The sequence below is a fragment of the Pleurodeles waltl genome, chromosome 4_2 (assembly GCF_031143425.1).
Source record: "Pleurodeles waltl isolate 20211129_DDA chromosome 4_2, aPleWal1.hap1.20221129, whole genome shotgun sequence".
NCBI classification, from domain to species: Eukaryota; Metazoa; Chordata; class Amphibia; order Caudata; family Salamandridae; genus Pleurodeles; species Pleurodeles waltl.
In genome coordinates, this window is record NC_090443.1 from 440,154,589 (window position 1) to 441,308,021 (window position 1,153,433).

General features: G+C 46.1%; 1 protein-coding gene across 4 annotated transcripts; it reads left to right on the forward strand.

Moving 5' to 3' along the window:
- Window positions 1–61,885: 61,885 nt before the first annotated feature.
- LOC138292875 (cAMP-dependent protein kinase catalytic subunit alpha) lies at window positions 61,886–793,532 on the forward strand. 4 transcript variants are annotated; one of them, XM_069231721.1, is made up of 11 exons: window positions 61,937–62,922; window positions 67,438–67,594; window positions 369,708–369,769; window positions 441,782–441,910; window positions 533,670–533,768; window positions 608,379–608,461; window positions 647,415–647,541; window positions 705,771–705,866; window positions 771,946–772,068; window positions 772,484–772,648; window positions 791,221–793,532. In XM_069231721.1, exons 2-11 carry the CDS (start codon window positions 67,582–67,584, stop codon window positions 791,344–791,346), a joined length of 1,023 nt encoding a protein of 340 aa, XP_069087822.1. In that variant the 5' UTR covers window positions 61,937–62,922; window positions 67,438–67,581; the 3' UTR covers window positions 791,347–793,532. The 4 variants fall into 4 exon arrangements, with proteins under 4 accessions (XP_069087821.1, XP_069087822.1, XP_069087820.1 ...); XM_069231720.1 differs by lacking the exon at window positions 67,438–67,594 and having other exon boundaries at window positions 61,886–62,922; XM_069231719.1 differs by lacking the exons at window positions 61,937–62,922; window positions 67,438–67,594 and adding an exon at window positions 214,404–214,742.
- Window positions 793,533–1,153,433: the final 359,901 nt, after the last annotated feature.

A 1,153,433-nucleotide genomic window follows, 5' to 3' on the forward strand; every position in this document is an offset into this window, starting at 1 on the left:
GGCAGTCAGAACCCTCACAAATCTGTGCAGCAACGCTGTGAGAGAAGATGTCCTGAAGTTTGCAGGCAGGGAGAGGGCTTCTCGTCTGTCTGCAGGATAAATGTACATGGGTCCAGATCAGGAGCAGTGCGCGACCAGAAGGGTCGCCATCTCAACCGTGCCCCCCTCTACCATCAAGGCTTCTTAAAGCATGGGGGCAGAGTTGTCAAATTTGTTTATGTAGCCAATACTTCATGTTTTCAGTCCACACCTTTTTCAAATAATGACATTAAATGGCTGACCACCCCATGAACTAAAACCGAGACACAAATAGAGGTTGAGGAGCCAGTCTGGCTTGGCTCTAAGAGTCCGTGCACTAGCCAAGTCATGAAAACATTTAGCATGTAAATCGTGCAACAAACAAAAGGTAAATTTATGATACAATCTCTTAAAAATTCTAAAAATGTATTTCTTTAAAATGTTGAAGCTTTTCACCTTTGTACATCAGATTATATGACTGCATACACAGACGTTTATCGAAAATAGTGGTGCACCCCACAAATGACAATGCGTTGTTGAATGTTGAGGTAAGTCAGTAGTCATGTAAGCCCTACATGTGGCCCACCTAGATTTTGATTATAAATGGAGCACTATTATAGTGTAATAAATCAAACTTAAGAGGTGCTTGTACAGTGCATATCCTGCACTCAAGTATTTAATAGTGCTCTCATATGTGGTTATAAAGAAAAAGGAGGCTCTTTGAAATAAAATGTTTGCCTAGGATCACACAATTTGAACAAGCATGGAAGCCGGTATTGATTCCAGATTATCTGGTATCATATTTTGAAACTTAGCCACCAATTGTATGTCTCTGTTGATCTCGCTCTCCTGTTATACACCAAAGGTCACTGTTTTGTGTTTAATATTGGCCCACAACAAGAAAAACCGACAAAAACATAGCAGTCTCAACTCAGGGCCTGCAGACCCAACAATCAAGCCAAGAATGCATTTATTTGGAGGTAGTCACACGCCAAACATCCCACGCTCCTGTCTGATAATTGCATGGCACTTAACATTCAACTGAAGCTCACCTTCATGCAATCCTCCAAAATACTCCTTTCCTTCGCTCACGGATTCTGGTAAAAATACTGTGGGCAAAGTTTTTAAGTTGTTAGCACTTTTCTTTGTGCAAACCTGGGGCTCATAAAGTCCTAACTGATTAATCAAAATCCACAACTGAGGCTAGTCATCAAATCAATACATTCAGATTAAGTGAAACACATTAGGCTCCACAAGGAATACAAAGAGTTCTTACTTTTCAAACCTGTTCTCTGGTTGCCTTTCAGTTTTCACTCTGTCCAAGCAGGGACCCTCACTCTAGTCAGGGTAAGGAAGATACACACCTAGGATAATCCCTTCTCATCCTCTTGGTAGCTTGGCACAAGCAGTCAGGATTATATCAGAGGCAATGTGTAAACTATTTGTACCAGGATGCTTGTTTCCTGTCCAGTGAGGACCTGGCTTGGCAGTTCGGGCTGGACTGTTCCCATGAGGAACAGGGTCAAGACTGATTTGCATATGGCTGGGTCCAAACTGAGGTGGCATGGTGAGCAAAAGAACGATGGATTAACCCCAGATCTGTGACTAGGGGTGAGTGTTTGCATTGTTCAGCACTCCGTCCATCATCCTTTTGTGTTGCTAAAGTTGCCCTAAGTGGGAAGGGTATGCCCAGACGTGGGTCCCTTGCTCACTGTGCCACTGGATTCAAGCTAGCCTGGCTGATGAAGGGTGAAACCCTTAAACCGGTCCCAGGATGCTTGTTTCCGGTCCAGTGAGGACCTGGCTTGGCAGTTCGGGCTGGACTGTTCCCAAAAGGAACAGGGTCAAGACTGATTTGCATATGGCTGGGTCCAAACTGGGGTTGCATGGTGAGCGAAAGAATGATGGATTAACCCCAGATCTGTGACTGGGGGTGAGTGTTTGCATTGTTCAGCACTCCGTCCATCATCCTTTTGTGTTGCTAAAGTATTTGTACCAACACACACAGTAACACAGTGAAAACACCAGAAAAGCACTCAACACAGGTTTAGAAAAATACCCAATATTTATCTTGAGTAAAGCAAGACCAAAGCAACAAAAATCCAACATACACAAGCAAAGGTAATGCAGCCTTGGTGCGAAGCATCTGTTTCTTACGTTCCGGCGGGTCAAGGCGCAGTGGGTCGACCTCACAGGGTTGCGGTACCACGGGGCTGGAAGCGCCGCAGCGGAGTTGGGTGTCATGGACGTTGGTGGCACGGCACTTCAGGACTCACAGAGTCGCCAAACTTCAATGAGGCTGCGGCAGGCCTGCTGTGTCGTTCAGGGTCATCGCATTCCACTGAGAATCACAGCTTCAGGTTGCAGGCAGCGGCACGGGGTCATGCAGTGGCGCCGGTCCTGGGGTCGCCCGGAGTCGGGGTGCCTGGATCTTCTTGTTTTCTCACCAGAACTGGATTTGCACCACTTGGCAAGTCGGGGTCCTCAGCAGGAGTACCTAGGTGCTGGCAAGTGAAGTCTTTGATGTCCCTGAGACTTCTTAACAGGAGGCAAGCTCAGTCCAAGCCCTTGGAGAAACTTCAGAAGCCGGATTTCAGAAAGCACAGTCCAGTCCTGTGGTTTTTAGTCCACTACTTAGACTCATTTCTGCCTTTGAAGTAGGCAAGCATCAACCGAAAGTCACTGTTGTTCACAAGATCCTGCCTTGTGCAGGCCTGGCCCCAGACACACACCAGGGGGTTGGAGACTGCATTGTGTGAGGACAGGCACAACCCTTTCAGGTGTGTCAGCTCCTTCCTCCCCACTCCAGCCCAGGAGACTCATCAGTATATGCAGGGCACTCCTCAGCTCCCAATGTGTCACTGTCTAGAGGGAATTCACAAACAGCCCAACTGTCAGTCTGACACAGACGTGGATTTCACAGGCAGGCAGAGGCACAGAATGGTTAACAAGACAATGCTCACTTTCTAAAAGTGCAAAAACAACAGATGATCGACAAAATGCAGAACAAATCAAACATTCACCCCCCAGTCCCAGATCTGGGTTTAATCCATCAGCTTCTTTGCTTGCCATGCCATTCCAGTTTGGACCCAGCCATATGCAAATCAGTCTTGACCCTGTTCCCCATAGGAACAGTGTAGCCCGAACCGCCAGGCCAGGTCCTCCCTGGACCAGAAACAAGCATCCTGGGACCAGTTTCAGTGTATCACCCTTCATCAGCCAGGCTTGCTTGAATCTGGTGGCATAACAAGCAGGGGAACCCGTGTCTGGACATACCCTTCCCACTTCTGGCGACAAATGCAAAAACAATAGATGATTGACGGAATGCAGAACAAATCAAACATTCACCCCAGTCACAGATCTGGGTTTAATCCATCATTCTTTTGCTCACCATGCCATTCCATTAATTATAGCAACACAAAAGGATGATGGACGGAGTGTTGAAACTTATCAAACACTCACCCCAGTCACAGATTTGGGTTTAATCCATTGTTCTTTTGCTCACCATGCCACCCCAGTTTGGACCCAGCCATATGCAAATCAGTCTTGACCCTGTTCCCCATGGGAACAGTCCAACCCGAACTGCCAGGCCTGGTCCTCCCTGGACCGGAAACAAGCATCCTGGGACTGGTTTCAGGGTATCACCCTTCATCAGCCAGGCTAGCTTGAATCCAGTGGCACGGTGAGCAAAGGAACCACGTCTGGGCATACTATTCCTACTTAGGGCAACTTTAGCAACACAAAAGAATGATGGACAGAGTCTTGAAACTTTTCAAACACTCACCTCCAGTCACAGATCTGGGGTTAATCCATCGTCCTTTTGCTCACCATGCCACCCCAGTTTGGACCCAGCCATATGCAAATCTGTCTTGACCCTGAAGGATGGATTAAACCCAGATCTGTGACTGGGGGTGAGTGTTTGAAAAGTTTAAACACTCCATCCATCATCCTTTTGTGTTGCTACATTAATTATAGTCAATTTAAATGTCAATAATGCACAGTTAAAAACATTTGTGTGTTCACATGTTAAGGTTGATAAAACATTTAATATGAAAATAAACCCTAGCAACTCTACCCCTAGTGACTCTGTGAGTCACCACCCATTATACCCATATTTCTTTCAAATCCACAGAAGTTGTCAACTTCCCATCTTATATCTAGATTCCTCTAGCTCCTTTAATTTGGTGTAAATGTTACTCTGTAGGTCTTTAAGTTCCACGTCTTTGTGTTTCCTTTTGCACTCTTTTGATTCAGGCCACAGCTTCTCTGTATTGCATCTCAACTCACCCCTTTTAGTAAGCATTTATATACCTCTTATAATAAGAAACAGGTATACAAGCAATTTACAATGATTAGTATTGGGGTTAGTATTTTCTTTAGTGTTCTATTACCCATATCACTAAACCACTTACTAACCTTAGAAAATATGTTCCCTACTGAATCCCAGGCAACCATCTTTTTGAAATCCTTCAGCACAGAAGGAATCTCAGACATGTCGCTTCCAACTGTGTTAATTTCGTTAGATGTTCCAGGAATGTACGTTCACCATTGCTGGACACGTAACTTCAGCAGAGTCCGCCCTCTTTGCCTAGTCAGCAAAACCATTGCACATACAGGGAGTGCAGAATTATTAGGCAAATGAGTATTTTGACCACATCATCCTCTTTATGCATGTTGTCTTACTCCAAGCTGTATAGGCTCGAAAGCCTACTACCAATTAAGCATATTAGGTGATGTGCATCTCTGTAATGAGAAGGGGTGTGGTCTAATGACATCAACACCCTATATCAGGTGTGCATAATTATTAGGCAACTTCCTTTCCTTTGGCAAAATGGGTCAAAAGAAGGACTTGACAGGCTCAGAAAAGTCAAAAATAGTGAGATATCTTGCAGAGGGATGCAGCACTCTTAAAATTGCAAAGCTTCTGAAGCGTGATCATCGAACAATCAAGCGTTTCATTCAAAATAGTCAACAGGGTCGCAAGAAGCGTGTGGAAAAACCAAGGCGCAAAATTACTGCCCATGAACTGAGAAAAGTCAAGCGTGCAGCTGCCACGATGCCACTTGCCACCAGTTTGGCCATATTTCAGAGCTGCAACATCACTGGAGTGCCCAAAAGCACAAGGTGTGCAATACTCAGAGACATGGCCAAGGTAAGAAAGGCTGAAAGAAGACCACCACTGAACAAGACACACAAGCTGAAACGTCAAGACTGGGCCAATAAATATCTCAAGACTGATTTTTCTAAGGTTTTATGGACTGATGAAATGAGAGTGAGTCTTGATGGGCCAGATGGATGGGCCCGTGGCTGGATTGGTAAAGGGCAGAGAGCTCAAGTCCGACTCAGACGCCAGCAAGGTGGAGGTGGAGTACTGGTTTGGGCTGGTATCATCAAAGATGAGCTTGTGGGGCCTTTTCGGGTTGAGGATGGAGTCAAGCTCAACTCCCAGTCCTACTGCCAGTTCCTGGAAGACACCTTCTTCAAGCAGTGGTACAGGAAGAAGTCTGCATCCTTCAAGAAAAACATGATTTTCATGCAGGACAATGCTCCATCACACGCGTCCAAGTACTCCACAGCGTGGCTGGCAAGAAAGGGTATAAAAGAAGGAAATCTAATGACATGGCCTCCTTGTTCACCTGATCTGAACCCCATTGAGAACCTGTGGTCCATCATCAAATGTGAGATTTACAAGGAGGGAAAACAGTACACCTCTCTGAACAGTGTCTGGGAGGCTGTGGTTGCTGCTGCACGCAATGTTGATGGTGAACAGATCAAAACACTGACAGAATCCATGGATGGCAGGCTTTTGAGTGTCCTTGCAAAGAAAGGTGGCTATATTGGTCACTGATTTGTTTTTGTTTTGTTTTTGAATGTCAGAAATGTATATTTGTGAATGTTGAGATGTTATATTGGTTTCCCTGGTAATAATAAATAATTGAAATGGGTATATATATATTTTTTGTTAAGTTGCCTAATAATTATGCACAGTAATAGTCACCTGCACACACACACAGATATCCCCCTAACATAGCTAAAACTAAAAACAAACTAAAAACTACTTCCAAAAATATTCAGCTTTGATATTAATGAGTTTTTTGGGTTCATTGAGAACATGGTTGTTGTTCAATAATAAAATTAATCCTCAAAAATACAACTTGCCTAATAATTCTGCACTCCCTGTATAGCCATAAGCTCAGTATGTACAGTGGTGGCAGCTCCAGCTGTGTTATTAACTGAATAAACAACCAAGGTCAACAGCTTTCTGATCTTCAAATCATTAAAACTATACCTACAGAAGGAATCACTGTATCAAATATATCACCTACTATTTGTGAAGCATTATGCTTAGCTCTTTTATGAGTCACGATCCTCTTATCTATGTCATCTACATGGTAAACTTTAGGAAACACTAAAGCTAAATACAGCTACCAACTTGATGGAAGTTGAATATATGCATTTTTCCCCACACACATAATAAACTCTCCTAATAATGGTTTCCCTCCTGTAAAGTACGCATCTCCAAAAGGCTTGTACTCCCATTCACAATCACTCCATGCCACCAACGTTGGGTTTGAAACCCGATCTTTTCCTCTTCCAATACCAAAATTCCCTTCCCTTCTCTAAGCTAAACTGAGTTTTGGATATACTCCTAGTGCCTTTGCAGCCTCTTCTTCTTTCTGCCAACCGCTCCTTTCACTTTTCTTTACTTCAATGCCAAGCTTGAGTCTCCTCTCATTCAATTTTTCAATAAACTTCCTTTTCTGCTCAGCTAAATTTGCGTGAAGCCTTGAAGTTAAGCAAATTAGTCGATTTTATTTGCGTGACAGGCCTCATATAACAGAGCATTTTATCCAAAGCCTTTACCCCTGCTCATGGATTCAAAACCTTAATCATAGGTATATTATGTTTAGGCAGATAATAGTTGCAAAATAGTACTCCAGCTGATCTTGAAGATAAAAAAATCATGATAATGGAAACTGATGATACGTCGCACGCTGTGTTTGAGGCGAGTAAATATCTTCATATAAGCCAACTCCCTGATTCCTGGTCTCATGAGCTCTCAGATCAGGCTCACTCACAGCAAAATAGGTCCACTCATGAGCAGAGTACCTTTGATTGGGCTTATTGCCTCTTTGTTCTTCTGACTTCTGGCTGTTCACTGTCACTTTAGTTCAGTGGCTCTATCTCTTCTCTGGTAGATAGTGAGATGTGCTCCTCTGACACAACAGCTCTCAGACTCTCATCACTTTTAATACACTTTTCTTGCCTCTTTACTCTAGTGCTTGCACCTTTGTTTAGCTTGAGGAGCACAATCAGGTTCAATTGCTTGGTTCACTGTCGTTGCTCTTGGTTCATTCACTGCAGGCTGTGCACTTATCTTGGCTCAAATTTGAGACTCTTGTGTGCAATATTCGCCTCCCTCTGAATGTTCGTTTTGTGCTTGAGTTTGATTCTGCAAAACAGCGGTTGTTTTCACCACTACTTCACTGGCTTGTCTCACTCCCTTGATATGGAAGGCATAAATTAAATGTTGCAAACCCCTTTACCCCACTACACAGCAGTGTTCGTCACATGAATGACCTGTAAAGGTCTTCTCTTGCGTGGTTCCAAGCACAACTTTCTGATGTGTTTCTTCACCAGGACCTAGTCTCCTGGGCATAGGTTGTAGCACAGTCCTTGTCTTGGAAGTGGGGTTGCCAAGTCAACCTGGTGAGAGACAGAATGCACCACATCATTCAATCCTTTGTAGTAGTAAAAAATTATATCATCTGATATATTCACAAGTGCAGCTGCAGGCACCTCAGGAAGTCTCACAGCTCTTCCCACAGGATTTTGTGGGAGAAGAATCCAACCTTCCAATCAGGAATGTTTTAGGGGGCTCATCAGAATCATGGAAAGTGTGTCCACCTATTTCAAAGAAGTAGACCTGCACACCTTGGCTAGTCAAGATTTTAGTATCCCATTGACATGAACTACCACTCCGGACACCTCTGGCCTGTAACTACAGTGACATCTCTGCTCTACCTGTAGTGCTACACAAAACTTCTTCTTATTCTCATTCTTAAAATGTGTCCCACTCCAGACAAACAGGTGGACCAAATTAAGAAATCAATTCCGTTATTAATAATTTGGTCACCGTGACACACCTCCTGATCATGTATGCTTCAAACCAATGGGGAAAAAAAACTACTACAAATTTACAATAGAGTTCATTGCAGATGGGCATTTCTATAAAATCAAATTACATACAGTTAAAGAGGCCACCTGGTATTCTTGTGTGTCTCCTGGTCAAGACTTTTCTCTTGCCTACATGACACCGCTGGCAAGTAACACACCTGTGACACAAATTCTCTGCAATGGCACAGAAATGGGGATTGCACCAGTATGTTTTGAAGAAACAAATCATAGCATCTATCTAGATCTACTGGAGTAAATACTATGGCCCTCATTACAACCCTGGTGGTCAGTGTTAAAGTGGCGGTAATACCGCCAACAGGCCGGCGGTAAAAAAAATGGGATCACGTCCACGGCGGCAACTGCCAACATAGACAGCCACTTTAACACTCTGACCGCCACGGTGGTAGCAACAAACACCGTGGCGGTCACTGCCAACAGCCAGGCGGAAGACAATGTACCGCCCACCCCATTACAACCCGCCAATCCACCAGCTTTTCCGGGGTGGTACCAACGCCATCAAAAGCATGGCGGAAACAGTCTTTGGAAGGGAAACCACTCACCTCTTGGCACTCAATGAAGAACCAGGACGCCATGGAGCCCGAGTTACAGGTCCTGCCCATGCTGGTCTACCTCCTCATACACCAGGAATATCAAAGGCGGCGGCGACGACCACGGTGAGTACTGCACCTAGCACACATGGGAGGGGGGAGGAAAAAGAGAGTGACACACACACACAACACCCCCACCCTCACCCACAACCCCCCACACACAAACACATGCAACAACATTACATTTACACTCCGTAACCCCCTGGAAGAACGCAAGGACAAAAGCAATTGAGTCCAATCAGTGATATTTTAGAAATAGGCAGATATACGTAACGAATATAAAAACAGTATTTACAAAAATATACAATATGTACATAAGGTCGTACATTGTCCTTTGCAAATGTCCGTGGGCCACTGGGCCAAAAATCATGGGCCAAGCCCAAACTTGACTCCTGCCTCAATACAGAGAGAACACTGCAGGGGCATCAGGTCGAAAACACACAGGCACCTCAGGGGGACGGGGAAGGGGGGGGGCACCTCAGCCGGAAGATGGAATAACGCCACTGCTCCTGGAGGGGGCTCCATGCCCACAGCAATGTCCTGGGGAGTGCAAAGCCACAGTCTCTCAAGTCTCTCAAGTGGGTGGTTTGCCAACTGCTTGGTCCTGGGGAGGTCAAAGCCACAGTCTCTCAAGTGGGTGGTTTGCCCACTGCATGGTCCTGGGGAGTGCAAAGCCACAGTCACTCAAGTGGATGCCTTTCTCCACTGGTTCTGGAGGGGGCTTTGTGGCCAGTCTGCTTCATCCTGCCAAGGATTGGGTGAGTGAATGCCTTTCTCCACAGGTTCTGGAGGGGGCTTTGTGCCCAGTCTGCTTCATCCTGCCAAGGATTGGGTGAGTGGATGCCTTTCTCCACTGATTCTGGAGGGGGCTTTGTGGCCAGTCTGCTTCATCCTGCCAAGGATTGGGTGAGTGGATGCCTTTCTCCACTGGTTCTGGAGGGGGCTTTGTGCCCAGTGATGCAGCACATGGGTGTGGCAGTTCACATTCCCTCACCTGGGTGTCTGAGGCACGAGATTTGCATGGAACAGGTAGCAGGAAAGTCCATGGAGGCAGGGCCAGACTCCATCCTGCGTGACTAAACGCTGCAAACTGGTGGTTGTTGCAGTGCTGGTGGGGGTGCTGCCAGTGGTGGGGGGAGGCTCCAGCCCTTCTCCTGCAGCCCAGGATGGACGCACACTGGGGCTGCTGCTGCTGGTAGTGGTCCTACTGTCAGCGGTGCAGGTGGCGTTGCTTGCGGCGGGATGCTGGCTGTGCTAGCTGTGGTGCAGGTGCCAGTGCTGCCAGTGGTGGAGGGAGGTACCAGCCCTTCTCCTGCAGCCTCGGACGGCTGGCCACTGGGGATGCTGCTGCTGCTGACAGTAGTGATGGCAGCAGTGGTGCAGGTGGCGGTGCTTGCAGGGAGGATGCTGGCGGTGCAGGTGGCGGGGCTGTCAGTTTTGATGGTGGCCACCAGGTCCCCACCTGCAGGCTCCGACGCCTGAGGTGCCTTGCCTTGGGTTTTCTGCCCCTTCCTCACCTTGGCAGCTGCTGTTGGGACCTTGGCTCTGGCAGCTGGAGTTTTGGAGGAGGCCTTTCTGGGTGGGTCATGCTCCTTGCCCTTGGTGCATGCTGTCCCCTTCTTCACCCTGGCAGGTGGCGGAATGGTTTGGTCTTTTGCAGGGGTCGGTGGCACACTGGCTGGCCTGACGGGTGCCCCCTTAGAGCCTGTGGGAGTTGCAGGTACCACAGCGGACGCCGACTTGGTGGCTGAGGTGCTGGCCTGGGTTCTGGACACCCTTGCCCAAGGGGAAGGATAGGGAACAGGTCAATGTTTGCCAGGAAAAGTATTTTAGACACACTGGGGGCGGGAAGATGGAGAGGGTTTGGGAGTGGAGGAAGAGGGAGTGGTTGTAGGAGGTGTCTGTCTGCTGAGTTTGGGTGAAGGTGCATGGGCTGGATGCTGTTGTGAGGTGGATGGCTGTTGGGTGGGTGGGTGCTTGTGTTTGTGTACTTTGGGAAGACGGGGTCACAGGCACACTGGGAGAGAACACAGGCAACATGTGCATGGTTGTGGGGGTGGTGACTGCCAGTGAGGGGTGTGTTGTGATGGGCGTGCTGGTGATGGAGGTAGTGGATGAGGATGTAGTGCATGCAGGTGTGAGTGGAGACGATACTGGGAGGGAGGTGGATGAAGAGAAGGAGGGGGACACAGTGGAGGCAGTGGATGTTGGTCTGTCTGCATGGGGGATGGTGTTTGTGTGAGTGCCTGTGAGATGAAGTGTGGTGCTTATATTTGCCTGAGCCACTTTTGTGTGTTGATTTGGGTGAATGCTGGTCTGAAGGTGTGCTTGGGATAGGCTGGAGTTGAGGGGATTGGGTCTGGGTAGAGGAAGTTGGAGGGGGAGGCTAGACACAGGGACAAGGGCTGCCATCAGGGAGTTGGCCAGAGCCTGAAATGCTCTCTGTTGGGCCGCCACACCAGAGTGAATGCCCTCCAGGTATGCATTTGTTTGATGCAAATGCCCTGCTACACCCTGGATGGCATTCAGTATGGTTGACTGCCCAACAGAGAGGGATCTCAGGAGGTCAATAGCCTCCTCACTGAGGGCAGCAAGGCTGACTGGGGCAGGGCCTGAGGTGCCTGGGGCGAAGGAGATGCCCACCCTCCTGGGTGAGCGGGCACAGGAAACACGCTGAGGGGCTGCTGGGAGGGCGGGTGGCAGCTGTACCTGTTGTTGGGGTGGGCACAGAGGTGTCCGCCACCGCCAGGGAGCTTCCATTGGAGGAGGAGTCGCTGTCTGTGGTCTCCTCTCCTGTCCCCGTCGTGGTGCTCCCCTCGCCCTCTGTCCCACTGGTGCCCTCACCCTTGGTGGATTCGGCCTCATGGGCCATGTGGGATGCAGCTCCCTCTGTCGCCGGTGCCTCTGCTCCTCCGCCAGATGATGCTAATGCACACAAGGACAGGGTGACAAAACAAAAAGGAGGGGAGAGACAGAGAATACTCTTGGTCAGTGCCAGCAACACCACTACCGTTGGCGTACACAACACACAGGGGGGAGCCTCCCTATGCACTAGGCCATGCACTACCAGTTACAATGCTAGTCACCAGCCCAGGGGGGACATGGCATAACGCCATCAGCTTCACACCTGAAACCCACAGGACCCTGCCTAGTAGTAGATGCCCACTAACACCATTGGGTTTGGAGTGCTTCAGAGCCTGCCCAACAAGGGACCTACCCTGTCATGTTCGCCCTGGTCTAGGGGCACCCACAGCCCACATCCCCCACCCAGGTACCTCCTAATGTGCGCAAAGTCAGGTTTCAGATTCTGTACTCATCCCCTCGTGGCTGCTGTGATGCCTTCAAGTGCCCATGCAACTCCGGATAGGCCACCGCCAGGATGCGGCACATCAGGGGGGTCATGGTGCGACGGGCACCCCTTCCTCGTTGGGAGGCCAGCCCCAGCTGGGCCTCCGCCGTCTACTTTGCCCAGCAGCACAGGTCCTCCCAACTCTTGCGGCAGTTGGTGCTCCGCCTGTCAAAGACACCCAGGGTCCGCACCTCCTTGGCGAAGGCACGCCAAATACCCTTTTTCTGGTGGTCGCTGACCTGCAGGGAAAAGACAGCAGAAAAGGGAATCAGTCACCCGTCCGGACCGTCATACTCATTGCCCACCAGATCCCACACATCCCCTTACGCACATACATAGACCACCTTACATGCTGCACTCTGGCCAGGACCCCTCTACCCCCCCACATGTGGCTTATACACACAGAAATCCATACAATCATGTCCCACGCATCATGCTCAAAGTGTACTCACCTGTTTGTCTGGAGGACCGTAGAGTAACGTGTACTGGGGTAGGACCCCATCCACCAGTTTCTCCAACTCCTCCGCAGTGAAGGCAGGGGCCCTTTCCCCAGACACATGAGCCATGGTCGGTTCCAGACACAGGTCAGAGCAACACTTGCAGTGTAGGTCCTCTCCTGTTGAAGGTCAGGTAGCAAGTGAGTGATTAGATAGAAAATGGCGGTGACGTCCGCAGCGGTGCGTACCGTCACCGCAGGAGTACATCACCGTTGCCTCCTGGAACCCATAGGGCCCAATGATAACCAATGCAAATTTGCACAGCAGTCATTGACCACCTACCGCGACGGCGCACGCCAGCACAATTACCTCATTTCCACTTGTCCCTCCTCACAGGTCAGGCAGCCGCTATTTCAGGGGGGCACAAGACATGGCACCTAACTGCGTCACAGCAGACATTGGCACATCAACGGACTCTCGAGTTCACATACTGTTTCTGTAAAGTAAACAATTCATCATTAGTGCAATATAAGTGTGAATATGACCCTCTGCTTACAGTTCTCTTCCATAGGCTTCAACTGCTGCAGCAGAATATGAGATGGCAGCATCCTCCGGTGTACAGACCCCTGGTGGACCTAGCGACAATGGAGGACAGATACATTATCATTACCTACAGACTTGATCGTGCCACAATCCAAGAACTGTGTTCCCAATTGGAGCCAGACCTGATGTCTACCATCTGCCAATCCACAGGTATCCCCCCTCTAGTGCAGGTCCTGTCAGTGCTCCATTTCCTGGCAAGTGGTTCCTTCCAAACAACAGTGGCCATGGCATCCGGGATGTCTCAGCCAATGTTCTCCAACGTGTTGACCAGAGTGTTGTCTGCCCTGCTGAAACACATGCGCAGCTACATCGTGTTCCCCAAGGTGGAGGATTTGGCCACAGTGAAAGCTGACTTTTATGCCCTGGGACATATCCCCAACATCATTGGTGCCATTGATGGTACACATGTAGCATTTGCCCCCCCCTGGAGAAATGAACAAGTTTACAGGAATAGAAAAAGCTATCACTCAATGAATGTCCAGATGGTGTGTTTGGCAGACCAGTACATCTCCCATGTGAATGCCAATTTCCTGGCTCTGTGCATGACGCCTATATCTTGAGGAATAGCAGCATCCTATATGTGATGGGCCAACTCCAGAGGCATCGGGTGTGGCTAAATGGTGAGCCAAAGGTCCCCACACAGTATGAGTAGGTGTCTGGGTATGGGGTTGTCCCTAAGGGTTAGTGTGTGTCTAACAGGTATCCCTCGATATTTGCAGGTGACTCTGGTTACCCCAACCTCTCATGGCTACTGACCCCAGTGAGGAATGCCAGGACAAGGGCAGAGGAACATTACAATGAGGCACATGAGCGTACAAGGAGGATTATTGAAAGGACCTTCGGCCTCCTGAAGGCCAGGTTCCGGTGCCTCCATCTGACAGGTGGCTCCCTGTACTACTCACCCAAGAAGGTGTGCCAGATCATCGTTGCATGTTGCACAACCTGGCCTTGAGACGCCAGGTGCCTTTTCTGCAGGAGGATGTGCCTGGAGATGGTCTTGTGGCAGCGGTGGAGCCTGTGGACAGTGACGAGGAGGAGGCAGAGGAAGAAGATGTTGACAACAGAACCTATATTATTCGGCAGTACTTCCAGTGACACACAGGTAAGACACTGTAACGTCACTTAACATTTCAGTTATCTGTTGGACATTGTACAAGGCAGCCTGTTTCCCTATGTCTATGGCCACTGACTGTACCCTTTGGCATCTCTATTTTCAGATCTCTGTGCCCCACTCTGGCTCCTGCTATGTGTACTGCTGCCCACCAGAGGTCCTCCTAAAGTATATTTAACTGTACTTTTGAGTTTCAATGCTTTGATATTGTTGTACTAATACAGATTTGAATCATTTGACAGACTCCAGATTGGTATTTGTTCCAATGGTGTTTATTTAGGTGCTCATAAGTAGAGGGGGTGGTACAAGGGGCTGGGCTGATGGTGGAAGGAAGTTCAGGGTAGACCCCAGTCTCTTGGTATTACAGGTGCATTGTCCAATGGGGCAGAGGAAGGGGAGTAATGGCAGTTCAAGGTGGACAGGGTGATAGTGTGGGACAGAATGGTGACAATCAGGAGAGTCTTATTTCCTGGTGGGGTCTTGGCAATGTTCTCTGTCTTCTGCCTGGATCGCAGGGACTGTTTGCGGGGTGGTTCTCCTTCTGCAGGGGTAGGGTGCTGGTGGCCTGTTGGTCCTGTGGCCTCCTGTCCACTAGTGCCGGCGGAGGTGGAAGGCTGTTCCTCGGTTTGGCTAGTGTCAGGCACCCGTTGTTGTGCCACTGCCTCCCTCATGGTCTTGCCCATGTCAGCTAGCACCCCTGCAATGGTGACTAGGATGGTGTACATTTTTGTTAGGTCATCCCTGATCCCCAGGTACTGTCCCTCCTGCAGCCGCTGTGTCTCATGCAGCTTGGCCAGTATCTGGCCCATGGTCTCCTGGGAATGATGGTATGCTCCCAGGATGTTGGAGACTGCCTCATGGAGAGTGGGTTCCCTGGGCCTGTCCTCGCCCTGTCGCACAGCAGTCCTCCCAGCTTTCCTGTTGTCCTGTGTCTCTGTCCCCTGAGCCGTGTGCCCACTGTCACTGACCCCAGGTCCCTGATCGTCCTGGGTTTGTGGGGTTGCCTGAGGTCCCTGTAGTGGTGGACATGCTCCTGATTGACGTGTCCTGCGGACAGTGGCATGGGCCCGCTGGGTGGGTGCTGTGCTGGTGTTTCCTGAGGGGGGAGGCTCTGTGGTGGGTTGGGGCTGTGGCAGGGGAACCGACTGTCCAGAGGTCCCGGATGGGCCAGGTTGGTCATCGAGATCCAGGTGTGCAGAGCTGCTTTCGTCACGGTGGGCCTCTTCTGTGGGGGGACTGGATGTAGCTGGCACCTCCTCTCCGGTGACGATGACTAGGGGTCCTGTGGGGATGCAAATGCAGTGTTAGTGTATCTACATGGGCCATAATGCACATGGGTGTGTTTCCCTCTATGATTGTGATTTCCTTGTCAGCCTGGCCTTGTGCGAGTGGTGATTTACTGGGCATGCTGTGGTGATGGGTGTCCATGCAGGTCTGTGATGGGGGTCCATGCATTGGTGTTGCATGCAGGGCTTGGTATTGGACGGGGGTGTGATGGTGGGGTATATGTGAGGTGATGGAGGGATGGGAGTGAGGGTAAGGGTGGGGGTATGTGATGGCATGCAGGTAGGGTAATAGTAAAGATATGACTTACCAGAGTCCAGTCCTCCTGCTACTCCTGCGAGGCCCTCAGGATGCATTATCGCCAAGACTTGCTCCTCCCATGTTGTTAGTTGTGAGGGAGGAGGTGGGGGTCCAACTCCAGTCCTCTGTACTGCTACCTGGTGTCTTGCTACCACGGAACGCACCTTACCCCGTAGGTCGTTCCACCTCTTCCTGATGTCATCCCTGGTTCTTGGGTGCTGTCCCACAGCGTTGACCCTGTCCACGACTCTCCGGCATAGCTCCATCTTCCTAGCAATGGATGTCTGCAGCACCTGTGATCCGAATAGATGTGGCTCTATCTGGATGATTTCCTCCACCATGACCCTTAGCTCCTCCCCTGAAAACCTGGGGTATCTTTGGGGTGCCATGGATGTGGTGCGAGAAATATGTGTGAGGATGTGTGAGGATGTGTGGGGTGATGTGTGGGGTGATGTGTGGGGTGATGTATGGGGTGATGTGTGTGGATGGTGTATGGGTGATGGTGTTCTGTGCCTCTGATTGAGTGGGTGCTCCTGGCTTGTCTCGCTCTATGTGCTATCGTTTTTTTCGCTGTAAGGGGTTGTGGGTAATGTGTGTGTGTGTGTGTTTTATAGTGGTGTGGGTGTGGTGTGTGTCTGTGGGTCAGGTGTGTGTGGTTTGAATTGTCCAATGTGGTGTAGTTTTGTAAATGTGTGTGTATTTTGAGCGCGGCGGTGTGTACCACCAATGGTTTACCGCGTTCGAAAGACCGCCCCGGTGATTCGTGGGTTGTGATACTGTGGGCATATTCCTGTTGGCGTAACGGTGTGGGTTTTGCTATCGCCGTTTTATCACTGACCTTTGGGCTGGCGGACTTGTGTGGGTGTCTGTATAGTGGCGGAATTCTCTGTGTGGGTCATAATACCCGTAGCGGAATACTGCTGCGGTCACGGTATGTTGGTGGCCGTCAGCACGGCGGTAGGCGGCATTTACCGCCAGGGTTGTAATGAGGGCCTATATCTAAGTACATTTTGAAACTGGCCCCCTTGAATACCAGATCTTGAGTCGGGATAGGTGATTTTTCGTCATATTGAGGATGAACCCTTGATGAGTTAGACACTTATTTACCATTTCTATCCCCTGCAGTGCCCTGGATACTGAAGGGGCATTAATTAGTCAGTCTTCCAGGTAAGGAAAAACTGGTATCCCCTATTCATACAGGAGCACCACTACTGGAGCTACCATTGTGGTGAACTCACTTGTCACCAAGTGGAGCCCGAGTGATCCTTTGTAATGTCTCCGTTTTGAAATAGTCTCCACCCTTTTGTTAAGTCTCTTTAGATCTATCCCAAACCACAATACTCTTTATAACTTGGGGAGTAGGACGATTATGGAATAAAGCCATTGCACTTTCTCTAAGAGAGGAAATAGACTCACTTCTCACATGTTCACCACAGCAGATAGAGCCCTTTCATCCTTACCTCTTTCTTGGAATTTATTTTGCCTAGGAGTAGGTAAAGTACCCACATTACTGGAAGAGAGTAAACTCAATCATATAGCCTTTCTGAACTATTTAGGAAAATAAGGCTTCTGAAGCGGACCTCATTGTTGCATCTGGCCCTTTTTGCTGGGTCATCCCCAGTATTTTTTCCCTCCTTCCTCCTAATTTTTCTGACCAGTTTTTGTTGGCTTTAGGACTCTGGGCACTGTGGTAAAGTGCATATGCTCTCTCTGTAAATTGTACTGTTGATTGGTTTATCCATGATTGGCATATGTGATTTACTGGTAAGTCCCTAGTAAAGTGCACTAGAGGTGCCCAGGGCCTGTAAATCAAATGCTACTAGTGGGCCTGTAGCACTGGTTGTGCCACTTACATTAGTAGCCCTGTAAACATGGCTCAGACCTGCCACTGCGGTGTCTGTGTGGGCAGTTTTAAACTGCCAATTGGACTTGGCAAGTGTACCCACTTGCTAGGCCTTAACCTTCCCTTTTACTACATGTCAGGCAACGCTAAGGTAGGCCCTAGGTAGCCCCAGGCGCAGGGTGCAGTGTATGGTTAAGGTAGGGCAAATACTAGTGTGTTTTATATGTCCTAACAGTGAAATATTGCCAAATTCGGTTTTCACTGTGCAAGGCCTATCCCTCTCATAGGTTAACATGGGGGCTGCCTTTACATATCCTTAAAGCGTAGATAAAAATGTGGAGTTGAGGGTCTCTGAACTCACAATTTTAAAATACATCTTTTAGTGATGTTGGTTTTTAAATTGTCTGTTTGAAAATGCGACTTTTAAAACTGGCATTTTCTTGCTTAAACCATTTTGTGACTGCCTGTTTGTTGATTCCCTGTCTCGGTCAGTTTGACAGGCGGGCTGTTTTGCACCTCTCTAGACAGTGACAAAAAGGGGGCGGGGATGTAGCCTGCATATCCTGATGAGCCATCTAAGCTAGAGGGGAGGGAGGAGTGGTCGTTCACATCTGAAAGGTCTGTGCCTGCCCTCACACAATGCAGTCTCCAACCCCCTGGTGTGTGTCTGGGGCCTGGCCTGGACAAGGAAGGCTCTCACAAACAGTTGAGACTTTGCTTTGAAGTTTGCCAACTTCAAAGGCAGAAAGGGGGATAAGAAGAAGACCCAAAACCCCAGACTTTTAGAATCTTTCTGGAATCAAGAGGAACCTCTGCCAAGGAGAAGAGCTAAAGAGCTGGAGGAGAAGTACTGTCCCTTTGCTGTGTTGCTTTGCTGGACTGGCCTGAAGTTGCTGCTTCTGCCTGAAAGGAGTGCAAAGGGTGAACTTTGCTGTGTGTCCTGCTTGAAAAAGTTCTCCAAGGGCTTGGAGTAGAACTAGCCTTCTGTTGGAAGTCTCAGGGACACCAAAGACTTCAGTTTCCTCGACCTGCAGCACTGGAAACTGTGTGTTTTGTGCTGTTCAAGAGGAGAAACAACTGCGCTGCAACCAACGAAGCTGTTGGACTGCACCGTGACCTGCCGATGCCGCACGGAGTCACAGTGCCCCGCTTCACACTGCGACCCTGGTCTCACCGATGCCGTCATAGGATGACTTCACCGAGCTGCTGCTTGCATGCGACCTGTGGGTCACGCACTCCGACATTGCCTGCTCACACCGCAGCCTGGGCATCCCCGAAGACACCGCTTCTGCTGACACCAGTGCCGCTGCCTGCACCATGGCCTGTGGACACTGCTCATGAGGAGCACAAAGCACCCACTGGCTTGTGCCTACCAACGACAGCGCTTCAGCAACAACAACGACGCTGCCTGCACCGTGACCTGTGGACACTGCATGTCGCACCGCCCCACTTCACACCTCAGCCCTGGTCTAACTGACACTGCTGGACTACCGTCACCGAGCCGCTGCCTGCACGTGACCTGTGGGCACCGCACATCGCACCATCCCGCTTCGCACTGCAGCGCTGATGCCATCCATGCCAGTGCTCCTGACTTCATCAGCCCAGAGTTCGATCTGCAACGTGTGTGACTTCAAGGGCCCAACGACTCCCGCACTGACTCCGGAACCAACTCCGCGACATCAGTATTGCCGCTCTCCAGAGGTCACCGCGAGAATCACGATGCCCTGCAATTCCAAAGGTACTGTTTATGGGTTTCCCTGACACCGTAGCTGGCCCGCGGCCAGCCTGAGCTGTTGCTTTTGTTGATCATGACACTGTGATAGCCCCAGGTGGAGCTATCGACTTCAAGGAACTGTATTTTTGAGTAAATCTTGTAGAATTCATTTCTATTACTGTATGGTGGATTTTTATCGTATTTGGTTTCGTTTTATATAGATAAATAAATATTGACTATTTTTCTAAAACTGGTGTGGTGTCCTTTTGTAGTGTTTTCACTTATTACTGTGTGTTATGTGCAAATGCTTTACACATTTCTTCTGAGATAAGCCTGACTGCTCGTGCCACGCTACCAAGGGGGTGAGCAGGGGTTATTTGAGCGGGTATCTCCCTTATCCTGACTAGAGTGAGAGTCCCTACTTGGACAGGGTTCAAACCGACTGCCAACTAGAGGCCCCATTTCCAACACTCATCCATTCTTGAAGGAAGTATTCTCAATTCAGCCTGCAACCAGAAATTCAGTACCACCTTCTGTAAGAAGATCGCTGTAACCGGGAACAAGGATTTTCCCTGGAAAATGTTGCTTCTGATTTAAAGATTATTTACCATGGCAATTCTCTCCTTGCCGTTTTCTGCACAGAGCTCAACATTGTTGCCTTCTGGAAGGATTATGAAAAGACACTCTTTCCTTTGAGAAATCTGAAGACTTACACTGATGATGTCTGGAAAAGGGAAAGTGTTTCTTCTCTTTAAATAAAAACGGCATCTTGTCTTCAAGGTCAGGACCAAAGAGCCAGGATGCCTCAAAAAGCAAATGTGAGGCAGTTGATTTCTGTGCTGCTTTAATCTTCAAATTTTTCAAGAAAGAGTAAGTTGTGTCAGGCAGCAGTATATACCTCACTAGCCATCAAGGAAGCACTTAATATGTCGAAGGAGGCATCTGCTAAATATTTTTTTGACACTCCATTCCTATCCTCAACAGGTTTCAAGAGGTTAATTTAGTCTGATATCAGTGATTCGGAGGTATAAGCTCCATAACTAGTTCTCAAACCCAGACAGGAGCCTGAATAAACATTTTTAAGTGCTGAATCAAATTAATATCTTCTGAATCTTTCAGAATATTCTCTTTTACCATATATGTTTTGCAAGCCAACTTTTTTACACAAAATCGACTGCTGTGGGATCTGGAAGCTTTGATTCAATTTCTTCTACCTGGTTCAAACGGGACATGGATTCTGGCATGTTACTTTTATTGGTAGCCTTTCATTCAATTCCCTCATTAGAACACCCGTAACATAGGAAGGAATAGCAACGTCCAACATTGGTGGCACCAGAAGTCTCAAAAGTGGAAAACAAATATTTTCTTTTGTTTGGGTTACAATGTCTAGCAACAACTCTCTAGCAGCATATTTTCCTTTCTGATTAGCAGGTGACACATCATCAGAATTACTAAAGTGAGATTTCTCCGACACAAAAACATCACCAACAGGAGTAGAAGGATTTTTGAAAGAGCCAGCCTATTCTTTCTATTACCAGGCAGCGAGAGTCTCATGATTCCTTCATCCTCTCCTGCCTTACCACATGTTTTGGTCTCGTATTAGAAGGACATCTTCAGTCAGTGGGAGAGGATCTGTTCTCCCTTTTCTTCTTATGCTGGCCCATCGTAAGGAAGGGGAATGTTTCAAATTATATCACTAGCAACTAGAAAGAAAACAGCAGCAGTGGTATCCATACTTACGTGGGCCACAAATCACCGTTAAAAATAGTCCTTGACGCCACTTCCGTGCTGCACGGAACTGCAGGACAGACTTCAAAGTAGATGCATGTGCACTCCTATCACCAGCCTCTCCAACTGCTTCCAAACACTTAAGAGCAGAAAACCCTCTGCATTGCCACGCTAACAAAGTCTACATATCAAAACAAAAGTAAGGAGTTTTTCAAACCAGCGTCAGATCACTTGTTGGGGACTTTTTGTCTATCCTTTTGCTGTTATTTCATGGCCCTAAAGATGTTTGTGTGACACTATTTCCAGGCCTGACTGACGGTGGCGCTAGCTTGCTAACACATAACCACTTGCCTCATAAATACCTAGGCACCGAGATGGGGCATATCCTTAATACAAGAGGTGGCTTTAAATGGAAGGATCCTTTCCACTTTCTCCCATGCCCGCAGCTCCCAAGTTGTACTACTGTTTTCCTCCCAAGCCCGACAGGGAAGGAGTACGCTTGCACTTCAGCTAAGGGCCAAGCCAACCAGAGATCTCTATTCCAAAGCCCTCATTACATCAAAATAAGTTTTAGAAAGTTGGTAATTCTAGCTTTTCTATTGCACTTAGATAAAAGAGGGCGTGGCTTGCGTTAGCAGCATTTCCTGGAATGTTCCTTTCTCTGGAAATGGAGTTTAGCTTGTGAAGTAATGACTGGGAGGAGGACAATGAGCATTGAGGTAATGTAAAAACAGGTTATACAAAAAAAGTCTAGGCAAAACCTAAAAAACACTAGTCAAAGAAAGAGCCGGAGGGGAACAATCTCTTTTTCAAAAATGTAAAAGATGAACAATTTAGCAAAATGCTTATATGCTCAGAACCATCATTATGACTTACACGTTTGAGTTTCTTTCTTTGAACTACACTCGCATGACAGCAAAGAGTCTTCTTGATGCTATGAAGGCAAGTTTACTATTGTAACTCCAGTCCAAGAATATTTGAAGGAACTGTAACTTTCCACAAAATACTACAGGAGATGTAGTTACTATTCTAACCACCACCAATGGAATATTTTGAGTAAGGTTAAAAATTCCATAATCATTTTAATAGGTTCTACACTTGTTTAGTAGCTGGCCAGACAATAATGATCTCCCTAGAAAGCAGATGTTCTCCAAACTTACGATGTTGCTAGGCCTCATCTCCTGCCAAAGCGTTTCAGATGTTCAATCGTTGGATTTACTGAGTTTATTGTGAGGTACAGCCCTTGCGTGGTCATCCTACGCAAGTCACAAACCAACTGCTTGAACCTGGAATGTCCATTACCAACCGATCATTATGAACACAAACAAACATTCTTATGTTCCCTAGAGCAACACAGACGTAATAAAGCTCTAAGCAGTTTATGTGGTGGTCCAGGTCCTTCTAAGACCAACAGCTCCAGGGCAAACTTTTTCCACATTGAGCTCCCCAGCCCCAATGGCTTTGTTGATGTTGGCTCTTGAGGGACCAATAACCAAACAGATCTGGCAAGATTGTGTGATATAAGACAAGAGGATGCCCACTATCCTGGTAAGAACTCTTATTGATTTCCTTTCAAAAGAGTACACTTTTTCAGTTCCTTTTTGCATTGATCTTTGTTACCACCCTTGGTAGCCTGGAAACAGCAGTCAGGCTTATCTCAGAGGCAATGTGCAACATATTTGTACACACACACACACACACAGTAACATAGTGAAAACACCACAAACGTACTCCACACCAGTTTAGAAAAATAGCCAATATTTATCGGAGTAAAACAAGACCAAAATGACAAAAATTGAACATACACAAGTAAATATACACATTTAAAAAAATTAAATCTGAATAAAGTGCTTAAAGACACAACAGGGGCTATCACAATGTCATTGACGACACCACTCGCGATGGAGTGTGGCGCCGGTCACAGAGTCGCACGGACCCCCAGATACAGTACCTTTGAAAACGATGAAACAAAGATGTTGCATAGAGTTGGGGAGTTGAGGTAGCACTGGAGCCAGTGTGGTGTCAGTTCCTTACTGCTATCGGGGAGGTGAGGCATTGGTTCCTTACTGTGAGGCAGGGGAGGTGAGGCGTTGGTTATTTACTTTTGCAGGGGAGGTGATACGGTGTTGGTGGAGAGGCGTTGGTTCCTTACGATCTGGCGGGGTCGATGAATCAGGTGGGTCAAAATGTGATGGGGCAACCTCTCTGGAACGCGGTCACACCACTGGGCCATAGTCCCTGTGGTGGAGTCGGATGTCACGAATGTCAGTGACACACCACTTGGGACTCACGATGTCGTGGGACTTCAAAGACACTGCAGTGGCATCTAGCAAGCATAATCCAGTCCTCTCACTCCCAGGGCAGAAGTAGCAGCAGCAGGCCAGCACATCAAAGCAACAGGCAGAGTGGCAGGTCCTCCTCAAGAATCCAGCTCTTCTCCCTGGCAGAATGTCCTCAGTCTAGAAGTGTCCTGAAGTTGTGGGGTCAGCAGTCCAATACTTATACTGATTACTGCCTTTGAAGTAGGCAAACTTCAGAGGAAAGTCTGTGTAGTGGACAAGACCCTGCCTCTCCCCGACCTGGCCCCAGACACACTCCAGGGCTTGGAGACTGTGTTGTGTAAGAACAGGCACAGCCCTATCTAGGTGCAAGTGTCAGCTCCTCCCTCCACTCTAGCCCAGGAAGACCCACCAGGATATGCAAGACACACCTGCGGTCCCATTGTGTGACTGTACAGAGTAAATTCACAAACAGACCAACTGTCAGTCTGACCCACACGTGTATTCAGCAGCCAGGCAGAGGCACCGAATGGTTAAGGAAGAAAATGCCTACTTTCTAAAAGTGGAATTTTCAAACTTACAATCTAAAATATAACTTTACCAAAAGATATATTTGAAATTGTGAGTTAAGAGACCCCACACTCCAGACCTCTACCTGCTCCCAATAGGAAATTACACTTAAAAGATATTTCAAGGCACTCCCCATGTTAACCTGTGGGAGAGATTGGCCTTGCAATAGTGAAAAACAAATTTGGTAGTATTTCACTATCAGGACATGTAAAACACACTATTACATATCCTACCTTTTAAATACACTGCACCCTGCCCAGGACCTACCTTAGGGGTGAGTTACATGAAGTAAAAGGGAAGGTTTGGGCCTGGCAAGTGGATACACTTGCCAGGCCGTACTGGCAGTTTAAAACTGCACACAAAGGCACTGCATTGGCAGATCTGAGACATGTTTACAGGGCTACTCATGTGGGTGGCACAATCAGTGCTGCAGGCTCACTAGTAACATTTGATTTACAGGCCCTGTGCCCCTCTATTGGACTTTACTAGTGACTTACTCATAAATCAAATATGCCAATCATGGAGAAAACCAATCACCAATACAATTTAGACAGAGAGCACTTGCACTTTAGCACTCGTCAGGAGTAGTAAAGTGCCCAGAGTCCTAAAGCCAACAAAAACAGGTCAGAAAATATAGGAGGAAGGAGGCAAAAATTTGGGGTAGGACCCCGCGAAGAGGTCCAGGTCCAACACACCACCCCCCCACCAGCCAAAAGTGCAGTGGAGACCAATCAATACATTGATGGGCTTCCCTGCTTGGGGCGATAGAACATGGACCCTGCCCACAACAGCAGGGGTGCGCTCCAGTTCTATGCCTTCCTGAACGCAGTTGGGTTCCTCTGTCCATAATCTCGGGGCCCACTAAGCTAACGCATGGAGAATCCTTTTCCTCACCTATGGACCTCATTTGTGCAGCACCTAACCTTACTTTGCTCACAGACGTATCCCAGTAGGCAGGCAGTACCACCATAGCCAACATCGTGGTGTGGCCCATTCCACCCTCTCGGTGTGACTCCTGTTCCCAGCCCAAGGGCAACTCTGTCCACCAGGACAGCAATCCACAGGGGTCCCTGACAGCTGTCAGTGATAAGAGCCAGGCCTCAGCCCTTCCAGGGCTCTCTAACCTCTTTGGTTTCTCAGAGTGGGGGTCAGTAGCCCCAGGTGACCGTCACCTTCGTTCATTCTCCCTCCCACCAGTTCAGGGGTGGTATCCTGAGACTGGTTCCCAGCCCAGGGTCTGTACCCTTAGCCTGGACAGAAGTCAGGAGTGAGTTCTTCTCCCCTTGCCCCCAGGACTCCGCACCCTCCCACCTGCAGTGGTACCCCAGAAGACGGTAGGGACACTGTTAGCAGTCATCCCTCCCTCCAGGTCAGGGAGACACAATGAACCTGCCTCCCCCCCCCAACCTAGGGTCTGTATCCTGAGGCTGAACCTGCGCCTGGCAAGCCAGAACTTCCAGGGGGTAACCCTCCCCTCCCCCCAAGGAAAACACATTATCTATGTGTTGGGTAAGAGTCAGCATGGCGCAGGTCTCCAGCCCCCTGTTTATCTGAAAGTGTAGGAAGGCCCCTAGGCCAGAAATGGCCTCACCAGGATCAGCCTTAGGGTGCTCCAACCTCAGAGTTGGCAACCCCTGACCCACTGGTTCTCCCACGGTGGGACTGTCTCCCCCTCTCACCCTTTCCTCTAGATTTCTGCACCCTCCCACCAGGAGTGGTACTGCTAGACACCAGAAAAGGTGGACGCTTGTGACAGCCTCCCCTCCACGTTCTCCTGACTCTATGGGAGTAGTGTACACCAATCACTGTATGTCAAGTACAAATACAAGTCCTATCCTCACTGCTGATCACCAATGTTAGAAATAGGGTCTCTAGTTGGCAGTTAGCTTGCGCCCTGTCCAAGTAGGGACCCTCACTCTAATCACAGTAGGGGAGTCACACTCCTAAGATAACCACTGCTCACCCCCTTGGTAGCTTGGCATGAGCAGTCAGGCTTATCTCAGAGGCAATGAGTAAAGTATTTGTACACACACACACACGCAGTAACACAGTGAAAACACCACAAAATACTCCACACCAGTTTAAATAAATAGCCAATATTTATCTGAGTAAAACAAGACCAAAACAACAATAATCTAACATACACAAGCAAAGAGACAATTGTTTTAAAGATTAAATCCCAATAAAGCGCTTAGAAACACAATAGTTCCAACTGGGGCTATCATAACATTGTTGTTTCTCGTGAGGGAGTGCGGTGCCGATTACAGAGTCGCATGGACCCCTATGTACAGTACCTTTGAAAACTATGAAACAAAGACATTGCACAGAGTCAGGGAATTGAGGCGTCGCTGGAGCCAGTGCGGCATCTGCTCCTTACTGCTACCAGGGACGTGAGGCGTCGGTTCCTTACGGTTGCAGGGGAGGTGATGCTGCATCAGTGGCGAGATGGGGCCGATAAATCCAGTGGGTCAAGACACAATGGGGTAACCTCTCGGGTCGTGGTCACACCACGGGACCACAGGTGCCAAACGGAGTTGTGTGTGACGGACGTCGGTGACACAGCACTCAGGACTCTGAATGTTGCAGGACTTCAGTGGCGTTGCAGCGGCATCGGGCCTGCTGCAGCCCCACTAGTAACATTTGATTTACAGGCCCTGGATACCTCTAGTGCACTTTACTAGGTATTTACTAGTAAATCAAGAATGCCAATCATAGGGAAAACAAACCACCAAACCAATTTAGAGAGCACTTGCACTTTAGCACTGGTCAGCAGAGTCCTAAAGTAAAAAAAAACGGTCAGAAAAATTGTAGACAAAAAGTTTGGGGATCACCCCAAAAAGAGGTTCCAGGTTCAACAATCTTGTCGATGGGTGGTTCCAGTATTCCGCTCTCTGATTCTATTATGAATACGAGGAAGTCCATCTTCTTTTTGGGAATCAAATCTGACTTTTCTTGCCTGATCAGGAAACCTAGGTCCTTCAGAAGGGAGATGGTTGTCTGAGCCAGTTCCAGCAAGGTATGTCTGCCCTAAATGATTATCCTGCAGCCTTGTGCCTACAACCAGGTAACCACTGGTTTGAGGATATTTTGAGAAGCACCAGGTACAGAAGAAAGACTAAAGGGGGTGCTTTGAACTCCCATATTGGATCTTACTAAAGAAACTGCAGGAAACGTCGAATTAGCTTTACTGTCAGAAATGGGTGACCCTAAAAATCCATGTTGAACCCCTTTATTGTCTAAAGGACCCAGGTATCTGAGGAACTCTCCTGACATTTAGACAGGACTTCACATTATCCAGTGCCTCAAAAGCCTGGATGAACTATGAGAGATCCTTTCAAATGCCTTCCCAAAATAGATTCCCTTTGTCTTGGATACTCAATGGAAAGAGGCCTGCTCGTCAAGCTTAGGATCAAGCCTTAATAGGATTGAGCATCTGCACGTTGCGAACAGAGCGTAGTTTGTGCTGCCCAACATGCATATTGCCCTATGGGCCCTACTAGAGGGAGCTTCCAGGCCCAACTGTTTTCTCGACTCTTTGGCCAACTCGGCCACCCCATAATTTTTGTCAGGGATCCCCAATGTCTAGGAACGTGTCCTCACAGGAGCACCAGAACCTATGTATAACCTTTTTGGGGTCCTTGATAAGTTTGCCCAAAAAGGTCACAGTTGTGGAATCCATGGTGCGGCCACAACATTACCCTCTATGAACGGTCTGGGCATTTAGCATGTAGCTGTTCCTGACCTCATTATCCGTAGGCTAACAAAGCATTTGCTTGAGGAAATAAGCCAGTCTGATTGTCTTCTAGTTACAGATACCTTGCCTTTGAATGTCCCTCAGGCATCAGATTGGATTCAGAGATTTTTGTGAGCAGTACCCCTGCATGTCGTTAGGTGGCGTTGATTGGCTCTGCGTCCATCGTTGGCGTCATCCACAGTGGATATGACATAGCAGTACCTATATAGGTGCAACCATGGCGTGCTCCATTCTTATCTTTCTGCATCAGCAAGCGTTGATCCGAAAAGAGCAACCCCTCAGTCATTTTTGACTGGCTTGTTTCGACTTTTTGTCAAAGTGTTTTTTAAGTTTTCAACTCCTGGTGCGTTGAGGATGTCACCGAGGAAGACTGGGTTCAAGCCCTGCGGATCCTGTTATTGGGCGAGGTCTGTGACATATTCAAACCTCGTGTGTTTTTGGTGGCTGGAGTGCAACCATGACCCAAAGTCGTGCTCCGAGTTTGGGGCGATGCATCTAAAAACTTTGAGAGAGCGGTCCCTGAAGGTGATTATGGCCCAGTGCTCGACTCTGTGCAAGTCGAGGTCCTGGTCAAAAGAAAGGTCCCAAGATCAGTCGCGGAGTCCTCCATCGACGTCGTTCCATTCCAAGTCCTCAGGCGTTCGGGTAAGTCGAGGAACAAGAAAAAGTCCAAGTCGTTGAAGCATTCTTCGAATTCTCCTTGTCCATCAGCCGACGAGACAAGGGAGCGTTGGCTCCCTAGGCCTTGTTCTGATGAACCTGCATCTGGGCCAACTCTGTGCCTCTCTGAATTTCCAGGAGCCGGAACGACCCCTGCCCAACTCTGAGAGTTCATTTTTGGGCAGCTCGAACCCACTGGTGTGCCTTTGGGCCTGGCAGAGTCGGTTGGGACCCCATCGGGTTCCGCTCTGGCATCTCTGGCCCGTATGCCAAGGGGCACCCTAGAGTCCTTTCCTGGATCTGGACCGGTGCTGGTCGAACCACCTTGACCTTCCCCGGTGCCGGTCCTGACTCCCATGCTCCTGGCTCTGTCCGCGGCTCGGGTAGCACCATCTCCTTTGTAATCCCCGTCTCCAACACAGAGCCTGATGGTCGTTGTGCGACACTGACTCCGACAGGACCCTTGCCTTCTAGGTTGGATCCTAAGCCGCCTTCTTTTGGCCTAGGTTATGGGGATGAATGGGAGGGGTTCACTGGACCCTTTAGACTACAAGCCCCCTAAAGAACTTATGGACTGGCATTTAGACTTGGGTGAAGCCAGCGGACTGGATACTTCTCCAGATACTGGCATGCTTTCTCCCCCTACCGTGGCTATGAAGGAGGGAGCTTTTATTCCATGGTGGTGAGGAGGGCGGCTGAGGTCCTGGAGCTTTGCCCCTGGTGGCAGTAAGGACCAACCTCCTGACAGAGGTGTTACAGCTGGGAACTTTCACCTCAGAACCCTTGTTCCTGTTTAATGAGGCCCTCACAGACGTCCTTCTGGGTACCATGCCCAAACCCACCACAGGGGCTTCTGTGAACAGGACAATTGCCCATTGCCACCAGGCTCCAGGAGGCCTGTGTTTTCTCACGCAACACCCCGCCCCTGGGAGCTTGGTGATCCAAGCCTCTACCTCCCAGAACGTGTTCCCTTCCGCTCTCCTGGATTCCAAAATGCTGGACTCACTTCAGAAGGAGATGTTTTCTTCTGCCAGCCTCACATTGTGGTCCAAGAACACTGCATGCCTTTGGGCTGTTTTTCCCACCCGCTGTAGGACACACTTGCACAAGTGCTGCCACAGGTCCTGGAGGAGGATCGGGCTGTACTCTCTCAGCCTGTTGCTGATGGGAGAGACGTGGCTAGGTTCATGATTCGTTGTGGACTGGACACGACCAACTCGGGGCAAGAGCGGTTTCGTTGACAGTGGATGTGAGGCGCCTTGCCTGGCTGAGGACGTCTGGCTTTTCAGGGGTGTCAAGCTTTTTTGATGGACATGAAGACACAATGCTCGAGTGTTTCAAGGACACCTGAGCTACAGGCAGATATTTTTGGCCTTTGCGGCAGCCCCTAGTACTCCTTCCCGATCTACCTTTCGCTCCTTTCGTGGCTATGGGAAAGGCCTCCAACCACATCCATTCCCAGCCAGCCAAAATGCTGCACATGCTGGCCAGCCTCTGTGTGACCCAGGGTGTGGGATCCTCTGACCTGGTCGATCAGGGAGCTAGCGATTTGTCCAGTCCACCACCACCACTGCCTTCCCCCTCTTTACCGCAGTCGCTAAGCCTTCCTAATCTGACTCCCTACCTAGAGCCTATTGGATGCTGGATTGGCCATCATCTGCTCCACTGGCAATCAGTCACATCAGACAGGTGGGTTTTGCAGATACTCTCAAAGGTCTATTTCCTCCCCTTCGAGACTGCCCCTCCATCCATGCAACCATCCTATGATCTGATGACGGAAGTTCACTTTTCCTTACACTGTGGGGAAGTTATGGCTTTCTTGGTTAAGGGAGCCAAAAGAGGGTACTTGTGCCAGAAGGAGGTTGTGGTTGCTATTCCCACTACTTCATGGTATCCAAAAAGGACAAGGACCTGCACCCTGTCCTAGAACTCTGGACCCTCAATCTCTTACTCAAGAAGGAGAAGTTCAAGATGCTCACTCTGGCCCAGGTTCTATCTGACCTGAACCCAGGAGACTGGTAGCGTTGGACTTGCAGGATGCTTATTTCCATATTGTCATCCTTCCTGCCCACGTTACTCGTGGTTCGTGGTAGGCCATGAGCACTTTCAGTTGACGGTGCTTCCCTTTGGCCTTACCAGCACCCCTCGGGTGTTCACCAAGGTGATGGTGGTAGTCATAGCTCATCTGCGCAGATCAGTGGTTTCAGTCTTCCCTATCTCGACGACTGGCTGTTGAAGATGGGCTCACCTCAGGCTGTCATCTCCCACCTCCAGAGTTTAGCGGACCTCCTGCATTCGCTGGTGTTCACTATAAATGTGCCAAAGTCACACCTGACTCCCTCTCAGACACTCCCTTTCATCGGAGCTGTTCTGGACACTATGCAGTTTCTGGCTTATCCTCCCAAGCCGCGAGTCCAGGATATTGGAGGATCTTCTGGCCCGGCATCAGGGGAGGGTTCTACACCTGAACCTGTCCACTCTCCGCATTCTTGTGTGGAGATTGAGTGGCAACAGTTGACTGCTTTTGACCTTTCTCCCAAAGTCTGTAACGTAATATTGGCAGACAGGCATCTCTCCGCCAAAATGGTATATGTCTGTCATTGAAATAAATTTGTGGCATGGTGCACAGACAAGTCGGTTGACCCCCCTCTCAGCCCCACTCTCTGAGGCCCTATTGTTTATTCTTTCCTTGGCCTAGCAAGTCTTTGGGCACACTTAAAGTCATTATCTGTCTGCTTTTTGTACTTTTTTTTAGGTTGCCTGATCAAATAAGTCCCCTATTGTTCATAGGTTCCTCAAAGGACTTACACACCTTTTTTCCTCCATCCCCATTCATTTTGCCCCAACGGGACCTGCATTTGGTTTTGACATTTCTGATGTGCACCCCTTTCGAACCTCTCCACAGTTGTCCTCTCAGGCTTCTCACTTTGAAAACAGCCTTCCTTGTGGTCGTTACATCTGCCCTCATGCCGAGTGAGCTGCAGGTATTGCCATCTAAGCTGTCTTACCTTTCCATCTAACCTGACAAAGTGGCGCTTTGCAATAGGGCCTCCTTTTTGCCAAAAGTATTTATGCCCTTTCATGTCTGTCACCTTGTCTACTTTTTACACCCCCCCCCCCCCCCCCCCACATCCTTCTAAGGAAGAGGAGAGCCTCAACTGCCTGGACCCAAAAAGGGCATCAGCATTTTACCTTGACCATACAAAAGAGTTCCAGGGGGATGATCAACTCTTTGTCGGTTATGTGGGTGCAAAGAAATGTCGGGCATTGCAGAAGCAGACCATCTCTAGATAGGTCTTACTCTGCATTAAGATCTGCTAAGAACTGGACAAAAAGCAACCCCCTGAAGGGTTGCATAATCATTCTGTAGGCAGCTATCCTGGTGTTTGGTGGACACCTATGGTGTTGGCACCTTATACCAGGTCCAGGCAACCCCTATTAGTGAATGAAGACCCTGTCTAGGAAGCCAGGGCTCTCTAGAGGTAGCTGTGGATGAGCAGCCAAGACTTATCTAGGAGACATGCAAAGCTTATGCACTACCACAATAGTCACACAGTAACTTATCACATATGAAGGGAACCACACAGTATTACAAAAATAAAGGTACTTTATTACAGTAACACCACACTAGATTACTTATAGGCAGTCCTCCCCAACTGGAGGTAAGTATACTATATATATATATATATATATATATATATATATATATATATATATATATATATATACATACAATAGCAATCAGAAATTAGCATAGAAACACAAAGCATTGGCAAGAATTGTAGAAAATAGCTAAGGCCCTAGGAGAGGGCCAAACCATATACTAAAATAGTGGAATGCAAAGTTAAGTCCCCCACCCAAAGGTATGGAGTAATTAGAGGGAAGCTGGGAGAACTCGGGACCTCAAGAGGTGAGTACCTTAGTGACCCCCAGCGACCAGGAGAGCAGAGTACCTGATTTTCCTAAGGACCTACAAGAGAACTTAGAAAATGGATTGTGCAAAAACAGGACCAGACCAGAAGAAACCAAAGGTGGATTCTGGAAGAAGAGGACCTGTAAAAGAAGGGGACAAAGTCCTGTCCAAAATGGAGTGCCAAGTCGGGGCAGGAGCCACTGCCCACCCTTCTATGGATGAAGATTTGGGTCGGCGGGCAAAGAAGGCCAGCAGTGGAGTCCAGGAGCTGCAGAGAAGTCCTTTGAGCGGTGCAGATGGTGCCCCACATCAGTCGTCGAGTCCCAGTCGGTCAGTGGTCAGGAGAACCACCAACAAGCCTTGGCAAATGCAAGAGGAGGCAAAAGAAGAGTTGCAAGGCTGAAGAGGACCAGAGAACTCGACCCTTGGAGGGGAGTCCGGAATGACCCTCAGCAGTCAGGAGAGTCAGCAGACACATTTGCAGCCCCCACAGGCAACCCACTGGCTGCAGACGCAAAGTAAGTTGCATTGAGGCACAATCAGCACACGTGGAGAGGAGTCCCACGTTGGTGAAGCAGCAGAGAAGAGAATGTCATTGGAAGGATGAAGTGCTGGCGGCTGGGGTTAATCGGAGCCTGAAGATCTCTTGGAGCAGGAGACAACAAGCCTTGGTTGCTGCAAGAGTCACGGTGCATAGGGGACTGTCCTACAAGGAGTGGCAAGGGCTCACTGTCTCCCAAGTTGGACAACGGGCAGAGAGGACCAAGAAGACCACTCTAGACCACCACCTGTGATGCAGGATCCACGCAGTTCCTGAGCAGAGTAGATCCACACAGCAGGACGTCATTGCTCAAGGTGCCTACAGATGCAGAGGAGTGACTCCTTCACTCCAAGGGAGATTCTGTCTTGCTTCCTAGTGCAGCTGAAGTCTTGCCGACACCAGAGGAAAATGTTGCAGTTGCTGGAAGGATCCGGGTAAACAGTGTTCAAGTTCGTCTCGTGAGTGGCAGTCTTGTCAGTTCCTGAACTGTCCAGTTCCGGTTCCAGTGGCCAGGAGCAGAGGAGTACTGGTGGAGTCTTGCATGTTGAATCTGGGGACCCAACCGCAGGGGAGTCCCTAAATAGCCCTAAAAGGGGGTTTGGTCGCCTTGCACGGTGGCCACCTATCAGAAGGGGTCTCTGACATCACCTGCCTGACCTGGCAACTCAGATGCCCCCAGGGGCCTCTTCCTATCTTGGTTTCAAGATGGCAGAATCAAGTGGCCACCTGGAGGGGCTCTGGGTACAACCCCCGGGTGGTGATGGTCAGGGGGTAGTCACTCCCCTTTCCTTTGTCCAGTTTCGTGCCAGAGCAGGGACCTGGGGTGCCTGAGCTGTTGCAAATTGGTTTATGCAAGGAGGGCACCAAATGTGCTCTTCAAAGCAAACCGATGGCTTGGGGAGGCTACCCTTCCCAAGCCTTGTAACACCTATTTCCAATGGACAGAGTATTGCCTCCCCTCTTCCACAGGAAATCTTTTGCTCTGCCTTCCCCTGCCTGAGCTGGTCAAGCAGCAGGAGGGCCGAGACCTGTCTGAAGGGCTGCAGCAGTGCAAGCTTCCTGGAAAACCAGGAAGACTGGTACGAGCAATACTGGTGGGTCCTCTAAGAAGCCCCCAGAGTGCATGGAATCATACAACCAATACTGGTAACAGTACTGGGGTATGATTCTGACATGTTTGATACCAAACATGCCCAGGCTCAGAATTACCATTATGTAGCTAGACACAGGTGTCCAGTACACAGGTAAAATGTCTTCCTTGCGCTTACGAAATCCAGGGCAATTGAACTAGAGTTCATAGGGGCACCTCTGCTCATGCAGGTGTGCCCTCACACACAGGGACCTGCACCCTGCCCTTTGGTCTGGAAGGGCCTATCATACGGGTGACCGACCGTGACCCAGTGTAGTGACCTGTTGTGAAAGGGTGCATGCACCTTTTCAAGCAGGTTGCAATGCAGGCCTGCAGACACATTTTGCATGGGCTCCCATGGGTGGCATAATACATGCTGCAGCCCATGAGGGACCCCTGGTGTTCCAATGCCTTAGGTACCTAAGTACCATATACTAGGGACCTATGAGGGGACACCAGTATGCCAATTGTGGAGTGCACAAAGGTCTTAAGTAACCAGATTTGGAGGAAGAGAGCACAATCACTGGGGTCCTAGTTAGCAGGATCCCAGTGATGATAGTCTAAACAGACTGATAGCAGGCAAAAATTGGGGGTAACCATGCCAAAAAGCGGGTACTTTCTCTCCCATTCTACGCGAGCTACAGTAGCAACCACTGCATTAGCATGTGGAGTTCCAGTCCTTGACATATGTCAGGCGGCAACATGTGCTTTTGTGCACACGTTTACTAAACCCTACTGCCTGGACAGTCAGGTCCTTAGGGATGGATATTTTGCATGTTCGGTCTTTCTAGTATTATCTTGGTTTGCATACCCATTTCCGGGGTTGGTATTTCTTGGGTATCTATACATAGGTAAGAAATCTTCTAGTTGCAGATTCCTTATCGACCCTTCCATCCTCCCCACTCCCTGATTCCTAGGGGCAGGGACTTCCCTTTCAGGGCTTTAGTTTTCATACCCCAGTACTTTGTGATGTCATATCTGGCACGGACGTTGCCGATGAGGGATGCAGAGCCAATAGATGCCACCTAATGGTGCGCAAGGGTACTGCTCATGAAAAATCTCTGGATCCAGTCTGACGCCTGGGGGACATTCCAAGGTAAGGAATCTGCAACTAGAGACTTTTTCTACCAGATTAGGTGTTACTGAAGGTAAGTAACTTGTCTTCTGGGTGGTGGTTCCCACTTTGAGGATCACTAAAGGCTCAAATAAGTGCTAGCAACCCACCAAAAAGATTAGGAACTGATGGTGGGCATCTTTGATGCCAAGGATATAAGACACCAATGATCCTCAGCAGCCCTTCATCAGATCCCAATCTTTGAGGATTGTTTGAACTTATTTGCGCCTTTTTCTGAGCTCTAGCCCCTGGGGGTGGCAGTTCTTTGATCTTTTGCACTCATTCTACGAACCATCAGATGTCAAGGCATCGGTGTTTCCCGGACCTTAGTTTGAACCCACTTTATTCATGGATGGCACCCTTATCTGGGGAGAATATACAGTTGAATACAACCCCGTCCTCTTTCTGGTCTGCGCAACTACAACATAAACCTTTTTGCTACTGGTCAAAAAAGTTAACTTTCTTTCTGATTCCTGATAACCCTCAACCCCACTCAGGGGAGCCTCCTGCATCCTTGGAGTGCATCGATGTAGCAACATGCTGTGAGCCCTAAGGCTGTGGATCGATGCCTCTACATTGACAGCACATAGTTAGCATTACTCAATTTGCAAACTGCACGCTGGGCCCATCCTACCAAAGTGTCCCGGTTGATGAGAATTCCTCACTTTTTGGTGTGATAAGCCATCTCTAAGATCTCTGTAATAGGGCCAGAAATATCTGAAAGTTTGTCTTGACAGTTACTTCAAGCATGGTCGATCCTTTTTTGAGATCCTTTGACAACTTCCTTATAACTGTGACCATGTTGGGGGTAAATTTCTGGCATATTTGCCACTGTACCTCGAAGGGATAGCTGTGGACATTTAACAAATAAGCAGGTCCAAACTTTTCTTTCAAATTCTTTAGTCTTGATTGGATGTAGTCAGACACCACAGGCTGAGGAATCCAGTTCGAGGAAATGGGATGAACTACCTCATCTAGAGCAAAATACAGTATTTTCTCCTGATCACCAGACTGGGGAGTCGTGACTCCATCTTTGCTTTTGTGCTTCCTCTTGCCTGTCTCTGGTGGAATGCTCTCCTAGGAAGAGTCAGAGTGAGAGGAACACCTGAGCTCATCAGTATTGTCTGTCCTGCTTGGGGGTTGGGTTTTGAAGGGACATTAGGAGCGCCATACTCCTGATCCCTGTAGGTAAGAATTACATAATCTTTCCAAAGTCTAAGTAAAGGCCATTCAGTAGGTTGTGTTTTAACCTCAGACATTCTGCTGTCATCGAATAACCTCAATTCAAAGAATGGGGCGACACTCTGCCCCCTCTTGTCGCTGAGCATACTTCTTAAGAGGTATAGTGAAAGGTCTCAATGCCATTATAAGAGCCCTGCTCATACATTCCTGGACATGGTGGTTTAGTGCTTCGATAAGGTTAATTTAGCATCTTCACAGTATTCTCCATAATCCCTTTAATGAAAGAGCAGATATTCTGCCATAATTGGTGTCCAACCCAAAGGTTATAGAGGAGAGCCACCCCAACAATCAGGCCAAAATAAAATATAGCACAAGTTAAAGCATGAAGGGAGAAGGCTTGAAACTCCTGGCACCAAGCCTGTTCAATTATTATTACAAACCCAAACTTCCACCTAAGCAGTTGTCCTAAATCACACTTGCTGTGATGAACGTGGGCAAACCTCCTTATGCTGACTGAATTATGCTGCTGCGGTGTAGCTATAGGTTACAAAAAATATGGACAGACTGGCGTGCATGCATTTCTGGCCAACATCGGAGAACTGCACTTGTTAGCCACCACCGTTCAAGCACAACATCGCTCCCCAGCAGAGCGAGAGGATGTGGCATTACGACTGGTGCTGTCTGTAGTACCTTGCATGAGTTAGAACTGAACGTTTATGGATCCACAGGACTCTGTATCAGAGTGTGACATAATTGCTAGAATAGAATGCATGAGGGCTCACTTTGAAATGTTGGAGTTCCCCAATACACAAAGAGGAATAAAGACATGTGATTTACAGCTCCATGGTGGCCTAGTTAATTAGCAGGTACCAGCCTGGGGAAGATGCTACATCTGGTGATGAGGTGGGGAATAAGTAACCCAAAGAAGAAAGTACTCTCCTGGAGTGTTTGCTGTGGTCCAAACAAACTGCTCGTGCATGCCACGTGAGACTTCGTCGAAGTGCTGAGTCGACAGTTTGCATATGTGGAGTCAAAGTGCAACTCCAGCTGATGTGACACAAAGGAAAGAGAATTTCACAGAAAAGTCTACGGGTTGTTGGTCAAGAAACTAAGACTATGAGGGTCATTCTGACCCTGGCGGCCGGTGGCCGCTAGGGCCACCGACCACGGGAGCACCGCCAACAGGCTGGCGGTGCTCCAACGAGCATTCTGACCGCGGCGGTTCAGCCGCGGTCAGAAGCGGAAAGTCAGCGGTCTCCCGCCGACTTTCCGCTGCTCGTGTGAATCCTCCATGGCTGCGGAGCGCGCTCCGCAGCCATGAGGATTCCGACCCCCCCTACCGCCATCCTGTTCATGGCGGGAAAGCCTCCATGAACAGGATGGCGGTAGGGGGGGTCGCGGGGCCCCCGTAAGAGGGCCCCGCAAAGTATTTCAGTGTCTGCCTTGCAGACACTGAAATACGCGACGGGTGCCACTGCACCCGTCGCACCTTCCCACTCCGCCGGCTCGATTACGAGCCGGCATCCTCGTGGGAAGGTCGTTTTCCCCCTGGGCTGGTGGGCGGTTTTTCAGCAACCGCCCGCCAGCCCAGGGGAAAACTTGTAATACCCGCCGCGGTCTTTTGACCGCGGCGCGGTATTTCGGATGGGGGAATTCTGGCGGGCGGCCTCCGCCGCCCGCCAACATTGGAATGACCCCCTATGATCCTACGAAAAGGTAGCACACTGCCACGCAAAATCAAGTTATACAATATCAGGAGCGTTAACGTTGAAGGTGGATTAAACCAGATTTACAATGTGCAGCTAAAGACAGTTATCAAATAGCACTGATGGCGGATCAACCAGGTGTAAAACAGTACAAACTGAAATATAAAAAGAATAAAGTGAAGGGCTTACCGAGCCTGCTAAAGAGTCGCTGCATCATGGCCGATGCTGGCCCCAACAGCAGTGCACAGGGTAGTGCTAAAGGAGCAGTCTGCATTTCCAGCAGCCAGAAACTCGGCAGAAGATCATTCTGCAGATGGGACCCATCAAGGACAACCCTGAGCCTGGTCCATTGCAGGGCCAGGGCTAGGGAACCTGGTTTCAGTCAGAGAGGCCAGTAAAAGCGCTACTCTCAACGTCAGTGAGTTCCATGCTGGTTTCCAATCCTGCCACCTTCCTCAAACCACCACCACCATTCTTCTACAAGGCTAAAAAGGTAATTATTGGTGATAGATGAACTACACGGATAGAGACATTTGAAGATTTCATTGATGCCCTTGAAGAGACTGTTAACAGGAAGATTAGCAAATATCTCAAAATTCTTGCTTGTGATGTGTGAAATAAGTCATAAAGAATATGCCAAGAAATGATGAAGTCACATACCGTCAGATTAAGAGTGTGTTGAATCGCAAGTTCAATCCAGTACCAAATGTCAGCTAGGACATCAAAGAGTTGGTAAAACGATCAATGAATTTGTGGAAAGGCTTAATGTACTCATCAAAAACTGTCAGTTCAATGTATTTAATGATGAAGATGCTATGCGTCTTAGACTGATTGATGGATGTTTATATGATTCATTCAGATGACAAATGCTGAGAGAAACTCTTAGTCTGGAGTCTTGATGGCTGCCAGAGCTGAGGAAAACACTGAAAAAGAAGCTACCAACATGGAGGCTGGAGATGCCTAGAGCAAGTTAGTCATGGGTGCGAAAAGTAATTCAAAAGTCTAAAGGGCACAAAGTGATGTCTACACACAAAAAGAAGCTGTGTTTCAGGTGTTGATTTGCATTTCCGCATGAGGGAAAGTGTCCCGTCGTTGGTCAGATATGGAGAGGCTGTGGTAAAGAGACCCATTTTGTGACAATGTGCAGAGTTAAGGAAAAAACAAGTGCGTCATGGCTTGAAGACAAAATTGCCTGCCAGAACTTTCCAGAAGCAACATTTGAAGCTCGCCCACAAGGTCAAGTGGCAACATCAGTTGAGGCAAATAGATACTAAACGAAGTCAGTGGTCATCTAAATCATCGTCAAACAGTTCTTCAGCCTCAATAATAAGTGAAAGTGAAGAAAGTGGATGTGCCATGTCAATGCTTACCTCAGAAAAACATGCACATGTGGGACTGGTTGTGTGTGAGGAGAAAAGTCAGTCAAAGAAAAGTCGACATGTCAAAATTACAAAATCATACAAACACTGTCCAAAGATTATACTGAAAACAAATGGATATTCAATACCTTTCATCATCTATAGTGGTGCTTTGATAAATATAATGCTTGAAGAAAAGGACAATGAACTGTCTTCATTACCACGACTCACCCAGTCAAAGACCAAAGTTTACTCTTGGGCTGCATCAATGCACATGAAGAGCGAAGGTTTGTTTATGGCAACAACAAAATATAAGAAAACAAAAGTTCAAGCACTGATTCGTGTACTTCAAGGGACAGCAATAAGTGCCTGTTTGCTGAGTTTAAATATAACTGTTTACATGGGACTAATTTCACTGAATTACAACATGAATCCTTAGCACGAGAAAGTACTTAAATTCACTTTATTGATCCATGGTTTGGGAAAGTAAAAGACTATAAAAGTAACATTGCATATTAATGGTTATGTCCATCCTATTGTTCAGTGTCACAAACAAATTGCTTATCATTTACAATAAGCTGTTGAAAAATAATTTGAATCATTGCTTAATTATGCCATTATTGAATGTTCCATTGGTCCAATACGAGGGGTTTCTCCCATAGTAGTAGTGCCTAAAAGGAGCTGTGCGCATGTGCGTTGACATGTGCCAAGTGAACAAAGCAATTGAACGAGAGCGACATCCAGGGTTGCTTGGTCTTGACCCCACTATCTGGGCCAATTTTAGACCAATCTCCATGCTGCCCATCCTCGCAAAGGTCTTGAAAAAACATGTTGACGCACAGCTAATGGCCTTTATGGAAAATCATAATAATGGTTTACATCCAGCGCAGTCAGGCTTCTGCGAGGGACACAATCTGGAATCCGCCCTCCTGGGGATCACTGAACATCATAGATGGATCCTGGATGAGGGCTGTTCGGCTGCACTCAGTGTGGCATCTGATACTGTCTCCCATTCTATTCTCCTGGAAAGGCTAACATCTCTGAGGCTGCAAGGTACGGTGCTGGCATGGCTTTCCTAATTCCTGGAGAACTGCCCTTTTCAGGTTTTTCTGGTAGTACGAGATCTAAGGTTCATGCTTTGAAGCAAGGTGTTTCTCAGGGTTCAGCATTGAGCCCGATGCTCTTTAACATCTATGTACACCCCTTGTTGAGTTTGTGGAGAGTTGTGACTTGACCCTGTTCTTGTATGTGGACGAAACTCAAATCACCTTTTCTCTGTTGTCCACACAGGGAAATAGCGCAAGCACCCTAAAGCCAGTCTTGAGCAGGATCTCTGCATGAATGGGCCTGATTTCTCTCAAACTGAATGGAGAGAAGACTGAGTTTATGATTTTGGGAAAGAATCCCCAGTTATGGGGCCATCAGCACTGGCCAGATGTTTTAGCCAACCTTCCGGACCTTTCAGCGCAGGTAAAGAATCTTGGCTCCTGGTTAGAAGCAAAGCTAACGATGAAGACCCAGGTAAATAAGGTAGCCTCTACCTGCTTTGCGGTGTTGAGATGGGTCAAAAGGATCACTGGTATGCTATCTGTCTCCACTCGGAAAACAGTGATCCAAGCCCTGATCCTGTCTAGTGTGGACTATGGAAACATCTTATACCTGGGGGCTGAAAAGGCTGTTGTCGCGCTTGCAAATAGTACAAAATGCGGCTCCCGAAATGTGCATCGGTATCTAATTTGCTTCAGGGACTTCACTAGCTGCCCATAGACAAGCGCATACAGTTTAAAGCTCTGTGCTATATGCAAAGGACTAGGGGGGTCATTCTGGGCCAGGGTTGGCGGGAGCACCGCCAACAGGCTGGCGGTGCTCCGCAGGGCATTCTGACCGCAGCGGTTTGGCCGCGGTCAGATGCGGAAAACCGGCGGTCTCCCACCGGTTTTCCGCTGCCCAAATGAATCCTCCATGGCGGCGCAGCGAGCTGCGCCGCCATGGAGGATTCTGACACCCCATAACGCCATCCTGTTCCTGCCGGTTCGCCCGCCAGGAACAGGATGGCGGTATGGGGTGTTGTGGGGCCCCTGGGGGCCCCTGCAGTGCCCATGCCAATGGCATGGGCACTGCAGGGGCCCCCGTAAGAGGGCCCCACTTTGTATTTCAGTGTCTGCTTTGCAGACACTGAAATACGCGACGGGTGCCACTGCACCCGTCGCACCTTCCCACTCCGCCGGCTCAATTCTGAGCCGGCGTCCTCGTGGGAAGGGTGTTTTGCACTGGGCTGGCGGGCGGCCTTTTGGCGGTCGCCTGCCAGCCCAGTGCAAAACCCAAAATACCCTCAGCGGTCTTTCGACCGCGGAGCGGTATTTTGGAGGGGGGAACTCTGGCGGGCGGCGGAGTGAGAATCACCCCCTAGATCAGGCTCGGCACTGCAGTACTTACAAGATATGGTGGCTCCTTATCAGCCTACTTGAATGCTTCAGTCATCCTTGCAGTCCCTGTTCAATTTGCCAAGAATTTATTGAGTTCGCTTGGGGTGGGGGTGGGGGGGGGGGTGACTCTTTTGCATATCTGGGGCCCCAAGCTGTGAAATGATCTTCCAGCGTCCTAGCAGAACTGCCCTTCTTTAATAGCATTTCGCAAGGGTTTAAATACCTGGCTATTTTAGTTAGTTTTAGTTTAGAGATGCATTGACTCTACCTGGTCTAACTCCAGGATACCCCTCTGGGTAGTTGCACGCTTTATAAGACACAAATAATAATGATTATACAATTAAATGGAGCCAAGATCCTTTCTCGACTTGATTTGAATAAAGGTTATCTATCATCTTTTAGAACTAGAAGAAAACTGCTGATATATATTACAACTTTTGCTACACATGTTGGTTCGTTTAGATACAAGAGACTTAGGCCCTCATTGTTACATTGGCAGTAAATCCCACTTCCTGCCGCAGTGACGGCCACCAACATACCACCGCGGAGGCGAACATCTGTTTGCCAAATTATGACACGCACCAATCCAACAGAATACTGCCACATACACAAATCCGACAGCCCAAAGGTCAGAACTAAAGTGGTGGTACGAACACCCATACCGTTACGCAAACAAAACAACGCCCACCACGTCATGACCCACGAATCACCACAGCAGACAGTCAATGGCGGTAAACCATTGGCAGTACACACCGGCACGCTCAAAATGGACACCCAAATACTAAACTACACAACATTGGCCAATACCAAAAACACACACCTAACACTAATACACACACCACACCCACACACCCATAGCACTATAAAACACACATCCATGTTACCCACAACCCCTTACAAATACAAATTATTGCCACCAGACTGACACCAAGACCACTGCGACAACTAGACACACACACCACATACACCCCTCACACACCCAAACACAGTACCCAACACCCACACACTTACACACACCACACAATACCCATGTCCCCACAAAGGCACCCCCGTTTCACAGATGAGGAGTTGCGGGTCATGGTGGAGGAAATAGTCAGGGTAGAGCTACAGCTCTTTGGAGCACAGATACAGCAAATATCCATTGCCAGGAAGACGAAACTATGGCGGAGAATCGTGGACAGCATCCAAGGGACAACATCTGGAAGAGGTGGAATGACCTACAGGGAAAGGTACGTTCCGTGGCAGCAAGTTACCAGCTCGCCATACAGAGGACTGGCGGTGGACCCCTACCTCCTCCCCCACAGCACACCGCATGGGCAGAGCAAGTCTTGGCAATCCTGCATCCTGAGGGACTCACTGGAGTTGCCGGAGGACTGACCACTGGTGAGTCAACATTTCCTACTGCTAGCGCGCCTTGTCCTTAGTAAGTAAACTTACAAGGGGACGCATATATGTCGATGAATCTTTTGGATCGCATAGAGTATCCTAGTTAAGTGGTAACCAATGGAACGTCAATAAACATCATAATCAACATGTAATACCATATAAAACCTTTTTCTGTCAAAGGAAATACCGTCACTCTCAACAAGGTTAATCGTTTTTTTTCCCTATTAGTTACAATTCTAGTCAAAAACCCTTATTTCGAATATTAATGGTTAATCAAACTTTAATAGCGTCATGAGCAGCAATTCGCCATTCAGTTATTGATAAGCGAAAAACGGGCATCAATATAAGTCAGCAATCCTTTAACATTGAATAATTGAGCAATGCAAGTCAGTCAGTCTACCGTCACCATTAAATCACCCTTGTCAGCCTACCTATCTCAAATTAGCATCAGCATGTGGGTCTTCATGCAAAAACAATTTAGCCAAAAATAATTAATTTGGAAAAATCTACCTAAGAGAGAAAAACATTTTAAACAGCGCAGTTGGTACCTAGAAGGAAAAGCACACATTTGTCAGTCACCATTTTATAGCTACCTATCCAAGATAGATCAGCAACGAGTCAGTCTTGGTCTCCAGGTCATCAGTCAACGGCAAGAATCAGGCTCACAGAGAGCAAGCCCAATTTTCAGCACTTCAGACAGCGTCTCCTGACATCAACTTTCGCCTCTCCGCTCTCTTATAGTGTCATGACTTTTTTTTTTGATAAACAAATTTTATTGTTTTTTGGGGGAGAGGGAAAAAGTAAAAGTAAACTGAAACCAAATAAGAAAAAAAGAACTAGAGTAGAGCGCAGAGCAGAGGACATGTACAAAGCAATACGTTTCAACGACAGTCCACCATTGACGATAAAATCTGGACAGTGGTGTGGACCAAAAGTGAGCCACAGTGTAGGTCCCGTTACAACGATCACGTTCATGTTCCCTCCCCATTCTATGATATCATGTCCAACCATCTTCCCCAAATTTTCTCAAATTTCCGTGGGCAACCTCTGGATTTATATACCACTTTCTCTAGGCTTGCACACCAATCAACACCTTTGCTCCATTTTTGGAATGACGGGCCTTTGGGGGAGTTCCAGGCAGCGATGTCAATTTTGGCGACCAGCATGGCCGTGGCGGCCAGGGCCCATTTTGCCCGTGATCCTCCCGTCTCCTCCATCACCCCAAGCAGGACCAATTTCGCAGACCCCTGTACCTCCTTTCCCAGGGCCCTTCCCGGACCACTTTACCCCACTATGTTTGTATCACCTGACAAGTCCAAACCATATGGAAGAAGTTGGCAGGCTCACTCGAGCATCGTGGACATTGGGCGGAGGGGCGTAGGCCCGCTTGGTATAGTCTGGATGGTGTCAGATATGGTCTGTGTAAGTAGTGGAATTGCACTGTACGGAGTCTAGCCGATATCGCCAATTCCCTGGGTGCCATCAGAGCCTCCCTCCATTCCGTCTCTTCCAGGGCCCCAACCAATGATTCCCATCTGGTTCTAATGGAGTCCAGGTCCCCAGGAGCGTTATTAATTAGCATTTTATAAATTTGGGAGACACCTTTCCTGCCCAAGTTCCCCATAAGTAATTTGGCTTCAAGTGGGTTGAATTCTGGCGTGGGGCCAGCAGCGGGCAGGTGCACCCTCAAGGCATGTCTAAGCTGGAGATATCTGAAGAACTGTGTCTGGGCTAATTAGAAGTCTTTCTGCAGGTCTTGAAATGATTTTATAGCTTCTCCTTTCCATACGTCTCCCACTAAGGAGATGCACAGCAGATCCCAGTCTGCGAACCCTTCCAGCGCTGCTGTCGCACTCAACCACTTCCCTTTCCACAGTGGAGTCTGGTGTGTGATAACGGCATTCCATCGGGTATGCCTTAACGGTGCGCGCCACGCCACACCAAGAAGATTGCCCTAGTTATCTCTTCCATACCTCGGGGGAGAGGTTTACCATACAACAGTCCTAGGATATTCAGGAAACCCAGGATCTCCAGCTCTATTCGATAGGCCGGGTCCCCCCATCCCCCATTGAACCAATCGTGGATCACTATCATTTGGGTGGCTAGGTAGTACAGATATGGGTCAGAGGCGCCTAGACCCCCATCGTATGTCCCGCTCCGATAGTGCTGAATCGCTACTCGGTACCTGGTGCCCCTCCATAGGAACTGCCATGTGGTGCTCTCAAGAGCTGTAAACCAGGAGCGGGGAATTGGGAGGGGAAAGTTTTGGAAGATATATAGGAGCCCTGGCAGGATCCTCATCTTGTAGAGGGCCACTCGGCCCATTACATTTAACGAGAGGGTTTGCATCTCTGTAGGTCCGTGTTAATACGCGCCAGCAACGGTGACAGGTCCCTAGCCCACGTCAATTCAGGTAGAAGGGATACCCAGACACCCAAGTACTTGAAGCTGAGTCTACGCAGCGGTATTGTGTTCTGCCAGTCAAAGCAGTCACGTGAACTAGCCAGCGGGATCAGTATCAATTTTGAAGGATTCATTTTTAGCCCCGATTCCAGTTCATAGCGCCGTAAAAGACAGAGGCTACACGGGCCTGTTTTGTTGGGCTCTTCCATGTACAATAGGACGTCATTGGCGTAGAGCGCTATTCTATCCTCCTGGGAGTGTCCCCAGTTCCAGCCACGATATATTGAGTCTGTCCTGACCATCTGGGCCAGGGGTTCAATGGCCAGAGTAAACAGAAGGGGAGATAAGGGGCAGCCCTGCCGCGTGCCCCGCTGGACCTCGAAAGTTGAGGATACCGCTCGTTGACCTGCACATGGGCTGTAGGATTGGCGTATAGTGCTTGAACCAGACGGCAGAACCTCAGCCCAAAGCCCGTGCGTCGAAGCACCAAGAAGAGAAACCCCCAGTCGACCGAGTCAAAGGCCTTTTCAAAATCTATGAGCAAAAGGGCAAGGTCTCTGGGGAGCTGGCAGCGTTCAGCCAACGCTACGTGTAGTCGACGGATACAGTGCCTGGTACTGCGAGTGGCCATGAATCCACACTGATCTGGGTGAATCAGTTGCGGCAGGTCCCTCTTGAGATGGGCAGCGAGAATGGCGGCATTTTGTTTTACTTCAGTGTTAATCAGTGATATCCGCCTGTAGTCGGCGCAATGCAGCGAGGGGGGTTGGGTTTTGGCGATCACTACAATGGTGGCAGCGTCTAGCTCTCGGGGGAAGGATCCGCCCTCTTTCACCTCTACAAAGAGTTTTAACAAATATGGCAATACATCTTCCTTGAAGACTTTGTAGTATTCTGAGGGGAACCCATCGGGTCCTGGTGTTCTCCCGGTACCCACTGCCAAAATAGCTATCCCTATTTCTTCCACACTAATAGGTTAGTCCAAGATCTGTTTCTTGGTGTTTTACTACGAGGTTTCCTACTCCATCATAGATTTCCGGGACAATCCTGGAGGCATGGTGGCGAGACACCAGCCAATATAGCATTTTCCCCGTTTTGCCCCCCCACAAATTCTCACTGTGGTGGCCCTCCACAAGTGCTTCGCCACCTCCAGGGACTGATCCCGGATCTCCTTCCAGGTTAGGGTTAGTTGTCGTGTCGTTTTATCATTGGGGTCGGTTGTGTTCTCATGTTCCAGACCCATCGCTCTGAGCTCTAGCTGTTCGATATGTTGGGCTCGTGCGCGCTCTTGTCCCCGTATCAGGCTTTTAGCCGTACCCTGTAGCACCGCCTTACTCTCTGCCCACAGAGTGCCCACAGATGTTACCGACCCTTCGTTCAGTTCAAAGTACTCTCGCTGCACCTGCCGCAGTTGTTCAGTGTAGCTCTTGTCTTGGAGGTACCATGCGTTTAACCACCACATGGGACGGGATTGAGACCGAGCGGGGCCCACGACAAACCAAAGCGGGGCGTGGTCAGAGATTCCCCTTGCTAATATTTCGATGTGAAAAAGGGCTGTACAGTCTGTACTCGGGAGCAACACCAGGTCAATTCTGGATTACGAGCCGTGGGCTGCTGAAGTGTGGGTAAATTGTCGCCGTCTCGGGTGCCATACACGGCAGGCATCACTGTCGTGGAGAACCATCCCGTAATTTCCGCTGCTGTAGCGTGTCTGTGTACGGAGAGTGGTCTAGCGACGTCCAAGGCCTGATCTGGAGTTGCATTAAAGTCACCCCCCACCATAGTGAGCCCGGTCGGTAGGTCTAAAAGTAATTTGGTGAGGTCTTCGAGGGTTCTACGAACCAGTGGAGGAGGGGCATAGACACTGACCATGTTAATTGTAGTACCCTCGACCTTCCTGCATGGCATCCATGTCGGTCTCTCCACGTCCGGATGTCAGTCATGGGAAATGTACGATGTAGTAATATGCCCCCCCCCCCCTTCGGGTCAGGAAGGGGCAGTTGTCTCCCATGAGATGTGTCTCCTGCAGAAGGAGTACTTCCGGCCGAAATCAGTGTATGAAGGCGAACACTGCGGTACGTTTAATTTTGTCTAGGAGGCCATTAACGTTCCACGAGATGACCTGTGTTTGAGTCATTGTGGAAGGGTGTTTGGGAGGATTTCATAGTGGCTACTAAAACTCTTGATTACTGGGCTTGGGGATACCCGAGAACCCCTGTCTTGCCCCTGTCGTCACGGAGCGTACACCCTTGCTGTGTCAGTTAAGTTCCTACATTCCCTGCTCTGTGCGCTAAATAATAATAAACCCAAACATGGCATTAACATGAGAACCGTAACATCGGCCTTTAAAACCAGGCCAGAACTCCCCTGCCCCCCAACTCCCACCCCACCCCATACTTTCCCCCAGAAGCATCTGTCGCCCATATACAGCACCTCACTTCTAAAACTGGTGTGGTGAACCGTCAACTGATAGGGTAGCGTTGGAGGTGGACCCCTCCATACTGTCGGATCAAGTTCAGAAGCACAGTCAACATTAGTTGATTAAGCGTGACAAGGTCCCATCAACCCATTGGTTTGTTTCTTTCTTGGGTATTTCCTTTGGTGATATCACAGCATCGGACTGCGAGACAGGTCCATGTCCTCCAGGGACCCCAATTGGGTCTGTTCCACACTTTGCGGGCCCTGGTCTCTGGGGGGGGGGGGGGGGATCCTCAGAGTTTACCAGCGAACGTGGGCTCTGTGGCTTCGTCCGGTGGGTCCCCGAGGGAGAGACCGAATGGGATCCGCGACGCGCCCTGCGTCGCCGCGAGCGAGTGCGACGGCGTTGATCGGGCTGTTGCTCCTTCGGATGGCTCGGCATTGTTTCCCGCAGGGGTCGAGACCCATCTCTGTAAGGACCCAAGGGAACCTCTTCCGTCAACCAGGTCCACGCCGTGGATGGCTGGTCAAAGAAATGGGTCTTGTTACTGTGGACCACACAGAGTCTTGCCGGAAACAGAAGAAGGCATGGAATGTTCATTGTTCTCAGTTTCTGTTTCTCCTCAGTGAAAGAGCGGCGTTGTTGTTGAACTTCTCGCGTGTAGTGTGGGAAAAGGAGGACCTTCGCCCCATTGCAGAAGAGGTCCCCCTTTGCGCGCGCCTCTTGCAGTATCGCATCTCTATCTTTAAAGTTAAAGAGACTAATTATCACTGATCAGGGTGGGGAGCCTGGTGGGGGTCTCGACTGTAGGGCCCTGTGGGCTCGTTCGATCGCGGACCATGGTGTTAGGCGATCCGCCGGCATCCAGTAGCGGAATCAGTCCTCTAAGTACTTGGCCAAAGGTGAATCTGTTGTGGTTTCAGGGAGGCCCACCACCCGAAGGCTATTACGCCTAGACCTGTTCTCAGCGTCTTCAGCTCTCCGGTGTAGATCCGAAGTATGAGCGGTCAGTGCAGCGACCTGAGCCTTGAGGGCGGTCACATTGTCCTCCACCTTGGAGATTCTGGATTCGGCTTCTGTAATTCGGGCCGTGGCGTTGCGGAGGTCTTGCCGGGCCAGGGCCACATCCACCCTGACCTCTCCTATCTTGGATTCCATAGCTACCTGGGATGCCTGAATCGCCTGAAGAATCGCCGCCAGCTCACCAGATGTTGTCTGGGGTTCGCCACACCCGCCCGGGGCGCGGTCCTCCGTCCGGGACCCAGCTGCACCTGTGGTGAATTAGTCCATGCGCGTTTGCACCGAGTCTGCCGCGCCGTTTTATCTTTGCCCATGGTGTTTCAGTCCCAGTATTTGTACCACAGAAGCCTCAGTGGCCGAGTTTACATCATTGCCCGGTGGGGTCGCCGCATCCAAGTATAGGGCCAAGGATATTATTGTTAGGGGCCAAGGTCATCCGAGTCGTCTCACCACTCGTGGGACGGCCAAGCGGTCCCAAGGATCAGGGAACCATTGTTTTGCAAAAGTCAGTCCGATTTCTCCGGGTAGCCGACGTCCCCCAGAGGGGGTGGAGGGGGCGTCCCTTTGGCTCCTGCCGATGCCCCGGGCGTTCCCAGGGCGATCTCCCAGACTCGGACGCTCACTCTGGTGGAGGGGGGGACCCCCGGAGGAGGAGTAGGCCAATCCCCGGCCCCCTCAGCCGGGATTCATCGTTGCTTTTGGGGTGCTTTCTTTGTTGGAGAGAGAGGGGGGGGGAAGGCATGGGGGAGGACCCCTCTCCCTCTCAGCTCTGGCACCCAACTCCTGCACACGGGGCGTGGCCCCAGTCCATAACTCACCTTTTGCAGGTCTTCTTCGCTCCTGGATTCTTTCTGGGCAGGCTCTTCACCCACCACGGGGGGGGGGACTCGCAGGCGTGTGTCGTCTTCGCCGCGTCCCGGGCCTCCTCTCGCTGTATGCTGCGGAGCCCGCTCACGGCCTGGGATCCACGGCCCGGGCAGCCGCGGGTAGTCTTTGCCTGCGGCCGGGCCGGCGCGGTCTCAGTCTCTCTGCACCCCTCCCCCGGGGGGGGGGGGGTTCAGATCACCGTAGCTCATCGGCGTGCCGCTTCTCACTGCCCCAGTGCGGCACTCCACTTCTCACCGCCACGGGGCCCCGCAGCGGGGCACATGAAGATCACAGGCGGCCGCGGTGTCCTCGATTTTTAGCGGTCCGCACAGCGGCCTCGTCTGCCCTCCGCCATCTTGCCAGTGGGTGGCTGCCGCAGTTCACCCATCTTCATTCATGTAGAAGGGTACGGAAAGTCGGTTTCTCGTCTCCGGGACGGCAACTGGGTCTCAAGGGTCCGTTAGAGGTGTTGATGGGATCGGATTGCGTGCTTTACAGAAGGCGGATGACGGAGGGGTCCAGAGTACTAGGAAAGTGCGACCGCCATCTTGACGCCTTGGCCACGCCCCCTCGTCATGACCTTTTAGTAGGGTCTCTCAGTCCGTCCCACAAATTGCTAATTGGTCAACCTCATCAGGGGTTATGATTCTAACCTATAGTTTTGTTTACCACTTGTTTACATCGGTTCAAGCATCAAGTTCTAGTAATATGATTGGTCCTTCTGTCGATGAGAACATCATCCGACTCTTCAGGTAATTAAATTGTTGCCCATAGTCTTTTAGTCAGTGCTTCCATTGTTCAAGTCCTGGGAAAGTACATTTATCCTACTCTACACATAATTGTATCAATTTGGTCTGATTGTCTCCTGTCCGCTGGTACATTGCAGAAAATTCTAGCAGAGCTCATCTGAAATCTGTACAGTTCAATGTCCTTTTCTCCAGTTCCAGTCCTTGGCAGCTCATCGTGTCTCCACGGTTAAGCAAGCAAGGCCCAGCGCCGACCAGGCCTCTAATTCCGCTAAATTAAGGATACGAAGCATCATAAAACATAGATTATATCATCAATCATGGCATATTAATACATGATTTTTATATTTCACATTAATTTAGTACGTGTTAACATACATGTTGACCACTCCCCGTGGGCACATTTTACTCATTACACGTTATTTTCAATTATTAGTTTAGTGTGTCATTATTTCTCATTAGTATGTATACGCAAATCATTAGAATATTCTCATATTAGCATATCTGCTCCAACACTACTTATCACCCCCCATACCTGCATGCCATCTCACCCCCTCATCCTCACTCTCATCACTCCACTCCATCCCACAAACTGTACCTATTCATATGACCAACCCCAATGCTAAGCCCTGCATCCTATACCAAGGCATGGACAGCCCTCTCAGCCCTGCATGCACACCCATCACAAAAGCATGCACAGCATAGGGGAACTACCAATCCCACAATACTTCACCATATACAAACAAAGGTGGCAGGGCAACAGCAACGATAGAGGGGAAGCTAGGGATTTACAATATGTCACAGACATGAAGCATAATACATCACTTACATCCCCACAGGTGCCCCAGCCAATGTCAGCGGAGAGTGGGTGCCACGACAAACCAGTCTCCCCAATAGAAGATGCCCCCAGTGATGACAGTAACTCTGGACTGCTGGATCTGGATGAACTACCTGGCCCATCAGGGACCACTGGTCGGCCGGTCACCCCAGCCCACTCCCAGCCAACCACAGAGCCTCCCCATCAGTATCCAACACCACAGCACCCACCTAGCATCCCCACACCTCTGTCCCCAGGACACGTCAATCAGCAGTGTGCCCACCTGTACAGGGACCCCAGTCCACACCTCGCCCCAAAGACAATCAGGGACAATCGGTGTGCCCAGTGGCAGTGGGCACACCGTTCAGGGGACACAGGCACAGGGCAAAAGAGAACCTGGGAGGACTGCTGTGTGCCAGGGGAAGGAGAGGCCCAGGGAAACAACTCTCCATGAGGCACACTCACCAAGATCCTGGGGGCCTACCAACAATCCCAGGACACAATGGGCCAGATCCTTACCAACATGCAGGAGAACAAGCGGCTGCAGGAGGAACACCATCAGATCTAGGAAGACTTGCAGGCTCTCAATACCATCATGATCTCCATAGCAGGGGTGCTGGCAGACATTGCCAACATCATGAGGGAATAGACAGCACACCAGCGGGCCCCTACCACTAGCCATTCTATTGACCAGCCCTCCACTTCTGCTGCAGCTAGTGGGCAGGAGGCCCCGCCACGGGACCCACAGGCCACCAGCACTCCTCCCCCTGCAGAAGGTGAACCACCCTGCAAACGTTTCCTGTGACCCAGACAGAAGCCAGAAACACTTGCCAAGACCACTGCCAGGAAATGAATCTCCTGATTGTCCCCTTGTGTCCCACCCTGTCACCTTGTCCACTTTGAACTGCCTTTGTTCCCCTTTCTATGGCGCCTTGGACATTGGACCTGTGCTACAAACAGACTGGAACAATACCCTGGACTTTCCCCTACCATCACCCCATTCCATTGCACTTTTCAGTCAATTATTTGCACTACAATAAACACCCTTGAACACAACATTGTGACACTATTTTATGTGTTGAAAATTTGCATTTATGGGAACGGTCACATCTAGTGCAAATGATCTGAACACTGTGATAGCATACAAATAATGACCTGTAGCTGTCTGTAGTAAGCACATCAGGACACTGTTGTCATATCGCCAACATCTGTAAAATGAGTAAGTTGAGATGCAAAGAAAGTGAATGCCTTCATGCTACAGCCAGACAGATAAATCAATAGTCAGAGTAATGGTCAGTTCCACCCTTCTTACCTGTGTGTCATTGGAAGTATTGACGTATAACTGATGTTCTGTTGTCAACATCCTCATCCTCTGCCTCCTCATCCTCACTGCCCTCAGGGTTTGCTGCTGCCACGGGGTCATCTCCAATCCCCTCTTCTGCAGAAAAGGACCATGTCATCTGAGGGCCAGGTTGTGCAACATGCAGCATGCCACTACTATCTGGCAGACCTTCTCGGGTGAGTAGCGGGCATCTAAACCTGGCCTTCAGGAGGCCGAAGGTCCTTTCGATTATTCTCCTGGTTTGCCCATGTGCATCATTATATCGGTTCTCAGCCCCTGCCTTGGCATTCCTCACAGAGGTCAGGAGCCACAATAGGTTTGGGTAGCCAGAGTCACTTGCAAGTATTGAGGGACAAAAATTTGCCTTACACAATGCTATGTGGATAACACTTGACGGCATACACTGACATACAGTGGGTGGAGACTCTGGCTCACCTATTGGCCACACCCTGTGCCTCTGTAGTTGGGCCATCACATTTGGGATGCTGCTATTGCTCAGAACGAAGGCGTCATGCCCTGACCCAGGATACTCAGCAGTGACGTGGGAGATGTACTGGTCCGCCAGGCACACCACTTGCACATTGCGTGAGTGGCAATTCTTCCGATTCCTGAACACCTATTCATTCTGGCGGGGGAACAAACGCAATATGTGTACCGTCACTCGCTTCATAATGTTAGTTATATGTTTCATTTCATAGAATCCCGCTTTCACAGTGGCCAAATCTTCCACCTGGGGGAAAGAAATGTAGTTGCACATGTGTTTCACCAAGGCAGACAATACCCTTGCCAGCATGATTGAGAACATTGGCCGTGACATTCCTGCTGCCAAGCCCACTGTCACTGGGAAAGAACCAGTTGCCAGGAAATGGAGCACTGATAGAACCTGCACAAGAGGGGGATCCCAGTGGGATGTTGGACAGCTGATATCAGGTCAGGCTCCAATTGGGCACACAGCTCTGATTGTGACCCTGTCCAGTCAATAGGTGCATATTATGTGCCTGTCCTCCAGTGTAGGCAACTCCACAAGGGGTCTGTACACAGGGGTTTGTCTCCTCCTCCTATTCATCCGCAGTGGTAGGTATATGAGGGACACAAGAGTGAGGAAGCTGTCACAATTTGAACAATGGAACCACCACCTTAGTGTGCATACAACATTAATGTGATGGGACAGTGGGAATGGCAATGTATGTGCAATTTTCAGGAATGATGCAATTATGGAAGAACTGAATGGAGTCCACCACCATGAAATGGCGACTGTCTGTCTGTATCTAGGGACAGGTGGAAGTGAGGTAACTCCGCCGATGTTGGGCATCATGAAGGAAGGTGGTCTTGATCCGTCGTGCAATTCCTCATTGGCTAATATGGGGCTCTATGGAGTACAGTGGCCAATAGGGATCAGCTGCGGTGGTGACGGTGTACACCGCTGCGGACGTGACTGCCATTTTCTGTCTATAACCTCACTTGATTCCTGACTTTCCACAGGACATCACCTACAGTGCGTGGGCTGCTGTGACCTGTGTCTAGAACCTACCATGGCCCGTGTGACTGGTGAAAGTGCCCCTGCCTTCACTTTGATGGAGTTGGAGCACTTGGTGGATGAGGTCCTGCCCCAGTATGGACAGCTGTAGGCCTCCAGACCAACAGGTGGGTACACCTTGGGTACAAAGCATAGGGGAGGGTTGCATGGAGATGTGTGTGCAGGCATCGTGTCATTTTGGGGGGAGGGGGGGGCGATGTCTGGTGGTAGTGTAAATGGTGTGCACTGGGCGATGTGTGTGCCAATGGATTTGGAAACAGGATTTGTGGGCTCATATGTGTGACAGGCTGGATTGTATGTGTAATGCTGTCCTCCTGTCTGTATTAACTCTGCAGGTCAGCGCCCATCAAAAGAAGGGATTGTGGTGTGCCATCGCCAAGGATGTGAGAACTCTGGGGGTCTACAGCAGGCGGAGCACCCACTTCAGGAAACGGTGGGAGGACCTGAGATGCTGGGCACGGAAGACTGCGGGGGCCCAGCTCTGGATGGCCTCCCAAAGTGAAGGGGTGCCCGTCGGAACCTGACCCCCCTGATGACCTGCACACTGGCGGTGGCCTTCCCAGAGCTGGATGGGCACTTGAGGGCATCACAGCAGCCACAAGGGGGTGAGTACAGTGGGCATTACTACAATAATTGGTAGGTGGCATGGGATCCGGGTGGTGGGTGTGAGTTAGTGGGTGCCCCTTAATGCCAGGACAGACTTTGCAGCGTGATCCTGCTCAAGGGTAATGGGTGTATGGCAAATACAGGTAACCTAGCTCGTTTGCATTCCATGTCAGTCAGGGTTTTGTGGGTCCCAGGAGGGGTGCAGTTGGCGGTGTTTGGCCCTCATCTTGCTGTGGCATCTAGCCAATTCAATGCCAGTGCAATGCATAGTGCTCAAGCCTGATCCCTGTGTGTGACAGTGCTGTGTAGGCCAACTGTGGTGTTGGTGCTGTAATTGACCCAGTGCTCCCTTTCTCTCCCTCCCCCCTTTCTCCCTCCGTCATTCTGTCCATGTGTGCATTAGCATCATCTGGAGGAGGAGCAGGGGCACTGGCAACAGAGGAAGCTGTATCCCACAGGACCCAGGAGGCAGAGTCCACCGACACTGAAAGAACCAGTGGGACGGAGGGCAAGGGGAGCACCATGGCGGAGACAGGAGGTGACAACACAGACTCTGATTCCTCCTCCAATGGAAGCTACCTGGTGGAGGCGGACACCTCTGTGACCACCCCAGCTGCAGGTACAGCCGCCACCCCCATACCAGCACCACCCTCCCAGTAGCCCCTCAGCGAGTTGCCCGTGCCTGCTCACCCAGGAGGGTGGGCATCTCCTTCGCCCGGGCACCTCAGGCCCTGCCCCAGTGAGTCCTGCTACCCTGAGTGGGGAGGCTATTGATTTCCTGAGAGGCATCTCTGTAGGGCAGTCAACCATTGTGAATGCCATCCAGGGGCTGGCATCCCAGATGCAGCAATGCAATGCATTCCTGGAGGGCATCCATAGTGGATTGGCAGCCCAACAGAGATTGAATCGGGCTCTGGCCTCTCCTCTCAGATGGCAGCCATTGTCCCTGTTCCTATCGTCCCTCCTTCAACTACCACTTTCCAGTCCCAGGCTCCTCAACCCCAACCCATCCCATGCATACATAGAGACAAGCATGCCCACAAGACATCACAGAAGAGTGGCACAATCAAACAGAGGCACCACACTTCAGTCCACAAGCACTCACACAAACAACAGACAGTTGCACACACATCCACATCCACTGCCTCCACTGTCTCCCCCTCCTCTTCCACCTCCATCACAGTCACATCCACACTCACACCTGCATGCGCTGCTTCAAGAGCCACCACCAGCATCACCACACCAAGCAGCACACACATCTCACTAGCAGACACCTCCACAACATCCATCTATGCGTCCCCTGTGTCCTCTCCCACACTGTCTGTCCCACCTCTAAAGGACACAAACGCAGGTACTCCGACACCCAACAGCCATCCACCTCACATCAGCACACTGCCTATGAACCTGCACGCAAATCCAGCAGACTTACTCCTCCAACAACCACTCCCTCGACCTCCACTCCCTCCCCTCCTCCCGCCCCACTGTCCCTAAGAAGCTTTTCATTGCCCACCTTGACCTCTTCCCTCCCCCTCCACCCCCCCCACCCACCCTGCCCGTAAGAGCAGGGTCCCAACAACCCAGCCCAGCACCTCAGCCAAACAGTCCATGGGGACAGTGAAGGCACCTCCTAGTCGTAGCGCAAGACAGTGAAGGATCCCACTCCACTAGCCAGGAAAGAGAAGGATCCCACTCCACCAGCCAGGAAAGGGAAGGATCCCACTCCACCAGCCAGGAGGGGTAAGGTTCCCACGCACCCACCAATGACAGCAGCGGGTCCCACTCAACCACCAATGACAGAAAAGGTTCCCACTCAACCACCAATGACAGCAGTGGGTCCCATTCAACCACCAATGACAGAAAAGGTTCCCACTCAACCACCAATGAAAGGCAAGAAGCTCTCACCTCTAGCTGGGACACAGTAGCCCTCACCTCCAGCAGAGGCTGCCCAGGAGACACCTCCCACAGCAGAGACAATGCGGCCCTCACCTCCAGCAGAGCCTGCCCAGGAGACACCTCCCCCAGCAAAGACAATGCAGCCCTCACCTCCAGCAGAGTCTGCCCAGGAGACACCTCCCCCAGCAGAGACAATGCAGCCATTACCTCCAGCAGAGGGCATGCAGGCGACCCTCCAGGGCCTGTTGTACTAGTAGCTTCCTCCAGAAGCAGTGGGCACGTTCCCCACCTCAGAGACTGGGACCTTGCACTCCCCAGCATTGGGAAATGGGCATGGAGCCCCCTCCAGAAGCAGTGGGCACGTTCCCCACATCAGAGGCTGTGACCTTGCACTACCCAGCATTGGGAAATGGGCATAGAGCCCGCTCCAGAAGCAGTGGCCAAGTTCCCCACATCAGAGGCTGAGACCTTGCACTACCCAGCATTGGGAAATGGGTATAGAGCCCCCTCCAGAAGCAGTGGGCAAGTTCCCGACTTCAGCTGAGGTGCCCCCCACCCACCTTCCCACTGAGGTGCCTGTCCACTTACGAGATGTTGCACCTGCACAGTTTTGTGCGGAGTTAGTCAGGATCAAGTTGTGGCTTGGACTGTGCCCTGTGGCCATGTGGGCCTTATGTAATTTGGACTGGGCATTTGCCCTTTCTCGACAATTGTTCATGAATCTTTGTTCTAAAATTGGTTCATATTGTGGCTGTGCCGTGCAATTACAATTTCAGTACGGCCGACCAGTAGTCCTTGTATTATTATGCTGTGTGTCCTATGCCATTGGTTTACGTCTGCAGCTGGTTGTGTATATGGTGTGTGTGTGTGTGTCAATCTCCTTTTCCTCCCTCCCTCCCTCCCTTGTGTGCTAGGCGGCTGAACTCACCGTCATTGTCTTCATCGGCATTGGTGTTCCAGGTGGAACATGGCGTAGAAGAGCATCTGGAAGACTTGAAGTTCTGGTTCCATGGCGGCGTTGATCTTCTCTGTGTCTCTGTTGGTGAGTCTTTGGTCTTCTGTGATGTGTTCCACCAGGCGTTTTGATGGTGTTGGCACCGCCCTGGAAATCGTGGCGGTTTGCAGTGTCATGATATGGTGTGCAGTACCTTGTCTTCTGCCTGGCTGTTGATGGCTACCACCGTGGTGCGTGGTGTTAACACCCTGGCGGATGGTGTGGTACATTGGCTGTCTATGGGAGTTATCACCGCCATTTAACAGTCACCGCCAATGTCATAATGACCACCTTAGTTTTGGTGTGTCATCGGCTGCAGAACTTTTCCAAGACATCATACGATGCATCATATACCATGCTGAGAATGCATTTAACTATATTGATGACATATCGTTTTTTGGAGCTACACAAAAGGAGCACAATAGAGTTCTCACACAAGTGTATCAATTACTCAGTGATGTAGGTTTGACTTTAAATGCCAGCAAATGTGAGTTCAATAAAACAAAATAGAAATTCTTTGGTCATATATTTTCTGATGGGGGCATGATGCCTGGCCCTGCAACAGTAAAAGCGTTACCATATGATGAACCTCCGCTAGATATTTCAATGGTATGTTAATTTCTTGGAATGGCCAACTACTGTTCACGATACATAAAGGACTTTGCCACTGTCAGTGCTCCACTACAAGAGTTGACCAAGAAAGATGTTTCTTATAAATGTTTAAGAGAATGTGAAGTGTTTGAAGAGAATCAAGCATGCAATAGAAACTGCTACAGAAATGGTGTACTTAAGTCCAAAGCTCCATACTCAGTCTGTAGTTGACGCTAGTCCTCTTGGGCTAGGTGCTGTACTTGCACAAGTGCAAGATGACATATTTTGGCCTATGCTGGCAGAAGTTTATCTCAAACAGAACACGCTTACTTACAGCCTAAAAAGGAAAGTTTGGTGGTAGTATGGGCTTATGAACAGTTCTATGTATTCCTGTACGGAGAACCTTTTATGCTACTGACTGATCATCAAGCCTTGCTAACTATCTTCTGCAATCTAAAGACCAAGATGCCTCTTCAAATTGAACAATAGGGACTACAATTCAAGAGTATGATTATATAGATTCAAATTCAACGATGGGGACTACAATTGCAAGAGTATGATTATACAATTGGGCATCGACTGGGAAAGGATCAAAATCCTGCTCACTACTTTTCCAGAGTGCCCATTTAAGGTCTTGGCACTCGATCTAAAACAGATGAGGCCTACATCAATTTCATTGTCTAGACAAGTACACCAGCTGCTGCATTGTTAGCCAAGATTGTCACTAGTGACATGTTAAAGTTAAAAGACATAATTGCACATCGGTCGTGGAAAAAACATGATCGAACTCTTAGTAATAATGGGGAATATCAGAAGTACAAGAATGTCAAGGATGAATTATCCATAACGGAGGAAGAAATAATTCTGCAAGGATCCTGATTCCAGAACGTCTATGACAAAAAGTGATAGAAGTGGCTCACGAAGGATATTGTGGTGTTAATGCTACAAAGAAAGCTGATTGAAACCGAATTTGGTTTCAAGACCTAGATTAATGAGTTGAAAGGGAGCTCAAATCCTGCCACATATGCAATTGTTTGTCAACCAAAGTCACTTAACATAAACCAAACATGTCAGAACTCACCAAACATGCCTGGGAAAAAGTAGCCATTGATTTCTTTGGTCCGCTTGACAATGGACATCATTTATTGATAATAATAATAGATGAATGTTTACGTTTCCCATTGGTCGAAGATCTCTCGTCCATGACGCAGGAACTTGATTAAATATTTGCAACATGGGTTTGCCAGCCATTGTGAATTTTAAAAATCAAGGAATTTCTGGAGTATCTGAACATAAAACATCTCACCCTTGTGGCCACAGGGCAATAGAGCATTTTATGGGTGCGGTTAAATAAGCAATGCAGCATGCAACTCTTCAGAGGCTAAGTTTAAAAACAGTGCTGAACTCTACTCAAGAGTTTATCGTTCAACACCTTACTCGACTACAGGTAAAAGCCGTGCAACTTTGATGTTTGGGAGAGCAATGGCAACCAAGATACCACAATGATACCACAGGAAGAGATACTAATAAAAACTTGATTTGTGCAAGAGACTTGGTTCAAAATAGAAAATGAAAATGTATGCAGACAAGAGGTGACATGCGAAAGACCTCTCATTACGAAAAGGAGATTTTGACAGCCAAGAAAAAGAAAAATCTGATGCTCCTTACGATGCTGAACCTTTTCAAGTAGTGCCTACCAAAGGACACATGGTAACTGCGTGCCGACCAGAAACGTCCCTTACTAGAGCCTCTTCTTGCTTCAGGCCTGTGTTTCATCGGTCTTCAGCTTAAGGTATTGAAAGAAAGACTGATTGTGAAATCTCAATGACTGTTGCTAATTCCTTACCATCATTGACAACTTCTGACACTGAAGATGACCATTTACAGCTTCCAGTAACCAGAACGGGTCGACAGATTAAAGCGCCAAGAAGATTAATTTCTGTACATATAGATTTTGTGTCTGTCTAATGACTTTCTTTTTTTTTTAAATGCAATTTTTCATTTAACAGAGGGGGGCAATGTAGTGTCATGCATGAGTGAGAATGGAACCTTTATGGATCCCTGAGGACTCTGTATCAACGTGTGACGTAATCGCTAGAACAGAATACATGAGAGCTTATTTTGGAATGTTGGAATTCACAGGTATACGCAGAGGAATAAAGACATGTGATGTACAGCTGTGTATGTGGCCAAGTTATTATGCGAGTACCGGGCTGGGTAAGACACTACACCGCCAACTTTGAAACTGGGGAACCAGATTCGAGTTTCTGCGTCAGCTCAACATCCTGTGATCCTAGACAAATCAGTTAACCTCCGTGTGCCTAAAAAAACATGAACATGACCTTGTGTAAGGTAACTTGTGCTTTTGTAACATACTCCAATACCTTTGGTTGAGTTTGTGCTGTGTGAACCTGCAAAAAAATAACAATGCAGCAGCTGGTGTACTTGTCTTGACAATGTAATGCGAGGACCGAGAGACGCCTTGTTCTTGGCCATACAAAATGGGCAAATAAGTGGTAATAAAAATCTGAAGAGCAAAAAAGGTTCGCTTGCAATGAATATACAATTAAAATAACACCCTGTGCTTCAATGCAACCACCAAAGGCATCAGCGTCAAAAGTACAATCTAGACAGGCTTGACCCGCTCTAGTAACAGCATAAAGACACACAGAGAGAAAGGTTATCATAGTTTAACCAAGGAATGCTTAGCAGCAAAGAAAGAGGAAGGTGCTTGTTTGCCTAAGGGCCCACATGGCAATTGATTGGTTAATGTAGCCATGACGAATTGAAGATGGTCATAGGGAAATGTAGTTTTAGTGTATGTTAAGTTTTCATTGACTGCTGTGTTTTAGTGCAGTAAAGACAGACGCATAACCGGACTCTGAGCTTACACAGAATTCAGTAAAGAAATTCAAGCAGAATCTGAGCCTATAGCCCTGTCAATATAACTGAATGAATGGAGTCACAGCTTGTCAGCTCACCCGTGTGTTTACGGCAACGGCCATTTTTACATGGTGATAATGTACCCCGCCCACGAAAGAGACATCTAACGGAAAGTAGAACAAACTCAAATTTTGAGTTACATTCTATGCGCCATCTCCGTTTTAACCACTCCTATATTTTAAGCGGTCTAATTGTAGTTATGGTGCGTGTTTACAAACTGTAAATTTATGTCAAATGGGACTTGATATATAATTGAACTATGACAAGTTTCCATGACGAATGATATTCACGCGGCGTTTGTGCTGTGTTTCACATCGGTTACACCTCTTCCTACTGAAGTCGTCGTTACCCTGGGATTACTTGAGTGTTCCTTCTTCCCGTCCAGTTGTTTTAACATGGCCGCAGTTGTTCTGACCGTCTCTGGTATAGGATAGTCCTTTTTCAGTTTGCACGGTTTCCGCGCGCGCTCTGGCAGTTGTTTCTCTGTAGCGGAAAGCAAGGATAAGCGCGAGCTCGTGCGAGGCCGTGACGTCACGCGGTTAGGCTCGGGCTCGCGCGCCGCACGTCAGTCAGTCCGGCGCTGGCTCGCGCCCTAAGAGAGCGAGGAGGGTGATCGTGGCCTGTGGTGGGGGGAACTAGGTATCGCGATCCGGGCGACTCCTGCTGCGGGTGGCAGCCTCCCCAGAGGCTGGCAGATAGCTGGGGGGCAGGGAGGTGCCACGAGGGCGCCGTGGGAGGGGCAGGGGAGACGGGCATCAGGGAGGGGCCTCCAAGAGGGACAGTAGAACGCTGCGCCCCTGAACAGGGTGCAGCCCCCCCTCCCACTAACCCCAGAGAGGGGTGTGGGGAATATAGCGTCACAAGACACTGTTCAGGCAACCGAGGCCCCGCAGGCCTAGAAGTAGCCATTTGGTTCTTAGAAGGCTGTAATCTGTTAGGGGGATTTGGCTGTCAAGACTGTGGAGGTCTGGACTACCAGGGAGAGGCAACATCGGCTTTGGCTACTAGGATCTGGGATCACAGGCTGTCAATGAGCCGGGAAGTAGGCTGTCAGGGAAGCTGACCTAGAGTCTTCCTAAGGTGGTCCTTCTCCAGTCTGTCAAGAAAGAGGGCAGGCCCTCCTACGTGCAGATTTGCACGAATTGCCCTAAAGGTACCAAGGGACCCGAATAGTGGAAGCAGTAGCGGGCAGGTTTCAATGGCTCATAGTAAGTATAAGTTGTTAAGGGGGCTATAGACTAAAAGGGGCGGCTAAGCTCTTTGATTGCTCCTGAGAGTAGACGACTGAGGGACATATAAAAGACTCTTGTGTACAAAGCTTGAAATCTTGTTGGCAGAAGTCGCCCTGAGGAGGAGGTTTTTGCATCTTCAGGAAGAGCCTGCTGGGGCCCTGGGGATAGGTTGCTGGGGCCTTCTGAGGAGGAGGTGGAGGATCGCTGCACTAGCCACTGTGAGGAGCCCGCTGGGTTCCCGTGAAGAAGACAGCACAGGAGTGCCTGGGGGAAGCATGGGCAACGCAGCACCCACCAAGAAGGGCAGCGAGCTCGAAAGTGGTGAGTTCTTTACGACATTGAAGGGTGTCCCGAAGGATTGTTGAAGAGATGAATGTGTATCTTGTTATGTATATAATGAATTGCTAGCGTAAGTTCCTTGAACCCACATTCTGCAGCCGCACCTCAGTTCAGTATGAGCATCTCTGTGAGAGCTCACCTACCTAATACATCAATGCATGCTTTTTATGTTGATCCAAAATGATTTATGCAGTCCATGCTTAAACACATTTTTTGGTCTCTAGGTAAGTCGTCACCATCTTTGAAACGAAAAAAGCATTGGTTGTATGATTTTCGGCTTTGAATGAATCACTCACTCACTTTGCCCATGTAAGCAGCAACACGTTTAGCATATATATGGTTTGACCGCAGGTGTGAAGTTAAATCCAACCTGTAGCGTTTATCATATGCCTGTGTTGCCACTTGGTGCTTCAGATTAGGTGAAATAGCAAATGCGTTTTTGGTTTGTGTCTCATCAGGTCTAATATTTAAGTTTGGGTGTATTATGAAGAAGTGTCCAGTTTTCCAAGTAAGCCATTCTCTATTGCCCTCCCACTCTGGTAGTTGACAATAAAATATGTACAGCACTTTTACCATTTAATATTGGTAGTTCTAAATTGCCATTTAGGAAGCCAGCTGTTTTCACTTGGCTCGTATATTGGAATATAAACCTCAGTCTGTAAAGCAGAAGCCTCCTGTCCCAGAAAATTATACTTCACTGAACACTTGGATGATTTGTTAGTGGAAGGCATTGTTTTCACGTGATGACTGCATTTGTCACTCATGCTTTACATTCTGTTTTTAACTGTTGATAACTGGCAAAGCTTGCAAGCAGAAAATCCTATTGCTGCACAATTGGTCATAACTATTTTGGAGGTCAGTGGGTAGTAGAGACAGTGGAATGGTTTCTTAAAGGGACTGGATCCTTAATTTTTGCACAATTGAAATACTTGACTGATAAAATGCTTGTCTACTTGTAAGGAATATTGCTTTCACCATCTTATTTCTTCTTTACCGTGCTTGACATGCACCCCTACATTTGCAGTTTCAACATCAAACCCTGCTGTTGCTTGTGCATTGTTTTGGTATGCCTACATTGGTTTGCATGTTCAGCAAAGCAATGCAATGCCATGCCATGCCATGCCATTGTGACATGTAGTCTACCAGCATCGTTTTACGATTATGACAAACCACTCCACAGATTATGATCACTCTTCGTCAGTTTTGGAGACTTTTCACTTTGGGGTGCCAGGTTCCCGAATTGTGCTGGGCCAGCATGAACTTCATTCTTTAGAATAGCTTAACTCATTTAATGTATTTTCTACAAAAAGATGCATGCTGTGTCGTGCTTATGGCTGTCGTATTATAAAGTTGTTACCTTACTGTGAACCCAGATTAGGTTAAATCAATTTGAGGGTTGCCTTTTAAATCTAGAACATGAATACATCCATGCTGTTAGTGTTTTTTGGAGGCCCTTCTGCACTGAGGGGAGTTGACATTTATGTCTGCCATTCAAGAAAGCTGTGTTGGGCTTAAGGATGATGTGAATGTGTGGAGTAGAATTCATACTCTGGGAAATGCTCTCTGCTATTACATCTTCAATGGAAGAAACTCGAGCACCTCTAAAATAACATCACATTTGGTTGTGGTGCGCAGTGGGGTTCAAGTAAGGATGCAAGATACATTTGAGTAGTGTTATAAAACAGAAAGCTCTGATTATTAATTAGTCGGATGTATATGTGCTATTTAACACACCCAATAAAATCAGACTTTTTAGGTTCTGATTTTATCTGGTACGGTAAGTAGCGGCATATGTTTTTATTGTTTAGGACTAACATGCAGATTTTGGTGCTTACCACAAGTAAATCTGCATGTTAGAGTAAATACTATACTGTTTTCCCCCTGTTAAATTAAGGCAGATTTGACCTGCTGAAATCTAATCAAAGTGGAGTATTTATCGTACACATTAATTACTGAGTGTGATAGCTACCACATAACTTGAAATTATGACCTCCTGCGTAAACGGGTTTGTGCAGTTTTTAGAGAACTCCGACCAAGTCATATTCAGGGCAAACGGAGTATAATTGATTTATAATTTTCATAGTTTGAAAAAAAAAATAGGGGTGTGTGATGGCTTTAGTCCTCTGCAATTATATGAAAAAGACAACTGATGCAATTGTCATGTTATTTTGTAGAGCACAATGGTCTGCATCCGTTAGGAAATCATTTGAATGTTGTTGGCCAAGCGTATTACAACCTGTAGTGTCCTAATTGGTCAGACTATTGTTCTAGTGAAACTGGAGCAGGGGAGTAGACAGAAAAAACATCTGATTGGTTCAAATGAAATAAAATATAGCGTCAAATATTTTTAAACAAACAGTTAAGAGGGTGGCTTTAAATTTAGAGAGTGAGTATGAGGAAATATTAAAGACTTATAGTCTTTGTTATACGTCAGATAGTACCTTATGCTATGCCTTTGAACATCTGAAAAGAGCCCACATTCATGTGAAACTCATTAAAATGATTATACAATAAGGCAAGAATTCCTGCAACTGAATTAATCATCAAATCTTTCATCTGGGCAGTTATTATTCTGTTAAGGTTATCATAATGATATATTATGCCGCCAGTACTACATGCACAAAATACACTTATTATAATTCAGCATGAGAATCAAACAGTTTGTTTTTCAAAAACACTTTTGACACCTAGTGCATAAAAGTGCCCCCCAAGTGAACAGACACCACAAAAATCTGTTCATTAGGAAAATCACAGTTGTTTAACATTCATTGGTATGTTGATATATAACCACCCAGGCAGCCTCCCTATATTTTTTTTACAAATCTATCCATAGGGCAGTTCATCTATGGAATGAAAGGAACACAAGGTCTGTCTTGTTGGTTATCGATGATGTTTCGACCCCTGTAAGGAATATTAAGGTCTCATCAGGACAAAAAATGACCTGGGGAATAGTTGCAATAAAACTGTAATGCGTTCACTGGCGCAACCGGAAATAATGCTGTTTCTCAGTCTAAATATACTCTATAGGTAGTAAATTGAATAAAGGAGTAGTTAAAAATTCTCCCAAAAGGCTGCTTGTTGAGACTATGCAGCCCAGTTGCGCTGCTTGCACTTCCCAAAATAAGGAATGCCTATGGCTCCGAAGTCGCCCTGATCATCAGTGAAACAGATGAAAACTGTTATTTATATTAAATGTATTTTTTGCATTTTAGTACTGGTTGCTTTATATATCACTATAACCTTGACAGAATAATAACTGTCCAGATGAAAGAGTTGATTTGGTGATTAATTCAGTTGCAGGAATTCCTGCCTTACTGTATAATAATTTTAATGAGTTTCATGTGAATGTGTGCTCTTTTCAGATATTAACCCAGATTCACATGGACATTTTGGTCTCTCTTGTAACTAATTAAATTTACGCCTTTGAACGTAGCATATCATATTCTACAATGTCACATTTCTTTAATAGCCTATTGTTGGTTTTACATCCTTCGTGAAAAAGTGTTATTATTGCAACAATCACAGCCTTCTTAAGATATTCTTTTTGAACAATAGGTGTAGTAGGGTGTGTGCCCTAGGGCAGTGGTTCTCTACTACAGTTGCCAAGCTCGTCTTGCCCGTATGTTTACTAGTATTCTGGAGAGATATGGTAAACTATAGTCTAGAGCTATGTAAAAGGTAAAAAAGGTAACATCAAAGCCCAATCCATGTCATGTCCAAAAAAAACTGCCATGTTTGGACCCTATTGGCTTGCCTAGAACAGCTTGATGTGTTCGAACATCTATTGTGTTTTTCTTGCACATGTGTTCGCATAACCTTTCCAGAAAAAGACACAATGCACAAAAATGTAAATATTGTTGCTTACATTTAAAATGTTTTGTATTATGAGTCGCAACTGGTTTGAGAACCATGCTGATAAGGTACAACTGTCATTCAGTCACAGGCCAGTATAACCTGAGAGCAGCTATCTTTAAGTACATATTGGGCTGGCGCAGAGCCATATGTGTGTACAATTACTTCCCCAAAAGAGGCGTTCTCAGCACAAGGGTGTGTTTACAACTCCTACACAGAAAAATACATATCATACTTAACTTTGACTTTAATATGAATTTCGTGTTAAGTAGTAGCTCTTGACAAATAAGTAAGGTCTTTGTGGCCAAAATGCGCCATTTCCTCCCCTCTGTGCATCTAAAATGCATGAAACTACTCTAATGCACTGATTATCCGAATCTCCAAGATGTTTTAAGTGCAGATAGGTTATAATGCCCACAATTGAATACATATTGGCTCTGTTTTGCTGTCTTTGGAAAACTGATCTCTGAGTAGTTTCAGAGAGCACTCTGAATCCATAGTCTCTCCTAAACTAGTCAACAGAGCATCCCATTTTTCAAAAGACACACCAGCAACAGTTATTTTTATGTTTGCATAAATACTTTAGCTAACATGTAGTTCAGATGATAGTTGTGTATCAAGCATTTTTACAAACTTTGTCTCTAGTCGAGTCATCTGGTACAGGTTTAGCTGAAAGCACCGCGAAGCAGAGAGCAGCCTTTCTGACAGCCCAAGCTTGAGGGAGAGAGAGAGAATCCGTCACGTTATCAAGAGACTGGTACATAGAAACTACAGAGGAGGCAGGCGACCATGAGCGACTTGTGTAAGTTATTTCTTCTGCTTTTAGTTGTTTTTATTGTATGAGGTAGAATAATCTTTCCTCGTCACATTTTGTGAATAGTGTTCTTTAGTCCATTTTTCTCTTGAATATAGCAGTCTAAAACGTCCTGGAAGTCGGATATAGACACCCCAGTTTTTGAGTGTAGACGTATGCATAGAGGATGCCTTTGTGTACATAAAGCCAAAGCCCTGGTATTTTAGAACTGTTAATTTTACCAATCTGTTAAAACATGAATGTGAACCCTACCCGTGGATCTGTATATCAGTCTGTCAATTTCAGTTACGATTTTGATTGCCTGTTAATTCGTGAGGTGAAAATTTGTATGAGTTGTTCTCTTTCAGCAGTTTTGTGCTCCGTGGCAAGTTGGCGGACTACAACGAAATGTCCATTAACATGTTATACCAGATGAAAAAGTCTAGCGCACATTGTAGTGTTAAGCTTTTTTCCTCCTTCCTTTGTTGTAGCCTGAAGTGTTCACTATGTGTGGTTGCACGGGATTTTCTGCAAGTGCATTTGCTAGTTACGTGCTGCAAACCTAGTGTATTTAAAAGATATTTGCGTTCTGGTGAACGCCCATCCTGCCTGCTCCTCTGCTTCCAAATTGTGCTTTCCACAAAATATTTTCTACACTGCATCAAGTTTATTTTTTGGCATCTCTGAGGTCCATGGTGATTTAAAGAAGTACTGCACTGTTAGATCTGCTCATGAGACAGTTGGATCATGGCTTTTCCGTGTTTTTAAGTGACTTACACGTCACGCTCTAAACCATTTTAAAGAGGAAAATCAAGGTTTACAGGAGGCTGCCGTAGAATTACTTTGCATAAAATGTCTTGCCTCTCTTCAGAAGAGCAGGGCTAAGAGCCATTCTTCGGGAGGAGTTGGCTTATTATTGGCCAGCATCGTCCTATCGTGTCCTTTTGGAGGATTGCTCGTAAATCTGCTGCTTAAGTAGGTTATTATGTGCAAGGTGTGCTGATCATACAGAGCAGATTTTGTAAGCATCTGCTGTACCTGAGTTATTGCACATATATGGTAGTGTTCAGCGCATGATGTCTGTCTGTGCACCTTTCCCATGGTATGTACACACTCGCCTCAACATGCCTAGTAGAGCCAAAATAATGTATTTAGGTTTACACACAGCGTGCAGCTTTACTAAATATCTCTAAAACAGACAAAATGCCATATCTTCCAGTTACTCAGTCTGTAAGCGGAGGCACACCAAAATGAAGAGATTATTTGAGGCCATATAACATGTACCAACACTTCAACATTGAACTTCTTTAATCTGCTCCCTGGCAGTTGATGTTTTGTGTTGGTGATTGTATTGAGTTTGCAGCGGATGGATTATCGAGCGCTGCATGTGCGTATGACAATAATGAGGCTGTTCCAAATGGAAAGTGTGTCCTCGCAGGAGCATTTGGCCAGAGCTTTACTTCCTCATTAATGTCGGTTAAGAATGGGCCACTTATAAGTATGGATGGATGGAAATGGTCAGCGATGATGGCTCCTTCGCCACAAGGCATCGATATAGGTGTTCTCCATTTGAAATTGTTGTGCTTTGAGGATTCAACGTTATAGTTAGTAATAGAGGACGCACACACGTGCTGTGTAGTTCTATATTTTTTAAATCACTTTTAGAACTTCTAGCAACTGTTTTTTGTTTTAAAGCAGTTTTATCGAGTTTCAATAAACGTCTAAGGAAGAGCAAAACAGTAATAGCAAGCAGCTTACAGGAAAATGCATTGTTTAGTTAGTGAACCAAATTTTACATTTGAATAACCTGAGTAGTTAGGTGTACCATATGTATCTCTGTTGGCTGAGTACTAGAACAAATTCATTTAGTCTACAAACGAGGATTAAGGATAAGCTCTAATAGGTAGAACATTCGAGGTTTTACAGTGACGAAATTCATTGGTGACCCAAGTAGGTTTCAGTCCAGCAGCATTGTGGGAAGTTATAAACAAATGATAGGAACGGAAATAGAGGCTGAGTCAGTAAAGGAGTTGTTTGTGGAAGAGGACAGGCATTGTGTTGTTAGTGTTGTTAGTGTCGTTAGTGTTGTAGTACATACAAATTGTATTTTGGAGAGAACATAAGGAAAACTGGGGGATTTTCATTGTACGGGAATTCCAGGAGACTGCACTTTAGTAAGTACTCATCTGCCTTGTCTCAAATATGTGCAGCGGAGCTCGAGTAACCTTTTATGGAGCCCGGAGGGTGTTGGGTACTTCTTAGGTACGTGTACCATGTCCATCAGGTGTGAATATACGTTCAGGCGATTTCCATTCTGTGAGAATGAGTTTGCTAGCAATGATATGTATGCATGAGGCCTATTAGAAATAACTCTGATGGTAATTCTGATTTCTGGGGAGGTGCTTGCATAATAAGGTACGTTGTAGCAAAGTCAAGATCTAATTGTAAATTAAATACATGCTGCAGATATAGTCTTACTAGAACGGAATATGAGTTTACAGGGCAAATCATATGTTATAAGGTTACCTAATTTATCATCACAATTTCAGCTTTTGTCTCATGAGGAAAGACCCGGTTTCGCAAATTTAGTGGGCTTCCAATATACTTGATGAAATGAAGACTTTAGTGGATCAGGGTCTGTATTGTTTTGTTTTTGAAGGTATTACTACAGATGGTGCACCAGGCTTCTTTGGATAAGGGAGAGTGCTATTTAACGCTTCAAGTTCTTTGTTCCATTTGAGCCGTTGGGGCAGGAGTGGGGAGATTTAGAGCTACTGGTTGAGTTACTGATGTAATACATGTTTGAAGCAAAGTGCCCCGTCTTTATATACAGAGTTCTTTGTGCTTAACATGGAGCCATATACCTTCCAGGTAGTGTAGGTTTTCTGTTTTTAACCTGTTGTCAGTTTACAGTGGGCTAAAATCCTACCCATTGCTTACCATTGGTTGCCCCTTATCACTCATTTGCTGGCTTTTTATTGTTACTTTGTCTGGGCTTTCCTTTCTCTTTATGTTTGTCCTTTCCCTGGACAGTCTCATTACTTGTCTCCTTCCACTGCTCACTTATAAGGTACCAATTAAGTTTTTCCTGCACAGCGATTTCACTGCACTTGTGAAATCTCTTGTCTTTAAAAGGGGCATAGGACCTGCCCTTCACTTACCTGAACTTATCATCCGTTGACTCCAACTTCACTCTAATTTACGTTCTATTGATTGGCTAGAACATCATTTGCCTTCGGTTCCTGCCCTGCTTTGCCATCCAAGCTGTGGAGCTTGAACCAAGTATAGCTCCTGGTCACTGGCTACTGGCCAGTGTCCTTCCACTTGGTACTCACTCTGCGGGTACTTTTTTTTTCATTTACAAGCAAGCACTCCATATGAGCCCACGTGCAAGCAGTCTCTCTCCTCCATCCTTGTTGTTGCACTCCTCCCCTCATGCCTGCAGAGGTACTTTTTTATTTTAGTTCGTTATTGCACCTTCTTATTAATGCATCTGTAAACTCAACATCTTTAAATTACAGGCAAATCGCCTTATCTCCCCGTGCCTCCCTGCATTTGTTGTTGGCTGTTTTGTTTTTTTAGACATGTTGCATGGCGGCACAGGCTGCTGTACAACATGACTTAAAGTTCAAAGGCTATCATGTGGCCATTGTTGACTCACAGTCCTTATTTTTTTTTATATATATTTTTTTTACTTTAAAGCATTGTGCACAGCAGCTAGTGCTGCCGTGTAACATGATGAAATAAACCATTGGCTTTACCAATGCTTGTTTTTCTTTTTGATTAGATACTCCATGACAAATCATGTGTTTCCCAGCTGTCTTCCTCATATGCTTCTCTTCTCCCCTCTGTAATGCTTTGTTGCTGTCTTCTCCCCCAGTTCTCCTCCTCTGCCTCCTCTGTGATGTGCTTGCCCTCCTGTGCTACCCTCGGCATGGTATGTTGCCGACTCTCTTGTCTGTTTGCTTTTCTGCCCCAGTGCGCCACACTGCTGTCTCACCATACCATTCGCTTTCCCCTAGCCCTCTGTGTTGCCCCCCCTTCACCTCCCACCCCAATGTGTTGCCACCCAATCTGGTCCTCAGTGTTGTCACCTCTGGCCCTTTGTGTTGTTCCTACCCCAATCCCTTCCCGACCCTCTGTGTTGCTGCCCGCCTGACCCTCTGTGTTGCTCCTCTCCCTGTCCTCCTTATTGCATCAGTAATGCTTCACAGCATTGCTAAAAACCGTTAGCAAAAACAGTAGGTCTCAAAAGGCCAGACACATTGCCTTTTCCAGCGCTTATTTAAATTTTGGAACTCTCTGCACCGTACAATTTGCTGCAGCTTGCTAAGAGATGCATTGTAGAAACCCAGCTGTAGAACTAATCTAATAGTATCCTAAAAAAAATCTGGTTTCTCGAAGAGGGGGAGTTTTATCACGGGGCGGCCTATACGTATAATACCAACAGCTCTTCTAATTGCCAGTCAAAAACTAAATGCCAGGTTCTGTTCCCCGTTGAGTGCCTTTTTGCCTCTTTAGTAGTACTCTAAGCTACAGGATAGGAAATACAAGTCCTGCCAGTCCGTGTTCTCCAAGGATGTCTGTTTACCCTCACCAGAGATTCACGTCTCATTCCAAGATTGTAGGCCCAAGTCCCCCTCACTTTTAACACGGGTCATGATGCTGAGTCACATTACATTTGCAGACAGTAAGATTTTAGCATAGGATAGAAACCTAACCGCTCTGCCACCCATCGTTTTATCACCTAGATATGTTGCTGAAGAAAGGGGATGAATTGTAATAAGAAAGCAGTAATAGTTATTTTTCGTTCACTGCCATAGACTTGAAACTTTTTGTTACAGTAAATAAACTGGTAATATTGGAGTCTAGGACTAATTTAAACAGAAGGATTGAGGGCCTACTTCAGCCTGCAAATATGTTGTGCAGCACTCATGGATTTTGAGTGACCTGAATCAGGGCAACATATATATTAGTTTTCCTCCGAGGAGCGTCATAGCGCAAACAATAATGGATTCCATTGCCTCGTAGCATTGCCAGTGTACACCATCGATTTATGGGTGCAAATCCTCACGCAGTGAGAGAAAAAACTTAGTAAAAAAAACTTGGATCGATAGAACCATACGGTATATTGAAAAATGGTTCGGTGCCTGTGCAGGATTCCAACTTTGCATTCGACAAGATTGTGCATGGTTGAATTATTTTCTGTCTGTAACATGCTTCAGAAAACTGAATTGATGTACTGAGCTCTGCAATTCTAGAATAAGGGTAAATGGTGAGCTGAGAGGGGTAAGCCTGTCCCACAACCGTTGGTGGTGGTTCTTGTCCTTAGGTTTACACTCTGTTTCTCTGTCCCTGAAGCTTCTCGATCAAAGTCTGGTTTCCATCACAGTTTAGTTGGCATCAGATTAAACCTACGAGGGAGGTCTTACAAAGCACTTTAATGTGTGCTAAAGAGGCCCGTGTTTTAATTTTCATGTTTTGTACAGCATGGTAAACATCCTTAAGTTTCAAAGGATGAGTATTGTTTAGGGTGGACAGTTTTTGCAGAACTGATCGACTTCTTCTGCAGGTCCTGTCCGCGTTAGAGTGCTGATGTGACTATCAAAACATCAAAATTACACTTTCTTTGTACTAAAAATCATTTACTAATGCCAAGTTGATCAAGAATTTCAGTAACAGAAAAATAGTATTTTTGACAGGGATGTCGTTATATATTTTTGACTGCATTTGGGGATAATAGTAAATTATGCTTAAAATCTATACTGTACGCTTGTAGACTTGGACTATTGAAGTCTTATCTTACTGTTAGTACACTTTCTTTTGTATTATTATCTAGCTTTAGTGGTCGTTTTTTTTTTTTATTTATTTTTTTATTTCATTGTGTTTGTGGAGGCGTAGCATGGACTCTTATGAATCACCCCAATGTTGCAAGACAATATCCATTAAGTTGACATCTATCCACAGCTCTCCCTTTGTGTTATGCTTTCTTTTTGTAGTCTGTGGTAATACTTCACAGTTTCATTGTCAGTGGTCTGGGTCAACTGAAAGATGTTCTACGAAGACCATTCTCCACATATAATATGGCTATCTCGTTTCATGTTTAAGCTTAAAAGGAAAGGTGGATTCCACTAAACAGTCCCTTCTGTTATGTCCTCAAGGTTGTGATTAGTATCTAGTAAGGAATCTGCAGTTGCCTGTTTTCCTCTTGATGACCCGATGTCTTTTAAAGGATGCCTACACCAGGTGTATGGAAAGGGTCATGGATTTTCAGCTCTGCAGGAGTTGAGCTACTAAAGATAGTTAATGTGCTATCTTCTTTGTAGTGAGCAGCCATTTGCTATTTATATAGGCAGTGGTACACCCACCCACATGAAGTATTTATAGTTGTAGAATAGCTTTCAGCCCCAATAGTTGAGTAGTGGTCCACTGGGTAAATATGGCTGCTTGCATTGCTTGTTCTTCACTTATCTCAGTCTAGTTCCAATGAAGTTCTTTAAAAAAATTTCATCATTTCAACTCAGTTGTCACACTTTCCCTTAAGTCATTGGAGAGCCTGAACCGTTGCACTGTTAAGAGGCTGCTGGCTGAATTAGAATTACAAATTGTAAGATGACAGCAGGCGTCAGCTGTGTCATGATTTGGCTATGAACATGTTTAGCATAGAATAATATGCACACATATATATATATATATATATATATATATATATATATATGTATATATGTATATATATATGTATATGTATATATATATATATATATACACACACACATATATACATTTAACTGTGAGTAAATATACATATGTTAAATAGGTTTAAAGGGTGTATATTTTATTATTATGAAATAGTAACTATACATATTTCATAAAGGACTACACATATCTAGAATATACACATAACCAGACTATAAATATTTATCAACACAGGTATATGCTGTCTATTGCTTTTTGGATATGGTGGTTATGAAGGAAAGAGCCAACTCTTGAGTAGTCTTCTGAAGACAAGATAGTTATTTGCAGATCTTATATTTGGGGGCACTGAATTCCATAGTTTGGCTGCTTGAACAGAGAAGGATGTACCACCTATTGTCTTTTTCTTGCATGGTGGCGTTTTAAGGCAGAGTGCCAATCTTGAGCGGAGGTTTTGTTGTTTAATTTATTTGGTTATTTTGTTTCTGATGAAAAGCGGTCCTATTCCATATATAGCTTTCTGATGGATACAACTACCTGTGGATTCCTCACCTAATGAATACTCCCATGGCACCAGCATTCGACGGAAATCTTCTTACTAGTCTCTGCACGTCGACGAGGACGTCACTCTAGCCCACGCGACGCCGTCTGACGTCATACAGGCAATAAGAGGTCCTCGCCGACGTGCCGATGACATTTCCCTTTTTTCCGTGCATTCGAAATGGTTATCTTCGAGGGAGCTACTGTTACCTGTGTAGTTACAGTGTATTGTCTGCTGCGTAGTCTTCTCTGCGGTAATAATGTCTCAGAGGAAGTCGGGTTTCAAGCCCTGTCGAGAGTGTGGGGGCAAGATGTCAGTTACAGATCCTCACTCCGACTGTCTATGGTGTTTGAGCTCCGACCACGACGTCTCGACTTGCGATTCATGTCAACACATGAATCCGAAGGCCCTCAAAGAGCGTGAGGCCAAGTTATTCATGGCAAAGTCAAAGAAGAAGGAGAAACATCATAAGAAGTCTTCTTCGCCAAGGTCTCACCGGCGTCATCGAGACTCCCGGCGCCGTAGAGACTCACGACGTCATTCCAGCAAGGAGTCTCGTTCGAGGTCACCTTCGGCTCGGCGTCGGAGGAATTGGGAGGTCAGCCCCACGGTCACGCCGCATCCATCGACGCCGTTGCCCTCTCCGGCGTCACCGACTTCGCCTGGTCAGGCGTCGGTGATTGAGGTGGTGCAGCCTCTTGTGTTTTCTCCGGCGTCACAGACGTCGAGGTCGGGGTCGCCCTCGATCCAGGCACCCCAGTATCCGGCTTTTCCCACTCCTGGAGCCGATAGTACAGCGTTTCTTAATGCGATGTATACCATCTTTCAGCAGATGGCTCCAGGAGCTGCTCCGGCTGGTCCTTCGGGGCCCTTGGCCTTTTCGTTGGGTGATCCTGCGCCTCTTCGGCCGGCACCCTTTATGCCCTTTCTCCCTTTTGGGAATGTGGGCTCGGCGCCGGTGCCGGCGTCGGTGGCCGCTCCGGTGGCTTCGGATGTTTCGGCCCCGGAGGTTGCCCTTCCGTCGAAGTCAGGATTTTGCCCTGTGACTCCGGTTGGTCCATCGGCTCCAAGACCTCGTCCTCCGGCTCCTACCTCGGCGCCGAAGCTGCCTGTGGCGCCTGACGCGGCGTCAGATGCTTCTGGAGATCGGCGCCGTTCTTCGACGTCGGCGGAGGCCATGTCGACTCCGCGTATCGAGGAGAGACTTCATTCGAGGAGGCGTGCTCTCCGTCTTTTAGAAGAGCAGGAGTACCAGCGAGTCTTAGAGGAGGGAGAGATTGAGGACTCTGGAGACGGACTACATGGTCTGGATACAGCCAGTGGGCTGGACACTTCCCCTGAGTGGGACCTTTCATCTCCAGGGGAATATACGGAGGAGGCTGCTTCCTTTCATGCTGTGGTGAGGAAGGCAGCGAGCTTTTTGGACCTGCCTTTGCCGGTGGCAGAGGCGAAGCAGAATTTGCTGACAGAGGTATTGCATCCGGCCTCTGCTGCAGCTGAGCCTCTCTTGCCATTTAATGAGGCTTTGCTGGATCCGGTGTTGGAGGTGTGGAAGAAGCCGGTGTCTTCCTCGGCCGTTCATAGGGCGGTGGCCAGGAGGTATCGAGCTGCACCATCTGACCCTGGCTTTCTCTCTAGACACCCTACGCCGGAGAGCTTGGTGGTGCAAGCCTCCTGTTCCTCAAAGTCAGCGCCTGGTTCCTTCCCGACGGTGCCTGGAGACAGAGACTCCAAGAAACTGGATGCGCAGTCCAAGAAAATATTTTCGTCATGCAGTTTGGCGTTGAAGACCACCAACGCAACGTGCATTCTGGGAAGGTACATCCATGCTCTGATGGATGATATTTCGTCTTCATTTACGGAGCTCCCCCAGGGTCTCTTGGATGTGGTCTCGGACACCCAGGCTGCCACGACCCAGATTATCCAGTCTGGGCTGGACACGACCGACTCGGTGGCCAGGGCGATGGGCACGGCTGTGGTGGCAAGAAGACAGGCCTGGCTCCGAAACTCAGGGTTTTCTGCGGATGTGCAGTCGACCCTGCTGGACCTCCCGTTTGATGGGGACAGACTGTTTGGAGCCAAGGCAGATTCGGCCTTGGAACGATTTAAGGAGAGCAGAGCCACAGCCAAATCGTTAGTACTGCAAGCTCCTTCTTCCTCTGCCTCTTCTAGATTTTTCAGGAGGTTTCGGGGATTTGGGCGTGGCTCTTCTTCCTCTTCCTTTCGGGGGAGGTTCCAGCAACCCGCCTCTTCCCTCCCCTATAGGTCATTTAGAGGGAGGGGGAGGGGTGGGGCCCGTACCAGAGGAGCCTCTCAACAGCACTCTGCCTCTTCCTCGTCCTCTGGAGGGGTGCAGCAGGGGAAGCAGCCTTAGGCTTCCACCGTTTCCCACTCACTCCTCTCCTGTAGGGGGAAGATTACAGCATTTTCTCCACAAGTGGAAGTCTATCACAACGGACACTTGGGTTCTCGGCATTGTGGGGAAAGGCTACGCCCTTCCCTTTCGGGAGTTCCCGCCCCTCATCCCGCCCCGCCCATCTTATTGTTCAGAAGAACACCTCCTGTTGCTAGAACAGGAGGTTCAAGTCCTCCTTTCAAAGGGCGCGGTAGAGTTGGTCCCAGAGCAGGAAAGGGGTCGAGGTTGTTACTCAAGATACTTCCTGATTCCCAAAAAGGATGGTCGGTTGAGACCAATCCTGGATCTGAGGATCTTGAATTTGTTCCTCAAACAGGAAAAGTTCAAGATGCTGACCCTAGCTCAGGTACTTTTGGCGTTGAGCAAGGAAGATTGGATGGTGTCTGTCGACTTTCAGGATGCTTACTTTCATATCCCGATACTCAAGAAGCACAGGAAGTATCTCCGGTTTGTGGTAGGGTCGCAGCACTATCAGTTTGTGGTCCTCCCGTTTGGTCTTACTTCAGCACCTCGAGTCTTCACAAAGGTGATGTCGGTGGTTGCGGCAGAGCTCAGAAGGAAGGGGATAGCAGTATTCCCTTACTTGGACGACTGGTTGATCAAAGCCAAGTCCCCGGAGCTTGTGTCGCTTCATCTGCAGTCAACAACCCAGTTGTTGTTCGACCTGGGCTTTTCGGTGAACGTGCCCAAATCTCACCTTGAGCCCTCTCAGCGCCTCCTGTTCATAGGGGCAGTACTGGATACAACATTGTCGAGCCTTTCCTCCGCCTCAGCGGATTCAAGATATTCAGGAATTGGTTCCAATGTTTCGAAATGGAGCGGTAGTTCCAGTCCTCAAGGTCCTTCGTCTGCTCGGTCTGTTCGCCTCCTGCATTCTGTTGGTCACGCATGCTCGCTGGCACATGAGGGCTCTTCAGTGGTGCCTCCGAAGGCAGTGGTCTCAACACAAGGGAGATTTAGAAGGTACTGTCAAGATCTCCAGAGATGCTGCTGTGGAATTGAAGTGGTGGATTGCGGGCAACAATCTTTCACAGGGAAAGCCGTTCGCGCAGTCGCCACCAGTGGCCACGGTCATAACGGATGCTTCCACCCTAGGATGGGGAGCTCATCTGGGGGATCTGGAGATCAAAGGGCTTTGGTCTCCAGAGGAACAGGTGTTTCATATCAATCTGTTGGAGTTACGGGCTGTACGTCTGGCTCCCTTCGTGGTCAGTCGGTACAGGTCCTGACGGACAATACTACCACGATGTGGTACATAAACAAACAGGGAGGAGTAGGGTCGTACCTTCTCTGCAGAGAAGCTCTTCGGCTATGGTCCTGGGCAAAGGACCATCAGATTTGCTTGGTGGCAAATCATCTGGCCGGGGTCTTGAATGTACGTGCGGACAGTCTCAGTCGCCAATTCTCGGCAGACCACGAGTGGCGTCTCCATCCAGATCAGGTCTGTCTAATCTTCCAGATATGGGGGTTTCCTCGGATAGATCTGTTTGCCACTCTAGAGAACGCGCATTGCCCGTTATTCTGCAGCCTCCAGTATCCGATGCAGGGAGCGTTGGGGGACGCGTTTCAGATAACCTGGTGCGACCAGTTGCTTTACGCGTTTCCCCCCATACCCTTGATTCCTCGAGTGTTGAGGAAAATTCGCCAAGACCGGGCCCAAGTCATCTTAATAGCTCCGGATTGGCCAAGGAGGGTATGGTACTCCGACCTTCTCCAACTCTCACTGTGCCCTCCGCTCCGTCTCCCTCTCAGGGCAGACCTCCTCTCGCAGTCGCAGGGGCAGGTTTTACACCCCAACCTCCAGAGTCTGCACCTACATGCTTGGAGATTGAACGGGGCAACCTGAGTTCCTTCTCTCTCCCGCCTGATGTAGTGGATGTTATCTTAGCGGCCAGGCGACACTCCACTAAATCTATCTACGCTAATAGGTGGTCTAAATTTGTTATGTGGTGTGGAGAGAGACCGATTGATCCCTTACATGCTCATCTGTCACATGTTTTGTCTTTTGCACTGTCTCTAGCGCGGAAAGGTTGTGCAGTGGCTACCATTAAGGGTTATTTGTCGGCCTTGTCAGCCTTCATTTGTCTTCCAGACCAACCATCGTTATTTAAATCCCCTATTGTTCTCAGATTCTTGAAAGGTCTTCTGAATCAATATCCTCCAAAACCATTCGTTATGCCTCAATGGGATTTGTCCTTGGTCCTGACTTTCCTTATGGGGTCCCCTTTTGAGCCTATGCATTCTTGCCCCTTGAGGTATTTGGTTATTAAAACAGTATTCCTGGTAGCTATAACATCTGCAAGGAGAGTGAGTGAGTTGCAGGCCTTATCGGTTAAACCCCCTTATATAACGTTTTATGGGGATAAGGTGGTGTTGAGGACCAAGGCTGCTTTCCTTCCGAAGGTTGTTTCACCCTTCCAATTGGCTCAGACAATCACTTTGTCCACGTTTTATCCTCCGCCTCATCCTTCAAAGGAGGAAGAAAGACTACATCGCCTGGACCCAAAAAGGGCGTTGAGCTTCTATATTGACAGAATGAAGGATATCAGGCTGGAGGATCAGCTGTTTGTCGGATACGTGGGCAAGAGGAGAGGAAAGGCAGTCCACAAGAGAACACTCTCCAGGTGGGTTGTTCTTTGCATTAAAATCTGTTACTCCTTGGCAAAGAAGGATCCGCCTGAGGGCATTAGAGCTCACTCCACCAGAGCTAAGTCGGCCTCTTCGGCCTTGGCCAGGGGTGTTCCTGTGGTCGACATCTGCAAGGCCGCAACTTGGTCGTCCCTTCACACTTTTGTGAAACATTACTGTTTGGACTCTGAGGTCAGAAGGGACGGTCATTTTGCACGGTCAGTGCTGCAGGATTTCTTGGTTTGACCATTTAGGCACCCACCGCCGGGCGTGGTACTGCTTTGGGACTCTATTCATTAGGTGAGGAATCCACAGGTAGTTGTATCCATCAGAAGAACGAGTTACTTACCTTCGGTAACGATTTTTCTGGTGGATACTTTAGCTACCTGTGGATTCCTCACGGTCCCACCCGCCTCCCCGTTGCCTTTTTGGTCTCTCCAAGCAATCCTTGAGTGTGCTCCTTTTGGTCTTCAAAGTTGCAATACATTTTGCATATATGATATTTGTATATATGTGTATATTTATATATAAATCTATATATATGGTGTATATACATGATTCGTATGTATAAATATATTTATTTGTTTAAAAAAAAAAAAAAAGGTTATATTAAATCTACAGCTATTTTATTGCAATGTTGTGTGATTTACAATATTAAGAGATGTTGCTTTGCTCTTTCATTACGTTGGGTTATTATTATTCTCATGCACGTAAAAAATGTTGGTACTGTCATCGGCACGTCGGCGAGGACCTCTTATTGCCTGTATGACGTCAGACGGCGTCGCGTGGGCTAGAGTGACGTCCTCGTCGACGTGCAGAGACTAGTAAGAAGATTTCCGTCGAATGCTGGCGCCATGGGAGTATTCATTAGGTGAGGAATCCACAGGTAGCTAATGTATCCACCAGAAAAATCGTTACCGAAGGTAAGTAACTCGTTCTTTTGGGTGGTGCAGAGCAGCTTTAAGGTGGATCTTCTGGCAACCGGTAAGCACTGTAGTGCCCTCAAGGAAGGGGAGATGGGGGCTTGTGGCTTTACATGTAATAGTAGCCTGACAGCTGAGTTCTGAATACGTTGTAGTTTTTCATAGTAGATAGATATTTTCCATGGTAGAAGCCATTGGTGTAATCCAGTTTCGATAGTACAAGAGACAGAGCCTGCTCATTGTATGGAGATCTGAGGTGGGGGAAGATGCGTTGCAGAGTCTTCAAGGTGATGAAGCTTGATCGTGTTAATTTGACAACTTGGGAATTTATAGTTAACTTGGAGTCCATGGTAATTCCAAGGTTTTTAACTTCCTTGGATACTTGAGAAGGTGGTCCCAGATCGTCAGGCCAGGTGCACAGTGGGTCATACTTTTTCCAGTTGCCACATGTGAGTATTTCTGTTTTGGAAGCATTCAGTTTGAGATGGCTCCAAGTCATTCACTGATCAATAGCTCTGAGGCAATGGAAGAATTGTGAGTTTTCAATGTCTGAGGCATTCCAATTTAAGGAGTATTTGTGTGCCATCTGCATATTTGTTGCATGTGATTTGAAAATCATTGATCAGTTCTGGTAATGACATCATGTAGTTGTTGAAAAGCACGGGTGAGATGATTGATCTTTGAGCTACCCCTGCTTTTGTGAGTAGGGTACGGACGAGAAGGGGGAGCATAGATAACATTCGTTCTGTTTTGAAGGTAGGATGTAATCCAGTCGAGAGCAGTCCCTTCTATGCCACCTTAGAGGAGTCTTTGAATTAGGGTATCATGGTCTACAGTATCAAAGAGAGCTGAGAGGTCCAAGAGAAATGGTGCAGCAGCTCCATTGCTGTCAACTCTGTTTTTAAGATCATCCCAGATTGCTTCGAGTGCAGATTCAGTGCCTCTTCCTGGGCGGAATCCAGTTAGTCACAAAGTATGGAGTTGTCTTCAATGAATTGTGACATCTGGGCGAATGCTGCTCTTTCTTTCAGTTTTCTCAGGAAAGGTCCATTTGTAATTGGTCTGTAGTTGTTGCGGTCATGCAGGTCCATGTTTATTTTCTTTAATAAATTGTGTATGTATGCCTTTTTCAGGTCTTCAGGAAAAGTTCCCATAGTTAAAGAGCTTTTGATGATTCTTCTTACAGGTGTGGTAGCAGAAGTAGATAAAAGAATGTTCTTGAAGATGTGTGATGGACAAGGGTCAGAAGGGCAGCCGGAAGGCCTGCTTGCTTTGACCAAATCCATAAATGCAATTTGTTTTATTTGTTTGAAGGAGTACAGAGGCCGGGTTGGTTTACTCTTGGAGAGGATTTTAGGAAACAGGTTGGTGCTGATGCTGTTCTTTTGTTTTAAATCGGAGTCCAATGTGTCTGCCTTGTTCATTCCCAGGCTCACTTCTGCCACTTGGGGTTTTATTCCTAACTTTCCTCCTGCAGTTGCCTCTTTCTTGACTCTATTCCTCTAACTGATGGTCTGATTCTTCTTTCTCCAGCCTACTCCCTGTCTCAGAACGACTACCAGATATGCTCAAGGCTGTTTGATGGCCCCATACCTCAAAGTGGCATGTACAGTATTAGTTCTCCTACCCGATTCCTTACTCTCTTCCATCATTTGTAGCTATTAGTTCCGGTTCTATCACCTTCTTGGCTATATTCTTCCCTTTGCTACTCTGGCTCGTAGTTCACCCATCTCTTCCCCAAATCAGTCACTATCTGAGGAGTCTACTCCTTATTGTCCAGTCTACTCCAGCCTCCTCAAGTAAAAGTCAAACTCTGTGATTCTCATTATACAATAATCCAACTTTCCTTTTAAAATACATCAGCTCTGTGCTTCCAGTCAAAGCAATCCGGCTTCATGTTTCTCGTCTGGCCCCATTCCAAAATATACCACCTCTTTTGACAGATCAAGTACAAATGTGAAAAACTACTGAGTAATATCAGTGATGGACATTTACAAGACCGCCTTGGAGTTTGGCTAAATTGCTGGGAAACGTCGAAACGTGGAGATCCTCTGTGGGCGATTTGAGAAATGGAAAGGCAGAATAGGGAGATTCTCTGGAGCTCACATTTGAGGAGCAGTAACAGAAATGGAGATTATGGCAAGATATCTGAACTGCACACATAGGTGGAGAATCTTGAAGGGGCAACCGCAGGAATATTCGTGTATTTGTTATTTGTTAAGCGTGTCATGCTACCGGAAGCTGCATCAGTATAAAATGGACAAGGAATAAAGAATACAGGTGAGTGGGAGGGGCGGAGCAGATTATTAAAAACTCCAACCTCGACATCTCTGAAATGATCAAGCGTTTCAAAAAGGACTCGGGGTCCTATACCGGAGAGGTGATATCGTTTTAGGCATCTGACCACACTGGAGGGGAAAAAAGAGTCTGAAGAGTCCATAAAATGTCGGAAAGTTACCCATATGCTAAACGGAAAAGACCTGCCTATCGAGGGCTTGACATGAAGGAAGGATAAATGCAGAGTCTGCGGGGATGTTGGAGAGTAACAAGTACAGATGTTTTAAATGCTTACAAATCTTTCAAGTCTGTATATTTCGACAGTTTCACTGTATATCTTGCTTCCTTGTGTAATTCCAGAGCTTATGTAAGTATATTTGGTAACAGTAACTCTTGAACCCTCTTTAACTATCCATGTAATAACGTATCTACTATAAAAACACTCTGGCACTGCCAGGTAATATTAGATATTCAAAAATACATAAATAAGTGAAGTTCCGCGATACCTCATTCCTTTATATTACTGCGCATGGCCATAGCCTAGGGAGTAGTTTTCGTAGCTTGTGTCCCTGCCAGCAAACTGGATCCTCCCCTTACAGACTGTAGAGATCTGAAGGCTCATTGCAGCAGCAGAGACGGTTTCGAGGGAGAATATGTCATGCAGATCTCTACATAGCCGATTTTGTGAATGAGCAGTCTTGAGGGGTAGAATGGATGAATGCATCACAAGAGACAGTATTAATTATGGTTTGTGTCGCAGTCTATTTCCCCTGCACAAGCAATCTGAGTGCTGACAGCGCCCCTGTCTGTCACCTTTGCTCTGTGCCTGCTTTTTGTGTGCGAAATGCCTTTATAAATCATATGCTGTATGTACAGCCGTGTGTGAAATGCCCATTTTCTGTGCGTGAAATAGACCTCTACCTTTAATCCCTTTGAATGCTGCACCTCGGTTGTTTACGTGCCTCGATAGGATGGTGAGAAACCTTGCGCTAAAGCACACCCGGCGCTTTCCTGGCCAGCGAGAGACCGTTGTTAACCAATTGTATTATGAAGAGAAGATGGGGTGTTTGTTGGTTGAATTGAGTCCGTCTTGCGTGCTTATACATCTGTTAGTGATTAGCCGAAGTGCAATCTTCTTTTGTCTCTTACATGTGCTGTTGCGAACCGACTTCTGTTTCAGACGAGAGTGCTCGTTTATCATTAAAATGTGGTAAACTTTAATTTATATGTTTTTAATTAAGCGCAAAATTTATCGTTTAGAGGCTTTTATTCATGCGTCATTTACTTTAGGGAGAGTGGTGTGCCCAGGGTGTCACCAGCTCAGTTAGTACCCAAGGTTTAGAGGTTGAGCAGGTCGGTAATCCGTCATACATTCTAAACCCTTTCCCAGGATCAGCAGACAGAATTGGGTGTGAAAGCGTTCACGGTCCGCAATTATTGTTGAAGTAGAGGTGAGCAACGAGTCTAATCCATGTTGACACATACTGAAACCCATTTCCCAATATTGAGCCGCCCTTTTATCATCTCCTCTCTCATGTGTTTGTGTATTCAGTCTTTGTTTTTTTATTAATAATTTTATAATCACCATGGCAATTACAAGCTTTTCCTTGCTTGTATCGCTATTAACCATTTAATTAAAACATGTTTTTGTCTTATGAGGTGTATGGCCTCAATTTGTACGCATTACCTTGCTTGGATATATTTCGTTTAAAATATTTAACTTGCACCGGTATCACACCTGCGGAGGTTAAAATCCTACCCTTGCTTTCCTGTTGACAGAAGTCCCTGTTTAAGAGGATGAGGTAGAGCAAAGAAATTGAGGAAGGTTATTAATACACAATTTACATACTGTTTAGTTCTTGGTGGAGATTGAAGTGGACGTGATCGGAGGGGCACAATGTGCCCATACTTTTTTGATTTACGAAAAACTTCCCCTACTTTTTGTAAAAAGACAAACCGTCCTGGGACAGTTAATTCCAAGAGTTTAAATGCTTTAGGTGAAGTGTTACTTGTGAGTCTCCTGTGCTGTAAAACCGAATCTGGGCAGACTAACACGCCTTTCTGCCAAGGTGCCTGCTTGCCTTAAAGGATTACAAAAGTGCAGTACAAGTTAATCTGCACATGTAAAGAGTGATATGCAAAAATAAAGGATGCTTGGAGCCGGTACTGGCTTTAATTGATCAAAGCTTTGGTATGACAAAAATGTATTCTTTTTGGGTGGTAGTGCAAAGTGTTATCAACTGAGCTGTGAAGTGCGTGATTTTAATTGTAATTATATAATGCTTACTACCCCTGGAGGTGTTGAAGGGACAGTCATGCAAAAAGAATGCATTACATACAATCTGGCCATTGCTAAACTCTGTATTTTGGATGCACCATTTTATCTTAAACCTTTTTGCGCATTTTGTAGAAGGCCATCTTATAGTTAGAATGTATGTAATGCAAGCTTAAAATAATGACTTACACATTCACAGTGCTTTCTGTCACAGGCTGTGAGCTTGTAGCACTAAACATACACAAGTCACTACTCTCCACTGCACTAACGAAGATTGAATTCTGGGGCTTCCTAGTGCCACACAGATCTGTGAAGCACATTTGCTAAGAGAGGTTTCATAATGTACTATATAGTGCACTTTTCAATATCAACTTTTTAAACTCATTTTTCAATCAAGCTGCATGTTATTTTATGTGTAGCTACTTGATGGTGAAAGACAAAAGAAACTGAATATATATATATTTTTTTTAGCCACGCTGTTGACCCCCATCGTCACAGACCCCACCCCCACTGCCTGCAGCATTCCTTTTCTCATACTTTTTTAATGCACTTCAACCACTAGGTCTTGGTATCGAACAGTTATGCTTTTTTTTTGGGGGGTGGGGGGTGGGGGGGGGAAACAATTATGAAAGTCCTTTTTTTCCCCCCTCAAAGTGTTCCATTCCCCTACACCCTTTGTCATTTCACCACTTGGTCCCCTACCATGGGCCAGACTAGTGAATTTGGCATGTGCATCAGTGTGTGAAGACCCTTCCTATAGAGCAGTGCTTATGAAGTTTTTGAACTGCGACTCAGAAATGAAATGACAAATCTTGTATTTGTTTATACATGCATAAATCATGATGTCATGATGCATCAGTGTAAACCAAAATAGGCCTGCAAATAATTTCAGATGTTCTATTTAAACTTTGTCTACCACATGTCGTTTGTTCCATTAATGGGAGGCTCTTGAGTTATTTTAAGCATTAAGCTGGGTGTTCTGACTCTTTGTCTTCCAATTTGTCTGCTTATGGGTTACTGTAGGGTAATGAACACGAAACAAGATTTCCACATTGACATAAATGGGTTTCACCTAACGCCTGTGATGAAGAAGAGGCAGCTAATGGTAGAAGCAAAATTAATAGACTGACTTTACAAAAGTAATTGCAATATTAAGCAGTGAACTATACCATATAAAAAACATGGTGCCAGTTTCAGTGCCACAGCAATTACAGCTTGGTAGCAGCTTTGGAGTTCCATTAATGCACTTGCATTTGAGTGGGAACTTTAGTATTTCTAACTCATTTTGAAGCAGTATACATAAACACCACCTAAGCATTTTCTATGTGTACCAAAGCCATATTGAATTGGGCCAACTTCTAATTCGTACTGACATGTTTATATACAGATATATTATGACCGCTTCCATCACACGTTGTTACTGTTGAATCTTTGGTTATCTAGTCTGCTAAAATAAAGGTATGGTAAGTTTGATTTCATAAAAGCCTGAGCATTGTTACCAATATTCTTCTCTTTCTTGTGATCCAGAAGGTGTAAATAAAAGCCCTAGGGACGTATGTACAAAAGCTTTTTCCCATAGAGTCAGAATGGGTAAAATCCTTTGGTACATCTGGCCCTTAGTCCTATACTTCTGAACTAGCCCAAACAGATCTCATATTGGAACAGTAAGACAACTTCCTTTTCCCATCTTCGGGGCTCAGCAGTGTAATGATTTAATTTACCCTCCTCCCACTGTTGTGCACAGTTTTGAATCAAATTCTGAACGTAGATGTGTGCACTGTCTAGGCTTATCAGTATGGCTTGATACAGTGCCATTGAGCATTACTAGCATCTGAAAATACCGGGTGTTTTTTTTTTTTCTCCGTATGTTTTGACAATTCAAAGAGGTACGTTGTTAGAATTTCACCTATACATATATAGTAGTCTATGGTTAGTGTCTTACTTGTACGCTAACCGATTTTCCCACTAACAGTTTGTCATTGGCTTCTCAATGGCTGGATTAGCTAACTACCTGTGCGCCCAAAACTTTGAGGCCAGACTATGCTTCATGTTATCATGCAGCCCATACCTCAGCGTGTCTTGCTCCTGTAATTTTGTTTTCAGAGCTTCTGTTCCTTTCGTTTTAGCCATTCTGCACCAAAGAACTAATCCAGCCATTCTTTAGTCACTGATCGGTCGGTCTATGAACAAATAATCCATTTGTGGTGCGACCATTAGAGCATTGCTGCTCAGTCATTTCACCTTACGCTACAGAGTAGTATGCTAGAAAGTGCAACCTGTAGTTTTTTTTTAATAGTCTTGTAGCTTTGAGCATGAGAAAAATCATTTCATCCTTTTTAAATAACTGCACGAGTTGCACACGATCTGCCATTCGTTTGCCATCTAGTGAAACAGACTCATATTTAAGTTAAAGCTGATTATTGTTTGTTTTATTTAATAGAGTATACTAATTTATTATTATAGTATTTAATCATGGATTGCATTTCGGAATGTTTTAATCAGATTTTCTTTTTTAATTGTAACTTTTCCATTGTCTTATTGTTATGGCTTCTGCTGATAACAATGAAAACAAAAATAATTCTTTATATATGCTAACTCTATTTGCATGCGTCTCTTGGTTTTGAACTCCTGTCTAGATTAACTCGTTTCTTTAAACCCCTTTCCTCTTTTAAAGAGGGTAATAAAAACCCGAGTATTAATTATGGGACGGCACCGTGCTGCCACAAAAGTGATTCAGAAGGACTCACTACCAAACTGCTTCTTTGTCCTGTTGCACACATTACTTCCAAAGGACACCAATGCTGGTATGCTTCCCAGTCATGCAGCGGGAATCAACTATGCCTATTTGATTTGATTCAGTGCTTTTGTTTAATTTTAAGATCATTACTTAGAAATCCTATTATTGATGGCACACGTGACCACTTGTGCACCTTAAAATATCTGTCCACCATCTTTTGAAGTATTGTGCTTGGTCTCCTATACAACATTTTGCCGGTATTACTATCAAACCCATGTAATACAGATTCTGGGAGGAAATATTTGTTTCATACCCTTCTTGGTAGCCATATCTACATTCTAAACTCCTGCTTGGGCCTTGGCATCTAAGAAGAAGTACTCTCTTGGCAGCGGTGCATTCTACATTCTTCTTGGGGCCATGTCTTCAGTTCAAACTGCTCTTTGGTGCCATGTCTTCATTGTGTCTGCTGCTCTTCAGGGCTATATCATCATTCTACTCCCATTCTTGGGAAGTGCTTTAAATTTGTACTTGTAATCATGGGCAGGCCTCTGTTTTGCAATCCTCCTCTTTAGTTTTCCTTCGGTCTACACCCTCCCTCTAGGGCATATCTTTATTGTTCTGGAACCACTCCACATCAAGCTAGGATAGGAATTGAAGGCTGCCTTGGTAAAATGATCCTCCTGTCCCAGAAAACTTTCAGTTCGTTTACTTCTTACCATGTCTGTTCCACAGAGTGCCACACATTTATTACTACTTCAGTGACGTTTCTGGAAAATCTCCTGGCATCAAGAGCATGCACCCATAAATCTTTTCCTTTTTTTAATTGTGTAGACTGAATACAGGTTTATTACTCGGTGTTTGAACCCGTAATAAACACGCTGGAGCACTTTGTGTTTCTAAATGACTCGTTTGTTGGATAGTTCTTAAATTCCCGCAAGACTTAAACTGTTTTAAAAAAAATATATAAACGTTCATGATGTCACCAAACATTTTTGTACCAATGTTTTCAATGCAATAAAGACCTAGTGCTTGCAAGTCGGTGATATCTACTGGATCATATTTTAATCCATCACATTTTGAATTTTATGGAACCTGTTTAAGTAGTTTACAACTGCAACGTTTGATCATTGTATTGGGTTTAAATTAATGAATAAATGGAAAAAAACAAGTTACAGACTCGCCTATATACTGAATATGTTGCTGATGATCGGTTGCTGTTTATCAGTCAAAACACGCTTAAAAAAAATACTTAACTGAAACTAACTGCCAGAGAGTATACATCTGAAATTCAAATTTAGATGAGTTAATGAAACATTGAGTGACAAGGGTGTACAAGGTTGATGGTGGCTAAGTGCCTAATTACGACCTTGGTGATGGGATACTCTGTCACAAACGCGATGGATATCCCTTCCGTTGTAGTACAACTTCCATTCTATCCTTTGGAACTTATAAAACGGCAGGCGGGATATCCGTCACGTTTGTGACAGAGTATCCCATCCCCCAAGGTCGTAATCGGGCCCTAAGTGAGACCTCAGTACAAATAGTGGACTTGCATCAAGGTTGGCTTTACTCCAAGAATAAGGCTAGTAAGATACAAGAGCAGACCCAACAGAGTTTGAGTTATAGGATATGCGTAAAACCAGCACTACTATGAGGCCAGAGGCTTTGGTTACTCAGTAATAATATAATATCTCTTGACGGCCATTGACGAACCTCATTTGAAGGACCTAAATCAGACATTTGAATTTTTAGAGCGTATTAACAAGTGTCCTTGTCTCTAGATTTTATGAAATTTGCTCAGTTCCAGTATACTCTGATAGATAACCTATAGTTTAGTTGCTCTGTGATCAAAGATGGGATGATTCTTTTACACACTACCTGGGCTGTAAGGGGTGTGTTTGCAAGGTTGTTTGATGAGAAATGATACCCCTCTTTAAAGGAAAGATAGGAGTAGATGTTTCAAAGGTGACTGTCGTGCCCCAGATTTGAACAGTTTTCTTGGTGACTAGCCAATAATTGTTACAGTTGAAGAGAATATATTTTAATTACCCTACCACTCCAAATTTCTATGAAATCGTGGAATCACTGTGTTTTGTTTGTTTTCAGGGTGTTTACAGAGCTTGTGTGTAACATAGATGGTTGAATAATGCTAACAAATGTTGAACTACCTTCTTTCTACTAAGGGATCTTCCTTAATATCCATAAACTATTCTGGAAGGCATGACCTCCTTCACCCTCATTTTTTCGCCAGTGAAAAATACTTGTGACAGCTCCAAACCAGGATGTTTTCTCAAAAGAGTGGATGAGCCATCGGGCCATTTTGATTTCAACAGTTTGGGAAACCCATAAGCCATCTACACAAATGACTCCATGCTGAATTCAGGAATTATCTACTTTCCAGAAATGTATAGCTACCACTGATCATATATGGGATCACACCTGTTTTCACCACAGATGGCAAGGAGTTTGAAACCACAAAAATAGGAAACAAGCACTGGCAAAGCTAATACGTCTGTGTTGGCTACCAGCCTTCTGGTGAACGATTTTCTTTTGTCATGGTTTTTGCAAAAAATCAATGTTTGGGACTATGCTGAGCCCACATAAATTTACACAAATTTATTTGAGAAGGGCAAAAGAACGTTTTTGATATAAAAAAACAAAAAAAAAAATGTTCATTACCATAATACTCCCTGGCACTGAAGGGAACTATTTTGTGGGTGGATGTGTTCCCTGCAAAAGGGCGGCGCACTTTAACTAGTAGTGAAGTCCTCCAGTAACTGAAGTTTGCTAATACTTCGCCCCTTAATGCCTGCTTGAGTGGGTGGAAGATAAATGTGAATGACCAACCACATACTAATTGATGAAATATGGCTGAAACTCCTATAAATAACTGTTATACAAATAATTTTAGTAAAATCCAAAAGTTTTGCCTAACACAGACCTAAAAAAAAAGTCATTCTGGCTGCAAGGCTCTTGCCTTTGAGAAAGAAAGGAAAGAAAGGAGGCAAGGATGAAAGAAAAAGAAAGAAAGAGAATGAAAAAGGAAGAACAGGGAAGAAAAAAATGAAACTAGGCAAGATGGAACGAAGGAAAGAAAAAAAAGAGCAAGAAAGAGTAAAGGAAGAAGGAAGGAAAGAGGAGAGTTGGGGAAAAGCAGCAAAGAATGCAGGGATAAAGGCCGAAAAGAAGGCAAAAATGAAAGGAAGCAATGATATAAAAAATGGGAGAGAAAAAAAAGAATGAAAAGGCAAGAAAGAACAGAGGAAAGAAGACAAGGAGCAAAGGAGAAAGAAAGAAAGAAGGAAAGAAAGTAAATAGAGGATACTTTTAATACTGAACCTTTTTAAATGTACACAATCAGGTATGCTGTGAAATGGCAGCAGTCAGAAAAGCAAAACATTCCAAAAGAAGTGTACAGCAGAATTGGCAGGAGATGGGATCTGAAAAAGGTGGAATGTGCATCCAAAGTTTCCTGCTATTACATAAGGTTCTAAACACAAACGCCACGCTAAAGTAATTATAAAGTATAAACAAAAACACTGGGAATGAAGGGAACTAGTTACTGTGGGAGGACAATATGCCGTCACTCAAAGTGAAGTTAACCACTGGATTTAGTAAGCTGCCCTTTGCTATAGGCAGTAGTTGGCAGAAGCAAAATATGAATGACCCTACAACATACCAGTGGATGAAGAAAGGTGTCTAAAAGCCCCTATACGTAAGTATATATAATACATGTATTAGCAAAATCAAAAGGTCTTGGCTAACACCACACCTAAAAATGACTACTGCCTAGAAATTTGGAAAAACTTGTGAAAGATTTTTTTATGACTCTGCCTGTTTCCGAAAGCTGTGAGGAGGGTATACTTAGCAGAGCAAACCTTTTGTCAATGCAATTCTTAGGAAGAAAATACAATGGGCCATAAGTCACTCAGTGCAGTGCCGCAAGTCACATTGCGGCGCTGCACTGAGTGACAGGTAAAGGGTAGGAATGTGCTGTATTTAAGGCAATATGTTGCATTCCTGTCCTTTCCCCCGTGCCAATGCAGGCAAGCTTGCACTGTGGTGCGAGGGTGTCTGCTCTGCATGCAAAATTGTTTTGTGCCGGAATGTACCACTTCCTGCACAAAAACAATCCCCTAATGCAGCACACATAGAAAGAATAAAAAAACAACGAGAAATTGAGATATTTCTCCTTGTTACGCCTCCCTTGGAAAGACATAAAAGATTTTGGCACATTCCCAGGTTTAAAAGTTCCTGTAAATATGTGAATGTGTCAAAAACCATTGGAGTTGTGGGGAACACCCACACAGCACTCGTGAAATGTCTTCACAGGGCAGAGTAACCCATTGCAGCCATTTTGCGCTGCATTGTTACTCCAGATTTTTGGAGCCACTAAAAGCCACACAAAGTGGCTTTGCGCGACTTAAAAAAAACGGACTTAAGGTTTGCGTCACTCTTGTATCACGTTGCATGGTGCAAGAGTGATGCAAACCGTATCATAAATATGCATCATCCTTTCTTGCTCAGCACATTTTCCTAATTTTCTCAATTCTCTTCAGGGCGCTCTCCAAACCTTGAACACCTTTAGATTCCACAAAATAAGAGGGAACCAAAGGATACAAGCTTAACCTCTGTGTTTTATGGAAAACAATTATGAAGTCCTGATCACGAACTGGCCCAAATAAAAATGCCTTATTTTGTTGCGGGTGAGGAGAACCAGCATTAAAGAGGTTAACTTAAAAATCATAAGAAAAGTATTTTTTAAATAGGAAAATAAACATGAGACAAACAGCATTTAAACTAAAACACTAACAGTTCATTAAACGTTCAAGAAATGAATTAACTGTTTGCCGCCATTATAAATAAGAATTGTTCAAAACATGAAAAAAAAAAGTGGCCAACTGTTCTTTACTTGAAGGACGTACACAAGGAAGGTTACAGGTTAGACATTCTAACTTTTAGCTGCCAATTCATTTGACTTTATATCTTTTTGGTAACATACGTGTCTACAGGGCTGGAAGCATCAATTACTAAAAGCAAACCTTCAGCGTTAACTACAGCTATGTTACATTGAAAAAATGTACTTTATTTCAGACATTTTATCATTAATTAACTGTATTGATAACATTATTATGAAATATTTCTTGAAGAGACACCCTTCATGTGAACTTATGTTTCACACACTGTAGTCCCCTACCCCGGACTCCATGTTCTTCTTTAAGTGTGCATTTGTATTTTGTTTCTGACTTCGTCTAACACATGAATGGTGTTAACTGCCCCTGTCACATTAGTGGAAATTGCCTTTCTCCTTAGGCATATTTAATTCTTTCACTAAAAATAACTTTGCTTTTGCTTTTAGCCTGTCTCTCTTCTGCACCCGTCTTTATATACCTCCTTACTCATGGTATATTTGTCGTAAAATAAATTATTTTCTTACTTTATTATGGTTTGATGTACATAGTTATATCTTAATTAATACTATATTTTAAAAATGAAGATTTAATATTACTTTGTAATGTGTGTTTCAAAATATTTTTTCAATGCTACGTATTGCGTTAATAGCTGATGTGGAGTTCCCAAGTTTCAACATAAATATTGTACATTAACATAAATGTAGTTTTGAATCATTCACTATGATCTACATACCCAAAACTGCATATGCAGTCCTCATAATGCTTCGATGTTTTACTCGTGCCTTTTTGTACCACTCTTGCCTTGAACCAGCTCGTCAGTAATACTAACTTTGAGCCATAATCAAATGAGGGGATGTCTCAACTGTAAACAGAGACCTAGGAGCATGTGCTGAACACCTATCAAACAGCTGTGTTCAACTATCATGCAGCCACTATCATATTCCAACACACCTATCATTATGTGGCCAAACACCCACATGGTCATCATCATCATACAGGCGAACACCTGACATGATACATGCACAATCCCACCATCACACATCAAAACAGCTATCATTATACACCAGAACACAGTGTCAAATGCCTATACACTTGTCATTAAACACTGAGCATTAAACTTACATATACACATTCACTATCATACAAAAATTCATAAAATCACAAAAAACTATTAAATGGCTTTAAAAACTAATGTTAAGAATTATGGTTGACTAATACATTGACGGATGCTACGCCACAACATATAAATACCTTAAATTCAAAAGTTAAATTTCCCACTTATATCATTCCAACTCAGCCTTAACTCTGATCCCCACCACGCACTCTTAAAAATCAAAACATGTTTTCATAGACAAAATAACTCTGCACACATTGCATATATTTGCACATTGTTGAAAAACAATTAAAAAAAAAAAAAATCTGTTTATTAAACACAATCTTCACACAACAATACAATAGCTGTTCATAATTTTGCAGTCCGTTTACACACTTATATAAATTTACACAGCATTGCTACACCATAAGGTGTCAAAAAAGAAGGGAAGGGGGGGGACAGAGGAGAACGAGGATAAAGGGAGGGAAGAGCAATTATGAACAAGTTGAAAAACAAATTTTAAAGTTGTTTGTGAAAACATTTTCTAACAACCCCTCTGTCAGCCTTATTGTCACACACACACACACACACACATTACAAAATACACAATGTACATAATATACTGGATTTGAGATATAATCAACCGAATTATGATAAGTAGCTATAAATGTAAAACAAGGTTAAACCTAAGAAACATACAGTACACCAAGGAATATCTATACACTACACTAGGTAGTAACTATACAGGGGTTTGGAATTCAATCAAATATCTATTTGTCCATAGGGCAGGTTGCTTCTTAAATCTACTTGTCCTGTAAAAAAAAATCCACTTGTCCCTTTGGTGCCATGTACTGCAGCGACAAATTATGGCAGCAATCTCATTATGTAAGAGCTCTGATAATAGTCTCTCTGATTATGCTAGGACTACTACCATAGTAGGGCTTGAATACTTGCAATTTCAATCCCTACTATAGCAATTTCCACAAATCTACATACTGGGGCTGGAGGAAGCAGTAAGCAATAGTAACCGGGCTGGAATGCCTTTCAGTCTGCAAACCTACTAACTTGCAAGTTTTCAGGAATTTCACCAGCTCTTCTCTAATCTTTTCCCATATTGAGAAAGGTTGGAGGTTTACTCCTGACAGTGGCAGAAGTAGAAGTTCTTCCAGGCTTGGGGGAAAAAGTGGTTGGAGTGAAAGTGAACTTGTAAAAGCTCAATAGATTTTCACATGAACAAATCTACACATGCATATTTGCTCGTGCTAAAATATAGTTCACAAATAATTTGTAGGAGTATGATTTCCTGGTCTACTTCTGTAAGTTCTTGTGAATTAATGAAAGCCACTAATTCAAAGATATACGATGGGTGCAGTTTTGTGACTTTCTATAAGAATTGGGTCCCTAATTAGGTCTGGTGTTAACAAAGACATGTTGTTTTATTAAACTTCTTTTTCTCTATCTATCGGCTGGATTTACTGTGAGTGATCATATTCTGCTCTTCCACCAGGAGCATAGTGGCTTACAAAGTAGTTTTGTTCAGTACCAGGTGTAGGAAAGTAGCTTCTGTTTAGCATGGTTACCCCCACTTTTTGCCTGTTGTCAGTTTGTTTTGCCTGTGTTCACTGGGATCCTGCTAACCAAGACCCCAGTGACTGTGCTCTCTCCCTTTAAACTTGGTTGCTTGGACCAGAAACACCCCACATTTGGCATACTGGTGCCCCCTTATAAATCCCTAGTGTATGGTACCCAGGGCATTGGGACACCAGGGGTCCCCATGGGCTGCAGCATGTATTATCCCACCCATGGGGAGCCCATGCCAAGTGTATCTGCAGGCCTGTCATTGCAGCCTGCGTGAAAGGGTGCATGCACCCATTTCACTACAGGTCACTGCACCGTCACTGTAAACCACCTCAGTGGTAGGCCTCCTAGCCCAGACGGCAGGGTGGAGGTACCACATGTTTGAGGGCACCCCTGCATGAGCAGAGTTGCCCCCACGAACTCCAGCTCCATTTTCATGGACTTCGTGAGTGCGTGGACGCCATTTAACGTGTGTACTGGACATAGGTCAATATCTAATATCCAGTTACATAATGGTAACTCCAAACCTGGGTATGTTTGGTATCTAACATGTCGGAATTATACCACAATACTGTTGCCAGTATTGGAAGTATGATTCCATGCACTCTAGGGGCTCCTTAGAGGACCCCCAGCATTGCTGCTTCCAGCCATCTGGGGTTTTGTGGGCAGTCCAAGCTGCTGCCACCCATTCAAACAAGTTTCTGCCCTCCTGATGCTTGAACAGCTCAAGCCCAGGAAGGCAGAACAACGGATATCTTTTGGGAGAGGGAGGCAACACCCTCTCCCTTTGGAAATAGGTGTTACATGGCTTGGGAAGGGGAGCCTCCCCATGCCGCTGGTATGCTTTGAAGGGCACATTTGGTGCCCTCCTTGCATAAACCAGTTTGCATTGGTTCAGGGACCTCCAGGCCCTGCTCTGGTGCAAAACTGGACATTGGAAAGGGAAGTGCCCACTCCCCTGTCCATTGCCACCCCAGGGGTGGTGCCCAGAGCTCCTCCAGAGGGTCCCTTGATTCTGCCATCTTCAATCCAAGGTGGGCAGAGACCTCTGGGAGCATCTGAGTGGCCAGGTCAGGCAAGTGACATCAGAGCCACCCTAGGTGGTCACCTGCCTAGGAGACCAGTCCCCCTTCCAGGGCTATTGAGGGTCTACCTCTTGGGTGGGTCCTCAGATTCAATGGGCAAGACTCCAGCAGGACTCCTCTGCACCTTTTACTTCGACTTCTGGCCACTGGAACCGCAACTGGACTCCACAGAAACGTACCATCTGCAGCAACTGCAACGACTTCGCCCTGCAACATTGTTTCTCCGGCTCCTTCCAGCAACTGTAACATTTCCCTGGCTGTGCATCCTCTGAGGGTGGCAAGTTCTTCAGTCTCCATAAGAAGCAAGAAGGAATCTCCCTTAGAGTGAAGGAGTCACTTCCGTGTATCCGCAGACACAACTACGACGAGGGCCAGCAGTGTGGATCTCCTCTCATCTTAAGCTGTGTGGATCCTGCATCACAGGTGGTGGTCTGGAGTAGTCCCCTTGGTCCTCTCTGCCAACTATCCAACTTTGATGAAGGTACGCCCTTGCCTTCCCACGCAAGACGGTACTCTGTGCACCGCATCTCTTGCAGCTACCAAGGCTTGTTGGCATCTCCTCCAAGGGATCTTTAGGCTCCGTGTAGCCCCAGCACTCTTCCCTGCGATGCACTGCCCTCTGCGTGCTAATCCTGTTATGTGGGACCTCTCCTTAGGTGTGCTGCCTGGGCCTCTCTGCAACTCCTGGGCTCCTTGCCTGTGGGTCTTCTGTGGGGAAGCCTGTCCTCTTTAGACTCTCTGCTTTGCTGAGGATAGCCTGGGACTCCTCTCGTGGGTTGAGTCCCCTTGGACCTTGCTGGTCCCTGGCAGCTCCACTTTTCCTCCAACCGTGACAATTGCCTTTGCCAAGGCTTGTTGGTGGTTTCTCCACACCACAGACTGACTCCAATCCTTCATCGGTGTGGGACGTCGACTGCATCACCCAGGAACTCTTCATCCGCTCCAGTGCTGCATTGCTGACCGTCTTCATCTCACAGTCGATAATTCCCGCATCCACAGACAAGTAGGTAGTGGCTCCTGCCACCACGGGCACTCCAACTTGAACTGGACTTGATCCCTTTCTTTTCCAGGTTTTCCTCTTTAGGGATCCACCTTTGGTTTCTTGCAGTTTTGTCTGGGTCGTGCAATATCCTTCTCTGAAGTCGTGTGGGTTGGTTTGGGTAGAACCAGTAACTTATCTCTTTCCTCCTGGTCACTGGGGGGGACACTCTAGTACTTACCTTTGGGGTTTCCTAGTACCTCCAGGTCCCCTCTACCGATTCCACTTCCTTGGGTGGGGACCCGACATTCGCATTCCACTTTCTTAGTTTATGGTTTTGTCGCCCCCCTAGACCTTCAGTATTGCCTATTGCTTTTCACTGTTTTCTATTGCTTTTTATCCCTATTCCTGGTTGTTACTGTACATACATAGTGTGTTTTCTTACCTCCTATTGGAAAGTTGCTTATCTAGTAATTTAGTATTTGTGTCACTACAATAAAGTACCTTTATTGTTGTAACACTGTGTGGTTCTTTCGTGTGTACAAGTGGTGTGTGAATACAGTGGTATTGCATGAGCTTTGCATATCACCTAGATAAGCCTGGGCTGCTCATCCACAGGTACCTCTAGAGAGCCTGGCTTCTAGACACTGCCTACACATCACTAATGAGGGGATACCTGGACATGGTATAAGGTGTTAATGCCATAGGTACTCACCACACACCAGGCCAGCTTCCTACAGCAGGAACTACTTTGGTAATTAGTGGTGTAACGAAACTAGAGTGGACCCTCCTGCAAAGAACATGGCGCCCCACCCCCCTGCCAGACTCACTGAGGGGAGGTGCTGTGCTGAGGGGGCCCCGTGGAGGGGGTTGCCTGGTCTTTGTTACGCCACTGGTAGCAGTGTGTGTTTTTTTAGCCCAAAAACGTAGTTTTCTTTTTGCCAGTGTTTGTTACAATGGTGAGGGCCTGGCAGCTCCCACAACAAGAAAGTGTTACAAAAGCCGTGTCAAAACAAGACATCCATTGATGAAACCAAAAGACTCACAAAAAATGTCGAATTGGTTGAATTTGCCAGTGCTTATTTTCATGCTTTCCATAATTTGGTTTAAAATGGATACACTGATTTTCCTTTATGATTATTGTTTTGGAAATACTAGCATGCATCATCACATTTTACTTAATGACGCTTCATAGAAATAGCACCTAAAATTTATGGTAGCAAAGCGTTTTTTTTCCAACTCGCATTTTTTCGGAACATTTTCTTTTGAAAGCAAAGAATCATCACTTTTGCTACAAGCTTCTGCAAACATTTGCATCTAATATGAGCATTCTGGGGGCATTATACCTAGCCTCATATTGTTAAACTTTTCAAACGTGTACACTTTTTTTTTTTTTTACTGGAACCACTGTCAGTAGTGCAGTGTGACCTTAAAAAGTTTATTTACAGCGCAAACATGAAAACTTGTTGCCCTTCACCCCAAACAATATGTTCCGGGTGATGAGCGACAGGAATTCCACATCCCGGCCTCTATCGGAAAGTAATATCACTATTAAACGTCTTCATTCTGACAAACGTTCTTGAAAACCTAATTAACTGGATGACCGGCTTATAATGAATCTATCAAACACTAAGGCCCTCATTCTAACTCTGGCGGGCGGCGCCATTTGGCCGCCACGTGGCCAAAATACCGCTTCCCGCATTCTAACATTCCCGCTGGGCCGGCGGGTGCTAAGCAAGTTAGCGCCCGCCGGCCCAGCGGGAATGAGGGCCGCAACACAGGAGCCGGCTCTGAGTGGAGCCGGCGGTGTTGCGGCGGTGCGACGGGTGCAGTTGCACCCGTCGCGCTTTTCACTGTCTACTAAGCAGACAGTGAAAAGCCGCCCTGGGCCCTGTTAGGGGACCCCTGCACTGCCCATGCCAGTGGCCCCAGGACACCCATTCCCGCCAGCCTCTTCCTGGCGGTGAAAACCGCCAGAAACAGGCTGGCGGGAAGGGGGTCAGAATCCCCAAGGCAGCGCTGCCCTGGCGGATTCGCCCAGCCGGGGGTAAACCGGCGGGAAACCGCCGGCCCCGGTTTTCTGACCGCGGCTTTACCGCCGCGGTCAGAATGGGCTAGGAAGCACCGGCAGCCTGTTGGCGGTGCTTCCGTCATCCGCGGCCCTGGCGGTCCCTAAATCTCTTCGCACTTACTCTACTGAGTCCCCAGTTCGATTAAAAAATTGCTTCAAATTTCATTACAGCTGGAATTCTCGTCCTTGCTACTCTTCAATACAAAATTACTGGGATTCGTCATTGAGTAAAATCTATTGCTGATTAAACATATCATGAAGTTGGCAAAAACTGCATCTTTCCGACTGTATCTTCACCGGAAATTCAAACCCTCCAGCCCTCCTTTGGACAACAGTTCAAGGACAGGTGATCTCGTAACTGCACAATATTAGTTGTCCTGACTATGTCCACCCTCACCCTGCTCAAAGCCATCCTACACATTGCTGCACAGCTTGCCATAGGAGCTAAGAAGTCACAATACTCCATCACCATCCTGAAATACCTTCGCTGGCTCCCTCTTTGAGACAGAATGTCATTGAAAATGGCATATCCCACTCATCAGTCTATTTTATGCTGTGCTTTCTATCTGCCTAAAGGAGAAACAGCAGAAGGAAAAAGAATTAAGAGGGAAATGGGAACTTCCCATAGAAATCTGCAAATGCAAAAAGACTAAACTCATCAACTCCGTCTTCTCATGTCTAACATGGAGACAATGGAACAGCCAACCGAAACTTTTAAGTCTCAGACCAAACCTACTCCCATACTAAAAAGATCTAAACCCTCTCTTCTTCAAATTCCACCTCAACAACTAAGAATGCTGGTGTGATCTCGTGACAAACCTCAAGCCACCTCTGAGACTGTATTGCTTTTTTTCTCCATTTGAAACTTTTATTCTTCCGCCTACAATATATATGCAGCCATTTTTATTTGTAAAGTGCTTTGCACCTCTTTTGGTTAGATTTACACTAAAGACATTCTGTTAATAAATGTTAAATGTATCTTTTACCAGATAAGTAATCAGTATGACACAATTTCCAACAATGTTTTCAGTGTTAAACCCTGTTGCAAAATGCAAGATGAATTTGCACACAGTATTTTTCATATTGTGATGTTTTATGTTCTTTAAAATATATACTGCTCCATGTTTTATTATTTTGCGTGTAATTAATTGTGTACATTGGGTACTGCTATTTTATGTGTAATTTCCTCAAGTCTATTAAAATAGAAATATGTATTTCCACCCCAAAACAGTATTCAACGATTAATATTTCTGTCACTTGAGCTTCTTAGTAACTCAATCATATAAACTTTTATTGTCTCTTATTCACTTGCCATTTCCAATGTTTACAAGTAATGGGGTGGAAATTAAGCTTAGCATAGTATTGCAGAGTGGAAGATTAGGTGCCACTGTCAATGTATTAGTCAACTGTAACTCTCCTTTGAATGTATTTGATTAGAAGATGTGATACATGGGATATGAGAGCCTGCAATCTGACTTTAAAATACTGCCTCTGCTTTTTGTTACTAAAGTCCAGGTCTGATGTTCCTGGTCACCTCTAATAATGAAATGACTGATCTGCCCATCTACAATAGGTTATTACAGGTAATGTTGTGCCATCTCAGTTCCTTCTACCCGAGCCATTAGCCAAGGTGAAAGCCAGGTCACAGAGCATAATTACAGCTGTGGTTTTAACAACTGAAACATGATCTCTTTTCCTTCTTCTGATCTGTTTTTCTTAGATGAATTACGATTAGTAGAAAGGCAATATATATAGGAACAATGTAATACCTTTGAATGCTTCTACACATTTTGAGCTGCAATATTTTTTAATATTAAACTGATGCTGAAAGCTGCTTCTGGTACCTTGTAACTATGGATTTCCGATGGATACATCTACCTGTAGATTCCTCACCCTTTGAATATCCTAATGTGCCAGCATTCCATGGAAACTTTTCTCAATAGCTCTCCCATGTCAACAAGGATGTGACAGTGCCACAGCTCCGCACGTGACTCCACCTGATATTATCGGAGCCATAGGAAGCATTCGTCGACCTGCTGACGACAGTTCCCTTTTTATCATGCCTCTTGCACATAACGATTTTCTTGTAGCTCTCAGATATTTCTTAGATTTCCTTCGATAGATTTTTGACAGGGTTGCCACTTTGTTGCTAGAAGGAAGATAAAATGTCTCCTTCAAGGAATTCAGGATTTAAACCGTGTAGGGAATGAGAAGGTCAGATGTCAATTACTGACCCTCACGGCGATTTCCTTTGGTGTTTAATTTCAGACCATTATGTAGAGACCTGCTTGTCATGTCAGAAAATTAACCCCAAGGCACTCCGAGAATGAGGCAGAGCTGTTTTTTGGCCAAGGCAAAGCAGGAAAAGAGGTCGTCAGAAATCTCGTTCAAAGTCGCCAACACCCCATTCTTTGAAGTTGTCAAAAAGAAAATTGAAGAAGCGGTGTCATAGCTCTCGAAGCCGTTCTTTGAAGGATGACTCTCCAATGGCGGGGTCTCTGAAGCAAAGGAGAGAAGATGGAGTGAGCATCGGAGGTGGAGTCGGAGACACCTCACAGCTGACATCTCCTTCGAGCCTGGCTCCACCTCTGACTTCACCTGAACATACTGATCAGGAGCCTGAGATACAGCCTGCGTGTGCTTCGGTACCTACTCCTTTGACTCAGAAGCAGAGTTATCAGGCATTCCTGGCTCCAAGGGCAGATCCCTTGAATTGGCGTTTTTGCGACGGCATTAACTCCACCTGGTACGCTTGTGGGCTCCATGAGGCCTCTATCCTGTTTGCTTGGGAGGATTCCCGGGGCCATATCAGTAAGGTCCATTCTTGCCGTTTCTGCCTATAGTTCAGGTGTCCTAGCCTCATCCAGTGCCCTGACAGTCAACTTCACCGGTTTAACAAGAGACACCGGCACTGGTAATGCCTTCTCCTGCCTCAGCTGGATCTGCAGTAACATCGCATCATTCGACTCCAGCAACCTACGTACCTTTGGCCCAAGGTTCAAAGTCCCCGGCGCTGTTGCCAGATCTACTGGCGCCATTACTGACATCACCGATGCCGGTGGTGAAGTCAAGGCAGAGGTCTAGAAGAGAGGCTCAGTGTTGTCTGGAAGTGGAGCAGTATGCCTTGAAAAAAAGGTGATCTTGAAGTAGGGCAAATAATTCAACTTGACCCTGATTTTGAGGAGTCAGATGAAGCAGGTGGACTGGACACTTTTCCCAAAATGGGAGTTTTTCCTCCCCAAAGGTAATCTCCTGAAGTCATGTGGTAGCAATTGGCATTTTAACCCATATACATATGTTCACCTCAAATTTCTATTTCTAAGGAATGTTTGTGTTGACGTCTTGCAAAAACAAGTTATTTTTTGCAGTGATTTGGTTATTTTCCAATAATAGACTTATTACAAACAGGAAGGAGCTCCAAGTTCCCACAGCAGACCAATATTGGCTATGTCACGTTGTACTCACAAGGTTACAACCCTGGCACACTTTCATGTTTTGTTATTGGTGATCTTTTAAAACTAAATCTCATTTTTGTCTAAGATGTTTCTCCACCTCTCAAATTTTGCATTGAGCTTGCTTTTGCATCTCTAGCCATGCATTTGTTTTTACTTTAACAAGTTGCTCTCTTTTCGAAGTTAATCGAGAGTTTTCATTTTGTTTCTTTCTCCCGGCAAAAATGCTTCTGCCCTGTTCCCAAAAGGAGGAAAGAGCGCTATTTTTGGTTTGGAAGGATGGAATGATATGACATCCATAAATGCTTATTTTCCATATACTTGCCAGCTCGATGACAACCTGGGTTTAGGTTCTCTAATGATGGTGGATTCCATACTTCAAAAAGATTTTAATGTTTTCATTGTAACAGGATTAACATTTTCTCTCAGCAAGCAATATGAATGTAACGTCTGATCCTCTGTGCTCTTTGAGCTTGTAAGATTTGTTTTGCGCTTTTGACTACAGCTTTCGATTAGAGGTTTGGACAAATTTTGATTATTCCAGCCTGCACTCTCGAAGTATTGTCTCAATCATAGCAAGATTGAGAATCTATTTGAAAAGTCCAGTGTTTAGGGGTGGGGGGGGCAAGAAGTAAATAGGATGCTGTACAAGTTCTAAATAATGTCAGGCTTTGCAGCATTAAATAAACAGATTGGATGTAATGCATTTAGCTCTTTGGCCAATTATTAGAGGAAATTGTGATTGACAAAACTTCGACAATTTTCCAAGTTTGAATTTTCCAGTTTGGTTGCACGCTGGCATGTTTGAGGAGTGCAGGGCTTGCTTGGCACACGATGAAGGTTTTGGAGTGCTTCTTTCGTGCCTCTGGTTTTTAACAACTTTATTTGAAAGAGTGCTATCATGCCTTATACTGCCTGATTTAAAAAAATAAAACAATAATAATAAAAAAAAGATTGTCAAGTTGCTCACGTTTCACCCTAGGTCGAATTTGAGGCCCATAGTTACAACCGCCGTTTTCAAATTTCACTATCCACCTCAGCCTGCATTCAGCGAGGGAGCGGGGAGGTGGTATTGAGGTTAAGTAGGTGTGAAAGAAGGAGGAAAAAGTCTTGGGTAAGGGGTGCGGAGGGGAGGAGGAGAGTCAGCTCTAAGAGTGATAACAGTGAGAGAATCCGGGCCTTGTCGTGTTGAAAATTCTAGTGCACTGCTTTGAGAGATGCTAGAAAAGCTACAGACAGCCCAGTAAAGTTAGGTAACTTCATCCTTTCCCCTTTACACAGTGTCTACAGTCCGACTTTAAATTATGCTTTCCCTTTTATACATATTTTTCTGTTTGCATTCACCTCGGAGTGCGAAGGTGACGGGTCTCATCCATGTGTCCTTCGGGAACCAGTGCTGGTCAGGTAAGAATTACGGGTTTCCATGAGACAGGGGAGATGTCACAATTAATTTACACAGAATAGGATACAGCACGAGGAGCAGCTGTCTAAGCTACCATCCTACAGCAAAATAAAAGTTGCACAAACCACAGCTGTGAAAAACGTTATCAAACCGTGAGGTGTTTTCGAAATGTTTATTGTGGAGCTACCATCATGAAGACGCTATATATATATTTTAAAATATTTTTTTTCTTTTTAATTTTTAAAGCAGATGGCACATAAAGGAGAATAGTTTTCTATATGGCGCAGTGCATCTGCTGCAAAGTTGCATGTTGCAATATAGCAGTGGAAGTAGGTGACGGTATTCTCACCACTGCCTCCATATTTTGTGTGCATGAACAGCTTCTGGCTCAGTAGATGGTCCTGTAGGTGGAAGCACCTGTTCATGCTTCTTATTCATTCTCTGTATTGCTATGGCTGCCTTTGTTCACCACTGTTTGGGAATATTTCTTTTGGAGAGAGCAGAAAACGTTTCTATTAATATACTCGCCTTGGGTGCCACTTAACTCTGCCATCACCATTAACACTATCACTTTAGGTGGAGGGAAGAATTGGCCTTCCTAGGGCAAAGCTGAAGTACATAATGCCAAAAGTATACTATGCCCTTTCTTGTAACTTGCCCTCTCATGCACATGGAAAGTGTTCTGTGCCGGAGTGCCTTTTAGGGCATTCTGATGAGAGAATCCTACCAATCTTCCATAGCTTGTCTGGGATAACATGGGTCTTGTATAGATAATGAATTTGGATCAGATGCAACCATGAAGATATAGCTAGTTCTGAAGAAGCCTTCTGTGTGCCTTTCCAGTCAAGCACCTTCAGAGGACCCATATTTTCCTCCCATAGAGAGCTTAGATCAGCGAAGAGGTCGAGATAATCAGTTTAGCCTCTAGGATGTTGTATTCAGGAAGGGCAGCTGTGTCTGCTTGATGGACCTCAAGTGCATGTCTCAAAGTGTTTGTAAAATTGGGATTTGTGAAGCTCACACTTCCACCTGTAGGAGTGCAAATTATTTAATTTGAACTTACTCCTAAACATCCCTATGTTTCAAAATTGCTATTCAGTCCCACATCTCGTCTCCTTTATCCAGCCAAGCTCATACTTGGGTCTGGCGCATCAGTTTACTGCACCAACCTATCCAGTGACTGGCCCATCGTTAACATTCATTGTGGTAAGGAAATTTTAATCACAGAGGAACCGTATAGGAACTCTGAAGTTGTCCTTCTTCAAACAGGTCCATCTCAGGCCGAAAGGCCAGATAGTCTTTGTTTCCAGAGAGTCAGTCATCTATGTTGACTAGCTGAGCTGCCTAATAAAGGTGTGTATCTGTCCCCCCAGCCTACCTTCATGTACCTCCTGAGTACATGTTTTGAGTGCAGTTGGTGTGAGCGTACCGGCCCAGAGAAAAGCATGTGCTGTCGCACACATTTTGTCAAAGAATTGCATCTTGTAGTGAAAGTATTGCAGGTTGGAGAGAAGTACTTGGAGTATAAGCACTTAATATATATTGGCACTCTGCCTAAAAAAGTGATTAGCAACTTATTCAAAATCACCCAGCTTTTGTCCACTTTCTGTAGCAAAAGTTCATATTAAGGTCGCAGCTTCGTCTGTTACTGAAGGTGAGGCAATTATTTTTAAATATCAAGATTTGTCACGTATAAAGACCCACTATACTGAGCCGCTGTATAATGTAGCCTCAGAAATGCCCCCCACTTAGTACTTCCACTCAAGAAGAATCTGTTGCCTCTTAAAACACCCATAGTGCATTGTAACAAAAGACAGTGATAGCTCAATGTAGTGTGTAGAAGATCACTCCTTCATATTGAGCTCTGGGGTGTGATGGCTGTAGGGCAACCTGAATCTGCACCACTAGAATCAGATGATGCTCTGTTTTCCTGTCCTCCCTTCCTACTACCAAAGTTAACAAAAAAACAATTGCTGTATCTGATTGAAGATATATCCAGTAGACCTTAAGATTGCAGCTATCCCAATCAAATAGGCTGTCTTAAAAATGGTGTCTTTTCATTGTCAATGTTTTGCCTGCCTACCTGCAGCAACGTTGGGTAGGGTGTCCAGGCCCTGTATCAGTTGACCCTAATTTCCGGAAGTTTGCTCTTCTTTGTCCATGTCAAACCAACTTTTTCACCATCTTATTTTTGCCAGTGTCTGTTCCTGAGCCGTAGGTCAAGCAAAATCTTTATTTTCTACTACCCAGTCTCAAGCTCCCTCAGTTGATCCAAAGAAAAAGGACTTGAAGATAATAATTACCATTAACTTGGCAAGAAATAATGGCATAGACATAGGATGCAAGGCTCTTAGTTTTTGCTTGACTGTCAAAGGATTTTCTTTGATGTTGGACCAGGTGAGTGTAATTGGGAAGGTCAGGATGCAGGCAGATTCAAAGCGTGTTCGGTCCAACTTACGAACGGTTTAAATATTTGTCTCAGTCTTTATGGTTTAGAATTCTAGTGATCACTGATTGGAGTGAGCTTTGAAGAGGAGGGGAGACTCTGTGTCAAAGCCAGTGAGTTTGTTCTGTGTTGAACCCTGTGGGGGAGTTTGCCTGAAGGCATCCACATGCGAATCCAGTCCGCAAGGAACATTTCAGGATGGACACCCACTTCCCCATAGGAAACCTTATAAATCAAAGGTTATTCCTTCTGGCCTTTCTTTCTGAGTCTTCCACTGGACTAGTGTGTGCTAGTGTCATCCCTTGCAAATTCGTCCATCTGTCCCTGATTGTGCATGAGAGCCACCTTATCTTTTACTGTTTTGTTTTAGGTTGGCGCCATCCAGGAATGGAAATGAAAATGCAGCTCTCTAGATGGTCACAGTTGCAGGGGGCAAGGGCAACAAGAGTACCTCTGGTCACGAAACACAACAGACATAAAAGCATCCACCTTGTCGGGTGCTCCTCCGACCCCTTCGAATACTGGCAGAGAGACGGGATACCTGCATCCACGCTTTCAATCACCCAGCTCAGACCACAAGTAGACTGGGAGAACTGTCAAATTTCTCTGGGGCTGTACCGAGCTGAGAAGACTTCATACCATCAGGCCTCCCAGCTGCTGAGGTCAAGGACCACAGTGACTGCCGTTTGTGCAGTGCCTCACAGTGATCCAATGCTTGACATTTCTCACTCCGACTCAGAAAGAGGGGGCAGGGTTGGGTTACACTCCCTGGCTCCCCAGATGATGCCAAGCCGTGACTCATGTCAGGACTTAACCTGTCAGTGTCTCACTGTGCATCCGTAGGCTGTCAGCCCCCTGACAATGGTAACTAGCTGACCATGGATTCTTTCAATGACCAGGCCATGGGAAGTCGAATCTTGAACATCCACACTCCCTGAGGCGTCTGTGCCACTACATCCGCCATTCCTTCCTGCTGTCGTCCGTGCCTATACCCAAAGGCCCGGACTGTTCAACCCCCTCCTCCCTCCAGTAGAGCTGGGCCCCTATCTGCCCCACTCCAATAGCCAAGCAGTAATCAACCGGAATAAGATCAGCCCTAAAGGGGGGCAGAGCCAAGCGCCGTGGAAGATGGCGGCTCTTCTTTAGAGCCGGAACGAACGGAGCCGAGGGAATGAGCCAAAAGACATTTCTCCAATATCAATATCTCAAGTTAAGGGGAGAATACTTGTCTGAAACCTGCAGTATGGCGTAGGATTTAAAACTTTTGCACAAGTCGCTCTGCATTTAACCTAAATGTTGTAAGTTACATCGATCGGCGAGGCCAAAATGGTGGCACGCACTTTGTTTCAAACTCTGACTGGTACGGAACGCTTCCCTATACATCTCAAAATTCAGGAATGCGTGCGTTTCTTACCTTGTTATACCTTGTAACCTGGAAATGCCACATGTTGCTTCTGAACGATCTTCAACGTGTCTGATCATTAAGTAGTGCAGCGCGACGTGGAATTAGACAGGAGACCAGACCTGCAGCCTAGCAGTAACTGATAAATGCGTGCGCTTCTCGCCTTACTACACCAAACATTGAAATCGTCAGGCGGAGGTCAAATTGGCGGCACGCATGTTGATTCAAACTCTGACTGGTACGGAGCGTTTCCTTCTGAATCTCTAAACTTAGTAATGCGTGCGTTTTTCACCTTATTATACAGTGCAACCTGGAAATGAACGATCTCCAACGTGTCTGATCATTAAATAGTGCAGCACAAAGTGAAATTTGACAAGAGACCAGGCCTGCGGCCTAGGAGTAACTGATAAACGCATTAATACACCATCATTGATCTCGCTAACATACGCTTAGATCGGAGGAAAAAAAATAGGGAAACGCATTCGCTTCTTACCTCACTGTGCTGAGCAACATTGATTCTGTTGTATGATACATTGAGTATTGTCTGATCTGAATGATTCTACCATAACATGACACAATCTGGAAGACGCAAGGTTAACGTAAATACGGCTTAACAGAATCAATATCACTTTGGCAAAACTGACTACAAACTATACGGCGGATGTCACAATTGCATAGGGAGACGGAATTTGAAGCACTTTATTTCCTTCTTCATATTTTAGTGTTATTCTGCATGCATATAACAAGTCATTATGATGGAAAGTGTTTTGAAATAGAAATGGAATGTATGCCGCAATGTAGGTATTATAATGATGAAAAGAATCAAGCAATCATTATGAACAGAACTTCGAAAGACAACTGATACTCCCTATGTCAGATCCTAAAGTAGTAAGGCAGCTGTCATATAGTGCAGCCTTATTATCAAATCCTGACGCCACTGACTCCAAATGTAAAATGGATGATTCTACTGAACTACCATCAGTGGCAATGGTTACCATTTCGAAAGAACTACTAGACATAAAATCTTCCATTGCGTCCCTGGACAGTACAGTCTCTACTAATAATACTACGGAAGTTCAAGGTTTGAGGAACGATGTTATCAAGTTCCAATCCCTCATGCAGTCAATGGACAACCGAATTACGAATATTGAATCCCGCCTCGATAAGATACCTGATTCTAGTAAAAATATTTGGTACCTACAGCAAAAAATGATTGATTTATAGGATTGGCATAGAAGAAATAATCTCAGAATTATAGATCTTCCAGAACAAATAGAGAAAGATAATATTCTAGACTTTTTGACCACTTTAATCCCAACCTTGACGAACATCACTTAAATAGCCTTTAGAATTTCAGACAGCTCATCGTGTTCGAACACGTGGAATGGACCACTCTACAAGACCTCAACATATTATAGCCTGCTGTCTACGACATCAACAAACCCGTCAAATTATCATGGCAGCTAAAAAACGTGGTCCATATGAGTATGAAAAATCTCAGGTAATCATCACAGCAGGCTTTTCAGCACCTACTAACCTCAAAAGAAAACTATTTTTAAATCTGCGCCCTAGATTAAAGACAAGAGATTTAAAATATGGTCTTTTGGAGCCGGCCACTATGATTGTAACTTTTCATGGGAAAACCAAGGAATACTCAGATCCTCACGACTTGGAATCTTTTTTTGAATGACTTAGATGAAAAGGTCTCTGAGATGGAACATGTCTTCTTCTTCACGAACAAAAGTATCTTCTTCATCTAACACTCCAGATGATGCAGATTAAGGTGAATGGGAGACTGTTCAACGTCATTGTTCACATGGTGGTAAACGTAAAGCCTGGAAAACATATCATCCAAGAGATAAATCCAGATCACCCTTGAAGCCTTGATCAAAGTTGAAATATTAATCATAGACGATGATGTTTTACCTACTTCCTCGCTCACATTTATTTCATTACATGTCCATATTTGTTTATGATATTGGATATTTATTTTACACTTGAAATGGCAGTAACATCCTCCTCTATGCTCACCTCTCCACAACACATCGGTTTATCTCCCCAGATTAAGGTTTTAGTTGTTAAGTGTACATAATTGTCTTATCACTTGTGTTGGACAATTTATTTCGTATTGATACGGTAAATTATCATTTCTTATTTTGATTTAATATAAAAGTTTTAACTGATTTGAGAATTCACTCTTAATTTACATACTGGTACATTTGGAACTTTATAATCTCTTTTTTTTCTGATCTTTATTTTATATTCTTTCTTATCATTATTGATATTGTTTTTTTTTGTCTAAATATGTCAGTTTATAAGTTGAAACTCTTGAATGTTATATCCCCAAATGTTAATGGTTTGACACATTTTATTAAGAGAAAGAAGATAGTTAATTTTCTTGGACAACAAAAATCAGATATTACCTTATTGCAAGAAACACATTTTAGTGAATCAGAAAGCGAAAAACTGAAAAGAGATTGGATTGGTCAAGTTATACATGCTAGTATAGCCCAGAATAACTCTAATAGTGATGATACACCTATTCGGAAGTGTGGAGTAGCTATTCTTTTTCATAAAAACTTACAATATAAAATTATTCAAACATGGTTAGATGATGGCAGATATGCATTTGTTAAAATCCGTATTATAAATTATTTTATGATCATATGCACTATATATGCACCCACTGACTCCAAAATGATGTTTATTTCTAAGATTAGTAGGTTATTATCTTCTTTTGGATCTACACAAGTAATAATCGGGGGGATTGGAATGTCACCATAGACCCATTCATTGATAGATCGGGCAAACCAGACATTTATTATGCAAGCGACAGACATATCTTAAAAGATCTTATAGAAGATTTTGCATTGCAGGAACCATGGCGTTTGTTACATCCAGATGAGAGATAATACATTCACATCTTGTCCACATTTAGTCCGTTCTAGAATAGATTATTTTTTAACTTCATCCGCAATGTTACAATCAATAACCCATGCAGGAATTATTCATTGTAGCCTTTCAGATCATGATTTAATAGATATACATATTACTATTGGATTAACACAGACTCCTAAACCTAATTGGAGATTCAATATCTCTTTATATAAAACACCTCAAGCCAAATTAAACCTATGTCAACATGTTGAACAATTTCTTCAGTCACAGATGCTGGTATACTATGGTGAGCTGGCAAAGCAGTCATTAGGGGATTTATTATGAGAGAATCATATATTCTAAAAAAACAACTGAATAGTGAAAGGATATTACTGGAAAGGGAGGTTTTATCACTCTCGAAAGATAACAGTAAAACTGAATCTCCTGAGATTTTATCAAATTTACTTTCAGCCAATATCAAACTTATTAATTTGTATACTTCTCATGCCGAAAAATGTCTATTTTTAATTTGTCAACGTAATGAAAGGGGGGAGAAAGCTGGAAGACTTCGAGCATATCAACAGGAATCTTCCAGAACGATACCTGCTATTAAGAATTCTTCAAATGATTTACTTACATTACCAACAGATATACTGACACAATTTCAGACTTATTATGAAACACTATATACATCGTTGAACTGTAAAGATACTAAGGAGGAAGATAACTTTTTCACTAATTTAAAGATCCCAAAAGTATCCCAGGAACAGAAATTAAGCTTAGTGGGGCACATAACAACGGAAGAAATTGCAAAAGCTATTGACTGTCTAGCCACAAATAAAGCTCCCGAGAGGATGGTTTTCCCATCTAATTTTATAAGATCATAAAAGCTCAAATAATCCCATTATTACAAACTTTTTTTATGAAGCTTTAATTTTCTCCAGAATTTTTAGGAGCACGTATTACTGTAATCCTTAAACCTGAAATTCTGGCTAAAATACTTGCGACTCGCTTAATTTCAGTCATCATATCACTTATCCATTCATCTCAAGTCTGTTTTGTCCCATCCCGATCCTCTTCAAATCATCTTCGAACAATTCTACATTTATTATGGCAACAACGCAATAAATCAGAGGAAAATGTTATACTGTCCCTGGATGCAGAAAAAGCTTTTGATAGAGTAGAATGGGGATACCTATTTTGAACCATGGATAAAATGGGTATTGGTACTGACTTAATTACTCTAACTAAGGGAATGTATCAATCCCCAACTGCCGCGATCACATGTAACGGTTTCACATCTCCTTATTTTAAAATTCTTCGTGGTACCAGACAAGGATGCCCACTGTCTCCATTACTGTTTCTTATTGCTCTGAAACCTCTAGCTATTGCGATTAGACAAAATATTAATATACAAGGTATTACTACCTAATCGGGAGAGGTAAAAGCTTTTTATTATGCATATGATATTTTACTAACAATGTCTAACCCGGACTCCTCAGTTTAGACCTTGATTACCCTTTTAAATCAATTCTCAATATTTTCCGGATAGAAGATTAATTGGTCTAAATGTGAAGCCCTACCAATGAACAATAATACTACACCAGCTTCACTAGGTAACTTCCCATTTAAATAGAAATCTTCACATCTTAAATATCTTGGGATTCTACTTAATACTGGATTGAAGAATATTATGATGGATAATTTGAATCCTATCATAGATAAACTTAAAAGAGATTTCATAAAATGGTCTCAATTAAATCTATCATTGTGGTGTAGAGTACAGATTATTAAAAATGAATACAATTCCCACATTCAATTAGGTGTTCAGTATGCTATCACTTCTAACTACTTCTAACTTTTTCAAAAGTACTTCATCTTTGATAACCCGCTTTATTTGGGGAGGAAAAAATTCTCCTATAAGTAGTTCAAAATTACATTCCTCTTCTTTAAAAGGAGGCCTAAGGCTCCCACATTTAGAAAATTATTGGATAGCACAACAGTTATCTCATTCGACATATATGATATCCATAAATGACAATACATCCTTACGGGTGAAATTGGAACCATTTTTTATTGAAAACTACTATTCCCATGGCTATTTATTATACCAAATGTCCAAAATATTCACAATTCTCAAATCTAATTATTATTATTCTCAATTAGCATGGCAAAAAGCCCATAAAATTATTAAATGTAATATCTATATTCACTTAGACGCTCCAATTTGGAATAATTCTGCAATTATGTATAAGGGTAAAGAACTTAATTGGTTTGTCTGGAGAAATCATAAAATGAATACTCTATCAGACCTATACACAAGGAATAACTCTTTGAAATCATTCTCACAATTGCAAGAGACGTATAAACTTCCGAAATCACAGTTTAACAATTATATTCTGATATCGTCCATTCTAAACTCCAAAACAAACTTGAATATAGATCCTATAACACAATCATCTATTGCTCGTTATATTTATAAATGGAAAAATTTCAAAGGCACGGTATCCGGTTTATATTCCTTATTAATCGATAGATCTTTTTCAGACGATACATCTGAAACTTTAAAAACATGGTGGTCTAAATTACTTAATATTACTTATTCAGATAAAGATTGGGCTAAAGTTCTGGAGAACCATAATCAGGGCCTTCGTGATGAAAGGTTAAAATTTAATTACTTCAAAATACTACATCTGTGGCATTGGTCACCTTCCAAACTTTACTTTGCTAAACTTAGCCCAAACTCTGATTGTTGGAGATCTCATCAACCTAATTGCGAATTCGTACATATTTTATGGGAATGTCCAGAGATTCAGCAATTTTGGATACAAATAGCAAACCATTTAGGAAAAATAGTACCTAATATCTTGTCTCAATCACCCCGATTGTTTTTATTACACGATACTTGTGGAATGGGTAGAATTTCTCCACAAATGTTTAGATGGTTATCCACGGCAATTAGTCTGGCAAAAGTTAATATATTACGTTTTTGGAAATCTAATGTTTTACCAATGGTCCAGTCTTGGTTGAAGGATATGTTTGAAATTGCAGAATTTGAAAGAGTGATCTATAAACTGAACGATAACTTAAAACAATTTGAAAGTATCTAGGGCTCTTTCTTAGAATAATTGTGTTCTTCTTTTTATTCTTTATGAAGCTTCAATGAGAAATACTTCCTTTTTAGATCTTATTCATCAAACTATTGTATAAGTTTCTTGTAACTTAAAAGGTTGTCAATTTCTTTCTTTTTTTGGTATATTCTGGGAAAGTATATTGAAACAGAAAATTGTTAAAATGTTTCATAATAGCATGTTGTGTATTTTCTTTCTCTTCTTATTTAATACGGAATGATTATGGAAAGTCTTTATTGGTGCACTTGGTCTTTTTTGATTATATATTGTATATTTTATACAGTCAGTGAGCAGTTTATGTTTATACCTGTTTATAAAATTAATAATAAAGAATTGAAAACACAAATAAAAAAGAAAAACAGGCCCCCAAAAAGTGGATTCCATAAAAGTGAAAAAGTAGAGGCTACCAAACGTCTATGGAAAATAAAAACATGTAAACTAAAAAAAAAAAAAGAAAATCAGCCCTACAGACCACAGAAGCACCCATAAATAACAATGTGCAGCTCTCTTTTCTGTGTCACCGCTCACAGTCTGGACCAGAGTCTGTGGAGGCACCACATCAGCTCAGCTGCAAGACAGCCAAACGTCAAAGGGCTGCTGGACCCTGTAGTCTGGTGTCTTCCTAACCAGCCCATGCCAAGCCCAAAGGGGCATCACCCTCCCTGATTCTCCATGGGTTTTGGCCCGCTAAGCTTCATGGTCTCCCAGTACCAGGGCGCTCAACAGAGGATATCTCCTCACCACCCCAATCATTTTTTTACATTTTGAAACTCTAGGTAATGACAGGCAGTGGAGTGCTATTGTTTTCAGAAATCTGTGTGGAACAAATGTTTGTGATGTAAAACGTATGCTTAAAGTTGCTCCATTATAAAGTCGGACCAGTGCTCTGCCTAAAGTCTTGAGTGAAATTAAGAAACAGAAAAACAGATTCTAACTCTCCTAACACAACGTGGAAGAATCCGGTCCTGACCTAAGTGGTGCTCTGTCTGTCCTTGGAAATGCAGACGTTGAGCATTAGATACCACTCCAACATTTCTGCATTAGGAAGTGGTATAACGGTGTCAATAGTTGCAAATGCCAGATTGCTGATGGTTAAATGGAGATTGTTCCTCAAGCAACCAGGATCTGTTATATTGAGAGTTTGAGGTTCATACAGATCCATATCCCATCTTTTGTAGAAAGTCATAATTCCCTCTTTAATGGACTAGCGAAGATTCAGAAAAAGTGGCGTTAGTATGTAAAATTGTACCCCAGATGAATTTAGTAAATTAACATTTTTGTGTGTATTCATCCCAAAGTGCCAATGTTATTGGTAGATGAACAGTTATTGACTTTCCTCATTGAGCACCCCCCTCCTTAATTCTGTCTTCCTCCACCCACCATGATGGTCATGTACTAATGTGAATACACCAAGTTATTTCCTCATAATTGTCTTGACAAATTCAATGCATATTTGTCAAACAATGCAAACGTTATTAGCAAAGTATCTCTTCAGCTGACAAGATATTCAAGGCCCTCCAAGCACCTTTTTCAAAACTAACATTTCAATAGCTGATAAACGGTCTTGGGCTAAATCATAACAGAATCTGAGTGAAGTTTGAATCTGTTCTGCGTTTTGTGGTATAGTTCCAAGCAAACTTTCCTATTTGCACTACAATTGGAAAAATAGGGAAATAGATTATTTTTTCTCCCAGTCCCCTTCACGACCCTCTCCCCTTAACTTCTTTTGAGGTTCCCAGAAGGGCATAGAAATTGGTGGTCATACCACAGCTGCATGCGGTAAGCCATTGTCAAATTTGATGCAGGTTAGCCAGTGGGCACCAAAGTTATAGGCGCTACACTTAACACACAATGACGCTCTTGTGCGGAATGTAAAATGCTATTTATTATTATTGCTCCCCTTCTTCCTCAGCAATTCTAATAAACAGCATATTACACTTGACGCCGCTTCTGCAAATAGAGTTTATGAAATGCGTTTGTTCATGTGTATTTGTTTAAAAAGAAAATGTCCTTAACTAAAACTAGGATGCAAAGGATTAACATTGTGCAGCAGCGCAAAAATAATTTTGAAGTGGCCTCATCACTATTAGAGTTCGTTCCCTGTGTAAAGTCATTTTAACATGCTACTATAAGTAACCTGTAACTTGGCCAGATGCATTTATTTATTTTTACTGCCAATGTGTGTATATATATAATGTGAAAACAAGAGGTTTGCAAACCACTTGAAGCTGTGTCTTGAGCAAACCTAAGAAGAAAACATGCTGCCACCTAAACTTGGAAGCCATATGTTTAAATTAAAATATTAAGTTAAAAACAGTAATCAAATGTATTTTTGTTGGAACAGTATGGGTGCTTCCCATCAGACAGGTTTGAAATATATGTATTTTTAATGGACATCACAGGAAAAGATGATTTGCCATTGCCATTTATAAAAAGTGCTTTTAGCTTTGAATATGTGTAACTTAAAAACCTAACTTAGACACGTAAGAGTTCCTAAAAAAAGAATAGAAATAAATACGATTTGTAAAATAAACTATTGATCCACCAGTCCTGGCACTGAAGTAACCCTCTCTTGAGGCGGATAGGGTCAGGCCAAATGCTGTAACTCAGTGTTAAAATCAGTGACTGGCGTAGGCCAATCTACTGCCTATGCTGTATGCTGCTGTGGGCAGGAATGAAAGCTGAACAGACCAGACCGTATGATGAAGAAGGGTGACCAAAAGGTAGGTGAATGTGTGTAAAGAAATTTAAAAAAAAAAGTATTTGTTTTTTTGTCTTCCACACCCCAGGCAACACAGTTTAAGCTGTCTTTTCGCCCGACCTAAACAAGGATAACTGAACCGCTGTCTTGTGGTTTGGATCAATTGCAGAGAACTTTTCAGTTGTGCAGCAAATTAACCTTTCACTATTGTTGCACTGTGCACTTCACTGACTAAACCAGTCACGTTCTGCCTCAACTTCTCATTTCTTCAAGGAAAACTTAAAAGCCTAGAATCATCTGGAGCTTTATAAAAACAGTTATTCATTCAAGCCCCTGTCTGGAATTACAAGTGTTTTTGTGCCAGGGTTGGTGTGGACCTGTTTCTTACATCAGCAATGATGTAGTAGGACGGTGGATGCAAAAAAACAATCTGCATACTGTATAATCTACACAAACCCAGTGTGAACTAGGCCCTTTGAAAATGCCGGGTGCGCTTGCCTTCAAAGTAGAAACCCCAATGAAACGACCCACGATTGAACGCCATGTTGTGCAGACACATTGCACATGTTACTGGGGGTTTGACAGACTTCTGGTAGATTTCTGCATTGTGATGTTGTGAGGGCTTGTTGGTGGCTTAAGAATTAATTTAGTGTGCAATGCTGGGCATTAACCACGTCTTTTGCAAAGCAAGCTTTGTCTTTCAAATAATTGTACCAACATTTTAAATTCTAACTGGGTGCAGGAGGCTCATTCCTGTGCACAGTCACAGTAGTCTAATGCTTACCAGAAGTAGCTTACTTGTGGAAAGCTTTTTCTGAGTTTGCGTAGGAGAGCTGCATGTGATATCAAGAAGTCTAAAGATCCCCTTAGTTGCTGCAGATCAGTGATCACTTCTTCTTAATACAATTTCTTAAAGAGCAGCACAGACTACTAAACCTCTCTGGAACACCAGACAGAATGGCCGATTTCGTTACCATTCGAGTGCGCTAATTGAGACACTAGTACAATCTGACGTGCTTTATGCCCCTCATTCAGTGGATACATATTTGGGTCTGACTCAATCACATGACATGCTAGGCTCTTTAGAGTGCAAAAACTTTAGCAATCCAGTGGAAATCGTTGTCCATTTTGCATCTGGCGAAATACAGAAATGAGGACCCTCTTGTTATAAGGAAAGGATGGAGACTGTGCCGACTACATTTTTTTATTTTTATTATCCATCTCTGTCACTTCTTGGTATGTGGTCCATGCTGCATTATGATCGCATTGTTTAACGTGCTTGCTTTATAAGAGTCTGGAAACCAATCTGTTGAGATGGCAGTTGTAAGAATGGAGAGGGGGCGCCTGCAGTGATGGATGCCTGAAAGTTTGTCAAAGTATTATGAAGATCCCATTTGCTGGAGTATTTGCAACAATATGTTTACATTCTAGTATGTGGCTATGTCGACATTGACAGCTAATGTGTGGCTGCTTGTTTTACTCTGTCAACTTCTTTGCTGTCCATTGGTAAGGAGGGGGGGCAGTACGTGCCAGATTTTCAGGATATCCTCATGAAATTAATCGAAGTGGTAAATGTTTCCATAGTGGTTATTCTGACAAAATGACATTGCTTTGTGATTATCTGTGAAAACTGTTGTGCCAGTCGGAAGTCTAAAGCTGCAAGCTCCAAATTCTGATGTCTCTCAAGCATGCATCACTGCCAAGAACATGACTTAAAAGGTTTTGTGTTGAAATGAAGATTCTCTTTAAAAACATCTTGCAAATGTTTATTACATACTGGCTCTTTGCTGATCTCAGTTACGTTATATATGTGTGTCTTATTAAATGATTTAAAACACGTTGAAGCTCTTTTCCTTTTAAAATGTTGCACACTATCCTGCATCCATTTTCTGATATTGAAAGTAACATTTTGTTAGTAAGCGGGATTGTGCCCTGCCCCCATATTATCAAACTCCCTTTGTTGCCCCCCTCCGCCCCAAACACCCATTGGTCTTCAGGTAGGTTTAAAAAAATATATATTGTCCTTATTTCCTCCTTTTTTTAAGTTGCTGCATCAGTGCAGCATGGGCAGCAGTATGATTTGGAGAGGGGCTTTCGCACCATAGCCGTCCCTCTAATTCAGCTGTCATTCCTATGCTACTGGCTCTCTAGAGTACTGTTGACCGTTCAGTTATGTGGTCTCCTGGTCCGAAGCGATGCTTGAAAACTGAGTGCACGCCTGCCTTGCTGTGTCTCTCTCTTCATGATTCTTATTATTCAAAAGTAATGCTATTTGCAAACATATAATTCTTATTTTAATATTTACCATGCAAAGAAAGTAAATATTTTAAGATTAACACATTTAGCAGACCTTCTGTAAAATCGTTAATTTGACCTCTGCTCTATCTTTGGGGTGCACTCTTAGTAGTCTGACTGTGTGTGCAAATCGTATTGGTAGGGTGGCCAGATTTTCAGTACAAAAAAACGGGAAGGCCATTGACCTAGAAATAAGACTAAATGTTATGACTGCTCTGACCAATACCTTATTTATAAGGGGTAAAGTACCCTATTGTACATTATATGGATATTGTAAGTCAGAGAGGAGTTCCATAACCATATAGAGGAACGATACCAAAGGAAGTGTGCCTTTATAAGGTTATGGAAATGCGAGGTGACGTGCAATACCCTTATGTTCATCAGGGGGTACTTTACCCCATATAATACATGACCACACCATCAGCTTTCCTATAAATCACTTAAAACCTTGGTGTTTAGTCCTTTCATATGAAAGAGTAAGCATGTTTGCAAACATCAAAAATAAAATCTCTAGTGCAAAATTAAACACATCAAAAACGTGTCAGATATTTGTCGCAAACCAATATTATAAACAGTTGAATTCAAGTCAGTTAAAAGAAAAAGCTGCAGTAGCTTGGAATGTGTAGAAACATACAGAAAGATTCCAGCATGTCTCTAAAGATTGCAAAAAATAAATGTTCTTTCTGCTTGCAGAAGAAAGAAAAGCAGTGTTCTGTTTATGATGCTTCAAACAGCTGCTTTGTTATGCTCCATGACCTGACCTCCCTTTCACCTTGGCTTTTTGCTCTGGCAAAAAGGCATTGTAATGTCAGAATTTGGCTCTAATAACTTATAATAGTCAAGTTCTGACACATGTTCTTTATAATCGGCGACTGAATGCTTCACTAGTCACAGATTATAGAGAATTTAGAGGCATTGATTTATACAGGGATTACAGAATCCTGTGTAATTATATATCCCTCGTAAAATTGTTACTAGACCTGCTGGTCAAGTAACTTAAATAATCTACTCGACCTAACTATAATGTACTTAACCCTAGGTAAATATTTCATTTTGCAGAGTCGCCTTTTCCTTTATTCTCACATATAAGTGCATCTTCAAATATGTTAGTTCAGCATTTCTGCTGTACAAAAAAACTTTTGTTTGGTTAAATAGACTATGGCCCAGATTTACAAGCAGCCTGCGGCGCACAAGCATCACTTTTTGATGCATTGGCGGTGCAGGCTGCTGATCCATATCTACAAGGCCACAAAAAGCCACTTTGTGTGGCTTTAAATGGCCTTGTAGATATGGAGTAAGGTACAGCAGAGCTAGCCGCTACGTTGTCTTACTGTGTGTCAGGGAGGCGTTTCCATGGGTGTTGCATGGGAACGCCCACGTAACACCCATGGATTTTGATGCATCCCCAGATTTACAAAGTTTTGCACCATGGTGCAAAGGTGCCTGTGTTGGCGCACTGCAGTAATTTGTGCGCTAGCACAGCGGAAAAGGACAGGAACGCGCTGTATCTCAGAGATACAGCACATTCCTGCCCTTTTGTTTTGATGCAGAGCAGCGCCGCAAGAAGGCTTGTGGCACTGCCCTGCGCCAAAACATTGTAAATCTGGCCCTAAGTGTTTGCTCCATGTGTAATGAAAATCTAGCCCACATATAAGGAAAACATGACCTGTGACTTGTCTTAGTTTACTAATAGTATTGCCTTCACTGCAGAAGTATTAACCAGTTTACGTTTAAACTCTCCATTATAATAAATACGTTACTAAAGCATGATGTGATAGCACACTGTCATTTACAGACAGTAAATTTCCAAGAAATGCCCACAAACCTTCCCACTAACTTGCAGCTCCACTGATAAAACTATGTGGTGTATTAATAATCTGTGAAAAGTGGGTTTCAGGAAACATATGTATCATTTGCACATCACCAAGTAAAGTGTTCTTATTTGTTTTCATCCTATTTAAAAAAAAAAAAAGCTCAATTTAACAGCCTATCTATGTCCTTTCTTAAAGGACCAAAGCTATACATTGACCAATCAGGCGAGAGCACCCTCACCACAGAGGCTCCAGTTCCTCAGATTTTCTACTGCATGTCAGGTGATAGGAGTCTCCCTGAGCTCTGCTCAGTTTTTCTCTTCAGAGGTTACTTCAACTGATACTTCTCAGGTCAGATTTAAAAATTATATTTTATTACAGCCTGGGACATTCCCACCATGTCAAGATAACCAAGGAAAGGCCCTTTTAAGCCATATAACACCTGTGGGGAAAAATAGACTTTACTCAGAAGACCCTCAAAGTGAGTGGACTGCAAATTCTGTAGAACTTTCTCACAGAAAACCCTAAAAGACAGAAAATGAAGACTCCTCTGATGGTTGCAAAAACGTAAATCAAAAGAACATACATTCTCTGGGGAAGAGGGTGATGACTCTGCAAACTGAGAAATCCCACAAGAGAGAAAGATCTTTGGAAGCAGACCCTCCAGGGCCCCACAACAAAAATCACTTAAAAAATATCATGGAAAAGAGATGGTGCCACATAAGAAGTCTTCCTCAAGGGTCTCTTCTTAGCATTCAACACCGGCTACTAGAGAAAGTTATGTCATAAAAATGTCGAAATAGCTTCCTTCTACAGCAAAAAATAATTCCTGATAAAAAAATAAAAAATTTCAAAAATTCCTTCACCATCGACGATACTGTCGACGACACCTACGACCATAACACCAACTTTCACAACGGCGACATTGCCTATGATAAGCTCCTCATCTCCATTGTTGTTGACGACCATTGTATTCTGCAGGATTACGACGAGGCCTCTGTCGACTAAAAAGAGTAAGATACTGCTGTTGACGAGTGCTACAACTTCGATGACATGCTTGCCGTCAACGATACCACCATTGAGGAGGGTTACCAGAAGATCATCTTCACTGTCGACGACCTCCTCGTCGATTAAGCCACCGTCTACGACACCATCGTTGGTGATACTATTATTGTCACCGTCGGCGAAGTTACCTCCAACAACTACTTTGCCTTCAACAACCTTGAAGCCTGTAACTGGCCTGTCCCCTGCAGACCAACTATTACGTCCGGAGCACACCTTCCCAAGTAAAGTCACGCAATTTCCACCGCATCATTTATTAGACGATGAGTCAGAGTATGAAGGACCTTATGGAGTAGCGCACAGTCCATCCGAATTGCGGGTTAAGTACCAGGATGATGACCAGTATCATTCCAACGTTTACATCACTGAGAACATCCAACAGGTCTAGCACACCAATACAGGATCAAACAGTCCAGATGCCACAGGACTTGATTTTTAACCTGCAAGCAATGCTGCAGGATTACTATAAATTCTTTCCCGAACTGCACAATCTGCACCTCCATCGCAGCTTCAAACGCAGGCAAGATCACCTCTACAAATGCCGCCTACTCGCCCTTCTTTGCTATCCTTTTCAGGGATTCCGCTGTCTTCAATGCCATTAGCGGATCCACCGTCAGACGGTCAACATACATCGCAGGACGAACATAAAGAAGAAGGAGAAATAAGGGCTCAAGCCTCCACGTCTTCAGAATGGGACAACTACGTCATACAGCCACCATCACCCCCTCAGCCGCCTCCTGTTGACTCTCCACCAGACAACATTGGTGGCTTTCATAGTAAAATGGAGTGTGCAGCTAAAAGATTTCAGTTACCTCTAAACAAACAGACTGTTTCTTGTATGATTTTAAGGAACCCAGAGAGAAGTCAGTGAAAGCAATGCCCATAATAGATTTCATCTGGCAAGAGGGTTTTCGTACTATGAAGAATCCAGCCACCATTGCAGCAGTCATGCCAAGACTGGATAGGAAATATAAAGTTCCAGACAATGCACCAGCTTGTTTATTTGGACATCCAAAGCCAGACTCTGTGATAAGTCAGGCTGTCCAGAGGCGTTCCAAAAACCCATCAGCACCCATTACAACACCACCTGATAGAGATGGGTGCAGACTCGATTCTATTGGAAAACGATTCTCGAGTATGGCAGGGCTGACAGTTCGTGCAGCTAATTCGCTTGTGATTCTGGCAAGGTTTGACAGACAAATGTGGTCACATATGTCGCAATACATAGATCTTCTCCCAGAGGAGCCTAGAGAAGAAGCCAGAAAAATTCTTCTTGAGGGTCAAAAGGCATCTGCAGAGATCAGAGACTGCGCGATTGACATCTCTGCAACAGGTTTTCGGCAGGTAGCAGGAGCAGCTGTCCTCAGAAGACAAGCCTGGCTACAGGCCACATCCTTTAGGCCTGAAGTACAGAGTAAAATTTTGGACATACCTTTTGATGGCTTATCACTATTCGGAAAACACATAGACGACTCAATACAGGCTATTAAAACTGATACTAACACTGCCAGATTATTGGGTGCATTGCAATCGAAAAGGCAACCCTTTTGAGGAGCCAGATGCAGGAGTACTTTTTCCTTTCGTGGAGGTTTTCAACATTATAGGCAGCAATATCAACCCTACCAAGAACAGTACGGTTCTCAATACACTCAGCAGTCTAGACAACCGCCCACTGCAGCCTACAAGCAGCCAGCTAGGGGAAAACAACCCACCAGAGGTCGAGACTCTTCAAGGAAGCAATGACCTAACACTAGCATAGGCTACCCTACATTCCCAGTTACTACACAAATTAAGAGGTCGTGTCTCCCAGTTTTTACACCAATGGGCTACTATAACAACCGACAAATGGGTCCTAGATATCATATCTGGAGGGCACACCCTCAAATATGTCAAAAACAGCCAAATCGCCTGCCCAAGGGTCCACCCCCTCCACTTCTAAAGCAGCTACTAAAGGAAATTTCCCTCATAGTATCAAAAGGAGAAAGAGAAAGAGTACTATCTACTCAAAAGGGAATTGGGTTTTATTCCTGTATCTTTCTCATCAAGAAAAAATTAGGAGATTTGCGTCCGATATTAGACCTTTGCAAACTAAACAAATATCTAAAAAAAAAACCAATTGAATGGTCACCTTACAGGACATTCTACGACTTCTAAACCACGGCGACTATACGACATCTATAGACCTCAAAGATGCGTATTTCCACATACCCATTCATCCAAATCATCGAAAATACCTATGATTCCAGGTAGCCGATGCTCATTTTCAGTTCAAAGTGCTCCCCTTTGGTTTAAAATCAGTGCCTTGAATATTTACAAAGATGCTAGCCCCAGTAGCAGGAGGCAAAAAGAAGTTCAAGTATTTCCATACTTGGACGATTGGTTGATCAAAGCTCCTTCACCGCAAACAAACACAGACCACACAAACGTGTCTTGAGCTGTTCGAAACCTTGGGTCTCACAGCAAATCTTCAGAAGTCCTCTCTCACTCCCAAAACAAAAATAGCCTTCCTAGGTGCAACTATCAACACCAACACAGACAAAGCAATGGCCTCTTTGGACAGACAAATAAGAATCCAACAATTAGCTCGCTATCTAATCAAAAGAAGGTCCATTTCAGTTTGGATATACAAATCGTTCCTAGGAATGCTATCTTCTTGCATTCCTTTAATTCCGAACTGCAGACTTCACATGAGGCCACTGCAAGAGGAGCTAGACAAGCAGTGGAAACAATCTCAGGTCAGGGCTCCTTTGACAACACCATATAAATAACCCACGTAATGAGATCCTCCATGCATTGGTGCATGCAGAAAGAGAATTTGGCAGAGGGCCTAACTTTTCTGTCCCCAGTGACAGATTATTAACGACAGATGCATCACTACAGGGCTGGGGCGCGCACCTGCAAGATCTTTCCATCAGTGGGAAATGGACCAGTCACGACAGGAAAATGCACATCAACTATCTCGAACTCAAAGCCATTGCTCTTGCGCTCCGTTCCTTCCTTCCTAGAATCGAAAAATCATCCACGCTCATCACAACGGACAGCACCACATGCATGCACTACCTAAACAAGCAGGGGAAAACAAGATCAGAAGCCTTGTCCCATCAAGCACAGTAAATCTGGAACTGGATAATACAGAACAAAATATCTCTGAGAGCGGAACATTTACCAGGAGCATCAGATGTGCTGGCAGACACTCTGAGCAGATCGACTTCAACCTGCCAAAAATGGGAATTAGACCAGCAAACATTGCAGAACATATTCATCCGATGGGGCATGCCAATACTAGATCTCTTCGCCACCATGAACAACCGGAAATGCCAGTACTGCGCAAGTTGGCATCACCAAAAAGGGTCATGTGGAAATGCATTTTCGATAATATGGTCAAACATTTGCCTACACTTTTCCCCCCAATTCCTCTAATCCCACAGATACTTTGCCAAATGAAGAGAGAACCATGCAGGATCATCCTCATAGCTCCCAAATGGCCCTGGCAGTTCTGGGGCACAGAACTTCTACTGCTATTGGAAAAGCCACATGTACAATTACTGCCCAGTCGGGCAATGCTAACAATGAACAAAGACCAGATCTTGCATCCTAATCCGAAGCATCTACATTTAGCGGCTTCGCTGCTGAACACCATGAATTTAAAGACCTAGGCACTCCACCTGGTTGTAGAGAGATTCTAGACAATGCTAGAGCAGAGTCTACCATTAAATCATATCGGCTAAAATTGAAACATTTTTGTAATTGGTGCTACCAAAGAAACTTGCACTCGTTTTCTTCCAAACCTGAACACATTTTACTATATTTTTTGCAACTAACAAAATCAGGACTCACACACTCATCCATAAGAGTTCACTTGGCAGCAATATCTTGATTTAGACGAGGACAAAACACCCTCCCTATGGACGTCAAGAGTTATCAGGCCATTTTGAAAGGGGTGTTCAGAGTTTTTCCCCCAGTAAGAAAACCACCTCCTATGTGGCATCTTAATATTGTGTAAAGCCACCTAATGAAAGCCCCATTTGAGCCTATACACAAGGCAGACCTAAAATATCTTACATGGAAAACTGCATTGTTGTTAGCACTGACATCTGCTAGAAGACTGGGTGAGATACAAGCCTTTACCACTAAAGAGCCCTTCGTGCAGTTCAAGGACAGTATACTCCTCAGAACAAACCCTAAATTCATAACTAAGATTCCATCGGATTCCCATCTAAACAAACCCATCATTCTAAGAATTTTTTTTCCAAATCCCCAGCCGACTGCCGAACAGATGCTTCACACTTTAGATGTTAGAAGGTGCATTAGATTCTATTTATATAGAAGACAAAAGTTTTCCAAATCATGCCAGTTATTTGTCTCATATGGAAACTTCAGGAAGGGCTCTCCAGTAGCCAAAGCCACAATTGGAAGATGGTTTGCTTAAACCATTCAGTTCTGCCTTGCAAAGGTAGGGAAACCATTGACTAGTAGGGTGAAACCTCACTCTGAGAGCTGTATCTACAGCAACAGCTATATTTGCGGGTGTGTCTATTCAGCAGATCTGCAGAGCAGCAACATGGTCTAACACACACCTTCAAGCAACATTATTGTTTGGAAGAGGCTGATAAATCAGATGCAGCAATGGGGCAAGCAGTTTTATGCCATCTTTTCTAATAAGGTGAGCCATAATATATTTATCTACCCACCATCCACTTTCTTTGTATATGCATATGAATTGAAATTATGGACTGCTGACTATTCTTATTCAAGCATGTGAATGTATGAAAGATTCAATAATGGAGAAGAAAATTAGTTACTTACTTTTAACTGCAGTTCTCCAGTATTGTAATCTTTCATAGATTCACATGCAACCCACCCTCCTCCCCATAGGGGCTCACCTTTTATTAGTAGGCCTTCAGTACTAACTCACCTTTGTGCGTGAAAATCTGAGGAACTGGAACCTCTGTGGTGAGGGTTCTAGAGGGTGCTGTCGCCTGATTGGTCAATGTATAGCTTTGGTTCTTTTTAAAGAAGGACATAGGCTGTTAAATTGAGCTTTGCTTTCCTTTTAAAGCCTAATATTATAATGTACACTTATAATGATACTGGGGTTTCCCACTTCCACGGGAAATGATTCAAGCATGTGAATCTATGAAAGATTACAATACTGGAGAACTGCAGTTACATGTAAGTAACTCATTTTCTTATACTTATAATAAGAAACTATAATTTGTGGCCTTAAGTTAATTAAAGGCACGAGTTAGAGTTTCTTCAATACCCAGGCTTAAAATTATGCAAAAACAAAGAGCACTCTGGGTAGTTCACAAGTTTAGGTGGAGAGAAGCTCCTGTGTAGAGCACCCTACAAAAACAGCATCACTCTAAAATCTGCTCATCTCAAATATCTGTTTTTCAAGCACAGTGCCAGCAGCGCAAAGCTAGAATCGGACAGTTAGCCATTTACACAGCAGTCTTTAGGCATAGGATTATCTAATGCCATACATGCCACGCTGTAAAATGACAAAAGCCTTTTACCACCCCAGGTACAGTATTACATCTTTGGATTGGTAAAATATCATCCATACCAACCTGAAATTGATAAAAGCAACCCCTGACAAAGTTTTCTCTGTCCTGTCATTACAGCACTCCTGAAAGATTTAGCTTTGTCCAGACACCAGGGAGCACCCAGTATAAGCCAAAATAATACCTGTTCAGGCTTATAGTGCCTCATAAATTATGCAAAAACAAAGCAGAGAACTCTGGCCAGTTCCCAAGCTTAGGTGGAGAAGAGCTTCTGTGTAGAACTCCCTACACCACTAGCGATACTCTAAAATCTGCCGACCTCAAATGTCTATTTTTCTAGAAAAAAAATTAAGCATATGATAATAAAAATTAAAGACTCCTTCCCGGAAGCTTTGTTCTTAGGGCAGGAGTTTTGTGATCCCGTTTTGGTGATGGGCTCACCAGATACTGATTCACCCCTCATGTGTTGGGATATCTGGACACGGGTAAGTACATGCTAGTTCCATAAAGTGACTCTTCATTGCTCATTTTAGTGCTAACAAACGTGATGAGGGGTGAAGTTCATGATCGATTTACTTTGTTGAACAATGTTTCTAGTATTGCTAGGCGTGGTGCCCAGTCATCATATAGTAATCATATACAGACACTGTGAATAATTCGAAGATTTATTGTTTAAGTCTATCACATAAATCACAACTTTAGAAGGAAGGACTCTTGATCTCCATGGAGTTGTTTTGAAATATTATCTCAAAAAGCAACAGGAGGGAATGTGCTCTTCCTCTTTTCTTCCGGGAGCTAGCAATTCCTAAAGCTCCTCCGACCCCCAACCCTTCCTCTGCTTTGTTTCTCCATTCACAGGTTCATCAGAAGAATTCACATATGTGGTTTTTATTGTCTCTGAGTAAGGAAGTCCCGCAAATCCTTAATCTCCATAGGCAACCTCTCACACGCTTGCTGCTTTCACAATAAGCACTTTTCACCAGGCCCCTGCCTTGCGCCTGTGCCAGTCCTCTGGCCAGGCCCAGTCTCTCGGGCCATGTCCAGCTCTGTCACGATTCTCCCTGCCTCGACCTCTTCTGTCTCTCTCTTTCGCTCGACCTTCCGCGCTCTCTCTTTCTCTATTTTTCACTCGCTTAGCCCATTTCTCGCTCTTACACTTTCTTTTCTGTGCCTTTGTCATTCATTCTTTGGGGTTTTCTGTGTTTGTAATCATTTTTTGTGCTTTTCTCATTTCTTTGTAATGCTTTTTATGCGTTTCTCAGTCATTCTCTGCAACTTTTTGTGCCTTTTCTTAATGCTTTCTCTTATCTTGCCCACTTAGTCTTTGCCTTCTTGGCCTTGTACTCAGTCTCTGCCCCGTCGCTCTTTTTTCAATCTGTGCAGTGTTAAGTGCTTCTGTTTCCCCCTCTTGCTTTTCTGCGCCGTACTCTTGTTTGCGGGCTTCACCACCTGTGACAACCTTTCCCGACGCATGCTTAGCCAGCCCACCATCCCTGAAGCTCCTACCCCTTCCTGCTCCTACATAAAGTCACCCGCAGAGCGTACCTGGCATTAATCAGGCTTCACTTGCACCTGTGCCCATACATGTATGTGCCCGATTCTCTGACCAGTCCCAGCCCTTTGGGACCCATCTCCAGTGTTGTCACGAGGCTGTCTCTCACTCTCCCCCCCGTCCTCACTCTTTCTCCCGTTCTTTTTCTCTCTCTCCTCCCACCCCCGTCCTCTCTCTGGCTCTCATGCTCTCTATCTCATTATACTACTTTCTCTGCCCCTTTGCCCTCTATCACAGACCTTGTGCTCATCTTTCTGATACTTCGACCTTCTGCCCAGGGCTCTTTCCACTTTGCCCCTTGCTCTCTCTTTCTGCTTTGTTTTCGTGATCTCTCATTCATTTTTGCCGCTTTTTTGTGCTTTATCATTCATTCTGTGATGCTTTTTGTACTTTTCTCACGCATTCATTGCCGCTTTTTGCATTCATCCTTAGCAGCTTTTGTGTTTGTTTATTTATTTATTTATCTCTTCACACTTTCTGTTAACATGCCTACTCAATTTTTACCTCTTTGGCCTCACACTTTATTTTTTTTCAATCTTCGCACTCTGAAGTGATTATATTACCTCCTCTTCCTTTTCCTTTCATTACTCTTCTTTGCCCCTTCTCCCCACTGGTGGCTTTTCCCACCTCGCTAGTACTCCCTTCCTGATGCACGCTCAGCCCTGTCGACCACCCCCAAAGCTCCTTTCTGGCTCCTACTTAGTGTGCCAGCGGTGCAGTCGCCTTTAACGGCAAGCGCAGCCTAGCGCTAGGAATCCTAGTCCTCATCCCACCCACTGCTCCCTCGATGGTACTCCACCGCTGTGCTTCTTACCCTGAATGCAACACCCAGCCTACTGCCTTACCTTGATGGCCTATGCCAAATTTGCATTCTCCTGCCATTTCTTCTGCACCCTCCTGTGCCTGCCTCTCCTCCCTACACCTGCCCCATCTAACACCCAACATACATGCCCACGCACACCCAAACCCCCTACACCTCACACTCACCCCTCCTTGTCCTGTCTACACCTCAATTCCTGCTGTCTCCCTAAACACCCAACTGAAATCTGGGATCTGCCTCACAACTCATCGGACCCGTTCTTGCTGACGCCTTCACTGGCCCTGGCATCCTATGGAATATTGTCAGACAGGACAGGATGAACTGACCCGGAGAAGGGCTCTCCTTCATCTTCAAAAAGTCTGTCCAGTGTCCCACCATCTCGGAAAGCACTAACAGCTAAAGGGAACACCTGCATTTTAACCTACACTTCACAAACCAGCTACACCCTGAGTGGCACTCTCCACTTGACTACCTGGACCACCATCATCAGTCAAGAAGCTGCAGTGACCACTCAATCCATACACTCTTTGGACCCCATCTGTCTCCAAGTCTTCACAAAAGGACTGGAGCCAGTCAGCGCAGCCCTCGCGCCGATCCTGACCGACTTGATCGACTCAGCCACCTTACCAGATGTCTGGAAACATGGACAGTACTCTGGCACAACACTGGCCCCACTTGCTTCAACAATCTCATAATCTTCCACAAACCTTTGGATCCCACCGATCAGCCAGACTCCTGCCTGCATCCATCCTTCCATACACAGAACCAGATGCTGTGGTCATGCGTGCTCCTACCCCTCTCCAAATTCTGAAATGACCTGTCCCTTGCACATAAGAGCTGCTTCCTCATTTGTGTAATTTTGAAAGAAACTGAAGATGTGGCTGTTCAGCTAGTCACGATCTAGGCGTGGCCTACATGGTCCTGCTTCAAACTCCAGGATTCTATCCTGGGTGAGTCATGTGCTCTACAAATAAACATAACCGCATTTGTTAATGCAACCATAGTTTAGTGCATTACTCAAGAATACTTGTATGGCACCACAAACCTGGAGTCACCCCAGTGACTTAGTTGAACATCCGAGACATAAGTTTCATTTTGAAGTTTGCCATTCTTGCTGTCTTGTACATCTCAGTCAGTTATCTGCCGTTGTCCACATGGCGTGGTCACTGCGTAATGAGGAGTGTGGTTTAGTTTAGTGTGAAACCAACCCTCCAATTTCTACACATTTTTAAATATATACCTGCCAACGTACGCCTATCTGCTGCTATACCTGGTACGGTGTTTAGGTTGCATAAGGGCAAATTACTACCAAACTCATCTGATCTGCCAACCTGACATAAATTTGCTAAAAACACACATCTTCTGGTTCTCCAGTGTTAGTCCCTCTACTGACAGTTTGAACGTATAAGCACGTCTTTATTGCATAACTCAATTAGCCTCTCAAAACTTATTCTTCATAACCAACAAATCTTGAGTTCGGATTGTGAGCAAGGTTACTGGAATGATGTCGAAGCTCTTGAATAAATGCAACAAGGTTGGCAAAATTATGCAGCAAGAAAAGGCAAAATATGTGGTAGTGATAGTATTGCTTCATTATTTTGCCATTTTTACACATACGACTGTCTGGGCAAAAATGTCACCTTATTACTATCAGTTTAACACCCAAATACAATAGTAAGCAATTAAAAGATGACCAGTTCACCGCAGGGGGCATGCATCGACACAAAATCGGTAACTTTTGATCTGTTTGAGATGCAATCATTTTGTTGAAATCTGCAGATTATGCAACAAATTATGGATTATGCGGCATATGCAGTAAATTTATAAGTATGCATAAAATGCCACATCTGCAGAAATACATCATTCCATTGGCCCTGATTATAAACGTGTACCTTTACATGGGTAATTGTTTGGTTGCGCTTGATTAGCTCTTGTGGATATTTTTTACAATTTTCTAGGTAGGTAACTACCAAAAAATCATAGCTTATTAAAACAAATATATTCAGCCTACTGATCACACGCCTCCACAAAACCAAATTAAACTTTGGTCTGTGACAGAAACTTTTGAAGAACCACGCCCTGGCCTATGGAAAACTGTAAAGTTGACACCATGCCCTACTATTGGCAGATTGTGTATGTACTACATAAATGCAAATTAACTGTAACATAAAAAAGTAAAATAATTTTAAGTGAAATATACATGATCCAAGTGGACAACAACACAGAAAAGTGTTTAATTAAAACTTTTAAGTCTGGCATCTGTTGATTCTTGTGCCTGTATCTTAAGAAACAGGTACCTCAGTTTTCCCCTAAAGCTTGTAATTTTATTTTGTGACCTTACTTCTTTACGAAGATTGCTCCAAAGCCTAGCACAGACTCCTCTTATTGGCCATACCCCGTATTTGGATAATTGTCATTTGTGGTTTGCATTTTCAGCTCGAACAGAAGTGAATGTGTCTGGCAGGTTGTTGAAGTTGAAAGAGCGTTGTCTAGCATATTGTGCCTATATCATTGACATCCTGTGTTTTATGTTCCATGGCCATTCAAGTCAACTGGTTTGTCATGCCTGACACAGTAATTTTTTCTCTAAGCGAAGATAATGCTATTTTTGACCAAATAAAACTTGTACATCGGTGTTTTCTCTGGAAACTTCAATTTGTTGTTTATTTGTCTTGTAGTTTTGACACCACCACTGCTTGAGTCAGTAGTCTCCAATGTTACACTGTGAATATGGGGGAGATTTCGAACAGTGAACCTAGGCGGTCAAAGCACAGCTGACACCTAGAGTGCGTGCACTTTATGTGCCAACTACAATGGTGCTAGTAATTGACCTAGATGAGAAGGCCAGCAGCTAGGTAATCTGTTATTTGATTCTTCTCCCTGAATCTATTATGTCACTGTTAAGGCACATGTAAGCTAGCCTCAAGCAGTGGTTTTTTTTCTTCCAGAAGGCTGCAGAACATTATGATTGTTCCATTAAAGCAGCTATTTAATTATTCTGCTACTGGGTGTTGCCATACATTTCTCCAGGGAACACCATTTCTGACGGTGATTGAATTTCTAAATTAGATTTGATTTGCTGCCCCAACATCAACTAAGATGTTGCAGCAGCCATTTTAAGACTCTGGGACTCCGTCCTCTGTCCACAAAAAATAATGTAAAAAACACAAAAAAATATGGGGGCGGGGTAGGGATACTCTGACCTTATTGCCCTGTAGTCGGAATCTTTTTTTTATTTTTATTATAATTTTTTTTTAAAAGGTACTGCAGATCTGCAGTACCATAAATAAATAAAATGGTGGGCTCCGATGGGCTGCTCTCTCCCCCCCCCCCAGAGAGTTGCAGGCATCTTCCCTCTGAGAGCCATTTATGGGACGTGGGGGACCCCATCCTCGGGGGCCTGAAGACAGACTGTGTTCTGGGAGACCCCATCTCTCAGGACAATGTCTTTAGAATATAAATTTAATTCCCTGTCCACACTCTCCAGGGCAGCAAACATAGCTTTGCTCTGTTTAGCGGGAGAAGACCAATGAAGCTGGCAGCACCAAGGATGTGTGCTGGCAGGGGATCCTCTCCCTACAGCGCCCAGCGTTGGCACTGATGTGTGTCCAGGGTGGGACTGAGGGGTATACTTAAAAAAAAAAAAATTTTAAAAATGGGAGCGCAGGAGTGGGATACTTGCAATTTTTTCTTTTACCAAACAAAAAAAATGGCTGATGGTGACCTGGGTAGGACCTGGGCACCCAAGCTTAATTATATAAATAAAAAGTTATGACATTGATGTTTCTCTAACTAAGCGGCAAGGCTGCTCATTAATATTCACAGCTTTTTCCTGAGAGCTCCCCATAATGCCCTGCATGAGGTTTATTTTTATATAGTTTATTTGTGGTGGTGCCCCGTGGAGCGCCACCAATATGTAGTGTATATATCCCTTGCACAATTAATCATATGAGCTTCTTTTCGTGGAACACATACCTGTACTGTGCCACTAAACCATTACTACTATGGATAATTATTAATCTCAACCTTAATTTGAGAGCATACCCCCCTCTGGTATTGTATTAGTACTCCCCAAAACAGTGATTTGTCCATAAAAAAGCTCTTCAATTACATTGTTCATGATGAAACTTATGTTAAAAAAAAAAAGTGAAATATTACGCATATTATATTCAATTGCATGTATTTTGCAACATCAATGTCATGTTCCATATGGCTAAGCACATCTTCCTTAATCCACAAAGGTTGACATGTAAATACAAACTTACACAACAAATACAGACTAATAACAACAACAATAAGTGTCACAAGAAGAAGTGTCCACAAAACAAGTCTCCAATGAACACAAATTGTTAGCTGTATCCAGTTATAATCTTGTCTGTGTGGAGGAGTACGCACGTTTCCTCCTGTATTCTAGAATGGTAGCATGGGGCCCTGTGAGAATGGAGCTTTTGCACCTCCAATGGTTTGCTAGATTATACCCATTTAAATAGCAATATTCTTCAACTCATAGTCCATAAAGTCAATATTTTAATCACTTACATTAGTCCCTATACTGCATTGAAAATTACGCCGGCACGTTTTGACCTTCATGGTTGGCCTGCAATTTTGGGAAGGTCTTCCTCAGGTGAAAAAACAATGGCTTATAGTTGATAGAGGAACAGTGTGTGTTGAACTGCCAAAAGGTAGTCGTCCCTTTAGGATTCAGTCCATAAGCCATGCTCTGACATGCCCAGTCCAAAAAACAAGACCTCTGAGAAACCAGTTTCAAAAATGAAAATGCCGACATCACTACCATTGATCAGATCGGCGCCTCCCTATAGGACTAAATTATCTAATGAGGCAGAGGTCTGATCATTGCGACTACTTCTGTAAAAACCTAGTCAAAGACAACACTGCCAATGAGACAGCTAATGATGACTTTGACTCCTTCCACCTCTGCACAGTCTTCGACTGCACCAACAACTGATCCATTTACACTATCCAAGGCTATTCGTTCGATACTTGTTGATGAGAACAGCATCGACAATGGTTCTGGCACTGAAACCAATTCTTCAAAGGACACCTAGATCTTTGAAAATTACTTTAGTATCCGAAAAGGGCATTCCAATGCCACTTGTGCCTGAATATGCATCATTAAGCAAGGACTCGCCATATCCACCACGACATTTTGTGGGTTTGAAAGTGTCTGATGACGATAATCCTTTTGGACCTGCGAACAGTGCTACACAAAATTAAAATATCAAGACCAGGACTAGGGGGAATATAGGGAATAGGAAGACTTTTTTTTTTTACCCCACTGGTCCTGGTCATATAGAGGATACCAATGCCTGAGTATCCTATCAGCCCTTTGAAGAGCATTGTAATGGTGATGGTGCTTAGCATTATGGGAATGATCCTTACGATCAAACTCCTCAGACATCATAGGAACCAGTGATCTAGGTTCACATAACTTTGGTGAAAGATCTACGATTTATGCTTGCAGATTATCATTATAACGCTTCCCTAAATTAATCTACATTCGTACGGCAAAACAACCTCCAAAACCTTTGTCTCCACCTCATTTAAGGGCTCATACAAAACCAATGACTCTACACACTTCTGTACGTGTGCATTTAATAGAGGTTCCTTCAAATCCTTTGCTGCAGCATTCCAACTATAGATGATCATACTCTGACAATGATCAGAAGGTCAATTACTACCATCACTCTTCAGTCTAGTGTCCCAGAATGGGATGAATGTATAGGAAATATGTCATCCTTTTAAGGCTGATTGTCCTCCTGATGTCTTTAGAGACTTTCAAAGTCTCATCAAGAGTGTCTGAGATTTGATTGCCAGAACCAACAATGGAAAACAACTGTTTCCTGTAAGAACTTGCAGAATTAATTGAAGGAAATGCGAACCAACTTGGTGTGAAACACTGAAGTTGCTAAGTAAACCAGTGCTTATCTGTCTGGTAGCTTGGCACAAGGCAGTCAAGCTTAATTTACAGGCATTGTGTTAACTATTTTTGAAGTATTCAAATAGTAATAAAGTGCATACTTAACACCAGAAAAATCACACGCCAATTTTGAAAAATAGAAAAACCAAAATCTAATAAGCGGAACCAGAGATACGGTTTAAAAAATATTTTAAGTAGAGATAGCGCCAAGAAACACAAAGTGCCATTGATAATCAATGGTAGTAGTAGCATGGGACCTAGGTTCAATTTCATGCTGAGGGCAAAGGAGCGTGGGTTGGATATACCTCCTCTCCTGGACAAAGATTTTATCTTCTAACTGTAGTCTTTTAAGTCCCTGTCCTCCACAGCACTACTCAACTAAAGCTCCTCAGGACCTCACAAGGTGGCAGGTAGAGTCCAGCCAGGTCCAGTTGCCACTGAACAGCTAGACAGTGGCATGAAAGGCCTCAAGTTGCTTGTGGTATCCCTGTAATATAAACAGGTGGTCAACCTTATGACCCTTTAGGTTCTCGTCTTTTTCATGAGTACAAGAGGGAAAGCAGATCCAATCCTTCTCAGGCATCAGGTTCAGGCCTCTTCTAATCTTCCTCAGGTCCATAAGTATTCTGAAGAGAGGTCTGTGAGATCCACATTTATGCTCAGTGCCAGCCCATGGGAAGAGGGCCAACCTTTGTTCACCTCCTAAACCATTTCAAGGTCAGTTCCTCCCCTCCATCTGGGTTTGGGTCCAGCCTGAGAAAAGAGACAAAAATGAGGCAGGTCTCGGTGCGAGTGTCCTCTGCCAGTGACAGAGTAGGTGTCATTTGAAGCTCAGGAAGGGGCTGGACAGTTCCTAGGCCATCCACTCAGAGGAGGGACCCCTTCCCCACACCCAGAGCACCTACTGTCTGGAAGCAATACACATCTCCCCACAGGAGAGCCATCAGGTGTCAGGTGAGAACTGGACACTACCAGGAAAGTTTTTTGGTGTAAGGCAGGAAGAAAACAATCTTCTGAAAGTGTAATTAAAAAAAAAAGTAATATGAAATCTGACTTGACCATTAAGCTGGATTTTAAACTATTAAAATGAGTCCTAGTAATATTTATCTATCTATTCCACTACTGAATTTAACACTTGTTAAATGTAATAGTATAAACTATGTAATAGTATAAACTAGTATTAACCTATCGGAGAGCCAGCCTTGCCACAGTGGAAAGGGCATGTAAAACATTAAATGTACATGTCCAACTTTTAAATACTATGCACCCCGCCCTACAGACTTTTAAGTCCTATCGAAGGGGTAAATTATAAGTATTAAAAAGAAACGTTTAGGCCTGGTAAAAGGGTTATTTTGCTAGGTTGAAATAGTTTTTTAAAGCTGCCAAGTCAGGCTGCAGCAGCAGGCTGGAGACATGTTTTGCAGTACTACTGTGGTGGGTGACACAAGTGCTGCAGCCCAGGGGTCGGTTTTAATGTACGGACCCTCAGTACAGGTAGTACCATATACTATAATACCATATACTGTGGATTTACGTGTAAATAAAATGTGTCAATCAGGGCTATATTTGTTTTAATGGGTTTAAAAGCGAAAGCCCATTTCCCTTAAGAAAATATGTCTCCCCTAAGGCAGGCCTACATAGCTCTAAGGCAGGGAACTGTATATTAAGGGGGACATGTCCTGGCAGCAACACTTTCAAATTGTTGTTTTGCTTTAGTAGAGTTAGTAGCCCTGTTCGCTAACATAGAGTTACCGGCTGACCACTCAGCCCGGCTAACTTCTGAATTGGACTTCTGAGATAGGAACTGTAAATTATCAAATCAATTGTGGCATTAAACCCGACTTGATACCCTGGTTGGATTTAATGTCAGTATTATAGAAAAGCTACTTTTAGAAAGTTGGCACTCTGAGACCCATTTTATCCAGTGGCCTCACACAGTCACTGGCCACCGGACAACTTTCTGCCCTCCTGGGGAGTAGTGTGACTGACCCAGGTTTAGGAGCAATAGTAGTCTGCTACAAGGCCTGGAGTTGTCTCCCCTTCGCAGAAAGCCACTCAGGTTTAATCCAAAAGGGTAACTTCAAAGGCGAAAATGACTTGATGGGCAAATGGCGAGCACACTCTTGAGGGGCTGCCCTTTGTTCAGGTAGACAGGCTGGCGGCGAGGACAGAGAGTAGAGACCAGTGCACAAACCTGTGTTCCCATGGGATATAGCCCACAGATAGCCATACCTCCAGAGTGGGCTACCAAGCTGCTAACATCCAAGAAATGGTTCAGACATATTGGAGTTAGGCATAATAGTGCACTCTGGGATTCATAGATGCCACACGTAGCGTGAAAGTCATTACAGAGTGAGAGGGGACCTGGTAACCCATTGGCTAGTGACCATATCATCCCCCCTTGGGAACGTTTAGGACGTAAATATGACATCTTTGGCACCCAGAACCTCAACTCTCACTGGAACTGGGGAAAGGACCGACAAAAAACTCGGCAAAGAGAGGTTGCACTGACCGCTGGACATCACCTGTCGCCCCTTAGGCTAGCAAGAGAGGACTGTGCCTGTGGCTCCTGGCTTGGAGGGAAAAGTCGCTCCCAAGCACCAAACCAAAGAAGTGATTCCAAGGGTCAGTCGGCTGACCCCCCTGGAACCAGCAGCGGGCCATCAAAGCTGAAGTAGCCCGACTCGGCAAGTCAGTAGCCACTTCTGGGGGAATCCCCACTGACTTGGCTGTTGAGTATTGGTCTCTTGGGGGAACCCAGCAGCAAACTTACACCTGAGCCTACCAGACCTGGGAGTGTCATCAGAGTCAAGTTTGGTTGCCCAAGTCAGGTTGAACTAGTCGAACACAAATCTTACAAACTTTTCAAATGTTTACAAGCTTTACTGTTACCAAGGCTTGTTTGCTGTTAAACAGAGATTATAAGTTTTCCTTAAAAATCTGTATCTTTCTAACCTTCCGGTGGATTTTTCTCATCTTGGACTCTAATTCATAATTATAGATTATATAGTTCTGGATTTTTAGATTTGAATTTCTTTCATGTTGTGTGGCTGTCTTATTTCGTTGTTTGGTACTGTTAAATACTTTACATGAGTTCCTTTGTTCTTAAAGTTTTACAAATGGGCCTGATTGGACCCAAGACATTTTTTGCTAGTGTATTATGGGGGTAAGGTTGCATACCATATAATACACCAAAATCCTCACACTGACCGTGTTAAAGGGGGGATTAAACAGGTCTCCAAGACTCAGCCAAATTTAGGTTTTTGTTCTCACTTCCATCATATAAAGAAAATATTGGGTAAGCAGTGACTGATTTTAGATCTACTTTTTAAACAGATTTTTCAAAAGACAACCATTTTATATGGTGTCTTTGCAAGAAGCCCTCCAACAAGAAGATTACATAACATCGCTAGACCTACAAAATGCATCTTTTCACATACCATTGCATACTAATCATCAAAAATATCACAGATACAAAGTCACATATCATCACCATCTACTCACAGTTCTCTTGTTTGCCCTCAGATCTGCTTGGAGAATATTCACAAAGTCTATGGCTCCAGCAGCAGCACATCTGAGAAAGCAAGTCCGTCAAATTTTTCTACACTTAGATGATTGCTGATCAAAGGGAATTCTCCTAAGACCACAAGAGCATCTACAAAATAATATCTGCAGCTCTTCAACAGGTTGAGCAATATTCTAAATAAAGGCAAATCATCTATAATCCCTCATAAAAAATTAAAAAATCCAATTTTTTAGAGCAATACTAGACACAGATGTAAACAATGCCTTTTCATCTCGAGGGATAGTAGAAAGTCAAACCATCTTGACCAAACCGAGAAAGAAGGATCAGTCACTGTTAAACTCTTCAAGTCCTTTTTAGGGATGATGTCATCCTGAATCCCTTTCATACCACATTTCTGCGTTCTCATGAGACCATTCCAGGAAAAGCTTGACAAACAGAGGCTACAAACCGAAAGATAGTTTGATGACCCCATAAAAATTAAAAGCCAAACGAAACACGCCTTACCTTGGTGGCGACAACACAAAAATACCAGCTTCTGATTGTGTTTTCTTGATGAGCATTTACATTTCATTATGACGATGGACACCTTCCTAGGAAGTTTGGGTGCGCACTTGCAGAAGCACAACTATTTATCCATAGCACTGGGCCTGCACTCCTTTCCTCAAGGATTAAAGGGCTCCTGAGTGTTGGTATGCATAAACAACACAAGTATGTTCTACATCAACAAGCAGGGTGAAACACGTTCCCTCCTTCTTTTGATGGAAGCAAACATATGTAACTGTGCCATACTCAATCATAAGCAAATAATAGGGGAGCATACACCAGGCATTACCAAAATCTGGGTCTACAATCTCAGCAGAACACCAAAATAGTACCATGAATTGAAGCGGAGTCAAGTTCAACTGGACCACATCTTCCATCGCTGGGACAAACCAAATCTGGGTTTATTCACATTCATTCAGAACCAGAAATGTCAGTATTAAGCCGACAGGCATGCCTGTTGTAGGTCATGGGGGGGAAATACTTTTTTAGCCATTAATTTGGAAAGCATGTTCCTCCACTTCCCCTGATAGTGTGTGCCTTGACAAAGATAAGGAGGGAGCAGTTTTCCCTCATGTTGATCACACAATGGTGGCCCAGACAGCACTGGCTAGCAAAACCGCGTCTCATCTCAGAGCAGCCTTAGTCTACTGAAGCTACCACCGAATCTATTGTCTTTCTGAAACTGGCAGATTCTGCATCCAGACCTACTCTCGCTGAGCTTGACGGCTTGGCTCCTGAATTCAACAAATTTCTGTCTCTTATACATTTCGGATAACTGTAGAGACATAATATCTGAAGCTACAGCAGTTTCTACAAATAAGACTTATGGGGCAAAATGGAAACAATTCAGTTTGTGGTGTGCCAAAAATAGTTTGCATTGAGTACAGTCTCACTGAACCACCCATAGCTTTTGTGTCAATAAAGGAATTCCTTAAAGGCCTTTACAAAGTCATTCCTCCCCTCCAGTAATACCTCCTAATACATTGCAACTCAACATGGTTCTATCTGAATTGATTAGGAGTTCTTTCAAACCAATTCACAGGACAGAACAAAAATGTATTTCCTGGAAGATGGTACTTCTAACGTGTGCTAGAAAGGTTAGTTAAATCGAGGCCTTTACAATTAAGGCTTTCTTCAATTTAGAGATGACGGAGTCATATTGTGAATAAACTCACTTTTTTTTTTTTTTTTTTTTTTTAATTGTATTTTTTAGTAATGAACTGTTTGACTTTCATTTAAATGAAGCAGTAGTAGTAAAAACATACTTTGACAATTCAAGTAATGCAGCTGAAAAGGCTTTACGTACATGGACTGTGAAAAGATGCCTAAAGTTTTATATTGACAGAATTAAATCTTTTTGACTAACTGAGCAACTTCTAGAGGCTTATGGTCATTCTTGGAAAGTAAAATATATTTCAAAACAAGATATAAGTCCTTCTCCAGTATTGGATCTTTCATAGATTCATATGCTTGAATCAGTGTAGTGCTCAGTAAATTCATTGTATAGAGTTGTTAGTGGATCTTGGGAGACAATCAAAAGAAAAGGCTCCTTGTATTTATGGATTATGCAGAACAGCTTGTCCCACCACTGCATCTATGTACAGTCGAATCTGGACACTAATGCTGCATAAAGGTGTGTCTATTCTTCCAGGTTTCTGCTAAGAGCACTCCTGTAAATAATTCTGTGGATGTAGGAATGTATGGTTATATTTCCTTGGTGAGGACAGCTCATTTTTTTTATGAAAAAAAAAAGATTGTGGCTGCATCTCATGTTTGGCAGCTTTTAGTAGGAAGGTATGTGAAATGACTGCATCCCAATTGGAAAATGCTATTGCCACTGACCTTCTAGGTCGCTATCATAGAGAGATATGGGAAGGATTGCAAGCTTTTGTATATCTTCAAGAGCACCTTCAACAATATTGTGAAAATGTTACAATAGAACTCCCTGGTAGCTAATCAGATAATTAATACAGCGGTAGATTCTGCAGGGTTAGTAAGCAACTAAAGTTTCAATAAGGAGATAATAATGACTATGCGTTACTATATTGAAATCTGAGGCTCAGTGAAAAAATTATGAACCTTCCGTTTTCCAGGAACATCATTGTTTGGGCAACACATTGAGGAAGAAATGCAGAAGGTGAAAAAGAAAATATTTAATTCCGGTATAGATCAAGGAGTCACAGATGCTGCAAATGGTGGGTTCAAAACCCTTGTTGTCAGAATAACCAACAACAGCATCCATAGAATCCACAAAATCAAAGATACTTATATCAACGAAGTCATCTAAGCAAAGACCAACTCTGACAAAATCCCTGTCCTCTAGAGGAAGACATTCATTAGATGCAAGGCATTGGTGATTTCATTCCCCCTTCTCACTTAGTCACTCCAGTGGGGGAGCAGTATCTTTGCACATGACAGAGTGTATTTTAATCGCAAATGACAGATGGTTGTTCAGTATTGTAGATATTATCTACATTTCAAATCCATTTCTTCTCCCATTACATCAAAACCAATGTTGAAACACCAACTACCAATTCCCAGAGAAGCATCTAGTCTACTGAGGAAAAAGAGCCATAGAGCCAGTGTCTGCAAACCAAAAGGTCTGGGTGATTTGCTCCAGATATTTCCTCATAAAGAAAAAGTCAAAAAAAAGAATTCACCCCTATACTAGATCTCAGGTACGCACACAAATATATAAAAAATGAAAAATTTTGGATACTTGGCTCTTCACCAAATTTACATACATCTGAGATGAGGGGAACGGAAGTGTGCAGTAGACTTACAAGATGCATATTTCCACATTCGTAGAGCACATACCCACAGGAATTCCTAAGATTTGAGGTAGGAACAGTCCTTATCAGTGCACAGTATAACCTTTGGCCTAAAGTCGGTACATGTGATAGCAGCTCGTATAAGAAGAAAGAACATATTTATCTACCCATACTTGGACGACTTGGTGTTGAAGGCTCACAGCTGGAAAGTACAAATAGATTTCTTAACAGTGAGCTTACTGTAAAGTTTAGGCTATCAAATCAACAGACAGAAATTGATATCCACCCCAGTTCACACAGTTTTACAATGTTTAACTTTCTCCCTAAGGTGATTTCTGATTTTCCTATTAATCGCTCCTTCAACACCAGCAGAAGGAGCTTTGTACTCCTTAGATATTAGAAGGATGTTAACATTTTACATGGATAAGACACAAGAGTTAAGAAAAACATCTCAAATGGTTATTAGTGAGGGTCAATTGAGACACGGTGTTGCCACTTTTAAGCATTGGTTAGTTATATGGACAGTATCTTGCAGCATGCTATGGTATCAGTTAGCTAGTACACTGTTAGAAGGCAAGCCTAGAGCCCACTCAACCAGACGAAAAGCAGCCACTACAATGTGGCTTAGAAGTGTACCTATAGCTGGCATATGTAAAGCAGCTACTTGAAGTCCATTCACTAAAAAATGTTGTTTAGGCTCTGATGCCCAAACTGATTCTAAAATGGGCCAAGAGGCGTTATAAAATATTTTCAGATAAGAGCATTGTTTTTCTCCTGCTCAACAGTGGGTATTGAGGACTGTTTAAACTTGCTATTTAATTCAGTGTTTATAAATATCAGTAAAGATCCTATGATGGAGAAGAAAAGAATTACTTTAAGTCATGGTTTCGCATCATAGGAATCTTCACTGAAGTCCTAAATAACCCACCCATGTCCCGACTCTTAAGTTGAAACTTAGAAGAACTTGGCTCTCGGAGGCAAACTGCCTTTTGGGTGCACCGTTGGTAGAGAAGTCTCAAAGATCCTTGAAGGGTTAGTACCCGTTTTCAGCACTGTTATCACACATGAATATCAGGCTTTGTTGTCTCTTTCTGTTTTTCATACGTTTTCCCAGTTCTGAGCAATAATGCTGCAGTACAGCTTCAAATTGGTATTCAGAGTCATTGTGTTCTTTCAGAAAAATAAATTGAGCCTTTGATAGGCCATTACAGGGTGTTTTTTAATCATGATACCCGAAGCAGAGTGACACCCCATGGAAATTAGAAATTGATTATATATTTAATAAGAAATGCTCCAGGGTTTACGGAGGTAGTGCGGAATTATATAGTGTACACAACATCAATGAAGATTCCTACGATACAGAACCAAGACTACAGGTAACTTTTTCTTCCTTCCATAGTAACTTTATTAAAGGTTTTACTTTTTCAGAACACATATAACATGAAATTTTACAAAAACAAACCAATAAACTCTGAATTGCCTTAACTGAAGTTGGTATATGCGATTGCATTATTTTACTGCCACTTTCTTTTCATTCATCTAATAACCTCAGGTGTAATTATGTGCCCTAAAACTTCAAAGTTGCTTCAATAAAAAGAATTATCAATTTTTGGAAGAAAAAAATGTGTTGTTAACCATTGCAGTGCTTTCTTAACATGTGATATGTAAGTTTGCAAGGTGTCACAGTAGACCAGCATGCCATCTAAACATCCTCTCAGTACGTCCTTAGCAAAATACTGAAATGCTAGAGGAGCAATGTAGAATACGAAAGCCATTACCTAGTATTCGAACATTCCAAACTTCGTACTTCATGCCATTTTCCATGTATCTCCCTCTCATAGTCTGACCATATGGCATGCGCTCTTTAAGATCTACCTTTGTGAAGATCTCCTTATAATCAACTCTATGTAGTTTGCTGAAAAACGTTTAATTCCCGAAAACGAACTGCTTTGTGGAGGAATCTCTCTCTCACAAACACGCACACACTCTCTCTCTCTCTCTCTCTCTCTTTCTCTTGTGCTCTTCACCCTATGATTTGAATAATAGCCTCCAGCTTTGTCACTATGTAGTCTCTTACAAAAGAGGAGCTGGTTTCTGCTTCGCGTCTGTAGAATTACAAACTAATCAACAATGCTAATTTTGGTCTCTATTGTAAGTAATTCATACGTGCATAGAAGAACTCTTAATACGTTGTGCTTGACATTCGCATACAGTGCTCTGTATTCCCGATGCCCATCAATACAAATCCTTTTGGAATCAAGAGGCCATGGGAAGGAAAACCTAATGTACACATAGAGAAGTCCTGGCTGCAGGAACGTTGTATCACAATTGCTTAGTAAAGACGCTATGAAACCCAAGGGAAGTTATGCCTGTTAATCCAAAATAGATGCCGCCTCTCCAGCACATTCAAGAGTTCAAGACCTGCTTGAAATTGTATTTCATTTGCAACATGCTGTTGGACAGTGCATTCTTTGAAGACCCGTCTCAGTCCAGATATGCAGACACTCCATGATGAGAACCAGTCTTCCCTTCGGTGAAAGGAACCTGGCACAAATGGGTTTAGAATACTTCCTCCCCACACTCAAGTGATACCGAGCTACAGTGAATGTCTTCAGGGCTGCTTCCTGACAGATTTGCTTCAAAATCTAAAACACTTTCTTTTCTCTCAGAGAGTGGGGAGTTTGTTCCTTTTCATGATTTATTTTCTCCCGCTGTGGCACACCACTTAACTTAAATGCTAACTCATCTGTGTTCGAATGCCACATCAGGAGATCCATCAACAATTAGTGATTTGTATAAGATGGCCCACATATTGTTTTTAATGGCATTTTCTTAAAAAGTGAACCCAACAGAATGCACTTAAATTTAGATATTTTGACAATGTACACAGCTTCAGGTTGTGTGCGTTTATACCAATCACCATGACTAACGCATAATTTATTATCATAGTTATTGCAGCACAGCAATATTCCTGGACAAATAATTCACATAGTAGTATAAAATCTTTCAGCATGTATCACTTTAAGATACCTGCTACAAGAGGGCCACGTTAAACTTAAACTGCTGTTTTGGAACAGCTAAGCAAATGTGTGTGCGGGGCACCCAAATATCCTTGGGCCTGAGTATTCATTTTTCGATTTGCTTCTAGTTGCTCATTGCAATAGGCTAACTCTGTAATCCAAATATTTCAAGATGGTGCTGATCCCTGGGCCCATGCATGTAGTAGGGAAATGACACTGAAGTTCTTGATGTTAGTGTGTAGTGTTTTTTACTAGACCAAGTATAGCTATTGTGGGGTCTAATGGTGTGACTGTATCTGTCTTCGAAAAGAACATCACTATAACCTCCTGTCAGTGTTTTGCACTAAGACAAGATTAAGCCAGATGCAAATAGTCTTCATCTTCTGGTTTGCATCTTCTACCTCTGTAGTCTTCTCTTAAACCACATTTTATCAAGTTTAACAGAGTGGTTTAGTATCTGTATCTGTGGTGTATTTAAAATTGATCATCCTCTGTGTGCTGTTGGGAGATTGGGCACCTTTGAGAGAACAGCTATATTTCCAGTCTGCTTCCGTGATGGGACTTCGCAAGTCTGAGTACCACTTGTTTATAGGATATGTTGTAGCTATAAGGATTTCTTCCTGAAAGGCTTTATAAAGATTCAGTGCTATGCTCTTTGGATTCAAGAAGGAGCCTATAGTACATAAATATTTTTATGGCAGTGTGACCTGTTCAATCAGTAGTGTGTTGAAGGATTACCAAATGGTTATCTTGTTAAAGATCACCTAATTCAATTATGTTCAATACAGAGAGTTGTGTTGGCGGTCTTTCTGTATATGTTTTTGAATGGGTAATGAGTGGCAGTTCTAGGGAGTATACATTAATTTGGCTCTGATACGTAGTCTGTGCTGTGCCGTGCATGTACTAAAGTTGCTGCTTGGGTAGAGATCTCGCCATTGGGATCTTATAAGTGTTCAGCCTTGCAGCACATTATCCTGTTAATATTTCAATCATTCCAGTGCTTTAGTTTTAAAAAATCCCCTCGTTTCTGCTTCTAAATGTTGCCATGTAGTAGTAGTAAACTGTAGATTGTAAATATCAATCAGCAGCAATAATAATAAGCTGTTGTTTATTACGATCACTGAAAACGCTTATGTTTATGGAGCCTGGCACTCGTTTTTAAATACGTCGCATCTCAACCTCCTTTTAGCTATATTTTTATAATGTTGGTGAGGAAAATGCAAATGTGTGCATGTTCGAATGTTTCTCACAAGAGGTCTGAAAATATCTGCCTTCTGCGTCTTTTAGCAATCCTCCACATACCAAACAAGTGAGTAGAGGCCTCTGTGAAAGGAGGTTCCCACACTTTAGTATCTAATCCAGATTATTGATTTGTTATTCAAATAACTGCGTCCATGCGTGAAAGAATGCAAAGATTAGGTGCCTAATACATGCCAACAGTATGAGAAAGCGTGTAGAGTACATGCACAAACCTTCTTGCCTTTAGGCACTTGGACTGATTGACTTGTAGTGGATTTTGGCCATTAAAGACCCAGCCAAATGAAGTAAAAAAAAAAACACTGGTGACCTATTATGTTTAGGTTTTGTGGGCAGCTGGGCTGCAGCTTTAGAAATACGGCAAACACTGGAATAATCCTAAATGTGTTTCAGTGGCTTCATTTTTTTATCCTTATAGTGAATAAACCCAAACAGAAATTAACAAGCGCTGACAAAACCAGCAATACTGTCGTTTAGTGAAAATGTGTGCTCCAATGTCACAGGCACAAAAGAAGTAGAGCACAGCCAGTAGCAGTTAGTTTATTTTACTCACAACTGGTAAAACCTGAGCCGAACCAGTGCAGATCTGGCTTACAGACCAAACAGATGCAGTATAGCAACCAATAGAACAGTCTAGCTACTGCACATCCTGCAGCTGGTGTAATGTTCGTTCAGGCACAGAATACATAACAACAGTGAAGGTTCCTTTAAAGCATGCAGGCAATGACCATATAACTACAGCTGCAGAGAAAGGGTTGACACAGAAATGTGTGGCTGAGGCAGCAGCAGTTTGTGTTTCTCGCAGAGAACAGGTAGAACACTGGCAAAAGCCACGCGAGCTTCCTACATGCACAGAACCAGTATGGTCTGTGAATAAGCACCCACTAGATACAGAGGCAGTAGCAGTTCAAGCTTCACTCACACAGAACAAATGCTATGATCAGCAGCCTAGGAGTATTTGCCCCTGGGATGTGTACAGCACTTTTAGCAGATCACACAGACAGAAGAGGTACAGCTTGGCAGCATGAATGCAAGCTTCTTTCATGCTACGACCCGTACTGAATGGTGAGCAGCAGGAGAAGCGCCCATCATACACAAAACAGAGTGCAACAGAAAGGGGGGGCAGGAACAGGGTGAGCAACTCAAGGAGGAGTGACACAGCTCAGAAGGGTGCCTAGAAACATAAGGTGCCATCTGCAAGAGAGAAACGTGGAGGTGAGACCCAACAGTGGCCAGTGGGATTATAGGCAAGAAGGTGAGAAAAGGAGGTAAATGGGGGAGAGAGGGCAGAGAGAATAACATTACAGACCACTGCAAAGTGTATACAGTATTTTCAGGAGTACTGCATTCTCTTGTTGATTCCTCACCTGGAGTACTTTCTATGGTTAGAGAGGCCACATTAGAGGTACTGGACCGTGCCCATGTGGGGCATCAGTGAAGGGGGAATGAGTGGGTGCTTTAAATTGGATTAATGAGTGAATAGATGAGTCAATCTGTGGATGGATAGCTAAGTCCTAGAAATCTCTGCAATGGACAGTGTGATCCCCTAGGCATACCTCTCAAACTTTTGATTCTTCAGGAGCGATGACATTGAATATTTTAGGAAATTGATATAAATGGAAGTATGTTTTGAGTTTGAGCAAGGTTTTTGGGACCAGTGATCATATGAATGCCTGTATGTGTTGGGAGTTTGGAGTGTGGGGGAGGGTATTTGTATGTTTGAAGAGTGTTATTGAGTCTGTAGATGGGGGCACCTTCCAGATGAAGCTGAGTTGAATCGTATGCCTTAGATTTTAATGTTTTTTTCTCCATGTAAAAAAGTAAAGCATAGTCTGCAGTTTTAAATTGAACCAGGAGTGTGTATTTTGGGGGATTCCATTGAGAGCAGTGTCATAACAGTAGAGTTCATGCTGCTTCAGTGTACGTGCTTCCTCACTTCATTATTATTACTGCCGTTTGTGGTGCCCTCATTACGTGCGACATGCGCGGTTGTCAGAAAAATCCAAACGATGGCGGTGGATTTTTGTTTTAGTTTGTATTCATTTGTCGGAGCGTAGGGGTCTGTGCGGCTGCACATGTGCTCCGCGGCTGCCTGCTTCCTCCCTAGTGTACCAGAATGGTTCCTGTGTGCACCTCCCTGTCTGCACTGGCTGTGGCCAGCTACCCAGCTCTGCACCGGCAGCAGGGGGCCCGAGAAAGTCTGCCCGTGTCCTGCAGAGCCTTAAGTGCAGTGCCAGCACCTTTGGTGAGTACCAACACGGCTCCTTTGAAGTATCCGAGCATGGTAGCTTCCCCTCACTTTCCAGGAAATGCACCGGGCCGTGTTCCCCTGTCTTGAGATCATGAGTGCTGTGGGGAACAGAGGTTGGATGTGTCATTGTCGTACGTGAGTTGACGTACGAGACGCGGGAGACAGGGTTTGGTCCTTCCTTTATGTTTGATCGCCTCCTGACGTCGCGGCCTATCCGGATCGAGGATGGTCGTGACGTCAGGGGGCGGCGCGAGGGACGGGAAGAGAGCGGAGCGGGAAGACGCGACTCGGCGGTGCTCTCGCCGGCTCCTCGTGGCCCGTATTGTTAGTGGCATGAAAATAAAGAAAGATTTAAATACAATGCAGCTGCCTCGCATCCTTCATTCTTGCCACTACAAATGGCGACGAGGGTCACAGCTTCTAACATGGCCCACGAGTGTAGCCCTCCATGCCTGATGGTTCCTGATGCCAGTGGGGCGCGCTGATATCTCCTCGCCGATGACCACGTGCACTACCCCGGTGAGCTGATGCGGGGGAGCTCTATGCGACCGATCTTTGACGACCCCTGCCACGTGAGGACCAGGCAATAGGCCCGTGCCCCGGTTTTCCCGCCCACGTGTGCACACCCCATTGAAAGTGGCCTGTGTACTGGTGGCCCCCGGCTATCCGACGTGCTGGGGTATCCTTCCGCGCCGCCTAGGAGCCTTCCATAGCTGCTGCTGCACCTGTATCACGTGGTCTCTCCGGGAGTGGTGCCCGCTTTCCGGTCATGTCGCAGACCGGTCATATCTGCGTGCCTCCTCTCTTCCTGGACTCTCCCGGTAAGCCGTGCATGAAATGGAAGGGATGGCTGCGCGCATTTGAGAACTATACCGTCTCCATTGATGGTAAGGGGTATAGCCCCGAGCGGAAAAAGTCGCTGTTATTCAGACTATTGGGGAAGGCTGGCCAGGAGGTTTTTGATAGCTTGCCGGTTTATGTGAATCCCCCTGGGGCTACAGCTCCTCTGAATGAATACCAGGAGGCCGTTAAGCGACTTGAGCTGCAGTATGCTGAGGAGTGTAACATCATGGTGAGGCGCCATAAATTCGCACTGCAGAAACAGGAGGAAGGAGAGACTATCGAAGAGTATATTGCGTGCCTACGGGTTTTGGCCCAAGATTGTGAATTTGCGGAGATGACTGATACATACATCAGAGACCATGTGGTGTTCTACTGCCATTCGAAGAAAGTGCAGGAACGTTTGCTTTCATGCAGGAACCCTTCACTGAAGGAAGTGATGGCCATTGCAAAGGCAGTGGAACGCTCCATGGTGTCTTCTAAGGAACTGGCGAGCACTAGTCAGGCTTCAAATGTGTTCTATGTGCAGGACAGGCATAAACATGCGCCCAAGACTCCAGACAGGGCGGCGAGCGATAGAGGGGGAGGCAGGAGGCCGCTCGCTTGTTTTAGATGTGGGTCAAGGGACCACTTAGCGGACAGCAGGACCTGCCCTGCTTTGTACAAAAGCTGTTCTAAATGCAGGAAGATGGGCCACTTTGCGGCTGTGTAAAGCCAAGAAATACAGTACGGGCATGAAAGTGAGCTCGGTGAGCGAGAGTGACATGGATGCGGATGCGGACATCGTGTTGTCCATTGATGATGAGGACGGAAGAGTGAAGGGGCCCATTGGCTCCGTCATGATTGGTGCGGTTGAATTGCCATTTACGGCTGATTCTGGTTCCCCTCTTACCCTGATCTCTGACAGGACATTTGATTTGAAATGGCAGGATGTACGACTGCATGAGACGGACGTGAATCCAAAGGCCTTCGGGAACACGACATAGTGATGAGGGGGTACTTCTGGGACTCCCTCATCTTTCGAGGGCGCACTGTGAGAACAAAGATATATGTAGCTGAAAAAGGGAGGAGCCTTGTGGGGTGGAAGGACCTGGCGAAGCTGGGTGTGATGCTAGTCCCTGGGGCAGAAGATCCCATAGTTCTGAGGGATGATTGGGTCAATTACGTGCAGCCTGAGGATTTGCATGAAGGATTAGCTGAGGTTCTCGATGAATTTGATTCCGTTTTCGAAAACAAGGTAGGGTGTGTAAGAGGATTTGTGCATGCCATACGGTTGAAAGAGGGTGCCATACCAATTAAGCACAAGGTCAGAACGATTCCCCTTTCTGTAAGGGGCGAGCTGAAGGCTGTTCTGGATAGGCTGAAAATGGAAGGAGTAATAGAGGAAGCAAGTGCATCAGAGTGGGTGTCCGCAATCGTGGTGTCCAAGAAGAAGAGGACAGGGGACATTGGGTTGTGTGTAGACCTGCGATCCTTGAACAGGAATATCCTGGTGAATTGCCATCCTCTGCCCAACATTCAGGAGATATTATCTTCCACATCAGGATCGAAGTTTTTCACCCTGATAGACCTGAAGTCTGCATACCACCAGGTATGTCTCACGGAGGATTCCAAGGAATTGACCACCTTTATTACCCCGTTTGGAGCATACCGATACGTTCGTCTTCCGTTCGGCCTTGCATCGGCCTCAGGCGTCTTCCAAAAGCTGATGGACCTTCTCTTCTGCGATATGAAGGGAGTTGAAGCCTTCCAGGACGACATTCTGATACACACGGAAGATGAGGAGGGGCACCTGGAACTGCTAGGCAGAGTGCTGGAGGTGCTAAAAGAAAGGGGGATGACGGTCTCCAAGGACAAATGCAAGTTCATGGAAGGGAAGATAGAATACCTAGGGCATGTGCTTACTTCAAATGGCATTGCGCCTAAAGATGATTTAGTGAGGGCCATACGTGATGCCCCTTGCCCAGGAGACAAAGACGCCTTGCGATCGTTTCTGGGACTCAGTGAATACTATTCCAAGTTCATGCAAGGATACGCGACCACCGTGGAGCCTCTAAGGAAACTGCTGCGGAAGAACGAAAAATACACGTGGACGCAGGAACAAAGCGATGCCTTTGAATCCGTCAAACAGGCAATCGCCGCGGCTCCAATATTACAGCCATACAACAAGGATCTCCAGAACGTAATCACGGTTGACGCTAGTGCCAAGGGAATCGGCGCAGTGTTTTGCCAATTTCAAGGGAAGAAGGAGAACACAGTCGCATTCATATCCCGGTCATTGAACGAAGCAGAGAAGCACTACAGCACCATCGAGCGGGAGACGCTCGCGTGCGTCTGGGCCGTGGAGAAATTGAGGAACTATCTGTGGGGCAGGGAGTTCGAACTGGTCACTGACCACAAACCCTTGATATACATGATGGACGGTGAAGGACGTGGCAATGGCAAAGCCAGCTCGAGGCTCCTACGTTTACTGTCCAAGTTGCAAGAATACCACTTCATCATCAGACACATCAAGGGTGGCCTCAATTGCAGGGCGGATTGCCTATCGCGCATACCGGTCACGGGTGTGGAGGACGGTTCCCTGGATGACACGGAATGCGTGGTGGCAATGGTTGACGCAACAGCCATGTGCGAGGGATCCATATCGGAGGAAGAGTGGTTGACGGCTCAGGAGAAGGACACGACTATTCGAAGGGTGATGGACCACATGACGGCTCATTGGCCCCCGGTCCGGAACTTGCACGGAGCACTCAGGAGTTTCCAACAGGTTAGCTCTGAACTCACCATTGAGGGCGGCTTTGTGAAGAGACACGAGCTGTTTGTACCTCCGGAAAGTTTGAGAGACAAGCTAATCAGGATTGCCCATAAGGGCCACCCGGGCAGTACCGCTACAAAAAATCTCCTCAAGCAGTACTACTGGTGGCCAGGGATGTGCAGTGACGTCTGCAACTTCATTGATCGGTGCGGACCGTGCTTAAGGGCCGACAAGCATTGGAAGACGGCAAAAGGGGAGCTGCAGCTGGTGGACATTCCTGCTGGTCCATGGAACAAGATTGCCATTGATTTTGCGGGCCCATTCACCCTGCTACCAGACGATTGTAGACATCTCATCGTCCTCAACGATTACTTCTCCAAATGGATTCACTACAAGTTCGTCAGGGAAGTTACCACTGAACGAGTGATCAAAGCATTGACGAAAATTTTCGCGATTGAGGGGCAGCCGAAGATCATGGTTTCCGACAATGGCACCCAGCTAGTGTCCAGGCAGATGACGGATTTTCTGTCCAGGTTAGGGATTAAGCAGGAGAAGACCCCACTGTACAGCCCGAAGAGCAATGGGCAGGTTGAGCGGATGAATAGGTTCCTCAAAGAGGGCGTGCAACAGGCAGTCGCCTCCAACATGGATGTGAAAGCGTTTCTGGCGGACAAGGTGCACACTTTTCATAACACGCCCAGTAAAGTTACGGGACACACTCCGTTCTACTTGATGAGAAGGAGAAGATGCATGAGTGAGCTTACCCCCAAATTCAATAAGTGGTATGACATGAGGGAGGAAAGTGAGGGGGTATCTGATGAGAGTTTGAGAGTCAAAGGAAGAATAATGGCTAAACAGGAAAGCAACAAGCGGTATGCTGACAGTGTGAACAGAGCCAAAACTAAAAATATAGTGAAGGGGGATTGGGTATTGGTGAAGAAACCTAACAAGGTGATGAAAGGAGAGTCTGTGTTTCAAACCCCTGTACGTGTGCAAGGAGTGACAAGAGGGGCAGTCTGTTTGGAAGGAGGGGGATGGCGAAGCAAGGACGACATCATCAGGCTCAAGGCTGGTCAAGAGGAAATCATCATGAGAGGTAGTCGTGCGTGTGGGGCCGAGAGCACGGACGATGTGGATGAGTGGCAAAGTCACGGAGCCAGGGATGTAGTCAATAGTGATGAGGAGTGTGTGAATACGCCCCCTATGCGAGGGCGAATCGGGCATGGAAGTGCAGAGCGGTGTGAGAAAGCATGGCGCGGCTTGATGGATGCCGAAGGACAGAATGGTAGCAGGCCCGAACCTGCGAAGAGCGACAGTCACAACGTAATGAGTTCAGATCAAGAGGGTGCATGCGCCGTCAGGGTGGGTTCACCCCAGTATACTACTCCGAGCAGGCCAATGAGGCATATCCGAGCTCCCAAGAGGTTCGAAGATTTTGTTATGAGATAAAGTTCCATAAGTTTTCTTGTTCTGTTAAAAGGGGAGATGTCGTACGTGAGTTGACGTACGAGACGCGGGAGACAGGGTTTGGTCCTTCCTTTATGTTTGCTCGCCTCCTGATGTCGCGGCCAATCCGGATCGAGGATGGTCGTGACGTCAGGGGGCGGCGCGAGGGACGGGAAGAGAGCGGAGCGGGAAGACGCGACTCGGCGGTGCTCTCGCCGGCTCCTCGTGGGCCGTATTGTTAGTGGCATGAAAATAAAGAAAGATTTAAATACAATGCAGCTGCCTCGCATCCTTCATTCTTGCCACTACAGTCATGCAGGTTCTGCATTTACATGATGACTTTTGAAAACAAGCTTTTTTCCCATTTGTTGGGAGTCCATTCTTTACAGATTGATGGATGCTGTTGGGTGAGAGAGAGAAAGAGTTAGAGGGTGGGTGTGCAAACATGACTGCTGTGTGTTTAAAGCGATTGCAGCATCGTGCGGGCTGCAGGGGAGGAAAGAACCTGACAAGCAGGGGGGAGGACGAGGCAGCCGCAGCCCGTGGAGGGAGCGCAAGCGGAAGTACCAGGGGCGCCCGAGAAAGCAGGGGAAGGAGACCCCAGGCATTTTAAAAAATAAAACGGACATGAAGCAGCCAAAGTGATTCTTGAGAAAAAGAAAAAAAATAACACTCACACTGTTTCCCGCAAACAAACAAAAAACCGTAACATTCAAAGCACCTAAAAAAACAGTGTTTTAGGAAAGGTAAAGCGCAGCACTAGTGAATAACCAGGTTAAATAAACTACAACACGATCTTTACTCGCTGCGCGCTCCTCGGACAAGCCACTCTCCATAAAAGCCACTTAAACAAGACAAAGGGTGGGTGGCCCTGGAATCCTCCCATCCCCAGGTGTTTGTTTTATGTTTTCAGGGGAAGCTCTGGGGGCAGGGAGACCTTCTGGAGGACTTGCACAAGGGAGGGTGGATGCTCTGTAAAACGCAAACACAGTGTAAGACAAGCAGGCAAAAACTTTAAAAAAAAATAATTAAAAAAAAAATTGTTCCTCAAAGGAACAGATCAACATCCAAAGCGTAAAGATACAGTACTTGGTCCCTGATCCGTGGGACGAACGAAAGAGAACAAGGAGGCACAAAGTGGCAGGACTTAGCATTAATAAGCAAGGATTTTTAAAGGACACTGAAACAAACAAATGAAAAGCAGAGGGGTGACTTTAAACCCACAAGAGAAGTATATACTAAAGTATTTACAAGAGGTCTTGAATGCTCGACCTAAAAAGGAGAGTAATGCGTGCTCTCCAGCTCACTAGCTACATGCAGCATATATGAGAGCTAGGGGAGATAATTCCAGTAGTGTGTAAAATGTTTTTGTGCACAGAAATAATATTGCTGGAAGAGGCCATGAGTCCATCTTGTTCAGACAGGAGACTCAGTATCTCTCATTTTAGTCTGGGCTCTTTTCCAGCCCAGGTCAATTCGATTATTAGCTATTTAGGGAACTGTCAATTTTGGTGGAATAAGAATGTTAATAAACAGGTATGGCAGTTTGGATAAAAGTATGATTTTCATAAGGGCGATTTAGCCTATAAGGAGGGGTAGAGGAATAATGACCACCTATTCACTTTATTTTAGAAACAGCAATGTGATAACTATCCCTAATGAGGGATTGCATATATCACGTAGATGCCAAGGTAGTAACCAATTCAGTAAATGAGTGGGAATTTAACAGGGTTCATTGCTGTGCTAGGCATGAGGGGAACTATTGAAGATTTTTTTCCAATTAATGAATTCTCTATCTAATGACTTTGCCAAAGGAGTGCCATTACAAATCAAACTTCTACCTGAGTGAAACATCTCTTGCCTCTACATTAGGCAGTGGTAATATATTTCTAACATGGATACCCAGACTCCATCTAGCTCCTCAGAAAGCAGCCTACCACTACTCTGTAACATTAGTATTAGACTCAACAAAATACGATCACAGCACACCCGTCTTAATTTCACTGAACTGGCTACCCAATCGAAGCTTGAGATATTGTGACACTGGCTTGCATTATTCACAAAACTCTCAACTTGAAGATCCCAACCCATCTTTCTAATAAACTGGTCCTCTCAGGAGGTCCGCTTCTCCTTGGGGCGCCCTCATGCTTGAAATCCCTGCTCCCTCTTCCCCCGCCAAAGAAAAAGAACTCTCAAGCAAGCCTTCTCAGGATGCGCTCCTAGGCTCTGGAACACCATTCCCCCATAAATCACATCCACTGTGTTTCTTGAATTCTTCAAAGTCTGGATGAAAGCTTTAGTCTTTCAGCTATTCCTCTGAAGTAGCGTGTTATCTTTTTGCTATATAAATGGCTGAATGCTCACTGAAGTTCTGAATTAAGAAGCAGTGAAACGCTTTATATTAGGTATTACCCAGCATACGAGCGGGGTCAAGATATGAAGGCAAACTTATCCTACATTGCAGCGATCAATGGGGGCTAATAATGCTCCCATATTTCCTCGGACATAAAATGAACATGCCTTCTTACTGTCCAAGAGTTACCAATCTCATGGCCTGATCATGACCACAGCGCCACTCTCGTATGCAACCATACCTCTTTACCCTTTATCAAATCTTTCTCCACCCTTCTTATTTACCTACATGATGCAATGTAGACTTTCTTTGACTCTAGTTGTTTGTTGTGGTTATCATGTGCTACAACACTCATTCATGCTAATGTATGATGCATGTAGTTCAATAGTAGATGTTTTTTAATGTATATCTCCTATTCTGTTCTGTGCACTCTGTACTTTGTAGAGCGCTCTGACGCCAATTGAGGTCAGTTCTGTGCTGTATAAAAACCTCAATAAATAAAACAATAGAACTCCAACATTTCATTTTTAATTGTCAGACACTTGTTCCAGACTTCTTAGGTAAAGATTTCTTCATCTGTATTAGGTCTACATGTTCACAATTGATGTTTGTCTCCCAGCACTACATCATATCTATCCTTTGTATCAACTGGAGAAGGATAGCCCTTTCTTAAGCAGGATTGCTATGACTCATATATGAGACAAACGAAGAAGTGTTTTTATATGTGTGCTAATTATTAGCAAAATCTGTTTCAGTAGCTGTGGCTAAATGCATATTCTGAAATATTGCACATCTACATTGTGTCTTTCGAAGTATGCTAGTGCTTGGCAAAAATTTAGTGAATTATTTAACCCACTTATATTCCAGCTCATGAATTGGAATGTCCTTTTAAGTTTAGATGTAAACACTGTGCATGTTTAGTCCTGCTGAACTTGCTGTAATATAGGTTGCCTATTTTTTATGTGCACCCGTACACCTTGGGCATGGAGAATATTGTTGATTATGGTGTGCCTTATACAATATCATCCTCTGAACTCCCCCAGATCTCTCACTCCAACTAAGTTGGCATCTGTAACTCTCCAATGAACCATTCATTTACCCTGCCATGCTCCCCCACCCAGCTCTTCAAATAGAGCACACTAATAAGCATACCTTGGGTAATTTTGCTTAATATAATAAATTGAGAAAATCCCAAGGTAAACCATAAGTGGCAACTGAGAGACTCCACCATGAGGTAGAGCTAGTCAGGCCAAGAACAAATCTTCAAGAGAGTTGAACCATTCAGAAAGCATGCCTTGCCGGATTAAAACCCCACACTCATTGCATTCACTTAGTGCATATATTAGGTTGAACACGGGATGAAAAACATACATTGCACAAAGCAATTCTCTCTAGCATGGGAACTAATCTGAGCATTGGGCATTACATTGTGTATCATAGGTAAACACTGGTTGAAATATTCTGCATTTGCTTTGAACGCCCAACAATATGATTGGTGTCCATTAACTTGTTCATGTAGGAGTTATCTGCCATTTCTTAATGTCATGTTGGGAAGAAGAAGAAGATTTATCTTCAGTCCCCTCTTCCTATTGCAGGCAAAGCTCTCCTGACTTTTTCAGGACTAAAGAAGTTGTCTTTGCGCTTTGTTATTTTCAGCTGAGATGAATAAAGCATTGCATGTTTAAGACCTGGCAGTTGCAATTTCTTCTTTAGAGGTAGAAGTTCATACCTCTCCTCCTCCTAAACTCTTTAAGTGAAATTGGAGTACTTCGCAATTGAATTGTTTTTGTATGACAGTTCTTTTTTCCCTTGACAACCAAACTGTTGCGATCTCTAAAGCTTAATAGGTAGAAAATAATGAGGCACACTGGTGCCTCACGGGGTGGCCTTGGCGTTAATGCATGGTGTGGTTTTTCTATGACTAGAGGTAGATTGAAATTTTCTGCACCAAATTGGTGATCACCATGCCTGATCTATAGCTCTCCATCTAGCCTGAGTTGATTGATTCTGGAATACTTAGGATTCTCAGGTTATTCCTCTGCGACCTGACTGCTAAATCTTCATGCTTGGACTGAATGAGGCTAAGAATTCTGTCCATATTGAGCTGTTCGCCTTTCTGCTCTGTGGATTAATCTTTTACATCGGGTATGGGCCGTTCTACTTTTCAATTTGAATTCCGTGTTTATCCATTCTTGCCTTCGTCAGGTCAATTCTGGTCATTAGACTGTTTTGTTATTTAAGAGGTTCGGCTTTTTAGTATTTCGAACAATAGTGCTCTGACTTCTCAGCAATGGTGGAAATCACCCAACAGTCTGGGTGGCTTGATTGTCAGTTCCCTTGGCAGTACAGATGGGGTAACACTTGAGTGTCATTTGCTTATGATCATTTTTGCGCACATTGTTGTGCTTCCGTATATTAGTCGATGTGTAGAAATAACATCAAATTGGATTCCAAGTACATCAAATCTCGTTTATTTGTCAAGGTAAAAATGGAACTCATCAACCAGCATCCTGTTTAATCTCCAACTCCCTCTTCTTCAGATATGATTCCAGTACAGGAACACTAACGGTGAGCATGCTCTACAAACATTCTATTAACCGCATCACGAAAATGCAAAACCCCACCCCTCCCCCCAAACAAAGTTAACAAACCCCCCAAATTATCAATTGAAGTCGTTAAGATAACAAGATTTTTTAGAAACACAACTATCTCTTCTGGTAGCACCAAGTTGATTCAAAGTAGCTACATCAGTACCCATACCAGAACAGGACAATACCATTTGTTCATTATTATCCATAAGAAGACTGATCTCCTTCAATTACCAAAGCATTGGAATCAGTCCTTGCTGAAGTTGAAATCTCCTTAGAATCAGTTTTATCCAGCACATTTTTTTGAAACTCATTTAGAGGGGCTGAATTATTTTTTGCCCTCCACTGACCACCACCACCAGCTAATTTTACAGCTTTTGCAATTCCTTTACTTTAACCATTCTGGAATCATATTAAGATGTCATGTTCTCCCACTTCGAAAAACAAGCAGGGCCTTATCTGTAATAGAGTGAGGGGTGCTTTAAGTCCAAACTTTCTCTCTAACAAATCCAGATACATCGAAGCCACATGTGAAAGCAGTCTGATCACACTTTTCACAGCTCCATTAGAGTGTGCACTGCAAAGAGCCAGAGTATAGAGTTTAACACCTTTATCCTTCAAAAATATTTGCATGTTAGACATGTCAGACACAAACTGTACAGTATTATCCATATTGAGGGGATTTTTCAATAGGGTAAATATCTAAAAGTGAACCTTCCATATAAAAATTAAAGTTTTGATAAAAAATCAGTAGCAATTTCTGTGCTAGTTTCTTTCAGAGTCATAATAGATCCATTTAGAGAAATAATCCACAACAACAATCAAACAGAGCATATTATGCTGCAGAACACGTACAGGTCCTACATAATCCAAACACAGCGTTTCCCACACTTTCTGGGGAAATGGTACCGGTATTAACGGTGTGTCCACCAATTTCGAATCCTTATTAGACAACAAACATTCCTTACAGTTACCCATCATAATGGCAACATTCTTGATATCATGAAAGGCCACCAAAATAAAACACCTAAGACTTTTCTTGATCAGTGAAGATCCCAAATTACCAGAATGTGTTAGCAAAACCAACCTAGAGCTTAAACCGCAACGTGGAACGAATTATCCCCTCTCAACAACACATCCGATTCAATTGATAACTCATTAGACACATGAAGAAAATTCAAGAATTCCCATGTAAGAAACTTAGCATGATGCCATCCCTTTGATCATATTTCAAAAGTTTCTTTGTAACTATATCCTAATCACCAGCAGCAAACTAATTTTCCTGGGTAATTGTCATTTCATTGTTTAACAACATCAGCACCGGCCACTACTTATTCATCTCCAAATAGATCCAGTATGTCCAAATCAGAACTAATAAGTAATCTAGATAACCAGTCTGCATGTTGATTAGCACACCCAGGAATGTATTGCACATCGAATTTGTACTCCTGACACAATTCTAATCAACCTTGATTAAGCAGTTGCCATACCTTTTTCACGCACAAAAAAGTCAAAACTTATGATCAGTGCGTAAAATAAAGTGTATAAGTCCTACATTTCTCAATGGGCTAGGTACAAGCAAATTGCCTCCCCCCTGTTGTACTGTCCTTCCTTTCCATTTATTTGAGAGTTCTGGATCCAAAGCAATAGTATGTACAATGGCTTCAGCTTTTTGACATAAAACTGCACCCAACCCAACAGCACTGGCATCCACCGTTATGATACAATACAACCCACTCACAAAAGTTTTCAGAACAGGAACATTAACCACAATTGATTTTATAGTAAGAAAAACATGCTGTCCTTTCTCACCCTAAAGAAGTATTTCTTTCTAAGCATTTTTAGAGGCTCAATAATAGCATAACCCTCTACAAATCTTGAGCAGTAATTGCGAACGCCAATGAACTACCTTAATTCATCCTTGTTTTTAGGACAAGGTGTATTATTTAAGGCCTCCAGAAGATCAGCCTTGGGTTTAATACCTACCAAAGTAATCCTGTGACCCCGATAACCAACAGAATTGGTCAGAAATTTACACTTATCGTGTGAGGCAGTCATACCACAATCTTTGAGTATATAAGACACTCTGGCCCTCATTACGACTTCGGCAGTCTACAAAGTAGACCGCCCAAGTCCCGCCAGCCACAAGACCGCCAGTTATGACGGTCATCAGACTGCCATATTATGGCTGGTGGCGGCCCCCGCCATAAATTGGTCCGAGAGCCACCAGCAGCCATACTGGCGGATGGCGTGCAGTGGAGGTTGCTCCGCTGGCACCGCCACATCAACACAACACTGCCACGCCTATTACGACTTAGTAGTAGGAGTGGCGGTGTTGTGTTGGCGGGGAGCTGGCAGCAGAGCAAGCGCCATGGACCCCCGTTCCCTCCCGAGTGACCACAAGGTAAGGTGATCGACCGACAGGGGAGGGGGGTGTTAAGTGTTGTGTGCGTGTATGGGTGTGTGTGTGTGAATGGAGGGGGGTGTCGTGGGTGTTTGTATGCATGTGTATGCAAGTGTATCTGTGCGTGTGTGAATGCATCTTTGCAGTGGTGGGGGTGATGTCAAGGCCGTGTGTGAATGAGTGTGAGTGTATGTGTGATGTGTGCCTGCATGGATGTATGGGGGTTTGGGGGGGGGTTGGAATGGGGATCGCAGGGTGTCACTGCTTGGGAGGGGCGGGGGGGCTTCAGATGGGGTCGGGTTGGGTCCTACATGGAGGGGGGAGGTTGGGGAGTCCTGCAGTGGCGACAGGAATGAGCATTCCTGTCTCCAGTATCGTTACTGCCAGGGATTCTGTGGCAGGGCTGCCGCCACGGAATCCCTAGTGGTAAGGATGCACAAAATACCATGGGTGGTGTTAGGTGGACCTTGGGGTCGAAGGTGGTCAACCTTCGGCCAGGCGGTCCTAAACCCCCGGCCGTACAGGTGGTGAACTGGCTGCAATATAGCCAGTTCACTTCCATTGTCATAATTTGGCGGTCCTGCACCACCACACTGTCGGCGGTCTGGCCGCCAGCATGGCGGAGCCGGACCACCAGGATCATAATGACCCCCTCTGTCTAAAATCTTATTATGCGCCTCATGGCAAAAATAATCAATTCATCCTGAAAAACGAAAACGTTAGTAACATCTTTGAACAAGTAATACATAAGCTTCTGGAATGTGTTAGCCACCGAGGCCAGACCAAACGTTAGCCTTAAATATTCAAAAGCACCAAATGGTGTTATGAAGGTGGTGAGTAATTGAGACTTCTCATCCGAAGATATTTGATGGCATCAGTGTATCTGAAATATTTAGCATCAACAATAGTTGTTAACAATTTTGGATTTTTAAGCAAAGTGTGACAATCCACTTTCATATTCTTGCTTAAAGATCGTAAACCAGCACTCAACCTAATCTCCTAAACTGCCCCCTCATTTAAAAAAAAATTTTTTTGCAATAACGATGGCACTCAGCCTTTCGAAAGCATTTACTGATTCAGTAGTTTTGCAGTCACACAATTACTGAAGGTGTTTCTGCAGTTCACCCCTTACAAACAAGGGCGTATTTCTGCCTTTATGAGCTGCAGGAACAACATTGTCTTTCACAATAATCTCATGCTCAAACCCACACACAGTACCTATCTCATTACAAAAAACTTCTGGATACCTTTTAAGAATGAAATCCAAATCACTAGACTCACATTCATCCAACCTGATCGGTTTCTTAGTTCCTAATCTTAAAGTAATTCCCAGTTTGCCCTGATCCATGCAGCCATTGATATCTCTACCGTTGTCAGCCACATACATTATTGTGACTATAATTCATACAGAAAAACACATTGAGTCTTTAAAGAAACCCAGTGTTGCAATCTCTGAATCTCCATACGCCACTGATCTGAAATCCGGCTTCTGTACTGAGATTTCTGATGGATACAACTACCTGTGGATTCCTCACCTATTGAATACCCCCATTGCGCCAGCACTCGACGGAAATCTTCTTCCTAGCTTCTGCACGTCGACGAGGACGTCACAGTTGCCCACGCGACGCCATCTGACATCATACAGGCAATAAGAGGTCCTCGCCGACGTGCCGACATCAGTTCCCTTTTTTCCTTGTCATTCGAAACGGTTATCTTCGAGGGAGCTACTGTTACTGTTCGACAGTTACAGTGTGTTTTTTGGATATATTTTTTCTTTGAGATTACAATGTCGCAAAGAAAGTCAGGATTCAAGCCCTGCCGTGAGTGTGGGGGCAAAATGTCGGTAACTGACCCACATTCTGACTGCTTGTGGTGTCTTAGTTCTGATCATGATGTTGACAAGTGCGATTCTTGTCAGCATATGAATCCTAAGGCCTGAAAGAGCGCGAGGCCAAGCTTTTTCTGGCGAAAAGTCTCATCGGCGTCATCGGGACTCCCGGCGTCGTCGAGAATCACAGCGCCGGTCGAGTAGGGAGAGGTCTCGGTCGAGGTCACCATCAACTCGACGTCGGAAGACTTGGGAAGTCAGTCCCACTGTCACTCCCCAGCCGTCGACGCCGTTGCCTTCTCCAGCTTCACCGACTTCGCCCGTGTCATCGGGCCCAACCACCTTCAGTGTTTGAGGTTCCGCAGCCTCAGATGTTTTCTCCGTCTTTGCAGACGTCGAGGTCGGTGTCGCCTTCGAACCAGGCACCCCAGTACCCGGCTTTCCCGGCCCCTGGAGCTGATAGTACCGCATTTTTAAATGCGATGTTTTCCATCTTCCAACAGATGGCTCCAGGTGGTGGACCGGCTGGTCCTTCGGGCCCTTTGATCTTCAACATGGGTGCTCCGGCTCCGCTTCGACCAGCACCCTTTATGCCCTTTCTCCCCCTGGGGAACGTGGGCTCGGCGCCGGTATCGGCTCCGATGGGTCCTGAGACTTCGGCTCCGACAACTTCGGCTCCGGCGGCTTCGATGTTTCAGCCGGTGACGCCGTCTAGACCTACGACTCCGAGGCAGTCTTCACTCCATCCGGTTACTCGTTCGGCGCCGAAGAGGCCTATGGCGCCTGTAGACCCGGCGTCGGACGGATCCGACGATCGGCGTCGTTCTTCGATGTCTGCTGACGCCATGTCGACGCCGAGAATAGAGGAGAGGCTGCACTCGAGGAGGCTTGCTCTCCGCCTCCTTGAAGAGCAGGAGTACCAGAGACAAAACCTGGAGGAAGGAGAGATTGAGGACTCTCGTGAGGGTCTCCATGGACTGGACACTGCTAGTGGCCTAGATACCTCTCCCGAGTGGGACTTGTCATCTCCTGGGGAGTACACAGAAGAGGCGGCCACTTTTCATTCTGTTATCAGGAAGGCAGCTGGTTTCCTGGATCTCCCCTTGCCGGTGACTGAAGCCAAGCAGAATTTGTTGACAGAGGTGTTGCACCCTGCCTCTACATCAGCAGAACCACTTTTGCCATTCAATGAAGCGCTACTGGACCCTATAATGGAAGTCTGGAAGAAGCCGGTGTCTTCTTCAGCTGTCAATAGATCTGTGGCTAGGAGGTATTGGGTTGCACCGGCTGACCCAGGTTTTCTTACCAGGCATCCAACACCTGAAAGCTTGGTGGTCCAGGCTTCCTGTTCGGCAAGGTCTGCTCCTGGGTCTTTTCCACCTGTGCCCTCGGATAGAGACTCCAAGAAGAAGGACATGGCATCCAAAAAGGTGTTCTCTTCATGTAGCATGGCATTGAAGTCCACCAATGCTACATGTATTTTAGGAAGGTACATTTATGCCCTGATGGACGAGATTGCATCAACGCATACGGAGGTTCCTCAGGGGCTATTAAGCCTGATATCGGACGCTCAGGCAGCTGCAACTCAGGTTATCCAATCTGGGTTGGATACAACTGACTCGGTTGCTAGGGCAATGGGCACTGCTGTAGTTACGAGGAGGCAGGCTTGGCTTCGTAACTCAGGATTTTCCTCGGATGTGCAGTCGACCCTACTGGACCTTCCTTTTGATGGGGACAAGCTCTTTGGTGCCAAGGCAGATTCGGCCTTAGAAAGGTTCAAAGAGAGCAGGGCCACGGCCAAGTCGCTGGGCTTGCAAGCCACTTCTTCTGCTTCCTTCAGATTATTTAGGAGGTTTCGAGGATTTGGTTGTGGTTCCTCCTCCTTTCGAGGGAAATTCCAGCAGCCTACCTCTGCTCTCTCCTATAGATCTTTCAGAGGGAGGGGTAGGGTCCGTACCAGGGGAGCCACTCAGCAGCACTCTGCCTCTTCCTCTTCCTCTGGAGGGGTGCAGCAGGGGAAGCAGCCTTAGGCTTCCACCAATTCCCACTCACTCCACTCCTGTAGGGGGGAGGTTACTGAGTTTTCTCCACAAGTGGGAGGTCATAACTTCAGACTCCTGGGTTACCAGCATTGTGAGAAACGGCTATACCCTTCCCTTTCGGGAGTTTCCGCCCCCCATCCCGCCCCGCCCATCTTATTGTTCAGAAGAGCACCTCCTGTTGTTAGAACAGGAGGTTCAAGTCCTCCTTTCAAAGGGCGCGGTGGTGTTGGTCCCAGAGCAGGAAAGGGGTCAAGGTTGTTATTCAAGGTACTTCCTGATTCCCAAGGAGGATGGTCGGTTGAGACCAATCCTGGACCTAAGGATCTTGAATTGGTTCCTCAAACAGGAAAAGTTCAAGATGCTGACCCTAGCTCAGGTGCTTTTGGCGCTGAACAATGGAGATTAGATGGTGTCTGTCGACTTGCAGGATGCTTACTTTCATATCCCGATACTCAAGTCGCACAGGAAGTATCTCCGTTTTGTGGTGGGGTTGCAGCACTATCAGTTTGCGGTCCTCCCGTTTGGTCTTACTTCAGCACCTCGAGTCTTCACGAAGGTGATGTCGGTGGTTGCGGCAGAGCTCAGAAGGAAGTGGATAGCAGCATTTCCTTATCTAGACGACTGGTTAATCAAAGCCAGGTCTCCGGAGCTCGTGTTGCATCACCTGCAGTCGACAACCCAGTTGTTGTTCGACCTGGGCTTTTCGGTGAACGTGCCCAAATCTCACCTAGAGCCCTCTCAGCGCCTCCTATTCATAGGTGCAGTACTGGATACAACATTGAATCGAGCCTTTCCTCCGCCTCAGCGGGTTCAGGACATTCAGGCGTTGGTTCCAGTGTTTCAAAGTGGAGCGGTCATTCCAGTCCTCAAGGTCCTACGTCTGCTCGGTCTGTTTGCTTCTTGCATACTGTTGGTCACGCATGCTCGCTGGCACATGAGGGCTCTTCAGTGGTGCCTCCGAAGGCAGTGGTCTCAACACAAAGGGGATCTCGAAGGCTCGGTGAGAATCTCCAGAGATGCTGCCATGGATTTGAAATGGTGGATTGCGGACGGCAATCTTTCCAGAGGAAGGCCGTTTTCGCAGGCTCCACCTGTGGCCACAGTAATAACGGATGCTTCCACTCTAGGGTGGGGAGCTCATCTGGGGGACCTGGAGCTCAAGGGGCTTTGGTCTCCAGTGGAACAGGTGTTTCATATCAATCTGTTGGAGTTACGGGCTGTACGTCTGGCTCTCAAGGCCTTCCTCCCATCCCTTCGCGGTCAGTCGGTTCAGGTCCTGACGGACAACACTACCGCGATGTGGTATGTAAACAAACAGGGAGGGGTAGGGTCGTACCTTCTCTGCAGAGAAGCTCTTCGGCTATGGTCCTGGGCAAAGGACCATCAGATTTGCTTGGTAGCAAATCATCTGGCCGGAGTCTTGAACGTACGTGCGGACAGTCTCAGTCGCCATTTCTCTGCCGATCACGAGTGGCGTCTCCATCCAGATCAAGTCCGGCTAATCTTCCAGATGTGGGGGTTTCCTCGGATAGATCTGTTTGCCACCCGGGAGAACTCGCATTGCCCGTTATTCTGCAGCCTCCAGTATCCAGTACAAGGAGCTTTGGGGGACGCGTTTCAGATAACCTGGTGCGACCAGTTGCTTTACGCGTTTCCTCCCATACCCTTGATTCCTCGAGTGTTGAGGAAAATTCGCCAAGACCGGGCCCAAGTCATCTTAATAGCTCCGGATTGGCCAAGGAGGGTGTGGTACTCGGACCTTCTCCAACTCTCACTGTGCCCTCCGCTCCGTCTCCCTCTCAGGGCAGATCTCCTCTCGCAGTCGCATGGGCAGGTTTTACACCCCCACCTCCAGAGCCTGCACCTTCATGCCTGGAGATTTAACGGGGCAACCTGAGTTCCTTTTCTCTCCCGCCTGATGTAGTGGATGTTATCTTAGCAGCCAGGCGACACGCCACTAAATCTATCTACGCTAATAGGTGGTCTAAATTTGTGGTTTGGTGTGGAGAGCGGCAGATTGATCCCTTGCGTGCTCGTTTGTCAGATGTCTTATCTTTTGCTTTGTCTTTTGCACAAAGGGGTTGTGCAGTAACTACTGTTAAGGGTTACTTGTCTGCCTTGTCAGCCTTTATTTGTCTTCCAGACCAGCCTTCTTTGTTTAAATCTCCAATAGTGCCTAGATTCTTGAAGGGCCTTATCAATAAATTCCCTCCATCTCCTTTTGTTATGCCTCAATGGGATTTGACCTTGGTTTTAACTTTCCTATTGGGGACCCCTTTTGAGCCTATGCATTCTTGCCCCATAAGATTATTGGTTCTTAAAACGGTTTTCCTGGTTGCAATTACCTCTGCAAGGAGAGTGAGGGAGTTGCAGGCTCTATCTGTAAAACCCCCTTATACATCTTTTTATGGGGATAAGGTGGTGTTGAGGACCAAGGCTGCTTTCCTTCCGAAGGTTGTTTCACCCTTTTATTTGGCCCAGACAATTACTCTATCCATGTTTTATTCTCCGCCTCATCCTTCAAAGGAAGAAGAGAGACTCCACCGCTTGGACCCAAAGAGGGCGCTAAGCTTTTATATAGACAGAACAAAGGATTTCAGGCTGGAGGATCAGCTTTTCATCGGATACGTGGGAAAGAGGAGAGGAAAGGCAGTCCACAAGAGAACACTCTCCAGGTGGGTTTTTCTTTGCATTAAAATGTGTTACTCTTTAGCAAAGAAGGAACCCCCTGATGGTATAAGAGCTCATTCCACCAGAGCTAAGTCGGCCTCTTCGGCCTTGGCTAGGGGTCTTCCTGTGGTCGACATCTGCAAGGCCGCAACTTGGTCATCCCTTCATACTTTTGCGAAGCATTACTGCTTGGACTCTGAGGTCAGAAGGGATGGCCATTTTGCACGGTCGGTGCTGCAGGATTTCTTGGTTTGACCATTCAGGCACCCTCCACCGAGTGTGGTACTGCTTTGGGACTCTATTCAATAGGTGAGGAATCCACAGGTAGTTATATCCATCAGAAGAACGAGTTACTTACCTTCGGTAACGACTTTTCTGGTGGATACATTAGCTACCTGTGGATTCCTCACGGTCCCACCCACCTCCCCGTTGCCTGTCTGGTCTAACCAAGTAGTTCTTGAGTGTGCTCCTCTTGGTTTTGAGGACTTGTATATATTCTGTACATATGTTCATATTTATATATATATTGTTCATATAATTATATATATATATATATATATATATATATATTTTTTTTTTTTTTTTTTTTTTAAACAAAGGACTGAATTCTCAGAATGATGTGTTTGTTTGGAATATCATTAAATATTTCTATTGTTCTTTCATCTCAATGGCCTATTATTCTCAGGCACGTAAAAAATGTTGGTACTGACGTCTGCACGTCGGCGAGGACCTCTTATTGCCTGTATGAGATCAGACGGCGTCGCGTGGGCAACTGTGACGTCCTCGTCGACGTGCAGAAGCTAGGAAGAAGATTTCCGTCGAGTGCTGGCGCAATGGGGGTATTCAATAGGTGAGGAATCCACAGGTAGCTAATGTATCCACCAGAAAAGTTGTTACCGAAGGTAAGTAACTTGTTCATCTAGCCATAAACCTTGAAAAGTCCCCTCAAATTTCAGTGACATGCAAATCTTAAATCCCAGAGGTGTAGAATTAAAAAAAATATCTACTTGTCCCATAAAAAACTCTACTTGTCCCTTTGGCCCCAGGTTATGCCAGAGTTAATACGAAGTACGGCTTGAATACTAACAATCCCCTTATTTTGCAAACTTTCCAGGGGATGGAGGTAGCAGTAAGCAATAGTCCAGGGTTGGAATGCCCTTTTGAGTTTGTGAAAACCTACTAACTTTTAAGGGTTTTCACCAGCTGTTCAATCTTTTACCGTACTGAGAAAGGTTGGAAATGTACTCCTCACAAGGGCAGAAGTAAAACTTCTTCCTGGGTTAAAAAAAAAATGGTTGGTGGGAAAGTGCACTTGTAAACACTCAACAGATTTTCGCATGAGCAAATCTACACATGCGCATTTGCTCGTACTAAAATACAGTTCACAAATATTACCTAGGAGTACGATTTCCTGATGTCTACTTCTGTGAATTCACAAAATACGTAAATCTGCACTGATGCAAAGACATATCCCATGGATGCACTTTTATGACTTTCTTCAAGAATTTGACCACTAATTAGATCTGCAGTTAATCAAGACCCTTTTGTTTTTATTAAATGTATACCTCTCTCTATCTCTATTCATGTGTCAACTGGCTTTACTGTGAGTGATAGCAGTCTGCACTTTCACAAGGAACATATTGGCACACAAAGCAGTTTAGTTCAGTGGCAGGAACTACTGTGGCAATGTGTGCTTTTTCAGACCCAAAAACATATTTTTGCTTTTGGGCAATGTTTCTTATAATGGTGAGGGCCTGTCAGGCCCCACTACAATAAAGTTTTACAAATGCTATTTTAAAGCAAGACATGCATTGATTAAACCAAAAGATTATCCACAGATGTCCGATTTATAGGCTGTGCCCATGCATGTTTATTTTCATGTTTCCCATAATCTTGTTGAACCTGGTCACACTTATTTACCATTATGCATGTTTTGGGGAAATACTAGCACGCATCAACACATTTTACTAAATAGTGCTTCAAAGAAATGGTACCTAAAGTTTCACAGTGAATTAGCAAAACATTTTTTCCTAGTAGCATTTTTTTGAACATTTTATTTTGAAAACAAGTCTTGCTTTTAGCTTTGCAAATATTTGCATCTAGTCAGATAGCATTCTGGAAACATTGTACATAGCCTCCTATTGTTAAACTTTGCAAACGTGTGTACACATTGTTTACTGGAACCACTGTCAATAGTGCAGTCCGAGCTTACAACATTTAGAGCACTCAACCCTAATAATAATGGCTTTGCATTAATGTACCTTAAATACAAGTTCAAACAGCATTAACATATGGACACAAATATTACATCAACTGCAGATTATTCGTTTTCCTGCTCCATAATGTGGTATTGTGAGCTTGGCAGCCAAAGGGTTTGTGCTGCAAGGGATTGGGCCTACTTGTCCCAAGAATAAAATAAACATGAAAAACTTGTTGTCTTTGACACCAAGCAATATGTCCTCTGGGTCGGATTACAGGAACTCCACACCCTGGAATCCACTGTAATACTTAGTTCAGCTTCACTAGTACGCACATAACAAAAAGGTCCTTTTGTTACTTGCAGACATACCTCTTTCAAATACCACATCAACTTTCAAAACCACCTAACATGCCTTATTATATAGATCCTTTTGTTCACACTCCAGAACACTACTAACTTTAATAGACAAAATGTTAGCCTTACAAACATGCATGAAATGGCCCATTCTCTTACCCTGTGCGAAACAGTTCATACTATTACTAATGTAACTACTACACCTGCATCCATAACAACCCGTAGAACGTCCTGACAACGGATTTTACAACCTTGAGAAGGTTTTTTCAACACATGTACATTCAGTCCCTCACTATCTCCAGAAATGATTTTCAGTGACTGAATGGAGCACTCAACTTCTTTGGCAGTCTTAACAGTTTCCAACAGTGTTGGGTTCCTACAAGACAATAAATATCCCTACACCACTTTCTAAGCACAGTTCAATACTATTTGATCCCCTAACATATTGGTCTTTTTTATTCTCAAAGTTACACAAACTTACCAAAATTCTTAATGACACAACATATTGGTCAGTGGTTTCAGACATGGATTGTTTTCTTGGGGAGAAATTAAAATGCTTTAAAATAATGCTTGGTTCCTCTGACAAATGTAGGGCAAGTGTTTTCTCAGCTTCGATGTACATTCATCAGCATCCCCTGCATCAACAACATTAGGTGGCTGGAGAACAGGCAAGTGGTCAAAATATTTTGGTCCTCTGCACCAAAACTGTTAAACAGCAGGGCAAACTTCTTAGCAGGTGCGTAGTTCACAGCATCAACGGCAACAACAATAATGTTCGAAAACACTAAAACTGTTTACACTTTTGTAGATACTACCGCAGAATACGAAGAAACCATAGTGGTGGTTGTACACTACCTGCACTAGCTATGCTGAAATCACCCAGTAAAAATAATTCTGTTAGAAAGTCACCACAAACACAATAAACCAAAATTCAGATAATGCCTTGAAGCAATAAAACAGGGTGAAAATAAAAGAAAAAAAATATGTGGAAACATACAAATCGGTTCACTGACGGACTGCTCCAACGTGGAACCTGGTAGAAATGATACCATGCAATAGGCAAACCACAGTGCTGCCAAACACGTGCTCCTGATGATTTCACCTACAGTAGAAATCCACAATGGCCGCTAGTACTTGTGTATTATCTAGACCGCCGACCAGTTCTGCAAAGCTTTTTCCAAAATGGCCAAAGGTTCAGCCATTGTGACGGGGATACATCAAGTGCGTCATCGACAGAATCCTTGTTCCTCTTTCCGACAAGAATCCAACGCCTATTACAACACGGAGCAGTATCCAAATATTTCCTCCACATCAATAAACTATGGTGAAGATGAGAGAAACTACGGCCTGAGGGAAATCGCTGCCTTGAGGAGGAAACTGACAACCAAATATATCAGATGGACTCCGTGAATGGGAGTTCAGAGTTGTCGCCAAATATGTACTCGTGGATGTGTAGAAATAACATCAAATTAGAATCCAGGTATATCAAATCCTGTTTATTTATCAAGGTAAAAATAGGAGCTCACCAGCTAGCATCCTGTCAGTCTGGACACCAATCTCCAATGGCCTCTACTTCAGAGATATCTTTCCATAACAGGAATGCTAACTGAAAGCATGCACGCTCTACAGTCTACAACATCATTAGAATGCAGTTGGTGGGTATAGTGCTGGAGGGAGATATTGCATCAGATTTGAGAGGCGATCAGGGCACCAATTCTAGCCTTGTATTATTGTAAGTGCTATCAGTGACCAATGTAGGGCCACCTCCTAAGGTTCATTTATACAAGGGGCTATTGCTCTGTGCTGAGCTAACCTCGCTTTACTCCTGTAATTGTGTGGAGGCGCAGCAACAGAGTGTAGCTTAAAAAATACCAATGCAGATGTGAGCCAGCTTCTTTTTAATTGCTGGGTGTGTCACTACAGTGTTGTGCTGCTGTTTGTCACATGCTTGCACAAACTATTAGTTGTTAGTGATGCTTCTTACTGTCAGTCTAGGCAAACGGAGGGCATACTTTTGCTTCAGATTGTATGGGGCTCTGAATGCAGTGTTTTTTTTTTATTTTTTTTTTATATATCTGAACTACAATTGCTGAGACGTTTATTTTATACATAAGCTCGTAGTTCAGTGTTCCATGCTCTAGTTGGGCCTACCTTTACCTCCAGTGTGCCCCGCCCCGACTCCACCAGGCTGTGGCTCCCACCCAGGCTGACCACAGCTGCACCACCATTTCGGCAAAGCGACTCCTATCTTCAGAGGCGGGTGATTGAAATAAAGCCAAGGCATTGAAATAGGACAGCTCTTCTCCTAACAAGCAGTCTAAAACACGTTGTCTTTATTACGACTGGACCTTGATCTCCCTTTTTGTAAGGCTCTGAAAACGTGGCTGTTCGCAATCTAGTCCGTCCCTTCCCGAGGCTGTGTGGCTGGTGCAATGTTGGTTCTAGCGCTGGGAAGCCTCTGGGTAGCCATAGGCTTTACAAGAACAACAGAATAGGGTAGAATCTATGTGACCGGTCTTATAGGCAAATTATTCCAGTTGAGCAAGCACTGATCAGAAAGTGCAACCAGTAATACACGCAACAGGCACTTTTTTAAAGGATAGGAACACCTGGAGGTCTGCCTTCTGTCTTGACTGAGATCTAAAATTCAAGTTTATATGAGTGAAACTTAAGGTCCAGGTGGTGCAGTGAAAATCCAGCAAATCTTGTAAAAATCGCGGTGTGTGGAAACCCTAACTTGTACATCAGTTCATGATTTTAATGTGGAAATATATTGTCCGGTTCAAGCTTGAGTCAGCTTTTGGGGTTTCGTAAAATTGTGAATGTGCATTTTCTCATGAAAAAATGTAATAAAGAACTTTTTTTGTAAATCTGTTTTTATTGTTTTACAATAACAACAACTGCAAAGCCTTGGGGAGAAGAAGAGAAAGAAAGGAGCCCCCCAATCTGGTGAAATTGACAATCATATAACATGACTCAAGGAGGACTGCATGTACATTGCATAGGAGTTAGCAGACTTAATGCAGGCCAACATATGCATGTAGAATGTATAGTTTTACTTTTTTGGGAGCAAGGAGGGGTAAACTATTGGACACATTCGTGGGGAAGGGGACAGGTCACATTCTGGTAGTAAGGGCAAGGGTGATCGCAACAATGAAGGATGATCAAACATAGCTCTCCCGTGACAAGACATTGCCATAGTTAAACCAGTGTGGTGTGTAGAGTTCCCTAAGTGCTACCTGCGTGTGATTTCGTGCATCTGTGAGTTAGCATATCCGTAGTAATGAGAAATCCCCTTAGGGCGGGCTGGTGTCATACTTGGCCTTGATATTCACCACAAACATATCCTAGCTCTCGCTGCCTGTACAGGCTGATCCCTTGTCCCTCATGGAGCGCAGTACACTCGCTTCTGTTCTTGCCCACCTTATAAAGCCTGGAGCTATTTGGCAGTGTCCAGTGTTGTGGGTGCTTTCCACTGCATCACGATTTGTCTCTTAAACAGTACAAATGTCAGGTCACTAAACCAGTGGTTTCCAACATTTTGACTTCTGTGGACCCCCATTTTATCATTACTGGAAACCATGGACCCCCCACCGAGTCATTATTGAAAAAGTCCGGGGACCTAATCTGTCAAGATTATTTAATTTTCTAAGCAGTTGCAGTCCCCCTGAGGAGGCTTCGTGGACCCCCAGGGGTCCCCAGAACACAGGTTGGGAACCACTACACTAAACCTATGCAGATGTTTGTCCCCTTTGGCTTTAGGGTGGATTCGAAGGAAACACGATTCAGGGGTGTAAATCAGCTGGTGGCCCGCCAATTTCGCCGTTGTGGCACTTATCTTCTGCCAAGTGCTATGCAGGAGGGGTAAACCCTGCACCATATGGTTAAACCCTGCCTCTGCCAACTTGCACCACAGGCCATCAGGTATAGCTGTAGGGAACATACGCTTAATGCGTTGGGAGAATAAGTATGCCTGGTACATGTAATGGAATTGAGTGAAGTGGAATCTAGGGTTACATGAGACTTATTACACTTGTTGAGGGGTTTGCACCTGTACTTTTGGAGTCAGTAGTTGTGGGAGGACCGCATTCCAACAGTTGAGTGCACTCTCCACGTCTGTGAGGGCACCTGTTAAGGTTTTGTGTAATGGTGAGATAACTTGTTTTTGACCAGCCCCTAATAGCAAATCGTGAAGGTTGGCCAATTGCAGTGGTTTGCATCGCCAGCACCCCAGGTGTTATGCACCAGTTGGTGAATGGCATGCCATGTTAGGAAATGCCCTGGACCCATGGAGTAGGTGTCCATGATGACCGCGTATGACATAAAAGTCCCCCTTCAGTCACCAACTCACCAACTTCACCGCAATCCAAGGGGTCATGTTGGCTCGCAGTCAATGTATGGTTGCCCCGTACGTGGGCCATGGGAATCGAGGGAATGTAAGGTAGGCCAGGGGATTTGCCCTGTACAGACCGGTGCCAGCGTGCTTGGGCCATTGTCATCAAATTAGACCCCTTCAGTGGAGGACACGTGCAGTTTGACAGCCAGGTATACACACTGGTCGTACCTGGTCTTGCACATATTGTCGTCCTTTCCACACTGGGGGACTCGCTGAACCAGTGTAAGGGCTATTGTCATTGTGCCAGAGCATAATATAGCTCAAAATTAGGTGTACCTAGGCCTCCCTGTAGGAGTGGGCATTGTATTAAAGCCAGGGCCACACATCGGCGGTCTGTCCTCCCCACAACAATTCCAATAATAGACCATTCAGTTGTCGGAAGAAGAGTTTGAGGACCACTATTGGCAGAGTGGCAAAGAAGTACAGCAGCCTGGGGAGTACCAGCATCTTAGCTGTCGCCACACTGCCCAGTGGGGAGAGTGGCAGGGAGCACCAGAAGGGGAGCGATCACCGGGTAGAGCAGAAAGCACGGCCTAGGTTGCCTTCGCTAAGGGCATCGTCGGAGTGGTATATTCGTATCCCCAGATATTTAAAGGATTCATGGCACAAATTTAGGCGATGGTCCGGAAAAGCAGCCTTAAGGAGTGCTGGAATATGTATAAGGGGTAACAGGCAGGATTTCGACCAGTTCTCCCAAAAACCAGTATGTCTCCGAAGGTGTCCTGAAAAGCCATCAAGTCTGGTAGGTGTGTCTCACTGTTGCGTAAAAATAGCATGTCGTCGGCATACAGCGACAGAGTGTTGTAAGTGTCTAGTTCCCGTATCTTCCAACACTGTGCTTGACAACGCAAATGGCAAGCAAGGGGCTCCATAGCTATCACGAAAAAGAACAGAGTGAACGGACACTCCTGCCTGGTACCCTTGTGTATCGGGAAACTGTCAGATATAATTCAACCTGTTTTTACTCTGGCCAGAGGGTTAGAGTACAAAGTACAAATCCACATTAAGAATCCCTGGCCAAAAACCATATGACGTAGGGTCGTTAGCAGGAACTCCAAATTGAGAGTGTTGAAAGCCTTTTCGATGTCCAAGGTTACTGCCACCTGGTCGTATGTGGCCCTTGGGGTATCATGGATAATCCTCAGGCAACATCTAATATTAAGGAAAGAGCTTTGACCCGAAATGAATCAGGATTGGTCCTCATGAATTAGAGTTCCAATCAGGGGAAGAAGTCTATTTGTGAGGATCTTACCCTGCACCTTTCAGTCGAGGCTAAGGAGAGGTTATGGCCTGTAAGAGCATACATCCAGTGGGTTGTTATGTCCCGGCTTGGGAAGAACTATCATCAGCTCCTCATGCTGGGAGTCTGGTAGCTGACCACGAGTTTGAGCCTCGCTGAACACCTCCAACAAAGGCTGGTAAGGATCACAGAGAATGTGGTATAATACTTAACCAGTAGGCCATCCGTACCCAGCATTTTGTTTCAAGCTTTCTGAACTATAGCAGCCCTGAGCTCTACGAGTCGGATGGTCTCGTCAAGTTAGGCTCTTTGTAGTGGAGAGACACGAGTCAGAGGAAGAACTCCTAGGAAGGCTTCCAGCTGCACAGGGGCAGGAGCTTGATTCGTGGCCTACAGAATGCAATAGTAGTGGCAGAAGGCATCGTTAATGGCAGCTTGTGTGGTGGCTAAGGAGCCATTGCCCATTTTAATGGCCCCAATTGGGGTACATTGATGTTTGTCCCAAACGAGTTACGCCAGTAATTTTCCCAAGTGGGCGCCCTCAGTGTGTAGCCTATTCAGGTGATGCTTGTATCCGTTCCAGCTTAGTTGCATCTCTGCCTCCCTGTGTTTTTCCAGAGGTCCCAAAGGCGATCAAGTTCAGCTGTCTTGGCCACAGCCTCCCTCTCTAAGGACATAGCTCCTTCTCCAATTACATCAGTTTGTCATACAATATGCGCCTCACTCCTGAGGTAGCCGGCAAGCAGTGGCTTCTCACCACCACCCTGTGGGCATCCCATTCTATGGCACGAAGGGAAGTGGTATCTTTAGGTTCGAAGTACTGAACGGTATACGCTGAAAACTCTTAAGTAAATGGGGATAAGAAAGCGCCTCGATCTTCAGGCGCCATGAGAGAATATGCAGGGGTGGTCTACCCCACTGCAGGGCTACCTGCAGTGGGCAGGGGTCAGATAAGATGCAGACCATGTATTCCAACTGTACGATCATCTGTCCCAAGTAGGCAGAACTCGAGTTGAAGTCAATCCTGGTGTGGGCGTCATGGATGAGGGAATAAAATGAGTACTTCAGGTCAAATGGGTGACTGATACGCCATAGGTCATGGAGCCCCCTATCTGTAATCAATGAGCCAAAATACTGGGATACCCCTCTACTCGGCGCTCTGTGCAACAGGGGTTAGACCGATCAAGGTCTACATCAAAAACGCAGTTGAAGTCTCCCTCCCACCCCCCACAAGATGGGAGTCACCAGGACACGAAAGAGTGCCGTGGTGAGCATTTCAAAGAATTCTCCATGGTTATGATTGGGTGCGTAAATACCCACCAGCATCAAGGGTGACCCATCTAGATGACCTTCTAGCACTACATATCTACCCCCTGTGTCCGCACTGTAGCGCTCCATGCCATACAAGACTCCTGGTGTGACCCATGTCAACACTCCCCAGGTGAACACGGACAAGGATGTGCCTTAAACCTGCCCATGCCACTCAGATTTGAGCTTCTGGAGCTCAATGTTAGGGAGGTGAGTTTATTTTAAAATAGCAAGTGCGTGTGACGGTGCTTTAAGATACTGCTGAATTTGGTAGCCCTTGGAGGGGGTCATTATTCTGCGCACATGCCTCTTCAGCACACTGTAGTGTAGGGTAACAGTGTCAACTTGTTTGCTCATGGACCTGGATAGTGTTTAAGGATTCCAACAATAAGTGGCACAACCGTCACATACCTGCCCACCTCCCCCGTCAATGAACATTCAAGTAAGGCAGGTACCCCCTCTCAGCAGCATACCACGACCTCGCTTAAACAAACATAACCGTGCTAGTTAATACCCCACAAGACAGATGACATTCGAGCCTCCTACCAAATACCCAGAAACAACGTATGCAATAAAAGCTATACAAGGGGTAGATTTTGAGTTTTATGCTGAGGAATGGCTTGAGAATAACGTACTCCAGAGGTATTTCCGGTCAGTGGGGCTGTTGGACCGAGAGCACTGCCAGTATTCATTGAACTCAAACAAATCCTTTGCAGGCCGTAGCAGGGCTTGTTTCAGGTCAACACTCTACTGGAGCAAACATCAACTACGGAGCAGTCTTGATGCATTGGTGTGCTTAGATAGAGCACAAGACAAAGAACCTGCTGGGGCCAATGGTGTGCTTTGTTTTTTTCCAGTGTTATAATTTTATTTTAGTTTCAGTGTTGCTTCTAAAGTACAATGCCATTCATTTTTCGGCTCATTGACAAAATTCAATTCCTATAGGCTTAATCTACAAGAATGTACTTACTATACATTCCTCAGCGCCTCAACTACCTCAAATCCGCATGGGCAGTTCATGCTATAACGTTGTGGTCACTCATTTTATGAAATGTGTTTTATTTTTTTTAATACATATTCTAGCTTTTTACAAATGATGGCCCTCGTGTTTACTTCGTCTCACAACAGCGAACTGCTTCTTCATTTCTTCGAGATGATGAATGACTGAACTCAGCGTGAAAAGTTTGTGGACCTTTGACCTCAAAGTTATAAAAGGAGCAATGCTAATTATTTTTGCGTTTTGTAGCAATTTCTGGTTTGGCAATGTAGAAGATACCTTTTTAGTAACATTACTATTGTGTGGGAGTATCACATAAAGTGCTGTAGAAAGCATAGACTAATCAAGCCTTAAGGAGAACAAATTATGTCCTTTACGTCAAAAGAATCTATTAAATGTATTACAGCTGTTGCACTTGTTTATCAGAAACAAAATATATATATGTAATTTGTACTTGCTGTTCCTTTTCAATATTTCGACTTTTCTGGTGTGGTTAATCCTTTTTAAGGTTTGATGTCGGGCATGAAATAGTTTCACATTGTTCGGGGGGGGGGGGGTGGAGGGACTTTGTCGTCTCATCTGTTACTCAAAAAACAACTGTTCAAATGTAGTCCACATTTTCATGGAGTAGGTGGGAAAGTTTTTACAGTGTCAAAAAGGTTGCAACCATTCTTTAGTAAAACATAACTTCAAGTGCTTATTGCCACCACTTCATGTTTTAAGCTAAGGCAATTATTATAATTGCCTTAAGTGATGTTTCTTTTTTATGCAAATGATATTTTTTCTTCCCGAACCATGGTTACGATTTTCTGATGTATCTATCTGAAATTCTACTCCTAGCATGTTTGAAAAAATAATTCAAATCTAATAATTTAGAGAAAATTTCCATCCAGCATATGTAGGTTCTAGGAGTCTTAGTTGCGTATTTTTGTGATTGCATTTCCAGGTTGCACTAATTGTCAGTTGCCCTTTGGTGTGTGAACCAACTAACGGGCTGCAACCCTGATACTGGAGTAGTTTCAGGAATTCTTCCATGCATCCCTGAGATATCAGAACATTACCTAAAAAGTGAAATTGGAAATTGTCTTTTTCCAATGAATCTTTGTTTTGGTGACGTAGGCTTGAATGTACGTTTCGCATTTCGTTCGTGATGTCTCTGCAATGAGCGCCAGTGTGTTCTCGTTGTGAAATGTTCCATGATGCAGGATTCTGTTTTAACAATATTTTTCACCATCATTGGATCTTTGATGGATACATATGCTTCACTTATTCCTCATCGTCGGGCTGGGGATCCTCAGTAATCATTGGTTACATAACATTGTAACATAGACTCAGCTTTGAAAACTGTCATGTACTATATGTAGTTTGTCCACTTCATTCTGTGACCATAAGTGAGCAATTAGGTGGAATCGTCCAACCTCAACTGTTTTAAGTTAGAGGGGACTGGTCTGATCGGTAGGTTCCAGCCATTGACGTGCATCGTTCCTGTAAGGTAAACAACGGGGCATTTATCAGGTAAAATGGAGACTTCGAGAACCATGGGGCTCTTATGAGAGGAAACTTTGGCTTGTAAAGTGGCAAGTACTTTCACCTCAGCTACACTCATTTGTATATTGATAGAGAAATTACCCTTGATCTATGTTGAAAGCTGCGAAGATAGCTAAGGACTGAAATCGAACGAAAGTATATATCTTCAGTGGAATGTGTGCGTTAATGCTAGACCACCTTCCCCCGTTAAGAGGACACTACACAAATTTAGAATTAATCCGTAAAGTATCCGGGCAGAGGTTTACGCTTGACCTTGTCCTCCATGCTCGTTTTTAGCGGCCCACAGTTTTTAGCCCTTGTTTTCCCACGATCAGTAACTAGTTGCTGGATTCTTGGTCTGCTTCCTTTAGTATAAACATTTAAAAAAATCGACCTTGTTGCGAAAATCTCCACTAGCCTTAGGATAACAATGTGCTCACTCACCGTCTGCCTACTCTCGAGATCGCAGCCTACTCCTCTCTTTTTCGAGGGATTTTCTCTCATTGGGATCAGTTACTCAAGTTTTGTAATTTTTTTTATTCTTACGGTGAATGGTTACTCATGGTCGATTTGTTCACGGTCGCACCCTTGTATGAATGTGATGCAAACAGCTGTAATAAAATGACTGTAGCGTTGATACTTAATGACTACGCATTTTCGCCATTGTCGTCTTTCTAACTTTTTAGGCCGCCTTTGCGATGACAAGTATTAAGTCTGGATGGAAGGAGGAAGAGAATTTTATCCCGAGACACTCAGTTGGGAATTTTTTCCCTGGTCACTCAAAGTCGAGCATCTATTGTACTGGGCTCTAACATTAAACCTGACAATTTCAGTTGAGCTTCTGCCTGGTGTCGATAATGTACGTGCAGATTCTCTCAATAGGCAGCGTATCTCCAGTCACAAGTGGGAGCCACATAACAAACGCAGTTTCAAACATTTCAGCCTTGGGGGAACCCTGCAGTGGAAACGTTTCGTTACAAATCGGAACCCCCAATGCCTCCATAAGTAGATGGAGATACCCAAAGTCTCAAAGAAAATAATTTTCAATAGACTATTCCGTGACGTTTATTTTCATATTTCATTTTATTAAATTCCACTAATAGCCAGATTTGTTTGCACAATGAAGAAATCGCGCACAAGTGATCCCAATTTGCGTATGTCTGGCTGTGACGCCATTGTTTTCCTGTACTTTGAGGAGGGTCAATACAAACACTAGTTCTGCTCAAGCTGAATCTGCATCTGCTGTCCTGTGATGAGACTTGTTGTCCACCAATAATCGTCATACCTTTACTGGACGTCTGGGTCGCTGCGCGGTTGTTAGATTCTGTAGTCCTGACATGATTACGATAATACACTGCAAGTGGTCAGGTTCCTAATCTGCATACATATCTAATCAAATTGAAACCGTTTGCTTTGTGGGCACTGTATCGGAGCCTAGTCATATTCTCCAGGTCTCCACTTCAATTTTTATCCTCCTTCATCTATTTAGATCTAGGCTCAAATACTAATCTGTCAGTATGCGCCTAACACCCATTTCACGATACTTGAGGAAATCAAGTTGCCCATCTTTATTCTCTACCAGGATAATAAAGGAATTCACGAAGGTACATTGTTATTCTTTCCCACCAGCAACAAGGCTTTCCCCTTCATGAGAATAAAGTGCAGTTCTGTTAATGCAAATAGAACTACATTTCACATGTGCTGGAAGACTGCTATCTCGCTAGCTATGACTTCAGTCAGAAGAATATAATTTTTTCATTGTTTATCTGTATTTAAAAAAAAACACATTTTCTGTGTGAGCTGACAATAGAATTGTTCCCAAAGTACCCTCTTCCTTTCATGAAAAACAGATCATGTTAGCTACGTGTTTCCAGCAGCTGTCAACTGTAGGGGGTGGGGGGGGGAGGGTACTGCATTTACTCAACACCGAAATATGTTTGAAACTGTGACCGATGTCTTCGTCGATGTTTCCCTGACTGTGGTCTACAGAGTGATAGTATTACTGCCTTGATATGCGGTCTCAAAGTTGTTAGTGGGACAGTTAACGTAATGTGAACATTATTTCTGCCTGCTACTTATTTCTTTGGTGCTGCTTTATTTGTCTAGTTGAAGCATGTGTCGCTATGAAGAAATGCAAAAGGAAGAAAATAAGTTATTTACTTTTTAATAATGTTCTTCAAAGTTGTTATCGTTCGGAGATTCACGTTACCTACCCTCATTCCCTTTTGTGAGGTTCCAGAAAGCTGCTGTTGACAAACTCTGAAAATATGGATAATTAAGCTGTGTGTCCACTTCACATTTTAGGATGGATTTTGGCTCTGGTAATAAGGGGGATAGATTAATACAAGTCTTACAATGCGATTTCAGTACTGAGTGTATTTGGTGTAGTGCAATAAACATTGACTTCCGAGGATTCTCGGCCTGACGACAGAATAATTCAAGCATTTGAATCTAGGAAAAATAGCAATGTTAGATAACTCTAGGTACACAAAACTGTTTTCATCCTAGATATAAGGTACATGAACAAGCTCGTCAAGAGAAGAGAAATTCTAAATGACAGCCCTACACCATAATCTCCACTCTCTTCAGGCTCTGGGTTGAATGGTTGCTCTGGACTTCCGAACACAATCTTTCGTATTCCAGATGCAGAAAAGCACAGATAATTACTATGTTTATAGTTTGGAGTGAGCACACTTTTTCTGTTATCGGCTTCCTGAGTGTGCATTGTTTAAACATCCAGCAGTATCCATATCTGGATTGGCAATGGTTTCGTGGCATCTAGAATTTGCAGTTATTTTTATTTTTATAGGTCTTGGGATTCTCGGTCAGGGGAAATAATCAATAAGTCCATCTTGGAGACTTCTTTCCTGGACACTCAGACCTTGAATGTATTTCTGCCGCAGCTTCAGACCATATATAAGCTAATGGTTAAGTTTACTCAGCAATCAACTTACATGACCCTGTCAGTTCTGGGTTTGCCATGATAGTTGGCGTCTTATATTTTAATTTTCTAATTGAGATGCATTCAGCAGGGTCTGAAGCAGCAATATAATCAATCTTTGGGCAGCCTCTAAGACATGGTTCATCTTTCTCAAGTCCTGCAGCAGACCATTCCATTGTGGGCATCTGAGAAAGTCTTCATCGCAGAGTCTTTCTTACCACTGTGGCTCTAACTCTTAGAGAAATGGGTCTCTCTCTTTTAGGATGAGGCACTTACCTTGGTGGTTTGAGGATCAGTGCTTTGCGGTCTGCTGTGGAGCAGTGGATACATATAAATGCTGCAGAGCTAGATGGTACTTGTCTGGCGTTTAAGATTATGCCGTTATCAGGAGCAGGTCCTGACAGCACCCCCGTGATTTTCAGATGAACAAACAAAGCAGTGTTGGTTCAAAGCTTCTGTATGAAGAAGCAATGCCCCTCCGGCCATTGTGCATAGACTTGGCAGTTTGATTTCCATAGATTGATCTAGTAAGTAGTTAAAATGTAGAGGCTGAGCAATTTTCCAAGCTAACCTCAATAAACCATGTGGAAGCTGCAAAAATGCAGTGGACACGGTTCTCAACATATGGGGGTGCACTGATCTATTTGTGACAACTGGAATTGGGAAATGGCTGCTCTTCAGCTCCCTTGTGGGTGATGGTGTGCTTTACAAATACAGTGACTTGTTGGGTGCGTGCTGATGATATGTCCTTTGTTATGTGGTTCCCGTAATCCAGGAAGTTAAACAGAAAATAAGACCATGCAGGGCAGTTGTCATGCTTATTTCACTGGGCTGTGTAAGACATCCATGGTATCCAGACATATAAGTGTGAGCTGAGAGCGTCCATTGCTGCTGCCTCGTTCGTGTCATTTTTTGTCACAGTGTGACGGCCACCTGTGCCTAGTTGTTGCCTTATTGCACATGATCAGAACATGAAAAGCCAGATCTTTTGGTCTATGAATTACTGGTGGAGGTCCTTGATCTTCTCTCGTGTGCCAGACATCTATTCAGAAAAGCAGTGTATTGCAGCATATAGTGAGGCTTAAGTCCAATTCAATGAACCCTTCACAATCTCTTGTCTCGGCCATTGTGCTTTTCAAGTATCCCTGGCTAAGAAACGATTGGGTGTCGATAGCATCAATGCGAGTTTATCAGCCATTCATGTTTTATTGCATTTTCTCCTCTGATGAGAGGTCCCCTTTCAGCAGTCCCAGGATACGACAGTAAGGCTGTTGTGTGGTGTACGGATATGTGGCCATGTTTCACAGGCATGCCACAATCTTCGCCTCTGCCTTTCAAACTGACCTTTCTGCAGAACTGGACCTATCTATTTAACACCCGTTTATGTTCCAAACAGAACTCGGGGAATATTGTCTCGTTTGTGTCTTAGGGACATTTTAGAAGGTCTTTGAAGACTTTTATTCTGTTAGATCTTTGGCAGTCTCTGTTTTCTGACAGGATTTCTATTTTTTATTTTGTGTTTTGTCTGATTGGTTTGTCCCCTAGTTTTTATTTATTGGTTCTGAGCAAACAAAGGTGGCTCCAGTATGGAAGCGAAGGCGAAGGATTTGCCACTGTACTTGACAAAATCCTATAAACCTGATTACCTATACTTTGGATAGGGTGTTGGCTTCCTTCTCCAGTAAGCCCAACATCGGTATCCATGTGATTGTATATTTACTTTGAAAGCGATTGATGTCTGCAGTGGCGTCAAAAGAAGAGCATGCTCCTCTGTTAAGGACGCCCCTCTCTACAGGACACACCCCTCTTCAGGTGTGCCTTTCTTCAGAATGCTTTCAACTACCTTTGCGATGGGTTTGTCTCCCCTCTCCCAGTACCAGTCCAACCAGCTCCATTTGGAGCTTCTATGATGATCAAGATTTACATATTTGCACTGCATTGTTTTAGCAGCAGATGTCTCGTCACTGACAGCATGGCGCAGAGGTCAAGTTTAACTGAATGCACAGTGCTGTGTGAGCGCCTTGGCCACTTTTGTGCACATACTGTGTGGAGAATGAGGCTCTGCTTCGGCAGGGGAGGCGGTTAACCACACTGAGTTAATGTTGAGATTTCCTGGTCAGTATTATTTGAGTGGAGTCAAAATGGCCTTGGTCATTGCTTTCCTCGTGCTGCACCGAGGTTCCAAGTTTTCTAATTTTGGAGTGGAAGTAGGATGCAGAATCACTACACTGCACACAACAGTGCAAATTTAAGGCCCACTGTCCAAGAGAACTCAGATAGGCTTGGTCTCTGCACAGCATGCTCTGCATGAAGCCTGAAATCCCTTTGCTACAGTCTCTGCACAACGAGCCAGAAGGTTGAAGTACCTTGTAAAGTGTTGTAGATGTAGAGGCTGATGAAATTGGTCACATTAGTAGACACACTGCAGTGCTTTGAGGTTTCTTTGTACACTGCCACTGGAGAGTAGGTGGATTGCTTTGGCCACTGACTGCACACACTGTTAAGGTTCCATTTGCAGGGCTGTGGACGTGGAGGCAAGTAACTTCACTGCGCACACATCATAAATGCTGAGGTCACTGTGCAGTGGTGTGGGACTGAGCCTTTGTTACTTTACTGCCTGATGGTGGGACAGGGTGACATAGAAGTCAGTGTGTCTTGGTCCACCGATACACTGGAGAAATGTTATGATCTCTTGTGAAGTGCTGAACGAGTAGAGGGTGACTGGTCACCCTGATCATTGCACTACTTTGAGGTTTCCTTTGCAGTGTTGTGGAAGCGGCAGGTGTATGTACTTGGTATCTGCACAGCACACATTGCATGGAAGTTGCACAAAGAAATTCATGAGCCTCTTGTTTTGCTATGTGTGGATAATAAGCGCACACCTGTGAGTGCCGGCGAGTGTTTCTAGTAAACACGTTTGTATTGGCGCAGTTGCTTAACTTGCTTTCCTTGCGCTTTGCTCGCTGGCCATAAGAGGGCGCCTGCGCATTAAAAACCTCTTACAGAGCACGATTTTCCTTCGCTTCTCGAACACAACAGAGCTGGGCCCTATCCATCAATTAAACGCTAGATGTGCTGTGAAAGGTGCTGGTCAACAAACCGCGCTTACTCCTGCTGTCGGTGTGACATACCGTTGGTAGCTAGAGTATCATAAGTTGTTAGTTTCATTTTGTATGACAGTCACTACGAATATTGTCGGTGCCCAAACCCATTTTTTATATTAATGGAATAGGCTGTGCTATTGAATGTGCCACCGATTCGACCAGCACGGTAACGCACCCCCAGAAATAAATCACGTCACCCCCGTGACAACAAATTGTGTTTACAGTGTACCCTTAACAAGGAACACAATGCAGGGAGTGGTCTTATTTTTAAATACTAGTAGGGCCACTACAAACACTGCGCTTTTATAGTCTTCACTTTGACCCAGAATTACGCTAACTCTATTCCATGCATTACTCCAATCAAAACTCTTTTCTTTATCATAAAGGTCGCTATATACCACTACACAATAACCATCTGTTTAACTTATCCTAATTGAAACCGCTACCCTAAACATAACAACTTTTATGCTAGCCAGAAGCATATCCATAATCCTTATCCTAACATTACCCAAATAGTAATTAATTTATAATGGTTGTCAGTGGTTTTAAAGCTCGCATTTACAGAAACGAGGTGTGACTGAGAATTATTTCCCATAATGCACAGTGCTGAAATAATTTGCAAAATATTAAGCTTCCCTAAACAAAACAGATAAATACCACATTTCAGCAGGTACCAAAAACAAAAGCAAGCTTTCACAGTGACAGCCCTGCTCTTAAAGCCATTAATCAGTACACCTTACAAGCTTACCTTTGAATGCAGTAGCGTAACAAAAGCCCCCACAGCCCCTGTGGTGCATGGGGGCCCGAGTTCCAGGGTGCCCCCTCCGGCACTGTGCATGGGCGGCAAATCCCTGGCTGAGGGCTTCTGACTGGGTCCGGAGCGTGAGCTGCCTCCCCCCCCCCCCCCAATGTATTTTGCAGGGTGGCCCCTCAAGTTTCATTTCGCTACTGCTTGAAGGCCTAGCCTTGATACATGTTACAATGAATACTGTTTAGTGTGAAAGTAAACATAGTAAATGCCGGACACATTGCACTTTATTTTCTTTCTTTATATGTGTCTTGTTAAAGTTTCTCTATCGTGTCAGTTTACTACAAAGGAAAATCACATTTTAGAAAGCTTGTTTTTAATTTCTTTGCAATTCACTTTCCATTTAAAATAATACTGTTGTTGCATAAAACACATTTTAAATATCAGCACATTATCCACAGTAAAACAAACCTTTCTCAAAATATTAAGACATCTCTGCAGTTCTCAGGCACACCATGAATAGTAAACGTATGTCCCTCAAATGTTTAAGATTTCTTCTAAAGAGTTCTAAAATTAAATAATAAATCATCTAATATGAAAAGCAAATAATGAGTAAGATGTGTAATAATACGCTATATTGTTCTTGAAAGGTGGGGAGAGCACGTCATAAGAGTAAGGAATAATTACATTCATTATGAGCTGTTTTTATTACATGTTTTCCCTCTGTCACGAAAACATCCCTGCCATCATTTTCTAGCGCCTATGTCATGCAGGGACTATACATCGCGGAAAAACATATCAGAAATATACTGAGTCGTTTTGCAGTGCCATTGAAGGAAAATTCTCTATTTGGCTTGAAATGGCTGTAGTGTGTAACCTTTTGCAGTCTGCATTATTAATTCTGCAACGAACCCTTTTGAAGTCTGCATTATTAATTCTGCACCGAACCTAAGTCTGTAAGTACCTTCAAAGTGCTTCCACCATTCACAATGCTGGCAACCTGTATAGTCTTGCTCTACTGACAGAGGGTCACTTTACAACTATTGATCCTCCTCTAAGACCTATTGTCCCATCAACAAATGAGGAAATGTGCCTGATGAAGATCAAGAGGAAGGTGAGATTTCTGATGATGCTCCTCAAGTTGTGGGTTCTGAATGCAGTACCATTATCAGCTACTACTACTCTGCCAGCTGCAAATTTTCTATCAGATGACATTGAAGATTGAAGGGATCCATTGAGAGGGCATCTAAGAGATTTGATTGATCTCTCCCATGAAACCGTCTGAATGCTTCTTATCACTTCAAGGAGTTGGTTCGCATGTCAGTAGAAATCATTAATTTCATCTGGATGGAAAGTTTGAATAAAATGAAGAGCCCAGAAACTGGGGCAGCCTTTGTCCTCACCTGGACAAAAAAATAGAAAGCTCCTGACAGTTCTCCCACTTGTCTGATAGGTCATCCTAGAACATATTCTGTGGTGATGCAGGCAGCACAGAGATGATCAAGGAATCCTTCTGCAGCTTGTTCTACTCCACCTGAAAGGGAAGGTAGAAGATTAGACAATGTAGGCAGTTGTTTTTGTGCAGTGACTGCTACCACAGTGAGTATATCCAATTCATTGGCATTTCCGGGACGACATGACAGACATATTTTGTCTACCTTAACTTCTTTTCTTGAATTCCTCCCAGAAGACAAAGGAAATGAGGCCAAAGCAATTCTTCACCAGGGAGAGAGAACATCTTCCGAGATGTTCATCACAACAATGGACATAGCCTCCATGGTGTTTCGCCGTTGTGCTGGGGCCGATGTCTTAAGAATACAGGGATGTCTTACAGCAATATTCTTTGGGCTAGAAGTGCAGACAAAAATACTCATCATTCCTTGTGATGGGGAAGCGCTGTTTGGAAAGCGCACACTGTTACAGCAAGGTCATTAGATTTTCTACAGCAGAGACAAAGTCTGTCCTTTCGTGGAGCTAGAAGGAATGGACCATTACCTTTTAATGGAGGTTACCCCTTTTATCTGTACCAACCGGCCCAGCAGGGTTTCAGTCAACCGTTTCATCCTCAAAAATTTAGAGCTCCACCACCATCAGCCTGTTCCAGACAGGCACCCCACAAGAAATCTGTGGCACAGAAAAGTTCCCAGGAATTCTGTAGATGTCCATGATGGCCCCCAGGAGCCTGTCACACTTCCTCCTCCCCATTCGGTAGGTGGACCAGTCTCCAAATATTACTAACATTGTAATCTATTAAATTTGATGCAAAAAGGGAACACCATCGAATTATTCCAGATGCCTCCTCTGAACTGACTCCAAATCAGGCCTTTCCAACATTATATTCTGTTACAACTGGAGATTCATTTGTTACTTCAAAATGGAGCAATAGAACAAGTGCCTTATCCCCAATGAAATGCAAGTTTCTATTATTATTTTTCCGTCTCAGAAAGAAATCAGGCCAATATAGACCAATACTTGAGCTATCGCAATCAAACCATCATTTAACATGGTTACATTTCAAGAAATTCCCCAGTGGCCAAATAAAGGAGATTGTATGACATCTTTAGATCTCAAGGTTGCATATTCCCACATTTCCATGCATTCTCGCCAACAGAAAATATTTAAGATTGAAAGCAGCCGGTCGCTATTACAACTTCATAGTCCTACCACATATCTTCACCAAGTACAACATCTCAGTGGCAGCTTTTGTAAGAAATATAGGCCACCAAGTCTCCCCATATCTCGACGAATGGTTAGTGAATGGTTCATAGTCTCGCCTAAAGCCAAACGAGAAAATGATCTTTCTTGGGGCAACAATGAATAAGGAACAATGCAAAGTCTTTCCTACCAAGGAAAGAGTAAGAACGGTTTTCAATTTTTCCCACAAGATCCCTTAAAAGAGTTTGATTTTAAAATGCCTCTCCAAATCATTTACAGGGATGATGTAATCTTGCATCTCCTTGATTCCACATTGTTGTCTCTGTGTGGGACCGTTCTAGGAGGATTTGGACAATTATTGGGTGCAAGCCCAGGGCTTATTTGACAACATAATTAAGATCACATTGAGGATGAAAGACTCCGTACCATGGTGGATTTGAGAACAAAGTGTGTCAGTAGGTCTAACATTTCTCAGTTTAACACCCAGATTCGTGATGACCTCTGACATGGCCTTAAAAGACTTGGGAGCTGACCTCCAGAATTTGAAACTCACAGGAAGATGGTCGTCACAAGAGGCCTACCTGAATATAAACCTTTTGAACTTGAGTGGTGACATTGCAACCCTTTCTTTCAAGGGTTACAGGTTTTTCAGTATTAGTATGCACATACAACACAGTAACCATGTACTTCATAAACCAACAGGGGAGAACATAATCACCTTCTTTCCATGGAAACGCAGAGAATTTGAAAATGGACAATGTCATTAGGTTACTCTGAGAGTGGTACATGTGGCAAGTGTCAGCAAGCAAGAATACAACACGGTAAGCATAACATGGAGTGCCACAAATAGGAAGTAAACAACCACCAATCGAGAATCTTCTTCCAACTGTGGTGAATAGCTTGGTCATGATTTTTTGCTTATTTCTTTTCCGAGCTTCCCATGATACAGAGTCCTGAGCAAAATGAAATGAGAACCTTGCCATCTCATAATAATAGCACCTTCCAGGCCCTGACAATACTGGTGCACAGCTGTAGTTCTGCTCTAGGAACAGAATAAGGTTTTCCTCAGGACAGTAGCTAATCTTTAAACTGAACAAAAAAGCAAAATTCTTAAGCCAAGCCCAAAATCTCTCAATTTATCAGCTTGGCTCCTGAGCACAATGAATAGCATTGCAAGTTTTCTGGAAGATTGCCGATAAATACTAGCCATAGCGAACTTGCCAAAAAACACAAGGAAACAAATGTAAACATTTTTGTCTGTGGTGTTCGATTCACAGTATAAATTCTCTACATGAACAGATGCTTCTATATACGTTAAACTTAGCATGTTCAGGCCACTCGCATGCATCACAGTCCATTTAGAGGCAATCTCACGATCTTTAATCAATCAATCAATCAATCATAGTATTTATAAAGCGCGCTATGTACCCGTTAGGGTTTCGAGGCGCTGAGGTGGGGGGGGGGGTGGAGAGGCTGTTTAGCGGTCGAAGAGCCAGGTCTTGAGGAGCCTTCTGAATGTGAGGAGGTCCTGGGTCTGGCGTAGCGGAGTGGGGAGAGAGTTCCAGGTTTTGGCGGCGAGGAAAGAGAAGGATCTGCTGCCGGAGGTCTTGCGCTGGATTCGGGGTACGATGGCTAGGGCGAGGTTGGCGGATCGGAGTTGGCGTGTTGGGGTGTAGAAGTTGAGTCTGGTGTTGAGGTAGGAGGGTCCGGTGTTGTGAAGCGCCTTGTGAGCGTGGGTAAGGAGTTTAAAAGTGATCCTCTTGTCTACTGGGAGCCAGTGGAGTTCCCTCAGGTGTGGGGAGATGTGGCATCGGCGGGGTATGTCGAGGATCAGTCGGGCGGAGGCATTTTGGATCCGTTGGAGTCGTTTGATGTCTTTGGTAGGGATGCCTGTGTAGAGTGCGTTGCCGTAGTCAAGTCTGCTGCTGACGAGGGCCTGGGTCACCGTCTTTCTGGTTTCTGTTGGAATCCACTTGAAGATTCTGCGGAGCATACGAAGGGTGTTGAAGCAGGAGGAGGAGACGGCGCTGACCTGTTTGGACATGGTGAGGGCGGAGTCCAGGATGAAGCCGAGGTTTCTTGCGTGGTTGGCAGGGGTGGGCGGGGGACCAAGGGCGGAGGGCCACCAAGAGTCGTTCCAAGCCGAGGGAGTGCGCCCGAGGATGAGGACTTCCGTCTTGTCGGAGTTGAGCTTCAGGCGGCTGATGTTCATCCAGTTGGCGATGGATTTAAGTCCCTCGTGGAGGTTGGTTTTGGCGGTGAGCGGGTCATTGGTCAGGGAGAGGACGAGCTGGGTGTCGTCGGCGTAGGAGATGATGTTGAGATGATGTTGGCGGGCCAGTTTGGCGAGGGGGGCCATGTAGACGTTGAACAACGTAGGGCTGAGGGAGGATCCTTGGGGGACGCCGCAGATGGGGTTGGAGGCTTTGGAGCGGAACGGGGAGAGGCGGACTCTCTGAGTTCTGTCGGAGAGGAAGGATGAGATCCAGTGGAGGGCTTTGTCTTGGATCCCAGCTTCCTGGAGGCGGGTCAGTAGGGTGCGGTGGCAGACTGTGTCAAAGGCGGCGGATAGGTCGAGGAGGATGAGGGCTGAGGTTTCGCCCTTGTCCATTTGAAGTCTGATGTCATCTGTGGTGGCGAGGAGAGCAGTCTCAGTGCTGTGGTTTCGTCTGAATCCGGATTGTGAGGGGTCCAGGATTGAGTTGTCTTCGAGGAAGTGGGTGAGCTGAGAGTTGGCGATCTTCTCGATGATTTTGGCTGGAAAAGGGAGGAGAGAGATCGGTCGGAAGTTTTTGAGGTCGTTGGGGTCAGCCTTGGGTTTCTTGAGAAGGGGTTGGATTTCTGCGTGTTTCCAGCTGTCCGGGAAGGTGGCGGAGGAGAAGGAGAGGTTGATGATCTTGCGGAGGTCGGGGGCGATGGTGGCGTTTGCCGAGTTGAAAATATGATGAGGGCAGGGGTCCGTAGGGGAGCCTGAGTGGATGGTGTTCATGGTTGTTATGGTTTCTGCATCGTCCACGTGGGTCCAGGCGGTGAGGCGGCAGTCGTGGGAGGAGACGCCGGGGGTGGGGTCTGGCGGTGGGCTGGAGTTGAAGCTGTCGTGGATGGTAACGATTTTCTGGTGGAAGAAAGTGGAGAGGTCGTCGCAGAGTTTCTGGGAGGGCGGGATGTCGTTGGAGTTGGCTTTAGGATTTGAGAGTTCCTTCACGATCCCGAAGAGTTCTTTGCAGTCGTGGGCGTTGTTGTTGATGCGTTCGGTGAAATGGGTGCGCTTGGCGACGCGGATCCGTTGGTGGTGTTCACGGTTGGCGTTTTTGAGGGTGGCGAGGTTGTCGGGTGTGCGATCTTGGATCCATTTCTTTTTGAGCTTCTGGCAGATGCTTTTGGAGGTTGTAAGGTCATCTGTGAACCAGGCTGGTTTTTTCTTTCCTTGGATGGCGGTGTGTTTCTTTAGGGGGGCGAGGGTGTTAGCGCAGTCGAGGATCCATTGATGGAGGTTGATGGCGGCTGTGTTCGGGTCGGTTGCGTCGGGTGGAGGGTTGTTGGTGAGGGTGCTGGCCAGTTGGTCCTGGGTGATTTTGCCCCAGCGGCGGTGGGGAGGTGGCTGGATGCGGTGATGTTCTGTGATTTTCTTGTAGGTGAAGTGGACGCAGTGGTGGTCGGTCCAGTGGAGTTCGGAGGTGTGGCTGAAAGCGATGTGGTTGCTTGAGGTGAAGAGGGGGTCCAGGGTGTGTCCGGCGATGTGGGTGGGAGTGTTGACTAGTTGGCGGAGTCCGAGGTTGAGGAGGTTGGAGGTCAGTGAAGTAGTGTTGACGTCGGAAGTATTTTCTAGGTGGTAGTTGAGATCTCCCAGGAGGATGTAATCAGTGGATGCTAGGGCGTGGGAGCTTGCGAGGTCTGCGATGGTGTCGTTGAAGGGGGCTCTTGGTCCTGGAGGGCGGTAGATCAGGGTTCCTCTGAGGGTTGTTTTGGGGTCCGTGTGGATCTGGAAATGGAGGTGTTCGGCTGTTTTGAGGGTGTCGTCCGAGTGGGTGTGGATTTTGAGGGTGGCTTTGTGAACGATGGCTATTCCGCCGCCGATCCCGTTGGTCCGGTCTCTTCTGGTGATTTTGTATCCGTCCGGTATGGCGATGGCGATGTCCGGAGCAGAGGAGTCGTTCCACCAGGTTTCGGTCAGGAAGGCCACGTCAGGTGTAGTGGTGTCGAGCAGGTCCCAGAGCTCGATGGCGTGTTTTCGTGCGGAGCGGGTGTTGATGAGGATGCAGTTCAGGTGATTGGGGTTGAAAGTTTTTGTAGTTGGATTCGTCGTTCTGGTGCAGGAGAAGTTGCAGGTGCGACAGGAGAAAGGTCCTTTAGTGAGCTTCGGGGATGCCCGGAAGCATTCAGTGGAGGGCCCGGGGTTGAGGGCGCGGAGCTCTTCGGCCGAGAAGTGGGCGCGGGAGGCGCGAGGACCAGGGGGGGTGGCGCTGGGCGCGGTACAGGCGCGGACGGGCGCAGACGGGCTTGCCTCTGGCGCGCCTCCGGTGCGCCAGCGGCGCGCCCGCTGCGCGCGGACGCGCAGCGCCAGCCATTAAGAAGGGAGGGGGGGAGGGAGGAGCAGCTGGGAGGCGGGAGGCGGGAGGGAGCGGCAAATGGGGGCGCGAGGGGGGCGGGGCCGCAGGGAAGCAGCGGCTGGGGTCGAGGAGCGCACAAGGGGCGAAAGGCACAGAAATCGGGCAAAAACAGTCACAAATGCAGGAAAAAAACACAATATGGACACAATACTGGCACTAAATACGATCGGGGAGACAGCAATCAGGGGGGCACAATGGGGCAAAAAGCGCCGGCGGCGAGGCGCAGAAAAGCGGAAAAAAGCTGAAAAACAAACTTACGGGACGGCGGAAGCGGCACTCGGGTCAAGTGAGCCCACTAGCCACCAGGGATGAGGCGCAGGAGGATGCCTGCGGGTGGAGGAGGGCCTCGAACACGCAGACGGCAGCGTGGTCGTGGGGCAGAGGCAGAAGGCAGCAGGTTGGTGCTGCGGTCGTGAGGGGCGAGTTCAGGACCTGAACCAGGTCCGAATTCGCTCACTGGCGACGCGCAGCGCCAGCCATTAAGAAGGGAGGGGGGAGGGAGGAGCAGCTGGGAGGCGGGAGGGAGCGGCAAATGGGGGCGCGAGGGGGGCGGGGCCGCAGGGAAGCAGCGGCTGGGGTCGAGGAGCGCACAAGGGGCGAAAGGCACAGAAATCGGGCAAAAACAGTCACAAATGCAGGAAAAAACACAATATGGACACAATACTGGCACTAAATACGATCGGGGAGACAGCAATCAGGGGGGCACAATGGGGCAAAAAGCGCCGGCGGCGAGGCGCAGAAAAGCGGAAAAAAGCTGAAAAACAAACTTACGGGACGGCGGAAGCAGCACTCGGGTCAAGTGAGCCCACTAGCCACCAGGGATGAGGCGCAGGAGGATGCCTGCGGGTGGAGGAGGGCCTCGAACACGCAGACGGCAGCGTGGTCGTGGGGCAGAGGCAGAAAGGCAGCAGGTTGGTGCTGCGGTCGTGAGGGGCGAGTTCAGGACCTGAACCAGGTCCGAATTCGCTCACTGGCGACGCGCAGCGCCAGCCATTAAGAAGGGAGGGGGGAGGGAGGAGCAGCTGGGAGGCGGGAGGGAGCGGCAAATGGGGGCGCGAGGGGGGCGGGGCCGCAGGGAAGCAGAGGCTGGGGTCGAGGAGCGCACAAGGGGCGAAAGGCACAGAAATCGGGCAAAAACAGTCACAAATGCAGGAAAAAACACAATATGGACACAATACTGGCACTAAATACGATCGGGGAGACAGCAATCAGGGGGGCACAATGGGGCAAAAAGCGCCGGCGGCGAGGCGCAGAAAAGCGGAAAAAAGCTGAAAAACAAACTTACGGGACGGCGGAAGCGGCACTCGGGTCAAGTGAGCCCACTAGCCACCAGGGATGAGGCGCAGGAGGATGCCTGCGGGTGGAGGAGGGCCTCGAACACGCAGACGGCAGCGTGGTCGTGGGGCAGAGGCAGAAGGCAGCAGGTTGGTGCTGCGGTCGTGAGGGGCGAGTTAGACCCTAACAATAATTGGTTAACAGACCTTAAAGATCGTGAGATTGCCTCTAAATGGACTGTGATGCATGCGAGTGGCCTGAACATGCTAAGTTTAACGTATATAGAAGCATCTGTTCATGACCTCTACATGAACAGATGCTTCTATATACGTTAAACTTAGCATGTTCAGGCCACTCGCATGCATCACAGTCCATTTAGAGGCAATCTCACGATCTTTAAGGTCTGTTAACCAATTATTGTTAGGGTCTAATACAATTATTAAAGAGTTTCTAAAGAGCCTAGTCTATTAGAAGTCCACCAGTTTCATGGCAACTTAACGCAACTTTTTCTCAGTTAACGAAAAGCCCTTTTGAGCATATTCATATGGCAGAACTGAAATACTTACCTTGGAAAACGGCTTTGTAATTAGCATCAACATATCTCCAAGAAGAGTAAGTGAAATTCAAATCATTATCATCTTAGAACCGTACATGCCGTTCTGAGATGAGTCATTCTGAGGACAAACCAACACATCATTCCTAAAGTACTCTCAGACTTGTGCTTTTACAAACCACTTGTGCTAGAGACCCCTTTCTAAAGCTCTAAAGATATTGAGGAAATTTGATAAACTTTTAATATTGTACAGCCCCCCTAACTCCTCGGCAAGATAGGGGACATGTCCCTTCCAAACAGTGTGGTATGCTGTTGTCTGCGACCATGATATGGAGTCACCAAAATGCAAGATAGCTTTTAAAAGAAAAGATTAAGACGCACTCCGCAAGAATATGTAAACTTCCACCATCTTATTTGCAAGAGTGTCATTGTCTCTGCAGGGCTGGGACAAGGAAGTCCAGGCATACATTTACTTGACACCGCCTGGCTCAACAGTAAAGGATGATGCAGCTGTGGGACAGGCAGTTCTTCACCATGTGTTCTTAATAAGGGTGCATATCCTGTTATATTGTTTATTTACTGCTTGCAATTCTGATTCAAGCATGTGAATCTGAATGCTCCAATACTTGGAGAAAAATACAAATTGCTTACCTGTAGACTGTAGTTTTCTAGAATTGGTATCGTTCATGCATTCCTGTGCAACTAAACCTCCTCCTCACCTGAAACATAATCTAGCCTCACACTTGTGCCAAGAAATCTCAGGTATGGTGCCCCTTAAGTGGAGTGTTTTTTGCTTATCTGCCAACCGGTTGGCTGAAGGTTAGTTATTTTCCAGTGATGCAAAAAGGTTATCAAAGTGCAATTTTAAGTTTTTCAAAGCTCAATTCAGCTTGCACTGCTTACCACAAATTACCATGAAACTCCCAGCTTGATGACAAGGGTGTTTCAATAATATGAAAATATGAAAGATACCAATAATAAAGAATCACGGCCTAAAGGTAAATAACTTTAAATAAAGCTTTATGCTGGACAGAAGAATTGTGGCATTGCCAGTAGCGCTCCTACCCACTTTACGCTGGCAAATATTCTCGGTATGATTTTTCAACCACCAGCTCTTGTGGAATACACAGGTCCAAAAGCTGCTGGCTTTCTGCAGCTAGAACTGCGTAGAAAGATGTCACCTTTCCTTTCTTCAGACTTGAATGGTAAAGTGTTTGGGACCTTTGTGTTCGCTCATATTGTAACGCAGTCTATTTAGTACTCCCAGAATATGATGTTGCCACTTTGCAAAGACTACAGAACATGCGAATTCACGTGTATGTGGCTTCGAAAATGTTTGTTTTCTGATTCTTTGGGTCTTAGCGGCAAGCTGAAGAGGTGGTTCAACTTTATAAATACTAAAACTAATACTAATATGTTCATCTGAAAAGTCTATGGGTAAGGTGTATGAGTGATGAGCAGTCTTGTGACACTGGAGCGAGCATGATGAGTGAGTGTCGCTATAAAGGAATGACTTGAAGCATTTTTCAGGTTCGGCAGTGCCATGTATAATGCCGTACTAGTTTGCTGTTCGCTATCTATATTTTTTTACAGAATCCTTTGACCGAGAGAAGTTTAACCATCTACACTTGAGAGAAGTGTCTCCGTCCTCTTGTTAGAATCTTTCCCCAGTGCAGTCTGGAGTTAGCGCATTGTACTACCGGAGCCACCATAGATTGGCAGAAAAAAACTATAAACGGGCACTGACGCTGCTGTGATTGAATAACCACCCTCCCTCAGTTCTGTGGACCTTTAGCCCTGCACCTTCAGTTGTTACTCAAGTATTTGTTAATTTCTTCCAACAATAAGTAGCTGGCACACTCTGGAGCAGATTTGAAGTCCACCCTTGATGCAGTGACTTATGATGATAGCAGTGGGTGATTGCCGTAACTGCATTTTGTTTTATTTTTGATGTTTAATCGTTTGTCGACCACTTACTGGTGACATTCAATAATACCAGAGAAGCATGTGCTGAAGGAGGAGCCTTTCCTTGGTACTTTGAACCTACCTGGAACGGACCTGGTTCTAGATTAACATTGTCTTACATAAAATGGTGTACTTGCTTTGAAATGTGTCACCTTAACAGTAACCTAGCAAGTTGAGTACACCTGGTATATTAAAGTACGAATTTTCTCATCTCCGCTCTCACCGATATAGATGTACTGTCCTCTTTACTGTATCTGAACTAAGACATTGCTTCGTCCCCTCCTTAGTGTACCTGGGATGCTCTCAGTATAGTCCGCCAAGAGAAGTGTTTTCATGAAGTGAACAAGAGTTTTTATTTGTGGGATTTCTGTGAAGTGGCAAATGAGAGTAAAAAAAAAAAAAAACATTGGAAACTGAGGACAGCTTCTGTATACAAACCAAAGCACTTATTACGGCAGTAGTCCAAGTGAGATCTGTATTCCACATTTTCCTACACCTGGGTTTCAAAAGTGACTCGGGAAGGTTATAGCAAATAGAAAAAATGTAGAGTTACACTGAGGGTTAGTAGTAAATTTACACGTAAGTAAATGTACACATGTATATTTATTGTTGTGAATAGGTCCCATTGCCTTTATATTATGACGGATCCCTCTCTAATAAGCCATGCCAATGCCTTTAAGTCTTCCTTATACATGAAAATGCCTTCAGTCACTGATAGATTAGCTTCTCAGGTAGGAATACATGTACTCTGTCATAATCCTTGACTCATGTTTTCATTCAGTAACCCACTGGCTTATTCTTACATTCACCCACTTTCACAACCGCAGTAAAACACACAAGCTCAACAGTATATGCAAGATTAGCTCAAATAAGAGGATAATCTTAGAAAAGAAAGTATGCTACTATCATATGCCTACAATAACAAAAATAAATATAGCAACGGTTTGCTGCCTTGTGGTAGTATTGTACATAGTGCATCATTGTTAAAAATTTCCAGGATGACTGCTGTATTTAGAACGAAAACATTGGCTATTGTGTGGTACAAAATTGGCTACAATGATACACTACAGACAGTATACTTCTCTAATGGTTGCCTATTTTAGAGACAGTGGCTGCTGAGGACGCAGTGTACTGCAGGTGAAATAAACGCCAAGCAAGTAGCCCGTTTGCACCTTTTGAGAAGAATGACGTGTGCTCTAAAAAGGAAAATATAAAAAGAAGGAAAGAAACGAGAGGGGATCTATAAAAGGGAAGAAACAGAAAACGAAATAACTGGGCCACTAGCCCTGGCACTGACGTGAACGTATGTTTTTGGGAGGGTGTGCACAAGTGATCAGACAAATGGTGTCACTCAGCCAAAGATTGAATTGGGCTGTCACATTGCCCCCTTCTGTCATGCAAGGAGGCTGGGTGGCAGTGACACATACAGACTAGTGTCAGAAAAAGGCTGAGCCCCCCTCTGATCGATCGATCGATCGATCTATCTATCTATCTATCTATCTATCTATCTATCTATCTTTCGTTATGTGTGCATGTATGTGTAATTACTTTTAACTACAAGATCCTGGAAGACAACTAACCCTGGCAAACCTTTCAAACAGCAAGAATTATTACAGGTCAAATCTTTTACCCCCAGGACTGGTCAAAAGGGGTTTATAAACACCAGAGCCCTTGCTTACTAAGGAAATCATTGAAAACAAAATACATGTCAGAAGGCTTTAACATGGTGCAATAATCCTCTATTATGGGTAGTTGACTTCAATATATGCTTTTCATAAAAATAAATCATGCCTACTGCCTTGGTCGTAATTTTTCATAATAAACAGATTAGACCTAAGACATCTGGTATAATTTACCCCAATTAACCCATCCGGCCTATCGTCTTTGTCGGCTTGCATTCATAACTAACTCAATCCTGCTAAATTGTGCATAAGCTAGCAACCATCTGACATACATGGATGCAATTACAAATATGTTCACATTTTACAGTTTGCAAAACACTATACAGGCCTTCACAAAATATTCTACCATAGTTTACTACAAAGAAAATCTTTTACCCCAGAGTTTGACAGAGAAGTGACCAACACCATTTGCCCACTTAAGTAATCTGTGAGATATCCTGTAACAAAATACCTGAATACAGCCTGTAACGCAGTGTTATAAGAATCCATCATTAAAGGCCTATTAGCTTTAATAAATGTTTTTCTCAATAAAGTATCCAAGTCTATTGCCTTTGTCATAGCATTTCATAATAATGAATCAATCAGGCTTATAGTCTTTATCATTGAACTGTCATTTTAACCAACTCAGGTCGACTGTATTTAGCGTTAGCTACTCTACAATACAACCATTGGGTTTACAGCCATGAAATCACAAATACATACAATATTGCAGTTACCAAAACAAAATACTATGGGGGTTATTCTAACTTTGGAGGAGTGTTAATCCGTCCCAAAAGTGACGGTAAAGTGACGGATATACCACCAGCCGTATTACGAGTTCCATAGGATATAATGAACTCGTAATACGGCTGGTGGTAAATCCGTCACTTTTCCGTCACTTTTGGGACGGATTAACACCTCCTCCAAAGTTAGAATAACCCCCTATATCTCCCAAGAGGGCCTAGTAAGGATTATCACAAGTTCAAGTGCACCTGCAGATGGCTCAAGAGAAGATGGAGGAACAGCAAGACTCGAGCCGACTATGCAGCCTTCAAAACCGCCGTCACCACACACCACCACCTTGTCAGAACCCCAAAAAAAACCAGCCATTCAGGAAAGCCTCAACGTCAATGCACACAACAGCAAAGAACTCTTTGTCGTGATCAAAGAATTCACCAAACCCAGCACGGACTCCACTGACGTCTCCCCATCCCAAGACCTCTGTGACAACCTCGTCAGCTTCTTCTACCACAAGATCTAGACATCTACGACAGCTTCGCAACCTATGATCCATCCACCCCTCCTTCAACCACAACACCCAAAGAGTGCAGCTCCCAGTTGACCCTGCTCAACTAGAACACACTCTCCACTGACTTCACCCTAAAGATCAAGAGAACCATCCACTCAGGAGCACTCTTGGACCTTTGCCCCAACTACCTCTTCAACCGAGCCGGCGCCACCATCGCCCCCAAACTATGCTGCACTATCAACTGCTCCATCGAGTCTTCCACCTTCCCGGAAGACTGGAAGCTTGCAGAAATCAACCCACTGATGAGGAACCCCTCTGCCGACCAGACGGACCTCAAGAACTACAGACCCATCTCTATTGTCTCCCCTTTCTAGCCAAGGCCATTGAGAAGCCCATAAATGCCCAATTCACCAAATTCATGTAACCCAACTACACCCTGGACTCCTCCCAATCAGGTTTCAGAAGCAACTACAGCACCGAGACCGCACTCCTCGCAGCAACGGATGACACCCGTACTCTCCTCAACAGAGGTCAAACCTCAGCCCTCATCCTGGACCTCTTCACCACCTTCGACACTGTCTCCCACCACACCCTCTGCACTAGACTCCATGATGCCGGCATCCACATCAAAGCCCTAGAGTGTATCCACTCCTTCGTCATCGACCGAACCCAGAGAGTCAGGCTCCCACTGTTCTCCTCAAAACCGACAGAGATCAGCTGCAGAGTTCCTCAGGACTCCACTCTGAAACCCAACCTTTTCAACATCTACATGGCTCCGCTCGCTAACATCGCCAGAAACTGCGGACTCAACATAGTCTCTTACACTGATGACACCCCCACCCAGCGGACTCTCTCCCACACCAATGATCCTACACCTGCAAAAAACAACTTCCACAACGGAATGAAGGCAGTCGTCGCCTGGATGAAGGACAGCTGCTTTAAACACAACTCAGACAAAACAGAGGGGCCTCATCCTGGGTTCCCCACCCTCCACCTGGGACAACTCCCACACGCACACCAGACACCACCGCTCCACCCAACTGGCCCTTGCCACAACCCCAAGGATATGCAAGAACTCAGGGAGGAAGATCCTTCTCTTATCTTGCCGCAAAGACCTGAAAAACGCTCTCCTGCTGCACCCCAGGCAGTCAACCTCACTAACTCAGTTCAAGAAGGACCTCAAGACCTGGCTTTTCGACTGAACTCCCTCTACCCCATAGTGTCTTGAGACCCTGACAGGTAATTAGCCGCGCTTTACAAGAACATTGATTGATTGAGTGCAAATATGTTATCATCACAGTTTGCCGGAGTCGGTAATCGGTACCAGAACCCTTGGCTATTACGGTAATGTGTGGTTCCATGTAACAAAATACCTCTATGCAGGCTCTAATGTACAGTGAAAAGTCACCAATAAATGTTTATTTACTTTTACATATGATTTTACTATAAATATTTTGGCTCCTTACCCTTGTAACTTTTCTTAATGAACATTTCAGGCTTATAGACTTGTTTAATTGAATTGCCGCCATAAGCAACTCAGTTCTACCTTTGGCATAATCTTTTCCAGAAAGCGAAAATGAAATACTAGCACTTTTTATAGCAGAAGCACACAACTTCTGTTCAGTAAAATGCACAGTCAAAGTCCTTCTTTCAGTAGTACTTCTGAAAGATCCTTTTCTGTTGATCGCTTAAGGTCTGGTGACAGCTGCAGTGTCAAGTGATACCTAAAAATATGCAAAGCCAGCCTTCTGCAGAGACGGTGGTGTCGGAGGATAAACTGTGGCCTGGGACTGTAAACTTCCCACCTTGATACTTTTATAATGTATGCCGAGATTAAATCGCAACTTGTTCGCCATTGTGGTCTGTGCATTAGAAACTTTTCTTAAGTCAGTTTGTGTGATTACTTTGCCACCCAGCGGTGTTGGTAAGATGACTCCGTCATACACACAAGATATGTATGCTTGTATACAAATATAAGATATAAATGTATACGTGCGTTCACAAATTTTGAGTGTATCCACGTATCCTTTGTTTTTGGCAGTCCCTTGAGGGTGGCAATCACAGTAGCAGAGAACATGCTGACATTTAAACAGATTGGTTTACTAGCATGGATCTTTAAACAAGTGGAAACTTGTAAAGTTGAATTTCCTATACTAAAATCCCAAATATATATATATATATTGTTTGCTCTGAGGCGTTTATACCCAACAGTGTCGATCATAAAGAGTTTCTTAGTGCATTACTGATGTGCAAGTCTCTCGGTCCTGCTGTTAAGACGTTGCCTTTATTGAGAAAATAATGTCTCCCACTTCACGTTTCACAGGAAAGACTGACGTTCCCTGTTGCTCGAAAAGTAAGAAGAACACACCAGTCCCCATTGCATGGTTTCTGTATTCAGAAAAGCTGATATAAAGGGGGGACAGCTTCTCTTCTCGTGTTTGCTTGACTCCCATGGATATTGTCTTGTCAGTAGAAGCAGTTAAGCCTAGTACTAAGATTTGAAGGTCGATGTGTTGAGCCTGCAGGACAACCTACTAAGACGAAGAGTTAATGCATTTAAGAGATCAAGCGCTGATTTGCAGTGCAGGAGTTAATGAAGACTGGAATATAATGGTGCCAGCTTGCGTATGTAGTCTTCCCATCCTCCCATATAGGCACTAACCCCACACAATTTTCCCATTCTCTGTCCCATGGCATTCTTCACACCCCAGTACCCCCACTTTAGGATGATTAGTCAAAAGCCTTCAACTGATTTGTTTTGGATGCATCACAACATTTGTAACTTTTTGATGCAGTCTGCCTTGCTGTACACCTTTTCTGTAATATGGTTTTAGACCTTTTCACCCACCCCATTACCCCAAGAGACATAGGTATGGATTCAGTTGTTGACTGCAGCATGAACATTCTTTTCGTTTATCATTTCAGTGATAGGTGTGAATACTTTTAGCAAACCAAATAGGTTGCAGAATTGGTTGAACAATATGACCAATTCTTTATTAAGGCTAGAAGAAAGTTTGGATTTGGATTTTTCCTCATTCCTGTCAGCTTCTGATTGACTGACTGTTGGTCAGCCTTACTTCCTTAAATGAAGTTACACCTCACCCATGAGAAAATATCCCTTTGGCCATTTACCTGAATGTGTGCAAATATTCCATTTTTTTAAATCACCGGAATTGTTTCCGAAGCGCAGGGATGTAATTTTTACAGTTCTTGGCAGTTTATTTGTAAGTAAGGTCGAACTTTAATACCTATAGAGACAATCTCTCTTTTGGCTTAAACAATGAAACCAACTGTAGTTTGGCAGAGCCCCATTCTCTGACTCCATGGATCGCCTAGACTTAAGAGTCCTCTGGCCTCTTTGACTGGCCTTGGTGTTTATATACTTAAAAGATCAGCAGTGATGAGCCAGTAAAGGGTACTGCAAAAGCAGAAGAAAGTGGTGATAGAGCCTTCCTCATAGGAAGCCAGAGGCGTTTTTCACCAATTTATCACTATGAAATGATCAGAACATTGGACCTTTGTTTTATATTTTTCCCATGCACCATTTCTTTAATTGGAGTGTGTGAATCACATATACCTTATTGCTGTGGCAGTAGTGTTGGATCTACCACTGGCTGTGGTGCTGTGAATAATGGGTCATCCTTCCTCCGATGATTTGTTCCCACAAATATTGGAAGCATGTCTGACTGCCCTTAATCTTTTTTTGCCCTTCTTCACACATTTAGTAATGTTACAATATGTACCTATAATTGTACTTTCCTGTTGCCAGTTTGCCTCTTGTGTGGTTTGTACCTTCTTGCTGGAAAAGCAGGAAGGCTCTCTGATGTTGTGCTTGGTTTTGTAATGTGACCTGATTCTTGGGCAGGTTGTGAAATATGTTTCAAGCTCATTTTTTATAAAATCCAACCTTGTTCATTCTCCAAGAATGCAAGTTTCACATTGTCTATATTTAGCTGCATACCCACATTCCTGATTTTCTTCCTCTGACTTCTCTCTAACACCCTTCTTTCTTGCTTAATTTTGACTTTAGGTTGAGCCCACCAGACCACACAGTTTTCTGGTTGCTAAAGACACATAGCGGGCTTGCAAAGAACTTTCTGTGGCAACCAATGCTTACCCATTGGTTGACTCTCCCGTCAGTCTTGTTTGCCTACTTCCTTTCAATCTTGTGTTTAACCTTCATACAGAGCATAACCTTTTTACAATCTATTTTCATTGGCTGGCTTCTATGCTTCTACTGCTTGCTTTTCATGCACTACTTTTTTTTCTTCTATTTGAATAAGCACTCCACAAGACTGCATGTTTTTCCAGCTGTCTTGAGCGTGTTCTTCTATTCCTTGTACTTTGTGTCGGTCACTGTCACTCATGTGCCTCTCCTAACTCACCTCTATTTTGCGCCTACTCTTATGTCATCCCTACTGTTGGTTTCTTGCCTGTGTGCTTCACTTCTGCCCACTCCATGGAGCTATCTTGCCTGCTGTTTCTCCCCCCCCCCCCCCCCAATCGCACCCTCATTGTTTGTTCCATCCCCTTGCAGGGTCTGGAATTCCTATAGCCAGACACCCAGGACCTATTTTTTGGGGTCAAGGACAACAAGTTTTCATGTTTATTTTGTCCTTGGGACAAGTAGGCCCAACACCCAGCAGCACAAACCCTTTGGCTGCCACATTACAGTACTACATTATGGAGCAGGGAAGAGAATTTTCTGCAATTGATGTAATCTTTGTGTCCAAATGCTAATGCTGTTTGAGTTTGTGTTAATGGTTCATTAATGCAAAGCCTTTATTACTGGGGTGAGCACTCTAAATAAACACTGTAAGGCCACACTCAACTACTGACTGTTTTCAGTAAAAAAAATAATGTGTACATACACATTTATACGTTTAACAAAATGAGGCTACGTATAATGCTGCCAGAATGCTCTCTGTTTAGATGTAAATGTTTGCAGAAGCTTGTAAGCAAGAGTGATGATTCTTTGCTTTCAAAATAAAATGTTCAGAAAAAAAATGGCAAGTAGGAAAAAAACATTTCGCTATTTTACTGTGAAATTTTAGGTACCATTTCTTTGGAGCATCATTTAGTAAAATGTGTTGATGCATGCTAGTATTTTGAAAAATATTCATAATGGAAAATCAGTGTGACCATTGTCAACAAGATTATGGGAAACAAAAATAAACAAGCACTGGCAAAGCCAACCTATCCGACATTGGTGGTCAGTCTTGGTTTCGTCAATGTGTGTCTTGTTTTGACATGGCTTTTGTAACACTTTATTGTTGTGGGAGCTGGTGGACCCTCGCCATTGTAACAAACATTGGCAAAAAGCACCCAAAAAAAATGGTATAAAAAAAAATCACACATTGCCACAGTAATTCCTGTCACTGAACAAAACTACTTTGTGTGCCAGTATGCTCTTTGTGGAAGAGCAGAATGATATCACTCACAGTAAAGCCAGCCGATATATGGATAGAGACAGAAATAGGATTTTAATAAAAAACAATGGGGCAGATTTACTAAACTGTCAGCCAGCACAGCACGCTGTGAGGAATGGAGCAGGAGAGCGCCATATCTACAGAGATATGGCTCTCTCATGCAGATTTTTTGCTGCTGTGTGCCGCGCTCACACTTTTGTACCATAGTGCAAGGGTGTGTGTAAGTCTAGCATAGGTTTTGTGTTGGAGGATTTCCCTTCCAGTCCAAAATACTATGCCTAGACAACATTAAAAATGTTCCTACTTTGTATGTGTGCTGCACAGTGCAGAAAAGTAAAAGAAAGGAGAATTTACAACATTCCTCATTTTAACGCCTGGTTTTAAAAGGGGTTAGACACAAAAACTTGGCTGACATTTTTGGTAGATAGGATTTTGAGTCAAAAAGGGTGGGTATTGCAAGGCAGTGCCCATGTAAGGCTCCATTGACTTCAAGTATTGCAAAGCAATGCTTTGTGCTACTTTGTGTTACTTTTAGTTAATTTCCAGTGCAAAACAAGTTTGCGCTAGAAAGTAAACAATAAAATAAAAAAACATTTTGTGCTGGTTTGTGTCACTTTTATGATGCAGAGTCAGTGCAACAAGTTAGTAAATCACTCCCAAAATGTCTTGGTTAACGCCAGACCTAATTAGGCCCCCAATTCCTAAAGAAAGTGACAAAGGGCCACCCATGGTGTATGTCTTTGCATTAGTGGCTTTAATTCATTCACAAGAATTTACAGGAAATCGTACTCCTAGAAAATATTTGTGAACTCTATTTTAGCACAAGAAAATATGCATGTGTAGATTTGCTCATGAGAAAATCTATTAGCGTTTACAAAGTTCACTTCCCCACCAACCGCTTTTTTCCCAACCCTGGAAGAACTTCTACTTCTGCCCTTGCCAGGAGTAAATTCCCAACCTTGCTCAGTATGGAAAAAGATTAGAGAAGAGCTGGTGAAAATTCCCTCCAAAACATGAGTTATTAGGTTTGCATAGACCCAAAGGCATTCCAGCTCTGGGACGTTTGCTTACTGCTTATTCCAGCCCCAGTATGTAGATCTGTGGAAAAGTGGCAAATTAAGGAAATTGCTATAGTAAGGCTTAAAAGTCCTAGTATTCAAGCCCTACTATAGTATTAGCCCTGGCATATTCAGAGAGGCTATTATCAGAGGTCTTACATAATGAGTGCTGCCTTGATTTGTTTCTGCACTACATGGCACCAAAGGGACAAGTACATTTTTTTACAGGACAAGTAGATTTATGAAGCAACCTGTCCCATGGACAGGCAGCTATTTCCTTAAATTCCACACCCCTGCTGTTAATAAAGATATTACCCTGGCTTTACTTAAAGGTATTTTAAAATTATCTGAATCCCAGCTTGTCCAGTTAATTTTTATTAAGAACTCCGTCTTATTGAGGTTCAGTCTGCCATGACAGTATCATCTTCCTAGGGTGGGATGAGGTTGATGAAGATGAAACATGCTATGAGTGAATGACAAATACAAAAACAACAAGGTGATGGATAGAATGCTTGAATTAATCTCAGCCGCTGGCAGTTGCAGGGGACCACATCCCAATCCATTGCTTTTCACTTACCACGCCACCTCAGTTTGGAACCATCCATATGCAAATCAGTCTTGACCCTGCTCCTCATGGGAAGCATTCCATCCATCACATTGTTTTTGCATTTGACAGCCAGAGGGTGAGGTCTTCTCATCCAACCTAATTGGCATTTTATTATTGAGATGAAATTCTCTGTAACCTTAAGGGATGGTTTTGTGATATTACATGATAGGGGCTCAGAGTAGCATTCTGTTGCTGCCCATCACACGTGTGATGTGTTTATCTTGATTATTTTGAAGGGTGTGTGGTGGCGTACCTCCAAACTCTGTCTTTGTGTTACATGGCATGACATCTTGCAACTGATAAACTTTGTCCTGGAAGGCAGAAGATTAAAAGAAAATGCCATATTTAAAGAGGGAGCTAGTACATTGGCAGCCATCTTGGAGCAAGCAATGGATGTCTAACGTGGGTTTCTGCCACCTTGCAGGTGCTGTGGTTCTAGGAAAACGGGGATAGTTCTGCTCTATAGTCTTTCCCCTAGAAGTGAAGTTAAAGATGTTGGACATGCCTTTCAGCAGGCAGACATAGCTTGGAAAGCATGTGGATGATGCCCTGCAAAATATGAAAACCGAGACTGGCACAACACGTTCCCTAAGAGTCTTACAGTAAATACTCCCTGATTCACCTGTTTTACATGACTCCAGATGCTCACAAGCATTGGTGGGGGGGGTTCACCCAATATGGTGGTCAGGGGGAAGCCTGTTACCCCGCCAGAACAGGTAATCTGATCAGTGCTACACAGCCAACAAAGGTTAAAGATGAAGCTGTGGCAAAAAATCTGAAAGAAAGAGGAGTGTATCCCTGTCTTGCACTAGCACTGGCAGACGTGAGCTTGACTTTCCCAAGTTGCCCCTTCATATTTCACAATCATCTGGTCTGAGAAGAATTTCCTTTTTGCTCCTGCTTGGGAGAGTCAATAACATCACGCTACTTTTTTGTTTCAAATAGTACATTATGGACATGATCTCAAATTTGCACAGAAACCATCAAATCATCCATCTATCCAGGAGAAACCATTACCTAAACTTGTGGGATGTAATATAAGAAATTCTTCTCCTAAAAGGAGCAATATAGGCTGTCACAAACTGGCAAAGAAACTATGGGCTCTCTTCCATGTCCTGAAATTTCTTTCGATGCTCCTGAAATGAGAATTTGCACTATCCTTTTACTCAAGATGTACGTTTTCTTATCCCCATATATCTGCACCATAGGAAATACCTCCACTTTGCAGTGGTGGTTATCACTACTAATTTAGAGGACTCTCATTCAGACTCAAATTTCCACCCCAGATCTTCACAAAGGGTTTAGCCCTGGTACCTGCCTCCCTAGGACGGAAGGGTCATCGGGCATATCCGTAGTTAGACAACAGCTTCAAAGTTCCATGTTCGATCCTTCCTTCTCCTCAGTCAGAGACTCGTTTTTAGGGTCGAGCCTGCGTTGCATGCGCTAGCGCATGCGTATCTCAGCAAGACGCTTTAGTGTTAAGAAAAGAGCTCGGAGCCCTGTCAACATCACGTCAGTGTTTTTTATTGGTTCGTGGGCTTGCCTAATAAAATCTGATTGCTTTCATTAGTCAAAGGCACGCAGACGTCATGCCTTTTCCGGTGGCTAGCCCTCCTCGAGCGCAGCGACCAAGTACAGAAAACATGCAAGACTCGCTGTTTTCCATCGGGCTCGTGGACTTCTTTTTCTGTAATTTACAAACGCGATCTCGCTTGGCAGAAGTCGAGCGCTTTACATAGTTAATTTCACTTTTCGGGTTATGTTCATAAATGCACTTTTGCCCAATAGGTGAAAAGTCGGGTTAGGAGTTTACAACGCGGTCAGCTCTAACATGAGCAAACGCGAGACCTGTTGCATTGCAAATGCTTGTTACAATATGTTGTCATACATAGTGCTATGAAATCTGATCTGTGGTGACCTTGGGGGAGCAGGAGAGCGCACCGCCCTTCCACTCCTACTGCTTTCAAAGTTGCAGAGGATTCCCAGCCTGGCAAAGAGGAATAACTCAAACATGAATATATTAAAGTTATCAGCCCCGGAGAACTGGATTTACTGGTAAGTTTCTTCTCCTCCTGCTCCTATGCTTAGATTGCTGACGTAAATAATGATTGCTTGGGCAAAATCACAGAAGGAGGGGTTCTATTTCTTCCTTTGTTAGGGTATTTGCCTACTTGCGTTAATTATCATAAACTGAGCTGCATGTTGACTCACCAACATCTTCACACCAGTGTGAAGCAACATATCATAATCTAGTGCATGTAGGTGTTTGAATGATAGGGCTTGAACCAGTCTTGTTGGGTGTTTCCGGGTTTTCCTTAGTCTTTTACAGATCTGGCTACGTAGCTCTTGTTTCTATATTGTGGTAACGAGTAGGTACAATGGCCTGATCTTAAAAAGAGGATGGGTGGCACCATCTTACTACGCTCTCCGGTGCTTGTAACAGCCGTCTGTTAACAAGTGCCCTCAGATACAAGTACAGAACTCTGCAGGGAGGAGTGAACTCGTAACTCATAGGTATCGCTGCGAAATGTTGATATATTGCTATAAAATTGCTAACCTAGCAGAACGCAAGGGATGGGGTTCCCTGTGAAATGTGTGATTTCATAATCTTAGACTCTGTTTGTTCTTGCTTACTGCAGGCAATTTTTAATGAGGAGCTTGGTGTATATTAAGCCTCGTGCTGAAGCCTGTGGGACTCGCTCCCAGAAATCCTCCTGAGGTAGCAGAAAATTCACCTGATCCTACCGGAGAAGCACCTGCGTGGGGTTAACTCCTTCGGGCCATCGGCAGGTAGAGCGCGGGTGCCCCTTCTGCACCGTGCCCTAGAAATGGCGTTTAGTGCCAAAATAGGAGATCTTCAGAAGAACGTTCTATGTTTTGGTGAGCAAAAACCGCCGTGTCGACAGCTAAATTAGTCTGTTTGCTCAGAGCAGTTAGGCCCCTGAACCTTCAGAAACACCTGATTTCATAATTTGTGCCGCCAAAGAGTGCTTCGCAGTGAGCTGCTTCAAGGTGGTTTGCAGCGTGCCCTGTAAACCCCTAGCCCGGCACTTGAGCTGCTTGAGACACTGCTGGGCGGAAGACCTGTTGGGCTAGCTAATTGCTGTATTAATAGTATTACCCCCATTTGTTGGGCGAGGGCCAGAGAACTATCCGATGACGTAAATGGGCCCGTAATGCGAGATTTTTTTTTTAACAGGGTATACCATTTTGATTACATTAAGAAGACGTTTCTACAATTAACTCTACGACTGTATTAAGTCTTCTGCTGCCTCGTGTGAAAGTAAGTATGCTTCGCGTTTCAGCGTATTTAAAGATTAGCTGTACCCTAAATGGGGTTTGCAAAGTGCATGCTACTATAGAAGATAATCTCTCTGATTTCCCAGTGCATATGTGGGATTTCAAATTTGTTTTTGAAATTATTCCGCGAGGTTTATAAAACCCTCTTGTTTGGCCATCTTTCCAGACATGGGCTCGCCGTGTGATTGGCCTGTTTTTTTTTTTAATTTGAAAAAAAAAAAAACCTGGATTAACTGGGTGAAGCTTTTGTAACGCGTTAAGCCCAGATCAGCCTCTTCTTCCTCATTCCTTGTTTTCTGTGTTTGAAGTAAGGCACTGGAAGTACTGCCTGTATTTCGAAAACGGTAATGACCCTAGAGTTCGTAGAATTGCAGTGATTTAGGGCCAGATGTACCAAAGGGTTTTTCCCATTCTGTGTCAATGGGAAAATGTGTTCGTACATATGACCCTTAATCCTATCTAGGCCTGCGCAGTTAATGTATTTTCGTTGCACTTTAGCGAACGGATGTTATGGTATTACATTGATGGGCACTCTGTGACCTGTTGAAGTGTGTTGTATTTAATAGATATGATAAACCCGCCATTCTCAATCCGCACGCTACTGTATCATTTTTTGGAGAAGAGCGAGCCTACTGGTTATGGCCATGGTTCTCTTATTGTATAGGGTTAAGAAGTTACTTGGGAGGTGCTGTGGGTGGCAGTTCGTGTTAGGAAGGGTTTCTCTACACCCTCGTGGAGCTGCCACTCTACCATACTCCGCTGCCTTGGCTTGTGGAGCCTGGTGTCGCAACGGGCTGCTCTGCCCTGTGTAAGTGCTCGTTGCAATCCCCGAGCACCTAGAGGAGGCAGGTAGCTAGCTGGTGAGAGCCAGGGCGTGGGTGCCTTTAAGTATCTGAGGCTGGCATCCTCCCCAGCTCCGTCCCTCCCTTCCTCCGTCACTCCCTCTCCGACTCCTGCTGCTCCCTAGAGGCTCTTCCTGAAACCCTACCTAGTGCGTTGTGCTCGAACTTGTTCATAGCCTGGCGCATGCCTTGCTGTTCCAGTCTGCGAGCTGCAGCATCTTCTGGCCCCTGGGCCGAGCGGATCAGGCTGGGGCAGCGTTTCCGGAGGGGGGGGGGTGAAGGAAGGCTGTTTTTTCTGGCACTTCACTACCTTGCACAAGAAGATAAAAGGTCACGTTCAGGAAAGAAGAAAAAGCCGCGGCAGAAGCCTGAAGTGTCCGATAAAACTGTTCTCTGCCGAAGGAGCGTGGCGGCATTGCTACACTTTCCATAAATTAAGCTCATCAGCCATACCATGGTGCCAGACTCGTTCCCCCTGAGAGCTGCACTGGAAGAAGAAAACAAAAGAAAAGTTGACGTTTTTGGACGATGATCCTAGAATCGCGTTCTTCCCTCTTTGCTCGCAGGATTCACCTTCCCCTCGGGTTAACTGCAGCCTTGTTGTTCGGCAACTTTTCTAGCCTTCCTCTGCCAGCTGCTTAAAAAAAAAAGTTAGAACAAAGGTTAGTGTTTGTTCCCCAAACACAATCTGCTCGCAGCCTGTTTTCCACGACAAGGAAAGGGCTTCGCCCAAGGTCGAAGCAGTGAAAATAAAGGAACCCGAGTCGAAAGAATTTGCTTTTTAATTAGTTGTTTAAAAGCCAGAGAGCCTTCCTCAGCCTTGTTTGCTACATGTATTTCGTGGCCACCAGTGCGTGTTTAAGCCGTACCTCCTTCCCTCCTAAAACCTGAACTGTGTGAATACCTTGCTGCTGAAGTTCGTGAGTGGAGTTTTATCTGCACCGCCGTTTGATAAGCAGTTAAAGTCACCTCTACGATGCTTCGCACTTTGACGCCTCTCCCCTTCTCAACACCTGACTAACCTCGTGCCCGTGTGCCGCGTTTTCTCCATCACACGCCATGTGAGCGTCATATTCTCTATCCGCCCTGTTTTGTGGTTTGACCTGCCTTCATCTTTACCTAGGATTGTAACGTTAGGAGACTTGGGGTAAGACGACACGATACTCGAGCTGTCTGGGCCGAGACAGTTTCCACTCTGGAAAAAAAGGAAACTATTTAAAAGAACAAGATAAAGGCGCTGAGAGAGCGAGCGCCAGTGTGTTCTATTTTAAGCATCTCCCCAACATACTTGTCCCCAGATCATTGTTCTGGCAAATCTCTCCACGCTGCCCTTGCTGCGCTCTTAGCAATAGCCTGGCACTCTGTTGTCGTCGCTGTACCTTTTTAAACGACTTCTGGTTCTGCACAGCCCAAGCATTCTTCCCAGCCCTTCCCGTCCTCCCAAAGAAATTCAGCTTAGTTGCGGGAAAAAAACGATCTTGGGCTTTAGCAGCGGCGCCGACCGAACGAGTTTCCAGTAATGTCCTCACCAATCTCAAGGAAGTAGCTGGCATCGGGGAAGAGGAACCGAAGTGCCCTGTGTTTTTTTCCAAGCATGTATGGAGTACTGGTGCATGCCGATAAAAGACTCAGCCTTGGTTCGACCTGTGTTGACGCTCACGTTGAGGGTGTACGGTGCCTCTTTCGAATTGTGTGCTTCATTTTTTCTAGTACGCGGCAGTCACGACTGCTTGTTTGACATGTAGTGAAGATGTAGAGATGGTCATATTTCTTACACTTTTTTTGACAACGTTAATGTAATTGTTTTGCTTTGTCATAATCTCCTTTTTTTTTTTTTTTTTTTTTTTTTTACAAAAAGAAAAAAAACATTTTCTCGTCTCCGGGATTTAAATTTTGGATCCGTTTTGGTGCCGTGGTAAATGGCCGCAGCAGAGAAGGCGCATTTCTTGAGTTTGTCTTGCCTTTTCCTGTGAGCGAATGCGACACTATTAAACATAATAATAATAAAACAATCACCAATAGAAAGCGTTTGCAGACATGAACCATGGAACTAATGTGACCTGCCAGAGTCCTGGCAAGAACAAGGGCTCCAAGATGTCAGCACTGCAAAAGCTGGAAAACCTGGCAGTGCGGATCTTCTACCGCGGACCCCGAAGCTCTGCCATGGAGGGCGAGGCAGGGCCCCAGGGCGTGGAACTGGTTATCGAGTCTGAGCACCTGATCGCCTGGAACGAAGAAAGTGAGTTTTGTGTGTCTGTTTTCCTGTCACGCGATATGTACCCTTTTGGTGAACGACTGATGGTTGCAACTCAGCTTCCAAATAAAACTTCAGACCTTTTTAGTTGATATGCATAGTTTTCAGTCAGAAACAGAAGAAATTCTGATTCTGCCAACACACTCCATGAAGGTTAGAGGCCAAAGAGAGCAAGTGGAGACTGAAAATGTAATTTGACTCCTTCAAGGTCAGGTAAAGTTTTGAGGAATTTGCTTAGTTTGGTAAATAATATAGTACAAACAGCAAAACGTTTCTGCAGTTAGGACCAGGTGTCCCGTGGTTTACCGACAGAATTTCACACTAATGCTGTGTTAATACAAGGAGTTACCCAGGGATGGATCAGGTCTATTGTAGTAATCTAGTATGTTTCTATATTTCATATAGGAATGTAAACATGCATGTAAATATCGAATCTGCAATTGTAAACTGCAACATTTCACTCGTTAAATAGTGAATGGCTAAATATTTCTTCACTGACTGAGGCACTGGCGTAAGTTAACATTTGTGATGTCTCTGCAAGACATGATGAGTTCCCTATGTGCCCCACCTTCCACTATACCTGTATCCTTGCACTCTGACCGACCTGTGGCTATACTTAGACCATCTAAGGCAGTGGTTCCCAACCTTTTGACTTCTGTGAACCTCCACTTTATCATTACTGGAACCCAGGGACCCCCATTATTGGAATCGGGGGACCACCCCCACTGTGTCATTACTGAAAGCTGTGGGCCTAATCTGTTAATATCATTTAATTTTCTAAGCAGTGGTGGACCCCCTTAGGAGGCTTCCCAGACCCCCAGGGGTCTCCGGGCCACAGGTTGTGAACCACTGATCCAAGGCTCACAAATGAAGCATCAGCATGCGTTTCTATGAGAAACAGATACCCATGTGGCACTGAGGTACACTGAGAGCCTGGTTCATTGGTGTTGATTTGTAAAATGTGATTTTTGGAGCCAACTAACGGTGCTAGTCCTTCGCCTCAAGGACACATAAAGGGGTCATTAGAGTATGCTTCCAGAATATGAAGACTAAGCCTTTGTCCATGCCTCGACATGAGTGATTAAAACCCTTTTCTCCCTTGTTTCTTGACACAGACTTATATGTTTGAAACTTAAGTGTTGAAGACTTGTGTTTGAAAAACATACTTTCTATCACACCTTTGCTTTTCTCTTCCATGCCTAGTCCATCAGGGGCATTTGGCCATCAAGACCCCCTCTGGCCTCTTGCTCAGCCTCCATTAATTTGTACATCTCATATAGTCTTCCATTTTCCCTTCAGGATTAGGGAAGAGAAAGTAGACAGCATAGGCCAACCAATGAGGCATCAGTTACTTTTAAAATGTTGCCTCAAGACTTGGAAAGAATAAGCTAAGGACAATATTCAATCATCCCAGCTATCCTTTTTGCTCCAGGCCTGCTGCAAAAAAAACGGCGCAGTAACATATCCCTGCCATCACCAGTGTATGTGCCCCAAATCGTGTCCTTTATTCCTCTGCTTTCATGCAACACGTTACCAATAGACTGGATACATGCTGCTATATCTTTTGCGTCACAGAATTCCCAGGGCTGCCCCCAAAACGGAAGTTTCAAGTATTAAACTGCAACTGTCCTGTTGTGTTTGGGTTTCTGTAACAGCTTATGGGGACTCTTGGGTTCCTGTTCTCCCGTCTTGCCCTTATCCTCAGGAGACACTTGCATTTTAAAATATTTTTCTATGTTGCTACTATGTACGATCTTGATTGGGACAGCCTTCTCATGTTCCCTGAAATAGCTAATATCAGTTAGCACCAGAGCACTAATTGTGGAGGTGGGTATTTGCCATCATGCAGAACTTTTTTCTTGTACACTGTCACATTACAGATAATTGAGGTGTGTTTGCTTGGTCCCATTATTGACTTAGCATTATGCAGTGCAAAGCACCATTAAAGTCGATTGACAAAAAGGAATGTGGTTCCTGTTTTGTACATTAAGATGCATCGGCTCTCAAGGGTCTTGATTGGAGAAGCAGTGTGGCTTCTCTAGATGAGGATGAATTGGGGTGGGGCGTCAATCACTGCTGTTTCTGAATCAGCTTGTTAATCCAGATTTAGCTACTTAAATTTGGGTGTGAAGGGACGTAAATACTGATCAGGATAACATTTCCTTGAAGGGCTGTGTGTGATTGTAGGTCTTTGGTGGCACAACGTGGATGTAGTGAGATGGAACTGTACTTTTCATAATGTATGTGGAATTTTGATACATAATGAGTAGTGCAGGTAAAACACTTTTAAGGAGCCTAGGGTACTTTCTGTGCACTGCTTCTCTAAAAATGGGGAAGGTGTGGGATAGGATTAACATTCGTTAATACTTCACTCTACTTTGAGATAGGGATGGGCAACTTAATTAAACTGTTTGGAGAACTCACCAGCACTCAAAAGTTACCTGCAGAAACAGGCAATTGTGTTCACACTCAAACATTCATATCACTAACTGTGTGGTCCCGTCTTTTATAATGGTTCTCGTTAAACTATTAATTGAATGGACAGCCCTCACTAAGAGAAAGAACTGTCATGCTTCCAAAACGTGAAATAAACAGTTAATTTGGCAGCTATCTCTCAGGATAGTTACATAGCTGGGGGGGAACATAGCAGTTTAGGCAGCCTTAATCTCTGTAATCTGTTTGCATCATGTGCTATGGAGATTAGACTCCTGTTTGTCAGTTAAATAAAATCGGTGCAATAGTCCACCTTGCTCATTAGAGGTTAGAAGGTCGTGGCAGAATGATTAGTGCAGCTGCAATCGGAGCACAATTAGCGTTTCTTTTAAGGGAGCATCACAGTACCACTGCACATGGAGAGAAACTTCGTTTTTTAAAAAAAATTTTTTTTTAAGGTCTGCCGATAGACAATACCTTTTGATTTCAATAAAAAAGTATGTAAAATATTCTTACTTTTGGGGGTACCCACCAGTCCGCTTCATCCATTAGTCTTTTGTTGTGTTATTTGCATTTTTCTTCTGCTCACAGTAGGATACAGCTTGCAGGCACTGGCTAAGCCACCTTCAGCCATTGGCTGACTTCACTATGAGTTAAGTCATTCTGCCTTTTCTCAAGCAGCACATCCACACACAATGTAGTTACCTTCAGTGCCAGCGACTTCTACGGCAATGTGTTCTTTAACAGATTAAAAACATTATTTTGTTTTTAGCCAATGTTTCTTTTGAACATGACGATGGCTCATTAGCTTTTCAATTAAGTTTTGCTAAAACAAAAAATGATAAAACTAAAATGTAGGCAGCCAACACCAGACGGTTGCTTTTGCCAATGTTTGTTTTTCTGTTGTCAGCGAATGAACGGTCACACTTATTTTATGACCAAAGGGTGAAAGGTCCTGGTTACTCTGTCCACCAAGTGAAGTATCATTGTTCTATGGCCAGCTAGTCAAGGATCCCTGTTTGTTGCTAGCCATCACATGCAGAGTCCCCGTTATTCAGTGACCAACAAGTTTCCCTTTTATTTTAGGGCTGGTGAATTAAATTTCTCTATGATTCTGAGGCCAGCGAATAATGCTTCCCGGTTGTGGTATGGCCAGGAAGTGAAGATATTCTCTTGCCAGACTGAACCCATCTTGGTGTCCTATTGCAAACCTGTGATACCTTTTTGTTATTCTCAGGCAAGAGACTGATGGTGTTCTTCTGCCAATGAGGAAAGGTCCATTATTATTTTTAAGTCCGAACTGAAGTCTCAATTTTATTTTCTAGTCATTAAGAGAAACTTTGTAATTCTCTGATCAGCTAGTAAATGATTCCTATTATTCTATTAGGTGTAAACCCTTTTACCTTCTGTTAGTATGTACACCGTTACTCAGGTGACCTACCTACTTATACTAGAGATTGGATAATCTTTACATTCATTCAGGTATGCATGTGTTAAAAGTTTGAAATATATATTCGTTTTCCTTTGACCCCCTCTGCTTCCTTCTTGGTCGCTTCTTTGTTTTATTTTGTTATTTCTGTCTCTTGCTCCTTTTTTTGGAATAAAAAGCAGACCTTTTCATTTCGTTAAGGTTTCAGGGGCGTAACACGAGCCCCTGCGATGCAGGGGTGCCCCTAACCCATCAAGGGGCCTCAATCCTTCAGAGTGGCCATGTTCAGCAAAAAAAAAAGAATATTTGTAATATATTGGTGACTCGGGGGACCCATCATTTTACTTTATGCTGCTGTTTGGTATGTATGGTCCTAATTTACCTCCTACATCTTCATACCACCATCTTGTGCTTCCAGGCAGACTGTGTTGAAAGTCCTGAAGTGGTCAGGACTTTAAAACTTGTTAGCGCTTTTATATTTCAGAGCAAATGCAACTGGCTGTGTTCGGATTTGCCTTACTATTTTAATGTGGTAGATTTTTTAAGACTGGGCCAGTGCCCTCCATACTAGCTAGCTAATTTCCAGCACTTGAGCAGCACCTGGTTGCGTATACCTACTGATTTTAAATTCCTCCTCCTTTGCCGTTTGCAGTGAAATTTCCATAATTTCTATAATACATCGTTACTTACAGTACTTTGTGGAATCCGTACCTAGGACCAGTTCAAACATGAACAGTATAACGGTAATGCAACATTGGATGTTTTCACTAACCTGGCTTACTGTGTTTTCCACAACTCTTTGTGGAGCAGTAGAAAATGCAAAATTTTCTAGCTATTGTGAAGGAAAGTTTCAATTCTATTAAGGACACGTAGGCGAGGATTATGCAGTTCTTTCTTTACTCTTTATTACATAGCAAGTTCAAAGTTCAACAAAAAACACACAAAAAACCACAAGTCCCATGCGTCTGCTTCCATAGCTACCATTGTCCAATGAGACTCCGATGTTGACAACTGTATAAATGTCCTCGACCACGTCACTCTCCCTCGACTTCACTGCGGAAGAGACATTTGGTTCTTCAAGTGGCCGCTGCCTCAGATCCTACGGAAAACATAAAATATTAATCCGGGCATACCCACAATTCATTAGGCAATACTTCAAACCTGTAGGATTGCAGATTTCTAGGTTCTTAGACCATAAAAAAACAAGAAAAACAAATTATAGAGTATTCCAGATACAACCGCTCACAGCAAGAATCAAATCTTCAAAACATATGCATATATGTATCAATATAACATATGGATACCAACTTCGTACAATCTCCAAAGAAAACAACTTCCGGGTGGGAAGAACACGTACCACGTGTAGGGTGGGATAATCCTCGCCTCCGTGTCCTTAATAGAATTTAAACTTTCCTTCACGATAGCTAGGACATTTCACATTCTATGTCAGGACCGGAGGTGATGATTATGCAAGTTCAAATCTTACTCACCACCAAAGAGGCTGCCTCGTGTATCGGTTTAAAATAGAACTTTTTAAAGACTGACTCCGAGGACCAATCTGCCGCATTCATGATGTCTTCCAACCTACCGCCCACATGGATGGCCTTGGAAGCCATGGTGCCTCAAACCGAATGTGACCCGAATACCTGTATATTGATACAAGCTTCCGCCAAGATCCATCTGATCCACCTAGCAATGTTAGGGGAGGAGACTGACTTAAAAGGTTTCTTCAAAGAAATTAACAGCTGACATTCGCCCGGAGGACGAAGATCAGCTGTTACTTCCTCGTAAGTCTTTAAGCATCGCACCACACAAAGTTTGGGAGCAAGAGGAAACGCCGGGTACGATACTGACCTGGTATTGCATTTGGTTCTACCAGAAACTGTGAAAGTTTCTCCTTCTGGAGAAAACACTCTATCTAAAACATCTAAGGCTCTGACATCCGACACTCTTTTGCATGAAATAAGACACAGTAACACTGCCAGTTTAGCTGATAACTCCTTACTAGAGAGATATTGATTGTCCTGCCACGAGGATAACAGACGAAGAACTAGGTGACATCCCATAACTCCGGGTACCTGGGTTCCGGATGTCTGGAGAGTCTGATACCCTTAAGAAGTTTACACACCCAAGGGTGTTCCCCCACTGGATGATTATCGAGATGTGGTGATCCGCCGAGATGGTCGACCTAAAGGAATTCACTGTACTATAAGACAAGCCAGCGCCCCCTAGCTCTGCCAAGAAATTTAGGATATCTGTAATGTGGGCCCCCATGGGATCGGTATGCCTGTCCATACACCAACGTGCCCAGCTAGACCATGCTGACCTGTACCGCTTACCAGTCCCTGGAGCCCACGCTCGTGCAGTGAAACCCTTAGCTTCCTGCGAAAGTCGGTAATCCTGCCAGCGAGTCCTGAAATCTTCCAGGCCACCAGGGATAGATGGCCCTGAAGGACTAGAGGATGGAAGTGACCCTTCGGATCCCGAAGAATTGAAGGAAAGTCCGGAAGACAGATTGGAAAGTTGCACGAGAGCTCCAGAAGAGACAGAAATCACGCTTGGGAACGCCACAGGGGGGTTATTAAGGTCACTGTTGCTTCTGGTCGATGTACCTGGGCTGATACTCTCGGAATCAGCAGGAAGGGGGGAAACGCATACCCCTGCTGTGGGCCCCAGTTCTGCAGAAACTCACCCCCCGCCACTGCTCCCGGATCCGGGTGCCAGCTGAAGTACAGAGGAAGATGGGTTTTCCACCTGGAAGCAAGGAGGTCTATCGACCAAGGACCCCACCATTCCATGATCGCCCGAAAGACCAGTGGATCCAGCTGCCAATCGCTGGAGTCCGACAGGAACCTGGAATTCCAGTACGCCAAAGAGTTCTGGGAACCCGGGAGATACTCCGCAGTGACAGAGATCTGATGTTCGACGCAAAAATGACAAAAGTCTTTCGCCAGCTCCGCCAGGGCCTGTGACCGAGTATCCCCCAGGCTGTTTATGTATTGCACCGCAGACACGTTGTCCATCCGAAGTAGGACCACGCAAGAGATCCTGTCTTGAGTCAAGTATCTGATCGCAAACGAGCCCGCTAGAAGCTCCAGACAATTGATGTGCATTCTGAGCTCCTGAGGGGTCCAATGTCCCCCGAATGAGATGTCCCCACAACGGGCTCTCCATCTGTGCTGGCTGGCATCCGACTCTATGACCAGGTCTGGAGAGGCCACAAAAATGGCCCTGCCATTCCATGCCTCCATGTGGTCCAGCCACCACTGCAACTCCGTTCTGGCCTCTGTGTTGAGAGAGACCAGTTTGGAGTACGTCAGACCGCGGCGAAGGTGATGGGCTTTGAGGCGCTGGAGAGCCCTGTCATGAAGTGGGCCTGGAAAAATGGCCTGAATCGACGAGGAGAGCAAACCCACTACTCTGGCGAGTTGCCGTAGTGAAATCCTGTTGCGTCTCAATACTTTCCTTAATTCCTTCTTGATTTTGGAGACCTTTTGAGTCGGGCGACTGAGAGATGCCACCTGGGAGTCTATGAGGAACCCCAGAAAAACCATTGACTGCGAAGGAAGCAGTTCCGATTTCTGTCAGTTGATCACAAACCCCAGGTCCTGAAGGAGAGCAATAGTCGTGTTCACATTGGATGTAAGTTGCGACCTGGATTGATCCATCAAGAGGAGATCGTCCAGGTAAATAATGAGGTGGATCCCCAGAGAACGGAAGAATTCCACAACTGGCTTAAGAAGTTTGGTAAAGCACCAAGGAGCTGACGACAGTCCGAAAGGGAGAGAGGTGAATTCGAACACCTGACCTTTCCACAGAAACTGCAGGAACCTGCGATGAGGTGGGAAGATTGGCACAGTGAGCTAAGCATCCTTGAGGTCCAGACGGACCATCCAGTCACCCCGCAGGAGGATATCCCGGAGCAAGTGTATACCCTCCATTTTGAGTTGCCGGTAGATCACCCAGTCGTTGAATGAACGAAGGGTGATCACCGGGCGAAACCCTTTGTCCTTCTTCTCCACCAGGAAAAGATTTCTCACAAAGCCTCTTGGGTGGAGAACTGAGGCACATATGTTACCTTTGCTCAGGAGCTCCTGAATGTATAAGGGCGGAATCTGCTGCTGAGAAAACTAAAGGCGTGGGAAGTTTCTCTTGAATCGGAGTTCACCAAAACTCGATGTGAAAACCAGACACCGTCTAACACCCACGCATCGGAGGTTATGAGCTCCCAATTTCGTGTGAAAAGGCATAACCTCCCTCCCATATTTTGAGGGGAAGAAGGGATAATCCTTACCCGAAGTTCCTCCTGGGGCATTGGCTGCTCCCCGGGTGATCCTATTCCCTTTGCCTTTTCCTCTTCCCCTATTGGGGAAGAAGGTTCCTTGGCGACCGTCCCGCCATCCATTGTGTCTGTAGGAACTGGGGCCTTGCTGATACTGGCAGCCGGATGAGCGACCCCTACCTCGTCCGGCCCCTCCAAAAACCTTGCCCGGAAAAATCTTCTTGATTGAAGATTGTGCTTTGTCGAGGACCGAGAAGGAGGCAACAAACTTTCCTAGCTCCTTGACAAAAGGATCTCCATATAAGTTGCCCAGAGCAAACGTCCCTGCCTCGGAGGACGATAATTCCCCTAATTTGGGATCAATTTGGATGAGCAGGGAGCGGCGTCTCTCTGCCGAAATAGCGCAATTGGCATTGCCCAGGAGACACAGTGCCCTCTGGGCCCATCCCGCTACGACGTCCGTCAGTAGGGGTGTATTTGACTGCTTGGCACGTTCCGGAAATAGTATAATTTGCGTCAGGGGTCCCACGATGTCCTGGAGCTTGTCTTGACACGCCCTCCAGGACCGATCAATACCCTTCTTAGGGTCTTTCACGTACTTAGCAAAGAAAGTACACATCATGGTGTCGATGTCAGGGGTAGCTGCTACCTTATCAGGCAAGGTAGGTCGCGGGCATTCGGCCTTCAGACGGGCCCGAACCTCTTTGTCCAGAGGTTGATGAATTTTGCTCACCACATAGTCAGCCACTTTCTGGTCTGGGTGCCGCGAGGATGATATATACCCTTAGGCTCGAACATGTTCGAGTCCCCCAGATCTTGTGGGTCCGGTAGAGAGGACCCAGGGCGCCAAGGGCGGCCAGATTTCACTTCCTCGACCGAGGAGGAGTCCCCCTCGGAGTCTCCTGCGATGTCTTTAGGTGACCCCATGTTGAGGTCCAATTCGTGGTGAAGCTTCTCACCCATTATGCTGGGTATGGAGCCCTCCCGGAAGGGTAGGTGCTTATGCACACGTGCACTCACTGAGGACATCCGGGGGAAGCTCGACGTCCTCAAGGTGCCCCGCGTCGCGCGATTTCCTGGGTGCTGTACCAGACCCAACACCCATCACCCATCACCCCAAACATGCCCGGCCCTTTGGATACTTGCTCCGCAAGCTGCGCCATGCTCTCCTTAGTAGGGGGCTAGAGCCTGGGCGATAGCCTGCGAAAGCAACACATCCACCCCAGGGGGTAGGATGCAGTGAGAAGGGCCCTCAGCAGGGGACATGAGGGAAAAAGAATCATGCTCTTGTGCAGGCTGCATCACTAGACTCCGAGGTAATGACAGAAGAATACACCCCAAGATAATAAAAAGCCCCCGTCCCCCCCCCCCCCACACTTCTGTCACCAAACAGCCAACTACGGGCTAAAGCCAGAAGAAAAAAGACGTGCTTACCTTGAGGCGTCTAAATGGCTCTAGAGCGCTCTTCCCGCTCTGGTGTTACTCCAGACCGCAAACGTGGTGTAAGTGGGGGGTTGGAGGGGTTAAATAGAGCCTAGGCTCTTGCTGGGACCCCTGGTGTGTAAAAAGCACAAAGCAACTCGAGCGCTATGAAAACATTCTATTTCAAAGACGCACTCCCCCTAGTGGGCCCGATGCGTCAACGCGTGCCGAAAGTGCGCTCTGGCTAAAAAGGTTACCTCGTGGAGGCAACGCGATGTAGCAACAGTGGGTGCTACAGCAAACTCAAAAAATTTAAAGCGAACGTGCACAAGTCACAATATCAGTCAAAATACATAATTTGAACGCTTGAAAAACGCTCAGAGTCAGAAAGGCACTTATCTCTCACTGGAGCAGTGAAGAAAGAGGGAGAGTGACGTGGTCGAGGGCATTTATACAGTTGTCAACATCCGAGTCTCATTGGACAATGGTTGCCATGGAAGTGGACGCATGGGACATGTGGTTTTTTTATGTGTTTTTTGTTGAACTTTGAACTTGCTATGTAATAAAGAGTGAAGAAAGAACTGCATAATCCTCACCTCCGTGTCCTTAATAGAATTGAAACTTTCCTTCACGATAGCTAGGAAATTTTGCATTTTCCACTGCTCCACAAAGAGTTGTGGAAAACACAGTAAGCCAGGTTAGTGAACGCATGCAATGTTACATTACCATTATACTGTTCATGTCCTAGGAACAGATTCCGCAAAGTACTGTAAGTAACAACGTATTCTAGAAATGATGGAAATTTCACTGCAAATGGCAAAGGAAGAGGAATTTAAATCAGAAGGTATACGCAACCAGGTGCTGCTTGTGCTCCGGAAATTAGCTAATATGGAGGGCACTGGCACGGTCTTAAAAAAATCTACCACATTAAAATAATAAGGCAAATCTGAACACAGCCAGTTGCATTTGCTGCGAAATAAAAAAGCGCGAACGAGTTTTAAAGTCCTGACCACTTCAGTTTTGTTATGGAATTATTTACAACCTTTCTTCGTTAATGGACAATACTTTGTCGTTTTTAATGGGTTTAGTTTTAAAATGTGGTTTTATAAATGTCCTTAAGTAGCCCTGAAGAAGTCCTTGAGTAGGACAAAACTCACACGCACACACTCTTGTGTCTGCAAGTCTTTATTATTCACTTCTCTTACAGAAAATATGTAGAAATATTATTGGAAGCATGTTTTAGCATTAGTACAAAGTCGCATGAGAATGATGAAAAATATAAACAGAAAAAACATTTTACATTCCGTCTAACCTGTTCCCTGCGTTTGACGCTCTTCTGCAATTAGACGTGCAGAATCAGTACCACATTCTTGTGTTAGGCTGAACATAGACCGTTCCTTAGAAGTCTACGGATGTCCATAAGTAGCCCACAAAATCCTTCATATCGGTTAAGTAACTAGGTGGATGGTGTTATGCTTCTGTACTTGTTACAGGAAAATATTGATGCTAGGTCACAGGAGATCAAAAAAAAATCGCGAAGTGGAATTTTACAATTCTATACATCGTATGCATAAATGTGTTCTCTCTCAAACAAGGCCCTAGAATGTGGAATGGATGTATGATAAAAATGTGTGGCATCATTGATAAGTAAATTATGGTATTAAAAACATAAAAGACATAGCTATGTCATAACAGTCACAGATTATAAAGTAAAGAAGGTTCAGAGCTCATACACTTCATTGGCTGTGTGTAAAATTTGAAGACCGTAGTATTGCCTGTCTGTGGTTGATAAGGAGTCTATGAGTGATTGAGATGTCACCGCCCAAGCTTTGCCGCACTGGTATGTTTTCTTTGTCAGATCTCTCTCTCAGGAGATTAAAACTATTGCCCAGGTAGATTCATCAGCATATTTGCTTGTATTTAGTGAGATCTGTGATTATCCGAGTGCACCATTCCTTACCTAAGCATGCAGTCCACCCCTCCTTGTTGCAGAATCAAAAAGGTGTTCCTTGGTTGCAACGCAGTACACTAATTCCTTTGTTCTCCAATTCCTATGTTCTTTTATCCTTTGCCTGAAAGGCCCATGTGTGCGCACTGTTGCTCATCTTCTTTACTGTGGTTCGCCCAAATTCTCTAAATAAAATGACATTCATTTATATTTTAAAAAAAAGTTATCTTTATCCTTTGGCCTTACGTGACCTATACAGTCTGCTACAGCTACCATAGTTCTCGTGCTCGGTCATAATCAATTCCCTAGGTCGCATCATTCACGTAGACAATGTTACTCAAAGTACGGCCACCAACACATTTCCTTACGTTTGTAGTAGACAGACCTGCTCGATTCCATTTGTACGTAGTAACTATCTTGGCAACATCAATTTGTTGTTCTGGGCTTTGTTTTTATTGTTCTGTTTGTTGCACGAGTAGGACTGTGATGAAACCTAAAGCACTGACAAATGAAGGAAAGGAGAGAAAGTAGGAATAAGCAACACCACATACACCAAAAGGAAAGAAGAGCATAGATGCGACCCTTGGGCATACACCAGACTGTACTTTTTGACCCTTGAGAAAATGGTTGCGAGTACCCATGACTTAGAAGTACGTTTTTTTTTTATTTTTATTTTTTATATGTTTATTGAGAAGTACATGTCAATATACAGACTGTGTTAAATAGAGAAACAATACATCAAATTATGGCCATATATGAAAAATATTATGAAATATTAACTTCTCAGAAGTACGTTTTCTGATCCGTTCAAGGGAAAGCGCAGCTCCTTCGACTGCCCCTAGATGATGTGCTCTATATTACTGATAATGGTGGCCTGGCACTGCTGTCTCCTGATCCACCCACAGCATTGTTTCACAAACCGATACAAAGAATAAAAGCAATTTTTGTCTGGATCTTAGTGGTTCTCAATAAATATCCTTTGACCAAAAGTACTTTGGTTACTTGACGTGTCTTGGGGTGGAGTGCAGTCTACACACATGGAATCAGTAAAACATAAGGTGATTTCTGAGACGGCACAAATGAAGTAAAAATCCAAGGGTCAAATAAGGGTGTTTAATGTTAGACTTAATAACACAGAGTCTCTAAACTTTATTGAAAGGTAAATGTCCAGGCCCTGGAAGAGTAGAAATGTAGCTACGTTTTTTGCCTTTGGCAACACGTCATCGTAACCAGCTGGGCCCTTTGTTCTTTTTCACTAGCAAAATCGTTAATGCCATATCTCTGGACACAAAGTCTATCTGATTCCAAAGGTTTTTCGTTGTCTCTTTCCCTTTTTGTGTTTGCCTTGGCTGAGATGACTGCAAGGGCTCTACAAAAACGTCCAGAATCTGAGGTGATTATTCGCGAAGAACACAGTGATTCCTTGCACCAGTTGTTATAAATAGACTGAAGAAGATTAATTAAAAAGCCATTCATCAACCACATACGATATTAAGGCCATGCAAAAGATGAATATATCAGCTGACTTTATGTGATATTTTTCAGTAAAGTGATCTTACATGGCAAGATAAAATATTGAAATTTAGACTGCTACAAAGCATGACGCTGGAGCAGCCATAGATTTTTTTGAGTTCAGTGTCAGTCATTATATCAAAATAGCAATTGTAGTGACCTAGTTGTCAATACTCTGCTGTTTCAATGCGGTATAATTTTAAAGGACATAATCAGTATAATCATTGAGGAGCAAGAGTGAAAGATATAGGGGATACCAGAAGGTAGTAACGGAGCACAGGAAACGTGCATCGGGCTTAAAAAAAAGGAAAATTAATCATGAAACTGCACCGTCTAGACAATGAATGAGGAGGTAGTGTACAGCGCAAATGTGTTCGCCATATGTGAACAGGATAGCCTCTCATGACTATTTTGATTATGTAAACTGTAAAGCTGAATGAAGCCCAGTTTCTACACGTATTGTTTCCAGCATGAAAACGGCGCTATTTGAAATGCATAAACGCACAAAACCCTGACGCATGAATAGTCAGGCTCCAGTTGAGGTCTTCTTCAATTCTTTACAGAAGATAAGAGCTAGCTTTCGAAAGATGTGTGCAGAGCTCTCCATAATAAATCACGTTGCACAATTGCTGGTCTTATTTGTCTTCTGAAGGGGTTCTGCATTTGTCTGTGTATTATCCTGCTTGTTTGTAAAGTTCTTAATTGAGCCCTGATGCTGAGCCAGAGCTCAGTAGATGGAGTGGTCAGAAAAAGAAGGGCCAGCAAAGAAAGTGACAATCATGGGAGAGTGAATAAGGGAGGCTGAGAAATTAGTCTTGCTTTTTCTCAGAAAAAAACATCCAGCTAAAGTTGGTTGCTTACCTCCCGTAGGAAGGACATAGCTTTAAGAGTTCGGACTACATTGCACCTTTTGGTATAGTGCTTAAACCGTTTTGGATAATGTTGGTCTCTTTTGCGGTTGCATTGATTAACTAAATATTGAAATACTTGTCAACGTATGTTCATTAGTCTGGAAGCTCTAGCATTTTTAAAGTGGTTTTTGTTGTGAGTTTTCTCAGCCGAGTCTATACTGACATTCTACTGATGGGCATTGTCATGTTCACCGTCATTTATTTAACCAGAAGGTTGTGTGGCTCTTTGCAGTTACAACTCGGCAAGCCACTTGGGGTAGTGGTGCGTGTTCATGCGGGGAAAGGGAGCAGCATATGCTCATGTATTTATTATATACTACACCAGTGAAACACACTACAGCTGTACTAGTAGTTTGATGTCCAGCCACTAGGTGTCATGGTTCCCGCAGGTTAATGGAGTTTGAGATTTAGGACTAGAAGTAATTCAGTCATCATAAAGGTGACTTTATCCTACTATAGGGTTCTGCATCTGTTCTAAAAATGTGCCGCTAAAGATGTTAACCTTGCTTGAGAGTTGTTTAATCCTCGTGTGAATTTGGCCCAGATTCATCGTACTACAACGACCTGAACCCCGATGCCTAGAACAATAATGGTGTTTGCCTTCTTCCTTTTAACAGTTACTTACACTGGTTAGATGAACTGTACCAGATACATATCTAGCTTTTATTCAGTTGTGTGCTGACTTTCAGCTTATGGGGTTTGTGCACCGCGTGTAGGAGTTAAAAACCATGCATGCATTTCTCTGCCTGTAATTTGTGAGGTGCTTTATGCAAGTCACAGCTACAGTGCGAACAGGTTTTGCTGCTGACCAGACCTATTTTTTCCAATATAAACACAGGATGCTTTGCCAGTTATCTCGTTTTGGTTTAATGGCTTTCTTCCCTATACTTATGTCCTGCCAAGGAGAATCAAGACATCCCAGCATTCTGATTGGTCGACTTCAAGCCTTCCACTGCTGCCTTTTCAGGCATTCATGAGCTACTCTTTATTAAAAAAAAAAAAAAAAAAAGTTTCCTGTGAGAGTGGCATGAGTTATCTTGCTCTCTACCTTGTGTGCTTCTTCTCCCATTACTTTTCACTTTCATCCACACTTTCTCTCAAATATATATATGTATGTGTGTGTGTGTGTGTATATATATATATATATATATATATATATATATATATATATATATATATATATATATATACTTATTTAAAATGCCTGCTTTTTGCCCTTCCATCGATCCTCTAAAAGTTGTTTACTTTTTTTTGGCGCTGTGCAATCAGTAGACATCAGTCTTAAACAAGCAATTGCAATGCAGTGGGTCTCGCGTTTGCTCGAGGTAGAGCTGTTAACGTTGTGAATTCCTAACTGGACTTTTCTTGTCGCTTAAATTGAAAATGAAAAGTAAAACATAAGCGAGCCAATTCAAAGTGCCATGGCCGCCATGAGCAGGAGCGCGAAGGAGAGACACAAAAGCAAAAAGAAGTTCGCTCGCAGTCAAACGTATCCGCAGTCATGGAATTATCCATGTATCGGGGTCGATGTCCAAGGCAGTGACCAAACCACCCCAAGGAGCGGCAAACGTAAAGCATTTACCAATGATGATAAAGGATTTTTGGAAGGAAAGTTCACGAACAAGTGATAGGGAAGTGAGTGCAGTGGGGTGGTTAAAAGCCCATAGATAGATTACTACATGCTAGACCGCTGGGATTGCTCGACCTAAAAAGGCCTTTACCCATTTCAAGAGGGCCAGTCCCCAAGTGTGCACAGCAGGCACCAAGAAACAAGTGTATTATTTGAACAAAGACCTTCGAAGAAGGTTACCCACTACAGCCATTTTTTAAAGTGTTGGTTAAAATAGTACAAATAATTTAAAGATGGCCTCCGAGGATTCTCGCGCTTCCGCCGCTCCCACCTTTGAATTGGTTTGTTCAAAACTTTATGAATGCATTTAGAGTTGATCGCCACAGATGCGCGAGCATCCGTGGCAGCTGTCAAACATTTCACTAATGAAACCTTTTGACTTTGCCAATGCTTTTTTAAAGTGTCTCTGTATGCTAGTGTATTCCAAAAAATAAACGAGTTCATGATTTTTATTTAACGCAACGTTCTAGTGTGAGGACAATCGGCCCACATTGCCCAAAAATTCAGATTAAGATTTCAAATTGTCTCTTCCTTCACCCAACAGGGTTGTTTTTTTAATTCTTTTTATTTTAATTTAATTCCAGTATGTCCAATGTTTTGAGCTCTGGTTGGGATTTAGAAACCAGATTGTCAGAAGAGAGGGACAAATCAGGACATTTTACTTGCAATTACATCTTTCAAGATTTGCTGACATTTTAAATTAATTAACAAATAAAACTCTGACCCACTGGCATTTTGCATATTTGGAGATCTTTGAGATGACTGTGATGTATGAGGACACTCCTGACACTTTCGTCATGCTCTCTATAAAGGCACAGCTGTGCCAAGAGATGCATGCTAGCGTTTTAGAAAGAATTCCAAAGATTGTTTATACTGTTGCTGAAGACTCTACAGAACCTGTTCAGATTTAGCAGGCGTGTCCCCGGTGCACCCTTCACTAAGCCTTCTGTGTGCAACTTGTTGTGTAATCAGCCAGGACGGGTTTCTTTCCAGTTCTATCACTTAAGACAAAGGTCAAACCTCATGTTGGAAAGATGAACTCTTGCTTACAGGTCAGTGGTTCTTTAATGTCCTTTTTAACTCTTAGTTTTTAAGAGCCAATAAGCCAAACACTTAAACAAGATTACTATACATTATGTATTATCATTTGTTTAAGACCCCATTTTCCATTTGCTTTATAGGCCTGATGAAAGTCAAGAACGTTTGATTTCACTAAAATTCTTTATTTATAGGGGCTCTCAATCAGCCTTCTTCACCCACTGGTCCTTTATTCTGTCATTCATATTTTTTCCTCTTAGTCACAGGGTGGAGCAGTGGTGCAGTTGGCTTCATCGGCTAAATTCACCATGAGTAGTCATTTTTAGGTTTCGCCTGCATGCACTCTCGATTGTGAAATATATTCTATAGAAGGGGCTTGCAGCCAGCCCATTGCTTAGCATTCGTTGGCATCATTGTCATTCTTATTTGCTGCCTTCTAATTGGCCAGCTCATACTGTCTTCACTTCCTCTTCTTTCAACTGGAGCATGGGCCAAGTACTGGTTGCTTCAGCTTGAGACTGTCCTTCCTGATCTTGCTGTGATTGAGCCACTACTTTTAGATTATTCTTATTCTCTGCCGTCCATATTGAAAGTCATGCTGTTTGTAGCTATGTTTTACTATGCCACACACACTTCAAAGAAGCCCCTTTCTCTTTTGAAATGGGTGTTTATTATGACAATAGACGGCATCTGCTTTTATTGTGACAGTGGACGTTATCTTCTTCCAAATGTATTATCACGATGACATGGGCGCAATTGCTTTCTTTGGGGTAGGATATTTTTGTTGTTGTTGCCAAATATGTATTTATTTCTTTTTCACACATTGGGAGATTAACCGATTTGCTCAAAATCACAGGGATGTGATGCCAAAACATGAAAAGCATTGGCAAAGCTAGTAGGTCTCACCTTGGAGACTTTTGGCTCTGCCATGCCTTTTGTTCATGCTGTACAGCATTGGACATTGCTGACTCTGGCAGTGATTTGTAACCATGCTGTAAAACATGGTGGCTGCATGGCTAAAATAATAATAAAGCTAGCGCTTGCAATGCAATAGGTCTCGCATTTGTGAGAGTTACATCTATTGGTGTTGTATATGACAATGTCTTTTACCTATGTGTTGTGGTTTGGATTGTAGTGGATGTATGCCAGGTGCCACAATAACCCTCCCAGACCTGTCGCTGCAGGAAAGAGGACACAACAAGGCCACCATCTCGGGAGTGTCTTTGCCTCATTCCTACCGACGGACTGTGAGACCCTAGAGATACAGAAAAGGGGGCAGCTATTTATTTATTTGTGTTAAACTTTTAAATGACTTATTCCTCTAAATTGGCAATACCAGCCTAACTTTTAAAAATATTGACGGTATACAAAGAGAATAACAGAAGACGTAGCTTACCTGCAAATTATTTATAGCAATTTTGTTAAAATGGCACCTGCTTTGCAGTGCTATTAAATGGCAGAACGTGTATCACCAAGTGCTATATTAAAAAAACAAGTTATTCCCAGACTGCCCCAACACGCACCAGACAAAGAACCTTAGGGGAGAGTACATGGCATAAGGGCCAGACCTGACAACCTTGGAGCTGAGGAATACTGTTCAAGTCTTGACACTGGCTCAGCATCCTGTGATTCTGGGCAAATCACTCAATCCCCCCTTGCTACCAAAAATGAATGCGTTCTTATGTAATGTAATCAGTGCTCATGCAAAGCTCTTAATACCTTTGTATCGAGTTCACACTATATAACATTTCACAAAAAAATAAAAATAAAGCGCTCCAATACCTTTGTGTCGAGTTCGTGCTGCATAAAACTGCAAAAAAAGAATCATCTTGACAGCTTATTCACCGCTTTACTTCTGCAAGGTTGATGCAAATTAATTATAGGATTTTGTTAAGAATGATACCTGCTGTGCAGCGCTATGAAATGGTAGACCCTGTTTTACCAAGCGCTATGGTAAAAAAACAAGTTATTCCCAGACTGCCCCAACACGCACCAGACAAAGAACCTTAAGGGCGAGGATGTGGTTTAAGGGCCAGAGCTGCTGACTTTGGAGTGGGGTTGCACGGTTCGAGACTTGGTGCTGGCACAACATCCTGTGATTGTGGGCAAATCATTTAATCTCCCCTGCTACCAACAATACATCTGTTCTTGTGTAATGTAACTGGTGTTCATGTAAACCACTGTAATACCTTTGTATCCGTTGGAACTTCAAGCCCATAATGAGCTGAGCTTTCATGTGGCTTCTGCCCTGCTGCCCTCACTCTGTCCTCATGCATGAAGAGGTAAAAACCAAATTTGAACATTGTAGGTAAAAAGGAGGGACAAATAACCATTTAGTAGCTGATTTGTATAAAGTGAAACACGAAAACCTGGAATAATCACAGCTTCCCCACTTAACCAAATTGCGTAATTCCCTCTTTTGTTTTTTATCAGTTATCTCGGCCTGCCTCTCTTCCTCACTCCATCATATCCGGTAAGTTGTTTAGGAAGAGTGGTGCAGAATGGTTGAGAAGGGAAGCATGTTAGTTTATGTCAATTAAGAGCGTCACTTTGAAAGCAGTGTTTGGATTTCAGCTTATCAACATTTTAAAGATGGAGTATGACTCCTCCAGATGCCCAGATGAGTACATGCTAGAGCAGCGACTGAGTTGCTCCAGGAGTAAGAACACAGACCCAGGTCTGGCCAGGGCACAAGTCGGGGGTACACGCGGGAGGACGGCGTCCACCCACTACTTTCACAGGGTGGACGTCATCCTCCCTGCCAAGAAGTTGGGCCCCCTTATAAAATGTTCTGAATTCGTCCCGGGACACATTCAGCAGCGCATGCACGTTTTTATTTGCTTAGGATCCGAGCGACAATGTGCAGGCAGCATGGAGTCTTTCTTATTTCTGACTCCAGCTGGGCCCATGACAAAGGCCGAATTTAAGGGGCCATCAAGGCTCCTTTTGTTTGAGAATCCTGGCTGGATGCTATCTGGAGCCTCACACCTAGATGCAAATGCAGTTAAGGGGAAACACAGGCACACAGCTAGTTAACACTTCACATGTACTGTAGAGAGGCAGGCTTTTGACTTTGTTCAGTCCCTGGAAAATACATGACAATATTTTAGAAGAGGGAAGTAGGAGATTTAAAGAAAAATGATCGGGAGAATGTAGTCCCCTAATTGATTTCTATTACAGCAGAGGCAAATTCAGGAGGGAGACAGCCACAATAAAGCCTGTTTTTGCTTTAAAAACTGAGTCTCCCACCTAAATCTGGTCTATTGTCATGGATGCTGTATACAAGAGAGTTGCATACACTTTAAGAATGTCAGATGTGGTGACCTGTCTCAATATTTACACAAAATTATTTAAACATCACTGTTTTTTCTTTTATAGCACTACTCATCCCAATGCAGGGTATCCAAGAGCTTTGCGTCACATATACACATTACATTGACAATAAATCATACATGTTTGTAACTCAATGTACAGGATACGTTACATAAGACAGTGAGGATTCCAAAGTGTAGGAGTCACATACCTTCCTTCATAGCTCACTCAGCTATATTGGAAGGATTACAATGCAACTGCCAGCAGCACAAGCATTGGCAAAGCCAATAGGTCTTGCCTATGCAAGAGCTATTGGATTTGCCAATGTATTTTAGCTATGTTGTGTACCAGTATGGCTGCTGTTCAACATGGCTCAAAGATAGTGGTATAGAGGAGAGTCATAGAGTGTAATGGCGAAGAGTAGAGTGTTGTAGAGTGGAGTGGCAGAGTGTGTGTATTGGAGTGGCATAGTGTGGATTTGCATAGAGTGGCATACACTGGCATGGCATAGAGTAGAGTGGACTGGTTTAGAGTGCATTGGCATAGAGTGTTGCAGAGTATAGTGGCATAGAGTGCAGTGGCATTGATTTCAGCAGCATTGAGTTCAGTGTCAAAGAATGCAGTGGTGTAGGTTAGAGTGGCTCATACCAGAGTGGAGTGGTGCAGAGTACAGTGGTGCAAGAGTGGTGCAGAGTAGAGTGGTGTAGACTGGCGCAGAAGGCAGTGGCATAGTCAAGTGGCATAGGGTGCAGTGGTGTAGATTTGTGCATAGTGGAGTAGCGGAGAGTAGTGCAGAGTAGAGTGCAGTGGTGGAAAGTGCACGGTTGCAGAGTAGTGTGTCAGTGCAGTGGACAGAGAGCAGTGGCATAGAGTACAGTGAAGCAGAGTAGAGTGCATTGGCATAGATTGCAGTAGTTGAGAGTAGAGTGGCCTGGAGTGCAGTGGCATAGAATGGAGTGGCATAGATTGTTTCAGAGTAAAGTGATGTGGAGTGGTGCAGGGTAAAGTGCAATTGGGTAGAGTGGCATAGAGTGTGGTGACGTAAAGCGGTATAGAGTGCAGTGGTGCAGAGTAGATTAGAGTGGGGTACAGTGGATTGATGTAGAGTACAGGGGCATAGAGTTAAGTGTTACAGAGTAAAGTGCATTGGCTTAGGGTGTATTAGCATAGAATTCAGTGTTGTAGAGTACAGTGGGTTAGAGTGTAGTTGTGCAGAGTAGATTGGTGTGGCCTAGACTGGAGTGGCATAGAGTGAAGTGGCAAAGAGTAGAGTGGTGAAGAGTGCATTGGCATAGTGTACAGTGGTATAGGGTAGAGTAGAGAGGCGTAGCATGAAGCAGCATAGAGTGCAGTGGTGTAGAGTGGAATGGTGACTTCAGTGGCGTGGAATGGTGTAAAGTTAAGTGCTGTAGAGTAGAATGATGTGGAGTGGTGCAAAGTAGAGTGGAGTATGCATGGTATGTTAGCTCACTGCCATTACAGACAACACATTTTTAATTGAGATGATCACTACATTTGCACAGACATACAGTTTTACTGCGCTGCCTTGCGTTACAGTGAGTCAGGTAGGTATTTCATGGGTGGTGCCTGGGCATTCCTTTACATCCACTCATTTATTTCATGTACAAACAATATATGCAGTCTTCTTAAGGCAGGCACGCTAGCTATCCCTGGGTCAGCTGCCCTAGTTCCCTGTCAAAGGATAGTGGTTATTCCCCATTTATGTGAGGCGACATTCCAGCTAGTCCCCGCTGCTGAGTTCAAGTTTTAGAAGTTCTATGATGGCTTTGAGAAAGTGTAAGTGCCCCCACACTATACCAGGTAAGTCAGTGCAAGTTGCTTCAGGCCTGTTAACAAATATTGAGTCCTACCCGCTTTCACTGGAGTGGTTTGTTTAAAGTGCCCTGGCACACATCTGAGACCCAGCAGTGAGCAGAAGTCTGGATGCTACAATAGAGACAGCAGGTGTCCACGTGCTCCTACACAGTAAGCTTCCCTGAATCAGGCAGCAGGTCATGGGTTCTCCTGGATTGTTGGGTAGTTGAATTGTTGCTCTTCCTCCATGGCTAATGGCTTGCTTCTCCTTCACAACTGCACACTGTTCCAGGGTAACAGCCCCCTTCCTAAAATGCAGGGTTTGTAATAGTTCACACAGGGAAATGGCTCCCTCAGGTCACAGCATTGCACAGGGCGGCGCCCATCTTCTCGATGGAGTAATGCATAGGGCATCAGCCCTCAACCATCACTGCGCCCCCCCCCCACCTGGCATATAGAGGTCATGGGTAGCTCACAGGTTTTTTGTTTTCACTTTATGCAATGCAGCCTCTAAATGAACATATCTTTATTTGTCGTATTTCACATCAAAGTTTAATGTTTTGTCTTTAATTCTTGGTGGATGAGGTTAGAGTGTCACTGGCAGGCAGAAGCCTAATGAAACTCAAGTTTAAAATGATGTGCTTTATTTACCAGTTCCAATCACTAAATGATGGATCTGGTAGTGTTTTTCCTCGAAAGGAAGACAAGTTGCTTTTTTGTAGCTCTAGAAACCTGAGAGAGCTCTATATGGCTGTGTTAAATTTTGCCATGTTGTTTCCCTGCTGGCAGCAAAGGTGGTGTTTTTTTGCCCTTCTCACACCTATCTACTATAGGTATACTGCAAAGTTTGCAATATACTGTATCATACCACACGGGTTAGATTTGTTGTTACGATGCACTTAGGTCTGGGAGGCTGATGTAATTCAGAGTTATGCTATGTATGAAAGGAAAGGTCATATGTGCTTAATTAGGGCTGGCTCTTCAGGATGAGGTTGCTGTGAATAGACAAGCCCACAGGTCAATGTTACTGTAAACATGTAGGTCAAGCGGGCCTTCTCCAGTGGGCCATGATGGAAGTATAACATGTCTAGGATATGCAAAATTCTTATTATGTAGCATAGGGCCATATGTACTAAAGCATTTTCCCATAGACACAGAATGAGTAAAACCCTTTGATACATCTGGCCCAAAGAGTAGTGTAGATTTGGATTACTGGCCATAGTTTGTGGCGTCTCTCGCTGTTCCTATGTCTCCCCACTTGGGTAGTTTTTCTATGCAAATTAGTAATTTGCCCTTCTGATGGCCAATATTTTCTTGAAAGTGCTAGTTGTGACTGAAATTGCACACAGCTTTTTATTGTGAGTTACCTTTATCGCCATTTCCTGGATACTGGGTGGATCACTTATTTTGATGTGGAGCAGATACCTTACGTTTGAAAATGTATGGATCGTTCATTGTGTGGATATTCTGGTGGTATTAATTGCAGGGTGAGCTGTCAGGTGGTGCTGGTGAATGTGAGGGTGGTTTAGATATAGTTATGCCAACAATAAGAACATGATAGATGTCTGCTGCTAAATGTGGAGGTGACATTTTGGGGGGTAGGGTGTAATTTGTAAAAACATAAATGCGCCCCAAACGTTTTCTTAGGGTCCTAATAATTAATGTGAAGGTTGTCGTAGTCTTTTTTTCCGCTACTCTATATTTGCTTAGGACATGTAAAACTAAACAGTGCCTGTCCTGCCTTTGAATTATACCGCACCCTGTCCTATGGGCTACCTATGGCCTACTTTAGGGGTGACTTATATGTAATAAAATGGGGGTTTAAGTCTTGGTAAAGAGTTTTAAATGCCATGTCGACATGGCATGTGACACTGCCTTAACGGCAGGCCTAGGAAAGTTTTTAAAGTGCTTTTAAGTGACTGGCTCAGTAAGTGCTGCCGGCCCACTGTTAGCATTGGATTTACAGGCCCTGGTTATATGGTATACCATTCTACAAGGGACTTACATGTAAGTTAAATATGCCAATAAGGTACATGCCACTCAAATCATGTTTTAGGGAGAGAACATAAGCACTTTATCATTGGTTTGCAGTGGTAAATTTCAGAGAGTCCTAAGACCAAAAAGCAAAAAATCCAGCAAAAAGTAGTAGGAAGAAAGCAAAAAGTTATGTGGCGGCCCTGTAGAAAGGGCCATTTCCAACAGTGCTAAAATGTACGCATGATAGACCTGCTAAACATATATGGGAAGTCTTTAGATCTGATATCACTTCTTTTGATGTCACTTCCTATAAAGTCATGGGTTGTGATGTCACTTCCTGTGATTCCACATGTGATGTCATGTGCTGTAATGTCACACGCCGTGATGTCACTTGCGTACTGCCTAACTTGGTTAGTCTCCCCACTTATTCTTTTAGGACTTGTGCCCTGGGTCTGGCTAAGAAGAGCTGTAGATTCAGCAGCATCCTCGGCCCAGCAGCTCTTCCAGTGGGACCCGCCTTATATTTTGAAAGGACCTTCTAACTGCAGGATGTAATTCAGGTTTGGAAGCAGTGTGGGTCCTCGTGGAGAGCTTCCTGCCCAGCAGGTGTTGGCAATGCGTGCCAAAGTAGGGCAGGATCTCCCTGCTCAAAGCGTCCATGGCCATGTTCAGATTCTGCTTCTGATTTCGATCGGAGCTGTTGATCTTCTGTTTATCTGTTGTACCACCCACTGACTGATTATAAGCATGGCGGCCTTCTTGGTACAGTATTCTGCCTACTCTTTTTTTAAGGGCCCTAACGTTTCTAATCTGGCGGAGAGGAGCCTCGTAGCACAGGAGAGATAGTGCTGAAAAAAAATGTGAAAAATGGATGATAGAGAAAGGAAAACATTTCTTATTCAGTATCATTCACTTTTATGATGTTTTTGTTTGTGCTTGCTCCCCAGGGCTACCAGGCAAAGAAGCACTGGCAAAGCCAGTACGTTTGATTTTGTACGTTATAAGCGCACCCTATGCACACTTCATACAAATGGCAAACCCCATGGCTTTTCCTATACTTATTAAAGGTTGTTGTGCCCCTAAAAGCATCCCATATGAATCTAACCCTGCCTAAAGTATGTGCTTCTTTATCGACTGTTAGCTATCTGCCTTGAGTCTGTTATAACTTACAAGGGAGGCCTCTTCACTTAGTAACTCTGCTGGATCCACGTCTTATCTTTCTAATTACTCACGCTGATACAGGTACTCCTATCTTGTTAATTGGTATGAGGTCCCACAAGCTACTGTGGTTTCCTGTAGTGCTCCGCACAAAAGTTGGCCCCAACTAGTTGTACTTGTGATTCAGTCATTCTTCATTTACTTGATACGAACCTGATCCAGTACTAAAAATCAGATGAAAGGTTTTGACAGGCAAGTGAGTTCTCTTGCGTAATCAAACAGGAGAAATAATCTCATTGGTACGATAGCCTTGCCCGTGTCTTCCACCAGCCCTGCTGGCAACTCAGTAGAGCTTTGTCTTAAATGGAGTTTGCTGTACATCTGTTTAGGTTTCCAGCTTTCAAATATGCAGGTGTTTACAGCTGGGAAAGGTCAGCCACCATGATCGCTGAACACAAGCTTTTCATGTGGAACTTCTTGGCGGCAAGCAATCTAAAGCTGCAGATGAGCTGGGGTGGCTTGCAAGCTAGGAGACAGGTTTGTACAAACTGTAGTTGAGGTGGACCAGTTCAACCATAGCTGCTATTGCTCAAACGTCAGTGGAAGGACCCCTGTATACGCCCACACAGTGTAGGTTGTACATAATACAGTACGTGCCAGCTTGTTTTTAACAGCCACTTTCTGTGCCTGTTTATAAACACCATTAGCGTGCAGCAAAGTGTATAAATAAAGAGACCTTGAGTAGTATTCTGGTATTCTGAGCATGTACGTTAATTCTTCCTAGATGCACTGAAAGCAGTTTGTGAAAATTGCAAATTATTTTGCTGCACATTTTTTGGCTTAGCAAAGGTGCAGCACATTGATAAAGTGCTTCTGCAGAAGGTATTTCTAATCAGCCCTTTTAAACAGAATCCAGTAAAATTTAAAAGGAGATGCTGTGCAGAAAGGTGTTTTTGATCACTGTTAGCGTATGTGTCCCAAATCATCTAGTTGATTAGATGGGTGGTCCTTCCTATAAGGGCCAAAGATGGAGAGTCTCTGCTCTCTTAGACCAGATCTTGGTTTAAGGCCTGAATACACTTGGTCAATATATGATTACCAGGGTAACGTTGCGGACAGGGTGTCGAAAGGAGTGGGGTACAAAGGAGTAGCATTAGTGGAAAATGTTTTTTTTTTTTTTTCATGTGTGCTTATCATGCTGGCATATTTGAATTATTCTGTTTAGGAAGTCAAGTAAACTTCAAAGTAAACGTGCCCCCGCCTTCAATCCTTCAAACCACTTTCCTTTTTTAAACTAAAATATAGATCGATATGCAGTACAACTTTACTTGGAGAAAATGTGCTCTTCAGCCCTATGCTGTCCACCTCTTCCTCTGAGAGAAGGGTTTTGCTTGTTGGCTAGCAACATTTTTCCTTTTCTATGCAAGGATCGATGGACATTGAACTTTGCTTTTTTGCTAATAATTAGCCAAGTTTCTATCAAATTTCTAACATTCTCAACACCATTCTACCACTTTATCTGTCTTTCGTTTATAGTGGTTTGTTCTGACTGAACTTTATTGAGGACGTTTTCACCACAAACACCATTGTACATTATTTTTTCTGATATGGTCTTCATGTGATAAAAGGAATCTGAAAAAGTTACTTAAGGTCTGCGTATCCTTTGTCGTATGGGCAGCCACGCTGTCTAAGATGAATTGATATAACAGAAAAGCTGCAGGCGGAGAGTGCAGGATAGCTTAGAGCAAATGATTATATAGAACTAGAGTTTTGGGGTGATTCAACCACCACCTCAGGACTCTGAGACGTATTTTACTCCCCCCTCCCATTCGAGAGTGTTCAGGAAAATTGAAGGGAGGAGTTGTTGCTTCATTACTGCCATTCTAGTTTGATTTCAACATGAGATGTGCCAGTGAATCCGAAACTGTCAAAAATAGCAATGTCAAGGCCGTAGACATTAGATAAATTAACCCCTTTCTGCTCTCCTTCAAGACACTGGAAGACAAAGTGTATGCCTTGGGAGAATTGTCCGTCGGATAAGTACCTGATGTCGAGGGATACACTATTGAGGATTTATATTTCAAGCTTTCCCACCTTCGCGGCATCTTGTAGACAGGACAGCAGACCCAGAAAAATACCTTCCCAAATAAAGTCTGTGTCTTTACCAGAGGGGTCTCCTAAGAAAGTATATAAAGCTAGGCTTATCTCCTCCATTGGAGACACCAGAACTTTGAATCAATTCGTTACAGCTATACTTTGCATTCAATGACACCTACATCTGAGGTTCCAGGAAGTTAGCAGCCTGGGAAAAGATACTCTGTTGGACTTCTCAAGGGGCACATATTCTCCCCCCTCTCCTACGAACTCAGTGTCTAGATTATTACCAGTGGAAATCTGTTGACATTGCAGGAGCTTTTGGCGAAGGCAATTGGAAAGGTGAACTCAAATTTAACATTCCCTAAAAAAAAGCTTTCAGCCAGCGGCCTCGGCGAGCGTGTTGGTAGCCACCGATCTCAAGTCTTATGGAATCGACTTTGTACATGTGTTTGATGTAGACTACTTTAGTTGTGGCAACCATTTGCTTGCCGAAGAAGTGCAAGCCACGGGAGCAGCACCAAGCATCCCTAAGATTAGACTACAATCTTACCCGCTCATTGGTTCAGCAGTGAGGAACGGCTACACAGACTATTTTTACATAGATTGTGGCTTTACCCACTCTGGCGGAAGAAAAGCAGAATGGAAGCTGTTGGAGGAACCGTCTGTGACGCGTTATCTGTGGCCCGGTGAGTTCCACTGTCCTAGCAAAAGACAACCATTCGCCGTAGGAGACAGCATGGAGATTCTGGGAGGCAAGAAGAGTATTTCCTGGCAGTTATCAGGAGAGGCATGTTTGTCTCGAACCAGGTAGTTACTGCCTTAACCGATGTCATGGCTGATCAGCATATGGTTGTTGCCGGGTTATCCCCAAGCGCTCTGCATGAGGACTTAGGCTCGGTGCTCAGGCAGTACTGCAGACGGGTAAAAAAGAATAATTAGCTTCCTTCACGGAAAATGTTTGGTAATCATCCCGATGACTGGATTCTGACAATGATTTCAAAAGCTGACAATTTAATTATGAGTTCAGGAAGGAAAAGATGTTCCTGATGTCCCTTCACGACTTCACAACGCTTCTACCACCGTCACTGAGTTTCTAAACCCTACTGGTAGCCGTTTTTGGAACAATAGAATCTTAATTTCCATCGGAGGAGATCTTCAGAGGAGGAGACTTAGCAGCTTGCAGCCTGAGCCGTAAAGCCCCCCTTCCCTCCCCATTCCTGGGCTTCGAAGCAATGTCTTTACTTCTCTTTCATTGTTAACCTCCGCTATGAAGCAGTGTGGCAGGAAATAACAAGAGTGTTGTTTTCCAGTGCCCTTCCGCCAAAATGGACACGTAATTACTTTTTCAGATTCTAGACACCGGCCTTCGTTTAGAAGCATAGTACCCAATGAATCTCAACTCTCAAAATAAAGCTGAAGTCTCAAAAGCATCCTTGTTGTAAACGATCTAGCTTAGCATATAGGACAACTATTCCGCATTACTATTGCCAAAGGGCCACCGGAGGGCAGTGTTGGGTATGCAGAAATTCATCTGTGGTGGGAAGCGTTCAGTCAAGTACTTTGAACAGTTCGCTTTATGTTATGTTTTTTCATGGTCATGGCGTTTACCTCAGCTTATCAGGGGCCGGGTGATAGCTGCTCTTTTTACCACCCGTTTTGATATCCCTTGACTGATGTGAGTGGAATTTTCCAACTCTTATTTAAAACATTGATCAAACTCCTAATTATCGTTTGACAGTCGGATATCAAAGTAAACTGGTGCATCACTGGTTTAAATTTATTTGCGACAGAATCCGCGAAATAAGAGAAAGTGACTTATTGCCAGCTGTGTACGCACACACTATTTTAACCCCTTATTAGCCGCCATTAGATGGATGTCGTGATTAACAAACCACACCTTGCTTGCTGCAATTTTCTCTACCCGGTCTTTGGATGTTAAAAGCAAAGCCAAACGTTTCCATAATGCAGCTGAAGTAAACGAGTATTGGCAGAGCTGGTATGTCTAGCACCAGGGACGCAACTAGACTCAAACTTCTTGGAAGGAGGGGGTGTGGGGTTGGTCGGACGGGAGGCAGCAGCCAACACTTCAAGCAATGGGTCAGGACAAGCATTTCCAGAAGTGTGGCAAGAGCTATCCTTATAGCCAGTGGGTGAAAAAGAAGTGACAAACTGTGCATATTGGACAAACCTAATATAACTAACATGTTTTGTGTGGATTTGACACTGTTCCTAGGCAATTCCAAGTGATCTTTAAAAAGCAGATTGAGTGCATTGACTACTAAAAACAGCTTCTACTTAATTTCATCCAAAGTACATTAGATAAGTTTTCACTAAGTTATTTCAAGACAACTTCCTATTTATCAATTCACTGATCCCTTCTGTGGCAGGACAGTTTGGTTGTGCAATATTTAACATTACATGCCCAGAAAAATGCTAATGTCCCATTTACGATTGAAGTTACAATTTAGTTTAACCAATTGGAAGTGCAAAATATTCATAGGTGAGGCTGCCCTTATGTACAGGGCTCAAAATATAAGGCTTAGTGGCAGTGCCTAATTTGAGCCAGTGGTTGCAGATGGAGCACACTTGCACATATTTTTGGGTTTCCACACTTATTTTTCCTCATTAGACTCTGTTCCAGAACAAGGGGAAGAAAAACACAAAAGAAGGAAAGGAGGAAGAGGAAGATGGAAAAATAGTAACAAATGGATAAAGTAAGGACGAAAAAGAACATGTCAGAGTGAAATAAAGCAGAAGGGAATACCTGGTGGTGGATGAAAGTGGCATAAAATAGAATCACCTATTAGCAGTCTTATTATTTCGGCTCTCCTGACGCTTGAAATTGCCAGGCAGAGTCTCCCGAGCAAAACTTTGGGCCCCAACATTTATTATTTTACAAATTAAGGACTGCTTAGTGGGTTCCACACCTTTGGTTTGGATATGTGACTAGTACGTCACAGGGTTAATTCCCAAAATATAATTCCTTCTTCAGAGTTCATTATGTGCCAATGAGTTTATAATATTGTTACCTGTAAATGCACCTGTGCTACACAAAAAAAAAAAAAAAAAATAGGTATTGTTAGTACGCCACATTGAGCAGTTCCCATATAGGTAGCATATCAAGCCACATCAATGCAGAAACGTACTATGCTGGTATTGATACGCTGGCAAAAAAGATGCCTTCTAGGGAGTATTATGGGCAGAGGTGCTAGTCTCAGTGGTAGAGGTATAGCTAAATACAGATAAAAAGTTTTTTTTTTTTAAAAGAAGATTTGTCCTATTCCAAGACCCTGTAGAGATGAACAGAATCAAAGGCAAGTCAGAGGTCAAGTAGTAGGCATGTTGGTACTCCATTTGAATCCACTATAGTGTTTAAATCATCCTGTGTGAAAGTCAGTGCTTCTTTTGTGCCACAGCCTTACCAGAATCTGTTTTGCCAATCTAAGAGAAGGTTACTTTCTTCAATGAATATAGCTATTTGTGTTTACGCTGATCTTGCAATATGTTTTCCTAGAAACAGTTTGTTATTGGTCGGAAGTTAGAAGGAGCCCTTGTTTGAAGGCCTCTTTGTTTTAGAGAGTTCTTTTGAGAAGACACCTCTTTATCCTAGGAGGAGTTGTTACCTCTGGCTGAATTAGCTGAAGAGCTATCAATGAGATATTCTTGTATATATGAGCAAGACATGGATCTGTCGTTGATTGTGCTGGTCTACAAGATTTTGCAGCCTTTAAGTCGTGTGATCGGAAGGTTAAAGGTGAGCGGTTGTTTTTCATGGTATGTCTTCTAATGAACTGTGCTGCATCGCTGCTGGAATTGTGACTGGGCAGTCACTGAGCAATGGTGAAGGAAGCAGGCTTTCTAAAATCATTTGGAGGATTGGAAGTAATGCAGGTGTGCCAGGCACACAGCAAGAGCCATTGAGGCCTTTCTCTGTGCTGCCAAGGGATTCAGGATGTTCCTAGGTACTGCCACTTCACATACTGTGGTTAGAGGACCCTTTTCCTGTGAATTCGCTTAGCCAGTCTGTGTGTTCTTGAGGGCCATCATCAGCTTTCCCTGTTTAGATCTCCTGTCTCATGTTAAGCTGTCTTGAGTGTGGTCTGCTCCTCAGACGTAGGCCATCTCTCCAAGACATACAGCAGGTTATTTTGGAAAAAAAGGCAGGTATCCAGTATCTTGGCTCCAGTCAGCTTTCCCTGCTACCTACTCCTGTGTTGTTCTTCAGCAGAAAAAGAAAATGAAAAATCCATGCTTCACACCATACAAAGGTTAAACAGTGGCTATACCTGTATGTGTGTGCGTATAGATATTGACAATTATTGGAAAGAATAAATATTGAGTTTAATGATCGTACAGTAATGATTATACATTGACACACAAATATACATCAGTTTTAAATACATGCAATAACACTTTTAACGCTAAAGCCTGTGCAGAGTTAACAAACCATAAGAGAGCCCATATTAATTTAGGACAAATATAGTATTGCATGTGTACGCTCTGTAATAGAAAGGATATATATTCGGACAGGACAACTGTGCACTACCTAGGTCCATGTCACTGTCATTCACTTACTAAGATTTCAGTGGGAGACAAAGACACAAGGTTCAAATAGGAACTGTGCAAGATTATTGGTGATACATTCGTGAACAGAAAGAAATAAAACAATGTGATTTTTTTTTTTTTTTTTACAAAACTGAGAGTTATAAAACCACTACAAAGCTTCTGGATAATAAGTTATGTCATGGCAACCCATGACTTAAACCATGCGGTGGTCTGGAAAAGTTAAGATACTTGTACAGTGCTGTGAGGCATTTCATTAAAGCACCTTAGTTAATGGATGTGTTTTAGAACTTCAGAGATGTACTTTTTTTGGTCTAGCTTCACAGTGCAGCAGTCACCTGATCTTATGTGATCAAATGAAAAAGAGCTTCTAAAGGCACACCTGAGATAGTGGTTTTGTTTCCGTCCACATGTTGGTTACCTTGAATACAGTACAGTATTTGATTGGGCAGATGGTGTGTGCTGACATAGAGAAACAGTGCTTGTCGTACTCCTTTTGGCTCCTGAGGGGAGTACGGTCACCTAAAAAAGTGTAACGATGTGGAAGTTTGTAATGGAATACTCATCTACCATGCTGTAGTATTGGCTGATCATATTGCTAGAGCATCATGACATGCTCACTGTTTGCATTAACTACAGCGAGGACCATGTTGTTGATAGGCTGATCCTGTTGGCAAATAAAGCTTCTTAATAAGGACGTTTTCTCTTTCAAAATGGCAGTGGCAACCACTGTAATGCGGCAAAGGCATCTGCGCATGTTTTCTTTCTTACACTTTTATGTTTGTGATGCGCAGAATAAGCAGTTTGTTCTGCCCTCCCATCCCAGCATTCTGACAGACATGCCTGTTGCTGCAGCCTCAGCAGTCTCATGATGATCCTTCCCCCCACACCAACCCACTGACTCAGTTTGCTCTTCCCAACTGTAGGAGCCTGCATACAGCCAGCCTCTCCCCACCCCGCCATTGGAGCCAGATTGACAGGGCTCTTGGGCTAGCCTGGACCACATGGCTCAATTTTGACTATTGGGGAAAAATACAGGTGTGGAAGAGGTATAAGCAATACATATAAAAAAAAGTTCAGGGTCTCTTATGACAAGAGTTACCTCAAATGTCAGGATCAGCATTTTGCAGTGGATGTACCACATATGCTAAGAATTATGTGCAGCATGTCAGGTTCTACATTTTGCAAGGGTAACAGCTCCCATTCCTATGCTATTAGTGCCCTCATCTTAAGGAAAAAATAGCCAAGTATGCAAGAGTGGCAGCACATTTGCGAGCACAACACGCACGCACACTCACACACAAACATACATTCATCATAAACACACACGTTCTCTCAGACATTCATTCTCTTACACAGTTTCACACACTTACACTCTTTCTCACTATGGGCCTGCTTTAGATCTTGGCGGGATTACGGCCGTCCTGCAGCCGAGGTGGACACAAGTACACTGTCAAGTCAACAAAGTTCCGACCACCGTATTTAGATGTATTGCGGCTGACCTGCCGACTACCTCAACGGAGCGTACTCCCTGACCATCAGACTGGTTGGTTCCCCTCGACCATAATTAAATGAGGCGTTGTTCTGGCGGCAGATTGCCATCTTGCAGTTGCTATGGAAAACATGCACATAACACCCCCTCTCCCCCATGTACTTTAGCCATATGTGTTTCCACCTGCACAACCCACTACACAACACTCTACATACACACAGTGATCCTTTGCCATCCCACCACAACACATGTGCATGCAGAAAATAAATAATGCAATACATCCTAAACACAACATACACCATTAATGATCCTACACCCACATACAACAGAACCACACCTACCAACACAATGACACACTCATTTGCACAAACACACTCACACAAAAGAACTACACACATCACAACTACCACAATAAAACAACACTCACCTGAATGTTGCAAACAGCAATACAACCAAACATACACAGCAAACATCAGACCCACATGCAAGTGGCACACAATCTGTCACAACCTCATCATCCACTCCAGCTCCCTCTGCCAGCCATTCCACTCCCACTCCTCCCAACTAAAACCTTTGCGGTACCAGATATGTGCCCAATAGATGCCCATTCATTAGGAGGACACCCAGGTAAGGAGACAAGTGAAGGGCAACAGAGCGGGGTTAGATTGTATGATTCAAACATTTCTTACTGTTACATATGAGATACATTGCCAAAATCAAATACATGAGAGTAGGAGTACTTGTCTGATGACTTGAGTCCAACTTTCATACAGAGTGTCCCACATTGTGTATTGCAGTGCAAGTTATTGTATATTTGGAATGGAATTGTTGTTCCAGTAATGTACTTGGACTGATTCACATTCACAACTGGAAGCACTATATTCCACTTACAGATCCCATTTCACAGTGTGCACACATGGACTTAGTTTATTATTGTGATGTTAATTTTATTTTGTTGCAGCAGTCATGAGGTAATAAGTACTTGCACCAAAATAAAAATTGTGCATGTCATCGATTTTTTTTTTTTTTGTGTGTATTTTTTTTATGCAGTTGTCTACAAAATTGTCAGCCACAGATGTTTCACATACATTTGCATGTCACAAGTTCTTTTAGAAAATATTACTGTAACATGTATAATACTGCACTGGTTCCGAGCCTATGTGAAGTGACCAAACGTCGTTCACAAGTAATCTGGAATGCTTACCTTTAAGTCTGGTGTTTCCTCCATGGTCCACTGGCAGCAGCAATGGCAGGTCTCGTCCAGCCAGGTCCAGACGAAAGCAGAGGTGGAAATTGGTAAAAAGGTGGGTTTTCACCTCATTTCCTTTCCAATCTGCCAACTCAGGTATGGAGGTAACACCACCACAGTTGCCTTGGCATAAAGGAAAAGTGGTGGAGTCTTGCCACTATATCCAATGACGCTGTTGGTGCAGGTGGAGATTTGTGGTGGAGTCGGTGGAACTCGGACGGTCTCTCGTCTATGGGACCGACAACATCTAAATAGAGCAGGCGGACTGCCAAGTCAGTGGATCGGTTTTTCAATGGAAAACTGACAACGGGACCTTTACCACTAAGATCTAAACCAGGCCCTATACCTCTTGCACTCTTTCATACATTTGTACTGTCTCTCTCCCTCTCTCTCTCTCACTCACACACACACACACCCGATACTCCGATTAGTAAAATCTGCTTATTTTGCATTACAAAAGCTTGCACTGTTGCTGCCTCTGCTATACCTGTTTTGCCTTTTAGTGACGCTTAGTAAAAACGTTTTCACTGTACACTATTGAAAAATCATATCATGTCGTCTTGTCAATGCTTGTTACAAGTATTCGGCCAATGAAAAAGCGCACTTGCTTAGGATAGCTGTATAGGGCTTATATTTCATTTCCTGTGTGAAACAAGCAGCAACACTATTGGAAATTAATGTATCCATTATTTAAAAATGAATAACATCATTCAATCGATCTCATGAAATGCTTGACTCATTTGGCAAACAAGGCTTTTTATCCAGTAACACTTTGCATGTTGGGCTTTTAAGGCCCTGCTTACAATGTAAATAAATAAATAAATAAATGTCCCAGAATGAAGTATTGTGGTGAATTGAAAGCCAGAACTGGCTTGAAGGTGTTGCACAATACAAAGGGTAACCATGAAAAAAGTTTACAATTTCTGTTCGTGATCTTTAGCCTACATTTTTGGAAACAATCAAAGATTAGTAAGTTAACAGGTGAAAGGGTGAAGATTGCTTTTCATGTGCAGATGTTAGAATACAAGGGGCTTTGGCAATGATTGTGTGCAGCAAAAAATGTTTTGCTGGGTGATAGTGAATATTGTGAGTGAATGCAGAGTGATTGACATAAGTGTAGGGCAAAAGGGGTGCCAATTTTAGTGCAGGGCAAACCCCATGAGTACAAGGGGAGCAGAGGACCCATGTGATTGCCGGGTGAGAGTGCGTACAGAGTGAGAGGAATGACTGCAGGGTGAGTGGTGTGTCTGTGAGTGATGAGTGACCTGTGTGAGTGTAGGGTGAGCTACAGGCGTGACTGGTGAGTGGAGTTAGTGCATGATGAGTTGTGGGACCCAGTGAGTTCTAACCGACTATTGTGCCTGTGTGCAAGCAGGGTGAGCTGCATGAGTGGTGGTTCAACAGAGTGCTTGTGTGAATGCAGGCTGAGCAGTGTGCCTGTGTAAGTGCAGGGTGAGTGGTGTGATTCCAGGGTGAGTGATGTGCCTGTTTGAGTGGTGTGAATGCAGGGTGAGGGGTGTGCCCATGTGAGTGATGGGTGATGTGTGTGAGTGACCAGAGTGCCTATGTGAGTGCAGAGGGAGTGATGTGTACGACGTGAGAGTAGGGTAAGTGCAGGGTAATGATGTGAGTGCAGGGCGAGTGGTGGGCCCTTTCATGTTTGGATGTGGGTGAAAGTACAGAGTGGGAAGAATGAATGCATGGTGAGTGAGTTGTTTGATTGCGATTGAGTGCAGGGTAAGTGGTGAGACTGCATGGTGAGCAGTGAGAGTGACAAGTGAGTGGAGTATTCTGTGAATGCAGGGTGAGCGGCGTCCTTGTGCGAGTGCAGGGTAAGAGGAGGATGAACAGTGTGAGTGCATTGCATGGTGAGCAGTGTAAGTACAGTGCGATGGATGTGAGTGCAGATTGAGGGGTGAAAGTGACATGCAAGTACAGCATTATGTGCGTGCATGATGATCGGTGTGCTTAGGTGAGTGCAGGGTAAATGGAGGGTGAATTTTGTGAGTGCATGGGGAACTCCGTGAGTACATGGTGAGAGGTGTAAGTACAGTGAATGCAAGGTGAGTGGTGAGTGCAGGAGTGGAATGACGTGAGTGCTGGGTGAACGGTGTGCTCATGTGAGTGCAGGGGAGGGTGAATGGTCTAAGTGCATGATGAGTAGTATAAGTGTAGTGTGGCCGCTTTATGTGCAGGGTGAGCTTGAAAGTGAAGGGTGAACTGGGAGAGTGATGAGTGAGTTGTCTGATTGCATGGTGTATCCTCAGACACTCTAACTCAGCATGTTCTCTACAGTTGGCAAGTGGGGTTTCATATATAATTCAAACTTTTGCTACTATGGCATCAATCAGCTATGGAGGGTAAAGGAAATACATGATTTGCGGATCCTGTAACAAACTTACAGCCTCTTAATATGCCTATAGGGTTCTCACTTTTCCCAAGAGAAAAATATGAGCTATTTGTTGTTTTAAGAGTTTCCCAAATCCCAGAGGTGATCATGTATTCATTTGTAAGAAGACCTTTCTGCCTTTGTGTACTTATTAGTCAGGGGTCGTTAATCCTGCTCTAAAACACATTTACAGGTGCTTTCTGTTTATATTTGCTGGTTGAATGATGTAGAAATACAGGCTAAAAGTACCAGTGTTAAGTGATTTTTCTTGTTTTTGTACTGGCCAAGGCATTAAAATACCCTTTTGCCGGTTAAAAAAAAAACATCAAAAAACGTACAGGTGGCAACCCTGTATGCCTAAAGGCACTTTTGTCTGAAATATATTGTCCCACTTGCAGCAGAAGTAATTTACAAATGTAAGGAATAGTCATGTGTATCCAGGGGATCTGCAACCGCGTGTGCCTGTGTGTGTGTGTGTATGTATGTATGTATGTATGTATGTATGTATGTGTGTGGATATTGGGCTAAAACACGAAGGGGGGGGCAACAGCTAAAGCCATCTCAATCCAATGGGCGTTGCACGCCTGTCTGCGAGCCTTTTGGATTTGTCTGTGCTCATCTTTTTGTGTGTTTTGTTTATTTTTTTGTATTTTGAGGAATTCTCGTGCCTGCTCCAGTGTAGAAAAAAAAACATTGGGTAAAAGCAAAAATGTGTTGTTGTTTTTTCTCGTCACAAAGAATACTTTGTCACGGCAGTACTAGATAGTGAAGAGAAGTACTTTGTATGACTATGCTCTTTGTTAAAGAGCGTAATGCAGTAGCTCACAGGAAAGTTAACCAATGGCTGAAGTGGGCTGACCAATTTTCTCATACTGTAGTGAGGGAACGAAAATGTCAATAATCCAACAAAATACCAGTGGATTAAGAGGGCTGCCTGAAAGCCCATATAATCAAGCGCATTTATCCGTCATTCTGTCTGTTTATTTTAATATAGCTACATTACCAGAACGAGACTGCTCCCAAAATCCCGGCCCTCTGGGGGAATCACATCTGTTGACAGAACTGCCGATAAATCTGAACATTGAAAGCCCCAAAAGAACAATGCACTCTCAGTCTGTGATTCCTTGTGAATTTATTGAGGACTATGTACAGAGAGGGACTTTAAGTTAACTCTTGTCATCCATTTGTTTGTTTAGCTGTTATTCATATTTTGCTTCCGCCCACCACAGCATACACTTACAGCATGGGACAGTGGGTCACCCCACTCTATTCACTGGCTCTGTATTACTGTGAGTAGCACCATTTTGCCTTATCGCGTGTACAGGTACTTTAAAAAAGTGTACTTAAGTGCTGTGGAAAACGGTACTTCACTTAGCCAGTGTCTTTTTATTTCCATTTTTATTTTTTGGTCCCCTTTGTGCGCATAAGCTATGTCTTCAGGTTACAATAACTCAAAGCCTGCAATATATTTTCTTTGTGCCAATAGGAAATCATGTTTCCCTGCGCATTAAAGCTAAAATGTGTTTACTTGCCTGTTAGGAATCACTTGTACTGCTCTGTAAAAATGATGCAGTGGTTAAATATTTTCTGTGTTTAATGTTTTTATCCCGCGTATATAGCTACTATATTTATGCACCCATTGTTTTTCTTTTTTGGCATATGCTTGCAATAAACAAATAAATAAACCTATGTGCCAGCATACCAAGGCCAACACTATTAGCGTTGCATTGCTTGTTGTAATTATTGAAAGTTTCATGTGCTACAAGGTCTCTCTCTAATTGATTTAACTTGTCATGTTTAATTTGCAAGTGGCTTTATTCAATCAAATGTACATATCTCGCTCATGAAAAACAGCTAAGCATAAAACGTTAATCTTTCTGTGTAGAACTGGAGAGAGGAGGAGCTAGTGTCCAGTGGCCGAATTAGATACTGTGACCAGGAAAGTTGAATTGTCAGTCCTAAATTTCCTTGATCAAGTAGCATGATCGAAGGGCAATCAATCGCCCTGCTTCGTTGTGCCTCATTTTCATCAACTGCTAAAGTAGGACGTACCTACAAGCAATTCAGTTCAATGTGTGTATTGCATAAAAATAAAACCTGAAATTGTGAATGGTTAAAATACCATACTGCCGATATCTGTGTAATAACAGTAGCTGCAGTGTTTCCAGCGCATGCCGCGCCCTAAACTGTTGGTTAACCGCGTGTCGTCAGATCTTTATTGAAAGCAAGGTTTGTCTTTAGAAATTATGAATTTATTATATGTCGCTCAAAGCAATAATTTAAAATAATGTATTACATTAAAACGTGCTCCTGTTAAACAAAGGACACTTGCATTATTCACATGACATTTTTTTTACAGTAACCAGGTAAATTATTTGGCCTCTTAAATGGCAAGGCAGACCACTGGCCAGACTCTCCCTATATATTAATGGCTTCCACTGCATGTTCTCACTTTCATTGGCTTCATATGGAAACTTGCATACAAATTAAGTTGCATTGTATTGTAGCATTTGTGTAGCGGTTATTAGCACGCTAGATGATGTGGATGCATGGTTGGAAGTACGTACTCTTTGCTTTGAGCCTATGTAAGAAGAGTTTCCATGTCATGCATGATGATCTCTAAAGTGTGGTTGTCGTGTTATGGGGCACAGCACTTGGTGGTGTGATTGAAATAGAAGTGTGTGAAATAGACTTGCATTTTTATAGTTTGTGCTATGCTGCCAGCACTGATTAGCTCTGCAGAGCTTTTTATTGTATTGGTAATTTTTCTTTGTGTTCTCATTCCTCTTTTCTATGTTCGTTGTGGCAGGAGTTTGTCCTTTCCGTGATCTTATAGATCTCGGTAGGCAACAGGTATGGTAGTAGGAGTGAGTGGGAATCATAGCTGCCCCGATATGACAGCAATACAGTTAGCCCGTTTATGCTATGGAAATTCTATTAAGGAGATTTGCAAAGATGCAATGTTGTAAACTTCCTTTTGTCATAACTGGATGTTGGTTTTCAGGTTATGTGACTATTTAAGACCTGCAGGGTGATCTATTAGCCCTCCAGTGGCCAGCAGTGTGTGGCAGATCTCTTGAGTCTTAGCAGACCTGTCTGATTAGTTGCCAGCAAGCTTATACTAACTTTCTATACCTTATGTGCCTGTCCTGTTGAAGATGAAAGATCTGACAATGAACAGGTATGTGGTATCATATGGTGACACAAGTTGTAAGACGTGGAAGACTATAAGAAAAACCTAAAGTTCCTATCACTCTTCTTGTGGTTAGAATGTATTTTGTATGTTTAAGTTTTATTATAACAACGGAAAGGAATTGTAAAACAAAAAAAGAGAGACACTTCACAATCTTAACCTGTCTCCCTCCTTGGCATTTTGACCACTTCTAAAAAAAAAAAAAAAAAAACTTGATAAGTTGTCATGGAGCCACGTAAGTTTTATAAAGGAGACCTCCTCCACCCTGCACATTGGACATGCAACTGACCTACCAGGATATATTCTTTTTAGTGTCAAGTATGGCCAGTGTAAAACGTTTGTGTATTGGCTTGAATTGTGTGTTGCATGAGACCATTTTATACCATGGTGCAAGTCTCACAGGTCCAATTCCCCCTCATCTTATTAGTGTACTCAGGACTACCCTGCTTCTTTTACCAGCCCAATCCAGGGATACCAGCAGGTTATACAGCTCTCTAAAAATAGCAGGCATCAAGGGACAGAGGGATTTCTGCATTTGCCATTGTGGAGTGAAAACCATTTTTGCAATGGCGTCTATCCTCTGTAATGGAGGGAGGGAGAGCATTTTGGAATTATATTGATGAATGCAAAACCCTGGTGCCCTTCCGATGTGCTTTCTGCCTTTCAGTGTTATGAAAAAAATAATAAAATAATACATGATGGACGGAATGCTGAACAATGCAAACATTCACCCCAGTCACAGATCTGGGTTTAATCCATCGATGTTGTGCTCACCACATCACCCCAGTTTGGACCCAGCCATATGGAAATCAGTCTTGACTCTGCTCTGCATTGGAACAGTCCAGTGCGAACTGCCAGGTCAGGTCCTCCCTGGACCAAAAACAAGCATCCTGGGACCAGTATTGGGGTATCATCCCTCATCAGCCATGCTAACTTGGAACCAGTGGCATAGTGAACATGAGACCCGTGTCTGGGTATACCCTTCCTGCTTAGGGCGACAAAAGCAAAAAGCCATGCTCTGTATAAACCCTTACCCCCTGCCATAACATCTTTGAATGTTTTTAATAATTTATCAGCCAACTGGGGTGCAAGCGTCTAGTAGAATTCTACCTGACAGCCATCACTACCTGGCATATTTCCCATAGTCATTGATTGCATGGTCTACTTCACCTCCTTTAGGGAGATCTCCGATTCCGGCTGTACATTTATATCCTTGGGGACTCTTTGGAGTTCTCCATCCCCAGATATCTGGTTGGTTGATCGGCAGAGTCTTGACCTCAATTTTGATAGATCCCTTGCAAATGAATACAGAGCGTTCTATTGATTGTTGCCTGTGTCGTTTCAGATATTCCATGGGGTTAGTCAAGGTAAATATCAGAGGGGCGTCAAACTCTCTTCAATATCCAGGCCAATAGTTTGCCTGATTTATCTCCTTCCCTGTGCAGTCTCTATCTTGTGGCTATAAATAGAGTGGTTTGATCCTGATGCCTGAATAGGGGGTTAAATGTCCTAGGGATGATTGTCTTCTCTCCATGGAATGGGAAGTGAGTTGTGCCTGGGGTGGCTAGCTGCCTTTTTGGCCTACAGGTGCGCTTTTCCCAGCGTAATAGACATGTAGAGCCCCATAGATGAGTTATACCTAGACTTAGTTCCCTGGAAGCCAGTACCAGTAATCATCCCCACATGGTTGTGTATGAGGTATTGTATTCAGACGTGCTTATTCCTAATAGCCCAATATCAGTTATTCTCTGTAATGGTGAATAGCTGCAAACCTAGTGGCTTGGAGGCTGAATGGCAGAGTTTCTAGTCTTAGGTCATTTCTAGGCCTTAACAGGCCAAAGCAAGCAGTAACATTACCCTACTGCCCTTTACCCGGATGCCCGGGCTGGATTCCCTAAAGGATCTGTTAAAGTAGGAGGGAAAGCCCTAGTTGTGACCTGGCTCCAGTGCCAGTTCTAGAATTCACAAACCAACCTAAAGCCGGGCCCAATTAGAACACAATACACGTTTTCCAAGTGGAGTCCTGTTGGTAGGAAATGCTATTTGATTTGAAATGGGCAAGGCAAAAAAGGAGTAAAGTTGATCTAAATTAAAAAAAAAAAAAAAATCATTTAATGCACCGTGGTTTCAAATATAGACTTTTTTGACCGAAATGAACTCCAATTGATGGACAGAAGTCCTAGGCAGCACTGTGAAACCGCAGGAGACACTTCAAAATGGCTGCGGATAGTACTTAATAACTAGTTGATCTCGATCCAGTGGCGGGTTTAGAAGCCGCGGACTGGACGTCCTAAAACTTAGACCAATTTGAACCAGCTACGCAATTAACAAGTATACCTCAGTTGCAAGGAAACACATGGCCTGGCAGGGTTAGGGAGAAACTCGGGTGAACTTGATCTCTTTTAAACAAATGCCATAAAAAATATTTTTTTCTTGGCGTAGAAATGCGTGTCTGCCTCAGTATTTCCTTACCCGTGTAGAAAAGTTGTTAAATACATTCTCACAGGGGCAGGGCTATATGTGAAAACTTTACTCCATGGGACGATCTGTATGGAACTGGTACCCCGATGCTGTGTAATCGCATCCTCTCTTAAGTATCCTCCTGGAGGCTTCTCGTCACAGATTCAGAGCCCACATAAAATGTTTACTGTTACGTTTTCACAGTGGGAATGAAGGAAGCGTTACCCACACTCTTCCTTTCCTGAGTGTGCGCCATTAGATTGCTTGTCGTTTTTGTATGCTTAATAAATGCGATTATTTACTTGGAATGGGAGAAAATTTCAGGCGATGTGTTAAACATATTTGCCAGATCTATTTTGCATTCAGCAGTTTAAATATTAAAGAACACGTTCCATAAAACTCTGATTTACATCGTGTGCGTCGAGGCGTAAGCATGCTTGTCTTTTGTAATTCATTCTTAACGAATTTGCACACCCGTGCGGATTGTTCAGCTGACACAGCATTCCCAATTTATTTTGTGAAATGACGTCTGTATCCTTAACAAAACCCAATTTCTCCAGGAATGGCGGCACTTTTCACGAAGACACCTGAAATGTATTCAAGAATACACCAAGGCAGCGATATCCGGCACTAGAGAGCCACCCCAAATTAATCCCTCGTCCTGAAAAACATAAATATGCTTGTTTTGATCCATGATCTAATGTTTACTAGAGCTCCGAAGTATATGACTTTATCTCTACTTGACAACAGCTACGGTTGGGGTGGAAGGTGAACCACTGCACTGTCCTGGAGCACCTATGCTAGGTTTTTTTTTATATATATGTGTCAGGAGTCCCTTTTATTTCATGTTTAACCACATTTACTCCGTCTCATTGGGGATTTCTGTCTTGAGGACCGCTTTAGTCTTTTCTGCACTCTCAAATACGCTATCTTTTTGGGGCGACTGTCTCAATGTTCCATCTGGTGTCTCGGTGCCGTTGCACAATTTCTCTCCCTCGGGTGGTGTTTTGGTGGCCAATTCGGTCTCTTATGCTGCACTGTCAGTCTTTTACTAACGTAGGACTTTGTGTGACTGGTTCAGTCAGTGTTAGACTCGACAGTAATTCAAAAATTGATGATGAAAACGGTCCCTGTCCGGCACTATATTCATGTCCGAAACCATATAGGCAAAACCACTGATTGATTACTCAACAATGACTGTGAAATCCCCTATGGTAATCCATGTAGGCGATACAGTCCCAGTTTATATTCACATGTTCTACTTCATCTTGCATTTCCAGATAAGTGATTTTTCCAGTTGTGTTTCTGTGGATGTTTTATGCAACATAGGTCTCTAGAATAGTGCACACATTGAGCTGAGTATCTGGGTCAGTTAAGATTGTGGGTGGGCTTTTATGAAGGGACATAATTGAAATCTCTGGAGCCAAGGATGAAGGCCGTGTGAGTTGTTCACAGTGTCTGGCAGGGAATTATAAAGGTGCTCCAGTTATATACACAACCAGTCCTTGGCCTCTCTGCAGAGTGCATGGAGCGATGGTCACATATGTGCCAGCTGTAAATATTGCAGTGTGCGAGTATGAAGTACAGAGCTTCTGCAACATGGGCAGTGCTAAGGAAAAGAAAATGCACAGTTTACCGGAGAGTGTGTATGTTGTGTTGGGGGATGGTGAAGTCGTGGTGATGGAATCAAGTATGTGGAGGAGAGAGTGAAATGAGGGTGCTAATGAGGAAAGGTGACAAATGAGATGTGCTGAAAGGTTTTAGAAAGATGTGGGGGGAAAATGACATATCTAACAGAGTAAAATACTGAGGAAGGGATGCAGTGTGGGGAGGAGAACACACGTGATTGAGACGCTCCGAAGATCACTACTTTTTCCGCAGACAGTAATGTTTAATTCTCAGTTTCATATTGTTATAATTGAAATATTGTCAGTTCGTTTGCATAAATCTTTATTGGTTTTATAACAAACCGCTATCAGAAAGTTTGTATTCAAGCGAGTCTCTGGCTCTGACAGGCGAGAGAACAATTATTGAAGGATTGAGATTATATTTCTAGAGAGATAGTGTTAAGACCAGACAACAAAAAAAGTTAAACATTAATTCGAGTTAAGCTGTACAAAGGAATTGAATGGAATCAGAATAATATCTTTCACAATCCACCACATTCAACACAACTTATCGTCTGTCTGACAATAGGCTCATAGTCTGTATTGGGACAGCTCAGCACTACATTACCCATCATGATCAGCACACTGGGAGAAATGTCACAAATTTGAAGTTGTTGCATAACCCTTAGCACTTCCTCTTTAAAGGTAATAGAATTATGGGGCCAACCTCTTTACCAGATACTTAAGGTCTGAGAAAGTGTTCCCACACAGGCTCAACTACGGACATCTGGTCATTAACTTTGTAATAACCCTTTTACAGGCTGCGATTCTGGTTGCTCCAGTATTGGATCTTTCATAGACTGTTGTCGAGATGGGAGTCCCATGGTACCCTAGAAAAAGCAGTGCAATGATAGACTGTAAAGGGATTAGGCACTTCAGGTTAGTATCATATCCTATTTGCTTTTTAAAAAAGAGACTAAACTTCCAGCCATTCAGGTTGCACCACCCTTTGGAACACTCCTGTGAGAAGCTCCAGTCTCTCTGATTTTATACCACACATCGCGTGACAGAGTCTACACTGAGCTCTGCTTAGATATTCAGTGTATATATATATATATATATATACTTCAAAGGTCAGATCTGGAACCGCTGGTAGTAGAAGAGATACAGTGTTTGTGTGCGTGTATGTGTGTGTGTGTGTATATATATATATATATATATGTTCGGTGGCATATGTAGCTGCAGATACACATGCTGTGCATTATCCTGCCATCTAGTGTTGGGCTCGGAGTGTTACAAGTTGTTTTTCTTCGAAGAAGTCTTTTCAAGTCACGAGACCGAGGGACTCCTCCCTTTCGGCTCCATTGCACATGGCCGTCGACTCCATCTTAGATTGTTTTCTTTCCGCCATTGGGTTCGGACGTGTTCCTCTTCGCTCCGTATTTCGAATCGGGGAAGTTAGCTAAATATAAAAAATTCGACGGTATTGTTCACGCTCGGCACCGGTTTAGTATTACTATATCGACACCGATAGTAGAAGCGCTCCGGCAGCCCTTCGGGGCTTCCACTCGTCCATCGTCGAAACTAATGGACCGGACCCCCTTCCGCTTCTGTCCGAAGTGCCACGCGAAGTATCCTTATACAGACCAACACCTGGTCTGTAATCTGTGTCTATCAGCGGAAAACAGGGAGGATACTTGCGAGGCCTGTCGGGCATTTCGATCGAAAAAGACCCTACGCGATCGAAGAGCCAGAAGACTGCAAATGGCGTCGACACCAAGAGAACACATCGACGCCGAACAGGAGGAAAGAATCTCCATCCAGGGAACGGACTCAGACGACTCCGAAAGTGAGCGACCGGCGACAATGCAGAAAACTGTGAGTAAAACTGCCCCGTCCAAAACTCACACCAAGATAGTAAAGGCCAAGGGGATGCCACCGCCAGCAGGCCATGGCTTAACCCATCGAAAAGAAGGTGACCAAACATCGGCACCGAAAAAGGCCGCACAACTGCCGAAGACATCCAACTCCGGTCGAGATTCAGGCTCCGAACGATCTCAGCATCGAGAGTTCGACACACCTAAGGTAAAAAAAAAGTTACCTCAGAACCGAAAAAGACTGTTTTGAAACCTTCGGTACTGAAAAAAGCAGCCTCGAAGCCGAAATTAGGCTCTTACACGGAAGAGCAAGGACTTTCCGGCCAAATGCATGAACATAGATTTAAGCAGGAAATAAGTATGGGGGAACCAGACCATACCCAAAGGAGGCTGCATATCCAGAAAGAGACTGGTAAAATAAAAACTCTTCCTCCAATTAAAATCAAAAGAAAGCTGGCATTTCAGGAGTCAGAAATGCAGCCAAAGGCAAAGGTGGCAAGAGACAACACCACCACCACCACGAAGGTTTTCGCCACAGCCTTCTCCACTACATTCACCACAGCTGTCCCCGGTAACAACACCCCCAATGCAGTCACAAACACATACAGGGATGACACAGGATGATGACCCGGATGCATGGGACTTATATGATGCACCGGTATCAGACAACACTCCAGATTGTTACCCAACAAGGCCGTCACCTCCAGAGGACAGTACTGCATACACGCAGGTACTATCAAGGGCAGCTACATTCCACAATGTAGCAATGCATTCGGAGCCAATAGAGGATGATTTCCTTTTTAACACCTTGGCATCCACCCACAGTTTCTACCAAAGTCTGCCAATGCTCCCAGGCATGCTCAAGCACGCAAAACAGGTCTTCCAGGAGCCAGTGAAAGGAAGGACTATCACGCCTATGGTGGAGAAAAAATACAAACCTCCCCCAACGGACCCTGTGTTTATAACACAGCAACTGACACCAGATTCGGTGGTTGTGGGAGCAGCAAGAAAGAGGGCAAACTCTCAATCATCAGGAGACGCACCACCGCCTGACAAAGAGAGTAGGAAGTTCGATGCAGCGGGCAAACGAGTGGCAGCACAGGCAGCCAGTCAATGGCAGATCGCAAACTGGCAAGCCCTACTGGCTCGCTACGACAGGGCACACTGGGACGAGATGCAACACATTATACAGCACTTGCCCAAAGAACACCAGAAACGTGCCCAACAGGTTGTTGAAGAAGGACAAGCAATTTCCAACAACCAGATAAGGTCCGCATTGGACTCGGCAGACACAGCAGCACGGACAGTCAACACTGCGGTAACCATTCGCAGGCATGCATGGTTACGGAGCTCAGGATTTAAACCGGAAATCCAGCAAGCTGTGTTAAACATGCCTTTCAACCAGGAACAATTGTTTGGGCGGGAAGTGGACACAGCAATTGAGAAATTAAAGGACACAGACACGGCCAAAGCCATGGGCGCGCTCTACTCCCCACAAAGCAGAGGCACATTTAAAAAGCCACAATTTAGAGGGGGGTTTCGTACGCAAACATCAGAGCCTTCCACCTCACAAACCAGACCCACCTATCAGGGGCAGTCCCAGAGAGGAGGATTTCAAGGCTCATATAGGGGTGGACAATTCCCAAGAGCAAGGGCAAAATTCCAAAGCCCTAAAACAAGTCAAACCAAACAGTGACTTCAATGTCACAAACCCCCAACACTTAACACAGTGGGGGGGGAGATTTACTGCATACTACAAAAACTGGACAAACATAACTACGGACGCATGGGTCCTAGCCATTATCCAACATGGTTATTGCATATAATTCATAAATTTCCCACCAGATGTGCCCCCAAGAGCACACAATATGTCCAAACAACACTTAGACCTGTTACAACTAGAAGTCCAAGCATTGTTACAAAAACAAGCAATAGAATTAGTACCCAACCATAAAAAAGGAACAGGTGTCTACTCACTATATTTCCTAATCCCAAAGAAGGACAAAACGTTGAGACCCATATTAGACCTCAGAACGCTGAATCTCTACATCAAATCAGATCACTTCCACATGGTAACACTTCAAGACGTGATTCCCTTGCTCAAAAAACAGGCCTACATGTCAACGTTAGATCTCAAGGATGCATATTTTCACATACCCATACATCCTTCGCACAGAAAATACTTAAGGTTTGTAATACACGGCGTGCATTATCAATTCAAGGTGTTACAGTTCGGGATAACAACAGCCCCAAGGGTATTCACAAAATGCCTTGCAGTAGTAGCCGCTCATATAAGGAGACAGCACATGCACATATTCCCATACTTAGACGATTGGTTAATAAAAACCAGCACTCAACAACAGTGTCTTCTTCACACACAATACGTTATAGAAACTCTACACAAACTAGGGTTTTCTATAAATTACCAAAAATCACATATGCAGCCATCCCAGATACAGCAATACCTGGGAGCAACACTCAACACACAAAAAGCGATTGCCACTCCAAGTCCACAAAGGGTACAAGCGTTCCAAAATATAGCATTAAACATGCAGCCAAACCAACACTACCAAGTGAGGTTTGTAATGAAACTTCTAGGCATGATGTCTTCATGCATAGCCATTGTCCCAAACGCAAGATTACACATGCGGCCCTTACAACAGTGCCTAGCAAAACAATGGACACAAGCACAGGGTCAACTCCAAGATCTAGTGTTAGTAGACCGCCAGACACACTCCTCGCTTCAATGGTGGAACCCTATAAATTTAAACCAAGGGCGGCCATTCCAAGACCCAGTGCCTCAACACGTGATCACAACAGATGCTTCCATGATAGGGTGGGGAGCACACCTCAACCAGCACAGCATACACGGACAATGGGACAATCAACAAAAACAACCGCACATAAATCATTTAGAACTGTGGGCAGTGTTTCTATCATTAAAAGCATTTCAACCACTGATAGCCCACAAACACATTCTTGTCAAAACCGACAACATGACGACAATGTATTATCTCAACAAACAAGGAGGGACACACCCGTCACAACTGTGTCTTTTAGCACAGAAAATTTGGCATTGGGCAATTCACAATCACATTCGCCTAATAGCACAATACATCCCAGGCATTCAAAACCAGTTAGCTGACAATCTCAGTCGAGATCACCAACAAACACACGAATGGGAAATTCATCCCCAGATCCTACAAGATTACTTTCTACACTGGGGAACACCAAAAATAGACCTATTTGCAACAAAAGAAAACGCAAAATTCCAAAACTTCGCGTCCAGGTACCCACACCCTCAGTCCAAGGGCAATGCGTTATGGATCAGTTGGTCAGGGATATTTGCTTACGCTTTTCCCCCTCTCCCACTCATTCCTTATCTGGTAAACAAACTAATTCAAAACAGACTCAAACTAATACTCACAGCACCAACCTGGGCTCGCCAACCATGGTACACAACACTGCTGAACCTATCAGTGGTACCTCACATCAAATTACCAAACAGGCCAGATCTGTTAACGCAACACAAACAACAGATCAGACACCCGAATCCAGCATCGCTCAATCTAGCAATCTGGCTCCTGAAGTCTTAGAATTTGGACACTTAGACCTTACACAAGAATGTATGGAGGTCATTAAACAAGGTAGGAAACCTACTACAAGACATTGTTATGCAAACAAATGGAAAAGGTTTGTTTACTACTGCCACAATAATCAAATTCAACCACTACATGCTTCCGCAAAGGACATTGTAAGTTACTTATTACACTTACAAAAGTCTAAACTAGCATTATCTTCTATTAAAATACATCTCACAGCAATATCTGCCTATCTGCAGATTGCACATTCAACATCGCTTTTTAGAATCCCAGTCATCAAAGCATTTATGGAAGGATTAAAAAGAATCATACCCCCAAGAACACCTCCAGTACCTTCGTGGAACCTTAATATTGTATTAACACGACTCATCGGACCACCATTTGAACCCATGCACTCTTGTGAAATGCAATACTTAACTTGGAAGGTAGCCTTTCTAATAGCTATCACATCACTTAGAAGAGTAAGTGAGATACAAGCATTTACTATACAAGAACCCTTTATACAAATACATAAACATAAAGTGGTTCTCCGTACAAATCCCAAATTCTTACCAAAGGTTATATCACCATTCCACCTAAACCAAACAGTGGAACTTCCAGTCTTCTTTCCACAACCAAACTCAGTAGCTGAAAGAGCCTTACATACATTAGACATAAAAGGAGCACTAATGTATTACATTGACAGAACAAAACAGTTTAGCAAAACAAAACAATTGTTTGTAGCCTTCCAAAAACCTCATGCAGGAAACCCTATATCCAAGCAAGGCATTGCCAGATGGATAGTGAAATGTATTCAAACTTGCTATATTAAAGCAAAAAGAGATCTACCTATTACACCAAGAGCGCATTCCACTAGGAAAAAAGGCGCCACAATGGCTTTTCTAGGAAATATACCTATGACAGAAATTTGTAAGGCAGCCACATGGTCTACGCCTCATACATTCACAAAACATTACTGTGTAGATGTGTTAACAACACAACAAGCCACAGTAGGACAGGCTGTATTACGAACATTATTTCAGACAACTTCAACTCCTGCAGGCTAAGCCACCGCTTTTTTGGGGAGATTACTGCTTATTAGTCTATGCACAGCATGTGTATCTGCAGCTACACATGCCATCGAACGGAAAATGTCACTTACCCAGTGTACATCTGTTCGTGGCATGGGACGCTGCAGATTCACATGCGCCCTCCCACCTCCCCGGGAGCGTGTAGCCGTTTAAGTTGAATGCAAATTGAAAATTTGTAAATAAATACTATTTTAATACACATTATGTACATACATACTTACTCCATTTCATGGGCACATTTAGTATATTCACAACTCCTACCTCACCCTCCGTGGGGAAAACAATCTAAGATGGAGTCGACGCCCATGGGCAATGGAGCCGAAAGGGAGGAGTCCCTCGGTCTCGTGACTCGAAAAGACTTCTTCGAAGAAAAACAACTTGTAACACTTCGAGCCCAACACCAGATGGCAGGATAATGCACAGCATGTGAATCTGCAGCGTCCCATGCCACGAACAGATGTACACTGGGTAAGTGACATTATATATATATATATATATATATATATATATATATATATATATATATATATATATATATATATATATATATATATATATATATATATATATATATATATATATATACTGTATCTCTTCTACTAACAGCAGTTCCAGATCCGACTTTTAAAGTGTCAGAAAAGACAAAAAAGGGTCTTTTCCGACCTTGTGGCAAGAAGAGGCTATATTCTGATGACCCTCACCAAGATTGTATCTACTGCCTATAATCATCTCACAAGGCCAAGGACTGCAAGATATGTTGTACATTTTCATCAAAAACCATGAAAGGCCGTTAAGGGGTGCTGCTTTTATGGCTCCAGAAATTTTAAACTAGAAAAGAGTCAGTTTCAGAGGATGGTGGTGAGGTTTCCTCACAGAAACATAGGAAAAAAGAGAGATACTTCAGCATATCATTCCTCTCAGGAGCTACCTAAAAATCCTCTACAAAGAACAATCATAGGTCTCACAGAGAGCTTAATCTAGCTAAATCACCACTGGCAAAGGATGTTTCACACATCATTGAGTAAGGTGCCACCTTTGCTGCCTAGTCGCCTCTTAGGTGAGGATGACTCTGATGACAAAGGTCCCTTTGGCGTTGCACACAATCCATTGGAGTTGTACATCAAATACCAACAGGAGGATAAAGATGATTACTATGACCAGAGTTATGACCAGCCTCAAGAACAATTTTGCCAACAATATCAAGAGGACATGGTATGTGTCTCTGGATCATTGGTATCTGATCTACAATTTAAGAATGGCAGATTGCCAAAAGCGATTCCCACCTACAACACCGTTTCCTAGGCAGACTCCTCCATCTTTGAAGTCTCTGCCTTTGTGACTGTCCACCCTGCAAACACCACGGCTATTGCTTCCACATTCATCTATGAGACGGATCCCACAAACCATTTCTCTCCAGGACTCCTCAACTTCAGATAAGGAAAGAGAAGAATGTGAGCTACATCGACACTCGCAATTAGTGGGATGACTACCCTCTTCCAACATCATCATCTCCAATGCCGCCTCCTGCAGAGTCACCTCCCAAAGATATAGGAGGGTTCCATAATTTTTTAGAGAGAGCAGCAAAGAGATTTTAGCTTCCCATGCCCACATAGCAAACAGACTGCTTTCTCTCTGATTTTAAGGAGCCCTTCCGCAACGGCATCAGGGTTATACCTATTGTTGTTTACATCCGGGATGAGGGCATCAAAACTATGAAAAACCCAGTTGCAGTAGCTGCTGTGTTACCATACCTAGATAAGGGTGCTGGTCTCACTGGACATCCCAAGCCCAACTCCATGACTACCTAGGTAGCTAAATGTGGCTCAAGAAAACCTTCAGCACCTATATTATCACCTCTGGATAAAGAGGATAGGTGCCTTGATAACGTAGGGAAACGTCTCTCCTCAGTGTCAGCACTTACGGTGCGGGCGGCAAACCCTCTAGCTGTTCCTTAGAGATACGATCACCAGATGTGGTCAGATATCCTTACATCAATAAGCTTCCTCATAAAGTAAGGGCTGAAGCTATAAAGATATTGTTGGAAGGAGAACATGCTTCATCCGGGATCGATTGCGCTATAGACATTGCCAACACTGGTTTTTGACAACTAGCAGGAGCGGCAGTCCTAAGGAGACAGAGCTGACTCAGTATCACCTCCTTTAGACCGGAGGTTCAAAGTAAGACCCTGGACCTTATATTTGATGACAAAGCTTTTTTTTGTCAAACATGTTGGTGACGCCCTTCAGGCAATCAAGACGGACACCTACTCGACCAAATCCTTAAGCACAGGAAATTGCCCTTTCGAGGAGCATGGGGAAGGGGGCAACCATCCTATTGAGATGGCTAACAGCAGTACCTCTACCCAGCATATTAAACGGTGACTCCACAATTTCGTCCCCAATACCAGCAGGGGCAACCACCGCAGGCAGCCTATACTAGACCACTTCCAAAGGGAAAGTTGGGACAACATGGAACGGACACACGCTTTCATCAATGACAAAATTCAGCACTAGTTACCTCCCCATACTAACAATCTGCCTTGGAGGGAGGATATTCAACCATCTTAAACACTGGCAAAAGATCCCAACCCACCAATGGGTCTTGGACATTATTCAATTCAGCCATTCATTAGAATTCATCCAAAAACCACCACCGCCTCAAAACTCCATGCAAAAACAACTGCAACTCCTTGGCTTGGAAGTCACGAAAAGGAGCCATAGAACAAGTTCCCTCAGTTCAGAAAGGGAGAGGATTCTACTCCAGTCTCTTCTTTTTCTGGAAGAAGTCAGGGGAGTGGTTACTGATCATGGATCTTACAAACCTAAACCCCTATCTCAAGAAGCAAACGTTTCGCATGGTAACACTACTGGACATACTGCACCTTCTAAACTATGTAGATTATAAGATGACCCTTGATCTCCTAGATGCTTAATTTCATGTTCCCATTTCCCCAAAACAGAAAAATTCTGAGATTCATGGTAGCCGGCCACCATTATCAGTTCAGAGTGTTACCATTTGGCCTGAGGTCCACCCCTGTCATTTTCGCAAAGTGTTTGACACCAGTAGTGGCCTTTCTGAGACCAGAGAAACACCAGGGGTTCCCTTATTTGGACAACTGGTTAGTCAAAGCACCATCTCGCCAAGCTGCACACAGATCAACCACCACATGCATGCACTTATTCGACAAATTGGGTCTTACAGTAAATATACAGAAGTCAAGTCTTCAACCGTTGCAAAGGATAACATTTTTGGGAGCTAGACTGGAGACACTGCTCAGCGAAGCATATCCAGCACCAGAAAGACAGATTGCTAACCTAAGCACACTTGGTCCAAAGAAAATTCGCTTTACGCTCACCTTTACAAATCCCTGCTAGGGATGATGTCATCTTGCATTCCTCTAGTTCCCTTTTGTCACCTGCGCATGAGTTGGCTCCAGGAGGCATTGAACAGGCAATGGATATAAACAACAGGATCTTTCAACAGCCACATCCAAGTACCTCCGAGCATGATCAATGCCTTATCCTGGTGGATTCACAAACCAAACCTTTCAATCAGTCTCTCCGTCACACCCCGGGTTCTCCTTTGGTAATCACCATTGACACTTTCTTAGAGGGCTTAGGAGCTCATCTACAATATCTGTGGGTCAGCAGCAAATGGAAATCCTCTCAGATTCTTCTTCACATCAATCTGCTCGAGCTCAAGGCAGTACATCTAGCCTTGCAAGCATTTCTTCCCAGTATCAAAAATTCTGTGGGTCTCATTTGCACAGACAACACTACTACCATGTACTACATCAACAAGCAGCGTGGCACAAGATCTCATCTCGTATCCGAAGGAGCACACATATATGGGAATGGTCCATCGATCACAAAGTTCATTTAACAGCTTGACATGTTTTGGGGGAGCAAAACACCATAGCAGATACTCTCAGCAGAATGAGCACGCTTGTCACCAGTGAGAACTCAAATCAGAAGATTCTGGAGAGCCCATTTCACTGGTGGGGAAACCGAATCTAGACCTCTTTGTGACATTCCAGAACCGGAAAAGCTGGTTCTACTCAAACTGGCATCCACTGTGATAGTTTAGGAATGCATTTTTGATTGCATAGACCGGAATCTTTGCATATGCCTTTCCTCCTATTCCTCTTTTCCTAAAAATCCCCAGGAAGATGAAGACCGAACCATGCAGGATCATTCCTATAGCTCAAGCATGGCCATGTCAGTATTGGTTCGCATAGTTGCTCCTCCTCTCAGAGAGACTTCACATCCAGCTGTAACCAATCCCATTTCTTCTGAAAACGAACCAGGGCCAAGTTGTGCACCCGGATCCCAAATCTTTGCACTTGTCAGCCTGGCTCCTTAATTCAGCAAATTTGCAGATATAAATATTCCAGGAAATGCAGAGACATCTTAGCCAGAGCTAGTGCAGAGAGTACAAATAAAACTTACCTCCCGAAATGGAAGTGATTTGGCATGTGGTGCCAGCCTTCTAATATACATCTGCTATCATCCACACCGGAAGCAATCCTTCCTTGTCTCTTGCATCTGGCAAAATTGTGTCTTTGGATGTTAAGAGGTGCTTACAGTCCTACTTAAACAAAACATTTCCGCAAGTTGAATCAACTTTTCGTAGCATACAGCACTCTGAGCAACGCTATCCTTTATCGAAACAGAGCATAGCTCGATGGATATCAGTGCCATTCAATTCTATCACCAGAAAGCCATTTAAGACAACAGTGCTTGCTCATTCTACAAGGACTGCCTCCACTTAAATAGTATTATTTGCCTGTGTGTCGCCCCAGGAAATATGCAGGGCAACAACCTGAAAGGATAAGCACTCTTTTACTCAGCATTACTACCTGGAAGCTGCAGTTCAGAGATGCGGCAGTGGGCCAAGCCATACTATGACATATCTTCCATTGAAGGTGAGCCATCGCACTAAACTGTTCCCACCATCTGCTAATCAGTAACGCACATTTTGCCTTGTTTCTCTATCTGTTACTCTGAATGTATGATGTATATCTATATTTGGTTCTATCCCTATATGAAAATATCTTAAGCTTCATGCAAAAATCTGCTATGCAACTGCTATCCAATCTTATTAAAGCATGTGAATCTATGAACAATCTTTTACTGGGAGTAAGGAAATAAGTTACTTACTTGTAACTGTAGCTCTCCAGTATTGGATCCGATAACCGAAAGCTCCCAAAGACCACCCAAATACTGGTCGAGGTGGCACACTTGGCAAAACACAAGATATTAGTTCACAAGGTTTGAGTCGCACAGTTAATTGCATAGCCCACACTCCTTAGAAAGGGGTTCTAGTTGTTTTCTTTGCCACATCCATTTTAAAGACCCTCACTTTTTCATCCCTCTTAACGCACTACAGCAAGGGTTTGCACATGCAAACTAACTGACCACAAATGTAGGTGTAACATTTGTTTTCTAGTTGTTAGTTAACGTGTGGGAGCGAATGGTCACACACAATATACGCCACAACTCAGGACCCCTCGCCCCATGTTTTTATTCTGTTATCTGTTTTTCTGAAGCTGTGCAGTTGGCAAATGTGTTTTGTGCATGTCAGACACCATGAGTCATGGCTGTGTTTTGTGCATCCATAACTAACTGTTTAATTTCAGTAGTTGTACACATTTGAATCAGAAGCATATTCAGTTTTTAACTGCTTTTTTTCTGTGGTCTTTGTCTGTGCACAGCAGCGTTGGGCTCAGGGTCTGACCTGTTCCCGGTCCTGCGCTCCCCGTGCTGCTGGTGCCCTACTACCCCTGCGTGTGGCCTTTAGCCCTGGGCAACAGGAGATGGTGTTAAGGCCTGGCTGAGCAGAGGCTCTACAGCAGGATTTTGGCACAGAGCCAGGCCCAAAGCCCCTCAGCTATCGATCCTGCAGAGCATGTGTTGGGTGGGAAGCCTGGCCAGTGGCAAGGAGCTGCACCCTACTCACCATGGGTGCCCAACCCCTTGTTGTTCACAGCCTTTAGCTATGTGCAGGAGAGAGTTGGCCATGTGTCCAACCCAGTGCGAATGGACCGTGACCTCTACACAGTGGTGGGTGGCTGTAGGGTCTGGTCTGGAAAAAATACGTTTTATTGGTACTGTGATACAGTGGTTCGTACTACAGTACTCGTGACCCAAAATACATTAATATATTATTTTTATTTTGACTTACGGTGGGCCCTTCTTCCCCACATGGCCTTGGGGTGCGGGTGTGCTCATCCTGACCATTATATGGCCTTCATTTTTTTTTTCCCCTCTGGAGTATAGGACCGTGTCTCCGGGTCCTGTAATGGCTGCCACAGCATATTAACCATGTTGTGGCCTGCCAGTCAGGATTAGCCCATCCACTTTGAAAGGACCAGTTAGAGCATATCTGGATACCAACCGTCTAACTTTTTACCTGAGTTAACCACTTCATGCCCACCCTGAGCACCTTTTTAAACATTCATTTCTCAAAACGTCTGATTGGATTCACACCTAATAAAATAGCAAGCTTTCTTACTAAAGATCTGTCTTTTTGTCAAATTTGGTATTACTCTGTTCAGAGTTTTTCCGCCCCCCCCCACATCGAAGAGCAAACTTTTTAATGGCAAGTAACATGCTAAATCATACATTGGGATCCACCCCCTTTTTTACCTTGCCCCCGCTCCTCTGCTTGACGGATCAGCAAAAAGCTTTATTGAAGAGGTAAGAGTATTTTAACTTTTATGTTTGGAAAGTTTTTTTGCCAATTTGTCAGGTGAGGTAAAAGTATTAAAAAATGTCTTTCCTACAGAAACTCTGAACTAACTATAACTGCTATGTGATGAATGCTACTGTGTAATACATTAATACGCACAGTGGCAGTAACCAAACAAAAGAGAAACTTAAAATGTTTTGCCTATTACATCATAACTACATTACTTTTTTCCCAATCCTCCCCACCTCATCTGCAGATGGCATATAATAAAACTCATTTTTAAACGGAGAAGGCTTGGATATCTGTCCCTAGGGGTCAATGTCTTCAAGGACTTAATTCTAGCATCATACTTCTGTATTAGGCCTAGTCCTAACACATATCTTAAAATGTTAATGTGGACAAACTGTGTCCCTGGATATATAAACCCGGCCCTCCAGGCCCATGCAGTGAGTCCTCCAGAGGTCGGGGTTGTTTAATCACAAATTGTTACTCTGTTTTATATTCTCGGTTGAAACTTCTGATTGTTCCTCAAGTGGCTCGAATGCAATAGAGGACAGCAGGCAACCTTGCCTGATGCCCCTGTTGCATCTGAAATGTGTCGAAGTGGTCCTCCCAATCCTAACCCATGTGGTCAAATTAGTGTATAATATTCATACTTGCCACCAGAACTTGGGACCAGAACTAAGCCTCTCCAGAAGGGGAAATAAGTAATCCCACCCAGAGTCAGACTTTTTCAAAGTCACTAAAAAAAGAGCTCTATTGGGCCTTGTAGTCTGTCCACTGTTGCAAGAGCGCTGTGGACTGGTCTGATATGTCTTGTCACCCATCTAGGCGTGAGACTAGATTGATCTTTCTTCACCAGTAAGCCAATCGCTTTATAAAGTCAATTTATGAGGACCTTGTCCATGATTTTTGTTTCTACACGCAGAAAAGAAATAGGCTGTAGGAGGAACAGCTGTCGGTGGGTGACCCGGCTTCTGTATCACCATAATCTCAGCCATACCAAGATTGGTCGGCAAGCTATTGTTTTACCAGCACCTCCGAGATCACCTTTAATATTGGGCCTTCAAGTTTATATATTGATAGTTTAAAAAACTCTGCTAGGAATCAGTTGGGCCTGGGGTTTTACCTCGTTGCAACTGGTGGGCAGCCTCTGTGAGCTCCTGTTCTGTAATCACCGTTATCGATGATTCCCTCTTCTCTTCATTCAGGCCCCCAAGTAGAGGTCCCTCACAAAGCCTGACAGCTCATTGGGCCCAGTGAAGCGTTTGAGGAGAACAAGGTCTCATAATAAGATGCAAAATCACATGCCACATTTAGAGCCCCTTTAATCACTGATTGGCAAGGGAGACTACCTCTGTCTAATATTGTTAGTACACAACCAGTTCAATATTTTATTGGCCTTATTACCCCCATTGATATATTCGACTTTGGGTTGCTAACCATGTCCTGTTTGCTTCTTGTAGTTTCAGGTCCTTTTGGGTATTTTAATAAGTTCCTAGGTAAGATCTGTGTAAGAGAGGCCAGGTGTTGAGATTCTGACTCCAGCACCAGAGTTCCGAGATCGGTAACCTCTTGTTTGGGAAGCATTTAAGGCCATGTACAGCGAGCCATAATTAGCTCCCAGATTGGAGTCAGAGGGTTCCAGGGGATTCCGCTGATTTGTATTTACCTCGTAAAAGGCGTGAACCCCCTCAACAGTGTGTTTATATAGTCGGGGCTAGTCAGTAACCAGGAGCCTAAGGACCAGCTTAGTTTTTCCCCTCCTAGTCCTATTCTTCACTGAAGCTCCGCCGGGGAATGGTCAGAGCGCCCTCTGGCCTGGATCTGGGCTCCCACTACTCTCCAAATGGCAGAGTTGGTCACTAGAAAGTAATCTAGATAGGAATACATTTTGTGGGCCCAGGAATAGTATGTGTAGGCTCTTTCTTGCTGGTGTAAGATTCTCCAAGCATCAGTGAGGCCCGAGGCACCAATGAATTTAGCAAGGACAGTTACTCCACCCACTGGGGCCTCTCCCTCTATTTGAGCGATTCCATGCCAACTCCAACATCTATTATAAGTTTCCTCCCAAGATCCAGAAATTAGGATAGCAGGGCATCATTGGTTTCCAAAAAGCTGACCGTTAATGGTGGGGGAGGTGCACTCAAAGCAGGGATATCAGTGTGTTCTGTAGTAGCCTGGTCACTACTATGTATCTACCCATATTATCTTGCCATACCTGGTTGATCTTAAGATGGAAATTCTTAAAGATCAGAATAGCTACCCCGTGATCTCTTTGGGAGTCCAGAATGATATGCTTGAGAGAAGCCCATGTGTGTCAAGAACAGACATCTGTTACCCATCAGGTAGGGCTCCTGCAAATAAAGAATATTGGGGTAGTAGTGTCTAGCTGCTGGAAGGCTGCCCCTCTTAGTATGGTTCAGACCCCCTTGAAGTTCCATATGAAAACCCATAGTAGGCCTGCTTCTAGGCCCAAACTATCAGCCATTGAAATTGAGCATGGTAAGGCATTGTGGTGGACTCGAGCATGGTGTAACCCTCGGCCCTTCCTGTGTGTCCATAGCACAACAACTAAACGTATGTCATTTCCTATCCCACACCATCCTCCCTCCCCAGTCCTACAGTTCCAGAACTCGAAGCTTCTATTGGGATGCGGATTGGGAATCAATATACCATGAACCATACAACAACAACCTGGTCCCCCTTACCAATTGCCCCCATACACCTGTACCTGTTTAACCTATAAGTTAATTCTGCGTATCTAAATGAAGCTTATTCAGAGTCTGCCACCTTCTTTTGAAGGATATGATGCCTTTTCTAAATTTAAAGAGCCAGCTGTCACTTCCTGCTTCAAGGGTGTCAGCCGTTTCATTGACCCTATTAGTGTCTCTGAAAGTCAGTATAGTATTGTCTGGTCCTTTGCTTCGGAAACTAGAGTCCCGTCTTGTATGTCTCCCTTTATTTTGATGCCTTGGAGATTTTCAGATTTTCCTTGCCTCTTCTTGTTTACAACAGATCCTTGTATCCCCTGTTTGTAACGGCTTCTCCTCAATCCACTTCCAGGGTCTGTCTGGGTGATCAAAGATCATCACCTTTGCTTATATGACCTTTAATTTCGCTTGATATAACAGCATGTATTGCACTTCCATAACTCAGAGTTTCTGTTTAACTTGATTAAAAAAATTCCTTTGCTGTTGCACTATCCTTGTATAGTTAAAGAAGATAAGACTCCTTTGGGATATGAGTGGGGCTTCACCCAGCCTTCAGACTGTTTTTAATATCAAGTCTCGCTTCTTATAGTTTAGGAAACAGTCTACCATAGGGTGGGGCAGAAGGGGCCCACAGAGTGCCTCTGATGGAGAGTTTAATGCTTCTGGTCCACCAGAAAACAAGTAGGAAGGTTGTTGCCCGGGGGTAAGATCCGTAGCCAAGTCTCTAAGAATTTTCCAGATGTCGGACCCTCTGCTCTGTCTGCCACTTCCACAAATCAGAGATTATTTCTCCTTGAGCTGCCTTCTTCATCTTCAGTTCCGTGGTTGTGACAAATAGTCAAAGGAAAGGTTTTTTCCTGGGTCTCTCAGTATTTTTGGGTAACTCAAGTATTTTGTGCTGCAGTTTGTATGTGGGATGTGATCTTTGACTCTTTGAGTGCATTGTAGTGAGTTAGGATTGAACCAACAACTTCATTATGATGCATTTACTTCCGGTTTATCAATGTTTCAGCTAAAAACCAAGCCCTGCAGCCTTTATGTACGTCTCTGCAGTCTGATCCTTTTTGTCAAGTTCTGTTACTAATGTAAGTCCAAAGTTTGGTGTCTATCAATGCTAAAGCAAGGCTTGAGACCCTTTTGGGCCTAGTTGTTCAGATCTTGCAGTTTTGGTTGTGAAGACTGAAAGAATGCTGCAATAGGCATGCACAAATGGCAATATGTTGTGGTTAATATGCTGTGCCTTGAGCAGCTGCATAGGTTGCTGGTCACAGAGTGATTTGTTCCGGGCACTTTTTAATTGTGCCCGTTGACAAACTTGGGAAGACATTGAGGTACCTTCATAACCCACTGTGTCCCACCACAGAAATTAATGCTTTTAATAGTGGAATCGTTTTCTCTGCCTAAAACACTTATGCCCAAGGTGGGGACCAGTGATTTGCCATTTTTAGGTCTTGCCTATGGGACTGCTTTAGATGTTTGATTGAGAAAGACCCTTTGTGGACTATCCTTAAAGGTTATAGTTTGCTCACCCATTACTTTTGTTATACTGTTTCTTATTTCCTTGCTTCTTATTTTGTAGCTTTTATTAATCTTCTTCTACTTGTCCATCCTTGGGATCATAGACTCTTTATACAATGGTTTTGATTGGCTGACCTGTCGCCTTCCACTGCTCAATAAGAGAAATACTTTTTTCTTTTTCGTTAAGCACTCCATGAGAGCGTGTGTTTTTCAACTCTTTCGCTTGTGTGCTTCTCCACTGCCAAATACCCACCCCTGCGATCCACGTTGCTCTGACTCTGATTTGTAGCTCTCACTTTCACTTGTGTGCTTCTTCCACCACTGCAAAATCTCCATGTGTCTCTCTCCCTTGCATACTGCTTTTCTCTAGATCAGTTTTCTCCACCCAGCTTTATTTTCTTTTTATCTCTCATCCACTACCCATTGTGACTGCGTCCCCTCCTTCATTGCCCACCCACCCCTAGTGGCCCTTTACATTTTTTATTTTTATGTTTCTTGGAGGGCTTGGCCCCCCAGTTTGTAGCTGGGGCAACTCAGTTTGCTGAAAATACCCTTTAGCCCAATAAAAAAAATACACCCCCTCCAAGTTTCTCCTTCATAAGAAACACCCTACAACACCATCAACACACTACATCGGTTTTCTGTTGTCAAATCAAATGTCTGCTTCTCTAACAGAGTATTTAAGCACAGGATTAGCAAAGCTTCAGCCACATCTGTCTGTCTGTCGTAATTACCTACTGGCAGTCACCACTTAGGATCTACTTACCATAGGAATTTTTGTTTTTGTTTTGTCTATAACTATGGAGCCGTTTGACGAATCTTCATGACATTTTCAACACAAGTTTGCCAATCACTTTGGCTGCTGTCTTGAACGTTTTGGGGTGATTTGTCAAGGGTGAGGGAACAAAAACACCATTTTATTTGCCCACAAGGATTTTAGACACAACTACAGCCTCAACTGGAATGACACCAAATTTGGTAAAAACCTAGATCTTGATCAAGAAAGATCCCTTTGTTATTTGCAAATCTGTTCAGTAATTTTTTATTTATTAGAAAATGATTTATGTATATCTAGGGATGTGAAGGGTCAGATCTAATAGTGAGATCTGATTGGCTGCCACCACTTAATTCAGGAACTGGTGGCAGCCATCTTGGGACTTGGATTCAGCCGAGTCCCAAGAAAAAGGGAAAGAAACAGAAGGGGACAAGGTATGATAACCCTGACCCCTTAGTTTTACAATTTCCCGCAATCTCGCAGAGGATTCACAGGAATGTTTTTAAAAAAAAGCTAGAGTGGTTTCTCATGCTTGCTTTTTTTTTGTTTTGCTGTCAGGGTGGCCAGGTTTTTGGGGGGGAATGGGTGTTTTTATTTATATATTAGGGGAAGGGGGTGCATGTGGACCCCCTCCCCAGGCCGATTACAGCCCCAGGCACCCTCCAACCCCGGATCCCAGTTGCTTATGAAAATGGGAAGGGGGCTGAATTATCCCACCCCACCCCTTTGCGGCCGTGTCCCAAAAAAGTGGAGGGTACCAGCCGCCCTGGGCCATTGACAGCCCCAGGGACCTCCACCCCTGGAGCTCAACCGTGTACACAAAGGGAAGGGGGCGTGGCCCCCTCACAAATCCATTAATGGTCCAGGCAACCCTGTCCCTCCGGGCCGGCTCCAGCTATGTCCTAAGTGTGCCCACCCGCGGGATGTAGCTGTTTTCCTGCCCACACTGGTGCAGGCAGGGAAACCTGTGTTTGCAATTTCAAAGTTACCACCAAGAGAAAGCAAACACTAAGCCCACTCCTAGTGGGCGGGAGCATGAAAAACGCTCCTGCCAGCTGGGAGTATACTTTTAATCTGTTTTTCCCTGCCCGCTGTGAAGTGGGCAGGGAAAGAGATGAAAAAATTGCTCCTGCCCACAGGGAGCAGCATTTTCAACTGCTCCCTGTGGGCAGGAGCAGTGCCAGCTCCCACTGGAGGTAGGGAGCCGTCTGGGGCTGCACGGGTATTGAGGCTCCCTCCGCGGTCCCCAACAAACATGAAGTGGGTGTTTTGGCTGGGTTCCAGGGCACACACCCTTTACCGACAGGACCTATTCATTCGTTGTTGTGCTTGTTTCAAATGCTTCATTTTTATTGGTGCATTTTGTGAAATGTCCTTCCTTTGTGTGCTGAGTTCCCAGACGATTTCACTAAGTGAACATTTTTGTTGGCTGTCACAAAAGCTCATGCTTTCTTCTGTGACCGCCTGTGATGGCCCCTCCTCCAGTTTCGGGTTGCTTTTCATCCCAGCTGTGATCCTTTCTAGATATTCAGAAGGGCTGAGTGCCCTCCTCCCGATTTTCAATATGCAGTGGGAGCCCTGGGTGGGCTTCAGAGCATCCATCATTTAGTGGACAGGCCCTGGACAGTTGGGGTTCCCGGGTCCAATATTGGCCTGGGGAGCGGGACTGCGTGCCCCCTTCATAAAATGGCTGGGCCCCAGGAGATAGGGAACTTGGGCCAAATTTGGTATGGGGGGGGGGGGAGCTGCTCCATGCCTCACTTTCGATTTATGTAGGGTTAGCTGCATGCAGGTGGTTGGCCGCAGGCCAGACCCTGTGGCATGAGTTATAGTTACCTTAGCACACAAGTTATAGTAACGTGAAAAAACGTTTACTATAACTGCCGACTTTCTGTGGTTTTGTGTCTGTAAATTGTGAACCCAACTATGACATCCCTGTAACCTTTGTTTTTTTTGTGGGGGGAGGAAGGGAAAAAAAATAATATATATATATATATATATGTATGTATGTGTATGTGGTGGTCGCCAGTAGGTAGTTACAGTTAGGACCGTGTTTACATTGAAAAAACTTTTTTTGACTTGCCTATATCTTTGGCACCGTTTGACAAATCTTCACGAAATTTTCCAAAACAAGTTTGCCAAAGAGTCTTCATGTGCATGGGAAGTTTTAGGGTGATCCGTCAAGTGGGGGCCAAGAAAAAGGGGAAGTATCAAAAAAGTGCATTTCCCTGTTAATTCCCACAGGAGCTTTGAACGTGACTACAACCCGAACCACTGGACTGAATTACACCAAATTTGGCAGAAACGTAGCATTCAGTACGCAGATTGCGCTAATACGTTCAGTAGTTTAAGAGAAATTAAAGGAAAACCTAATTTGTAAATCTAGGGGCACGAAGGCTTTGCAAATCCTCCCAATTGCGTTCAGGGATCTAATTGGCTGCCAACACTTCAACCAGGAAGTGTTAGCAGACATTTTGGGACTCACCTTCAACAGAGTCCTAGAAAAATAGATTTAAATAAAATAAAAAAGGGCCAGGGTAGGGGCACCCTGGCCCCTTAGCCCTGGTGCTGGGGACTCTCTCCCCCTACCCCCACCCACAGAGCAAAAAAAAAAAAAGCCCTTTTTCTAAAAAAATAAATTGGCACAAAATTGTGTGGTGGTTGTAAATTTATTGAAAAAATAAATAAAAACAGTAAACGCAGTCTCTCGCACTTGTTTTAATAAACCCCCCCTGGGCAGTCCAGTTCCCGGGGGCATATAAAAAATAAAGCAATGGACACAAATGACACCCCTCCTGGACTTATTTATGCCCTGGGGACAGCCGCCTCTCCAGGGCTTAAATCAAATAGTAGGGAGGGGCTGCATGCTCCCCACACCCCAGGCGGCCACCTCCCCATGGCTGAATTGAAAGAATAAAGGGGGTCCGTTGCAGACCACAACCTCCCCAGGGCTGTTTAAAAGTTGTTTGGGGTGGGGGGGTCTGCGCTGCCCCACCTTGTGGAGCCAGTAATGGCTCTGCGGACCGCCACCCCGCAGGGCCGGCCTCTGCTCTGTCTTGGGGTGCCCACTCCCTGGACATAGCTGTTTACTCTGACTTGGCGTGAGCTTTGACAGCTCCCACAATAATTAATGAATTAATATTGCACCAAGACCTGCCCGGGGATGGGGCCTCCCCTCTTCTTTTAAAAGCTTTCATGGAGGCGAATGAATCACTGACCTACTGGCGCGCAATCTGTATGTGACTGTGAAGAATGGGTTCTTTCTTGTCCTCTCTTGGTGAGAGCAGAATCCATGGGTCTCCCCTTAAAGTGCTACGAGTATGTAATTGTGCAAATCACCAGGCTTGGCCCCGCACTGTGTACCTTAGTACTAAGGCCATGCTCACCGCGGGGTTGGGTGGTTATAGGGAGTTGGCCGCAGTGCCAGGCCACAGGTGAGGCCCTGTTGTCAACTACTGCCACGCATGGCTGAGGGTGGGGTGGTTGGATTAATGTGGCGATGGTTGGATTAATTTATAGTAATTAAAATTTCTTTGCATCCATGTGCATAACACATCAAAGGTGTAGAAGGCAGTAGCCAGCCACTGCCCACAGCCACCCATCGTTAGCTATGACTTAGCCCACAGCCACCCATCGTTAGCTATGACTTTACGAAGAACCCAAAAGTACTTCTCAGACACTAAAATGGTGGAAATGTAGTGTACAAACACTCAATCATAGAAAAGTGTAGCCAGGCATATGGCTCATACATGTGGGCAGCAGGTTCTGAGAGGAAGGGAACTTGGGTAGCTTGGCTCAGGCCACATGGATACCAGAGTCCTGTGAGATTACTGTAGCAACAGTAAGAGGTGGGCTGGACTAGGAACTAAACGACTGTGCAGTAAGAGAAGAGAAAAGGTGTTTATTAGCTGAAATGACTGTTGAAAGGGATTTCCAGAAAGTGTAAAGGCTGATGCCATCTTCTAACTGAAAATCTACTTTTATGAGATGTTTCTATCAAAACACGAATGTACATATACGTTACGTTATTATGTTCTATATCATGTTATGCTATACTATAATACGTTATATGTTACGGTATATTATGTTGCATCTTGTTACGTTATATCATGTTACGTAACAGCATGTGATTGGCTGGTCCCCGACAGTGCTTTCAACCATAGTTGCAGCACTGTATTACTTTATTAATCTGGGCCCACCTACTTGTGGAGCTAGAGGAACCATTGCCTTCTGATGGATACAACTATCTGTGGATTCCTCCCCTTATGAATTCTACCATGCGCCAGCATCCAACGGAAAATCTTCTTCCTAGCTTTCCACGTCGACGAGGACGTCATAATTGCACAGCTCCACGCAAGTCTGTCACCGCGCCAATAAGAGGTCCTCGCTGGCGTGCTGACTTCAGTTCCCTTTTTTCTGTGCCTTCAACGCTAAAGGTTTTCTCCTAGCTCTCGCCACTGTTGAAGTGTTTCATCTTGGTTCTGGTTACAATCTTGTTTCTGATGGATACAACTACCTGTGGATTCCTCACCTAATGAATACTCCCATGGCGCCAGCATTCGACGGAAATCTTCTTCCTAGTCTCTGCACGTCGACGAGGACGTCACTGTAGCCCACGCGACGCCGTCTGACGTCATACAGGCAATAAGAGGTCCTCGCCGACGTGCCGACGTCAGTTCCCTTTTTTCCGTGCATTCGAAACGGTTATCTTCGAGGGAGCTACTGTTGCTTTCGAAGTTACAGTGTGTTTTTCTGCTACGTGATTTTTATCTGAGAGTTACTATGTCTCAGAGGAAGTCTGGTTTCAAGCCCTGTCGGGAGTGTGGGGGCAAGATGTCCGTTACGGACCCACACTCGGACTGTTTATGGTGCTTAAGCTTCGACCACAACGTCGCAACATGTGATTCATGCCAACACAAGGCCCTAAAAGAGCGAGAGGCTAAACTCTTCATGGCGAAGTCGAAGAGGAAGAAGAAGCAGCATCATAGGAAGTCCTCCTCGCCGAAGACTCATCGGCGTCGTAGGGATTCACGGCGCCATTCCAGCCAGAGGTCTCGATCGAGGTCGCCTTCGGCTCGGCGTCGTAAGACTTGGGAGGTCAGTCCCACAGTCACTCCACATCCATCGACGCCGTTGCCTTCTTTGGCTTCGCCGACTTCGCATGGGCAGACATCTTCAGTGATTGAAGTGACGCAGCCTCAGGTGTTCTCTCCGGCGTCGCAGACGTCGAGGCTGGCGTCGGGGTCGCCTTCGATCCAGGCACCCCAGTATCCGGCTTTTCCTGCCCCTGGAGCCGATAATACTGCATTTTTGAATGCGACGTATACCATCTTTCAGCAGATGGCTCCAGGAGGTGCTCCAACTGGTCCTTCGGGGCCGTTGGCTTTCACCTTGGGTGCTCCGGCGCCGCTACGGCCAGCACCCTTCATGCCCTTTCTCCCCTTAGGGAATGTGGACTCGGCGCCGGTGTCGACTCCGGTGTCCGCTCCGGTGGCCCCAGAGGTTTCGGCCCCGGAGGTTTCCATCCCGTCGACTTCGGGGTTTCGACCAGTGACTCCGACAGGACCATCGGAGGCTCCGAGACGCGCCTCTCTGCATCCGGCTCCTACCTCGGCGTCGAAGCTGCCTGTGGCGCCGGACATAGCGTCGGATGGATCCGGCGATCGGCGTCGTTCCTCGAATTCGGCGGATGCCATGTCGATGCCGCGTATTGAAGAGAGGCTACATTCTAGGAGGCGTGCTCTCCGTCTCTTAGAGGAGCAGGAATACTAACGGGTCTTGGAGGAAGGAGAGATAGAGGATTCTGGCGAGGGTCTTCATGGACTGGATACAGCTAGTGGGCTGGATACTTCCCCTGAGTGGGACTTGTCATCTCCAGGGGAGTATACTGAGGAGGCAGCCACTTTTCACGCTGTGGTAAGAAAGGCAGCTAACTTTCTTGAATTGCCTTTGCCGGTAGCAGAGGCGAAGCAGAATTTGTTGACTGAGATCCTGCATCCGGCCTCTACTGCAGCGGAGCCTCTTTTACCATTCAATGAGGCTTTGCTTGATCCGGTGTTGGAGGTGTGGAAGAAGCCGGTATCTTCCTCGGCTGTTCATAGGGCTGTGGCCAGGAGGTATCGGGCTGCACCATCTGACCCTGGCTTTCTGTCCAGACACCCTACGCCGGAGAGCTTGGTGGTCCAGGCCTCCTGTTCTTCTAGATCTGCGCCTGGATCTTTTCCGACGGTGCCGGGGGGATAGAGACTCCAAGAAGTTGGACTCACAGTCCAAGAAAATATTCTCATCCTGCAGCATGGCGTTGAAGTCCACCAACGCGTCATGTATCTTGGGGAGGTACATCTATGCTCTTATGGACGAAATAACATCTTCACATACGGAGCTTCCCCAAGGGCTTTTGAATATCGTCTCCGATGCCCAGGCTGCTGCAACCCAGGTTATCCAATCTGGGTTGCATACGACTGACTCAGTGGCTAGGGCGATGGGCACGGCTGTGGTTGCGAGGAGACAGGCTTGGCTTCGCAACTCAGGGTTCTCTGCGGACGTGCAGTCGACCCTGTTGGACCTCCCGTTTGATGGGGACAAACTGTTTGGGGCCAAGGCGGATTCGGCCCTGGAGAGGTTCAAAGAAAGCAGGGCCACAGCCAAATCATTAGGACTACAAGCCCCTTCTTCTACCTCCTCCAGATTTTTCAGGAGGTTTCGTGGATTTGGACGTGGCTCTTCCTCCTCTTCCTTTCGGGGGAAATTCCAGCAACCCGCCTCTTCTCACCCCTATAGATCATTTAGAGGGAGAGGTAGGGCCCGCACCAGAGGAGCCTCTCAGCAGCACTCTGCCTCTTCCTCGTCCTCTGGAGGGGTGCAGCAGGGAAAGCAGCCTTAGGCTTCCACCATTTCTCACTCATTCCTCTCCTGTAGGGGGAAGATTACAGCATTTTCTCCACAAGTGGGAGACTATTACAACGGACACTTGGGTTATCAGTATTGTGGAGAAAGGCTACACCCTTCCCTTTCGGGAGTTACGCCCCCCCTCCCGCCCCGCCCATCTTATTGTTCAGAAGAGCACCTCCTGTTGCTAGAACAGGAGGTTCAAGTCCTCCTTTCAAAGGGCGCGGTGGAGTTGGTTCCAGAGCAGGAAAGGGGTCGAGGTTGTTACTCAAGGTACTTCCTGATTCCCAAGAAAGATGGTCGGTTGAGACCGATCCTGGATCTGAGGATCTTGAATTGGTTCCTCAATCAGGAAAAGTTCAAGATGCTGACCCTAGCACAGGTGCTTTTGGCGTTGAACAAAGAAGATTGGATGGTGTCTGTCGACTTGCAGGATGCTTATTTTCATATCCCGATACTCAAGTCGCACAGGAAGTATCTTCGGTTTGTGGTAGGGTCGCAGCACTATCAGTTTGCGGTCCTCCCGTTTGGTCTTACTTCAGCACCTCGAGTCTTCACGAAGGTGATGTCAGTGGTTGCGGCAAAGCTCATAAGGAAGGGGATAGCAGTATTCCCTTACTTGGACGACTGGTTGATCAAAGCCAAGTCCCCGGAGCTTGTGTCGTATCATCTGCAGTCAACAACCCAGTTGTTGTTCGACCTGGGCTTTTCGGTGAACGTGCCCAAATCTCACCTGGAGCCCTCTCAGCGCCTCCTGTTCATAGGGGCAGTACTGGATACTACATTGAATCAAGCCTTTCCTCCGCCTCAGCGGGTTCAAGATATTCAGGAATTGGTTCCAATGTTTCGAAATGGAGCGGTAGTTCCAGTCCTCAAGGTCCTTCGTCTGCTCGGTCTGTTTGCCTCCTGCATACAGTTGGTCACGCATGCTCGCTGGCACATGAGGGCTCTTCAGTGGTGCCTCCGAAGGCAGTGGTCTCCACACAAGGGAGATCTAGAAGGTGCGGTCAAGATCTCCAGAGATGCTGCTGTGGACTTGAAGTGGTGGATTGCGAGCAACAATCTTTCGCAAGGAAAGCCGTTCGCGCAGTCGCCACCAGTGGCCACGGTCATAACGGATGCTTCCACTCTAGGGTGGGGAGCTCATCTGGGGGATCTGGAGATCAAAGGACTTTGGTCTCCAGAGGAACAGATGTTTCATATCAATCTGTTAGAGTTACGGGCTGTACGTCTGGCTCTCAAGGCCTTCCTCCCTTCCCTTCGTGGTCAGTCGGTACAGGTCCTGACGGACAATACTACCATGATGTGGTACATAAACAAACAGGGAGGAGTAGGGTCGTACCTTCTCTGCAGAGAAGCTCTTCGACTATGGTCCTGGGCAAAGGACCATCAGATTTGCTTGGTAGCAAATCATTTGGCCGGGGTCTTGAATGTACGTGCGGACAGTCTCAGTCGCCAATTCTCGGCCGACCACGAGTGGCGTCTCCATCCAGATCAAGTCCGTTTAATCTTCCAGATGTGGGGGTTTCCTCGGATAGATCTGTTTGCCACTCGGGAGAACGCGCATTGTCCGTTATTCTGCAGCCTCCAGTATCCGGTGCAGGGAGCATTGGGGGACGTGTTTCTGATAACCTGGTGCGACCAGTTGCTTTACGCGTTTCCCCCCATACCCTTGATTCCTCGAGTGTTGAGGAAGATTCGCCAATACCGGGCCCAAGTCATCTTAATAGCTCCGGATTGGCCAAGGAGGGTGTGGTACTCCGACCTTCTCCAACTCTCGCTGTGCCCTCCGCTCCGTCTCCCTCTCAGGGCAGACCTCCTCTCGCAGTCGCAGGGGCAGGTTTTACACCCCAACCTCCAGAGTCTTCCCCTACATGCCTGGAGATTGAACGGGGCAACCTGAGTTCCTTCTCTCTCCCGCCTGATGTATTGGATGTTATATTAGCGGCCAGGCGACACTCCACTAAATCTATCTACGCTAATAGGTGGTCTAAATTTGTTGTGTGGAGAGAGACAGATTGATCCCTTACATGCTCATCTGTCAGATGTTTTGTCTTTTGCTCTGTCTCTAGCGCAGAAAGGTTGTGCAGTGGCTACCATTAAAGGTTATTTGTCTGCCCTGTCAGCCTTCATTTGTCTTCCAGATCAACCATCGTTATTTAAATCCCCTATTGTTCTCAGATTCTTGAAAGGTCTTCTAAATAAATATCCTCCAAAACCATTCGTTATGCCTCAATGGGATTTGTCCTTGGTCCTGACTTTCCTTATGGGGTCCCCTTTTGAGCCTATGCATTCTTGCCCCTTAAGGTATTTGGTTATTAAAACAGTCTTCCTGGTGGCTATAACATCTGCAAGGAGAGTGAGTGAGTTGCAAGCCTTATCGGTAAAACCCCCTTATTCAACTTTTTATGGGGATAAGGTGGTGTTGAGGACCAAGGCTGCTTTCCTCCCGAAGGTTGTTTCACCCTTCCATTTGGCCCAGACAATTACTTTGTCCACGTTCTATCCTCCGCCTCATCCTTCAAAGGAGGAAGAGAGACTACATCGATTGGACCCAAAGAGGGCGTTAAGCTTCTACATTGATAGAACGAAGGACTTCAGGCTGGAGGATCAGCTGTTCATCGGATATGTGGGCAAGAGGAGAGGAAAGGCAGTCCACAAGAGAACACTCTCCAGGTGGGTTGTTCTTTGCATTAAAATCTGTTACTCTTTGGCAAAGAAGGATCCTCCTGATGGCATTAGAGCTCATTCCACCAGAACTAAGTCGGCCACTACGGCCTTGGCCAGGGGTGTTCCTGTGGTCGACATCTGCAAGGCCGCAACTTGGTCGTCCCTTCACACTTTTGCGAAACATTACTGTTTGGACTCTGAGGTCAGAAGGGACGGCCATTTTGCAAGGTCAGTGCTGCAGGATTTCTTGGTCTGACCATTTCGGCACCCACCACCGGGAGTGGTACTGCTTTGGGACTCTATTAATTAGGTGAGGAATCCACAGGTAGTTGTATCCATCAGAAGAACGAGTTACTTACCTTCGGTAACGACTTTTCTGGTGGATACATTAGCTACCTGTGGATTCCTCACGGTCCCACCCGCCTCCCCGTTGCCTTTCTGGTCTTACCAAGTAATCCTTGAGTGCGCTCCTCTTGGTCTTCAAGGTTGCAATAGATGTATATATGGATACTTGTATATATTTATATGTATATATATATGTATATATCTTTGTGTATATACATGATTTGCATATATTTGTTGGTTTAAAAAAAAAAAGAGTTATATTAAATTTACACCCATTTTATTGCAATGTTGTGTATTTTACAATGTTATGGGATGTTGCCTTGCTCTTTCATTGCATTGGGTTGTTGTTCTCATGCACGTAAAAAATGTTGGTACTGACGTCGGCACGTCGGCGAGGACCTCTTATTGCCTGTATGACGTCAGACGGCGTCGCGTGGGCTAGAGTGACGTCTTCGTCGACGTGCAGAGACTAGGAAGAAGATTTCCGTTGAATGCTGGCGCCATGGGAGTATTCATTAGGTGAGGAATCCACAGGTAGCTAATGTATCCACCAGAAAAGTCGTTACCGAAGGTAAGTAACTCGTTCTTCTGGTTACAATGTCTCCTGCTAGGAAGTCTGGATTTGAGCCATGTCGAGAGTGCGGGGGTCGCATGTCAGTTACTGACCCTCATGATGATTGTCTTTGGTGTTTGAGCTCCGAGCATGAAGTCGAGGCGTGTGTATCCTGCCAGAGCATGAATCCTAAGGCTCTGAAGGAGAGGGAGGTCAAACTCTTTTTGGCCAAGGTGAAAAAAGGACATAAGAGTCATCACAGGTCCTCTTCTCACACTGTCGAAGAAATACAATAGGCGATGTCCTCATGACTCTCGGCGTCGCTCGGCTCGGAGCCGTTCAAGGTCCAGGTCGCCATCTCGGCGGCGACGTGGAAGGTTAGTCCAACTGTGACTACAACCTCAGAGCCCTCAGGCTTCTCCGGCACCGTCGGTCTTCGAGGTAGTCGCACCTCCAGAGAGTCCTCGCTTTTCACCTGTGGCTCAGGATTCGGATGCTCAGCAAGCACAGGTGCAGCATGGAGACCAGTGTTATCCTGCTTTCCTGGCTCCGGGAGCAGATCCGGCGGCATTTTTAAATGCCATGTTTTCTATGTTTAATGCTATGGCCCTTGCTGGTGCACCGGCTGGTCGCACGGTTCCTTTAGCATTTTCGTTGGGCTCCTTCGCTCCTTACAAGGCGGCGCTGTTTATGCCCTTCTATCCGGCTGAGGGTGCCAGTTCTGCGCCGATGACGTCGCCTCAGGGACCTGCGGTTCTGATGACGTCGCCTTCCAGACCTACGGCGCCAATCTCATTACCCTTTCAGTTGACACCGATGATGGAGCCTCAGGTGTTTACGGCACCGATGGGTCCACTCCGGCACCGGATGGCTCCGGATTAGACCGAAGTCAGCCTTCTTCTCTTGTTCCGCGCCTTTCAGTTCTGAAGCCGGTGTCATCGACGTCGGCTAATTCTATGTCGACGCCAAGGTTAGAGGCCAAGCTGTGGTCACGTATAAAGGCTTTAAGCCTTTTCGAGGAAGAAGAGTACCAGAGGCAGTTGTTGGAAGAAGGGGAGGCGGTGGAGCCCTTGGGGGAATATCAAGGGCTGGACTCGGCCAGTGGGCTAGACACTTCCCCAGAATGGGACCTTTCTTCACCAGGGGAGTTTACAGAGGAGGCAGCCTCTTTCTATATTGTGATCAGGAAGGCGGCGAATTTTTGGGATCTTTCGTTGCCTGCTGCAGAGGTCAAAACAATTATTTTGACTGAGGTCCTGCACCCTTCTTCTACTTCGGCGGATCCATTGCTTCCGTTTAATGATGCATAGCCTATCTTAGAGCTATGGAGGAAGCATGTGTCATCACCCGCTGTCAACAGATCTGTGGCAAGGAGGTACAGATTGGCGCCTGGGGATCCAGGATTCTTGTCAAAACATCCTACCCCGGAGAGTCTGGTTGTTCAGGCCTCTTGTTCCACACGGTCTGCACCAGGCTCCTTCCCTGTGATTCTGTTGGACAGGGACTCCAAAAGGATGGAGCAGTCGGCGAAGGAAACTTTTTCTTCTTGCAGTATGGCCCTCAAGGCAGCAAATACTACCTGTGTTCTGGGTAGATACGTGCACGCCCTGATGGATTCAGCTAGGGCTATGAATCCGGACCTGCCGCTGGAGGTGCAAGGACACTTTGGAAAACTTCTGTTGAATTCTCAGGCTGCAGCAAAGCAGATAATCCAGTCTGGTCTGGATTCTACAGACTCTGTGGCCAGGGCGTTGGGTACCTCTATTGCTACCAGGAGGCATGCATGGTTAAGGTCCTCTGGCTTTTCCTCTGATGTATAGACTGCTCTCTTGGTCTTGCCCTTTGATGGGGAAAAACATTTTGGTGCTAAAGCCGACTGCCTTAGACCACTTTAAAACAGTAGGGTCACAGCAAAGTCTTTGAGTCTGCAGGCCTCCACTACTACCCCTTTCAGGTCCTTTCGGAGGTTCAGGGGGTTTGGCCGTGGAGCCATTTACTGAGGGAGCCCCCAGTCCACAGTCCAACAGCCTACCAGCCTCCCTTACAGGACCATTAGAGGGCGGGGGAGGATTCGGACAAGAGGCCCACCCAGCAGCACCCTGCGTCATCCTCTTCCTCTGGAGGACAACAACAAGGGAGGCAGCCCTAGTTTTCTTCCCATTTTGAACCACACTTCTCCTGTAGGGGGAAGAATATGTCTTTTTCTCCACGAGTGAGAGTTTATTACATCAGACTCCTGGGTTCTGAACATTGTGAGGAAAGGATATGCTCTCTCTTTTCAGAAGTTTCCCTCTCCCATCCCTCCCCGTCCCTCATTTTCTTCAGGAGACCATCTCCTGTTGTTGCAGCAGGAGGTTCAAATCCTGTTGTCAAAAGGTGCAGCGGAGTTGGTTCCAGAGCAGGAAAGGGGTCAGGGTTGTTATTCAAGATACTTCCTGATTCCCAAGAAGGACGATCGATTGAGACCAATCCTAGACCTGAGGATTTTGAATTGGTCCCTCAAACAGGAAAAATTCAAGATGCTGACTCTAGCAAGGTACTTCTGACGTTGAACAGAGAGGATTGGATGGTGTCTGTCGACTTGCAGGATGCTTACTTTCATATGCCCATACTCAAGTCGCACAGGAAGTATCTCTGTTTGTGGTGGAGTCGCAACACTACCAGTTTGCGGTCCTTACGTTTGGTCTTACTTCAGCACCTCGAGTCTTCACGAAGGTGATGGTGGTGTTTGCAGCAAGTCTCAGAAGGAAAGGAATATCGGTATTCTCTTACCTGGACGATTGGTTGATGAAAGCCAAGTCTCCAGAGCTCGTGTTGCATCACTTGCAGATGGCAACTCAGTTGTTGTTCAGTCTGGGTTTTACAATAAACGTACCCAAGTCTCACCTGGAGCCCTCTCAGCGCCTCCCGTTCATTGGGGCAGTACTGGATACAACATTGAATCGGGCCTATCCTCCGCCTCAGCGGATTCAGGACATCCAGGCGTTGATTGCAGTGTTTCAAAATGGAGCGGTTGTTGCAGTCCTCAAGGTCCTACGCCTGCTCAGTCTGTTCGCTTCTTGCATTCTGTTAGTCACTCATGCACGTTGGCACATGAGGGCTCTTCAATGGTGCCTCTGCAAGCAGTGGTTTCAACACAAAGGGGATCTCGAGGAGTCGATAACAATCTCCAGAGATGCTGCAGCAGATCTACGATGGTGGGCTGGGGGCGGCAACCTTTCTCAGGGAAGGCCGTTTTCAATGCCGCCTCTGGTGGCCACAGTCATGATGGATGCTTCCACTCTAGGGTGGGGAGCTCATCTGGGGGACCTGGAGATCAAGGGTCGTTAGTCTCCAGTGGAACAGACTTTTCATATCAATCTGTTAGAATTGCGGGCGATATGTCTGGCTCTCAAGGCCTTCTTCCCGTCCCTTCGCGGTCAGTCAGTTCAGGTCCTTACGGACAACACTACCGCAATGTGGTATATAAACAAGCAGTGAGGAGTAGGGTCGTATCTTCTCTGCAGAGAAGCTCTGCGACTCTGGTCCTGGCTTCGGGACCATCGGATTTACTGGGTAGCGAATCATCTGGCCGGGGTGCTCAACAAACGTGCGGACACTCTCAGTCGACATTTTTTGACCGATCACGAGTGGCGTTCCCATCCAGATCTGGTCCTGCACATCTTTCGGATGTGGGGTTTTCCAAGGATAGATCTGTTTGCCACTCAGGAGAACACACACTGCCCGTCATTCTCAGCCTCCAGTATCCGTTGCAAGGAGCTTTGGGGGATGTGTTTCAGATCTCTTTGTGCAACCAGTTGCTTCACACATTTCCCGCCCCATACCTTTGAATTCCTCGGGTTCTGAGGAAGATTCGCCAAGATCGGGCTCAGGTCATTTTAATAGCCCCGGATTGGCCAAGAAGGGTGTGGTACACATACCTTCTCCAACTCTCGCTGTGCCCTCCGCTCCGTCTTCCTCTCAGGGCAGACCTCCTCTTGCAGTCGAAGGGGCAGGTTCTACACCCCCACCTCCAGAGCCTGCACCTTCATGCCTGGAGATTGAACGGGGCAATCTGAGTTCTTTCTCTCTCCCACCAGAGGTAGTGGATGTTATTCTTTCGGCCAGGCGACACTCAACTAAGACAGTTTATGCCGGCAGGTGGGCAAAATACGTGGGTTGGTGCGGAGAGAAGCAAATTGATCCTTTGAGGGCCCACCTCTCCGATGTTCTGTTGTTTGCTTTAGCATAGAAGGGTTGTGCAGTTGCTACTGTTAAGGGCTATTTGGCGGCACTGTCAGTCTATCTTTGCCTCCTGGATCAGCCCTCCTTGTTTAAATCGCCTATTGTTATTAGGTTCTTAAAGGGTTTAACTAATAGGTTTACTCCCACTCCTTTTCATATACCTCAGTGGGATCTGAATTTCGTTTAACTTTTTAAATGGGGTCACTGTTAGATCCTATGCATTCTTGCTCACTAAGGTTTCTAGTTCTTAAGACAGTTTTTCTGATAGCTATAACCTCGGCTAGACGTGTGGGTGAGCTTCAGGCTCTTTCTGTTAAACCCTCCCTTAACCTTATTCTTTTCTGATAAAGTGGTGCTGAAAACCAGGGTGGCTTTCCTACCAAAAGTTGTCACTCCTTTTCATATTGGGCAGACCATTACCCTTCCATCTTTCTACCCTCCTTCTCACCCCTCGAAGGAGGAAGAGAAGCTCCACTGTTTAGAACCCAAAAGGGCTCTCAGTTTCTACATTGAGAGGACAAAAGACTTTCGCCTGGAGGGCCAGCTGTTCGTGGGATATATTGGAAAGGGGAAGGGCAGAGCGGTTCATAAAAGAACGATCTCCAGGTGGGTCATTCTTTGTATCAAGGTTTGCTACTCGTTGGCAAAGAGGGTTCCCCCTGAGGGTGTTAGAGCCCATTCCACCAGGGCTAAGCTGCCACTTTAGCCCTTGCGAGGGGGTTCCGGTGGTGGATATTTGCAAGGCAGCAACTTGGGCATCCCTCCACACCTTCGCAAAGCATTACTACTTGGACTCGGAGGTTAGGAGGGATGGATATTTTGCACAATCTGTATTATAGGATTTCTTGGTGTAACCAGTCAGGCACCCACCACCGAGTGCGGTACTGCTTTAGGACTCTATTTATAATGTGAGGAATCCACAGGTAGTTGTATCCATCAGAAGAACAAGTTACTTACTTTCGGTAGCGCTTTTTCTGGTGGCTACACTAGCTACCTGTGGATTCCTCACAGTCCCACCGCCTCCCTGTTGCCTCTCTGGTTATACCAAGATGTTTGTTTTACAAGTGTATATAGATTTTGGTAATTATGTGTATATATAAATGATGGTTATAATTCTATTGCATCATATTATGGTTTTATGTATATATGTATTAATTTGGAGCTATTGTGAGGTCGGTTTTCACCTGTTCGCCCCAAAGGCACGTAAAAAATGGGTGAAACTGATGTCAGCAGGCCGGCGAGGACCTCTTATTGGCACGGTGACGTCAGACGGAGTCGCGTGGAGCCGTGCAATTATGACGTCCTCGTTGACGCGGAGAGCTGGGAAGAATATTTTCCGTTGGATGCTGGCGCATGGGAGAATTCATAAGGTGAGGAAGCCACAGGTAGCTAGTGTATCCACCAGAAAAAGCGTTACCGAAGGTAAGTAACTTGTTCTTATGGTGTATGTAGTTTATTGATGTTTGGTTGTGGTGTTAGCAGAAAGCTTGTTCTGTGTTCAGTCTCTCTTTGGGTTGTTTGAGACAGTGTGTAATGGGGTTTGACTAGGACAGAAATAGTCTGGGGCACCAATTCAGTCCACCCAATTGATTCCAATCAACCCATCTATCTCAATCCAATCCATCCTATCCCAGCTCCCTAATTCATCCAGCCCAATTCGTCCACCGAGCCCATTCCAATTCAGTCCAACCCACTACAATCCAGCTAACCCCACTCCAGCCCAGTCTAATCTAATCCACCCCACTCCAATCAAAGCCAATCCACTCCACTCCAGCCCTATCACTCCAATCCAAATCACCCACCACAATTCAATCTAATCCACCCCAATCCCATCCACCTCACCCCATTTCATTCCACCCTACTCCAATCCACCCCACTCAGTCCACTCCACTTTAACCCATTCAAGTCCACCACACTTTACTCCAATCAACCCCACTACCTCAATCCAGTCAAACCCACTCCACCCTATTCCCCCCCACTCCACTCCATGACACACTCTGCCACTGAACTCTCCTACCCTCTACTCAACTGTATGATACTCTACCCCTCTTTCTCCACTCTTCAACATCCCAACAAATCCACTCTACAACACACTACTCCCCCATTCCACTCTGACCTGACACTCCAAGCCACTAACTTTTAGCAAAACTGAACAGCAGCCGCACTGGTGTACAACATGGCACAACAAGTTGCCAATGCCAGTAGGTCTTGTACAGGCAAGATCTACGAGCTTTGCCAGTGCTTGTTGTGAAATACTCTGTGTGTGGCTGGAAAAGGCTGGACTGACCCTTTGTGTGACCTGCACCTCAACGATTCACATAACGTGGACCAGCGTGACTTTAGCCAGCAAATGTCAACATTCAATTGGCAACACCAAAATATCTGTCTTTGATTTTATTTTTTATTTTTTAAAGCCAGACCTATTTGGTTTGACAAAGCTGCCAGATATGCTGAATTTGTAGTTTCAGTAGTGGTCTGGAAGAGAGGAGCTGTTGGGTGTGCTTAATCTCATCTGAGACGTTGGGGCTCAGTGTGGGTGTTAAGAATGCCAAAGGGGCGTTCCTGGAATCATCACGATTAGAGGGATAGGCAGTGGCATCTCAAGCAATGCATTTATTTGTATGTAAATTGAACTATTGTGTCTTGCGGTGAAAAAATACAGAAAGGATTGTATTTATATGTACGAGAAAGGTAATTGATTGCAGAAAAATGGGTGATGATTGGGTTTACATTTCAGATGTAACATAGTTGGCATACATTCATATGGAAACACATCCTAGGAGGTGGAAGAATACACCTAAATGGCGATTAGCATAAGGGTGAGACTGAAATACTCCTCTGAGGTGAATAAAGATGTGATTGACAGTGTTTCAATAGACAGTTCCTACTGACTAATACATACCACATTTCACAAATTGAAGGAGCCTTGAAAGAGTGCTGCTCACTCAGTAGTCATCCAGAAGCAAGGCAGTGGTCCAATATAGAGCTTCCATCTTCTTTATGGGCCACTTAGATATGGTGTTGAGGCAGTAGAACAAATCATTTCGTAGAGTGACAAACCATAATCAGAGACAGAAGGTTTTGCAAAATGACTGTCTCTTCCCTTTGAAGATGCCATCACCTGCAATTTCACTAGTAAAGGCATCCAAGCACATTTGGAAATTTCTGCAAGAATCCTTCAAAAAATAACTGAGACTCCTTTTATACAAGATGTAAAATGATATGTTGGTCTCATTAACGGAGCAATGTCAATTTTATTTAAATTTTCAAAGGTTTATTGGTTGTAATAAAAAATAAACGAAATGTATCCTTACTTCAGGCGTCGCTTTTTCCTGTTTTTAAGAAAGCCCAAGACATTTTTATTATAAAAAGTGTTTCGGGATCCCACCCCAGTGCAGTAAATTAATTGTTTGATTTGAATACTCTGAATGGTTTTAGCAAGTAATTTTTCCAATTGACATTTTAGCAGCATTTATAATCTGAAATAGCTGCTTTCTGGTCTGCCAAAACATGTCTGCCTTCTAATTTGCATTAGTTGAAGAGCATGGCATCTTTTTAAGCCATATCAACAATCTATTTACGGAGTATACTTACTCAAAAGTCCTGCTTACAATGGGGTTTAGAGGTTATTTGCTACCACCCTGAATTTATTTATGCTGCAAGGGGAAGAGGGGCGCAAGGTCGCCATAGGGCGACTACACATACAAGTGAGACAGGTAGATGGATGAGAGAACCTTGTTGCCCTGCAACATTCAAATGAGTCTTGGCGCAAGCCAATTCATGTAGCTAGCATAAGGACACTTTCTGCAGAAGTTCTCGTCCTGTAGAATTTACAGGAATGATGAACCTATTTGCACAATGCATGATTGGGGAGGGAGCTCCCTGCTATACAGCCTTTTCTCCAAAAAAAATGCATATTTGTTCAGGGCTGAGAAGACGATCCATGTACGGAAGAGTTTATTTTAATAGTCTACAGTGGATATAAATGCACAAGAGTCAGAGGACCTCTCTGTCCTGGAAACTGTTCGGTAATGCTAATGTGTGCACAGTGAGGTAAGATCGCCAGGTCATTCAAAGCTTTACATTACATTTGTGTTCATGTTTGAAGAGGAGATCCCTGCGATGCAGAGCTTCCATTTGTTCTAGACCTGAAAGGAAAGCCCCTACAATGCAGTACTTGGTCAATAATTTGAAAGGGAACTCCTTACTATGCTGAGCTTGCATTAATAATATTCCTGTGTGCACAGCGGACAGGTAGAGAGCGCCCCTTGTCGTGGAGAAACTACAGTACGTATGTGTACGGGGAAGAGGGGTCTTTCTACCGTTTAAGGTGTACAGTAATGTGTGCTCTGAACTGAGAGGATGTTCCCTGCCAACCATAGCCTACTGTAACAAGCGCTGGCAAAGCCAATAGTTTTCGCCTTTGTCTTTTTTTCTATGTAACTGGCTTACAAATATTTGAAAAACGTTATGTTTGTTTTATTAAATTAAAAACGAACATTATTATAACATTTTTCTAATATTTGTAAGCCAGTTACTTAGGAAAAAAGACAAAGGCGAAATGTATTGGCATGGAGGAAAGATGGAAGGCAGAACATGGGGGAAGACAGGAGACTGCAGAAGGGAGAAGACACGAGGGAGAACGTGATAAGAGGGAGGACGGGGCAAGACGTGAGACGGGGCAAGACGTGAGACGGGGCAAGACGTGAGACGGGGCAAGACGTGAGGCGGGGGAAGACGTGGGAGATGAGGGAAGACTGGGGAGACGATGGAAGACGGGGGAGACGATGGAAGACGGGGGAGACGATGGAAGACGGGGGAGACGATGGAAGACGGGGGAGACGATGGAAGACGGGGGAGACGATGGAAGACGGGGGAGACGATGGAAGACGGACGAGGGAAGAAGGGGACGAGGGGAGACGAGGAAGACAATGGAAGACGGGGACGAGGGAAGACGGGACATTTGAGAAGCATGTAGAGGTGAGAAGATGGCATGCAGTAAAGAAGAAAAAAGACAGAGAAGAAGGCATCGAAGAAAGAAGATGTCAGCGAAGTAAGAAGACGACATGCAGGCAGGATAAAGAAGACAGCAATGAAGAAAGAAGACCGAGAAGACAGCTGCGCTGAAGGAAGACATCAGCGAAGAAAGAAGATGCTACACATGAAGGAAAAAGAAGTACCATCAGCATCGCAGCCAGCGGGAAGGACACTGGCCAGTGTCCAATAGGAAGTGACCCGAAGGAGTAATAGGTTCTCAGGCAACTCGACGGCAAGATCAGCGCAGAAGACTAAGACAAAGATAGGAGTGTCGTGAAGACGACGTGCTGGCCAATCCAAAGCAGGTAAATCAGAGCGACATTGGAGTAAGCCACTGGTAACTTCAGGTAAGTAAGGAGCTGGTTCCAAGCCCCTTTAAGTTTTTTTTTTTTTACAGACAAAAGATTTAGCAAGCATGCGCAGAAGCATACGTGCAGGTAAAACGAGAAAATAACTGTATGAGCACAAAACTAATCAAGAGCTCCCCACCCCCCACAGGTTTGTAACAGCACTATTCCTGTTTCCACTGGAGAGCATTTTTTAAGCTAATGTTACTGAAATAGTTTCATTTGACTAGGAGTAAGAAGAGGAAGTGTGTTAACTTTACTATCATGCAAGTCATTTGGGGAGTAAAAAGGAGTATTCTGCCAGTTGATTTTTATAGGTACTTGTTGTAATGGTGCCAGGGTCACAGAACATTCTTCATTCCTACAGTTGTCAGTGAATCCAGCACCGTACACTATATGCCGTTTTAACATTGATAGAGTGTGATACCATAATTTCGATTTTTTGATCTTGAATGGTCTTTTCACAAGTTTGGTGGCAGACTTAGTGATGTAAGGTCAGACTGAAACAGAAAATAGGCCCGCACCAAAATAAAAGTGGCTTCATTAGGGAATTCAATGACAAAAAGTGGTCCGTGTTTGCAAATTTAGATGGTTTTTAACTTGTAAAAGACACACTGTATAAGTGTGGTGCAAGAAATGAGAGACTGCATGGATTTGAGATTGCTGCAAACAATATTTGTTTTAATATCATGGAAATCACCTGTAAAAGCAGGCCCAGCAGGTCATAAAACAGACCCACAAACAGCCAAAACAAGCATTGGCAATGCTAGTAAGTCTGGCTATTAAGGATTGTTGTAAGGTAATGTGAAGCATCACAAGTATATACCTTGGGGATGGATAAGTATTTGTGGGGAAGAAAAGAACTGTAAAATAATATTGGTGTAGGTTAAATTGTCAGGTGACAGCTGCACTGTCAAAATAGATATAAAAATCCATGTAGGTTAATGACTGTCCTCCTTCCATTTGTTCAGCAAGAGAAAAACACAAATGAACTTATTATCTAAGAGACTTTAATGGCTTTACAATTCCAATTTGTGCCTCTGAAAGTTCAAGCTGCAGCATCTGGATAAATAAACAAAATGACTACGGCTAAGTGTAGGGTGAGCACTTTATTGTGCAAGTACACATTGTCACGTAGGCTCTCATTATTCTAATGAGACTACTGGATTTGGAGCAGCAAGATCGTCCACGGTGTGGGAGACTGAGTCTGACCCACTGAAGGTGACACCTGTCGCTCTAAATCTGGGTTTTGTTCCGGCTAACTGGCAGTGCCTCATCTCTACCAAGAGACAGGGATGATTGGGCAGCTGAGTGCATGACATATTATACTTCTCAGGGAAGTCGTGGTCACTCAGGTTGCATCCGGTTCTCATTCAAAATTCGGTCTCATATATAAATGACAATAAGAAGCAGTATGAGTTTTAAAGACTGGTTTGATAAAACAACTGCATTTTAGATAGCAAAGCGTGAGCTGCAATAACCAGGACAACACAACATGTCAATATTAAAATGGTGAAGAGGAGAGTGAAGCATAAGAATAACGCTATCATATTGTCACTAGAATCTATGGACTATTTCCTATCTAAGCCATAACCTGAGCACAGCATGTTAAGCTCTAATTCTGCCTTTAAGGTTCCCCCGGGAGGACATCGACCCTCATACCAGAGCAAAGGCCTGTAGTCTGCGTTAGCATCTGCAGCGAAGCATTCAGCAATCAGCATACAGTCGTGGTTCCCTGGCTGGAATCTCCCTCTTAACGTGTAATGGGACTAAGAAGTGTTTTTATAATGACAGAGCTGATGTTCTAAGAAAATGTCCCTACGTAAGGATGTGTATTTTTTATGAATGGTGAAGACGAAACTTCTACCACTTTGACCGGCAATGTACCAAACTGTAGCATTGACTGAAGCACAGAGTGATTAAGATTGTCTTGTTTGAGATCACAGTGCTGGGCTGAGCAAAAACAGTTAGATGAAAATAACACAAGACCGTAAAACTGGTTATTGTAAAAATAACAATGCAAAGCCAAATAAAATATATCTAGGTCAAAGTGCACAGCGGCCTAGTATGTTAAACTCACGTGCATGGAGCTGTAACTGAAATGGCTACACAACAACATCTTCTGCCCAATCAAACATGTACTCCTGGCTCCCAACAAATGGGCGGAGCCAAAGCACCCTGCTAGTGATGCTTACATAATTGTCTGATGAGAGCTGTACTGTCAAGCCAGACTATAAAAATTGCAAACATACTGGTCTATCAGATCAGCCTGTCTGGCACTGCCTGATTGCCCTATTGGCCAGTCCAACCCTGTAGTGACGCAGTCTAACCCAATCCTTTATCTGTTTGTGTTAATGCATGCCCTTGGGGGATTCCAAAAAACTAGAGGGCCCAAGATGTGGAGTAGATCCCACAATTGGGGCCTTGGCAGTCAGGTCTGATGGAAAACCTTTTTGAAAGTGCATTTTTGGTTTGGCTTCTATTCACGGAGGCAATCTAGAAAAGAGTTTGTGCTTAAAAAAAAAAAAAAAAAAGCAAAAGTCTATACTAGTGTGTGACTGGTGTAATTGTGGCTGATCTCCACTTTGCATCTTTCTATTTGTGTAAGTGGTGGTAAAGTTTTATCCTACTGGTAAGTTGTGTGAGAGATAGCTTACGCCTAGCTTGCAGCTTTCAGGGGGAATTAATGTAAAGGTTTGTTTTAACAGTGTTCTGAGAGTGGTACCATAATTGAGTAGTAGTGTAATGCTCTTTAATGGCACTGTACTCGCAATATATATATTTTATAGTGCTCTGAGATGGTAGTGTATTCTAATTTGTAACTCTCAGTACTGTACAAGGACATTCTGTAATGATACTCTATTTTACTGTTCTTCGAATATGTAGTGTAAATCTCTGAGATGGTACTGTACTCAGATGTAGGTTAATGCTTTGAAATGTTACTTCACTCGGATATACAATATAATGCTATTAAATGGAATACAAGGCTACGCATCCCGAGATGGTACTGTACTTGACTTTTGTAGTGCTGTTAGTTGGTATTTTATTCCCAGTACTCTGCAATACTCCAAGGGCCTGATTGCAAGAAAAGCTACTATTTATTGCATTTGACAAATAAATAACGGATGTGTTAAATAAAATCAAACTCCTAATTCTGTCTTTTCTTAAACACAGGTTTATGCATGCAACGGAATTAACCACCCAACTTGTAATCAGGGCCTTAGATTATACTGTACTAGAGAAACATAGAGTAACATGTAAACATAGAGTAATGCTCCAAAACAGCACTGTCCTCGATATGTAATGTAATGCTCTGACATGCTGCTGTAGTTGGGATATGTAGTCTAATGCTGTGAGACGGTATTGTGTAAGGGACTTGCAATGTAATGCTCTGAGATTCCTTTTACTTAGCTTTTGTACATTAATGCTGTAAGATGGTATTGCTCTCGGAGTATGTAGGGTAATGCACTAAGATCGTACTTTGCTAGGGATGTGTAGTAGAATGTCCTGATAGAAGAATTCTTGATGTGTAGTAGAATGTCCTGATAGAAGAATTCTTGATCTGTAGTGTAGTACTCTGATGGGATACTGTGCTCTACTGCACTCAATAAATGTGCAGTAATACTGTAAGCAGAGTGTGTGTGTATATGTGAATATATATATATATATATATATATATATATATATGTGTTTGGTGGCATATGTAGCTGCAGATACACATGCTGTGCATTATCCTGCCATCTAGTGTTGGGCTCGGAGTGTTAAAGGTTGTTTTTCTTCGAAGAAGTCTTTTTGAGTCACGAGACCGAGGGACTCCTCCCTTTCGGCTCATTTGCGCATGGCCGTCGACTCCATCTTAGATTGTTTGCTTTCCGCCATCGGGTTCGGACATGTTCCTCTTCGCTCTGTATTTCGAATCGGGAAAGTTAGCTAAATATCGAAAATTCAACGGTATTGTTCGTGCTCGGTACCGGTTTAGTGTTAGCGTATCGACACCGATAGTAGAAGCGCTCCGGCGGTCCTTCGGGGCTTCCGCTCTTCAGCGGGGCCTGGTCGGCCCGACCGCATCCATCGACGAAACTAATGGACCGGACCCCCTTCCGCTTCTGTCCGAAGTACCACTCGAAGTATCCTTATACAGACCAACACTTGGTCTGTAATCTGTGTTTATCACCAGAACACAGGGAGGATACTTGTTTCGATCAAAAAGGACCCTACGTGATCGAAGAGCGAGAAGACTACAAATGGCGTCGACACCGAGAGAACAACTTGACGTCAAAGAGGAGGAAAGAATTTCCATCCAGGGGACGGACTCTGACGAATCCGAAAGTGAGCGACCCACGACGATGCAGAAATCGGTGAGTAAAACTGCCCCGTCCAAAACTCACACAAAGATCGTTAAGGCCAAGGGGATGCCACTGCCAGCAGGCCATGGCTTAACCCATCGAAAAGAAGGTGACCAAACATCGGCATCGAAAAAGGCCAAAGAATTGACGAAGACATCCGACTCCGGTTGAGATTCAGGCACCGAACGATCTCAACACCGAGAGTTCGACTCACCCAAGGTGAGAAAAGTAACGTCGGAACCGAAAAAGACTTTTTCGGAAGCATCAGTACCGAAAAAAGCGGCTTCGGAGCCGAAAAGAAGCTCTTACACAGAAGAGCAGGACTTTCCAGCCAACTGCATGAAAAACACTGATTTGAGCAGGAAATAAGTATGGGGGAACCAGACCATACGCAAAGGAGGTTGCATATCCAGAAAGAGACTTGAAAAATACAAACTCTTCCTCCAATCAAAACCAAACGAAAGCTGGCATTTCATGAGTCGGAAATGCAGCCAAAGGCGAATGTGCCCAGAGATAAAACCCCACCACCAAGGTTTTCTCCACAACCTTCCCCACTACACTCACCACAGCTGTCCCCGGTAAGAACACCTCCAATGCAATCACCTACGCATACAGGGATGACACAGGATGATCCGGATGCATGGGACTTATATGATGCACCAGTATCAGACAACAGCCCAGATTGTTACCCAACAAGGGCGTCACCTCCAGAGGACAGTACTGCATATATGCAGGTACTATCAAGGGCAGCTACGTTCCACAATGTAGCAATGCATTCAGAGCCAATAGAGGATGATTTCCTGTTCAACACCTTGGAATCCACCCACACTTCCTACCAGAGTCTGCCAATGCTCCCGGGCATGCTCAAGCACGCAAAACAGGTATTCCAAGAGCCAGTTAAAGGAAGGGCTATCACGCCTAGGGTGGAGAAAAAATACAAGCCTCCCCCAACGGACCCTGTGTTTATAACACAGCAACGTACACCAGACTCGGTGGTTGTAGGAGCAGCAAGAAAGAGGGCAAACTCACAATCGTCAGGAGACGCTCCACCGCCTGACAAAGAGAGTAGGAAGTTTGATGCAGCGGGCAAACGAGTGGCAGCACAAGCAGCCAATCAATGGCGGATCTCAAACTCACAAGCCCTACTGGCTCGCTACGACAGGGCACACTGGGACGATATGCAGCACATTATACAGCACTTGCCCAAAGAACACTAGAAACGTCCCCAACAGGTTGTGGAAGAAGGACAAGCAATATCCAACAACCAAATAAGGTCCGCATTAGACTCGGCAGACACAGCAGCACGAACAGTCAACACTGCGGTAACCATTCGCAGGCATGCATGGTTACGAGGCTCTGTATTCAAACCAGAAATCCAATAAGCAGTGTTAAACATGCCTTTTAACCAGGAACAATTGTTTGGGCTGGAAGTGGACACAGCAATTTAAAAATTAAAGAAGGACACGGACACGGCCAAAGCCATGGGCGTGCTCTACTCCCCACAGAGCAGAGGCACATTTAGAAAGCCACAATTTAGAGGGGGGTTTCGAATGCAAACACCAGAGCCTTCCACCCCGCAAACCAGACCCACCTATCAGGGACAATACCAGAGGGGAGGGTTTCGTGGCTCATATAGAGGTGGACAATTCCCAAGAGGAAGGGGAAAGTTCCAAACACCTAAAACAAGTCAAACCAAACAGTGACTTCAATGTCACAAAACCCCAACACTTAACACCAGTGGAGGGGGGGAGACTTACTTGCATACTACCAAAACTGGACACACATAACTACGGACGCATAGGTCCTAGCCATTATCCAACATGGTTATTGCATAGAATTCATACATTTCCCGCCAGATGTGCCCCCAAGGGAACACAATATGTCCAAACAACACTTAGACCTATTAAAACTAGAGGTCCAAGCATTATTACAAAAACAAGCAATAGAGTTAGTACCCAACCATCAGAAAGGAACAGGTGTCTACTCACTATATTTCCTAATTCCAAAGAAGGACAAAACGTTAAGACCTATATTAGACCTCAGAACACTGAATCTCTTCATCAAGTCGGATCACTTCCACATGGTAACACTCCAAGACGTGGTTCCCTTACTAAAAAAACAGGACTACATGTCAGTGTTAGATCTCAAGGATGCCTACTTTCACATACCCATACATCCTTCTCACAGAAAATACTTAAGGTTTGTAATACACGGCGTACACTATCAATTCAAGGTGTTACCGTTCGGGATAACAACAGCCCCAAGGGTATTCACAAAATGCCTTGCAGTGGTAGCCGCTTACATAAGGAGACAGCATATGCAAGTATTCCCATACTTAGACGACTGGCTAATAAAAACCAGCACTCAACAACAGTGTCTCCTTCACATGCAATACGTTATAGAAACTCTACACAAACTAGGATTTTCTTTAAATTACCAGAAATCACATCTGCAGCCATCCCAAATACAACAATACTTGGGAGCAACACTCAACACACAAAAAGCGATTGCCACTCCAAGTCCACAAAGGGTCCAAGCGTTCCAAAATATAACAACAAACATACAGCCAAACCAACACTACCAAGTAAGGTTTGTAAATAAACTTCTAGGCATGATGTCTTCATGCATAGCCATTGTCCCAAACGTGAGATTACACATGCGGCCCTTACAACAGTGCCTAGCAAAACAATGGACACAAGCACAGGGTCACCTCCAAGATCTAGTGTTGGTAAGACCACCAGACACACTTCTCGCTTCAATGGTGGAACCCTATAAATTTAAACCAAGGGCGGCCATTCCAGGACCCAGTGCCTCAAGACGTGATCACAACAGATGTTTCCATGATGGGGTGGGGAGCACACCTCAACCAGCACAGCATACAGGGACAATGGGACAATCAACAAAACAACTCCACATAAATCATTTAGAACTGTTGGCAGTGTTTCTTGCATTAAAAGCATTTCAACCACTAATAGCCCACAAACACATTCTTGTCAAAACCGACAACATGACAACAATGTATTATCTCAACAAGCAAGGAGGGACACACTCGTCACAACTGTGTCTCTTAGCACAAACAATTTGGCATTGGGCAATTCACAATCATATTCGTCTAATAGCACAATACATCCCAGGCATCAGAACCAGTTGGCCGACAATCTCAGTCGAGATCACCAACAAACACACGAATGGGGAAATTCATCCCCGGATCCTACAAGATTACTTCCTACGCTGGGGAACACCAACAATAGACCTATTCGCAACAAAAGAAAACGCAAAATGCCAAAACTTCTCGTCCAGGTACCCACACCCTCAATCCAATCCAATGCGTTATGGATCAGTTGGTCAGGGATATTTGCTTACGCTTTTCCCCCTCTCCCACTCATTCCTTATCTGGTAAACAAACTAAGTCAAAGCAAACTCAAACTAATACTCATAGAACCAACCTGGGCTTGCCAACCGTGGTACACAACACTGCTGGACCTATCAGTAGTACCTCACATCAAATTACCAAACAGGCCAGATCTGTTAACGCAACACAAACAACAGATCAGACACCCGAATCCAGCATCGCTCAATCTAGCAATCTGGCTCCTGAAGTCTTGGAATTTGGACACTTAGACCTTACACAAGAATGTATGGAGGTCATTAAACAAGCTAGAAAACCCACTACAAGACATTGTTACGCAAACAAATGGAAAAGATTTGTTTACTACTGCCACACTAATCAAATTCAACCACTACATGCTTCCGCAAAGGACATTGTAGGCTACTTATTACACTTACAAAAGTCTAAGTTAGCATTCTCTTCAATTAAAATACATCTCACAGCAATATCTGCCTATCTGCAGATTACACATTCAACATCGCTTTTTAGAATCCCAGTCATCAAAGCATTTATGGAGGGACTAAAAAGAATCATACCCCCAAGAACACCACCAGTACCTTCGTGGAACATTAATATTGTATTAACACGACTCATGGGACCACCATTCGAACCCATGCACTCTTGTGAAATGCAATACTTGACTTGGAAAGTAGCCTTTCTAATAGCTATCACATCACTTAGAAGAGTAAGTGAGATACAAGCATTTACTATACAAGAACCCTTTATACAAATACATAAACATAAAGTGGTTCTCCGTACAAATCCCAAATTCCTACCAAAGGTCATATCGCCATTCCACCTAAACCAAACAGTGGAACCTCCCAGTCTTCTTTCCACAACCAGACTCAGTAGCCGAAAGTGCATTACATACATTTGACATAAAAAGAGCACTAATGTATTACATTGACAGAACTAAACAATTTCGTAAAACAAAACAATTGTTCGTAGCCTTCCAAAAACCTCATGCAGGTAATCCTATATCCAAACAAGGCATTGCCAGATGGATAGTTAAATGTATTCAAACTTGCTATATTAAAGCAAAAAAGAGATCTACCTATTACACCAAGAGCGTATTCCACTAGGAAAAAAGGCGCCACAATGGCTTTTCTGGGGAATATACCTATGACAGAAATTTGTAAGGCAGCCACCTGGTCTACGCCTCATACATTCACGAAGCATTACTGTGTAGATGTGTTAACAACACAACAAGCCACAGTAGGACAGGCTGTATTGAGAACATTATTTCAGACAACTTCAACTCCTACAGGCTAAGCCACTGCTTTTTGGGGAGATTACTGCTTATTAGTCTATGCACAGCATGTGTATCTGCAGCTACACATGCCACTGAACGGAAAATGTCACTTACCCAGTGTTCATCTGTTCGTGGCATGAGACGCTGCAGATTCACATGCGCCCTCCCACCTCCCTGGGAGCCTGTAGCTGTTATTAGTTGAATGAAAATTGTAAATTTGTAAATAAACATTATTATACACATAATGTACATACATACCTACTCCATTGCATGGGCACATCTAGTATATTCACAACTCCTACCTCACCCTCTGCGGGGAAAACAATCTAAGATGGAGTCGATGCCCATGCGCAATGGAGCCGAAAGGGAGGAGTCCCTCGGTCTCGTGATTCGAAAGGACTTCTTCGAAGAAAAACAACTTGTAACACTCCGAGCCCAACACTAGATGGCAGGATAATGCACAGCATGTGAATCTGCAGCATCTCATGCCACAAACAGATGTACACTGGGTAAGTGACATTTTCCATTTTATTCTTTCACTGAAAAAAACAAAGGTTACAGGGACATTATAGTTAAGCTCACATTTTGAACGTACGAAACCATAGGAATTCACCAGTTAGTTAGTTACGTCAATTAACTATAACTCTTGCTCTAAGGTATCTATAACTCATGCCCTCGCCATGCACATTTTTTTTCATCAAAACTTTTACTTCAAATATTACATTGATATTATCAATGATGGTATCAAAGATGTTGTAAGAGCTGTAATTTGTGGGGTCATTGGCAGTGCATGGCGAGGGCACGAGGTATAGTTGAAGTGTTGGCAGCCAATCAGATTTCAGCACGAGATCGGGAGGGGTTGCGAATCCTTTGCGTCCCTAAATATACAAATTTGGATTTTCTTTAATTTCTCTAAAACTCCTGTACGGATTTACACCAAAAACAAAATGGTTGCTATCGGGACCAGCTCCTACTTTTCTGCCAAATTTGGTGTAATTCCATCCAGTAGCTTTGGCGCTTTTGCTGTTCAAAATCCCTGTGAAAAAATAAATGGGGAAAATGTGTTTTGGGACCCTCCCTTTTTCCTAATCCCCCCCCCCCCAAAAAAAATAAAAAAGGGTCCAGCAGGGGTGACTGGCAAGTTTTTTTTTGTGGAACATTTGTGCAGATTCCTCAAGCGGCACCAAAGATGTAGGGAAGTAAAAAATACTTTTATTGTAGAAACTAGGTGTTAACTAGAACTACCTAGTAGCGACTGCCATTAGGTGTTTTTTTTATATATATATACATATATATATATATCTCCGGTAAAATCCTGAGGCGGATTCTTGAGCAGAATGAGGACTTTATATCATTATCTCATTGCAGGGTGGTGAGCTAATTAATATTAGGTTTACTTTTATATGTATTTATTGCACTGGTATTTATAGGATTTTATGGGTTAGTTGACCTGTATATATGTCGATATATATTTATATTTATATATTTATGTGCTGAAATTTATAGGCATTTTGCACAGTAAATTAATAGTGTTTTTTCTTTTTGTTTGTAATTTTGAATAGTTTAGCAGACGCTTTGGGACTAAAGTAGAAGACATGTTTTATTTTATGGGATAATTTAATAATTAGGCGTATTGTAGGAGGTGTTAGTTCGAGTAGATAACCAGTTAGAGCAATGATTCTTCTAATATTTGATTTAGGAATATTTTTGATGAAAATAGAGGATCGTACTAGAATTTTGAAAATGAAGAGATTGACAGAAGCACAATGTTGTAGTATTTTACAATGTGATGATGGCAACAGTGTGCAAAACTTTGTAGGGCTTGTTGTGTGAAAATCTACACTTCAAAATGGCCGCCATGATAATGTGAATTGGTGAACTTGTTTTTTAAATTGGTCCCTTGTCTATGTTTACACATTGGTGTATCTATGTGTTTAGTATGGATTGGGATGGTATTGTGAACAAGACTACGTCCAAAACGTGTAAATAAAATAAGATTGGATCGCCATGGTGTTCGGATTCATTTTCCTATTCTTAGGAAATTGGTGTATTTGATATATATGTATATAAGTTTGGTGGCATGTGTAGCTGCAGATACACATGCTGTGCATTATATTTCTGCCATCTAGTGTTGTGCTCGGAGTGTTAAAAAAGACATCCGGTGACCAAACTGCCAGTTCGGCACAGAAAAAGGGCACTCCTTTGAAACCATCAGAGTTGATAAAAGGCTCCGTGTCCGACTCGAGCAAACACCATTTTTCGGAGTCGAAAATTCGGAAATCGCTTTTGGAGTCGAGAACATCCACTACACCATCTTTTTATAAACCGAAAAAGCTGGCTTCGGAACCGAAAAGAGCAGGATACACAGAGGAACATGGACTTTCAAAAAGGCTAAAAGAAAGCCACAAAACCTCTGAAGAGGAGACTCAAGTACAGCCAATACTTGAAGTAATGGATGAGAGGCAAGCCAAGATTCATATCCACAAGGAAACCGGCAGAATCCTAACAGCACCTCCTCTAAAACCTAAGAGGAAGCTAGCCTTTCAGGAGGAATTGGACACTATGCAGCCTCCAGCTAAAATGCCAAAGCTGAAGGAGAAACCACCACCTCCTCAATTTTCTCCTCCTCATTCTCCTCCTCACTCTCCACACCAGCATACCTCTCCTCCTACCAGTCCTACACCAGTGCAGTCACCATCACACTCTTTTGACTCACAACAGGACAATGTAGATCCATGGCATCTTTATGATCCAGATCCCATTCCCAACAACGACCTGGACTGCTATCCCTCTAAGCCTTCACCACCTGAGGATAGCACTGTGTACAATCAGGTTTTAGCTAGGGCTGCAGCATTCCATGGTGTCACCATTCACACTGAACCGTTGGAGGAGGATTTTTTGTTTAATACACTCTCCTCCACATATTCAAAATATCAGCCCCTCCCCGTGCTCCCAGGCATGCTAAAACACGCTGATCAAATATTTAATGAGCCAGTTAAGGCAAGGATATTTACGCCCAAGATAGAGAAAAAATACAAACCACCTCCCTCTGATCCTGATTACATAACTCAACAAGTTCCTCCAGATTCGGTAGTAGTAAGCGCTGCCAGAAAAAGGGCAGACTCCCAGTCACCAGGTGATGAACCCCCACCAGACAAAGAAAGCAGGAAGTTTGATGCTGCAGGGAAGAGAGTTGCATCCCAAGCAGCGAATCAATGGAGGATAGCTAACTCACAGGCACTGTTAGCTAGATACGACAGGGCCTATTGGGATGATATGCAAGACATAATTCAGCATCTTCCCCAAGAACATCAGAAAAGGGCACAGCAAATAGTGGAGGAAGGGCAAGCCATCACCATTAATAAAATTAGATCTGCCCTAGACGCAGCAGCCACTGCTGCAAGAAGTATTAACACTGCTGTAACAATGATGCATGCATGGCTTAGGTCCTTGGGCTTTAAACCCGAAATACAACAAGCAGTGTTAAATATGCCGTTCAATCAAACACAACTTTTTGGCCCAGAAGTTGATACAGCCATTAAGAAATTGAGCAAAGAATCTGATACCACAAAAGCAATGGGTGCACTATACTCCACACCATACAGGTGATCCTTTTGGAAAACTCAGTTTAGAGGTGGATTTAGAACACAAACAGCAGAGGCATCCACATTGCAGGCAAAACCAACCACAATACCAACAATGTGGTTTTAGGGGCACATATAGGGGGCAGTATCCCAGAAATAGAGGAAAATTTCAAACCTCTAAGCAAACTCCACAGCACCCTAAGCAGTGACTTGCTTCATCCCCTTCCACTCCACACCTCTCCTGTGGGGTGAAGACTACAACAGTTCCACACAAATTGGCAAAACATTACCACACACAATTGGGTACTGGCAATTATCCGCAATGGTTATTGCCTACTCCCCCAGTCATTCCATCAAAGTCACACAAACTCTCTACAGAACACATCAATCTGTTACAGGAAGAAGTCAAATCTCTATTACTCAAACAAGCAATAGAACCCGTGCCACAAGCTCAAATAGGGACAAGAGTTTATTCACTATACTTCCTAATTCCCCCAAAAAATAGCACCCTCAGACCATTATTAGATCTCAGGACCCTCAATCTTTACATCCTGTCAGAACATTTTCACATGGTAACCCTTCAAGATGTTATCCCACTACTCCAAAAACACGATTTCATGGCAACATTAGACCTCAAAGATGCGTATTTTCATATACCCATCCATCCTGCGCACCGAGAATATCTCAGGTTTGTCATTCAAGGAAAGCACTATCAGTTCAAAGTGTTACCCTTGGGAATAACAACAGCTCCAGGGGTATTCACAAAGTGCCTAGCGGTTGTCGCAGCCTACCTAAGAAGACAGCATATACATGTCTTTCCATATATAGACGATTGGCTAATAAAATCAAACAGTCATACGCAGTGTCAAAACCATACCCATTATGTAATACAAACCCTGCACAGGCTAGGGTTCTCAATAAATTACCAAAAGATGCATCTACAACCTGCACAAATACAACAGTATCTGGGTGCAATACGAAATACTCAAAAAGCGTTCGCATGTCTGAATACGCAAAGAATATAAGCATTCCAAAACATAATCCCACAGATACAGACAAATCAACAGTACACTGTCAGATTTGTCATGAAGATTTTAGGGATGATGGCATCATGTATTGCGATTGCTCCACACGCAAGACCGAACATGCGGCCCTTACAACAGTGCTTTATACAACAATGGTCACAGGCACATGGTCAACTTCAAGATCTAGTGGTGATAGACCGCCAAACATGCATGTCCCTTCAGTGGTGGAATTTCACAAATCTAAACAAAGGGTGGCCATTTCAAGACCCTGTGCCTCAGACCATAATTACAATAGATTCATCAATGATTGGTTGGGGAGCTCACCTCAACAATCTCAACATTCAAGGACAATGGAATGCCAAACACAAACAGCTACACATAAATCACTTAGAGTTGTTAGCTGGCTTTCTAGCACTCAAAGCTTTTCAGCCTCTTCTCACACAGAAGAATGTCCTTATCAAAACAGACAACATGACAACAATGTATTACCTAAACAACCAAGGAGGGACACATTCGTCCCAACTCTCCCTTCTAGCTCAGAAAATTTGGAAATGGGCACTCCACAACCAAATTCACCTGTTAGCACAATACATTCCAGGAATACACAACCAGTTGGCAGATATTCTCAGCAGAAATCACCAACAAACACGAATGGGAGATTCACCCTCAAGTACTTCAAAAACTACTTTCAACAATGGAGAACACCAAACATAGATCTGTTTGCCACAAGCAAAAACGCAAAATGCCAAAACTTCGCATCCAGACACTCACATCCTCTATCCAAGGGCAATGCTCTATGGATCAATTGGTCAGGGTTATGTGCTTACGATTTTCCCCCTCTCCCACTCATTCCGTTTCTAGTCAACAAGTTGCGTCAAACTCACTCAATATGATGCTCATAGCACGAACGTGGGCCCGCCAACCGTGGTACACAACATTGTTAGATCTGTCAGTAGTACCACACTCCAAACTCCCAGACCGACCAGATCTGTTGACACAAAGGAGAAATCAAGCACCCAAATCCCAAAACACTCAATCTAGCGATTTGGCGCCTGAAGTCATAGAATTTGGATATTTACAACTCCCATCAGAATGTATGCAGGTTATTACGCAAGCAAGAAAACCCACTACTGGACAGTGCTATGCTAACAGATGGAAAAGATTTGTGTATTACTGTCAATCTAAACAGATTGCTCCTCTTACAGCATCAATACAAGATATTGTATGCTATTTACTTAATTTACAAAAATCTAATTTACCATTCTCTTCCATAAAAAATATCTTACTGCAATTTCAGCATATTTACAAAATACACAGCACAGCTCCTTATTTAGAGTTCCTGTTATTAAAGCCTTCATGGAAGGTTTAAAACGCATCATTCTACCCAGGACACCTCCAGTTCCCTCTTGGAATTTAAACATCGTGCTTACACGACTTATGGGCCCACCATTTGAACCTATGCACTCATGTGAAACGCAATTCTTAACCTGGAAGGTTGGCTTCCTAGTCGCAGTGACGTCTTTACAAAGAGTAAGTGAAATACAAACCTTCACTATTAAAGAACCGTTCTTCCAGGTACACAAGCATAAAGTTGTACTAAGAACAAACCCCATATTTTTGCCAAAGGTCGTCTCACCTTTTCATATAAATCAAACAGTGGAACTGCCAGTCTTCTTCCCACAGCCAGATTCTTTGGCAGAACGAGCTCTACATACATTACACATTAAAAGAGCTCTAATGTACTATTTAGACAGAACAAAACCATTCAGAAAGACTAAACAACTGTTTGTAGGTTTTCAAAATACCTCATACAGGTAACCCTATATCAAAACAAGGGTTGGCAAGATGGATCGTAAGATGCATCCAGACATGCTACGTTAAAGCCAAAAGACAACTCTTAATCACTCCTAAAGCACATTCTGCAAGTAAAAGGGGTGCTCCAATGGCTTTTTTTAATGAAATATACCAATGGCTGAAATATGCACAGCAGCTACATGGTTAACACCACATGCATTCACTAAACACTACTGTGTAGACGTTTTAGCAAGACAAAAATCCACAGTAGGTCAAGCTGTACTCAGAACATTATTTCAAACAACTTCAACTCCACAGGCTGACCACCGCGTTTATGGGAGGACAAATTGCTTTGTAGTCTATGCACAGCATGTGTATCTGCAGCTACACATGCCACCAAATGGAAGATGTCACTTACCCAGTGTACATCTGTTCGTGGCATGTTCCGCTGCAGATTCACATGCAACCTCCCACCTCTCTGGGAGCCTGTAATCGTTTGTGTTTAAAAAAAAAAAAAAAACAACAACACAAAAAAAAACACTAATACATATGTGTATATATATATATATATACATGTTCGATGGCATGTGTAGCTGCAGATACACATGCTGTGTCCTGTTCCTGCCATCTAGTGTTGGGCTAGGAGGGTTACAAGTTGTTTTTCTTCGAAGACGTTTTTTTCGAGTCACAGGACCGAGTGACTCCTCCCTTTCGGCTCCATTGCGCATGGGCATCGACTCCATCTTAGATTGTTTTCTTTCCTCCATCGGGTAGGGACGTGCTCCTCTTCGCTCTGTTTTTCGAATTGGAAAAATACTATAAATCCTCGAAAAGCATTGGTATTGTTTGCGATTGGGAAACATCTTCCATCGACACCGACGAGACAGTTTCAGTGACCCTTCGGGGCTTCCTCGCCCAGCCGAGGCCTGGTCGGCCCGACCACAGACGTCGTCGAAGCCTAATGGACTGGACCCCTTTCCGTTTCTGCCCGAAGTGCCACACTAAGTATCCCTATACAGACCAGCATCGGATCTGTAACCTGTGTCGGTCACCGGAGCTCAGAGAAGATATTTGCGAGGCCTGCAAGTCCTTACTATCAAAGAAGACCTTGAGGGATCGGAGGGCGAGGTGGATGCAGATGGCGTCAAAAACTTCGGAACACCTCAACGTCGTAGAGGAGGAGATGGCTATCTCCATCCAGGGATCGGACTCGGATGACTCTGACGGAGACCGACCACCTACAGCAGGCTAACAAGTGAGTACGCCTGCCCCGACCCAAACCCACAGTCAGCCTAAGAAACATAAGGTCTCGGGGACGCCACTGCCTGAAGGCTATGGCTCGACCCATAAAAAAAAAAGTGGTGACCAAGCAACACATTCGGCACCGAAAAAGGCCAAAATCGTGCTAAAGTCTTTGGACTCGAGCCGAGAAACTGGTGTCGAAAAACCTCGACACCGACTTGTCGAGTCAACTAAGCCTTGAAAGAGCCTTTTGGAGCCAACGCCTTTCATCAGCATGGGCATTTCGGTGCCGAGAAAACCGGCTTCGGAGCTGAAAAAGACCTCGTACACCGAAGAACATGGGCTCTCTAAGCAGCTAAAAGAGAGGCACAGATTCGAGGAGGAGCTTCAAATTGAAGAGTTTGATCAAACGCAGGCACGGATACAGATCCATTAGGATACTGGGAAGATCCAAACTGCCCCTCCTCTCAAATTCAAAGAAAACTGGCTTTCCAGGAACAATCAGAGACTGATCAGCCAAGAGCTAAAGAGGCCAGGGAAAAATCGCCAACTCACCATTTTTCGCCAGAACTTTCTCCCCCACATTCACCACAAAGGACAGGGTCACCTATTGCCACGCCCACTGCACAGTCACCCACACACACTGTGCAGTCACAAGATGATGTAGACCCCTGGGACCTCTACGATCCCCCTGTCTCGGACAATAGCCCTGAGTGCTACCCTTCAAAACCATCTCCACCGGAGGATAGCACCTCATACACCCAAGTCTTAGCCAGAGCTGCTGCATTCCATAATGTTAGCATGCATTCAGAGCCATTGGAGGACGACTTCCTCTTTAATACCCTGGCCTCCACGCATGCCTCCTACCAAAGCCTGCCTATGCTTATACATGCTCAGCAAGTTTTTCAAGAGCCTGTGAAGGGGAGAGCCATCACCCCGTGGGTGGAGAAGAAGTACAAGCCACCCCGTCGGACCCAGTGTTCATCACACAACAGCTGCCCCGGACTCTGTAGTGGTTGGTGCTGCAAGGAAAAGAGCCAACTCACAATCATCTGGAGATGCACCACCTCCAGATAAAGAGAGTCAGAAATTCGACGCAGCAGGAAAGAGAGTGGCGTCACAGGCTGCAAACCAGTGGCGTATTGCAAATTCTCAAGCCCTCCTTGCACGTTATGACTGAGCTCATTGGGACAAGATGAGTGATATCATCCAGCATCTCCCCAAGGAATATCAAAAACGGGCTCAACAGGTGGTAGAGGAAGGGCAGGCAATATCGAACAATCACATTCGTTCGCCATTGGATTCCGCAGACACTGCCGCAAGAACAGTAAACACGGCAGTCGCAATTAGACGGCACGCTTGGCTAAGGTCCTCAGGGTTTAAACCTGAGATACAGCAGGCAGTACTGAACATGCCATTTAATCAGCAACAACTGTTTGGGCCACAAGTGGACACGGCCATCGAAAAGATGAAGAAAGACACTGACACAGCCAAAGCCTTGGGCGCGCTCTATTTGTCCCAATATAGAGAGACATTCAGGAAGCCGCAATATAGTGGAGGTTTCAGACAACAGCCTTCAGAGGCTTCCACCTCTCAAGCAAAACCCACCTACCAATCCCAATATCAGAGAGGGGGGTTTTGCGGGTCCTTCAGGGGACAATTCCCAAGGTCAAGGGGAAAGTTTCAGCCCACTAAGCAAGCCACTAATAACAAACAGTGACTTGCCTGTCACCCTTCCACAACACACATCACCAGTGGGGGGAAGACTAACATTTTACCACAAACATTGGTCAGACATAACCACGGACACATGGGTCCTATCAATTATCCAACATGGTTACTGTATAGAATTCACACATTTGATTTGAGTTGATGCCCATGCGCAATGGAACCGAAGAGGAGGAGTCACTCAATCCTGTTACTCGAAAACACTTCTTCGAAGAAAAGCAACTTGTAACACTCCGAGCCCAACACTAGATGGCCAGAAGTATAATGCACAGCATGTGAATCTGCAGCGGAACATGTCACGAACAGGCGAACACAGGGTAAGTGACATTTTCCATATATATATATAAATAAAATTATACAAAAAAATTCACTACACTCCGCAGGGTCCTGTATGTCACATTTATTACAAGCAGTCAGTAACCTCCAACGTGTTTCGACTTATTGTAAGTCTTGTTCACGGCCGTCAGACCCATTGCTTTGAGGTGTGTGTGTGTGTGTGTATATATGTAAAATTGCTGAGATTGTACTTTATGGTGAGTAGTGTAATGTTCTGATATGGCACTGTCCTCTAGGTAGGTTGTATAATGGTCGGCTATGAAACTGTACTCAGGATATTTAAATTGAAAATATTTAGCGCATTGCTTAGAGTTGATTGCACAAGCGATACGTATTTTGAGATGATACTGTACATGTGGTATGTAGTAGAATGATCATAAGGTATGTGCTGGAAATTTGTGTTGTGCTGTAATACTCTAGCCATGACCACCCCACTTTGGATCTGTCCTAGCATGCTCTGTATGCGGGACTTACATTCGTTATTTATTTGACATTAAATACCGCTTGAATTTGGGGATAACCACAGAGTGGAACTGCGCCGAGTTAAAGAATTGAAAGTGCACAGTGCTTGACTGCCATCCTGCTTTGTGAAGGTGTACTGGGAAGGACCTTGCTGCTCTTTCCTTCCGGATCCTTTTTTAGTGAAACCTGTCAGTGACTGACTGACGTCCTAGCGATGTGGTGGCGTGTTCTCTTTAATATTAAGTGCTTGCACCGACATGTGAGAGGAGTGTTCTATTCTGCAATCCAGCTCAATCCCCAGATAGCACTCAAGTCGAGAGTTAGCAGTGCCTACCAACAGTTTTAAACGGGAACTTGGGAGTAAGTGGCTGCTGTAATTCATGCCCGCCACATACCTGGGGAGGAATAGTGAGTGCATCGCTCAGCCTAGGATTAGTTTGTGTCTCAGGATTATTTTGGACTAAGGGGGATTAACAGACAGACTCTGTCACAGCATTGTGATGGGGATTTGCGACAGAGAATATGACCGTAAAGAGCATACTTGTCCTTGCTTTGAAGGTCGGGCACAGGTCAGTGTTGGACCTGTAAAGCCTCTGTTGGGCTTTATCCAAAGGAAAATAAATGTAGTAAAGTGTGTAGTTGCCAGTGGTTCAGCCTGATGTTGATTTTCTGCGGTGGCATTTGATCTCTCTGCCTTTTTGTTCTGTTTTTTTAGTTTCTTCCTCATCCCCTTGCCTTTCATGAGTAGCTCCGCTGATATTGTTTGCTCTGCCTATATAACCTCAGTGTCATGCATGATGTTTGTTATTTGGCATCTGCACCCCTCCTCTTTTAGGTAGTTGGGTGCTCTGCCTCCACCTTTAGCTCCATGGGTTCGGTCTCCCACCGCCTCCCATACTCCATGAACCCTGGTCCTCTTGTAGACATTGCTTTTTCTCTCCCTTTCTCTTTAAGTTCATGGCCCCATTACTGCTACACCTGCTCTCAAATTGTTCTGTTGCCCTTACAGTTGTTCTGCACTTCTTTCGCTCTTTGTTTTTTTCCGATCCTCTGTTTTTCTCACAACACTTAATGCTTTAACTTTGTGACTTCTCCTTCGGTCCTTTCTTTCATCTGCCCATACCGCTGCTCCATCCCTTTATGTCAGTGTGCCACTTTCATTTCAGTTATCTTCTCCTTAAACATATCTTGCAGTTACTCTGCCCCCCTGCTCACTCCCTGCGCTTTCATTTGCAGTCCCACTTTACATTTCTGTTGCTGTTTCCTCCTTTTACCCCCTGCACTTTCAGTTACTCAGCCTTCTTCCTCCCCCGCTGTTATTTTAGTTCCTTACTTCCTCGGCTCTTTCACTCGCACTGAAACCCCACCCCTGTCCTTTTTAGGTCACAGCCTACGAGGCAGCACAGCTGTCTGGTGTGCTAAAGACATCATGGGGACCTTCAAGAAAGTTGACCTAGGAACGCATCTCACTAGTTGATTACCATTGGTTTATGGTTTGTAACATTTCCTGGCTCGGTCTTTGAATGTACAGCAAATGTGACAAGATAAGAACAAGAGTTAAAGGCCTGCCTACAGAAAGGGTGTTTGTGGAAAAATACTGTAAACATTGTTTAGGCAAGGGGGGGGGATAGGCATTGGGGGGGTTGTGACAAACTGAACCTGGAGAGCCTAAATCAAATAAAGCCAGCAAATGGAAAGCCAGGAAATTTTACTAACCATAAAGCCATCATTCAACTCCATGTCACTCCACTCTACGCTGCTGTACTCTACACTGCTCTACTCTACATTCTCTACTCTGGGACACTCCACTCTTCACCACTTCACTCTACTATGTACCTCTCTAATCTGCACCACTGAATTCTATGATGATGCTGCTTTGTATGCAACTGAATTCAGTGCCACTGCACTGTACACCACTATGTTCTGTAACACTCTACATCGGTGTACTTTACACCAGCCCACTTTAATCTGCACTCTCGTGTATGCCACTCTACGTGACTCCACACTGCCACTCCAGTACACAACACTGTGCCACTCCCCTCTGCAACACTCTACCCCACTCTACGTCATTCCACTCTGACAGTACACGCAACTCTCTTCTATGCCACTAGCTTTTAGCCATGCTGAACAGCAGCCATGCTGATGTACAATATGGCTAAAACACATTGGCCAGCAGCCTTTGAATAGGCGAGACCTATGGCTTTGCCAGTACTTATCATTGATTTGTAGTGTCCTTCCTCCTTTCTCCACTCCCCCTTCATGATGTAGCGCCATCACTCTGTTCTACCCCTTGTTTTTAGGTCCCGGCTAGACAGCACGTGTACGGTCTCTTCAAGACATGTTGTGTAGAAACTTTTTGGCTTACAGACAGTCCACAGCTTTTCATTTGCTTGCTGCAGCAACGCTCTGATTTCCTTCACTCCGGTTTGTGAAGACATGACTACGTCATGTCCCTCTCATTGTGCTTGGCCCTGTCCTGCAGTATGGACCAAGTACTTGTGTCCATCTGCTGCTCACATTTTTGGACCTACTTATCTCTGTGTTGCAGCCCTCCACATGAGTTATTGTGTTTTGCCCTCTGACGTACACTGTTTCTTCACCCCCACCCGCTCCATATTTCATAAACACTGTTTTCCCCTCTGTTTCTTTTATGTGTCAGCACTCCACATAAGTGCTTGTCTTATTCCCCTCTGACATAGTCTGTTTTTTCTACAACCCCACCTGCTCCCTATTTCCTAAACTTTCCCCCTCAATTTCAGCATTCCCCCCACCTTTGTTTGTGCTGTGCCTGTGAATCAAGAATCTGTTTAAAGTGGAACAATGTGTTGCTGCAACCATCTTGCCGGGAGTGTTTGGTGTGTGATTTTCATTTATTTATCTTACATTAGGCATCTTTGATGTGTTTTACAAGCATCCCCTCTCAGGCAGGGAGAAGAGGGGGGGGGGGGGCGGGGTGCTGGTCATGTGGCATCTTCTTTATATACAACAGCTCCTGCATAGCTTCTGATTTTTATCGTTTCTTTGCTTCATCTCTGCCTGGTGTCAACCCAGAGCTGCCTTTACTTCAGTTGTGAATGAAAACAGATGGTCCTGGAGGTCCCTCGAGGGCACTTAACATGTATTACTCTACCCATGGAATGTCTTTTTTGCAGAAATATGATATGCTTTGTGCCCATGTCTACCAACCCTCTCCATGACTGCTCAACAGACTATGCTTCTAGAAACATCTCTTAATAATTGTGTGCCTAGAATCAGTGCTTGTGATCTTGTGTAATATAACTACTACTCATATAATGTGATCTGCTGTTAAAACCTTAAGGAAAGACAAGCAGATACCTATTTCCTGACAGAGTTGTACAAAATAAACCAGAAAACCTGGATACATTGAACCTTCTCCAATTAAAATGTGTGCTCTTGGATAAATTTTATTTCACCAAAACATTTTTTTCTTCATTAGAGTGCATGAAAGCACTTTCAAATACGTGAGTTCAGAACACCAGCTGGACAAAAGTATCACTTTTAATGAGTACTTCTCGGTGCAGTGCTATAATGTGCCTTATTAATGTCACAGCTCATCTACACCCTGTTTTTTAGGGTCTAGAGTGCAAGCGCTCTGCCTGTTGTAATCTCTCTGTGGGCTTTTAACTACGCACCCTTGCTATTTATTCTTTGTTGTGCTTGTCTCAAATGTTTCATTTCTATTGGTGCATTTTGTAAAATGTCCCTCCTTTGTGTGCTGAGTTCCCTCTCCGGATTATTTAACTAAATGAAAATGTTTTTGATGCATCACACTACGTCACACTTCCTCCTTTTTCAGCATGTGATGGCCCGTCCTACGGTTTTCGTTTGACTTTCATCCCAGCCACGATCCTTTCTAGACATTCATGCAATGAGCCAATACATCTCATGCTCATGGAGGCAGTGGCGCTTTGAAGCGGCTTGCTTCTGTCAACTGTTTTACTTTTAATTTTCAAATTATGTGGCAAGAAAAGTCCAGTTAGGAATTTACAATGCTAATAGATGTAACTCGAGCAAACGCGAGACTCATTGCATTGCAATTGCGTGTTTATTCCTGTGTGCTGCTGAGCTTTCTGCGCTTAGTGTTTATAGTAATTCAGTGTCAGGCTTAGGAAAAATGCCCCTTTTTTGTTCCGAACTCCATATAAATTGCAATGACTTAGCAATAGTAGTATTAATGTGCACAGCATTTAAACTTCCTGTGACCCTATTTTACCAGAGTATCTATATTAAGTCACTGCATTATTTCATTTCTGCTACATTTTATTAATTCGTGTAAGTGCCCCTCCGTCCCCCGTGTTCTATTGCTTCACTTGCGTCCTCCCCCATTTTGCCTTTCTTCTCCCCAGCTGCCCTGCACCTTATACCATGTTGTGTAGCTTTACTCACCCCCTGTTGTGTAGCTTGACTCATTCCTCCACCCCATTGTGTTGCTTGTTTTCAGTGGGTGCGGGGATATCCTTTTACAGGTCTCACCTACCAGACACGTTCTGTATAGAAAAGCCACTTATGTACCATACCAAAAACTAACTCACTCACTTAAATTGCGTACTCTTAGCGAAAAGACATTAACATTGACAAAGCCAATAGTTCTCGCATTGCTGAGACAACATTCTTGTGTCTCTGCTGCCATTTAATGTTTATGTTTTTTACCCTGTGCTCTTAAATTCGTTGTCTCTTCCTGTGTGTAGTCATTTTTCTGACGCTCCCTCGAGCCCCTGCTCTTTTAGTTAGCTGCTCTCTGCTCCTTTTCCTCGTTCCCTTGTTTTTCAGTCGCCCTGCCTCGTCCTGCAGTTTCAGCCTTTGCTCTGCTTCTCCCCAGCTCATTCGGCTACTCTCCTCCTCCCTTGCCCTCTCTCCTGCTCAGTGAGGATTTGTTTAGTGGGGTTAGCTGTTGTGACCGCTTATAAATAGTAACTATCCGCGTTGCCATGTTACGCAGCAGACACTGGTTTCCAGAGAGCTTTTTTTTCCTGTTTGTTTTCTGTCATCCCATCACGTGCTCTAACCTGTCCTGCTCGGGAAGGAGGCATATCCCTGCGGCTTGCTTGGTACGCTTTGGGCCCGACCATGGGCGAGCAGTCTGCCCATCCGTGTCAGTGTGTTTTTTTTCAACCCGACGGCTTCAGTTGAAGGAACTGTCACCTGGTTCCAGAATCCGAGAAGCCGTGACAGGCCATAGTTTAGTTTGGTTGCCCGGCCTGGGGCAACGCCGGGGAGCTTGTCCACTCCCTGACCAGCGCACGTTACCATTAGCAGATGGCCCGTGGCGCTGCGGCACAGGGATGAGCACTTTCTTTCCTGCCGGATTCCCGCAAAGGGGCACATGCTCCTAGAAGCTGAAATTTGCCCAGGGTCACGGGGCTCCGACGAGATTCTCGCTCTTCTGTGGATAAATGCATGCTGCAGACCTTGGACTCGTTCCAGTTGTTCGGAGTAAAAGATGGGAGAACCACCCGCAGCCGTTGGGGCGTCATTCAGACCTTACTCTCTCTGGTAACTAGAAAGTGAGGAAGGTCGCCGATTGGACAGAGTTTGGAGGTCTCGCTTTTGCTCCCTGGGCAAAGTCTTCCATTTGTTTGACTAAAACATGTTGTAACGCAAACATTTGTGAGGTTGTTCCTTGTTTGAAGAGGCGTGGGGGAGGACTTACACATTTTCGAAAGGGGAAGGAACGTACGAGCTGAAGACTGCAAGGACAAGTGTGCTCTCCTGCACAGCATGGATGGTAAGGAGGAGGGCGGGCACTGTAACGTGTAAATTGTGTGCCGAGGAGTAGGCTCCAGCCCTCCCACTGCTTCTAAAAGCATGAGAGTCTCTAGCCGTAGTTTTGTTAAGTACAAACTACCTTGTCCCAGCATGATAAAACGTTCTGTTTTAAGGGGTGTGAACACTTAATACTCATACCTAAATATGGCATTTGGCTAGAATCCACTGCCTATGTGGGGGCATATTGTATGCAGTCACGGAATTTCGTTCTCCGGTATGTTGATATTCCTTTACACGGTTGAGTGCTCGGGGCAGAAGGTTGGCTTACCACAGTTGGTCGCTTCCCCTGTTTTTAACATTGAGATCGAGTGAGGGATTGTGGACATAATGGCCCTGTCCTAGCGTTTCCACCCCAGCCCTTGTGTCATCTGACATGTCTAACACACTGACTTCAAGTGACAACGTACAGTTGTATCACCAATAATAAAACAGATCACACGCTGTTTGTGGGCAAAATAGCCTTAAGTTTATTCATATTTTGTTATGCAGTACACAGGTAGGGTTAACTTACGGGTGATCAAATGGGTGAAGAGCCCTTTCTTACTAACCACTGACACCCATCCTGAAACAATCTCGAGCCACCGAATATCATCACATTGCCATCTTATTATCCACCTGGTGCTGTGTAGTTCATATTGGGGCTGTTTTTTAATGGTTCACCCGTGCCTCCATGGAACGAGTTAAGGCCAACCTCCAGCGGTCAGGGTACCAACTGTCCCTTGCAGGATGAAGGGATCGCTGTTTCGCCCTTATGGCCCCTTTGGCCTGAGGATCTCACATTTAGCGGCCCCCATCTCCATCTGTTGAGGGTATTATTCGCTTTTTGCTTTAGGATCACCCTGTAACTCTGCTTGTGATGCTCTACAGTGATTGGCTGCTCTTCTTGGTTCTCCTGTTTATGCCAGGTGGTTGGGAGGCAAATTCCCCTGCTACTGGCCACTGAAAGAGAATGAGAAAGATCTAGTTGGGGAGCCCACCTAAACACCCCTGCCAAAGCCCCTCCCCATGGACAGGATGTGATGTCCACCTGGGGTTAAAAAAAGGGAAGGTGTGAAGTCTTGTGCTGTTCGTGACAACCTGACCTAGCTCTGTGGCCACTAACAACGTACAAACCCTAAGCAGTGAGGAAACACTAAGGGGCTGTACCCTTTAGTTTTACCCCCCTGTGAGTGACGTGGCCATCCACCATTCGGAGGGTGCAGAGTGATCAGGGCAGTGGGGTTTTCCATTGCCCCACAGACTTTCCTGCTAAGTCCTGCCTCAAACCCTTAAAACCTCGCTTGACATTAGAACTTTAAGATCTGCAAGGCCATAGAAAGCTTTCTGATGCATACCGAGCGACTATATTTGTGTCTGCGTATTTTATTTTTAAATCCTTTATAATATCAGTTATTTGACAGAAATGACATATCTCGTGTCAGGGCCCCTGTGTTGCTTTTAAATCTGTAAGAGGTGTGTATATGATGGACTGAGTCATCTTTTAAATCTGCCTGTGTCCGAAGAGAGTTTGTTTATGACATTGGTGTTGTGCTTTCTTTTCTCGGTATACCATGGTTAACCCAAAGAGCACAAGAGGTCCTGCTTTAGCTCCTGTTTCAATACATTTGAGCAGTTTTTCTAGAACACAGTTAACTATTTAAGTATTTGGCGAACCCACTGGTAGTATAAAACTGCATGTGTAATTTTAGACTTGTCCACCCCTACCCTAAACCTATACATAAACGTTAGTCCAAAGATTAGCCCATTGCATTGAAGGTGAACAGTGCTTCACTTTTTTATATGATGGTGTTCCTGTACCACAGAGGTACTTTTCTTCACCCAGCAGGCCCAGCTCCCTGAACTTTGGATGAACAGGTGAAGCCCCTAAATTCCTCATTCAAGCAATCCAAGTGGGCTGTCGTAGAGAGACCTCTCTGATGGTGACTTTGAAATGCTATGCAGCGTGACTTTCTTTTGCACCATGAAAGACATCACTAGTACTGCTTGTGAAACAATAATCTACTTCAAAACATCTCAAACCGTAAGATTGATTACAGGCAGACCCTGTTCACTGATATGGAGTTCCACCTCTGCCCTTAAATTCTGTGGAGAACTACTTTCATAAAAAAACCTGTGTCTATCTGTCTCGGGAATGTAATGCATGCCAGTCGAGGATCGTATGTTCATGCCTGTACAGCTATGGACATTGTTAGCGGTCGGAGGGTTTAATAATGCACTGGAAAAGGACAGTATTTTGTTTTAGTATTGTGACACAATCAAAAGTGGTGCACAGTTCATGTAAATGATGTCTGATAATGTGTATATTCTAGATATGTATAGTTCTTTAGCAAATATGTATTGCTACTATGTCATAACATTAAATCACTCATATACTCTTTAAACCTTTTTAACTAATGTATATTTACTCACGGTTTAAATATGTACATGTGTGTATATATGTGTGTGTGTGTGTGTGTATTCGTGTGTGTCTGTGTGTGTATGTTATTCTGTGCTTAACATGTTCATAGGTCATTGCATAGCTCCTAGATAAGTTATTATATTATATACTTAAGAGTCCCTGCTCTCATTTTATATCACACTGATCAAATGTTTCATTATCATAAGCATTTTGCTATTAAAAAAATGAGTAAAGATAAATGTTAGAAAAGTACACTTATTAATTAACTTCAAATATTACAAATCTTGAAAGTCTGTGTTTATACAATACTACTTTTCTTCTCGTATTATACCATTATCATATTCCTTGAACATATGTTCCCTTACTATGTATTTACATATCTATTTATTACTCTAGTCCTAATGTACTAGAGAAAAATCAAATAAAATCTATAAATAAAATTCAAATTCTAAATATATATAAATAAAATTGTAAAATCATATATATTTACTCTCTTGTAAGCTTTACTTTGTCTACCCATCGCCATATGTCATGTCTCTATCAATCTATCCTCCATCCCCACTCTGACTCATCCCAAACCCATTCTACTACTTTTATCTCAAAATAACCCTGCCTAAGCTCTTCCCCCCCTTCCACATGCAACTCACCCAAACCTCAGTTTACTACCTTGATCTCCCAAACAAACCTACTAAAATCTCCCTCATGTATCTCACCTTTAACTCATCCAAAACCCCTCCTGCTACTATGATCCCCCTATCCCTTTCCACAGACACTTCCCTCCTTCGTTCCCCCCTTTACTCATCCCAAGCCTGATCCTATTACTATAAACTCCAAATTGACACTTCTGGATTCTTCCTTCCTCTACTCTTCCATTACTCCAGTCAATCCAACTAACAAACTCGTATATCTGCGGCTCAGATTAACTCATAATAATACTAAAACTGTACTCATATTTCCCTATAGTAACCCACCACTAATTCCTTTTGGGTTCCGGAGTAGCGTGCTACTCGCCGAAAAGCGCTTCAATGCCTTGTCAGGGGTAGTAAGCGCTATATAAATACTATTACAATACAATACAAAATGTAGGCAGTAAAGCTTTTGGAAAAAATCAGAGCTCGCCTCCTTACTGTCCCCCCTAACCTCCCTCACCCGGCACCCAACTGGTTTGTGCATAGACTTAAAAAATTGAGTTAAAATTCCAAATCAGTCTTAGGGATGTCCAGACCCTCGATCTACCTCTGTGTTTGATTTTAAGGTACCTTAAATGTTTAATCCAGTCCTGAATTTGTAAATAAAAAAAAAAATTAAGTGCCAGGACTCTAGTGAGGAGGCCACTGAAGCTTTCGCCACACATTTCCCCTGCCTCACTGCCAATGATAGTACCAATACAGCTATTAAGTGACAATTCGGACTCTTCCAGGCCCATAAAGCTATAAGAATGGCTTAGACGGCGGCCATTGTCATTTTAATATATATTGAATTAATAATTAACTATTGCGGTCATCTCTAAATTAGCTGACAGCGCCACCACGCACCAGTGTTGACAATTAAGTGTCTAGCACCGGAAACCACTGCCTCTAATTAAGCATTGGTTTGATTTAGAACTAGGAAAAAATAGTAAAACCGCTGTGATAATTCCCTTTCGACAAGGCTTCACCACACTATTTCACAATTTGGAGATCAAAATAAAGCACAACACACAGTAATTTTAAGGGTGTGGTTTTGCTCATATTTAGGTCGAGCATTCCGGGCAGTGCCACTGTCTGGTTTCAAAAGACTTATTGTGGGCTTACTGAGAGCTTACCTGGAGGCTGAACCAATCAAGTTGCTTATATAGGTTGTCTTTGGCACTCTCATTTGTTTGCTCCGTATCCAGTGGCTTTCTGTGTGCCAATTTTGTGTTAATCCCTGTCCTCGAAGATAGCCTATTTACCATCTCTTTAATGGACTGCCTTTTATACCTCTCACTGCTGACTTTTAGCAGCTTACACTTAGCACTCCACATTAATGCATGCATTTTTCAGCTGTCACTCTTGTGTGCGTCTATCCACCTGCCAGTTCTCTATATTGCTCTTAGTTGCCCATATGCTTCTTTACCTACTCCACATTGCTCTTTCAAGCCCATTTGTTTTCTTCCCCAGCATTTGTATTCCTGTCTAACCCATCTGCTTCTTAGCCTTCTGCTTTCTGTGATGGTCTCTTGCCGGTGTACTTCCTTAGTGCTCCACATTGCTATATCTGTGCTGTATGCTTCTCTTCCGCCAGCGATGTTCCTCTCTCGACCTTGTGTTTCTCTGCCACCCACTTTGTATGTTGTTCTCTCTTTTGTGTGCTTTTCTCACCATGTTGTTCTCCCTCATTTGCCTCCTCCACTCCAATTGCCATTTGGCTACTCACACCCAACCACACTTTCTGTATGTTCCCTGCCCACCCTCGGTGCTGCTTCATCCCGCCCACCCTCCCACCCTCGGTGCTGCTTCATCCCGCCCACCCTCCCACCCTCGGTGCTGCTTCATCCCGCCCACCCTCGGTGCTGCTTCATCCCTCCCACCCTCGGTGCTGCTTCATCCCGCCCACCCTCCCACCCTCGGTGCTGCTTCATCCCGCCCACCCTCCCACCCTCGGTGCTGCTTCATCCCACCCTCGGTGCCGCTTCCTGTGAACTACTCTCGGTGCCGCTTCCCGTGAACTACTCTCGGTGCCGCTTCCCGTGAACCGCCCTCCCACCCACTGTGCCGCTTCCCCCGCCCTCCCTCCCTCCCACCCACTGTGCTGCTTCCCCCGCCCTCCCTCCCTCCCACCCACTGTGCCGCTTCCCTCCCCCTCCCTCCCACCCACTGTGCCGCTTCCCTCCCCCTCCCTCCCACCCACTGTGCCGCTTCCCTCCCCCTCCCTCCCTCCCACCCACTGTGCCGCTTCCCTCCCCCCTCCCTCCCCCTCCCTCCTACCCACTGTGCCGCTTCCCTCCCCCCTCCCTCTCACCCACTGTGCCACTTCCCCCGCCCTCCCTCCCACCCACTGTGCCGCTTTCCCCGCCCTCCCTCCCTCCCACCCACTGTGCCGCTTCCCCCGCCCTCCCTCCCACCCACTGTGCCGCTTCCCCCGCCCTCCCTCCCACCCACTGTGCCGCTTCCCCCGCCCTCCCTCACACCCACTGTGCCGCTTCCCCCGCCCTCCCTCCCACCCACTGTGCCGCTTCCCCCGCCCTCCCTCCCACCCACTGTGCCGCTTCCCCCGACCTCCCTCCCACCCACTGTGCTGCTTCCCCTGACCTCCCTCCCACCCACTGTGCCGCTTCCCCCGCCCGCCCACCCACTGTGCCGCTTCCCCCGCCCGCCCACCCACTGTGCCGCTTCCCCCAACTGTGCCGCTTCCCCCACCCGCCCTCCCACCCACTGTGCCGCTTCCCCCACCCGCCCTCCCACCCACTGTGCCGCTTCCCCGTCCGCCCTCCCACCCACTGTGCCGCTTCCCCCGTCCGCCCTCCCACCCAGTGTGCCGCTTCCCCCACCCGCCCTCCCACCCACTGTGCCGCTTCCCCCACCCGCCCTCCCACCCACTGTGCCGCTTCCCCCACCCGCCCTCCCACCCACTGTGCCGCTTCCCCATACTGTGCCGCTTCCCCCATCCGCCCTCCCACCCACTGTGCCGCTTCCCCCACCTGCCCTCCCACCCACTGTGCCGCTTGCCACAACTGTGCCGCTTCCCCCACCCGCCCTCCCACCCACTGTGCCGCTTGCCACAACTGTGCCGCTTCGCCCACCCGCCCTCCCACCCACTGTGCCGCTTCGCCCACCCGCCCACTGTGCCGCTTCCCCCGCCCGCCCACCCACTGTGCCGCTTCCCCCAACTGTGCCGCTTCCCCCACCCGCCCTCCCACCCACTGTGCCGCTTCCCCCAACTGTGCCGCCTCCCCCACCCGCCCTCCCACCCACTGTGCCGCTTCCCCCAACTGTGCCGCTTCCCCGCCCTCCCTCCCACCCACTGTGCCGCTTCCCCCGCCCTTCCTCCCTCCCACCCACTGTGCCGCTTCCCTCCCCCCTCCCTCCCTCCCACCCACTGTGCCGCTTCCCTCCCTCCACCCTCCCTCCCACCCACTGTGCCGCTTCCCCCACCCGCCCTCCCACCCACTGTGCCGCTTCCCCGTCCGCCCTCCCACCCACTGTGCCGCTTCCCCCGTCCGCCCTCCCACCCAGTGTGCCGCTTCCCCCACCCGCCCTCCCACCCACTGTGCCGCTTCCCCCGCCCTCCCTCCCACCCACCGTGCCGCTTCCCCCGCCCTCCCTCCCACCGTGCCGCTTCCCCCGCCCTCCCTCCCACCGTGCCGCTTCCCCCGCCCTCCCTCCCACCCACCGTGCCGCTTCCCCCGCCCTCCCTCCCACCCACCGTGCCGCTTCCCCCGCCCTCCCTCCCACCCTCTGTGCCGCTTCCCCCGCCCTCCCTCCCACCCACCGTGCTGCTTCCCCCGCCCTCCCTCCCACCCACCGTGCTGCTTCCCCCGCCCGCCCTCCCACCCACTGTGCCGCTTCCCCCGCCCGCCCACCCACTGTGCCGCTTCCCCCACCCGCCCACCCACTGTGCCGCTTCCCCCAACTGTGCCGCTTCCCCCGTCCGCCCTCCCACCCACTGTGCCGCTTCCCCCGCCCGCCCTCCCACCCACTGTGCCGCTTCCCCCGCCCGCCCTCCCACCCACTGTGCCGCTTCCCCCACCCGCCCTCCCACCCACTGTGCCGCTTCCCCCACCCGCCCTCCCACCCACTGTGCCGCTTCCCCCACCCGCCCTCCCACCCACTGTGCCGCTTCCCCCACCCGCCCTCCCACCCACTGTGCCGCTTCCCCACCCGCCCTCCCACCCACTGTGCCGCTTCCCCCACCCGCCCTCCCACCCACTGTGCCGCTTCCCCCAACCGCCCTCCCACCCACTGTGCCGCTTCCCCATACTGTGCCGCTTCCCCCATCCGCCCTCCCACCCACTGTGCCGCTTCCCCCACCTGCCCTCCCACCCACTGTGCCGCTTGCCACAACTGTGCCGCTTCCCCCACCCGCCCTCCCACCCACTGTGCCGCTTGCCACAACTGTGCCGCTTCGCCCACCCGCCCTCCCACCCACTGTGCCGTTTCCCCCACCCGCCCTCCCACCCACTGTGCCGCTTCCCCCACCCGCCCTCCCACCCACTGTGCCGCTTCCCCCACCCGCCCTCCCACCCACTGTGCCGCTTCCCCCACCCGCCCTCCCACCCACTGTGCCGCATCCATCCCACTGTGCCGCTTCCCCCACCCGCCCTCCCACCCACTGTGCCGCTTCCCCCACCCGCCCTCCCACCCACTGTGCCGCTTCCCCCACCCGCCCTCCCACCCACTGTGCGGCTTCCCCTGCCCCAGCCACCCACCCGCCCCCCCTGCGGCTTCCCCTGCCCCAACCCTCTGCGGCATCCCCTGCCCTGCCCTGCCCCACCCACCCGCCCGCTCTGCGGCATCCCCTGCCCTGCCCCACCCACCCGCCCGCTCTGCGGCATCCCCTGCCCCACCCACCCGCCCGCTCTGCGGCATCCCCTGCCCCACCCACCCGCCCGCCCCCTTTGCGGCTTCCCCTGCCCCGCCCACCCGCCCGCCCCCTTTGCGGCTTCCCCTGCCCCGCCCACCCGCCCGCCCCCTTTGCGGCTTCCCCGGCTCTGCCCACCCGCCGCCTCTGCGGCATCCCCTGCCCCGCCCGCCCCCTTTGCGACTTCCCCTGTCCCACCCACCCGCCCCCTCTGCGGCTTCCCCGGCTCCGCCCACCCGCCCCCTCTGCGGCTACCCCGGCTCCGCCTACCCGCCCCCCTCTGCGGCTTCCCCTGGCCCCCCCGCCCACCCCCCTCTGCGGCTTCCCCTGGCCCCCCCGCCCACCCCTTCCTTCTGCGGCATCCCTCTGCCCCACCCACCCGCCCCCTCCTTCTGCGGCATCCCCTGCCCCACCCACCCGCCCGCTCTGCGGCATCCCCTGCCCCACCCACCCACCCGCCCGCTCTGCGGCATCCCCTGCCCCACCCACCCGCCCGCTCTGCGGCATCCCCTGCCCCACCCACCCGCCCGCTCTGCGGCATCCCCTGCCCCACCCGCCCGGCGGCATCCCCTGCCCCACCCACCCGCCCGCTCTGCGGCATCCCCTGCCCCACCCACCCGCCCGCTCTGCGGCATCCCCTGCCCCACCCGCCCGCTCTGCGGCATCCCCTGCCCCACCCACCCACCCGCCCGCTCTGCGGCATCCCCTGCCCCACCCACCCACCCGCCCGCTCTGCGGCATCCCCTGCCCCACCCACCCACCCGCCCGCTCTGCGGCATCCCCTGCCCCACCCACCCACCCGCCCGCTCTGCGGCATCCCCTGCCCCACCCGCCCGCCCCCTTTGCGGCTTCCCCGGCTCCGCCCACCCGCCCCCTCTGCGGCATCCCCTGCCCCGCCCGCCCCCTTTGCGGCTTCCCCTGCCCCACCCACCCGCCCGCCCCCTTTGCGGCTTCCCCGGCTCCGCCCACCCGCCCCCTCTGCGGCTACCCCGGCTCCGCCTACCCGCCCCCCTCTACGGCTTCCCCTTGCCCCCCCCGCCAGCCCTCCTCTGCGGCTTCCCCTGGCCCCCCCGCCAGCCCCCCTCTGCGGCTTCCCCTGGCCCCCCCGCCCGCCCCTTCCTTCTGCGGCTTCCCCTGGCCCCCCCGCCCGCCCCTTCCTTCTGCGGCATCCCTCTGCCCCACCCACCTGCCCCCTCCTTCTGCGGCTTCCCACAGACCCACCCACTCGCCCACTTCCTCTGAGGCTTCCCTCTGACCCACCCACCCACCCCCTCCCTCTGCGGCTTTCCTCTGCCCCTCATGCAGTTGTGAGACTCCTACTAAAGAAGACCTCTGCTGCTCCTCTACAAGCTGAGAATTACAGACCAGTTGTCCTCCTAGGGGCCAGCACATTCCTGGAGAAGTATGTGGTCAAGCAGCTGTCCTCTTTTCTAGAAATGAATGCTATACTCCATTCAACCCAAACAGTCTTTAGGCCAGGAAAAAGTACTGAAACTGCCCTACTTGGAGCCACACAAAAAATTGAGAGCAATTTTGGATCAAGGCGACTCGGCGCCCATTACTCTGCTGGATCTGAACGCAGCCTTCAAAACCATGCCATCCTGTCTTAATTCAAAGAATGGAGTAGGCTGGAATCCCTGGAGCCATGCTTAAATGGCTCGCTGCATTTCTTGAAAACAGGAGTTTCCTCTCATGTGAAGAGTCCCTGTTTTCTGCAACTACCTCTTAAAATGTGTAGTTCCACAGGGCTCCTCCTTAAGCCGCACACAATTTAATTTATATCTACTCCTGCTTGCAGAGATAGTATGAGTTCGTAGTCTAGCGCTGGTTTCCTACGCAGGCTGCACACAGATTGTCATATCTATTAACTTGAACACAGCTAAAGTCTCTAACTAAATGCTTGTCTGAAACAGGTAACAGGGTAGATTTCCGGCAGCAGCTTAAAACTTAATGGTGAAAAGACAGGAGTATTATTTGTTGATAATAACTCTTTTCGCTGACTGGAACTCTGCTGGCTTGACAAATTAGGTGCACATCCCCACCCTTCCCCTGCAGCCAGAAGCCTTGGGTTCTGGATTGACGAAAAACTCTCCATGAGGTACAGGCTAAGAAACTCGCATCAACCTGCTTTGGACTTCTAAGAACACTCAGAAAACTGTTAAGCTGTTTACCATGCCCGTTGTGGAGAGTGGTTTTGCAGGAGCTGGTGAACTCACGTTTGGACTCCGGAAACTCTCTTCACTTTGTAGTCCTAAGTTTGTGATAAAGAGGCTTCAAATGGTTCAGAACGCTGCTGCCTAGATTCTCTTAAAAATTCCAAAGTTATAGTAGAATACTCCAGCCTTAGCAGCTTTGCACTGTCTACCTGTGTGTAACAGAATCCAATTTAAGACACTCTGCCTACCCCATCGTGTTATGCACAGGAAGGGTTCGTAGTTAATACAACGCTTGCTGAATCCTTACATTCCTAGAAGATCTTTATGCTGTGCAGATCAAAGGCTGCTGTTGGTCCCCAGGTTTAAGAAGGGAAGGAGTAAGGGGGCACCCATTTGCCTATTTAGCTCCTAAACTCAGGAATGCCCTCCAGTCGGTCTCAGAACGATTCTTTCAGAACTTGGTTTCAGGACACACCTAAAGACCTTTCTTTTTTAGTCTTTCTTCTGGACATGCAGTCTTGTGGCCTATGTCTTTCTATCGCTGGAAGGCCTGTTGGGTAGTATTCACTATACAAATTGCACAGAATGCAATAGAATAGTCCCCTTAGATGTAGTGCAGGCATTTTGGTGTCATTCTAAATTCATATTTATCTTACTATTGGGTCATTTCTCAGGGCACAAATCGAGTCAGTTATGGTTTGAAGCTGGGATGTCTGGTATTAAATTAGGCTGTTATGCCTGGTAGAACTGCTGTTGTATGTGGCTATACACAATGTATTAAACGATATTTTGAAAGAGCCCCCACCCTAGGGCACAATGTGTAATTCTCTATCAAGACAGAGGTAGAATGTTTTATGTTGTTGCTAATGACGTGTTTTGTATTATAAAGAGACATTTTGGGAAGGCAATCATTTTAAGTGGAAGTGTGGCACCTACTTGCAGCTTCCTGGAACTAATTCAGTACTATTGTAATTTTCTTTCTAGGACCATATCGGCTTTTGGCTTTGCAATTATTCCTAGGTATTTAAACCAGTCTTCAATACTTCTAATACTCAAGACAGTTTTCCCTCTGTATCCCAATCACTAATCATAAATATGAGCGATTTCCTAGTTTATTATGTATAGTACATAACTGCTGTATTTTTCAAATGGTGAGAACGTAGGTGTAATTGTATTGTTCAGGTACTCTGCTTATTGGTGGACGTTGTCCCAATATAGTGATATTTTCTCCCTTGACACACTAGTTCCTTTGTCAGACCTCTCAATATTCCCTCCTTTTAACCTGGTCCAGCACACCAATGGTTCAATACGAAGGGTGAAAGAAAGCATGGACCCCCCTGCTTTGTATCTTGCCATAGAGTAAATGAGGATGAGATTATTCCATTTACCTTAACTACTGCTTTCTGATGGATACAACTACCTGTGGATTCCTCACCTAATGAATTCTTCCCATGCGTAGCATTCAACGGAAACTTCTCTCCAGCTCTGCACGTCGGCAAGGACGTCACAATTGCCCGACTCCACGCGGCTCCGCCTGACTTCATCGGGGCAATAAGAGGCCCTCGCTGGCGTGCTGACGTCTGTTCCCTTTTTTCCGTGCCTTCGATAACTGTTACTTTTCCAGCTACCTGTATTGTTTGCTGTTCGGAAGGGATACTTTTTGTTTTTTGTCGACATGTCGGCCCCGAAGAAGTCAGGCTTCAAGCCCTGCAGAGAATGCGGAGGTCGGATGTTGGTGACTGACCCCCATAACGACTGTCTTTGGTGCCTGAGTTCAGACCACGACGTCCAGGAATGTGGTTCATGCCAAAAAATGAACCCTAAAGCCTTGAAGGAACGTGAGGCTAAATTGTTCTTAGCCAAAGCTAAGAAGGAGAGAAAACAGCACCATAAATCATCATCGGGGAAGTCAAGTGACAAGAAGCGGCGTCATCATGACTCGAGGCGTCGATCCAGAAACCGGTCGGAGTCGAGGTCTCTGCCGACCCGACGCCGTAAGTCCTGTGAGGTCAGCCCGACGGTGTCTCCTCAACCATTGACTCCGCAGTCATCCCCGGCGCCTTCTGTCTTTGAGGTGGTGGAGCCTTAGAGTCAACAAGCTTCTTTGGAGCATCCAGGCGTGCAGGATTCGAGTCCGGCTCCGGCTCCTCAGGACTATCCTGCATTCCCAGCTCCGGGTACGGATCCGTCGGCATTTCTAAATGCCATGTTTACTATTTTCCAGAACATGGCTCCGGGAGGTGGTGCGCCGGCTGGCCCCACTGGTCCCCTGGCATTCAACTTAGGCGTTCTGGCTCCGTACAGACCGACGCTGTTTATGCCTTTCTGCCCGGCAGGAGACACTAGCCCGCCGGCGGTGCAGCCATTGACGTCGAGAGAGAGGCCTTCAACGCCGTTATCCGTTGAGATGGAGCCCCGAAGCCGGATGGCGTTGACTGGTCCAGGTCATATATCCACGGCGCCGATGGATCCATCTACGGCGTCGGGAGGATCCGGAGATCCTCTAATGACGCCTTCTCGGCGCCATTCGCCGACGTTGTTGCACTCCATGTCGACGCCGGGGTTGGAGGCCAAATTGCGGTCCAGGAGGAAGGCCCTCAGGTTGTTGGAGGAGAGAGAGTACCAGCGGCAGATCCTTGAGGAAGGGGAGATTGCTGAGCCCCAGAGTGAGTTTCAAGGGTTGGATACGGCCAGTGGACTGGATACTTCCCCGGAGTGGGATCTGGCCTCCCCAGGGGAGTATACAGAGGAAGCAGCCACCTTTCATTCCGTCATCAGGAAGGCTGCAGATTTCCTGGAACTTCCCCTGCCTACGGCGCAAGTTAAAACCAACATCCTGACGGAGGTACTTCATCCTGCCACGGCCATTGCAGATCCACTGTTGCCATTCAATGAAGCTCTCATGGAGCCAAAAGAAGAGGTGTGGAAGAAACCTATTTCTTCGTCGGCTGTGAGCAGGTCGGTGGCCAGACGGGATAGGTCTGCACCTGGAGACCTCAAATTTCTTTCTAAGCATCTGTCTCCAGAGAGTCTGGTCGTACAGGCATCCTGTTCTTCACGATCTGCTCCTGGCTCCTTTCCTGGAGTACCATCTGACCGGGAGTCCAAGCGTATGGAACAGTCGGCCAAGAAGGTTTTCTCCTCGTGTAGCATGGTATTGAAATCTGCTAATGCTATGTGCATCCTTGGCAGATACATTTACGCAATAATGGATGCAGCAAAGACAGAGTTACCGGACATGCCCCAAGACTTGCATGGTCTACTCTCGGATGCCCAGGCTGCGGCTACGCAAGTCATACATTCAGGGCTGGATACCACAGACTCAGTTGCTTGAGCCATGGGGACCTCTGTTGCCACCAGGCGCCAAGATTGGTTGCACACATCTGGATTCTCATCAGATGTTCAGGCCACGCTCTTGGACTTGCCTTTTGATGGGGCTAAATTGTTTGGCTCTAAAGCGGACTCTGCGCTAGAGCGCTTTAAGGAGTGTAGGGCCACTGCTAAATCCTTGGGCCTGCAGTCTGTTTCGACCCCATTTAGATCCTTTAGGCGGCTGCGAGTTTTTGGACGAAAGGCTTCCTTTCGTGGCAGATCGCAGCAGGCAGGGCAGCAGTCTTCGAGCCTCCCTTATAGATCATTTAGGGGGCGGGGTAGGGTCTGCACTAGAGGGGCCACCCAGCAGCAGCACCCTTCCTCTTCCTCAGGAGGGACGCAACAGGGAAAGCAGCCCTAGTCCTCTCGCCATCGCGTCCCATGCCTCTCCGGTAGGGGCAAGCTTGTCTCTTTTTCTTCCCATGTGGGAGTCCATAAGATCCGATTCCTGGGTCATCAGCGTGGTAAGGAAAGGCTATGCCCTTCCCTTTTGAGAGATTCTTCCTCCCTTCCCTCCCCGTCCTTCCTTTTGTTCAGAAGATCATCTCCTGTTGCTAGAACAGGAGGTTCTGTCCCTATTGTCAAAAGGTGCAGTGGAGTTGGTTCCCGAGCAGGAGAGGGGTCAGGGATGTTATTCAAGGTACTTTCTGATCCCAAAAAAAAGGATGGTCGTATGAGACCTATCTTGGACCTGAGGATTTTGAATTGGTTGTCAAGCAGGAGAAATTCAAAATGCGGACTCCAGCACAGGTACTCATGGCGTTGAACAAGGAGGATTGGATGATATCGGTCGACTTGCAGGATGCTTATTTCCATATTCCCATTCTCAAGTCACACAGGAAGCATCTCCGTTTTGTGGTAGGGTCGCAACACTACCAGTTTGCGGTCCTTCCCTTTGGTCTTACTTCCGCACTTCGGGTCTTCACGAAGGTGATGGCGGTTGTTGCAGCAGACCTCAGAAGGAAAGGGATAGCGGTATTCCCTTACCTGGACGATTGGTTGATCAAAGCCAAGTCTCAGGAGCTTGTTTTGCATCATCTGCAACTGGCAACCCAGTTGTTGTTTAGGCTTTTCAATAAATGTGCCCAAGTCTCACCTGGAGCCCTCTCAACGCCTCCTGTTCATAAGGGCAGTACTCGACACTACATTGAATCGGGCCTTTCCTCTGCCACAGCGGATTCAGGACATTCAGGCGTTGATTCCGATATTTCAAGAATGAACGGTTGTTTCGGTCCTCAGGGTCCTTCGGTTGCTTGGTTTGTTCGCTTCTTGCATTCTGTTGGTCACTCATGCACGCTGGCACATGAGGGCTCTTCAGTGGTGCCTCCGCAGACAGTGGTTTCAACACAAAGGGGATCTCGAGGAGTCGATAAAGATCTCCAGAGACACTGCTGCAGATTTACAATGGTGTGCTTCGGGTGGCTACCTGTCTCAAGGAAAGCCATTTTCGCTGCCTCCTCCAGTGACCACAGTGATAACGGATGCTTCCACTTTGGGGTGGGGAGCTCATCTGGGGAACCTGGAGATCAAGAGTCGTTGGTCTCCAGTGGAGCAGATGTTTCATATCAATCTGCTGGAACTGCGGGCAAATCGTTTGGCCCTCAAGGCCTTCCTCCCTTCCCTTCGCGGTCAGTCGGTTCAGGTCCTGACGGACAACACGACCGCGATGTGGTACATCAATAAGCAGGGAGGAGTAGGGTCTTACCTTCTCTGCAGAGAGGCTCTGGGCACAGGACCATCGGCTTTGCGTAATAGCAAACCATCCGGCCAGGGTTCAAAATGTGCATGCGGACAGTCTCAGTCGGCTCTTCTCAGACGATCACCAGTGGCGTCTTCATCCGGATCTAGTTCTTAACTTCTTTCTGATGTGGGGTTTTCCCCGGATAGACCTATTTGCCACTCGGGAGAACGCGCACTACCCGTTGTTCTGCAGCCTTCAGTATGCGATGCAGGGAGCGTTGGGGGACGCGTTTCAGATGTCATGGTGCGACCAGTTGCTTTACGCGTTTCCCCCCATACCCTTGATTCCTCGGGTTTTGAGGAAGATCCGCCAAGACTGGGCCCGAGTCATTCTGATAGCTCCGGATTGGCCGCGAAGGGTGTGGTACGCAGACCTACTCCATCTCTCACTGTGCCCTCCGCTCCGTCTCCCTCGCAGGGCATACCTCCTCTCGCAGTCGCAGGGGCAGGTTCAACACCCCCATCTCCAGAGCCTGCACCTTCATGCCTGGAGATTGAACGGGGCAACCTGAGTGCTTTTTCACTCCCATCGGATGTGGTGGAAGTTATTTTATCGGCCCGGTGACACTCCACCAAGTCTGTCTATGCGGGCACATGGGCTAAATTTGTTCATTGGTTTGGAGAGCAACAAATGAATCTCTTAAGTGCCCATCTGTCAGATACATTGATGTTTGCTTTGTCGTTGGCACGGTGAGGTTGCGCTGTGGCCTCTGTCAAAGGCTATCTTTTGGCTCTTTCGGCCTTCCTATGTCTTCCTGCTCAGCCCTCTTAGTTGAAATCCCCTATAGTGTTAAGGTTTTTGAAGGGGGTTACCAATAGGTTTCCTCCTACTCCGTTTATCATGCCCCAGTGGGATTTAAATCTGGTGTTAACCTTTTTGATGGGCTCTCCTTTTGAGCCACTTCATTCTTGCCCTTTAAGGTTTTTGGTTCTAAAAACTGTGTTTCTGACAGCCATCACGTCGGCTAGACGTGTGAGTGAGCTTCAGGCGCTTTCTGTTCACCCACCTTTTACAACCTTTCATAAGGACAAAGTGGTTCTGAGGACCAGGGCGACTTTCCTCCCCAAGGTAGTGACTCCATTTCATTTGGGACAATCCATCACTCTCTCGACATTCTACCCTCCTCTGCATCTATCTAAGGAGGAGGAGAGACTCCATCGACTGGACCCTAGGAGGGCTCTTATCTTTTAAATAGACCGGATGAGAGTGTTCCCGCTTGGATGACCAACTCTTTATTGGATACGTGGGGAAGAGAAAGGGGAAGGCCGTCCACAAACGAACGCTATCCAGGTGGGTCATTCTTTGTATTAAGATATGTTATTCATTGGCGAAGAAGGATCCTCCTGAGGGGATCAGAGCCCATTCCACCAGGGCCAAGTCGACCACATCGGCCCTGGCTAGAGGTGTTCCAGTGGCGGGCAATTGTGACGTCCTCGCCGACGTGCAGAGCTGGAGATGTTTTACTTTCTATCTCTGCTTATTGTCTTGTAAGCTTCCCATAATACTGTCATGGATTTGACTTACCCAATATTGTCTATTTGTAGTATGGAATTGGACAAATTCCAGCAATTGTTTTTAGCTTATCACAGGTCCCATCTTCTAATCTACAATTAATTCATTTTTGTTGCTTCCTTCTATCACTTAACCAAGAGGTAGTGATCTGATATTCTCAAGCCAGATATTCTGTTTACCGTATAGAAGGGATCTCTTGCTGGTTTGTATGCATGTTCAATCCTTGAAAGGGTTTTATGTGCACACTATAATTATGAATATCGCGTATCTGTGCCTGTAGGTGTATATTAGTGTATAGTGGGGGATATTGTCCTGTCCATGTCTGTCTACATTAAACCTTTAAAATCTCCACCTACAGTATGTAAAGGTGAATAAATCATTTTTTATCAATCACATCAAGAATTTTTAATTCTATTAAGGACACAGAGGCAAGGATTATCCTGTTGTCTTTACTGAAAACTTCATAGCAGCCAATCAAAAAAATGTAAACAAAATACTACATTTCTCATCAGTTAAGTGAACAGTGTTACATCGCCCAGTCCACCAGTCACCGTATGGAATGCCGTATGGAATGCCTTTCAAATACATCCAGCACCATCTTTTTGCCTCTTTCTTTGCGATTGTTTCTTTTGTCAATATTAAACTTCATTGCTGAACTTGAACAAACAATACAGTGATAAACAGATGTTTTCCATCCAAAGGACCCTCAACCATGGTGTCTCCCAAATTGCAGTAGAAGATGTAACTTGCCCATGCCATATTGCCAATTCCAACGATTGTGCAAAACTCTGGCAACGTAGAAAGGACTACTTTTGCTTCTAATCGCCTCCTAGGAGCAAGAAATCCAAACTATAAGCCATGCCTTTATTAATATTGTTTTAATAAATATTTCCAGGCCAGGCAAAATAATACATCAGTGACTATATTGAATAACCAATCTTATCAGTTAGATGCGGTGGGATAACACTTGTCTCTTTGTCCTTAATAGAATTTAAAATTCTTGGTGCAATAGCAAGACATATTTTTATTCTATGTCAAATTATGCTTGTTCAAAGCTGTCCCACAACTGCAGAACCTACATCAACAATAGGTAAATGTTGATTTTGATGACCAGCCACCTTAATAATATCCTCTGTGCTGTAGCTTAAAGCAAAAGCCTTCAAGGCCATACCACCTTACAGCACCTCATATGGAATGAGGCCAAACATTGATGTGTCAGTACCTACTTCAGATAACATCTAACACATCCATCTGGCCAATGCTACAGCCGAAACTGATTAAAAAAAGTTTCTGGAGAGCAGTCAGCAGTTGATCTCTTGCATCCTGTCTGAACTCTCTAGTAAAAATCCTCATCCGCTTTCAAATTTCACACAACATATTTATAATTTTTTGAAAATGCCTGGATAAACAATACCCTTAGAATTCGACTTATACACATGACAAGTAACTCCATTCAGAGAGAATACTCTACATCTAATGTCCGTAAAATGCGCATCCGAAACTCTCCTGCATGATATCAAACATAACAAAATTGTCAACTTAGCCGACAATTGTCTCCTTCATAAATTTGAATTATCTGGATAGCTTTCCAAGAAATGTAACACCACTGACACATCCCACAACTTGGAATACCTCAGAAAAACAGGCTTGGAAAACTAATTCCCCCTCAGAAGTTTACAAATCACACTATATTCCCCCTTGTTTACCATTTGTCGGATGGTGGCCAGCCAAAATAATGGAACAAAAGTTTTCTTTATCTATAGGCTCAATGCTATTTATGCCAAATAAATTCACTACAAAGGACACTTCGGCCACCACAGGATCAGCACCCCATTCCTCACACTGATAATGTTGATTCCAGACCGAATTATATCTTCTGAGTACTGTCTGCCCATGATTGCCGAATGTGACTAGAAGCTTGTTGCTAAAGTCCTGGCATCTGCCAGCGACTCACAAAATTTTGTTGGCTATGAGCCTCATCTAACCAGATTGCACCAGTGGATGAAGAAGTGAGTTCCCCCCGTGAACCACAGAAGAACTGAGATCTCCGATTGAACCCTTCATAACATAGTCACTAGAGCTATCTCTGCCCCCAGCTTCATTACCTGAGATGCAACCCACTGAATCATCGGAAAGGCATAGTGCAATTGTCCCTGCTATTCCTGAAGCAACACGTCCATTGCTAGAGCTGCTGGGTCCGGCCCCTATCTTGCAAGGTCACTAAAGCTAAATCAGAACATGAAAAATTTGTGTCTGGAGCCTCTAATTGCTGTTGTTTGTCAAATGTCTTGAGTTCCAAAATGCAGTTACATCTCTCTGGCCTGGAATTTATTGTGCAATCACCGAAATGCAATGCTGGAGGCAGTGCCAAAAATCCATTGCTATTTAGGCCAACAACTGAGATCTCGTTCCTCTCCCAAGTTGTTGATGTACCTCACTGTGGAGATCTTGTCCATCCACAGGAGAACGCACCTGCTTGCTTTCTGAGGGGACAGTGTGCTGATAGCAAAGGTTCCACCAAAAGCGCCAAACAATTGATGTGAAGCGATAACTCTTCTCCTGACTATTGTCCCCCGGTGGAACATGGGCTGCAGTCAGCTCCCCTACCCACTGACTGGTATCTGACTCTGTCATGACCTTGGGTCTGGCCCCAAAAATGGTCCGTCCATTCCATGCGGGTCATCCTCCAAGATATTTCTGTCTTTGCTCCTGCAACAAAATCACCTTGGATGCTTATGAAAGACCCTGCTGCTAATACTGAATCTACAAGGGTTGCAAAACTTGATAGTGGATAATGGAGGAATCCGACAACCCCACAATCCTGGTCGGAAGTCTAGCCACCGTCTGATCGCACAATGTTGCTCTCAATTATTTCTTGATATTCTGGATTTTCGAGAAAGAGGTTGCAGCAGGCCCTAAGCAAAATATCCTCAGAAACCTAGGAATTCTACTGTCTGGGGTGGTGTTGCGTAGGCTTTCATTATTCTAATGAGACTACTGGATTTTGAGCAGGTAGATCGTCCACAGTGTGGGACACTGAGTCTGACCCACAGTGGGTGACACCTGTCGCTCCAAATCCGGGTTTTGCTCCGGCTAACTAGCAGTGCCTCATCTCTCCCGAAAGGTAGAGATGATTGGGCAGCCGAGCGCGTGACATATCGTACTTCTCAGGGAAGTCGTGGTCACTCAGGTCACATCCGGTTCTCTCATTCGCAATTCAGTCTCATATATAAATGACAATGAAAGCAGTATGACTTTTAAAGACTGGTTTAATAAAACAACTGCATTTAAGATAGCAAAGCAAGAGCTGCAATAACCAGACCGACCCAACATGACAATATTAAAATGGTGACGATGAGAGTGAAGCATAAGAATAACGCTATCATATTGCCACTAGAATCAATGGACTATTTTCTATCGGAGTCATAATTTGAGCACAGCATGTTAAGCTCTAATTCTGCTTTTCAGGTTCCCCCGGGAGGACATCGACCCTCATACCTGAGCAAAGGCCTGTAGTCTGCGTTAGCATCTGCAGCGAAGCATTCAGCAATCGGCATACAGTCGTGGTTCCCTGGCTGGAATCTCCCTCTTAACATGTAATGGGACTAGGAAGTGTTTTTATAATAACACAGCTAATGTTCTAAGAAAAAGCCCCTACGTAAGGATGTGTATTTTCTACGAATGTTGGAGATTAAACTTCTACCACGTTCACTGGCAATGTACCAAACTGCAGCCTTGACTGAAGCACAAAGTGATCAAGAATGTCTTGTTTGAGAACACAGTGCTGGGCTAAGCAAAACAGTTAGATAGAATAAATTAAAACAAGACCGTAAGACTGGTTATTGTAAAAATAACAATGCGAAGCTGAATAAAATATATCTAGGTCAAATGGCTACACAACAGCGGATTTCAAAACTGATTTGGGAACGTTGATAACGAACCCTAATTCCTGTAATAATTGAATCGCCCAACTGAGATGCAGTTACACCGTGGACGAGTTTTGTACCAAGATAATAATGTTGTCTAGATATATGATAAGACAAACCTCCCTGATCCTGAGGGACTCAGCCACTAGTTTCATCACCTTGCCTGGTAGGCTGTTTCTAGAATTTTGATGAGAGCCCCAGTCATATCAAGCAGTTTCTCTTGACAAGAGCATCAAGACCTTCCCAAACTTTTCTTGGGGTCTCTTGCAAACAAAAGCTATCATCCAGGGATTAACTTCTGGTGTGCCGGCCACTTTGCCGAGGAGTATTAACCTAGGACATTCCACCCTAAGGAGGTTACAAACCTCCTCCTTTTTAAGCCTTTGCTAAGTCTTGATTTAATTTAGTCAGCTATGACTGGGTTTGGAGACTAATTCGATGGTCTAGGGTGAATGGTCTCATCTGATAAAAAGTAAAGAATGTTGTCTAGTGGTCTGGTTCTTAACCTCATCTGAAGATGTGCACTTGCTTTTCCTTTTCCCTGAGAAAAGCGGTTCTTGAGAGGAGTCAGAATGAGAGGAAGCATTATCAGTATGAGAAGGGGATTTAATTCCAGATAAGTCGTTATTATAGGATCCAGCATTGCTTGCCATTGGACATTGTTTCTGGTGCTCCCCATAGTGCTGTAAATGGTCGGAAAATAGATGGAGGTCCTTTGCAAAAGCCTCATCAGTTGAGTGCTGGACCGAGGTATCCAGAGCCTGAACCAAATTCTCATCAAAATAATTTTCGTGGTCAGCTCCATATTAAATCTGGTACTCGTCCAGGTCAAAAGGCTGTGACCCCTCTATTGTCAGTACACCGAATGCCACCCTTATTTGGGAGGAGCAGCCCCAAAGTAAGGTCTGTGCTGCTGCTTATTAATCGTGGAGGGAGAAAGCTTATGTTCTAGGACGAGGTCCCACAAATTTGAATTCTTGCAAGCCCAGCGAATATCCCAAGGGAGTTAGTTACTGGGGAGGATACGCAGGCAATATAAAGACTTAAATGTGATTATTTTCCCTTCAGGAAATCTTACGGCTCTGTCAGCCTGTGTTTTACTTGCACCACGCCTAGTATGAGCACTCAGTCTCTGGGATCAGAGCTGTAATATGCGCCTGCGCGGTCGGTCCCTTGTTGGAAATAAAAGATGGCTGCTCTCATAGCCTAACCATTGATGCTCATCGTCCTCCCGAAAACTCCTGTTCCACGCTGCAGTAAGGATCGCGGTCGAGCTATAAGATCAGAGATAATGTAAGGGCTTGTGGCCCAGTGGAAGGAAACGACAGTAAAACACCAGTGAAATAACAACAAACTCAACCGCCGGCAATTGAACCCACTGGAACAGACATCCCGTTCTGAAGCTTGCTCGAACTCAAGCCAAAAACGCATACTGTAAATCTAACAAGTACACCATAATGCTTATGCAATCGGAAAGCATTAACAAGCATATATGGCAGCACTTATATCATCTGCGTAACAGCAAAGAAAGGGGTAGAGATGGTGCTAGCCATGTTTGAAGGTTATTCTATATGGTGATTGATGGACTACTGTGATGTGAGACTGTTCATTTGACTGATGAGAAATGTAGTCTTTTGTAATTTTTTAATTCTGCTTGGCAGCTACGTTTTCAGTAAATAAAGAGGAGCATAATTTGAGCCTTGGATCCTGACATAGAATCGGTTTTGAGTGGTTTGTGTCATTTGTTTTCCCTTTTTACAGTCACCTGCTGCTACCTTGGGGCTGCATATTCAGTTGATAATGTTAGGCTATGTTTGCACCATACAACCCGAATCCCTACATAGCATGCATTAGGATCAGTCCACTTTTTGATTATCTGACCTACTCCCCGAGATCTGGGGGAACCAGGTGACTTTCCTGGAGGAACACTAAATCAGGTGCATGTCGCAGTATGTATTGTGCCACTATTACTCTCTTTATCTTGTTACCAAGGTAATTATATTTTATGAGAGAATTTTTAACCTCTCGTTTTATTTTGTCTTTTATCCTGCTTTGTGACACATACTTTTCTCCTATGCTGTTATTGATTGTCCTAAATTTGTTTCTTTTTGCTCTGTGTGACCTGAGAACCTCTATTACAACTATAACATCTGAATTTCCGCAGTTGTCCCTACACCCCATTTTTTCCACATTGCAAGTTCAAAACTACTCGTTCTCCCAACTCTGCAAATGTCTTTCAACATCCATCCACCCCAATGCTCTTTTATAAAATAAACCTGGTAGCCCATCATTCCACAACTTTTAATCAGTTGACTATAATATGTAGCTTGGAACTAGGGGTGCGTACCTGTTTTGGCATCACTCTAAAGCCTAGTTCCACAGAGTAGCTTTGTTCTCATGATTTATTCTGTCTCATTTTACCTATCATTGAGGGGTATGTAATTCGTCCCACATATAGAGCCCCTTCTATCACTGTTCCATTCATTAAGCCACTATGTGGGTCTCCACATCAACCCTTAGTTTAGAGTTCTTCTTATGTTGATCTCTCAGCAACAGCAGTGCAGTGTTCAGGGATTTGTCTCCTTTGGTGTTGCTGTACTTCGCCTTTTTTCGTTGAAGTCTGTTGATTCACTTCTGGATGGGTCGCCATCACAATTCATCATTGCTGGTGTGGGTCTTCTGAGTCACCTCCCTGGTTTCATTCTTTGTCTGCAGAATGGTCTCTAGTCCTTAGATGTCACCACTGATGTTGCTCTGCATTGCTTAACATCACTTTAGCCTGCCCTGTTGAGTTGAGGGCTTCTCTTACCCAAGCCTGATTCAGTGTCTAAAAGGAAAATATTTTAATCTGATTCATCACTTTCGACTTAGCAGGACTGAGTAATATAACAAAATCCCAGCACTCTGAGGTTTTGCTTAGCCTGGTCTTGTTTTCCTTTTGAATTGTACACGTTTTGTGTATACCAGGAAGGCCAGTGTCTGCTGCAATTCAGAATCCCCCTTTGATCTGATTTATTTCAGATTCAAGAAACAGGCGATCATTGTCCCGGGTGCAAGCCCCAGGAGGCTTTTTTGTAGACAACGCTATGCTCTGAGTGCCTGTAGTTAGAAAACAGGGAGCATAGTCTTCCTGTGGGATGATTTTGGTCAGCCAATTTCGTAGACAATTCACAGGTTTTTTCCCCTCTATCCTTTCAGGGAACTCCACGAAACGTAAGTTGTTTAGTCTGGAGCGGTCTTCAACATCTTGGACATGTGCTGATAACTCCTTTTAAAAGAAAGAAGCAACTGGTCAGAGTGGTCATAAGTTACATCACTGTGCCTTCCAGTTCTGAGATGCCTACTTCGGCTCCCAAGACTCTCTTCACCACTTTATGTAGAACCTCCCAGCACAAAGCTGCTTCTGATGGTTACTTCTAAGCACTGATTCCTCACCTTAGAATATCCCCAGGTGGCGTACTACTAGATCCTGATATTTTTCTTATCAGTGCTCCAGCGCACCACTAGGTGGCCTTGTACATCTCTTAGCGAACTCCATAACTCCCCCGAAGTGACAGAGCAGCATTGTATACATTCTTTACGTACATTCCAACCAGACCTGGAGCTTACTTCTAACTTTGTTTTCTGAGGACTCCAAAACCTTCTGATAGTGTGCTATAGAACGATGCCCCCACTAAAATCAACAGGAATCAGCCATGCCACAGCTGCAGGAAGCTGATGTCATGGACTTGTACAAGGTGTGCCTGTGCTCAGGACATGACTGGAAGGCATGTGTTAAGTGCTCTCTCATGCACAGGAGGGCTATTCAAGACCGGTAGTTGAAATAGTATGCCACAAACACAAGAAGTCATTGCGGCATTCTCATAGATCCAACTTGCACTCCAAGTTGTGATCACATGCCTATTCCTTCTTCTGCTCCACTTTCGGCTCAAAGTTCCTCAGGTAAGTCGAAGTTCAAATCTAAATGCAGGTGTAAAAAGTGAAACAGGACTCAACCCCATCCTGACACTCTGACTCAGAAGAGAAGTCGCCAATGCATCAAGATACCAGTCAATCTTACTCATTGAGGTCACTGGCCATGTAGAAGATCCCTCAGTTGATCCTGATATGCCCCGAGATTCTCGGTCAGTCATTGACCCCCTAGGAGATCAAGACCTCTAGTAGGCCATCTTGCAAGTTTCCAGAGTGCTTCCCTCTCCCACTGGTGCACCTTTGGGCTTTGTAGAACAGCAGGGGCCTCATGTCAGGCTACCAACAGTGGACCGTGACTATTGCTCTTTGTCCCCTGTGGATCTGCTACAGGGCCCATACTGACTTTATTAGACTTGTACCCCAGTTCCCAGATTCCTGCCACCCTGGTGCCTGTGAAAGATCCAGTGCCAAAGCTGATACTTGATCCCGAACATACATAAGCTGTATCTCGACTAATGTGCTATGAAAATACAAAAGCACAACCTGCTGTCATGCACCGTCTCCCTAACCTGGTGCTTTATCACATCACAGCTGTCAGCAGAGGCTCCATTCACCTTTTTGCTCTGATTCTTAATATCTTGGGGATTAAAATTCTCTGGCCCAGATTAAGTGTTACAGTGAGGAGGAGAATAGCTTATAGCCATACAGTGATGATGCCTTTGGCCTTGATTTACATAATGCCAGTGGGCTTTGTATCTCTCAGAGAGAGAGAGCTTGACTCGCCGTATGGGCCACTAATTGGAAAAAGTGCCTTGTTTGCAATAATGGAACAGAGGGCAGACAAAGTACTAGAATTGTAGCTGTCCTCCACTGAGACTAAGACGGAAATGTTTTGACAGAAGTCCTACAACCTGGACTGGAAACATCTGAGCCCTTGGTACCATTTAATTAAGCTTTCACAGATCCTCTGATGGCTACTTGGATAAAATTGTGCAGTTTCTTGGCTGTGAACAAGCAGATAGTCAGACGTCATTGACCGGTGCCTAATGACCCACATTTTCTCACCTAGAACCCCACTTCAGAGTACCTTATTTTACAGGCCTCTAACAGAAAAGTGAACCATTAGTCATTTCTGATTAATCCTCTGGACAGAGAATCCAACCAGATTGACGACTTCATCAGATGTGTGTCCCTTTGCCAGCTTGGCACTGTAATCCGTACTGCTGTTGGTCTATTGGGCAGATACACCCATGCCCTTTGGTACATGGTCACCATGATCTTGCCAGCAGTCCTATAGGATCTCATGGCTTCTGTACGTTTGGATACCACGGTTTGCCTTGGCATGGCGGTTGGTAGCAGTGATGTCGTTCACGAGCATGCCTTGATGAAGTGCACCCAATTCTCATGAAGTGTACAGGCTTCGCTAATGCACATGCCCTTTGAAGGGCTTTGCTCCTTCCATGAGAAAGCAGGCTTCACTTTGAAACACTTTAAGAAGAGCAGAGCTACAGCGTGTTCCTTGAGGATGTTAACCCCAGACCAACACTTTCTGTATCTCTTAGGAAATTTAAGGGCTTTTCCGGGGGGCTGGCTTGTAGGCAGAGACGATCAGCCTGCTTGCGGTTAACAAGTGGGGCCTCCAAAGGGGCCAGTCTTCCAGCACCTTCATGTGCTTCAGTTGCTAAAAAACAGCTTGCACTTAGTGATATATGCTCAACTGGTGGGAGACTGGATTCAAGCAATTGCTTCTGGGTTGACAATCCATAATATCCGATAGATGGATCTTGAACATTCTTTAAACAGGCTACACCCTACCTTTTCACTTCTTCCCACACAATATTACTTCCACTCTGAAACAAATTTCAACATAGGATTTGTCCATCCTACTGAAGGAGGTATACCTTTTGCTAGGCAAGGGTGCCATAGGGAGAGAGTACCAGACACAGAGAAAGACAGAGAAAGATCTCTGTCCCAGCAAGCCTTCCCACAGAAGGAGAAATTCAAAAAGTTCACATTAGCTCAGATTCAATCTGCCCTGCACCTAGGAGACTGAATAGCGTTGTTGGGCTTGCAGATGGCATATTTTCATATTTCTGTCTTGCAGTCCTACAGGTGCTAGGTGTGTTTCAAGGTGGACTAGGAGCATTCTCAATTTGCCATGCATTATCCCTTCAGTGTTTACGAAAGTGATGGCAATGGTTGTTGTCTATCTCAGAAGGTTAGTATTTCCAGTGTTCCTGTACATTAACAACTCGCTGCTAACGGCGGACCCACTGCAGTTGGTTATAGATGGCATCCAGACAACGGAAGAACTTTTAACATCGTGGGTTTAACTATAAACAAGCTGAAGTACCACCTGATTCCCTCACAGATACTTCTATTCATTGGGGCCATTCTGGAAAGGGTGGACTTGAGGGCTTTTCCTCTGCAGTGAAAAGTGTAGGACATTCAAACTATGATCCTGTGTCATTTTGGTTATGTAGCTTGGTGCATGCTCCTTGTTGACCATGCCAGCTGGCGTATGCGAACCCTACTTTGGAATCTGAAATACCACTGGACCTGGCTTTGAGACCACCTATGTGACCCCATCTAGGTCTCAAAGGTGGCTGAAGATCTACTGTGGTGACTAACCTTGTCCTACAGCAGTTCCTTCTCCCTTCCCCACCCACAGCTGACGGTATTGAATGACAAATCACAGCTGGGTTGGGGAAGGGAGCGGTCATCCGGGGGAAGTTTGGAATTCAGGAACTCTGCCCTCCAGCGCAGGGCCAATTTTACATCAGCCTACTCCAGCTATTGGCCATATATCTGGCCCTGAAGGCATCTTACTTTCAGTCAAGTGGAGGCTGGTAACGGTTCTCATACACAACACCACTGCCATTTGGTACTGCAAAGGGCGGCAAGGGGTCCTGAATCCTTTGGCAGGAGACTTTGCACCTCTAAAGATGGCTGGAGTGTCAGGGTGTATTTGTGGTTGCTGAGCGCATGTCAGGGTCCCTAAATGCCAGAGCAGACGAACTGAGCCTATGAAATGTGGTGTATCATGAGTGAATTCTGTATCCCAAGCTGATGCAGGATGTCTTCCACCTCTAGGAGAAACTTTGGCTAGATCTTTTTGCGACCATAGAAAGTACAGTGTCCGTAATCTGGCCAGTCATGGCGTGGAAAAGGGGTGGGGGAATGATATTAAAGAAAAAGAAAACTTAACCTGAATAGCACTGCATGGCCGCACACCAGCATAAAAGCAGAGTTAGGATTGGGTGGAGCTGCCATCACTTGGCGCTTCCAGGCAGACTGGGAGCCTGTGCCTGCTCTCTCCAACCAAGCATCACAGTGCCTGGTTGGAGAGAGTTTTGTGCGCATGTGTGTTTGGCTGGCCGGCCAAACACACATGCACACTGAGGGGGAGGGCAATCCCCCCTTTGTGCTCGTCATCACCATAGCCCTGCCCCATTAAAAATAAAATGATAATAGCGGAGGGCTGCCAATGAATCTAGCACTTTGTAGTTTATGCTAGAATACGTAGTAGGGAACCAATGCTGACTGAGTGTTCCTGTACATCTCATTCCCCCCCCTTACCTCTCTGTTCAGGAGAATGTAGTAACAGAGCTCTTTTTTCGACTGTGTATCTGCTGCTACATCTCCTGACCTTGAAGACTGTTTTCTTCATTGCGATTACTTCAGCTCTTTCAGTGAGTGACTTGCATGCACCCTACACCACATTTTTCCAGACAGATTAGTATTGAGGACTTTATCTTCTTACAAAAAGACATGACTCCTTTCCAGGTTGAGTTTGTCATTCTTCCATTGCTCATCCCTTGCAAGAGGAGGCAATGGTCAATTACTTGTACCCCAAGAGGGTTATGCTTTGACATACATCACAGCAAGGATCATTGGGTGGACAATTACCTTTTTTGCGATTCTCCAGGGGCAAAGGGAAATATATACAAATAAGGACTTTGTTGACCTGGATATTCCTGTAAATTAAGATCAGCTACACATTGGCCAAGAATCAGCCCCCGGAAGGTTTCAGGCCCCATTCTACCAGGCCACGACTGTTACTGCTGCATTGGTGGGGGGTGCCAGTCCTTGACATCTGTCAGACTGCAACATTTGCATTGGTGTACATTGCAAAAGTACTACTGCCTTGAAAGCTAGGCCCGCTAGCAAAGACATGCCACCCATGCAATTCTTCAAGACTCTTGAGCCTACTCCGCAAACCCTCCGCCTTGGAGAGGTACTGCTTAGTACCTGTCATAAGGTGCGAAGTCTGTCGTTAGAATTACCCATAGCAAAAACAAGATACTTATATTCTCCAATGATTAATCTGCTAGTTGTTCCATCTAACTGTAGATTCCTCAATTCCCTCATATCATCCCGTTCTCTAGAGTGATCTCTTTTTACCATCTAAAAAGATCAGTACACTGTCACCAACAGTTGTTCATGCTGCACATCTGAGGGTGTGGAGTAGGAAAATACAAACTGACTTTAGATCTTAGAGGTGGCTTTAGGCTCGTGTCTGTCACTTCCGGAGCGGTATAAACTCTTTGCAGAACTGCACAACATCAATTTGTGGAGCATGGAAGTACTGCTATGAAAAATTTAGTAATCCATTCTGGTGCCCGAAAGACATTAAAAGGTGAGGAATCTGTGGTTATTTAGAGTTTCTACCAGAAGGTGCATTACTGATGGAAAGTAACTTGTTAGTCTGAACCCATTTCACTGATTTTTTTTTTTTTTTTTGCTTGAGCCTCCCTGGAGCTCTGTTTGGCCTGCAGGATTAAGTCCATCAGTACTGAAGGGAGAGGGAAGTGTAACCCCTGCTGTGCTTAGACCGTCGGGCTGCACGTTACATCTTAGGCAGTCTGTAGTACCTTGGTGTAACTGTCCATCTTGCTGTGTTTTGACATTGGGTTCAATTTATCTTTGGCCATAAATAACAAATTGTCCAGAATTCGCCAAATGGCTTAGAAGTGAGGAGATCTCTTATTCTGGGAGTCACTTCTGTCTAAGCTGCAGGGTATTTAGGCCATTCACTGATTTGACTATTTGTATTCCAACATCCTCCCATGTGATGACCAACACCTCACAGGCACCCTCGTATTTTTCCATTTCCGTCTCTGGATGTTCCTTACATCCCCTTTTTTTTTCACCCCTTTTTCACCTGGTTGGGCGTATAGAAAGAACTTGAGGCCTTGTCATCCAGTTTCAGCTGATGTTCTAAGTTGAGATCCCATTCCGTTGTTAACTATGCCGTATACAACTCTGCAAGTGATCATCCAACACCCCCTCTAAAATGAATCCATTTAGTCCGCATCTGTGGCTGTCTTAGTTCAAGCATGTAAATTTGCGTGGCCTGAGCATTAGTTGATAGTCCAATTCACAGCCAATGCCCTTTTACATAGTCAATAGCTACAACCAAAGCACTTAGATTGCACTTTTTAACAGGATGTTCAACAGTGTTCCCCTGCTTCATGTGGCCCACTTACCTCACCGGTTGTGCCTTTAGCAGAACAAGCAGATCTGCTGTTCGTATTTTAAGTTCTTTGCCCTCTGTTATCTGCTAGCCAGATCTTAGTCTATCCCATTTTCACCAGCAGAATTTTCTCTATGTTCGCCTCTCATCAGAGTCCCATGGGGAGTCAAAGGATGCCCTCTCCCCTTTTTGCTGCCTCTCTTAATCCGGGGTTGTTTAAGTCGCAGCCTACCATACAGCACAGCTATCTGGTTTGCTAAAGACATCTTGGGGACTTTCAGAAAGCTGATCTAGGAATTAATTCTGCCTGTTGCTTTCCATTGGCTTTGTAACTCACATTTTCTTTCTTTCCATTTGCTGCTTTGTTTTAGGCTGTCCATCTTGAATTTGTTCCTTTCCTTGCTGAAACCTTATTCACAGTATTCTTACGAGTGCTCCCTTTCTGTAAACAGACCTGTAAATCTTGTTCTTATCTCATGCCATTTCTGTGTCGAGGTCAAATGACAGGCGCTGTCTTCCGAGGATACTTGTTTGCTTTTTTCTTTCTCTGACTTCAATGTGAGAGGAACAAATAAAGCACATTTTTTATTTATTTCTGAAGTGTTGGAAAAAAATACTTTATTATGATCAAAAAAATATTTAAACTAGGTTTATGCAATGTCCACACATTTTCATCTGTGCACTGTATATTTTGATTAGTAAAACTGTCTGTGCAAATGTAATGGTCATTTCAGTTGAAAATGAAGGGCTTTACGGCAAGTCGCATGCTACTCCGGAACCCAAAAGGATTAGTGGTGGATTAGTTTAGGGAAATATGGGTACAGTATTAGTATAGGGAGGATATAAGTAAATTTTAGCGCAGGACATGTGAGTCTTTTAGTTGGATTACATAGAATAATGGAAGATTAGAGGCGGGAAAAATCCAGAAGTGCCAATTGGAAAATCATAGTAGTAAGATGAGATTTGGGATGGGTAAAGGAGAGGTGGAGGATGGAAGAGTCTGTAGAAAGGGATTAGGGAGATCATAGTAGTAAAATGGGTGTTGGGATGTCAAAGGAATAAGGGAGAATTTAGTAGGTTTGTTAGAGCGATCATAGTAGTAAACTGAGGTTTGGGGTGTGCCAGGAGGGTTAGAGGAGGGAGGAGTCTAGGAGAGTTATTTTAGAGATAGTAGTAGAAGAATGGGTTTTTGGTTGAGACAGAGGGTGGAGATAGAGGATAGAATGATAGAGGTAAAGGGTGATGGTCAGACAGAGTAAAGCTCTCAAGTATTTGTTTTCTTCTCTTGAACAGGAAGACTAAAGTAATAAATATATAGATACATGATTACATAGTAAGGGAATATAAGTGTAAGGAATATGATATATTGATATTTAAAGTTGTTTTGTATAGACAAACAAGTTACTTACTTTCTGTAGCACTTTGTCTGGTAGATACAGTATCTACCTGTGGATTCCTTACCTTTTGAATGCTCCCAGTGTGCCATCATTTGGTGGAATTATTTTCTTTCTAGCTTTCCACGTTGACGAGGACATCACAATGGAATGGCTTCGCATGCAACTCTGACTAATGTAATCCGAGCTATAAGACTTCTTTGCAGGCGTGCTGACATTAGTTTCTCCCACTTTTTTTCCATTCCTTGAGTGGAATGAGTGAACACCAACATCACAAGCACAATATGTGTGAGCTCAACTCAATTTTTTTTTATATATAAATATGTACATCAGGGCTCGAAAAATCTGCACTGGCCTTGGCAGTTTTATTTTATGAGGTCAAGCTATTTTTAGATTCAACTGACCCTTCTGGGGAGTGGGCAAAGAATAAGTCAGTTTGTCTTCTTGCAATGCAAATACTTTTCTTTCTGGCTGCAGAGTTCCAGGATTTTATGAGGTGAACTGTCTGACTTATGTGAAATAAAATGCTTTTGGTATCAGGTTTTTCCTAACACGCAACATTTGTATAACTAAGTCAACTTTACAAACATTTCAAAATATAATTCAGTAGCTGTGAAATACAGTTTTTTCTACTTCTGTGTGATGAAACAAATGTTTTAATAAAATGGAAAAAAGTAAGAACACCTTACTTGGTGATGTGCAAATGAAACATGTTTTCTGAAACCCAGTTTTCACAGATTAATATTAATGCACTATATACTTTTATCAGTAAAGCTACAAGTTAGTGGGAAGGTTTTTGGACATTTCTTGGAAATTTACTGTCTGTAAATGACCATGCGCTACCACATCATGCTTTAGTAATATATTTATTAAAAGTGAGTGCTTAAACATAAACTGATAAACACTCCTGTCCTGATGGCAAAGCTATTAGTAAACTAAGAGGCAAGTCATGCATGGATCATGTGTAGCCTATATGTGGGCTCGATTTATTATACATGGAGAAAACGCTTCATGTATTTAATCAAACAAAAGAGGAATTTTTCTACAGCAGAAATGCTGAACTCACATATTTGATGGTGCACTCATATGTGAGAATGAAGAAAAAGGTGACTGTAAAATACAATATTTGCCTAGGATCACACAATTTGAGACCCGTTTCCAGGTCAAGTAAATTACAGTTAGGTCGAATAGATTATTCAAGTTACTCGACCTGTAGGTCTAGTAACATTTTTATGATTTTTCGAGGCCTGTACACACTTTTATAACAAAATACATTCTGTATGATATATACATAATATACAATATACATAAGTAATTTTCTTCTTGTCATATTCAGATACGCAAAGGGGAGGCGGGAGGGTCACTGAGGAATCCACAGATAGATACTGTATCTACCAGAAAAAGCGTTACTGAAGGCAAGTAACTTGTTCTTCTGATGGATACATCTACCTTGGGATTCCTTACCTTTTGAATAGAATCCCAAAGCCGTCCCGCACTCAGAGGTGGGTGCCTGTCTGGCTATAACAAAAAAGTCCTGCAGCACAAAATGGGCAAAATGTCTGTCTCTCCTCACTTCTGAGTCCAACCAGTAATGTTTTTCAAAAGTATGGAGAGAAGTAGCTGCCTTGCAGATGTCAACAACAGGTACACCTCTATCCAAAGCATAAGTAGTAGACTTAGCTCTAATAGAATGAGTTCTAATACCCTGGGGAGGATACTTCTTTGCCAGTGCATAACATATTTGAATGCAAAGAATGACCCACCTTGACAGCGTTCTTTTGTGGACTGCTTTGCCCTTCATCTTGCCCACGTAGCCGATGAAGAGCTAGTCATCCATCCGAAACTCTCTCGTCCTGTCCATATAGAAGCTCAACACTCTCTTTGGATCCAGGAGATGCAGCCTTTCCTCCTCCTTGGAGGGATGGGTAGGAGGGTAAAAGGATGGAAGGGTGATTGCTGCCTTGAATGAAAGGGAGTCACTACCTTGGGCAAGAAGGACCCCCTGGTTCTCAGCACCACCTTGTTAGCATGGAAAGTGGTAAATGGGGGTTTTAAACTTGGAGCCTGCAGCTCACTAACTCGTCTAACCGACTTGATCGCTATGAGAAAAACAGTTTTAAATGTAAGGCGCCTCAAATGGCAACTGTGCAATGGTTCAAACAGTGTACCCATCAGGTACATCAAAACTAAATTCAAATCCCACTGAGACATTATGAACAGAGTGGGAAGAAACTTACTAGACAAACCTTTAAGAAACCATAGAACTATAGGGGACTTAAACAAAGAGGGTTGGTCAGGAAAACAAATAAATGCCGACAATGCAGAAAGATAACCCTTCACTGTCGCAACTGCACAACTTTGTTGTACCAAGGAAAGAGCAAACTGCTAAATATTGGTCAAATGTGCCCTTAAAGGATCAACATGTTTGTTCTTACACCATTTGACAAACTTGGCCCATCTACCAGTATAAACAATTTTGGCGGAGTGTCGCCTGGCCGATAAAATAACATCCAACACTTCCGGGAGGGAAAGGAATTCAGATTGCCCCGTTCAATCTCCAGGCATGTAGGTGCAGGCTCTGGAGGTGGGGGTGTAGAACCTGCCCCTGCCCCTGCGACTGCGAGAGACCTGCCCTCTGAGGGAGACAGAGTGTTGTCTGTCAGGACTTGAACTGACTGACTTCCAAAGGAAGGGAGGAAGGCCTTGAGAGCCAGATGTATCGTCCGTAATTCCCACAGATTGATATGAAACATCTGTTCTTCTGGAGACCAAACTCCCTTGATCTCCACATCCACCAGATGTGCTTCCCACCCTAAAATGGAAGCATCCGTTATTACTGTGATCACTGGAGATAGTGGGCAAAACATCTTCACTGACCCCTGGTCAGCATAAGACCCGCTCACCTGTTGCTGCTGCTGCCCCTCGTCCTCTGAGCCTGCCTGGCTCTGAGGTGTTTGAGGCACTCCTCCATCCGCAGGCACCCACTTGCTCCTCATCCCTAGTGGCCAGTGGTGGCCTTCTGTTTCTATGCTGCCTTCTGCTCTTTTTGCCTTGCTTTTCTTTCCTTTTCCTTTTCCTTTTCCTTTTCCTTTTCCTTTTCCTTTTCCTTTTCCTTTTCCTTTTCCTTTTCTTTTCCTTTTCCTTTCCTTTCTTTTCCTTTCCTTTCTTATCTTTTTTGTACCTCTTTTCACTCTTTTCATAGTTTTTGCCCTTTTCTCACATCCCTCGGCGATCGCCAGTGCTCTGCTGCCGATGCTACCCTTGCGTCCCCACCCCCTCCCAGCACTGTGTTTCCTGCCCTCCCGCCTCCCAGCAGAGCGACCCCTCACCTTATTAATGGCAGCCACTTCGCTGTGAGGGGGCGACTCTTCATTGACCCCTGGTCAGCGTGAGACCCGCTCCCCCGCACAGCCCCACCTTTTGCTGTTGCTCCTGTTCGTCTTCTGAGCCTGCCTGGCTCTGAGGTGTTCGAGGTCCCTCTCCACCTGCAGGTACCCACCTGCACCTCATCCCTGGTGGCCAGTGGTGGCCTTCTGTCTCTCTGTTGCCTTTTTTGTCCCTATATTTTCGCTTTTGCTTTTTTTGCCTTTCTTTCATTTTTGTGCCTCTTTTCACTCTTTTCATAGTTTTTGCCCTTTTCTCAACTCCCTCTGCGCTCACCGCACTCCCCTAGTGCCCCTCCCCCCCAGCACTGTATTTCACAGCCTCTGCGAGCCCTGCAGAGCGCCCCCTCACACCTCCCTCCCCTTTTTAATGACGGCCACCAAATGCAAGCCTATCTGCGCCTGGATCGCACCCAGCACCACGCACCTTAGTTCCCGCACCATCCATTGGTACAAAGCAAGCACCCTGCACACCCTGAACTCCGGAGCCTCCACCTAGAGCTGGCTCAGTTCCACGAACAGAGGAGCTGCGACTGAACCCCCTTAACCCATGGAAAGGTCTATAAGTCGAGGAGAGCATCTGAAGACCTAATGATTTGGCAGTGGCAGTAGCCTTACTATCCCTAAACCTTTCTAAGGCTGAGTCTGCCTTCTCTCCAAACAACCTGGACCCGTCAAAGGGGAGTCCTATTATAATGGACTGTACATCAGGGGAAAACTGCGACCCCCCCCCACCTAAGTCATGCATGCCTACTGGGCGCAATCGATGTCTCCATGGCTCTGGCAACAGAGTCTGCCCTATCCAGGTCCGATTGGATAATCTGTCTACTGCTGCTTGACTATCCTGATGCAGCTCTTTAAAATGTTCTTGGACATCCTGCAGCAGTTTGGGAACAACCTCCTTGGCTGAATCCATCAGTGCATGGATATATCTGCCCAACACACATGTAGCATTTACTGACTTTAATGCAATGCTACCTGAGAAACAGATCTTTTTAGAAGATTGTTCCTTACGCTTTGATTCCCTGTCAGCTGGAGTCAAAGGGAAGGAACCAGGTGCTGCCTTCAAAGAACAAGAAACCTGTATCACCAGGCTTTCAGGGAGCGGATGCTGACTCAGAAATGGCAGGTCACCCGACACAGCTCTATACCTTCCGGCAATTTGTTTTGAAACAGCAAGACTAGTCACAGGCTTCCACCACAGATCCTCGACTGGCTCTGACAAAGCCTCATTAAAAAGCAGCAGGGTTCAGATGCAGCACAGAATGAGGGAAGAACCTCAGTCAGAATGTTAGACTTCAACTCCGTCATGAGCAGTGGCAAGTCAAAAATTTCAGTTGCCTACCTGATTACTCCATGATATGAAGTAACCACCATAGGAGGAATTCCCCCTGGGGATAACAACTCCCACTCAGGAGACGTGTCCAGCCCACTTGCTACCTCAGTGCCTTCAAAGTCATGAGAAGGCAGAGGGATCTTACCTTCCTCAAGGACCTGCTGCTCCTTTAAAAATTGCTGTTCTTCCAAAAGCCTCAAGGCTTCCCTCCTAGATCTCAAGCTGGATTCCAGCTGCAGCGTCGATAGTGAGTGCGCCGATGTCGAGGATGCCTGTTGTGGCGTTGGTGAAGCCAGAGTCGGCGGCGAGATATTACCCTGAGTAGGAGTAGAATGACTCGACATCAAATGCGATTTATCCGATGTCTGTACCGGTGGCCCCGTCATCTCCGAAAGAGAAGGTGTCTTTCTCAGTGCCGTTCCAGTGAGATGGAGTTGTGGGGAGAAAAGGAATGAATGGAGCTTGCCTTTATGGTGCCGTAATACCTCACAGTTTGAAGGCCAAATGCCCTGCGGGGTCTGCAGATGCACCAGCAGGGGCCATCGCCCTGTTGAAAATGCTGAACCTAGCATTTAAGAATTCAGATGGTTCCACCTCTTGAGCTGGAAAGGTCAGATATCCCTTTGGAGACTGAGCCGATTTGAATCCTGCTTTTCAGCCTCCTGTTTATGTGGAGTAACAGGAGAGAACTGTGCCACAGGACTCTTGGGCAACGCTGAGATCTCAATCAAAGACTGCGCCAGTGACATCTCAGGCGACTTCGGTTGTGGAGACGATAAGGTGGAACTCACCTTCCTGGTGGAACGACACTGAGAATTGGAAGCAGGTGACAAGGACCGAGGCCTAGCATCTCGGGATTAGCAATGACAGCGCCCACTCTTGTGCGACCTTGAAGACCTGTGTGATGACGACTCCACTTGCGGCTGCAATCTTCTTCGGACCGCTTCTCCTTTTAAACCTTTGACAGGAACAATTTAGCCTCTTTCCTTTGGATTCATACTTTTGACAAGAAGAGCATCCCCCAATGTTGTGGTCAGAACTCGGGCACCAAAGGCAATTTTTATGCAGGTCAGTGACCGACATATGAACTCTGCAAGGCTTAAAGCCCATCTTCTTAGGCAGAGACATTGTTGCAGGAAGAAATACCCGACAAAAGTTCCCTCAACACAGTGTAACCTTCTAGAGAGGCAGAAAAACTGTTGGCGTTGACGGTGTGGAAAAAAGGGAACTGACAGCACGCTGGCTAGGACTTCTTATGGCTCCGATGACATCAGGAGTCGCGTGCGGAGCCGTTCCATTGTAATGTCGACGTGGAAAGCTAGAAATAAAAAAAAGTCTGTGGAATGCTGGCGCATTGAGAGTATTCAAAAGGTGAGGAATCCACAGGTAGCTGTATCCATCAGAAACAGACTTTCAAGAGTTGCAGTATTCAAAGTTAAAATTCAAACAGAGACTCATAAGCTTTTAATCAAACAACTTGCATAGAAACTATGGAACGACCTATGAATACGTCAAGCGTAGATTAATAAATATATATATATATATCCAAACTTACACACACACACACACACATATAATATATATATACATGTACATACATATACATACATATATACATTTAACCATAGGTAAAATATACATTTGTTAAACATGTCTAAAGAGTGTGCATATATTTTAAGATAAAAGTTATTAAACATATTTGTTCAAAGAAATACACATATCTAGATATCCACATATAATCAGATTATGAAATGTTTACACACACAGGCTTTATGCAGTTCATTGCTGCTTGAGTATGGTGGTTATGTAGGAAAGAGCCAACTCTTCTGAGGATAAGATAGTTATCCGTGGATCTTATATTTGGGGCTAAGGAGTTCCATAGTTTTGCCGCTTGAACAGAGAAAGATGTACCTTTTGACTTTTTCTTGTATGGTGGTGTTTTGAGGTGAGGTGCCTATCTTGAGCAGAGGTTTCTTTGTTGAATGTGTTTGGTGATTTGATTCCTGATGAAAAGTGGTCCTGTTCCATGTATTGCTTTGTAGGTGATACAAAGCAGCTTGAAGGTGGATCTTCTGGCAACCCGTAACCAATGTAGGGCCCTCAAGGCAGGAGAGATGTGGGCTTGTGGCTTTACATGTAGGAGTAGTCTGGCAGCTGAGTTCTGAATTTGTTGTAGTTTTTTCATAGTAGATAGAGATGATCCATGGAAAAGGCCATTGGTTAATCCAGTTTAGACAGTATAAGAGAGATAGTAGCCTCCACCTTGTGGGGAAATCCCAGGTGGGAAAAGATATGTCACAGAGTTTTCATGGTGATGAAGCTTGATCTTGCTAATTTGTCCACTTGAGCATTCGTTGTTAACTTGAAATCATGGTTATTCCAAGTTTTCTTACTTCCTTAGATACTATAGGAGGTGGTCCCAGATTGTCAGGCCAGGATCAGAGTGGATTGTAATGGCAGTGTGGTACCACACCATGAATAAATACTCCAATTTACGCCACTCCACTCTGCACCACTGCACTCTTTGCCACTTCGAACGCTATGCCTGTCTACCCTACCCTTTACCACTCTACCCTGTACTAGTCTACGCCAGTGCACTCTTCGCCACTTTGCTCTACCCCATTGCACTATATGCTACTGCACTCTACATCCGCTCCCGTCCAGGCCACACTAGTCTGCGCTGCACAACTCCACTCTACGTCACTGTACTCCACACCACACTGCACTCTACTCCAGTACACTCTATGCCAATGCCCTTAACACTCAACCCTATGCCCCTGCACTCTATGCCATTCTAATCTACTCTGCACCACTGCACTCTGTGCCATTGAACTCTACACCTCTTTACTCTACGACAGTGGTTCCCAAACTTTAAACTTCTGTGGACTTCCACTTTTTCACTACTGGAACCCGGGGCCCTTCATTGAATCATTGTTGGAATCTGGGGTCCCCATACCGAGTCACTACTGGAAGCCGGGGAACCTGGCCTTAACATTGTAGATGATTTGAAACGCAAAATAATACACACAAAATACAGAAACAAGAATTCAGGCACACGTACATTATATTTAATTTGCAAACAAATATTAAAAAAAATAAAAAGTAATTTTAATAGGAAGGTTGGAGATTTTCTAAATTCAATTGAAGCCACACATCGTCCATACTTGATTCTGTTTAATGCATCTGCTCTGCTCACATTAATCAATCATAGAATACCAATTTAATTTTTAGCCTCCAATTTCAAATTCCTTGACACTTACAGTATTTAAAATGTTCTCTAGTACATTTAGCTACTTTCTATACACTTTATTAATCTGTTAATATTGGTCCATTTTCTAAGCAGTCATGGACCCCCTGAGGAGGCTTCATGGACCCCCTGGGGTCCCAGGACCACAGGTTGGAAAACACTGTCCAACGGCATTACACTCTATGGCACTCTACGGAATAGTCCTCTACCTTGCACCACTCCACTGTATGGCACTTCATTCTACTTTGAAACAATGTATTCTGCACCACTGCCCTCTACCCCACTCTGCTCCACTCCACCCTGCCACTGCACTCTACACAACTGCACTCACGTGTTACTACACTCTTCTCTGTGTTACTTAGCTCTATGCCACTTCACTGTATGCCACTGCACCGTACTCTACTCTGCCCCACTCTAATCTATTCCAATGCTTTGTACGCTGCTGAATTCAGTGCCTCGCCAGTCAGTGCCACTCCAGTCAATGCCATTATACTTTGCAACACTTTACGCCAATGCACTCTACACCAGTCCACCCTATGCCACTCCAGTATATGCCACTCTGTGACTCCACACTATGCCACTCCAATACCCAACACACTCTGCCAGTCCACATCACTCTAGTCCAGTCTTCGCCATTCTATTCTGCAACAGTCCACGCCACTCTTCTCTACGCCACTAACTTGGCCATGCTGAACAGAAGCCATGCTGGTGTACAGCGTGGCTAAAACACATTGACAAAACCAGTAGCTCTTTCCTAGATGAAACCTATTGGCTTTGCAAGTGCTTGTTTTGTTCCTGCAGACAGGGGAGCAGAAACCATCCACACCCTCTCTTGTGGGCAAGGCAGCTCTGCTTCTGCTTCCGTTTATTACTTTCAAGCTGCCACCATTACTGGCCACATTGGTCACTGCAGTTGTGGTCAGAGTGCCTCTCCTACCGCAGTGTTGATTTTTAGTTCAGGCATCTGGGTGCTGACATCACTGAGATTATTTCCATCTTTTATTTGATTAGAGGGGGCAGGTTGTTTGGGTTAAAAGCCAGATCTGACAGAGACATTTCAGCCCTGTTGGCGCTGCAAGCTACACCCTCAAAATCTTCTACTGTTATGGATTCAGAGACAAGTGTGACGGTGTTTTAGAATTATTGATAAGTAATCTTTCCTTATTCTCCACTATTACGTCTGTCATAGAATTGCATCCTTCATTTATTACTTGTCATCAGACTGGATATCTTCATCTGTAAGTGTTTAAACAGCTGTTTTTACATGGACTTGTTTAAACTTTCTTCAGCTTTGCACTGTATATACACCACAATCAGTGGCTCAGACTTGGACAAATGAGGTGAAGAGAGGTTGAGGTCCACGCCTCCTCACAGGTTTTGATTGCACAGATATTCTACCAGTCACCAAGTGTAAGGAGGACCTTACTAGAACTCTACTCTGTCTTCAGATTTCTTGGGAAACTTTGAGTTTTCCCTGAGTATTCCTTCCATCTCCAGTGACAGAAGATAAGCTTTGTCTCTTTCCTTCTGGGTGGTCTAGACATGGCACTGTGCTTTTCGATTCTAAGTGAGATACCTTCAAAGAAGTCCCTTTTCCAGGCACACAGGCGCAACGTCTGTAAGATCTTCCTAGATGAGGGTCCCAAGGCCTGAAAGAAAAGTAAAATTAAAACAGTACCCCTAAATATCCTGCCTAGACCTCTTCCACTGAGATTGTGCCCACCACCTCGAGTCTCTCTTTCTGCTGCGAACAAGCACACTTCTGGAAAAACTAAGAAGGCCGACCTCAGTGAAGTTTGTCAGCAGAACCACTTCCGGGCCAAAATTCCACAACAAAAACAATAATTTTTGCCGTTGGCTAATATGCCACCGATAGCCCTTACATCTACAAGTTAATTGCTTCTGTAGATGACCACATCAATGAACTAATTGACAACAAAAAAGACAAGCAGAAGCTTTGTTGTCTTGGACTCGACTGTGATTGTCAGCCCTTCCCAGCAAGGTTCTTTCATAAATGTCCCTCCCGTTGTCTACCTCTACATCCACACCTCTACTGTCAGCATCATCTTTAATGTCAACACCTTACGCCTCTTTTAGGACCATTTCAAGTGTGTCCTATTCTGCACTATCCTGATACACAGTAATGTTGTTAATGACTGTCTAATCAATGACTACAAACTTGACCACTACAGACTTGAACTCTACAAACGCTTCACTGGCCACCATAGTTTATTTGCAATTTAGAGGCTTGCAAGAAGGTAATTCTCAAACCACTGGAGCTAATGTTCGAGAATCACCCCATTAACAGGAAGTGGGCAGTAAAGTTATGAAGGAGGTTCTGGTGAGCAGGAGAAAAAAGTGTCTACAGCATCCACAAATATGAATGGGAAGATCTGACAGCTTGGGTGCATCAGGACTCAAATGTCCACTTTGTTGTGGGACACAGAACAGAAATATTACTGGTATCCACACAATTTCTTTGACCAAAGGCGGCTTCACAACTCCTATGGCAGTAGGCTAGTGTACCAATTTCCAGTGGTACAGTCACACATGTTATGCACAAAATGTTTCAGAGGTTTAATGAAAGACTTACTTGGGCTTCTGCAAAGCCTGCAACAGTCCATCCTCCATCAAAGCCAGTGCCTCTACCTGTAGATAGTGCTTTAAATGGGAAGGTACTGTCTGTTACTGAGTACCTGCAGTACTTTCATTTGAAAAGGAGAGTACCTGCACTTCCCAGCACTGCTGCAATACATTTAATAGGAGAGTACCCCCACTTCTCAGGATCAAACAGATACTCTAAAGAGTGAGTACCTGCAATTTTGTATCTCTGTTTAAGGCACTGCCTGTAGCTACACCTCAGTAACCTTCACCAGCTCCTCAGCCAACATAACCACTCACTGCTCTTTCTCAGCCTACTCTGCTGCAATCCTTCCTTACAGTGCCAGTTCCACATTGCCCCAGAGATGTGAAGGAAGAGCGTGTCTGCCATAGTGATATTGATGGTAAGAGTTGAAGAGGACGGGGCCTGGTTCCACTAGGCACTAAAGCAGCAGAATGAGGTGCTTATGTCTCTTTCAAAGGTGGGTGAGAGGAACCATTATCATCTTTGGCTCCCTCCCCCCCCCCCCCCATCCATCTCTCAGAATAAACTGGTAGGTTCCCTGATCTCACTGTTCGGGTATCTTAAATGCCTAAGCTCCCTTTAGCAACCAAAGAGTAGACCTTTATATTTGATTTAAAAGGTGTCGGTTGTAGACCATTTCTGGAAATAGGTTTGATGTGCATGAGAAACTCAGCCACTAGATGTTCAGTCATCATGGGATTAAATAGGAAATACAAGACATCCAACTTTTTCTTTGTATCAGTTTTATTTGGGGTAGCTCATCAAAATGATGTTTTCTGTTGGCTGAGGAGGCAAGCAGACAGTGAAGATTGAGTTGCACCTGGCCATCTTCCATGAGTCAATCCCGAAGCTTTTCCTTAAACATGCAGTGGAGTGTGTACCAATGGCTCAGGCCACTGAGACTTTTGTTTGAGTTTCTTCTGGGTCAGGAAAATGTGAGAAAAATGTCAGAAAAATGCTGCCCATTTTTACCTACAGAGCTATCGACTTGTTTTTCAAAATTTGGGGATTCAAGATGGCTACCACTCCAGCTACTCTGCTGTCCATTGTTAAAGCGTATTCTCTAACTTCCAGCTTGGAAAGCACCTTCCTACATCTTCTGCTTTCCCTTCAAAGGAAAAAAGTCTTCGTAGATAGACTACTCTAACAATGGAGAGACTTGCCCTTCAAACCCACATCTGCCCAATATGCCTTCACCCAATGTATGGCACCATTCACTGCCAACTGTTGATAACAAGGCATGAATGTGTTCCCATTCTTGAATGCCTGGCTGCGCAGGTACCTTGGGAGTCCCAAACTGTACAGTGGTGGATTCCACACGTAACTCCTGCACTGGGTGGCCCTTACCAAAACAAGAAAAAGTCCATCCTTACACCAGGCAAGTGGGTACTCTTCTTTAGTGTGTGGATTTGTGCAATCAGAGTAGAGGCCTTCGTTCTTTTGAGCAGGACCAATCAAATTAAGGAGAGACCATCAAAGTCTGTGGTCACGATGCATGTATAAAAATATTTTTGCGGACAAAGTCCTGTTGCATTTTTGTGGTCTCTTAGTGCCACCTGAGAATAAGGCTCATCCAAGAGGAACTGGATCATAAATTTCAACAGTCCACTAGACAATGGCACAACTGAATTCAGTGGCACTGCTGTTGGACCTGTTTGTGACTCTTGATAAAGTCAATAATTTTTCAGCAGCAGTGCTGTCTCGAGCTATGGAGGGAAGAGCTTTAGATTCTCTGGTAGCAGATATTTTCTTACACCTTTCTTCCAATCCGACTTATCTATAGAATTTTGGGCAGAGTGAAAGAGGAACCTTGTAGGATCACCTTATTAGTGATTCTTGCAAGGGTCAGAAGTCCTTGTTCACAGGCTATTGTCTATTCTATTCTTGCTACACTTAACAGCTAGGCTGCTTCGAACTTCTCTCATCCTTCCACCTCACTGCAGTGAGATTGTTCAGGCAGCCAGAAAGGTTTTCACTCACAACCTACTATCTTAAAAGGGAAAGATTTTGCATTTGTCTGGTTTTCAGTAATAGTGATCCTTTCAGGAAGCTATACCATCATGCTCTCTCACTGCTGTTGGCCAGAGCGGGACTCAAGTATCCATCAATAAGTCTTCATTACGGGATCTCATGAAGAGACCCTTTGAGCCTACACACAGTCTCTCCAGATTTTTTCTGAGGAGATGGCTGTCCTTTTTGCTGTTACACTAGCTAGGTGTGTGGGAGAGATCTTGGACTTTTCTGTCAAAGAACCATTCCCTGATGACAAGGTTATTTTGCAGACAATAGCATACTGTATAACTAAAGTCCTACCATCATTTCATCCTAACATAAGTTTCAACGTTTTTTCCACACTCTTGTTGTGTACCTAAAATATAGCACTACTTTGTCATCAAGTGTTCTCCAAAATTCTCCATGGAGAGAACCAAAGACGTACAACAATAAGACCAACCTTGTGTTTTGTTAATGCATCTAAAAGTCAGATAATGCCTACACAAGGCAGTTCCTCCTGAATTGCAGCTTACATCACTGTCAGTAATTCAAGCATGTGAATCTATGAAAGACAGATACAATACTACAGATGGTATACATTATTTACCAGTAACAACTATTCAACAGCCTTGTTATCTTTCATAGATATTCATGTGACCCTCACTTCGCCTTGTTAGCTATGGATGCCTCTGAGGAGAGTAGGGTTCAAATCCTTTCACCTCATTCACCAGAGTATGTCACATAATGGGGTTGAGTGACTGCAAATAGTCAATGGCTGAAGCAATGTTAAATGAGTGTATGTAAACGCTGCTGTTTAAACTTTGAAAATCAAAAAATGCCAGCTGGAAACAATTCCAAAACATGACACCAACGTTGAAGAACTGTAGTTACAGGTAACCTATTTCTTGCCCTGCACATCGTTGCAAAAACTGCTTCTGTAACTTTCCTGCCACATACCCTCCATTATGAGAGGTGAAAGGCAGCCACATTTCTCTAAGTCTTAGGGCCTGATTTAAATGTTGGTGGATGGGTTACTCTGTCACATATGTGAGGTTTATTATGTCTCCCGTGTTACGATTTCCATAGGATGTAATGAAATCATATTATGGCGGACGGGATATCTGTCACGTTTGTTACAGAGTAACCGCTCCTGCCGAGATCTAAATTAGGCCCTTAATCTTGAGATGTCTACTTTGGTAGGACAGCCTTTGAAACCCTGTTCTTTAGACACCTGATCTGGTTTAAACCATTTCTTTCTATAGATTTTTGTTTGGTCGTTTAATTCCAGTAGCTGTAATACAGAGGCACTGGAAGCAAGTAACAACAAGCATTTGTAATGCAACGGGTCTCGCGTTGGCTCTTGTTAAAGCTGATAGCGTTGTAAACTCCTAACCCGACTTTTCACCTATCGGCAAAAGTGCATTTATGTACGTAACCTGAAAAAGTGCAATTAACTATGTAAAGTGATCAACTTCTGCCAAGTAAAGTTGCGCTAGGAAAATAGAGAAAAAGTAGTCCACGAGCCAGACAGAAAACAGCGAGCCTCACATGTTTTCTGTACTTGGTTGATGCGCTTGAGGAGGGCTAGCCACCGGAAAAGGCATGACGTATGCATGCCTTCGACTAATGAAAGCAAGCAGATTTTAATAGGCAAGCCCACGAACCAATGAAAAACACTGACGGGACATCGAGAGGGCTCCGAGCCCTTTTCTAATACCTAAAGCGTCTCACTGCGATACGCATGCGCAAGCGCATACGACGCAGGCTCGACCCTAAAAAGTGGACACCTGCAGTAATAATGGTACATGCTCGCTGCTGTCAGCCTTGGCTGAGTGATACCTTGTGTGGGTATTTCTGACGAGCTTTGGTTTGAACTGAAGCAAAGGGCTATGGGACTTTGGTAGTAGTAATTTCTGCAATACATCAAAAAGATGCACTTTGTGAAAGGCTGATGTCATATTTTGAACTGCATAGCCCTGTGAGCAATCTTGCCATAAGATGCCTGAAAGTAGTTATGAAGAGGAATTGGTTTTCCTTGTTCCAGTTTTCTTGCTGGTTGGTTACGGGTTTATGCTCTTTACTAAAGGACGCCTAGAGATTAGTACACATAGGGCCTGATTCCAACTTTGGAGGACGGTGTTAAACCGTCCCAAAAGTGGCGGATATACCACCTACCGTATTACGAGTCCATTATATCCTATGGAACTCGTAATACGGTAGGTGGTATATCCGCCACTTTTGGGACGGTTTAACACCGTCCTCCAAAGTTGGAATCAGGCCCATAATGTTACTATAGAGAGTATTTTTTCCCTAATCTCAAGTAGAGTTTCTGGTTTTACTGATTATAATCTTTAAACCCCACGAAGGAATATTTTGCTTTTTAGTAATAACTGGAAAACACAGAATTTTGATGTAAAAGCAGTTTAAGTACAGTTCCTCTAAACATTTTCCGATGAAGGATGGTCCTGCCATGACCCATTTACCCGTTGCTAAGTCACTTACTATGCCATGTGAATGTTGGCAAGGACGTTAGACCACCAGGAGCTACATCCACTCCCAATTTGCGTGCATAGCTCATACCTTAGAGCTACAGTTCGCTCCTCGTTGCATGTGTCTGTGTAGTGGCCAGCAGTTTTGCACCTGAACTCTGATCATCATCTTACCCCTAAGGGCACCACCATGATATCATTCTTATTCAGTGAGAGGGGAACAGAGCATAGTTTTCCCAATGCTCATGTGTCAGAATTGTGACAACAAAGATCATTGTGCATATTGATGCCTCCAGAATCCATGTCCTCCCATAAAGGACTATGCCAAGTACCCCAGTTCTTTGTATTAAATCGTAATGTCTTAAAAGCATGCCTGTGTGAGCCACATTCAAATCTCCAGAAGATTAGTTGCCTTATCAGGACACCTGTAGCACCCATGTTTGGTTCATCTGTTTGGCTGAAACTGCGCTGCCTAGAGTCTATATAATAAATCAGAAAATCCACATCTTATTGAATGAGCTGTAGAGGCTGCAGCTCAAAAACACCAAGTGGCATCTCAACATTACAGCTCAAAAACATAGTGAACCGCTGCTCTGTTTTCCTAGAACATACTGCAGTTAGTGCAATTTCAGCTAAACCACATGCATGAACCCCTGCTGAGCTTGTGCCCACCATGAAGTTTCTTTACTGCCTCAGCTGCTGTTTCATATAGCAGCAGTGATTGTAGTTTGCCTTATGACTAACAGTATGCATATATATTCCTTTGCAGACTTCTCTTCAATGACCACGCAAAGCAGGAATATGCCCACATCTGACAGTGACACATTTATTAGCACAATCGTTTCTTGGTGCCTCAAAGACCATGGGTAATGTGGCACCCTACAATATATATTAGTGTCCAAAGTAGAAAATCTTCATTCAGCTGAGCAAGCTCAAGGAAGAGAGTGAGGAGCGGGGAAAAAGTATAGGGGAAATGAACATTGGGAATGGAAGAGGGAAATAAAAGGAAAATTATTTCTAAGCAATGAAAGACCACATTCTACTGATTTTGTATCGAGCATAACAGAGTAATCACTGACATCCACTGATTTGCACAAATTTTGTACACTTCTAGGCCTTCTAACATTGTTTTAAAACATAGAGTTTGAACTGACCATTGTGTAGTTAAAGGTGAGAGGAGCATAATGAGTATCAGCAGCATTGACATTTTACATTGTGTTAGTATCTGCCACCCCTTTAGACAACTGACACTGGTATTATCTTGTTTCTGTTCTGCAGTGAAGGAGTTCCTCGCCAAAGCCAAAGAAGACTTCCTGAAGAAATGGGAGATTCCAGCACAGGTAATAGACACACTATAAACATTGCTTTCAAAGTCATTTGCCGGAGTCCTTCAGCAAAGTCATGCCCTTGTGTTCTCCAGCTTCTTCTCTCCATAACTCTTTTGTAATGCTGCAGATTTGGTAGAAATAGGATTTCAACAAAAATAGTATTCTGCCTGGAATACATATGTAGAATTCTGGAATTTGTTCACAGACAATGTGATAACAGCCACTGGATTTTCAGGCCACAGAAGTTTAATGTCTTGTATAAAAGTACAAGTTACTTACCTTCGGTAACGATATATCTGGTAGAGACATATTCTAGTTGCAGATTCCTTACCTTTAAATTTCCCTAGGCGTCAGACTGGATCTAGAGATTTTTCTTCGAGCAGTACCGCTGCGCGTCGTCGTTGGCATTGTGTTCACCGTGATGATGTTGTGGTTGTAGATAGGCGCCACCCCGGCGCGCTGATGTCAGTTTCTTTTCACGACTTTCCATGCCAGTAGCGCAGAGCCATGAAGAACACAGAGTGGTGTGCCAAAACAAGGCCCTTAAGGGGAAGTTCCTGTCCCTAGAAGTCAGTTCGCAGTGCGGGGAGACTGGGTGAGTCTGTGAGGAATCTGCAACTAGAATATGTCTCTACCAGATATATTGTTACCGAAGGTAAGTAACTTGGACATCTGAAAGAGACTTCTAGTTGCAGATTCTTTACCTTTGAATAGACACCCAAGCAATACCATCCCCTGTGGTGGGCTATGAACCAAGATCACACCAAGAAGACATGCAGGACTGAACGGCCAAAGTAGCCATCCCTTCGGACCTGGTTGTCCAGGCAGTAGTGTTTGGTAAAAGTGTGCAGAGATGCCTACGTCACTGCCGGACAGATGTCCAGGACTGTAACGCCCGTGCTAGCGCTGTGGTAGCAGCAGTAGCTTTGGTGGAGTGAGTAAGCAAACATTCAAGAGGTTGCTTCTTAGCCAGACCATAGCACATTTTAATGTATAAGAGCACCCATCGTGAAATGGTCCTCTTCTGCACCGCGTTTCCCTTCTTTGCACCCACATATCCCACAAAGAGTTGATGGTTCACCCGGAAGTCTTTGGTACGATCAAGGTAGTACACCAACGCTCTTTTTGGGTCCAAACGGTGGACTCTCTCCTCCTCATGAGAGGGATGTGGGGGTGCATAAAAGGTAGGCAAGGTGATGGACTTTCTGACATGGAAGGTTGTCACTACTTCAGGTAGGAAAGAAGCCCTTTTGTGAAGTACCGCTTTGTCAGGATGTATGGCCAGGAAAGGTGGCTCAGATGACAGAGCCTTGAGCTCACTTACTGTGCGGGCAGAGGTAATGGCAACTAAGAGGACAGTATTGATGGTTAAGAGCCGTAAAGGGCAGTTGTGAAGCGGCTCAAACGGGCCACACATAAGGTATGTTAATACCAGGTTTAGATCCCATTGGGACATGATGAATGGGATAGGAGGAAAGAGATGTGTGAGGCCTTTAAGAAACCTCCCAACAGTAGGAGATTTAAATAGGGAAGGCTGATCTGGTAATCTCAAGAAAGCAGAGATAGCAGAAAGATATTCCTTAAGATTGCCCAGGGCGGAACCCTGCTGGGCAAGGGAAAGATTAAAGAGGAGCAGATAGAGGATTGACAGATTTGTTGGTGCACCATGCCACAAATTTCTTCCGACGACAGGCGTATACGGTTTTGGTTGAGGGACGCCTGGCTGCCAAGATAACATTACAGACTTCAGGTCAAAAGGTGTAAACTGTCGCCACTCAATCTCCACTTAAGGAGGCAGATGGTGGACAGGTTCGGATTGAGGACCCTCCCCTGCTGCTGCGACAGAAGATACTCCATCTCGGGATACCAGACGCTTTGTGCCCAGTCCAGAGCTGCAGGTATATCTTGGGACTAGTCTTGCCTGATCTTCTTCAGAACTCTGGGCAGAAGTGGTATGGGCAGAAAGACGTACAGGAGGACTGAATTCCACTTGCGACGAAAGGCGTCACCGAGCGAGTGCTGTCTTGGAAACTCCAACACGCAAAACCGCTGACATTGCGCGTTCTCTACAGAGGCGAACAAGTCTAACCAAGGTTCTCCCCACTGAAGGAAAAGATCCTGCGCCACCTGCGGATGGAGACCCCATTCGTTATCGACCACGCATCATAGGCTGAGTTTGTCTGCTCTGGCATTCAAGGAGCCTGCCAGGTGTTGAACCACCAGGGAAATGTCCTGATGTTCCAGCCAAGTCCGGAGGTGAAGAGCCTCTTGACAGAGGGTCCACGACCCCACACCGCTTTGTTTGTTGCAGTACCACATGGCAGTAGTGTTGTCTGTGAACACTTGCATTGCTTTTCCCTTGAGAGAGGGAGGGAATGCTTTTAATGCTAGTCTGATCGCTATGAGCTCCCGATGATTGATATGGAGCCGGGTTTCCGCCGGAGACCAGAGGCCTCTGATTTCCGCATCTCCCATGTGGCTGCCCCATCCCAGGAGGGACTCATCTGTCACGACTGTAAGATCTGGTTGCGGAAAGGAGAGGGATCTGCCTTTGACCCAATCCTGATTTGTTAACCACCACTGTAGGTCTCTTGCAGTTATTCTGAGATCTGGACCTTGTCGGAGAGGTTCCCCTGATGCTGCACCCACTGGAACTTCAGATCCCACTGCAGAGCCCGCATATGCCATCTGGCCTTTTGTACTAACAGGATGCAGGAGGCCATGAGGCCCAGCAGCCTCAGAGTCATTCTCACCGAAATCCAGGATAGATACTGAAACATCAGTATTGTAGCCCGAATATCCTAGACTTGCTTTTGGGAGGATATGCCCGAGACTGCACTGTATCCAGAACAGCTCCGATGAAAGGGAGTGTCTGAGAAGGAGTCAGGCGTGACTTCTGCACGTTGATAGTGAACCCCAGCGAATGCAAAAGGTTCGCTGTAGTCTGTAGGTGGGAGACGACTGGAGCGAGTTCGCCTTCACCAGCCAATCGTCAAAGGGTAGGGGAAACCTGGGACACCACCCTGCGCAGATGAGCTGCCACCACTACCATCACTTTTGTGAACACTTGAGGGGCACTGGTAAGGCCAAAAGGGAGCATGGTAAACTGAAAGTGTTTGTGACCTACCACGAATCGTAGGTAACGTCTGTGGGCCGGCAAGACAGGAATGTTTAAATATGCCTCTTGCAAGTCCAACGCTACCATCCAGTCTCCAGAATCCAGGACAGATAGGACCAGAGCCAATGTCAACATTTTGAATGTTTCCTTTTTGAGGAAGAGGTTGAGGGACTGAAGATCTAATATAGGACAAAGACCCTTGTCCTTTTTCGGCACCAAAAAGTAGCGGGAATAGCAACGACGACCTACTTCTGGCAACGGAACCCTCTCTATAGCTCCTTTGGCCAAAAGGGCTTCGACTTCCTCACGGAGAAGTGCCTTATGATCCTCCGATATTCGATTGCATTAAGGTGGCATGGCTGAGGAGGTGTCTCGAAGGGGAGGGAGTAGCCCTTTTGGACAATCTTGAGGAGGTAATGGATTGCTATTGGGGCAGGTGATGGCGAATCCTGCCACCAACTGGTTACTGGTGTACCCGCAGACTAGCAACGTTTGGAGGCTGAAACGGGGGCTGGGGTGGACTGGGACACCCGCTGGCTCCCTAATCCCCGAGGGCGTGGGATCCCGTGGCCGCGCAGGGGCTGTAAAGCATGCGTGGGTTGGTGGCCAGTGGGGAAAGCACACGGTTGGGTGTCCCTTCTGTAGCCACGAAAGGGGCGAAATGTGGACTGCTGGGATCTAGGAGTGGGCTCGAGGCCAAAGGACCGGCCCGTGGCTCTGGAATCCTTAAAGCGCCAAGTGCACCTTGACTCCGAAGAGAAAGGGCATGTCCATCAAGGATTGCTGGACCTCTCCTGAGAAAACCAGATGTTCTCAGCCAGGTGTGGTGTCTCAATGCCACTATCGCTGCAACCGATCTGCCCAGAGAGTCGGTCGTATCCAGTCCACAACGAATCATGAACTTCACTGCATCCCTCCCATCTGTTACAGCTTGGGAAAGGATAGTCCGGGCCTCGTCCGGAACTCTAGGCAGCACTTGCATGACCGTATCCCAGAGAGTATGGGAATAACAACTCAAAAGGCATAAGGTGTTCACGGACCGCAGCGCTAGACTGTTGGAACAAAACAACCCCAAGTTGTCCAGTCTTTTTGATTCCCTTTCTGGGGGTGTGGTAGGGAATGTGCCAGATGAAGAGGAAGCCTGGATGACAAGGCTCTCAGGCATGGGGTGTTGGGTGAGGAATTCTGGGTCTGTCAGGACAGGCCGATGTCGGTGGCAATCGACGGTGCCAAGTACCCAAAAGGACGTCTGTCAGTGCCTCATTAAAAGGAAGAAGGGGTTTGAAAGAGGAAGACCCCGGCTGAAGCACGTCATTAGGATATTAGGCCTAACCTCCACAGAAGGTAGCTTGAGGTCCAAGACCTCAGCCGCCCTTCTCACCACCATGGAGTATGAGGCACCTTCCTCCATACCCACGGTAGGAGGAGAGAGCATACCAGTGTCGGGGGAGGTGTCTAGGCATCACCCAAATTCTGCACCCAGTCCATTTGGGGGTCAAGCTGGTATTCTAAAGGGTCCAGCGTCCCTTCCAAACTCTCCCCGTAGCCATACCCATTAGCATAAGGGTCTGGATCAACCATGGGAACTGGGGAGCCCATAGAGAACGGAATTGGTGTTGCGAGACGTCGTTCTGGCTCCGAGTTGTCGGGTATGAGAATGGGATTGACATCAACTGTGGGCCTAACCGACGTCGGGAGTGTCTGTCTGACCCGATGTCTGGGAAGGTCGCTGTGGCACGACCGGTGTCAGGACAGATCCGCAATTGGATCCGGAGGAGCCCTCCGAAGCTGACGACTTCGAACCCGAGGGCGCCAAGGGTGGGTCGGTATGTCCAAAAATGAGGCGCATTGCCTCATAAAATTCTTTGAGCTGGGTAGGGGTGGCTCCGGCTCCCGGGAAGTCGGGGAAGCGCGGGCCCAACCCAGATGAAGGTTCCAAGAACGGAGGCCTAGAGCGTCGGGTAAAGTCGAAGAACGCTTGTCCTTCTTCAACTTCTTCTTCTTGTCACCTCAATGTCCCAATGACTTTGAGGGCGAAGAGTGGTGGTGACTTTGCGGCCGGTCTCTAGACCTTCCTCTCGAACGAGACCGCGAGCACCACGGAGTCAAGTGTCTAGCCAACATGAGCTTTAGGGACCGCTCCCTCAAACCTTTCGGGTTCATGGCCCGACATTCGGAGCACAACTTGGGTTGTGATCGCGCTCCAGGCACCAAAGACACACGAGGTGTGGATCTGTCTCAGACATCGTTCAGTGACAGAAGTTGCAGGGCTTGAACCCGGTCTTGCGGGACATCCCTCGATACATCCACGTCCTCGTCAAAAATTAGACAAACGTATCGCCGTAGTAAAAAAATGACTGAGGTGGCTCTCTCCGGATCTGTGTGAAGGCTGGCGTGGAAAGAAAAGAACTGATGTCAGCGTGCTGGGGTGGTGCCTATATACTACCGTCATCACGGCAAACACGGCGCCCGCGGAGTCGACCGACGCCACTTGAGAGTGCGCAGAGGTACTGCTCGAAGAAAAATCTCTGGATCAAGTCTGACGCCTGAGGAAATTCAAAAGTAAGGAATCTGCAACTAGAAACTCTCTATCAGATAGATTTATATAGATTTTGGCAGTCATTCAATACTAATTTGGATCATATCTGCTCCACCAGATCAGTTGTTGGGTTTTGCTTTCCATTTTCATGTTTGATTTTTGGCATCCCTACTTGCTTGCAAGATTGCATTTTTGGAGCTGCATTTTATGTCTGGGTTTCCTCAGCATGGGATTCACATTATTTGAACAACTCTTGTTTTTGGCTTCAAACAAGCACAGTTCCATGCCTTGGTTGCATACAAGAACTTAAATGGCTGCCCCAGATACTTGATGGACAACCTGAAAACACATATTCACCATTGACAGAAACCTCTCCTTCAAAGAGCACTTTAACAGGAAAAGCAAAAAATCATGGCACCAACTGTGTCCTAAATGTGTGGAATCCTTTGTTCAGAATTGGGTTTCAAAGCTGCACTACTACTTCTTTCTTCATGAGGTTCCTCACTTGAAGTTCTCCTATCGCTATCCTTCTTATTCTCTCTACATTGATATTCTGTTATACCCTTACAACAACCCACGGTTTTAAGCCTTCTGCACCTTCATCTTTCCCTGCCCTTGTATCCTACCTCAAGTCTCCACATAACTCTTCGGTCCTTTCTACATGCGGTGTTTCCATCCCATGGTTTCTCCTTTATTCACATTTTCCTTATGGCTCTTCTTGTAAATCTCCCTTATGCTTAATCTCCTGAACTTTCTGCCAGCTTTCTCTTTCTCTACTCTGACTCCGCCCACAACACTTAACCTGCTGTGTTCTTTTAACTCGGGTTCCTTTCCTCTATGCACTATGTAATGACTGGTTTGAACCGTTGTCAATAGCTTTTTGAGTATATGCTCCCATTTCTTACTTGTCAGTTCTATGCAAGGGATTAACTAAATATCACCTACTGATTTAATTGTGTTCTATAAAAACAAGAAAAAAAGTAAACATTACAAGCTCTGATTCTCTCACACCTAGATGGAGGCCTTCGCTCATTTACATAACTGACTCCACTCAACCACACTCCAGCTTGTAAAAAAGAAACAAAAAGGCATCCCTCATGCTTTGGGATGTCTAGAGGGCTACCTTATCAACCCCAGCACTGAAGTAATTAAATTGGCTCTAACTCTAGGCTCAGATCTTCTTCGTGGCAGGCTACATCCACTACAAGGCTATCAGAAAAGAAAATCCTACCTACATGGCCACACAGCTAACCTCCTCACGCAGACAGCATCAAATCATGAGCCAGAACATCACAAGAACACAGATGAAAATGTTCACCATGTAAGCTCCCAGGTTGTGGATCAGCACTCATCTGAACGGCTCCAACCATTCTGCAATTCAGAAAGAATTATCTATTAAAGAGAGTTTCCTGCTACATGCCTCTGTTAACGAGTTTGAACTGTACCCTGAGCAGTCGCCAGTTGTTCTGAGTTCCATTACTTTCTGGTTAGATGTGTATTTTATAAATACCTTGCATACCAACATCTCAGCAGGTTTTCTGCAACTCTTAGAGGCATGGAAATTGATTTGACCACCAACCCACTAGACGCTAGCTACTCCATTGTTCCAGAACAATTGCTGTGCTCTCTTTATATCTATTGATCATCACATTTGTTTTTGAAAAAGACATATATGTTTGAAAATATTTACTGCTTCTTTATTTTTCTTACTGGTTTAGCTTCATATCACCCAACTTCCTGTAGGCAGCTGAACCTACCCTCTGGTTTACTGAAATCTCTGAACTCAGACTATAATAGGCACTTAGCCTGAAAGTTTCTGTGTATCAGAACATTGGGCATGTAGTCCATCCTCTTCACTCAGTACCAGCGTGGAAGCTATTTTCCCAAAGCTGCTTGCTAGCTGTATCAATTTCACTTGACACCAGAGTGGACTGGGGACATTTCGTTCCTTCACTGAGTTGCTTTTTATCACCCTCTAGAAGTGTCCTGGATGGTTATGCCTCAAACCAAATTTTTTAAATCATACCCAGAACATTTTCAGGTGTTTCATGCCATCTGCTAAATGAAGAAATCAAGTTGATTCTGGAGCAAGAGATTTCAATCAGTTTTTTACTCTATTGACATAATGTTTCTCAAAAGTACTTTGGGCATCAAGACTGTTAGATGTGTGCAAGCAAAGCTTGTTCCTCCTAAGAGGTACTATTTGCATGGTCATTCTGGGACAAATTCTGATTAACATTTGTGGATCTTTAAGATCCTTATTTTATTATTCACAAAGTGTCTCTCGCCAATAACCCTGGTTTCCCATAGGTTTCATTACTATTTTTAGAGATATCTGTATTGGCCATCCGTTTACTGTTTGGTCATTGAATGCAAGAACTCTTGGCTACCTCCCTAACTCAAATATCAGTTCATCAAAGCTCTGTTGGATACTTCTCTCAAAATGGCATGGCCGTCCCAGAGATAATAGTGGCACTAAAAAAACAAAACGTCATGCTTCACATCAAAATGTCATGCCTCATCATATTCCTCATGGCCTTTTGCACAGTGAAAAGGTCGCCAGAATTATGACTTTACTGGTGGACTATCACAACCTTGGGTGGGTGTGGGGGGGGGGGGGTGCTGGACTTGGTAAAGAATCCTGTGTTTTGTAGAAAAACAAATACAACTTGTTTATAATTCTTAAGAACATCAGGAATTTACACAAACATTGGCAAAGCTAATATTGCGTGCCTTTTGGATCTTTTGGCTTTTCCAATGCCTTGTAATCATGCTGTACAGCAACGATAAGATGATGTAAAGCATGGCACAAAGTAAAAAAAAAAAAAAAGTGTGATAGCGTTGCTGCGTCATTTTATAGGATTGCGCATCGTGTATTAAACATGCATTGCCAAAGGGGCCATTTTTTCATTTACCGATCCAAGACTGATAAATTAAAAAAGAAAATAAGAAATAGAACACACTGCTAGGGTGGCAGCAGTTTGTTTTCTGGCCTACCGCCTAAAATAAAAACAAAATCAATTTAAAATGAAGACCTTATGAAAGGATAGCAATAGGAAATGGGAGGGACAGCAATGGGGAACAGGAGGAATGAGACACAACAGTTACGGGAAGCAGGAGGGCGAAGCAGCACTTAAGGGAGAAGCACATGAGCAAGAAAGGAAGAATCATTTGAATCACTTGGGTAAGTGAGCATGAAGGAGCACAGTGAAAGGGAAGAGAAAAAGACATAAAGGAGCTGGAAATCAGATGCACGCTCATGGACTTGCCCAAAAAGGTAAAATTAGTATCTGAAAAGTAAACAGTGGAAGAACACAAGTATTAGGACTGTGCTCGAGGGAAAGGGACAATCACAGGAACAGGAAGGAAGGCTTACACAAGTTAATGAATAAAAAGTAAGACAATAGGTCGTAAGCAATAGTCAGGCTCTAAGCCCATTGTAAACTGACAACAGGTCTTTTTACAAACCAGTTTAACCTGTCTAGAAGGCGAGACCTAAAGGTCAGCTAGGGGGATTGCTGATCAAAGTTTAAAAACAACTTCAATCCGTTTCTTAGGCCTTCTACGACTTTACTAGAAAGTGAAACATATGAGGACAGCAGATTGGTAATAGGAATAGGATGCATAGTTGAATAGGTACAGGTGATAGAGAGGTTGTGCTGGGTTGACGGTAGTCAATTTGCAAGAGTTACATTCTAAAAATAATGAGGGTGAGAAGTGGGTTAGCAGTGACCACAGAAATAGGAAAGAGGAGGATTGAAAGGAAGATATAGCTCATGAGAATAAAGGTTACAAGGAAGGTGAGAAAGAGGATGAAGGAATGCCTTCCTCATATAAAGTAAAGAGATCTAAGATCCTAACTACAAATGGTTAGGATCCTGGCTTAAAATGGAGCTGAAAGCACTAGTTTCAGATGGCGCTTAAAGGTTAGGGTTGACAACTTGAAGGTGTCATTCTTGTTGAAATATATATGATTCTTCAAATCACAAATCTAAAAGTTATTTTTATTGGTCTAATTCATTCACATATATGTGGTTCCAGTAGCTCATCTCAAAATGACTTTTTTAACACCTAGTTTTTCGTTTCGAGATACTCTAAGAAGCACATTCCAGGGGTGTGTAATTTATTAAAATATCTACTTGTCCAGGGGACAGGTTGCTTCTCAAATCTACTTGTCCTGTAAAAAGATCTACTTGTCCCTTTGGTGCCATGTAGTGTGGCGACAAATTATGGCAGCAATCTCATTATGTAAGAGCTCTGATAATAGCCTCTCTGATTATGCCAGGGCTACTACCTTAGTAGGGCTTGAATACTTGCAGTTTCAATCCCTACTGTAGCAATTTCATTATTTTGCCACCTTTCTGCAGATCTGCATACTGGGGCTGGAGGAAGCAGTAAGCAATAGTTCCAGGGCTGGAATGCCTTTGAGTCTGCAAACCTACTAACCTGCATGTTTTTAAAGATTTTCACCAGCTTCTCTCTAATATTTTCCCATAATAAGAAAGGTTGGACATTTACTCCTGACAATGGCAGAATTAGAACTTCTTCCAGGGTTGGGAAGAAAGTGGCTGGAGGGAAAATGAACTTGCAAATGCTCAATAGATTTTCACATGAGCAAATCTACACATCGTATTTACCCATGCTAAAATACAGTTCACAAATATTTTATAGGGGTACGACATATACCATGGGTGCACTTTTGTGACTTTCTTTAAGAATTTGGGGCCACGTCGGTAGGTTCAGATTTGCGACCTGCAAATTGCGAGTCAGAGTGACTCGCAATTTGCGAGTCGCAAATCCGAATGTAGGACGGTGTCCCTGACACCATCTGTGATTCGCAAGGGCTTCGCAAATGCCCACCTCATGAATAATCAGGAGGTGGGTCGCAATTTACGACCCCATTGCGAATGGCGGCCCTCACAGGGATGGTGGCCTGCTGGAGACAGCAGACCACCATGTCTGTGACTGCTTTTCAATAAAGCATATTTTTTTTTTTTTTGTAATGCAGTCCGTTTTCCTTAAAGGAAAACGAGATGCATTACAAAAACGAAAAATGAAACGTTTTCGTTTAATTTTTTCAGAGCAGGCAGTGGTCCGCTCTGAATTTTTTTTTTACAGTGACATTCACAATGGGGAAGGGGTCCCATAGGGACCCCTTCCCTTTAGCGAAAGTGTTAGCACCCATTTGAAATGGGTGCAAACTGCGATTGGTTTGCTCCCGCGGTCACAAAACAATCCTACATTGCACTGCGAGTCGCAATTAGGAAGGGAACACCCCTTCCTAATTGCGAGTCACAAACCCGTTTTACGATTCGATAACCAGGTTACCGAATCGCAAAATTGAGTTTGTGCATCGCAATTTGCTTTTTGCACGTCGCAAACAGCGAAAGTCGCTGTTTGCGACATACAAAAAGCTACCTACATGTGGGTCTTGGTCCCTAATTAGGTCTGGTGTTAACAAAGACATTTTGTTTTTATTAAACTTCTATTTCTCTCTCTTTCGGCTGGCTTTACTGTGAGTGATCGCATTCTGCTCTTCCACAAGGAGCATATTGGCACACAAAGTAGTTTTGTTCAGTGTCAGGAACTACAGTGGCAATCAGTGATGTAACAAAACTGGAGGGTGCCCCTTTGCAAAGAACATGGAGGAGCCCCCTCTCCAGACTCACTCAGGCCAGGTGCTGTGCTGAAGGGGCCCCCTGGAGGGCGGCTTCGGGGCCTTTGTTATGCCACTGGTGGCAACGTGTGCTTTTAGAGTTCAAAACCCTTTTTTTTTTTTTGCCAGTGTTTGTTACAGTGTTGAGGGCCTGGTAGCTCCCACAACAATAAAGTGTTAGAAAAGCCATGTCAAAACAAGACACACATTGATGAAACTAAAAGACTTATAAAAATATGTCAGATCAGTTGGCTTTGTCAGTGTTTGTTTATTTTCATGCTTCCCATAATCATGTTGAAAATTGTTACACTGATTTTCCATTAGAAATATTTTTGGGAAATACTAGCATGCATCAACACATTTTACTAAATTACACTTCATTTGCATCTAATCATAGAGCATTCTGGGAGCATTATACTTAGCCTCACAGCCTAAACTTTTCAAACATGTGTATACACTTTTTTGTTTTTGTACTGGAACCAACGTCAGTAGTGAAGTGTGACCTTAAAACATCTATTTACAGCACTCACCCTAATAATGAAGGCTTTCAAATAATTAACCATAAATACAAGTTCAAACAGCATTATCTTTTGGAAACACATTACCTCAACTGCAGAGAGTCCCACTCTCTGTAAACAGGCAGCCAAAGGGTTTGTGCTACAGAGGGTTGGGCCTACTTGTCCCAAGGACAAAGTAAACATAAAAACTTGTTGCCCTTGACCCCAAACAAGATGTCCCGGGCGTTGGGCGATAGGAATTCCACATCCCTGCATTCAAACACAATACTCATCTAAGAAGGTTCTGTGCTCTTCCTATGGTTTCTTCTAGAATTTAGTCTCCACATCATCTGCTCAGGTAACAATGAAAATGTACTGTTTTCGGTGCACCATCTACATCCTCCTCCTGGGGACGCTGTCTATATGGTGGTGGATATCACAGAGTGTGTTATTGGAACAAGGGAAAAAGGCAGCAGTGTTTAAGAAAAAGAGAAGGTGGCAGTGAGTGAGAGGTAAACTACCATGAGAGCAGCATGTTCCACAGCATTTTTTTGTATGTATGGCAGTTACATATCGGAATCATTCCACCATCCACCCATGTACCTACCTAGGGATGATCGCATGTCTTTGAAATTGTTAGGTGTGTGGTTACAAACCAGATAATATGTGTTGCTTTTAATGTAGATTATTAAGCCACAAAATATGGACACCATATTACCAACTGAAGATCTTCATGATTCAGACTTAGTAACTCATCGTTCAGTGCATGGTATAAGCTTCCTAGTTTTTCATTCTTCATTGCTTCTTTGACTAATTTGTGAAAAACAGAAGCTGAAACTCTAAAATATGTAGGTCTTGATCAAAAGAAGTAATTCTGGAACCGCAATTTGGGGTTGTTTTGCTGCCTTTTCAGCCTTTTCGACAGTGGGGTCAAGCCTAATGGTACCAATAACATTGTGTGAAAATCCTCCTACCATCATCATCAAAATACTTTATTTGATTGTTTATCACAATCATAAAAGAACATAAATATACAAAACAACACCAATCAACTTCCACTTAATATGAATAAATACAACTTCTAAAAGTTAAAACAGTGTCATAAAATTTACGACAAAAGTCTAGAATCAATTACTCATTAAAAACCATAATAACAGTAAGAGCAATAAAAACAGGATTTTTTTTAGGAGATCAAAGCTACTATCATTACTAAAATTTATGCGTGGGAGACCTCCTAAATTTACTCTAAAAGTGTAATCGAGAGTTCATAACTGCACATAGGTAGACCGCTAGGGCATTACAAATTTGGACTGATGGAAGGGTCAGCAGATAGAGAAAAGCAGGGCGACACTGTGTAAATTGCGAGGATTTTAAAAGTGGTATGACGAACACTTTCCTTAAATCAGAATATAATGTACAAAATAAAACAGTATGCATTGTACTTTGATCTGATTTAAAATCACAGTGACATTTTTCCAGCACTGGGCTCCAATCGTTAGTAAGGGGAAAGCTGATAAGTCGGTGAAATGTCTCTAGTCTTAAGCGTGTGAGGACATATCGATGCCTTGGGTACAGAACGTACTTTAAAAATGGTTCCATGCCGTCTGATTGCTGAAGCAAAAGATTCCTCATCACACTTAATTTCTCCGATTCTGTTGCCCACCTTCGGTCCGCCAGATAGGAGAGAACATTTTTTTTTTCAGATCTTTCCTAGAAAATATTAAAAAAAATTCTGGAGTATGATATAACTCTGGGTATCCCAAGGCCATAAAAAAGTTCTTTATATAGTCCAGCCAGTAGATTTTCAACGAATAGTTTAATGATTGTGCATCTGCTATAATAGCCCTTTCTGATGGATACACCTACCTGTGGATTCCTCACCAAAAGAATTCTCCCCTCGCGCCAGCCGTCGATGGAAATTTCTTCTAGCTCTGCAGGTCGACATCACAATCGCGCGACGCCACATGACGTCATCCAGGCAATAAGAAGCCCTCATCGACGTGCAGACGTCGGTTCCCTTTTTTCCGTGCCCGAGTAATGGTTAATTCTTCGAGGCTCACAGGGAGCTACTGTTTCCAACGACGGTTACGATGTCGCAGCCAAGAAAATCCGGCTTCAAACCTTGTAGCCAGTGCTGGGATCGAATGTCGGTTACATGAGTCATGCAGCTCATGTCAGTGCATGAATCCTAAGGCACTTAAAGAGAGGGAGGCGAAATTGTTCTTGGCTCGGTCCAAGAAGAAAAAGGAGAGGCGTCATCGGAGGGAGTCTTCTTCGAGATCCTCGAGGTCTTGTCACCATCATATTGACTCTTGGCGCCGTCACGGATCTCGGCGCCAATCGAGCAAGGGACGGTCCAGGTCGAGATCGGCTTCTCCGTCAGCTCGGCGTCGTCCGACGTGGGAGATAAGCCCGACCGTCACCCCTCCGCCTCCTACGACCCCGTCACCCGGGTCGGTCTTTGAGGTCGAGCCTCCCCAGAGGCCAGAAGGTTCTCCTGGCCAGGAGTTACCTGGACCTTCCTCGGCATCTATGCCGGCGCCGGTGCAGCAGCAGCAATACCCGGCTTTCCCGGCTCCGGGAACGGATCCTGCAGCGTTTTTAAACGCAATGTTTAACATTTTTGATTCCATGACGCCGGGTGGAAGTCATGCAGGTCCGTCTGGCCCTCTGGCTTATGATTTGGGTGTTCCGGCGTCTTATAGATTGACGCCTTTCACCCCATTTTTATCTGCTGCACCTGAAGCGGCTCCGTTGCCTATGACATCGCCCAGGCTGACTACACCTGCTACGGCACAGTTGGATTCGCCTCAGATCCGATCGACATCTAAGAATTTTGTGGAGTCGGAGCTTCCGGCTTCGGAAGGATCCGAGGTTTGGCGCCGACGAAGATCTTCGGCGTCGGCCGACGCCTTGTCGACTCAAGGCTTGGAGTCAAGGCTTAAATCAAGACGTCTAGCTCTTCGTCTTTTGGAGGAAAAAGAGTACGTGAGACAACACCTGGAGGAGGGTGTAGTTTTGGAGCCCTCTGGTGACTTCCAGGGACTGGATACAGCCAGTGGCTTGGACACTACCCCGGAATGGGATCTAGCTTCCCCTGGAGAGGTCATGGAGGAAGCTGCTTCATTCCACGCAGTCATTCGGAAGGCTGCAGACTTTCCAGACCTTCCTACTGCGGAGGTCAAAATAAATTTATTGACAGAGGTTTTACACCCGGCTTCCGCTTCTGCTGAGCCTCTTTTTCCCTTCAATGAGGCCCTGCTGGACCCCATAAAGGACATCTGGTTGAAACCTGTGTCCACCGCTGCGGTCAACAGAGCGGTGGCTCGTCGCTATAGGGCGGCGCCTGGTGATCCGGTGTTTCTCTCCAGACAGCCAACTCCGGAGAGTCTAGTGGTGCAAGCCTCTTGTTTGTCCAGATCCTCTCCTGGCTCGTTTCCTGGGACACCTGCGGACAGGGAGTCAAAGAAGATGGACCATACTGCAAAAAAGACCTTTTCATCTTGCAGTATGGCCTTAAAATCTTCCAATGCAACTTGCATACTGGGGAGTTACATCCATGCCCTTATGGAAGAGGCGAAGGGCCACCCTGCTTTGTCTCAGGAGATGTTGCAGCTGTTGGCAGATGCTCAGGCGGCTACGACTCAGGTGATCCAGTCGGGATTGGAAACTTCGGACTCTGTGGCTAGGGGTATGGGCACGACCATAGTTTCTAGACAGCAGTCTTGGCTAAGGTCATCTGGCTTCTCGTCGGACGTGCAGGCCACACTTCTTGATCTTCCTTTTGATGGGGAGAGGCTCTTCGGCACAAAGGCTGACTGCCCTGGAACGTTTTAAGGAAAGCAGAGCGACTGCAAGATCTTTGGGACTCCAGTCGTCAGCCTCATCCTCCTTTAGAGGTTTTCAGAGGTTTAAAGGATTTGGACGTGGTTCCTTTCGTGGAAGAATGCAAGGACCACAACAGTCTGCTTATACCCTGCCATACAGATCCTTCAGGGGCAGGGGAAGAGTCCGTACGAGAGGAGCCACCTTGCAGCACTCTGCCTCTTACTCGGGAGGGGTGCAGCAAGGAAAGCAGCTGTAGTCCTCCTCCACTCCCTGTCCACTTGTCTCCGGTAGGGGGGAGACTTGCCCATTTTCTTCCAATGTGGGAGGTTATAACATCGGACTCCTGGGTCATCGACATTGTGAAGAAGGGGTACACTCTTCCCTTTTGGGAATTCCCTCCTACCTTCCCTCCCCACCCATCCTTCTGTTCGGAAGACCATCTTCTCCTATTACAGCAGGAGGTATTATCCCTATTGGCAAAAGGTGCGATAGAGTTGGTTCCCGAGCAAGAGAGGGGTCAGGGTTGTTATTCAAGATACTTCCTGATGATCAAAAAGGATGGTCAGCTGAGACCGATTTTGGACTTGAGGATTTTGAATTGGTTCCTCAAGCAGGAAAAATAAAAAATGCTGACCCTCTCACAGGTTCTTTTGGCGTTGAACGAAGGAGACTGGATGGTGTCAGTCGATTTGTAGGACGCGTATTTTCATATTCTGATCCTCAAATCGCACAGGAAGTATCTCCGGTTTGTGGTGGGATCGCAGCATTATCAGTTTGCGGTCCTCCCTTTTGGTCTTACTTCAGCACCTCGAGTCTTCACAAAGGTGATGGCGGTGGTAGCAGCAGAGCTCAGAAGAAGGGGGATAGCTGTGTTTCCCTATCTGGACGATTGGTTGATCAAAGCCAAAACTCCGGAGCTCGTGCGGTGCCATCTCCAGTCGACGACTCAATTGTTGTACGACCTGGGTTTTTCAGTCAATGTACCCAAATCTCACCTGGAGCCCTCTCAACGCCTCCTGTTCATAGGGGCAGTGTTGGACACGACATTGAATCTGGCCTTTCCTCCACCCCAGCGGGTCCAGGACATTCAGGCGTTGATTCCAATGTTTCAAAATGGAGCGGTAGTTCCAGTCCTCAAGGTCCTTCGTCTGCTCGGTCTGTTCGCTTCTTGCATACTGTTGGTAACTCATGCACGCTGGCACATGAGGGCTCTTCAGTGGTGCGTCCGCAGGCAGTGGTTTCAAAACAAAGGGGATCTTTAGGATTCGATAAAGATCTCCAGAGACACTGCAGTGGATCTTCGATGGTGGGCAGCGGTCGACAACCTGTCTCAAGGAAGGCCGTTCTCGCTGCCACCTCCAGTGGCCATGGTGGTAACGGATGCTTCCACTCTAGGGTGGGGAGCTCATCTGGGGGACCTGGAGATCAAGGGCCTTTGGTCTCCAGGGGAACAGAGGTTACACATCAATCTGTTAGAGTTGCGGGCAGTACATCTGGCTCTCAAGGCCCTCCTCCCTTCCATTCGCGGTCAGTCAATCCAAGTTCTGACGGGCAACACGACCGCGATGTGGCATATAAACAAACATGGAGGAGTGGGGTCGTATCTTCTCTGCAGAGAAGCTCTTCGTCTCTGGTCCTGGCTTCAGGAACACAAGATCTGCTTGATTGCATATCATTTGGCCGGAGTCCTGAACGTGCGTGCAGACATTCTCAGTCGACGCAGCTCGGCCGATCACGAGTGGCATCTTCATCCAGATCTAGTTCTGGGTATCTTCCGGATGTGGGGATATCCACAAATAGATCTGTTTGCAACTCAAGAGAATGCGCAGTGTCTGCTATTTTGCAGCCTCCAGTATCCGGTGCAAGGAGCTTTGGGGGACGTGTTTCAGATGTCCTGGAAGGGTCAGTTGCTTTACGCGTTTCCCCCCATACCCTTGATTCCTCGAGTTCTCAGGAAGATCCGCCAAGACCGAGCTCAAGTCATCTTAATAGCTCCGGATTGGCCGAGAAGGGTGTGGTTTTCGGACCAACTCCAACTCTCTCAGTGCCCTCCGCTCCGTCTCCCTTGCAGGGTGGACCTCCTCTCGCAGTCGCTGGGGCAGAATCTACACCCCCACCTCCAGAGCCTGCATCTTCATGCCTGGAGATTGAACGGGGCAATCTGAGTTCCTTTTCTCTCCCTCCAGATGTGGTGGAAGTTATTTTATCGGCCAGTCGACACTCCACCAAGTCAATCTATGCTAATCGTTGGGCTAAATTTACAAGCTGGTGTGGAGAGAATAGTTTAGATCCCTTAAAAGCTGGTTTATCTGACATTTTGTCATTTGCACTCCATCTGGCACAGAGTGGTTGTGCGATTGCTACTGTTGAAGGTTATCTGTCTGCACTATCTGCTTTTCTGTGCCTTCCTGATCAACCATCCTTCTTTAAAGCACCAATTGTTCTAAAGTTTCTAAAGGGGCTCACTAATAAGTATCCACCCACACCTTTCATTATGCCTCAGTGGGACCTTAACTTAGTCTTAACTTTTCTTATGGGAGCCCCGTTTGAACCTATGCACTCTTGTTCTTTACGGTTCCTAGTATTCAAAACTGTTTTCCTGGTGGCCATTAAACATCTGCCAGAAGGGTTAGCGAGCTTCAGGCTCTCACTGTGGAAACCCCATACCTTTCTTTCTTTAAGGACAAAGTGGTGTTGTGGACCAAGGGGGCTTTCCTGCCGAAGGTTGTTACACCCTTTCACCTGGGGCAGTCAATTACTCTCTCTTCCTTTTACCCTCCACCTCACCCATCCAAGGAGGAAGAGAGGCTCCACCGGCTGGATCCACGAAGAGCGCTGAGCTTCTACGTCGCCAGGACGAAAGAGTTCAGACAGGATGAACAGCTCTTCGTTGGATACATGGGGAAGAGGAAAGGTAGAGCGGTCCACAAGAGAACGCTATCCAGGTGGGTCATTCTATGTATTAAGATCTGCTATTCTTTGGCGAAGAGAGATCCACCTGTGGGGCTTCGTGCCCATTCCACCAGAGCCAAAGCAACTTCATTGGCTTTGGCTAGAGGTGTTCCTGTGGCTGACATCTGCAGGGCAGCAACCTGGGCGTCCCTCCATACTTTTGCCAAACATTACTTTTTGGATTCTGAGGTTAGGAGGGATGGCCATTTTGCTCTCTCGGTGCTGCAAGATTACATGGTTTGACCATTCGGGCACCCACCACCGGAGGTTATACTGCTTGGGGACTCTATTCTTTAGGTGAGGAATCCACAGGTAGGTGTATCCATCAGAAGAATAAGTTACTTACCTTCGGTAACGCTTTTTCTGGTGGATACAGTAACTACCTGTGGATTCCTCACGGTCCCACCCGCCTCCCCGTTGCCTGACTGGTCAAGCCAAGATCTCTTTGGGTGCGCATCCTTTGATCTTGTATATATATGTATGTAGCTATTTCATGTATATAGTTGTGATGACTATATACTCTTCCTTTGTAAATTAACATAGTTGAAGAGGACATTTTGGACTTGGATTATACATACATATATATTTATATTTCTCTCTCGAATTGAGCATTCATAACTGTTATTTATAATGAGTTTTCTAATAAATGTTCTATTTTCATTCATTCTGGATGAATGTGTACTCTTTAGGTTTAACCTGTTCGCCTCTATGGCACGTAAAAAAAATGGTGATAACTGACGTCTGCACGTCGACGAGGGCTTCTTACTGCCTGGATGACGTTATGTGGCGTCGCGTGGAGTCGGGCGATTGTGACGTCATCGTCGACGTGCAGAGCTAGAAGAAATTTCCGTCAAGGGCTGGCGAAGGGAGAATTCTTTAGGTGAGGAATCCACAGGTAGTTACTGTATCCACCAGAAAAAGCGTTACCGAAGGTAAGTAACTTATTCATTTAGGCTTGCGGATTCAGATGTCCACACTTTGTGCCAGAGTAAAATTGGTTGGATATTTAATAAGTCTAAAATATATGTTACCCCCAGTTCTGAATGACACACCATGGTTGAGGTAGATTTTGGAACACTTAGGATAAATTAAAAAAAAAAGTTTTCTACTAACTGCAGAACATTTCATTTCCTATATTCCCATAAGCCTGCCCCATACGTTGCAACAGAGACACATTTTGCGTTGTAAATTGTCAGCATATCTTTAGGAGTAGCCCTGCCAACTTTTTTGGAAAAGTTTTTTACAGCCATAATAGTTTTCGTAAAAAGTAATTTTCTGGAATTCATAGCTTGCAACCAAGTGCCTTTGTTATCAAACATAATTCCTAGGTATGAGAAAGTTTCTGTATTATCTAATTTAGCACCATTTAATGTAATGTGGGATTTTTTGGCGGATTTTATGCCACAGGTCATCATGTAGTTTTTCGAGTGGTTTATTTTGAGGCCTAGGTCTTCCATTTAGTTAGCAAAAGTTGCCAATAGTCGCTGCAGAGCTAATGGGGTACGTGCCATGAGAACAGCCTCATCAGCGTACATTAGTGCTGGAATCTGTCGGGAGCCAAGTTGTGGGAGGTTCTGTGGTCCGGACAGCCTCTAGTTCATTGATGTAGAGAGAAAACAGAAGAGGTGCAAGAACGCAACCTTGACGTACCCCCCGATTTACAGAAAAAGAGGATGTACACTCCCCCTGGAACCTGAAACGAACCCTAGCTGTTGCTCTGGAATATAGTTCCCTAATAAAGTGAACTATTGTGTTATCGACCCCCATGTGCAGCAAGATGGGCCAAAGTTTACTGTGAATTAAGCAATCAAATGCCGAGGTCAAATCTACAAATACAAGGTATAGGGCACCTGGCTTGGCCTTCGTATATTTACCAATCAACATATCTAAGTTCAGGGCCTGTTCCACAGTCCCTATCCCAGATCTGAAGCCATATTGTAGGCCTGTTAATATGTTATTAGCTGCCGTCCACTCCCACAGCCTGTTAAGCACAATACGTCCTGCAATCTTTGCAACTGTATCAAGTAATGAGATTGGTCTATAACATGTTGTGTTTTGTCGGTCGCCTTTTTTAAAAATTGGGACAATAATGGACTCCGCCCAGGTCGGGATAAAGGCTGTGGTACAACAGGCTCGTAAAACCTGAGTCAGTAAGGGGCCCCAAAGTGGTACGTTAGACTTGTAAATGTCGATTGGTACTCCATCTGGGCCTGGTGCTTTCCCACTCTTGCTGGTATTTATAGCGTTGATGACCTCTCTTAAGCTAAATGGTGGAGTGATAGGCTGGAAATCCACTCTAGGGGCGTTTATATGAGAGGATGTCTTTCCCGAAGAGTATGTTTTGGAGAAGTGGGTCACCCACTCCTCATCGGTAATAGCAATTTCAATTCTCGGTGACATACCCTCGCCCAATAGGGGAGAATTTACTATCTTCCAGAATTTAGCGTTATTATTTTGAATACTTGCATCATAAAGATTGTTCCAAGCCTCTTCTTTTATGTCTTTTTTCCTAATTTTTTATGGCCTCTTTGTACTTGTGCCTGAGGATAGTGATCTCATGCCTGTTAGGATTTTGACTATGCAGGTACTGTTTAAGTTTCCTATAGGCCCGTATACATTCGGTATCAAACCACCCTTTGTTTCCCCGTGGTCTAGATTTACCTGCACGTGCTGTGAGAGACTGTTTAATTCCCATGGTGATTGCTATAAATGCTCTAATATAGTCCTGAGCTCTAATGTCATCTGAGAGGCATATTTCAACCTCATTGGAATAGTCACTCAACAGCTGTTCCGTAAAACCTGTCGGTTCAATCTGTGACCAACGTATAGAATACCCATGTCTTGAGCCCAATTCAATGCTTGCTGTATTTTCTACTGCACTCTTGTTTTTATTTATCGCTTGGGGCAGTTTGAGGTGTGTGCTTTGGGGATAATGATCACTAAACGCAATGTCATATATTTTGTACTCGGTTACACCAAAAACGAGGTTGTTTGATATTAGTATGAAATCTATTGTAGTGTTTGCATCTCTACCATTAAAAGTGGGTTTGAGCTGTAGATTACTATCATTTAAACCATTACAGAAAGAAAGGTCAAATTTAAATAATATGTCATTTAACAGATTACCGAGGTGATTATGACTAAAATGAAATAGATCGTCATTTCCTCCTACACCTAGACTGCAAACTTTCTCATATGTTTGGGGACACAAATGAATATTAAAATCACCTCCCCAGATGATATAGGTCTCCTTATGCGTATGATTACATACGTGATCCAAATCATCCTGCAATTGTATAAGAATATGTAAAAATGTTTGTACGGGAGCGTTGTTATAGAGGTTAATAATGACTAGATAAGCTCCAAGTTTTAAATCGCATATGATCAGTTGGTAAAACGTATTAGAGATTAGGCTAGACACCTTTATTGAATCGGATTTATTAGAAATGTATGTGCACAGGCCACCTTTCGCCCTACCCCATGGCGAAGGGATAGCAGGAGTGTGGAATGTCCTGTATCCATTTATATGGATGGGATTTACAGTCCAGGTCTCCTGTAGACATGAAAAGGATCTAAAAAATTCTAGCCAGGCCTCATTTTCAATTTTATTGCACATGCCTGCCACTTTCCAAAAAACAAGTTTATCCCCCGAAATAATTGGGCCTAATCCCGGGGGGGTAGGTAGCCCTATTTTCCTTCTTGGTGTAGGTATTGTAATCTCCGTCACTATATAGGGTGTAGAGATAGTTCTGGGTGTAGACGGTTGTGCAGGAGTTCTACCTACTAGTGGGTCCTCAGTGGGGTTTTGTTGTACTCTATTCTGCTTTACAGTTATTTCTTCCTCTTTGCTCCCCGCCTGATCAACTACACTATTCATGTGATTGGGGGCAGAATTTGTCTTTATGGTCATCGACCTGCCCTCAACAGGATCTACCATTAGCCAATCGACTTCCTCCAAAGGGAGGGCATAGAATCTGTTCTCGGTAGGAACTAGATAATTCCTTTCAATTCTACCTTGTAGGTTTGAGGGCTCTATGGTGGATTGGTCAGACCTCCCCCTGATTTTGTGAAAGTAACCTAGGGGGAGCAGAGAGATACCATGGTCTGGGATTTGTGGGCATAAAGTTCTCAAAATATGCTCAACCAATTTGGGGGTTTTGAATGAAAGTACCACGCAATCACCCCTTTGTATTTTGTGAGACCTACCCATCCATTTCACTCTCCTGGCCGTTTTAAAGTCTCCAAAAAGGGTGTCTACCATACCGGGTTCCATGCGTGTTCCTATCCAATTAAGGGACTTGTTTCTGAGTGCCGTCCATGTTTCCCTATTTTCCCTATTTTCCGTAGGAATGATAGGGACGTTTGCAAGGACTACTACATAGGGAGTTGCTGCAGAAGGGAGATGTAATGCATCTCTTGATGGAGATGATGTGTCCAAAGCGAGTTTCAGTATGTTACGTGGTTCCGAGCTCTTGATATGTGCATTTGGTTGTTGGAGACTACTGGTGCGATTTGGTAGGGTACAAGGTTCTGGGTGGCCTTGATTAGCCAAAGAGATGTTTGGTCGGTATTGTTGCTCTTTAAAGAGGTGTGAGTTCCGGTTTGAGTTGAGAAGTTATAGGGATTGAACCAGAGGCCTGAGCCTTTACTAAATTAAGTATTGACTCCACTTCAGTTAGACGTTTAGTCAGTAACTCAAAGGACGTCTTGACTAGTTGTTCCAAAGCAATTATGGTATCTAGGGTGTTAGTTTTTGCATTTTACTATGGTACGGGTATTCTTCTGGGAAGATTTTGTATTAAGAGGATTAACTAAAGATTGTTCCATAAGTCGGTCTCCGTTTTTGTTGTGAGTGCTTGTTTCAGGTGGCTCGAGACTAGGAGCTCTACTCTTTCGGGCAACTTTAGGTTTCCTTGTACGTTTGGATGGAGGTGAAAGATCATCGGCCTCTGAAATGGTCTCACTTAAATAGTGGAGACATCCATTTAAGCCCTTTGAGTGTTCCCTGCTTTCTAGCAAGTTGGTCTGGGGTTGAGGAATTGCTTCTGAGGGTAAGGGGTTATGATGATTATCAGAAGATTCCAGCGGGCCTCTCTGGGTTAAAATTCTTTCCTCAACATTTGTGATCTGTTTATCAATAGCACCCATTGCTCCTGATATGAATTTTAGTATTGAAGTATGATCTTTATGGTGAGACGTGTTTTTTGCACTTAATTGCTTCCTCTTACCCCTATCTAACTATTTGTTATACAATCAAAATCAACTGTGACCACTCTGAAGCGCTACTATCCAGTAACTATGGCTAAGCCAACATATACAGAAAGGATTCGCTATATCAACCAGGGACTCATTACCTATAAGGAACAGCCTAGAGCATATACAAATTGTATGACGACAAAAAAAAAAAAATATATATATATATATATTGTATTTTTTAACTCGGAGTCAATAACAAAAAATCAGTAGTCTTAAAACAGTGGAAGAGATATAAGAAACCTAACTAAGTTGCAGGTAATAGAAACAAATGGTGAAATTAGCCTGTAATGAATACAGTTGCTCGCTCGTCAACGAGAAGGGGGGTACCTGACCAGATTCCAGCCGAATACACGTTGTCCAAACCAGGATGACAAAGTAGATTTCAGGGGGGGGGGGCGGCGGCCCGGCCCAGCCTATTCTGGTCGATGAAGGACGCGGGGCGGGAGTGCCGAGAGCGCTGTAAGCGCAATGGAGGAGGGCTTGGCCCCTCCCTCGTGCCTTCGTTGCCGGGGGTCCCTCCCCGGTACAGCTGAGTGCAGTCTATATCGTCCCGCGAAGCGTGAGTGCCAAGAGCGCTATAAGTGCAATGGAGGAGGGCTTGGTCCCTCCCTTGTGCCTTCGTTGCCCGGGGTCCCTTCCCGGTACAGCTGAGTGCAGTCTATAGCGTCCCTACCAAAGGAGGAGATGGCAAAAGACAGGCCGTGGAATCTAGCTGCAGCATCAAAATCTCCAGGGTTTTAAGAGCGAGGGCTTACACTTCCCCATTCTTGTTCTCGTGTTTAGATTTGAAAAGCGCCTCAATTTCAGTGGTGATTTGAAGGGCAGCTGAAGTACTTGAATTGCAGCTGCCCTACATTCAGACTAAAACAGATGTTTCAACAGAAATTCTGTAGCCTGGGCTAGCATCATCAGAGCCTTTGCTCCCATTGAATGATGCACTTGTTGACACTGATGGTTCCTTGGTCAAAACCATGCTCATGCTTGCCTGTTAGCAATCAGGTGGACAGATTTTTTTCTCTGAGGCCATACTCTGGAAAGTCTCATTGTACAGCCTTGCCCAGTAAGGTGAATCCCTATTTATTTCAGACCAGCCCCCGTTAGCAAATCCAAAAGGATTGATCTCTTTGACAAATCTATGTTTTCTTCTTCGATTCTGTCTTTTGGGCACCTATATACATGCCCGTTTGGACAAGGCCAAAGAGATCTTGCCAGCAGTTCCAGAGACTCTTAGGGCCTTATTAGGTTCTAACGTTCTCCAGTATTGGATCTTTCATCAATTCACATGCTTGAATCATCCCCGTCTTCGAGGTGAGAGCCATATGGTAACCTTAAATATAAATGATGACACTAGGCCCAAATGGCCCAAATAGGCACTGTTATAGCCTATCCATGTTCTAATATGAAAAAGAACCAAACTTGAACTACAACCAATCAAGTGTCAGCTCCCTCTAGAACACTCCCCACAGAGGCTGATTTCCTCAGATTTTCTAGTACGAGAGTGCAGTAGATAGCTTCAAGATTAAGGTGAGCCTCTGAGGGGAGGAGGGTGGGTTGCATGTGAGTCTATGAAAGATACCAATACTGGAGAACTATAGTTACAGGTAAGTAACCAATTTTCTTTTCCAGTATTGGATCTTTCATAGATTCACATGCTTGAATTAGAGTAGCGAGCAATAATATTGTTTAAACTAGCCATAACATCCATAATTAGGAATGATGTTACATACAGTTAATTTTATCAAGCAATGTAGCTATGTATCGAGAATAATAACAATAATAACATTAGACAAGTATAGATCACATACCTTTCAAGTGGAAGGTGGGATAATCAGAGAGGCTCATCTTAATGGAATAGATGCCTCAGGACTGCTTGCTTTCCTAGGCATGCCTGTATGTGATCATCCAGATTCGCTGGCAATATCCATGCTCCACAAATGGATATGCTTTTTGATGGATTTCTCCTCATCAGGGAGAAAGCAAACTCTACCTTCTACCGATCTCTTTAAAGGTAGCAGAGCTACATCACGTTTTTGGACCTGTTGACCTCTACAAGGTAATTTCCTCATCAATTAAATTCAGGAGCTATACTGGCATATAGGCAGAGACAGTCTTCCCAGCCAGTGATGCAACTGACAGCCTCGTCCTTTCAAGGCCACCGGTACAGAACTGGCAGACAGCATGAAGGCCATCAAAGGGATATGTCTTCCATCTCCCCTCACAGTCCTACAATTGACAACAAACAGCTTTAGTTTGCCCTCAGTGACTCATGCCCATCATTGGGGCACTCTATCTGGAACTTACTTCCTGTTTGGCGACCAATCTCATCCAACAGATGGATTGTGTGACTTGTTTACAAAGGCTACACCCTACCTTTTCTCTTCTCGCCACCCAAAAACCTTCCCTCTCATGATCAATTTTTAGAAGACCATCTGTCCATCCTGTTACAGGAGGTACGCTAAAAGCTCTCCAAGGTTAACGTAGAGAGAGGGTATAGGACTCAGACAAAAGCAGAGATTGTTATTTCTGCTGCTTTCTCTTCTCAAAAAAGGACTTGGGTCCTCAGATGTTTTGTGGACCTCATATACTTGAACACTTACCTGCGAAATGACAAATTCAAAATACTTTGGCTCAGATCCCCCCTGCCCTGGACCCTGGAGGCTAGGCTGATGCCCTTGAACTTGCAGGACATGTTTTTCATAAGCGGTTCCACAGGCTTTTCCTTGTGGTTCAAGGTGGGCCAGGACGATTTTCGGTTTGCCATCCTTGCCTGTGGCTTCACCAATACCCATCAGATGGTAATGAAAATTATGATAGTTGTCGCTGCCCATCTTCTTTGGTTAGGAGTTTTTGTATTCCCATACCTTGACAAAAGGTGTTAGAAGATGGACTTGCTGCAGTCAGTTATGGACCACCTCCGGACGACAGCAGAACTCTTTGTTGCGGTTTACCATAAACTGGCTGAAGTCCCACCTGATGCCATCAAAGAGGCTTCCATTCATTGGGGCTATCCTGGACACTGAATTTATGGCTTTGCCAGTGCCAAAACAAGTCTGGGCCATGATCCTAGTGTTTCAGGCTTGATCCAGGTGAGGGTGGCTCTGAGCCTTCACGGCTTTCTTGGCATGGTAGCCCTATTCGTCCTCCTTGTCATCTATGCCAGGTGGCACCTGGGAGACCTACAGTGGAAATTAAAGTCCCATTGTCATTACTGTATTTCTGACACTGTCCAGGTCTTGGAGGTGATGGACCACAATCCGCAGTTACCATTCACAATCTGTCCGACGGCATGTCACTCTTTCTCCCCGGCCCAGAGCGAACAGTGGAGATGGACTTACCAATACAACATTCACATGGTGGAGGCGAAGCCCTCTAGTCTATTGGAGCTACGAGCCATTCATCTGGCCTAGAAGGCTTTCCTGTCGTCCACCGGGCATATGCCAATGCAGATTTTCACAGGCCACACCACTGCTGTATGGAACAGCAGAGAGCAGGATGGTGAGGCATGGCTTAGCAAGCAATGGAGTGAGTCCTGTTCTCTAGTCTCTCTAGGCTCTGTACCTCAAACAAACCATCATCCTAAGCACCGGAGATGGATCCTGCTCTACGAGCCGTAGGTGGTGCATATGGAGTACCTCCCCAGTCATCAGACCCCTCTAGAAGGTGCAGGGCCACTTTGGCCGAATGGTGGAAGAAGTGGGGCCAGGAGCAACAGGCGGGCACTGCCATCTTAAGACCCGTGTGGCCACAGGCTCATTGCTGCATTAGAACGAGCGCTCGTCTCTGCCTGGACACACCAGCTCCCTACTACTACCGGCATTTGGGGCTGAGCCTTTAGGAGCCCCCAGCCATCCTGCAAAGCAGCACCAAGGGGTGACCTGAAAGAAGGAGCTGGGGCTCCTCTGGAAGAGGTTAGCGGTCTATTGCTGCGGCAGTCCTGGCCGAGCATTGAGAGGCCTGCGCCACACAGATGCCTGGCCCTGGTGTAACCATCTTCTCCCGCAAGCCCTGGGGGGACACTACCTGCTGTATACTACAGAAACGAAGGCAGGCTCTGCGGAGACCGAATTTCCACCTTCCCCGGTACAGCGGGCTCTCATCCTACCAGGCACCCACACTTTTCTAGGTGCGTGTTCCTGGACTGCTACTGGATCTTTCTCTGCACCAGAGGTAGGCCCTGTGCCAGAGCAACTCACCGAACAAACGTAAGCACTTCTGGCATGCAGGTTGCGCCACGAACAGGCACACTTCTATATAGCCAAGCTTTGCCTAACCTCAGGCGTTTGGGCAATAACAGAACGCAACAAATACCATACGTTCTAGAACTATTATCAAACTCTATATACCCAAGAAATTACTCTACAAACCTGCATTGACTCATATTTGGCAGCGTGTGACTGGGCCCCTGGGCCCTGCTCCATCCCAGACACGCTGAGGAGCTTGATGGCCCAATTACCTTAGAAGAATTTTGGCTGGCTCTTAAGACCCTTCTATTTGCAAATCACTGGGGCCGAATGAACTGCTGGTTAGTTTCTACAGGGTTTTTCTCTCTGAACTTGGTGATCATATGCTAAGACTATTCAACTCTTTTACGGCTACCTTGGGCCTTACCCCGACCATGGCTGAAGCTGCCATCACCCTGATACTGGACCCAGGCAAGGATCCAACTCTGTGTTCATCATACCTTCCTATCGCCCTCATCAGTTCAGACGCAAACATATTTACGAAGATTCTCTCCTCGAAGCTAGAGCGCTATCTGCCATCCCTGATAGACCCTGACCAGGCTGAGTTCATTCGCAATCGCCAAGGCGCGGACAACGTGCGTAGAATAGCACACCTGTTGGAGAAGGCCCAGCGTCATCAGCTTCTGGCATGCCTCCTGTCACTAGATGCAGTGAAGGCATTGGACAGTCGACATAGCCTTCCTCCGCTCGGTTATCCGGAAAATAAGACTGGCACTGGTAATGACTAGTCGAATCATGGCCTCCTACACTGCACCAACGGCACAGTTGCGGGTAAATGGACGTGCTTCTGGCCCCATTGCCATAGGCAGGGGAGTTAGGCATGGATGCCCACTATCGCCTTTGCTCTGGCGACAACAATTTATTGAACACGGGCAATTAAAGGAATACCTTTTGGGGGCCATTTCCATAAGGTCAATTTTTCTCTGATGATTTGTTACTCTGACCCATTCTGATGTTTCACTTCCAGCAGTAGTGACGTGTCTCCACGCCTTTGAGGAGGTCTCTGGCTTTAAAGTCAATATAGCGAAACCTAGCATCTTAAACTTGACCATCCCAGGCACATAAGTGCTACAATCTCTTGGTCCCCATCGCTTAAATACCAAGGCCTTACCCTATTGCCCACGTTAGCACCTTGGTCAGCAGCCAATTGGACTCTATTTTGACGAACTCTAGCCAGTGACCGTTGGTGTTGGAAGCACCTCTACATCTTATGGCTGTATAGAGTCAATGTTGTGAAAGTAAACATTATCGCATGAGTATTATACCTTTTTCAAACCCTCCCGACATCTATACCCCAAAAAGGCATACAGCGACTTCAGTGCAAGCTGAAATTATTTATCTGGGGTAGGAAGAAACCTCGGATATCCTCCACATTTCTGAATTTCTGATGCAACCGAGAGACAGGGGCTTGCCTATACCAATCTCTTAGAGTACTAAAGGTCGGGGCATCTGCGCTTTATATCCACCTGGGTGGCATGTGAGAGTGAATGCTATTGGTTCCACATGGATAGGGTTGTGACTTGTAGAGATACCTGTGGGACCTGGCATGGCTTCCTAGGCATGTCCGCCCCTGCAGCACATATGCAGCAACTCGGACGGTACTTGAAATCTGGGAAAGGCTAGCAATTGCGAGTGGACTGACTCCTTTCCCATCCCCTAACACCCCGATCCCCCCTCAACTCAGCATTTACACCACCGCTTTCTCCCCAAGCCTTTCAGGCATGGACTTCAGGACACTAAGAAATCTCTTCCTTGGCACTGAATTAAAAACTTTTGAGCAATGCTAGAGGAATTTGGCCTCTCAGACGGGGACCGGCTGGAGTATCTACAGTTGCGACATTGGGTTTCTACCCTGCAACTTAACCGACGGTCATATGCCCCTATACTCCATTAGAGACATTAATTCAACATATTTCCTACATTTAACGGATTCTCCAACACTCCACAAGCATACCCCCCACACACATACTAATCTCAATGGAACAGAGACCTAGCAGTAGACATTCAGCCTAAGCAATGCGACACTTTGTGAACCGAAATTCCAAAAATATATCATAGCCTCTCTTTGAGGGAAACTGCCTGTAAGCTTATTTACCAATGGTACTATACTCCCTCCCAGCTGTCAGATATCTACCCGGGCACCTGCCCTCTCCGCTGAAGGTGAGCACAGGCTGTTGGTCACTTCATCCATAGTGGACATTTCCCCCTATTCAGATCTTCTGGAAAGAAATCTTAAGTCACATTAAGGATGTCTTTGCTAATTGAGGGGTAGCAGGGATAGGGTAGCATATCTTGGGCCTGCAACCACAGGGCTTGACCGGTATGACTCGTGCAGACTGGATACTCAGCAGTTACATGGTGCATACAGGGCGGCAGCTGATTGTCCTAGCCTGGAAACAACAATCCCCGCCTTCCCTGCTGCAGTGGATCACACGCCTCTGGCCGTTCGTGGCACTAGAGCAACTCAATCATAAATTATCTGGCATGGATGGGAGCTTTCGTAAAATCTGGCATCCTCTCCTAGACCACCTCATTTGCATAGAATTTACCTGCTCCACTCCACCAAGCCTTAAGGCATTGGAGTTGTTCATCTGACGCGCATAGCAATGTACCTTGCCGACCTCTTCACAGTGCGCCCTCCTAGACTCTAGTTTAATCCATTACTGGACCACTGATCTTTCTTGATACTATAATTACTTCGCTTTTGTGCAATGCTGACCTGAATATTGTTTGTTCACATGTTTTATTGTATTAACCTCCTTGTCCCCCTTTCCCTGATTGATCCTTTCCCTATTCACATTTCACTTCCTCGAAGCTTATTGCATACATGGTAAAATTGATTCTTGCCACCATAAAAAAGAGGCAGGCTTTGTTATTAAGATATAATGGTCTTTCTTGCCTATTTCACAATGTTGCTTTCAACCTATATCTCTAACAAACATCATGCTCTGCCTCTCGATTGTTGAGCGATGATACTTATTGTTGATGTTGTGCATCTTTAACCTCAAATAAAAAGGGTTTGAAAGAAAAGAAAGTAGGGTGGTGTGGGTTCCTGGGTTCTATGCAAGACTCTTTGCATCTCTGGAGGTGCATGGAGTCGCAACTCCTTTGCTGGATCCATGAATGCAAGAGTGGATGGACTGAGACGGATGTATATGACTGTTCACAAGTGATGCCCAGATCCTGAGATGACACAGGGCATCTCTGACCAATGGGGCAAGCTCTGTCTTTTTGCCACTGATGAATATGCGTTGGAGTTTCCACAAGAAAACTTGTAAGAAGATTCTTCTGGCTGGAATGGAGCAAGGAACTCCTATATGCCTTCTCACCATTACTAGTCGTGACCCCTTGATATACCACCGTAAACAATTGTTGCCCAGAGATTTTCATTCACGATTTGTTTGTGTATCATTAGAGAAGTAAAATTTAGTTTGGGTAGACCTTGCTAATCCGGGCCAATGTTTTTTTTGGATGACGTTTTTAAAAAAAAAGGGGATGTGTTACAGTGATGAGGTAATATTTCAGGAACCATGAGACCTATATACTTCATTTTGGTGTCAAAACATAGGTTTTGGTGGTCAAGTAGTCAGAAAAGCACTCTTCAGAGCAACTCTTCCACCATTTTCCAAAATGGTAACTCTATAATGATGTGTTATAGGCATTATATTGGTAGTTTGTTTTAATGTTGTTTTTGTTTCATGTCTTCTGTTTACATTTTTAACCATGAGTAAAGCAGGTGGTAGCAGAGGATCTTTACCTAATGACAGTGTTGCTAACTACAAAATCTGAGGACTCCTCCAAGAAAGAAAAATGTGCTTTATGCCAAACTAATCAGAAAGAAACGCTAACATCAACTGCAGCTGGACAGAAGAGAGTTTGAGATGCTGCAGAAATACTGCAAGACGAAGTTCACAAAAGATTGCAACTGATGGATGAAGAGGATCATATATTTAATCATCGTAACAACAAGTGGTGCAAGTTGTACAAAATGGAAGAAAGCCTGGAAATAATTTGTCAAAAAAAAGCAGAAACCAGTGAATCACAACAAGAATCTGTGTCTTCTGAGAAAGCGACGACAACAAACCCCAGTGCTCATCCACATAGAAGATCAATGGCTATCCCTCGTCCACCTCCAACAACTGATCAGAAAGCAGAGGATCTTCAATGTGTTTTCTGTGGTTTAGCCAGAACAAGGCCAAAGGGATTGACAAAATAACAAAGTACATACTATGTGAGTCTCAAAGGGCAACCATGTTTTTATCTGCAGCTAATTTCTTCCAAGATGAAGTTTTCAGCCGAGTGAGAAGCTGATCTAAACAGCAAGGTGAATGTATTTGCAGTGGCTTTGTAAGCCCACTTGAACTTAATGCATTCGAAAATATGAATGTACAGTGAGCTGCCAGCAGCAGTGTAACTGCCAACCTTCAGTTAAGTTTGCACTCTTTGAAATAGCAAATTAAGTTTTAAAGCCACTCTTTAGTGCTGGTTACCGGTTCACACTCAGTGAGATCAGAAAAAAAATGGTCAACATTGATTAAACTGTATTGATCCGTAGTAATTAAATTAAGATTTTGCTGGTGAGAATGTACAATGACTGAATTCGTTTTTGTCAGTCTAACAAAAAGAATGAACCGCTTGCGGTGTTCTCAGCTGATTTGACCCCTGAAATTCTTGCTGCCAAAATAAGATCGCAACATGTGGTAAAATCAGCAGGAACCATTTTAAGAAATGTCCTGAAAGATTTACATTTTGGACTCAATGACAAATTCTTGGGATGCCCCAGAGCTCTGCAAATCATGGAAGTCAATAAGAATGCCTGATGTTGTCTTATATATTTTTTTACATCGTTGGTTAATAGCAGCAAAGCAAAAGTTTTACAAACTAAAGTTCTTGAGTTTGGAACAAAAGCCAACAACTTTGATGGCTTTGTAAATATAAGCAAAGAAGTGAAGACAATCCCATGAACCGACAGACTTATGCTGTGCAAATGTATTGTCTTTTCCAAATCATGTTTTATGAATAACAACATGGCAGAAAGAACACTCTGCTACACATGATGACTACCCACGGAATCTATGAGAAGTGCTAAGGCAGAGAGCTAATTACTTCAAAGAATAAGATAGATGTATCAACAAGTTATAATGACATAGTGCGCAGCAAGAACTTGTTAGCAGCTTCCGCACTTGGAAGACCACTTCCAAGTCACATCCAGCACGTATGATACTGCCATGGTGCTTTTTCAAGATTGTACCAATGAAGTAGATGCTAGAAAACAATCTGTGTCTGCTATAGGAATAAACAATCAAAGCTGCAAACTTATAACCCAACTGTTTTGCCAATGTGCGCAAAATCCCTACAAGTCATCAACATGTCCCAGTCTACCAGAAAGTTTCAACGTGGCTGAGGACATGGATCTTCTTCTACCTGATGCTGTGGTCTGCAAGCTGACTGAATTTATTATATTGCCTATTTGATTGGGACTGAAGGTTGAAGAAAAGCCAGTACCTCAGTGGGCTGGAATTCATGCTCTGATCTCTGAGAATACCGTCCCACTGAAGAAGTTTGGGTTTTTACCAGTAATACCACCCCAGTCACAAACTGTGCAACCAGTATAATCAGCTCTAAACATTTCCAAAATGTGCGTGCTCACCTTGTAGACCAGCCAGTGTTTTCTGTATTGTAGCTGACATTTTTATGAGCAATCCAGTAGAATTTGATGATCTTTATCCAATGATGGGCGTTTTCCACATGCCGAAAGTTGCACTGCGGTGTGCAGGAAGTTATCTCAAAGGATGTCGCATAGACAATGCACTTATTGAGACTGAAATCTTTGGAAGCAAAACTGTCTAGTCAGAATTGAGCAGAACTCATTATGTTTGTTCATTACAAGGCATGCTCATCATATCTGAGGCTATAGAAACATTGCATTGGAATGCTTTCTGGAACAAGAATGACAGATTAGGTTTTGCATATCTTATATCAGAAGTGAACATGGGACAGGGTGCACACCCTTCAAAAAACATAATACAAAGTCAGGCAATGTTCAATACACTCAGTTCAAAACCTGAAAACTAAGTTTGCATAGTTTGCAAAGAATGTGAAGAAAAATCAGAACTTTGCAAGTACTGGATAAATGTTTTACACATGATAGCTCTAGTGAAAAACTTGGTACATGCTGATGAGGAAGGTGACTGGAGCTGCATGTGAAGACTGTGGAGTCACTGATTACTGTGTTTTGCAAATTTGGTTGCATATACTACCTGAGTTATGGGTCCTGGTATTTGGAAAGAATTAAGAAGCTACAGAAAATTCTGAGAATTGTGAGCTACAGAGTTTTCTACAGAAAATTCATCCAAAGACATTTTGTGGTGCAAGACAGAGAGAGAAGGTTCAATGCTGTGGCTTCAGATATGAAACTAGAGCAGGCGAGCCAGAGATCACAGAAAAGCTCCAAGGGAATTGTTGGTCAGACATGTAAAAGCTAATATGTTGCTCAGTGGCAGCTAGTTAACATTAAGTCTTTTCTATTTGCAGTGTTTTCAGAGATGAGAAATGCAAAATTAATGGACCATTGTGAAACTGTTCCTCGCCGCAAACTTGTGGGAAAGAGAGGGGGCTGTTTTAATAATCATGTCGTCAGACTTCTTTATTTCAAGCAGCAGCAAGGAAACCCCTTTGAAAAGACTCAGCCTGTGTGACTGCACAACTTCGTAACAAAACAATATGTGGATAACAATATAAAGACACATCTACCAGAAGTCCTGGAACATGGATCAAACCTACACGCAGAACTGAAGCAGGAGAGATTTGCATTGAAAGAGAAAAAGCTGTTTGACATAATCACTAAAGTTAAACTTCCATGCTTTAATTGCCATAGGAAGAGTTTTGTCCAACCAGCCACTACAAAGCAGGTTACAAGAAAATCAACTTTTGCAAGAATATAGAGAGGTGGATGTAGCAAAAGAAAGGGGTGAATTTATAAATAACATTGTTGCATTATATTCTTCCAACAAATGCAATATTTGATGGAGATGCTGCAACCAAACTAGTGAAGCACAAACTCGTACAAGAGCGCAAAAAAAACCTTTAACCTTAAGAATTTCAATTCGAAAAGGTGTCCTCATTGAAAACTGCTGTTGTTGATCATATGTTACAATTACGAATTGTCAAGATTTCATCCATGCAAAAATTTGGAGAGGTACTTCAGATTATTCTACAGATATCCAAGTCAGTGTGCACCTTGCAAGAACTGGACATTTATCTTGAACTATCTGTCAAAGAATTTGAGAGAATCAGACAAATGTCTTAAAATGGAACTATTGACCTTGTCTGCGTCAAAAATTCCACATCCATACCTGTGCAGGTTGATAAATTCTGGTCATCAACATCGAACAAGATGAACTTTGAGATGTTAACTTGCCAAATCATTGCTGATGCTTCAGTGAACACTGAATTTCCAATTACTGTAAGTGGAATGATCGTCAAGGAGGAGTTGGTGCCTGCAGAGAGAGATTCAAAAGCTACAGGCCGTATTGTTCAAGACATTAACAGCAAATTGGAGGAAACTGACCTTTGTGTTGTGCCACATGTTGAGCGGGCTGTTCGAAATGATTCCATTTGAGTCATTGTACTGTCAAATGACACAGATGTTATTATTGTGCTACTTAAATTTGTTGCAATGTTAATAAGTCAAGGACTGTCAGTTATTGATACGTTGTGGGAAAAGCGAGAAAAGACACTTAATCCTGCTTTGTATTCTGTACAAGAAACTTGACCCAAAGATGCCCAGTGTTCTTATTAGTGGTACGAGTATGTCCAGACGTGGGCCCCGTGCTCCCCATGCCAAAGGAATCAAGCTAGTCTGGCTGATGATGGGTGATACCCCGAAACCAGTCCCAGAATGCTTGTTTCTGGTACAGGGAGAACCTCGCCTGGCAGTTCGGGTTGGACTGTTCCCATGGGGAGCAGGGTCAAGACTGATTTACATATACCTGAGTCCTAAATGGAATGGCCTGTTTAGCAAAAAACGATGGATGTAGGCCCAGATCTCTGTACTGGAAGTAAATGTTTGACATTGATCAGCATTCCATCCATCACATGTCCTTTTTGCAGTGTTCTTATCAAAGTACATATTCTTACGGGTGATGACACTATGATTACAATTGGAACAAAGCTTGAAGCTTTAACTGCCGAACCTGTGATGTTTCTAAAAGGATTTGCTGTGACAGAAGAAGAATGTGACTTTAAAGACTAAGATAAATATCTTGTGCATATGTGGAAAACGAGTTCAGACTGCCAGGCATTTGACCATCTTCAGTACAGTGAGTACAAGAGATCAGTCCCGCTAAGTGACCTTGCACTGACATCATACTCTGTCCGTGGACACATTAAAAGAGCGTTCTACTTGATCAGAAGATGTGTAAGTATTTTGGATTGTGCGTATGTATAAAGATCCATGTGAATTTGGTTGGGAAGATGTGGACGTGCTGCTAAAACCTACAAAAAGTATAAAGCCTCTACCCACAGTACTTAGAGGAACATGTACTGTGCTACAAGAAGATGTCCCTGTAGATATGCTCTTATCAAATGTTAAACATTCTGCAAATGTACCACAAGCGATTTGCGGAAACAGATAAAGTGAACTATGAAAATGTGTCTAAAACAGTGATAAACATTTTTTTCCAATATTCAGATCATAAACATTGTTTTGTGTATACATAAATGGATTAAAAAACATTATTTGTTTCATTTCTGTATATGTCTCTTCTTCCTCTATTATAGCATCCATTTTGGCAGATGGCAGAAGGGTTGCTCTGAAGAGTTATTTTATGTCTCTATAAGACTCCTTGACTTGCAAAACCTATGGTTTGACACCAGAATTAGGTATATAGGTCTTATGGTTTCTGAAATATTACATCATCACTGCAACACATCTGACGTTTTAAAAAATGTTGTCCAGAAATATTCTGCCCGGATCAGCAATGTCTACCCAAGCTAAATTACTTCTCTAATGATCCAAAAACACAAATCAAAAATGAAAATCTCTAGAGCAATTTTTTTTTTACAGAGGTATAGTAGGGGGCTCGGATTATATTTCTCCTGCTCAGAGTTGTGAGGAAGTTCAAGGACGACCGGGCCTATTCAACATTCCACATATGCTGCCCTCTGGGACAAATTTGTAACTTTGTGTGGTGCATGGAACACAGACCCCTCACAGGTTCTTCAGCTTGGGAAGGTACTGCTTTGGTATCTATTCTAAGGTGAGGAGTCTATGGTTAGAAGTATCTATTGGAATAGCAAGTTACATACCTTCGGTAATCCTTTTTCTGGTGGGAGCACTTTAACTGCTGACTCCTTATTGCGTTTTGTGGCATGGACTCTTTTTAACCTCTAAAAAGGTTGAAGTTAGTAATCAGCACACTATTACCAACAATGGTTCATGCGTCACATCTGAGGGTGCAGAAAGGGAAAAGGTAAGAAACTGAAACTGGCTCACAGAGGCTGTGTTTCTACTCAGATATCAGGCATCTGTTTGGGCACCTTTATATGCTGACCCTCTGCCCAAACTGAGAAGATCCAAAAGAATGGACCTCACCGTGTTTGCATGTCCTCTCCATTGGTGATATCCAAGGCTTTTTGACAAGTCAGATTGCCTTGAAGACTGAATCTCATGTCCAGGAAAAGGGAAACGTTGACCATCATAACCTTTACATGTTGAGTTAGACAGCATGGTTCTCCTCTAGGAGATTTTCATTATTACTCATAAGCCCACATGCATGATCCCGGAACACTTATAACACAAACACACACACACACACACCCTTTGAAAAGCCTTTTTGACTATTTTTGCTTATTGTCTTCACTGTAAATAACATATTCACAAGAAAACTCTGTTGCATACCTTTACTGTGACAAACCACTTTTTATAAGAAGGGTGAAAGGAAATTGGGACAATGCAGCACAACAGACTGAAGGCCTAGCAAATCATTACTGCTCCTTCATTGCAAAGCATACATCAGTATCCCTTCATTGCATGCCATGACTGTAGCAGTTCAGCCAGTTCTGATTTCCAGCTCCTGATGACCGAATTCTGGAGCACTGAACTCAACCTTATAAAGATATTTATTTCTTAGAGACCTTTCCAAACATTTGAAGAACATTTGTTTGATGTATTTATGAACAAAGAGTGCTTTTTTTTGTTTTTCTTCGCAAAATGCATATTTGTGAAGTTAAAAGAAATCCCAAACAGACCCTTAATTTGTCTTTGTGTGCCTTTTGACATTCCATTGTTCAGGCTCCTGCCAATTATGTCAGAAAATGTCCAGAAAGAATTTGTAGAACTGAGAAAATATTAGACTTCATTAGGACCTGTGCAGGCTTGAAGAAGCAGTGTTTCGAATATCTGTGACAGGTGAAAAGGATGCTCTCTCTACTACAGCCCCTTCCCCCGTTTCCAGTGCTCCCTTTCAAAAGAGATCTAGGGAAAGAACCCAGATACTAAAACTTAGATGAACTTTTCAGCATCAAAATCCATGACATGAAAGGTACATTCAGTGACACCATGCTGACCATCGAAGGCTTGTGTGACACTGAGGAAGCCAGTTATAGCCAAGTCAACACCAGATAGCACTGAAGTTGAAAAGGCACTCATCTTTGATAGTCATCACCTTGTGGAATGTGTCCACAGATTATAAGGAGGTTCTGTTTACTCTAGATGCAGACTACTTTAGGACATGTTCACTGTCCAGCATTAACGCCTTCATCTATGTTCGCTCACTGATCTCCATCTCTGTAGCAAAGGGTCTGCCTGGTTCTCCCGCCTTCGAAGCCTCCTGTGGTTCCTGAGCATGTCTTGTGTGCACCTCTAGTAGCTTCTCAATCTGTGATTCTAACTTAGCCAACTTTGCCGCCTCTATCTGCGCACACTGAGTCTCCCTTACCTCCACTGAGGCCTCCTAGCTTGTCAGCAGGGAGGTCCAGAACTCAGAGGAGGTGTTCTGGGATCCCGCACCAGAGGAGACATCACCATTCAACGTCCTCAAGACATCCTCTCCTCATTGGCATTTAAGATCTCCTAGATCAAGATTCACAACATGCTCTAGATCCATTCGTATTGCTTTAAATCTCCTTCCCATCCATGCTGTTTGCATTCTTCTTCCTTATCAGAGAGGCAGTGTTCTCCAACCCCACCTACAGGTAATATTTCATCTACAGACAATATTATGACTTCCTACAAAGCATTGGTAACAGTTGCTGCAAAACTCAACATACCTGTACCAGCAACTCTGCCGAAGACCTAAGCGATTTTTGAAATTCTTCAGCACTGTTCCTTTTCGTTGGTTCAGTGTCTTTCAGAACCTGTGCCTAATTCCAGCATCAGCAAAGTCTGCACACACGCAGATAAAAACAAGCTGTCTAGAAAAAACTACTCTTGTTCCTTGAGGAAGATCCTCCTCTGATTTCCATGAATGTTTCTGCTGCTAGGAGGTATTACTCAACTTCTTCATCTTTCACAGCACTTCCTGAAAAGAAGAGGAAGAAAATAGATATAGTACAGGAGTTTGAATTTCCTATAGCGCGACACCCAGGACATATTGTTTGGTGTCGAGGACAACAGGTTTTCATGTTTATTTTGTCCTTAGGGACAAGTAAGTCCAACCCCCCGCAGCACAAAGTCTTTGGCTGCCAGTTTACAGTACCACATTACGGAAGGGAATTGTCTTTAGTTGAGGTAATACTTGTGTCCATTTGTGAATGCTGTGGAAACTTGTACTTATGGTTCATTAATGCAAAACCTTTATTATTAGGGTGAGTGCTCTAAATAAATTTTGTAAGCTCGAGTTGCCCTACTGACAGTGGTTCCAGTAAAAAAACATATGTACCTACATTTGCAAAGTTTAACAATATGAGGCTACTTTTAATGCTCCCAAAATCCTCTGTGATTAGATGCGAATATTTGCAGAAGCTTGAAAGCAAGGTTGATGATTCTTTGATTTCAAAATAAAATTTACGCGAAAACATGCACCTAGGAAAAAACATGTTTTGTTAAATTACTTTGAAATTTTAGATGCTGTTTTTTCAAGCACCATTTAGTAAAATGCGTTGATGCATGCTAGTGTTTAAAAAAATATATATATTCGTAATGAAAAATCACTGTAACCAGTTTCAACAAGATTATGGGAAACATGAAAATAAACAAGCCTTGACAAAACAAGTAGGTTAATTATACGCTGGTTTTGTCAATGCGTGTCTTGTTTTGACATGGCTTTTGTAAAACCTTATTGTTGTGAGAGTTTCTGGGCCCTATCCATTGTAACTAACACTGGTAAAAGCAAAAATATGTGTTTTGGTTTTAAAAAGCACACATTGTCTCAACAGTTCCTGGCACTGAACAAAAAAATGTCTTTGCCAATATGCTCCTTGTGGAAGACAGATTGCTATCACTCACAATTAAGCCAGCCTACAGATGGGTTGAGAGTGAGATAAAATTGTAATAGAATCAAAAGGTCTCGGTTAACACCATATCTAATTAGAGGACTAATTCTTAAAGAAAGTCACAAACGTGCACCCATGGTGTATATATTTGCATAAGTGCAAATTGCAAAGTGTATATTTCGTGAATTCAGAAAAACATACAGAAGTAGACCAGGAAATTTTACTTGTAGAAAATATTTGTGAATTTTATTTTAGCGTGAGTAAATATGCATTTGTAGATTTGCTCATGCGAAAATCTGTGGAGCATTTACAAGTTGACTTTCCCTCCAAACGCTTTTTTCCCAACCCTGAAAGTCATTTTATTCCTTCCCTTGTCAGGAGCCTTCCAACCTTTCTCAGTAAGGCAAAAGAGTTGAGAAGAGCTGGTGAAAGTCCTTAAGACATGCAAGTTAGTAGGTTTGCACAGACTTGAAAGGGTATTTCAAACATGGAGTTGTTTACCGCTACCCAAAGCCCCGGTATATTGTTCAATTAATCAATCAGTTTTTATAGAGTGCTGCACTATCATCCCGCAGGGTAGGCGGATGCTGTTTGCTGTAGAGGATGATTCTGAGGTTGCAAGCGTGGTGTGGTTGTCTGCCTGAGCTCAGAGGACCACCAGCTGTCGCCCCACAGGGAGGTGTTATTTCTGAATGTCAGCAGTTCGGTCTTGTTTGTGTTGTGCTTAAGAGAGTTGGTCTTCATCAAGTCGACAACACAGGTCATGGTGTTGATGAAGTTTGTCCTTGTGGTGTCAGGGTCCTCGGTGAGCGAAAAGATAAGTTGTGTGTCGTCAGCATAGGATATGAAGTTGAGTCTGTGGATTTTGACGTCGTCTGTGAGGGGTGTCATGTAGGTGTTGAACAGTTTGGGGACGAGAGACGATCCTTTGGGTAGGCTGCAGATGATGATCTTGGTTTCTGATGTGAAGGGTGGCAGGCAGATTTTCTGCGTTTGTCCCATGAGGAATGAGGTGATCCACTTGAGGGCGTTTTCCTGGATTCTGATGCTGTTGAGTCTGTTGATGAGGCTAGGGTGGGATATGAAGTTCAATGCTGCAGAGGTTGAGGTTGATCAAAGCTGCTCTTTTCTGTGGCTGATGTAATCGGTGTTGGCGATCAAGGTGGTCACATTGCTGTGGTTGGCTCAGACGCGGGTTTGGGAGGTGTTGAGTAGGTTGTTTTTCCAGGTGTTCTGTGAGCTGTTGGATGATGCCCTTCTTGAGGACTTTGGCAGGGACAGAAGCAGTGAGATGGGACGGTAATTCTTCAGTTCACTAGGGGAGGTGGAGGGTTTCTTTAGGAGGGTTCTGACTGCATGTTTCTATTTGTTTGGGAAGGCCGCCATGGAGATAAATGCGTTGAGGACATTGGAGAGTTGCGTGTTGATTTCCTTGGTTCCAAGGTTGAAGAAGTGGTGGGGCAGGGGTCTGAAAGAACATCCTGAATGGATGGAGGACATGACGACTGTAGTGGGCTACATGGTGAGTGGAGTTCCATGTGATTATCGAGTAGCTGGTGTCGTCTGGGAAAGAGGTTGTTGAGGTTAAGTTCAGTAGGTTAGGGGTCGCAGTTGTTGTATATGGTGGCAATCTTACTGTGGAAGTAGTCAGACAGGGTGTTGCAGAGTTCTTGGGAAGGGTGAACGTGTTCTTGGTGGCTGACGTGCAGGAGATTTCTCTATGTTCAAACAGTTCCTTGGTGTGGTTGGTTCCGAATTTGATGCAGTTTGTGAGGGCCTCTCTTCTAGTGTCCTTGATTTGCTGGTGGTAATTGTTGAGGGCTGATTTGTATGCACCTTGATCAGTAGGGTCTTTGGTGGTGCGTCAATGTTTCTAGAGGTTTTTGCAGTTGCATTTCATGGTTTTGAGTTCCGGTGTGTACCAGCTGGCTTGTGTAGGGGTTTTGTAGGTTTTAGCTGGTTTGGGGCAACTCTGTTGGCACATTTGGTGATCCAGGCATAAACAAACTCATCCAGGCATAGAAGTTCCGTATTACTTGCTCTAGAGCGGACATGACTTCGGGCTGTGTGGTGTTGATGGCTTGTGTCCACCCACGTCTTAGTTACTCTTCTCCAGCTGCAGTGGGAGAGCCTGGGGGCAAGGAAATGGCGACTTGTTATGGTGAAGTGGATGTTGGAGTGGTCTGTCCATGTGAGTTCGGTGGTGTGGCTGTATTTGATTCTGTCGCTGCAAATGAAAATCGGGTCCAGAGTGTGTCCTGCACTGTGTATGGGGTCAGAGACTTGTTTGGTGAGGTCAAAGTTGCTCATGCTTTCCAAGAGATTGGTGGAGTTGCTGTTGTATGGGTCATCGAGGGGGAAGTTCAGATCTCCAAGTAGGATGTAGTGCTCTGAGTTGATAACTAGAGGGGCCATGTGGTGTTTCAGAATGCAGATATGAGTCCCAGGGGTCTGTATGTGAGGATGTCTCTGATGGTTGTCCTGGCGTCAATTCAGAGTTGAAAGTTGAGGTGCTACATTAAAGGTGTGCTGTCGTTTTTGGTGGCAGTGCATCGGATGGTTTCCTTGTTGATGATGGCCATTCCTCCTCCGCATTTGTTTATGCAGACTCAGTGAATCATTTTGTAGCCATGTGGTATTGCAATGGGGATGTCAGGGGTCGAGGAGGGGATGTGCCAGGTCTCGGTGATGAAGATTATGTCACGTGTGAGGGTGGTGATTGTGTCCCAGATTTCATTGGTGTGTTTGCAGAGTGAACGGGAGTTGAGTAGGATGCACTGAAGCAGTTCTGGGGTGTTTGTGGTCTTCCGGGTGGGTGTGGTGAGGGTTTCTGTGTGGGCAGGCAGTCCTGTGTTTCAGGAGAAATGGCAGGTGAAGGGTCCTTTCGTTGATGTGGGAGAGGCGGTGCAGCAGTTGTTGTTGTGGTGCCTGGGGTCCAGGGCCAGGAGCTCAGTAGTGGAGTTTTGGTGGGTGGCCTGAGGGCCAGGTTTCTTGTTTCTGGGTGAAGTCCAGGTGTGGACGGGTACAGACAGACTTGCCTTTAGTGTGTCTGGTATGCTGCGGCCTCTATTAGGTAGGTCCCAGTGAGGTAGGGGCAATCGGAAGCGGGAATGTGGGAAACGGTTGGGAAAACAGCAGGAACCAGGGCAGAAACAGGCTAACAGGGCACAGCCAGGAAAAGGCTGACTTAGGACATGGTCTTGCTCTTCATCACTCACCATGGCTATGCGTTTTCACTGCTACCTAGAACCACCCTGTTTTGACCCCCTGAAGATGACCAAATGTAGTGCATGAATGCTGAATTGGATCTGTTAGCCTTTGAGAAAATGAAAGACTGTAGGAAACTCTAATACAAAACCTACATTAGGAGTTATTATCGACAGATTTTTTCTTTGCCCTCACTGGCAGCAAAATACGAACAACAGCAGCAACATCAGATTTGATACTTGCCTTGGGCATTTGCCCAAAAGAGAGCCAGCCATCAAAAGCCTCACCTGCACATAAAAACCTACCAAACAGTGACTCTTCACTCTCCCTCTTCTGTTACTCAATCTGGTGGGGAAAACATCAGCATTATCTGGAATTGGAGGAAATAAGAGGCAGATGGGTGCTGTGTATTGTACAAAATGGTTTTATCTGAAGTCTCACTCATCTCCTTCATTCGTCCATCCAAATAAAGCATTTTAATACCATCAACACGCTTCTGTTCAAACAGGAAGGGGAACTGGTCGCTCCTTTCTAAAAAGGAGAGGGAATTCAATCATGTTGCTTTCTGGTAAGAAAGACTAAAGCAAGAATTGTGCCCAATTCTCAACCTGAGATCAACAAGGGTGACTGGAAGGGAGATGTAGATCTTCAGGGGGGTGCTCTTGTTCACAACGTCAGCATACAGAATCATCAGAGTTCTAGGATGGTGGGCTATCTACACTATCAATATAGAATCTTTCCCTTTCAGTCTAAGTTAGGTCTACAAACCTTTTCAAAGTGCATGGTAGTAGCTGTTCCATACCTCAGAAACAATAAACATTTTCTTGTGTCTTCACTTAGATGATTGGTTTATAAAAGCATCAGCCTCTCAGGTTGCCCTGAGTCACTTCGACCTAACAAGTCTCTGCCCTTCAGCGCGCATGTCACTCTCAAGTGCATCCATTGGCTTTGAGCGGTGGCAGGCAAACATTTGTTAAGCGAATATCTTTCAGAGAAAATAATATCTTTTACTGTCTGAAGTTTCAGAAGCTAGGATGAAACACCTGATGGCTTGCTAAATTGCATCACTTCTGGGCTCAATGGTATCCTCCATTTCTTTGGTTCTGGTCTGGTTACAGATGAAGTAATTACAACAGTGTCTGGAAGATCATTGGTACCAGCTCTCAGGCATTTTGAAAGACAAATTGACTTTGTCAAAATGCTGTTAACTTTCTTCCTTGGTTTTGATCAACCAGTCTCCTCATGGGCGATCCATTTCATCCAGACATGCCCCCCTCCCAAACTATTGTGGTGCTTTCCCAGTGGCATGTGGCTGCCTCCTGAACTAGCTCAAGGAATGTCTCCACATCGACCTTTTAACATTGGGTGCAGTCTATCTGACCCTCCAGTCTTTTCCCATCTAGCTTTAAAACAACATCCCTGCTGGTTTAAAAGGACAATACAATGTTGATACGTTTTATTAACAAGAAGAGAGGCATACTATCCAGAACTCTAAATCTAGGACAGACCTTTGGGAAAGTTGATTGCATAGAATATGTACATCACAGTAGTCCATCTAATTGGTGTTCACAGTGCTTAAGTGGATTCTCACAGCAGATCAGTTCAATAGGATGATGAATTAGTATTAAATAATGCGGTTCTTAAACATCTTTCATGATTTGGGTAATCCTGAATTAGACTTATTCACCAACAGAGAGAAAAAGAACTGCCCAAGTTGCGCACCCAGCTATGTCCAACCAGTCACTCCAGGGAACTCTCTTTTGCTCAGTTGGTTGAAGGAATGTGTGGCCGCATTTCCGTCAGTCTCATTGATTCCATCAGCAATCGTCAAATAAAGAGACAGCAAGGATTATCCTCATTGCTCCAGTGTCACTAAGGTGATGATGGCACACTCACCTACTGTATTTTTCAGAACAACCATGCAAGTGTGCAGACTGCATCCCTTGTTCAAGTTCAGGGTCCGAATCCTGTAACCCAACCTTTCATCTTTAAACGTGGCTTGGCATCGTAACTCCTGAACTTTTGCAATATGGACTTTTTAATCTACTACTGTATTGCATGAACATTTTGTCAGAAGAAGGACGACAATCCACCATCTTACTCTTCCAATTGGAAGATGGCCTCTGCACTGCAACTGCCATATCCAGAAGAACATGAACCAAACTAGATGTAAATATGACGCAGTGCTCCTTGATCTTTTTGATTTGGCAATAGCTGGGCTACAGTTTTCCACAAAGGTAGGGATACGTACTTATCTTTAGTGCTTGTATCTAAAGGTAGTTAATAAACTTATTTTCCTTAAAATGCCATTTCTGAAAGATTTATTGGAGACAGTTAAGAAAAAAATTCCGCTCTTATGGGGATGTTCTCCCCCAGGGGAGGTTTCTAAATTAATGTGTCCACAATTTGCACCTATCTACTTTTCAGCATATTTCCTGGAAGGCAGGTTTTTCAAGTGTCCAAGACTTCCGTCTTTAGTGTTAGTGACATTGCCCTCTGCAATCAAGAACTGTATACTCTCTTCCACAAAGATGAGGTTACTATAAAGACCAATCCTAGCTTCCTTCCAAAAGTTATATAAAATGTTGATGTTAATCAAACTATTTCCCTACCAGCCATCTTCCAGGACCCCTCTTCCTCAACTGAAGGAGCTGTACATCATCAGGATGGTAAGGTAGTTCTACAATTTTATTTTAATAAAAGGAAAGAAATTAGGCAGACTTGCTGCCTATTTGTAAACTGTGGACACATACGTGCCTGGTTAGCTACATTGTAATAGTCCATTTCTAGGTGGATTGTTCCTGTGTTCTTTTGCTAACACAGCACTACAAGTCCTTGTCTGATACTCCACAAGTCCATTCATCTAGGACTAGGGCTGCTTCTAAAGCAATATTGAGGAATGTACCCATTGCTAGGTAAAGCGCCTACCAGGAGGACTCCATGTACACTTACAGTACAGATTCTAGAGCAGATATCTAAGTGGTCCCTATAAAAAGATCTGGCTCAGCTGCCAGTGAGAGGACATGACAGGATACTGGTGATATGCTACTCCTTTAAGGAGCAGCAGCAGTTTTCTCAGACTTTCAGGCTTCAGTCTATTAGGCTATGTTGTCCCTGTTTCCTCTCACCCTTCCATTAAAAACAAATATTTGTGGAAGTTTATTTCCTCTCGCTGTTATTTATTGGTGCACTTTCTGTAGATTAAATAATCTTTTTTTTGTATGGAAAGAGGTGTCTAGGCTATCCTTTTTTGCATGTTATAAAATACTTCGGATTTCAAAAAAAAAAATTCAAATGAAAAGCATCTCTCTCTCTCGCTCTCTTTCTCTCTCTCTCTCCGTCTTCGTCTCTCTCTCGCTCTCTCTCTCTCTATATATATATATATATATGTTCGATGGCATGTGTAGCTCCAGATACACATGCTGTGCACAGTCTGCCATCTGGTGTTGGGCTCGGAGTGTTACAAGTTGTTTTTCTTCGAAGAAGTCTTTTCGAGTCACAAGACCGAGGGACTCCTCCCATTTCGACTCCATTGCGCATGGGCGTCGACTCCATCTTAGACTGTTTTTTTTCCGCCATCGGGTTCGGACGTGTTCCTTTTCGCTCCGTGTTTCGGGTCGGAAAGTTAGTTAGAATCTTGGAAAAAATCGTCGGTATTGTTTGCGTTCGGTATCGGGTTAGTTAGAACAAATCGACACCGAATTTTGAAGAGCTCCGCTGGCCCTTTGGGGTTTTTTCGATCCCCCGTCGGGGCCTGGTCGGCCCGGCCACGTGCGACTTCAAGGCTGATGGAACGAACCCCATTCCGCTTCTGCCCAAAATGCCATAACAAGTATCCGTATATGGATCAGCATCTGGTCTGTAACTTGTGCTTGTCCCCCGAGCACAAGGAGGATACTTGTAAAGCCTGTCGAGCGTTTCGGTCGAGGAAGACGCTGCGAGACCGAAGAGCCAGGAGACTACAAATGGCGTCCACGCCGACAGGTCAAGAACGTTTCGAGGAGGAAGAAGAAGCTTTCTCCATCCACGAGTCGGATTCTGAAGAACTCGACGCCGAAGAAACACCACAAACCGTGAGTAAGACGTCGAAAATCAAGACTCACGAGAAGTCCACAAAAGCCCAGGGGACGCCACCGCCAACAGGCCATGGCTTAACCCGAAAACTAGGTGACCGATCCAAGGCACCGAAAAAGGGCATGCTGGTGTCGAAGTCATCCGACTCCGGTCGAGATACCGCCACACAGCAACCTCGGAGCCGAGACAGCGGCTCCGAGAAACTTCGGCACAGAGACAGCGGCACCGAAGAATTTCAGCACCGAGACACCACGCCGAAAACAAAGAAGGTTTCTTCGGAGCCTAAAAAGACTTCCGAAAAGGTTTCGGTTCCGAAACATCCAGCCTCGGAGCCGAAAACTAGTTCCTATACAGAGGAACAAGGATTAACCTCCCAATTACATAGATTTGGAGAGGAGCTTCAAGCTGTAGAGGCTGACTACACGCAAAGAAGGCTTCATATTCATGAGGACACAGGGAAGATAACCACTCTTCCCCCAATCAAAATAAAAAGGAAACTTGCCTTTCAACAAAAGGACAAACAACCACAGGCAAAAGTGGCAAGGAAAACAACCCCTCCACCGTCTCCACCACCATCAATACATGCATCACCAGCAACAACTCCACCACTGATGCACTCACCAGCTCATACTACAATGAGTCAGGATGATCCCGATGCATGGGACCTTTACGATGCTCCAGTGTCTGACAACAGCCCAGACTCCTATCCTACAAAACCGTCACCACCTGAGGACAGTACATCCTACACACAGGTGGTCACAAGGGCAGCTGAATTTCACAACGTCACCTTACATTCTGAACCAATTGAGGATGACTTTCTGTTTAACACCCTATCCTCCACTCATAGCCAGTACCAAAGCCTTCCCATGCTCCCAGGAATGCTAAGACATTCAAAACAAATATTTCAGGATCCAGTTAAAGGCAGAGTCATAACTCCAAGGGTGGAGAAAAAGTACAAGCCACCGCCAACAGATCCAATCTATATTACAACACAACTAACACCAGACTCAGTAGTTGTCGGGGCAGCTCGTTAGAGAGCCAACTCTCATACCTCAGGAGACGCACCACCTCCAGACAAAGAGAGCCGCAAATTTGATGCTGCGGGAAAAAGGGTTGCAGCACAAGCAGCAAATCAATGGCGTATTGCCAATTCACAAGCACTTTGGGCAAGATACGACAGAGCTCATTGGGATGAAATGCAACATTTAATCGAACACTTACCCAAGGAGTTCCAAAAAAGAGCGCAACAGGTGGTAGAAGAGGGACAAAGTATCTCAAATAATCAGATACGGTCTTCCATGGATGCAGCAGATACAGCTGCAAGGACAATAAACACTGCAATCACGATACGAAGGCACGCATGGCTGCGCACTTCAGGGTTCAAGCCGGAAATCCAACAAGCTGTGCTCAATATGCCATTTAATGAACAGCAATTGTTTGGCCCGGAGGTAGACACTGCCATTGAGAAACTCAAAAAAGACACCGATACAGCCAAAGCCATGGGCGCACTCTACTCCCCGCAGAGCAGAGGCACATTTCGAAAAACACCTTTTAGGGGAGGGTTTCGAGGTCAACCCACAGAAACCACAACCTCACAAACAAGGCCTACTTACCAGGGTCAATATCAGAGGGGAGGTTTTCGGGGGCAATATAGAGGGGGCCAATTCCCAAGAAATCGAGGAAAATTCCAAGGCCCCAAAACTCCTCAAAATAAACAGTGACTCACAAGTCACACAACCCCATCACATAACACCTGTAGGGGGAAGACTAAGCCAATTTTACAAACTTTGGGAGGAAATAACAACAGACACTTGGGTCTTAGCAATTATCCAGCATGGTTATTGCGTAGAATTTCTCCAATTCCCTCCAAACGTCCCACCGAAAACACACAATATGTCAAAACAACATATAGATCTTCTAGGACTAGAAGTTCAAGCATTGCTACAAAAGGACGCAATAGAATTAGTACCAAATCTACAAAAAAACACAGGAGTTTACTCACTGTACTTTCTAATACCCAAAAAGGACAAAACTCTGAGACCAATACTAGATCTCAGAACACTAAATACCTACATCAAATCAGACCACTTTCACATGGTCACGTTACAAGACGTAATCCCACTGCTCAAACAGCAAGATTACATGACAACATTAGACCTAAAAGATGCGTATTTCAATATACCAATACATCCTTCACACAGGAAATACCTAAGGTTCGTATTCCAAGGAATACATTACCAATTCAAAGTGTTGCCATTCGGAATAACAACTGCGCCAAGAGTTTTTACAAAATGCCTGGCAGTAGTAGCTGCACATATCAGAAGGCAGCAAATACATGTGTTCCCGTACTTAGACGACTGGTTAATCAAAACCAACACGCTAAGACAGTGTTCACAGCACACAAAATATGTCATACAGACCCTTCACAGGCTAGGTTTCTCCATCAACTACGCTAAGTCACACCTTTTGCCGTGTCAAACACAGCAATACTTAGGAGCGACAATCAACACAGCAAAAGGGATTGCCACTCCAAGTCCACAAAGGGTTCAAACATTTCACAAGGTAATACAGGCCATGTATCCAACACAAAAGATACAAGTCAAAATGGTAATGAAACTCCTAGGCATGATGTCTTCATGCATAGCCATTGTCCCAAACGCAAGATTGCACATGCAGCCCTTACAACAGTGCCTAGCATCACAATGGTCACAAGCACAGGGTCAACTTCTAGATCTGGTGTTGATAGACCGCCAAACATACATCTCGCTTCTATGGTGGAACAGTACAAATTTAAACCGAGGGCGGCCTTTCCAAGACCCAGTGCCACAATACGTCATAACGACGGATGCTTCCATGACAGGGTGGGGAGCACACTTCAATCAACACAGCATCCATGGACAATGGGACATACATCAGAGGCAGTTTCACATAAATCACTTAGAACTGTTAGCAGTATTTCTAGCGCTGAAAGCATTTCAACCCATAATAACGCAAAAATACATTCTTGTCAAAACAGACAACATGACAACAATGTATTATCTAAACAAACAAGGAGGGACACACTCGTGCCTCCTAACACACAAAATATGGCATTGGGCGATTCACAACCACATTCGCCTAATAGCACAATTTATTCCAGGGATTCAGAACCAGTTGGCAGACAATCTCTCTCGAGATAACCAACAAACCCACGAATGGGAAATTCACCCCCAAATACTAAACAATTACTTTCAAATTTGGGGAACACCTCAAATAGATCTATTTGCAACAAAGGAAAACTCAAAATGCCAAAACTGCGCATCCAGGTCCCCACAAGATCAATCCCAAGGCAGTGCTCTATGGATGAACTGGTCAGGGATATTTGCGTACGCTTTTCCCCCTCTCCCTCTCCTTCCATATCTAGTAAACAGGTTGAGTCAAAACAAACTCAAACTCATACTAATAGCACCAACATGGGCAAGGCAACCTTGGTACACAACACTACTAGACCTTTCAGTAGTACCTCATGTCAAACTACCCAACAGACCAGATCTGTTAACACAACACAAACAACAGATCAGACATCCAAATCCAGCATCGTTGAATCTAGCAATTTGGCTCCTGAAATCCTAGAATTCGGGCACTTAGACCTCACACAGGAATGTATGGAGGTCATAAAACAAGCTAGAAAACCTACCACTAGACACTGCTATGCAAATAAGTGGAAAAGATTTGTTTATTACTACCATAATAATCAAATTCAACCTTTACACGCATCTGCAAAAGAAATAGTAGGATACTTACTACATTTGCAAAAATCTAACCTAGCTTTCTCTTCCATTAAAATACATCTTACGGCAATTTCTGCTTACCTACAAATGACGCACTCAATTTCATTGTTTAGGATACCAGTCATAAAGGCGTTTATGGAAGGCCTAAAGAGAATTATACCACCAAGAACACCACCAGTTCCTTCATGGAACCTCAACATTGTCCTAACACGACTCATGGGTCCACCTTTTGAGCCCATGCACTCTTGTGAAATGCAATACTTAACGTGGAAAGTTGCATTTTTAATTGCCATCACATCTCTAAGAAGAGTGAGTGAAATTCAAGCATTTACCATTCAAGAACCATTTATTCAAATACACAAAAATAAAGTTGTTATACGGACCAATCCTAAATTTTTACCAAAAGTAATCTCACCGTTCCACTTAAATCAAACGGTAGAATTACCAGTGTTCTTCCCACAGCCAGATTCGGTAGCCGAAAGGGCACTACATACATTAGACATCAAAAGAGCACTAATGTACTACATTGACAGAACAAAACTAATTCGAAAGACAAAACAACTATTTATCGCCTTTCAAAAACCTCATACAGGAAATCCAATTTCAAAACAAGGCATTGCTAGATGGATAGTTAAGTGCATTCAAACCTGCTATCTTAAAGGTAAAAGAGAACTGCCTATTACACCAAAGGCACACTCAACCAGAAAGAAAGGTGCTACCATGGCCTTTCTAGGAAATATTCCAATGAACGAAATATGTAAGGCAGCAACATGGTCTACGCCTCATACATTTACCAAGCACTACTGTGTAGATGTGCTAACTGCACAACAAGCAACAGTAGGTCAAGCTGTATTAAGAACATTATTTCAAACTACTTCAACTCCTACAGGCTGAACCACCGCTTTTGGGGAGATAACTGCTTACTAGTCTATGCACAGCATGTGTATCTGCAGCTACACATGCCATCGAACGGAAAATGTCACTTACCCAGTGTACATCTGTTCGTGGCATTAGTCGCTGCAGATTCACATGCGCCCACCCGCCTCCCCGGGAGCCTGTAGCCGTTTAGAAGTAGATCTTAAACATTTGTACATTTGTAAATATATTACTTAAAACTTTATTATGTACATACGCATTCACTCCATTGCATGGGCACTATTACTAGCATACACAACTCCTACCTCACCCTCTGCGGGCAAAACAATCTAAGATGGAGTCGACGCCCATGCGCAATGGAGTCGAAATGGGAGGAGTCCCTCGGTCTCGTGACTCGAAAAGACTTCTTCGAAGAAAAACAACTTGTAACACTCCGATCCCAACACCAGATGGCGGACTGTGCACAGCATGTGAATCTGCAGCGACTAATGCCACGAACAGATGTACACTGGGTAAGTGACATTTTCCATATTTATATATCCACCAGCTAATAATCAGTTTAGCTGCACAAACGTATTATCAAATTCCGTACTCAAAACAAATGCATTATTTGTTTTCATAAACACTTGCATTGGCTGTACTACTTGGGCAAAGTGGCACACATATTTTGAACAGTACTCTGTTAATGCTAAAAATGACCTTACTTGTTCTTACTGTCAGACCATGAAGCCCCTTCTGTGGCTTTAAAAATGTATTTATTTGGCTTGGTACCATCACTAGATATTTCATGGCCCAAGTACGTAACGTCTGTCATTCTTAGCTGGCATTTTCCTTTTTTTTTTTTGGTAATCCACGTTGTTTCTCAATCCTTTTCAACACATCTACCAAATTGTAATTATATTAAAGCTGTGTCCCTACTGACCAGTATGTCATCCTGAAAATACAACAGTTGTGTCATGACATACTTTCAAATATCTTTTGCATAATTCTGTAGAAAACAGCTAAAGTCGATGCCAGGCCGAATGGCATCCTTTAGTATCTAAAGGCCCCCCATGGACTCACAGAGTCAAAACCCTTGATTCCTTATGCAGATTTATTTGGTGGTATACTGCAGACTTGTCCAGTATGCTGAAAACCTTTCCACAAGTCCCATCACACTCCACATTTCAGAAATATTAGGCATTGCTTGCTATATTACCATATGTTTTTAAGCTCTTGCAAATCAATGCATTGTGTGTCTTTTCCCTCTCCTTGGGCACTACAACGATTGGCCCCAATCATTCAGACAACTCAAATTGTTGTTCATTAATGTTTTCTACTAATAACTTTCTCATTGTTGATGCAGTGGTTCCATCTTTAAAAGTGATATTGGCCTGTCTTTGTGCTATTGGTACTGCATTTTTGTTTCAAAACTATTTATGCGAGAACACCTAATGTATCTGGGAAAGACTTTGGTAAGTTTCTATATATTTCTACATCATCACGTCTCTCCAGGCGCCATCTCGTTCACGCACACTGGTCCCACCACTATCGCTGGCTTTTTAAAAATGTGTATCTAAAGTTATTTTCTGGTGTCGCCATCCTAAAGATTCTGATCCAATGTCTGTTATGTATACTCTTCCCATCACTACTCCGTTTTTGTATGACACCAACCATTTCAATCCCATTATGTGTGATTTTTCCACCATATCCCACCTCTCTCATGTCACATTAATTAAACTCCCCAATTGTCCTTTGCACTTTTTCTCATATATGTCTATATCTTGCAGAGTAAAAAGATTGCCCAGAAATGTTAAAATTCTACCACCTTCCACATTTGTTTCAGTGAGGTTTCTCTAATTAAGCTGAACTCTCACACTTCATGTCTATTACTTGACCTATTTCTCTGCTGTCTCTTTCATCCATTGAAACATCTGTTATATCATCAATTGAAAGTACTACCTCATGTATACTTTCATAGGTATCTTGTATTTCTCTTCCTCCTTTACACATTGTTTTCATGTTGCACAGTTTCATAAAGTGTCCTTTCCTTCCACGGCTCCGGCAGATGACATTTTTGGCCCCATATGCTGTTTTAGAGCTAATATGCTTTGGGTTTCACCATCTGTAACATATTATAGCCTTTCACGCATTTGTTCTAAATTTGTTGAAGTTCTCTTGCTTCTCCAGTCCTGACCCTTTTACTTCTTTACCATGCCCCTTTCTTCTTTCACAATCTCCTTTACATCCTCCTTGGGTGAATACATTTCTTTAAGCCATATCGCTGTGTGCTCTATTCTCCTCACAATTAGGGTAGCTTATTCAAGAAGAGAATCTTTAGACAATATATTCTTTTTTTATTCTTTTATTGTTTGAACATCTATCTATTATCAGTTAATCAGTTACTGCACCAAACTGGCATAACTTTCCCAGTTCACTTAGCCTTGCCATGTAATTCTAAATCCATTTTCTGTACCCTAATCTGTGCCATTCAAAGACCACATCAACCTTTGTCCTGAACTGCTTTTCTAACATCTGCAAATACATTTCATACCCATTGGGTAGGTGGCCAACCCCCATGCATATGGACATTTCCGGTAAGCCTTCATACAGCCTCCTCCATTCCACTCCAAAATGATGAAACAGTATTGCTTGTTTTCTAAATTGCAATATTTATTTCCACCAATGGCTTATAGGCATGTTAGAAATACTTTTTCCCAACTCATTCAAAGAATGGATGGCTCCAGGAACTGTCCCCCCCCCAAACAAATATCTTGTTTGGTCACCCTTAAAAAAAAAAAATAATAATAATAAACCAACACAGTTGGCTAAAATGAATAGCTGAGTCAACACAACAAATTAGAAGAAAGCACTACTGAAACAAAGTAAAATAATAAAGCAATAGTGCTAGTAGTTTTGTTTTCTCAAGTTAAAGGGTTTTAAGTTTCTTATTTGAGTTTTTGAAATGACTTCATCCTGGTAGTGATTTTTCATTGTTCTCATTTATATCACTGTGTTGCTGGAGAGAAGCAAGAAGCTAGGGTGATCATATATATATATATATATATATATATATATATATATATATATATATATATATATATATATATATGTGTTCAATGGCATGTGTAGCTGCATATACACATGCTTTGCATAAGTTTGCCATCTATTGTTGGGCTCGGAGTGTTACAAGTTGTTTTTCTTCAAAGAAGCTTTTTCGAGTCACCAGATCGAGTGACACCTCCTCTTGGTGATAGTGTGCATGTGCACCGAGCCCTTTGTTACATTGTTTTCTTTCCGCCGTCTGGTTTGGACGTGTTCTGTCTCGCTCTGGTAGATCTCGTTTCGATACTATCTGAACCTTTCTATCTTTTCCTTCAATGTCGGTATCATTTTCTAACGCATTTTCTCACTACACTTGATCCGATTGTAGCGTCAGGATTGATTAAACACCCTTTCAGGCACCCGCACCCTTCACGAGCCTACTGCGTAACAGGCTCATGAATCGGGCTCCATTTCAATTCTGCCTTATGTGCCACATCAAGGTGCCCTACACCGACCAACATTGGTGTGCAACCTTTGCCTCTCTCCAGATCATAAGGAAGAAACCTGCAAGGTGTGCTGATCCTTCCGATCCAAGAAGACTTTATGGGGTCGGAGAGCGAGACGGCTAGAGATGGTATCGAAGTTGACAGAACAAATGCCTGACATTTTCGGTGAGGAACAGGTGCAGACGTCAGATTCCATCGCAGACTCCAATTCCGACCGCGACTCAGATGGGGACAGCCAAGTTATTCCTGCGGCGCAGTACTTGAGTACGCCAGCCCCTTCCCATCACCAAAAACAGTTTAAAAAGTCAGCACAAAAGTCCTTGGGTCTACCACTGCTTGCCAGCCATGGTCAGACCCGAAAATTACATCTTGACGATCGCCCCTCGGGTTCGGTGTTGAAAAAGGCTAAAATGCATTGGACCGAACAGGCTGTCACGCCTGTTTCGGGATAGAGTCGTAAGATGGATGCTTCCACGTCTGAACCGAAATGGCTACATACCACCTCGGAGCCGAAACATCCAAGCTCCTCTTCGGAGCCGAAAAACCTTTCATCTTCTACAGAGACCACATTTTCGGCCTGCTTAAAGCAATCTATCACCAGGCTTTCAGAGCAATCATTTGTGGGAAGCAGACATATTTCATCTTCAGAGGAGTCAACAGACATTAGGCCCATTCTTGAGGTTATGGACCATAAACAGAGGAAAATACAAATCCAAAAAGATACGGGGAAAATTATTGCCCCTCCTCCTCCTATGGCCAAGAGGAAACTGTCATTCCAAGAAGGTTTGTAATTTGGGCCTTCACTGGTGAAAACATTTAAGCACAAGGAAAAGCCAAAGACAGTGCATCAGCCTTCTCCACCACATTCGCCTTTCCTTCCTACCTCTCCACCACCTGACACTCCAACAACACCACCTTCACCCACACAGTTTTCTTGACAATCTCCTGTCTCCTCACATGGGGATTATATGGGTGGCAATCCTTATAAAGTGGACCTATGGGGTATGTATGATTCTGACCCAATTCCATCTTATGACCCTGATCTGTATCCCACAAGGCCATCTCCACCTGAGGACATCACGGCCTATAATCAGGTCATTGCTAGAGCAGCCACTTACCCCAATGTGCAACTGCACTTTGAGCCCATAGAGGATGATTTAATATTCAACACCCTATCCTCTACACATAACCAGTACCAATGTTTGCTGATGCTACCAGGCATGTTAAAACATGCCAGCGAAGGCTAGGGTACTCACACCTAGGGTGGATAAAAAATATAAAGCTGCACCATCGGATCCAATTTTTATATCACAACAATTGCCACCTGATTCCATCGTGGTCAGTGCAGCTAGGAAACGGGCAAATAGTCAGTCCACAGGGGATGCTCCTCCCCTGATAAGGAAAGCCACAAATTCGATGCAGCAGGCAAAAGAGTGGCAACTCAAGCTGCAAATCAGTGGAGGATTGCCAACTCCCAAGCTCTTTCAGCCTGGTATGAAAGGGCACATTGGAACTAAATGCAGGGGTTCCTTCAATATCTCCCTACAGAACACCTAAAAGGGGCACAGCAGGTAGTAGGAGCAGGACAAGCTATTGGCAACAACCAAATTAGATCCACACTAGACGCAGTTGACACCACAGCTTGGGGAATTAATGTTAGTGTTATGATCAGAAGGCATGCTTGGTTGTTGTCCTCAGGATTCAAACCTGAGATACATTAAGTGGTCCTTGAAATGCTGTTCAATAAATAACAACTGTTGGAACCAGAGGTGGCTACCACCACTGAAAAATTAAAAAAGGACTTCAATATAGCAAAGGACATGAGTGCCCTTTACACAACACCTTTTCGGGCACTTTTGGTAAGCCCCAATTCAGAGGAGGTTTTAAACCCCAAACATCAGAGGTCTCTAGATCCCAACAAAAACAGGGACAACAGTATTATTCCAGGGGATCTTCCAGGGGTTCCTATGAAGGACACACTTTCAGAGGTAGGGGCAAATCCACCGCCACAAAAGGTGCCTCCACCTCATCAAAGCAGTGACTTTCTCTGCACAGCAAACATCTTCTGTGGGAGTAAGACTGCAACATTTCCACTGTCATTGGCAACACATTACAACAGATCAAGGGGTACTGTCAATTGTCCACAATGATTATTGCCTAGAACTCATCTCCTCTCCACCAAACATTCCCCCTCGTTCACACAGGCTTTCTCCCGAACACATTGTTCTGTTAAAACAAGAAATAGAATCTCTGCTACTCAAAGGTGCAATAGAGGTAGTACCCATAAATCACCAAAGAACAGGAGTATATCCTCTATACTTTCTCATACCAAAAAAGGACGCCACTCTCAGACCAATCCTCGATCTCAGATCTCTCAATCGATACATTATCTCAAAGCATTTCCACATGGTTACAAAAACAAGACTACCTGACAGCGTTAGATCTAAAAGATGCTTAATTCCATATTCCCATGCATCCAGCACACCGCAAATACTTAAGGTTTGTAATAGCATGCAACACTACCAATTCAAAGTGCTACCCTTTGGAGTAACAACTTCACCAAGGTTATTTACCAAATGCCGAGCAGTGGTTGCAGCATACCTCAGAAGACAGTATATACATGGCTTTCCCTATCTGGATGACTGGCTGATGAAAGCTAGCACCATTAAAACCTGTCAACAAAACACACAATACACAATCAATACCCTTCACAGTCTAGGGTTCACAATCAATTACCAGAAGTCTCACCTTCAGCCAGCGCAAATACAACAGTATCTGGGAGCAATTCTGAACACTCAGTCAGCATTAGCCTACCCAAACAGATCATTCAAGTGTTTCACAGTCTCATATCTCAACTGCAATACAATCAAACTTACACTTTATTATGAAACTCTTTGGCATCCTGCATATCAATAGTGCCCAATGTACATCTAAACATGAGACCCCTGCAACAATGTCTTTCACAGAAATGGTCTCAGGCACAGGGTCAACTTCATGATCTAGAGTTGTTGGACCGCCAGACTTACAGCTCTCTGCATGGTGGAAGCACACCAACGTATCAAAAGGGCGGCCATTTCAGGACTCTCTGCCACAGACCATAATCACCACAGATGTATCAATGACAGTTTGGAGAACACATCACCACAATCTTGCAATACAGGGAGAATGGGACTCAATCCAGCAGACTTGCCACATACCCCACTTGAAATTGCTGGCAATGTTCTTAGCACTCAAACCATTCCAACCACAGATCACACACAAAACAGTGTTAATAAGGACAGACAACATGACAACAATGTATTATTTGCAGAAACAGAGGGGCACACATTCATCTTGATAGTCCCTTCTAGCACAGACAATTTGGAAATGGGCGATTTACCATCGCATTCACCTATTAGCAGAGTATATCCCAGGGATACACAACCTACTAGTGGACCTCTCAAGCAGGACGCAGCAACAAATACACGCATGGGAGATTCACCCACAAGTAATTCAACAGTACTTTCACATGTGAGGGGGAGGGGGGTGTGGGGTACCCACCAGACATAGACCTTTTCGCAACAAGCCAAAATGAAAAATGCCCAAACTTCGCGTCCAGGAGGAATGCCCTATGGATCAATCGGTCAGAGATATTTGCTTACGCTTTTCCCCCTCTCCCACTGATTCCATTTCTGGTCAACAAGCTTCCACCTGGGCACGTCAACATTGGTACACAACACTGTTGGATCTGTCTGTAGTACTACATCACAAGCTCCCAAACAGACCAGACCTATTGACTCAAAACAAGGGTCAGATCAAACATACCAATCCCAGTATGCTCAACCTGGCAATTTGCCTTCTGAGGTCATTGAGCTTAGATATCTACAACTTCCATCAGAATGTATGGACATTCTAAAGGAGGCACGTAAACCTACAACTAGACAGTGCTATGGAGCTAAATGGAAACACTTTGTATGTTACTGTCAACCCAAAAACATTAATCCACTCAAAGCATCAGTACTATGTGTTTATTCATTTGTTTGTATGCTTAATTAAAATCTTAGCAACAAGAACGATAATAGAATAATATTAGAAAAACAAAAAGATTCAGACTTAAACATTAATAAAAACAATAAAAGTAACTGAACACTTTTAATACGCAAAACTCTTTGATCTTATCAATTAAATGTGCGTCCCCGATAGCAAGTTTACGCTTGTGGTGTGTGCAGTAAGGAATTTGACGAGTCTGCAGATTGTCTGCAGATCGGTTGAGTCAAACATTTTCATTTCTGCTGGCCGACACAAACGAATCCCATTCTCTTGAAAACTGATTTTAGCAGTTGTCAACGTGCTTCTTTTAAGGCCGGGCAGATACAGATCAAGTAGACCATATCCTCCTTGGCACCATTGCATAGCCTGCAAGACGTCTCACCTCCATTCTTCCACGATGGTTGATCCTCTCTAGATGGTAGAGCTCCTAAACGAAGCGCAAGCAGGCGATGTTTGATGTGAACTGCAAAAGTTGAAATCAGGTATTGCGATGATGCCAGGGTAGTGTAAGTGTGCATAAGGAACCAGGCGTGCGAGCGTTGTGCAAATTTAGATTTGTCATTTAGAAAGGATTGCAGACCTATTTCCTTTTTTAACACACAACACAAGAGGGGATATGAGATATTAGAGTCCCATAGGTGCATCATTTGTGTCTCTTGCAGGGAATTTTGCAAATACCTATAGTATACTGACTTTGGATTATTACTCACTGAATTCCATAAAGCCACAACTAAAGGGCTAGCAGTGTTTCTGCTTATTTTATACCAGGTCTTTATTGTATGAGCTTTCCTGTCCAGCTACTGTTGTTTGAGGCCAAATTCTATCCTGACCTGTGCAGGGGAAGCAGTACGAGGAAGATTAAAGACTTGCTTATAAGTTTTTCTTTGTTACTGATCCAGAAGAAAGGCATCTTTCCCATATAGGGCTGCGCTTCCGTATGTAATAGCTGGGAGGAATTTGGCCGACATGACAGACAGTAATGGTTTGTACGAAGACCCTTTTAACCTTTTGGCTAGAGTGCAGAATGCGAATAAACACATAGTGCATCAGTACAAGATATTGTATGTTGATTGCTTTATTTATAGAAAAAAAGAAAATTTTGCATATTCATCTATTAAAATTAAACAGCAATATCAGCTTACCTCCAAAACAGACAGCACACGTCTTTGTTTAGAATTCCTGTCATAAAAGCTTTTATGGAGGGCCTTAAGAGTTATTTCACCAAGAGCTCCACCAGCTCCTGTCTGCAACGTTAACATTGTGTTTACAAGGCTTATGGGTCCACCATTTGAACCCATGCATTCTTCCACTCTTCAATTTCTATCATGGAAAGTTGCGTTCTTGGTAGCAATTTCTTTCTTAAGAAGAGTTAGTGAAATTCAAGCATTCACTTTAGAAGAACGTTTCTTCCAAATTCACAAACACAAAATAGTACTCAGGACAAATCCAAAATTTCTGCCCAAAGTGGTTTCACCATTTCATATCAGTGAGTCAGTGGAATTGCCAATCTTCTTTCCACAGCAAGATTTAGTTGCTGAAAGAACTCTGCACACTCTTGATGTCAAAAGAGGTCTCATGTACTATATAGACAGAACAAAAGATTTCAGAAAACCTAAACAACTTTTTGTGGCTTTTCAGCAGTCTCATAAAGGTAATCCTATTTCAAAACAAGGATTGGCCAGATGGATGGTACAGTGTATTCAAACTTGCTATCTCAAAGCTAAAAGGCAACTATTAGAAACTCCTAAAGCACATTCTACTAGAAAGAAAGGAACTTCAATGGCATTTTTAGGAAATATTCCAAGGGCAGACATATGCAAAGCAGCCATATGGTCTACACCACACACATTTACAAAACACTATTATGTAGATGTGTTGTCTCGCCAACAAGCAAATGTTGATCAAGCAGTGCTTAAAACACTATTTCAAACTACTCCAACTCCTACAGGCTAGCCACTGCTTATTTTAGGAGGGGACTGCTTTTCAGTCTATGCAAAGCATGTGTATCTGCAGCTACACATGCCATCCGAGCACAGCGCTAGATGGTGAACTTATGCAAAGCATGTGAATCTACAGCACTACATGCCATGAACAGATGTACACTAGGTAAGTGACATTTTATATATATATTTTATACATATATATATATGTACATATATATATATATATATATATATATATATATATATGTGTATGTTTTCCACTGGGGGGGCAAAAAACATAGGCTACAGGGACGTTATATTTAGGCTCACATTTCAAATGTACAAAGCCATAGAAATTCAGCAGTTATAGTTAGTTATTTCAAGTAACTTATAGCTTGTGCCTTAAAGTAACTATAACTTGCGCCCCCACCATGCACAGTTTCCTCATCAATAATTTTATTGCAAAAGTTGCAGTGATAACTTAAACGATGCCCTAGAAGATGTCATAGAAGATGTCATGACTGATCTAATTTATGGGGTAATTAGCAGTGCATGGTGGGACACAAGTTATAGTTAATTGAAATAACTCTATAGCTGGCGAATTGCTATGGTCCCTGTAACCTTTGTTTTCTAAAGTGAATTTCCATGTTTTTTAAAATTCTATTTCGTAACGTCCCTGTAACCTTTGTTTTTTTTTCAGTGAATTTAGATTTTTTTAACGATATGTATATGTCCCCGTATCAACCAATAGGTAGTAACCAAGCACTTGCGGACTCCAACTTCATTGCCAAAAGTTTATTTCCCATGGAAATCAGGAAATTCACAGCAAGGCAGACACGTTTCAGCTAACGGCCTTTCTCAATGCCTCACAATGCTGAGCTGCCATCATATTTTTAACTCTTTACCTCCCTCGTAGTTCATCAACATAACCAACTGACTGTTCCACTTAGAAGTGCATCCCCTTCCAAATTGTATGGATGCCATCTTAACATAGTAATTGCTGTAGTCTACCAGTTCACTTTACAATCCAAAATTTTTAATCAGCTACAATCCTTGCCAGCACAGAATTACGTATTATGACATAATCAAAAATAATAATCACATTTCCCCATATTTAAAAACAGAAAATCGACAAATTTAATTTATCTCATTAAAACACTGCAATGTGGAAACAAACTTAAGTCTTTGTCAATCATTAGTTTATGCAAATTCTACAGCATGTTTTTTTCTTGACTATCCTGCCCTGAATGGGCTAAATTCCTACGGTGCACGGACTCCACTCCTCGGGCTTGTTAGAGCCCTGGGGACCATCTCCTCCCTGGGACAAGTGAAAAATTGAGGCTGAAGGGGGTTGGTGGCGGGCGCAGACTGCCCTCCTGTGGCTCTTAAGAGCCCAGGGACACCCACCTCCCCAGGGCACGGCAGTGCATTTGAAAAAGACGCCCTATCCCCCTACCTTGAGTCATTAGTGACCCTGGGGACCGCCAGCCCCCAGGGCTGACTCCCTATGTCCTGAGGTGCCATCCCTAGGGTCATAGCAGTTTGCTTTCACTTGGCAGGAGCTTTGACAGTTCCTGCCAAGCAAGAGCGCATGGTAGCTCTGCACCCGCTGGGTGCCAAGCAAGAGCAAACAGTAACTCCTCTCTCAGCGAGCAGGAATTGGGAAAACAGCTCCTACTCACTGGGAGCAGAGTATTCATCTGTTTCTCTGTCCACTACCAAGCTGCCAGGAAAGTAGATGAAAGAATTGCTGCTGCTCGCAGGGAGGAACATTTTTTGCTGCTACCTGTGTGCAGGAGCAAAGCTGGCTCCCGCTGGCGGTGGGGAGCCAGGAAGGGGCATTGAGACTCCCCCACATGGTCCGAAGCAGAGAAATGTCGTTGGCTTCTCCACATGATTTGTTTTTGCAGATTTCTATATGAAGATGCTTGAGAACAATCACATTGCCAAACTTTCAGACACAAAATCATTGGAGACATTCTCTCTGGGTCATTTAAGCAGTTGTAGTGTTGAATATGCACTATACATTTTACCCAACAAGGTAGCACTTACTGATTAGCCAGTAGAAAATACTCTAGTTGGGTCGACATTTTGCACAAAACTGTGGCCTCTTCTAAGCAGGCCATGATCCATTCTGGCAGCGATGCTCATTTCACTGAAATTAAAACTCAACAGGAAACCCTTGCAAATATAAATAAAATAGGTGCCCCAGTTGAAGCTCTTCTTTCTTAAAGTACAAAATATCCTAACATCGTGCTCTTGCAGCTCTCGCACTACTTATCCCAGATATTATATTAGTAATGACATCTTGTATGACGATTCATAATATAACTGGAACATTTCAAATCAAATTAGTGCTGACAAAACTGTGCATGGTTGGGGGTGCGAGTTATAGTTACTTTGGAGCACAAGTTATAGTTACGTGGAATAACTATAACAGATGAATTTCTATGGTTTTGTGTGTATAAATTCAGAACCTAACTATGACGTCCATGTAACTTTTTTTTTTGGGTGAAAATAAATGTGTGTATGCACGTGTATGTGTCTGTATTTATGTATGTGTTTGTGTGTGCATATATATATATATGTATATATATATATATATATTGCTTTTTCACTGAAACACGGTTAAAGTGACGTTATATTTAGTGAAAATGTCACGTTAAACATACTATCTCAACCTTACAAATCCACTGAAATTTGTGCCCTAATGTAACTGTAACTCGCGCCCCGCCATGCACCTGTATTAATTAACAATTATGGCATTTTAGATGTGATTAGTGATGCTATAAATGTAACCAACGAATATGCCATGAGTGATTTAATATGTATGAATAAAATATGCAAGTACTGATCTGAGTTGAACCGCTGTAAAGTGTAACTCACGGATAGATCCATTTTGACCCTGTGCTCTTGAATTGTTTTGTCTCATCTATAGCCTTGTTACCTATAAATTGTACTTTATATTCATTTTACTGAGAAGTACATCTTACAGTTGATAAATCTATTATTTACTTGCTATTATTTGCATGTACTAAAATTTGCAGATTTTACAGCTTTTTCGCAAAGTATTGTACAACTGTCTGTAATTGCACGCAAGCCACTGACAGGAAACATTGACTCCTCACTTTCCCATTTCGGTTGCCTCCCTCTCGTAGGAAAAAGCATTTAAAACTTTCTGGAGAGTTAGAAAAAGGTCTCAAAGGACAAATAGTTTCGGAATATTTTGCAGAATGGCTTTTACCTCAGGTTCAAGACCCCTCCACAGGCAATACTTCGAAAACAGTCGTTTTATCACCATCTGGATAGGCTACAACAGTAGGCCAGCATCCTACCATCTAAATGTGTTCCAGGTCAAATCAGGCCGGATCACAGACCCAGTTTGGTGAGGTAGTGATACCAAGTGGATAGTGGGTCTCTTTCTATACTTTTGTTTTGATGCAGCTCAGGAACATTTTTTTACATTCTTCTCTCCATTCATTCCTTCAAAAACATCTTGAATCAATAGAAGCTTTTCAGTTCAAACCGTTAAGAAATCGAACATATGCCATGCTGGAATAAAAATAATTTCAAGCATCTACTGTTCCCAGAGAGTTGTTAAACTTTGCTCTTCTCATACTGTCTTTCAACTGTTAGGTAAAAAGGTTTAGATCTGCTTGTGCTGTTTCATCATTTATTACATTTTTCTCAAGCATTTGGTGCTTCTGTGCATCACTACCACCACGCCACTTTTAGATCACACTTCTAAGCCTCACACACCTTACCAACATTTCCCACAACATACAACCTATTCAGCCATAAACTCCAAATGCTTGCTCAAGAAACCAATGCAAATTACAGCCCTTTACGACCTCATCAGGGATGTGAAACTCTGTACAAAATATACAATACATGGTTTGTGGTTTGTCAATTTGAGGTTTGGGTGTATTTTCTTATGTATTGTATGAACCCAATAGTGTCTTAAGGAACAGAGTCCCACCTTAGCTACAAAGATTAGCATTTAGGTAGATGACCCCTGCTCCTTTTGTAAACCTCTGGCTTCTCAGCATGCTTCACACCATTACCAGCTATAACAACCTGCATCTGCCAGGGTTTGGGCCAGCATGTCAACCAAGCTGGTTCCATATGCACCTCGTTCAGATGCATCCATTACATGAGTGAAATGTTAGACATCTCAAAGGCAAGAGTATTTCATTCTGTGGAGAGACTTGTAGTTATCCCTCCAAAGCGTCACTCCTTTGAAAACAATTCGGCTATCAGCAAGCCAGGTCTGGTCATTTTAGCGGTCTCCCGTCTCAGGATGGACAAATTGTAAACAGCTCAAGCCAGAAACCTGTAAATAACAGCAGTTCATCTTTCTGGTGATCTGCCTCAGCAAAAACATTCAAGAGAACCTTAAAAGGGTTCTAAATGTCATAGTGCTAGGAGAAAGCATTTGAAAATTGTTTTTTTTTCTGCAAATGAAGCTGTTCACAGCTGCAACCAACAACAAATGCCCAGTCTTAGCCTACAGTTTTAGCTATTTAGCTACAAAGGGACATGCCCTTTAAAGTGATTGGGATAGGTGTCCTATACATCTTTGCTCCGATACCCTTGGCACTGTCGTGGATCAGGAAATTAACCATTTCTGAAGCCAGAATGATTCCAGTACCTTTGGGTTGGACTCAGGAGTGATGATAATTCGACCTTTTACATTTATTGGAGCACCCTCACGAGTGCAGTGTAGACCCGTTCTCCTGTGGGGTTTCAGGATCCCGGATTCTGTACTTCCAACCTTCTGTCCCCGATTTTAACAGCTTGACTCCTGGCCTCCTCCAATGTGGATATGTACATCTTCTACAAGATTCTGAGGACATTTAGGGCCTGATTTAGATCTCGAATGATGGAATACTCAGTCAAAAACGTGATGGATATCCTGTCCCCATATTACACTCCCCCAGGATATAATGGGATCGTAATATGGCAGACAGGATATCCATCATGTTTGTGACGGATTATTCCTCTCCGCCAAGATCTAAATCAGCCCCTTAGACTGAAGCGAGCACCCCTCTTCCAGAACTTCCTACCCTATCCTTTAAAGTTCGCACATGGTGCATATAGAGAATATAGGTCTTACACTGTGCCATGTTGAATCTATATTAATGTACCATTGCTACTTGTTTAAATTGTGGCTTCAATTATCAGGTACATCTTGCACCTGTTGTTTGCAGAAAATGTTCTTCACAAACTTCTCTTTTCTGGGTTCCAGTCATCTGAGACTTTCTAATTAGGATTAGAAAGGTATTCTTACCAATCAATAATTCTTTCCCTCTCTGGGAGTTTAATGGGTACCCACTTTAAAACTTCTTTACACAGTCTTACTCAACATTTAACTTTGAAGAAAGTTTTCATTGTAACTATTCCTTCGGCATTTGGGTATCAGTGAATTTCAGGTTTGTACCTTCATGAACCTTAAACGTTTTTCAAATGTGTAGAGCAGTAATGAAGTCACATCCTAGTGCTGTGGCCAAAGTAGTTTTGAATTGTCGTATTAATTAGACAGTTACCTTAGGTACATTCTTTCACAATCTGCCCTCTGCAGGAAGGTCTCTTCACACTCGTGATATCTAAAGATTGTTGACGTATTGTTCTTGTGACCCAAAGCTAACAAGTCCTTATCTAATAAATATATGGGTAAGGCTACTTCTACAGATCTAAATAGCATTTGATTTGCAGACATTATAATGCGGCCAATTGGAATTCGGTGTTCACCTTCACAAGACACTACTTTATTGAGTCTGTCTGTGGGACACGGCTACTCAAAGTATGGCCCTCCTGATCTTTACATGCTGCCCTCTGGTGAACAGCATCAGTACGTTTGTGTTCACAATACTGAACACTAACATTGAGAAAGCTAAATTAAACAGATAAACTTGTATTATCATGTTAACTGAAGAAAAAAAAAAAAAGGAAAGAATGGGTCCTGCACCTGTTATCTTAAGGCACACCGTAATTTTTAAAGACATCATGCAACAAATAAGTAAACATATAATTGATAGCCTATTCCTTAAAATGCAGAATTGTTCCATCTTAGTCATATTGCATCAGTGCATTGAGAGGCATTAGAAGTGATAGTTTTCAAGCATGAACTTAGAAACATGTATGTCTCCTCCTCCCTGACAATAATGCCATTAGTGAACAAAGAGGCATATCACTTGTCATGTTCACTTTGTAGGTGGCCTAGCAGGTTGTTGTTCTACATGGAACAACATTATAGTTTATTAAATCAGACGCAAAAGAAGATTGTGTGCAGTGCACAACCCGAGCTCATGCAGTGCACAACCCGAGCTAATTTATTTCAAGCTTTTATTTCAGATGTGATGATGAATAAAAAGGAGATCAGGTGAGATAAAACCGTTGCCTAGGATCACACAGTTTGTTCAGATTGGAAAGATAGGATTGAATAAGTAAAATTACAATGCACTCCTGTGTTGTCCAAAGTTAATAAGCTGCTGTGCAAAGTTATTTGTGTACGGGAGGGTATCATCTCCTGATCCTTGGTGTGAATGAGCAGCGCTGTCCCAAACAGGAAAAATGCCCGCTCTCCGCATTCCAAAATTCCTCCATAGATGAATGTAATCCATCATTAACAATTGTTTTAAACCTGTTTACTCATGAATCCATAAATCAAACGTATTCCTTCTGGCCACAAAATAAAACGTGTGTTCTGAACAGGTGAGTTAATTTAGTCTTTGTTGTCTGTTTCATTTGTGGTAACTTCCCAATGCATTTCGGGCCCCTCTGGCCCTTCATCAGGGGAAAATAATTCTTTAAAAAAAAAAACATAAAAGTACTGGTTTTAGCCATCACCACCATAAAGAAAGGATCAAGGTTGATATTGCCAAACAAGGTCAATCACGTTCCGATGATAATAGAATAGACATGAATGTGGTAAAACTTAGAAACTCCAAACCATAGAACACGGTCTCATTCACAAACATAGTTGTAAAAACAATCCTGTCATAAACCATATCTTGAAAATTACATTAAACATGCATTGAAATCATGAGAAGCACGAGAAGAATGTACACAAATGAAGGAATTCACCCTTATGGTAAATGGACCCGGAGTCTGTTCTAATGTTTGAAATCGGCACAACATGCTTATCCCCTTCACGGAGTAGTATTTGAAACATTATACTACCTATTTGGGACAATCCCCCACTGCCTTCCTGGATAGTCGGAAGAGTGGTTGTTAAAACAAAACAAAAACAAAAAAAGGTATTGGCATCATTTCATAGATTCCAAGTACTCCCCCTTCATTCGGAAAATTACTACCAAATTAAAGCCATAATTGGTAATCAAGGCCAATCATGATACTGATAGTGATTACAGGTGTGTTGATTGTCATAATAATGTGACTTAGAATTCGACAAAGTGATTAACACTCTTCATTGTTTCCGTTGCCAAACCCTTCAAAAAACTCTTAGTGTAAGAACACAAACCCCTATGGGGAAAACTCTGGCTAACATTGCCTCATGCTGTCCGATAGTAAATTAACGTTTAAACTTCTTGAAAGAACCGTGTCTCTCTCTCCAAGTTTGCTGAAAAATATATATCCATAAGACTGTAAACGTAGAAACAGGAAAAATATAGAACCAGGACAAGCCTGCATGGGTAATTTTAACTGCGTTCTAAACAAGGGCCATATTGTTGTGGTTGTGTGTGCCTCGGGCTCTGCGTATGAAACCTAATCTCAAAGAAGTATGCTGTGCTGGGGAAATGGGAAAAAGGAAAGAAAGGAGAAGGGGAATGTGTCCTTCGTTCCCTTGATGATGATTTGAAAAAAAAGACCAAACATAGTCGGTGAACTCCATGAAACACTCACAGTTCAATGTTCAAAAAAGGCCTATAATGCTAACCAGGGTTAAAAAGCTAGGATTGATCCATAGTTTTCTGGTTTCATTTTGTGCAAGTCAGATACTAGAGAGGTATCACTTTTCGTCTCTCTTTTTACATCAAAAAGTAGTGTTTTTTCCTGAATTCTTGCTACAAGACGGTAGAGCGTGGTGGTAGACAGAAGCCACTTGAAGGATCAGCTTGGTTTCGGCCTCAGGACACAAGAGAACCTTGAGCTGATGGCAGGCATCTGGCTTGAGCTTGACTCAGGCCTTCAGTGGTTTGCCCACATCTATCACACAGTATGGTAGTGGCAGTGAAGGACTCCTTGTTTTAAGATTTCTTTCTTTCTTACTTTCTTTCTACATCACTTTTAGTGAGTGAACAATGTGACTGCCAAACGCAGTGAACTGCTCACCTTGTTGAGGTGTCTTTGTGAAAGATTTTATTATAGCACTAGCTATTTTAACTGATCCTATTTGTAAGCACTCCTAATGTTTACAGATAAGAGACTAAAGGCATAAAGAGATTAACACACCTAAGATTCTATTTAATACCAATTGTGTAATCAAGTTTCTTCCCTTGTACACTTGGCTCGCTAAAGGTAGTTGAGGATGCCTACTCCAGGTAGAGGGATAGCAAGTCAGGTACAGCATAAAACAGTGTTGTTAAATATATGACTCTCCCAGTAACTTAGGACTTAATTTAGCATCCAGTATTGAATAAAACCCTTTAACCAACTCCACGCCACACATGTACATGCTTTGCTTACCTTATTCCCACCTTACACCCCTGACCCCACCCTGCTAAGGTCCATTTGGCCCTCAGTCACACCACTGACCATATTTTTTGTCCCATGGGAAAATATTTGTGAGTCCCTATGCCCTGTCATTTATGCCATGGAGGAACAGTTTAGTTAATAAACCTATTTGGGGAGACACTGTTTCCCTGCTTTAATGTAATAGGAAACCCGTCTTCCACACACTTGGTCAGGTAGAGGTACAAGGTAAAAAGCACACTCATAGCAGGATAAAATGTATCTGAAAAACTTTGAGCTGACCCAATAGCAACAGACTGAGCATAATGAATAGTGAATCACTAGGCTTCCTTAAAGCAGTTTTCCGGACCTTCGAGACTGTAGTTTCTGTCTACAGTGTTGCTGGTTTCCCTCACTGTTTTTTAAAAGATTTGTGGAAGGGAGTTTTACTGCCACTATTGTAAAGATAGCCGGTGATTCTATTTGGATTTGGTTTAAGAAAAATAAATGAAGAATAGGCCAATATAGCCTATTGGTGAGCTCCTAAAAGTTATCTTTTATTAAACAATAGGCTTTTCTGAGGAATTTTGAATATCGGTATGTATTTTTAAAAGTGTTTTGAGATCCTACGTGCGTAAGGGTCTATTCACTGTTAATGACTTTAATGATGAATCTAAACTTAGCTCAGGTATTCAGAAATCTGTGATCAATCAAATCTTAAATGAAGATGAAGTTCCGGGTGCCTTCCTATCTATTGTCTGCCCCAATAATAGGGTATTTACCATGTTTTTAGCCTGATGCACCCTACTAATATTAATTGAATTTGGCCTTCAATGGTCCTTTTACAGCTAGATATAGCATTTTTAGACACATCTAAGTTAGCATGCTTTGCTATATGCCTTATTGTAAACAACCACTGTGGAGTATGTGTAACAGTGTTAATTCCTTCGGTCAAATGTAAATAACTAGCAGCATCTTAAATATGTTTGGTTTCTGTAGTACAGTTCACATGCTTTCAGTTGGAGTACCAAAGTTTATCCATTTAACTTTTATAAGCCGAACAGAGGCTGGAGGGAAAAAGATCAAATTTGTGATATTCCATGCTTCAGGGACCACATAGATTTGCGACATCTTCTATAGGCAATCACAAATTTCCTTTGAGTTGATTTCTTACAAATATGTATCCTGGCTTCTTTCCATGTTGAATAATGCAGACGTGTGGTTCACATTGACTCGTCATAGGTTTTCTGCATTGAAACCATCACCTGCCCTGTTGGATATCATTTTATAGAGGTTCTTCTGACCTAATCTGTAAAATGCAGACAACTGTTTAAAAACAGACATCCACTGCACTATACTAGCTTCTTATGATATAACCCTCAATTATTTGATAAATGACGGTGCATTCTGTATTCTGTGGATGTTTTAGTGTAATATTCTCTTATTGTTCCCTCCTTCAGAATACAGCCAATTTGGATCAGTTTGAGAGAATCAAAACGTTAGGAACAGGTTCATTTGGTCGGGTGATGCTGGTGAAACACAAGGAAAGCGGACATCACTATGCCATGAAGATTCTAGACAAACAGAAGGTGAGGCATTGGCAGTAACTGTATTGGCTGTACACTCTTTATTACACGACTCAAGTATGCATTGACATAAAAAGCCTGCTTAGAGATTAATTTGTTGGCTTGATATTTTGAAGAATGGGAAGCTTGTAGGTATGCCGAGCTTATGTTCTGTTGTTTTGTATGTTCAGTCCATTTCAAGCTTGTTATTAAAAATATAAATCCTCTTTTATAATGTATAAGATTTTCAAATGTAATGCATTTATCTCAGACATGATTTAACAATCCATTGTAGTCCCTATCATTGCTTGGTGGCATTGCTGTATTTTTCAGTAAATTTCCATTAGTAACCTAGGATTGAAGAAGATGATGAAATTTAACTTCCCTTCTGTTAACTTGAATAATTAATCTCCAAAGGAGGTGGCCATGAGCCTTTTGTTGTGGGTACTGTTGGCAATAAATAGACTGGTCTTCATCCCCTAATCTTGTCATTGCTATTGGAGAGAAACAACTGAAAAATATTGCCGCGTTGGCCACATCCCTTGAACAGCCTATTCATAGTAGCATTTCGTTGCTGGTGAGATTCCTGCTGCTGACAATGCACTTCACGTCACAGAGCAATGATTTTGTAAAAATGTAAAATAAAATTAGTAAAAATGTAAAATAAAAGTAGTTTTTTTACCTACTGTCTTTTCTGAAGCTGGCTCTGTTAGAGGTTCATCCTCAACCTCTGTAATCTGGTGTACGAACCGTTCACATTCATTGTAATACCTTTGTCATGTTAGGTGGTGAACTGCTGCAAGCACCAGAAGGATTTTATTTTTTTACAATATACATACAATAAAATACATAAATACAATAAATACAATAGAAGAGCTTTGGTCACTGTAACGTGCAGCATGCTAGTGTCACGCTGACAAGAGTGAAAGCAGTCGACATCATAAGGTGCAAACTACTATCACTTTCATCAGTGCTCTGGGGTGTAACTGCTCCTGGTGCACCTTTCAATGGGGGAGAGATACAGCTGGAAAGAAGGCAATGCCGCTAGTGGAACTTTAAAGAATCACTGTCTCTTGAAGATAGATCTGCAAAACCAGGATCCCCAAGCACGGATCCACCTACTAAACACCCAGGAGGTAGGTGCAAACCTAATCGAAGCACAGAGTACACTGTTCCAAAAGAATAAATCTAGATAGGACGCCGAATAACGGTAAAGTGATAGGAGAGCCCTCATGTGTCAATGAAGATGCTAAGCATCATCATTGGGCTTACTCCACGTCAGACCGGCACTGCAATATCTGACTACAGATAAACATAATAGCAAACATGTTTGAATTTTTTCTGTCGTCCAGCCGTTAGACCTACCCGGGGACGCGTGCCTGGGTAGGTCTAACGGCTGGACGACAGAAAAAATTCAAACATGTTTGCTATTATGCTTCTATACAGTGCATTCTCCGTGTGTCAGAGGGCTACGCGTCCCTAAGATGCCTAATTTCAACTTGGGATGGGCGACCTATTGAGTGTCTGACTTTGACGACTTACCTACGCACAGTAAGTGACTTTTTAGCACACACTGTACCCTCTTCTGTAGGAGAAGTGACGAATCTTGGTCCTGATGAAGCGCATGAGCGCGAAACATGTCGACCCCTCAGTGTTAGGTTAGAGTATTTCTCTTCCTTCCCCCCATATAGGAGTGACGGTGGTCATTAGTTCCTCCGCATAACTCCTCCACTGGTTTTAATCTTGGCCTGACAGCCGCTTTGAATTATTAAATTTAGTCTTTGGATGTACAGAGCCAATTTTATCCCACATTGCACTCTCCTTTCTTCTTTTTTTGTCAGCACGTACTGCAGATACCAACGGATCTGCGCTACCAATTTTCGGTATAGAGTCACCACCATTCGAGTGGTGACCCGTCAGATATTGCAGTGCCGGTCTGACGTGGAGTAAGCCCAATGATGATGCTTAGCGTCTTCACTGACGCGTGAGGGCTCTCCTATCACTTTACCGTTATTCGGCGTCCTATCTAGATTTATTCTTTTGGAACAGTGTACTCTGTGCTTCGATTAGTTTTATGTTCAGGGAGAACGTACACTGGACCAGTAATCTCCCAGTCCCTCTTTTTGTTTGATGGTAGGTGCAAATCCCCAGCTCCTCCTGTCCAGGGCTTGGGCAAGTGCTCCCATCTCAAGGAAAAGTCTTTCTACACCTTTGTGATGGGTGAGTGAGTGGTTTACCCTCAGTGGTCACCCGCCCCATCAGGGGACAGAAACTCCACTGGAAACAGGCCAAAAAAGGCCAGTGGTTAGAGCGGCCCTCCATGGCATTTGAGCCAGGCCCTCACCCCAAAACAGCAGGGAGCAAATTAGGTTGGTTTATTACCCCTCTGCTCCCCTCGGTGAAGGAGAGGCAGAAACCCAACTATACTTTAGGAAGGAAACCAAAAAAAGGCAGCGAGGGCAGCCCACCCTGCCATCGCTCTGCACCCCACCCCAAAATTGCCCCAAAAGTCTTAACAGTCAACACTAGCGAAAATAATGAAAAGATGGATCAGCCCAACCTGGCATCAACTAGTGCTGCCCCAAACCCAAAAAGGCCATGAAAGGCTATTAGCCTTCTGTTAGCGCCCGACGCCGCCGCTCCCTCCTGTCCATCTCCCACTCCCTCTGGGGTCATATTGAGGAGGGGTTACTAGAAAGAAACTGTCTTTCTGCCCACAACATGGGCTTGGTGCATTCTTACCTCCATGGCATACATGAGTAAATTTTGATTCTTGTTGGTGTGGTTTTGACAAATGGGTCACGACAGAGGTGGTAATTCCTCTCACTTGCCACAGTGAATGGCTACACTAATCGTGTTCTGAGTCAGCTGGCAACCAGGGAACCCTATGAATTCTGGACATAAATGAAACTTAGAGACCAATGAAGATTTAGGATAGTATAGCTTGTGTGGATCCCACAACGCATTCTTACCCAGAATGTTCTTCAGACATTGGCTAAAATCACACATTTTCCTCAAATGTCTGAGAGTGAAAGTTCCCGGAAGTACCTACCATCCAACAGTCCCACACTTTCCCCGATTAAAAACTGAACCTCATGTCTGAGCCTAGAGTGGCCAACTCGGCCATCAAGCAATGCACCCAATCCCATTGTCGGTCCATCAGTCTTTTTTTGTCCCATCTGGGGGCAGATTGTGGAGGGCCTAAGACGCAGAAAGGCCACTGTACACATGGGAAAAATGGTTCCAAAAAGGATGGGTGTCTAATTTTCAGAGGTGCTTAAGATTTAATTGGTTTCCCTTTGTGGCAAACAAATACTGCAGCTACCCACATCCCCAAAATGGGTCAGTTTGCAAAGCAAACATTTTGATGACTCCACATTGCGTTGTAAGACCTTTACTGTTGTTGGCTAAATGCCCAGCTGTACAAGTGTGATACAGTTTACTTGGGAGAAGTGTGAGAAGATAGAATATTTGTTTTGCGGCCTGCAGTAGTTTGTAGATTTAAATGTCATACATATTTCTGCCGTCTAGTGGTTTGGTCCTAAATTGTTATACTTCAAAAAATGTTTACTACCTTTGGTGGGTATCCCCGTTCTTGGAGCCTAAGTATTATGTTGACTGTAAGCCCCTCATGGCCCAGTAACTGACCACCATTTTAGATTTTTTTTCACCATTGGGATTGGAGGGACACCGAGGGAGCTCAAAAACACTGAAAAACTGTAAAGGAATAGTTGTAAACTGCCAAAAAAATTAAAGAATCACTGTCTCTTGAAGATAGATCATATTTTGGGGGGGATTATCGGAGATATTTTCAATGCAGTCTGCAAATGCTTTTGATAGTAGGTGGGGTCCCTGAGATTCCTCTACACATCTCAAGGTAGGAGCAAAGCCTTCAAATGTCTGCCCTGATTGGTATCGGAAGTGCACCTTTAGTGACGAATCACCTGTATGTATATTCTGTATGACGAGGGACCATAAGTCCAACAACCGCTATGATTGTTCCCTTTTCAAACCAAAATCTGTTAACCCACAGGGACAAGGCTTACTGAGAATAGAATGCATGGCTAGGATATTGGAGTTTGAGAAGTAGAGGACAAACACTCCGTTGTTGGAGGAGATTGGCTTTTTGAAGTTGTTGACATTGAGGCTCAGGAAGCTCAGGTTCAATACTGCATGGACCTAGTCCTTGAGAGTATTCATCTGGACGTCGAACATTCCCATCTTATAAAAGACCAAGTCTACAGTGCCCCATCCCAAAAATCACTGGTGCATCGAAAGACAAGGTGTTCTATCTGCCTGCGAAACTGCCAAAGCCGATGTCTTCGATTGAAAATACGACGTGCCAAAGTAGAAGCCCTTGTTGCAAAAATGCTTGCAGTAGTTGAAGCTCGAGACTCTTCCGGGTTTAAAGAAAAAGTCACTCATAAGAAAACCTCTGACATAACTAACTTTGAAAATACAAGGGGGAGAGAGCACTCTGCCTTTCATCCCAGCACAGTTCATCTGATTGCATCCTGGTAATTGCAGTACGCTTATGCTTAAGCTGTTGTAGTTTTTCACCAAAGTTGGTGCAGGTAGTGCTAAGATCGTAGGATAGAGCAGATGTATTGGGTATCTCCCCTCTGGATGCTAAACACACTTAATCTAATGTGGAACCTGACTTTCAACTGCAAGAAAGAGCCACGTCACCAGCATATTTGGTTCCAACTCTGGAAAAAGATTGAAAGAGAGTAGAAGCAGTGGACAGGTAAATGGAGACAGCTGCTTTGCAGTGACGCATCACCATCTCTAATGTTTTTGTCAACAGATATATCCATCAACATTGGGAAGACATTGAAGACTTTATATCACACCAACCTGAGGAATACTTAAAAACACAAACTAAGGCATATAGGCCCTCATTCTGACCTTGGCGGGCGGCGGAGGCCGCCCGCCAAAGTCCCGCCGTCAGGTTACCGTTCCGCGGTCGAAAGACCGCGGCGGTAATTCTGACTTTCCCGCTGGGCTGGCGGGCGGTCGCCTTCAGACCGCCAGCCAGCCCAGCGGGAAAGAGGCTTCCACGATGAAGCCGGCTCGGAATCGAGCCGGCGGAGTGGAAGCTGTGCGACGGGTGCAGTTGCACCCGTCGCGTATTTCACTGTCTGCGCAGCAGACAGTGAAATACATGTAGGGGCCCTCTTACGGGGGCCCCTGCAATGCCCATGCCAGTGGCATGGGCACTGCAGGGGCCCCCAGGGGCCCCGCGACCCCCCCTACCGCCATCCGGATCTCGGCGGTCCGACCGCCGGGATCTGGATGGCGGTAGGGGGGGTCGGAATCCCCGCGGCGGTGCAGCAAGCTGCGCCGCCGCGGAGGATTTAATGGGGCCGCGGTACACTGGCGGGACCCCGCCAGTGGTGCCGGTCCGACCGCGGCTTTACCGCCGCGGTCGGAATCCCCATTGGAGCACCGCCGGCCTGTCGGCGGTGCTCCCGCGGTCCTCCGCCCTGGCGGTCAAAGACCGCCAGGGTCAGAATGACCACCATAGTGGGCCTGAGGTGTGTCAGTTTTTTACAAAACTATGGGGGGGGGTGTAACTTGTGTAAATTCGGGTAGCATAATTACAAGAAACTACCGAAAAATTACACATAATTACGCAAGCTGCATCTTGTACTGAACAAATTATCTTAGCAGTGCAGATTAAAATGAATCTCAAAAATGTAATTTTGAATTGATTTCCGATTGCTCATATTAAAAATACTCCCACTGTCGTTCGTATTTGCGGTTTTGCATTTAAAAATTACCAGGACAGGCTGATTGGGTTAAAAAATGTACCTGAAATGTCTGTTGACCACTCACATTAAAGGAACTGCCACTCACTTTCAACACACTGCTATTTGCGTTCAGACTTGTAGTTTTGCATTCATAAATTACCTACTACCTACCTACCACCACTTGGGTAAAAAATCGACATGAAATGCTACATCTTGCGTTAAAATTTCTCCCTGAATTTACGTGATGGGGGGGGGTAATTGCATAATCTTAGTGATTCACGTAGATTTTAATATCCAAAATTACCAAAATTGCTATGGGGTATTTAAAATTTCACCCAGGCTTATGCAAACTGAAAAGTTTCCAGATGACCACATTACAGGAGGTAATACTCTGGTTTAAAAAAAAGAAATTTCTACAGACCTAGGAACTGTCTACTTCCGGGTCCTGATTCACCCTTCACACAGAAGATAACTCATGTTTGTGCTAAATGGGGGTGCATTACCTGTTAAAAGGGTGGTCTCTTGACATAAATGCAATTATAAGCATATTTACCAAAATACTGGCGGTGGTTGCGGCCCACCTTAGGACACGATCTATCAATGTGTATCCTCCTCTGGACAACTGGCAGGTAAGGGGAGCACATCCCATGAACAAAAAGAAAACTTACTAAGAGTAGTCCGCCTCCTTTTCCATCTGCGGTTCTCTATCTGGAGTTCTCCATAAACCAGAAGATGTCTTTTCCCACTCCAGAAATGAAGAAAACCTTGCAAGGAGCAGAGCTCAGTAACCTGAAAGCAAAGTTTTTTTCAACTCTAAAAGGAACACCGATATTGCAAGAACAGGCTCGCCTTTACCACAGGTTTTGCTCTCTGGCACTGAGGACCATGATGAAACTGTTGGGTATGATGGGTTCTTATATCTATTTAATGTCAAATACAAGGTTGCACACAAAACCAGTTCAAGAATAGCTGACTAGTCAGTGGTTACAAATCTCTGGGAGGATCTAGTGGTTGTTACTGAGAAGGTCCATAAAGGGATTAAGTGGTTGCCCAGCGAGAACATATTGAGGAGGCAACTCTTGCACCCCTTCTACTGATTGTCGTAAAAACAATGTCACTATGTTGTACCTGTACAAGCAGGGACGTGGGTAATACAGTGTCTTATCCACTTTCCAAGCTAGCTCAATCCATTTGCAAGCTGTCAATAACAAAACAGAGTTGATAGCAAACCAAGTCCTAGGATTAGAAAACCATCATGCAGATGAGATGAGAAGGTGAGTAAACATTTTTCTGATGGATACAACTACCTGTGGATTCCTCACCTAAAGAATTTTCCCCATGCGCCAGCATCCAGTGGAAATGTTTCTTCTAGCTCTGCACGTCAACGATGACGTCACAATTGCCCGACTCCCACGCAACGCCGTATGATGTCATCCAGGCAATAAGAGGTCCTCGTCGGCGTGCAGACGCCAGTTCCCTTTTTTCCGTTCCTTCGAGTAACGTTTTTTTCTTCGAGGCTACCAGGGAGATACTGTTTCACTTCGAGTGTTACAATGTCTCAGCCACGAAAATCGGGTTTTAAACCTTGTAGGGAGTGTGGTGGGCGAATGTCGGTGATAGACCCACATGAAAATTGTTTGTGGTGTCTGAGCTCTGACCATGAAGTCGAGGCGTGCGGTTCATGCCTGCGTATGAATCCGAAAGCACACAAGGAGCGGGAGGCCAAGTTATTCTTGGCGAAATCGAAGAAGAAGGAAATACATCACCATCGTAGGTCTTCTTCTAAATCTTCGAAATCGCACAGGTGTCATTGAGACTCCCGGCGCGGGCATGGATCACGACGTCGTTCAAGTAAGGACCGATCCCGCTCGAGGTTGCCATCAGCTCGACGCTGAAAGATATGGGAGGTTAATCTGACGGTAACACCTCCGCCTCGGAAGGCTCCTACTTCTCCGACGTCTCTTCTGTCCGTCTTTGAGGTCGATCCTCATCAGAATCCGGCAGTTTCACCGGCGCAGACGGAGATGCCCGAACCGACACCGGTGTCGCCTCAGGTGCCAACTCTGCAGGGATATCCGGCGTTCCCAGCGCCAGGTACAGATCCTGCCGCATTTCTTAATGCGATGTTTAACATCTTCGCCACCATGATTCCGGGTGGTGGCCAGTCTGGACTTTCAGGTCCTTTGGCGTATGGCATGGGTGTTCCGGCTCCATACAGACCGATGCCCTTCATGGCTTTCCTTCCTACGGGGGGTGCTGGTTCTGTGCTGGTACCAATGGCGTCACCTAGAAGGCCTGTGACGCCGACAACATCTGCTGCCCTGGTGCCGATGAGTTCGCCACAACCTCAATCTACGTTGAAGAAGCCTACGGCACGATGGATCCGGCGTCGGATGAATCCGAGGGTCGACGCAGACGAGGTCTTCGGCGTCGGCAGGTGCCTTATCGATGCTGAGAATAGAGGCAAGGCTCCGCTCCAGGAGATTGGCTCTGAGGCTGCTTGAGGAGCAGGAATATGAGAAGCATCTCTTGGAAGAGGGTGAGATTGTAGAGCCCCTGGGAGACCTGCAGGGCTTGGACACGTCCAGTGGGTTGGACACTTCTCCGGAGTGGGACTTAGCATCCCCGGGGGAGTACACCGAAGAAGCTGCTTCTTTCCATTCGGTGGTGAGAAAGGCAGTGGATTTTCTTGATCTTCCTCTTCCAGCTGCTGACATAAAGACTAACATTCTTACGGAATTGTTGCACCCTTCTTCAGCAGTGGCAGAGCCGCTTCTTCCATTTAATGAGGCACTTGTAGACCCGATAATGGAGGTGTGGAAGAAGCCTGTGACTTCGACGGCAATGAATAGGTCTGTTGCAAGGAGGTTTCGGGTGGCTCCTGGTGATCCAGCTTTCTTGTCAAGACATCCGACTCCAGAGAGCTTGGTGGTGCAAGCCTCATGCTCTTCCCGCACTGCTCCAGGATCTTTTCCAGGGGTTCCTTCGGACAGGGAATCCAAGAGAATGGACCAATCTGCAAAAAAGGCGTTCTCTTCATGCAGTATGGCCCTGAAGTCGACAAATGCTACCTGTATCTTGGGCAGGTACATCTATGCCCTGATGGACGAGGCCAAGACACACTCTGGATTGCCTCAGGAGGTTTTGAACATATTGGCAGACGTTCAGGCAGCTGCGACCCAGGTTATCCAAACTGGACTTGACACATCTGACTCCATGGCCAGAGCTATGGGCATGTCCATAGCAACAAGAAGGCATGCGTGTCTACGATCTTCAGGATTCTCTCCCGATGCGCAGTCAATCCTACTTGACTTACCCTTTGATGGAGATCAACTCTTCGGGACAAAAGCTGACTCTGCCTTGGAGCGGTTCAAGGAGAGTAGGGCCACGGCAAGATCCTTGGGCTTGCAAGCTTCCACCTCTACTCCTTTGAGATAATTTAGGAGGTTCAGGGGTTTGGGCATGGCTCTTCCTTTCGGGGGAGATTCCAGTCAGCAGGACAGCAACCTACTACGGCTCACCCCTATAGATCATTTTGGGGAAGGGGGAGGGTTCGTACAAGAGGGGCCACCCAGCAGCACTCTGCCTCTTCTTCCGGAGGGGTGCAGCAGGGAAAGCAGCCTTAGTCCTCCATCACTCCCTTTGCATGCATCTCCTGTAGGGGGGAGATTGTCTCAGTTTCTCCACATGTGAGAGTTAATAACATCGGACTCCTGGGTCACCGATATTGTGGGGAAAGGTTATACTCTTCCCTTTCGGGAGTTTTCCTCTCCTATCCCTTCCCGTCTATCCTTCTGTGTGGAAGACCATCTCCTTTTACTACAACAGGAGGTTCTAGTCCGTTTATCAAAAGGTGAAGTGGAGTTGGTTCCAGAGCAGGAGAGGGGTCAGGGCTGCTATTCAAGATATTTCCTGATCCCCAAAAAGGATGGTCGGTTGAGACCTATCCTGGACCTGAGGATTTTGAATTGGTTCCACAAGCAGGAAAAGTTCAAAATGATGACCCTAGCACAGGTTCTTTTGGCGTTGAACGAAGGGGATTGGATGGTGTCTGTCGACTTGCAGGATGCTTACTTTTATACCCCCATTCTCATGTCTCACAGGAAGTATCTCCGGTTTTTGGTGGGGTCGCAACACTATCAGTTTGCTGACCTTCCTTTTGGTCTTACTTCAGCACCTCGAGTCTTCACGAAGGTGATGGCGGTGGTTGCAGCAGAGCTCAAAAGGAGGGGGATAGCAGTATTCCCTTACCTGGATGATTGGTTGATCAAAGCCAAGTCTCCGGAGCTCCTGCCACATCACCTGCGGATGACAACCCAGTTGTTGTTCGATCTGGGGTTTTCGGTGAACGTGCCCAAATCTCCTCTGGAGCCCTCTCAACGCATCCTGTTCATAGGGGCAGTACTGGACACGACATTGAATCAGGCCTTTCCTCTGCCTCAGCGTATTCAGGACATTCAGGCGTTGATTGCAATGTTTCAAAGTGGAGCGGTAGTTCCAGTCCTCATGGTCCTTCGTCTGCTCGGTCTGTTAGCTTCATGCATTCTGTTGGTCACTCATGCACGCTGGCACATGAGGGCTCTTCAGTGGGGCCTCCGCAGGCAGTGGTTTCAACACAAAGGGGATCTCGAGGAGTTGATAAAGATCTCCAGAGACACTGCAGCGGATCTACGATGGTGGGCTGCGGGCGGCAGCCTTTCCCAAGGACGGCCGTTATCGCTGCCTCCTCCAGTGGCCACGGTGATAACAGATGCTTCAACTCTAGGGTGGGGAGCTCATCTGGGGGACCTGGAGATCAAAGGTCATTTGTCTCCAGTCGAACAGATGTTTCACATCAATCTGTTGGAATTGCGGGCGATACGTCTGGCTCTCAAGGCTTTCCTCCCCTCCCTTCGCGGTCAGTCTGTCCACTACCGCGATGTGGTATATAAACAAGCAGGGAGGAGTAGGGTCGTACCTTCTCTGCATAGAGGCTCTGGTCCTGGGCTCAGGACCATCAGATTTGCTTGGTAGCAAACCATCAGGCCGGAGCTCTGAATGTACGTGCGGACAGTCTCAGTCTGCACTTCTCGGCCGATCACGAGTGGCATTTCCATCTTTACCTGATCCTTTACTTCTTCCAGATGTGCGGGTTTCCTCAGGTGGACCTGTTTGCCTCTCGGGAGAAGGCGCACTGCCCGTCGTTCTGCAGCCTCCATTATCAGGTGCAAGGAGCGTTGGGGGATGCGTTTCAGATGTCCTGGTTCAGCCAGTTGCTTTATGCGTTTCCCCCGTACCCTTGATCCCTCTGGTTCTGAGGAAGATTCACCAAGACCGGGCCCAAGTTATCTTGATAGCTCTGGATTGGCCAAGAAGGGTGTGGTAAACAGATCTTCTCCAACTCTCACTGTGCCTCCGCTCCGTCTCCCTCACAGGGCAGACCTCTTCTCGCAGTCGCAGGGGCAGGTTGTACACCCCCACCTCCAGGGACTGCACCTTCATGCCTGTAGATAGAACAGGGCAATCTGAGTTCCTTTTCTCTCCCACCAGAAGTGGTGGACGTTATTTTATCGGCCATGCGACAATCCACCAAATCTATCTATGCTAGCAGGTGGGCTAAATTTGTGACTTGGTGTGGAGAGAAGCAAATTGATCCCTTGCGTGCCCACTTGTCTGACATTTAATTATTTGCGTTATCCTTGGCGCAGGGGGGTTGTGCATTTGCGACTGTTAAAGGCTATCTGTCGGCACTGTCAGCCTTTCTGTGCCTTCCTAACCAACCCTCTTTATTTAAGTCCCCTATAGTTTTAAGGTTCTTAAAGGGACTAACTAATAGGCTTACTCCCACTCCCTTTATTATGCCTCAGTGGGATTTAAATTTAGTGCTAACATTTCTGATGTGTTCGCCGTTTGAACTGATGCATTCATGCCACTTAAGGTTGTTAGTATTGAAAACAGTTTTTCTGGTTGCCATTACATCTGCTAGGAGGGTGAGTGAGCTTCAGGCGCTTTGTGTCAAGCCCCTGTTCACTTCCTTTTATGTGGACAAGGTGGTGTTGACGACCAAGGCGGTTTTCTTACCGAAGGTTGTTACACCCTTTCATGTAGGGCAGTCTGTAACACTCTCGTCCTTCTATCCTCCTCCTCATCCATCAAAGGAGGAAGAGAGGCTGCGCCCACTGGATTCTAAAAGAGCGTTGAGCTTTTACATCGACAGGACGAAAGAGTTTCGACTGGAGGATCAGCTCTTCGTCGGTTACTTGGGGAAGAGGAAAGGCAAGGCTGTCCACAAGAGAACACTATCCAGGTGGGTCATTCTTTGCATTAAAATCTGTTATTCTTTGGCAAAGAAGGTTCCTCCTGTTGGAATTAGAGCCCATTCCACCAGGGCTAAGTCGGCCTCTTCGGCATTGGCTAGAGGTGTTCCTGTGGTTGACATCTGTAAGGCCGCAACTTGGGCATCCCTCCACACTTTTGCGAAGCATTATTGCTTGGATTCAGAAGTTAGGAGGGATGACCATTTTGCACGGTCCGTGCTGCAGGATTTATTGGTTTGACCATTCAGGCACTCACCACCGCGTGCGGTACTGCATTGGGACTCTATTCATTAGGTGAGGAATCCACATGTAGTTGTATCCATCAGAAGAACAAGTTACTTACCTTCGGTAACGCCTTTTCTGGTGGATACACTAGCTACCTGTGGATTCCTCACGTTGCCACCCACCTCCCGTTGCCTGTATGGTCATACCAAGATTTCCTTGGGTGTGCATCTGTATATTGTAGACGTGTATATATCGATGAAATTGTATATTTATATGGGTATATGTGTTTGTGTGTGTGTGTGTGTATATATATATATATATATATATATACATATATATATATGTGTGTGTGTGTGTAAATATGTCTATTTGTGAATGCTTATTTTTAAATTTATATTTTGATGTTTTTGGTCTAGAGCTCGCCCCCCACGTCCGCAGCACCACCTTGCTGTCTCGTGCCCCTGACCCCCGCCCACGCTGCTGCTAGCGTGTTCGAGGCCCTCCTCCACCCGCAGGCATCCTCCTGCGCCTCATCCCTGGTGTCTAGTGGGCTCTGGTAAGCTTCACTAGACCCGTGTGCTATCTGCCGCTTTTGCCGTATCTGTAAGTGTTTTTACTTTTCAGTGCCTTGCCTCATTGCGCTCTTGCCCCCATTTGTGCCCCTTCTGATTGCTGTTTTCCGCTTGTACTTTGTGCCTTTTTACCGTATTTGTGACTGTTTTTGACTTGTGCTTATCGTTCACTTTTGTGCCTTTTTTACCTGGTTTTTCGCCCCTTATGCGCTCCCCCTTGCTGCTTCCCCTGCTGCTGCCTCCCTGCGGCCCCGCCCCCCTTGCACCCCCATTCACCGCTGCCTCCCAGCTGCTCCTCCCTCCCCCCTCCCTTCTTAATGGCTGGCGCTGCGCGTCCGCGCCAGAGGTGCGCCAGAGGCAAGCACGTCTGCACCCGTCCGCGCCCAGCGCCACCCCCCCTGGTCCGCACGCCCGCGCACCACCAGCCTTCGCTACTCGGCCAGTGAACTCCTCGCCCTCAACCCTGGCTCCTCCACAGCCTGCTTCCAGGCCACTCCGAAGCACACCAAAGGACCCTTCTCCTACCGTACCTGCAACTTCACCTGTAACAGAACAAGGAAGCCTGCAACAACCAACACCAACCACCTCCACTGCATCCTCCTCAACACACGCTCTGCACGAAAGCACGCCATCGAGCTCTGGGACCTGCTAGACACCACCGCCCCAGACGTAGCCTTCCTGACCGAAACCTGGTGGAACGACTCCTCGGCCCCAGACATCGCCATCGCCATCCCTGACAGCTACAAGATCACCAGAAGAGATCGCACCAACGGAATCGGTGGAGGAATAGCCATCGTCCACAAATCTACCCTCAAGATCCTCACCCACACGGACGACACCCTCCAGACAGCTGAACACCTTCACTTCCAGATCCACATGGACCCCAACACTACCCTCAGAGGAACTCTCATATACCAACCTCCAGGACCAAGAGCCCCCTTCAGTGACACCATTTCCGACATCGCAAGCACCCACGCCCTCGCCTCAACGGACTACATCCTCCTTGGAGACCTCAACTTCCACCTGGAGAACAACAACGACGCCAACACCACATCACTGGCCTCCAACCTCGGACTCAGACAACTGGTCAACACACCCACCCCCATCGCCGGTCACACTCTAGACCCACTCTTCACTGCAAGCAACCACATCTCCTTCAGCCACACCACCGAACTCCACTGGACCGACCACCACTGCGTCCACTTCACATTCAAGAAACACACCGAACACCACCGCACCCCACTACCGCCGCTAGGGCAAAGTCACCGAGGACCAACTGACCAGCACCCTCGCCAAGAACCCGCCGACCGACCCTACCGACCTGGACTCCGCCGCCATCAACCTCCAACAGTGGATACTCAACTGCGCCAACACCCTTGCACCACTCAAGAGGCCCACCGTCAACCAAGAAAAGAAAAAAGCAGCCTGGTTCACAGACGAACTGATCACCTCCAAACGCACCTGCCAGAAACTTAAGAAAAAATGGCTTCTCGAGCGCACACCCGACAGCCTGGCAACCCACAAGGAAGCCACCCGCAAGCACCACCAACTTATCCGACTCGCCAAACGCTCTCACTTCACAGAACGCCTAAACAACAACGCACACGACAGCAAGGAGCTCTTCTGCATTGTGAAGGAGCTCTCCAACCCCAGCGCCAACGTCAACGACGTCCCACCATCCCAGAAACTCTGCGATGCACTCTCCACCTTCTTTTACCAGAAAATCGCCGCCATCCACGAAAGCCTCAACACTACACCTCCGCCAGACCCCACCCCCGACAACTCCTCCTACGCCGACCGCCTCACCACCTGGACCCACGTAGATGACGCCGAAAGACCATGAACTCCATCCACTCAGGATCCCCCTCAGGCCCCTGCCCACACCACGTCTACAACAAAGCCGACTCCACCATCGCCCCCCCAACTTCGTAAGATCATCAACCTATCCTTCGATACTGCGACCTTCCCGGACAGCTGGAAGCACGCCGACATCCAAGCCCTCCTCAAGAAACCCAAGGCTGACCTCAACGACCTCAAAAACTTCCGCCCGATCTCCCTCCTCCCCTTCCCAGCGAAGGTCATCGAGAAGATCGTCAACGCCCAGCTCACCCACTACCTTTAGGACAACTCCATCCTAGACCCCTCCCAATCCGGATTCAGATGCAATCACAGCACCAAGACTGCGCTCCTCGCTGCCACAGATGACATCAGACAGCAAATGGACAACGGCGAAACTTCAGCCCTCATCCTCCTAGACCTCTCCGCTGCCTTCGATACGGTCTGCCACCGCACCCTACTAACTCGTCTCCACGAAGCCAGAATACAAGACTAAGCCCTCAACTGGATCTCCTCATTCCTCTCCGGCAGAACCCAGAGAGTCCGACTCTCACCCTTCCGCTCCGAAAGCCACCAACCTCATCTGCGGCGTCCCCCAAGGCTCCTGGCTAAGCCCAACGCTGTTCAACATCTACATGGCACCCCTCGCACAACTGGCCCGTCAGCACAACCTCAGCATCCTCTCCTACGCCGACGACACCGAGCTCATCCTCTCCCTCACCAATGACCCACACACCGCCAAAGCCAACCTCCATGAGGGATTGAAATCCATCGCCGAGTGGATGAGAAACAGCCACCTGAAATTAAACTCCGACAAGATGGAAGTCCTCATCCTCGGACGCACCCCCTCGGCCTGGGACGACTCCTGGTGGCCCACCGTGCTGGGACCCCCCCCTACTCCAGCCAACCACGCACGCAACCTCGGCTTCATCCTCGACTCCGCCCTCACCATGTCCAAACAGGTCAACGCAGTCTCCTCCTCCTGCTTCAACACCCTTCGCATGCTCCGTAGAATCTACAAGTGGATCCCGACAGAAACCAAAAAAACGGTGACCCAGGCCCTCGTCAGTAGCAGACTTGACTACGGCAACGCACTCTACACAGGCATCCCAGCAAAAGACATCCAACGTCTCCAACGCATCCAGAACGCATCCGCCCGCCTGATCCTCAACATACCTCGCCGATGCCACATCTCCCACCACCTGAAGGACCCCCACTGGCTCCCCGTGGACAAGAGGATCACCTTTAAACTCCTCACCCACGCGCACAAAGCACTACACAACGCCGTACCCGCCTACCTGAACAACAGACTCAACTTCTACGTCCCCTCCCGCCAACTCCGCTCTGCCAACCTCGCCCTCGCCATTGTTCCCCGATTCCAACGCAAGACCTCCGGCGGAAGATCCTTCTCCTACCTCGCCGGCAAGACCTGGAACTCTCTCCCGACCCCCCTGCGCCAGACCCAGGACCTCCTCACCTTCAGGAGACTCCTCAAGACATGGCTCTTCGACCAATAGCAGCTGCCCCCCGCCCCTCCTTGAAACCCTAACGGGTACATAGCGCGCTTTATAAATTTAATGATTGATTGATTGAAGTTGTTTTAGATTAAATGATGATCTTAAATATTTGGTTGAGGTATTCATGTCAAATATATGTTGTTGGTTGTCACCTGTTCACCTCAAAGGCAGGTAAAAAATGGTGAAAACTGACGTCAGCACGACGGTGAGGACCTCTTATTGCCTTGCCTCAGTGATGTCAGACGGCGTTGCGTGGGAGTCGGGCAATTGTGACGTCCTTGTCGACATGCAGAGCTGGTAAGAAAATTTCCGTCGAATGCTGGCGCATTGGGAGAATTCATTAGGTGAGGAATCCACAGGTAGCTAGTGTATCCACCAGAAAAGGCATTTCCGAAGGTAAGTAACTTGTTCACTACAAATGGAAATTAAAGCAAGAGTTGATAAGTGCAATATTCCTGCAGTGGGGAACGCTACAGGTAATTGTGTTTGCAACTGCAGAAAACTTAAAGCACCAGTCCTTTGAATCCTGGTACTACCTTTCACTGTCACTAAGAAATGCGCTGGTGTCCGGAAGGTTTGCCTATTCTTTTCCTCGAGTACCACTCACCTTCCACCCCTAGTAATGGAGAATTTTAAAGCTGTTAAAATGACTTTAATCCTCGTGACCTCTAAATGGATGCATCAGCCATGTTTTTTCTACATAATACAGAGAGCACAATGTGATTCAGGATTACAATACACAAGGACACAACAAAGCACAAGTGGGCAAAGTTTCTCATCCAAACCCTGTGAAACTACAGTGAATGGCCTGGCTCCTGAAATGAGCTAAGCCATATAGGGTTACCCGACAAATTGCTTAATATCATTAAGGAAACACACAGAGCTTCCATGTGAAAGTGTTGTGCCTTAAAGTGGGAAAGATACACTACCTGACTTAAAAATAAAAGTGCTGCTCTCATTTGTTATTGGCCTCACCAGTTCCATCACAGCTAGCTATCATGTGAAGAAGAAAACAGCACCCTTAGTTCAGTTCCTGAGGATAAAGCCTTAGCCGCAGTTTTCGTGATTACAGCTTTAAAGTAGCTACAGCTGTGCAAGAACCATGGAACTCGGTGTCAAAATGTATGGGTACCCTCTCCCAACTATCCAGGAGATAGTGTGGGTGCCAAAATCGAGAAAGAAATGTGCCCAGGATCAAAAAGCACTTTTGGGAGCTATAAGGAAGTTAAACTTCCCAGATGAGAAGTTCTGTTGATTTCCTGTTGCGCACACGGTCACAAGGAAACTGGTGAGAGCTGTGCGAATTTAAATTGTGTAGGCTGTCAGCAGCAACAGTGATAATTCACCGAGAGAAAACCCTCCCATTTTACTTTGTGTTCAGAATTATACTGATGTAAGGCGTTAAATGTGTTATACATTTAATAGCATGTTTGGTGTTCTGTCTAATTGCTTTTCGTCAAACTACAGCTGTTGGGAACTGGCACATTTCATATACACCATCCTCTAGCTTAAATTTATTTATTTATTATTATTGTTATTGACGCTTAGATCTTGCCTGTTACGCTCGTTTCCCTGAAGTGTGCTAAATCCACGTCTCGCTGTTGGTGTGGTTTCAATGTCTTTCGGGTCATGGGCCTCATTACGATCTTGGCGGATGGGCTACTCCTTCACAAACGTGACAGATATCACACCCACCGTTTCACAAGTTCCATAGGATATACTGGAACTTGTAGTAGGGCGGTCGGGATTTCTGTCAGTTTGTGACGAGTATCTCATCCCAAGGTCATAATCAGACCTTAAGTGACGCACAGCTCGAGCGACGTCGCTCCATTTGTGCTTTTACGTGCGTCATGACCTACCTGTGTTCGTGGAACAATAAAGAAATGTTACAGCTGACCCAAACTAACTGAACGGCTGTTTTTCTTTTAGCGCCATTTCCGGCTCCATGGTACAGCTGTGTTTATTTCTTTGAGTATCACAGGAAAAATAAATGTGTGTTTGAGGCAGTAAAAAGCAATAGATAGAATAAAACACTGTATCTGAGGGAGAAATACCGACTGCTGCTGGAAGCGATTAAAAAATCTGCATCTAATGGAGATGTATGGGAATTCTGTAATGTGAAGCAGGAATCACAGCGTAAGTCAGAACTGTATAACCCTCTCATAGTGGTACTTTTAGAAGTTAAGGCTTATGACTGTTACATTTTACGTCTGTTTTTTTCAAGGAGTGTTGCTTTAACCACAAAAAAAAAAAAATTTTGAAAAGGTTAGTGAAGAAATATCTGTCAAAATATTTTTACCTCCAGTTACTAAGGGTTCCTCTGCCAATGTTTCACCGCTTGCTTAAATAGCATTTGTACTACATATACTTGAAAGAGTTGTTTGCTACTTTCTCGTTGTTTCAGGTTTGTTTGTGTGTGACTTTTTGGGGTTGATTATCACCCTTTCGTTACCCATCATGGGTTGAGAATCACCATTTAGTGACATTATTTTTATGTGACTTGAAATATTATCTTGTTGTATCTTTTGAGTAATAAGGAATGCCTGGTCAGTTGTTGGGTGATGGATGTTTCATTTTGTTATGGAAGGATTGAATGAATTCCTGCGTTTCCCTGTTGTAAGGATTGGATGACACACTATTTTCAAGTGTCAAGGGTTGAGAGGCTCCCATTGATGTTTTTTTTTTTTTTAAAGTGTACAGGAGACCTTAAGTGGGTGAGCATGGGTTGAAAGAGCCCCGGTGTCCTTTCTTGCAAAAGTGCAATATACCCTGAATGGGTAATCAGTGAATGAAACATACCCTGTGACACATTCTGTGAAGTGTGCAAGATACCCTGTCTGAAAGAGATCCTGTGACATTTACTGCAAAGAATGTAGATACCTTGAGTGGGTGAGCATGGATTAAAAACAGTTGCAGCTCACGGGGGCTGCAGGGGGCAGGGCAGTGTGTGGGTGGGATCATTAATAACATTGAAAGAAAAAAAAAAATCTTACCGCCGTGCTGTTGATACTCTGTCGTCTCCACACCAGGTCAAGCAGGCATAGGCTTCCAGCCTGCCCTGCGGCCAATCCTGACACTGCTCAAAGCAGCATTAGGATTGGCTGGGAGTGCCAAGTCAGGGTGCTCCCAGGCAGACTGGAACCTGTGCCTGCTCTTTCCAGCCCAGCAACACAGTTGCTGGAGAGAGCACAGTGTACATGTGTGTTTGGCTGACCTGAGACGGCCGGCCAAATATACATGCACACTGAAGGGAGTGTACAGTGCACTCCCCTCAGTGCACGTCATCCCACATGTCCCGTCCCTCTAACAAGGAAAGGATAATAAACTTAGTTTATTATCCTTTCCTTGTTAAAGGCTTTGTAGCAGTTGCTGTGGGGGGGTGGGGGGGGGGAGGCACTGATTAATAGACACCCTGAGATATTTACTGCAGAATGTCCAAGATACCCCAAGTGAGCAAGCAGGGGTTGAAAGATAACCTGTGACATTTATTGAGAAGTGTGCAGAGGGCGAATCCCATTCATAAGTGTGGGATTGTGGGGCATTGTTATCAGAGTGTAAGCCTTGTCAGCTGGCGCAGTCTAATGGCGTTGACGTGTATTGAGTTTTTTCTGCATATATAACTGTGTAAATTAGGTAGCTGTAACTGTTTGGGCTTGTTAGGAGTTTGCAGTGGTTTTTGCTGTCCTGGTTTTTGTGGAAGGACTTATTTATGTGTCTTACAGGATCTTGAGTTTGCTGTAAGTTAGGATACTTTGTTGATTTGTTTGTGGTTGCTCCATTTGTGTGTGTGTGTGTGTGTGTGCGTGCGTGCGTACGTGCTTCCTTTTTGCATCGTAAAGAAGGAGGCGTGTGGTATCCTACCTGTCTGGACAGCTGGTAATGGCATGAACGCTCAGGTGATAAGGGTTCATTTGCAGACTTCCAGTGTCACCATGGCTGAGCTGGAAGTTACATCTGCTCTTGGTAGTGTCATTCGTGTATCTTTTTTTTAATTGAAGTAAATCCACTTCTGACATGTACGAGACTTGTGTATTTCTACACGCCAACTTGTGATGGAGCAAGCTTACCTGGACTGATCCTAAGGCCATATTCTTTGGGATTAATAAGTGCAACCACATCAAAGTCAAATATTGATTTACAAAAATGGCAGTGGCTCTACTTAACCACATTCTCTTGAGCGCTTTAACATACAAAAACAAGGATTGGAGCTCTTGTCCCAAAGAGGTGGCCGTCTACAGCCCTGAATATTTTGTTAGCAAACTTTAAATGGATTTAGAGGAGGAGAAACACTAAAAAAAATATTTTCTTATTTTCGGTTTCCTTTCACAAGAATTATTAAGCTCTTGGAAATCATTTACATTAAAGGTCATTTAGGAAGCTGGCCTAGTGAGTGCTGAGCACCTATGGAGTTATCACCTTATACCAGGTCCAGGTATCCCCTATTAGTGAGGTGTAGACAGTGTCTAGGAAGCCAGGGCTCTCTAGAGGTAGCTGTGGATGAGCAGCCAAGACTTATCTCGGCAACACTTAAAGCTTATGCAATATCACTACGGTCACACAGCACTAACACACATGAAAGAACCACACAGTATTACAAGGTACTTTATCATAGTAACACAAATACTAACATACTGTATAGGCAATTCTCCACTAGGAGGTGAGTAAACACTATTATTAGAAGTCAGTGATTAGCATAGAAAGCAATAGCAAATAGAAAAACTAATGAAGGCCCTAGGTGGAGACCAAACCAGATACCAAGTAAGTGGAATGTGAAAGGCAGTCCCCCACCCAAGAAAGTGGATTCGGTAGAGGGAAGCTGGTGAAGCTAGGAACCCCAAAAGGTAAGTACCAGGGTGCCCCCCAGCGACCAGGAGAGAAGAGGTAAGTACCTGGTTTTCCCCCAACAAGCAGGAGAGATTTGGAAAAGGTCTGTCCAAGTCCCAGACAAGACTGGAAGAAACCAAAGGTGGATCCTGACAGAAGAGGGCCTGCAAAAGAAGGGGACCAAGTCCGGTTCGAATTGGAGTGTCCGGCTGTGGCAGGAGCCACTACCCACCCTTCTGTGGATGTAGGAGCAGGTCAGTGGATGAAGAAAGTCAGCAGTGTCGGACAGGAGCAGAACCGGAGTTCCAGAAGTGATGCAAGTGATATCCCATGTCGGCGGTCGTGATGCGGTCTGTTAGTGGCACTGGAAAACCACCAACAAGCCTTGGCAAATGCAAGAGTCAGAGAAGAAGGGGACTTGACCCAGCGAGGGGAGGCATAGGTGACCTTCAGCAGGTGGGAGAGTTGCAAGAAGAGGAGGCAGCCCCTACAGGCAGCAGGCACAGGAGTCGCAGTGAGGCCCACTCCGCACACCTGGAGAGGAGTCCCACGTTGCTGGAGCAGTAGGCAGGAAACTGTGATTTGTAGGGAAGAGTGCTGGAGGCTGGGGCTACACGAAGCCTGAAGCTCCCTTGGAGGAGGAACAAACAAGCCTTGGTAGCTGCAAGAATTGTAGCGCACAGGGGTACTGTCCTACAAGGAGAGGCAAGGGCTTATCGTCTCCCAAGTTGGACAGCTGGTAGAGAGGAACAAGAGGGCCACTCCAGGTCATTGCCTGTGATGCAGGATACACGCAGTTCTGGAGGAGAGAGGATCCATGCAACTGGTCGTCGTTGCAGATGGCGAATGCAGGAGAGTGACTCACTCCAAGGGAGATTCCTTCTTGCTTCTTATGCAGGTTGAAGACTTGTCACCCTCAAAGGATGCACAGCCAGTGAAATGTTGCAGTTGCTTGGCCGAGCCGGAGAAACAATACTGTAGAGCGGAGTCGTGGCTGGAGTTGCAGATTGTCGATTCCTGGAGGGTCCAGTTGCAGTCCTGTTAGCCAGAAGATGAAGTAAACGATGCAGAGAAATCATGCACGTCGAATCTGAGAACCCACCCAGGAGGGAGACCCTAAATAGCCCAGGAAAGGTGGCTGGTCACCTAGCAGGGTGTCCACCTATCAATAGGGGGCTGTGAAGTCAACTGCCTGACCTGGCTCCTCTGATTCTCCCAAGGGCCTCTGCCCACCTTGGTTTCAAGATGGAAGAATCAAGTGGCCACCTGGAGGGGCTCTGGGCACCTCCCCTGGGATGGTGATGGATCGGGGAGTGGTCACTCCCCTTTCCATTGTCAAGCTTCATGCCAGAGCAGGAACCGGGGGTCCCTGGACTGGTACAAAACGATTTATGCAAGGAAGCCGTGTAACACCTATTTCCAAAGGAAATCCTTTGTTCTTCCTTCCTCTGCTTGAGCTGGTCAAGCAGCAGGAGGGCAGAATCCTGTCTGAGGGGTGGCAGCAGCACGGGCTGCCAGGAAAACCCCTGAAGATTGGTAGGAGCAGTGCCAGGGGTCCTCTAAGCTGCCCCCAGAGTGCATGGAATCATACAACCAATACTGGCAACAGTATTGGGTTATGATTCTGACATGTCTGATACCAAACATGCCCAGTTTTGTAGATGCTATTATTAAGCAGGGCACAGATAGTGAGTGACCTGTGTCCAGTACCAGGGTAAAATGGCTTCCCTGCACTTACGAAGTCCAGGGAAATCGAGCTGGAGTTCGTAGGGGCACCTCTACTCATGCAGGGGTGCCCTCACACACAGGTAACCGCACTCTGCCCTCTGGGCTAGGAGAGCCTGCCACAGGGGTGACTTGCAGTAACCTGTAGTGAAAGGGTGCATGCACCTTTTCACGCAGGCTGCAATGGCAGGCTCGAAGACTCATTTTGCATGGGCTCTCATGGGTGGCACAATACATGCTGCAGCCCATGGGGAACCCCTGTGGTGGTACCTAGGTACTATACACTAGGGACATGTATGGGGGCACCAGTATGCCAATTGTGGGGTGTGTTAATTCCTAAGCAACCAGATTTGAGGGAGAGAGCAGGGCCCTGGTTGGTAGGATCCTAGTAGACACAGTCAAAACACACTGACAGCAGGCAAAAAGTGGGTATGACCATGCCAAAAAGAGGGTACTTTCCTACAGGTCCCAGTTTAAAAGAAAGCATAATTGCCACATGTATAATGTATGCCTCTTTATTCCTTTATATGGTTTAATACACTGCTTGAGTTAGTCTGAAGCCAGCAGGAACTTTTACTTTTTCAAGGCTGCAGTATTACGTCGCTATTAAAATACAGAACACTCAACAAACACTTATAGCTCCTAAAATTAATATATCCAAAAACTTGCTTGAATTTAGACCATCTAACCGCAGCTTTCTATGTAGTGCTGTGAGATACAGTAACAGTGCAATATTATTTAGACAATATTGCTAATTTTATTTTATTTTATGGACCACAAGAAGCAGTAGTTAATGTATGGTACACAGCGATCTTTCGTTATATAAATCGGGGTTAACATATATTCCCTAAAATACAGTGTTAGTTATATATAGGTTCTATATAACAATATGATATTGCTGACCCCGAGCCGATGATCAACCTGGTTATGGTCACGTTTTGAATAGACTCTGTATTTAAAAATCATTAATTGAAATAATGAAAGTTAACATATGAATTTATTATTTAAAGACCATAACAAGATATATATTGATATATACATCAGTATTGAATGTTTAGCATTTTAATATTGGTATGTATTATTGTAGCCGTGAAAAAGTTACTGTCAGAACAAAACATTTCAAAGTCAACTAGAAACCGATCCCCAGCTCACTGTACAGCCCCATGTACAAGCTAGTCTACTTCAAATTAGATTTTGTCTCAAACAGCAGCCGTCTTATGCCACATAAGGACATAACCATAACTTATGCATTGTAGGATCTTCATTGATAGTCATGAACATTGAATAATTCACCCCCTGCCAGGGGGACCCTCGGAACACCTTCTTTAATATATAATTAAGCTTTTGAAAAAAGAGATTGAAGAATATTCATCGCTGAAGGGGGCGTGGCCTGTGACCGATAGAGCTGCACGTTTAGTGCGACTCTCCCGGGCCGTGAACTGGGCCCAGCACATAAATCCTTATTCAAAAAGGCTTGGAAATCTCTAAAAACTACGGGCAGGCTGTCGGAGAGCTGCTGGATCCGGGAGGAGGGACTGCCACTTAACGACTCCGGGGAGTGCCCCGACGGCAATCACCCTGAGTGCCCCGGTGCCACTGAGATTCAAAATGGTGCCCGCTACCAAGCGATGAGTCCTCGGCGTCGGTGCTCTGCAGCTGCGGGCGCACAGCGCGTTTTGAGGCGTAGAAGATCATCGCACCGGCGGATGGGGTGCCCCTGGAGGATTACGCACTCACACTCCGAGCGGAAGTGAGGCGGTGAGTCGCTGGACGCCGGCGGGCCGTGGGCGGCGCGGCCTCGGGAGGGGAGGGATGGAGCCCCTGACAGTGCGCGAAGGTGAGAGGCGGCTCCCCCACAGAGGAGCCTACACACAATAAGGAACTGAAACGGTTGTGGGCGCCTCCGTCCCGGCCGGGAGCTGAAATTAACAAGTATCCTCAGCCTTTGGGCCCCGGGCCGGCGTGACCCTTGCTGGCCCGCACCGTCCCTGGGTATAGACTTACGAATATTCTCACCCCGCTCGGAGGGAGGCCAAATAAAAAAAAAAAAAAAAAGAAGACATTCTCACCATTGGTCACCTGAACATCATTTGGGGCTCCTTGGCCGCTGACCTGATAGTCCACGGCTTTTCAGCCCCTCCACTCATTTCACTGGCACTCTTCCGATAGCCAGTTCTTAACTGCAAACGGTGGGTAAGAAAGCACAGACTCCACAGCACTGCAGCTGAATGTATGGGATCCTCCTGAGCGGCTGTGGGAACTGAGACCAAGCAAGGCACGAATCAGGCGGCGAAATTTGATAGAGATACATCTAAATCCTTTGGACGGTCCTCCTCCGCAGGCGGCGAGCGGCTCTGCTCTCACAATGGTCAAACCTAAAAAACGAACTGCCGCTAGTAGATTCCTTGACTGCCACACACCTTCCCCACTCCTCGGCCACAGACAAACAAACTGGTCAAGTACAGCATGAAACAACTCTGGATACAGTATTACATGCTATTAAGGAATCCCGCAAGTCACTGGAACGTAAAATTTATAACCTTGCAACTGACTTTTCTCTGTTACGAGATGACCACCATAAACTGAAAGAAACAGTGGGGATTCATGGAAGCACTCTTGCAATTATCTCCACAGCGCAGAAAGCCTCAACATCTGAACTAATGGACCTAACGTCCAGGGTCAAAACGCTGGAGTCGAGGGCAGAGGATGCTGAGAATCGTGCCCGAAGAAGTAACCTTAGACTGGTGGGGGTCCCGGAGGGGGCAGAATCGTCCGCAGTTAGTATGGAATTGTTTCTGGAACAATGGTTAAGGGACTCAGTAGCCCCCAAGGGCTTATCGGCATTCTTCGCTATAGAGAGAGCCCACAGAGTGCCCAGCAGAATCCACCCACCGGGAAACAGACCTCGACCGATAGTCGCTAAGTTGTTACACTACAAAGATAGGGACCAAATACTATCGCAATCACGCCTGTGAGGTGAGGTTCTGCTAGATGGCCAGAGAATCATGATATTTCCCGATTTTACCAGGGAGACGCAGGCGCAAAGGGCATCCTTCACGGAAGTCAAGCATATCCTGCGAGAGAATGGCATAAAATATGCAATGCTTTTCTCTGCCAAACTTCGAGTGGAATATGATGGCAAGACCCACTTCTTTCTAACACCTCAATTAGCGGTGGACTGGCTGGAATCCCTGAACATCACCAGAGAAGATCATCGCAACCATACTTTCCGTAGCCATGGGAGGAAACGCAGCAGATCTACGAAAAAAACCACAGAGGCGGCCCCCTCAAGACAGCTGTCACTCGGAGATGAGGGACGCTGTGGACACTGCGGCGGCCTTGAGCGGAGGGGAACCTCATATGTTACGGACCACCGGCAATGTGTCGGATGTTGATTCAAGCTGTGACCGTTATTCAATTTCATCTCGGGATACCCTTATCAGCTTTCCACCGGTAACCCCGAGAACAGCGGATGAGCTTATCTGACCTTGTTGGAATGAGCTGATTGATCTGCGTGTTTGACTCTGACTATGATTTCTTCCTTTTAGGTGACTCATGCAGAATAATTCGAAACACTTGCCTAGCTGACCCTTCATGTACTTCAACCTGAGCTGCCAATCCCACTTTGCTGGGCCCTGGGAATGGCCCGGGGCACTGACTCTCGGTTTCTGGCACACCTCCCACCTATAGGACACTAATTAAGATTGCTATAATGGTTTGGACAGGGAGAGTTGTAGGTACCGGTCCTGGGGAGGGGGAGGGGGAGTTGGGAGTTCTGTTAGTTTATTTAGTTATAGGGACACAATGAGCACAACTAAATAATGATCTCTGCGGTTCTCCTTTTAGTATGTCGCTCGTAACCATGCATCCAAGGGTTGCACTAGGACTACATATAAATGTCGTCTCCATTTACCAACCTAGGTCATGGCTATAAAATATAAAATACTCACTTGGAATATTAGAGGTCTCAATAACATGTCCAAAAGATACAAAGTCTACAATTATCTTACGCGGAGAGGGGTGCGCGTGGCTCTCTTACAAGAGACGCACCTCTTAGAGAAGGAGGTTGAGGCTCTGAAAAAAAGATGGAGAGGCTAAATCTTCGCCACTGCTTATTCGGCGTTTGCAAGAGGGGTGCTAGTATGGATCCGCCCTGGAGTGCCTTTTCAGGCACTACATTCCCTAATAGACAGAGAGGGAAGATATGTAGTGATTTCAGGTAGATTAGAGGGAAGAGAAGTCACCATTGGCGGAGTCTACGCTCCAAATCAGAATCAGGGTTTATTCCTGGATCTGTTGTCACTAGAAACAAGCACGCTCCTTGCCGGCTCTTCATTGGTTGGTGGCGATTTTAATTGTATAGCTAATGTTGATCTGGATAGATCACACCCACCACTATCGCAATCCACGATCCGTAAAACAGCATCACTATTTGCAAATTGGCAGTGTCATTGGCAACTACTAGATTGCTGGCGAAAACTCAACCCCCACGATAGAGATTACTCATATTACTCGACAGTACATGATTTGCACGTTCGGCTTGTCACTTTTTTGGCGTCGCCTGATGTGCAGACTGAGGTGGTGACGGTTGAGTACCTTGGCCGCACCATTTTTGACCATAACCCCTTGCTGCTCACGCTGACCTGGAGGGGGGAGAGGCCCTTGGTTCCCACATGGCATCTGAGGGCAGAATCACTTGAAGATGAGGCATTTAAGACTCTAATGCAGGAGCACATCACTGAATATTTTCGACACAATACTGGGACAGCCTGATCTCGATCCATCGAATGGGAATCCTTCAAAACAGTAATCAGGGGTAACTGTATTGGGGAGAATATAGGAGTCCGGAGGGTGCTGGAAACAGAGCTAGGCCGACTTGAGGACTCTCTTAGGGATCTCGAACGCAGACACCGGGTGCAACGTGACCTGGCACCGCTACTGGATGAGACTAGAGCACAAATAGCGGAAGCAAACATCAGACTCTTCCGCTTTGACTATAAGCAATACTTAAGCAGGCAGCATGCAGAGGGCGATAAGGCAAGTGTCCTTCTGGCTTGGTTAGCCAAACCGCCTCAGCAGCACACCACTGTAGTTGAAATAGAAGTGACTCCAGGCAACAGAGTGTATGGGCAGAAAGAGATCAATGTTTACTTCTGTAATTACTATTCATTATTATATGCATCCCCCACTGAAACGTTAAGCGACCCCCAAATACGAGACCTGGAGACCCTCGCCCTCCCTACACTGGGAGTTGAGGACAGGGCTGCCCTGGCGACACCCATATCGATTTCGGAAATTGGAGCGGCTGTCCAGAGCATGGCCAAGGGCAAAGTCCCTAGAGCTGACGGTCTACCACTGGAGTTTTATCTTACATACCAGGATTTACTAGCTCCCCAACTTAGCATTTTATACGTGGAGGCATGGGATTATAATAGCTTACCACTATCAACCACTGAGGCTATAATGATACCACTATTGAAGCCCAACAAGCCCCCCACTGATGTCCGTTCATACCGTCCATTGTCTATGCTTAACTTAGATTACAAAATACTCAGTAGGATACTGGCTCATAGGTTACTGCCACACATGTCCTCGTTGATACACCAGGACCAGTCAGGGTTTATCCCACACCGTAGCACTGCTCAAAATATTCGGCGACTGATATCGGTTCTCCATGCCGTGCCCTGCCCTCTGACACGCCCAGTGCAGCGATTATCTCAGTAGATATAGAGAAGGCCTTCAATAGCTTACGGTGGGACTACCTAGAGCGGGTTATGCTGCAGATGGGACTAGGTGGTGGTTTAGTTAAATGGACAAGACTTCTTTACACAAACCCCACGGCGAGAGTGCGCACAGGTTGCACTGTATCCACTTCTTTTCCTATAGGCCGGGGTACCAGACAGGGTTGCCCACTGTCACCGCTACTCTTTGCGATAGCGGTAGAACCACTTGCCCAGATGGCCAGAACTCGGGGGTTCTATGAAGGTATTGCAATCAATACTTGGACGCATCATATTGCACTATACGCAGATGACATGATACTTTTCCTTACGAACATGGACGTCGATTTACCAGGGGCAATGATTATGGTGGACAAATACGGTGCTGCCTCTGGACTCCAAATTAATTGGAGAAAATCGTCTGTTTTTCTGACCTCCAAGGGTGCCCCAGAGCCTGCAGACACTAGGGGTCTCCCGTGGTCCCCGTACACATTCAGATATCTAGGGGTGAACATATACCACACCGCTGAAGACCTGCTAGAGGGGAACATATAGAGAGCACTCAGGGGCATTAGGGCTAGTATGACCTTCTGGCAGACACTCCCCCTGACAGTAACTGCGAGGGTTGCTTTACTTAAGATGATGGTGCTTCCCAGAATGCTATACTATTTTTCCACTATTCCAATTTTAATACCAAAAGTAGTATTTAAGGACATAACATCCATGATCACCAGCTTTATATGGGGTCCGAGTTGACATAGAATTGCATTGCAAACTCTCCAGAGACCCACTGTAGAGGGAGGCTTAGCTGTACCTGATTTGGAATCTTATTACTGGGCAGGACTTCAGTGGTTGGCGCGCATACTCAAGGAGCCCCCGGTAGCGGAGGAATTGAGAACCCCTCCGCACTGTCCACTTGAAAGGATCATGGGTATAATACTGAATCCCAAAAAACAGAAGCAACCTTTACCCATAGAGTGGGAGTCAACGAGACACTGCTGGGAGCAGTATCTAAAGCGTACCGGCTCTCGAACGACATATACACCTGAAGCTCCCCTACTTTGCTTAAAATATATCACAGGTGATCGTACGATAGTGGGTGTCGCCAGATTTATGTCCTACAATGTTACAGCGATAAGGGCTTTGTTTAACAATGTGAAGCTCTGTACATATGCAGAATTGCAAGAAAAATTTATCCTTCCACCGGGATTGTTCCTTATTCATAAAGTAATAATCAGAACTATCCAGAGGAGATGGGGAATGGGATTGCTGGAGCCTCCCTTGCACCCCAGCTGTGACCTACTATGTACGATTAGGGATCGAGGAAGGCTGATCTTGGGGATTTATAACTCGCTAATGGATGGCTCATGTTTACCCTTAATTAAACTCAAAACTAAATGGCAGGGGGAGTTAGATACCACACTAGATGAAGCACAGTGGACTAGGATTACCTCTCACATTTATTCGGTTTCCAGAAATGCAAGGTTTAAATTGATCAATTTATAGATCTATCACAGAGTTTATTTAACCCCTCAAATGATAACTGGGATTTATGGTGCTAATAACTCCTGCTTCCCCCGCGGCACAGTAGTGGCGGTAGGTTTTCTACATACGCTTTGGAGCTACTCTCACATTAGGGGGTATTGGGTGGAGATCTTTGAGAGGGTTTTTTCCTGCACAGAAAGAACCTTACCCCCATCTGCCATTGTGGCGACTTTGGGGGACTTCTCCTGCCCAGGGGCGAACACAATCAGGTTCATTGATCTTGCTCTGATACTAGCCAGGAGAGAAATAACCTCACACTGGAAAGATCCAAAGGGCCCGCAAGTGGTTAGATGGCAAAACACATTGGAGAAATGGGCGGGGGGTGAGGGTGGGGTGCTCTTGAAAGAGTCTCTCCATGGACAAAGACCGAAAGACGATGTTACGCAGTGGAATATAATACTGGAAAATCTGAAAGCACCTGAGTCCTCCACGTCCGATGCAGAAAACATTACCTCAGATTTTGAATCTGAATAGTCCCCAACATTTTTCACATAGAATGTTGCACGTTGTGGATGTACTGATGGTTTACAGAGAACTGTCGAACACACTATATATACAGTCATTGAATGTGCTGTTGGAGGGAGGGGGGAGTACGTTGTTTAATGGGGTTTGTACACCGTTTATAGTTATGTAAGCAATAAAAGATATTTTTAAAATTTTTTAAAAAGAATGTTCATCGCTGAAAATATTCTCCATAAATCTTCTGTGTAGGCTGTCAGAGATGTATTTTCCTTCTAAATGCTGTAGCAGAAACGATGAAAAAGCGGTAACAAAGACTTTGAGATCTGAACCCTTTGTCAACGAAAAAGTTCTACCTGTGTAGAAACAGCATGAAGACAAAATGCCGACTGAGAGACTACCACTGATAGGAAGTTAAAAGTAGGCCTGTACATTTAAGAACTTCAGAAGCACCCTATCACACTATGCACTGTAGTGGCAGTTTGGATGTGAGTGTAAGTTCTTTTTTCTGGTTCCTACAGGCAGGATCTCACACCTGTGGTGAAAACTTTTCATTTTCAGATCAGCCTTTATAACGGCACTTAACACTGCAAATTGGCTCTTTTGTTGAGAGAAGACTTATTTCCTGTTTCAGACAGGAATTTTTAGTCTGAATGCCTTCTTTATTCACCAAATGCCCATCCTCTGGAAGAAAGAAGGCGAGCTTTGATGCTCACATAGTCTGTGTGGTGTGTCCTTCACCTTCCCACCACACAAAAGGCTGTGACATTTGTCATTTTTTTTTAAAAAAGGACGCTGAAGAAAAGAGAAAACATTTGTGTGCGTGGTCTGATGAAAGACCTAAAGGAACAAGAGAAGAGAAAGAAAAGAAGAAGAATGGAAAGTTCATAATCTCGTTAAGCGGCATAAAAGCGTCAAAAGTCAGTTACAGACTCCCACAGAGGGGAGAACCAAAGACAAAAAATGTCCACCTTGGCATCACCATCGACGTCATACTCATCAATGTAATTCACTGACATCTAGAACATCTCAGTTGCGAGGTTTGTCTCAGTCTTGTTTTTCATCCAGAGAGGGGTCAGCATCAAAGTGTCTCCATCACTGCAGGACATACAAGTCGGCGTTGACACTACCATCACCGTTGTCGATGCTGAAGACTACAACGGTCCCGCCTTCACCACCATCGCAGCCCTGTTTGGCTTCAAAAAGCCACTGATTTACCTCGAAGTCACTGGTCTGCATTGAAGTCCCATCACTCGACGTTAAAGACTAAACTTCATTCAGTGGGGAAAAAGGCATCTTTCGCATTCTACGACGCTGGTCCAAGCAAAAAAAATCATGTACGATGTAGATTACACCTCTCTCGACATTGAGTGTGCCTCTAGTGAGTCTTTCCACTTCCCTTGACTGGTTCAGGTCTCCTCCTTGGCAGTCTCCCATCTGTCAGGAGTCTGAGACCCCCAGTCACCCAAATAGACGTGGCAGTTCCACCTATTAGGTCCATAATACTGGCAAACAACCCTTTACAGGTTTCTTTACGCCCTTTGAACCTGTTTCCTGTGGAAAGGTTTTGAAGAGACACGTCCATTTCTCCAGTAAGATATTGGAAAGCTCTATCTCCATTTAAAACTCCGCCACCAAGGTCACCTTTGGACAGAGCATCAATCACCACCTCATGCTCCAGGTCGAGCTCACCTTATTCTACATCAACACATTCCTCATATACCCCAACTTCACCCCCTCAGTCACCTGTTAAAATGTTCCTGGTTGAATACATTATAACCTTTAAGAATGTGTTTTTGAGGGGTGCCTCTGAACTAAACATAGCTGTAGATGCACCTCACCCTACAGTATCGGTGATCCTTGAAACTCTGCAGCCAAGGTCCACACAAAGACCTTTTCTTCCCCCCTTCTTCCTGGTCCTGTCGCTATAGCAGAGGAAATGTTCCTGACGCCAGCTACAGTTAAATATGGTACACCAAGGCTCTTGAAAAAAAATACAAGCCTCTGCAACAAGATCTGGATTTCCTGAGATCGGATCCCAAACCAGACACCATAATTGCAACAGCGGTGAGGCAAAAGCATGCTTCTGCTCCAAAAGCTAGACCTTAACCTGACAGAGAGAGCAATAAAATGATAAAATGGATGCCATTGGAAAAAAGGACTGTGGAACAACTTCCACACACATGTGGAACCCTAATGCAGCGGGCCACATAGGCAGAGTTTACAGGGAGATCTGGGATGGAATGAAGGCCTTCCATGTTTGACCTACCTGCTCACAGACAACAGGCTTTTCTGGAGATGGTCAGTGAGTGTTCTTTAATATCTAATCAGTCCATCAGTGCAACAGAGCACTCTGTCGAGCTTTCAGCCACATCCCTTTGCCATGGTATTTCATTACTGTGTACATTATGGCTAAGATTATCTTCATTAAAGCCCAATACCCAACTGAAGATTACAAATTTACCGTTCTCGGGTTCTTTCTTCTTTGGCCAACATATGGCAGAAGAGGTGATCAGAATGAAGGTGGTGGGTCTGGAAAAAAGAAAAGGAAGCCTTCAGAAACAATTTAAATCGAAGGTCAAGCGTTCTTCTGCCACAGGGTTCACACCCCTAGATGGCCATATCACCGTTCCCAACAACAGACAAAAAACACAAAGACCATATCAGAGTCGCTACCAAAGAAGGTGTTCACTCCAACTAAGCCCTCACAATCTAGGGGCAAAAACTCTTCAAATAAACAATGGGGTTCAAACAACCCCCTTTACATTTTCTCACTTCTGTGAGGGGTGCGGTGAAATTCTTCCTGAAACAGTGGAAAACCATAACGTCAAATAGATTAGGTTTAAACATTGTACAAAAAAGATTTACACTGGTTCAAGGTCACTTCTTCACCAGTCTGTCCACCTCCTGTCCCAGCACTTCATCTAGGCAACCTACTATAAGAGACTTCTGTTTCGTTACAGAAAACAGCAGTAGAAAAAGTTCCCTCAAATCAGGTCAACGAGGGAATTTACTCAAGGTACTTTCTCATTCAAAAGAAAAGCCTGTCCAAACAGTTTCAGCTTGTTCTGGATCTTTCACTCCTCAACAAAAAAAATCAAAAAGAAAAAATTCATGATGCTATCCCTTGATCAAATCTACCAACACATAAGGAAGGACAATTAGCTCTGTGTAGTAGACCTTCAAGATGCATAATTCTATATCCCAATAGCACATTATCACAGAATATTTCTCAGGCTCATAGGAGCAACAGATCATTATCGGTATGTTGTACTTCCTTTCGGCCCCCCAAACATTCTCCAACTGCATGGCAGTGGTAGGAGCACATTTATGGAAAAAGGCATTTTCTGTAATCAACCCTAGACAACTTGTTAATAAAATCAGACTTTCTTGAACAGGCAGACACAGACTTCAGAACCACAACAGCCCTTTTAGCAAAGCTGTGCCTACAAATCAGTGTCGAGAAATCCATCTCCACCCCAGTTCAGTGCCTTACATTTCTAGACGCAACAATGGATGCACAAAGAGAAAAGGTGTTTCCTTTGTAGGAGCATGTCCTCAGTCCAGACGAAATGTGCACAGTTAATACAGTAAACCAAACCAACTGTTCGTCAAATAGTCTCCATTCTAGTATCAGTGGCATCCTGCATATTCATAGTTGCAAATGCATGACTGTTCTTGAGATCCCCACAGCCTTGTCTGGTGGATCAGTGGTCACAAAGAAAGGGACGGTGGGAAGATTGACTCACTCTTAACAGAGAATGCTTGCCAATCCCTCAGCTGTTGGGTCAAAACCCGCAATCTCATAGAGCGAGTACCATTTCAGAAACAAAGGCCCTCCCATGCTATCATCACAGATGTGTCTCTGTCAGGATGGAACGTGCACATGGACCACCTCACGATCCAAAGACATTGATCCCAGAAGGAGAAGTCTTATCACATCAGTTTGCTGGAGCTCAAAGCAGTACATCTGGCTCTCAAAGCCTTTCTGCTATCTCTTACTTCCAAAGACCTCATGATTCAAACGGACAGTACCACTACAATGTAGTATATAAACAAACGGGGTGGAAAAGATCAAGATGGTTAACACTCCAAGCTCAGACAATGTGGCATAAGGCACTAGCAAGAGGATTCCGGGAAGCAAAAATGTAGAAGCAGACTATATCAGTCATTTTCACAAGGAAAATTACACCTCCAGTGTTAGATTTATTTGCCACACCGCAATACAAAAAATGGCAAGACTTTGCGTTGAGGTCTCCAGAACCACATTCTCTGGGCAATGCCCTTTTGATCAGTTGGTAGACTCTATTTCTCTATGCCTTTCCACCTATACTACTCATACCAGGAGCAATCCAAAAATTGTGGGGGTCGAATATCAGAGTGGTTCTAATTGCACTGGATTGGCTGAGACAGTGGTGGTACACAGATCTCCTCCAGTTATCCATAGTACATCACAGACACCCAGACGCACTCAGCATGGCTACCTAAATCATCCTGACGATTGTATGAACATTCTTAAAGAATCAAAGAGACCATCAACACAATCATGCTATGCCCTCAAACAGAAATGTTTCTGCATATGATGTTGTAACAATGCCTATGACCCTGTTACAGAACAAGAGAAGGCTATCCTCCCATATTTACTTCACCTGGCCATGTCAGGTCTGCAATTCTCGTTCATCAAAGTCCACTTAGCAGTGATCACTGCAAAAACAAATTTTCCAACACAACTGTCATTCTTCAAGAGTTCTGTGGTCAAGGATTTTTAGAAGGATTTAAGAAGGTGTTTCCTTCAGTCAGGAGACCTTCTCTTCCTTGGGAATTGGACTTGGTTCTATCAAAGTTGATGGGCCTACCATTCAAGCCCATACATAAATCAACTCAACTCTGCAACATTTGTCATATAAAACTGCCTTTTTAATAGCCAGAACCTCTGCATGTAGAGTTAGTGAGTGACAGGCTTTGTCATCTTTAGAACCTTTAACATTTTTCCATCACAACAGTAGTTTTGTGAACACATCTTTTTTATGCCTAATGTAGATTTAGATTTTCATATTAACCAACATATTACACTTCCTACTTTTTCCCTAATCCTGTCACAGCAGCCAAGAGAACTCTACATTCTCTTGATGTTAAGAGAGCCCTGCGATTCTGTTTGAACAAGTCGAAGGGTATTGGGAGATCGAACCACCTATTAATAGATTATGGTCCTTAAAGACAAGGTTTGGCAGCTTCAAAGTTATCCATATTGAGATGGATACTTTTCTGTATTTCTTAGTGCTGCCACATTGCTAACAAAACCCTACCAGGTAAACCCAAAGTTCAATCTACAAGAGTGAAAGCAGTTACTACAGCCTAGGCTATACAAGTCCCTATTAGATATCTGCAAGGCTGCCACTTGGAAATCTATATACACTTTTTCAAGACATTACTGTCTGGACACAGGCACTCAGGTTGATGTAAAGTTTCGACAGAAAATGTTACAAAACCTGTTGAAATATTTTAATTTTGTTTTGGGCTTCAGAGCTTCTGATTTCGGAACACTGAGTAATTAATTTGCCCCACACACACACACACACACACACACACATCTTACAGCTGTGGTAGGAGTTCTATTTCTTCAGCTTGCTACTTTATTCAAGGCATATGACTGTCAATGAAGATCCTGTGATGAAGAAGGAAAAGTTAAATATCTGTAGCCCTAGTTCTGCATCATAGTTATCTTCATTTAATTCATAAACAATATTCCCTGCCCCCCTGGCTATCAGAGCATATGCATTTTTAACCTTTATGTAAAAAAAAGAATGGACACTCACAGGCAAACTGCCATTACAATGCATTGTGGGATATGGTGCTTCTGAGGCCCTTAAAGGTACAGGCCTCCTTTTAACTTCCTATCAGTGGTAGCCTCTCAGGCTGCATTTTCTCTTAATGCAGTTTGTACATAAGCAGACCCTTTATTCCATGACAAAGGGTTCAGATTTCAAAGTCTTTGGTACAGCTTTTCTATCCTTTCTGCTGCAGCATTCAGAAGGAAAGTACACAATATACACTGGGGATTTATGGGAAATCTTTTCAGTGACAAATGTTCTTCAGTTTCATTTTCTAAAAGTTCAACTATATATTCAAGAAGGTTTTCCGGTGTCTGCACTGGCAGGGGGGAGTTATTCAATGTTTGACTTCATTGAAGGTACCTACCATACATAACTAGGACCACAGGTATGTAACTTTTCCTTCTCACCTTTCTAACATCTAGACACCGCTCTTCCATTGAAAGTCCAGATTTCTCATAGGATGTCTCCATCAGCATCCAGATACACACAAGAACTTTCACTGATGAAAAGGCAATGCAAGATATTTGAAAGACTTTGGTACCATGCCTGTAGTTCTGCTGACAAATTAGTCTAGAAGTGCGAATTACAGTCACACAGAAACCTAGTTAAGAATGTCAGTGTCAAGTTTTATCATATCACAACTGTCAATAGTCAAGTCAGATCATTTTGTGGCCTCTATTATTCCCTTGTTCATCCTAAACCCACTACCATCTCAGTTCTCCTGTCACAGAATCTTTGGTCTCATCTGTCTGATTTATTTTTCAGTATAAGATCATGCAGATTTTCAGCAAATGGTCACATTTTGGTCTTTTCATGTACTTCCCATTTTCTCCTCAGCTCGTTCTTCTCCCTCATCATAGTATCCTTCTCCCACCCCCTGTAAGTCAGGATATTATTTTGTCCATGCTGAATCCTATTTCTTCCACTTTTCAGTTAGATCCATGCCTGGCTAAGATTGCAAAGGCTGTCGCTTCTTTACTTTTATCAGTCTTGACTTCAATTTTGCAAACCCTTCCTGTCTTCCAGGATGGTGCCAGTCTTTTGACAAACAGCTTTTATCAAGGCCCTTCTGAAAAAACTCGCTCTTGAGCCAATGTTTTTTTTGTAATTACTGCCTTATATAATTCGACATCTGACTGCTAAAATCGTAAAAGCTGAGTTAATTTGCAGTTGAAGTACATGAAGGACAATGGTCTTCTAAACATCTGTCAGTCTACTTTTCATTCTGAGCTGAGCACCAAAACCAGTCTCTTATCATTAGACCAGACTATTGCAATTCCCTCTTTGTAGGGCTTCCCAGTTTCCTCTTTTATAAATTGCAGTTACCAAAATTTGAACCCTCATCTCATCTTGGGGCTCAGTAGGAAAACGAGTATCTCTACTCACTTTCCCTTTCTTCACTGGCTACCTATGCGCAAACACTACATCCTTAACATTCTGTGCTTCTGCCATAGAGCCATACATTCCTTAGATGTGATTAACAGCTCAAGACATCCATTTTATTAACCAGCCAGACCTCTAAGTTCTAGCATGCTACACCCGGTGAACATGCTAAATTTAGGAAGTTGCCAAAAGGTGGTCTGGCCTTTTCTGTTAACTGCACAGGCTTGAAATTATCTGTTAGTTACTTGCACAGATAAAGGTCGTCATTATGAACATGGTGGGAAAGACGGTGTCGGTGGCGGTAACTACCGCCAACAAGCTGGCGGTCCGGACCACCAAATTATGAAGTACATGAGAAACAGCCAGCGTGAAAACCACTCACCGCCAGCATAGGAGTGCCGACATTGACGGAAGAGGCTGCCCACAGGCCGACAGAAAGGCCCCATCCGCCCAACAAATAATGAAGCACAAGACCCCCATCAGTTCCGGGGCGTAAACCACTGCCACGCAAGGCCTGGTGGAAGAGAACAATATAGAAGGAAACACTCACTGTAGGCACACACAACACGCTGAAGCAGACATGGAGAGAGAGAGTTAGAAATCATGCCAGTGCTGCTCCTTGCCATATACCCCCACCGCCGACGATGACGGTAAATACCGCAATCTAGTAAACAAGGGAAGAAAGGGCACAGTTACACACACACACACCCACCCCACACACCCTGCAACGCACCCCCAACCCCTCACACCATCACAAGCCATACACACCAGATAAAGAGGTACTTACCCGACACAAGACCAAAAGAATCTGCCCAAAGCACACACATGCACACCACACCCCCACAATGAAACGATGAACCCCGTCTCCAGATTGTGCCAACAGCAACACTGGGCCAGCAAACTTTAATAAAACATGAAAAAGTAATGTCCAAACAAGGCCATTGGCCAGTCCAACTGTAAAAGGCTGAAGGGCCCAAATGGCCCGAACTTGACTCCCACATGTGCACATGGCACTCCACCATAAAGGGACATCAATAGGGAAGCCAGGCACCTCATGGAACACAGTTGGTGGGGATGAGGGCTTTCATCTGGGATGGGGGGGGGGGGGGGGCTTAGGCTTACGTTTGGGAGGTGGACGAGGCTTGGGTTTGCTCTTGGAAGGTGGGGGAGCGGGCTTGGAAAGGGAGATGGCAGATGGACCTGGGCCAGCATGGGGCTTCTTGCTCCCTGGGGAAGGGGCACGGGAATGGGAAGGGCGGACAGGGGCGGACTTCGATGTGGAAGGAGGGTGCAGTGCTTGTGGGTGTTCATGTCGTGGTGACAGACAGGGGGTCAGGAGAGGTGGACACACTGGGGGAAGTGGATGTTGTTGTGTGTGCTTTTGTATGTTGGCTGTGTGTATGCCTGAGGTGGGAAGTGTGGTGCTTGTGTTTCTGTGTGTGTTTCTTGTGTGTTGAGGTGTGTGGATGGCTGGCTGAACATGTGCTTGGGATGGGTGAAGGGAGTGAGGTGCTGGACGGGGCAGAGGTGGTTGGAGGGGGGGATGGAAAGACCGGGGACATTGGCTGCCGTCAAAAGAGGAGGCCAGAGCCTGAAAAAATCTCTGTAGGCCAGACATGGCACTGTGAATGCCTTCCAGGTATGCATTACATTGCTGCATCTAGGATGCTAGCCCCTGGATGGCATTCACAATGGTTGTCTGCCCTACAGAGATGGTCCTCAGGAGGTCAATAGCCTCCTCTGTGAGGGCAGCAGGGCTGGCAGGGGATGAGGTGCCTGGGGCAAAGAAGACGTCCACCCTTTTGGGTGAGCGGGCACGGGCAACTGGGCGGGAAGCATCTGGGAGGGCGGTGATGGTATGGGGGTGGCGGAAGGTGACAAAGAATGGGTGGGCCCACTAGGGTCCATGGTCACTACCGCCAGTGGAAGTAGCTTCCCCGTGGTACTCCCCTCACCCTCCAACCCACTGGTCCCCTTAGCGTCGGTACACTCTGCCTCCTTGGAACCGTGGGCCACTGCATCCCCACTCACCGGTGCCACTGCTCCCATGCCAGATGATGCTGATGTACACAGACAACACAAGAGTACAGGGGTGGGGAGACAAAACATGAGAGATCTGTAAATACCTGAATGGATGTAGAAATTTGGTGCGCACACACTCCCACCCAGCTTACACACCAACACACAGCACCTACAACTACAGTCATGCCTATGCCCCTGACTAGTGACCACAACCCTAGCATAAAAGTAATCTCCCTTATGACACAAGGACCTGATGAACTGTTAGACCTGCCTCTAATCATCTTGGTGCCCATGGGGGCAGGACTGCTGGCAGACACCTGTCAGAGTATCTGGCACTAGACAGCATACATACTACAGCACCCAAACCCATCCATCAAAGAGGCATGAAATGGTGTTGGTACTCACCCCCCTTGTGGCTGCTGTGCAGCCTTCAAGCGCCCATCCAAATCTGGATATGCCACTGCCAGAATGTGGCACATTAGGGGAGTCAGGGCCCGATGGGCACCCCTTCCTCGTTGGGAGGACTTACCTAGCTGGGCTTCGCAGGTCTAACTGGCCCAGCGCTGCAGGTCCTCCCACCGCTTCCTGCATTGGGTGCTCTGCCGGTTGTAGAACCCCAGGGTCTGCACCTCCCTGGCAATGGCCTGCCAGAGTGCCCTCTTCTGATGGGCGCTGACCTGTATTGGACACACAGAAAAGAAAAACAGAGTTCAGGAAATGGCCATGTGATACCGCTGACTATACGTCCCCTATGGAACAGACACTTCACATGATCACCACCTCACTCACGGTACTTGCCACACAATCTACGCCTGTGCAGGTATATACCGACCACACATGCATACAGGCAACCGCCACCATCACACACATCCATGCACGACCTCCGCCTACTCACCTGCACCTCTGGTCCCCTATCTAACTTGGCATACAGGGGTACGACCCTGTCCACCAGCTTGTCCAGCTCCTCCGTGGTGAAGGCCGGGGTCCTTTCCCCTGTCACACGTGCCATTTGAGTAACCAGAGTCAGGACACAGCAGCACACTCAGTGGAGTACTTCCATGCACAGGATCTGGGAGTCAAGTGAACTTGGGGTGACGACATGGCGTACGCTCCGTGGCGGTGTGCACCGTCCCCGCCGGCGGCGATCATGATAGGCCCAGGTTCCCCACTGACAACCATGTTAACCAATGAATGGGTGCACTGCGGTGAACACCGCCTTACGCCATAACGCCAACTGCCAGGGGACTGAGGTCACTTCCAAGGCTAGATATCTGGATGGCAGGAGGCTGCCATTTTGCTAGCACGATGCAGATATTTCCTGGTCATGGGCCCCATTCAGTCCCTATGTACCCCAGTCCTTAGTCGCGTGCCCACATGAGTGTTTGTTCCCCACAACAGTCCAGACGTATTACTTCATACATGTCCCTACAGTTGTACATCATACAGCGCTTGTATTGGACAGCAGTTATTCATACACAACATGTTATGCATATGTATGTGTGTCCCTCACATGTGTTCTCTCCTTCCCCTAGGTTAAGATCCATGTGACGAGGGAGGGCCCCATCTGTGTACAGACCTCTTGTTGATTTGGAGACCATGGTGGAACGTCACATCATTGTCACCTACAGACTATGTGCATTACTGGATCCAGTACTGAGACTGGGTAATCGAAACCAGCGTGCCATCCCTACTGAAGTGCAAGTGCTCTCTGTACTCCATTTCTTGGCTACAGTCTCATTTCAGGTGACAGTGGGCATGGGTGCAGGGTTGTCTCAGCCAATGCTTCGCCTCATCCTGTCCAAATTCCTGGATGCATTTGTAGTACACCTGCAGACATATGTCTCCCCCCCCCCCCCCCCTCCAAAGAGCTGAACTTCCTGCCATCAAGTTGACTTTTATGCCTTTGCTAACATTCCCCATGTGATAGGTGCCATCGATGGCTCCCACATTGCTCTCATCCCCCCCAAGAGTGAATGAAAAGGTGTACCGAAACAAGAAGAACTTCCACTCAATGAATATGCAATTGGTGTGTCCTGCAGACCAGTACATATCACATGTGAATGCCATGTTTCCAGGATCAGTCCATGATTCGTTTGTCCTGAGAAACAGCAGTGTACTACACATGATGGACCAACTAAAAGGGGACAGAGGATGGCTCATAGGTTAGTGTGTATGACACTGGATCTGTACATAGCTGACAGCCAGGCTATCTGCAAGTAATGGCAGTTTGTTACAGTCCTGTTTCAAACACTTTTGCAGGTGATTCTGGATATCCCAACATGCAATCGCTCCTGACACCTGTGAGAAATCCCAGGACAGATGCAGAGAGGAATTACAGTGAGGCCCAGGGACGTACAAGGAGGGTGATAGAGCACACTATAGGTCTCCTAAAGGCTAAATTCCGTTGCCTCCATCTCTCTGTGCTATGGCCCTGACAAGGCGTGTAGAATAGTGGTGGCCTGCTGCTTCCTGCACAATGTGGCTGTGAGGAAAGCTATTCCCCCACTGGAGGATGAGGGTGCTGTATATCCAGACCTGTTTCCTCTGAGAGGAGATGAGAGAGATGGTGAGAATGATGAGGGGGGAGATGTCCAATCCAGGAACCAGCTGATCCAACTATACTTCCAGTGACTATGAGGTACTGTTCACTGATGATGTTGTATGCAATGCAATGCATAATGTATGTCTAACTTATTCACTGTGGAGATGTGGGGTCTGTAGTCATTGACACTGTTAACTGAAGAATAAGGGGGCATGTGCCATGGAGACAAACATGGTATAAATTTCTGTTTACCCCACACAGTGTTGTCGGTGGAGTGCCAGTCTTACAATAAAGGTCAGACTTTGGAATTTACTTGCAAATGCATTCACATTTACAATTGGTTCATCATTATGACAGGGGACACATGAATTGGTGTACATGTGTTTTATTTGGTGTCCTAAATGCATTAGTGCACTTTACAGAGATAGGGAGTGGGCTAATGGTGGATGTCCATACTAGGTACATGGGCCCAGCGATTGGTGGCAGTGGGTATAGGTCCATCTGTCCCTTGCAAGTTGGTATGTTGCTATTGGCGGATGAGGATGGTGGAACAGTGGCACACTTGGGAGACAGTCCATGTCAGAGTCACTTCTTAGTGGGGGCCTTGGTCTTGGCAGGTGTTCCTGTGCCATATCTGGGTCTGAGGGACCGTTTGAGTGTCTGGTGCTGGGCTGCACGGGTAGTGGTGCTGGTCTCCCGTGTGTCATTTGCCAGTGCCAGCAGTCCAGTTGCTGCTGCTGATGTTGATGGCTGGTCTGTGTCATGGGCAGTGGTGGGGGCTTCCTGGTTTGTGGGTGTCTCAGGCTGGGTTAGGTAGTGGTGCTGTAGCACCCCTGCTATAGTGGCCAGGGTGGCATTCAGTTGTTTCCACTGCTCCATGGTCTCTTGATGTTGGGCTATCTGCAGCCTTTGGCTGTGTTTCAGGGTGGCCAGGATCTGACCCATCCTGTCTTGTGTATGGTGGTATGCTCCAAGGACCTCAGAGATCACCTCCTGGGCTGCAGCATCCATCCTTTGGCCTCCCCCTGGGCCACTGATACCCTCCCACTGGGCCTAGCCCCCTGTGCCTGTGTCCCCTGCACAGGTCTGGCAGTACCACTTGAACTGGGGCCATCATCATCCTGCCAGTTAGTAGGTGGAGACGTTGTACTTGTGTTCCACCAGTCTGTGGCCTGGAGATACTGGTGTGGGGTCGTTTGGCCAGAGCTTACGTTGGTGGCTGGGTGGTAGGGGTGTCAGTGGTGTCCTGTGTGGGGCTGCTGGAGGGTGTGACGGGCCAGGGTATTCCTCACTGTCCACACTTCCCTCTCCAGTGTCCTGAGTGTGGGGCCTCTGTCTCCATGTGGAGCGCTGGCATTTCCGTCCTGGTGGCATGGGTGGTGGTGCCTGTGGGGGTGGGGGGGGGAGGGAGATGGACATGTATGGTACATGTACTAATTCGAATAAGGATGCACAGCTCTGCCCTATTTCTGCAGTTTATTCCCCTGTTGGGCCATGCAGGGACCTATAGTGGGGCTGCCATTGCATTTTGCATGGGATGTGGAGGTGCATTATGGGTGGTGTAGTGCCATTGTGATTCCTTTTAGGGGGCTGTGCACAAGGGGAGGGATGTGGGCCTGTTAGTAGGTTTGTGGGGATGCAGGGTGACTGGATGTAGTGATCGTGGCCTGGGTGGGGTAGTGGTCCTGGTGGTAGTTGGAGGGGTGGGGTGGTGCATGCATTCCAGGTGTGGTGGATATGGGGTAATTGTAGATGATTTACCCGAGTCCATTCCTCCAGTGAGTCCAGTGAGGCCCTCAGGGTTCAGGATGGCCAGTAACTTTTCCTCACAGTCGGTGTAGTCGGGGTGTAGGTGGGGGTCCTCCCCCAGTCTTCTGTACTGCAATGTGGTGCCTGGATGCCATGGGCCTCTCCTTCCCGCGCAGGTCGTCCCGTCTCTTGCAGATGTCTTCCCTCGTGCGTGGATGGTTTCCCACTGCGTTGACCTTGTTGACAATGGTCTGCCATAACTCCATCTTCCTGGCGATGGGTGTGTGCTGGACCTGAACCCTGAAGATTTGTGGCTCGACCTTGAATATTTCGTCCACTATTGTTCTTAGCTCCCTATCTGTGAAGCGTGAGTGCTTAGGGGGTGCCTTGGTGTGTGTTGTGTGGATATTGGTGAGGGTGCTATTGTGTGGTTGGGTGTGTGACTTGTGTGATGTTGCATTCTGTGTATTTGTGTTGTGTTGTCAGTCTCATTTGTCCTATTGGCGATGCAAAGGATTGTGGGGTGTGTGTGTAAATGTTTTATAGTGTTGTGGATGTGTGTAAGGTGTGTGGGTTTCAAATTTGCCAATGTGTGCATTTCTTGCTGTTGGGTCCACTTGCTGGCCGTAGCGGTCCGTAACGCCAATGGTCGTTCGACATCCACTGTCCGCCACGGTGATTTGTGCGTCATTATTTTGAGGACAGGATTTGTCTGCTTGGCGGTGGCGATGGTGGGGTGTGCAGCCTTTCCGCCATCAAGGGCCCTGGCGGTGGCTGGAGGTAGCAGAATTTTTGGCAGTTTCTGTTTTTGACATCATTATATGGCGGGTTTCAGTTCACTGCCAATGGCGGTCTTCTGTTCACCGTCTCCACGGCGGGCGACTGTGTTTACCGCCATGTTCATAATGAGGGACAAAATCTCTTGAAATGTTGCCAGTTTCCAAAAATGCATTCGTTGCTTATGAAAGTTGTGTAATTTCTGTTTCACGAAAGGAGCAAAAATACTGTTTTCTGTATGGACACTTCCATCACCATAGTGGAAGCTAAACTGATTGCAACCAGGTTTGATTATGCCGCCCTTCTTCCAGAAGCCCACTTACACAGTATAAAGGGCTGTTCACATGTTATAAGTACGTAGAGTTGTAATGTATTACATACACAAAACAATAAGAACCAGAAAATCTGCTTACTTTTTCATAGCACACTCAACAATTTTTGGGCATAGCTGAAACCGAAAACACAATTGCAAAATTACTAGTATAAACAATGGAACCCTAGTACAAACAATTAAACCCTGCTATGCCATGTTCAGTAAGACATTGCAAGTCAAACCAAGAGCCCATCCCACTAGTAAAAAACAGGCTATACTTGCATTTTTGTCCAATATATTCTTTTTTTAAAAAGATGTATTTATTGGTTTATCAGTGGTATCCAAGACTTTACATGAGAGCGCTTCATTAGACAATCAATCATCGCCGCAAGTTTCGCAAATCTGTATGCATCAAAGCAGTGTGTGACTAATATTCGTTCAAAGGCAGTCTCAGGGAACAAGCGTGTAGTCATTGTCAAACAATGAACAATTAACGGTTATGCATAAATCAAAAAGCTTGTGGAACTGTGTGTGTTGTGGAGGGAGGGGTCGTCTGTGCTCGAAGATTATGGAATGCATCTGGGCACAGGGGTTAGACCGAAGCAGAGTGTACAAGAAGCATTAACCTCTCAGTGAGTAAAGTGAGGCACTTATACTGGAGTGTTCCCTCTTTCATGGAAGGTGGAGATCGTTTTTTGGCATTGACATTTAATACCAGGTGCTCCCAGCATTCCCCATCTTGACTGACAATTCCACATGTCTGCAGCCATCAAATGTATTGTGCTTCCCTCGTGCCTAAGTTAGCAGGTCTCATAGCCACTGCTAAATAGCCAGGGAGGCCAGGGACTTCCATGCAATGGCTATCTTACATTTGAATAACACGAAAGCAAGATCAATGAATCTGTGCAGATAGTTGTCCCCTTTGTTGTGAGGGAGAAGACCCAAGAGGCGGGTGTGAGGGGAAGGGGGTGTGTAATCAATTATTTTACAATTTCAGTAACCTCACATGTGAGTTGTAATACCAGGCACTCCCATATCATATTATAAAAACACGCTGAGGATAAGGTGCAACATGGGCATCCAGGGGTCAGTAAAGGAAGCATACGTTGAATGCGATGAGGATCTAGATAGGCCTGGTGTATTTAGCTGAATTGTGTGAACCTGAATCTAGCATTTTGGGATATCCCCTTTAGTAGCTGTAAAGCTGTAGCCCATTCTGTTTCAGACCGTGGTTGCAGCAGCACTACATCCCATTTAGCACGTGCCTTCATCATGAGAGCTGGCCCTGGCGTGTGGATCGCTATATATAGGGTAGTGATGGCGGATCGTGTGCCCTCAGCCAGAACTATGGTGTGTAGAACCTGTGATGTGGACGGTTCCCTTTCCACCGTGCCGCGTTTTCCACCAAAGCCTTCATCGGTGCATCAGCCGACACTTCCTGCTATGCCACCAACCCCTCAGCAGTTTCAACAACTGCAACATTTAACCCCACCCAGGCCTCAACATTCTCCACAATCTACATCTGTGCAGGGGCAAGCCTCTTCTGGTGAAGATTCTGAGGAATGAGAGATTCATACAATAAATAACGAATGGGATGATTATATTCCAGTGCCTGCCTCTCCTGCGACACCTGTTGTAGAGTCTCCTCCTGAGGATATCGGTGGCTTTCATAACCTGCTAGAAAGAGCAGCCACACGGTTAAATCTACCAATGCCTGCGACTCAGCAGGATTGTTTATTCTACGATTTCAAGGAGCCTCACAGAAAAACAGTCAGGGCTATCCTGATAATTGATCATGTTTGGAGCCAGTGCTGCCGAGGTTGGACAAAAAATATAAGTCCACAGATGATGCTCCTGCTTGCCTCACAGGCCACCCGAAAACAGAATCTGTAATTTCACAAGCTGCGCAACATCGTTCCAGGAATCCTTCCACACCGTTGACCACACCGCCAGATAAAGAGGGGTGACGCCTAGATAACATTGGGTAGCATTTTTCCTCAAAGTCTGCCATTGTGGTAAGGGCTGCCAATTCTCTTGCGCTCCTTGGTAGATATGACAGGCAGCTCTGGTCAGACATGCCTCAATGTTTAGAAGAACTCTCGGAGAGTTCCGACATGGAAGCAAAAAAGGTGCTCATGGAAGGACAACTATCTTCGGCGGAAATCATTGGTTGCACACTTGATATCGCCGCCATGGGCTTTAGGCTGCTTGCTGAATCAGCTGTCTTGAGATGTCAGGGTTGGCTCAAAGCCACTAATTTTCGTCCCAAAGTTCAGATGAAAATTTTAGATCTTCCCTATAACGGAGAGGCGCTCTTTGGTAAGCACGTCGATGACGCAATTCAGACTATAAAGTCAGACATGGAGACAGCCAGATCATTGGGCATTCTGCAGTACATGAAGGTGCCTTTTTGAGGAGCCAGGGGCAGAGGACAACCTTCGTTTCGTGGAGGTTATCAGCGCTACAAATATCCATCTTACTCTACCACATTCCAGGCTTCTAGACCACAAAATCAACAGAGGCAGCCTCCCCCGCGGCTTACACCTGACCCTATCACAAGAGCAAGCCGGGCGACAATCTAAAGAAACTGCACGTAGGCAATGGCTGCCTCCAGCCAGTTCTTTCTCATTCGGAAGAAATCTCACTTATGGAGGCCAATCCTAGACTTGCGAGAGCTGAACAAATACCTCAAAAAACAAACATTTCGAATGGTCACCCTACAAGACGTCCTCCAACTTCTAAACAGAGCAGACTATATGGCGTCTTTGGACCTTCAAGACTCGTACTTCATTCCCATTCATCCACTACACAGGAAGTTCCTGAGATTTGTTGTCAACGGCAAACACTTCCAATTCAAGAACTACGTTCAGCACCACAAATCTTCACCAAATTTTGGGCTCCAGTCGCGGCCTACCTAAGAAGAAATAAGCACCAGATTTTTTCCTATCTAGATGACTGGCTAGTGAAAGCTCCCGACATCCAGTCAGCGCACAGGTCAGTCAAGGCGACTCTGCACCTTTTCAAGGACTTGGGCCTCGCTCTAAACAGGGAAAAATAATTTCCCCAACCTTCGACTCTGTTAGCCTTCCAAGGGGCTATATTGGACACACAACAGGCCAAAGCCTATCCAATGCTGGACAGGTAAACCAAGTTAATCTCTTTAGCAAAGGGATTCCAAAGAAAAAAGTTTATTTCAGTTCGTCAGTACAAATCCTTACTAGGGATAATGTTATGCATAAGCCTCATACCTCACTGCTGACTTCACATGCATCCAATTCAAGAAGAGCTGGACAAACAATGGAAGCAAGCACAATGATCCTTCGAGGATACGGTCCTCATAACACCACTCATGATAGCTTCTCTTGATTGGTGGACAATTGCTGAAAACATCTCAAGAGGTCTGCACTTCTTACCACAGATTCCTCCAATGATCGTAACAACAGACACATTACTGACCGAATGGGGTGCATGCCTGCAGGACCTTCGGGTGAGTGGCAAATGGCCACCTTCTCACCACCTCTTTCACATCAACCTTCTCGAGCTGAGAGCAGTGTATTATGCTTTGCAAGCCTTCCTTCCGAGGATTCGAGGATCAACAGTGCTTGTCAGGACGGACAAAACCACCACAATGCACTATCTCAACAAGCAAGAAGGAACACCTTTCCACCTGCTATCTCGAGAAGCGCAGACCATTTGGAAATGGTGTATCCATCACTTGGTGCACATAACAGTGGAGCATGTCCAGGGCCTGCAGAATACCATCGCGGATTCGTTGAGCAGGTTAGCAACCTCTCCTCATGAGTGGGAGTTAGACCAGGGGACACTGGATGGAATATTCGACCAGTGGGGAAAACCAAATCTGGATCTGTTCGCAACTTCCCAGAACTCCAAATGGCAATATTATGCAAGTTGGCATCTCCAACAGGGATCGTGGTGGGGATGCATTTTCGATCGCATTGTCAGGGATTTATGCATACGCCTTTCATCAGATCCCTCTCCTCACAAGGGTGATCAGGAAAATAGTCAGAACCCTGCCAGATAATTCTGATAGCTCCAGCGTGGCCAAGTCAACCTTGGTACACTGAGTTACTTCTACTGTCTTCATGTCCACCCATCAGGATCAGACCAATTCCAGAGCTGTTCACCACCAACCCGGGGCAAGTAAGTCTCTGAACTTATCCGCATGGCTCCTGAATTAAAAAATTTGGCCGCTTATCCCGTGATTGCAGGGAAGTACTAGCCAAAGCACGGGCAGCTAACACAAATAAATCGTACCGCCTAAAGTGGAAGCAATTTTTTGTTTTTTTGTGGTGCAAAGCCAGAATATACACCCTCTCTCCTCAGCCCCGAAAACATTTTACCGTACTTCTTACAGCTAGCATGTTCTGGGCTTGCCCAAGCGTCCATCAGAGTCCATCTGGCAGCTATTTCCTGATATAGAGGAATACAAGCAAACCTTCCTTGTGTTCTCTGAGGTTGATAAAGCAATTCTTGAAAGGTCTCTTCAGGTCCTTTCCTCCGGTGAAAGCCCCACCTCCAGCATGGCAACTTAACACCGTCCTCAGTCAGCTCATGAAGGAGCCCCATTCACAGGGCAGACATCAAGTACCTCACATGGAAGGTGGCTCTCCTTCTCGCCCTTACTTCGTCACAAAGGGTCAGTGAAATTCAAGCTTTCACTATCCAGGAACCCTTCTTGCAATTCAAAAATGAGAGTGATTCTGTGCACCAATCACAAATGTATTCCTAAACAGCCTTCGGATTTTTATATCAATGATCCAGTAGTGCTGAAGTAATTTTTCCCGAACCTTCAAACTATTGCGGAGAGGACCCTGCATTCACTGGATCTTAAAAGGTGCATCAAATTTTATTTGGACAGAACAAAGTCATTTCGGAAGACTAACCAGCTGTTCATAGCCTTCAGTGCCTCTAGGAAAGGGCACCCTGTGAAGAAGCAGACTATTTCTCGATGGATTAAAGACACATTTGTTTTCTGCCATCAGAAGGCAAGTAGACCATTGCATACGAGTGTGCGAGCACATTCCACCAGAGCAATATCTACGTCCTGTGCACTGTTCGCATGTGTGTCAATTCGGGACATATGTCATGCTGCAACATGGAGGATACCTCATACTTTCACGCAGCACTACTTCCTGGGAACAGAGTCGCTTCAAGATGCAGCTGTTGGGCAAGCAACCTCAGAAATCTGTTCCAATGAAGGTGAGCTAAATTTTCTTCCCTCCATCTGCTTGTTTTGTATTCTCTCATTTTCTGTAAAAGTAATGCCTTTCTGCTTTCCAGGCTGTAAACCGCAGGAAAAGCCTATGAGACTATTGTTGCGCTCTTTCACATATAGAATGCTATGTTGCTGTTGAACATGTCAAAAATGTGTTATTCACTGCTTACTATTCTGATTCAAGCATGTGAATCTATGAAAGTTCCAATACTGTAGTAAGAAATAAATTACTTACTGTAGTTCTCCAGTATTGGCCACTTTCATAGATTCACATGCGACCCACCCACCTCCCCTGGGCAGCTCACCTTCATTCCCTCAGTGCTATCTGTATTGCAGCACTTGTGCTTAGAAAATCTGAGGGAAGTCAGCTCCTCACAGGAGGGTTCCAGAGGGTGGATGGTTGTCTTTTGAGTTTGGTCATTTTTTACAAAATGACTGTGATATGTTTCTAAGTTAGAGGCCTAATGCATTTAATGTTTAATATGCAATTGGGCATAGCTTCTGTTTACACCCGGGACACCAATCTCGACAACGGGGAAGGATTCAAGCATGTGAATCTATGAAAGTGTCCAATACTGGAGGACTACAGTTACAGCTTATTTCTTCTGATCTCTCAGGGAAGCCAATAAATCGGATAGTGTTGCGAGCGCCCCTCTGTGTCCTCTGCCCTGCGATTTTAAAAGGAGATCTCTTCCTGCATAGTCGAGATTTTAGTTTGCAGCTCTCTGACAGCTGTTAACAATGTTTGTATTACTGATTCCGTCAGGCTGAGGCTGTCCGCCAGCTTGCGGTGGTCTGTTCTCAGAAGGTTCACATCCAAAGATACTGAGTCAATTTTTGCCTCAAGAGGTTTTGGTGTCAAGTATAGCATGTAGGATCTTTTCTAACTGTTCGGAGTGATTGTGTAGTATACATTCAAGGTGGTGAAAATTGTCCAGATGTAGGGCAGGTTCTGGGGGAGAAGACATCCCCCGTTGTCACTGCATCCACCACTACTTTAGTAGGATGCGTCTTCCTCATTATGTCTCAGGGGAGGAGGAGTGATGGCTACCCTGCGGCATGAACCACCAAATCACGTAGCTCAGGAGCCGTCGCGTGAAGAGCCCCTACCCCGGTCTATAACGTAGCAGAGGGGGTGCCGTCTAGCACAGGAGCTCAGCTCTAGCCAGTTGGCCACTGTCGACTTACACGCGTGACAGTGCCATTGGTTATCTGGCAGTTCACTTCAAGTTCGGGAATTCTGAATCCCATCCGAGCAGGGCTCCAACCAAATATCTAATATCTTTTAGGGGCATATGCGCATCTCCCCCTCGTGGCACCCCATTTCCATCAATGTTTGTCGCACTGGGAGGGATCCCCAATCAGGACGCTGGCACCCCCACTTGGTGCAACAATGTCTCACTTCAGGTGCTGTTCCTCTGAACAGCCCCCTTTAGCCTGCCGGACTCACTCCTGTATTCCGCAGTCGTCCCAGGGCCTTGTCGTCGGCACCAGCGGTATCCTACTTTGTGTTTAATTGTCGCTGCGATGGGGCATTTCCAGCTAAACTTCCATCTGCTCACCATGCTCTCTGGGTGCCTCGAGGGGCTGCTACAAGCTGGACCTTCTGTCCTCTCCTGTGTCTCACCTCGTTGTATGCACCACCACTGTTTCCAAACACCAATGGGCCCCTCCAGGGACTTCGGGAGCTTTGCACTTGTCAATGGGCCAACCAGTTGCAGCAAGTGTCTCTGCTGCGTCCTCTCACGGCTTGCCGCCGATGTGCAAACGGTTGGACCTCGCTGTATAGTGGCTCCTGCCTTCGTTGTGGCCGGGAACTCACTCCGCAGTCACAGCAGCATCACCCTTCTCTGGGCCTGGATCTACTCGTTCGACTCTTCGATGGCTCCTTCCCTCACTGTTAGAGTCCATCGGCACAGCACACCACTGTTAGCGAGGGCGGGTGACGTGGTCTCGTATGCCGTGCCGCAGGCCCACGATCGAGTGGGTCCCGCTGCACAGCCGCTTCCGCCTCTGACTTGGGCAGAATTCAGTGTGTGCCTTCCTAGGTCCACCGGGACCTCTGCGCGCCAGTTAATTCTCCGCAGTGGGTCCCGTCTGCTCTTGTAATCAGGATATTTGATGGGCCCAGTGCGGAGCTCTTTAGCTGCATCTGACGCGGTCGCCATCTTGGCTATGCCCCTTGTCCAATATATCCTTGCTCGTTATATGCAAAGCATCTATATGGTCATCAGAAGACCCCTTTCACAAGCCACTATTGTGTTGATATCAACACTGGTAAAGAAAAAGCGGTAGGAAAATCCATACGTAAAAACTTACTCTCATACATTGACTCTTCAACAACCCCAAGAAGAGATGATGCAAGTGCCAAGAGTTAGTTCATGACTTAAAGCTCATGTTGGATGACTATTATATAAAAGTTCCCTGAACCTACATAGTGTACCTCACCTAGACATCCATTGTGATCTCCTCGGACCCAACCATCATCCCCAGACGACTCATAATTTATTAACGGAGCAGACACCGAAGAGAGCACCAGGGTCAAACCTCACTATTCCACCAGCGAATGACGATATTTCCTCTCATAAGGAAAGAGTAGAAGGTGAAGTACCATCATGAATGGGATGACTGCTTAATTCCAACTCCTTTGCCCCCTGCTTCTTAACCAGTGGATTCTCCTCCTAACGACACGTGAAGACTTCACAATCTAATGGAAAGTGTGGTGATGGGATTTATATTGTCAATGCCTTCAAAACATTCAGATTGTCTTTTGTATTACTTTAAAGAGCCTTTGAGGTAATCAGTAAGATTTTAAATTTAATTTGAAAGGAAGGCCTTAAAGTAATGAAGAATCGGGCAAACATCTCTCCTGTCTTTCCTAGATTGCGTAAGAAACATAGTTAAATGCCAGAAAATACTGTAGCTTGTTTGATTGTACATCCAAACTCAGATTCTGTAATATCACAAGCAGCCCAACAGCACTCATAAAAATTATTTCTCCCTCATCTCCACGCTACCTGATAAGGGTAGATATTTAGACAATATGGGGGCAGCAGTTTTCCACTATGTCAGACCAGGGCAGCTGCTTTAACAGATATGATCAGACATTGCTTCATACATCGATCGTCTACAGGAGGATGCAAAAACCGAAGGGAAAAATATTCAGCAGGAGGGTGAAAGAACTGTATGGTAGATGATAGATTGTGGAGTGGACATTGCTTTTACAGGTTTCCGTCAGTTGGCAGGAGTGGCTGTTCTTCGCAGACAGGGGTGGTTGAAGGCCACTTCTTTCAGATCCAAAGTAATATCCTGGACCTGCCATATGATGGAGAGGCATTTTTTGGCAAACATGTTGACAAGGCCCTACAGTCCCTCAAAGGAGATACAGACACTACATCTCGCTGGGTAATTTGCAGATTAGGCGACCGCCCTTTTTTGTGGAGCAAGGGGCCCCTTTCTTACAGGATAGGATATCAACCTCTGCCCTTTCAACATCAAAACCAACCACAATATTCTCAGCAACAGTATAGTGAAAAACCACCAGCAGCCTATACTAAGCAAACACCAAGAGGAAAAGAAGGCTTCCAAGGAAGGGATGCTGGACAAAGGCAGTGACAATCTGAAAGTGATGTATACCTTTACACATTCCCCAATCCCATTCTGGAGTTGAATCTCAAACTACTTAAAAAGAATGGAGTTAAAAAGAATGAAGGACAATAACAAGAGACTGTTGGTTTTTGCAGGTAATCGTACTTTGTGATTCAATAAGACCACCTCACACGGCTCCACAAAAATCAAAGCAATTTAGCGCCAGCAGCACTGAAACATCTGCTGGAACAACACCATTGTATAAGAGCGCGCAGCCATTCACGTTTATTTTGCTGCCACTTGAGTAGAAAATCTACTTTAGCAGCAGACCTTTGACCGCAACCACCAGTGTTAAAAAGAAAATCACACTGGTAGATACTAAATATTGCTTGCCAGCTCACATTTTATGGACCCTCATGGAGAAAAATTACGCCATGGTGTGATTGGCAGAATTTAGCTAGAATTCCACCTTAAAGAGTATTGTGGAGTGACCAAAATTCTGGTAATTCCGCTGGAGGAGTGAAACATTTCATAAGGCTACTCTTCAAGACATTCTCCAGCTTCTTGTTAGACTTGGCATCCTTGGTGTGGTCTGCCCTAACTTTTTGCACTGTTTCCCAGGTTGTTGATGTGTGCTGGACTGTTTTTGCTGATTTTGTTACTCTGGGCACTTTACCACTGCTATCCAGTGCTAAAGTGCAAGTGCTCCTTTGTAAAATGTATGTGTAATTGGATTTCCATGATTGGCATATTTGATTTACTGGTAAGTCCCCAGTACAGTGCACTATAGATGCCCAGGGCCTGTAAATCAAATGTACCATTGGGCCTGCAGCACTGGTTGTGCCACCCACATTAGTAGCCCTGTAAACATGGCTCAGACCTGCTACTGCAGGGTCTGTGTGTGCAGTTTTAAATTGCCAATTCGAATTGGCAAGTGTACCCACTTGCCAGGCCTAAACCTTCCCTTGTCTTACATGTAAGACACCCCTAAGGTAGGCCCTAGGTAGCCCCATAGGCAGGGTCCAGTGTATGTTTAAGGTAGGACATATACAAATGTTTTTTTATATGTCCTGACAGTGAAATACTGCCAAATTCGATTTTCACTGTTGCAAGGCCTGTCTCGCTCATAGGTTAACATGGGGGCTGCCTTTAAATATGATTAAAGTGTAGATTCCCTTTGAAAGCAGTTAGACATGTGGAGTTTGTGGTCTCTGAACTTAGAATTTAAAAATACATATTTTAAGAAAGTTGGTTTTGAGATTGTATGTTTGAAAATGCCGCTTTCAGAAAGTAGGCATTTTCTCGCTTAAACCATTCTGTGACTCTGACGGTTTGTGGATTCCCTGTTTGGGTTAGTTTGACAGTTGGGCTGTTTGCAACTCTCTCTGGACAGTGACACAAAGGGAGCTGGGGTGTAGCCTGCATATTCTGATGAGCCATCTGTGCTAGGAGGAAGGGGAGGCTTGGTCACTTAGCCCTGAAAGGGCTGTGCCTGTCCTCACACAATGCAGTCTCCATCCCCCGGTGTGAGTCTGGGGCCTGGCCTGGGCAAGGCAGGGTTTCACAAACAAGAGAGACTTTCCGTTGAATTAGGCCTCCTTCAAAGGCAGAACTGGGTATAAGAAGGGCACCCAAAACCATGAAAATTAGATCACTTCTGGAAATCAAGAGGAACCTCTGCCTGGAGAAGTGCTGCCCTGCCTGTGACTGTTTTTTGTGGAGCTATCCTGCAGTTGCTGCTTTTGCCTGTGCAAAGGGACAAAGACTGGACTTTGTTGTGCATTCCTGCTTGTGAAGAAATCTCCAAGGGTTTGTCCTGAGCTTGCCTCCTGTTGTTGAAGTCTCAGGGCCATCAAAGACTTCCCCTGCCAGCACCTGGACTCTATGCTGAGACTCCTGCCTTGCCATGTCGTGCCCTATCCTGTTCCTGGGCCCTTGAAAGGTGAAGCTGGCAGACCAAGACTGAAAATCCACGCACACAATTTTGACGCACCTACTGAGACGCGGCTAACAAACGATGTGCCACCAACTTCGCACCTGAAATCTACGCTCCACCTGCATCGCGGATGGAAGATCAATGCACGCGGCTTGAGAAATGATGCGCAACACCCGCTGACAGAGACTGATAACGTTGCAACCCACATAGTGCAGTTTTTCTGATACCATGCAGCAGGATTTTCGACGGAAACCTCGCTGGGCGTGGGAAAAACAATGCAAAGCCTGCCTGGACCTGAGGTGCCTGTCCGGATCGACGCATCACTCTCCTGCGGAGATGAAAAACGATGCATGTCGACCCGACCAGAGGAGGAACGACTCACGGTCTCGCTTGCAAGTGAGAAATCAACGCATCGCTAGCCTTTTCCGACGAACACTCGCACGTGTGGTTATTTTGGCGCAACCCAGGTACTTTTTCATGCTAACAGCGTTGCACTGTTTTCTAAGGATTTAAGACTATTTTTGCTTTTTAATTCATAACTTGACTTGTGTTTGGAGGATTTTTGTCTTTTTGGTCTTGTTTTGTTTAGATACATATTACCTATTTTTCTAAACCTGTGTTGTGTCATTTGGTAGTGTTTTCACTGAGTTACTGTGTGTCTTGGTACAAATACTCTACACCTAGACTCTGAAGGTAAGCCTGCCTGCTTGTGCCAAGCTACCAAGGGGGCGAGCGGGGTTAACTGAGGGTGATTCTCCTTTACCCTGACTAGAGTGAGGGTCCTTGCTTGGACAGGGGGTATCCTGACTGCCAACTAAAGACCCCGTTTTTAACACTTCTCACTGTATGAGAACATGAGATCTCCAGGATGCCTGCTTTCATATCCCAGTTCACCAAAAAGCACCACAAATCCCTAAAATTCAAGATGGCCAGCATTCAGTGTCGATTCAAGTTGTCCATTTTGGGCTGAAATTTGCCTCCCACATTAAAAAAAAAATTGTATCTCTAGTAGCTGCACTTTTAAGACAAAAAGGACATCAGATATTCCTGAATCTTGACGACTGGTTGGTAAAAGCGCCTGCTCGTCAAGCAGCAGCATAAAGACTCACGGATGTCTGAATCTATTGAACAAACTAGGTCTTACTCACAATCCTTAGAAGTTGTTGTTTCAAACATCAAGGACTACAACATTCTTGGGTGCTGTTCTAGTCTCCATGCAGGATAAGGTATATCTAACAATCTGGAGGAGAACCAGACTCAAACTTCTAGCACAGAAGTTACTGAAAAGAAAGTTAAATTTCAATTTGCCTGTAGTCCTCTACAAGATGAGCTGGACAGACAAATGGATACAAATTCAAGGCTCTTTCAAAGGTATAATTCTGATCACTCCAAACATGAAGAGCTCTATTCCCTGGTAGATTCAAGGGACAAATCGTTCAACAGGATTAAATATCCTACCCCAAATTGCAGATTTTATGATCATGATAAATGCGTTCCTTGGTGGATGAGATAGCTCACGTGCGAGACCTGGAAATCAGCAGAAGGTGGACTCCACACCACCTAAACCTTTATAGAAATTGTTTAGAACCCAAGGCTGTAGCATTGAGTCTACAGTCTTTTCTTCAAAGAATAAAGGGATCAACAGTACTTACCCGCACAGCCAGTACCACATCAATGCATTAAATCAATAAACAGGATGGTACAAGATCTCTATCATTGTTTCAGGAAGCCCACAGGATATGGAAATAGTCGCTTCTAAATTAGATCAGTGGATAGCACATTTTCGGAGCGAGAAATGTTCTAGAAGATGGAGTAGAATAGCAAGCAGTTGCCAAGGGTGGAAACTCAACTAAGAAACTCTAGACAACATCTTTGCTCAATGGGGCAAAACATACCTGGACCTTTCTGCATTTCCACAAAATCAAAACTGCCAGTCCTACTCAAGTTGTCACCAACAACTAGGGTCTTGTGGGGATTGATTTATCGATAGTAGGGATGTTTGCTTACTCTTTTCTTCCAATCCTGTTGATCCCACAACTTCTCAACTAAATGAAGAGAGAGCCATGCTGAATAATTGTAAATGCCCCGATATGGACTAGACCATATTTCTACAGAAGCCATTTCCCAAATTGTTGACAATGAGTCACAGCCAAATACTTTGTCCAGATCCAAAGTTCTTACACTTGTCAGCCTGACTCATGAACACAGTGAGTGCACACACTTGAAGATCCCACAGCTGAATTGACCACCAAAACCTAAAAACTTAAACTGAAACATTTCTGCTTACAGTGCCAGGAGATGAAGATTCATCCTTTAATTTGACTACCAGAGCAGATAGGACCTTATTGGTTATATTTAGCTTAAACAGGTTTGGTTCATATTTCTGTGAAAGTGACTTAACAGCAATATCAGGCTTTAGGAGATCATCTGGTTCACTGTCATTATGGCCAAATAGAATCATCAAGGAGTTTTCTTTAAAGGACTTTCTAGAATTCGCCCTTCAATTTAACAGCCTCCTCCTTCTTGGCAACTAGACACATTACTCTCACAATTGATGACACCTCCGTTTGAACCCATTAACAAAGCTCAAATTAAATTTCTGTCGTGGAAGGTAGCACTGTTATTGGCCTTGGTGTCAGCAAGGAGAGTTATTGAAGACAAGGCTTTCAGCCTTAAAGAGCAATTTTTGCAGTTCATGAGTGAGCAAGTAATTTTGATGACAAAGTCCCAATTTATTGCAAAAGCTCCATCAGAATTAATTTAAAGGAGCCACTTGGCTTAAAAACCTTCTTCCTGAATCCTAAACATATAGCAGAAGGGTCATTGCATACATTGTTTGTTAAAAGATATCTGAAATATTATTTAGACAGAACAAACCAGATCAGTTGTTGATTGCATAAGGTAATCCTCAAAAAGGGTTTCCAAGCAAAGTATAGCACACAAAGTATAGCGCGCTGGATATCAGCTGCCTTTCAGTTCTGTAATTGGAGAGTTGGAAGGCATTTACTGACCAAGTCGAGCGCATTTAACAAGGAGTGTCTGTACATCTTCTGCTCTATTTACTGGTGTGTCTATTCAGGACATTTGCAGAACAGCAGCATGTTAAAAAAGATACACATTCATTGTGCTGTCCTCTTAGATCAGGCACAGGCAGAGGGTACACTCGCTTTGCTCTCAGATTGTAGATATTCCTAGTTAGGACAATTTAGAGCTAAGATTACCATGGTAGGGTAGTTTATTCTTTTCACCATGTTAGTAACCCTGGTTACAATGCTTTGTTTCATCTGCCTAATTATCTCAGCTCTTTCTCTCTATGCAAAAATACGATTGTTTCAATAAATGTTTTGAAAATTTTATTTGTATCTCTCTTGTTTTTACCCTGGGCATGCATGAGTAAAAAACTTCCTTGGGAGTCGGAGTGTCATGTTCAAGGTTTCTGTAATCATCTGTTACCCTGGGATCGTTGGGGTGTTCAGATGAGGCACTGTCAACTAGCTAGGAATTAGGTTGGCAGTTCCTAATGGTGTAGATGGACTAATTCCTCTCATTCTGTAGTTCTGCCCCCATAATACATAGTCCCACCTTTTAGTGGGAACTGTATAACGGTGAAAAAGGAAACAGCAGTATGACAAGGGGTGTTAAGTCATCTATTTCATAAGGTGTGCTCTTGCTTCATTTGCTGTCCCACTATCCACTATTATGTCATTGATTATCCAATTGTTCTCATGTTTAATTAGCTAGCTATTCTGATTCAAGCATGTACATTTTTGAAAGAGACAATACTGGAGTACCTTCCTGTAATTGTAGTTTTTGAGTATTGGCAATAGAGTCACATGCAACCCACCCTTCTGCCCTGAGCGGCTCACCTTATCTCCTATCGTGCTGTAGGGTCACACTAGTTTTTCAAAATCTAAAGAAAGGCAGCATCTGAGGAGACTGTACTGCTTTCTAGTTATAATGTGGGACTCCCACTTCTAAGACAGGGAATGATTCAAGTATGTGAATCTATGAAAGATGTCCATATTGGAGAACTACAGCTACAAATAAATAACTTATTTTCTTTTGCAGCTTGTAGATATTGTAGATTCACCTGCGACTCTCCACCTCCCCAATGAAGGAGGGCTGTGGAAGCTTAAAATAAAAAAGAAATTAGAATCTAAGATGGTGGTCACGTATTGGGGCATTGTGAGCTTATAGTCGACTACATATTTTGACTCTGCCCATACCGACACCCACCCACCAAAGGTAGAAATTATTTTTATATTATAACTCTTCTAGACCCAACCCATAGATAGTGAAGTTATATAACAGCATATGAATCTAGAAGCTTTTCACAGTGCAAAAACATAATTACAGATAAGTAACTAGCCTCTTAAATTTCTGTTTTTGCCTTTTAAATGTCAGCTAGTGTGCAATAAAGAACACATTGCAAAATGGCCTCTGAATCATTTGATAGTATTGGTAACCCCAAATTCAGAGAGGTACAAATAACTACTATTATTAAACTCAGTATATTGGGCACAGTTCAGAAATGCATGTTTACTTCATGAACATTTTACATTTGTTACCTTTTACCATTTGAATTTCTGTATTGATCGGTACACAATGAAATAGCTCTATAAGCTGCAGCTCAGTTGTTGGGTGTGGGTTTTGTGTATTTTTGGGCAACCAACAAACCCTATATAACCCTATAACCAAAACGGTCTGCCCAATGTAATTGTATATTTCTTTTTTACATCGGCCAGTGGGATGGGGCGGTTAGAGGGGTCTACACAGCATCTCTTCCGCCTTTCATGTCACAGTACTTTTATGTAAAGATGTAGTCTGTGTCCAGCCCGCTGACTACTCCACTTACCTTTAAAATCCTTTATACTCCCATACCTGGATATATGGTCTGGCCCTTCAGGTGAAGCTGGGGCCCTCGCTCAAGGCATCCATTTTTAGGGTCGAGCCTGCTTTGCATGCGCTTGCGTATATCAGGGAGACTCTTTAGTATTTAGAAAAGGGCTCCGAGCCCGGTCAACTTCACGTCAGTGCTTTTTATTGGTTCGTGGGCTTCCCTAATTAAATCGGCTTGCTTTCATTAGTCGAAGGCACGCATAGGTCATGCCTTTTCCGGTGGCTAGCCCTCCTCGAGCGCAGCGACCAAGTACCGAAAACATGCGAGGCTCGCTGTTTTCCATCGGGCTGGTGGACTTTTTTTTAACTAATTTACGAGCCCGATCTCGCTTGGCAGAAGTCGAGCGCTTTACCTACTTGATTTCACTTTTTCGGGTTACGTGCATAAATGCACTTTTGCCCGATAGGTGAAAAGTCGGGTTAGGAGTTTACAACGCGATCGGCTCTAACACGAGCAAACGCGAGACCCGATGTATTGTAAATGCTTGTTTATTTGTCTTGTTACAATACCTTTTTATTTATGAATTTGTGAATTTCAGTGAATGGATGTTTTTGGTGGCTTTGTAATAGCATGCTTGTTATTTGTCTTTGTTATTAGACTACTGAACTCAGTCCTTTTAGGAGATGTATGGATTATCTATTTTCTTTCAAAATGTCCCGCCACCCCTTTGTTGAGCAAAGACATTGTATCTTTAGGAGGTTTATTGTAGTGTTCTAAATACTTAGCTACGGCTTGTACCCATGGTGTCCGTTAAGAATCTTGGTTGTATCTTTGTGAAATGACCCACTTTTTCCTCGGCCTCATTTGTTTAGTGTGTGTACACCTCTGTTCTCCTGCATTGGATCTTCTCTAGTATTGGGGTATCTTTAATAGATTCACATGCTTGAATTATTCCTTGTCTTTGAAGTGGGAGTCCCACGGTATCATAGTAAGCAGTATATATCAGTATAATAGGTTGTAAAGGGAGTTCAAGGTTCAGCTAATAGCCTTAGCCCTTTAAAAAAAAAAAAAAAAAAGGATCAAAGTTGAACAATGACCAATGAGGCAAAACCACTCTTGGAACACTCCCAGAGACATCTTCCCTCAGATTTTCACTTCATGTCGTGTTTGAGGGAGTCTCCCTGAGCTCTGCTCAGTTTTTCTAGATTAAGTGATTTCCAAATTGTTATTTCTCTGTTCCAGTATGTCAGAACTTGTAAAGAAAGGACTCTTCAGACCTGGTGCCACCTGTGGTAAGAAAAGGCTCCATTTGTAAGATCCTCACAAATAATGTATATATTGTCTTCATCCATCCCACAAGGTGGGAGCCTGCAAGATATGCAAAACATTTTCTACATAAACCCTGAAAGAATGTGCGGGAAGACTTTTATTATGGTCACAGAAACGTAAGACCAAGGCTGACATAGTTTCTGAGGATGAAAGTAGTGAGTGTTCAATTGCCTCACAGATTTCCAGAAAGAGGGAAAGGTCTCACCATGACTCCCCACATCAAAGCAAAAAAGCCTTGAAAAAGACCCACCATGGATCTATGAAAGGCTCCTCCCATAGGAAAAAACAAAAAAGGGCTTCCTCGGACCCTAAATCTGAGCCATCTACTCCATCTACAGCCCTTCTTTTAGAACATGGATCCTTATTTGAATCTGTCTTCAAAAAGTCTAAATTCAGTGTCAAAACCAAAAAAGGTTCCAGCTACCCTGGTGCAAGACCTGCAAAGCATGCTTACAGACTATTACAAGTGTTCCCTAACACCAAATGAAGCGCAGACTTCACCTCCAGTAGTAACTACGCCTGCACCTAAATTTGTTGAACATCTACCTCTGCCTCCTACCCCAAGAATGACTCCGCAATCCTGCATTGCTATGCCTCGTCGAGAAGATCCTTCCTCTACAGTTAATGAAGTTGCTGAAGGTGATGGAGCTAGAGAAGGGAGCGAAATAACAGACAATTACACCATCACCAATAAATGGGATGATTATCTCATTACTCAACCTCACAAACTGGATCTCCAACTGCGCAGACAACCTTGCTCCCCTCAAACGCACGCATCGACCGACCAACACCAAAAAACCTCTCTGGTTCTCTGACACCCTCAAAGAATCTAAGAAAACTTGTCGCGCCCTTGAGAAAGCCTGGCGCAAGGACCACACCGCTGACAACATGACCGCCCTCAAGAACGCTACCCGCGAACACCACCACCTGATCCGCGCTGCCAAAAGGAACTTTTTCACCGACAGACTGGACAAAAACAGCCACAACAGCAGAGAACTCTTCAGTATCGTCAAGGAGTTCTCCAACCCCAACCCCAGCGCCAACGCCGTCACGCCCTCACAGGATTTGTGCGAATCCCTCACCACTTTCTTCCATCGCAAGATCAGCGACCTCCACGACAGCTTCGGACACCAGACCCAACCAAACACCACCGAACCCGCATCCCCGGCCATCACCCTCAACAACTGGACCCACATCAACACGGAAGAAACCAAATCCATCATGAACTCTATCCACTCCGGCGCCCCTTCGGACCCCTGCCCGCACTTCATCTTTAACAAAGCCGACGACATCATCGCCCCGCACCTCCAGACCGTCATCAACTCTTCTTTTTCTTCTGCTACCTTCCCCGAATGCTGGAAACACGCCGAAGTCAACGCCCTACTAAAGAAACCTACGGCTGACCCGAGCGATCTGAAAAACTTCCGCCCCATCTCTCTTCTGCCTTTCCCAGCCAAAGTAATAGAGAAGACCGTCAACAAACAGCTGACCACCTTCCTGGAAGACAACAACCTGCTCGACCCCTCACAAACCGGATTCCGAACCAACCACAGCACTGAAACCGCCCTCATCTCAGTCACAGACGACATCAGAACCCTGATGGACAACGGTGAAACAGTCGCCCTCATTCTTCTCGACCTCTCAGCTGCCTTTGACACCGTCTGTCACCGCACCCTAATCACCCGCCTCCGCTCCACCAGGATCCAAGGCCATGCCCTGGACTGGATCGCCTCCTTCCTCGCAAACCGTTCCCAAAGAGTTTACCTCCCTCCGTTTCGCTCAGAACCCACCGAGATCATCTGCGGCGTACCTCAAGGCTCATCGCTCAGCCCGACACTCTTCAATGTCTACATGAGCCCCCTCGCCAACATCGTACGCAAGCACAACATCATCATCACCTCCTACGCCGACGACACCCAACTTATACTCTCCCTCACCAAGGACCCCGCCAGCGCCAAGACCAACCTACAAGAGGGTATGAAGGACGTCGCAGATTGGATGAGGCTCAGCCGCCTAAAGCTGAACTCTGAAAAAACGGAAGTCCTCATCCTCGGCAACACCCCGTCCGCCTGGGACGACTCCTGGTGGCCCACGGCACCGCACCGACCCCCACAGACCACGCCCGCAACCTCGGCTTCATCTTGGACCCTCTTCTCACCATGACCAAGCAAGTCAACGCCGTTTCCTCCGCCTGCTTCCTCACCCTCCGCATGCTCCGCAAGATCTTCCGCTGGATCCCCGCCGACACCAGAAAAACCGTGACCCACGCCCTCGTCACGAGCCGCCTGGACTACAGCAACACCCTCTACGCCGGGACCACAGCCAAACTCCAAAATCGCCTGCAACACATTCAAAACGCCTCGGCCCGCCTCATCCTCGACGTACCCTGCAGCAGCCACATCTCCGCACACCTGAGACACCTGCATTGGCTCCCAGTTAGCAAAAGGATCACCTTCCGACTTCTCACCCACGCACACAAAGCCCTCCACGACCAGGGACCGGAATACCTCAACAGACGCCTCAGCTTCTACGTCCCCACCCGCCTCCTTCGCTCCTCTGGCCTCGCACTCACTGCTGTCCCTCGCATCCGCCGCTCCACGGGGGGTGGGAGATCTTTCTCCTTCCTGGCGGCCAAGACCTGGAACTCCCTCCCCACCAGCCTCAGGACCACCCAGGACCACTCCGCTTTCCAGAGACTCCTAAAGACCTGGCTGTTCGAGCAGCGATAACCCCCCTTTTTCCCCTAGCGCCTTGAGACCCGCACGGGTGAGTAGCGCGCTTTATAAATGTTAATGATTTGATTTGATTTGATTACTCAATCTTCTCCTCCAGCGCCACAACCAGTGGATTCTCCACTGGGAAATATTAGTGTTTTCACATGCTGATTGAGAGCGCGGCCGAGTATTTCCAACTTCCCATCACAGTTAAACAGACAGACTGTTTTCTATACAATTTCAAGATTCAATCCACAAACAGTCAGAGCAGTACCGAGTGGGAAGATGGAGTAAAAGTCATGACAACACCAGCGACTGTCAATGCCGTTCTTCCTAGAATAGATAAAAAATATAAAGCGCCAGAGGACTCACCTGCTTATTTGATCAGACATCCAAGATATGATTTGGTCATTTCCCAGGCTGCAGAACACTGGTCTAAAAATCCGTCCACCCCAATTACTTCTCCGCCTGACAAGGATGGCAGGCGACTAGACATTATCGGCAAAAGATTCACAGTCATGTCAGGTACAACTGTTTGGGCCGCAAACTTTGTGGCAGTTCTGGGGGGATATGATCGCCAAATGTAGTCAAATATTGCCACATACCTAGATTTCCTGGCAGATGACAAGAAAACCAAAGCTATTCACATTTTACAGGAAGGCGAAAAAGCAGCATTTGAAATTGACTGTGCAATGGCTTTTGCATCCATAGGCTTCTGGCAGTTGTCAGGATCTGCTGTGCTTCGGTGCCAGGTGTGGCTTAAGGCCATGTCGTTCCACCCAGGAATGGAAACCAAAATCCTTGACATGCCCTTCGATGGTGATTATTTATTGAAGAAGCACGTCGATGGCGCTCTGCAGGCCATAAAAGCGGACACAGAAACAGCTTGATCCCTCAGAACGCCCCAGTTCGGTAAGACCACTTTTTGTGGCATGGGTGGCCGCGGATCTTACTCTTACTGTTGAGGATACCAGCCACAGTCTTACCAGAAGTCCTTTCAGCCCACTTATCAACAGCATCAACCCTATCAAGCACCATCATCAGCAGCCTATTATAAACAACAAACAAGAAGGAGGCAGGCTGCTTCCGCCAGAGATACCACTAGGATGCAGTCACAACTTCAATGTAGCGGCGATACGCCCTACTCATTCTTCAGTGGGTGCCAGAATTTCCCAGTACTTATATCAGTGGTGCAAACTAACTACAGATAAATGGATCCTAGATCACACTGAGCTTGGCCATACTCTGAGGTGGCATTTGAGTGAACTCCAGACTCCACCAACAACATTTCTCCCTTAACACCTTCATCTTCTTCTCATGAGGTTTTGGCCATATTGTCAAAAGGGGCCATAGAACAGGTCCTGCATGCTCAAAAAGGACCGTTATTTTACTCCTGGTTTTTCTTCATGAGGAATAAATCAGGGGAGTGGTTTTCAGTTCTCGACCTCAGGAAACTCAACGCGTACCTGAAGAAACAATCTTTTTGTATGGTTTCTCTCCATGAAATTCTCCAGCTTCTCAATCACAGAGATTTTCTTACCAGCCTCGATCTCCAGGATGCCGAGTTTCACATTCCCATCCATTCCAACCATTGCAAATTCCTCAGATTTACAGTATACGGTACTCATTACCAGTTCAAAGTCCTTCCCTTTGGTCTCCGATCCTCATCACAAATATTTACGAAATGTCTTGCCCAATTGGAAGCCCACCTGCAACAACAAGACATTGACGTTTTCCCTTACCTTTATGACTAGTTGATAAAGGCTCCATCTTTCCAACAGGTGTTGAGAAATACTGCCAAGTGTTTTCATCACATTCAAAGCCTGAGGCTCATGGTCAATTTCCAGAAGTTCCTCCTTTCACCTTTGAGATGGGTAACCTTTTGAAAGCAACTCTAGACACATTACTCGACAAGGTATCCTTGTCTGTAGACTAGCAGAAGAAACTCTTCATTCTGGCCCACTCCCTTTCAAGAAGAAAGTGTGCTTCGGTTCACCTGATCAAATCTCTAATGGTCACAATGTTTTAATCCATTCCCATAATACTTTATGCTCATCTCAAAATGCGACAGTTCCTGAAGCAATTGGGCGCACAATATCTCCAGTCGGAAGGACAGTTGGACGTTATCACACAGATCACAGCTGTCACGAAAGCAGCTCTTTCCTGGTGACCAAGCTCCAACAAGCTCTCTGCAGGACTGACATTCCTTCCTCCCATTTCGCAATACCTCATTACAACAGACTCTTCTCTAGAAGGATGGGGAGCTCATTTGCAAGCTCTCCAGATTCAGGGCAAGTGGACACCAAAGCAGTCAAAACTGCATATCAACTTCCTCGAGCTCAGAGCAATCTCACTAACTCTTCAAGCTATTTTGCCGAGAGTTCAAGGTTCCCCTATGTTGATAAGGACAGACAACACAATGAGTATGCATTACCTGTATGTATGTATGTATAGTGCATTTATAAAGTGCGTTCCGGCCCGAAGGCATTGAAGCGCTGACTAAGGTGAGACCGTGCAATCTCTGAAGGAAAGAAGAATCAGGGTCAAGACTTATCGTGGAAAAAGCCAAGTCTTGACCCGTTTTCTGAAAGTGAGATAGTTTTGCTCTCTCCTAAGTCTCCTTTACAAACAGAGAGGTACAAAATCCAGGATTCTGTCCCAGGAAACTCAAACTATCTGGCAGTATGCACTAAGACATCAAGTGACCTTAAGGGCAGAACATCTCTCAGAAGTACACAACTCTCTAGCAGACACCTTCAACAGAAAATCCCAAAGTTGTCACAAATGGGAATTGAACCAACTGGTCCTGGATGCCATATTTCAGTGATGGGGCAAAATGGATCCTGTGGGAATGTCCTTTCGATGCAACATTCTGGGATTTATGCCTACATTTTCCCCGTATTCCACTTATTACAAGGAAAATCAAATGGGAACCATGCTTGTCAATACTCATAGCTCCTCCATGGCTCATACAAGACTGGTTTGCGGAGCTCCTCATGATGTCGTGGACAAACATTCAACTCAAGCCCCAAGTAGACTTGTTATAGATGAACAGTCACCAGGTCCTTATTCCAGACTCGATTTCTCTGCATTTATTAGCGTGGCTCCTGAGCACCAGGAGGCACAGCACATAGACATTCCTAAGGATTATCAGCGTTTTCTTGCAAAGGTCAGTGCTGATTCTACCAACAAAACATATTGCTTCAAATTGAAACATTTCTGTCTTTGGTGTGACAAAATCTAAAGTGCATCCTATCACATCTTCTCCCAAACAAGTGTTAGCATATTTACTGTCTCTAGCCAGATCCACTCTAATGCGTTCCTATGTCAAAGTACATCTGGCTGCTATATCCAGGTATAGGCGAACTTTGAGATCTCCTTCCTTTTGGTTTCACAGATTAATTGTACAATTTCTTAAAGGACTCTTCAGAGCATATCTTCCAATAAAGTCACCACCACCTGCATGGTGTCGATGCTACTAGCCCTTACCCCTCTACTAGAAGAGAAAGTGAACCTCAAGCATTTATTATTAAGGAACCTTTCTTGCTATTCAAAGATACCTTGGTAATCCTGCGAGCTAATCCCAAATTCATCGCAAAGGTTGCCTCTGATTTTCATCTAAATCAACCAGTTATGCTTAAGAATTTCTTTTCCAATCTTCAAACACCAGCAGGAAAAAGTCTTCATACTCTTGATGTCAAGAGATGTTTAAAGTTTGACTTAAATCGCACAAAGCATATTTGTACTACTGATCAACTTTTTGTGGCTCATGGCAACAATAACAAAGATGGACCAGTCTCCAAGCCCACCATAGCAAGATGGATTTCATCGGTCGTTCACTTCTGTCATTCCAAGGTTGGCAGGACTAAAACAAAAGACTAAAGCACACTCTACGAAAGCAGTTCCCACAATAGCAGCTTTCTTTGCTTGGGTGTCCATCAAAAATATGTGTCGTGCAGCAACCTAGAAGAGCAGGCACACTTTCACCTAGCACTACTGTCTGGATGCAGCACAGACTACTGGTTCAGCCATGGGTCAAGCGGTACTTCGGCGTCTTTTCCAGTAAGGTGACCTGTTAACATATAATGTTTTACCCGCCATCTGCTGTCATAATTGTGTACTTTGTACCAGGCAGTTACTCTTAATGTTTAGATATGATATTCTGCCTATATATAGGTTTTGTTCAAAATAGTAGAGTACAGAGTCTCTCCACACTACTTGCCCAGCTTGTAATCTGACCAAGGAAAACTGTAGCTCATACAGAATTGTTTGCCAAGCTTGTATGTTGCCACGCAGGAAGTGTATTAGTCTGTTATGCTGCACTCTAAGGGTTAAGCAGCATGTTGTTGCATTGAAGATTCGGAAGACTTGATAAAAGTGAATTTATTGACTTAGCTTGGAAAAATAAACTCCATTGTACGTGAAGCATGAGGAGAACATTCACAAGCAGGATAATCTAATAATGGTCTTAAACTTGCACTTTGCATCCTTCCTTATTAATTTAAATTGATATGTATTTAAGGTTATTGCTAATGTTGTTGTGAATGTTCTAGGATTTCAACCTTATTGTTAGGAAAATTCTGAGCTAGGTTTAGTACTGTTAACTGTAAAATTGTGGTAAATACCTTATTGACTTTTTGATGCATTGTAAAAAATGTGTCTTATGTTTCTTCACTGAAATATAGATTTCCTGAGTGATTGCTAATGGTTAGAGTTATTACAGGCATCCACCCATCCCCTCTTGTGTAGTTGATGTACTGCCTTATATGGCCAAGTGTATGCCCAGACGCAGGCCCCATGCTCACTGTGCCACTGGAACCAAGCTACACCCAACTGAAGAGCCCCAGTCAGGGGAAACCAGTCTTTGGTGTCTTCCATTCCGATTCAAAGAGGACCTGGCTTGGCAGTTTGGGCTGGACTGTTCCCATTGGAGCAGGACCAAGACTGATTTGCATATAGCAGGGTTAAATATGAAGTGGCATGGTGGTCAAAAGAACGATGGATAAGAATGCTATACTGAACTGAACGATTGCTAATGTTAAAAGTTATTTCCGGCATCCACCCATCACCTTTTGTGTAGTTGATGTACTGCCTTAAGTGGCCAAGGGTATGCCCAGACGTGGGCCTCTTGCTCACTGTGCCTTTGGAATCAATCTACACCCAACTGAAGAGCCCCAATAAGGGGAACCAGTCTTGGGTTGCTTCTGTTCTGGTCTGGAGACAACCTGGCTTGGCAGTTCCTGCTGGACTGATCTCACTGGATCGTGACGAAAACTGATTTGCATATAGTTGGGTCTAATCTGAGGTGGCATGGTGGGCAAAAGAATAATTGGTTGGAATTCGACCTCGGTCGATTGACATTTGTTAGACTTACTGCAGTCATCCACTGATCACTTTTTGTATGGTTGATTAATACAACCTTAAGGCAGCAAACTTGACATTTGTTATACGTTTACTGCTAAGGCTTGAAGTTTGAGAAGGTCATCTGATTTTGAACCTGTTGCTCCTGAAGAATGGAGACTATTTCTTTAAGGAGATCATTCATTCCAAAACATGCCCCCTTGTCTGGTTCACTAAAAATACACAGAAACACAGCAATCAACTTGCCAATAAAGGCACGTGTTGAGATTGAAACATCTTCATCTCCTCAAGATTCTGTCATGTAAACATTTAAAAAGTGTACAAATATAGGATGAAGAGGAGGATCGCGAACAACACTCAAAAGAGGTGTATAGCAAATGCCAGCTTATTGTACTACTTTTGCTTGAGCGAGACCAGTTGGAGGATAAAGATGACAAATTAGAAGAACTATCACCATATCACAGTTACAAGTCTGATTATGGAACACAACAGCATTACTTTGAGGGTCCGCCTTTCCATGCCCATAACACACCTTGCTAGCTGACACCTAGACCTCAATTGCTAACTTCAATTCCCCTTATCCCTTATTCACTACTTCTCCTCTTTGCCCACTTCTTACCCTCCCCGCCCTCACCCCCCAATTCAGCAGCCTCCAACAATAGTCCTCTAGCAGTTGCACCTATGGTGAAGCTAATAGATGAAAAAGAGATGCAAAGAAGGACAAATTAATAAACTAAAGAAGTCCTAAGAGAAGCCAGAGAGAAAGATGATGATATACACGGATTAAAAATTAACACTGTATTAGGGTGACAAGATTTTGCGGAGCAAAAACCGGGACAGGTCAGACATAAAAGAAGGACTAAATACTTTACTCTCACTTTAATATCTGGCCTGTCCCAGTTTTTTTGCGTAGCTTTGTGAATGTGTGCCTATATATGTATGTGTGTGGGTGTGGGGGGGTGTGTGTGTTCATATGTATGTATATAATATGTATAAACTCACTCACACACACACACACACACTTACAAAACTGCATGTAGAAAATTAGCTATGGCTTGACCCAGCCTGCACCCCCAACCCGCCCCCACCCACCTCTCTGCTGGGAGCAGACAGGGGAATGTGTTGCCTGACAGTAACAGATAAATTACTTTAATTATGTCATACTTTGTAGGCTTCTTTTATCTTATGCTTCCCTACATGATATTCTTTGTCCCAAAAACCGGGACATTTGTTTAAAATTAAGATATGCGTCGGGACACCGGGTCACTCCTCTAAAAACCGGCACGGTCTAGGGAAATCCGGGACGTCTGGTCACCCTACACTGTATGCTTCCCCAGAAAGGGAAAGCACTGCTGCAGGCCAAACCTCCTCCAGAAAATAGTTTCACGCGTTAGAGGCAATGGTCACTAGGGCCTTGATATTCGTATGAGCTTCTGGAGAAATAATGCTTTTGCTGTAGTTTTAAATAGCACCCTAGAGAGTCAGTCAAATGAACCCCTTTGTCTATTACACCTTAAAGGAGAGGAGCAAAGATTCGTAATCGCCCCAGCAGTGGTATCAGATATTGACCCTTGTCTTAGTATGGCCCGCGGACCTTGCGGTATGGTATCTGGCATAAACACAAGGGTCCGTAATCACAAAAGGGAGGTCTCTGGAGCATGCGCAACAGCAGCTTTACTGCGCATGTTCCCATTCCAGGGGCGCTCCTCTGTGTTTACTGGAGCCGGTGTGACGTCACGCGCCAGGCACTAGCGGGAAGCAGAGGGTCTTTAAAAGTCAGCGTTCAGAGCTAACTTTTACAGGGCCTTTTCGTACACTTCCTGCTACTTTTGCCGCCTGGTTTCCATACACCGCCTGCCACCAGTACTCTCATGCCGACTTCGCGACGCTATCTCCTGCCTGTAGCCTGCTCGTCACATGCCACCTGCAGCCAGCAGTTTGGGAGCACTTGATAAGGTTCATGCCGAAGGCTGGCATACATTGGCAAAGAAGTGTACGTACACCATCCCCAACACTATCTGGACCTGAACAGCGCAGCCTGGGGGGGATACACAGTTAAATGACACTTCTTTACTGCTTTGGGGATGGGACATATCTAGTTTCTATTTTCACAGTGAGGTATTGTGCTTCTTTGACTATTAATGATACGTTCTGATATACTACTTCCTGCTATATTATGTTACCTTGCAGACACGTTTTTACCTTGCAGACACGTTTTGGTTAAACTTATTTCTTTCTGTAGCATTATTATGAGTGTGCCGCACTTCTCATTTGGTTCCAAATTCTTTTGATGTTCTGCTTGGCATAAAGCTTGTGCCAGTATCTAGAAACCTAGAGCCTTCCTTAGGGTGGTGATGGACTGTGCGTTCTGCTGGCACACGAAATAAATAGTATTATGTACATGCGTAAAATATTGAAAGTTAAATAGAAATACTATGTGGACAAGTGCCTGATACTGTGTACACAACATATTTATGCACGAGTACATTCAGACAGGGATTGGTGTACAAACTTCAAGAGACATTCACAAAGGAAGTACAATTGTCATGTGTAAAATTGTGCATGGTTAAATGCCATCAGATTTGTGCAGTGCCACGTTTAGTTATTTTTTTCTTCTTTTTATCTGATCAGGGTAAACCTATTTTTTTTCCTTGAAGAAAATCCTCAATCCAGCAAGCCTATTCCCTCCCTAAGTAAGCTTTCACTTCTCCCATTAACACTTGCTAAGACTAACAAACGTTTGCGGGTGTCTCCGTACATTCCAGTGCTTTCTCTCGCTAAACACTCTTTTTCAGCCCCTTTGGTAGTATGATACATTCCTGGAATTAAATTAGTATGATTAAATAGAGATTGCAAGGTCAGCTTTTGTGACTTCCTTGCATTCATAAATCAGGCAATTTGCATGGTAGGGAAACCGGGCGGACTGCATTTTCCGGGTCAATGTCAGTTGTTCACCTGCTATCTTGGCAGATTTCAGGCCATGTGGACCTTTTTGCAAATCAGAAAGAAACGAACAAGGCTGGAGCAAGATGAGAAGGGCGCTGCTGTTGGCTTAACCTTAATTAGGGCTCCTGGTTTCATGGTATTTATTTTTTGAACATTTCCGTCTGTATTTAGCCATATTTATTTTATAGTCATCTTATCTGCTTTGTGTATAAATGAAACAGTGACACATATAAGTCCAAGTTTATTTACCAAATAAATGTTGATGCCTACCCAGTTTTAGCACAGTTGGTGGCCAAATGTAATAAATAAGAACCGCACAGGAATACATTTGCACAATATCACAAACACATGTTGAGACTTGCAATTACTGAAGGAAATGGTATTTATTAGGGGTACATGCATATATCGCATTACATATATCGCATTAGTAATATTCTACGTGACCCATAAATTCTGAGAAGGCTTTTAGTAACTCTTTAACATCAGGTCCCATGTGAACAGCATGAGACAGGCTTCAAAGAGCTGGTTTTGTGCCTGATGGAACGTACCTCCTTGTTGCTTAGAATTATGAATTACACCCTCTCATATGGATGAATGGTATGGCCACACAGCATGCTTTCTGCCTGCACTGAAATACATTTCCTCCCGTACATATGGCCACACATTGAGAGAAAAGCATCCTTAGCCAGCCTGAAACATCCTTTTAGGCATCAGATCAGATCAGAGAAGCTAACCAGCAACGGCTGACAAAAATTAAGCTGCGTAACTGCTCTGATCTATTTTTATGGTCAAAACAAGCCTGAATTAGCAGCAGTGGTTCATAAATGGGTTCACAATACTTATTCATCCAATCAGGTATGTCAGATATTTGTGTATTTGGTAGAGACTTCTAGCTGCAGATTTCTTACCTTTGAATTTCCCGGCATCAGCTTGAAATCTGGTCATTTTGCTGAGCAATACTCTTGCGCACGCTTTCGGGTAGCGTCGTTCGGATCCGCATGGCATTGTTGGAGCTGTTTGTGACGTCATGGTCACCTATAAAGGCACCATCCAGGCTTGCTTACGTCAGTTTTTTTCTTCTATGCTGGTTAGCGCAGATCCGCTACCCTCTGTCTTTTTTGACCGGCCTTTTTCAATCTTTTTGTTGAAGAGTTTTTGCTAGTCTATGTAGGATGTCATCTAGTAAGACTGGGTTCAAGCCGTGCAGCACCTGCCATCGCGCCATGTCTGTGATGGACCCTCATAAGGTATGTCATTGGTGTCTGGACCTAGACCACTACTCAAAGTCGTGTTCCGACTGATTGGCCATTGCTCGGAAAGCTTTCAGGGAGCAGTCCCTGAAGCTCATGGCAGCCAGGCAGTCGACGCCAGTTGGTGCTACTCCACAGAGGTCATGGTCCTGATCGAGGACGAGTTTGCAAGACTGCTCCAGGAGTTCCAAGTCCTCTTCATCTCCCTCAAGATCCTCCAGGCACTTGGGGAAGAGCAACAAAAAGAAGTCCATGCGGACTTCGACTTCACTTTGCTCGTCGGCTGCCGAGGCTAGACTGGAAGGTCGACGTTCCGAACATTGTTCTGCGGACCTTATGCCAGGGCCGACTTCGAGCCTCCTCCCTTTCTGGGACCCTGAGCGACCCCAACTCCACTCAAGGAGTTTTACGAAGCTATGCACCCTGCAGAGGCCCCATCAGGTTCCACGCTGGCGGCTTATGCGCCGATGGGGTCTCTTGGATCCGATACCGGAACTGGAACCACGTTGAGTCCACACAGTCAGCCTCCTCTGGTGTCGTTCCCGACGTCGACGCTCCCTGCGTCACCGGTGCTCACTGGTGGTGCAAGCCCCATTTTCATACTGATGAGCTGGAACGGCATCACACAACGCCGATGGCTCCATCAGGGGCCAGATCATTGCCTGAGTATTATTAAGATCAGCCAGGCATAGTTGAGGAATGAGAGGGGTCTGAGGACCCTCTTGAGTGTGGATTGGAGCAGATGGACTGGTATGAGGAGTTAGTAGAAGCCAGTCGACTGGACACCTCTCCAGATACTGGCATGCTCTCACCTACTGTGGCTACGGAGGAGGAAGCATCATATGCTATGGTGGTGCGTAGGGCAGCTGAGGTCTTGGACCTAGATCTGCCTACAGTGCCAGTCAGGACTAATCTCCTGACAGAGGTGCTTCAGCCGGGGCTTACCACATCGGAACAGATGTTATCCTTCAATAAAGCCCTCACTGATGTCCTGCTTGGGGACGTGGTCCAGACCCAGCACAGGGGCTCCTGTGAATAGGACAGTTGGTCACTGCCATCACCCAGCTCCAAATGATCCTAGCTTCCTCACCCGATACCCCACCCTGGAGAGCTTGGTGGTCCAAGCCTCCACTTCCCATGGAGCCTTCCCTTCCGCTCCCCCCAGATAGGGAATCCAAGAGGCTGAACCAACTTGGGAAGATGTTCAATTCTTCCATCCTGGCATTGAGGTCCGTAAACACCTCATACCAATTGGGTCGTTTTCCGTATACTTTATGGGATACAGTGGCGCAGGTGCTGCCTCGGGTCCCAGAGGGTGTGCAGGACACTCTCCCACAAGCAGTCAAATATGAGAGAGATGCAGCCAAGTTTATGATCAGGTGTGGTTTGGACATGACTGACTCGCTGGGTAGAGCGATTTAGTAGACAGTGGCCTTTCGTTGCGACACCTGGCTTTATACTTCTGATGGATACACCTACCTGTGGATTCCTCACCTAATGAATACTCCCATGGCGCCAGCATTCGACGGAAATCTTCTTACTAGTCTCTGCACGTCGACGAGGACGTCACTCTAGCCCACGCGACGCCGTCTGACGTCATACAGGCAATAAGAGGTCCTCGACGACGTGCCGACGTCAGTACCAATCATTTTTTACGTGCATGAGAACAACCAGGCAATGCAATGAAAGAGATACTTCCTGTGTGACTTGAGTATCGGGATATGAAAGTAAGCATCCTGCAAGTCGACAGACACCATCCAGTCTTCCTTGTTCAACGCCAAAAGCACCTGTGCTAGGGTCAGCATCTTGAACTTTTCCTGCTTGAGGAACCAATTCAAGATCCTCAGGTCCAGGATTGGTCTCAAACGACCATCCTTCTTGGGAATCAGGAAATACCTTGAGTAACATCCTCGACCCCTTTCCTGCTCTGGGACCAACTCCACCGCGCCCTTTGAAAGGAGGGCTTGTACCTCCTGTTCTAGCAACAGGAGGTGTTCTTCTGAACAATAAGAAGGGCGGGGCGGGATGAGGGGCGGGAACTCCCGAAAGGGAAGGGTGTAGCCTTTTCCCACAATACTGAGAACCCAAGTGTCCGTTGTAACAGTCTTCCATTTGGTGAGAAAATGCTGTAATCTTCCCCCTACAGGAGAGGAGTGAGTGGGAAATGGTGGAAGTCTAAGGCTGCTTCCCCTGCTGCACCCCGCCAGAGGATGAGGAAGAGGCAGAGTGCTGCTGAGAGGCTCCTCTGGTGCGAACCCTACCTCTCCCTCTAAAAGATCTATAGGGATGGGAAGAGGCAGGTTGCTGATATCTTCCCCGAAAGGAAGAGGAGGAAGAGCCACGCCCAAATCCACGAAACCTCCTGAAAAATCTGGAAGAGGCCGTGGAAGAAGGAGCTTGGAGCCCTAACGACTTAGCCGTGGCCCTGCTTTCCTTAAAACGTTCCAAGGCCGAATCAGCCTTGGCTCCAAACAGTTTGTCCCCATCAAACGGGAGATCCAACAACGTGGACTGTACATCCGCAGAAAAGCCCGAGTTACGGAGCCAGGCCTGCCTCCTTGCCACCACAGTTGTGCCCATTGCTCTGGCCACCGAGTCGGTCGTATCCAGTCCAGTCTGGATAATCTGGGTCGCAGCAGCTTGGGCATTTGAAACAACATCCAAAAGACCCTGGGGAAGCTCTGTAAATGATGAGGAAATGTCATCCATCAGAGCATGAATATACCTCCCCAGGATACAGGTTGCGTTGGTGGCCTTCAACGCCAGACTGCAGGACGAAAAAATCTTTTTGGACTGCGCATCCAGTTTCTTTGAATCTCTGTCCCCAGGCACCGTCGGGAAAGAACCAGGCGCTGACTTGGATGAACAGGAGGCCTGCACCACCAAGCTCTCCGGCGTAGGGTGCCTAGACAGAAAACCAGGGTCAGTTGGAGCCGCCCGATACCTCCTGGCCACGGCTCTGTGAACTGCTGGGGAAGATGCCGGCCTCTTCCACACCTCTAACACCGGATCCAGCAGAGCGTCATTAAATGGCAAAAGAGGCTCCGCCGCAGCTGAGGCCGGATGTAGCACCTCCGTTAGAAGGTTTTGTTTTGCCTCCACCACCGGCAAAGGCAGGTCCAAAAAACTAGCTGCCTTCCGTACCACTGCGTGAAAGGAAGCAGCCTCCTCCGTATATTCTCCCGGGGACGAAAGGTCCCACTCAGGGGAAGGGTCCAGCCCACTGGCCGACTCCAGACCACGCAGCCCATCACCCGAGTCCTCTAGCTCTCCTTCTTCCAGGGCTCGTTGGTACTCCTGCTCCTCTAATACACGGAGAGCACGTCTCCTCGAATGAAGCCGTTGCTCAATACGCGGAGTCGACAATGCCTCTGCCGAAGTCGAAGATCGGCGCCGATCTTCAGAAGCCACCGACGCCGCGTCCGGCGCCACAGGTAACTTCGGCGCCGACGAAAGAGCAGTCGGAGCAGATGGACCCACCGGAGTCACAGGCCGAAATCCCGACGTCGACGGGATGGAAATCTCCGGGGCCAATCCCTCTGAAGCCACCGGAGCGGCCACCGGCGCCGACACCGGCGCCGAGCCCACGTTCCCAAAAGGGAGAAAGGGCATAAAGGGTGCCGGCCGAAGAGGCGCAGGATCACCCAATGAAAAGGCCAAAGGCCCAGCCGGAGCACCCCCTGGAGCCATCTGTTGGAAGATGGCATACATCGCATTCAAGAATGCGGAACTATCGGCTCCAGGGGTGGGGAAAGCCGGATACTGGGGTGCCTGTCTCGGAGGCGACCCCGACGCCGGCCTCGACGTCTGCGACGCCGGAGATAACACCTGAGGCTCCAATACCTCAATCACCGACGCCTGTCCAGGTGAAGTCGGAGACGCCGGAGAGGGCAACGGCGTCGAAGGATGCGGCGTAACCGTGGGACTGATCTCCCATGTCCTTCGGCGCCGATCCGAAGACCTGGAACAAGTCTCCTTTGAATGACGCCGAGATTCTCTACGGCGCCGGGAGTCTCGATGACGCCGATGTCTTGGCGAAGAAGACTTCTTGTGATGCTTCTCCTTCGATTTCGCCATAAACAGCTTCGCCTCACGTTCCTTGAGGGCCTTTGGATTCATGTGCTGGCATGAATCACAAGTCGAGACGTCGTGGTCGGAGCTCAGACACCACAAAGGCAGTCGGAATGAGGATCCGTCACTGACATCTTGCCTCCACACTCACGACAAGGCTTGAATCCAGACTTTCTCTGCGACATTATTACCACAGCGAAAGACTACGCAGCAAAAATACACTGTAACCACAAAAGTAACAGTTGCTCCCTCGAAGATAACCGTTTCGAATGCACGGAAAAAAGGGAACTGTTGCCTCCTGCATTCTGTTGGTCACGCATGCTCGCTGGCACATGAGGGCTCTTCAGTGGTGCCTCCGAAGGCAGTGGTCTCAACACAAAGGGGATCTAGAGAGTACTGTCAAGATCTCCAGAGATGCTGCTGTGGATTTGAAGTGGTGGATTGCAAGCAACAATCTTTCACAAGGAAAGCCGTTCCAGCAGTCGCCACCAGTGGCCACAGTCATAACGGATGCTTCCACTCTAGGGTGGGGAGCTCATCTGGGGGATCTGGAGATCAAAGGCCTTTGGTCTCCAGAGGAACAGATGTTTCACATCAATCTGTTAGAGTTACGGGCTGTACGTCTGGCTCTCAAGGCCTTCCTCCCTTCCCTTCGTGGTCAGTCGGTACAGGTCCTAACGGACAATACTACCACGATGTGGTACATAAACAAGCAGGGAGGAGTGGGGTCGTACCTTCTCTGCAGAGAAGCTCTTCGACTATGGTCCTGGGCAAAGGACCATCAGATTTGCTTGATAGCAAACCATCTGGCCGGAGTCTTGAACGTGCGTGCGGACAGTCTCAGTCGCCAATTCTCGGCAGACCACGAGTGGCGTCTCCATCCAGATCAAGTCCGTTTAATCTTCCAGAGGTGGGGGTTTCCTCGGGTAGATCTGTTTGCCACTCGAGAGAACGCGCATTGTCCGTGGTGGTTGTGGTATCTTCAGATCCAGAGGGTCTGGACAGAAGTTGTCCACCACCCAGCCCCCCTCCTCCACAGCTCCCAAGTCCTAGTGTGAGTCTGCAAGACCACACATTTCCAGTTGGAGGGAGGATTCAATTTCATCTCCCTCACTGGCGGTCCATAACATCGGACAAATGGGTCTTGCAGATCATACAGAAGGGTTATTCCCTCCCATTCCAGTCTTTCCCTCCCTCTCCAGTCTTTCCCTCCCTCTATGCCTCCATTAAAAGAACAGCTGATTGACGATCATTTAGTCTTGCTCTGCGAGGAAGTTACAGCTTTCTTGGTCAGGGGAGCCATAGAAAGGGTCCTGATGTAAGAAGTAGGCAGTGGTTGTTATTCCTGCTACTTTCTGATTCCCAAAAAGAACAAGGGTCTTCGCCCTATTCTAGATTTGCGGTACGCCAATCTCTTTCTCAAAAAGGAAAAATTCAAGGTGCTCACTCTGACTCCGGTCCTGTCTACTCTATAACAAGGAGACTGGATAGTAGTGTTAGACTTACAGGATGCGTATTTTCACATCCCCATCCTGCCTGCCCACAGGCGCAACTTGCGGTTCAAGGTAGGCCACGAGCATTTCCAGTTTCCTGTGCTCCCTTTCGGACTCACCAGTGCCCCTTGAGTGTTCACCAAAGTGATGTCGTTGGTAGAAGCTCATCTGCACAAGTTAGGGGTTTCAGTCTACCCCTACCTCGACGACTGGCTGTTGAAGGCTCCTTCCCCTCAGGCTATCATCACACACCTTCAGACTACGGCAAACCTCCTGCACTGCTGGGGTTCCCTATAAACGTGCTGAAGTCACAGCTGACTCCTCAGAAGCTCCCTTTCATCGGAGCCATTCTGGACACAGTGCTGTTTAGGGCTTATCCTCCCGAGCAGCAAGTCCAGGATCCTCAGGTTATGATACCAATGTTCCAGCTTCCTTGCAGGATTTAGGTGAGACAGACTCTAAGGCTGTTGCGCCTCATGGCCTCCTGTATCCCGTTAGTCAAATATGCCAGATGGCATATGAGGGCTCTGCAGTGGCACCTGAAGTTCTGATGGGCCCAGCATCTGGGGGATCTCACTGTCACGGTTCAGATAGTGGCAAGAACTGCAAAAGATCTGCAGTGTTGGTTAGTGAACTGCGATTGGGTCAGAGGCATACTCCTCTCTCTTCCCCACCCAGATATCACAGTAGTGACAGATATATCACTTCTGGGATGGGGTGGCCACCTGGCAATGGTGGAGATCAGAGGCTTGTGGTCTCCGGCAGAATCTGGACTCCATATCAACTCGCTGGAGCTCCGGGCGATCAGACTGACATTGAAAGCATTTCTTCCTGTTGTAAAAGGGAAGATGATGCAGGTGATCACGGACAACACCACGGCAGTGTAGTACTGCAACAAGCAGGGCGGTTTGGGGTCGTGGACTCTTTGTCAAGAGGCCCTACGTCTCTGGACATGGTCGGGACATCAGGGCATAACTCTGGTGGTTCAACACCTGACAGGTTCCCTGAACGCCAGGGCAGACAAACTCAGCCGTCGATGCCTAGCGGATAACGAATGGTGCCTTCATCCGGAGGCGGCACAAGGACTCTTTCAACATTGGGGAGAGCCTTTGTTAGATCTTTTCGCCTCTGCAGAGAACACGCAATGTCAGCAGTATTGCGCATTAGATTTTCCAAGTCGGCAATCGTTTGGCAACGCTTTTCGTCATGAGTGGAGTTCAGGCCTCCTGTAAGCCTTTCCGCCCATACCACTTCTGCCCAGAGTTCTCAACAAGGTCAAGAATGACCGGTCCCAAGTAATCATTGTGGCTCCGGACTGGGCACGGAGAGTTTGGTATCCTGAGCTTCTTAAAATTAGCATCAATCCTCCAGTCAGGCTGCCTTTTCGGGAAGATCTTCTGTCGCAGCAGCAGGGGAAGGTTCTCTACCCGAACCTGGTAACTCTGCACCTTCATGCGTGGAGATTGAGCGGCGACAGCTGAATGATTTCGACCTTCCTCTCGGAGTCTGTAAAGTTATTCTGGCAGCGAGGCATCCCTTCGCTAATACGGTATACGCCTCCCATTGGAAATGCTTTGTATTTTATTGTACAGAAAGGTCTATTGATCCTCTTTCTGCATCTCTTCCTGAGATCCTTCTCTTTATCTTATCTCTTGCCCAACAGGGTTCTACCTTGGGCACTCTCAAAGGCTATTTTTCTTCCTTATCAGCGTTCCTATGGCTGCCTGATCAGCCTTCAATAGATTTCTTAAAGGGCTTGTACATATGTATCCTCCCACGCCCTTTGTCATGCCACAGTGGGACTTGAATCTTGTCCTCACTTTTCTCATGTGTGCTCCCTTTGAGCCACTGCACAACTGTCCCCTTCGGCTGCTCACCATCTAAACAGCCTTTTTAGTGGCAATAACATCTGCCAGGAGGGTGAATGAGATACAGGCTCTTTCATCCAAGCCACCGTATCTCACCATGTTTCCAGACAAGGTGGTACTCTGAACTCGTGCCTCTTCCCTCCCCAAGGTGGTGACCCCATTTCACCTGGGTCAGAATATCACCCTGCCCACCTTCTTTGCTCCACCGCATCCCTCTAAAGAAGAGGAGCAACTCCACCGACAGCACCCAAAACGAGTGTTGTCGTTCTACCTTGATCGCACAAAAGGGTTCCGGGTGGATGACCAACTTTTTGTTAGGTATGTGAGGGCAAAGAAGGGTCGGGCAGTGCAGATACTAACCATTTTGCGCTTGGTCATTCTCAGCATTAAGATCTGCTACGCACTGGCCAAGAAGCAAGCAGCCTCCTAAGGGCTCATTCTATCAGGGGCTAGGCTGCTACCACAATGCTAACACGAGGTGTTCCAGTCCTGGATATTTCTCAGGCAGCAACGTGGCCTTCATTGCACATGTGTAGGGAAATGCCTCCCTTGGCATGGTTACCCCCTAACCTTTTGACTTTTGTTGATGCCAGTTATGATTGAAAGTGTGCTGGGACCCCGCTAATCAGGCCCCAGCACCAGTGTTCTTTCCCTAAACTGTACCTTCGTTCCCATAATTTGCACAGCCCTGGCACACAGATAAGTCCCTTATAACCAAGTGCCCTGTGGCCATGGAAGGTCTCTGAGGGCTGCATCATGTATTATGCCACCTTGAGGGACCCCTCAGTCAGCATATGCACACTGCCACACAGCTTGTGTGTGCTGGTGGGGAGAAAATGACTAAGTCAACATGGCACTCGCCTCAGGGTGCCATGCCCTCAACCCACTGCCTGTGGCTTAGGTAAGTCACCCCTCTAGCAGGCCTTACAGCCCTAAGGCAGGGTGCACTATACCACAGGTGAGGGCATAGTTGCATGAGCACTATGCACCTACAGTGTCTAAGCCAAACCTTAGACATTGTAGGTGCAGGGTAGCCATAAAGAGTATATGGTCTGGGAGTCTGTCAGTTACGAACTCCACAATTCCATAATGGCTACACTGAAATCGGGGAAGTTTGGTATCAAACTTCTCAGCACAATAAATGCACACTGATGCCAGTGTGAAATTTATTGAAAAATGCACACGGGGGGCATCTTAGAGATGCCCCCTGTGTACCAGCCCAATTGCTAGTGTTAGGCTGACTAGTTCCTGCCAGCCTGCCACAACCAGACACGTTTCTGTCCACATGTTGTGAGTTCCTTTGTCACTCTGTGGCCAGGAACAAAGCCTGCACTGGGTGGAGGTGCTTCTCACCTCCCCCTGCAGGAACTGTAACACCTGGCCGTGCTCCTCAAAGACTCATGCCTGTTGTTACAGCGCCCCAGGGCATCCCAGCTAGTGGAAGTGCTCGCCCCTCCGGACACAGCCCCTACTTTTGGCGGCAAGTCCAGAGGAAATAATGAGAAAAACAAGGAGGAGTCACCCGCCAGTCAGGACAGCCCCTAAGGTGTCCTGAGCTGAGGTGACCCCTGCCTTAAGAAGTCCTCCATCATGGTTTTGGAGGATTCTCCTAATAGGAATAGGGATGTGCCCCCCTCCCCTCAGGGAGGAGGCACAAAGAGGTTGTAGCCACCCTCCAGGGCAGTGGCAAGGTGTAGCCACCCTCCAGGGAAGTAGCCATTGGCTACTGCCCCCCCAGACCTAAACAGACCCCTAAATTCAGTATTTAGGGGCAACCCTCAACCCAGGAAATCAGATTCCTGCAACCTACAACAAGAAGGACTGCTGACCTGAAAGCCCCGCAGAGACGATGGAGACGACAACTGACTTAACCCCAGCCCTACCAGCCTGTCTCCAGACTCAAAGAACCTACACAGCGACGCATCCAGCTGGACCAGCGACCTCTGAGGACTCAGAGGACTGACATGCACCTAAAGGGCCAAGAACCTCCAGAGGACAGCGTCTCTGTCCAGAAACAGCAATAAAATTGCAACAAAGGAGCAACTTTAAAGAGACTCTTACTTCCCGCCAGAAGCGTGAGTCTTCACACTCTGCACCCAACGTCCCCAGCTCGAGTTCAGGACAACCAACACCCCAGAGAGGACTCCCAGGCGACTCCAACGACGTGGGCACCCTGATTCGACCTCCCTGCACCCCTCCCCCCAGCAACACCTGCAGAGAAGATCCAGAGGCTTCCCCTGGCCGCGACTGCCTGGTAACAAAGGAACCCGATGCCTGGACCAAGCACTGCACCTGCAGACCCCAGGACCTAGAGGCACCACCTACCAGTGCAGGAGTGACCAGCAGGTGGCTCTCTTCCTAGCCCAGTCAGTGGCTGGCCCGAGAAGACCCGCTGTGCCCTGCCTCCATCACCAGAGTGACTCCCAGGTCCCTCCATTGATTTCTACAGTAAACCCTACACCTACTTTGCACACTGCACCCGGCCGCCCCTGTGCGGCTGAGGGTGTGTTTTGTGTGCGCCTCCCCCCACACCCCAGTGCTCTACAAAGCTCTCCTGGTCTGCTCCCCAGGGACGCAGATACTTACCTGCTAGCAGACTGGAACCGGAGCACCTCTGTTCTCCATAGGCGCCTATGTGTTTTGGGCCCTCCTTTGACCTCTGCACCTGACCGGCACTGTGTTGCTGGTACTGTGGCTTTGGGGTTGCCTTGAACCCCCAACGGTGGGCTACCTATGCCCAGGAGGCTGACTGTGTAAGTGCTTTACGTGTGAGAAATTAACCAAAACTTACCTCCCCCAGGAAGTGTTGATTTTTGCAGTGTCCACTTTTAAAATAGCTATTTGCCATTTTAACCAAAACTTTGTGTGTACTACTGTTTTAAATCAAAGTTCTATACTTACCTGTGTGAAGTACCTTACATTTTGTGTACTTACCTCAAATTTCAATCTAGTGGTTCTAAAAATAAATTAAGAAAATATATTTTCTATAGAAAAACCTGTTGGCCTGGAGTTTAGTCTTTGAGTGTGTGCTCCTCATATATTGCCTGTGTGTGTACGACAAATGCTTAACACTGCCCTCTGATAAGCCTACTGCTCGACCACACTACCACAAAATTGAGCATTAGTATTATCTAATTTTGCCACTATCAGCCTCTAAGGGGAACCCTTGGACTCTGTGCACACTATCTCTCACTTTGAGATAGTATATAAAGAGCCAGCTTCCTACAACACGCTTGTGAGACATTACTGTAGGAAAGTTTTTGGCATGGTTACCCCCTCTTTTTGCCTGATGTCAGTACGTTTTAACTCTGTTCACTGGGATCCTGGTACCCAGGACCCCAGTGACTGTGATCTCTCCCTCTATATTTGGTTGTTGGGACTTCACATACCCTACATTTGGCACAATGTTGCCCCCATATAAGTCCCTAGTTTATGGTACCCAGGGCATTGGGACACCAGGGGTTCCCCACCGGCTGCAGCATGTATTATGCCACCCATGGGAGCCCATGTAAAATGGGTTTGCAGGCCTGCCATTGCAGCCTGCATGAAAAGGTGCATGCATCCTTTCACTTCAGGTCACTGCACCAGGTCACTATAAGTCACCCCTATGGTAGGCCGTCCTAGCCCAGTTACCTGTGTGTGAGGTCACCCCTGTATGAACAGAGGTGCCCCCACGAACTCCAGCTCCATTTTCCTGGACTTCATGAGTACGGGGACACCATTTTGCGCGTGTAATGGACATAGGTCACTACCTATGCCCAGCTACATGGAGAAGGCCCTTGCCTTCTCACTCAGGACAGTATCCCCGTACACCGCGTCTCTTGCAGCTACCAAGCTTGGTGGTATCTCCTCAAGGCATTTTCAGGCTCCTTGTAGCCCCATTCCCCTGAACTGTTTGTTGCGACGCACAGCCCTCTGCGAGCTTCTCCTGCGACGTGGAACCTCTCTTCAGGTGTGCTGCATGGGCCTCTCTGCGACTCCTGGGCTCCTTGTTTGTGGTTCTTCTGTGGGGGCTGCCTCTTCTTCTTTGGACTCTCTGCACTGCTGAGGGTCGCCTGGGACTCTTCCCATGGGTTGAGTCCCACTGGACCTTGCTTGTCCCTGGCAGCTCCACTTTTTCACCTACCACTACATTTGCCTGTACCAAGGCTTGTTGGTGATTTTCCACACACGTCAGAATCCTACCCCAATACTGTTTCCAGTTCTGGTTGTATGATTCCATGCACTCTGGGGGCTCCCTAGAGGACCCCTAGAATTGCTCCTACCAGCTTTCTGGGCAGCCCACGCTGCTGCCACCCCTCAGACGGGTTTTTGCCCTTCTGCTGCTTGACCAGCTCAAGCCCAGAAAGGCAGAACAAAGGCTTGCATTTGGGAGACGGGGTAACACTCTCTCCCTTTGGAAATAGGTGTTACATGAATTGGGAGAGGTAGCCTCCCTAAGCCACTGGTATGTTCTGAAGGGCACATTTAGGGCCCTCCTTGCTTACCCAGTCTGCACCAGTTCAGGGACCTCCAGTCCCTGCTCTGGCACAAAACTGGACGATCGAAAAAGGAGTAACCACTCCCAATGTCAATCACCAACCCATGGGTGGTGCCCAGAGCTCCTCCAAATGGCCCCTTGATTCTGCTGTCTTGAATTCAAGGTGGGCAGACGCCTTGGGAGCATCTGAGTGGCCAGGCAGGTGATGTCACAGCCCCCTCCTGATCGTTGCTCACCTGGCTAGGCCTCCCTTTTGGGTGGGTCCTCATATTTGATGTGCAAGACTCCAGCAAGAATCCTCTGCGACCTTTACTTAGACTTCTGACCACTAGAACTGCAACTGGACTCCACGGGAACCTGCAATCTGCAGCTACAGCAACAACTCTGTTCTGCAACATTGTTTCTCCAGCTCTTTCCAGTAACTGCAACATTTCCCCAGCTGTGCGTCCTCTAAGGGTGGCAAGTCTTCAGTCTGCGCAAGAAGGAATCTCCCTTGGAGTGAAGGAGTCACTTCCCTGCATCCGGAAGCACCAACTGCAACAACGACCAGCTGCGTGGTTTGCCTCTCATCCTGAGCTGCATGAATCCGGCATCATGGGTGGTGGTCTGGAGAAGGTCCCCTGGCTTCTCTCTGCCAGTTATCCAACTTTGGTGAAGGTAGGCCCTTGCCTTCTCACACAGGACAATACCCCTGTACACCGCATCTCTTGCAGCTAACAAGCTTGTTGGTATCTCCTCCAAAGGATCTTCAGGCTCTGTGTAGCCCCATTCCCCTGCACTCTTTGTTGGGACGCCCTCTGTGTGCTTTTCCTGCGATGTGGGACCTCTCTACGGGTGTGCTGCATGGGCCTCTCTGCTACTCCTGGGCTCCTTGTTTGTGGGTCTTCTGTGGGGGCTGTCTCTTGTTCTTTGGACTCTCTGCACTGCTGAGGGTCACCTGGGACTATTTCCATGGGTTGAGTCCCACTGGACCTTGCTGGTCCCTGGCAGCTCCACTTTTTCACCTACAGCTACATTTGCCTTTGCCAAGGCTTTTTGGTGATTTTTCCAAACCCCAGACCAACTGCAGTCCTTCATCCGGTGTGGGGCATTGACTGCATCACCCAGGAACTCTTCATCTGCTCCGGTGCTACATTGCTGACTGTCTTTGTCTCCACTTTGACCAACTCCTACGTCCACAGATGAGTTGGTAGTAGCTCCTTACAGGACTGGACACTCCAACGTGAACTGAACTTGGTTCCATTCTTTTCCAGGCCTTCCTCTTCCAGGATTCACCTTTGGTTTCTTTCAGTCTCGTATGGGTCTTGCAATATCCTTTTCTGAAGTCCTTTGGGTTGGTTTGGGGAGAACCAGTAACTTACCTCTTCTCTCCTGGTCACTGGGGGGGGGGCACTCTGGTACTTACCTTTGAGGATTCCTAGTTCCTCCAGCTCCCCTATACCGATTCCACACCCTTGGGTGGAGACATAACCTTCACATCCCACTTTCGTAGTATATGGTTTGGTATCACCCCTAGGCCTTCAGTATTGCTTATTGCTTTTCACTGTTTTCCATTGCTTTTTATGTCTATTCCTGATTGTTACTGTAGATATTTAGTGTGTTTACTTACCTCCTATTGAAGTATTGCCTATATAGTGTTTTAGTATTTGTGTTACTGTAATAAAGAGTCTTTATTCTCATAACACTGAGTGTTTTTTTTTTTTTCTGTGTGTAAGTGCTGTGTGACTACAGTGGTATTGCATGAGCTTTGCATCTCTCCTAGATAAGCCTTGGCTGCTCATTCACAGCTACCTCTAGAGAGCCTGGCTTCCTAGACACTGACTACACCTCACTAATAGGAGATAAGTGGACCTGGTATAAGGTAATAATACCATAGGTACTCACCACTCACCAGGCCAGCTTCCTACATACTGCCTGGAAGTCAGGTTCGTAGAGACGGACACTTTACACGTTCGGTCCTGCAGAACGTTTTGGTGTAAGGAAGATTTGTCTGAAGCCCACACTGCCAGGAGGTTATGGTTTGGGTATCTATTCTAAGGTAAGGAATCTTTAGCTAGACGTCTTTCAGATGATCAAGTTACCTACCTTCGGTAACACATTATCTGGTAGTGACTCTATCTAGCTGCAGATTCCTTACACCCACCCATTTCTTCCCCGCTCTGCAGACACATCTAATAGGGTCAGGAGTTGTCCCTTTCAGAGCCCTAGTTTATACACAGACAAACTGTTGGTTCCTTCCATGGCTCTGCGCTACTGCCGTGGAAGTTTGTTGAAAAGGAACTGACGTACACATGTCTGGCTGGTGCCTTGGTAGGCAACCGTGACGTCATGAACGTGGATCGCTACGTGGATCCGAACGATGCCACTCGATGGCATGTGCAACGGTGTTGCTCAGCAAAAGTTCTGATTTCCAAGCTGACGCCAGGGAATTCTAAGGTAAGTAATCTGCAGCTAGATAGTCTTTACCAGGTAATGTGTTACCGAAGGTAAGTAACTTGTTCTCCTATGTTAAAGTGAGTGATAAGGAAACAACTGCTGAAATATTGCTGTGGCAAGAAATCTTAAGTTTTAGGTGACCTAGTGCACTGAAAAAAGCAATCTCTAAAAAAGGGGCCTACTTACGTTTCATTGGGCTCATTCTCACTTTTTCTTTTGTTTTTTTTTGCTGCCTTGCAGTTTGGCACTGTTTGCTGCTTTCACTTCTGGGGTGGGCAGACTAAACTAGATGTGGTGGGCAAGTGTGGTACCTTTTAACCATCAAACTATGATGCCTAGCAAGGAGCAAGCATACTTGCAACAAATCCTTTTTATAACATGCTTCTCTGGGAATCGACCAAGGCCAGCATGTATGTTAACAATTATATGTTTAATCATGATGTGCATGCTTCTCTTTTTACACATCACTTTGTATGTTTAAACAAAACATTACTTTGGTGTTGCTCACAGGGGTCTGCAGCGAGACACGTTGGTCAATCTGTTGTGAGGTGGTGTTGGTTCGTCTGTTATGAGGCGTTTTCGGTCCATCTGTCGTGAGGTGTATTCGGTCCATCTGACGTGAGGCGTGGTTGGTCTATCTGTTGTGAGGGGTAAATCTGATTCCTGGTCCTTGTTACTTATTGCACAGCAAGAAAGAGCTCTGCAATGGCGTATAGTCCAGTTATCAAGCCCTGCAAATGACCCAGATCTATACATAATGAATACAGGTCATTCCAGGCAGCATGGGAAGAAGAGTACTTGTTTGTTGAATGGCCAATAGAGAAAGCCAGACATAGTACCAGATTACAGCACAGCACAGCAATAGGAGACATGAAGTGTAAAATAAGTTCTTTGTATATCTTTCTTTGACATACCTATTTTTCAAACTCATTTAAGCCTGTGATGCTTTGGGCCTGTGCTGAATATCCAGTTAACGAGGATTACTATGCAATGCCTCCTAAGATTGCTATTGTCTGATAATAAAAATGTATTATCAAAATCTTCCCCTTGTAGCTTTGTAGTTGTATCTAGCTTCGAAACACAGCATTGTCTAGTAATGTTTTGAATTGAAAGGGGGATTTGTTTTTTTTTTTCTCTCAGTGGCCCGAGAAAAAGTTTGTGAGTACCCATGTTCCAGGAAGTGCCCCTACATGCTTCACAGTTCATACAATGTCTGATTACCACAGCAGCCCAACATCATTCATGTAGTCCTGTCAATCCAGCTCAGTACCACAAGGCCAAGACAGTAGGTGAATCAGTGTTCTAGGGAAAAATAGGTTCCATAACTGCTGTTCCAAAACGCAGGCTAGAGCATTCCTTACCTTAGTAAGATATTATCATTCAGCGTGAAATGACGTGTCCCTTCACCACCTTCATTTTGGAGAGTATGATATCAGAGAATTTGACATTTATGAAGTTGCCAAAGCTTCTGCTGCATTTATGGACATAGCGATTGATGTGTCTAATGCTGACTTATCTCCTGAAATACTCTGAATCTGGTATTTTTGGCCTTCTCCTTTTATTGATTTGGATGACCTATTCCACAGAAATGGTAAAAGCCCTGCTTGATGTTGTATCCCTTGATTCTGAATATAGTTCAGATTTCATGACTGTCTTTAATATAGGCTTGCTGTCTTCAGTGAAGGACCAGCCTTCCAAGGCGAGCAAATGGTAACAATACCTACTCTTGATGTTATTGGCCGTGACATTGATGTGTTCTGCCTATTTTGTTCCATGTCAAGGCCTTTCCTTGTTTATCTGTCTCAATGAGTGTCTCCATGGTCCTAAGGCCTTTAATATGCAGATTTGTGATGCTGCCGTTGATACCTGTGCAGACCACGAAGCAGAATAGTGTTCCTTCCTTGTCCATTTTCTGACAAAAGGCTAGCCGTGTAGTAGATGAGTTAGTGAAGCATACAATACAGGCAATCTGAGGTTTTTTTTCTTGCCTTTTTTTCTACTGCAGGAAGAACCTTTCCGAAAAAGGGAAGTCATTTTGTGAAACACTAACATTATTTTGTGAAGAAACCGAAAAACTACACATTACATCAAAAACATAGAGCATAGTTTGTTTTCAGATGTTTGGAAACAGTTCTAAAGTGAAAAGAGCCCAAAAGGCTAAGCTCAGCTCTCCAGGATCCTGTCATCGGGAACATACCAGGCTTGCAGGCAGAGTATGATAGGATGCTGCTGGAGTGCTCTAAAGAGATGTAATGGTGCATATATTAAAAAAAAAAAAACATTGCTCAGGTATGCCCCACTTGGGCAGGACAGTTAAGTGCTTATGAGTTGAAGAAATATTTCCCTGAAGGAGGAATAGTTCTACAGATAAGTAGCCATTCCTTCTTTTTCTCAGCTTCCAGTTCAAACCCAGCTTCGGAAATAAATGCTTCATGCTGTTTTGTACAATGTGAATCTGGAACAATTCATGTTGCTAAGGAAAATGATCTCTCATAGCAGTGATTTCAAATAATTTTCTCCAATTATTTTTCATAAAAAATACTTACAAATACATGAGGGCATCAAAATACAATCCAAAAATGACTCTTCATGAGAGATTGTGGGGGTACTGGTCCACCTCAGAGGGGTAGTCTCAAGTAGAAGTTCTCTGCTTACACCAGCAACATTGATGAAACCAGTTGATTTTAGAAACATGTGACTGTGTTAGTGCAAGAAATAGGGATTGTTTTCATATTACAGTACAGTTGCCTCCCACTCCTTTCCCCACAACCAAGTGTTAACCTGCCCCATATAGATGCACATGCCTACTTTCATATATCTGTGTAAGGCTTAGCATGCAGGAAAGCAGTATGTAGTTGGACTTTCAGTTGCTCATTTGCTAAAGTAATCTCCACATCCCATAGAGAGTTGTTATAGAAAATATTCTCTAGACCCTCAGTGTTCTCTTTGGGGAGTTAGGAGATCTCATCATTCACCATCTTTTGAAATGCATACTTTAGAACATTGCTGCATTACTGCCCATATCTTTATGGGTAGCTTTATTTAGAATCTCCTTAACATACTGGCATCATGGTGTGCTCCATATATATGTCTACAATGTGCTCGCACAATCCTAACAAGTCAATTCTTCATTAATTTCTCAGGTTGTGAAATTGAAGCAGATAGAGCACACACTGAATGAGAAGCGGATCCTGCAAGCTGTCAACTTCCCTTTCCTCGTCAAATTAGAGTATTCTTTTAAGGTTAGTACTGCTTGCGTCTACAAATTATAATCCTTGCCTTGTGTGGAATGCAAAAATATTGAGGTTTAAATGTTTGTTCTCTCCTCATTAATTCTTTACTCTGGTTATATGGCTTTTGTAAGTTGTATTACATGCTATCTCAGGGTCTGGTGGTGCAACGCAAGTTTCAGGTATTGCATTGGCATTGACTGATTGCCACCACACGTGATGACTTAGTACATAAATGACATTGCCTGACCCCAAGCTGCCTCGTGTACATGTCTATTAGTGCTACAGATTTTGAATTATGTGCACTGCAGAAGCTATTTATTTGAGGAAGGTGAGATACTTTGGTGTAGGCTTTACTGCATTGAGATTGTCATTTGAAAATTATGCAGCTTTTTTCTTTAAGAACAGACTATCAGCAACCAGTTGTGTAAGAGAAGATTCCATTTCTGAGGAAAGACTGACTATTGCGTAACATTTTTAGAAAGGTTTCTGGCAGAGTAAGTGGCAGGACCTTGACTCAACAGGATTTGTATTTTATTTCCAGTCCTAAGAGTTTTTCTGTGTTTTGTTGCAGTAAGCATGGACTGATATGAATCTTGTGGGCAATTGGTATACATCCTGCCTCTTTCAGGTTCTTTTAAAGGATCAGTGAAAATAATCTTCTCCTGCAGTGGATCTTTCATAGACACATTCTGTAATAGTTCAGTTTCATTAGGCTCAAAATCCACGGTACTCTGTGTTCAATCATTGCTTTGGCTTTGCTTCAAGTGCAGACTTTCCCCTTTATTATGTGAACTCTAGCCAATGAAGTGGAGAGCCACATAGCTCAACACACTATAACTATAAAGGCTCAAGAGGGCAGAATTTCTATTGCATGTAAAGTGGGAATCCTTTGGACCTCGCTTTCAGAACCTTTGAAGCATTTCTCAGCCTCTGTTCTTCCTTGGAGCAATTTCAACCTCTGCTTTGGAAAGATGGAAGGTGCAACTACCCTTTTTTCCTTTTTGATTTTTATTTTGAATTTAAACCCAGGAGAATCTCCCTGCTCTGGTCTGTCGTAATTCCTAAGAAATGCCTCATTGGGGCCTGCATTTTTATGGAAGGAAATCATTTTTCATGATCTGCCATTTGTTGTGTTTATGGCACAATAAATGGCAGATAATGAAAATTGCTCCCCTTTTTTGGCTTAGTCATGGAATACAGTGACTGGCGCCAAGAATAAGAAGTAGAGTTCGAACAGGGACTTCGACAGCACCTAAAAGAGATCTTCCTTTGAGGCTCAATCAAGGTTTGCAAAGTGGCTTCCCCAATCTTGTCACTTAAATGTAGACTTCTTGTAATCCATCTAGTACATTGGAATGTTGAGTCTGCTTGAAAACACTCACAAGAAGCTTACCAGGTGAGCAGTTTCCATGCTTTTCTCCTATCCTTCCAAATGACTAAATTGTCATCTTCTGGCCACTTATAAGAATCTCTCAGCAACCAGTGGCTCAGATTCTAATGGAAAACTTTTCTATTTTTTTCTATCCTTGAAGGGATGTAGAAAGTTTAAGACAAGACAAATTCTTACTTTCACAGTCACAGAAAGTACCCATACTTGTCCCTTCTATCTCATCATAGAGATGACAAACATTATGACATCCCTCTGTTTGAAGGACCGTTTGACCTTCTCAACACATTACAGAATATAATACAGGACATCTTTGAAGTGCTGCTCTAGGTTTTCATGTCTGTGCAGGTGCCAGTGTCTGCACTCCTTCCACCTCAGTCACTTATGTGACAGCCATTCAACCCTCTGAAGTTTTCACAGCCATGATTCCAGCAGTGAGCAACTACTCCTCCACAGCCTCTGCCATCTCTACCACCACAACTTACATGGCGGTAGGAGGAGTTTGCAAGTTGGTAGGGATGATGAAGAGGATAAAAATGATGACAGTGCTCAGACTGTAAGTAATCTACCTCCAAAGACAGTGAATCATATACTTATTAATTTCTGTGATGATGCCAGTCCATAACCAATTCCTAAAAACACACCTAGAAACTAGAGGGCTTCCAAAATGTTTTAGTCCTCTTGTCATTTCCCCAGAGTATGTATGTTTTATGTTTTACTTTAAATGAGAAAGGGTGTTATGGCTCGCTCATACAGTAGATATTTTAAAAGGAAGAACTTACTCAATTAAAAATTCTGGCTTCAACGTTTGTAAACATGAACAAATTTGGAACAAAGCATTAGACTTCTGATTCCACCTCACATCCTCAACTAGGTCAAGCCAAAATCCATAATTTATTCTGAGGCCAAACAGTGTACCAGGATCCTGTCCTCTCCTTGCGCTGTACCTTCTGACACGGAATACTGAAAATGGCAAACTATTGGGAAAAGAGTGAATGCCCTCGCTACCACATAAGTGACATTTGCAAAAAGTTCTACTATACTATTTCAGTATCACAGGCAGTTATGTCCTGATAGTAGTCCTTTTTCCATAAACTAACGGAAGGGGTCTAAATGTACTCCAAGATACTTTTGAGAGAAGCAGAGCAAGCTTTGTCATCTTTAATACCCGTCTTCATGGACACCACTTCTTCCACCTTCGGCCAGCTTTTCTTCATAGTTAGGGATGGTTTATGAGCATATTCTTTAACCGTGGCGTGAAGGTTAAGCTTCTGTGTGCCCTTTCTGTAAACAAAACCTTACTTGGTAAATATGTGATAAGGCTTTGCCTATTAAAGTGCACACTGAGACTACACGACATTTAGACTTTTTGCAGTGTATTCAAATGTACCATAAAGTTACCAGTTTCAACGTGGAATTTTTTTACACTACATCCACTATTTTTCCTATGGATCCTGCGTGTCCTACAACCAGTCTCAAAGAGCACAGCAGGGTGGCTAAATAAACAGGCTGTTCAAGGCATGTGTGGCTATAGATAGACATGCTGTGCATAATTCTGTCATCTAGTGTTGGGCTTGGATGTATGCAAGTTGTTTTTCTTTGAGGAAAGCCTTTTGAGTCTCTAGGTATGGTGACTGCTCCTCTTGCTGATACAACGCATGGTCATCAGCTCCATTGTTAGATTGTTTTCTTCCGCTGTCCGTTTCGAATGAGTGCTCCTCTGTTCCATCTCAACACTGTCCTTTTCAAGCATTTTGGCCTTAAGTCAGTATTGTTATAGATCACAGTCATTTCTATATCCACATTGGTTGTTCGTCGACCTTGTTGGGGTGACACAAATCAATTGCCGGCCCTGTGGGCCTTCAGGGCACATCTCCATTTTTTACATATTGTTTGCATATGTCCTTCTGGTGATGGAACAGATGCCCTTCTGTTTCTGTGCTCACTGCCGCGCAAAGTTTCCACACACCAACCATCATCAGATGTGTAACTTGGGCCTCTCTTCAAAACAGAAGACTTTGCATGACTGACAAGCTCGACAATTAGAGATGTCCTGTCGCAGCGCAGAAGACATGCTGGACCTCTTCGGTTCTGAAGAATTCCAACAGGAGGTGTTCCTCCAGCTGTCTGCAGCAGTTGAGGGCACCTTTTCGCATGCAGACAGCTCAGGATCTGAGCTGGATTTGCAGGACCTCCCATCAGGCCAACCTGTGAGCACTGTCCCCCTCCATCATGGCCACAGCCCCAAACAACTGTTTCATAGGGTCACCCATCGATTTCTGACTAACCAAAGGCTTTACATGGGCCACCACTGCCCTCGGACACACCCATCCCTGGCTCAGCGCTGAAAGATCAGCAAAAGAGTTGCGCTTCCCAGGCGACTCCCACGCCATTGGAATCGAGCCGCACCTGAGAGTTAACAGCATTGGCGCAGAAACACAGCTCCACTTCTGCACTGAAAGCATGTTTCTGATGGATACAACTACCTGTGGATTCCTCACCTAAAGAATTTTCCCCATGCGGCAGCCCTCGATGGAAATTTTCTTCTAGTTCTGCACATCGACGATGACGTCACAATTGCCTGACTCCACGCGACGCCGTATGACGTCATCCAGGCAATAAGAAGCCCTCGTCGACGTGCAGACGTCTGTTCCCTTTTTTCCATGTCTTCAAGTAACGGTTTTTCTTCGAGTATACCAGGGAGCTACAGTTTCACTGCGGTGTAACTATGTCACAACCGAGGAAGTCAGGTTTAAAAACCTGTAAACAGTGTGGAGGTCGAATGTCGGTCATGGACCCGCATGAGAATTGCTTATGGTGCCTTAGTTCCGACCATGAGGTTGAGTCATGCGGTTCATGTCAACTCATGAACCCTAAGGCCCTGAAAGAACGAGAGGCTAAATTGTTTCTTGCTCGTTCTAAGAAGAGGAAGGAAAAGCATAATCGTAGAGTCTTCTTCAAGATCCTCAAAGACTCATCGGCGCAATCGGGACTCTCGAAGTCGGCATGGCTCAGTGCGCCGATCCGGCAGAGAATGCTCCCGTTCGAGATCGTTATCAGCTCAGCGCCGACCGACGTGGGAGATCAGCCCGACTGTCTCGCCTCCACCTCTGACGACTCCAGCTTCTCCGACATCTCCACTGTCGGTGTATGAAGTGGAGCCACATCAGGAGACAAGGGCTTCTCCTGAGCAGGAGATGCCTGGGCCTTCATCAGCTTCACCTCCGGCGCTGGTTCCTCAGGGTTATCCGGCTTTCCCAGCGCCGGGCACGGATCCAGTGGCATTTCTGAATGCTATGTTTAATATTTTTGCCAGCATGGCACCTGGTGGTGGGCATGCGGGTCCGTCAGGTCCTTTGGCCTTTGACTTGGGTGCTCCGGCTCCTTACAAGCCGACACCCTTTATGCCCTTTCTTCCTTTTGGAGGTACCGCTTCGGCGCCCAGAAGACCGGTGACGCCGACGACGTGTACTGTTCCGGCGCCGATGGATTCACCACGGATCCAGTCGACTTTGAAATTGCCTGTGCCTGTCGCGCCGGGGGATCCTGCGTCAGATGGCTCCGAGGGTCGGTGCCGTCAAAGATCTTCGGCGTCGGCCGACGCCTTATCGACTCCGGGGCTCGGGTCCAGGCTCCGATCCAGGAGGTTAGCTCTAAGGCTACTGGAAGAAGAGGAATATGAGAGGCAGCATTTGGAGGAAGGTGAAATTGTGGAGCCTTCAGGGGACCTGCAAGGCTTGGATACGGCAAGCGGCCTAGACACTTCCCCGGAATGGGACCTGGCTTCTCCGGGGGAGTATACGGAAGAGGCTGCTTCTTTTCACGCTGTAGTGAGGAAGGCAGCAGACTTTTTGGACCTTCCACTTCCTGCTGCGGAGGTGAAGACAAAAACCTCCTGACTGAAAGTACTGCATCCAGCGTCAGCTGTGGCGGAGCCTCTTCAGCCTTTCAATGAGGCTCTTTTGGACACTATTAAAGACATTTGGAAAAAAGCAGTGACTTCGGCAGCCGTGAACAGGGCGGTGGCGAGACGCTATTGTGTAGCACCAGGTGATCCGGACTTTCTGACCAAGCACCCAACTCCGGAGAGTTTGGTTGTCCAAGCGTCGTGCTCCTCCCGTTCTGCTCCTGGTTTGTTTCCCGGGGCCCCTGTGGACAGGAAGCCCTTATGGACGAGGCTAAGGGCCACCCTGGTTTATCACAGGAGGAGTTGAACCTTTTGTCGGACGCTCAGGCGGCGACACAGGTAATTCAATCTGGGCTGGACACCTCGGACTCGGTGGCCAGGGCTATGGGCACATCCATAGCGACGAGACGGTAGGCCTGGCTGCGATCGTCAGGGTTCTCCCCTGATGTTCAGACTACTCTCCTGGACCTGCCATTTGATGGAGACAAACTTTTTGGATCAAAAGCCGACTCTGCTCTAGAACGATTTAAAGAGAGTAGAGCCACGGCGAGGTCCTTGGTTCTACAGGCAGCCTCATCCTCTGCTTTGAAGTCTTATAGGAGGTTTAGAGGTTTTGGTCGTGGTGCTTCCTTTCGTGGCAGGCTCCATGCTGCAGGACAGCAATCTGCAGGAACTCTTCCTTACAGATCCTTCAGGGACAGGGGTAGAGTACGCACTAGAGGTGCCACCCAGCAGAACTCTGCCTCTTCCTCCGGAGGGGTGCAGCAGGGAAAGCAGCCTTAGTCCTCCACCACTCCCTGCTCACACATCTCCGGTATGGGGGGAGACTTACTCACTTTCTTCACATGTGGGAGTCCATAACGTAAGACTCCTGGGTCACCGGCATTGTGGAGAAAGGGTATGCTCTTTCCTTTCGGGAATTTCCTCCTCCCTTCCCTCCCCGCCCATCTTTCTGTTCGGACAACCATCTTCTGTTACTGCAACAGGAGGTGATGTCCCTTTTGTCAAAGGGTGCAGTGGAGTTGGTTCCAGAGCAGGAGAGGGGTCAGGGCTGCTATTCAAGATATTTCCTGATCCCCAAAAAGGATGGTCGGTTGAGGCCAATCCTGGACCTGAGGATTTTGAATTGGTTCCTCAAGCAGGAAAAGTTCAAAATGCTGACCCTGTCACAGGTTCTTTTGGCATTGAACGAAGGAGATTGGATGGTGTCTGTCGACTTGCAGGATGCGTACTTCCATATTCCGATCCTCAAGTCGCACAGGAAGTATCTCCGGTTTGTGGTGGGGTCGCAGCACTATCAGTTTGCGGTCCTTCCGTTTGGTCTTACTTCGGCACCTCGAGTCTTCACGAAGGTGATGGCGGTGGTGGCAGCGGAGCTCAGAAGAAAGGGAATAGCAGTATTTCCTTATCTGGACGATTGGTTGATCAAAGCCAAGTCTCCGGAGCTCTTGCGGCATCACCTGCAGTCGACAACTCAGTTGTTGTTCGACCTGGGTTTCTCAGTGAATGTGCCCAAATCTCACCTGGAGCCCTCTCATCGCCTCCTGTTCATAGGGTCAGTACTGGACAGAACATTGAATCGGGCCTTTCCTCCACTGCAGCGGGTTCAGGGCATTCAGGCGTTGATTCCAATGTTTCAAAATGGAGCAGTCGTTCCAGTCCTCAAGGTCCTTCGTCTGCTCTGTTTGTTCGCTTCTTGCAGTCTGCTGGTCACCCATGCACGCTGGCACATGAGGGCTCTTCAGTGGTGCATCCACAGGCAGTGGTTTCAACACAAAGGAGATCTCGAGGACTCGATAAGGATCTCCAGAGACGCTGCAGTGGATCTTCGATGGTGGGCTGCGGTCGGCAACCTGTGGCAAGGAAGGCCGTTCTCGCTACCTCCGCCAGTGGCCACAGTTGTAACGGATGCTTCCACTTTAGGGTGGGGAGTTCATCTGGTGGACCTGGAGATCAAAGGTTGTTGGTCTCCAGTGGGACAGAAGTTTCACATCAATCTGTTGGAATTGCGGGCGATACGCCTGGCTTCCTCCCTTCCCTTTGCGGTCAGTCGGTTCAGGTCCTGACGGACAACAGTACCTCGATGTGGTATATAAACAAGCAGGGAGGAGTGGGGTTGTATCTTCTCTGCAGAGAAGCTCTTCGACTCTGGTCCTGGCTTCATGACCACAGGATTTGCTTGGTAGCAAATCATTTGGCCGGAGTTCAGAACGTGCATGCGGACAGTCTCAGTTGTCTCATCTCGACCGATCACGAGTGGCGTCTTCATCTGGATCTGGTTCTTTACATCTTCCAGGTGAAGGGGTATCCACGGATAGATCTGTTTGCCAGGAGAACGCGCACTGCCCGTCGTTTTGCAGCCTCCAGTATCCATTGCAAAGAGCTTTGGGGGACGCGTTTCAGATGTCCTGTAAGGGTCAGTTGCTTTACGCGTTCCCCCCCCCCCCATACCCTTGATTCCTCGGGTTTTGAGGAAGATCTGCCAAGATCGGGCTCAAGTCATCTTAATAGCTCTGGATTGGCCAAGACGGGTATGGTACTCTGATCTTCTCCAACTCTCTCTGTGCCCTCCGCTCCGTCTCCCGTGCAGGGCAGACCTCCTCTCGCAGTCGCAGGGGCAGGTTCTACACCCCCACCTCCAGAGCCTGCACCTTCATGCCTGGAGATTGAACGGGGCAATCTGAGTTCCTTTTCTCTCCCGCCAGAGGTGGTGGAAGTTGTTTGATCGGGCAGGCGACACTCCACCAAATCGATCTATGCAAGCAGGTGGGCCAGATTTGTCAGTTGGTGTGGAGAGAACCAAATTGATCCCTTGAAGGCCCATTTGTCTGATGTATTGTTATTTGCTTTATCCTTGGCACAGAAGGGTTGTGCGGTTGCCACAGTTAAGGGCTATTTATCTGCGCTGTCTTCTTTTCTGTGCCTTCCATACCAACCCTCCTTGTTTAAGTCACCTCTGGTATTGAGGTTCATTAAGGGTCTCACTAATAAGGTTCCGCCCACTCTGTTTGTTATGCCACAGTGGGATCTTAATTTAGTATTGACCTTTCTTATGGGATCGCCATTTGAGCCAATGCACTCTTGTTCCTTAAGATTCTTAGTTTTGAAGACTGTTTTTTTAGTGGCCATAACATCGGCTAGAAGAGTGAGTGAGCTCCAGGCTCTTAGTGTAAAGTCCCCATATCTTTCCTTTTTTAGGGACAAAGAGGTGTTACGGACCAAGGGGGCTTTCCTCCCGAAGGTTGTTACACCCTTTCATTTGGGGCAGTCTATTACTCTCTCTTCCTTTTACCCTCCACCTCATCCATCCAAGGAGGAAGAGAGGCTTCACCGGTTGGATCCACGAAGAGCGTTGAGCTTCTTTGTCAACAGGACGAGGGAGTTCAGACAAGACTATCAGCTTTTCGTTGGATACGTGGGGAAGAGGAGAGGCAGAGCTGTCCACAAGAGAACACTGTCCAGGTGGGTCATTCTCTGTATCAAACTTTGTTATTCCTTAGCAAAGAAAGAACCCCCTGTAGGGCTCCTAGCCCATTCCACCAGGGCTAAGGCTGCTTCGTCGGCCTTGGCTAGGGGTGTTCCTCTGGTTGACATCTGCAAAGCGGCAACTTGGGCATCCCTCCATACTTTTGTCAAACATTATTGTTTGGACTCTGAGGTCAGGAGGGATGGCCATTTTGCCCGCTCAGTGCTGCAGGATTTCTTGGTTTGACCATTCAGGCACATACCTCCAGAGGGGGTACTGCTCTGGGACTCTATTCTTTAGGTGAGGAATCCACAGGTAGTTGTATCCATCAGAAGAGCAAGTTACTTACCTTGTTCTTTCGGATCCAAGACCCTCAGCATTAAAACCATTGGTACCGAAGTTTGCGTCAGAGCTTAAATCCTATTTCTTCTCCAAGCACATGCTTGAATGCGAACATGTGGAAACTGTGCTCCAAAGGCTGCAGAAAAAATAGGCTCTAGGCAGAAACACCTGGTCCTACACCCAGACACGCGTCGTATTCTAGCAAGATCTCCTTATACCAGAGCACAACCGCCAAGAGGCAATTGACATTTGAAGACGCTTTGGAGACACCAATCTCACCAAAGCATAGCAAGAAGGCGGGCAAGGCTACAAGCTCAGCACCCCTCAGCCCACTACCTGTTGCACCACATGCTTACTCCACTCCACCTTCTCCTGCACCAGATACATTTTCTCCAGAGGGTTCCATCTACTCTTTGGGGGAGACGGGAATGACAGATTGATTCTCCAGTCTACCACACGATGACCTGTGAGACACATATGACTCAGACCCAGATTTCTATCCGGCGAAATTGTCTCATTCAGATGAGACCCCTACGTATCATGATCTCATAGTTAGGGCTGCCTCTTATCACAAGATTCAGCTCCACACTGAACCACTGGAGGACAATTTTTTTTGTTTGAAACTCTTTCTTCGAGCCAGCGCTTGGCGCAGTCCCTGCTAATGCTCAAAGTAGTGTACAGACACACACCTGATATTTTCAAAGACCCAGACAAGGCCCGTGTCATCACACCAAGGGTGGTTAAAAAAATACAAACCATATCCTACCAACTCTACATACATAAAATGACTTCCACCTGACTATGTAGTTGCCACCGCAAGTAAAAGGGCAAATTCACAAATGTCTGATGCGACATCCCCACCAGGAAAAAAGTTTAAAAAAAATAGATAAATAGATGCTGTGGGTCAGAGGGTGGCTGCCCAGTCTGCCAGCCACTGGAGGATTGCCAACTCCTTTGACCTCCTTTCCCGCTATGACAGAGCCCACTGGGATGTGATGGAGGGGCTCTTCCAACATCTCCCAGAAGAATGCAAAAAGAGGGCATATGAGATTTTCTTTGTAGGCAAACGAATTGCAAATACTTCCATTTGCTGCACCCTCAACACAGCTGGCACTGTAGCTAGAGGCATTAACTCTAGCATCCTCCTTAGATGGCATGCCTGGCTTAGAGTCTCCAGCTTAGAGGTTTCAAATCTGAAGTGCAGCAAAACATACTAGCACTACCCTTTGATTGAGAATACACATTTGGTCCTCATGTAGACAGCTCTATTGTGGAGGAACAAAACCCACCTCTACAGCTACCTCCACCTCCTATCAGCGTCCCCAGCCACAAACCACCTCACCTAGGGGATACCACAAGGGCTCCTACAGAGGCAATAATTCTAGAGGTAGAGGTAAGGGCAGTTTCACTAAACCATCTGCCACTGCCACAAAACCTCAACCACGCAACACCTGTTGGGGTTCGAATACAAGGGTTTTTTCAAGCCTGGCAGAACATCTTCTCCGACCAGTGTGTTCTGGATATTATCCAACATGGTTATTTTCTGGAGCTCACTTCTACACCTCCAAACATTCCACCCTGCAAACAAAACTTTTACCACTATTTATTTAAGTTCATTTGGTCTAAGAGTTTAGTCCATTTAAAAATAAAAAAATAAAAATAACAGACTTACATAATGGTTTAAAATCATTTGAAATCACAATAACTCATCATAATTCATAATAACAATCATACAAAATGCTAATAAGGCCTAATAACCAATTGACATATAAAATGTTGCAGTAAAATCCTCAAAACTGAGGCTGTGGTCAGACTTAAAATACAATAATTAAGACATAGATAAGATAAAAAGCTATAAAAGAAGAACTTGTGGCAGTCTTGCAAATATATACCACTATTGGCTTCCATTTGACTATACTTCAGATTTTTTGCCAATTTGGGAGCAAATAAAAAAAAAAAAAAAAGTAATTAGTCAGATGGTGTGGCAGGTTTCACATAAAAGAACATCTCTATAAACTTGTGCGATCTCTATTACTCATATAAAGGGCCGCGAGTTCCTACTAAAATACATGAAAATGCCACATAAAAGTTCAGAGGATTCACAGTAATGACAGGGTGCATAGCACGTCTGAAAGATAAAAGGAAGAACAAAGAAATATGTGTCTTATTGGAATCTCCCTCTGTAAACAAAAGCTTAACCAACTTGAGGGCCCTTAGCAGAAATGTGCCTACGCCGGATACACCAAGCCTCCGATAGAAATTTAGTGACTGAGGAAGCTACCAGTGTAGATCTATCGTATTTACATATTCTGGTGGCATTAGCTCTGTCCTGCAATAATACGTTTTTGCAGAGGGGGATGATCCACTTTCCTCTGGGGCTCTTGTATAAAGGACAGAAAAACAGGATATGCTCAATTGTTTCTTTACAATGATGGCAGGATATGCATCTGTCAGTTAAAAGGTTGCTTGATGACCAATGAGCCGTATAATCGTTAATAGGCAGGGAACCATATCTGAGCTGGAGATATAGGGCACGAGCAAATGGAGGCATAGGAAGATTCATGAAAATCTCAGGGCAGGGTTCATGTTTGAATTGGAGGAATTCTGTTGTTAACCTGCCCATCCCATTTTGACGCAGTGTATCTTCATTGACTTTCTCCCAATATCTTCTTTTGACAAGTTGCCTTGCGTTGTTGGAAATCAACTCCGGGTGTTCCCAATATTGGGGAAATCCTATTTTAACCCAGGCAGATTTCATCTCCTGCAACCAAAGGATTTTAGTCGGGCCCTGGGGAGAAGCTATAAGTTCTCTTATCGCCACCCTGAATGGTTCAAGTTCGGCAGTTTTCCGTAGGCGGATCCAATAAGAAAGTGGTCTCAAGGCCGCTATGGTTTTGATGCTATTTAATCATAAGTCGAGCCTGAGAGGGATCATTGGAGTGCCCATCCCTAACCGGGAGACCTGGCTAAGGAAATTGTTTTCGTTTGTTTGTAAAATGTCCAATCTTCTGTGCAGTCCCCAAAGTTCTGCTCCGTATAGGGCCGCCGCACGGATTTGGGCATTGTAGATCTCCGCGATTGTGATCAGGGGGAGACTCAGAGTCTTTCTAGACCTGCGTACTAGGGCCCCACCTCTTTGACTTATAATAAGTGCCCCTTTATTGATAGCTGCCTCCCATTTTCCTGTGGTCGATAATCTAATGCCCAAATAATCAAACTCTTCCACTTTCTCCAGTGAGATTGAATTCATTTCAATTCTGGCACGTGGTCGTTTCCTTAAAGTACTGTATATCATAAATTTCGTTTTCTTGGCATTAACGTCAAGTACATAATCCTTGCAAAAGGCACAGAATTGGTTGACCAGGTTTTGAATTCCCATGGGTGATTTGGCTAACAGGATTGTGTCATCCGCATACAACAAACATGGGATTTTCTTTCCAGCCAATTTGGGCGAGTCGTTTGTGCAGTTCTCTAGATAACAGATACAGTTATTTATGTAAAGCAAGAAAAGAGTGAGAGCCAGGACGCACCCCTGCCTGACTCCTCTGTTAATAGCTACGGGATCTGTCAGCTCACCCTCCTTATCGCATCTAATTTGAGCGTAGGTGTTATCATGAAGTCGGGTGATAAGATTCAGAAGGCCTGATGGAACCCCCATAATGGAGAGTGTTGACCATAGGTTATTCCTGGGGATCAAATCAACTGCAGCTCTAAGGTCTTTTAAGACAACATTCAAATTCCCCCCCCCCCCCCCCCCCCCCCCCCCCCCCCCCAGGTCCACATTCTTCCATTTGATTGCCAAGAATCTCAAAGCTTGGTCTACAGTGCTCACAGCAGGTCTGAACCCTGCTTGTTGATTAGATAAAGCATCAGATTCCGAGATTCATTCATCGAGGTGGCACAAAAGATGTTTTGCATACATTTTTGGGAAATTGTCCAGGAGACTGATCGGTCGGTAGTTAGCAGGATTATTGGGACTACCTTTTTTAAAGATGGGAACTATCTCAGCCCCTTTCCATGAAGAAGGGGCAGGGGCTCCCACTGCGATTGCATTGCAGATTAGGTTGAGATAAGGAGCCCATATATCAGGTCTTGTCTTATATAAATCACCCGGGATCTTGTCAGGGCCAGGAGCCTTTCCCCAATTCAAAGAATCTATTGCGGCACTTGTTTCAGATACGGTGAATATAATTTGGGTGACTTCTTGAATTATTGGAACATCAGGGGTCCTAAGGGATACCTCCTGTGGACCTGCATATAATTGGCCAAAGTGCTCAACCCAAGCTACAGGAAGGATTGATGTACCAGGTACAGAGGCAGAGTCTCTACAGTCATCTGCTATTAATTTCCAAAACCTGGAAGTATCATTTGATTTGGCGGTCTCCAGGATAGCAGCTCATCTAGCCTCTTCCCAACTTCTACGTGCCTTGGTGCATTCATTCTTATAATCTTTTCTGGCTATTCTTATAGATTCAACTTGGCCTGCTTTTAAAGCTTTCAATAGAGTGAGCTGCGCTTCCCTGCATAAATTGTTGAACCACTGAGCCCGGCACTTTTTCTTAGAGTTCCTAGTAATCTCTTTTGTGAAGAGATGCTTTAAAGAGTCAAACAGTTTTACTATGAGCTACTAAAAGCCTATAACCCTCGCCGTTCTCCTTATGTTGAAGCATACGCTCCATTTGATTGGCTAACAAGTTGTATATTGAAGAAAGATGTTCAGGGGACGTGATGACAGACTCCCATTTTATATTACGTCTATTGTTTGATAGGGCGAGCTGTTGGGCATAGGCCTTGGAATGAGGTGCTTCAAGCGAAGGGAAAAGGCCTCTGGTCAATAGAATCAACAGATCATGATCACTCTCTTCATGCTCTTGTACCCTCATGTCAGACATATGGCCCCACAATCGGATATCAAGAAGTATGTAATCAATCTGGCTCCTCTGCCCTCCACGTTTAAAGGTGGGGTGCAAATGTATGTCAGAACAGGAGCGACCATTGCAGGCTCGAAGGTCGTGCGTTAATGTAATATCAGCCACTAAGCGCGCTGTTGTATTCAATCTCGGTCTTTTGTTAGAAACTAGCTGAGGAATCCCCCCAGAAGGCATCCTCTTCTTGAAATATCTCTTGGACCAGGGGGTTGGGCTCAAATGTGACATTAAAGTTCCCTCCAGTCAAGATAAAATGGGATAAATTATTTTTAAGAAAGCTGTCCAATAAGGACAGAGCATCATAATCTACATGGCTGCCCTCGCTCCTATTATAGACGTTAATTATTAGTAAAGATCTCTCCTCTGAAATCGTCACTAATAAGGCCTGTAAATCGGGGCAACCCATGTCTATTGCTTCAGCTTTGCACCTGAGAGAACTGCTTAACCATATAAGTAGCCCTCCCGATGGTCTCCCAGAGGGCGACTTCCGTGCTGCAACCCAATAGCTCCTAAAACCTAATCTATGTTTGGGACCCATTTCCCATGTTTCTTGGAATAAACAGATTAGGTGTTCGTCAATTAATTGACCCCATTCCGGCCTTTGCAGTTTACTATCCAGCCCTGCTATGTTCCAACTAAGAACCTTGTCGAAATCATTTGGTTTGGTATAACTAACTTCTTTTGGGGCATATTTCCTACAAGGGGCAATACAGCTGGAAACCGTGCTGTTCCCCACTAGCATACAGTGGCCTATATCTATATTACCCTGTGTGATGTTCGCTTCACAAGATACTGTGCTGGACATATTCATATCTAATGGGATGTCCAGACAGTAAAGCCTCGGGTCGGCGAAAGCGGTTGTCAAGAGTGAAACCCCCTCCTCATTGGCTAAATATGTAGTATTCTCAGGAATTCCACGGTTATCAGGGTCCGTCAGAATCAATGGGATTGCTAGAGTAGAAACACTGAGGGCAGGGTGGTTGGTGTGCTCAGACTCGAGGGTGCTCAGATCCACTCCCCAAGGGCCGTCGCATAGTCAATCTATCTCAGAAAGCGACGCCGAAGGATGTCTAAGACCTGAATCGGGTCTAGGCCGTATCTGGATGTCAGAGGATACTCTGTGGAACAATGGTGGTTGCCTATTCACGGATGGCAGTAAAGGTGGATAGAACGCTTGTAATCTGCACAGGGAGACTTTACCTACTGAGGGATATGGTCTGTTTGCATTTGACGCGAGCTGCCGTACAAGATCGGGGGAATTAAAAATTAATAACAATACAATCCCCTATACCAATCTTTAGAAAAGAACCCACCCATCCTACCCTTCTCACCATCAGTATTGAGGATGTCATGGAAAAAGCAAACCCCGCATTAACATACAACCAATGTATGACCTTGTTTTTAAGCTCGGTAAAAGATTCTGGCGACATGGTTTTCAGTTCAGGAACATTGGTAATAACCAGAACATATGGGCATGACTCCGGTGGAAGTTGCAATGCTCTTAATCCAGTTAAACCAGTGGCCTGGGTCCTCTTCAGGGAGCCTAATGGGAAGTATTCACAGGTGGAGTGGGGGTCACCGGTATTAGTTACTAAATTGGGCAAGTGGGCAATCCTTTCTGGAAGAGGGACTGAAGCCTTGGGAGGCATATTCGTTAGAATATTTGCTGCTGTAGCAGTACTGGTCAAATCTTGGTTTATAGGGGGAGGATGACTCTTGCTCATTTGAGCGGGTAGTCTGCTAACATTAGCCTGCTCTTGGGTAAGATGAGAATGGTACAAATGGGATTGGGTATCTATAGTTGGGGGAGGTACTGGCTGCTGAGTCTTGATAAACTCTTCTAGTTTCTCCTCTATTGTTTGAAGACGGGTTACAATAGGAAGAAGCAACTTGGAAATCTCGTCTCTTATAAGAACCCTAATATGCTCATTTGCCTGTCGGTCATTGGTAATAAGCGAGGGAGATAGAACCACATCCTTATTAGGGAGCTGGGCCAGATTGGGGGGGGCGGGCTCATAATCCTAGTACGTTTATTTATGATGGCAGGCTCCCTAGGCTTCCTTTTTCCTTTGGGATTGGGAACTACGGTAATTAGGGGGCCTCCCTTGGAAGGGCTCCAAATTGGCGGGATTGGCAGGGCAAGTGTGTTGGATTCATTTAACATTTCACCCTGGAACTCCTGAAGGTTTCTAGCAGGAGAAGAAGAAGGGGTGGTCAGTATAGGCTGAGATCCTGTTCGCAGGGGGCTATGTACGACAAAGTCATCATGGACTGCGCTAGTGGCTGGAGAGGGTGGAACGGCTAAGCGGCGCTGCACCAGCTCTATTTCTTTTTCCAGTGCCCCGACGGCCTTTTGTAAAAAAAAACGTCTAGGGTTTTGTTGGATCCATGCTTTTCTTCAACCCCCCCCCCCACGCCATCTACCCATCTTTCTTACTACGTTCCTTGGGCCTCAGGTAGGCCCTAGGATGGTGGCGTGCTAAAAGCCACTCCTGCTGCTGCTATAAATCCTGCGCCGTGAGGAGGAAAACGTATACACTCCACGGCCCCTGCTGCAGACGGCAAGCAAACAAAGGCACACCCAGGAGCAAAAGTAAAGGGATTTGGCCCAGCCCGGCCTCTTTCGGTCACTGACGGGCACAGGACGGGCCCGCCCTTGAAGCGGCTGTTCCCACCCCCAAAACACCGAGGACCAATGGGCGAGGGGGCTTGTCTCCTGCCCCTGCCCCTACCTCGCCGAGTTCCAAGTTCCTCAACGCACGACCCGCAGCAGCGGGCACGCAATTGATCTTGAAGGGGCTGTTCCTACCCCCAAAACACCGAGGACCAATGGGCTTGACTCCTGCCCCTACCTCGCCGAGTTCCTCAACGCGCGACCCGTGGCAGCGGGCGCGCAATTGATCTTGAAGGGGCTGTTCCCGCCCCCAAAACACAGAGGACCAATGGGTGAGGGGGCTTGTCTCCTGCCCCTACCTCGCCAAGTTCCAAGTTCCTCAACGCACTTTTACCACTACATTACTCAAGGAAGTAGTTCAGGCACATCTCACAAAAGGGGTCATAGAACCAGTGCCGTTACACCAGCAAGGCACATGAGACTATTCACTCTACTTCCTAATCCCCAAAAAGGAAGGGACACTGAAACCAGTCTTAGATGTCAGACCCCTAAATCAGTACGTCCTCTTAGAGCACTTTTACATGGTCACTCTTCAAGACATAACCCTGTTGTTGCAACAGACAACTTTATTACTGCACTCAACCTCAAGGATGCCCATGTTCGATGGCATGTGTAGCTGTAGATACACATGCTCTGCATACGTCTGCCATCTAGTGTTGGGCTCGGAGTGTTACAAGTTGTTTTTCTTTAAAGAAGGTTTTCGAGTCACGATATCCAGTGACGACTCCTTTCTGTAATACTGCGCATTGGCATAGAGTCCTTTGTTAGATTGTTTTCTTTCCGCTGTTGATGTGGACGTGTTTCTTCTCACTCCAGTGGATCTCGGTTCAGGGCTTCTGAACGTATTCTACCTTTCTATAATGCCGCGGGTATTGTTTTGATCGCGTTTTCTATCTGTAATCGATGTGATTAAACCATCCGGGTTGAATTTTTCACCCTTACAACGGGCCTCGCCCTTTTAGGGCCTACTTCAATGTTGGGCTCTTGGAAAAAACTCTGTTTCGATTATGTCCTCGGTGTCATGCCAAATTCCCATACACCAACCATCATTTGTTGTATAATCTCTGTCTATCTCCCGACCATGGAGAGGGGACATGTGACACCTGCAAATCATTTAGATCTAAGAAGATTCTTCGGGACCGAAGAGCTTGTTGACTGGAAAATAGCATTCAAGTCCACAAAAGATTCACCAGACATTTTTGGTGAAGAGCACGCGCAGGAGGAGGAAGAACAGAGTATGGCGCTTTCCATCAGAGACTCGGATTCCGAACATGACTCCGATGCGGGCAGCCACTCTACATACCTCCGAGGCAGTACGTGAGTACACCTGCCCCATTAAACCTCCCAAAGACATCAAAAAAGTCTCCAGCACTGGTTTTCGATCTTCCACTGCCTTCAGGCCATGGTCGGATTCGAAAAACAAATACCGATGACCAACCTTCGGGTTTGGCACTGAGAATAAAGACCAAAGTGCATTCAGCTCTGACAAAACAGTTGTCTCTGTACCGATCCGAAAAGTAGAGCGATCAATTTGAAGAAAAAAATACATTTATCCATTTGGGAGCCAATACTTTTGGTTCGAGCAAAACACTCTGTGACTATACCTTCGGAGCCGAAAGCTATAAGTATGAAATCTACTACTTCCACACAAGAAACCTCAGACATACAACCAATTTTAGAGGTCATGGATGCTAGACAGCGCAAATTACAAATTCAGAAGGGCACCAGAAGAATAATTGCTTCTCCTCCGGTGACTATTAAAAGAAAGCTAACCTTTCAGGAGACCATAGGTGCTGAACCTCCACCAAAAAAGGTCTCAGAGGACAAAGAGAGAGAAAAGGCTTTTCAACAAAAACAGCCTTCCCCACCACATTCTCCTCTTCTTCATTCTCCTCTTCTTCCTCGTTCCACACCACCACCATCATCACCCACTTATGAGATGCAATTCTCACCACAGACATCCTCAGCATCACCACACAGGGATGATCGTAGTGATATTCAGAAAAATACAGACCCATGTTATCTATATGACTCTGATCCCCTTACCTCAAACAATCCAGATTTTTACCCCGCTAGACCTTCTCCACCAGAAGACACTACAGGGTACAATCAGGTCATAGCAAGAGGAGCTAAATACCATAATGTGCAGATGCACACAGACCCGATAAAGGAGGATTTCCTTTTTAATACACTAACATCCACACATAAGAAATATCAGTGTCTTCCAGTGCTACCTGGGATTATTAGGCATTCATGTGATATTTTTAAGGAACCAGTGAAAGCCAGAATTATCATTCCTAGAGTAGATACAAAATATAAACTGACTCCTTCAGACCCCGTTTTCATAAGAACTCAGTTACCACCGGCTTGAATAGTGGTTAGTGCAGTGAGGAAAAGGGCTAACAGCCAGTCAACAGGGGATGCTCCTCCGCCAGATAAGGAGAGAAAAAAGCTAGATGCTGCAGGAAAAAGGGTGGCCTCATAAGCAGAATACCATTGTAGAATAGCTTACTCCCAAGCTCTTTTAGCTAGATACTACAGGGCGCACTGGGACCAGATGAAGGAATTGCTACAATATCTTCCACTAGATCATCAAAAGCGGGGACAGCAAATAGTTACAGAAGGACTGTCAATTTCCAATAACACTATTAGATGTGCTACAGATGCGTTTGACACTGCAGCCAGATGTATAAACAACAGCGTAGTCATCAGAAGACATGCTTGGTTAAAATGTTCAGGGTTCAAACCTGAGATACAACAAGCTGTCTTAAACATGCCCTTTGACAAGGAACATTTGTTCAGCCCAGAAGTGGACACAACAATAGAAAAGCTGAAGAGAGAGTCTAAAACGGCTAAAGCAATGGGTTCATTATACACTACACCTGCCAGAGGGGGCTTTCGTAGGCCACAATTTAGAGGTGGCTTCATCCTAGCAGCTACGGAAACAACATCCACTTCACAGCAAAAATTCATACCACAATTTAACACAAGAGGTTCATATCGAGGTTCCTACAGCGCATCAAACAGGAAGAGGCAAACCATCCACTTCCAGAGGTTCCTCTACTGCAGCTAAAGAGTGACTCACTCACCATCCCCAAAGCCCACACATCTCCTGTGAGACGGAGACTGGTAAATTTTTATACACAATGGTAACACATCACTACATGCCAATGGGTTCTGTCAATTATCCAACATGGTTATTGCCTGGAACTCATTACTATTCTGCCAAACATTCCCCTCGTTCCCACAGACTTACTCAGGATCATCTCAATCTACTAAAAGAGGAGGTACAATTACTTCCGCTCAAAGGGGCCTTAGAGTTAGTACCCATATCCCAACAGGGAGCAGGAGTATATTCGCTATGCTTCCTAATACCATAAAAAGACAGCACATTGAGGCCAAATCTAGACCTAAGGCCTCTCAATCTATACATTCTCTTAGAACACTTTCATATGGTTACTCTACAAGATGTCATTCCCTTATTACAAAAAAGAGATTACATGACCGCATTAGATCTCAAGGATGCATATTTTCACATTACCATACATCCAGCACATCACAAATACCCATGATTTGTCATGGCAGGAAATAACTACCAATTCAAAGTACTACCATTCGGAGTAACAGCAGCACCAAGGGAGTTTACCAAATGCTTAGCAGTAGTTGGAGCATTCCTCAGAAGGCAACACATACATGTCTTCCCATATCTAGACGATTGGCTAATAAAGGCCACTACAAGCTGTCTGTCAACAACATGTTCAGTATACACTAGATCTTCTACACAGTTTGGGGTTCACCATCAATTACCTAAAATCCGACCTACAACCATTACAAATACAGCTGTATTTCGGAGCAATTCTCAACACTCAGTTGGGATTAGCATTTTGGTTTTAGGGTTACTGTTGTGATTATTAGTCAGGACTAGGGGTGTGATTGGTTAATAGGGCCAGGTCTCCCATTAGTTCTAGGGTTTAGGGTTACAAATCTGATTGGTTAAGGTAAGGATTAGGTTGCTATTGGCCAAAAGAGGTATTTAATCCTAGGGCTCAGGGGGCCAAGGTTAAGGGTGGAGAGGACAAGGGCAGTTGCATGTTTTGGCCTCTTCGAGACTGGTTGGGCTTTGGGCAAGAGATGCTGCCCAATTTTCCAATTACCAGAAAGGACCTTATGCCCTACACATCTTTCAGCCATCCAGTACTATCCTCTGTTTGCTCCTGCCAGACCACTTTTTTTTCATGACAATACCTAAACCCAGCCTTCCAACACAGCATCCACAAACACCCTTCCTTCACCAATTACACACAACCGTACACTCCGCGCCACCATTACCTCTTCCAGTGAACAAAACTAACACAAACACCCCTAACCCTCGTCCATCCCCTCTTACACACCTCATCCTTCACAGTAAATCACTGTCAATATCTCCTCTCACTATTCCACAAAAACAAGTAAAACACACACATCAGCACATCAAAATAACACAAACTTTCATACTTTTACTAATACAAATCCTACCCAATGTTTACTCCTAAATTCTCACTCACAAACATCTACCACAAGCACCCCAACATAGCAATATTCATTCACTCGCCTCTCATCCATTGCACAATTTAGAGCCTTACATTATGATCCACATGCTCCTCCACCACCCCAACCCATACTTCTTCCACACTAAACAGATGCAAACAAAATAAACAAAATGCTACTCTTAACTTCACACCCCTTTGTCTATTACACAATAAGGCTACTCTACAAAGAAACAACTACATTAATCATGTCACTCTCAGCCGCCAAGTCCACCACCAACACACAAAGACCCAACAAAATGGCTCCTAATCCTGCTGGAAGAGGAACACTATATGGAAAAACAGGACTATTGTGACTCTCATACAGGTATCACAACTAAAAACACACCTGCTTCAAGCTCAAAATATACTGCTCACCCTTCTCCAAAATAAAACAACACTGCCACAAACACACACTTTCTAAACTGCCTGCTCATAAATGCTTGATCACTCTCAAAAGACAAGCATCACATCTACGACCAGCTCATGGACACACAACATAACTTACTATTCACAATGGAATCCTGGTTGGGAGATGTCATGGCCCCAGGGTTGCATGAAGCCGTTCCTCCAGGCTATCAAACCATCACACAAAACCGTATAGGCAAGAGAGGAGGTAGACTATCTATTATATTCAAACAAGCAATAAATCTCTGTAACACAGACATTTCCATACAATGTTGGGAGGCCCTCCTCACCAGATGCAACCCTACACCAACGTCTTCCTGTAACTTTCTCCTCCTTTACAGACCTTCACCTAACAATTCAACATTCCCAGACACGTTTCTAGATACAGTCTCAAACCTTACAACATTATACTCAAACCTATGCATTCTTGGGGACCTAAACATTTGGTTTGACAAACCCAATATGCCCGATCCAAAAGCTATCACCACTGGCCCACACACATCGCTGGACAAATCCTAGATGTCATATTTCCAAAATCTGAACTAGTTACAGTTCAAAGCATCACACCAATCACATGGTCCGATCACCATTTGGTAACTTTCTGACATAAAACAGCACAAATCAACACACTCCATAGCACCTTACATACATGTATCTTTCAACCATGGAGCAAACTCAATTCTGAAGACTTGGAAACACAACTAACAGCCACCACAAATCTAGACACAATTCTGTTCCAAAACTTTGAGTGGCTATAGGAAGCTTTCAATATCTTAATACCATTTAGAAAAACTAAACAGGACAAAAGAAAGCCAACACCTTGGAGAAACACAGAACTTAAAAAGAAAAAGCAACAAATCAGAAGGCTGCAACCAACCTGGCTCCAAACAAACATCGTTTAAGACAAACTTCATCTACACAAACTAAACAGAATATACAAATCATCAATCAAAAAATCTAAAAGAAAAGTACTACTCAGACCAAATTCTAAATGCTAAATCTGCAACTAAAGAATTTTATAAAATTCTCAATGAATTTCAAAAACCTAAATGCACTGATAGAAGTCATCCCACTACTCAAGATTCCGCAAACTGGCAACTCATTCCACAAGCAAGGCAAACACATTGGACTCCTATTTAAAAAAAGAAGAAAACCATCAGCACCAACCCGTTTCCTAAAATCCCCTCCAATAGTAAATCAACCCAGCTTCTGCACTCCTTCAAACAAATTTCACAAGGTGAATTTATCGATTTGGTCAAAACAAGCTGGCCTTCCGGCTGCCCTTCTGACCCTTGTACACCACACATCTTCAAGAACATTCTTTTATCTACTTCTGCTGCCACACCTGTAAGAAGAATGATCAATAACTCTTTAACTACTGGAACTTTTCCTGAAGACCTGAAAAAGGCCTACACACGTCTGTTATTAAAGAAAACAAGCCTAGACCTGCATGACCCCAATAACTACAGACCAATTACAAATGGACCTTTCCTAGGGAAACTAATAAAAAGAGCAGCATTCGCCCAGATGTGACAATTCATTGAGGAGAACTCCATACTTTCAGACTACCAAACTGGATTCCACTCAGGAACAGGCACTCATAGCAGTCTGGCATGATCTTAAAAACACAATTGACCACAATGGAGTTGCTGCACTACTTCTCTTGGACCTCTCAGCTGCCTTTGATACTGTTGACCATGACACATTAATTAAAAGAATCCACGAAGCCAGCATAGAAGGGACTGCTCTCAAATGGATTATATCCCACCTTCAAAACAGACCTAATATTATCAATTCTCCCCCTTCTCGTCCAAACTTTGCTTCACCAAAGCAGGGGTCCCCCAAGGACCAATCATCTCACCTATGCTTTTCAACATCTACATGATTTCTTTACCTGAATTGATCAATGATTTTCAACTCACATGCTACAACTATGTAGATGACACACAAATACTACTTTAATTGGAATGCCCCAAAGACATTGAAAAGTCACAAATCTTCAGTTGCCACAGAGCCGTTGATCAGTGGATGATTTGGAGCCCTCTCAAACTGATTGCTTCCCAAAAAAAATAAAAAATACTCACATGTGGTGACTGGAAAAATTATGAACCACTGTGCGCCTGGCCTGACGATCGGGAACCACCTCCTCCAGTATCCAAGGCAGTTAAAAACCTTGAAATTACCCATGTCTCCAAGTTAACAATGAATGCCCAAGTGGACAAATTAGCACAATCAAGTTTCATCACCTTGAAGACTCTGCAACGCATCTTCCCCCACCTCAGATTTTCACACAATGTGCAGGGTACTATGGCTCTTGTACTATCCAAACTGGATTATGGCAATGGTCACTACCATGGATCATCTCTATCTATTATGAAAAAACTAAAACACATTCAGAACTCAGCTGCCAGGCTACTATTGCATGTAAAGCCACAAGGCCACATCTCCCCTGCCTTGACAGCCCTACAATGGTTGCCGGTTGCCAGCACTCCACCCTCAAGCTTCTTTGTATCACCCACAAAGCTATACATGGACCACGTTTTATCAGAAATAAAAAACAAAATACATTCAACAAACAAACCTCCACTCAAGCTTGCCAACCGGACTTAAAACAGCACTATACAAGAAAAAGACTAGGTGGTACATCCTCCTCTGTTCAGGCAACCAAACTATGGAATTCATTACCTCCAAACATAAGATCCACAGATAAATATCTTGTCTTCGGAAGACTACTCAAGAGTTGGCTTTTTCCTTCATAACCACAATATTCAAACAGCAATGGACTGCATATGCCTGTGATGTTAAATATTTATAGTCTGATTATGATTATATTCTAGATATGTGTAGTTCTTTAAGAAATATGTATAATTACTATTTCAAAATAATAAATTATACACATACTCTTTAAGCCCGTTTAACAAATGTATATTTGCTTGGGGTTTAACTATGTGTGTGTGTGTGTGTACGTGCATGTGTGTGTGTATACATGTATGTTTATATTATTCTATGCTTAACATGTTCATTGGTCATTGCATAGCTCCTAGATAAGTTGTTATATTAGATACTTAAGAATCCCTGCTTTCTTTTTATATCACAATGAGCAAATGTTATCTTCACTATTTAACAGCAAGCATTTCACTATTGGAAAATTGATGAAAGATAAATAAATGTTACAAAAGTACACTTATTAATTAACATCAAGTATTACAAATATTGAAAGTCTGTGTTTATACAACTTTACTTCTCATATTATTATACCCGTTATATTCCTTCCACACATATTACCTTACTATGTAGTTACATATCTATTTATGTATTACTCTACTCCTACTATATTAGAGAAAAAATAAATAAAAATTAAATCTATAAATGAGATTCAAAAAATAAATATTTAAATAAAAATAAAAAAAAGAAATAATATAATGTTTACTCGCTTGTAGGCTTTACTCTCTCCCCATCACCCTAGGTCTCTATCAATCTATCCTCCATCCCCAATCAGACTCATCCCAAACCCATTCTACTACTCTGATCTCCAAAATAACCCTGCCTAAGCTCTTTCCTCCTCTATCGCATCTAGCTCACCCCAAACCTCAGTTTATTACTATGGTTTCTCAAACAGCCCTACTAAGTTCTCCCTCATTTATCTCACCTTTGACTCATCCAAAACCCCTCCTGCTACTATGATCTCCCTAACCCCTTCCCACAGACTCTTCCCTCCTCCATCTCTCCTTTACTCATCCCAAGACTCATCCTATTACTATAAACTCCCAATGAACACTTCTGGTTCACACCACCAGGGAAAGGCTGGCGGAATGGGTATCTTGGGGCGATTTGGGCCCCCCTGGGGGTGCCTGCACTGCCCATGCAGTTGGCATGGGCAGTGCAGGGGCCCCCATGCAGTGCCCCATCACACAGGTCACTCCACCTGCCGCACAGTGGCATTGACAGCCGCCGGCAATGTCCCAGCCCAGCAGAATGTTCATTATAGGCCGGCAGGGTCCCAGGCGGTCAGAGAAATGACCGCCAGCATGAACACCGTGGTAAACACCACGGTGCTCATAATGACTCCATAATATCTCAACTATAATACAATCACACATATACAGTGAAGTTAGTGATTAAGTTATTAGGAATGATGGCTTCATGTATAGCCGTAGATCCAAATACAAGACTGCACTTAAGGCCACTGCAGCAGTGCCTCTCATAACAGTGGTTTCAGTTACAGGGTCAACTTCACGATCTAGTGTCGTTGGACCATCAGACTCACCGCTCTCTGCAATGGTGGAATTGCACCAATCTATCAAAAGGACGGCTGTTTCAGGACCCTGTGCTTTGTAGTATTAATACGCACAGACAATATGACAACAAGGTATTATCTGCAAAACGGGGGGAGGGTGCACACTCATCCCAATTATCCCTTTTAGCCCAGTCAGTTTGGAAATGGGCAATTCACAGTCACATTGTGGCAGAGTATCTCCCAGGGGTGGACAATCAACTAGCGGACCTCTTAAGCAGGACACAGCAACAAGTCCATGAATGGGAAATTCTTGCGCATGTAATTCAGAAATACTTTCAAATGTGGGGGACTCCAGAGGTAGACGTATTCGCCAAAAAAGAAAACTCAAAATGCCAAAGCTTTGCATTCAGGTACCCACCCCCCCAATCCAAGGGCAATGCTCTATGGATGAACTGGTCAGGGATATTTGCTTATGCTTTTCTGCCTCTCCCACTCTTTGCATTTCTGGTAAAGAGGATGCGACAAACCTCACTCACTTTGATTCTCATAGTTCCCACGTGGACACATCAACATTGGTACACAACACTGCTAGATCTATCTGTAGTACCTCATCAGAAGCTACTAAACAGACCAGATCTGTTGACCCAGAACTAAGGTCAAATCAGACACCCAAATCCCAGCACACTCAATCTTGCGATATGGCTCCTGAAGTCATAGAGTTAGATTACCTACAAGTTCCATTTGAATGTATGAATATTCTAAAGGAGGCTCGCAGACACACAACTAGCTAATGTTCTGCTGCTAAATGGAAACATTTTGTGTACTATTGTCAACCCAAAAATATTGACCCACTTAACAACTCTGTACAATATATTGTATGCTTTTTGTTACACTTACAGAAAGCAAATCTGGCTTATTCCTCTATTAGGCTTCACTTAGCAGCTTATCTTCAAAACAGGTAGCATATTTCTCTATTTAGAATCCCTGTTATTAAAACTTTTAAGGAGGGACTTAACAGAGTAATCCCACCTAGGTTTCCTCCAGCTCCTGCATGAATTTAAACATTGTAGTCACAAGACTTATGGGCCCACCATTCGAACCCATGCATACTTGTATCCTGCAGTTCTTATCAAGGAAGGTTATTTCTTTTAGTAGTAATAACGTCTTTGAAAAAAGTTAGTGAAATTCAAGCTTTCACTTTAGAAGAACTGTTCTTTCAGATTCATAAAGACAAATTAGTTCTTAGGACAAGTCCAAAAATCCTACCAAAGGTAATTTCACCTTTTCATATCAATCAGTCAGTTGATTTGCCAGTCTTCTTTCCACAGCCAGATTCAGTTGCAGAAAGAGTCCTATACACCCTTGATGTTAAAAGAGCTATGTACAGAGAATTAAACATTTTAGAAAGTCAAAACAACTTTTTGTAGCATTTTCAGAACCTCACAAGGGTAATCCTATCTCAAAAATGGATTGGCCAGATGGATAGTGAAATGTATTCAGACTTGTTATCTTAAAGCTAAAAGACAGTTACCAGTAGCTCCTAAAGCTCATTCCACTAGGGAAAAAGGAGCTTCAATGGCATTCTTAGGTAACATTCCAGTATCAGACCTATGTAAATCTGCTACATGGTCTACATCACACAAATTTATTAAACACTACTGTGTAGATGTGTTACCTCCCCAACAAACATATATTGGACAGGCAGTATTTAGGACATTATTCCAAACTACGCCAACTCCGACATGCTGACCACCGCTTATTTGAAGGAGAATGCTTTACAGTCTATGCAAAGCATGTGTATCTACAGCTGCACATGCAATTGAATGGAAAATTTAACTTAACTAGTAGACATCTGCTCATGGCATGTAGTGCTGTAGATTCACAGGCATCCTCCCTGGGGGCGTGGAGCCGTTGCAGTACCATATATTGTAAATATGTATATACATTGCATGGACATCTAATTTCTTATATCTATCTAAGTACACCTGTACACACTCTTTACTTCACCGCCTGCGGTAAAATAATCTAACAAAGAACTTGATGCCCATTCGCAGTATAACCAAGAGGAGTCACTCGATCTCGTGACTTGAAAACCTTCTTCGAAGAAACACGACTTGTAACACTCCGAGCCCAACACTAGATGGCGGACTTATGCAAAGCATGTGAATCTTCAGCATTACATGCTGCAAACAGTTGTCTACTTTGTAAGTAACATTTTCCTTCCACATTCCTGCTCACCCAGAACATTGTTGATACCTCAGGTTCGTAATAAATGCACAGTATTATTAATTCAAAGTGTTTCCCTTCAGGGTCACAACCGCACCCTGTCTTCTCCAAATGTTTCGCAGTAGTAGCTGCTCATTTGCGCTGTCATAATATACATGTCTTTCCATATCTGGATGACTAGCTCACCAAAAGTGAAACGAGGCATAAGTGCTGCGCACTCAGGCCACCATAAACCTACTTCTTAAACTAGACTTCACCATCAACACAGTTAAATCCCACTTAAAACCTCTCCAAATACAATCATACCTGGGAGCCATTCTTGACTCACAGCAGAGGATAGTTCACCCCAATTCCGCCCGGATTCCATGCTTCCAGAGGCTCATTTCACCAGTTGCAGCCTCATCAGCAAGTAATAGCGAGGACAGTCTGCATCTCCCAGGTATAATGGTTCCATGCATAGCCATAGTACCTCATGCCAGACTAAATATTTATTGCAAGAGTGCTTAGTGCAGCAATGGACTCAAGCAGAGGGTCAGTAGGAAGATCTAGTGTTGCTTAGAGATCAAGCTTACCACTCTCTGCAATGATAGAACACCAACAATCTCCTCCAAAGACAGCCTTTTCTTGACCCAGTACAGCAGAGAACCATAACAATGGACACCTCCTTCATGGGTTGGGGAGCACATTTACAAGATCTCACTGTCCAGGGATGCTGGACACTCAGACATAGACACCTCCATATCAGTCACCTAGAGCTGCTAGCAGTTCACCTAGCGCTGAAAGCCTTCCTTCCTTACCTGTTTAGCAACATAGTGCCTGACAAGACAGACAGCATGACTGCTATGTATTATCTCCAAATGCAGGGGGGGGGGGATCTGGTCACTTCAGCTTTCTCATTTAGCCCAAAACATGTGGCGGTGGACAGTCCGGTACAACATTAATCTGTTAGTGGAATATCACCCAGGAGTGGGCTTTCTCAGCATCGAGCTGCTGGCAAGTCCAGGAGGGGAAACTCCACCTTCAAGTCTTCTCCCCTTACTTCAAGCTGTGGGGTCAACCAGTTATAAATCTTTTCGCCACAGCAAAAAACACCAAATGCCAAACTTTACCTCCAGGTTCCCACACCCACAATCCAGGGGCAACGCACTGTGGATGAGTTGGTACAGGATCTTTGATTACGCTTTTCTACCTCTCCCACTGCTTCCATTTGTGGTTTACAAACTTAAACAGACATCTCTCAGCTCTTAGTGGTGCCCTACGAAGTACTTCTAAGCAGGCAGGACCTTCCCACACAGAGTCATGAAGAAATCACCCTCACCCCAGGTTCCCCAACCTTGCGATCTGGCTCCTGAAGTCCTAGAGTTTGGCTATTTAAATCTGGCACAACCCTGAATGGACATCGTGAAGGAAGCACTCGGGTCCCATTACACTGCGAAATGGAAAAGATTTGTTCACTATTGTCATTCCGAACACATTGATCCTTTAGCGACAAAGGTTCAAGACATTGTCTGTTACTTATTTCATTTACACACCTCTGGTTTAGCTTTTACGTCTATAAGGCTACTTTTTAGCGGATAGTTGACACATATCTACAAATTAGACAACACACTTTCTAATTTAAGATTCCAGTCATCAAGGCCCCTCTTTTGTCATTCCTGATAGGGTACCAACAGCTACCACTTGGAACCTAAATAGTGTATTAACGAGATTAAAGGGCCCTCCATTTGAGCCCTTGTACTCCTACCTCCTCCACTTTTGATCCTGAAAAGTATCATTCCTAATTCCAATCACTTAACTCAGATGTGTCTGAGCTTCATGCATTAACTTTACAAGAATCCGTCTTCCCGCTACATAGGGATAGGGTGGTACTGTGTACTAATCCTAAATTTCTACTGATGTCTCAATTCTACCTTAATTAATCTATTGAGTTACCAGTTTTTTTTCTCCCACCTGATTCAGTTGTGTAAAGGACTAAGCCCCTATGTATTACATCGCCTGAACTAAAACACTTAGAAAGACACAACTCTGTTGCTTTTTCAAAACCACAGAAGGCAGGGCCATATCCAAAGCAGGTATTGCTCATTAGATTGTCAAATGTATACATATCTGCTATGCTAAAGCAAAGAGAACTCTGCCTGTCCCTCCTAGAGCTCACTCACTAGTAAAAAAGGAGCATCAATTGGCTTTTTAGGTAATACAGCTGTAGCTGACATACATATGGTAGCTACATGGTCTACACCACATACATTTACAAAGCATTATTGTGTAGATGTGCTGGTCCATCAACAAGCCAGTGTGGGCCAAGCACTTCTACATACACTATTTGAAACAAATGTAACCCCCACAGGTTAGCCACAGCTTATGGAGGAGGACTAGCTTTATAGTCAGTGCACAGCATGTGTACCTACAGTCAGACATGCCTCCAAGAGAAAATGTTACTTGCCCAGTAAGCATCTGTTTGTGGCATGTAGTGCTGTAGATTAACATGCATCCACCCTCCTCCCCAGACACCTGTGCTGATTACACATAATCTTATACATTATCACAACCTTTCCAGCATGGACATCTCCCTATACTACACTCTGCTCCACATTCCATCTTCACCCACCTGGATTGGAAACAGTCTAACAACGGAGCAGATGACCCTTCACGTTACCAGCAAGAGGAGGAGTCACCATACCTTGTGACTTGAAAGACTTTCTTAGAAGAAAAACAACTTGCACACATCCGAGCTCAACACTAGATAGCATAATTATGCACAGCATGTGAATCTACAACACTACGGGCCAGGTGTATAGTTTTCCAAATAACAGTTACCTAATTGCAATTTTCTGCGAATCGCAACTAGGTAATCGCTATTTGAATGTATGAAACTCCAGGAGTTTCGTTTAGCGATTGCCAACAGCTTGCAAATAGACCTACCTCATTAATATTCATGAGTTAGGTCGCAATTTGCGACCCATTGTGAATGGCTACAATCACAGGGATGTGATTGCTTTTAAATAAAGCAATCTTTTTTTTTTATTTTTTTTTTAAATGTAGCCCGTTCTCCTTAAAGGAACACAGGATGCGTTTAAAAAAGAAAATTGAAAAGTTTTCTTTTCATTTAAAAAAAAATGTTTTTGCATGCATTCGCAAAGGGGAAGGGGTCCCTTTGGGACTCCTTACCGTTTGCGAATGGGTTACCACCCACTTGAAGTAGTTGGTAAAATGCTAATGCTTTGCTACCTCATTTCGGTCACATAACATTCCTACATACCTCTGCGATTCGGTATTAGGAAGGGATGCCCTGGGCACACCGCTTCCTAATACCAAATCAGTATACAATCACAAATTGGGATTCATACATATCAAAAAGCATTTTTGCGATTGCGATCACCAAAATGCATGATACATCTGGCCCCAAGTGCCACGAGCAGATGCTTACTGGGTAAGTAACATTTTCCTCTTCCGCCCAATTGATGCCTGATTTTATCCTACTTTTGGGGGCACAGGGTTCTGAGGGGAAAGGCAACAGGTATGTCTAGGGCACCTTTACAGAAATCTCTCTTTGAGAGTCTCCAGTTTTTGTGGCTAAATGATCTACACAGATGATCGGAACGCCTATCTTAATCTCCCCATCAACAGGCACAGCTATAAACGGAAAGCTTACGTTCAACTCCTCTTAATGAAAGTCCATTCCGGGATGGACACAAAACAAACACCTAAGTAGGACTAGCCCCTTCCTGTCAGGTTGCTCGCTTTCTGAGACCAGCACTTTTCTGTCATGTTCTACCACTATATGAAGGTCATCTGATCAATGTATCTGGGCATCACAACTCTTCTGCCTTCCTCCTGGTGTTGGATTCTATGTTCTGTGCAGCTTTGCTTCAGTCCAGCTAACTTCAACTGTGCTCCAGTGCATTCAGTTCCAGTTGTGTTTTAGTGCTTCCAGCCCTGATTTCGTGTTGCCAGCCCCAGCTGTGCTGCTCGGTTCCTGCCGGCTCCCATTGTGCAGCTCGGGTCCCGCCGGCCCCAGCTGTGCAGCTCGGGTCCCGCCAGCCCCAGCTCTGCAGTTCAGGTCCGGCCGGCCCCAGCTCTGCAGCTCGGGTCCGGCCGGCCCCAGCTCTGCAGCTCAGGTCCTGTCCGCCCCAGCTCTGCAGCTCGAGTCCCATCCGCCCCAGCTCTGCAGCTCACCCAATATGAAGCCCTGACTTTTGGCCTTATGTTTACCCCTGAGATACGTGAAGGGAGCACAGCACCACTGACATCTTACTTTTAGTGGAAAAGGCTGACAGTGTACCCACATAAAAAGAATTTGGCTCATCACAGCATTCTTACTCAGTCAAGCATGCCAGGTAGCACAGTCCATCATTCACCTTCTGGTAAGTTTGGGTTTCGCCCTCTGCGTTGAGAAGCTTACCTTTCTGCAGAAGGAGAGCACAAACTCTTGCGGCTGGCACATATCAAGCTTCAAGAAACTGTAATTTTAAGAAAACTCAAGACTCTGTTAATCTGCATGTTTCCATTCTGATGGATACTCTAACTGTGGATTCCTCACATTTTGAATACTACTGTAGGCACCAGACTAACCCAGAAAACATTTCACCATAGCTGTTCCCAGACAGAAGAGTGTTCAGGCTTGGTTTGATGCTAGAAGAGACATCCCTGTGACATTACTGACCCCATAAAGCACCCATGCCATTGTGCCAACATCAGTTTCTTTTTTCTGTGCTGTTAATGTGGTTTCAGAACTCTGTTCTCTGCAGAGTTTCTGTGGGAAATCTTCCACTCGATTACAGACCACCACTAAATCTGTTCATTGGACTTTGACCACGACTCCAGATCTTGCAGGTCGTGCCAGAGCATGCTTCCAAACGCCATTAAAGCTCTTCATGGCCAGGAACAGTAGAAGTAGGTCCAGGGCTAGGTCAAGGTCTCTGGTGTTGCCTTGAGTCAAGATTCTCCTGCTAAAAGCATAAAAAGACTAAGAGGAAAAATAGGAGCGAACACAAGTGAGGTACGTCGCCCAAACATCTCTCAGACTTGCAGAACAGCAGTTGGTCGAGGCTCCTCAGCCACAGGAGCTGGAGCCAGTACTTTTGCCACTGCCTGACCCTTGAACATGTCCAGCACCACCCAGTTGTACCTGGACTTTATGGCACCCGGAGCTGATCCGGTACCTTATCTCAACACCATGTTTGATATATTCAAATGTGCTATGGTCCCGTTTGGAGCACCTTCTGGCCCCAAGGGTCCTGTGGAGATGCAATATGGATTTCCTCTGGCAGACCTCCTTTCAGCACTTTCCCTCCCTTTTTGCTACTGCCACCAGCAACTATCGATGTCACATCTGCCATCAGTCCAGCTGGGACTGTCACTACCTGTGCTGCTGCTGACAAGGATCTGTTACCTACTCCCCTCATGCATTGCTGCCAATACTTCAGTATCTTTTCCTCTAGCACCGATATAAAAGTAATGATGGGAGGCACAACGTCAATTGGAGGGAAGAAAGACGATTGCAAGAGAGGTGTGCAACTTGAGGAATTTGGCACAGGCTCTCAACACAAGGACTTTCAAGAGCCTTTGCACGAAAGTCAGGGGCTTGCTGAGGCTAGTGGCATAGATAGCTCCCCTGAACTGAAGTTCCTGGACCCATATGGGCCCTTTCCTCCTGGAGAGTCATCCTAACACTCAAGCCTCAAAAAGGCAGCAGAGGTTCTGGAGTTATCTTTGCCTGCTGTCAAGACTGAGACAAACATGCTAACAGGAGTTCTTCAACCCTCTGCTCAACTTAGAGCATACGCATCCATTCCCTGAGAATCTCCTGGCCCCATTTTGGTTTCTTCGACTAAATCATCCTCGACTTCTGTGGTCAACAGGGTGACTGCAAGAATGCACAGGCCTGCCCCAGTTGATCCATCATTCCTTTATGAACATTGTTCACCAAAAAGCCTAGTGATTTAGGCCTCTTCTTCATCTATGATCAAACCTTGAAACTTCCTTTCTGGACCAGCTGATGGCAAATCCAAAAGACTTTGGGCTCGGGCCAAAAAGTTATTTGCAGCTGAGAGCCTAGCCTTAAAAGTCCCTAACGCCACATGTCTGGTAGGGTGCTATGTCATGCACTCTGAGACTTGGTAGGTATGCTGGTTCCTATTGTTCCCCAGAAGTTTCAGGTAGATTCCCAAGAGTAAGTCAGGGTCAGTGAAGCAGAATTAGGGTAGGTGATACAGTCTGCTTAAATAGACCGGACTCGGTGGCCAAGACAGTGGGGACATCCATCGTTGTCAGAACACATACCTAGTTGAGAACCTTTGGTGTTTCCCTGAATGTACAGTCCACTTGGATGGGCCTTCCCTTTTCAAGGTACCAAACTGTTTGGGGAAAAATGCCTTGGAAATAAGTTCTGCCAATGACAGTTTTCTCGGTTCACAGTCCCAAAAGAAGGACGTTTCATGAATTTAGGAGCAGCCTCAACATCTTTAGTGTCAGATGGCCCTTGCCAAGCAACAAACTCAAAACTACATTCTGCAACATTATAGGGGCTGTGGAGAGGGAAGAAGCCATACAACTCCTCAGGCAGTCCCTGGATGCTTCTGTTTCCCAACCTCTGGAGGGAAGCAGATCCAGTTCTCTTGTTGGGAAATGTGAGGCATGTGGAAGGCATTGTAGCTCTCATTATAACTTTGGCGGGCGGCCTCTGCCGCCCGCCAAGGTGGTACTGACGAGCGGCCGCCTATGCAGCCGCATTACAACATCCCTGCTGGGCCGGCAGGGCTCCTTGCAGCTGACTCCTAATGGAGCCGGCGGTGTTGCAGACAGTGAAAAGCAGCGTGGGGCTGTGCCTGGTGCCCCTGCACTGCCCATGCCAAGTGCATGGGCCCCGCAACTCACCTTCCCGCCAGCCTTTCCGCCATGGACAGGCTGGCGGGTAGGGGAGTCATAATCCCCAAGGCAGCGCTGCCCTGGCGGATTATAACCGCCGGGACAACAATGGCGGGAAACCGACGGTCCCGGCGGTGCGACCCTGGCGCTACCGCCGCAGTCGTAATATGGCGATCTGTACCGCCAGCCTGTTGGCGGTACAATCGCCAAAACAACCCTGGCGGTCTTTGACCACCAGGGTTGTAATGAGGGCCTGTGTGTCTTTCAGAGCGTGGTAAAGGGATATGCCCCACCCTTCCAGCAGCCCACCTCCTGGTTCCCCCTTCCCTGTTTAGACTTTTAACAGAAACACCGTCTTCTACTGCAGTAAGAAGTGGCAGCCTTGGTTCAGAAAGCAGCTATGGAGTTTGTGTCAGAGCAAGAGATTGGTCGGGTTTGGTATTGTTGTTGCTTCTTTGTTCCAAAGGACAACAGTCTATGTCCAGTCCTGACTTCAGGCTTTTGAACTGCTTCCTGCTCATTGAAAAGTTCAAGATGCTGTCCCTTACAGGTTCTTTTGGCGTTCCGGATTGGAGACTTAATGGTGTCACTCAATTTATAGGACACATATTTCCATATATCAATCCTGAAGTCCCACAGGATTTTGTTGTAGATATAAGATTCTAGTTTTACCCTACCTAGATTACTGCCTTCTGAAGTCTTGGACTCTATTGATCATTTGACCTTTACATGCGGCCCCCTAGACAACAGGAGTACAGGGTTGCTCTTCATTCGCTCGTAAATAAAGAGGCAGTTGTTTATTTCAAGGTTAACTGTGTTAAGGAAAGAAAGTACCCAGGGAGTCCTGAGCTTCACTTTAGAAGCAAGTTCATTTTTAAAGACATCTTTCAGCAAAAGTGTACAAATATAACAGTCACTTCAAAATTCAAAAAGTGTATTAAGTTAACATGCAGTCCATTTCACCTAAGTGTAATTTATTTATTGTATCAGTGCAATGAGAAGTATTAATTTAAATGTGATCGTTTTCAAACAAGAATTTAGAAACATCAGTTTTCACTTCTACCCTGACAAATACACCAATAGTGAATTAAACAAGCAAGTCAGATGTTATGTGCACTTTTTGAGTGTCCTGGGTTCCTATTATAGATGAACAGCATTATAGTTTATTAAATCAAACGCAGATTTGTACGGTGCAGACCCTGAACCTAAAATTAAGCAATTGCCTAGGATCACACAATTTGGAAAAGTGGGGAAGCTAAGATTAATCCCAGGTTTTCTAGTTTCATATTGCTCAATTCAGCCACTAGATGTATACCCTTCGATTCCCCTACCAATACTTAACCACCAATTCTCCCAACTTGCTCGCCCGACCGCCATACCGCTGGCATTGATGCGGCTCCCGGTCACATCACAGACCAAAGTTTTTGGCCCCTGGGAAAATGTTTGCGAGTACCCATGCTATAGATGATGCCGGCGTACCTTGCTGCAAACCTGGGTTTCTCCCTTCAGTGTTCCCAAATCTCACCTGGAGCCCTTTCAGCACCTGCTATCCATAGTGACAGTGCTGGATACCACCTTGGACTGCGCCTTTCCACCTGTTCAGAGGATTTAGGACATTTATTTGTTACTCCCACGCTTCCAGGAAAGTACCTTGCTTCCAAGCCCTATGTATCCTTCATCTGCCAGTCTCCTGGCTTCTTGCATTCTCTTGGTCATGCATGCCTCCTACCGTATGAGGGCTCCCCAGTGGTGCTTCCACAGGCAGCGGGGGAGGGGAAATCACTTGGGCACTCCATTGTAGTTTTTGATGACAAGCAGTGAAGGTTGCCTGATGGTGTGTGGAGAACTTTGCCAGAGGGACGTTCTTCATCCAGCGTGGATAGAGTAGTAATTTGTGCCTCCACTCCAGGCTGGGGGACTCACCTTGTGGGGCTAGAGCTCAGATGCCTTTGATTTCTAACAAGCAGAGTTCCACAACAGTTTGCACAAAACTAGGGTGATTCACCTAGTGCTGGAGGCATTCCTCCCTCATGTTCGTGGTCAATCAATCAATCAGGGTGGATCCTCTCCTGGTCGAACTTGCAGGTCTTTCAGCAAAACTCCAGAGACTATACTTTCATAAATGGAGATTGAGCGAGGACTCTTGACTGCCTGTCAGCTGCGCATAACATGGTGGGTGTGATTTTATTTTTCTGTCATTCCTTCACTAAATGTGTTAGCTTTAGGGATGTGGCAGAACTCTAAATTTACCTCCTCAAAGAGCAACTGTCTCATTATCACTTTCTTTGGCCCAGGAAGGATGTGCAATGGGTACAGTGAAGGGTTATCTGGTGGCCTTGTTAGCTTTCCTTTGCCTCCCAGATCAGTTGCCCTTTTTTCGGACGTTCTCCATTCTTTTATGATTCTTGAAATGTCTTGCTCCCACTCTTTTTGTTATGTCATTGTAGAATGTGAACCTTGTGCTTACTTTTTTGATGGAAGTTCTGTTCCAGCCCCTACACAGTTGCCCATTAAAATGTTTTTCTAGTTGACATTACTTTGGTTAGGCATGTCAATGAGTTGCAACCACAGAGCGTTAAGCCACCCTTCACGACTTCTTAACCTCGACAAATTGATTCTCAGAACTAGAGCTGGTTTATTTCCTGAAAGTGGTGATCCTTTTTCATATGAGTCATTCGATCACTGTGCCTTTTTTATTTTCCCCACCTAACCCCACAAAGGAGAAGGAGAAGGAGAAGATGGGCAGGCTGGATCTGAAAATAGTAATGAGCCTTTATATTGACCTCACAAATGACTTCTGTATAGATGATTAGCTCCATAGGTTATGTAGGTAGCAGAGAAATACTTACTGTGCAGAAATGGAGCTTGTACATCTTTGTATGCAAGTATGTGTATTACAATATGCTATTCTTTGACACAAAAGAAACTTATCAGGGCACATTCTTCAAGAACAATGTTATCAACAGTAGCCCCGTCAGTAGGTTATAACTGCAGAGTGGCCACCTGGTCATTTCTTCACACCTTTGCCATACACTTTTTTTCTTGAATCGGCGGTGAGGAGGGATGGCCATTTGGCCTGATCTGTAATACAGGTCCTGTGGTATAACCATCCATTAAGGCCATCAATGCCATAGGTAGTTATTGCTTGGAATCTATTTGAAGTCTTTTTTAGGTTTATGCAAGTAGATGTGTCTAGCAGAAGAAAGTTACTTACCTCTACAACATTTCTGGTGGATACTCTACCTGCACATTCCTCACAGATTCCTCCCATCTCCCCATTTGATGGATAGTTTTCTTAATAAGGTTCCAAATTTCTGTCTTTGTACTACTTATCTTGTTCTCATTTTGCATCTTCAGCGGCATAAAAAATGGATAAAGAACTGATGTTGGTATGTGGTGGTCACACTACACATCAGCATATTAGAACTTGGTGGTCTTTAAAGCCTTGCTTTCGAAAGTGAACAACCCTTAGATAATGGTTTAGTGAATGACATGATGACCATGTTTAAATCTGACAACATGGAAGATCAAGGCCTCTCTATTGTCGCTGGAAGGTCAGTACCTATGGTGCTTTGTTTTATATTTTAGTGTGGACATTTCAGCTGAGCACATACCAGGGACCAGCAGCATCTACTGCATTCACTACTAAGGAAACAATCTAGCAGCCATAAGTGGAAATTGTACTATACAACTGTCACACACACACACGTATAATCCAGTAGATGGAAATATCTTTGGTAACTCCACACACACATGTAATCCAGTAGATGGAAATATCTTTGGTGTAACTCCACATGACACCCCTTTTGGGTCCTGAACCCTATAACCACAATCCTATCCCACTCATTCTAGATACAGTGACGCAATATAAGAGAGTGTCCTTATCAATAAGGCCGGCCCACCAACTGTGTGATGGGTCAGTCACCACATGAGTAAAAGCAGCAGTGCTATAATTTACCAGTGCAGCACCATTGAAATCAGTGGAAAGTTATGCAACACCATTGAATTTTACTATGCTGCTAGTACAGCTTAAGCACCAACCACCAGAGCCCTCTGCACTCTAGAGCCTATGTTCAAAGGAGTGCTTCTGCAGCCCCCAAACACAAGCTAAAACATTGGTGGTGCCCCTCCATGGGTCACCACAAAGGAGAGTGTATGCATAACCAAGGCCATTTCTATCCACAACATCTGACTAGGAATCAAAGAAAATAGAGCAATACCACAAAAAGGTATTTTTGGACAGAAGTATGGCTCTCAAGTCCATAAATGTCAATTGCCGTATGGGAAGATATGTACAGCCCCAGGCTTTCATCCCTGTACAACGGAAAATGTGACTGAATATTTGGCAGTGATAAACCAACAGTGTCAATTCAACCCAACATCGATCTCATTTCGAATTGGAATTATGACTGAATCACTTGCTGCTACTCAGGATAATTTAATAATGCTAACCACACCTATCTCCATTCAGATAGTCTTAAACATCTTTAATGAGTCATAGTGGGAAAATATTCAAACAAGTGTGCATATATACATTAATGACATACATGAAAAACATATACTGTCTTATGTTCGATGGCATGTGTAGCTGCAGATACACATGCTGTGCACATCCCGCCATCTGGTGTTGGGCTCGGAGTGTTACAAGTTGTTTTTCTTCGAAGAAGTCTTTTCGAGTCACGAGACCGAGGGACTCCTCCCATTTCGGCTCCATTGCGCATGGGCATCGACTCCATCTTAGATTGTTTTTTTTCCGGCATCGGGTTCGGACGTGTTCCTTTTCGCTCCGTGTTTCGGGTCGGAAAGTTAGTTAGAATCTCGGAAAAATCGTCGGTATTGTTTGCGTTCGGTATCGGGTTAGTTACAACAGATCGACACTGACTTTTGAAGAGCTCCGGTGGCCCTTCGGGGTTTTTTCGTTCCCCGCCGGGGCCTGGTCGGCCCGGCCACGTGTCTCTTCAAGGCTGATGGAACGGACCCCATTCCGCTTCTGCCCAAAATGCCATACCAAGTATCCATATACAGATCAGCATCTGGTCTGTAACTTGTGTTTGTCGCCGGAACACAAGGAAGATACTTGTGAAGCCTGTCAAGCGTTTCGGTCCAGGAAGACACTAAGAGACCGAAGAGCAAGGAGACTGCAAATGGCGTTGGCGCCGACAGGACAAGAGCGTTTCGAGGAGGAGGAAGAAACATTCTCCATCCATGAATCGGACTCGGATGAGATCGATCCCGAAGAAACGCCGAAAACCGTGAGTAAGACGTCGAAACACAAAACTCACGAAAAAACCACTAAAGCCCAGGGGACGCCACCGCCAACAGGCCATGGCTTAACCTGAAAAATAGGTGACCGATCATCGGCACCAAAAAAGGGCACGCTGGGGGCGAAGTCATCCGACTCCGGTCGAGATACCGCCACACAGCAATCTCGGGCTCAAGATAGTGGCTCCGAGCAGGTTCGGCAGCGAGATAGCGGCACAGAAATGGGTCGGCACCGAGAGACCACGACACCGAAAGTAAAAAAGGTTTCGTCGGAACCGAAAAAAGCAGCCGAAAAGGTTTCGATACCGAAACATCCGGCCTCGGAACCGAAAACAAGTTCCTACACTGAGGAGCAAGGACTGTCCACACAAAATGAAGACACATAGATTTGGACAGGAATTGGAAACAATAGAGCCAGACTATACACAAAGAAGGCTCCATAACCAAAAAGAAACGGGGAAGATCAGTACTCTCCCTCCGATTAAAATGAAACGCAAACTTGCCTTTCAGGAAAAAGACAGGCAGCCACAGGCAAAGGTGGCTAAACAAGTAACCCCGCCACCATCTCCACAATGCTCTCCGCAACCATCACCGGTAGCCACTCCACCAATGATGCAATCCCCAACTCATACAGGAATGAGTCAAGATGACCCTGACGCATGGGACCTTTATGACGCACCAGTGTCAGATAATAGTCCTGAATGTTATCCAGCTAGACCGTCGCCACCAGAGGATAGTACAGCCTACGCACAGGTGGTGTCGAGAGCAGCGGCATTTCATAATGTCAGCCTGCATGCTGAGCCCATTGAAGACGACTTTCTTTTTAACACACTGTCGTCCACACACAGCCAGTATCAAAGTCTTCCTATGCTACCCGGAATGCTAAAACACTCCAAACAAGTGTTTGAAGAGCCTGTAAAAGGAAGGGCCATTACTCCAAGAGTGGAGAAAAAATATAAACCGCCACCAACAGACCCCGTGTACATCACACAACAGCTAACACCGGACTCAGTTGTAGTAGGGGCTGCGCGCAAAAGAGCAAACTCGCATACTTCAGGAGATGCACCACCTCCAGATAAAGAAAGTAGAAAATTCTACGCAGCAGGCAAAAGGGTGGCGGCACAGGCAGCAAACCAGTGGCGTATTGCCAATTCACAGGCTTTGTTGGCCAGATACGATAGGGCCCATTGGGACGAAATGCAACACTTTATAGAACATTTGCCCAAGAAGTTCCAAAAGAGAGCGCAGCAAGTAGTAGAAGAAGGACAGATTATCTCCAACAATCAGATACGGTCAGCAATGGATGCTGCAGACACAGCTGCTAGAACTGTCAACACAGCAGTAACAATAAGGAGACATGCATGGCTGCGTACATCAGGATTTAAACCAGAAATACAGCAAGCTGTGCTCAATATGCCATTCAACGGACAGCAGTTGTTTGGGCCGGAGGTGGACACTGCGATCGAAAAACTTAAAAAAGACACTGACACGGCCAAAGCCATGGGCGCACTCTACTCCCCACAGGGCAGAGGCACATTTCGAAAAACACAGTTTAGAGGGGGGTTTTGAGGACAAAGCACAGAACCCACACCTCACAGACAAGACCCACTTACCAGAGCCAGTATCAGCGGGGAAGTTTTCGGGGACAATATAGAGGGGGACAATTCCAAAAGAATAGAGGAAAGTTCCAAAGTCCCAAAACTCCTCAAAACAAACAGTGACTTCCAAGTCACACATCCCCAACACATAACATCTGTAGGGGGGAGACAAACCAAATTTTACAAACATTGGGAGGAAATAACAACAGACACTTGGGTCCTAGCAATTATCCAGCATGGTTATTGCATAGAATTTCTCAAATTCCTGGCCAAACGTCCCACCGAAAACACACAATATGTCAAAACAACATATAGATCTTCTAGGACTAGAGGTTCAGGCATTGCTACTAAAAGAAGCGATAGAATTAGTACCAAAACCCCAGAAAGGAACAGGAGTTTACTCTCTGTACTTTCTCATACCCAAAAAAGACAAGAGTCTGAGACCTATATTAGATCTCCGAACATTAAATACCTACATCAAATCAGATCACTTTCACATGGTGACATTACAAGATGTAATTCCACTACTCAAACAACAAGACTACATGACAACACTAGACCTAAAGGATGCATATTTCCATATACCGATACATCCTTCACACAGAAAGTACTTAAGGTTTGTATTCCAAGGGATACATTACCAATTCAAGGTGTTGCCATTCGGAATAACAACTGCGCCAAGAGTTTTTACAAAGTGCCTGGCAGTCGTAGCTGCACATATCAGAAGGCAGCAAATACATGTGTTCCCGTACCTAGACGATTGGTTAATCAAAACCAACACACAAAGTATGTCATAGAAACCCTCCACAAACTAGGTTTCTCAATCAACTACACAAAGTCACACCTTATACCGTGTCAAACACAGCAATACTTAGGGGCGACAATCAACACAGCAAAAGGGATTTCCACTCCAAGTCCACAAAGGGTTCAGGCACTTCACAATGTAATACAGGCCATGTATCCAAAACAAAAAATACAAGTCAAAATGGTGATGAAACTCCTAGGCATGATGTCCTCATGCATAGCCATTGTCCCAAACGCAAGGTTGCACATGCGGCCCTTACAACAGTGCCTAGCATCACAGTGGTCACAGGCACAGGGTCAACTTCTAGATCTGGTGTTGGTAGACCGCCAAACATATACCTCGCTTCAATGGTGGAACAGTATAAATTTAAACAAAGGGCGGCCTTTCCAAGACCCGGTGCCACAATATGTAATAACGACAGATGCCTCCATGATAGGGTGGGGAGCACACCTCAATCAATACAGCATCCAAGGACAATGGGACACTCACCAAAAACAGTTTCACATAAATCACTTAGAACTATTGGCAGTATTTCTAGAGCTGAAAGCATTTCAACCCATAATAAGCCACAAACACATTCTTGTCAAAACAGACAACATGACAACGATGTATTACCTAAACAAACAGGGAGGGACACACTCAACACAGTTGTGTCTCCTGGCACAGAGAATATGGCATTGGGCAATTCACAACCACATTCGCCTAATAGCACAATTTATTCCAGGGATTCAGAATCAGTTAGCAGACAATCTCTCTCGGGATCACCAACAGATCCACGAATGGGAGATTCACCCCCAAATACTGAATACTTACTTCCAGAGTTGGGGAACACCACAAATAGATCTATTTGCAACAAAGGAAAACGCAAAATGCCAAAACTTCGCATCCAGGTACCCACAAGATCAGTCTCAGGGCAATGCGTTATGGATGAGTTGGTCAGGGATATTTGCTTACGCTTTTCCCCCTCTCCCACTCCTTCCATATCTAGTAAACAAGTTGAGTCAAAACAAACTCAAACTCATACTAATAGCACCAACATGGGCAAGACAACCTTGGTACACAACACTACTAGACCTTTCAGTAGTGCCCCATGTCAAACTACCAAACATACCAGATCTGTTAACGCAACACAAACAACAGATCAGACACCCAAATCCAGCATCGCTGAATCTAGCAATCTGGCTCCTGAAGTCCTAGAGTTCGGACACTTAGACCTTACACAGGAATGTATGGAGGTCATAAAACAAGCTAGGAAACCTACTACTAGACATTGCTATGCAAATAAGTGGAAAAGATTTGTTTATTACTGCCATAATAATCAAATTCAACCCTTACACGCATCTGCCAAAGACATCGTAGGATACTTACTACATTTGCAAAAGTCAAAGCTAGCTTTTTCTTCCATTAAGATACATCTTACAGCAATTTCAGCTTACCTGCAAAGTACGCACTCAACTTCTCTAGTTAGGATACCAGTCATAAAAGCATTTATGGAAGGTCTAAAGAGAATTATACCACCAAGAACACCACCAGTTCCTTCATGGAACCTCAACATTGTCTTAACACGACTCATGGGTCCACCTTTTGAGCCCATGCACTCTTGTGAAATGCAATACTTAACATGGAAAGTTGCATTTTTAATTGCCATCACATCTTTAAGAAGAGTAAGTGAGATTCAAGCATTTACCATACAAGAACCATTTATTCAAATACACAAGCATAAAGTAGTTCTACGGACAAATCCTAAATTTTTACCAAAAGGCATATCACCGTTCCACTTAAATCAAACAGTAGAATTACCAGTGTTCTTCCCACAGCCAGACTCTGTATCTGAAAGAGCACTACATACATTAGACATCAAAAGAGCGTTAATGTACTACATTGACAGAACAAAACAAATTCGAAAAACAAAACAATTATTTATTGCTTTCCAAAAACCTCATACAGGAAATCCAATTTCTAAACAAGGCATTGCTAGATGGATAGTTAAGTGCATTCAAACCTGTTATCTTAAAGCAAAGAGAGATCTGCCTATTACACCAAAGGCACACTCAACTAGAAAGAAGGGTGCTACCATGGCCTTTCTAGGAAATATTCCAATGACCGAAATATGTAAGGCAGCTACATGGTCTACGCCTCATACATTTACCAAACACTACTGTGTAGATGTGCTAACGGCACAACAAGCCACAGTAGGCCAAGCAGTACTACGAACATTGTTTCAAACAACTTCAACTCCTACAGGCTGAACCACCGCTTTTGGGGAGATAACTGCTTACTAGTCTATGCACAGCATATGTATCTGCAGCTACACATGCCATCGAACGGAAAATGTCATTTACCCAGTGTACATCTGTTCGTGGCATTAGTCGCTGCAGATTCACATGCGCCCACCCGCCTCCCCGGGAGCCTGTAGCCGTTTAGAAGTTGATCTTGAACATCTGTATATTTGTAAATATATTACTTTAAACTACATTATGTACATTACTCCATTGCATGGGCACTATTACTAGCATACACAACTCCTACCTCACCCTCTGCGGGGGAAAACAATCTAAGATGGAGTTGACGCCCATGCGCAATGGAGCCGAAATGGGAGGAGTCCCTCGGTCTCGTGACTCGAAAAGACTTCTTCGAAGAAAAACAACTTCTAACACTCCGAGCCCAACACCAGATGGCGGGATGTGCACAGCATGTGAATTTGCAGCGACTAATGACACGAACAGATGTACACTGGGTAAGTGACATTTTCCATATAGATCAACTTCACAATTAAACTGCTCTTTGGTTGTACAGTAAAAATACATTCACACATAAATGTATATAAATTATCAAGACAATTTATCTGTTCACTGTGCCTCAGTAAAGCTTTATATGTAATTGGTGACTCTGTAATTATTCAAGTCCCTGATCCACCTGGAGATAGTAAGGGATAGGTCTGACCAGAAGGGACAAATATTTTTAACAGCTCACTTCATGCCCACTGTCGAATGTTAATCCACAACATAATCCATATTAAAAAAACGTCCTCCGTTGCAAATGGTTGATGCGTTTCGGCCTTCTAAATTTATCCGCTTCTTCAAGACCAAAGAAAGCTGGGAAATCTGAAATCAAAAAGACCGAATAAATTAGAGAGTGACACAAATACACTGCAATAGGAGACAAAATCTGTATTGCGTGCCAAGGCATCATGCCAATCGAGAAGAATAGGTCGACATCACTGGCATGTATGAACATCTAAAGGAAGGGGAGGACTTCCAACACCGATGTAGATCACATCCAATCATGAAATGGTCTTTCAAGCAACCTCTGCAGAAGTCAGAGAGAGGCTGTCATCCCTAGCCAGTCTAACAAGCTTCCTCCCCACTTCAGAGAGCTTACAATTGATTTTCAGGCTGCTGCTAGGCTTGTCGTACAATTAATCTTTGAAATAGTAAATTCATTGACTAGAGCTGTGGGGGCTTCAGTATTCCATAGAAGACTGGTTTTGAAATTCAGGTTTCTGTTGAGACCTCCAGACAACACTCATGAGCTTACCCTTCGGTAGGTCTTGTCTCTTTGGTGCTAAGGCTGACTCAGGACTTGAAAGATTCAAAGATAGGAAAGCCACAACTAGATCCTTTGAGCTGGAAACCCACCTGAGGGATTACTAGCAGTTCAATAAATTTTGGGTGTTTAGTGGAGGCTTCTCTTTCCAAAGGGGCCATTAATATTCTGCTCATCAAGAACAGCATGCAAACCCCCTCTACAGATATCACAAAGGTTGTGGCAGAGGAAAGCAGCCTGTCCTACCCCTTGCTCCTCCTTCCTCTTCCACTACAGAGAATCTACCCTAGTTCTGTATTAGCAGAACACTTGCTACCAGTTAGAAGACTGTAATCCTTCTTTCCACAAGTATGCAGGGCCACCATTGCAGCCTTTTGGATCTTCATAATTATGGAAACAGTATATGCCCTATCCTTCCAACAATCACCACCACCCATTCCTCCCCGCCAGATGCAGTCCTTCAATAACATCTGCACATCCTTCAGCAGGAAGTTCTATCCTTGCTCCTTGAGACCCTTATGGGTGAGTAGTTGTGCTTTATAAGCCTTTATTTGATTTGATTTGCTCCAAAAGAGCTCAGTGGAGTTGGTACCAGCATGTTACGGGGTTAAACATGTTATTTGTTACTGCTTGATCCCCAAAAATGATGGCAGACTTCATCCAGTCCTAGACTTCAGAGTTTGGAACTGGTTCCTCAAGAGGGAAAAGTTCAAAATGCTTTCCTTAGCTCAGTTTCTGCTTGTGCAGAAAAGCTGAAGGTTGAAAGGTTTGGTCGATCTGCAGGATGCTTACTTCCACATCCCGATTTTGCAATCGTGAAGGTAGTTCCTTTGTTTCACGGTAGGATCAGCACATTATCAGTTTGTGGTCCTTCTGTTTGGCCTCAGTTCTGTACCTTGAGTCTTCACGAAGGTGATGGCAGTGGTTGAGGCCCATCACAGCAGAAGAGTAGTTCCAGTATTCCCTTAGCTGGCCGACTGGTTATAGAAGTCACCTCTCCAGAGTTGGTGTCTCACTCCTTACAAGTGACAACTCAACTGTTGTTTAACCTGAGCTTTTCAATCAATACGCCCAAATCTCACCTGGAGCCCTCTTGGCACACTCTGTTTATAGAGGCAGTAGTGGACACCACGTTGAATCAAGCTTTCCCTCCTCCTTAGAGGATTCAAGGCAAGCTATGATTCTGATGTTTTGGGAGGGAGCAATCATTCCACTCTTGCCATTTTTATGCCTGTTTGTTCTGCTAGTCTCCTTCCTGCATTCTTTTAGTCATCCTTGCGCACTGTCACATGAGGGCTCTCTAGTGGTGTCTCTTGCAGGTATTGGTTCTAACACAAAAGGGATTTACAAGCCTGTATCAAAGTATCCAGGGACACTGCCATGGATCTACAATGGTGGAGTGGGAGCAACAACTTTTCTCAAGGAAAGTTGTTTCACCCTCCTCTGGTGACAACAGTAATCGCAGATACCTCCACTCTAGGGTGCAGAGCTTATCTAGAGGAACTGGATATCAGAGACCTCTGGTCTCCCGAAAGACAAATGTTATGCATAAAGCTGTTGGAATTGCAGGTAATATGTCTGGCTCTGAACGTCTTCCTTCCTTTCGTGGTAAGACATCCAGATCATGACGGACAGTATGATGGTGGTGATGTGGTACATCAATAAACAGAGAGGGATGGGGTTGCATCTTCTCTGCAGAGAGGCTCTATGACTGGTCCTGGACCCAGGCCCATCATATCTGCTTTGTAGCAAATCACCTTGCAGGAGAACTCAATGTGCGAGCGGATAGTCTAAGCCAGAGTCATCTTGCCGACCATAAGTGGCACCTTTACCCAGAGTTAGTCCAGTACATCTACTAATTCTGGGGTACACCTCGGATCAATCTACTTGCCAGTTGCGTGAAATCTTACTGCCTGAAATTCTGTGTCCTCCATTATCTGAGGTAGAAAGCATTGGGGAAGCATTTAGTTAGAAGTGGAACTTTCTGTTTCACTATGCTTCCCCCCCACCCTCATACCCTTGATTTCTCTTGTGTTGAGGAATATTTGCCTCTATCAGGCCCAAGCAGCCTTAATCACCCCGGACTGGCAATGACGAGTGTGATATACAGACATCATTCACCTCTCCTTTTTGGCCTCCACTCCATCTCCTTCCAGAGAATACATCTTGTAGTCACAGGGCAAGGTTGTACACCCCAATCTTCAGAGCCTTAAACTACATGCCCAGTGATTGAACAAGGCAACCTAAGTGGTTTTGTTTAGCCCCTGGAAGAGGTAGATCTTTTTAATGTACTAGAAGTCATCCACAAAAACTATTTTTTCCAGCAAATGGTTCAGACTTGCAACTGGTGTGCTTACAGTCCATTGATGCTTTTCAGGCTCACCTGTCTGATAATCTCAGTTTTGCCCTCTTGCTGGCCCAGGAAGGTTGCACAGTGGCTACTGTAAAGGGTTATTTTGCAACCTTATCAACTTTTTTAATGTCTGTCCATTCAGTCTTTTCTCTTTAAGCCTCCAACTATTAGGAGATTTTTTAAAGTTCTCACTAAAAAATGTACCACATTGGGATCTCAATTTGATTATTAATTTCATAAGGTGTTCCCCATTTCAACCTTTACATAGTTGTCGCTTATAGTTATCAGTATTCATGACGTTATTAATTGCAATCCTGTCAGGAGCTGAGTGTAAAGACTCCCTTCACCACCTTCTTCCCAGACAAACTGGGATCATGTACCTGGGCTGTTTCCCTGCCTAAAGTGGTTGCTCCGTTCCACACTGGTGAGAGCCCATCATCTTTTCCACATTCTACCCTCATCCTTATCCTAAAAAAGAAGGAGGATAAACTTCTTTGACTTGATCCCGAGAGCGACCCACTTCTTTGTGAACGGGAAGTCAGGCTGGATAATCAGCAATTTGTGGAATATGTATGGGGAAAAAAGGAAATGCAGTCTACAAAAGGACATTATCAAAATGGATTAGCCTGTGCATCAAGGTCTGCTACTCCATGGCGCACCAGGGCCCTCCAGAAGGTATCAGGGCTCATTATACCAGAGCCATATCTTTCACGTCAAGGCTATTGAGAGGCGTGACTGTAGCAAAAATCTGCATAGCGGCAACTTGGTCCTCCCTTCACAATTTAGCAAAACATAGTTTTCTCTTGACTCGCAAGTGATCAGGGATGGTCATTCACTTCTTTGGGATTTCCTGGTATAGACAGCCATGTGCCCACCTCCAAGTGGAGGAACGCTCGTGGAATCTATTTGAAAGGAGAGGAATTTGCAGGTAGAAGTATACATCAGAAGAACAGGTTACTTAATTTCTGTAACTCTTTTTCTGGTAGATACTATATTGACCTGCAGATTACTCACGACCCACCCACCTCCCCGGTAAGATGTTTTAGTGTCATAATGAGATGAATACACTACAAGCAACTCTTGATAGTTATTTCAGCGTATATTTACACTGCTACATATTACCAAGGATTCTAAGCCGGATGACTGTGAATAATGCCAGCATGTCAATATAAAAAAGTTTCCATTGCTGGAGAACTGTAATTAGAGATAAATATGTCTTATTTATTTGTAGCTGCAATTCTCCAAGGTGTTGTCATAAGCACGGATTGTCCAGTCCACGTGCAGGATCCAGAGTACTTTGAGGGGTGGAGCGCAAACCAGTCAAGCCCGCCGGTAATATATCCAAAAGTCACAATTCCCAAAGGAATAAAGCTCTCACTCAGGCATGAGTTACATAAGTTTATTCACCATCGAAATTGGCCCTGTGAGTTTAAGGCCCACTTATTCAAACCTCCATCCCATCATGCCCCACAGGTTACATTTGTTCTGTTTTTCTTGCTCCTGACAATAGTTTCCCCCACTTTTCAAATCTATGAAGAATTGGTTCTATCAGCGTCTCTTAGGACTAGAAATATTGTTCAGTACTTTTCTGACAGGGATTTCTTTAATTTTCCTGTCAGAATGCCTTTACCCTTTGTGACCTGCCCTGCCTGTGGCAATACAAAGACCCAGTCTGACTCCGTAGCCTCTGTTTTGCATGCCTTCCAGAAGACCAGCATCCTGAAACTTGCACACACTGCCAACAATTGTTCAGAAGAACCTTAAAGGACAGGCGGAAGATCTGGCTTCATGGCCAGCTGGAGAGAGTTCAGGAAGCTACTTCAGAAAAGCATGAGGGATGGAGATGAAGATGCCCCCTCTGCTATTTTCCCCCTCTTCTTTCTGAGCACTCTTGCAGAGGTAGATGCCCCGAGAGACAGGCTCACAAGAGAAGGCTAAGTTTCTGATTGGTGCTGTAATGTAGCAAACAGGTATGGTTCTGACCTGCTTGACATCAAAGAAGTATAAGCACTTGAGGTAGAGGCCTCTGTTGAAGACAGTCATCATGTTGGAAATGAAATCTTCTCAACTTCCCGGTACTACAAGACCCAGAGACCAGACAACTTTGCCGCCTTCTGGGTCCTCACCTTCAGGGTTTGAACTCTCTTCTGAATGGCTTTGTCGTCTTGTAAGGAGAAGAGTTCAAGGTCTTTAGCTTCAGGATATTCCAGGAATACTCTCTGACAGGGGAAGTTACCTCTGCAGTGAGCTCATCTTCTATGCCATTGACTTGCCAGATGGTGCTTATTTTTCACCAGCACCACCTGCTTCTCCAGTTCCTTTGGGCTTTCTGCTCCTCTCAAAGTGACCAGTTGTGCATCACAAAAACCCTACAAAAAGGGTTTGTGAAAGATTTAAGCTGCCTACTAAAGTACTTGAGTTTAAATCTACATAAAGAAGGGTTTCTTTACCAACCTTAAAGTAAAATCTGAAGAATTTGGCCATTGTAGCCCTCCTTACAGGCTGCAAAATGTTTTTATCTTAAGTGTTTCTACATGCTTTTCTGAAGAAAGGCGAACATCTACACTTAAAAAGGCATTCTGTGGAAAAGTGCACATGTGCAGGATTATTCAGTGGTTATACCTTTAATAGAGATTCCCCTGAGAAAGAACTGAGATTACAGGTAAGAGACCATTCCTTCCCTTCCCTTCCATTAAGACTTTCCGAAGCAGACACTAGTGACAGATGCTTTCTTACAAGGTTGGGTAATGCACCTGAAGGACCATCTGCTACTCCAGGGAACATGTTCAAAGAAGGAAAGGTTATATTGAATATCATCTTGTTGGAGTTGAGCTGTCCATCTGGCTCTGAAGTAATTCCTTCTTTCATTCAGATCAAAAGTTCTTCCTGTTCAGGAAGACAATGTACTAACTGTATTATCTTATAAAGCCTAGGGGGCTCTTTCCAGACTCTGTAGTTGAAAGCTCAAAATATAGGGAAATGGCTGACCATCACAGAAATACAGCTGAGGAACATTCAGAATACTCGGGCAGATTCACTGAAAAGATCACTTCAGACCATGTTTGCGATCTCACCGAAAAGTTAATTCAAAGCATGTTGCGTATCTGCTGAAAGCAATTTCGAGGAACTGGCCTTGGACAGTAATCCACTAAACTCCACCCAGTAAGCACCATCAGGGGAGAAGAGGGAATCTTGCCAATATGTGCTCTTAATAGAGGAAAACAGGGCTAGAGAAGGAAAGTGAGCGACGCCCTGGAGCAAGTGGTATGTCCCTCAGCAAGTACATGGTACGTGAGTTATAAGGTTCTCCTTCTAGCGTATTAAAGGGACTGTCCGTGCCACAGTGTCTTCTGGACTGACTGATATTATGAGATAGATATAAAAACTTTGGGAATGGTGTAACCTTTATCACACTACAATACCAATCCCCTTCCTCCTTACCTGTTGCTCAGGAGACATGCTGGGTAACGAGCTCAGGAAGTACCCTGAGACCTTCCCTGAATTTGGCAGCACCAGGAGACTCTGAAGAATGAAAGGTTCATCTAAACATGTAGGAACTCCAATCCAGGTTGCAATAGAGTCGTAGAAATACAAATATCAAGGTAGGGAAACGTAAGGACAAATGGGGAGCAAAAACACCCCAGCGAAAATCCAAGCGGTGAATGAACTGAGCGAACTGGAACCATACAGCTAAGCGGTTATGAGGCAACTTGCTCTATCCTTCAGGCTACTTAAAATACCCCACAGTTTTTCCTTTGACCTGATTTTGTCTTCTACTGCTTGACCTGGAAGACCCGGCTCCTGCATCATAGCCCCACTTGCTTAGGAACCAGTCTCTGTGACTCAGTGATCCTCTTGCAAGTTCTTTGCAAGTCATGACAGAGGCTTTCCACACATAGACCTATTTGCAGATGCCGAAAACAAAAAATGCCCAAGTTTTGCCTCAAGGTTCAACTGATCAGGAACCATAGGGAATGCCTTTTGCATAGACTGATCAGTGAAATTTCTCTGCTTTTCCCCGCACTCCACTGATACCAACTGTATTGATCAAACTACATTATTGCAAGGCCAGGATGATAGCTCAAGAGTGGCCACAACAGTGGTAGATCACAGATCTACACTTCCTGTCTTAGAGGCTGCTTAGCACGCTGACATGCAGACCGGGTCTCTTGTAAACATTTGATGCCAGATAGTGCACCCCAACCTGCTGCTGTTCAGCTTGGTAGTCTGGCTTCTGAATTCCTGCATTATGGACTTCTAAATATTCCACAAGACAGCATGGAAATCTTGAAATAAGCTTTGTATCTTTCCAGCAGAGCCTTGTATACATTCAAGTGGAGAGATTTTGCCTCTGCAGTATTCAGAATAGCTATGATCTCTTCAGAAGCCAAGATGATGTGCTGACTCCGTACCTTCCACATCTTGCAAGCTATGGACTTCGATTTCCATCAATAAAGATCCACCTTGCAGTGATCAGTGCATCACCTTCACAGACCTCATTATTTAATATCAAGCCATCCATACCGCTGGGCTGCACTGACCAATTTGCTAGCCCTAATTCCTGCTCAGCGTCCTACTAACAAACCAAGGAGAAGACCAAACTTCAAAGACTTTTATAGACAACCTCGTGGTTGAACACATCCCTCAGTCTTACCTGCTCCACATCCGATCCTGACACCCTTCTGATCAACTTCAGTCCTGTTTTGCAAAACTGTGTGAACATTCATGTCCCAATCAAAACTCACAAGTGCAGGCGAAAGCCTTCAGCACCCTGATGCACCAAAGACCTTGCTGACAATAAACAGTCCATCTGCAGACAGAAATGAAAATGGAAGAAAAACAGTATTCCAGATGACCTTGTGATACTGAACTACCTCCGTGCAAAACACAGACAGCGTGTCACATTTGCCAAAGCAAAGAACTTTATAAACAATATCAATGAAGCACCAACAGATGCAGAAGACTTGCAAGACAATCAAGCATTGCCTTAACCCCTTGTCGGAATCACTTATTCCTCACTCCACCAAAATAATGCAATGCTTTCAACATCTTCAGTGAAAAAATACAGAAGATTCAGCAGTGTATTAACAGCACCAGCCTGCTTTATCTTACTTTTAGACTTTCTGAAAAATCCTGCAATGGCCACCCGTTAAAGCTGTATCTTGCCAACGTGCTTAATTCCCTCAAAGGCAGTTTTGATGTCTTACCCTTGTCCTTCCTTAAAGCTGTCTCTGGCTACCCTACTGATACTGCTACCTTGCACATTGAAGACAATGCTCTGCTTGACCCCAGGTGGCGATGACACCTGCCATCTGATGTTGTTAGACCTCTCGGCTGCCTACCTTGAGTCCCACATGGAATTCTCCAATAATGTCCTTCACTGGTTCTCCTCCTACCTTTCCAACAAACATCATTTTGTTCACATAGGTACCTGTAGGTCTCAAAAGATTCCTGTCACCCACAGCGTTCCTCAGGGTTCCATTCTGCCCACTGGCATCTTCGACCTCTGCATTCAGCCTTGTGACGCTTTACTCACCAATTACCCCTTCAATGTTCACCAGTGGGGCATTGAATGTCTGAAGCAGAGGATGGACAAACTTACTTAAGTCTCCTCTGCTTCAGACATTCAATGCCCCAAACACTGCCTCCACTGTCTAATTAATAGGGTGGGCTTGGTGCTCCTTTATGCATATGACTGTTGATGAAGATCACCCCGAAGAGAAGGGAAAGCTATGTTCGATGATGTGTGGCTGTAGATACACATGCTATGCATAGGCTTGCCATCTAGTGTTGGTTTCGGAGTGGTACAACTTGTTTTTCTTCGAAGAAGCTTTTAAAGTTCTTTGTTAGATTGTTTCTCTCTGCCGTTGGGTTTGGACGTGTGCTTCTCTTGTTCAGAGTTTTCTGCTCAATACAGTCTAAACCAGTCTTCTCTCCGTCTCTCTTTCTGCATTGGTATTGTCTTGATCCCATTTTCTTTCTTACAGACTGCCTTCAGTTCTAACTCTCAACCCCAACTCTCTTCCCTTCAGGGCAGCAGCGGCCCTCTTTGGGCCTATACCTTCCGCTTGGCATCCAACTATTCAATCCTGATGGAACGAACTCCATTTAGCTTTTGTCCTCGATGCTATTCCTAATATCCACACACTGATCACCACCAGGTGTGTAATTTGTGTCTTTCCCCCGACCACAGCGAGGAAACCTTAGACGCGTTTTGGTCGAACAAGACACTCAGAGACAGAAGAGCTTGTCGGATTTAAATGATGTCTCGGTCTCCAGACGATATGCCGGACATCTTCAGTGACTAACATGCACAGGAAGTGGTGGAGCAAGAACAGGCCTTCCCATAGAAGACTCTGACTCTGATGTGCAGTCAACATCGAAAGCCAACCATTGTAGTCGGCACAGACCATGAGTAAGTCTATATTCAAAGAGGTCACCAGTCCGCCACTGCCTTCCTGCCATGGTCGTAGCCAAGAAACTGCACGGATGCCCGTCCTCCCACTCGGCACCAATAAAAATAAAAAAAAAGTGAAATCTTCGGCATCAACCTCCGGCGCTGGTAGCTCCACCTCAGCGCCAACCCGACCGAGTGCACATTATGCTTTACCACCGACCATTTCGGCACCAACGAAAAAACTGTTGTCCTCTGTTTCGGTGCGGAAGCTATCTCACAATTCAAAGACTTTGGAACCGAAAACTTTGAAAAAGACTTTAGTGGATTTTGGACAATCTTTGACCACCCCTTCACCTGTGGAGCCAATTTTTATATTAATGGATACTCTACAGCGCTGACTTCACATTCAGGAGGGAACAGGCTGTATTACAACATCACCCCTGTCCCTTTACAGAGGAAATTGACCTTTCAAGAGATGCTTGATTCCTGTCTGTCTCCAAGAAGCCTATTAAGGACAAAGTTCCATCTCTTCCAGTGCCTTCTCCTCAATCCTCTCCACCTCCTTCTCCAGCTCCTTCTCCATCAACATCTCCCCATCCTTTGGGCTTTACACCACCAAGTTCACCCCCAAGTGGGACTCTTGTCTTAGGAGACAAGTTGGCTTACCCAGACCCGTGGGACGCACATGATCCAGATCCTATTACTCCCTATGATCCGAATCTCTATCCAACTCCACCTCATATCAGCAAGTCATAGCTAGGGCAACATTATTCCATAACGTACACATGTATACTTAACCAATTGAGGAAGGCTATCTATTTGATACCCTTGTCAAAACACATAAAGAAAGTCAGTTTCTTCCCATGCTCCCCAGCATGCTCCGGCACGCCGATGAAATCTTTAAAGAGCCAGTGAGAGCATGCTTTATCACTCCTAGAGTAGATAAAAAAAAACATAAAGCTGCACCCACAAATCCTTTATTCAAAAAGGCTGAGATTCCTCCAGACTCCATTGTTGCGTCAACTTCTTGCAAAAGAGCCAATAGTCAATCTACAGGAGAGAGACCCCCTCCTGAAAAGGAACGTAAAAAGATAGATGCCGCAGGTAAAAGGGTTGCAGCTCAAGCAGCTAATCACTGGCATATTGCTAATGCACAGGCTTTGCTAGCACGTTATGACAGGGCTCATTGGGATGCCATGGAGAAGCTCCTTCAATATCTCCCTGAGGAGCATCGTAAAAGGAGTTCTGAAATTGTGACTGAAGGGCAAACTATCATTTAGAATTGTATTCAATACAGCAACACACAGTATTAATACCACCATAATTAAAAGAAGACATGCCTGGCTCAGGTGTTCAGGCTTTAAGCCGGAAGTACAACAGGCAGTGTTGAACATGCCCTTCGATAAAGAGCACCTCTGTGGCCCACAAGTTGACACCACGCTTGAAAAGCTCAACAAAGATAATCAGTGTGCCAAAGCTATGGGGGGCACTCTAAGCCAATATACACCAAGGTACTTTCTGTCGCCTGGAGTTCACAAGAGGATTTCGGTCATCCTTTACAGACCAGTCTTCCACACAAAGGCCAGCTCTCAATCATATTCCAGAGGCTATGATAGAGGTTCCTATAAAGGAAACAGTAACAATGGCAGAGGAAAACCATCTACTTCTAGAGGTTCCTCATCCACTACCAAACATTGACTACCTCAACCTACACCACCACACAACTCTCCTGTAGGGGGCAGACTTCAACATTTTTACCCACAATGGTTCAAATTACTACTGACCAATGGGTTCCTTCAATTATCCAAGATGGTTACTCACAGGCTTTTCCCAAGAACATCTCACTCTTCTCAAAGAGGAAATACAGTCCCTTCTTCTCAAAGGGGCCATAGAGCCAGTTCCATTAACACTTCAAGGTACGTGAGTACACTCCCTGTATTTTCTAAAACCCCAAAAAGACTGGTCTCTCTGACCAATCCTAGATTTAAGACCCTTAAACCATTACATCCTGTCAGAACACTTCAATATGGCCACTCTTCAAGATGTCATTATCTTTATGACAGCCTTAGATCTAAAAGGCTCCTATTTTCACATTCCTGTCCATCCAGCACACCGCACATACCTCACATTTGTGGTTGCAGGACAATATTACCAATTTAAAGTCTTACCTTTTGGTGTCACAACCACTCCCAGAATATTTGCAAAATGTCTTGCAGTAGTTGCCACACACCTCACAAGACAACCCGTTCATGTCTTCCTTACTTGGACGATTGGCTTATCAAAGACATTACCTTCCAACAATGTCAACATCACACTCAACTCACAATAGATCCCCTACACACTAGGATTCACAATCATTTACCTCAAATACCATCTTCAACCAACTTCACATGCAACTTCATCTAGGAGCGGTTCTTAATACAGAATTAGGGCTAGCATTTCCCAGCTCAGCCTGTGTTCAAGCCTTTCAAACATTGATTGCTCTGTTAACAAAAAAACATTCATACACAGTGAGGACTTCTATGTGCCTGCTATGGATGATGGCATCATGCATTGCCCTCATACCTCATGCCATACTTCACATGCGTCCCCAGCAACAGTGCCTGTCTTGTCAATAGTGTCAGGCACAGGGTCAACTAGTGTTGTGGGCCGTAAGACTCATCGCTCTCTGCAATGGTGGACCGCCATCAACATTATGAAAATGTGGACCTTTTTGGACCCTGTGCCTCAGATCACTCTCACTACGGACACATCACATACCAGTTGGGGAGCTCATCTCCACAACCTCACAGTCCAAGGCTTATGGAACACCACTCAACAGTCCTTACACATCATTCACCTAGAACTGCAAGTAGTCTTCCTAGCAATGAAGACTTTCCTTCCAAACCTGAACCGCAAAGTGGTGCTAGTGCATACAGACAACATGACTGCCATTTACTATCTTCAAAAATGGGGGACACATGATCTTCTCAACTATCAAATCTTGCACAAACAATATGGAAATGACTAACTCATCACCACATTCACATAGTGGCACAATATCTCCCAGGGACAGACAACCAGTTTGCAGACCTGCTCAGCAGGATGCAGCAACAAGTCCACGATTGGGAACTCCACTTGCAGACCTTCAACAGTACTTCCTAAAGTGGAGAGCACCTCAAATAGCCCTATTTGCAACACCTCAAAACACAAAATATCAACCCGTTGCATCCAGGTACCTTCACCCTCAGTCCAAAGGCAATGCTCTATGGATGAGTTGGTCAGGAATATTTGCTTACGCTTTTCCCCCTCTCCTACTCATTTGTTTTCTAGTTGGGAAACTCCAGCAATCTTCCCTCACCATGATCCCGGTAGCTCCTACATGGGCGCGTCAACCAAGGTTCCCAACACTTTTCGGTCTCTCAGTAGTTCCACACCAGAGGCTTCTCAACAGGCCGGATCTTCTAATACAAAATCAAGAGCAAATAAAACACCCAGACCTCGTCACTCAACCTAACAATGTGGCTCTTGAGGTCATAGAATCTGGGTATTTAAATCCACCACAAGAATGTATGGCTATTCCTAAAGAAACATGTAAACCCACAGCTAGGCAATGTTACACAGCAAAGTGGAAGAAACGATTTGTTTGTTATTGCCAACCAAAAAACATTGACCCTCTTAAGCCAACCTTTCAAGAGATTGTCTGTTGTTTACCGCATTTACAAAAAGCTAGTCTTGCTTACACATTCATTCATCTTCATTTAGCAGACATAGCTGCAGACCTTCAAAACAGACAGCATATTTCTTTGTTTAGAGTTCCAGTTATTAAAGCATTCATGGAAGAACTTAAGAGTCCTTCCACCAAAGGTCCTTCCAGCACCATCCTGGAATCTTAACATTGTTCTCACAAGGTTTATGTGTTTCCTCTTTTTGAACCACTACATGCATCTTCCTTACAATTTCTATCATGGAAGGTAGTTTTTTTTAGTAGCTATCACTTTCCCATGACATGTGAGTGAGCTCCAGGCTCTAACCTTGGAAGAACCTTTCCTCCAAATTCACAGGGAAAAAGTAGTACTACGCACTAATCCAAAATTCCTTCCAAAGGTAATTTCGCAATTTCCTATCAACCAGTCAATAGAATTATCAGTTTTCGTTCCACAACCTGAATCTGTGGCAGAAAGGGCTCTACTCACTCTTGATGTTAAAAGAGCTCTTATATACTATATAGACAGAACCAAAGAGTTTAGAAAAGCAAAACAACTTTTTGTGGCCTTTTCCATGCCCCACAAAGGAGAAGCTATATCATAAGCAAGTATAGCTAGATGGATAGTCCAGTGTATTCAAACTTGCTATATTAAAGCAAAACAATATTTACCTGTTACACCTAGAGCGCACTCCACTAGAAAAAAAGGTGCATCAATGGCATTTATAGGTAACATACCAATAGCAGACATTTTTAAAGCGGCTACATGGTCTACACTACATAACTTTACAAAACATTACTGTATAGATTTATTTCCACAGCAACAAGCAGATGTTGGGCAAACAGTGCTACGAACACACTTTCACACAATTGCAATTCCCACACGCTAGCCACCGCTTTATGAAGAGACTGCTTTACAGTCTATGCATAGCATGTGTATCAACAGCAACACATGCATACGAACGGAAAATGTTACTTACCAGAAGACATCTGTTTGTGGCATATCCCTTGGTGATAAATGTGAAGCAGCTACTTGGAGGTTCCTACATACTTTTACAAAACTGTATGACTGACGAAAGATTATTGCAAACAGATTCCCAAGCGGGAAAGCTTCTTTTCAGATTCAATTTGGTTGGTGTAGTGTTGGTTCTTAGTGTCTTTCCCAGCTTTTGTGTGTGATGGCCTTGCTATTGTCGTAAGTACTTAAGACTAATAACGAAGTGCCTCTGGAGGTAAAGGAATATTTACTGTAATCCTAGTTCTCCTAAAGGGACTCTTCATTTTAGTTGTGAACAATCATTCCTCATCCCAGAAAAATGGCAAGGGAACTAATCTCAGTTCTTCCAAGATCCTTGATCCGACTTTAAAAAAAAACAAAAAACTTGCTCAGCTGCCACTGACAGGGCATGATCGGATATTGGTGCTGTGCCATTCCCTAAAGTAGCAGCTGCAGTGTTTTTCAAAGCCTTTCAGGCTTCAGCCTCTTAGGCTACATTATCCCGGTATCCTGTGTTCTTTCCTTCAAAAAGGTTTGTGATTTTTTTTTTTTTACTGTTATTTATAGTGCTGATTTTTTTTTTTTTGCTTTTAAAATTTGAGAATCTGATTTGTGGAGCCTCCAGGTTTGAACTGTCTTTTCACCTCAGAAAGAAGTGGATAGATGGCACATATTGTATGACTAAGGTAATGTTAAATTAGCTTGTCTGAGCACTGTTCTTTTAGCATTAACTTGTGAGAATTTCAGGTCCAGTGAAGGCAATACTTTAAGCATGTGAATTTATAGAAGATACAAACATTGGAGATTGCCTTTAAAACAAAGTTAATTTTTCTTCACTTGTAGCTATAAACCACCAGAAGTGGCAGAACCTTCTCTAACTTGTGTTGAGGAGGTATTTGTTAGTATTTTGTTTGTATTAAAAAGCTAGTGTCTTCCAGTCATTTATGAGGTAGGACTGACTTAAAACCTGTTAAAACGCTCTCTGTAGCTAGAAGGGAATTGTATGCCGCACCCCAAATGGATAATCAAGCACGTTAGACCCAAGGCCATTGCCCCAGACTCATTGTCTACCACCAGCACCTAGGATTTTCATACTCTGCACTGTTTTCGTAGAGTAGAATGAAGGAACACTCTGCCCACATGAGCATTAACTTATGTGTTCCTAGCCTTTTGCAGTCCTGCATTAATTCAGGCCACTCCATTATCCTCTCTGCCCTGTTTTTCTGATGGATACACCTACCTGTGGATTCCTCACCTAAAGAATTCTCCCCTCGCGCCAGCTTCGACGGAAATTTTCTGCTAGCTCTGCACGTCGACGATGACGTCACAATTGTCCGACTCCACGCGACACCGTATGACGTCATCCAGGCAATAAGAAGCCCTCGTCGACGTCCAGACGTCAGTTCCCTTTTTTCCGTGCCTTCGAGTAACGGTTTTTCTTCGAGGCTAACAGGGAGCTACAGTTACGCATCTGTAGTTACTATGTGGCAGCCAAGAAAATCTGGCTTTAAACCTTGTAACCAGTGTGGGGGTCGGATGTCGGTCACTGACCCCCATGAAAATTGTTTATGGTGCCTTAGTTCCGACCATGAGGTTGAGTCATGCGGTTCATGCCAGCGCATGAACCCTAAGGCACTTGAGGAGAGAGGCTAAATTACTCCTAGCCCGTTCCTAGAAGAGGAAGGAAAGGCGTCATCGTAGAGAGTCTTCTTCCAAATCTTCGAAGACTCATCGTCGCCATGGGGACTCTCGGCGCCGTCACGATTCTCGGCGCCGATCGAGCAGAGGCCGGTCCAGGTCCAGGTCCAGATCCAGCTCCAGATCTCCGTCAGCTCGATGCCATCCGACGTGGGACATTAGCCCGACCATCAGTCCTCCGCCTCCTACGACTCCGGCTTCTCCGACTTCACCCTTGTCGGTGTTTGAAGTCGAGCCTCATCAGGAACCGGCGGCTTCTCCGGAGCAGGAGATGCCTGGTCCATCATCGGCTTCTAGGCCGGTGCCGACTCCGCAAGCTTATCCGGCTTTCCCGGCGCCGGGTACGGATCCTGCTGCATTTTTTAATGCAATGTTTAATATCTTTTCCACCATGGCGCCTGGTGGAGGGCATGCGGGTCCGTCAGGCCCTTTGGCTTTTAACTTGGGTGCTCCGGCTCCTTACAAGCCAACACCCTTCATGCCATTTCTGCCTTTTGGAGCCGCTTCGGCGCCGATGCCCTTGGCGTGGCCCAGGAGGCATGTGACGCCTACAATGTCTGCTACTCCGGTGCCAGTGGGTTCTCCACGGATCCAGTCCACAGTTAAGTTGCCTGTGGTGCCGGAGGGTCCAGCGTCGGATGGATCCGAGGATCGGCGCTGGCGAAGATCTTCGGCGTCGGCTGACGCCTTATCGACTCCGGGATTCAAATCCAGGCTCCGATCCAGGAGATTAGCATTACGCCTCCTAGAAGAAGAATATAGCAGACCGCATCTGGAGGAAGGCGAAATCTTGGAGCCTTCAGGTGATTTTCAAGGCTTGGACACAGCAAGTGGCATTGACACTTCACCTGAATGGGATTTGGCTTCCCCAGGGGAGTTTACCGAAGAGGCCGCATCTTTTCATGTGGTAATAAGGAAGGCTGCAGACTTTTTAGATCTTCCTCTTCCGGCTGCTGAGATGAAAAGGAACCTTTTGACTGAAGTGCTGCACCCGGCTTCAGTAGTGGCGGAGCCTCTCTTGCCCTTCAATGAGGCCCTCCTGGACCCCATCAAAGATATTTGGAGAAAGCCAGTGACTTCTACAGCTGTCAACAGGGCGGTAGCGAGGCGCTATCGTGCAGTTCCAGGTGACCCGGACTTCCTCTCCAAACATCCAACTCCGGAGAGTTTGGTTGTTCAGGCATCGTGCTCCTCCCGTTCAGCCCCTGGTTCGTTCCCTGGGACCCCTGCGGACAGGGAGTCTAAGAAAATGGACCACGCAGCAAAGAAGACCTTTTCATCATGCAGTATGGCCTTGAAGTCGACCAATGCAACTTGCATTTTGGGGCGTTACATTCATGCCCTTTTGGAGGAGGTGAACTTGCCACGAGGTGTTGCATCTGTTAACGGACGCTCAGGCTGCGGCGACCCAGTTGATTCAGTCTAGGTTGGACACCTCAGACTCTGTGGCAAGGGCTATGGGTACATCCATAGTGTCGAGGCGTCAGGCTCGGCTGCTTTCATCAGGCTTCTCCTCGGATGTGCAAGCCACTCTTCTGGACCTGCCTTTTGACGGGGAAAAACTCTTTGGGACAAAAGCAGAATCTGCTCTTGAACGTTTCAAAGAAAGCAGAGCCACAGCGAGGTCGTTGGGACTTCAGGCAGCCACTTCCTCTACCTTTAGATCATATAGGAAGTTTAGAGGTTTTGGACGTGGCTCCTCCTTTTGTGGCAGGTTCCAGGCACCACAACAATCTATAGGTTCCCTGCCTTACAGATCCTTCAGAGGCAGGGGCAAAGTACGTACAAGAGGAGCCACCCAGCAGCACTCTGCCTCTTCCTCTTCCTCCGGAGGGGTGCAGCAGGGAAAGCAGCCTTAGTCCTCCACCACTCCCTTTTCACGTGTCTCCGGTAGGGGGGGAGACTTGCCCAATTTCTTCCCATGTGGGAGTTTATAACATCAGACTCCTGGGTCATCGACATTGTGAAGAAGGGGTACGCTCTTCCCTTTCGGGAGTTCCCTCCCCGCCCATCCTTCTGTTCGGAAGACCATCTTCTGTTACTGCAACAGGAGGTGTTATCCCTATTGTCAAAAGGCGCAGTGGATTTGGTTCCGGAGAAGGAGAGGTGTCAGGGATGTTATTCAAGATACTTCCTGATCCCCAAAAAAGATGGTCGGTTGAGACCAATTCTAGACCTGAGGATTTTGAATTGGTTCCTCAAGCTTGAAAAGTTCAAAATGCTGACCCTTTCACAGGTTCTTTTGGCGTTGAACGAAGGAGATTGGATTGTGTCTGTCGATTTGAAGGATGGGTACTTCCATATTCAGATCCTCAAATCGCACAGGAAGTATCTCCGGTTTGTGGTGGGGTCGCAGCATTATCAGTTTGCGGTCCTCCCTATTGGTCTTACTTCAGCACCTCGAGTCTTCACAAAGGTGATGGTGGTGGTTGCGGCAGAGCTCAGAAGCGGTGTTTCCCTATCTGGACGATTGGTTGATCAAAGCCAAGACTCCAGGGCTCGTGCGGCGTCACCTGCAGTCGACAACTCAGTAGTTGTTTGACCTGGGTTTTTCGATCAGTGTGCCCAAATCTCACCTGGAGCCCTCGCAACGCCTCCTGTTCATTGGGGCAGTACTGGACACAACGTTGAATCGGGCCTTTCCTCCGCCCCAGCCGGTTCAGGAGATTCAGGCGTTGATTCCAATGTTTCGAAATGGAGCGGTAGTTTCAGTCCTCAAGGTCCTTCGTCTGCTCGGTCTGTTTGCTTCTTGCATACTGCTGGTCACTCATGCACGCTGGCACATGAGGGCTCTTCAGTGGTGCGTCCACAGGCAGTGGTTTCAGCACAAAGGGGATCTCGAGGATTCGATCACGATCTCCAGACACACTGCAGTGGATCTTCAGTGGTGGCTGCGGTCAGCAACCTGAAGCAAGGAAGGCCGTTCTCGCTGCCTCCGCCAGTGGCGACTGTTGTAACGGATGCTTCCACTCTAGGGTGAGGAGCTCATCTTGGGGACCTGGAGGTCAAAGGCCTTTGGTCTCCAGTGGAACAGAGGTTTCACATCAATCTGTTGGAATTGCGGGCAGTACGTCTGGCTCTCAAGGCCTTTCTCCCTTCCATTCGCGGCCAGTCGGTTCAGGTCCTGACGGACAACAGTACCGCAATGTGGTATATAAACAAGCAGGGAGGAGTGGGGTCGTACCTTCTTTGCAGAGAAGCTCTTCGACTCTGGTCCTGGCTTCAGGACCACAAGATTTGCTTGGTAGCAAATCATTTGGCCGACGTTCTGAACGTACGTGCGGATGTTCTCAGTCACCGCAGCTCGGTCGACCACGAGTGGCGTCTTCATCCGGATCTGGTTCTTTACATCTTCCAGATGTGGGGGTGTCCGCAGATAGATCTGTTTGCTACTCAGGAGAACGCGCAGTGCCATTTATTTTGCAGCCTCCAGTATCCAGTGCAAGGAGCTTTGGGGGATGCATTTCAGATGTCCTGGAAGGGTCAGTTGCTTTACGCGTTTCCTCCCATACCTGATTCCTCGAGTTCTGAGGAAGATCCGCCAAGACGGGCCCATGTCATCTTGATAGCCCCGGATTGGCCAAGAAGGGTGTGGTACACAGACCTCCTCCAACTCTCTCTGTGCCCTCCGCTCCATCTCCCTTACAGGGTGGACTTCCTCTCGCAGTCGCGAGGCAGATTCTACACCCCCACCTCCAGAGTCTGCACCTTCATGCCCGGAGATTGAACGGGGCAATCTGAGTGCTTTTTCTCTCCCGCCGTAAGTGTTGGATGTTATTTTATCGGCCAGGCGACACTCCACCAAATCGATCTATGCAAGTAGATGGGCTATATTTGTACGTTGGTGTGGAGAGAACCGAATTGATCCCTTAAAGGCTCACTTGTCTGATATATTATTATTTGCTCTTTCCTTGGCACAGAAGGGTTGTGCAGTTGCCACAGTCAAGGGCTATTTATCAGCACTGTCGGCTTTTCTGTGCCTCCCAGATCAACCTTCCTTGTTTAAATCTCCACTTGTTTTGAGGTTCGTTAAGGGTCTCACTAATAGGTTTCTGCCCACACCGTTTGTTATGCCACAGTGGGATCTTAACTTGGTATTAACATTTCTAATGGGATCGCCATTTGAACCAATGCATTCTTGTGCTTTGCGTTTGCTGGTCTTTGAGACTGTATTTCTGGTAGCCATAACATCGGCCAGAAGAGTGAGTGAGCTTCAGGCTCTTAGTGTAGAGTCTCCATATCTTTCCTTCTTTAGAGACAAAGTGGTGTTAAGGACCAAGGCGGCTTTCCTCCCGAAGGTTGTTACACCCTTTCACTTGGGGCAGTCTACTACTCTCTCTTCCTTTTACCCTCCGCCTCATCCATCCAAGGAGGAAGAGAGGCTCCACCCACTGGATCCACGAAGAGCATTGAGATCTTTGTCAATAGGACGATGGAGTTCAGGCAAGATGATCAGCTCTTCGTTGGATACGTGGGGAAGAGGAAAGGCAGAGCAGTCCACAAGAGAACGCTATCCAGGTGGGTCATTCTCTGTATCAAGCTTTGTTATTCCTTAGCAAAGAAAGAACCACCTGTGGGGCTTCGTGCTCATTCAACCAGAGCTAAGGCTGCTTCTTCGGCTTTAGCTAGAGGTGTTCCTGTGGTTGACATCTGCAAGGCGGCAACTTAGGCATCCCTCCATACTTTTGTCAAACATTATTGTTTAGATTCCGAGGTTAGGAGGGATGGCCATTTTGCTCGCTCGGTGCTGCAGGATTTCTTGGTTTGACCGTTCAGGCACCCAACTCTGGAGGTAGTACTGCTTTGGGACTCTATTCTTTAGGTGAGGAATCCACAGGTAGGTGTATCCATCAGAAGAACAAGTTACTTACCTTCAGTAACGCTTTTTCTGGTGGATACATTATCTACCTGTGGATTCCTTACGGTCCCACCCGCCTCCCCGTTGCCTGACTGGTCGTTCCACGAAATCCGTGGGTGAGCACACCATTGTCTTGTGTGTGTGTGTGTGTGTATATGTATGTATGTATGTATATATATATATATATATATATATATATATATATATATATATATATATATATATATATATGAAGAAAAAACCATGGCACATCCCAGGATCAAGGTGAGAACACTTTATTCCTTAGTGTTACATCAGGGTAAAAATCCTCTGATATCATGAAATGCACTGGATACGTAGTATGGAAGCACTGTACAAATTTTTAATGTTTGTGAAAAAACAGCCGACACGTGTTTCGTCATCCTTGACTTTTTCAAGGCTCTAAGTATATAAAAAAAGGATGTATCAGTCACAAAACTTAATAATGCATCGAAGTCAGAATGGATTTTAGAAAGTGAGAAATCATTGAAAAAAGTGAATAGAAACGAGAAGCCCAGTTAATTTAGAGTACGAGTGAGGAGGATGCCACCATCTATCAATGTGTTGGTTGACTAGTAACAGGGCAGTGGGTGGCAGGATGGGAAAGAGCATGCTGGTGCTCATGTGCACAGGAGAAAGAGCAGGACACAGAAAGACCATGCAGAAAAACCCATTGGTGCCTACAAAAGACACGATGTTCCAAACGATTTATGATCTCAACCGGCGCGATACAGTGGATAAAAGAAAAAAGAAGAAAAATATGCAGCTAAAAATGGTACGTTTGGGCGGGAAAATATAAGGGCATACCTTGTAGTATATGAACTAAATGGTTAATCTTGATAAAATTCCAAGGATCCTGAACTGTACAACAAAGTGTACAAGTGGTGGTATAGATGTGATTCGATTCCAGAGACCATGGTAAGTCTGAAAAAGAGGAAGAAGGGTGAAAAATATATATATATATGGGGTGAGCTAGAGAAACACCAGGCGAAGAGCAATATAATATAAGGTCACAAGGACAAATTCCAGTGTTCACAAGCCGTTGGGGATGAAATAGACCTGAGAAGGCCTCCACAAGAACGCTCTGTATAATAATACAAAGTGTGAAAGAGCGGCGGAAACTGCTGGCGTCCGGCCGCCCGTTAGGAGCGAAAAAGGAGTGATTTAATTAAAACAATTCAAAACGGACGTACGCGCTGGGGACTAAAGGAACTTAAAAAAATCATTTAACCTCGTCCGCAGATTTGGCGGAGAAAAAACTAGGCAGGAATTCTTATTGAGGTAAACTCGAAAAATATATATCAGGCGGAGTGCAAAGTCAATATAAGTATAAGGTCACAGGGACAATTTTCCTTACTTAAAAGTCGTTTAGGGATGCAAATAGATCTGGAAAAGTCTCCTTGAGAACGCTCTGTGAGATAATACAGAGTGCGACCGAGCGGCGGGATGCCGTGGCGTCCAGCCGTCCTTAGGAGCGGAGACGAAAACAATTTAACAAATTGGAGACGAAATAGTTTAACAAATTTAACAGGGACGCAAGCGCAGTGGACGAGAGGAAATAAACACAGTTTGCCCTCGTCAGCGGATTAAGCGGAGAATAACTAAGGTAGGCATTCTTACCTTCAAGGTGTCCTTGTTGGATGGAAGCCGTGTGTGTATGGCGTCGTCCCAGAGACGTTCGCCAGCCAAAAACCGGATGTTTATAGTAAAAGCCGAACTGGGCGTGGAAATAGAAACCGGACTGTAAAAAGCCGGAATAGAGCCGCCATATTTGGACGGAGCGAGGGAAAACCAGAGTGATGTAAATAACTGAGAAAGAAAAAGCACGTGTGCATATTGAAAAAAAGGGGAAAAAAACGTATAGAGTTGTAGGTGGTGAATATATGATAAGAAATGTAGCGTGTTCCCCGCACCACGTGAAAGCATGCATCAAAGGCAGTTGTGTACTTCGATGTGTTCAATGATAAACAGTAAGCATAATGCTAGAAACAGGGATGTATGTCCACAAAACAGAAATACTGAGCATGTCTAATTTTGCAGTTTTAGACTTGGAAGGAAGATGTTTTAAAGTTGAAACAGGTATAATATTTACACAAAGAAAAGGACTGCAGAGGACATACAAATCTAAGCAATAACATCTCATAAATAATATCAGCAACTGTGAGTAAACAGCCAGGAACCCAGAGCCAATAAGCAAGAATATGCTTTGAGCCACGACAGTTGCGCTAGCGTGTAGTGACAAGATGAGTTTGTGGACATTTGCAGTTCATGTAGATTAAGTAATACAGTCACAAGTCACATTACAAACATTATTGTAATACCATAACAGATTAAATGCTCCTTATTTAAAACATAAAAGATCTATGTCATCGATTAAGTCCCTCATATGGATACTGCAGATAGATCAATATGTTGAACAGGTGATAAATGACAGTGAAGGTGTTATGAGAAGTAGTGGTCTATAAAAACACATGGAGATCTTTATCAGAGTTAAGCCCCTCCTCCACAGAGCGCAGTTTGACTATCCATCTGCTCTCCAGTTGTCTTAGGAGGAGAGTTTTATTGCCCCCCCTTGGACAGTTACCCAGGGTGGCAATGCCATGTGTGTGTATATCTAGTTTCTCATGTAAAGGGTGTGCTGAGTTGTAGTGCACAGCAAAAGGATAGTCCTTGTTATTGTTTTTTATTGCCCGGATGTGTTCTTGTACTCTTTCTTTGAATGGTCTAATGGTGCTGCCGACATAAATTGTTTTGCATATACAAATGATACAATATACAATGAACTTGGTGTTACAGTTCATGAAATGTTTTATGGTGTGCGTTATTTTTGTGTTATGGCAGAAGTTTTTAGTTTTGTCCAAAGCATATTCACAAACATTACAATGACCACATTTATAAAAACCCAGGTGGTGGTGAGGGTAACCAGCTGGCATTGGTGACAATTGGTAGATAACTGTGGCACAATTTGTCCCTCAGGGTACGGCCTCTGCGATTAATCATGTCCGGTCTGTTCTTTAAACCTTTCCTGAGACTCATCAGACAGTAGGATGTGCCAATTTTTCTTAAGAATCTTAAATACTTCTGAGCTAGCACATGTGTAGGTGGTTATGAATGCTAGTGCCTTTTTATGATGCGTCTGTATCTGTGTTTTTTTCTTCTGAAAAAGGGATGTCCTGTTAATCTTCATGATTCTTTCCCGTGTATTACTTAGTAGTTTATTTGAATAACCTCTGTTCAGAAAACGATACTCTAGTAGGTCTAACTGTCTAGAGAATTCCAGATCCTCCTGGCAGTTGCGTCTCACCCTTACTGCTTCCCCATATGGGATGGCTTTAATTTGGGAGTGTGGGTGAGCACTCCTAGCGTGTAGAATGGAGTTTGAAGCTGTGGCCTTCCTGAATAGCCTAGAGCAGATATGGTTGTCAACCGTGTATAGTGTCACATCCAAGAAGTCAACACTCCATACCGCCATCCTGTTCCTGGCGGTTCGCCCGCCAGGAACAGGATGGCGGTATGGGGTGTCGTGGGGCCCCTGGGGGCCCCTGCAGTGCCCATGCCAATGGCATGGGCACTGCAGGGGCCCCCGTAAGAGGGCCCCACAATGAATTTCACTGTCTGCATTGCAGACAGTGAAATTCGCGACCGGTGCCACTGCACCCGTCGCACCTTCCCACTCCGCCGGCTCCATTCGGAGCCGGCGTCCTCGTGGGAAGGTTGTTTTACACTGGGCTGGCGGGCGGCCTTTTGGCGGTCGCCCGCCAGCCCAGTGTAAAACCCAGAATACCCGCAGCGGTCTAATGACCGCGGTGCGGTATTCTGGAGGGGGGAACTCTGGCGGGCGGCCTCCGCCGCCCGCCAGGGTGAGAATCACCCCCTAAGTGTTCTCACTTTGATCCTGGGATGTGCCGTGGTTTTTTCTTCTCATACATGGACTGTGATCTTTGAGATGACAGCTTACCGCACCCTGTGGCTGGGTGTACTACCATTTGAGCACTCCCGTCTGTCTAATTAGACACACCATCATGAACTTTTAATATTCAGGACAATAGAAACCTTGGAAGTGCGCACCGTCTATACACAGCCACAAATTCTTTCGATATCTTTGTTGTATATATATATATATATATATATATATATATATATATATATATATATAAAAAGAGGAGAAATGTCCTGACAAGCGCGTTGTGGCGCACTTATTTCACCGGTGGTGCTGATTGAAGGCAGGACGTCCGTATTTAAAAAAAAGGGTATTTCTCTTTCACTTTGTCAAGAGAAAAGAACCGCACTCCGTCGTTGTGCAATTAATAATTAAACTTTTATTCCATTCGTTGGATTACAAACAAACAAGACAGGAATCCCCTGACGCGTTTCGGTCACACCGGACCTTGTTCACAGGTGTTTCCTGTGTACTCATTTAGCGCTTTAAATACACTACCTAGACTCAATAGAAAAAATACTACTAAAGTTGCACCCAAACATCAAAAAATCAAAAAATGCTCCTTAACATCACAAAATATATACACTTTAGCAAGAAAAAACAAAAACTTTTTTTACTAATGTTCTTCAACCAACAATAATATTGTTACAAAAATCCGAGATGTTTGTCTCCTCAATTTCCCATTTGCTATGTCTTCTGGTAGCTGTAGTTTATAACATCTCGTCAAATAAATTAAATTATTTGAACATGCATTATTTTAAATTTTGTTTCTTAAATTGATTGAAAAACAATATTAGAGCAGTTCTAGAGGTGTTTAAACATACTGCATGGAGCCTCATTAATTTTTGATTAATAGAATAGGGATCATATTCATTTCTTGCCTATAATAGCACAATCCCCAAAAATCTGTTTTAACAATGGCCCACACTTAATCCTACACCTCTGATGTCAGTCTATTTTGATGTTATTACTGCAATAAACTTCTATTTTTAGCGCCAAAAATATGTATATGTCCATCATAATAATAACTAAGAAAGACAGAGAGAGGAGGTGAGAAATAAAGAACAAGGGGAGGGAGGGAGGGGGAGAGGGAGAGGAGGAGAGTATGACGGGTGGGAAAGTGAAGGGAAAATGAAGGGTGAAGCAAAAACCTATAATTCTTCCCTCAGCAATAAAAAAAAAATGGAAAAATCTTTTCTTCTCTTTTCTCTTTACTAACATACAGGCCAAAACAAACCCCCCAAGGAGAAGCATCTTAAAAATGATGAAATTCAGTTAGATAAATGGCAAGCTTTTTTAACCCTTATAGGTGTACAAATAACTCTTCATCCTGGTTTAAACCTAACGGAGTGAGAGATCGGATATCCAGTATATATCTGGATTCCAGCTGGCGTAATTTATTTTCTCTATCACCACCGCGCTCCAGTTTTGGTACCTGATCAATTGCATAAAATGTCATGAGTTCCCACTTGCTATCATGTTTTTGTTCCATGTGTCTCGCCGTTGCATAGCTCCTATCTGTATTGATAGTTGCTCGAATGTGTTCTAAAATTCGCTTTTTAGTTTCACAATAGTAGTGCCAATATATTTCAGCCCACAAGGGCACTCAATCACATATACTGTTAAACGACTTTTGCAATTCAAATGTTTACGTCACACTCTTTCCATGCCAGTATTTGTAGAGTACTCTTTCTTGTTCACACCAATTTTACATGCCTTACAGCTACTGCATTTCCAAAAACCAGGTTTCTGTAACCAGTTTGTTTTTCTTATTTGGAAATGACTGTGTGTTAATTTGTCCCTTAGATTTGCTGTTCTTCTAAAAGTCATTTGTGGGTATTGTCCCATAATTTCTCCCACTGTTGGGTCCATAAGTAAAATTGCCCAGTGACTCTCCAAATTTTTTCGAACTTGTGTGGCACTCTGAGAGTATGTAGTTATAAACCTCAACTGCTGTTGTTTGGAATGTTTAGTAACTTGGTTACCACCATGCATTAGTTGTTCTCTTGATGATTGTTTCAAACGTTTCTTTGCTACAGCTAAACATTTGTTCGGGTATTGTCTTGCCAGGAATCTCTCCTCCGATAATTTTAAGTGCTCCTCACACTCTTTTGGTTCTGAACAGATTTTCTTTATTCGTAAGAATTCACCATAAGGAATATTCCACTTTGTTCGTGGTGGGTGAAAACTATTAGCATGTAGTATAGAATTTGTGGCTGTTATTTTTCTATGTAATGAGGTTTGAATTGTCCCCTCTTTGACATAAATTTCTGTATCAAGGAAAGTCACACGTTTTGCACTGATGTCATAGGTGAAATTCAATTTTGCTACATTAGAATTCAAAATCTTAAAATATTCATCAAATTCTAGCTCAGTGCCATCCCAGATCAGAAAAAGGTCATCAATGAACCTCAGCCAGATCACTACTTTTTGTTGATAAGTCTCATTCTCTTCTGCCCAAGCTATTCGCTGTTCAAACCAACCCATTGTCAAATTAGCAAAGTTTGGGGAGAAAGAAAAACCCATTGCAGTGCCCTTTATTTGCAGGTATAGTTGTTGATTAAACAGGAAATAATTATTCGTTAAACAAATGTTGATCATTTCCAACAGCATCTCATTATGTTGATAAAAACCTATATTCCTTTGGTCAAGGAAAAATTGGCATGCCTGGATCCCTACATGATGTTCAATATTTGTGTAGAGTGAGACCACATCCATCGTTACTAATTTGTAGGTATCTTGCCAGGGTATGCCTTCCAGTTGCAACAACAAGTCTCCTGTATCACGCAAATAGGAGTTCAAATTTCTTGCTAAAGGTGCTAAGAAGAAATCAATATATTCTGACATAGGTTCTAATAAGGATGCTTTGGCTGATATTATTGGTCTGCCTGGTGGATGTTGCAAGTTTTTATGAATTTTAGGGAGAAAGTATATTGTTGGAATTATAGGATGTTCCACTTGTAAGTATTTGTCCTCTACTTGATCAATGAGACCTAGATTTTCCCACCTTACAATACACAGATATATCTCCTCCTTCAATTTTAATAGTGGGTTCCCAATAGCATGTGCATAACATGTTTTGTCTAACAATTGCCACATGGCTTCTTTCACATAATCCTGTTTATTTTGTATTACGATGTTTCCACCTTTATCAGCAGGTTTGATTTCCACCATTGTATCTATTTGAAGTCTGTGCAGCGCCTGTTTCTCTGGTATCGTTAGATTCTCCACTTTTTTATTCCAGTTCTTTTTATAAAGATCATGAATGACCATCTCCGCGAATAGGTCTATTTTGTTCCCTGCTGGTAAAACTGGGTAAAACTTGGAAGGTGGTCTTTTATCTGTCAGGCCAGCCCCAAGAGGTTTCACTATATCACTTGCTTCCACTGGTTTGTCTCCTAGGTCTAAGTTCACCAAAGTCATCAGAGTATCTTTATCTCCCACAGTTAAATCATACTCATATGGTAGTGGGTCAGTTTTCTCTTTCATTTTTGCTTCTGCAAATGTTTTTGCAAGTTTAATTTTACGTATATACTTGTAAAAATCTATTCGTGTTTGTACTAAATCCAGATCAGTAGATGGGCAGAATTGTAACCCCTTTTTTAGGACTGATTCCTCGAATTGGATATATATATATGCCTGATTCATGTATATAGTTATAGCATGTATATATGTGTTTCTTTCTCTGGTTTTGATAATTCAAGTACACATGATTGAATTTGACTGACATATTTGGTTTCATACGGAACAGTTATTGCTGTTAGTTTATTTTTATTGTAATAAATGTTGCGTTTTCACTTCATTTGATGTGATTATGTTCTCTTCGAGGTCAATGTTCACCTGTTCACCTTTAAGGCACGTAAAAAATGGTGATAACTGACGTCTGCACGTCGACGAGGGCTTCTTATTGCCTGGATGACGTTATACGGCGTCGCGTGGAGTCGGGTAATTGTGACGTCATCGTCGACGTGCAGAGCTAGAAGAAACTTTCTATTGAAGCTGGCGCGAGGGGAGAATTCTTTAGGTGAGGAATCCACAGGTAGATAATGTATCCACCAGAAAAAGCGTTACCAAAGGTAAGTAACTTGTTCTTTTTGTTTATGCTATCCAACTAGACAGAGAAAGGAGTGTCTGTGTTTGCAGGGATTTTGATGGCTGGGCACAGTCTAGAGTCACATATAGTTTCAGTTCACCTTCCTCTCTGTTTTTTCTGCTCTTATTTAATTTAATTGATAATCAAGGAATGCCCTAAATATTTAAGAAATTGAGAGACCAACAGATCGAGAACAGAATTTACAGGGTTGGGTTATCCTTTCTAGTCATAGATCTCATGGTGTGATTATGGGTCGGGAATCATTAATGGCCACAGGCCTTAAGTTAGTGATCTCACTTTGGTGTTCAGGATGCATTGTATGTGTTCAGTATTCAAAATGTCAATGTTTTGTCTATCTGCAGGATAACTCCAACCTTTATATGGTGATGGAATACATACCAGGTGGAGAGATGTTTTCCCACTTACGACGGATCGGCAGGTTCAGGTAGAGTGTCATCCCAATCTGAATTCACTGCCATTCTCCGGCTTCAACTACATGGGGAAAGGGGGGTTTCTCTGAGTTGGTGCTTCCTTGCTATTGTTTATCATCCTTTTGCTTTTTTGTATGATTTTCTTGTCAGTTGTGTTGTTCTGTTGTTGGCTAGATCTGACTGAAATGAAATATTCTACTTCACTTTAGCATGGCTACTGGTTTTAACCATTCTGCAGTCATTTCCTTAGTCACCTGGAGTAAGACCGATCTTTATTAACTGCTGCATCTTTTTTTCCTTGGGTCTTCAGGCTTCAGCAAAATTTGTAGCTGCTGGTGTTGAATGTTAAGCACTATGAGCATAAGTCCCTTCCTGTCTCCGACTAATGGTTCATTTCCTTGTTTGTAGACCGCCAAATCATGTTTCTCTTTAGGTGTAGGACACTTGAAAGTGTGTTTTATAAGAGGTGGATTTTGCTTCAGGACATACACCTTCCAGAAGGAGCTCTGGCTCCATTTCTGGACTGGGGCTTTCAGCCTCAGGCAAGAGCAGTCTATATTTGCACTCTTCTTGATGAAATCCAAGGCCTCATTGGAATAAGCCTTAACTTGTAGATTCACATACCTGTATTATCTCATGACGTCAGGGTGGGGGAACCCTCATAGCCATTATTAGTACAGCAGTATACCAGTAGAGCAAATTTAACAGTAGTGCAAGTGAATATTGAAAGCAAACAGCATCTCTAGCCCAATCACTTCATTATGTGACCCAAACTATAGCAATCCAGTGGAAACGCTCAGGGTTCCAACATACCCAAGATGCTCCAGCTGCCACATTTTCTACCAATTATTTCAGGTGATAGGGAATCTGAAACTAAAAAATCACCAGAGGTTGTGGCTACTTCATCTTCCTGAAAGCATGAGGTACGATTTTAATATTTTGAGGAGCAAAAACCACGCTAGAGCTCACCCATCCAAACACTTTTAAGGCCATGTTGAATGTGTGGGTTCAGAAAGATTTTCATAGGCAAACACACTAAATATATTTCTCTCTCAGGGGATCTCCATTGATAGTCATAAGCAATGAATAGCCCCACCTACTTGTGGTACTAGTCAGTGGTTATGACTAAAGTGGAGATTCCCCTGAGAGAGAACTGGAATTACAGGTAATAAACCATCCCTTATTGCCTTCATAAATCTGGCCACAAACACTAAAATTGCAAAATATGTGTGATTTTTAGTACCAAAACCAGGGTAGGAGGGTAGGCTTAAAGGGAGAGACTTATTGTTGTGGTCTGGTTACACGTGACTTCAGCAGTTTTTCATAAAAAAAGAAGGCAAAGGCATTTCTTTCTCCCTATACAACTATGGCTAATATTACATTAATTGAAAATGGGACGACAAAAGTCACAATCAATGAGTGCTTCAAATGTGCAAGTCTCGTTGTCATCCATCTCGTCATCAGCAGAGTCAAAATGGAAGAGCAGACAATTTGCAGGGAATAAGGACCCCTCACCAGAGCCCAATCAAACATGAACGATGTCTCTGCTCCCAGAGACGACTCAGTCACTGAAGAAATCATCTTTCTTGATGAAGCCATCATCATTGAGAATGTAGTCATTGACGACCAGAAAACCACTATTGTTGATAAAGGCATCGTCGACAAGTAAGGGACCACCGTCAAAGAATACATTGCCGACTATCAGTCCGCCTCTGTTACCAAAGGCTTCAACGACAACACAGAAATGGCTTTGACTGACAAACCAGTGTCTGAAGTGCCAGGGAAAAAGTCTGTCATGTCATCCATATTATCGCTAGTAGAAGCTGAAAACATCATCTGCAGTGTTGCAGATCACCATAATTACCATTGCTTTGCCCAAATGCCAAGAATGTCTATCTGCCCCAAATTCAGTTGGTATCACCAACAAGAATTACTCCACACCACCAGATCAGCTCATACACAATTCTTAACTGTCATCCTCTCATACTGAAAGGGTCTTGGATCAGAAGTCAGATAGAGACCAGATATATTCTGATAATGATATGATGTCTATCTGATAGATACTTCTAGCTGCGGACTCCTTACCTTAGAATTATCTCCAGGCATCAAACTGGGTCTGGAAACTTTTTCGTGAGTAGTACCCCCTGCTTGCTGATAGGAGGCATTGCTTCGTTCTGTGTGGCGTCGTCCGCGCCGGAAGCAATGTGTGGGGTGCCTATGTAGGCGCCACCCAGCTACTATCATCCGTTCTTTTCTTTCTGCGCCAGTTGCCACTGATCTGATGAAGAGCTACCCCTGGTCATTTTTTAACAAACTTTTTTTGACACTTTGTTGACTTCTATCAGATAGAGACTTCTAATTGCAGATTCCTTACCTCAGAATTTTCCCCAGGCGTCAGACTGGATCCAGAGATTTTTCTTTGAGCAGTACCCTTGCGCGCCGTCATGTGGCGTTGGTCGACTCTGCATCGTCATTGCCGTTGTGGTTGCTGTGATGACATTGGAGTCATACATAAGTGCTGCTTCTGCATAGTGGCATCAGTTCTTTTCTTTCCACGCACTTGCTGATCACGAGAGAGCTAACCTGGTTGTTTTTTTACCAATTCCAACAGTTTTGTTGAGTTTTTGGTGACTTTTGGTGCGTCGAGGATGTCCAAGAAGACCGGGTTCAAACCATGCAAGAACTGTCACCGCATGATGTCGGTGACAGATCTGCACCGGGTCTGTTTGTGGTGTTTGGAGCGCAACCACGAGCCAAACTCATGGTCAGAGTGACGGCCCATGCACCCAAAGGCTTTGAGGGAGCAGTCCCTAAAACTCATGTTGGACTGACGCTCGGCTCTTCATTTCTAGCGGTCTTGCTCAAGATGAAGTTCTCGAGACCGCTTGCGGAGTCATCATCACTCTTCGTACTCCAAGTCTTCGGGTCACTCCGGTAAGAAGTCGTCGAAGAAGGCTAGGCATTCTTCAACTTCACCCCGTTGCTCGGCTGATGCGAGGCGGGACAAGCGTCAATGCTCTAGGCCTCAGTCCGCAGAGCCTACTTCTGGGTCCGCTCTGCGTCTCCCCAAGTTTCGGGGAGCCAGAGCGACCCCTGCCCAACTAAAATAATTCTATGAGGCCATGCTTCTCATATTTGGGTAGTTCGACCCCCCTTCAGTGCCTTCAGGGGTCTAGGGGTTCAGCTGGGGGCCCTTAGGGTTCCACGCTGGCAGCTTCAGCCTCTAAGGGCCCCGCTGGATCCGCGCGGCACCGGTTGTACCATCACGACCTTCCCCGGCTCCAGCTAAGTCCTCAACGCTTCCATCAGTGGTTGGGCCCACGATCAACGTTGTCCCAATCCTAATTCCCGATGACCGGCTTTCGCCAACACGCTTCCGACTTCGATGGGGCCTTCACCCCAGGTCGGAATCGAACCCTTTTTCCTATGGGTACTAATATGAGGAGGGATTGGAGGGGTCGCTGGACCCTTATGAATCCTAACATGGACTGGGCACAGGAATTGGGCGAGGCCAGTGGTCTGGTTATTTCTCCAGACACTGGCATGCTTTCTCCTCCTACCGTAGCTACGGCGGAGGAAGCCTCCTATTCAGTGGTGGTCGGTAGAGTGGCTGACGCGCATTCTCATCCGCTCCCCCAGACAGGGAATCAAAGAGGCTGGACCAACTTGGGAAGAAGATGTTTTCTTCCTCTAGTCTGGCGTTGCGGTCAGTGAACACTGCATGCCTTTTGGGCTATTATACCCACTCCTTGTGGGATACGGTTGCACAAGTCTTGCCGCAGATCCTTGAGGAGGCTCGGGCTATCGTCTCCCAAGCTATTCCTGATAGGAGAGATGCAGCAAAGTTCACTATTCGATGTGGGCTGGACACGACCGACTCTCTGGGTAGATTGGTTGCGTCAACAGTGGCATTGAATCCTAACATGGACTGGGCACAGGAATTGGGCGAGGCCAGTGGTCTGGTTTTTTCTCCAGACATTGACATGCTTTCTCCTCCTACCGTAGCTACGGCGGAGGAAGCCTCCTATTCAATGGTGGTCGGTAGAGTGGCTGACGCGCATTCTCATCTGCTCCCCCGGACAGGGAATCAAAGAGGCTGGACCAACTTGGGAAGAAGATGTTTTCTTCCTCTAGTCTGGCGTTGCGGTCAGTGAACACTGCATGCCTTTTGGGCTACTATACCCACTCCTTGTGGGATACGGTTGCACAAGTCTTGCCGCAGATCCTGGAGGAGGCTCGGCTATCGTCTCCCAAGCTGTTCCTGATGGGAGAGATGCAGCGAAGTTCACTATTCGATGTGGGCTGGACACGACCGACTCTCTGGGTAGATTGGTTGCGTCAACAGTGGCATTGAGGCTCCACGCCTGGTTGAGGACATCTGTTTTTTTTGGTGGATGTCCAACAGACCCTTATGGACATGCCCATTGATGGCACCCATCTCTTCAGAGACAAGGCAGACTTGGTGCTTGAGAGGTTGAAGGAGTCCCGGGCTACAGCTCAGTTCTTCGGCCTTTCGACTGCCCTTCGTCCACAGCAATCCACCTTTCGTGGCCATGGAAGGGGCTCCCTGTTGCGTCCCTTTCCCAGCCACCATGCCACTCAGCCCCTGCATGGCCGGGGACCCAGAATGCCACGGGCTCGTGGGACAGGGAACCAGAGGTCTTCCCAGTCAACCTCCACCCCTGCTGCAACCTTAAAGCCTTCCTGGTCCATACCCCCATCTCAGACCATTTGGCTGCACGATTCTCCATTACCTGCCCTCTGAGATTTCATCACAACAGACAGGTGGGCTTTGCAGATCGTTCAAAGGGGCTACTCCCTCCCCTTTGAGACTGTCCCTCCGGCCATGCCTCCTTCCTACAGCTGCCTACCCGAGTATCATTTGGTACTTCTCCACAAGGAAGTTGTGGCTCTCTTTGCCAAGGAAGCCATAGAGAGGGTCCCCGTGCCAGAAGTAGGTTATGGTTGTTATTCCAGATACTTTCTGGTGCCCAAAAAGGACAAGGACTTACGTTCTCTCCTAGACCTTCGGGCCCTCAATCTCTTCCTCAAGAATGAGAAGTTCAAAATGCTCACTCTGGCTCAGTTTCTGTCTGCCTTGAACCCAGGAGGTTGGATGGTAGCGTTGGATTTGCAGGACACTTGTTTCTATATCCTGTCTTGCCTGCCCACAGACGCTACCTGCGATTCGTGCTACGTCATGAGCACTTTCAATTTACCGTGCCCCCCTTCGGCATTCACAGCGCCCCTCGAGTGTTCACGAAAGTGATGGCGGTGGTTGAGGCTCATCTGCGCAGGTTAGGGGTTTCAGTCTTCCATTACCTCGACAACTGGCTGTTAAAGGCGGACACGGCCCAGAATGTCGTCTCCCACCTTCAGACTACGGCGCACATTCTGCGCATGGTGGGGTTCACTATCAACATGCCGAATTCCCACCTGACTTCCTGTTAGACGCTCCCTTTCATTGGGTCTGTTCTGGACACAGTACAGCTTCAGGCCTGTCCTCCCAAAAAGTGAGTACAGGATATTCAGGCTATGATTCTGATGTTTCGGCCTCTATCCTGGGTTTCGGTGAGAATGACTCTGAGGCTGCTGGGCCTCATGGCCTCCTGCATCCTGCTGGTGACACATGCCAGATGGGATATGCGGGTTCTGTAGTGGGACTAGATGTTCCAGTGGGTGCAGCATCAGGGGAGTCTCTCCGACATGGTCCAGATCTAGGAGGGGACTGTGAAAGATCTGCTGTGGTGACTTTCAATTCAGGATTGGGTCAATGGCACATCTCTCTCCCTTCCCCAACGGATTTTACAGTAGTGACAGACGCATCACTCCTGGGATGGGGCAGCCACATGGGAGAGGCAGAGATCAGAGGTTTCTGGTCTCCGGTGGAGTCTGGACTCCACATCAATCTTCTGTAGCTCTGGGCATTCGGGCTTGCATTGAGCACATATCTTCCCTTTCTTAAAGGGAAAGAGGTGCAGGTGTTCACAGACAACGCTACAACCATAGGATACTGCAATAAACAGGGCGGAGTAGGGTCCTGGTCCCTTTGTCAAGAGGCTGTGCGCCGCTGGACATGGCTGGCACATCAGGACATTACCCTGCTGGTTCAACATCTGGCAGGCTCTCTGAACGCCAGAGCAGATGAACTCAGCCGTTGATGCATAGTCGATCACAAATGACGTCTCCATCTGGAGGTGGCAAGGTCTCTTTCAGCAGTGGGGAGAGCCTTGGTTAGATCAGTTCGCCTCCACAGAGGCCGTGCAATGTCAGCTCTTTTGCGGTTTGGAGTTTCAAAGTCACCACTCGCTCAGCTACGCTTTTTATCTCGAGTGGAACTCAAGCCTCCTTTACGCATTCCCACCTACACCACTTCTGTCCAGAGTTCTGAAGAAGATCAAGAACGACCGGGCCCAAGTAATCCTTGTGGCTCCGGACTGGGCACAGAGGCTATGGTAACCAGAGCTACTGAGCATACCATCTCACGATGGGTGCTACTTTGCATCAAAATGTGCTATGCTTTGGCAAAGAACCAATCCCCTGAAGGCTTGCAAGCTCACTCCACCAGAGCAACTGCTGGTGCCACAGTGTTAGCATGCAGAGTTTCTGTCCTAGATATCTGCCAGGCTGCAACATGGGCATCTCTGCACACATTCTATAAACATTACTGCCCGGACAGACAGGTCCACAAAGGCGGGTACTTTGGTCATTCAGTCTTGCAGGATATTTTAATATGATCTTAGTTCGCAGCCCACCACTGAGAATGGTATTACTTGGGTACCTATTCTAAGGTAAGGAATCTTCAACTAGAGGTCTCTATCAGATGAATGTTACTTACCTTCGGTAATGATTTATCTGGTAGAAACATAGTTCAGTTAAATTTCCGGGGTAGGTGACCCCTTCCTCATGTAATAGTGAACTGACAAAAGGTAAAAAATAATTTCCCTTTGTATAGTATATTTAGAATAGGATAGCCTATTTGAATTGGAATTACAGGATGCTGGCATACTCTACCAACAGTTTTACCTTCAGTTTTATGCTCATCACACTGCTTGGCCTAAGTCTATGTTCCAGGGTCATAAGCCCAACAACAAGATCGTAGCTCGCAAGCCATATGCCTTTCCAATCAAAAATTGAATTGGCATCAGTGTAATGGTGAACTTTTAGTATATCCTCCCTTAGGATTGATCTACAGTTTCAAATTTTATGATGCTAATGGATAACTTTATCGATTAAAGAATCCTGTGATTCTTTGGTACCACCAGGGAGTTTGCAGAGATTGATCATATATATTTCGCTCTGCTTTGTACTGATCCTAATAGGCCTAGAGATTATCCCTGTGGGTTTATTAATGGATGCATGAATGTCAAGATGAGTAGTTGGGTGTGATCTCCTTGGAAGTGAGTTTGTGCCCAAAGAATTAGAATAAAGTTCCCATGCACCCCTAAAAAGACCCGAAGACGCTACCCCAAAGGCCGCATGGGTGGACAATGCCAAGGAATCCCTACCTCCTCCTCTGCTACTGTGCTGTACTGCTGACTTTCTTTGTCCACCATCGACCTGGTCCTGCATCCACAGAAGGGTGGGTAGTGGCTCCTGCCACCACCAGACTCTCCAACTCGAACTGGACTTGGTCCCCTTCCTTTGCAGGTCCTCTTCTGTCAGGACCCACCTTTGGTTTCTTCCAGTCTTGTCTGGGTCTTGCACAGTCCTCTTCCAAAGTCCTCCTATTTGTTTTGGGGAAAATCAGGTACTTACCTCTTCTCTCCTGGTCGCTTGGGGGCACCCTGGTACTTACCTCTTGGGGTTCCTATTTCCTCCAGCAACCCTCTACTGATTCCACTTCCTTGGGTGGAGGATTGCCTTTCACATTCCACTTTTTTAGTGTATGGTTTGGCTCTACCCTGGGGCCCTCACTGTTTGCTATTGCTTTTACCAATGCCTATTGCTTTCTGTGCTATTTTCTGTTTGCTAATGTATATATAATAGTGTGTTTACTTACCTCCAGTTGGGGTATTTTCTATACAGTATTTTAGTATTTGTGTTACCATAATAAAGAACCTTTATTTTTGCAACACTGTATGGTTCTTCCATGTGTGTAAGTGCTGTGTGACTATAGTGGCATTGCATAAGCTTTGTATGCCTTCTTGATAAGTCTTGGCTGCTCATCCACTGCTACCTCTAGAGAGCCCTGGCTTCCTAGACACTGCCTACACCTCACTAATAAGGGATAACTGGACCTGGTATAAGTTGATAGCACCTTAGGTGCTCACCACACACCAGGCCAGCTTCCTACTCTAACTACAAGATCTTCCTTCTGTCCAAAAGTGGTCACTCCACTTCAAGTAGGCCAATCCATCTCTCTGCCTATATTTTACGCTTTGCCACACCCTTCTAAGGAATAGGAGCAATTACACCATCTGGATCCAAAAAGAGCCTTGTTGTTCTACCTTGATTGAAGAAAAGAGTTCTGGTTGGATGACCAACTCTTCGCGGGGTATGTCGGAGCGAAGAAAGACGGGCCATGCAGAAGCAGACCATCTCCAGTTTGATTGTACTCTGCATCAAGCTCTGCTACGCATTGGCCAAGAAGCAACCCCTTGAGGGTGCGTGTACTTGTTCCACTAGAGCCAAGACTCCTTCCACTGAGTTAGCACGCAGAGTTCTGGTCCTTGACATCTGCCAGGTAGCAACATGAACTTCTCTGCACACGTTTACAAAATACTGCTGCTTGGACAGTCAGGTTAGTCAGGATAGGCATTTTGCCCTCCTCGTCTTGCAGGACTTCCTTGTGTGAAATTGGTCCTCAGACCACCTCTGGGAATGGTATTGCAATTCTAAGGTAAGGAATCTGCGGCTACAAGTCTATATCAAATTAATAAGTTACTTACATTCAATAACGCCTCATCTGGTAGAGACTATATTTAGGCGTAGATTCCTTACCAACCCACTCATCATCCCCACTCTGCGAACAGATTTCTAGGGACAAGGCTGTTCCATTTCAGCGCCCTTGTTTTCTACACCATTGGTCAGCGTTCTTCACTGCTATGCGCTTCTGGCATTGAAAGACGGTAAAAGAAACTGACGTCTATATAGGCACCTCATGGATTACTTCTGGCGCAGCAGACAACACCACATGGGTCAGGATGACGCCATCTACCAGTGCGCAGCGGTACTGCTCACAAAAACGTTTTTTCGATCCAGCCTGACGTCTGGAGACAATTCTAAGGTAAGGAATCTGCAGCCAGGTATAGTCTCTACCAAAATAAGGCATTACCGAAGGTAAGTAATGTGTTCAACGGTGTCTGAAACAGAAGGGCCACACAACCTTGATATCAATTTTGTTGTAGAAAATTCGGACAATGAGCTAGAAGATGTTTATGCTACCAAGAACATGCTACTCAGGTGAATCCCAAGAAATGTAGATTTCCCAGACCTCTACCCCTCAAATGGTGCAAGTGCACATGGAAGTTTTCCATGGCATAAGAAAATAGATGCACAACTTCTGTACAGGATTGCCTCTGGCCAAAACCAGTAGCCCCACGTCAAGCACCTTCTCTAGATTTGACACCCTGACCACCAACAGCTGGGCAGTCACATGCCCTGCCCCGTCAGACAAATCTTCCTGGGACGAACGAGCAGAATCACCATAAAAAATATGGGACATAACACACCTTATGATTGAGATCATGAAGAAGAAGATAATTTTGGTCATGACAGAGATTCTTCTCTTGAGGATAGTCAAAATCCTGATCATGAATAACATGAGGTAAGAGAGCAGCAGATTTCGAGTCTGGTTCCAAGGGACTCCCCACCAGATAATCTTTGCTCATTTCACATACTAATAAGAAGAGCTGCCCAAAAATTTAATTTAGTAATGCCAACAATAGAGGAATACTTCTTTCACTTTGGTTTCAGAGATAACAAAAGAAATACTAAGTACCTGATAAATCACTTGCTGAAGTAGATCAAAGGTACTTCATGATCTTAGCTGCAGTGCAGGGATCATCATGTAACCAAGCTACTCCATGTGTGGTACCCACAGACAAGGAAGGCAAAACGTTGGATGTAGTAGTGTTTACCACAACAGCAGTAAAAATTTCCAATGCAAGAGATGTCCTTTCAAGATATTGTAGACAGTTATGGAACAATATATCACTGTTTATTGATAAACTCCCAAAGGGTTATAATGAAGAAGCGAACACACTTCTCAGAGAAGGCAAAGTCACATCAGGCTTCCTCATATGCAGCTGTAGATGCAACCAACAGTACCTCCAAGCAAATGCCAACAGGGGCCATTTAAGACAAAGTAGCTAGCTGTGCAGTACCACCTACCAACCAGTGGTGCAGTCAGAGGTCATCTGCAGGCCCTTTAATGTCAGCGTTCATTTGGAGCATATGTAGATGTGGCCTTAAAGGTAATTAAAACTGATATATTCACAGAACAAGCATTGGAAAGTTTACAAAATAGATTACAATATGGTCAGAAGTTGTTTCAGCAGGGTGCTTTCTCCATGTTTCGTCTGTATGGACAAGGATATTGTAACCAGAGGCTAAACACACAATATGGAAGAACAGGAAATAAACAGCAAAGAAAGCATAGAGGCCTGTCAGCAAACAATGGCCATGACATAAGACGAAAAATCTGACTCTAAGAGCAGCCCACCTCCCTCAGCGTCCATGTAAATGGGAGGAAAGGCGAGGGTGTATTTTTTCACATGGAACACAATATCAGATGATTACATCATAGATATCAAAACATGCACCCACAGTAAAATTACATTGATGTCACTAAAATGCTTCCCGTCAAGGAGAAGCACCACCACTTCGAGGCACAGAATCATTTCATTGAAAGCTACACCTCAAAAATGCTCAGAGCCAGTACCACTAGTTGAGGAAAAACCTTGGATTTGATTCACTATTTTTCCTTATCTGAAAAATAAATGGGGATTGGAGTCTCATCCTAGATCTCTGAGCATTAAAGAAGTTTGTGAAAAAGCAGGCTTTCCTAATGTTATTGCTACAGGATGTACTGCAATCGATAAACGAAAACAGTTATGGCATCATTAGATCATCAGCGGATAAGATCAATCAACTTTCCATGTATCCAAATGAAGTACTATCCTGTTTACTAATCTTGACTCAATTGTGACATTTATTTAGAGTACATTTACAAGCATTTATGATTATCTCAGGTTTATGTCTAAATCTTCAATATTCTCTACTAGGGTAGTCAAGGAATTTATGCCTTGCTTACTTTGCACTTTCCCACTGCTACGAAAGAACCCACAAGCATGGGAAGTAAACACAGATCTAGGCCAACTCATACGAACAAATACACAAAGTGTCCTTCAAATGTTGTCAAGGTGAATGGCCTTTTCTACAGTTATCACTTCTGCCAGAAGGTTTGGAGAAATTTATCGTTTTTCAATTAAGCCATTGTCATTGAAGTTTGATAAAAAGAAGATTACTTTGTCTATCAATCCAACATTAATTCCAAAGTTTCCAACAGCATACCCTCTGAATGAAAAAGTACATCTAGTAAGCATTTTGATCTCCTTTCCACTGCTGAGAAAGTGCTATACTCATGTGTCAAAAGATGGCTAAATGTCCCTACAAAATAATAAAGACTTTTGAAAGAGTGATCAGTTGTTTTTCATGTAGAAACACTAATAAAAGTTACTTTCAGTCAAAATAGAATATTTCAGTATGGATCTCTTTATGCATTTGGCATATGAATGCCTGCAGACCTTTAAAACACTGTATTGATGCTCACCCAACAAGCAACATGACTGCAATGATGGCGCTATTTGCAGGATTGCATTTACAAGACTTCTGCAAAGAGGTGACTTAACCTTTGGCCCACACCGTCACCAGCAATTACTGTCTGGATAGGAAGTCATCAACTGAAATAGCAGCACTATTGCTGCAGAAATCTAGTTACTGGTAGGTAACGTTTTCTTGTGCCTGGTAGGACAGACCCATTCTAATGTTCTTGCCTATAATCTGCCAATCTTTGCCTACAGAAATGTTTACAGTTTGTTTTAGATCACATTCCGTACACACTCCTACCGTTTGGGTTTAGAATATTGCACTTTGCTGCTTTTTTTTTCTTGTGGAAACCTAACTTCATTCCAAGCATGCATCGGATGACTTCCTTTATGTCCCCAAAACACAGAAGGCACCAAAAAACAGGTTCCACATAGATTTCAAAGTGCTTTATCTGCAGAAGGAGCACGGAGAAAATACTTGACATCTGATACAGACTTTAAGCTGCAGATTCCTTACCTTTGAATTCCATGGCGTCAGCTTTGAGTCCGGAATCTTTTTGCTGAGCAATAACCTGTGCACGCAGTCGGGTGGCGTCATTCGGATCCACGTACGTCGTCCGGCTCCTCGTGGCTTCGTCAGTGTTGTTGAAGCAGACTTTGATGTCACAGTCGCCTATAAAGGCACAACCCCGGTGCACGTACGTCAGTTCTTTTCCTTCCGTGCCGGTTAAGCGCAGGACCGGGATCGAGCTACCCTTTGCCTTTTTTGGCAAGCCTTTTTTCAACCCTTTTGTCAAATTATTTTTTTGTCTGTGTGAGATGTCATCCAGGAACACAGGGTTCAAGCCATGTGGCACCTGCCATTGTGCCATGTCGGTGACGAACCCCCACCAAGTATGTTTCTGGTACCTCGACAGGGATCACGACTCTGCTTCTCTTTCTGATATTCTTCTCTTCATTCTTTCCCTTGCCCAGCAGGGTTCTGCCTTGGGGACACTCAAGGGCTATCTTTCTGCATTATCAGCATTTCTTCGACTGCCTGATCGGTCTTCTCTGTTTAAATCCCCCACTGTGCATAGATTCCTAAAAGGGCTTGTACGTATGTTTACCCCCGCACCCTTTTTTATGCCCCTATGGGACTTAAATCTTGTCCTCACATTTCTGATGTGTGCTCCCTTCGAGCCTTTGCACAACTGTCCCCTCCGGCTGCTCACCATCAAGACAGCCTTCTTAGTGGCAATAACATCTGCCAGGAGGGTCAATGAGATGGAAGCTCTCTCATCAAAGCCACCGTATCTCACAATCTATCCAGACAAGGTGGTTCTCAGAACTCGTGCCTCTTTCCTCCCCAAGGTGGTGACCCCATTTCATCTGGGTCAGAACATCACCCTGCCCACCTTCTTTGCTCCACCGCATCCCTCTAAGGAAGAGGAGCGACTCCACCGACTGGACCTAAAAAGAGCGTCGTTGTTCTACCTTGACCGCACAAAAGAGTTCTGGGTGGATGACCAACCGTTTGTGGGGTACGTTGGAGCAAGGAAGGGTCGGGCAGTGCAGAAGCGAACCATTTCGCGCTGGGTCGTTCTCTGCATCAAGATCTGCTACGCATTGGCCAAGAAGCATCCTCTTGGCTCTTTCTGCGAGGGGCAAAGCTGCTACCACTGCATTAGCTCGAGGTTTTCCAGTCCCTGAGATTTGTCATGCGGCACCATGGGCTTCTTTGCACATGTTTGCAAAGCATTACTGGCTGGACAGTAAGGTACGAAGGGACGGACACTTTGCCCATGCAGTCCTATAGGACTTCTTAGTGTAAGGGGGAGTATCCACAGTGCACCGCCAGGAGGTTATGGCTTGGGTATCTATTCAAAGGTAAGGAATCTGCACCTAGAAGTCTCTATCAGATGAACAAGTTACTTACCTTCGCTAACGCATTATCTGGTAGAGACTCTATGTAGCTGCAGGTTCCTTACACCCACCCATGCATCCCTGCTCTGCGGATATTAATAGTAGGGTTAGGGTTTATTCCTTTCATGGCCCTAGTTTTGCACAGACAAAGTGTTTGTTTTATCCATGACTTTGTGCTTCTGGCGTGAAAGTTTTGTGGATAAAAGAACTGACGGACATGCACCAGTGTGGTAGCCTTTATAGGCGACCGTGACATTACAGACGGCTCCAATGAGAATATGTGACAGAACAACTAGGTCCTAAACACCTATAGCCTAAACCACTACTGCTAAACAACTAAAAAGTCTCTACAACTAAGTACTGAACAACTACTGTCTAAACAGCAATTGTGCCTGAATAACAATTGCCTGAACAACTAATATATATATATATATTCTAAACAACTAATACACCATAAAAACCAAAAAGAAAACCTTACCTTAAAATTAGTTGTTCAGGCAATTGTTATTCAGGCACAATTGTTGTTTAGACAGTAGTTGTTCAGTACTTAGTTGTAGAGACTTTTTAGTTGTTTAGTAGTAGTGGTTCAGGCAAGTAGTGGTTTAGACCTAGTTGTTCAGGATGTTTCCCCTCCAATGATGCTGATGAAGCCACGTGGAGCCGGACGATGGACGCGGATCCGAATGAATCCACCTGATGGTGCGCGCAGGGTATTGCTCAGCATAAAGATTCCGGATTCGAAGCTAATGCCAGGGAATTCAAAGGTAAGGAATCTGCAGCTAGATAGAGTCTTTACCTTATAATGCATTACCGAACGTAAGTAACTTGTTCATCAGGTTCTTGCCAGAAAGGCACCAACATCACCACAGGTACGAATCACAGGATAGCAGTGTGCAACTTAAACTGTGGCTGGACAGCAAGAGCACAGGTGGTGTGGGTCAAGTGGGGGTGGGTCATGAAACAATATTATGTTCAAAGTGTAATACTCAGTTTTCTTGGTGAAACCTTCAATGGGCCTCTTATTTACGTTTACAGAGGCACCTGGATAAAAGTAAGTATTCAACGTGTATGAGCTTTCGCTGCAAAAAGACTGTTCAGCAACAAAGAGATGAACAGTGAGCGCACTACGTCTAAATGGAACAACAGTTTTCTACAGAGTCACATCAGGATGTTTTTGAGGAGGAATTTGATAATCTCTTATTCTGTGATGAAGGGGAAGACAATAACCGTTCTGGCATCATTGATGTGGATAAGGAGGAGCAGAGCCAATCCCCTATCCATGAAGAGGACTCTGACTCAGGAGAACCTTTTTCTTCTTAAAACCTACACAAATCTGTTGTAACCAGGAAATAAGCTACATCTAGAGTAGAGAACAACCACAATACACCTATCCACAGAGACACTAGGGATTGCTTTCAAGAGGATCGACCTCAATAAAAGCCTCAGTTTCTCAATAACTGGCAGCCTCTAAAAGGACTACATGAACCTGCAGATTGATACCGAAAAGGTGATTGGTTTGGTTTTCAGAGCTAGCCTGACATCGACCAGAGCCTTTGGCCACAGAATAATTTCAACCCCGCAAAGAGGCACGGAACATCTGCCTTGACCAGTGACCAAAGAGGTTTTGGGGCCAAGTGGTGATTCAACCCTGAAACAATATCAGCACTGGATAAAAAGAGTTGGCAAGAGCAGTGATAAACAGCACACCATAGAAGGAGAGCACCCATCAATATACCTCAAGTAACAATAGGATACATATTGACCCAGACACTGGTTATATTGGGGCACAGTTATCAAAAAGACAACTACTAGACCAGCCATCCCAAAGTAACATAGGAAACTCAACCCTTTAAGAGGCAATATCTCCAAAGAAGATCAAAGCCCCTCTTTCTTTATCAGGCAGCAGCCCCACCTCCATAGCCACAACGTAGCACATGCATAATGATTTGGTGCCAGTACCAAGAAGACATGGAAAAAGGTGTGAGTAGAGGGTGATGCCAAGTACCATACCAACTAGCCAGAAGATCAGTGTCTGTATAGCTATTGAATAAAACTGTATCCACCCTAGGCAGGATATCGTGCTATCCATGTCACTTTTCACTGTGAAGAAATCATGTGAGTGAAGGAGAAGATGACTTCCTAATAGAGATCAAGAAAATGCTCAAGAGGGAAAGATAATTGCAGTGCCAGAATACACTGTACACAGGACGCCACTGACATGGTATGCAGATAAAGAAAGAGTTGAAATTTTCTCTACATTAAAGCATGTCTTCGGATATAGGTGATTCACCTGAAAATCCAGCAGCATCTGAAAGCCATGCTGCTAGTTGTTGAATAGCCAGTCTGTTGTAAAATTAAGAGCATGCTTCATTAGAGGGGTTATTTTCCGATGTCTAAGAAGAGCAGAACTAACACTGATCCTACCTTTGTGCCATCTCTATAGTTATGTGGGCACAATCCATTTCAAAATGACAGCACTTCAAAAATCATCCTGATACTACAGTGTGGAGTTACTTTATATATCAAGGATTCCTAATTCTTTATGCTTACACACCCAACATGTCCAGTTCACTGCAAATATCTAATGCTTATGATTAGTCAAACATCAGTTCAGAGTTGGAACACGTTCATGTCTTTAGAGGCTTTAAAGCAACAGCACTGCTTCTGTAGAAAAGGAGAAACACTTAGACCAGGCTGTAGCCCATTGCAGTCTGCTGAGTACCATCAAATGTACCAGCCAGTTGAACACTAGAAATTCAAGCAACCTCATCAGTGCTTGAGTTATTTTTCATGGCAACAGAAAGGTAAGAGCAAGGCAATCCTTCAACATAGGTGCCTCCACTCCAAACAATTCCCCCCAATTGGACACCACCAATCATGGGGCAGACTGCGATTCCTGTTACACCATTGGGTCCACGTAAGTGCAGAATAATGGGTGCTTTCCACAGTAAAGAAAAAGGTATTGCATAAAATTCAACACATTGCCAAGACATCATCCACCAAAATGGGACAGAACAAGCAACAATCATTCCCCCTTACTAATAGAAGAGCTTTCTGCCTTAATGTAGAAGGGGAGCACTTGAAAAGGGCCACTTGCAAAAAAGGGTGTAAAACGTTTTACTGTAGCATGCCTCAGTAGAACACCATCCTAAAAATAGATTAGACGTTTGCCTTCTCAACCATTATGTGACAACAATCTATTTAAAAATGCCTAGGCTCCAAGAAGTCATTCTGGTCTTGCAACAGAAGACTACATGACCCCACTGTATTGCAAGAATACTCACTTCCTTGTGTGCCAATGTATGCAGCTTAATTCAGATTCCTATGTTTTGTGCAAGTGGCATACATTGTCATGTCAAAGTTCTTGCATTAGTCATCAAATTGGCACCTGAAGAATTCACAAAGTGTTGGTCACTGGTTGTTGTATCTACGCCTGCCCATATTCAAGCAGCGAATCCGAAATGTCTAACCCACACTTTATACTTTTAAAACATTTTATAAATGGGTGGTTCATCATCCGTGTGAAAAAGCCATAATTTTCTGGGATCCTCACTAAATTCTATGGCAGCAAAACCCAATCCAACACTAGAGAGAGTGTTGAGATTTCAAGTGTTGAGCCCCCCTTTCTCACATCCTCTTACAGTTAGTATGGTAATAACATTGTTCTGATTGATCACTTTATGCTTAGTTCTGGTTGAAAATGCATGTCTTCACATGTTTTGTTCCAAGAAGGCCTAGCAGTGATAGAACAGGTTAGATTTATTACAGGGGAATTCTTTTCTGGGCCCACATTTAGAAAAGACTATTAGCGCAGAGGCATCCAGCACAAGTTGGGGAGCGTGCATGCCAGGACAAATGCCCCCACAAAGTCGCCTAGCTGCTTCAGTATGCTGGAACCACAATGTTTCTGTTGACTTTGAAAACATTACATACAAAGCTATACAACAAAAAACCTTGATCAACACAGACAAGATTGCAATCATGCAGTAAATATAAAGTGAGGAGGCACTTATTTTCCTCAGCCATCAGTGATAGTGCTGTCAATATGGCATTAGATTAAACGTCACCATATTCACCTATCGTTGGAACATCTAGAAGGAGTAGACAACTTTGCAGTACTCCTAAAGGGGAGTCACAAGTACATTTATGATCTGAGCTCAGTACTCTCATTCTAAAATGCTACTTCCATTGGTTGGGGACACCATACATGCATCTGTTTGCCACATGAGAAAACAAAAAATGCCAAAGTTGCGTCTCCATGTGTCCTCAGACCCGCTCATTGAGGAATGTTCTAAAGATGAATTGATATGATGTTTACATTACTTAAAGAATATTATTGGGTTTGGAAATGTCTTCTGTGTGGTAATTGGAGTGTACTCCTGTCCAATTGTACTATCGTCTGGATCCCTAATGGTGCTTTCTGTTGTCATAGGCAAACAAGGGTCTTGTGTGTCAGCCATGACATAGGCATGTCTCAAGTACTGTGGTCTTGTTGGACTGGATGGGGTGCCCAGAGCACTACCCTACTGCCTGCATCAGGAGTTAAGCAGCACGAGCACGGTGGTGGCAGCATGCCATGTAGAGAACAGTAGAGGTGAACAGATCATTTTTAAACTGTCTCACTGGAGTGAGGCCTACAGGATCACTCACCTTTTTAAAACTTCTGTTGCAGTGTGCGTAACTCACCCTTAGCCTGCATCAGGTGGATGTACAGGGCTGTGCATTATAGGGGCCTTGACTCTGCACTTGATCTATTTCTGCCGGGGAAGGGTACACTACAGGCATAGAGCAGTGCTGTGCCATGCATGCATGGTGAGTTCTTGTGTTTGGGTGTATGGATACATTACATGAGGGACACTTTACATGAGAGATGTGGTGCTGAGCAGTATGTACCCAATTAAAGCATGTGCTTGTCTGTAGGTGTGCCTTCGAAAGGTACAATACATGAATGGTGGAGTATTATGCAGTATGCGGATGATGAATGTGTGTGCTAGCAGTGTGTTTGTTTCTAAGTAGCACCCCATGGCACAACAGAAAAAGGCTACAGTACTGAGAAGTGCGCACAGAATGAATGTATGTGTCTGTAATGGCTTGGCGGTAACAGTACTGAATAGTGAATGTGCTATGTCCATACACAAGTGTAAGAGTGCCTGCACTGGTACATTACATAGAGGACCCTTGGTTCCATTTTGCAAAGTCCAGACCTGCCTGGTGAAGACATAAGTAGAGGGATCCTCCAGACAGATTTGTGTATTGCTGCATTCCTGTTAGCTTGGTGGGACACACAGGAGAAGGAAAAGAGAAACTCCGTCTGTACACTGCAAAGGGTGCACTTTGAGTCAGTGACAGATCACAGGGAATTGGGCAGGACACATCTCAGGAAGGAGATGGCACTGATAAAGGACTCATAAAAGAGTAGGATTGGGAAGCCAGGATTAACCTTTTGATGCATATAACACTGTGACTGACATCCAGGTGCGAACTCTAGTGACACCCACGGCTGGGTCATGTTACTGTCCGCTTCAGAGTTTCCCCTTCTGTGACAGGTGGCCTTTCAAGGTGAAGAAGAGAGGAGAATTGTGTACTTAAGACGAAGCAGAACCTCTCATAACACGTCAAAGACCCAGACTAAATCAGATTTGGTGTCTAGAAATTGACTATATGAAGGGTAGGGTGGGGCTCCAAAGGTTATCTGCCAAGCAGCTAGATGGGCTGTTTGGGGAGAGGAAGCTCTGCGAGATTTCTGCTTGTGACCAGGTCTGGGGTCAAGACCTGCTAGGAAAGGGGGGGACATCACCCAAAGTAACAACAACCACCTGTTCTAGAGCCTAGAGCACCTACATGCTTGCCTAGACCAGTGTGCGTTGTGAGGAAGAGGAGAGCTTTGCTAAAGGTGGTACAACACCACAGACACTTTTTAACTGTTTTCTAAGTTGAGTAAGGCCTGCTAGTGACCATTCCCTGGATGGAGCCACCAGTTAACTGGAAATAACACCAACCACATTACGAGGAAGAGGGTGAGACAGGGACTTGCGAGTTAAACAGTAGAGCCTCTACCTGAAGAGGATTGTGTTATTCTTTAGGAGTGTCCTGACATAAATGTGTAGAGTTAGAAATAAAATACTGCTTTTTAATACTCTTAATACAGTGCACTGGACTGTTTGGAGTCACACTGTTATCCTCTGCGCCAGACTCCTTCTCGCCCTTAGAATTGATTCTGAAGCCTCAAAAGATCTACTTGGAATTAACTACTCCATTGCTGACCCGTCGCAGGTCAGAGCCTTTCTCCATCTGACAATTTTGGATATATTTAGGAAGGCTCTAATACTCTTCAGGCTACTCTCAAAGTGCTCCTTCGAGGTAGGTGACTGATGTCTCTGACCCTGGCACCTCCAGACTCCCCTACTCCACATGGTCCGGTCTCTGCACCTAGAAAGAAATCACATACCACTTTGCAAACCCCTGCCTGTCTGGTGCAGTCCACACTGCCACCTTTGTTGTTGATCATTTCACCATGCTTAGAGTCTTTATTGTTGGCTGAAATAATTTGGTTGGAAAAGTAAGTGATAGCTTGTCCTAATGAACAGCCTCCTAATACGGCTCAGAAGTTTGACCAAATGAAAACGTTATTTGAATCTGATTCCAAAGCAATAACCAAGTGTGACAGCTTATGACCACACAGAAAATGATGATGCCAAAGCTGATGATCTGCCTTCTCTTTACTCTGAAACTGGTTTTGGCTTTTAGCATGACTTGTAGAATGCTAGTGGTCTTATTTGGCATCCAAAGAGCTATAGTCTAATGTTTTGATAGAAATCTTGTGTCTGTGTATCGGAAAAACACCTTTCTTAGGACCAGCAGTTGATAAATTGCCAGATGCCATAGGCCTTCTTCTGTTGACACAATATTCTTGTCGTCTCTCAGGTCAACAGAGAGTATGATGGTTCAGTTTTTGTACTCCTTTAGAAAGTCTGAATCTCCATACAGCAAATACTGCATGACTAATGAGCAGCCATGTCCATGCCTTATGGACATTGGCAGAACGGATGGTTGCAAGCCTACTTTAACTTGTGAAGAAGCCATTTTATAAAGATCTGCAGAGTGATGACTTGGATGATTCACAGCAGATTCCGAAGTGCACCTCAGATTCTGAGGATACTGTAGCCAGGTCCTGGGATCTGCTGTCTCTCTGTGCACCATGCTGGAGGCATGTAACTGGCTTATCTGGAGCAGTCCATACCACTCTGATGGATATGTATTTAGTTGGCGAACAGCTTTCGGGGAGAAGGCCAACTCATCCTTGGAATGCTTCAAGAACAGCAGCACTGTGGTTCGCCTGCTGGCTATCACTCACTAATAAAGCATTTCCATCAGGGGCACAGAAAATTCCAAGACTATTCCATACTTCAGTAGTCCCAGCAGAGGCAACCTTCCCAACCTGTTCAGAATCTTCAGCACATGTACCTCTCCTTTCATGGAGTAATGGAACTAAGGGTCACTATCACTAGCAGCAGCAGAGCCTGACCCTTCTGTCCTCTGTTGGGTCTGCTGCGCCAACCCTTCTCTGATTCCCCCTCCTCCACCCTCCATTACACCACCATCTTTCTATTTGGGGGTCTGCCTTGTCTCTCAATTGGGAGACCGTCATGACAGACTTTGGGCATCCACATTATTTACAAGGGTTAATCCTTGCCCTTCCTACCCCTCCCCGTTGACCACTTTTTTTTCCACAAGAGCATATTCTCTAAATGCAGAAGTCCTTGATGCTGAACAAAGGAGCCTTATGGGTGGTGCCTCTGGATAGAGAAACAGGATTCTACTCCCTTTGCGTCACTGTCCCAAAAAAGAACAGAGGTCTGAGACCCATCCTGGATCTTCTACCTGCTGAATTTGTTCCTTTGGCAGGGCAAGTTCAGGTTCTGCCTTGGAGCCAAGCCGTATTGGTCCTGAATCTCCAGGACACTTATTTTCAGTTCTCCTGCTCACAAATGTTACATGAGGTTCACCTTCGATGCTCAGCATACCATTTTATGACCATGCCATTCTTACTGACATCTGGGCCTCTGGTTTTCATTAAAATGCTGGTGGTTGTGGCTTTACTGAGATGGTCAGGAGTCCATGTATTTCTTTCCTTGGAAAGTTTACTGCTGAAGGTTGATGACCATGTTCATTGTACCTTAACTCTTCCTTATGACTTGAACTTTAACACAAATGCCCAGGAACCCCTCTCACTCCATCACAGAGGTTGACCTTTATAGTTGTGGTGCCGGACACGACCTGCATGAAGGTCTTTGTTCCTTCTCAGAGGATTATGGATATTCAGCAGATGACTCTCTGGTATGTAACTCAAACATACCTCCTGGTCCTACAGGTCTTATGTCTCCTTGATCTCATGACCTAGTGCATACTGTTGGTTATACATGCCAGATGGGGGATGAGAGCCCTCCAGTGGCACCTGCATCGCAGTGGCTCCAACAACAAGTGAGCCTCTCGTATCAAGTACATGTGCCCCAGTCCGTCCTCTCTGACCTGCACTGTTAGATAGACCTTTCCAGTCTTTAGTTGGGTTATCCTTTCAGCCCTCTGAAAGCATAGGGTGCAGTGGGCTTGGATACCTCCTTGTTTAACTGGTGCGCCCACCCAGGCAATATGAAAGCACAGGGACTTTGGTTCGCATTGGAGGAGTGTCCGCACATAAACACGCTCATGCTGCAGACTGTTTTTTCATGAATTATTACATGTTTGTTCATTTTGAAGATTTCAGCTGTCAGATAGCCAAAACATTAGCGGACAAATTAGGAAGTCTATAGCTTTATCAGTGAGTCTCTAATCCTATACATAGAATGGGTCATAGTTTGGACCCTGTATTTACCAATATAGCAATTATGGAAATCTGCTTGCCCATTCCTTTGGCGTTGACAGATCATCTGGCTGTTCCCGTAAATTAATTTTATGCAAGTACATCAGTGATCTCCACTCCCGTCTCTATTTAGGCCCAAAAATATGACTCCTGTAAAGCTTAAACAGACATTGGAATATACCAGCCTGATCCCGGATAATAATATGTGTAAAGCTAGTACCCTGCTAGACAGCTTGTTAAGGGAGGCTCTTGATCAGATTGCCCCCTGACTAAACAAGCTGCTCCTAGACAAAAGCCTTCCGTAGGTTCGTTTAGTGATGAACGTATCTTAGAAAACAATTGTAAAATACTGGAGTGCGTTTGGCGTCAAAATTATGAAGCCTGTTGTAAGGCAACTAAGTGGCTCAAAAGAAATATCACCAGCTTATTTCTCAGACACGACAGACTTATTATTTACAAAAGATTTTAGCTGCTAATAGTTGGCTGCATTCAATTTTTCAGATGATAAAAACTCTTAAGTCTTTATCTTCTCTGGCACCCTTAAAGTACCAGCTTCCTTGTTTGCTGAATAATTAGAAAAATTGTGTCTTTCCTTCCCCACAGAAGCTAGGTGTCGTTCACAGCTGGAGTTGTAGTCTGTTTCACTAGCTGCTAGCACTAAGCTAGAACAATTATGTCCAGTCATTCCCACAGTTAAGGTTTCGCTCTGTTCTACTGTCAAATCGGGTTCACCAGTGGACGATATTTCCGCTGCCATTTTGGAGCAGGGCTGCAAGATTATCCAGCCTGTTGTCAGCAAGTGATTAATCTCACCCTGTCTTCTGGCTAGGCCCTAAAACAATAGAAACACGCTATGGTGGTTCCTATGTTGATGAAACCATTATTGGGTCCGTCCAAGCCTAAAAGATATTGGTCCATATCGTTGTAGCCTCTTTTCGGTAAATTAGCGGAAAAGCATGTGAATAAACAGCTCCAGTTTTCTGGAAGAAAATAAGATCTTGCATAATAAGATCTGTCCTGTAGCAGAATCAGCTCTGCTTCTCAATCTGCAAGGCAGATTATGGATAAGGCTAACACAGCAGTTATTCTTATGCTGACCCCAGTGCCACACTTGACCCTGTGGGTCATATTTTAATTAAGCGACTGTGGAACAGTGGTATTAGTGGCACTGCACTGTTGTGGCTGACTTCCTTTCTGCTGGAATGTACCTTTCAGGTTACACAAACGCCTTTTCAGTAATGGATTTGTTTGCTGCACTAAAAAGTGCCTCCCATATCGCTCTGTCCCGTAGCCGTGGTCATTGGGCATCTTCCCTATGTCCGTGTTTGACAGATGTTGCCTCCTAGACAGAGCTCAATTGTTTAAAACTAAGCACAGTGTAACTGAAGTTCTGGTATTAGGTAAGCACCTCAACAGTTGGTCTGATGGCGGGTGTCCAGTTAATTTTTTCCCTTTCCCTTTCCCTTTGCCTTAGCCCAAGTTGACATATGAGGGCATCTCATTTGACAAGAATCGCCTTTGATGCGCATATTACTGCTCTGGCAGGAAAGTGTTTTGGATGCTGAGGTCCCTGAAAAAAAGTTCTTTACCTTCTCCCAGAATATGCCCAGAAAACAGTAGTTCAGGCTCTGGTTATATCCTGACTGGACTACTGTAATATTCTTTACTCCAGTATTGGAACTTTATAGTTCGTCGAGATGGGAGTCCCCAGTATCTTAATGATAGTAATAAAATATTAAACATAGAGTCTGAAGGCCTTAGCCCCTTCAATTTTGTAACATATCATAGTCAATTTAAAGAAGAGACCAAACTTAGGTTTCAGCCAGTCAGGCTGCTTTCTGTCTAGAACACTCCTGTGAGAAGCTCCAGTCCCTCAGATTTTCTACCGCACGTTGTGTTGTGTCAGGGAAGCGCTAACCTTGCCAGGAGGGACTACATATCCCAGACTGCTTTGTGGCCCCAGGAGGCGGGCATTTTCTGCAACACCTGCTCCCGTTTGCCATTCCAACGAGTGCTATAAAGCGCAAGAGGGCACACAGCAGCGTGAGTGTACCTGGGCAAAGCCCGGGCCAAGGGCAAGCCCGAAGTTGGCTGGGCTAGACCACCTCCCTAATATCTACTATCAAGTAGGTTTTTTTGGGGCATCTGTGGGCAGCTCCATTGATCTATCTCACCTTTAAGGGACCATCTTTTGGTTAAATAATTTGTGATGGGTAAAAGGAAAGCAACTGAGGGTGGGGCTGGGGTGGCACAGAATAAAAAACACAAAAGGCAGAAGCATGCAGCAAGCAACTGTGTAATGGATAGGATTGACAATCTCTTGGTTGATTGCGAGGACATTTGAACTTCCTCCCCGGATAGCGCCTCTAAAGGTATCCGGAGCGAGCGCTCCACAGTTAGGGCAAGGGAAGGTCATAAGAAAATCCCAGACATGTAAAAAAAAAAAAAAAAAATGCAGGACACAGGTTCTACTTTCTACAGGGCAGGGAGAAGCAAGAAACGCTATTATTCACATTCCTTTAGCATCAGTGAATGAGCTACCACCTGCTGATAGTGATACTCTTCAATGCACCAATCGCTTCAGCCCTCTAAACGATATATCACACCTACATGATGATCCTGACCTAAGTGCTGTGATGGGTGAGATAGTAGACATAGTAGATACAAACTTAAATTCAGACCTACCTAATGCTCAGTACATCTCATGTATACAAGATCTAAAGAATGAGGTGCCTTCTTTAATTGCAACGGTCAAACACATAACATGTGTAGATGCGACGTCCATTATGGACCGCAACTGTAGTTCCATGCTTAATCCCTTAGGTCCCCCAACACAGTTGCCCAAATTGCCCTTGAACATCGGTAATAAGAGCTATAATTGCGCCCCTTCCACTTTTGCTTCCAGTCTGGTGCCCTCTCTTTCAGTAGGCGGTACGACTGAGAATTCTTGTCAGGCTTCCACACATAATAGCCTAAACCTGGATGAGAAACCAAGTCTTCACCGCCAAATTTCTAGACCAACGAAAGACATTGTCCCAAATCGTGCTAGACGGTCTGTTGCCAACCGGTCCAATTCTAACAACACTGTCTTAGTGGTTAACATCCCTAAATTACATCTATTGGCCCAAAGGGAAGGGGGAGAATCTGTTAGAAACAAGGCAATCCATTGGATCCGTCATGTGAGACGCTGTTGTTCCATAAAACGTGAGGACATGATGCATTTAAAAGGCCAGTTCCGTACTCATGCTATGATACGATCGAGCTCACACTTAGGAACAGGAGCTTGGTCGATAATCTGGTGGCCCTAGATGCAAGAACAAGCACCCCAGTGTACTCCCATGTTCAGTTTAAGTATCCTAGGCTTTCCCCGTGTCATGGGGCCAGGATTACCAACTATTCAGCAGGCAACCCTTCTGCCTTAAATGAGAACAACTGACTCAGAGTACCATCTGAAACCCCTGTTGAACTACCATTCCACCCAAACGATATAACTACATCGGGTTTAGGTGTTTCTTGTACTGCTGACTCTAAAAATACCCTCTCCCCCCTTTTTGGATAGTCTCCACCAACCCACTCAGGATCAATTGGCCAATTGTGAAAATATTGTTCCTGAGGGGAAGATAAGGATAGCATTCTGGAATGTGACCGGCCTACTGTTTAAGGTGGTAATAGCAGACTGGTGTAATTTTGTTAATATCTCTACTGTAGTCTGTGTTCAAGAAACATGGGTAGTAAACCCAATCTACCTAAATGGTTTTAGAACCTATCATACTCTAGCGGTACCATCTAACTCAGGGAGAGCAAAGGGGGAGAATCTGTACCTAGGTATCAAACACCCTGAGGGCATCTAGTATAACTATGCTGGCACCGCAACCCTACCATCAGATTGTCGTTGTTGAAATCTCAGCTACATGCATGCTGGCATTAATAAACTTTTATAATAACATCCCGAAAAACAGCCTTGACTTTATTGAAAAGGGACTTTAAAGCTCTCAGGAATAGGAGATCTCAGGATTTGGTATTCCTATTGGGGGGAGGGGATGTTAGGAAACTATTTTTCAACCCTCCCCAGAGTGGCGCAAAGAAAACACAAACACCAGGCAAGGCTCCGTAACAGATGAAATGTGTCTTGAGGTACCAAGGTTTATTGGCATGCCAAGGCAGAAGGCAGACGCACATCCCAGTGTTAAGTCTTACAAGCTAGCATCTTCTGCCCTGAAGCATATGTCAGGCACTTATATATGTTAATAAGTGCTGTCTCAGCACAACCCCAAAAGGGGACACAGTCCAAACATGGGCACGCACATACAAAAGAAATGCTGCACATACAAAACTAGAAGTACATAGTGTAAAAATATACATAATGTAGTGTGAGCATGAGCAAGTGAACAGACAACAGGTGGTCCCTAAAGAAATGGGGGCTGGGTTGCTGGCTGAACTTAAAGTGTGAGACCGAGCTAAACTTAACAACGTGGCTTGGAGAGGTTTGTTTGTACAACTGTCATAGGTGTCAGAGAGGTCAGTAGGGAAGTCTTAGTGGGATTCAGATAAGGGAGGAGAAAATTGGAACTAAAGTATCATATCTATAGGTACATATATGTGAATATATATTTTTCCCAACAATATCTCCTTTTTGATAGTAATATCATACTTGATTGCAAAAATATATATATACATTGCAGAAACATAGTAATAACGTATCAAAAATACATATCTTTGGATTGCATTACACATTTTGTTCAGATGAAACACATATATTGTCATCTAGATATACACCTATGAGGTATTCATTATTTAAACATAGACTAAATGATATGCTAGTATCTAACCTAAAGCATTCATGTGTTATGGGTCGATAGCCATTAAATCAAACATTTCTTTGTGTGCTTCCTCTACATCTTGTTGTATTGTAAGATATCTGAGGGCTATCTCCTGCTCTGTAGGATGTGGGACTTTAACGGCAGAAAATTAATAGATGTTCTTACTACAGAACTGCTGGAGCATGGAGCAACAGCACTGGAGGCAACACAAAAGTACTACTATTGTTATAAAGATACAGAATAGTGCTAGAACTAAGCTCTTCAGCCATCCTTTTGGTAACCATGACCAAAGCCAGGACCAATCATCAGAATCAGCCATTTTCTCTGCTCCATGAAATATTCTAACTGCTTTTTTCATTTGGGTGACATCCCTTGCTATGTTTCCACTTTCATTTAAAAAATAACAGCAAGAGGAGTTCAACAAAACGCACAGTCCTCCTTGTTGTAGTGTCAGGAGGTCAAGGGCAATTCTATGTTGGATAGTCATGGCAGCCACTGAATTAATTTCCACCTGCAACTCTTGAAGTGCATCTCTTGTTGCATTGAATGCTATGGCTAGCTCAGCAGACATGTTAACAAGGGCCAATTCCAAATCATATACGCCATATCCAGGGATTAATATACGCATTAGCTCAAAAAATAGACCTTGTCTAGCCTCCAGAATAGGTGTATGTATATCTCTTTTATACCTATGAGCAAAACTCCCCAAGTTTAATGGCTCATGTGCTGCAATATGCGGCACAACTGAAATGTTTGGTGTTAGATAAGAAATAGCACACAGGCCTTCCCAGTGCCGCGGAAGCACCTTGTAAGCCTTAGTTCCACAAATGAAATACATACTGCCCTGTAACTGTGTGTCCAATGTGTGATATTTACTGAGAGGAAGGCCTACCCCGTCAGGGAAAGAGTTCTGAAATTGGTCACACCATTTATAATCAATCCATGCAGAGTTTATAAAAGTAACATTTGCCCACGGCGCCATGTAAGAACAGCAAGCTGACCATAAAGGATATTCTAATATTTTAGAAATCACATTTGGTGCCCTAGTATAATCATTTTCTTGTTCAATTAGTGGATCATATAGAAGACCATCAGGTGTTATTAACAGTGTTTCTCCAAGAATAGTGATGTTCCAGTAATGTAAAGTGTAGGTAACTTTCTTTCCTTGTCTTTTAGTTGTCCAGATCCTACTTATTAACTGTCTGTCCTTTATATTCCAATTACCCGTGGTATAATCAAATTCTAATATGTTAGGACACTTGCTACTTGCGAGGTATCCTAAGTATCGGGAAGCTGGGTTACATCCTGAAACTTGATGCTTTATACATACAGGAAAAGCACTGTCCTCTGCATTGTTCTCCCTCATAGGTGACACTGGGTATTCAGCTTGAATATTGGGCAGTATGGTACAATGTGGGTACCATCCAATCCTTCCTTCTCCACAGTCCCAAGTTACATTTGGTACAAGGCATTGAGGGTTGCTTATGACTTTAGAGTGACCTAAACTGAGATTACAGGTAAAAATCCATTCCTTCTCTTTTAGTGGATCTTCAACGATAGTCATAAGCACTGAATAGAGTAGCAAGCACGTCCCCACCAAGAGCGGTGATAAAGACAGCAGAATGACTAAACTAGCCATTTAAGCAAATAAATTCCTGAGGGAGGCCTGTCCTGCTTGAGCATCTGTTCTAGCATTCAAGTCCAATCAGTAGTGTTTGGTGAATGTTCAAACAGCTCTCCATGTAGCTGTCTTGCAAATTTCAACTATAGGGACATTTCTCATTAACGTGGCAGTAGCTGCTTTTTACCTAGTAGAATGTGCCTTCGGTCTAGCTGATAAGGTCTTGTTGGCTTTTTGGTAGCATAACAGAATGTAGGACACTATCCATCAGGAGATGGATTCCTTCGAAGTGGCTAAACCTGTACGCACCAGGCCATAATTGTTAAACAATTGGTCCGATCTGCGTATGTCATGTGTTTTATCTGGATAAAAATTCATCTACAGAATAAAGTGTTCTTTCAGCTGGGGTTGAAGGATGCTGAAAGAATGTTGGTAATGAAATTGTCTGATTGGTGTGGAAACCCGAAATAACCTTCAGGAGGAATTTCGGGTGAGTCCTCATGACAACTTTGTTAAAGTGAAAGACTGTGTATGGTTCATGAGAACAGAATGCTTGGATCTTGCTAACCCAATGAGCTGAAGTAATTGCTACGAGGAAAGTGGGTTTCTAAAAACATATTTCAGGAATGACTTGGGAATGGGCTCGAAAGAGTCCTGCATGAGTCGTGACAAGACTATGTTGAGCTCCCAGGGAGCGGAAGGATGCCTAATGAAAGGGAAACCTTCTTCAACCCTTCTAGAAAATTCTTGGTGAGAAAGCTAATTATATAGTGTGAGAGGGAAGCTCAAAATAGCCAAGATGTTTTTGCTTCTCTTCGTGCTATTGTGCTTTGGCTAAGAAGTCATTCTTTTATGTTGTTGTCGCTATGCTCACAGGACTGTGTATTCAAATGTGGTATTGTAAAAAGATAGCCAACCCGTGATCAAGGGGAGGAGATCCTCAAAACGCATCTGGTGTTTTGCCTTGTTATACTGCCAATAAACATTTTCCTCCACCAAGGACGCTGTTGCTGCGACTGTCATCTATCTGGTGGGAGACGGTACTGTGGATCTCCTGGCTGGAGAGATGAGTGTGGTGAGATATATATGTGTGTGTGTGTGTATATATATATATATATTCATATATATATATATACATATATACACACACACATATATATTCAGAAAAAAGTGTGCAGTGATTCTTGTTGCACGTGGAAAGTTTTGGGGTGACCTGTCAAGAGGTGGGCGAGAACCGGGGGGGAGGGATGTCAAAAGAAAGTTTGTTTCCAATGTTAATTCCCATAATGTGTGTTTCCAGTGTTAATTCCTATAAAAGTTTTGAACATGACTACATCCTGAACCTCTAGATGGAATTACACGAAATTACGCAGAAAGCTAGATTTTGTTCTGCAGATTGTGCTTTTTGTTTTTTGGTGTAAATCCGTTCAGGAGTTGTTGAGAAATTTTAAGAAATCCAAATTTGTATATCTAGGGCTGCGGATCGTCCCCAACGACTTTGTGAAGAATAGCAAGCTTGTGCCAGGAAATACAGAGCTCTGATTGGCAGCCATCTTGGGACTCGACTTCAGCTGAGTCCCACAAAAAAAGTAAACAAAAAGGAAAACGGGGCAGGGTTAGAATACCCTGAAAACCAAGCCTTGTTCGTGGGGTCACAGAGGGACCCTGGCAGGTCAAAAAAGCTATTTTAAAAAATATGTTGCTGTGAAATTTGCAAATTTACAGCAAAAATGTAAACAAAAAAGGGGGGCACACATGGGGTCCCCCTCCAAGGGCTTATTTATGCCCAGTGAACCACCACCTCCCTGGGGCTTAAAGTAAATATTATGCAGTCCGTGCAGCCCCCACCTGCACTTTGGGTACTACCACCTTCCCAAGGTAAAAAAAAAAACATTAATTGTAAGTGTGGTCCTGTGTCCTGGGGACTGCCACCTCCCTGGGGCCTAAAGATAATAGTATGCAGTGGGCACATGGCCCCCGTGTCCCAGGGATAACCACCTCTCCAGGGCTTAATAGTATAACTATAAAATAGGACATTTACACGCCCCCCCCCCTCTTGTGGAGCCAATAATGGCCCTGGGGACTAACACCGCACCCGAAGCCTCTCCTCCCCCCCCATAGTCAGCTCCTTATACGTCCTGGGGTGCCCACTCCCGGAACATAGCTGTTTGCTCTGACTTGGTGGAAGCTTTGGCAGCTTCCATGAGGCGAGAGCTGTCAAAGTGTTCTCACGTGCTCGAAGCAGAGGTTTCATCTCTTTCCCTGCCTGCAGAGATACGGGTAGGGAAAGAGATGAAACAGTTGCTCTTGCACTCAGGGATCTGCATGTTTTGCAGCTTCCTGTGTGCTGGAGTAATGCCTGGGCTGTGAGGTCCCCTCCCCCATTGAATAGTGGTGGACACAATGGGATTGGGTGCCTGGGGATGAAATCAGTCGGGGGGTGCATAACCCTCCTCCTGGACACTGGCCATTTACCCAACAAGGTAACACCAACTAACCAGTACAAAGTACTCCAGTTGGGTAGACATCTTGTGCAAAACTTTGGACTCTTGCTAGATAAGCAGCCATGATGCTCATTTCACTGTAATTTAACCTCAACAGGAAGCACTTACAAATTTAAATGAAGCAAGTGCCCCAGTTTGAAGCTCCACTTCTGGAAAGGATAAATGATCCTAAATCCTGAGCTTGGGACGAAGGCGTGATTACCTGGCGACTCTATAAAATGATCTGAAATGCTTTGTGGAAGTGAATGCATCTTTCATCTATTGGAGCGCAATCTGTATGTGACAGTGATGAGTGGGTTTTTCTTGTTCTCTCCTGGTGAGAGCAGAGTCCATAGTTCTCCCTTTAAATTGCTATGAGTAAACAGATGTGCAAATCACCTGGAAGCTCTGTGCGCTTCGGCATGGCCTGTCCACCTTAGTAGTATGCAAAAGTCTTCCCCCGTTTTGCCAGGATGATGGACAGCTTACCAAAGGGCCCCCCAGTGTGTTTCCTCCCGATTTTTTTTTTTTTTTTTTTTTTTTTTTTTAAACAAATTGTAATCATTTTTTATTACAATCATAAAAGAACATGGAATGTAGAAGTGTCCACATTCTTAACAGCACACAGTGAAATGAATATCGTACATTAGGCAATTATCGTATACCATACTTGTCGCAGTGTTAACATACTGGCGGAGAGCGGCCCAGCTTTCTCAGATGCTGTACCCCTATCCTCTACTCTGACTGTCCGGTGCAGGTGTCTAAGGAAATCAAGTGTATGATATGGTACCTCTATTGAGTGTTACTATACTATAACGCATAAACTTCTTAACTCCTCCCTGTGTCCCCACCGCCCCGTGCTACCCAGTGTTAATGTTAATCATTGTCCTTCCCCCCCATGCTGCCCCTATATACCTCGCTGTGTCCTCAGGTTGTAGAGTTCAGCCATGCTTCCTATTCCCAAGCATTAGCCATCTGGTGAACTATTGTGTGATGTATCCCGTCGAACAGTGGATACAGAAGCAGGCTCTACTCCTTCTGTGCAGGGGCGCGACGTCTCAGCCTGCAGCTTGATAATAAGCTGATCCCAGGCCTCCTTCAACTCAGGAGTACCTCTACCCTTCCCGAGCACTATGTGCAGGACTAGTCTTTCGCTTTCAGACCATTTCTTTAATTCTCTCCTCCAGTTGGGAAGGTAAGGGCCATCTAAGCTTTTCCAGTTCTTCAACTCCCTTTTAGCTAGTATGAATGTGAGATCCTGAAACCTACTAGTTGCTCGGTTCTTGGGGGTGTGAGAGAACCAATGTAGTAAACACTGGGCAGCTATACAAGCAACATCACGTTCTATGATATCCGCCCTTTCCCTCATCACTGTGTTCCAATATGCCTTCAGCAGAGGGCAGGACCAAAGCATATGTATGAAGTCTGGCGCCTCTGTCCCGCATCGGAGACATTTTGCATCTAGGATCCGGAGATTGTCCCGCAGTCTCTGCGGAGTAAGATAAGCTCTGTGTAAAATATAAAATTGTATGAGCCGAAACCTAGCGTTTCTGGAAATCTTCAGTACCCTTTCTAGTATTTGGTCCCAGTCACCTTCCGATATCTGGGTCTCCAGATCTTTCCTCACGATTTTGGTGACGCATTCCTGATGCCGAGGAATATGATGATATCCCACCAAACATAGAAGCCCTTACGTCATATGGCTAAGAGAAAGGACCCTCGTTTGTTTGAGATTTACGTCTTCGTAGTCACATTGGCCTCTTTAGGAGGATTCATGTTATCACAGAATTCTGGAGAAAGACGCATGAGGAACAATCACATTGCCAAACTTATACAGGGTCACTGAAGACATTTCTTCATGGTCCATTATGCAGCTGCAGTGTAGAGTACACACTGGACATTTACCCAACTAGGGAGCACTTACTAACTAACCAGTAGAAAGTACTTCAGTTGGATAGACATTTTGTGTAAAACTGGGGACTCTAGTTGGTTAAACAGGCAGGTGCCTAGTCACTTTGGCAGCTATAACACACCTACAAAGACACTCACTCAGACACTCGTGCACCAGCTCACAGACCCACTCAGAGAGTCATGTACTCAAACACAAACCAACTCGGACTCACAGTCCCTCCGACATTCATGCACCCACCCACAGACCCCCTCAGGCTCACACACCCACTCAGAAATTCATACACCCCCTTACAGACCCACTCAGAGACTGACGAATCCACTCACAGACTTACTCAGACATTCTCAAAAGCACTTACAGGCCTACTGAAACACTTATCCACTCACTCACTGTCAAAGGTTAGAGGTTACAATTAGAAAATAGAATAAAAAAAACGTACAAATTTAGTTAAAAAAACAAAAGTTACAGGCACATTATAGGTAAGCTCACATACTCGTACAAAACCAGTGAAATTCAACAGTTATACTTACCTGAGCTAACTGTAACCTATGCCCCCACAGTGCACTGCTTATGACCTCACATATTACATCACTCATGACAGGGTTTGTGACTTCACGGATGACATCACTGATTGTAGGAAGCTGGCCTGGTGTGTGGTGGGTACCTATGGTACTTACACCTTATACCAGGTCCAGGGTTCCTCTATCAATGAAGTGTAGGCAGTGTCTAGAAGCCAGGCTCTTTAGTGGTAGCTGTGGGTGGCAGCCAGGGTTTATCTAGGAGACATGCAAAGCTCATGCAATACCACTGTAGTCACACAGCACTTGCACACATGAAAGAAAACACCCAGTGTTACAAAAATAAAGGTACTTTATTTTAGTGACACAATTACCAAAAACACTAGATAGGCAATTACCCCAACACGAGGTAAGTAGACACACTAAGTATGTACACTAGTAATCAGAAATAAGCATAAATAGCAATAGAAAACAATGCAAAACAATAGACATAGTGATCCTAGGGGGAGCCCAAGCCATATACTAAAAAATGGAATGCGAATGCAGGACCCCCACACAGGTAAGTGGAATCTGTAGAGGGGAGCTGTAGGAACTAGGAAACCCAAAAGGTAAGTACTATAGAGTCCCACCCCTAACCTGCGACCTGTTAGAAGTTAGTAAGTTACTGTATTTTCTCCAAACTACAGAAAGGACTGAAAATGAAGATAATGCAACACCCAAACAAGACTGCAAGAAACCAGTGGTGGATTCCTGGGAGAGGAAGATCCGAAAAAGAATTGGACCAAGTCCAGAAGTTGTAGAAGTGTCCGGTGGTGGCAGGAGCCACTACCCACCCTTCTGTGGTTGCAGGAGTTGGTCGACTGTAGGACGAATACAGTCAGCAATTCAGTCCTGGAGCCAGTGAAGAGTTCCTGGAGGATGAAGTTGATGTCCCACGCCGGATGGAAGATTGCAGTCTGTGGTGTAGAAAAGCCACCAACAAGCCTTGGCAAAGGCAAGAGTCGAGATAGACGAGAAGTGGAGATTCCGGGGACCAGGAAGGTCCAGGAGGACTCAATCCATGGTGGGAGAGCCCACAGAAGAAAAGGTAGCCCCCACAGGTGACCCATTGGAAGAGTCCCAGAGGAGCCCATGCAGCACAACTGAAGAAGGGTCGCACACCGCAGGAGAAGCAAACAGAGGGCTGTGCGTCACAGAGAAGAGTGCTGGAGGCAGGGGCTAAATGGAGCCTGAAGATCCCTTGAAGGAGATGCCAACAAGCATGGAGACCTGCAAGAGACGTGATGCATGGGAATACTGTCCTGTGTGGGAAGGCAAGGGCTTACCTTTACCAATGTAGGACAGCTGGCAGAGAGGACCAAGGGGGCCACCCCAGACCACCACCTGTGATGTAGGATCCACGCAGCTTAGAATGAGAGGAGTTCCATGCAGCCGGTCGTCGTAGCAGTTGGTGCCTGCAGATGCAGGGGAGGGACTCCTTCACTCCAAGCGATATTTCTTCTTCCTTCTTGTGCAGACTGAAGACTTGCTGCATTCAGAGGATGCACTGCCAGGCAAATGTTGCAAGAGTCTTTGTCGTGGATCCAGATTGTCAGTTCCTGGAGGGTGCAGTCGCAGTTCCAGTGGTCAGAAGTCGAATTAAAGGTTGCAGAGGAGTCCTGCTGGAATCTTGCAAGCCGAATCTGAGGACCCACTTAAGAGGGAGACCCTAAATAGCCCTGGAAGGGGGATTGGTCACCTAGCTAGGTGATCACTTATCAGGAGGGGGCTCTGACGTCACCTGCCTGACCCAGCCACTCAGATGCTCTTGGAGGCCTCTGCCCACCTTGGTTTCAACATGGCAGAATCAAGGGACCCCCTGAAGGAGCTCTGGGCACCACTCCTGGGGTGGTGATGGACAGGGGGGGTGGCCTCTCCCCTTTCCCTTGTCCAATTTCACACCAGAGCAGGGACTGGAGGTCCCTGAACCGGTGCAGACTGGTTTATGCAAGGAGGGCACCATATGTGCCCTTCAAGTGTGCCAGTGGGTTGGGGAAGGCACCCCTCCCAAGCCAGTGTAACACGTATTTTGAAAGGGACAGGGTGTTACCCCCCTCTCCCAAAGGAAATCCTTTGTTCTGCTTTCCTGGGCTTGAGCTGATCAAGCAGCAGGAGAGCAGAAACCTGTCTGAGGGGTGGCAGCAGCTTGGGCTGCCCTATCAAAACCTAGAAAGCTGGTAGGAGCAATGCTGGGGGTCCTTTAAGGAACCCCACCCCCTTCCCGAGTGCATGGAATCATACTTCCAAGACTTGCAACAGTATTGGGCTATGATTCTGACATGTTTGATGTCAAAAATACCTAGGTTTGGAGTTACCATTATGCAGCTGACCTTTGTAAAGTACACGCGTAAAATGGCATCCCTGCACTCACGACGTCCATGAAAATGGAGCAGGAGTTTGTGGGGGCACCTTTGCTCGTGGAGGGGTGCCCTCAAATATAGATGCCTGCACCCTGTCCTCTGAGCTAAGAGGGGCTACAATAGGGGTGACATACTGTGACCTTGTGCAGTGACCTATAGTGAAAAGGGTGCAAGCACCCTTTCACGCAGGATGCAATGGCAGGCCTGCAGATACACTTTTAATGCACCCCCCCCCAAATGGGTGGCAGCCCATGGGGGACTGCCGGTGCCCCAATGCCCTGGGTGCCATATACTAGGGACTTATATGGGGGCACCAGTATGCCAAATGTGGGTTGTGTTTGGTCCAAGCAACCACATTTACAGGGAGGGAGCATAGTCACTGGGCTGGGGTGCTGGTTTGCCGGATCCCAGTGAACATAGTCAAAACATACTGGCAACAGGCAAAAAGTGGGGGTAACCAGAAAGAGGGTACTTTGCTACACTGATGACATCTCAAATGACAGCACCGATGAGATCATCCACAGAGGCACTCACACTGGTACACAACCTCTTATACACCCACAGAACCACTCACATACTGATATAAGTACTCCCTCAACCATTCACTCATCCATAGAGCCACTCAAACACCCACTCACTCCCACCCACAGACACAACCATCCACCACCCACTCACTCACCAATATAGGCAGTCACACGGCCACTCACTCAACCACATAACTACTCACATACCTGTTTATACACTAATACAGGCAATCACACATCAACTCACACACCCATATAGACACCCAATCACCTAGCCACTCAAATAATATCTGTTAAAAATGTTCTCTCTCATTCAGTGGCAGCTCGTGGGAGGAAAAAGGGGCGGGGGCATGACGAAAAAATATACAAGAATAATAAAAAAGAAAACTTTACTTTAGCGCCTCGCCGTTCCTCGAGTGGACTGCATGCACATACTCCCACCCTGCCCTGTGTCCAATCCTGACACGGCTTTCATGCGGCTGGAGCGCCCAGCCAGGGCACTCCGAGTCAGTGTGGAAGTCTGACTGCTGTCTCCAACCCAGCAACGCAGTGCCTGGGGAGGGAGGAGTGATGTTCCTCCACCATAGTGGAGGAGCCACCCCTGCTCTCATTAATGGTACAGAAAGTATACTTTGTAGTACCTTGGTATAGTAGCTTAACACTCAAAAGCGTTTACAAAACCCTAACACACACTGGATGATGTCATCATTAATGTCTTTTGAGATGCCATCACTGATGTGATTGACCATGTCATGAGTGATGTAATGTGTAAGGTCATAAGCTGTGCATTGCAGGGGTGTAAGTTAGCTCAGGTAACCGTAACTGCTGAATTTCACTGGTTTTGTGCGAGTGAAATTTGAGCTTAACTAAAAGTATCTACATTTTTTTTAATGTTGTTTCCTAACTATAACGTCTCTGTAATATATATATGGTCAGGTTCAATCAACACCGTGTAGGTATAGTTAGGTGAGGGAAAAAAAAAGTTCGGCTACCTTCAGCTCTTTCCTGAGCTTCTGCCCCTCTCGTTTGAATATAGATATGGACTCTGTAGAAATGTTTTCGCTATCTTGAAAATCAGAATTGTAAACAAAAAAAAGCAATTTTTGCAATATGGGAAACTAAATTCCGCAGCCATGGGGGGCACCATGAGATTTGACCACCCCCAGGAGAGTTCTAGTAGGCACCCAGAGGTGTGGCGAAAGGCAACATAAAAATAATATATATAATAGCTTTACAGTCTTAAAATAGCAGTTAAAAAGGCAACATTTTATGGTGTAACTAAACGTCATGGAAATTGTGAATTAAAAGTGGTAAAATATGTTTCAAATAAAAATATATATATATATAGGAAAAGCAAGCTGTTACGCACAACAAAAGATGTGCATAACAGGTGTAATTTGGTGGTGGCTGTTCGCCCACTCTGAACTGGTTGCAGGGCTTGGTTTCATGCCAGCCATGCAACAAACCTCCATTGTGCACAGCAGAAGGCTGTGCGGAGTTGGGTTGGCCGCCTGTGCAAGGTGTGGCCAACCCATAGGTGTGAACAACCAAAAGCTTTATGCAGTGGAGTTTGGAAATTAAGCAGCAGTGGTTGGCTGCCCACCGTGGTAAGTTGTGAACAACATGGTGTGCTGCATGGGCATGGTGCATCCTAGCCACTCATACACTGAGATTTTTTATAATTTATAAATTTAATGGAGATATTCATGATAGAGAACTTACACCACTGGCAGATAACATTTACTTTTATGCTGGTGCCCAAATGGTTTCCCTGACTGGAATCCATTTCTTGCTCAGGGCCGTGCTCTATTTAACTGCATCTGTGTCCAGTGCATTTCTCTCAAGCCCATTGTGAGGTGGTGAATCTCCACCTGGATAAAAGATGGATTCACATTTTGAATGTTTATCTACTACTCCAGCTAGCTCCCAAATATTTGACTAAAAACACTGCACATAAGGTCATCTTAGTACTAACTAAAGTGCTTGTTTGCCAGCTAAATTTTGTGAGGGTGAGTTTCATGGATGGAGTTCATTTTGATCTGTAATTCGCGTTTGGCGAAGTGACATAAGTAGCTGTTAGCTGTATTTGCTGCATGGTATTATTGTTCCCTCACACAAGTATGTTGTTTTCAAATTTGTGACTTTGTTTCTTTCCAGTGAGCCTCATGCACGATTCTATGGGGCACAGATCGTCCTAACCTTTGAGTACCTGCACTCCCTGGACCTCATATACCGGGACCTGAAGCCAGAGAATCTGCTCATAGACCAGCAAGGGTACATCCAGGTAAAGCAAACAGTTGAGATTGCATGGCTGTGCCAATCATGTGAGCCCACCCTTAACCCTTTTGCCGTTAAGCACCCCCATTCCCTCCCTCCCCCTTTTTAATCTGTAACTGCTTCTAACTATGGCAGACTTTCAGATGCAATATAACATTACGTCCGCTGGACCCTTCTGGTTTCTGGGATATGTAGGGCTTGTACTTTCACCAAGAATCCTATGTACCCAGAGCTAGTACCCAAGCTGTACCTTGCAATAGTTTTTCATTGTGTACCTGATATACAGTAATTCATTTTTGTAAAATATCAAGAGCGAAAAATAGGCATCAAGGAAAACTATGTATTTCCAAAATGGGCACAAGATATGGAGTTTAAAAGCAGTGGTTACTTGCACACCTCCGAATTTGGGGTTATCCATACTAGCATGTGAATTAAGGGTATTTTTCAAAATTACTTCTTTCTTATAAACTGTCTTACAATTAGAAGGCACAAGTGCATAGAAATACAATTGATAATTACATTTATTCTATAATTATGTGTTCCCCTAATTCTCTGATAAAAAATGGTACCTCACTTGTGTGGGTAGGTTTCGTGCCCACAACAGGAAACAGCCCAAAATGCAATATGTATACATCATATGTTTCAACGCAAAACTGACCCATTTTTTGCAAAGCGGGTAGCTGTGGTTTTGGGCATTATCTCAGCTGGCACCTAGGGAAACCTAGCAAACCTATTCTATTTCTGAAAACCAGATACTCTGGGGAATCCAGAATGGGGTGACTTGTGTGACTTTCACCAGGCTGTTTTTCCCAGATTCACTTTCAAATCTCAGTATTTGTCTAAAAAAACACAGTGACCTCATATTTCTGTGATGGGAAGTTCTACAATCTAAGGGGAGCCACAAATTTCCTCCTACTCGGCGTTCCCCTCAGTCTCTTTATAAAAATGAAACCTCACTTGTGCAGATGGGCCAAGTGCCTGTCACACGAAAGGGCCAAAAATGTGTAGAAATTGAGAAGGAACCAAAGCGGATCAGAGAGGGCAGTTTTTTCATATGTTTCTAGACTGACTCTGCTTTGGGCACTCACTTAAGTGGTGCAGAGTCTTTATCAGTATAGATGGGGTAATGCTGGGTGATAGGAATGTTGTAGATTCCTGCGGATTTGGGAAATTTCTGTCACAGAAATGTAGGGAAAATGTGTGATTTCAGGCAAAGTTGGAGGTTTGCAGGGCATTGTGCTTAAGAAAATGGTGTGTGGGTGTGTGTGTGTGTGTGAAGCACACCACCCTGGACTACCCCAGACATTTGTTTTCAGAAGTGTTTGGGTCTGGTAGGTTTTTCCAGATGACAACGTACTCAAGTCCAAAAAATGCAGTCGCTCACCATTGCAAGTAGAACAATATTGGGAGTTAGCCAAGCTTTCTTGGCCCAGATGTAATCAAAACTCAAAAGTCAAATGTCCTCTTGCTTGCCATTAAGATGAGATGTTCCAGTCTGCGGAGGTGAGTGGGGGATGGAACTGAAGGACAGTTGTCCCATTCAGTTGGTGGAGAGGGCATAACTATGCCCCTGGTGGTGGGCAGCCCCCACACATATATTTTACAAATCAGAATGCTTCCCTGGTGTCTAGTGGGCTTTCTGCCCACCCTGGGAGGGAAGAAAAACGGTGCCGTTTATGTTGGGTGTGTGTTGGGGCAGCCCCTACACTACCAAAAAAATCCCTCGTGCCTAGTGGGACCTATTATCTCCATATGATCCCGCTGGGTCGGGAAGGGGGGTTTAGAAAGACTGTGCTGGATTTTTTGGTGTGTGGGGGGGGGGGGCACTGAGGGCCCATTCTGGGCAGCGCACCCCCTCCCCTCCCCCCCGACAAAATAATCCCTAGTGCCTTGAGCCATCGTATGCACATGTGCACTGTAGCATCAGACGGCTCCCGGACATCCCACACACAGAACTGGTTAAACCAGCCAGACTATATTTACAGTAAAACAGCGGCATGCCATCAAGTGATTAAGAAGCTAGAGGACCTATTAACTGGCTAGAGCTGAGGGAACATGCTTGTAGCCAAGATATCCTAAGCCCAGCTGCTCAAGGAACGTGAGGATCTACCACTTTACAGTCAACTACATCTGAGAATCCTGATGTTTTTCTTGCTGGTACAGCTAAACTTCATTGGCTGCGTGGGAGCAGGAATTTATGATTATTAAATGGTTTGCAGATTTAAGAGGGCAGCTCTAGGAAGGTACCCTCTTTCTGGCATGGTTACACCCACTTTTTGCCTGCTGTCAGTGTGCTAGCCAGACAACAGTTACTGTGCTCACCCTCTAAATTTGTTTGCTTAGGACTTTGCACACCCCGCAATTTGCATACTGGTACCCCCATGTAAGTCCCTTGTATATGGTACTTAGGTACCCAGGGTATTGGGGTACGAGGGGTTCCCATGGGCTGCAGCATGTATTTTGCCACCCAAGGGAGCCTGTGCAAAATGTGTCTGCTGGTCTGCCATTGCAGCCTGCGTGAAAAGGTGCATGCAGCCTTTCACTACAGTTCTCTACACCAGGTCACTGTAAGTCACCCCTATGGTGGGCTCTCCAAGCCCAGAGGGTGGGGTGCAGGTGCCTGTGTGTGAAGGCACCACTGCATGAGCAGAGGTGCCCTTATGAACTCCAGCTCCATTACACTTGACTTCTTAACTGCGGGGAAGCCCTTTTACCCGTGTACTGCACACCTTTGTCCGCCTGCATAATGATAACTCTGAACCTGGGCATGTTTGGTATCAAACATGTCAGAATCATACCACAATACTATTGTCGGTATTGGTTGTATGATTCCATGCACTCTGGAGCCTCCTTATAGGAGCCCCAGCATTGCTCCTACCAGTCTTCTGGGATTTTCTGGGCAGCCCGCACTGCTGCCACCCCTCCAGACAGGTTTCTGCCCTCCTGCTGCCTTACCAGCTCACGCAGAGGAAGGCAGAACAAAAGATTTCCTTTGGGAGAGGGAGGTAACACCTTCTACCTTGGCAATAGGTGTTACATGGCTTGGGAGGGGTAGCCTTCCCAAGCCACTGGTATTCTTTGAAGGGCACATTTGGTGCCCTCCTTGCATAAACTGTTTGGCACCAGTCCAGGGCCCTCTGGTCCTTGCTCTGGCATGAAATTAGACAAAAGAAAGGGAAGTGATCACTCCCCTGTCCATCACCACCCTAGGAGTGGTGCCCAGAGCTCCTCCAGGTGGCCACTCGATTCTGCCATCTTGAATCCAAGGTGGGCAGAGGCCCCTGGGAGTATCTGAGTGGCCAGGTCATGTAAGTGACATCACAGCCACAGCCCCCTTCTAAGTGACCAGTCCCCCTTCATGGGCAATATAGGGTTTCCCTCTTGGGTGGGTCCTCAGATTTGACGTGCAGGATTCCAGTAGGACTCCTCTGCATCGTTTACTTCATCTTCTGGCCACTGGGACTGCAACTGGACCCTCCAGGAACCGACAAGCTGCAATTGCAGTGATGACTGCTCTGAAACATTGTTTCACCCGCTCCTTCCAGCGACTGCAAAATTTCCCCAGTTGTGCATCCTATGAGGACGGGGAGTCTTCAGCCTGCACGAGACGTAAGAAGGAATCTCCTTCGGAGTGAAGGAGTCACTCCCCTGCATCTGCAGGCAACAACTGCGACGACGACTGGCTGCGTAAATCTTCTCTCCTCCGGAGCTGTGTGGATCCTGCATCACAGGTCATTGTCTGGAATGGTCCCCTTGGTCCTTTCTTCCAGCTATCTAACTCTGGAGACAGTAAGCCCTTGCCTCTCTTTGCAGGACAATACCACTGTGCACCGCAACTCTTGCAGCTACCAAGGCTTCTTTGTTACTCCTCCAAGGGATCTTCGGGCTTCGTGTAGCCCCAGCCCCCAGCACTCCTTCCTGAAAAGCACAGTCTCCTGCCTGCTGTTCCAGCGACGTGGGACTCCTCTTTAGGCGTGCTGAGTGGGCCTCACTGCGACTCCTGTACCTGCTGCCAGTGGGTTGCTTGTGAGGGCTGCCTCCTATTCTTGTGACTTTCCCAGCTGGTAACGATCACCCCGGACTCCCCTCCTTGGGTCGAGTACTCTGGACCTTGCTGGTCCTCTTCAGCCTTGCAAACCTTCTTCTCCATCTCTTGCATTTGCCAATGCTTGTTGGTGGTTTTCCGGCACCACTAATCTACTGCACCTCAACTGCCAACGTAGGACATCACTTGCATCACTTCTGGAACTTTGCCTCTTCTGCTGCTGTCCTGTTGGCTTTCTTCATCCACGGTCGACCTGGTATCGCGCCCACAGAAGGGTGGGGAGTTGCTCCTGCCACAATAGGGCATTTCATCACGAACTGGACTTGGTCCCCTTCATTCGCAGGTCCTCCTCTGTGAGGATCCACCTTTGGGTTCTTCCAATCTTCGTTGGGACTTGCATTATCCTTTTCCAAAGTCCTCCTTTTAGTTTTGGGGAAAACCAGGTACTTAACTCTGTTCTCCTGATCGCTAGTAGTCACTCTGGTACTCACGTCATAGGGTTCCTAGTTCCTCCAGCTCCCTTCTACTGATTCCACTTCCTTCGGTGGAGGGACTCCCTTTCACATTTCACTTTTTTAGTATATGGTTTCACCCTCCCCTAGGCCCCTCACTATTTGGTATTGCTTTTACCAATGCTTATTGCTTTCTATGCTATTTACTGATTGCTAATGTGTATATAATAGCTGTTTACTTATCTCCAGTTGGGGAACAGCTTATCCAGTATTCTAGTATTTGTGTTACCCTAATAAAGTATCTTTATTTTTCCTAACACTGTGTGGTTCTTTCATGTGTGTAAGTGCTGTGTGAATATAGTGGTATTGCATAAACTTTGCATGTCTCCTAGATAAGTCTTAGCAGCTCATCCACAGCTACCTCTAGAGAGCCCTGGCTTCGTTGACACTGCTTACACCACCTTAATAGGGGATACCTGGACCTGGTATAAGGGGATAACACCATAGGTGCTCAGCACACACCAGGCCATCTTCCTACAGCAGCTTTTCAATTCTCTCCTTTTTTGAGTGACATAAGACATGATTTAAATATTTATTTTTAATCAGTATATTTTTTTATGCTTTGTGAACTCATACCTGCGTTTATTATTATGATGAACCAGGTTAAATATTATGTACTCATCTTTGCATATATGCTAACAGTGCCACATTTAGGCAAAGGGTGTTAAGCAGGATCATTGCTAATGTGACTCTATAGTTTGAGATTATAGGCTGAAATAGCTGGTAGGCTAACATCTAACTGAGCCCTGAATAAACTGGAGTCCATGAAAACATAGGAACCTGTAGGTAGAAACTGTATACATACTGGTACAAACAAACAAGTAGATTGTGTATTCACAAAACTTTACAAACTTTACCCCCAAAATCACTTTCAATCACTATACTCCCTGTCTATCTTACACTAGTCCGCTTACACACTAGATTCTTGCACGTTTGTGGGAGGGAGATTCCACGTATACTGTCAAATGGCACATCCTCAGCACCGCAACTCACCTTCATCTAACCTCCTAAGATGTTTGTGACAGAGAGTGTCCATTGTTTTATGTCGCACAAAAAAAAGATCTGTAAAGAAAAATAGGACCTGTGTCCCGCAAACATCCACGCCACAGCCCCAGTCATCATTTATATATCCCTTGCAGCAGGTGCCATTATGTTTTTTAAATCTTGAGTACCTCAGCCACCACCACCCAATAAGGGAACCCCAAGATAACTCTGAGGCATTTGGATTCCTTAGTTTAGTCAGTTTGTTAGAGTAGCCCAGTAGAAAGTTAGTAAATATTTTTATCTGTGTACATCAGTTTGCAGCCTGTAGTGGCGTAGATTCACATGCCTTACAGTCCCTCACCATCCTGTGCTGGGCTTATAAACACCGTTAGTTGTTCACCCTCAGATTCCATCCCTCAGCCCTACGGATAAGATGCAGGACTCAAGGCCATATCTCCTGAAACCCACATTCTCCAGTATTAGGGTATCTTTCATAGATTCACATGCTTGAATCATTCCCCGTCGTCGAAGTGGGAGTCCCACGGTACATAGAAAGCAATAAATAGAGAAAAACTTTTCTTTCTTTTTTTTTTTCTTTTTTTTTTCTTTGAAGTCAATAGGAAAAAACACATTCAATTGTAGAACTATCAGCCTCTTTAGAAAGAGCCCAAACTTCAACCAATCAGGCGTGACCACCCTCTTAGAACCCTCAGCACAGAGGCTCAGTCTGTCAGATTTTCTACCGCACGTCGTGTGTAAGGGAGTCTCCCTGAGCTCTACTCAGTTTTCCATCTCTTCAAGAGAAATCCTTAGAAATTTTCACTTCATTTTTTCTTCAAGACTTTTTTCCATCATGTCTACAAGAAAAGGCCTTTTTAGACCTTGTGGGACCTGTGGCAAATTGAGACTTCACTGTGAGGACCCTCACAAAGAATGTATCTATTGCTTACATCCAGAGCATAAGGTCAAGGACTGTAAGATCTGCAGGACCTTTCCTAATAAGACTCTGAGGGACAGAGAAGCCAGGCTCCTACTTTGGCTCCAGAAAAAGAAGGCAAGAGAAGCTCTTTCTGAAGAAGAGAGTGACACTGCAGTGACCTCAAAGAAAAGAAAGAGGTCTGTGGAGAGCCTATCCCCTGCAAGCACTAAGTCAGCCAAGAAGCTGCATGCTTTTAAGGACACCGGGGATCTACCTTCAACATCTAAGGTAGCAAGTGGCAGGGTTCACTCAGAACCATCAACACCTGCTTCTTCTTCAAAGAAGCTTAAAAAGCCTTCCAGTTCTCTGCCTCCGTCGACGTCCAAAAAATCTACACCGTCGACGACACCGTCGACGAGCGCTCCGTCGACGAGCGCTCCGTCGACGATAGCTCTACCTGTGACGACGACTACGATGACGGCTACGTTTACAGCCCCTCCATCTCCGATGATAGTGACTTCATCTCCGCTGTCGTCTACGACGATAACATCGGTGAGTCTCAAGTATGGTCCGTCATCGTCGCACACTTTGAAGATCATTAAGAAGCCGTCGACGGGTAAGAAGCTAAAATCTTTACCATCGACACATTCATCGACGAAGAGATTCAGGAGGTCGCCGTCGGTTTCGCCGACGAAGATTCCATCGACGCACCGGATCGCGAAAACTCCGTCGTTGTCAACCCCGTTGACGGGTGACGCAGTGACATTGACTTCGTCGACGGCTCCTTCGTCGACAGTGATACCACCAACTACACCGACGGCCCCGTCGACGCCTGCTCCATCGACGCCTGCTCCGTCGACGCCTGCTCCGTCGACGAGTGCTCCGTCGACGGTTTATTTTCCTGGAACATCTCCTTACCTACCGCAAAGGATTTTGCCTGTACAGGTCAGGTCCTCTGTATTACAACCATCGCATACATCGCCCAGCAAGGTTACACCCGTTCCTCCGCAGCATCTTTTTGCTGATGATGATGATGATGGTGATGGGTACTCTGATGACGGATTTTTTCCGGTAGCGCGTAGTCCGTCCGAACTACGTATAAAATGCCAAGAGGAGGATGAAGAGGAGGATCTTCAGCAATTTTCCCACCGACAGGATCAAGGGCATTTCGAACAACCAGAACAGACAGTACAAATGCCGGTATCATTGATTAACAACCTTCAGCAAATGATGCAGGACTACTATGCGAGGTTTCCCCCGCCTGGTTCTTCTACACCGGTACAGCCTCAGCAGACACCAGTGTCCACTCCAGCTAGACCTTCCACATTACCAGACCCTACCACAGCACCTCCATCGGTTCAGACTATTGAGTCACCGTCATCCGAGGAGGAACAGGAAGAAGGGGAGATACAAGACTCCGACTCTTTAATACCGGAATGGGATGAGTATCAGATTCAGACTCCATCTCCGTCTACACCACCGCCAGTAGACTCTCCTCCTCAGGACATTGGGGGTTTCCATAGTGTCATGGAGAGAGCTGCCAAAAGATTCCAGCTACCGATTACGTCAAAACAATCAGATTGTTTTCTTTATGATTTTAAAGAGGACACTAGAAAATCGGTAAGGGCCATTCCCATAGTCGATTTCATCTGGGAAGAAGGCTTAAAGGTCATGCAGACTCCGTCCTCCATTCCTGCTGTCTTGCCCAGACTAGAAAAGAAATATAAGGCACCTGACAACTCCCCAGCATGTCTAATCAGCCATCCTAAGCCGGATTCGGTTATCTCCCAAGCAGCTCAGAGAAGATCCAGGAATCCGTCAGCTTCTCTGACTGCCCCTCCAGACAAGGAAGGACGACGTCTAGACTCCATAGGTAAAAAAATTTCAACCATGGCTGCCACCACTGTTAGAGCCGCCAATTCTCTAGCAATACTGGGGAGATACGATCGTCAGATGTGGTCTGACATGTCACAATTCATTGACATGATACCTGAATCCAGTAGGGCAGAGGCACGCAGAATTCTTCAAGAAGGAGAAAAGATTTCGGCCGAAATCATAGACTCGGCCATTGATGTTTCTTCTACAGGTTTCAGACAATTGGCCGGTGCTGCGGTTCTAAGACGCCAAGGGTGGCTAAAGGCTACCTCTTTTAGGCCGGAAGTTCAGTTGAAAGTTCTAGACATGCCAAATGATGGCGAACTTTTATTTGGAAAACATGTCGACGATGCATTGCAGTCGATCAAGTCAGACACTGAAACAGCCAGGTCACTTGCAACGCTTCAGTACAAAAGGCAACCCTTTCGAGGAGCGAGAGGGAGAGGTACTTTTTCACAGAGGAGGTTTTCAACAATATAGACCGTACTCCTCTTACCAAGGGCAATATCGCTCAACTTATGGCCAGCAACAATAGCATTCCTTTCGCCAGCAAACATCAGCTCGCTTCAAACAGCAAACGAGAGGAAAGTCTGCTTTCAGAGCCAAGGATACGGCTAGAAAGCAGTGACCCTCATCAAGTGCCTGCACCCAGCCCCTGCACCAACACTCGTATAGGGGGCACAATTTCCGGATTTCTACACCAATGGTCCAGAATAACAACAGACAGATGGGTTTTGGATATTATCAATCGGGGACATACACTAGAATTCAACCAGTCTCCTCCTCAAGTACCACCAAGAGGCCCCCCGCCAGCCCATCTCAACGAGCTTATGGAACAGATTGCTATCTTAATGAGCAAGGGAGCAATAGAGATCGTACCAAGAAACCAGAGGGGAATAGGTTTTTACTCCCGTTTTTTCCTTATCAGGAAGAAAAACGGAGACCTATTCTCGACCTTCGATCGCTCAACAAATACCTCAAGAAGCAATCTTTTCGCATGATCTCTCTTCAAGACGTTCTGAGCCTCCTCAACCGAGGGGATTTTATGATCTCGCTAGATCTTCAGGACGCATATTTTCACATTCCAATTCATCCCAATCACCGGAAATTCTTGCGGTTCAGGGTCGCAGGCATTCACTACCAGTTCAGAGTGCTTCCGTTTGGCCTCAAGTCGGCTCCAAGAGTGTTCACCAAGGTTTTGGCGCCAGTGGCAGCCCACCTCAGACAATTAGGGGTACAGGTGTTCCCTTACCTAGACGACTGGCTAATAAAGGCACGTACAGCGTCGAAGGCTGCCAGAGACACGGAAACATGTCTCTCCCTTTTCGGAGCTTTGGGTTTGACGGTCAATTACCCCAAATCTCACACAGAGCCCACTCAGAACATCACGTTTCTAGGAGCCATCTTGGACACCTTACAAGCGAAAGCCTTTGCTTCACAGGACAGAAGACAGAGACTTTGAAACTTAGCAGCTCGGCTCAGCAAAAAAAGGTCCGTTTCAGTGCGGACTTACAAGTCTTTTCTAGGGATACTATCGTCTTGCATTCCATTGATAAAGAACTGTCGCCTCCACATGAGGACTCTTCAGCAACAACTAGACAACCAATGGAAACAGACAGAAGGCTCTTTCGACGAGCTAGTACAAATCACCCCTGCAGCGAAACAGGCTTTCAGGTGGTGGAAAGAAACTCCCCTAGTCTCAGACGGGCTGTCATTTCTGAAAGACAGGACCATGCACATAGTAACAACGGACGCATCCCTGGAGGGATGGGGTGCTCATTTACAGGATCTTTCCGTGATGGGAAAATGTTCTATGCAAGAATCAACTCTCCACATAAATGTATTAGAGCTCAGAGCGGTGTCTTTGGCACTCAAATCCTTCCTCATGAACATCAAAGACTCTTCAGTGTTGATAAGGACAGACAACACCACGGTCATGCACTATATCAACAAGCAAGGAGGCACAAGATCTCGAGCATTATCCCTGGAGGCGCAGAAGCTGTGGCATTGGGTGATTCAGCAGGGAATCACCATCCGAGCAGAACATCTCCCAGGGATCACCAACATCTGGGCAGATGCCTTGAGCAGGAATCGAACCAGCTGCCACGAGTGGGAACTCAATCAATCGGTTCTCGACAATCTCTTTCGCCTTTGGGGCAAGCCCACCCTAGATCTATTCGCGACCAAGGACAACAAGAAATGCCGACACTTCGCAAGCTGGCGTCCGCAGAAGGGTTCGAGGGGGAATGCGTTTTTGATCAGATGGTCAGGGATTTATGCATACGCTTTTCCCCCGCTTCCACTCATCCCGAGACTTCTGCTAAAGATGAAGAGGGAGCGATGCAGGATTCTTCTAATCGCTCCGAGATGGCCACGCCAGTTCTGGTTCACAGAACTTCTATTGCTATCGGAACAACCTCACATTCGGCTGAAGGCAATTCCGGATCTGCTGACAATGAGCCAGGGTCAGGTTCGTCATCCCAACCCGACATCTCTTCGTTTATCAGCCTGGCTCCTGAATTCTATGAATTTGATGGATTGAATATTCCTCCGGAGTGCAGAGAGTGCCAGAGCCCAGTCTACGAATCGCACATACAAATTCAAGTGGAAGAGGTTTTGTTTGTGGTGCGCAGCTTCCAGCATCCATCCTCTAACATCATCCCCTGAACAAATCTTGCCATACTTACTACATTTGGCTAAATCCGGTCTTTCGCATTCATCGATTAAAGTGCATTTGGCTGCCATATCTCGTTACCGATGGACCTCTCAGTCACCTTCACTATGGTCCGCCAGAATAATAAAACAATTTCTTAAAGGTTTGTTCAGAAAATATCCACCAATTCATCGTCCTGCACCACAATGGCATCTGAACATTGTGCTCTCCCAATTAATGAAACATCCGTTCGAGCCTATTCATAGAGTGGATTTGAAGTTTGTTTCTTTTAAAACGGCCCTTCTTTTAGCTTTGACATCGGCAAGGAGAGTCAGCGATATCCAGGCATTTACAATTTCTCCACCTTTCCTTCAATTCAAGCCAGAGGTGGTCATTTTGAGAACGAATCCAAGGTTTATACCTAAAGTTCCATCATCTTTTCACTTAAACGAACCAGTAGTTCTACGAAAAAATTTTCCAAATCCTCAAACGGCAGCTGAACGAGCTCTGCATTCGTTAGACATTAAGCGCTGTTTAAAGTTCTATATAGAAAGAACAAGTGCTTTCCGTAAATCTGAACAGTTGTTTATCAGCTTTGGAAAGGTCAATCGCGGTAGCGCAGTTACTAAGCAAACTATAGCGCGCTGGATTTCTGCTGCCATTCAGTTGACCCACCAGTTGGCGGGAAAGCCATTATCATCTAAGGTCCGGGCGCATTCCACTAGAGCGGTATCCACTTCCACAGCTCTGTTCGCTGGAATACCTCTGGACCAAATCTGCAAGGCAGCGACATGGACACGTCCTCATACTTTCACCCAGCATTACTGCCTGGAAGCTACGGACAAGGTGGATGCTGCGGTAGGACAAGCAGTTTTGCGCAATTTGTTCACATAAGGTGAGCCTATAAACTTTACCCTCCGTCCTCTGTGTATTATTTCATATGTAATTTAGAGTATACGCTTCTTATATGCAGTTAGGAATACACATATTTTTCTTTACTACATGGAGGTATATGTATTTATATACATGGGTAAATGTTTATGTGGATATGGATAGATAATAATATATATATATGGATATATATAATGGATGGATACTACATGTACTTTAAAATGATTAGCTCTTAATTTGCAGATTTAATTGCTTATATACATTCAGTCAACATGCATTATGTTTATGCATTCTGTTGGTACTACAAGAAAATAATAACTTATCCTTACTGCTGGCTATTCTGATTCAAGCATGTGAATCTATGAAAGATACCCTAATACTGGAGAAGAAAATAAGTTACTTACCTGTAACTGTAGTTCTCCAGTATTGGTATCTTTCATAGATTCACATGCGACCCACCCTCCTCCCTAGAGAGGCTCACCTTCTGGGATTTTTTCCTGTGTACACTAGTGCGGAGAAATCTGACAGACTGAGCCTCTGTGCTGAGGGTTCTAAGAGGGTGGTCACGCCTGATTGGTTGAAGTTTGGGCTCTTTCTAAAGAGGCTGATAGTTCTACAGTTGAATGTGTTTTTTCCTATTGACTTCAATGAAAGAAAAAAAAAAAAAAAAAGAAAGAAAAGTTTTTCTCTATTTATTGCTTTCTATGTACCGTGGGACTCCCACTTCGATGACGGGGAATGATTCAAGCATGTGAATCTATGAAAGATACCAATACTGGAGAACTACAGTTACAGGTAAGTAACTTATTTTCTTGCACAGGAACAAGGCATTCCCCACCCTTCTCACAGTATTCTTAGCCATCAGAAGTCATGTTTGTGGTGTAAAGCCATCCCTCGTTCTGTGTAGTTTATTAGGTTGTTACGTTCGTGCCCCACCAGCGTCAGATATGAATGTACAACACCAAAAACTGATTATTAGAGTTTGATAAGGTTTGGATAACCTCAACTGTAAGTTTACTATACTCTACAACATAAACACAATTTGTGTATTCTTTTTCCTTCCAGTAGTTTTGGATAGTGAGTAGGTTGCCGAATAAGTCTTTTTTTTCAGGACAGAAAAGAAGGCAAAGCATATAAGGATGTGGCACAGCGCTTAAAGATAATTGTGTAAAAAATGGGGAACATTTATAGGTCTTTGACCATGTCAGGGAAAGCATGTTTTAGAGAAGATTGCTTCTGTTGTGTCCTTTAAAACCCATTTTGTACAGTAGAATTATGAAAAACACAAGATGTAATTTATATTTGAATTTCCACAGAATATATTCTGTGACTAATGCAGCTCAAATATTCTTTGCCTACTAGAAGTCTGTCAGATTACTGTTATTTCTTGAATGATTTTCAAGGCAATAATTTAAAACCTAGAGAAAAGCAGTGATTGCCGCATTGGGAAATAGTAAAATATTGAGGAGGCTCAGGGTCCACAGCAGCATCAAAGAAATATCGTCATATAATAAGATACTGACCTTCAGTATCCAAACATCTTCTCAAAAACACCTTGAAAGATCCTCAGCAAACAATGGCTCAAGATGATGACCTGTTGGTGTGAAAAAAGGAGGAATTAAAGTTGAAACCTCAGCCATAGTAATTGAAAATAGTTTTTCTCAAATTAGGTGTTAAAATGTTGCAGTATTCTGGGCCTAAAATGAAAGAAATTAGTGAGGGCAACCTATCAAACTAGACTATACCTCCATGTATGGTTGATACAAAAAAGGCTTTAGAGTCCCTCTAAAATTTAAAAAAAAAAAAAAAAAAAAGCCCTTGAAAACGGTTGCTTTTGAAACATCAAAAATGCACCTTGACATTAAAATTGTAGAATAGCTCTTAACACCAAAGCTGCATTATTGTTCAAAAAGACGAAAAACTATGATGAAGCGTTGTTTTCCTAAATGATCCCTCATATTCTGGGTCAAAGAGACTTAGAGAGGAGGGAGAAACATGACAGCAAAGAGACAAGTTCGCTAAGTACACCTTCTCCACTGCTTGAGCAGAAAAACATGTGGGCACACTAAAGGATGCTGTAATTCATCCATAGGAGCTGTAAATACCATAGAAGACAGAGCACCATATATACACGTGAAGGAGATGGTAGTATATGACAAAATCTTGACACAGATTCCCTTGAGGAAGTAATAGATTTCTATCCTTCAGTGTCTTAACCGCCAAATAATCAAGCAGCATTCCATACTATTGTACACAGAATTACAGCAGAAATATTTAAATTCTAACTGTGCATAAACAGAAAGAGTCCTGTTTTCAAAATAGATTTTAAGGCCATTACCATGTTGTGCCTCCAGGATAGAGTACAAACCATTTACACAGGACCAACCATTAATTAAAAATCATGCTGTCAGACTGCATTCGCCTGGATCACTGGGCAAGCAGGGGCTGCTGGGAGGTGATGTAATTTGCCTTTGATGACCCAATACATCCTTCAGTGGCTTTGGAAACTTGGCCAACTGTAACCTTTTCATCACTTGACTCTCAGTGGTTGCGATATCAAAGTCACGGGCTTCTTGGGAGGAGATGTTGGGTACTCGAAGTCAGCACTCAAAAAGCACCCGTCCATTTAACTAATTGATCAACCCGGTGGTTGACTTTTAAGAAAATAAGTACTTTTAATGCATGCTAGAACTTAATACTATATGACGATATGCACACAATGCAATTTAGTGTTCTTCACTCTACAAAGCATTCCCTTTGGTCATAAAGAACGTGGAACTGAAACAACAATTGGGTCAGTGGTTCCCACTTCTATACACTCAAACCAGCCAGGGGATGTGGATCCACGGTCGGTACTTTCAGAACTAGGTTGGTTTGTTTCTCCTTTTCAGTGTTCTTCAGGCTGTCTCTAGAAACAGCCTTTCTTTGGTGTAAGGCTCCTCGCAGCAGAGTAGCTTTCGGTCTCAAGTATGCACAATAGAGGCATAAAGAGGTGTGCTCTTACGCACTTGGTTGCAGCTCTACGAACTATCACTTATTGAGTGTTAGAGTAACGTATCTCCATACTTGACTCCTCCGCATTACCGCGCATAAATGTTATGTCACGCATTTCAGAGCTCCTCACAGTAACTCAAGACAATCTCAATTCCCGCCCCAGGAAGGCTGAGCTTGGACTCAGTTATATTCAAACCCAAGTTTGCTGTATGCATAGGCAAAGCAGGGGTTGCCTCGGTCCAGGAGTCAAAAACAGACAGTTAACATCCGTATCCAGAATTTTTGGCTCTCTTAGCTCTTGACAGCTGGACCCAAACAGGAATATTCTTTGCTGACTTTCCGATTTCGGAGTCTTTCACTTCTACAAACCCATAGCGCTGCAGTTCTAGCAACTCTTATGACTGCAATTTAATTTCATAGCTGTTAACCCACTGCAGCCGAGGCACGGAAAGCAGATGGTGTTATTGTCTCTGAGCTTAAGACAAGCGAGTCAGTCACCAAGTTAAACCACTAGGGGTCCCTGGAGGCAGCAGGTCTGTTTGTTTCCCTCATCTTCATTGCTTGATTTTTGTTGCTGAAAGGTGTTGCTCTTAGTCGTTTAAATGTCCCTCAATGTTGCAATAAAATTATGAAAATGTCCCACATAGCAATCTGAAGCCTTGGCAGTTGTGTTTGCTATCAGTCACACTGTAGAAGAAACAAAAAGCTGCCTTCGTCTAGGGCAGTGGTCTTTAAACTTTTTTATGCCACGCCCCCTTAGTGGGGAAAAAAAAATCGCCCCCCCCTCCAAATTTTTCATACGTTTTCTATTAAATATGCAATGTTTAAATATGTCTACACTTATTTAAATATTACAGTTAAGTTCTAATGCTGTTTTAAAAATGCAGTTATGATGCCAGACATACTATTCTGGTCAAGCAGGCCTTAATAACATGTAAAAGTATCCACAGTGTGATCATTAGAAGTGTTTGGGGGGGAAGGGGTTGAGAGCATTTGAAGTCATTTTCCTTTTGGCAGAGGCTCCCAGCTTGGATGTAAATTACAAAACATGTTAGCAATGGCACATTACAGCTTTACTTAGTGTTGCTAATTTTTTTCAGCCTAAAACAAAGCCCTGCTATCAGCATAATCACTTGAGGCTCCATTAGTGGGGGGCCGCCTCCCAGTTTGAAGACCCCCTGGTGTAGAAAGTTCCTTTAATCTTGAACTACAGACGCCACAGTACCACCCTGCACCACACCATCTACCAAATGGCGGTGCTGCAGGAAGAGTTATCAGTAGCTCATCTCAGCAAAAGGCTGTATCTAAAGGAGCCATGTCTCCTCTTTCTTCACTTCAGGGTGGCACACACAGACATACACACACACACCTCTTCCACACTCTTTAGCATACAGAAGCAGAACTTCACGTGATTAGGCCAATAGGTCTGTGCTCCAATGCATGGTCAAAAGTGTGGATTAACACAATGTGGTATTCTCCAACCATGTATGAACCATTGGGCTTCCATTTTATGGCTCCCTCCTGTGGCTGTTGTGGAAGAGCATCCCTAGCACAGAGGCTTTTTTTATATATGATAATTTGTCCAGCATGTGCAGACATCATCTGTGAAAGAAGAAAAAGCCTTTGCCACCTCCTTTATTTCTGTTTGGTGCTTGGGAGCACAGCTCAGCCCATTCACACTAATTTCAATAGGTTCTCTTCCAGGGGATCCTCATCAATAGTCATAAACATTGAATATTCCCCGCCCTCGTGCGGGGATCCCGAGCATATATAAAAACACACATGTATGAAATATATATGAAAAATATAGCATTTTTTTAGTAGATAATTTCCATACCAGAATCATGTATACATGTGTATCACAGCAATGCAGACTATGTTGATAAACAGGCTAAAATGCTTTATTTCTATGGAGTTTTTATTTTTATTTAATTTTTTGTTTTTATAAAAAACACTCTCCCTTATAATTACAAGAAAACTTTCTGAAGCCCAATTGGAGGGCACAGAAAAAATACCAGCAACACATGTGAAATGAGAAAAAACTACATTGAAAACAACAGAGCATTATTAGCCAATAGGCTGCATGCAAGTTAATACAGCAGAACCACAAAATTTGGCACCGTGCCTTTAAGACCCTGAGCATCTCCAGTATCCCACCATGCCTCAGGGGTGAAGGAGAGGTGATAGTTGGTTCACAGTAAGGTCAGTCCTTTTTTCCAGCTTCTTCTGAGAGGATCCTGGAGCATTGAGCTCTCAGATGTTCTGAGTTTTTCACAGAAAAATATTCAAAAACCTTGTTTTTTCTACCTTCACTCAACGTTTTTCACCTTTTTCTGAGTGAGGGGATTTTTTCCTGTCTGGAAAATGCCTTCTCTTTTTGTGAAGTGCCCTTCCTGTGGGAAGAAGGCCCAGTCTGATCCACACTCTCTCTGTATTGTGTGTTTGCCTCAGAGCCACTGCCCTGACACATGCAGGAACTGTGAAAACATGTCAAAAAGGTCTCTGAAGGACAGAGAGAAAATCAGACTTCATGAGAGGCAGAAAACATCGTCTTCTTCGCTTCCCAGGCAGTCAACAAGCCATTCTCATGAGCGACAGGCTAGATCGACGTCAGCTGGTAAGAAAGTACCTGTCTGTTCCCCGTCGACGTCATCGCTGCCACCGTCGCATCATCGGACCTTATCGACGTCGAAGGCTCACCTCCCTCATCCGGACAGATCTCCATCGACAGCAACCCACGATCGACGTCGAGCCAGCACCGCCGTGCTCATACGCCATCGAAGGCGTCACAACCCTCGACGGCACGGACGACTACGTCGAGGTCGCCTCAGCGTGGAGAGCAGAGGCTTCCGTCATCAGCAGCCCATCACTCAACGGAGAAGCATACGACGTCGAGTCGCACACATACAAGGGGCCACCAGTCGCCGCCGAGGCGCTCAACGTCGAGACCTGAGCAGTCTACGGCACAGTCTGTGCCTCCTTCGACGTCGGTATACTGTTCGACATCAAGACAGCTACTGCCTATCTCTCAAGGGGAAGAGCGTCAGCAACCACCGGCCGACAAGAAGCTCACTCAACCAAGTCCAGTGGTCTCCATAAGGAGTGGATCGTCCAGACGGTCAAGGGCCTCATCGTCAGGGCACATCTCGCCCATATACCTTTTGCCAAGGAGGTTGGAGAGCCTTAACAAGGTGCCGGCTTCCCCAGACTCTCAGTACTCACGCATGTACTCACCATCAGCGTTGCTTCCGAGGACACCATCGCCAACGGCGCATGCAGAACGGGCTCATCTACGTCTCGTCAATCTACCACTAGGCTTCGGCGCACTACCACAAGATCTAGGAGCAGGTCACGCTCCCAGAGGAGGTCTAGGTCAAGGTCGTGCCATCACAGAAGGACCCCTTCTTGGTCCACATCGTCGAGGTCTTCCATAAGAGGTTACTCCCCGACTGTGACGGATTCTCCACCAGCTAGAGTTTCCCCGGTGGATGATATAACAACTTTCAATGAGGTGCTGCTCAGGGGAGCACAAAAGCTTAACATCGATTTCCCGGAACCTTTAACTTCCTCATCAGTGATCTTCGAAACCCTGCAACACAGAACGGTTTCAAGGTAGTTATCACTCGTGCCTGGTCTTCTCCAGCCGACCATGGAGACTTTTTTGACGCCAGCAAACCTCCGTTCAGCTCCTGCTAGGATCTTGAAAAAGTACAAGGCCCCTGATCAGGATCCTTTGTTTCTCAGGGCTGATCCACCACCAGACTCAGTCATATTAGCCGCAGCCCGCAAGACGCATTCAGTGGCGTCATCCTCAACGGTTCCACCGGACAAGGAGAGTAGACATCTGGACTCTCTGGGTAGGAAGATGTGTGGCACGGCGGCATCGATGATGAAGGTCTCCAGCACCTCAGCACTCCTAGGCAGATATGATCGATCCCTCTGGGACTCGCTGAACAGATTTGCGGAAAAGCTGCCTAGAGAGGACAGGCAGGACTTCCAGTATATCCTTCAAGAGGGAAGTCTGGTGTCCAATCAAATCATCAGTGCAGCCGCAGACGGTGCGGACTTGGCGGCACATGGATACGCGCATGGGGTTTGCGCAAGGAGATCTTCCTGGCTGAGGCTCACAGGGTTAAAGCAGGAGGCGGAACAGCGTATCATGAATCTTCCGTTTAACGGAAACTCGTTATTTGAAGCCCACACGGATGATGAGATGGCACGTATGAAGGTGGAGGTCGACACAATGAGGGCAGTGGGTCTGGAAAGAAGGAAAGACTTCAGAAGGAGGTACAGACCTTACGACAGGCGCCCATTCCAACAGAGGGTTCAAACCCCTCATTGGTCTCAAAGACCTCAACAGAAACAAGGGCGTCCTCTCTTCCAGTCTCGCAAGGCCACAAGAGACGAGGATCAAGCAGACCTCAGCAGTCTACCCCCAAAACCCCCGCAAAACAATGAGGGTTCGCTTCCCTTAATACTGTCCACCACTCCGGTTGGGGGAAGTATCACAGAGTTCGCTCACGAGTGGCATGGCATAACAAGAGACAAATGGGTGCTGAGCATTGTAGAGAATGGATACTCTTCTTTTCCAACAACTTCCACCTCATTTGCCACCAACCAAGTCGAGGCCTGCTCACATGAACTTACTACGCAAAGAGGTTTGTGCCCTGTTGCAGAAAAGAGCGATAGAAAAGGTGCCAGCCGCCCAAAGGGGAAAGGGAGTATACTCCCGATATTTTCGAGTAGCAAAAAAGGGTCGGGAAGGAGTCTTCAGACCGATTCTAGACTTGAGGCTGCTCAACAAATTCATACGGAAACAAAAATTCAGAATGCTGGCTCTTCATCAGATTTTCCCTCAGCTGCATCGAGGAGACTGGATGTGCTCCATAGATCTGCAGGATGTGTATTTTCATATCCTGATCGTACCGAAACATCGGAAATTCCTACGGTTTGTGATAGCCTCTCAACACTATCAGTTCAAGGTGCTGCCTTTCAGCCTCAAATCTGCCCCTCGCGCATTCTCCAAGTGTGTAGCAACGGTAGCAGTGCATTTAAGGAAGCAGAAAATCTTCATTTATCCATACCTAGACGATTGGCTACTGAAAACCTCCTCTCCGGAACAGGCGAAAAAGCATCACGACATCGTTCTCAGTGTTTTCCGCTCTCTAGGTCTGCAAGTCAACTTCCAAAAGTCCAACCTAAACCCAACTCAAACCCTCCACTACCTGGGGGCGATACTGAATACAGATCTAGAAAAAGTGTATCCTTCGGAGGAACGACTATTATCAATAAGGAGGAAGTGTTGCGATCTTCTTGGTTCCCCCGCGCCTACGGCCCGTCAGGTGACATCTCTGTTGGGCTCCATGGCCTCTTGCATTTTCATTGTCCCGAACGCCAGATTGCATATGAGACCTCTTCAAGAGGCTCTAGAGGAAAACTGGAATCAACACACATGCCAATGGGAGGACAGGATGCTTCTTCCGGTAGGAGCGCGACAATCATTGCAATGGTGGACGCGCAGACCTCACCTGTCAGTAGGATTTCCGTTTCACCATCCAATCCCTTCCGACACTCTGGTAACGGATGCATCGCTACAGGGCTGGGGAGCTCATCTGGGTTCCCTTCAAGCTCAGGGCTTGTGGTCCAGCACAGAGAAGACTAACCATATCAACCTACTGGAGCTCAGAGCTGTTCATCTGGCTCTCAAATCATTTGCACCATCGATTCAGGGAAAGTCTCTGCTGGTGCAGACGGACAATATGACGACAATGTATTATCTGAACAAGCAAGGAGGTACGAGATCCTGGCCCCTTTCTTGGGAGTCTCAAACTATTTGGCACTGGCTCATAGCGAGGGGAATGTCTCTTACAGCAATCCACCTACCAGGGCAGCAAAACGTGGAGGCATACATCCTAAGCAGAACCCTCGAGGACGCCCACGGGTTCTTCACGACGAGGTTGTCGCAGACATCTTCGTTCAGTGGGATCAGTCTCAGTTAGATCTGTTTGCAGACGAGGTAAACAAAAAATGCCCAGACTTTGCGTCCAGGTTCTACTGTCCGGGGTCTCGAGGGAATGCCCTGTTGATAGACTGGTCAGGGATATTTCTCTACGCTTTTCCACCGATTCCCTGATACCAGCGGTAATAAACAAACTGTACAGATCCTCGACAATTCTGGTACACGGATCTTCTCAAGCTGTCAGAACAACCGCACAAGAGGCTGCCGTGCAGACCGGATCTCCTTTGCAGGCTGGGAGGCAAGATTCTTCACCCCAACCTTCCCTCTCTGCGCTTGACGGCATGGCTCCTGAATTCCTGCAGTATTGGCATCTAGGGCTCTTGCAGGAATGCATGAACATTTTAAGAGTCCAGAAGGCCTTCCACGCGGCGCTCTTACGCATTCAAGTGGAAGAGAGTCTACATATGGTGTCGACAACAGGGTCAGAATCCTATTCTGGCTCAGGAGGAGGTCATATTGTCTTACCTGCTCCATCTGGCGAAATCAGGTCTGCACTTGTCATCTCAGAAATCCTTCTTTACAATGCCAGTAGTCAAGGATTTCTTAGTAGGCTTAAAGAAGGTTTTTCCACCCATTCGAAAACCCTCGCCCCCATGGGAACTGAACATAGTATTATCTAAACTCATGGGCCCTCCTTTCGAGACAATTCACAGAGCTTCTTTGCAACACCTTACGTGGAAGACAGCTTTTCTCATAGCCATTACTTCGGCTAGAAGGGTCAGTGAGATTCAGGCTTTGTCCTCCAAGGAACCGTATACGGTTTTCCATGAGAATAGAGTTGTTCTAAGAACTCATCCATCATTCTTACCGACAGTGGTGTCGTATTTTCACATCAATCAGACTATATCACTCCCAACTTTTTTTCCCCAATCCGGATACTCCGGCAGAGAAAGCCTTGCACTCCCTGGATCTGAAGAGTGCTAAAATTTTACCTGGATAAGACCAAATTGATTAGACGATCTCAACACCTGTTTGTAAATTATGGACATATGAGAACAGGTGATGCGGCCTCAAAACGAACTATATCTGGATTGATAGTTTCATGTATTGTAACTGCATATCAATTGGCTAACAAACAGTTATTGGCTAGGCCTAAGGCTCATTCGACAAGAGGAAAAGCGGCTACTGCTGCCCTCCTTAACAATGTTCCAATCTCTGAGCTCTGTAAGGCCGCTACATGGAGATCTGTACATACGTTTACTAGGCATTACTGTTTAGATTCAGATGCCAAAGCGGACGCTCAAGTTGGTCAAGCGTCTCTGAGAAATTTGTTTGCACAGTGTATGTCTTTTTCCTGCACTTTTATTAGACAGTCTGCAGAGATAAGGGATGGGCTTGCTAATCTATTCAGTGTTTATGACTATTGATGAGGATCCCCTGGAAGAGAAGGATAAGTTACTTACCTGTAAATCCTAGTTCCCTTCCAGGGGTATCTTCATCAAAGTCATAAACAACCCACCCTCCTCCCCGGACGCAAGTCTCCTAGAAGTGCAGTACAGACCATCTATCTAATCGGTTGGATTCTTTGTCACCGTAAAAAAGTACTGACTGATGATGCGACGGTGGCAGCGATGACGTCGACGGGGAACAGACAGGTACTTTCTTACCAGCTGACGTCGATCTAGCCTGTCGCTCATGAGAATGGCTTGTTGACTGCCTGGGAAGCGAAGAAGACGATGTTTTCTGCCTCTCATGAAGTCTGATTTTCTCTCTGTCCTTCAGAGACCTTTTTGACATGTTTTCACAGTTCCTGCATGTGTCAGGGCAGTGGCTCTGAGGCAAACACACAATACAGAGAGAGTGTGGATCAGACTGGGCCTTCTTCCCACAGGAAGGGCACTTCACAAAAAGAGAAGGCATTTTCCAGACAGGAAAAAATCCCCTCACTCAGAAAAAGGTGAAAAACGTTGAGTGAAGGTAGAAAAAACAAGGTTTTTGAATATTTTTCTGTGAAAAACTCAGAACATCTGAGAGCTCAATGCTCCAGGATCCTCTCAGAAGAAGCTGGAAAAAAGGACTGACCTAACTGTGAACCAACTGTCACCTCTCCTTCACCCCTGAGGCATGGTGGGATACTGGAGGTGGTCAGGGATCTAAAGGCACGGTGCCAAATTTTGTGGTTCTGCTGTATTAACTTGCATGCAGCCTATTGGCTAATAATGCTCTGTTGTTTTCAAAGTAGTTTTTTCTCTTTTCACATGTGTTGCTGGTATTTTTTCTGTGCCCTCCAATTGGGCTTCAGAAAGTTTTCTTGTAATTATAAGGGAGAGTGTTTAAAAAAAAAAAAAAACTCCATAGAAATAAAGCATTTTAGCCTGTTTATCAACATAGTCTGCATTGCTGTGATTCACATGTACACATGATTCTGGTATTGAAATTATCTACTAACAAATGCTATATTTTTCATATATATTTCATACTTATACATTACATGTTTTAATATATGCTCCGGGATCCCCGCACGAGGGCGGTAATATTCAATGTTTATGACTTTGATGAGGATACCCCTGGAAGAGAACTAGGATTTACAGGTAAGTAACTTATCAATAGGTACCATTGGAAAGGGGAGACTCGCTATGTTTTCTAGTAGTCCTGGCCCCAGTGGATCTGTGATGGGTGATTGCTAAGCTACAGAACTATGATTCCCAGGCAGGGATCCATCCATTAAACACCAGGGATGGTAATAAATGGGGGATGGGCAAAACCCCAGTCATGGCCATTTGCTCCTCCCACACACTAAGGGCCTAGACAGGGCAGATTGTGGTACTTATCCCCAAACCGACCACCCTGGGACTTCACAAAAGCATACTGGACGCCAGGAAAATAATTAAAACAATAAATAACGGGTGGCACTGAGCTGCAAATTCCAGCCAGATAGTCCTGTGCCTAGGGGTTGGGGCCTGATGTTGAGAGCGGCCGGCCCCCCAGCTCACTTCTTGTTTGAACATCTATTCCTTCTGTCTAGTGTACTTTTAAATTTAAAGGGGAAGTTTAGGGTGCTTACCTCCACTCTTCCACCCCTCTGGCCTGCATGGAGTGGCTGAACGCCCACTAGATACCAGGGACTGATGACAAGAGAAAGAAGTTGGGTTCTGCCATAGTGCTCATCCCTAACCACTCTTTCGCAGTCTTTAACCCACCACCCAGATTGGAGGGTTTATCCCCTGTAGACTTCAGGGATTGTTGCTCTAAAAAGAAACTGGTTGCCGAGTCAGCCATCCATGAAATCGATCCCCTGTCCTGGGCACCCAGCATTATTTGGGGTTTACCCATAGTATGTCACCCAAGGGAAGCAGAAAGCCCACCAGAGTTTTGTTTTGGTAAAAATAATTGTTTTGGGAGGCTGGTGCATCTTGGTATCTAGCTACCACAACATTCTGGTCTCTAGGAGCCCAGAGTCTGAATACATCAACCATCCTACCATGCTAAATGAGAGGACATTTTTGCAGTTGCATATAGTTAGTCTCTGCATGGAGCAGTAACACTATCTGGTGCCCAGAGGTGAAGAATGATGCCAGGATGAGCTGACGTCCACACCATTCCTTTTTTGGACACCAATCCCTTCTTTCTACTGTGCTTTCTGCCTCCCTGGATCTAGAAGTTTGGATGTAAACCATCTATGCTGCCTTCTCAAGTAGAACAATAGGACTATCTGGTGCCAGGAGCATGACCTGATGGCAAAACAGGTTGGTGTCCTACAGCATTTATTATTATTATTATTTTTTTTTTTTTTTTTTTTTTCACAGTCCGTGGCATCGAGTGGCCTTTCTACTACCTGGGGCAGGAATATTGGAGGTGACTCCTCTTAGCCGCAATCCTCTATCCCCCTTGGAGGCTAAAAGACTGACTGGTGTACAGGGATGATAGGTGCAGCCTAGCAGGTCGGAGAAGCCCCACACCCCTTTCCTCCTCTTACATTTTCCTAGATGGTCTGGTGTGGACATATTGGGGGGGGGGCATCCAGGTCTGCAGGTCCAGGGAGCAGAAAGCTCACCAGCACACCAGGCAAAAAGATCATTTAAAAAAAGATATAGGAAACTCCCACCCACAAAATTTTCGAAGACGCAGACTGTCTCTATGTCCCGCTCATGGTGCATATTGGGAAGTTCACTACTAATCTGCCCATCATAGAGGGAGGAAGCAGTAAACCCCCCAAGAATAACACATTGAGAAAACACATTTTCTTAATATATTTGTAACCCCTCGGCCTTTTTTGCGGGGGTGATAGCCCTAACCCCCTCAACTCCCCTGGTGGCATACCATTTGTATCTGGAGGAATGTAGGACTGTACAGTATTAGGATATTTGTTATTATCTATTGAATTTCACTAATATTTTTGCTTCTAAATGTGTCACTGTACTCAAAAAGACACATTTTGTAAAACTGATGGAGAATCGCAAGTTATTAAAGGTAACCTCAATTTCAGAGTGGTGTGAAAAATCACTAATCTCTAAACCCAAACATTTTGGAATATTATAAAAAAAATACTCTATTTTACATTATGAATTGATGCATGGCTTGAAACACATTGAAAATACTGACAAGGTTGATCAATATTTTTAGGCAACCAGCAAACACTCTGACTAAAAGAGTAAAACTGACATCAGAAAATGCTCTTTCAGTGCAGTGAAATTGCAGTTGAAGATATTGTCACACATTTTCATTTTTTCCTCTTTACTTTAACTATTTCTTAGTTTGTTAGTTTGAACAAGATGTTTCTTTGTAAAATACATGAGTGAACTATCCAAATGACAATTTGCCAACTTCAGAATGTTGTCTAGTTTGTAGGTAGCTTTCCAGGTTCACCGTTGTGCTTCACGCTTCAGCCCCCCCCCCCCCCCCCCTTCCCACCCTCTAAAAACTGCTAGGGAGTTAAAACTGCAAAAATAGGAATAATTGATCAAAATTTAGAAAATTGTAAAATGCAAAAAATGTGGTCAGAAAAACAAAGAGAACCATAACACTTTTAAAAAATGCGCTTTTTTGCACAACACTTTTTTCCTCTCTTTTTTTAAAGAACAGAATTGTGCTATGTTTTGCTTATGTTCTCAAAGTTGTGAAAGCCGCACTGCAAACTGCTCCAAATATAAAAAAAAAGAGTGCAGCACTAGTGGAAGTAGTTGGGGGATGGGGACTCAGCAAGATTGCATTGACACAGTGGAAAAGCATTTGCAGTTTGGTAAATTGGGCTGGTGATAAGCTGCAGTTTTCTGTGTTACTGACTGCATTTTGTGTGCTTTTAAATGTATCATTTATTGCCTAATTTGTACATTTTATAATAAAAAAGGAAATTTATATATTGACAAAATATTCTGGGATCCCGAACAGGTCTGGGCAAATTTTGATGTTTATTTTTTTGATTGAAATATCTATGATCCAGAACTAGGATTACAGTTGAGTAGTTTTGTCTTCCTATATCTTGTTCATCATCCATAGCTACTCAAATGGTATCATCAGCAGCAGAAGCATGCCTGTTTGTTCATTGATTCAAGGGTTTCGGAGTCCTCTTTCAAACATTCAGTTGTGGCACAATCTACAACTTGTTTGTATGTCCCAGTTTTCCAAGTGCCAGCTCTTCCTTCGGTTCCTCTGTCAACAGTCTACTCATTGGCTGCTGCATTTTCATCAGCATGTTTAACTTCTCATATTTAATCTACTGTTCTATTGCAGACATTGATGTTTTCATCAATCACAATGGCACTCAATTCCATGAAAAGTTGTTGCAATATTCATCCTCTGCAGTTGCGGATAAGGAATATGACACCCAGACGCTCTCTGAAATTGCCTCTACATTCTTAACTAGAAATGTCTTTCAGTAATGAGGGTGGTGATTGCATTAATAGACACTAAGGAAGTGTGACCTGCATGTAAAATATGTAAAGTTAGTGGATTACGAGGAAGAGCTTCATCCTCGTCAAGAGCCACCTCGTGTTCTCCCTCATAAGATCTTTCATTGATTCACATGCTGGAATCATTTGCCTTCTCCTGACTGGGAACCCTGGGTTAAAACATTGGCATAGCAGTGTATGCCCTACACTCAATAACATTGCAACTTGTTATATACTTTAGTAACCCAGTCACCTCATTATGCATGAACCAAACTGCAGCCAGTCTGCGACCAGCACCCTCAGGTGCTCCCTTATCAGAAGCTTTGAACTGTCAGATTGTTCACCACATATCGTTTTGAGGAACCCTCAGGAGACACTCTCTACCAGAAGACCTTTCTTCAATCAGAGCTGGGACAGTCACTCTTCAAAGCAAAAGAAGAAAATCTTTATGGATTACACACATTCAAAGTGTCTTTTACTGCCTTCATCCCAACCACAATTCAAAGAAATGTGTGATATGTCTCTCACCTTTTCTTCAGACTTACGGATTGTGAAAGAAAATTGGCCATTCTTGGGAAGAATGTTAAAAATGCCTCGTCTTCAGGTCAAGGTAAGGACAGGGTGGCTCATAAAGAGAAGTATGGCAGCAAGACTTACAAGCAGGTTCCAAGACCCTAGATCAAACATTTAGTCAACTGCTGATTCCTTCCTCTAAAGAGTTAATTGCACCAAAAAAGCACTAAGAAAAGTCAGAGGAAAGTTGTTTCGGGTGAGGACACTCTAAGAAGTTAAAGGTGCTCCTTAAAGAAACAACACCAAGAAACACATCCCTGAAAAACAAAAGGCCACTTCACGTGCATTGCCTTTTAAGAATTCAGTCTTAACCTCAGTTCATAAAGTGTCAACGAACACCTTGTCAATGATGGTATAGGAATCATCCATGATGCATTTGCATTTTGCAAACAAGGCCGTTTTGATAACGGTATCGTCAACGAGGACTCTGCAAATGACTATTGAAATGCACCTCTAGAGATGCAATGAACGCTACAGAACATGGTTTATGACTTCCATCAAAAACGTATAGGTTCAAGTCTTTCAGGATCTTATATTACTTTACCTGTACCCACAACTTCAACTCTAGAGCCTGTTGTTTTGTAACTGGCTTTGCCTTTGTCTTCCAATTCAAACAAAACCTGTTTGCTCTGTCACTTTTGCCGCTCCCTGCCATTGCTTCCACCACCTCCTTCACTACCACCTCTACCTGCAGATCAGGATATGGCAGATTACCCTAAGTAACAAAGATGTTAGCAGCCAGGATGACTATGGTAGTGTTGATGACGATAATGATGTTATGGGCGTTCACAGGAGCCAGAAGATGACAATGTGCATCCACGTAGAGCAACTGGGACCAATATGTAGCTCCACATGTTAGTCTTGAGCCAGTGCCAAAATATTCTCCTCCTGATGATAAAGGTAAATTTCAGTCTCAGTAAAGGGGCATCTGACAAGTATAGCTTGCCAGTCTCTTTTTTTGAAAAGTCATGTTTCCTACTTGATTTTAAAGAAAGGGTGTGAATCACCACCAGACCAATCCCAGATCGTAACACTCTGTCTGAAGAGAGATTGCTTCAGATGTAAAATACACACCTTCATCCAGTAGTACAAGACCAGGTAAGAAGCATAACACCCTGGAGAATTTATCTGTAAGTTTTATAAATCCAGTTTAATTGATTGTCATCTCAGTGACTGTCCAAAGAAGATTTAGAAATCATGGTACCCCTGGCATTGCTCCTTCCAACTGAGGAAAGTTGAAAATGGGATTTGATTGGATGACAGTTGAATGGGTTGGCAATAGCTGCAGTCATAAATGCAAATACTTCTACTAGTGAACTCTAGCCTTGGTGCCACTTGAGTTTGAGTTTATGTATTGTAAAGTGCAACAAATGCCTGTAGGCGTCTCTGCGCTGCCATTTGTATGAAAGAATTGAAACTGCTTTAGTTAAAGCAGTTTCATGGGATGGGTAAAAGAGCCACGTTTTTAGATGTTTCCTCAAAGATAGTAAATTGGGCTGATTCTTAAGTGCTATGGCATTTTGTTCCAAAGGCGAGAGGTATGATAAGAGAAATGTGTGGTACCCCGTGAGACTTTAAAAATTCTGGGAACACTTTACTTGCTAGCTGTTGATGATCAAAGACTTCTGGAAGGGGTGTGCCAATCAATCTTTTTTTATTTTATTATTAAGAGGGGCAGAGCCTGGCTGAAAGATGAGTTTGTGAGCAATACAAAGGGATTTAAAAGTTACTCTTTTATTTAAAGGAAGCCAGTGAAGTTTTTCCCTGGCCCTGGAAACTGGTTTGAATGTCCTCAAGTTCTTTTGGAGTTGAACAGCAGCATTTTGAAGTCTGTAATTTTTTTTAATTTTTTTTTAAGCTCACATACTGAGCCCTAACATACAGGGCATTACAATTATCTGATTTTCAGTGAACAAGAGATACCACTATAGTTTTCTGCAAGTCGTAGGGTAGAAAAGGAAGGACGTTCTTCACAGTTCTCAAAATGGAGAAACAGGAGGATGTTAACTTGTTAGTCTGGTTGATAAAGGAAAGATTGGGATCAAAGATGATACCCGGTTTCTCACCTTAGCCACTGGTGTTGGTGGACATCCGAGAGACTGAGGCCACCAGGAAGAATTCCATACGGATGAGTCTAGTCCAAAAAGGAGCACCTTTGTCTTCTCAGTATTTAGCTTAAGGCATTGTAAACTCATGCAGATGACTAATACGGACATACAGTTCTTACAATGTAAGCTCCCTCATTGCTGTTATAAGTGATGGGTACCACAATTTGGGTATCAGCATAAGAGACCGTAGTGAAACCAAACTCCCCTATCAGTTTCAGGAGGGGAGTTTTATATATGTATTTATTAAATAGCTTAGGGCTCAGGGAGGACCCTTGCAGGACACCACAAGGAAGGGAAAATTGCTTGGAAATAAAGTCTCCTATAGAGACTGATTGTTCCCTTTCATCGCTAAAGGAGCATAGCAGGTTATAAGAGTCCCATCTGCCAATCAGCACTTAAGGACAGAATGACTCACGGTGTCAAATGTGGGGGATAGGTCTCATTGGACCACTGCCTCCTTTCCCACCTTTATCCAGGATTTCCCTCATCTCCTCTGTCACTGCTATTGGGGCTGTTTCAGTACTATGGGCTTTCCGGAGGCCAAATTGAGCTGAGTCCAAGGTGTTGTTCTGGTCCAGATATTCTGAGAAAGAAATGTTGAGATGTCTTTCCTGTACTTTTGCTAGTAATAGAAGACGGGAGATCGGATTTATGGGGATCTAGGGCTGCTTTTTTTTAAATAAAGGAAGAATGCAAGCCTTTTTCTAGTCCAAGGGGAAAGTGCAATTTTTCAAGATGTTAAACAGTGAAGCCAGAGGGTAAGCAATAAAGACAGTTATCTTATGGAGCACCTTAGCCGGGCATGGGTCAGTTGGAGAGCCAGATTTGGTGAGACGTATGACCTTGCGCCCGCTCGATCTACTGAAAGAAGAGGGAACTCTCTGAGGGTTAGATGGCCCAGGTCTGAGTCAGTGGCCATTACATAAGGGGAGTATGTGCTGGTAATGGTATTCAAATATCAGTAGACTGCTTCAACTCTATTTTTGAAGAAATCCGCCAGGCGTTCACAGGTGCTGTTTGAACTGCAGGAGGGGTGGATAGCATTTGGACTGTTTGAAATAGTTATCTCAGTAAATTTGTTGTGGAATTATATCATTCCATAAAGTAAGCTGTTTTTTCAGTTTTAATCAACTTTTTATACCCTGGATAAGCAATTTATATTTCGATTTTTCTTCCAGAGAGTAATTGGTTCCCCATGACTTTCCTTGCTATCTACATCTCCTTTTCATGTTTGTAAGCTTGGGGGAAAACCAAAGGGCTGTGGTCCGAGGTCTATTGGTTTTGATCCTTTTCAACGTTGCCACTTTATTAACTTCATTGTTCACCCAATGAACATAGCTAGAAACTGATACATTTATATCCCTAGTGAAGGAGGGTTGAGAGGCCACAAGAATCCCTCTCAGCTCTTTGTTATTTATTTTCCCCCAGTACCTAACCCTTTTGGCTTATGATGATGTAGGTGTTGAGGGTTTGTTAACTTTAGTATGGAAGCAAAAACGCTGCACCATGTGATCAGACCAAATTACTTCAAGGATGTCTTCCAGCTTAAGCCCTGGAATTTTTTGAAAAAATACTATCCAGTGTATGCCTGCAATATGCATTGGAGCATTCACCAGTTGTCTAAGGCCAAAGCTCATGAGGTTGTCACAAAGTGCTACGGTGTCACTACTGCCTAGATCTTCAAGATGGAAGTTGAAATCCCCTAACACCTTAAAGATTCCAAAGTGCACACTGCTTTCTAAAAAGTCGTAGAGGGATTCTAGGAACCTAATTCTGGGACAGGTATCTATAAAGCATAAGCTCATAAAGCGTGGTATTATATTTCGCTTTGCAACAAAAAGATAGGGATTCACATTCTACAATGACTACTGAGTTGGAAATGATATTTAGGTGATATTTATAGATAATTGCCAGCCCTCCCCGCTTACCCTCTATATCCATTCTGCTCATTATGTATCCGGAGGGAAGAGCATCAACCAAGTCAAGGACTCACACTTATCTGCCAAGGTTTCAGTTAAAAAGGCAATGTCAGGGCCCAGTGAATCCAGGTAATTGCAAAGCTCTTATTTATGCTTAATCGTAGACCGAGTGTTCAACAGTGAGCAATGTAGATTATGATCCTACTTTCTGGGTGAAATCTTTGGAGCCTTAACACTGTCCACGATAGGAACTGAAGCACATTCAAGCTGACATACATACTGGCCTGATTTGCAGATGTAGCTATCCAATAAAAGGCTAAAGTTAAAGTGACTGCAGCTTAAAAGCTTATCTCCAGTATTTTGTGAAAGTAGGGAATCCCTAGAGTGTATATATAACAAAGGTCAGGGTTCCTGGCATATTGCGCAGTCTGGAAGCAAACGAGCTTGCCTTTGGCTCTCATGCTACATGCTTCCTCTGTGCGGATGCACTGCATGGCCAAGAAATAAGTCGCCGAGTGAATGGTGGGTCATGGAACATGGCCCAAGACCACTTCCTACCGAGCGTAGAGCGACAAAGTAACAGGTGGTGAAAATAAAAACCCAAACTGGGGTCCAGCAACCCCTCAGGCCTCTTCAAGCTCCCCAACAGATAGCCATACTGGAAAAGAAATAAAACTAAAATAAACATGACAAATAAGAACACATAAAACAAATATAAATGGGTCAGTGACTCACTGCAATATGGCACCCAACCTAAAGAAGCCAGGCAAATCCTGAAAATGGCATGTCGTGCCTCCAAGGAAACAAATCAGGGTAGTCTCAATCGTGTGCGGAAGCGCTGTCATAGGAAAACAATAGGCTGCCGAGTGAACAGGGGCATGCCAGAGGGTCGTAATCTGCAATTTATCCATATTTATTCAAATCCTGTCATTGTATCCACCCATGCACTAATGTCTCAAATGAGAAGAATTTTATTGACTATCATTCTTATACTGAAAACATGTTGTGAATGGTGTTCTATTTTAAACCTATGCAAATTAAACAAATAACTGAAGAATGAGTCTTCTGGAGTGGTCACATTACAAAACATTCTTTCTTTCATTGGAGAGAACAGCTTTTTAGCAATACTAGATTTAGAAAATTTCAGTTTCGATATAATGACTAATACTTGACACAGAAATGTTCTTCGCTTCCAGGTTGATGGCCATCACTTTCAATTCAAAACTCTTTCACTTGGCCTAAGCTACTGGCACCCAGGATATTCACCAAGTGTATGGTTTCATTAGACATCTGTCTTCAGTGTTAAGATTTGTCAGTCTACTAGTACCTGGATGAGTTGATCACCAAAGCTCCTTCTATGTTTATGCATTCAAGGCAGACCGATACAGTATTTCTTCTGTCACAATTTGAACTGACGTAGAATGGAAAGAGTTATCTCTTCTTCCATCTGGGATTTAGTTTTCGCCGGGGAGTGGACGGTCATTGCCACTAAAAATAATTCTCAAATTTATTTAGCTACTTTTCCTATTCATTTTCAGAAATCTTTGACCCCTAGAAAGTTGAACGCTTTACTGAATTGCATGTCCTCTGAATACTGCTCATTCCATAATGGTGTCTGTGGTTGTGGCAGATCCATGGGAAATTTAATATGTATTAACATCAGAACTAAGGAGATTTGAACAACAGGAAGGCTAAAGATCTAATGAAAAGACGGCTTCAGTACTGGCTCTATGATGGTAATTAATTGGCTTCATCAGATCTGCAGTTATAAGCTGTTTGGTGCGATAGCTGATTCTTCTTTGTAGAGATTCAAGGACTGTAAGGTGAAGGCAAAGTCTTTGGGACTACAATCACACCCTAGAGACTACAGACTGTTTTGTAAATTCTGGGATTTGGCCATAACTCCTTTCAGGGCAGGCACCAGTTTCAGCAGCATCCCTCTAATCTGCTCTGTACATCCTACCGAGGCTGAGGCAAGGTCATACAAGGGGAGCTGCCCATCTCCCTTCCCTGCCATTGTCACAGTAAAGCAGCCCTAGTTTCACAATCTTGGAGCAGGCTTTGCTGGTGGGAGGGAGGTTGTCCCATTTTCTACCACAGTGGAGGTCTATAACATCGGACCAGTGGGTGTTGAGCATAGTAAAAGAATGGGACTCAAACAATTGGTCAGGATCTCCAGAGAGGCTGCGGTTGATCTTCAATAGTGGGGTGTCCCTGGCAGTCTATTTCAAGGGAAGCTGTTTCACCCTCTGCCACCGGTGGCCACAGTGATAACAGATGACTCCACTCTTTGTGGGCTCCAGAAGAAAGATTGTTTTATATCAATCTGTTGGAGTTGCGGACTGGCTCTCTAGGCCTTCCTCCCTTCCATTTGTAGTCAGTCCGGGCAGTTCTTAACAGACAATAGTACTACAATGTGGTGCATAAACAAACAGGAAGGAGTAGGGTTGTATCTTCTCTGCAGAGAAGCTCAATAACTCTGGTCCTGGCTCAAGACCATCAGATTTGCATCATGGCAAAACATTTGGTCGGGGTTCTGAACGTGCGTGCGGACAGTCTGTCTGCAATTTTCAGACGATCATGAGTGCCGCCTCCATCCGGAAGTGGTACTTCACATTTTCTGGTTATGGGGGACCCTCAGATAGATCTTTTGCCACTAGAGGGATTGTGTGCTGCCTGTCATTCTGCAACCTCCAGTATCCGGTGAAGGGAGCACTGGGGGAGGAATTTTAATTGGGCTGGGGCTCCAGCTGTTTTACAAGTCTTCCCCCATACTCTTGATTTCTTGAGTTCAGAGGAAGATTTCAATCATTTAGTATTTGCCTAGATCAGGCCCAAGTCATATAAATAGCCCCGTATTGGCCACAAAGAGTGTCGCACACAGACCTTCTTCACCTCTCACTGTGCTATCAGCTCTGTCTCCCTGGCAAGGCAGACGTCCTCTTGATCCTGCACCTACATGCCTGGAGATTGAACAGGGCAACCTAAGTTCCTTTTCTCCTCCCCAGATGTGGTGGATGATTTTTTTGGGCAGGCAGAAAGCACTCCACCAAGTCTGTTTATTCTAGCAGATGGGCTAGGCTTGTAAAGTGCTGTGAAGAATATTCAAATATCCCTTTAAAAGCCCACTTATCTGACATTCTACATTTTAGACTTTTCCTGGCGCAGCAAGGTTGTGCAGTTGCAACATTGAAGAGATATTTGTCTGCCCTTTCGGCTTTACTTTTTTTACCCTATCAACCTTCTCTGTATAAGTCTCCTACAGTGTTTATGTTTATTAAGGGACTTACTAATAAATACCCTCCCACTCAGTTTGTTGTGCCTCAGTGGGATCTTAATTTGGTATTAACATACCTTATTGATCCTCTATTTGAGCCCTTACATAATTGTCCTTTAAGACGACCGACTTTTAAAACGTTTTTTCTGGTTGCCATAACATTAGCCGGACTTGTCAGTGAATTACACTGAGTGTGAAGCCTCCCTTCACGACTTTCTATGCAGATAAGTTGGTATTGAGAACCAGGGCTGCTTTCCTGCCAAATGTGGTTACTTCTTTCCACTTAGGCCAGTCTATTGCCATCTCTACTTTCTATCCTTCGCATCCATCCAAGGAGAAGGAAAGGCTTCATCATTTGGACCCTAAAAGGGCTGTCTGCTTTTATGTGGACATAACTCGTGATCTTCTGCTGGATGATCCGCTGTTTTTTGGCTATATTGGCAAGATGAAAGGAAGAGCAGTGCATAAGAGGATATTGTCCAGACTGATCATCCTGTGTATAAAGATCTGCTACACCTTGGCTAACAAAGAACCTCCTGAAGGTATTAGAGCTCATTCTACTACAGCTAAGTCTTCTACTTCTGCTTTAGCTAGAGGTGTCCCAGTGGTTGACATTTGTAAAGCGGCAACTTGGGCCTCCCTCCACACTTTTGTGAAGCACCATTGCTTAGATTCTGAAGTGTGGAGGGACGTTCACTTAGACCGTTCTGTTTTGCACCTCTGAGTGAGATTTTTGGTGAACAGTACCCCTGTGTGCCGATAGGTGACGGCGGTTGGCTCTGCAGGGCGTCGGCGGTTGCGCTGGAAACCATCTACATAGGCGCCACCTTGGCACTCTGACACCATTTTTCTTTCCTCGCCAGTTAGTGCAGATCCAGCGAGAGCTACTCTCTGTCACGTTTTGCCAGTATTTTTTGGCTGTTTTTTCAACCCCCATTTATGAGTTTTTTTTTCCTCCAGGTTTGTTGGGGAACGTCTGTGAGGAAGACAGATTTTAAACCATGTGGCTTGTGTCATTGTGCCGTCAGTTATGGACCCACACCTCGTGTGTCTGTGGTGTTGGGAGCACGACCACAACTCAAATCGTGGTCCGACAACCGGGCAGTGCCGCTGAAGTCTTTGAGAAAGCTACGTGTGGCCAGGCTGGTGACTCTGCGTCGCACAACTCCTCAGAGATCTCAGTTGAGAAGGTCACAGGACCGCTCCAGGAGCCCCAAGTCCTCTTCATCCCACTCAAAGTAATCGGGACACTCAGGTAAGAGGCACAAGAAGTACTTTAACTTCTCCTCGTCCGTCGGCCAATGCGACAAAGGCACATCGTCATTCAAGGCACTGCTTTCTGGAGCCTGCGCCAGAGCTGACGCCACGCCTCTCTGCTTTTCCAGGAGCTGGGCCAACCCCCACTCATTTCAATGAGTTTTACGAGGTCATTTGCCTCGTCTTGGAGCGGGCCGACCTCTCTAGAGCACTTTCAGTAGGCTCCATCTGGTTCCGCGGCTCTGACCTTGGCTCCGATGGGCCCCCATGGATCCAGACTGGCGCTGGCCATGCCACTGCAACCTTTCCTGCAGCCAATGGCAGCTCCAGATCCATTTGGATCCCCGAATCCGAGAGAGAGACGGAGTGGAGTGATCACAATGCCAACTCAGGTAACGATGGGGCCTGTGTGTCTAGGTTGGCGCATCAGCCTTGTTCTGAAGGGCTAAGCCTCAGGGAAGAATGGGAGGAGTCACTGGATCTTTTAATATACCAGTCAGGTCAGGACATGGACTGGTGTGAGGAAGTGGGTGATGCCAGCGGACTGGACACGTCGCCTGATACTGGCATGCTTTCTCCCCCTACCGTGGCTACGGAGGAGGGAGCTACTTAGAGTATGGTGGTGAAGAGGAAACCTGAGGACTTGGAGTTACCCTCAGTGGCAGTCCAGACGAACATCTTGACAGAGGTGCTGCAACCAGGAGCTTCTTCCTCCAAAACCCTGCTTCCTTTTAACAAAGCCCTCACCGATCTCTTTTTGGATACCTGGTCCAAAACTAGCACAGGGGCTCCTGTGAACAGGATGATTACCCTCTTCCATCGCCCTGCACCCATTTCCTCAATCAACACCCTGGGTGGTCCAAGTTTCTACCTCCCATGGCACGTTCCCTGCTGCTCCCTTGTACAGGTAATCCAAGAGGCTGAATAGCTTTGGCAAGAAAATGTTTTCTTCCACCAGCCTTGCATTGTAGTCAGTGAACACTGCATACTTATTGGGCCTTGCTCCCACATACTGTGAGACACGGTTATGCAGGTGCTGCCACAGGTCCTGGAGGAGGCCCGGGCTGTACTCTCCCAATCAGTCAAAGACTGGAGCGACTCAGCCAAGTTCACTATCTGCTATTATTTGGGCATGACTCAGTGGGCAGAACGGTTTAATCAGCAGTGGCACTTAGACACCATGCCTGAATGAGAACATCTGGATTCCAGGCTTCCCTCATGGACATGCCCTTTGATGGTAACTATCTCTTCGGAGACCAAGCCGACTCAGCACCTGAGCGTTTTAAGGACTTGTGGGCTACGGCCAAGTCCTTGGGCCTCTAAGCTGCCCCACGTCCTGCGTCTGCCTTTCGCTACTATGGAAGGGGCGTTAAACTGCACCAACCCTATCCCATCCACTGTCACGCGCAGGCTACCCAGCCTCAGTGAAGGCGCGGTTCCTACCAACCCTCTGGGTCTTGTGGCCAGCAGTCTGCTACAACCACCACCACCACGGCAGCTGCAGCCTCCAAACACTCCTAATATTGCCCTTTTAGATCATGGGCACCCAGTTGGTGGCAGAATCTGCCACACCACCCTTGGTATTTCATAGCATCAGGAAGGTGCGTTCTTCAGATCATTCGGAGAGGCTATCCCCGCCCCTTTGAATCCTCCCCTTCCTCAGTGCCTCCAACTTACTACCGGCTGACTGAGGATCATTTGTCTTTGCTCCGCGAGGCAGTCTAGTCTCTCTTTGCCAAGGGAGCCATATAGATGGTTCCGGAGCCAGAAGTAGGCTGTGGTTTCTATTCCTCCTGCTTAGTGTTCTCAAAAAGGACAAGGGTCTTCATCCTATTCTAAATCAACAAACCCCCGCCTCTTTCTCAAAAATGAAAAGTTCAAGATGCTTACATTGGCTCAGGTCTTTTCTGGCCTGCATCTAGGAGACTGGATGGTAGCCTTGGACTTGCAGGACGCTTACTTTCACATCCCCGTCCTGCCTGCTCATGGACCTTACCTGCGGTTTAAGGTAGGCGACAAGCTTTTTCAGTTGACCGTGCTCTACTTTGGCCTTACCAGTGCCACCATTGGCAGTGTTCACCAAGGTGATGGCAGTGGTTGCAGCACATCTGCGGCGGTCAGGGGTAGCAGTCCCTTATCTCGATGATTGGCTGTTGAAGCCAGTGTAGGAAGCTGGCTCTCTATATACTATTCCAATGTAAGGTATAGTATGCACAGAATCCAGTGGATCCCCAGAGGCTTTACAGAGGCTAAAGTAGATAATACTAATGCTCTTTTTTGTGGTAGTGTGGGTGAGCATTTAGGCTTATCAGAGGGTAGTGCTAAGCATTTGTTGTACACACACAGCCAAGTAATGAGGCACACACTCGATGACTAACTCCAGGCCAATGTTTATGTATCAAAATTATACTTTGTTACTTTATTTTTAGATCCAAAAGGATCTTTGTTGTAGGCAAGTACAGTTTCAAGAATGTATCTCTTCGAAGTATCAAATGCACTTTGTTTTGAATTCACAGATAAAACAGTTTTCAGGCAAGTAATAATTTCAAAAGTAGACACAGTGCAATTTCTTATACAAAGCAAATGCAGTCCTAGGAAAGAAAAAGTAACAACACAATTTGCAGGTAAGTACCTGACTTACGATCCCAGTCCTCTGGGTTAAGGTGTCCACAGGGCAAAGTTTAGGAAGACACCTAAAGTGCACCACCAGCAACACTGGGCCGGCCGGGTGCAGATGTCAAAGTTGGTGTTGGGCGCCCAATGGATTCCTATGGAGACAGGGGGCGCTTAGAAGGAAACAGCTTTCAGGTAAGAGCTTTGTGACTTTAGGGAACAGACTTAGGGGAGTTTAGATCAGCACCATGAGGACCACATGTCAGCACCAAACACACACCTTTAGCGGCACAGGGGTGGACGGGTGTCGGGTGCAGCATCCGGCCCCCAGTGCTTTTCAATGAGGGAACCTCAGGGTCACAAAGATGCTGCAGGCATTGTCCCGGGAGTTGACTGAAGAAAAACAACTGCTGAACAGATAAGTAGGGAGCCCACTGGATGTTGCCTGCCTGTCGGTTGGGTTCCCCAAGGCCAAGGGGCTGCGGGTGCCGGGGTACCTTTAGGCATCAGCAAAGTTTCACCAGAGCTGGTCACAGTCAGGGGCGTCCTCTGGGTTTAGGCTGCAGGCATTGTTGTGTTGGTCAAGAGAGGCCAACCAAGGGTGGACTCAAAGTCTGAATCGCCTGAGGACCTGTGGGCATCTGGACACGGACCGGGGGTGTCTGGTGCAGAGTGGGCAGTACTCGCGGATCTTGGGCTGTTCTGGAGTCCTTTTGGGGGTTTCTTTGTGGACAGGGCCGCTGTACTCAGGAGATCTTAGTCCTTGGGTCGGCAGGCAGTTTGTGAGTGTTTGTAGAGGTCGCTAGTCCTGCAGGAAAAGTCATCTTCTTGTAGCAGGATTCTTCAAGCTGCAGACAGCCCAGTAGGTCTGGGGTCAAGTCAGTTGTCGTCTGGAGTCTTCTCTGCTGGTGCTGCTCTTCAGTCCTTCTTCTTGTCAGGTCACCAGGAATCTTAAGAGCAAGGTTACGGGCGTTACCGGGGTCAGGGGACAGTAGCCAATGACTACTGTCCCTGAGGGTGGCTACTCCCTTCCTGTGCCTAGTCCCTTTGGGGAGGGGAGGCACATTACTAACCCTATTGGCTAATATCCTCCAAAGCAAGATGGAGGATTCTGCCAGAACGAGTTCACCTCAGCTCTGGGCATCCCAGGGGTGGTCCTAGCTGGGGTGGGCACACCTCCTGTTGTTTGCTAACTTTCCTGCGGGACCTGCCGCCAAAAGTGGAGCTTGGTCCGGGGGCATGCATCTTCCACTAGCTTGAGTGCCCTGGGGCAGTGTAACATGAGGCAGGAGCCTTTGAGGCTCACTGCTAAGTGTTGCAGTTTCTGTAGGGGGGAGGTGTGAAGCATCTCCACCCAGAGCAGGCTTTGTTCCTGACTCCAGAGAGCATAAAGGCTCTCACCCCATGGGGTCAGAAACTTTTCTGTTAGTGGCAGACCGACATAGACAGGTCAGCTTTACACTGAGGTAGTGAGTGAAATGCAGGGGGCATCTCTAAAATGCCCTCTTTGTGCATTTTTTAATAAATCCAATACTGGCATCAGTGTGGGTTTATTGGGCTGACATTTGATACCAGACTTCACAGTCTTTAGTGAAGCCATCATGGAGCTATGGAGTTCGTAATGACAAACTCCCAGCCCATTTAGTCAATATCGCCACACTGCACTTGTCTAAGAATGCACTTAGGCACTGTAGGGGCATATCACTCATGCAGCTATGTCATCACCTGTGGCATAGTGTACCTTGCCTTAGAGCTGTAAGGCTTGTTAGAGGGGTGTCTTACCTATGCCACAGGCAGATGATTGGTGTGCATGGCACCCACAGGGCCATACAGTTTTCTCTTCTCTGGCTGTCAGATTAAATGTGTTTTGGATACTGAGGCGGTAGCCTCATTAATCCTTATACATTTTGGACTTGTTAAATCGCTGTTTTGTTTGCTTATTGATCTGTGACTCTTTGTCGCAGTTGAAGTTGGTTCACAGGGTCAGTGCTGTGATGGGCTGTCGATAGCAGTCAGAAGGGTTTGCAGAAATGTCAGCAGGTTTCTTGATCTGTGGGTTTTCTTTTTGATCCAGTCCTTTATAGAATTTCACATTGAGTTTACGGAGATGGCCGTCCAATATCTCAACGCACAAATCTCTGTAGAGGAAGTGTCCTGTTCCTGCTAAGCAAGGAGCACCTGTAGCTATCCGTAAGGCCTTGTTCTGTAGTGTCTGCAGTGGCTTCAGATACTCCAGCTTGCAACCGCCCCACACTGGTGAAACATATGTAATCGTGGGTTGAATAATTGCTTTTACTGCACACACTTTTCTCCTCATAGGCATTGATTTCGTTCTCAGAAGCGGTTACAATACAGCCAGTTTGGTTGTTGCTTTCTCGCATGTCTTCTCAATGTGGTTTCTCCAGCTAAGTTTGGAGTCAACTGTCACCCCTAGGTATGAGCTGCTGCTTTCCCACTTTATCTCCTCTCCCTTGAGGCGGATCTGTGGATGCTTTTTTAACTGCTTTCTGGTGAACAATGCTGCCGTGGTTTTGCTTGTGTTGAGGTTCATCCGCTACTCGCTGTACCATCCAGAGATTTTGCTGAGCAAAGCTTCAATGTTCTTTGCCGCTTCCTTTTCGCTGAAAGATTGAGAGATGACTACAACATCATCGGCATAGAGAGTGAGGTCCATTTTCTAGGGAATATCATTTGTAAATATATTAAAGAGAAACGGCCCAAGGATTGATCCCTGAGGCACTCCAGCCAGAATAGGGCGTACAGTTGCGCATTTCTCAAGCATTGCCACGTGAAAGGTGCGTTCTTCCTGGTAGCTAGTCAGCAGATTTACCAGATAGCTGGAAAACTGTCCTCTGTGCGATACTCGGTCTAACCTTTTAGCTATGTTCAGGAACACAACTTCAATTAATTTGTTGATGTTGAATCCATGGCTAATAATGTCCACAACTCTGAGAAGCTGATGATTTGTAGAGTGTTCTTTACGGAACCCAAACTGTTCATTGGCATGAAGGTTTTTGCTTGATGGAAAATCACTGAGATGCGCAAGTATTACCTTGTCGATAAGCTTTGATAGGCCAGATAGCTGACTTATAGGGCAGTAGTTTGTAGGATCTCTTAGTGGCTTCCCAGCCTTAGGGAATACAATGACTCTTGCTCCTTTGCCTGAGACATGCGTTGAAAATTTCAACAAGGCAATCTACTGCTGCATTAGGGAACATTTGGATTTCTTGGTTGGTTATTCCGTCTTTTCCTGGGGCTTTGCCATTTTTCAGCTTCTTTATCAAGCTTCATATTTCGTCACTTGAGCATTCCTCTATGGTTGCAGCTTCTGTTTCCGGAGGATGCTCCAAGTAATGCTTGGTGATTTCTTCCTCTACTTCTACTGTCAGTTTGCTGGCCTTTTTGGGCTTGAATGATGTCTCCAGGGTGTCAGCCAGGATCTCTGCCTTGTCTCTGTTGCTGCATGCCAGGTGAGTCTTTCCTTGTATCGGTGTGTTCGGTTCCTTTCTTCCAGTCAAGCGCTGTGTCATTCTCCAAAGAGAATTGTCTGAATCCTTCAATGAGCTGTTGCTGCTTCCCATTTTTCTCCTCTGTGCTGGCTTACTTGGGTCTTCAGCAGTTGTCAACAAGTTATACTTCTTCAGTAGGTATGGGGTGCGATACTTCTGCCATTGTCTTCGTGCTCTGTTCTTCTCGGTTATTGACTGCTTGATGCCGCTTGGGAGGTTGTAGATAGAGCAGCGTTGAGGTTTCTGTTGAGGAATGCTGCCTTTGATAGCAGTGTGGACTGCATCAGTGAATCGGTCAATAGCTTGGTCAATATCTTTGATACAGCGTAGTGGATCAAGAGTCAAGGTTTCATCCAAGTTTCTCTTGTAGATGTACCAATCCGCCTTTTTGTAATTGTATCTTGCCCCTGCTGTTGGCATTCAATTTCTTCTCCAACAGTGATCAAAACCGGGTGTGTGGTCGCACATAAGTGCTGTTGAAGTCTCTAGTTCCATAGACTGGGAAAGGTTCTTCATGACGACAATGTCCAAGATGTCCAGTTTCTGCCTTGTGGCCCCTAGATAATGTGTTTGACGAGTTGGGCCAGAAACTACAAAGTCCTTCTTTCTTGAGTGGGCAAGAAGAGCATGTCCTTTGCTGTTTGCGGTCCGAGAGTTCCAGCATTGGTGCTTGGCATTAAGGTCTCTTCCAGTTAATGTTGAAATGCTGGAGTCAAGTAGAACATCTATGTCGCTTGGGCATAGCTGGCTTGGTGATGAGTAGGTGGCAATCAGTCAGAGGGGGCCTGCAGATATTTGAATCTGTATTCCTATTGCTTCAATGCTCCCCACCGGTGTTAGTGCAATTTCGTGATGCTTTACTTTTGTGCTGATGATCACAGCTGTTCCTCCGCCCTTGGCTCCAGTCGAGCGGTCTGTTAGGAGTTCATCAGTTTTCTTTTGAATGCTGTTGGCATTCCACATCAGGAAGGTAGAGTTTTTCTTAGTCTTGGCTGCCATGACGGTTGATTTCTTCACCTTAAAAAAGTGTTGTGATGAGGTTCGTCATTATTGTCACCACAGGGTGGATATTCATATCTGCTAGTACTTCTGCAATCTTCACGAAGTGTTCCTGCCAGTTGACAACAGTGCTTAATTCGCAGGATGAAACTGGGATGCTTGTTGCTGGTGGGTTACCTTCCTTGGGCCTTGTAATATCTGCATAGGTCCTTCCATCGACATGTGTGTCGCCATGGCTGTTTCTTGAGATGTGGGTTGGGATCCTGTGTGGTGCTATGGGTTTCTGGCCGTATGTTTTCTGCTGGTCCATCTGGTGTCGCTGTTGGTGAGGAGCGAGATACCTTTTGTGGTTGAGGAATACGCTTTCGTGGTTCGTCCTTTTTTGCTTTCTGTAGGTAGGGGCAGCCACTGTAGCTTGCGGGGTGGTTTCCTGTGCAGTTTGCACATATTGCAGGTTCTGTTTCCCTACTCCTGGTGCATTGATTGGAAGTATGCTCCTCCACAGTGTACACACCTTGGTTTCTGATGGCAGAAAGAAGAGGTGTGCCCCAAGCATTGTCAGTTGTAGCACATGACTGGCCCCCGTTTCCCTTTAGGTGCTTCTGTAGTAACAGTGCAGCTGCTGAGTCTTGTGACATGGTTACAATGAACAGGGGAAACTTTTTGTTCTTGTCTGTAGGCGAAGCAATCTGCATTATGTTTTTTACTGAAAGTCCAAGATCATCATGGATGATGTGTCCAAGGGATGCATTTGCCGGTAGTCCCCATATTACAAAGCATTGTGCTTTTACCGTGGTCAAGGAGACAGTATGGTATTCCAGCTTTTGCTCCGTAAGTACGCTGGTCAAACTCCTATAATCTTCTGGAGTTGTTAGCATGATTTTGGCATGGTCCTGCTGGGGCTTTGTCATGAAAGTGTAGGCGCAGTGTTCCTCCAAGGGTTCCACAAAATCGTTATGAGTGGGCAAGTTCTTTAAAATGATGGGTGGGATCCACAGTCGCTTTGTAGGGCAAGGAGTTTTCAGTTCTGGTTGTCGCGTCGCCTAGTTGGTCAGTGTCACAATCTGTGATATGTTGCAGAGCTTGAAAGCGATTAACAGTCTCACAGCTTTCGGGTGGTGCATGGGCAAACTTAGATGCTTTTTCTTGTGAGGTTGGGCACGAGTCGTGCTCTCTTTTTATTTTCTGTGTCATTCCATGTCATCTGTAGCGTTGGTAAAGTGTGCATTGATTTCTGCAATTGCCACCATTGCGTAGCAGTGGTGAGGTAATTTCGCTGGAGAGCTTCGCAGGCTAACCAGTGGTAAGAATATGTATGCGAGCAGCGCGCGCAGGCCGGTCAGCTGTGCGTGCCTCTAGTCTCTGTTCTCCAAGAATCACGGGAGGGAGGTCCCCATGAGGGGGTACTTCCCTGAATGTGAGGGTGACCCCCCACTGGTCGGTTCACTCCTCCACAGCCAGCCGAACAGTGGGCACTGCTGATACAGAGTACTCTCTAGGCCTGTTTCACCAAGCCAGGCTCGCGCAGGGCCCAGGGGCTAGGGGGAGGGGTAAGTGGGGGGGGGGTGGAGTCTGGGAGCATTTCTCACCGGCTCCTGTTCACACCCGATCCAGAATCGGAATCTGAATCAATGAGAATCAGAATCCCCACAGCACCCTTGGTACCACTGGTACCTTTAACAAGGCTGTGTGTCAGGGGCGTGCCAGATGTGGAAGAAATGGTACAGTTTAGGGAAAGAACACAGTTGCTGGAGCCTGGTTAGAAGGATCCCAGCACACACTCAGTTAAGTTAGCATCAGATATCTGGCAAAAAGTGGTGGGGAAACCATGCCAAAAGGGGCACGTTCCTGCAGACGGGCTCACCACAGACTGTTGTCTCCGACCTCCAGACTTCAGTAAACCTCCTCCATTTGCTGAGGTTCACTATCAACGTGCCGAAGTCAGACCTGACCCCCCTCTCAAACGCTCCAGGACACAGTGTAGTTTCAGGCTTTTTGTCCAGAGCGGTGAGTCCTGAGCTGATGTTTCACTCTGTATCCCGGATTTCGGTCAGAATGAGTCTGAGGCTGCTGGGCCTCTTGGCCTCCTATATCCTGCTAGTGACACATGCCAGATGGCATATGTGGACTCTGCACTGGGACCTGAAGTTGAGTGGGCGCAGCATCAGGGGAATCTCTCTGACATGGTCCAGATCTCGGAGGGTACTGCAGAAGACCTCCAGTGGTGGCTAATGAACTGTGATTGAATCAGAGGCAGACCACTCTCCCTTCCCCAACCAGATCTGACACTAGTGACAGATGTGTCACTCCTGGGATGGGGCAGCCACCTGGGAGAGATGGAAATTAGAGGGCTCTGATCTCCAGCGGAATCTGGAGTCCACATAAACATGCTGGAGCTCTGTGTGATCCAACTGGCTTTGAAAGCCTTTCTGCCCTCCATCCAGGGAAGGCTGGTACAGGTGTTCACGAACAACACCACCGCCACGTGATATTGCAACAAACAAGGTGGGGTAGGGTCATGGACTCCTTGTCAAGAGGCTCTGCGTCTGTGGACATGGCTGGAACAGCAGGGCATAACTCTGGTGGTTCAACACCTTGCAGGTTCCCTGAACGCCAGAGAGGACTAACGCAGCCATCGATGTCTAATGGATCACAAATGGTGTCTCTATCGGTGGTGGCGCAAGGTCTTTTTCATCAGTGGGGAGAGTCTTGGTTAGATCAGTTCGCCGCTGCCAAGAACACACAATGTCGGCAGTTTTGTGTTTTGAAGTTTCCAAAGAAGCTCTCACGAGGAGACGTTCTTCGCCTCAAGTTGCACTCAGGCCTCCGGTTTGCCTTTCCACCCATACCACTCCTGCCCAGCGTCAGCATTCTCAAGAATATCAGGAACAACTGGGTCAAAGTCATCCCTGTGGCTCCGGACTGGGCACGGAGAGACTGGTATCCCGAGCTTCTTAACATGTATCGATCCTCTGATCAGGCTGCCCCTTCGGGAGGATCTTCTGTCGCAGCAGCAGGGGAGGGTCCTCCACCCGAACCTGAAACTGAAAACTCTTCGCCTTCTTGTGTGGAGATTGAGCGGCGACAGATGAAAGCTTTTGACTTTCCTCGCGAAGTGCGGCCCTCCACCAAAATGGTATACGGCTGCTGTTGGCAAAAATTTATTAAAAGGGCCTCTTTCCTACCTAAGATGGTGACCCAATTCCATTTGGGACAGTATGTCACCCTGCCCACCTTTCGTGCCCCTCCACATCCATTTAGAGAAGAGGAGCAACTCCACCGTCTAGACTCAAAAGAGTGTTATCCGCACAAGAGTTTCCGGTGAACAACCAATTCTTCGTGGGCTATGAAGGAGCTAATAAAAGTTTTGGCAGTTCAGAAACAAACCATTTCGTGCTGGGTCATTCTCTGTATCAAGATCTGCTGCGCCCTGGCTAGAAAGCAGCCTCCCGGGGGACTACGGGCCCATTCCAACAGAGGAAAAGCTGCTACCGCAGTGTTAGCATGTGGAGTGCTAGTTCTGGACATCTACCAGGCAACAACATGGACGTCCCTGCACGTATGCCAAACACTACTGCCTGGACACTCAGGTCCATAGTGATAGGCATTTTGCCTGTTCAGTCCTGCAGGACCTTTTAGTCTAGTTGAATATGTCCGCAACCCACCGCCAGGATGGTAAGGCTTGGTTATCTGTTCAAAGATAAAGAATCTTCAGCTAGAAGTCTCTATCAGATGAACAAGTTACCTACCTTTGGAAATGCATTATCTGGTAGACATTATCTTCCACGGGACCCTCCTCAAAAGTCATAAGCACTGAATAGTCGGGCCCACATGTGGGAACCCTGGATCACATATCAAAATTATGTATATATAATGAATGTATATGTAGAGCATAAAATTGTACCTAGAATTTTAAAACATCCATATATATATATATATATATATATATATATATGTGTGTTTACACGTCTATGCAGCCTATATTAAAGGCTAAAAATGCCAGTTTTTCATTAAGTTTTTCTTTAATAAATAACCAACCAGACTCAAGCATTTCCGTAACTCAGAAAAAAGGAGGCTTAAAGTACAAATACACCCTTTATTGAAGACAAAATTGAAAGGAAATGCAATGACATTGTTAGCCAGTAGACTGCATCAAAAACATAGCAAAGTAATACTATCCCCATGCCTTTAAGACCTTCAGGACCATCTGTATCCCATCATGCCCAAAGGTGAGAGTGAGGTGACAGATGACAGGTAAGTCAGTTCGATTTTTTTTTCCAGCTCCGTCAGTGAGGACCCTAGAGCATTGAGCTCTCTTTGACTTTTTTGTCAAAAAAGTACTTTACAAACTAAAATTTCTCTGCTTCACTCTACATCTTTTTACCTAGACACCTATTTTCTGACAGGAATTCTACTTTTTTCCTGTCAAAAATGCCTTCTTTCTTTGTGAAGTGCCCTGCCTGTGGGAAGAAGAAAGTGCAAATTGATCCCTACTCAGTCTGTATTTTATTTCTCCCATCTACCCACCAACCTGAGTCCTGCTACCACTGCCAGAAGCTTTCAAAAAGGACCCTTAAGGACCGGGGGGAAAATCTGTCTGCATGGTCTTCAGGAGAGGAAAAAAAGTCCCTTTCAACGACCACCAAGGGCCCTAGTTCTCTCCACAGACCTCCAAGGAAGATCCCCTGAAAGGTGGCATAAGAGGGAGAACAAGATCTACATCTAGAAGTAGAAAATGCCTGTTTGTTCCCCATCGCGACCATCAACGTTTGAATCGGTGGCTACTGACATAGATAGACTCCATGTTGCGGTGGCCGTCAGAAAAGAAAACACAAGCCGTCAACACCATCTGTTCTTCACCGGTCAACGTCATCCCAAAAACTTCAACCGACATAGAGAAGAAAATGTCCTCCGACGTCAAGACCAAAGTCTCTGTCGGTGGCAACCAGATGCTGTTTGACTGTGAGGCAACCAGTGGCCTTTCGACGTCAAGACACAGGACTCCACCAACAGTGAGCAGTGATCCATTGACTTAGAAACAAGAATCTCCATTGGCGCGTCAGTCGATGTCAACAGAAGTGCACCGCTTGATGTTGAGACAAGGGCCTCCATTGAAGATGTTCAGGCATCATTCCACGTCAAGGCGCAGATCTCACTCAACATCAACAAGACACGCCACTCCTGCTTTAATGTTGCCAACACGCTGTTCACATTCTACTGCTGGGCATCGGGACAATGCCGCTAGGTCACCGTCAAGGACGCCATCTCACCAGTTCGAGAACAGGCGTGTAGCACCATTATCTAGTCATGTTACCCAGAGGTCTGCTTCAGCTTGCTCATCAGCAGCCTCTTCTCGCTCATCTACAAAAGCAGGAAGACTGGCCAGTACTCACACCTGGTCTGTCCCAGGGACAGTCTCTCCGGCAAGGTCTCCCACAAGGACACCGTCTCCAAAAAGGACACCTCATCCCAGCATACCACTAGCCCGCTTGCTACAAGCTAGCTGTCGCACCTCGCCATCTTGGACGCCTACAGAAACCACATCCAGGTGTTCAAGGAGTAAATCTAGAGCAAGAGCAAGACTGAGGTCACCCACACCTTCCAGGTCAGCTCACAGGCCTCGATCACGCTACTAGGAACTATGTGGGTCATCCAAAAGAGACTACTCCCCAACTCTCATTCTCCCCACCTATGAGAGTGTCACCGATAGACGATCTCAACACCTTAAATGATGTTTTAGTCAGTGGGGCCAATAAATTACACAGACATACCAACTTTTACAATGTCTTTATCAGTGATCTTTGAGACAATCTATCATAGAACCTCATTGACACCCCTACTTCCTTTGGTCCCAGGTCTGCTGCAACCAGCAATGGATGCCCTTTTAACCCCAGCCTCCATTAAGATGCCCCAGCCAGAATCCTAAAGAAGTATAAATCTCCTGAACAAGACCATCATTTCCGTCTCCACATCAGTTCCACTGGACAAGGAGAGCAGGCACATGGATTCTTTGTGCAGAAAAGTGTGTGGCACATATGGTTGTTTCATAAAGGATTTCAGTGCTACAGCGCTCCTAGGATGCTAAAATAGGTCTTTGTGGGACTTACTCGCATGATTTACAGACAGGCATCCAAGGGAAGATAGGCAAGATTTTGAAGAAATTTGGCAAGGAAGTTTGGAGGTGAGCCAAGTGATTAGTGCAGCTGCAGGTGGATCGGACTTGGCAGCACACGGCCACACCCACAGTATTTGCGCCAGACGAACACCATGGCTTCTGCTCACAGGTCTTAAGCCAGATGTGCAATAAAGACACCTTAAAACCAGTGGGTATAGAGAAAAAGAAGGAATTCCCTTGCCGTTATAGGGGGTTTGATAGGTGTCCCTATAATCAGAGGACTCAAACTCCTCACTGGGGCCCTCGTCACAACCACCATCTGTCCACCAGGCTCAATACCAGGCCTGCAGATCAGCACGTGGAAGAGGCGCCAATCGACCGCTCCTAATCTCTTCAAAGACCCCAACTAAGCAATGCGTTCTCGCTTCCTCCATTGCTGTCACCCACTCAGGTGGGAGGAAGTATAACCCATCATCTAGACAAGTGACCGCCAACAAACAGGTCTTAAATATTGTAGAGAATGGGTACTCACTTCTCTTCGAGACTTTCCAATGAGCATTCATCCTACAAAACAGTCTGCTCACTACCTACATAACCTGCGTACCAAAGAATTTGCACTGCTCTGCAAGGAGGCAGTAGAAGAAGTTCCAGCATCTCAAAGAGGAGTACGCGTATACTCATGAAATTTTCTCATGAAAAGAAAATCCCAAATGACTTCAGACCCATTCTTGAATTTTGGCTCCTCAACAAGCACATAAAAAAGGAGAAATTCTGAATGCTGGCTCTGCATCAGATATACCCGCAACTTCACCAGGGGGATTGGATGTATTCTATCGATCTTAAAGGGGCTTACTTCCACATCCCAATCATCAAATATGTACCAGAAGTTCCTGAGGTTTACAGTATCTCCAAGCATTACCCTTACAGTGTACTTCCATTTGGACTGAAGTCCGCTCCACCAACAAGGGCATGGCAGTTTTCGCAGCAGAATTGAGAAGGCAAGGCATCTTCGTCTTCCCATACTTAGATGTGTGGTTTGTGAAAAGCTCATACCCAGATCTCATGAGAAAACACTGTCAGATCTCAATAGAACTACTTCAATCACTGGGTCTACAGATCAACTTCGAAAAATCCGTCCACTCAACAGATACTCTACCTAGGTGTGACTCTGGACACATGGGTAGCAGAAGTGTATCCTTTGGAGGAGAGACTGACAACAATAGCACAGAAGGGTGCCATCCTCCTTCAAACTCCACATCCCACAACCCGGCAAGTGGCGTCCCTTTTGGGATCCATGGCATCCTGCATATTCATTGTTTCCAAAGCCAGGCTGCACATGAGACCTCTACAGCTGAATTTAGAGGATCAGTGGGATCAATCCACAGACCATTAGGATACCTAGAGCACTCTGTCCCTGATGGCACAAGTATCAATCCCTTGGTGGTTGCAGCAGAAAAACCTGATGATTGGGGTTTCTTTTCACCAGGACACTCCTACCCAGACAATCATCACAGATGCATATCTGCAGGGCTGGGGTGCTCATATGGCCCCCCTGCAGACACAGGGGCTGTGTTCATCCAAGAGGCAGCAATACCACGTCAACATGCAGGCACTACGGGCAGTAAGTACATTTAGCCCTCAAGTCCTTCTACCCATCTATCCAGACAAGTACCCTCATCCTAACGGACAACTTCGACCACAATGCACTAGCTGAACAAACAGGGAGGCACACAATCCCGACCTCTGTCCCTGGAAGCACTGGCCATCTGGCACTGGCTCATAGCATGGAACTTAACCATCTTGGCGATTTATCTGCTCGGAGTCCAAAACACAGAAGCAGACTCTCTCAGCCCAATCTTGAGACACTCACTTCTGGGTACTGCACAACAACATTGTAAGAGACATTTTTTTAGGAATGGGGTTAGCCGCAATTAGACTTGTTTGCAGAGAAAACAAACAGACAAATGCCCAGACTTCGCATCCAGGCTCTACCGACCGGGGTCAAACAGGAATGCTCTTTTGATAAACTGGTCAGGGACTTTTCTGTACGCATTTCCTCTGCTGCCTCTTAGACCAACAGTCATCAACAAGCTTTACAGAGCCAGGACCAGGATGATCTTGATCGCACCAGAGAGGCCTCGTCAGTGGTGGTATCCAGATCTTCTCCACCTGTCAGAAAAGCCACACAAGAGGCTGCCATGTAGACTGGATCTCCTCCATAAGCTCGGAGGGAAGATATTCCACCCCAACCTTCCCTATCTGAGCTTGACAGCATGGCTTCTGAATTTCTGCATTATGGGCACTTAGGCCTTTCTCAGGAATGCATGAACATTCTCAGGGAGTCAAAAAGACCATCCACCAGATGTTCTTATTATTTCAAATGGAAGAGGTTTTACATGTGGTGTATTCAGAATAATGTAAATCCCTTCCTGGGCCAGGAGGAGTTAGTACTACCCCATCTTCTCCACCTAGCTAATCCTGTGTTAAATTTTGCCTCTATTGAAGGTCATCATGTGGCTATTACGGCTTACAGAAAGACACCATCCCAAAGGTCATTTTTCCAAATTCAGGTAGTTAAAGACTTTTTAGGGGGATTGAAAAAGGTTTTTCCACCTGTATGTTCTCCTTCTTCTCCTTGGGAGTGGAATGTGGTACTTTCAAAATTCATGGGTCCACCTTTTGAACCAATACTTAAGCCTTCCTTACAGCACCTTAAATTGAAGACTGCTTTTCTTGTCGTCATTACTTTGGCGCGCAGTCAATGAGATAGTCTCTTTATGTTGAAGAGCCTTACATGGTAATTCATGCCAACAGGGTAGTGATGAGAACTCATCCTAGTTTTCTACCTAAGGTGGTCCTGGACTTCCACATTAACTAGACGGTATCACTACCAACGTTCTTTCCTAATCCGTCTATACCAGCTGAAGGAGCGTTACACTATTTGGATCTAAAGAGAGTACTGAAGTTTTATCTGGACAAAACTAAAGAAATCAGGCAATCTGATCACTTGTTTGTAAACTGTGGCCCTATGAGAGCAGGTATCGCTGCCCTAAACAAACCATCTCCAGATCGATAGTTTTTTGCATTATGTTTTCTTATCAGTTGGCCAACAAATCTTTGCTTGCAAGACCCAAAGCTCATTTTACAAGAGGCAAGGCAGCAACAGAAGCCCTCCTAAAGAATGTCCCTATCTCCAGGATATGCAAAGTGACTACTTAAGAGATCAGTGCACACTTTCACAAGGCATTACTGTCAAGATTCAGACACTAAGACAGACACCCAAGTACAGTAGGCCTCTTAAAGAAACCTTTTTAAGTAAATATGTCATCTGCTTTTCTACTTACCGTTAATTCATCCGCTCAGGTGGGGATTGGCTTGCCACTCTTTTCAGTGCTTAAGACTATTGATTAGGATTACCTGGAATAGGAGGATAAATTACTTACCTGTAATCCTAATTCTGTTCCAGGGGAATCCTCATCAAAGTCATAAGCAACCTGCACACCTCCCCGGATGAAGCTAGCAGACAACAACTGACACTTGGAGGTGTCCAGTCCTGTATATCACCGTAAAAACGTACTGACTTAACTGACACCTCACTCTCATCTTTAGGGCATGATGGAATAAAGGTGGTCCTGAAGGTCTTAAAGGCACAGGCCAGTACTCCTTTGCTATGTTTTTGATGCAGCTTATTGGCTAACAATGCCTTTGCATTTCCTTGCAGTTTTCTCTTTAATAAAGGATGTATTTGTACTTTATACCTCCTTTTTTCTGAGTTACAGACATGCCTGAGTATTGTTGTATATTTATTAAAGAAAAACCTAATGAACATTGGGCATTTTTAGCCTTTGATATAGGCTGCATAGATGTGTAAGCACATGTATATGTGTATGTGTTTCAAAATTCTAGATACAATTTTACGCTCTACATATACATTTAATATATATACATATTTTTGATATGTGCTCTGGGGTCCCCGCACATGGATGGGACTGTTCAGTGCTTATGACTTTGAGGATTACCCTGGAAGAGAACTAGGATTACAGGTAAGTAACCTATCTACATCTAGCTGCAGATTCCTTACAGACCCACCTATGCCTCCCCACTCCGCGGACAGATTTCTATAGCTAGGGTTGTTCCCCTTTCTGGGTCCTAGTTTGGACACACATGTCAGTTCAATTCATGGCTTCGCCCTCCTAGCATGGAAAGTCATGAAAAGTAATGGACGTCCGCACGTCTGGGTGGTGCCTGTAGGAGGCTGGCTCAGTATATGGTGTACACCTGTAGGTGAGGCACCCTGTTCTGAGTCCAGGCAACCCTTAGTGATAGTGTTAGAGGTTCTAGCTGACTAGAGCTCTCAGTGGCTAGTTTGGTGAGCAGCTGAGGTTTATCCAGGAGGGTGTAAAGCTGTCACAGATATCACCTAGGTCAATCAGTGATGCTCACATGAGAAAGAGCCACACCAGTGCTAGAAAAATATTCTATATTTATTGTAACATACACACTATAACTTTGGTATATTGCCTAACCAGAGATATAATCATACAGAAATATACTTAGAAAAAAGTACGTACAGGCATATAATAACAGGTGCCCCTATATGGGTGCCACTCAATATATTAAGTAAATTGAATGCAAGAATCCCTTCCAACCTAAACTACCACCCAAAGACCCTTAGGACTGTGGAGCCATGGGAACCCCCAAGGTAAGTAAGCATGATTCCCCATGTGCCCGTGTGAAAAGGTGTAACCCCTGGTTAGGTGTCCATAGGATAACGGGGAAGTTGCGGTTGGAGTTCTGTGGATTTACGACCCATCTCAGAGGATGCAGGGGAGCGACTCCTTTACTCCAAGGGAGATTCCTTCTTGCTGTCCTAAATGCAGACAGAGTCCTTGTGACTTTAGAGGATGCACGTCCATGGAGGTTGCAGAAGTCTTGCAGATCTTGGAAATAAAGTTGTAGTAGAAGCCCTCCTACTGGTTACAGTCTTGCTGTCAGTTCCAGCGAAGATCAGCAGCGGTTCTGGTGTCCAAATTGCAGAAGTGTCTTGCAGACAGATCTTGTAGTCTTGCGGACAAATCTAGGGTCCCACCCTCAGGGAAGCCCTTAAGTAATCCAGGAAGGGTGTTGTACACTTACTGCAGCAACCCACCTATCGAGAGGGAGGGGGGTCAGGGTCGTCACCCAGTTGGACTAACCAGTCAGATGCTTCCAGGGGCCTCTGTTCATCCTATTTCCAAGATGGCAGAATCAAGTGGCCAACTGGCAGAGCTCTGTGCACCTCCCTAGGGGAGGAGCTGGACAGGGGGTGGTCACTCCCCTGGCCTTTTTGTGGTCGGGACACTGTGTAGTCAACTCATCACGTCTTGACCGACTGGATACATTGACCCCACGCAGGGTCACAAGTAACAGACGCCTCGCCACTGATGGCACACCTGCTCCCTCTGCAGCCGGACGGAACTGCCGCCTTGCCTCCCCTGCCTCGCAGTATGGAACCGATGCCTCATTTCCCCGAATGCCGTAAAGGACTGATGCTGCAACAGCTCCAGTGCCCCTTCATCTCCGTGTAACGTCTTTGTTTCCAAAGGTACTGTGCCTGGGGCTCCGTGTGACTCCGTGACCGGTGCCTGTGGCATCGGATTATTGGGAATAACTCCGTAGCGACATCGTGATAGCCCCAGTTTGAGCTTTTGAGTTTCTAAGCACTTAGTGGGGATTTAATCTTTAAAAATTCATAACTTTGCTTGTGTACATTGGATTTTCATCGTTCCAACTTTATTTTATACAGATAAATATTATCTATTTTTCTAAACCTGTGTGGTGTATTTTTGTGGTGTTTTCACTGTGTTACTAAATGGGTTATTGCACAAATAGTTTGCACATTGCCTTCTAAGTTAAGCCTGACTACTCAGTGCCAAGCTACCAGAGAGTGAGCACAGGATAATGGGGGTTGTGTTGTGACTTACCCTGACACGGAATGTGGATGAGGGTGTATACCTCTGCCAACTAGAGACCCAGGGCCACATGTACAAAGCATTTTGCACGTCACAAACGGCAATTCAGGCCATTTGCAACATGCAAAATGCAATTTGGGATGTACAGACCTATTTTTGCAATTCGGTAATCTATTTACCGAATCGCAAAAAGGGTTTGCGAGTCGCAATTAGGAAGGGGTGTTCCCTTCCCAACTGAGAGTCGCAGTTCCATGTATGATTGTTTTGTGACTGCGAATGCGATCGCAAAACAATCGAGCACCAGTTTCAAACTGGTGTTAACTGATTCGCAAACAGGAATGGGTCACCATGGGACCTCTTCCCCTTTGTAAATGGTAGCGAAAACATTTTTTCAGAGCAGACAGTGGTCCTACGGACCACTTCCTGCTCTGAAAAAATGAAAAGAAAACTTCATTTTTTGTTTTTGAAATGCATCTCGTTTTCCTTTAAGGAAAATGGGCTGCATTAATTTTTTTTTTTTTAAACTGCTTTATTTAAAAGCAGTCACAGACATGGTGGTCTGCTGTCTCCAGCAGGCCACCATCCCTCTGAGGGCGGCCATTCCCAATGGGGTCACAAATTGCGACCTACCTCATGAATATTCATGAGGTAGGTCATTTGCGACCCTCTTGCGAATCACAAACAGGTAATTGGCACTGTTGTACATAAGGTTTTGCAATTTGCGAGTCGCAAAACCTGTATTCCGTACATGAGGCCCCCAATTTCTAACCCTTGGGATTTACATTGGTGCACCAGTATGCCAATTGTGGGTTGTAAAAGTAACATCAGCTAAATTTAGGGGAGAGAACACTGACATCGTGGTCCTGGTTAGCAGTGTCCCAGTGTACTGTTATGTCAGAAAGATGGGGGTATTACTCACTTCAAAGTTTCCGGATCCAGTCTGTCGCCTGGGAAATTTAAAGGTAGGGAATCTACAGCTAGATACTGTCTTTACCAGATAATGTGTTACCAAAGTGGTGAGTGAGTTCCAGGCTTACTCATCCAAGCCTCCGTTCTTGTCCTTTTTTCCAGACAAACTGGGCCTTCACACTAGAGCCTCTTTTCTGCTCAAAATGGTAACACCATTTCATGTGGGCCAGTCTGTCACTTTGCCCATTTTCTACGCTCCTCCAATCCCTCAAAAGAAGGGGAGCGACTCCACTCTGGATCTAAAAAGAGTGTTGACCTTCTACCTTGACCGTACACAAGTGTTTCGGGTGAATGGCCAACTCTTTGTGGGGTATGTTGGGGCAAAACAAGGTCGGCGGTGCAGAAACAGACCAACTCTCGATGGGTCATTCTCTGCACCAAAATCTGCTATTCGTTGACCAAGAAACAACACCTGGAAGGCTTGTGCGCTCTTTTCATCAGAACCAAAGCTGCGACCACTGTGTTAGCACCTGGAGGCCCAGTACTGGAAATCTGCCAGGCAGCAACTTGGGCTTCCCTGCACACATTACCAAACACTACTGCCTGGATAGTCAGGTCTGCAGGGTTGGGCATTTACTCCGTTTGGTCCTGTAGGACTCCTAGGTTAAATGTGTCCTCAGTCCCACCACCAGGAATGAAATTGCTTGTATATCTATTCAAAGGTAAGGAATCTGCGGCTAGAAGTCTCTGCCAAATGAACTAGCTACTTACCTTTGGTAACGCCTTATCGGATAGAGACAACGTCTATCCTCAGATTCCTTACTGACCCACCCATCCTCCCTTCTCTGCGGACAGATTTCTAGGGTTTGGGATGATCTCTTTCAGGGCCCTAGTTTGGACACACCAGTGTCAGTGTACTTCATGGCTCCATGCTCCCGGTGTTAAAAGTTGTGAAAAGTAACTGACATCAGTGTGCTGGGGTGACACCTATATAGGTGATGTGGACATCACTTCCAGCATGGATGGTACAGGGGTACTGCTCATGAAAACTCTTCCAGATCCAGTCTGACGCCTTGGGAAATTCAAAGGTAACGAATCTGCAGCTATATTTTGTCTCTACAAGATAAGGCGTTACCAAACTTGTTCTACAGTGTCAAAGGGAAAGGACGTGAGCACCTTATGGGATTCAGCATCGAGGCTCTCCAGACCAATCAACAGGCCTGATGTCAAAGAGTTTAAGAGCACCTGGGGGACCTGGTACTTCATAGACCTGTGACAGCAGATTTCAAACTATGTTTCATGAAGCAACTCCAACTTCAGGAAAAATCCTTCTTCATGACCTCCAGTGAAACTCCACTAAGGACAAAGACTGTGCCTCAAGTCTTTCGTCCATCACCAGTCATAGGATCGTTACCCTGAGATTTGATAACAGACATTACCTTGTCTCCGTGGCTAGGAATGACCTCACAAGCGTCATGCTCTGAACGAGAGTCATTTCTGCACAAAAATCCAATCTTAGCGCTGAGAACAATTTAAGCAGGAGCTTGATACTGAAATGTTGACCCCCATCTCGCCCCTGAAAGTCGGAAATTACCACCTCAGAATTGGACAGGCCACCACCAGCTGTGGTGCCGAGTGAGCAACCACCACCACAAGACCAAGCTGAGTGCCGCATGTAACACAAGTTCAAAGATCACCAGTTATTAAAGCTACAATACCTAGATGGATTGTATAAACTCTCCAACTCAGTTATTCGTTAGTTATTAAACCTGTTCAGTTAAAACCTAGAGCTCATCCAGCAAAGAAAACGAGAGCAGTGTTTGCATGAAGTGGAGGTAGTGCAAAACAAAATATTACAACAACAAAAATGTGAAAAATAAGCTAAATATGGTATCTGCTTAGTGTTGCATTGCGGACTTAGTCACCCGAGAGTAAGCCATATTGACTCCACCTACGATGAGTACCCTAAGATAGAACTTTATTTTGAAAAAATTTCGACACCCACACACTAGATAGCAGTAATATACGGCTTGTGAATGGAGAGGCGCTTCACTCTGGAAATCTACTTTGCCGGTAACGTAACTAGTTTATTTCAGCGCATCCCAGGGTGAACTGAGAAAAGCACATAGACTTGCCTTGATGAGGTGAACAAGAGGTTGAGTGGCACAGTTATATCCTTTGTTTAGAAGCATCTGTGAGAAATGCCGTCTTAGTGCCCCAGTTAGGTTTCATTCTCCTACTCCGCCAGTAGATTTCAGCTACATTTTCTTTTCTATGTGTTTTCAGGTGACTGATTTTGGTTTTGCCAAACGAGTGAAGGGTAGAACCTGGACGTTGTGTGGGACTCCAGAGTACTTAGCACCAGAAATAATCCTGAGCAAGGTGAGTTGTATAATTTATTACGTGCTGTGTCGTTATGGTCTGGATTGGCGGCACAGCTGTCGCCAGACACTTGTGAAAGCATCACTAGAGAGGGGCTTTAGCTCCGCCCACATGTTGGGAGTCAGGAGTACATGCTTTGATTTGGCAGAAGGTGTGTGCGTCCACAAAAAAGTGCTTTCCTCCATCAGCTGTGATCATTATGTTTATTCAGCAGCCTTACCTCGAACTTTCAGGGGCACACACATGACACTGGGATGCTAGTAATGTGTCCTTAACAAACTAGATAACTTGTTATTTTTTTCACTGGCAGCAGCACATATAAGAGGAGGGCAACCATTAACCTACATGGATTTTTAGCTCTGGCTTGACAAAGCAATTGTCACCTGGCCTTTTAACTACACCAATATTATTCTACAGTTCTTTGCTTCCACTCAAATACATATCAATTCCCATGCTATTTACTTGTAATTCTTCACATTACCATACAACATTCCTTCAAAGCCAGACCTGTCTGCATTGCCAATCCTTGATTTGGTTATGACTACAGTTACCATGGTGATAGAAGAAAAGATGTTATTTATCTATATAGCACCCAGTCTAAATACGGGCTGGTGTATCTGTTCCCTATGGTTTTGGAGCACCTTAATGCAATAACACATTCTTAAACACACTCAAATTGCATGTTTTAAAAAACGTTATGCCATACTTATAAAACTATTTTGGAATATTGCGCTAATGGGCAATGCTTTTTTATTTATTTATTGCCGCTTTTTCTTTACATGACAGTTGTAATTCCATCACCCATTCTCTCAGCCTCTATAAGCTTACCCCCTTTGCCTCTGGCGTTTAACTCACAACTTTTCATTGCTTGCAATTTGTGTAGACTGCCAGCACCTGTTAGGTTTACTGTTCTTGAGCTTCACTGTACTGTGACCTTTTTGAAATAGTGGTGAGGAAAATAGAGTTTTTTTGGTTTGCTTGTTTTTCATTTTGTAACTCAGAGTAAAATGTTGTCACTCTTCACTTGTGTCTTATTTTGCCTCCTGCAGATGGCATTCTTTCCTATCAAATCTTTTTATAGTTTTTCAAAAGTTGATCTGAGCCAAATATTCTTCAACTAAGCAGTTTTTCCTACAGTAATTATTTTTTAATGCGCTGTGAAGAGGTCTGTGGGATCAAAAATAGTTGGGTGTTGAGCCATTGTTAACATTTTTCTCAAGTTGGCCAACAAAATCTGAGCTGAGTTGAATTGTTTGGGTTTTAATTTCCTGAATCATCAGAAGCCTGGAGCCTCCCCTCAGGTCTTTTTTTACGCTTCATTTTTGTTAACTTATCATTTCAGCTAGAGCTAAGGTACATAGATGACACACAGCTAAAACCAAAAGCGATGCTTCGAGAGCTAGTGTGTTTTTTCGGGCAGTACTCAACCAGAGGGATTTTGCCTGGACTTGGTGGGATAAGATCTGACTAAGAGGGGATAAGATCTGACAAAGAGGAGTTTGATCCTTTGGATAAACTCTTACAAAGTACTTTGCTGCATTATTTTCGGTGTTGGAAAAGATTTCTTTTTTGGAAAAGCACATTTGAGAGAATCATATTAAACAATTACATTTCTACATTTCAGGATCTTCTGTCATGGTTGTAAATGTTAGAATATTGACACCAGTCTACAGCAATCTCAGGGCACTTAATAGTACATAAGTGAAACTATAAGTGTACTTGTGGCATTATGAAATGAGGATAAACAAGCAGTCGCCCATCTGAGGCCAAATAGTTTTGAGTATGTATAGTTGTTTAAGTTCTAATTAGATGAAAAGACTTCCCAAAGCAACACTGCAGCATAAACCGTGACATTGCACCAGTGGAAACCAGATGGACATGAAAAAATGAACGAAAATCAAGCTAATGAGACAGTATTGTAAACAACATTTGCATATGCCAGCACGCTTTGTAAAGGCAGTTGCCTCCGAGTTCGTTTTTTTTCCACCTTGTATTTGAATATGGCTGAACCCTGTTAGGGATTTATTTTACCCTGGTTTCAGAGAACTTTCAAGCGATTTAGCTTTTTTAAGTTTGTTAATGTGTCTTGAGTCTGAAGCCGTTTCACCTGTTATTGTTGTGAAATTTAACTTCTGAGGTAGGAAGAGGGCTACAAATGATCAGCATGAAGTCTGTGTGGTTTATATAACACTCTAACATTCACCGGCAACGCCAGAACTGTGTAGGAGGCTGGCTCTGTATATGCTAGATTAAAATGAGATATAGTGTGCACAGAGTCCAGGGGTTCCCCAGAGGCAAACCTAGATAATACTAATGCTCTGTTTGTGGTAATGTGGTCGAGCAGTTAGGCTTATCAGAGGGTAGTGTTAAGCATTTGTTGTACACACGCAAGCAATAGAAGAAACACACACTCAGTGACTTAATTTCAGACCAATAGGATTTTTTTATAGAAAAATATGTTTTTGTTACTTTATTAATAGAACCACAAGATTCAGTTCAGAAGTAAATACTCTTGCAGGTAAGTACTTAGTATAGACATCAATGTAATTTGATTTCACTTTAGTCAAGTAAACACTTTAAGAAACCAGAGAATATCTATTTTAAAATTGGACACTGCATTTTCTGAACAGTTCCTGGGGGAAGAAAGTAAAGTGCAGTTTTAGAGGTAAATGCACAACTTAACAGTTCCAGTCTCCTGGTTTCAGGTAGTCTGTCGTTGGGGGTTCAAGATAACCCCAAACACCCACCACCAGCAACAGGGGCCGGTCGGGTGCAGAGGTCAAAGAGGCACCAGATTAACGTGGGCTCCTATGGATACAGGGTGGTTCTCGGAATCCTGTCAGCCAGCAGGGAAGTAACCGCGACTCGGAGGGCAGACTAGCGGGGTTCAAGAGAGCACTGGAGGGGCCCCAGGTAGGCACCAATCCCACACCCTCAGTACCATTGGGGCAGCTGGGTGCAGGGTGCAAACAGGGCAGTGAGTTTCCAATGAAACTCTAGGAGGGGACCCTGGGGGTTACTCAGGCGCTGCAAGTGAGGTCTGTGAGTGTGGGGGGTGTCTCGGGCACACCACCAGTCGGACAGTGAAAAGGGCCGCCTGTTGATCGTTGCTGCACTGGGTGTCGATTTCTCCAAGACCTTGGGGCTGCGGGTGCAGAGGGTATTTTGACATCGGTTATCTTCGTTTTCTGCTTTCGCGGTCAGGGTGGTCCTCAGGGTTCCCTCTGCAGGTGTTGTTGTGGAGAGGTCAACCCAGGGTGGGCACTTGGTCGCCATCGCCTGGGGTCCTCTCTGGCCGGTTGGGCCACCTGGACTCGGATGCAGAGTAGTTAGGATTCACGCTCCTGGAGTGAGGTGGGAGTTCTTTAGAAGCAGTTTCTTCTTTTCTTTTAGACAGGGCACCTATCCACTGGTGTTTCCTGATTCTCAGTGATGCAGGCAGTCCTCTGGAGGTTTTTCAGGGGTCGCTGGACCTACAGGGCACGTCGCTTTTCCTTTGCAGGTTCTTTGAAGCAGGAGACGGGCCGGTAGGGCTGGGGCCGAGTCAGTTATTGTCTCCTTTCCTTCTCTACTGGATTTTCAGCTCAGCAGTCCTCTTTGTGAGGTCATCAGGAATCTGACAAGCTGGGTTCAGGGGAGCCCTTAAATACGGGATTTAGGGGCGTTTTATGGGTTAGAGTGGGTGGCTACACCCTCCTTGTGTCCACTCCCTTTGGGGAGGGGGACCCATTCCTATCCCTATTGGTCCCTGTCCTCCAAACCAAGATGGAGGATTCTGCAGGGAGGGGGGTAAACTCAGCTCTGTACACCTTAAGGGTGGTCCTAGCTGGGGGGGGGTCACTCATCCCCGCTTTTCCTAATTTTCCTGGCAAAAGTCAGGCTTTATCCATGGGGCTGGGCATCTCCACTAGCTGGAGTGCCCTGGGGCATTGTAACATGAAGCCTGAGCCTTTGAGGCTCACCGCTAGGTGTTAGAGTTCCTGCAGAGGGGGAGGTGTGAAGCACCTCCACCCAGTGCAGGCTTTGTTTCGGACCTCAGAGAGCACAAAGGCTCTCACCACATCGGGTCAGAAACTCGTCTCTCAGTAGCAGGCTGGCACAGACCAGTCAGTCCTGCACTGAAGGATTGGGTAAAATACAGAGGGCACCTCTAAGATGCCCTCTGTGTACAATTTTGTAATAAATCCCATGCTGGCATCAGTGGGGGTTTATTGTGCTGAGACGTTTGATACCAAACTTTCCAGTATTCAGTGGAGCCATTATGGAACTGTGGAGTTCGTTTTGACAAACTCCCAGACCATGTCTAAGAATGGACTTAGACACTGTAGGGGCATATTGCTCATGCAGCTATGCCCTCATCTGTGATATAGTGCACCCTGCCTTAGGGCTTTAAGGCCTGCTAGAGGGGTGACTTACCTATGCCACAGGCAGTATTTTGTGGGCATGGAACCCTGAGAGGGAATGCCATGTTGACTTTGCCGTTTTCTCCCCACCAACACATACAATCTGCAATGGCAGTGTGCATGTGTTATGTGAGGGGTCCCTTAGGGTGGCACAACACATGCTGCAGCCCTTAGGGACCTTGGTACCACTGGTACCTTTTACAAGGGACTTATCTGTATTCCAGAGGTGTGCCAATTGTGGAAACAATGGTACGTTTTAGGGAGAGAACACTGGTGCTGGGCTCTGGTTAGCAGGATCCCAGCACACTCTTAGTCAAGTCAGCATCAAAATCAGGCAAAAAGTGGGGAGGGTACTGCGAACAAGGAGCCATTTTCCTACACATACATTATATCAGTAGACAGGGTGCCACCAAATCTCCACCACTGTCTCAAGAGGCCCAAAAACATGGGGATGGTCAGGACAGCATCAGATAATGCTGAAAGCAGAGCATTTACGTGGAAGACACAATGTTCTAGCACACTTAGTAGAATAAAAAACAAGTGCATGAATGGGAAATCAACCAAAAGATTCTGGCAGAAATTTTTCTACAAAGTGGGGAAAATCAAATCTAGATGTTTTTGTGAAAATCAGAAATGCTGCTTCTACACAAGCTGTCATCCACAACCGGAGTCATGGAAAATGCATATTCAATAGCATGATCAGGAATCTTTGCCTATGCTATTCCCCCAATACATCTACTGCTGAGACTTCTCAGGAATATGGGGATGGAACCATGCAGGTTACTTCTTATAGCTCTAAAATGGCCAAGGCAGCATTGGTTCACAGAGCTACTTCTGTCAGAGAAACATCATATCCAATTACGAGCACTTTATTATCTACTAATGATGAACCAAGGCCAATACTTCACCTGGATCCAAAATCCTTAACATGTCGACTTGACTCAGTAACACAATAAATAGCCAGAGTGGATAGCACAAACAGAACTTACAGTTTATAATGGAAGCGTTTTAGTCTCCGATGTCAAAAGTCAAAAATACATCTTATAACATCTACACCAGAGGAGACACTGCGTACCTGTTATATCTGGTACAGACAGACCTTGCTCATGCTTTCATTAAGGTACATTTGGCAGCCATATCCCGCTTCAGAAGATCTACGTCACACTCACTGTGGTCTAGCAAGCTCATCAAAGGGTTTAGCTTCCTCTGGTGATTGCATACAGTGCTCTCAAAGTTAAAGAAGAGCCCATTCGAAAGGCAGAATTTAAATGTATTTCCTGAAAAATGGCAATTTTATTAGTGCTATTGTTGTCGAGAGTAAGAGAAAACAAGCGTTCACCATTCAAGAGTCTTTTATGCAATTCAGGAGTGATTGGGTGATCATAAGAATCTATTCCAAATTATATTCATTTAAATGAACCAATTGCTCTGAAAACCTTCTTTCCAAATCCAAAAGATGAAGCAGAAAGAACATTACATTCTTTCAACTTACATTCTTTAGGTGTTCAACGATGTTGAAATTTTTACCAACACAGACAAGCCAGTTTCGTAAGTTAGACCAACTACTAGTGGCATACAGTGCTCCGAGGAAAGGTTTCCCACTTTCCGAGCAAAGTCTAGCATGCTGGATATCTGCAGCCATATAATTTCTGTTATCAAAAAGCAGGCTGACCCTTGAGGAGTAAAGCAAGGGTACATTCAATGAGAAGTGTATCAGCTTCCTCAGCTTTGTTTACTGATGTGTCAGTGTCGTGTGGGCTCTCATTATCCTAAATGAGACTACTGGATTTATAGGCAGCAGGGTCGTTCCTGGTGTGGGGGACTAAGTCCTACCCACTTGGAAGGACCTCTGCCACCTTAAATCCGGTTTTGCTCCGGCTAACTAGCAGTGCCTCATCTCTCCCAAGGGGAAGGGATGATTGGGCAGCCGAGCGCATGACATCTTTAGTACTTCTCAGGGAAGTCGTGGTCACTCAGATCCCAACCAGCTCTCTCATTTACAGTATGATCTCATATACAAATGACAAAGGCAGTTTGAGTTTTATAGATTGTTTTAATAAAACGACTGCATTTTAGATATTAAGGCGTGAGCCGCAATAACCAGAACCATACAACACAGTAGGATTGAAATAGTCACGAGGAGAGTGAAACATAAGAATAACGCTATCATAGTGTTAATAGGTTACTTTCTGTCTGAGTCTGTTCTATTTCGAGCACAGCATGTTAAGCTCTAAGCTTGCCTTTCAGATTCCCTGGGGAGACATCAACCCTCATACCTGAGCAAAGGCCTGTGATCTGGATCAGCATCTGTAACAGGGCAGTCAGTGTCTGGTTGTGGTTCCCTGGTCGGAATCTCCCTCTTTCCTCTATTAGGACAAGGAAGTGTTTTTATAACTAACATGTCAGTGTGATCACAAAACGTCCCTACGCAAGAATGTATCCAAAGACTAAACTCCTACCACGTCTATCGGCAATGTACCAGACTGTATCCTTGACTGGAGCCCAGAGTGAGCAAGAATGTGTTATTGAGAACTCCAGTGCTGAAGTAGGCTAAACAGTGTGATATAAAAAATAAAACAAGACCGTAGAACTGGTTATTTGAAAAATAACAGTATGAAGTTGAATAAAATGCATTTAGAGCAAAGGGCACAGAGGCTCTATGCTGCAAGCAAAGGAATAAAATACATCCAGGGCAAAGCGCACAAAGGCCTAACGCCTGAAGCAAACGTGCAAAGGATACATAAAAATGACCGCACTACATCAGTACAGGGCACTTGCATAGCACCAACATGGACGCGTAGACACACATTTACCCATCACTACTGCTTAGATTGCACCGTGGTCAGTGATGCTGCAGTGGGACAAGCGGTATTACGCCATCTATTTCAGTAAAGTTAAGCGCTCATTATCATTTCAATCCCACCACCCGTTATTATTTTGTACGTATTCAGAATTACATGAGTTGAGGTGTGTATGTATATAGTTTAACTGCTATTTCTCTCGGAGGGGGTCTCCATTGATAGTTATAAGCACTTGAATAGTTCAGCCTGCGTGCGGGTATCCCGAAACACTTCTTTAGATAATATCTCCTTAAGTGTAGACGTTCGCCTTACTTCAGGAAGGTCTGTGGAAACACTTAAGAAAGAACATAATATGCAGCCTAGGTGAAAAGGCTACAGTGGTACAATTCTTCAGATTGTACTTAGAAAAAGGGTTAAAGCACCCATATGAATGTTTAGTTTGAGGTAAAATGTTTTACAAAACAGCTCAAATCTCCTTCACAAAACCTTTTCTTGAAAAGTAAGAGATGAAAAATAAAAGGACAGTGTAGCCCCGCAGGCTGCTATTATGTGAGTGGAAAAATAGTGTCAGAGCCTTTAGGCTGTAGAGACCATCAGTATCCCCTCATGCTCAGCAGGTGGCAGTTGCTTCAGTTCTTTTTTGTGATACCTGGTGACTGGATCCTGGAGCACTGAACTCTGCCTTTTAGGCTTTTTTTCTTCAAAATTCCCCTGTGAATTTTGGTTTAAATTGTTTCATTCAACGTCTTTCATCAGTCTCTCACTTCTGTAAGTCTTTTTTTTCCCACAGAAATTTGAGGCATTTTTCCATTCATTCTGCCTTCCCTGTTTGACAATAGTCCTGACAGTGGGAGAAAACAGACTAAAACAGACCCTCACAATGTCTGTATTCTCTTTCTACCCTCACGTTTTCATCCAGAGCAGTGGCAACACACTCAAGAAGCTTTTGCGCTGCACCATGAGGGGTAGAGAGAAGATTTGCCTTCATGGCGCGGAAGAACAGTGCAGACAGTAAGTTGAGTCTCAAGGTGAGACCTCAGAGCTATGAGATGGTCATTCCTCTACCAGGGCTCTTGCATCTGCCTCTGAGGGACTTGGAAGGTCCACAAAGAGAGTGTTGGCTCAAAAAAGCCGATGTCGATGTCGGAGTTGACATCAAGACTAGTTACAACATCTGTAAGAAGCTGGCCTGGGATGTTGTGAGTACCTATGGTATTATCACCTTATACCGGGTCCAGGTATACCCTATTAGTGAGGTGTAGTCAGTGTCTAGGAAACCAGGCTCTCTAGAGGTAGCTGTGGATGAGCAGCCAAGACTTATCTAGTAGACATGCAAAGCTTAAGCAATACCACTGTAGTCACACAGCACTTACACAAATGAAAGAACCACACAGTGTTACAAAAATAAAGTTACTTTATTTTAGTGACACAAATACTAAAATACGGTATAGGGAATAATCTACGAGCAGGTGAGAAAACACACTATTATATACACCTCAATAATCAGGAATGGGCATAGAAAACAGTGAAATAACGATAAATAATAGAGACCCTAGGAAGAGGCCAAACCTTACACTAAAAAAATAGAATGTGAAAGGCAAACCCCCACCAAGGTAAGTGGAATCTGTAGAGGGGAGCTGGACAAACTAGGAACCCCAAAAGGTAAGTACCAGAGTGCCCCCCAGCGACCAGGAGAGATGACATAAGTACTTGGTTTTTCTCAAGCCCACGGATAAACTTTGTACAAGGACTGTGCAAGACTGGAAGAAACATAAGATGGATCCTGACAGAAGAGGACCTGCAAATGAAGGGGACCATGTCAATTCCAGCTGGAGTGTCTGGTTGTGGCATGAGCTACTACCTACCCTTCTAGAGATGCAGGACCAGGTCAACGGTGAAGACCAGGAGTCAGCTATGCAGCACAGGAGCAGAAGAAGAGTTCCAGTACTGATGAAGTCAATGTCCCACATCGGAAGAAGAGTTGCAGTCTGTCAGTGATGTGGAAACCCCACCAATAAGGCTTGGCAAAGGTCACAAATAAAGAGTTGCAGAGCTGCTGGGGACCAGAAAGGTCTGAGGGAACTCAACCCAAGAAGGGGGAGACCCGGGCTACCCTCAGTAGTGAGGGGAGCCAGAAGTCGAGAATGCAGCCCCCACAGCAACTCGCAGGCACAGAAGTCTCAGTGAGGCCCACTCAGCACACCTGGAAAGGAGTCCCATGTCACAAGAGCAGCAGGCAGGAGACTCTCCATTGCAGGGGAGAGTGCTGGTGGTCGGGGCTACACAAAGCCTGAAGATCCCTTGAAAGAAGATCCAACAAGCCTTGGTAGCTGCAAGAGTCGCGGTGCATAGGGGTACCGTCCTGCAAGGAGAGGCACAGATTCTTCACCTCCCAAGTTGGACAGCTGGTATAGAGGACCGAGGGGACCACTCCAGACCACCACCTGTGTTGCAAGATCCACGCAGATTTGCAGGGGAGAGGATCCACGTGGGTGGTCGTCGTTGCAGTTGGTGCCTGCGGATGCAGGGGAGTGACTCCTTCACTCCAAGGGAGATCTCTTCTTGCTTTTTGGTGCAGACTGAAGACTTGCCGCCCTCAGAGGATGCACAGCCTGGCAAATGTTGCAGTTGCTGGAAGAAGCCGGAGAAACGAGTTGCAGAGCGGAGTCATCACTGGAGCTGCAGATTGTAAGTTCCTGTGAAGTCCAGTTGCGGTTTCAGTAGCCAGAAGTCAAAGTAAACATTGCAAAGATGTCCTGCTGGAATCTTGTACGTCAGATCTGAGGACCCAGCCAAGAGGGAGACCCTAAATAGCCCAGGAAGGGTGACTGGTCACCTAGCAGGGTGACCACCTATCAGGAGGGGTCTGTGACGTCACCTACCTGACCTGGCCATTCAGATGCTCCCAGGGGCCTCAGCCAACTTTGGATTCAAGGTGGCAGAATTAAGTGGCCACCAGGAGTAGCTCTGGGCACCACCCCTAGGGTGGTGATGGACAGGGGTGCGGTCACTTACCTTTTCATTGTCCAGTTGTGCGCCAGAGCATGGACCAGAGGTCCCTGGACTGGTGCAAACCAGTTTATACAAGGAGGGTGCCAAATGTGCCCTTCAAGGCATACCAGTGGCTTGGGGAGGCTACCCCTCCCAAGCCATTTAACACCTGTTTCTCCAGTATTGGTATCTTTCATAGATTCACATGCTTGAATCTTTCCCCGTCGTCAAAGTGGGAGTCCCACAGTACATAGAAAGCAGTAAAAAAGAAATTGTCTTTTTTCTCTCTCTCTCTCTTTTTCTTTTTTTTTTTTTTTTTTTTTCATTGTTGTCAATGGCAAAAATACATCCGCTTTCCTAGCATCTTAGCTTGATTAGGAAAGGCCCAAAGTTCAGCCAATCAGGCATGACCACCCCTTTCGAACCCTCAACACAGAGGCCCAGTCTCTCAGATTTTCTACTGCACGTCGTGTGTAAGGGAGTCTCCCTGAGCTCTGCTCAGTTTACTTTCTCTTCAGGAGATATTATTAATTTTTTTTCATTCCTAGCTTGGCTGTAGTTCTTTATCCATCATGTCTACAGCTAAAAAATGTTTATTTAGACCTTGCGGTACCTGTGGGAAATTAAGACTTCATTGTGAAGACCTTCACAAGGACTGTATCTACTGTCTCCATCCTGAACATAAAGTGAAGGATTGTAAGATCTGCAGAACATTTCCCAGTAAGACTCTCAGAGACAGAGAAGCCAAGCTCCTGCTTTGGCTACAAAAGTGGAAGTCCAGAGAGTCTTTGTCGTCGGAGGAGGACAGTGATGCTTCAGTGGCCTCAAGTAAAACGAAGAGGTCTGTGGAGAGCTCCTCCCCCAAAACCAGTAAGTCAGCCAAGAAGCTGCATGTTATTAAGGAGAGAGCTGAGGAATATCCCTCAACTTCCAGGGAACATAGTGGTAAGGTTCGTTCTGAGCCAGCTACCACATCAAAGAAGTTCAAGAAATCTTCAAGTTTCCTACCACCGTCTGCATCCAAGATTTCCACACCGTTGACGACCACATCGCCAACGACAGGCTTTGCTTCATCGACGACTACAGCGACTGCCACATTTACAGCTCCGTTGTCGCCAATGATTATGACTAACTTCTACCATAATGTCGGTGAGTTTAAAGTACGGTCCCTCACCTGCTCAGACCATCAAAATTTCAAAGAGACCGTCGACAGGGAAGAAGGGGAAGTCTCTATCGTCGACGCACACACCGTCGACATCAATGAAGAAACTGCAAAGCTCATCGTCGATGATTCCACTGATGGCTGCATCGACGACAGAACGAAGATCTACTTTGCCGTCGACGACAACACCATCGATGACTGCACCGTCTACGACAGCCCCGTTGACGGCTCAAATTTCTGAGTCTTCAACCAAACAATATGGAGGATCTCCTTTCTTGCCTCTAAAGATTCTGCCAAAAAGAAGTAAATATACTCACCGTTTGCCTTCTCATACATCACCTAGTAAGGTGTCACCAGCACCCCCACAACATCTTTTTGGTGATGATGAGGAAGAGGACGATATATATTCAGATGACGGCCTTTTCCCAGTAGCGCATAGCCCTTCAGACTTGCGCATTAAATGTCAGGCGTAAGATGATGAAGAGGAGAGTGATAAACTCTATTTAGGACAACAGGCGCAGAGTCACACAGAACCTCAGGAGTTGCAACAAGAACAAACTATCCAGATGCCTGTCTCCTTGATTTCAAACCTTCAGCAGATGATGCAAGATTATTATACTAGATTTCCTCCACCTGGCTCGACTACTGCGGAGCAACCTCTGCCCACACCGCTGAGCACTCCCATTCAGCCATTGGAATCTAGGGGACCCATCCCAGTCCCGTCATCTGGCCAGGATATTGATCCACCTTCATTGGATGACGAACGAGAGGAAGGTGAAATGCAAGACTCTGCCTCGCTAATCCAGGAATGGGATGAATATCAGATTCAGACGCCATCCCCTTCTACACCACCACCGGTCGACTCTCCACCGCAAGACATTGGTGGTTTCCACAGTGTAATGGAGAGAGCAGCAAAAAGATTTCATTTGCCAATAGCATCCAAGCAGTCAGACTGTTTCCTCTATGATTTCAAGGAGGACACTAGAAAGTCAGTGAGAGCAATACCTATTGTTGACTTTATTTGGGAAGAAGGGCTTAAGGTCATGCAGACCCCGTCTTCAATACCAGCGGTGCTACCAAGGCTTAAAAAGAAGTACAAGGCACCAGATAACTCATCAGCCTGCTTGGTTAGTCACCCTAAGCTGGACTCAGTGATATCCCAGGCATCTCAGCGAAGGTCCAGGAATCCGTCTTCACCTTTGACTGCGCCCCTGGATAGGGAGGGGTGGCGGTTAGATTCAGTTGGTAAGAAATGTTCGACTATGGCGGCCACCACGGTCAGAGCAGCGAATTCCCTGGCAATCCTGGGAAGATACGACCGTCAAATGTGGTCAGACCTATCACAGTTTATAGACCTACTGCCTGAGGATAGTAGAGCGGAGGCGCGCAAGATATTACAGGAGGGTGAGAAGATCTCGGCTGAGATTATAGATTGTGCCATAGATGTCTCGTCTACAGGTTTCTGCCAGTTAGCCGGGGCTGCTGTACTCAGACGTCAGGGGTGGCTGAAAGATACATCGGTTCGCCCAGAGGTGCAGTTAAAGATCTTAGACATGCCCTATGATGGTGAACTTTCGGTAAGCATGTTGATGATGCTTTGCAGTCCATTAAAACAGACACCGAAACAGCCAGATCCCTGGGTACGTTACAATTCAGAATACAGCCCTTTTGAGGAGCAAGAGGAAGAGGGCTCTATTCTTAGAGGCGGCCTAAGCAGCAAGAAAGCACTGACCTTCATCAGTTGCCTGCACCCAACCCCTATCCCAACACTCTGATAGGGGGCAGAATTTCCAATTTCCTTCACCAGTGGTCCCAGATTACATCAGACAAATGGGTCCTCGATATTGTCAGCAAGGGGCACACACTAGAATTCAATCAGTTTCCCCCTCACGTATCACCAAGAGGACCCCCACCTGCCCATCTAAAGGAACTCCTAGTGCAGATTGCCATCTTGATAGACAAGGGAGCAATAGAGATCGTACCAAGGAATCAGAGGGGAGCAGGCTTCTACTTTCGCTTCTTCCTTATACGGAAAAAAACAGGAGACTGGAGACCTATTTTAGACCTTCGCTCTCTGAACAAATTCCTGAAAAAACAATCATTTTGCATGATCTACCTTCAAGATGTCCTACGCTTACTCAACCAAAGAGATTTCATGGCGTCCTTGGATCTACAGGACGCGTATTTCCACATCCCCATTCACCCCAGTCACAGGAAATTCTTAGGGTTCAAGGCTGCAGGCACCCATTATCAATTCAGAGTGTTACCCTTTGGCCTCAGATCGGCCGCAAGAGTTTTCACCAAGATCTTGGCACCAGTTCCAGCCTACCTCAGGCAGCGAGGGATTCAGGTGTTCCTGTACTTAGACAACTGGCTAATAAAAACACGAACAGCGTTAAAAGCGGCCAGGGACACAAGAACATGCTTATCTCTCTTCAAGACATTACTCTTAACAGTCAATTACCCAAAGTCTCACCTAGACCCTTCGCAGAACATCACGTTTCTAGGAGCCTTCTTGGACACGGAGCAAGCAAGAGCTTTTGCTTCACACGACAGACAGAAAAGACTTCAAGATGTAGCGACCCGTCTCAGCAGACTCACAAGTCTTTTCTGGGGATGCTTTCTTCATGCATTCCGTTGAAAGCAAACTGTCGCCTCCACATGAGAACACTTCAGCAACAATTGGACATTCAGTGGAAGCAAATAGTAGGATCTTTCGACTATGTAGTTCAAATAACTCCACCAGCAAGGCAAGCCCTAAAGTGGTGGAAGGACACCCCTCTCATCTCGGAGGGTCTCTCCTTCCTGAAAGACAAACCAGTACACATTATAACAACGGATGCGTCCTTGGAGGGATGGGGCACACATTTACAGGACCTATCAGTGAGAGGAAGATGGTCCACACAGGAATCAGTGCTCCACATAAACATATTAGAATTACAAGAAGTTTCATTGGCGCTGAAGGCCTTCCTCACCAAGATCAAAGGTTCCTCGGTGTTGATAAAAACCGACAACACCACAGTCATGGATTACCTCAACAAGCAGGGGGGGTACAAGACTACGGGCGCTCTCTCTTCAGGCACAGGAACTATGGCATTGGGTGCTTCGGCATCAGATATCAATTGGAGCGAAACATCTTCCGGGCGTTTCCAATACTTGGGCGGATGCCTTAAGCAGAACTCGAACCACCTGTCACAAATGGGAACTCAGACAATTCTCGACCACCTCTTTTGTCATTGGGGCAAACCCAGTCTGGATGTGTTTGCGACAAGAGAGAACAAGAAATGCCAACACTTCGCAAGCTAGCAACCACAGAGAGGGTCAAAGGGGAATGTGTTTTTGAGCAAATGGTCAGGGATTTATGCCTACGCTTTTCCGCCGCTCATCCCGAGACTTCTGCAGAAGATGAAGAGAGAACCATGACGGCTTCTGTTGATTGCTCCCAAATGGCCACGCCAGTTTTGGTTCACGGAGCTTCTACTGCTCTCAGAACAGCCTCACATGCAGCTGAGACCAGCACCAGACTTGCTAACGATGAATCTGGGGCAGGTCCGTCATCCCAACCCGACTTCATTTAAATTATCGGCCTGGCTTCTGAATACTGTGAGTTTGACGGCTTAGATATCCCTTCCGACTATCGGGAAGTGCTTGCCTGTGCCAGAGCCCAGTCTACAAATAAGACGTATAAACTCAAGTGGGAAAGGTTCTGCATATAGTGCAAAACTTCTAATGTTCATCCTCTGAAGTCTTCTCCAGAACAGATTCTTCCATACCTTTTACACTTAGCGAACTCAGGTCTCTCCCATGCGTCTATCAAGGTCCACCTAGATGCCATATCTTGTTTCCACCGGACAGCAGTATTACCATCTTTATGGTCATCCAGAATAATAATACAATTCCTAAAAGGCTTGTTCAGGATGTTTCCTCCGATTCAGTGTCCTCCACCTTCCTGGCATCTGAATATTGTGCAGTCCCAATTGATGAAGCATTCATTTGAGCCTATTCACAAAGCAGACCTGAAATACATCTCTTGGAAAACAGCTCTCCTTCTGGCCCTCACTTCCGCGAAGAGGGTTAGCAACATTCAAGCATTCACAATCTCACCACTATTCCTGCAATTTAAATCAGATATGGCAATTCTGAGAACTAACCCAAAATTAATTCCCAAGGTTCCTTCGAACTTTCATTTGAATGAGCCGGTGGTTTTGAAAATGTTTTTTCCGAATCCTCGAACTCCAGCAGAGCGAGCATTACATTCCCTAAACATTAAACGATGTCTGAAGTTATACATACAGAGGACTAGCAGCTTTCGTGAAGCTGATCAGCTGTTTATTAGCTATGGCCGAGACACTAACGGCAATGCTGTTTCCAAACAAACCATAGCATGCTGGATCTCTTCTGCCGTACAATTCTGTCACCAGCTAGCGGGAAGACTGCTATCATCCAGTATCAAGGCACATTCTACTAGAGCGGTGTCTACGTCAGCAGCTCTCTTTGCAGAAGTGCTTCTGAACCAGATATGCAGAGCGGCAACGTGTACGCGTGCCCACACCTTTACTCAACACTATTGCCTGGATGCTGCTGACAGGATGGATGCCGTGGTAGGACAAGCAGTGTTACGTAATTTATTTGCATAAGGTGAGCCAATAATCTTCTTTACCCACCATCCTCGAATGTTATTTCCACACTGATATTTATCTTACATATAGATAAAGTAGATGTATGTGTATGTTTTTAGATATTGATAAGGATATCTAACTACCTATATAAGTTAATATATAAAGAGATGTAAAGAAAGATGTTTTCTGATAGTTGCAGAACTTAAACATCTTCTTGTACTGCTGACTATTCTGATTCAAGCATGTGAATCTATGAAAGATACCCCAATACTGGAGAAGAAAATAGGTTACTTACCTGTAACTGTGGTTCTCCAGTATTGGTATCTTTCATAGATTCACATGCAACCCACCCTCCTCCCCATGGAGGCTCAACTCTTTTGTCTCTCTTGAATTCTCTAGTGCAAGAAAATCTGAGAGACTGAGCCTCTGCTGAGGGTTCTAAAGGGGTGGTCTCGCCTGATTGGCTGAACTTTGGGCCTTTCCTAATGAAGCTAATAAGCTAGGAAAGTGGATGTATTTTTGCCATTGACAACAATGGAAAAAAAAGAGAAAAAAAAAAATTTCTTTTTTACTGCTTTCTATGTACCGTGGGACTCCCACTTCGACGACGGGGAAAGATTCAAGCATGTGAATCTATGAAAGATGCCAATACTGGAGAACCACAGTTACAGGTAAGTGACCTATTTTCTTCCAAAGGGAGCGGGTGTTGCCTCCCTCTCCCAAAGGATATCCTTTGTTCTCTTCCAGGGGTATCCTCATCAAAGTCATAAACATTGAATATTCCCGCCTTTGTGCGGGGACCCCGGAGCATATATAAAATACACACATATAAAGTATGAAATATGCACGAAAAATATATATGGCATTTTTAGTAGACAAATTTTCATACTAAACTCATATATAATACATGTGTAAAACAGCAATGCAGGCTATAATCATAAACAGGCTAAAATGCTTTATTTCTATGGAGTTTTTTTTATTTTTATTCTTTACAAGATTACAATAAGAGAAAAAATATATCACCCAAAGCCCCAAAACTGGGCCTAGGGAAATAAGCAGTACTAATCATCAGAGAAAAAGAGAAAAACTACATTGAAAAACAATGGAGCATTCTTAGCCAATAGGCTGCATGCAGGTTAACACAGGAGAACCATAAAAACTTTGGCACCGTGCCTTTAAGACCCTGAGCACCTCCAGTATCCCACCATGCCTCAGGGGTGAAGGAGAGGTGACAGTTGGTTCACAGTTAGGTCAGTTCTTTTTTCCGGCTTCTGAGAGGATCCTGGAGCATTGAGCTCTCAGTTTTTCTGAGTTTTTCTTAGAAAAATACTTTAAAAAAGTGTTTTTTCCTACTTTACTCGACATCTAACATCATTGTCTGAGTCTGGAAGTTTTTTCCTGACTGAAAAATGCCTTCACTTTTTGTGAAATGCCCTTCCTGTGGGAAGAAGAAGGCCCAGTCAGATCCACACACTCTCTGCATTGTGTGCTTGCCTCAGAGTCACTGCCCTGACACTTGCAAACACTGCAAGAACATGTCAAAGAGGACTCTGAAGGACAGAGAAAAGATCAGGCTTCATTGGCTTCACGAGAGGCAGAAAACATCATCCTCTTCGCTTCCCAGGCAGCCAACAAGCCACTCTAAGGAGAGACGGGCTGGATCGACATCAGCAGGTAGGAAGATACCTGTTTGTTCCCCGTCGACGTCGTCGCTGCCACCATCTCACCGCCATAGATCGCCGGCGACCCGGCCGACGTCGAAGGATACGACGTCGAGAGAACATGGTCACCGCAGGGGCACATCTCTGTCGACGGCAACCCGCTGATCGACGTCGAGCCATCACCGACGTCAAGAAAGGCGACATCGAAATCGCCCCAACGGCGAGAGCGAGGACATCCGCCGTCGGCTGCCCACCGCTCGACGTCGAGGCATACGACGGTGAGCAGGTCGCTGTCCAGAGATCACCGTTCGACGTCAAGACACTCAACGTCAAGACACTCAACGTCGAGACAGGAACAACCGGCAGCGCTCCCTTCGACGTCATTGCGGCTGTCGACGTCGGTATTACCTGTCTTGCAGGGAGCAGAGCATCGGCTTCCGCCAGCAGATGAGACCACTCCATCTCCAGTGGTCTCTATAAGAAGTGGTTCATCCCGGTCGAGAGCGGCATCGCCGGGGCATGTCTCACCCATCAATTTGTCACCAAGATGGTTGGAGAGCCTTAATAGACCAACGGCCTCCCCGGACTTGCAGTATTCAAGAATGTACTCTCCTACTGCCTCTCTCCTGAGAACACCATCACCGACAGCGCGGGCAGGACGGGCTCGTTCTGCTTCTCGCCAGCCGACCTCGAGGCCTGGGCGCTCTGCTACAGCGTCTCGCAGCAGGTCACGTTCCCAGCGACGCTCTAGGTCACGATCAAGACACAGAAGGTCGCCTTCTTGGTCATCGTCAGGATCATCCGTCAGACGATACTCCCCCACCTTAACAGATTCTCCACCAGCTAGGGTTTCACCGGTGGACGACATCACTACTTTTAATGAGGTGCTTCTCAGGGAAGCACAGAAGCTAAACATAGAGGTTCCAGAGCCATCAACCTCCTCGTCAGTCATTTTTGATACTCTACAGCATAGAGCGGTTTCGAAAAAGCTACTGCCGCTAGTGCCTGGTCTGTTGCAACCAACCATGGACACCTTTTTAGCGCCAGCCACCCTCAAATCGGCTCCTGCTAGGATTTAGAAAAAATATAAAGCACCTGAGCAAGATCCTTTATTCCTCAGAACGGATCCGCCGCCGGAGTCATATTGGCCGCAGCCCGAAAAACTCACTCAGTAGCATCATCTTCCACGGTTCCACCGGACAAGGAGAGCAGACATCTAGACTCTCTGGGGAGAAAAATGTGCCGCATGGCGGCATCTATGATTAAGGTCTCCAGCGCGTCTGCACTCCTAGGCAGATATGACCGTTCACTGTGGGACTCTTTGAACAGGTTCACAGAAAAATTACCTAGAGAGGACAGGCAGGACTTCCAAGAGATCCTTCAAGAGGGAAGTCTGGTTTCCAACCAGGTCATCAGCGCAGCGGCAGATGGGGCAGACTTAGCTGCACATGGATACGCACATGGAATTTGTGCAAGAAGGTCTTCCTGGTTGAGACTGACTGGATTAAAACAGGAAGCACAACAGCGTATCCTAAATCTTCAGTTCAACGGGAACTCGCTGTTTGGTACCCATACGGACGAAGAAATGGCACTCATGAAGACGGAGGTGGACACCATGAGGGCAGTAGGCCTGGAGAGGAAGAAGGACTTCAGGCGAAGGTATAGGCCTTATGACAGGCGCCCTTTCCAGCAGAGGGTTCAAACCCCTCACTGGTCCCAGAGGCCACAGCACAGGCAAGGAAGCCCGCTTTTTCAGTCACGCAAGGCCACAAGGGAATGAGGGTCAAGTAGACCACAACAGTCCACACCCAAAGCGCCAGCCAAACAATGAGGACTCGCTTCCCTTAACACCGTGCACCACTCCGGTGGGGGGAAGTATCACAGACTTTATTCACGAGTGGCGTGCTATAACAAAAGACAAATGGGTGCTCAACATTGTTGAGAATGGCTACTCTCTTCTTTTCCGGCAACCTCCACCACATTTGCCACCAGCCAAATGCAATCCGTCTCACGTCAGTCTATTGCGCAGAGGCTCTCTCTCTTTTACGAAAGAAGGCAATAGAAAAAGTTCCACTCGCGCACAGAGGGAAGGGGGTTTACTCCCGTTATTTTCTGGTAGCGAAAAAAGGCCAAGAGGGCGTTTTCAGACCAATTCTGGACTTACGGCTACTGAACAAGTACATAAAAAAGCAAAAGTTCAGGATGCTGGCTCTTCACCAGATTTTCCCTCGGCTACATCGGGGAGACTGGATGTGCTCCATCGACCTGCAGAATGCATACTTTCACATCCCGATAGTTCCCAAGCATCGGAAATTCCTGCGCTTCCAGATAGCCTCACAGCACTATCAGTTCAAGGTGCTACCATTCGGCCTGAAATCTGCACCCGCGTTTTCTCGAAATGCGTGGCAGTGGTAGCGGCACATCTACGAAAACAAAAAATCTTCATCTACCCATACCTAGACGACTGGCTACTGAAAGCCTCCTCTCCGGAGCAGGCGAGAACCCATCGGGACATTGTGCTCAAGGTTTTCGAGTCTCTAGGTCTTCAAGTCAGCTACCAAAAGTCCACCTTGATTCCAACGCAGAACCTCCACTACCTGGGAGCAATTCTAGACACAGACCTCCAAAGAGTGTATCCTTCGGAGGAACGACTATTATCAATGAAGAAAAAGTGTCAAGACCTGTTAAAATCCGACGCACCTACGGCCCGTCAGGTGACATCTCTGCTGGGCTCCATGGCATCATGCATTTTCATTGTCCCGAATGCCAGGCTACATATGAGGCCCCTCCAAGAGGCGTTGGAAACCAACTGGAGCCAAAGGACAGGTCGCTGGGAGGACAGAGTGCGGCTGCCGATAGCAGCACGTCAGTCATTACAATGGTGGATGCACAGACCTCACCTGTCAGTAGGAGCTCCGTTTCACCAGGTAATCCCATCCAACACTCTGATAACGCATGCGTCTCTTCAGGGATGGGGGGCTCATCTAGGTCCCCTTCAGGCTCCGGGCCTGTGGTCCGACAATGAAAGGAAGTACTACATCAATCTGCTGGAGCTCAGAGCGGTCCATCTGGCTCTCAAGTCTTTTGCTCCATCGATTCAGGGGAAATCTCTCCTAATACAAACGGACAATACAACCACAATGTATTATTTGAACAGACAAGGGGGAACGAGGTACTTCCCCTTTCTTGGGAGTCCCAAACAATCTGGCATTGGCTCCTGGCGAGAGGAATGTCGCTTACAGCGGTGCACCTACCAGGTCAACAAAACATGGAAGCAGATTTCCTGAGCAGACACCTAGAGGACGCCCACGATTGGGTCCTACACAACGAAGTCGTCGAAGACATCTTCGCTCAATGGGGTCGGCCTCAATTGGATCTCTTCGCAGACGAGGTAAACAGGAAATGCCCAGACTTCGCGTCCAGGTTCTACCGTCCGGGATCTCGAGGGAATGCCCTGTTGATCGACTGGTCAGGGATATTTCTCTACGCTTTTCCACCGATCCCCCTCATACCGGCAGTGATCAACAAACTTTACAGATCCAGCACCAGAATGATTCTCATAGCTCCGCAATGGCCCCGTCAGTTCTGGTACACGGATCTCCTCAACCTATCGGAACAACCTCACAGGAGGCTGCCGTGCAGACCGGATCTTCTGAGCAGGATGGAGGGCAGGGTACTGCACCCCAACCTACCCTCTCTGAGCTTGACAGCATGGCTCCTGAATTCTTGCAGTATGGGCACTTAGGGCTCTCGCAGGAGTGCATGAACATCTTGAAGGAGTCCAGGCAACCTTCCACACAGAGGTCTTACGCGTTCAAGTGGAAGAGGTTCTACATATGGTGCTGTCAGCAAAGTCATAATCCCATAAGGGCTCAGGAGGAGGTCATACTGTTGTACTTACTCCATTTAGCAAAATCCGGTCTACAGGTATCATCTATTAAGGTACATTTATCTGCCATTACAGCTTATCGTAAGTCACCTTCTCAGGAATCCTTCTTTACGAAACCAGTAGTCAAGGATTTCTTAGAAGGTTTGAAAAAAGTTTTTCCGCCCATTCGGAAGCCCTCCCCTCCATGGGAGCTGAACATAGTACTATCAAAACTTATGGGCCCTCCTTTCGAACCTATACACAAAGCCTCTTTGCAACACCTTACGTGGAAGACGGCTTTTTTGGTAGCCATTTCTTCCGCAAGGAGGGTCAGTGAAATTCAGGCTTTGTCCTCCAAAGAACCGTATACAGTCTTCCACGACAATAGAGAAGTTCTGCGAACTCACCCATCATTCCTACCGAAGGTGGTGTCAGAATTCCACATCAATCAGACTATTTCTTTACCAACTTTTTTCCCTAATCCGGAGACTCCGGCGGAGAAAGCGTTGCACTCCCTAGATCTGAAAAGGGTGCTAAAATTTTATTTGGATAAAACTAAGCTGATTGGAAATTCCAACCACTTGTTTATAAATTATGGTCATTTGAGAACAGGAGAGGCAGCATCTAAACGAACCATATCAAGATGGATAGTTTCTTGTATTGTTAATGCCTACCAGTTGGCTAACAAACAACTACTTGCTAGACCTAAAGCGCATTCCACAAGAGGAAAGGCGGCTACTGCTGCCCTTCTTAATAATGTTCCAATCTCGGAAATCTGTAAGGCTGCTACATGGAAGTCTGTACATACATTTACTAGACATTACTGTTTGGACTCAGATGCAAGAGCAGACGCCCAAGTTGGGCAGGCCTCTCTGAGAAATTTGTTTGCATGATACATATCTATTCCTGCACTTCTATTGGACAGTCCGCAGAGTCAAGGGATGGGCTTGCTAATCTATTCAATGTTTATGACTATTGATGAGGATCCCCTGGAAGAGAAGGATAAGTTACTTACCTGTAAATCCTAGTTCTCTTCCAGGGGTATCCTCATCAAAGTCATAAAGAACCCACCCTCCTCCCCGGACGCACGTCTCCTAGAAGTGCAGGACAGACTATCTTTTGAATCGGCTACACAGATTGTCACCGTAAAAAAGTACTGACCTAACTGTGAACCAACTGTCACCTCTCCTTCACCCCTGAGGCATGGTGGGATACTGGAGGTGCTCAGGGTCTTAAAGGCATGGTGCCAAAGTTTTTATGGTTCTCCTGTGTTAACCTGCATGCAGCCTATTGGCTAAGAATGCTCCATTGTTTTTCAATGTAGTTTTTCTCTTTTTCTCTGATGATTACTACTGCTTATTTCCCTAGGCCCAGTTTTGGGGCTTTGGGTGATATATTTTTTCTCTTATTGTAATCTTGTAAAGAATGTAAAAAAAAAAGAAATTAAAAAAAAACTCCATAGAAATAAAGCATTTTAGCCTGTTTATGATTATAGCCTGCATTGCTGTTTTACACATGTATATATGAGTTTAGTATGAAAATTTGTCTACTAAAAATGCTATATATATTTTTCGAGCATATTTCATACTTTATATGTGTGTATTTTATATATGCTCCGGGGTACCCGCACAAAGGCGGGAATATTCAATGTTTATGACTTTGATGAGGATACCCCTGGAAGAGAACTAGGATTTACATGTAAGTAACTTATCCTTCTTCCATCCTCTGCCTGAGCTGGTCAAGCAGCAGGAGGGCAGAAACCTGTCTGAGGTGTGGCAGCAGCATGGGCTGCCTGGAAAACCCCAGAAGACTAGTAGGAGCAATGCTAGGGGTCCTCTAAGGACATGTAATCATACAACCAATACTGGCAGCAGTATTGGGCTATGATTCCAACATGTTTATTACCAAACATACCCAGGTTCGGTGTCCAATACACAGGTAAAAATGGCTTCCCTGCACTTACGAAGTCCAGTGTAATGGAGCTGAAGTTTGTAGGGGTACCTCTGCTCGTGCAGGGGTGCCCTCACACACAGGTGTCCTCTGGGCTAGGATGCCCTACCATAGGGGTGACTTACAGTGACCTGGTGCAGTGACCTGTATTGAAAGGATGCATGCAACTTTTCAAGCAGGCTGCAATAGCAGGCCTGCAGACACATTTTGCATGGGCGTCTATGGGTGGAACAATACATGCTGCAGCCCATGGGTAACCCCTGATGCCCCAATGCCCTGGGTACCATGTACTAGGGACTTACTTGGAGGTACCAGTATGCCAATTGTGGGGTGTACAAAGTCCTATGCAACCAAATTTAGAGGGAGAGAGCACTGTCGCTGGAGTCCTGGTCAGCAGGATCCCAGTGAACACAGTCAAAACACACTGACAGCAGGCAAAATGTGGAGGTAACCATGCCAAAAAGAGGTTACTTTCCTACATTAAGTGTAAATAAACCTTCTACGGTTTTCCACTCTTATAAAGTAGTTCTAAGAACTCACCTGAAATTTCTTCCCAATGTTATTTCAGATTTCCAAACAAAATCTTTGCTAACTTTCTTTCAGAATCCTTCAACACCAGCTGAAAGAAGTCTTCGTTCTCTGGATGTTAGAAGGGTTTTGAAATTTTACATAGATAAAACCTGCGACATGCGCAGATCGGACCAGCTTTTTATCAATTATGGCCCTGTCCGAACAGGTTTAGCCTCTTCCAAGCAATCTATTTCTTCCTGGATAGTCTCCTGCATACTTTTATGTTATCAAAAAGCCAACATGTCTTTGTCAGCCTCACCTAAGACACATTCTACGAGAGGCAAAGCAGCTACTGCTGCTTTGATGAAAAATGTCCCTATTGCAGGCATTTGTTAAGCGGCCCCACAGAGATCTGTTCATACATTCACCAAGCATTACTATTAACATTCAGATGCTAGAGCAGGTGCTCAGGTGGGTCAGGCTTACTTCAGGAACTTATTTGTCTAATCCAGTCATACCTGCTCCCCTCTGTTCTTTCCACCGTGATTATTAGGAATGGGTTTGGTATTCTATTCAAGTGCTGGTTACTGTCAATGGAGATCCCCATCGAGAGAAGGAATAGTTTCTTACCTGTAACACCAGTTCTCTTGTAGGGAAATGTCTATTGAAGTCATAAGCAACTCCCCCTCCTCCTCGTTGGACAGAGCAGTGGAAAGTATTGGACTTATCTGATAGAGACTTCTAGTTGCAGATTCCTTACCTTAGAATTTACCCCAGGCGTCAGACTGGATCTGGAGATTTTTCTTTGAGCAATACCCTTGCTCGTCGGTAGGTGGCGTCGGTCGACTCTGCAGGTGTCGTAGTCGCAGTGATGACGTCGGGAGTAGTACATAGATGCCGCCTCAGCGCAGTAACGTCAGTTCTTTTCTTTACCCGCCACACGATGATCTGGAGAGAGCTACCCTTGTCTCTTTTTGACAGTTTTCGACTGTTTTGTCAAGTTTTCTAGTGAGCTTTTGGTGCGTCAAGGATGTCCCCGAAGACCGGGTTCAAGCCATGCGAGGACTGTCAGTGACAGATCCTCATCGGATTTGTCTGTGGGGTCTTGAGCGCGACCACGACCCGAAGTCGTGCTCCCAGTGCCCAACTCCGCATAGGTCTTGGTCTCGCTCGAGAGGAAGGTCTCGAAACCATTCGCAGAGCCATCACCTCTCGTCTTCCTCATAGTCTTCGGGTGCAGGTACGAAGAAGTCGTCGTCGAAGGGGTCTCATTGCTCTTCGACTTCGCCCCATCGGTCAGATGACACAATGCAGGAGGAGCGTCGATGCTCAAGGCCTTCGTCTTCTGAGCCTGCTTCTGGGTCTGCTCCGTGCTTCCCGAGTTTCCAGGAGTCGGAGCGACCCCTGCCAAACTTAAGGAATTCTATGAGGCCATGGGCCTCATCTTTGGGCGGACCGACCCCGATACGGAGCCTTCGGTCCCAAGGGGTTCCGTTGAGGGGCCTTTGGGTTCCGCAGCTTTGGCTCTGGCCACTGAGGTCCCCTCCGGATCCACTTATGGATCCTCACCAGTGCCGGTCGCACCACTGAGACATTCCCCGGGCGCTGAGTTGATTGTTGACGCTCCCGATGTCGCTAGTTCCCACTATCGATGTCGACCCGATCCTTATCCCCAACGACTCGGAGTCAGAGCGGCGCTGGCCAACACCGCCTTTATCTTCGATGGGGCCTATTCACCCCAGGTCGGATTTGGCCACTTTTTCGTATGGGTACGAATTTGGCGAACGATTGGAGGGGTCCCTGGACCCTTATGAATTCCAGGATGACCCACCTTTGAACTGGGCACAGGAATTGGGCGACGCCAGTGGACTGGAAACTTCTCCAGACGTTGTCATGCCCTCTCCTCCTACCGTGGCTATGGTGGAGGGAGCGACTTATGGTACGGTGGTCAGTAGGGCAGCCGAGGTCCTTGGCCTTGAGCTACCTATTGTAGAGGTCAGGTCCAACCTTCTGGCAAAGGTGCTTCAACAAGGGGCTTCCACATCTGAGCCCCTTTTACCTTTCAATGAAGCCCTCATGATGTCCTTTTGAGTACTTGGTCCAAACCCAGCACTGGGGCTCCTGTGAATAGGACTATTTCACGCCTCCATCGGCGCACTCCGAACTACCCTAAATTCCTGTCCTAACACCCCACGCCTGATAGTCTTGTCATCGAGGCTTCCTCTTCTTCAGGCGCATTCCCTTCTGCACCCCCGAATAGGGAATCAAAAAGGCTTGAACAATTTGGGAAGAAGTTGTTTTCTTCCTCCAGTCTTGCAGTGCGGTCCGTGAACACCGCATGCCTTTTGGGCCGCTATACCCCCTCTCTGTGGGATGCGGTTGCACAAGTCTTGCCGCAGATACCAGAGGAGGCCCGTGCTATTGTCTCCCAAGCTGTCAACGATGAGAGAGATGCTGCAAAGTTCACAATCTGATGTGGACTGGACACGGCCGACTCTCTGGGCAGATCGGTTGCTTTAACAGTGCGTACTTCTGTTTTTTTCTGGGGATGTCCAACAGTCTCTCATGGACATGCACTTTGATGGCTCCTGTCTCTTTGGAGACGAAGCAGACTCGGCCTTGGAGAGATTCAAGGATTCCCGGGCTACGGCTCGGTCCCTTTGTCTTTCCTCTGCCCCCTGCAGTCCACTTAACACCCCTTTCGTGGCCACGAAAGGGGCTCCCTGTCGCGTCTCCCTCCCAGCCACTGTGCCACCCACGCTGGTCAGCCGCTGCATGGCCGGGGATGCGGAATCTCAAGAGGGCCAGGGAACCAGAGTTTTGCCCAGTCCACCTCTGCCGCCGCTGCAGCCTCCAAACCCTCCTAGTCTGTCCCCTCACTCAATCGCCACCACCTGCCCCACTGGGAATCCATCACTACGGACAGGTGGATTTTGCTGATCGTTCGAAAGGGCTACTCCCTCCCTTTCGAATTTGCCCCACCAGCCATACCTCCATCACTCAGCCAACTCCTGGAGGATCATTTGCCACTTCTGTGCCAGGAAATCGTGTCTCTCTTGGCCAAGGGAACTATAGAGAAGGTCCCTGTGACAGAAGTAGGTCGGGGTTGTTATTCCCACTACTTTCTGGTGCCGAAAAAGGACTAGGGCTTATGTCCTTCCTAGACCTTTGGGACCTAAACTACTTCCTCGAGAAGGAGAATTTCAAAATGCTCACCCTGACTCAGGTTCTGTCTGCCTTAAACCCAGGAGACTGGATGGTAGCGTTGGACTTGCAGGATGCTTATTTCCACATCCCCATCCTGCCTTCCCACAGACGTTACCTACAATTCATGGTAGGTCATCAGTTTACTGTGCTCCCCTTCGGCCTTACCAGCGACCCTCGGATGTTCACAAAACTGAGGGAGGTGTTTGCAGCTCATCTGCGCAGGTTAGGGGTCTCAGTCTTCCCCTACCTTGACAACTGGATGTTGAAGGTGGACTTACCCCAAAAAGTCATCTCCCACCTTCTGGCTACGGCGAACCTCCTGCATATGCTGGGGTTTACTGTAAACGTGCCAAAGTCACACCTGACTCCCTCTCAGATGCTCCCTTTCATCGGACATGTTCTGGACACACTGCAGTTTCGGCTTATCCTCCTGAAAAGCGAGTCCAAGATATTCAGGCAATGATTCGAGCTTTCAGCCTCTGTCTTGGGTTTCGGTGAGACTGACTCTGAGGCTGCTGGGCTTCATGGGCTCCTGCCTCCTGCTAGTGACACATGCCAGATGGCTTATGCGGGCTCTGCTGTGGGACTTGAAGTTTCAGTGGGCGCAGCATCAGGGGAATCTCTCTGACATGGTCTAGATCTCGGAGGAGACTGCAAAAGACCTGCAGTGGTGGTTTTCGAATCCGTATTGGGTCCACAGCAGATCCATCTCCCTTCCCCAACCTGATCTATCTATAGTGACAGATGCGTCACTTCTGGGTTGGGGCGGCCACATGGGAGAGGCGGTGATGGGCGGCCTCTGGTCTCCGGCGAAGTCTGGGCTCCAAATCAATCTTCTGGAACTCAGGGCGATCAGGCTTGCGTTGTAAGCATTTCTTCTCTCTCTCAAAGGAAAAGTAGTGCAGGTGTTCACGGACAATACTACCGCCTTGTAGTACTGCAACAAACAGGGCAGAGTAGGGTCCTTTGTCAAGAGGCACTATGTCTCTTGACATGGCTGGACCATCAGGGCATTACCCTGGTGGTTCAGCATCTGGCAGGTTCTCTCAACGCCAGAGCAGAGAAACACAGTCATCGATGCACAGCTGATCACAAATGGCTTCTCCATCCGGAGGTGGTGCAAGGTCTCTTTCAGCAGTGGGGAGAGCATTGGTTAGATCTCTTCGCCTCCACATAGAATGCCCAATGTCAGCTGTTTTGCACGTTGGAGTTTCCAAGGCGGCACTCGCTGGTAGACGCTTTTCGTCTTGAGTGGAACTCTGGCCTCCTTTCCTCCTATATCACTTCTTCCCAGAGTTCTCAACAAGATCAGGCATGACTGGGCCCAGGTCATCTTGATGGCTCCGGACTGGGCATGGAGAGTATGGTATCCAGAGTTATTGAGTATGGCCAATGATCCTGCACTCAGACTGCCTCTTCGAGCAGAACTTCTGTCGCAGCAGCAGGGGACGGTCCTACACCCAAACCCGTCCAATTTCTGCCTTCATGCGTGGATATTGAGCGGCGACAGTTGACGACTTTTTATCTTTGTAGGAAGTTGGCTTTGTATATACTATCTCAAAGTGAGAGATAGTGTGCACAGAGTCCAAGGGTTCCCCTTAGAGGTTGATAGTGGCAAAATTAGATAATACTAATGCTCTAATTTGTGGTAGTGTGGTCGAGCAGTAGGCTTATCAGAGGGTAGTGTTAAGCATTTGTTGTACACACACAGGAAATAAATGAGGAACACACACTCAAACATTTAACTCCAGGCCAATAGGTTTTATATAGAAAAATATATTTTCTTAATTTATTTTTAGAACCACAAGGTTCAAATTTGAGGTAAGTACATAAAATGTAAGGTACTTCACACAGATAAGTATAGAACTTTGATTTAAAACAGTAGTACACACAGATTTGGTTAAAATGGCATATAGCTATTTTAAAAGTGGACACTGCAAAAATCAACAGTTCCTGGGGAGGTAAGTTTTGGTTAGTTTCTCAGGTAAGTAAAGCACTTATACAGTCAGTCTCCTGGGCATAGGCAGCCCACTGTTGAGGGTTCAAGGCAACCCCAAAGCCACAGCACCAGCAACACTGGGCCGGTCAGGTGCAGAGGTCAAAGGGGGGCCCAAAACACATAGGTGCCTATGGAGAACAGGGGTGCTCCGGTTCCAGTCTGCTAGCAGGTAAGTACCTGCGTCCTCGGGGAGCAGACCAGGGTTTTTTTTGTAGAGCACTGAGGGGGAGACACACAAGCACACAAACACACCCTCAGCGGCACAGGGGCAACCGGATGCAGTATGCAAAGTAGGTGTCGGGTTTGCTGTAGAAATCAATGGAGGGACCCGGGGGTCACTCTGGCGATGCAGGCAGGACACAGGGGGGCTTCTCGGGCCAGCCACCAAATGGGCTAGGATGAGGGCTGCTTGCTGGTCACTCATGCACCAGTAGGTTGTTCCTCTCGGTCCTGGGGGCTACAGGTGCAGTGCTTGGTCCAGGCGTCTGATTCCTTTGTTACCAGGCAGTCGCAGTCAGGGGAATCCTCTGGATCCTCTCTGCAGGCGTCGCTGTGGAGTTGCAGGGTGTCCACGTTGTTGGAGTCACCTGGGAGTCTTCTCTGCAGTGTTTGTTGTCCTGAACTCCAGCTGTGGGCGTTGGGTGCAGAGTGTGAAGACTCATGCTTCTGGCAGGAAGTGAGAGTCTCTTCAAAGTTTCTTCTTTGTTGCAATTTCATTGCTGTTTCTGGACATAGCCGCTGTCGTCTGGAGGTTCTTGGTCCTTCAGGTGCAGGTCAGTCCTCTGAGTCCTCAGAGGTCGCTGGTCCCGCTGAATGCGTCACTGTGCAAGTTCTTTGGGGGTGGAGACAGGCCAGTATGGCTGGGGCCAAGTCAGTTGTCGTCTCCGTCGTCTCTGCAAGACTTTCAGGTTAGCAGTCCTTTTTCTTGTTGTAGGTTGCAGAAATCTGATTTCCTGGGTTCAGGGTAACCCCTAGATACTGAACTTAGGGGTGTGTTTAGGTCTGGGGGACAGTAGCCAATGGCTACTGCCCTGGAGGGTGGCTACACCCTCTTTGTGCCTCCTCCCTGAGGGGAGGGGGGCACATCCCTATTCCTATTGGGGGAATCCTCCAAAATCAAGATGGAGGATTTCTTAAGGCAGGGGTCACCTCAGCTCAGGACACCGTAGGGGGCTGTCCTGACTGGTGGGTGACTCCTCCTTGTTTTTCTCATTATCTCCTCCGGACTTACACCAAACGTTGGGGCTGTGTCCGGAGAGGCAGTCATCTCCACTGGCTGGGATGCCCTGGGCGTTGTAACAACAGGCATGAGCCTTTGAGGCTCACCGACAGGTGTTACAGTTCCTGCAGGGGGAAGTGAGAAGCACCTCCACCCAGTGCAGGCTTTGTTCCTGGCCAAGGAGTGACAAAGGCACTCACCCCATGTGGCCAGAAACTTGTCTGGTTGTGGCAGGCTGGCAGGAATTTGACTGGTATACAGGGGGCATTTCTAAGATTCCCTCAGTGGGCATTTATTGTGCTGAGAAGTTTGATTCCAAACTTCCCAGATTTCAGTGTAGCCATTATGGATCTGTGGAGTTGAAACTGACAGACTACCCTGCACTTACAATGTCTAGGGTTTGGCTTAGACACTGTAGGGACTTGGTGCTCATGCAACTATGTCCTCACCTGTGGTATAGTGCACCCTGCCTTAGGGCTGTAAGGCCTGCTAGAGGGGTGACTTACCTATGCCACAGGCAGTGGGTTGAGGACATGGCACCCTGAGGGGAGTGCCATGTCGACTCAGTCATTTTCTTCCCACCAGCACACACAAGCTGTGAGGCAGTGTGCATGTGCTGAGTGAGGGGTCCCCAGGGTGGCATAATGCATGCTGCAGCCCTCAGAGACCTTCCCTGGCCACAGGGCCCTTGGTACCAGGGGTTCCATTTACAAGGGACTTATCTGTGTGCCAGGGCTGTTCCAATTGTGGGAACAAAGGTACAGTTTAGGGGGAGAGCACTGGTGCAGGGGCGTGGTTAGCAGGCTCCCAGCACACTTTCAATCATAACTGGCATCAACAAAAGGCAAAACGTTAGGGGGTAACCATGGCAAGGGAGGCATTTTCCTACAATTACCAACCATGATTGTGTCAGAGGCAGATTGCTCTCTCTTCCCCTACCAGGCCTCAGAGTAGTGACAGATAAGTCTCTTCTGGGATGAGGCCGCCATCTGGGAGAGTTTGTAGGAAAGCACCTTTTTTTACATGGTTAGCTCCCACTTTCCGACTGGTTTCTGATATGGCTTTTGACTGTTATATGCAATGGGTCCCTTCTAAACAGGTCCACAGTGCCAGGTCTCTTTCCCCAAAACGGTACCGTTGTTTTGCACAATTGGCAAACTCTTTAGCTACCACTGTAAGTCCCTAGTAAATGGTACCCCTGGTACCTAGGGTCTGGGGTACTAAGGAATGCAGCACCAGTTGTGCCACCCAATAGACCCCTCACCAAACCCACACTGCTGTCATTGCAGACTGCATGTGTTGGTGCAGGCTAAACTGAAAAGGTGACTTGTCACAGACCCCTATGTGCCAGGCCCCTATCACTGTATGTGTCAGGTGTAAGTCACCCCTAAGGCACGGTGGATCAAGGCATATGTGATGTCATATATGCATGAGCAGATATGTTCTGCTATGTATCTATTGATTCTGAGACAGTAAGTGAACAGGAAAGCCATTTTAAATGCATGTGCTGAACACTGGTCATTACGAGTTCCCCAGCTACATGATGGCTTCTCTGAATCCCGGGATGTTTGGTATCAAACATCGTAAAATAATAAACCCTCACTGACCCCACTGATGGATTTATTAATAAATGCACTGAGAGGGCACCTTAGAGGTGCCCCCTAAAAATCTACCAGCTACTAGTGTGCTGAGTGACTGGTCCTGACCAGTTCAGCCACCACATATCCTTCCCCCAAGGTGAGAGCCAGCGCTCTCAAAGGCCTGAGACAAAAGCCTGTAATGGGTGGAGGTGTTACCACCTCGCCCAGTCGTCAGGGTGGACATTCCAGGTTTCTCCAGCTGGTGAAGATGACTGCCCCCTCACCCCCCTTTCATGTCCTGACCCCACTTTTGGTGGCAGTACAGGCTGGAAAATTTGTTAAATTAGGAATAGTGCCCACTTCCTGCCAGTCTCACCCCTGAGATGGACAAAATAAAGTGGGCACTGCTTTTTAAATTCCTCCATCTTGTTTGGAAGAAATTAGGTCACTAGGGTTTCCAGCAGAAGTGGTCATAGAAACGGTGTAGTCACCCTAAAGTTGGGCAGCCCTTTGGCTACCACCTGGAACTCCCTATAACACCCTTAAATCGAGTGTTTAGTCGGCACCCCTAAACTCAAGAACTCGGATTTTGACAGTCTACGAAGACGAGTATAAAAAAAGAGTTGCACCCGCAGAAGAAGAAAAGAAGCAGGAGCTGACCACGTCGGACTACCTGCTGACCTCAAAGGGCTGTGCCCAAGAAGCCAACTCGTCCAGCCTTCAATAAAGACTCAAGTCTCTTGTGAGCAGCAGACCTGCTCTGCAGCAAGAACCTCAAAGGAAAAGACGTTGCAGCTGCAGGAACCCCAAAAATCAGACACTTGAAGTGCCCACTGCACCCGACGTCCACAACCATAGGTGAGGCCAACTAATGGTGCCAACGCGGATCCCCAGCTGCCCAGAGACCGAGTCCAGTGTGGTCTTACCCATCTTGAACTCACCCAAAAGGCCTGCAACCCCGGCACACAGCCCCCCTCTCCTACAGCCTTGTGGTGAGAGGAAACCCGACACCTCCAGCAACCATTGTATTCGTCGCTCTTGACCATATCTGAGATGGGTCACTGGTGCCAACGAAGTCCCCTGGCTCCTAAGAGCTCGAGCCCATCACTGCCAGGTTCCATGATGACGCCTGCAGCCTCAAGACGCCGGCCTCCCTGACAGCGAGTGCTTTGGGGTGAGAAAATCTGACTCCAAAAGGCAACCCCTACATTTAACGCCCCTGGGCACAGGAGAAGTGGACCAAAGGTGCACCTACGTCACCAAGCCCCCACTTCTACTACTTACCTGACTGCTTCCTAGCCAGAGCCTGCAGCCTGTTTTTCACAAGGTCAAAATCCCTTAAAGATCCATTGGGCACCCAACGCCTTACTACACCTCCTCACCCGGCCAACCCAGTCCCGCCTGTTGTGACCTGTTGGTGTGGTTCTGATCATTGCCCAATACCTACCTTTGCTCCCTGAGCTCAACCTCGTAAGTCGTTGTTAAGCCTGTGTTTGCTGAACACTGTTTTTCCTCCATAGGATAACATTGAGAGACTCTGAAAATTATACTGTGTTGATTTCTCAAACTGCGGTATATTTATGCTTAAAAGTCTATTTGCCTGGTTGCGAAGCCTCTGGTCTCTGACAGAATCGAGGCTCCATATCAGCCTGTTGGAGCTTCAGGCAATCCGACTTGTACTAAAGGCATTTCTTCCCTCTATCAAGAGGAAGTTAGTGCAGGTGTTCACGGACACTACCACTGCAGTTTAGTACTGCAACAAGCGGGCCAGGGTTGTGGATCCTTTGTCTAGAGGCCTGTGCCTGTGCCTGTGCCTCTGGACATGGCTGAAACAGCAGAGCAAAACCCTGGTGGTCAACAGCTGGCAGGTGTTCTGAACTCCAGGGTGGACGAACTGAGCCATCGATGCCTAGCAGATCACGAGTGGAGTCTCCATCTGAGGTGGTGCAAGGTCTCTTTCAGCAGTGGGGAGAGCCTTGGGAGATCTTTTTGTCTCGGAAGAGAACAGGCAATGTCAGCAGTATTTGCTTTGGAGTTTCCAATGGAGCATTTGTTTGGTGACCCTTTTTGTCACGAGTGGAATTCAGGCTTCCTGTACACCTTTCTGCCCATACTACTCCTGCCCAGGAAGATCAAGAACGACTGGGCCCAAGTAATCCTTGTGGCTCCAGACTGGACACGGAGCGTATGGTATCCCGAGCTTCTGAAGTTGAGCATCGATCCTGCATCAGGCTGCTCCTTTGGGAGCATCTTCTGTCGCAGCAGCAGGGCAGGATTCTCCACCCAAACCTGTCAGCTCTGCGCCTTCATGCGTGGAGATTGAGCAGCGAAAATTGAAAGCCTTCGACCTTACTCCCAAAGTCTGTAATGTTATTTTAGCAGCCAGGCATTCCTCCACAAAAGCGGTATATGCCTGCTATTGACAAAGGTTTGTAAAATATTGTACAGAGAAGTTTTTAGAGCCTCTTTCTGGTTCTCTCTCTGATGTTCTATCTCTTGCTCCGCAGGGCTCTGCTCTGGTCACTCTTAAGGGCTCTCTGTCTGCTCTTTCCTCTTTTCTGCGGCTGCTTGACCAGCCCTCTTAATTTAATTCCCCTATTGTAAATAGGTTTCTCAAAGGGCTTGTACATATGTTTCCCCGTACACCCTTTATCATGCCTCACTGGGATCTTAATTTCGTTCTCAAATGCCTTGTGTGCTACCTTTGAGCAACTGCACAATTGTCCACTCGGGCTGCTTACCATAAGACAACCTTCTTAGTGGCAATAACATCTGCCCAGAGGGTGAGTGAGCTGCAGGCCTTATCATCCAAGCCTCCATTCCTCACAGTGTTTCGTGATAAGGTGGTGCTTCACACCTGTGCCTCTTTCCTCCCAAAGGTGGTCACTCCATTCCATTTTGGACAAACTGTACCCCTGCCTACCTTCTTTGCTCTCCTGCATCCCTCTAAGGAAGATGAGCAACCCCACCGACTGGACCCAAAAAGAGCACTGTTGTTCTACTTTGCCCACATAAGAGTTCAGGTTGGACAACCAACACTTTGTGGGATATGTGGGAACAAAGAAAGGTCAGGCAGTACAGAAACTGACTATTTCGCACTAGGTCATTCTCTGTATAGAGATGTGCTACTCCCTGGCTAAAAAGAGGCCTTCTGAGGGCTTAAGAGCCCATTTCACAAGAGGAAAGGCTGCAACCATGGCGTTAGCTCCTGGATTCCCAGTCTTGGACACCTGTCAGGCAGGAACGTGGCGTCCCTGCACATGTTTGCCAAACACTACTGCCTGGACAGTCAGGTTTGCAGGGACAGACATTTCGCCCATTCAGTCCTGCAGGACTTTATTGTTTGAAAATATTTGTCCAGAGCTTACCCCAAGGAGGATACGGCTTGGGTGTCTATTCAAAGGTAAGGAGTCTGCAGCTGGAAGTCTCTATCGGATGAACAAGTTACTTACCTCTGTTAACACATTATCTGTAAGAGTCTCTAGATGCAGTTTCCTTACATCCACACATGCCTCCCTACTGTGCCTCCTTAGGAGTTAAATGTCATACTTTCACGTCTCATAGCAGCTCCTTTCAAACCTTTCAATAAAGCCTAATTAGAGAATATGTCTTGGAAAACCGCTTTTCTGGTTGCCATCTCATCAGTATGTAGGGTTAGTGACATTCAAGTGTTATGCTCCATTAACCATACTCAATATTTCATAGCACCAAGGTAGTTAATAGAACTTATCCGAAATTCTTACACAAAGCTGTTTGACTTTTCACATCAATCAAACCATTACTCTGCCATCCTTCTTTCAGAATCCTTCAACTCCAGCAGTAAGATCTCTGCACAATTTAGATGTGAGACTGGTTTTAACCGGTTCTGTGCCGTGGACGTAAGGGTTACGTTCCGCGGCACAGTGCTCCTGTGCTGAGGACGTAACCATTACGTCACGGCACCGGTGATCGCGCTCCCTCCGTGGGCTCCCCCTCCCACACCCCCAGGGCAGGGCCGGAAGGGGAATCGCTTCCCCTTCCACATCCGACCCACTCCCCCCCCCCCCCCCCCCCTCACCCCCCCCCCCCCACCCACCCTTCTACCCCTCCCCGGTGACGTCTGATGATCATCAGAGGTTCACCTCCCATCGCACTGGAAACATGCTTCCAGTGCGATCCGGAAGAGAAAGCTCAGGAACAGGGGGCAGGCAGAGACATCAAAAGAAAAAAAAGGCTTTTCCTTTCTTTTGATGTAATTCTGAGCATTTCTGTGGCCCGATCGTAAAGCGATCGGGCTACAGAAATGCCCACTAGGCACCAGGGATTTATTTTTGTTTTTTTGTTATTGGCATGAAAGGGTCACTCCCCAAGGGGCAATTTTTTTTGTTAGGCCTTTTCTGCCCCCTATATTAATTAGGCCGTTCTGCTCCCAGAGGAGGGGGAGGGGGGGCGATGTTAGAAGCAGAAACCACTAGGCACCAGGGATTTTTTTTTTTAACAGATGGGGAGCAACCCCTTAGGCAAGGGTTGTTCCACTGGGGGGCAAATGTATTTTGCGCCATTTCTGCCCACCTTGGTGACAGATCGGCCTATTTTTCTTAGGCCAATCTGCCCTCAAGGGGGGGCCAAAAACCACTAGACACCAGGGTTTTTTTGCACCAATTTCACGCAAGGGGAGCAACCCCTTAGGCAAGGGTCGCTCTCCTGGTGGGGGGGGGCAAATTAATTTTAGGCCACTTCAGATCATTTTTGTAAGGCTCATCTGCCCCCCAGGGGCTCAGCAACCCACCAAACACCAGGGAAGAATTGTTTTTAAAAAAAAAAAAGGGTGTGGGTCTGGCCATACCCCCACCCTAAATAAATGGGGAGAAAGTTGTTCTGCCCACCGGTGGGCAGATGGGGCAATTACCCCCGATCCACTCCTGGGTGAGGGGAAGGGGAAGCTTACTAGATGCCAGGGAATTTAAAAAAATACTGGGATGGTGGCTACCAACCAGTATGGGCATGGTTATGCCCCCACCCCAGCTGAAGTGGCTAACAGTCTCTCAGCTCTCCCCCTGCACACTAAAACATCTTATCCCACGGCAAGCAAGAGTACATTTGATTATTTTGGGTTTTAGTTTACATTTGGGCCATAAGAGCTTGCCTAACTCTCAAAATTGGCCCACTTGGAATGGTGAGGGCTGCACTTTTTGGAATTTGGGTAACTGCTATGTGGGAAAATCTACGATACCTAGACCCATATGAAAACTAAACGTCTGGGTGAGTCCAGGGTGGTGTGCTTCACATGCACCCGCATCATTTTCTTACCAACAGTGCCCTGCAAACTTCCAACTTCATTTTCTCCACATTTTTGTGATGGAACCTTCCAGAATCTGCAGTAATCCACAAACTTCCTACCACCTTGCATTGTCACATCTATACCGATAAAAATTCTGCCCCACTTGTCAGCCTAAAAACATTTTTTTTTTCATACTGCCCCTTTGGACCCGCTTTGGTTACCCCTCATTTTAAATTTTTTAGCTCTTCCCTGTCACAGGCACTTGGCCCACATACACAAGTGAGGCATCAATTTTACTGGGAGACTGAGTGGAATGTTGGGTGGTAGGAAATTTGTGCCGGTGCGGCGATCCAACACAGAAATGTGGGAAAAATTTGATTTATTTTTATTAGCTTAATTTGAGGTTTGCTGAGGATTCTGGGTAAGAAAAACACGGAGGATCCACACAAGTCACACCTCCCTGGACTTCCTCGGGTGTTTAGTTTTCAGAAATGTTTGGGTTTGGTAGGTTTCCATATATGGCTGCTGAGCCCAAGACCAAAAGCGCAGGTGCCCCCCGCAGAAACAGGTAGTTTTGTATTTGGTAACTTTAATGTGTCCACATAGTGGTTTGGGGCATTTCTTTTTGCGGGCACTAGGCCTACTCACACAAGTGAAGTACCATTTTTATCGGGAAACTTGGGATAATGCTAGGTGGAAGGAAATGTGGGGCTCCTCTCAGATTCCAGACGTTTCTGTCACCGAAATGTGAGGAAAAAGTGTTTTTTGGGCCAAACTTTGAGGTTTGCAAAGGACTCTGGGTAACAGAACCTGGTGAGAGCCCCACAAGTCACCCCATCCTGGATTCCCCTGGGGGTATAGTTATAAAAAATGCACAGGTTTAATAGGTTTCTCTAGGTGCCGGCTGAACTAGAGGCCAAAATCCACAGCTAGGCACTTTGCAAAAAACACGTCCGATTTCAATTAAAAAATGTGATGTGTCCATGTTGCATTTCCTGTTGCGGGCATTAGGCCTATCCGTGCAAGTGAGGTACCATTTTTATCGGGATATCGGGAGACTTCAGGGAACACAGAATAGAAGAACAAGTGTTATTGCCCCTTTTCTTTCTCTACACAGTTTTGCCTTCCAAATGTAAGTAAGACAGTTTGTAAAAAAGACGTCTATTTGAGAAATGCACTATACTTCACATGCTAGTATGGGGACCCTGGAATTCGTAGACGTGCAATTAACCACTGCTTCTCAACACCTTATTTTGTGCCCATTTTGGAAATATAAATGTTTACTTGATACCTGTTTTTCACTCATTTTACCAAATGAACTGCTGTATACCCCGTATGGAATGAAAACCCATTGCAAGTTGCAGCTCATTTATTGGCTCTAGGTAAATAGGGTTCTTGATGAACCCACAATCCCTATATATCCCCACAACCAGGAGAGTCCAGCAGACGTAACGGTATATTGCTTTAAAAAATCTGACGTCACAGGAAACATTTATAGAGTAAAACGTGGAGCGAAATGGCTGTTTTTTTCACCTCAGATTCAATATTTCTTTATTTTAGCTGTTAACCTTGTAGGAGCTACACAAATGACCACTTGCTGAATTCAGAATTTTGTCTACTTTTCAGAAATGTTTAGCTTTCCGGGATCCAGCATTGGTTTCACACCCATTTCTGTCACTAACTGGAAGGAGGCTAAAGGCACAAAAAATAGTAAAAATGGGGTATGTCCCAGTCAAATGCCAAAGTTGTGTTGAAAAATGTGGTTTTCGGATTCAAGTTTGCCTGTTCCTGAAAAGTGGGAAGACTGTGATTTTAGCACCCCAGACCCTTTGTTGATGCCATTTTCTGGGAAGAAAACACAAGCCTTTTTCTGCCATCCTTTTTTGCCATTTCTTTTTTTTAAACAAAAGTTTTGCTGTATTTTGGCTAATTTCTTGGTCTCCTTCAGGGTAACCCACAAACTCTGGGTACCTCTAGATCCCCTAGGATTCTGAAAAAAAGGACGCAAATTTGGTGTGGGTTGCTTATGTGGACAAAAAAGTTATGGGGGCCTAAGTGCGAACTGCCTCAAATATAAAAAAAAAAAAAAAAAAAAGGCTCAGCACAGGAGGGGACAGGCCTGGCAGCGAAGGGGTTAAAGTTGTATCTATACAAAACAAAAGATATTCCTAAATCCAAACAATTGTTTAGAAAGTATGGCCCTTTATGTACAAGTCTAGCCACATCTAAACATCCCATATCCCGGTGGATTGTCTCTCGAGGTCTATTATGCTGTCAGAAAGGAAACAAAACCACAACTGCTAGACCAAAGGCTCATTCTGCCAGAGGGAAAGCAGCAACAGCTCCTTTAGTGAGGAATATTCCTATTATTGAAATCTGTAAAGTGGCCAAATGGAGGCCCATTCACACTTTCAGATGTTCAAGAAGGACAAACTTCTGTAAGTAATATTTTCATAGCTGATATATCTTTTGCTTTTCCTCAGCTGTTGGTAGGGAGGGGCTTCCTTTTTTATTCAGTGCGTATGATTATCATTGGAGCTCCCTTGAGAGAGAAGGAATGGTTTCTTGCCTATAATCCTGGTTCTCTCTCAGGGAAGTCTCCATTGAACTCATAAGCAGCCCACCCTCCTCCCCGGTGGAAGAGACAAAGATGATTATTGCACATTCTATTTTCTTTAGTTATACTCTATTTTACTCTGTAAAAAAGAACTGACGTAACTGACCTGTTGGGCATGATGGTACAGGAGGGCTATGAACCCTTAAAGGTGCAGTGTAAAGGACACAGTACTGTTATTATAAACACTATGGGGGTTATTACAACTTTGGAGGAGGTGTTAATCCGTCCCAAAAGTAACGGTAAAGTGACGGATATACCACCAGCCGTATTACGAGTTCCATAGGATATAATGGACTCGTAATACGGCTGGTGGTATATCCGTCACTTCACCATCACTTTTGGGACGGATTAACACCTCCTCCAAAGTTGTAATAACCCCCTATGTGTCTTTATTGCCTCATTTCTTCTTCTCCATTTCTTTTTTTTTTTTTCTTTTTTTTAAAAAAGGTTTATGAAGTATATCTAAAAAATATATATATATATATATTCAGCTCCTGGAAATTGTTCCTCGTTTTTTAATGATATTTTGACCTTTTTTTAAACATACATTCAAGTCATTGGCTAATATAGCCTCCTTTATAGACTTCAACACAACACATTTTAACAAATTGTCCTAGTCTTGGCCTTCTTGAAGTAAGATGAATGTCTACACTAAAGAAGATACTTTTTAGAGAAGTGCTCTGAGAGCCCCAGTCATGGGAAGGACTGTTCAGTGCTCATTATCCCAATGGAGATTCCCTGGGAGAGTACTAGGATTACATGTAAGAAGCCGTTCCTTCAGGGTCACTGCAGGCCTCCTTGCATGACCAGCAAATATCTGAGTCTATCAGTTTCAATTTGAATAGTTTTGTTTGGACCCAATACAGAAAAAGAAATGCAAATATTTTAGTTTGGGTCAGCGGTGGCATAAGTGTTTCTGAAGGAGTTTAGAAGAAACTTTGGCCTCCCCCAGGAAAGGAAGCTTCCCTGAATTTTGGAAATATTTAGACCATGCTTTATATATGGGGAGAAGGTGGGAAGGGGAGTGATGTTGCTTTTGGCTTTGTTTAATGTTTTATATATTTTGGACGACGCATGTCCCCCTAGACGAAAGTGACTAAAGAAATTAAGCAGGGATGTTTTTTGGAGGAGGCCTAGTTTGGTTAACTCTTTGATTTAATATTTAAGAAAACATAAAAGTCTAGACTAGAGGGGGAGTGTTTGCCTGCAGAGTTGAAAATGACATGTCCGAGAAGAGGTCTGAGACCAAACTAATTCTTTTGGCCCCCGCAGAGTGCAGATAGAAGCAGAATTTTTCATTTCTAATTTTTATTATTATATATTTATTATAAGAAGAGAGCATGAGACTTACTGATATTGGAGGAATGAGGTTTGTCTAACAGATGTAGGGTTAGGATATTATCAGGTATGATGGGTTTTGATTAGGAGAACGTATAATGAGACATAGATAATGCTGCAATCAAAGAGAAGGAAGAGGAGATCTCATATTGAGCCATGGGGGACTTATAAAAAGATCCTCATCAGTTCAGATAACACTATATGCATAAGAATGCAGTCCGGTAATCAAACTATTTTGGGTTTTATCTGTGGCTAAGAAGGACAAGTGCAGAAATTCACTATGGTGGTCACCATCATTTTCAAGGTCTCTAATCTACCCCACCATGAGATTTGGTTAGGGGGCCACATTGAGAGTAGATCTTTATCCTTTAGAATCAGTCATTTTTTTGTTCATTATATATATGTCGTTAAGAGAACCATTTGCTTAAATATTTGACAAATTTGGATTGACATTGAAGGCTTGAGACCCCACTGCATGATGGGTGGCAGTGAACATTGAGGGGCAACACCTCAGTTTTAATCCTTCTTCAAGAATTAGCAGGAGAAGCTTGAGAATTGATGAATAATTTTTAAAATGGCCAATATGAGTAAGTCTGGGTCGTTGGAAAAAATCTAAACATCATCAGCATATGCTGTTGTTTTAAATGGGGAAGGAGAAAAGTGGATACCACTAACATCAGAAGAAATATTTATCGTAACTAGTAGAGGATCTGTTGCCAGAGGGAATAAAAGTGGCTGCTTTGTCTTAAAGCAAAAGGTGCAGAAGTGGCCTCATTAATTCTAATTCTCCTCATGGGATTAACATATCTTAAACATAGTTTGCCAAGGTTACATCTATAAAGCGCGGTCTCTAAATATGACCTAAAGACTTTGTCAAAAGCCGCCTGGGCATCCAGCGCAGTGGCAACAGAAGCAGGTGATTGGAGCAAGGAGGCATTTTCAATGACATGGCAGAACGTTTGAATATTATCACTAGCTAATGTACCCATACCAAACCCAACTGTGAAAAATTGATTAATTTAGTTATAAGTGGTTCATGACGTTTGGCAATTATTGTAGCATATATTTTCACCTCCATATTTATCAGCAAAATCTGTCTGAAACTTTTTGAAAGTGAATGGTCTCTCCCCTCATTTGGCATGGAGACAGAAAATGTGAGTTTGCTCCTCCTATTGCTGTTTTCAAGGTCAGTGGTGGCACGTTTGAGGGAGGCTGTCAGATATTCTGATTTTTGTATTTGTTTGATGTGTATATTGTTGCCTTCTTCAGTGGCGCTTATCTTGGTCTCTGCATTTTTGATTCTGATGTTCACGCCCTTGACATCCTTCCTGAGTCTAGCAACTTTGAGCTGCAATACATTTCTAGCTTTGTCCTTGATTGGAGAATCTGGCACCTGAGAATTCGTCTTGGTCCTCTTTGTTTCCCCTACCATTTTTTACCTTGTGGTCTTCGGAGTCCAACACATTGCGTTTAAAAGAGACTCCAGGAGGACACTATTAGCAGCCAATCTATCCAGGCTAGTAAAAGGTATTCAGTAACAAGAGGTAACACTATCCAGAATCTGAGGAGGTCAATAGAAGGTCGACTGAAGTGGGCTGAATAAGATAAAGAATGAGCCCTCAAGCTCCACAGGGGTTGAGAAATCACTGAATTCCGCTACTGATGCTGTTCAACAATATCTCCAACACTGCAGTCACAAGGCGGACAGTACCCCAGAGGACACATCATGGTTCAAGGAAACCATTGCGTACAGACCAGAACCTGTATGATGCAAGACAGAATGCAAAAAATACATAGTTATGTATTGCCATTGGCCAGAGGAAGTTGACATTATCAGATACTGCGCAACTGGCATACCAGCACTATTTCTTTGATTCCCAGGATTCGAAATTCAAAATAAACAGTATGGCCAGCCAAAGTCCATGTGTTAAAGTGGCCTCTAGAGTGTAAAGCCTAAAGCTGGGCGATAGTAGGCGGAACTAGAGAGAATCAACGCAGCGTTCTTTTCACAGCTTGGAGGTCCGAGCAGGAAGCTGGGGGGTAAGTAAGTACATGTCAAGTAGTGGGAGCCTGGTACTCCCTAGAAGTCATTATCCAAGAGCTGCATCATTTGTACACATGCTGGTGTTTTCTGGAGTGGGTGATACCATCATGCCGTCTCCCACAATGACAATCAAGTCAAAATAACGCCAGAGAGACTGGTTCCATGCCCTTGTTGTGCCATGGATGAGCAGCAGGCAACCTTTGCTTTTTAGTCCTTAAGTTATGGGTACATCTAAGTTGTTAAGGCTGCAGAAAACGTTATAGGTGCAGCAGGCTCACTGGAGTTTTAAGAGAAGCTGTTCAAAATGTTCTGCTGGAAACAGGAAGGCTATTTCAAAACATTCTGATGGAGGTCAGGCTCTCAAGACCTCCCTGATATTTTGGACAACAAGCTTGATAGACCCTCAAATAGACAGTACTACTACATTGCATTATTTAAACAAGCAAGAAGGCACCAGACTCAAATCACTGGAGGTTCAGAAAATTTGGAAAGGGCTCCTGTTGTGAAATCTCTCAATCAAGGGGGGGGGGTCCTATCTTCCTGGAATTCAAAATGCTCAAGCAGAGTTTCTCAGTGGACACTACAAATATAACCATAAATGGGTAATCAGTGACGACTTGGTGCTGCACCTCTTTTCCGATTGGTATTCCCACTCAAATTTTCTTTTAGTCCCATCCATAAGTGCCAAATTCCTTTATTTCACATGCAGAACACCAGAACCAGGATTGTTGGGCAGCCCCCTTTTGAAGAGTTGGTCAAGAAAATGTTGGTATGCCTTTCAATTGGTCCCAGATGCTCTTCTGAAGTTGAGAGACTCCAAGGCCAGAATGATTTCTATTGTTGCACTATGCTATAGACAGTGGTGGTGTGTGGACCTTTTACAAATGTCAGTACACTGCACACAGAGCTTCCATGCAGACTGAAATTGCCTCAAGGATATCTCTACGATCCCAACTTGCCGTCACTGAACTTGGCAGCATGGCTTCTTAGTTTCTCCTGAATGTTCACCTAAACTTTCCTCAGTCTTCCAGTGGCATTTTGTAAAGGTCATCCACAGGATCAGCTGATATGTGTACGTGGATAAGATTATGCTGGTGGTCAGGAAGATGGTTACAATCTAGTGTTTTGTCAAGTTACGCTATACCTCCTTCATCTTTAAATACACATTTGCAACTATCTTCTATTAAGATGTATTTGGTGACTATCACAGCCTTCACATAAGTCTTGAAGAATGTATACCTTATTACCAGAAAGCAGGCCTCTTATGGGAGCTTAATTGGGTCTGAATGAAGTTAATGGCCCTTTCTTTTGAACATATAAATAATGCCTTCCTAGTTGCTAATACTTTTGCTCATAGAGCGAGCAAGCTTAAAATGCTCTCAGCTGTGTTATCTCATATGGTTTTCATTAATTCAAAGCCAGAACACTAATACAAATTATATATTTGGCTGAAAACACCACTTAAAATAGCATACTTCGCATTAAATAAAAACTGAACATGGTGCTCCAGTCTTAAAATTACACATGCTAAAATTCAACCCTGCACCTTTAAGATTTATGAAGACTGTACATCCATCTATGCCCAGCATGGTATCATTTTGTCAGTTTGTTTTTTTCCACATTGAGGAAGATCCTGAACACACATACTGTTTTGTTTAAGGCTATTTATGAGGAAAAGTGTATCCTATAGAGACTTCTAGTTGCAGATTCCTTACCTTAGTATTTCCCCCAGGCTTCAGACTGGATCCAGAGATTTTTCTTCGAGCAATACCCTTGCGCGTCGGTAGGTGGCGTCAAGTCAACTCTGCTGGCGTTGTTAGCTTCGTAGTCACCATGATGACGTCAGGAGTAGTACATAGACGCCGCCTCAGCACAGTGACATCAGTTTATTTCTTTCCGTGCCACACGCTGATCCGGAGAGAGCTACCCTGGTCCCTTATTTTGTGTGAGTTTTTTTGGTGAGTCACGGATGTCGCCGAAGACCGGGTTCAAGCCGTGCGATGACTGTCACCGCACGATGTCGGTGACGGATCCGCATCGGGTTTCTTTGTGGTGCCTGGAGCATGACCACGACCCGAAGTCGTACTCTGATTGCAGGGCCATGCACCCATAGTCCTTTAGAGAGTGTCTCTCAAACTCATGGCGGCCCGGCGCTTGACTCCGCGTAGGTCCCGGTCTTGCTCGAGAGGAAGGTCTAGAGACCTTTCACGGAGCCAGCACCACTCATCTTCTTCCAAACCTCCGGTTACAAGTACGAAAAAGAAGAAATCGAAGCGGTCCCATCACACTTCGACTTTGCCCCGTTGCTTGGCTGATGCGATGCGGGAGGTGGGTCGACGATCAAGGCCTCCATACTCGAAGCCTGCTTCTGGGTCCACTCTTCGCTTCCCTGAGTTTCTGGGAGCCGGAGCGACACCCGCCCAACGTAAAGAGTTCTGTGAGACCAGGCGCCTCATTTTTGGGCGGACAGACCCTAACACGGCGCCTTCGGGCCCAAGGGATTCGGTTGAGGGGCTTTTGGGTTCCACGTCGGTGGCTTCGGCTCCGGCCACCGAGGTCTCCTCCGGATCTGGTTGCAGACCTGCACCAACGCCGGTCGCACCACTGAGACCTTCCGCGGCATCGGTTCGATTGTCGACCCTCCCACCATCAGTAGTGCCACGATCCTTATCCCCGACGACTCAGTCTCGGAGCGGCATCGGCTAGCGAAATCCTCTGTCTTCGATAAGGCCTTCTCACCCCAGGTCAGATTTCAATCCTATTTCCTATGGGTACGAATTCGGGAAAGGATTGGAGGGGTCCCTGGAATACCAGGATGACCCCTCTTTGGACTGGGCTCAGGAAATGGGCGATGCCAGTGGTCTGGACACTTCTCCAGTTGCTGGCATGCTGTCTCCTCCTACCATGGCTACCGCAGAGGAAGCAACTTATGCTATGGTGGTCAGTAGGGCGGCTGAGGTCCTTGACCCTGAGCTACCTACTATAGAGGTCAGATCCAACCTCCTGACAGAGGTGCTTCAACCAAGGGCTTCCACATCTGAGCCCCTTTTACCATTCAATGAAGCCCTCACCAATGTCCTTTTGGGACTTGGTCCTAACCCAACACTGGGGCTCCTGAATAGGACTATTGCACGTTGCCATCGGCTCGTCCTGAACAACCCTAAATTCCTGTCCCAACACCCCACGCCTGAGAGTCTTGTCATTCAGGCTTCCTCTTCCTCAGGCGCATTCCCTTCCGCACCTCTGGATAGGGAATCAAAAAGGCTGTAACAATTTGGGAAGATGTTTTCTTCCTCCAGTCTCGCGCTGCGGTCTGTGAACACTGCATGCCTTTTGGGCCGCTATACCCACTCTTTGTGGGATACGGTTGCGCAAGTTCTGCAGCAGATACCAGAGGATGCTAGTGCAATTGTCTCCTAAGCTGTCAATGATTGGAGAGATGCGGCAAAGTTCACGATCCGATGTGGGCTAGACACAACCGACTCTCTGGCCAGATCGGTTGCTATGCCATGCCTGGTTGCGTACTTCCGGCTTTTCAGGGGATGTCCAACAGTCTCTCATGGACATGCCCTTTGATGGCTCCCGTCTCTTTGGAGACAAAGCGGTCTCTGCCTTGGAGAGGTTCAAGGATTCACGGGCTACGGCTCGGTCCCTTGGTCTTTCCGCTGCCCCTCACCCCCAGCAGTCTGCTTTTCACCAGTTTTGTGGCCACGGAAGGGGATCCCTGTTGCGTCCCTCCCACCCAGCTACCATGCCACCCACGCTGTTCAGCCGCTGCGTGGCTGGAGACGCGGAATCCCACGTGGGTGTGGGACAGAGAACCAGAGGTCTGCCCAGTCCACCTCTGCCCCCGCTGCAGCCTCCAAACCCTCCTAGTCCTTGAGGCGCTGGAAGGATGAGCTGCCAGTTCGCCTATTGGTTGAACATCCAAGTCTTGACTTGTTTCCTGTAGGAAAGTACCTTCTTTTTGGCATGGTTACCCCCACTGTTTGCCTGCTGTCAGTGTGCTTAGACTGTTTTCACTGGGATCCTGCTAACCAGGACCCCAGTGACTGTGCTCTCTCCCTCTAAATTTGGTTGACTAGGACTTTGTGCACTCCACAATTGGCATACTGGTGTCCCTTGTAAGTCCCTAGTATATGGTACTTAGTTACCCTGGGCTCTGGGGCACCAGGGGTTCAGCGTGTACTGTGCCACTCAAGGGAGCCCACGCAAAATGTGTCTGCAGGCCTGCCATTGCAGCCTATGTGAAAAGGTGCATGAACCCTTTCACCAAAGGTCACTGCACCAGTTCTTTGTAAGTCACCCCTATGGAAGGCCGTCCTCGCCCAGAGGGCAGGGTTCAGGTCCCTGTGTGTGAGGGCACCTCATATCCCCATCCTGCCTGCCCACAGGTGTTACCTGCAGTTCAAGGTAGCCACAAGCACTTTCAGTTCACCGTGCTACCATCTGACCTTATCAGAGCCCCTAGGGTGTTCACCAAGGTGAAGGCGGTGGTCGCAGTTCATCTGCACAGGTTAGGGGTTTCAGTCTTCCCTGACTTACTGTTAAAGGAGGGCTCGCCCCAGGCTGTCGTCTCCCACCTCCAGACTATGGCAAACCTCCTGCATTCGCTGGGGTTCATTATAAACTTGCCAACATCACACCTGACTCCTTCTAAGGTGCTCCCTTTCATTGGAGTTGTTCTGGACTCAGTGCAGTTTTGGGTTTATCCTCCTGAGCAGAAAATTCAGGATATCCAGGTTATGATACCAATGTTTCAGCCTCTATCCTGGATTTCGGTGAGAATAACTCTGAGGCTGCTGGGCCTCATGGCCTCCTTCTTCCTGTTAGTAAATCATGCCAGATGGCATATGCAGGCTGTGCAGAGGGACCTGAAGTTCCAGTGAGCGCAGCTTCATGGGAATCTCCCTGACATGGTCCAGATCTCGAAGGGAACTGCAAATGACCTGCATTAGCTGGTCACAAATCGCAATTGTGTCAAAGGCAACTTCTCTCTCTTCCTCAACCAGATCTGAAAGTAGTGACAGATGCATAATTCCTGGGATGGGGCGGCCATTTGGGTGAGGTGGAGATCAGAGGACTCTGGTCTCTGGTGAATATGGACCCCACATAAACTTGCTGGAGCTCTGGGGGGTTGGGCTAGTATTGAAAGCATTTCTTCCCTCTGTCAAGGGGATGTTACTGCAGATGTTTCACGGACAACAACACTGCCTTGTGGTACTGCAACAAGCAGGGCCGGTTGGGGTCATGGACCCTTTGTCAAGAGGCTCTGCATCTCTGGACACGGCTGGAACAACAGGGCATATCCCTGGTGGTTCTACACCTGGAAGGCTCTCTGAGCGCCAGGGCGAAACAAACTGAGCCGTCGTTGCCTACTGGATCCACGAGCTGCGTCTCCATTCAGAGGTTGTGCAAGGACCCTTTCAGCAGTGGGGAGATCCTTGGTTAGATCTGTTCACCTCTGAAGAGAACGCTTAATGTCCGCAGTTTTGCACGTTGGATTTTCCAAGGCAGCAATCGCTCTGCGATGATTTTTGTCTCAAGTGAAATTCAGGCCTCCTCTACCCCTTTCGGCCCATACCATTTCTGCCCAGAGTTTTCAAGAAGATGAACGACGACAGGGTCCAAAACACCTTTGTGGCTGTGGACGGGGCACTGAGAACCTGGTATCCCAAGCTTCTGTAAAATGAGCATCAGTCCTCTGATTAGGCTGCCCCTTCTGGAGGATCTTCTGTCACAGCAGCAGGGGAGGGTCCTCCACCCCAACCTGTCGAATCTCGTCCTCTTTGCATGGAGATTGAGCGGCAACAGATAATAGATTTGACCTTCCTCCCATAGTCTGTAAATCCTGGTGGCGAGGCAGCCAACAACCAAAATGGTATATGTCTGCTGTGGGTAGAAATTTGTAAAATATTCTACAGACATGTCTATCAACCCTCTTTCTGATATTCTTCTATTCATTCTTACCCTTTCCCAGAAGGGCTCTGCTCTGGGCACTCTTAAGCGTTAGCTCTCTGCTTTGTCCACTATCCTGCCCTTCTTTGGGAATTGCTCTGCAATTTTTTACTTATCCTCCTGGTCTTTAGCCGACTCTCTTTGGATGGCTTTAGGACTTTGGGCACTTTTCCCACTGTCCTGCCGTGGGAAATTGTGCGTGCCCTGCCTATACGTGCTAAAAGGAGGCACTTGTGTGATTGGTTTAGGGGTGGTTGTACCCCTGAGTGCTCTGTAAAAAGGTACACCGCATACCCAGGGCGGGCACAGCCCTGGCTACTAGTGGGATGTTAAACTGAGTGTGCCACCCATTAGAATAGCCTGTGAAGCATGTATTGTGCCGGCCAATGCAGGCCTGTGGAGACATAGTGGTGCCTAGGCTTAGGTTGTCACTAAACATCAAAGCCAATCCTGAGGGGAACCTCCACTACCTCTAGAGCACCCCCTGAAGGGCTGGGTAGGTGGTAGACAGAAGGGTGGGCAGGTACACCTGCGTGCCCCATGCCTTGTAGTGAAAACCCCCCACGCGGGTTCTCCCTACCTAAGTGGGGATCAGCTCTTCCCAGAGGTTTTTGCTGATTCCCTACCTTGTGGCCCTGGACCCCTTCCTACAATCAATACAGTAGAAAAGTGGGCACGCCTTCCTACCTATATGAGGAAGTGATGCTGTCCAGTGTGTGTGCGCGTACCCACTAGCACACCAACCATGTGCTGAGCCCGTCATAGCAGGCCTGGGTGTGCGCACTATCACCTATGGTACTTTAAACCTGTATTCAGCCTGCCGCAGCTGGCCTGTGCATGCGCACTAGCCCATAAGTGTTTTTTAAAAATATGTATCTAGCCTGTAAAGTAAGCCTAGGTGTGTGCACTAGCATCTAGGGTGCTTTAAATATGTATCCCGTCTGACTTAGCAGGTCTGTGTGCCCACCTGCACCTATGGTGTGTTTTAAACATGCGTCCAGCTTGCCAATGCAGGTCTGTGTGTGTGAAAAGACAGATATGCCCAGAAAGTGAAGAATACCCATGTGTGTTTTCACTGCATAGGAAAGCTGCTATGCCCATAGGTTAACATGGGGGACGTGTTACAATTGCTCCTAGCTGCATCAATGTATTGCAGCAGAGCAGCCTCGTATTGTTTATCATTGGATTTGTCTTCACGAGCCACTTTCTATGGTAAAGGCAGTTTTGTCAATAATCATGGAGAAATGCCACTTCTAGAAAGTGGACATTTCTGTGCCTTTTAATTTGACTTGAGTCCACACTAGGGGATAAAGGAACACATCTGTGCATTTCCCAGCAACAGCTATAATACTTGGGTACACAACTGGAATGAAGACCGCTGCCTTTTGTGGGTTTGGCTGGATAGATTGGGGGTGAAGGTTCTGTCCTTTCGGACCCAGATCATGGCCCCACTAAAGATTAAGATCTGCATTCCACAGCACCTTAAAAAAAGACAGGACTGAAATTTAGAGGAAACGCCTGTGGTTCAAAGGGGAACCTTCTGAACCTCCCCCAACTTAAAAGTCACACTACAGTATAACTACTGGTGCCACACTGCAGCAAAGTTGAGATACACTTGCAGGAACATGGTGCAGACTGCCAGAAAAATCTGTTGTGCACAAGAAGTAATTACTGTCCTAGAAAGGGACCCCACACCCTTCCTGCATCGTGGCTGGCCTGGGCAAACTGGTTGATTCTGTGTGGCACTCTGAAGTGTGCTCTCCAGGGGCGTTTTGACTTGCCCCCTGTTCTTTTGTGCAGGACCCAGAGACATCAAAGACCTCCCGCGCTTGACCTACACCTTCTACCTGTGTCACCTGGAAAGCGGTGCCCTCTCAAGTACCTACATCATTTGCTGGTCATCACCTGGTAGCTGTGGTAATGGCGTTGAACTAAGTATTGCGCCTGGAGACTGGATTTGCAGGTGCAGAGCCTTCAGAGCACTGCCTGTATTCAAGAAGTGTGGCCCCTAATCGTGGGACTTAGACATGCATAAGTGTCTTATTGGTAGTGAGCGGATTCACCGGTTGCGGGACCCTGTATGGCCTGCCTTTGAGTGTGGCATAGCTCTAGTGCTACACCCAACTGCATGCTCATTGTATGCAGTATCCGATTCACTGGCTGTGACCCTCTGAGGTGGGGGCGTACCCAGAGCAGTGTCGCATTTTACCTTGTGCGGCACGAGAGAGAGAGCGAGAAAGAGAGAGAGACCAAGAGACCAAAATTGTCTGGTGCGACTCAAGTCATCAGCACCAGACGCTGTGCCTCATTCCAGGGAGGTACAGGATTGGAACTTTGTGTGTGCAAACAGAACTGTCTGGTGCGATCCAAGTCATCAGGCACCAGACGATGTGTCCCACTCCAGGAAGGCGCGGAAATTGGTAATTCTTCGTGGGCAATTGGAATAATCTGGGGCGACTCAAGTAATCGGCCACCAAACGGTGTGCTTCCTTCCAGGGATGTGCGGATTTGGTACTTTGTCAGCAACTAGGACTGTCCGGGGCAACTCCACTCATCTCGCCCCAGGCGTTGTGCCCCTTACCTGGGAGGTGCTGGATTTGGTAACTATTTGTGTGTTGGAATGCCTGGCTTGGTGCCAATGTGTATAGCGTGTGTCCCAAAGTGACTCCCCACCCCTGTGCTTTGCAGATCAGGTCCCATACCAGAAGGCATGGTGCGGAGACCCCTGAGTGAACTTCCCAAGTAGTGGCCAGACCTCCAGTTGACAACCCCCCACCCCAACATCTCCCTCTCCGCAAACCAGGACATTTGCCCTGGGATCTTGAGTGAGCGTAATACCAGTCACGAGTGGCCTAGTATCCACGAACAGGGTGCTTTCATCTCCAGCTTGTGGAGGGTGGGGTAGTAAGAACCGGTCGGAGGGGGAAGGAAGGTTTGGATCTACGGGGGACTGCAAGCACAGTGACAACTAGCTGCCGGATATAAGTGCAACGTATTAGGGTGCTTGGAGCAAGTGTGCAAGTGCATGTTATGCTAACCTGCCTGATATCCGTGGCACCACGTAGCTGTGTGGAGCTTGTGGGTGTGAGTGATTGCCTGCAAGTGACTACACCGCCTGGTGGTGGGCCATACCCTTGGTATTTTTGACAGAGGACTATCAAGGTTGACATTGGATCTTACCTGAGTGGCCTAGGCCGCAGAGCTATTTAAAAGTGCTGCTGTTCTCTGTATGTACATGTTGCTGCTTTTAAGTGTGTGATATTGAATTGGGGTATTCGCTCGGGTGGGTCTCATGCTAACAATGTTTTGGTCCCACATGAGGGTGCTGGGAGGGAAAATATTGTTTTTCTCACATGTACATACTGCTAATGTTGTTTTAACACAGTTGGGCCTAGTACAGCTAGTGATGTATCTAAATGTGATCTATGCCCAGATTTACATGATGTTCATGTTGTGTTAACCCCTTAGCTGCTGGGCCTTTTCCCCCCCAGTGCTGAGCCCTTTTTTGGCTATTTGGGGTAGTTCGCGCTTAGGGCTTCATAACTTTTTGTCCACATAAGCTAACCACGCCAAATTTGCGTCCTTTTTTTCCAACATCCTAGGGATTCTAATGATACCCAGAGTTTGTGGTTTCCCCTGGAGGAGACCAAGAAAATAGCCAAAATACAGTGAAAATTATGTTTTTTCCAAAAAAATGGGAAAAAAGGGCTGCCGAAGAAGGCTTGTGGTTTTTTCCCTGAAAATGCCATCAACAAAGGGTTTCTGGTGCTGAAATCACTATCTTCCCACCTTTCAGGAACAGGCAGACTTGAATCAGAAAACCACATTTTTCAACACAAATTTGGCATTTTACTGGGACATACCCCATTTTTACTATTTTTGGTGCTTTCAGCCTCCTTCTAGTTAGTGACAGGAATGGGTGTGAAACCAATGCTGGATCCCGGAATGCTAAACATTTCTGAAAACTAGACAAAATTCTGAATTCAGCAAGGGGTCATTTGTGTAGATCCTACAAGGTTTTCCTACAGAAAATAACAGCTGAAATAAAAAGAATATTGAAATTGAGCTGAAAACAACAGCCATTTTTCTTTATGTTTTACTCTGTAACTTTTTCCTGCGATGTCAGATTTCTGAAAGCAATATACCGTTTTGTCTGCTGGACTCTTCTGGTTGCGGGGATATAAAGGGTTTGTAGGTTCATCAAGAACCCTAGGTACCCAGAGCCAATAAATGAGCTGCACCCTGCAGTTGGTTTTCATTCTATCCTGGGTATACAGCAATTCATTTGCTTAAATATGAAGAGTGAAAAAGAGGTATCAAGAAAACCTTTGCATTTCCAAAATGGGATCAAGATAAGGTTTTGAGGAGCAGTGGTTATTTACACATCGCTGAATTCCGAGGTGCCCATACTAGCATGTGAATTGCAGGGCATTTCTCAAATAGACGTCTTTTTTACACACTCTCTTATATTTGGAAGGAAAAAATGTAGAGAAAGATAAGGGGCAATAACACTTGTTTTGCTATTCTATGTTCCCCCAAGTCTCCCGATAAAAATGATACCTCACTTGTGTGGGTAGGCCTAGTGCCCACGACAGGAAATGCCCCAAAACACAACATGGACACATACAAATTTTTGGAAGAAAACAGAGGTGTTTTTTGCAAAGTGCCTACCTGTAGATTTTGGCCTCTAGCTCAGCCGGCACCTAGGGAAACCTACCAAACCTGTGCATTTCTGAAAACTAGAGACCTAGGGGAATCCAAGGAGGGGTGACTTGCGGGGCTCAGACCAGGTTCTGTTACCCAGAATCCTTTGCAAACCTCAAAAAGTGGCTAAAAAAACAAGTTTTCCTCACATTTCGGTGACAGAAAGTTCTGGAATCTGAGAGGCGCCACAAATTTCCTTCCACCCAGGGTTCCCCCAAGTCTCCCGATAAAAATGATACCTCACTTGTGTGGGTAGGCCTAGCGCCTGCGACAGGAAACGCCCCAAAGCGCAACGTGGACACACATAAATTTTTGGAAGAAAACAGAGGTGTTTTTTGCAAAGTGCCTACCTGTAGATTTTGGCCTCTAGCTCAGCCGGCACCTAGGGAAACCTACCAAACCTGTGCATTTCTGAAAACTAGAGACCTAGGGGAATCCAAGGAGGGGTGACTTGCGGGGCTCGGACCAGGTTCTGTTACCCAGAATCCTTTGCAAACCTCAAAAAGTGGCTAAAAAAACACATGTTCCTCACATTTCTGTGGCAGAAAGTTCTGGAATCTGAGAGGAGCCACAAATTTCCTTCCACCCAGCGTTCCCCCACGTCTCCTGATAAAAATGATACCTCACTTGTGTGGGTAGGCCTAGCGCCCGCGACAGGAAATGCCCCAAAACACAACGTGGACACATCACATTTTTTCATAGAAAACAGTGCCTACCTGTGGATTTTGGCCTCTAGCTCAGCCGGCACCTGGGGAAACCTAGCAAACCAGCACATTTTTGAAAACTAGAAACCCAGGGGAATCCAAGATGAGGTGACTTGTGGGGCTCGGACCAGGTTCTGTTACCCAGAATCCTTTGCAAACCTCAAAATGTGGCTAAAATAACACGTTTTCCTCACATTTCGGTGACAGAAAGTTCTGGAATCTGAGAGGAGCCACAAATTTCCTTCCACTCAGCGTTCCCCCAAGTCTCCCGATAAATATGATACCTCACTTGTGTGGTTAGGCCTGGTGCCTGCGACAGGAATAGATCACACAACGGTCAATGTTGGTCCTTACGTGAGGCAGCTGTTGACCCTGGGGTGATCCATTCCTGACACAGGCACTAGGTGTAGGCACTCAAGTGGGGTAGTGTTTTTATCAGGACAGGTGAGGAGTCACTAGGTGGTATGAATGTTGTGGATCCCAGCATATTCCTGTAGTTTGTATGACAGAAATGTGAGAAAAATTGAGTTTTTTTCAACATTTCAGCTTTGCAGGGTATTCTGGGTAAGAAAACTTTGGGGAATCCACACAAGTCACACCTCTGTGGACTCCCCCGAATGTCTAGTTTCCAGAAATGTTTGGGTTTAGTGTGTTTCTCTATATGGCCGCCGAATCCAGGACCAAAAACACAGGTGCCTGCCTTACAAAACCAGTTTGTTTTGCCATAGACAATTTTGATGTCTCCACAATATGATTTGGGTGGTGGAATTAGGGGCTGAACTAAATTGGGGAGCTCCCAAGAGAGCATCCTCTCTCTGCTTGCCGCCGCATTCACCTGCTCTCTGGGTTGGCCTAACCCACTATTACCCAGTTGCACGAACAGCTTGCGAAGGGACAGCAGGACTGTCCTCATCACCTCCCTCATAATGTACTGGAAGAGGAGTTATCGAATGGGACTCCTCTGACTGAAAAATCACTCCCAGAGTCTGTGCCATTGTCCTATCCCTCAGATGCTGTCTCAGTATCTGATGTCTCAGATCCTATGTCAGAGCGGTCCTCTATAACCCGAGTGCAGGCAGCAGTCATCCATCAAGATGCCATCTCTGCTATTGGCTAAACTGTTGCTCTAAAACACTAGCCTACGTAGACAGTCACAAAATCGATGGTGTGTGTGAGATACGTGCAACAGTAGAGGCCACCTTACCTGCGCTTCTTCCCTCAATCAGCACGTACTTTCAAGACACTCAAAAAACACCTTGTCACATACCATTCGTCACAGTCTTTAGCACCTCCTGCGCCCAGTCCAACAATCATTATTGGTGCTCCCACTCCCTCCTCCTCGGATTCCCTCATTACCACCCAGCAAAAGTGCCCTTCATCTCTCCATAGACTTTACTAATGTACTCAGCTATTTACATAAAATACAGATTTGCTCTTTGCAGTAGGCATATAAACCATCTGCGCTTCTTTATGGCACTAAAACTGCCACTAGACAAGTCGGAGCCTTTTCCCCCCCGGGAAACCACACACATATTGACAAAAGTGATATATATAGACAGCCAACCACCTGAAACTCAACTCAAGGAAAACCAAAATAATCCTCTTTGGCCCACACAAAAACACCTGGGACCCCTCATGGTGGCCCACCACGCTAGGCCCTGCACCCACCCCCGCCAACCACGCACGCAACCTCAGCATCATCCTAGACTCCTCCCTCTCGATGACCCAACAAATCAACGCTCTTACCTCCTCATGCTTCAACACACTCCGTATACTGAAAAACATTCAAATGGATCCCCACAGAGACCAGAAAAACTGTCACTCACGCACTCATCAGCAGCAGGCTTGATTACGGAAACGCCCTCTACGCCGGCACCACTCTAAAACTCAAGCGCAAACTACACGCTTCCAGAACTCAGCAGCACGACTCATCCTCAACCTCCGCCGACACGAACACATCTCTCCACACCTCAAATCCCTCCACTGGCTCCCCATTGACAAAAGGATCACCTTCAAGATCCTCATCCTCGCACACAAATCACTCCACAACACAGGCCCTGCCTACCTCAACGAGAGTCACCTTCCACACCCCCACACGAAACGTCCGCTCAGCTGACCTCTCTCTCGCCTCTGTCCCCCGCATCAAACACACCAACACCGGGGGCAGATCCTTCTCCTACCTTGCACCCAAAACCTGGAACGCCCTCACAACCCACCTTCGCAAGACCCAAAACCTACTTCTTTTCAGGAAGGGCCTCAAAACCTGGCTTTTCGAACATTGAACCTCCCAGCCCCTTTCCCTCCCCCCGTCACCCCCCCCCCAGCGCCTTGAGACCCTCACGGGTGAGTAGCGCGCTTTATAAATCTCTTTGATTGATATAGATCTACCTCTATATATATATATATCTATCTACATAGATATATCTATAGATATATCCATGTACCTAGATATATCTATCTACATAGATATATATAGATCTATATCTACATCTATTTTTTTTTAGTTGTTGTATGGTTTCCTTGGGGGCCAAAATGGCCCCCAGGGAAACCCTACAACATCTAAAAAAAAATATTGCCCCCACAGGGGGTCACCCTGCCCACGGGCGACCCCCTGTCATTTTATTTTATATGTTTTTTTCTTTTTTTTTTGAAGAAAAAAAAAATCCCCTTGGGGGGGGGCGATCGCGCCCCCCCCCCCCCCAGGGGGCACCTACCTTTTTTTTTTTTTTAGAAAAATTATGCCGGGGGGGCGGCGGCCCGTTTTCCGGGGGGGCCGCCCCCCAAAGTGAAATCCCTGGTGTCTAGTGGTGTTTCCTGGCCCCCGATCGCAGCTGTGCTGCGATCGGGGGCCAGGAAACACTTTCAGAAGGCCTCGTAAGAAAGGGGAGAGTCTCCCCTTTCTTACAAGGCCTTTTCAAAGTGTTTCCTGGCCCCCCGATCGCAGCTGTGCTGCAATCGGGGGGCCAGGAAACCTGAAGGTGTTTTCTGGCCCCCGATCGCAGCACAGCTGCGACCGGGGGGCAGGAAACACTTTCAGGAAGGCCTCGTAAGAAAGGGGAGACTCTCCCCTTTCTTACGAGGCCTTCCCGAACGTGGGAAAGGCCGTTTTCCCCATCAAAGCAGGAAGCGGCCGCAAGGCTGCTTCCTGCTTTGATGGGGAAAACACCTTTGAAACGTCACAAAGGGGCGGGGTGAGACACCGAAGCTTCCGTGTCTCCCGGGGGAGATTAAAAAAAATAATAAATCCTCGGGTGCGACGCACCCGAGGATTTATTAATACCCTTCCTGGTGTCGGCCACTGGTCGTGACCCGCACCAGGGAGGGTGTGTGGGCGTCGGCCAGTGGCCGACGCCCGCACCTAAGAGGTTAATTAATGTTTCTCCTTGAATACAAGCTTTATTTACATACACCTCGTGTGAAGTCTCTTTTGTGGCACTCAGTGTATTTGTGGTGTGTTAGTGCAGTGCCAATGCTTTACATATTGCCCCTTTGATAAGCCTGACTCCTCTGTGCCGAGCTACCCAAGGGTGAGCGCAGGTTATACAGTGAGTGTAATCGCCCACCCCTGACAGGAGTGGTTGATTTTGCTTGGCTAGGGCCTTGACTCACCCGACCAGAACGTGCCGCCTCCAATACTGACCAACCGCCTTTATTTAAGTCCCTTATTGTAAATAGGTTTCTCGAAGGGCTTGTACTTATGTGTCCCCCTTCACCCTTTATCATTCCTCAGTGAAATCTAAACTTAGTTCTCACGTACCTTTTGTTTGATCCCTGTGAACCGCTGCACAATTGTCCCCTCTGGCTACTTGCCATCAAGACAGCCTTCCTAGTGGTTATAAAATCTGCCCAGAAGGTGAATGAGTTGCAGTCCTGGTCATCCAAACCTCCAAACCTCACAGTGTTTCCTGACAAGGTGGTGCTTCTCGCACAGGCCTATTTCCTCCCGAAAGTGTTGACCCCATTCCATCTGGACCGACTGTCACCCTGCCCACGTTTTACGCTCCTGAACATCTCTCTAAAGAAGAGGAACAATCCACCATTTAAACCCAAAAAGGCTGTTGTTCTGCCTTAACTGCACAAAAGAGTTCTGGGTGGACGACCAACTCTTCATGGGGAATGTTCCAGCGCAGGGAAATCTACAGTCATGGCATTAACTTGTGGAGTCCCTGGCCTGGATATCTGTCAAGCAGCAATGTGGGTATCCCTGCACACATTTGCCAACCACTACTTCCTGGACAGTCAGGTCCGCAGAGACTGGCATTTCGCCTGTTCAGTCCTGCAGGACTTTTTATTCTAGTTAAATTTGTCCACAGCCCAACGCCAGGATAGTATTCTTAAGGTATCTATTCAAAGGTAAGGAATATGCAGCCGGAAGTCTCTCTCAGATGAATAAGTTACTTACTTTGGGTAACACATTATCTAGTAGAGACTATATCTAGCTGCAGATCCCTTACACCCACCCATGTCTCCCCGCTCTGCAGACAGATTTCTAGGATTAAGGTTGATCCCTTTCAAGGCCCTAGTTTGGATACACACTTGTCCGTTCACCTCTTGGCTCTGCACTCCTGACGTGGAAAGACGTGAAAAGTAACTGATTTCCATGTGGCTGGGTGGACCAGTTGACTGAGATGTCGCTTCCGGCGCCAGTTATACTGAAGAAGCCGCGCGGAACTGAACGAAGCCACTCAGCAGCACACAGGTAGTGCTCACGCCAAAGCTCCCAGATTCAGTCTGATGCCTGAGAAATTCAAAGGTAAGGAATCTGCAGCTAGATATAGTTTCCAACAGATAATGTGTTACCGAAGGTAAGTAACTTGCTCTTCTGATGGATACACCTACCTGTGGATTCCTCACCAAAAGAATTCTCCCCCTCGCGCCAGCCTTGACGGAAATTTCTTCTAGCTCTGCACGTCGACGATGACGTCACAATCGCCCGACTCCACGTGACGCCACATGACTTCATCCAGGCAATAAGAAGCCCTCGTCGACGTGCAGACGTCAGTTCCCTTTTTTCTGTGCCCGAATAACGGTTGTTTCTTCGAGGCTCACAGGGAGCTACTGTTACCAACTGACGGTTACGATGTCGCAGCCTAGAAAATCCGGCTTTAAACCTTGTAACCATTGCGGGGGTCGGATGTCGGTTACCGACCCCCACGATAACTGCCTCTGGTGCCTTAGTTCAGATCATGAGGTCGAGGCGTGCGGTACGTGCCAGCGCATGAACCCTAAGGCGCTCAAAGAAAGAGAGGCAAAGTTATTCTTGGCTCGGTCCAAGAAGAAGAAAGAGAGGCGTTATAGGAGTGAGTCTTCGTCGAGATACTCGAGGTCTCGCCACCATCATAGTGGCTCTTGGCGCCGTCATGGATCTCGGCGCTGATCGAGCAAGGGACGCTCCAGGTCTAGATCGGCTTCTCCGTCGACTCGGCGTCTTCCGACGTGGGAGATAAGCCCGACCGTCACCCCTCCTCCTCCGACGTCACCCGGGTCGGTCTTTGAGGTCGAGCCTCTCCAGAGGCCTGAAGGTTCTCCTGGCCAGGAGTTACCCGGACCCTCTTCGGCAGCTTTGCCGGCGCCGGTGCAGCAACAACACTACCCGGCTTATCCGACTCCTGGATCGGATCCTGCAGCGTTTTTGAATGCTATGTTTAACATCTTTGCTTCCATGGCGCCGGGTGGAAGTCACGCAGGTCCGTCTGGTCCTTTGGCCTACGATTTGGGTGTTCCGGCGTCTTTCAAGTCAGCGCTATTCACCCCGTTTATGTCTACTGCTTCTGAAGCGCACCGATGCCTACGACGTCGGCCAGCATGGCTGCACCTGTTACGGCGCCGGTGGATTCGCCTCGGATCCCATCAACGTCCAAGATCGCTGTGGAGCCGGAGCCACCGGCTTCTGACGAATCTGATCCTCGGCGCCGATGGAGGTCTTCGGCGTCGGTTGACGCCTTGTCGACTCCAGGCTTGGAGTCCAGACTTAGATCAAGGCGTCTGGCCCTCCGTCTCTTGGAAGAAGAGGAGTACGCGGGGCAACACCTGGAGGAAGGAGAAGTTGTTGAGCCCTCAGGTGATTTCCAGGGTCTAGACTCAGCTAGTGGCCTTGACACTACCCCGGAGTGGGATCTAGCTTCTCCTGGAGAGATCACAGAGGAGGCAGCTACGTTCCATAAGGTCATTCGTAAAGCTGCAGACTTTTTGGATGTTACTCTTCCCACCGCGGAGGTTAAGAGAAATTTATTGACTGAGGTCCTCCATCCAACATCTGCTTCTGCTGAGCCTCTTCTTCCATTTAATGAGGCTCTGCTGGACCCTGTAAAGGATATTTGGATGAAGCCTGTATCCACCGCTGCAGTCAACAGAGCGGTGGCTCTGCGTTACAGGACGGCGCCTGGGGATCCGGTGTTTCTCTCCAGGCAACCAACTCCTGAGAGCCTTGTGGTCCAAGCTTCATGTTCCTCCAGATCCTCTCCTGGCTCGTTTCCTGGGGTTCCTGCTGGTAGAGAGTCGAAAAAGATGGACCATACTGCTAAAAAGACATTTTCATCGTGCAGTATGGCCCTGAAATCTTCTAACGCCACAGGTATACTGGGACGTTACATACATGCCCTTATGGAAGAGGCAAAGGGCCATCCTAATGTGTCACAGGAGATGCTGCAACTCTTTTCGGATGCTCAAGCGGCTGCGACGCAAGTGATCCAGTCTGGTTTGGACACTTCGGACTCGGTGGCTAGGGCTATGGGCACGACCATAGTCTCTAGAAGGCAGTCTTGGCTTAGATCATCTGGCTTCTCGACGGACGTCCAGGCTACGCTCCTTGATCTCCCGTTTGATGGGGAAAAGCTCTTCGGTTCTAAAGCTGACTCTGCCTTAGAACGCTTTAAAGAGAGCAGAGCGACAGCTAGATCCTTGGGACTCCAGTGGTCGGCCTCATCCGCCTTTAGAGGCTTTCGGAGATTTAAAGGATTTGGTTGTGGTTCCTTTCGAGGAAGACTGCAAGGACCACAACAAAATGCGTCTACCCTGCCTTACAGATCCTGCAGGGGCAGAGTCCGTACGAGAGGAGCCACCTTGCAGCACTCTGCCTCTTCCTCTTCCTCGGGAGGCCAGTAGGGGGGAGACTTACCCTTTTTCTTCCAATGTGGGAGGTCATAACATCAGACTCCTGGGTCATCGACATTGTGAAGAAGGGGTATGTTCTTCCTTTTCAGGAATTTCCTCCCACCCTCCCGCCCCGCCCATCCTTCTGTTCGGAAGACCATCTTCTCCTGTTACAGCAGGAGGTATTATCCCTATTACAAAAAGGTGCAATAGAGTTGGTTCCCGAGCAAGAGAGGGGTCAGGGGTGCTATTCAAGATACTTTCTGATTCCCAAAAAGGATAGGTGGCTGAGACCGATTTTAGACTTGAGGATTTTGAATTGGTTCCTCAAACAGGAAAAGTTCAAAATGCTGACCCTTTCACAGTTTCTTTTGGCGTTGAACGAAGGAGACTGGATGGTGTCTGTCGATTTGCAGGACGCGTACTTTCATATTCCGATCCTCAAATCGCACAGTAAGTATCTCCGTTTTGTGGTGGGATCACAACATTATCAGTTTGCGGTCCTCCCGTTTGGTCTTACTTCAGCACCTCGAGTCTTCACGAAGGTGATGGCGGTGGTAGCGGCAGAAGAAAGGGGATCGCTGTGTTTCCCTATCTGGACGATTGGTTGATCAAAGCCAATACTCCAGGGCTCGTGCGGTGCCATCTCCAGTCGACGACTCAATTGTTGTACGACCTGGGGTTTTCAGTCAATGTACCCAAATCTCACCTGGAGCCCTCTCAACGCCTCCTGTTCATAGGGGCAGTATTGGACACGACATTGAATCGGGCCTTTCCTCCACCACAGCGGGTTCAGGACATACAGGCTTTGGTTCCGATGTTTCTAAATGGAGCGGTGGTTCCAATCCTCAAAGTCCTTCGTCTGCTCGGTCTATTTTCTTCTTGCATACTGTTGGTCACTCATGCACGCTGGCACATGAGGGCTCTCCAGTGGTGCATCCGCAGGCAGTGGTTTCAACACAAAGGGGATCTCGAAGACTCGATAAAGATCTCCAGAGACACTGCAGTGGATCTTCAATGGTGGGCAGCGGTCGACAACCTGTCTCAAGGAAGGCTGTTCTCGCTACCCCCACCAGTGGCCTCAGTGGTAACGGATGCTTCCACTTTAGGGTGGGGAGCTCATCTGGGGGACCTGGAGATCAAAGGCCGTTGGTCTCCAGTAGAACAGAAATTACACATCAATCTGTTAGAATTGCGGGCAGTACTGCTGGCTCTCAAGGCCTTCCTCCCTTCCATTCGCGGTCAGTCAGTCCAGGTTCTAACAGACAACACGACCACAATGTGGTATATAAACAAACGGGGAGGAGTGGGGTCGTATCTTCTCTGCAGAGAAGCTCTTCGACTCTGGTCCTGGCTTCAGGACCACAAGATCTGCTTGATTGCACATCATTTGGCCGGAGTCATGAATGTGTGTGCAGACATTCTCAGTCGACGCAGCTCGGTCGATCATGAGTGGCGTCTTCATCCAGATCTAGTTCTGCATATCTTCCAGATGTGGGGTTATCCACAAGTAGATCTGTTTGCAACTCAAGAGAATGCGCAGTGCCTGCTGTTTTGCAGCCTCCAGTATCCGGTGCAAGGAGCTTTGGGGGACGCGTTTCAGATGACCTGGAAGGGTCAGTTGCTTTACGCGTTTCCCCCATACCCTTGATTCCTCGAGTTCTCAGGAAGATCCGCCAAGACCGGGCTCAAGTCATCTTAATAGCTCCGGATTGGCTGAGAAGGGTGTGGTATTCGGACCTACTCCAACTCTCTCAGTGCCCTCCGCTCCGTCTCCCTTGCAGGGTGGACCTCCTCTCGCAGTCGCAGGGGCAGATTCTACACCCCCACCTCCAGAGCCTGCATCTTCATGCCTGGAGATTGAACGGGGCAATCTGAGATCCTTTTCTCTCCATTCAGATGGGGTGGAAGTTATTCTATCGGCCAGACAACACTCCACCAAGTCAATCTATGCAAATCGTTGGGCTAAGTTTACAAGCTGGTGTGGAGAGAATAGTTTAGATCCTTTAAAAGCTGGTTTATCTGACATTTTGTCATTTGCACTCTATTTAGCACAGAAAGGTTTTTCAGTTGCCACTGTTAAGGGTTATCTGTCTGCGCTATCTGCTTTTCTGTGCCTTCCTGATCAACCATCCTTCTTTAAGTCACCAATTGTTTTAAAGTTTCTAAAGGGACTCACTAATAAGTATCTGCCCACGCAATTCGTTATGTGGGACCTTAACTTAGTTTTAACTTTTCTTATGGGGGCCCCGTTTGAACCCATGCACTCTTGTTCTTTACGGTTCCTAGTATTTAAAACTGTTTTCCTGGTGCCAATAACATCTGCCAGAAGGGTTAGTGAGCTTCAGGCTCTAACTGTAGAATCCCCATTCCTTTCCTTCTTCAAGGACAAAGTGGTGTTGAGGACCAAGGCGGCTTTCCTACCGAAGGTTGTTACACCCTTTCACCTGGGGCAGTCAATTTCTCTCTCTTCCTTTTACCCTCCACCTCACCCATACAAGGAGGAAGAGAGGCTCCATCGGCTGGATCCACGAAGAGCACTGAGCTTCTACGTCGCCAGGATGAAAGAGTTCAGACAGGATGAACAGCTCTTCGTTGGATACGTGGGGAAGAGGAAAGGTAGAGCGGTCCTCAAGAGAACGCTATCCAGGTGGGTCATTCTATGTATTAAGATCTGCTATTCTTTGGCGAAGAGAGATCCACCTGTGGGGCTTCGTGCCCATTCTACCAGGGCCAAAGCGGCTTCATCGGCTTTGGCTAGAGGTGTTCCTGTGGCTGACATCTGCAGGGCAGCGACCTGTGCATCCCTCCATACTTTTGCCAAGCATTACTGTTTGGACTCTGAGGTCAGGAGGGATGGCCATTTTGCTCGCTCGGTGCTGCAAGATTTCTTGGTTTGACCATTTGGGCACCCACCACCGGAGGTTATACTGCTTGGGGACTCTATTCTTTTGGTGAGGAATCCACAGGTAGGTGTATCCATCAGAAGAATAAGTTACTTACCTTCGGTAACGCTTTTTCTGGTGGATACAGTAACTACCTGTGGATTCCTCACGGTCCCACCCACCTCCCCGTTGCCTGAATGGTCAAACCAGGATCTCTTTGGGTGCGCATCCTTGGACTATATATATTTATATGTATATAGCTTTCACATGCATATGGTTGTATTCTTTGTATATACTTTTCCTTTGCAATTTAAGATAGTGGAAAATACATTTTTGGACTGGAATGGTACATATATATATATTTAGTTCTGTCCCGGATTGAGCACGCATAACTGTGATTTTTATTGAGTTTTATATTAAATATTTTCAATTTCATTTATTCTGGATGAATGTGTACTATTTAGGTTTAACCTGTTCGCCTTTATGGCACGCAAAAAATGGTGATAACTGACATCTGCACGTCGACGAGGGCTTCTTATTGCCTGGATGACGTCATGTGGCGTCGCGTGGAGTCGGGCGATTGTGACGTCATCGTCGACGTGCAGAGCTAGAAGAAATTTCCGTTGAGGCTGGCACAAGGGGGAGAATTCTTTTGGTGAGGAATCCACAGGTAGTTACTGTATCCACCAGAAAAAGTGTTACCGAAGGTAAGTAACTTATTCGTTAAGCACATTATCACCATTGAGGGTATCCTGGTGCTGAGCAGATGTGTGTGCCTAGCCCTGCAGGGTACTAGGCAGAGGTTCTAATGTAGAGTGGGATGTCATTCCACACTTTTAGTGATGTGGTACATCTGAATCAACTCATCTATCCCACCACCTCTTTTCCTTCAAAACGTATGTCTCCACATTCCCACATACCCAGGTATATTGGAATCTACCTCTTTCCACCACCACCCCACCAGTTAAATTGGAATTTCTGACCCACCTATACCCAGGCATTGTAATCCCTAAGTTTATGATACATTGAAATTTGTACCCACTCTATGACGGTTACATTGAAATCAACAACCACCTATCCACCGATTTTCCTACAGTACATTGAAATATATCAACCCGTCTACCCACCTGTAGTATCTAAAAATAGCTCTCATGACAATGAAATCCACAACCTCCTGCTCATCCAGATACCATAAACCTTGCATCCTCCTACTGGCTGGCCACATTCCATGAGAATTAGGATCCACACACAGTACTTCTGAATCCCAGTTTATCTAGTAGATTGAAATCTTAATCTTCAGCCATCTACCCACCAGCCTGCCCTTGTTTATAGGGATATTCATCCTCATCTCTTCCATTTTCTCAGAATCCGCCCCACCTCCCTGGTAGCTCAGATTCTCTTCCAAGCTCCAGGCATATCTAAATCTTCACCATCTCTCTCCCTGATGTCTTCATATACCCTACTAGTGTGACCTAAATCCCTAATTTAAAGCTGTTTATTATTGCAGGGTTATAACAAAGCAGTAGACTGGTGGGCCCTCGGAGTGCTGGTATACGAGATGGCTGCTGGCTACCCCCCTTTCTTTGCTGATCAACCAATTCAGATCTATGAGAAGATTGTGTCTGGAAAGGTGAGGCTATATAATGGAAAATCTGCGGGTGGACTTCACTGTGACAAACAATGGAAGAATCTTGCATGTAGGTTTGAATTCTACACAGCTTAAAGATAGATTTGCCTTCTGTATTGAGCCCAAAAGTGACTAACCCATCTTTATCTAAGCCTCTTTCTGTCCCTCCTTCTTCTCTTTCCATTGGCCTCTGTCTCTCTCTTTCTTTCTCTCGCTCACATATAAGCATATTTCATAGAAAGACACTTTTCAGGCTGTTAAATCCTACCAAAACACAACTTTTAGCAGTCCTTTCCCAAGACTCTCCCTCCTAAGCTGCTTTATGGTTAGTAGGAGTATCTTTTCAAGCTGTGACTTGTTCTCAAGGGTTGTTAATGTGCATGTTTGGTAATCAAGTTTTAATTTATTTTGCACCCAGGTTCGGTTCCCATCCCACTTCAGCTCTGACCTGAAGGATCTTCTGCGCAATCTGCTGCAAGTTGACCTAACCAAGCGCTTTGGTAACCTCAAGAATGGGGTCACTGACATCAAGAACCACAAGTGGTTTGCCACAACTGACTGGATCGCCATCTATCAGAGGAAGGTATGCTGCAACACGCATGGTTGGAAATCTGGAAAGGTTTATTTGCAGCAGGGACTTGCCTCACCACGTCAGCAAGAAAGCCTCCTTTCTGACAATGAGGATCGATTTATCTATGTTATACATTTCCTTCTTTAATTAAAAGGTAGACCTAAGCTTTGTTGTCAAACATTGAATCTTTCATAGATTCACAGGCTTGGATTATTTTGTCATTGATTTTGAAACACCCTCTTGATATGTTATTTTAGCAGTATTGGAATTCATGTAGTATACATATTGCTTAGTTTGCTTTTTAGCCAATGAAAAGCTAAGTCTTTGAGCTTTGCTCCACCTGCAGTTCAACATAGCTCAAGATTTTCTACTACAGATTAGTCAAAAGGAAATCCTGTCTGGCCTGTCTTTTTAAAACCCTCTACTGCAGAAACTTCATTTTAATGGGTTCTGCCTCTACAGTCTGTCTATTTTGCTTGTACCCCAAATGTAAAGCTTCTCGCTGTGACATTTGTCAGACTTTTCCTACAGCGACCCTCAAGATCAAGAAAGAAGACTTGCCTTGTACTTCTTATAGAGAGAGAAAAATTCCCCTCTAACTGAAATGCTCCCTCTTCACTCGATGATTCTGTGTCACTCAATGATTCTGTGCACAGGTCTCCTCTAGGCACCTCCAACAAAAAAGCCTCAGTATCTCAAAAGGAAGAAAATCAAATGCTCCTTTGACAAGGCATTGAAAAATGTTTCAGAGCACCCTGTGCCCAGTATGACAGGAAAATCTATCTCCTTAGTGGTTTTGTCAGTGATTCTGAACCAGCCTCAACGTAAGGTCATTGTTGATGAAGAAAGAAACAACATTTACGACCACTACATGCTCACCTATGACATCCTCATTAACAAACACCTCACTGGTTAAGACACTAGCTTCACTAATGACTGGGCAGCAGGTGTAGCCCCCGACTGGGATTTCGGCACTTTGGTAGCTGTTGCCCCGCATTGACCTACAGCACATCTGAAGGTGCAGCCTGAGTGGGTCTGTGGTAACCACTTATTTAGAGCCAAGACCAGGTCTTCAGCAATCTTGGGATTACAGGGTTGCTTTTCCAGCCAGGAACTGAAGGGAGAATCTGGGGCGGGTGGGAAATGCACTGTGTTGGCACAAGGAACTGAGCGAGTGCATAGAAGCAGAACTTTACATCATTGGATTGGGTGACCTTCACTCCAGTGGCCCAGTTACAAAGGTCAGGGAACACTGTTGATCCTAATAAAGTGTGCTGCCACCTCTGCTCTTTATACTATCCCCATGACAGGGACAGTAGGTCTGTGTCACAAATGAGTGCACACTTGGTGCGCACCCCACCAGGTCACAGGATCAGTCCAGGACCTCTTGTAGTGGAGGGGGTGCCTAGACCTTCCAGAGCACAATTAGATTAGTGTGGTGCTAGGATCAAACTGTAAAGGTTAGGATACCAGTTACACATAGTTGGACATTCGCACAGGGAATAGAGTGCCTTGCCAGGCACTTGGTTGACTTGATAGTCAGTTTCACCTCCTATACTTTAACCAAAATCTGTTCTAGATGGTTTAAGTGGTCTTCCCATGAATTGCTAAATACCCCAATATCTGCTAAGTAGGCCTCTGTGAACTCTTCTGGCATTGACACAGCGTAGTCGACCAGGAGCTGGAAAGTAGCAGGAGAATTCTTCAGGTCAAAGGGAATTACCTTACACTGGTATAATCCCTCTAGCTTAGAGAATGCAGTCTTCTTCTTGATGTTAGCTGATAAAGTAAATTTCCAGTAGCCAGCATCCAACTTGTTCAACAAGTTCATCTTCTCTGGTGCTTGTGTATGCATCTGCCTTAATGACTTCATTGAGAGCCTTATAATTCAAATAAAAGAAGTCTGTAGAACCTTGTTTAGACACCAGCACCACTGGGCTGCTCTAAGGACTACACAAAAGCTCAGTCATTCCCAATTGCAACTTAGTGGTCACCTCTGGCTCACTGCATTCCTGCACAAACTTGGGCATCCAATAAGATACATGGTGGCATGATCCGCCACAACCAGGATGTACTTGTTGCATAAAGCTGGGAGAAAGGGGAGTCAGATGGACCCGCAATGTTAATTCCCACCTCCTCAAACGGAATACTCACAACTGATGGTGGCACCAGTGTCTTAGTTTTAACTCTAGACTTACCAATTAATTTGCAAGTAGGAAAGGTTCTACAGCAGCTCTTTATTTATGCGTAATCCTGTCCAGTAGAACAGAGGGTCCAGCTTATCCTGCGTTTCTTTCTATTACACAAGTATCCTTCTAAAGGCACATTGTGGACCAGTGATCATGTGAAATTCCTGTGTATCCGTGGAACCGTTAGCTTCTTGCTTGCTCCTGGCTCAGGATTCACAGACTCACTATAAAGCAATACATCGTCCAAGCCAGCATAGTGTCTTCATACCACCCCATTTTTCAGCTGTTCCTGAGCTTCATTCTGAAGGCCCTCAAGCAAAGGACACTGATCTTGTGTCTGTTGAATTCCTCCTGGGTAGGTCCTCCAGCAGCTAACAAACCCTGCAGCTCTTGCCAAGATCAAAAACCTGAGCCATAGAGGTGTCTCATCCTCCTCTCCCTCAGGAAAGGGGGCAGTAGATGTCCACCCTGATCTGCTTATTTCCTTTCTCTGGTCAAGGCAAATCAGAGCTGGACCAGGTCTCTTCCTGACACTTTAATGCAGCCTGTACTCTAATGAACAGAGCTGACGTGGTCCTGGCCATGTAGGCTTCTGTTCCTGACATCAACTCCTTGCGCAAGAGGCATCATGCACCTTGCATCTCTCACCCCTGCATTGGGCATGACCTACTTGCTGTAGGTTTTTTAAATTTTGTTTTAACCTTGTCTCAAGCACTGAGGGAAACTCCTTGTCCCCTCCAACTGGCTTCCAAACGTGTGCCACTAGCTCCAGGGAAAATCTCTGGTTTGAGTTACTTCTTCTCAACAATAGTTCTTTGACCTCCTATATCTCTCTGGGTAAGAACCTTCCTACAGTTGATATTAGCCTCCAACGCAAAAGCCATGGTATTTGGATGGGTGTCCTTAGGGGCACATGGACCCCTTCTCAAATATCCATTGCTACCTGACTGAGTGCAACAGGGCCCTCTTAGGTGCATTCAACCATGCTCACTGCTCTTGCTATAATGGTTGCAGCAAGTTAATAGGCCTTCACCCCTCCTTATGATACTTAGACATTTTTGGCTTAGGAAGAACAATCCTGTCCTTCCTTTTCCTTTTCCTTTTGACTTGGAACTGAATTTCCTTTCTGCTTGTGCTCTGCTTTGGTCTGCTTGTTCTTGGGAATTGCCTTGGTCCTTACCCTGCTGTCTTGGAACTAGCATGTTGAGAGTTCCTCTGTCCTTCTGGCTTAGAGTCATGCTGCTCTGGCCATTTGTTACCTCTGTTAACCAACAACTTGTAAGATGATACTGAAAGTTTCTCTGTTTCCTTCTCTGTCAAGTCGGACATTTATTGCCTAAGTTAGCGGGATACAGCACTCCTCCTTGAGCCCACTGTTAAGGGCATAACAATCTTGGGCCTCCACCCCTCTCATCCACTCAGCTTGACCTATCCAAGGCAATAACTTGCTGCGTTGGTGTCAATGGTACCTGTGCAATTTGGGGGAAGTTGAGGGGGTGTTAGGTGCTGGGGAAATTATTGAAAAGCAAATCTGGGGGAACGCTCAGTGTATAGTGGAAAAGGTGTGCTAAGGTGCTGGGAGAAACTGACACCACAGCACTTGTCCGCTTGGTTCCAGCCGTCATACCTTACCCTGACTCAATCAGAGTTTCCCCCCACTTTCTGTAACAGTTTCTTAATAAGGCTTGCAAGGACGTCCCTGTCTTTGTTCCTCTGAGACCTTCACCCTCCTTCTGTGCACAGATCCCTCATCATAACTAAATATAGGGTGTCAAGGTCATTTCTGAAGAATTACACCAGAACGTCCGTCCCAGATCAGAAACCAGACCCAGACAGACAGCACTCGGGTACTTTTTATTTTTGGTGATGGTCATTCCTCCCTTTGATGTTTCACTTATGCTGCTTCATAGACTTAATTCACGCATGTTACTCTATGAAAGGTACAATGTTAGTGAAGGAAAGGACTTACTTGCTTCTAATTATAGTTCCCATCAGTGGTATGCTTCATAGAGTGCCATGCAGTCTGCCTACCTCCATATTCATGAGTTCCAAGTTATTCCTCATACTCCTCTGTTACTAAAATGTGAGTTATGTTACCTGCAGTGGAAGAATAACTAAGGCTTTCACTCGTTGGCTTTCTAGCAAGCTGAACAACAAGGTGAAGGGGCGACATGAAATGATGTGTTAAATGTGTTTGTCTGACACTGGTGATTTAAAATTCCAACATGTGATTACAAGCCTGAAAACGGGTATTAATTCAAGGATAACAATCAGTGAACAATGCAAATCCAGATGAACTAGTCCTATTTAAGGTACTCTTTCTGTTCACCTGTTTTGGAGCTTTCATTGATTCACATGCTTGAGTCATTCCCCGATGTCGAAGTGGGAGTCCCACGGTACCCTAATAAAGCAATATGTGTCTTTATAATAGGCCATAATGGCAATCAAGAATCAGTTAAAAAGCCTATGTATTTTTTAAGAAAAAGGAGCCAAACTCCAACCACTTAGGCAATAGCCCCTCTTGAATACTCCCAAGAGAGGTGGACTCTCTTAGATTTTCTACCTCACTTGTGTGAAGCGAGTCTCCCTGAGCTCAGCTCAGTTTTCTTCAAAACCAGTGTTTTAAAGCTACTCTGCTGCTCCTGCCATGTCAGAGACATCTAAGAAAGGGCTCTTCAGACTCTGCAAAACATGTGGGAAGAATAACCTTCATGTGGATGATCCCCCACAAGGAATGTGTTCACTGCCTCTACAATTTACCCTCAGCACAAGGTAAGACTGTTTAGTCTGTCATACTTTTTCTACCAAACCCTTGAAGGACAGGGATGAGGGGCTTCTTCTATGGCTTCAGAAGGCTAAGTCAAATAGATATCATACTTCTGAGGAAGATAGTGGTACCTCTTCCACGTCTCAGAAGAGACCTCATATGAGGGAAAAATCCCACTGCAGGGTTGTGGAATTCCTATAGCCCGACACCCAGGACACATTGTTTGGGGTCAAGGACAACAAGTCTTCATGTTTATTTTGTCCTTGGGAAAAGGATGCCCAAACCCCTGCAGTGCAAACTCTTTGGCTCCCACCTCACAGAACCACATTATGGAGCAGGGAAGGGAATTGTCTGCAGTTGAGGTAATATTTATGTCCACATGATATTGCTGTACTAGCTTTTATTTATGGTTCATTAATGCAACGCCTTTATTACTAAGGTGAGTGCTCTAAATACATGTTGTAACCTCAGGCTTCAGTACTGACAGTGGTTCCAGTAAAAACAATGTGTACACACATTTGCTAGTATTTCCAAAAATATTTATAATGGAAAATCAGTGAAACCAGTTTCAACAATATTATGAGAAACATGAAAATAAACAAGCATTGACAAAGCCAATAGGTCCAACATTGGTGGTCAGTCTTTTGGTATTGTTAATACATGTCTTATTTTGCCATGGCTTTTGTAAAACGTTATTGCTGTGGGAGCTGCCAGGCCCTCACCATTGTAACAAACAATGGCAAAAAGCAAAAATATTTTTGGGTTTCAGAGTACACATTGCCTCAGTAGTTTCTGGCCCTGAACAAAACTATTTTATATGCCGATAGGCTCCTTGTGAAAGAGCAGATTGAGATCACTCACAGTGAAGCCAGCCGATAGATGGCGACAGAGAGAGACAAGTTTAATAAAAAACAAAAGGTTTCGTTTTGTTAACGCCAGACCTAATTAGGAGCCCAATTGTTAAGGTCTCAACAGTGCACGCATGGTATATGTTTTTGCATTAGTGCAGATTTTCATATTTCATGAATTCACTAGAATTTACAGCCAGGAAATCAAACTTGTTCAAAATACTTGTGAACTGTATTTTAGCACTAGCGAATATTCATTTGTAGATTTGCTCATGCGAAAATATGTTGAGTGTTTACAAGTTCACTTTCCCTCCGACCACTTTTTTTTTTCCAACTGTGGAAGAAATTTTACTACTGCCGTTGCCAGGAGTAAACGTCCAGCCTTTCCCAGTATGAGAAAAGATTAGAGAGGAGCTGGTGAAAACCTATAAAGCATGCAAGTTAATAGGTCTGCACAGACTCAAGAGGGCATTCCAACTCTCGAACTGTTCCTAACCGCTGCCTCCAGCCCCAGTATGTAGATCTACGGAAAGGTCACAAAATAGGAAAATTGCTAGTATTCAAGCCCTACTATAGTATTAGCCCTGGTATAATCAAAGAGGCTATTATCAGAGCTGTTATGTCAAAATGTTGCCACTCTACATGGCACCAAAGGGACGAGTAGATTCTTTTTACAGGACAAATAGATTTATGAAGGGACATGTCTTATGGACAGGTAGATATTTTATTCAATTCCACACCCCTGCCGTGACTAGGGGTTGTTAGAGGAAGGCAGAAAGTCTCTTAAACTCTTGTCATGGTTCTACCAAGCACAGCTCAAAAAAGGAATAAATCTCCTCAGAGACTGCCAGATCTGAGCCCAGTACTCAATCTGTAAAACTGGAGCTCATCCTCCAAGATCCTCATCAGAACTGTTGACAAAGAAGCCTAAAACCACTTTGCAACTCCTGTCGACTGTCACCTCACCGTCAAGAGCAACATTGTCAGCGACAGCTTCGAGAGTTACCACAGTCACCTCGTCAACAGCAACATCAGAGACACCTCTCCATGTAAGCATTGAACACTTCGAAGAAGGTATCGTCGGCAAAGACTCCGTTGAAGACCCACTGGCGAGAATTACAATGACGACGCTGAAAGTCACTCTGCAGCCCTTGTGGTTGCTACCTGCGTCCATGATGTCATCAACGACACCGTTGACAACACTGAAAACTCTAAAAACTTTACTCTTGCCTGAGCATACCTCACTGTGCAAGGTGTCTCCTCTTTCCTCAAGCCATCTACTGGACATGGAGGAGTCGGAGTATGAAGGCCCTTTTAGGACAGGCCATAGCCCACCCAAACTCCAGGTAACATTTCAGGAGTAGTCTGAGGAAGAGTGTGAACAATACTGTGGAGAATACGACAGACCACAACAAACAAAATATGTGGTCAGACCTAGACATAATGGGGGACATCACCAGCATTATGGCGAATCACCTTCTTGTGGTGCTACGGTTCAGGAATCTATGTCTCTATTTCAAGACTTGCAGACAGTGTCGAAAGACTACTAAAAAAGGGTTTCCAGAACCTCTAAGAGAACAGCCGGCTGCTCCACCTTCATCCCCCAGAACAGGGCCCATCCCTCCACGTGCAACACCCAAGATGATGCCTACATTGAATATAGCAGCGCCTCATGGAGAGTATCCAAAGTCATCAGATGATGACATAGAGGAGGGCAAAATCCCTGTGAATCAACCCGCTTGTGACAAATGGGACGATTACTTGATTCCCACCACATTACCTCCTTCACCACAGCCTTTGGACTTACCTCCACAGGATATAGGGGGACTTCACAATTTGATGGAGAGGGCTGCAAGGAGGTTTCAATTGCCTACATCAATCAAGCAATCCGACTGCTTTCTCTAATGTTTTAAAGAGCGGACAAAGAAATAAGTGCGAGCCATACCCATTGTTAAGTAAATATAAGAGAATACAAAATTATGAAAAAACCCGGCTACTGTAGCGATGCTGTTGCTGCACACAGATAAAAATACAAGCCACCATAAGACTCGCCTGCTTGCCTAATCGGACATCCTAAACCCGGACTCATAATATCTCAAGCGGCTCAGCGTCTTTCTAAGAACCCCTCCACACATATTTTTGTTTCACCAGACAAGGAGGGCAGGCTGTTGGACAGTAAGGAAGAGATTTTCGACCATGTCTGCCATCACAGTTTGTGTGGCTAATTCTCCGGCCATATTGGGTCGGTACATCAGGCAAATGTGGTCTGACATCAGTGACCTCATACCTGGTCTCGGAGGATAGAAGATCAGAGGCGTGGAAGAACTTGCAGGAAAGAGAAAGCATGTCATCGGAGATCATTGGCTGTGCAATGGACATCGCCTCGTCCGGATTTTGGCAGCTAGCAGGAGCTCCAGTTTTAAGATGACAAGGTTGGCTCAAGGCAACATCTTTCTGGCCAGAGGTGCAGTGGAAAATATTTGATATCTCTTATGATGGAGAAACCATTTTTGGTAAAGCGTGGTTGATGCCTTACTGGCCTTCAAAACAGACACCAATACTGCCAAATCGCTGGGCAGCTTGTAGTATCGGAAAGTGCCCTTTCAAGGGAGCACGCAGAAGAGGTTTCTTATCATACAGAGAAGGATATCTGAGTTTTCAGCAGTACCAGCCCTTCCAACAACAATATAGATCCTCCTACCAACAGCAGCCCTATCACCATCCACCAGCAGCAGCATACAATAAACAAGGGTCTAGAAGGAAACCGTCCCACCAGGGCCGAGACACCAGCCGCAAACAGTGACCTCACCCAGGTGCTGACTACCTCCAACACTTCAGAGACTCTGGGTGCAAAGATTTCCAACTACCTCCAGCAATAGCAGCAAATAACATCAGACAGACGGGAAAAGGGACAAAGGGAGTTCATCCACCTCGTCTTCAATTACTCAGAAAGGAAGCACCATGCTAAGCAAAGGAGCAATAGATAAAGTTCCCTATCCCCTGAAGGGTATGCTGTTCTATTTTAGTTTTTTCCCCAATCAAGAAGAAAACAGGAATGATGGGCCATTCTAGATCTCAGAAAATTAATAAATGTATCTACATAAGCAATCCTTTTGCATGTTCACCCTTTTAGCCATCCGTCATCTCCTAGACCACAGAGACTGTATGACGATTTTGGATTTACAGTATGCATACTTCCACATCCCCTTAAACCCAAACATCACAAATTAATTGCTTCACTCTAGCCAGCACCCATTACCAATTCAAAGTTCTCTCATTTGGCCTCAAGTCAGCTCCCTGCATTTTTACGAAATGCTTAGCCCCTGTGGCAGCTTCTATCAGGAAGAACGGTTATCATGGAATTCCCCTACCTCGACGACTGGTTAATAAAAGCACCAATAGCTTCTCGAGCGGCGAAGGACACAGAAGCTTGCCTAGCGTTGTTCCACAAATTTGGTCTAACTGTATATTATCAAAAATAGTCAACTATCCTTTCTCGAGGATAATACTTCTGGGCGCAACCTTGAATACTATCCAACATAAGGCCTTTCTACCCTAAGACAGACAGCAGTGGCTCAAGGAACTAGGTCTCAAACTTTCAAGAAAAAAAGTATATTTCAGTGCGTCTGTTCAGAGCATTCCTGGGCATAATGTCCTTACATATCAATCTGGTCCCTCTCACATGCCTAAAAATGAGACCCTTACAAAAAGAGTTACAAAAACAATGGATTCAAATAGATGGATCTTTTTAGGACCTAGTGAAGGTCACAACAGGTATGATGGAAGCGCTAACATGGTGGTCCCAAACCGCTCACCTGTCAGAGGGCCTCACGTTCCTACCTTAAATACCCAACTTCCTTATAGCTGTGGATGCCTCCTTACAGGGCTGAGGCAGTCATCTGCAAGACCTGCAAATTCGAGGAAGGTGGGCAACCATCCCAGAAGAGCACGCGCATAAATGGACAGGAGCTCAAAGCCATCTATCTTAGACTCTAAGATTACCTGCCAAGGATAGCAGGGTCTTCAGTGTTAGTTTGCACAGACAATACTACCAGCATGCATTACATGAACAAAGGAGGGGGCATCAGATTGTTCTTGGTTTCCAACAAAGCTCCGGAAATCTGGAGCTGGTTGACAACACACATGATAAATCTTCGGGCCGAACATGTTCCCAGGGCAAGTAATCTGTTTGCAGACCTGCTAAGCAGAACCAGGAACAAGTGCCATGAGTGGGAGCTGGATCAGTCGGAGCTAAACATGATCTTCTTTCTTTGGGGCAAACCAGCATTGGATCTCTTTGCAACCAAGTGAGAACCCCAAATGCCAGTTCTATGCAAGTTGACGTTCGCATCCGGGGTCGTGGGGGAATGCCTTTTCAATCAGATGGTCTGGGATCTCTGTTTATGTCCCCCCCCCCCCCCCTCTCCATACCTCTTATACTTAACGTTCCCAGCAAAATTAAAGTGGAGCGATGTCACATCATCCTCATAGCACCGTGGTGACTCAGGCAACAATGGTTCACAGAGCTTCTCCTACTATCGGATTCTAACCACATTATCCTGCAACCATCCTGAACACACTTAACAATGAGCCAAGGCCAGGTCCTTCATCCAGACCCGACTTCTCTCCACTTATGCGCATGGCTCTGGAATTAATGAATTTGAATATCTGAATATTCCTCAGAACTACAGGGACCCTCTCTCAAAGACAAGGGTGGATGCCACAATTAAAACATATAGGCTCAAATGGAAACGGTTTTGCCTGCGGTGCCAGAAATCAAACTTACATGCTCTACAAGCATCACCTGAGTAAGAGTACCCTATCTCATCCCGCTAGCTCAGTCAGGATTGATACATGCATCTATTAAGGGGATCTTGCTGCAATCTCAAGATATAGGTGCTCAGCACATTCTGATTGTGCTCAAGCAGAATCATCAAACAATTTATGAAAGGATTGTTCAGAATCTTTCCTCCAGTACGGGCTGCTCCCCCGGACTGGCACCTGAACATAGTTCTATCTCACCTCATGAAGAGTCCATTTGTACCCATACACAGAGCAAACCACAAGTTTCTCTCATGGAAGGTCTGCACTGCTACTAGCACTGACTTCCACCAAAAGGGTAAGTGAAAGCCAGGCTTTTACAACTCAAGAAGCTTTCTTGTGCTTTATGGATGATTCGGTAATTCTCTGAACTAATCCAAAATCTATCCCCAAGGTCCCTTCGGATTTTCATCTCAGTGAACCTGTGATATTATGAACTTTCTTTCCTAATCCACAACACCAGCAGAGAGGTCTCTGCATATGCTAGATATCAAGAGATGTCTGCTTACATTGCACAAAACAAGTCATGAAAACTGACCAACTGTTGGACTCGTATGGGCACAGTTGTAAGGATGCCCCAGTCGCAAAAGCAACCATTGATGGATTGTTCTCAGCTGCAAACCAGTTCTGACACTCAAAGGCTGGTAAGCCACTGACAGCTAAAATAAACACACGCTCAACTAGGGTAGTTTCCACATCAACAGCTTTGTTTGCAGAAATGCCTCTGGAGAAAATATGTTGTGCTGCAACTTGGAAGAATGTGCACAGCATTATTACCTGCAGTCGGCGCAGCACAATGATTAAGTAGTTGGACAGGCCGTACTACACCACTTATTTCAATAAGGTGAGCCTTTTTTGGTTATGCTTTTAAGTATATGTTTATACAAATTATAGTATATGACATATCTAATTACATATAGATTTTTTGTCTATATTTTTTCTACCCACCATCTGTTATTTGTGCTCATGCTATAAAAAATATACAAATACAGTAACTGCTTGCTATTCTGATTCAAGCATGTCAATTTATGAAAGATCTAATACTAGAGAAGAAAATGAGTTCTCTTCCAGGGGATCCTCATCAATAGTCATAAACATTGAATATTCCCGCCCTTGTGCCGGGACCCCGTAGCATATATAAAAATACACACATATTATACATGTGTAAAACAGCAATGCAGGCTATAATTATAAACAGGCTAAAATGCTTTATTTCTATGAAGTGTTTTTTTTTGTTTTTTTTTTATATTATAAAATTACAATAGAGAATAAATATCTACCCAAGCCCCCAAAACTGGGCTTAGGGAAGTAAGCAGCAGTAAACACTAGAGAAAAAGAGAAAAAACTACATTGAAAAACAATGGAGCATTCGTAGCCAATAGGCTGCCTGCAGGTTAACACAGGAGAACCAAAAAAACTTTGGCACCGTGCCTTTAAGACCCTGAGCACCTCCAGTATCCCACCATGCCTCAGGGGTGAAGGAAAGGTGACAGTTGGTTCACAGTTAGGTCAGTTCTTTTTTCCGGCTTCTTCTGAGAGGATCCTGGAGCATTGAGCTCTCAGTTTTTCTGAGTTTTTTCTCAGAAAAATACTTTAAAAAGCGTTTTTTCCTGTTTCATTCGACAGATAACATCTTTGTCTGTGTTTGGCAGTTTTTTCCTGACAGAAAAATGCCTTCACTTTTTGTCAAATGCCCTTCTTGTGGGAAGAAGAAGGCCCAGTCAGACCCACACTCTCTTTGTATTGTGTGCCTGCCTCAGAGTCACTGCCCTGACACTTGCAAGCACTGCAAGAATGTCAAAGAGGACTCTGAAGGACAGAGAGAAGATCAGGCTACATGGGCTTCATGAGAGGCAGAAAACTTCGTCCTCTTCACTTCCCAGGCAACCAGCAGGCCATTCTCAGGAGAGAATGGCTAGGTCGACGTCAGCAGGTAGGAAAGTACCAGTTTGTTCCCAGTCGACGTCGTCGCTGCCAACGTCTCACCGGCATAGATCGCTGTCGACGGCGACCCACCCGACGTCAAGACACTCTACGTCGAGACACTCAACTTCGAGGCAAGAGCAACTGATGGGGCGCCCTTCGACATCGACACAGCCGTCGACGTCAACACAGGTTTTACCTGTCCCGCAGGGAGTATAACATCGCCCTCCGCCAGCAGACAAGGCCGCACCATCTCCCGTGGTCTCCATACGGAGCGACTCATCTCGTTCAAGAGCGGCATCATCTGGGCATGTTTCGCCCATCAACCTATCTCCAAGATGGCTAGAGAGCCTTAACAGACCAGCGGCCTCCCCGGATTCGCAGTATTCGCGAATGTACTCGCCTACTGCCTCCCTTCCAAGAACGCCATCACCGACAGCAAGGGCAGGACGGGCTCGTTCTGTTCCTCGCCAACCGACCGCGAGGCCTGGGCGCTCTGCTACAGCGTCTCGCAGCAGGTCTCGTTCTCAACGGCGATCCAGGTCTCGTTCACGAAGAAGATCACCCTCTTGGTCGTCGTCACGATCATCTGTCGGGCGTTACTCCCCCACCCTAACAGATTCTCCACCTGCTAGGGTCTCACCTGTGGATGACATTACCACGTTTAATGAGGTGCTGTTAAGGGGAGCGCAGAAATTAAACATAGAGGTTCCAGAGCCATCTACCTCCTCGTCAGTCATCTTTGAGACTCTGCAGCATAGATCAGCGTCAAAAAAGCTGCTGCCTCTAGTGTCTGGTTTGTTGCAGCCAACCATGGACACTTTCCTGGCCCCAGCTACGCTCAGATCTGCCCCGGCTAGGATTCTGAAAAAATATAAGGCTCCCGAACAGGACCCTTTGTTCCTAAGAAAGGATCCGCCACCGGACTCTGTAATATTGGCCGCAGCCCGAAAAACCCACTCGGTGGCATCATCCTCCACGGTCCCCCCGGATAAAGAGAGCAGGCATCTAGACTCTCTGGGGAGAAAGATGTGCGGTACGGCGGCTTAGGCAATGAAAGTCTCCAGTGCTTCTGCACTCCTGGGCAGGTATGACCGTTCTCTGTGGGACTCCCTCAATAGATTCACAGAGAAATTGCCCAGAGAAGACAGACAAGATTTTCAAGAGATCTTGCAGGAGGGATGCCTGGTATCCAACCAGGTTATCAGCGCGGCGGCAGATGGGGCGGATTTAGCTGCACATGGGTACGCACATGGAATCTGTGCAAGAAGGTCTTCCTGGCTGAGACTGACTGGGTTAAAGCAAGAAGCACAACAGCGCATCCTGAATCTCCCATTCGCCGGGAACTCGCTGTTCGGTACCCATGCAGATGAGGAAATGGCCCGCATGAAGACCGAGGTGGACACCATGAGGGCAGTAGGCCTGGAAAGAAAGAAAGATTTCAGGAGAAGGTATAGGCCTTATGACAGGCGCCCTTTCCAGCAGAGGGTTCAAACCCCTCACTGGTCCCAGAGGCCACAACAACGGCAGGGACGCCCTCTTTTTCAGCGAAGGAACACAAGGGAGCGAGGGTCAAGTAGACCTCAGCAGTCCACACCGAAAGCGCCAGCCAAACAATGAGATCTCGCTTCCCTCGACACTGTACACCACTCCGGTGGGGGGAAGTATTGCAGGTTATCTTCACGAGTGGTACTCTATCACAAGAGACAAATGGGTGCTCAATATTGTCGAAAATGGCTACTCTCCTCTTTTCAAACAGCCTCCACCACACTTGCCACCAGCCAAATGCAATCCATCTCATCTCGGCCTGCTGCGCAAAGAGGCTCTCGCCCTCTTACAAAAGAATGCCATAGAAAGGGTTCCACCTGCGCACAGAGGAAAGGGGGTTTACTCCCGTTATTTTCTGGTGGCGAAAAAGGGCCGAGAGGACGTTTTCAGACCAATTCTGGACTTACGGCTTCTGAACAAATACATAAGAAAACAGAAGTTCAGGATGCTAGCGCTTCACCAGATTTTCCCTCAGCTACATCAGGGAGACTGGATGTGCTCCATCGACCTGCAGGATGCATATTTTCACATCCCAATAGCTCCCAAGCATCGGAAATTCTTGCTCTTCCAAGTGGCGTCACAGCACTATCAGTTCAGAGTTCTACCATTTGTCCTGAAATCTGCCCCACGCGTCTTCTCGAAATGTATGGCGGTGGTAGCGGCACATCTTCGAAAACAAAAGATATTCATCTTCTTCTCCGGAGCAGGCGAGAAGCCATCGGGACATTGTACTCAGGGTTTGCGAGTCTCTAGGTCTTCAGGTCAATTGCCAAAAGTCAACCTTGATTCCAACACAGAACCTTCACTACCTGGGAGCTATAATAAACACAGAACTCCAAAGAGTGTATCCTTCGGAGGAACGACTATCCTCAATAGACAGGAAGTGTCAGGACCTGTTGAAAGCCAACGCACCTACGGCACGTCAGGTGACATCGCTGCTGGGCTCCATGGCATCATGCATTTTCATTGTCCCAAATGCCAGACTGCACATGAGGCCCCTCCAAGAGGCATTGGAGAGCAACTGGAGCCAAAGGACAGGTCGCTGGGAGGACAGAGTGCGACTACCGGCAGCGGCACTTCAGTCATTGAAATGGTGGATGCACACACCTCACCTGTCAGCAGGTGCTCCGTTTCACCAGGTAGTTCCATCTGACACTCTGGTAACGGATGCGTCTCTTCAGGGATGGGGGCTCATCTGGGTCCCCTTCAAGCTCAGGGCCTGTGGTCAGACAAGGAAAAGCAGTACCACATCAATCTGCTGGAACTCAGAGCGGTCCATCTGGCTCTCAAGTCTTTCACACCATTAATTCAGGGGAAAACTCTCCTAATACAAACAGACAATACAACCACAATGTATTATTTGAACAAACAGGGGGGAACGAGATCACTACCCCTATCCCGAGAGTCCCAAACGATATGGCATTGGCTCCTGGCCAGAGGAATGTCACTTACAGCGGTTCACCTGCCAGGGCAACAAAACGTGGAAGCAGATTTCCTGAGCAGACACCTAGAGGACGCACACGATTGGGTCCTACACGGCGAAGTCGTCGAATACATCTTCGCTCAGTGGGGTCGACCTCAATTGGATCTCTTCGCAGACGAAGTAAACAAGAAATGCCCAGACTTTGCATCCAGGTTCTTCCGTCCGGGATCTCGAGGGAATGCCCTGTTGATCGACTGGTCAGGGATATTTCTCTACGCCTTTCCACCAATTCCCCTCATACCGGCAGTGATCAACAAACTTTACAGATCCAGAACCAGAATGATTCTCATAGCGCCACAATGGCCCCGTCAATTCTGGTACACAGATCTCCTCAACCTATCGGAAAAACCTCACAGGAGGCTGCCGTGCAGACCGGATCTTCTGAGTAGAATGGAGGGCAGGATTCTACATCCCAACCTACCCTCTCTGAGCTTAACAGCATGGCTCCTGAATTCCTGCAGTATGGGCACCTAGGGCTCTCACAGGAGTGTATGAACATCTTGAAAGAGTCCAAACGACCTTCCACGCGGCGTTCTTGCGCTTTTAAGTGGAAGAGATTCTACATATGGTGCTGTCAACAAGGGCACAATCCCATACGGGCTCAGGAGGATGTCATACTGTCCTATTTACTTCATTTGGCAAAGTCCGGTCTGCAGGTATCATCTATTAAGGTCCATTTGTCTGCCATTACAGCCTATCGTAAGTCACCCTCTCAGGAATCCTTCTTTACGAAACCTGTAGTCAAGGATTTCTTAGAAGGTTTGAAAAAAGTATTTCCGCCCATTCGGAGACCATCTCCTCCATGGGAACTGAACATAGTATTGTCAAAACTTATGGGCCCTCCTTTTGAACCTATACACAAGGCCTCTTTACAGCACCTTACGTGGAAGACGGCTTTTTTGGTGGCCATTACTTCAGCGAGGAGCGTCAGCGAAATTCAGGCTTTGTCTTCCAAAGAACCGTACACGGTTTTTCACGACAATAGAGTGGTTCTGTGAACTCACCCATCTTTCCTTCCGAAAGTGGTGTCAGAATTCCATATCAATCAGACTATATCTTTACCGACTTTCTTTCCCAATCCGGAGACTCCGGCAGAGAAAGCATTGCACTCCTTAGACTTGAAAAGAGTGCTGAAATTTTATTTGGATAAAACAAAAGCGATTAGACATTCCAACCGCTTGTTTGTAAATTATGGTCATTTGAGGACAGGAGAGGCAGCATCTAAACGAACTATATCAAGATGGATAGTTTCTTGTATTGTTAATACTTACCAGCTGGCTAATAAACAATTACTAGCTAGGCCAAAAGCGGCTACTGCTGCCCTCCTTAACAATGTTCCAATATCTGAGATTTGTAAGGCTGCTACATGGAAGTCTGTACATACGTTTACTAGACATTACTGTTTGGACTCAGATGCAAGAGCGGATGCCCAAGTGAGGCAGGCCTCTCTGAGAAATTTATTTGCATAATACGTATCTATTCCTGCACTTCTATTGGACAGTCCGCAGAGTTTAGGGATGGGCTTGCTAATCTATTCAATGTTTATGACTATTGATGAGGATCCCCTGGAAGAGAAGGATAAGTTACTTACCTGTAAATCCTAGTTCTCTTCCAGGGGTATCCTCATCAAAGTCATAAACAACCCACCCTCCTCCCTGGACTCACGTCTCCTAGAAGTGCAGGACAGATTGTCTTTCGAATCAGTTACACAGATTGTCACCGTAAAAAAGTACTGACCTAACTGTGAACCAACTGTCACCTTTCCTTCACCCCTGAGGCATGGTGGGATACTGGAGGTGCTCAGGGTCTTAAAGGCACGGTGCCAAAGTTTTTATGGTTCTCCTGTGTTAACCTGCATGCAGCCTATTGGCTAAGAATGCTCCATTGTTTTTCAATGTAGTTTTTTCTCTTTTTCTCTAGTGTTTACTGCTGCTTACTTCCCTAAGCCCAGTTTTGGGGGCTTGGGTAGATATTTATTCTCTATTGTAATTTTATAATATAAAAAAAAAAAAAAAAAAACTTCATAGAAATAAAGCATTTTAGCCTGTTTATAATTACAGCCTGCATTGCTGTTTTACACATGTATAATATGTGTGTATTTTTATATATGCTCCGGGGTCCCCGCACAAGGGCGGGAATATTCAATGTTTATGACTTTGATGAGGATACCCCTGGAAGAGAACTAGGATTTACAGGTAAGTAACTTATCCTTACTTACCTGTAACTGTAGTTCTCCAGTATTGTTATCTTTCATAGATTTACTATCCTCCCCTGAGAAGCACCCCTTTTAGCTCAGAATTATTATTTCCACTTGTATTTAGAAAATCTGAGGGACACAGCTTCTCTTGGGAGTATTCAAGAGGGAGCTATTGGCTGGAGTTTGGTTCCTTTTTTAAAGTGACATAGATAGGCCATTTATGTAGTTGTTCATTGCCATTATGACCTATGATAATGACACATATTGCTTTATTTTGGTACTATGGGACTCCCACTTCTACGACGGGGAATGATCCAAGCATGTGAATCTATGAAAGATACCAATACCGGAGAGCTAAAGTTACAGGTAAGTAACTCATTTTCTTCTACCTCTCAGACAAACTAGAAGGCTGTTTCAGTCAGTTATTACTACAGGCCTACTGAGTGCATATGAATCACTCTTTGGAATTCTGTCTTACCTATTGCACATAATATCCCATGGGAGATTGATATCAGTATGAATAAAAGCTATATTGCTTCCTATTTGTGCCTCTTTGCTCATTTTTGAACTCCTCTTGTGTGTCAGAGGCTCAGTACTGCCACCACATTGACTACCGTCTTTTAAGACTCGCCAGGTAGTGATATTCACATAAATGCCTTTGAGCTCCAGTGATGGTGTCTTGTCTGGATTGTGTTTTCAATGGAGTATGGCTTCAGTATGCATGTGACTGCACCAATAGGTTGTCATACTATGTACCGGACTCCTTCCAACTAACTGTTGAAATTCTTTCTTTTTTACTTGTTCTCAGGTTGAAGCGCCTTTTATACCAAAGTTCAAAGGTGCAGGGGACACCAGCAATTTTGATGAGTATGAGGAAGAGGAGATCCGGGTCTCCATTACAGAGAAATGCGCCAAGGAGTTTGCAGAATTTTAGAAAAGCTGCCGGCAAAAAAAGCAAACGCAAAAAAGGATCTTCCCGTGCGTGGGGGGGTGGGTTGGGGAAGGGCAATGGGGCTGAGATGGATGAGGGACTGGTGCAAGATGGAGAGACTGAGGTGAAAATTCCCATGCATGTTATTGCTGGGATGCCAGATGATTGTTTTGTGAAAGATTGTTCCGGATTTCACAAGTTTAGCAACACTGAAGCAAAGGGAGGGAGGGACAGAGCTTCACCCTCCCCGCCCCTACCACAAACTCTGCCCTCTGCCACTGTAAACACAGACCTCCTGCACTCGCTATCACCGCTGCTCCAGCACGGAAGGGAAGGTCAGCTGCTTCACGCAGCTTTTAAACAACTCGTTCTAGGGGTTTCAGATACTAGATGGTTTATGGTTGTTTTGTTTTCCCTCTTTTTTTCACCATCCACTGTAATGTCAACTGGATTAGCTCTCATGGCTTCACTCCCCCAAAAGAGGTCAATTATAAATTTGTCTCATACTAATAGCTCTCCAGCTGCACTCTTCGTCACCTGCACATTACACCACTCCAAGGCAAGGCCGCCTCCTCAGTCCTTATGGAACAAACTTTACCCTTAATCCTCCAGAGAGCAAATAGGACTTTAGATCCCCATTAAAGCTGCTCTGGTCACTCCCTCATACCAGAGTACTCAACCAGTCATCTTTGAGCAGTGGTGGCATCCCCAGTATGCCTGTGTCCAACGGTATACATTTAAAAAATCTTGTTCTTCGAACAGTTTGTCGCGCCAGAGGATGAACCAGGCTCAGCTACTCTTTTGCATTCCTCTTCTGAATAAATCAGTGGTCAGAGAGGTACCTGGGATAAGGACAGGAATCAGACATTTGTTGGATTTGGAGGCAAACTTGCGAATGAATTTCTTTTTATGAAACCTTGATTGGTCTCCATTTTTAAATTTAAAAAAGCTATATGTATTATTGAAAGGATCTAACTGAAAAACTGACAGATGTAGTTTTAAGGTATAAGATGCTTGTGTGTAGGCAAAGAGCTTTTTCACCCAAGTAAAGAGTCTCTTCCCAGGAAATGGGGAATTACTATTTTTAAAGTCCGAGCATAGAGATTTTAGTTGGAGCGTCTTGGGTGGGAATCTGAAAAAAAATGTAAATCTAGGCAACCTTTGTGTTTCATTAGACACTGTCTCTCCTCTCACCACTTGCTTGTGCTGCTTTCCCGAATCACACTTTTGCATGGCAGAAGTGGAATAGGAACCGCAAAGATCCTTCATGAGCTCATAAGGAGTACCATGGAGAAGGCTGTGTTTCATTTATTCAGTTACCTTGTAAGAACAACTGTTCTGAATCTGACACTTTCTCCAATGTGTTGAGAAGGATGGTGGGATGGGGTGGAGAAAGTTAGTGGTGGGTATCGTTTGGCCATTTGTTTTCTATGGGGATTGAAGTAATAAACACTGGATGGATAAAGGGGTCCTTGTTTGAACACCAGTTTGAATTCCTACCTCCACCTCCTTTTAACTTGTGAAAGGTTAACTGAGACATTCAGCATGGAACAGAGCCTAAACATTGGTGTTTGGTGAACAGATGTTCAGGAGATTTGGAAGAATTTGGTACAGAGCATGTGGACAAGGGAGTAAGGGGAAACTGGGTTCTGGATGTAGGCAGTCAATTGCACACTGTGGTGGATCCTTCAGAGTAGAGGTTTGACTCCCATTCAGGCACATCTAGAAACTCTCTTGCAGGCTTGAAGAAAAGACTGCCTAGCAAAATTACTGCTATAGATTTGATTGGTCACTGGGGAGGGGAGCTCCCTTGTTTTATGATTTTATCTCCTCTGGCCTGTCAGGCCTTTTCGGGGATATGTCATATACATGTTGTGTTCCCCTTGTGGATTTTGTCATCCGTTTATCATTTTTCACATTTCCTGAGGTGTGGTTGTGGTGGGTTCTTGGTCTCTTTGCCAAGCGTGAGGATTCCATTTGGGATCAAGATGTGGTGGGGAGGGAGTGAGGAAATAAAGAGAGTTTGCCAATTTAACCCTGCTCTTAAAGCAGCTCCATCGGAAAGCAAGGAGGCACCTGCAGGACGTTTTTAAGTAATCCTAAGAATTTAGTTTCACTGAAAATACTTCCTCTTGACCGTGTGCTTTGTTGTAAACATATTTGAGACAATTACCAATAAAGTTTTGTTTAAAAAAAGTTGTTTTATTGTTGCCGGTGGGATAAAGAATGTGTGCTGGACTAGAAATGTTAAACAGTGCATACAATGGAAACATTGGTATGGTCACAGTTTTAGACATTTGGGGCCAGATGTAGCAACCGTTTTGTATGTCGCAAACTGCGAAAAACGCAGTTTGCGACATGCAAAACGGCCATCGCGATGCAGAGTCACATTTTGCCAGTCGGTGCCGACTCGCAAAATGTGATTCCGACTCGCAAATAGGAAGGGGTGTTCCCTTCCTATTTGCGACCGCATCGCGATGCTGAGTTGCTTTGTGACCGCGAAAGCGGTCGCAAACCAACTCGCAGTTACCATCCACTTGAAGTGGGTGGTAACGCATTTGCAAACGGGAAGGGGTCCCCATGGGACCCCTCCCCCTTTGTGAATGTCGCTGAAAATATTTTTTCAGAGTAGGCATTGGTCCAATGGACCACTGCCTACTCTGAAAAAAATGAAGCCAAATGGTTTCATTATTTTTTTGAATTGCAACCCGTTTTCCTTTAAGTAAAACGGGCTGCAATAAAATTTTAAAAAACTGCTTTATTAAAAAAAGCAGTCACAGACATGGAGGTCTGCTGTCTCCAGCAGGCCACCATCTCTGTGAGTGCAGGGACTCGCTATGGGGTCGCAAATTGCGACCCACCTCATAAATAATCATGAGGTGGGTCTTTGCGACCCCATAGCGAGTCGCAGAAGGTGTCTGAGACACCTTTCTGCATAATATTTTGCGAGTTGCAAATTGCGAGTCGCTATGACTTGCAATTTGCAAGTCGCAAAATATTTTTTTGCTACATCTGGCCCTTCGTTTCTAGGTGAATGACCTCCATACCATACATTGGTCTCAGACTAAAATATGGAAAGCCTGATTGTCCTTATATGCTTCTTTATTTAATGAACTACAGCTCATTAATACATTGTCTGGACTGTAAAGATCTGACTTGTCTTTCTACCTATTAACCCCTTCGCTGCCAGGCCTTTTCCCCCTCCTGTGCCAGGCCTTTTTTTGCCTATTTGGGGCAGTTCGCGCTTAGGCCCTCATAACTTTTTGTCCACATAAGCTAACCAAGCCAAATTTGCGTCCTTTTTTTCCAACATCCTAGGGATTCTAGAGGTACCCAGACTTTGTGGGTTCTCTTGAAGGAGGCCAAGAAATTGGCCAAAATACAGTGAAAATTTCGTTTTTTTTAAAAAAATTGGAAAAAGTGGCTGCAGAAGAAGGCTTGTGGATTTCCCCCTGAAAATTGCATCAACAAAGGGTTTGCAGTGCTAAACTCAGCAGCTTCCTAGCTTTCAGGAACAGGCAGACTTGAATCAGAAAACCCAAATTTTCAACACAATTTTGGCATTTTACTGGGGCATACCCCATTTTTGCAATTTTTTGTGCTTTCAGCCTCCTTCCAATCAGTGACTGGAATGGGCATGAAACCAATGCTGGATCCCAGAAACCTAACCATTTCTGAAAAGTAGACAAAATTCTGAATTCAGCAAGGGGTCATTTGTGTAGATCCTACAAGGGTTTCCTACAGAAAATAACAGCTGAAAAAGAAAAATATTTAAATTGAGATGAACAAAACATCAATTTTTCTCTACGTTTTACTCTGTAACTTTTCCCTGCAATGTCAGATTATGGAAAGCAATATACTGTTACGTCTGCTGGACTCCTCTGGTTGCGGGGATATATAGGGCTTGTAGGTTCATCAAGAACCCGAGGAACCCAGAGCCAATAAATGAGCTGCACCCTGCAGTGCGTTTTCATTCTATACCGGGTATACAGCAATTCATTTGCTGAAATATAAAGAGTAAAAAATTACTATCAAGAAAACCTTTGCATTTCCAAAAAGGGCACAAGATAAGGTGCTGAGGAGCAGTGGTTATTTGCACATCTCTGAATTCCGGGGTGACCATACTAGCATGTGAATTATAGGGAATTTCTCAAATAGATGTCTTTTTTACACACTCTCCTATATTTGGAAGGAAAAAATGTAGAGAAAGACAAGGGGCAATAGCACTTGTTTTGCTAATCTATGTTCCCCCAAGTCTCCCGATAAAAATGATACCTCACTTGTGTGGGTAGGCCTAGCGCCCGCGACAGGAAACGCCCCAAAATGCAACGTGGACACATCCCATTTTTTTTAAACAAAACAGAGGTGTTTTTTGCGAAGTGCCTACCTGCAGATTTTGGCCTCTAGCTCAGCCGGCACTTAGGGAAACCTACCAAACCTGTGCATTTCTGAGAACTAGAGACCTAGGGGAATCCAAGGAGGGGGGACTTGCGGGGCTCGGACCAGGTTCTGTTACCCAGAATCCTTTGGAAACCTCAAAATTTGGCTAAAAAAACACATGTTCCTCACATTTCTGTGGCAGAAAGTTCTGGAATCTGAGAGGAGCCACAAATTTCCTTCCACTCAGCGTTCCCCCAAGTCTCCCGATAAAAATGATACCTCACTTGTGTGGGTAGGCCTAGCGCCCGCGACAGGAAACACCCCAAAGCGCAACGTGGACACATCCAAAATTTTGGAAGAAAACAGAGGTCTTTTTTGCGAAGTGCCTACCTGTAGATTTTGGCCTCTAGCTCAGCCGGCACCTAGGGAAACCTACCAAACCTGTGCATTTCTGAAAACTAGAGACCTAGGGGAATCCAAGATGGGGTGACTTGCGGGGCTCGGACCAGGTTCTGTTACCCAGAATCCTTTGCAAACCTCAAAATGTGGCTAAAAAAACACATGTTCCTCACATTTCTGTGGCAGAAAGTTCTGGAATCTGAGAGGAGCCACAAATTTCCTTCCACCCAGCATTCCCCTAAGTCTCTCGATAAAAATGGTACCTCACTTCTGTGGGTAGGCCTAGCGCCCACGAAAGGAAATGGCCCAAAACACAACGTGGACAGAACATATTTTTTCACAGAAAACAGAGGTTTTTTGCAAAGTGCCTACCTGTGGAGTTTGGCCTCTAGCTCAGCCGGCCCCGGGAGGGGGGGGGGCAGAAATGCCCTAAAATAAATTTGACCCCCCAAACCCCCCCCTGCCCCTGCCCGGGAACAACCCCCGCCTACGGGGTCGCTCCCCCTGCATGACATTGGCGCCAAAAAACAAATCCCAGGTGCCTAGTGGTTTCTGCCCCCTTGGGGGCAGATTGACCTAAAATCAGCCAATCTGCCCCCAAGGGGGGCAGAAATGGCCTAAATACAATTTGCCCCCCAGGGGAGCGACCCTTGCCTGATGGGTCGCTCCCCATCTCAAAAAAAAAAAAACACAACAAAAAAATTTGCCCTGGTGCCCTGAGGGTTCTGCCCCCCCCCTGGGGGCAGTTCGGCCTAATAATAGGAAATGGCCTAAAATAAATTTCCCGCCCCCGGGAGTGACCCTTGCCTACGGGGTCGCTCCCCCTGCGTGACATTGGCGCCAAAAAACAAATCCCCGGTGCCTAGTGGTTTCTGCCCCCTTGGGGGCAGATTGACCTAAAATCGGCCAATCTGCCCCCAGGGGGGCAGAAATGGTCTAAATACAATTTGCCCCCCAGGGGAGCGACCCTTGCCTGATGGGTCGCTCCCCATCTCTAAAAAAAGAAACAACAAAAAAAAAAAAACACACAAAAAAAAATTGCCCTGGCGCCTAGAGGGTTCTGCCCCCCCCCCCCCCCCGGGGGGCAGAAATGGCCTAAAATAAATTGCCCTCCCCCCCCCAGGGAGCGACCCTTGCCTAAGGGGTCACTCCCTTTGCGTGAATTCACGCAAAGAAAAAACTCCCTGGTGCCTAGAGGTTTCTGCCCCCTCTGGGGTCAGTTCGGCCTAATAGTAGGCCGATCTGCCCCCAGGGGGGGCAGAAAAGGCCTTCCCGAAAATATGCCCCCCCTGGGAGCGACCCTTGCCCAAGGGGTCGCTCCCTTTTGTCAATAACAATGAAAAAAAAATAAAAATACCTGGTGTCTAGTGGTTTCTACCGCCCTTGGGGGCAGATTGGCCTCATCAAAATAGGCCAATCTGCCCCCAAGGGGGGCAGAAATGGCCAAAATATAATTTTCCCCCAAGGGGAGCGACCCTTGCCTAAGGGGAGCGACCCTTGCCTAAGGGGTCGCTCCCCACCAAAAAAAAAGAAATGAAAAATAAAAATAAATGGTCCCTGGTGCCTAGAGGTTTCTGCCCCCGGGGGGGCAGAAAAGGCCTTCTCAAAAAAATGCCCCCCCTTGGGCAAGGGTCGCTCCCTTTTATCAGTTTCAATAAAAAAAAAAAATCCCTGGTGTCTAGTGGGGTTTCAAAAGCCGGATTGCAAGCAATCCGGCTTTTGGAACCCTCGGAGGGACTTCAAAGGGAAGGAAATACTTTTCCTTCCCTTTGAAGCCCCTCCGGGCCTCCCAAGTGATTGAAAAAGAAATGCTTTTGCATTTCTTTTTCAATTGCGCTGGAAGCAGAGCTTCCAGCGCGACTAGGGAGGCCCCTGTGACAAATCAGTGCGCGCTCGCACGCTGACGTCACGGGGGGGTGGGGGGGTCGGGGGTGAAAGGGGAAGGTCTTCCCCTTCCATCCCGACTTGGGGAGGGGGGTGCACGGGGGGCGCGCTAGCGCGCCCCCAAGTTCCCCTGTGCCATGGACGAGATAATCTCGTCCAAGGCACAGGGGAACTGTAGCCTTGGACGAGATCATCTCGTCCAAGGCACAGAACCGGTTAATAACTGAATGCATAACATCTGAAAGGCCCTAAAAAGAGCAGAAACGACTCTTCCCCACAATTGGTATCTTTTATAGATTAACATGTTGGCATAGTTGAGAGGCACTGTATTTTTTAATTCATTCACTTACTTCAATCACTCCCCGTCATCAGACTGGGAATCTCCAGGCACTTTAAATATATTCTGCAAGAGTTGACCAGAGCTCAGATTTCTAGCATGTCATGTGTGAGAGGGTCCTCATGAAGAGCTGTGCGACCTTGTCAATTTAATTTCCTGGTGTACCTGTCTTCAGCACACAGAGTATTGTAGGTAGTTTTGAAGTTAATATTGTTGAGTAATATTGTGGAAAATCTCCATTTCCTGGGCCTGGGAAACCTTTCCTCTGTCAGCAACCGTCATCATCCCTGACTTGACAGAGAAAAAAACTTTTTATTAAATCTTACTCTACCAGTGTGTACACCGAAAAAGATCTATACTGAAGACCACATGAACAGTGTATGAATTGTCTTTCTCCAACACATAAGGTTTCACACTGCAATATCTGTAAAACCTTCTCTTCTGAGACTCTGAAAGATAAGAGGAAGTTGGCATTATACATACTGGAGAAAATACCCCCCTTCCAAAGGAGAAAGCCCTCTTGCCTGCGGATGATTTTTTTGAATGAGCTTTACCAAGTACTTCCACAAAGGCAGCGCAAAAAGGAAACTTGTGGAGTTTCCAGATCTAGGTGTGCCTACATCTACCTGTTCACGGGATAAAAGGATTTTTCTTATGGAAAAACCTACATGAAGTTCTAGTTCCCTTGATGCTCTGGCTAAACTGCTGTCCTCACTGTTGATGTCTGTCATACTTGACGATGAAGAAAAGGTCACAGTGACGACATCGACACTTCTGGGGCGGGCCTCAGTGACCATTACAGGATAGTCAGCAATGACCCCCATCGACCACCAAACCCTCAACGACAGCTTCTTTGACAGCGAGACCATTGTTTATGACCATCCCAAGGATATCTCTCCTTCCACCATCGACAGCAGAATGATGCCTTCTACATTGTTGATGATAAATTTTCCAACTCCAATTTCCTTATCTATGAAAGCGACCTAGACATCACCTCGAAAGCTGCATACAGTCCTACGTAGTGGGATTTGCATTACATTTCCAAATTAGAGGCCTTAAATGAAAGGATGTATTGCATGGGTATGAGTATCAGCCCACACCATTGTAGTTGACAACCTTATTCAGTCTTATGAACCTCATCATTAGCGCAAAGAACCAGAAGTCGTGCAAATGTCTGAGTTTTTGACAAAATTGACTACTATTTCCCTCATTTTGACCCTGGTGCTCTTTTGACCGCCAGGGTAAATGTGGCGGTCCTACTACCAACAGGCTGGCGGTGCAGACCGCCACATTATGAGTGTGGCGGGTTGGCCTCTGCCAACCTGCCACATCTCCGCTCATACAGCCGGCTGGAGATGATCATCTCTGACCCGGCGGTCCACAGAAGACCGCCGGTGGTATGAGGAGCCAGCTTTCTGCCATGGTTTCCGCGGCGGTAGCACCACCACAATAACCACGGCAGAAAGGCAACCGGTGACAGGGAATTTCTTCCCTGTCACGGGTAGACTGCTTCTCTTCCAGGGGATCCTCATCAATAGTCATAAACACCGAATATTCCCTCCCACGTGTGGGGACCCCGGAGCATATACAAACACACATGTATATGTATGAACATTTTAGTAGAGAATTTCAATACAAATATAATATATACATGTGCAAACAGCCAATGCAGCCTATGTTGAGAAGCAGGCTAAAAATGCTTTATTTTTTGGATGTTTTGTTTTGTTTTTCAAACAAAAATTGAAATCTTCTATTAAAGGTAAAAACTTTATGTAGTCAATGTAGAAGGCATAGAAAGTGTAAGCATTCCATTTCAAAAGAGAAAAACAACCTTGAAAATAAAGAAGCATTAGTAGCCTATAATATAGGATGCATGTAGGTTAGCATAGCAGAACCAAATAAATTGGCACCATGCCTTTAAGACCCCGAGCACCTCCAGTATCCCACCATGCCTCAGGGGTGAGAGTGATGTGACAGTTGCTTCACAGTTGGGTCAGTTCCTTTTTCCAGCTTCTTCTGTGAGGATCCTGGAGCATTGAGCTCTCATTTTTCTGATTATTTGGCCAGATAAATTACCTAGACTGTGCTTTTCTCTGATTTACTCGGCGGTCTTTCATATTTCCTGAGTGAGAGACAGGTTTTTTCTCACAAATATGCCTTCATTGTTTGTGAAATGTCCTTGTGGGAAGAAGGCGGCCCAGTCTGACCCACACTATGTATGCATAGTCTGTTTGCCTCTGAGTCACTCTCCTGACACCTGCAGACATTGCAAGAATCTGTCCAAAAGGACTCTCAAGGACAGAGAAAGGATTAGACTACATGGTCTGCATGAAAGGGAGAAAATCTCTAAAGACTCTTCTACACAACGGCAAGCCAGATCGACGTCTGCAGGTAGGAAGGTTCCTGACTGTTCACCGTCAATGTCATCCCTTCCATCGTCGCAACACCGGTCTGTTGAAGAGCACACCGCGGTCGATTGCGCCTCAAGCGATGTCGTAAGAAACAACGTCAAAGCTTCTACCTCCTCATCAGGGTCGTTTTTCGGCGACGGTTGCACAACGATCGACGTCGAGCTGGTACATCAGTACTCAGACGCCGTCAAAGACTAGTCATCATCCAATGACGTCGGGGCATCCGTTGTCGAAGCCGACCTCACAAACTAGGGTGAGGTCCCCTCATCGTGCGACGTCGAGGCACTCGTCTCCGTCTGCACACCGCTCAACATCAAGACATTCAACGTCGAGGCAGATTCCTGCTGTGGACCACCGCTCATCATCGAAGCATGTGACATCGTCGTTGAGACAACCTTCTCCTGAAACATCTGTCTCGCAAAGGGTTTCTCTGCATACCAGCCCCCATCAAAGGTCACCTACAAATCCTGAGGCTAGCCTTCTCCACCAAGACCCGGTAGTCACGGTTCAGCGTGACTCTTCAGGGGCATCTAGCGCTTCATCAGCACATATATCACCTATAAACCTGTCTCCAAGGTGGTTAGAAAGCCTGAATAAAACACCGGCTTCTCCAGATTGTCAATACTTGAGACTCTACTCACCGTCAGCTTCTTTGCCTCGTACGCCCTCGCCAACAACACCCCTAGACATCAATGCAGCCAGTCAAGGGCATCCACAAGAAGTAGGTCACGATCCAAGAGAAGGTCTGGATCTAGATCCTCTAGATCAAGGCAAAGGCGGCAAAGATCTCCTTCATGGTCTACGGCATCAGAGTCCTCCATAAGAGACTACTCACCTACCTTGACTAACTCCCCTCCAGCAAGAGTATCGCCCATTGACGATATGACTATCTTCAACGAGGTTTTGGTCAGAGGGGCCCAAAAACTGAACATAGAAATTCCAGAGCCGACTATGTCATCGTCTGTGATCTTTCAGACCCTACATCAGCGTGCCGTCTCCAGGCAATTATTGCCTCTGGTTCCTAGTCTTTTACAACCGGCTATGGACACATTTCTCACTCCGGCTAGCCTACGTTCAGCTCCGGCTCGGATACTAAAGAAATGTAAAGCCCCAGACCAGGATCCTTTGTTCCTTAGACTCGATCCTCCTCTGGACTCTGTGATTTTGGCTGCTGCCCGTAAAACTCATTCCGTGGCGTCATCATCTACAGTCCCTCCAGATAAGGAGAGTAAACATTTGGACTCATTGGGCAGGAAAATGTGTGGCACTTCAGCAGCATACATGAAGGTCTCCAGTGCTTCTGCGCTTCAGGGAAGGTACGACCGTTCTTTGTGGGACTCTCTGAACAGGTTCATTGACAAATTGCCTAGGGAAGCTAGGCAAGATTTTCAGAAGATCTGCAGGAGGGGAGTTTAGTATCCAACCAAGTGATAAGTGCTGCTGCAGACCGTGCAGATTTGGCTGCTCATGACTACGCATATGGCATTTATGCAAGGAGGTCCTCATGACTTCGCCTCACAGGGTTGAGGCAGGTGGCACTGCATCCCATCTTGAACCTTCCGTTTAATGGAACCTCATTATTTGGATCTCACACTGACAATGCGATGGCGAGGATGAAATCAGAGGTAGACACTATGAAGGCGGTGGGCTTGGATAGGCGAAGAGAATGTAGAAAGAGGTACAGGCCTTATGATAAGCTCCCTTTTCAGCAGAGGGTTCAAGTCCCTCACTGGTCCCAGAGGCCTCAACAGAAGCAAGGGCGGCCTTTTTTCAACCACACAAAACTGAGAGATCGCGCCCCAAGTAGACCACATCAGTCTACCCCCAAGACTGCGGGAAAACAATGAGGATTTGTGTCCCTGACCCTGTCCACCACTCCAGTGGGGGGAAGTATTACCAATTATACTTAAGAGTGGCACACTGTTACAAAAGACAAATGGGTGCTAAACATTGTAAAGAATGGTTACTCTCTTCGGTTCAAATCTCCTCCACCATCTCTGCTGCCAACGAGGTCAGTGCCTGCTCATTACTCGGTACTACGAAAAGAAGTTTGCATCCTGTTGCAGAAAAAAGGGATAGGAAAGGTTCCATTCGCTCAACGAGGAAAAGGAGTGTATTCCCAATTTTTTCTGGTGAAAAAGAAAGGCCAAGAAGGGGTCTTCAGACCCATTCTAGATCTGAGACATCTGAACAGATACATCTCAAAATAAAAATTCAGAATCCTGGCCCTTCATCAGATTTTCCCTCAGCTACATTGAGGAGACTGGATGTGCTCCATGGATCTACAGGATGCGTACTTTCACATCCCATTCGAATCCAAACATCGGAAATTTCTTCGGTTCGTAGTGGCATCACAACACTACCAGTTCAGAGTGCTGCCCTTCAGTTTAAAATCAGCCCCTCTGACATTCTTCAAATGTGAGGCAACGATAGCAGCAGCACACTTGAGAAAAAAGAATACCTTTATTTATCCATATCTAGATGACTGGCTGCTCAAAGCCACCACCGCAGAGCTGGCTGTAAACCATCTCAACCTGGTTCTGAACACTTTCAGCTCTCTGGGTCTGCAGGTCAATTTCCAGAAGTCCACTCTCATTCCAACTCAGACCCTCCATTATCTGGGGGCAATACTAGACACCAAACTAGAAAGAGTGTATCCTTCAGAGGAACGACTATCATTAGTAACAAAGAAGTGTCACACTCTTCTCCACACTCTCAGACCTACGGTCCGTGAGGTAGCATCTCTGTTGGGCTCCATGGCCTCCTGCATTTTCATTGTCCTGAACTCCAGGCTACATATGAGGCCTCTTCAAGAGGCTCTAGAGGATGAGTGGAATCAACACACAGCCAAATGGGAGGACAGAATAACTCTTTCAACCGGGGCTCTAGCATCATTTCAGTGGTGAATGCGCAGACATCACCTGTTGGTGGGAGCTCCTTTTCACCAGTCCACTCCTTCCGACACCCTGGTAGTGGATGCGTCACTATAGGGCTGGAGAGCTCACCCGGGCCCCCTCCAAGCTCAGGCCCTATAGTCCAGCAAGGAACAGAGTTACCACATCAACCTACTGGAACGCAGAGTGGTTCACCTTGCTCTCAAATCGTTTGCCCCATCGATCAAAGGAAAATCCCTTCTGGTCCAGACGGATAATACAACTTCGATGTATTATCTAAACAAGCAAGGGGATCTTATTCCCTGTCTCGGGAATCTCAAACCATCTGGCACTGGCTAATAGCGAGGGGAATGTCCCTTACGGCGGTCCATCTCCCAGGACAGCAAAACTCAAGCACATTTCCTAAGCCGAAGTCTAATAGACTCCCACGACTGGGTCCTTCACGACGAGGTTGTATAAGACATCTTCCAAAGGTGGGGTCAGCCTCAATTAGATCTATTTGCAGACATCATCATCAAAAAATGCCCAGACTTTGCATTCAGGTTCTACCATCTGGGGACGCAAGGGAATGCCCTGTTGATAGACTTTTCCACCGATTCCCCTGATACCTGCTGTAATCAACAAGTTTTACAGATCCAAAGCCAGGATGATACTCATAGCCCCACAATGGCCTCGACAATACTGGTACAAAGATCTCCTCCAGTTGTCAGAGCAACCGCACAAGAGGCTGCCGTGCAGACCGGATCTCCTATACAGATTGGTGGGGGGGGGGGGGGGGGGGGGGGGAATTCTATAACCCAACCTTCCCTCTCTGAGCTTGACAGCATGGCTCCTGAATTCTTTCAATATGGGCATCTAGGGCTCTCACAGGAATGTATGAATATTTTAAAGGAGTCTAAAAGACTGTCTGCACAACGCTCCTATGCGTTCAAGTGGAAAAGGTTCTACATGTGGTGCTGCCAGCACAATCACAATCCTATTATGGCCCAGGAGGAGGTTATCTTGCCTTACCTGTTACATCTTGAGAAGTCAGGACTGCAGTTCTCCTCTATTAAGGTACATTTATCTGCCATCATAGCTTATTGTAAATCACCCTCTCAGAAATCTTTCTTTACTATGCCAGTAGTTGGGGATTTCTTAGAGGGCTTGAAGAGAGTCTTTCCACTGATTCGGACGCCCTCACCTCCATGGGAATTTAATGTCGTCTTGTCTAGACTCATGGCCTCTCCTTTTGAGCCCATCCACAAAGCTTCTTTACAACACCTTACATGGAAGACATCTTTTCTGGTAGCCATTACCTCTGCTAGAAGAGTCAGCAAAATTCAAGCTCTGTGTTCAAGGGAACCCTTCACAGTTTTCCACAATAACAGGGTGGTTCTGAGAACACATCCATCGTTCTTGCCTGAGGTGGTGTCGGACTTCCACATTAATCAGACGATATCTCTTCTAACGTTTTTCCCTAAGCCTGTGACTCCGGCGTAGAAAGCCTTGCACTCCCTAGACCTTAAGAGGGTGCTAAAATTTTCTCCTTAATAAGACTAATTCAATCAGACAATCTGATCGTCTGTTTGTTAACTATGGGCATATGAGGACAGGGGAAGCTGCTTTAAAACAAACTATTTCTAGATGGATAGTTTCATGTACTTTGACTGCTTATCAATTGGCTAACAAACAATTATCAGCTAATGCTAAGGCTCACTCCACGAGAGGGAAAGCAGCAATTGCAGCCCTTCTTAAGAATGTACCCATCTCCAAGATTTGCAAAGGAGCCACATGGACATCTGTACATACTTTTACCAGGCACCACTGTATAGATTCAGATGCCAAAACAGACAATCAAGTGGGTCAAGCTTCTCTAAGAAATGTATTTGCATAGCATATAGACCCTCATTACGACTTTGGTGGTCTTGCAAAAAGACCGCCGAAGCTGCGGGCGCCACAATACCGCCAGTGTTGGCGGTATTGGTGGCTCCCTATTTTGACATTTCCGCTGGGCCAGCGGACAGAAACAGCGTTTCCGTCCGCTGGCCCAGCGGAAAAGTCACATCAACATTGCCACCGGCTCATAATAGAGCCGGCGGCAATGTTGTTGTGCAGCGGGTGCAGCAGCACCCGTCGCTCATTTTACTGCCCGAAATTCGGGCAATGAAATGCACGATGGGGCTGTGCCTGGGGGCCCCTGCACTGCCCATGCCAAGTGCAGGGGCCCACAGGGGCACCCCGAGTCCCCCTTACCGCCAGTCTTTCCATGGTGGTGTTTACCGCCATTGACAGGCTGGCGGTTGGGGATTATGACCGCCTGGCGGAAGCCTGGTTTCAAGTGGGAGGGGCTGGCGGTATGGCTGTAGCTAATGCTCCACGGTCATAACCCACTGGCGGAACACCGCCAGCCTTTTGGCAGTGTTACCGCCAGTGTACCGCCGTCCGCCAGGGTTGTAATGACCCCCATAGTCTTTTCCTGCACTTCTATCATTCCGTCCGCAGAAGTTTGGGATGGACTTGCTAATCTGTTCAGTGTTTATGACTATTGATGAGGATCCCCTGGAAGAGGAGGATAAGTTACTTACCTGTAAATCCTAGTTCTCTTCCAGGGGTATCCTCATAAATGTCATAGACAACCCACCCTCCTCCACGGACGTGATTTTTAGAAGTGCAGCAATACTCATGTGTCTATTCTATTTCTCCTTATCACCGAAAGAAAGTACTGATCTAGCTGTGAACCAACTGTCACCTCACTCTCACCCCTGAGGCATGGTGGGATACTGGAGGTGCTCAGGCTCTTAAAAGCACAATGCCAGTTTTTTTGGTTCTGCTGTGTTAACCTGCATGCATCCTATTGGCTAATAATGCTCCTTTATTTTCAAGGTAGTTTTTCTCTTTTGAAATGGAATGCTTAAACTTTCTATGCCTTCTACATTGACTACAGAAGGTTTTTACCTTTAATTGAAGATTTCAATTTTTGATTGGGGGGGAAAAAAACTCCAAAGAAAAAAGCATTTTTAGCCTGCTTCTCAACAGAGGCTGCATTGCCTGTTTGCACATGTATATATTATATTTGTATTGAAATTCCCTACTAAAATGTTATTTTTTATAGATATTTCATACATATACATGTGTGTTTGTAAATGCTCCGGGGTCACCGCATGTGGGTGGGAATATTCAGTGTTTATGACTTTGAGGATACCCCTGGAAGAGAACTAGGATTTACAGGTAACTTATCCTTCACCCAGACCCCTTCCCCCAGCAAGCACTAGACTCCTCCTCTCCCCCTTCATCCACAACACCCCATCCCCTCACCCCCTTCCGCCACAGCACCCCCGCAAACAAGCACACAGACACCCACATGCAACACGCATACACACATTTACCTACGCTTACATACATGCATTTACTCACACGCATTCATACACGCTTTCACAACATCCATGCACAAATTCACAACAGCATCCATACACGCATTCACAACAGCATCCATACACGCATTCACAACAGCATCCATACACGCATTCACAACATCCATACACGTATTCACAACATTCATACACGCATTCAAGCATGCATGCATACACACTTACATGCAGACATGCACTCAATTCAACATTCACACATGCATACAATCACGCATACACACATTCATGCAGACACCACACACTCATACACGCACATACAACACCCCTCCACCCTCCCATACCCCTCCCCTGTCGGTTGATCACCTTACCTGTTCCGGGGAGATGGTTGTCCGGCAGGGAATGGGAAGGGACGCTTCCACCTCCAGCAGCACCCCTCCAGCAGAACACCACCAGGCCGTATTATGGCCCAAAATACCGCAGGCGGTGACCTGCTGGCGGGGTGGGCCGGTGGTGAAACCGCCAGAGCTCCTCCACCAACCTGCACGACTACTGTTGGATTTCCGCCAAAGTGTGGCAGAAATCCACCAGTACCCATGATATGGTGGGCGGAAGACTGCCAGCACTGGCGGTCTTCTGGTGCCTGCGGCTTTGGCGGTCTTCATGGAAGACCGGCAAAGTTGTAATGAGGGCCTATATTGTATGCAAGAAGGGTGAAAAATCATCCATTCAACCGAAATCTCCTCTGGATGACAAAGCCCTCTTTCGTACTGTGTTGAAAACGGCATCTAAGAGATTGTCCTCTTGATGGCTTCAGTAGAGCAGCAATGTCACAAGCCCCATATCCATACTGGCTGATGTATGGTCAGAAGTCATAAAATTGATGAAGGCTCAGGCTACATTTCCATGGTTGGTACCCCGTTGGAAATGAAGCACAGGGCCCCAGATTCGGCACCAGCCTCCTTACTGGCCATGTGAAGCCACATTCCCTCATTATGTCAGCGGCCCAAAACAGATCTAAGAACCTCGTAACACCATCATCTGCACCTCCTAATAGATACACCCTATTGATAATTTAGGTCAGAAAGTTAATTCAATTGTGGCAACTTTGGTCAAAACTGCAAATGCTTTAGAAGTTTTGGCCTTTTATGACTGGCAGATGTAGAATGGCAGGTCAGTCGGCAAGGAGGGAGCACAAACATCTGTAACCAACATCAGTGTTTTAAAGGATTTATTCAATGCAGGTTTCCACCAGCTGGCAGGGGCATCTGCTTTAAAGAGGCAAGGATGACTGTGATCTACAAATTTCCATCCAGAAGCAAAGACCCTGGACATGTGATTTTATGAGTTCACTCTGTTTGGAAATCACATGTTTGATAACAGTAAAAAGGACATGGCAAAATCCCTTGGGGTTTTTCCAATATCCACATGCTGGCTGAGTCTCATTTCATGGCTCTCGAACATCTCAGGCATACAGGAGAGGCTTCAACCAGTATGGAGTTCAAGGCCAACAATTTTATCCCTTCCAACCTTCCGGATATGATAAAGGATATATATCCAGTAGAAGTCAGAGTCAAGAATATGACAGACCTTCTGGATGGAAAAGGAGGGCCACTCAATCCAGCTTCCAGGGTGCTTGACTCTTTGCAGCTGCACCCATCATCTCCAAATCAGAAGGTTCAGGTGAGAATTAGCATTTTTGGTGGCTCATGGGAGTCCATAACATCAGACTAAGTGATGCGCCAGATTGTACATGTGGTACACACTCTAGAATTTAAGAAAGCACCTGTCTGCCGAGCCAAGGAACATCATCTTCACTTGAGGGAGCTACTAGATGAAATTCCTCTCCTCAAGGGAGCGATAGCGACTGTCCCAAGATCCAAGAGAAGCAATTGTATTCCAGGTTATTTTTGATTCCCAAAAAAACTAAGCAATCAAGGCCTATTTTAGACCTAAGATAGCTTAACATTTTCCTGAAAAAAGTAATTCCCTTAGTAATACTTCTAGAAGTCTGAAGCTGTAGGAATTAGATTAGCTGACCTCTGTGGATCTTCAGGAGGTTTTTCCACATCCCCCATACATCAGAAATACATGAAGTACCTCAGCATTTTAGTGGCTGGACAGCACTATCATTGTAGGGTACTTCCTTTCAGCCTCAAAATCAGCACCTGGATTTTCACAAAATGCCTACTGCCTGTTACTGCCCTATTCAGATATTAGGGTCACCAAATATAGCTGTGTTTGGACTACTGGCTCATCAAGGTTCCAAGGGAAGCGGCAAAGACTTCTATGGCTATCTTCATCAATCTATTTAATGTTAGGGCTGACACTAAACAGCAAGTCCTCTATGGAATCAATGACAAAACAATTCTTCAGAGCTGTATCAGACACGCTGTTTAGAAAGATGTTTCTCTCTGCATACAGAGCAATGAAGCACCAAACCATGGTGAAAGCCTTCATGTAGGAAAGTTCCCTTTTCAGCATAGTTACGCCACACTTTTTGCCTAATATAGAAGCTGACTTGACTGAGTGTGTGTGGGATCCTGCTAACCATGCCCCAGCACCAGTGTTCCACCAGAGTTCTTTCCCAAAAACTGTACCATTGTTCCACAATTAGCACACAGTTAAGTCCCTTGTAAAAGGTACCCTTGGTACCAAGGAAAGAGAAGAAAAGATAAGGACCCCGGGGGGCGTGGCCAACATGGCGACCGGAACAGCAGGATAATACTGCAGCTCCGTGCCTGGCCCACAATAATATCCTGAGTGCGGCGCCCATCGCTCTCCCTGAGGAAGGTGCCGCCCGCCCAACGTCTCAGCACCACCAGCCGATGCAGCGACCCTTTCTGTGACACCGGGGTCGCCTCGGGACTTGAGGAGGAGCTGGCGGCCTGTCGAGCCGGCGGCCGCGGCTGGTGAGCTTGCTGCCTGGGGCCGTGGGCCGGCTCCACCCCTGGGCCTCTGACGTGCGGCGCTGGTCTGGGGAGACCCGCGGGGAGCCGGAGGCTGCCGGAGAATCGAGGGACTCGCACCCCGGGGATCGCGCCGTGACGGTGCGCCTGCCCGTGGCCCTTTACCTGCGACGGAGTTGCTGCGGTGGCGCCGGAGCTCTCGGAGCGCCCGGCGCCGCGCGATTTGAAGGACTGCGGCGGCGCTGGGGCTCCTCGACCTGCGGGGCTCCCTACCCGGCTGGGTAATACAAGCACGGCCCGATTGAGCTGAGGCCATTAAAGCCAAACTCAAATTAAATCAGCAGTAGGCCTGGGCGCTGCGGTGAAGGAGAGGCCGTCGCGCGCACGCTTTCCAGTGCGGCCGCTCGGGGGATCCCCTGCTGGGCCCCGGGCGCCCAGGCTTGTTTGAACGACAGGAGGCTGCACCCTTTTCGGCGACACGGATCGGGTCGCGGTGTGGGGGGGGATCGCTCTTTCCCCCTTGAGGCCTGCTCATGCGAAGTGGACAACAGTGAATTGGGGAAGTTGAAAACTCTACCCATGACTTTCCTAGATGGGCAGGTACGCGGCGTTGCCCCGTTCCCTCGTCGTCTCCACCAGACATCCGGTGTCACTAATGGCACTATTACTGCTTTCAACCCGGAATCTCCGGGAGCACTGAATATTGAGCTGCCCCCCCTGGCGAGGAGCACCACGCGTGACATCGGGCCCATCTGGGTCCTGCTGGCTACCGGGAGCGGCGGGTGCCATGCGGCGCGGATCGGCTAGGCACCAAACTAAAACAACAAAGACAGAGTAAGAAAACAGTGAAACTAAACTGACACCAATATCAGTAAAGGATACGCAACTCCCTCCTGAACCTCAGAGATCTAAGGGACGTGCTGGAGGAAGCCCGAAGTCGTGGGAGGATATTCCCGGCAAACAGCTGACCGGTAACTCTGTCGTAACGCACTGGTGTAGAACAGTAAGGAAATCATGGTCAAACCAAAACACCCCAAAACGGGGTCCACGGGAGAAGGAGACCCTCCCCAACCGACTTGCCATGCGGACACGCAATCGCTCACACAGCTACAGCTGAATGAAACATTACACACGCACTCCCTTCAATTTGACAAAATTATGCAAGCAATAATGGACACTAAATCCTTGTTAGAAGGGAAAATAGAAGCTGCAGTACAGGAAGTCTCATTGCTGCGAGCTGACCACCGCAAATTAACTGGAAGGGTCCACGACACTGAAACGACACTGAAAACTATCCAACCAGAAGTAGTAGAAATGAGAACTAGAATGCAAAAAATGGAACTAGACATAACTCAACTACAACGCAGGGCAGAGGAAGCTGAAGGTCGCTCCAGACGGAATAATATCAGATTCCTTGGAGTTCCTGAGAGAATCGAACACCCTAAGGCAGAGGTGTTCTTAGAGACCTGGCTGAGGAACACACTTAAAGAGCAGTACCCTTCCACAACACCAGTGATCGAAAGAGCACACAGAATACCGGGCAGACAACCTAGGCCGGGAGCACCGCCCCGACCACTAATAGCTCGCTTCCTAAATTATAGGGATAGAGACTTGGTCCTTCAGCACTTCAGAACGTCTGACCAGATCATGATGGAGAACAGCAGGGTAACTGCCTACCCTGACTACACAATGGAGGTACAAAGCAGGAGAATCGCGTATAGCAAGATCAAGCAGCTGCTGCGAGAGAAAGGCATCACTTACTCCCTCATGTTCCCAGCACGACTGCGCATCGTTATGGACGAGAAAACCCTAATGTTCCCCACTCCTGAAGACGCGTGGACTTGGATCCATGCTAAAGGATTGGCCGACCCAGCCAAGGAAGATACAGTATCGGAAGAATGGACCATTGCTAACTACAGAAAGAAGAAAAAAAACACCAAAACATCCTCTCGCCCCACAAAAGCGCAAATGGCATTGGACCGTGCACAAATATTAAAAGACACAAACTCATTCGCTCGTGGGACGCTGGATTCAAGGAGTGAAACAGACACCAACGACACCGCCTCACACGGGGGAGATACAAGCCCATCCCCCTCCCCGTTGCTGGCGAGCCCGGATCTTACGCCACGATTGGCGGACGAACTTTAAAAGTGGAGTTCTGGCATCCGTGGCTCCTCGCCGACGGCGACAGCAATTAAGGTGCTGCAAAACACCAACATCGGGACCCTCGCCCCGAGATCCACAGCGAATAACAGCCATTAATATGAGTAACTACAACTGAATCCGCGAAAACTGTACAAAGGCGAATGGGACTGCAGAATCGTGAAGTATCCTACAGGTGGGCCACCCAAGGGCTAGACATCAAGTAACCCACGACCCCTTATACCTAAACGGTATCCGAATGGAACTGACTTCTCTGGAAGCCACCTTAGGCACCGGTTGTGCCACTTTATTTAACGGACTTATACAGTCCGTAATATCCTTTTGGTTGTTATATCTATCTTTTTCTTTTCTATCTTTAGCTCACTACGGGCTTACTCCTCACTCTTCGGAGCTTGGGGGCTGGGGTGGGGGGGTTGGGTTCCGGGGGGGGGGGGGGGTGGGGGTGGGGCCGGGGGGGCTGAGGGGGATGGGCGTGGCGGGTACAGATCAGATAGCTCCCTGCGCCTCAGCATAACACAATGAATAAGGTACCCAGTTATAATCTCATGACTTGGAATGTGAAGGGCATGGCCGGGACTAGCAAACGTCACAGAATACATGCGTACCTAAAACGCCACCATATACATATAGCAATACTACAGGAAACACACATTACGCCCACAGAGGCTGTTCGGTTAGAAAAGCGCTGGATGGGCTCAATATACAGCGCTGGCGACTCTTCCTTCGCCAGAGGGGTGCTGGTCTGGATAGCGCCAGGTGTCCCTTACACAGTACAACACAGCACAAAAGACAAGGAGGGCAGGTTTATACAACTAAAGGGCTTGTTGGATGGGGAGGAACTCGTGATAAATGGGCTATATGTACCGAACATCAAACAAGGTGAATTTTTACAAACCAAGACTTCACAATTAACTAATGATCTAACTTCATCATGCATATGGGGGGGGGACATGAACTGTGTCCCACACATAGATAAGGATAGATCACATCCCCCGCTAGTGGCCGCACCAACAATGAAAAACTCCCAAATGCTGGGCGCATGATGGAAGAACGTCGACTGACCGACATATGGAGACACTTGCACCCACATGAAAATGTGTACTCCTATTATTCCCCAGTACACTTATTACATACCCGTATAGACCTCATCCTCACCTCACAGAATCTAACGCATAAAGTAACGAGAGCGGAGTATTCCGCTAGGGTAATCTCAGACCACTGTCCACTCATAGTACAAATAAGATGGGGCAGACCTCGCTCATGCATTCCTACCTGGCGACTGCAAACGCAACTCTTACAAGACCTCCCTTTTAGGAAGGACATTGCTACACACATCTCAACATATTTCACATCGAATGAAGGGACGGCCACCTCAAGAGCCATCGAATTGGATGCACATAAGACAGTCATAAGAGGGGTATGCATATCAACCACAGTGGGAGTGCGGCAAACACTGATGCGCGAACTCCGAGCATTAGAACAAGAAATTCAGTTAGCTGAGGGCGGGTTCGCTAAAGGTGCCATAACAGCGGCCATGCTCACTAACATGCGCTCCAAATGGTCCGAGACAGACAGTCGCCTCAGACACTTCGACTATCGACATCACATGGCCCGTACACATGCGGAGGGCGACAGATCCGGTAAACTATTAGCGTGGCTTATAAAGAGCGAACACCGGAACGCCCCCATAGGCGCTATCCGCCTGGAATCAGGTCGGATAGTCAATACACAGGTAGAGATAAATAATGCTTTCAAAGAGTATTATAGCTTGTTGTACCAGGCACGGCTTCCACCTACTAATACCCAATTAAACAACTTCTTCAGCGATATAACCCTGAGCAGCCTGACAGCTGCTCAAACCATAGAGCTAGACAGCCCAATTGAGATAGCTGAAATCCAACGAGCATTGCTACAGTTGTCACACGGCAAAGCACCCGGCAGCGATGGCATACCCATAGAATACTACAGCACGTTCCAATCCCAGATTCTAGCCCCATATCTAGCAATGCTAAAGGAAGCGCTGGAACTGGGCCAGCTCCCTGAAACATGTTGTGAGGCTCTGATAGCAGTATTACCAAAGGCAGGCCGTGACCCTTTGGATGTTCGTTCATATAGGCCACTATCATTACTAAACACTGACTGCAAATTACTCGGCAAAATACTAGCTAACCGCCTGCTTCCTTATGTGTCAGAGCTGGTACATCGGGACCAGGCAGGCTTCATACCCGGTCGCAACACATTCGGCAACATCAGGAACTTACTGCGCATTATGAGAAACTCCCCGGTAGAAGGCAGCCGCCAGGTGGCAGTATCATTGGACATAGAAAAAGCGTTTGATACGTTGGGCTGGCCTTTCTTAACAGAGACACTCAAGCGGATGGGGTTCGGGCAAGTATACATTGGTTGGGTGAGAACATTATACACTGACCCAAATGCTAGGGTTAAGACGGGCGACACGATCTCCGAAAAATTTAACATTAGTAGAGGCACCAGACAGGGATGCCCACTTTCACCACTGTTATTCGCATTAGCTATTGAACCTCTAGCCGCTCGCCTTCGCATAATGGCCCCCACGTGGGGTGTCTTGGATGGCCAGTCGCACCAGATAGTATCCTTATATGCGGACGATGCGCTGATCTTCCTACGTGATCACGTGGGAGCCCTACCGGGCCTGCTGGAACTCCTAGAAAAATTTAGTTCGGTGGCCGGATTAACAGTGAACTGGACAAAATCCTGCATATTCCCTATGCGTCCGGTCCCCGAGGCACTGAGAACACCAACGGGTCCGGGAGGCTTGAAATGGTGCTACTCAACATTTAAATATCTAGGTGTAAATATATACCATGACAGTCAAGATCTCAGTGATGGTAACCTTGGCCAAGTGGTCAGATCAACGAGGGGCTCCTTGCCCTTCTGGAGCTCACTCCCACTGTCTCCTATGGGCAGAGTAGCTATTGCAAAGATGATAGTAGTTCCCCGACTACTCTATTATTTTATGGCATTACCCTTGATACTTCCGAGCTCCTTTTTTAAACTATTGAATAGCTTACTAACGGACCTAATATGGGGCAATGGCCGCAGACGCGTTGCGTTAACAAAAGTACTCCTACCGCTCAAACTGGGAGGACTGGGCGCCCCCAAATTTGAAGCGTACTACACAGCTGCCCAAATACAATGGATATCCACATGGGTTGGAAACCCAACCGGGGCCGAAACTCAGAGGGTGTTGCTGGACCTCGAAGGCACAGAAATAATGCAATACCTCATGAATCGCACTGACCCAGTAAACACTAGCAATATGCTGCTGTACACTGCACACTGGGCTTGGGGCCGATATGCGTTGCAAAACGCAAAAGACCCGCAGTACTCACTGAGGATCCCACTGCTGGCCCAGCCGACATTAGCAAAAATTGCAGCCAAAGTGGGCCTGAACACATGGGGAAGCAGGGGCATACATACACTGGGAGACATCTACCAGGATGGGCAACTTCAAACCTATGAAGCACTAGCCGATAGGCACGCGCTCGGCCGGGGAGGTTTTATAGCTTATGGAGCTATTCGGCAGGTAATGCGAGAGTGCTGGAGAAAAGGCAACTCTGAACCGGATGTCTCCCCTCTGCTACACGAACTGATGGGATGCACAAACGCCCCATCTAGCATTTCAAATATATACAACATCCTCGCCACCCAGACTGAACACAAACAGGAACATGCAAAAAATAAATGGGATCGCGTGCTACCGGAACCACTATCCCTTAACTCATGGGAACAAGTGATGAAAATGACTCGCGAGGTTTCACGCAACCCTTGCTTCCGATACACACAGTTTAATTATGTGCATCAGACCTATCTATCACCCCACCGCATAACACTCATGTTTCCCCGATCACCGCAGACATGCCCCAGATGCGACACAGAAGAGGCCACATTCTACCACATGACATGGGAATGCCTCCCGATCAGGAACACATGGATAGAGATAATAACGTTGCTAGCTGAATGGACAAATACCACATTATCTCCCACTCCTGAGGTGTGCCTACTGGGCATAACACCTCATCCCAAGAAACGCAAACATACATATAAATGCATTGCCCTGGCGCTGGTGCTGTATAGACGCCTTATCGCCATGAAGTGGAAAGCCCCCGGCGCTCCCAGTGTTGCCCAGTGGCGTGAAGAGGTAATACGTTGGACCAAAGCAGAAACACAGACATTACAGAATCTACTGGATAAAGGTATATTAGTTAAAGGCCTAGAGGTGTGGAACTCGTTCTTGACAGCTGCAGAAAATAAAGACGATGAACGCCCTCCCTAAACAAATGTGTAAGGGATAATTGACATTACTGCAATGGCCGTAGTGAGGCGTTAGTGCGTGGGGCGATCTGGGTAAGCGGGGGAGGATAAGGGAAAAAAAAAAAAAAAAAAAGATAAATAAATAAATAAACAAATAATTTTTTTTTAAAAATAAATAAAAAAGAACCAATATAAATCGCGACGCCCTTCGCGTGTGCCCCTGGGCGCATCGCTGGAGTCTTGGGGTGCGCTGGGGGGTACTGGGGCTGGGAGTCCTCGCACCCTGCTGGTTCCCTCCTGCTGCGGCCCGATGCCCATGCACGGCGCTCTACGGCCAACAATGGGCCGGTCCCCTGCGGTCCTGGGGTGGCTTGGTTAAGTGCTGACGCGGCGAAACCGCAGGGATGCTCGCGCAATTGTAGTGTATGGTTCGTGTTGGGCGCCTCTTGCCCCCCTTCTCCCCCCCCCCCCCCCCCCCCAGCGGCTGGTTCCCCGACCTCCTGGGCCTTCCCCCTACCCCGCTGTTGGTCCCCTCCCCCCTCCCATTGGGGCGTGACCGCCGGAGCCGCCTCAGCTCCTATCTAACTCTCTCTTCTCTATGTTTCTTGTTTCTTGATCAATCTCGCACATGTCGAATATACCTCGAGTGTGATTGCGCAACTCGCAAGGCCCAACCCGGATATTGGTGCAATCACACGGGACTTGCGTTATGTCCATACGCAATAATTATATGTATAATGTTCGATGAAGCATAATGTAACTTCTTAAATTTCATTTAAATGTTACCACTTGGCTGATAAAACAATAAAAACACATTTAAAAAAAAAAAATAAGGACCCCCAGCAGAGAAGACTGAAGACACCAACTGATTTGACCCCAGCCCTACAGACCTGTCTCCTCCTTCAGAAGCCCTGCATAAAAAGGCGACACATCCTTCAGGACTAGCGACTTCTTAAAAGCCTCAAGAGGACTGCCTGCACCCAGAGCACCAAGCTCTCCGATGGACAGCAGCCATGTCCAGAAAGACACTCCAGGAAAGGACTCCACAAGTCCAGCCCACTCTGCACCCGATGCCCACGGCCCGTGTCCAGCTGACCTAACTGACTAGAGCTGGTCCCCAGGTGATTCTGACCTACTGTCCGCCCTGGGTTGACCCCTCCTGTCCAACACAATGACACCTGCAGCCTAAATCCGGAGTACCCCCTGACTGCGAGAGAACTGGAGGTAGCACCTGCCATCCCCTGGCCTTGGGGAATCCGACCACCAGTCCAGCAACGTTCATCAGGTGGCCCTTCTTGTCCAGCCTGTGGTTTTCCGGTGCCGACCCCCTGGACCTAGCCTGCAGCATCTTTGTGACCCCCGGGGTCTCCCTATTGAAAAGCATTGGGAGCCAAACTAGGAGTATGCACTCTGCACCCAGCCGCCCCTGTGCCACTGAGGGTGTGTGTTTGGTGCCAAGCTGTGGTTCCTCTCCCCCGGTGGTCGCCTAACCCCCCGCCCCCCTAAGATGCGGGTACTTACCTGCAAGCAGGCCTGATACAGAGTGCCCCCAGTCTCCCTAGGAGCCGATTTTAAGTCTATATCACCTTTGATCCCTGCACCCGACCGGCCCCGTGTTGCTGATGGTGGATGTTTTGGGTTAACTTGAACCTCAGCCTGTGGACATCCTAACCCTCGGAGACTGGAACTGTAAGTCCTGTACTTACCTCAAAACTGTACAAAATTCCTCCCCCCACCCCCACCTGTCTGAAAATTGCACTGTCAACTTTTACAACAGATATTTGCTATGTTCTTGGAAACAATTTAGCATGCCAAATTGAAACCAAGTGGTATTGATACATATGTTGGATACTTACTTGCAGATGTTCTTACCTGCAAACTGAATCTTGTGGTTCTAGAAATAAAGTAACAAAATATATTTTTGCTATATAAAAACCATTTGTCTGGAGTTAGTCATTGAGTGTGTGCTTCCTTTATTGCCTGTGTGTGTACAACAAATGCTTTGCACTGCCCTCTGATAAGCCTAACTGCTGATCACACGACCACAAAAGAGAGCATTAGTAATATCCACGTTAGCCTCTGTTAAACCTGTAGGGAACCCCTGGACTCTGTGCTCACTATGGGCCTGATTCTGACCCCGGCGGTTCCTTACCGCCGGGGCCAGGGTCGGCGGGAGCACCACCAACAGGCTGGCGGTGCCCCGCAGGGCATTCTGACCGCGGCGGTTTTGCCGCGGTCAGAAGTGGAAAACCGGCGGTCTCCCACCGGTTTTCCGCTGCCCATTAGAATCCTCCATGGCGGCGCAGCTCGCTGCGCCGCCATGGGGATTCTGACAGCCCATGCCGCCATCCTGTTCCTGGCGGTTCTCCCGCCAGGAACAGGATGGCGGTATGGGTTGTCGTGGGGCCCCTGGGGGCCCCTGCAGTGCCCATGCCAATGGCATGGGCACTGCAGGGGCCCCCGTAAGAGGGCCCCACAAAGAATTTCACTGTCTGCATTGCAGACAGTGAAATTCGCGACGGGTGCAACTGCACCCGTCGCACCTTCCCACTCCGCAGGCTCAATTCTGAGCCGGCGTCCTCGTGGGAAGGGAGTTTTGTTTTACACTGGGCTGGCGGGCGGCCTTTTGGCGGTCGCCCGCCAGCCCAGTGTAAAACAAAGAATAGCCGCAGCGGTCTTCCGACGGCGGTGCGGTATTCTGGAGGGAGGAAGTCTGGCGGGCGGCCTCCGCCGCCCGCCAGACTTAGAATGAGGCCCTATATCTCATTTTGATATAGTCTATACAAAGCCAGCTTCCTATTTTGGGGGATCAGTGGTGGGGTCTACGACTTTACCTTTGCTGGACTACTCTGCCAATACCTGATCACACAACTAAATTCCAAAACTGCCTTTAATAACTGATTTTTTAATTTGGCTAATTTATTTAAAGTCCTGCTAAGGTCTTGGTTAAGTCCCCTTTAGCTTTTCTTTTTTAGATTTAAAAGTTACTCTACTTAGAGGTAAGTAGTAGAAGTAGGTTTTAGTTCCTAAAGGTAATCCCCAACTTTAGTAGCATAATGAGCAGCTCAGAGGACATGGTTGTGGAGCTCAACCTCGCCCCTTACCTCCATCTGTGGATGGGATAGTTAAGGTCCCTCTGCAGACTGAGAAATATATTAAAACAGGGTCCAACCCTACCAAGGTCAAGCTCCAGGAACTCTTGGCAGAGTATACAAGGGACCTCCCTGCTGAGGAGGAAGACCTCCCCTCAGGGAAAATGTTAAATGAGGAGGATGAACTTCCCCTTCCTCACCTAACTAGGGGGAACAGAGCCACAGGGCCCCTATCTCCAAGGATAGTGCTCACAGGATCTGAATCTTCCACAGGGGAGTCCATTTACTCTGGGAACATTGAGGGCAGCCGCAATGAAGAGGACCTCCTATTAACAAGGATGGCCAAACGATTGGCTTTGGAGCAAAAGCTCCTAGCAATAGAGAGGGAGAGAGCAGAAATGGGCTTAGCACCCATTAATGGTGGCAGCAATTTAACTAGGGCCAGAGGGCATTCTGCCGTCCTAAAGATTAAGTATGACGAAGGTGATGATGTCAACAAATGGATCGCAACTTTTGAGAGGGCTTGTGCAACCAGAAAACTAAACAAATCTCATTGGGGAGCTCTCCTTTGGGAACTGTTTACTGGTAAGTGTAGGGATAGAATCATCACACTCACTGGTGCAGATGCGGAATCCTATGACCACATGAAGGTTACCCTGATTGAGGGCTTTGGAATTTGTTCAGGGGGGCTCACAAAACCTTAGGCCAGTCCTGGGTTGATTTTGTAGACTACCCACTGAAAACACTAGATGGTTGCATAAATGGCAGTTGAGTGCATGACTATGATGGGCTTTATAATTTGTTTATGAAATAATATCTTTTAAGTAAGTGCTTCTTATGCTCAATGACAAGTTGCATCATTATCTAGTAGACCTAGGTCCAATTTCTCCCCAAGAATTGTGAAAGAAGGCAGACCATTGGGTCAAGACAAGGGTGACTAAACCTTCCACCGGGGGTGACCAGAAGGGTTACAAAGCCTACCCAGGGGAAGGGTGGTGAGACACCTAAGGATAAAAGTAGAGTCTTCTGAAGGGCCCCAAAATCCTGCACAGGAGGGTGGGACCCGAGCTTCTTCACAATCCTCACATGGGTACAAGGGTAAGAACTTTGATCCCCAAAAGGCCTGGTGATACAACTGTTTACAGAATGGACACCAAACTGGAAACTTGCTAGGTGTCCCTGAGATGGCGGGTGTAAAAAAGAGCACAAAGCAGAGCACAGTCAGAAAAAGAAATGTCGGAGCCTGGAAAAATGGTCCAACATTCCAAGAGAAAGGGCAAGAAGACTGGGGTACCAGCTTCTGAGCAGCAAAAGAAACAGGACCTCTCTTCTCGGAAAGAAGTCTTATCCTCTGAAGGAACTGAGTCCATGGAGTTGGATCTTTCAGGTAGAGCTCCAGTTTGTAACTCCTGTGTCACTTGCCAAGCCAGTGGTAAGGCAGGTGGCCACCTAAAGCCCCCCCTCACCGCTCATTCCACTTCCTGTGGTGAGGGTTCCCTTTGAAAGGGTCGGTGTAGACATTGTGGGTCAACTTGAACCACCCCCCACCTCAGGAAATAAATACATACTGGTAGTAGTGGATCATGATACCATATATCCTTCAAGCAATTCTTAAGTCTACTACAGCTCCTGATGTAGCCAAGGCCCTGATTGGTATTTTTTTTTTACCAGGGTAAGGTTTCCTAAGGAGGTGGTTTCTGACAGGGGTACAAACTTTGTCAGCTTACTCAAAACACATGTGGAATGAGTGCGGGGCGACTTATAAGTTCACCATACCGTCCACAAACCAATGGACTTGTTGAGAGATTCAACAAGACATTGAAGGGCGTGATCATGGGACTCCCTGAAAACTCAAAAGGAGATGGGATGCCCTCCTGCCATGCATGCTTTTCGCCTACTGAGAGATACCTCAGAAGGGAGTAGGGTTTTCCCCCCTTTGAACTTCTGTTTGGCCTCCCTGTTAGGGGACCACTTGCACTTGTAAAAGAAGACTGGGAGAGACCACTCCATGCGCCTAAACAAGATGTAGTGGGTTATGTGCTTGGCCTCCGCCCAAAGATGACAGTACATGGAAAAGGCATCCAAAAACTTTGAGGCCAGCCAACAGCTACAGACGCAGTGGTATGACCAAAAGGCTGCCCTGGTAGAATTCAAACCAGGGCAGATTGTATGGTTTCTGGAGAATGTGGCTGCCAGGGCACTTCAGGACAGATGGAGTGGCCTTTACCCTATCCTTGAAAAGAAGAGTGAGGTCGCCTACTTGGTAGACCTGGACACTAGCAGGACACCCAAAAGGGGGAGCCATGTGAGCTGCCTCTAGCTCATTGTGACAGGGCAGATGTACCCATGCTGATAGTTACTGATGAGGCGCAGGAAGCAGAGAGTGAACTTCTTCCTGACCTCCTCTCAAATGATCCTAAAGATGGGTCAGTTGGTGGAGTGGTGTATTCAGACACTGTCACTGCCCAACAGCAAGCTGGCTGCAGGCAAGGCCTACAACAGTTTGCTGGGCTCTTCTCTTTGACCCCTGGGCAGACCCACCTGTGTACCCATGATGTGGACACAGGAGACAGTTTACCCGTCAAAACAAAAATCTATAGACAGTCTGACCAAATGAAAGAGATTATCAAAGTGAAAGTCCACAAGATGCTGGATTTAGGGGTTATTGAACCTTCTGACAGCCCCTAAGCTAGTCCAGTGGTTTTGGTCCCTAATCCTCATTCCAAGGATGGGGAGGGAGTGATGAGGTTGTGTGTGGAGTACAGAGGTCTCAACTCTGTCCCAAAGACATAGGCTCACCCTACACCAAGAGCAGATTACCTGATTAGACACATTGGGTGCAACTAAATTCCTCAGTACCTTTGACTTAACTGCAGGGTACTGGCAAATCAAAATGGCACCTGGAGAAAAGAAAAGACAGCATTCTCTACTCCTGATGGGCATTATCAGTTTACTGTTATGCCCTTTGGCTCAGAGAATGCCCCTGCCACCTTCCAAAGGTTAGTGAATCAAGTACCTGATGGTTTGGAGTCCTTTAGTGCAGCATATCTAGATGATATTGCTGTCTTTAGCTCCTCCTGGCAGGATCACCTGGTCCACCTGGAGAAGGTTTTACAGGCTCTGAAATCAGCAAGCTTCACTATTAAGGCATCAAAGTGCCAATTAGGGCAGGGCACTGTTGTACACTTGGGACACCATGTAGGCAGAGGCCAAGTGCAACCATTACAGCCCAGGTTCCAGACAATTCTGGACTGGGAAGCTCCAACAACCCAGACTCAAGTCAGGGCATCCTTGGCTTGACTGGTTACTATAGGAGGTTTATGAAGCGGTATGGATCCATTGTGACCCCCCTCACAGAACTGACCTCTAGAAAATGCCCAGAAAAGTATACTGGACCTCTTGACTGTCAAAAGGCCTTTGACACCCTGAATGAAGCAATGTGCTCAGCACCAGTTCTCAAAGCTCCAGATTATTCTGAGCAGTTTATTGTGCAGACAGATGCCTCTGAAAAGAGATAGGAGCAGTTCTGTCCCAAACCAATGATGCCTGTTGCTTTTATTAGCAGGGAGCAGCGTTGGAGTGCCATTGAGAGGGAGGCCTTTGCTGTGGTTTCGTCACTGAAAAAGCTGAGACAATACTTGTTTGGTACTCACTTTCTTGTTCAAACTGACCACAGACCTCTCAGATGGCTGATGCAAATGAAAGGTGAGGACCCTAAACTTTTGAGGTGGTCCATCCCCCTACAGGAAATGGACTTCTCAGTGGAACACAGACCTGGAACTACCAATACCAGTGCAGATGACCTTTTGGTTCTTTCACTTAGACAATGAAGACTCTCTTAGAAAAGGTTAGTCTCATCCTCTTTCATTTGGGAGAGGGGTTGTGTAGGAAAGTGCCCTTTTTGGCATGGTTACCCCCCAAATGTTTGTCTGATATTGATGCTGACTTGACTGAGAGTGTGCTGGGATCCTGCTAACCACGCCCCAGCACCAGTGTTCTTTCCCTAAACTGTACCTTTGTTCCCACAATTGGCACAGCCCTGGCCCACCAATAAGTCCCTTGTAAATGGTACCCCTGGTACCAATGGCCCTGTGGCCAGGGAAGGTCTCTAAGGGCTGCAGCATGTACTATGCCACCCTGGGGACCCCTCACTCAGCACATGCACCCTGCCTCACAGCTTGTGTGTGCTGGTGGGGAGAAAATGACTAAGTCAACATGGCACTCCCCTCGGGGGCGTGGCCAAGATGGTGGCCGGGGCGGACGCTTGAGTAAAGAGCTCCGCTCACGGCCCACCTTTTGTTCGTTTATCCTGGTCCCTAGTGGGCACAACGTGGAGGCTTCTCCCCCCCCCCCCCCCGACCCGGGGGGGGCCCCGAGAGGCTTGGACCGGCAGCAGCTGGTCCCGAGTTGGTCCGACGAGTGAGACGGAGTGAGGCGCGGTCGGCGACCCGAGCCGGAAAACAAACTGGCCTGGCTGAGGTGGGTGCGCCGCACATGCGGCATCGGGGCAGCCCCGTCTGACTCCCCCGTGAAGTCACTGTGAAGTCGGGGTTGAGGCGTCTGGGCGGCGGCGCGGCGGAACTGTGAGCTTTCCAGCTGGGGCACAGCTGCTGGAGCGCCGCGGCCCCCGACCTGTCCGCGCCCCGGCTGGGCGGCCCATGAGCCGAGGGACGCGTGGAGGACGGACGCGGCCCGCGGCCAGAATGTAGCGCCCTGGGCGTATTGCCGGGGCATCTCTCCCAGCGCAGCTGCCGCGCACGGGTTGGGGCCTCCCCGCTGGACCAAACTTCGGGCGCACCGGCGCCAGGACCGGGCGCTGGCCCGTCTGCGTTGACTGCCCCTAGTCTGGGCTGGAGAGTGCGAGCGCTCACCTGCAGGGGACTCAGACCCTGGGTGGCCCACCGGGGTGCTCCCCCCTACTGCGAGACGGCGTGGGATTTCTCCCTGGGCCCCTACTGGACGCAGGTGCCGGGCGCACCGAGGCCAGGCCCGAGAGCGACGACCGGCTGTAAGCGGCCACCCCTCCCCCGCGCAGATGATCTGAACGGGCCTGCTCTCGGCTCTCGCGAATGGGACCGGCCTGGCACTGCGAACTGGAGTCACGGCGGCGGCTAGGAGCGGGGCCTCGGGGAACAAAAAATTAAATTAAAACAACAACGAACAATAAAAATAATAATAAATAAATAAGAAAAGAGGAAGCAGTGAAACCTAAGAAGGGGATTTAAAATAAGGGGGAAAAAAAAAGAGAGAAAAAGGAAGAGTGCAGAACACGACACAACAGAATAGAAAACAAGAAAAGTAAATTAAAGACACAAAACGACCATACAAGGCCACCATAATGGCAAGTCACAAACCAACAAACGAATTCGGATCAGAGCTGGTGGTAGCCAGCGGTTAATCAGGCGTTGGCAAATAACCAGAGCACGTAGCAATAATAGTGCCTCAAGCAACTACGTCAAACTCAGGGCAGCTCTTAGGAGAGCTCAACCACGGTCATACCACCCAGCACTCTCGAACCACCCATTTATCGCGCACAAGATTTCCGTCTCCCCTCGCCTAGGCTCGCTGGTGACCTCTCTCAACCCAACCCCCCTCGGCGGCGCGGGAAGCACCATGGTCAAACCATGGTAGGTCACTTGGACACGGAATCTGCAACACTGCTCCAACTGAGCGAAACACTACGCACACACTCTCTGCAGTTCGATAAAATCATGCAGGCAATAATGGAAACTAAACCTCGCTGGAAGGGAAATTCGATGCTGCGGCACTGGAGGTCTTGCTGCTCCGAGCTGACCACCGCAATCTAACAGATAGAGTGCACAACACAGAACTGTCGCTAAAAACTGTTCAACCAGAGATGGCAGACATGAAAAACAAAATCCAACAAATGGAAAATGAACTGGCGCAGATGCAGCGCAGGGCCGAGGAAGCAGAAGGTCGCTCAAGACGCAACAACATCAGATTTATTGGCATCCCGGAACGCTTAGAACTGCCCAAAGCCGAGAAATTCATTGAAACTTGGCTGAAAGATACAATGAAAATACAAGACGCCACTAAGGCACCAATGATAGAGAGCACCCACAGAATTCCGGGCAGGCCCCCGCGGCCCGGAGCCCCACCTTGGCCCCTAATAACCTGGTTTCTTAACCACAGAGATAGAGACTCTGTCCTTCAGCACTTTAGAACCTCTAACCCAATCAGCTTAGAAAAGAGTAATGTATCTGCCTATCCGGACTACACGTTAGAAGTGCAACGCAAAAGAGCAACATTCGTCAAAATCAAACAACTCTTGCGAGAACATAGCATTACCTACTCTCTTATGTTTCCAGCCCGTCTGCGTATAACCGTTAACGAGAAAACGCTCATGTTTCCTACCCCGGAGGACGCATGGACATGGATCCACGCTAAAGGTCTGGTCAGCCCGCCAACGGAAAAGGTAACAACCGAAGAATGGATCACCCCCAGCGCCAGAAGAAAAAAACAAAACAAGGCAACATCGCGCCCAACAAAATCACAAATGGAAGCCGACCAATCGCAAATTCTAAGGGAAGCCAGCACATTTACTCGATCACAAACTGACACCCGGAGCGAGACGGACATCACCGACAGCGGATCCCCTGGAGGGGAATCCAGTGCATCCTTCTCCCCCTTCTGGCCGGCCCTGACTTCACCCCGCGCTCTGCGGACGAACTCTAGGAACCAAGTGCACACACGAACTGCGCCCTCATCGTGAGCCGCGCGGGAGGGTGCGTGGCCCCCCTCCCCCCTGTGGCAGTACAGGGAGGCTTGCAGCTGCCCCGGGACGGGCCCGACCGTCTGCCGCCTCGTCTGAACTTCACTGGACCACTAATGCAGACGCGACCACAGCCTGGACCACGCAGGGACAGAACTATCCTGGAGATGGGCCTTTCGATGCCCAGCTCCAATCAACCCACGCTCCCCGCCACCCCAAATATACCCGTATGGAACTTAATCTTCCAGATTGCAGTTTAGGCACCGGTTGTGCCACTTTGTTTATTCTCGGGCTTTACCCGAAATACTCTTTTATTCGTTATCTCTCCCCTCTTTACTATCTCTACCCTATTTTTGCATTATTTTCTCTTAGGCCTGGGGGGCTGGCGGGCGGGTGCGGGGGGGCTTGGGCGAGGGGCGTGCGCATCAGACTGGCGGCGATTAGCAGACGCATCTGGGGCTGGGATCCCGGGATCACAACGGTGGGCGCTTAATAACTCAACCCAACACGATGAATAAGGAACCAATATACAACATAATGACTTGGAATGTAAAGGGAATGGCGGGAATAAGAAAGCACAATAGGATACATGCACACTTAAAACGACATCATATCCACATAGCCATTCTTCAAGAAACGCACATCACCTCCGGAGATGTCCCATGGCTAGAAAGGAGGTGGGCCGGACAGATCTATAGTTCGGGAAAATCATCATTCGCTAGAGGGGTCCTGATCTGGATAGCCCCAGGGGTCCCTTATGTGGTACAGCGCAGCGTCACCGACAGTGATGGCAGGTACATACACTTAATAGGCCGCTTGGACGGGGAACTAATAGTGATTAATGGACTGTATGTCCCGAATGTTGGACAGAGGGAATTCCTACAAAAAACGATCTCACACTTATCAAACGACCTACCCTCAACATGCATCTGGGGCGGGGACATGAACTGTGTTCCGCAAATAGACATGGACAGATCACACCCCCTCATAGCGGCCTCCCCAATAACTAAAAACTCGCAGATGCTACGCCAATGGATATCAGACCGCTGCCTGACAGACACTTGGAGACACCTACACCCTCGTGATCGGGAATACTCCTATTACTCCCCGGTACATCTCCTCCATACCCGCATAGACCTTATTCCTACCTCACAAGACATTACTCATAGGATAACAGGCGCCGAATATACCGCCAGGGTAATCTCGGATCATTCCCCTCTCATCGCCCACATCAAATGGGGTAGACAGCGCGCTTGCATCCCAACCTGGCGCCTCCAGACCCAATTATTACAAGACCCCCCATTTAAAGCAGAGATAGCCACACACATTTCTTCTTACTTCACCCAAAACGAGGGGACAACGAGCTCCAGATCAAACGAATGGGACGCACACAAGGCAGTCATTAGAGGAGCATGCATCTCAGCGACAGTCGGTGTACGCCAAACACTAGTACGCGAGCTTCGCAACCTAGAAAAGGAAGTACACTCATTTGAGTGTAACTTCGCTAGGGGCACAGTCACACAAATAGAGCTCACTAGAAAGCGTTCGCAATGGAACGTCGTCGACAAACGACTAGGACTGTTTGATTATCGCCACTACTTGGCTCGAACACACGCGGAAGGTGACAGTTCGGGTAAACTACTGTCATGGCTCACACACAACAACCGCCGGAATTCCCCCATAGGAGCCATCCGTCTCAATACAGGATTAATCGTAAACGCCCAAGCTGATATCAACACAGCTTTTAGGGAGTATTATAGCACACTTTATAAAGCTCCCCCCCTCCTCCCGAAACACTATTGTGCAAGTTTTTCGATGATGTTAGGCTGAATTGCCTAACGCCACACAGGTGGCGGACCTGGATAGGCCGATAGATATCACCGAAATACAACAGGCCCTAAAACAACTTCCACAAGGCAAAGCACCCGGCAGCGACGGACTACCTATTGTATATTACAGCATGTTCCTGACTCAAACACTAACTCCATACCTAGCAATGTTATCCGAGGCCCTAAAGCGCGGCCAGCTACCCGATACATGCTGGGAAGCACTGATAGCAGTGCTGCCCAAACCGGGACGAGACCCACTTGACGTACGTTCATACAGGCCTCTATCGCTATTGAACACAGACTGCAAACTACTCGGTAAACTCTTAGCCAACCGCTTACTCCCATGTATGTCAGACTTGGTACACCGAGATCAGTCCGGCTTTATACCTGGTCGTAGCACCTTCAGCAACATTCAGAATTTATTGCGCCTAATGGCAAACTCCCCAGAGGGCGATTATACCCAAGTAGCAGTATCATTAGACATAGAAAAGGCATTCGACACGTTAGGATGGCCCTTCCTGATGGAAACACTACATCGCATGGGCTTCGGACGGATATTCATTAACTGGGTAAAGGTGCTCTATACTAATCCATCAGCGAGGGTCAAAACAGGCGACACGATTTCTCAATCGTTCAATATAGAGAGAGGCACTAGACAGAGATGTCCATTATCCCCACTCTTATTCGCCCTTGCCATTGAACCATTAGCAGCCCAACTACGGGCGGTGGCCCCGCTGTGGGGCGTCCGAGACAACCACATATACCGCATAGTGTCTCTATACGCTGATGATGCACTGATCTTTCTCCGTGATCACACGGAATCCCTGCCCGACTTACTGAAATTACTACGTAAATTTGGCTCACTGGCTGGACTGAAGGTGAACTGGTCAAAATCGTGTATATTTCCCATGCGCCCAGTCCCTGAAATACACAGATTGCCCTCTAACCCGGGCGACCTGAAGTGGTGCTACACCACCTTCAAATACCTAGGTATAAATATATACCACGACTCACGGGACCTCAGGGATGGCAACCTTGGGCAAGCGACCAGACCCATCAGAGGCTCCTTGCCCTTCTGGTGCTCACTCCCACTCTCACCAATGGGTAGAGTAGCCATAGCAAAGATGATAATTCTACATTGTATGTTGTATTTCTTCATGGCCCTCCCACTGGCTCTACCAGCCTCCTTCTTTAAACCACTAAATAGCTTATTAACAGATCTAATATGGGGCAATGGAAGACGACGTGTAGCATTGTCTAAAATATACCAGCCACTAACAATGGTCGGACTGGGAGCACCCAGATTTGAACTGTATTATGCAGCTGCCCACTTACAATGGATATCCACCTGGCTTGGCCGCCCCGATGGCGCTGAATCGCATTAGATTCTCTCGTCTCTGGGGAACATGGGATTATTGCATTACCTGATGAATCGTGAGTCCCCCAAACACCCACAAAATATTCTATTGAAAACCGCGCACTGGATATGGGGCCGCCATGCGCTAGCTGGCAATAAAACGCCACAGTATTCCCCCAGGATACCACTATTAGTCATCCCGAAACTTGCTGATATAGCTGCCAAGGTGGGCCTGAGCGGATGGTACGATAAGGGAATACGCACAGTCGGTGACATATATAATGAAGGACGCCTCCTAACCTTTAATGCTTTATCTGACAAACACAATCTGGGGCAAGGAAGCTTTATAGCATTCGGAGCAGTGCGACAGGCACTGTGGTCCCGCTGGAATTGTGGAAGCTCCGAACCAAATGTCTCCCCCAGACTTCATGATTTGCTAGGTAGCATAGAAGACCCAATAAATGTATCAAGAGCATACACAATCCTAACCTCCCACCTGGAACACAAACAAGAACAAGCAAAGAACAGATGGGACGATGTGCTGCCAGAGCCCCTATCGCAGCCCGCATGGAGTCAGGCTATGAAAATGATAAGAGGTATCACGCAACCCGCGTTTCCGTTACACCCAGTTTAATCATTTGCACCAAACATACCTATCACCTCACCGTATAGCTCGCATGTTCCCTCAATCGATGCAGACATGCCCCAGATGCGCTACTCCCGAGGCTACCTTCTACCATATGACCTGGGACTGCCCCCCAATGGTGCGACATAACATTGCTGGCCGAATGGACAGCCGTTACATTGTCCCCCACCCCGGAATTATGTTTACTGGGAAAAGGCCTGTGTCTCAAAAATCGGAAACAAACTCTCAGATGTATAGCCCTAGCGTTGGTGATGTACAGACACCTCATAGCTATGCATTGGAAAGCCCCGGTCGCTCCGTGCATTGATCAGTGGTGCGCTGAACTGCTGCGCTGGGCCAAGGCCGAGGCACGGACGTTGCAGCTTCTCTTAGACAAAGGGATCCCGGTCAAAGGTCTTGACACTTGGAATTCCTTCGGAACAACCATGGAAAGCAAGGACGACGAGCGACCGCCCTAAATATTCTCCCAAAACAACAACGCTCGGGCGATAGTGTAGACTAATACTCCTAAATAATAGAACTTCACCATAAACATCACATAGTCGCTTTCCAACTTACTTAAGGCAAAATTATCACACATGGGAGCCTAATCACAACACAAGCTTACAAACATGCAACAAAAAAGGCGGAAAAGGAAGGAAAAAAAAAAGGGGGGGTGCACCCAGTGACCGCACTAAGGATGTACTACCTAATCGAGGGCGTACCCCCAATAGTAACACCAACCTCCTAGGGGCCCTCTGCCCTTGCGCCCCCCCTCCCCCCCTCCCCGTGCGCCCCATGGGCCCCCGGACCCCCCCCTATCTCTCACTGTATCTCGCTTCTATTCTCCCTCGTTTGTAGTTCGTTTGTATTACAGGGTATGTTAGATAGATGCTTTGCCCGGGCCCTGCCCCTCCGCCCGGGCTTGCGCCCCTGCAGGAACACTCTCACTGGTGTGGGCGGGGTGGGGGGCGCACCAGCTCTGGAATTGTAAATGTAGCCGCCAAGAGCGGTGTGGAGTGTATACCCCTTATATAGTATTATAATCACCTATATTTTCTTTTGTGTTCACTTGCTGTGTGATATAATAATAAAAATACATAAAAAAAAAAAAAACATGGCACTCCCCTCAGGGTGCCATGCCCACCTCTCAGTGCCTGTGGCATAGGTAAGTCACCCCTCTAGCAGGCCTTACAGCCCTAAGGCAGGGTGCACTATACCACAGGTGAGGGCATAGTTGCATGAGCACTATGCCCCTACAGTGTCTAAGCAAATCCTTAGACATTGTAAGTGCAGGGTAGCCATAAAGAGTATATGGTCTGGGAGTCTGTCAGTTACGAACTCCACAGTTCCATAATGGCTACCCTGAAATCTGGGAAGTTTAGTATCAAACTTCTCAGCACAATAAATGCACACTGATGCCAGTGTGGGATTTATTGTAAAATACACCCAGAGGGCATCTTAGAGATGCCCCCTGAATACCAATCCGACTTCTAGTGCTAGGCTGACTAGTTTCTGCCAACCTGCCACAACCAGACGAGATTCTGGCCACATGGGGTGAGTGCCTTTGTCACTCCGTGGCCAGCAACAAAGCCTGTACTGGGTGGAGGTGCTTCTCACCTCCCCCTGTAGGAACTGTAACAACTGGCGTTGAGCCTCAAAGGCTCATGCCTTTTGTTACAGCACCCCAGGGCATCCCAGCTAGTGGAGATGCCCGCCCCTCCGGCCACTGCCCCCACTTTTGGCAGCAAGGCTGGAGGAGATAATGAGAAAAACAAGAAGGAGTCACCCACCAGTCAGGACGGCCCCTAAGGTGTCCTGAGCTGAGGTGACCCCTGCCTTTAGAAATCCTCCATCTTGAGTTTGGAGGAGTCCCCCAATAGGAATAGGGATGTGTCCCCCTCCCCTCAGGGAGCAGGCACAAAGAGGGTGTAGCCACCATCCAGGACAGTAGTCTTTGGCTACTGCCCCCCAGACCTAAACACACCCCTAAATTTAGTATTTAGGGGCAACCCTGAACCCAGAAAATCAGATTTCTGCAACCTGAAGAAAGAAGGACTGCTGACCTGAAAGTCCAGCAGAGACGACAGAGACACCAACTGACTTGGCCCCAACCCTACCAGCCTGTCTCAAAGAACCTGCACAGTGACACATCCAACGGGGACCAGCGACCTCTGAGGACTCAGAGGACTGCCCTGCACCTAAAGGACCAAGAAACTCCCGAGAACAGCGGCACTGTTCAGAAACTGCAACAACTTTGCAACTTTAAAGCAACTTTCGAAGAACTCTCACTTCCCGCCAGAAGCATGAGACTTCACACTTGGCACCCGCCGCCCCCGGCTCAAGTATGGAGAAACCAACACCGCAGAGAGGACTCCCAGGTGACTCAAACAACGTGGACACCCTGAGTTGACCTCCCTGCACTCCCACACCGATGCCTGCAGAGAGGATCTAGAGGCCCCCCCTTACTGCGACTGCCTAGTAACAAAGGAACCCAATGCCTGGACCAAGCTCTGCCCCCGCAGCCCCCAGGACCGAGAGGAACCACCTACCAGTGCAGGAGTGACCAACAGGTGGCCCTCATCCTAGCCCAGTCGGTGGCTGGCAGGAGAAGCCCCCTCTGTTCCCCGTGCCTGCATCGCTCCCCCTGTTCTGCTGAGGGTGTGTTTTGTGGGCTTGTGTGCCCCCCCCCTCCCCAGTGCTCTACAAAACCCCCCCTGGTCTGCTCCCCGAGGATGCAGGCACTTACCTTTAAGCAGACTAGGACTGGAGCACCCCTCTTCCTCATAGGCGCCTATGTGTTTTTGGCCCTCCTTTGACCTCTTCACCTGACCGGCCCTGTGTTGCTGGTGCTCTGGCTTTGGGGTTGCATTGAACCCCCAACGTGGGCTGCCTATGCCCAGGAGTCTGACTGTGTAAGTGCTTTACTTACCTTTGAAACCTAACCAAACTTACCTCCCCCAGGAACTGTTGATTTTTGAACTAACTGTCCACTTTTAAAACAGCTTATTGCCATTTTAATCAAAACTGTGTGTACTATTGTTTTAAATAAAAGTTCTGTACTTATCTGTGTGGAGTACCTTGCATTTTATGTACTTACCTCAAATCTTGAATCTTGTGGTTCTAAAATAAATTAAGAAAATATATTTTTCTATATAAAATCTATTGGCTTGGAGTTAAGACTTTGAGTGTGTGTGCCTCATTTATTGCCTGTGTGTGTACAACAAATGCTTAACACTACCCTCTGATAAGCCTACTGCTCGACCACACTACCACAAAATAGAGCATTAGTATTATCTAATTTTGCCACTATCGGCCTCTAAGGGGAACCCTTGGACTCTATGCACACTACCTCTCACTTGAGATAGTATATACAGAGCCAACTTCCTACAGACGTCAACCCTATACTCATTCCCGATGAGCCGGAACGACGTAGCTCGTCGCAGATTCCGTTTTTCATGGGCTCTGCTGTGCTAAGGGTTGATCCTGAACCCTATTAGTATGGGTATGGATACGGGGAGAGTGTGGAGGGGTCACTGGACAGTTTAGAAGACCAGCTTGAGCCTGATCTGGACTGGGTACAGGATTTGGGTGATGCCAGTCAGTTGGACACCTCCCCTGACACTGGCATGTTCTCTCCCCGTACCGTGGCTACGGAGGAGGAAGCGTCTTATTCTATGGTGGTGAGAAGAGCAGCTGAGGTTTTGAACCTCGAGCTTCCTTCTATAGAGGTCAGGCCTAACCTCCTGACCGAAGTGCTTCAGCCTGGGGCCTCCAACTCGGAACCCCTTTTTCCCTTCAACGAAGCACTTATGGATATCCTACTGGGGACCGGGTCCAAACCCAGCACAGGGGCTCCTGTGAATAGGACGATTGCCTGCTGCCATTGGCCTGCGCTGAATGATTCAAATTTCCTTACCCAACATCCTACGCCTGAAAGCCTTGTCATCCAGGCTTCTTCATCCTCTGGTGCCTTCCTTACTGCTCACCCGGACAGGGAATCAAAAAGACTGGACAATTTAGGGAAGAAGATGTTTTCTTCTGCCATTCTAGCGATGTGGTCCGTGAACACCACATACCTTTTGGGCTGCTATTCCCATACTCTCTGGGATACGGTCCCGCAAATGCTGCCTCAAGTTCCAGAAGAGGCCCAGAACGTTCTCTCCCAAGCCATGGCAGATGGGAGAGACGCAGCCAAGTTGTGGACTGGATATGACCGACTCACTGCATCGAAGGTGGCACTGAGACGCCACACCTGGTTGAGGACGTCTGGCTTTTTGGGGGATGTCCAGCAATCTTTGATGGCCATGCCCTTTGGTGGCACTCGTCTCTTTGGAGACAAGGCGGACTCTGCGCTTTCCCCTTCAAAACTTCTCCTCCAGCTATGCCACCATCATTCGATCACCTGTCAGAGGATCATTTGGCACTTCTCCACAAGGACGTCAATGCTCTCTTGGTCAAAGGAAGCCATAGAGTGGGTCCCTGTGCCTGAAGTAGATTGTGGTTGGTATTCCTGTTACTTTCAGGTGCCCAAAAAGGGACAAGGGTCTTCCCCCGATCCTAGACCTACGGTTCCTCAATCTCTTCCTCAAGAAGGAAAAGTTCAAGATTTTAACCCTGGCTCAGGTCCTTTCTGCCCTGGACCTTGGAGACTGGGTGGTTGTGTTGGACTTGCAGGACACCTATTTCCATATTCCCGTCCTGCAGGCCCACAGACGTTACTTACGATTCGTGGTAGGTCACGAGCACTTTCAGCTCACCATGCTCCCCTTTGGCCTTACTAGTGCCCCTTGGGTGTTCACGAAAGTGATGGTAGTGATTGCAGCTCATCTGCACAGGTTAGGGATCCGAGTCTTCCCTTACCTCGATGACTGTCTGTTGAAGGCGGACACACCCCAGAAAGTTGTCTCCCACCTCTAGTCTACGGCGAACCTCCTGCATTCACTAGGGTTCACTATTAACGTGCAGAAGTCGCACCCGACTCCCTCTTAGACGCTCCCTTTCATCGGAGCTGTTCAGGACACAGTGCAGTTTCGTGCTTATCCTCCCGGAAAGCAAGTCCACGTTATTTGGGCTATGATACCGATGTTTCAGCCTCTATCCTGGATTTCCGTGAGACAGACTCGGAGGCTGTTGGGCGTCATGGCCTCCTGCATCCGGCTTGTTCAACATGCCAGATGGCACATGCAGGCTCTGCAGTGGGACCTGAAGTTCCAGTGAGCGCAGCATCAGGGGAATCTCTCTGACATGGTTCAGATCTCGGATGGAACTGCGAAAGACCCGCAGTGGTGGTTGTCAAATCCAGATTGGGTCAATGGCAGATCCCTCTCCCTTCCCCAACCATCTCTCACAGTAGTGACAGATACATCACTCCTGGGATGGGGCGGCCACATGGGAGAGGCGAAGATCAGAGGCCTTTGGTCTCCGGCCGAGTCCGGACTCCACATCAACCTTTTGGAGCTCCGGGCGAACTGACTTGCATTGAAAGCATTTCTTCCCTTTCTCAAAGGGAAAGTAGGGCAGGCGTTCACCGACAACACCACCGCCATGTGGTATTGCAACAAGCAGGGTGGAATGGGGTTATGGACCCTTTGTCAAGAGGCTCTTAGCTTCCGGACATGGCTGGAACACCAGGGCATTTCCCTGGTGGTTCAGCATCTGTCCGGGCTCTCTGAACGTCAGAGCAGACGAACTTGGCTGTCGATGCGTAGTCGATCACGAATGGCGTCTCCTTCCGGAGGTGGCACAAGGTCTCTTTCAACAGTGGGGAGAGCCTTGGTTAGGTCTGTTCGCCTCCTCAGAAAATGCGCAATGTCAGCTGCTTTGTGCATTGGCATTTCCAAGGCAACACTCGGCGATGCTTTTCGTCACAAGTGGAACTCAGGCCTCCTGTACGCTTTCCCGCTAATACCACTTCTGCCCAGAGTTCTGAAGAAGATAAGGCAAGATCGGGCCCAAGTAATCTTGGTGGCTCTGGACCGGGCACGAGGAGTCTGGTATCCTGAGCTCTTGAGAATGGCCATCGATCCTCCGATCAGACTGCCTCTTAGGCAGGATCTTCTGTCGTAGCAGCAGGGACGGTTATCCACCCGAACCTGTCCAACCTCCGCCTTCATGCGTGAAGATTGAGCTGCGACAGTTGACAACTTTTGATCTTCCACCCGAAGTCTGTGATGTTATCTTGGCAGCCAGGCATCCCTCAACCAAAACTGTATACGCCTGTCGTTGGAATAAATTTGTGGCATGGTGTACCAACAAACCTGTTGATCCCTCTCTGCCCCTCTATCAGAGGTTCTTCTGCTCATTCTTTCTTTGGCCCAGCAGGGCTCTTCTTTGGGCACCCTTAAAGGGTATTTATCTGCTAGTTCGGCCTTCCTTAGGTTACCTGATCAGCCCTCACTTTTTAAATTTCCTGTTGTGAGTAGATTCCTAAAAGGTATCACCCATTTATTTCCTCACACTCCATTGATCATGCCTCAGTGGAACCTCAATCTTGTCCTTACTTATTTGATGTGTACTCCCTTTGAGCCTATGCATAATTGTCCATTGCGGCTCCTCACCTTCAAAACTTTTTTTTTTGTTGCTGTCACCTCTGCTCACAGGGTCAGTGAGCTTCAAGCCCTTTCATCTAAACCTACATACTTGTCTATGCACCCTGACAAAGTGGTGTTGCACACTAAGGCCTCCTTCCTTCCTTCCTAAGGTGGTTACGCCTTTTCTCGTAGGCCAGTCCCATCACCCTGCCTACTTTCTATGCACCCCCACATCCTTCCTATGAGGAGGAGAGACTCCACCGTCTGGACCCAAAAAGAGCATTGGCGTTCTATCTTAATCGTACTAAAGATTTCCAGGTGGACGATCAACTCTTTGTTGGTTATGTGGGTGCAAAAAAATGGACGGCTGTGCAAAAGCGTACCATGTCTCGATGGGTGCTTCTTTGCATCAAAATGTGCTACGTGTTTGCCAAGAAGCAACCCCTTGAGGGCTTGCATGCTCATTCCACCCGAGCAAATGCTGCTTCCACTGCGTTAGCACATGGAGTTCCTGTCCTGGATATCTGCCAGACAGTTACGTGGGCGTCCCTGCACACGTTTGCTTAACATTACTGCCTGGACAGTCAGGTCCGTCGGGATGGCTACTTTGGTCGTTCAGTCCTGCAGGACTTCCTAGTATGATCTTGGTTCGCAGCCCACCACCGAGGATGGCATTGCTTGGGTATCTATTCTAAGGTAAGAAATCTGCAACTAGAAGTCTTTATCAAATTTACAAGTTACTTACCTTGGGTAACTAAATATCTGGTAGAGACATATTCTTGTTGCAGATTCCTTACCACCCACCCATCCTCCCCGCTTGTGAACTGATTTCTATGGACAGGGATTCCCCTTTCAGGTCCTTAGCTCTGGCACACCATTGTCAGTGTTCTTAGCGGCTCTGCGCTTTGGCGTGGAAAGTCATTAAAAGAAACTGACATCACTGTGCGAAGGCGGCATCTATATACTACTCCAGACGCCATCACAGTAACTACGACGCCCATGGAGTCGACCGACACCACCTACTGGCAAGGGTATTGCTCGAAGAAAAATCTCCGGATCCAGTCTGACGCCTGGGGGAACTTCTAAGGTAACGAATCTGCAACTAGAATATGCCTCTACCAGATATTTAATTACCGAAGGTTAGTAACTTGTACGTCAATTTGATATAGTATATACATACGCACATACACCGAACTCCCATGGACCGACCACCGCTACATCCACTTCACCTTCCATAAATCCACTGTGCACCACCACACCCAACAGATCCCCCGCCGCAACTGGAGCAAAGTCAGCCAAGACCAGCTGAACACCAGCCTCGCCCGAAAACCACCCACCAATCCCAACCTCGCAGCCTGCAACCTCTGGCGCTGGATCAACGACTGCGCCAACACTATCGCCCTGCTGAATAAACCCTCTATTAGGTGCCAACAAGAGAGCCAGCTGGTTCACCTCGGACATTCGAGCCTCCAAGTAAACCTGCCGGAAACTGGAGAGAAAGTGGCTCCTCGACCAGACACCGGGCAACCATGCTGCCTTCAAGAACGCCATCCGCAAACACCATCACCTCATTAGGTCTGCCAAGAGAACCTCCTTCAAAGACCGCCTTAACAACAACGCACACAACAGCAAAGAACTGTTCAACATAGTGAAGGAACTCTGCAACCCCAGCTCCAGCACAAACGACATCCCACCATCACAAGACCTGTGCAACTCCCTCGCCACCTTTTTCCACCACAAGATCACAGACATCCACGACAGCTTCAAAAGCCAGACCACCCCGCCAACCGACTCCTCAGACTATCCTCCCTCCCTCAACTATGACCCCCTGCTCGTCTGGGCCAACGTGAACAAAGACGACAATCAAAACCATGAGCACTATCCACTCTGGATATCCTCAGACCCATTTCTGCACCACATCTTTAACAAAGCAAGTGCCACCATCACACCCCACCTCCGCAAAGTCATCAACATCTCCTTCGAGACCGCGACCTACCCCGAGAGCTGGAAGCATGCTGAGATCAATTCCCTACTCAAGAAACCCATGGCGGACCCAGGAGACCTCAAGAATTTCCGCCCCATCTCCCTGCTCCCCATTCCCGGCCAAGGTCATCGAGAAGATCGTCAACAGACAACTGACCCACTACCTTGAAGAAAACAACATCCTGGACCCATCCTAGTCAGTGTTCCGCAGCAATCACAGTACCGAAACGGCCCTCATCGCCGCCACCGCCGACATCAGGGCCATGCTCGACAACGGCGAAACCGCGGCCCTCATCCTCCTGGACCTCTCTGCCGTCTTCGACACCGTCTGCTACCGCACCCTACGCACATGCTTCCACAATGCAGGGATCTGGGACAAAGCACTGGAGTGCACCACCTCCTTCCTCTCCGGCATATTCTAGTTGCAGATTCCTCACCGCCCACCCATCCTCCCCGCTTGCGAACTGATTTCTAGGGACAGGGATTCCCCTTTCAGGTCCTTAGCTCTGGCGCACCATTGTCAGTGTTCTTAGCGGCTCTGCACTTTGGTGTGGAAAGTCATTAAAAGAAACTGACATCACTGCGTGAAGGCGGCGTCTATATACTACTCCAGACGCCATCACGGTAACTACGACGCCCATGGAGTCGACCGACGTCACCTACCGACGCGCAAGGGTATTGCTCGAAGAAAAATTTCCGGATCCAGTCTCACACCTGGGGAAACTTCTAAGGTAACAAATCTGAATATGTCTCTACCAGATATTTCATTACCGAAGGTAAGTACCTTGTACGTCATTTTGATATAGTATATACAGAGCCAGCTTCCTACATTTCACTACCATGCAGACAGTCGCAGTCAGGTAATAACATATCTCTACTGGGCTTGGTGTCATCTTCCACAGACCTTCTAAACTTTTTCAGGCACCAGATGAAAACTATTTAGCAAGACCTGGACCATCAATGGAAACAATGGATGGTTTGTGGGACAGCACGATCCAAGTCAGAAGATGGCTCAAACAGGTGCTGACGTATTGGAGGTTCTACACAAATCTCAAGGCAGACCTCCCTTTTCACCCTTCATGAGAAGGTAATGCTAAAAACAGATGTATCCTTGGAGGACTGGTAAGCTCCACTGCAGGAACCATTGACCAGAGGCCTCTGGTCTCTTGCAGAAAAGATGCTGCACATCAGTATCTTAGCGCTATGTGCCATAGGTGCCACAGTTGTTCTGAGACTAGCAGGTCAAGCGATCTTCATTAGCATGGACAAAACTACAATCTTTCACTTCGCCACACAAAGCGGAGCGAAGTCCTGACCTCTCTCAGAAGATGTGCATCTAGGATGGGGCTGGACATTTCCCACCATGTCGACCTTGCTGAAAAGTGCCTACCAGGGTCCCAAAATGATCAGGATGACTCACTCATTTGAGCACAGTCGCACTGTAATGCGTGGAAACTTCACCAGAATTAAGTGGACTACATCTTCAACAAGTAAGACTGTGCGACACTGAACTTGTTTGACAACCTGAACAGCAAGAAATGCTGGTGCTTTTCTAGAAGGTTTTGGCACACAGGAATCAGGGCGAATGCCTTTTTAATCAGCTGGTTTAACGTCATTGTGTATGTGTTTCTCCTGATCCCGAAAGTGACTGAGGAAAGCAAAGGCAGAATCGTGTACCCTGATTTTCATTTCACCGGTATGGCCAGGCAAGTTCTGGTACACCGAACTTCAGAAATTATCTGCACCTCCACGATACCACTGAACATGCATTTCAAGCTACTCTCCAGAAAATGCGGAGACACTTCATTATGACCTAATGTCACTGAGCTTGACAGCCTGGTCCCTTACCACTTATGATTTGGCCATTTCGATCTGCCTTCAGAGCGCAGGAATACCCTGGAAAACACATCCTCGGCCCCAGACATCGCCATAGCCATTCCAGATGGCTACAAGATCACCAGTAGGGATCGCACCAACAGAGTCGGAGGCGGGAACGCCTTCGTCCACAAGATCACCATCAGGGTCACGACTTGCACCGACAACACCCTTAGCACCGGCAAACACCTGCACTTCCAGATCCACACCAACCCTAACACCACCCTCAGAGGAACTCTCATCTACAGATCCCACAGACCACGGCCTCAGTCCTGCGACTCCATCACCGACCTCGTCAGCATGCACGCCCTAGCCTCCGCCGACTATATCCTTCTTGGCGACCTGAACTTTCACCTGGAGAATAACAACGACCCCAACTCCACCACCCTAATTGACAACCTCGCCACCCTAGGACTCAGACAACACGTCACTACTCCAATACACTCCGCCGGACACACGCTGGACCCCGTCTTCTCCGCTAGCCTCCACGTCACATTCAGCCACACCACCGAACTCCCACGGACCGACCACCGCTACATCCACTTCACCTTCCATAAACCCACCGTGCACCACTGCACCTAACAGATCCCCTGCTGCAACTGGAGCAAATTCAGCCAAGACCAGCAGAACACCAGCCTCTCCCGAAAACCACCCACCAATCCCAACCTCGCAGCCTGCAACCTCTGGCGCTGGATCAATGACTGCGCCAACACTATCGCCCGCTCAATTAACCCTCCAACAGAGGTGCCAACAAGAGAGCCAGCTGGTTCACCTCGGACCTTCGAGCCTCCAAGTAAACCGACCGGAAACTGGAGAGAAAGTGGCTCCTCGACCAGACACCGGACAACCATGCTGCCTTCAAGAACGGCATCTGCAAACACCATCACCTCATCAGTTCTGCCAAGAGAACCTCCTTCAAAGACCGCCTTAACAACAACGCACACAACAGCAAAGAGCTGTTCAACATCGTGAAGGAACTCTCCAACCCCAGCTCCAGCATAAATGACATCCCACCATCACTAGACCTGTGCAACTCCCTCGCCACCTTCTTCCACCACAAGATCACAGACATCCACGACAGCTTCAACAGCCAGACCACCCCGCCAACCACCGACTCCTCAGACTCTCCTCCCACCCTCAACTTCGACCCCCTGCTTGTCTGGGCCAATGTGAACAAAGACGACACAATCAAAACCATGAGCACTATCCACTCTGGATCTCTGTCAGACCCATGTCCGCACCACATCTTTAACAGAGCAAGCGCCACCATCGCACCCCACCTCCGCAAAGTCATCAACATCTCCTTCGAGACTGCATCCTACCCCGAGAGCTGGAAGCATGCTGAGATCAATTCCCTACTCAAGAAACCCATAGCGGAGCCGAGAGACCTTAAGAATTTCCGCCCCATCTCCCTGCTCCCGTTCCCGGCCAAGGTCATCGAGAAGATCCTCAACAAAAAACTGACCCACTACCTCGAAGAAAACAACATCCTGGACCCATCCCAGTCAGGGTTCCGCAGCAATCACAGTGCCGAAACTGCCCTCATCGCCGCCACCGACGACATGAGGGCCATGCTCGACAACGGCGAAACTGCAGCCCTCATCCTCCTGGACCTCTCTGCCGCCTTCGACACCGTCTGCCACCGCACCCTACGCACATGCTTCCACAACGCAGGGATCTGGGACAAAGCGCTGGAGTGGACCACCTCCTTCCTCTCCAGCAGAACCCAGACCGTCCGCCTCCCCCCTTTCCGATCCGAAGCCTCCAAGAATCATCTGCGGCGTCCCCCAAGGATCATCTCTCAGCCCTACACTATTCAACGTCTACATGGCCCCGCTCGCCCATGTTGCCCGGCTACACAACGTCAACATCATCTCCTACGCCGACGACACCCAAATGATCCTCTTGCTCACCAAGGACCCCCTCACCGCCAAATCCAACCTCCACGAAGGAATGAAGGCCATCGCAGAATGGATGAGGAACAGCAAACTGAAGTTGAACTCAGATAAGACGGAGGTCCTCATCCTCGGCGCCAACCCCTTAGCCTGGGACGACTCCTGGTGGCCAACCGATCTGGGAGCAGCCCCGACACCCCCCGACCACGCACGCAACCTGGGCATCATCCTCAACTCAACACTCTCCATGACCAAGCAAGTCAGCGCTGTCTCCTCATCCTGCTTCAACACCCTCCGCATGCTCTGCCAGATCTACAGATGGATCCCCACAGATACAAGAAGAACAGTCACCCAGGCCCTCGTCATCAGCAAACTTGACTACGGAAACGCCTCTACGCAGGAGCCCCGGCCAAACTCCTCATACGACTGCAACGCATACAAAACAGCTCGGCGCGCCTGATCCTCAATGCCCCCCGCCACAGCCATATCACTCCCCATCTGAGAGACCTACACTGGCTCCCGGTCTACAAAAGGATAACCTTCAAGCTCCTCACCCACGCACACAAGGCGTTCCACAACACCAGTCCAGCCTACCTCAACAGACGACTCACCTTCTACACCCCGTCCCGCCAACTCCGCTTAACCAACCTCGCTCTTACCACCGTCCCCCGCATCTGAAGAACGACCACCGGAGGCAGATCCTTCTCCCACCTCGCTGCCAAGACCTGGAACACCCTTCCTTTGCCCCTACGACAGACCGAAGACCTGCTGACCTTCAGGAAACGCCTCAAAACCTTGCTATGCGAGAAGTAGCAGCACCCCCCCCCTCCCCTCAGCGCCTTGATACCCTTACGGGTGGGTAGTGCGCTCTACAAATACATTGATTGATTGATTGATTTATTGATTGATTGACACAGGCAGAGGTGCCAGCAACTACAATGAAGTATAATGCCAAGTGAAGGTGTTTCTGTGTCTGGTGCAAAGACAAAGGATTCCATCTCTTGTCTATACAACTGTATCAAATACTTCCATACTCGTTGGACCAAGCCAAGAGGGGTCTTAAATAATTTCAGTATGAGTCTATGTAGTGACAATGTCGCGGTTTTAAAGAACAGAAGACCGCTTTTCTGCTTTATTCTTGCAGAGTCCTAAAATAGTTTATGAAGGGACTTTTCAGAACATTTCGTCCTGTGTGTCTCCCACCGATGCCCTGGGGCTCAACAGTGTCTTGAGCCAGCATATTCTGTCTCACTTTGAACCAATTCACAAAGCACATTTACATTTTATCTCCTGGAGGACCTCACTTGTATCAGCAACGGAACCAGGAGAGACACAGGCATTTACTGTGAATGAAACCTTGCTCTGCTTTACATGGGACAGTCAACTTACAGATCGACCCTTAATTCATACCAAAGTCCCTACTGTCCTGTTACTGAGATTGTCATTCTGCGTTGTTACCCAAATCCCCCATCAATAGAAAAATCATGCACTTGCTAGACGCGTGCAGTTGCATTAGATCTTCTATAGGAAAGACAGACGTTTGTTTGACAAACTGTACTTCGGCCTTCTAGGAAAGTGGCCAACCCCTTTCTTGCAGGGTCTAGCTGGTTGACCGTCAGCCACGACAAAGGGAAATGTCTACTCCTGGGCAGAGGGACAACGCATTCCACCAGGAGCAAGACGTCGACTGCTGTATTCTATGGAGGTATGCCTCTACACGACATCTGCTGTGCAGCTACTTGGAAGAGGTACACATTCACAAAGCACTATTGAGAGGACGTGGAGGCAGCAACCAACTCTGCCGAGGGGCTTCCCACATTATTCGTGATGTTATGTACTCCTTACTGTTCTGTGTCAAGCCGGTGAATGTATTAATGATCCAATGCTAAATAACAAATGAGTTACTTATAATTCCAGAGTTGGAATGTTTCATGCATTTGCATGCATCAATGTTTACGGTTTACTGCTGTTTAAAGTCACGGGCTTCGCAACCTGACAGGGAGCACGTGAATTTATGAAAAATACCAACCGTGGAGAAATGCAATTACAGCAAGCAACTAAGTACTACCTCATCATCAGTCTGGGAATCCAGTAGTTTGTTAACCAGCAGTCTTTCTGCTGCCTTCATTAACAGAGCCTTCCAGTAAAGTCCAGTCTTCAGCCTGCATGCCTTTTCTGAATTGAGGAAGAAGGGTGAGACAACACTTCTGCATGATCCTGTAGGTCCTAGAAAGCATTTTAAAAAGACTGTCAGAAACCATTTTAAAAAGACTGCCAAAAGGCTTGGTTCCTTTGACAGCCAAAATTGACCGAATGAGGCATGATTTCCCTCATGATCGCAAACCAATTGTACTTCTGAATGGGAAAATTATACATTGCCAGAGAATGCAAGTCCAGAATCTGAACCATTGGATTCACACTAGGATGACGCTGGAACTTATTAGGCCCTGGTGCTACGAGCTTCTAATAAATTCAGCCTGCCAATAAGGATGGTTGTTAAGTCTTTTCTTTACGCTTCCCAAAAAAAAAATCTACAAAATCAATTTGTTCTCTTCCCATTTTAGATCTGTGGAAGAAAGGGCTTCAAATCATACAGAAGCCCGCCTAATCCTGGGTGACCGTTTTACTACAACAGAAGAAATCTAAAGCAGTTGACACAACACCAGCATGATTATTCAGATTAAAGCAGGTTCCCTCACATCTACAGTAGCTCAGAGACGGCAAAGAAATCCCACAGCTCCTTGTGCAACAACTGGACAAAGAAGGCTGAACGTGGTGCACTGACGGACAAAGAGTTAATGCATTAGTAGCAACCAATGTCACAGGGGCTAGTGCCTTAGCAATAATAGCTAGATACAAGAATTGTGGAACGACATATCGCGCTCCTCTCTTCACAAACTGCAACAGGAGGATAGAATATACACTTTGGACATATATGAGGAAGGAGAACTCGTGTCAGCTTCACTCACTGAGATCAGCTTTGCTCTCTGCCTCAGTAATAGTCAAAGAAACAGCAAAGCTGCATTGTGTCTGGCTTAAAGGTACATTATTATAGGCTAAGATCCTAGATATGCTTTTGATGCAAGCACATTTTTTTTAAAAACAAGTAGGCTAATCTCTGCAAGCAAATAAAAAGTGACAGTAAAACAGTAAGATATTTAGGATCGGCAACAGAGGCGAAAAACACCCTTTAACTATAGGCACCAATCCCAAAACAGAAGGTATTACCTTCAGGGGAATAATTGTCGTTCCTGTCCATTTGCCGGTCAGTGTTACATGCCCTACCATTACGTTCAGCATCAAAAGCAGCAGCAGGTGTGAGACCGGCCAAGACAGAAAATATGAACTAATCAGTTGGCTGAGCCTAGCCTCCAAGCAAGAGAACCTAACACCATGTATACAGTTGATTCACCATCTTACCTGCTGCTTGGAGGAGGGCCACATTCAGGTTTATCATAAAACAAATGTTAGAGTATTGCACTGGACGCTGGGCCCTGGATATTGTCTATTGTGATCTTGTACTACAGTTTGTGGAAAGGCATCCAGTAAACCCTCCAAAGAAAGAAAAGTAAAAACAGCAAACGTTATTCAAGGAGCACATCTTACAGCTTCTTTGAAAGAACGCCATAAAAGATGTACTGCATCAAAAAGAAAATGTAGGTATTTCTCAGCCTTCTTCCTCATACTCAAAAAAGAATGAAGGGCTATTGTGGACTCCAGAGATTTAAACACGTTTCTACAAAAGCGAGGGTTTTGTATGTTTAACGTTTAAGAAGCGCTGACATTGTTAAAGGATGAGTGTCTTGGCCCTGATAGACCTAGAGGATGTGTACATCAGTATCGCAATACATCAAAAACACCTGCATTAACTGAGGTTTCCCATAGACTGAGAGCATTATCAATTATGGGCCCTTTCTTTCGGTCTAACGTCCGCCCCTTGGATCTTACATGTTATATGGCACAGGGAGCAACATATCTTCGAGGAAGAGACTGCTTGATTTACAGATAGAGGATTGGTTGACAAAGGCTTCGAATGTCTAGCAGGGGCAACAAGCACTGCACATAACCCTGACTCTCAACTTTAGTAGCACAAGGCTTCCTCAACGGGGAACAACCTAATAATGGAACCAAGTAAAGACATTTTCTAGCGTGCACGCATATTTATTTACCCTTCAGTGAAAAGTGTGTCCTTGAAGAGACACAGGACAAAAGCTCATGGCTTATGCATTTTAAATTTGCATTCAAGCAACCGTAATGCGACTCAAAATATCATTAGGCTGCATATCTTCTGGGAATCAGCTACCCCCATACTGTTGATGAGAAGAACTGAACAATTACTTCAGGTTCAAGGAGGTTGGGGTGATCAGGTTTTTGTAATGCGGCAAATTAAGCACTTTCTTGTATGGTGGGCCTAAGAGTGCAATATATTCTAATAATTGCAGTGCTTTCTTAGTTGGTAATAACGACAAACGCTTCCCTTGCAAAACGGAGAACGCATTCTTAAAATCTATGTATCAACGGTATGTAAAACCATACAGAACCTTCATATAAATTTGCTAGAATTATGAGGGGTACGCCCGACTCTGAAAACTTTCCTGCTTGAAGTAAGCGACTTTTGTTTCTTCGAATGAACAGCACAACCATGATGTACTACATAAAGAAATGCAGAAAGAGAACGTCTGTCCTATTTTGGGAGATTAAACGTCTGTGGTTGTGGGCTGTGCAATACAGAGTGAACGTTATGGTGGAGCATGTGTTGTGAATAAACATTGTATGTGCAGGTAACTCGGCACACTGCAGGCAGGCAATCACAAGTGGGCATTAAACAAGCAATACAAAAGGCCAGTGCTTCTCCGATTGGGAAACCAGGATGGGATGTATTTGCAGCCCAATACAACAAGACATGCCCATCATTTGTGAGCAGATGCCCAAATCCAGGCTCACAAACCGATTCTCAGCAAATTTGAGGGAAACGTTTTTTATGCAATTCCACCAATCGCAGTGATATCCATGCTGCTCTGCAAAATGAGAAGAGCTTGTGTCTGAAGATTTTAATAGCCCCAACGTGGACTTGGCGGTGTTGGTTTCCCAGGCTATGGAACAGATCTGTACACGGCCCGATTCAATTCAAGTTGAGTCCCACATTATTGTCCAGGGATTATGGGCCGATTCTTTATCCGAACTCACACTTGCCTCGCCTTACAGTGTAGCTGGCGAGGACATGGAATTTGAATCTTTACCAATCCTAGATGATTGTCGAAGAATTTTAAAGATGGCCACAGATGTGTCTACACTTAAAATATAAACTTGCAGGTGGACGCGTTTGTTTTGTAATTGTTCAAGGTAATGCTCCAAACACATTCTATACCACTCCACCTGTTCTTACCGTACCTATTGCTGCTTAAGTCAGGCCTTAAATGCCCAAACATTAGCGTCAATTTGTCCGGGATCTCTTAAATATTTGAGAAAACCAGGGTGCTCCAGGTTTATTCTCAAACAGAAATAGGGAGTGTAACAGAGGCTTATTCCTTACATTTCCTCTAGCGTAGACACAGCCCCCTACTTGGGAATTTAGCACAATATTATCTTATTTGATGAAATAATCCTTTCAACAATACATAGAACACCAGTTAGCCCTTATCCTGGGAGACTGTTGTTTTGCTGTCAAAAAGCGTAAGTGAAATTCAGACTTTTAAAAAAATTTATCCGTTCTGCCACTTCCTTAAATATAAGGCTCTCTTAACAGCAAATCCATTATTTATGCCGAAAGTAACAGTTTCCACTTGAATAAACAAGCATAATTTCCTACTTATTTTCCACTACAAAACAATAGGAACTTTACAGTCTGTAGATGTCAAATATTTTAAGTTCTTTCTAGATAGAATAAAAACATTCCCCACTCAGACCAGCTTGCTGTAGCTTTTAGAAATGAAAATAAGAGTATACCTCTGTTGACGCAATTCATTTCAATATGGATTTCTTGTAGGATTTCAGCTGCATATCCTCGAAGAGGAAAGCAATTGCCAAGCATCATTATAGCTCGTTCTGCACGGCAGTGACAACAGCCCTTTTCAAAGGGTTCTCCATACAGGACATGCATAGTGGCATCCTGCAGTACCAATCACCTATTTTCAAAGCCCTGCTCTTTGGGCGTGCTCCTAATGTGTAAACATCTATGTACTTTTTGCTTAAAGTAATTCTCAGTCCTACCATCCACCTTATTAACTCCTTAACCTTGGGGCTTCCACCCTCCCAGAGCTGAGCCCTTTTTTGGCTATTTGAGGTAGTTTGCGTTTAGGGCATCATAACTTATTTTACCTCTCAAGGTATCCACACCAAATTTGGATCCTTTTTCAACAACATCCTGAGGATTCTAAAAGTATCTGGGGTTTGTGGATTCCCCTGGAGGGTACGGACAAAATCGGCAAACTATAGCTAAATTATGAGTTTTTAAAGAAAAATTGAAAGAAGTGCTCTGTTTAAAAGCATCTGTTTTTTTCTCCTAAAAACATCAACAGTTTGCTGTGCTAAAGTCACTGTAGTCCCAGTATTCAAGATCATGCAGAGCTGAGTTAAAAAAAAAAAAAAATACCGCAGTGTAGGAAGTTGGCTCTGTATATACTATCTCAAAGTGAGAGATAGTGTGCACAGAATCCAAGGGTTCCCTTTAGAGGTAAGGTAGTGGCAAAATTAGATAATTCTAATGCTCTATTTTGTGGTAGTGTGGTCAAGCAGTAGGCTTATCAAAGGGTAGTGCTAAGCATTTTTTGTACACACACAGGCAATAAATTAGGAACGCACACTCAAAGATTTAACTCCAGGCCAATAGTTTTTATATAGAAAAATATCTTCTCTTAATTTATTTTTAAAACCACAAGTTCAAGATTTGAAGTAAACACATAAAATGAAGGTACTCCACACAGGTAAGTTAGGAACTTTGAATTAGGGCAGTAACATACACAATTTTAGTTAAAATGGCAATAAGCTAATTTAAAAGTGGACACATTGCAAAAATCAACAGTTCCTGGGGGAGGTAAGTAATGGTTAGTTTTTCAGGTAAGTAAGGCACTTACAAGTTCAAGTTCCTGGGCATAGGCAGCCCACCGTTGGGGTACACAAGTAATCACACAAAACACACCCTCAGCAGCACAGGGGTGGTCGGGTGCAGTGTGCAAAGCAGGATTTGGGTTTGTGATAGAAATCAATGGAGGGACCTTGGGGGGGGGGGGGTCACTCTAGCGGTGCAGGCAGGGCACAGGGGGGCTTCTCCGGCCAGCCACCGACTGGGCTAGGCAGAGGGTCACCTGGTGGTCACTCCTGCACTGAAGTTCTGTTCCTTCTGGTCCCGGGGGATGCAGGTGCAGTGCTTGGTCCAGGCGTCGGGTTCCTTGTTACAGGCAGTCGTGGTCAGAGGGAGCCTCTGGATTCTCTCTGCATGTGTTGATGTGGGGATCCAGATGGGTCGTCTCAGGTTACTCACGAGGTCGCAGTCACCTGCGAGTCCTCCCTGTGGTGTTTGTTCTCTGGAGCTCGAGCCGGGGACATCGGGTGCAGAGGGTGAAGTCTCACGCTTCCGGCTGGAAGAGTGAGTTCTTTAAAAGTTGCTTCTTTGTTGCAAAGATGTTGCTCTGGGTGAACAGTGCCACTATTCTCGGGAGTTTCTTGGTTCTTCGGGTTTCAGGGCAGTCCTCTGAGGCTTCAAAGGTCACTGGTCCCTGTCAGATGCGTGGCTGTGCAGTTGTCATCTCCGTTGTCTCAGCAGGGCTTTCATGTCCTTCTTGTTGTAGGTTGCAGGATTCTGATTTCCTGGGTTCTGGGGTGCCTCTAAATAATGAATTTAGGGGTGTGTTTAGGTCAGGAGGGCAGTAGCCAATGGCTACTGTCCTGGAGGGTGGCTACACCCTCTTTGTGCCTCCTCCCTGAGGGGAGTGGGGCACATTCCTAATCCTATTGGGGGAATCCTCCTGTCTCAAGATGGAGGATTTCTAAAGGCAGGGGTCACCTCAGCTCAGGACACCTTAGGGGCTGTCCTGACTGGTGGGTGACTCCTCCTTGTTTTTATCATAATCTCCTCCACCCTTGCCGCCAAAAGTGGGGGCAGTGGCTGGAGGGGGAGGCATCTCCATTAGCTGGGACGCCCTGGGGTGCTGTAACAAAAGGCATGAGCCTTTGAGGCTCACTGCCAGTTGTTACAGTTCCTGCAGGGGGAGGTGAGAAGCACCTCCACCCACTACAGGCTTTGTTCCTGGCCATATAGTGACAAAGGCACTCTCCCTATGTGGCCAGCAACTCGTCTGGTTGTGGCAGGCTGTCAGAAACTGGTCAGCCTAGCACTAGGAGTCGGACTGGTATTCAGGGGCATCTCTAAGATGCCCTCTGGGTGCATTTTACAATAAATCCTACACTGGCATCATTATGCATTTGTTGTGCTGAGAAGTTTGGTACCAAACTTCCCAGATCTCACTGTAGCCATTATGGAACTGTGGAGTTCGTATTTGACAAACTCCCAGACCATATACTCTTTATGGCTAGCTTTCACTTACAATGTCTCCGGTTTTGCTTATACACTGTAGGAGCATAGTGCTCATGCACATATGCCCTCACCTGTGGTATAGTGCACCCTGCCTTAGGGCTGTAAGGCCTGCTAGAGGGGTGACTTACCTATGCCATAGGCAGTGTGAAGTTGGCATGGCACACTGAGGGGAGTGCCGTGTCGACTTAGTCATTTTCTCCCCACCAAAACACACAAGCTGTGAGGCAGTGTGCATGTGCTGAGTGAGGGGTCCCCAGGGTGGCATAATACATGCTGCTGCACTTGGAGACCTTCCCTGGCATCATGACCCTTGTTACCAGGGGTACCATTTAAAAAGGACTTATCTGGGTGCCACAGCTGTGCCAATTGTAGAAGCAAAGGTACTGTTTAGGGAAAGAACACGTGTGCTGGGGCCTAGTTAGCACGGTCCCAACACACTTTCAATCATAACTGGCATCAGCAAAAGGCAAAAAGTCAGGGGGTAACCATGCCAAGGAGGCATTTCCTTACATTCTCTATTGGCACCTTTTCAAAGAAGTAGCCCATTGTCCTATTTTCTCCGCTCTTAACCTGCTTCTAGGCAATGGTTGCTTCCATATTGAAAAGAACAACTGGGATAGGACAGTAGTAGAACATTTCAGGCCCATCACAGTAGCTACTGCGATGCCTGGGAAAACTCACTGAGCGCATACTAACCAACCAACTATTCAAGTTTCTTGCGGTCTGGCAGTTAGGATTCCAACACGCTCATGCTACCCAATGACCCTAGATAAACTAAGGTTCATCTGTTATCAGATAGAGACGTCTAGTTGCAGATTCCTTACCTTAGAATTTCCCCCAGGCGTCAGTATGGATCCTGAGATTTTTCATCAAGCAGTACCCCTGTGCGCTGTCAGGTGGCGTTGGTCAACTCCGCATCCGTTGTGGTCATGGGATATGAAGTTGCGGGTCGTATATAGACGCCACCCCAGAGCGCTGATGTCAGTTCTTTTCTTTTCTCACCAGCCTACATGCAGATCCGAAGAAGAGCTACCCCTAAAGTCTCTTTTTGACTGGCCTTTTTGACTTTTGTCCGAGCTTTTTTAACATTTGGTGCGTCAAGATGTCATCACGGAAGACCGCCTTCAAACCCTGCGACTCCTGTCAGATGATGTTCGTGAGGGATCCGCACCTCACATGTCTTTGGTGCTTGGAGCACCACCACAACCCAAGGTTATGCTCTGGATGCCGGGACATGAACACAAACTCTTTGAGGGAGCCGTCCCCAAAGGTTCTTGCAGCCAGGCGCTTGGCTCCACGTTGCTCCCAGTCTCGATCTCGAGGAAGGTCCAGAGACTGCTCACGGAGCCCATACTCTTCGTTGTACCATTCTAAATTTTCGGGACATTCAGGTAAGCATGAGAAAAAGTCAAAGAGTAGTCGCTCTTCGACTTCACCCCGTTTGTTGGATGACACGTCACAGGACAAGTAGCGTCATCGCTCTAGGGCTTTGTCCTTGGAGCCTGCTTCTGGGTTGGCTCCACGCCCCCCCAAGTTTCTGGGAGCCAGAGTCACCCCTACCCAACTCTGCGAGTTCTATGAGGCCATGCACCAGATTTTTGGGCAGTATCTGTTGTTGCACTTTTTGGGCCTGCATGGTTGGAAATGGTGTCCTCGGTTTCTGTGCCAGTGGATTCAGCCTTAGTTCCGGGGGGCAATGAGGGATCCATTTCTGGATCTGCACCGGAACCGGTTGTGCCACTGCGACCTTCCCTGATGCTGGTGTAGACGTTGATGCTCCCGATGCCAGCTGTGCCTGTGGCTGGCGTCGACCCCATACTTACCACTGATTTGGACACAGAGCTGGAACGACATCGCTTGACGCCAGTTCCGACTTCGGTGGGGACCTTTCTTTCTCAGTCGGATCCTGACCCGTATTTGTATGGGTACGGGTATGGTGAAAGTATGGAGGGGTTGCTGGACTCCTTAGAATACCAGCTTGATGACCCTATGGATTGGGCTCAGGACCTGGGTGAAGCCAGTGGTCTTGACACTTCTCCTGACGCTGGCATGCTTTCTCCCCCTACTGAGGTTACAGAGGAGGAAGCGTTCTATTCAATGGTGGTGAGGAGAGCGGCAGAGGTCTTGGGCCTCGAGCTGCCTTCTGTGGCTGTCAGGACTAACCTCCTGACTGAGGTGCTTCAGCCTGGGGCTTCCTTTTCAGAACCCCTCTTGCCCTTTGATGAAGCCTCACTGATACCTGCTGGGGACTTGGTCCAAATCCAGCACAAGGGCTCCTGTTAACAAAACAATCACCCTGCGCCTAATGACCCAGTTTTCCTTACCTAACATCAAACCCTGAAGAGCTTGGTTATTCAAGCCTCTTTCTATTCTAGTGAATTCCCATCTGCACCGCTGGATAGGGAATCTAAAATACTGGATTAGATTGGGAAAAAAATGTTCTCTTCGTCCAGTCCGGCATTGTGTTCCTTGATCACCGCATGTCTTTGGGCCGTTATAACCATACTTTATGGGACACAGTTGCACTGGAGCTGCAACAGGTCCTGGGCCATTCTCTTCCAGGCTGCTGCAGATAGTAGGCTATTGAAGGGGAGCCCCAACCACTTTCCCTTTCCTTCCAGCCAACCATGCTGCACATGCTGCCCAGCCTCTGCATGGCCAAGGGTGGAGATCCAACTTCCTCGTGGATTAGGGGGCATAGGTTGGCCCAGTCCACCACCCCTTCCCCTGCAGCCTTCAAACCTTTCTATTCTAATGCTTCCCCATCTGCGGCCAGTCAGAGGCAGGATTCGCCATCACCTTTCCCACTGAGGATCCATCACTTCGGACAGGTGGATTTTGCAAATAGTCCAAAGGGGCTACCACCTCCCCTTCATCCATGCCACCATCCTTCGAAAGGTTTTTGGAGGATCACCTGGCACTTCTCAACGAGGAGGTTATGGCTCTCTTGGCCATGGGAACCATAGAGATGGTCCCAGTGCCAGAAGTAGATCTTGGTTATTATTGCTGCTACTTTCTGGTGCCCAAGAAGGACAAGGGCCTAAGTCCTATCCTAGTCCTCTGACCCCTCAATCTCTTCCTCAAAAAAGGACAAGTTCAAAATGTTCACTCTGGCTCAGGTTCTATCTGCCATGGACCCAGGAGACTGGACGGTAGCGTTGGACTTGCAGGACACATATTTTCATATTCCTATCCTGCCTGCCCGCAGACGTTACTTGTGATTCATGGTAGGCCATGAGCGTATACAGTTTAACATGTCCCACTTTGGCCTTACTATCGCTTATCAGGTGTTCACCAGGGTGCTGGTGGTGGTCGCAGCTCATCTGTGCAGGCCGGGGGATTCAGTCTTCCCCTATCTCAACGACTAGTTGTTGAAGGCGGGATCACCCCAGGCTGTCGTCTCCCACCTCCAGAGTACTGCAGACCTCCCGCATTCACTACGGTTCACTATAAATGTGTCGAAGTCACACTTGACTCTGTCTCAGACACTCCCTCTGCTTGGAGTTTTTCTGGACACAGTGCAGTTTCAGGCCTATCCTCCTGAGCGGCGAGTCCAGAATATTCAGGCTAATATACCAATGTTTCGGCCTCTATCCTGGATTTCGGTGGGAATGATTCTAAGGCTGCTGGGCCGCATAGCGTCCTGTATAATGCTGGTGACACATGGCAGATGGCATATATGCAGGCTCTGCAGTGGGACCTGAAGTACCAGTGGGCGCAGAATCAGGGGAATCTCTCCAACATGGTCCAGATCTTGGAGGGGAGTGCACAAGATCTGCAGTGGTGGCTTTTGAGCCACGATTGAGTCAAAGGCAAATACCTCTCCTATCCCCAAACGGAGACAGATCTGTCACTCCTGGGATGGGGCGGCCACATGGGAAAGGCGGGTTCAGAGGCGTCTAGTCTCCTGCAGAGTCCAAACTCCATATCATTCTTTTGGAGCTCATTGTTATCAGGCTTGCATTGAAAGTATTCCTTCCCTCTCAAAGGGAAAGTGGTGCAGATGTTCATGGACACCACCACCACCACTGCCATGTAGTACTGCAACAAGTTGGGCTGGGTGGGGTCATAGGCCCTTTGTCAAGGGGCCCTGTGCTTCTGGACATGACTGGAACATCAGGCCATATCCCTGGTGGTTCAACTTTTGACAGGCTCTCTGAACGCCAGCGGTCAATGCTTGGTCAATCACAAATGGTGTCTCCATCATGAGATGGTGCAAGGTTTCTTTCAGCAGTGGGGAGAACCTTGGTTAGATCTGTTCGCCTTCACAGAGAATGCGCAATGTCAGCTGTTTTATGCACTGAAGTTTCCAAGGTGGCACTTGCTCAATGACGTTTTTCGCCTCAAGTGGAACTCAGGCCTCCTTTACTCCTTTCCACCAATACCATTTCTGCCCACAGTTCTCAAGAAGATCAAGAATGACTGAGCCCAAGTCATTCTTGTGGCTCCGGACTGGGCATGAAGAGTCTGGTATTCCGAGCTCTTGAGCATGGCCATCGATCCTTCACTCAGTCTGCCTCTTCAGGAGGATCTTCTGTTGCAGCAGCAGGGGATAGTTCTCCACCTAAACCTGTCCATTCTCCACCTTCTTGTGCGTTGACAGCTTTCGACCTTCCATCTGAAGTCTGGAACATTATCTTGACAGCCAGGCGTCCCGCCTCCAAAACGGTATACGCCTGTCATTGGCACAAATTTGTGGCATGGTGTACAGACAAGTGTGTTGATCCCCTCTCTGCCCCTCTTTGAGATTCTTTTGTTTGTTCCTTCTCTGGACTAACAGGGTTCTTCTCTGGGTACACTCAAGGGTTATTTGTTTTCCATCTCAGCTTTCCTCAGTTTGCCTGACCAAACCTCCTTGTTTAGGTCGCCCATTGTTAGTAGATTTCTAAAGGGCTTAACCCATATGCTTCTTCCTTCTCCAGTCATAGTGCCCCAATGGAATTTGAACTTGGTTCTTAACTTCTTGATGTGTTCTCCTTTCGAGCCACTTCAAAGTTGTCCACTTCAGCTTCTTACTTTAAAGACAGCCTTTCTATTCACCATATCCTCTGCTCGCAGAGTGAATGAGCTATAGGCCCTTCCTTTCTATCCATCCTGACAAGATGGTGCTTTGTACCAGGGCTTATTTTTTACCAGAAGTGGTTACGCCCTTTCATGTAGGACAGTCCATCACATTGCCTGTTTTTTACACATCCCCCATATGCTTCTAAAGAAGAGGAGAGACTCCACCTCCTAGATCCAAAAAGAGCGTTGGTGATCTACCTCAATTGTACTAAGGAGTTCTGGGTAGATGATCAACTCTTTGTGGGTTATGTGGGTGCGAAGAAAGGTCGGGCAGTGCAAAAGAGAACCATCTCCTCTGCATTAAATGAGCTACGCGTTGCCTTAAAAGTAACCCCCGGAGCGCTTGCACACTCACTGTACCAGAGCAACAGCTGCAGCCACTGCGTTGTCACACAGAGTTCCAGTCCTGGATATCTGCCAGGCAGCATTGTGGGCACCTTTGCACACGTCACAACAGTCAGGTCCGCAGGGACGGGTACTTTGGATGTTTGGTCCTGCAGGCCTTCCTAGTATGATCTTGGTTCTCTGGGGTTGGTCTTGCTTGGGTATTTATTCTAAGGTAAGGAATCAGCAACTAGAAGTCTCTATCAGATGATCAAGTTACTTACCTTTGGTAATAAATTAGCTGGTAGAGACATATTCTAGTTGCAGATTCCTTACTGACTCGCCCATTCTCCTCGCGCTGCAAATTGATTTCTAAGGACAGGGACTTTCCTTTCAGGGCCTTAGTGTTGGCACACCAAAGTCGGTGTTTTCATGGCTCCGCGCTTTAGGCCTGGAAAGTGGTGAAAAGTAACTGACATCAGCGTGCTGGGGTGGCACCTATATATGACCTGCAACGCCATATCCAGTGATCACGACGGACTCTGAGTCGACAGACGCCACCTGACGGCGTACAGGGGTACTACTTGATGAAAAATCTCAGGATCCAGACTGATGCCTGGGGGAAATTCTAAGGTAAAGAATCCGCAACTAGAATATGTCTCTATTGTTCAGCAAGGCTACTCAACCACACTTATTTTGTTCAGTCTTTCCCTGGCCTTTGATTGATCGTTCCATCTTTACCCATCTCACAGGTATTGATATAAGAGGATCAGTGGCTGCATGTTTTTTTTCCTACTAATTTCACCCAACCTGTGTTGCTTTGTCCATTTCGCACTTCCAGCTACCTTGTTATGTGTGGGGTACCTCGAGGTTCCTTATGCTTTCCTTTGCTTTTAAAGATTTAAATTCACCCCTTTTAGTGATTAGATCATTTGGCTTTATTGCCATTTCTTATACAGACGATTGATTTCCAATTGTTGATCTGCTTAGAATGCTCCACTTCTTCAGTCTACGTCACAAGCTGCATTCTAAATATCAAGGCTTAACACTAATATACCTATGGTCTTACTCTGTGGGAGACATATTGATTGCTGGCAATGTTACTTATAGCCTCCCTCTATAGAATGGACCACACCCCCTCACCTACCAATAAAGTGAAAACCTTAGATTTTTTAGTGGACTAGAATGTCTCTCTCTCTCTGAATGCATTAGAACCACCCTAGACGCTGGGGGTGAGGGTGAAGGCCGTTCTGTTTTGGTTAGATCTGTCAGCGGTCTTCGATACGGTCTCTCACTCCTATCTCCTTGCACCCTTCCGAGCCATTGAAATTGGGGGACTGGCCTTGGAGAGGTTAGCCTTCTTTTTGAAGGACAGAAAGCAGGAAGTGTGGGTTACTCCATATTCTTTTGGAACATATGAGTCGACAGTGGGTGTGCCGCAGGGCTCAGCCCTGCCCTATTTAATGCATACTTACCTAGCACAGCTGGCTGAGACCTTTGGAACCAAGGTCATTCCATATGCAGATGACACTCAGCTGCTGTTCACGTGTGGGAAGGGAGAGGACATTGTGGGAGAGTCCATTAAATCCTGCCTGTCTTCTGTCTTTTACTTGATGACAGTACACCAGTTAAAATGTAATGCAGATAAGAGGGAAATTCTATTTTTTTATCCCAGTCCGCTGTAATTGCAGATCCTGTGGCCAGAAAATGCCCCACCACCAGGACCCAGAGGGGCCTCAAAATTTATACGGATCTTTCTTTTCAGCCACAGGCTGTCAGTGATCAGTACTTGTTATGGGCTTTTGCCAACACTAAAAACATATTTACACTTTTCCTCCTTGTCTGCGAGAAAGACGGTCATCCAGGCACTTTTTACATCAAAGCTGGACTATGGTAATGCCCTATACTTAGGACTACCGGACTATCTGCTTAACAAGCTTCAAGAAGCAGCCCTCATCCTCCTTAACCTGCCACCTAGAACTCATGTGTCTTCACACATGCAGGATCTACACTGGCTCCTGTTAAAGAAGAGAGTCCTCTTCAAAACCCTGGTCCTAGACCACAAAGCAATGCACCATTTGGGTGCCAGCTGAGGGACAGTGTTTGTTTTTATGTCCCTTCCAGAAACTTGCGATCAGCCCATTACTTTCTAGCAAAGATCCTTAAGACCTGGTGCAGAAGAATGGGAGGAAGGACCTTTTCCTACCTTGGATGGTGGCCTGGAACAAACTTCCGCTTGAGCTGGCCTTGATAGCTACCACTTCCCTAAACAAGAAAAAGCTGAGGATATGGCTGTTTAAGCAGGTCTGTCCTTGGAGTGCTTTTATGCAGTTCTCACAGAAAACCCACGCCGGGATACTCCAGGGAATAGCAGTGCGCTTAATAAGTCCCATTTGATTTACTTATTAAAGATGCTAGGAGAGATCTTCCAATGGCTACTGAGCAAGCTACCTGTTCAGGTAATCTCTGCCTGTATTATCTCCTTTCTGACTTTGAGCAGATTCAAAACCACTGTAGTCACATAGCACTTACACACATGAAAGAAAACACTCAGTTGTACAAAAATAAAGATACTTTTATACACTAAATACATACACTAGTAAACAGTAATGAACATAGAAACGATTAGAGAACAGTGACAATAGTAATAACTAATAATGGCGCTAGGGGGAGCCCAAACCATATACTAAAAAAGTTCAATGCGAACACAGGACCCCCACCTAGGTAAGTGGAATGTGTAGAGGGGGAGCTGGGAGTACTACAAAACCACAGAGGTAAGTAACACAGTACCCCCCCAGTGACCAGGAATGCGGAGTAAATCACTGGAATTTCCCCAAACCACCCAAAAGGAAGGAAAAGAAGACACCCAGACAAGACTGCAAGAAACCAATGGTGGAATCATGGAGAGTAAGACCTGTGGAGATAGGGGACCAAGTCCAAGAGTCGCAGTGGAGTCCAGGAGGAGTAGGAGCTACTACCCACCAATCTGTGCTTGCAGGAGTTGGTCGACGGTGAGGAAGAACAGGTCAGCACTGCAGCCCTGGAGCTGGAGAAGAGTGCCTGATGGGATGGATGCAGAAGATGTGCCACGCTGGAGTGAAGATTGCAGACGGGTGTTGGTGCAGGAACTCCACCAACAAGCAGTGGCAAAGGCAAATTCACAGTTATGGAAAAATGGTGCTTCCAGGGACCAGCAAGGCCCAGGAGGACTCAACCCAGGAGGGGGAGTCACATGGGACCGTCAACGACACAGAGGACCTACAGGATGGGGACACAGAAGTTGCAGAAGGAGCCCACGCAGCACTACAGAAAGGGATCCCACACCGCAAGAGAACCACCCAGAGGGCCTTGTGTTGCAGGAAGGAGTACTGGGGACTGGAGCTACATGTTGCCTGAAGATCCCTTGGAGGAGATTCAAACAAGCCTTGGCAGCTGCAAGAGACACAGTGCACGGGGGTACTGTCCTGCATGGGAAGGCAAAGGCTTCCCTCCACCAAAGTTGGACAGCTGGCAGAGAGGACCAAGAGGACTACTCTGGACCACCACCCGTGATGCAGGATTCACGCAGCTCAAGATGAGGGGAGATCCACGCAGCCGGTCTTTGTTGCAGCAGGTGCCAGCGGATGCAGGGGAGTGACTCCTTCACTCCAAGGGAGATTCCTTCCTTCTTCTAGCGCAGACTGAAGGCACGCTGCCCTTAGTGGATGCACAGCCAGTGGAAATGTTGCAGTTGCTGGCAGGAGCCCTGGAAACAACGTTGCAGAAGAGTTCTTCTTGGAAGCAGAGTGTCAGGTCCTGGAGGGTCCAGTCGCAGTTCTGGAGGCCAGAAGTCGAAATGAAGGTTGCAGAGGAATCCTTCTGGAATCTTGCTAGCCGAATCTGAGGACCCACCCAAGAGAGAGCCCCTAAACAGCCCTGAAAGGAAGCATTGGTCACCTAGCTAGGTAAGCACCTATCAGGAAGGGGCTCTGGTGTCACCTGCCTGGCCTGGACACTCAGATGCTCCAAGAGTTCCCCTGCTAACCTTGGAAACATTATGGCAGAAACCAGGGACCCTCTGGAGGAGCTCCGAGCACCACCTGAGGTGGTGATGGACTGGGGAGTGGTCACTCCCCTTTCCATTGTCCAGTTTCGTGCCAGAGCAGGGACTTAGGGTCCCTGAACCGGTGTGGATTGGTGTATACACGGAGGGCACCAAATGTGCCCTTCAAAGCATACCGGTTGCTTGGGGAGGCTACCCTTCCCAAGCCAGTCATGCCTATTTACAAAGGGAGAGGGTGTTACCTCCCTCTCCCAAAGGAAATGCTTTGTTCTGCCTTCCTAGGCTTAATCAGATCAAGCAGCAGGAGAGTAGAAACCTGTCTGAGGGGTGGCAGCAGCTTGTGCTGCCCGAAAACCCTGTAAGACTGTTGGTAGCAATGCTGGGGGTCCTCTAAGGAGCCCCCAGAGTGCATGGAATCATACTTCCAATACTTGCAACAGTATTGGGGTGTGATTCAGACATGTTTGATACCAAACATGCCTAGTTTCGGAGTTACCATTATGTGGCTTGACATAGTAAGTGCGGGGACGCCACCTTTGTCCAGTACACGGGTAAAATGGCTTCCCCGCACTTACAAACTCCAGTGCAATGGACCTGGAGTTCATAGGGGTACCTCGGCTCATGCAGGGTTGCCCTCACACATAGGTACTTGCACCCTGCCCTCCGAGTTAGGAGGGATTGCCATTTGGGTGACTTACAGTGACCTGCTGCAGTGACCTGTGGTGAAAGGCCTGCAGGCACATTTTGCATGGGTTCCCATGTGTGGCATAATACGTGCTGCAGCCCATGGGGATTCCCTGGTGCCCCAGTGCCCTGGAAACCTAGTTACCATATACTAGGGTCTTAAATGGGAACACTAGTATGCCAATTGTGGGATGTGCTAAGTCCTAAGCAACCAAATTGAGATGGAGAGAGCACAGTCACATGGATCCTGGTTAGCAGGATCCAGTGAACACATTCGAAACACACTGAAAGTAGGCACAAAGTCACCTCCAAAGTCAACACGATTCACACCGTGTAAAGGACTGTCATCGCAAACAAATGTACTGCACAGATCTTCATCGGGTTTGCCTGTGGTGCCTGGGAACAAGCCACGACTCTAAGACCTGTACTGACTGAGTGTCAATGAACCAGAAGGCTAAATGAGACTGTGAGGCAAAACTCTGTTGTCAAGCACAGGAAGACACTGCGACAAGAGAAGTTCAAGTCTTGAGTCAGTCCCGGTCCTGTTCCCAGTCCAGAAGTCACAGGAGTTGTTAAATGAGGTCATTCATTGTCTTGCTCCACATCTTGGGGTAAGTCAAAGGAAAAACATAAATCCAAGCGGAACTCAGCCCCTTCCTGCAGCTCAGATTCTCCTGAGATGGCCTGAGGGCTGTGCCTTGCATCTCAATCTTGCTCCCAAATTTAGTCGACCTCTGAGCCCAGCCCACAACTTGTTCCGGCAGAACCCGAGCTTCCAGGGCCATCTGTGACACCAGTGAGTTCCACAAGGCCATGCTCCAACTCTCTGGATCCTTACCAACTTCCTCTGTCACGCCTATGGGCCCCAATATGCCAAGAGGTCCCCCTATGGGATGTGCCATCTGCGCCAGTTGGACCCTCTAAATCCTCCACCTGACCTCCTCCAGCTCCTGCACTGACTCCACTGCCTCACTCCATGCCAGTTCCCAGAGTCTTGACGTCAATGCCACCCCTTCCTTACCAGAGGATGAGGTACCCATTGTGGTCTTTGGCTGAGACTCTGTGCTGCTAGGACCTTGACCAAGGCCACGCTTGACTTCAGTCGAAGTGCTTCCTCCCCCACTTGACTTTATTCCTCTTCAATGAAGGACACATACGTTGCATTACTTATTTGCTATGGATTGAACAACAATTACAATGAGGGTGATGAAATTGTGCAACCATACCACAGAGACAATTGACATGGTGACCTTCAAGAACCAATGGCGTTGACACTTCCACCTGAAACAAGACTTCTTTCACCTTCTGGCTCTGCAAATGAAGAAAGTGTTTCTTTTACATTGATCATGCGTAGAACAGGCAAGATTCTTGACCTCCAGTTCCCCACTTTACAGGCCAAAACAAGCACCTTGATGGAAGTGCTCCAGGCGAGGGTAAATATCTATTGAGTCCCTCTTGCCCTTTAATGTGGCACTTATGGATACCCTCATAGGAATATAGACAAAATCTTGCTTTGGCTCCCTGGAAAATTGCCACATTGAGAGACCCGACTGCCCTGCCCGGGCAACCTTGGATTTTTTGTCTCAGCACCCTGACCTTGAAAGATTGGTTGTGCAGGCATCTATAAGTCAGACAAACCTGAATAGCTTTCCGATTTTCAATTACTCCACCCGTAGGGGAGTCCAAACGTGTAGAGACCTTTGGGAAGACAATATTTTCTTCCACCAGCTTGGCCTTCAGGTCAGTGAATGCCAGCTGCCTCCTGGGTCACTATTCCCATGCTCTTTGGGATTCGGTGTCTCAATTTATCCCAGAAGTCCTAGAAGTCCTCCGGTCCATCCTGACCCAAACCGTACAGGAGGTCTGTGATGCAACCAAGATCACATTTCTTTGTGGCTTGGACACCACCGATTCTATCAGGTAGGCCATTGGCACCAGCATCTCCATTCATGCCACGCCTGTTTATGGACACGGCAGATCCTGATCTGTAGTGGTTCAAGGAAAGCAGGGCACAGCAATCCTCCCTGCACTATCTACCCCACCTTACCAACCAAATCAGCCCTACCTTTCCTTTCATGGCTTCAGCAGAGGTACCCGATACTGTCAGCCAACTCAGCCCCTGCAGAGTGCTTAGCAGTTTCAAGGCTATGGCGCTCATCGCCCCCATGGTCAGGATTGGCGAGCCACTCAGCCCACTGTTTTTATAATACAAAATGTTCCAAAGGCAATCATTAAGAAGAGGATATCAAGTCAATAGGATAAATAATTCCTATTAGCAGAAAATGTAACAGAAAAGGCAATGCAAACACACTTCAGATTTAGTGATTGCATTAATCATATTCAAAACTCATATGACAATTCCAACAAACATCAAGGTGGTACATGTGACTGCTCAGTGCAAAGGTGATCAAGTGAGCTAATGTGAATGAATATGTACAGTGCACAACACACGGAAATAAAAGAAAAGAGCGCAATCAACCAACAGGACATAAATTGAGTCTTCAAGAACTACAAATCACCTAGTAACACGGTATTGATGGTCCTTCCAGTAAATTAACATGTGGTTGATATAAAGTCAACGTTTCGACCCTATAGGTTAGAATGTGAAAGGGTCTTTCTCAGGACAATTGTAGCTACCTAAGAGAGAAGGGAACTGCTAGAGAAAGGCATGTAATGTAGAAACCTAGGAACATGGACCACAGTGACCCGGGTTGGAGGCGGCAGGATCCAGCTACTGTTGGTAGGTTGGCAGACCATCACATTGGATAAGTAGGTCTTGCGGATAATCCAGAAGGGGTACACCTTACACTTCATAGCAACTCTGCCACACCATCCACTGTCCCCAGAGCGAATGACTGAGGACTGTCTGTCAGTCTTACAGCTGAAGTGCAAACCCTTTTGGCCAAAGAAGCTATCAAGAAGGTGCCTGCCCCAGATGTTAATGTCACCATTTTCTAATGCCAAGAAAGTACAGAAGCATTGGTCCTTTTTTAGACCTGCACCTCTCAATGCCATCTCTGCAGTGAGAAATACAAGATGCTTGCACTGACCCAGGTCTTATCTACCCTGGAGACTGGATGGGGTGGCATTGGATCTGTAGGACACTTATTTCTATATACCAATCCTGCAGGATCATTGCCTCTTTCAATGGTTTGTGGTGGGACAGGAGCATTTTCAGTTTGTTGTGCCCCCCTTTGGTCTAACCAGTGCCCCTCGGGCCCCCACAAGTGATGCCAGTGGTAGCAGCACACCTTCGGAGGTCAGAGGTCCCAGCCTTCCTTTACGACTGGCTTTTTAAGTCTGTCTTGCCCCAGGCAGTCTTCAACCAGGTCCAGACTTCATCAAACCTCCTGTCATAATTGGGGTTTGCTATCAACTTGCCAGAGTCCCATCTGGCTTCTTATCAGACCCTCCCCTTCTTTAGAGCCATTTTGGACAAGGTTCAGTTTTGTGCTTTTCCCCCAGAAAGTAGTGTCCAGGACATTCAGACTATCATCCCCATCTTTTAGCCTCTGCTCAGGACTTCTTTGAGGTTGATGCTGAGGTTCCTAGACCTGACGAACTCCTTCATTCTGCTGGCCAAGCACACCAGGTGGCATGTGCAGCCTCAGCAGTAAGATCTGAAGTTTCAGGGAGCCCAGCGTCAAGGGAACCTCTCCGACCACATCCAGAGTTTGCAGGAGGCTGCAGAAGATCTGCATTGTAGTTACTGGACCATGATTGGGTCAGCAGCAGACCCCTCTCCCAACCCCACCCAGAATAGACAGTGGTAACTGATGTGTCTCTTCTGGGCTGTGGCAGCCATCTAGCAGAGGTGGAGATTAGAGGCCTCTGGTCTCTGCAGGAGGCCCAGCATCACATCAACCTCCTGGAGCAGAGGGCCATCTGCTTGAGGTTGAAAGCCTTCCTTCCATCCAGCAAAAGGAGGCTGGTGAAGGTGCTTACAGACACCACCACCAACATGTGGTATTGCAATAAGCAGGATGGTGTGGGGTCCTGGGCCTGTGGCAGGAAGCACTGTGCCTCTGGAAATGGCTGGACCATTGATGGATTTTCCCGATGGTGAACCACTTAGCAGGATCTTTGAATGCCGGGATGGACAAGCTCAGTTGTCGACAATTAGAGGATCACGAGTGGAAGTTGCACCTGGAAGTGTTGCCAGGTGTCCTCCATGAATGGGGAGAACCTTAGCTCGATCTGTTTATCACTGCTGAGAATGCGAAATGTTAGCATTTCTGCATGCTTGAGTTTCCAAGATATCTCTTGTTAGGGACACGTCCCCCTAGAGTGGAACTCAGATTTTCTGTATGCCTTCCCGCCAGGATCTCTTCTGCCCTGAGTTCTGAAGAAGATTGAGATCAACCAGGCCCAAGTAATTCTAGTTGTCCTGGTTTGGGGACAGAGAATATGGTAACTGGAGCTCCTGGGCTTGAGCATCTGTTCTCTGACCAGGAGGACCTGCTATCACAGCTACAAGGCAGGGTTCTGCACTCAGGCTTTCGCAAACTCCACCTTCATGCCTGGAAATTGAGCAGTGACAGCTGAACACCTTCGACCTTCCTCCTGAGATGGTAGTTATTATCTTGCCAGCCAGACCTCTCTACAGAATCTGTACACGCTTTGCACCTAGTTAAGGGATGTCTTTTAGCTCTTTCGGCATTTTTGTGGTTGTCGAACCAGTCCTCATAGTTTGTCACCATTTGTGATATGTGTTTTTGAAAGGGCTCCACCACTTGTTTACTCCCTCATCTTTTGTCATGCAACAGTGGGACCTTAACTTGGGCCTCACATATTTAATGTATACTCCCCTTGAGAATCTTCACAGCTGTACTCTGTGGCTTCTTACACTCATGGTGATGTTCCTCATTGCATAACATTGGTGCAGCAAGTGAGTGAGATGCAACCTCTTTGTCAGTCTACCAAATACCACCTTTTTTCTAGACAAACTGGTTCTGAAACCTTAAGCATCCTTCTTGCCTAAAGTTGTGACGCTTTACCATGTTAGCCAAACCACCCTGCTGGTATTCTAAGGAGGAGGAGAGACTTCAGTGCTTGGATTCCAAATGATGAATGAGCTTTTACATCAATCATACCAAAGAATACCAAGTGGATGGAAAAAGAAAATCCCCTGCAGAAGAGGACCATCTCCCAGTGGATCGTAATCTGCATCAAGATTTGCCTCTAATGGGCCAAGAAGCAGCCTTCAGCAGGTTCACAGGCTCATTCCACCAGGACCAAAGCTGCTACCATTGCACGGACACATGGAGTTTCCATCCTGGATATTTTCCATGCGGCTAATTGGGCATTGCTCCATATGTTCACAAAGCAATACTGTCTGGACAGTCAGGTTTGCCAAGAGGGGCATTTCGCCCTCTCAGGACTTTATGGTTTGAGACAATTCACAGACGTGCCTCATATATGTACTCCTCTGGTATCTATTTAAAAGGTGAGGAGTCTGCGGTTAGACGTCTTTACCAGAAGATTAAGTTACCTTTGGTAATGCTCTTTTTAGTAGACACTCTAACCGCAGATTCTTCACAGACCCTTCTATCCTCCCCGTTCTATGAACACAAATAAGATCCCAAGTCTAGAAATCTTGACACTGGTCAGAGCCAATTTGCTGTTGGGGCTGTGCGTCTGGGGGCATTAACAGCCTCGAAAGCAACTGACATCAGCAAGCGGGAGTGGTACCTAAATGAGCCCTGCATGTCATTTCCAGAGTGAAATGGCATCAGTCTGGAGCTACATGGCACTACCTACCAGCACGCAGAGGTACTGCGGGAAAGGTTTATTGATCTAGTCTGACACCTTGATAATATTCACAAGGTGAGCAATCTGCAGTTGGATTGACTCTCTCCCAGAAAGCGTGTTACTGCAGGTAAGTAACTTGTTCATCTTGACTGTGGTAACATAGTCTTAGTGGGTCTATTTGGATCGTCTTTGGCCAAGATTCAAAGAATCCAAAATCTGGTGTTTGGTATAACCTGTAAACTGTGAAAATGTTTATCATGTCACAAAGACTCAAATTGCACTCAACTGTCTCCTTGTAAATAAATGGATCATTTCCAAAACGCTTTGTTATATGCACATTATTTTTTATTTACCAAAATAACTCCATTGTTTCTTTGCTTTATACACAACGTACCTGCCAAAACTAAGTTTCAACTGTTATTTACCAACTCCTGCATAAATAACTCTTTGCACTACCTGTTTTTATGTTCTAACAGTCTACCATTGCATCTAAAATGTGTGCCCTCTGTCTGCATTCATGAAAACGTTCACAACCCTTCCTGTTAAATTTTTACCTTATGGATTTTTAAGTGTCTAGCGCTACAAGGCCTATGTTGGAGAACATACTTTTTATAAATCTCTCAGTTAATCCAAACTTGGTGCTTTGCCAGTAACTTAATTACTCCTACAGCAAATGCATTGTCAGCCATGCCTTAAATTCTGTGTATTCTTTCCTAGTTTCTTCAATTAATGTAACTATCCACTTCCTGAGTTATTTTTACCAACTTCAACGAGCAGAGAGGTCAAGCAGAGGACTTTGAACACTTGGAAACAGAATTTACTTCTGAATAGGACCAGTTAGAAAAGGAACTACTGTTTTGTACCAACTTGATGTTGAGCATGTGACTCAGGATGATTCTGTTGATGAGCTTTTTCACATGGGCACTGAAAGATACATCTGCATCGGTGTTCTCCTGCATTGGTTCTTTTATGGATTTGCAATACTTGAATTGCACTCCCGCTTTCATCAGGCTGGGAAGTTCCAGTACTTTTAAAATAGCAATACACAGTAGTAAGATGGCCATTGGTAAAAAAAATATGTTTGTTTAGCAGCAATACTCTCCATTTGAAAGAAATCAATCTTTGGCCGTTGACTTGGGATGTGCTGAACTCTGTACTCCCTCAAGAAGCCACGGTTGTTCAGATTATTACTGAATTTTTTTGTCTAAGGAAGTCCCCAGACAAAGCTCTGCTCTTTCTTTGCATATTTACAATAGATCACAGGATTTCAACATATTCTTCAATTTCCCTATAGTATTGGCAGTCACATTTTCAGCTACACTTTACTGCGAGTTGATTCTGTTTCTTTCTTTTTACTTTGTCATCATGATGTACGAAAAGAGATTTGTCTTCAATAACAGCTCATGTCTTGTAGAAAGCAAATATCTGATAGAGACTTCTAGTTGCAGATTCCTTACCTTAGAATTTCCCCCAGGAGTCAGACTGGATCTGGAGAATTTTCTTCTGGCAATACCCTTGCACGTCGGTAGGTGGCATCGGTGTACTCCCCGGTTGTCATTGGCGTCGTAGTTGCCGTGATGATGTTGGGAGTAGTACATAGACGCCGCCTCAGCGCAGTGACATTTTATCTTTTCTTTCTGTGCCACGCGCTGATCCGGAGAGAGCTGCCCTGGTCTCTTTTTGACCGAATTCAACTGTGTCATTGACTTTTTGCTTGTGAGTTACTTGGTGCGTCGAGGATGTCCCTGAAGACCGGTTTCTAGCTGTACGAGGACTGTCACCGCATGATGTCTGTGACGGATCTGCATTGGGTTTGTTTGTGGTGTCTCAAGCACGACAACGACCCAAAGTCGTGCTTCGTGTGCAGGTCCATGCCCCCGAAGGCCTTGAGGGAGCGGTCCCTCAAACTCTTGGCGGCCCGGCGCCCGACTCCGTGTAAGTCCCAGTCTCAATCGAGACCGTTCACGGAGCCATCACCACTCGTCGGCCTGAAACTCTTCAGGTGCAGGTAAGAAGAAGAAGAAGTCACAGAGGTCCCATCGCTCTCCGACTTCACCCCGTCGCTCTGCTGACGCAACGCAGAAGGAGCATTGACGCTCAAGGCCTCCGTCCTCGGAGCCTGCGTGTGGGTCCGCTCTGTGCTTCCCTGAGTTTCCAGGAGCCGGAGCGACCTCCACCCAACTTAAGGAATCCTATGAGGCCATGCGCCTTATCTTTGGGCAGACCTACCCCGATACGGCGCCTTCAGGCTCAAGGAGTTTGGTTGAGGGACCTTTGGGTTCCGCGGCGGCGGCTTCGACTCTGACCAACGAGGTCCCTCCGGATCTGCTTGCGGATCCGCACCAGCGCCGGTCGCACCATTGAGACCTTCCCCGGCGCTGGGTCGATTATCAACGCTCCTAACGTCGGTAGTGCCCACTATCAATGTCAATGGGGCCTATTCACCCCAGGTCGGATTCAGACCCTTTTTTTTATGGGTACGAATTTGGGGAAGGATTGGAGGGTTCCCTGGACATCTTTGGACTGGGCACAGGAATTAGGTGAGACCAGTTGACTGGACACTCCTCCAGACGCTGGCATGCTGTCTCCTCCTACCGTGGTTACAGCAGAGGGAGCAACTTATGTTATGGTGGTCAGTAGAGCAGCTGAGGTCCTTTGCCTTGAGCTTCCTACTGTAGAGGTCAGGTCCAACCTCTTGACAGAGGTGCTTCAACCGGGGGCTTCCACATCTGAGCCCGTTTTACCATTCAATGAAGCCCTCACCGATGTCCTTTTGGGTACTTGGTCCAAACCCAACACGGGCTCCTGTGAATAGGACCATCGCACGCCGCCATCGGCTCGCTCCGCACGACCCTAAATTCCTGTCCCAACACCCCACGCCTGAGAGTCTTTTTATCCAGGCTTCCTCTTCTTCAGGCGCATTCCCTTCTGCGCCCCCAGATAGGGAATCAAAAAGGCTGGAACAATTTGGGAAGAAGTTGTTTTCTTCCTCCAGTCTCGTGCTGTGGTCTGTGCACACCGCATGCCTTTTGGGCTGCTATACCCATTCTCTGTGGGATACGGTTGTGCAAGTCCTGCCGCAGAAACCGGAGGAGGCCTGTGCTATCGTCTCCCAAGCTGTCAATGATGAGAGAGATGTGGAAAAGTTCACAATCTGATGTGGGCTGGACACAACCGACTCTGGGCAGATCGGTTGCTACAACAGTGGCCTTGCGACGCCATGCCTGGTTACGTACTTCTGGTTTTTCAGGGGATGTCCAACAGTCCCTCATGGACATTCCCTTTGATGGCTTCCATCTCTTTGGAGAAAAAAGCGGACGCGGCGTTGGACAGATTCAAGGATTCCCGGGCTACGGCTTCGTCCCTTGGTCTTTCCTCTGCCCCTCGCCCCCGCAGTCCACTTTTTGCCCCTTTCGTGGCAACAGAAGGGGCTCCCTGTCAGATCCCCCGCTCAGCCACCGTGCCACCCATGCTGTTCAGCCACTGCGTGGCCGAGGATGCAGAATCCCACATGGGTGTGGGACAGGGAACCAGAGGTGTGCCCAGTCCACCTCTGCCCCCGCTGCAGCCTCCAAACCCTCCTTGTCCGTCCCCTCACTCCCTTCCAGTCGGCGGCAGGATTCGCCATCACCTGCCCCACTGGGAATCCATCACTACAGACAGTTGGGTTTTGCAGATCGCACGAAAGGGCTACTCCCTTCTTTTCGAATCTGCACCACCAGTCATGCCTCCATCATTCAGCCAACTCCAGGAGGATCATTTGGCACTTTTCCGCCAGGAAGTCGCAGTTCTCTTGGCCAAGGGAGCTATAGAGAAGGTCCCTGTGCCCAAAGTAGGTTGTGGTTGTTATTCCCTCTACTTTCTGGTGCCTAAAAAGGACAAGGGCTTACGTCCTATCCTAGATCTTCGGGACTTGAACTACTTCCTCATGAAGGAGAAATTCAAAATGCTCACCCTGGCTCAGGTTCTGTCTGCCTTTGACCCAGGAGACTGGATGATAGCGTTGGACTGGCACATCCCCATCCTGCCTGCCCACAGACGTTACCTACGATTCGTGGTAGGTCACGAGCACTTTCAGATTACCATGCTCCCCTTCGGCCTTACCGGCACCCCTCGGGTGTTCACGAAAGTGATGGCGGTGGTTGCAGTTCAACTGCGCAGGTTAGGGGTATCAGTCCTCCCCTACCTCGACGACTGGCTGCTGACAGCGGACTCGCCCCAGAAAGTCATCTCTTACCTTCAGACTACGGGGATCCTCCTGCACATGCTGGGGTTCACTATAAACGTGCCGAAGTCACACCTGGCTCCCTCTCAGACACTCCCTTTCATCAGAGCTGTTCTGGACACACTGCAGTTTTGGGCTTATCCTCCCGAAAAGCGAGTCCAAGATATTCAGGCTATGATTCTGATCTTTCAGTCTCTGTCTTGGGTTTTGGTGAGACTGACACTGAGGCTGCTTGGCCTCATGGCCTCCTGCATCCTGCTAGTGATCCATGCCGGATGGCATATGCGGGCTCTGCAGTTGGACTTGAAGTTCCAGTGGGCACAACATCAGGGAAATCTGACCAATATGGTTCAGATCTCGGAGAGAACTGCAAAAGATCTGTAGCAGTGGTTAGTGAACCACAATTGGGTCAGAGGCAGACTTCTCTCCCTTCCCTAACTAGAATTTACAGTAGCGACAGATGTGTCACTTCTGTGATGGTGCAGCCATCTGGGAGAGGTGGGAATCAGAGGCCTCTGGTCTCCGGCAGAATCCAGGCTCCATATCAACTTACTGAAGCTACGGCGATCCGAATAGCATTGAATGCATTTCTTCCTGTTATCAAAGGGAACAGAGTGCAAGTGTTCATGGACAACACCACTGCAACAACAAAGGGCGGTGTGGGGTCGGAGACCATTTGTTAAGAGGCCCTGCTTGTTTAACACCTGGCAGGTTCTCTGAACACAAGGGCAGACAAACTCAGTCATTGATACCTAGCGGCTCATGAGTGGCGTCTCCTATATACCTTTCTGCCCACACCATTTCTGCCCAGAGTTCTCAAGAAGATCAAGAACGACCGGGCCCAAGTAATCCTGGTGGCTCTAGACTGGGCATAGAGAGTCTGGTATCCTGAGATCCTGAAAATGAGCATAGATCCTCCAGTCAGGCTGCCCCTTGGGGAAGATCTTCTGTTGCAGCAGCAGGAGAGGGTCCTCCAACCGAACCTGCCAACAGTGTTGCATATTATTGTACAGAAAGATCTATTAATCCTCTTTCTGCTTCTCTCTCTGACATTCTTCTTTTGTCCCTGCTCTGGTGTGAAACTGGACAACTCCCCTGTCCATCACAACCGCAGGGGTGGTGCCTAAAGCTCCTATAGGTGGCCACTTGACTCTGCTATCTTGAATCTGAAGTGGGCAGAGGCCCACTGGGAGCATCTGAGTGGACAGGTCAGGCAGGTGACGTCACAGCCTCCTCCTGATAGGTGGTCACCCTGCTAGGCGATCAGTCCGCCTTCCTGGGGTATTTAGGGTCTCTCTCCAGGGTGGGTCTACAGATTCGATGTACAAGATTCCAGCAGGACTTCTCTGCATCATTTATTTTGTCTTCTGGCCACCAGGACTGCAACTGGACCCTCCAGGCACTGACAATCTGCAATTCCAGCAACAACTCCACTCTGCAACATTGTTTCTCCAGCTCCCTCCAGCAACTGCAACATTTCCCTGGCTGTGCATCCTCTGAGGGCGATGAGGCTTCAGCCTGCACAAGAAGCAAAAGGGAATCTTCCTTGGAGTGAAGGAGTCACTGTTCTGGACTGGTCCCCTTGGTCCTCTGTACCAGCTATCCAAATTGGGAGAAGGTGAGCCCTTGCTTGTAGGACAGTACCCCTGTGTACCACGACTCTTGAAGCTACCAAGGCTTGTTTCTTCCTCCTTTAAGGGATCTTCAGGCTCTGTGTAGGCCCGGCCTCCAGCACTTTTCTCTACAAAGCACAGTCTCCTGCCTGCTGCTCCAGTGACATGGGACTCCTCTCCAGGTGTGCCGAGGGTGCCTCACTGCAGCGTCTGTGCTTGCTGCCTGTGAGTTGCCTGTGGGGGCTGCATCCTAGTCTTCTGACTCTCCTCACTGCTGAGGGTCACTTGGGACTCCCCTCCTTGGGTTTAGTCCCCCTGGACATTGCTGGTCCCCAGCAGATCTGTAACTCTTCATCTGCGGATTTTGCCTTTGCCAAGGTTTGTTGGTGCTTGTCCAGCACAACTGACTGACTGCAACTATTCTTCTGTCGTGTGCATCACTTCTGGATCTCTTCTGCTCCAGTGCTTCACGGCTAACTCCTTGTTTCTAACGTCGACCTGGTCCTGCATCTCCAGAAGGGTGGGTAGTGACTTCTGCCACAACCGGACACTCTATCTTGAACTGGACTTGGTCCCCTTCTTTTGCAGGTCCTCTTCTGTCCGGATTCACCTTTGGGTTCCTCCAGTCTTGCTTGGTTCTTTCACAGTACTTTTCCAAAGTTTACCTGTAGGTTTGGGAAAAAACAGGTACTTACCTCTTCTCTCCTGTTCCCTGGGGGGCACCCTAGTACTTATCTTTTGGGGTTCCTAGTTCCTCCAGTGGCCCTCTGCAGATTCCACTTCCTTGGGTGGGGGACTGCCTTTCACATTCCATTTACTTAGTATATGGTTTGGTCTCCCCATAGGGCCTTCACTATTTTCTATTGTTTTACTGTTTGCCATTGCCTTCTATGTTAATCACTGACTTCTAATGTGTATATATATTAGTGTGTTTACTCACCTCCTAGTGGCGTATTGCCTATACAGTATTTTAGTATTTGTGTTACCATAATAAAGTACCTTTATTTTTGTAACACTGTGTCGTTCTTTCATGTGTGTAAGTGATGTGTGATTGTAGTGGTACTGCATAAGCTTTGAATGTCTCCTAGATATGTCTTGGCTGTTCATCCACAGCTACCTTTAGAGAGCCCTGGCGTCCTAGACACTGTCTACACCTCACTAATAGGGGATACCTGGACCTAGGATAAGGTGATAACACCTAATGTGCTCACCACACACCAGGCCAGTTTCCTACATTAGTGGCAGCGGTGGGATAAGACACTTGCAATTGGCTTACCACTCTGTCACTAGTTACTTTCCACAGGAAAGGCCATTACTAGCTGCTAGGTACACCCTGCACTTAGTTGTTAGGATTTCTAGTCTCCTAAGTTTGGATAAGCTAGGGGTCTAGCATAGCCCTTGCTCCAAACTTTCCTGGGAGTCTAGTTGTGAGAGTAGTTAGGTACACCTACACCACTTTAGCAAGAAAATGTCTTCAGTTGAGCACAACTCTCAGGCCCCAGTTTCGCACTATGAGGGTCTTACCTTGCAAGAGCAAAGGGAGATGTGTTCTTCTAGAAAGCTGAAGACAGGGAGAAATCCCAATAAAAGTCTACTTCTTGGCTTACTTCTCCAGGCTGACCAGGACAATGCTGGCAGCCAGGAGGAAGAAGTAGAAACTGACCCTTCAGTCCTAGACAGGGTAGACTTAGGCTACACTGGGAAGGATCGGGAAGAACCTGGGGAACACTACAGTCCTGTTAGGAGCACTACAGGTAGTGAGGGGGGGGTCCATCCCAGTAGGCCCACCTTTACTCCTAGAAGGTTAGTCCAGGGAATCCCCAGTCGGAGGGATAGATTCTCCTCTGTCCGTTCCCATGTCTCCTCAGTATCCCTACAGGGGAAGATTCCTTAGACAGGGAGCTTAGGAAACTGAGGTTGGAGGAGACCAAGCTGAGGCTGCAGCAGCAACAGATGGCCCTATATAGGGAGGCCTTGGCAGTGGAGAGGGAAAGACAGGGCTTGGGGTGAGCTTTAGGGACATCAGAATCAGGGAGGACTCCTATGATTCTATGAACCTGAACAAGATAGTCCCACCTTACAAAGTGGGAGATGACACCTACAAGTGGTTCACTTCTTTGTAGCGGGCATGTAACGTTCAGAAGGTTCCCCAAACGCAGTGGGCAGCAGTCTTGTGGCTCTCCTTCTCTGACAAAGGCAGAGACAAACTCCTCACTGTCAGAGAGGAAGATGCAGGCAATTATATAGCTCTAAAAGGTGCACTGTTAGATGGGTTTGGTTTGACAACTGAACAATACAGGATCAAGTTCGAGGAAACCAAAAAGAAGTCCTCCTAGGAATGGGTAGATTATGTGGACTGTTCTGTGAAAGCTCTGGAAGGCTGGGTGCTTGGGAGCAAAGTAAGTGACTACCAGGACTTATACAATTTGATTTTTAGAGAGCACATTTTAAACAACTGTATATCTGATCCGCTGCAACAGTACCTGGTGGACTCTGATCCAACCTCTCCCCAAGAATTAGGAAAAGAAGGCAGACAAGTAGGCCTGCACCATGGTGAGTAGGGAAACTCACACAGGGGGTACCACAAGAAGAAGGAAGCAGGTAAGCATCAGGATAAGGGTGGGGACAAAGATAAAACTAGAGTCTTCATCAAGTCCATAAAATTCCTCTGAGGTGGGAATAAATTCTCTTCCTCAAACTTTAAAAAGCCTTGGTGCTACATGTGTAAAAATAAAGGCCATAGGGCAGGGGACAGCTCCTGTCCACCACTACTAACACCACTTCTACCTCTAGTGCCCCCTAGCAATGGCAGTACTAGTGGTAATAACACTAGTAGTAATCAGTCCAAAAGTGTAGCTAGGCTCACCCTGGGGACAGTAGTGGGATCTGGGCTAGTCATGGAGACCACAGAGGCTGTGTTAGTCTCTGATGGGAGCACTGACTTTGACACCCTAGCTGCCTGTCCACTTATTATTGGTAAGTACAGGCAGCATCCCTTAATCAATGGTGTTGAGGTTGAGGACTACAGGGACATGGGTGCCAGTGTCACTAGGTTGACTGCAAACTGGTGTCTCCTGACCAATACCTACTTGGTCACATGTACCAAGTGACTGATGCTCATAATAACACTTTGTGCTACCCCATGGCAGTTATTGATTTCAGTTGGATGGGGGGGCGGTACTGACCCTAAAAAGGTTGTAAAGGTTGTAGTGGCTTCTGATCTACCAGCAGAATGTTTGCTAGGTAATGACTTGGAGACTTCAGCTTGGGCTGAAGTGGAACTGGAGTCCCATGCAGCAATGCACAGGCAGGCGGGGAGCCGTGGAACAATGGCCCAGGAGACTCCTACATCATAGAGCAGGAAGGGTAAAAAGGTACCCCTACTCCAGCCTCGAGTGATGATTCAAATCCTGAGGGGGTAGAATCTACTCCTTGGGTGGAACCTACACCAGAGAAGCTCCAGGCTGACACAGCTGTGCTCTTGGGTGCAGGGGGGCCCACTAGGGAGGAATTTAGTATGGAACAGAAAACCTGTCCAACACAGGAGAGCTTATGGCTCAGTGTGTAAGTGCTATGTGACTAGTAGTATTGCATAAGCTTTGCATGTCTCCTAGATAAGTCTTGGCTGCTCATCCACAGCTACCTCTAGAGAACCCTGGCTTCCTAGACACTGTCTACACCTCACTCATAGGGGATACCTGGACGTGGTATAAGGTGATAACACCATAGTTGCTCAACACACAACAGGCCGGCTTCCTACAGCTACTGCCCTCTGAACCCTCTGATGCCCCAAAATCTAGGATTTATAGGATTTATGGGCTCCCCTGAACCTAGCTCCACAGATTTGTGGCAACCTTAAGAAAAGAAGACACCAAAGCAAGCTAAGCTGATCCCCTAGCAGAGGAGACTCGAGACACCAACTGACTTGGCCTCAGCCCTACCGGCTTGTCTGCAGCTCCCAAGACTCCTGCTCCAAAAAGGGGATGCAACCTGCAGGACCAGCAACCACTCCAAACACATAGAGGACTGTTTGTCCACCAGAGGACCAAAATCTCCTGAAGACAGTGGCCCTGTCCAGAAGAAACTCCAACAAAAGACTCCAGAACTGCCCCAGATCTGCAAGTCCTGCCCACTCTGCTGACTGCCCGAGTCTAGGATTACCCACTGGTCGAGAGCAGGTTCCCAGGTGATTCTGACCACCCTGTGTTGACCCCTGCTGGCCAACACGATGACGCCAGCAGCCTAAATCGGAAGGACCCTCTGACCACGAGAGAACCAGCGCCTAAAGCAACCCCTGCACCTGCAGCCCCCTGGCATTGGGGAATTCGACCACCGGTCCAGCAATGTTCAGCAGGCGGCCCTCCTCCTTGTCCAGCCTGTGGTTTCCCAGAACCGACCCCCTGGACCCAGCCAATGGCCTCTTTGTGACTCCCGCAGTTCCCCTATTGAAAAGCATTGGGAGCCCGGCGCATGCTTGTAACTGGCTGCTCCTGTGCCGCTGAAGGTGTGTGTGTTTGGTGTTGACTTGTGCCCTCACCTGGTGCTTACCTAACCCCCAGGTCTGCCCTCCGAAGTTACGGGTAGTTGCCTGCTAACAGACCTGTTTCCGAATTCCCCCAGTCTCCATAGGATACTATTCTAAATCTACCTTCAAATTTGACCTATGCACCTGGCCGGCCCCATGTTGCTGGTGGTGTAAATTTGGGGTCATCCTGAACCCCGACCTGTGGACATCCTAATCCCCTGGAGACTGGAACTGTACGTCGAGTACTTACCTCAAAACTGCACTAGTACCTCCCGCCTGAACTGTTCTGAAAATTGCACTGACAACTTTTAAAAGTGAAAAACATTTTATTTAAGAAATCTAAACAAAGTGTATTTGATAGCTATACTTGATACTTACTTTCAGATGTACTTACTTGCAACAAGATCCTTTTGGTTCTAGAAATAAAGTAACAAACTATATTTTTCCAATACAAGTACATTGGCCTGGAGTTGGTCATTGAGTGTGTGCCTTATTTATTGACTGTGTGTACAACAAATGCTTTGCACTACCCTCTGATAAGCCTAACTGCTCTACCACACTATCACAAAAGAAATAACTAGTATTATCTACTTTAGCCTCCGTTAAACCTCTGGGCAACCGCTGGACACTATATCGAATTTTGATATAGTATATACTGAGCCAGCTTCCTGCACTGGTGGATCAGCAGTGGGGTCTAAGACTTTGCATTTGCTGGTGTACTCAGCCAATATCTAAATCACACAACTAAATTCCAAAATTGCCTTTAGATTCAATTGATTTTTGAATTGGCATTTTGTTTCTATATTTTGAAAGTCCTGCTAGGGCCTTGGTTAAGTCCCCTTTAACATTTCTTTTTTATATTTAAGAGTTACCATAGTTAGGGGTTAGTAGCTAGAAGTAGTTTTTAGTTCCTAATAGTAATCCCCAACTTTAGCAACAAAATGAGCACCTCCGAGGACTTGGTTGTGGAGCTTAACCTCACCCCTAATCTCCATCTTGGGATGAGTAAGTCTAGGTCCCTCTGCAGACTGAAAAACATCAAAACAGGTTCAAACTCTACCAAGGTGAAGCTCCAAGAGCTCCTGGCAGACTATACAATGGAACACCCTACTGAAGAGAGAGAACATTCTGATATCCCTAAAATCGCTAAAGGAATTGTCCCTAAGTATGAGGAAGGTGATGAAATCAGCAAGTGGTTCACAGCCTGTGAGAGGGCTTGTGGAACCAGAAGATTGAAAATGTCTCATTGAGGAGCTCTCCCTTGGGAACTGTTCACTGGTAAGTGTTGGGATAGGCTCCTCACACTAACTGGTACAGATGCTGAATCCTAAGCTCACATGAAGGCTACCCTGATTGAGGGCTTTGAATTCACCACTGAGGAGTATAGAATTGGGTTCAGGGGGGCTCACAAAACTTTGAGCCAGTGCTGGGTTTGTTTTGTAGACTACTCAGTAAAAACACTAGATGGTTGGCTAACTGGCGGTTGAGTGCATGACTATGATGGGTTTTATAATTTGTTTATGAAAGAACATCTTTTAAGTAACTGCTTCAATGACAAGTTGCATCAATATCTGGTAGACCTAGGTCCAATTTCTCCCAAAGAATTGGGAAAGAAGGCAGACCATTGGGTCAAGACTAGGGTGACCAAGACTTCCACTGGGGGTGACCAAAAGTAAAGGGTTACAAAGCCTCCGCAAGGGAAGGTTGGTGAGACCCATAAGGGTAAAAGTAAAGGGTCTTCTCAAGAACCCCAAAACCAGCTGAGGAGGGTGGGTTCGAACCTCTTCACAATCTTCAACTGGGTATAAGGGTAGAAACATTGATCCCAAAAAGGCCTGATGTCACAACTGTAAACAGAATGGACACGAAACTGGAGACTTGGCCTGTCCCAAAAAGAATCGCCCTAGCACTGATCCAGTTAGTACTGGTATAGCCAGCCTCCAAGTGGGATCAACAGTGTGCCCAGAGCAAATCAGTGTTCACAGTGAAGCTACTTTAGTCTCTGAGGGTGGGGAGATGTTGCCTCTCTTGCTGTCTAGCCCCCTAATATGAACAAATACAGACAGCATCCCTTGATTGGTGGGACAAAAGTAGAAGCCCTGAGGGATACAGGTGTCAGTGTCACACCATGGTGACTGAAAAACTGGATTCCCCAGGACAGTATCTGGCTGGACAAACGTATCCAGTCACCAATGCAGACAATGTAACTAAGCTCAATCCCATGGCTATGGTGACCTTATAATGGGGAGGGGTTACTGGCCTGACACAGGTAGTAGTCTCTTCTGCAGTCCCAGTGGAATGCTTACTAGGGAATGATCTGGAGTACTCAGCATGGGCTGAGGTAAAACTCAAAACCTATGCTGGGAATCCCTGAACTGGTGTGTGTGAAATCTAGAGCATAAAGTCGAGCACCAGGTGAAAAAGGATTGTTGAAGCCTAGAATAATGGCCCGACCTTCCACGAGAAAGGACAAGAGGACTTGGGGAACAGTTTCTACACAGCAACAAAACCAAGACTCCTCTTCTCAGGAAGAAGCCTTATCCTCTGAGGGAACTGAGTCCATGGAGCTGGATCATCATCAGGTAGAGCTCTTAGGCCCAGGGGGACCCTCAAGGGACCAGCTGTGCCAGGGACAGAAAGCCTGCACCCGCTCTTAAAGGCCTGAGGCAGCAAGCATCTGCACAGGAGAAGGGAGATGTCAGTGGCTGTCAGGAATAAGGCCTTGCGCGGTCCAGGTCCTGCCCAAAACCTCATTGCACGGCTCTGCTGCACTTTATGCGCACCACTTGTCATCCCCTCTTGTTCCAAAGGTGGCCATCAGCGTCGTCTGCCCTCTGGCAAAGCTCATAGAGCTGCAGGTTCAGGACATTGGTGGGCAAGATGCACTTATCAGTGCTATTCCATGAAGGGACTACATTTCCCATGTTTTTAGAGGCAGCAGCCATCTTGGGATGTGGCAGGCCTATAAAGCCCAGCCACACACAAGCACGTTGCTCACTATTTTGAAGTCTTCGATGCAGTCAGACCTCGTTTGGGGTTCTCTGAAGAAGAGCAGAGTTCCTGCATAGCAGAGTGACATCCAATCGAAGTATCCTTGTGTCCATGGTGAATTAAAAAAAAGAGTAGGTCGTACTCGTAGCGGTAAGGCCTTGATGAATCCAATGGAGGAAGTCATTACTTCCAAAAGTAAAGCGCCCCTTAGCACAACGAGGAAAGCGTTTTCAGTTTCCAGAGCACAGCGGCCTTGGCACGACGATCAAAGGCGTTTCAGAGCACAGGTGTAAAGCGCTCTTTGCATGACAATTCAAGTGCTTCAGTTCAGATGTAAAGCGCTCTAGGCACAGCAATTCAAGCGCTGCAGTCCACAGATGTAAAGCACTCTTGGCACAGCAATCAAAGCGCTTCAATCCACAGAAGTAAAAAGCTCTTGGCACAACAATCAAAGTGATTCAGGCCACATGAGTAAAGCGCCCCCTTAGCATAACGAGCGTATCGCTTCAGGCAAGACAAGTAAAAGCGCCTTCTGGTATTTTAAGTAAAGCGCTTCAAGTTCAATGAGTAAAAACTTTTCAGCCTTTATATATGTGAATGTGAAAGTATTTTTGGAGATAAGCAAATCATAGTTTTCATTTTTTTTTTGAAAGCATAATATCTGAAAAGCATATTTAATTCTTTGAGATTTTCTAGGTCGTGATCAAAGGTTTATGTTATGAATGCACAGATGTTACAGGATTGATATTCTGAGTATGATCATAGTCCAGAGCTCTTGCCATCTCCTGGTTCTGAGGTCGTAGTTTATTCTTGTTCCATGATTCAAAGAAGGGGCTTTGCCCTCATTTCAAAAGGGGTCTCCATCTGATATCAGAGACGCATTTAGTCAAGAGTCTATTGATTAGTTATATTTCTATGAATGAGTAAGTGCATATTTGTTCTAACCTTTTCTTTTCAGATCTCTCTCCCTGCTGTTCCCTACCCTAATTCCCTTCCCCATGACTGGTTTCACCATAACCCTGTGCTATAATAGCTTTCTTAGTTGGTGGCGCCGGAAGGTGGGCCTTTTGTTCAGCAACGTGCAGATCCCGAGGAAAGGACACTGTGACAGTGGCTCCTACAGAGTCTATTGGGAAGATGGGCTCCTTTACACTGAGGCCAGAGACCCCAAATCTGGTGCAACCAGGATAGTGGTGGTGCCTTAGCATTTTAGAGAATTCATTAACTTTGTCCCATGACATCCCCCAGCTGGGAATCTGGCACAGACATGGAATAGGCTTGTCAGCATTTCTACTGGTCTAATATGTCCCAAAAGGTGAATGAGTTTTGTAACTCCTGTGTCACCTGCCAGGCCAGTGGTACAGCAGGTGGCCACCCAAAGCCCCCTCTCATTCCACTACTTGTGGTGGGGTCCACTTTGAAAGGGTTGGTGTGGACATTGTGGGTCCACTTGAACCACCCACAGCCTCAGGAAATTAGTACATACTAGTAGTAGTGGATCATGTTACCAGGTATCCCGACACAATCCCCCTTAGGTCTACTACAGCTCCTGCAGTAACCAAGGCCGTTATTGGTATCTTTACCAGGGTGGGGTTTCCTAAGGAGGTGGTTTCTGACAGAGATAGAAACTTCATGTCAGCTTACAGAAAACACATGTGAAATGAATGTTGGGTGACTTATAAGTTCACCACAGCATGCCATACCATCCACAAACCAATGGACATGTTGAAAGGTTCAACACGACATTGAAGGGCATGATCATGGGCTCCCTGAAAAACTCAAAAGCAGATGGGATGTATTCTGCCATGCTTGCTTTTCGCCTACAGAGTGGTGACCCAGAAGGGAGTAGGGTTTTCCCCCTTTGACCTGTTAGGGGACCAGTTGCACCTGTGAAGGAAGGTTGGGAGATAACTTTCCATGAGCCTAAACAAGGTGTGGTGGACTATGTGCTTGGCCTCAGCTGAAGGATGGCTGAACACATGGAAAAGGTATACAAAAACCATGAGGCCAGCCAACAACTCCAGAAGTAGTGGTATGACCTAAAGGCTGCCCTGGTGGAGTTTAAATCAGGGCAGAAGGTATGGGTCCTGTAGCCTGTGGCTCCCAGTGCACTCCAGCACAGATGGAGTGGCCCTTACCCTGTCCCAGAGAAAAAGAGTGAGGTCACCTACATGGTAGACCTGGGCACTAGCAGGACACCTAAGAGAGTGATCCATGTGAACCGCCTCAAACTTTATTGTGACCCGGATGATGTAATCATGCTGATGGTTAATGATGAGGATCAGGAAGCAGAGAGTGAACCTCTCCCTGACCTCCTCTCTCATGACTCTAAAGATGGGTCATTTGATGGAGTTGTCTACTCAGACACCCTCACTGCCCAAAAGCAGGCTGACTGCAGGCAAGTCCTGCAGCAGTATGTTGAGCTCTTCTCCCTGACCCCTGGACAGACACACCTGTGTACCCATGATGTAGACACAGGAGATAGTTTACCTGTCAAAACCAAGAACTATCTGCAGTCTGACCAAGTCAAGGAGAGCATCAAAGTGGAAGTCCATTTTATTTATGAAATCTAAACAAAAGTGTCTTTGATACCTATGCTTGATACTTGCAAATGTATTTACCTGCAACAAATTCCCTTTGGCTCTAGAAATAAAGTAACAAAATATATATTTTCAATACAAATGCATTGGCCTGGTGTTAGTCATTGTGTGTGTGTGCCTCTTTTATTGACTTTGTGTGTATAACAATTGCTTTGCACTGCTCTCTGATAAGTCTAACTGCTCGACCACACTGCCTCAAAAGAGAGCATTAGTATTATCTACTTTATTCTCTGTTAAGCCTCTGGGGAACCCCTTGACTCTGTGCACACTATATCTCATGTTGATATTGTATATACACAATACAGGCCCCTCAGATGGTTAATGCAGATGAGGGGTGAGAACCCAAAATTGTTGAGGTGGTCCATCTCCCTACAGGGAATGGACTTTACGGTGGAAAACTGCCCTGGTACAGAACACGCCAATGCTGATGGTCTGTCCAGATTCTTCCGCTTTAATGATGAGAACTCCCATGAGGTTGGGTAGTTCTCCCCATTTTCAGCTGGGGGAGGACACGTGTTAGACATGGCATCCTTGATGTGGCTTCCGCTATCTTTTTGCCTCTGCTTCCTGTATTTTTGTCACGATTAACCCTTGACTTACCATCTGGATCAGAGAGGGATGGTGTGCGGCCCCGGTTCCTGCAAGTCCTACTCTGACCGAGGTAGGGGCGACCCCTTTCGGTAGCCACAGTGCTGTTGACAATAGTACGCCACCACAGTCCGTGCCCTCCAGAAGGAGTCCCAGAGGAAAAACCCCATGGGGAAAAAACCTCCAACAGGAACTCCCTGGAACAGAAGGAGGACACACGGAATTAGCACTCAGAAGCCTGGAAATACTGGAAAGCAGAGGAAAAAACAGGAACAACTGGAGGCCAAGCGAAGACCAGCCGGAGCGTGACCACCACAGCAGAAGTGTTGCAACGCAATGAGAAGTAGAATTGATTCACCTTATATACCCCTAGATAGGAAGTGATAGACAGGAAGAAGTAACACCACCATTTTGGATTGGGAAGGGGCTATAGCAATAGATAGGAACAGACACCATAGCAAAAAAGGGAACAGATGCATGCAGGGAAAAAGAGAGGTGCAATGTGTGCTGGGAAGGAGAAGGCATGGCTCCATTAATCAGAAGGAGGAAAGGAAGGCCCTGAAATGGGGTACCCGGTAAGTGTGCGATGCGAGGGGGGCAGACACCCCACGACAACACCTGTGCTGTGCGCGGCGAGGACCAATGCCCAATCCTGGGCCCCAGGCCTCGCCGCGGCAAAAAGAACAGCGCGCGGCCGGAGAAAAGGGCTGCCGTGGGCCCTGCGACCCTTAATACGGACCGCTGCTCCCACCGCGGCCCGATCAGGAGACGCCGCGGGTCGCCGCAGCACGACAGTAGGCCCCCCCGAGGCCCCAGGCTTGTGAAGGAAAAGACGGGAAAAAACGACGGATCAGAAGAGGGGCATAAACCGAAGATGCGTCTTCCCAGGAGCATTCACTCATAGGGTAGCCCTTCCAATGAATGAGGTATTGGAGACGACCACGGAAGACTCGAGAGTCACAGATTTCCTGGACCTCGTATTCAGGCACGTTGTCAACCAGTTGAGGAGGAGGACAGGTGAATTGTCTGCGAAAAGGATCAGGGACATAGGGTTTAAGCTGAGATACATGGAACACAGGATGTATTTTCCAAGTCTGAGGCAAACGAAGAAGAACAGAAACGGGATTGATCTTTTGAAGAATCAGAAATGGACCATAATACTGAGGTTTGAACTTATTTTGGGATAATCGGAGAGGTAAGAATTTAGAGGAAGCCAGACTTTATCGTTGATCTGATAAGGCGGGCCTCACAATGTTTCTTGTCAGCCGTTCTTTTCATGCGTGTTTTTGTGGCTAAAAGATTCGAATGTATGTCACGTTGGATACCCCGTGATGGCAGGGAGAGTAGATGTTTCTTTAAGAGGAATAGGAAAGGCTTTCGGATGGAATCCATAAGAACAATAAAAAGGAGAGACTTTCGAGGCACTGTGTACCGAATTGTTGTATGAGAATTCGGCAAGTGGTAGGTACGTAGACCAATTGCTTTGCTTAGCATTGCAAAAACTACGTAGGTATTGTTCAAGGCCTTGATTCAGACGTTATGTCTGTCCATTAGTTTGGGGATGGAAACCAGATGATAGAGCTACCTCTATTTTTAGTGTCTTACAAAATTGTCTCCAAAAACGTGATATGTATTGGGGACCCCAGTCTGAGATAATGACTTGCGGCAGGCCATGAAGCCGAAAGATCTCCTGAATAAAGATTTGACTTAGTTCTTTTGCCGTAGGTAGTTTCCTTAATACCGTGAAATGTGCCGTTTTCATGAAGGAGTCAATTGTTACCATTATTACCCGATTCCCAACTGAAGGAGGCAAAGAGCACATAAAATCTGTGGATATAGTGTGCCATGGACCTGGTGGAACAGGTAAAGGACGGAGTAATCCTGCTGGTTTATTACGAGTTTTTTTTACTTATGCACAGATGGGACAAGAAGTCACATAGTTTGCAGTGTCTGTTTTAAGTGTAGGCCACCAAAAAGAGCGAAGCAGGAGGTCTTGGGTAGCTTTCATACCACAATGACCTGCGATGGGGGAATCGTGGCACATTCGCAGGGCCTCTGTTTGGACTATATTAGTAGGTAGGAACAATGCCTTTTTATGATAGTAGTAATCCTGATCTTTACGAAGCTGTGGTTGTAAATTGTTCATCTCATTTGTTTCAAGGTTGGAATACTCAGTTTTCACTTTGTCAAGGAATGATTGTACCAATCCAATGATCCTATTATTTTCAAATAGGTTTTGCACAGGAGAATCACTACACTCAGGATAGTGGCGTAACAGGGCATCTGCCGAAATATTTTGGGAACCAGGGATATATGTGATGTATAAGTCGTATTGACTAAAAAAGAAAGCCCATCGAGCCTGCTGACTATTTTGGCATTGAAAGTTTCTCAAACACTGTAAATTCCGATGATCTGTCCGTGCCTCAAAAGGTTCTTTCGATCCCATAAGAAAGTGTCTCCATTTAGTGCAAGCTGTCTTCAAGGTGAGTAGCTCTCGTTCTAAAACCGAATAGTTATGTTCGGAGTCAGATAGTATGTGTGAAAGGTAGAATACGGGGTGCTCTAACCCATCATCATCTTGTTTTTGTAGCAAGGCAGCCCCGATTGCTCTTTCTGAGGCGTCTGTAACGACAATGAACTGTTTGGTGGTGTCTGAATGCCGTAGAATGGGAGCTTGAATGAAGGCATGTTTTAACTCTTGAAATGCGGATTCTGCATCTTTGGTCCAACAAAAACCCTTCTGTAGACTTTCCTTCTTAAGGGTTTGCGTAATATAACTGGTTCGCTGGGCAAAGTCGGCTATAAACTGACAATAGAAATTGGCCAATCCTAGAAAACATTGAGTTTCCTTGCTGGAGGAGGGGGATGGCCAATCCAGAATGGCTTAGATCTTGTCTGAATCCATAGCAACACCTACTTGATTGATGCAATACCCCAAGTATTTTACTAATACTTGGAGTACATGTTTAGTGTGTTGTTCTGGGTGAACAGAGAATATCAGAATGTCATCCAGATAGACAACCACTGTCTGGTGTAGAAGATCAGAAAAAATAGCGTCCATAAATCTCTGAAAGATAGAGGGAGCATTGGTTAGTCCAAAGTGCATTACCCAATACTCATAATGGCCGAAAGGTGTTCTGAAGGCGGTCTTCCATTCATCACCTTCTTTTATCCTTAAAAGATGATATGCTCCCCTAAGATTTAACTTGGTGAATTTCTTAGCCCCTCTGACGGCTTAATGAGAGGCAGAGGGTAGCGGTCCTTAGTAGTGATTTTATTCAGTCCGTGAAAGTCTATACAAGGACGTAAATCTTTCGTCTTTGGTACGAAAAAGAGGGGAGCCCCTGCAGGTGAAGAGGAAGGGGCAATCAGACCACTTTGTACGTTTTCCTCTAGGTATTCCTTGAGGATCTTTTTCTCTGGCTCGGTTAGAGAATACATTCGCCCAAAAGGAACCACAGCATCTGGTTCCAGAGAAATGGCACAATCATATTCTCTATGATGCGGCAATACAGGCTTTTCTAGTTTCTGGAATACATCTGCATATCCCAGATAATGTCTGGGTACTCCTTGCAGAAAGTTGATGGAACATCCTACTTTAGATGGTGTTAGTAACATATTCTTCGGGGACCAATAAGTTCCTGCCAAATAACAATGCTGTTGGCAAAAGTGGGGGGAAAGAGAAATGGTTCTCGTTTCCCAATTAATGTAGGGATTATGCCGGGTTAGCCATGGAATACCCAGAATCATTACGTGATGCAGTGAGGATATCAGGTCGAAGGAGATGTTTTCTTGATGTTTCCCAAAATGCAAACATAACGTAGGAGTGGTATGCCTGACAGGTCCCAAGGCTAGGAGGGAACCATCCACCGTGTGGACTTGCTCTGGTACGTCCTTGGGCATCCGAGGAATCTGTCTTTCCATAGCCCATGTTTCGTCTAGGTAGATACCACTGGCTCCACAATCCAACAAGGCCAGTGCTCTTTCTTCACGGCCATCTACTAGTTGTAAGGTGACGGGCAAAAGGAAAAGAGCGGTTATTTCTTCTCTGGAAGAACAGATGGAAGGTATCTCGGAATATCCCGTCCTCACCCTTCTCACAGAGGACGGGAGCTGGCGTTTCCCAAGGGCTTTGCTGGATGGATGGGACAGGTACGGAGTAGATGACCAGAAGCACCAAAATAAAGGCAAAGTCCTTTCCGTCGCCTGTTTTCACGCTCACTAGTTGATAACGGCCCACGCGCAATATCGATCGATCGGGAAGGGGCTATAGCAATAGAAAGGAACAGACACCATAGCAAAAAAGGGAACAGATGCATGCAGGGAAAAGGAGAGGTGCAAGGTGTGCTGGGAAGGAGAAGGCATGGCCCCATTAATCAGAAGGAGGAAAGGAAGGCCCTGAAATGGGGCACCCGGTAAGTGTGTGATGCAAGGGAGGGGGGCGCAGACACCCCACGACAACACCTGTGCCGCGCGCTGTGCGCGGCGAGGACCGACGCCCAATCCTGGGCCCCAGGCCTTGCCGCGGCAAAAAGAACAGCACGCGGCCGGAGAAAAGGGCCGCCTCAGGCCCCGCGACCCTTAATACGGACCGCGGCTCCCACCGCGGCGCACAGACGGAAAAAAGGGTCGCCGCAGACCCCGCGACCGCTAACACAGGCCGCGGCTACTACCGCGGCCCAATCAGGAGATGCCGCGGGTTGTCGTGGCGCGACAATTTTTGTCTGTGTGCTGGACTTTGTTTTTGCTAGTTTTGGTACTCTGCGCACTTTACCACTGCTGGCCAGTGTCAAGGTGCAAGTGCCCTCTGTGTAAATTGTATTGGTAATTGGCTTTTCCATGATTGGCATATTTGGTTTACTAGTAAGTCCCTAGTAAAGTGCACTAGAGGTGCCCAGGGCCTCTAAATCAAATGCTACTATTGGGCCTGCAGCACTGATTGTACCACCCACCTGAGTAGCCCTGTAAACGTGGCTTAGACCTACCACTGCAGTGTCCATGTGTGCAATTTTAACCCTTTAAACTGCCAATTCAAACTAGCAAGTGTACCCACTTGCCAGACCCAAATCTTGCCTTTTTTTCTTTTTTTTACACGTAAGGCACCCCTAACAGAGGTCCTAGGTAGCCACATTAAAATGTAGGACACGTATTGGTGTGTTTTACATGTACTGATAGTGAAATTGTGCCAAATTTTTTTTTTTTACTATTGCAAGTTCTATCTCTCCCATAGGTTAACATGAAGACTGTCTTTAAATATCTTTTAAGTGCAGTTTTCCACTGGGAGAAGTTAAAGACGTGGAATTTGGGGTCTCTGAACTCACAATTTAAAAATACATCTTTTGGTAAAGTTGTTTTTTTAGATTGTCAATTTGAAAATGCCACATTCAGAAAGTGGGCATTTTCTTGCTTAACCATTCTGGGCCTCTGCCTGCCTGTGGAATCCATGTCTGTGCCAGCCTGACAGTTGAGCTGTTTGTGAATTCCCTCTAGACAGTGACACAAAGGGAGCTGGGGAGTGTCCTGCGTAGCCTTATGAGTCTCCTGGGCTAGAGTGGGGAAGGAGGAGCTGACACCTGCACCTGAAATGGCTGTGCCTGTCCTCACACAATGCAATCTCCAGACCCCTCATGTGTGTCTGGGGCCAGGCCTGGGCAAGGCAGGATCTTATCAACAACAGAGACTTTCCCTTAAAGTTTATTTACTTCAAAGGCAGAAATGGGTATAAGTTGTGGACGCGAGACCCCAGACCTCTAGAACGCCTCTGGATCAAGAGGAACCACTGCCAAGGAGAAGAGCTGAATAGCTGGAGGAGGAGTACTACCCCTTTGCTGTATGTGCTTTGCTGTTTTGGCCTGCAGTTGCTGCTTCTGTGTTACAGAGGACAAAAACTGGACTTTGCTGTTCATCCTGCTGGTGAAGTTTCTCTTCAAGGGCTTGGACTGAGCTTGCCTCCTGTTAAGAAATCTCAGGGACAGCAAAGACGTCACCTACCAGCCTCTGGTTTCACTTACTGTGGACCCTAACTCGCCAGGTGGTGCCTATTCCAGTTTCTGGGTCCTTGGGAGTGAACTTGGGTGTTAAAAACCAAGAAAAACCAAGTGCACTGACGCCGGATGACCCCCGGACTGATGCCGCTGCCTGACCCTGCGATGCTGCCTGCAACTGAAGCACTGGTCCCTGCTGGAGGTGACGACCCTGACTGACATCGCAGGCCTGACACAGCCGCAGCCCCGCTGACGTCGCATGACTTTGTGAGTTGCGATTGTCATGTAATGTGACTCCGGTGCGGTGCCTGCAGCCCCGTGGTGTGACAGCAACCCCGTGAGGTCAACCCACCATAACTTCACCTGCCGGACTTCGACCCCGCTGGAGTGCAAGGAACCGATGCTTCGCACCGATGCCACCTCATCTCCACTGCTCTGCAGCAAAGATCTGATGCTTCGCTCCGATGCCTCTTCACTGCTCCGCATCACTGTAACCGAAGCCGCACCAGATCCAGTGATGCCTTGCTTTCCTGACTCCGTGCACTGGCTTGTTTCCTCACTTTCGAAAGGTACTGTACCTTGGGGTCCTTGTGACTCTGTGACCAGCACCATTGGCGTCAGATTGTTGGGTACGACTCCGCCACGACACCCTGATAACACCAAATTGAAGCATTTGTGTTTCTAAGCACTATATTCAAGTGTAATCTTTGAAAATTCATAACTTCGCTTGTGTATGTTGGATTTCTGTTGTTTCAGTCTTGTTTTACTCAGATAAATATTGGCTATTTTTCCAACCTGGTGTTGAGTGCTTTTGGGGTGTTTTCACTGTTTTACTGTGTGTGGTGGTACAAATACTCTACACATTGCCTCTGGGATAAGCCTGACTGCTTGTGCCAAGCTACCAAGGGGGTGAGCAGGGATTATCTGAAGTGTATATGTGTGTGTGTGTGTGTGTGTATATATATATATATCTATATATATATATATATATATATATGCAAAACAGCAGAGAGAACTAAGAATAGTTCCCAAATTTATGTGGAGAGCAGCTCCAAAATCTTTAAGCATAGGATTGGACCAGTGCCATCCTTGCCGAGCTGTAAAATTACAAAAGCCTTTCACGACTCAAGGCACAGTATTACAGCTTTTGACTGGCAAAATACCATCCAAGCCAACCTAGAATGAGCAAAAGCAGCCCCTGACACGTTTTTCAATGTCATTGCATCTCTTCAAAGAAGTGTAGCTCTGTCCAGACACAAGGGAGCACCAATTATAAGTCAAAACAAAACCATTTCAGGGTTAGAGTGACGCATATACTATGCAAAACAGAAGAGAGAACTCTGGGTAGTTCCCAAATTTAGGTGGAGAGCAGCTCCTGTAAGGGGCACCCTGTAACACCAACAACACTCTAGATTTGCTCACCTCAAATGTCTGTTTTTCTAGTAAAGTTTTTAAGCATAGGATTGGCACAGTGCAATCCACGCTGAGCTAGAAAGCGACAGTCTTTTGCCATTGTACAGCACAATCTTTAAGCATAGGATTGGCCCAATCTGAAAAACAAACATTTGAGGTGAGTAAATCTAGAGGGTCTCTGAAGAATAAGTTCCTTTTATATAAAGATTTCACCTGTGACATAAGGTCTGACCTCTACCGTCCGACTGGAGAAAGACAGTGGCAACTGGGTAGGAAAATGAACAAATTGCAGTCAATGGATGAAATAGCACTATTTAAATTACCTGTGGTACTCCTCAAAAAAGTCATGCGGAACAATAAAATGCATATAATAAGAAGAGAGGAGGAAGCAGATTGGTTCATCCAAGAAATTAAAACAAGGGAGAAGAAGTTGTGGGGCAGTCTTTCTTTCTTTACACTGCCTACATTGGAATATTCATGTTTTTAACATTGGGGCATATGCTAAATAAGAATGATGGAAATGTGGAACGAGCTTAGTAATTGGAAGGGGTCATCCTGTTATTATTGATATTAACACAGCTCCGGTTGTTGTGGTGGGGAGTGGCTCATTGGCATTTTTTGGCCAGGTGGGTAATAGGGTGTTCCCTACCAGAAGGGTTGACTTTAGTTGGGAGCATCGGATTAAAACAAAAACATATCCTATTTTAATTGGAACAACTTCTAATATTCAAGTTCTTACTACAGATGTGGATTAAGGCTGGAGGTGGGTAGTAGCTCTATTTCAGCTGGTAAGGAATACGAGAAACGTGGAATATTACGGCCCAAACACTGAAGGTTTAGGGCCTCTGAAGAAGCTGTTATATTATTGGATTATAAAGCCCCAATTCTTTGGGGGTACGGGATTTTAGTACATTGTTGGATAAGGCTCTAGACCGCTCAACCAGCCATCCACATTGTAATAGACTGAGGAATGGCATTATGTTTTAAGAATATCATGGAAGACCTAGGGCTTGTAGACATCTGGCGGGAGAAAGTCGGATGTGAGAAGATTTTTTCCTTCCGTAGTAATAAACATGGACATAGCTCATAAATCGATTTGTGATTAGTGGAGCATATTTTGGTACATGAGATTAAGGAAATCAAGTATATACCATCTTTTCACTCGGATCATGCCTTGGTTAGATCGGAGATAATAGTGGGCAAGGAAGATAGACCCTGTAGATGAACTGTAGAAATAAGACTTCTTGCCAAGCCTACAATAATTGTGAAGCTTAAATATAACTTCACATTTTATGTTGAAACAAGTTTAGGCAGTACATCTATAATGTGTTATGGGATGCTTATAAAGCATATATCCAGGGAGTCATCACTGAATGGGCCTAGAGACACAATAAGGGAGAACGAGTGGAAGAGCTAGCATTTGTAGATAATATGGTAAGGTTGGAGAGACAGCCAGCAGACACTACGCTGCCTATTGATGAGCGCAGGCTGCTGAGAAGAACTAGAGAGCTGTAAACAAGGGGCAAGGATTCAAGCAGAACTCGAGCAGCAAGAGAGACGGGAAGCTAGCAATCTGCAGAATTTCCGTGTTGAAGTCCTGGAAAGTTTTAGCATGGCATATCAGGAGGCAGAGGGCAAGAAATAGCATAGCTTAGTGGCAGGATGCCTCAGGAGAGGTAACACAGAGATAGGCAAAATCTTTCTGTGTTTTTTCAGGAACTGTATACTGAACAGAAAGAAGTGAGCGAGCAGGAACAAGAAGTTTGTTTAAAATCGCTTGCTCTACCGAAAGTAGTTACTCGTGAGTCTTAGCTGCCAGTTTCATTGTTAAATTGTGATTATACATTTTTTGCTACAATATTGGCCAGAAGACTTGCTGGTGTGGTTGGGAAACTGGTGAGCTGTGATAAAAAGACTTTTACTCCAGGCAGACAATTGAGCGAGCTGGTCCCCCAGGTAATCAGCGCAATTGATTTGTCTAGTGCAATTCTAGCCCCACTAGCCCTGATAACCTGGGATGCAGCAATGGCATTTGAATTAAATGGGAGTTTTTATGGTCCTGTGTAAAATAATTATGTCCTCCCGCTTAGGTTTATTCAGGCGGTTAAGGCTTTGTATAGGAACCCCTAAGCCAATATTTTGGTTAATAATATACTCATGGAGAGGGGGGAAATTGAAAGAGGTACAAGACAGTCCCCCACTCTTCCATTCTTTTTGATCTCTTCATTGAGCCTTTGATACAAGCAATCAGGGCAGAAGAAGGAGTTAAGCATTTTGATTGTTATGAGTACAGGAAAAATATTGCACTCTACACGGATGCTTTGATTGTTTTCACAAGTGAACCAGAGACCACAATCTACACCTTTTCACAGCTAGTAGTGTATTTCAGTGGGATGGCATAGTACTCATCAATCAAGAGTAGACAGAGATAATATGTTGGAATATTGGGAGCTTTGAGGGTCCATTATGTCATCAAATTAGATACTTGGGGGTTGTTATTTACCAAGATCTAGAATTGGTTGCTAAAAATCTGCAACGAGTAGCAAACGATGTTAAGAGATTTAAAGAAGTGTTTGAATTTCCTCCTGACCATCTTTGTAAGAGTGAATTTACTGAAAATGTGTGTATTCTCAAAGTTTCTTTCCTGTTTAGTTGTGTCTTCTCCCCCTATTATTTGATCAAGGCGCCCTTCAGAAATTTCAGGGAGATATTAGTACCTTTATTTCAGCAGGCAAAGGGACGAGAATAGCCTGGAAAAAATGAGACAAATTGTTTTGTTGGGCCTTTCTATTAAAAATCTTCAGGTCATTGCTTCAAACACCAAAGTATGGAGTTGGACAAATATACTTCGCAATGACTCGCTGTATGAAGTGCTCTGATGACTTTTTAAAACAAATTTGGCTGCCCTAAGTATTTCAAGAAGGTCAGACTAAAAAGCTTAAAAGCAACTATAATACTATATTACAAAGTAAGGATTAGGTAGGGAGTTCTGTATTACTTAGTGCAGACACCAATTTGGGATTCTCCAGGGACACCTGAGTGTCTGAAAGATGCTTTAAGTTGACCACTCAAATTTGCGAATTACATAAGATGGCCTGATGTGATTGTTGATGGGGAGCTGAGATCTTGGGAAGACATCTACTGTAAAATGACAGGGAGTCTATCTAGATTTAAATATTTGCAACTCAGCGCTTGGTTTGTGGCATTAAAACAAGAGATGTGTGGTGGGTTCAATGCTGGAGAGAAACTTGCATATAGCTGTCACACATAAAAAGGAAGTGGCGAAGTGGTATCAACTATTGTGCGATGCAGAGGATAAAGGGAAACTTCTATCCTATCAGAAGTGGACCAGATGGTTGCCGGTCAGAAATGTGGAGATTTTTTTACAAGTATCTTGTGAGCTTTTATAAGCTGTTGTCATTCCTGTTTTCCTAAAGAGAATTAACCTTTTTACTCTACATAGGGCTTACTGGACCCCCAAGAAAATGTCAAAGTGGGTGAGATTAAGTGAAAGTTCTTGTAGAAAGCGCAGTGAGCCAAGCATAAATTATATACACATGTTTGTGTCCTGCCCTGCTCTGAAGGTGTTGTGGGAGGATGTACGTAGAACAATAAGGGGGGGTTACAGGAATTAAATTTAAGGTAAGCCGTAACATCATCTTGTTTGGTGTCCACATAGACAGTAATAGAGAGCAAGACAGAGACAATAAAAAACTGATTTTTAGTATTATGTTGCTTATGTGCCTTCTGATATGCAGAAGCTGGGTTGATAGGATCCCACCAAGTGGTAAAGAGTGGCTGCAGTTGATAGAAACTACTAATAAATGTGGTCAAAGCATGTTTTAAAGAATAGAAAAGAAAAATTTGGTCACCATTTTTAAATAAGATCTAATCATGGACGTTAAAGTGTAAGGTGAACAGAAGTGTCTGATGATTACACCATAAAAGGCCCAGGGTATTTACGCTGGTAGCCTATTCCGATTGTCCGGTGTAAGGGGCGCTACAATGGTTGGACAAATGAAAAGTGAGTGCGACCTGATTCATTTTGGAGCAAATATTTGAGGGTAAAAACAGCTCCATGGTGATGAGGAGAATAATGTAGCACCCATAGTGCCCTCTTAAGAACACTCCTAGGACTAGAGAAGAATTAGAAGAAGGACTACCCTGCTGTATGTAGAACCTCAAGTGAAGACTGGACATGTTTGCTTTGAACCCAGGCCCCAGAAGGGACTCTAAGGGTCAGTTGGCTGATCTGTTTGAGCTAATGGGCTACACCAAGTTTCCAGAGGCCTTTTTTTTTTTGCTTCCCAGTTGACCAGACCCAACTGGACCTGACCTGTTCCCCTTTTCTGGCCTCTGTGGTATTGAGTCCTGACCCCCTCCCCCCACCAAGGACTGTCCCCAAGGTTTTGAACCCTTAGTTGGGGTCAGAGTGTATTCCTCCTCACCTACTCGAAACCTTCACTAGACTCAACTTTACAACCTTTGTTGACGGCATCACCAAATTCGATGGCAGGCAGTCTCCAATCAAAAGATTTCCAGTACTTGATGCAGAGTAGCACCCGATTGAAGGCTTCACTGAACCGTATGCTGAGCACGATCCAATCAATACAGAGACCTTACACAGCGGCTCCCTGTCATTGTTGAGCCCTCCCTCAGTTGCAGTCGGCTGCCTGATCCCACTGAAGACTTTCTGCTTCCATAAAAGTTTCTAAGTGAGAAAATAACTTTGTGATCAGGATGAATCTGGTCTTTGTATCCTACGCGCACTCCATCACAGTGAGCCTGAAATCTTCCTCTTCCTTGTCCAGCGCAACCAGTAGACCGTGGTTGGCGTTCAGTGATTTTTGGCGCTCTTTTCATTTAAAAACTTGCAAAATTCACAACTCTGATATTATTTGGATTTTTGTCGATCTAGTATTATTTTATTTGTTAAAATACTCTCTATTTAATAAGCTGGTTTGGGATTTTTCTTGTTTTGACTTTATTGCTGTTTGAGTACATCATAAATACTTTACACACTGCTTCTAATTTAAGCCTGTCTGCTCTATGTCATAGCTCTCACGGGATTGCTCTCAGGTTAATTAGTGAATTTAACAGTTCACCCTGACAAGGATTGTGATTATTACCTGAAGTGGGTACATAACCCCATCAACTGATAACGAAATTCCTTACACTTGTTTACTACCACAGCAGATTCTAAGTACTGAAGTGACTTCCTCATCTTTTTCAGTGTTGACGGTCTTCCGTTTGCCATGCTGTGTGTTGGTGTCTACCGGCAGCCGACGGGTTCCTTCATTGGTGTGGAAAATCTTCTGCATGCCCATTCCTGAACTGCCTTGTGTCTCTGTGCCTATGAACCCCCAATGTGAGGGCAGTGTGAGGGCAACTTCAGTAACTTCTTCGATTCGCACGTTGCACTTTCTGGTTAGACATTTTTCAAGCTGTGTTGCCTGCCAGGCTCAGCAGTCGTTTCTATGCATTTTTGGAGTTTCTCACCTTTTTCCTAAACAGAGGACCACACACATTTCCTGAGGCCATGTGCACAGCTTTCTCCAAAACAGGGGTGCTACCCACCTACTCTTTCACTGTCGCAGGCAGAGCAATATTTTTCCACATGTAAAGGAAAACAAGCATTGGAAAAGCCAGTAGGTTTAAAAACTGCAAGAGATATTGGCTTTGTCAATGTATTTAAGTCAGGTCAGCTCCTCCACTTGGGCAGTGGAGCGTCGCACCCCACCACCAGCAGCAGCAGGAGCTGCAAACCTTTAAAAATAAAAGGATGATAAACAATGTTTATTATCCTTTTATTTTAAAGGATAATAAACAATGTTTATTATCCTTTAATTTCTAAAGGGGCGAGGCCATGGGATGACGAGCAGTGATTACTCCCCTCAGTGCGCATGTATGTTTGGCTGGCCAAACACACATGCGCACAAGGACTCTGTCCAACCCGGCACTGTGTTGCCGAGTTGGAGAGAGCCTGCACAGGCTCCCAAGTCTGTGCTGGAGCGCTCAGCTGAGGGGCTCCAGCCAATCATAACACTGCTCTGAGGAGTGTCATGATTGGCACAGGGCAGGCTGGGAGCCTGTGCCTGCAATGCAGTGGTTAGTAGCGGCGACGTTCAGGTAAGTTTATATTTTTTTTGTATTGTTTATTTTTGTTTTAGTCCCCCTGCCCGCAACTTTTTTAAGTCGCCAGCCGCGCCTGCTTTTAGTCATATTGTGTATGTAGGAGCGTGGCTGCAATTCAACATGGCTGAAAGTCAGAGAAAAATCACTGTGACGCCGCTATACAACATGGCAAAAAGGCATTGAAAAAGCCAAAAGGTCTCGTATTATCGAGACCTTGGGCATTGCCAACGCTTGTTTTTTTGTGGGAGGGAGGGAACGGCAGGAAGCAACACGGAGGGAGGGTGTATTGGTGGGGCAAGATGGCAGTGCCCCGAGAAGCGGTGTTGTTGCTACTGCACACCTAGCCCATCAAGCCAGTCTTGCCACAAGGAGGCTGACTTTGCAAAGGTGAACTACACAAATGGAATCCATCTTTAGAGATATTGTATTTTGTAATGCAACAAGCAATTATTCCAAACGTACCGTCAAGATGTCATTCATCCATCCAAGAAGTAATTGATGAATATGCTTATTCATGCATTCAATCATTTGGTCGCATGTGCAACTATTCATCCGTCCATTTATGAAGTCAGTAATGCATTGGTCCCTCATAGAATGCATTCATTCAAGTATGTCTTTGTTTATGTTTTCTATTATTCATTCAATCACCAATGCATTTGTTTATCCATGCATTATACAATTCCTTTGTTCGGTCATTAATTCAACTATTCATACATTCAGTCATTCCTCCAAGCTTTTGTTTATTCATGTGTTTACTCGTTCGTTTAAATATTGATGCATGTTTTGAGTTCTACATTTGATCAGTCACTTATTCATTCATCAATTCAATCATTCATCCTCGCAATCACTCCTCAATGCATTTGTTTATACATGCGCTGAATCATTCAATCAGTTATCGATGCACACTTTCATTTATCCATGTATTTGTTCGTTTATGCCTTCCTAGGTAGATGAATTGCGTTCTCTTTTGTGAGCAATATCACGCGGCAGGAATGTACCCCTCTATTGCTGGAATGACCCCATCCGTCTCAGCCATCTTCAGATACGGCAGGATACCCTGTATAATAAAGTTCTGTTTAAATAAGAATGGGATGCGCAACAGTGCTGATGTAACACCCTTCAAAAAGCTTCCAATTGGAAAGCACAGCCAACTCGGGGTGCCCAGCGCAAGGACCTGCCAGATAGTAACATCCAGCCATCACGCCATCCAATAGCATGATCATAAAAATACATTTACGACTGGATTTACCTCTTTTTTTTTTTTTTTACACCTGCCAGAAACTGATACATTCACACAAATACTACTGGGAATACTAAAGGGAAAGTTGATGAAATTGGAAAAGGGACATTGAAGCAGAGATCAACGCCCGCGCTCTTTGCCTACTTTCGTGTGAATAGGTCCCCTAATGAGTAAACATTAATTCTCTCCACCCAGAAACATGTTTGTTAGGTGTGGTATGCGTTTGATGGATCTGAATATGAGCATGACACTTTAAAATAATATTCCTGCCATTTGTTATAATAGTAGCAGTAAGAATGATGTGCCTGTGCCACAATTTATGATGTTCGCTCCGTATTTTATTTTGATTGAGAAGTACAGCTCAGATGGTTTTTATAGATCCAGCGTACTGACAATGTGAATGCATATTTTTTTTTTTAAGTGAGTTAAAGTAGTAGGTAACAGAAACTAAGGAGTGCCAAACTTCTCAACTGGCTGATAACGGCGACAGGAAGCAAGGGCTTCTACTTTGCCAGGTAGCATTAGAGTTAAATATTCTGAATCCTGCCAATCGCTCTCTCCGCCCACACAAAGCACTCACTGTTTTTGATGCTCCTCTCTGTTGTCCACTTTTGCTCTCTCTACCTTCACCCTCAACAAGCAGCAATCAAGAAGTTAGGCGAGGCCTGAGCCTCAAGTGTGTTTTTTTTTTTTTTTTTTTACAGATGCCAGGTGAGTCAGGCCGTACAGCTGTGTGTGTACTGATCTGCTGCCGAACAGCACTAAAGATCCCTCTTGATGAATCACTTAAAGGTAAATGCACTCGCATCCAATAACAAAAATCAAACTAATTTGATACCACAGGAATTTTGGGAAAAAAATTGAAAGTTTTGTTGCACAGCACAATCAATTAACATAAAAGACAAATATACAAAACAACATCAATAAAGGGGGAGAATTGGAAAGACACTTCAATTAGTTTCTCATAGAAAAATACACTACTTCTTAGTGTGTCAGTGTGTGTGGACGAATATATTGGTGGATATATAAAATATAAGATATTTGTTTGAGAGGAGTCAGAAAACATGTTTGTCCTGAGGAAGGTGCTACATATGGTTTAAGACCACTGAAACGCATTGATGGAACACATAGACACAACCCAAGTGCATGGATGATTATAATATGTCACAGAACATATTTTTCCACAGTTATAACACCTGAGTGCACTGTTCCATAAGTCGTATTCCTCAAACCCTACCAGGGGAGAACACAGGCCACCTCAGACATGTAGCTATTTAGAAGCAAGAGCCATCACCCACCAATCGGTGGCATGCTTTATCAGCAGGCCTGTTCCTCGCCGGGCCAGCGCTGCAATGCCCGACGGGTCTGGCAAGGGGGCTCTTTGCCAGAGATCTTTCTAGGACAGTGCTGATGAAAGCTATAGGAATTCTATGAAACCTACAGTATGGTCTAGTGAAGGACTGGAAGAAGTGAATCTAAAATTGACTGTAGGCATTAGAGTTACTCTTTATTCTAACCTGAAGTGCATATGTTAAGGTTAAAAACAAAAAGGAGAGAGGACTATGGAAAATAATGTTTCTACCATCCCTATGTTAATTTGGGTATGGAGATACTACAGGGTGCTGGTCGACATATTTCATGCCATAGTTGTCCCTACAGATAAGGCTGGATTTCTTCAGGACCAACAAAAAAGACCTAGTCCTTACTCAAGAAAGAGTAAGATTGCTCTCAATTTAGAGATATGTCACACCAGTGTAACTTACACTAATGTATGGACTTCCTATGTCGGGTGACCCTTCCAGAGTAAGGAAAAGGCCCCTTGGGTAATTGTGGCCATTCAGCTTCTGCAAAATTATCGCTGTGCCAGCTGCAAACTGGAGACCTCCCCGCTGGCAATGAAGTCGGAAGCTAAGTGCCTCATGTGGCCTGTGGGACCTCGGTTTTGAGGAAATACAGCTTTCGGAACAGTGTACTCAGGTGTTGTGACTACTGCAGCTTAGGAGACTGTACACTTGACCGCTAATGTCTCCCAGTCCCTCTCTTCTTTTTACATATTCATCCACACTCATTGACACAGTAAATGAGAGTGTAGTTTCCTATGAGAAACTAATAGGAGTGTCTTTTAAATTCTCCACCATTATTGATGTTGTTATGTAAATTTGCTATTCATGTTGCTGTTATTAACTTGGTACATTGTGCTAGGTAACGATATTTTTAATGTATGATTTTTCTATTGATTATGTAATTAAATGGTCTATGTGTTTTTTCAAAATTCATGTGGTATCAAATTTGCTTGAATATTGTGACTTGATGTGAGTGTATCTATCTTCAAGTGGAATCTTTAGTGCTGTTCACTTGCTTAAACCATGTTTCCTTGTTCTGTGTGGGTTCACTCTATTTGTTACATACTGAGTTGCTGCACCTGCAAAGTCAGTGGGCGGGATGAGACTGTGCACCAATCCCTGGCAATTCAATCCAAATCATTTTATCACATGCCCTGCAATCTGCCACCTTGTGGTCTAACACTCTCCCAATTTAAGAAAAAGCAAGACCAAATGTCCATAAATGCCCCCTGACCTGGCATGGCGCACATAACTGATCCACCACTGACCACTGCACACTACAGTTCTAACCATCAACAGCTCTTGGAGCAGTCCAGAGTCAAGAGAATGTATACTTCATCACCTTTGCAGACACCATTCTTTTCCAGGCCTCTACAGAATCTCCTCAAATAATGTAATTGAAAATGCATTTATATAATGCTTAGTACCCCATACAAGGCACTGAAGTGCACTATGACAAGCTATATGCTGCTACGCAACCCAAGGTTAGAGGTTAATCCAGTGTTTTTGGTATTTGGGTTTAGGTTTCTGCATTTAAACTATTCCATGCATTCACTTCGGTTTCTTCGTGGTGTATTGAAGAAATAGACGTTTGGTGTGATGGTTAGTGGGGAAAGAGTGCTGTAATTAGTTTGTAGAGTAGATGAGATAGAGGAGATTGTGTAGTGCAGGGGTATAACTTTCCAAAAACGGGGAGTTTGTCATCTTTAAAATTAGATTTGGGCAATATACGAAAAACAATAATAGAGATTAAGGCAAACATGCGTATAACTTAGAGAAGTTTGTGCTCAGAGTGAAAAGGCATGAAGAAGATGGAAAGGAAGAAGAGAGCCATTTGAAAGGAAAAGGAGTGATGACCATCAGAAGGTTTATTCAAAGATAAGCTTCTAATGCTGATGTTTAGAAATATAGAGCATTTTTTTTAGATAGCATGCAATTTGAGGCTGAAAAACAGTAGTAAGAAAATATTATTTGCATGTGAAGATAGTCCTAAATTATAGCCGTTTGATAGCACTAGAATCAGATATACTGTTTGAGCACTCTAGGCTGCCAAAGAGCAACAAATTCAGCAAGGAGAGCTGAGCAGCTCGTGGCTGAACGCATAAAATAATGACTGCATGCAAACATTGTAACGTGTTTCTTCAAATGCTGGAGTGAATGTCTACTGATGTTCATCCTCAAGATTACCTCACAGTATTAATTATAAAATACGGTGGGATCCATTTAGGTGCCTATGGATTAACATGGATGGATGACCTCATTCTTAAGTTATTCCACAATGTGGCAAAACAGAAGTCTTCCCTCCCCCACGAAATTGTTTGAACACAGCGTGCAAAGACATAGGCCTGTGAACCGAGGTTAAATCTAGATCACAGCCAAAACACACAAAATCCAATAGTCTGAGTGGCTTTCAGGAACCACCCCTGTCTCCCTAGGCACAAGGATACTTAGTTTTATAGTGATGTCGATCATATGACCCATAGGTATCACTACTGATGGACACTGACCCTGGAGGAAGGAGTCTCACCGTAAGGCTCCATCCATGTAGAGAACCCTAAGCATAAATATCACACTCAAGTAGCAGTCTATCAGCAATCAACTATGTTTAAACCACAGCAGTGGAACCATTGTTACACATCTTCTGATTATAACAGCAGACCTCTGCTTTACAGGTTGTAAAGACCAGGACCATCCAATTATCTAAAGGCCAGTGGTTTCGTACCATAGAAACCACATTACCTAGCAAAGATGTGCCTCTGGCCAGTCAATGACTTTGATAAAGTGGTCCATGAGATCATCGCTGGTCGTCCTTGATCATCCTTGGCCCTAATGTTCACATGCCAATCATCTGCACAATTGGAAAACAAACTGCAGGCCCATTTCTGCCACACCAACTGTGTGACCGTGGCTCCTGGTGTCATCTTGCACCACATTCATAGGCTGCACACAAACCCTTCTCACATTTCCTCTGTCGTCTGCTGCTGCCCCAAGCCATCCTCTGGGTGCGGCGGGGGTGGAGCATACAGAGGATAAAGGCGGCACCTATGAGCAGGAAGCTGTTTGGTGTTCTAGTTTTTTTTGGCCTGCAGGGTCCTGCAGTCGCTCTCCTTTCCTGTACTTCCAATTCTTACCTCGTGGATCACGGCATTCTCTATTGGCTTTCCACTTCGGGCTGGACTCATTTGTGGCATTTTTCTGAGGCCTCTCCTCGGGTAGATACTTTAGCACTCTCTTCATCCTCGGGGAAATCTCCGCAAATGTACCTGAAAAAGAAAACAGAAATTCAAGAATCAAGTCGCTCCCATTTTGCCTAGGTAACGCGCTAGCCCGCAACACATGCATATTAAAAACTGTCTTACTAGAGTATATTTATCTGACTTTGAACCTTCTGCACTGCTACTCTGGACCAAAAAGGTAAAATATGTTTTTCTCCTTCTCTAGAGAAAACACCGAGAAACAAACATTATTATAAGTCATATGGGATTTGATCTGTACTGAATACTACATTGGACTCTGCATCATTACTTTTTTATATTTTGGGCTTGATTTTCTGTTGTTGATTTTTTGTGTTTTGACATTGTTAAAATAGCTGAATACCATGTGCATGAAGTAATGCACAGAACCAGTATATAAATATATATATATATATATATACACATTTATATGTATATTGTTCTCTCCATATGTATTTAATTTTCTATCCATTTCTTACAAGCCTAATTTGTGAAGTCACTATCAAATTCATGAGGTTTGCTATGGTGAATGTACATTTAAAGATTTAGGAAATTCATTAATGTCAAAAGTCTCTTATCCACGAGTATCTTTTTACCTTTAGATATGTGGTATTACTAGTTAACCTTGTTATTCTAATACTAACACAGAAGATGTGATTCATAGAGGTATTGGGTTATTATTTGCTATGCATGTATACAATGCAGGAAGGGTTGGAGATACTTCATAAATAGTTCTTCTGATGTACCTTTCAATTTTGTTAACAACAGGAGAATCTTACACAGCTCTCGATTGACACACATCCTGCAGTGCAGTCTTCGCTGGACGTTCTCTCTTTTTCTCTTCCCACCTCCCCCATCAGTCCACTTGACTTTGACTATTCTTGGGTCATCTTGGTCATTGGGAAGTTTGGGACCTTGCATTGTGGCCAAATCTCACTCCAGTGGAAAATCCAGGTGAGATTTGGACATCCTCATGGAACAAAACACAGGTGCACACAGATGATTTTGGATATTTCTTTGTGAAAGCTTTACTGAGTAAATATCAAAAGTCTCCTCATATTGCAGATACGCTTCCCAACAAGCAGATCAAAGGACATTCTTCCACCAGTGCTTAATTTGTGTAGGTGCCTGCTGGAGGTGGTCACCATCACTAATTTTGGGTTCCTGCTTTTATCATCATTAGGCAGGATGCATGACTTTGCAGAAGCTTCTGAAAAATATGGTTGCAATACTAGAATTAATCTCAGCCAATTGGTAATTACTGTGACCCACAATGGAAAGATATTTGTTCTGCTGACTGTGCCATTACATGCAAGTGATGAGCCATGTGCAAATCATCCTTCAATAGGAACTGCCCAGTCCAAATTGCTAGGCCATGTCCGCAGAAGGGAAATAGAAGCAACCCCAGACCGGTTACAGCTGTATTTGGCCTCATCAGTAATGCACACGTTTAATTCTAGGCACGGTAAGCTATACCACCCTTGCCTGAGCAAGCCTGTTACACTTAAGACATTTCACTTAGTAACAGGGAGACAGCGGAGTGAATGCATAGACACAATGAGCAATGGCACCCATGTCTGAGCATTCCCATCACACTAATGGGAACTCACCTGGTAGCATGCAGTGTTTCCCACAATGACTTGTTTATGAACTAGAAAGGCCAGGTACACAAATGGAAGGTGTGTGGTTGTGGGTTTGTGTGCTATGCCTCATGCACTGTGTCCCCTAAGAGCTTGGGCATTGTAACACGTATGAGCAGAATGAAGGAGTGAGCAGCAGCAGTTCGACCCAAGCTCTATGTACACTGCACTGCTAGACAGAGTGATTGAGAGGGATGGAGTTTTATTAGTGCTAGCTATGGAGAGGAAAGCTTGAGCCAGGGCAGATGGAGTCCGCTCCAGTATGTGAGGATGTCTCTTCTACACTAAGAAAGGGGTACTTGGATTGTTAGGGTGCAGGGGTGATAGCTATGTTTACAAGGATGCAGTAAAAGAAGAGTATCTGAACTGTTGGGGTGTAGAGGAGAACTGAGTGTATATGTTCAGAGGTGTACAGCAGAAGGGGTTGTTATTGCCAGCGGTTGTTTAGCTGGATGCCTGAATTTCTGTCAATTTCTTCTGCTGGAGGCTGACTGTGTGTTTGAGGTAAGGGATGGTGTGTTTTTCATTTTGTGTTGTTTAGGGGTACATGTGGTAATTGAAAATAGACCTTTGTGAATGGCCTTGTATTGTTTGATGGACAGTTCAAATATTGCAGTCTGTGTTTGTGGGTATTCGTTCATGCTTGGGCATGTTTCTCTATTTAAGAAGCTGTAATTTTGAAGGAGTGGACACACATGATGTTGGGGTGGTGGATTGGCATAGCTAGGATGGTAATGCTCCCCGATACAAACACAGAAACTTGAATTCCTGCCTCTGGGTAGAACACAGCCAAAACTAATCTACGGGCCCCTCCCAACAATTTAACCCAGTCCTACTGCACTTGCTGTACTCTGTATTGATAACTTCTCACCTGCTGTGGCTGCTTCTTCTCATCGTGCCTCACTCTCCTTGTTTATTTAATTGCCCTCTGCCTGCGAGTGAATTTTCTCTAAGCTTATCTTCCTTTCTTCTTTCCTGTAAATCTGACGCTTTCGCATCAATAGACTGCACTCAGGACTAGACTCTAGAACTGCCCTGAAAAAGTACATGTCACGATTTCCCCAAATGTCTAACGGTTTCAGTTTAGCATCACCAGGCTTTTGGGTCTCATATGAGACCTCATCAACCAAACAGAATTAGAGTGCCATGGGAAGCCAGGAATGACGTAGTTAGGGCACTACCAATCTGGATATCAGGCACACGCAGGGGTCTATCCATCACACTCAATGGCCATGAGTTATCTCCTGCCTGACTCCTTGTGCAAGCAAGTCCTGGCAGCAGACTTTAAAGCACAAAAGGGAAATGTTTTTAAACAGCATGCCATCAGCTTTTAGTTTGCGTCAGCGTTAAGCATGTATTGCACGAGACCCTGAAAGGTGGCACTTTGCTGCCCAGGCATAACTTTCTGCACAAGTAGAGAGGATGTAGCATAAGGGCCAGAGTTATCGATTTTTGGGCTGCGGAGCCAAGCTTGAGTCTCGAATCACTTAACCTCCCCATGCCTAGTACAAACTAATGTGTCCTTGTGCAATAAAATAGACGGGGGGAGCTAACTCTCCAAGTACACATGTGGTTTTAGAGGCAGTCTGGGTAACTCTTGTACACTGTTACCTTCACTGTCATAGATTTAAATGTAATTAATTTAAAGCGTTTCATTCACAAAAAGAGGTAACACAATATGTATTGTAGCTATAAAACTGATACTCAGAGACAGGGCCGGACAGGGAACCCAAAGCAGCTCTGGCAAATGTCGTCAGACCAGCATTCACAGGGGTCCATAGCGAGTGAGCCTGACCACTACAATGGGGCTTGGGATATTCTCCCCCAAAGAAAATTTGGAAAAAAATGGCAAAACCGTGCATTCTACAACACATTTTTCATTATATGTTCAATTGAATTCGTTTTTAAAGCTTAGTAAATGATGGCCTTAAAATGCACCAGGATACGGCAATTGTTTTATGGCTCTTTAATGATTCCCTCACCATCACCCTCTAACAGTGCCTCTCATCTCACAATAGCCTTTCTCTCACATGTATTTCATTTGTTTTATATCACTGCTCTTACCAGCATAGGGTGTTGGAGCACTCCACATCATTCACACATACAGAGACAATAAATCATAGGTGTGTAAATCAGTGTATAGAAAATGTTATATATAACAAAGGGGACTACAAGGTTTTGTACTTACATGTCCTCCATACCGAGAGGCATGTTGTAAGAGTGCTTGATCGGGGGAAGCCTAAACTGAGGATTCAGAACATGACACAGTGGTTAGGATTGACTTTACTAATAATTTACTTCTACCCAAACAACCCTTTTTCTTTTTTAGCAAGATTAGGATAATTAAATACTGGGAGAAAAACATAACTTTCTAACCTATATCATGCGGTCTGTATGCAACTCTTTTATGGTAGTTCATAGCTCACTGTGCCAGATTATGATTGTTACTTACAAGCTGCACAGTAACAAAATGATCTATATGATAAAAGCAGTATCCCTCTTCTGAAATACTGTTCTGCAATCTGCATAGTGCACTTTCTTTGCAGCAGGCATATTAAACCTCTGCTCTACCTTAGATGAGTCAAAACGGCCACCAGACAAAACTCTGATCCCTCTCCAACAGATACATTAATTAGTTATCTCAGCACTTTTATAGTTGCCTGAAAACTATTTTGGCTATATAAAGAACTTGGAAGTGCTTTTAAAACTGATGGACTGCTACAAAACCGGCCCCCCAGTAACAAAACCGGCCCCTCACCCTTCTAGCCTCCCGGGGAAGTACCCAGTGCCTGGTACAGCCAGTCCGGCCTTGCTCAATGGCTGAATGAGGGAGGATGTGGTGCAAGGACCAGAGCCGCCGACTTTGGAGCTTGGAAACAAGGTTCAAATCTCAGCGTGAGCACATCATCTTGTGATGCACTTAATCTCTGCATGCCTACAAAATGAATATATCCTTGTGTAAAAATGTGAATGGTGCGGATCGAGTTTGTGCTGTATAAACCTACTAAAAGAAAAAAAAAAAAAAAGTTCTGTATGTGATGGGGTGGTGAGGGCAGACCAAAATAGCACCATCGGCCCTGAAGGGAAGAAGGGTGAATACATAGAAGGGGGGTAAACCACGGGCAATGGAAGCAAAGGAGGGAGGACGAGTGGGAGCTGGCAACACCACAGACAAGGGAAGGTGGGTGGTAGGCGGGGAACTACACAAGGAGCCTGCTAAGTAGGAGCACTCTGGTAGAGTGCTTCTACACAAAGAAAAAAATAGCGCCTAAAAAAATTTGTAGTGGAGGGATACAAATAATAGATTCATGCTTCGAGGTATGGATGATCACAGGACTAGGAGGGACGCCCATAGCACTATTCACTAATACATAAAAAAACAAGAGGGGGAATGGCGCCAACCAATGGTAAGTAATGGGTGGGCGCTTTGCCCACTATAAGCTACATGCACTGTTTAGCTGAAACCTAAAATGACAATACCCCTTGAAGAGACAGCCAGCCGAGACCTAAAAAAAAGACTCTCATTCATTCAACTAGTCTAAAAAATATTACGGACCTTTAAAAAAAACTCTTTATATTACAAAGTAATTGCTACTGAAAAATTAGAAGAAAGTGTGAATACATTTGTATTTCAAGTTAATGAAAACATGAATAATGAATATCTACCTGGTTGGTATATAAGTTTGCATGACCAGGCTGTGAAAGTAATAGTTGGTTTGTGTTGCTCTTGGACATTAATTGATAGTGGAGGATTTCATGAAAAATGTGAGACTACTAACGATACACTTGAACAATTAGACATTAGATCTGGGGGATACAACCAAGATCCTATTCCTCTGGAGGGGGTTGTATTACATTCAAGGGAAGGTCTATGAATGGAAAGTTCTACATTGCACATCGAGATTCCAGTTTATTGGGATGAAGTCATCCAAAGGAGCTGGGAATAAAGCTTGATCCCAGTGAAATGAACTTTTACTACTGATCAAGAGGGCACTCAGTCACTATAACATCACTACCAAATTTCCAAACGTTTTCACATAAAAACATTGTCATCTTAATGATTACCAACGTAAAATTAAACGAAGGTGCCATGCCAGTTGCACACAAAGCCCATTTGGTTCTTCATTTAATCAAAGAAACAATAAAAGAAGATCTGAAGAACGTCACCGATACAAAAATCATCAACTCCAGCAATCCCTCTGAATGGCTTCCCTGTATTGTTTTGGTCATCAAGTCTAATAAGAAAGGTTTTTCTATGTGTGATAATTTGAGGGATATAAACTCCAACATTTGGGTAGCTACCCATTTCTTACAAAATAGGAGCAATATCTGTAGCTGTTGTTTTAGCATAATAGACCTCTCCTCGACTTACCACCAAGTAGATTTTCAACCAGAGTTGAGATCTTTCACACCTCCTTTACCTCTAGAGGGTGCTTACACATTCTGCAGAGTGCCTTTCAGCTGCTCAAGTAGTCCAGCACATCATCCAACAGATTATTTTTAACCTTTCCAAATTCTTGTTTTCTAGACACTATCCTCCTTTATTATTCAGATGTCTCGGCTCATGATGCCACTCTGAGGAGTATCAAGCTTTGGCCACGGATGAGGAATCTCTGAGAATCCCTAATGTCACAGAGTCCCTGCAGAGTTATTAAACATTTGAATACCTAACAAGAGGAAGAAGGGGAGGGAAGAAAAAACACAGGCACACTTGCTATTGTGTGGCATTGTCAGTAAGACCTGGTCTGGACTTGTGTGTGTTAGCTGACTGATACCACTGACTCACTTTCGGACAGGTGGTGAAGTGAGCTATGGATAGAGATGGTAAGTGCCAGAAAGTCAATGACCGTCTAATATAAAGTATAATCTTGCACAGCAAAATGTCTCTCATCAGGGTGAGCAGGGCACTCTTTAAGTAGAAGCAACTAAAGGGGAACAATCAACAAGGACAAAGCAGAAGAGCAAAGTCTAGCCCCAAAAAAGAGACCCGGGAGGGGAAAAAACAAGAAAGGTGGAGAATGAACTAAAGAGTAGTGTGGAGCCATTACAACCATGAACTTTTTTCAGGAAAAGAACCATAAGTGTAGTGTTCTACCGCTGTTGATTTAGAAGTGGAATCCTTGGCTAGAAAGGTCTGATCCCTGCACGAATCAGTGTTCTAGTGGTCCCCAGATGCCATTGCCCCGTCTTCCAGTGCCTTCCTTGTCTTAATCAGGCTCTTTGATTCACATGGGGAACAAGGGTATTCTGCAATAACGATGTTTAAGGCAGGTCCAAACAGATTTTATGTTAAGTGCGTAACTCTCTGACCCCCTTCCCCACTCACGTCTGAACTGAAATCTTGACAGCAAGATTCGAAGTAAGACTGATGACTTGACATGACATGATGCAGGAAACAATTACCAGCCAGGTGTTGGTTCTGGCTTGGCCATACCCCATCCAAAGACTACATCAAACCTAAACATGACCTAGTTGAAGCTTTCAAATAAGTGCCTCCCTCTAAAGACAAAGATGAGTTAAGGTGATTATTTAGGTTTAGCTGATTATTATTTTAAATTTGTCACAAAAATGCTGATAATGCCAAACCCTTAAAAGCACTTTTGACACAAGTCAGAAAATTGTTCCCAAGCCTTCAACCTTATCAAAGAAGAAATGTATATTGTCAGTTATTAGCCCTGGCATCCTTGGTGTGGTCTCCCATGTCTTTTTGCCTCTGCTTCTCATGGTTTGATTGTGTGCTGGACTCTATTGTTGCTTATTTTTGTACTCTGGGCACTTTACCACTGCTGATCAGTGCTAAAGTGCAAGTCCTCCTGTGTAAAGTGTATGTGTAATTGGCTTTTCTATTATTGGCATATTTGATTTACTGGTAAGTCTCTGGTAAAGTGCACTAGAGGTGCCCAGGGCCTGTAAATCAAATGCTACTAGTGGGCCTGCAGCATGGGTTGTGTCACCCACATTAGTAGCCCTGTAAACATGGCTCAGACCTGCCACTGCAGTGTCTGTGTGTGCAGTTTTAAACTACCAATTCGAGTTGGCAAGTGTACCCACTTGCCAGGCCTACACCTTCCCTTTTTATACATGTAAGGCACCCCTAATGGAGGCTCTAGGTAGCCCCATTGGCAGGGTGCAGAGTATAGTAAAGATGTGATTTTACTGATGTGTTTTACATGTCCTAACAGTGAAATACTGCCAAATTTGTGTGTCACTGTTCCAAGGTCTATCTCTCTCATAGGTTAACACGGGGGCTGCCTTTAAATATTTTTAAAGTGCAGATTCCCTTTGAGAGCAGATAGAAATTTGGAGTTTGGTGTCTCTGAACTCACAATTTAAAAATACATCTTTTGGTAATATTGGTTTTTAAATTGTTAGTTTGAAAATGCCACTTTTAGAAAGTAGGCATTTTCTTGCTTTAACCAATCTGTGACTTTGCTTATTTGTGAATTCTCTGTCTGGGTCAGACTGACAGTTGGGCTGTTTGTGAATCTCCTTTAGACAGAGACACAAAGGGAGCTGGGGTGTAGCCTGCGTATCCTGGTGAGCCATCTGAGCTAGAGTGGAAGGAGGAGTGGTCACTTAGACCTGAATGGGCTGTGCCTGCCCTCACACAATGCCATATTCAACTTCCTGGTGTGCATCTGGGGCCTGAGTAAGGCAGGATCTTGTGAACAACAGAGACTTTCCTTTGAAGTTTGCCTACTTCAAAGGCAGAAAGGGGTATAAGTAATAGACCCCAAACCCCAGACTTTAGATCACTTCAGGAACCAAGAGGAACCTCTGCCAAGGAGAAGAGCTGAGGAGAAGTGCTGCCCCTGCCTGTGACTGTGCTTTTTTGGGCTATTCTGCAGTTTCTGCTTCTGCCTTTGAAAGGGGAAAAAGACTGGACTTTGTTGTGCATTCCTGCTTGAAGAAAAATCTCCAAGGGCTTAAACTGAGCTTGCCTCCTGTTTTGAAGTCTCAGGGCCATCAAAGACTTCTGCTGCCAGCACCTGGACTCTCTGCTGAGACTTCTGCACTGCCATTTGGTGCCCTATGCAGGCCCTTGAAAGGTGAAGTTGACAGAACACGAGCTGAAATCCATGCACAGAACAAAGTGCGGGGACATTTTTGATGCACCACCTGCAATGCAGCTGATAAATGATGCGCCACCCGCTTTGCATCAAGAATCAACGCATTGCGCTGGAGAAACAATGCAATACCCGCTTGCGGCTGCTGATAAGGACGCAAACCCCACGCAGCGCGTTTTTCTAACACTGTGTGACCGGATTTCTCACACATCGTCCCTAGGCGTCAGTCATCTTGAACCTGCGTGGATCTGAGCTGCCCTGTCCAGAAATTGACACATCGCTCTCTTGCGAAGGAGAAAAACTACGCATCGCCTACCCGACCGGAGAAGAAATGACACATGGCCTCACTTGCTAGTAAGTAATCAACGCATCTCTGATTTTTCCGACACACGCTGGCCGATGTGGCTTTATTTTTGACACAAACCAGGTACTTTGTGTAAAATCAACATTTCAATTGTTTTCTATGGAGTAAGACTCCTATTCGTTTGAAAATTCATATTTTGACTTGTGTATATTGGATTTCTGTCATTTTGGTCTTGTTTGATTTAGATAAATATTTCCTATTTGTCTATACTGGTGTGCTGTCCATTTTGTAGTGTTTTCCTTGTATTACTGTGTGTGTTGGTACAAATACTTTACACATTGCTTCTGGTTAAGTCTTTCTCCTCGTGCCAAGCTACCAAGGGGTGAGTGGGCATTAACCAGGTGTGTTTCTCCTTTGCCCTGACTAGAGTGAGGGTCCTTGCTTGGACAGGATGTAACCTGACTGCCAACCAAAGACCCCATTTCTAACATTGGTGATCCGCGGTGAGGATTGGACTTGTATTTGTACTTGACATACAGTGATTAAGTGTACGCTATTGTTTTCAGTGCAGACCATTAGGTGACCATATACTACTTGTGTTGCTTTTTCTCTTTTTGGACTTTTTCCTGCTTCCATATTTTTGGGGATCTTTTTGTTGATTCTTGAACTTCTCATTGGGAACTCTTTTTTCTCCCTTGGAACTTTGCACTTTTGATTTGCCATCATGCCTCAATCTGGAGATGCACCTGCTGGAGCTATTTTTGAGTTAGGCAAACTGGAAAGTTACACAGTTGCTCAACTAAGACAGTTCTGTAAGGATCTTGCCTGTCCCATTAAGAGTTCCACAAGGAAGGAGGAGCTGCAAAAGGCACTGAGGGCCTAGGTGACAGCCAAGGAGGCTGGGGGGCACACAGAGGAGGAGATGAGGATGGGAAGGTGCAAAGTGTTCACAATGGTGTAGTGAATGTACCTGTTAGAGGGCTCACCAGTTGAGTTAGAGAAGTTTAGGATGCAAAGGGAGATGGAAGAGAGGAGACTGGCCATTGAGGAGAAGAAGATACTGCTGGCTCATGAGATTAGTTTAAGGGAATTAGATGAGAGGAGCCTGTCTAGTAGAGATGGTGGCAGCAGTACCTCAGTGCAGCCTGACAGGAGGGTGCACATTCCTAAAGATCTAGTGAAGGATTATAAGAGGAATGATGACATGTATCTGTGGGTTAAGGGGTATGAGTCTGCTCTTCACATGAATCTGGTCCCTGAAGCACATTGGGGGGGTGGGTCTGTGGAAGCACTTTGAGGTAGAGAGGAGGGATACTCTGACATCCTTAGGGGATCCTCTTACTCTATCATGAAGGACGTCCTACTCACAAGGCATGGTCTCCCCCGAGCAGTGTAAGGGCAAGTTTAGGTCCTACAAAAAGAAGGAATCCCAAACATGTTTGGAATGTGGAACCTTTTTTTCAGGTCACTGAATGGCTGGGTGAAGGGTAGTAAGGTAACAACTTTTGAGAATTTGATTTCTTGGGAGCATTGGGATAGTCTGTGTTTTCCACAGCTGCACCAACACCTGATTGACAGCAAGCTGACTGACCCCAGGAAGCTTGCACAGGAAGCGGACTGTTGGGAGAGCACCAGGGTCCAGAAGAGGTATGGGAGAAACCACGCCAAGAGTGGGCAGGGTCCTTCTCAGAAGAATGAGGAGGGTAATGGTAAATAGGGGGAGTTCTCTAAAGGGGCCCAACCTAGTTCCTAGGGTAAGGATTCCCAGCCTCCAGTGGAAAAGAAGCCTTGGTTTTCTAAAGGGAAACCCGCAGAGGGGGTTCCCGCAAATGTTATGCATGTGACCAGGTGGGTCATGTGAGGGGGGACCCCAAATGTCTCAAGTGGACAAAGGCACAGGTGCTCAGTCACAGGGTTTGTCCAGTGTAGCGCTTGGGGAGGAGTTGGTTCCAGGTGGGTGGGAGCCAGCTGAGATGACCCTTGTCTCATTAGTGGACAGAGAGATGGTCCAGAGAACCCTTGTGCCTGAGAACCCTAAGAAGTACAGGAAGTGGGTGACCATCAATGGACAGAGGGTGGAGGCTCTGAGAGACACAGGAGCCAGTGTGACTACTTTGAGAAGTAACCTGGGGCCAGATGTAGCAACCCGTTTGCGAGTCGCAAACGGCGAAAATCGCCGTTTGCGAGTCGCAAACGTGGGTTTGGCATGCAGAAATGCATATTGCGAGTCGTTACCGACTCGCAATATGCATTTCCGACTCGCAAATAGGAAGGGGTGTTCCCTTCCTATTTGCGAGTCGCTGTGGGATGCAATACCATTTGCGACCGCATACGCGGTCGCAAATGGCATCGCAGTTACCATCCACTTCAAGTGGATGGTAACCCACTCGCAAATTGGAAGGGGTCCCCATGGGACCCCTTCCAGTTTGTGACTGGACCCCAAAATATTTTTTCAGGGCAGGGAGTGGTCCAAGGGACCACTCCCTGCCCTGAAAAAATACCGAAACAAAAGGTTTCGGTTTTTTTTGCAGTGCAGCTCGTTTTCCTGTCAGGAAAACGGGCTACACTTCAAAAAAAACAAAACTGCTTTATTTAAAAAGCAGGTCGCGAACATGGAGGTCTGCTGACGTCAGCAGGCCTCCATGTTAGCGAGTGGCTATACTCGCAATGGGGCCGCAAATTGCGACCCACCTCATGAATATTGATGAGGTGGGTCATTGTGACCCCGTTGCGAGTCGCAGTCGGTGTCTGAGACACCGTACTGCATAGCAAATTGCGACTTGCAATTTGCGAGTCGGATGGACTCGCAAATTGCAAGTCGCAATTTAGCATTTTGCTACATCTGGCCCATAGTGTCTAAAGAGCCAATCTTGCTGTGGAAGTAGTCGGATAGTGAGTCACAGAGTTGTTGCAAGAGTGTACTGTATTTTCTGTGGCAGGCTGGTTGGAGAATTCCTTGATGATCTTGAATAGTTCCTTGGTGTGGTTGGCTGTGGCGCTGATGTGGTCGGTAATGGCTGTTCTTTGGCCTCATTGATGTGCCGGTGGTAGTCGTTGAGTGCTGTTTTGTGTGCGACTCTGTTGGAGGGGCCCTTGGAGATTTGTTGGGCCATCTGTAGGGACCTGTGATGTATTAAAGTGTACCTTCCTCACTTCTCAAGCCAACATCGGGGGTTTAATGTGCAGCCTTCGCATTACTGGCATTGAACTTCCTTTTGAGGTCAATTACTCACTAGTGAAGCAAAAGGCTTTAGTATGCAATTTGATATGTTATGTAGCAATGGCTACAAGCCTTTGCTAGTCCCTTCAATGGAGTTTATCTTTTGTAGTCTGGACTGACCACAAGTGCTTGATTTTTGCATTCACAGATAATCGCTCAGACAGAATCACCCCTTGAGTTGCTAGGTAGTACTTTCCTAGAAGGTTTTAAATTACAAATAGAGTGTCTTCTTGGGCCACAGAATGCAACAGCATATTTTTTACCCCAGATTCAATGGCAAGCCCAACAAGTTGGAAGATATGACTGAAGATGTTGTACTTTCCATTACTCAGAACAGTGCAAAGATAGGTGTGAGATAACTAACCCTTAAACAACTGCAGGACATGGTTCAACAAACTGTGACTGATAGGAAGTACATGCCAGATGAAGAAAAGCCTTTTTGAGATGTTCAAGAATAATTGTGTATCACACGTAGCAAAGTGGACAGCGGTACAAAATAATTGTCCCAGCTAGAGTCCTATAGGAGACAGTTTTAGATGTGGCACAAGAAGTGTATTTAAGGATATGTTTTACTCAATCCAGAGTGAAATTACAGTATTGGTGTCCTGCATTAGACTCCATAGTAGACAACAAGGGAAAACAATGTTTCAGCTTTGCATCAAGTGACACAGTTGGTGTTGTTCATAAGCTTCCTCTTTCCTTTTAAGTTCCCTCCTGACTGTGGTACCAACTAGCATTAGATATAGTTGATCCCATTCATCATTTGGTCAAGGATGGCACGTTCATGCTAGTGTTTGTCTATCACTCATAATTTACTGAAATGGGTAATCCATTAAGGGATGTGTACAGGTAGCTTGAGTCAGGCATTACAACAAAGAAGGCACTTCAAGAAATTATATGGGTCTATTGTAGCTTGCAAATTCTGCCACACAAATCTCTTTTGTATCAATGAAGGGAGGGAAAGTGGGCACCCAAAATGTCCCCGTCATGGTTAGGCATCAGTAGCAAGGTAACTTTTCTGCTCTAGTTAAAACTGTGTTAAAAGGAATGTTGTGAATCTAGAAAATGGACAATGTTGAGCAAGGGCTGGTTGATCAGGGCTTATCAACTGGGGATATGTTCCACATTGCTGCAGCTGAGGCACAATTGCAGTCATTAGCGTTGCTGAAGCAAAGTAATAAATGTGTTAACAGGGTTTGTTGACCATGTGATGTAAAATTCCCATTGTTACTTTCCTGTGTTAATGCTTAGTTGAATATTTCTGTGCAAGGCCCATTATTTGGGACGTAGGTTTTTTACACACATTTGAATTCTGCTTTTGGGGAGATGTGTTGTAATGTGCTCACATTTACCATCTTGTATCCCGCCATAGTGGTAAGATACACCTACTACTTTTCTCTGATGGTTCCATCCTCCTGGCCTTCTGCACACATTTCTGCTTTGGCGAAGGTTCTAATTGCCTGAGCTGATCAGCCGTCACTGGAGCCAATAACGCAATGATGACAATTTTTTCCTGAAGGACTAAAGAAAATACCTTGATTATTTGTCTTTCACTGTTACTTCAGTACCCATTCGCAAAACTATTGATAATGGTTGCAAACCTGTGCTAGTGAAATACAGTCTCAGTGACAATATCCAGGTCACTTCTGAGCCTTATGTTGCCATTCATAAGACTCATTTCATTTGACTGCCTCCTGATCCAACAGGTACTGGAAGCAAGTGACAGGGTTGTGGGACTATGTTGAGAAAGGGCCATGCAATTACTAAAAAGCACTGATTTGATAGAGATTTTGGAAAAATATCACCTCAGGCTCCCATTTCAACCTTCAACTGCCAGAATCACCTCAACACCGATGCTTTTATAGAGTGTACAGAGCTCACTAGCAATAGGGGTCTGTAAGTTGCCCATGGTTGAAGAAATAGAAATCCCATTGTACTGGACTGCGGACCACTGGCTGAGTCTGATAGCATTACTGCTGTAGCTGTCTAACCAAGTTGTTACAATCCTAACCAAAAGCATGATGCCCATGTATTACAATGCTAAACAGAGAGGCAAGTGGTAAGCACTGTGTCACAGGAGGCACAAATAATTTGGGACAGGGCAATAGTGAACAGAGTAGATATCTCAGTGGCTCAACTATCAAGGACTCAGCACTCTGGTGCCCCCAGCTTGATCTGTGTCCGATTGCTCAATCAACAGCAATTTGTAGCAGATCTTCAAGAAGTGGGGTCATCCCACGCTAGAGCTGTTTGCCACCTCGCAGAACAAAAAATGCCTGTCCTACAAACATGGGTACTGGCAACCAGGACTGAGAGTCAGTGCCATCATTCAAAAAGTGACAGTTGTCCCGCCCCGGAAATGACATCACATCCTTTACCGGGACTTCCGGTGACCCCTGGAAGCCCGCCCCAGAACTGACGTAGGTGTAGGTGAGTCATGTATGTTGTGACATGGTGTGATGACGTGTTAGTCACGTGCCCTGTTGCTGTCCCTAGTGTCTAGGTGTATGTGTTGTGTAAAATGGTGGCCGTGCAGGTGAGCGCCGTGTTACTGCGCCTAAGAGGACAAGTCTGGGCATGTTCATACCGTCACGCTGGTTGGGCTGCAGTGCGGCTCCTCAGAGGGAGGTGCGGTGGAACTAAAGAGCCCCTACCCACCCTCTCCAGAGCCTTGCATAACAACCTTGGAACTGACCTAGGTGTAGGAGGGTCAGTGGGATTGTGAAATAGGCTGAACACGTGTTAGGCATGTGGCTAGGTCCTAATACAGGGGGTAGGGGCACGGTTATGCGATATTCCCCCAACAAATAAGAGTCCCTTTGGAGAGCATGTGTCACGTTGTAGAGGAATACGCCCTTTCTGACCCTTAGAATGCATATAAGGGGTTGTTTAAGCGACCTGCACTAAACCCGGAGCATCTAGCTGGAAGAGATTATTCTGTCATTATGAGGAGATACACCAAGCTCATCCAAAAGTCGGCCCCAGAGGGTGGCTTGAACACTATTGACAAATATTATCGAAGCCCAAAACCGTTCATATTGGATGAGACCACTCAGCAGGGCACTCCTAAAGACGAGGGGTGCGATTTTATGGGATTTCAAGAGGATCTTTGCCATTGGCTTGAAAAGCTCAGCCTCAAGGATTTACTGCAGCTGATATCCCCTACTAAGTGTGATAGCAGCGACGGCGATGCATTGAGTGAAGAGTTAAATGTTGGGAACATATTAACAGATGTTGACGATGTAAAATAATCTATAGGCCTCCCAACTACCCTGTCTATGAAGATGTGGGGTTTCTGGAGGAAAAGGCAATAGACACAGTTATCGTGCAGCAACCGTGTCTAAACACTGGCGACGGTTACTCATCAATGGATCTGTGTGATTCTCAAGATTTCAGAGGCGCAGCCGAGTGTCGAGAAAATGAAGAGGTTAGTAAAAAGTACGATATAGACAATTAATGAATATATGTGTATATTTTGTTACTTTTAACTAATAGTATGTTTTTGTTTCTGATTGAACCGTAGAAAACATCAACAGAAAGCGCTGCTGGGGAAGGATCTTCATCAAAGGTTAACAATGTAAAGTTTTACTGCTTATGTTGTTCAAAACAGTCTGAAAGTTCCACAAGCCAGAACAAAGAGCTGCATAAGAATTGTATTTGTACCTATAATGGTGGGTGTTCCGCAAGATGCAGTATGGCCTGTTAAAGGTTTTGCAGCGACTGTTGTGAATACTTGTGTGAAACGCAACTATTATAATCTTTCTTATGGGCATAAAATTTACAAACCGCAACAGGAGGCTCATGAGTGTCTATATGAGTCGTACACACCAAGAACCATTCAAAATATATGTAGCAGGCTAGACCTGTACGAGGTACATAAAATGTTAAGAGTTGTGTATGGAATGTCCAAGGAAAAGAAAAATGTCCCCCCGATATGGTTAAAATTGTAGCAGCAGCGCTCAAAGAGATCCAATACATCTAATGGACCAGGTTAAAAATTAGAGTATATTCAGGGGTTGTGTATGTCACACACACACACCTTTATTCGGCTAAAAGCCATAAAAGGAAAATACAATCAAACAATACAGAAAGTATATTATTCCAGCAACAATTAATATTCACTTATATACTAAAATCAGGCTGTCTAGATAATGGCCAATGTTAGTCTTAGTAACAATAAATAACAATCAAATACAATATTAATTTTTTTATAAAACCCTTAAAATTAAAAAATTTAAATTTAAAATTTTAAAAGATTTTTAAAAAAATTCCTCCCGGCCATCAGGCACTTATTTGCTTAACTAAGGGAGGACTATTTGATCAATTAAGTAAGAAAAATTTAAATGGGTAACTAGATCTAAAAGCTAGTTCCATAAGTGTCTGATGACAATTCTAAAAGACAAAAAAAAAAAATCCTCCTGATAGCTACGGACCTTATGCTAAGGGGCAAAATAATTTTATAATTCATGTTCTTCCCAAGCATTACCAATATCCCCTGGGCTAAATGTATACCCAGAGTCCACTGGATTACAGAAGACGACTCCCATTTATCATTTTGAGGACCGTAGATTATCTGTGGCGGTTTAATCTGAGTTGAAGCGCCTAGAGCCTCAGGCCCGCCTTGTCTCTGATAAATGAGATTGCTAGTAAGAACCGGCTTAAACCAAAAACCACATATGGTATATTACTAGATCTCAAGAATCTAGCTGCTTCATTATAATTCCTGATTCCAACGTTCCTGCAAATAGGTCGTATCCATTTCCTCCCTGGTTTATCATAAGCTTTGCAGTTCAAGAGTACATGATCCGTCGATTCAGAGGTCTCCATATTGCACAGCCCACAAGTCACCTCGTGTCTTTTCCCACTCAAGGGGCCCCATTTAGAAGTGAAAGCCCTAACCTGGAGGGTCCCATATCGGAACTTCATAAATAAAACTTTTGCTCGCCTAGGATGGATAGTATCTATCCATTCCTCAGCTCTCGGTGATGGTTTGATATCCAGGAAACTTAAGGTTAGTCTACCTAAATCCTTGCTATAGAGAGGGCTGTTTAGAGTGAAGTCCCAAAATACTTGTTTTAATCGAATCTTTGATTGTATTGTGAGTGTATGCGGTTCTTCCCAATAGGATTTCAGCCCTAGATTGTAAAAGCATTGCCTTATATAGTGGAGCCACGGAAGGGAGATAGCCTTATCCAAAACCATAAACTCGATTAGTGCTTGCCTATATTGGATCAATTCAGGAGTTGTCCAAAGTCTGCACCAGTAAAGCAAGGGCCTCAGGGCTGCCAATTTGCCTATTTGTTTCATGTTAATATCATAGGTAAGAGGGATCAGTGGAGTAGATAGAGGGAGACCCAATACCCCCCTCATAAAATTATTTTCCTGGGTAACCAATGATGTTAGATTTGTAAATCCCCAGAGTTCGGCTCCATATAAAGCAGCAGCCTGTGCTTTGCACCTGTAGATCTCAAATACTGGTGAAACAATGCTAGATCTTGAACATTTATAATTTTTACTAATTGCCATGGAACTGTGAACTAAGGAGATAACAGCTTTGTTGACGTGCGGTGCCCATGACAACCTGGCATCAAGCAGTATCCCTAGATAGTTGAAGTTCTTTACTCGTTCCAATGCCTGCCCTCTTATCCTAATGTTTCTCTTGAGTGTTTTATGGGGGTTAACAGTCAGGTATTTGGTCTTAATTGTGTTTATCTCTAGTCCCTTCATGCTGCAGTACTCACTAAATTTATCTAATAGGGTTTGCAAGCCCATGGGAGTTTGTGATAATAAGATGGTATCATCTGCAAAAAGGAGGGCAGGAACTGGATCACCGTTCAATCTTGGGGAGTCATGGTTACTTTGTTTCAAATATTTAACCAGGTCATTAATATATAATGAGAAGAGGGTTGGGGCAAACACACAACCCTGTCTCACCCCCCTCTTGATAGGTATTGGGTCTGTCAACTCACCCTTTGGACCCCACCGAACCTTTGCAAATGTATTTTCATGTAACCTCTCTAGTTGGCACAGGAGGTTTCCCGGCATGCCCTGTTTCCCTAGTGCTGCCCATAAGGAGTCTCTTGGCACCAGATCAAAGGCCGCACGCAGATCCACAAACGCGATATAGAGGTGACCCTTCCTTAGTCTAGTATATTTCCACATTATTGTCAATAGCCTAAAGGCCTGGTCGACCGTACTCGTCTGCTGTCTGAAGCCTGCTTGATATATAGTCAATATGCTGTTTTCCTCTATCCAGCTACTAATTCTATTCAGCAATTGTCTAGCATACATTTTTTGCATAACATCTATAAGGCTGATTGGTCTATAGTTACCAGGGTCTTCCCTGGATCCTTTTTTGTAGACTGGAATTATTTCTGCCCCTTTCCATGTCTCAGGCACTAGACCTCCCCTTGCTATAGCGTTACTTAAAAGATTTATATAAGGTGCCCAAATTTCTATACTATGTTTAAACATATCTCCCGGGATCTTATCCAAACCGGGGGCTTTTCCTGGCTTGATTGCTTTAATGGCATTCACCGTCTCCTCCATACTAAATTGTAACTCAGGTAAGGTACCCCAAGTAGCTGGGGTTTTATGCTTGGAGCGATAGAAATCGAGACTGGGGGGGTCAGAGTAAAGATTTGTAAAATGATTAACCCATGTTATGGGATCTATATGATGATCTGTATTAAATATCCCCACTTTACTACTGTGGGTAACTATTTTCCAGAAGATCCTAGCATTATTACTTTTTGCTGCTTCCAGCAGGTCTTGCCATTTTTAATCCTCCCAGTTACTTTGGGCATTTGCCAGTGTTTTCTTGTAGCAGGCCCTTGCCTGTTGTATAGCTAATTGATTTTTTTGCTTTAGAGCCTCTATCAGTACGCTTTTCCTCTCCCTGCATTTGGTAGTATACCATGGGTTACTTGGGGTGGTTTGCACCTTCTCCTTTCTATGCTTAAGCTGTAACTGTTTAGTCAGGAAGGGTCTTAGTGCAGTACTCAATGACTGATGGATGGCCATAATAGGGATATCAGTAGGTTTATTTTTTGCATATGGCTCCAAAAAATCAGAAAATATATTGTAAATATTTGTCATAGTGTCCAAATTGCCTAGTATTGCTGGCCATTTACAACCCTTCTATTGTTGCTGAGGGTGGGTTGTAACTCCACCTTATCATATTCTCTATATTCCAAATCCAAATCCAAATCCAAGTCCAGGAGGTGGGCCCTAAGTTCAACTATTAGCGGGAAGTGATCGCTTTCCCTTCTTTTATCAATTTTAAAAGTCACTAGTCTTCCCCATGTAATTATACTATGTAAAATATAGTCTATTTTCGAGGTTGAGTTGCCTCTCTGAAAGGTATCCAAACTAAGGCCTCCTTCACCCACTCTGCCATTACACGCCCTCAGTCCGTGCTTTAATGTAAGGGCCCATAAGTTGCAGGGCGGCCACTGTGCCCGGAACAGTTTTTACTATTGTTAAATAAGGAATTGCTCTCATTCGATCTTCTTCTTCTGCTAGAAGTTCTAATCCAATTATAGGTTCATAATTACAATTAAGGTCACCCCCTATCATAATTGTCTCTCCTACTGGGATCTTTTTAAGCAGATTGTCTAGTAAAGTTATTTCAGGAGACTCCAGATTTGTCTTTCTAGGCCTTATATATACATTAAACAAGTGGGATATTATCTTGTTTTTTTTTCCCCAAAACCAACCATAGAATATCCTCTGACTCTGTGGCTTGCATACGTATCTCGACATTTAATGAAATTTTCACCCATACAACCAACCCCCCGGACGGCCTCCCTCTGGCAGCTGAGGTAGCACTAATAAAAAATGTTTTATATCCTAATTTATACGGCGGATCCTTAAGCCAGGTCTCTTGGAAGAGACAGACATGGTATTGATCAATATAGTCCTGCCATTCAGGGTCTATAAGCTTATTTTTTAAGCCTGCTACGTTCCAGGAGATCATAGTGATTGAACCCCTTCCTTTTAGGGTCGTGACGTTAGAAGTAGGGCTCAAATATGCTAATGATTCTTTCCTACGGGGCAAGGACTCCTCTATACTCCCTGCCCCTCTAGCATGAGGATCATTCCCTTCATGGGGCTCACCTACTGTTGGGTCTCCCTTTGGTCCCACTTGTGCCTGATCTAGTTGGGTTAGTCAATCTACTCTTTCAAGATTGGGAACTCCATTTCTCCTTTGCAATCCCCCATTGTTATTATACTTAGGCCTCTGGACTAGGGGTTTGATAATAAATGGGTCCGGGCTAAACCTCATAGCATTGATTTTGGGGGCGGGGGTTCTCTGTTCCATGTCAATCAGACCTCTGATTAATCTTCCATCCTTAAGTGTTAGTGCAATAATGTCCTGTTGCCCCGTCTCTCCTGGCATTCTTTCTGCCCCCCTAATGTCTGAACGAATTATGGATAGACAGTGTCTTTTGGCCCTGATCCAGTGTATAAGCTTATTTTTTAAGGAATCCTCGTCTTCTCTGCTGTTTGGGGACAGTTTTGGAACATTTAGCAAGTAAACAACATTGGTCCTAATAGGATACCTATCCCTCTCAGAATGTCGATTCCATGTGGTGTGACGGATACGATCATTAAATTCTTGGGGTTAGGGGTTCAGGTTAGGTTCCACATTTCCTTTTCCTTTTTGTAGCCCTTTTACCAAGCAGGGTTCTCTTCGTGGATTCCCTGCTTCTTGGCGTAGAGCACTAGCATTACTTCTAGGATAGTTGCGTAATCCAGTATTATCCTCGTTTACCCCTCTCAAACATCCCTGTGGTTGATGTAAAATCTTAGCTATAGCTGGGATAGGATTAGGGTCAATATTCAAACTTTGGGGACGTGTAGATCTACCTTGTGGATAAAATGATGTAAGGGGGGTCTCCTTTCCGCTCTGAGCTCTATGGGTTCCCCTACCCCCCTCCTTTTCCACAATATCTGATAAAGTTCTTACTTCAAGTTTCAATTCCCTAACTTCCTGTATTAATCCAGAGAGTAGGTCATAAAGGTCTGCTAGAGCTCTTGTTTTATATTTTAAATGAATCACTGGTTCTAGATTAGATGAAGATGTCCTCTCTCTAGCTAGCTGTACAATTGGGATAGTTGGGTATAGCTCATCCACAGATTCCCCCTCTTGTACATTTTGTAATTTGTTACTATTGAGTTCTGCCAAGACTGCATATTTATTGGAGCACACAACTTCACACTCCTGCATATGACCCTTCTTCCTATTTCTATCTATAGTACATGGATGTATAGATCGAATTGTAGCATCCTTAGGGCTGCCTGTCCTAATCTCAGTCAGTACCTCCCCCTCTTGCTGGCTAACTATCTCTATCAATTTACCTTCCTCTAATTCGACTTTCTTCGTATAATAGGAGGTAATCTTTTTATCAGGACCTTCCCGGGTAGTGGCCCTATTACATAATAGTGACTCTACCTCCTCGATAAGATCATCAATTTCGGCTATGGTGCAGTTCTCGCCCGCAGTCCTAAGTTTTTTTATGGATTTCTCCTTCCCCCTTGGGGGTTCTGATGCCTTGCGTTTTCCCATATCTTGAGCCACCTATATAATGCTTCGGCTCTGTTGTTGTATGTATTTTGATAGAAAGATGATAGAAAGGGTTGTAGGAAGACGTTTATGTGATGTTTATTTTATAAATAGAAGAATTGGTCCACTAGCCCTGCGAAGACTGTTTAAAAAAAAAAAAAAACGTAGGGTCCTGGGTAGAGGGTCAACAAGCTGATACTTAATGTACATACTCACTTTTAGGACGAGTATCAGAATGTCGAGGTGCAAGATGTCTATGAGTTACACCCTGTATATATAAGCATTGGCAGAATGGTATATCTGCTGATTAAAGAAAGAATAGCTAAAATGCACCCTATAACTCTGCATTATTTGAACATTTATGAGCCGCCAGCCACGATGATGTGCGACAGTCCTGAATGTATAAGCAAATGGTGTATCAACGTGTGGATGCCCACAGCTGATAAATATTTGAACGTGTACAAAAGGCATATGCGCGAGTTAAGACTTTTGCCGTCGCTTGCGTTACGCACAGCCTTGGAGCTTCTGACAGATGATTTTTTCACAAAGAAGGGTTTAGTATTGTCGGGCGTTGAACTGTACAAACTTATGAATGCTGTCAATATCCTGTGTGTATAAAGTTATACGAGGGGTGAGAGGAAAGTCGTGTCTAGAGCTATCGAGTGTATATCTATAAAAATAGCAAAATTTGTGAAGTTGAGGTTGATTAGCGGCATGCCACCTACTAACGTATGTAGCGAGTGTAGTAGTATGTACACATAGTCAAAAGACAGCCTAATGTCCAACAATACCACACCATAAGATCTGTACCTAGAAAGGTAAAGTGCATTGTTTTATTCTGTACTAATATTTTTACTTTTTAATAAAACAGCATTACATAAAACCGGTGTCTTTCATTTCATGGTTTGTTAAAGAAGACAACATGTCGAGTGATGGATTTAGGAAGTTTCATTACGATACAAGCGGGGTCAGTAGCTTCGGGGGCACCGAAGCACTGTTTAAAAGGACTTTAGTTGAAAATGAACCAGTAAACAGAACACTGGTGAAGACGTAGTTACCTGGGGAAGAGGCGTATTCACTCCATAAACCCGCAGGATACGTTTTAAGAGAAGACCTACCATCATTAATGCGCAAGTAGATTATCAATGGCAGGCGGACATAATCAGTCTTCAAGATTTAGCAAAGCATAATAACGGTGTTCGATACATATTAACGATTATAGATGTATTCTCCAAGTACGCCTATGCAGAAGCTCCAAGCGATAAGAGTGGTTCTGGTGTAACTGAAGCCTTTAAAACAATCTTCAGGAAAGGGCGGACCCCTCAAAAACTACAAACAGACGCAGGAAAATAATTTTTAAACAAAGCTTTTCATAAGTTGTTAAAGCAGCATAATGTTAAACATTTTGTAACCCACACAGAGGTAAAAGCATCTATTATAGAGTGTTTTAACAGAACCCTAAAGTCTAAGATGTGGAGATAGTTCACGGCTCATAACACTTACTGGTACGTGGATGTTCTAGGGGCTTTTATAGACGTTTATAACGCCACTTACCACAGAACCATCAAAATGGCCCCCATAGACATAACGGCTGACTGTTCGTTAAAGGTGGCAAACTTAGTATGGGAGTGTGATCCCTGCAGATCTAAAGAAGCCAGTGTTAGAAGAAGATGACCATGTTAGGGCTTGGAAACTGAAAGGGGTCTTTACGAAGGGCTAGCAACAGACTTTTAGTGACAAGATATTTATAGTGGAAAGTGTGGAGCTTAAAGAGTATGTGTATATTGACAGGCTAAAGGACTATGATGGAGAAAAAGTGTTGGGTGTCTTTTATAAGGAGGAGCTGCAGAAGGTACCTAATGATCTGCACAGGGTGTACAGGGTTGAAAAGATTCTGAAAAGGAAAGGTAGCGGAACTATCCACCAGATTTTTGTCAAATTGCAGTGGTGGCCTGAGAAATTTAACAGTTGTGTACCGGCCAGTTCCTTGCAGGTGTGAATACGACGGGGATCATTGTAGATGCAAATATGGATACAGTGCCATTTGATATCACTCTGCTGCCCAACACCTCAAAGGACATGTCTCCTGACAATAGAATTTTTAATTATACAGTGAAATTGGCTAAACCTGTAGACATGAAAAGTGATTGGGAGGTAGCCCTAACAGAAATCCAATACCCCAGAACATGGAATAGTTTTCAATGTACAACACCATATTTAATATAAAGCATGCTCAGGATGCTATGACCATCCATACCGGGTTTCCTCAAGGATATTACCCATCTGTGGCCTTGGTGGTTGGTGCCATCAACAAAACCATATCCAACATTGAGTCATGTGCGAATATGCATTTAGTGTTAAATAACATTGGACGGAAGGTGTTTCTTGAAGCTTCGAATCGTGATGCGGTGTTTAACTGTTCGGGTAAATTAAAAAACATTTTAGGAACAGTGCAGCATATCAGAAGTCATGTGGCACTGGACCAGTCATGCCCCGATATTAACAGTGGTTTCTATACACTCTACGTGTTTAGCGATATCGTAGAGTCGCAGAGGATAGGGGTTAGTTATTCACGTTGCTGAGATGGGTCCAGGTGAAGGGTGAAAATAACACAATGGTTAGTTTACAATACAACAAACCAGACTATGTATGAATTTGTAAAATCCATTTTGACACCATTACGATCATGATCTACGACACTCAGGCTGAGCTGGTGTCCTTTAAATATGGGAAAGTTACTGTTAAGATTCATTTAAGACCGCGACAGGAGAATGACTATTAACAAGTCATCATGGTAATTATGAAAACATACGGCGACCCCTCTAAGTATAGGGATTATTACAAAAACCAGGCTGGATATGGAGCCCCACCGCTGTACTTTCAAGGGGCCCTGGCTACGTACGGGGAGGGCAGGGGAGGGTTTCTTCCATAGTTTGTTTAGAAGAGCTTTGCCGTTCTTGAGAAGAGGCTATGAAATTGCAAAAAAGCACGTTAAAGCGGCTGCTACGAACATTGCGCAGGAAGTGGTGGGTTCCGTGACATCTGCAGTTGTTGAACGTATGATTAAGCAACCTCAAGAAGGAGCAGGGCTGGTGTACAAGTCTTGCACACCTGTTAAAGTGCAGGAGTCTGCTGGCACCCTATAAAAAAAGACAGCGATCTTCAAAAAGCGCACACAAACGAAGATCCGTAAGTCGGAAGAGAGCTTTGAAGAAGAGAAGCATTGCTAACATAAATATTTTTTAAAAAGCTGATCAACCTGTAAACATGGCCTTCATACATTGCGCATCGGGTGAATGCGCTAAATCAGAGTTAGAACTGTTTTCTCTAATACCGAAGCAGACTAGCATCGAAAACAGTTTTCTCATGGAGGTATCGCCGCTAGCCGCTTTAATACCTTTGACGCCAATAGAGTTTTATGTGTCAGGGTCCACGGATATGCATTTGGATCTCAACAACACATTGCTTACCCCGTAGCAACAATGTTTAATCAGGTGAACCTTACCCTCGGTGATCGCCTTATCACGCAAGGTGATAACATGTACGCATGTAGGGCATACATTGAGAGTATTCTTAATTACAGCAGTGATGCCCTGGACACACAGCTTTCAGCGGGGCTCTTCTACAAAGATACTGTAGGAAAGTACCATCTTGCCTGGCATGTTACCCCCATTTTTCACTGTATATATGTTGTTTTAGTTGTATGTGTCACTGGGACCCTGGTAACCCAGGGCCCCAGTGCTCATAAGTGTGCCTGTATGTGTTACCTGTGTAGTGACTAACTGTCTCACTGAGGCTCTGCTAATCAGAACCTCAGTGGTTATGCTCTCTCATTTCTTTCCAAATTGTCACTGACAGGCTAGTGACCATTTTTACCAATTTACATTGGCTTACTGGAACACCCTTATAATCCCCTAGTATATGGTACTGAGGTACCCAGGGTATTGGGGTTCCAGGAGATCCCTATGGGCTGCAGCATTTCTTTTGCCACCCATAGGGAGCTCTGACAATTCTTACACAGGCCTGCCACTGCAGCCTGAGTGAAATAACGTCCACGTTATTTCACAGCCATTTTACACTGCACTTAAGTAACTTATAAGTCACCTATATGTCTAACCTTTACCTGGTAAAGGTTAGGTGCAAAGTTACTTAGTGTGAGGGCACCCTGGCACTAGCCAAGGTGCCCCCACATTGTTCAGAGCCAATTCACTGAACTTTGTGAGTACGGGGACACCATTACACGCGTGCACTACATATAGGTCACTACCTATATGTAGCTTCACCATGGTAACTCCGAATATGGCCATGTAACATGTCTATGATCATGGAATTGCCCCCTCTATGCCATCCTGGCATTGTTGGTACAATTCCATAATCCCAGTGGTCTGTAGCACAGACCCTGGTACTGCCAGACTGCCCTTCCTGGGGTTTCTCTGCAGCTGCTGCTGCTGCCAACCCCTCAGACAGGCATCTGCCCTCCTGGGGTCCAGCCAGGCCTGGCCCAGGATGGCAGAACAAAGAACTTCCTCTGAGAGAGGGTGTGACACCCTCTCCCTTTGGAAAATGGTGTGAAGGCAGGGGAGGAGTAGCCTCCCCCAGCCTCTGGAAATGCTTTGTTGGGCACAGAGGTGCCCAATTCTGCATAAGCCAGTCTACACCGGTTCAGGGACCCCTTAGCCCCTGCTCTGGCGCGAAACTGGACAAAGGAAAGGGGAGTGACCACTCCCCTGACCTGCACCTCCCCTGGGAGGTGTCCAGAGCTCCTCCAGTGTGCTCCAGACCTCTGCCATCTTGGAAACAGAGGTGCTGCTGGCACACTGGACTGCTCTGAGTGGCCAGTGCCACCAGGTGACGTCAGAGACTCCTTGTGATAGGCTCCTTCAGGTGTTAGTAGCCTTTCCTCTCTCCTAGGTAGCCAAACCCTCTTTTCTGGCTATTTAGGGTCTCTGTCTCTGGGGAAACTTTAGATAACGAATGCATGAGCTCAGCCGAGTTCCTCTGCATCTCCCTCTTCACCTTCTGATAAGGAATCGACCGCTGACCGCGCTGGAAGCCTGCAAACCTGCAACATAGTAGCAAAGACGACTACTGCAACTCTGTAACGCTGATCCTGCCGCCTTCTCGACTGTTTTCCTGCTTGTGCATGCTGTGGGGGTAGTCTGCCTCCTCTCTGCACCAGAAGCTCCGAAGAAATCTCCCGTGGGTCGACGGAATCTTCCCCCTGCAACCGCAGGCACCAAAAAGCTGCATCTCCGGTCCCTTGGGTCTCCTCTCAGCACGACGAGCGAGGTCCCTCGAATCCAGCGACACCGTCCAAGTGACCCCCACAGTCCAGTGACTCTTCAGCCCAAGTTTGGTGGAGGTAAGTCCTTGCCTCACCTCGCTGGGCTGCATTGCTGGGAACCGCGACTTTGCAAGCTTCTCCGGCCCCTGTGCACTTCCGGCGGAAATCCTTCGTGCACAGCCAAGCCTGGGTCCACGGCACTCTAACCTGCATTGCACGACTTTCTAAGTTGGTCTCCTGCGACGTGGGACTCCTTTGTGCAACTTCGGCGAGCACCGTTTCACGCATCCTCGTAGTGCCTGTTTCTAGCACTTCTCCGGGTGCTACCTGCTTCAGTGAGGGCTCCTTGTCTTGCTCGACGTCCCCTCTCTCTGCAGGTCCAATTTGCGACCTCCTGGTCCCTCCTGGGCCCCAGCAGCGTCCAAAAACGCCAAACGCACGATTTGCGTGTAGCAAGGCTTGTTGGCGTCCATCCGGCGGGAAAACACTTCTGCACGACTCTCCAAGGCGTGGGGGATCCATCCTCCAAAGGGGAAGTCTCTAGCCCTTGTCGTTCCTGCAGTATTCACAGTTCTTCAGCCTAGTAAGAGCTTCTTTGCACCAACCGCTGGCATTTCTTGGGCATCTGCCCACCTCCGAGCTGCTTGTGACTTTTGGACTTGGTCCCCTTGTTCCACAGGTACCCTCAGTCAGGAATCCATCGTTGTTGCATTGCTGATTTGTGTTTTCCTTGCATTTTCCCTCTAACACGACTATTTTGTCCTTAGGGGAACTTTGGTGCACTTTGCACTCACTTTTCAGGGTCTTGGGGAGGGTTATTTTTCTAACTCTCACTATTTTCTAATAGTCCCAGCGACCCTCTACAAGGTCACATAGGTTTGGGGTCCATTCGTGGTTCGCATTCCACTTTTGGAGTATATGGTTTGTGTTGCCCCTATCCCTATGTTTCCCCATTGCATCCTATTGTAACTATACATTGTTTGCACTGTTTTCTAAGACTATACTGCATATTTTTGCTATTGTGTATATATATCTTGTGTATATTGTGCATATGACACTAGGTGGTACTGTAGTAGCTTCACACGTCTCCTAGTTCAGCCTAAGCTGCTCTGCTAAGCTACCATTATCTATCAGCCTAAGCTGCTAGACACCCTATACACTAATAAGGGATAACTGGGCCTGGTGCAAGGTGCAAGTACCCCTTGGTACTCACTACAAGCCAGTCCAGCCTCCTACATTGGTTGTGCAGTGGTGGGATAAGTGCTTTGAGACTACTTACCACTCTTGTCATTGTACTTTTCATAAGAGAAAAATATACAAAAAAAGGTCAGTGTATATACACATAGCCAAAAAGTTTTGCATTTCCTCTTTTCACTCTTTTCTAAGTGCTGAAAAGTACTTCTAAACTTTCAAAAAGTTCTTAAAAGTTTAAAAAGTTTTTTTCTGTCTTTCCAAAAAGTTCTGAAAACTTTTTTCTCTTTGTCTATCACTTTAACTCTCTCTAAAAAATGTCTGGCACAGGCCAAAAAGTTGAACTGTCCAAACTTGCATATGATCACCTTAGCTGGATGTGTAGGAAAGTACCATCTTGCCTGGCATGTTACCCCCATTTTTCACTGTATATATGTTGTTTTAGTTGTATGTGTCACTGGGACCCTGGTAACCCAGGGCCCCAGTGCTCATAAGTGTGCCTGTATGTGTTACCTGTGTAGTGACTAACTGTCTCACTGAGGCTCTGCTAATCAGAACCTCAGTGGTTATGCTCTCTCATTTCTTTCCAAATTGTCACTGACAGGCTAGTGACCATTTTTACCAATTTACATTGGCTTACTGGAACACCCTTATAATCCCCTAGTATATGGTACTGAGGTACCCAGGGTATTGGGGTTCCAGGAGATCCCTATGGGCTGCAGCATTTCTTTTGCCACCCATAGGGAGCTCTGACAATTCTTACACAGGCCTGCCACTGCAGCCTGAGTGAAATAACGTCCACGTTATTTCACAGCCATTTTACACTGCACTTAAGTAACTTATAAGTCACCTATATGTCTAACCTTTACCTGGTAAAGGTTAGGTGCAAAGTTACTTAGTGTGAGGGCACCCTGGCACTAGCCAAGGTGCCCCCACATTGTTCAGAGCCAATTCACTGAACTTTGTGAGTACGGGGACACCATTACACGCGTGCACTACATATAGGTCACTACCTATATGTAGCTTCACCATGGTAACTCCGAATATGGCCATGTAACATGTCTATGATCATGGAATTGCCCCCTCTATGCCATCCTGGCATTGTTGGTACAATTCCATAATCCCAGTGGTCTGTAGCACAGACCCTGGTACTGCCAGACTGCCCTTCCTGGGGTTTCTCTGCAGCTGCTGCTGCTGCCAACCCCTCAGACAGGCATCTGCCCTCCTGGGGTCCAGCCAGGCCTGGCCCAGGATGGCAGAACAAAGAACTTCCTCTGAGAGAGGGTGTGACACCCTCTCCCTTTGGAAAATGGTGTGAAGGCAGGGGAGGAGTAGCCTCCCCCAGCCTCTGGAAATGCTTTGTTGGGCACAGAGGTGCCCAATTCTGCATAAGCCAGTCTACACCGGTTCAGGGACCCCTTAGCCCCTGCTCTGGCGCGAAACTGGACAAAGGAAAGGGGAGTGACCACTCCCCTGACCTGCACCTCCCCTGGGAGGTGTCCAGAGCTCCTCCAGTGTGCTCCAGACCTCTGCCATCTTGGAAACAGAGGTGCTGCTGGCACACTGGACTGCTCTGAGTGGCCAGTGCCACCAGGTGACGTCAGAGACTCCTTGTGATAGGCTCCTTCAGGTGTTAGTAGCCTTTCCTCTCTCCTAGGTAGCCAAACCCTCTTTTCTGGCTATTTAGGGTCTCTGTCTCTGGGGAAACTTTAGATAACGAATGCATGAGCTCAGCCGAGTTCCTCTGCATCTCCCTCTTCACCTTCTGATAAGGAATCGACCGCTGACCGCGCTGGAAGCCTGCAAACCTGCAACATAGTAGCAAAGACGACTACTGCAACTCTGTAACGCTGATCCTGCCGCCTTCTCGACTGTTTTCCTGCTTGTGCATGCTGTGGGGGTAGTCTGCCTCCTCTCTGCACCAGAAGCTCCGAAGAAATCTCCCGTGGGTCGACGGAATCTTCCCCCTGCAACCGCAGGCACCAAAAAGCTGCATCTCCGGTCCCTTGGGTCTCCTCTCAGCACGACGAGCGAGGTCCCTCGAATCCAGCGACACCGTCCAAGTGACCCCCACAGTCCAGTGACTCTTCAGCCCAAGTTTGGTGGAGGTAAGTCCTTGCCTCACCTCGCTGGGCTGCATTGCTGGGAACCGCGACTTTGCAAGCTTCTCCGGCCCCTGTGCACTTCCGGCGGAAATCCTTCGTGCACAGCCAAGCCTGGGTCCACGGCACTCTAACCTGCATTGCACGACTTTCTAAGTTGGTCTCCGGCGACGTGGGACTCCTTTGTGCAACTTCGGCGAGCACCGTTTCACGCATCCTTGTAGTGCCTGTTTCTAGCACTTCTCCGGGTGCTACCTGCTTCAGTGAGGGCTCCTTGTCTTGCTCGACGTCCCCTCTCTCTGCAGGTCCAATTTGCGACCTCCTGGTCCCTCCTGGGCCCCAGCAGCGTCCAAAAACGCCAAACGCACGATTTGCGTGTAGCAAGGCTTGTTGGCGTCCATCCGGCGGGAAAACACTTCTGCACGACTCTCCAAGGCGTGGGGGATCCATCCTCCAAAGGGGAAGTCTCTAGCCCTTGTCGTTCCTGCAGTATTCACAGTTCTTCAGCCTAGTAAGAGCTTCTTTGCACCAACCGCTGGCATTTCTTGGGCATCTGCCCACCTCCGAGCTGCTTGTGACTTTTGGACTTGGTCCCCTTGTTCCACAGGTACCCTCAGTCAGGAATCCATCGTTGTTGCATTGCTGATTTGTGTTTTCCTTGCATTTTCCCTCTAACACGACTATTTTGTCCTTAGGGGAACTTTGGTGCACTTTGCACTCACTTTTCAGGGTCTTGGGGAGGGTTATTTTTCTAACTCTCACTATTTTCTAATAGTCCCAGCGACCCTCTACAAGGTCACATAGGTTTGGGGTCCATTCGTGGTTCGCATTCCACTTTTGGAGTATATGGTTTGTGTTGCCCCTATCCCTATGTTTCCCCATTGCATCCTATTGTAACTATACATTGTTTGCACTGTTTTCTAAGACTATACTGCATATTTTTGCTATTGTGTATATATATCTTGTGTATATTTCCTATCCTCTCACTGAGGGTACACTCTAAGATACTTTGGCATATTGTCATAAAAATAAAGTACCTTTATTTTTAGTATAACTGTGTATTGTGTTTTCTTATGATATTGTGCATATGACACTAGGTGGTACTGTAGTAGCTTCACACGTCTCCTAGTTCAGCCTAAGCTGCTCTGCTAAGCTACCATTATCTATCAGCCTAAGCTGCTAGACACCCTATACACTAATAAGGGATAACTGGGCCTGGTGCAAGGTGCAAGTACCCCTTGGTACTCACTACAAGCCAGTCCAGCCTCCTACAGATACTTACCGTCATTTTGAAGCTACTGCTCTGGATGGCCGCAATCAGGGTTTTGTAAAATGAGCGAACTTTGCTGCTGGCAACAGGCAGTTCGACCTCCTACGTCACATACACCTGGTCTTTCTACCAAGATCAAGACCAACAGCATCAATCTTAAGATCAAACTAACCCGCAACAATGACTCATTCTGTCTCCAGTTTGTTTGTAAAGAGAGTGAAAGTGTCACCAAGCATCATACTGCCTCACGCCGAGGCCTTACAACTATCAAACGCCAAGTACGCAGGGGAAAGAGTAGCCCTGAAGATATATAGCATTCCAACAGGTACCACATTAACACAGCAGAAAAATGTATTTCTTGGACAGCTACCAAAACTTACTATTATAGGGTTTGTGGACAAAACAGCTTTTTAGCGGTCAGTATACCTCAAACCCAATCAATTTCAAACACTACGACATCAACTATACGGCGCTGGTACATGAGGGGGCGGTGATTCCTGCGAAATCGTACACACCCAGTTTTAGAACATCGAATTTTATCAGGGACTATCTTGGACAGGTGTTGATAACAGGAAAACATCTGAGGGACTCGGGGCAGTTGTTGTTTCAAGAGAAGGATAGGGGGATGGCTGTTTCCTTTCGATCTGATGTCCGACATGGAAGACTGTGATCATTATAATCTGATAAAAAATCGGAAATCTAAAAGTTGAAATACGTTTTAGTCACCCCTTGGCTACCAATGTGAACATGATTGTATTTGCAGTGTTTGACAGTGTCATCCAGGTCAACCACTCCCGCCAAATCATGTTTGACTGTCTTTAAAATATTGTACAGTGGACACTGTGCAAATACGTGAGTTCTTAAGGGGGCATAAATACGCAAGGAAATACTTTTTAGATGTTTTTCTGAGTGACAGTCTACCCGAGGAAGCTGGTGTAGAAAGACCACGGTTGCTAGTCTTTAACAGAGACCCGCATTACAAGGGTGGAACACACTGGGTGGGAATGTTTTTGGATATTAACAAGGTTACAGAGTTTGATAGTTCAGCGGCATTCCCCGAGCATACCATCTATACAAAACCCATATTCAAGTATTTTTTTATTTTTTTATATATTTTTATTAACAATTTGCTCTTATACAAATACAGAATGATTTGGCGTGGTAGTTGAGATTACCCATGCAGCTCAGGGTGTTACATATTTTTGGTCAAATATCATGTACTTTCATTTACTTTTACATCAATTTGAACTGCTTATTGTCTAATTCTGAAGCCTCGTACATTTGCCTGTGCACCACCTGAGAGCTATGCCATTGATCTGATTGTTGTACATCTAGAACAATCTTTAACTAAAGTTAAACAGATTAATGGTGCGATGGAACTTGTATGGGCAGGTGGTTCCATTGTCTGAAGTCAACCTCCTCTCCGTTACCCTGGAGCAGGGTTGGCAGGGTATTTTAATCCCAAGACGGTAACTCCCTCAAATAATGCCCGTCCCCTCTAACCCCACTCGGTCATTTCTGTGCCCTCGGCTGTGCATTCCATGTCTGTCTTCGTATCCCTTCTAGTGTCTTCTAGGTTCTGAACCCTGGATTTATCCTTCCCTACCCCAGGAGTTGTGTCACTGCCGATCTCTATCTTGGGCCTTTATTTTAATCTTTATGTCAGTCCCTCTGTGGTTGTGTCCGTACCCCTCAGCATCCCTTCCCACTTTGTCAGTATCTCCCCCCATTCTGTAGCGATAGGGGTCTGGCGGAGTCCATGCTCCTCCTCTCTCTTCAGTATCTGCAGTTCTGCTCTGGCCCACTTCTCTACTTCCCGTCTCCATTCCGTCAGTGATTGGCATCTGGGGGATTTCCACCCCAAGGTGATCAGTCTCCGGTATAAAACCAGAGCAAGGTTCAGAAAACGACCCCTCACCTTCCCACGTGGGAGTCCGGTTCCAAGACCCAATAGGCACACATTGGGAGATAGGGCTAAATCCATTTCAAGCAGTCTAGAGAGGTCTGTCAACTCACTGCCCCAGCCCTGACGCAGGTCTGGGCAGCTCCACACCATGTGGTCGAAGTCTGCGTTCACATCACTGCACCTGGGGCATGCCCTGGGGACCCCCCGTACATTAAGGATTGGCGGTGTGGGGTGAGGTACGTCCTGTGCGTGTAATTATATTGAGTATATCTAAGTCTCGTGTTTCTCAATACTTCCTTTGGGTACGCTAGTACTCTACTCCACTCTGAATCTGTTATTTCATTTTCCAAGGATCTCTCCCACCTCTCCCGTAAGGATTGCATTGGGTCAAGGGCTCCTTCCTGTTGGGCACGATACAGTCTTGTGATGCGGTGTGCATCATCCCCCAATGTTAGGAGGAGGTGTAATATCTGATGGGTGGCAGGCTCTGCATTCACTGTTTCCCAGTGTTCTCGCAGATTATGTGTTAACTTTTGGTACAGAAGGAATTGTCCTGGATGGATTCCTCTGTCATTCACTAGATCAGTAAAGGGCCTCAACACCCCGTCCCGGAATAAGTCACCTACCGTCTCTACTCCTGTGCTTTTCCAAATCCTGTGCCCTGTACCCATCAAGCCTTCCTCCCCTTGATCTAGTATTAGGGCGGTCAGTGGCAAGGCCAGAGAATAAGGGGATCTTACCCCCACTCGTCTTGCACACCTCTTCCAGCAAGGAATGGCTACTTTCGTCATCAGACTGTCCATTTGGCGTGTCACCTTCTTATTAATCAATTGCGCTATGACTCAGTCCGTACCTCTATCTCCCACTGTAATCCATCTGTCCAGGCATCCCTTTTCAGCGAACCAACTGGCGACCCATTGCAGTTGGCATGACAGGTAGTAGGCCTCAAAATCTGCAACCCCTCAGCTCCCCTGCTAAAGTTGGTCTACACAGGGTCAGGAGTGCTGTACGTCTGCGGCCATCATCCCAGATAAGCTCCCTAAGTAGGGTATTTAACTCTCGAAACCACGCTGAGGGAATCGATAATGGTAGGTTGGCAAAATAATAGAGGAGGCGGAGAAGCATGATCATTTTAGATAAAGAAATTCTGGCCATGATGGATAGTTTTAATGAGCGCCAGAAACCTACTGAGGCCCTCAGGGAGCGGAGTGCCCTTCCAATGTTTCCATCTCTCAGATCCCCAGTTTCATGGTATACTTGTATACCCAAATACTTAAAAGTGCGTGGAGCCCAAACTATGTCCCCAGGGCAGGAAGAGGGTTGCCCATAAGTTTGTGTTAGGGGAAAAACAAATTTCTTGCTCCTGTTGAGGCATAGGCCTGAGAGTGCACCGAAATGGTCCAGCGTCTGCAAGGCCCAAGGTAGACCCAACTCTCCATCATTGAGGTATATGAGTATATCATCAGCATATAGTGAAATGATATGTTCTGATTGACCCCATTTTACTCCCTTCCCAGTGCCCTTGCTACGCATTGCAACCGCCAGTGGCTCTATGGCCAGAGCAAATAGAAGCGGCGATAGCGCACACCCCTGTCGCGTCCCCCCGGTATATAGGGTAAGTGTCCGATATCGTTCTGCCCGTTCTCACCCTTGCCAACGGTGACATAATTAATCCACCCATTTTATCCAGCCTTCTCCCATTTCCATATGCCTCATCACTGTGACCGAGTCAAAAGCTTTCTGGAAATCTACTGCAAGCAGCACTCCAGCCCCGGGCCTCTCTTCTTCGGGCATGTGCAAGATGGCGAACAAGTGCCTCAAGTTCAAAGAGGTGCTGCGGTTCGGGACAAAGCCATTTTGATTAGTATGCACTAACCCGGTGATGTGGGGTAGGAGTCTATTGGCTAAGGCTTTACTAAGGATTTTAAAATCGTTATTTAACATCGACAGAGGTCGAATGTCCATTACTGAGGCCTCTCTCGACTTCGTTTTGGGCAGAGTGACCACCAGTGCCTCCCTAAGTGAGTCCGGTGGCATTCCGCGTTGCAATGCCTCTGTGTACATCTCCACCAACTGGGGGGCTAACAGTGCAGTATATTTTTTGTAAAAGTCCATGGGAAGTCCATCCGTCCCTGGGGTCTTACCGGAGGCCAGCTGTGCAATAGCCTCCTGTACCTTGTCTACCGTCAACGGGCCTCCTAAACTATCCTGTTCCTCAGGTGCTAGCGTGGTCAGAGGGAGTGGGCGCAAAAAATCGTCGAGGTCATCTGCTCTAAGCTCTCCTGGGGCCCCGTAGAGAGGGGAGTAGTACTCTTTGAAGGCGTCATTTATGGGTCCCGGCATACACTGACGTTTCCCTACTTTATCATAGACACTTGTGATGGGTCCACTGTCCCCTTCAGCCCTCACTAACCACACCAGCATTCTACCTGATCGGCCCTCCTCAGCCTGGAGTGATGCCAGATATTCCCAGAGGCTGTGACAGCAAAGCTGCTCTTCCACCTGGGCATATGACTTCCGTGCCTGGACATATCTTTCCTGTGCTACATCCCCGTTCTCCCCACCTCGTTCCCCTTTGTGTATTATCCTCTCTAAACTATTCAGTTCACGCTCTATAGTGCGTCTCACTCCAACTGTCTGACCTAGGCAGAAACCTCTGGTTGTCACCTTGAGGGCCTCCCATTCCAAGGATCTTGAAGAGGCTGATCCCTTATTGGTTTAAATATGGTCTGAAAGGTGTAGGCGAAGGGATTCTCTGTATGCTTGGTCCTCTAACGAGCCGGGGGGTCAGTCTCCATGTCGGGACAGGAGGCCTATCCATTTTCGCTTTCCAAGTAACCAGTAGGGGGTTATGGTCTGATAATGTGCGAGCAAGGTATTCTGCGCGGGTTATTCCCTGTGCGATATCTGCTGTACACACCACCCTATCTATTCTGGTATGTACTTGGTGAAGTCCCGAATAGAATGAATAGTCCCTCTCAGTGGGGTGTTGGACCCGCCATACATCCACTAGGCCCCACGCATTCATCCATTCTCTCAATGTTTTTGCCACTCTATGTGTCGCTGCCCCTGTAACCGGTGGAGAGGATCAGTCTAAGTCCACGTCTAATATTACGTTAAAGTCTCCCCCGATTAAGATACCCCCGGTTTGTTTGCGTGTGAGATGACTCAACAGTTGCATTATAAAGAGGACCTGATCTTGGTTGGGGGCGTAGACACTGCCCAGGACAATTGGAGTTCCATGAAGCCTCCCCTCCGCTATCACAAACCTACCCTCATGGTCTATGTCCTTAGATATGACTTCAAAGGGAACCCCTGCTGGTATCCAAATCAAGGCGCCCCTCGCATACGCTGAATAGCCAGTGGCAAACACCTGTCCTCTCCATCTACGCCTCAATCTCTCCACCTCTCCTGCGGTTAAGTGGGTCTCCTGTAGCATTGCCACCTGCACACCCCTTCTTTTAAAAAAGGACAGTATTCTGTGACGTTTGGATGGGGACCCCATACCGCGTACATTCCATGTTAGTATATTATATTCCGAGATAGGGTTGTCTTATTAGCATTCCAGGTTGCCCACCCCTGCCCTGGGTACAGTCTCCCCATGTTTCGGAATGTGTACATAAGTATTTCTCTCCACCCTGCCCATCGCACCTGCAAAAGTTGTAACTGTAAAACCCAATTCCCTAACCCCAGGGCGCCTCGCAAACAGTAGGTTGCCCAATAAACTGTGCAACAGTGCAACATGTTCAACAGAGTATCTGAAATTCTCGCCAGTCTGATTGGTTTGACGAGAACTCGTGTGGGGGGCATAGTCCGGAGGGGCCACGTGTACATACAATTCACTTTGCCCCATGGTCGTGGTATCACATCTGTTACACAAGTTCGTCTGATGTCTGGGGGGTCGCCTTCAGAGTCCGCGGCGAGGACTCCGAGCATCCTATGGAGGACCCGGCCATGCCATTTGAGTCTACCCGGGAGCCTCCCGGGGGGGATTCCTCTCTGCCCATGGACGCCACCGCCTCAAGGGCCGCTCGCTTTCCAAGTTCCTTCTGTGTCTGCGTTGGCATCCCACGTGAGCGGTCCCTGTTCCCCTGCCTTCCTAGGACTCTGTGCTTTCCAGTCTCTTTTGCGTTAACTTTTGCGCTCTGGGCCGACTGGCCTCCATGAGCTTCCAACCATTCCCAGGCCTCCTTGGGGTTCTGGAAAAAAAAAGATTTACCCTTGTGTGTCACTCTCAAGCGAGCCGGGAAGAGGAGCGAATACTGGATTCCTTCCGCTCTGAGGGCCTTTTTGACTGCCATGTACGAGTTTCGCCTGAAATCTGGGAATAACGTCACATCTCCGTTCTCAACTCTGAAGGGGCCTGCCTCCCTGGCCCTCTGGATTAGGATATCCCTGTCTCTATAATGCAGAACTCTGGCTATCACCGCTCTGGGTGGTCTGCCCGGGGCAAGGGGTCTCGAGGGCACTCGGTGTGCTCGTTCAAGCGTAAAAAACAGAGTCAGGTTGTCTGCTTCTACAACCGTGCGCAACCAATTTTCCAGATATGCCACCATATTCGTCCCTTCCGCTCCCTCCGGCAGGCCTACCACTCGGATATTGTTCCTTCGGTTCCTCCATTCTGCGTCCTCAGCTCTCTGTTCCAGCCGCTTCACTCTGTCGTTGAGATTCTCTACCATAATTGTTGTGTCTCTTTGTTTGGGAGTGATATCCGCCAATGCAGTCTCCGCCTCTTTAACTCTGTCAGTTAGTTTTTGATGGTCTGCCCTCAGTAGTCCCACCTCTACAGCCACTGGATTGATATCGTGCTGTAGTGTAGCTTTGGTTTTCTTCGATTGCCCCCAGGATATTGTCTAGGGTATCCTGCACTCTAGCCTGCGAGAAGTTCAGAGGTTCCCCCTCTTTAGGATCAGTGTGTGTTGGACGGTCCATAGCTTTGGTCTTGTGCCGACTTTTGGATGACATCGGGCTTGCAGTGCTTCACTTCGGTGTTAACGGGAAGGTGAGCTGGACTGTTATGTTGCACTCATTCACATAAGCTCAAAGGCTTATCTTGGGCCAGTCAGTTACATCCAGCAGTCCAAATCAGCTCTTCCACTCAGTAGTATTGTGGTTCTCTTAGAGTGTTCCCCATCTTTCACCTGGTTCTCTCACTCCTAGGGTCCTAGCTGCCCCTTCTTATTGTTGCCCTAAGCACCGGGCCCAGGCCTCTACTGCACTCTACTTCCAGCGTTTCCTCTATCGGGTGCAGTACACTACCTAGGGCAGCAGCGGTTATTACAGGCCTTCTCATTTCCACCTTCACCTTAGTCCAAGTGTGCTCCCTCCTTCCAGCTAAGTTCGGTAGGACTCACCCCCTCACTTCTGCTTTACGTCCTTATGGGGAGCTGGGCTCACTCCTGGTGTCCAAGGTTCGTGCGTAGTGTGAGATTGCTCTACTCACCAAGGCATTTCACTTTCGGTCCTCGTTCCCCAGCGTCCCTTCCCTGTTGTGGGCGCTAAGTTCGCACCGACACCGCCGGCTGACCACGTACTCCACCACACCCTCAGTGTTTACAGGCGCTTTATCCAATGCACTGCAGCATGTTCTCTGCTAGGCTGAGGTGGGACCGCCCTTCAACGTCCACTATCAGTCCTGTGGGGTTATGCTCAGCACCTCGGTCCTTGTTGTCCAGCGTTACTTCCTCGCCATGGGTGTCGGGCCTGTACCAACATCGCAGATGGCCCGCCACTCTGTCGCGCCCTCGAGCGTCTCATCCGGTGCACTGCAGCGTACCCTCCGCCAGGCCGGGGCGAGACCGCTCTTCAACATCCACTGCAAGTCCCCTGGGGGCGCACTTCGTGCCTCGCTCCTTGTTCCCCAGTGTTACTTACTCATTGTAGGTGTTGGGCCTGCATCGACCCCGCCAGCGGATCGTGCTCTCTTTCGCGTCCTCAGCGCATGTGGGCGCTTTTATCCGATGCACTGCAGCGTGTTCTCCGCCAAGCCGGTGGGAGGCCGCCCTTCCACGTCCTCTACAAGTCCCCTGGGGGCCTGCTCCGTGCCTCGTTCCTCATTCCCCAGCGTTATTTCCTCGATGTGGATGCCGGGCCTGTGTCGGCATCGCCGGCAGCCCGCTCACTCCATCGCGCCCTTAGTGCACACAGGTGCTTTATCCGATGTACTGCAGCGTGTTCTCTATTAGGCCAAGGCGAGGCCACTCCTCGGTGTCCTCTACAAGTCCCCCAGGGCTGTACTCCGTACCTCGGTCCTTGTTCACCAGTGTTGCTTCCTCGTTGTGGGTGCTAGGCCCGCACCGACACCGCTGGTGGACCGCGCACTTCGCTGCGCCCCCAGCGCACATGGGCGCTTTATCCAATTCACTGCAGCATGTTCTCTGCCCGTCCGGGGGGAGACCACCCTTTAACGACCTCTGCAATTCCCCTGGTGGTGCGCTCCGTACCTTGATCCTTGTTCCCCAGCGTTACTTCCTCGTTGTAGGCGCCGGGCCGGCACAGACACCGCCGGTGGATCGCGCATTCCGTCGTGCCCTCAGTGCACATGGGCGCTTTGTCCAATGTGCTGTAGCGAATTTTCTGCCAGGCCGGGGGGGGGACCGCCCTTCAACGTCCTCTACAAGTCCCCTGGAAGTCTGCTCCATGCCTCGTTCCTCACTCCCTGATGTTACTTGCTTGTTATGAGTGCCGGCCCCGCACCGTCACCGCCGGCGGACCGCGCCCCCAGCGCACACGGGCACTTTATCCAATGCACTGCAGCATGTTCTCTGCTAAGTCGGGACGAGTCCGCCCTTCAATGTGCTCCTCTGGCAAGCACCGAAGCCGCAAGCGGGACCGCGTCACTACGCGAGTCCCCGGTCTCGGTCACGCCCGCAAGCCCGGTGGCCCCGGTTCCAGCGGGGGCCCCCACGCTCCGGGATCAGACTCCCCCTCGTTCCTCTGGACCCCTGGTGCCTCCGGGTACCGACTCTACAAGTCAATGGTCCCCGAGAGTGGGCTATTTTCAAGGATTAATAGTAGGCCCCTCCGGAGCCACGTTCTCAAGCGTGCGCCATCTTGGCTGCTTGGCCACGCCCCCATTCAAGTATATAAAAAAAAAAAGCTGCTGGTAGGGTCCAGTAAAACAAGATGCGGGTGCAGGGTTCTTTATCAGTTACATGTGGGGAACACTGTATATATTTTAGTAGTAAAATAACTGAGGGCATGACGTTTAGAAATTTTCTAAATCTATATTTGTGCGATCTAGTAAATAACGACCGTATGATTAGGAAGTATGTAAAAGAAAATGCGGGGTCTATGGCGACTGTTGTTAAAACAGAATACGATGTGTGTCAAAAGTGTAATTTCATGTAATGCTTATATACGTGCAACTATAATTGTCTACAATAAAATAATTTAAACTTGAAATCAGACTATACATTTTATTGTTCCGACGGGGACCACACGACAGAAGAGTGGTGAAACAGTTAAATAGTGTTTATTACATACATTAAGCATTAAGGGGGTCATTCTAATCTTGGCGGGCGGCGGGAGCCGCCAGAAGACCGTACCGCGGTCAAAAGACCGCGGCGGTCATTCTGAGTTTCCCGCTGGGCTGGCGGGCGACCGCCAGAAGGCCGCCCGCCTGCCCAGCGGGAAACCCCCTTCCACGAGGATGCCAGCTTCGAATGGAGCCGGCGGAGTGGAAAGGGTGCGACGGGTGCAGTTGCACCCGTCGCGATTTTCAGTGTCTGCTATGCAGACACTGAAAATCTTTGTGGGGCCCTGTTTGGGGGCCCCTGCAGTGCCCATGCCATTGGCATGGGCACTGCAGGGGCCCCCAGGGGCCCCACGATACCCGTTCCCGCCAGCCAGGTTCTGGCGGTCAAAACCGCCAGAACCAGGCTGGCGGGAAGGGGGTCGGAATCCCCATGGAGGATTCTTCAGGCCAGGGGAAAACCGGCGGGAATCCGCCGGTTTCCCTTTTCTGACTGCGGCTTTACCGCCGCGGTCAGAATTGGCCTGGATGCACTGCCAGCCTGTTGGCGGTGCATCTGCGGTGGGGTCGGAATGACCCCTAAGTAACCAAAAAAACTAAAGAAAATACATGATGAAAGAAACCAATAAATACATTAATTGGTGTGAAACTATACACACAGACAGTGTAAAACATGTACAGAGGTTCAAAAAGTAGAAGTATCAAACATGTAACCAAGTGTTCCTTTTGGATGATGTCTTTTTAGGCTCCAAAGGCGATGTGCTCCATGAGGGGTACAGCTGGGGGATAAGAGGGGCTGCTGGCACTGTAAGGCCGGATTTAAAAATACAGGATGGGGTCTCGCAGGTTGTTCGGGGGTAGCTATGCTTCGGGCTGTATCCCTTGAGGTCTTAAAAACTCCTATGTTGTGTTGTTTTCTCCTAACTTTAGGTTTTGAGGCCTAGCAGAGGTCGTTTTATTTGTAACGGGTGTTGATTTTTGAGGTTTTACGCAGTTGTTAGATGGCTCTAGCGTTCTTTGATTTTGAACGCTCGTAAGAACCGTAGATCTTTAGTGAGTATATCCAGGGTTCTCTTTTTATATTTAGACCAGTGGACACTAGTATTAATAAATGCAGTTCTTACACTCCTTAGGCGACCCCTCATGCGTAGTCACACCTGTATACTTATGTCTGCAGCGGCTGATTCATATGCTTGGACCACCTCCCTCCTACACAACGCCAACGTCTGGGTTAAAGCCCTCAGGCTGGCTCTGGAGGACTCGCTATTGCGACCACCCACCTCCTGAGTTTTAAAGTCTTCAGACTCAGTCTGAATTTTAGCTTTCTAACAGATTGGTGTATTTCTTTTATATAGGTGTCCAGAGCTCTAGTGTGGTCCAAATCGCCATTCTGGGTCATTACTTGAGGCATTAGATGCAGGGTTTATATTTCCGTGAGCCATACCAGGTGCAGTTTCTTTGTTAACAGCAATAACTGCTTTCTGAATCAGTGGACCAGGATGGGTAAAAAAAGCAGGGCCCTGAAGCAAACACCTGGGTGTTTCGGAGGATTGTTCTTTGCTAGACGGGCTTCCAAAACAGAGGTTGTGACCCGCTCGCGCCCATACTACTATCAGGGTATGTTGAAGAGGGAGAAGACTGGGGAACGTATACACTGGATGGGGGACTGGTGGGATCGTACGCTCCCGGAGGTGTGATTGGGGACATTAGATATGGGGAACTTAAATGGTAATCGTAATAGCTTAGGGCCACGGATGTGCGGGACGCACAAGGGCTAGGATCGGGAGATTGCTGACCTGAAGATTGCTGCGCCTCTGGGTCTACGCTAGAAAGTCTGTTGCATTCAGTGGATGCTGGTGGTCATGCTGGTGGTGGTGCTGGTGGGTTTGTGGGGAGGCTTCAATCCATCCCCTGCAGCCTCGGATTGCTGCACCCCCATGGTAGGGTAAGTTGGAGGGGGAAGGGTGATAACAGGGACAATGGCTGCCATCAGAGAGGAGGCCAGAGCCTGGATTCATCTCTGTTGGGCCGCCAAGCCAGTGTGAATGCCCTCCAGAAATGCATTGGACTGTTGCATTTGGGCTGCCAGCCCCTGGATGGCATTCACAATGGTTAACTGCCCAACAGTGAGGGACCACAGGAGGTAAATAGCCTCCTCGCTCAGGGCTGCAGGGCTAACTGGGGCAGGGCATGAGGTGCCTGGGGCGAAGGAGATGCTCATCCTCCTGGGTGAGCAGGCATGGGCTACTTGCTGAGGGGCTGCTGGGAGGGCAGTGCTGGTACAGGGGGTGGCGGCTGTACCTGTAGACGGGGTGGTGACAGAGATGTCCGCCACCACCAAGGTGCTTCCATCAGGGGAGGTATCCGTGTCCGAACTGTCCCCTCCAGTCTTAGCCGTGGTACTCCCCTCGCCCGCCGTCCCACTGGTGCCCTCACGTCGGTGGACTCTGCCTCCTGGGTCCTATGGGATGCAGCTTCCTCTGTCGCTGGTGCCTCTGCTCCTCTGCAAGATGATGCTAATGGTCATAAGGACAGGATGACAAAACAAGAAAGGGGTGAGAGAGACAATGGATACACTAGGTTAATGGCTGCACCAACACTACCGTTGGCATACACAGCACCCTCACACACAGGGAACAGCCCTACGCACTATGCATGGCACTACCAGTAACCGTGCTAGTCACCAAGGCATGGGGAGGGACACATACCGCCCACTGCAGCATACCTGGGACCCACACACCCCTGCCCAGTAGTGGATGCCTACTAGCTAGGTTGGAGGAATATCACATCGGAACCCTGCCCAACATGGGACCTACACTGCAATGTCAGCCCTGGCCTAGGGGCACCTACGGGCACACTTCCCCCACCCGGATACCACCCCACCAGGCGTAAGTAGTAATGATGGGCACTGTACTTACCCCCTTGTTGCTGCTGTGATGCCCCCAAGCGCCCCTCCAGGTCCGGCTAGGCCACTGCCAGTATGCGGGCCATCAGGGGGGGTCAGGGTTTGACGGGCACCCTTTCCTCGTTGGGAGGCCATCCCCAGCTGGGCCTCCATCGTCTTCCAAGCCCAGCGTCTCAGGTCCTCCCACCGTTTCTGACAGTGGGTGCACCGCCTGCCACAGACCCCCAGGGTCTGCACCTCCTTGGCGATGGCACGCCATATACCCTTCTTTTGATGGGCGCTGACCTGCAGAAGAAATACACACAGGGAAAGGTTTTGGTCAGACCGTCCTGTCTGTTACACTTATGGCCCACCATAGCCCTCCCATCCCCTTTCACACAGACATGGCCCAGCATACATGCTGCACACTGCCCAGGGGACATCCACCAACCCCCCCACACAAGGCCTTCACACACACCACTTCATGCATTCATGCCCCATGCATCATGCTCACAGTGTACTCACTTGTTGGTCTGGAGGCCCATACAGCAGTCCGTACTAGGGTAGGACCCCATCCACGAGTTGTTCCAACTCTGCCGAGTTGAGAGCAGGGGCCCTTTCACCCAGTCTTGCGGGCCATGGTAGGTTCCAGACACAGATCACAGCAGCACATGCAGTGTAGGTCCTCTCCTGTTGAAGGTCAGATAGCAAGTGACAAAACAGATAGAAAATGGCGGTCACGTCCGCAGCTGTGCATACCGTCACTGCCTGCGTACATCACCATTGGCCAATGTACCCCATAGGGCCCAATAATAACAAATGAGGAGTTGCACTGCGGTTCCCGGCCGCCTACCACAACGGCGCACAACGTCAGCGGAATTATCTCACTTCCACCTGTCCCTCCATACAGGACAGGCGGACGCCATTTCAAGGGGTGGGGAGGTAGACCATGGATCCTTACTGCGTCACAGATCAAAATTGTACATTCAAGACATATGCCACTAATACATTAATAAATCACATTATGCATTGAACTGTAGTGGCTACAATGTACATAATATGACCGTCTCCTCACTCTTTTGCTCCATAGATTGCAACCGCTGCAGATGAATAGGAGATGGAGACATCGCCGTGCACAGACCCCTAGTGGACTTGGCAACAATGGAGGACAGGCACATTATCATCACCTACAGACTTGACAGGGCCACAATTACAGAGCTGTGTGCCCAATTGGAGCCTGACCTGAAATCTGTTATCTGTCACCCCACTGGGATCCCCCCCTCTTGTGCAAGTGCTATCAGTGCTCAAATTCTTGGCAACTGGTTCTTTCCAAGTGACAGTGGGCTTGGCATCAGGAATGTCACTGCCAATGTTCTCAATAGTGATGACCAGAGTGTTGTCTGCCCTGATTAAACACATGTGCAGCTACATTGTTTTCCCCCAAGTGGAGGATTTGGCCACAGTGAAGGCTGACTTCTATCCAATGGGACAAATCCCCAACATAATTGGGGCGATTGATGGAACACATATTGCATCTGTCCCCTCCTCCCCTGGCAAAATGAACAGGTCTTCAGAAATCGTAAACGTTTTCACTCGATGAATGTGCAGATGGTGTGGTTGGCGGACCAGTACATCTCCCATGTCAATGCTAAGTATCCAGGCTCGGTGCATGATGCTTTTATCCTGAGGAATAGCAGCATCCCAAATGTGATGGCCCAACTCCAGAGGCACAGGGTGTGGCTAATAGGTGAGCCCTGGTTCCCACCCTGTGGCTGTTGGTGTATGGGTATGGTGTGGGCCATATGGCATAGTGTGTGTCTAACAGCTGTCCCTCGATATTTGCAGGTGACTCTGGTTACCCCAACGTCTCATGGCTACTGACCCCTGTGAGGAATCCCAGGTCAAGGGCAGAGGAATGTTACAATGAGGCACATGGGAGAACAAGAAGTAAAATAGAACATACCTTCGGCCTCCTGAAGGCCAGGTTCCGGCGCCTCCATCTAACAGGTGGATCCTTGTGCTACTCACCCAAGAAGGTCTCCCAGATAATCGTGGCATGCTGCATGTTGCATAACCTTGCCTTGAGACACCATGTGCCCTTTCTGCAGGAGGAGGAGGCTGGAGATGGCCGTGTAGCAGCAGTGGACCCTCTGGACAGTAAAGATGAGGAGGCAGAGGATGAGGATGAGGACAACAGAACTGCAGTGATACGTCAGTTCTTCCAATGACACACAAGTAAGACAGCGTAACTTCAAAATTCATTGACAGTTTTGTATTTGACATTGTCACTGGCAGGCTGTGAATTCCCACTTCTATGCCCACTCACTGTACCCTTTGGCAACTCTTGTTGCAGATGTGGGTGCCCCACTATCGCTCCTGGTGTGTTCCCTGCAGCCAACTACAGGTCTTTCCTATGTATACATTACTGTACAGTTGAACTGCAATGTTTAAACCTTGTTAAACAAATAGATGCTTGAATCATTTGACATACTCTATACTTGTATTTTTTCAAAGGGTGTTTATTTAAGTGCTAAGAAGTAGAGGGGCAAGTGCAATGTTTTGGGGTGATGATGGAAGAAAGTCCAGGGTAGAGTCCAGTCTATTGGTAGCACAGGTGCATTGTCCAGGGGGGCATAGGAAGGGGAGCAATGGCAGTTCAAGGTGGACAGGGTGACAGAGTGGGACACAAGGGTGACATTCAGGAGAATCTTATTTCCTGGTGGGGGTCTTGACAGTAGTCTCTGGCTTCTGCTTGGATCACAGGGAACATTTGCGGGGTGGTTCTCCCTCTGCAGGGGAAGGGGTGCTGGTGGCTCGTTGGTCCTGTGGCGGGGCCTTCCATACACTAGCGGCAGCGGAGGTGGAGGGCTGTTCATTAGTCTGGCTAGTGGCAGGGGCCCGCTGTTGTGACACTGCCTCCCTCATAATGTTGGCCATGTCTGCCAGCACCCCTGCAATGGAGAACAGGGTGGTGTTAATGGACTTGAAGTCCTCCCTGATCTCCTAGTACTGTCCCTCCTGCAGCCGCATGTTCTCCTGCAACTTGTCCATGATCTGACCCAGCGTATCCTGGGAATGTTGGTATGCTCCCAGGATCGCGATGAGTGCCTCCTGGAGAGGCGGTTCCCTGGGCCTGTCCTCCCACTGGCGCACAGCAGTCCTCCCAGTTTCCCTGTTGTCGTGTGCCTCTGTCCCCTGAACGGTGTGCCCACTGCCACTGACGCAAGGTCCCTGATTGTCTTGGGTAAGGGGGTGCCCTGGGGTCCCTGTAGTGGTGGACACACTGCTGATTGACGTGTCCTGGGGACAGAGGTATAGGCCCGCTGGATGGGTGCTGTGTTGGTGTTTCCTGATGGGGGAGGCTCTGTGGTGGTATGTGACTGTGCCTGGGTAACCAACTGTCCGGAGGTCCCTGATGGGCCAGGTTGGTCATCCAGATCTAGACGAGCAGAGTCCCTGTCATCACTGTGGGCCTCTTCTGTGGAGGGACTGGATGTTGCTGGCACTTCTTCTCCGGTGACATTGGCTGGAATACCTGTGGGGATGAATATGCAGTGTTATTATTTCTGTGTGTGACATTGTGCACGGGTGGGTTGCCCTCTGCAGTTGTTATTGCCCTGGCAGCTTTTCCTTGTGTGAGTTATGTGGTGGGCTAGGTGACTCTCTAGTGTACATGCCTTAATGATTGGTGTCCATGCAGGGCTGTGAGTGGTGTCCATGCATTGGTGGTGCATGCTGGGCTTGGCATTGGGATGAGTGGGTTGTGATGGTGAGGTTTGTGGAAGGTGGTGGAATGATAGTAATAGAGAGTTGACTTACCAGAGTCCAGTCCTCCTCCAAACTCCTGCCAGGCCCTCAGGATACATGATTGTCAAGTCATGCTCCTCCCATGTTGTTAGTTGTGGGGAGGAGGTGGGGGTCCACCGCCAGTCCTCTGTACTGCGAGTTGGTGTCTTGCTGCGATAGAATGCACCTTCCACGATCCTCCACTGTAGCTCCATCTCCCTAGCAATGGATATCTGCTGCACCTGTGATCCAAATAGCTGTGGCTCTACCCTGATGATTTCCTCCACCATGACCCTTAGCTTCTCCTCAGAGAATCTGGGATGTCGTTGTGGTGCTATGGGTGTAGTGTGAGTGGTGTGGGTGAGGGTGTGTAGGGTGATGTGTTGTAAGGTGTGTAGGTGGTGTATAGGTGATGGTGATATGTGGCTCTGGTTGTGTGAGTGGTCTTGCTTTCTCTCTCTGGTGGCAATGGTTTGTAGTTGTAAAGGGTTGTGGGTAATGTGGGTGGGTGTTTTATAGTGGTGTGGGTGTGGTTTGTGTATGGGTGTCAGGTGTGTGTTGTTTGAATTGTCCAATGTTGTATTGTTTTGTTTGAGTGTGTGTATTTTGAGCACAGTGGTATGTACCGCCAATGGTTTAATGCCATTGAATGTCAGCCGTGGTGATTCGTGGGTCATAATGTTGTGGGTGTTGTTCTGTTGGCGTAACGGTGTGTGTTTGGATACTGCCAGTTTATCCCTGACCTTTGGTGTGGCGGACTTGTGTGTGTGGCTATATAGTGACGGATTGGTGTGTGTGTGTCATAATATGGTGAACAGATATCCCCCGTATGTTGGCGGCAGTCAGCATGGCGGTAAGTGAGATTTACCGCCAATGTCATAATGAGGGCCTTTGTGTTTTGTAAGACTCCTGTGACGACCTTTAAAGGCGACGCTGACTGCTTTGTTTTACGGCAGACACCTTCTGAGATCTTTTGTGACGGTTCTACTATGTGAAAGATAAAAAATGAAATAAATGTAGTAATGCTAGAACCTCTATATCCTAGAGGGAGAACAAAACTAGGTACAGATACAGAGAGAGAGAGGGAGAGGTTAGGATGCTTTAGGCTCTACATTTTTAAAACACATCTGATGTGCTCCAGCATTTCTTTATGTGTTCCATGTTTAGGAGCTGTAGACTTCCTTTTCCTGCCTGCCTTTTTAATGCCGTCTCCAACATTTTGCACTGATGACACGCCGCTCGTGTGCGCCCTCAAGGGCTCTGTACAGAAGAGAAAAAATATATAATTGTCACGCTTATAATATAAAACTGTGACTATTAGCGATTTCTGAGGCATTGGATAATTTTATTTACCCCTAAGATCTGTATCTTGTTGCGCCGAAGACTTTACGTCTTAAGCCTCTAGGATCCGCCTTAGAGCTTTGACAGCCGTCTGTACTTCGGCGTCATATCCTTTATAAAGAGAGAAAAGTATCAGAAAACATTGTTAGAAATAAAGCAAAATAGGTAATAAGAGTAGGTCGTTGACATGGTTCTCTAACCATGAAACAGTACGTAGCTGTACCTTGCCGAAAGGCATCCATTTCCTCACGGGTTGACGTTTGCTCTTGGGGATCCTACTTACAAAAAGAGACATACTTGATTTTAGACTGCCATTCCTTTTCATGGTGCCATCATACCACATTCATAAATATACTATAAGCCTGTAAAAGCGTTTACTCGAATAATTACCTACACAATAAAGCAAGCTCACTCAGGATGTTAGCTAATAAGTACACTATCATCCTTTTACATTGTTCTGAAGGTACACTACACAAAGCCACTTGCTCACATCTCTCAAAAACCATACACTCTTTATTTAAAAAAGTCCACAGGGCAGCGCTGCTGCGCAACATAATATCTAGGAATCTGTCAATAAAACACTATTTATATAGTTCGAGGGGCTCTGCAGTTTTATTTTACTCATATTACAATACCGCCTCTAGTCCTTATAATGTCATATAAGTACAGTAATTATTAAAAATATAAAACACAAAACAATTTAACACATCAGAGTTTATTGTATATATACATGTACAATAGAATGTTAGCCGGATCCTAGGATCCATTTCCGTGTTTTCGCCCTAGCTCTCCAATGCTCTGAACCATGTGTGGAGGCAGAGCTCCCTCCAAACCCAGCCTAGAGGGTGGAGCAGGCAGGCAGAGCCAGCTCCAGCACCACAGACACAGGTGGTCATTACAACCCTGGCGGTCGGTGTTAAAGCGGCGGTAAAACTGCCAACAGGCCAGCGGTAAAAAAAATGGAATCACGACCGTGGCGGAAACCGCCAACACAGACAGCCACTTTAACACTCCGACCACCACGGCGGTACAAACAAACACTGCGGCGGTAACCGCCAACAGACAGGCGGAAGACAAGGTTCCGCCCACTGTATTACAACAGTCCAATCCGCCACCTTTTCCAGAGCGGATTCACCGTGAACAAAAACATGACAGAAACAGGACTTGGAAGGGAAAACACACCACCTCTACACACCCCACGAGGAATTAGGACGCCATGGAACCCGAGCTCCAGATACTGCCAGCCTTTATCTTCCTGCTTCTCTATCAGGAACAACAAAGACGGCGGCGAAGACCACGGTGAGTACTGCACCTACGACACTGGGGAGGGCGGAGGGAAAAAAGAGTGACACACACGCAACACGCAACACTCCCACCCCCACCCTCACCCACTACAACACACACACAAGTACATGTTGATACATTACATTAACAACCCCCAACTCACCATGGAAGAATGCAAGGACAAAAGGAAATGAGTCGAACATTTGTAATCTATTCAAAAACAGTAATCAAAATTATATACATTCATATACATATATTTACACTAGAAACAAATATATACAGCAAGAATACAAGTCCAAGGTATTCCACCATCATAGTCCGTGCACCACTGGGCCCAAAATGCATGGGCGAGGCCCACACTCAATACCCGATCAAAACGGAGAGAACACTGCTGGGGCATCAGATAGATATACAACAGGCACCTCAGGGCGAAGGGAAGGGGGGGCACCTCAGCCGGATGAGTGCACAACGCCAGATCCACGAGGGGGCTCCATGCTCATTGATGTATCCTGGGGAGTGCAAGGCTACAGTCTCTCAAGTCTCTCAAGTCTCTCAAGTCTCTCAAGTGGGTGGTTTGCCTACTGCTGCATCCTGGGGAGTGCAAAGCCACAGTCTCTCAAGTCTCTCAAGTGGGCGGGTTGCCCACTGCTGCATTCTGGGGAGTGCAAAGGCACAGTCTCTCAAGTGGGTGGGTTGCCCACTGCTGCATCCTGGGGAGGGCAAAACCACAGTCTCTCAAGTGGGTGGTTTGCCCACTGCTTTATCCTGGGGAGTGCAAAGCCACAGTCTCTCAAGTGGATTCCTTTCTCCACTAGTTTTGGAGGGGGCTTGGTGCCCAGAGTGCTTCATCCTGCCAAGGACTGAGGTAGTGGATGCCTTCCTCCACTGTTTCTGGAGGGGGCTTTGCACCCAGAGTGCTTTATCCTGCCAAGGACTGAGGTAGTAGATGCCTTTCTCCACTGGTTCTGGAGGGGGCTTTGTGCCCAGAGTGCTTCATCCTGCTCATGGCAGCCTCAGTAGCGCCGGAATCTTTGGCACTCACTGGCCTGCGGTGCTTGTTGCGGCGGTGTCCTGTTCAGCGGTGCTGGTGGTGGCGGTGTCCTGTTCAGCGATGCTGGTGGCGGCGGTGTCCTTGGCAGCGGTGCTGGTGGCAGCGGTGTCCTGGGCAGCGGTGCTGGTGGGAGCGGTGTCCTTGGCAGTGGTATTGGTGGCGGCGGTGTCCTGGGAAGCAGTGCTGGTGGCGGCGATGTCCTTGGCAGCGGTGCTTGTGGCGGCGGTGTCCTTGGCAGCGGTGCTCGTGGCGGCCTTGTCCGCCGTGCATGTTTTCCCAGACTTGCCTGTTTTACTGTGCCCCTTCCCCACCTTGGATGGTGGCGCAGCTGTCTCCACACTCCCAACTGTACCCCTGGGAGAGGCTTTGGTGGAAGATTTCTTTCCTCTCTCCCGCTGGGCACTGCCCAACTTTTTGTGCTTTTGAGGTGGGGGACTGTCCGTGCTCTGGCTCGTTGGCACACTGGCTGCCCTGCTGCCTGGCGCACTCCAGAAGCCGGTTACTACTGGCACCACTGTTCCCGCTAATGTTGTGGCTGAGGTGCTGGGTTGGGACCTGGAGAGGCGGGCCCTAGGAGACTGAAGGGGTGGGGGAGGTGAGGGGAAGAGGTCAACATTTGATTGGAAAAGTTTTTTAGACACACTGGGACGGGTAGATGGAGGGGGTTTGGGAGTGGAGGAAGCGGTTGTAGGAGGTGTATGTTTGGTGACTTTGGGTGAAAGTGCATGGGCTGGAGGCTGTTGTGAGGTGGATGGCTGTTGGGTGGGTGTGTGGCTGGGTTTGTGTACCTTGGGAGGTGGGCTCAAAGACACACTGGGAGAGGACACAGGGGATGTGTGAATGGTAGAGGGGGTGGTGACTTCACGTGAGCGGGGTGTGGTGGTGGGTGTGCTGGTGATGGAGGTAGTGGCTGACGATGTAGTGCATGTAGGTATGAGTGGAGACGAGACTGGGAGGGAGGAGGGAGACGAGGAGGAGGGGGACACAGTGGAGGCAGTGGCTGTTGGTATGTCTGCATGTGTATGATGCTTGTGTGAGTGCCTGTGGGATGTGTGGTGCTTATGTTTGCCTTTGTGTTGACGTGTGTGCATGCTGGTCTGATGGTGTGCTTGGGATAGGCTGAGATACAGGGGTTTGGGTCTGGGTGGAGGAAGTTGGAGGGGGGAGGCTAGAGACAGGGACAATGGCTGCCATCAGTGCTGAGGGCAGAGTCTGAAAAGCTTGTTGATGGGCTGCCTGACCAGAATGAATGCCCTCCAGGTATGCATTGGTCTGTTGCAACTGCCTCTCTACACCCTGGATGGCATGCAAAATGGTAGACTGCCCAACAGTAAGGGACCTGAAAAGGTCAATGGCCTCCTCACTGAGGGCAGCAGGGCTGACTGGGGCAGGGCCTGAGGTGCGTGGGGCGAGGAGATGCCCACCCTCCAGGGTGAGCAGCCACGGGGCAAACGCTGAGGGGCTGCTGGGAGGGCGGTGCTGGTAGGGGGGGTGGCGGCTGTACCTGTAGATGCGGGGTTCACAGAGGGGCCCGCCACTGCAAGGGAGCTCCCATCAGAGGAGGAGTCTGTGTCGCTGGTCTCAGCTCCTGTCCACGCCGTGGAGCTCCCCTCGCCCTCTGTCCCACTGGTGAATTCTGACTCCATTGTGTCGCCCTCCAGGGCCATGTGGGATGCAGCTCCCTCCTGCTCCGGTGCCACTGCTCCTCCACCTGATGATGCTAATGCACATAAGTACTGGGAGACCACAAAAAGGGGGGGGGACAGAGGAAAGACATGTTGAGGGCATCCAATAATGCTACAATTGGCGGACACTACAGACACAGAAGCCCACTGCACTACGCCGTGCACTTAAGAGTTCCCTAATCAATCACAGGGACATGGGTTACAAGGCTATGCCCGATTGTTGCACACATGGAAGTTACTGGAGCCTGACTAGGTGTAGTTGGCTCTGTACACAGGTGGGGTGCCACAGGGCCTGCCTTAAGAAGGGACTTTGCCTACTAAACTTGCCCTGGCCTAGGGGAACCCACAGCCCATCTCCCCCACCCAGACACCTACAATGCGCGCTGAATCAGCTGAATGAGAGTGTACTCACCCCCTTGTGGCTGCTGTGATGCCCTCAAGCCCATCCAACTCCGGGTACGCCACCACCAGGATCCAGAACATCAGGGGGTCATGGTGCGGTGGGAACCCCTCCCACGTTGGGAGGCCATCCCCAGCTGAGCCTCCGCCGTCTTCTTGCTCCAGCGGCGGATGTCCTCCCATCTTTTCCGGCAGTGGGTGCTCCGTCTGTGGTAGATCCCCAGGGTCCGACTACCTTGGCAACGGCACGCCAAATATCCTTCTTCTGGTGGGCGCTGACCTACAGGAATAGTACAGGGGAAAAGGAGAAGATATTACCGTCCGCACCGTCACAGTCATTGGCCCGCATCCCTACCCTTGCCATGACGCACATGCGCTCACCGTCGTTTCATGCACGTCTCATTGTCCTCCCCCCCCAAGATCTTTCATCCACACCACTCCAAACAGGCATTGCCCATCCATCATGCTCACAGTGTACTCACCTGTTTGTCTGGAGGACCGTAGAGTAGCGTGTACTGGGGGAGGACCCCATCCACTAGTTTATCCAACTCCTCCTTGCTGAAGGCAGGGGCCCTTTCCCCAGACACACGAACCATTGTCTCTTCCAGACTGAGGTCACAGCAGCACTTGCAGTGTAGGTCCTCGCCTGTCGAAGATCAGGTATCAAGTGATTGAACAGACAGAAAATGGCGGTCACATCCGCGGCGGTGTGTACCGTCACCGCCAGCGTACATCATCATTGGCTCCTGGGACCCATAGGGTCCAATGTTAATCAATGCAGGATTGCGCTGCGGTCTTCGAATGCCTACCTCGACGGTGTACAACGCCAGTGCAGTTACCTCATATCTCCTTGTCCCACATTATAGGTCAGGCAGCCGCCATTTCAGGGGGCCACATGGCATTATTTTTGACTGCGTGACACATATCTAGGCCTTGCTTAAACACTAATACAGCCATATGTCGATTTTAAAAACATTTTCCGATTAAGTTGTGTTTACGTATCTCAGTGTTGGTTTACTCTCTGCTTACCTCCATAGAGCACGTCCGCTAGGGCAGGTGAGGAGATGGCGGCATCCTCCGGTATACAGACCGCTGGTGGACCTCTCGACAATGGAGGAGCGACATGTAATTATCACCTACAGACTTGATCGTACCACAATCCTGGAACTGTGTGCCCAGTTGGAGCCAGACCTGATGTCAGCTATCCGCCATCCCACAGGAATTCCCCCTCCAGTGCAGGTGCTGTCAGTACGCCATTTCCTGGCAAGTGGGTCTTTTCAGACGACAGTGGCCATAGCATCAGGGATGTCCCAGCCTTTGTTCTCTAACGTGTTGTCCAGAGTGTTGTCTGCCCTGCTGAAACACATGCGCAGCTACATCATTTTCCCTCAGGTGGAGGATTAGCCTACAGTGAAAGGTGACTTCTATGCCCTGGGACATATCCCCAACATCATAGGTGCCATTGATGGGACACATGTGGCATTGGTACCCCCCCCCCGCAGGATTGAACAGGTGTACCAAAACCGGAAGAGTTGCCATTCTATGAATGTGCAGATGGTGTGTTTGGCAGACCAGTACATCTCCCATGTGAATGCCAAATTTCCTGGCTCAGTGCATGGCGCTTACATTCTGCGGAATAGCAGCATCCCTTATGTGATGGGGCAACTCCAGAGGCACTGTGTGTGGCTATTATGTGAGTACATGGACCCAATAGAGTGTGACTAGGTGTCTGAGTCTGGGGATGTCTGTAAGAGTTAGTGTGTGTCTAACAGTTGTCCCTCGACATTTGCAGGTGGCTCTGGTTACCCCAACCTGTCATGGCTACTGACCCCAGTGAGGAATCCCAGGACAAGGGCAGAGGAACGCTACAATGAGGCCCATGGGCGAGGATTATAGAGAGGTCCTTCGGCCTCCTGAAGGCCAGGTTCCGTGCCTCCATATGACAGGTGATTCCCTATTCTACTCACCAAAGAAGGTGTGCCAGATCATCGTGGCTTCTGTATGCTTCACAATTTGGCTTTGCGACGACAGGTGCCTTTTCTGCAGGAGGATGGGCCAGATGGAGGTGTTGTGGCAGCTGTTGAGCCTTTGGACAGTGAAGACGAGGAAGCAGAAGAAGAGGACATAGACAACAGGAACACGGTGATCCAGCAATACTTCCAGTGAGACACAGGTAAGAAGACAACACTGCTTGCTACATCTGATTTAATTCTTCTACCTCTCATCTGTCTGTAATTTTCATCCCGTGTATGGACACTGAGTTGTCACTTTCCCTTTCGATTTCACAGATGTGGGTCCCACTGTGTGACCTCTGCTTTGTTTCCGCATGGACTAGAGCTGTGTAACATAGGTATGTTGACATTACATTGGATATAGCATTTTGCCACAGTTATTGCTAATACACATTTTCGAAAGCACAGACTGACTCCAGATTGTTTTGTGATTTAAGGGTGTTTATTTAAGTGCAAAATAGTGGAGGGGGTTGTAAAATGGTCAGGGGTGATGGTGGAGGAATGTCCATGGCAGAGTCCAGTCTATTAGTCTCACAGGTGCATTGTCCAAAGGGGCATAGGAAGTGGAGCTGGGGCAGTTGATGGATGGACAGGGTGACAAAGTGGGACAGAAGGATGACAATCAGGGTGGTCTCATTTCTTGGTGGGGGTCTTGGCATTCTCTGTCTTTGTACTGGATCTCAGGGACCGCTTGCAGGGCGGTTCTCCATCTGCAGGGGGTGGGGTGCTGGTGTCGTGGTCCTATGGTGGTGCCTCCTGTCCACTAGCGCCGGCAGAGGTGGTGGGCAGTTCATCGTCCAGGCTAGTGTCAGGGGCCCCTTGTTGTGCCACAGTGTCCCACCTGGGGTTAACGAGTTCCTTCAGCACCCCTACAATGGTGCCCAGGGTGGAATTGATGGATTTGAGTTCCTCCCTGAACCCCAAATACTGTTCCTGTTGCAGCCGCTGGGTCTCCTGAAACTTGGCCAGTACCGTTGCTATCGTCCCCTGGGAATGGTGGTAGACTCCCATGATGTTGGAGAGGGCCTTGTGGAGAGTGGGTTCCCTGAGCCTGTCCTCGCCCTGTCGCACAGCAGCCCTCCCAGTTCCCCTGTTTCCCTGGGCCTCTGTCCCCTGAACCTTGTGCCCACTACCACTGCCCCCAGCTCCCTGGTGTTGTTGGGGTGGTGGGTTTGCCTAGGTGCCCTGTAGTGGTGGGCACGCCGCTGATTGACCTGTCCTGGGTAGGGAGGTTTGGGCCCGCTGGGTGGGTGCTGTGCTGGTGTTACCAGAGGGTGTAAGCTCGGTGTTGGGCTGTGGCTGGGCAAGGGGAACCGACTGTCCTGAGGCCCACGATGGTCCGGCCTGGTCATCAAGATCCAGTGGGGCAGAGCTGCTGTCGTCACTGTGGGCCCCTTCTGGGGGTGGAGTGGTGTTGTCTGGACCCTCTGGTGTGGTGACGTTCCTTCGGGTTCCTGCGGGGGTATAAGTACATGATTATTGCATGTGTGTGTTTCATGGAGTGGAATGGTTGGGTGTTCGTGAACCCCAGTGCAGGCATTCCTGTGTGGGGGCTTGTGTGCTGATGGTTGGGGGGTGTTGTGGGTCTGTGCAGTGGGCATGCTTTGGTGATGGGTGTCCATGCTTAGTTATGTCATGCAGGTCTTGGGGTTGGGATGGGTGATTGGTGTCATGGGTAGATAGGTGAGGATTTGTGGTGATAGGGGAGGCTGTATGACTGACTCCCTGTTGTCGTTTTCGTCTTCCTCAGCTTCATCCTCATCACTGTCCACAGGCTCCACAGGCTCCACAGCTGCCACAACACTGTCATCTGGATCATCCTCCTGCAGAAAAGGCACCTGGCGTCACAATGTCAAGTTATGGAGCATGGAGCAGGCGATGATGATGTCACACACCTTTTCGGTGAGTAGAATAGGGACCCACCTGTCATATGGAGGCACCGGAACCTGGCCTTGAGGAGGCCGAAGGTGCGTTCGATAACCCTCCTAATCCACCCATGGGCCTCATTGTAGGGTTCCTCTGCCCTGGGATTCCTCACTGGGGTCAATAGCCAGAAAAGGTTGGGGTAACCAGAGTCCCCCAATAGCCATACACAGTGCCTCTGGAGTTCACCCATCATATCAGGGATGCTGCTATTCCGCAGGATGTAGGCGTCATGCACTGAGACAGGGAACATAGCATTTACCTGCGAGATGTACTGGTCTGCCAAACAGACCATCTGGACATTCATTGAATGATAACTCTTCCTGTTCCTGTACACCTGTTCACTCCTGCGGGGGGGACCAGAGCTACATGGGTCCCATCAATGGCACCTATGACGTTGGGGATATGTCCAAGGGCATAGAAGTCACCTTTCACTGTAGGCAAATCCTCCACCTGAGGGAATATGATGTATCTCCTTACGTGTTTCAGCAGGGCAGACAACACTCTGGACAACACGTTGGAAAACATAGGCTGGGACATCCCTGATGCCATGGCCAATGTTGTTTGAAATGACCCACTTGCAAGGAAATGGAGCACTGACAGCACCTGCACGTCAGGGGGGATTCCAGTCGGATGGCGGATTGGTGACATCAGGTCTGGCTCCAACTGGGTACATAGTTCCTGGATTGTAGCACGGTCAAACCGGTAGGTCACGATTAAATGTCTCTCTTCCATTGTCAACAGGTCCACCAGCTGTCGGTACACCGGAGGATTCTGCCATCTTCTCATATGTCCCAGCTGACGGTGTCTAAGAAGGACAACAGCGAAGAACCAGTCACTATTCCTCCAGGTATGTACCCACAGTTACACACAAGACTACAGCAGACACAAAACCCTTCCTGTATGTGTGTTGAGTGTAGGCCTCAGTATGTGTGACGCAGTTGAAAATGAATCCATGTGGGCCCCTGAAATGGCGGCTGCCTGATCTCTAAACTGGGACAATGGGATTGTGGGGTAACAGCGCTGGCGTTGCACACCGTCGTGGTAGGCGGTCGTAGACCGTGGCGCAATGCTGCATTGGTTGACATTGGACCCTATGGGTCCCAGGAGCCAATGAACAGGTGATGATGCGCCCGCCGCGGATGTCACCGCCACGGACCTCACCACCATTTTCTATCTGTTCAATCACTAGATACCTGACCTTCGACAGGAGAGGACCTACACTGCTAGTGCTGCTGTGACCTCGGTCTGGAAGCGACGATGGCTGCTGCGTCTGGGGAAAGGGCCCCTGCCTTCACTGCACAAGAGTTGGAGAAACTTGTGGATGGGGTCCTCCCCCAGTACATGCTACTCTACGGTCCTCCAGACCAACAGGTTAGTACACAGGGAGCACGTTGTAGGGGCTAGGCCTGGGTGGACAGGGCTGGGTGGAAGAGGGAAGGGGGCAGAAGTCATACTACAGTAAAGCATGGGAATAAATGGGCCACATGGTCAGAGTAGGGAGGGGGCCACTCACATTGATGGTGCAGTTGGTAATGACTGTTCCTCTTTCCTTGTGCATGTCATGTAGGTCAGTGCCCACCAGAAGAGGGACATTTGGCGTGCCATCGCCAAGGAGGTCCGGACCCTGGGGGCCCACCAGAGACGGGGCACCCACTGCCGTAAGAGATGGGAGGACATTCGCCGCTGCAGCAAGAAGACGGCAGAGGCTCAGCTGGGGATGGCCTCCCAACGTGGGAGGGGTGCCCGTCGTACCATGACCCCCCTGATGTTCCGGATCCTGGCGGTGGCCTACCCGGAGTTGGACGGGCGCTTAAGGACATCACAGCAGACACAAGGGGGTGAGTACACTCTCATTCTGCGGACTTTGCGTGCAGTGGAGGTGTCTGGGTGGGGGAGGTGGGCTCTGGGTGTCCCTAGGCCAGGGCGAGTTAGGTAGGCAAGGCCCCTCCGTAATGTAGGCCATGTGGCACTCTACCCCACCTCAGTAAATTATCAAGTTGAGGTATAGTTGCCCCTGTGGCATCCATGTGCGCAGATTTCCACCAATGCCATGTAGGCCATATCCCAGAAATTGCATGTGCAGAGGGCAGGAGCGCGGCGTTGTGCATGGGGCTGCTGCGTCTGTCTTGTCCGCCAACGGTAGCGGTATGCCATGCACTAAAACTCTCTTTGTTCTGTCTCCCCCCCTTTTCCTGCTCTCCCTGTCCTTTTGTACATCAGCATCAACAGGCGGAGGTACAGTGGCACCGGAGCATGAGGGAGCTGCATCCCACATGGCCATGGAGGGCCACATCACAGACTCTGAATACACCAGTGGGACGGAGGGCGAGGGGAGCTTCATGTCGGCCACCGGATCACCAACCAGCGACACAGACTCGTCCGCCGATGTGAGCACCCCTGTGGTGGCGGAACCATCTGTGCGCCACACTTCTACAGGTACAGCCGCCACCCCCCCACCAGCACCGCCCTCCCAGCAGCCCCTCAGCGTTCGCCCCGTGCCCGCTCACCCAGCAGGGTGGGCATCACCTTCGCCCCAGGCACCTCAGGCCCTGCCCCAGTCACCCCTGCTGCCCTCAGTGAGGAGGCCATTGACCTCCTCAGGTCACTCACTGTTGGGCAGTCTACCATTGTGAATGCCATCCAGGGTGTAGAAAGGGCGTTGCAGCACGGTAATGCATTCCTGGAGGGCATTCATTCTGGTCAGGCTGTCCTTCAGCGAACCCTGCAATCTCTGGCCTCAGCACTGATGGCAGCAATTGTCCCTGTGTCCAGCCTCCAACTTCCTCCACCCAGACCCAATCCCCTGTACCCCAGCCCATCCCAAGCACACCTACAGACCAGCATGCACACAAGTCAACACACAAAAGTAGCTCAGGCAAACATAGGCACCACACATCCCACAGGAACTCACACAAGCATCACACCCATACAGACACAGCAACATCCACTGTCTCCACTGTGTCCCCCTCCTCCTCTTCTCCCTCCTCCCTCCCAGTCTCGTCTACACACACACCTGCATGCACCACATCTACAGGCATTAGGACTCGCACCAGGACACCCAGCACCACACGCCGCTCACCTGCACTCACCACCTCCACTGTCATTTACACGTCCCCTGTGTCCTCTCCCAGTGTGTCTGTGACGCCCCCTCCCAAAGTACCCAAACGCCGGCAATCACTCACCCAACATCCATCCACCTCACGACAGCCTCCAGTACCTGTACCTGCACCCAAAACAGCTAAAGTGACACCTCGTACAACCAGCTCCTCTTCCTCCACTCCCAGACCCCCTCCAGCTACCCATCCCAGTGTTCGTCAGAAACTGTCCCTCTGTCAAATTGACCTTTTTGCCCCCACCCCCCCTCCAATTCATCAGTCCCGTCTAGCGCCTCAGCCAAAAAGCCACCAGTACCAGTGGTGCGTGTTCCAGGTTTTTGGAGTGCACTGTCCACCAGGGCAGGCAGTAGGACCCGGAGCCAAGGCACTGGCAGCCCACCCCCTGTAAAGGCTCCGAAATTGGAGAGTGGACGACGGGACTGTGTCAAGACTCCTGGTGGGACAACAAGTGAAATGGGATCGAAGGCGATTGGTGAGTCAGCTGTAACTCCAAAAAAGGTGGGGAAGGTCCCGAGGAAGTCTGCCCAGCCTGTTGTGAGTGTCACGGCGGAGAAGTGCGCCATCATTTCCGGCGGTCCAGACACAACCGCCAGCACCGTCGTAACTGGTCCAGAGCCCACCGCCAGAGTCAGTGCCCAGGAGGGCCCAAGTATCGTAACGGGTCCAGAGCCCACCGCCAGAGTCAGTGCCCAGGAGGGCCCAAGTATCTTAACGGGTCCAGAGCCCACCGCCAGAGTCAGTGCCCAGGAGGGCCCAAGTATCGTCACTGGGCCAGAGACCACTGCACAAGACACAGCCCAGGAGGGCCCAAGTATCGTCACAGGTCCAGAGACCACCGCACAAGACACAGCCCAGGAGGGCCCAAGTATCGTCACAGGTCCAGAGACCACCGCACAAGACACAGCCCAGGAGGGCCCAAGTATCGTCACAGGTCCAGAGACCACCGCACAAGACACAGCCCAGGAGGGCCCAAGTATCGTCACTGGTCCTGAGACCACCGCACAAGACACAGCCCAGGAGGGCCCAAGTATCGTCACTGGTCATGAGACCACCGCACAAGACACAGCCCAAGCGGGGCCAGGATGCCACAGCCCCGCTGGGCAATGATGGAACGTCATGCCACACACCAATGTCCAGTATGGAGATCGTCATGCCACACACCAATGTCCAGTGTGGAGATCGTCATGCCACACACCAATGTCCAGTATGGAGATCGTCATGCCACACACCAATGTCCAGTGTGGAGTTTGTCATGCCACACACCAATGTCCAGTGTGGAGTTCGTCATGCCACACACCAATGTCCAGTATGGAGATCGTCATGCCACACACCAATGTCCGTATCAGAACCGCCATGTCAAAGTACCGCTGAACAGTCCAGAACCGCCATGGCAAAGCACCGCTCAACAGTCCAGAGACCGCCATGTCAAAGCACCACTGAACAGTCTAGAGACCGCCATGTCAAAGCACCGCTGAACAGGGCAAAGACCGCCAGGGAAAAGTACCGCTGAACAGTCCAGAGACCGCCATGTCAAAGCACCGCTAAACAGGGCAAAGACCGCCATGGCAAAGCACCGCTGAACAGTCCAGAACCGCCATGGCAAAGCACCACTGAACAGTCCAGAGACCGCCATGTCAAAGCACCGCTGAACAGTCCAGAGACCGCCATGTCAAAGCACCGCTGAACAGGGCAAAGACCGCCATGGCAAAGCACCGCTGAACAGGGTAAAGACCGCCATGTCAAAGCACCGCTGAATACTCCAGAGACCGCCATGGCAAAGCACCGCTGAACAGTCCAGAGACCGCCATGTCAAAGCACCGCTGAACAGGGCAAAGACCGCCATGGCAAAGCACCGCTGAACAGTCCAGAACCGCCATGTCAAAGCACCGCTGAATAGTCCAGAGACCGCCATGGCAAAGCACCGCTGAACAGTCCAGAGACCGCCATGTCAAAGCACCGCTGAACAGGGCAAAGACCGCCATGGCAAAGCACCGCTGAACGGTCCAGAACCGCCATGGCAAAGCACCGCTGAACAGGGCAAAGACCGCCATGGCAAAGCACCGCTGAACAGGGCAAAGACCGCCATGTCAAAGCACTGCTGAACAGTCCAGAGACCGCCATGGCATAGCACCACTGAACAGTCCAGAGACCGCCATGGCAAAGCACCGCTGAACAGGGCAATGCACCGGGTAGGAATGAATGGCCCACCACATCAGGCATCCTTATCCCATGTGCAGCTGGGACAGTGACAGGACACTACCTTTCACGGGGAGACTCATCCAGTCTGGGCACCAGTCAACCCCCAGTACCAGTATGGACCTGCATCGACTTGAGAGACTGTGGCTTTGCACTCCCCAGGATGTAACAGTGGGCAACCCACCCACTGTAGAGACTTGAGAGACTGTGGCTTTGCACTCCCTAGGATGTAACAGTGGGCAACCCACCCACTGTAGAGACTTGAGAGACTGTGGCTTTGCACTCCCCAGGATGGCACAGTGGGCAACCCACCCACTGTAGAGACTTGAGAGACTGTGGCTTTGCACTCCCCAGGATTGAACGGTGGGCAAGCCACCCACTTGTGAGACTTGAGAGACTGTGGCTTTGCACTCCCCAGGATTGAACAGTGGGCAAGCCACCCACTGTAGAGACTTGAGAGACTGTGGCTTTGCACTCCCCAGGACACATCAATGGGCATGGAGCCCCGTCGTAGATCTGGCTTTGCATTCATCTGGCTGAGGTGCCCCCCCTTCCCTTCCCCCTGAGGTGCCTGTAGTGTTTCTATCTGATGCCCCGGCAGTGTTCTCTCGGATTTTGGTCAGGTATCTATTGTGGGCCTCGCCCATGCATTTTTGGACTGTTTGTGCACGGACATTGTTGTGTACATATCTGCAAAACTTATCGGATTATTTATGTAAATATGAGTGATTTTGGAATACATATATTTGTATATTTTTGTATGACATGTATATTGGCACATTATAATGTTTGTCCGAAATTTGCATTGTCTTTGCATTCTTCCGGGGGGATTGTGGGTTGTTACTGTTCTTTTTGTGACTGCATTGGTGTGTATGTTGTACTATGCGAGGGTGGGGGTGTTTGGTGGGTGTCCCCCTAACTTTTGCCTCCCTCCTCCCCCATGTCGTAGGTGCAGTACTCACCGGTATCTTCTGCGCCTACGTCGCTGTTGGTCGTGAAGGAGCAGAAAGACAAGGGCAGGTAGTATTTGGAGTTCCGGCTCCATGGAGTCGTCGTTCCTCGTTGGATGTGTAGAAGGTGAGCGTTTTCCCATAGCAAAAGCTGTTTCCGCCGTGTTTTTATCCACGGTGAATCCGCCCCGGAAAAGGTGGCGGATTGGCCTGTTGTGATACTGTGGGCGGTACATTGTCTCCCGCCTGTCTGTTGGCGGTGACCGCCGCACTGCTTGTCTGTACCGCCGGGCAGTGTGTTAAAGTGGCTGTCTTTGTTGGCGGTTTCCGCCAGGGTCATAATTCCCTTTTTTTGTCCGTCTGACTGTTTGCGGTATTACCGCATCTTTAACACCGTCCGCCAGGGTTGTAATGACCACCTTACTCTCAGAAGCCGCGCAGCGTAGCCTGCGGCCTCTGAGAGCAGGCCTTTTAAGTTATTAACGAAGGTTCCTAAGCGCTTTGCGGCTCGGTGACCATGCCATTAACATAACAGAGCTGTTCTCAGAGGCCGCGTTATGTTGATAACGGAGGTCGCCGAGCCGCAAAGTGCTCAGTGACAGTCGTTATTAACTTAACAGACCAGCTCTCAGAGACCACGTGGTCTCTGAGAGCTGGTGTGTTAGGTTAATAGCAGGGGTCACCGAGCCACACGCGCTCTGTGACCCTCACCATTAACTATGAATACCTGCTCTCAGGGGCCGATGGCTCACAGCCTTCGGTCCCTGAGAGCAGGTATTCTTAATTGATAACGAAGGGTGACGAGCCTCATGTGCTGGCCGCCCACGGTTAATTTATAAATAAAAACGTCCCTGTGCCCCAAAGCCCTACTCTTAAACACACAACTGCTACTCTTAAATGTAGGAACACGGAATACTGAGCCAGTGTAATCCAGCAGGCATCTCAGGACTCTTTAATACATTTAAAAACACTTCTTGACCCATCAGCTCACTCTGCAGCTTGCTGTGTTCTCCCATTTTGGTGCTTTTTTGGTTTTGTCTCTACCACCATCTTTTCCCAATTGTGTCTTTTGAGTGCAACGAATGCTTGAGGCAGAAGAATAAGCGCCAACCCTAAAAAAACAAAAGTGCAGGTGCTCCGCACCAGAAACAACAAGCACACATTAAGCAATGTTGCCACCAGCCATCACAATACTTTACCTGCGTGTTCTCAGGGAGGCCCCAGGACTCATAGCCTGTGGACCCGTGCAACAGCCTTTTTGGCACCCCTTACCCCACCAAAATAAAAACAAAAAAACACAGGACACTCCTACACACCACCTTTAAGGTAATGGTCAGTTGGTGTGACAGTGTCTGGTTCTGTGCGCCCACCCTCCGTGAGCCTAGCCCCTTGGGCTGCTGAGGGTACAAAGGTTCAGATGGGCGCCCCTAGCCCATTTTATCATAATTAAAACACATTTCGCATGCCACATAAATAGAATATAATAATAATAATAAATACATTTAAAAGAAAACATGGCTTTAAATAGTAGTATTCAAGGTACATGGGACATATGCTCTGTGTGTCCTAGGCAAAGGGGCTAGAGACGACAGCAAGTTGGAATCACATTGCAAAAATTATACAGACAGGTCATAGTGATTTTCCTTCAGTAGAAGCTGGTTTGCATCACCAGTTTGCACTCTGCCCTTCCTATTTTTCTCCTCAATGGTTTGGGGTAGCCCTGCTCTCAGCACGCTTCAATTTGCCACTCACAAAAAAACAGTCTTGTGAGATGCCTGTTTGTATGATTCCTATGGGGGGCTTTTATACTTGCTACACCAGTCTAATTATGCATAGGCATTGAGAAGGGGTGGGCTCTGAAACATATGGGCCCTCATCATGACATTGACGGTAAATGCTGCTTACCGCCGTGGTGACGGTCGCCAACATACTGCTGCGGTGGCGGGTATCCGTTCGCCATATTATGACACACACACCAATCCGACAGAATACTGCCACATACACAAATCCGCCAGCCCAAAGGTCAGTGGTAAATTGTCTGTACCAACACCCATACCATTACGTCAACAATACAACGCCCACCAGATTATGACCCACGAATCACCACGGCGGACATTCAATGGCGGTAAACCATTGGTGGTACACACCAGGGCGCTCAGAATGGACACTCATACAAAACAACAGTACATTGTCCAAAACCGAAATCACACATCTGACACTGATACACACACCACACACACCCACCCAAAGCATTATAAAACACACACCCACATAACCCACAACCCTTTACCAACACCAATTATTGCCACCAGACTGAAACCAAGACCACTGAGACAACTACACACACACACCACAAACACCCATACATCTGTCACGCACCACATATCCCACACCCCACCACATTACTCAACACCCTCTCACCAATGCACACCACACAACACCCATATCCCCAATAAGGCACCCCCGTTTCACTGATGAGGAGTTGCGGGTCATGGTGGAGGAAATAGCCAGGGTAGAGCCACAGCTGTTTGAAGCACAGGTCCAGCAAATGTCCATTGCTAGGAAGATGGAGCTATGGTGGAGAATCATGGACAGGGTAAACGCCGTGGGACAGCATCCAAGAACAAGGGACGACATCAGGAAGAGGTGGAACGACCTACGGGGGAAGTTACGTTCCGTGGCAGCAAGGCACTAGCTCGCCATCCAGAGGAGAGGCGGTGGACCCTCACCTCCTCCCCCACAGCTCACAGCATGGGAGGAGCAAGTCTTGGCAAAACTGCATCTTGAGGGACTCACTGGATTAGCAGGAGGACTAGACACTGGTGATATAATATTTACTACTTATCACCCCCCCAATACCTGCATGCTTTCACACACACTCACCCTCACTCCCATCACTCCACTCCATCCCACACACTGCACCTACACATATGACTAACCCCAATGCCTAGCCCTGCATGCTATACCACTGCATGGACAGCCCTCCCAGCCTTGCATGTACACCCATCACAAAAGCATGCACAGCATGGAGAACTAACAATCTCACAATACATCACCATACACAAACAAAGGTGGGAGGGCAACAGCAACGATTGAGGGGAAGCTAGGGATGTACAATTTGTCACAGACATGTACCATAATACGTCACTTACATCCCCACAGGTGCCCCCAGCAAAGAACAGCGGAGAGGAGGTACCACGTCTAAGCAGCCCCCCAACAGAAGATGCTCCCAGTGATGACAGTAACTCTGGACTTCTGGAACTACCTGGCCCATCAGGGACGATGGGTCAGTCAACCACCCCAGCCCACTCACGGTCCACCACAGAGCCTCCCCCATCAGTAACCAACACCAGAGCACCCGCAGGTCACGTCAATCAGCAGTGTGCCCACCTGTACAGGGACCCCAGTCCACACCTCACCCTCAAGGCAATCAGGGACCTGGGGTCAGTGGCAGTGAGCACACCGTTCAGTGGACAGAGGCACAGGGGAACAGGGATACTGGGAGGACCGCTGTGCACCAGGGGGAGGACAGGGCCAGGGAACCGACTCTCCAGGAGGCACTCACCAATGTCCTGGGGACTTACCAAGAATCCCAGGACACTATGGGCCAGATCCTTATCAACATGCAGGAGAACAGGTGGCTGCAGGCGGAACACCATCAGTAGATCAGGGAGGATTTCCATTCCCTCAACACCACCATGATCTCCATAGCAGGGGTGCTGGCAGACACGGCCAACATCATGAGGGAATGGACAGCACACCAGCAGGCCACTACCACTAGCCAGCCTGCTGACCAGCCCTCCACTTTTACTGCAGCTAGTGGGCAAGAGGCGCTGCCATTGGACCCACAGGCCACCAGCACCCCTCCACCTGCAGAAGGTAAACCACCCCGCAAACGTTCCCTGTGATCCCGACAGAAGCCAGAGACACTTGCCAAGACCATCGCCAGGAAATAACACCCTCTTGAATGTCCACCTTGTGTCCCACCCTTTCATCTTGTCCAGTTTGAACTGCCTTTGCTCCCCTTCCTATGGCCCCTTGGATACTGGACTTGTGATACAAACAGGATGGAACAATACCCTTGACTTTCCTCTACCATCACCCCATTCCATTGCACTTTTCCATCACTACACTACACTACAATAAACACCCTTGAACACAACTTGACTGATAGTGTTTAATGTGATGAAAATGTGCATTTATGGAAACAGTCACATCATGCGCAAATGATCTGAAAAATGTGATAGCATACATTTTATGACCTGTAGAAGTCTGTAGTCATCACATCAATTCTCTGTTGTAATATCACCAACATCTGCAAAATGAGAAGCCATAGGTGACAGTAAGTTGAGATGAAAAGGAAGGGAATGCCATCCTGCTACAGCCACTCAGATAAAACAGTGTTCAGAGAAATGGTCAGTTACATTGTCTAACCTGTGTGTCATTGGAAGTATTGACGTATGACTGGTGTTCTGTTGTCCACATCCTCATCCTCTGCCTCCTCATCCTCACTGTCCTCAGGGTCCACTGCTGCCACAGGGGCATTTCAGTCTCCTCCACCTACAGATAAGGCACATGTCGTCTGAGGGCTAGGTTGTGCAACATGCAGCATGCCACTATGGCAAACCTTCTCGGGTAAGTAGCACAAGGATCCACCTGTCAGATGCAGACATCTGAACCTGGCCTTCAGGAGGCCAAAGGTCCTTTCGGTAACTCTCCTGGTTCACCCATGTGCATCTTTGTAATGATTCTCAGCCGCTGTCCTGGCATTCCCCACAGGGGTCAGGAGCCACAATAGGTTTGGGTAGCCTGAGTCACCTGCAAGTATTGAGGGACAGACATTAGCCTTACACCATAGTATGGGGTTAACACCAGGAGGCATACACTGACATACATTGGGTGGGCACTCAGGCTCACCTATTAGCCACACTCTGTGCCTCTGTAGTTGTGCTGTCACATTTGGGATGCTGCTATTCCTCAGAACAAAGGCGTCATGCACTGACCCAGGATACTTGGTAGTGATGTGGGAGATGTACTGGTCCGCCAGGCACACCATTTGCACATTGATTGAATGGGAACTCTTCCAATTCCTGAACACCTGTTCATTCTGGTGGGGGGGACAAACGCAATATGTGTTATCAATCGCTGCAACAATATTGGGTATATGTCCCATTTCATAGAATCCTGCCTTCACAGTGGCCAAATCATCCACCTGGGGGAAAGCAATGTAGCTGCACATGTGTTTGACCAAGGCAGACAGAACCCTTGCCAGCACCATTAAGAACATTGGCTGTGACATTCCTGCTGCCAAGCCCAATGTCACTCGGAAAGAACCAATTGCCAGGAAATGGAGCACTGATAGAACTTGCACAAGAGGGGGGATCCCAATGGGATGACGGATAGCTGATATCAGATCAGCCTCCAATTGGGCATACAGCTCTTTGATTGTGGCCCTGTCCAGTCTATAGGTGAGTACCATGTGCCTGTCCTCCAGTGCAGCCAAGTCCACAAAAGGTCTGTACACAGGGCTTGTTTCCTCCTCCTATTCATCCGCAATGGTAGGCATCTAAAGGACACAAGAGTGTGTAGGCTGTCACAATTTGAACAATGGAACAACCATCTCATTGTACATAGAGCATTAATGTGATGGGACAGTGGGAATTGCAATGTACATGCAATCGTCAGCAATGACGCAGTGATGGATTATCTGAATGTTGTCCACCACGATTAAATGGCGACTGCCTGTCCTGTATCTAGGGACAGGTGGAAGTGAGATAACTCCGCCGACGTTGAGCACCGTGGCGGAAGGCGGTCTCACACCACCGTGCAATTCTAATATGGGGCTCTTTGGAGTACAGTTGCCAATGGGGATCAGCGGCAGCGGTGACAGTGTACACTGCAACGGACGTGACTGCCATTTTCAATCTAAATTCACACTTGATTCCTGACTTCCCACAGGACAACACCTATACTTCGTGTGCTGCTGTGACCTGTGTCTGGAACCTACCATGGCCCATGTGACCGGGGAAAGAGCCCCTGCCTTCACTTCGGAGGAGTTGGAGCTTTTGGTGGAAGTGGTCCTACCCCAGTATGGACTACTGTATGGGCCTCCAGACCAACAGGTGAGTACACCTTGGGAATGATGCATTTGGCAAGGTTGCATGGAGATGTGTGTTCAAACATCGTTTCATTTGTGGGGGTGGTATGTCTGTTGGTAGTGTACATGGTGGGCGATGGGTGATGTGTGTGCCAATGGAAATGAAAATGGGATTTTTGAGCCATGTGTGTGACAGGCTAGATTTTATGTGCAATGGTGTCCTCCCGTCTGTATTACCTCTGCAGGTCAGCGCCCATCAGAAGAAGGGATTGTGGCGTGCCATCACCAAGGACGTGCAAGACCTGGGGGTCTACAGCAGGCAGAGCACCCACTGAAGGAAAAGGTGGGAGGACCTGAGACGCTGGACACTGAAGACAGCGGAGGCCCAGCTGGCAATGGCCTCCCAACGAGGAAGGGATGCCGTTTGGAACCCGACCCCCCCGACGGCCCGCATACTGGCAGTGGCCTACCCAGATTTGGATGAGCACTTAAGGGCATCACCGCAGCCACAAGGGGGTGAGTACAGTGGGCATAACTACAATCATGAGTAGGTGGCATGGGATCTGGGTGGTGGGTGTGAGTCGTCAGTGGGTGCCCCTTAATGCTAGGTCAGACATTGGAGTGTGACCCAGCTCAAGGGTAATGGGTGTATAGCAAATTCAGGTAACCTAGCTAGGTTGTATTCCATGTCAGACAGGGCTTAGTGGCTCCTAGGAGGGCTGCAGTTGGTGGTGCTCGGCCCTCATCTTGCTGTGGCACCTTGCCAATTAACTGCTAGTGTGGTGCATAGTGCTCAATCCTGAACCCTTTGTGTGACGGTAATGTGTATGCCAACTGTGGTGTTGGTGCTGTAATTGACCCAGTCTTCCCTTTCTCTCCCCCCCTTTTTTTCTTTTGTCATCCTGTCCATGTGTGTTTTAGCATCATCTGGTGGAGAACAGAGGGAGCTGCATCCCACAGGACCCAGGAGGCAGAGTCCACCGATGCCGAGGGAACCAGTGGGACGGAGGGCGAGGAGAGCACCACGGCGGAGACAGGAGGTGACAACACTGACTCTGATTCCTCCTCCGATGGGAGCTCCCTGGTGGTGGCGGACACCGCTTGGACCACCTCAGCTCCAGGTACAGCTACCACCCCGGTACCAGCATTGCCCTGCCAGTAGTCCCCCACCGATTTGCCAAGGCCAGCTTACCCAGGAGGGTGGGCATCTCCTTCGCCACGGCACCTCAGCCTGTGCCCCATTGAGCCCAGCTGCCGTGAGTGAGGAGGCTATTGACTTGCTGAGAACCATTTCTGTAGGGCAGTCAGCCATAGTGAATGCCATCCCGGGGCTGGCATCCCACATGTAGCAATGCAATGCATTCCTGGAGGGCATCCACAGTGGATTCGTTTCAGGCTCTGGCCTCCTCTCTGATGGCAGCCACTGTCCCTGTTCCTACCGTCCCCCTCCAACTACCACTTCCCAGTCCCAATCTCCTCAACCCCAACCCATGCACACATACAGACAAGCATGCACACAAAACATCACACAAGAGTAGCATAGTCAAACACAGGCAGCACACTTCAGGCCAAAAGCACTCTTCCTCCTCCCTCACAGTCACATCCACACTCACACCTGCATGCACTGCTTCAACAGCCAGCAACACCATCACCACACCAAGCAGCACACACACATCACTAGCAGACACATCCACAACATCCATCCATGCGTCCCCTCTCCAACCCGGTCTGTCCCCCCCAAGGGACACAAACGCACACACTCAGACACCCAAAAGCCATCCACCTCACATCAGCACACTGTCCATGCACCTGTACCCAAGTTCAGCATACATACACCTCCAACAACCATTCCCTCAACCTCCACTCCCGTCCCTCCTCCCTCATCCTGCCCCACTGTCCTAAGAAGCTTTTCCTTGCCCAACTTGACCTCTTCCCTCCCCCGCCACCGCTCGTCCTGCCCGTAAGAGCAGGGTCCCAACGACCCAGCCCAGCACCTCAGCGAAACAGTCCATGGAGACAGTGGAGGCACCTTCTAGTCATGGAGGCAAGAAAGGGAAGGATCCCACTCCAACAGCCAGGAAAGGGAAGGATCCTACTCCACCAGCCAGGAAAGGGAAGGATCCCACTCCACCAGCCAGGAAGGGAAAGGTTCCCATTCAACCACCAATGACAGGAGAGGTTCCCACTCAACCACAAAAGACAGGATAGGTTCCCACTCAACCACCAATAACAGGAGCGGTTGCCACTCAACCACTAATGACAGGAGAGGTTCCCACTCAACCACCAATGAAAGGCAAAAAGCCCTCACCTCCAGCTGAGACACAGCATTCCTCACCTCCAGCAGAGGCTGCCCAGAAGACATCTCCCCCAGCAGAGACAATGCAGCCCTCACCTACAGCAGAGGCTTCCCAGGGGACACCTCCCCCAGCAAAGACACAGCAGCCCTCACCTCCAGCAGAGGCCTCCCAGGGGACTCCTCCCCCAGCGGAGGCAATGCAGCCCTCACTTCCAGCAGAGGGCATGTAGGCCACCCTCCAGGGACTGCTGTACAAGGAGCCCCCTCCAGAAACAGTGGGCAAGTTCCACACCTCAGAGACTGTGACTTTGCACTCCCCAGCATTGGGAAATGGGCATGGAGCCCCCTCCACAACCAGTGGGCAAGTTCACCACTTCAGCTGAGGTGCCCTCCACCCCCATTACCCCAGAGGTGTCTGCTCACTTCCAACATGTTTCCCTTGCACAGTTTGGTGCGGAGAATGTCAGGATCAAGTTGGGGCTTGGACTGTACCCTGTTGCCATGTGGGCCTTTTGTACTTTGGACTGGGCATTGGCCCTTTGTGGACAATCGTTCATGTATATTTTTTGTCACTTCGGTACTTTTGGTAGTTGTTGGCATTGAAATACATTTTCAATTCTGCCTCACTGTTGTCCTTGTGTTATTATGAGGAGTGTCCTATTACATTGTTTTTTGTCTGCAGCTGGTTGAGTTTATGGTGTGTATGTGAATGGTGTATGTTGTGCATGTGTGTGTCATTCTCCTTTTCCTCCCTCCCTCCCTTGTGTGCTAGGCAGCTGTACTCACCGTCGCCTTCGTCGGTGTTGGTGTTCCAGGTTGAGAATGGCGTAGAAGAGCATAGGGAAGACTTGCAGTTACGGTTGCACGGCGGCGTTGATCTTATCTGTCTCTCTGAAGGTGAGTCTTTGGTCTTCTGTGTTGTGTTTCCACCAGGCTTTTGATGGAGTTGGTACCGCCCGGTAAATCGTGGTGGTTTGCTGCGTCGTGCTATGGTGGGCGGTACCTTGTCTTCTGCCTGGCTGTTGATGGCTTACCGCCATGGTCAGTGGTGTTAACCCCCTGGTGGATGGTGTGGTACATTGGCTGTCTATGGGAGTTATCACCACCAAGGTCTTATTTTGGCGGTAATTACCGCCAGCCTGTTGGTGGTATTACCACCACTTTAACAGTCACCGCCAATGTCATAATGACCACCATTATTTTTTATGGTTATGTTAGAATTTCATAACATGTCACCTGGGGGCTACCTCTTTCTATGTGGACATCTGATGAACATGTATGGGTCACTCTGACTTGCAAAAACATAGGTTGATAGTTCATTGCTTTACATAAGCAGTAACAACAAGGCTTGAGAAGATAATAGGGGTGGTGGGCAGCAGCTCCTCTAGTAACTACATGTCGGCCTCACTTATCTTACCCTTACAACAGCTACTCTCCTTAGTTAACTATGACTTGTGTTTTTAAAGGTCATGCTCTATGCCCATATACACTGTGCTTGGCCCTTTCTGTGCCTGTGGGCTTCACGATTATTATTATTTTTGTTTTTTAAATGGTCACCATCGTACATTCCCTCTAGGTTATGCAAGGCTCTGGGGAGGGTGGATGGGGGCTCTGTAGTTCCAACGCACCTCCCTCTGAGGAGCCACACTACAGCCCAACCAGCCTGACAGCATGAACATGCCCAAACTTGTCCTCTTAGGTGCAGAAACACAGCACCCACCTACTTGGCTGCCATTTTACACAACACATACACCTAGACTCTAGGGACAGCAACAGGGCACGTGACTAACAGGTCATCACACCATGCCGCAACACACGTGACTCACCTACACCTATGTCAGTTCCTGGGCGGGCTCCCAGGGCTCACCGGAAATCCCAGTAACAGATGTGATGTCAATTACAGGGCAGGACAACTGTCACTTTTTGAATGATGAGGAAAGGTATCCCTGTTTACTACTGGTTCCTCACCACGTAGAATTCAGACATTTATACATTTCTCCAGATATTAGGATGATTGTGTATAGGCAAATGCCCCTACCACAACTAAGGCCTACTGTAGGAAAATACCCTCTTTTTGGCATGGTTACCCATACTTTTTGCCTGCTTTGTGTGCTTAGACTGTCTTCACTGGGATCCTGTCAACCAGGACCCCAGTGATTGTGCTCTCTCCATCCTAATTACCTTGGACTGTTGTGCACTCCACAATTGGCATACTAGTGTCCCCTTATAAGTCCCTAATATATGGTACTTAGGTTCCCAGGGGTCCCCCATGGGCTGCAGAATGTATTATGCCACCCATGGGAGCCCATGCAAACTGTGTCTGCAGGCCTGCCATTGCAGCCTGCATGAAAAGATGCAGGCACCCTTTCACCACAGGTCACTACACCAGGTCAACGTAAGTCACCCATATGGTAGGTCCTTCCAGCCCAAAGGGCAGCGTGCAGGTCCCTTTGTGTGAGGGCACCCCTGCATGAGAAGAGGTGCACTTACAACTCCAGTTGCATTGCACTGGACTTTGTAAGTGTTTGAGAGTCCATTTTACCCATGTACTGGACACAGGTTGTGTATAGCTACATAATGGTAACTCTGAACCTGGGCATTTTTGGAATCATACCCTAATACTGTTGCCAGTATTGGTTGCATGATTCCATGCACTCTGGGGGCTCCTTAAAGGACCCCCCAGTATTGCTCTGTGACCGGGCGTTCCCGGTCACGAAGGCAGAACAGGATGAAAATGACGTGTCGGAAGCTTCCGACACGTCATTTCCGCGTCCCGGCGTCTCCACGGGAACGCAACCAAAGGGAGGCAGGCGTCCCGAGGTTGCCGGGGCAACCTCGGACGACTTCCGCCCCGAGCGCTTGAAGAGGCCCGGGAGTTCAGAATACGGGACGGCGATTTGGAAGGAGACGGAGGATTCGAGAGGAGCGGCGCGAGGAAAAGGGAAACCTACGGATGAAGGAGAGTTGCCCCGAGGCGGCTGGCCAGAGACATCCACCAGAAGGGCACCTGTGACCACGGAAGGATCGGAGCCGAGTCACCTCAACGAAGGGGATCAGCTACAGGAGCACGAGGAAACCAGCCACGACCCTGGAGGGTCGTGGCTTAACAAGGTACGGTCCCTGTGGGCACACAAGCGGGACACCACTGGGAAAAGGACTGGGGAGGGATGGTAACAAGGGCAGAGGAGGGGAAAGGAAGGCGTGTGACACTGGGATTGCACGTGTGAATCACTTAAAGATAAATCCCATACCGTGAGCACTTGGTCCCCATCCACTCCTCACAGGCACAGTCCCACCTTTTGTTTCTCCCTATAATGTTCCCAGTCCGTCCTAGTTTATAGTAAAATAGAGGAGGTTGGCCACCCCACTTACCGTGGTATTTTTCTGTCCTTTCTGTTTCCGGTACTCGAGTCTGAAAATACACCCGGGAGACCACTGGGACGTTAACCTGGAAAAGGGAAAAAGAAAACAGAAGAAACCATCAGCCATAGAAGGAGATACCTACCTCATCTTAAAGAAAAGACACTCAATCCCATAAAATGAACATTTAACCCTTACAAATAAAAATAAACACTTACCTGAGTACTTTCAGTGCCTCTCAGTTGCCTTTATACTGTTCGTACCATTACAGTGGTGTCAGAAGTGGGATCAGACAGTACCCACACCAAGTACGAACAGTATAAAACCATGAGTGAGAGCCCATCTTTGGAGGATATGATCAAACAACTGGCAGAAGGCCAGCGACATTTGCAGTTGGTATGGGAGGCCCACCAACGTGAAGCAAAAGAAGACAGGGAAGCCTTACAGTCGGCCTTGAAGAGCCAGGTGACCATCCTTGCAAATAACCAGCTGGTACACGAGACCGCTATGAAGAAATTAACCGAGACCATTGCCATCAGTAAGGTCCACCCCAATGTACCCAGCTCTGTGTTACAGAAATATCAGGAAGGAGAAGACCCAGAGGCATTTTTTACTAACTTCGAGAGAGTGGCCTCCTCCGCTCAGTTGCCCGAAGATAGATGGGGCCAGTATGTCGCCCCCTTGCTCACCGGTCTTTTACAAGCTGCCTATCAAGCTGCCAACCCAGGGGGCACCACACCATACCAAGAGATAAAAACTAGCATCCTGGAACGAGTGGGGCATGATGCAGAATATTACAGAGTCAAATTCCGGAAAATCAAATGGGGACCCAGTGAGGATCCCCGCACCTTCTATTATCGAGTAAAAGATTTGGCTCTAAAATGGTTAGGCCCTATCGGGAATAGTCGCAAGGAAGTGATACAAACCATTGTCCTTGAACAGTACCTAGATGCCTTACCTACTTCCACCAAACATTGGATTCGCCAACATCCAAAAGTCAATACTGAAATGGCGATCGATTTAGCTTGCGCATATCATCGTTCCGTGGATGTGAGGGGTGTACCACCCAGGCCCGGTATAAGAATGGGGGTGTCCAGTCCAAAAAGTACTCCAAGAGCCCTTCCTGGCGAGACTGTTCCCCGTAGACCAATAGAAAGTTCACCTGTGGGGAATGGGGACACATAGCCCGTATGTGTCCGAGGAAACAGGACAGTAGTGAGCCAATGGAGATCGGAGTGACTCGACGACGGGTATTGTGTACCGGGAAAGGTAACATGAAGTTTAAGCAAGTAATGAGCATTAACGGACGATCAGTATGTGCTCTAGTAGACTCGGGCTGCAGCCAGTCAGTGGTGAGGAGAGATCTGATAGGACCCGTTGACAGGGAACCAAGACAGTGGGTGAATATTTGCTGTATTCACGGGGACAAAGAGCAGTATCCGTTGCAAATACTGACAATAGAGTGGGGCCACCACAGGGACTTCCTCCCTATGGGAATCATGACACAATTGATTGAGGAATGTATCATCGGGACCGACTATGAACATTTCCAAGAACTCCTGGACCAGGTTAGAAAACCCGAGGTGACAGAGGGCTGGTGGAAAGAAGCACCTTTCTCGAACGACGATATTGAGCACCCTGTCACATGTAGGAAACTTTCCCGTCGAGAGAAAAGGGAAGGAAAAGAACAGTTTCGGGGTCAGAAGGACCCCGAACAATCCCACAGACTTGTAGCAGAAATACATGAAACACCTATCAGTTTCCAACAAACCCAAAGGGAAGATCCCTCCCTCACTCAGGCTTGGAGGTCCGCAAAGTCAGAAGAAACCGATGAGGTGGGTCCTACTTCCTAATTAAGAAAAACCTCTTATACAGGATAACCACTAATCGTATGGGGGAACGTAAACAACAACTATTGGTACCAACACAATTTAGGGATTATGTCCTGACCCTGGCCCATAATCAACCAGGTGGGGGGCATTATGGGAGAGAGAAAACCGAAGAATATCTCCTCAGGCAGTTTTTCTGGCCGGGGGTATTTGCACACATAAGAAAATACTGTTCGCAGTGTCCCCGGTGTCAGCTTACGGAACCAGGGAAACCGAAAAAAGCCCCACTGATGCCCCTTCCCATCATTGACATTCCCTTTAGCAGAATAGGAATGGATCTGGTTGGACCCCTAGTACCTTCATCCAAAGGCCATATATATATTCTAGTTATGGTTGATTACGCCACCCGATACCCTGAGGCTATTCCACTGACAAGTATAACTACCAAATCAGTAGCCCAAGCGATGATAACTGTCTTCTCTCGAATTGGGTTTCCCCATGAAATACTTACCGACCAGGGAACCCCTTTTATGTCTAATTTAATGAGACAGGTCTGTAAAACGTTAGGTGTTGCACAAATCCGAACCTCAGTTTATCATCCACAGACAGATGGATTGGTAGAACGATACAACCGAACCATCAAAACCTTACTAAGAAAAGTAGTACAGGACTCAGGGAGAGACTGGGATCAGAAGTTACCCCTGGTCTTGTACGCTATCCGAACCCATGAGCAGGCCTCAACCGGCCATAGCCCCTTTGAATTGGTGTTCGGTTGACAACCCCGTTCCCTTATAGACATGGCAGTAGAAACATGGGAAGAGGAGGCAGAAGGAGAGGGAAGGCCCCTATTAGAATATGCCCACAACCTACGGTCCCATCTACAAACCATATGGGAAGAGGTCCGAGTGAATATGGAACAGGCCCAAAGAACCCAAAAGCAGTATTACGACAGAGGAAGTAAGCTGAGGGTTTTACAACCAGAAGATCGGGTATTAATAATGCGTCCCACCTCAGAACACAAACTCCTAGCACAATGGCAGGGCCCTCATAGGGTAATCCGATCAGTTTCTCCTGTTACGTACTTAATTGAAATCTCGTCCAATCCAAAGAAAACCCAGATTTATCACATAAATCTCTTCAAAAAATGGGAAGACCCCAATAATCCTACCAGTTCCACAAGAGTGAATAGGTTCCTATGTCCCAGTAAAGAGTTAACCATTGAGTTTTGTCCCACCGACTCCCCTAAGGAAAAGGGTCTACCCTTGATAAATGAAGATTTAACAACGCAAGAGAAGGGACAAGTATATAGTTTACTGAAACAGTTCCAACCCTTCTTTTCAGAAACACCGGGTAAAACCACCTTAATACACCATAAGATAAGAACCACACCAGGTAAAATAGTTAGGTTACGTCCATATCGTATCCCAGAGGCCCGAAAGCAGATTATGGAAGAGGAAATACAGAAAATGTTAGAACTAGGAGTAGTGGAACCCTCGAATAGTCCCTGGTGTTCACCAGTCGTTCTGGTACCAAAACCGGACGGTACTATCAGATTCTGTATCGATTTCCGGAAGCTTAACGAAAATTCCTTGTTTGACACATATCCCATCCCTAGAGTAGACGATGTTCTCGAAAAACTGGGAAAAGCCAAATATATGTCCACCCTAGACTTAACAAAGGGGTATTGGCAGATCCCTCTAGACCCAGAAGACAAAGAAAAAACGGCTTTTGCGACACAGTCCGGACTGTATCATTTCACAGTCCTACCGTTTGGACTACATGGAGCCCCTGCCACGTTTCAAAGGTTAATGGATAAACTATTAAAACCATTTCATACCTTTACAGCAGCTTACCTAGACGATGTAGTTATATTTAGTGAAACCTGGGAAGATCATCTAACCCATTTACATCACATATTTCACACTCTCGCGAGGGCAGGACTTACTGCTAACCCAAAAAAATGTGTTATTGGAAAACCAGACATTTCACATCTAGGATATAAAATCAGCCAGGGAACACTACGACCCCAATACAAGAAGATAGAAGCCATTCTCCACGCCCCTAGCCCACTAACTAAAAAAGACTTACGCTCGTTTTTAGGGTTGGTCGGCTACTATCGAAGGTTCATACCTGATTACTCCACCCTTGCAGCTCCCCTCACGGACCTACTGTCTAAAGCACACCCCAACCAGTTGAAACCTTTTTCAGATACCCAGAAGGCTAGTTTTGATCAGTTGAAATCCTATCTGACCAAAGAACCCATATTGCGATGTCCCGACTTCTCGAAACCCTTCCATCTATACACGGATGCTTCCGACGTAGGACTGGGCGGGGTGCTAGCTCAACCTGACGGGGAGGGACGTGATCACTCAGTGATATATATCAGTAGGAAACTGTTTCCACGAGAACGTCATTTTCCCATAATTGAAAGGGAGTGTTTGGCCATCAAGTGGGCCGTGGACGCTTTACAGTATTATCTGTTGGGTCGACCATTTGTTCTTTTTACGGATCATGCTCCCCTCACGTGGTTGGCTGCTCATAAAGACACTAATTCCCGGATTCTGAGATGGTTCCTTGAACTGCAGCCATTTTCCTTTCAGGTACGCCACCTACCAGGTTCCCAGCAGGCCCCTGCTAATTATCTGTCTCGTTTTCCGGGCTCGACCACGGTCCTCGAGCAGGACCGTTCATGGGGAGAGGTGTGTGACCGGGCGTTCCCGGTCACGAAGGCAGAACGGGATGAAAATGACGTGTCGGAAGCTTCCGACACGTCATTTCCGCGTCCCGGCGTCTCCACGGGAACGCAACCAAAGAGAGGCAGGCGTCCCGAGGTTGCCGGGGCAACCTCGGACGACTTCCGCCCCGAGCGCTTGAAGAGGCCCGGGAGTTCAGAATACGGGACGGCGATTTGGAAGGAGACGGAGGATTCGAGAGGAGCGGCGTGAGGAAAAGGGAAACCTACGGACGAAGGAGAGTTTCCCCGAGGCGGCTGGCCAGAGACATCCACCAGAAGGGCACCTGTGACCACGGAAGGATCGGAGCCGAGTCACCTCAACGAAGGGGATCAGCTACAGGAGCACGAGGAAACCAGCCACGACCCTGGAGGGTCGTGGCTTAACAAGGTACGGTCCCTGTGGGCACACAAGCGGGAACCACTGGGAAAAGGACTGGGGAGGGATGGTAACAAGGGCAGAGGAGGGGAAAGGAAGGCGTGTGACACTGGGATTGCACGTGTGAATCACTTAAAGATAAATCCCATACCGTGAGCACTTGGTCCCCATCCACTCCTCACAGGCACAGTCCCACCTTTTGTTTCTCCCTATAATGTTCCCAGTCCGTCCTAGTTTATAGTGAAATAGGGGAGGTTGGCCACCCCACTTACCGTGGTATTTTTCTGTCCTTTCTGTTTCCGGTACTCGAGTCTGAAAATACACCCGGGAGACCACTGGGACGTTAACCTGGAAAAGGGAAAAAGAAAACAGAAGAAACCATCAGCCATAGAAGGAGATACCTACCTCATCTTAAAGAAAAGACACTCAATCCCATAAAACGAACATTTAACCCTTACAAATAAAAATAAACACTTACCTGAGTACTTTCAGTGCCTCTCAGTTGCCTTTATACTGTTCATACCATTACATGCTCCTACCAATCTTCCCTGGTTTTCCAGGCAGCCCGCACTGCTGCAGCCTTCAGACAGGCTTCTGCCCTCCTGCTACTTGACCGGCTCAGGCAGGGGAAGGCAGAACAAAGGATTTCTTGTGGAGGAGTGGAGGCAACACCCTCTTCCTTGGAAATAAGTGTTAAAAGGCCTGGTAGAGGTATTCTCCCAAGCCACCGTTTTGCTTTGAAGGGCACATTTGGTGCCTTCCTGTAGGAGGCTGGCCTGGTTTGTAGTGGGTACCTTGGGTACTTACACCTTACACCAGGTCCAGTTATCCCTTATTAGTGAAATGATGTAGTGTTCTAGTAGCTTAGGCTGATAGAGGTAGCTATAGCAGAGCAGCTTAGGCTGAACTAGGAGACATGCAAAGCTCCTGCAATACCACTTATAGTCACACTGTACTTATACACAAGTAAAGACAATACTCAGTGTTACCAAAAATAAAGGTATTTATTTGGATGACACAAGGCCAACAATACCTTAGAGGCAATACTCCTTCTGGAGGTAAGTATTATACACAATATATACAGTAGACACCAAAATAAGGTAAGTAATTAGACATAGGATAGTGCAAACAATAGGAAATGCTATAGAAAGCAATGGGAGAAAATATGTCTAGAGGGCAACACAAACCATATAGTAAGAAAGTGGAATGCAAATCACGAATTCCCCCAGACAAGTGTAGTGTATGCAGAATCACTGGGAGAGTAAGAATAAAGTAAAGGTAAGTAAATTACCCAACACCAGAAAAGCAGGAGTAAAGTACTGCAAGTTTCCTTAGGACACACTACAAGTCGTGATTAGAGTTATTGCAAGAACCAACCAAGTCTGCAAACAACAAATGGTGGATTCCTGGACCTGAAGACCTGTATAGGAAGGAGAATAAAATCAGAAGTCGAAAGAAGTTCCAGGAAGGACAGGAGCCCCTGCCAACCCAGAAAAGGGTGCCAAAAAAGAGTCCCCGGTTGGACGAAGACTGCAGAAATGCACCCTAGGAAGATGTCAGCAGGTTCCTGCATGATGCAATGGTTGTCCCACGTCGTGAAGTTGGATGAAGGTGAGTTTTGGTGCTGGATTTCTCCAACAAGCCTTGGTTCCGGGAAAATCACGTTTTGAGTCAAATAGGTGCTACCTGGACCAAGGAGGGACCTGGGGGCCTCAACTCTGTGTGAGGAGGAAGAGGGGGCTCTCAGCACTTCAGAGAGCCCTCAGAGCACCACATAGCACCCACAGGAGTCCCAGGACACGGGGACAAAGGAGGTACAAAATGCGGTTGGTGCAGCACTACAAAGGAAGGTTCCAGGCCGCCGGAGAAGAACTCAGCAAGTTGAGCGCTGCAGGAGTAGAGTGCTGCGGACCTGGGCCAGACTGTGCACAAAGGAATTCAGCAAATAGTGCACAGAGGCCTCATGAGGTGCAGAAGACGCAGTGCACAGGGGTACTGTCATTCTGGGGGAAGGCATAGTCTTACCTTCTCCAAATTGGGACAGCAGGACCTCAGGACAGTCTGTGTTGATGGGGTCCACCCTCTATGTTCCAAGGAGCACGCTCGTCGCCAGGAGAGGAGTCCAAGAGAACCAGTCATCGACTTAGAAGGTGCTTCAGCAGAGGAATGACTCCATCACCTTATGGGAGATTTCTTCGGTCCTTCTGGTGCAGGGTGAAGACAGGGAGTCCTTAGAGCGTGCACACCGTGGAAATTGTTGCTGTTGCTGGCTGGAGCTGAAGTTGCAGAGGAAAAGTATCCCTTCTGGATACTTTGTTGCTGTTCCAGCGGTTCCTGGAGCAGGCTGCGGTTGATCTGAGGTCAGAGGATGAAGTAGTAGTTGCAGAGGATTCCTGCTGGAAACTTGCAAGTAGAATATGAAGAGAACCCACAGGAGAGACCCTAAATAGCCCTGAGGTGGGATTGGCTACCTTATCAGGTATGGACCTATCAGGAGCAGTCTCTGAGGTCACCTGCTGGCACTGGCCACTCAGAGGCCTCCAGAGTGTCCCCACACCTTGCAAAGCAAGATGGCTGAAGTCTGGGACACACTGGAGGAGCTCTGGGCACCACCCCTATGGTGGTGATGGGCAGGGGAGTGGTCACTCCCCTTTCCTTTGTCCAGTTCCGTGCCAGAGCAGGTGCAGAGGTCCCTGAACTGATGTAGACTGGCTTATGCAAGGAGGGCACCATCTGTGCCCTTCAAAGCATTTCCAGAGGCTGGGGGAGGCTACCCCTCCCCAGCCTGTAACACCTATTTCCAAAGGGAGAGGGTTAACACCCTGCTCCCAAAGGAAATGCTTTGTTCTGCCTTCCTGGGACTGGGCTTCTCAGACCCCAGGAGGGTAGAACCATGTCTGTGAGGTGTCAGCAGCTGTAGCTGCAGTGCAAGCCTCAGAGAGCTGGTTTGGCAGTACTGGGGCTGGTTTGGCAGTACTGGGGTCCATAGTGGAGCCCCCATGATGCATGGAATTGGCTCCCTGATACCAGATTTGGAATGGGGGGACAATTCCATGATTTTATACACCTTACATGGCCATATTCGGAGTTACCATTGTGAAGCTACATATAGGTATTGACCTATATGTAGTGCTCGCGTATAATGGTGTCCCCGCACTCACAAAGTCCCAGGAAATGGCCCTGAACTATGTGGGGGCACCTTTGCTAGTGCAATGGTGCCATCACACTTTGTAACTTTGCACCTAACCTCCAGCAAGTGAAGGTTAGACATACAGGTGACTTATAAGTTACTTAAGTGCAGTGAAAATGGCTGTGAAATAATGTGTGCACTATTTCACGCAGGCTGCAGGGGCAGTCCTGTGAAAGGGTTTTTCTGAGCTTCTTATGGGTGGCAAAAGAAATGCTGCAGTCCATAAGGATCTCCTGGAACCCCAATGCCCTGGGTAACTAGGTACCATATACTAGGGGCTTATAAGGGGGGGTCAAGTGTGCCAATTGAAATTGGTAAATTATGTCACTAGCCTATAGTGACAAATTTAAAAGATGATAGAGCATAAGCACCGTGGTTCTGATTAGCAGAGCCTCAGTGACATAGTTAAGTACTATACAGACACATACATTAGGCCATTAACTATGAGCACTGTGGTCCTGACCAGCAGGATCCCAGTGAGACAGGCAAAAACATACTGACATACAGATAAAAATGGGGGTAACATGCCAAGAAAGATGGTATTTTCCTACACAACCCCCTACCCCCAAATGAGGGACATTAAGGCTAACCTTGCCCAGATGAGTCTTCATTGTCTAAGTGGAAATATCTGGAGAGTCCATCTGCATTGGAGTGGGTACTTCCAGGTCTATGTTCCACTGTAAAGTCCATCCCCTGTAGGGAAGTGGACCACCTCAACAATTTAGGGTTTTCACCTTTCATTTGTTTAAGCCATAATAGAGGTTTGTGGTCTGTTTAAACAATTAAAGGAGTCCCAAACAAGGAGGGTCTCAGCTTCTTCAAAGTCCAGACCACAGCAAAGGCCTCCCTCTCTATGGCAGACCTTTGCTTTTCTCTAGTGGTCAACCTCCTGCTGATAAAAGCAACAAGTTGATCCTGGCCCTCTGAGTTAAGTTGTGATAGTACCCTGATTCAGAAGCATCTGTTTGGACAAATTAATTTTTTTGAGTAGTTTGGGCTCTTCAAGACAGGTGCAGAACACATTGCCCTCTTAAGCTCCTCAAAAGCTTTCTGGCAGCTAGCTGTCCACAATACCTTTTTAGGCATTTTCTTACTGGTGAGGTCATTAAGAGGGGCAGCAATGGAGATATAGGGGGTGATTCCAAGTCTGGCTGGCGGCGGGCGCCGCCAGCCAAACGAGAACCGCCAGAATACCGCTGCACGGTCAAAAGACCGCCGCGGTTATTCTGAGTTTCCCGCTGGGCGGGCGACCGCCAGAAGGCCGCCCGCCCGCCCAGCGGGAAACCCCTTCCCACGAGGATGCCGGCTCCGAATGGAGCCAGCAGAGTGGGAAGGGTGTGACGGGTGCAGTTGCACCCGTCGCGATTTTCAGTGTCTGCTATGCAGACACTGAAAATCTTAGTGGGGCCCTGTTAGGGGGCCCCTGCAGTGCCCATGCCATTGGCATGGGCACTGCAGTGGCCCCCAGGGGCCCCACGACACCCGTTACCGCCAGCCAGGTTCTGGCGGTCAAAACCGCCAGAACCAGGCTGGCGGTAAGGGGGTTGGAATAACCATGGCAGCGCCGCCATGGAGGATTCCCCAGGGCAGCGGAAAACCGGCGGGACACTGCCGGTTTCCCGTTTCTGACCGCGGCTGTACCGCCGCGGTCAGAATGCCCATTGGAGCACCGCCAGCCTGTTGGTGGTGCTCCCGTCATTTTAGCCCTGGCGGTCGTCGACCGCCAGGGTTAGAATGACCCCCATAGTTCTTAATGAACCTCCTGGAATACCAAGTGAGACCTAAGAAGGCTCTGACCTGGGTCTGTGTAGTAGGGGGAGCCCAATTCATAATGGTCTGAATCTTCCCCTGTAGTGGTTCAATCTATTCTCCACCTACCAGGTGGCCCAGATAAACCACTTTCCCCTGCCGTATCTGGCACTTTGCAGCCTTGATAGTTAGGCCTGCATTTTGCAGGGCCTCCAAAACTTTCCAGAAGTGGACCAGGTGGTCATCCCAGGTGGAGCTAAATACAGCAATATCATCTAAGTATGCTGCATTGAAAGCTTCCAAACCTTGGAGCACTGTATTCATCAGCCTCTAAAAAGTGGCAGGTGCATTTTTCAAAGCAAAGGGCATAACAGTGAATTGATAATGCCCTCCTATGGTAGAAAATTCAGTTTTTGCTTTAGCATCCTCTGACAATTTGATCTGCCAATACCCTGCAGTCAAATCAAAGGTGCTTAGAAACTTGGCAGATGCCAGTGTATCTATTAGCTCATCTGCCCTGGGTATAGGGTGAGCATCAGTTTTGGTTACAGTATTGAGACCCCTATAATCCACACAAAACCGCATTTCTCTCTTTCCATCTTTGCTATGCGGTTTGGGGACAAGCACCACTGGGCTAGCCCAAGGGCTATCAGAAGCCTCGATAACTCCTAGCTCCAACATTTTCTGAACCTTTGTTTTAATGCAATCTCTGACATGGTCAGGTTGCCTGCAAATTTTACTTTTGACAGGTAAACTGTCTCCAGTGTCCATTGTATGTTCACACCAAGTAGTTGTACCAGATGTGAGTGAGAAGAGTTCAGAAAACTGTCCAAGGAGATTTTAACAGTCTTCCTTCTGCTCAGCAGTAAGGCAGTCTGCACGAACCACTCCTTCCATTAAGCAATCAGCTTCAGTGTTGGAGAAAAGGTCAGGGAGAGGGTCACTCTCTTCCTCCTGCCCCTCATCTGTAGCCATGAGCAGGGTTAAGTCAGCCCTGTCATAGTAAGGTTTCAGGGAGTTGACATGAAGCACCCTAAGGGGGCTTCTGGCAGTGCCCAGGTCCACCAGATAGGTGACCCCACCTTTCTTTTCTACAAGGAGATGGGGTCCACTCCATTTGTCCTGGAGTGCTCTTAGTGCCACGGGCTCCAATACCCACACCTTCTGTCCTGGGAGGTACTCTGTCAGGACCGCTTTCTGGTCATGCCGTTGGTTTTGGAACTCTTGGCTGGCCTGAAAGTTTTTAGTGGCCTTTTTCATGTATTCAGCTATTCTAGATCTTAGGCCAAGCACATAGTCCACAATGTCTTGCTTTGGAGGATTTAAACGTTGTTCCCAACCCTCCTTAATAAGAGCAAGGGGACCCCTAACAGGGTGACCAAATAGGAGTTCAAATGGGCTGTAGCCCAATCCTTTTTGGGGTACCTCCCTGTAGGCGAAAAGGAGGCATGGCAAGAGGACATCACATCTCCTGAGTTTTGCAGAGAGTCCCATTATCATGCCTTTGAGAGTTTTATTAAACCTCTCAACCAATTCATTAGTTTGTGGATGATAAGGGGTGCTGAACTTGTAGGTAACACCACACTCCTTCCACATTGCCTTGAGGTATGCAGACATGAAGTTATTACCTCTGTCTGATACAACTTCCTTAGGGAAACCCACCCTGGAAAAGATTCCCAGGAGGGCCTTTGACACTGCAGGTTCTGTAGTGGTCCTTAAGGGATAGCTTATGGGTACCTTGTGGCATGGTCCACCACCACAAGGATTAATCTATTGCCAGAAGCTGTTGGAGGGTCAAGGGGGCCAACAATGTCAACCCCTACCCTTTAAAAGGGCACCCCAACCACTGGCAGTGGGATTAAGGGGGCCTTTAAGGTGCCACCAGTCTTGCCACTGGCTTGGCAGGTGACACACGAGCAACAAAACTCTTTTGTGTCTTCTGACATATGGGGCCAGTGAAAATGTGGAACAAGTGTGTCCCATGTTTTACTCAGGCCTATATGTTCAGCCAAGGGAATGTCATAAGCAAGAGTTAGGAGGAATTCCCTGTACTCAAGGGGGATGACCAGTGTCTTGGTGGCACCAGGTTAAGGGTCCCTTGCTTCAGTATAGAGGAGATTATTCTCCCGGTAAACTCTGTGGCTGTCATTGACATCCCCATTCTGCTGTTTGACAGCTTGTTGTCTGAGACCCTCTGATGTGGGACAGGTTTGCTCTGCCACACTCAGCTCTTCCCTGGCAGGCCCCCTGAACCCAAAAGCTCAGCTGTATCAACTTCCAGCTCCTCTGGTGTAGGTTCTACACAGGGAGATAATTCCTCTTCCTCAAAAGGGGAATCATCTGTGGAGGGAGGGATAGTGGACAGGAGTTTGCCCTTCTTACCCCTAGTTTTTGGTAGCACTTGGTCCATTGTTCCATGATCCACGTTTCCCTGTCCTCTTTGCTTCTTGGCCTGAGCCCTGGTAAGAACAAAGATATGCCCAGGAATGCCCAGCATTGCTGCATGGGCTTTCAACTCCACTTCAGCCCAAGCTGAAGTCTCCAAATCATTGCCTAGCAGACATTCTACAGGTAAATTAGTGGCTACCACAACTTTCTTTGGACCAGTAGCGCCCCCCCAGTTGAGATTCACAACAGCCATGGGGTGGCTAACAGTGTTGCTATGGGAGTCTGTCACTTGGTACTGCTGACCAAGTAGGTGCTGCTCAGGGGCAACACATTTTTCCATCACCATATCACCATTGTGACACTGGTATCTGTGTCCCTGTAGGCCTCAACCTGAACACCATTAATCAGGGGTAGCTGCTTGTACTTATCCATAATAAGGGGACAAGCAACTAAAGTGGCGAGGGCAATACCACCATCAGAGACTAAAACAGCTTCAGTGATCTCCCTACCTATACCAACCCCAACTACATTACCAATGGTGAGCCCAGCTACACCCTTTGATCGGCTATTAGTAGTGCTCTTCCCACCACCACGGCTGTTACTAGGGGCACAAGTGGTTGCAATTGGGGTTGTGGCAGTGGGAGGTTTGGTGTTCCTTTTTGGACAATGAGGAGCAGTTGCCCAATGACCTTTGGTTTTACACAGATAATGCCATGGTTTCTTATTATTGTGAGAAGAAGATTTGGACCCACCACCCCCAGAGGATTTTTGTGGGCCTGATGAAGACTCTGATGATTTTTTATCTTTGTCCCCACCCTTGTCATGTGACTTACCATCCTTCATCTTGCTGTCCTTGTCACCCTCTGCATGAACTTTCCTGTTCACCCCTGTCCTGACCCATTTGTCTGCCTTTTTTCCCAATTCTTGGGTAGAGATCAGATCTGAGTCCACAAGATACTGATGCAACAAGTCAGACACATAATTATTCAAAATATGTTCTCTCAGAATTAAGTTATATAGGCTTTCACAGTACCTTACTGCCATTTAACCAAGCCTTTAGGGCCTTCACTGAACAGTCTACAAAGTCTGTCCAATCCTGTGATGACTCCTTTCTGGTTTCTCTGAACTTTATCCTGTATTGTTCAGTGGTTAAGCCCAGACCATCCAAGAGTGCACTTTTAAGAATTTGGTAATTATCTACATCATTCTCTCTAACAATAAGGAGTCTGTCTCTCCCTTTGCCAGAGAAGGATAGCCACAGTATAGCAGCCCACTGAACCTGAGGACCCTCTGAACTTTACAGGCTCTCTCAAGTGCAGCAAACCACTTATATATATAATCTCCATCCTTGTAAGGAGGGACAACTTTATGCAGATTCTTAGAGTCAAATGAAGGTTCCCTAACATTTAAATTTCTGAAACTGCTGCTGCCAAAATGGGGAACTAAACCCAAACCCTACCTTTTCTTTTCCACAGCCAGAGATTCCCTGTATAAGGCCAATTGTTGCTGCAGTAGCCTCAGTCTGGTCTCCTCTAACCTCAACATTCTGAGTTCCCTATCTAGGGATTGATCCTCAGGGTTAGATGTGTGGGATACCTCTGAGCCAGAGCTAACATGGGAATGTGCAGAGGCTGATCTTTCTCTAACTGGAGTCACTCTAGTGACCTGGCCTTTAGGGGTGAAGGGAGCCCTACTAGTGTGTGAACCCTTCCCACACCAATTTACATTAGTGGGCCTGTTAACAGAAAGATCATTGGAAGGACCCTCCCCAGGATTGGCAGTTTGTTCCTCTGAGCCTTCCTGGTTGGAGTCATCCTCTACCCCCCTGTCTGATCTGGACCAGTGCTGAGTCCCTGGTCATCTTGGAGGAGAAGATTTAAGAGGAACTCCCTATTGGGATTCTCCCCAATCCCTAAACTTCTTTCAATACAGAGACCCCTCAAACTTTTAAAGTTAAGATTTTCAAATGTTGTTTTCACAACACAAGGGGTAGCTTCTACAGAAGACATATTGAAAGAGAAAAAGTTTAGGAAAGTGAGGAAAAAGTTAGTCGACTAACAGAGCTAACTTTTAAGAGAAAAGAAGAAAACGTTTCAGAACTTTGTAAAAACCTTTGCAAAGTTTAAAGAACTTTTTAGAAAGTTAGAAACTTACTTCTAGGTATATACTAGGTATGCTCTAAGTATTGGTGCAAGCTTTTTCCTGTGAAAAGCACCAGTAACAAAAGTGGTAAAGCAATTGCAAGTACTTATCCCACCGCTGCACCACCAATGTAAGAGGCTGGCCTGGTTTGTAGTGGGTACCTTGGGTACTTACATCTTACACCAGGTCCAGTTATCCCTTATTAGTGAAATGTATTAGTGTTCTAGCAGCTTAGGCTGATATAGGTAGCTATAGCAGAGCAGCTTAGGCTGAACTAGGAGACATGCAATACCACTTATAGTCACACAGTTCTTATACACAAGTAAAGACAATACTCAGTGTTACCAAAATAAAGGTATCTATTTGGGTGACATAAGGCCAAAAGTATCTTAGAGGCAAAACTCCTTCTGGAGGTACGTATTATGCACAATACATACACTAGACACCAAAATAAGGTAAGTAATTAGACATAGGATAGTGCAAACAATAGGAAATGCAATAGAATGCAATGGGAGAAAATAGGTCTAGGGGGCAACACAAACCATATACTAAGAAAGTGGAATGTGAATCGCAAATTTCCCCCTAAACAAGTGTAGTGTGTGCAGAATCGCTGGGAGAGTAAGAATACAGTAAAGGTGAGTAAATGACCCCACCCCAAAGCCCAGAAAAGCAGGAGTAAAGTACTGCAAGTTTCCTTAGGACACACTACAAGTCGTGATTAGGGTTATTGCAAGAAACTACCAAGTCTGAAAACAACAAATGGTGGATTCCTGGACCTGAAGACCTGCAAAGGAAGGAGACCAAGTCCAGAAGTCGAAAGAAATTCCAGGAAGGACAGGAGCCCCTGCCAACCCAGAAGAGGGTGCAAAAGAAGAGTCCCCGGTTGGATAAAGACTGCAGAAATACACCCTAGGAAGAAGTCAGCAGGTTCCTGCATGATGCAATGGATGTCCCACGTCGTGAAGTTGGATGCAGGTGAGTTTTGGCGCTGGATTCCTCCAACAAGCCTTGGTTCTGGCAAAGTCACATTTTGCGTCAAGTAGGTGCTGTCTGGACCCAGGAGTGACCTGTGGGCCTCAACTCTGTGTGAGGAGGAAGAGGGGACTCTCAGCACTTCAGAGAGCCCTCAGAGCACCAGATAGCACCCACGGGAGTCCCAGGAAATGGGGACAAAGGAGGTGCAAAATGTGGTTGGTGCAGCACTACAAAGGAAGGTCCCACGCCGCTGGAGAACAACTCAGTGAGTTGAGCGCCGTAGAATAGAGTGCTGGGGACCTGGGCCAGACTGTTCACAAAGGAATTTTGCAAATAGTGCACAGAGACCTCAGGAAGTGCAGAAGACGAGGTGCACAAGGGTACTGTCGTTCTGAGGGAAGGCAAGGTCTTACCTCCTCAAATTGGGACAGCAGAACCTCAGGACAGTCTGTGTCGATGGGGTACATCCTCTGTGTTCCAAGGAGCACGCTTGTCGCCAGGAGAGGAGTCCAAGAGAACCGGTTGTCAACTTAGATGGTGCCTGCTTCAGCAGGGTAGTGACTCCTTCACCCCACAGGAGATTTCTTCGGTCCTTCTGGTGCAGGGTGAAGACAGGGAGTCCTCAGAGCGTGCACACCGTGGAAACTGTTGCAGTAGCTGGCTGGAGATGAAGTTGCAGAGGAAAAGTATCCCTTCTGGATACTTTGTTGCTGTTACAGCGGTTCCTGGAGCAGGCTGCGGTTGATCCGAGGTCAGAGGATGAAGTAGTAGTTGCAGAGGATTCCTGCTGGAAACTTGCAAGTAGAATATGAAGAGAACCCACAGGAGAGACCCTAAATAGCCCTGAGAGGGGGATTGGATACCTTATCAGGTATGGACCTATCAGGAGCGGTCTCTGGGGTCACCTGCTCGCACTGGCCACTCAGAGGCCTCCAGAGTGTCCCCACACCTTGCAAAGCAAGATAGCTGAAGTCTGGGACACACTGAAGGAGCTCTGGGCACCACCCCTAGGGTGGTGATGGACAGGGGAGTGGTCACTCCCCTTTCCTTTGTCCAGTTTTGTGCCAGAACAGGGACAAGAGGTCCCTGAACTGATGTAGACTGGCTTATGCACGGAGGGCACCATCTGTGCCCTTCAAAGCATTTCCAGAGGCTGGGGGAGGCTACCACTCCCCAACCTGTAACACCTATTCCCAAAGGGAGAGGGTGTAACACTCTGCTCCCAAAGGAAATGCTTTATTCTGCCTTCCTGGGACTGAGCTGCTCGGACCCCAGAAGGGCAGAACCCTATCTGTGAGATGTCAGCATCTGTAGCTGCAGTGCAAGCCTCAGCGAGCTGGTTTGGCAGTAATGGGGGTCTATAGTGGAGCCCCCAGGATGCGTGGAATTGGCTCCCCAATACCACATTCGGAATAGGGGGGACAATTCCATGATCTTAGACACCTTACATGGCTGTATTTGGAATTACCATTGTGAAGCTACATATAGGTATTGACCTATATGTAGTGCACGCATGTAATGGTGTACCCGCACTCACAAAGTCCCTGGAAATGGCCCTCGACTATGTGGGGGCACCTTTTGCTAGTGCAAGGGTGCCCTCACACTTAGCAACTTTGCACCTAACCTTCAGCAATTGTATAAGTTACTTAAGTGCAGTGAAAATGGCTGTGAAATAATGTGTGCACTATTTCACACAGGCTGCAGTGGCAGTCCTGTGAAAGGGTTTGTCTGAGCTCCTGATGGGTGGCAAAAGAAATGCTGCAGCCCATAAGGATCTCCTGGAACCCCAATGCCCTGGGCACCTATTTACCATATGCTAGGGACTTATTAGGGTGGTCCAATGTGCTAAATGAAATTAGTAAATTAATTCACTAAACTATAGTGACAAATTTAAAAGCAGAGATAGCCTAAGCATTGAGGTTTGATTAGCAGAGCCTCAGTGACACACTTAAGTACTATACAGACACACACATTAGGCCATAAACTATGAGCACTGGGGTCCTGACCAGCAGGATTCCAGTGTGACAGGCAAAAACATACTGACATACAGGTAAAAATGGGGATAACATGCCAAGAAAGATGGTACTTTCCTACACTTCCTTGCATAAACCAGTTTGCTCCAGCTCAGGGACCCCTGTTCCTGCTCTGGCACGAAACTGGAGCCCAGGGGAGGTGCCCAGAGCTCTTCAGGGTGGCCTCTAAATTCTGCCATTTTGAAACCAAGATGGGCATAGGCCTTTGGGAGCACCTGAGTGGCCGGGTCAGGCAGGTGAAGTTAGAGACCCCTCCTTGTAGGGGTCACCGTGCAAGATGATCATACCCCCTTTTAGGGCTATTTAGGGACTCCCTAGAGGTAGGTCCCCAAATTAAACATGCAAAACTCCCCCAGGACTCCTCTACATTGTTTAATTCTACTCCTGGCTAACGGAACCGCAACTGGACACTTCAGGAACCAACAAGACTGCAACTCCCGAGACGACATTGCCTTGCAACATTGTTTCCCCGTCTCCTTTCAGCAACTACCATATTTCCACAACTGTGCATCCTCTAGGGTTGGCAAGACTTCAGATGAACTAGGAAGCAAGAAGGAATCTCCCTTGGTGTGAAGAAGTTATTCCCCTGCATCTGCAGGCACCTACAGCAACGATGTCCGGCTGCGTGAATCTGCTCTCCTCTGGAACTGCGTGGATCCTGCATCACAGGTGGTGGTCTAGAGTGGTCCCTTTGTTCCTCTCTGCCCGGTGTCCAACTTGGGAGATGGTGAGCCCTTGCCTTTCCTTGCAGGACAGTACCCCTGTGCCTCTTGCATTTGCCAAGGCTTGTTGGTGGTTCTCCTAACCACTGACCATCTGCGCCCGGCGACCAACATAGGACACCATCTGCACTGCTCTAAAGACTCCTCTGAAGCTTTTGGACTCCGCAGCTGGTGGTCTTCTTCCCCCGTCGACCCAGATCTTCATCCACAGAAGGGTGGGCAGTGGCTCCTGCTCCGACTGGACACTCCATTGTGGGCTGGACTCTGTCCCATTCTTTTGCAGGTCTTATTCTTCCAGAATCCATTTTTGGTTTCCTCTGGTCTGGCCCTGTTCATGCAAAATCCATTTTCTAAGTCTTCTTGTTAGTCCTTGGGAAAACCAGATATTTACCTCTGCTCTCCTGATCGCTGGGGATCACTAAGGTACTCACCTCTTGGGGTCCTGAGTTTTCCCAGCTACCCTCTAACTACTCCATACACTTGGGTGGGGGACTTCACTCACATTCCACTATTTTAGTATATGGTTTGGCCCGCCCAGGGCCCTAACTATTTTCTACAAATCTTGCCAATGCTTGTTGTTTCTATGCTAATTTCTGATTGCTATTGTGTGTATATATGTAGTGTATACTTACCTCCAGTTGGGGGAGACTGCCTATAAGTAATCTAGTGTAGTGTTACTGTGATAAAATACTTTTTTTTTGTAACACTGTGTGGTTCCTTTCATGTGTGATAAGTTACTGTGTGACTATTGTGGTATTGCATAAGCTTAGCATGTCTCATAGAAAAGTCTTGTCTGCTCATCCACAGCTACTTCTAGAGAGCACTGGCTTCCTAGACAATGTCTTCATTCACTCATAGGGGTTGCCTGGACCTGGTATAAGGAGCTAACACCATAGGTGTCCACCACACACCAGGCCAGCTTCCTACACCTACAACTCCAAGTTGAATTGTTTCTGCCTGTAGTGCAGAAGTAAAGGCACCGAATGATGCTGTATTTGCTTGCCTTGGCCAAGGTTGACCTTAAGTACACTTTTGTTGAGGTCCATCTGGCATCAATATCAAGGTGCAGAAGGTCTGGTGATTACCAATCTCAAAACAACTTCAAACATTTCATAAAAGTGTGACGTAAAGTCCCTAAGGTTTGACTCCATCTTATGTAGGCCTCATGGAGGTCGCCATCTTCCATTTCTCAATCAATGGAAGTCACCACCTTTCCCAATTTATGAAGAATCATTGTCATGCCTGCTTTTAGACGCAGATGTCGCCTTAAGAAATGTGAAAGTGTCAAGCCATTTTATTGATGACACAAATACAACAATCAATGAAACATTTGTCTGGATCAAACGTCTATTTTCCTCTATCACGGTTAATTAAGAATAAATACAGACATATAACCAAAATACTGTACTCTGAGTTGATGTCCTTTTACCATATATTTTCAGAAGGAACGTCTGGGTTGCATGCCTTGATGCACATAATCTATGTCAGACATTCTTAAACTTATGTCAGAAATTCCAATTTCTGTTAAGATTTTGTATATAAGGACGACCACTTGACCACTTGTCAGGAGAGGTCCTTCTCCCAGATTATCGCCCATGAATTGTGCTGGCACATTTCGCACTTTGCAGATGCTACATCTCGCCTAAAACCGAAAAAGCTGAATCCCAGCGGACGACTGCAGTTTGTGTTTACCCTTCGTATGGAACACTGTCTTCATGCCTCCTCTGATAACGACAGCCTTTGCTGTGAATAGGGTATGCAGTGTGTCTTTACTCCCTAAGAAACTCTAGACTGGAAGTTGCTCTGTCTTCCATGCCGTTAGGTTAGTGCAAAGAAGTAAGCATTGGGGTGTTGGATTTTAGATGGTGTTTTAAAACATGCTAGAAATGTAATTTTTTGTGCTTGTTATTTATTACATGCCTTCTTGCTGTTTTATAATATTCGGTGTAGTTGCTTTAGATGTACAGAGAAACAGGTTGTTCCTTTAGTAATTATGGGGATTATGATAATAATCGTCAGCTTGAGAACCAGAAAAGGGACCCAGCCCCAACAAGTGTGTAGGATTTGCACATGGCCACGGATTATGTCAGCCAGAAACCTGCACGAGCTGACATATGTTTTTTTTTTTTTACACCTTAGGTAGAAGGGCCTTTCAGAAATTCAGATGTTCTGTTTCCGCAAGCGATAAATCATACTTTCTCTATGCCTTCAATGAAAAATGAAATAAAATGGGGAAATACCAATGCTCTATAAATTGTGGTAAGGGCGACTTTCCTATATGACATGCCCAGCATTAAACAGGATTGGAAAAGCTACTTCTTGAGAAAAAGTAGGTGGCTACTGATATGACTCATGCATGCTATTCAAATCTGACCAAGACGTGTTCAGTTATTTTAAACATGGCAGGAGCACCATTCAATAAATCCTTGCATGCCTTCCACCCTGCAGCCAAACTGGAAAGGCTGCAACTTGGATACCATGGACAAGAGAGTCAACTTCCTTGTGGTTTCCAGCATCAGAGTGGCTGACTCGCCTCTCATAACAGCCGGGCAAGAGCAGTGGCTTTGGCACAAAATCGCACCCTTCTTAGAGAAGTTGAAGATGAGGACAAACCTCAAACTAAGACGATTCTGGAAAAAAGGCGCTCGGATGGAACTTTCTAACTGCAGATTCCTCACCTTTAGACTATTCCCAGGTGCCCAACTGGATCTGGAGGCAATGCTCCCCACTTGCCATAGGTGGTTGAATATGGCTCTGGTGGCCATATGATACCTCTCTGAAAGTGACGGAGTGTACCGTAATATAAGCACCAGATCCAACGCAGATGCGTAACTTTGCTCCAAACTTTGTCAGTTTTCCAACAACTCCAAATGTTGTTTTAAAGGCAGTGTTTCCCCGAAAATTAACAGGATTCAAGCCATGTTGGTAATGCAAGAAAGAGATGTCATGAAACTGCACGATGTGCGCTTATGGTGCTTTTTCTCCATTAATGACTCATTCATGCAATGAATGCACCTGAAAGCAGCCTAGGATCGTGAGTCAAAGCTTTACTTCAACAAACTGAGGTCCCGTTCCACGTTGCAGTCCTGTTCACAAATGTGGTCACAAAGACAGTCCTGCGCAAGTCCTGTTTCTACTCAGTCAATGTCAGCCCATGCGAGGTCTATGTCATGCTATGCCAGTGGTTAATACAGCAAGACTTTGTACTTTGTCCTCTCCCTCAATACAAGTGCTGCCAAAGGATAGGCGCCCTGTGTGGCTTTGATTTTGATGTGGTTCAATACATACCAAGTGCTTCTCAAAACACTGATGATGACAGAGAGGAGGGCAATCTGCTCCCCCTCTTTGACTGCTGAAGTGCTGAGTTTAAACTTCCAAAATGCCAGTGGGCTATTACCTCACAGTAGACAGAGCTGGACTTAGGACGTTGTCCACCAACTTCATTAAGTGCCTCTTTTTTTGCAATAGGGTGAAGAGCATCATAAGTGTTATACTTGCAACCTACCCTGGAAACCAAAGCCAGTTTATAGACTGGAAATCTTCAACCAGTTCCAGCGTGTCCTGCACCGCAATTCCACAATTCCCATGTAACAAGGCTGTTATGGATACTATTATGACTACTTAGTCTAAGCCATGTTCAGCCTCTCCCCTATGCCAAACCTGTGGCTAGATGACACAGACCAGCCCTTGTTGACCAGAGACTTTTTAAATGAAAGCTTTGTGGTGCAGGCTTCCTCATGCTATTTCAGACCAGATGTTTTTTCTTCGAACACCGGGGGATAGGAAGTCAAAACTTATTGGTGCCTTTACAAAGAAAATGTTTTCCTCAACTAGCCTAGTTTTATGCTTTTTGAACATGCTTTGTCTTCTGGGGAAGTACAGCCATTCTTTCTGAGACATGGGCAGCAAGTTCTTGCAGCCATTCCTGCAAGAATAAACTTGCCCTAAATGATCCAACATGGACAGGATGCACCAAATTGGGCCCTTTCCTTTCTCCGTCCGAGTGTCATGTTCTACATCACAACCAATTGATTTGAGCATGTTGGTTTGCTTCTTAAGAATCACAGGTAGGAGTTTTGGATATAACAGATGACTAAAAACAAATCTTGCCAGCAGGAATAGCTTCTTCTCCTCCTCTTGCCTTTCAAATAGATGCTGCATAACATTTGCAAAAAAAAAAAGGTATGATGATGCGACCACTGTTGCCAGTTGCGGCATTCTTTGTGGCATGTGGGCAACACCACACATGCATGTGCGTACAGAATGATGTGGGTGACAATTTTCTATACAACGATTGCGGATGCCACTTGGATTGGGAAAAATACTAATTTACTTACAGCTAACCCAGGTATGGGAGTAGGAGCAGGTGGGAAGAGTGGGTGGAGAATAGGAAAAGCAGCACCTGAGAGAAAGAACTATTTGGGTGGGGTGGAAAGCAAATTATTTTGCAACATGAAGCATCAGAGGGTGGATATGATGTGGGAGATGGCCATGAGCGGGGAAGCACACGAGGAGAGAGCAACATAGGGGGCTTGGGGAGAAGCACATGAGCGACATAGCAACCCAGAGCAAGTTTGGGGGAAATTGGGGGAAAGAAGCACATGAGAGAGAGAGAGAGAGAGAGAGAGAGCGCAGCACACAAGGGAGAGAGCAACACAGCAAGTGGTGGATATTTTGTGAGGAAGAATCACACAAGGGAGAGAGAGGGAAAACGCATGCACTCTCATGAAGTTCTTTATCAAAAACAAAAAGCAGTTCCCTAAAAGTGAGTGGTTGATGGATAAAAGTCAGCTAATTAAAAAAGTATGGTAAAGAAGCTGTGTTCCAGGGGGGATAACCACAGGAAAAGGTAAACAAGTAACTGAATAAACAAGCAAATGAGGATGATAAGCCAACCAATGGTAAGCAAGCCCACAGTAAGTTCTCAATAGGCCTTCAGAAGGCTTTTGCTCCATGGTTGGAGAAAGCCAAAAAGCAGACATTTGAAGCCATGGTGTCCTTGTGATTATATCATTTTTCAGCAGCATTTAATTTTATAACATGTTTGCCCATCCATACTTGCACTACTTAAATGAATGATTGAAAGCGGATTTCTAACCCTACGTCCCCTCCTTCAAACTTAAGACAATTTGGATATCATCAGCATATAAATAAATCATGCAGTAGTTGCATTGAAGGTTCCACCTCCTCACTGGTCAGATAGCCACTGTATGGGACTGCCATGGTTCACAATACAGAACACAGCTGATACATTAAAATGAATCTGCAAGCCAACAATACCACTATCCTGTACCACTGAGGTCACAGTCACTCTTCGACCCATTCCAAGCATAAATCCTGACTGAAAATCATCAGTTTAGCCTTAGCAATGGAGAGCTACTGCCCTCTCAAGCACTTTCGGTGGGTGCTTGATCCATGAGCTATGATTTTTGGTATCACAAGACTTTGGGCCTCATTCCGACCCTGGCGGTTTTGGTCCGCGGGAGCACCGCCAACAGGCTGGCGGTGCTCCTTTGGGCATTCTGACCGCGGCGGTACAGCCGCGGCCAGAAACGGAAAGTCAGCGGTGTACCGCCGACTTTCCGCTGCCCATGGGAATCCTCCATGGCGCTGCAGCTTGCTGCGCCGCCATGGGGAATCCGACCCCCATACCGCCATCTTGTTCCTGGCGGTTTCGGCCGCCAGGAACAGGATGGCGGCATGGGGTGTCGTGGGGCCCCTGGGGGCCCCTGCAGTGCCCATGCCAATGGCATGGGCACTGCAGGGGCCCCCGTAAGAGGGCCCCACTTTGAATTTCAGTGTCTGCTTAGCAGACACTGAAATTCGCGACGGGTGCTACTGCACCTGTCGCACCCCTTCCACTCCGCCGGCTCCATTCGGAGCCGGCTTCATCGTGGAAGGGTGTTTCCCACTGGGCTGGCGGGCGGTCGCCCGCCAGCCCAGTGGGAAACCCAGAATGACCGCTGCGGTCTTTTGACCGCGGGACGGTCTTCTGGCGGTCCCAGCCAGGCCGGCGGCTACCGCCGCCGGCCGGGGTCATAATGACCCCCTTTGTTTTTAACAATAGTAGAATCCTGGTTACTAAGGAGTTGATGATATTAAGTTTCATAGTAGCTACTTTACTTTTAATAGAGAAGAACATATAAGCTGAAAATGCCCGGTGGTTACGCAAACTGCTTATTTTAACATGGAGCTCATCAAATTATTTTGTAGACAGTAGTGCAACTTTCCTAAATTGTCCTTCTGTGGGGCTATCCCTCAAGTAATTAGTAAAATCAGTTTTTGTTATGTTGGAGTGTCTTTTAATTGCTCTTGGATTTTCTTTACCTAGTCAATAAAAAACAATAAAGTTATCTCCCAAATCTACTTATGAAGCTATGAAATTCTGCTCTGCAAAGGGAAATACTGGTCTGTCAAGAGTTTTAAACAGTTTTCAGAATGTATTTATTGCTCACTGGGTCCTAATAAAAGAATAGGATTTGTTCCAACAAGATAACTGTTTTTCCTTATTTTACTATAGTTTTATGTCCTTTTCAGTGTCCATGATTAATGCTTACCAGTTGTTCTTGTAACTGTGTAACGTAATTTTGGGCATGCGTAAAATTACATTACACCATAAAAATAACATTTCAAAATTCAACACATTCTATTAATTTTTACTTTGAAAATTTAAATTGCCCTAATGAACCTATCACCAACTGTGTTGTCATATCTGAAATATTTATGAAGGTGGTATTTTTTGGCATCTTTTTTCAAAACCTTGAGTGAGAAGAATAAGATTTTGAAATCATTTCTATTCAGAGGAGATAAAAGAGTTGTTTATTGCACACTATTGAGTGAGCATTAAACATGGACTTTTAAAAGGTGCAACATATTATAGTCAAATAATAGAATGCAAGTTCCTAGACAAAAAACCTTTTTAGAAGGGGCCGGTAAGCAATCACCAAATGCCCAGTTTAGAGGATTAACTATAATTGTATTGTCTTCTCCTAGTTTGGTTCTGGGGATAATATTTCTGTCTCCAAGCTTTCTATAGACTTCTCAGAATATGCCTTTTTGTTATAAAACAAGCAGTTGGGGGAGGCGTGGTCTGGCCACTCTGAGAATGGCCACCTGAAATTAATGCTCCGTGTGCCGGGGGAGGGTAGCAGAGATGGCGGACCAGCGAGAGGGTTCTCCCTCCTTTTGCCTGCCTCGCTGAGTGGTCGGAGCGCGCCAGCGCCTCCTATAAAGCCGGGGGAGACCCGGGGAGCCTGACGAGTTCTGGGGCCTACAGCCCTGCGGTGTTCCACAGGCTCGATTTAGACCACGGCTGCACGCGTTGAAGAAAGGCTTGTGGGTGCGGCCCTGCGTGCAGCCGTCATTCCATACCAGCGCTAATTGGGACACAAACCCTCCCTTCTTCTCCTGCCCCCGCTGCACCCCCAGACCGGCGGATCGGCAAAAGGACAGAATTAAGAGTGCAGGGAGAGACAGCCTCTCTCTCTGTTGAGCCCCCAGCCTGTGGCTTTGGGATTCTGGGATATGGCACCATCATTCCCCAAGGTAAGCTGGGCACCGATGCAGTGGCAGCTGGTGTCAGGGACGGCTGCGTGTTACCAGCCCGGACCTGATCGTGGGACGGGGGGGGGGAGCTCAAGAATTGGCAGCAGAAAGCCCCCTAACCTCAGCACAACTCTCCCCCCAAAGATAGCATGCCCCTACAGTCAGATCCAGGGACCAGAGAAGAGGAATGAGGGGCCCTTGATGAAGGCTGCTTTATCACCCTTTATGGAGGAAATGTGCCCTCCCCCCAAACAAAGCAAAACGGGCCAGAAGATAAACACCCGTTCGTAGTTGCTGGGCACCTTGGTCACTCAGTACCACTCTGCTCTCTGCCCAACCGCTCTGTGAACATGGCTCACATTACCCTAAAGGAGAGCACTTTATTCTCAGAGGGCAGGATCCTGGGTGGCACATGCCCTTACTCCCCTTCCATTGTAACACAAGACAAACAACAATAGCCACAGCAAGGTAACAAAACATGGAGGGGTGACAAAAACTTCCAAAGGAGACGTACGCAGTCTGCCTCACTCGAGGACCAGAATGCAGCTCGGCAGGGGAAGCGGGAAGCTAACAGGGGCGTCTGTCTTGACGGAGCTAAAGTGAGGTGTCCACAACTCCACAGACCATGCAAACCCCATTCACGGGGGAGGGCAATATGTCTACCACCGCTGCCAACATTGGATTAAGCAGTGACCATAGTCCTCTCCTGCATTTGCCCTGGTGACCCCCTCCCACCCAAAGACCTGCTCTACATCCTAGAAAGTGGAGGGTGTCCCTAGTGGGGGACCCTATGGATTGGGGAACAACCCTTGGACCCGCACTTCTGAGTGGTGCAGTGAGTAGGCCCGGCACCATACCGCTCCACAGAACGTTGTCAAGGTAAGGCCTCGGAGGCAGTCTGGACCCCCTGCTTAGCGATGCCCACCAGCAAAGCGACAGGTAAACACACCAGCCAACTACTGTTTTCAGAAGCTATCTCCTTACCTCGGCCCATGGCCTCATCTCTGGCCCTTGTGGTTCCCAGCTCGTTGGCTGCCTCAGCTGATACATGCTCGGACACTGCCATGGAGCGCATACGCCAGGAAATCGCTGCAGTGGGCCTCCGCCTGGAAGCCTTGGACTTAAAGATCACAGACCTCTCCACGGCCTCCAACTCGATTCGGTTGGACATAGCTGCTTCCACGATAAGGTCACAAACCTAGACCATCGCCTCACAGATGTTGAAGGCCAACTCACAGTGCTACTGGGGCGGGATTCAGAGTTACAATTCCTTTGTGCTAAACTTACGGACCTTGAAGATAGACGCTGGAGGGACAATGTCCGTTTTTTTTTTTGTACACCGAGGAGGGCACAACTGTCAGAGCCTATCTCAGAGATCTTTTACCTGAACTCGCAGCCCTTGCCTTCTCCCCGACACGAGTTCCAACGGGTCCACAGCATTGGTCCCCTCTATAAAGCTGACTCAGGAAAGCCCCGCCCGATCATCGCATGCTTCCTTCACCATGTACAAGCACGCCAGGTTATTACGGAGGCCAGAACACTTGGCCTATAGACTATAGAGGAGAATGAAATCCGCGTGGCCGCAGACTTCACACGTGAAACCAATGAGAAGTGGAAAGCGTTTCTGACCACAACTGAGAGGCATGAATATCAAATTTGGCCTCTTTGAACTGGCTCGCATGTGGATCACACAGGATGGCAGAACCAGAGACTTCTTCGAACCGGCGGAACTGTGTTCCTTTTTGGATGTCCTCACCACACTACCCATGGACCGTGCATCTACACATTCACTGTCAAACCCTCCTGTTTTGGAGGGCTCTTCCTCATACTTCAACACTAACAGACATAGGGGGTCATTCTAAGTCTGGCGGGCGGCGGAGGCCGCCCGCCAGACTTCCCCCTCCGAAATACCGCTCCGCGGTCGAAAGACCGCGGAGGGTATTCTAAGTTTTTCCCTGGGCTGGCGGGCGGTCGCCAAAAGACCGCCCGCCAGCCCAGGGAAAAACTCCCTTCCCACGAGGATGCCGGCTCGTAATCGAGCCGGCGGAGTGGGAAGGTGCGACGGGTGCTGTTGCACCCGTCGCGTATTTCACTGTCTGCCAAGCAGACAGTGAAATACTTGTAGGGGCCCTCTTACGGGGGCCCCTGCAGTGCCCATGCCAGTGGCATGGGCACTGCAGGGGCCCCCAGGGGCCCCGCGACCCCCCCCTACCGCCATCCGGTTCCCGGCGAGCGGACCGCTGAGAACTGGATGGCGGTAGGGGGGGTCGGAATCCCCTCGGCGGCGCAGCTAGCTGCGCCGCCTTGGAGGATTCCTAAGGGCGGCGGTACACTGGCGGGAGACCGCCAGTGTTGCCGGTCCGACCGGTCGGAATGCCCTTGGGAGCACCGCCGGCCTGTCGGCGGTGCTCCCGCCGACCCTGGCCCCGGCGGTCTTAGACCGCCGGGGTCAGAATGACCCCCATAATGCAAATCTGGCAAAGCAGAAAAGAAGCAGGACATATGACTGCCTACAGAGATCCAAGGATGGCAGAGACCATGCCCTTCAAGCCGTGATTGCTCTCACCCAAGACCTGAGCATAGACAAATCCCGATCTCCCTTAAAGCCACCACCCCCTGTTGATTGACTCATGCACACATTGAGAAACTATTGCAACAGCTGAGGTTTCTCACATGGACGCTAGGAATGCTCACTCCCTGGACAGCTAAGTATCCCGCATATATCTCTTGGATGATATTGATATTGATTTTGACATGAATAATGTTATTGTTATTACTCCTGTATACATGGTAGACATACAGCGAGACTGTCATGATTTAGTCTACTGTCTGATTGCATAACAGTTTTTACCCTGTTCATATGGTAGCTGTGTACGCAAATAAAGTTTCACAAGGGATGTATAATACTCGTGATGATGTTGCAATGTTGTTTCGAATTTGTTTGATACTTAAGGTTCTATCATTGCATGCGCTCAGGTGCTGCCTACACTGTAATACGTTGCCTGTCTCTGGGTACAGCTCGACCGTAGGACATTGGGGGTAATTTAATTTCATAGGAACAAGACTTTGGGCTAAGATATCCCACCAACTCCTCTATATCCATACGTTAATGAACAGCCTCAGGGGCAACACAACCATCCTAGCACAGCAAGGCCCCTTATAGCCCTCTTCCCAGTTAGACCTATTGTGATCCTTATGAGTGTTGCTGCTATTGTTATGTCCTCCTTCAGTAAGAGTCCAGGCTGTGGAGTAGAGAGAAGGACCAATGCTGAAGCTGACGCTGATGCAGATATTGAAGCCAATGCCAGTGCCACTGGCGTTGCTGGCATTAACAGTGCGAACGGCCCTTGGCAGGGGGTTACTGATATAAGAAATGCTTTTCCATCATAACAGCACCAATATCTCCGAATACTATCTCCTCGGATGGTCCCTATATCCCAGCATTGGCCCAGAACAAAAAGATCCCCAGGGGTACCCACATCGCCCAACCTCCCCCTCCTGTCCCTCCTGACCTACCATAAGAAGATTGCTGACCCCTTTTTTTCAGCGACTGTCCCTTCTTCCCTCCTCTCCTCTCACCTCTCCTCTCACCCCCCATACATACATCTTGATCACTCCAGCTATAGAGGCTCGCTTTGATATCCCCTTGCTGCTTTTTTGCCGGTCTCCCCTCCGCGTACCCATGTGCGTGTCTGGCTAGCGGACTACGCAGGTTCTGACCAACAGGAATTAGAATCTGCAAGGTACTTGCCTCGGTTTCCAAATTACCCCAAGTCCATTTCCTCTTACGGTAGTTATAGCTCTCCTCTCCTCCTCTGTCCCCCTCCTTCTTTTGCGGCCCCTTCTCTATTCTATTCTGCTTCCTCTACTTCTTCTACTCTTTCTGCTCTCCCCCTCTTCCCCTCTTTGTTTGGTCTGCCCTTTTCCTTAACCGACCTGGTGTTCCTGTTTTCCCTCCCCCAGTGCTCCCCTGTGCATCGTTGTTACTATTGTGCACACCACTCAGACTCAGACTGGACGTAGGTAACAATGCACACAGAGCGCTCCTTGGGGATGTACGTTCGGACCAACGTCTGGTGGATCAGTGGCGTCTCTCCCACCCGCTTAATCGTGAATACACCTATGTCTCAACGGTCCATGTTACGCAATCTAGACTAGATTACTTCCTCGCTATTCATAGACTGGTTCCATTGATCAAGGATCAAGGCAGCAGCACTGTGAGACCATTCCCAGGTGCTACTGGCACTGGATCTGAGCTTAGATACCCCTGGACGCAAGCCATGGCGTCTGAACACCTCACAATATCGTACACCACAGGGGAAAGAACAACTTAGTTCCCATGTCGCTACTTACTTGACCAATAACAAAGGTTTGGTCTCATCTCCACAGACCTTATGGGCTGTGGTGAAAGAAACGATAAGGGGGCAGCTCATGAGAAACGCTTCCATTGCTAATGCTCACAGACCTGTCAGCAAGCCTTGGAATAACGAATAGCAACGTGCACCCGCGAATATACCACAACATCCTCCGTCCCCATTCGCCACCGTCTGGAAAAGGCAAAAACAGAACTGAATGCTCTTTATACCTCCCAGGCGGAATATGCATTGCAACGGATGAAAGGACGACATTATGAACATGGGGAAAAGGCAGGGTGCCTACTGGCTGCCCAACTTCGTCAGCAAGAAGCAGCGCTGGCCATACCAGCCATACGAGACATTGATGACACAATTCTTACCCACCCCCAGGAAATTGCCAACGCGTTTGGGTGATTCTTTCAGGCCTTATATACTTCTGAAATGGAAGAGGATCATGATAAACTGATCGCGTTCTTTGAGAAGGCACGTTTTCCTAGCCTTACAGAGGAAGGCAGGGCACTTTTAGAAGGAGAGATAAGTAAAACAGAGATAGCACAGGCTATTGCTAAACTCCGTTACCCTAAGGCCCCGGGGCACGGTGGGTTGTCGGCGGAATTCTATAAATGGACAGGCGCAGGAATGGTGGACTCCCATTATGAAGTCTTTCTCGGGGCAGGACACACGGGTTTGCTGAGCCCTATTTCCAACAGGGCGTCTATAGAAGTCTCACCTAAACCAGGGAAGGATACTCTTTTATGTGGCAGCTACCACCCCATCACCCTCCTCAACGGGGATATCAAGATACTGGCAGGAATCCTGGCGGCCCACCTCAAGAAAGTTATCACGTCCCTTATTCATCACACTCAAGGGGGTTTTGTACCCAGCCGCTCCTCTAGCAACCACCTACACACCTTGTTCCATGCCCTATGGGCTGCCCGAGAATCACGGAAGGAGGCCCTTGCCCTCTTCCTTGATGCTGAAAATGCATTCAACAGAATAGAATGGTGGTATCTTTTTGAAACCCTGAAACTATTTGGATTAGGGACTGGATTTATCAACAAGGTCCGCTTGTTGTATAACTCGTCGATGACACCAGTCAACTGCAGGGAATTTCTTTCTGATGTCTTCCCAATTAGGCGAGGAACTCGACATGGCTGCCCACTGTCACCATTGCTCTTTTTGCTAGTTGTAGAACCCTTGGCCGCTCTCATCCGCAGATCGACCCTCATCTCTGGCATACCCATTCCTGGCAGTTGTTCTACCACCTACTTATATGCCGAAGACATACTGTTAACGCTCACGGACCTCACCCACTCGCTCCCAGCACTCCAGTCGATCTTAATTGAATTTGATGCACTTTCGGGTCACAAAATAAATTGGGATAAAAGCGAGGCGCTCCCTCTGTCCTCCTGTCCCCTGGGATGGTCGGCCATACAGGATTTCCCAGTTCAGTGGAAGCAGTTACATCTTAAGTACTTAGGTAACTACATCAATAAGGGCCTGGAACGCATGGTGGCAGACAATCTAGACCCACTATCTTGACTTCGACAAATGGTTCTCTCCATATTAGGGAGATGACAGGCGGTTCGAATGGTGACCTTACCACAGTTTCTGTATGTCCTTGGAATACTGCCCTTGAAGATCCCCCTGCCTACACTCAGGGAGGTGGATAGTCACATACGTGCCTTTTGTGTGGGGCTCAATGTGCCCCAGGTTATCAAAGGCCACACTCCTAGCACGTTGTGAATGCGACGGTTGGGACTGCCCTCGGTGGAACATTATGCCTTAGCGTTACATCTCTCACATCTTGTCTTCCTGCTCCCGGACACTCTAGATCCGCCGTTGTGGGAAAGCCAAACGCACGCTCTTACACTCCCTACCTGTTCTCAACATGCTCTATAGTGCAGGAGCTACCCTGCCCAGACCCGCCAATCCCATGATCCAAGCCAAGCAGAATTACTGGAAAGGGCACATCGCTTGTTAAGAGTGGATCCACGAGCAAGCTCCCCTGTTGGGTAATGCAGGTTTGTCAATAGGGGGAAAAACGGTTAATTGTGAGAAATGGTGGATTAAAGGCCTCTTACATATTGATCAACTTCTAGTTGACAGGAATCTGAAGTCATTTGCGGCCATTCGGGAAGAATTTGACCTACCCGGCCATCATTCGTGACAATTCCTCTAACTTCAACTCTGCTTCAACCGCCACATGGGAGCTTGTCCATGGGTGCTTCACCGTTCCCCAGTGCTCAGTTATCTTGAAACCTGGGGTTCCTTCCGAGGAGTCGTGTCTGGCATACATAACATGCTAAACTGACATTTATTCTCCCTACCCCTCTTAATCGCGCTCAAAGCTAAGTGGCAGGCACACTTACAATTGGAATATGAGCTAGAAGACTGGGCTGACTTACTGGAGGTGAGAGACCGGGGGACCCGCAAGGCTCACCTGAAATTCTGTCTCTTCAAAACACTGCATGGATGGTACTGGATGCCCCAGAAGCTTAGGGCTGCAGGCTACTGCCCCATGCAACTTGTTGGCATTGTCCCCACCCCCGCTGCGACTTGCACCATATACTTAATGATTGCCCGACCATCCAACCTTACTGGAAGGTAGTGGGGGACACGCTATGAGAAGTTTTACCACCACTGCCCTCTCCTACCCATCCCCTCCTCTTCCTGCATGACACAGGCGATATCCAAGGTCTCTCTCGCCCACAAGTACGCCTTTTGCACACTGCATTGGCAATGGCCAAACTCTGCATCCTTAGACACTGGCGTGCAGCAACAACCCCCACCCATGATAAGTGGCTTTCAGCCATGTACCAAACTGCCTCCCATGAGCGACTTATTTACAGCCTACAAGACAAGACAGAGGCATTGCTCCAGACCTGGGCCCCTTTCCTGGCTACCCCGGATGACTGATCGCCCGTACGACTCCCCGGCAGTGGGTATAACCATAACCTTAAAATTTGAACAGGTCTACACCTCCCTTCCCTCCCTCTTTACTAGAGTGTGCACCCTGCCCCCCCAACACATTCACACCCGGACCAGGCAGCCCCCCCCTCTTCTTTTGTCGCCCCCCTTCCTCCTTCCCCTCACCTTCCTCCTGCGTGATCCTTTGCTTTACTACTTTACTACACTTTACTGCACTTGAACACAATCATTGTTGTAATACCTCAACTTCCTCCTTCCCCCATACCTATTCCCCCTTCCCCTCTCCATCCCACCATCACTCTCCCCTCCTTGGTCGTCTTTGTTCTTATTAACATTACTGTTATTCTTGTTGTTATGGTTCTTATTATTTTAATTCCTGTTATTACAGTTTCTTATCTTGCTACTATCATTTTTGTCATTATTATCTTCATCATCACTGCCTGTTTTTGTTACTACTGATATAGCTGTCCCCCCTTCTGTATTCTTCTTCTATGTTCCCTTTCCCCTCCTTTATCCCCCTCTCTCTTCTTCTGTCCCATTCTCGCCTCATCCTCCTCTAATGCTTTTTTCTTCATTTCCACTTTGTTTCCAAGCTCCTTTATTCCGCTATGTTGCATGCCATCCATTTTTGTTTATTGCTCCACCACGCTTCCACACTCACTCTGTCCTTCTATCTATATCCGCTCTCTGCATGCAGCCTCTTTCACTTCCTACTCTGAGGACTGGAGCCCCTATCAATGACCAGACCCTATACCTAACCATCCCCTATTGTTACATCCTTGACTCCTTTTCTTAACCTTTCCCATTACCCTGACGCAGGCTCTGGCTCGTTGATAGCTCGGCGAGTGGGGGAATATCCATTGCTTCATCGATAGGCTCCCTCCTCGCATGGATCCTCCTTATAACTGTCCTTCTGTGACCGTAGCTGGGATAACAAGCGGTTAAACTATGATGAATTTTGCCGTTGCATACAGTAATAAGATTGAAGTTATGATCATATACGGCACTGCATTCCTGTATGGATGTTGTTTGGATGTTTTTCACTGTTCATGTATCAGTGGGATTGCTTACCCCGTTGTATGGCTTTGTAGGATGCTTCTCGTAACTCCTAAATAAAGAATTGCAAAACAGATTTAAAAAAAACAAGCAGCTGGCATATTTAGGTTTATTACAAAAAGTGGTACCAGGCACTAAATCATCCGAAAGAGTGGTGAAAACTTTATAACATTTTTCCAACTTCTTGTCTATGCCATCTTCCATGTGAGTATTGCCGAGGAGCACTTGTGCATCATCAAAGCTGTTGCCCACCTCCTCTACAGTTAACTAGACTCTGTTTCTGGGTTCAGTTAAGTGGGAAATTCTTGTGTTATCCTCCCTTATCACAACTTTCACAGTAATTTCAAACTGAATAAAAAATAGCCCGTCCAAGGTAACCTAACCAACTGATCCACTTTTGGTAAATTGGGGAAGTTAAAAACTGCATCTAGAGTATGTATGCCCATCTAAATGAGTCTATCCTATTACGTAGATTTATGTCACATGATTCAGGATTCCACACTTGCAACGAGAGCGTGGGCTGCTTTGCTGTCCAAGTCATCAATCTAATGATTGGGGCCACTGGAATTATGGCCTATATCAAATTGTGCATCTGAGTTCACTACATTATGCAAACCATTTTTTTACAGTATTACTTATTTTTTTGTCATTTTTACATATAAACTGTAAACTTCGTACTTGTATAGCGCTCTTTTACCCTGAGGGCATCTTGGCGCTTTTACACATACCGCTGTGGAACCCTTCCTGGCTTTCCCTGTGAAGTGCCCACTCCTGGGCACCCCCAAGGTGAATCCAAGCATCCCTAGCGCTGTTGGGGCCGTTGTGGAGATTAAGCAAGCTATTGCCCAGAGTTACAGAGTGGGACCCCATGTTTAGATTGGCACCGACGCAAGAGTTATCAGGTCTGAGGAAATTGAGCGCAAGACCCGCCGAGGCGGGAATTGAACCCTGGTCCCAGGCCACACCTCTGCATCAGGGTCTGCCGCTCTAACCATTGAGCCACACTTTTCCACATATGGTAATACTGACTGGTCAGATAGATAACTTCATTAGTAACAGTTTAGCAGCCAAATACAGAAGTAAGCAAACTGAAAGATGACCAGTTGACCTTTGTGAAGGGCCGTCCTATTTTCACGAGCTCATGCCACCGCATATTGAAGAACCACATAAAAATACATCTATGCTGGCCTGTAGTTGTGATGCCACCCAGCAGCTCCAGGTGTGTTTTTCAATGTAGCATTTGTAGTGTCGGCGCACTACAGTGCCTGCGCAGAGGCTAGCACATAAATAACAGGCTGACGCTGGATATGTATTGAAGTGGTGTCAGCGGCTTCATTCATCGCATTGTACCCTCTGAACCACTGGCCACACTTTATTTTGTATCCTTCCACAGGTGACCGGCAGGTCAGACACATGCAAGTACAAACACAGAGGAGAGTCAGAGCGGCTCTCCGCGGATTTCATTTTTACTGACAATGGTTGTGCCCCACAACCAGTTACGTCACTGGTGCAACACTATATCCCTCCCAAAAACAAATAACATGAGGCAACTGCGGATCACAAGCTAGGTGGGGCACCAGTTCACACCAAATGGTCTCGCAATCTCTGAGATGGAGCGGGATTGCCACGTAGACTGTATTTAGTACGAGTAGATCTGTCTCTCTCTGGATTTTGTTCTGGGACACCAGCAGGTGTCGGACTAGTTGCAACTGGTTCGTGGGTTTGGACTGGACACTGACTGAGAGTTTGAGAGACCGTCGTGTGAGTCAGGCACGGACATCTGATCAATATCAGACGACAGCGTGTCAGATTCTTCTGGACCGGGCGGCTGTGGGGGATGAAATCTCTTGAACATGGAAATGTTCCTGGTGACGGTGGAAGTCCCTTGCCGGGCGATGACCATGGATCCACACCTGTGTACAATAGTCGAGGGATTTTTGTCAAATGGCAGGCAGAACTTAGTTCCCGGAGAGTGTTTCTTTAGCAGCACCGCATCTCCAACGGGTAAGTCTGAGTCTCTCGCATGACGCTTATGGCTGGCTTTTCGATTTACACCGGCATGTCTCTGGTGGACCTGACAATCATCAATGGCTCCAAGTATCCACTGCCTGTGATGAGGAATGGAATCCACCACTGTGCGACCTGGGAGCCTGGCCAGTAGTAGAATGGGGAGTCTGTTGATAGATCTGCAAGAAGGAATATATAGCATATTCACTTGACTGTCCACTGGATGCACCAATTCGTACAACTTTGTTTAATGTACGCATGAATCTCTCGACCTCCCCATTTACCTGGGGCCATCGTTGTGAGATCGGTCGGTGTCGGATGCCAGTGGTCGCAAAGTTAAAGGCAAGCTCTCTACTCTGAAATGGGGGATCATTGTCAGTTCTTATTTCAGAGGTAAGGCCATGAGTGGCCAGGATCTTCTCAATCTGGGGAGCCGTGAGAGGAGGGATGATCTCCACTTCAGGATATTCTCAGAAGTCATCAATCATCACTATGGTGTATTGGCCATCAGGTAGATTCCCAAAATCGAGACTGGCTGAAACCCATGGTTGTCGTGGACCTGGTTCCGTCTTAACAGGGAAAGTCCGGCAGGGTTCCCTAGAGGCTTGACACCATTCGCACGACCGCACCATGTTCTCGACTTGCTCGTCCATTAGGGGAAACCACACCATCGTCTGCAGTCGACTTTTAGTTTTCACCATGCCTTGTTATACATTGCGTGCCAACTGTACCACCCGGTCAGTAAGGGATGACGGAATTAATAACCGGTAGCCTCGAAGCAAGCACCCATTGGGGTCCACTGATAGTTAATTCCGAACATCCTACAACTCTTCATTAGTCGCTTGGTGGTGTGGTTGAGTGAGGGTAGGTACTTCCTCACAGCATGCCACTGATTGGAACAGATCGCCTGCAAGGCTTTCTGAAGGCAGTCATCTTGTGTCGTGCCTGAATTATCGTGTTGGTTGAGACAGGTAATGGTCGGGACCTGTCAGACACATACCTTACATACTCCTCGGTTTCATGAGCTTCGTGGATTTTGCTTGCGGTGGCAGCTCACAGATGATGAGACAAGTAGTCAGCTGGATTATCCGACCCCAGCCAGTATTCCAAACGACAGCTATAGTCCTGCAATTGAAGCATCCATTTTGCTATCCGTGGCTGGCGTTTCTACGCGGTCTCGTTGAAAAGGGAAATGAGTGGCTTGTCGTCGGTGGTGACGAGGAACGGTTGGCCATATACATAAAGGTGAAAATGCTTGCAGCCCCAGTGCATATCTATGGCCTCTTTCTCAATTTAGAGTACCGTTGCTTGGTGTCAGTCAATGACTGGCTCGCAAAAGCCACTGATGACCACTCATCAATGTCTTGTTTTTGGAGCAACACGGACCCAAGGCCTTTTGGGCCAGCATCAACTGCAAGTTTTTGTGTCCTTGGGAAAATCTAATTATCGTAGAATGGTGTCACTGGATAAGGCGTCCTTGGTGGCTTCAAACGTAGTTTGCTGGGCTGACCCCCACACCCAAGATTCTGAAGAATTCGTCAGGTTTCTGAGTGGCTCTGTCAGCGTGGAAAGGTCCTTAATGAAACGGCCACAGTAATTGACCTTTCTGAGAAAGCTTTAGACTTCAGTCGCATTGGTGGGTGGGGGCATGTTCCTAATGTCTTGCACCTTCTCAGGATCTGGTGCCACGCCATCCGCTGAGAACACATATCCAATAAACTGGATCTTGTCGGTGAGAAGCTCACACTTTAGGCGGTGAAGAGTTAGGCTGGATTCCTTGATTCGGTGTAGCACGCTCTTGAGCCTGGCATTATGCTCTGGGATGGTCGCTGCATAGATTAAGGTGTCATCACTGACGTTGATAGTGCCAGGCAAATCTGCTAGAAGTTTATGAATAACATTTTGGAAAACCTCAGCAGCACTAGAGATGCCGAAATTCAGTCTTTTGTAACGCCTTAATCCTACATGCATCAAAAACGTTATTACATAGCGTGACTCCTTTGCCAGAACCAACTGGTGGTAACCTGAGCGCAAGTCCAGCTTGGAGAACTAACAGGATCCGCTTAGTTCACCTATCAAGTCATCGATCGTGGGGGTTAGATGTCTTTTGCACTTAATAGAGACATTGAGTAGATGCATGTCTATGCAGATGCGTACTTCTCCTGGCTGTTTGGGTTCCGCGCGACCACTGTCAGAGATATATCTACGGTGTGGGCCCTGTGACTCGTTCCATGATGCCAGCTGCTTCAAGCATGTCCAGCTCTTTCTCCACCTGTGGTCTGAGGTGGAAAGCGATGCGTCTGTGCCGGAGCGCCAATGGCTGCATAGTCTTATCGATGTGTAGTTTTACCTCTCTATGACTCAAACAGCCTATACCCTCAAACATGTCACGGAATTGGTGAAGGAGTTCAGTCACTGACTCTTGATGTATGCCAAAAGCAAAGGTAACGACGCCCAAATCTTCTGCTGTTTGGCATCCTAATAGCATCCCATGCTTTTCTTCAGCCACATATACTTGTGCGTTGACCGACCGTGATCCATACGCAATGGATGTCCGGAATACGCCCTTGAGGGCGAGTGGCGTATTCTGGCCATACGTGTGCACTTTTACTTTTGCTGCCTCTAAGGCGGGTGCCGGAACCATCTGGTGATATACATCGGCAGTCAAAATGTTTATGGAGTCACCAGTGTCAACAACAGCAAGGGGTGGATGGGCGCCTACCTTGATCTGGAACTGTGGTAGTTTAATGGACCATGGGCCACATTGCCTATGGTGAACAAGGAGTGGATGACATGTTCCTCAGCATCATCCATATCACTGGCTCTCTCAGACCTGCTTGTGGTGGCATTGACAGAGGCGTTCCCTGGTCGTGGTTTGCTCGATCTGCATACTTTCACAAAGTGATTGAGCTTTCCGCCGCCTGCACACTTCTTTCCTCATGCGGGGCAGTCACTTGGCCAGTGTGATGGTCCACCACAATACCCACACAGCCTTGATGGAGGGCTGCTGTTTCAGATCTCGCTTTGTTTGGAGGTAGTGCCACCGTCTTGACTGGTTCTTTCTTGATTGGTCTGTGGAGTTCTGCCACCATATGTGAGGCTCAGGCCTTGGATAACTCTTTAATGCATCCCATTGTGAGGATGTCAGACAGGGACCTTCCAGACTCTTCAAGGATTCTTTCTCGCAGCTTTGCTGACGCGCACCCCTGAATCACTTGGCCTCTAATCTCTTCAGTCTCAAGTGCTGGCTAGGGCTTTGAGCCTCATGTGGAATGAATCGATTGATTCTTCTGCTTGCTGTCTGGCTTGGCTGAACACAAAGCGTTCGTAGTCTGTGTTTGCCATGGGTTCGAAATGCATATTTAGGGCAGCTATCAGGGTTAAATACGTTTTCGGGGTAGCCTCAGTGAGGTTTTTGGATATTTTGTAGATGTCTTTTCCCCGGAGGTGTGAGATCATAGCTCTTTTCTGTGCATTTTCAACTTTGGTTGCCTCAAAAAACAGTAGTACTCTGTTGGCCCAGTCCTTCCATTGTGGGGCTTGCGCAGACAGGGCCCCTTCAATGACAAAAGGCTCAACTGGAGGGATGGCAGACATGTTGAGCCAAACAAAGGCAGTGGATGACGTGGCTTTCTCTAGTTTGCAGTGTGCGAGGTGGGGAGATACTTGCTCAATCTCACAGTATTTCTGCCCCTCGCAATTTGAAACAAGCACTACTTGACCTGCTGTGCTGCCCCCTCCGGGCGATGTCTATGCGGTATTTAGCTTACAATATTCAACATATAGGCCCTCATTACAACCCTGGCGGTAAATGCTGCTTACCACCGTGCTGACGGCCACCAACATACTCTAACCGTGGTGGTATTCCGCTATGGGTATTATGACCCACACTGAGAAATCCGGCACAATACAGACACCCACACAAGTCCACCAGACCAAAGGTCAGTGATAAGCTGGCGATAGCAAAACCCACACCGTTACGCCAACAGGAATACGTCCACATTATCACGATCCACTAATCACCACAGCGGTCTTCAAATCGCGGTAAACCATTGGCGGTACACACCGACGCGCTCAAAATACACACACACTTACATGACACCACCACATTGGACAAATCAAACTACACACACCTGACACACATACACACACCACATCCACACACCCACACCACTATAAAACACACACCCACATTACCCACAAACCCTTACAGCGAAAAAAAGAGAGAGACAAGCCAGGAGCACCCACTCTATTAGAGGCACAATACATCATCACCCATACAACATCCACGCACCTCACAACACAACACCCCACACATCACCCCACACATCCTCACACATACCACTCACACCACATCCATGCCTCAGTGGTTGAAGCCTATGGAAGAGAACGGTGAGCAGAGGGTCATAATCCCACATCTATTGCACTAATGTTGATTTCTTTACTTTACAGAAACAAAATGTGAGTCCGACAATCAGTTGCTGTGCCAGTGTCTGCTGTGACGCAGTTAGGTGCCATGCCCTGTGCCCCCCCTGAAATGGTGGATGCCTGACCTGTGAGGAGGGACAAGTGGAAATGAGGTAATTGTGCTGGTGTTGTGCGCCGTCGCGGTAGGCGATCGATGACCGCCGTGCAACTTTGCATTGGTTAACATTGGGCCCTATGGGTTCTAGGAGCCAATGGCGAAGTACGCCGGCAGTGACGGTACGCACTGCCGCAGACGTAACAGACATTTTCTATCTATCCACTCACTTGGTACCTTTCCTTCAACAGGAGAGGACCTACACTGCAAGTGCTGCCATGACCTGTGTCTGGAAGTGACAATAGCTCATGTGTCTGGGGAAAGGGCCCGGCCTTCACTGCGGAGGAGTTGGAGAAAATGGTGGATGGGGTCCTACCCCAGTACACGTTACTCTACGGTCCTCCAGACAAACAGGTGAGTACACTGTGAGCATGATGCGTAGGCCATGAATGTATGGGGTGCTGTGTGTGTAAGCCACAAATAGGGGGGGGGCTGAGGCGAACCTGCCCTGAGTGCAGCATGTAAGGTGGTCAATGTATGTGCGTCAGGGGATGGGAGGGAACTGGTGGGCCATGAGTCTGATGGTCCAGACGGTTGACTGATTCCCTTTTCTGCTGTCTTTTCCCTGCACTTCAGCGCCCACCCTAAAAGGTTATTTGGTGTGCTATCGCCAAGGAGGTGTGGACCCTGGGGGTCTTTGACAGGCAGAGCACCCACTGCCGCAAAAGCTGGGAGGACCTGCGCCGCTGGCCAAAGAAGACGACGGAGGCCCAGCTGGGGCTGGCCTCCCAACGAGGAACGGGTGCCCGTCGCATCATGACCCCTCCAATGTTCCGCATCCTGGCGGTGGCCTATTGGGAGTTGGATGGGCGCTTGAACGCATCACAGCAGCCACAAGGGGGTGAGTACAGAATCTGACTCCTGACTTTCCGCGCGTTAAGAGGTACCTGGGTGGGGTATGTGGGGTATGGGTGCCCCTAGCCAGGGTGAAGATGGCAGGGTAGGTCCCTTAATGGGCAGGCTCTGAAGCACTCCTACCCCAATAGTGTTAGTGGGCATCTACTACTGGGCTGGGTCCTGTGGGTTTCAGGTGTGCAGGTGATTGGCGGTGGGCGTTGTACCCCATGGGCTGGTGACTATCTTAGTAACTGGTTGGGCATGGCCTAGTGCGTAGGGCTGCTCCCTGTGTGTTGTGTACGCCAACGGTGGTGGTGTTGCTGTCATTGACCAAGTGTATCCTCTGTCTCTCCCCCCCCTTTTTGTTTTGTCACCCTGTCCTTATGTGCATTAGCATCATCTGGCGGAGGAGCAGAGGCACCGGCGACGGAGGGAGCTGCATCCCACATGGGCCTGGAGGCCGAATCCACCGATGGTGAGGGCATCAGTGGGACGGAGGGTAAGGGGAGCACCATGACGGGGACAGGAGGGGAGACCACAGACAGCGACTCCTCCTCCGATGGATGCTCCCTGGTGGTGGCGGACACCTCTGTGCCCACCCCATCAACAGGTACAGCCACCACCCCCCTACCAGCACCACCCTCCCAGCAGCCCCTCAGCATGTTTCCTGTGCCCGCTCACCCAGGAGGGTGGGCATCTCCTTCGTCCCAGGCACCTCAGGCCCTGCCCCAGTCAGCCCTGCTGCCCTCAGTGAGGAGGCTATTGACCTCCTGAGATCCCTCACTGTTGGGCAGTCAACCATTTTGAATGCCATCCAGGGTGTTGAGAGGCATTTGCAACAAACAAATGCATACCTGGAGGGCATTCACTCTGGCGTGGCGGCCCAACAGAGAGCATTTCAGGCTCTGGCCTCAGCACTGATGGCAGCCATTGTCCATGTGTCTAGCCTCCCCCCTCCAACTTCCTCTACCCAGTCCCAATCCCCTCAACCCCAGCCTATCCCAAGCACACCTTCAGACCAGCATGCACCCAAGACAACACACAGGAGTGGCGCAGGCAAACACAAGCACCACACATCATCCCACAGGCACTCACACAAGCACCATCCCCATGCAGACACACCACCATCCACTGCCTCCACTGTGTCCCCCTCCTCCTCCTCGTCCACAACCCTCCCAGCAGCGTCTCCACTCACACCTGCATGCACTACATCCTCATCCACTACCTCCATCACCAGCATGCCCATCACAACACACCCCTCACTGGCAGTCACCACAACCATGCACAAGTCCCCTGTGTCCTCTCCCAGTGTGTCTGTGACCCCTCCTCCCAAAGTACACAAACGGAAGCACCCACCCATCCAACAGCCATCCACCTCACAACAGCATACAGCACATGCACCTTCACCCAAACTCAGCAGACAGACACCTTCTACAACCACTCCCTCTTTCTCCACTCCCAAACCCTCTTCCCACCCCAGTGTGTCTAAAAAACCTTTCCTGGCAAATATTGACCTGTTCCCTCCCCCTCCCCCCGTCCTTCCCCTCGGGCCAGGGTGTCCATAACCCAGGCCAGCACCTCAGCCACCAAATCGGTGCCCGCTGTGATACCTGCAACTCCCAGAGGATCAAAGGGGGCACCCGTCAGGCCAGCCAGTGTGCCACCAACCGCTGCAAAGGACCAAACCATTCCGCCACCTGCCAAGGTGAAGAAGGGGCCATCATGCAGCAAGGGCAAGGAGCACGACCCACCCAACAAGGCCTTCTAAAAACCACCAGCTGCCAGAGCCAAGGTCACAGCAGCATCTGCCAAGGTGAGGAAGGGGCAGAAAACCCAGGCCAAGGCACTTCAGCCGACGGAGGCTGCAGGTGAAGGCCTGGTGCCCACTAGCAGAACCGCCACCTGCACTGCATGCAGCACCTCCAACAGCCCCGCCGCAGGCACTGCCGCAAGCACCGCCACCTGCACCGCCGCTGCCACCTCTACTGTCAGCAGCAGCATCCCCAGTGGGCAGCTGCCCAAGGCTGCAGGAGAAGGGCTGGAGCCTCCCTCCACCACTGGCAGCACCAGAACCTGCACCACGGCCAGCAGCAGCCCCGCCGCAAGCACTGCCTCCTGCACCGCTGACAGTAGGAACACTACCAGCAGCAGCAGCCCCAATGGCTGGCCGTCCGAGGCTGCAGGAGACGGGCTGGAGCCTACCACCACCACTGGCAGCACCAGCACCGCCACTACCACCAGTTAGCAGCCTTAGGCACTGCAGGATGGAGTGTAGCCCTGCCTCCATTAACAAACATGCTACATGTTCCCTGCAAATCTCGTGCCTGAAAAACCCAGGTGAGGCAATGTGAACTGGCACACCCCAAGTGCTGCATCACTGGGCACAAGGCCGCCTCCAGAACCAGTGGAGATATGTATCCACTCACCCTATCCTTGGCAGGATGAAGCACACTGGGCACAAAGCCCCCTCCAGAACCAGTGAAGAAAGGCATCCACTCACACTTTCCTTGGCAGGATGAAGCACACTGGGCACAAGGCCTCCTCCAGAACCATTGGAGATATGCATCCACTCACCCTATCCTTGGCAGGATGAAGCACACTTGGCACAAAGCCCCCTCCAGAACCAGTGGAGGTATGCATCCACTCACCCTATCCTTGGCAGGATGAAGCACACTGGGCACAAGGCCCCCTCCAGAACCAGTGGAGATATGCATCCACTCACCCTATCCTTGGCAGGATGAAGCACACTGGGCACAAAGCCCCCTCCAGCACCATTTGAAAACTGGCACCCTCTTGAGAGACTGTGGCTTTGCACTTCCCAGGACCAAGCAGTGGGCATGGAGCCCCCACGAGGAGCAGTGGCGTAGTATCATCTTCCGGCTGAGGTGCCCCCCCTTCCACATCCCCCTGAGGTGCCTGTGTGCTTTCGACCTGATGCCCCTGCAGTGTTCTCTCTGTATTGAGGCAGGTGTCAAGTGTGGGCTTGGCCCATGATTTTTGGCCGAGTGGCCCACAAATATTTGGAAAGGACAATGTACGGCCTTCTGTACATATTGTATATTTTTGTAAATACTGTTTTTCAAATTCTTACGCATATCTGCCTATTTCTAATACATCACTGATTTGAATCAATTCCTTTTGTCCTTGCGTTCTTCCAAGGGGTTACGGGGTTTAAATGTAATGTTTTTGCATGTGTTTGTGTGTATGTTGTTGTGGGTGGGGGTGGGAGTGGGGTGTTGCGTGTTGCGTGTGTATGTCACTTTCTTTTTCTTCCCCACCCCCTCCCCTGTGAACAATGTGCAGTACTCACCGTGGTCGTCGCCGCTGTTTTTTATATTCCTGGTAGATTAGGAGGTAGACCATCATGGGTAGGACCTGTAACTTGGGCTCCATGGCGTCCTGGTTCTTGGTTGAGTGTCGAGAGGTGAGTGGTTTCCCTTCCAAACACTGTTTCTGCCGTGCTTTTGATGGCATTGGTACCGCCCCGGAAAAGCTGGCGGATAGACGGGTTGTGATGGGCTGGGCGGTACATTGTCTTCCTCCTGGCTGTTGGCAGTGACTGCCGTGGTGTTTGTTGCTACCGCCGTGGCGGTCAGAGTGTTAAAGTGTCTGTCTTTGTTGGCGGTTTCTGCCGTGGTCGTGATCCCATTTTTTTTTTTACTGCCGGCCTGTTGGTGGTATTACCACCTCTTTAATGCCGACCGCCACGGTTGTAATGAGAGCCATAGTGTATTTAAACAGAAGAAAAAAGAATTCTGTGATGTGCAGCACAGTAGGATTTGGAATGTAATATTTAAGGCTTGTTCATTCTTTTCTTTTATTTGTCTATTTTTGTTTCTGCACTTGTGCGCCCTTGAAATAGTCACAGTACCTTCTGGGTGGAGCATATTGGGCAGGAAGATGAAGTTAGTGCTGCCCTTGCAGAACTTTCCAGTTCCAGCATGCCTGTTTTACTGAAGGGCAGCGTGAAGCAGCATGTCTCAGTCTCTGGAGCTGAGCGGGGAGAGGCGGGGTCTTGGAGGAAGGTGAGCCTGCTTGGGCAGTGCGGAGACAACGCGCTCTGCTCTTCAGGGTCGGCTTGGAGAGTTTCCGACGGGCTGACAGGAATTCTGAGGCCTCCGACGACGGTCAGACTTCAGGAGGGGCATCGCCGTGGAAACACACACAGCACGAGCACCGCGTGTGAGCTGCACTCCCTCGTCGCCAAAATGTAGTGTTGCCGCTCTACACTGTCTGCGCGGACACTAGCGCATAAATAACAGGCTGACACTGGATATGTATTTAAGTAGCGTCCGCGGCTTCAGTTCATTGCATTGTACCCTCTGACCCCCGGCCACTGGCCACACTTTATTTTATATCCTTCCACACGTGACCGGCAGGTCAAACACATTCAAGTACAAACACGGATGGGAGTCAGAGCGGTTCCCCTCGGATTACATTTTCACTGACAATGGTAGTGCCCGCGACCAGTTATGTCACTGGTGCGACACTACAGCATTCATAAACATTCCAGAAGGAAGAGCTACCACAGATGCACAAAGCTGAGCTAGAGAACACTCAGTACCCCGCCATCCTCACACGTTCAAACTGCAGCCACTTCAATGATTCGTCAACTCAAGGCTCCGTCAGTTCACCCTATCCAAATACAGGAACCTCTGCCTCTCCCAAAATAGAGTTTCACCTCAATGCACTTCAGCTGGACACAAGGAAGTCTTGTCAGTCAAAAACAAATGTAATGCAAAGACACAGCTATGTCGGTGCACCACAGTCCAGCTGAACTGGACACTCTGCATCCGGAAGCTGCCACACCAAACATGCAATATTGTTTGCAGCTCTTCAATGTACCCTCATCCTTGAATGAGGGGATCTCTGCCTTTTAAACATGCATTGCCAACTTAGCTCTGTCAGTTCACCTCGGCCTGGGAGGTGGAAATCTCTGCTAGCTTTAGGCATTAGCAAAGTTTTTCCAGTGGAAACTGAGATTTCAACATGTCCAGAGTCGGTGTCACTGAATCTGTAAAATTATGTGTAAATATGCCCCCTTATGTCTGGGCAAAGGTATGCTTCCCTGGCGAGCTCTGAAGACACCAAATTGTGTCAGGAGTTGCTTTTACTTATACCAGGTTGGCTTGGAAGGTGATATAGCAATATAAAGCTGTACGGGTGTGTCTGTGATAGTAAAATGCATTTGTCATTTTTAGGTCGAAGCCTAGCAGACTGTGCAGCTATCTGGTTTGCTAAAGACATTTTGGGGACATTCGGAAAGCTTGCCTAGGTATGCATTCCACCCACTGCTTACCATTGGCTTAGTGGTTTTTAACCCACATTTACTTGTTTTCTATTTGTTGGCTCTATTTGTTTTAGGGTGTCCAGCTTGAGTTTGTCCCTTCCCTGGAACAAACCCTATTTACTGTGTTCTTCCATCAGTACTGTTTTTCTGTAAACAGACCTTTAAATCTTGTTGTTATCTTGTCACTTTTGCTGCGCATTCCAAGACAGAGGTCAGATGTAAGGCTCTGTCCTCTAAGGAAGCTTAGTGTGTACTTTTCTTTCTTTGACTTCAAAGTGAAAGGATTTATGTGACAATCATGTGGGCTATGGGGGTAGTGCTTAAGGAAGACTGTGCAAAGTTATTTTATTTCTAGCACCAACCAAATGAACCTCAATTTACGACACTAGTCGTGCTGAACAGCAGCCACACTGGTGTAAAATATGGCTAAAACATATTGGCATATTTGAGAACCATTGGCTTTACCATCGCATGTTCAGTTCTGTGGGGATAGCACTAGCATTTGCCGTTTAAAATCTTTGTTACAAAAATGCAAAAGGCTTTGTAACTTATCTAGAAACAGACTTTTGTACCTCTGGGTTCACTGGACTAGATGGCAGCTGTGAGCTATGGAAGCTTTCTCCATCTGCGAGATATCCTTTATTATACTCCTCAATGCACTGCTAATTTTCGACTAAGCAGCTGTGACAAAGAATGTCTAGGGCCTGGCTGAAACTGGCCTGATGGAGAGCCCTGGCTGTGGGAAGGTGAGTGGCAGTGACGTAGTGCCTGGGGCCTCATGCTGGGGTCTGGAAACAGGGCACCAACCCACTTCCCCAACCTTCTTCCCATGAGGCGTGGCCCTGTTGGGCAGGAGGGCCCAGACAATATAGGTGCCTGCAAAGGCCTTTAAGACATGGAATTAGCCTTCTGCATCTACAGTGTCTAGGTGTAAATGAAACTGCATCATGCGCTATGGGCTTACTTTGTCAGGAATTACACAGGTGAGCAAACTAGACTTTGGAGTTCTGCATACGTGGATAAGGAATGGCAACCCCCACCCGTACGGGATTTATTTAGCCGTACTTGTGTATGATTGTAGGGTACACTGGAAATGCCTGCCTGGATATAAGGGGCTAGTAACCGGCTTTGGGACTACCAACAGTAACCGATTGCAAAGACTGTCTTCTTGAGGTTGATTGCTTCTACAGGCCTCCCTGGTACTAGAACAGTATTGGCTTCAGAACTGCGACTGGGGGAGGGGCTTTGGACGTTATTGTGGTCTGGGTATGAGGATTGCTGGACTCAGTGAGGCAGTGGTTGGTTCATCACCATGGTCACGACATGACCTCAGGAATGAGTAAGTCCCAAATAAATGAATTTACAAAGTCGAGATGATCCCCCATTGCAGGGAGGCACAATACCCCTCATCTGAGCCAGTGTCTTCAGAAATGATATGATCGGCTATACAAGTCACCCAAAAAAAACTGTAGAATATAAACTAGGAGGGGATGGTACGGAGATTTCGCTGCTGCACCAGGATCTCTGCAAATTGGGCAGACCAACCCAATGAAGCAGAAGAACAAATCTCCCGAAAAAAACATTCATCTTCTGGCCATGGCGGCAGAGCTTAACAAGCTTAAAAATATCACTTTACTGCTTGACTGTCGAGTCGAAGATGCCGAGGCTCAATCCAGATGAAACAACCTCAGACAGGTGAGACTTCCCGAAGGGCAGTAAGGGCCCATCCCATACAGTTTCTCTTAGACTGATTTAAATCCTAGGTCCCCAGACAAGGACCTTTCACCACATTTAATTTTGGAGAGAGCTCACCTTGTTGTGGTACCTACACCTCCCCTGGGGGCCCCACCTCACCCCATGATCCTTAGGGTGATGAATTATGCAGATAGGGACAGTATCCTTAGGGTGGCTCAGGGACGCAGAGAAGTGCTGTGCAGTGCCTCAAAAGTTTTATTTTTTCCTGATTATACTACTACAGCAATCACGTACATATTTTCAACAAAACCGGAGAGTGTTAGAGCTCAGATACATGTAGCTTTACCCCGCCAAGTTGAAGGTGATCCACCAAAAAAAGAAGCATTTCTTTATACCACCTAAAAGTGCTGGGGAATGGATGGAAGAAAGAGGAAACATCAGGGCATTGCATGCAAACTCAACACTGGCAACAAAACCACCAAGAAAATGCAAGTGTCAGTGAACCCAAAGGACAATGAGCCTACAGTTAGACAACAGTGGAGGTCAAGGCTCTGTGCAACGAGACGTGGGAGAGGTGTTTTCTCAATGGATTCTAATGAGGATGTTGAGAGGTTTACTCAGGGGTTGTGAAGGGAAAGTGTGGGAGAAGAGATGAATGGGGGGGCATTCCCCTTCATAGAATGTCTAAGGGATTGAAGGAGGTGTTATTATACTAGTCATTCACTCCCTCTTTGAGACACCTATTGGACATTTATTGTATCAGCTAGTAAGGTTCAAAGTTCTAGATAGAAGGCACACAGTTAGAATTTGAGGGTGACAGATGCTTCCTGTTAGGAAGTGTGAAGGGTAGTTGGGTTTGAGATAGTTTTTTGCGTATAGCTGTTATATGGTAGTGCATGATTAACTATCTAGGCATAAGGCAGTTGCTTCTACTACATGATGTAGGGCATCATACATATAAAGTTAGCTGAGTTGAAAGACCTAGCATGTAAACTGTCTAAACAATAAGAAAAAGAAGGGGTGATCTTGCACTATCTCAAAAGCCAGAACCCAAAGCCGATCCTGCTCCCAAGAAACCCATTTGCTGGGCTCCCAGTCTTGGTTTCTTACGAGAGATGGCTACACCAGTGTATTTAATGCAGGGTTCACATGATTATGGTACACACTGATACCCTAGGCCACTACATGGCAATGTCAGATACACTAGAAGGCTCTTGCTGTTCTTCGATAAGTATTTAGGTGCTGCCGGCGATAGTTGACATTGCTATTCCTGTCTGATTTGATCCTGAAAGCCATGTAGGTAGGTTGCTTCTTGGAGGGAATTTCAATACAATTATGGACCCGGAGCTGTATGTGAGGACCCTGGCAATTTGGGAACCGGAGGACTTTTCTCCCAAAATGGACCTCTGTACTAGGGCTAGGTGACTAGTGGTGGATGAGACTTCTGACAGATAACAGTTGTATGTTTAACTCTGGAGCCCAAAGATCACTATCTAGATTAGGTTTGTTTTGTCCTGGCAGCGCACGCATTTGGGGTCATAGACTCCACTGTATTCCCAAGGTGTCTATCTGATCATGCCCTGGTGGAATGGCCGGCTGTATGATCTCAGGGTGGCAATGGTAGTGCTCATTCTTAACACTTGGGAAGAGCTGCACTGGTAGTGCCTCGCAAAGGCCTATCTCCTTGATACACACTGAGGCGAAGTTACTGGCTATATTCTTAGCTTCCATTTTGTCTGGAGTAAATCGGTCTTTAGTAAACTCAGATCAAAATGGCTTTATGCCATCATGGGGACCAGACAGTACCTAAGGTTCTATGCAGAAGCTCTCTCAACCAGCTGCACTGGTCACTTTGGATATTGAAAAGGCATTTGACTCAGTACTATGGTCCTTTTTATATCACAAGCAGAAGAAAAATAATTTGGGCATAGGTTTATGGTGTACATCCATCGGCTCTACTCCTGTCCCGGGTCATGGGTTCAAGTGACAGGTGTCTTGTCATTGCCTTTCCTGATGAAAAGATGGATGAAACAGGGGTGCCCGCTCTCCCTGCTCCTTTTTGTCTTGGCGATGGAACCTCTGCAGACCTTGATTAAGAGAGATGCTCAGATATGGGGTATGGACTGGGGAGTTGTAATTAAAGACCACATATCTCTATGTGTATAATGTTCTTTTATTTTTGGAGCTTCCACAGCTGTTGGTTCCCAGTGTCATCCAGATCCTTGATATCTTGGTGGGTGCCTGTAGCCTCAGGGTTAATTAGCACAAATCAGTTATGATCCAGTCAGCAGCACCCATGGAGTATGGTTTACCTATTGTCCCTGAGCTGAAGGTCTTTTTTGGGATTTTTTAATATTTGGGTATCTAGATCACATTACATCCAGAAGAATATTGGGATTTAAATATAGCACCAATGTTGCACAAACGTAAACATGAGATGGAGTAAACTCCTAATTTTAAATACTGGCAGGGCAGCCCTTTGCAGAATGATTTAATTTCCCCAATTACTTCTATATTAATTCATCTATAAATCTTACTCACATATTTATGTGATCATTCCATTCATCTCAGGCACCTACTTTGCGCCCAGTTTGTGAACCTCCACATGGGTTGGTGGGAGGAGCATGTTCTCAGCAACCCATCCCTAGATGAATGGAAGAATCACATAAATATGTGGGTGAGATTTATAGATTACATTTTTGTCACCTGGAGAAGGGATAGAGAATCAGTCCTACAGTTTGTCAGTGATATCAAAAATAACAGCCTCAACTTAGAATACACCAGTAGCATAAGTGACAGAGAGGCAGAGCTCCTAGATGTGAGGATAAGGGTAGAAAAGCATTAACTGGTAACATCTCTATTTATGAAACCGAGCGCTGGCAATAGCAGCTTACATGCCAGCAGCTTTCATACAACACAACTTAAGGAAAGTATCCATTATGGAGAGCCACTTAAAGGGAAAATAATTTGTAGGCCTGCTGACGATTTTAACAATGTAAAAGATGAAATAATGACCAGACTGAGACATAGGGGGTATACTGATACTACAATAGACACAGCATGCATGAAAGTGGCTGTAGGTGAGAGGGAGGATATTTTGTTTAAAAGAAAGCAGAAGGGAACCAAGGTGAAAAATGATCAAAGATTTATTATAACATTCCACACTTCACATCAAGAAGTAAGAACTGCTCTCAACAGGCATTGGCACCTTCTGACCAGTGATCCTGTCATAAGTGTAGATCTTCCTAGACGTCCCCTACTGACAAATAGGAGGGCCAAGTCTATGAGAGACACTTTGGTTAGAAGTGATATTAGGAAAGAGAGAGGAACCTGGCTGAGACCAAAGGGTGGGTTTATGAAATGTTCCAAGTGCAAGGCATTCCATTCCATTCTATTCTAGTCTATTCGGTGTGACTTACATAGCGCATGGCTACCCATAGCCCTCCCAGCACTGAACAGTTAGCAGTGCAGTGAGGAATGTGTACTGGGGAACTACTGGCGTTCCATAATTTCGGGGCCAGGTGAGAGAGGGAGCAGCCACCACAGGAGCATCTCTTAAACTTGGGGACCTGAAGCAGGAAAGCTGTGGAGGATCTTACTGGCCTCTCAGGCGTGTAGGGGGTGGCTAAAGGGCCTAATAAAGAGGGACCTCTCTTATAGAGGGCTCCGTGTAAGATACACAAGGCTATAAATTGCCCCCTCTCTTCATGGGAAGCCAATGAAGCTCTTTCAAGGCAATATTTACTGAAGATTACCTAAGGAGGTTCATGAGGAGGCGAGCCATGGTATTTTGAGTGACTTGTAATCTCTTTGTGACATATTGAGGGGAACCAAGATACAGGGCATTTTTTAATCAATCTGGTAATTAATGAGGGCCTGGATGATAAGTCTTTTTGCCAAAAAAGGAAGAAGATTCAATACCTTTTTTAGTAGCCTCAGGATCCCAAAACTATTAGCGGAGAAATGCTTTGCCTGGTGCTCCATGGTGAGCCTAGTGTCAAGCTACATACCAAGGCTCTTTATAACAGGCTTGGATCTGGGTAAGACCTCCAGCTGGACAGGACCAGAGGAGGGAGACCACCTACTGAGACAGTTACCCAGTATCATCACCTCAGTTTTGTCTTCGTTCAGTTTGAGCTTGCAATTGGCCATTCAACTGGAGAAATATAAGAGACATCAAATATAACAGACATAAAAGTAAATGGAAGGACATTTCATAGAATTAAGGGCCACTAAACCTGTAAAAGTGATTTTGTTGTATACATCTCGAAGTGTAGCTGGCCCAAGGTGTATGTGGGCAGTACCACTCTGGAGGCACATAAAAGGATCTTGTAGTATTTAAAGACGATTAAGAACTGTGATACAACCTACCCAGTAGCAAGACTTGGTAAAATCATTTGAGTAATGGTAGGACTAATAATATATATGTTGATGGTCTGCAAACAGTAAGTGCTCACTTTGGCAGTGCTAAGGAAGATTTGGGGAATATATGACTCATGACTTTGAGACTTATGAGAGCAAGGAATAAGTAGTAATTCCAGCTCCATGGTTCAGGTTTAAATATGTCATGTATATACTTGAAGAATGTTTGGGCCACACCTGGTAAAATATTATAACGACTGAACTGTTAATTAAATACAGTGAGAGCAAGAGATAAACAAACAGGATATCTTCTTCGCAAAGTGATGAAAATAGGCTAGTAAGTAGAGCCCATATGGGCAGAATGTAAGTAATGCAATAATGTGGAGGTTAGCCACATCATTATGTGGCTTTAGGTCAAAGTGCCGTACCAAAGTAACTTATGATGATATTGCACAGATGACCGATGTTGAGTGACTCGTAATAGGTAAAAAAGGAAACAAAAGCTCTGTAAAACTTTGATAAAATGAGTTTTCATGTGTATTTTAACAAAGTAAATTTTTTTTTGTCACTGAGGACGTGTTGCACGTGATCGGATAAATATAGTAGCAAAATGGCACAGATCAGGTTGGCAAAGGCAAGGAGTTGCCGAAATGCATCTGCTTATCATGTTTACTGATGCTATGAGAATAAATCACGTTTGCACGCGCCCAGAGTGCCTGTTTCCTTTCTGATGGAGAAGGAGTTGTGGTAATATATATTTATTACCTACTGGCGATTGCCAGTAGGTAGTTATAGTTAGGACCTAGTTTCCATAGAAAGAGCGTTTTTTATTTTGCCAATAAGTGGCGCCGCTTGACGAATCTTCATTAAATATTCAAAACTTATACTTCAGTGGGTTCACCTGCTGTCTTGATAGTTTCAGGGTGATCAGTCAAGTGGTGACAGAGAAAAAGGGGGTCACAAAACACATTTTCCCCATGCATTTTCTCTTAGGGATTTTGAACACAAATACAGCCTAAACCGCTGGAGGGAATTACACCAAATTTGGCAGAAAGCTAACTCTTGGTCCAAAAAGCATGGTTTTTGTGATTTGGTGTGACTCTTCTCAGTAGTTTTGGAGTAATTAGAGATTAAAAAATATAGATATTTAGGGACACGGATCGTCCACGGATCCAACCGTCCTCGTGTTGATATCTGATTGGCTGCCAAAACTTAAACAAGGAAGTGTTGGCAGCTATCTTGGGACTCGACTTCAGACAAGTCCCACAAACAAAGTTACAAAAAAAAGAAAAGAAAAGGGGCCTGGGTAGGGTCACCATGAGCCCTTAGCCTTGATCTAGGGGCCCCTCACGGATCCCGACAAGGCTAAAAAGCATTTTTTTTTTTTAAATCTCAGAAAAATTAGTGGATCCGGATCCACAGATTTTTCCCTCATTTTTTAAAAAAGGGCAGTCTCCCACCTTTAAAAAAAAATATTTGCCCACGGGTGGGCCAGGCCTCGGGGGCATTAGGGGATTGAAAGAGGAGGGGGCGCATGGGGCCCCTTTCCTAGGACATCTATGAGCCCCGTGGTCCACCACCTCCCCAGGGCTATGATGCTGAACTATGTGGGGGCACGCTGCCCCCCACCAGCCCAGGGACCACCACCACCTTCCCAGGGCAAAATCATTATTTAAAATGGGAGAGGCCCATAAGGCCTCCCTCACAGCCCCGGGGACTGCCACTTCCTCTGGGCAATTTGTTACAATTAAAGAGGAAGTCAGTCACCTCTCCTCCAGCCCCTTTGACCGCCACCTCCCCAGGGCTGAAAGTACATGATGAAGGGGGTCCGCTTTGGACCGCTAGCCCTGGGAACCACCACCTCTCAGGGCTAAGTTAAAATGTTGCTGGGGTTCCGCATGGCCCCCCTCGTGGAGCCAGTAATGGCCCTGGTGCTTGCTGGGAGCAGAGGTTTCCGCTGTTTCCCTGCTCACAGACATGCAGGCAGGGAAACAGAGTGAACAATTGCTCTCACAGACAGGGAGCTGCATGTCCCTGTTTGTGAGAGCAATGCTGGCTCTGGCAGGAGGTGGGGAGCTGGCTGAACCGCAGGGGCCTTAAGAGTCCCCCCCACGATCCCATTGCACACTGGGTGCCTTGAGGGGTATCCAGGAGAGATGGCTGGGCCCCAAGGGATGGGGTCCCCAGGGCCAAAATCAGCCCAGGGAGGGGGCTGTGTGTCCCTCTCCATTCAATTAAGGCCTGGCCCCAGGGGATGGGGTCCCCTGGGCTGAGATCACCTCGGAAAGGGGGCAGCGGGTCCCTCTTGGAATAGTGGTGGCCCAGGGGATGGGGCCCTGGGGGCTGGAATTGGCTGGGGAAAGGGGGGCCAGGTGCCATCCCTCCCCCATGGTTCTCTCTTTAAATTGCTAAGAGTATGCAAATGTGCAAACCACCTGGAATCTCTACCCGCTTGGCCCGCACCATCTACCTTAGTAGTATGCCTATGTCTTCCCTCCTTTTGCTAAGGTGATGGACAGCTTCCGAAAGGGCCCCTTAGTGCGTTTCCCAAAGCTTTTGATGGAGAGTTATTTTTTAAAATGTTGTCCTCATGGTATTCCACACTGGCGGGAGAGGGTCGTAAACGTGTGCCTCAGTAACAGCCAAGCTGCACCTTTCAACTCACATAACTCCCCTCTTGCCGTGCTAGACCAATAGCAGCTAGTATACGCACAAAAGATAAGTCCACTTTGCCAGCTAGTCTACACCCGAACTTGACCTCATGGAAAAAGGAAATTTTTATAATCGGAATATTTCAGCCGGGCCTATAAGTCCCAGGGAAGTTACTGGTTTGCTGGACATTTTCCCAAATAAACCAGCATTCATCTCTTTTTTTAGAAGGGCCCATACGCTCCAAACTACATAAATGATTAATAGACGCCACCCACTCCAACACTGTAGGGGATGACGACAAGGTCCACCTCAAGCAGGTTTCTCATCTAGCAAGGAGAATCAACACACACATAATTTTTTTATAATGCATAGGAAGCTTCTTTCCCTTGGTTGTCCCATAGCACATCCTGAAGATTACCAGCCAAAGGCCTACCTCCACCTCTGGACTTATTACATCCTTGCGTACCTTTTCAACGGCTACTCAAAAATCACCAAGCCTTGGGCAATATCAGAACATATGCAGATCATTTGCCTTTTCCTCACCACAACGAGGACAACTTTTTTTCATCTTTCCTAGAACTGTCAATTTCTCTGGGAACCAGTATACTCTATATATTGTAAACACATTACTTTTCTTCATATAAGCAGATTTTGTAGCAGACCAGAGTGTAGACCTTGACATTTTCCATGCATTACCAACATCTAGAGCTGGGAAGACCACCACCCATTTCTTTTCAGGGAGAGACATCTAATCATCTGTTGCCTCTAGTAGTGCCTGATACCACAATGTAACTTCTTTATGAACAGACATCTGCAATAGTTTCTCCTCACAAATACTTTTCCCAACTCCTTCTACCTCGAGAGTGCCAACCCAACTTGCCAACTGATAAACTTTGAGATCCTGTATCCTGCCAGTTCCTCAAATTTGAACCAGGGTATCAACTTAGAGACCTCCAAAATTTGCCCCCATTTCATCACCCGTTGGCCTTTAATGGAAGTGTTAACTTGTCTGTGAGACAATCAGGGGTGCCCGGTGAATCCCAAACAGAGGCCAAATAACTATAATAGGTTATCCATAAAGCTTCTCAAATTTGCCACCAAACCCTACAAGCATCCTTAAGAATTGTCAAACAAACCATTTTGAAGTATTTCGGGTGGCCAAACTTATACAAACAACTGTCACCCGCCTTCAATAGAACCTGAGTCATTGCTTTCCAAAATAGAGTATACTTAGATCTATCACGTAACAAAATCCTCACATTCTTCAGCTGGAAGGCGAGATAGTATTTATAGAAATCTGGAGCAGCAATCCCTCCATTTTCTTTCTTTCTAACAGCTTTTTCCATGCAATCAGCACCCCCCTGGATGCCCATACAAACAAGGTCAAGTCCCCCTGTAATTTTTTAAGTGAACCCGCCTTAAACTCTGATGGAATTGCGTTAAACAGGAAGGTAAAATTCAGGAGAATAATCATCTTGAGGATGTTAACTCTTCCTATAAAAGACAGGGGAAAACTAGCCCAAGTTCTAAGAAGTTTTCTAGTGTCCGCGCAGCCTCTATCAAAATTAACCTTGGCCACTTCCTTTAGATTAGATGTAACTTGAATCCCCAAGTATCGTATCTGTTGCTTGACTAAAGGGCTATTATAGATGACATTCCAACACATGATTTCCGTGGGTTTACAGAATAACCCGAAATCCTGCCAAAAACCTCTAATAGCAGTGTAATTCTGGGAAGAGAACTGGCCAAATCCCTAGTATAAATCATAAGTTCATCCGCATATAAAGCAACCTTCTTTACCCAGCCATTACTTTGAAAAGGAAGAACATGATTATCAGCCCTAATCATTAATGCCAAAGGCTCAATGTACAAATTAAAAAGAAGAGGGGATAGTTGTCAACCCTGAGGAGTCTCTCGCCCAATCCTAAACTTCTGAGACACCTTATTGTTAATCAGTATGCTGGCAGTCGGGCATTTATATAGAGCCTTAATTGCCCGAATAAGGTTTACCCCAAACTTGTATGTTTCCATGGAAAGCTGGAAAAAAGACCAATTCACCCGATCAAAGGCCTTGGCCACATCAAAAGTGCAAACCACTAAAGGGCCCCCCTCCTGAACTGCTAGGTCTACCGCAACTAATAGATCATGAGTTAGTTCATACAGTTGTCTTCCTTTAATAAAACCCTTCTGATCCGCATGAATCAACCTACTAGCCAGTTTCTCAAGCCTTTTAGACAGAATATATGTATAAAGTTTATAATCTGAACTCAATAAAGAAATAGGCCTATACGACATGCATTGAGCCGGATCCTTTTCACGTTTTAAAAAGAGACTGTGGGAAAATGACTCCCTGTTGCAGTTACCCCCCACATTTTGCCTGATATTGATGCTGACTTGGCTAAGAAGTGTGCTGGGACCCTGCTAACCAGGCCCCAGCACCGGTGTCCTTTCACTAAAAATGTACCATTGTCTCCACAATTGGCACAACCCTGGCACGCAGATAAGTCCCTTGTAAAAAGGTACCAGTGGTACCAAGGGCCCTGTGACCAGGGAAGGTCCCTAAAGGCTGCAGCATGTGTTGTGCCACCCCAAGGGACCTCTCACCTAACACATGCACACTGCCATTGCAGATTGTGTGTGTTGGTGGGGAGAAAAAGGCAAAGTCAACATGGCATCCCCCTCAGGATGCCATGCACACACAAGCCTGCCTGTGGCATAGGTAAGTCACCCCTCTAGCAGGCCTTAATGCCCTAAGGTAGGGTGTACTATACCACAGGTGAGGGCATAGCTGCATGAACAATATGCCCCTACAGTGTCTAAGTCAATTCTTAATCATTGTAAGTACAGTGTGGCCATATTAAGTATATGATCTGGGAGTTTGTCAAAACGAACTCTACAGTTCCATTATGACTACACTGAATACTGGGAAGTTTGGTATCAAACTTCTCAGAATAATAAACACACTTTGATACCAGTGTTGCATTTATTATAAAATGCACACAGAAGGCATCTCAGAGATGCCTCCTGAATTTTACCCAGTCCTTCAGTGCAGGACTGACAGGTCTGTGTCAGCCTGCCACTGAGATGAGTTTCTGACCCCATGGGGTGAGAGCCTTTGTGCTGTCTGAGGCCACAAACAAAGCATACACTGGGTGGAGGTGCTTCACATCTTCCCCCTGCAGGAACTGTAACACCTAGCAGTGAGCCTCAAAGGATCGGGCTTCGTGTTACAATGCCCCAGGGCACTCCAGCTAGTGAAGATGCCCGCCCCCCAGACACAGCCCCCACTTTTGGCGGCAAGTCCAAAGGAGATAATTATAAAAACAAGGAGGAATCACTCTCCAGCCAGGACAGCGCCTAAGGTGTCCTGAGCTGAGGTGACCCCTGCCTTAGGAAATCCTCCTTCTTGTTTTGGAGGATTCCCCCCAAATAGGATTAGGGATGTGCCCCCTCCCCACAGGGAGACACAAAGAGGGTGTAGCCACCCTCATGCACAGTAGCCATTGGCTACTGCCCCCCAGACCTAAACGCACCCCTAAACCCAGGAAATCAGATTCCTGCAACCTGAAGAAAGAAGGACTGCTGACCTGAAAGCCCCGCAGAGACGAAAGAGACAACAACATACTTGGCCCCAGCCTTACCTGCCTGTCTCCAGATTTAAAGAACCTGCACAGTGAGGCATCCAGCGGGACCAGCAACCTCTGAGGACTCAGAGGACTGACCTGCACCTAAGGGACCAAGAACCTCCCGAGGACAGTGGCTCTGTCCAGAAACAACAACAAAGCAAGCAACTTTAAAGAGACTCTAACTTCCCGCTAGAAGCGTGAGTCTTCACACTCTGCACCCGACGCCCCCAACTCGAGTTCAGGAAACCAAAACTGCAGAGAAGACTCCCAGGTGACTCCAATGACATGGACACCCTGAGTCGACCTCCCTGCACCCCCACAACGACGCCTGCAGAGAGGATCCAGAGGCTCCCCCTGACTTCGACTGCCTGGTAACAAAGGAACCCGACGTCTTGACCAAGCACTGCACCTGCAGCCCCCAGGACCGAGAGGAATCACCTACCAGTGCAGGAGTGACCAGCAGGCAGCCCTCATCCTAGCCCAGCTAGTGGCTGGCCCGAGAAGCCCCCCTGTGCCCTGCCTGCATAGCCAGAGTGACCTCCGGGTCCCTCCATTGTTTTCTATGACAAACCCGACACCTACTTTGCACACTGCACCCGGCTGCCCCTGTGCCGCTGATGGTGTGTTTTGTGTGCTTGTTTGTGTCCCCCTCCCCCCCCACAGTGCTATACAAAAAAAAACCTGGTCTGCTCTCCGAGGACGCAGGTACTTACCTGCTAGCAGTCTGGAACCGGAGAACCCCTGTTCTCCATAGGTGCCTATGTTATTTGGGCCCTCCATTGACCTCTGCACCTGACTGGCCCTGTGTTGCTGGTGCTGTGGCTTTGGGCTTGCCTTGAACCCCCAACGGCGGGTTGCCTGTGCCCAGGAGACTGAACTTGTAAGTGTTTTACTTACCTGAGAAAGAACCAATACTTATCTCTCCCAGGAACTATTGATTTTTGCGCTGTCCACTTTTAAAATAGGTATTTGCCATTTTTACCAAAACTGTGTGTACTGCTGTTTTGAATCAAAGTTCTATACTTACCTGTGTGAAGTACCTTACAATTTATGTACTCACCTAAATTTTAATCTTGTGGTTCTAAAATAAATTAAGAAAATAATATTTTTTCTATATAAAAACCTATTGTCCTGGAGTTAATTCTTTGAGTGTTCTAATTTCTTGCCTGTGTGTGCACAAATAAATGCTTAACACTACCCTCTGATAAGCCTACTGTTCGACCACACTACCACAAAACAGAGCATTAATATTATCTAATTCTGCCACTATCAACCTCTAGGGGCAACCCTTGGACGGTATGCACACTATCTCTCACTTTGAGATAGTTTATACAGAGCCAACTTCCTACAGTGACTAATTACAGCTTCATCCCAGGACTATGGCACTTCAGCACCCTCTGAGAAAAGGAGGTTAAACAGCTCAAGCATAATTGGCGATAGCTCATCACTTAACAAACTGTGAAGCTCCTTCGGCAAACAGTCAGGACCAGCGGCCTTCCCCTTCTTTAAATTGTTCATTGTATCATCTACCCCCCCCCGTTCTGTCTTTCTCACCACCTGCTGTCGCTCTTTCTTGTCCAGACCGGGAAGATAAATCCCCTTAAAAAATCCTTTAACCTCCTCCTCTGGTGCCTTCAAATCGTCTGTATAAAGTTTCTGGAAAAAGGATATAAAAACTTCCTCTATCACAGATTCCCCCGTACAGAGGGATCCTGTGGCCTCCGATTCAATTGCTGAAACATAGTTCCTGGTATGGTCCATCTTAGTTTTCCACGCTAAAAGCTTGCTACAGCCTTCCCCATATTCATAGTGAGCAAATCGACTACTATCCCATCTTCTATATTTTTTCTCAAGAAATAGATATAAGTCTGTTTTGGCCTTTACCAGTTGGGCTTCCAGGGCAACTAGCTGATTATTCTCCCACTGGTATATAATAGAGATTGATTAATGAAGGGAAGCTATTCGAGATTCTAAGCTCATCAACTGCTCTCTTTTCCCGATACTTGTAAGTGGCCAGATTTATAAGTCTTCCCCTGATGAAAGCTTTATATGCATCCCACACCAACTGTAAGGTAGTTGATCCATAATTCATTTAAAATAATTATTTTGTATCATACTTTAAACCTTCAACAATCAACTCCCTTAAAAAAGGAGCCAGATTTACTGACCACCTAGGGATAGAGGACAGAATATTGAGAGAGACAAGTAACTTGACCGCTGAGTGATCCGAAAGATGAGCCGGAGCATGACCTACATGGTTAACCATTCCACATAGGCTGTTGTGTACCAAAAAAATCTATCCTAGACTGATGACTGTACAGTTTATTAATAAACGTAAATCTTGGGCCCTCTCCCCATTTCCATCGCCAAATATCCACTAGACCGAAATCTGCAATTGCCTGTTTTACCCAAGATCGTGTACTAGGGGAATTAACGATTGGTCTGGGGGTAGATTTATCTAACAGAAGATCTAATAAAACATTCATGGCGAATTCTTGATACTGAAGAATAAGAGGGCATCTCCACAAAACAAGAAAGCACTTACTTCATATAGATGAGAGGAAAGACCTTCGTTTGGTGGAGATTTACGCCCTTGCACGAGGATCAATCACATTGCCAAATACACACAAGGTCACGATGACATTTCCTTGTGCTCTATTACACAGCTGTAGTGTAGAATACATGCTGGGTATTTACCCAAGGAGGCAGAAATAACTCCACTTGGGTAGATATTCTATGCAAAGCTGTGGACTCTTGTTGGATTAAAGGGCAGGTGAGGTTCCTACTGACACACCCACACAGACACTCACAGACACACTAAATCACTCACTCAGACATTCATGCACCCACTCACAGACCCACCCAGAGACTCATGCACTCACTCATAGACCCACTCAGACACACTCACCCACTCACAGACCCACTTACACATTCACACACCCACTCACAGATCCACTTACACATTCACACACCCACTCACAGATCCACTCAGAGACACACACCCACTCACAGACCCACTCAGAGACTCACGCACCCACACAAATACCCCCCAGACACTAATACACCCACTTACAGACCCACGCAGAGACTCACGCACTCACTCACAGACCCACTCAGACTCATGCACTCACTGACAGACCCACTAAGACACTCATGCACCCACTCACAGAACCACTCGGACATTGACACACCCACTCATAGACCCACTCAGACTCTCACAAATACACTCACAGACCCACATAGACACTCACACACCCACTTACAGACACACTCACTCCCAGAGGCACCCTCTCACTCCTGCTATCACAGCCAGACAAACATTCTCACACCCACTTTCACATCTACATAGACCTTCTCACAACCACTCTCAAACCCAGACACTCACACACACAGAGACACCCTCTCACACAATTCTAACACCCAGGGAGTCGGGCCCTGCAGCCAACTTCCAATCCATAAGGCCAAAGGCCATGCGCAGCATGAAGTTGGGTGGTTAGGGGGGTTGACTGCAGGGACTGGCCGCAGGCCAGGCACTGCCACTCATAGCCTTTGGATGTGCGCTGCAATTAGTTGGGTGGTTATAGGGGGTTGGCCGCAGCAAAGCACATGCGCAGCTGTGACTGGATTAACGTATGGTAATGAAAATTATTTTGTTAAAAAAAACATCGAAATTCAATTAAAAAAATAAAGGTTACAGGGACGTTATAATTAAGTTCTAAATTTACTCGCGCAAAACCAGAGAAATTCAGCAGTTATAGGTAGAGTTATTTCAAGTATCTATAGCTTACGGCCTAAGGTAGCTATAGCTCCCGCCCTCACCATGCACTGCTAATTACCCCAAATACTACAGCATTCATGAACATTTTTATACCATATCATACCAATAAAAATTTAGAAGTAAAATTATTGAAGTAAAAACTGCGCATGGCGCGGCACCTTAGGCTGCGTGTTATAGTTACTTGAAATAACTCTAACTGCTGAATTTCTCTGGTTTTGTGCGAGTAAATTCAGACCCTAACTATAACGTCCCTGTAAACTTTGTTTTTTTAAGTGAATATATATATATATACATACACACACACAACACAGACAGACACTTTAATTTGCTTATAACTTTTATCCCTCAGGACTGATTTGCTCGAAACTTGGCAGCAGATCAATACAGTCAGCAGAGTTTTTTTGGCATTGCAACTTTTGTGACACTCCAACCACAGCTAGTAAAGTTGGGTGGGTGCAAAAGTGTGTCATTTGCCATTTTACCTCATAGAACATTTTGCTGAATGTTACATCAACAACTTTTGAACTGATTTACACAAAATCTTGACTCAAATCTAGAACTTTTCTTAAAAATTGTGTAATCAGTCTAGTATTTAAGACATTAGCATTAAAAAAGTTGTAGGTGGACTTCGAAGAGTTAACATGTATACATCTGCCTATGTCAATCACATTTTATATTTTCCTCAAATGTGATTGGCTGGATACATAAGCAGCCATTTTATGTAGCAGAAGAAGCATTTATGTTGATGGTCATGATTTAGGCATGACTGGTGATTTCACAGTTAGTCCAACACAACTCCACCTCTAAATTCAATGCCACTGACTCATATACACGTTCAGCACTAGACTCAGTGATAGAAGCACTCTGATGGAGGCAAAGGTACAATGAGGCAGTGTGCATGCAACACTGAAATAAGTTTACATGCACCTCCACTCACTCAGTGAGCTACTCAGGACAACACTCTATCAGGATTCAGTGCAAACACAGGCAGTTTAGCATGTTTGGGGGAAGGAAACAGTGTAATACAGATCAGAGGAAACTTTTGAGATCAGGACCACTAGACCACTAACTGCATGATATCACATACCTCCTGGTGTTAAGGTTGGGTCTGGGTTAACAGTGGCGGACTTTATTTAAGATCACTCAGATCTCTGAGCCTTTGCCTGGCATTGAGTTGTAAGTCTTCCTCTCTCTTTTTACCTACTAGTTTGTACTCTTATCCGTTCCTCACGTTTCTTATATTTTCCCTTTTGGTTCCCTTGGCCCTTCCTCTTTTTAGTTTCCTAGGTTCCTTTACCTTGCAAACTTCTGGTGATGTTGTGCCTCTTGCAGTACTGGTGTGTTTGTAGCAGCCTCTTGGAGCTTATGGCTGGATTTCTGATTAACCTGAGGCTGGATACAGCAACCTCCACTGCCGAAACTGGTAAGCTTGGATCTATGGTTATCTCTTTTCTCCACCTGGTTCGAGACTCACCCATCGTTCTCTGTTTCCCAGCCAGTGAGTGTAAACTACCTCCAGAAAACTGAAGTTGCGCTTTGTGAACCCTTGACTGAGACAACTGCATCTGAGAGTAACTCTAGTCTAGTGTTTCTCTCTCACCCTTTCCCTGCCTAACCCCAGATTCCTATTACCACCACCATGTCAATCTCGGACCGCCAGTAATCTGTGACAGCAGAGGTTTTAGCCAGTCTACATCCTCAAAGCCTGACAGTTTTCCAATCATCAACCCAACTGAAAACACCCCTCAAGGTATGGCTCAAGCTATTGCTGAAAATTAGAAAGAAGTAGAAGAAATGGCTCATCAGGAAGTAGTGTTCTTCTTAAGTCGGCTTAATTTACTCCTGAAGCAATGGCAGTCTCATGGGACAACACCGAAAATGAACCCTCAATGGGGACACCTGCACGTCCATGTCCATAGTTCGAGTGCACATTTGAAAGGGCACCAAAGACAGCAGAACACAGGCAGCACATAATAGAACCCTATTGACCTAAAATAATTGAACCAGTTTTAATTTAGTTCCTCCAGTAAAGATAGTCAAAAGTACTGTATCATGCTTTCATAACACAGTTGGAAATGTGGTAGTTCCATCACCATTTGGTCTCGAGGTGGGATATCCATTGTGGAGCAGCAAAAATAGAACCAAAATACCACCAATTAGGAATAACACAGGTGGTATGCCTCCAAATGCACTAGAAAACAAAGAGTGTGTAAAAGATGGTTTCACTCCCAAAACAGTCTAGAATGTGCTGACAAAGCCAGACTCAACTACTTTATAAAAGTGTACAACACCCACAGCCTTGAAAGCATTAAAGGTGCAAACCACAAGTTCACCAAAATGTCAGGGAAAAATGGTGTTTAGAAGCTATTGCAACTTGCATTTCAAATATTTCACTGGCAAGTGTAAGCACCACGTTTGTTCTGAAACAATAAGGACTGTAACCTGCCCAGCTTGTCAAAATGAACATTAAAAGTTGGAATGGAAAGTCATAAGTTGACTACTCTAATCTTATGCGCAGGAAAAAACAGAACCCACAGAGGGGACACCATCGCTCATCCCACAACATCCTTGAACTTCAAATAACTTCCTTATGAAAGTAACTGAAATACTGGGTAAATCAAGGAAATTGGTACTCCCTTCAAGTAACACCAAATTTGCCATGGAAGCATTACACGCCCCATGATATGTCATCTGTTTACAATTCATGGAATGGCTTAGAAAGGTTTTGCATTCATTTGTACTAACAAATATATCTTTGTCCGCACTCACACATTTGCATTCATTTGTACTAACAAATATATCTTTGTCCGCACTCACACATCTGCAGTCAAAGGGTAATTCCTACACCTTATGAACAAAACTCTCCCCTAAAGCTTCATACCTGCTAGAAAATGTTTCAAGCATGATTCAAACTGGAATGTTGAAATTGGCAGTGAAATAACTCCATGAACGAGCCATACTGTTGATGGTGTTCAGCTACCCTGAAAGGCAGTTTTTCTAATCTTTCAATATTCAGCATTGTATAAGTAGCTTCTTTCTTTGCCATTATTTGTTGTTTATGTGTCAAATTAAAAGGAAAATACAATGATCTTGCATTCACAGGCTTCCAGTGCATTCAGTTTGATTTCAAAATGTGTTATATCTAACTTAGCTGCAAATTAGATCAAAGCTGACTTTGCCCATGTTGTAAAGAAGACATCATACTTTATGATGTCAATTGCAGATGATACTGAGTAGACAACATAAAACTTTCACTATCAACAACAGCCAATAATTTTTCCAAATTAGCCTGATCTATTTGTCTTAAAGGAACAGCAGCTTCCGTCTGGGAAAGCTTTCATATTTCGTAATAAATGGCACAAATAAACCTTTTCAAACATGGTGACCTAGGACTTAACAAGAAATCCTGTTAATCCATGTCATCATAGAGAAGAGAGAGGTGTTATTTTACTGCAGACAGAGTGAAATGTTCCAACCATTGGTGGCTTAACTTCCCCAATCGATAAGTGGTGACTACCCCTGAGTGAGGAGACTGGACATAACGAGGGTCTGGTCTGCTTGTTTTTAAACCCTATGAAGAGTTAATAAAACATGTATGACAACCATTTGTGTCCATTGGCCACAATAACTACCCGTTAGCGCCTGAAATTGTAGAGATAAACCATTCTGTACCGTGCCATTGAGCTGTTGTTCACTGTAATTTACTAAGTGTTGCCAATTTTCAAAACTGGCATCAGAGGGAATAGTGGGCATATTAATTTCTTTAATTTTTGCTAGACCCAAGCAAGTAGTCTGCTGCACTGTGTCATTCAGAAAAATCATCTGTGTTGGGAGTAGAGACGCTTTAAGTAAGGGCTCTATGCCCTGCACTTGCCAATGTTTTGTTCCCCAAACTGATTTTAAATCACTTGTTTCTTTTCAATATTCATATCCTTTTAATGCAAGTTGGGAAACAAATTATTTGAATAAATTCATTTTGTATGGGTCAGCATATTTCTCATTGCTTTTATAATAATAGGAAACAGGATGTGAAGTATCATGCCCAGAAAAGTATGCAAATTTATCCGAATATGTTTTGGCACTTCCCACTAGTGGTGTCAGACAGTGTTCCCATTGTGTATAATTGAAGACTGTACTGCGAAGTGTTAGCTTTATGTAAGTAGTGATGGGCATAATGATGGTAACAAAATATTTCACCATAATTGGCAGAATTCATATAGATATTCATGTACATATCTTCACTTTCAAATACAGTATAATAGTCAAGCTCAGTTAGCATGAACTCACTGTTTTAACATCTGATTCATCAAAAATTACACCTGGAGTTATTAAGTCATCCGTAGCTACTTTAAAAGCATAAGGAATTTGTAAGGTCTCTGTAGGACCAGCAATGTCATATGGGACTGTATCGCACACGATTCCAAGGGAAACTGGAAAAGCAGAATGGACAGGTCTCTTCCCAGTTTGTGGAAAGACGATTGAGGTTTCAATACCTCAGCTACCAGTTTAACAGTAGAGCATTCTGGGGGATAATGTCCGTTTATAAGCGAGAAGAAAACTGTCACAGATCCAAAGCACATAATTAAAATATTATCCACAAGTAGGACAATGGAGGGATCAGATAAGTTTCAGCCAATGAAGAAAATCATGTACACCGTCAAGTGTGAGAAGAATCAGAAGAGAAGTTGTCAACTTCGCCAAAATAACCAAAAGTAGTCTGTGTGAAGACAAGAGCCTCAACAGGTTGAAGAGAATTGGTAGACACCTCCAAAGGCGGTTCATCATAAACAACTCTGTTGTTTTGATTATCAGTAGAAAATTGCAGACCTACGTCTGATGTATTTCTTACATTTGCAGCGGTAACAGGAATTAACAAACGTTCATTCTCCGTCCTCTCAAGCCTTTGGGAAAAATATTGGTATTGTTAAATACTTGAAGAGGTATTTCCTGTAGAGTATTGAGAGGGTTTAGGGATCTACCCAGGAGCCCTTGTGGCCTATTGTGAAAGGCGTCCACGTGATGCAATTTTACTTAATCAATGGAGACAAAACGTTTGTCTTTACAACTAGCAAGCAGTGGCAAAATCACAGTTCTGGTACCTTGAATGCCAAGGACTGGCAACAGTGCAATGTATGATGGACCAAACTCCTCCTTCACCATCGTCGTCTCTCGAACCAGAGACCCATCCTTTGGAATACAGCCAGAAGGCACTGGTTGCTTCTTCACTCCATCAGCAGAACGTTTATTTGAATGCTCATATCGGAAGTCTTGGAGTTCCTGTAAGACAGCGAAACATTAATTTTTGTCAAAAGGTGTGTCTGCCGTCAGAACACCAGGACTGTCAAGATCTAGAATATGCATTTGGATGCCAAACAGGACCCCATATAGTGTCTGGCCACCCAAAGATCATCTAGGAACATTGTTCAATGCTCTCTGGAGTGAAGGATCGAACTATAAAACGTAATATTCTAGCTGTGAAAGAATTTTTTGTGTCTAAGATTTTCCTCTCCTCAATCACATTTCCATCAGGATGATATAGTTAGGAATAATTCACAGGAGCACCCGGGGTTTCCATAGTATCCCTGCAAGCCTTAGAGGCAAAGGCAGGGCCCACGTCTGAGTAGAATGCAGATACTACATATGTCCTGATAAAGACCTGCAAATCTTTAATAACAATGCAAGCATCAGCCGATTGCTGTGGCCACGCCCAGAGGAACCTGGAGCAAGAATCTACAGCAAGTAGATTGTATTTAAATGCATCATCCAAATTTAAGGGGCCACAGTGGTCTAGATACATGCACTGGCGCAGTTGCTTTGACAGTGAGAGGGATGTCTGCGTTGGGCATGCAGTTGTGGAACCTTTAATTTACTGGCAATGTCACAGTTAAGGGTGTATTGTTTAGTTTGCTTGTACAGATCATGCCACCAATATTGTTTTTGTGACAGGGAGACTTTGGCCCCCACTCCAGCAGAGGCAGATCCTGCTCCCTTGTGTGCTTCTTTAATTAATTCTAGCCTGTGGTTGTGGTTGGGTATCACACGATCACCCACCCGTGGAAGGTGGCAAAAGGAATGTTTGGGCACTTAAGTGGTAGGAATATTTTGCTCGATATGCTTTTGGTAAGGGGTTCCATTGCCCAAAGTATTAACAGCAGCCATGATTTCTTCATCTAGCCTCATATGAGAATGAGTAATCCCTGCTGCTTTTGCAGTCTTAATGCAGATTTAGCTGCATCATCAACCAGTGAATTCCCCATAACGTGTATTCCAACACGCTGATGACTCAATAAATTAATTACAAGAGCCTGTGGCAGACTGTCTTTGAGTTCTGCCACTTTTCCCCAAAGCTGCTTTGTAGAATTCCGTTTTGAGTCTCTGAATCAATATAGGTGCCAATAATGCAAATTTTCATTAAAAGACTTGACACAGTAATACGCATCACACACTATCATTGTATGAAATTATGTTCTAGTGCCAGATTCAAAGCTTTTAGTTCAGACAGTTGTGCTGTGCAATCCTCAAGGCTCTGTGTGAAAGTTTGTTGAGAGTGGAATTCTCCATCCCTCATTACTCCATGTACAGCTGCGCAAGCCACGGAGTATGGGTAATGGTGCCTATAGCAGGCTGGGCTGAACCGTCAGTACATATTATTCATTCATACTGGTCTAAAGTCATTCTGTTAGTGGGCATGGCGCATTCTTGTTCATATTGGGGAAATTCTTGAGTTTGTAAGGTAGGGTAAAAAACATAGGCCCTCATTGTGATATTGGTGGTAAATGCCGCATACCGCTGCGGTGACAGCTGCCAACATAGCGCTGTGGTGGCGAATATGTGTTTGCCATATTATGACACACACACACCAAACTGACAGAATACTGCCACATACACAAATTCACCAGCCCAAAGGTCAGTGCTAAAGTGGTGGTACGAACACCCATACCATTCCACCAACAAAACAACGGGCACCGCATTATGACACACGAATCACCACGGCAGACATTCAATGGCGGAAAACCATTGGCGGTACACACCTGCACGCTCAGAATGGCCACCCAAATACAAAACAACACAAAATTCTCCAATACCAGAAACACACACCTGATGCTCATACACACACCAAGCCCACACACCAACAGCACTATAAAACACCCACCCACATTACACACCATCCTTTACGAATACTAAAAAGTGCCACAAGACTAACATGAAGACCACTGAGAAAACTACACACACCACAAAAACCCATACATCCATCACGCACCCCACATCCCACATCGCTTAACACCCTCTGCACAACACTCACCACACAACTCCCATATCCCTACTAAGGCATCCCCGTTTTCACTGATGAGGAGTTGCGGGTCATGGTTGAGGAAATAGTCAGGGTAGAGCCACAGCTGTTTGGAGCACAGGTACAGCAAATATCCATTGCCAGGAAGATGGAGCTCAGGTGGAGAATCATGGACAAGGTGAACGCCGTGGGACAACATCCACGAACAAAGGACGACGTCAGGAAGAGGTGGAACGACCTACGGGGGAAGGTACATTCCGTGGCAGCAAGGCACCAGATCGCCATCCCGAGGACTGGCAGTGGACCCCCACCTCCTTCCCCACAGCTCACAGCATGGGAGGCACAAGTCTTGGCAATACTTCATCCTGAGGGACTCACTGGAGTTGCCAGAGGACTGGACACTGGTGAGTCAAGATTTACTACTTGCTTTCACACCCACTCACTCCCATCACTCCACTCCATCCCACATACTGCACCTACACATATGACTAACCCCAATGCCTAGTCCTGCATGCTATACCAATGCACGGACAACCCTCCCAGCCCTGCATGTACACCCATTACAAAAGCATGCACAGCATGGAGAACTAACAATCCCACAATACATCACCATACACAAAGGTGGTAGGGCAACAGCAACGATAGAGGGGAAGCTAGGGATGTACAATTTGTCACAGACATGTACCATAATACATCACTTACATTCCCACAGGTGAATCTGCAAATCTCAGTGGAGAGGAGGTGCCACGTCTAACCAGTCCCCCAACAGAAGATGCCCCCAGTGATGGCAGTAACTCCGGACTTCATGATCTGGATAAAATACCTGGCCCATCAGGGACCACTGGTCAGTCGGCCACCCCAGCCCACTCACATTCCACCACAGAGCCTCCCCTATCAGTATCTAACACCACAGCACCCACCCAACGTCCCCACACCTCTGTTCCCAGGACACGTCAATCAGCCATGTGCCTGCCTGTACAGGTACCCCAGTCCACACCTCACCCCCAAGACAATCAGGGACCTGGGGTCCTTAGCACTGGGCACACCTTTCAGGGGACAGAGGCACAGAGGAACAGAGACACTGGGAGGACTGCTGTGCACCAGGGGGGAGGACAGGCCCTGGGAACCGACTCTCCAGGAGGCACTCACTAATGTCCTGGGGGCTTACCAACAATCCCAGGACAAGATGGGCCAGATCCTTCTCAACATGCTGGAGAGCAAGCGGCTGCAGGAGGTACCCTATCAGGAGATCAGGGAGGATTTGCAGGCCCTCAACACCACCATGGTCTCCATAGCATGGGTGCTGGCAGATATAGCCAACATCATGAGGGAATGGACAGCACACCAGCGGGCCCCTACCACTAGTCAGTACACTGAGCAGACCACCACTTCCGCTGCAGCTAGTGGGCAGGAGGCCCTGCCACTGGACCTACAGGCCACCAGCACCTCTCCTCCTGCAGAAGCTGATCCACCCCGCAAACGTTCCCTGCAACCCAGACAGACGCCAGAGACACCTGCCAAGACAAAGACCGGTGCCAGGAAATGAGCCCCTCCTGAGTGCCCCTCTTGTGTCCCACCTTGTCCACTTTGAACTGCTTTTGCTCCCCTTCTAATGGACCCTTGGACACTGGACCTGTGCTACAAACAGATTGGAACAATACCCTGAACTTTCCTCAACCATCACCCCATTCCATTGCACTTTTCCGTCAATGATTTGCACTACAATAAACACCCTTGAACACAACCTAAGTGAAAGTGTTTTATGTTATGAAAATGTGCATATATGGAAACAGTCACATCATGTGCAAATGATCTGAACGCTGTGATAGCATACATTTTATGACCTGTATTTGTCTGTAGTCATCACATCAGTACACTGTTGTCATACCACCACCATCTGCTAAATGAGAAGCTATAGGGGACAGTAAGTAGAGATGCAAAGGAAGTGAATGCCATCCTGCTACAGCCACACAGAAAACATCATTAATCAGAGGAATGGACAGTTCCACTGTCTCACCTGTGTGTCATTGGAAGTATTGATATGTAACTGATGTTCTGTTGTCCACATCCTCATCCTCTGCCTCCTCATCCTCACTGTCCTCAGGGTCCACTGCTGCCACAGGAGCATTTTTAGTCCCCTCATCCTGCAGATAAGGCACATGTCGTCTGAGGGCTAGGTTGTGCAACATGCAGCATGCCAGTACTATCTGGCAGACCTTCTTGGGTGAGTAGCACAGGGATCCACCTGTCAGATGGAGGTATCCGAACCTGGCCTTCAGGAGGCCGAAGGTCCTTTCAATAATTCTCCTGGTTCGCCCATGTCACAGGTGTCAGGAGCCACGATAGGTTTGGGTAGCCAGAGTCACCTGCAAGTATTGAGGGACAAACATTAGCCTTACACAATGGTATAGGGTCAACACCAGAAGGCATACACTGACATATATTGGGTGGCGAGCCAGGCTCACCAATTAGCCACACCCTGTGCCTCTGTAGTTGTGCCATCACATTTGGGATGCTGCTGTTCCTCAGGACGAAGGTGTCTTGCACCGACCCAGGATACTTGACAGTGATGTGGGAGATGTACTGGTCAGCTAGGCACACCATTTGCACATTGAGTGAGTAGAAACTCTTCCGATTCCTGAACACTTGTTAATTGTGGCGGGGGGAGGGACAAACGCAACATGTGTACCGTCAGTCGCCCCAATAATGTTTGGTACATGTCCCATTGCATAGAATCCAGCCTTCACAGTGGGTAAATCATCTACTTGGGGGAATGCAATGTAGCTGCACATGTGTTTGAGCAAGGCAGACAAAACCCTTGCCAGCACTATTGAGAACATTGGTTGTGACATTTCTGCTGCCAAGCCCACTGTCACTTGGAAAGAACCAGTTGCCAGGAAATGGAGCACTGATAGAACTTGCACAAGAGGGGGATCCCATTGGGATGAAGGATAGCTGATATCAGGCTCCAATTGAGCACACAGCTCTGTGATTGTGGCCCTGACCAGTCTACAGGTGAGTATTATGTGCCTGTCTTCCAGTGTAGCCAAGTCCACAAGTGGTCTGTACACTGGGTCTTGCCTCCTCCTCCAATTTCTCCACAGTGGTAGGTATCTAAGGGACACAAGAGTGAGTAGGCTGTCACAATTTGATCAATAGAACCACCACCTCAGTGTACATAGAGCAGTAATGTGATGGGACATTGGTAATGGCAATGTATGTGCAAATTATAGATATGACGCAGTTCTCGATTATCTGAATATTGTCCACCACCATAAAATGGCGACTCCCTGTCCTGTATGTAGGGACAGGTGGAAGTGAGTTAACTCCACCAACGTTGCTCGTCATGGCGGAAGGTGGTCTTGCACCGCCGTGCTATTCCTCATTGGATAACATGGGGCTCTATGGAGTACAGTGGCCAATGGGGTTCACCGTCGGGGGCGACGGTGTACACCGCGGCGTACGTGACCGACATTTTCTGTCTAGAACCTCACTTGTTTCCTGACTTTCCACAGGGCAACACCTACACTGCGTGTGCTGCTGTGACCTGTGTCTGGATCCTGCCATGGCCCGTGTGACCGGGAAAAGGCCTCTGCCTTCACTTCGGAGGAGCTTTAGTGCTTGGTGGATAGGGTCCTACCCCAGTATGGGCTGCTGTATGGGCCTCTAGACTAACAGGTGAGTACACCTTGGGCACGAGGCATGTGACAAGCTTGCATGGAGATGTGTGTACACGCATTGCGTCATTTGGGGGGATCGTATGTCTGGTGATGGCGTACATGGTGGGCGCTGGGTGATGTGTGTGTCAATGGGGATGGAAGGAGATTTGTGGGCCATATGTGTAACAGGCTGGATTGTCTGGTTAATTGTCTCCTCCTGTCTGTGTTTCCTCTGCAGGTCGGCGCCCATCAGAAGGGACTGTGGTGTGCCATCACCAAGGACGTGCGGATCCTGGGGGTCTGCAGCAGGCAGAGCACCCACTGTAGGAAGAGGTGGGAGGACCTGAGACCCTGGGCCCGGAAGACCGCCGAGGCCCAGCTGGGGATGGCCTCCCAGCGAGAGGGGGGTGCCCGTCGGAACCTGACCCCCTGATGGCCTGCATACTGGCTGTGGCCTATCCAGAGCTGAGGGCATCACAGCAGCCACAAGGGGGTGAGTACAGTGTGCGTTGCAATTGTGATTGGTAGGTGGCTTGGGAACCAGTGGTGGGTGTCAGCTAGTGGGCGCCCCTTAATGCCAGCTCAGAGAACGCAGCGTGATCCAGCTTAAGGGTAATGGTTCCATTGCCAAATCATGGGGGCAAGTCCCCCAAGTCAGAGACTCTGACCTTGCACTCCCCAGCTAACTGTAATGGGCAAGGAGCCCCCTCCAGAACCAGTGGGCAAGTCCCCCACTTCAGCTGAGGTGCCCACCACCCCTCCTCCCCTTGAGGTGCCTGGCCATTCACAACATGATGCACCTGCACAGTGTAGTGCGGATTACGTCAGGGAATGAGTTGGGCCTTGGACTGTGCCCTGTGGCCATGTGAGTCTTTTGTACTTTGGACTGGCCATTGGCACTTTCGGAACAGGGAATCAAGGGCCAGATGTAGAAAGCGTTTTGCATGGTGCAAACAGCGAATTTCGCTGTTTGCGCCATGCAAAACGCACATCGCGATGCTCATTCCCATTTTGCTAGTTGGTAACCTGGTTACCGAGTCGCAAAATGGGAATGCGACTCGCAAATAGGGAGGGGTGTTCCCCTTCCTATTTGCGATTCCCATCGCGATGTAGAATTGCTTTGTGACCGCGAAAGCGGTCGCAAAGTAATTCGCAGTTAGCACCCATTTCAAATGGGTGTTAACCCATTCGCAAAAGGGAAGGGGTCCCCAGGGGACCCCTTCCCCTTTGTGAATGGCTCTGAAAAAATTAAACAAAAACGTTTCATTTTTTTGTGTGTATTGCAACTCGTTTTCCTTTAAGGAAAACGGGCTGTAATACAAAAAAAAAACTGCTTTCTTAACAAGCAGCCACGGACATGGTGGTCTGCTGCCCCAGCAGGCCACCATTCCTGTGAGTGCTGCGAATTGGAAGGGGGACGCAAATTGCGACCCACCTCATTAGTATTAATGATGTGGGCCTTTGCGACCCCCTTCCGATTTGCAGATGGTGTCAGGGACACCATCCAGCATCCGGGTCTTCGAGTCGCAAACCCTTTTTTTCGTACATCTAGCCCCAAGTATTTTTTGTCATATGGACAATATGGTGGCTGTTTGCATCCAATTACACTATCAGTTCGAGAATGATGTAGTCCCTGCATTATTATGACGTGTCCTGTGACATTGTTTTTCCTCTGCAGCTGGCAGTGTGTATGGTGTGTGTGTGTGAATGGTGTGTGTTGTGCCTGTGTGTGTCACTCTCCTTTTCCTCCCTCCCTTGTGTGCTAGGTGGCGGTACTCACAGCCGTCGTCTTTGTCGGCGTTGGTGTTCCAGGTGGAGCATGGCGTAGAAGAGCATTGGGAATACTTGAAGTCCGGTTCTATGGCGGCGTTGATCTTCTCTGTGTCTCTGATGGTGAGTCTTTTGTCTTATGTGTTCTGTTTCTGCCAGGCTTTTGATGGCGTTGGTACCGCCTTGGAAATCGTGGTGGTTTGCAACGTCTTAATATGGTACTTTGTCTTCCACCTGGCTGTTGATAGTTACTGCTGTGGTCAGTGGTGTTCACGCCCTGGCGGTTGGTGTGGTACATTGGCTGTCTATGGGAGTTATCACCGCCATGGCCATAATTTGGCTGTAATTACCGCCAGCCTGTTGGCAGTATTATCGCCACTTTAACAGTCTCTGCCAATGTCATAATGACCACCATAGCCTACATCAGTAGCCATCAAGGAAGTGGTCCACTGTATCCATCTAGGATGTAAAGCTTTCGCATTCGGGATGCTAGCATTTGTGAAAGCCTCCAAGGCTGGAACAGGAGATACAACAATTATGCATTTCCCTTGAGCCAGTGGTCTTTCCTTTATAACAGCCATCTGAACTGCAGACAGTATTTTTTCAGTGTAAGTACAAGGCATTTCTGCATTAGAATACATATGTAATTTATATGCAATTGGCACTGTGTCACCTTCATTAAATGTTGCATTGGTGAAACCAATGGCACCTGGTATTATACGGATGACCACATTTGTTTTGTTGACACATGTATGTAAGTGTCATGCTGCAAGCATGCCAGTCTGTAGTGATCCAACTATTTGTTTGGTTCTGGTGTCCAATGTGTGCTAGGAAATATCTGTACAAATTCAAATCGTACAAAGTTTTTATGCATTGTGCATAATCTGAAATGTATGTTCTGCCAAAATTGAAGAGTCCTAATACGGATTGCAATTATTTAGTTGTATTTGGCGGTTGTAGTGGGGTACGCTTCTCTAGGAAGTGTGGTGCTAGACTCATTCCCTCATTTGACAAGTCATAGCCTAAAAATATGATGCTGAGAAAAACAGCCTTTTTAAAGTATTTTTATTGAAAAGCAAAAGAGAAATTATGTTCAGGGTATAAGAAATGCAGCGATTGAAACATTTCCCATCATACATGGGAAGAGAGCAGACAACAGTGGCATCATAGGCATAACCAAAATTAAGCACAACCTTGATGTAAAGACACTACTGTACTACCAATAAGGTTTTGGACTATTACACCTCTTTCACCCACCCTCCGTAAAGTCATCATCTGTGAGATATATATCATCAACATAGGACAATGCTTCTGTACCAACATCATGGAATACTGATGTTACATGGGCAGCATACAATCAAGGCCTTTCCTTATACACCTGAGGGGGGCGACAAAAGTGCCACTGAGAGCCAATCATGGAAAAAGCAATGAAATACCTACTTTCAGGCGCCATGTTTTGGCAGAAAAACCGATTGGAAATATCCACAACTGTTTTATATTTTTTACGGCAAATATTGTTCACTAAAGGCGTACTGTGTGGATTTTGTATTGCAGATGTGCGTGTATGACTGTTTAGATATCTATAATCTAAGTCTATTCTATAGGAGTCCGGTTCTATGGCTTAGCTAATAGAAACAGTGGCGTATTTATAAGAGATACACAGGGTACAAGTACTCCCTAGAACTTGAGCTGTGAGAGAATTTCTCCCACTGGAGATTTCGCTTCATGTTTAATTAGGTATTGTGGATGCACTTGCAGGCTGGATCTTATGGGTTTTACATGTTAAGGCGAATCCTTTTCCCAGCCTACATGGTTGCAGTATAATGCCGGAACTTGTACAGGAGTCCATTCTGAGGCATACGCTTTCATAACTTCTCCAGGAACGAGGACCAAGAAAGATGGTACTATTACCTTTACCTCCACCCCTTCCCCTGTGGAATTATTCTGACAAACTCAAGTGGCCAATCTCTTTCAGCCAAGAGAAAGTCATAGCTAAGTGTTAAATTGTCCCAGAATATTACCTTAATTTGTACAGTCTCGCTGGTCAGGCGACCCTCTGATCTGTGGTTTCAACTTCTATAAAGTTGTTAGCTGCTTTTGCATCCATAAACTCTTGAAGATTTTGGCTAACTATCCTGAGACCTGCTGCACTGTCTGGCAGAGTCACTGCCCACATCCTATTCTGAAGTAGAGTTCTCAATATGGGTGGCTTATTTTGGCAGAATTCCTGCGACCTCCTTGTTTCTCAACTGGGGTTTTTGTTGAGGAAGTTTCTCTTCCTTTTTTATGATGATATCAGACATGCGTTGTGAGCCCTTTTTCACATTCATATACGCTTCTTGTCTGTGCTTTTAATGCTACGCTCTCTAAGACTGTTTCTCAGAGGAGTGCTGAAACGTTCGAGAAAGGTGAGTACCAGTGTACTGATACCTACCAGGCTCTTTTAATGTATCACGGTTACATAAATTAATACATTAGTCAGATGTCTCTGGTTGCAAAGATTTCTTCCTGTGATTTTAATTTATTTTGATTTTTTGTTTATCCCAGCAATCTTTAGTAAACTCGGGTGATTTCTTGGTATTGTCCTTGTCAGAACTACCCTTAAGCTGTGGCTTATTTGGTCAGGCCCCCAAATTATCTTACACTATACATAGATGTATAGGTATCTGCAATCATTTTTGATAGTTCGCCCTTCTGGTCTGCTACCACGACCTGAGTGAGTCTCTGGCATATTGCCAATTATGCTGCTTCCCTATTCATATTTCCTAAAATATCTGAGGAAATTGTGGCAAAGTTGCGAATTAATGTCAACCCCACGTCCAGGGCTAAAGCAGCCCCATATTCATTTTGAATCTGTTACAGCACATCAGGCAAAATAGCAAGTGATGATGTACCATGACTTATTGTATAGATTGCGGTAAAGACTGATCCCCATGTGGCACAGTCATCGATGGAGGAACCAACCCTAGTGTCAAGCACATGGTGAGAATTCCATGTTTTTATGTTGGGGTCCCATAAAGGGAAACACTGCTTCAATCTGATTTATGTTTTGTGCTATCCAGAACAGAATTTCCTCCTGTCTAGTGGGTATCTTACCCACAGTAGTCTTCTTTTTTTGTCTTCTTTTACCTCTGTCTTCGAATCTTCTTTCTTCTTTCTTCTTGGTAGTCCACATTGTCGTCTTCTGTGGTAGTTGTGGCTTTCTTTCTCATTCATTTCTGTGTGGCTTTTCCCAGTCCAAGATGGTGTTGTACGTTCTTCCTGTTTCAGGATATATAAGCACTGCAGTTCCCTCCTTCCTTGCATTGCAAACACTTCCATCCTGGTGGTGATCCTCACTCCTGTTTCCAGTTCCTTCTCGCTCCTGCATTTTTCCCTGCTGATTTGATTTCTATTTTTTCTTTTTCATTGTTTTTCCTATTTTTCAGGAGTTCCTGTGATAGAGGTTTTTTCCCATTACTTGGGTTTTTCCTCTGGGACTCCTTCTGGAGGGTACAGTCTGCCTTGGTGTTTTTCGCGCAGATCGTGACATGTATTGGTGAGACGCGCAGATCGTGACATGTATTCAATAATAAAGGGTTTGCATCCCTTCCTCCTCCCAGAGAATACAACTGCTGAATCCATCCCACATGGTCAAATCTATTGCCTAAATGTAAGAGAATGAGATTCTGCAACAATAGCTGTTTGAAAATCTTGAGAATGGATTAATCTGACATTCTGCTACTCTAGAAGGAGCACCAATTTTTTTGTCTCCAAGGCCGGTGGGGAAATCAGGCTTTGATTTGATTACAGGTAACTCAATCCCTTCATGGTTCATAATCAATACCCATATTTCTCATTTCTGTTCTCCTTGATCAGATTAAATTAGGCAAGTTCCTCACTTAGTTGGATCTCAGAGGTATCTACAACCTAATATTCGTATGTGAGGCAGATGAATGTAAGCAACCTTCAGAACTTGTTATAGCTACTTTGAGTACTTTGTAATGCCTTTCAGCCTTTGCAGTGCTCCTGCTGCCTTCCCACATTTTGTGAATATCTTCAGAGATCTATTAGATATCATTATGGTCTTATATCAACATGAAATTTATTGATTTACTGTCAGACCTTGGAAGAACATCAAAGGCATGTTAAAGAAGTACTAACCAGGCTCAGGAAACATCTACTTTATGCCAAGACTGAAAAATATTTTTTGGGGTGCCAAACATCACCTTCCTAGGTTTTGGGGATTTCAGGTTAACATATGACAGTAGACCCAATGATGTTTAAAACAGTCTTGGAATATCATCCTCCTCGAACTGTGAAGGACGTACATGGATTCAACTGATGTGCCAATTTGTAAAGACAGTTTATTCAGAACTTTTCCCTTAAAACACAACCCATTGTTCATTTGACCCAGAAAGGAGTGACATTTGTTTGGGGAGCGGAACAGGAGCAAGCATTCCCTTGACGTAAAAACATTTTCCACCTCCGCTCCTCTCCAAAGACACCCGATGATGCACTTCCCTTTGTAGTCGAAATAGATGCCTCTTCCATTGCAATCAGAGTAGTTCTCTCACAGCATGCATCAGATACTAAGGAACTAAAGCCTGTTGCTTATTCCTTTGACCAGTACCAAAAAGAGCTCCATGATATACAATGAAAACTGATAGCCATTAAAGAAATATTCTCACACTGGAGATATAATTGAGAAGAGGCATATCATAAGATATTACTGTAGACTACCATAAAAACTTTCTGTATCTATCAAAGAGGAACTTCACCAATGTGAGGCATGCGCGGTGAACACTTTTCTTCTCTCTATTCGATTGCTATAACTTATCTGCCTGGAAACAGACATAGTAAAGCTGATACCCCTTCCCTCCAAACAGAAGAGGGAATTGATATGTAAACAACAGAGTCTGCACCCTATATATTGGCTCTTACAATGAAACAAAGTACTGAGTTCTTAAACCTCATCAAGTAGAAGCTGGAGAGTGTTCCACAGCAGCAGTGGCTACAGATAGAGCCAAACAGGAGATCCCTGAAAGATGGAATGCTTTGTAGAGAAGAAGCCTTGTATCTTTCTAATCAATCCTAACAGTCTAATGTTCCGAAATGGTATCAGGATTCTCCAGCCTCAGGACATTTGAGCAAAGGAAAAAGATAAACTTATTTAAAAGAGTCTTTTGATGGCCTGACCTGAAGACATATGTTTAAGAGTATATTAAATGATGTGTAATAGGTGCACAAGCTGGCGGTTCTCGTATGTAACCAGCCGGAGAGTTATAGTCACTTCTCACACATCGTTGACCACTGAATATGATTTCAATGAATTTTTTAGATGAACTTCTTTCTTCCAATTACTGTACCACATTAATACTAGTTATTAAGGCCCTGATTCTAACCCCGGCGGTCTTCGACCGCCGGGGCGAGGGTCGGCGGGAGCACCGCCGACAGACCGGCGGTGCCCCGCAGGGCATTCTGACCGCGGCGCTTTGGCCGCGGTCAGAAAGGGTAAACCGGCGGTCTCCCGCCGGTTTACCGCTGCCCTCAGAATCCCCCATGGCGGCGCAGCTTGCTGCGCCGCCATGGGGGATTCTGACCCCCCCTACCGCCATCCTGTTCATGGCGGGAAAGCCGCCATGAACAGGATGGCGGTAGGGGGGGTCGCGGGGCCCCTGCCGTGCCCATGCCAATGGCATGGGCACGGCAGGGGCCCCCGTAAGAGGGCCCGCAAGGTATTTCAGTGTCTGCCTTGCAGACACTGAAATACGCGACGGGTGCTACTGCACCCGTCGCACCTTCCCACTCCGCCGGCTCGATTACGAGCCGGCATCCTCGTGGGAAGGGAGTTTTTCCTTGGGCTGGCGGGCGGTCTTTTGGAGACCGCCCGCCAGCCCAGGGAAAAACTCATAATACCCTCCGCGGTCTTCTGACCGCGGAGCGGTATTATGGGGGCGGAATTCTGGCGGGCGGCCTCCACCGCCCGCCAGAATTAGAATGACCCCCTAAGTGTCTTACACAGTTTGGGCACTTCATGAAACTCAAAAAATCCACAACCACTGTCAAATTAGCAGGCACTTTCATTAATCATATTTTCTGATTATATTGCCTCTCAAAACCAATTGTTACTGAAAGAGAGACCCAGTATATGGCATCATTTTGGAAAACACTAATGAAAAGGGTACGTACCAGCCATCTTCATTTCACTTGTTATCACCCATAGACCCATGGACAGATGAAGTGACTAAATCAATCACTAGAACAATACATACAATGCTTTCTCATGAACCATTCAACTGCCTAGTAATTTAGCAGAATTTGCTGTCAATTCTGCGCATTCCTCTTTGGGAAGATCACCTTTCTTCTACTCTCATGGATATCATCCACAGCTACCAAAACAAATTTTATCTTCCTTAGTTCCCACTGTGACTGTCCTTTTACTTCATTTTCAGAACATGCATAAAGCAGCATACCAGCATCTGGTACCAGGCAAAATCCGCAGATTTTGTGGATATGCATAGGAGAATATGGAGAGACGTTTGCCACCGAATATCTAACCATTCCTGAGTCCCATACTAACTTCATCCCTGTTTTGTTGGGCCATTTACAATTGAGGGAAAAATAGGGAGTTCTACAGTACCCCTAACCATTACCCTAGATTGGCACATTCCTCCTGCCTTTCACATTTCCAGTGTCAAACCAGCCTTGCTTGACACAGCCGGTAGACCTCCCCAGTGTTAGTCGATGGGTTAACTGCATATGAGGTGGAGAAGATTTTAGTATTTTGTTCCATCAGGCCAAATAGAATATATTGTGGCCTTGAAAAGATACGATGTCTCTGAGAGGTTTTGGGAACCTGTTTACCTTTTACATGCCCTAGACTATTTAAAAGGTTTCATAAGAGTCATCCATTGAAATCTAAATCCCATCCTATTTCCCGGTGGGGAGATTTTTTGCAGGGGTATCAGGATATAGGGCAAAACACAGACAGTATAGCATGCCTGGGTGCTAGAAATTGTGGAATACAGGTCAGTGGAATCTCAAGAGATTGGGAACACTAGACAGCTAAACACATGAAACTGCATCCTCAGTTCTTGGAGTTAAGGTCACAACTGGATCACCAGTAGCAGGTTCATATTTAAGATCATTCAGGGCTCAGAGTCTTTGCCTGGCAACATGTTGTTAGTTGTTTTTGATCTCACAGTTTACATACTAGTTTTGGTTGTATCTGTTCCTCATGTTTGTTGTTTTTTCCCACTTTAATTTCCTTAGTCCTTCGCTTTTTGGTTTCCCTAGTTCTCTTGGTGATCCTATGTTTTGTTGGTGTTTTGCCTCTTGTAGTTCTGTATTACCAGCTTGTTGGTAGTAGCGTCCTGGGACTTACGCCTGGATTCCCAGTTAGCCTGAGGCTCAACAGAGCAACCTCCACTACAAAAGCCAGTGAGCTTGTATCTTTATCTGTGGTTATCTCTTTTCTTCTCTTTTGTTCCACAGATACAATATACTCCCCTGTTCTTCTCTGTTTTGCAGTCAACGAGAGTGAACTATCCCTGTAACATGGTTGCACAGTGACATGCCTTGATTGAGACAATTGCAACTAGGAGCAAGCAGCAGTCTAGTGTTTCTCTTTATCTCCCTTTCCCTGTCTCTCCACAGATTCCTATCATCGACAGGCCCATCTCTGATCGCCAGTGTATGTATTCAGGGGTGATAGAGGTTTCTATTGGCCTCCATCTTTGAAACCTGGCATACTCTGGGATATGAACACGTGCATGACAATTAATGTAGAGTGAGTCAGTGGATGCCCAATCCAGGCACAATTTTAAGCTCACTGCAACTTACCCAGATACACACTAAGGGCTGTAGTCATTGATATGAACACGCCAATGGAGACAAAGGGACAGTTAGGTAGTGGGCATCCAACGCAGGCACAATTTTACACACACTGCCACTCGCTCAGTTATTCACTCAGGGGACTCTCGGGTGGAAGCAAAGGTACAGTCAGGCAGCGGGTGTCCAACACAGGTCCAAGTTTATAAACATCAAGGATATGTACACTCTGATGGTGGTTAATTCACTGTGAAGTGGTGGGTGCCCAACATACATTTTGCTACTCACTTAAGTACATACTCTGCTCTACACTTAGAGATATGAACACTCTGATGGAGGCACAAGTACAGTGGGATGCTAGGACCTCAACACAGGTCCAGGTTTATGCGCACTGCCACGTACTAGAATAGACACTCTTGGGTACATTAACAGATATGAATGCACCAATGAAGATAAAGATACAGTGAGGAGGTGGGTGTCCAATGCAGGTCCATGTTTATCGACACAGCCACTCTCTCAAGTACACTGAGGGAGAGACATACTGCACTGGAGGCAAAGAGACAGTGAAGCGGTGGGTGTCTTACTCAGGCCCATTTTTACGCACACCACAACTCACTCAGATACGCACTCAGGGATCCGCTCAACTATATGAATGCTTTGAAGAAGGCAAAAGTACAGGGAAGAGGTGGCTGTCCAAAACACGCAGAGGTTTACGCACAACACCACTCACTCACATAAATAATCTGGGCTGCACACAGTGATAAGAACTATCTAATGCAGGCAAAGGAAGTGCGACAGAGAGTTTTCAACACAGCCTACTGTTTACACATTCTATCTGATAGAGACTTCTAGTTGCAGATTCCTTACCTTAAAAATTCCCCCACGCGTCCGACTGGATCCAGAGATTTTTCTTTGAGCAATACCCTGGCTTTGTAGTTACCGTAATGACGTCAGGAGTAGGTTATAGATGCCGCCTTCGCGCAGTGATTTCAGTTATTTTCTTTCTGTGCTATGCGCTGATCTGGAGAAGAGCTACGCTGGTCTTTTTTTGACTGACTTTGACCGTTTTGTTGAGTTTTCGTGAGAAATGTGACGCGTTAAAAGCATTCCTTCCCTCTCTAAAAGGGAAAGTGGTGCAGGTGTTCACAGACAATACTACCGCCATGTGGTACTGCAGCAAACAGGGCGGAGTAGGGTCCTGAACCCTTTGTCAGGAGGCACTACGCCTCTGGGCATGGCTGGAACATCAGGGCATTACCTGATGATTCAACATCTGGTGGGTTCCCTCAGTGCCAGAGCGGACAAACTCAGCCATCGATGCACAGCCGATCATGAATGTCATCTCCATCTGGAGGTAGCACAAGGTCTCTTTCAGTAGTGGGGAGAGCTTTGGTTAGATCTGTTTGCCTCCACAGGGGACACGCAATGTCAGCTGTTTTGCGCGTTGGAGTTTCCAAGGCGGCACTTTGCTCGGAGATGCTTTTCGTCTTGAGTGGAACTCCGCCCCCTTTCCGCCTATTCCTCTTCTGCCCAGAGCTCTCAAGAAGATCAGGAACGACCAGGCCCAAGTCATCTTGGTGGCTCTGGACTGGGCATGGAGAGTATGGTATCCAGAGCTATTGAGCATGTCCACCGATCCTCCACTCAGATCCACTTCGGGCGGATCTTCTGTTGCAGCAACAGGGGACAGTTCTTCACCCAAACCTGTCCAACCTCTGCTTTCATGCGTGGAGATTGAGTGGCAACAGTTGTTGATCTTCCACCCGAAGTCTGCGATGTTATCTTGGCAGCCAGGCGTCCCTCAACCAAAACTGTATACGCCTGTCGTTGGAATAAATTTGTGGCATGGTGTACCAACAAATCTGTTGATCCCCTTTCTGCTCCTCTATCCGAGGTTCTTCTGTTCATTCTTTCTTTGGCCCAGCAGGGCTCTGCTTTGGGCACCCTTAAAGGGTATTTATCTGCCTTAGGTTGCCTGATCAGGCCTCACTTTTTTAAATCTCCTATTGTGAGTAGATCACTAAAATGCCCCATCCATTTATTTCCTCCCACTCCATTTATCATGCCTCAGTGGGACCTCAATCTTGTCCTTACTTATTTGATGTGTACTCCCTTTCAGCCAATGCATAATTGTCCCTTATGGCTCCTCACCTTCAAAACTGTCTTTCTTGTTGCTATCACCTATGCTCGCACGGTGAGTGATCTTCAGGCCCTTTCCACAAGACCTCCATATTTGTCTGTGCGCCCTGACAAAGTAGTGTTGCGCACTAAGACTTCATTCTTTCCAAACGTGGTTAAATTTTTTCATGTAGGGCGGTCCATCTCCCTGCCTACTTTCTATGCACCCACACACCCTTCCCATGAGGAGGAGAGACTCCACCGTCTGGACACAAAAAGAGCGTTGGCGATCTACCTCAATCGTACTGAAGATTTCCGGGTGGACGATAAACTCTTTGTTCGGTATGTGGGTGTGAAAAAAGCGAAGGCGGTGCCAAAGCGTACCATCTCTCGATGGGTGCTTCTTTGCATCAAAATGTGCTATGCTTTGGCCAAGAAGCAACCTCCTGAGGGCTTGTGTGCTCATTCCACCAGAGCAACTGTTGCTTCCATTGCGTTAGCACGCAGAGTTCCTGTCCTGGATATCTGCCAGCCAGCTACGTGGTCGTCCCACAACACATTTGCTAAACACTACTGTCTGGACAGTCAGGTCCCTCGAGATGGCTACTTTGGTCGTTCGGTCCTGCAGGACTTTCTAGTATGATCTTGGTTTGCAGTCCACCACCGAGGATGGCATTGCTTGGGTATCTATCCTAAGTTAAGGAATCTGCAACTAGAAGTCTCTACCAGATGTACAAGTTACTTACTTTTGGTAACGGGATATCTGGTAGAGACATATTCTAGTTGCAGATTTCTTACCGCCCACCCATCATCCTTGCTTGCAAACTGATTTCTAGGGACAGGGGTTCCCCTTTCAGGTCCTTAGCTCTGGCGCACCAATCTGAGTGTTCTTAGCGGCTCTGCGCTTTGACGTGGAAAATCATTCAAAGAAACTGATGTAACTGCGCATAGGTGTCGTCTACATACTAGTCCCAACGTCATCACGGCGACAACGACGCCCACGGAGTCGACCGATGCCACCTACTGACACCCAAGGCCTGGGGGAAATTCTAAGGTAAGGAATCTACAACTAGAATATGTCTCTACCAGATATTTCGTAACCGAAGGAAAGTAACTTGTATGTCACTCACCCACACATAAACCTGGGGCTACATTCAGGGATATTAACACTCTTATTGAGGAAAGGGTGTAGAGAGGTGGTGGGTGTCCAATGCAGAAGCAGGTTTACGCACACCAGCAATCACTCAGATACACTTTTGGGGGTATGACTACCACGATGGTGGCAAAGGTACAGTGAACAAATAGCACTCGTTCAAGTTTGCACACACTTCCACCTACACAGATATGCACTTAGGGAAACAATTAGTGGTATGGGCATTTTGATGCAGTCCAAGGTACAGTGAGGCAGAAGGCATCCAACAGAGGCACAAGGTTATGCATATCGCTGTTTATATCCACACTCTGGGCTACACTCCGGAACATGAACATTCTGAAAGAGTCAAAGGTACAGTGAGTCAGTGGGTGTCCAATGCATAGCCAGATTTCTGCACACTGCCACTAACTAACATACACACTCTGGGCTATATGCAGGGTTATGAACACTCCTGTGGAGAAAAAGGCACAGTGAGGTGGTGGGTGTCCAGCACTGGTCTAGGTTTATGTACACTGCCACTGACACACATGCACATTAATGTCTACACACAGGAGGAAAACGGCCTTTACAACACGGGCAGAGCCACGCAGGCCGTAAGCACGCGAGCAGAACAACGCTTTCCTGAACAATGAGTGCATTTTTCTCTGCCTTAACCACGTGTGTGCCAAACTGTGCACATGCATGGTTAAGGCAGAGAAATGGCATGGATCAGTTTAGAGGATCGGGAGAGGACACAATGAGATAAGAGGGGCTGGTGCATGGTTAGAGGTGTAGTTTTTAGGGGTGGGGTGGATTAAAGGCTTAGGGTGGGTGGGGATAGTTTTTTTCTTTTTTAGGGGTGGGGGTGGGGGGGTTGGCGAAGCTTGTTTTTCAGGGCTTAGGGTGGGTGGAGTTCAGGTTAGTTTGTTTTCTAGGGGTGGGGTATTTTATTATTCATGTGCGGGGGATGGCTTAAGGAAGGGCAGGAGGTGGGAGGAGAGGAGAGGAGGAAGGATCGGGAGAGTACGCGGTGAGGTAAGTGGGGCTTGGGCACGGTTTGGGGGTGGATTTAGGGCTTAAGGTAAGTGGGAGGGTCGGGTAGTTTATTTTTTAGGGCTTAAGGTGGGTGGAGGGTGTTGGGGTAGTTTATTTTTCAGCAGCAGAGGTGAGGGGGTTGGGCTAGTTTTTTTTCAGGATTCGGGTGGGTGTGTAGGTCGGGGTTGTTTATTTATTAGGGTTGGGGAAAGGTTTCAGGGCACAGGGTGGATGGGGGTGTTGGGCTGTTTATTTTTTAGGGGTGGGGGGAGGATAGGTTAGTTGTTTTTAGCGGTTAGGGTGGGTGGTGGGTCAATGTAGTTTAGCAGCTTTGATCAGCATTAGGATGTGCCGCAGGACAGGCTGGAAGCCTGTGCCTGTGTGTGCAGCCAGGAGGAAAGGAGGGAAAAGGAGCGCAGCATGGGACCGCGGCAAAAATGTAAGTGTTTTTTTTATATTTAATTTTAGGTGGCCTGCTCGCCACCTCACCCCCCGTCCCACCACGTGCAGCACCCGCCCTTTCGAGTGAAGTGGGCCGCAACTGACTTGATCACTCGACATAGTGATCTAGTTTGACACGCGATGATCACACTGACAATCCTTAACATGTTCACTATCAAAAATGTAATTACACAAAAATGCATAGAAAGGCACGATGTAGTAGACAGAGTGCTCACCACCAGTCCCTCATACGTAGCCTGAAGGTGACCATTAGAAACTTAAACATGCTCACTGTCATTGTCCCATTTACACAACATTATAGATAATTGTGTAGTATTGTTTTAATAGGTTCAGGTGGGATCCTGAGAGGTGTGTTTTTCTTTGTTTAAATCTGCTCAATTTTTATTCATTAGCTCTGCATTTTAGTGGGAAAAAGTGGACTTTATTTTTTTTTAAAGGGATGTTAGATTCAGCTGGCACCTTCACGAAGCAACCTTCATTTCACTAAATTGTAAGAGATAGCAAACATCTTTCTCATCATTTTGAATCTTTTTTTAAAGAGGAAAACAACTATTATTTTTTTGCAAAAAACCTTCCTTAATAAAGTACTTGCTAATGCCTGACTTATTTACACAAATAGTTTTAATTAAACTAGTGCGGTCACAGCAGTGTGAGATACTTAAACACCAGCTACATAACAGAAATATTTTAGACCAGAGTTTAACTGAAAGCGTTCTTATTAAGAATACCTGCATATAACTTGTGACATATATGTACAAAACTTTAAAAAGTCCACACCATGTAAGGCTTAGTCATATCCAGCCCCAAATTTACAGGAACGCTGAGGGACTGTAAGGAGTACATTGTCACTGAGTCTGCAAACTCTGAAATGAGTGTAATGTCATAGTGATGTTGGCATAGCCCACCAGATAAACGTATTCAGACGCCACCATTTGACACACACACAGTCAGGGGTACAATGAAGTACTTTAGCATGTACACCATCAATGATATGGTGACACGCTAATTGAAATAATGGCATAATGATGTTGTCAGACTTTTACGCAGGAAAAAATTAGCACCTACTGCCTCTCAATGACACCAACTCAGCGGCACACAGAAGGACCCAAATATGCACATTGTCACTGATTTGGGGAGACCCGATAATAACAGTGACGTAGTCAGGTTTACACACCAGGGTATGGAACATGTGAAACTGCTCACCCACACAGATGCACACTTATGATATACTTAGACATGTACTTACCATATAGTGCAGCAATACTTACCAGCTGAATTACTGAAAATTTGTTTTTAAAGACACAGTTAATGGATAAATAGGATATTACAATTTGACAAACGCTACTCTGTCCTTCAGGGTAGCAGGGACACTACCCTCTCCATCCTCACAAACTACCAGCTATCAAATTTAGAGATGACCGTTGGTCTAGTGGTCACCTCTATACTTTGAAAGGTACCACTTTCATGGTGGTTTCTTTCAATGTACAAAAGGTTTGGTGAATGGCCTCTATATGTTTTGATGGCTGCTCACCAAACTTTTAAGTTTTTTGTTTGTTTTTCTGAAACAAATTCCCAAAGTGGGATTTTTTGTCAGGAAAACAAAACAATAATCACCCGTTGAGTTTTCTCCCAAGGTTTTGGTTCATTTTTAGGTCGAGCGTAAGCATACTACCTCTTGTATACTTTTAAGAAAGTGGGCTTCCAGCTATTTCATTTGTTAGTTTCAGCGTCATTTAAAAATCCTTGCTTGCTACTGGTCAGTCATGCCTCTTTGTCCCTCCTTCTTCTGTGTGGGAGAAGGGACCAACTACTGTATAATTATGCTTTGTCCTGTTTATCTGGTATGTAGGGGATTTGTTTTTAGTTTGTTACCTGCTCCTGTCCAGGGAAGCTTCCCTTTTCATTTGCAGAGCATTCTTGCACTGAGCTTAGCTGGAAGCAAGGCTATAAATCAGGCTGTTATCTTGGTCACATTTGGTCTTTGTGAGCTATTTGCACCCTCTCTCAGCTGCCTGGCTCCCACTCTTCCTTGACTTGGATTTTCTTTACCAAGTGTGCCTGCCTGTGGTCCCCGGTGCTAAGAAAGGGCAGAGAAACACTTGTAATTGCTTATAGCCTAGGGACTCAGCTCTACCAGGGCTGTGCAATCCTTAGAGACAGTGCCTAGTTCTGCTGTATACTGGGATCCCACTAGCAGCTCCATCAGTGCACCTCAGTTCACACACTCCAAGCCCTCAGCCATGCGGTGCTTGTGCCAGGAACCCCACACTGTTGCCAGAGCACCTCAGTTCTTTAAGTCAGCACACTCTGCTGCTCCGCTACTGGGACCTCAGGCACAGCTCCATCAGTGCACCTTAGTTAACACACTCTAAGCCCTCAGGCATGCCAGTGTCAGGCCCTAGACACCCTGTCTGCCTGGGCACCTCAGTTCTTCCAGTCGGTACACTCTGCTGCTCCAGTACTGGGACCTCGGTGCAGGTCCATCAGTACACATCAGTTCACACACTCCAAGCCCTTAAGCGAGCCAGTGCCAGGAACCCCACACATGCTGTCTGCCAGAGCACCTCAGTTCTTCCAGTCAGTACACCCTGCTGCTCCAATACTGGGACCTCAGGCGCAACTCCATCAGTGCACCTCAGTTAACACATTCCAAGCCCTTAGCCATACCAGTGGCAGGAGTCCCACACACGCTCTCTGTTAGTGCACCTCAGTTCTTCCAGTAAGTTCACTCTGCTGCTCCAGTACTGGGACCTCGGGCGCAGCTCCATCAGTGCACCTCAGTTCACACATTCCAAGACCTCAGCCATGCCAGTGCCAGGCACCCCACACACGGTGTCTGCCAGAGCACCTCAATTCTTCCAGTCAGTACACTCTGCTGCTCCAGTACTTGGACCTCAGGCACTGCTCCATCAGTGCACCTCTGTTCACACACTCCAAGTCCCTCAGCCATGCCAGAGCCCCACACACGCTGTCTGCCAGAGCACCTCAGTTCTTCCAGTCAGTACACTCTGCTGCTCCAATACTGGGACCTCAGGCGCAGCTCCATCAGTGCACCTCTGTTCACACACTCCAAGACCCTCAGCAGTGCCAGAACCCCACACATGCTGTCTGCCAGAGCACCTCAGTTCTTACAGTCAGTACACTGCTGTTCCAGTACTGGGACTACAGTACTGGACGCAGCTCCATCAGTGCACCTCAGTTCTACCCCGGCGAGGTCACTTCCTTTCCTATACTGGGACCCCACTCACATACAGTTCCATTACAGCAGCTCAATTCTAATATTCAGTCCCACTACCAAGCCAATACTGGACCCAGAAGAGCAAAACACAGCTCCGCCAGTGCACCTCAAGTCTAGCATCCAGCGCCACTGTTGATGGGAACCACTACAGCTCCGCCAGAATCCATCAATTCTGACATTCAGTGCCATTTCTTCTCAGTATTAAGGGTCACACACACGCCCTTCAGGACTCTTTAATTCTGTGATTCAGAGGCAATGCCACTCCCATACTGGGCCTCACTTGCTGCTTCACCAGGGCACCTCCAGGCTAACACTTGGCAACACTGACAAGCCAATAATAGGTTCCACACATAGCTCCATTATTATACCTCACGTCTGACCTTGTGTGCCCGTTACTATTCCAGTACTGCAGCCCACGTACAACTCTAGCAGTGCACCTCATCCCTAACCTGCAGCACCCCATTATTCCAATACCAGGAATTACACAGTGCTCTGTTTCTCCTTCCTCACCCGTTCCCTTTCTGTTATTCCAGCACTGGGCCGGGACACAGCTCTGTCTATAACCCCCATTCCTAATCTGAAGTGCCCCAGTATTGCTGAATTGAGGTTCACATACAACTCTGCTGATTCACCTCCTGCTGTTTTGCAGCGCCCCCTTCTGTTCCACACACTGATTTCTGTTTGAGGGTGAGGGGGAGCTAATTGAGGGGGTCATTACGAGTTCGGCAGGCAGAAAAGGGCGCCCGCCAAAGTCCTGCAGTCAAGTTGCCGTCAGTACAGCTGCCTCCCAGCGGGCCCCATTACAAGTTCCCCGCTGGGTCAGCAGGCAGAAACTGTTTTTCCACCCACGGGCCCAGCGGGGAACAGCCCACAAGATTGACGCTTGCTCATAATTAAGCCGGTGGCAATGTTGTGGTGCGTAGGGTGCAACAGCACCCATCATGCTTTTCACTGACTGCAATGCAGACAGTGAAATGCGAGACGGGGCTGGCCATGGGGGCCCCTGCACTGCCCATACCAATTGCATGGGCAGTGCAGGGGCCCCATGGTGCACCCCATCTCCGCCAGCTTTTACATAGCGGTGCAACCGCCATGTAAAATCTGGCAGAGAGGGGTGTCATAATCCCCAGGGCGGCGTTGCATGCAGCGCTACCCTGACGGATTAGGACCGCCAGTCCCGCCAGAGGAGGAAAACTGGCGGTGCTGGTGGTCCAACCATGGCCGAACCACCACTGTCATAACGTGGCGGTCTGTCCGCCGCCAAAACGGTCGGACCACTGCTTTGGTGGCAGTCAGACTGCCACCGCGGCCCTGGCGGCCTGTAGACCCCCAGGGTCATATTGACTGCCTAAATCTATTCTTAGCTGCAATGTTTGTTTGGGAGTGTCTGTTTCACCTATCTCACTCTGTTTTTTCCTTTACTTTGTTTACTCTCAATGTTTCTTTCTCTCCCACTTTTCTCTTTCCAGCTCTTATAATACACATTAACAGTTTCTCTCTTCCAACTGTTTATTTTTGCTCCTCTCCCATTTTTTTTTTATTTCCCCGCTTCCTTTTGCTCTTGCTACCTCCTTTTTCAAGCTTGCAAAAACTTGGTTATTTATTTTCTTGTTTCGTTTCTCTTTTTTTCTTCATCAGGCGTTCAGTCTTTCACTATTTTTTTCTCTTCCCTTCATTATTTCTTTGTCTTTTTATTTGCTCTTTCCCTTGACTCTGTATGCGTCCTTTCTCTTTTTTTCTTAGATCTTTCTTCCTTCCTTCCTCTGGTGTTTTTCATATCTTTACCTGTCAATTCACGTTTTACTATAAATCCCTCTTTTTTCCGTCTGTATGTGGAAGCCACAAGTTACTTGTCTGTCTCAAAGTGTCAAAGGGGTTTTCCCATTCTGTGTCTGTAGGAAATGTGTCAGTGCATACATGCCCAGATTCTTAAGCTGCTTGTTTCTCTCACCATCTCTTTTTTCTCTAGTGTTCATTTTTCTCTTTCACACTTCTTTCATTATTTTCTCCTCTTTGTCTTTCGTTCGTGAACTTCCTTCCTTTTTTCTTTTGTCTCACACATTTGATCTATTCCTTCACTTAGTTGTGTTTAGATTTTCTCGTTCTTTCTTTCCCTTCTTTCTTTTATTTCTTTGCAACTCCTTCTCTTTCTTCCTTTTGTCTGTTGTATTCCTTTTGCTTCTCTTTTTCTGCCCCATCCGCTTTCTCTTGTAAGGCCTAGTTATCAATTGAGCAACAAGTGCAGTGGCACCGGGACCCAGAGACCAACAGACCTCACTCAACTCTAATTACTGCTGTATTTTCAGACCAAAATCCCAGTCAACCATTTTCCTTTCTTACTCCAAGGCTCATGGCACCGTTACTACGTCACTTGTCCTCTCCATCTTTATTCCCGACTCCCTCTTTCCTTTCACCCACCAATCCGTCCCAAATAATATTTTTATTATGGTATTTTGAGCATTGCACTCTAATGCCAAAAGTTTATTCCTAATAAAGGTTTATATGATAATTGTGTATGTTTTAAGATAGAGGAAGAAGGTAACTGCAAGTGCTTCAGTTAAATGCTGGGCCACTGGAATTATATGGCAGGAAAAGATGAAATTATGATGCAGTTTTTACCAATTTATGTGGCAAGAAAAGTCCAGTTATGAATTAACAATGCCACTAGCTCTAACTCAAGAAAATGTGAGACCTATTGCATTGCAAATGCTTGTTTTTTTCTGTCCCCCACCTCCAGATTTTTCCTGGCAGTAACGGAGAGGAAATTAAATAGTGTCACCTTTAAAAGGGCAGGCGGTGTAATGTCCTTCCTCCAAAGGCCCCTACTCTGTTAGGCCTTTGGATTAGGATTTCTGTTGATGTAGCCAGCTGAGGCTCTGCTAATATGAAACTTAAGGTCTGCCTGTCTTTAAATGAAGAGAGCGGACAGGGGGATTGGCGGATAGTGTATTCTGTTACCTTTGCAATGGAGTACCCTATCCGCCAAGCTCTAATTCAGAGACAAAGCTTTTTAATGCCTATTGAAGGAGGAGGCGGAAATTTACCTGACACACACTGGTACCTTCTAATGAAGCTCTTGCCCACCCAAATGTTTCCATGCATATTGTAGGAAGCTGGCCTGGTGTGTGGTGAACACCTATGGTGTTATCACCTCATACCAGGTCCAGGTATCTCCTATTAGTGAGGTGTAGATACTGACTAGGAATCCAGGGCTCTCTTGACATATCTGTGGATGAGCAGCCAAGGCTTCTCTAGGAGATGTGCAAAGCTTATGCAATATCACTGCGGTCACACAGCACTTACAAGGAGGAAAGATTCACTAACTGTATTAAAAATAAAGATACTTTATGATGGTAACACACATACTAAAATACTGTATAGGCAATACTCCACTAGGGGGTGAGTAAATACACTGTTATATACACATTAGAGGTCAGTGATTAGCATAGAGAGCAATAACAAATAGTAAAAACAATAGCAAATAGTGAAGGCCCTAGGAGGAGACCAAACCATATACTAGGTAAGTAGAATGTGGAAGTCAGTCCCCCACCCAAGGAAGTGGAATGAGTAGAGGGGAGTTGGAGGAATTGGGAACCCCAAAGGTTAAGTACCAGGGTGCCCCACCGGTGACCGGGAGAGAAGAGGGAAGTACCTGTTTTTTCCACAAACCCACAGGAGAACTTTAGAAAACGACTGTGCAAGACCAAGACAAGACTGGAAGAAACCAAAAAGTGGATCCTGACAGAAGAGGACCTGCAAAAGAAGGGGACCAAGTCCATTTCGAGTTGGAGTGTCCGGCTGTGGCAGAGGCCACTTACCCACCCTTCTGTGGATGCAGGACCATGTTGATGGTAGAGAAAGTTAGCTGTACAGCACAGGAGCAGAAGAGGAGTTCCAGATCTGGAGCAAGTGATGTCCAACATCAGTGGTCGTGTTGCAGTCAGTACGTGGTGTTGGAAAACTTCAAACAAGCCTTGGCAAATGCAAGAGTTGGTGAAGAAAGTTTTGCAAGGTTGAAGAGGACCAGCAAAGCCCAGGGGACTCGACCCAAGGAGGGGAGTCTGAGGTGGCCCTCAGCAGCTGGGAGAGTCACAAGAAGAGGAGGCAGCCCCCAATGGCGACCCACAAGCAGCAGGCACAGAAGTCGCAGTGAGGCCCACTCAGCATACCTGGAGATGAGTCCCACGTTGCTGGAGCAGCAGGCAGGAGACTGTGCTTTGCAGGGAAGAGTGCTGGAGACCGGGGCTACAAGGAGCCTGAACATCACTTGGAGGAGGAACAGAGATGCCTTGGTAGCTGCAAGAGTCGCGGTGCATAGGGGTACTGTCCTCCGAGGAAAGGCAAGGGCTTACCGTCTCCCAAGTTGGATAGCTGGTAGAAAGAAACAGGGGGACCATCCCAAACTACCACCTGCGATGCAGGATCCATGCAGTTCCGGAGCAGAGAGGATCTACGCAGCCGGTCATCATTGCAGTTGTTGCCTGCGGATGCAGGGGAGTGACTCCTTCACTCCAAGGGAGATTCCTTCTTACTTCTTGTGCAGGATGAAGTCTCGTCATAACTAAGAGGATGCACAGCCAGGCAAATGTTGCAGTGGCTGGAAGGAGCCGGAGAAACAATGTTGCAGAGCAGAATTGTCGCTGGAATTGCAGATTATCGTTCCTGGAGGGTCCAGTTGCAGTCCTGGTGCCCAGAAGATGAAGTAAACGATGCATAGGAGTCCTGCTGGAATCCTGCACATCTAATCTGAAGACCAACCTGGGAGGATGACTCTAAACATCCTCCCTCTCCCAAAGGAAATCCTTTGTTCTTCCTTTCTCTACTTGAGCTGGTCAAGCAACAGGAGGGCAGAAACCTGCCTGTGGGGTAGCAGCAGCGCGGGCTCCCCGTAAAACCCCAGAAGACTGGTAGGAGCAATGCTGGGAGTCCTCTAGGAGCCCCCAGAGTGCATGGAATCATACAACCAATGCTGGTAACGGTATTGGGGTATGAGTCCGACACTGGAGCTGGAGTTTGTAGGGGCACCTCTGCTCGTGCAGGGGTGCCCTCACACACAGGTACCTGCACCCTGCCCTCTGGGCTAGGAGATCCTGTCACAGGAGTGATTAACAGGTCCTGTCATAAGAGTGACTAACAGTGACCTGGTGCAGTGACCAGTAGTGAAAGGGTGCAGCTCCCTTTCACGCAAGCTGCAATGGCAGGCATGCAGACACATTTTGCATGGGCTCCCATGGGTGGCACAATAAGTGCTGCAACCCATGGGGAACCCCTGGTGCCCCAGTACCCTAGGTACCTAAGTAGCATATATTAGGGACTTATATGGGGACACCAGTATGCCAATTGTGGGGTGTGCTAAGTCCTAAGCAACCAAATTTAGGGTGAGAGAGCACAGTCCCTGGGGTCCTGGTTAGCAGTATCCCAGTGAACACAGTCAAAACACACTGACAGCAGGCAAAAAGTGGGAACTTTCCTACACATATTTGCTGTTATGTGTGAGGGAGTTAGTTTCTGCTGCCATATTGTAAGGCTTTGTTGAAAGTCATGGAAAGGAGTAGAGATGTGGTCTCAGACTAGCCAAGGATTGAGGCCTGTGCAGCACACCTGCAGAGACAGCCCACCAGCCCTGAGCTTCTAAACTGGCATCTTCTCTCCTCCTTTTTATTCAGAAGCCCAGAGGCTGAGTGGCCATGTACATTCCACATCTTCAGACCGAATGAGGTCGGAGCTTCGTATCAGAGCTGAGGCCTTCCATGTTACACAAGACAGAACATCAGCTGCTAGGCTCTGAAAGCACTGCAGACTCCTGAGGTACCAACACACCTCCGAACAAGGTATGATCTATGCACCCACAGGGACATTGGAAAACCTGTGATCTCTCCAGACTGGGACAGAGCAAGCTTCTGCTGTGTAGGACACTTTAGATACCAGACACTACATCATTGTACTTACTGCTCTATAATTGCTGCCCAATTCCTAAGCCTCAATCCAGCCTCTCGGCACGAAATTAGCTACTTGCTACCAATTTACCGGGGTAATTCTTGTCTACAGGGCAGGGCCTAATGAGTTTGGGTGACAGATCAGATAGTGGGATGTTTTTTTAGCCCTTGTTGGCTAGTTTTAAGGCCGGTTTGGCTGTTTTTTACTGTTGATTTCAGTGATAGTACCTCATTTTTGTTATAGTTATCTGCTTCGTTAATGGGGGCCACTTTTCTTTTCGTGCTCGGCTCTATTTTATGTCTCAGTCCGATCCTACATCTTCCTGACTTCTATCACATGTATGTAAGTGAACTAGCTCCATTCTTTCTTTAAATGCTGTTTGTAACACAGATGAACCTATACTGCAGTGAAGCTAACAGTTGGCACCCACCATTGCGAATAGTAAAAGTCAAACCACAAGACAGTACCCTCTGTGAGTGAACCACACCTTATAGTTTAGCCTGCTGCAGCTCTGGCACCACCAATATCATACTCAAACTGCTGATGAGCTAGACATCATACTCTAGCAAGCATATGTCTTAAGACAAATTGTCCAGGCAATTCCTTCCCTCCGATGCTGTGGACAGCAGTCAGAAGACCGTTCTTACCAACTTGAAAAACCCTAGAATCAGGGATGGGGAGCGGATTTCCATCAGAACAATCATGGGATCTGTCCAGGCACACACAGGGGCCATGCCAGCTGAAGTCAAGGTGCTGAGGTAGAAGTGCACAGCTTCAAATCCAGACTAGACTCAACTGATATGAGATCAGCAGCTGTGTTAGACCTTCATGGCCATCTGGACTTCAGCCTGGACCTGGATCAATGTCTGTGGCATTTGTGATTGCAGTATCCCATTGGCAGAATGGTCCTCTGGTCTATGAAAATCACAAGATGTTCGTGAGCTGACTTCTACCATGAAATGGTGGCATACAAAAAGAAGTTCCAAGCCATGCACCCTTGACTTCAGAAATGACACATATAGTATGGCCTGCAGGTAAACCCCACAAATGATATTGCAATCAATGTTAATCCTAGAGAATTCTATGAGCCCGAAGGATTGAACCGGATCGTAGTTCAGATGGAACCCCACCGATATGAATACTTCACGCCTTCAGCAACCACAGACCACAATAGACGTGTATTTGAGGGAATGTTGGACACACACAGCGTCACTGTAACTTTGCTTCCATCCGAGTGACCCCTGAGCATCCGAGTGAGTGGCTGTGTGTGTAAACTTCTGGATGCTTTGGATTCCCACTTCCTAATGTACCTTTGACTCTATCGGCGTGTTCATATCACTGAGTGCCGCCCTGAGGGTGTTTATGAGTGAGGTTAAACTTGTGAGACCCACATGGATGAGGCAAGCAGCGCTCGTCCTCCTCTGAAGTCACAATTGTCAGAAAGGAACCGCTTGGAACCAATCACGAAGAGGTGGACGAACAAGATAGGCAACAAAAGGCGGTAGTTCAAGGAGTGCAACAAGCCTGGATCTCCCCTGAAAAGCGTAATACCCGCCTTGTGGGATCCATCATGCGACCTTTTGCAACAGTTGCACAAAACCTTCCTTCACGTTGTCTGCAGGACTCTGTGAGCACGCAGCAAAAACCTGTTCCCCACGGCGAAGGTTTTGCCCATTGACCTTCCAAAGTTGTTCGTCATTCACCCTATCTTTATTTAAAATCACGGTGCAGTATATCTTTTCATGGACACTTGGGGTGCTTCCATCTTCGGGCGCTATATCTGGCGCCCGATCCCTTGGGGGATCGATACTCCCCGATTGATATTCTTTTGACGCGCAGATGCCATGACTCTGTGACTGGAGACGTGCAGGATCGTGTGCGTAAAGGAGATATACTCCCCTATTCAGAGTTATATTGCTGATAGGCCGCAATCTAGGGCAAAATACATCTTGTTTTGTAGGAGGTGGGACTCTGTTGCATTGATTGTTTAATTCCCTTAGGCCAGAATGCTACAATTTAACCCCTCCCCCCCACTCACCACATCCTCTGCCCCACTGTTCTCCATTCTCCTCTGACAGGGGAGTGTTAAACTAGCGGACCCCTTTGGACATAACAGGATATAGTAACTATCAACCTTATACTACACTCCGTTGTGACATCGCCAGCTCCTTCCCTACCAGCGCTCTTTTTTCCATATCCCCTGACATTTGCGTACAACACTAGCTTTTTCTGGACAGGTGCCAAGAGGTACAGCCTCCCTTCACCATGCCAGGTAACTTGAACCCATATCCTAATAAACCTCCCTCCTTCATCACTTTAGTGTGAATAGCATGCAGCACTTCATTAAGTGCAAGGAAGTTATAACATACTCCCTGTGATGTTGCGCTCACACTTCAATACTTTGTGATCCACCTTGATCTTGCGCTCGATTTATGACTCTAGCGACCCCGAGGGTGCCTTCTCCTCCACCCCAGATCCCTTACAGTGTTTGGACCCTCGAAGATAATAACAGGGAGAGGTTGGGATCCAGCAGTGGACCTGGCTGTGGATTGGAATGGCCCTGTGCACAGGAAAAGTGGCAGGACATGGCAATTCTTCATGGCATCGTGGGAGACTTTGACGTGGTCAAAACCTGGTGTATCACACACCATAGGGACAAGGAATTCACCTTTGAGTCCTGCTTACAAGGCACCTGCACCATAATAGATTACTTTCTCACATCTGTCTTGATCCTGGTTGATGTCTCTAGATGTGCGACTTTAAAGGGTGGCATTTCAGTGAACTCTTCAATGCAACTGACCTTAGACCAGAGCCACGTAGAATGAATGTTTTGAGATATAAAATCCAATGCCGGTCTAAGGAAGAAGCTCTACGACTGTCTGGCCCTGAACAAGAACTGTGTCCTTGCTTCAATCCCTGAAGACTGCAGAGAAATCGACCTTGACGGTGATATGATCCTGGTCTCAACCTTCCACAAATCCTCTGTAAGATGAAAGATGCCCTGAGTGCTCTACAATGGAAGATCTGAACCTGCACCAACTCATATTGCAAGGCCTCCACACGAGTACTGGGATAGAAACTGGAACAGAAGAAATTTGTTCCTGAGCAAGGCTGAACTCACAAATTAAAGTGGTGCCTTTATGAACAGGTAGAAAAAGCTGCCAGGCTTCTTGCAGTCCAGCTCAGGCAGAGGGAGTCCCAGGCCTCCATACATGCCACTTATAATGACCCTGACACCCACCTATGCACCTTGTTGAGATTCCAGCTACTTTGTCAGAATTCTATCAATGCCTATATACAAATCTTTTCAAGGATGAATCAGAATTTATGGCCACGTTACACCCTGTCAAAGTACTATTAGAGGGAGACACTACTATCAAAGAAATTGAAGCGGTCATACCTTGCCCTATGATAAAGCATTGGGATTTGATGGCCTGCCAAGTGAATTCTATGGGATCAAGGGCCCTCATTATGACAATGGCGGTGGCTGTTAAAGTGGCGGTAATACCGCCAACTGCCAAATTATGACCATGGCGGTACTACCTCCCATAGACAGCCAATGTACCACACCAACAGCCAGGGCGTTAACACCACTGAAGATAAAGTACAGCCCACCACATTATGACATAGCAAACCACCACTATTATCGGGGCGGTACCAATGCCATCAAAAGCCTGGCGGAAACACTGCATAGAAAACGAAAGACTCACCATCAGAAACACAGAGGAGACCGCTGACCGCCATGGAACATGGAACTGGAACTTCAAGTGTTGTGTAGCCATTTTAGTTACAGCTTCATACATGTTATTTTAGCAAACTAGGCCTGCCGCTGTGCACTTTAACCTAGATATATTTTATTCAGCTGCGTCTGTTATTTTAACATTAGCCACATTTGCAGTCTTGTTTTATTTTCTCTATCTAGTTGTCCTTTGCCTCGGCCAGCACTGCGTTCTTAAACAAGACATTTCTTACACTCTGTGCTTTTCTCAAGGCTGCAGTAAGAAAGGTTGCTGGCAAATGTGGTAACGCTTTTTCTCTACTGTTCATAGAAACGTACACACTCTTACGTAGGGATCTTTTCTTGGAACATCAGCTGTTTTATTATAAAAACTCTACTTTGACCCATGTACGTGAGAGGGAGATTCCAGCCAGATGACCACAACTGTATGCTGATTGCTGAATGATTCGCTACACCTGTTTATGTAAAGTACAGGCCCCTTGCTCGGGTTTGAAGGATGATGTCTTCCTAGCGGAACCTGAAGGGCAGAACCAGAGCTTAACAACCTGTGCTCTAATGTAGCCTAGGGAGGAATTATTCTAATGACTATAGTGACAATATGGTAGTGTTATTTTTATGCTTTACTCTCCTTGTCACAATTTTAATCCTGTCCTGCTTCATCGTCCTAGTTATTGCAATACATGCTTTTTTATCTAAGATGCAGTTACTTCAATAAAACCTTATTGAAATATATTCTGCCTCGGATTGTCCTTGTATATGTGAGACTAATGTAACTGAGAGAAATGTATGCGATCTGAATGACCAGGATTTCCCTGAGGAATCAATTGTGTCATGTGCTCGACTGTCCAATCATCCCTGCTCTTGGGTGGAGATGAGGCACTGCTAGTTAGCCGGAACAAAACCCTGATTAGGCCGACAGGTGTCACCTGTAGTGGGTTTAGACTCAGTCCCCCACAGCGCAAGTGATTCTGCCGCCCAAATCCAGTAGTCTCATTAGGATAATGAGAGCCTAGGCGACACAAGGCTTCCCGATGCTCTTCTACGGCGCGGTCCTCCTGGAACACCAACACTGACAAAGGTGACGACGGTGAGTACAGCCACCTAGCACACAAGGGAGGGAGGGAGGAAAAGGAGAGTGCACACACATGCACAACACACACCATTCACACAACCAGCTGCAGGGTAAAACCAATGTCACAAGACCCACTTCTAATTAAAACAAGGACCACATTGAGGTTTAAGTGACACTATCATTTGATGCCAAGTCACCATATTGTCCATGCGGAAACAAAAGCATGCGTCAATGTCCAGAAAGGGCCAATGGCCAAAGTACAGAAGGTCCACATGGCCACAGGGCACATTCCAAGGCCCAACTTGACTCCTGACATTATCCGGACTCCACTGTGCAGGGCCATCATGTTGAAAATGGACAGGTACCTCAGGGGGAAGGGGGATGGTGGTGGGTGGCACCTCAGCTGAAGTGGTAACATGCCCACTGGTTCTGGAGTAGGCTGCTTGCCCAATTGTCCCTGGTGGGGAGTGTAAGGCCACAGTCTCTGAAGTGGGGAACATGCCCACTGGTTTTGGAGGGGGCTCCTTGCCCAATTGCCCCTGGTGGGGAGTGTAAGGCCACAGTCTTTGAAGTGGGGAACATGCCCACTGGTTCTAGAGGGGGCTCCTTGCCCAATTGTCTCTGGTGGGTGGCCTACATGCCCTGTGCTGGAGGTGATGGCTCCTTGCACACTGCTGGTGGAGGTGTTACCCTGGCTGCCTCTGCTGGAGGTGAGGGCTCCTTTCCCACTGCTGGTGGAGGTGTTACCTTGGGTGCCTCTGCTGGTGGTGAGTGCTACTTGCCCTCTGCTGGTGGAGGGGGCCTCTTGCCTCTCTTTGCTGGTGGAGTGGAAACTTTCCCTTTCTTGGGTGGTGGAGTGGAAACCTTCCCTTTATTGGGTGGTGAAGTGGGATCCTTCCCTTTCTTGGGTGCTGGAGTGGAAACCTTCCCTTTCTTGCTTCCAGGACTAGGAGGTGCCTCCACCGTCCCTGTCTCCTGTCCCTTTGTTTTCACCACCCTAGTCCTCCCTTTCTGAGGCAGAGGTGTGCTCACAGTAGGAGTGACAGCCGTCACACTCTGGGGCCCGTTTGTGCCCGCAGCTGAAGATTTGATGGGAGCAGTGCAGACTGTTTGGCTGAGGGGCTGTGCTCGGTCGTTGGGACCCTGCTCTTACGAGCAGGACAGGGGGGTGGAGGGAAGAGGTCAAGATGGGCAAGAAAAAGCTTTTTAGGGACATTGGGGTGGTATGTGGGAGAAGGGATGGGAGTGGAGGTTGAGGGAGTGGTTGTCAGAGGTGTACGTCTGCTGGACTTGGGTGCAGCTGTATTGACAGTGTGCATGTGTGAGGTAGATGGCTGTTAGGAGTCTGAGTATGTGTGTTTGTGTCTCTTAGAAGGGGGCAGACAGGGTGGGAGAGGACAAGGGATGCGTGGATGTATGTTGTGGAGGTGTCTGCAAGTGAGGTGTGTGTGCTGCATGATGTGGTGATGGTGGTGGCGGCTGTTGATGCAGTGCATGCAAGTGTGAGTGGAGATGTGACTGTGAGGGAGGAGGGGGAGACAGTGGAGGCAGTGGATGTTGTTGTCTGTGCAATTGTCTGTTGTGTGTGTGACTGCTTGTGACCTGAAGTGTGCTGCCTGTGTTTGACTGTGCTACTCATGTCTGATGTTTTGTGTGCATGCTTGTCTGAATGTGTGCATGGGATGGGTTGGGGTTGAGGAGAATATGACTGGGAAGTCGTAGTTGGAGGGGGGACAGTAGGAACAGGGACACTGGCTGCCATCAGAGAGGAGGCCAGAGCCTGAAACGATCTCTTTAGGGCCACCAAGCCACCGTGAATGCCCTCCAGGTATGCATTGCATTGCCGCATCTGTGATGCCAGCCCCTGGATGGCATTCACTATGGTTGACTGCCCTACAGATATGGATCTCAGGTGGTCAATAGCCGCCTCACTGAGGGCAGCAGGGCTCACTGGGGCACGGCCTGAGGTGCCTGGGGCGAAGGAGATGCCCACCCTTCTGGGTGAGCGGGCATGGGCAGCTCGGTGGGGGGCTACTGGGAGGGCAGTGCTGGTACGGGGGTGGCAGTTGTACCTGTAGCTGGGGTGGTTCTAGATGTGTCTGCCACCACCAGGGAGCTCCCATCAGAGGAGGAATCAGAGTCTGTGTTGTCACCTCCTGTCTCCGCTGTGGTGTTCCCCTCGCCCTCCATCCCACTGGTCCCCACGGTGTCAGTGGACTATGCCTCCTGGGTCCTGTGGAATGCAGCTCCCTCAGTTGCCGATGCCCCTGCTCCTCCACCAGATGATGCTAATGCACACATGGACAGGATGACAGAAGAAAATAGGTGGGGGGGAGAAAGGGAACACTGGGTCAATTACAGCACCAATACCACAGATGGCATACACATTACCATCACACACAGGGATCAGGATTGGGCACTATGCATCTCACTGGCATTCCATTGTCTAGGTACCACAGCAAGATGAGAGCCAACCTCTGCCAACTGCACCCCCTCCTGGGACCCACTAAGCCCTGTCTGACCTGGAATGCCACCTAGGTGGAATACAAGATTTTGCTATACACCAATTACCTTTTGCTAGACCACGCAGCAATGTCTGAGCTGGCATTAAGAGGTACCCACTAACTGGAACCCACCACCAGGATCCCATGCCAGCCAACAAAAATGGTTGTCACGTTCACTGTACTCACCCCTTGTGGCTGCTGTGCTGTCCTCAAGCACTCATCCAACTCTGGGTAGGTTACCAGATTTAGCAATACAACCATTACCCTTGAGCTGGATCACGCTGCTTTCTCTGAGCTGGCATTAAGGGGCACCCACTAGCTGACACCCACCACCAGGTTCCCATGCCACCTACCAATCATAGTTTTAACGCACACTGTACTCACCCCTTGTGGCTGCTGTGATGCCCTCTAGTGCCCATCCAGCTCTGGGTAGGCCACTACCAGTATGTGGGCCATCACGGGGTTCAGGTTCAGATGGGCACCCTTCTCTCATTGGGAGCCCATCCCCAGCTGATCCTCTGCCGTCTTCCGGGCCCAGTGTCTCAGGTCCTCCCACCTTTTCCTGCAGTGGGTGTTCCGCCTGCTATAGATCCCCAGGGTCCGCACATCCTTGGCGATGGCACGCCACAGTCCCTTCTTCTGATGGGCGCTGGCCTGCAGAGGTAATACAGACAGGAGGACACCATTAACCATGCAATCCTGCCTGTCACACATATGGCCCACAAATTACATTTCCATCTCCATTGGAACACACATCACCCGGAGCCCTGCATGTACACTACCACCAGACATACCCCACACCTTGTCGCATGCATCGTCCCTATCGTGTACTCACCTGTTGGTCTGGAGGCCCATACAGCTGTCCATGTAGGGGGTAGGACCCCATCCACCAGGTGCTCCAACTCCTCCGAAGTGAAGGCAGGGGCCCTTTCCCCTGTCACGCAGGCCATGGCAGGATCCAGACAAAGGTCACAGCAGCACACGCAGTGTAGGTGTTGTCCTGTGGAAAGTCAGGAATCAAGTGAGATTATAGACAGAAAATGGCAGTCACGTCCGCGGCGGTGTACACGTTAGCGCCGCAGGTGATCCTCATTGTATGCTGTACTCCATAGAGCCCCATGTTAGCCAATGAGGAATAGCATGGCAGTGCAAGACCGCCTTCCGCCATGACGTCCAACGCCAGCGGATTTACATCACTTCCACCTTCCCATACTTACAAGACAGGCGGTTGCCATTTCATGCTGGTGGACAACAATCAGAAATTGGAAACTGCGTCATTGCTTTGAAATGTACATACATTGCCATTCACATTGTCCGATTACATACATGCCCAGTTGTACTTGGGTGGTGGTTCCATTGTTTAGTTTGTGACACCCTTCTCACTCTTGTGTCCCTTAGATATCTACCACTGTGGAGGAATAGGAGGAAGAGGCAAGCCCCCGTGTACAGACCCCTTGTGGACTTAGCTACACTGGAGGAGAGGCATATAATACTGACCTATAGACTGGACAGGGCCACAATCACAGAGCTGTGTACTCAAACGGAGCCTGATCTGATATCAGCTATCCGTCATCCCACTGGGATCCCACCTCTTGTGCAAGTTCTATCGATGCTCCATTTCCTGGCAACTGGTTCTTTCCAAGTGACAGTGGGCTTGGCAGCAGGAATGTCACATGCAATGTTCTCAATAGTACTGGCAAGGGTTTTGTCTTCCTTGCTCAAACACATGTGCAGCTACATCGCTTTCCCTTAAGTGGAAGATTTGGCCACTGTGAAGGCTGGATTCTATGCAATGGGACATATTCCTAATATTATTGTTGCGATTGATGGAACACATATTGCATTTGTCTCCCCCGCCACAATGAACAGGTGTTCAGGAATCAGAAGAGTTTCCACTCACTCAATGTGCAAGTAGTGTGCCTGGCGGACCAGTACATCTCCCACGTCACTGCCAGTATCCTGAGTCGGTGCATGACGCCTTTGTCCTGAGGAATAGCAGCATCCCAAATGTGATGGCATAATTACAGAGACACAGGGTGTGGCTGATAGGTGAGCCTAAGTCCCCACCCAAGATATGTCAGCGTATGCCTTCTGGAGTAATCTCCTATACCATTGTGTAAGGCTAATGTTTTTCCCTAAATTCTTGCAGGTGACTCTGGCTACCCAAACCTGTGTAGGCTCCTGATCCCTGTGAGGAATGCCAGTACAGGGGCTGAGAATCAGTATATGGATGCACTTGGGGGAACCAGGCGAATCATAGAATGTACTTTCGGCCTCTTGAAGGCCAGGTTCAGATGCCTCCATCTGATAGGTGGATCCCTGTGCTACTCCCCTGAGAAGGTCTACCAGATAGTTGTAGTATGCTGCATGTTGCACAACCTAGCCCTTAGATGACATGTGCCTTATCTGCAGGAGGAGGAGATGAGAAATCCCCATGTGACAGCAGTGGACCCTGAGGACAGTGAGGATGAGGAGGCAGAAGATGAGGATGTAGACAACAGAACATCAGTAATATGGCTGTACGTCCAATGACACACAGGTAAGACAGTGGAACTGACCCTTCCTCTAATTATTTATGTTTTCAGTGTGGCTGTAAGAGGATGGCAGTCACTTCTTTTGCATCTTAAATGACTGTCACCTATGCCTTCTCTATTTGCAGATGTTGGTGTTATTACAACTGTGCACTGATGTCATGACTACAGACAGCTACAGCTCATCATTTGTATACTATACCAAAGTTCATGTCAATTGCACAAGATGTAACTGTTAACATAAGTGCACATTTTCATCACATAAAGCACTATCACTCAAGTTGTGTCCAAGGGTGTTTATTGTAGTGCAATTAATAGAAGGAATAGTGCAATGGAATTGGGTGATGGTAGAGGTAAGTCCAGGTTATTGGTCCAGTCTGTTTGTAGCACAGGTCCAGTATCCAAGGGGCCATGGGAAGGGGAGCAATTGCAGTTCAAAGTGGACAAGGTGACAGAGTGGAACACAAGGTGGGCATTCAGGAGGGTCTAATTTCCTGGTGGTGGTCTTGGTCTTGGCAAATGTCTCTGGCATCTGTCTGGGTCCCAGGGAACGTTTGCGGGGTGGTGCACCTTCTGCAGGGGGAGGATTGCTGGTGGCCTGTGGGTCCTGTGGCAGGGCCTCCTGTCCACTAGCTGCAGCAGATGTGGTGGGTTATTCAGTTGACTGGCTAGTGGAAGGGGCCCGCCTGTGTGCTGTACATTCCCTCAAGATGATGGCCATATCAGCCAGCACCCCTGCTATGGAGACCACAGTGGTGTTGAGGGCCTGCAAATCTTCCCTGATCTCCTGATGGCGTACCTCTTGCAGCCGCTTGTTCTCTTGCATGTTGTTAAGAATCTGGCCCATCTTGTCCTGGGATTGTTGGTAAGCCCCCAGGACATTAGTGAGTGCCTCCTAGAGAGTTGGTACCCTGGGTATGCCCTCCCCCTGGCGCACAGCTGTCCTCCCAGTGTCACTGTCCCCCTGTGCCTCTGCCCCCTGAATGGTGTGCCCACTGCCACTGATCCCAGGACCCTGATTGCCTTGGCTGTGAAGTGTGGAGAGGGGTCCCTGTACAGGTGGACACACTGCTGATTGACGTGTCCTGGGGACAGAGGTGTGGGGACGTTGGGTGGGTGCTGTATTGTTGGATACTGATGGGGGAGGCTCTGTGGTGGACTGGGAGTGGTCTGGGGTGGCCAACTAACCAGTGGTCTCTGATGGGCCAGGTAGTTCATCCAGATCCAGTTGTCCAGAGTTGCTGTCGTCACGGGGGACATCTTCTGTTGGGGAACTGGATAGTCGTAGCACCTCCTCCTCGCTGGGATTGACTGCAGCACCTGTGGGGATGTAAGTGATGTATTATGCTTCATGTCTGTGACATAATGTACATCCCTAGCTTCCCCAATATGGTTGCTGTTGCCCTGCCACCTTTGTTTGTGTTTGGTAATGTATTGTGGGATTGTTAGTTCTCCATGCTCTGCATGCTTTGGTGAAGGGTGTACATGCAGGGCTGGGAGGGCTGTAAATGTATTGGTATGGCATGCAGGGCTTGGCATTGGGGTTAGTCGCATGTGTAGGTGAACTATGTGGGATGGAGTGGAGTGATGGGAGTCAGGGTGAGGGGTGAAATGACATGCAGGTATGTGGTTTGATAAGTTGTAAATATTGACTCACCAGTATCCATTCCTTCAGCTACTACAGTGAGTCCCTCAGGATGCAGGATTACCATGACTTGCTCCTCCCATGCTGTCAGCTGTGGGGGAGGATGTGGGGGTCCACCGCCAGTCCTCTGGATTGCGAGCAGGTGCCTTGCTGCCACGGAATGTACCTTCCCCCATAGGTTGTTCCACCTCTTCCTGATGTTGTCCCTTGTTCTTGGATGCTGTCTCACGGCGTTCATTCTGTCCACGATTCTCCCCCATAGCTCCATCTTTCTGGCAATTGAGATTTGCTGTACCTGTGCTCCAAAGAGCTGTGGCTCTACCCTTACTATTTCCTCCACCATGACCCGCAACTCCTCATCTGTGAAACGTGGGTGCCTTAGTGGGGACATGGGTGTTGTGTGATGTGTGTTGTGCAGAGGGTGTTGAGTAATGTGGTGGGGTGTGGGATGTGGAGTGCGTGACGGATGTATGGGTGGTTGTGGTGTGTGTATGTAGTTATCTTTGTGATTTGTGTGGCTAGCTATTGCAGTCTCTTCGTGTTGGCAAAGGGTTGTGTGTAATATGGATGTGTGTTTTATAGTGCTGTGGGTGGGTGTGTTTGTGTATCTGTGTCAGGTGTGTGATTTTCGTTTTAGCCAATGTTATTTTGTAAGTTCGCACCAACACTTTAACACAGACCTTTGGTCTGGCGGATATGTGTTTGTGGCAGTATTCTGTTGGTTTAGTGTGTGTGTGTGTGTGTCATAATATGGCGAAAGGATGTTGGCCACCGCAACGGTATGTTGGCGGCCGTCACTGCAGTGGTAAACGGGATTTACCGCCAATGTCATAACGACCACCATAATGTCCCTAGTCTTATTTGAAGTCTTGAAAGAGGAAGAAATCTATTTGGGTGTCCGCAGAGAATTTAACAAGGTGATTATCACCTTATTCCTTAGCCAGACTGCGACCACTTGCAACTTTCCAACTAAAGGCCAATATTACCCATCAACATGGATTTCAAGATTTTGGCCAAGATCCTGGTGAACTGCCTGAAAAAGGCCCTCTAATTCGAATACAAAACACGCTGTGGGGGATAATGCGTTCCCACACATAATGAATCCACCTACTGCTTCTCTCAAAAATATTGTAAGAGGCAACCCTAACAACATGATTGCTGTCTCAGTGGACTCCAAAAAGGAGTCTGACTGGGTCGAATTGGGTTACAGCTTTAATCCCTTGTCTACAGCTGGGATTGGTTTGAACTTTCTAGCTATGGTGAAGAAACTATATGAGAACCCATTAGCGCGATGGTTCGCAATCTGTGGTCCGGGGACCCCTGGGGGTCCGCAAAGCCTCCTTAGGGGGTCTGTAACTGCTTAGAAAATGAACCAATATTAATAGATTAATAAAGTGTATACAAATAAAGTGGCTAAATGTACTAATGGAAATTTTAAAACGTACTGTAAATTTCAAGGAATTTGGAATTGGAGGCTAAAATTGAATTAGTATTCTCAGATTCATTAGTGGGAGCAGTGCAGGTGTATCAAACAGAATATAGTATGAACGATGTGTGGCTTCAATTGAATTTCTAAAAGCTCCAACCTTCCTAATGTTTATTTTTTTATTTAATTTCTATGCAAATTAAATAAAATGTGTTATCATTTGTGTAGGTGTTTGATAGAATGCTTGTTTCTGTATTTTTTCTGTATTGTTTTGCTATTCAAATCAACAATGTTTAGGCCTGGGTTCCCGGCTTCTAGTAATGACTCAGTGGGGGCGTCCCCAGATTCCAATAATGATTCAGTGGGGATACCCGGTTTCCAGTAATGATAAAGTGGGGGTCCACAGAAGTCAAAGGGTTGGGAACGACTCGTGTACTCTATGCAAACAAAATTTTCTTTCTGACCAAAGAATCTGAAATGTCTTTGGTCACCTATTCCTTCTCTTTCTCCAGATAATGAATCAATTGGTATAAAAGTGCTGACGATTTTTGGGAGTTAATCACTGATCTATTAAAATGGACTGCTACTTTGTCAGGTGGTCATCATTGCCACTCTCATTGTGGAGGGAAGTTCATATCATAAAAATGGTGGTAACACTGACATACAATTTACCAGTTGGTATTGTTTCCCCTACCGATCCCTGCCAGACCATTGGAAGAGTGTCTACAGTGATAGCAAACTTTGAGCTGAAAGGAGACCACATCTCGGTTTCTTCAAACAATTTTACCTAGAAAGCCAGAAGTCCAAGATTCCCTTATATGTATTCATACCACTTGGCACTTTGATTGTCCCGATTCCCCTATTTGTCCTGCATTTCTAGTGAACTCCCATTGAGACAGGGTGCAGTTAAACCATCTATCTGGTCATGCCAGCCTTTACTACAAGAACCCTGCTACACCCTCATCTATGACGCGCTTTATGTACTGTGTCAGGAATATAAAACATAAGCAATTTAAGGTCCGCAAACATTCACTGTGGAGCCCCCAACTGACAAAGTGTAGGGCTGGTGATTGAGAGTAAAGTATGTAGCTGGCAACTATGGGCTTTTTGCGGTGTCCATACATTAGGTGATTGGGTCAAGCCATAAGGTCCTTTGATGTTGTCAGATTGGAATTTGGTATTTAGTCTCACAAGCCAGGAGATACCAGCACCTCACACTGCCTTAGAGCCAACCTTGGCCATAGACCCATTTCCTCCCCCATACTGCCCTGTATAGTGAAGGGGGAATTTAGGGGGCATAGTAGCAGGTTTGTACAACACACTGATGATTCATCTACACTCTACAGTGGTTGCACATGTTTAGAAAACTAGACTTTTCGACACAGAGCACTTGACAGAGGACTGGGCCTCCCTCCTAGAAACCTCAAGTCTGTCTCAAATATACACACTTTACACATTACAAGTCCCTACAGGGTGGTACTGGTCACCAGTCTGGCTTCTCAGAGCAGATGTAAACCCGAACAAGACAAAAACACCCAGGGCACATCAAGTTCATGAAAGGTCTGCTATGTTAAGGAGGTCCAGTTTTATTGGAAAAGCTAAATACTTCAGTTAGAGTTCTTCCAATCTCAAGGGTATTACAGTTGACAGTTCACAAAAGACGACACCAGAAAGTGACCCAGCAAATCCAAAATCAGAATACAGAAGACACATGTTTCGTTAAAAGACGACTTTTTCAAGGCTGATGCAGTAAATAAAAGATTGTAACAAGAACGAAAAATTAGTGTATTTGTTTTAGAAAAGTCCCGAAGTCCTTGAGGAAAGTAAGTGTAATTCTGAAAACAATCACAAACAGCAGGCCATGATAAGCCCAAAACCAAAGTCTCCAAAGTGACAAATCACTTGAGAAAGTGTAATCACTTTCTCAAGTGATAATACAATTGTATATTGGTGCAGATGAATGACCACTGTACTACACACAGCCAAGTTTTGCATCCTCTAATACTGGTGAATTGCAGACATGCCCACAAAAGCAGATTGATGACTGACTTAGCACGCTTAGCAGCACATTCGTATATCATATAAAAACTGAGAGACCAGACAGCTGTTTGAGCCCATATGGGGCCACTGTTGGCGCTCCTGCAATCATAACCACACGTAGCATCTGTAGTCTGCCTCAAACTATTAATCTGTCCATAGGACCGTTTGCTGCTACATTTCCACCTGGGCCAGTATGTGTAGGAGTAACTTTCATCTGGAAGTATATTTCCCAGATCATGCCTACTTATACAGGAAGACATTTACTGTCCCCGAAGACTATGGGGGTCATTCCAACCCTGGCGGTCGGTGTTAAAGCGGCGGCAATACCGCAAACAGGCTGGCAGTAAAAAAAATGCAATTCCGACCCTGGCGGAAACCGCCAACATGGACCGCCACTTCAACACACCGCCCGCCACGGCGGAACAAACAAACAGTGCGGCGGTCACCGCCAACAGACAGGCGGGAGACAATGTACCGCCCACCCTATCACAACCCACCAATCCGCCACCTTTTCCGGGGCGGTAGCCCCGCCGATAAAAACACGGCGGAAACAGCCATTTCAAACGGGAAACGCTCACCTCCATACACCCCACGAGGAATCTGGACAGCATGGAACCCGAACTCCACATCCTCCCAGCGATTGTCTTCCTGCTCCTCTACCAGGAGCACGAACGCCGGCGCAGAAGACAACGGTGAGTACTGCACCTACGACACAGGGGAGGGTGGAGGCAAAAAATTACGGGGACACACATATGTGACACACCCACCCTCACCCTCACCCACTACAAAACACACATCAATGCATAGCAAGACATCACAGTTACCCCCCCAAACCCCCCGTAAGAATGCAAAGACAAAAAGAAATGATTATAAACATTAGAATATATTGTATGACTGGCTTTAAAATATATCACACATATAAAACTTTTATATACAGAAATTGTCCAGTCCGATATCTGTATCAGGCATTGTTCGTGGACCACTGGGCCCAAATCATATGGGCAAAGCCCACACAGGATACCTGACTCCAACGGAGAGAACACTGCAGGGGCATCAGATACCAAAACTACAGGCACCTCAGGGGGAAGGGAAGGGGGTGTACCTCAGCCAGATGAGTCCACGACGCCAGATCCACGAGGGGCCTCCATGGCCACTGTTCCATCCTGGGGAGTGCAAAGCCACAGTCTCTCAAGTCTCTACAGTGGGTGGCTTGCCCACTTTTACATCCTGGGGAGTGCAAAGCCACAGTCTCTCAAGTCTCTACAGTGGGTGGGTTGCCCACTGTTCCATCCTGGGGAGTGCAAAGCCACAGTCTCTCAAGTCTCTACAGTGGGTGGGTTGCCCACTGTTCCATCCTGGGGAGTGCAAAGCCACAGTCTCTCAAGTCTCTACAGTGGGTGGCTTGCCCACTGTTCCATCCTGGGGAGTGCAAAGCCACAGACTCTCAAGTCAATATCAGTCTCCACTGGTACTGGAGGGGGACCAGTGCCCAGAGTGCTTTGTGCAGCCCTGCCCGACACAGATGCGGGCCTGCCCCTTCCGCCAATGGGCCAGCGGTGCTTGAGACGGCGGTGCCCAGTTCAGCGGTGCTTGAGACGGCGGTGCCCAGTTCAGCGGTGCTTGAGACGGCAGTGCCCAGCGCAGCGGTGCTTGAGATGAAGGGCCCAGTTCAGCGGTACTTGAGACGGCGGTGCCCAGCGCAGCGGTGCTTGAGATGAAGGGCCCAGCGCAGCGGTGCTTGAGATGAAGGGCCCAGTTCAGCGGTGCTTGAGACGGCAGTGCCCAGCGCAGCGGTGCTTGAGATGAAGGGCCCAGCGCAGCAGTGCTTGAGACGGCGGTGCCCAGTTCAGCGGTGCTTGAGACGGCAGTGCCCGGTTCAGCGGTGCTTGAGACGGCAGTGCCCGGTTCAGCGGTGCTTGAGACGGCGGTGCCCAGTTCAGCGGTGCTTGAGATGGCGTGCCCAGCGCAGCGGTGCTTGAGATGAAGGGCCCAGTTCAGCGGTGCTTGAGACGGCGGTGCCCAGCGCAGCGGTGCTTGAGATGAAGGGCCCAGCGCGAGGTGCTTGAGATGAAGGGCCTAGTTCAGCGGTGCTTGAGACGGCGGTGCCCAGCACAGCGGTGCTTGAGATGAAGGGCCCAGCGCAGCGGTGCTTGAGACGGCGGTGCCCAGTTCAGCGGTGCTTGAGACGGCGGTGCCCAGCGCAGCGGTGCTTGAGACGGTGGGGCCCAGCGCAGCGGTGCTTCGGATGACTGCCCAGTTCAGCGGATCCGCCCATTGTAGGAAAGTACCATCTTGCCTGGCATGTTACCCCCATTTTTCACTGTATATATGTTGTTTTAGTTGTATGTGTCACTGGGACCCTGGTAACCCAGGGCCCCAGTGCTCATAAGTGTGCCTGAATGTGTTACCTGTGTAGTGACTAACTGTCTCACTGAGGCTCTGCTAATCAGAACCTCAGTGGTTATGCTCTCTCATTTCTTTCCAAATTGTCACTGACAGGCTAGTGACCATTTTTACCAATTTACATTGGCTTACTGGAACACCCTTATAATTCCCTAGTATATGGTACTGAGGTACCCAGGGTATTGGGGTTCCAGGAGATCCCTATGGGCTGCAGCATTTCTTTTGCCACCCATAGGGAGCTCTGACAATTCTTACACAGGCCTGCCACTGCAGCCTGAGTGAAATAACGTCCACGTTATTTCACAGCCATTTTACACTGCACTTAAGTAACTTATAAGTCACCTATATGTCTAACCTTTACCTGGTAAAGGTTAGGTGCAAAGTAACTTAGTGTGAGGGCACCCTGGCACTAGCCAAGGTGCCCCCACATTGTTCAGAGCCAATTCACTGAACTTTGTGAGTGCGGGGACACCATTACACGCGTGCACTACATATAGGTCACTACCTATATGTAGCTTCACCATGGTAACTCCGAATATGGCCATGTAACATGTCTAGGATCATGGAATTGCCCCCTCTATGCCATCCTGGCATTGTTGGTACAATTCCATGATCCCAGTGGTCTGTAGCACAGACCCTGGTACTGCCAGACTGCCCTTCCTGGGGTTTCTCTGCAGCTGCTGCTGCTGCCAACCCCTCAGACAGGCAGCTGCCCTCCTGGGGTCCAGCCAGGCCTGGCCCAGGATGGCAGAACAAAGAACTTCCTCTGAGAGAGGGTGTGACACCCTCTCCCTTTGGAAAATGGTGTGAAGGCAGGGGAGGAGTAGCCTCCCCCAGCCTCTGGAAATGCTTTGTTGGGCACAGATGTGCCCAATTCTGCATAAGCCAGTCTACACCGGTTCAGGGACCCCTTAGCCCCTGCTCTGGCGCGAAACTGGACAAAGGAAAGGGGAGTGACCACTCCCCTGACCTGCACCTCCCCTGGGAGGTGTCCAGAGCTCCTCCAGTGTGCTCCAGACCTCTGCCATCTTGGAAACAGAGGTGCTGCTGGCACACTGGACTGCTCTGAGTGGCCAGTGCCACCAGGTGACGTCAGAGACTCCTTGTGATAGGCTCCTTCAGGTGTTAGTAGCCTTTCCTCTCTCCTAGGTAGCCAAACCCTCTTTTCTGGCTATTTAGGGTCTCTGTCTCTGGGGAAACTTTAGATAACGAATGCATGAGCTCAGCCGAGTTCCTCTGCATCTCCCTCTTCACCTTCTGATAAGGAATCGACCGCTGACCGCGCTGGAAGCCTGCAAACCTGCAACATAGTAGCAAAGACGACTACTGCAACTCTGTAACGCTGATCCTGCCGCCTTCTCGACTGTTTTCCTGCTTGTGCATGCTGTGGGGGTAGTCTGCCTCCTCTCTGCACCAGAAGCTCCGAAGAAATCTCCCGTGGGTCGACGGAATCTTCCCCCTGCAACCGCAGGCACCAAAAAGCTGCATTACCGGTCCCTTGGGTCTCCTCTCAGCACGACGAGCGAGGTCCCTCGAATCCAGCGACACCGTCCAAGTGACCCCCACAGTCCAGTGACTCTTCAGCCCAAGTTTGGTGGAGGTAAGTCCTTGCCTCACCTCGCTGGGCTGCATTGCTGGGAACCGCGACTTTGCAAGCTTCTCCGGCCCCTGTGCACTTCCGGCGGAAATCCTGTGTGCACAGCCAAGCCTGGGTCCACAGCACTCTAACCTGCATTGCACGACTTTCTAAGTTGGTCTCCGGCGACGTGGGACTCCTTTGTGCAACTTCGGCGAGCACCGTTTCACGCATCCTCGTAGTGCCTGTTTCTGGCACTTCTCCGGGTGCTACCTGCTTCAGTGAGGGCTCTTTGTCTTGCTCGACGTCCCCTCTCTCTGCAGGTCCAATTTGCGACCTCCTGGTCCCTCCTGGGCCCCAGCAGCGTCCAAAAACGCCAAACACACGATTTGCGTGTAGCAAGGCTTGTTGGCGTCCATCCGGCGGGAAAACACTTCTGCACGACTCTCCAAGGCGTGGGGGATCCATCCTCCAAAGGGGAAGTCTCTAGCCCTTGTCGTTCCTGCAGTATTCACAGTTCTTCAGCCTAGTAAGAGCTTCTTTGCACCAACCGCTGGCATTTCTTGGGCATCTGCCCATCTCCGAGCTGCTTGTGACTTTTGGACTTGGTCCCCTTGTTCCACAGGTACCCTCAGTCAGGAATCCATCGTTGTTGCATTGCTGATTTGTGTTTTCCTTGCATTTTCCCTCTAACACGACTATTTTGTCCTTAGGGGAACTTTAGTGCACTTTGCACTCACTTTTCAGGGTCTTGGGGAGGGTTATTTTTCTAACTCTCACTATTTTCTAATAGTCCCAGCGACCCTCTACAAGGTCACATAGGTTTGGGGTCCATTCGTGGTTCACATTCCACTTTTGGAGTATATGGTTTGTGTTGCCCCTATCCCTATGTTTCCCCATTGCATCCTATTGTAACTATACATTGTTTGCACTGTTTTCTAAGACTATACTGCATATTTTTGCTATTGTGTATATATATCTTGTGTATATTTCCTATCCTCTCACTGAGGGTACACTCTAAGATACTTTGGCATATTGTCATAAAAATAAAGTACCTTTATTTTTAGTATAACTGTGTATTGTGTTTTCTTATGATATTGTGCATATGACACTAAGTGGTACTGTAGTAGCTTCACACGTCTCCTAGTTCAGCCTAAGCTGCTCTGCTAAGCTACCATTATCTATCAGCCTAAGCTGCTAGACACCCTATACACTAATAATGGATAACTGGGCCTGGTGCAAGGTGCAAGTACCCCTTGGTACTCACTACAAGCCAGTCCAGCCTCCTACATTGGTTGTGCAGCGGTGGGATAAGTGCTTTGAGACTACTTACCACTCTTGTCATTGTACTTTTCATAAGAGAAAAATATACAAAACAAGGTCAGTGTATATACACATAGCCAAAAAGTTTTGCATTTCCTCTTTTCACTCTTTTCTAAGTGCTGAAAAGTACTTCTAAACTTTCAAAAAGTTCTTAAAAGTTTAAAAAGTTTTTTTCTGTCTTTCCAAAAAGTTCTGAAAACTTTTTTCTCTTTGTCTATCACTTTAACTCTCTCTAAAAATGTCTGGCACAGGCCAAAAAGTTGAACTGTCCAAACTTGCATATGATCACCTTAGCTGGAAAGGAGCAAGGAGTCTCTGCATAGAGAGAGGTTTGAGTGTAGGGAAGAATCCTTCCTTAGAACTGTTAATTAATATGCTTAGAGTACAGGATAAGGCCATAAGTGCCCAATCTGTAGAAAAAGTAGCTAATGGTTCTCAATCTGATCCAGAGACTCCCCCAGGAAAAGGTTCAGGAAAGAAACTTCTCAGCCTGCCCATTACTAGACAGTCTAGCATAGTTGGTACAGAGGTTGAATCACATCATACTGATGATGTGCTCTCACATTATGCTGGTAGCCAAGCTGTTAGGGTGCCCTTGGTAAGGGACAGGTCTCCTTCTGTTCATTCCCATCACACCTCTGTATCTAGAAATGTCCCTCCCACCCACCCTGATGACAGATTGTTAGAAAGGGAGCTCAATAGATTGAGAGTGGAGCAAACCAGACTGAAGCTCAAGAAGCAACAGCTGGATTTGGATAGACAGTCTTTAGAAATAGAGAGGGAAAGACAGAAAATGGGTTTAGATACCCATGGTGGCAGCAGCAGTATTCCCCATAGTCATCCTGCAAAAGAGCATGATTCCAGGAATCTGCATAAGATAGTTCCCCCTTACAAGGAGGGGGATGACATTAACAAGTGGTTTGCTGCACTTGAGAGGGCCTGTGCTGTACAGGATGTCCCTCAAAAGCAGTGGGCTGCTATCCTATGGCTATCATTTACTGGAAAAGGTAGGGATAGGCTCCTTACTGTAAAAGAAAATGATGCTAACAATTTCCAAGTTCTTAAGAATGCACTCCTGGATGGTTATGGCTTAACCACTGAACAGTACAGGATAAAGTTCAGAGATACCAAAAAGGAGTCTTCACAAGACTGGGTTGATTTCATTGACCAGGCAGTGAAGGCCTTGGAGGGGTGGTTACATGGCAGTAAAGTTACTGATTATGACAGCCTGTATAACTTGATCCTGAGAGAGCATATTCTTAATAATTGTGTGTCTGATTTGTTGCACCAGTACTTGGTGGACTCTGATCTGACCTCTCCCCAAGAATTGGGAAAGAAGGCAGACAAATGGGTCAGAACAAGAGTGAACAGAAAAGTTCATACAGGGGGTGACAAAGATGGCAACAAAAAGAAGGATGGTAAGTCTTCTGACAAGGGTGGGGACAAATCTAAAAATGAGTCTTCATCAGGCCCACAAAAACACTCTGGTGGGGGTGGTGGGCCCAAATCCTCCTTTAATCAGAACAAGGAAAAGAAACCATGGTGCTATTTATGTAAGATAAAAGGCCATTGGACAACAGATCCCAGTTGTCCAAAGAAAGGCACCACAGCTCCTACCACTACAACCCCTACTGCTACACCTAGTGTCCCTACTAATAGCAGTGGTGGTGGGAGCAAACCTACTAATAGCCAATCCAAGGGAGTAGCTGGGCTCACTTTTGGTAATTTAGTTGGGGTTGGTCTGATTAGGGAGACCACAGAGGCTACTTTAGTCTCTGAAGGGGCTATTGACTTAGCCACTTTGGTTGCTTGCCCCCATAACTTGGAGAAGTACAAGCAACTAACCCTAATAAATGGTGTTGAGGTCCAGGCCTACAGGGACACAGGTGCCAGTGTCACAATGGTGATTGAGAAACTGGTGCACCCTGAACAACACATACTTGGACACCAGTACCAAGTAACCGATGCTCACAACATAACACAAAGCCACCCCATGGCTGTTGTAAATCTCAACTGGGGGGGGGGTATCTGGTCCAAAGAAAGTTGTGGTAGCTTCAGATTTACCTGTAGACTGTCTATTAGGGAACGATTTGGAGACATCAGCTTGGTCAGATGTGGAGTTGGAGGCCCATGCAGCAATGCTGGGCATCCCAGGGCATATTTTTGCTTTGACAAGGGCTCAGGCCAAAAAGCAAAAAGGACAGGGAAGCTTGGATCCTGGAACAATGGACCAAGTGCTCCCTAAAGCTAGGGCTAGTAGAAGCAAACCACTTCCTACTATCCCTCCCTCTACAGTGGATTCTACTTCTGAGGAAGAAGAATTCCCTCCCTGTGCAGAACCTACACCAGAGGAGCTGGAAGCAGACACTGCTGAGCTTTTGGGTGAAGGGGGGCCTGCCAGAGAGGAGCTGAGTGTGGCACAGCAAACCTGTCCCACATTAGAGGGTCTCAGACAGCAAGCTGTCAAACAGGCTAATGGGGATGTCAGTGACTCACACAGAGTTTACTGGGAGGACAACCTCTTGTACACTGAGCATAGGGATCCTAAACCTGGAGCTGCCAGGAGATTAGTGATTCCTCAGGAGTACAGAAAGTTCCTCCTAACACTGGCACATGACATTCCCTTAGCTGGGCACCTGGGTCAAATGAAAACTTGGGACAGATTGGTACCACTGTTTCATTGGCCTAGGATGTCTGAGGACACAAAAGAATTTTGCAAGTCCTGTGAAACCTGTCAAGCCAGTGGCAAGACAGGTGGCACCCCAAAGGCACCCCTTATCCCACTGCCTGTGGTTGGGGTTCCCTTTGAAAGGGTAGGGGTTGACATAGTTGGCCCCCTTGACCCTCCTACTGCTTCAGGCAATAGGTTTATCTTGGTGGTAGTGGACCATGCCACAAGATATCCTGAAGCTATTCCTTTAAGGACCACTACAGCTCCTGCAGTGGCAAAAGCCCTCCTGGGAATATTTTCCAGGGTGGGCTTCCCAAAGGAAGTAGTATCAGACAGAGGAAGCAATTTCATGTCTGCATACTTAAAGGCCATGTGGAAGGAGTGTGGTGTAACTTACAAGTTCACAACACCCTATCATCCACAAACAAATGGACTGGTGTAGAGATTTAATAAAACTCTCAAAGGCATGATTATGGGACTCCCTGAAAAACTCCGCAGGAGATGGGATATCCTTCTACCATGCCTCCTTTTTGCCTACAGGGAGGTACCCCAGAAAGGAGTGGGCTTCAGCCCCTTTGAACTTCTTTTTGGACACCCTGTTAGGGGTCCACTCACACTTGTAAAGGAGGGTTGGGAACAACCTTTAAAAGCTCCTAAGCAGGATATTGTGGATTATGTACTTGGCCTCAGATCAAGGATGGCTGAGTACATGAAAAAGGCCAGTAAAAACCTTCAGGCCAGCCAAGAGCTCCAGAAGCAATGGCATGATCAGAAGGCTGTTTTGGTTCAGTACCAACCAGGGCAGAAAGTGTGGGTCTTGGAGCCTGTGGCCCCAAGAGCACTCCAAGATAAATGGAGTGGACCCCACACAATTGTTGAAAAGAAGGGTGAAGTCACCTACTTGGTTGACTTAGGCACTGCCAGGAGTCCCCTTAGGGTGCTCCATGTCAACCGCCTGAAACCCTACTATGACAGGGCTGATCTCACCCTGCTCATGGCAACAGATGAGGGACAGGAAGAAGACAGTGATCCTCTACCTGATCTCTTCTCTTCCACAGATCAAGATGCTCTTGTGGAAGGTGTAGTTTTGGCTGATTGTCTTACTGCTGAGCAGAAAGACAATTGCATAAATCTCCTAGGACAATTTTCAGAACTATTCTCTATTGTGCCAGGCACCACTTCTTGGTGTGAGCACACTATAGATACTGGAGACAGTTTACCTGTCAAAAGTAAGATCTATAGGCAGCCTGACCATGTCAGGGACTGCATAAAGCAAGAAGTTCAGAAAATGTTGGAACTAGGAGTGGTTGAGCACTCTGACAGTCCATGGGCTTCTCCTGTGGTACTGGTACCAAAACCCAATTCTAAAGATGGGAAGAAGGAAATGCGGTTTTGTGTAGACTATAGAGGTCTCAACTTGGTAACCAAAACTGATGCTCACCCTATACCCAGGGCAGATGAGCTCATAGATACACTGGCATCTGCCAAGTATCTAAGCACTTTTGATTTGACTGCAGGGTATTGGCAGATCAAATTGTCAGAAGATGCTAAACCTAAGACTGCATTTTCTACCATTGGAGGACATTACCAGTTTACTGTAATGCCTTTTGGTTTGAAAAATGCACCTGCCACTTTTCAGAGGTTGGTGAACACAGTCCTGCAAGGGCTGGAAGCTTTCAGTGCAGCATATTTGGACGATATAGCTGTCTTTAGCTCCAGCTGGGATGATCACCTGGTCCACCTTTGGAAAGTTTTGGAGGCCCTGCAAAAGGCAGGCCTCACTATCAAGGCTTCAAAGTGCCAGATAGGGCAGGGTAAGGTGGTTTATCTGGGACACCTTGTTGGTGGGGAACAGATTGCACCACTTCAGGGGAAAATCCAGACTATTATTGATTGGGTTCCCCCTACCACTCAGACTCAGGTGAGAGCCTTCCTAGGCCTCACTGGGTATTACAGGAGGTTCATTAAGAACTATGGCTCCATTGCAGCCCCTCTTAATGACCTCACATCCAAGAAAATGCCTAAAAAGTTATTATGGACAGCAAACTGTCAGAAAGCTTTTGAGGAGCTGAAGCAGGCCATGTGCTCTGCACCTGTCCTGAAAAGCCCTTGTTACTCTAAAAAATTCTATGTCCAAACTGATGCATCTGAATTAGGAGTAGGGGCAGTCCTATCACAACTTAATTCTGAGGGCCAGGATCAACCTGTTGCTTTTATTAGTAGGAGGTTGACTCCTAGAGAAAAGCGTTGGTCTGCCATTGAGAGGGAGGCCTTTGCTGTGGTCTGGGCTCTGAAGAAGTTGAGGCCATACTTGTTTGGCACTCACTTCATTGTTCAGACAGACCACAAACCTCTACTTTGGCTAAAACAAATGAAAGGTGAAAATCCTAAATTGCTGAGGTGGTCCATATCCCTACAGGGAATGGACTATACAGTGGAACATAGACCTGGGAGTAGCCACTCCAATGCAGATGGACTCTCCAGATATTTCCACTTAGACAATGAAGACTCATCAGGTAATGGCTAGTCTTATTGTCCTTCGTTTGGGGGGGGGGTTGTGTAGGAAAGTACCATCTTGCCTGGCATGTTACCCCCATTTTTCACTGTATATATGTTGTTTTAGTTGTATGTGTCACTGGGACCCTGGTAACCCAGGGCCCCAGTGCTCATAAGTGTGCCTGAATGTGTTACCTGTGTAGTGACTAACTGTCTCACTGAGGCTCTGCTAATCAGAACCTCAGTGGTTATGCTCTCTCATTTCTTTCCAAATTGTCACTGACAGGCTAGTGACCATTTTTACCAATTTACATTGGCTTACTGGAACACCCTTATAATTCCCTAGTATATGGTACTGAGGTACCCAGGGTATTGGGGTTCCAGGAGATCCCTATGGGCTGCAGCATTTCTTTTGCCACCCATAGGGAGCTCTGACAATTCTTACACAGGCCTGCCACTGCAGCCTGAGTGAAATAACGTCCACGTTATTTCACAGCCATTTTACACTGCACTTAAGTAACTTATAAGTCACCTATATGTCTAACCTTTACCTGGTAAAGGTTAGGTGCAAAGTAACTTAGTGTGAGGGCACCCTGGCACTAGCCAAGGTGCCCCCACATTGTTCAGAGCCAATTCACTGAACTTTGTGAGTGCGGGGACACCATTACACGCGTGCACTACATATAGGTCACTACCTATATGTAGCTTCACCATGGTAACTCCGAATATGGCCATGTAACATGTCTAGGATCATGGAATTGCCCCCTCTATGCCATCCTGGCATTGTTGGTACAATTCCATGATCCCAGTGGTCTGTAGCACAGACCCTGGTACTGCCAGACTGCCCTTCCTGGGGTTTCTCTGCAGCTGCTGCTGCTGCCAACCCCTCAGACAGGCAGCTGCCCTCCTGGGGTCCAGCCAGGCCTGGCCCAGGATGGCAGAACAAAGAACTTCCTCTGAGAGAGGGTGTGACACCCTCTCCCTTTGGAAAATGGTGTGAAGGCAGGGGAGGAGTAGCCTCCCCCAGCCTCTGGAAATGCTTTGTTGGGCACAGATGTGCCCAATTCTGCATAAGCCAGTCTACACCGGTTCAGGGACCCCTTAGCCCCTGCTCTGGCGCGAAACTGGACAAAGGAAAGGGGAGTGACCACTCCCCTGACCTGCACCTCCCCTGGGAGGTGTCCAGAGCTCCTCCAGTGTGCTCCAGACCTCTGCCATCTTGGAAACAGAGGTGCTGCTGGCACACTGGACTGCTCTGAGTGGCCAGTGCCACCAGGTGACGTCAGAGACTCCTTGTGATAGGCTCCTTCAGGTGTTAGTAGCCTTTCCTCTCTCCTAGGTAGCCAAACCCTCTTTTCTGGCTATTTAGGGTCTCTGTCTCTGGGGAAACTTTAGATAACGAATGCATGAGCTCAGCCGAGTTCCTCTGCATCTCCCTCTTCACCTTCTGATAAGGAATCGACCGCTGACCGCGCTGGAAGCCTGCAAACCTGCAACATAGTAGCAAAGACGACTACTGCAACTCTGTAACGCTGATCCTGCCGCCTTCTCGACTGTTTTCCTGCTTGTGCATGCTGTGGGGGTAGTCTGCCTCCTCTCTGCACCAGAAGCTCCGAAGAAATCTCCCGTGGGTCGACGGAATCTTCCCCCTGCAACCGCAGGCACCAAAAAGCTGCATTACCGGTCCCTTGGGTCTCCTCTCAGCACGACGAGCGAGGTCCCTCGAATCCAGCGACACCGTCCAAGTGACCCCCACAGTCCAGTGACTCTTCAGCCCAAGTTTGGTGGAGGTAAGTCCTTGCCTCACCTCGCTGGGCTGCATTGCTGGGAACCGCGACTTTGCAAGCTTCTCCGGCCCCTGTGCACTTCCGGCGGAAATCCTGTGTGCACAGCCAAGCCTGGGTCCACGGCACTCTAACCTGCATTGCACGACTTTCTAAGTTGGTCTCCGGCGACGTGGGACTCCTTTGTGCAACTTCGGCGAGCACCGTTTCACGCATCCTCGTAGTGCCTGTTTCTGGCACTTCTCCGGGTGCTACCTGCTTCAGTGAGGGCTCTTTGTCTTGCTCGACGTCCCCTCTCTCTGCAGGTCCAATTTGCGACCTCCTGGTCCCTCCTGGGCCCCAGCAGCGTCCAAAAACGCCAAACGCACGATTTGCGTGTAGCAAGGCTTGTTGGCGTCCATCCGGCGGGAAAACACTTCTGCACGACTCTCCAAGGCGTGGGGGATCCATCCTCCAAAGGGGAAGTCTCTAGCCCTTGTCGTTCCTGCAGTATTCACAGTTCTTCAGCCTAGTAAGAGCTTCTTTGCACCAACCGCTGGCATTTCTTGGGCATCTGCCCATCTCCGAGCTGCTTGTGACTTTTGGACTTGGTCCCCTTGTTCCACAGGTACCCTCAGTCAGGAATCCATCGTTGTTGCATTGCTGATTTGTGTTTTCCTTGCATTTTCCCTCTAACACGACTATTTTGTCCTTAGGGGAACTTTAGTGCACTTTGCACTCACTTTTCAGGGTCTTGGGGAGGGTTATTTTTCTAACTCTCACTATTTTCTAATAGTCCCAGCGACCCTCTACAAGGTCACATAGGTTTGGGGTCCATTCGTGGTTCACATTCCACTTTTGGAGTATATGGTTTGTGTTGCCCCTATCCCTATGTTTCCCCATTGCATCCTATTGTAACTATACATTGTTTGCACTGTTTTCTAAGACTATACTGCATATTTTTGCTATTGTGTATATATATCTTGTGTATATTTCCTATCCTCTCACTGAGGGTACACTCTAAGATACTTTGGCATATTGTCATAAAAATAAAGTACCTTTCTTTTTAGTATAACTGTGTATTGTGTTTTCTTATGATATTGTGCATATGACACTAAGTGGTACTGTAGTAGCTTCACACGTCTCCTAGTTCAGCCTAAGCTGCTCTGCTAAGCTACCATTATCTATCAGCCTAAGCTGCTAGACACCCTATACACTAATAAGGGATAACTGGGCCTGGTGCAAGGTGCAAGTACCCCTTGGTACTCACTACAAGCCAGTCCAGCCTCCTACACCCATGGCGTGGAGGTCATTCGCCACCTGACCTGTGGCTGGCTGTGCCTTCCTGCCCACCTGGGATGGGCCTGGTGGGGCCCTCCTAGGCTGCAGTACCGGGCCTGTTGGTGTCCTCCTGCCCACCTGGGATGGGGCATGCGGGCCCTCCTGCACAGCTGGGCTGCTGGCGGTCTTGTCGGGCGTGCTGCCCTTCCCAGCCTTCCCTGTTCGCCTGTGGCCCTTCCCCACCTTGGGCTCCCGGAGCCATGGTAGGGATTTTGGTCCCAGGTGTTGCAGGCCTCTCGCGCCGGCCACTCACAATCTTCGCATGTTTTTGCGGGGTGGGCTGGCCGTGCCTTGGCTCCCTACTGAACTGGCTGACCTTGAGGGTGGGGACTCCACAGTCCATGGCAGACTGTCTTCACAGGGCCCGCTTTTGTGGTGGCTGAGGTGCTGACTGGAGTCCTATTAGATGGACGGGGTGGGGGAGTTGTTGGAAAGAGGTCAAGTTTTGATAGGAAAATAAGTTTAGAAAGAGAGGGACGGGTAGGTGTAGTAGGTATGGGAGTGGAGGAAGAGGTTGTGGTTGTAGGAGTTTGAAGTCTGCTGTCTTTGGGTGCAGGTGCTTGGGCTGGAGGCTGTCGTGAGGTGGATGGCTGTTGGGTGGGTGGCTGCCTGCGTTTGTGTAGCTTGGAAGAGGGGGTGACAGACACACTGGGAGAGGACAAGGGGACGTGTGAATGGTAGTGGGGGTGGTGACTGCACGTGTGCGGGGGGTTCTGGTGTGTGTGCTGGTGACGGACGTAGTGGCTGAAGATGTTGTGCATGCAGGTGTGAGTGGAGACGTGACAGGGAGGGAGGAGGGAGACGAGGAGGAGGGGGACACAGTGGAGGCAGTCGGTGTTGGTATGTCTGCATGTGGATGTTGCTTGTGTGAATGCTTGTGTGATGTGTGGTGCTTATGTCTGTCTGAGCTTCCCTTGGGTGTTGAGGTGTGTGCAGGCTGGTCTGATGGTGTGTCTGGGATAGGCAGAGGTACAGGGGATTGGGTATGGGTGGAGGAAGTTGGAGGGGGGAGGCCAGAGACAGGGACAATTGCTGCCATCAGTGCTGAGGCCAGAGTGTTGAATGATCGCTGATGGGCAGCCTGACCAGAATGAATGCCCTCCAGGTATGCATTACTCTGGTGCACCTCCCTTTCTACACCCTGGATGGCATTCAAAAGGGTAGACTGCCCAACAATGAGTGTCCTCAGGAGGTCAATGACCTCCTCACTGAGGGCAGCAGGGGTGACAGGGGCAGGGCCTGAGGTGCCTGGGGCGAAGGAGATGCCCACCTTCCTGGGTGAGCGGGCACGGGGCAAACGCTGAGGGGCTGCTGGGAGGTCGGTGCTGGTGCGCTGGGTGGCGGCTGTACCTGTTGTTGCGCGGGGCACGGATGTTGCCGCCACCACAAGGGAGCTCCCTTCAGAGGACGAGTCGCTGTCACTGACATCCGCACGAGTCCCCGCTGTGGAGCTCCCCTCGCCCTCCGTCTCACTGGTGAATTCCGATTCTGTTGCATGGCCCGCCATGGCCATGTGAGATGCAGCTCCCTCGTGCTCCGATGCCACTTCTCCTCCGCCTGATGATGCTAATGCACAAATGAACAGGAAGACAACAAAAAAGGGGGGTGGGGAAAAATAAAGAAATGTTGAGTGCATGCATTGGTGACACCGTTGGCGGACAGGACAGACACAGAAGCCCCCTGCACTACGACGCGCACTTGGTGTCGACTACGCAATCCGTGGGACATGGCCTACAAGCCTATGGGCGACCTCTGCTCACATACATGACACAGGGCAATGAATAGCTGTACTTGGCACCCTACAGAGGTGGGGGGCGGGGGCACAGGGCCATGCCTTACGGAGGGGCCTAGCCTACAGATATCGCCCTGGCCTAGGGATACCCACAGACCTCCTCCCCCACCCAGACCCCTCCACTGCGCGCAAAGTCACCAGGATTTGAGTGTACTCACCCCCTTGTGTCTGCTGTGATGTCCTCACGCGCCCATCCAAATCGGGGTAGGCCACCGCCAGGATCCGGGACATCAGGGGGGGGTCAAAGTACGACGGGCACCCCTCCCACGTTGGGAGGCCATCCCCAGCTGAGCCTCCGCCGTCTTCCTGCTCCAGCGTCAGATGTCCTCCCATCTCTTCCGGCAGTGGGTGCCCCGTCTCTGGTGGACCCCCAGGGTCCGGACGTCCTTGGCGATGGCACGCCAAATATCGATTTTCTGGTGGGCGCTGACCTATGTGACATGTACAGGGAGAGAAGAATAATCATCACCTTCTGCATGCTCGATGTGAGTGGCCCCCCATCCCCACCCTTGCCATGTGGCACATGCTCTCATCTGTTGTTTGATGCATGCCTCAATCGCTCCCCTCCCCACCATCATTCATCCACCCCACTCAACACAGGCATTGCCCACAAAGCATGGTCCCAGTGTACTTACCTGTTGGTCTGGAGGACCGTAGAGTAGCGCATACTGGGGGAGGACCCCATCCACGAGTTTCTCCAACTCCTGAGCAGTGAAGGCAGGGGCCCTTTCCCCAGTCGCATGAGCCATTGTCTCTTCCAGACCGTGGTCACAGCAGCACTTGCAGTGTAGGTCCTCTCCTGTCGAGGATCAGGTATCGAGTAATTAGGCAGATAGAAAATGGCGGTCACGCCCGCGACGGTGCGTACCGCGACCGCCGGTGCACATCGTCATTGGCTCCTGACACCCATAGGGTTCAATGTTAACCAATGCTGCTTTGCGCCACGGTCTTCGACCGCCTACCGCCACGGTGTGCCACGCCAGCGCATTGACCTCACATCCCATTGTCGCAATTCACAGGTCAGGCAGCCGCCATTTCAAGGGCCCACATGCCTTATTTTCTACTGCGTCACACATACCTAGGCCTTGCATCGACACTCATACAAGCCATTCAATGCATTGGGATTCGTGTTATGTGCAAGCTGTGGTTACGTACCTGTGGGTAGATTGACTCTGTGCTCGCTGTTGTCCTTCATAGGCACCGTCCGCTGGGACATGCGAGGAGATGGAGAAATCTTCCAGTGTACAGACCGCTGGTGGACCTGTTGACAATGGAGGAAAGACATTGTCACGGTTTCGGGCAGGTCTGATCAGGACTCTGGTTGGGACACCCCTTGAGGTCACCGAATATCCTAAAGAGGTAGTATACTGGGGAAGAAGAGCAGCTAAAGGCATACATGGAAAGGACAGCTATGGACAGACACAGGAAGCAGGAAAGTAAAAGCAGAGCAACCCTTGTGTGAACAAATAGGAAACAGATTACTAGTGGACAAACACGCTGGGGTTGTACACAGAGTAAGGCGCAGAACCTCCCACAGTGACAGGGAATGTCAATGCCTCTGTGCAGTTTGCTCTTACAGATAGTCACCCTGCTAGCCCCATAGAAAGGAGGCAGCAGAAGTAATTCTGTCTCTGGACCCTAGAGCACAAACAAGGATAGTACTTACATACACAGGACACGCTCCTGTGGGTCCAGCTGGAAACACAGTAGCGATTCCTGAGAAAACAGCAATAGCACACTGTCACTGTTAGGCACAAAAGACAACGAATAACACTGGACAAGGATGGGGGCTGGAAGTGCCTCCTGGAAAACAGGAGCCAACCCCAGAACAAAGGAGGACACTTATACACTGGTGAAGACTGATAGAACACTTACCAGACACAAAGAACCAAGAAGAAACAGAAACAGAAGGGAACAAACAAAGAGGCAGAGGCAAGAACTGGGAACAGGCTCAGGCTGAAGTAAAGGCAGGACTAGGACTTGAAAACAGAGTGCAAACCTCTGGCTGGAACAAACAGAGATAGGACTGGGAAACAGAGAGCAGGCTCTGGCTGGAACAGGCAAGGAAAGGACTGGAATACAGGGAGTAGGAATGAGTAGTAAACAGGACTGGGAAACAGAGAGCAGATTCAGGCTGAAACAAGGCAGGAGCAGGGCAGAGAAACAGGGAGCAGGCTCTGGAAGAAACAAACAGGTACAAGGCTAAGAAGTAGGGAGCAGGCTCTGGCTGGAACCATCAGGAACAGGGCAGAGAAACAGGAAACAGGATCAAGCTGGAACAGCACAGGAACAAAACTGGAACACCATCCGACAAGGGGTCTGTAACACAAAGGAATCGAAGTCCAATGCATGACGGGGAGCTTGAGGAAATGGCTGCTTACAAGCAATTCCAAGCTGGGCTGCACAGGAGAGGTTTCAGGTGTGTGTGGTTTCGGACACTTGCAAGTCCTGGAGGAGAGGATCCAGTGAAAAGGAGCAACTGGACTTCTCCCATAGAAGACAATGGGAAACAGAATCCGGGTTTTCCTGACTACCAAGCTGTGCATTATGGGATTTGCAGTCCCAAGAAGCAAATGTAGTCCTACACAAGTGTACCATGGAGAAAAGAGAAACAAACAGGAGTCAGCAAGGGACTCTAGATAGGTGTTCAAGGTGATTTCCAGGCTTCTGACAGTCCCCTTACAGCGCCCCCTGGAAATGGGACGACCGAGTCGTAACAGACATGTCATACTGACATACAGGCTTGACCGAGACACTATACAGGAACTGTGTGCCCAGCTGGAGCCAGACCTGATGTCACCAATCCACCAACCCACAGGGATCCCCCCTCTAGTGCAGGTGCTGTCAGTACTCCATTTCCTAGCAAGTGGGTCATTTCAAACAACAGTGGCCATATCATCAGGGATGTCCCAGCCCATGTTTTCCAAGGTGTTGTCCAGAGTGTTGTCTGCCCTGCTCAAACACATGCGGAGCTGCATCGTCTACCCTTAGGTAGGGGATTTGGCTACAGTGAAGGCTGATTTCTATGCCCTTGGACATATACCCAACATCATTGGTGCCATTGATGGGACACATGTTGCTTTGGTCCCCCCCCAGCAGGAGTGAACAGGTGTACAGGAACAGGAAGAGTTATCATTCCATGAATGTCCAGATGGTGTGTTTGGCTGACCAGTACATCTCCCATGTTAATGCCAAGTTCCCTGGGTCAGTGCATGACGCGTACATCATGCGGAATAGCAGCATCCCTTACGTGATGGGTCAACTCCAGAGGCACCGTGTGTGGCTATTAGGAGACTCTGGTTACCCCAACCTGTCATGGCTACTGACCCCAGTGAGGAATCCCAGGACAAGGGCAGAGGAACGGTACAATGAGGCCCATGGGCGAACTAGGAGGGTGATCGAGCGGACCTTCGGCCTCCTGAAGGCCAGGTTTAGGTGCCTCCATATGACTAGTGGATCCCTAATGTACTCACCAAAGAAGGTGTGCCAGATCATTGTGGCCTGCTGTATGCTTCACAACCTGGCTTTGCGACGCCAGGTGCCTTTTCTGCAGGAGGATGGTCAAGATGGTGGTGTTGTAGCAGCTGTGGAGCCTGTGGAGAGTGAAGAGGAGGAAGGCGAAGAGGACGACATAGAGAACAGGAACACAGTAATACAGCAGTATTTTCTATGACACACAGGTAAGAATCCACAACGGCCTTTTACATATACTTAACCCCTACTACCCTCTACTATCTGACCTTTTCCCCCAGTGTATGGTAACTGAGTTGTGACTTTCCCTTCCGATTTCAGAGATGTGGGTCCCACTGCGTGACATCTGCTTTAATTCCCCATGGACTACAGCTGTGTGACATTGGTATGTTGGCATCACATTGTGAATATGCCATTTGGCACGGTAATGTCTAATACATTTGTACAAAATCTCAGCCAGACTCCAGATTGTTTTATGCAATAAGTGTGTTTATTACAGTGCTCAAAATTGGTGGGTGGTTGCAAATCGTTGAGGTGTGATGGTGGAGGATTGTCCATGGCAGAGTCCAGACTATCAGTATCACAGGTGCATTGTCCAGATGCCTGTGGAAAGTGGAGCAGGGGCAGTGTAAGGTTGGACAGGGTGTCAATGTGGGACAGTGGGATGACAATCAGGGAGGTAGGTGGGTTTCCTGGCTGGGGTCTTGGCATCTTACTCTGTCTTCTTCCTGGATCTCAGGGCCCGCTTGCGGGGTGGTTCTCCTTCTGCAGGGGGTGGGGTTCTGGTGGCCTGATGGTCTTGTGTCGGGGCCTCCTGTCCACTAGCGCCAGCGGAGGTGGTAGGCAGTTCTTGGTCCATGCTAGTGTCAGGGGCCCTTTGTGGTGCAACAGTGTCCCGCAATGTGGTGACTACCTGATTCAGAGCCACTACGATGGTGCCCATGGCGGAACTGATGTTTCTTAGTTCTTCACTGAACCCCATATACTGTTGCCCCTGCAGAAGCTGGATCTCCTGAAACCTGGCCAGGACCGTGGCCATCGTCTCCTGGGAGTGGTGGTATGCTCCCATGATGTTGGAGAGGGCCTTGTGGAGAGTGGGTTCCCTGGGCCTGTCCCCCCCCCCTGTTGCAAAGCAGCCCTCCCAGTTCCCCTGTTTCCCTGGGCCTCTGTCCCCTGGACCGTGTGCCCACTACCACTGCCCCCAGGTCCCTGTTGTTGTTGGGGTGGTGGGTTAACCTGGGTGCCCTGTAGTGGTGGACACACCGCTGATTGACGTGTCCTGGGTACAGAGGTATGGGCCCGCTGGGTGGGTGCTGTGCTGGTGTTTCCAGAGGGGGGAAGGTCTGCTGTGGCCTGTGGCTGTCTGAGGGGAACCGACTGTCCAGAGGTCCCCGATGGGCCGGGCTGGTCATCTAGACCCAGGGAGACAGAGCTGCTGTCATCACTGTGGGTCTGTTCTGGGGGTGGAGTGGACATTTGTGGACCCTCCTGCGCGGTGACGTGGCGTTCGGGTCCTGCAGGGGTATAAAAGTATGGTTATTGCTTCTGTGTGTGCCATAGCATGCAATGGGTGGGTGCCCGTGTACCCCTGTGCTTGCATTCCTGTGTGGGGGCTTTTGTGACGGTGGTTTGGCCGGGGGGGATGGGTATGTGCAGTGGGCATGCTTAGGTGATGGGTGTCCATGCTTTGTGGTCGCATGCAGGGCTTGGTGTTGGGATGGGTGGGTTGTGAGGGTGAGACATTTGCAAGGAGTAGGTGTGATGGGGGTGGGGGTGAGGGTGGGGGTATGAGTTGGAATGCTGGTGGGGTGGGGGGGATGAAGTAGTTAAGATTTGACTTACCAGAGTCCATTCCTCCGCCTACTCCTGCAAGGCCCTCAGGATGCAGGATCGCCAAGACCTGCTCCTCCCATGTTGTAAATTCTGGGGGAGGAGGTGGGGGTCCGCCGCCAGTCCGCTGCAACGCGATGTTGTGCCTGGATACCATGGAACGCACCTTCCCCTGTAGGTCGTTCCACCGCTTCCTGATGTCGTCCCTATTTCTTGGGTGCTGTCCTACAGCGTTGACCCTGTCCACTATTCTGCTCCATAGCTCCATCTTCCTGGCAATGGTGGTGTGGTGCACCTGTGTCACGAAGAGCTGTGGCTCTACCCGTACAATTTCCTCCACCATGACCCTGAGTTCAGCCTCAGAAAACCTGGGGTGTCTTTGCGGTGCCATGGGGTGGTTTGGGTGATGTGTGGGGTGGATTGTGTGGTGCTAAGTGTGGTGATGTGTATTGGTGTGTAGTTTGAAGTGCGTGGTAATATTGCTGGGTGACAGTGAATTGCGCGTCAGGGTGCTCGGGTCTCTTATCTCTGTGCGTGTTCACGAATCTCTAGGAGTGGGGGTTTGTGGGTGATGTGGGTGGGGGTTTTATATTGTGTTGGGTGTGTGGGAGTGTTGTTTGTATGTGTATCAGGTGTGTGTATTTCGAATTGTCCAATGTGGCTGTGTTTTGTATATGTGTGTGTATTTTGAGCGCGGCGGTGTGTACCGCCAATGGAATACCGCGTTTGAAAGACGGCCGTGTGGATTCGTGTGTCGTGATAGTGTGGGCGTATTTCTGTTGGTGTGACGGTGGAGGTCTGGTCATCGCCAGTTTCTCGCTGGCCTTTGGTGTGGCGGACTTTTGTGGATGTCTGTATTTTGGCGGTTTGCCTGTTGTGGGTCAGAATGACCGTGGCGGTTTACCGCGGCCGCGGCAGTGTTATGGCGGTCTTCTACACTGCGGTAAACGCCTTTTACCGCTGAGGTTGAAATGACCCCCTATGTCTTTCGCACCTCCTTTCCTATGTTCATTCCTCCCCCTCCCAAGGTCTCTCCCATACGTGGGCTAATGCCCTATCTCACTATTTCCCAAACCCTTCAATCTCATTCCATGTTCTTTACTGTCCTCAAGGTGGCACAAAGCCATTAAATGATACAAACATCCATGGAGCCCAGGTTTACACCACTTTTAAGACCTTCAGAGAAGGTGATTAAAATAGGTGGTGCTCAGATGTCATCACTGACCCACTAGACACACTGAATTTTATTTTCAGGTCTTGTTAGTATCTTTGACTGATTCTTGGATGCATGATTCATTGCACCAGTATGCTTAGTCAGGTTGCTACTTGTCTTCTGTCGTCAGGAAGACCCATTTCAATCTATTAATTGAAACATCAACACTCTATAGTTTTGATCACTTATTTATTTTTAGATGTTGGATGATCTTGAATGATTATATGTCTGGATTATGCACTGCTTAATTTGTAAATAAAAACGTGCAGGTGCCCAAAGTCCTCCACTTAAACACGCGGCTGCTGCAATTAAATGTGCGAGCACGGAATACTGAGGCAGTGTAATCTTGAAGCCATCTCGGGCCTCTTTAATCCATTTACAGACACTCCATGTCCCTTCAGCTCACTCCTGCAGCTTTATGCTTTCTCCCTTTGTGACGCTTTTTTTTTGTGTTTCTCTTCCTCTGTCTTTCTCATATGTGTCTTTTGCTCGCAGTAAATGCTTGAGGCAGAATAGTAAGTGCCGGCCCTCAGAAATAGGTGCCACTGCCCGCACCGGAAACAACAAGCACAAATTAAGCACTGGGATTATGATATATGAGTAAAACTCATTGTACATACTGTCTGTGAACCTTAATGTTTGTTCACCACTGTCACTTAAACGGTATATTCACCAGGAACAGCTATATGTTGAACTGTCTTTCAAGCTATGGTTATTGATGACAATACAATTGGCATGAAATGAGTTATGTGTGGTGCATTAATTGCCATCTGGGATTTTCGCTTGCACTCTTTAAAGTGCCCTAATTTAATGAAAACATCTTTGAATGGAATGTTGTGTTTCTATGTATATGTACCTGCTCAGGTTCCCAGGAATACAGAGTTTACCCTGTTGTTGTTTTGTTGTGGTAGAGGGAAAGAAAGAAAAGATCAAAAGATCCCTACGATCTTTGCACTGTGTTCCTGCCAGACATATCAACAAGACAAAGGTCCCCTCTGTCTAAAGGAGAGAATGCACCTGTTTGGACATGAAAGGGACAGATTGTGCCTGGAATCAGATTCCAAGAGATCTAGTGAGCAATGTGATGTGACCCCTGTCCCTCAGCTATCAACAATGTGTCTCATGACTACACCAGAGGGAGATACAAAAGGAGATCTCATCTTGTAGAGCGATGATATTCACATTCAACATTGAAAAGCACGGTGTCAATGACTGGTACAATGGCTTTCATTAACTGATAATATGGCTTGACATTAGGGGGTGATAAACCAAGATGTTATGCTATACACCTTTACTTTTTTTGGCATCCTGAATCGGAGAGCTCAAGTCAAGGAGGATTCTGGCATTGCCAGATTCAGAATTTTCAAGAATCTGATACAGGCAAAAGATTGATACAAAAATGTAACACTTAAGGCCTCATCACAAGTCTGGGGGTCACTTGACCGCCAGACTCGCAGATTGCAGTTGGAACGATGCCAATCCGGCGGTTTAAGCGCCATATTAGGACCATGGCGGTTTGGGCTGCAGTGGGACTGCCAGCTCCGCCAGGACGGAGAATCCCGACAGTCTGGCGGTTGCAGTGATCCTAATCCACCAGGGCAGTGCTTCAAGCAGCACTGCCCTGGGGAATACAACCTTGTTCTCCGCCAGCCATTTTATGGTGGTAGCACTGCCATGAAAAGGATGGTGGAGAACAGGTGCAGGGGGCCCCAGGGGGTCCCTGCACTGCCCATGCACTGGCATGGGCAGTGCATGGGGTCCCTGTCCAGCACCGTCGTAATGTTCACTGTCTGGGCCTGGTGGGGAGGTAGGCCTGCGGGGAGGTAGCCACTATGGCAGCAACATCCCCATCTGAAGTTCGGCAGAGGGTCTAAACGGAGGGGGGGGGGGGTAGTCATTATGACGGCAACCTCCCTGTCAGAAGTTCGGCGGAAGGCCTAAACCAACAGCCGAACTCATAATAAGGCCCTTAATCTCCAGTATCTCTTTCCTCCCATCATTTTCCCAGAAGATCTTCCTCAGTCCTGTTAGTCATACCACCGATTGCAACTTTCAGTGCCTCCTCCACCAGTTTCACCATTTAATTGGCTATTTCACCTTCAATACTGGCTTCAGTTATCCTAGCTGTGTTCCTTCTCTTCCTATAGTAAACCTAAAAATCGCCCCTTGGGAAATCTATAACCTCATTGCCAGACAGCATATCCATCAGTCATACTTTATTCCATGATATCTTATAATAAAACGAGTACCACATGAATATATAACAATTGCAACAACAACAAAAAAAATTAAAAACATGTACATAACCAATGCCCAGTAGTATTGCATAAAAAAAAAAAAACCTTCAACAGCACAAATAAAATTCAATTCAAAAGTAAAAAGGAAAAGAATGGGAGAGAAAAGAAAAAGCAACAGTCCATCTATTTCACTGATGCTGATCCACTACAAATATCAACACATATCCAGGATGTGTTGGATTTCTCTCCTATGGTGTCCCAGTATTTAGGTGCAATTGTAAATTTCACCCACCTTCTTCAGGACATTACAGGTAATTCAATCTCCACCAACCAGTTAAGATACAATATCCAAAAGGATAAGTAAGTGTAAGGTAAAATGGAGATGCAGTACAAATGGGTTTGAAAGAATACATTGAACTTGATGTAGGGGTTGGTGTACATGATAAATGATGAGTGATGAGAGAGATGTGTAACACACAAGCGAGTACCACTTGGGGTGAGCCAGGCACTTTGCTTTAATGTGCTGTTATATGGAATATTTGTATATATTTTATTGAATGTTGTTTATTTCTTTAATAATGAATGTTTTACGTATGTATCCTTTTAGTTATTGTATCTTATCTGGTTGGGGGAGATTGAATTACCTGTACTGTCCTGAAGAAGGTGGATGAAATTTACAATTCCTCTGAAACGCGTCAACATATAAATGTATGCAGAATCCACTTAACACTGGGACACTATAGATGAGAAACCCAGTACATCATTGATCTCTGCTGATATTGGTATTGGATCAGCATCAGTGAAATAGATTGTTGTTGTCTTTTCTTTTCTTTTCCTCTCCCTTTCTTTTCCTTTTTTTCTTTTATATAGAGTTTTATATGCACTGTAGACAGGTTTGTTTTTTATGCAGTACTATTGGGTATTGGTTATGTACAAGTTTTTCAATAAAATAACAAAAAGAATATATGTGCATTAATATTGTATTTAATTTTGGGATATTAAAGCTTAGTGCAATTTTTGAATATTCAAGTGGTACTCTTTTAATAAAAGATATCTTGGAATACAGTACGACTGATTTCTGATTGATATGCTGTCTGGCAATGAGGTTTGATATATAGATTTCCAAAGGGGATATTTTTAAGTTTACTGTTTAAATGGTGCCCTGTCCCCTTGCTCAGTGGGGCCCATTTTGTTTTGTTGCTCCACCTTGCCTACCTTGATGATGTTTTACTCCCATGGAACAATTTCACACTTCCCGGTGCCCTCATTCTAAACATCACTCCAGCAATCTCCGTTGTTGGAGTAAGACACATACATGGAGAGCTCCGCAGCAGTGGCTCCTCTGCTATAGCGGAGGAGCGGCACTCCCCCTGCCAGCAGCAGTAGCTGCAAACCTTTTTCAATAAAACGATATTAAAAGTGGTTTATTATCGTCTTATTGTAAAAAGGGTGGGGCATTGGGGCGTGACAGAGACGGAGGGGGAGTGCACATCACTCGCCTCAGTGCGCATGCATGTTTGGCTGGCTGTCTCGGGCCGGCCAAACACACACGTGCACTGGACTCTCTACAACCTGGTGCTGTGTTGCTGGAATGGAGACAGCAAGCAGAGTCTCCCACTCTGCCTTGGAGCGCCAAGTCAAGGTGCTCCAGCCAATCCTAACGCTGCTTTCATGCTACCTCCCCCAACTCCCCTTGCCACGCTGCCCTTTTCACCCCACGAGCCGCGACTGGAGCTCAGCACCCTCAGTCACACGTCTTTCTTTGTCTTTCCGTGTTTAACAGTACTCATTTATTTGATGGGTACATCACCTTTGAGAATCTCTCCTCGTTATGATATCAACAAGTTTCCCAATATCTTTGCGAGAGATTAATCTATCTATCCTGATACCTCCTCTGTCTATTACGATCACCATCACTTTTGAAACTGTTGGGTAACTGAGGACTCATATTGTCTTAAGGTCTTTTGGAACAAGCAAAGGAACTTATTTTTCTTTCACCCGCGGAAAAATAAATCCCCAGTTCCGGACCCTCTTTTTTTCTGGGAACGACCCAGTAAAAGAAATTAAATGTTAGTATATGGCATAGTGCTTACACAGATCTCCCGCGGAAACCATTGCAGTTTCCCCCGTCAATCAGTGTACCAGGGTTATCAGAACCGTTGTTGTGTGTTACGAGTTACAATTTGCATGCCACTGACTGCAACTCAAAAGCAGCATAGTGTCCTGCAGATTAAATCAGGTCTACTATTTCTACATATACTGCAAGACATTCTCTGGTGTTTCAAAAAATGCAACATCACAAAAAAAAAAACATTATGGACGGAGTGTCGAAACTTTTTAAACACTCACCCCCAGTCACAGATCTGGGTCTGATCCATCGTTATTTTGCTCTCCACGTCACTCCAGTGTGGACTCAGCCATATGCAAATCAGTCTTGACCCTGTTCTCCATGGGAACAGTCCAGTCCGAACTTCTAGGCCAAGTCTTCCCTGGACAGAAAATAAGCATCCTGGGACTGGTTTCAGGGTATCACTCTTCATCAGCCAGGCTAGCTTTAATCCAGTGGCGCGGCGAGCAAGGGGCCCACGTCTGGTCATACCCCTGCCACTCTGCCACTTAGGGGGCACAAAGCAACATCACAAAACAAAATAAAATGATGGACTGAGTGTTGAAACGTTTCAAAAACTCACTCCCAGTCACAGATCTGGGTTTAATTCATGGTTATTTTGCTCGCCATGTCACTCCAGTTTGGACCCAGCCATATGCAAATCAAAATGATGGATTAAACCCAGATCTGTGACTGGGGGTGAGTGTTTGCATTGTTCAGCACTCCGTCCATCATCCTTTTGTATATCAAAAAATGCTTCTTCCCTCTCACATCAGTGCTAAGTTGCACTGGTGTGAGCAGTGTTCTCTACAACGGAGTACACTTACACAAATGTACATCTTATTTAATGTGTCTCCACAAAGAAATTGGGTAGAAAAAATGTAGCATTCATTATATATAATCAGTCTATTTTTCTGTGGCTTTGTCAGTACTCTGATTATTCATTACACTGCAAGATCAGCTGCTTTAGTTCAGCTCTGGAAGTATCTTGTATACTCAGGTACCAGGTCCAGTTCTTGGTGGGGGGCCTGGATGGGCTGCCAGACCCCACCAAAGGAGCCTCATGGCGCACTCAAGGTTCATTTACAAGTAAAAGTACCACAATTTGTGTTTATTAAAGTCTCAAGTGTTAGTAAATATAAAATGAAAAATTATACACATTGATCCTAAGGGGTAAGAGTGAAAAATCGGGTAGTTGGGGGACTTATGGGTGCGGATTCAGGAAAGACGTTTTAATGCCATCATAGACGCGCATTATTCTGTCAGACAGTGCTTCATTTGTAAAAGAATTAATGCCGTACCCAAATCTCTCCTCAGAGGCCGCGGCCAGTTCACTTATATGTCGGTGCAATGAATGCTGAAGCTGCGCAGCCCTAAATTCACCTTATGCCTCTTTAATCCACTACCTGACATTCCCTATACTTTGCCTCATTCTTGCAGATTCCTGCTTTCTCCCTATGTGATGAATTTCCATCTTTATTTTCACCATCTTTCTGCGGTTTTCCCTCTCTTGTTCTCAGTAAATGTCCGATGAGGATAAATAAATACAGGTCTCTAAAAATAAGTGCCGGTGGCACTCACCAGTGACCACTGCCTCAAATTAAGTAGTGCTGTCAAAACCCATTTTAGCAGTCCACGGGGCAAGCAAGAGCTACTGTGCTCAACCATGGGTGTTGAAGCTGTTTACTACTGCTGCTCAATCTACCTTGATTCCTCTGCTGCTCTTCTCTTCCTCACAGGGCACAGTGGTCTTGGCAAGATTGCAGGCACTGATAGTCCAGGAGGAGGTGGTCTTGGAAGGTCCCTGAGTGATGTCCCCTCACCCAGCTGGGAGACTGGCAGGCCTTCACCCCAGCCCTGGTCACAGGTAGAAGTCTTGCAGTGCTTCTGCTCCTCACAGAAGCTGCTTGATGGTTGACACTTTTGGGAGCCTCGAGCGTCCCTTCTCATAGTCCATTTTCAGACACCAAATGTAATTTAGGGTTTGAGTCTATGAAGTTTGTGTTGGGGGTCTGCTTCCTTTTGAAGTGTCCATTCCTCTGCCGTTCCTCCAGAAACCAGTCTGTCACACCAAAAGTGACTCCAAATCTAACAGCCACTCAACGCAAGCCATGAGAGTGACTAGAGGTTCACACCTGGATGTTAATTAATCACAGTGATATGTGCATCAAACATTACCCCATGGCCCCAGCCCAACTCTTTATGGTTCTGCTATCAGTGCCATCTCATTCATTAAATTAGCCCAAACTGCTTTCCATCGGCCTCTCCCTAAATCAAAGATCACCCTTTGAAGTGCACTAAAGAGCCTGGCTTTCGCTTCATCCAAAGAGTCCCAGTGAGGGTCACAGGAATGCAGCAATCCACATATTGGCCTAGGGAGTTTCATCTACCTCCGCTTCTCCTCCTGTCAGCTCTGGTCTCTCAAAATGGAACACAGAATCTTCCATTTATTGTACCATTCACAGGCACACATACACTTGGAACATACATACAACACACATGCATTCCACAGTGCTACATACTAACGATGTAGGCTAAGTGTGAATTAAGCACACAGCAGCAGAACTTTACACGTTAGCCTGTGGGCCTCACTCCAGTGTCTTAGGTAAAAAGGTCTGTCTAATTCTACTGATCACTCCATGGTATGCTGTCTTCATCACACCTGTGCTACTTAAGTCCTGGTAAAGGCAATACCCTTTTACCATCCTGAGGGTAGCGTTTTAGGCACCCTTCTCGGTCCAACACCACAATCCATGAGACAAGCTTATGCACATGCATGATCCGTGTTCGCCCTTGACAACAAAAATCTGCACTAGAGATCCATACATTGAATTAGCTGGGGAACTATGGGTAGGGTACATGTCCGTCACCATGCAAGGAACGTTTATGTCCTGACATTTTCACGATTCATGGGATTGGGGAGAAAAGGGACCAGAGCTACATAATTATGCCTGTTGTTCCTAAAGACCTGACAAGGAACAATTTATCTGCAGGGAGATGGGTTGAAAAGGGTTCACAACTAAAGCAGCACTTTTCAAAGCAGTAAGTAGTAGCAACAAGACAACAGAGCTTCACAAAAAAGGTGGCCCTACGATATAATTTGTGTTGAGGAAGATTTGTGTATTTGTGTAAGTATATATAACATGAACAGGGCCTATTGGCATTATAGTGCTTTACAAAAGAGTACACTAGAAGTACTAGAAAAGATATTTGAATCAAGATAATGAACATTGCTGACATAAAATTGAGCAAAAGGGTAAAAATAGTGAAGTCAGTAAAGAATAACAGCAAATCACAACATATTTACATTGTTTGGCTGGGAGATTAATCATAAAACAGCCGTGGAGGTGTCTCTGAAAGAGAACTTGATTCAGCTCTCTTTTGAAGGAGTCTAGTGAAGCAATGGCACAAAAGATAGGTGTGAAGTGCATTTCATACTCTTTTGACACTGCCCAAGAAGGTTCTATCATTGTATGTTTCTTTATAGTGAAACTGGGGTCTCTAGCAACAGATGCTGACTAGAGATCACGGTCAGTCTCATATGTTAGGTTTCAAGGCTTATTACTGGGGATGGATGTGTGCAAGACATTGGCCCTTGTTATGAGTGTGGCAGTGTGAAGACCGCCACACTTGAGGCGGAGGTCTTATCGCCACTGGGCCAGCTGTGAAGATCGCCATATTATGACTGCGGCAGTATGGCCAAAGCCAAACTGCTACAACACCGCCGATACTGCCAGGGCGGTCAGACCACCAGGCCGGAGGTGAGCACCTCCAGCCCGGTGTCAGCCGTAAGACCACCGGCGGTATAACGAGTTGGCACACCGCCAGGCTTTTCGTGGTGGTCGCACCACCATAAAAACCCTGGTGGTAATGCTCCCGGTGACAGGAATCCCCATTCCTGTTGCTGGCACCCCCCCCCACACATCCACAAACTTTCAAACACCCCCCCACTCGTCCACACACTTTCAAACACCCCCCACTCATCCACATGCCCACATGACCGCACACCCACAGACACGCACGCCCACTCACCCCAACACTCGCTGACAAACACCCCCACTCGCTACCCAAACATGCACACGAATACCCCCATTCCCTCACAAACACGCACTCAGACACCCCCATTCGCTCAAAAACAGGCACTCATACAGATATCCACACCCCTCTGCATGCAAGCACACACACGTGCACACAGACAGACATGTCTCATAATAGCAATCTTATTGAGAGCTTTGGCTTTCAGAGGAACCTACTGAAGTGTGAGGAGCACAGGAAACACAGGCTCATATTTTTTTGATCTTGCAATGAAGAACTGCCCGATCATCAGCTTTCAGAGGGGCAAATTGCACATTTGGAAGACAAGTCAAAAGGAAGTTACTGTAGTCAATCTTTTATATACATGAGATTTTGGCAGCGTCTGGAGGTGTTGTTCCGGCATATACCAACAAATTCCACACAGAAGTCTTAGTTGTAAGCATGCAATTTTAGCCATTGCATTATTTAAAATTGATGAAAGCCTGATTAAGAGCTTGGTGGACGGAATTAACTTTGTTGGGGTGGCGGGAGACAATACCTTGGATATCCTGAGGGACCTCTGCTTGCCAAATTTAGGGTTGTCCACTGGCCCTATGGACAGCTCTCTACATTGACAGGACATGCTGTCATGGTGGATCATGTCAATTCAGGAAAATTAAGGAATGTGACCTTAAACTATGATGGCCACCTGTCAAACTTTATAATTTCTAAAAAAAAAAAAAACACCCAAAATGGAAGTTTGCTTTAAAAAAATAAAACATTAAGGACCCCCACATCCTGAGAGTTTAAATAGGGATGGCGGTATAAAGTTCTTCCTCTTGCGGCGCCTACTCTGTTCGGCCATGGGAAGAAGTATTAAGTTGCTAGAATAATTACAATCCACCTGACTAGGTGGGCCAGGCTGACATTCAGTTTGCATGCCTTGTTTCACCAAGCTCTAAATCAGGCCCAGAGTCTTTTATCAAGGGTGGAACTTAGGCATTTGGCACTATCAAGGATAGTAGGTTTACGGTAAGCACATTACAAGAATCTAGCCAAACTTGAAAGGAAGGCGTTGAGAGGGAGGACAAGATAAGCAGAAACTCAGTTTTAATCTATTAAGTTTCAGATGATGAGCTATCATTCAGTTGTACTTTTTTCAGAGTTGCAGCAAAAAGTAAGATATTATTCGATGAAGAAATCCTAGGGTGGATATGGGTGCCATCAGTGTATTAATATGGAATCTCTGGGTTTGTGAGTAGAACACTAAGGGGTTCACTATAAATATTTAAGAGAGTTGGAGCAAATATGAAGCTTTGGGGGATCGTGCCCCTCTTTCAGGGCAACTCAACTAGACAATAATTTTTCAGATTTAATCAGTTGTTTCCGGTTGGTCAGATAAGAGGTTAGCCATTTGAGGACAGTATCTTCAATGCCCATGCGATCTCTTAGGACTGTAATAAGCAAGGAGTGATTAGGAGTATTACATGCTGCTGAGAGATCTAGAAGAATAAGGAGACAGGAGTTGCCAGAGTCAAGGATTCTAGGTAGTTCAACTCCTTCTTGGATCAGGGTGGTTTAGGTGGTGCAGTCCTGTCCGAGCCCAAATTATGTTCATTGAATAGATCACTTTCAGTGATCCGAATGTGCAGCAACACAACTCTCAAGAACTTTGTCACGAATTGCAGATCTGAGAACGGCTGAAAGATTGTCTGTGTCAAGCTAGTGTTTCTTTTTAATAGAAGAGTGTGTTGAATGGTTTTGAGTCAGTCACAGATTACTTCTTGAGTGAGGTAGAGGATTATTAAGGTAATTTATGGCTTTAGCAATGTTCTGCAGAAGTGGTCTAGGAAATATGATTTGGGGACTTAGCTTCTCCGCTTGTTAATAAGAGATGGTTGAGAAATTCAAATGTAATCCATCTGTATTTAGTGAGATTTGAGACCATCTTAGATTCAGGGGGCGGTGGTGATGACAATTCACATCATTTGATTTTCTGGTCAAGATTTCAGTGAATTTCTCAACCTTTGTGGTGGAATTCTAGAATTTAAAGGCAGGAAGAGGAATAGTGATTGCTGTCTTAACTATATTGAAAAGATTTTCTGTCGGTTCTTGATAGTTTTGACCCCAAGTTTCATGCAAGTGGCCTTGGCTTGGTTATCACGGGAGGTTAAAAGTGACATTGAGTCTAAACAGAGAAGAATGTGTCAAAACACTGGAAGGAGGTGCATGAGTCATTTGAAATCTTCCTACACTGAACACATTTGTTGTATATTATGGCAAAATAATGCACTAAATTGGCTCTTAATATTATGAAGGATAAAGAAGAACTGCTGATCGCCAATTATGTATAAGACAAAGTAATGAGGAATTCTGCTTATTGACGAGGGGTGCAGCCAAAGTGTCTACCTGGAACTTGAGGAGGTTGCTGTGTTATACTTTCTTTGAGGGACGAGAATTTTTGTGGAGGTTTTTGTTCATTAATTATCTTAATGGTCCTGTTCTCGAACCCCTGAGTGGAAGATAATAAAGCTTTTAGGTGTACTGAAATTATGATTACTGCGTGCCCAAGATAGGTTTCTTGATATCAATGTCAGTATTAGCCAAAAAGTGTAGATCATTTGATAGAAATACAGCAAGGGCATGGAGGTGGGAAGAATGCAATAAGTCGCTGAGGGCAGAAGAGCCTAGAACTGGGAGGTGTTGCATAAGATAAGAATAAGAGAATGTACTTGGGAGCACTTTGGATTGTTCTCAGAAAGAGTGCTGAGAATGTTGTCCGAGGGAATGTTTTGAGATATGGAAAAGGAGCAAAGGTAGGGCGTGAAGGGTAGGCGAGAAAGAGGAGAAACAGAAGCCAAGTGGAGACAGCTGGTTTGTGCTGACAGACTCAGAGTGAGATATGAGAGGAAGGTTAAAAAAATGTCGACTTGTGTATGTCCTCCAGCAAGGAAAAAGAGGTGAAGTTTGAGAAGTAGACAGGAATGTAGGATGAGGAGAGTTGGCAGGAGGTGCATAGAAGGAATAAGCATGTTTGGTAGATGAGAGAGTCCGATCGTGAGAGCAGTGGAGGTGGAAAAAATCTTCATGTGGTAATAAATACACTAGAAGCGTTAAAACCTAGGACCCTGGGTTAGTGACATGTCTGTCACAGACCATCATAGAGAAAAGCTGATGTGCTAGGATGTCCCCTATTGTTAAATTAGAGGACGTACGTGATGTTCAGTGAGTTGGAATCAGCACAAAACTAAGAGGATGCATCAGATTAGCAGCAATTGTGGTAAAACTGGCTTCGTAAACTAGTAGGAGGATGTGGGATGACTTCCAACCAGAGAATATATAGGCCTACCAAAAAAACAAACTGAGAATTTAAAACATATTCAACGTAGGCTAGACATCTTTTTCACTATGTCTATAATGTATGATATACACACCCCTCACCGTCAGATAATTGTTGTACAGTTCCTTTCGTTGGATATGGAATTAAAGCTCCAGAATCCTACCTTAATAAAAAGGAAGAAAATGTGGAATGACTTCAAACAGAGATTATGAGGGTTCACAGAAAGGCATGTACTCATAATTGAAAACGTATTCTGTGAGAGGTAGAGATTTTCTTCGCAATACGTATTCAACTGTTTAACGTGAGAAAGAAACCCTACAGCTCCTTACATAAGGCATGGTGCTAAGCTCCTGGGTTTGGCAATCAGTTAGCACCTTGACGTATTTCCTAGATGTGTCCAGAATCAGACAGGAGAAGTCTTACCTCACTGCCTAGAAATGACCAGAGCCAGGGAGGACAGCGGGATAAATGGCTTTCCTTACAACCGCACAACGATAGCAAGTGGGTGCAGTATTTCTTGTATATCACTGTTCCCCATAGGGCATCTCAAAATGACCTTTCTGCAAATCAACAGGGAAATTCAACAACCAAACCAAAAGTGGGTAGGGGGATTAAAAACCGCAGATAAGCTATTTTTAATGGATCACCCCAGCTAGACAGCAGCTGCGAGGGGGTACATCAGTATGTGTCTGTATGTTGATGACAATGCCCTTTGCCTCATTGTGTGTCCACACTGCAGCTCCATTCATGTCTGTTCCAGAAGTTCGCATGACGGGCATGCGATGATGGTGGGAGGTGGCTTGCACAACAGAGTAGGAGGGCTCCTCGCCAAGGAGCTGTCTATCCTCCCCCAGGCCAGGGATCAGTATTGTCAGTAGGTGGGTTGCGCACTCCAAAGATGGCATCTAGAATAGCCCAGCATGTACCCACGTCAGACCATCAGAGTTTCAGTCACAAAGATGGAAGCAAAGAGTCCGTCCAACAACCAGAGTAAGTCCCAGAGTAATCCAACAACCAACAAGCTGACAAATACAAGATTTCTGAGTGTCCATGACATTTGGGCATTGGAACTCCATTTTCATTACAACTCTACAACCAACCATTAGCCTGGGAAGTAAGACGAGCACACTCTGGAATCCTGAAAATCTCTGTACTTGACCTCAGGTAGGTGAGAATGATGTGAACCCGTTTTGCAATATTAATGCTGATGGATGGACTCCAAATATCAGGGATATTCAAGAATTATAACTCCAGGCAACCAGAACTCTTGGCTGAGCATCCACACCAGTGGCCAGCTTGTGGACCCCATATCTTATAATAGATGCTCCCACCAACCAGGAAGTTATAATGAGAGCCTTAACTTCATTTTGGCCACTAGCACTAGTGCACCTCAAATTAGGCATTACAAATGTCTCGAGCACTGTGCAAAAATTAAGAGGGTTGAGATAGAAATGCAGACCCACATGCTGAATTTAAAAAATCTATTCAAATTTAATATTCCTGGGATACGAATGATCACGTGAAGGAAAATGACTCACACCCAATTTGCTATGGCAATGGGGACATTAGAGCCCCAAAACACACTAAAAAATTACATTAATTATTGAGATTTCTGAAATTCATACAAACCTAGGTCCCACATTATGCAGAGAGAGTAAAACTATTATATCAGCTAATCACCACAGAATGTACAGGGAGATACTTAATTGAAGAACACGCTGGAACCATCATAGCTGTCCTAAAAGACAAGATTGCAACTGTACAATTACACAATTAGGACTACAAATATATTTTGGTGATTTGGATAATCCCTTGACAGGCTGGGTCACATACACAGTATAAAATGAAGGCCAAAGATTACTTTTGGTACACAAACAACGATTTTATTCTGCAACAGAGCAGTGCTTAGAAAATGTTCTCACAACAGTGCAAATGGTTTCCATTAAACAAAGCATCACCACCTGAGGCGAAATGATTTTGCTGGTACGTTCACTGGAGGCGGCTACAAAAGCGGGCATACAATATGCTAGAGCCCTCCATGTACACTAATACAATGGGTCATGAGTCCAATACATTTGGTTGATCAATCTGAATACAATCTGACAGTATGAGTACAGGAATTCCTTCAATATCAGCAAACAGCTCCACTTAGTCAAATGACTGAATGGCCATTACACTGTCTTTTACACAGATGGATTTGCACAATCTGCAGGAAGCACAAATTAACAAGCAGTATAAGGAATATTTGAGGATTGTATATTTTAATTAAAGCATGTACATTTGAAGTTCATAGGTGATCTAGCTGCACAGATAGTAGAATTTAATGCACTCCTCTTGGCATTGTAAAAAAGAAAATACTTCAGTCCCAACACTGATTTGTTCCTACTCCTTAGTCTGGGTTCAGGGATATAATATAGACAGAAAGCGATGCTCCAGAGTAGACTGCTGCGTAAAGTGTTAGAGTGGGCATATCTTACAAAAAAAGATCTTCCAGGTCCAAGCGCAGATCAACAGCACTGTAATGACTGGCCATGCTTTTGTAATACCTTCTGTTCCACCGTTCACCCTTGCCTCAGAATATGCTGAAAGCTTATTGAAAGAAAGCACCCGAGCCCACTAGATTCCGATCTTGAACTGTCAGAATAGGAAACCCTAATTATAAATCAGTTGACTAATGCTGAACTAACTTCCTCCATAGGAATGGAGATTAATTATTTATCATCACAGTGAAAATATACTTATAAACACTTTTCTGTGTATATTTGTACAGTCCTCTTTTGCCATTTTGTAGCAGAACACTCCTAGTTTAGTGTTATAATATGCAGACTGGGGCGGTGCAAGTCAAAGGACGTTCACTCTTTTCCTTTTTCTTTTAGGTATCGCTCTTTAATAATACTTTTTTTTAACAACATAAAAATGATGTATGATTGTCGATGCGTTTCATCAATTATTTGTTCGAACAGCCTTTTTAGGATAGTGTATTTTAGGAACAGTTGAAAACTTTGAAAAACAATATTGTAGACCATTGCAATCATATGTTGTTAGCTAGAGCTACATTGGTCGTACTCACTATACATACTTTTGGTACTGCACTCGTTTGTCTGCTGGGTGCCGAATTGGTACTGGTTTAGTGCTTGTGTATTTCATATAAAAACATTTGTGTGCTAAGTTGGAGTTCATTTCTCTAACTAAATTATTTTAAAAGGTGAGCGAGCCATGTCAAATACTCGATATGTATTTAGAGAGATATATTCTCACTTACCTGCAAGCAGTGTCTATATTTCATGTATTTATATGTATGCATGTATGTATGTATATAGTATTTCTGTACTCCACACCTAGCCAAAAGGCAGTGCAGCACTGTACAGGAGCAAGCTCAAGCACATGTCTACAACTGATAGTAGAGAAAGCAGGGTTGTGAATGGTTAATGCATTATGATGTAGTGTTCTGGAGGGGAGATTTCAATTCTTACCTAAATTAGAGGAGCGTAGGGGTAGTCCTGATAGATAGAGGATGTTGTTCCAGATCCTAACAACATAGATGGAAATGACCAGCTGTCTTGTTTTTTCATTTTTCAACACTTCTTAGTCTGCAGTCTAATTGTGTCCTGGCTGTGCCAAGATCCACCAGAAACAGTGAGTTTGTCTGCAAGATAAATAGGGTACTGGTCATGATGGCATTGTAATTGATTCAGCTAGATTTGAAAACATTTCTTGCTGGCAAGGGTAGCCATTGGAGTTCCATCAGGATGAAAGTGAAGTGATCATATTTCTTTAGCCCTCGGATGAGAAATGCTGCAGACCACTCAGGTCATCAGGTTATATATTTCACCTAAAAGACGCAAATCACTTTTGCTGTGCGCAACATTTCGATTCACGTAGCTTCCATATTACGCAATTTGTTTTGAATTGAATCAAGCCCTAATGTCATGTCTTTCACCAGAGCAGTCATTTTTATCAGTTAAGCCTATCTTGCATATCGTCTGTTACTTACCTCCCTTGTAGTGGCCTCTGATGTTTTGTCACCCACAAATACCTGACTGAGTCTGAGGGTGTTTCTGGTGCAAATGGTGCACAGCAAATGTATTGCACAAGCTCAAGAAACACATTCAGTAGCAGTGATGGTAGGCAAGCAAGGAGAACTACTTGACTAGTAGTGTGTTGAATGAGCCTACAATCAAGTTATTAGCCACGACATTGCATGATGATATCTATTGGGAGGAGTTTGGCTTCTCAAGCCTAGGACCACCAGAGACTTCAAGTGCCATACAACTTTTGTTTTAATGCAGATTACATCTTATCACCAGGATATTTTGCAAATGACTGGGTTAAAAATACCATAAAGAATATGGAGGTCTTCTACACTTCCTAGTGTGGTGCAGATTCATGTATTAACATGAACAATTATAGAGACTGTTCCTGTTATGTTTGCTATGCTGATTGGTTGTTACATATTTCAAAAGCTAAAAACCTTGTGTTTCTTCATTATCAGTGAGAACACTGTTCTCTACCAATGTGATACAGTGAACCTGAGTTTTGTAAAATGTCTGTATTGCAAAGTACAATCAAAATGCCACTTTGGCCCTTACACTTTTACCAGATGAATTACACAAATCTGACTTGTGTGTTTCTTTCAGAGCACACAGTTATCTAGCCACCTATGTTTCTGAGTCAATATACTGAGAAGGGTTTTATAATATTGAATGGAAGAACAAGCTACTTACCTTTGGTAATGCACTTTCTAGTGTCTAACCTTAGATTTCCCATCATGTGAAAAAATACCAAAGCAGTCCATACCCAGGTAGTGGGCCTTTTGAATGACTTGGACCAAATGGTCTTGCAGGACCGAACAAGCAAAGTGTCAGTCACAACTGACCTGTCTATTAAGCCAGTAGTACTTTGTGAGCGTGTGAACTGATGCCCACATTGCAGCTTCACAGATGTCCAAGACAGGCGCCCACATGCCTACACAATGGTCACAGTCGTGGCCCTAGTGAGATGAAACATGAAGCCCTTTGCAGACTGCTTCGTAGCCGATGCATAACAGATTTTAATGCAGACCATTATCCACCTTGAACTGGTTTCTGCACTTTCTTACCCTTCTGTGCTCCTGCAAACCCCAGGAAGAACTGATTGCCCATCCGATGTTCCTTGATGCAATCATTATAAAAGATCAAAGATCTTTTGGGATCCAAACAATGGAGTCTTTCTTCATCTTTCCAGAGATGATGTGGAACAAAGAATGCTGCAAGGGTGATGGATAATTTGACATGGAAAGGTGTCACAACCTTGGGCAGGAACGCCACCCTAGTTTGTAGCAGCAGACTGCCCGGACAAAAAGTACTATATGGTCGCTGGACAGCTAATGCTTGGAACTCTTGTGAGATGAGCTGATGTTATCGCTGTGAGAAAGCCAGTTTTCAGTGTTGGAAAATGCTGAGGGCAGCTGTGCATTGGTTCAAATGGGGAACACATCAAGTATACACAAACCAGTTTAAGGCTCCTCTGTGGCATCACCAGCAGTTTGGGTGGAAACATATGGTCTAGCCCTATCAGGAAATTCATCACAGTAGGTCATTTAAACAATGATGGTTGATCTAATAAGCTTCAAAAGGCCAACAAGGCCAAGAAATAACCTTTAACAATCGCCACAACAAGTCCTTTATGAACTAAAGATAGTCTAAATACCAACACATCCAACAATTTGGCTTGCGGCGGTTCTATCCGACGAGAAGTACAGCAAGCCACAAACTTCTCCCAGCATCCAACATAGATTGTGTTTGTGATAGACGCCTCACTACCAAAATTACATCCACTATCTCGGGAGAGACGTCAACTGCTGTTAACTGTCACTGTTCAATCTCCATGCTTGGAGGTGTAAATTGCACAGGCCCAGGCTTGCGACCCTGCCTTGCGGTTGCAACAGAAGATCCTCCAGAAGAAGCAGCCTGATCGGGGGACAGATGCTCATGCCCATAAGTTCTGGATCCCACAGTCTCTTGGCCCAATCTGGAGCCACTAACATGAGTTAGGCTCAGTTGCTCCTGATCTTCTTCAGAACTCTGGGCAGGAGAGGTAGAGGCAGGAAGGCATATAGGAGTCCTGTGCTCTACTCTAGGCAGGAAGCATCTCCAAGATAGTTGTCTTAAAAACTCCAATACATAAATAACTTGGATACTGGGGCCCATATTTATAGTTTTTTAGAGCCGCATTTGCGCCGTTTTTGGAGGCAAAAGCGGCACAAATTTACAAAATACAAATTGTAGTTTGAAAATTTGTGCCGCTTTTGCGTCAAAAAGCGGCGCAAATGTGGAGCTAAAAAAGTATAAATATGGGCCTGGGTGTTTTCAGCAGTGGCAAAAAGATCAAGCCAGAGTTCTCTCAGTTTGCTGTAAAATGCCCCTGTGCCACCTGAGGGTACAACTGCAGTTCATGATCTGCTAGACAACACCAACTGAGTTTGTCTGCCTTGGTATTCAAGGAACCTGCCAGATGGTTTACCACCAGTAAAATGTCCTGACAACTCATTCAGTTCCAGAGGAGTATAGCTACCTGGTACAGGACCCAGGACCCCACTCCACCCTGTTTGTTGTAGTACCGCATGGTATAGGTGTTGTCCATTAGAACCTGAAGCAGCCTCCCCTTTGTTGGACAGGAGACGTTTAGTGCCAAGAGAATCACCTGTAACTCCAACATAATCGTCTGATCTCCACCTCTCCCAGATAACTTTCTGAAACAAGCAACAATGCATCCATCTCGAAAGTCAAATCTGGGTGAAGTAAAGAGAGGGGTATGCCACCGGCCCAATTGCAGCCACGCAGCCACCACTTCAGATCTTTTGCAGTCTCCTGTGAGACCCGGATGGAATCTGACAGTTTCACTTGGTGCTGAGCCCAATGAAATTTCAGATCCCACTGCAGAACATGAATGTTCCATCTGGTGTGATCCACAAGCAGGATGCAGGAGGTGAGAAGACAAAGAAGCCTCAGAGCAGATCTCACTCAGATCCAGGCTATAAGCTGAAAAATAAGCTCCATGGCTGAAATGTCCTAGACTTCTTTAGCAAGTGGAAAGGCTTGAAATAGCACCATATCAAGAACAGCTCTCATGGACAGGAACATTTACAAAGTAGTTAGGCGTGACTTCAGCGCATTGATCGAGAATCCCAAAGATGTGAGGAGGTTCACTGTCATCTGGAGGTGGTCTACAACTGAAAGTGGCGAGCCCACCTTTAGCAGCTAGTCATTGAGGCATGGGAAGACTGGTATTCCCAACCTCCAAAGAAGTGCTGCGACCACCAGCATTACTTTTGTGAACACCTGAGGAGCACTGGTGGGGCCAAGAGGGAGTACAGAAAACTGAAAATGCTCTTGGCCCACCTTGAACTGCAGGTGACATCTCATTTGTGGGACTTCATGACCGGTATTGGAAAAAAAGATGTCCTGAAAATCCGACACCACCATCCAGTTGACTGAATCCAGGTCAGATAGAACTTGAGCCAGCATTAGCATACTGAATTTGCCCTTATTGAGAACGAAGTTAAGTGAGTAAAGATCTAAAATAGGACAAAGGCCTCTGCTCTTTTTCAGCACCAGGAAATAATGAGAATAGCATCCTGTCCGTGTTTCTTATAACAGGGCCCTCTCTAAGGCTCCGTTGGCCAAAAAGGTCTGAACGTCTTGCTGGAGGATGGACAAATGGCACCCCAAAAGATGGCCTGTAACAGGAGGAATATGTGGCAGATTGGGCAGGAACAGAAAAGTACAACCTTGTCCAACAATCTCCACTGATCGGATGTGATGCTCCTTCACCCTTTGAGAAAATGTTTTATCTTGCCTCCAACAGAGTAGCCGAGTGCCAAGAGTGCCAAGCTAAAGCAGTTTTGTGTGCTGTCCCTGAGGACTTGGATGCTCTAGGCTTGACAGCCAAACCCAGCCTCTGAAGGACTGGGGCTATGATGGTGTTCGGAAAACTATGCCAAAGCTTCAAAAGTGGCAGAGCTGTTGTGGATATTGCCCCATGGGTGCAGAAAGGCTGAGATAGCATGCTGTTGCCCTACTGTTTTTCTAAAGCACTCAAGCACCAAGTCTACTTTATCGCCAAGCAGGTGAGTAAGTAGAATGACATGTCCATTAGGGATGCCGGGACATCGAATGAAAACCCCATGAATCTCATCTAGGTGTCTTGTTGATGCACCATGGTGGAACTGACCGCCCAGCCCAAGCAGTCAGTAGTGTCCAGTCCTGATCGTACTTTGCTGCATTCTTCTCAAACTAGATAATTTGTGCCAGATTAGCTCTATATTCATGTGGGACAGCTGGCAAGATCTTCCTAAATGTGCCCCACAATGAGTGTGAGTTGCATCTAGGAAGACAGCTGGCATTGACTGATCGTAAGGCTATCTAGAACAAAATATGAAGCAATCTGGAATCCCTGGGAACCTGGGTACTCAACAGCAACAACAATGGTTCCCTTGGAGGAAGCTCTAAGCCTGTGCTTCCTAGGCAAAAAACGTGCAAACTTGAAAAAGGCTAGAGGAACATTTGCTTAATTGCTGTACTCAGTTACTCGATATAACAATGTAACCAGTAGGTGCTCCAGAAAATGGTCAATAATTGTGATTTGCATCAAAAGTGAACAAGAATTGCAGAAGTGTAAAAAAGGCAAACAAAAGGTTGACTTACTGTCCTATCAATTTCAGAAGCAAGGACTCAAAAAACTGAGTACAGTTCAACAGACCACAATCTATATCAGTTATAGTTAACATATGAACTGTTGGTGTTTTGACTCCTAAAAGAGCAGACTCTAACAGGCTCATCGTCAGGACCATTCAAGTAGCAACCTACAAAAACCAGAGGATAGGGCTGGAAATATCAAGCCCACTAGCCTCCTGAAGGTTTATATAACAAATGTTGTCATTGTAAAACTGATCATCATGTCATATGAGATTCTGAATAAATTTACTTTTGGTGGTATTGGAAAAGATCTGTCCGAGTCAGAGAGGGGTAGTGCTATCTTTTGAGGCAAAGTTGTGGGAGGACGTGACTTCGGTTGAGGTCATGTCAGATTCGGCTCTGTGTCCAATAGCAGAATGGGTTCTTCCTCTGGCGTTGGTGGCATCAGTACGGGCATCAACACCGGGGGAACCGGCATGGATTGTGGCATCAGAGTCGGCTAGTTGAATTTTGCTAATTGGAAGAGTAAAAGAGTGTTATATAGCTATTTAATGAATGCTCTAATTCCATTTTCAGAAACATAACAGTTGAATTTAAATGAACATGCATTTGAAAGGTGTACACAGATAAATATCACAAAAGGTTTGCTAAGAACTACTGTTAAATAAAGTGGACCCTAGGTGTGGTAAGGTTCATGTTAGAATATATAGCATTGGAAAATAATGTATCAAAAATGGTCTCATGAGTATCATCTGGCTGCAGTAACAAAACATATTAAATCACCTAATTATCCTATGAATGTGACTGCTTTCCCGAAGGACCACAGCACAAAAGTAGGGGAAAAAAGAGATCTGCTATAATGGGCCCTGTGACGCTCATGCATTAATCAGCTAATCCCATAAGGGAAGTGGCCAGTTTCATAATTGACATAACCTGCTTTTAAAATTAGGAAGAAAACACTAAAATGCTAAAAGATTACAACCAAGAGCGAAAAGAATGCAATGCAATATTGGCATTGTACTCTTCTTTACAAGTGCTGAAATCACACAGAATGCATCAAAACCTTAGCATAGAATCCTGTATTCTCAAGGACAGCAGACTATGCTTGCTGATAAGGAACTTCCCTTATATGCCAACACATTTCCTTACACAGTGAGTGAAATTTGACTGATTTGAATGGCAAATGCACATTCATGGTGTCCCAAAAGCGTACAGTTGCTAAGTAATTAATGGTAATGAAGATGTTTACTCTGATTCGCAAAAACATGTTGTTCTTTGTGTAAAGGATAAATGGCCAGATGTACTAAAGGCCAGCTGTACTAAGGTGTTCTCCATTCCAAAGGGTTTGATTCGCAAAATTGGACCATTTGAGACTGCACATGACCTTTTTTGTACGTACCAAACCCAAATTGGGATTTAGTAACACGTTCCCAAATCGTAATTTTAGTTTGCAACTGCATTCCAAATTGGTACTTGGAAGGGGCGAGTTTAGGACCTCCCTTCTAAATAGTGATTCTGATTGAGATGTATTAATGTTTTGTGACCAAAATCCGGTCGCAAAACATTGATATTTTATTGACTGCAGAAAGGTAGTTGGAAACTGTTCACGGATGGGAAGGGGTCCCGAAGGAACCCCTTCTCCTTTCTGAATGTTGACAAAACCAGTTTTTAAAATTACGCAGGGGTCCATAGGACCATAGACCACTGCCTAGTCTTAAAAAATCTTTGTTAAACTGTTATCTTTTCTGAATGTTTTCAGGCTGGATTAAATGATTACCTTATTTAAAAGCAATCACACAAATGACGGTCTGCTTACCTCAGCAGGCCACTATCCCTGTGATGGCAGTGAAACATAGTGGGTCGCAATTTGTGACTTACCTGATTAATTTTCATAATGGAGGTCAAATTGCTACCCAGTAAGATTCGGTATTTTGTGATCTGAGCTAATAATACATAGGTTAGTATGAAAAATACTACACTTGTCGCAAAAATACTGGTTTCACACTGCAACCAGTATTTTGTGACCTCTGTTTAGTAAATATGGCCCTAATGGATTTAGCACTCATAAACCCTATGACATGCTAAATGTTATGTTTTATGACTGCTAGATCATTTATTCTTCTTTACTAAATACATTTTGTGATTTGGAAGAGTTTTCCTAATTGCAAAATGTGTTTAGATATGACTAGTTTTGGACATATCTAGTTTGTGACTGTAAATCGAGTGGCAAACCACAGACTTACTCTCAAGTTGGAGTGGTAACTGATTTAAAATGTAGGAGAGATCCTATTTTGACTCTTTTCCATTTGGGAATCTGGGTGGCAACTTCAGGAATGGTGAAGAGGATGGCAGTCGCCAAGGGAACCACACCAAATCTCACTGAGGTTTTTCAAAATTGAAAACTTTAGTTTTTTACGTTGAAGCCTACCAGAGAGTGCAGCTGTCTGGTTTGCTAAAGACATCTTGGGGACATCTAGAAAGCTTCCCGGGGAATGCATTCCGCTCATTGCTTACTATGGGCTTGGTGGTTTGTAACTCATATTTTCTGGATGTCTATTTCCTTTCTATTTATTTGTTTTAGGCTATCCACATTGTGTTTGTCTCTCCCAAGGAGCAAAGTCTTTTCACGCCAACTCCCCTTGTATTCTTACAGGAGTGATGCTTTCTGTAAAGAGGCCTTTCATATCTTGTTCGTATCTTGTCACATTAGTTGTGCATTCAAAGACCGAGGTCAAATGTCAGGCTCTGTCTTCCGTGGGAGCATGGTGTTTACTTTTCTTTCTCTGATTTCAAACTGATAGAATTTATGTGACAAATTTTGCTGGACATTGTGGGTAGAAAAGGGTTTTTTTCTAGCACACACAAAAATTTAAATGAACTGTGCAAGTATTTGAGAATATATCAGAAGAAGGAACACAGATGAAGCATATTTTGTTTGTTAATTCTGAATTGTGTTGGAAACAAATATTTTAATATGATCAAAACAAAATGCCTTTTCACACATAATCAATTGTGCGCTGCGTAGTTTTATTCGTAAAACTGTGTGTCTGCACAAATGTAATGGTAATTTCAATTGAAAATGCATTGTCTGTATTGTCAGTGTGCATCCACACCGTGCATACTCCACTCTATGCCACTCCACTTTACTCTGCACCACTGCACGCTACTTCACTCTGCGCCACTTCACTCTATGCCACTGCACTCTAGGCCACTTCACTAGTTGCCTTTCTACTCTACTCTATGCCACTACACTCTACTCTACACCACTGCTCCCATCGCCACTGCACTCTACACTACTCCAGTTTAGGCCACTCCAGTTTACTCTGCCCAGCTCCATTCTACACCACTCTACTCCACCTCACTCAAGAACACTGCACTCTACTCCACTGCGCTGTACCCCACTGCACTCTGTCAATACATTCTATGTCAATACACTTTATTCTGTAACACTCACCTCTACGCCCCTACACTCTTAGCCAATCCACTGTACACCACATTTACTCTGCAGCATTGCACTCTACACCACTTTACTCTGTCATTACACTCTACCTCACTCTACTCTACACCACTGCATTCTATGCAACACTCTAATCTACACCACTGCATTCTAAGACATTGTTCCGTACGCTCCTGAATTCTATGCCCCTGCATTCTATATCACTATACTTTACAACACACTACGCCAGTGCCCTCAACACCACTCCATTCTACTCTATGCCACTCCACTGTACGTCACTCTAATCTATGCCACTCTAATACATGACACTTTGCCACACCACTCTACAACACTCTACTCCACTCTTCTCTAAGCCGTTAACTATTAGCATTGCTGAACAGTAGCCCCACTGGTGTACAACATGGCTAAAACACAATGCTAAAGCCAATACCTCTTGTATAGGCGAGACATATTGGCTTGCCAATACTTATTAAAAATGCCCTTGTTTCCATAAAGGAAATTGTGTTGCGTTAAAAAAGGAAAAAATTTTTTTCAATTTTGAAATGCAAAGACAGGGATGGTAGTCTGCTGTCCCTAGTAGGCGGCCACCACGGTCATTGTAGCCAGTCACAAGGGATCACAAATTGCAACTTGACTAATAAATGATAACTACACAGGTCATTCTGCGATCCTTAGATATTCCCTATGGTTGATTTACAAAAATTAGATACTGGCTTCAAAAAGTTAGGTTGCACATTGTGTATCTTAGTACATCTGACCGTCAATTATGTAGTCACTGTGAATGAGGATTGAATGCTGTCGGTATGAAGTATTTCCACCGCCACAAGGGACAACTTCTTCAGTGTTTTTCATTCACCTACTGTTTATTTATCAAACTGGTTTGACATCATTAATAATGGTACTTGCATCTTTTGATACTTCTGTACCAAAAGTTATTACACTGTACGCACCCACTTTTCTGGGCATAAGACTTTAATATATACCTCTCTGTAGCTTGTTGAATATACTGTCTTGGAATCTTTATTAAAATGCTAATAAAATCATTTACAAAAAAATAGACAACTATGTTGCTTTACTGGCCAAATACTAACAAGGTCTTGTATGCAAACATTAACAAGTTAGCAAAGTACATTCGAGCTGCCATTAAAGAAAGGTATAGCATTAAAATCAGCTAATGATTAGTACATTGCTCAGGTAGCACATAGTGCAACACAGATGACACAGATACTGCAAACACCTTACTGTCAGCATTTATTGAGATGTTAGAAATTATTTTACACTACTTCAAACAGGACATGGCTAGCTACACATATCAAAGCAGCTGGAAAAGGAGCATTGAACGCATTTAAATGCAGACTAGGATCAACCTTGTAAACTTTAAGACATCTATTTGTTTCTGTCTCATCTATGCTAATACTAGTGGGAATATCAGTATAAGATGCCAAATTATTAATGAAGAAATTAAGCTACTCAGTAGGCCGAAGAGATGTTCCAAGTGTGACTCAGAAAATAAAGATGTTGGGTTAAAAGTAACTCCTAGATTGTGTATGAAATAAGCAAAGTTCAGGTACATCATGCACATGAGTGTTACTGGTCTGAGAATTGATGCTCAACGAAAAGTGCAGGATTCAGCACTCAAATAACACTCTCTGAAAAAAATCACCAAGAGGTAAATATGGACTCAAGCACCAAGTAACACAATACTGAGCCCACTGAGTAAATTTACATGCTCAACACTCATATCCTTAGAGACATAAGCTAAATGACTAATACATACAATATCTAGGAAACATTAAAACACATTATTAAGGTACTTATGTGCATACAAGATGGGGTAAATGATAGTCAACCATGACAATTGGAACACCAGATAGGTTGATGTGTGTAGCAAGGCCTATACATGTACTTCTTTATTTTACATACAATACCGGCCTAGTAGTATGCTAACATGGTCACTGTTTGTGCAATATACATGCTCCAGTGGATGGTGCAGGTGTAGGGCCGAGAAGGTAGGCTTACTTGTTAAAATAGTGCAGGTTATAAAATGTGCTTGCAATTGCCATGCCAGAAAAAAGGAGATGGTGCAAATTATGTACATACAATATCGGGAAATGACTCTGCCAGTATCTGGAACTGAACCTTGTGGCAATTCTATTGTCATCTAGGTTCCTCTCAGAATGCTCATTCACAGGAGGCATACAACTCCGGAAGGTATCAATGGACAACAAAAAGGAAGTAGATGTGAATACTACTATGATAACAGAATATTAATGTTGGACTGAGGCTCCCTACATATATATTTGCAAACATTTGGAGGCAGTCTCTGGACGCAAACTTGCTGATTTTATATGGACTTTCCACTGAGATGCAGATGGACAGCAAAAACAGATCTTTTTCAACAAACAAATTAGGAAACTAGGAAATCCATATATATTCTAAAATGTTTACATTTTCAGCAACACCTGTAAAATTGCAAAGCAGTGTGTAAAATAAGATTAAATACAGCACAAAACTTTGAGGATAGATGCTTAGAGGGATTGTCATAGATTTAAAAAAAATCAAAATTTTATCTGCACCTGTGAAGAGACGTCAAATTGCTCATTTATGAACATCCTTTACTACATTCGCAACACCCACTGCAATAGCTCTCTCCACTAAATTGCCCATTCTAGACATCTAGTCCATAATCGTTCCAAACATTTTGGCCCTCGGACGTTCTACAATACCCAGCCTTAGTCCAGTTTCTATCTGATATGAACGTATGCCCTACTTAGTCCTTACAGGTTGCTCTAAAGGTCCAACATGCCTTTGAGAGTTTTATTAATTCTCTCAGCCAACCCATTGGTTTGGGGACAGAATGAGGAGAAGAACATTTTAAGGGACATCAAACTGGTCCCACTTCTTCCACTGTACTACAGTCAGACAACCTCTCTTTATGGAAGCCAATCCACAAGAAGATATGTAGCAAAACACTGGCCTGTATAGAGACTGCCACACTCTGCAACATATACACTTTTTAATTAATTATTGTGTTTTCCACCACAAAGACACTTGTTCCCAGAAGTATTGGGTGACTCAAGGGATGATCTATATCAATGCTTACCTTCTCAAAGGTTACTCCTAGCACCGGTAGGGGCACTATGGGTACCTTTATCTGACTTCCAGACTCAACAGGCATCTGATAAATAAGACATGCATGTAAATACACTGACTGCACCTCTTAAACTAGTTGCATTGTGAAATACTGTTGCATTTGGAGACTATCAGGCTTTACCTGGTTCCAGGTTCTAGACCAGAGGGTTCATTTAGAAAAACAACCTTCATATGTAACTGTGAAGCTACCTACCTTTGCTTCCTTGGGCTTGTACCAGGACATTCAGGTACAGCACTCCAGTGCAGGACACTATACCTGAGCATTTGCATTTTTCTGGAACCAACAGCCTCAAGTATCTCCCAAACCTCTGGTAGGGTTAACAGGTCTACTGCCTAATCTACTACTGGCCACAGAATGCACCTCCGAAGTGGTAGGTAGGTCAGACTGCAGGTCTGGCACATCTGACAACCCCAGGCACACTTCTGTGTCTCCCATCAAACGCATCCTCAAAGGGATTACTCCTCCCTAGAGCTGGCTCTGGTAGCAGCCTGTGCTCTTGGACTACAGCCTCCACCAGACCCCAAATCTTTAAAGCAACTGCACACCAGGAAATCCTTGCTGGGTTCCTTCCTTAGTAACAAGACACATCGGTTGATTAGTGTTTTCTATAAATGAAAAAACAGGGACATACCATAAATAAAATAACTTTAAAAAAATTGTGCAAATTCTAAAACGTTTGTAATTCTTTCAAATACTGTGCTGTTGCTTGTGCAAATACTGGTGAACACAAACAGAAAATAAGAAATCAATTTTTCTGTCTTAGTTTGACAGAAACATCATGTGTTTTTGGGTCACATTCAGTTTGGCAAAGGATATGTTTAAAAAGGCAAAGAAGAGGGTCTTAAGATCACATTCACTTTTCCCTTAGTTCCTCTCAGTCTCATCCTATTTTACCTGAAGGGTTAACACCGGAAGACGCAAGCGCATTTGAGGTAAAAGCCTTCTGGACAAGAGAGCTAAAAGAAACATAAAATATACACTTCATTTGCTCATCCAGGACTTCTCAGGGTTCTCCACTGATCTGTAGCTTACCACAAATGACCAAGTAGTTCAAAACCTTACCAACTGCAGTTCCCAATGTTATTATATTCTAAGAATAAACGTGGGTGGAACAACTACACAAGCATTACCCATAGTCTGGCTAGCACTGATTTCCTCCTCCATGCCATTCTACTTGGAACAACGACTGGGAGGGATTTAAGACTTCATTCCGTTCTTGTTCTCCCAGCCACCCAAATATGATTAAATTACTTCTGACATGGCCCTCAGGCAACCATAATTCAGACTGAAAGTAAATTTGATACATGTGGTGATAGAGTTAAATTTGGGAAGTTACACCTCATGTGGCCTTGTGCTCCACAATGACAAAACCTATCTATTCCTAGGCATGGTTGTGTGCGTCCCAATGACCTCCACTATTCACAATATTGTGACCCTTTTGAAAGGACTCATTGCCATTTGTTTTTATTCCTGGGAGTCACCTGAAAACAACTAAGAATTTATTTGAAACCTTGGACCTGCTAAGTGGTATTCTTGTCCCTGTAGCCTTTACCGACTTGACTATCCTGCCACCTTATTGCTTACCAAGTCTGCTACTAACGTGTCATTGTACGCTGCAAATCTGTAGGGATCAGCAGAAAACTGTTGTATCCCTACTGGGATAAACACCCAAAGGATTCTCAGTTAGCTGCAGATTAAACAACCTATCAAAGGTTGATATTTCTTCTCTTTCACATACCACTCAAACATTTGTGAATGGCATGCATGAAAATATTCCAATTTGCACTCAGCAATTTCTCTGTATAGGTTTTGCAGTACTGAACTTGAGTCGTCCCAAATCTTTTAATAATTGTATCATAAATATATTTATGTTTGGTTCTGATGCTGTGATCTAGTTCCATCACATAATTGTTACCCACTAGGTGTAGTCTGCTCAGTAAATAACTGGCTTATGAGCGTCATTGAGCCGCTGAAGCTCACATGCTAATTCATACCCATCAGCTCCTAAAGTGTATATGGGGAATGGGTTGTTGAACTGAGGGCACCTGAGGGGTATTGTCATTTGGTATGGTAATTGCAACTGGTGGAGGGGACTACTGTGGCATTTCTTAGCTTTAATCTCTTGATCTCCCTAGCATTGTCTTTGCTTCTACCTCTCAAACTTTTTCTGTCTGTACCATGTCTAGCTTTTTTTAACTTTCTCTGCTTCCTGACCAGCGGAGTTTGGTAAGAGACAGGAGACATGTATTAAAAGCATATACCTTGAAATTACGTGTTTGGGCTATAACTAGACAACACTTTGAAGCACTCTAAGGGCCTGATTCAAAGTTTGACAAACAGGTTACCGTGTCACAAACATGACGAATATCCCGTCTGCCATATTACGATGCCCATAGGATATAATGAGATAGTAATACGGCGGATGTGATATCTATCATGTTTGTATTGGAGTAACCCCATCCCCCAAACTCTAAATCAAGCCCTAACTACTGAACAGTGTAGCATTCAAGCAGTAAATAAAAAACTGTCAAAAAATTGTCAGGGGGCGTGGCTAACCAAAATGGCCAAGTGGATGTGATCCACATGGGCTCCGCTGCAACACCAACGAAAAATCAAGGCATCTGATCAGAGGGTTCATTGTAGAAAAAATAACCTTCATATATAACTGTGAAGCTATCTACTTTGTTTCCTTGGGCTTGTGCCAGGGCATTCTGTTACAGCACTCCAGTGTGTCCCCAAGTGCCCCAAACAGAACTGCCATGAGGTGACAAGCTTGTGGAGAGTGGGCGGCATCACAGGGATGTTTTTCAACTCCTGGACCAGCAGAATAGTGAGGAGTTCAATGCTGCCCCACATGCGTGTGTTGGCCGTGGGGCAGCATTGCAGAGAGAAGCTGCCACATCTAACCTGCTCCACTGTGAAACCTATGGCAAATGGAGTACTGGGTGCTATAATTTGAGGTGAGGGTGAGGAGGCTCTCGGGGGTACTCTGGAGATCAGAGGGCATGCGCTGTGGAGCTGGGCACCACCCAGGTCTAGGAAAGTGCCCTCTTTCTTGGCATGGTTACCTCCGATTTCTGCCTGTTGTCAGTATGTTTGACTGTAGTTGACTGTGTCTACTGGGTTCCTGCTAACTAGGACCCAAGTCGTTTTGCTCTTTCCTCTAAATTGTACCTTTTTCTTTCTACAATTGGCATACTGGTCCCTCCATGTAAGTCCCTAGTATATGGTACCTAGGTACCCAGTGCATTGAGGTTCCAGGGGATCCCTATGGGCTGAAGCAGTTATTCTGCCACCCATAGGAAGCCCATGCAAAGGGTTCTGCAGGCCTGCAATTGCAGTCTGCGTGAACCGGGTGCACGCACCCGGTTTCACTACAGGTCACTGCACCAGGTCACTGTATGTCACCCCTATGGTAGGCCCTCTCAACCCAGAGGGCAGGGTGCAGGTACCTGTGTGTGAGGGCACCCCTGCACTAGCAGAGGTGCCCCCATGAACTCCATCCTCATTTTACTGGACTTCGTGAGTGTGGGGACGCCATTTTATATGTGTATTGGACATAGGTCACTACCTATGTCCAGCTACATAATGGTAACTCCGAACCTGGTATCAAACATGTCAGAATCATACCCCAATACTGTTGCAAGTATTGGAAGTATGATTCCATGCATTCTGGGGGCTCCTTAGAGGACCCCCAGCATTGCTACTACCAGTCTTGCAGGGTTTTCCAGGCAGCCCAGCTGCTGCCACCCCTCAGACAGGTTTCTGCACTCCTGCTGCTTGATCTGATCAAGCCCAGTAAGGCAGAACAAAGCATTTCCTTTGGGAGAGGGAGGCAACACCCTCTCCCTTTGGAAATAGGTGTGACTGGCTCGGGAGAGGTAGCCTCCCCAAGCCACTGGTTTGCTTTGAAGGGCACATTTGGTGCCCTCCATGCATAAACCAGACCACACTTGTTCAGGGACCCACAATCCTGTTCTGGCGCGAACCTGGACAATGGGAAGGGGAGTGACTACTCTCCTGTCCATCACCACCCCAGGGGTGTTGCCCAGAGCTCCTCCAGACGGTCCCTGTGTTCTTCCATCTTGATTCTAAGGTTGGCAGGGAACTCTAGAAGCATCTGAGTGGCCAGGCCAGGCATGTGACATCAGAGCCCCCTCCTTTTAGGTGCTTACTTAGGTGACCAATCCCATTTTCAGGGCTATTTAGGGTCTCCCTCTTGCGTGGGTCCCCAGATTCGGCTTGCGAGTTTCCAGCAGGGCTCCTCTGCAACCTTTACTTTGACTTCTGGCCTCCGGAACTGCGACTGGAACCTCCAGGACCCTCCAAGCTGCTTCCAAGAAGAAAGGACTCTTCAGCAACATTGTTTCCAGGGCTCCTGCCAGCTTTGCAACAGTTTTGTCGCCTTGCATCCTCAGAAGCTGCAACTCTTCAGCCTGCACAAGAAGAAGAAGGAATCTCCCTTAGAGTGAAGGAGTCACTTCCCAGCAACAGCAGGAACCTACAACAAGCCACGACTGGCTGCATGGATCTTCTCTCCTCCTGAACTGCGTGGTTCCTGCAACATGAGTGGTGGTCTGGAGTAGTCCTCTTGGTCTTCTCTGCCAGCTGTCCAACTTTGGTGGAGGTAAGCCTTTGCCTTCCCACGCAGGACAGTACCCCCATGCACCACGTCTCTTACAGCTGTCAAGGCTTGATTGCATCTCCTCCAAGGGATCTTCAGGCAACGTGTAGCTCCAGCTTCCAGCACTCCATCCTGCAAAGCACAGCCTCCTGCCTGGTTTTCCTGCGGCGTGGGATCCACTTCTGTAGTGCTGCATGGGCTCCTTCTGTGACTCCTGTGTCCCCTTCCTGTGTGACTCCTGTGGGTGCTGCCTCTGCTCTTGTGGACTCTCTGCGATGCCGAGGGTCTCCTGTGACTCCCCCTACTTGGTTGAGTCCTCCTGGGCCTTGCTGGTCCCCAGCAGCACCTCTTTTCCAGTAACCGCAAGTTTGCCTTTACCAAGGCTTGTTGGTGGAAACCCTGCACCGACACCCATTTGCAATCTTCCTTCTGGAGTGGTACATCTTCTGCATCCATCTGGAACTCTTCTCCGGCTCCTGGGATGCAAAGCGGACCTGTTCTTCAGTACTGTCGACCAACTCCTGCGTTCACAGCTGAGTGGGTAGTAGCTCCTACTCCTCCTGGACTCTGCTGTGACTCTTGGACTTGGTCCCCTCTCTCCACAGGTCTTCTTTCTTCAGGAATCCACCACTGGTTTTCTTGCAGTCTTCTCTGGGTGTATTCTTTTTCTTCTTTTCCTAGTTTTGGGTGGTTTGGGGAAAATCCAGTGTTTTACTCCTGCATTCCTGGTTGCTGGGGGGTACTGTGTTACTTACCTTTGTGGTTCTCTAGTACTCCCATCTCCCTTCTACACATTTTACTTACCTAGGTGGGGGTACCTCATTCGCATTCCATTTTCTTAGTATATGGTTTGTGCTCCCCTAGGGTCACTATTGGTTATTACTGTTTGCACTGTTTTCTAACATTTTCTATGCTTATTTCTGATTGCTAGTGTATATATTTAGTATATTACTTACCTCCTAAGGGGGGGTCACCTGTATAGTAATTTGTGGTGATTTGTTCCAAAAATAAAGTACCTTTATTTTTGTACAACTGAGTGTTTCCTTTCATGTGTGTAAGTGCTGTGTGACTATAGAGGTACTGCATGAGCTTTTGCATGTCTCCTAGATAAGCTCTGGCTGCTCATCCACAGCTACCTCTAGAGAGCCTCTCTTCTAGACACTGCCTACACTTCACTAAGAAAGGATACCTGGACCTGGTATAAGGTGTAAGTACCATAGGTACCCACCAAACACCAGGCCAGCTTCCTACACCGGGAAAATGTGATCTGCAGCTGAGTGGGGCTACAGAGAGGCTCGTGCGATGGACCATATGCTTGGTGGCAACGAGGAGTGGGCCCTGGGGCCTGACTTTAAAATAGTGGCTCCATCCTGGAGAACACAGTGACAAGGTACATGATGGCCTACCACAACAGGGCCCATACACGGACAGTGACTGGATGATGCAAGATACCCCGGTCCTTAGCTCTTTAATGCGTAATTTCAGTCTCTTTTGGCAGCAAGAGGAGCAACGCCTGAGCCTAGCTGCCTGAACTCAACATGGTGGTCTCACCATGTGGTGATAACTTACAAGTCGACCACACACTACCAGGTTTATACAAAGATAACAAGTGAATGCGGCGGGGTGCCCTTACATATGGCTCCATTCTGCATGTAATTCTGTTGCTTTTGAGAGCTTAATGAACAATGGCAACCCTGCTCCCTTTGGAACGGCGGGGTGGGCCCGATGCATGCCCCTCGCCTACTGATCCAGAGCACAGTAAGGTACTCTCACCTTTCTGCATCTTGGGCCATACTGGAGAACTGGGAACTGTACAGATGCCTCCCATTACAACTGCTTGATTCTCCCTCTGGTGAAAAGGCCCAGAGGTCAGCTGCTTCTCCACTACTGAAGACTAGGAGCCTTGGCCACATAAATGGAAAAGAAACTGTCTGTACAAAGTGGTGCAAAAGCCCCGAGTGCTACCCTTACCTTACTGCTGCAACATTTATCCTGAGGTCACTTTATAGACTCTGACGTAATGTCTAATACCATGGAACTTGTGTGAAGGGAGATACATCTTATGCATTACAAGGTGGAATTAAAAAAGGATGCCACGATAAAATGCTTGCCACTTACTCTTTTATCACACCTGCTATAAATGCCATCAATTTATGGCCAACTCCTCTGACTGTGCCTGCTGCCTTTATGTCTCTGAAAAAGCCCCAGGAGTGTCAAGCTGATTTATGCCGGCGAAGGCTAGGAGCACTTTTCAAAGCAACACCATGCCTCTCTCCAAAGAGGACCTCTTTTCCTCCTTACGAGACTTTAAAATGGAGCTCCAAGAAGAACTAAAGGCTGATTTAGCCTCCTCACTAGAAACTCTCAGATCTGACATTAATATTACATTTGCCTCCCTAGAACAAGATGTGGACTAGGTGGGCACCCGCACACTGGACCTCAATACTAAAGTACAACGACTGGAACAACGAGTTGGCCAAATGGGAGACTGGACTGATCTCCATAAACAACTTCAGGCCTCTATTTGAAATGTCAAGATCTAGAAAATAGATCCTGGTGAGATAACAGTTGAATTCAAAATATGGAAGAAGGTGCAGGAGGCCCGGACCTAGAAGCCTCTGTAATAGGCCTGTTTTCGGAATTGCTGGGAGATGAACATACGAAGCTCAAAATCGACAGAGCCCATCGAGTTGGCCCACAAACCTCCAGGGTTTAAAACGCCCTTGAGATGTTTTGGCAAAACTCCACTCCTTTAAGGTGAAGGACTCAATTTTACAGACTGCCTGGAAAACAGACAAGGTCTCATTGCAAGGTGCCACATGCTCCCTTTTTCAAGACATCACCTTTGTGATGTTGACCCTTTGCATGAAGTTTTGCCCAGTCACAGATAACTTGCATGAAGATCTCATCAAATATCACTGGACTTATCCATTCAGGCTTGCCTTTGATTTCCAAAATAAAACAAACCATTTCACTGAGCTCTTAGGAGTAGCAGCCTTGCTGGGAGCGTCGACCCCAGAAACTCAGCAACCAGAAGGAGGTCTGTAAGGCTCGAGTGGAAGCTCTGTCAGCACAGAAAAGGGACAGTGGCTTTCACAATGACACACAAGAAACCAGAGAAAACGTTAAGTTCATGGCACTAACTTTATTCCTCAATGTGTAAACTGATACTTACGGCTTATGGGCCGAGACATGTGGCCACCAACTAATCCCTTAGTGGATGTGAGACTGTAAGTCTTATGTTCCTTCCAGGGTGTGGCTGCTAACTTGGTGAGAATATACGGACTATAAGATCGTAGCTCTTGTCTGCTAGGTTCCTTACTATGTAATGACAGTGTGCCTTGATAACAATATGCTTCTTTTGAAATGCATTAGTGGTTATTGACCAACACGCCTGAATCAATGTATTTACCTGATAACACTGTATTTTGTTGGGGACTGAATGTCCTTGTTACTATTTTGTTTTTTAAGTTGGTTTTACTCATGGTACATGAGAGGATGCACTCAATGGTGGCATGTGAGAGGCAGGGGAAGAGGACTAACACACAATAAAATCTTATACAGGAGGTGGGATGGATGGAGGTGATCAAGTTGGGAGACACCTGTGGAACAGCTTTGAAGCTCATTGTTGCTAAGCTATCATGGTAATCACCATACTCACATGAAATATTGAAGGGCTTAACTCAACGGCCAAACACCACAAACTCTGGGAATATTTGCTTTATCAGCAACACAACATGGTAGCACTGTAGGAGACACATCTCAGGCGGGACGAGGATTATAGATTACGACATAAAGCCTACCCCGAAATGTATAAATCCTCTGCTTCTACCAAGCACAACTATGTAGCCATTTTCTTTCACGCATCCTTAAAATCCCAGCCTGAAGGATGAAAAACTGATAAGGAGGGTAAAACTGTAATGGTGAAAGGACGACTTGATGGCCAGATGTGTACTTTTGCTTCTGTTTATGCCCCTAACACAAATCAAGTTGAGTTTATACACACAATTCTATCTTTACTGGGGGGTTTTGCAGAAGGCGAAATATTCCTCTTGGGCGATTTTAATCTAACCTGGGACTGGACTCAGGGATGTATAGAACTCACCACCACAGATCCCTCACAGTGAGTTTCCCTAAGGCCCTGAAAAAAGCTGTTCACTCGAAAGGCGTAATAGACGCCTGGCGAACTCTGCACCCAATGACCCAAGACTATCGCACACAGTCATGATTAGACTATGGCCCTCCTTATGACACTGACGGTAACAGTCCCGCCACGCTGGCGATGGCAGTCTGACCGCCGCCAAGCCGGTGGTGCAGACTGCCATATTACGACCACGGTGGTCAACCCACTGAAACAACCCAGTTTGCCGACATTAACGCCAGTGCGGCCAGACCGCCGACCACAGCGGTTGCAATCACCAGGCAGGTGGTAGCCACTGCACTGCCCACCCTATTACAACACAGCAGACCACCACCCACAGCCTAGCGGAAACAGCACGTAGAAAAGGACCCACTCAACTCCAGGGACACAGACGACTCCGCAGAAGCCATGGAATTCAACCTTAAAATCTTTCCAGTGTTCTTCCTTTTCTCTATGACCACTGACGCCATTTGTGAGTACGCCTGCAGAGCACACAAGGGGGGAAGGGGAGAGTGACACACCCATGTACTACACCCACTACATACACACCATGTAGGGACTCCAGCATGCACAAACATGTCACACAACACCTGTGCCGAAGCACACACGCAAAACACAGCCATGCCAAACACACACATCACATACACACACCCCGGATCACAACTACACAACCAAACCAATAGCACCAACAAGCAGAGACACACAAACTAATACAAAGACACAACACAACAGACAATGCCCAAATACAAGAAAGAACAGTGAATCTGAATAAAAAAATGCCTGGAAATCCACATTGTACAGCACATGATAGATGGATGGTAACTCACCAGTAAACAAAAAGACTTGACAAATGTATGGCATGGAAACCAACAGGAATCCTGCGGTATAAATATATTTAGAACACATGCAAAGCAAATGTGCAACAAAAAGCACCAAGCCGTAGGCCAGTCCACTGTCCACTAGGCATAACTGTGCCTGGCGAAGGCCCCAACTTGACTCCTGACAGCCTAATGGCCTCCACAAGGTAGGGGCATCAATGGGGCAGACAGGCACCTCAAGGGTCTAGAGTGGGGGGTTGGGAGGGGGGTCCTTTGGGCTTTGGCTTTAAAGTGGGGCCCTTTGGCTTTGGGTCTGGGAGTGGGTGGGGGTTTTAACTTTGCTCTGGGCAGAGGGGCAGGGGCTTTGGAGGTATGTTTTGGGGCAGGTGTTTTTTTTGGGGATAGGGGTAGGCTTTTTTGCAGGTTGAGGGGCAGCAGAAATAAAAGAGGGGTCATGGGAAGATTTGGAGGTGGAGGTACTTGGCCTGGACAGGGAACACAAGGTGGGACAGGCTCAGGGAACAGGTCAAGGTGGGCAAGGAAAATCTTCTTAGGAACAAAGGGGATGGATTGGGAAACAGGTTTGGAAGTGGAGGTAGAGGGAGTGATAGTAGGATGTGTAGGTGTGCTTGATATGGGTGTAGATGTATGCAGAGAATGTATGTGTGAGGTGGAGGAATGTTGAGTGTCCGAGTGTGGGTGTGTTGTAATTTAGTTGTAATATTTTAAGGTAGCAACATGTAATTACATATAGGCAGATTTTGTTAGATTAGAGGTTATGACATATTTAAATACAAGTGGTACGTTCCCCCCCACCTTCCCTTTAGAATGGAATGTTCTGACTGTTAGGTAGAGGAGTTCACAATAGAATGTTGGGAGAGAGAGCTGAGAGAAGAGGAGATGTGAAGAGCTGATGAGGAGAAGTGGAGATGAAAATAAAGTGTGATTCTAAAGAACCATTGATCTTTTTTCATTATAACACTGGCGACGATTGGAGTGCGAAAGGGGGCACTTTCATCTCTACCCCTTGTGCTGCATCCTCATCAAAGTGACCACCATTTACTTAAGGTACTGTTATTCTTAATTAAATGACTGGATAATCTAGGAGTCATAAGGATCATCCCGTTTATTCAACAAGTACTTTACCACAAAATGCAGCTATGCAGATAGCACTATTACTGATTTTTCAAGTCTTAAAATATTAAGCATAGTGTTGACAAAACAAAACGAAACCTGATATTGGCAAAGTTAATTTAGAAAGAAGAGCTAAACCGGCAAGAAGAGTTCATAAGGTTAGCCTTTCAATTCAACAATAATTTTACAAGGAAAAAATATAAAGCACACATTATGAACCTTTTCTGAGAGGAAAGGTCAAGAAGACACAATCAGTCACATGACAGATATTCCTGGAAGGAAAGGAAAATAAACGTGTCTTTTACCAGCATTATTTCATGAGAGGCAAGCACAGGTTATGAACAGACCTTTTCTGAGAAGGAAGGTCAAGAAAATCAATCTATCACACACAAGTATTTCATCTATGAGGATCTATTTTTAAATAACACAAGTTACGGAACATTCGTATTATATTTAACTGTGTGGAAGCGCGCACAATTACATGAGGAGCATATCTCATTAACTTTTAATCCACAAGAGGTTGTACTTTGCGAATTACCTCAGCTTTAGTGGAGTTTTTGAAACGGTTGAGGATCATCTGTACTTCGGTTTCAAATGCAGTTTCACTGAATTGTCTTACTCCAGCAATTGGACCTGCATATTGTTGTGACGCTGACAGGCCCAGCATGAACGTTTAACCTCTTCTGTGCCTTGGACGAGATGATCTCGTCCAAGGCTACAGTTCCCCTGTGCCTTGGACGAGATCATCTCGTCCATGGCACAGGGGAACTTGGGGGCGCGCTAGCGCGCCCCCCGTGCACCCCCCTTCCCCCCCCAAGTCGGGGATGGAAGGGGAAGACCTTCCCCTTCTATCCCCGACCCCCCCCTGTGACGTCAGCGCGCGCGCGCGCGCTGATGTGTCACAGGGGCCTCCCTCGTCGCGCTGGAAGCTCTGCTTCCAGCGCGATTGAAAAAGAAATGCAAAAGCATTTCTTTTTCAATCACTTGGGAGGCCCGGAGGGGCTTCAAAGGGAAGGAAAAGTATTTCCTTCCCTTTGAAGTCCCTCCGAGGGTTTCAAAAGCCGGATTGCTTGCAATCCGGTTTTTGAAACCCCACTAGACACCAGGGATTTTTTTTTTTTTTCGTAGAAATTGACAAAAGGGAGCGACCCCTTGGGCAAGGGTCGCTCCCAGGGGGGGCATTTTTTTGAAAAGGCCTTTTCTGCCCCCAGGGGGGGCATAAACCTCTAGGCACCAGGGACCATTTTTTTTTTTTTTTTTTTTTTTTTCATTTTTTTTTTATTGAGGTGGGGAGCGACCCCTTAGGCAAGGGTCGTTCCCCTTGGGGGAAAATTATATTTTGGCCATTTCTGCCCCCCTTGGGGGCAGATTGGCCTATTTTGATGAGGCCAATCTGCCCCCAAGGGGGGTAGAAACCACTAGACACCAGGGATTTTTTTTTTTTTTTATTGTTATTGACAAAAGGGAGCGACCCCTTGGGCAAGGGTCGCTCCCAGGGGGGCATATTTTCGGGAAGGCCTTTTCTGCCCCCCCTGGGGGCAGATCGGCCTACTATTAGGCCGATCTGCCCCCAGGGGGGGGCAGAAACCTCTAGGCACCAGGGACCATTTTTTTTTGTTTTGTTTCATTTTTTTTTTTTTTGGTGGGGAGCGACCCCTTAGGCAAGGGTCGCTCCCCTTGGGGGAAAATTACATTTTGCCCATTTCTGCCCCCCTTGGGGGCAGATTGGCCTATTTTGATGAGGCCAATCTGCCCCCAAGGGGGGTAGAAACCACTAGACACCAGGGAGTTTTTTCTTTGCGTGAATTTCACGCAAAGGGAGCGACCACTTAGGCAAGGGTCGCTCCCTGGGGGGGAGGGGAATTTATTTTAGGCCATTTCTGCCCCCCCTGGGGGCAGATCGGCCTATTATTAGGCCGATCTGCCCCCAGGGGGGGAAGAAACCTCTAGGCGCCAGGGCAAATTTTGTGTTTGTGTTTTTTTTTTTTGTTCTTTTTTTTTTTTTAGAGATGGGGAGCGACCCATCAGGCAAGGGTCGCTCCCCTGGGGGGCAAATTGTATTTAGACCATTTCTGCCCCCCTGGGGGCAGATTGGCCGATTTTAGGTCAATCTGCCCCCAAGGGGGCAGAAACCACTAGGCACCGGGGATTTGTTTTTTGGCGCCAATGTCACGCAGGGGGAGCGACCCCGTAGGCAAGGGTCGCTCCCGGGGGGGGGTGGTGGGGGTTGGGGGGGCAAATTTATTTTAGGCCATTTCTGCCCCCCCGGGGGACAGATCGGCCTATTATTAGGCCGAACTGCCCCCGGGGGGGGGGGGGGGGGCAGAACACTCTAGGCGCCAGGGCAATTTTTTTTTTGTGTTTTTTTTTTTTGTTGTTTCTTTTTTTAGAGATGGGGAGCGACCCATCAGGCAAGGGTCGCTCCCCTGGGGGGGCAAATTGTATTTAGACCATTTCTGCCCCCTGGGGGCAGATTGGCCAATTTTAGGTCAATCTGCCCCCAAGGGGGCAGAAACCACTAGGCACCGGGGATTTGTTTTTTCGCACCAATGTCACGCAGGGGGAGCGACCCCGTAGGCAAGGGTCGCTCCCGGGGGGGGGGGTGGGGGTTGGGGGGGCAAATTTATTTTAGGCCATTTCTGCCCCCCCGGGGGACAGATCGGCCTATTATTAGGCCGAACTGCCCCCCGGGGGGGGGGGGGCAGAACACTCTAGGCGCCAGGGCAATTTTTTTTGTGTGTGTTTTTTTTTTTGTTGTTTCTTTTTTTAGAGATGGGGAGCGACCCATCAGGCAAGGGTCGCTCCCCTGGGGGGGCAAATTGTATTTAGACCATTTCTGCCCCCCTGGGGGCAGATTGGCCAATTTTAGGTCAATCTGCCCCCAAGGGGGCAGAAACCACTAGGCACCAGGGATTTGTTTTTTGGCGCCAATGTCACGCAGGGGGAGCGACCCCGTAGGCAAGGGTCGCTCCCGGGGGGGGGATGGGGGTTGGGGGGGCAAATTTATTTTAGGCCATTTCTGCCCCCCCGGGGGGCAGATCGGCCTATTATTAGGCCGATCTGCCCCCGGGGGGGGGGGCAGAAACCTCTAGGCGCCAGGGGAATTTTTCTTTTTTTTCTTTGTTTTTTTTTTTTAGAGATGGGGAGCGACCCATCAGGCAAAAGTCGCTCCCCTGGGGGACAAATTGTATTTAGGCCATTTCTGCCCCCCTTGGGGGCAGATTGGCTGAGTTTAGGTCAACCTGCCCCCAAGGGGGCAGAAACCACTAGGCACCAGGGATTTGTTTTTTGGTGCCAATGTCACGCAGGGGGAGCGACCCCGTAGGCAAGGGTCGCTCCCGGCGGGGGAGGGTGGGGGTTGGGGGGACAAATTTATTTTAGGGCATTTCTGCCCCCCCCCCCCTGGGGCCGGCTGAGCTACAGGCCAAACACCACAGGTAGGCACCTTGCAAAAAACACCTCTGTTTTCTGCGAAAAAATATGTTGTGTCCACGTTGTGTTTTGGGCCATTTCCTTTTGTGGGCGCTAGGCCTACCCACAGAAGTGATGTACCATTTTTATCGAGAGACTTAGGGGAACGCTGGGTGGAAGGAAATTTGTGGCTCCTCT

What these genes read in the sequence shown, in the direction of transcription:
- LOC138292875 (XM_069231719.1), top strand. Translation starts at nt 214,541, where the DNA reads ATGAACCATGGAACTAATGTGACCTGCCAGAGTCCTGGCAAGAACAAG. An exon ending in AATGGGAGATTCCAGCACAG is followed by an intron (nt 369,770 to 441,781) that starts GTAATAGACACA and finishes TCCCTCCTTCAG; the next exon opens with AATACAGCCAATTTGGATCA. An exon ending in AATTAGAGTATTCTTTTAAG is followed by an intron (nt 533,769 to 608,378) that starts GTTAGTACTGCT and finishes GTCTATCTGCAG; the next exon opens with GATAACTCCAACCTTTATAT.